Here is a 1,153,433-nt window from a genome sequence, read left to right on the forward strand (position 1 = left end):
AGAGTTGGCTTTAACTTGGGTCTACATAGATAAAATATGGGGATCAATATGTGTCCATAAATAATCACTTTGGAACATCCACCCAGGAACAAAATTATCAGGATTGCGTTTTTTTGCACAAGTATGAATGGTATTTTTTGTATGCATGGGGATGAAAGTGTATGTAAGGAATGATATGTGAGATGTGAGCTTTTTCTGTTGATGTGATAAAATGTGTGTTCTTGACAACTGTTTTTTTTATAGATGTGTTATTAATATATTTGATATTCTCTTTTGTAAAAATGTTCTACAATTAAAATATGATCAAATAAACCTTAAACAAATGAATTCTGACATGCTGTCTTGTGTCTAAAACATACACCCTTTAAATAGGGTTGCTGTCTTGGAGGGGATTATGCAGCATCTTTTACGCATGAATTTACATGAATCAAGAATAGGAGGGTGTGCACTTATCTACGGATAACTGCAGTTTTGTTTAGCATCATGAGCCTGCAGCGTGGCTCAGGGTAAATACATGAGGACATGCGTTCACATAGAAAAAAACAGTTGTCCTTCAGTAGATGTGAACCTTTTGTTGGAGGCTTGGAATCCTTTCACTGGAAAAGTGCACCACAGCGGCCAGGCTATCAGAAAGGTCACCCAGTCACCCAGGAACAAGTTGTTTGGGGTGGCTGCAGGATTGTGCTCAAGGTGATTGAGAATAAAGTGTCTGGGGAAGTGTACCTGTTTTCTGCTGACCTGCCAGAGCTGCTTCCCTCGATGGACCCCTAATGAGCAAGTCACCCAGGTAACAGCAGGCGTGCAGGCCATGTCAGTGCAGGTGGGATGCTGGTTACTTGTTAAGAAGCTTTAGCTCTGGACTGGGCAACCAGTCTCTATTGTTCTTCCTTATGAAAGGCTTTGATAGATGTGGACCTCCTCTATAGCCCTTCTCTTTTAGAGACACTGGACCACTTGCAGTGGATCAGAGATTTGAATTTGAATGTTCACGCGTGGCCCTGCTCGATTGTCTGTGCCACCCATTTGTCCGATGTTATAGGCCTCCACTCCACAGGGGTGTGGAACCTGGGGCGGGGAGGGGGAAACTGCATCAGAGATTCATCGCATGGATGATCGAGAGCAGAGCATGTCTGAGCCCCTCTTGTTTCGTGCACCTCCTGAGGGCTTGCAAAAGGCCTAATGGTGGTACTTCAGGAAGGGGCTTGATGATGGTGATGTGTAATGCCTCTGGTAAAATGGGCAGGATCTAAATGTTATGGTCCCGGTTCCTTGAAATGCAACTCACATGGGCACAAAAAAAGACAAAATGTCACTCTAAGAGTCCATGGCCAAAGCAATGTTCATAAATGTTTGAAGGCCCTTCGGGGTGTTAGCTACCTCCTTTCTGAAGAACTCAATGAAGTAAAAGGCATGTCCATAACCCTGGCCATGACTTCTGGACATAAAAGTGTGGCCTTCATCTGGGCTGGTGGCATGGGACAGTTCTTTGGAAAAGTTGACAGAAAGCTGCATCAGCGTCATCTGTCGCAGAGTCCATGAAGTGTTGCCTGGCCATGGATCCCTCGTGGATGATTGCTCTAGCCACCTCCTGCTTATTCTCTGCATGTGTTCAACCAACTGTCGTATATGATGCCACACGTCTCTATCATATTCTCGGGACGATAGCTCAGCGGCAAAGTGCTCGCCTTGGAAGCAAGACAACATAAGCAACACAGGTTCGATCCCTGTGTCCGCGCTTAGAAACCTCTGGGTATTATGCGCGTTATAAATAACCCATCATATCATATCATTTTGTGTAACTATGGCCAATTCATTAGGGCCCCCGATGGTTAAAGAGGCTGTGAACAAAAATGTCCTGTCCATAGTCTCCATGATCATGACCCCTTTGTCCAATGGAGCCATCAGCTGTGAAACAAGATTTGCTCAGCAGAAGATCCTGAGGCGAACCTGGACCCGGTGATGGAGGAAGTTCAGGTATTCGGGGTGGTATCCGGGCTGCAGGTGAATACATCCAAATCGGTGTTATTTCCTCTGACGGAGGCGACGTCCCAATTCCGTGATACATGGGGATTCCAATGGCCCATGATCTACACAAGCTACCTGGGCATCTCTATTGCGTGGGATCCGCAGGTGGTGTACCATAATAACTATCTTAAGACCCTGCATAATGCTAGGTCGGTCCTGAGCAGGTGGAGCAGGTGGAGGAGGCTCCCACTGAACTTATATGGGCAAATATCTGTTGTTAAAATGACGCTGCTCCCGATATTTCTTTATATTTTCTTGAATGCCCCAGTAAGGGTCCCCGGGGAGTATTTTCGTAGTCTGAAAACCGAGATAACGCGATTTATATGGGCAGATAAACCGGCCAGGGTTTCGTGGGATAAGTTAATGGCCCCGGTGCCAGAGGGAGGCTTGGCGCTGCCGGATTTTGAAACATACTATGAGGTGGCGCAAGCTGGGTTCTTAGTTTACTGGCACAGATTACAGCATGATAGGAGTCATATAGAGGTGGAGAGGGCAGTGGCTGCGCCCAATCTGCTTCGGTCAGTTATTCTGCTAGCTCTGAGTCGTGTGCGATGCCCGAAGAATTTGGTGGAGGTGACGTGCAGAGCATGGATTAAATTGGAACAGAAGCAGGGGGGTGGGGTTCTCTATTCACCCCGGATCCCGGTAATGCATACACCGGGGATACCCATTACTAGGGAAAGAAGTTTTGTAGACATGATCAAAATATTGGGTATCACATGCTTTGGTGACTTGTTCCCTGAGGGTAGGTGATATCTTTGGGGGAATTGAGGGAGAGGGGGCCTCTTTCCGCCCTAGATGTTTTTTTTATACTTAAGACTCAAGGTGAGTCTTCGATCGGTGTTTGATACCTTCCCTGATCAGCCGTTGATATCTCCTATGTTAGATAAGGCACTTCAGGGCCTGCTAGGTAGACGTTTAACTACGGGATTGTTCTCACTGGCTATTCGGTCTAGGAGCACGGGAATATCCAGCCTGCGGGAAAAGTGGGAGAAAACATTGGGTAGGGAGATCTCAGAGGACACATGGAAATACTGCTGTGAGGGTATTCGAAAGGGGGCCATCAATGCTGGGTATAAGCTAATCCATTTTAAGTACATTCACCAATTCTATTATACCCCTGCCAAGCTCAGATAACTCTTTCCTGGAGGCCTTTGGGAGATGTAATAGGTGCAGCTCAGAAATGGCGAACTTTCTCCATGTTGCTTGGAGCTGTCGGAGTATACAATCCTTCTGGGAAGGAGTGTTTGGAATAATTGGGGGGATTATAGGCCAAATAATAGACCCTGACCCTATGGTGGGCTTGCTGGGCTACACTAAGGAGGTTCCCAGAGGAATGAGGAGATTGGTGACTGTGCTCCTAATTTTGGCTAAGCGAAGAGTGGCTATACTGTGGGGGGCGGGGCACGCTCCGAAGGTTTCGCAGTGGGAAAATTACATTTTGTATTGTAATGATAGGGAGTGTGGGTGGGGAACACTGAATAGGCAACGAAGTTGTGATACTGGCAATTGGGGGTGCGTATACACGCTACTTACTTCGAGGACCCATTTCTTCCGTTGGTGGGACATCGACGGTCGACGATGAAGGGGGGGTCTGGATGAACATTCTGGCTGATACGCATGAGTCCACGTATGAAGCCGTCTATAATGGGTCTGTCTTGGAGGATTACGCAGACTAATCAATGGTGGCAATGGTGATAACTGTCCGGACGATCTACACTCGTAGACTTGGTGATTGACAGTATTGTACGGTGTGTCAAGGGGGGGGTTGGGTGAATGATGGTATTTTGTTGATTGTATGTTGTTATGGATTGATAAATAAAATGTTTTTAAAAAAAGATTTGCTCAGCAGCGATGATGACCCCCTTGTCCAATGAAGCCATCAGTTGTGAGACAAGATTTGCTCAGCAGCGATGAGCAACAACTGTCAGAACAAGTCTGATCGAGGGTGGATGCAGAGACAGAGAGAAGCATCATCTGGGCACCTGTATTTCTTGACAGCATTTCTGTTTAAGGCAGGGTTAGCAAAAGGTGCTTATTATTTTTATTATAGTATTTATTGAGTAGGGACCGAGCTTTGGGAAGCAACAGAGCGCTTTGTAGGTCATGGGGGGAGGTACACAGCGAGGAAAGCAGATCTCATGTAATCAATACACAGGAGCAGGGAACTAACAGGACAGGTGGCGGGTGGGATGTTTGGGAAGAAGGGATCTACAAGCAAGCCTTGGGAGGAAAACATGGGGAACAGATCGCCCAGCAGCCTGAGGTTAGGCATGGAGGAGGTGTGGTCCTGGGTGTTAGGGAGGAGCCATTTCTTGAGCTGCCTCCTGAAATATAGAAGCGAGGGGGCGAGTCATGTGTTGCCATAGAGGAGATTCCAGAGTCTGGGAGAATCTGGGGGCGTAGACAGAGAAGGCCTGTCTTCTTGTTCTTTCCTTCCTGCAACGACCTGAATTTAGGTCTGCACATATCGTTGGTTCTGATGATGATTGTAGGCCTCTGGTGATGCTGCGCCTCTCAGCGAGGTAGCTTGAGGACTTGATGAGGGAATGCTTGTAGATGATGCAGCAGGAATTGAAGGGGATACGTGTTTGGAGCGGGAGCCAGTGCAGTTCAAGGAGAGTCAGTGGATTTGGTCAAATTTGAGGAGTCCTTTGGTGAGTCATGCTGCAGCATGTAGCAGAGGCGTAGACAGGGTAGGGCCAAAGTGGGCAAGGCCCACCCAAAATATGTAAATGCCCACTCAGCAGCACTGTGTGGGCATTTACAGATGGGCCCAACTTCATTAGCTTCGGGCCCCGCTTGTTAGACAATCCTGGCTACGCCTCTGACATGCAGGACACATCTCAGGTGCGCTAGGTTGGTTTCTGGAAGGTCTTACAAAAGGGCCTTGCCACCATCCAGGTGGGAGAGGACAAAGGCCTGGGCAGCAGATCAGAAGGTGTTTGCTGGGGCAATGAGCTTGATTTTCCATAGGAGGGAATGTTGGTACAAAGCCATTTGTGCCTTCCTATGTGTTCCTTGAAGGAGAGGTGTCTATGTAGAACCCAAGGGACTTGGCACCGGTGGTCAGTTGCGGTGTGAAGCCTTAGAGGTTCATATTGGAGAGCTACAACTGGATTTCAGGGTGTTCGGTGTTATTGGCGGTGAGGTGTTGGAAGACTTGCATGGCCACTGTTTTATCAAGGATCTCACCTAGGAAGGGAAGGTGGATGAGTTAACGTCACTGGAGCTCAGTGTTGGTTTCTTGAGAAGTGAGTGGATGTGTCTAGTCTTGAGGGTTGAGGGCAAGGTGTCTTGCATGAGGGGCTGTTGATGATTGCCTGGTAAGGGATGGGTGCTGGAGTCAGAAGGGTCTTGAGTACAGAGGCCAGGAGGATGTCATCAGTGAATAGTGTGATCTTGAGTGATGCTAGGGTGGAAGTCATGCCTTCTATGGCGAGTGTCTTGAAGGTTTTCCAGGTAGTGGTGGTTTTGTGATATTGGATGTGTGATGTGCTGTCAGTTGTGGCGTGGGCGCATCCTGCTGATCTTGTGGATGAAGAAGAGAGTTGATGACTGTGTTATGTTCAATGGAGTGGGGTGGGGAAAAGGTTCATGCAATTGATGATGGCTTTGAAGATGGTTCTGCTTTTGTGATTGGCCTTGGCTATGATGTTCTGGTAGTTTTTGGCCTTGGCAGTGGACATCAGTCATCTTCAAGTAGCACAGAGCTCCATGAGCAAGGCGAGGTTGGATGTACTGTGGGATTGTTGCCAAGTTATTATTTTGTTTTTTGATTGTTCTTTTGTTGAGGTTACGTACCTGAGCATAGCTGGGTGATTTGCAAACCCATGTCCCTCTTTGTATGAAGGATAGGCGGTAACCTTGCACTCATTACGCAACAAGCTCTTCCCTTCAGTTGACACTTCAAGGTTAGTGGGGCGTGTGGTGAATCTCCAGAGCTCTTCCTAAACACAGCATAATAGTCTTCCCTTTGCTCACCTTTTACTGCTTCTCCCACGCCCTCTGTCACCTATCCTCTTCTGGATAGGGGTAGGCCTCCACAGCGCTGTGGTCCTCCAAGTTATAGTTTGTCAGCTCCACTATCTTCTACTTCTTGATGCAATGGTAGAGCATGAGTGTTCAGCCCACTTGATGTCAATGGTCTCTGAATGCTGCGACTCTTATGATCCGATAAAGATAACAGGTCCAAAAAGGATGTAGATGTGTCTCCGGGACCCATTTCAGGAAAAGCTGACATGGTGTTTTAGCACGTGGTAGTAATTGTTGACCGCCTCTAAGCTAATCAGAATGCTCGGAATACACTCAAAATCTACTGTTGTCGACTGCATCGAAAACATTCTGATTTCAGAACTAGACAGGGGAAGAGCAGAAAGTAAGCTCACTACCAGCACTTGACACGTGATGTCTGCACTTACCCCTGCACTTGCCACCAGCTGGCCGTATTTTCACTTATTGTTATTTATTCTATTATCCCATGTACTGCACTGTCCCTCCCACTCCCCCCCCCCGAAGTTTCCCCCTTGGCATGCACTTGCGTGATCTGAATGACACCTGGCCTAGTAGGATTGTTGTCTGGACTTCCCTCTGTTCCCCCCCTTGCCTCGTCGCGCCTTGAAACACTTGTGTATAGGCGCGTTATAAATGCCATATCATATCATTCAAGAAACAGACATGCAATTTCCAGAAAATGTTATTTCAACAAGACTCTCCACCTTTCTATACTTCGAAAACATGTTTTCGATTTTTTTCACGGACATTTGTATATTATCAAAAGATCTTACGGGGGGAAATAGGCCCATTATGCCTAACGAATATTTCTAAATTGTACTTAATGTAACATCACGAAATTCTTAGAATATGTGAGAATATATGGTGCCAAAACCAGAGGTCTCCATTACAGCAGGCTTCCATTGTTAACCAATGCGAGGCTAGCAACAAGAATACTGCAGCAGTACTCCTATCAGAAGCGTCAGCCTCAAGAGAAAGCCTTCTCCAGTGCTGGAAAAGCTGGGTCACTGGAAAACACTCATTAACAAGCGCGTAATCTCAAGAGAAAACTGCAAATAATTAGGACTGCATTGCCTATAAATATGAAAAACATATACTCAGCCAATGCTGGAGATGGCCAGCTTAAGCCTGCCAACACCTTCTTGGGGACCATTGACAACCCAGAAGAAGAAGGTCTCAATCCTAAATATTCAACACGCTCCTTCTCAAACTCAACGTTTTTCAGGGTTTGCTGACAACTGAGTCACGTAGCACGATTCCAGGACCACTTGCGCATGGCGATGATGCTACTGAACCAAAACATAAACAGATACTGATACATTCTAAGAATACAATAGCACATTGACTACAAACATCAACAAGGAGAGAATCAGTGAAAGATTGTCACAGCATTAAATAAACCAAAAGGCATTTTGTCAGACTTGTAATGTACAAATAACCTTCAAAGGGTGATGTTCCTGTTTTAATCACACCCTGTACACAAAAGATGAAATCCAAACGAATGGAAATGACTACAATGTGCACAGATTCTCAAATATCCAAAATGTTGTTCATCAATAATAAAAGGATAGCACACCTTCATTGTTATATTAGTCAAGTGATTTTAATCAAATTCCTATCATTCACACGGGTGAAATTCCAATGTCTTTTGATGCAAAGAGCACTCAGATCCATAAGGACAGTTGGTCTCAACAACTGCAGAGTAAACTGGCCTACGCTATGTATGGGGGACGAGAGAGAACAGACGGTTTCCGGTAAAAACAACGTCATGAGGTGAGAATTTGACCCAGAAGGACTTTGTCTATGGGAGTCACCAGGAAGTGATTAAAAGACAGTGAGTGACATGGGTCACCTGGATAGTAAATAGTAGGTTGATGGCGGAAGCATCCCACACTTACCACTGCAAAAGTATTATAAACATCAAAATACTTGATTTGAGTTTCTTGATCATTTGGATGAATTGGTGTGGGTCACCTGGATGTCTGGGGATGACGTAGGTCTTCAGGAGCTAATTATGTAATGATGATCTGGTTCACTGAGGGACGAGGCAGCACAGAGTGTGCCTGCTAGTTAACACCTGTGCAGCAGGATCCCAGCCGGCCCATATGACTGGGGGTTTCCCAACAGCACTTTAAGATGAGCAGCAGCACCCTTGAGATGGATGGGGATGCAGATTAATACTCTTGCATCAAATCAATAATGACAACTCGATAGTTTGGCAAAGGGAGTCCGTTTAATGACAAGTACAAAAAACGGTAGTTCATGAATATCAGCAATCGCTCGATCTTCCTTCTCGCTTCAACTCCAATTCATTTCAGAAAAAACATAGTATTTATAACAAAAACTCGTCATTACTGACGTGTTGCTCTCAAAACTTAGCATGCAGTTTGATTGGTTCTAGGAAGGTAACTTTAATATAAGCACTATATTTGTATATGGTAACGGGGAGTGGGGATTGGATAAACACTGTCAGGTGGGGTATCTAAGCCCTTCCTTCTAAATGGCTACTGTAGACGTCATTAAAAGTATGACCTCTCATTGGTCCTGCTAACTATAGGACTGTAGATTACTTGGTCCACTATGATTGGGTTGGCATCAACTCCACTCACAATTTTCCACTTGCTTAGCATTGGGCAGAATAGCCGGCCAGGTGCAGGGAGATTGTCTGCAACCCCAGCTTCCCTCCAATTATTGCTGCAATCAATCATCACTTTAGTGGTCATGTGTCAATAATTTCTTTGTGGTTGGCCTTGAGACTGCTTCTTGGTCTGGAAAAGTTAAGGTGTCTGTGCATGGCACAGGTCCATGCGTAGGTGTGAAAGTTTCATCCCTTCATGCTCGTCTGTTCCCGTGATTTCGACACCGTGAAATTGTCTTAGTCGTCATGCAATTTCATGTATTTGATTTAATTCTGCCAGCCAACTGCCATCTGTGGCTTATCTTGACCTTTCTGAACAGGATACTCTGTTCTTCTTCTCATTAATTGTTTCCACTGTTGGTCTATTTCAGGCGATACGACCTTGGCTTCTTGGCACGATTTACCTTCGTCTGAGTTTCTCTCTGTCTTTAATTCTCGATTTGTTTACTGCAAAGCTCTCCTCTTGAGACCTTTAGTAACCGTTGGTTGATTCTGCTCTTGTGCATAGTTGAAGTATACTTATATAAAGTGCTCCTTTTGAGGTAGATATGTATAGGTGGCGCTTGCCGCAATCTATTTTACTACTAAGCATAAGCAAGCCTCACGATTTCTTGATTCTTGCAGTTCCTTGCATATGTACACGTTTAAACTAACTGAATATCTTCATTGCGCTTATGGCATAATTTCTGAGATCTTGACATCAATTATTTCACTTTAGGCTCAGGATGTCACTTATCCATGGTGTTTCGTCTCTTTAACCTTTGGTTGTTTCTGCTCTTGTGCATAGTGGAAGTATACTTATATTAAGTGCTCCTTTTCAGGTAGATATGTATAGGTGGCGCTTGCCGCAATCTATTTTACTACTAAGTATAAGCAAGCCTCATGATTTCTTGCTTCTTGCGGTTCCTTGCATATGTACATGTTTAAACTAACTGAATATCTTCATTGCGCTTATGGCATAATTGCGGACATCTTGACATCAATTATTTCACTGTATGCTCAGGATGTCACTTATCCATGGTGTTTCATCTCTTTTCATCATTCACAGGTCGGCATATCTTCTATATGTAAGTCAGTCCGGGTTCTTGTGACGTCACCATTCGTCTTCCTTCAGTATCTTTTCAGCTTTGTCGGGTATTACATTCTGGCAATCTTCATTCTGTCTCATTTGTCAATATGGTTTTCTCAATGGGTACCTTACTGTCCAGGTTTTCTTAGGTATCAGTACATCAATAGGTGCTGTTCTCTGATAGGTACTGGACAGAACCCAACTGCAGCTCTCTGCTGGTTTATTTGTTCATCATATGTCACATATTTCCGCGTGAACGTTCGTGGTACTTCAAAATGGGCAGTTGGAGTGTGAATCGAGCTTCGCACCTCCTCTACACACCTGTGGGGAAAATGTGCGGCCTAGTCTTACTCTATTCCTGCTTGGTCTAAATTAGTACACATTCTTACCCTCACAGGTTGGCCTGGGTAGGAACTAGTGCTGCTAAGAACACACCCTAAAGCCTAAAGTCACGCGTTGAACCCTTGCAGTGCTGACTCGTGCTTACATCATTCTAAGGTAACGAAAGTGGTGTTCTGTGGCTCAACCTTTGTTGTTTTGGCTATCTATTGATGCACGTTCTGGAATAAACGGAAAGGGATTGATACAATAAATAAACGCCAGTTTGTTGAGTATTAACACCCATTAGCCAAGCTCCTACTGCACTTGCATCTAATTTGTTGTGTTGGCACTCTCCATATTAGCAACTAACTAAAGACTTGGGGCCTAATTCATGGAACTTTTAGTGCGGTGCAAAGTGACTTTGCTTCTGGTTCACAAAGCGGTGAAAAGTAAATTTTTTGCAGAGCAAAGTCACTAGGCACTGCAAAAGTACACTTTGCACTGCGCTAAATGGGCCTAATTCACCAAAAAAGCACAACGTCTGCGCTACTTAGTGCTTTTATTTTAATTAGGCCCATTTAGTACGGTGCAAAGAGTACTTTTGCAGTGCAAAGTGACTTTGCACCGCAAAAAATACACTTTGCACTGCTCTGTGAATTAGGCCCGGTTCAACGTGTTTGTCGGCAGTGCAAAGTCACTTTCCGCGCTATACGGTCCTTCAGGGGCGTTGCTAGGGGGGGGGGCAAAGGGGGCTATAGCCCCTGATCTTTTGGTTGTAGCCCCGGATAGAATCTCAGGAGCTACAGCCAAAAGTCTAGGTAGCCCCCAGTCCCAACAGTTCCGACATTAGCCTAGCCCCGGGTCTTTTCCAGACCTAGCAACTCCCCTGCGGTCCTTGATTAAGGGCCTTAATGAGCACGAAAAACGCAGACAGCTTCTAGTTACATGTGTATTTAGGGACGTTATGGAAATGGCTGAAGCCGTATTGGCAGAAGTGCACATTTACAAGACCACCTACTTTTTCTTTACGTTAATTGCATAACTTTAAAGATTACGATTAGACACTACGTTTTTTTTTTATTTCAAACCGTGGTGTTGACTTGACCATTTGGAAATAGTTTTACATAAATATGTACTAATTACAATGAATGTAATGGGAGATGCCAGATCCCATGCCAGTCGAGCCCGGCGCTGCCATATTTAACCCAGCCGCTCCCACAGTTGTCCCTCCATGTCTGACATGGGTGTCAAAGTCGTGCCGTCCCGAAAAGACACGGGAGACTGTAACTGGACCCACTCTGAGAATAGAGGCGAACCCAGGCCACCAAAGGGGAGAGGGGCGATGCAGGAGGGAAGGGAACTCGAAAGAGGGATACAGTAAAAAGTGAGCCCGCGAGAGGCTACGCAGCGCGAAAGGCGAGGTGAGAGAAGACGCCAGAAGAAGGCACGAGACGAGAGACAGTAAGAGAGAGTGGCTGTGGCAGAGGGAGCGGGTTAGAAAGTGAGACAGCTGTCATAGTATAGGCCGGGTGGGCCATCGGAAGAAGCTCGAGCTGGGTGCAAGTCTCTCATCACTGCAGCCACTTCCGGTCCACTCATCGAACGAGAGGGTCACAACACCTGGGAGCGCCAGAGGGCCAGCACGCACAGCTGCTTTGGACGGGAATTGGCAACTGCTGCAGTCGGCCAACCACCTGCACCCTTGTTTCTGGGACTATACCCCCAACTAAGGATGATGAGCGGCGACCACTACACCGAGTGCAACATTGACTCCGACGAGCAAGACCTCAAACCACAGCGGACTGCCCCTCCACCGCCTCCCCCGGCAGGGGCAGAAAAGCCCCCCGTGCCGGCGAACAGAGACCCTCGCGGCATCAACGACTACCTCAAGGTAAATATGGAAACATGGGGTACAGGGAAACGAGGAGGCAAGCAGCATACATCAGTATAACACATCCCTGAGAACCAGCTCACACGTGTGATGCTTACAACAGTCACAGCGTTACCTGAAAATATACTAAACCTATGTATAGTTTGTTCTTATTTACTAAATGGGCATTTCTTGTACAATGCCCCAATCCTCCTGCAGCGTACCCGCCTGTACAAAGGTGTATTTTACAATATCAGTTACAAATAATCCGCATTCGATTTATGCCTCAATTCCGAGGCCTCTCCCATGTCCTCAGAAAGCCGGTGGTTCACTCCTGTCCTTTGCCACCTAGATAGTGACAGCACAGCCGCTTCTGGGTGGCGACGCCTGCCGCTGCCGCATTTAGAGGGAATGAGGCCGGGTCTCACTCGTCTGTAAAGTGGTCAGACATTACACACTGGCTATCGCTCCAGGAGGTGCTGTCACACCCTTCCCTTCACACCCCAACCTAAGCACCCCCCCCCCCCCGGTCCCTGGTTTAAAAATAGCCCATGTGGTTTCTGGGCTCATCAAGGCAGTGACGCACGCTTGACGCATCGAACACCCTCCAAATCCCCCTGACTGGTGCAAAAACAGGAATTCTGCTCAAATGTATTAGCAGAATTAGAGCAAAAATAAAGAGTCTTTGGGGCAAGTGGCTTGTTTGAACGCAAAGCTCACACACACTGTTGGCAGAGCACAATATCTGGCAGACAGGAACCCGAAGGGGAAAAGTCTTGGGGGCATGTGGCTTTATTTATTTATTTATTTTTACACTTGTAGAGCGCACTAAGACCGTGAGCATCGAGGCGCTGTTTGCAGCATTAAACACATATGTTAGGACATTAGAGACAGGTGAATAGTTCAAACCAGGGCCATGGACTGAGAGAAGAGCAGTGTCTTGAGGTGTTTCAAAAGGTCCAGTCATACACCTGGCTTGATTAAACAGATGCTCACGTGCAACTTGGTTGAGCGCAGACATACAAAAGCCCTTTAATTCCTTGTCAAATTCCTTAGCACGCTTTGGGCAAAGAAGAGAAGTTTTTGGGACATGCAGCTTGCTCCCACACGACTTGCTTGAGCACAATAGCTGCCACACATGACCACGTGAATTTCTTCATAAATTGAGAAGCACACTTTGAGTGAAGGGGGAAAGTCTTTGGGGCATGCAGCTTGATTGAACAAATGCTCACACATGACATGGTTGAGTGCAAAAGACACACACAGAGGCCGATTCATGGAATAATTAGCGCGGCGCAAGTGGGCAAAAACGTGCGAATCACAGTGCAAGTGCGAAAATCGCACGAAAAGCAGCGCACATCGATTCATGGAAGGCCGTGCGCGAGAAAACCAGCGGATGTGCGATAAAAAAGTGCGCGGCGCACGTTGGCGCACAGGCCATCTAACTGCGTGCGCCAGGTCACAGCGAATATCGCACAGGCCACAGCGAAAATCGCACATAGCGCGGCGCACGCAACAAAAGTAGGCCGAACACGGGCGTAACACTCGGAATGGGGAACAACTTGCCAAAACGTGGGCGTCACGGGGGAAGTACAGGGCACAAGTGCGCGGAACGCCCACACGCTCGCCTACAACACGTATTCATGGAATAGAATAGGGCAAAAAAGCGCACACTCAAACCAGCGCACAGGCACAAACACGACCGCCACAAGAAAGCAGGCGGTAGCGTCTCTGCGGCTGTAAGAAATGTGCGCCAAAAGGTGCGCCAACAAATAGCACCTATATACTGCCATGATGAATGTCCTATACTGTGGCCCTCCAGGACAAATGACGTGCAAAGGGGTACCCACAAACACGGACACCCGCTGACAAAAAATACGTGTGCGTGTATACCGGGGTGCGCGGGAAGTCTCACACGCGATTTGGCCGGGTACGTGGATTTCAGGGGTGCGCAGGAAGTTCCACACGCGATTTGGCCGTGTACGTGGATTTCAGGTGTGCGCGGGAAGTTCCACACGCGATTTCAGCAGGGTATGTGTATTTCATGGGTGCGCGGGAAGTTCCACACGCGATTTCATCAGGGTACGTGTATTTCAGGGGTGCGCGGGAAGTTCCACACGCGATTGGCCCAGTGCGAGCAGGGTACGTGTATTTCAGGGGTGCGCGGGAAGTTCCACACGCGATTTCAGCAGGGTATGTGTATTTCAGGGGTGCGCGGGAAGTTCCACACGCGATTTCATCAGGGTACGTGTATTTCAGGGGTGCGCGGGAAGTTCCACACGCGATTGGCCCAGTGCGAGCAGGGTACGTGTATTTCAGGGGTGCGCGGGAATTTCCACACGCGATTTCAGCAGGGTATGTGTATTTCAGGGGTGCGCGGGAAGTTCCACACGCGATTTCATCAGGGTACGTGTATTTCAGGGGTGCGCGGGAAGTTCCACACGCGATTGGCCCAGTGCGAGCAGGGTACGTGTATTTCAGGGGTGCGCGGGAAGTTCCACACGCGATTTCATCAGGGTACGTGTATTGCAGGGGTGCGCAGGAAGTTCCACACGCGATTGGCCCAGTGCGAGCAGGGTACGTGTATTTCAGGGGTGCGCGGGAAGTTCCACACGCGATTTCAGCAGGGTATGTGTATTTCAGGGGTTCTGGGGAGTACCACACGTGAATTGGCCGTGTGGGTCCTCCCAGGTGTACGATCCACAACCTCACGGCCCCTGCAGGCAGCCCACACCACGGGGGACTACCCTGCACCCCTGCTCATGTCCCGCAGGCAGCCCATCCACCATGGGCATGCCCCCCAGCCAACCCACATGTCACCTTGCACTACTGATCAACAATGCATGTCTCCCACCACCCCCACCCCCCAGCCACCAGGGGCACCCACCACCAGGCCCCCACTCATGTCTCCCACCACCCCACCCCCCTGCCACCATGGGCAGCCTCCACCAGGCCCCCACCCATGTCTCCCACCACCCCCACCCCCCAGAAGTGCAGGGGCACCCTCCACCAGGCCCCCACTCATGTCTCCCACCACCCCCACCCCCCTGCCACAATGGGCAGCCTCCACCAGGCCCCCACCCATGTCTCCCACCACTCCCACCCCCCAGCAGTGCAGGGGCACCCTCCACCAGGCCCCCACTCATGTCTCCCACCACCCCCACCCCCCAGCAGTGCAGGGGCAGCCTCCACCAGGCCCCCACCCATGTCTCCCACCCCCCCCACCCCCCTGCCACCATGGGCAGCCTCCACCAGGCCCCCACCCATGTCTCCCACCACCCCCAGCAGTGCAGGGGCACCCTCCACCAGGCCCCCACTCATGTCCCCCTGCACCCCCACCCCCCAGCATCCAGGGTCACCCTCCACCAGGCCCCCACTCATGTCTCCCACCACCCCCACCCCCCCAGCAGTGCAGGGGCAGCCTCCACCAGGCCCCCACCCATGTCTCCCACCACCCCCACCCCCCAGCCACCAGGGGCACCCTCCACCAGGCCCCCACTCATGTCTCCCACCACCCCCACCCCCCTGCCACCATGGGCAGCCTCCACCAGGCCCCCACTCATGTCCCCCTGCACCCCCACCCCCCAGCATCCAGGGTCACCCTCCACCAGGCCCCCACTCATGTCTCCCACCACCCCCACCCCCCAGCAGTGCAGGGGCAGCCTCCACCAGGCCCCCACCCATGTCTCCCACCACCCCCACCCCCCAGCAGTGCAGGGGCACCCTCCACCAGGCCCCCACTCATGTCTCCCACCACCCCCACCCCCCTGCCACCATGGGCAGCCTCCACCAGGCCCCCACCCATGTCTCCCACCACCCCCACCCCCCAGCAGTGCAGGGGCACCCTCCACCAGGCCCCCACTCATGTCTCCCACCACCCCCACCCCCCAGCAGTGCAGGGGCAGCCTCCACCAGGCCCCCACTCATGTCTACCACCACCCCCACCACCCAGCCACCAGGGGCACCCTCCACCAGGCCCCCACCCATGTCTCCCACCACCCCCACCCCCCAGCAGTGCAGGGGCACCCTCCACCAGGCCCCCACTCATGTCTCCCACCACCCCCCTGCCACCATGGGCAGCCTCCACCAGGCCCCCACCCATGTCTCCCACCACCCCCACCCCCCAGCAGTGCAGGGGCACCCTCCACCAGGCCCCCACTCATGTCCCCCTGCACCCCCACCCCCCAGCATCCAGGGTCACCCTCCACCAGGCCCCCACTCATGTCTCCCACCACCCCACCCCCCAGCAGTGCAGGGGCAGCCTCCACCAGGCCCCCACTCATGTCTACCACCACCCCCACCCCCCAGCCACCAGGGGCACCCTCCACCAGGCCCCCACTCATGTCTCCCACCCCCCCCACCCCCCAGCAGTGCAGGGGCAGCCTCCACCAGGCCCCCACCCATGTCTCCCACCACCCCCACCCCCCTGCCACCATGGGCAGCCCCCACCAGGCCCCCACTCATGTCTCCCACCACCCCCACCCCCCTGCCACCATGGGCAGCCCCCACCAGGCCCCCACTCATGTCTCCCACCACCCCCACCCCCCAGCAGTGCAGGGGCACCCTCCACCAGGCCCCCACTCATGTCTCCCACCACCCCCACCCCCTGCCACCATGGGCAGCCCCCACCAGGCCCCCACTCATGTCTCCCACCACCCCCACCCCCCAGCAGTGCAGGGGCAGCCTCAACCAGGCCCCCACTCATGTCTCCCACCACCCCCACCCCCCTGCCACCATGGGCAGCCCCCACCAGGCCCCCACCCATGTCTCCCACCACCCCCACCCCCCAGCCACCAGGGGCACCCTCCAACAGGTCCTCACAATCCCCAATCATGTGCGTAATGGTCAGCCTCCACAGCCAAAAAGCCCTACCAAGTAACCCATTCACCCACATGGAAATGGAAATCACATGTTACACCCCCAATGTTCATGAAGCTAATGAACCCATGTCCGTCACACACAATGGTTGCAATTGAATGGGAAAACACCCAACATGACATGCATGAAACCAATGAGATGATACCACACAGTGAAGTATGAAAACAAAATTGTATTGAAAAAAATAAAGAATGCTAAAGAAAGGAAACAAACTACAATGGGAATGAGAAAAAATAAGCTGCATGTCCGTATTAAAAAAAAAAACTGCAAATCAGAATCCAAAAAAATGTCGTCCAAAGTCAAATGTAAAAAAATCTCTATGCAATAAAGAACTATGTAAAAAACTACCAAGGGTCCATGAGCCCAACTGAACAAAGGAAACCTACTAAAAAATCCTAACTAAAAATCAACTATATACAAAAAGTGGAGCAGTGTCCGTCGACTCCAAATCATAATAAGAAACAAAGGAAACCTAAAACTAAAGAACTATATACAAAGGCGGCGGGCAAGTCCAGCGGCTCACTCCGTGGTGTCCCGGGCCAGGGCATCATCGAACTCCTGTTCGATGTCCCGGAGGCGGTCCAGTTCCATGGCCATGAGGGTCCGCTGGGACGACGCCGTGTCCTCCTCCAACCCCCTGCGGATTGCCTCGAGGCACTCGGCCCGCCTCAGGGCCCTCCGCATGGAGTTCTCCGCCCTGACCATTGTGAGCCGCGCCTCTTCCGCCCGCCGCCGCTCCGCACCTATGGCGTGGCCCAACCGCTGCCACACGGAAGACACTCTCTGTCCTGGGTCTCCCTGCCCTCCGGCCGATGCGTGCCCCTCCGATGTCGAAAGCCCCGAGCCTTCATGTCTCCCACCATGTTGCTGCTGCTGCTCTGCCTCTGCCCGTGCACTGCCTCCTGCTGCCTGCACATCCTCCGCCGGCTGGGGTGCAGTTGTTGATGTGGCCACCCCTGCTGGACCTCCGACTCCCGACTGTGGCAGGGATGCCTCCTCCACCAGCCTGGCCGCACCGTCAGAGGCAGCTCCACAGGGCACCCAGGTGACTGATGGGTGGGAAGATGGCACAGAGGACGACTGGCGCGAAGGGGGTCCAGTTGAGGAGGGGGTCGGAGCAAGCCCCATCAGACGGAGGAATCCGGCCTGGGTGACCTGTCCCAGCAGGCTGACGTGGTCAACGAGCCATTCGAGATGACGTGCAGTCTCTCCATGAAAAGACTGCAGGTCACCTCGCATGGCCCGTTGACGCAACGCCACACCAGCCAGGACAGGCTCAACCCGGACCTGGATGGCCACGTCCGCAGGCAGAGGAAGGCCAGTTGACGTCAGCTCATCCCCTGCCTGAAAACGGGTCTGGACGTAGGCATCCCTGCTGGTGCAAGATGATGCAGGGACAGGATCGGGGGACAGGATTGCACACAGGCACCTCCGCGGCGGCCTGTGCTGCCTCCTGTCCCTGGTCCTGCACTGCACCACTAGCACCAGTGGGAACCCCACCTCCAGACCCCGTCTCTGGTGCTTGCACGGCCTCCTCCTTCACCAAACCCCCCACCAACCTGGATGACTCCGTGCCATCTTCCCCTGTTGGGCCCTGTGGGGTCCCAGCTGCCCCTTCTGCTGCCGAGGAGTCCAACTGCAACCTCCGCCTCTTGAACCTCCCCCCGGCAGCTGCGGCCTGGGACGCGGCACCGGGCTCCTCACCCCCCGACGAGATGACAACACGGGAGGGGAGCCGGGCCTTGCGTCTCCGGCTGGCGGCTGGCTCCACAGCACCTTCTCCGCCCTCTTCATCAGTTGACGCTGCAGACAGGGAGAAACAAAACACAGGCATCAGGGCACTGTACAATGGACACATACACACATGACAGTTGCACATGAGTGGCATTGGCAAACCTCAGACATATCATCACAATCCCCAACACACATGTCATTGCAACTCGCACACATGAATCATACCACAGCCATATCGCAACTGCCAGCACCATCCCTACACATACAACAGCATCAGCAGCCAAAGGGGAGCCAGACATCACATGCAACACAGGAAGTGCACCACACATGTACACACACCACCACACTTGCATGCATGTGTACACCTCTGCCAAGTGTCGCACTGTTCAGACGGGCATTCATGTCACATCTGCCAATCAGGCTTCCACATACCGCTGTCACATGCATCCATGTTGCATCACTGTTGCACCCTTGTCAAATACACACACATGCACATGTACACAGTGCTCATACATGCAGCCGAAAACAACATACATGCGTGACATCACGTACATGTCTACTTACATACATATTCATCCAAACATGTGTGCACGCACAACTGCATTTGCCATGCAAGCCTACACACACAAGCACCATCCATGTCTCACACATTACAGGATGCATGTACACTCACCGCTCGACTCCAGATGGGTCTGCTTCTCTAGGACCTGGACGTGGAGTGCTGGGGATATGCGTTCCAGGACCCCCATCTGTTCTTCCGACAAGTGGCCCCGGCGCCCCTTGGCATCCGCTGCCTTCAAGAGGCGCCGGGCCTTGTTCAGGGTCCTGGACCTGAAGTCCTCCCAGCGCTTCCTGACATGTTGTAAGTCCCGGACTGCCACCCCCTCCGCGTTGATGGCAGTCACGATGTCAGTCCAGATCCGAGTCCGTCCTTCCTTGTCGGCGCGGGAACTTCCGAAGAGGGCATCATACTGCCCCAGGACTTGCTCCACCAGGACACCAACTTCGGTGGCACTGAAGCTGGTGCCCCTCTGCCTCTCTGGCCGGGGGTTGTCAGTGGTCACAGATGGTGTTTGCCCCGACATGACAACCCCAGAGGCAGGAGTGGGTGGGCAACTGGGTCCTGGGGCTGGGCTGTGGAGCGATGGAATTCCAGTCGGGAGTCTTCGGTTCCAGCAGGGGTGGTCACAGCAACAGCACCCCTGGCTGATGTGCAGGCAGCAAATGGCAGTGCACGTGGGCAGCAGGCAGTCAGGCAGCAGCAGATGGCAGGTGGGAGCGTGCTCGGGGATCTGGGGGGCAGTAGTTCGGCCTTCTGGGCAGGAGCGTGGTCTTCCGTGTGCTTACGCGTGGCCAGCTTGGTACGGAGTGATTTGGCACGTGAAAATCCTGCACGTCAGCGTGAAAATCGAGGAAAGGCCCTTAGCGCGTAAGCGCGTCAGCACGCATACGCGATTCTATTGGACCAAAGGCCCTCAGCGCGTAAGCGCGTCTGTGACGTGACCCGCACGGGTGTTTCCCACACAGCACGTGATGACAGAGCACACGTGGAAAGACTGCACGTCAGAGTGTCATCGCGTGTAATTGGACAGCACGTCAGAGTCTCATCGCGTGGGATGGGTGGAAATGGCCCTACACGCAGAAGTGACAAAGCGTGTAATTGGTGGAAATGGCCCTACACGCATAAGTGACAAAGCGTGTAATTGGTGGAAATGGCCCTAGCGCGTACACGCCGCGTAAGTGACGCTGGACGTGTGGGCCTGTATAAAAGGTACGTGTAGAACACCATTTCCTTGTACGTGCTTTTCGTGGAGAGCGAGTGGGTGAATTCTGTACTTCTTGTCGTTTCACACGCGATTTACTTCACGGCGTTTCAAGTTCGTATTCCCTGTTACCTCTGACAGCTTTTTCTCTTGTTTCTCTTTTACTGGTTTACCTGGGCCTGTTCCCTCAAACAGTGTTCCCTTCTACTGTTGTCCTGTCTCCTCAGACAGCGTACAAATCTTCTTTTGGCGGGGGTGTTGCCAACCAAACGCGCTCCTTTTTCATGCTCTTTTACCTGGCAGACGGTGAGTCACCCACGTATCTAACATCTGTACTTGCCCCGTGTGTAGCCTACCCCTTCAGAGGTCATTCTAGGCTGCGTGTGACACGCATACGTTCATTCTTGTGTTACTGGGTGCCACAGCGTAGTGCAGGTTTTTCTTTCTGCACACGTGGTCTAGGAGGGGTTGCGTGCACGTCATCTCCCTTTTTTGGGGCTCCTGTGCGTAGCGTGATCCGTCATCTTTCCCCAGGGGTTACAATCAGCCTTGCAAGAGCACTAGGGTACAATTACCATCTGGTACCCAACCCCTTTGACCCCCAATTGCCCAGGACAATAGTTTACAGCCACTCCCATACGCACATTTACATCAGTGCCATGGCTGGGAGGCGAGGATTCCGTAAGGGTGGCAAAGGTGGAAGAGCCACAAGTGATGGCCGTGGTGGATCCGGTAGGGGACGTGGTCATTACTTGCAGGGTGAGGCTGTCCCCCCATGTGTGGAGGACCAGTCAAGGGCACCCATAATCCCCCCCCTCCCGTTGAGGCTGATGTGGCTGACACCATCAATGCTCAGCCCTTGTTGGACCAGCCCATTGTGGCACCAGACCTGGCTGACTCCATGGCTGACTTCCAGGTCAGCAGGCCTATGACACGTGCGCTGGTGCACGTTGATGTCACCATGCCACGTGCATCTGGGGCAGCAAGGTCATCTGCTGCACCAAGTAGGCAGGGTGGAGAGGCTGCAGGGGCAGCTGCGGCTCCATCCACCCCAGCCCTCACACACCCAGCCAGGACAGTGTCGGTCCTAGTCCATGCTGCTGACATTCCCCCTGACACCATCACACTAGAGCCAATGCCTGCACCAACTCCCATGCTGAGTGTGCAATCCCACACTCCTGATACAGAGTCCACCAGGGCTCCTGCCCCTAGTGTCCAGAGCGGCGCAGGACACTCAGGATCACCACCACCTTCCAAGCGGAAGAGGAAGAGTGCTCGTCCGGCACAGGCTGATGCCCCAGACACGGCTACACAGTCCGGCCCGTCCAGGAAGCCCAGCTACACGGATGACGAACTGAATGCACTTGTCGAGTATTTGTCCGCACATGACAACGAGATGGTCATTGTTGCAGGATCCAAGACCACACCTGCACAACGCCAGGCACACTGGCAGACCGTTGCGGACATCGTAAGTGCCCTTGGAATCGTGAGGCGCACAGCCAATGATTGCTATAAGCGCAGGAATGACCTAAAGCGCAGGGCAAAGAGTAAGCTGGCCTCAAGTCATGCCGCAACTCTAGTGACTCGAGGTGGGTCTCCAGTAGTAGACATGGAACTCACTCCACATGAGTCAGTCGCTGGGACCTACGTCACGGAGGAACAGATCCAAGGCCTGGGAGATCTGGCTGATTACGAGGCATTGTCCGGTGAGTGCACATGCATGTGTGTGTCATCCATGTGCATGGTGTGTGTGTGAGGGCTTCTGTTTGGGTGCCAGGTGAGAGTGTGTGCGCCTGAGTCGTATGGGTCAGCCATGTGCTTCATGCAATACATCCTGCGCAGCTGCATTTGGCCATAGCAGTATCCCTTCTGCCAACAGTAGATATCTAGCCCAACTGCACGCCAGTTGCCCTTGAAGTGTCACCTTGCCACAACATTGTTGCTTATTTTTCACTGTTCATTCAGTCAGATTGTTTGCATTCCACCACCTTTACTAGGCATGTTGCAGTCCACTAGTCACATGTCTGACATGGCTATGGTAAAGTGGAGTGACTTTGTTACCTGGATATCATTTGTTCACACATGTCCCTGTGCAATTGGACCATTTTAGACTGGCAGCTCCATCTCTCCATCTCCATCTCCATCTTCATCTTCACTCAATAGCAATGGTACATGCCATCTGTGTGATGGCATGTGTGTTTCACCTGGCAATCACAGGCCAATGTGTGATGCCACTGCCAGGCAGCATGCAGAAAATGTGTTCATCTTCCATCTTGGTGTCATCAGTGTGTGCCATTTGCGTGCCCTTCATATGCAGTGAGGGTGCATGCATGGGAGGGTTTTAGTCATGTGGGACATGTGTCAATCAAGTACTGGTTCTCTTGCTTCTCAGCCCTCATTGTGTGCCATGGTGCTAATGCCTGTTTCCATTTCTTTGTTTTTATGTCTTTGCAGGGGAAGACGCACCTGATACTGCTGGGGTTGTGGAGATGGTGCAGACCCAGGAGGGGTCCGAGGGCCGACCAACCACCAGTGAGGGACGTGGTGTGGTGGTGGGTGAGAACCCACAAGTGCTGCAGGTCGTGCTCTCAAGGGGTGTCTCTGGCTGCACCTCCCCCGAGCTGTACTCAGGTGTTGATTCGGATGAGACCTACGTGCCGTCGCAGGTGAGTGTTCCAGGGAGGGATTCTGTTCTGTCCCACCCTCCTGCACCAGGGTCAGAACCCTCAATGGGGATGTCAGTGTTGGCAGCTACGCCTTTGGTGGTTACGGATGCAGGGTCACACTCCGCGACATCTGATCCTGTTCCTGGGCCAGCAGATCAGAGGGGGAATGCAGTCCTGCAGCCTCAGGCAGTGCCGGCACAGCAAGGCGCAGTTCGCCTTGCCCCAGACAGGTGTGGTGCCCGCCGACGTGGTGGCCGTACGCCACCTGGCAATACCGCATGGGAGCAATCCATTTACGGTATGGCAACACAACAGGCAGCATCATCCGAGATGATGGCTCAGGCCATGGATAGGGTGGCCACTTCCATTGTCCCCCCTGAAAGGCTGATGGAGCGACTAGAGCAGGCAACCGACTCCATCTGCCAGTCACACAGGGAGGACATGTTGGGGTCCAACAGGGACAGGCGGGCGGCACTGGCGACTCTGCAGGAGGCCATCTCCATTGAGTCCCAGGCCCACAGGGAAGCCCTGAGGCAGGAGCTCCTTCACCTCAGGACGACTCTTGTTGAGCTTGAGGCTTCAACACACCAAAGGACAGAACAGCAGCTGGAGCGTCTCACCCGTACGCTCTCAGCTGAGATGCAGGCAACGAGGGCGGAGGTCCGGGCATCCCGTGAGTTGTTGCATGGGGACCTCCGCACACTCATCCTCCAGAACCAGACCTACCACACCCGCATGCTTGCAGCCATGGAGGAGCAGACTAGGGCCTTGCGTGGGCTGCCGCCCATAGTGCAACCACCTCCGGATGCAGCTGCACAGGGTGATAATAGCGACAGCAGTGATACTCCCACAATAGGGTAGCCGTGTGGGCCATGAGCCCATGGAGGTGTTTTTTTTTTCCCAGGACCCACACAGGTGGGTTTTGGTGTGCACCCTGTCCTCGGACCTCCTGGGTGGCCTCCCAAACCCCCCCCGGGCCCATCAATGGCCATTTTTGATTTTTATTTTTGATTTTTATTTTTAATTTTTATTTTTATTTTTTATTTTTTTTGTAAATTTTTTTTTTTTATTTTTATTTTTAATTTCTAAATAATTTTTCCCAATTTTTTTGGGACAATTTGTTGGCTTCCGTGGTTCCTGTGGGCATACGCAGCATTGTGGCTGGGCACATGCAGGCTTGTCATGTATTTGGTTCAGATGCTTGGGTTTGAGTCACACACACCCCTCCTGCTTCCCGTTTCCATGGGCTTGCAAAGGGTGTACCCAAGTGACATTGACGTACATGGTGACATTGGACTCCCACTACATGTGTGGGTAGTCTAGTCAATACTGTTTATACATTCCTAGTGCATATTGCTGTTGTGTTGTACACTGCATGTTGCATTGATGTGTAACTCATCATCTGTGTCTACCTCCCAATTTGCAGGTCCCTTCCTCATGTCTACACAAGGCCCTCTAGTCTGGAGATGGGGTCCATGTTGGCAGCAGTGCACCTACAACTCTACATGGCGCCAACACTGCACAGTTGGTAGTGGTGGGAGTGCAGGCATTTCCAGGTGGTGAGACTACTAATATATAACATTTGTGATGTCATGTTAATGGTAGTACCTGCTCAAGTTTGTTGTTGGTCCTGCATTACTGTGAGCATTTCAGGTGTTGCAAGTTTCAATTAGGGACACTCTACATTGTGACACTAGTGTCATGTTGTGGGGATTACTTTGTTTACCTGCAAATAGCATGACATGACACGGTGTGTCGTGTGGCGGTGCTGGGGATGGGTTGGCTGACATGGCACTTTCCTCTTGTTGCATTTTGCAAGCGGGTATTCATTTTAGCTGCTTGAATGTGTTACTTCACAAAACTGCATTGGTGGTGTCTGTGTGGGTAGGGATGCACACATTGTGAAACTTCCAGGTGAACAATCTCAGGCTGATATGGTTTTCACGGTTCATTCTCCAGACATTCAGGATCAGTGTCAGGTTGAGTCATCATTGATTGTCAGATGGAATGTGCCAGGGCAGTGTGCACTCCACAGGGGTGTGATTTCTATGTGAAGTAATTAGCCACTAGCTGTGTACGGGCTGCCTCCCCCCGTGCCCTTTCCCGTCCCATGCGCAGCGGCTGTGCATGTGGTTGGGGATGTGGGGCCACCACCATGTCCACGGCCAGGCCCCGGCGTGTTGCAACGTTGTGCAGGACACATGCTGCCACTATGATCCTGCACACTACTGGGGGAGCGTACAACAGCTGTCCGCCAGAACGGTCAAGGGAGCGAAAGCGTGACTTTAGCACTCCGAATGTGCGCTCCACTATGCCCCGGGTTGTAATGTGGGCTGTGTTATATCTTACCTGGGGTGGCGTGGTGGGGTTCCGAATTGGCGTCATCATGTGGGGGCTGAGAGGGTAGGCACTGTCCCCTGTGGAGGTGGTGATTGGTATCATTGGTGGGGTTGTGACCTTGCTCAGTATCTGACATGCATGCATGTGCAGTGGCATTCAAACCCACCAAGCAGCCATGTATCGCCATGCCGCCCAGCTTCTAGGTCCCGGCTTAGGGTGGACATTCGGTAAATGAAGCTGTCATGGGTTGACCCGGGATAGTTGGCATATACTGAGGTGATGATTCCCTTGGCATTACATACTACCTGCACGTTGATGGAATGCCAGTGCTTGCGGTTCCTATAGATGTGCTCAGATGCCCTGGGGGGACGTAGAGCCACATGGGTGCAGTCGATGGCACCTAGCACTTTGGGGAATCGTGCCACAGCGTAAAAATCCAGGGCGGCAGCATGCCTTTCTGCAGGTGTTCTGGGCAGGTAAATGTGCCTGCGGACTGATGGGCGTGCAGTGATGCTGTTCAAGACCTGGTGTAGGCAGCGTGACTGGGTGGCCTGTGATACACCACCCACAATGGCACTTGTCCGCTGAAATGATCCAGTGGCTAAGAAGTGCAGTACATTGAGGACCTTCTCCAGGGGGCTGAGTGCTTGGGAGCACAGGGTGGGTGATGTGAGGTCATCCTCCCACTCACTCACCAGGTCCAGTATAATGTGTGGTGGAAACCTGTACCTCCCATGCACCTGGTCATCAGGCATCCCGAAAAGGCTGGTTCTGGGTGTGAATATTCTGGCCCTGACTATCCTCCTCCTCCTCCTTTGGTAGGCCACGCCCACTGCTGCTAGGAACGGTATGTTCATCCTGGGTCTGAGCTTGTCATTTTGTTAGCGCGCAAATTAATGCGTTGCGCGTGTTGTAGGCGAGCGTGTGACCCGCGCACCCCTGAAATCCAGTACCCAGTCCAATAGCGTGTGGAAATTCCCGCGCACCCCGGGATACAGGTGCGCTGACGTACTTGCGTGTGTAAGTGTCCGCGCACCCCTGATATACACGTACATAGGCCAATCGCGTGTACGCGCACTTTTGTCCAATTACACGCGATGACACTCTGACGTGCTGTCCAATTACACGCGATGACACTCTGACGTGCAGTCTTTCCACGTGTGCTCTGTCATCACGTGCTGTGTGGGAAACACCCGTGCGGGTCACGTCACAGACGCGTTTACGCGCTGAGGGCCTTTGGTCCAATAGAACCGCGTATGCGTGCTGACGCGTTTACGCGCTGAGGGCCTTTGGTCCAATAGAATCGCGTATGCGTGCTGACGCGTTTACGCGCTGAGGGCCTTTGGTCCAATAGAATCGCGTATGCGTGCTGACGCGCTTACGCGCTAAGGGCCTTTCCTCGATTTTCACGCTGACGTGCAGGATTTTCACGTGCCAAATCACTCCGTACCAAGCTGGCCACGCGTAAGCACACGGAAGACCACGCTCCTGCCCAGAAGGCCGAACTACTGCCCCCCAGAGCCCCGAGCACGCTCCCACCTGCCATCTGCTGCTGCCTGACTGCCTGCTGCCCACGTGCACTGCCATTTGCTGCCTGCACATCAGCCAGGGGTGCTGTTGCTGTGACCACCCCTGCTGGAACCGAAGACTCCCGACTGGAATTCCATCGCTCCACAGCCCAGCCCCAGGACCCAGTTGCCCACCCACTCCTGCCTCTGGGGTTGTCATGTCGGGGCAAACACCATCTGTGACCACTGACAACCCCCGGCCAGAGAGGCAGAGGGGCACCAGCTTCAGTGCCACCGAAGTTGGTGTCCTGGTGGAGCAAGTCCTGGGGCAGTATGATGCCCTCTTCGGAAGTTCCCGCGCCGACAAGGAAGGACGGACTCGGATCTGGACTGACATCGTGACTGCCATCAACGCGGAGGGGGTGGCAGTCCGGGATTTACAACATGTCAGGAAGCGCTGGGAGGACTTCAGGTCCAGGACCCTGAACAAGGCCCGGTGCCTCTTGAAGGCAGCGGATGCCAAGGGGCGCCGGGGCCACTTGTCGGAAGAACAGATGGGGGTCCTGGAACGCATATCCCCAGCACTCCACGTCCAGGTCCTAGAGATGCAGACCCGTCTGGAGTCAAGCGGTGAGTGTACATGCATCCTGATTGTGAGCAGTGCGTGTGGTGATTATTCGGTATTGTGCAGGTTGCACATCTGTTTGTATGGGGTCGAGTATGGGTGGGGGTGTACAGGGCCGTGGGGCTGACACATGCGAGGGCTGTAATGTGTGAGACATGGATGGTGCTTGTGTGTGTAGGCTTGCATGGCAAATGCAGTTGTGCGTGCACACATGTTTGGATGAATGTGTATGTAAGTAGACATGTCCGTGATGTCACGCATGTATGTTGTTTTCGGCTGCATGTATGAGCACTGTGTACATGTGCATGTGTGTGTATTTGACAAGAGTGCAACAGTGATGCAACATGGATGCATGTGACAGCGGTATGTGGAAGCCTGATTGGCAGATGTGACATGGATGCCCGTCTGAACAGTGCGACACTTGGCAGAGGTGTACACATGCATGCAAGTGTGGTGGTGTGTGTACATGTTGGTGCACTTCCTGTGTTGCATGTGATGTCTGGCTCCCCTTTGGCTGCTGATGCTGTTGTATGTGTAGGGATGGTGCTGGCAGTTGCGATATGGCTGTGGTATGGCTCATGTGTGCGAGTTGCAATGACATGTGTGTTGGGGATTGTGATGACATGTCTGAGGTTTGCCCATGCCACTCATGTGCAACTGTCATGTGTGTATGTGTCCATTGTACAGTGCCCTGATGCCTGTGTTTTGTTTCTCCCTGTCTGCAGCGTCAACTGATGAAGAGGGCGGAGAAGGTGCTGTGGAGCACAGCGGCGGGGATCCGACCGCCAGCCGGAGACGCAAGGCCTGGCTCCCCTCCCGTGTTGTCATCTCGTCGGGGAGTGAGGCGTCCGGTGCCGCGTCCCAGGCCGCAGCTGCCGGGGGGAGGTCCAAGAGGCGGAGGTTGCAGTTGGACTCCTCGGCAGCAGAAGGGGCAGCTGGGACCCCACAGGGCCCAACAGGGGAAGATGGCACGGAGTCATCCAGGTTGGTGGGGGGTTTGGTGGAGGAGGAGGCCATGCAAGCACCAGAGACGGGGTCTGGAGGTGGGGATCCCACTGGTGCTAGTGGTGCAGTGCAGGACCAGGGACAGGAGGCAGCACAGGCCGCCGCGGAGGTGCCTGTGTGCAATCCTGTCCCCGATCCTGTCCCTGCATCATCTTGCACCAGCAGGGATGCCTACGTCCAGACCCGTTTTCAGGCAGGGGATGAGCTGACGTCAACTGGCCCTCCTCTGCCTGCGGACGTGGCCATCCAGGTCCCGGTTGAGCCTGTCCTGGCTGGTGTGGCGTTGCGTCAACGGGCCATGCGAGGTGACCTGCAGTCTTTTCATGGAGAGACTGCACGTCATCTCGAATGGCTTGTTGACCACGTCAGCCTGCTGGGACGGGTCACCCAGGCCGGATTCCTCCGTCTGATGGGGCTTGCTCCGACCCCCTCCTCAACTGGAACCCCTACGCGCCAGTCGTCCTCTGTGCCATCTTCCCACCCATCAGTCACCTGGGTGCCCTGTGGAGCTGCCTCTGACGGTGCGGCCAGGCTGGTGGAGGAGGCATCCCTGCCACAGTCGGGAGTCGGAGGTCCAGCAGGGGTGGCCACATCAACAACTGCACCCCAGCCGGCGGAGGATGTGCAGGCAGCAGGAGGCAGTGCACGGGCAGAGGCAGAGCAGCAGCAGCAACATGGTGGGAGACATGAAGGCTCGGGGCTTTCGACATCGGAGGGGCAGGCATCGGCCGGAGGGCAGGGGGACCCAGGACAGAGAGTGTCTTCCGTGTGGCAGCGGTTGGGCCACGCCATAGGTGCAGAGCGGCGGCAGGCGGAAGAGGCGCGGCTCACAATGGTCAGGGCGGAGAACTCCATGCGGAGGGCCCTGAGGCGGGCCGAGTGCCTCGAGGCAATCCGCAGGGGGTTGGAGGAGGACACGGCGTCGTCCCTGCGGACCCTCGGGGCCATGGAACTGGACCGCCTCCGGGACATCGAACAGGAGTTCGATGGTGCCCTGGCACGGGACACCACAGAGTGAGCCGCTGGACTTGCCTGCCGCCTTTGTATATAGTTCTTTAGTTTTAGGTTTCCTTTGTTTCTTATTATGATTTGGAGTCGACGGACACTGCTCCACTTTTTGTATATAGTTGATTTTTAGTTAGGATTTTTTAGTAGGTTTCCTTTGTTCAGTTGGGCTCATGGACCCTTGGTAGTTTTTTACATAGTTCTTTATTGCATAGAGATTTTTTTACATTTGACTTTGGACGACATTTTTTTGGATTCTGATTTGCAGTTTTTTTTTTTAATACGGACATGCAGCTTATTTTTTCTCATTCCCATTGTAGTTTGTTTCCTTTCTTTAGCATTCTTTATTTTTTTCAATACAATTTTGTTTTCATACTTCACTGTGTGGTATCATCTCATTGGTTTCATGCATGTCATGTTGGGTGTTTTCCCATTCAATTGCAACCATTGTGTGTGACGGACATGGGTTCATTAGCTTCATGAACATTGGGGGTGTAACATGTGATTTCCATTTCCATGTGGGTGAATGGGTTACTTGGTAGGGCTTTTTGGCTGTGGAGGCTGACCATTACGCACATGATTGGGGATTATGAGGACCTGGTGGAGGGTGCCCCTGGTGGCTGGGGGGTGGGGGTGGTGGGAGACATGGGTGGGGGCCTGGTGGGGGCTGCCCATGGTGGCAGGGGGGTGGGGGTGGTGGGAGACATGAGTGGGGGCCTGGTGGAGGCTGCCCCTGCACTGCTGGAGGGTGGGGGTGGTGGGAGACATGAGTGGGGGCCTGGTGGGGGCTGCCCATGGTGGCAGGGGGGTGGGGGTGGTGGGAGACATGAGTGGGGGCCTGGTGGAGGGTGCCCCTGCACTGCTGGGGGGTGGGGGTGGTGGGAGACATGAGTGGGGGCCTGGTGGGGGCTGCCCATGGTGGCAGGGGGGTGGGTGTGGTGGGAGACATGAGTGGGGGCCTGGTGGGGGCTGCCCATGGTGGCAGGGGGGTGGGGGTGGTGGGAGACATGGGTGGGGGCCTGGTGGAGGCTGCCCCTGCACTGCTGGGGGGTGGGGGTGGTGGGAGACATGAGTGGGGGCCTGGTGGAGGGTGACCCTGGATGCTGGGGGGTGGGGGTGCAGGGGGACATGAGTGGGGGCCTGGTGGAGGCTCCCCCTGCACTGCTGGGGGGTGGGGGTGGTGGGAGACATGAGTGGGGGCCTTGTGGAGGCTGCCCCTGCACTGCTGGGGGGTGGGGGTGGTGGGAGACATGAGTGGGGGCCTGGTGGAGGGTGCCCCTGGTGGCTGGGGGTTGGGGGTGCAGGGGGACATGAGTGGGGGCCTGGTGGAGGGTGCCCCTGCACTGCTGGGGGGTGGGGGTGGTGGGAGACATGGGTGGGGGCCTGGTGGAGGCTGCCCCTGCACTGCTGGGGGGTGGGGGTGGTGGGAGACATGAGTGGGGGCCTGGTGGAGGGTGACCCTGGATTCTGGGGGGTGGAGGTGCAGGGGGACATGAGTGGGGGCCTGGTGGAGGGTGCCCCTGCACTGCTGGGGGGTGGGGGTGGTGGGAGACATGAGTGGGGGCCTGGTGGAGGGTGCCCCTGCACCTCTGGGGGGTGGGGGTGGTGGGAGACATGAGTGGGGGCCTGGTGGAGGTTGCCCCTGCACTGCTGGGGGTGGGGGTGGTGGGAGACATGAGTGGGGGCCTGGTGGAGGGTGCCCCTGCACTGCTGGGGGGTGGGGGTGGTGGGAGACATGGGTGGGGGCCTGGTGGAGGCTGCCCATGGTGGCAGGGGGGTGGGGGTGCAGGGGGACATGAGTGGGGGCCTGGTGGAGGCTGCCCCTGCACTGCTGGGGGTGGGGGTGGTGGGAGACATGAGTGGGGGCCTGGTGGAGGGTGCCCCTGGTGGCTGGGGGGTGGGGGTGGTGGGAGACATGGGTGGGGGCCTGGTGGAGGCTGCCCCTGCACTGCTGGGGGGTGGGGGTGGTGGGAGACATGAGTGCGGGCCTGGTGGAGGGTGCCCCTGGGGGGTGGGGGGTGGGGGGTGGGGGGGTGGGAGACATGGGTGGGGGCCTGGTGGAGGGTGCCCCTGGTGGCTGGGGGGTGGTGGGTGACATGGGTGGGGGCCTGGTGGAGGCTGCCCCTGCACTTCTGGGGGGTGGGGGTGGTGGGAGACATGAGTGGGGGCCTGGTGGAGGGTGCTCCTGGTGGCTGGGGGGTGGGGGTGGTGGGAGACATGAGTGGGGGCCTGGTGGAGGGTGCCCCTGGTGGCTGGGGGGTGGGGGGGGTGGGAGACATGGGTGGGGGCCTGGTGGAGGGTGCCCCTGATGGCTGGGGGGTGGTGGGTGACATGGGTGGGGGCCTGGTGGAGGCTGCCCCTGCACTGCTGGGGGGTGGGGGTGGTGGGAGACATGAGTGGGGGCCTGGTGGAGTGTGCCCCTGGTGGCTGGGGGGTGGGGGTGGTGGGTGACATGGGTGGGGGCCTGGTGGAGGCTGCCCCTGCACTGCTGGGGGGTGGGGGTGGTGGGAGACATGAGTGGGGGCCTGGTGGAGGGTGCCCCTGGTGGCTGGGGGGGTGGGAGACATGGGTGGGGGCCTGGTGGAGGCTGCCCCTGGTGACTGGGGGGTGGGGGTGGTGGGAGACATGAGTGGGGGCCTGGTGGAGGCTTACCCTGCACTGCTGGGGGGTGGGGTGGTGGGAGACATGAGTGGGGGCCTGGTGGAGGCTGCCCCTGCACTGCTGGGGGGTGGGGGTGGTGGGAGACATGAGTGGGGACCTGGTGGAGGGTGACCCTGGATGCTGGGGGGTGGGGGTGCAGGGGGACATGAGTGGGGGCCTGGTGGAGGCTGCCCCTGGTGGCTGGGGGGTGGGGGTGGTGGGAGACATGAGTGGGGGCCTGGTGGAGGGTGACCCTGGATGCTGGGGGGTGGGGGTGCAGGGGGACATGAGTGGGGGCCTGGTGGAGGCTGCCCATGGTGGCAGTGGGGTGGGGGTGGTGGGAGACATGAGTGGGGGCCTGGTGGAGGGTCCCCCTGGTGGCTGGGGGAAGGGGGTGGTGGGAGACATGGGTGGGGGCCTGGTGGAGGCTGCCCCTGCACTGCTGGGCGGTGGGGGTGGTGGGAGACATGAGTGGGGGCCTGGTGGAGGGTGACCCTGGATGCTGGGGGGTGGGGTTGCAGGGGGACATGAGTGGGGGCCTGGTGGAGGGTGCCCATGGTGGCAGGGGGGTGGGGGTGGTGGGAGACATGAGTGGGGGCCTGGTGGAGGGTGCCCCTGGTGGCTGGGGGGTGGGGGTGGTGGGATACATGGGTGGGGGCCTGGTGGAGGCTGCCCCTGCACTGCTGGGGGGTGGGGGTGGTGGGAGACATGAGTGGGGGCCTGGTGGAGGGTGACCCTGGATGCTGGGGGGTGGGGGTGCAGGGGGACATGAGTGGGGGCCTGGTGGAGGGTGCCCCTGCACTGCTGGGGGGTGGGGGTGGTGGGAGACATGGGTGGGGCCTGGTGGAGGCTGCCCCTGCACTGCTGGGGGGTGGGGGTGGTGGGAGACATGGGTGGGGGCCTGGTGGAGGGTGGCCCTGGTGGCTGGGGGGTGGTTGTTGACATGGGTGGGGGCCTGGTGGAGGCTGCCCCTGCACTGGTGGGGGTGGTGGGAGACATGAGTGGGGGCCTGATGGAGGGTGCTCCTGGTGGCTGGGGGGTGGGGGTTGTGGGTGACATGGGTGGGGGCCTGGTGGAGGCTGCCCCTGCACTGCTGGGGGGTGGGGGTGGTGGGAGACATGAGTGGGGGCCTGGTGGAGGGTGCCCCTGGTGGCTGGGGGGTGGGGGTGGTGGGAGACATGAGTGGGGGCCTGGTGGAGGCTTACCCTGCACTGCTGGGGGGTGGGGGTGGTGGGAGACATGAGTGGGGGCCTGGTGGAGGGTGACCCTGGATGCTGCGGGGTGGGGGTGCAGGGGGACATGAGTGGGGGCCTGGTGGAGGGTGCCCATGGTGGCATGGGGGTGGGGGTGGTGGGAGACATGAGTGGGGGCCTGGTGGAGGGTGCCCCTGGTGGCTGGGGGGTGGGGGTGGTGGGAGACATGGGTGGGGGCCTGGTGGAGGCTGCCCCTGCACTGCTGGGGGGTGGGGGTGGTGGGAGACATGAGTGGGGGCCTGGTGGAGGGTGACACTGGATGCTGGGGGGTGGGGGTGCAGGGGGACATGAGTGGGGGCCTGGTGGAGGGTGCCCCTGCACTGCTGGGGGGTGGGGGTGGTGGGAGACATGGGTGGGGGCCTGGTGGAGGCTGCCCCTGCACTGCTGGGGGGTGGGGGGGGGTGGGAGACATGAGTGGGGGCCTGGTGGAGGGTGACCCTGGATGCTGGGGGGTGGGGGTGCAGGGGGACATGAGTGGGGGCCTGGTGGAGGGTGCCCCTGCACTGCTGGGGAGTGGGGGTGGTGGGAGACATGGGTGGGGGCCTGGTGGAGGCTGCCCATGGTGGCAGGGGAGTGGGGGTGGTGGGAGACATGAGTGGGGGCCTGGTGGAGGGTGCCCCTGCACTGCTGGGGGGTGGGGGTGGTGGGAGACATGAGTGGGGGCCTGGTGGGGACTGCCCATGGTGGCAGGAGGGTGGGGGTGGTGGGAGACATGAGTGGGGGCCTGGTGGAGGGTGCCCCTGGTGGCTGGGGGGTGGGGGTGGTGGGAGACATGAGTGGGGGCCTGGTGGAGGCTGCCCCTGGTGGCTGGGGAGTGGGGGGGGTGGGAGACATGAGTGGGGGCCTGGTGGAGGCTGCCCCTGCACTGCTGGGGGGTGGGGGTGGTGGTAGACATGAGTGGGGGCCTGGTGGAGGGTGCCCCTGCACTGCTGGGGGGTGGGGGTGGTGGTAGACATGAGTGGGGGCCTGGTGGAGGCTGCCCCTGCACAGCTGGGGGGTGGGGGTGGTGGGAAACATGAGTGGGGGCCTGGTGGAGGGTGCCCCTGCACTGCTGGGGGGTGGGGGTGGTGGGAGACATGGGTGGGGGCCTGGTGGAGGCTGCCCCTGCACTGCTGGGCGGTGGTGGTGGTGGGAGACATGAGTGGGGGCCTGGTGGAGGGTGACCCTGGATGCTTGGGGGTGGGGGTGCAGGGGGACATGAGTTGGGGCCTGGTGGAGGGTGCCCATGGTGGCAGGGGGGTGGGGGTGGTGGGAGACATGAGTGGGGGCCTGGTGGAGGGTGCCCCTGGTGGCTGGGGGGTGGGGGTGGTCGGAGACATGGGTGGGGGCCTGGTGGAGGCTGCCCCTGCACTGCTGGGGGGTGGGGGTGGTGGGAGACATGAGTGGGGGCCTGGTGGAGGGTGACCCTGGATGCTGGGGGGTGGGGGTGCAGGGGGACATGAGTGGGGGCCTGGTGGAGAGTGCCCCTGCACTGCTGGGGGGTGGGGGTGGTGGGAGACATGGCTGGGGGCCTGGTGGAGGCTGCCCCTGCACTGCTGGGGGGTGGGGGTGGTGGGAGACATGGGTGGGGGCCTGGTGGAGGGTGCCCCTGGTGGCTGGGGGGGTGGTGGGTGACATGGGTGGGGGCCTGGTGGAGGCTGCCCCTGCCCTGCTGGGGGGTGGGGGTGGTGGGAGACATGAGTGGGGGCCTGGTGGAGGCTGCCCCTGCACTGTTGGGGGGTGGGGGTGGTGGGAGACATGAGCGGGGGCCTGGTGGAGGGTGCCCCTGGTGGCTGGGGGATGGGGGGTGGGAGACATGGGTGGGGGCCTGGTGGAGGCTGCCCCTGGTGGCTGGGGGGTGGGGGTGGTGGGAGACATGAGTGGGGGCCTGGTGGAGGCTTACCCTGCACTGCTGGGGGGTGGGGGTGGTGGGAGACATGAGTGGGGGCCTGGTGGATGCTGCCCCTGCACTGCTGGGGGGTGGTGGTGGTGGGAGACATGAGTGGGGGCCTGGTGGAGGGTGACCCTGGATGCTGGGGGGTGGGGGTGCAGGGGGACATGAATGGGGGCCTGGTGGAGGCTGCCCCTGGTGGCTGGGGGGTGGGGGTGGTGGGAGACATGAGTGGGGGCCTGGTGGAGGGTGACCCTGGATGCTGGGGGGTGGGGGTGCAGGGGGACATGAGTGGGGGCCTGGTGGAGGCTGCCCATGGTGGCAGGGGGGTGGGGGTGGTGGGAGACATGAGTGGGGGCCTGGTGGAGGGTGCCACTGGTGGCTGGGGGGTGGGGGTGGTGGGAGACATGGGTGGGGGCCTGGTGGAGGCTGCCCCTGCACTGCTGGGCGGTGGGGGTGGTGGGAGACATGAGTGGGGCCTGGTGGAGGGTGACCCTGGATGCTGGGGGATGGGGGTGGTGGGAGACATGAGTGGGGGCCTGGTGGAGGGTGCCCCTGGTGGCTGGGGGGTGGGGGTGGTGGGAGACATGGGTGGGGGCCTGGTGGAGGCTGCCCCTGCACTGCTGGGGGGTGGGGGTGGTGGGAGACATGAGTGGGGGCCTGCTGGAGGGTGACCCTGGATGCTGGGGGGTGGGGGTGCAGGGGGACATGAGTGGGGGCCTGGTGGAGGGTGCCCCTGCACTGCTGGGGGGTGGGGGTGGTGGGAGACATGGGTGGGGGCCTGGTGGAGGCTGCCCCTGCACTGCTGGGGGGTGGGGGTGGTGGGAGACATGAGTGGGGGCGTGGTGGAGGGTGACCCTGGATGCTGGGGGGTGGGGGTGCAGGGGGACATGAGTGGGGGCCTGGTGGAGGGTGCCCCTGCACTGCTGGGGGGTGGGGGTGGTGGGAGACATGGGTGGGGGCCTGGTGGAGGCTGCCCATGGTGGCAGGGGGGTGGGGGTGGTGGGAGACATGAGTGGGGGCCTGGTGGAGGGTGCCCCTGCACTGCTGGGGGGTGGGGGTGGTGGGAGACATGAGTGGGGGCCTGGTGGGGGCTGCCCATGGTGGCAGGGGGGTGGGGGTGGTGGGAGACATGAGTGGGGGCCTGGTGGAGGGTGCCCCTGGTGGCTGGGGGGTGGGGGTGGTGGGAGACATGAGTGGGGGCCTGGTGGAGGCTGCCCCTGCACTGCTGGGGGGTGGGGGTGGTGGTAGACATGAGTGGGGGCCTGGTGGAGGGTGCCCCTGCACTGCTGGGGGGTGGGGTGGTGGTAGACATGAGTGGGGGCCTGGTGGAGGCTGCCCCTGCGCTGCTGGGGGGTGGGGGTGGTGGGAGACATGAGTGGGGGCCTGGTGGAGGGTGCCCCTGCACTGCTGGGGGGTGGGGGTGGTGGGAGACATGGGTGGGGGCCTGGTGGAGACTGCCCATGGTGGCAGTGGGGTGAGGGTGGTGGGAGACATGAGTGGGGGCCTGGTGGAGGGTGCCCCTGCACTGCTGGGGGGTGGGGGTGGTGGGAGACATGGGTGGGGGCCTGGTGGAGGCTGCCCTGCACTGCTGGGGGGCGGGGGTGGTGGGAGACATGAGTGGGGGCCTGGTGGGGGCTGCCCATGATGGCAGGGGGGTGGGGGTGGTGGGAGACATGAGTGGGGGCCTGGTGGAGGGTGCCCCTGGTGGCTGGGGGGTGGGGGGTGGTGGGTGACATGGGTGGGGGCCTGGTGGAGGCTGCCCCTGCACTGCTGGGGGGTGGGGGTGGTGGGAGACATGAGTGGGGGCCTGGTGGAGGGTGCCCCTGGTGGCTGGGGGGTGGGGGGTGGGAGCCTGGTGGAGGCTGCCCCTGGTGGCTGGGGGTGGTGGGAGACATGAGTGGGGGACTGGTGGAGGCTGACCCTGCACTGCTGGGGGGTGGGGGTGGTGGGAGACATGAGTGGGGGCCTGGTGGAGGCTGCCCCTGCACTGCTGGGGGGTGGGGGTGGTGGGAGGCATGAGTGGGGGCCTGGTGGAGGGTGACCCTGGATGCTGGGGGGTGGGGGTGCAGGGGACATGAGTGGGGGCCTGGTGGAGGGTGGCCATGGTGGCTGGGGGGTGGGGGTGGTGGGAGACATGAGTGGTGACCTGGTGGAGGCTGACCCTGCACTGCTGGGGGGTGGGGGTGGTGGGAGACATGCATTGTTGATCAGTAGTGCAAGGTGACATGTGGGTTGGCTGGGGGGCATGCCCATGGTGGATGGGCTGCCTGCGGGACATGAGCAGGGGTGCAGGGTAGTCCCCCGTGGTGTGGGCTGCCTGCAGGGGCCGTCGAGGTTGTGGAGCGTACACCTGGGAGGACCCACACGGCCAATTCACGTGTAGTACTCCCCAGAACCCCTGAAATACACATTCCCTGCTGAAATCGCGTGTGGAACTTCCCGCGCACCCCTGAAATACACGTACCCTGCTCGCACTGGGACAATCGCGTGTGGAACTTCCCGCGCACCCCTGAAATACACGTACCCTGCTGAAATCGCGTGTGGAACTTCCCGCGCACCCCTGAAATACACGTACCCTGCTGAAATCGCGTCCCGCGCACCCCTGCAATACACGTTCCCCGCTTGGCGTTTGCTGTTTGCCAGCCCGGTGAACTGGTCCAGGGTTAGCGCAGCCCTTTGCGATGATTTAGCGATTTTGATGGCTTTTCCTTGCGCGAGGGCGTTCTTGGGGGCGTTACTGGCGCTGCTGCAGGGTCGCTGCGATTCTCTGCGCCACGGCTGGTTTGGAGGCCTAAAATCCATGAATACGCTGTGCGCGGAAATCGGTTTTAGCACACGTGCCTGGCGCAGTCAATCGCACGCGGACACTCTGCGCCAGCCGCTTGCGACACTTTTCTGCGAAATTCTATGAATTACCCTCACAAGCTCTTGAATTTCTTGCAAATGTACTAACGCACTGAGTGAAGAGGAACACGTCTTTGGGGCGTGTGGCTTGATTAAACGAGTACTCGAGCATGACTTGGCTGAGGGCAATCTCTGACACAAAAGCACTTGCACTACTTGTCAAAAGTATTAGCACACTTTGAGGCAAGGAGAAAAGTCTTTGTGAGTGTACAGGGAAACATTTTGTTAGCAGAGGCTTGCTGATTACTCATGCAGTGGAATTAGTGGAAGGGTAATTGGTTGTGTGATGCAACACACCACCTGTCTAGATGGCGGAAAGATTTGTTCTGGGACAGCTTGATTGAACACACACGTGCACACACAATGGCTGAGCACAATAGATGAGCTACACACGCACCTGAATTTCTTAAAACATCTTGCATAAAATGTATTATCACACTTTGAGCGAAGGAGAATAATCTTAGCGGCGTGTAGCTTGATTTAACATGCTATCTCAACGAACTTGGTCGAGCCCAATGGCTGACACTGAAGTCAAATTAATTATCACACTGTGTGGCTCATTTAAGTTTGGTGGTATCTCAGCTGTAAATCTGCCAAGATACCACCAAACGGATGTACTGTTACCGCCACTTGGTCTGGTGGAATTACTGCCAGATTACAGTTGACAGTATGGCAGTGTTAGTCCCCATTTATGCAGTCCATAGGATCCCATGGGGAATTGAGTAGAATTCCCACTGGCGGCAATTCCACCGAAATTGCCATTTTTGATGGTAGGGTGTTGGAATTACCTACACCATTTTGCTGTTTTTTTTTTCCTCCACCTTACCTCCAAAACCATAGTTCGGTGGTGGTGCGGTAATGCGGGGTAATGCAGTGGTAACTATGTTACCACTGCATTACCACTGTTTTGGCCACACCGCTGAACTCTTAATGAGGTCCTTTGAGTGGAGGGGAACGTCTTTGGGTATTGTGGCTTGATTGACTGCATGCTCACACATGAGCTGGTTGAGTGGAATAGCTGACCTGCAAGAGCACTTGCGTTGCTTATCAAATGTATTAGCACACATTGAGCGAATAGGAAAAGGCTTTGGAATGTCCTGGGAAAATAGTGTACAGGGCCTTGCAGATCACTCAGGCAGTGAGATTAGAATGAAGGAGATTGGCAGTGTGATGCAACACAACATATGTCTGGATGGAGGAGAAATGTGTGCTGGGTAGGCTTGATTGAACACAGACTCACACGCGACTTGGCTGATCAAAATAGCTGATACACATTTGCACTTGAGTTACATGTCAAATTTATTACCACACATTGACCAAAGGGGAAAAGTATTTCAGACGTGTGGTTTGATTGAACACATGCTCACAAGCGGCTTTTTGGGCACAGGACCTGACCAGGAGAAGGCTACATGCAGATATTTGCCCTCATTACGACACCGGCGCTAAACCATGGCGCTATTAGCACCATGGTTGGTGCCGGTATCGTAACGTGTCTGCCATGGTGAAATGGGGAAATACCGCCCCATTCCAAGGTTGGCGGGGCGGCATTTGCCCATGGCCCTTCCCCATTTCCATTTTTGCTCCATAGGGCATAATGGGAATGGCAAAGGCGCCAAGTACGGTACCGCAAATTGCGGTACCATACTTACCGCGAAGGTCCCTTTGCAGGTCCCTACTTTAACGGCTGGTCTAGACCAGCCGTTAAGGTTGGGTCCCGCAAAGGGACTTCGTAATTAGGCGCTAATGGGTTAACGGCGCCGCGGCCTTTTACAGCGCAGTTAACCCGTTAGCTCCAGGGTCGTAATGAGGCCCATTATCAGGCAAACTGCGGAGGTGGTCAGGGTAGAGACGCTGCACACTGCCGCAGTGGAACACATTGGTGGCCCCGCACCAGCTTCTCCAGGATCAGGTCAGAATCACATAGCGATGCGCTGTGTGAGCATTATGCAGTGGTCTCCGCAGCCACAGCGCGCATGCAACATAACCCCACTCCACTCCATAGCTTGGATTGCAGAGGGGCAATCCCTGGTAGGTCAAACTGAGCCCCTTTGCAAAGTGCCGTTACCCTCACACTGTGCAAACACTCTCAGTTTTGCAAACCGCATCACTGTCACAAAGATGTGTGCATCAGGCCATGACATGTCCGCTGAGGCTGGGTGGCAACGAGGAAGATGTACATAGCAGCTGTTATCAATGATTATATGCACGTGTGCCAGGATTGCAGACTCTGCATGTAAAATCCCATGCATATTTATTTCCGTGGTCACACGAGTACAAATGTGTGGGGTGTCTTCGTCCATATATGGGACAATTAAGTGGATTTGGCAGTGCGGCTAGATGTAAGGTGAAGGGGGTCTGAACAGCCCAACATTCCTGGAGCCACCCATTTTTTGAGACACATGCCATGTGCATTCCAATACAGTCCAACATCAATGGGCGTTTGCTCTTCTACACAAATGCTGCATCGCAGGAAACCATAAATGTACAGGCCAATCCGGACATGCCAATATTGGAGGGGGGTGGTGAGGAAGAGAAGCGGTCCAAGTGGACACATCCACTCAGGCGGAGCTGAGATGGCCAGGGCGGCGCCAGTAGTGGAGGAAGAAGGACCAGCAGGTTTACCCAGAGGATACCCTGTCCAGGAACCTTCACATCCCACGATGCGTGAAAAGGCAGCCTTGCACACACCCCGACACCACTCTGAAGGAGGACATGCGGCAGCACCAGCTCCATGTCCTCACGCAACCCACCTCAATAGGGTCAACTCTGGTAGAGGCCCCCTCGCCTGGGGCAGTGAGATTTCTGCTAAAAGCCAGGCCATGGTAGAAGAGGCCAGTGCAGCCCACTTAGAATTGAGGTAACTTCCCAATTTGTGTATACTGTTACGAGCATATCCCAGAAATAACGTTTTTCTGATTTAACTACCTATTGATCTAAATGCAGCATCATGCAGAGAATATTGCTTCAGCAAGTAGGATTGCTGCAGCCCTGGAGGGGTGTGTGGTTTCAGTGGTCCCTGCCTCTATCAGGAGCTCGACTACCAGGAACTCAGTGAAAGATCTGTTGCTAGGGTGCACAATATATGGCCCACAAGCAGGGGAGTGGCTAGGTCTGGAAAAGACCCGGGGCTAAGCTGATGTTGGAACTGTTGGGACTGGGGGCTAGCTAGTCTTTTGGCTGTAGCTCCTGAGATTCTATCCGGGGCTACAACCAAAAGATCAGGGGCTATAGCCCCTTTAGCCCCCCCCCCTAGCAACGCCCCTGCCCACAAGCCAGATGTGTCCCATCACATTATGGTTTATGGCCCTCCAGGTCACAGAAGTCTAGCAATACAATGCAGCCCTTTTCTAGTCATTTCCTCTCTAAACATAAGAGAGCAAACAAAGCAAGGCAGAATTAAAAGAAGCTGACATAACTTCATTCTCGTTTCTTTGTATACATCGGACAGAAACAGATCAGCAAGCTGGGTGAAACAAACAGTTCTTCAATGTAGGCAGTGCTTAATTTGTACCACAAAAAAAAATCAGGCCTCGCATTTTGGACTAAAAGGGAATGGCAAGTGGTTGCTAACTTGAGTTACATAAATGGACCATTTCTTAAATTGCAGTGGCTTTTTATTAAAAAAAGATTAAAATCTAAAGCACACAATACTTAGGTTTTAAATTGATAGCCTCTCAAACTCATCACAGATGAAGTGTTTTTTCTTCATATAATTATTTTTCATTTTTGACATTGTTATTTTGATACAGCATGACATGTATTTGGCATAGAACATGGTGTTGGATAAGTGAAACTGCAATGTAATACAATGGGCCTCATTACGACCCTGGCGGAATGGGTTAATGGGTGCCGCTAATGGAGGCGGACCCGTTAAACCCATTCCGCCTCATTATGAGGTTCCCTCGCTGGACTCGGTAAGAACGCCTGGTAAAACCCGCGAGGGGACCAGGGAGCTAACAACGGGCCGGTCGTAATCGGCCCGTTGTTAGCTCCCTGCACCCATTCCCATTGAGCCCTATGGGGGCTCAAATGGGAATGGGGAAGGTCCGGGCCCGGGTTCCCTGAAGGAGGAATTACCGGGCCCTCCAAACTTGAAATAGCCCGGTAATTCCCCATTCAGGGAACCCAGACCCTTATTAAGGGCATGGCTACCGCCCTAGTCGTAATGAGGCCCAATATCATTAAAATAAAAAACCCAGTAAATCGAAATTAGTCGAACGGTACACCTCAGGGTGGCTGAGTATGTTATCAGCATCCTTGTTTTGTTGACCACAGCCCAAAATCAGTAAAATATAAAACCCAGTAAATCGAAATTAGTCGAACGGTACACCTCAGGGTGGCTGAGTATGTTATCAGCATCCTTGTTTTGTTGACCACAGCCCAAAATCAGTAAAATATAAAACCCAGTAAATCCAAATTAGTCGAACGGTACACATCAGGGAGGCTGAGTATGTTATCAGCATCCTTGTTTTGTTGACCACAGCCCAAAATCAGTAAAATATAAAACCCAGTAAATCGAAATTAGTCGAACGGTACACCTCAGGGTGGCTGAGTATGTTATCAGCATCCTTGTTTTGTTGACCACAGCCCAAAATCAGTAAAATATAAAACCCAGTAAATCGAAATTAGTCGAACGGTACACATCAGGGTGGCTGAGTATGTTATCAGCATCCTTGTTTTGTTGACCACAGCCCTCGAGTAATTTCCTCGAACTAAGATTAGTTAATGTTTTCATAATCATTATGTTCCTTTGAAATATTTCAGTATTTTCTCTGGAAATTAAGAAACGTAGCAATAAAGCCATTAACTACATGTCAGGTGGGCCTTTTCTCTCACTTCATTTAGACATTTTTGTGGCCCGGCCCACCACAGAAGGCTTGAAAATTACATCTGGCTCTACAACAAAGCCAGCTGTGCAACCCTGATCTACTGTCAGACCCTGTGTCAAACTAGCTAAACATACCATCTGTACCACGAGACAGTGGTGATGGCCACTGCCCGCTGCGCTGGCAGAGGGGTTACGTATGGAGCCCCGCCATCCATGGCGGCCATCTTTAGACAGTATTTCCATGAACATACAATTATCCTAGCACACTGTGTTTCCCGATCGGAAATCCGGAGTGCTAATAGTTTTAAGCACTCGTCCCAGGGGCTGGAACAGTTGTTAACCTCCCAGGGCCCTCGTTAAACGCCCTCACTACGCTTGTGCTTTTAACTCATGCCCCAGTCCGTTTAACACCCTTTGCAGCCCTTGGAACGAGTGCTTAACGCTATATTATTTCATTCACATAACGGCATTGGTTCATAGATTTTCCATTTTCTGTTATGTAAGTAGTAGGCCTGCCAAGGTCTCTTTAGATTGGACATTACTTGCAAAAGTGACATTGTTCATCTAGCATTGTCATAGGTGGTAATCTGAGCGGGTCATTCATGAATATCATGGCACTCTGTCAACATTAGTGTGAAAGTGCAGTAGGATAATGATGTTGGTTGACAGGACTGGGTATATTATATTCAGAATCATGTGTGCACGTGGCAGCCATAGGGAAAGTGCACCACAGTATGTCATCAGAGTCTTGAAACTGATCATATTGGAAGATGGAGGCATGGATGTGCATTGCCATGCTGTATTGGCAGGTCAGCTGCAGTCACCAAGTCGTCATCATGTGCATGGACGTGGACCCCTGACATAGCCAGGAAACATGTCTACTTATTTGAAATGTTTTGTAACCATGTCATCCCATAACCCTGCTGCCACTTCCTCATTCCTATTATTGCAGTTCTCTGGGATAAACGCCTCATTTAACTGGCACAGTAAAGAGACCCGATACATATCCATTGAGTCTCCAAGTCTAGACAAGGGTACTGATTCCTTGTGGTAGAACCACTGGCTGATGCTACCTTACTTACTTACACACACACGCATGCACACACCACCACCACCACCACCACTCCTCCCACCCCACCCAATTCGGAGCACGCATTAATGCATACGCACACTTTTCTAGCCTCACTTTCGAACACGCCAATGTTGGGTTCTTTTGGCCTCCTGTCGCCAGCCTGTGGCTCCAACCTGCATTCAGGAAGATCCAGCCAGCAAAGGCATTCTAGCTCACAGCAACCGCGGCCATCAACTGCAGCATGGCCGGGCATCCACCTCAAGCAAACGGAGGACTCGGTCAGGTGTCAGCTCCCCCACCACAATGGAGAACTGGCCCCACCCCCTTAGAATGTAAGTTAAACTTTCACTAAAGGGACAACGAGGGACCTAATAGACAACTGAAACCCATGACAATAGACAGTAGACTAGTGGCTTAAGCCTCCGAGTGTATGACTGAGCTAAACTAATATGATAAACAATATTTATTTACAATACAATGGGAGCTGTATCTTCAACAACTAAAGATGATATATTTGACTTAATTATTCTTAACTTTCAATAAAAATCAATTAACTAAAAAAAAAAAAAAAGAGGATATATTTGGTAATGTTGATATTTTTCAAACTCTTACAAGCATGTGGCTGGTAGGAGGAGGAAGGTCCAGAGGGAGGGTTAGGAATTAAGTGACAGTAGTATTCATCCAGTTGGGTGGGGGGTGCTGGTGATTCAGTTAAGGGTCAGGCAGGAATCGGATTGGATTAATACTCTCCAGAAGGGGTCTGCAACTTTTGGATCTGCAGATGTTTTGAATTATAACTACAACTACCCACCAATTCTTGGCAGCATAGTCAATGGTGCAGGATCATAGGAGTGGTAGTCCTAAACATCTAGAGAGCCGAATGTTGCAGACCCCTGCTCTACATGAATCAAAAAGCAAGCCAAACTACTTTTTATCGGCACATGAATGTGAAAGGCCATATACATAAGTATACTATGGGACTCATTACACGGACGGTGGTGTACCAAGGTGCTAATAGCACCTTGGTCCATGCCGGTAAAATACCGGCACTGCCTTGGTGGAAAGGGGAATTACCGCCCTATTCCAAGGTTGGTGGGGCGGTAATTTCCCCTTCCCCCATTGCCCTTCCCCATTCCCATTTTTGCCCCATAGGGCATAATGGGAATGGGGAAGGTGCTAATTACGGCACCGCAAATTGCGGTACTGTAATTAGCTCCCTGGTCCCTTTGCGGGTTGGTTTTTAACGCCTGCAAAAAGCAGGCGTTAAATTCTCCAACCCGCAAAGGGACCTCGTAGCAAGGCGGTAAGGGTTAACGGTCACCGGTACCATTAACGGTGACCGTTAACCCTTACCTCTGTCCGTGTAATGAGGCCCTATGTCTGGACAAGTTCAACCCAAACTGAAAAGGGTGAACGGTCATCTCTCAAATGCTAAAGACCAATTTATTTGATGACCGTCAGCGGCAAGGCCTTTGGGAAGGGATCTATAAAAGCCTGATGGCTTGGGCACAGGCTAATAACTTAGAAAAATATGTCAGTACGGCTAATAGAAGGCTTGCAAAATTTGGAGCAGGCATTTCAATCTGTTTCCTACAGCTGAAAATAATTAATCTAAAAATAGTATTTTCTACCTAGCCTTCACGTCTTTTGATAATGTGGCTAGGGGGCACTCTGGAGGACATTGAACGGCTTGGAGATCTTTTGCACAGATTTCTGGAGTGATAAGGGTGTGAGTTTGGGGTGAGTACTTGCACCCTGGTTTAGCCTTTAAGTTATCCTGCTCTTGGAAACCCAAGAGCAAATTGTCTCCGACTCCCCAGAATAAGGGGATTGTAAACGGACCATCTGGCTTCCCGCAGACAATGCGGCACTTGTGGTGCAAGTCCCTGTTCCTCTCCAAACGTTACTTGAGGGTAAGGCTATTTATGTGGAATTAAGGGGGTGGACGAATAATGAAACCAAATCATGTGGGACTTCGGACCCAAAGCCTCTATCCCCTTTTTCCTTTTTTTCAGGTGTTCAAAGGTTTTCCACAGCATAGAAATGCAATTGTTGGAGAATTTGTTTTGCCAAAATGTTGAAGTGGACTGCTCATCTACACAACAAACAATCTTTGACAGCCTCGTCTAACGGGGCAATATTGCGATCAGCACTGCAGCCTGCAAGGGGCACCATCAGCCCCACGCTGCGCGTCAACACCGCTACCTCGATGTCCAGTGCATGTGGTGCAAGGCTGGAACCCAGCCCCAATCAAGCGGTGGAGAGCGTGCTGTCATGCCACGGTATCGGCGCAGAGAATGCGTATCCGTCTCCATACTACCAGGGCTATGTCCAAAATATACACCGGATATTGTTAAAATTAGCCCAGCTATCCTCTAGGTGTCAATTTGGCCCAATATTAAATTAGAATTAAGGCAACTGATCACATATGACATTCTCAAAAGGTGTATAGTTTCAAAATCACCCAGTTAAATGAAATTGGAAATGTTGTTAATTCATATTAAGAGACCAGCAGGGTTTACAAACACCTTCCTTCATGTATGTACTGGCAAGTTGGTAATGATGGAGTAGAGGAAACAGTCCAATTCCATGCCCAGCTCCCTAGTAAGGGCTAAGGACGATAGGGGGAGAAATGGGGGTGCACGCAGAGGGGAAATTCTCTCCCCTAACACACACCGAGTATGGCATGATAACCTGGATGTGAGAATAAAGTTCTGGAAAGTGGGGTGCATTTGGCATCATGCTTTTCTTTAATCCGTTCTATTGACGTTTTGATATTTCTTTATTAAAGACTTGACATTTTAGACAATGTCTCCCTGCAATTATTATTATTTTTTTTCTAAGCAAGGGTCCTGCAAGAGTTTTTAACACAAGCACTTGCAAGTAAAGATAGGTTTATGGAGAAAAAAAAACAAGGCCGGGATGTTATATGGCAGGATTATTTGTGTATTTGCTATGATCTAAGCTTAGACAACTGCTCTCTCGCCCAAAATATGATCTGTGATTGCACAGATACTTTTAAGCTGGCACTTTAGGAGCTACATGCGTGCCAATGGCAGCGTGGCTCCCGAACATTGCTCAGTGTTCTTTACACGTGAAAGACACAATGGGTATCATTTGGTAAAACTGAGGTGCAAAAGTAAAGTGATGTAACTGCGGCCCTTTGAGATACCAACCAAGAACACGTAAGTAACTTAACAATGTCGGTTTATTTAGAATTTACATAGTACGTAGCAACACTGGGACATCCGCCCGGCTAAACCGATGATCTCCAACTGCTGGCTCTAGAATCCCACTCCCCACACATATTAAAACAAACCAAATCCTGATGCAAGGATCACGAGACCAGACCCCATCCTTACAGTGACATTACTGCATGCACACAGCACCACCAGAACATGACACACCTCCCTCCCCTCACACGTGAAGGGACACAACACAACACGAACCAACCCTGAAGATGTCAACCGCAAGAAAGCCGCAACTGATCCCGGCAAATAAAATGCCACACAAACAACAAACGGCAAAAATGTCAACCGTAAGAAAGCCACAACTGAAACCGGCAAAGGAAATCCCAAGAAAACTCCACAGGGAACCCAATCGCAAAACGAACAACAACATATTCCGAGGAGCACCGAAAAATGGAAAACGGGGAAAAAAAGCAAGAAAACTGAAACTGGCAAAGGAGACCCCAAGAAAACTCCACAGTGAACCCACAAGAAACAATTGAAAGCACAAGAAAACCCATCTCCAAAATGAAAAAACAGGGGAATACCTCATATCATAAAACCACAAAGAAATCCAATGAAACCACCACAAATCCGAACTACAATTCCTCATTTCATAAAACCACAAAGAAATCCAATGAAACCACCACAAACCTGAACTACATCCTAGCCCAAGAAAAGAAAACCAAAGAAACACCAGAGGAATACCTTCCAAACCATGAAACTCCAAAATGAACCCACGAGAAAATAAATGGCACCCAAAAGATACAAGAAACAATTGAAACCACAAGAAAACCCATCACAAAAGCGAAAAGACAGGAGAATACCTCATATCCTAAAACGACAATGAAAACCAATGAAACCACCACAAACCCAAAACCACCACAAACCCAAACTACATCCTAGCCCGAGAGCAGAAAACCAAAGAAACACTAGAGGACTAGCCTCCAAACCATGCAACTCCATAATGAACCCACGAGAAACAATTGAAACCACAAGAAAACCCATTGCAGAACTGATAAAAAAAACAATATATACCTTTTTCAGGAAATGCAGCACCTAACTGCACCCCCCCCCGAACCTCAGGTATAAACGCAGCACCTCACTGTGACCACCGCATAAGGAAAACACAGCACCTCACCGCACCCCTCTAAACCTCCCAATAAACACGCAGCACCTCACTGCAAACACCGCATAAGGGAAATGCAGCACCTCACCGCGCCCCTCCAAGCCTCCAAATAAATACGCAGCACCTCACTGCAACCACAAAAAAAACTTTTAAGGGAGAAAACACAGTACCTCACTGCACAGCAATGCAAATAGATACCAAAACCAAGAAACACCTAACTACCGAAAAAATCTAAAGAAAACCGCACCCAATACCACAGAAATCCTTAACACCAACTGCAAAACAAACATGCACCACCCACAAAGACTCCCCTCAACACTCCACGGATCACTAACATGCTTGCCCGCAACCAACTTACTTAGGCCCACACCGACAGACATGCAGAACAATGTCAAATCACATAGAAACACAACTTTACAGACTAAGGGGGTCATTACGACCCTGGCGTTAAGGGTTTAACGGCGCCGTAAAAGGTCTTGGCGCCGTTAAACCCTTAACGCCTGATTACGAGGTCCCTTTGCGGCTCCCGACCTTAAAGGCTGGTCTGGACCAACCGTTAAAGTAGGGACCCGCAAAGGGACTTCTGAGGTAATTACGGTACCGCAATTTGCGGTACCATAATTACCGCCTTCCCCAGTCCCATTGAGCCCTATGGGGCAAAAATGGGAATGGGGAAGGGGCAATGGTAAATGGGGAATTACCGCCCCGCCAACCTTGGAATGGGGTGGTATTTCCCCATTTACCATTGGCGGACTTGTTACAATACCGGCAGCAACCATGGTGCTAATAGCGCCATTGGTTACCATCAGTGTTGTAATGAGGGTCTAAGTAAACCATTGCACCCAAAAGATACATCCCCACCGCAAGTCTCTTGCAAGTCCATATCCCACCTGAAAAGGAAGAATAGTTAGTACATATTAGTTGCCAAGTAAAACCACAATAGACAATTCAAATGGCAAACATTCCAAATTTGAACTTGTACGTTCACCCGCTGCCCGCAAGTCCAATCTCTCTCCCACCTGAAAGATAAAATTGAAATTATCATAGAAATTCACTAAAATTATCACAGTAATTCATTAGCCCCCCACCCGCAATTCCAGAACCCATCCCACCTGAAAAGGAAACTGAAGCAATCACCTAACGAGCATCACAAAAGAGAAAACCCTCAACACTCAAGACTAACACTCAAACAAAGATGCCCAACCGAACGCCTCACACCACACAACACCTCGCAAAAACACACGCCGTGACCTATAAGATTATTGGTCATACTCAAACATGATATTACGACTCAGTTAAAGATAAACCCTCCAAGTTGGCCACAAACTCGACCAAACCGGGGTCAAACTCCTTCACCTTCTGCAGAATTCGCCAATACGCCTGGCAACAGTTCCGTATTACACCGTCTACAGAATCACATACCGCGCAAACCGACGAGCAGGCCCACTTGGAACGGACCGTGACTGTCCCGTCGGCTTCCTCCATGCTGGCAGACGCACTCCCCTTAATGGCTCTGCAAACTGTTTTCACCGTTCCTGATGGGTCCGAGTGCACAACACTGACCATACGTTTCTCCTGCATCCATAACCTCGCTGATACCGGAAGTACCCACGCAGAGGCACCCTGGTCCATGACATCCCTGTCAGCCTGACTGCCAGAAACAACGCCTGCTTCCGCGACAGAAACGTCAGTTGCGTCACGGACAGAAACGTCCTTAGCGTCGAAGAGCTTAGACTCCAGGGGACCATCCAGAATGGCAGAACAGTCACAAAGGTCGACGTCAGCCCATATGTCCACATCAGCCTCATCAGCCTCTCTCACCCTGTAAACTCTGCGGGGAAACTCCAAAATGCGCACCAACTGCAACTTGGAAACCCGGCTCAAGGGCAGTCTCAGGCACTGGCAACGCACAGCAGTTAACCTCACAAAAAACACCATCACACTTGGATAAGATGGTTGCCCCAATGAGCGCTCCGGAGTGGAACGCTGCGCCACCTGCCTCGGACACCAGCTTTCTATCCATGTACATGGCCATACACAGGTAAGCCCTCCGAGTTGACATCACCGAACTGCACACACCGCCGTGAAGAACCTCGGCTTCACACAGCCACTTCTGACACGGCAATACAGCTGGCAGCACTCTGTGTGAAACAACCGCAGCACACAGAAACCAAGTCCAAGTCTGACTCCGATGCCAGACCACCGCTGATAAGCCCAGTTACGAAGCTACAGGACAAGTGCCTCTTCCCAACAACCAGGCTCGACCACCCCGGGCGGATGTCACCTCTGGAGGGCAGTGTTACTAGGCGCTGCTCCCTCCCAGCTGGATCCCATCCTCGTCGCCGGTGATGTAACTGCGGCCCTTTCATGTAAGGATCAGGAGACCAGACCCCATCCTTACAGTGACATCACCGCACCACCAGAGCATGACATAAAGGCGTAAATGTAGTCTTCCTTTTACACTCCAGGGGTTTTTCAGTGCATTTGAAGGATGAGGGGGCATGACACGGATTTAGCATTTCTGCGTGTATTCCTCCTCCTTAAAATGCCGCCTGGTTTTACGGCTGCACGAGATTTCCACCGAAGCGTAAAACAAATGAATCCCTATGGAATCCCTCTGCTTTTTGTTAAACGCAGGCGGCTTCCATACACATTCATTGCAAATGCCATCTGCAAAGCATTCTTTCTTGTTCTTTAAAAAACGGAGGCTAAAAGTAAAGAGTAAAGGCAATTTCGCCTGTTTACGCTTTATCTTTGCACTCCATTTAGTAAAAGTTGAACAATTAATCCAGGGGACCCAACAGCGTGCAAGGGCTGACGTTGGTGGCCCACAGAATACAGTGTGTACCTTTTTGGACACAGGCCCTACGCATTATTCGCTAATGGATTCATTCTGCCGTGAGAAGGTATTAATACTATATCTGTATATCGCTCTTAGGTACATTTTAGGGTTTTGATATGCTATATTTTCTTCGAGGTCCCCCCAATCCTATTGATTGTTTTTTCTCTCTCTGACCCCACCCACCATCCCCTTTCACTCTTCAAGTCGTGTGATGCGCTTTCTTTTCTGAGTGAGTCTTGCAACGTTACCCTGGTAATCTTGCGAGATTCCCCCTGTATTTCCACGATAAGGCATACATTTTCTATCCCAAAAAAGCTCCCAGCCCACCCCAAATCCACCACTTCACATATGCCCTCTCCCCCTCTCACTTCTAGCCTGATGTCATGACATCACTTTTCATCCTCTAAATAGCATTTTTGAGCAATTTAGATTTTTGGTTTCTTCGGTATCATCGCAGGAATTGCTTGCATCCAGCATTTCTGAAAAGCGTGTCAGCCCCTATGCCACAAACATTTTCCATTGAATATTTCAAAAACGACTGGATGGATTTACCCCCAAACCAGCAAAAGGCACATTTGCGGCGGTTTGTTCCCAAGTTGTTTCTTATTTGGTCCAAATCTGTCCAGCGGTTTTTTTGCACTACGATTGTTAAAATCAATACACTTTTTCTCTATGGAAAAGTTAATGTGACTAGACAAAACAGCATTTTTGTTTTCTAATAACTTTTTCACGTGTTAACACATTTTCACCCAAATGTCCAGTTTGTGGGTATGCGTGTGCTAGCTGGTACATTTAATTTCACCCAAATCCATCCAGCAAGTCAAAAGTTATTTGCAATAGCTTTTTGGGAAAAGTCTATTTACAAATGCTTTAACTTAACCATAGGTAGGGGGGGGTGTGTATGTGTGTGTGTGTGTGTGCGTGCGTGCGTGTGTGTGTGTTAGCCAGGAGGTTGCTCAAAGACTTGTGTCCTTGTCTGCCCACTTAGATATGTTTCGGCACTGTGAGCACTTATATAAAATCCAAGCCGGGTTGGTGATGCGTAGGAGGGGGCTGAGGATACCAAAGTCACTCGGCCATGACGCATAATCCTTCCCATGTGCCAACATGCGGGTAGCCGCATCATTCACGCAAAACAGGGTTTCAAAGGTATGGTGCTGAGACATCTCTTAAGTGTTCTGATAGTGTGCCCTGGAATTCTTTCAGCTTTCGCAGTGTGTTTAAAATCGTCTCGCCGTAATCTGACCTTCCCTTCTGCCCACCCATAGGTGGACTTCTCCAACGTGTTGGCCGAGCCTGCCTCTTTCCACAGTTTCGACAAAGTTTGGACCTGGAGCGATATCCTGTTTGAGGCCTCCAAGCTCTGGTGCTACCGGATCATTTCGCTGCTCTGTGCCATCCCGGTCTCCCTGTTCAGCGGCTTCCTCTTCGCCTTCCTGGGCTGTCTGCACATCTGGTGAGTCTAGCTGGTCTCCCTGTTCAGCGGCTTTCTCTTTGCCTTCCTGGGCTGTCTGCACATCTGGTGAGTCTAGCTGGTGGGCGGCAACGCAACTCACACGCATTCATGAATGCCATGGTACATATCATTGCCGGTGATCAGTTATCCGGCATGGGAGGACTTCGCTCCCGGTGTCAATGATGTCACGTTCAATGCCTTGGTTGAAAACCTCCCTTTTGTTGATGCCTATTTAGCTACAATGTTATGTTGTTTATGAAACAGCAGTCATTGGTGAACTGTATGCAAAATGACCAAAACTGGCAGGCCTCCTGATGGTATTAGCCTATTTGACCTACAGCAATTGATCTAATGACTAATTTGGTCGAATTTTGCATGGGTGATTTGGCCTTTGGGGCAATTTCATTGCATATATTGCAAAATACCAACCCTAGTGAGTGGGGGTTGCAGGGGTGTCCCCCGCTCCCTGTGTTTGATATTTAGCAATTTTGGGGGCCCGGGGGTGTCCCCCACATCCTTAAAATTGAAGGCGGGGACAAAAAAAATGCATGTGCGTTTACATTGGGCCCGGGCAAATAAATTGCAGTCAGTTTGCCGCGATTAAAAATAAATTGTCAAACATACCCAAACCCTCCTGACAGCCCAAATATAAATAGACTGCCTGGCATGCTTCCATCCCCTGTACCTCCCACTTCCATCATCAATCCAGCCTCCCCCAAATACATGCAACTACATGTTCTCCCACTGCCAACCCCAGTCCCCGCCGACTCTCCCTTCACCGCCAACCCATATGTGGCCACTGTCCTCTGAAAGCCTGAAACAGTCACTGTGCTCTGTGAAATCTCTGTTAGACTGTCAGCACGGTTGCAGAGTACCCCAGATTTCCCAGGCTAGCTTTGCGGCCTGGCTGCCATGCCTTCGTTCTTGGGGAGAAGCGAGACACACACCACCAGCTCCATGAAGCCGAGCCACTCAAGCACGCCTGCTGCCCTGTGAGAGTGGGAAGGAGCAGGAGAACACAGTGCACCAGCAATCCCTGGCTCTCATGCAGCAACGGGGAGGTGCACGGTGGAGGTGGCAGCCAATGGCTGGCCTCGCCGCTGAAGGGAAAACAGGTCTGTCCTCTGATGTGTGCCAGCAATCATCAACAACCTTGGGTTTTCACCAGTGGCCCATTGAAAGAAAACGGGGAGTCCTACAGAGGATATCAATTTTTGGAGCGACACTTTACCACTAGAGAAAACTGCATCCGATTAATGAAGAGGCTTCTAGGTCTATAGAACATGGTACAGCTAGATGAAGCATGACGCGTAAAGGAACACAGAGATCCATTCGGGTTAAGAGCAAGACTTGGGCATTAAGATCTAAGAGGTCTATTGCAACAGTGAAGTCCACAATAACCACAAAACCCCGCATAGTGTATTACAGCAGTTATTGTCCCGGCCTGGAGCAGGGATGTGGGTGTGACAATCTAGCACCGACCTACATATTGCAGAGTAAGGTCACTTTTGCACTACAGTAAGGAGTAGCTCAAAGACCACTGCTTTACAATAGCAAGGAGCGGAGTATGACTTCAAGGATATGCAGTCTGTATATCGAATATTTTATAAAGAATTGACATATCTGGAATATTTTATACCGAAATTGTTTATAGAGAATGCATTTAGGGGAGGGGTAAAAGGTTAAATATTTTAGGGAAACAGTTGGGGTGGGTTTTTATGGGTCAGAAATGAGGGTTTGGGGGGATCCCTCCCTCCCAAAAAGTGCCTTCTCTATAAAAAAAAAATGTTGTTGTAAAATATTCGATAGATGTTCATTCTTTAAAAAATTCTTTGGCATAAAGACATGTAACTGAGTCCAGGCAGCTCTACGGATAAGCGGTGTATCGGCCACTTTTACTCCCTAAAAATTTGCAAATACTTTAAAAAAAGAAAAATAGGGAGTACAAATACTCGCAACAACAAATAGGAAAATCGACACATAAAGGCAAGTCCCCCTTCAGGCACACCCACAGCTCCCTCGATATGTTTGGACCGGTACTGCTACAGGAAGAAACTACTTTTGTTACTGCCTCAACTTAAGAGCTAAACATGTATCTTTGTACATTAATAACTAGAAGCAAAGAAATAATTATTACTAAAACTTGTCTGTTTTATAGTTAAAACATACTTATAATATACTCCCATTCAAAATGAGAGTTACTTTTTTACTCCCTAAAATATCATTTTACTCCCAATTTTAAAAAATAGAGTTCAATATTCCCAATTTAAATTCTTATTTGGAGCACTGAGTCCAGATGACCATTTCTAGCTTTAATTTACACAATCTAAATACACCCCAATCAGTACAAAGAAGACTCTTCTACCTGAGCAATAGGTGGCCCATGAGAGTCAAGGATACTCGCCATTTCTCTTTTCCACAATTGCCCCAAATAAAGCAGGGCATCAATAGCGCCTGTATCTTACAAACACAAGTAGACCTTGACACACATGGAGGCGTGATGTCTTGGTTCCGCATTTACCAATATTGAATGCAAAGTGGATGGTGATCAGAGATCCGTCCTGCACAATGGCAGGGCAGAGCATAGGCGAGTCCCGGTGGCCTCTTACAGTGTAATATTCCACAACACCCAGATATGAAAGCATGAGTCCAGCAGAACACCAACTTCAAGGGTGTGTTATGAGGATCCAAGAGCTCCCAAATCTCTTTGGCATCTGATAATCTAGAAGAAGACATTGTATAAAAACAAACAATCCGTGATTTAACCTTCGCCAGAGCATGGGGGGGGGGTAAGGGGACTCAAGACCCAGGCGATCCCTTAGGACAACACTGCTGATGGCAACTTAAAGAAAGGTGTAAATGCAGTGGTACAGAGTGGACTCCTCAACAGGCCGCAGCTAGGACACGAGGAACACTTATACATTTTAGAATGAATCCTCATTTGATGGAGGTCCAAGGTGTAGGCAAGTCTATGCACCTGTGGGTCACATCAATACTTATGAATCTTCAACGGAGGAAGAGTCGTGAGATGGTCCATTGCACAAGTTATAGACTTGTGCATCAGATGGTGCCATCTGATGCTTTGGTTCTTGTAACTGGTAATATTCCTATAGACAAAATATATTAGAAAACAAACATTCTGCCTCATTACAAATTCAGTGGTACGACAGCAAATGTTGGTAAAATGGCAGTGATAGAATTATCGCGACTTTACTGCCATTTTTGTGCACCACCAAATTACGAGAAGAAGTGGCACCTCTTATCCTACAGCATATAGCTGAAGGTAAATCCTTCACTCCACCTCCAAAAATCATCAGATTTAATACTTCAGAACTGGGGATGAAAATCGCTGTTCATAATCCCACTGTAAATTGGCAGGCTGAAGTGACTGTAACAGTAAACAAGTTTGGTGCTAATTTCTCTGGAATTACTGCCAAACTTATAAAGAAGCCCATTGAATTAATGACAGGCCGGGGGTCAGGTCATAGATAAAATCTAGGTTTCTGTGGTGTGCAAAAGTATATTGCAATATATCAAATTAATTTCCTTAGACGTATTATTGTTCATTTTTAGCTTTATTTTGGTGAGCTATGCCTGTAGGTCATGGTGCTCTCAAATAGTAAGAGCACTCCACTCACAAATACCAATTAAACAGGTTGATGTGTCTTGTGTAAGGAAAGCCAATGGGATTCTTTCAGGAGATCTTCTGAGAGTCTTAGATTAGTGGAGTGAGTCCTATCCAGCTAAATGCTAGCTTGGAATGTGTACTTTCAAGTCTTTTCTGAAGGGCACAAGCCCATTGATAGTATTTATTTCAATTGTATACTCCAAGGTAAAAGGAAAACGTTATCACTCTGCTAGGTGTCTGAGCTCAAGTCCACGACTCTTTTCTATTTCCAAAATGTTGAAGCCCCTCCCCACATACACTGATATTGGAGTTGAAATTGCTTCTCGATGCTATTTAAGCAACGCCCTTGAGTATCCAACCACCACGCACCCGTATGCGGTTGCACATCCACTCCCTCTTCCTTTGTGCACATTCACGCCCTCAATCATTCTTGAAACACAGTCAACTAAAGGATCTTGAATCCATTTTACAGAACCTACTGCCGCCTCCTAGCTCGTTCCTATTCCCAACTTCTTAGCAAGGCTAACATCAAAGGGAGATAGAAGAACGTAAAACAGGGCGGAAAGATTTTAGGCAAATTAATTCTGCCGAATTTCCTGACCTTAATAGTATCTCCAAAGTGGTTGCGGGGCAAGACATCTAGCTGCTCTGAAACTAGAACGTAATCGTTAGCTTGGACAGCGTGAGCATGAATACTCACCCAAGCTTGGAAGAGAATACGATTATAAAATCTTGAGGAATGGGGATGTGAGTAAAGGGGACCAGTTTGAACGCAGATGCGCCACTAATCGCGCTAATGAAGGTTTGTAGAAGGTTTTGATTAACTTGAATGGGGTTGAATGTCAAACAGGTCCTGAGATTTTATTTACATTTTATTTATTGTGCATTTCTAAGGCGCACTCTACAACAATAAGTGTTTCTACACACCACAAGGCAACAGGGGGTGGGGGGTATAAAACAACAGTAACTGTCCTAGTAGGCCTTGTGACATTCGAATCGTGCAAGTGCAGGAAGAAGTGCTTGGAAGTAGAGGAGTGGTGGAGGGGGTCAGGGGAGGAGGGGAATAATGTGGCAATAAGCACCGAGACGGCGGGCCAATACCGCCCAAGGTAATGCCCCCAGGCCCATAGTTACGGGCCCAAGCGCAGTGAGTGCCTTAACGAAGGCCCGGGGGCATTACCACGGGCGGGTTTGGCCCACCAATGCGGGGCTTACTGCCATTAGTATTCCGGGGTCTGCAGGCTTGGGAAACTAGTTTTCCCGAGTCTGAGTTTGCAGTCCCAGAACATCGTTTACAAGCAGCATTTCATTTGCTGTTTGAAAAGGTTTTGTCGTAGTATGCGGTAACACTAGAATGCGCGGACTGCTTCATTAGTACGAAGCAATAAGGTGCTATTTTGGGCCAAGTTGCTCCATACTAATGAATGGGAGAAAACTGGCCACCGTGGAAAAGGGAGAAGGGACTACGTGTGGTCCCTTATCCCTTTCCATGGTCGTCAGGAAAAAGAAAAAAAAAGAGTGTACCCGGCGCGCAATGCACGTAAGTGCGTCTACAGGATTACACTGTGGTATGGCTCGGAAACAAGTCAATCCATGTTAAGTGTATCCTGTGGAATTTCGCTGCCAGGTACTAATGCAAGGAATAGATGTGGCGATTGGCCTTGCCCAGGAGCTAAACAAGTGCTCAGGGGAGGGCCCGGACCAGGGGCCATAGGGGCCAAGGGAGGGCCACCATCTAAGTGCAAGGGAGGGCAGGGGGTGGTGGTCTGGACTCAGGGCGGGGGGGTGCCCATCCCAACAGGCTGGCCAGGGAAGAGACCAGGGGAGGGCAGCTGTTTAGAGGGTGCTGGTGGAGACTGGTAAGGGAGGGTCTGGTACAGCGGCAGGCAGGGGTATTTAGCATGGAAGCGGGAGGGGCAGGTAGGCCATTTCAGAGAGAAGCACCTGCCGAGGACAAAGATCTACCGCCCACTCTCTACTTGGAAACATTTCTCATCTGCTGAGAGTTGGAGCTAGAAGACCAAAGAGATCTAGCAGGGAGGCATTTAGGGAGAGAGTTGGATGTAGAGGGATCCCCGGCCCCAGAAAGCCTTGTGAATGATGCAGAGGTTCTTCAATGTTGTCCTTGCAGCCACAGGAAGCCAGGGGAGATATTTTAGGGCTGGAGAGATGCGGTCCCAGGGCTTGAGGCCAAGGATAGGTCTTGCAGTCCTATTCTGGATAAGTTGAAGGGGGCAAACATGGAAAGAGATAGATTGAGGAAGAGGCTTTTGCAGTAGTCCAGCCTAGAGAGAACCAGAGCTCTGGAGACATTGAGTTTCTGAGGGAATGTAAGGAAGGGAGAATACCTCTGAGGAGGTAAAGCTGAAAGTGGGCCTTCTTGGCAAGGTCCATAATGTGAGGCGAAAAGGAGAGAGCGGAGTCAAAGATGACACCATGGTTTTTTGCCTCACTATATGGTGAGGGAGGGGTCGTAAAGAAGGTGGCCAGAGAGAGGGAGGTAAGGAGGGAGCCTGAGACCCTGTTCCAATGAGAAGGATTGCAGTCTCACTGGCATTAAGACAGAGATGATTAGCAGAGCACCATTCCTGAATAGCACTCAGACAATCAAGAATGAGAGAGGAGGAATAGGAGGTAGAGGGGGAAACTTGAAGGAGAGCTGAGTGTCATCAGCATAACAATGGAAATGAGGAAATCAAGTGAGCCAAAGCGGCAAGGTAGATGTTGAAGAGCCACAGCGATATGATAGAGCCCTGAGGGAAGCCACAGGTAGGGGAAGAGGTGGAAGAGAGGAAGGGGTCCCGTTGCACCAGGGAAGGTCGATTAGATAGGAAAGAGGTCAATCAATCCAGTGATAGGTCCGTGATACCAAGGGTCACATGGAGCAGCTTTAAGAGGGTGACATGATTGAGTTTGTCAAAGGCGGAGGAATGATCAAGGAGGATGAGAACAGAGGGGGCGTTTGAATCTTGGTTTGATAGCAGGACATCACAGGTGTTCAGGAGAGCAGTTTCCGTGCCTCTGGATGCTCTGAAGCGTGCTGATGCTCATGTAGGAGCCCAACAGATTCAGTGAGGTGGCTCAGTTGGGAAATGACCAAATTCTCCAAGAGTTTTCTCAGAAAGGGGGTGGGGGAGATTGGGCGATAGTTAGCAGGGCAGGAGGGGTCAGCAGACGGCTATTTCAGGAGAGGGTGCACAAGGGAGTGCTTGAGGGAAAGTGGGAAAGAGCCAGTGGCAAAGGAATGGTTACAGAAGCCGGACAAGGCAGGAGTGAAAGTGGAGATGTTGTCATTGATAGTTCTGGAATAGCAGGGCAGCACCTGGTTGGAGGAGACTTTCACAGAGCAGACTGCTTTAGAGAGCTCCTCCAGTGCTATGGGCGACAAGGAGGAGGGTATAGAGGAGGGAGAGAAGGGGGCCAAGGGAGGCTTGAGAGCAGGTGGGGGAGCAAGGAGGGGGTAGAGGAGAGTGAGGACAGAATGTCCTGGGTTTTGGTAGTGAAATTGTTGGCAAGTGCGGTACAGAGGGCCTCGGAAGGAAGAGGAGAGGTGGCGACTGCAGTAGGATTGGTGCGTTTCAGCAGATTTTGTAGAATTCAGCCATGTTGTTTGTGGCCCCAGAGATGCAGGCTTCAATGTGGGCCCTCTTCTTGGAGCATATGGAGAGACGGTCGCGCCTTTGGAGAATGCGACAAGCCAGTTTGTCAGTGGATGTGTTTGTTGCCTGGCACTTCTGTTCGGCAACTCTGCATTTGCGTTTCAGGGCAGCTAGGTCGGAGTCATACCAGCTTCTGCATTTGGCAGCAGGTTTCAAACGGGACCTCAGGACAGGGGCAAAGGTATCAAGGGTTTTGGAGACGGAGAGGTGAAGGTTAGCGAGGACTAAGTCAATGGGAGAATGAATGGCAGGGGTGTGAAGGGGGAATGAAAGTGGCGGCAAAAGCTGCAGCCGACACTCGCTTCTTAGGGCAAATGCTGGAGAAGTAGACTAACAGTGCAGGTAGAGGTTTGGCCAGGGGGCCCAAGGTGCTAGGGGGATCTTCAAAATATATTTGGAGAAGGCACATACACAGGTAGCTCCCACAAGGAACCAATCCTGTTCAGGATTCTTGGATGCCCAGTGAACTATGAAACCACTAGTGTGGAATGTGTGACTATGTCAGGAATAGTTTCACTGTTTCTACGTCACTGACTCTCTTGCCAGGGATGAGGGCTTGTGTTAGATTACAGTCCCAGAAGAACCTTCTGAGTGGGTTTCTTCTGGTAGGCTATAGGGACAACGTTGTGTCATTTACTGAGACTAGTGGTTCCAAATGTTTCATGGAAACCACTTGAGAATAGCTTGTGCTAGGCTTGCAGATGGAGCCAGTACTACAAAGATTATTTGGCGCCATAGAACAGCACCAGGATTAGTGTGAAAAAAAGTGCTGCGGCATATAGCTTGAAAGGGAGAATCATGCATTAACTCTTTGAGTTCCCTTAGAAGATACATATACATTTTAAAGATATATTTATACCATAAATTGAAAGGTATCAGAACTGTGATCCCCTCAAAAATCTCAGAGACCTCTTTGACACTCTGATTAATAACTCTCCTCCATTATGGATTCCCTGGCCTATTGCCTGCTGTCTTGCTGGACTGTGATATGGCAATTGTCATGGTCCCCTTTTCTCTTCAATAGTCGGCAACAGCTGAGAAGGATGGAATTGATGTTGGCAGATACATAATAGGACAGATTCCTCTTTCCCATTTAGTGGCTAAACAAGAAGAAAGTGGAAGCCCACCCCTTGTTTAGAGAGAGGGCTATCCCCTATTGTTTCTCGAGGAGGAGTCTGTGTACCCCTGCCAGCATAACCAAGGCACACCACCGATTATGCCGGGATGGCCATGAAATCTTGGGGAAACTTTGTGTGTCACTCTTTAACAACTCGTGTTCCTCAGAAAGGACGTTGCCTATAAACCCCAAACTGCAACCATTAATTGACACGTGTTTGCCTGTCTTTCTGTAAGGGAAATGTATGTGTCTGCCTTTATAATTTTGGAGTCAAGCTGACTCATGCATTATCAATGTTACTATGTTGATGGTTTTGGTATTTTTTTATTTTTTTAGCTATTCAATCTTTTGATTAAATTGCTTAATGAAATAGATTTTATTAAAAGTAAAAAAAAAAATGTGTACAGTGGAAGTGGATGAATGTCTGAACGATGTAGTATGGGCCAACGAAACGATAAGAAGGAAGTTCACGTGACATTAGTGCCAACTAAGAGTAGCCGTAAAGGTATGTGGTCAGATTTCCGGCAATATCTCAGAGACAATTCTTGGTCAGAAGATGAAGAAGAGCTCAGACGCACGGGCAACCCTGTAGCACAGCTTATTTGAGGATGCATAGAGTCAATTGGAATGTAAATGTAGATGTATACAACCGATATCTGCATGACGAAGGTTGGAATCGTCTCGGGAGGATAGCCCAGCGGCAACGTACTCGCCTTGAAAGAAAGACGATGCAGAGGAACACAGGTTCGATCCCCAGGTCCGCGCTTAGACACTGCTGGGTACTAAGCGCTTTATAAATAACCAATTACAATCTAAACAGCAAGTGTCAAAACTGAAATGTTTTGGCTTATGTCGCATTCACTATATAAGATGAATATTGAACCATCTTGAGTGTTACTTTCATTTATCCTGAACAATAGGATTTTCTGTTGTTGCGACACTATACTTTACCAACTCTGCAAGCAGGCTGCTAGGTTGTGGGAGTTGGGATTGTGGTGGACTAGTGAGCGAGGAGCGAAAGAGTAAGGAAATGTGCTTTGCTACTGCATTTCCACTGCGTCACAATTATGGGGTTCTCCAGTATGACTGAACTCACCCACAATGCTTTGGTGGATTTTACATTTGTCAAGGTCCCCACTTGCTGACCGTAAAGCATTTGCTTTGCTGTTGCCTGTCCCTTGGAGAGGCTGGGCTGAGAGGTCTACCTGATGTTTCACATTCCAGAAGCACAAGCAATGTGCTTGCCTAGACGGCATCTCTGATATCCGCGTGGGAAGGATAGTCAACAATAAATGGTGTTATCTGTCATTATCTGTGTGAAATGTAGAAGTCAGGTTCTCCTGGCAAGCCCCAATGCTTTCCTTGTTTGGTCACTGATGTGCATTCTTTTCAAGGTACCTCCGGTTATAGTGTCCGTTGTCCTCTTTTGGCCTACAGCAGAAATCAAAAGGAAGATCAAAGAGACAACTGATTTTGCCATGGTGAATAACTGGATTTCGGACAAAGAGGAAATCTTTCTCAACAATTCTGAGGGACGCATTCCGGCGTTCTATGCCTTACCCAAACTTCATAAAAACCAGACTACACCCCCGGGTAGACCCATTGTGTCAGGATGTGGCTCAGTGCTTGAACCTATTTGCCAATTTATTGACTTCTTCTTAAAACCTCTGAGTCAGAAAACTCCCACATACCTGCGCGACACAATGGCAACCATAAATAAATTTGAACATCAACCATTTAATCCTGCAGAAGATATTTTAGTGACCATGGACATTAATAGCCTTTACACAAGCATCCCTCAAGAAGCAGCGGTCGAATGCATCAGGCACCATCTTACCCATCACATGTCACAAACAAGAGTCCCGATTAACTTTATAGTTGAACTACTGGAACTGGCCCTCACGAATAACTTCTTCCAATTTGAAGAAACCTTCTACCTGCAAATTCGTGGCACAACCATGGGGGCAGCCTTCGCCCCCAGTATGGCAGTTATATTCATGGCAGAATATGAATACAATCATGTCCTCAACACATGTAATCCATTCCTTGACAGCATTATGCTATGGCACAGATATATTGACGATATCATCTTTATCTGGAAAGGAGAGGCTATTACCTTCAAAGAGTTCTTTGGATGGGTCAACAACCGTACGGAAGAAATCAAATTTACTATCAACAGCAGTAACACTAGCATCAACTTCTTGGATCTCACCATTAGACCTAGGAATAATACCTTGGAATGCACCATGTTCAAAAAGGAAACTGATCGCAATACAGTACTCCATTATAAAAGCAACTACACGCGCAATCTGAGAAACAACCTTCCTTATGGCCAGTTTCTTAGAGTACGCAGAAATTGTACCAATACAGAAGAGTTCAAAATAAATGCAGCAGCCCTTGAAACCAAATTGAAAGCTCGTGGCTACCCCAAAAAACTCCTTAGGGACACCCAGAAGAGAGCGAGATTTACACCGAGAGAAGCGCTCCTCACACCCAAAATCCAGGACATCCAGCAAGACATCATGGCATGTGTCACCACTTTCGGCCCCAGCACCACTAAACTCAGAGGAGCAATTAGAAAATTCTGGCCACTTATACAACTGAGCCTACCCCAGGAACCGCTGCCAAGAATGGCACTCAAAAAATCTAAGAACTTAAGAGACATGCTTACGCATGCCAGAATAACCAAAACAAGTACCAGATCCACCCTATGGAACTTGAGAGAGATTAATGGCCACCACCCATGCGGGAACTGCACTGTATGCAAGCAGACAAAGAAAATGAATTCCTTTATGATTGGCAATAAGGAATGGAAACTCAAGCACTTTTCCAACTGTAAGACCTGCAATGTAATTTACATCATAGAATGCCCCTGCAAATTACGCTATGTGGGACAAACATCTAGACCAGTGCATAAAAGAATTGGGGAACATCGCTCGAGAATACGTTGTAAAACTGTGGTAGCCCCTCTGGTATCACACTTCCTTGAATTGCAACATGGCCCAGACAGCTTTACGTGGTGGGTTGCGGATAAAGTACACAATACCAGCAACATTACCAATTCTCTAAATTTTAAAGAAAGCTGGTCGATATACAAACTTCAATCTATTACCTCAGGACTCAATGAAATACAACCCCATCACCATTTTTAATACTTGCTTTTGCCGCTTTTAGGGTCCAGATGGGATTTCTTTCTGGGCTCCGCCCGCTCCTTCCCCGCGACTCCCGCTGGCTCTGCAGAGATTGCCTCTCCCACAGCCCTTGGCCACACCTGCTGCCCTTTGTCTCCCGTCCAGCCTCCACTGCGGGCCACATAGATCACACACATAGAGGCAACACTGGCCCTGGACCGCTCGTCCTCACGCGAGCATATTGTTGCAGGGGTACTACTCCCCACGCGCATGCGCAGAGGTATAGTAGTTTGCTACATCTGAGCATGCGCGGGCCGGCACGGCGTACACAGCTTCATTCTGTGCCCCATCGAGCACACAATCGAACGTGTATGTCGCAGCTCGCATATTGCAGCTATTTGCGGTTCCTTCTTTACTGCCTTTGCACTAGCTAGGTGTGCATTGCTTCCTTTACCACCCACGGGAGGCCAGGTTTTTTGCCTTGCATTTTTTATTTATGTCACAGACTCGAGCTGATCTTGGTCTTCATTCCACAGACTCGAACTGTCCCAGTCCACCGCGGTTCTCCAGTTACCTTAGCCGGCCATTCGGGCTCTTCGTTATTTTGACTGCCCAGGTGCCGGGGTCATCAATTTCAACTCCAGGTAATTGCGCTGTAACAGTCCCCGACTGCCTGTCGTCTCACCCTAGTTTTTTGCCTGTAGCTACACCACAGGGGGCCTTCTCGTACATGAACCTTACTTTCTCCTGCACTTGCTTTCCAGCTCCACCGTGCCAGAAGCAATCACCTTTTTCCACTAGTTATTCACCGGATTTTCATTTTAGCCAGTTGGCTATCACCCAGGACTCAGTCCTGAGCAAGGTCAGTACTTGACCACCAATATGAGTTTACCAGAGCGTCCTTAATTTATCAGTATATACTAGTGTATGTATTTTATTAACTTTAATTTTTGGGAGTCTGTTTATATACCATGCCCTGCCATTACATAAGGTGTTTTAACTATAGCACCCCTTCCTCTTTCACAGGGGTCCTCCAAACCTTGGCTCCATGAAGAAGGCTGTGATCCACTGTCTAGCCGAAACGTCCAGGGACCCTTCCCCCCTTTGGGGTCTATAGGTCCCCGTTTTCCAATTGTTTTTGATTTATGTCAGTGACGTCGATCCATTTTGGTCACCCTCTAGCCTGGCTTCCGTTAGACCTAAGGTTCTGTGTTAGAGCAACAAAATGTTCTGTTGGTCTTATTAGATAGAGGTAGACGTGCTACTTACCTTTTATCCATCTAAAGTGTTTAATGAGAAGAACATGAAATGTACTAAATATGATAAGAAATCTGCGTGTACATAGGTTTTTCTCTTAGAATGTCACCTGATGATACACTTATGCATCAATCTGTTTCTGCTTTGTTTGATTGTATAACGTAACTCCTGTACTACTTATGGGTCCATGCAATTTCTGTGTGTTTGTTTAAAAGTGAACATTTGACTGAGGGGAATAAATAAAAAATACTCCCAGTTTCATATTAACTAAGTGCTCGTGGTATACTTTTTCTCCTTGGTGCTCTCCCATCTTTCCCCTGGATATATACAAATAAGAGATATAACAGGGGATTAGATACACATCAAATTTTATTTGCATCCCAATAAATTGCAATTAGCTTTGACTGCTTCAGTCAGGACAACCCCCCATGTGTTCTTTTCTCCTCTTTCAAGACACCTGTGGCCAGTACCATCTGATATCTTGCTCCCTTGTTTCCTTTTATCAATCACAAAACACAGTGTTTGAAAAAGGCATTCGAAAAAAAGGCACAAAATATGCAAAATATATACTATCAAAAAGAGGAGATACTTCATAAATCAAAGGATATTCTTCAAATATTGCCCAAATAGAATTAACGCGTTTAGTACAACCCTACCCTCAAATAAATCATGTTCTGTATGTGGTAAATGTCGGTCCCGGATAGACACCACAAGGATTTCATGGAAGATGGTGGCAGACTTCTCCAATGCCACATACGTGCTCATTGCAAATAAAAACCATCACCCCACACTTTGCCCCCCAACCCCCTACACTGTTCCTGAATATGAACTGGCCAAAAATACTTCAAACCCCAACATTTTAGAATGTGGTCAGCTATAGGGAATCAGTGCACCCCGATCTCAGGGCACCTCATAAATATCTGTTCCCAGGTGTTGATATACTGCACAATGACCAGCAACCCTGTGCTGGAGGACATCCGCTTTTCCAATAATCTGGGGTGTAACACAACCACTGTATTCACAGTCATTGTTATAACTTCCCGGATCTCTTAAACTCTTTATGACAGCCTCCTCGACTTGCAGTTCAGCAAAGTACGTTGTCCCTGATCCATCAGCCAAAAGGGGTACATGAGATAATTGATGCAAGTGATATTGAGTACTAGAGCCATTTCCTTTAACTGATTTAGAGAAAGTTAGCTCTACGGATTCTAACTTGTAACTCCAAATGGCATTCTAGAGAGCTAAATATCTCTCCGTGTGTAGATACCTAAAAAAAATTGCACAATGCGCTTCCCACCGAAAATACTAGAACGGTCTTTGTTATGGAGTAAAGGTGTAAACGAATGACCATTGGGAATCCGCAAATGCTCAGCTGTTCTATCCCCCGTAAATGCAGAGCGTGCGCTGCTGTAGTTTTTGCAGAAGTGGTATTGCCAAATGATAGCATCTCCTACATTTAGACAATCTAGTACAATTTGAATATAGGAAGATATTAAACCTGAGCCTTGTACCTACAAGGATTTGATCGCACTGTAATCCTCAGAAGAACGGGTATGGATATTTCAGGGGCCTGTCCCTCCTCTGAGGCGCCCATGCTTAATTTAAGACATCTGTGTTGAGGATGTTTATATTTCCAAATAAAGCTTGCAAACATTGGAACGATAGCACTCATCTGGGCTCTGATTAAATTAGTAGGGAATTCCCTAAATACACATAGCAATAGCGGGAGAGGTGACATTTTAACCGAGTTCACCCGCTGCAGCAACTCGACTGGAAAATGCATACATTTAGAACAAAATGGCTGCATTTTGTATTTTTAACGGAACATTATTAAGGACCCCAGTCCTCCTGGTATCTTTACAAATGTGACTCAGCTAAAAGGCTACTTGAATCTCTAGTGGACCACCTTAAGTGGGAACATTGAAAACCTTTACTTGGGTTACATTACCACCTAATTCACAGACCGGCACACCGATATATTCCTGCATTTGTATTTGTTTACTAAAGATAGGGAGTAGTGCTTCTTCCAGAAACACTGTACAATGGGGTCCATACAGATCCTCGCATTCACGCAGAAGAGTGCCTTCCAGTCAATGTGGCAAATAAGACAGCAGCTGAGTGCAGAGGTGTGTGGGTTCATAGGCAAGCAGACACATTACAGGGCATGCATTTAGAGTGTAGTGCTGTGACGATTCCGTACTAACATAAACAATGTCAATCCATGGTGGTGTGAAAGTGAGAAAAGACTTCTGAAATAGAAAGTAGCTCTTCTATACGTTTATTAGGAGTTCAGCAGGTTCCTCTCACCTTTCTCGGCCTCCCATTAGCTTCTCTGTTGATGCCCCCAAACACAGTATTACTTCTTGTTCCTCTCTTTCGTCGTCTTTCATGGACTCGACGTGGACTGGGGGTATTATTCCGTTTCCCATTACGGTCCATTTGACTTCCGTTATCTATCACGGTCTTGATTAGACCCAACCACAATTCTATACATGTATTTGCCCTTACTTTCAATAAACAATATTCATATTCCTTCATTATCTCTAAACAGATGCTTCCCAATCAGTACTCCCTACACTTGCAACCAATAGATTTAAAACACAAAACTCTCGATCCGTGTTATAAAGACTGGGTTGTAAGCAATTCCTGTCTCAGTTTTGTCATGAAATTGAAACGAATGGTTCCTCTTTTCGAACTTAGAGTTGTGTACCTTATGATGCTCACAATCTTGGGCCTTCTCTGGCAATCTTGGCTGGGCTTGTGCCGGGTTCTAGGCTTTGTTGTCCTCATGCCATGGGAATTCAACTTGCTCGCTTCATTGCTAACATACTTGGCTGGACTATGGATTTAGTTCTCCAGCATGCAAGAAATGGCTCCCGCCTCCTCTTGCTTCCTAGTTTTTGCTACGTTTGTACAGGCTGTTGGCCTTTGTGTCTTAGCATCTTGCAGCATGTATGAATGAATGTATGTTACTTCTCCCTCACATTCATTCATATACTGGGCGTGGGAGAGGGAACGTTCTTTCTCACACTCTTGTTGTGCTTGGCCCGGGTTCCACGCAATGTAACCTATACTTCAGGTTCTCCGGGGGCTTTCTTGGGCCTTCCCGCCTGACATCACTCTTCTAGTGCCTCCCCTTTGCTCCCCTCCTATTTGTCTTACACAGATTTGAGCAATGTATGTGGGGTTTCAAACAAAGATAATTGGCAGGTGTTGCATCTTTTGGTAACAAGTGGGGCAGGCGCCAAATGCTAGCGGGCACATTTTCGGTTCTGATATAACACTATGGAAGCGCAAGCGAGAGTGACCTATTTTGATTTTAAATGGGGTAGCACGTCTAATTGGGTGCAGTTAGTCAGGCAGGCCTTTCTCCATGCAATGGATTCTCTACACACTGAAAGCCATACATGGACTCCCACTTGCACACACTTGTAGAAAGGTACACAAACATGGGCTAAAACATACACCTGCATTGTGGCACAAACATCCATGCAGAAACACACACAGTGCGTCAGACAAGCAGCTGCGGATATCCGTCAAGTGGAACAGCTGACTCGTGAATAGTACTGATCAACAGCTCTTTAGCATCCAGCCATTCTTTGCTCCCAATGTAAGGGCTGCAGAAAGCACCCCACTGTACCATGCATTGTGGGGTTGTGGCAGGAAGGGGGAATGACAGTGGAGTTGGAATTAGTTGCCATGTTCGCATATCTGTTGGGGGAAGAGTCATGACCTCCAGGTTCACACAATCTCTCACAATGTGTCATACTATGACCAGATACTAACACCATGTACAATGAACAGGCAGCATGTACCAGGATGACCCCAGCATGATAGGTCACTGGCATCAAATGTTCAGGTACACATAAAGTGTACTCAGTTACCCCTATTTCTCTCCAGGTAGTGCTGTGATATGCCCAGGTACTTGCATTATAATTTTTATTTATTTATTTGATTTAATTTACGTACAACCATTGGTTTTGTAAATACAACATACATTACAATAAACGATAATATCACAAAGAAAACAATTTACATACATACAAATTCATACACATAGTAATTTAAAATAATTTTGTTTTCATCCACATTTTCTTACTATCGTCAGATTTACCTCATTTTTGCATCACTGTGTATCATTCTATCACATCGATTTAAAAAAAAGAGGAAGTCTCTATTAATATAACTGATATCTAAAACAACGCCTCATGTATCCATTTTTAGAACACTCCTTCTGATAATAAGTTTAATATTTCAATACATTTCCAATAAAACGTGATCATAAAATAAATCAAATTCATATCATTTCCTTCTAAAAACAGGTCCCATTACCACTCGATGTTATTACTATCAAGCTGGTTGTTATGCTGCTTTAAAAAACTCATTCTTAATTAATTTAAACACTCACAATCTGTTAAAACATGTTTGAGAGATTCTTGGTCTAAATTACCACATAGTCTGCACCACCTCTCTGAGCGTAGAATACCCAGCCGCACTTCTTTTATCGCTAGGTTTTCTCCCTTATTAAATTTAAGTAGAAGATATTGAAGCATGACTTTGTAAGATGGATATGCCTGAATATATTTTGGTGGTATCAGTCGATGAATACGGCATTGCAGATACCACCCGCTGTTATTCAGAGTTGCTAATTGCACTGTGTTTTTTTCAACATCCATTTCTCTGCCATATTTTCGCAGCCAGGTTTTGAATCTTAGGGCCTCATTACGACCCTGGCGCTAAGGGGTCTGCGCCAGCGTTAGCTGCGCGGACCCCTTACCGCCAACTACGAGTTCCTGGAGCGCCATGGTCATTTTTCCGCCCGCTTTTTGCGGGCGGAAAAATCCATGGCGCTCTGGGACCTTGGTGTTAATTACGCCACCGTATTTTACGGTGGCGTAATTAACTCCTTCCCCACTCCCATTGAGCCCTATGGGGCCGAAATGGGAATGGGGAAGGGTAAATGGGTCAATGGGGACTTACCGCCCCGCCGACCTCGGAATGGGGCGGTAAGTCCGCCATCCGCCATGGCGTAAAGGGACTTTGCGCCATGGCCGGAAAGTCCGTCGATGGCGGAAAAAATCCGCCAGGGTCGTAATGAGGGCCTTAGTGTTTTACTGACAGTCATTCTTTTTTTCGTATTTGTCAAACCACAATTTATGCATCACCATTGTTTTCCCTAATGGGCCAATCTTATTGCACATGTCAATTTCCTTACATTTGCTTACAAATTTCACTCCATTCGTATTGTTATTCAGTGCCAGCAGTTTATCATAACTCAATGTTACTCTAGTTGTCATGGCAACGTCAATACTATTCAGTTCAAATTCTAGGAGAATGTATTCTATAGAGACAGTTTGGGGTAACCTAAATCCTTTACGAAGAATCCGAGCTTCGAATTTACGAATGTTTGATGTATATTTATAGCCCCAAATCTCTATTCCATAAAGGAGAATTGATTTTGCTCTTGCTGTATATAACGTCAGGACTGATTGTATCGACCACCCCATGTTTCTTCCAATGAAGCTACTAATCATATTTACCACTTTTGTACATTTACTATTAAGTTCTGACCAGTGATTTCCTTTATATTTCCATCAGGTGCCTGGGTCCAAGCACTATATCAAATACTGCCACAGTGTGCCCTTGTACATATGCTGCATGCCTGGCATTGTATAGTTGGGAACCAGAAGGAAGTGGGGACTGTCCAGGGTTTTGGCTAAGTCATCTGTAAATCCTGCACCTGTGAGTTGCACAGCTGGGGATTTGTGGTGACCCGGACCCAGGGTCACATAAAAGGGAACTGACTGGTGGCTATGTTAATCCCTTGCCATGGCGCTCACAAACCTAGTCCGAATTCAAATACCAAGATTTTTAATATGATATGGCAAAACGATATATGTGCTGTTTATTGATACACGTTATCAAGTTGCAGGAGCCAGCCTACACGTGTTTCGACCACCAGGCTCATCATCAGGGCCTTGCACATGAACCGCTGACAGGTTTCCCGTGTCAAGGCAAATCCCATGTAGGTCCTTCTCTCCATGTTCTCTCCATGTTATAGGCCAACTACGGCCAAATTCTTCATTGGGAATCCCAGCGGTTAAGAAGCCGTTTGCATGCGTTTATACCAGCATATACCCCGTTACTGCCATCATATGGCAAGGTATGCCATCATATGCCGGGGTATCTAACCATGCCCCATGTATTCTCATCATATGTCAGATTTCTGGACCATATGCGGTTATATGTGATTTTACTGACGGAAAAATCAGAGTGGTAGATTTCATCATGACCAAGATACTGAATGTTTTATTTTTTATTTGGCGGGTCCCCCGCAAACCCTCTGATTTGTTATCTTTATAACGCCACCCCAACCCATTTTAACCCCTTACCCCACTACCCTATATATATTTATTTAATAATTTCGGTGATTTTCGGTATTCTGGTTTCAGTGAATTGTACTGACTGGGTGCCCCATATGCCCATGTATTGTCGTCATTGGCTCAGCTATTGACATCATAGGAGGTATCTCGCATTCCAAGGGCCAGATATTCCACTATGTGCAGTTGTGGGGGCTGGATGGAGGTCCGGCAGAACAGAATCGAAGGAGTATATTTATGCCTCTGCCCAGGGGCGTTGCTAGGGGGGGGCTAAAGGGGCTATAGCCCCTGATCTTTTGGTTGTAGCCCCTGATAGAATCTCAGGAGCTACAGCCAAAAGACTAGCTAGCCCCCAGTCCCAAAAGTTCCGACATCAGCTTAGCCCCGGATCTTTTCCAGACCTAGCAACTCCCCTGCCTCTGCCTCTCACCTCTGAGTGCTCTCTGAGCCCGGGTTGCTTTTTCTTTAAGAAAGGCCCGATCACTGTAAGTGGCTCTGTCCAACACTTACAATAGGTGTAACTGCTTGAGTTGCACTTTTAGGGCATGCTGTGGAGTGGCACGCGGCTATGACCAAATGGAAACAACATAAGAGTTGAGCATAGCCGTGTGGATAAGTGCAATGGCATAGATTCTCAAAATGGTGTGCTTCCAAAAATAGTGGCGATGTAGATGTAAAATCTTTGGAAATGCACACTTCACAAAGGTGATCAGAGTGTTTCCGGGGGAGAGGGACAGGGGGCTGTGCACCACCAAATAAGATATGCTGGCCAGCAGCTCTCCAACATACATCAATGTCAGAAGCCTGCACCCAACACTTATATATTACACAGGCTACTAGCATATACAAGGAAGCTGGAAACACATTTAATAGTGGCAACCCATGTATGCAACCAACCACATGCATTCTCTGCATGCACACAACTGGATGTACTAGACCTGCCATCCAGTATATACCCTTAAAGGCATCAGCATTTCAGTCCAGCACCCCACATTTCTGAGCTTCCTCCCACTTGGACAATACCCATCACATGTGCTCCTTACTCACCCCTTCATCTTACTACCAAATACAAAGGTCTACAATTGCAGGCATGCGCACAATCATACAGTATAATAAAAGGCCAGATGTACGTTTGTCCGATGCAGCCATGCGCAGTAGAGACTGCCCGCTTCTCCTGTTATCACTGCTAGAGGGAGCTGTTGCCTTAGGAAATCTATGAAGCCAGCTGTACGCTTGCCAGCTCCTCACGCACTGTGGCCCATGTACTCAGGCTTTCACACTAGTATGTAATATAGGTTCAGGCAAGCCTTGATCCCAGACATCATTGCAGTGGCAATGGGAACAGTATAAATGCCTATGACATAAGATTACCCTAGAATACATGTTAAGATGCCCCAAGTAACCTCAGTGCGTGCACTACTCACTGCAATCATTCCACAGACTGCAGCCTAAAGAGGGGTTCAGATTCCGAGTTCTGGAGTTGCTTTTCCACCCCACACGCTACCACAGCTTTGTTATCCTGGGAGCAGGGCTTAATAGGGCCATATAGCTTCAGATGACCACAATGTAATGTTAGGAAGAAGCAACTAGCGGCTTTTATGCTCACTTAGTGCTTGGAAACCAGTCCCTAAGTCTCTTCTTTCTCTCTCCTCCCTCTGCAGGTGTGCAATGCCCTGTATCCAGCTGTGCACTGTCTGCATGCCACCCGTGCGCATCCTGTGGGCAGGGATCTTGGACCTCTTTATCGCCCCGTTGTGCACCAGCGTTGGCCAATGTTGCAGCCGGATCTACATGACTGTCTCCAAAGCCTGATCCTGCTCAGAGGGTCAAATCAAGCTAAACCAAAATGGTGCACTTGCGGCCAACCCGCTCCCCAATGTTAAGACTTCTAATCGGAATCCATGGTACCCATTGAACAGTTCTAAATTGTTAAAAAGTACCAGCTACTGTGTCCAGATCCCCTGTGGAAAGGAAATACATTTTAGCCTCTTCCATTAACACCACCATCTACCGAGGTTCCAAAATGGCGGCCATTTTCACCTCAAAAGAGTGATTTTTGTCAGCTCTCTGAAAACTCTGCTGGCTTCGTCTCCGAGCCATGGCCTAACAAAGTGGTGCAGTTGACCCACCAAACCGAAAAACACTTTACCATGGCCATAATCTCATGATCTGTAAAGCCATCCCTGAAGACAACCCAACACCAGACTTACGAGAGCTAGCTGCATAGAAACTCTTCACTATAGACGTAAATGGCTGCCCCCAAGAGTCGAGGCGATGGAGCCAATGCAAGACCACTCATACATCTGACAAATTCAACGGCTTGAAGACCGATCCTTCAGAAGCCACGAACAAACAACATCGCACCATTTACACCACACATACGCGGAGAAAGAAATTGTGTACAACACCTGCGGTTGACCTGAGTAGACACGACTACAGATGCTTATTGCAGGCTGCATGGGTCCTTGCTCTGTGGCAAGAATTGTGTGTGTGCCATTAACACCAGAAACGACTGCAATGGACGTCACATACGTGCCATTGGCACTCAACATGCACTCAGAAATACGCTCAGTTGCGTTTCCTTCTCCCTGAAGTTTAAAGCACAAGAATACAAAGCCCTCACTTGTAAGACAAATGTAGAAATGCTTTCGCAAATGATGATAATCCACTGTGTAAGGTTATATTTAGTGCATAGTTTTCCCTACTGGTCTGAAATAAGCGAACATTGGTGAAAAATCATATACTGTTGTACTTTCTTCAAAATGTAGTCTGTAAAATAGGCAGCCTATCTACGTAAAGTCGCGTTATCACCGAGTGCACACCATACGTACACGCATGATAACACTGCAATGCAGTACAGTCATACGTTTAATGATATCTCCTGAGTGTATACTGGTGTTAATGTTAGAGGATATTTGTACCGCACACTATCACCACCGGAATGGTCCCCTGGCGCTCTTTTGCTGGTTGCTAGGCACTCTGCTGGATTCCCTTTGGTCTCTGAATTCCCCCACAGCAGGATTTGCCTATTGGAGCTTTGTGAAGCGGCTGATCTCCTGCTAAATTCTTCAAAGTAGCGTTTTCTGGGGTTTCCACACTTGGGCCTGTGCAAGAGGACATGGATAGTGTTGTCCACGTCACACGGCCACCAACCAAAAAACACACCTACGCTCGGTGACCGGTGTATCCAAACTGAAGCTGCCAACAGCACATCAAAGCTCTCTTGCTCTTTTCCCGCTCAGTCCTACCAACTTATCTACTGGCCTCAGTGCATTACAGATCCGCCAGAGCGCCAAGAGACCGCGCAGGTGGCAACAGTGTGCAGTGTAAAAACCTTTAACAAAACATTGCTGGCAGATCTTGTCTTGCTGCATTTACCTGTTCTATCTGTAATACTGTGTTTCAATGTCCAGTCTACAATAGTACCCGGGTGAGAGGTGCTGATCAACCAGGTGGCCTGTGACATGTGCAGAATCCTAGTCGCCATCGTTTTCCCTGCGTGCAGGTGCCACTAGCTGCACCCCTCTACCCCAGAGGTCACCTCTGGATTCCCCTCTCCCTGCTGCCCTCCCCTCACCCCATTTACCGGCAGGCCTCCTGCCGCCTCCCAGCCGGGATTCCTGGGTGGTACCAGCGATAACTTAGCGTAAGGGGGACAAATGGGGTGGCAACATCCTGCTACCCTTGCCAAGGCCCTGGCCCTGCTTGGGCCTGAGTATGGTTCTGGCTAGCGGCCCAGTACTGCACCTCCCAGACCCCGAAAGTGGGGGTAATCACCATAAACAATGACAATGACTCTGCACTTGGTCACAGGAGGCCTGGGCTTGTTCAGTGGGAGCAGAAAGCCTGCGAGGATGTCGCTTCGGTCTAGCAACCTGGAGACTCATTTTGCTTAATGTCTGTGTCAGAGTTTCTCTCTGGTTCCTAGATCTTGGCTTCTCAAATTCTTGTAATTTTCGAAATAGGTTCCCTTCTGTGTTTATGAGGATTGTTGCATTTCTCTGCTGGGTTTGCAAAGCTTTGGGCTGGAAAAATGACATGCATCTCCAAAGTGTGGGCCCTCTTTCTCTGCATCCAGCAGTAACTGCCTGCTCTATCCGTATAAAAGCCTTTACACAACAGCCCGCAATACCCATGTTAGTTTTGTGCACTACTGGAGTTTAACAAAAGAGGGCAAGAGTCTGCATGCTATTGCCTATTTTAAAGCACAAAGCAAAAACGTGTTTTAATGCAATCAATTAAACTGCTTAAATTCTACTTCTACAACAAATTAGAAGTTGCATGTTAGCTTTTTTTTAAAAATCCAAACAGATTGTACTTTAATTATATGTATCAGCAACTGCACAATACCTTGCATTACATTAAGCAAGAGGCCAGATGTTCTAGGTGATGCCAGTGTATGGTCATGGATTTCTAAAATATCCCCTAGAGTCCATAATAAGGATACTGCAAGTCCCCTCAGGGTTCTGTGACTTTATAAAGGAAGTCGGCCTTCAGACTCATTCCTCTGTTTGGTCAGAATATCCTTTCAACCTGCAGAAGGGATACTTTATACCATATATTAGAGTCTGATGGTGACATCGTTATTCACCTGCAAAAAGAAAATGGCGCCACTTCTGTGACAGTCGAGTTATGACGTAACAATTCCTGCAGTTTAAGCGAGCACAGAATTCCATCCCCCACTGGAGCACTTAATACATCTGGGAAAAATGTTTCAGATTCCTGTCTCCTAAAACAGCTTTCTGGGACATTTTACAGCCACTAGTTGATAAAGAATGTTTATGGTAGTGTGTATGTTGTGTGCGTGGCTGAGTTTACCATAGGACAGCAAACATCTTTCTAAATGGCATCAGTTATTTTAACCAAAAATCTGGCTTTTTAAAGAAATTATGTTTTAAATCTGTTTACGACATTTGTTTGCAATCTTTACCTACCTCTGTATAAGGTCTTGTTTCGCTGATCATCCGTATCACAAACATCTATAAGGTCGCTTAAATTAGAGCAAGGAAGAGACTAAACACCTCATTCCAAGTTTGGCGGTGCAGGGAAAAAAGTTGAGGTAATTCTGTTACCGTCACTTTTTTCAGTTGGTTACAGAATTGCCTTCAGTTTTCCCGCTCCAGCGAATTATACATTTTGGCGGAATTTCCACCACCGCACCGAGGGGTAATTCCATGATTTTTGGGGGAAAAGTGGAGGACTTTCCTGGAGGTAAATCCTCCACTTTTTCTACAAAAATCGGAACAATTGCCCCTCCGTAATACCACTGGTGGTCAATCCTCCCCCTCAAAAAATAAAATGTGAACTAATACTTCCCTACCAACACTTGTAATCCTGTGGTAAACCAACAGGATCAAGTGGCGGTAAAAGTAACGTATTTTGTCAGACATTCGGCACAATTACCACCGATTTATCGCCAAAGAGGTCCTAATTAATATACACCATTTTGTACATAAGTACACAGATTACGAGCCACAACTTCTTATCTTCACTTTTAATCCAATACTGCCATCTTGTGGTTACTACAAATACTTTCTGCTTGCAAATTGATTCATGAGAACAAATAATTATAGTTAATCATAAAGGACAGAGTGCTGCAGAACGCCGGTCTGGACGTTACACACCATATCATGCAAACACAAAAAAGAGCACACACAAGATTTGCCTTCTTATCAACGTGTAAGAACATTACAGTTTTAATCAAGGAGTAAACATGTATAGATCTCCAGGCTAATTACATGTGGGAAAGTAAAACCGAATGATCACTCTAGTCTACTGATTAAATGTTGGACGGGGGACCATTGGCAAATAATGTTCTTTTTCCAAATGACTTATGAATTTCCACTCGTGTTCATGCACACATTACTTACACATAATCTCCATTGGTCTCGGTCCCTTTTCTTCCCCATCACAGTCCTTACTAATTGAGCAGCATCTGCTCCTGACTCAAGCACGTGCTGCCACCCATAGATAACAAATATGGTTTAGTCCCGCCACAACCTCTTTGATTGTCATCGTACTTTTTTTCTCTTTACTTCTTGTATACAAAGCAAGTGGTCATATCCCACTTTTTGTAATATCCAAGTCACGCCCGGCCCATTCGAGTGAAGAGGTAGGGAATGCTGGACTGTGACGAGGAAGACAAGTGCTTGAAGTAATGAAGATTACTTCTAGGTAATCCACACATTGGGCCTCATTACAAGTCCTAACCGTGCTGGGAAAACTGTCAGGTTGCCGCCAGGCTTACAAATCTTTCCGTTGCCTGACTTCACGGAAACACCGGGGCATTACAGCACCGGCGGTCCATGAAGTCAAGCATCGGGAAATGTAAATCCCCATTCTCATTTGGGTCCCATAGGACTCAATGGGAATGGGGAGCATGGAAGCACCGGCACCATGTGCAACAGTGCCAGTGATTCCATGAAAGTCGGCGGGCAGGTGCCGTTCCGTCCGCCAGGTCTGAACCTGGCCGGTGGGACGGCACCCACCCGCAGACTCGTAGTGTGCCGGTCCAGTGTAGTGAGGCCCATGGCCTCCTCACTGGTGTTTGTCACGCTCCTTACGAATTGAGGATCTACCAAGCCAGATCGTAAGGTCAGTAATGTCACTGACATTTCAGTGATTGCACACACTTTGAAATATTTAATCAAATGTGGGGATTCAAGATGATGCAGTCAACAACCCCTTGGCCCCAAATTCTGAAGTAGGTTCTGCATTCAGATTCACTTTGTAGTGTCTGGTGTAAAGTCGACAGCATCATAGGAGCAGTGCCCATGTCGAGTAACGATGCCCCTTTGAATTCAGCTCATGTCACACCCTGCATGAGGAGCACCCTTGAAGCTGAACTTCAGGGAGGACTGGGAGGCCACCAGCATCCGGGCTGCAAAGCCCGTGCAATTGCGCTCATAAGCACTGCAACTAGGGAGAGCAGACAGGAAAAATAAAAAAGTGGGGACAGGCCACAGACATACAGGTAGGACTAAAGTAAACAAACAGTAGTCCTACTTCTATGTTGCTGGCCTGTTGCGGGGGGGGGGTGCGGAAAGTGGGTGTGCTCACAGACACACTCCTCTCATTGGAGGAGAGCAGTCGGGGAGGCGAAGGGGGAGGAAATCAGGGCGTGAAAAGCATTTCATGCCCCATTCGCGCAGGAAGAGCTATGCCAGGCCCGATTTTGGAATTTTGAAATCGGGTCCCGGCAAAAAACGGGAGCGTAGCCACACACACTTGCAACCCCGGGACAGGGTTTATAAAAAATTATGTTACTCTTAGTCCATAGTCCCCTTTACTCCATACCGTATGGACGTCCCTTCCAAAGGACGGGAGACAGAACTTTTTTCACCAGAAAAAACCTTCTTCCCCTTTAAATTTAGAAGCACGCGAGGGCGTGGCCCAGGGAGCATGCACTGCCCTGACTCTGCCCTCCGGTGCCACACCTGAGTCCCCATTGACGTGTCGACAATAGATTTAACATTGCCTCATTATGAAATAATGGTGTTATTACACCATTATTATTAGGGGGGAGGTTGGTGGGACGTATGGAGGAAAGGGGACTATGGATTAAGAGTATGTTAGTCACTACAGTGAGTAACTTATAATTACTCTTACGTTCCATCCCCTTTCCTCCATACTGTATGGGCGATTACCATGGATTGTAGCCCCACGGTGGAGAGGCGACCCTCCTTAAGCAAATAGGTTCCTGAGAACCACTTGTCCGAAAGCCGCATCAGATCTAGAGCCGGCATCCAAACAATAATGCTTGCAGAAAACCGAGGGAGAGGCCTAAGTGTCCACCCTGCTGATGAGTTGCCAAGGGACATGGCGCTGGAATGCGATGGCTGTTGCCTTGGTCCTGACTGCGTGGGCGTGCATGTTGGCCGTGAGCGGCTTGTGGTGGCCCTCGTACGCTTCCCTGATGGCAGAGACCATCCAGCGGGATAAGGAGGACTTCGAGGCCCGATAGTCTGGCCTCGAACCTCCGAAAGTGACAGATCAGAGCGTCCGACTTGCCCTTGGTCCTGTCCAAGTAGAATATTAGGGCACGCCTGACATCCGGGAAAAAACGTAGGAAGGACTATTTCTTCATTCAAGTGAAAAGCAGATGGAACATTGGGCAGAAATGCCGGGTGCGTCTGCATGACTACCTTGTCCTTGTGAAAGATGGTATATGGTTCAGAGGCGACCAGCGCCTGGATGTCACTGACTGTGCGAGCCGAGGTAAGACTGACTAGCAACGCTGTCTTGATGGTGACCAGCCTAATGTCCACGGATGCCATTGGCTTGAATGGTTTGTGTGCCAGGGCACCCAAGACTATGTTAAGGTCCCACACAGGGTGCGGTCTCTTGACGGGCGGGTAGAGCCTAGCGAGGCCAGTTAGATGTTTCTTGACGATAGGGTTGGAGGAGGAAAAAATGCCTTCCTCCGAGTTCCTGTAAGCCCCAATGGCAAGGTATGTACAGCAGGTGTCCAAATTGCAGGCCAAGGGGTCAATTCCCTTGGAGTCTGCCCAGTGGTAGAATCTGGTCCAGTTGCTTTTGTACTGGGCCTTGGTGGCTTTTCTCCTTGCGCCCTGTAGGATCTCCAGATTGGCCCGTGAGAGGCTAAGGTGACAAAGCGTTACCTGTGAGGGCTAGTTTCCCTGGCGCAGGTTGGATGATTCTGCCCCCCTGCTGCGCTAGAAGATGGGCTGAGCCTGTCGGAAGGTGTACCGGGGGCACCTACGAGAGGCAGAGTAGTTCCGAAAACCATGGCCTGGCCGGCCACCATGGAGCTATCAGAATGATGAGGTGTCGGTGAGACTCCTTGATCTTGCAAATTACCCCGTGGATCAGGGGAGTAGGCGGAAAGGCGCAGGCCTTCATGCCGGTCCACTGGAGGTGAAATGAATCGCCCAGAGAGCTGGGGACCTGACCCTTCCAGGATGCGAAATGGGAGCACTTCCTGTTGTGCCAGGTGGCAGAGAGATCCACTTGGGGATGACCCCACCTGTTGAAGATCTCCTAAATAACGAGATTGTTTAGCTGCCACTCGTAATTGTCCACCCCAGCCTGCTGAGCCTGTCTGCCTCCAGGTTGGATTCCTCCGGGAGGGGGACTGCCGAGAGGTAAATGTCGTTTTCCAGGGCCTATTCCGACATGCTGATCGCCAGCCTGCACAGAGAAGGGGATCTGGTGCCTCCCTGCTTGTTGACGTAGTACATGCAGGTTGAGTTGTCTGTCTGGATGAGGACAACCTTTCCCTTGAGAAGTAGTAGGAATGCTCTGAGCGCTAGCCAGATGGTGTTCAGCTCCAACCAATTGATGTGGTATTCCTGCTCCTGTTGAATCCAGGTTCTGTGGACCGAGAGATCGTCCAGGGTGGCTCCCCAGCCCTCGAGCAAGGAGTCTGGTGAGGGTGGCCTGCGGAGAGGGCGGCCAAAAGGGCTTGCCCGTCCATAGGTTACAGTCCATGGACCACCAAGTTAGGTCTGGGTGGAGAGATGGAGGAACGTTGATCAGCTCGGATTGCGAGCCTCGCTCCTGATTCCATGAGGCTGTGAAGTGCAGCTGAACCCTTCTAATCCTTAGTATTGTGTGTGGCACGGCTAACAGGACCACCGCCAGTAGACCCAGGAGATGTTGGTACCACCATGCCGAGGTCCCCTCTCTGCTGAGGAAGTGGGTGGTGGCCCTCTTGATGGATGAGATTTTGTGTTCCGACGGGAAAACCCTCTTGGAGCACATGTCCCAAATGAGTCCCAGGAATGCCAGAGTCTGCGTAGGGTGCAGCTGTGACTTCTTGAGGTTGATCGAGAAGCCCAGGTCATGCAGAGTGTTCATAAGGGCATGGGAAGAGTGGCAAACCGCTTCCGGAGATGTAGCCTTGACGAGCCAGCAGTCGAGGTATGGGTAGATGTGGAGGTCCTGCACTCTGAGGAGGGCCTCACAGCATTCATGAGTCTGGTAAAGACCCTTGGGGCCGAGTTGAGGCCAAATGGAAGGACTTTGTATTGGAAATGGTAGCCCATGATCCTGAACTGTAGGAAAGAACGATGGGTCTGCCAAATCGGGACATGTAGGTACGCATCCTTCAGGTCCAGGGAGCATATCCAGTCTCCCTTGTCCAATGTCTCCGTTATAAAAGCTGGCATAACCATTTTGCATTTTTTCAGGGGTAGGGAGATGTTGAGGGTGGAAAGGTCCAGCACAACTCCCAGACCCGCCTGGTTCTTCTTCTGAATGGCAAAAATCCTGGCGTAGAAGCCAAAGCCTCGCTGGGAGGCTGGGACTTCCTCCACTGCCTGGCTCTCTACGACTGACCGGATCTCCGCCAAAAGAGTTGCTGTCCCAACCTGTGGGAGTGGAGGGCAGGAGGGAGGAGAGGCTGGGATAGGAAGTCGGTACCCCCTGGATACTACGGAGAGGAGCCAGGGGTCCGTGAAATTCTGGCACCAGAATTGTGCATGGAGAGCAAGCCTGCCCCCCACCGGAGACACGTGGACCCGAAGGGGCGTGTAATGCCTTCTTTCCCTCGGATGTTGACGCTGATGAGCGGGACTGGAAAAAGCCCTTACTCCCCCACCTTTTGTTGTTTGTGCCGGGTCTGAGACGGCAATCGGTCCGGCTGCCTGGATCTGCGTTACTGGAACCTGCAGTACCCTCCATATGTACAACCCTTTTCTGAGCGCTGCTGAGATTGTGTGTACGATTTGGGCGTGGTCTTTGTAAGAATGGATAAAGACTTCGCCATTTGTGAGCTGTTCTTCTTCTTGTCCAACTCTTCGTCCATAGAGGAGTGGAAGAGGTCCCCCCCCGTACGGTAGATCTAGAATGAGCTCCTGGACATCCGGGTTGAATTTCGTTGCCCGAGCCAGGCTGTTCTCCTCATGTCCGTGGCAATACAGATGGCACGGCCAGAAGTATTGATATGAGCCACTGTGGATTCCATGAGGTAATGCACTATGAGCTTGGCTTCATCTAGCCCCGCCTTAAAGCATGATTGGAACTGGGTGGGGAGTTCCGGAAGGAAGTCCGCAAGTTCCTGCCATAACCGTTGGTTGGCGGCAGCCAGCATGGCATCTGCGTTGGTCTGACACAGGTGCAAGGAGGCGTTGGAGTAGATCTTGTTGCCGTACGCCTCCAAGATCTTCTCCTCCTTGCCTAGCAGCGCCGCAGAGGTGGAAGCTGAGGCTTGGAGTATAGTGATGCCGCAGCGATCACTGAGGAGTGTGGCTGTCGATGGGCCGAGAGCAAGAGTGTATCCCCCTTCATCTGCCTGTACTTGGCGTCCAGGCGTCGGTTGACCGGCTGGATCGAGTGGGGCTTGAGCCATCCCTTCTTGGCCAGGGAGACTACATCGGTTTTCAGTGGAATCCCTGTGTTGGCTGAGGGGCATCTTGTGATGACTTCAGCCAGAACCCCCTCTGCCGGCTGTTCGACCTCGGGTTGGGGGAGGCCCAGGTACTCCGCCAAGCCAGCAAGACGTTCATGGAACGCCCTAGCTGAGGATGTTGTGTCCGGATCCTCCTCCTCATCCGTATCATGCGGATCAGGAGGATCTTGTGGAGGAGGAGGAGTAGATGGTGCCAGAGGCTGGGATAAAGGGACCACAGCCAGAGGCTGAGGAGGTGGCAGAGGTTTCGGAGTTGGCTGTGGAGCCGGAGGAGGCAGCTGCACCAGGGCCTGGCGGTCCGATGCAAGCATCTGTGGTGCTGTTAGCATGGCGGGGAGGACTTCCCTGACTGCGTCTTTGATGATAACCCCCATCTGAGGAGACCTCATTGTGAAAACCGGCATCAATCTTGAGGGTCCCTATTCGGGCGCCAACTGTGAAAACAAAATCAAAATATCGAGGCTGAGTACCCCAAAAGGAAATACACCGAACACAGGTTACAAAGGAACATACAAAGTACTTTATTTTATACTGAATCCAGTTACAAAAACATAGCAAAATCAGATAGCTATCGGCCCTCAGTACAACACAACGAACTCCAGCGTGGTTCAGTGTGTTCAGTGAGAGACGTTGTACATTAGAATGCATTCGCTTTTTATACACTTGGTGGGCATGATGTCCAGCCCCACTTCGGGTCAATATTCCACTTAATACATCACCGATCTAGGGTTCGTGCCAAGTCTCGAACAACCGCATATAACTGGTTTGCCTTTAATACATGTATCAACAAGCCTATGCAATAACTGTGTATTCTAAGATTTTCCATGCAGGCCTTCTCAAACATTAATACAATGTAGTTAAACAAATGTTCTACGTTCAGTATTTGACTACATTGTTTCAACATATGCTTGTGAATTAGTTTCATTGCACGTGTAATCCTTTTACACACAGGTCAAAGAAGGACAAGGTCTCAGTTCTCGACCTCAACAAGTGGCCTGCAGGCAAGTTACATATTAGCTATGTACAGAGGTCAAGACGGCCATGTTGTATTTTGGAATGACATCGTCCACCATTTTAATTCACAGGGTGACTTTTACAAAGCGAATCCTAAAATGGCGGATTGGCCTGAAATGGTGGCTTACATTGATTTAAGGTCAGGACCTTGCAACACGGATTCTTTCGCAAGCGACTTACGAGCAGCTTGGCGTAGGCCAATATACATATGCAATAGGAGGCACGATATAATTTCTCTTTTGACAAACCCTCCTTTTGGCCTTTGCCAAGTGCTAAAACTACTTTGGATCTCCTTGCAAATAGCTCCATGCATCATCGGCCATGCACCCTGAATCACTGTCTGAAATATCTATTGCCATCAGGTTGTTTGCTAAAATTTCTTTCAACACATATTCTTTGGAAGTTTTATCCGGGGCATACACTTTATGTCCTATCGAACCTATCGTTTGTGCGCAACATCCCCCTAGCATTGAACACATACCAGGTAGACATTGAATACAGCAACAAAGAAAAAACAGGATTCCCAAAATAATTAGCAAGACCGAAAGTACATTCCAACCCCAAGATCACAAGAAGTCCCAGAACCAAGCGCTTAGATCCCAGTTTCCCTCGGGAACATGCACTTCGGAACTAAGGACGTGCAGATTCTGTATTGCCTTGAAGATAGTTGGGGAGGAATCTGGTACGAAAACACAGCAAGCGGACTCCACTAATTTACACACTCCACCACGCTCAGCCAGAATGATATCTAATGCCATTCGGTTTTGAAGTGCTACTAATCTTATTGCCTTTTGTTCTAACATCATATTATAGAGTATGTCCGTGGTTCGGTTGATGGTTCTCTCCAGTACTCTCGCTAGTTTTCTGATATCTTCTGAATTCGCTATCTGCCCCCAAAATGGCACAACTGATTTAGCTACATCTCCCAAGATTTGTGCTGGGGTGTCACCATTCTCGTCCCGCCGTGGACAAGCCTTTGAAACTTCTCTTGTACTAGCTATAAACACCCCAGGTAACAGGATCCCTAAATAACAGGTTCCCTGCCAATCCCTGGGCAACCATGGGAATGCTACATTACTGCAGACAAAGTAGATAGGTTCACCTACATACAAAGGTCCATTTTCCCCAGTCAAATTTGCAACGTTGGCACAACCTAGAAAATTTCCCATTGACTGAGTTCCATTCCTCTGTATGCAAAAAAAACCTGAATCCGGGCTATGGTTAACAGTGTAAGGAGGAGGCATGGCATCCTTATTGCCTATTGGAGCCATCTTAAAGGAAATCAAAGATTGGAAAGGACGAGACAGTCTATCAGAAGGCCTAATAGAAGCAACATTCGGTTTACTCCTGTTTGCGAAAAGCGAGCATCCCAGGGGAGTCAAAACACGTTTCTCAAAACTATTCAAATTGGTGCCATCAAAGTTCCCTGAGATGCTATCATTCCACCGGCCAAAGAACAGTGCTCTAAGAGAAGCATAGCAAGCAGTTGTCAGAGGTAAAGGATGAATATACCAACCTAGCCCCTTATCCCTGTGTTGCGGTAAATGTGAGCAGACCCAACAGTTAGATTTATTAAAAATGGCATGCGTAGCATTCATGATAAGCAGTAGAGTGTTATTGTGGTACCTTTGTCTGTGCTGAGAATCCCTAGGGGATAGAGTATGCAAATGTACAAAGGGAGTAGGAACAATAGGTGTACTTTCGGTAGGCAACAAAAGTTCTAAAGAATGAGTTTCCTCAAGGTACCACAATCCTAAGGCAGCAACTATTAAAAACCCAAATGTCATTATAAAAATACAGCAATACATTTTCGGGGCCCAGGCATTTTGCCCATTGTACCGGTTGTTCACCCCCGTATTTACAAGTCCCATATGAGCGGTAGCGGTAGCAGGCATTGTAGTCTTCAAACGGATACTCCAAAGTTCGTTGCTGGTGACCTCCCGGTCGAGCGACTTCTTAGTCCTTCCACAACCCTAGCCAACAGAATCCCCTTTCTGAAATTTGGGCAAAAACAAGCCCTCAATGATCCTTTTCTTCTTCAAATGCACAGGCGAACCGTGCCGTAAGTCTATCAGATGCACAGAAAAACCGTTCCGTAAGTCTATCAGATGCACAGCAAAACCGTGCCGTAAATCTATTTTCTTGGACGTAGATTGTACCTTACTTTTCCCGGTACTGATTGATCCGGAAACAATATGTCGTCACTTCCTGCTGGAAGCAACGTGTTGGAAGCAAGTGAAGGTGGCGAATTTGAAATAGCAATTTCCGGATGCAAAACTTTTGGAGAGTGTGGAGACAAAATGGCAGCTTCCTCAAGCTTCACGGGCTCAGAGAGATTCTCTGACACACTCTCAGTGCTACTTACTGCTTTGGGATTGTTGGTTGCAGTATCAGCGAGGGGTTCTGTTTCTTCTGTAACATGTGGCACAGGGTGAGGAAGTTTCTTGACGTGGGACGCGTGTATCCAGTTTTTTCTCCCAGCGACCCGCACCGCTGTCTGGGTGACCAACAGGACTTGCAATGGCCCACGCCAGTGAGGCTCAAAGCAGGAGGAGCGCTCAAACGATTTGACGAGCACCCAGCTTCCAGGCCGTATGCTGTGGCCCGGGCCCTCGTATCGCACAGGTAAAGCTTCTCGTACCTGGTGATGTATCAAATACAGGTTTTTAGTCAACTGGCTACAATAATCTGAAAGTAATACATTTTCAACATTTCTCAATTAATTGCATTTAGGAAGGTTCCAAATATTGGCAGGTCTCCCCATTACCACCTCAAACGGAGAGAGCACAGTCTTAGTTTGAGGGGTTGTACGCATGGATAACAACACGATCAGTAAGGCGTCCGGCTATTTTAGTTTGGTGCCGGCACATGTCTTAACAAGCTTGTTCTTAATGATACCGTTGTGTCTTTCTACTAGTCCAGCGCTCTGCGCATGTCTGGCCGAATGGAACCGTTTGTCAATTCGTAATGCCGTACATATCTGCAGAATTACAGCAGCGACAAAATGTGGATCATTGTCCGACATGATAACTCTTGGTAGCCCGAACCGCGGGAAGTATTCCCTTAACATGATTTTTGAAGTAGTCATAGCTGTAGCATCTTTAACAGGGAAAGCCTCAACCCATTTACTAAAAGCGCAGATAACCACCAGCACATATTTTTATCATCACATCGTTCCATTTCAATAAAGTCAAAGTGGATCACTTCGAAGGGGACAGAGGGTGGCCCAAAACTTCCCCTTGGAGTTACTGTCCCCTTTCCCACATTGTTTTGTAGGCAAATCATGCATTCCTGGACGTAGTGCTGGGCAATTTTCAAAATTTTGTCATTTACCCAAACTTTCTCTAACATTTTTGTCATCTTCTGGGTACATACATGCGTAGGACCATGGGCCATGATGACCATCATCATTACATACGCGTCAGGGAGTAACCATTTCCCTTCCACTATATCCACCCAACACCCATCATCATCAAGTTTCCCCAAGCCTTCAGCCCACCTTTTGGATTCTTCTAACGTGGCATCAGCTTGGATATCCCGTACAGACCTAACACCCTCATCCATTGCATAAGCATTTACAGTCTCCCTTGAAACATACATCTCCGTAAGGAGATTGATAGCAGTTTGTCTAGCTATCTGATCAGCGAAAGCATTCCCTTTTCCTATATCATCTGTAATCTTTCGATGTGCTGCACATTTCATAACTGCTAACTGAGTAGGGAGCGCATGCGCTGAGAGTAGTTGTACTATTAGGGAGCCATGTTGGATTTTGGTGCCATGTGAAGTTAGGAACCCTCTCTCTGACCAAAGTCTCCCAAAGTTGTGAACCACCCCAAAGGCATGCTGACTATCAGTATATATATTTACTACAAGCCCTTCGGAAAGTTCACAAGCTCGGGTCAATGCTATAATCTCTGCGGCCTGTGCAGAATTATGCGTGATTCTCTTAGTTTCCACAACAGTGCTTAATGTAGTGATCGCATAAGCAGCTGTGGATGTACCATCCGGAAATTTGAAGCAGGAGCCATCACAAAACAGCTCTCCTTGCGGATTATCTAAAGGAGTATCTTTCAAATCAATTCTACCCTTTGTCTCTTTTTCGGTCGTATACAAACAATCATGTGGCACTTCATCGCCGCAAGTAGTATCTTGCGGGAAAGGTAGGAGTTCAGCCGGATTAAGAACACGACACCTCTTAATTTGTATGTGAGGAGCAAACAAGATCAATTCATATCTTGTCAACCGTGCAGAAGTGAGGTGTTGCGTTTGAGTTCGGTTCAGTAGAATATCTACAGAGTGAGGCACCATCAGGGTTAGATCATGGCCTAGGACCATTCCCTCACTCTGTTTTACAGACGCAGCAGCAGCAGCGACAGCTCGCAAACATCTTAGCAAAGCGCATGCTACAGGATCAAGGGCGGAAGAAAAGTAACCACATGGCCTATTCTTCCCTCCATGTTCCTGCGTTAATACAGCCAAAGCACATCCATCACATTCATGCACAAACAACACAAAGGCATTTTCATAGTTTGGTGTGCCAAAAACTGGTGCAGAGCATAATGCAGTCTTAAGCAAGTCAAACGATTGCTGGTGTTCCGCGTTCCATGGCAATGGCAAAGAAATGCCCTTCTTCGTCAAAGCCAACATCGGTTTGATCACTAGTGAAAAAGTTGGGATCCACAACCTACAGTAAGAAGCCATACCTATCAAGGCTCTAACTTCCTTCTGTGTATTTGGGACAGACATGCCAGAAATGTGTTTTATTCTTTCAGGTGTCAATCTTCTTCCCTCCTTTGACAGGAGATAGCCTAAATAGGCGACCTCCTTACAACAATATTGAAATTTTTTAAGCGAAGCTTTGTGACCATGCTTAGCTAGATGGATAAGCAATAACACAGTGCCCTCCTTACAGGCACTCTCAGAGTTAGCAGCTAAAAGCAAATCATCAACATACTGAAGCAAAGTACAGGCAGAGGGCAATTCAAGGGTATCAAGTTGTTCTTTCAAAGCCCTACTATAAATGCTAGGACTCTCTGTGTACCCTTGAGGTGCACGAGTAAATGTGAACGAGCGTCCCCCTAAGGTGAACGCGAACAAGTATCTAATATCCTTGTGTATAGGAATACTAAAGAAAGCATTCTTTCGATCCACCACACTAAAGTAAGTAGCTGCAGCTGGAATCATGGTTAGGATTGTCGTTTCATCAGGCACAATTGTAAATTGTGGAGCCACGACTTTATTAATGGCACGTAAATCAATTATGAAACGGAATGGAATTGCATTATCACCTTTTTTGTACACGGGTAAAATCGGACGATTACACAAACTTCCTGAAATTTCTTCAATCACCCCGCGATGCACAAAATCTGAAACAATGCATTTCAAAGCTCGCTCGCCCTCAACTGAAATCTTATACTGGGGAATGCGTGGCAGCTCAATTCCATGTTACAAACCTATCTTGACAGGTTCAACCTGTAAAACACCGACATCATTGTCGTCGACAGCCCACAAGCTCTCTGGTACATTAATGAATTCTGGAGGCAAAGGTCTAGTCAAGAATTGCGAGACAGAAAATTGCTGTGGTGAAATCAAGTCAAGCGCACTCCATCAGAAGAACAATAAATCACTGCATTTAATTCTTTTAACAGATTCAACCCCAGCAAGTTCTCTCCACAATTCGAAGTCAACAGAAATGGACAGTGGTCCGTAAAGGGGCCCAAAGAAATAGGTACCGGCAAAGAAACCGGACAAACAACTGGTGTGCCAGAAAACCCTACAGAAACATTGGTTTGCCCTGACAGTGGAATGTTTGGAACATGTGAATGAACAAAGGAACACTTCTGTGCTCCAGTGTCTATCAAAAACTGATGTTTCCTATTTCCCACCACCATTTCAACGTAGGGACCTTTCTGATTGACGGTGTAGGTTCCAAACACTGCTTCGGGAAATCCTAGCGAAACAGAATGTCATCAAAAGGAAGCTCTTCAGATAAATATGCAGCGGAAGGATGATCAAATATGTTCCTGGTGTCCACACTCGAACTCTGATTGTCCTGCGAGAAAGGTTGCTGAGGGTCCTGTGCAAACTGACCTCTACCAGGGCCCCCCACACCCAGGCGACCTCTGGATCGTCTACCCATATTTCCAAATGTATTATTTGACCTTTGTTGAAGGACGGGGCATTGTGCTCGCCAATGACCCTCTCGACGACAATAAGCGCACTGGTTAATGTTCACAAGAACCAAGGGCACATTCCCCTGCGGGACATACTGACCTCTAACCTGAGAACTACCCCCTCTGGGGCCTCTAACAATTTGCTGCAATAGCAATTTAGTTTTCAAATCGCCAATTTGTTTTCAACCCTATCTTTTTAATTATTGACACGGTTCTCGTAGTACTGAGCCATGTGCAGTACTTCTGATTGTGATTTTGCCTGCCAAGCGCTCTCAGAAGACGTAATTTGTGACTGGATGTCAGGCAGCAATCCACGCACAAATTTGTCCATGAACAACCTTTTCCCAGACTCTGTGCCTAGGTCTTGTCCACTGAAATCCGAGAATACCTGTTTGAACCGATTAAAGAACTCGGTAGCACCCTCAGACTTTCCTTGGACACAGGCCGTAAGTTTGTCCCATATAATTCTTTTTTCTGGAATTATAGTTTTTAATTTTGCAATAATTCTATCAGGCAAAGTTAGTATCAACGGAGGCGGTCTTTCACCAGCTGGCCTTTCTCCATCAAGTCTAGTTAAATTCACCCATGTATCTGCCAACCCTGGCACGTCGTCTATAGTTCTAACTTGTTTCCACAAATCTACGGGCAGGAGTACAGGGGATAACAAATCGATATCACCTAAGGTGAACACTGAGGATTGCAAGACGGACTCTATTTCTTTATAGAATCCCGTCTGATTTTTCCTAATATCAGGAATAGATTGCCTAATAGTATTCACTTCCTGTCTTGAGAACGGGACGTGAACGAACTGTGATACATAATGTGCAGGAATGTTCACAGCAACTATACCCTGTGCAGCATCGGCCGCTACCTCAACCTTTGGGACAAATGTAGGGGGAACCTCTCTCATAGGCAACTGAGAAGTAGGTGACTCCGAATGCTTACTAAGCAACAGAGCTAAATCGAGCGCTAAAGCAGTCGAAGAAGTGTCAAGTGAAAAAGCTCTCTTGTAAATACTCAATAACTCTGTGGGACAACTAATCTTTCTTTTTACACAATCATCCTGTAGGTACTCTATCATTACCTGTATCACTTTCCTCTGTATTTCTGGCGTATACTGACTATACGTGTCATATACTTCAACTGGAGTTATCGACATATCCGAAATCCAGCTAAGTGCATCTTTCGTACAAATTCGTGCTTCCTCAGATATCGATTTATGACAAGAAAGGAACCGTTTCTGTACATACTTTCCTCCTCATCATCTTCATTGTGTAACTTTTCTAACTCCTTTCTATACCCAAATAACCTCTCGACATGCTCATTTACCTTCTCCACAGTGTCTCTATAAAACGCTAGAGTTTTTAGATCCCTTAAACCTTGCGGGAGATCCGCATTATTTAATTTTCCCCACATTATACATAACTGAATCCCTAAACCTTCAATAAAAACATTTTTCTCAGGAAATGTATCCATATTACAAAGTGTGGCAAAAACACTAGCTTGATCATCCTTCTCCATACAATACTTAGCCCATGCAATTAACTCACGTTTCTTCTTCGGTGGTACAGTATTGCGAGTGACAACCTTTGACCCTGCGCCTCGATCGATTACAAGCGGCTCAGGACCACTTGGAAGAGAGGGAGCAGGCAAATTCAATGGAGGTACTGTACTGGTGCAATAAGAAGAGGTGGAGGAGCTGGAGGAAGGGGGACATTAGGAGGAGCAAGAACAACAGGAACAACAGCAGGTAGAGCAGGAATAACAGGAGGAAGAGGCAAACCAGCAGGAAGAGGAACATACGGAGGTGGCGCAGAGGCACCAGGCCTTCGTTCATTTAATAATTTATCTATAAATTCATCGGAAGCATGGAGGTCTTTGGACGGATGTATTTTTTGAATTCCAAGTGAGAAAGCCCTGTCCATATTTCCAGTCAATTCAGAATGTTTATCTTGGTCATACAATAATGCTTTTTCGGCATTCGTCTTATGACGGCGTGCATGCTTCTCCCTACTTTTAAGTTGTTGCAACGCTTCTTTTTTCCAATTCTGCAAAACATCAAATGCTGCAGGTCTAGCCTTTTTCTTTAATAGAATTGACTCTAAATACTCAATATGAGGGATTTCGAAACTACCATTGATTGGCCACTGAGGTTCGGAGGCATGTCTGGTTTGTCTGTGCCAAATGTCATTAAATACTGTACTTCCAATTCCATGCTTACAGTACATAGTACATCCCGGCGACCCCTCCTGTGGTGCCGGGCGGCTAAATTCCAAAGATTGTCTATCGCTGCGGAACAATGCCCTGAAGCAGGTAGACAATTTCCCAGGCATATCAAATTATTGGTGTTACCTGGTCAATAATTGTGTCCTCAGATACAATGCACCAAAATTCGAATTTTCAGGGTTGAATTAAGAGTAGGGTCATGACTCACCTGAACAAACCTAAGGAGGTCCGATTGGATTTCAAAGAATCTTACCTAACTAATCTTACCTCGTGTATGGTGATTTCGGCAAATCTGCCCGCCTCGATAAGTGGACCCTCGTCAAGATGCCGTCTCAGACCACAAGCTAATCGTCCAGGGATCGGGTCATGCAGCGCTGCTGAGGTGTCGCGTCTCGTTCAGTGGGGCCCCTTTTTGTCACACCGTCCGATCCCGGTCCGATAGCCTTCGTCAACCTTCAACAATCCGGCATCAATCTTGAGGGTCCCTATTCGGGCGCCAACTGTTAAAACAAAATCAAAATATCGAGGCTGAGTACCCCAAAAGGAAATACACCGAACACGGGCTACAAAGGAACATACAAAGTATTTTATTTTATACTGAATCCAGTTACAAAAACAGAGCAAAATCAGATAGCTATCGGCCCTCAGTACAACACAACGAACTCCAGCGTGGTTCAGTGTGTTCAGTGAGAGATGTTGTACATTAGAATGTATTCGCTTTTTATACACTTGGTGGGCACGATGTCCAGCCCCACTTCGGGTTAATATTCCACTTAATACATCACCGATCTAGGGTTCGTGCCAAGTCTCGAACAACCGCATATAACTGGTTTGCCTTTAATACATGTATCAACAAGCCTATGCAATAACTGTGTATTCTAAGATTTTCCATGCAGGCCTACTCAAACATTAATACAATGTAGTTAAACAAGTGTTCTACATTCAGTATTTGAATACATTGTTTCAACATATGCTCGTGGATTAGTTTCATTGCACGAGTAATCCTTTTACACACAGGTCAACGAAGGACAAGGTCTCAGTTCACGACCTCAACAAGTGGCCTGCAGGCAAGTTACATATTAGCTATGTACAGAGGTCAAGACGGCCATGATGTATTTTGGAATGACATCGTCCACCATTTTAACTCACAGGGTGACTTTTACAAAGCGAATCCTAAAATGGCGGATTGGCTTAAAATGGCGGCTTACATTGATTTAAGGTCAGGACCTTTCAACACGTATTCTTTCGCAATCGACTTTCGAGCAGCTTGACGTAGGCCAATATACATATATTTATTGCAATAGGAGGCACGATATAATTTCTCTTTTGTCATCATGAGGCCGAGGAACTTCTCGAAGAGCACCTCCTCACTGGCCAAAGAGGTGGCAGGAGGTACCGACAGGGTAGCAGGGGGCTGCTGGAGCCGCTGCGTACCCTGTCCATATGGACGCAAAGGAAAGTTGCCCTGCGCAAATGAAGGGTAGATTGTAAGCCACATACCTGGTTGAGGCCAGTCCCACCTTGACACTCGTTCTTCACCAAATTCGTGGAATGGCATTGGACGGTGGCCCCTTTCTGGCGCGGCAGCCATTTTGTCGAGCTGACTGCCACGTGCCTGCGACGTGTTGCTCAGTCCGCTGGGCCAGGCCTCGTCCAAGAATCTTGCGTGTGGATCACAAGGCCTACCCTGCTGCTCGGGCCTCAGCCCGGTAGGTGTGACGCCCTCGACCCAGGGGGTCGGTAGAGCTGCGTTTAGGCACCCCCTCGGACGTATTGCCGGTTATAGGGCGGAGCCCCTCAGACGCGTTAGGGCGTAGCACCTAGGCTATTGTGCCGGTAAAAGGGCGCAGCCCTTCGGGTGTAGACCTGGTACAAGAACCTTACGGTCCCTCAACACTGTGCCCAGGAGGATCCGAGGATCCCTTGACCCAAGGGACGGTAGCTGTGGCAGCCTTGGTACACGTGCCGGTAAAAGGACCTGGCTGGGCCCTCACGCACGGGAGAGACCCTGGGAAGGAGTCTCCCTTGCCGGGTGAACTGGAAAATATCGGCCCTACCTTGGGCCTGGTTCGATGCTTCACGAAGTTCTTGAGATCCTCTGGAGGCGACCTGTGGAAGAGCTCCCTCCACCTGGCTAGTCTGTTCTTCAGCACCTAAGAGGAGAGCGAGTGACACGCCGAACATGATTTCCAACCGTGGTCTGGGCCAAGGCAATGTAGGCAGAGGGCGTGGGGGTCTGAAGCTGGGAAGAGCCTGTTGCAGGATGGACACCTGCTGAACCCTGTAGAAGTTGACATGCGCCAGGGAGGAGCATGATGCCTGAGGACCGAGTACCTGAATGATAGAAAAGACAAAAAAGACAAAGAGAAGAAGTATCCGAGCATGGAATTACATGGTCGAAACAAAACCCAGGAGTGCAGGTGAATCTCAGCCCATTCCCATCGACACAGAAAAGGGGACTAAGGTGTGGCGGTGGAGTCAGGGCAGCGCATACTCCCTGGGCCGCGCCCCTCTAAATTTAAAGGGGAAGAATGTTTATTCTGGTGAAAAAGGTTCCGTCTCCCATCCGTTGGAAGGGTGGACCATACAGTATGGAGGAAAGGGGACGGGACATAAGAGTATAATAAACTACCAGGACCCCGGGACGGAGGACAATTTCCCGGGATTGTCCAGCAGAAATCAGGACATCTGGTCACCCGAACTCTGCAACAGCATAACAAGACTTCTGCGACTTTTGCCAACATAGCAATGCCAGCAATACATGGATTGATGTTCTTGCTGCTATAAAAAAAATAATAATATATGAGAAACTTTAATATAGGACGCAGGAACAGGAAAAAAAGGATTGGCCCTGCCTGGACTCGAACACGTATGTGCAAAGTAATCATAGACCTGAACCACAAGTACCTAATACAGTGAGCTACCGGTCCTGCATGAGAGCAAAGGGCATGTAGATGACTAGTGGTTATCAGAGGGTCGTTGGAGGGTGGTGCTCCCAAGCCCTTTAGTTATGCTTATGTGAGCTTTTTCATTTGCCTTGTCTCTGCTGATGGGGCAGGTTCAGAGGGACAGAGGAGGGCAGATACCATACCCAGGAAGGCAGCCCTCAACGAACACCTGAGCAGCTCTCTAGCCTTTGATGGGGTCGACACAGCTGGCTTTTGCCCGAACTGCTGAGTCCCCAGTTCGCCGTTGCTTGTGCTGTGATGTCTGCCCCCAGGGAGGAGTTTGAGTTGGAGATGGCCATCTTAACTCAACTCAAGGCATCCACTGAAGATGTAGCCCTTATTTGGAAGAGCCACAAGTGACAAGAGAAGAGCATTCATGGAAAGGCCTGTACATTTCAAGTATCTGGAATGTAAAACATGACATTTTCCTTTTATGACATTGAAAGGGTGACTGTTGAGGCTTATATCGGGGTCAAATTTCTCAAAGAAAACCGGAAGGATAGTGTCCAGTTCTGCTCGAATTTTGGAAGTAACCTTTGGATGGAAGGTAGGACCATGTCAAAGAATTATATACTCTCAAAGAATACATTTGTTTGTGGCGTGGTCAGATAATGCTCCAATCTCCTTGAACATATGCCAGAGGTAATGGCGACAAGAAACATTACTTTTGCTGGTTTTAATGTGAGATGGGCTTCTTGGAGAAGTTCATAGAGGGCTGAGTCCATATAACGCAAAGGGAGGTGGCAGGAAGGAACAGAGCATGCAGCACAGGTATTTAAAAAATATTAAAGCAGCAGCGCATTCTTTCTTTGGGTGAACAGCTCAACAGTGGCCACATTCAAACCCCATTCCCTAGAAAGGCCTGTGTAGCCACCCATTCTTCTCTTAATATGGCAACTGATAGAGCAAACATGAAAGGCAAGGCTTAGGATGTGTGGGATTAATACAGGAACACAGTCGCCAGGTGATAACCTTTTCTTATTGCACCAGGAAGAGAAATGTTGCCATTGTTGGTCTTTCACTATGCCTGTGGCCACTTTTCTAGATTCTATGCTTGTGGCCACCTTCCTAGATTATAAGTCTGTGGCTGCCGTCCTAGATTCTATGCCTGTGGCCGCCTTCCTAGATTCTATTTCTGTGGCCGCCTTTCTAGATTCTATGCCTGTGGCCGCATTTCTAGATTCTATGTCTGGGCCGCCATTCTAGATTCTGTGCCTGTGGCCACCTTTCAAGATTCTATGCCTGTGGCCGCCTTCCTAGATTCTAGAATATCTAGGGCTCCTAAGGCAGAACACACTTTGTCCAGTAAAGTCCACATCCCAATATCCAGCTCACCAAGCGGAGCTTGCACAATTAAAATCCATGTAACAATGTGAAACCACCGATGGAAACAATATGAAAGGAATCCACCAAGATGCGCATATTGCTAGGCAATGGTGGAGGTAGAACCATGGTCGTCGAGGACAAAATGGGATGATTATTCTCACAACTTCTTTATATTCTGAATTTTCACAAATACCTTGGGTACAAAGAGGAGTGGGGGAAAACATACAATAGCTATGAGGGCCACTTGAAGGAAAGGGCACCGTGCTTCCATACGCTTGCCGACCATATTTCTGAGCAGAATACTGGAAGAAGGACATTTATCTTGTTACCAAACAGGTCTACTATTTGTTTCCCCCCCCCCTGACTCTTTTTATTAAGGAAATTTCAACATAACATAAACAAGAGCATAACAGAGTACAAGCAACGTAAATCACGATTATCATCTATTAGTCCAATAGATTGAACTGGAATATCTGGAGAGGTGAGTATAATGTAAAATAGGTACAGAAACACACAACCTTTAAGGGGCATAAGCTAAGTAGGTGGTCTTACGGCACCATCGGGGTTGACTTAATTCAAATCATACGTAGTCCTCCAGCAGTTCCCAATAGCGAGCTGCTCTAGCTGGATTGAGGCTGGATTGTCTCTTATAGGCCGCCCTTTCCAGCTTGCAGGCCTTCGAGAGTATGTCTGTCCAATCAGTGGCCACAGGAGGCACCACAGACTTACAGTGTATCAAGAGTACTTTGCGCACTGTGAACATCAAAATGAACATGAGCTTATGTGGGAGATAGTCGTCATGCCAATCTTCTCCTTCATGGCCAAGGAGCATCTCTGTTGGGGTGAACGGGCTGTCCGCCCCCTCATTGCTTAGCTGTTTGTGATGGATCTCCCGCCAATAAGGAGTGATAGCAGGACAAGACCAGAGCATGTGCCCGAATGTTCCCGTGTCGTTGCACCCCCTTCGGCATAGTCCCGTGGATGTGAGACCCATATTGTATAGTTTGGCTGGCGTATAATACAGTTGTTGTAAAATTTTAAATTGGGGTTCTCTATTTCTGAGGTTTGGATATACCATGGGTATGGCCGAGAAACCCTGCTGAAGGTCATTAACACTGATTGGAGTTCCCAGGTCTTCTGACCAAGTTGCTGTGAGCGTGAGCAGCCTGTTTTTATTGTCCGGTATGGACATTAGGTAGAAAGCGCAAAATTGCGGGAACATGTTGATGTGTGCCATTTCACTCTCACATTATGCGGGGGTTGCCTGCGTGTGTCAGGTGTGGTGTGTTTAGCAATCGTGCCTTGGATAGTGTGGTATGTAAGCCAGTCACCCGTCTTTAGGCCCAAAATTCTGCTTGCGTCTTCGTCTTGAAAACCCAGCTGGGCCCCCTCCTCTGTGATGTCCATTATCCGCACCTTTGCACATGTGTCCGATCGGTTTCGGTGGATTGTTTGCGTTGGTTTATATTTTAGGACCGACCAGATACTGGCACAGGCTGGAGCTCCCTTTGTTTGGACTCCTTGTGTTGCGTGCTATTTATGCCATTGTAACAAGGTGGGGCCTATAATCGGATGACTCCTGATGCATGATGGTATGTATTGTGGTGGGGTTGCCATAAGCTTTATGTCTGTGAGTGGGGCAATGGCCATTAGATCCATGGTCCGCCAACTGGTGTCATTCTCTATGTTGAGCCATCTTTTCATCGATATCATCTGTGCGGCTTGGTGGTATGCTCTGAGGGAGGGGACCGCCAGGCTCCGTTTGACTTATCCGCCTGCAAGATAGGCAGCCGGATCCATGCCTTCTTTCCCTGCCAAATGAATCTACTGATGGCTTTATCCAGGTCTTTTAGCATTTGGGGGGTCAGTCCCGTCGGGAGCATCATTGCTGGATGTATCAGCTTTGGAACTGAGTTCATTTTCAGTGCGTTGATCCTGCCCAACATTGATAGAGTCAGTGTGTCCCACCTCGCCAGATTATTCTGGATGTTTCTCAAAATCCAGAGGTAGTTGAGGTCCCGAAGCTCTGCTATTGAGGCGTTGATGTGGATTCCCGGGTATTTCACTGAGTTTAGTTGATGCAAGAACAGTGTCACGCCTCCCGGGTCCCAGGAGATGTCGCGTCTGAGAGCATAACTTCAGACTTGCTCCAGTTAATTTGATAGCCTGCCATGGGGCCAATGGTTTGCAGGACAGTTTTCATGTGTGGAAGGGCAGTGCTAACATTCATGAGGAGATCGTCTGCATAAAAAGATACCTTGTGTTCCTCTGTTCCCTGTTGAATGCCGGTCCAGTTAGGGTCAATGCGCATTCTAATACATAGGGGTTCAATGGAGAGGACATATAAAAGGGTCGATAGTGGGCATCCCTGTCTTGTGCCAGATTGTAGGGTGAATTCCTTGGAAGCTACGCCATTAGTGACAACCAAGGCCATTGGGCTAGTGTAAAGGAGTTTCATTAGTTGGATTAGGCGCAGGGGAAATCCATATTTAGGTAAAACGTGAAACACAAAGTCTCATTGGACCCTATCGAACGCCTTCTCTGCGTCCACTGCAATTAATGCGTTGTGGAGATCTCTGTCACCTGCAATTATGTGAAGGAGCCGGCGGATATTGTCACTGGAGTGCCGCCCTTTTATAAAGCCTGTTTGATTCTTATGTATCAAATGTGGCAGGGTGTTCTTAATCCGCTGAGCCAGGCACTTAGCTAAGATCTTGGCGTCTGCGTTTATTAATGAAATTGGTCTATAAGATCTGCAGGTCTCAGGGTCCTTGCCATTTTTATGGAAAACGATGATGTTGGCCCCATCATGGACCTACGTAGTTGTTTGTGTATCATTGCTTCCTCGAAAACTGTTGTGAGTTTAGGTACGATTACCTCAGCTAGTTTCCCGTACAGTCTATGGGAATACCGTCCGGACCGGATGCCTTGCCTTTGGACAGGGATAAAATTGCGTGGGTCACCTCGGCCGTGGAGATGGGAGCATCTAACTCCTCTAATTGTTCGGCAGGGATTCCCTGAATGGGCACTGTATTCAGGAATGAGTCAATGGCCTGCGGCGGCGTGTAGGTGTCAGTGGCGGTGTAGAGCTCTCGATAGTATTATGCGAATCTATCATTGATCAATTTGTCCCCAACAACCAGATTATTGGCGCTGTCCTTAATTGCAATGATTGTGTAGCTTGGAGCTGTTTGAGGGCTAGTGCCATTCCGCAAAGGGGTCTGTCACCTTCTAGGTAATATTTTTGTATCCAGCTGGTTTAGGATTTTTGCGCTCTGTATGTGGTGAGTTGCTTTATCTCACATCTCAAAGTGCGAATTTGGTGTCTGATTTGTTTATCATGGGTCTTTTTGTGCTGAAGCTCTAATTGCGCCAAGTCCCCCATGAGTCGGGCCTCTGCTTCCCCCTTTCCTTGCGCTTATCAAGCAACGAGTTACCTGGCCAGCAGGTTTACCATCCACACTACCAAAAGGCCATTCAGAAGTGCCCAAACTGATTGCATTTCAATACCGCGCTTTAATCTTCAAAGATCTGGTGGGAGCAGTTTCCCAGTCTTGGCGGCGAAACTGTGGAACGCGCTACCTAATCCGCTCAGTGCAGAACCCTCTTTCTTGGCGTTAAAGTGCAAAGCCAAAGCCTGGCTGTCTGCCCAAGACTTGCCCTGAAGTGATCGTCCATTCTGCCCATGCTATAACCCCAGTATAAATATGTAGTTCTTGTCATTTGATTGTTATTTGTATACAACTTGTATATACTCTTATAATGTCTTCTTGTTTACATTGCCAAATAATATGCCTGTAAACTTAGTGATGCGCCCGGATGCCCTTGGGCCATGTGCGCTATATAAATAATAAAAATACAAAAATACAAATTATGAGCCCTCCACGCTATAATGTGGCCCCTAAGGTATGCCTTAAAGGCGTCCCAGCACCTATATTTATTTATTTGTATTTGTAGAGAGCACTACAGCCCACAGGCATCGAGGCGCTTGCATGTTAATTGTTAGTACAATGATACAGTCTTAGTTACAGGCATGCTATGGAGAAACAGATGGTAACATGAGGCTTAGGGTTGACAAGGCAAACAAATGACCTGGTTTTGATGGCTTTGCGGAATGCCAGATGGGGAGTATCCCGGATTTACATCGTTCTCCCAAAACCCCTCTGTCTCCCATTAGGTGGTCTAGAATGTTCCGGATATTGGAGGGCACTGAGGTTAAGGCGCCAAGCTGGGTGTCTGCAGGGCATATCAGGGATTACAATACGGAGAATGACCGGTGCATGATCAGACAGAGTAATTGTTTCGATTTTACAGCTAATAACCATGTGTGTTGTGTTGTGTTCTCGGGTACCAGCCAATAGTCCAGGTGTGAATTACTGTCATGGCTGTGGGAATAGAAGATGAAGTCCTGTCGATTTGGGTGTGAGTGTCGCCAGATATCGGCCAGATGTAGGTCCTTCATCAGAGTCGTGAGGGCAAGCCTCTTTCTAATGTTGGGCGTGTTAGAGGGCTTGGGGCCTTTGCGATCCAAATCCGGACTAAGGGTTACATTCAGATTCGCCCCGATTATCGTAAGATTGCTCATGAATTGGGCACATTCTGCAACGGAACTCGCTTATGTATTAGGATAGATACTCCCAGCTTCCCCTGATGCGGTGAGTGAGCAGCAGCTCCCACCCAGCCGCGGGTCAATTTCTCTGCCTCCACTTTGTTGAGATGCATCTCTTGTAAAAAGACAATGTCGCTTTGGTTGTCCCGCATGTAGTTCAGCATACGTCTATGCTTAATGGGGTGGCCTAGCCCCTGGACATTTAAAGTCACCAAGGTGAGCCTAGCCATCAGAGGGAGGAGGGCTTAAGATCTGTGTGAGGGTACGCATGAGGATAAGTGGTGGTGCCTTCCCAAGTGCTCGTTCTATCCGATTTTGCCTCTTGTCTCATGTTAGCTCTATAAAATCCGTGGGGGAACACACACATCTCAATAACTGACAGGTCTGAACACTGACCTGCTTGTAACCGTGAACAATTACATTGGGTGGACCCGTTTCCCGGCCCATACCCAATACGTGGCTCCAGATCCCATATATGGGATTGGCGAGTGTGAGCCATGTAGTCACACTCCCACTACCCACATATACTCTGGTAGCGGTGGGGTGGTGGCTGGTGGAGCTGTGGTGTGTAGAGTGCTCTTGTGTGATGACTCATGCCTTCCACCAATGTTGGGGTTCGGAGATCAGACTCTGGTGTTTGGTGGTCACCCTGGGGGTAACTTAGTTCCACCCCCACCAGCGGTCAGTTTTAGGGTGACTTCAGGTTGTGTCTTTGTGCTTTTTGCGGTCCGGGTTCCATCCACGGGGCCCTCTGCCGGCTTTTTGACATCTCCCTTTCCTTGCACTCTAGGTGCACAGTGGGGCTGGACTGTCCCTCCTCCGTAGGTGAGGCTGATTCCCAGTCTGTTACAATATTTTGTTGCTGCAGGAAGCTCCAGGCCAATTCTGGTTCGTCAAAGGAGTGCCACTGTTTGTTGTGTTGGATGCAGCATGCGGCTGGGAATTTTAGATAGTGTCTGAATTCTTTTTCTTTCAGAGCCTTGAATACTGGGTTAAAAATTTTCCTGCATCTGGACACTTCAACTGAGTAGTCGTTTAACATTTTTATCTCTGAGCCACCTATGCAGACTGAGGGAGATGCTCTGTAGGCCTTCAAGATGGTCACCTTGTACTGGAAGTTCAGTAAGCTCATTGTTATGACTCGCAGGCGTTCTTTCGGTGGAGACTTCAGTACAGGGGCTTTGTGCACCCTTTCTATGATAAGTTCCCTGTCATTTGGTAGGTGTAAGTTATTTTGTAGGAGATCATAGATAAATTGTTCACGATCTGGGCCTTCAGCATTTTCCGGTATCCTGACCACTAAGATTATTTCTGCGTGATCTATTTTCCTGGTCTATCAGTTTTTGCCCCACACGTTGCACCCCGCGGATGATTCCGTCCAGATCTGTTTCCATTGTTGCTTGGTTTTCCTCTATGGCACTAATGTGTTCTTCATTATCAGTAGTCTTCTCTGCCTGGGTCAATAGCTGGTTTTGCACCAAAAAACTCTTTTTGGTGCAAAAAGGTTTTTTTTGTGCATAACCCCTGGAGATCTTTTTTGATGTCTTGGACCATCAGATTGGTTTCCTGTGTTCGTTGCCCAATCAGTCTCATTTCGGCTAGTCTGGCTTGTAGCTGCGCTTGAACGTCCATTTCGGACTTGTTCCTTGTCGATCTCCTTGGTAGACTGCCTGTTTTCATTGCGTCGTCGATCTCCTTGGTAGACTGCCTGTTTTCATTGCGTCGTTGCCATCGGTCGAGAGTTGAGTGTGTGCAGCTTGTTGCATGGCCACCGTGATGAGTTTATTGCCCATATGGGAGATTGAGAGGGGGTAGCTGGAATGGACCGATCCAAGTCGACCCTCGTTTCCTCTGGACTTTGGCACTTGCCAGGACTTGTTATTCGCTATCCTACTTGTGCCTTACAGACCACGGTATGCTGCAGTAAAGTTGCCGCTTGTCTGTGGGCCTATGGGCGTGATTTATGCCACCTTGAAGTGGGCCAGTTCTGTGCGAGCAGGCTCCCTTGAGCGTCCGGAATTCATCTTTGCCGCCGTATGTGTGTGGGGCCTGCCGGTCCCGCTGTACCTGTGTTACAGGTTGCTCCTCACTTAACCATCAGGAATGGACGTTTTCTGCATTCTATTACGAGACCTAACGGTCGGGCCCGCTGGTGGGGGTGCATACGCGTTCCCTCGCGCTTGTGAAGCTGATTTCAGGGGGTAGATTGCACCTTGATTTCTGCTCAGCCTTGTGCGTTCTGGGTCTTACTCTTCATTCAGGCGTTTGATGTGGGACTCAGTTCCCCCGGTGGGCTCTGTGACATTTGCGCCCAGAGCGGCCCTGGTGGCGAACACAAACTATGGAGCTGTATCCTTCCCAGACATACGGTGCATGCGAACTCTGTGTCTGCCCACCGTGTGTTGATGTGTTCTGCAGTAGTTTTACCCGCGGGCTGCCAGACCGGGGTAGTACTAGCGGGCAAGCGGGTCCTCCACATATGTCATCTGCGTCTAGCCGGCCTTGCTTTAGAGTTTGTCTTTCCTTCAATGCGCGCAGGTCGTGGTCCCTGACATCATTGCCTTGGTGTCGCTGTTTGTGTGGCTCTACTAACTTTCCTGCCCTGTCCCCCCCGCCTGATGCCGCACTTACTTGGTGATTGATGCGGGCTGGTTTAACGGGCCCTGCTAGGTCCTCCAGTGCAAATGCAGCAGGCCGCCTCACCTCGTCTGCGGTGGCCCCCACTGGGGCAGCTGGGGTGTCTCTCAGTCCTCAAGGGCATCCATCCTGATCGGGAGCCCGGCGTTTGGCCACTGGTTCCGGGGCAGGGACCACTTTGCTTCTGCGTCCGGTGTGGGATCTCGTCAGCCAGGGCGCAATGCCGCTTGATCTGGTGTCCGGAGCCTCCACTGTGACTTTGGTTGCCGTCTGTGCTCCGCGCCAACTGCACTGCGTTGAGACTTGGTGCGGGGCAGGCTTTGCGTTCACCAGTTGGCGCTTTTTCTGAGCCCCATTGGCACCTGTGTACCCATTGCTGCCCTGGCGTTTTTCTCCCGATCCGCGACGCGGTTTTCTTTAAACTTTCACCCAGTGGTGCTGCATTTATTCAAACACATGTGCTTTCCTTTTCAACGCGATTTACAGCGTCTGGAAGGGTGAAAGACAGTTGTGATTGCCTTCTGCCGTCGGAGCTCACTCAGCCAGCCGCCATCATGCTCGGGCTCTCGAGGGCCCCCCAGGTCTACCATTTCTGCCCCAAATAGGTCTCCAATCTTATGCATAGTGTACAGAGGAAGCAGAGGTCCTGCTCAGTATAGCCACAAGCCAATTTCGTGGGAGGTAGATTGCACCAATAAGAGGAGATTCACTTTGCTCCAGGTTTCTAGCTCTCTTACAATTCTCTCTAACGGGTGGACAAGGGTACCCCCATAGGGGGCAGTGTAAGATTTCACGACCCGGCTGTCCATCCAAACCAGGACTGAATTTCGCAGGACCAGGGGGCCACAGGATCTAAGAGCATGATTGATGGCCTCTGGCTATCTCCAGTTCAGTGACCTGGGTGCTTTCCTCTTGGTACCATTTCCCTTGTGGCAAATGGGACTCTTAACACTGCCCCCACGAATTGTGCTGTTGTCTATTTTGACTAGAGGTACTGGTGGGTCCATGGGGATACCTTTCTTCAGGTTGGTGGTTTTTAACCACTAACTTAGGTGAAGATGAAAGTTGGAAGAGAATCATGAGATCGTAGAGGCGAGAGTTCAGGCTCCTGTGTTTCAAATGTAGGCAAGCACATGGAACAACATGAGTGTTTACTGCAATATTGCCATGTATCCTTAAGTTTTCACACATATACCTGTGTCTTTGACTGGAAGAGCCTCACTCAGTTCTGTAACCTGCAGAGTCGATGGTTTGGCACAGGGCATTTAATGGAAAAAAAGAAGTTCACGTACTCACAAGCTACAAAGATTGACATTCTGGTGCTGCAGTTTCGGCGCCAGTCGTTTCGGCGTGGCACCTTGGCCAAAGGTCCCTTTTAGGCACTCCCTGTATCCAGGGAATGCCCAGTGAGAAAAACGATGTGCCAAGGATCACACACTTTGGTAAAGCAGTGTATCTGGGATCCTTTCACATACATTTTCAGTTTGGTGTTATGCATTGTATTAAGAAAGTTAGACTATCTATATAAAATGAGACTTTAGTTTTGCGCATCAAGCAAGCAGATATCATGTCCGTAAACTAAGCTTTAGAAGGGGAGTTGTATTAATGCTTGCTTTCATTGCATAATAAGAAATTCGGTAGGTAACTGGAGCTGTGTGTGAGTTTTCAGTCGAAAACGTTCAATCACAACTCCAATTACTTAAACATGTATATATTAGAATAGGCAGTAACAAACATGTTAAAAGTAATTTCCCAGGCTTTCCAAATGTATCCCTGCTCCATCAAAGGACGCAATGGTAACGGGTGAAGCCCACTTAGCGAAATAGTGTTCGCGCCTGGTGTGCTGAGAGCACAGTAGATGCATGTTTGTCTCTCCAGTTGTTCTGCAGGGTGGGCCGTGAAGGAGAAATTATGGGCACTGCGGATGGTGGAGAGGGAGGGGGCGCTGCTTTTCCCAGCAAAGGCTGCAGAAGCTTAGTCCTGCAAGTTGCGATCAAGTGAAATGAAAAGCTTTAATTGGCACCTGGCAAGTTAGTGGAGTGCAGGTACTCTCTTTCAGACGTTGAGAAGTGCATGTACTCAAATATTCAAAATCAAGAAGTGCAGGTACTGAGGGCCGGGTTGGACCAGCCCATTTAAAGCACTGGTTCGGGAGGCATACGTTGGCCCGCGGTGTACAAAGAAACTGCTCCAATCAATTGCATCTAATGGGACAGAATCAGGTGAAATATTTTCCACTTGATCAGAAAACAGAGCTTTTGAAGATACTTGCAGTCTCTGGTGACATTATTGTCTTCCATAAGAAAATAAGTAGCAGTGATAAGCCGTGTCCAAATAGGGGAATAATTGAACATCATGTTCATGCCAGATACCCATCAAGCGTGCCAATACCATGGTGAAGACTCAGGGACAAAGCTAATCTAAAAGGCAGGACATTGAATTGGAAATGTTGGTTCTTATAGTCAAAACGAAGATCCTTCTGGGCGTACTTGTGGATTGGAACACGTCAGTTGGCATCCTGAATGTCGAGTGAAGCAAAGCAATCCCCTTTGCAGATCATGGGAATAATAGTCTGTAAAGTCACCATTTTGAATTTATTGTATGTCACAAACACATTTAGATACTTCTTGTCCGACACTGCGCTTGATGTAAGAGATAGTAAAGTCATTTGTGAGAATTCTGTGTCAGAACCTTTCAAAGCATATTTTTCAACATCTTTATTAGATATTTCTTACTGGTTTTTGTTTTGGCAAGGACACAAGTTCCCTGCAACCAATGGAGATAGTCATCTTCCCTCAGTCACCATTGAAAGAGGCATCTTCAGGTAGTGATAATTTATAATAGGTTATTTATAACGTACTTAATACCCAGAGGTTTCGAAGCGTGGATCCGGGGATCAAACCCGAGTTGCTCCGTGTCGTCTTGCTTCCAAGGCAAGCACGTTGCCCATAAGCTAGCCTCACAAGACGGAGTTCAAGCACATTCACAAATGTGCTTGAACATAGATACCGGGTCTTCACCTTTTACAAACCTGCCTTTCTTTACAGGTGGTGCCTTCAGATGTGGTATGTTTGTATTAGTGCGGGCAACTCCTTGATCTCTCGGAACATTGCTACTGCCAGTAGGTTTCGAGGTTGCAATGAATCCTCTTCAGTTGCAATGAGGGTTTGTAGCAAAGGTAGTGGATCTATCTGCCCCCATATTAGGCCCTGTGTCAGTGGCCACCACCTCCTCAACACAGCTGCATTTGCAGGGACGTTTCCCTGATATTAATAACTCACCCTCCATCCCTGCAGTGTTCATAGCAAGGCTGCCAGTGTGCCTATAAACAGTTTGATGGTAGTTATGTTAACTGCACACTTGCCATTCCCACTTCTCACAAGAACGTCACTGTCAAGGTCAGGTTCAAACTCCCCCTTCTCCTCACCTGAATCCTCGGAGGTGCAATCCTTAAGTGCAGCTTCAGGCTTCTTATTATCCTTCTTCCTTTCCTTGGGTTGGTTGTCCTTTAGTTTCCGACCTTTTCTTTCATGTAAATAAGGTCTGGCCCCTCCAGACGCCACCGTGACAGAGATGAGAAACTGCCCAGGGAGACCCCCAGGGGGGCCAGCCTCACCCCAGGGAAAAAGCCGGAAGGCAGAAAAAACCCTGGTTCTGGTGTGTTGCGGAGGTAATGGAGGTAGCTTCCAAAGACCAATGTCCAGCAATAATTAGAGTACTGCAAGATGAGAAGGGCTCAATAGTGATGAAGGAACCGGAAAAGATAAAATGAACAGAAATTCAGGGAAAAGGGCACTGGAGCTGAAAGGAAATGCAATAGAAAAAACCTGTGATAAAGAAACCTCAAACAACGAAAGAAATGGAAGCTAAAGTCAAGCAGGAACAGACAGGCGCCGGGCGCAAGTAAGGTAAGGAAATGGAAGTCGCGAGAGCTGCTCGCGTACAAAAAGAAACACTGCCGCTCGCGTGTAAAATTAAAGCGGCAGGGTTTATCTGGCAAGGTGCCATGAATGCAAGCAAGGAGGACGAAAGCGTAGATAGCGAGAGAAGGTAAACAGAAACTGGGCAGCGGTATAATGGCAGGATACCGTATAAGTAAGAAAGAACAGAAAACACAGATACAGGATGAGAGGGATCCCGGAGGCCCAGGATGCAGAGAACGGGAGTAATCACAAGAAAATACACAAGAATAGGCACCGGAGTGCGAGCGAAGTAGCAAGAGGAAACAGATACAACGCACCGGCAGAAGGGGTGGAGCCGGAAGTTATAGTGCAGGCCGCCATGTTAGTTGAGGACTAGAGCGCTACCCTGAATAGATTAATGTCGCCAGCAATTCCATAGCTTCCACCCGCCGGTCCCGACAGCCACCATACTGGGATCGGGCCAATACGAATTCACCAGCAGCGGATCCACCACATAGTCTCAGCCCAGTGTTTTTTTTAATGGTTGTATCTAGCAGCCGCCATGTATGTCCATCAGCGGGGCCCGCCCTCAAGTTGCCTGCACACACACCTATTATAATTCTCCAATACAAGCCTACCTGATCAGCAGCTGTGCCTACTCGCATACAAACAGAGCTATGTCTTATTCGGTCAGATGTGCCCAAGTAGTTGCCGCTCCTGAGCACATCTGATCAAGCACATGGTGGGCCAACATCATGCAATATGTGAACCATCTAGTTAATATATACCTATTCACAAAAACAACTCAGTAAATTCTACTTCCATGTCTTGCTGGTGACATACAAACCGGCCAGCATGAGACAAAAAAAAACAACGGAAAAAGGCATATTACCTTTTTGTAGGGCGTAAACCATGAAAGAGGCACTAGAATAGAAATACAATGGCTAGTCCTTCTTTTATGTTGTTTATTGGTGGCAGGAAGGGCCTGTGTCAAGGACTGAGACAAGAAAGATGGAACAGGACGAGGTAATGCGTTATCATTGGGTGAGATTTTACATTTATGCGATGCACAGTGTCAACCTCATTGCCAAGTCCGGGCATTCCAGAATGATGCCTTTCCGCACTAGAACGGCAGGTTTAGCAAACGTTCTACTGTAGCAGGAAAGATGTATTTTTAAGGTTTAGCAGTGTTTGGCCAAAGTTCGGGGTGCAAGTGGTGCAGAGGTGTCTTCCCATTGAAGGTGGAAATGCTTCCCAAATGTTGTAATTGAAAAAAGGTCAATTGTGGATGTACATACTCACCGTTTCAGCAGTTACTTCTATTTAAAATAAGACAATTAAAAGCTTCTAAAAATGATAAATTCCATTGTTGGTGGCGTTATGATTGTCTTCTTGAAAATGAGTTATTGCACAGAGATTTACCCCATCCAAAATAGGAGTGTATCACAAGAACGCTGGTGCATTAAGGTCGGACATTAGAATGCCTTAACTTTACTTTGCGCTGATTAAAATGTAGGCTAACGTGGTAGGATCTAGAATTTTGTGGCTTTTGGACCAAATTCCTGAAATAATATGGTACATTTGAACATTTCACAATTTTTAGGTGAGAGCATAAAACTGCTCTAAGCCCCCCCCTAATCTTCTTTCCTACTCTCCTCTTTATCTCCCATAACACCTGATGAGGTTTCTAGACACGTCCGCTCTATGAAAATCTCCTCCATCCTGCTCCTCCAGAACTATCAAGGACAACATTGTCTCCCTTGCTCCAGCCTTGGCCGATTTCAGGAATCACTCCTTTGCCACTGGATCCTTCCCATCACTCCTCAAACACTCCCTTGGGCACCTGCTTCTCAAAAAGCCTTCTGCCGACCCTTCCTGTGTGGCAAACTACTGCCCTACCTCCATTACCCCCTTCCTGGGCAAACTCTTGGAGAAGCTGGTCATCTCCCAGCTGATCCGCCACACTGAATCTGTTGGTTGTCTCCACGACCACAAGCCTAACTTCGGAGCTGCCAGAGGCACGGAAACTGCTCTCCTAAACACCTGTGAAGATTTGCTCTCTAATCTCGATTCCAGCTCTCCTTCCATTGTCATCCTTTTTGACCTTTCCTGTGCCTTTGATACAGTCAATCATGCCACCCTGATAAATCAGCTCTGTGATTCCGTGGCCATCAGCGGCCTGACTCCTTCCTCTCGGACCGACCATCCCAGGTTCAACTCGGCCCTTTTCACTACACCATCCCACTCTCCACCTCTGGTGTCCCTCAGGGCTTTATCTTCTTGCCTTGGCTTTTCAACATCTACCTGGCCCCTCTAACCCATTTGATCTCCACCTTCTTTTCTAACTCCCAGTGTTATGCAGATGATACGCAGCTCTCCTTCAAGTTCCCCCTCCTCTGCCTCCTCCACTTGCACACCACTTCCTGTCTGCTATTCAGGCATGGTGCACTGCCAACGATCTCTGACTTAATGCTGGTAAGACATAGATCCCTTTCCATTGGGACCCCTGCTCACCCCTTCCTTTCCACACTCTGGCTGCCCTCCATGGGCGGCCAGAGGGTGGAATGTCATTCTACAACACAAAGAAATGTTTGCCCCATTCTGTGTCAGGTTCGCAAACTCCTCATTCTTACGTAATCAGGTTCCGGATTTAATCAAAAATGTCAATGTTACACCTCTAGTTAAAAAACCTGGCCTTGATCCTAAACACCCAAACAATCTATGCCCCATCACAAACTGAAACTTCCTTTTGAAGATTCTGGACAAATGTGCTACCATGCAACTTCAGTGTTTTGTTGAAGGTAACAATATCCTTCATGCTAGACAGTCAGGATTTCAACCCTGCTACAGCACGGAAACTGCGCTTCTAGACCTACAATCACACATGCTCAACATCTCAGACAAAGGAAAAGTCGGCCTATTAGTCCTTTTGAACCTATCGGCTGCATTTGAACTTTTAGATCATGATTGTTTGCTTCATACTCTCAGCAACACTTGTCAATACAGCTATAATGCAGTCAAGTGGGTTCAAGCATTCCTTTTGCATCGGACATCTGAAGATTGTTGGAACAGCGCTATCTCACCTTCAATGCCCATAGTATGTGGAGTCCCCCAGGGAGCATGCATTTCCCTGCTACTTTTCAACCTGTATATCAAACCATTGTTTGATCTCTTGGTTGATCTCAATGTGTTTTATTTTTACAAACGATGCTGGCGACACACAGTTAGTACTGGAACTATCAGGAAACTATGACCTTGACTCCTGCTCTCTCTAAATAATCTATAATCACATTGAAACATGGATGACCTGGCATTGGATATGCCTTAACCGAGCTGCTAACCTTCGGTACTGATCATGCCTGCTCCAAACTTGATTCCAGATGTGTCTCTCCCATTAATGACTGTCACATCCAGGTCTCCAAGAAAGTTAAAACCTAGGGCTTCCATTTTAATGCTGCATTAAACTCTGACTCTCATGTCAATCAGATTGTTAAAACCTGTCCCTATTACCTGCAACTACTTAGGAATCTATATCTGTTCCTCTCCGAGCATAACTGTGCCCTAGTTGCCTGTGCTACCATTTTCTCCAGGTTGGATTATGGTAATGCCCTTTTAGTAGGGGCCCACCAACGAAACACACAGGCTTTGCAGGTGATACAGAATGATGCAGTGAGGATCATTAAGGGGAAGACTAGAAAAGAGCATATCTCACACAGTCGACAAGAACCTCACTGGTTACCCATTGATGCATGACTAAAATTCAAAGAGGCAATGCTAGTGCACAAGTCTTTGTATGGCAACGCCCCCTGTTACATTAAAAACCTTGTGACCATGTACAAACCTATAAGAACTTTGCACACCTCTAATCTAGCTATGGTTAGGACACCAGCCTGCAAACTTGCCAATTGCCTGTAAAAACATATCCTGTGCAAACTGCTAAGATTTGGAATTCTCTTCCTGTGGACCTAAAACTACAAAAATATCTAAACTGTTTGACGAACAGTTTACTATTTCACTGGGCATCCTCCCCACATTGCCTAGTCAACTGCACTCCTAATGTCCTGTCTATTTTACATCCAGTGTTTATGTTAAGGCTCCTTCATACCTGCAAGTTTTTGGCGCCTTATAAATAAATGGGCCCCCTCACCCTCTTGTGAGGAAAAAACCTTGGTGTCATATTCGACTCACCTTTCGCCTTCTCTCTTCACATCGAGGACCTTGTCAAGGAGGCCCACTTTCAGCTGCACCTCCTCAGAGCAATTCTCCCTTTCCTCACCTTCTCACAGAAACTCAATGTCTCCAGAGATCTGATCCTCTCCAGGCTGGACTACTGCAACAGCCTCTTCCTCAATCTGCTTAACTCCTCCCTTAGCCCCTTCAACTAATCCGGAACAGGACTGCAAGACGTATTCTTGGCCTCAAGCTCAGGGGCCACATCTCTCCAGCCCTAAAATCTCTCCACTGGCTCCCGGTTGCTGTGAGGATCAAGTTCAAGACCCTCTGCATCATCCACAAGGCTTTCTGGGGCCTGAACCTTGCTACAACCAATTCTCTCTACCTAAATACCTCCTTGCTAGAGCCCTTAGGTCATCTAGCTCCAACTCTCTGCAGATCAATGTTTTTCCAATGGGAGAGTAGGGTTAGTTCTCTCTCCTCCGCGGGTGCCTGTCTCTGGAATGGCCTCCATGACCCTCTCAGACTTCAGCTGGATCGCCTTAAGTTCCAGAAACATCTCCAGACCTTCCTTTTCTCTTCTTCCTTTCATCTCCAAATCCCCTGCCAATGTCCCTGTCTCTCTCCTGACTGGCTGCCTGGTTCCTTCAGAGTCTAACATGGCACCAGGCCCCCTTATTCCAGTCTACCCCTGCACTTGGTCTCCCCTGAAACTCCAAGCTGCACTTGCCCCTCCCCTGGCACTAGCTTGCCTGGGCCTGCACCCTTGTAGCCCTTCCAGCCGCTTCCCTCACACTTAGCTTGCAGATCTTCCTTCCCCTGCACTCTCTGCTTTCCTCTGGCTCTGTCAACCTGTCCTTCCATGAGACTCACTTTTTCTCATGGGCCCTTCCGCCTGACCGGCACTCTTCTCCCCCACGCCCCCTGCACTTCTCTTACTGCACTTGCATGATCCGAATGTCACAAGGCCTAGTAGGATGGTTATTGTTTTGTGCTCCCTGTTCCCCCACCCTCTTGTCTTGTTGCGCCTTAAAACACATTGTGTATAGGTGCATTATAAATACCCAATAAATAAAATAAGATGGCGATGGGGTTGAAATTTGGTTAAAAAATTTAGTTTACAAGTGCAATCGTTATGGGAGGGTATAATGACAGAGTGGCATTTTACAAAGTAGACTGGCAAAATGAATTGCTAAGCGACAGAATGACCGGTGCTGACCAAAACTAATGTGCTCACTCATATACCCTCCATGCTTCCCTCTCCTGCATGGAGGCAAAAGAGGGAAGAATGTGAAATAACGATGGCATGACTTCATCCAAAGTTGGTTTGTATGTCATCATTAGTCATTGGTCAGCTGATTTATTAGATAAGACAGACCATCCACATGCCCCTAAAGAACTGAGTAGCTGGAAGTCGGTCACTAATCATCATTTGGAAAAATCCAGAGAACTAAAAACGAGGGTAAAAGCCATGTCGAAACATTCCAGGTCTGGATTGCCTAGGAAGAAAGGCTGGGGGATTCCAACAGGCCAGGCCACATCCTCAAGTCCAAGGAAAAAAGGGAAGCACAAGATAACCACCATCTGGCCTACAGGCCGGGGAGAATACAAATTAGTGTCGAGATGTCGTAAGAGGCTAATAGTACAGGAAAAAAAGAAGCACTACAGTAACCGATAACACATCAAAGGAAATATCCAATGATCTTAAACACATGTAAGACTTAAACTGCAGTTACCCCCTCGCCATACATCTGTAAGTAATGAGTTAAGCAACTTTTCCATCTATTTGGGACGTGGGCACACTGCTAGGGCAAGATCCCATTTCTGTCTCCAACAGACCAGCATTTAGGGGTTTCAACCCTCTAACAGCCCTGGAGGCGAAACTGCGGACAAAGCCCAATCTACACCCCCCTCCCCGCCTTAACCCATTCCGCATTTCCAGGGCTTAATTAAAATAAAAAAGGGGCAGGCTTCAAACATTTTCTTTGTCACCCACCGGTGCTTTGGACAGCCCTACCCGCCAGAGGTGAGGAAGGCGTTGTAGACTTTTTAGCTTGGAAACTTGTGGGTATTTGAGAAAAGGATAACCATGTTTATCATAGTAAAGGCAGTGACAACTGGTGAACTTGAATTATGATGGTGGTGTAAATTGCATGAGCAAGTGGAAGGAGCAAGCAAGACTCACTTCTTCCACAAGGGTTTGAGGGATTTCAGATCTACTGAAAAAGTATAACAATATGGACATAATGGTAGATTTTATAGTATAATTGTCAGAAAAATGTGCTAAGCGGGTATAGGTTTTAGAGACACTTATGAATGGAACATAAAACAGATGTAGCACAAGCAACATACATGCAATCTCCTTTGCAGTGAACCAGTTAGCATTGAAAGAGTCCCTTTCACATAAAACAGGTGCTAAAAGGCCTCCGAGCAAGCCTCCTTCACAAATAACAGATAGCATTGCAGGTGGAGCAGGTCAATCTTCATGGAGCAGGCACTGCATGGGCTTCAGCAACCCAGACTTCTCATGCACGTAGAACTCGTCCAGCAGCCTTTCAAGCCTTCCAATGATTCTCTCACACAGAAAGGGTCAGCTTGACCGGTGGTGTTCTTTGACGGCTAATGTGATTAGCCTAAATCCTGCCTGACACTGTGACTGGGGTGGCTAATGCTGTGGCAATGGATTTCTGAAGGGGTGGTGGGCCCGGCTGTCCAATTTACACTTGAAGCAGTTTCGAACATGTGTTCAAGTTATGTAGCCGTGCCCTTTGTAGGAGTGGTAGGGTTTCTCTCTCACACACAGAAAAGGCACATTATGGGTAGCAGCACTGCAAGTTTTAATGTCAAAACAACTAGTCACATCAGGTGCAACAATCATGTAAGCAGAACGACAACCACATTTCACACACACAGGAAATGGGTCAACATGAACCTCCCTCAGAGAGTACTTCACGTTAGGCCTCAGTAGAAGGGCATTTCCTAAAACAGATCGGGTACAGAATGGGATACACCAGTTAATGTTATTTCAATTAGAGTATGACACTGAGCAGAAGAAGTGAATGTTTCACTCACAAACAAGTAACCATGAACTTCAGTAGTGCAAGCTTCTCTTGCACAGAAGAATTCAACGTCAGCCTCAGCAGATAAATCTTCCCTCAAACATACAAGTGCCTCGTGGACTCCACTGGTGCAAGGTAACCTTCCTTCAACACAGAACCGGAAAGCAGCAATGCAACCTTTCATCATACATAGAAAGCAGGCACTGCATGGGGCTTCAGCAGTGCAAGCTTCCCCCACATACAATAGTTTTAGCATTGTCCTCAACAGTTCAAACTCCCCTCACAATGCACTGTTATAGGAATGGCCTCAGTAGTGCAAGTTCCCCTTATGCAAAACAGCATGTGTGTCCCAAGTGTAAGCACCCCACAAGCAAAACAGGTCAGTATGGGTCTCAGCAGTGCAATCCCACCTCCACATGTACTCGTTACAGTATGGGCCTTTCTAGTGCCTGCACGCCTCACAAAGAACAGTGTTATAAGCAGTGGTAGTTCAAGCTCTGCTCATATAGAGCAGGCATAGCATTGACATCCACGGTGCAGGTGTCCCTTTAATGTAAAAGGCATAGCACGTGGCTTAGCAGTACATTACTTCTTCATGTAGAATAGGCATTGCATGGGTTTGAGCAAGTCAAGCATCCCCATCATAAGATAGCCACCGCATGGGCTTCTGCAGTACTCCATTCATGCATACAGGTCCCCACATCATTATTTTCCTACCAGACTTCCACATATAACAGTCACAATATGTGCCTTGGTAGTGCCTGCTACCTTCACCTAAATTAACCACAGCATGTGTCTCTGCAGTGCTCCCTTCATCCATCAGGTGCCCTTCAAACATTCCCACACATTATGTTGTGCTCCGAGACTACCACATATAATAGTCACAATGTGGGCCTTGGTAGTGCCTGCTCCCTTCACCTAGAATAGACACAGCATGGGCCTTCATGTTTTAAGTCCTCTGCAAACTTCACCACAACATTATGTTCTGCTACCAGATTGCCACATATAACAATCACAATATGGGCTTTGGAAGCACCTGCTCCCCTCAACTAGAATAACTACAGCATCTGTCTCTGTAGTGCTCCCTTCATGCATCTAGGTCATCTGCAACCTTTCACACATCACATGGTGTTCACAGACTGCAACATATAACAGTCACAATATGGGCCTTATTTGTGCCTATTCTGTCACATAAAATGGTCACACAGCACGGGCCTCTGCGGTAATTCCTTCATTCATGTGGGTCCTCTGCAAACCCCCTTCCTCATTATTATATTGTACAACTTGTCCTCCGTGATTGCTAAATTATGCAATGTGAGTTATCCTGGGGAGGATGCATGTTTAAGCAAGAGTTGCATATTCTTAGCTGGCCTTTTCCTATTTACAGCAATTGAGCACCAGTGGACACTTGAAACATGTTGGATAAAAAATCTATCACAACAATACATATAAAAATCACTTTATCTGGCTTTGAACTCGTTGTCTTAAAGCAAACATCTCCCAGTAATGGCCATATGTAAACCTGGGGAATTTCATTTGGGCAACCATTTTAATGTATGGAATTCTGAAAAACATGGCAAAAAGACATCGTTTTGAAAACATATATGGGGTAATTGTTGGCACCATTACACATACCTTGCCTTTTAAATCATTGCTCATGGCTCTACTCAAGGCAGTGAGGTACATGTTCAATCCTTTTAGTAGAAAGTTTGTCGGCAATACCATAGAGACCTCATGATGGCTGAATTTGCCAAAATGGTCAAGCGTGCATCACTGTCATCAAAGTCCATGTTGGGAGTGTGGAGGAAAGCTGCAGACCCTCACTGACTGAAGTGTCAAGATGGATAGGAGATGGAAGGAGGGGCATGGGTGGGGTCAGCAGGAGACAGGCCTGCACGCTTAGAGGCAGATGCAAAGCTCACGCAATGCAAACCTCTGAAGTGCCGGTGTCCAGCCCCAGCTATAAATTATGGGCCAGGGCTGGACACCGGCACACATTAAGCACAGTCTTTACCGGTGTTTGGAAGACATGCACCACCTTGGAGATTTTTGCTACTCATTCCTTGGTTGGGAAGGTCCAGCACAGGCGAGTGTCCAAGACCACCCCGATAAAACAGGAGAACTGGAATGCTGAATCCTGAGACTTCTTGAAGGTCATGGAAAAGCCCAAGCTATGCAAAAGGTTGGTTGCACGTCCAGTGCATGTGCACCGACAGCTGGGCAGCGGAGTGAGCTCAAAAGAGCCAGTGGTCTAGAAAGGGAAAAACATTCATTCCTTCCCTTCTGAAGCAAGCTGCCAACACTGCCAGCCAATTTGTGAAAACCCTGGGTGCCATGTACTTGAACTGGTACTGGTAATTTCCTACCATGAATCTCAGGCACTTGCGGTGCTTTCTGTGGATGGGCACATGGAAGTATCCATCCTGGAGATCCAGGGAGACCAGCCAATCCTGCAGCTCCAGGGCCTGAAGAATCTACGATAAGGTAACCATCTTGAACATGTCCTTGGGCAAAAACAAGTTAAAAAGCCTCAGAAAGCAAGATGCGAAAAAGGCCCCGTCCTTTTTCGGCACCAGAAAATGGGCTAAGTACTAGCCCTTGCCATGTTCAGAGGAGGGCACTGGGTTTATGGCACCCTTTTCCAGAAGCTGACAGACCTACTCCCCTAGCAGAGGGCCCAGAGGCAAGAACTGGCCATCCGGTGGATGGTCTTGAGGGTGATGAGCAAAAGGGAGACATATCCTGGCTGAATAACCTGTAAAGCCCAGACATTGAAAATGTTAAGAATCCATTCCATGCCAAATTGCTATATCCTGCCTTCCATAGGGGGAGGGATGGTGAACGTCTGATTCAAAGAGGCTTTGCACCTCGGGCAGCAGAGGTGACAATACCTGATCTGGAGTCACTTCTTTGCCAGCCCCTACTGGGGCATCACTGCACCTGCTTCTAGAGGGAGGTTGACCTCATCCTCTGTGGGCATAGGAGATGAAAATCCTTGTCTATGCCAGCTAGATTAGCAGTGTACTACTACTGCTGAACCACCAGTTCCAGCGTTTTTGCTATCACCTTTGAAACCTGTTTTTTTGTTGTAGATTAGTCGGCCTTGGTACCAAACAGATTGTTGCCATCAACTAGCATGTTCAGGAGTTTTCTTGGAAGTCCAGGGCAAAACGTTGGCATTCTCAGCCACAAGTATCTGCTAACTGCAGTACTAGTGGCCGTCATGCTGGTTACATAGTCTGCTGTTTTCAGGCCTGACTGAAGGTTCTGGCAGGAGGTCTCCTTGTCATCCTTCACAAAGGCCTCAAACAATCTTGCATCTCACCCTCTGGGATGTGTTCTACTGCTTCCGAGATGACAGACCAGAAAATGTGACTAGAGCACAGGAAGCATTGATGCACCAGAGGCCAAAGCTTGCTGACCCAAAACATTTCTTCCCCATGCATCCTCTCTCTTGCTCCCCCTGAGCAGGGGGGGCAGAGAAGGGGTGCATGGGCAGACTGGAACAGCAGGTCTGACGGTGTAGGTCTGTGCTTTCTGGCCAGATCCTAGTCTACAGCATGGACTAAAGACCGTTTAGGCCACAAATCAAGGACAAGAGCCTCTACTACCTGGTTGACCGGCAGCAGGTTCTCTTTCTGTGAAGTTCATCCAAGATGTCTGTCAGTGCATACTGCACCTTAGGCTGGGAGGGGCTGATAACCCTATGGGATCCACCACTTTCATAATCAGGTGCTGAAAAGCAGGATTGGCCGGGTTTGGGGTAGGGAGCATGTTCATGTCTGGTGAGGTGTCCAGGATACTTGTGTTCTGCAAGTCTGAAGCAAGGGGTAATGAACGAAAAGATCGAATCTAAAATGCTGAATGCACGTTTAGTGTGCATTCGGCATAGTAGATTAGATCTGTTGCTCATAATTTGCCGATAATACTGGACTAGGGAGCAGGGATTACGGGGGTGTTCCCCGCTCTCCCACTTCGGTATTATGGGCTGCAGCGGTTGCAGGGGTGTCCCCGCATACATTAAAGGCAGTGTGGGGACAAACGGGCAAAATCCCAAAAGATCAAATTGAAAAATACAGGCAAGTGGGCTCCGTGATTGTGTAATTCAATCTTTTGGGATACGTGTATTTAACGTACATCCGCAACAAGGTCCACCAAATCACTATCATTAGCATATAAATACTCTGGCAAGTCCGTAACTTTGCTAGGGTGAAAGGTGTTTGAAATGGAATGGGGTCCTGTTCCTCATCATAAATGTCCTCCAAGTGGATATGAATGTACCCTTAGTGAGCAGGGCATGTACTCAAGGAATTCCGGCATCAGTGGTGATGTGGAAGGGATGAACAATGTTAGATGACAGAGTGGTGTAGTCTCCACATCCAAATGACATCCAAAGACAGAGTGGTGTAGTCTCTGAAGGATGTTGCCTGCCTTCCGCGTGATTGTCTGCCGAGTCGTCCAAGCACAGACACCATAGCTGCCGGTGCCAGGCCTGAGGCAGTTGGCGCTGGGGCTAAAGCCACCAGCTTGGGGGCCTTGGCAAATCTGTATAGCATCTTCAACCTGAAGGCCTCCCATTCTTCTGAAGTAGAGGATTCAGTCAGAGATGGTACCTGCAGAGCCTGGTCATACAGGGAGTCCTTGAAGTGGTGGCTCCCCTTCTTTGATGAGGAAGAAGAATGACGCCTTGAAGAACCGCTTGGATACTGAGACCTCTTGCAGTGCTTCTGTTTGTCCTAGCTGAACAGGGACCATTCTTCGGTTCGACGGTCAACGTCGCGTGACCTGGAACGAGGCCGCTTACCAATAGTTTTGCTTCCCATTCGCAAAGAGCTTTGGGGTGCATCTACTGACAACACACAATTCTGTGGGTTATGTCGCTCACAGAGACAATAAAGACAGACCCTATGTGGATTCGAGACAGATATCTGACGTTTGCAGTCGACGCATGGATTGAAGCCGGTAGACTTGGATTTGGCATATTGTTGAAGAACCTAAAAATAAGAAAGGCTTCAAAGCAGCGGTGTTCTTCGAGCGAACAGTGTGCATTGAAAAAGGGAACTAAGGTCAAATGGAGCAGAGCTTCTATATACACTGGCTCTGACGGCACGTCTGGTGCAAGACACTTAGTGGTGTCGTGCAGAGATGATGCAGAGCTGTGCTGCACCCCATGGAGGGAGAACATATTCCCACAGGGCAGCTGCGCTGGAAGATAGATATCAAAGACGAGGATTCATAGGAGGAAGGAGCCCATTAGAAAAAGAGGGAATGTTGTGTCACTGTTGTGGTAGTGAGCATCACTTGGGTAATATCTGTGCATGTCCAGGAAACCTCCAAACAGTGCACAGCATGCTCCAGCACAGGGCCTTTTGCCAAGGTCTGCCACCAATGACATAGTATATCCATAGCAGGGATAGAAAATGAAAGTGGCAATGAGGAAATCAGGTTGAAGCAGAGCATAACATCTTGGCCTTGAAACGGGTGCTGTGGTGGGTCAGAAGGAGAATGCAGACACTGTGATGACATTTCCAATATGTGTATACCAAATAATAGGAATACGGCCTATCTTTCCCTAATACTATGGGGTGTTCCCTACCTATATGAATAACTAAGGTGCTCATCAGTCGTGTGGGGGAACGTCTCCGGGGCCTGCAGTCACTCGGGACCAGTTTTTCCCTTCCACTACTTTGCAGGCTAATTCTCACCATCGTCCTTTTCTCGTTAAGCTCGACATCCTGGTATTCCTTCTGCTACCAGAACAGATTGCTGCACTCTTTACTGAGAAGTATCGGCATCGTTGATCAGGCAGCCTGCCCACCACAGAGTCACTGTGGTCACTCCACCACCAGTTCCTGTGTTCTCCTCCTCTCAGCTTCTCTCTGCCTACACATGCTGGTTTTCCAGCGTCTGTTTCTCTATTTCAGAGTGGATCTGAATTTCACAGGCTCTGTGATTCTGCCTGTGTCAGGTGTTATGCTTACGGGGGGGGGGGGGGTCCCCCTGCTGGCATATGCATTCCTCTCATTCTCCCACATTCGGCATCTCTGCTCTCTTCAACCTCCTCATTGCAGTTAATTGGAGGCTTTGCCTTAAAGCGACAGAGCCTTTCTCTTGATGAAAAGGACATACTTTATTCTCAAATTCAGCCAATTGTTACGCTTCGGCAGCGCCACTCTCCCTCCACATTTAATGCGCAACTCTCCCTCCGCATTAACGCAGACTCACAAAGCCCGGGGAAGCGCATCTGTGTGGCAGCGTTATCAGTTACCATGGAGATGGTATGGACGCCGGCATCGGCCGTGTCAGCTGACACGTTCGTTACGCACAACGTGTACACCGCTGCTCCGCCCTTTGCCTTCATAACTCTGTTCTTCTCGGGGCTCGGTGCTGCTAATTGTAGTTACACGTATCCTTACGTGTGTAGCACCCGTGCGTTTTTTCCTTCTTCACTCCAAGCGAACTTGCTTCTACCTACCTACCTGATTTCCCTGGTTCCTCGACATTGCTTGCCATTTCGGACTGCTTACGGATTCCCCTTTTGTCTTTGGCTCTAAACGCTGTTACGACTCGGAACGTTCCTCGGATTGCTGGCAGCCTCCTGTCAGAAGCCTTTTCTTCTATGCTCCGTATTCCTTTTGGTTCCTTCCTCAAGGGCTGCAACGGAGTGGTCAACCCTGGCATTTAGGGTTCTCTTCCTACAGTAAGTGCGCCTCCATTCAAACAGGGTTTCCATGCCTTTTGTGTGGTTTGTTCTTTGGATTTAACCCTTCCGGACCATGCATTGGAGAATACAACTCATTACTTTGGACACTGTGCTGGATTTGAACTATTTACCTAACAAAGTGCAGTTCAGGACGCTTTCCAGTTACATGCACCAACCCGTACCTAGCACGTACCTCGTGCCGTTCGGGTGTACTTTACATCACTAACATCCCTGTTTATTATTTTCTCCTGTCGTTGTGTTCTTTCCAGCAGGATTTCCTTTGCTCCCTGTTCATGCCCTTTCAGGTTAGTTGTGCATTCTCTAGGGTTTAAGGGGAGTTCTTTAAGTCTGTCAGTTCCTCATTTTCTTTTGAATTACTCTTTCAGGCACTATACATACTCTTCTAACTCCAACCAACCTTTATTCAGGTATCCATTGTTGTTTATTGTATTTTCACTTGCTATTCCCATCTGTACCACATATAACCCTTTCTGTGGTTCCTTTTCAGCTGTTGGTCTAGCGGTGCGCGTTTACCCCGCTCTTTTATTTGATTGATACCTCTGTCTGTCATATCAACACAGCAGAGGGATACATCATAGAAAAGAGCCCTCTTCTTGAGGAAGCCTGATTCACTGAAATCGGGGGTAGCTGAGGTCAAAGACTGGTTGCTCCGAGAATTCCACCACTTCTGCCTTCAAGGTCAGGTTCCATTCTTCCGTCCATTGGTGTGGTGAGTAACAGAATTAGCAGCCTGAAATGTCTACAGAGATGACAGACGCATTAGCACAAATAGTGCAAATGGTCACTAAGCTACGTTCAGATCTAACCAACGCTCAAGAGGCCTTACGTCAACGCATGGATGCAATTCAGTCTCTTGTCACCTCCCCAGCATCTCAGACAGGCGCTGGAGCTATGGCTTCCGTTTCCTGTGCCCAATCCAGAACCTGCTCCTGTGATGCTTACCACACAGTTTCCTTTGGCCCCTCCAGAACACTTTCTGGGTGATCCCAAACAGTATAGGACGTTTATAAATCGGTGTAAGCTGCATTTTCTATGCCACCCTACCTCCTTTCCTACCTCCACCACTAAGGCGCCTTTTGTCTTATCCCATTTGGGTGGTACTGCCGCAGCATGGGCTAATCCATTACTGGAATCCAACAGCCATGTATTATACAATTGTGATGCTCTTCTTTCCATGATGAGCAAAGTGTTTGACACTAGATGTACCACTCAAGCCACAGATCTAGAGCTCCTTAAACACAGGCAGGGGAACACTTCCTTATTGGCTTATTTGGTGAGATTTAACCAGCTGGCAGCTGAAACGGACTGGCCAGAAGAGAAGAAAGCCGCTGTTTTCTATCAAGGCCTTTCTGAGGAACTGAAAGACATCCTGTCCACGGTCCCTGCTGTTCCTACCGCTTTCAGTGAACTACTTGACTTAGTCCTCCAAATAGACGCTCGAAAGGCCGAGCGGCGTGGGGAAAAGAGGTTGCCCCCTCTCATGTCGGTAGCCTCCGATGTCCCCGCACAACTGCCGATCCCCGAGCCTATGCAGATCGGCGTGGTGAGAAGCCTGTTGACTCCGGCTCAACGAGAATACCGCCGATCCCACAATCTTTGTATGTATTGTGGGGCTGCTGATCATTTGTTGCCTGAATGTCCCAAAAAACCTAAAAGAAAGGCGGGAAACGCCAAATCTAGACAGTAGGAGTCCCTACGCTGGGAGGCTCAAACAGGGGCTCTCTCAAACATGGCTAATTTCAGTTGGTCCATCTTCCTGTTACCTTTTCGGTAGCCCATGAAGAAACATTTGAGGCAAATGCCATTATAGATTCTGGAGCCACAGGCAATTACATTGACCAATGTTTTCATCTGTGTCAAAGGTCCCGTTAATCCCCAAAGAGCAGTCCGAAATTGTGAATGCAGTAGACGGATCTACCTTGGTTTCCGGAATGGTTATTCACCAGACGGTACCGCTGCTCATGTACACTAAGGAAGGTCATACCGAAGAAATATCCTTTGACGTTTTCAAGGCACCGGTTTACAAAGTCATTTTGGGCATCCCGTTGCTTCAATACCACAATCCCGCCATCGACTGGTCCTCCTGACAGGTGCAATTTCCCTCCTCTGTATGCAATACGTCATGCACTTCCTTACATAGTATCCATCAGAGTAGCCCAACTCAAGCGCTTGTGTCATCCTTGCATATTGGAGCCGTCTCTGCCAATGCCCTACCCTCAGTTCTGACTGAATATAAAGATTAATCAGATGTTTTCGACAAGGGTATGGCAGAGACCCTACCGCCTCACCAGATCTATGATTGTCCAATAGATCTGATACCAGGGGCTAAGAGATAAACCGGCAGGGTATACTCTCTAACACTCAAAGAAGAGCAGGTACTAAAGGAGTACATCTACAAAGCACTTGCAATGGGTTTCATCTGTCCATCTAAATCACCGGAAGCTTCTCCTCTCTTTTTTGTCCCCAAAAAAGAAGGGGATCTTCGCCCTTACATAGATTATCGCGCCTTGAATGCTGTGACAAAGAATCAGTACCCAGTCCTGTTAATATCGGTCCTTCTCGACCAATTAGGTTCTTCCCAAATATTCAAAAAACTGGATCTCAGAGGAGCGTACAATTTGGTACGCATGCGAGCAGGAGACGAGTGGAAAACCGCATTCAAAACACGCTACGGTCTCTATGAATACCTCATGATGCCATTTGGTCTCTGCAACGCCCCGGCCACCTTTCAGGCTTTTATGAATGATCTATTTCATGACGTATTGGATCAGTATGTCGTCTATTTAGACGACATTCTGATTTATTCCAGGACACTATCAGAACATATCCAACACGTCAGAACCATACTCCAGTGTTAACGAGATAACCAACTGTATGTGAAAATTGAGAAATGTATTTTTCACACCCTGGAGGTGGAGTTCTTGGGGTATGATGTCACAGATCAGGGCGTTCGCATGAGCAAATCTAAGGTAAGGGCTATTTTGGAATGGCCTACACCAAAAACAGTGAAATCACTCCAATCATTTTTGGGATTTGCCAACTTTTATAGGCGTTTTATACATGGCTTTTCGGGGCTTTCTGCGCCTCTCACCTCCTTGACCAGTGCTAAGTTTCCATATGTCTGGTCCCAGGCGTCTCAAGAATCCTTTGAACAGCTGAAATTGGCCTTCACATCAGCTCCTGTACTCAAACACCCTGATCCAGAGCTACCGTTTTATATGGAAGCTGACGCTTCTGGGTTTGCTATTGGTGCGGTCCTGTCGCAAGAGTGTCTCTTTACAGGTGAAATACACCCCACGGCTTTCTTTTCTCGTAAACTGACGATCTATGAAAGGAACTATTCTATCACTGAACGTTAACTCTTGGGCATCCGTGTTGCCTTTTCTGAGTGGAGGCATCATTTATTAGGGGCTTGCCATCCTGTCACGGTTTATTCTGATCACAGGAGCCTCCTCGCTTTCAAGACCATGAAATGCCTCACTGCCAGGCAAGCCCGTTGGCATCTGTTCTTCTCGCAGTACGATTTTCGTATTACCTATCGTCCTGCCAGGGCTCAGGTGTCTGCTGATGCCCTATCTCGCCTTCATGCTGGGGAGCGGCCATCAAGGACGGAACCCCTTCCGCTTCTACCTAACAAGGTCATTTGTGGGTGTGCAGTGCAACCTTCACTACGTTCTGTCATTGAAAAGTGGGTTTCTACTCATCCTACAGAAGTCGTTGATCTCAACCTAGACCTGGTTCAGGGCCTCCCATTTATACAAGGACGCATCTTCATACCTCTAGGCCAGGCCCGTACCTTGGCCTTACAGTGGTCCCACGACTGTCATCGCGGCACATCCCGGCCATAAAAAGACAGTAGAAGCCTTACGTTGTTGGGCCTGGTGGTCTTACCTGTCCAGGGATGTCAAAGATTATGTTTCCTCTTGTGCAATATGTGCACAATGCAAAACTTCCAGGTCTAAACCCGTAGGCTTGTTACTTCCGCTACCGGTCCCCTACAAACCATGGCACATGGTCTCAATGGATTTTATAGTCAACCTACCCGTAGTCAGTGGACATGATACCATATGGGTACTGATCGACTATTTCACCAAGTATGCCATTTTAGTGCCCTGTGTGGGTCTGCCTTCCGCTCCTCAGTTGGCTAGGTTGTTTATGGCCAACGTTTTCAGGTATTTCGGGTTGCCGTCCATCATCGTGTCTGATCGTGGAACACAGTTCACATCCTGTTTTTGGAAGGCGCTCACAACCTCTTTTGGCATCGACGACAGATACTCCTCGTCGTACCATCCTCAGACGGACGGCCAGACTGAAAGGGCAAACGCTACTATCGAACAATATGTGCGTTGTCTGTGCCTCCAATTTCAGCAGTCTTGGTTTACGGCTTTGCCCCAAGCGGAATTCGCCTACAACAACTCGATGCATTCAGCCACAGGGGTATCCCCGTTCTTCGCCCTATATGGATGTCATCCACGTTCTTTGCCTCTTGACCCATCCTTGCCTGCAACTAACCCTGCCGCTTCGGATTGTGTTTGTGATCTGGACCAGTTACACCCAGACATCTGATGCCATTTGCTCCGGGCCCAGGAGCATGCTAAGAGGACTGCGGATGCTCGCCGTGTGCCTGGTCCCGACTACCGGATCAGTATGAGAGTCTGGTTGTCTTCACGGAACCTGCAGACAGCAGGTAAAACATCTTTGCTGCCACGGTTTGTGGGCCTTTTCTCATCGTCTCTGTGATCAACCCTGTCGCTGTCAGGTTGGCTTTGCCGAAGTCATGGCGTATCCATCCTGTCTTCCATGTATCCTTACTCAAACCCTGCGTTTCTTCCACACGTTTACCGGTCCGTCCGCCTCCTGTGTTGGTGGATGGCGAGGAGGAGTATGAGGTGTCCCGCATCCTGGATTGTAGGGTTTCTAGGGGTACTGCTTTTTATCTGGTTGACTGGAAGGGTTTTGGTCCCAAGGATCAGACTTGGGAACCCCTTGCCAATTTGCACTGTCCCGTTCTTTTGAGGGATTTCCATTCCACCCGGGGGTTGCTGGTGTCTTTGGGGGCGGATGCTGTTCGCTTCGGCAGCGCCACTCTCCCTCTGCATTAACGTGCCACTCTCCCTCCGCATTAACACAGACTCACACAGCCCGGGGAAGGGCATCTGTGTGGCAGCGTTATCAGTTACCATGGAGAAGGAATGGATGCCGGCATCGGCCGTGTCAGCTGACACGTTTGTTACGCACAACGCATACACCACTGCTCCGCCCCTTGCCTTCATAACTTTGTTCTTCTCGGGGCTCGGTGCTGCTAATCTTAGTTACACGTATCCTTACGTGTGTAGCCCCCGTGCGTTTCTTCTTTCTTCACTCCAAGTGAACTTGCTTTTACCTACCTAACTGATTTCCCTGGTTCCTCGACATTGCTTGCCATTTCGGACTGCTTACAGATTCCCCTTTTGTCTTTGGCTCTACACGCTGTTACGACTCGGAACGTTCCTTCTATTGCTGGTGGCCCACTGTCAGAAGCCTTTTCTTCTACGCTTCGTATTCCTTTTGGTTCCTTCCTCAAGGGCTGCAACGGAGTGGTCAACCCTGGCATTTAGGGTTCTCTTCCTACAGTAAGTGCACCTCAATTCAAACTGGGTTTCCATGCCTTTTGTGATGTTTGTTCTTTGGATTTAACCCTTCCGGACCACGCATTGGAGAATACAGCTCATTACTTTGGACACTGTGCTGGATTTGAACTATTTACCTAACAAAGTGCAGTTTAGGATGCTTTCTAGTTACATGCACCAACCCGTACCTAGCGCATCCCTCGTGCCGTTCGGGTGTACTTTACCTCACTAACATCCCTGTTTATTATTTACTCCTGTCGTTGTGTTCTTTCCAGCAAGATTTCCTTTGCTCCCTGTTCATGCCCTTTCAGGTTAGTTGTGCATTCTCTAGGGTTTAAGGGGAGTTCTTTAAGTCTGTCAGTTCCTCATTTTCTTTTGGATTACTCTTTCAGGCACTGTACATACTCTGCTAACTCCAACCAACCTTTATTCAGGTATTCATTGTTGTTGATTGTATTTTCACTTGCTATTCCCATCTGTACCGCATATAACCCTTTCTGTGGTTCATTTTCAGCTGTTGGTCTAGCGGTGCACGTTTACCCCGCTCTTATTTGATTGATACCTCTGTCTGTCATATCAACACAGCAGAGGGATACATCATAGAAAAGAGCCCCTCTTCTTGAGGAAGCCTGATTCACTGAAATCAGGGGTAGCTGAGGTCAAAGACTGGTTGCTCCGAGAATTCCACCACTTCTGCCTTCAAGGTCAGGTTCCATTCTTCCAACACTTGGTGTGGTGAGTAACACCAATGTTCTGAATGTGGTTGTGCTTTGCATATCAGATTGTCCCATGTATGCCATCACAGGAAATTGTTTAAGGAGTTCCTCAGTGAAATAGGAGTCCTTGACCCTGGGGAGTCTGTCCCAGCGAGTTCCCACTTGGGGTCTTGTGGAGTAGGCTAACCTCCTAAGCCTCAAAGGGGGAGGCTCCCCCTTGGGGGGAAAAGGGACCAATTCCTATTGATTCATCACAGTGCATAAGAAGGGATGCAAGCCGCTCTGTATGTATTACGTTGATGGAAAAGAAATCAATCTGTTGGCCGATTCCAATTTTGGTCTCACGGTCATACCAGGGGAAGCAAAGAAAAATGGTAGAAGAAACTCAAGTCAAAGTATAAAAAGTGAATTTCATACCCACAGTCTACTGAGGAACACCAATCAAACTACTGGGGTACGAGAACTGCAAATTCAAAGGCTGCACAGCATCAAACAAAGTATACTTTTACCCAGATGGGCTCGACACATCAGGATGGCACAACAAGGCCAAACTCAACATTATACTCAATCCATGCAGTGAAGAACAGGCACGAAGTATGAACAACTGTGCACAGGAAAATATTGTAAGCTATTACAAGAGACTGTTCACAGGAAAGCCTAAATTTGTAAAAAAAAATGTCTCTCCCCCAAATCAAGTTGTGCACAGGAGCAGTCCTGATTAAACAAAGTTCACCCCTTTTCTCACTTCCGCTCAGCAAGCGTTAAATTACTTATTACAAAAACTTTAGGGTGGCAAACCTGCAGAACATTTTGAAGCCTCAGCGAGGCTGATTCTGGTGCTATTAATCAAGAAACGACATTGAATAAACTATGGCTCTGTGTAGACTTATGGAGCCTTCTGAGAGAAAGAATACTGGTCAGCTACCCCCGCCTGAGCGTTTCTGAGAAGGTATAGTTGCTAAGGGATGGCTACTTTTTTTTTTATTGAACACCAAATCAAGTGCCACAAAGAATCCAAATCACTCACCACCTTTATCAAAACCATTTGGCATGTATAGATAAACTCATAAGCCTTTTGGTTCATCTGCAGTAACCGTGCAAGAGGTATGCAACATGGTGTATTCACAAGACAGCATTCTGATATACGCCAATCTGAAGCCACCCAAAATGCTATGCTCAGGACGTTCCAGAGGAAAGAAAATGCCTGTGTACCAGAATGCAAAAAGTAAGTAAAAGGATGTCATGGTCTATCAGAATTCTAGCAAACCAAAAACCAAGGAAATCCTTCCTAAGTACTAACAAAATTAAAGTTCACTCGAACAACTAAATAAAGACATACCTGTCATTGTGAATATTCACACAGTAAAACTGCAATACAGACAAAGCAATAATTAAGAAATAAAGGTCCCTCCTCATTACAGTGCTTTCAGATATTAGTTAATTAAAGTTATTATAAATGTAAGAAGATGCCTGTGGTTATAGTATATATGTTTCAAAATTACATGTTTATATGTGGTGTTACCATACTCTTTGGGCAATGGTTAAGCAAATATGTTTGAAACTGTTTTTTTACTAAGACTATAAAAAATGTGTTCAAAAACCAAAACCAGAAACAAAAAGTGAGATTGCTAAAATATATAGTACAATTTCTGCTTAACAAATCAAACGTATCTCTGCAAGACTGATATCTATTAATAATTTAAGATTCCTAAATGCAAAGATCTCTTAAATAAAAAAGGAACATGTTGAAAACCTGTGAGCAAAATAGTGCCGGCAAATGGATAGTGTCACATATGTGATGGTGTCATTATACAGGGGCATGCATCTTACATATATTAGAATATAGAATCCATTCAGAAAAAAACAAATTAAAAAAACAAAATCTAGAAAAGGGAGTATTGAAAAAGAATACAGTAAAAAGAAAAAATAGAAAAAAGAAAGGAAATAAATTGGAAAAGAACTGGTTGGCATCCTATGTTCCTGTAAATAATATCTACCAATGTTAATGGTAGGTTTGCACATGTATAACATTACTTCAAAAAAATATAACTAAATAAAATTCTATGCAGCATAAATTGTGATTAAAGTGTACTTCTTAATTAACCCAACTGTAAACATACACAGATAAAATGTATGGTTATATAAGTTGAAGTGTTAACTTTGATTGGGACAGATCATGTGAACAGAGGTTTCAATAGGAACTTGCAGGTGCACTTAATACCTGTCAAATCCACATAAACCAATTAAAGAAATCAATGTAGATCACATTCCTCATTTATATCCTCCGGTGTGAGACACTGCAAACTGTCAAGCCAGTACACTTCACTCTGATGTACTAAACGTGTTATGTCTGAATTATGTGAATTGGATACAGAGCACCTCCAAAAAATGGAAAATGCCCGTGGGCAACCTGATGATTCTGTTCATGAAAATTTCGAGTCTCAGATTATTTCAAATTCTGTGTCCTTGAGTATGAATGGTGATCTTTCCACCTGAGTTTTATCTTTTCTGCTTGACTGTTGCACATAGTAAATCAAACAAGAACAGTGTTTTTAGTAAGTAATATTTAAGGAATCACAAGTAGCAAAACAATGAATGTTTCTGACATTAACAGCAAATTTTGTAGATTCTGTTCTATATCTGAACGTGAGATGATTCTGTCCCTTAAATGTATTCGGTGCCAATATGGCGAAAATGATATGCCGGGTAGAGTCTTGTCTTGGGACATTAGATAGGAGATAAAGGGCAGGTAAATACTGATAATTAAAAATCAGGAGGGTTCCTCTTGTACTGGCAACAAGGTGAACAAATGATATTGTTAAATCATACTGTGTTGATCTATACTTATCTAAACAAAAGAATCTGCGAGACAAAGATAAGTGGCTACTGAGACCGGGATCCACTGACCTGGCTTGAACACAAAGAGAATCTCAGGGTGCCCGACTGAAAAGAGGAAATTGAACAATCATTTAAGGAGTATGCTTTGAGTAACACCCACGGAACAGACTAAGTTACTTGCATAGTTTTATAAAGATTTCTCAGACATCCTTCCTCCTAAATTGAAATGCTCATCTCAAACTACTTTTAAGAAGGAGTTGCTCCCCCAGTCCTCACGGGAAACAAATAATGGAACTTCTGAAGCCAGGTAAAGAAAGTATCAAATGTTGATCATATAGGCCCCTATCACTTCTTAACATAAATAAGAATATCCAATGTTCTAGCAAATCATTTTATTCCTATACTTTCACAGATGGTATGGTCAGATAAGTCTGCCTTAAAACCTAGTAGACCCACTGTGATGAATCGCGGGAGTCCGTCACTTCTCTACAAGGGGAACCTTTCTTGGTGAGGCTAGGGCGGTGAGCCCGCTACACAATAATCCCCCTAGGGATGGCAGTAAGCAAGACCTCACATGGAGAAACTCTCCCCTGAGGGACAAGGACTTACGCTATGCAGAGGAACTCACATAAACCCTTCCCTTTGACACCACAGGGACACCATCAAACTGAACCACTGTGTGTTATCATAATACAAGATTCAAGATTCCACATGAACAATATTTAGCAAACACCATGAAGAATGATGAAAGAGTAATAATGATTACTCCCTGGTCTGAGACCAATAATACTGTGACGAAGAAGACTGAATCAAGAATAAAGAGTGTTCAACAAACAGAGAGGAGGGACTATGATCCTCCACTGGGGAAGTCCCAGCAACCTGTAATAAAAAGAGAAAGACTTATCTTAGAAAGAGAGAACCAAAGCCAGAAAGCTTCAAATTAGTCAAGTCATGAATAGAACAGGATACCAAGAGAGTCTCCATCGGGAGGAAGTCAAAAGGTGTTGTCGGCCAGAAGACAAAAAGAAGTTATTATCCTTATTATGGAATTTATTGAGCACAGATCGAGCTGGGAGAAGCAAAGTAGTGCTCTAAAACGGCATACAACAATACAGATAAATAACAGAGTTTGACAGATGTATACAACAGTACAATGCATAACAGAGCACTTTTCAGAGGTAACAACGGACCAGATGTACAGCCGGGCGAAGGATACAGTTGGGCACAGAGGAGGGGTACAGCTGTACCGGGTGCCGCCAACTCTCAAAAAGCAAGGTAACATGGATGGCAGGAGTCCCGGGAGGGAACCCAGCAATAAAGAATACAGTCAGCCTACTTGTCACAGTGAGTGGTCAGACGAGACAAACCATTGTGAAATCCATCCTAATTGTTGCATCGAAATATGAACTGGACATGAGAATCACTATTCCTTCTACAAAAAGAATAGCAAAGAGGAAGACAGTGAATCAGACGCGACGGAATATGATATAATTATAATCAACTGTCTTATGCATAAAGAGTTGAAGAACTGTAACAATAGAGAAAAATAAATGTGGGAATCAGTCTCCCTAGTGGAACCAGGAAGAAAAGGACTTTGAGACACTAAAGAGAGATCTTGTTCCAGGATGGATTTCCAAAGCTAACCAAGCTGAGGAGGAAAGGCCTGGCAAGAGAACAAGCAGAGGAAACCATGAGTGGGAAAAGTCCCCTACAAAAACCACCTACTTCACGAGCAATATCCCAAGACTGTATACTAAAGCTGTAGAAACTTATCCAGGAGAAGGGAGTCATTCTCCTGGTCTTTTGTTGTTTTCTATTAGTGGCAGGGACAGAGTAGCTTAGAGTCGGACAGAGGACAGACTGTGTTATTTTGGACTTCACAACAGACTACAAACACCTTAGCTAGTTTGATTAGGTAGGGAAACCCATAGAGTAGGGATAGTAAAGCATTTTTCCTTTTATTATTTGAATAATGAAGCTTGAAATGGCAAAAAGTGGTCTGTTTCTTCCTTCTGGCCTACCACACCACCCAGGATCATTGCAGATTTTTGTTTATGTGACCCCCTGCCACCCCAGCTACCCACGGTCACCATCTTAGAAGGCATTTGATTCTATTGAGTGGTCCTTTTGTTCACAGTGCTTAAGAGGATGGGGGTTGGCGAGTGCTTCCTTTCGTGGGTGAGTGTGTTCTGGGGACAGATGGCGTCTACAAATGGTTTTACTTCTTCTGTCTTCCCTCTTGCGTGTGGCACTAGATAGGGCCCTTTGTTTCCCATGCTTTTTTGCCCCAATGATTGAACCTTTAGCCTGTGTTCGGTGAGAAGCACTGGGGGAGAAGACTAATGTTTTAGCCAGAGTGTGTAATCATCCCTATACGGGGACATCTCTTTGGTATATGTTCGCTCCCCTGGGAGTTAATCTCACTGCAACAGTACAAGAAGTGACAACGTTTGATATGTCAGGCTTACGTACAAATTGGATTCAATCTGAATAATTTCCACTCACAATCTTGACCTTGCAGGCAGGTGTGGTTGTGAGATTTCGATGATACTCTCACTCAGTGAGCCTCCTGGGTATCCATGTTTCCTGGGATGATAGCACTCCTTACCAGAGACCTTGTCCTCCCTTATTTATGATATAGCAGGAAAAGTGGAGCGATGGATTAAGTTATCCATCTCCTACATAGGTTGAGCTGCAAAATATCCATAATTTTAAAGTGCTTGCATCATAGTTTCTAGCACTCAGATCCTCTAATCTGAATGCTGTGGGAGGGCAGATAGCGCCATCTTAATTGGGAACCACTTACTTTATCAATGAAAGAGGGCGGCTTTAGTGTCCCAGATCTCAAAACATACAATCTTGCGGCTCAAATGCATCATGCTATAAACTGGTATTGCGCCCCGCACAGAAAAGCAACATGTCCATCCTGAAAGCGGTTGGTCCAGAAAACTTGGCATCAAAGGTTCTCAGCACCCCAATTCTTCACCAAATATACTAGGCCCAACATCCACGACAGTGTGTGCCTGCTCCATGTGAAGTTTCATCTTCCTGATGTATACAGTCCTTAGTTCTGTTCTACAAAGACAGAATACTGGGCTGTCCAGTCAAATATGAGAAATCAATACATAAGAAGTTAAATTCCCTTGGGTGAGTAGCTCCAGAAGATATATATATATATATATAAATAAATGTAGAGTTCATTACTATGGCTCATTAAAAAAAATAGGTGCACCTACAGAGAATCCCACAATGATCTACTGGGACACTAAACGGGAGTTTTTACCACCTTTGCCAAGCCCCCATAATGCAGTGCGGTGCTTTACTATATCATGCAAGTACACAATTCAGGTTTCTTCACCGATCTTATTATACCCATTTGAAAAACAGGAAATGTGAGCCCTAAACCAGTGATACAATGTAGAGTTCATACTTCGGGCATGGAGCGGTTTTATCTTTGCAGAATTACTGGTGTCAAGTGACTTATATTATCCGCGATCACTGGGAGGCCATGGCTCCTGGCCCTCTTTTGTGTCACGCCCAAGTGGTGCCAAGACCAATTAGCATTTCTGCTGCTCTTGCAGACATGGGCGTAGGACATGGGGGTGGGGGGAGTACAAAGGGGACAAATCCCTCCCACAATTTTAAGTGGGGGGATATAATGGCATTTATCTCCCCCCAAAATTTCCCCCCCAAAATTGTGTCTGTTCAGCGTCAAAATACGTTTGCAGACAGACTGCAGGCTGCAGCTGTCATGTCAGGGCTGGGTGCCTGCAAAACAGCAAGAGTACAAGTTATAACAAACAAGTACTTCTGCTGCTCACCCATGGGTGCCCCGCTCCTGTGCATTTGGAACATGCTCAGGCGGGGGAACACACTGCATGTTCCCCTGCGCAGTGCACTGCGCCTCAGCCAGGCAGCATCACGCGTGCTCGTGCTCATCAAGGGAGAGAGAGTAAGACTCCGACTCGACCAGCTACTACGTACCAAAGTAAGTGAACAAGTGTACTTCTGTAATCTAGCTGCACCCTGTCCTTGAGTTGGGAACTCGACTGGCCTGGGCATGACGCAGCCTGCTGTGTGTCCAGCACATTGTGTTGGTGCCACTCTGCTGACCTCCACGTTCTGGTGAAGGAGAAATATGTGGCGGTCCACAAAAACGTTTAATTAAAGTTTAATGAAACGTATTTTGTGGACCGCCACATCCCCACATCCCCAGGGTGGGAGTCTGGGGACAGGGACAAGCATGTCCCAGGTCTGAACCCTCAGAGGGTCGCCTCAGCCTTTCAGCCTGTACAGCTCTGGATAGTTATTTACGCAGGTACCAAGAACCGAGACTGCGTCGGATGCTGCGTGTGTATAAAAGACACCATCAGACAGTAGCCAGCCCCTCCCTTCCATCAAGGTTTCACTCCAGCATGGAGGCAGTTGGACAAGACATTGGATAACAGGCCCTGACGGCAATAGGAACCCCTATGGCGATATAATGGCACTGGCAGGTTGGCGCCCATGGGACCTCTCCTGGCACAGGCCCTAACCTAACCTGCACTGCCCATTGTGTGTGTGGAGCCGCAGTCTTGATGATGGCGGTGTCTGACCGGATTACCGCTCGGCAAACGCCCCACTCTCACAGCACCTCTTCGGGTCCACATTAGGGTTTCCTTGACGGGATTGGGCACCCTCAAGGTGTGTTTATTTAGTGTGTGTCATGACGTGTTGCGGCATGTTCTTTTTTTTAGCAACCGAATATTGATAGATTGGCGAGTCCGTGTGGCAGGGGGCAGGCAGGTGGTGTATTTACGGGTTTTGCAGGAAGGCGACTACGTGCATTTTTCTGATGTTGAAAAGTCCAATTATGAAGCTGGGATCTAACGTGTGGTGGCGTCTGCGGTGTCCTGTGCAACCCCTGTGGCGTCTGTGCAGATTGGGAATGTTGCACTTCCATCGGAGCACAAGTCTTGCATTGCCTTGATTGCAGTGAAGACCCTCTACCCAGGGCTGTAGGGATAAGTGGGGAGGGGCGCATGCACAGTGCTTTTCAGACAAGGTGGGTGATGTGTGAAACTGCCCCTAACCCCCGACTCCATAAATCAGGGCAAGGCAGTTTCAGACCAGAAGTCAATTCGAGAGCAAGTTCTAAGCATGGGTGCCCCCCCCCCTTTTCGACCACCTGAGTATGTGCCACACAACTCACCTTACATTGGCAAAGGCCTAAGCAGCGCACCCGATTCGTTTATGGATGCCACGTTTTAAATCATTGTTCTTTAATAATGGATGGAAAAGAAAAGACACAATTTTACGAAACGTTATTTCAGAAGAAATTGATAAACGCATAGGGAAGGGTGTACAAGCACTTGGAAGAGGTGAGATTTCTGCAACAGTCACTTAGCCTACTGAGCTGTGCCAGCTTTGGGTCTGAGGAGAGGATTCATTGCTCAGTTATCACAGAAATGATCATGGATTGGGATCCTGTTGGCCTCTGTCACTGCATCGTCAGCAGTGCAGTTCTCTCCCTGCTAAGAATACTTACAAAATAAATGAAAGGCCCTCCCACGGGGCTCTGGATCATTATCGCTCTGTTGTGTATTCCTGTACCTAGTGGTTCTGCTCTTGAGATCATATTGTTAGTGAGCTGTACTTGTGGCATTTTGTTTTCAGTCACCCGGAGTTTGCTCCTAAACCCCACTCTGGGTGGAGGAACGTCTGTGCACAAGCTTTTCACAGGGCATCTGATTTGCCCTGCAGGTACATCGGACGCTGAGCGCTTTCATTTCCCAAATAAACTCAGGAATGCTTTGAGCAGGGCCACCTGCCTCTTGCTTTGCACTATTGCAGTCTCCACACTTGAGGTGGCGCTCATGTGCCATACATGGTTCTTAGAGGTTTCACACCGTCCAAGGGGAGCTCAGAGCACCCTCACATTCGGCACCCACCAAGTGTGCAGTAGACGAAGGGTTTCTCTAAACTAAACCACTTCATAACAAAAGGGACAGCCTAAGGTCAGGCAGGACGGAAAGGCTGGGCTAATACTTTATACGAGGGGGTGGTCCTGTCCTCAAACGTTTTCACACTACAATAATTTGTTGCAGTAATTATTTAAAAAAAACCTCCATATTAGTGGTAATACATCCTGGCAAATATGCATTATTAATTATTAATTTAACACTAAATGTGTATTTGGTGATGTGTTTTACTTTGTATTTCAATACCTACATGTGTGACCGAATTAAAATAAAGGACACCGTAGTTTTTCTCCAGTAGTTGGATCAGAACCTTTTTCCAGTAATGCATACTTGCCAGGATGTATTACCACTAATGTGGAGGTTTTTTTGAATAATTACTGCAACAAATTATTGTAGTGTGAAAACGTTTGAGGACAGGACCACCGCCTCGTATAAACTAAACTAAACCACTGCATAGAATGAAGGAAAGACCTAGTCTACTGTTTTTAAACTTAACACTGAACATGGTCAGTTTGCATAAATCAACACTGGGGCATTTTGTTCTGGTGTGTGGGTGGGCATGTGGGGAGGGGCGGGTGGTCTTTGCTTGCAAAAGACCTGGTATTTAGCGGGCAGTAGCCCCAGGCCACCCACTGGAAAGAATGTATGCACATTTGGCAGCCTGAAACCGGCCAGGATTTTCATTGGGGACCATGATTATTTTCTTCCTCCCTCATTGGGTCTGCCCTACATTAGCTGTTGCCACGAGCCTGTCAGTCTCTTAATGAGGCCTAACTAGAGAGACTGTCGCCTTTGGCTGCGAGATGATTTGCTGCCACGCTGCCTTAAGCCAGCACGTCACAACCTTCACAGATCCTCAGTTTTAAAGTTAAGGCACAATCCCACTTTCCAGCACAGCTCCTTTTGGCATAACAAGGCACACTGGGAAATCCATCAGAACCGCTTCCAGGCTGCCCAGAAGACTTAATTAAGTGGGGTAAGAACTTTAGATTGCTTACTCATGCTGCAAAAGGAGGCGAGCAATTACATTCGCAACAAGGGCCATGTAAATGGGCACAACACGTGTCAGACGAGGCATCCGACAACATAAACAACATGCTTCGACGCAGCTTGAAGGATCGTGATTGGACCCACTGAAAAAGAAGGTGGGAGTTTCAGAATAAATACATTTTCATTGGTGCAATCTAGGCGCCATGTCTATATGGTGTCGACTGCGATGCCCTCTAGCAAGAAACATACAAATTATACATTTAATTACCTAGCTTTACCAGACAGCCTGCAGCTCATTACACTTTTGATTTATTTTATGGAGGGACAGTTACTTTCGGCCATGTACATTCCATGGGTCTGTGACACGAGGTGGCCAGTATTGCCTGTGCAGCCATTTATTGGTGTGTGTACGAGCAGGAAGCGTGTTTGGGCAGAGGGGATCCAGGTCTCATATGGGAAGTGGTTGCGGTGAGTGGGGGGATACAGGGGTTTTCCAGGGTACTCCCTGGAACAGCAACAAGGGGGCAGTACTTTATCTGGGCTGGCCCAGTGCTTCAAGTCCCGCTGAAACACAGAGCCACAGTATCACTGAACCTTATAATATAATCCCCTTTCCAAATCTGAATCCCGAGCTCACTCTAGTAGCCCTTCCTCTTCCTCCATCTTCCCTCGTGCCCCCAATCTCTGCCCTCCCCTTAAGGTTATTCTTCTTAAGGGCGTCCATATGTGTTTATGACCACAACATCTCCCCCTTGCTTATCATCCTACTGCTCTCATTTTTCTTCTGCTACCCCTGTGACCTTCTGCTCGTTCTTCTAGGTCACTCTGTGGAAATGGCAGTTTCTATATCCCTTTTCATTTGCAATGTAGTCCATGACTTTTAATTTCCCCACTGTATTCAACTTCATTTTCCAAAGTATTGGTTGACTTATTTTTCCCCAAATGTATTTTCCTGTTTCCCCTGCACTGTGGGGCGAGGGTTGTGGACCCAAGCCATGATCCCTCCAAAGAACCCGTTCTAGCTGTTGCTCAGCTGCAGCCAGGAACCCCTTTTCAACTCTTTCCCCCACTCGCCCCATTGTCTTGGCATGAAGCCGCTCTGAACCCTACCAAATGAGTTACACTTGTTGTGTCTTCTGAAGTGAGATGCCAAATTGAAGGATTTTATACTCTGAACTGCTTTTTCTTTTTCTTAATTTTCTTCTGTTTTCTTTTCTTCTTTTCTCTTGTGTTATACAGTGATGATATATGTAATTTAATACGTACTGCTATTTTAACTTTGTGAAAAGTCGAGTTCTTTGACTAAAACACAACAAATAATTAATAAAAGCAAAGTCCCCAGGGTGTCCCCCAGATATTCTGGGTCTCCTACGCCCCTGCTTGCAGAGCAAGCGAGTGGCTTGCAACTCTATATGTTCCTCTGCCCCTAGTTCAAGGGCCTGGTGCAACCCTGTTGTATTGATTAATTAATGTGAGGATATGCGTCAAGAGTGGACACCCAAAAGATATCGTCCAAAGAATGCACGGTCCGTTTTCTACGGCCCCCCTCCTTAAAATACTATTTTATTTTACTATACTATTGATTGATAAAATACTATTTTGGCATCTAGGGAAATACACACGAGTATTGTAATGGAAGCAAATGTCGGCTGCGTGCCCCTTGATGATGTTGTGCGTTGAAAGACTGAATAAGAGAGGGTTGTAAATAAATGCAACTTGGTCATAAACTAGTCATTGTGCTGTCTAAGTACAGCTCAACTAAACAACTACTAAAGGGTCGAAGCAATTATCTCACAACAGAGGACAGCAGTGTCCAATATGGCACAAGTTGCCCTTTATTGCAGAAATGCCTAAGACCACAGTCACTTCCTCCTCAAAGTAATTGGCTTATCCAGGGAAGGCATGAAGTAAATAAATATATATTATATATATATATGGGATACATTACTCACCGTAATCGTATTTCTGATGCTTGTATCTGCTTAGATTCACATGCTGTGCATAGGCCGACATCTAGTGGAAGCTGCGGAGTATTACAGTTTGTTTTTCGAAAGTCGAAAATGGGCGTCGACACAGGCGTGCCAGTAATACTATCCCTAGTGTGACGTCCACTGTACCCAAGATCCCTCACGCGTGTAGGATCCTCAGATTGTATTTTTTCTGACATGAGGAAGCATGAGGAGTAGCGTGAGTACAGATAATCCAAGCAGATAGACAGAAAGGTAAGACTACAAGTAATCATGCGCCTTCTCTCGGAGGGGAGGAAGGGTGGGTCGCATGTGAATCTAAGCAGATACAAGCATCAGAAATACGATTACGGTGAGTAATGTATCCCTTCTGAGGCTTGTGGAATCTGCTTAGATCACATGCTGTGCATAGATTAGCGAGCAGTACCAGAAGAAGGAGGTGGGATGTGAGAAGGGTCATGAGCAAACAGGTGTCTTAGAACCGCTTGTCCCACTTGTGTATCTGTCTTGGAATGAGTGTCAATGCAGTAATGCTGAGTAAAAGTGTGAATAGAGCTCCAAGTAGCTGCTTTGCAAATGGTGTCGAGGGGAACATTTGCAATGAAAGCCAGAGTGGCACCAATGCCTCTAGTAGAGTGGGCCCTTGGCGTAAAAGGCAGAGTCTTTTCAGAAAGAGAGTAACACAGCTGTATACAGTTGATAATCCACTTCGAGATAGCGCCCTTAGAGACGCGATCCCCCTCTCTGCCTGTAGCTACGGAGACAAACAGTTGATCTGTTTTCCTTAGCGGTCTGGTTTTATTTACATAGTATAGGACCGCCCTACGCACATCTAGGGTGTGTAGTTTCACCTCAGCCGAGCTTTGCGGGTTTTGGAAGAAAGCCGGAAGCTCGATGGACTGGTTTACATGGAACTTGGATATGAATTTAGGTGAGAACCTAGGGTGTGTGCGTAAAACCAGTTTGTCCTTGTGGATAGTAAAGAAAGGATCCTGCACTGACAGAGCCTGAATTTCACTGACCCTTCTTATGGAGGTAATGGCTACTAAGAAGGCAGTCTTATAGGTCAGGTGTTTGAGACTGGTCTTATGCATGGGTTCGAATGGGGGTCCCATGAGCTTAGCTAGCACCACGTTGAGGTCCCATCCTGGCGGTGGGTTCGAAATAGGAGGGTGAAGTCTCTTTACTCCTTCCATGAAGGCTTTAACCACTGGTACTTTCCACCACGAGACCTTGTTATGGGATGTGGTGTAAGCCGAGAGGGCTGCCAGGTGTACTTTCAGCGAGTTAAAAACCAACCCTGCATCCAGCAGGTGGAGCATGTATGTCACAACGTTGGAAGGAGTGCAATCAACCGGGTTGATTTGTTTATTCTGGCACCAGATAACGAATCTTTTCCACTTATCAAAGTAACAGTGCCTTGTATTTGGTTTCCTGGACTCCTTTAGAATGTCCATACACCTCTGTGGTAATTTGAGATGTCCAAACTCTATGACTTCAGGAGCCATGCTGCTAGGTTCATAGAGTTGGGTTCCTGATGCACTGTTTGACCCTGTTGCTGGGACAGTAGGTTGTACCAGGCTGGGAGTCTGATGGGCTCGCACACCGCCATCCTGCGTAGGTGTGGAAACCATGGTTGTCTCGCCCACATGGGAGCAACTAGGATGAGTTTCATCGATTCCTTGTTCATCTTGTACACCACCTTCCTGATGAGAGGAGTTGGTGGAAAAGCGTACGCAAACATCCCTGACCAGTTCATCCACAGGGCATTCCCTTGGGAGTCCGGCTGGGGAACCTGGATGCAAATCCTGGGCATTGTTTGTTTTCGCTTGTGGCGAATAGGTCTATAGTGGGGAAACCCCACTGAGAGAAGAGATCTTCTACTACGTCTCTGTGAAGGACCCATTCGTGTTCTTCTGGGAGGGAGTCTCTGCTTAGAGCATCCGCTAGGGAATTGAGCTCCCCTGGAACATGTTGCGATGACAGGAAGATGTTCCGTCTGAGTGCTCATATCCATATTTTCTGGGCAAGCTTGGACAGATTTGGCGAACGAGTCCCCCCTTGCTTGTTCAGATAGAACATGGCTGTCGTGCTGTCCGTCCTGATCTGCACCGACAAGTTCAGTAGATGGGGCTCGAACGCCTTTAGCGCTCGGAATACTGCCAGAAGCTCTAGCAGATTGATGTGGTTCTTGGCTACTGAGTGAGACCAGAGACCCTGAGCTGTGTGGTGGAGATGGTGAGCTCCCCACCCAGTCAGGCATGCATCTGTAGTCACCACGGCTTGTACTTCGGGATCGTAAAAGGGTTTCCCCTTTGCGAGATTCTCTCTTGTCCACCAGTGTAGGCTCTGTACGAGTGTTGGCGAAACGACCACTAGATCGTCCCACTGACCACTTGCCTGAGACCACTGTTTCGCCAACCATTCCTGCATGGGACGCATGCGCAGACGCGCGTGGGGGACCAGGTAAATGCATGACGCCATCATGCCCAGTAACCGCATAGCTTTGCGTACTGTTATCTGTTGACCTGACTGATAATGCGGAATTTGCAGAAGTATATTCCGAATTCTCTCTTCCGAAGGGAAGGTCAATCCTTTCTGAGTATCTAGGATAGCTCCTAGAAACTGTTTTGAGGTGCTTGGCACCAGACTTGACTTTTTCTCGTTGATAGAGAAGCCTAATTCGTGGAGGAGGTCGATAGTCCTCTGAATGTTTGACCTGCAAATTCCTGGGGTTTCCCCCGTTATGAGCCAGTCGTCCAGATAAGGGTACACCGGGATTGCCTCCCTGCGTAGGTGTGCAGCCGCCACCGCCAGTACCTTGGTGAATACCCTTGGTGCTGAAGCTATCCCGAAGGGCAGTACCTTGAATTGGTAGTGGCGACTGTCCACCTTGAAGCGCAAGTACTTTCTGTGCGCTGGGAGCATGGAAATATGAAAATAAGCATCTTTCATATCCAAGGTTGCCATGTAATCCCCCTTTTTTAGGAGGGGGATTACCTCTTGTAGCGTGGTCATACGGAATTTTTGGGGCTTGACATACTTGTTGGCAGGCCGTAAGTCCAATACTGGGCGCATTGTCAAATCTTTCTTTGGCACAAGGAAGTAAGTTGAATAGATACCCTTGTTTACCTGGTGTCCTGGGACGAGTTCTATCGCGTCCTTTTCTAGCAGAATGGCGATCTCCTCGAGAAGGATCCTTTGATGCTCTAGGGAGTGCACTCTTTGTCGTGGAGGATGGTTCCGGGGACGCTGCAGTAGTTCTATACAATATCCTGCGGATACTGTTGACAGCACCCATCTGTCTGAGGTGATCCCTTCCCAAGCCTGGGTGAAGGTGGAAATGCGTCCCCCTACTGGGGTTGCGTGACAAGGGACCCTGAACTGAGCGTCACTGTTTTGGTGGAGGCGTGCCACCTCCCTTGTTGGGGCTGCCTCTGCCTCTTCCACGACCTCTCTTGTTACCCCTGCCGTAACTCTGGGTAGACTGCTGGTTGTTATTCCATTGTGTACCCTGTCCCTGGGCATAGTTGCCTCTTTGTGAATTTTGGCCGCGTGGGCGACGAAAATTACTGTTCCCCCTCTGGTTAGGGGGTTTGTTGGTAAGCTGGCCAAGGGATTTGAGAGTCTCATATTCATCTTTGGCATTTTTAAGTGCGTCTTCGACCGCTTTCCCAAACAATAGGTCGGGTTCCACTGGCTTGTCTATTAAAGAAGCCTGGGTTTCTGTCTTGAATCCCGACTGCCGTAACCACGCATGTCTCTTGATAACAGTACCTTCTGCTATCAATCTCCCTGCGTTGTCAGCGGCGTCGAAAGTTGCTTTTAAAATGCAACCAGACACGGCTCTCCCCTCTGCCGAGATCCGAGCCAGCTGGCCCTTTAACGGTTCTGGAGCAGAGGCAATGAGCGCCGCGACTTCTTCCCATTGATGGCAGTTGTAACTAGCCAACAGGGTGGTGGAATTCGCAATCCTTGCTTGGTAGGCGGACGTTGAGGCTACCTTCCTGCCAAACCCGTAAAGTTTTTTGCTCTCCTTGTCGGGAGGAGCTTCTGATGAAGATAAGGGCGTGCCAGCCCTTTTTCTAGTGTTGGTAACCACTAGGGAATCTGGTTTAAGATGTCCCCTTATATACGGAGGGTCAGACTGGGCTGCCCGGAAAATCTTTTCAATTCTGGGGTTGACAGCTCTGGTGAGGTTAGGATTCACCAGGGAAGGATCTATTCTTCGTTGGATGGATTTGAGGATAGGGATGGTCTGAGCGACCGGTCTCCTCTTTCCTACAAACTCCTCCGCGAAGTCCCTTTCCTCCTGTACACCGTGGGTGTCGATGTGGAAATGTTCCGCTGCTCGAGCGAGAACCTCGTTAAGGAGGGGCTGGTTATCAACTGGAGAGTCGGTAACTGGGGCTTCGCTTTGTACTGGGGAATCTACTCTGTAAATTTCCTGCTCATCTTCTCCCTCCTCTAGGTCCTCATCCTCTGCATAGTAATCTGTCCCGGTTTGTTCTTCCATAATTTCAAACTCCTGGTCCTCTTCAGGGAAACTTGTCCCTGGTAACTGGGGAGTGGAGTAGAATATGGAGTGGAGTAAGGCTGAACCTCGAAGGGTTCAGGTCTTTCGAACCGGGGCTTTTTACTTAGCGGGATAGGATCGGAGGAGCCTGAGGGTGTGGCCCCTTGAGGGTTATATGAAAGAAAATGTTCTGGGTTCTTATCATAAAAATCAGCCAAGGAAGACATCCTAGACATAACCCTGTCTATGTCTTCACTGGACCATTCCCTGGAACAGGGTATTACTTTAGTAGGTGATGATTTATGGGACTTTTCAAGGGTAGACTTGTGTTTGCTTGTCTGCCTAGGGTGAGAGGATGGCTTTACAGGAGTGGAAGGCTGTGCTTTCCGCTGTTTCCCCCCCTCCCCGTGCGTGGAAAAATGTTTTCCCTGTCCCTTGGAGGCCCCAGAGACTTTCGACGCCTGGCGCCGAGGGTCTGGAGAGGTATCTGTGTGCTTCGGGCGTGGGGCCTCACTGGTGTTAACCGCGGTCTCGGTATCTTGGAGCGCGGCCTGGGGGTGGAAGTCGTCTTCGTCTCCCGACGATCGAACTTCCGTTAATGTGTGTAGAGAGGCACTCTTGGCAAGAGTGGATGATTGCCTTGCGTCGTGAGGTGATCTCGATCGAGAGCGCCCAGAGGACACCGAGTCGGACCGTTCTTTTTGTGCCTCTTTCCGGGAAGTCGACGTCGTCGAGGTCCGGTTGGTCTTAGTGTGTTTAGTGTGTGTTAGGTGTGTAGCGCTTGCGTCGCCGGGGGTCTTCCCCATAGCCGCCCTGCCGGACGACCTTCCGAGGTCGGGGACCTGCGCTCGCCGGCTGTCTTTCGACGCCATAATGCCCTCGCCGTCCGAAAGTACGGCGTCGCTGCCATCGCTGAAGGCGCCCTCCGCTGCCATGGCCTCCTGCCTGGCGTGGTGGGCCCAACGCTTTGTCGAACGGTCCTTAAGTGTCTTAGGTTTAAACCTACTACACGCTCTGCAGTTCGCTTCGGGGTGATCCCTCGGCAAGCAGAGATTGCACGTGGCGTGCCTGTCGACCCAAGGGTATTTGCGATTGCACTTGGGGCAGAATTGAAAAGGGGTACCCTCCATACGCACCTTAAGGCAGCGGGCTGCTAAGTGTAGGAATATATAAAATGTAACTATATATCAAGAGTGAAGAGTATGTACCACTCCCCACTCTCCCTACTTGTAAGGGCCGAGGCCAGCGGCCTACTAGGCCCGGGCCGAGGCCAGCGGCCTTCCGAGGCCCAGATCCGTCGTGCAGCAGTCGACGGTCGATGACTTCTCCAGCCGTCGTCGAGGTCGAGGGTCGACGTTGGGGTGGGGAAGGGAATGAATAAGAATTATAATTATAATAACAGCAAAAGTATGGCTAAGGCCAGGGAACTCCGCAAGATGCTTCCGACCAGTATGGCGGAAAAAAACAATCTGAGGATCCTACACGCGTGAGGGATCTTGGGTACAGTGGACGTCACACTAGGGATAGTATTACTGGCACGCCTGTGTCGACGCCCATTTTCGACTTGAGAAAAACAAACTGTAATACTCCGCAGCTTCCACTAGATGTCGGCCTATGCACAGCATGTGATCTAAGCAGATTCCACAAGCCTCAGAAATATATATATCCCCCTCTCTCCCTCTCCCTCTCTCTCCCCCTCCCTGGACACACCACCACTGCTCACAAACAAGATCTGACTCAGGACCCTGATGGAGTTCCTGAAGGAAATAGCCTAGACTTGGTCATCTCCTCGAGATCACCTCGAGTCAGAGACTTCCAGTAACTGTCTTGCAAAAACTGAAGACCGGAACTAGATTGAGCGCAAACACACGTGCGAGGATAAAAAGAGTGCATCAGACATGAGGTTGCAGCCCTGCAGGCAAAGGACCTCCTTCTGGAACACTCGCGTACACATCCTGCCTTACTTCCAGGTACTTACCAATAATTGGTTCCATGTAATAAAGTCACTGTGAAAATGCCTATTTTAAAAAGAATCGTGGCAAAAAGGCAGTGATGTGGTCCCACGCAACCACCGGCCCCATTATACCACACAAGGTGAGTGGGGGACACCCCCACAAACCCTGCTCCCTTTGTGTGGAATAATGCAAACACTTTTACCGGGTCACAACACAGCCTTTTTGCCGCAATGTTTTGTAAAAACTGCCATTTCTCGGCAACCATATTACTGGATACCCAATAATTGCTTGTAATTCTAATAAAACATTGCCAACATGCATGCCAATATTATAGGTGCACGCTGGCCATATAACCGCCAGCCCAGGCTATGCCACGCCAGTGTGCTTTGTTTGATTGTTTTGTTTGTTTGTTTTTATTACTTGTATTGCGCACCAGACCCGGGGGTAACCGGGCGCATTTTATAAGACAACTTGAAGCTTATTTACAGGAGCAAATGGCAAAAATAGAGAAGCAAAACAAGGAAATATATAGTAATATACAACAGACATGTACAAAAATATATAATAGGCAAAAGAGGATGCATGTATTTACAGTCCTGATCAGAAACTACTATGGATAAATAAGTCCAGGCAATGGGTGAACTATTATATGTCTGCATTTTTGATCCACGTTATGAGGTTATTAAGGGTCCAACCTTGATGAGGTACTTCAGTTTGGTTATTACGACTCAACAGTAGTTGGGTTTGAATCTGTCATGGCGGGGTAGTGGGCTGAGTGTTGAGGGGTAGTGTATTCAGTGGTGGGCGCGAGACTAATTCTGTAGACTATGAGTGTTGTTAATGTGAGAAGGGCAAGTATGGCTTGTGAGGTTTGCATCTTGTGGCGTTACCGTGGAGGGGTCGGCAAATAGTAGGCGGCCCCTAGGTTTGGGATAGTAGCAACTGACTAAAAATGCAATGGACAGAGCATTTGACTCAAAAGCTTTAGGCAGTAGGCAACATATGACTCAAAAAGCAGTAGGCAACATAAAGTGCCTCAAAGCAGTGGGGGCAATTGATTCAGGAGGCAACACCTAGATTTGAGAAAGGTAACAACTGACTAGACAATGCGATAGGCAATGCATATGATTCAGAGAATAGTGGACAGCACGTAAGTGCACGGTGCAGAGGGACTCCAAAATAATTCACTCATATATAAAGGGCAACAACTAGGTTTACGATGGGGGCAACTGACTGAGGTGCAGTGGGGCCGCACATAGGTACCGTTGACTCAGAAGGCATTTGGGCAACACAGTTGGCTAGGATGCGGGACAGAATGTGAGAGTAGCTGACCCAAGATCAGGGGACAGCACATAGGTATAAGGCACAAAGATACTCAAAAACAATGGGGTCGATAGGCTCTTATTTCAGAATTCTGGTCATAGAAGGTCACAGTAGGCAGGTTCAGTTATTGCGGTGAGGGATTAGAGCGCGCACATTATACAAATAGTTGCAGAATTGCATGCTAGCATTAAGCATATTAGAGATCTATTGCAGTGATAGCGTGTTCAGTGTAGGCACAGCTCGGTTCGACGAAGAGGAAGTCATGCAAACCGAGACTGGGCACATTTAGTGAAGGTTGCAGCGTGGGGCTCTCAAATTACAAACATAGTTGAGATCAGGGTAGAGCCGTGCCAGGCCGCTTAAAGCATTAACGCATATGATTGAGGATGGAACAGATGAGGCAAGTCTGCTTGTGGTGTAACGTCGATGACTTGTGGTACTATGAGTGCATGGATGGGCGGCCCGTGCGTGCGTTGCCAGTGCAACAGTAGAAAGGTAGTTAATGGTTTGCACTAGGTTGCGGATGATGTACTGGTGGCTGTGGCCGGGATTACTTAGTCAGGAGGGACCCGAAGATGTATGTGCCACAGGTTGTTATTTTGATGTACTGTGGGAAGGCGAGAGCCGTGGGCATTGATCGCGCATATGCCGCTTTGTGCCGCTCTACATGCCCAGTGCCACTCCATGTTGCAATGTGACTGGTGGCATTGTCACCAGTTACCTCAGGCCACTGGTAGCATTACTACCTCACTGCTCATCGGAGCAACAGAAAACAACAGCTTCTTTCAAACACCAACAGAGAAAACGAGAAATCCTTGCCCCATTTATTTCATGTAGCTTGTTTAATGTACACATTGCAGAACAACAGAGGGGCGCAGAACTGATAACGGGATGAGATGAACAGGGCACTGCATCGCTGGTCCTTATCCTCAGAGGACTCTGTCCGCGCCCCTAAAATGAAATTCCAAAATGCTTTCTGTGAGCCGTCCGTGTGCTTTTTACAGTCCTTTGTGCGTTTTTAGCTCACAACCCTTACAACACTTTATCGCCAACTTGCCTCGACTCGAGAGTCTTGTTACCCCCAGATGCCCCCAAGCAAAGCCAAGGGCAGGGCACGTCTTCTCACCATGTATAGGAATCCATACAAAATTCGACCTCACCTCTTCCACTGTAGAAAATGGAACAAAAAACCCAACACACTTCAACAAAGAAGAAAGTGAGCACCTGTCCAGTTCATTGGGGGACAGATCCTACTTTTTGGCAAGTTGACCACTTTGTCTGCATTGCCCTAAACATAAGAAAAACACCACCAATGTATATATTTGTATATATATAGACGTGTTTTCCAGTTGAGCGGTGATCACAGTCAACTACTCGGATTGCCCCAAACAATACAATATACAGGTATCAGTGTAATGCTTTTAACAGTGCTGAGAAGCTAAACGCTTCTCAATTTGCAGCTAATGTTGCCAGCAGGTGGTCCCTTCGGCATTCCAGTTAAAGTCCTGTCACTTACATTCCCATCCAATTTGGCAAACAGTCATGGCTACAAAATGCAGGTATGGTTTCAAGAATCGTGCCAAGAGCTGTGCTTATTTCAAAGCTGGAGTATGTCCCTGCCAAGGAGTCCTGGGATGTTTGACGAGAGAAGAGAGAGAGTGTGCGACAGCGGATGGAAGAGTTACACCCCCCCACCACCTATCCCTTGAAAAATAATGTATTTGTACCATAGGCATACTTCTCAAAACCGGGGCCTGTTAGAATACCCCACCAGGGATTAATTGAACAGCTGGTGGACCTACATGAACACCATGATGGAGACACGTTGGCACGAGTTGGGCCACTGCTAAGGCATCCCCGGAAGTCAGCGGCCGTTGCACCAGTTGAGGAAACAAACAAGGAAACGCAGTGTGCAAGGAGCACGGTTGCTCAGGTAGCCCTTCCCATGTCCTCCATTATACTCCAAGCTTCGGGTTCCAGGTTAGGAGAGGCTTTCCAGGCACGTTCCTTCATATCAAAATCGGTACAGTAATGACTAGCGATGCACTGAGCTTTTGCGCTAGGCATCAAATGGGGTTTGGGGGGTCACACGGAAACACAATCACAGACTACTCCCGCCTTCCCCACACCACACATCACAAGGTACTCTCTGGATACACGGAGAAAGGCAAGCTTTCAAGAATTTGACAGTGAACCACAAGAGGTCTTTCAATCCCACAGACACGGGCAGGGCCAGCGCATCTCCGGGGGCCTAAAAACACTAGGAACGGAGTCTCGACGGGTGTTTAGCCAGGTTAAGAGAAGGATCACAAAGACAAGGCTGACAGCAAGCACAAGAAAGTTAGGCGAGGTGGGTGACATTACAGTTACACAACTGGAGCTTCAAAAGTGCACATGGACGAGGAAGCCAACCCTCGAAACTCAGGCCTACAGCAAGAGGCCCTCTTCCGGATATCGTCACCATGTCCAAGGCCTCTGGGCCTGAGGTGGGAGGATCAACGGGGAGGAGTGAAAAGACAGAGGAGGAGAAACTTGTGGCCAACTTCCCACGCCCTCTGAGTTGTGCTAATTTTCTGGCTTTGTTATTGCTATAATAATTGTCCTTTCGCCCCAGTGTGCTCATCCGGTGCTCCCAGCACATCCAGGTAGGGCAACGATTGAGGGGACAAGTCAAAAACAGTCCCAGCTGGTCCTAGTGCTGTACCCGGTGGGTTGGGAGCTGCTTAAAAAGAGAGAAGGGGTGTTGAGGAAGGGCGCCAAGCAGGGAACGGTTTCATGCTGGCTTCCTGTTTGGTAGCTTTGTAGAAGATCCTCCCTCTGCCTGGGCCAAACAGTTATTTGCTGCGCATGCCGAAGGCTGGTTTGCCCGGCGCTCCCTTCTTGGTGGCTGGGCTGCCCTTGGATGGATCTGGGAAGCCAGCCCTGACATCCGAGGATCCCCCGCCTCCTGCCATTTTGGATAGGTCTGGCGGTTCCATGGCATTTCCTTCGTCCACTCCTTGCTTCAAGATGGCCTTGCCCAGGAGCTCCTTGAACACAGAATTCATGTTCTTTGCAACATCCTTCAAGAAAAAAACAGCAAGAGCATCCACGTGAATCTCCAAGGACCAGATATTGACTCTTTAAACAATCACATATGGCATTTGTTTTTAAAATACAACACATATTTCCCACTCAAAGGCACTGTACAATGTTTTACAAACTTGCAGAAAAATGAATCATATTAATTCTCCGCAATGCCCAGTGACCAGTAGATTGATGCATAGTGGTTTCTGTTGTAGGATCAGTGCCAAAAAAGGGCTGGATTTCTCTGGATTCGGAAACCAGAAATAATGACCACCCTTGATTCCGAAACCAGGGAAACGAATAGCCCATGTACACCCCAGCCACCCTGGTCTCCTTGCATTTGGGTCGCTGTCCTTGCCACAAAGTCATCAAACAGGACAGATTTAGGAACCTGTGGCAGGCACGCTGCTGCCATGAAGGCACTGTGGCGCCACTCCCTCAGAGAGATTGGTTCGGCAGGAAAAGGCTGATTGGGAGGAGAGCACAGGCCTGCTAAGAGAAAGGGCTGCCTGCAGGGGTTCCGCACCACACCTCACAGCCGCTTGAAAGGTTGTTGCCTTGAGTCACCAGTTTAAATGTTTTCCCAATAGAATATGTTGCATCACATAACATGAATCCTATTTGTTTAGGCTCTTTCTGTCTCTGGTTTTTGTGGGAAGGTATTTTGGGTGGGCAGTATAATGAGGGGGTGCAGAGGGGAGTTTGTGTGATAAGGGGTGGGGGGGTAAATCCACTTTGCTCAGCAGTCAATAACAGGCCTCTCTTTCCCCATTCCCACCCCATTGCTCAGGCCAGATACTAAGCTCCCCTGGAGCTGGGCTTCCAGATTCTTTCCATTTCTAGCACTGAGCAGGATAGACAAGATCCCTTGTGTGATCATTAGTTCTCAGATTTCACTTCCGGGGCACTGAGTTTCAACCTGCAGCCTCACTTGTGTTCGAACCAAGGATCCCAGCATAGTCTCACTGTTAGACATGCACAGCCTTTTATCAGGTTTGGAAGGCACCCTCATTTGTACATGTACTTACATCAATGAAAGTGACGTGACAAAACATGACCTCACAGAGTAACATTAGTCTTTCATACTCTCGGGCATCCATATTAAAACTCCCTAATATTAGGTTCTGCTGGGGAATAACTTCAAGGAGTTCGGTCTTGGGCAGCACACAGCAAAACACCAGTTACTAGGTCTCACACTCAGAAGGCTGCCCCAGCCAAGCCTAAGGCAAGCACAGTCCAACCTAAAAGGGAAATCAAGGCCAAAAAAAGGAGTCAATGACAGGTAAGAAGGGGAAGACATCTTCTCTCCCCAAGGTACCTGGAGCTACTGCTGAGGAACCTGGCCCTGCACCTAAACATGTCAAGGAAGAGGTGCTGACTAAAGTTCTGGACCCTAATGATCACCCAGAAGTATAAAGTTTGCTTCTAGAGGGAGACCATCAAGGACAGACATCAGAAAAGGACAACAAGTGTTTCCATCTTTGGAATTCCTTAGGAGAAAGGCCTGCTCTCAACTGGAAGGTGAGTCCTGCGGAAAGTACAGGAGTTATTGGGACGATGGGCTCCGGTACAGCGAGTCCATAACTGGAGACCATAGGGGTTTGGTGGGCTCTCAGTCTGCAATACCCTTCCTCTTGCAGTTGGTACATAAAATCCCCTGTGCAGGTCACCTTGCAATAAAACGGACAAAAGAGAAGTTGAGTATTTATTTCTACTGGTCAAAGAATAAGGGTGCAGATAGAAAACCACTGCAGTACTTGTCAGCCCACTTGTCTGGCAAAGTGTGTGGGGGGGGGGGTGGTAGGCACCCTTGGTACCATTACCTGTAGTGGATGTGAAATTTGAGAGGGTGGGGATTGACATTGTTGGTCCCCTGCAATCCTCCCACATCCTTGCAGGTTTATCTTAGTCGTTGTCGACTCTGGCACCCCACTATAGACCAACGGACAAGTCAGTTGTAAAAGCCCTGCTTGGTATTTCTACCTAAATTGCATTCCATAAGGAAATTGTGTATGATAGGGGTACACACATCACACCCTTTACATGGAGAATCTGTGGAAGGAGTAAGAAGTTTCCTACAAATTATCCTCATCCATAAACCAATGGGCTAGTTTAAAGAATCAACATGACTTTACAGAGAGCTATCAGTATTCTTAAGGAGCCCCAGAGGAAGGAAGGGACATCTCATATTGCCGTGTTGCATATTTGCCTACCAGGAAGTACCACATAAGGAGTCTGACTTCAGCCCTTTGGAGCTTCTTTTTGGGAACCCAGCCAAGAGACGCCTCCTTAGCTCTGGCGAAAGTAGGGTGGAAAACCGCCTACACGTCACACATCATACAATGTGGTGGACTATGATTTGGGCCTTAGAAAGAGGGTGGCTTTCCTGATGGCCGAGGCCAATGACAAGCTATATAGGCTGGTCAAGCACTAGTGAAACACTGGTCATTTTCCCCCTGGCCAGGAAGTTTTGATCAAGGATCCTATTGGGCATAGAGTCTCACAGGACAAGTGGCATGACCCTTACAAAATTGCTGATCAATTAGGGGAGGTAAACTACTAAGTGGAACGTGGAAACCCCAAAGAGTCTTCTAAAAGGTTACATATAAATAGATTGAATGCTTCCATCCCTAGGGATGATGTGGAAGCCCTACTTCTGGCCCTTCTGATGGCTGCATCAAGGGCGTCAAATTGCCCCCTCAACTGACAATGAAGCAACAGGAAGCAGTCCAAACATTGCTTAGACAGATTACCGCACGCTATTCACTTATTCCAGGTTTGGCACTTTGGTGTCAACATGACATTCCTATTGTGGCCAGTGTTGCTACCGAGACTAGGAGCTACAGAATGTCAGAAAACGTGAGGTCTCACATCAAGTCTAAGGTCAACAAAATCATGTAGCTTGCAGTGATCGAGCCCTCCAGTAATCCATGGCCCAGCCCAGTGGTTCTGGTACCATGGGCAGGCACCACTGGCTGGAGGTTCTGTGAGTTATGGGGCTCATAATGCTGTCGCCAAGGCGGATGCCAACGCTGTACCAGGAAATAATGAGTTGGTAAACAAGCTGGGTACTGCAAAGTACCTTAGCCCTTTTGTTCTCACCAATGGGTATTTGCAAATATACTGGACAGAGTGCCAAGGAGAAGACTGCATTCTCCCCCCCAGAGGGTCTTTACCACTTCAGGAAATGCCTTTGGCTTAAGAAATGCACCTGCCACTTTCCAAAGGTTAGTAAACCATGTTCTGAATGGGTTTGAAAACCTGTACATGCCATACGTGAATGACATTGCAGTCTTCAGCTCAGCATGGAAAGAACTCGTTGTAGAGTTTAGGACGATATTGCAGGCCCTGAATAAGGCGCACCTCACCATAAAGGGTACTAACTGCACAATCAGTCATGACTCAGTGGCATACCTTGGGCAGGGCATTGGTGGGGGCAAGATTCAACTTCTACCCAGCAAAGTACAGGGTGTAGGAGACTGGAAGACCATTACCACCCAAACCAGGTGAGAACATTTTGAGGCCAGGTTATAGTTTCCAGTGGGTTCCCACTAGGCCCATCGCCACCGCACTGCCTCTGGGTCCAGGGTCTTCTGTCCACTCTGTCTTCTCAAGGCTTCACCAGGAGGTCAGACATATAGGGCCACTTCCTCTCCCTTTTCTCTCCTCATCTGTTCTTCACCTGCACCTCCTTCACACTCTGTCACATACTCATTCCTCCATCCCCCAGGCTCACCCTTGTTCGCTTGATGGTTCGGTTTGCATTGTTCCAGCATAACACTCTTGTTTATTTTATGGCAGTGTTCTCCTTAGGCCTTTCTTCTGTATTCTCCCACTCCTCTCTCCACCTCTTAGCCTCCTGACCATGCTCAGTCTACACGCTCCTCCTGCTCCTCCTGCCTCCTCCAAATACACACACTACTCAGTTTACATCTGTCCCTGACTTTGAGACTCCTCCAAGGACTTCCCTTGCTCAAGCAGCTTTTGGTGTGTGCAGTTTTGTATGGTCACAGAAATGATTAATCTCTGTGGAATTGTAGCCTCCAAGCTGCTCTATTGGCTCTGCCATCTCCCCTCAGGCACTTCTGGACAAAACCTTCAGATGGGGCCAGCCAGCGCCATCTTTGTTTTTCACTTCATGCATGCCCAAAGAGGAGTGGCTGTTGCAGAGCTACACCCACTCCTGAACGCCCTCTGGCAATGTGGAAACTTGCTGCATGGAGGGACTTCACAGTCCATGGTGACCGCATCATCCACTTGAATGGAAAGTCAGGGGACTTTGTCACTGCGTGTGGCACAGCAGTTTGGGCTCGACTGCTCCTTATGGTGGTGGAACAAGTCTGATTTTCATGTGGTTTGTGCCCCCTTCTGTAATGGCCCAGCGAGGTGAACAACAGCAGTGTGGAGGTAGCACAGGACAGTGCCAGTGATGAGGATTAAGTCAAAACCTCCAATCCATCCACCCCCCTTCAGTTGTGTTTACAAGAACATGTCACAAAACCTAGGCAGACTTCAGACTATTTTAAGTTTGACAGCTGTTAGTTTGGGCTGCGGGGACTTCGCTCCCCCGACCCCCTTTCACCCTATACCATCCCATGGGCCTTTTGAGTGGAGCATGAGGGGTTCTGATGCAGAGTGCCAGCTTAAAGGTTTTAACATTGTAACTGCCAGCTTTGGTGGATTTCTGGTTGATGTTTCATAAACGAAAATATGGAATAGGTTGCCTTATTGCACTTTTTGTCTCTCAAACATATGATAACAAAAACAGCAATGCAGGATATTTTTAAAAACGTACGTTTCCTACACAACAATGACCCTCCTGCCACAGAAAAAAAGAGAACAATAGAAAAGGTACCTTGTCTACTTCGACAGTGTGCTTTTCCAGCCCCTGCCGCTCCACGCTGATGCCGTACCGGAGTTTCGGCGTCCCGTAGCTCCTGGGTACACTCTCGTGTGGCAGGCGTCGTTCTGGCGTGCCAGCCTGCCCCGGCGGCAGCCTGCACAAAAAGATGAACACAAAAAAGCTGCACAAGGGTTTTAGCACCATAACGAGGAAGAGCACGGGGAGCGTTGGCGAGAGCGCGTGGAAGGTCAGATGGTGAGTACAGAGAAGGGGGAAGCGAAGGAAGGGGTGCTTCAGAAGAAGAAAAGGGGAAGACAGACAGAAGTGGAAGGTAAGGACTGAGGAGGGACCCAAACAGGGATGGGAAAATGAGGGGCATGGGATTATAGAAAGAGGAGGAGGGCAGGGTGTTGGCAAAATCCTATTTGAGGAGGCTTCACGCGACCGGCGCCGTGCAATGCGTGGTTCGCCCTCTACTAGTAGGGCACCCCGTTATTCCCCTCTGCTCCCCCACCCTGTATGGACAATGGCTAGACAATGTGTGGGATCTATATGATTATTGCGACGGCCGAAAATGCCAACTTTTTTTTTTAACCCTTTACACCACACATAAATGCGGGGGGAGACCCCCGCATATTTATATACCCCCCCACATATATATATGTGGGGTAAGGAGGGGACACAAAAAGTCTGCATTTTCGGCTGTCGCAATTGTCAGGTCGACATTTTGGTACGATTCCCAATGTGTGTACATTGGGCTTTTTAATGCATAGCACTGAGTCCTTCACACTAGCATTTCAAGATGATATCTTCAATGCAAGTCTTGGGTATTTTTAATGCGGATACTGCATTGGGAGACATTACAGCAAAGCAATGGAACGGCTGGTTTAAAACGTGTATATGCCCATTCTATGTGTGTTTCTCACCATATGCATTCATCTCACTTTACACAAAATGGATATGACTCGTGTGTGTAAAATGCAAATAACTAATAGAAAATGTGTCTAGACCCAGAGTAAAGAAGATTGACAAATGGACATTTGAAGGAAAACTGGCAGAGTATGCAAAAGTGTGGCGATCTATTCCACACTGCAACAGGTGCAGGGTGTGCATGACCCACATACACACAATATGACAGCACAGAACATGGGCAGCCTCGCCAGCACGTGTCTGGCCATGAGGAAAAAAGAGTTACACACTGCTCACAACAAGTCCCACTTGGACTTGGCAGGCAGAGCCTCGCAGGGGTGGACTGGGAAACAAAAGAGGCCCTGGAAATAATTTTCGAAGTGGCCCCATATTACACATTTTCAGCAAGCCCAACCCTTTTCCTATGGGGAAATTTAGAAATATCACACAAAAGAGGCGCAGGGTGCAGAGCCCTACAGGGAAATCTCCAGAGTTCGCTTTGGGCCAGTCCACCCCGGCGCGGAGGTGGTTTGTGCCCAATAGCAGACTGGTGCAGATACCATAGGCTAAGACAGAAAGCCAACCAAGAAGCAGAACAGGGCAGCTGCCAACCTGAAGAAGGGCAGAGAATGGAAGAGAAGAAGCTTGAGCAGGAGACCAGGGAAGCAGAAGGAAGAAGGGGCACGAAATGGTTAGAAAGTTGGAGAGGATGTGCTTGATACCGCAAGTGAGACAAATGCTCAAGGATAATAAAAGAAAGCAGCTGGAAGGATGGAAAGCAGGAAAGAGGAGCAGAGAGACAGAGAAAAGGAAGGCAAAGAAGATCCACAGAATAAAACAGAGTTGGTCAAAGCAGCTTATGTGACCTGTCCGGAGAGACCCCTTCAGCACTCAGTCTTTGATGTACCAGTCCCTATAGACAGTATGGCTACGCGGCTCTGCCTGCGGTACAGTAAACAGACAGTCGTTCTTTGCTGGAAAGCATTCGCGCCACATAACGCCCAGGCACTCATTTCAGCCACTCTTGGGTATGGTCTCCAGCTCACCTGTCGGTATGGCCCAGCAACCTCGGGGGACCACTTTGCGGCATAGCGAATGCCAGACGCCCTGGGTCTCCAAATGGTGAAGAAAGCTTACGTATGGGGCTGCCCTCTTCCCGCTTTCTTTGTGGGCAACCACCGTCCGAGTTCACCCGTAACCTGCCCGCGAGAAAAACATGGAGTTACATGCACACCAAGTCTCGCACCACCACAGTAGAAATTAGATGCAGTTGCATTGCTGTCCGGTAATGCACCTGCTCCGAGTAGTGTGCTGCAAAGTTGCACCTGGTATGGGCAAGGAAATCTGGATTCCAGCTGTTCCCTGCATCCCTCAGACTTCAAATGCCTAATATCATTACTGGCTGTACATTTAGCTAGGAAAGGGTGGGTTAGTTTGTGTGGTGAATGGTTTGGAGAAAGGGTTCAGAAGTAGCTTGCTCTTTCACCTTAGGTTCAGTGACTTCCATTCTCAACATGCAAGAACATTTAAAACAAGAAACTGACTATAGCAGCAACAATACCCCTCACATATCAGGCAGACAGATTTCAAGGGACTTCCAGTCTAGGCCGAGTCTATGCTCGGAACTTCGGCCCCGGCGCGGCTGCTGCACTATAGAAGGTATCCAAATGGACTGCCCACAGAGCATATGAATGGGCAGCCCTCGGACATCGTCTGAGGGAGGATGGATTCGGACAGAGCAGGCATGGACGCCAGCTGGAAGGTAAGCCCGCTGGATGGAGCGCCAATCTGGAGATGCAGCAGAAACCCAGGGAAGAGTGTAGGTCTAGGAGGAAACGTCAAAAAAGTCCTAAACTAAAAGACCTAATGGTAGATTTGGCCGAATTTCAGCCGTTCGAAAATTCCAAACGGCCGGAAAGTTTGACCAAATCCCCCATTCGGTGGCAAGGGCTGCAGGGCGGGGGGTCCCCCACACTATTGTTCACTATACTGTGAGTGGGAGTTGCAGGGTTGTCTCCCGCAGCCGCTCTGTAAAAAGTACAAAAATAAAAATAAAAAAATAAAAAAGGAAAGGACCCTGCGGCGCTGGTCCCCGATCACAGAAGTGAAAGGGAACAGGCGTCACAGCGAGTCGGCGGCACACAGCGAAGTGTGCCACCCGTAAGGTAAGTAGGTGTGGGGGCAAGGGCAAAGGCGGATATTTTTAGGAGAGAAGAGCGAAAGTTCTTTTCGGAAAAATAACTTTCGCCCTTTTCTCCCTCGAACATTTCAGCCACAGGGTTCCAACCCCAATCCGGTCTAGGAAGTCTGTACTAGTCACAAGGAATCTTTTTTAGGCATTTCAAATGTTTTACTTATACCTCAGAATTCATATAGCTCCACTTGTGCAGTTATTTTCAACCATGTTCCATTGGCACAGCACGACACAGGCACTTTTCTCAACTGTTCAGGGCCGAGACGGGGATCAGAATTTCCCAACAAAGGGCTTCATGCACTCTGAGTCAGAGAAGCTTTAAGCAGAGTCATATTTTTAAATCACAACTCCCGTCACACAAGAACACTGGTGTGGCTGAGAAGTTTCAATCCCACACAAGAAAATTCGACCTTTGGCTACAGTGTGATGGAAAAGTGGAGATATTAGCTCTCGCTGTCACAAAAACGCCACATAACAAAATTAAGAAGGCCGGTTCCACACATTTCAGAAGCAAAAAAAGCAAAAAAAAGTCTTCCTATGCCATAATAGCAGCTTGCTCCGCCTCCTCCCCATTATGGCATAACGGAACACTACTACATGGCAGAATTAACGGTTATTGGAAACAATGACGGCAGGGCACCCATGACCAATGGGTCCCTTCTGATAAATCAGATGGTTCAGCTTCCTCTTCTTTAACAAAAAACAGCTCCCCCTCCCACCCCCCCCAAGCGTGTTGGTTCAGAAGCACCTGCACCAAATAGGACCATATGCCCAGGTTACCGGTTCTGAGAAAAAGACACGCTAGCAAAGATATTCCTGCAGTGGAGCAGCAGAAGGGGAGTCCTGGGGGGAACACGAAGCATTTCCCTCCCAGGGTTATTTTGGCACTGCACAAGCCAGCGAGATGGCCTGCGCATCGAGCCCCCCCCCGGGGGGGTATTTAAGGGGCAGGGAAGGTTCGGGAAGCAGGCGACAGTTGGGACTTGAGATTGAGCAGTCCTGGTCGCCTGCTCCCGAGCCTTCCCTGATTTGGGCCTTTGTGGGGGTTTGTGAGGTGAGGTGTTGGGTAACTTAGTGAGGGACGGTTAGGTAGTTAGCATTAAAAATTTAAAAAAAAGTTGTTTAGTGAGGTTACCGTAAATAAGGTACCTCAGCTTACCTTTAGTTATTCAGGCGTCTCTAGGTCTCGTGCGGGTGGATAGCTTGGTCAGGTCAGGGGGGGTTTGTGGTCCCTTGGGGGCTGGTCAATTTATTTTAGGGGTTTTCATTTTCCCTCGTTCCTTGGGAAATTGTTTGGGTGCGGCGGGAAGGCAGATTGTTGGACATCCTGTTTGCCTGTTAATTTTGTCATCCGCCCTAGGTGTCTAGCGCGCGTTATTTCACGCTGTATATGGCGCCGGGGGTTATTTCAGAGGGCCAGGTCCGTGTCACTGCCTGCCCGCACGTTTAGTTTTGCAAGGGGCCACAGGCTCAGCCCATTTGTTGCTACTACGCGCTTTGCGCGGTAGCGGCTGGTGGACAGAGGAGGCAGCGCGGATCTCTTAAAGGGGGCTGCACTGCTTTTCGGTGCTTTTGGGCATTGCAGGGTGTTTTCTTGAAGCTTTTTCACACCGTTTAAAGGACCTTGGTTTTGGGGGCTATTTTGGCATTCTGGTCTTTTTGTGGGCCAGTTTAGGGGTTACCAGGTTCAGGGCAGCAAAAATAAATAAATAACATTTTTTAGAATGATTTCTTAAGTGAACCATTTTATTAGTGATATAATAAGAGTTATTTAACCCTTTATTTGGTGTTATATTAATCCCCCCTTTCTTATAATTTTCTGGTTAGTGGGAGTTGTCCACGGGTAGATGCTGGCTCGGGAGCCTTAGCGCAGCTAGGCTCTATTTAAGGGGTATATTTTAGTGCGCTGCCAAATATTCTGGTGCACTATGCCGGGTCAGGGAGCCAGTAAGAAGGGTCTGGTGGATGCCAGGGCTCTAAGGGAGGCCCTAGAAATTATCAGCAGGGCATCTAAGGCACAATTGGAAGTGGTGGTGGTGGAGGTCACGGGAGAGGGGGATGTAAGAGGGGGTAGGCCGCAGCGTAGAGCAGCGGCAGATGGGGCGCTTGTGGCAGTGGTGGCTTGTACCCCTGCGGCTGGTAGAGGGGAGGTCTGGGAATCCAGGGGCAGGAAGATGAGGAGGGAGATTGATAGGAGAGCATTTAGGGGTGAAGTGTACTTGGGGGGTGAGGTAGATAAGGATGAGATGCATAGTGGCCAAGGGGTGGTGGGGGATGTTAGGAATGTACAAAAAGGGGTAGGGCAAGGGGGCCACAGCGGTAGGAGTGATGGGGCGTAGAGTGCGACAACAGGACAGAGGGGCAAGGGAGGTAAATACCTGCAAAAGAGTGCAGGTGGGAGATTGAGAGAGAGGTACCCATCAGTTAGTGAGGTTAGGGAGGGGCGCGGAACGGCACCAGGCTAGGAGGATTTCGGGCGGAGGGCGCTGCGCAGCCCCCGCTGTTCCAGAGGTTGAATATGGAGAGGGTTTAGGAACGGCCCCTCCTCGGTCGGCGCAAGGACAGTCTAGAGGGCGCAGCACGGCCCCTAGCGAGGAGGACAATAGGGTGGAGGAGAGCACACCTCGCCCGAGATAAGAGAACCAGGAAGGGGTTTCTGCCGCCCCGCCGAGAAGATGCCAAAGGAGTGGCGGGGCGGACGCCCCGGGCTCACAAGAAGAGGATCTACTCAACCTGAGCATGAGCTTGCATTCACAATGAGCCCAGTAAGAAAAGAGATGAGGAGCATCAGAGTGGAGGCCAGACCACAGAGAGGCGATGGCAGGTCGGAAAGAGGTGAGTGGGAAAGGGACTGGTCATCTGCATGGCAAAGGGGGGATACGAGAACGGGGGCAGGAAATGAAGGGTCTGGTCTGCAAGGGGTAAGGAAAGAGATTGGTGTACAGGCTATTGGAGCCTTGGTGGGTGAAAAGGGAAATTGCTTGGTGGAGGTACAAACGGATAAGGTGGTTGAGCCATTGGCGCTCAAGGTACAGGTTTCAAAAGAAAAAGAAGCTGAAGTGAAGGGCAAGGAGAAAAAGCTACCTTACATGGGCATCACGAAACTGTTGGGGGCGCACTTGATGGCAGCGACTGAGGATAAGATTCAGGCAGGTGAATTTGTGGATGTTTTTAAGCTGCTTCTTAGGGAAGTGAGAGCAAAGGAGGGTTCTAAGGAAGGAGAGAGAGAACTGGCTTCGCGCCCAAGGGTCCCAGTGACGATTGAAAATTGGACGTCGGCATTTATTATTTACGCCAGTGCTATTGCGAGAAATTTCCAGAGTGATGCGTGGCCCTGCTAAAATACATGAATCTGATTAGGAAGGCATTTACAAGTTTTGGGGGTTTTGCGTGGGTGCGTTATGACGAGGAGTTTAGAGCAAGGTTGGCGGAGGACAGTCAGGTGGTTTGGGGGGAGATAGATATGGATCTCTGGTTGCAATGGATGGCGCTGACCAGGCCAGCTCCAACGGTACACACGGCAAGCGGCTTACCCGTGCCTTACCTGCCCTTTCTTGGTCGCCCCGCCCCAGAAGGGGCAGGGATAGGATGCAGGGGTCAGCCCTCAGCAGCATGTTGGGCTTTCAATAAACAAGGTTGTACGAGGATGATGTGCAAATTTAAACACGAGTGCAGCAGGTGTGCAGGTCGGCATCCGATTACATATTGTTTTCAGGCAGGGGACAGTGGGACAGGGTGAGGAGCGGGGCAAGGGGGGGGTGGAAGGACTGCATGCCAGTTAAAGTGGGGTGTTCCTGTAGGTCGTGCTCAGTTTATCAGAAAAGGAGGGGGGCACAAGGTTTGGTGAGAGGTTTTGGGGGTGATCCCAAGGGGGTAGGAGAGGGGTGAGGAGGAAGACGCTTAAGTAGGGCGGGGGAGGGGGTATTTAACTGTGTAAAATGTTAAGGGGTGGTGGCCATCGTTTGGAGGGCATGGACGACGGTGGCGAAGCCCTCACGCTTGCGCACAACAAGGTGAGTAAGCTTTAGGGGGGCGGCGGTACAGAGTAAATACAGAGAGACTGACGGAGGTTAAGAGGATATTGCAACTTCGAGCGTGCGGTAGTAGCCCTGGTTCGCAGGAGACAGGGCACAGGATAGGGCGGGAATTGAGTATGCACAGCACGGGAGGAACTTAGCTCATTTGAACTTTGGTGCAGCTGGGGGGGAATGTAGAGAGGTGACTGCATGGACGGGCGTGCGGGAGCGCCCCCGGTGCAGCAGGGGGAAGGGATGAGATGGGACTGCATGGACGGGGGTGCACTAGGGCCCCTGGTGCAGGTGGGAAAATGGGGTAACAGACGCAAGGTGCTGGAAGAGTAAGTTATATTGATTGGACTGCATGGACGGGGGCGCAATTCTGGCCCCTGGTGCAGTGGTGGAGAGGAGTAATGAAGAAAAAGGCCTGCATGGACGGGGGTGCACTGGGGCCCCTGGTGCAGGTGGGAAACATGGGGTAATGGTCGCAAGGAGCTGGAAGATTAAGTTATATGGAGTGGACTGCATGGACGGGGGCGCACGTGGGCCCCCTGTGCAGGGTGGCAACACGGGGCCATAGTAGGAAGTTGAGGGTAGGTGGGGGCAAGGGGGAGCAGGAGGGTAATAGGATCGAGGAGAAAGGGGGTGGGAGTAGGGGCATTGTTTAAAGAATGGGTGTTAAAAGTGCTTAGTATAGGGGGGCCGTTAGGAGAGGAGCGGGGGTGTTTCCGTAGAGGGAATAAGGAGATAGCCAGGTGAGGATGGGTTGCTTGAGGAAGGTGTTAGTAGCGGGGGGAAGGTGGAGGAGGGTGGAACTCATTGATTTAGGACGGGTAATGCACCTGAAGGTAGCTGATCGGGCTTATCGGTTGATAAGGTGAAGACTTTAGGACGGGGGAAGTCTGGGAGTACAAAGGGTATATTAGGGCATTGGAAGATGGTCAGGGGTCTAGGGGAAGGCGGAAGGTGCTGGGGTGGTCGTAAATGGAAAGTGACATTGTAATTTCTTCTTAAAATGCTGCACGGAGGTCGGGGTGATGCCGCAGTTGTGGTTGGTGGGCCACTCTATTGTTAAGTGGACGGGGAAGGAGGCATAGAAAAGGGTTTTTGGCAGGCAATTGGGTTGCAGCTAAAAAAAAAAGAGGTATTGGTAAGATGGTCTGGTTTAGGGGGGGCTTTGCTGGGATCAGCTACTGACTGTGTTGGCAGGATTGAGGGAACGCCATGGGGCTCCAGATGGGGTGATCATTCATGCGGGGGAAAATGACCTGGTAAGAGATAGTTGTGGCTCTCCTTAGGAAAATGAAAAGGGATTTGTTATGGGTCCGGGAATTGTGGCCTCAAACATGTGTAGTTTGGACTAAGTTGTTGCCAGAGAGAGTTTGGAGGTGAGCAAGAAATTAGGGAGCGATAGAGCCGGCAAGGAAGGGGATAAACAGAGAGATGGTAAAGTTCTGTGCCTCGGCGGCGGTGCAGGTTTTGGACCAAAAAGAAATAGTTTATGAAGGTTTCATGATATTTAGAGAGGATGGTGTCCATTTGTCAGTTTTTGGAAATACTCATTATTTGTCGGAATTGACCTGGTTGGTGAGAGATATGGTAGAGTTGGAAGTAGAAAGAAATGGTGATGGGGGTCGGGCAGAAAGAACACCTCCGGGGAGGGTTTTTCTGTTGCCGGGGGCATAGCCCCTTTAGATGTGTGGGGAGGGAAGCACAATGGGAGAATGGCGCGGGAAAGGATGGGGTGGGGATGGGGGTGGTGCTGTTTGCACAAGCGGGCTACCCCGGGGGAACAGGTATTGAACCTGAAAGGTCATGGCCCCGGAGAGAAAATGGGACGTCTTGAGAAGTGGTAAGGAGACTGTAGCAACCAAGGGATAGTTAGGGAGGAAGTGGATTTATTTATTCATTTAATTGTTGGGGAAATTAAAGTGTTGATTATTAATTGGTTTGTTTAAAATAGTTTAAATTTGTAAGGCCAGGGAGCCAGATACGCGGTTATTGTAAGCGTTGGCCTGTCACATTAAAGCGACCTTTTCCACTATAAATGAGTCTGGGTTTTTGTGCAGTAAGCAGTCACTCTTGCCCAGGTACAGATGGATAAGCATGTGGAAAAGTTGGTCTGTAACAAATCTACAGAACCCCATTTTCATAACTTCAGATGGTCAACTCGCCGCAGGTTTCTTACATTTGCATGTCGAGGGGGTTCATCCTTAGTAGCAGCCCCTTCGATGTGACTCTGACCTCAGTACCAGGGTTTTCACCAAGGCCCAGGCAATAGTAGCTCCCCATTTGCAAAGGAAAGGCATAAACCGTCACCGCTGATGGGTCTTAAGAACCTGTTCAATCTGGGTCTGTTCGTGAAGTCAGCAGATCCACACCGATTCCAATACAAAGCCCTTCCCAAATCAATGGGCTAACCGGCAACAGCCCCTTATTTTACATCCACATAGCTCTCAACCATTTGGGTGGCAAAGGTGGGTGAAAACACCCGATTTTAGTTTTGGCGGGTGAGACGCCCATTGAAATGAATGGGCGTGCTGGAGGCTTGGCGGGTGAGACAGCTGTTTACAAGGCGGGTGACACCCGCCAAAAGCGTGAGAGTTGAGAGCTATGCATCCAGTTGGGCCCCCTTGTCATTTTTACCCAGTAATAATTTGCCTCAGTTCCCATGGAGCAAACATATTGCCTACGGTTTATATTTCACATACGTCCAGCCATTAATAATTGCGTGCACACAATATTACATCAACACATCATTTCTGAGCACATGGATCGATTACGACCATATGATGCTTTTTTTGAATTGCGACAAACCTGAGAGGGAAGCCATCCCTGGGCCCGGCAACAGGGGCTGCGGGACGCAGGGCGTACGTGACGCTGCCGCGTTCCAGGACGCGCGGCGTCACGTCGCCTAGCAACGGCAAGTCCTTCACAATTTAGTTCTAACAAAGAAACGCGCACGCTGGTTCATTTCCATGCGGCGCTTCACGAACACTGACAAAGCTAAGATCTCTCACACACAGCCTAACAACTCTTGAACCACCTTCAGCCTGACTATAATGAGAGCCACAGTGTTCTCATTTCATAGGTCAATCAGCTCAAGAGAGTACAGAACACGTCTTCAGGTAGGCTCTGCCTCCTATTACCGTTACAGGGCAATGACACGGATTATAAGATCTGTGCACTTTTGTGATTGTTATTTACTTTCAACTCTTTTAAGATAATGCGAATTCTGGCCACACATGTATACGCTAATAATGGAATGCACACAATGCTTAGATTTGTGCTTCCGCAATATGAAAGTTGTAAAATGTATACCAATCTACACAGTTCCCTAGCCCTGAAGATGGACTCGGTCCGAAATGCATTGGCAAGCCACGGTAGTGGCACTCATTTTCTTGATGCACTTTTGCCTTTCAAGCAATTAAAAACTGAAAATATGTCACAATATGCTACAATAAGTTTTCGAATATGAGCACGAATCAACAGTACAATCAACTGCAGCTCTATAAGAGAGCCATACTTGACACACCTCGAACTAGAATGCCTTTCTAGTTCTCTCCAAGTAAATCAGTTCTCCCACTATAGCGCCTCGAATCCCAGAGATGAAATGCTGCAGAAGCCAGCATGGTCACTTTACCTGCTTTCAGGTTTTATGGATTCTTGCAATCTCCTAGTCCCAATGACTAGATTACACAGTCACCCATTCATGCATGGCCAGCCCGTATATACCCGGCCAACCTCTAGGCGCAAGTAGGCGGCCCTAGGCTCATAAATGGAATAGATTCTGGGAAGGTCTCGTCTGGTGGTGCACGCAAACCAACTCACTTCAAAGAGTTCCGTTCCGCCTCAAATGACCAGCTTTTTATAACCGATTCCGGGCCTTAGGAGGGTGGGGGTGGGCGGCTTGGTAGTTTCCATGTGGACTGCCCCCGACATAGGATACTCCATGACGTGGGTTAAGGGCAAGAAACACGGGCTACACTTCGAATACAGAATTTAAATAAAATGCCATTGGGGCGAGCCATTCCTATGCATACACCTGGCACCATCCTAATACCCAAGCAGGCCCAAATCTGCGGCCTTTCTGCAGAATAGGGGAGTACATTTTTGGTTTGCCAGCCATTTACGGTTCAGCACGTGAAAGCAACAGCCAAAACATCTTCTCCTCGCACATGTCACTCTCGTTAAGTTAGGCACTGTGCAGTAACTTGTGGCTGGGCCACTAACGAAGAACAGCTGTTTAACTATCTGGGAGGACAAAGGATGGATGCACGGCAAATCCATCTGCACATCTGACAAGCTTTGACTTCTGGTATTTCCTGCTGTGTTCCTTCTTTTCAAATATGCACATGTTTGCACAACAGTAGAATTACGAGGTAATCAAGGAATGTATTTGGGTGCCATGTGGACAGAGTGATCGAATTTGATTAACATGCTTTCCTGTAGTTCTACAACATTCCCTAGACTTGGGACTAGATCGCCAGTTAGAACATCTGCAGCAGGAGGCAAATTAGGGGGACCAGGCAAATAGGGTTCAAAGGAAGTTTAAAAGAGGGACATTGGTAGCACACAATGCAATCCACATCTGGAAAAATTGCATCAGCAAACAGTGGGTCAAAACGACCACCTGTTCTCAGTCTAACGTCGAAGCTAGTGTCTACAGAAAGATTTCGGGTGGACCCAGCTTCTCCCCTAAAGAGCTGAGCTGTAAGAAAGTGCTTCTGGAAAGCTATAAGGGTGAGCTGGGATTAACATCTTCATGAAAACTATCCCTGTGTGTAATATTTGGTGCAGAGCACGCCTAACCAGGGACAATGCTGTTGGTTACGGAAGGAATAAATGGACGCCACACAAAAGTATATGGGAACTCACTTCTCTCACCCGTCTCTCATCTCTCCTCTCCTTAACTCCTCCTCTCCTCTATCACGTGATCTCATTTCTCCGTGGCCCCGGTTCTGACCTAAAAAGGGGCAGTGCCTCATATGCAACACCACCCCCTGTCATATGACCGTTGATCCGTCTTATCTCTCTTCTATCAGATGGAGTGGCCAGTCTCTGAGGTCTTCCCTATCCTTCCTCACTGGGGTGTCGCATAGATCTCCTCTCCTATGCTCTTCGTGTGTCAGTGGGCTTCCAACCCTAATCACCAGGTGTCTGGTCAGTCCTATGTCTTCATCATCTCATCTGTCTTCTTCCGCATCTCCTCTTCCCTTCTGATTAGACACTTGAAATACGAGGTCTTCCTCGTCACTTCCTGACACCCACTTGGGGCACACCATTGTTCCCTTGACTCCTGCTACATGAAAGGGGTGGCTGCATACTTTCAATCCGCCTTCTTCTGTATGCATCGTCTTACTAGCACTTCCTCTCCTATGCTGAATACCTTTGGCCTGGATCCCCTTTTCCAGTCTGTCCATTCCTTGGTTCACTTTTTACCTTGAGCATCTCTTTCTCAAACGACCACGTCCTCATCTCCTCTGTCTGACAATAATTTGATCAGCATTGTCCTCATCTGGTCAGCTACGATGAGTTCAGCTGGTGTCTTCCCAGTTGAATCATGGGGTGTGTTCCTGTAGTTCCCTAACATCCTACACAGGGCCTGCTGAGTGGATATTCCTTCAATGATTGCTCTTTGGACCATCCTCATGATGGAGGACATGCATTTCCCACCCATCCCATTGCCCTGTGGCCACAATCGAGTGATTTTCTGGTGCACGAACCCCATGTGTCATGGAAACTTTGCAAATCTGTTTCCATTGAATGGGGACCCATTATCCGTCTTTCTTGTGTGTGGGATGCCCCACTCACTAATTACTTCATCTAGGACACCTGCCACATGAGCAAATGCTGTTGTGTGCATCTCTTTGACTATAGGTAATCTTGAGAATTCGTCCATCATTACTAATAGATATCCTCCTGACCCCGTAGGCCCATAAAAGTCCATGGCTACCCAATGCCATGATTTCTCAGGCATTTCCGTGTCTTGCAGAGGTAACTGAGGCTCCACCCTGGCAGCGCATTGGCATAGCAGACAGTGTTGTATCGTGTTTTCAACTAGCGCATGCATAAATGGGAACATACTTGCAGTCTAAGTTGTTTTTTTGTATTCTCGACTCCTCTGTCTCACTCGTGAGCTGTGTGTACTACTGACCTCTGTAGTGACACCGGAACAATGAACGGACATCCTCCGAGCAGCACCTGTTGGTTTTATACCGCTAGCTCCATGTGGATTTTGGCTAGGCACTCTATTTCTTTTCTGTTCGTTTTGGGATGTTGCAGGACGTGCCTCCGATAGTCTCGCCATTTGTTATTGCTAGTTAGTTCCACAGCCATGACAATTAATGGATCTTTTCCCAATACCTTCTTGAATGCCTCTAAGGTCAGTGCAGGTGGGAGGGCGTCAGCTGTGGCATAGTGTATGTATTCTCAACCCCCGCTCTTGGTACTTGTGGGCTGTGCCCTGGGTGTCGTGGTATGTAATCGGCTGGGTTCTGATCCCCTCCTGGCCTGTGTATAATCACAGCAGGCTGGAAGGTTTAGAATTAATCTTAATCTCTGGCATTGCTCTGGGCAACCCTCCAGACCATTGTTCTTCACCTGCCAAGCCATTACAAAAGCGGAAAGTTCACATGGAAATCAGGATTGTTCCCACCCCAAATGGGCAGTCCAGCTCAAACTACTTGGTCACATCCCCTCTGCACGAAACCATAAGCATCCCCAGATCGGGCTGGGCTGCTACCATTGGTGTCACTACCTGAATGATTTGCATATGGCTGGACCCCTTTTGCAATGGCGCAAACGGACTACATAATGGTGGTGTGGAAGGTTGCCCAGAGCAGTGCCAGTGGTTCAGATTTATTCAAAAACCTTCCACCCATCACTTTTTCAGTTACTTTCTATAATCCCATAATCGTATCCTTGCAACTGGATACCCCACCTCTCGATCAGTAGCAGCATATTTTCATTGAAGTGGTGAAAATGGTCACATGCCCAGATAGCAGCTAAGCTCTCCTTTTCTGCTTGAGAGTATGAACCTTACATGGGTGGCAACGCTCTGCTGGCATAGGCCACTATGTGTCTCTGCTTTTAAGTTCCCATTGTTGGTTTGAGCTAGGATAGCCCCCAGGTCAACGTGGCTGGCATCTACAATGTTTTGGGTGTGCCAGGCCAAGTTGAAATAGGCTAGCTGCTTGGCAGTGGCCAGGGCACATTTAATGTTATCAAATGCCCTCTGGCACCCCTCAAACCATTGGAATTGTGTCTTTTATCATCAATCGCTACATTGGTTCTGTTCTTCTGGTGTAGTTGGGAAGATAGCTGGCACAACCATCTGCCATGCCAAGGAATGACTTGACGTCCAATACTTGGGTGGGTGCGGCCAGATCATTGATGGTGCGAACCTTCTCTGGATCTGGTCTCCTCCCTTCATCCAAGAATATGTGACCGAAGAACCAGAGGTTCTGTTTGTTGACATCACATTTGACGAAGTTGAGGGTTAACCCAGCTTCCTGAAGTGCAATACAGACTGCATATGAGGCTTGGTCATGTTCCTCCTGGGATGTGCCATAGATCAGAATGTCAAGGCTCTAGTTGAATGCCGACCTTTGGGAGGAGCATTTGCCGGATGGCCTCCTGGAATATTTCAGCTACTGAGGAACTTCTTATGTTGATGCGCTTATATCAAAACAGGCCGTCATGGGTGTGAATGTTGTCATCCTTGATATTGGGTGTAACTCCAACTGAGGGTACCACTGGTTCAGATAGAGTTTGGAAAACCTTGTCGCCCTATTCAGTTGGACAATCATGTCTTCAATATTTGGTCCTGGATGCCTCTAACGCTGGATTGCAGTGTTGGCCACTCATGTCTATGAATAGTCTGATATATCCACCATCTTTGGGTACCACCACCAGCGGCGATGTCTAGGGTGTGGGCTCATCGGTACTCTCGATTTTGTCATTTTTCAGTATCTGGCAGACCTTGGATACTGCATGCAGTAGGTGGAAACCTACCCTCCAGGAATGTTGGGGTACTGGGTGCACCAATCCTTCAATGTGCAACTTCACAATCACTCCTTTCAGCTTCCCTAGACTGCAAAAAAGATCTGGAAAGGCAGTGCCTCATGTATTGTTCCTGCAATGCATTGTACTACATCAGAGCCCTGATAGTGTATATCTATGAGCCCCTGTGCCTTTGCAGCCTTACAGCTGAGTAGACTGCATTCTCTCGTGGGGCTTCTCAACACATGGATAGCGGCAGTGGTCGATCGCCCCCTTGTGCAACAGCGTGCGTTGGAACTGTCCTATGGACGGCAGCAGTGTACTTGCACCCTATTGGAGTATTCTTGCCATGGATCTGGACAATATGCTTTTATCCACCTTCTCGAGGAACTCCTGTTCCCCTATGATATTAACTGTGGCCCCTGTGTCTATTAGAAAACAGTGGCTGGTGCCTCCCATGTCTATTGTGACTCTGAGCTTCCTCTGCTTCTTGATCTTCATGCATCAGGTTGATACTCATCAGAATATTCAGGATGGAATGCCTGTGGCATGTCCGTGTATTCTGGATATGAGGCCTGTGGCCCTTAGTATTGGCCAGTACGTCCTGGGTATGAGGTGAATTGTTCTTCAAACTGATCAGCCTCGTAGTTCGGTATTTCTTCCATTGCCAGTACAAATCTGCACAGTCCTTAAAGTAGGACTTGAGCCTCCCTCCATGGGTGTTTTGCAGAGTCTTGACCGGTGTTCACCAGATTGCTGTGGATTTGTTCTCATGACAGAGGACAGCCTGCCTTCTCTGCATACAGTCTGAAAGAGGTCCTCTCTGCCACAGTTGGTGCATTGCTAGTTCATTGCCAGGCAGACTCCTGTGTGCGCGAATGCAAAACCACATCTGTAGCACATTCTTGATGACCTGTGGGCTTTTGGGCCTATTTGGTGTATGGTTGGTTGGGTATTCTTAATGGCATTGGCGGTGGTATTTAAAACTTCTGGACTGAGCCGCTGCTATCGTCTCCTCTTTTTCCATTTTCTTATGTGAAGACTATGGATGCAACTTGTATCTCTACCCTTTCATACACTCTTGCTAGCTCTACGATGTCATCTAGTGGCAGGGGCCTCTTTAGCTCTTGTTTATGGAAAGTGGATCAAGTGCATCCTCCTGTAATTCTGAGCCTGGCTGCCTCTTCATCAGAGAAATTTGCAAATTGGCAGTGGACCATTTTCTGTCACAGTCTCGTGATGAATTTGTCAATGGTTTCATGTGGCCATTGGGCGCTGTGAGAAACCTGAGGGTGTCTCACCCGCCAGTCCCCGGGATCTGTCATCCATGTGGCCAGGACACAGCCATCGCTTTTGGATCCAGTTCCTGGAGGTGGACCAGTGCGGGAGGATCACCAGGATGAGGGGTCCTCAGGGAGTGGAAGTGGGACACTGGAGGGTGAGACGTGGTATCTCCTTCCCATAACACCTTTTCCCCATCCTATCAGGAAGGATATCTAGGAACTCAAACCCCCCACCCCTTTCCCGACACAAACACTTTATCATGGCCAGTTCACTGTGAAAGAAAATGGACTAAAACCCGAGCCATATACCCAACATGTCCCAACACAAGGGTCGGGCAGAGTCAGGCAATTACTGATAATTACACACACCTGACTTCCATCACACTTCCCCACATGGATGAAAGGCGGAGCACGAAAGCACACTCCGAGCAAGGCAAAACACACGAGGAAGCAGCAGTTCCGAGATGGCAGTTTAATACAAGGAGAAAGACGGCAAGACCAGAAAAAGCTGCACGGAGGAAATTTCCCTTGGCCTTTTCTAAGGAAAACCAATACTTTCACAAGCCTTCAAGAACAAACAACCTAATACTAGGAATTGAAACTGAAGAAAGGTGCATTGTGTGTCAAAGGTACCCGGGACTCTTCCACATCAATAGTGGAGGTGGGGAGGAGTGATTGCCCCCGTAGTACTGTCCTTGGCTCCCACAACAAAACAGCATCAGTAAAGTCAGCACAGCCGGTGAGTTAGAGAGACTAGGACCAAGGTTGCAAGCGGCAACTTTTTATAAAGAGAACCGTGCGTGAGACGTTGGCGATGACTGACACAAGTATAATTGGAACCAAGGAAGTAATGGAACTTTGTGATTGAACTTTGGGAGATAACCCAAGGTACCATATGCAGAGTGGTCCGGCACCACATGGGTGCTCATTCAAAGGTCTCTGTTAGGTATCCAACCGAGAGTGTAAAATTGTGAAACTGTGAAATCGAAGTGGTCCTGCAACGGGTCAAGCCAAACCCTGTACACATTCAAAAGTCTTTGATAGATATACGAACAGTAATTGGTACAAGCCCAGCTGAGGGAGACTAATTGTGTAAAAAGGATCTGAGCCTGACTGAGAGGGATCCGGGGTGAACCGTGAGTCACCCGAGAAAAGACTGTGGTACAAAAGGGATCTGAGCCTGCCATAGGGGAATCCAGGGTGAAGAGTGAATCGCCCTACTTGAATACTTGCAAGGGAACTTTTTTGTTTGTTTGATAAATCAGGCCCTCTGGATCAAGAGACTTTTGATAACTTAAGAGACTTGGGCATAGAAGGCCCTGATGCTTGTAACAGAACTGTGTCCTCGTGCTGAAGAAGCCAATGAGTGTGCTATGCTCGAGTGAACTGCCTTGTCCGGTGCTGAAAATGTGGGGCAGGGAGGCCAACGGCCTGAAAATTCCTAACTTATAATTTTGTGAACACTTCTTTCGTTTTCATGAACATTTCCCCACACTATTTGTAAATTAGCAGTAAGGATTTGCAATCTTTTTTTTTAGTATAGGCCCTTTTATTTTTTAAGAGACTCCACTAGAACTGCATTATTATTTGATGGTCATAGCTTGCTCCGATCTTTAGATTGGAGTTTATCACACCCTTGATATAATTCAATAAACACACTTGAACTGTGGTCACGTGTGTCGGTCTTACTTTGATACCATGCCTTCCTTACACTGCGCATATATTGAATACATATCTCTCAGTCTGTGTTTGGTTGTACGATACTCGCTTAGGGCTCGTAGGTTGCCCTTTCTTCTCCTGGAATTAATTTTAATATTGCTTTGATCTTCTTTCCTGCTAGATTCGTGGAGATGTCTGCGATAGCGGGTGTCTTGTCATCACCAACAGCTCGGATGAAATCATTGACGTATTCTAACCATTCTGCCCACCGGGCCTTTTGTCATGCTATGGCTGTAGCTGGAATGCTTGTGGCTTCCTGAGGAACGCCACCCTGGCCCATGAGGATGTTGGAGCCTGGGGACCGCCATCAACCCCGTCCATCAACCCCATTCATCATGATGCTCTAGTAATGAGGGATTCAGGTGGGTATCTCCAGGAGTAGACAGTTCAAGGAGGGGTGTTGGAACTGTCCCGGATGGCTGTATTATTCGTACAACTTGACATTGTGGCAGGGCTTTCCAGAAAGAAGTGGAAATGCGGCCGGAATGGTCATGCAATTGGATGCTGTTGTAGGACTTGCCAGAAGGACACTTCACCAGGAGGAAGTGTCAGTATTGCCCCAATATTGAGGTGTGCAGGATATCCCTCTATGTGGGGCATCTGTTGCACCGTGTGACCTTGAGGAGGAGCCGCTGGATGTTGGCAGCACTGGTGGTGGCAGGGCTGGCTTGGCGCAAATTTAGCAGGATGCCCTGTAACGGACTACTCGCGCCACTGGAATTGAGACATGGATGGATGGAGTGGCCCTGCGCTTATGGATGGTGTGGCCTGCTCACTCTCGAACTGTGAGGTTCCCTTTTTGTGATTTTTGTTTAATTATTAGTTGGGAGGTGCGTGGTGGCATGACCAAGTCTTGTCTACTTACCTAAGCTCCGCTGGATCGGGCTTACTTCCAGGGATGCGTGTAGGCAGCACTACTGTGCACATGCCTGCGTAACAGTGGCCCAGGTACCGTACACACCCTGTATCGAGCAGTGTATTGAGGGCCTTGTATCTGGCAGGCTTTCCCTGGGCCCTGCATGTGACACTTTGGCGTTGTATGCGTTGTGTGCCTCTGGCTGCAGGGTATTAGCTTGAGGCTTCTGGGACATGTCAGGTCGGCACAGGAGACTGCGGTGCGGCACAGGTCTCGGTAGCACGTCACCAGTTGTTGGTTATAGAAGGAATAACTGGACACCATGCTAGTAAGTAAATGGGGCTTCTCTTTATTACTAAAACCTCTTTTCTCAAACTTCTCGCCCCTCTCCTCTCCTTAACGTTAGCTCCTCCCCCTCCCTCTCTTTCACATGATCTCCTTTCCCTTTGCCTCCTGGTCCCGAATTTAAAGGGACGGTGCCTCATAAAACAAACGTCAGATTTAGTCATTATGTGAGTCGTGCTGTCTAGCACCCTTCTGAGCTGCCAAAAATCATAAAACCATGTCTGCACAGGTGATTTATTCGCCTCCAAACTTCCCGTTTATCAGAGAACATTTTGGACTTGGAAGTGGAAGCACAGAACAAAGCAGAGGGTGGGAGAGGGTGACAGGCCCCCTAGGCAGATTCAGAGCTGTCAAAATAGGGCAGGTGCTACACGCACTGCAGGGCCTTGACTGGTAGTCTGACATTGCATGCTTTTTTATTTGGCACTTAATAATTAGCCAAGGGTAGTAGCAGGTGAAGCAGAGTTTGTCAAATGTTTTGGTTAACAGTGGGATCGGCACATGTCCATGTGTGAAATCCAAAACATCACCCTGTTACTACTTCTACATTTCAAAAAAAATAGCAGTTTGACTGAAAAACTAAGCAACCCCTTTCTTAAACGTTCTTAAAATTGTGTAGGCCATTCCCCTGATGTTCGTTTCATTTTTTGTGGGATTGTCTTTTTTAATTACATCCTCAACTTGCTGCATGCAGGATCAGTAACTACAAGAAAGCAGACTAGGCTTTGGACTAAAAAGCCATGCACGCCATTGTGTCACCCAGTAGCCAACCCTGGAAGATCACTTACAGTTCAGAGCCACTGAGCAATGCATTGTGGGTATGCAAATGAACTCAAAAGCATGTCTGGCTCCAGAAAATGGTCCTCGTCTTATAAATAGGTCTATGTTTTACATATTTGTATAAACCCACAACACAGCTCTCAGGAATGCAGACACCACCACATGTGTTTCAACCACATTGGAGAACATCAGTGTGGTACATACAGTCTTACCACTCAAGACCCTCAATGTTACAGTGGGTTTAAAAAAGCATGGAAAAAACCTCTTCCCGAAAAGTGACGGGAGAAAAGGCCATCCCAGGTAACAAGCCACACATGCCACTGCGCTACAAAATACCCGTCCTGGAAGTTCTCCACCACTTCAAGCCACTAGCAGATCAGCTGAAAGGCATGCTTTCTGCTCCAGAAACGTGTCTGCAGTATGGGGCGCTGCTATTTTATATCTACCTTTATGAACCCAAATGCACCCGACCACAGGCACCTCTCACCCTCATTAGGAATGCTCCAAACCACGTTCATTATCGCTGTGTGTTTAGCAAACGCCATCAATGTTATGGTGGTTTAAAAAAAAGAATTTTCCAGAGCAGACAATGAAGATGTGTTTCAACAGCCAGTTTAACATTTTGAATTGGATAAGTATGAGGTTTGAGTATAAATGGTTTGTGGACTATTATGTTAATCTGGGTTGCAGTCTGCATGGAATAGTAGCGTCTGGTTTCACAAAAAGGAAAATGATTTAAATATCTGCCGCCTTCTCTGGACAGTCCTGCAGAATTGCATCTCCCTAGCTTCTTCTTCCAACAGCCAAGCCACGGCTATCTAGGATATCCTGGAACCGGAGATGGTTCTCCTCAAGTTTACGAGTGGCAGGGAGGCTGTTCCAGAGGGAGCCCCCAGCCGAAGACAGAGTTCTACCCCCAGCTCGTTTCTTTGAGAAACGACTGACCCTCAGGGAATTGGAGGAGCGACGAGTTCGAGAGGTAAGGCATTTACGGAAGGAGAGTTGAAGGTATTTTGGACACAAGCCCCAGAAAGCCTTGTGGCCAATGCAAAGGGTCTTGAATTGAATCCTTGCAGCCACTGTGAACCAATGAAGAGATTTCAAGGCTGGAGAGATATGATCCCAGGGCTTCAGGCCAAGGACAAGTCTCACAGTCCTGTTCTGGATGAGTTGCAAAGGGCGGAGAGTAGAAGCAGGTAGATGTAGAAAGAGGCTCTTGCAATAATCCAACCTAGAGAGAACCGGGGCTCGAGAGACAGTGAGCTTCTGGGGGAAGGAGAGGAAAGGCTGAATACCTCTGAGGAGGTGCAGTTGGAAGTTTGACTTCACTCTGTATCCATGTGGCGCTTTGCTTCGGGATTGGCTGGCTTTCTTGTTCAGGCCTCTTTTAAGAACAGGGGTTCCACAAGTCTAACACTTTCAGCAGTGACCCTAAATAAGAAAGAATAGGAATACCAACAAAATGTGTCTTTCTGGAATTCTATACAATAATTGCTAGACTCATTAAAGGTTTATTTCATACACACCTCACCCGAGTCACTGATTTAGTCTGTTCTTAAACTCCTTAACTCAGCCTTTCATCCTTCTGAGGTCAATAAATGAGTACCGACACAGGTTGGGTGATATTGTATGTATATTTTCTCTACATAAAGCACTTAAGCTTAAGTGCTATATAATAACACATCATTATCATTTGGCCACAGCCGTCTGCTTGCATTCACAGTAATTTGGTAATATGGGCCTATAAAGAGTGATATTAATGATACATATGGCGATCTATTCTTGTATGAAATGTATATCACATTATAGTGATATCATAACCATATTTTTCGTAGTGTACCTAGGAATAATCACTTCATGGTGGGTTGAAATGACATCACTTCCTGTGATGTCATCAAACGTCAAGGGTCGTGCGATGCTATTTCGGATACCCCTCGCATTTTGGTGAAATGACGTCCCTCTTACCTTAGGCAATTAAAATGTCTGGCCTTTTTTTCGACAAAATACACAAATAGTTATTCCTAGCAGGCTTATCTTTTTATTATACGTTTTGTACACAATCTTGCTTTAAGTTATGAAGGCAAAGGGTGTTAAACAGGCACACAACAGGATGTAGCAATTTACAAGTTAACTAAACAAATCCTGGTTGTATTTCTGGTTGATCATTTATAAATGGGTTTCTACTGGACGTAGTTATGCCTTGTGGGTTTTTAGACATTAAACTATCTTCAGCAGAAAAAAAACATGTTTAATTTAGATTTAAAAAAAATACTAACTGCAGCCAATTAACAGCAGTTATCCAGTCCCAAACTAGCACTGGAATCAGCTACCTCCCCCACCTCCCTCTGGCCGCCCTCTATCAGTCTCCTCCCCTCACCCTTGACACACCTTGGTGTCATCTTTGATTCCTCTGTCTCCTCCTCTCCTCACATCAAGAACCTTGCCAAGAAGGCCCACTATCAGCTGCACCTCCTCAGAGGTATCTCCCTTTTCTCTCCTTCCCCCAGCAACTCAATGTCTCTAGAGCTCTGGTTCTCTCCAGGCTTGACTACTTGAACAGCCCCTTCCTCAATCTTCATTCATCCTCCCTTTGTCTTCTTCAACTAATACAGAATAGGACTGCAAGACTTATTTTTGGCCTCAAGCCCAGGGACTGCATCTTTCCAGCCCCAATTTCTCTCCACTGGCTTCTTGTTGCTGCTAGGATCAAAGGATCAAATTGAAGACCCTCTGCATCATCCATAAGGCTTTCTGGGTCCTGGGACCTTGCTACATCCTACTCTCTTTCCCTAAATGAATCCCTGCTAGAGCCTTTCGGTCTGATAGCTCCAACTCTCTGCGAATCATACGCTTCTCTAAGCAAAGACTGGGGGGGGGGGGTAGATTTCTCCCTTCCGCAGGAGCCTCCTCCTGGAATGGTCTCCCTGCCCCTCTCAGGCTTGAGCCGGATCTCCTTAAGTTCTGGAAGCTCCTCACTGCCCTCCTTGTCTCCTCCCCTTCACTCTCCCCCTCCCCCTGCTAAGACCTTTCTTCTGCCTCAGTGATGGGCTGACTTGTTCCCTCGGAGTACTAAAGGGCCCATGCCTCCCCCCGCCCCGCCCAGTGCACCCACCTTCCCCTGCACTGACCTGCATTCCCTGATACTTGCCTTCTGGCCTCCCCTTAGAACTTACACTTCGCCCCTTCACCCTTTTCCCTTCTCAATTTAGCACTGTTTTGCGCAGATCTCTCTCATCTTTGACTGCCTAACTGCCATTCAAGATTGGTGTGCCGCAAATGACCTTTGTCTGAATACCAGCAAGACTGAGATCCTCCTCATCGGCACACCCTTTCCATACTTTTCCCTCACTCTCTGGCCTGCCTCCCTTGACCCTGCTCCTACCCCTACCTGCAAGGCTAAGAACCTTGGGGTCATCTTTGACTCCACACTTTCCTTCTCCACCCATATCTCTGAGGTCTCTAAAAAGTCAAACTTCCTACTGCACCTCCTCAGAGGTACTCTGCCTTTCCTCTACTTCCCCCAGAAGCTCACTGTCTGCCAAGCTCTGGTTCTCTCTAGGTTGGACTATTGTAACAGCCTCTTTCTAAATCTACCTGCCTCTACTCTCCGCCCTCTGCAACTAATCCAGGACAGGAATGTGAGACTTGTCCTTGGCCTCAAGCCCTGGGATCGTATCTCGCCAACTCTGAAATCACTCCATTGGTTCCCAGTGGATGCAAGTATTAAATTCAAAACCCTCTGCATTGTCCACAAGGCTTTCTGGGGCCTGGGTACAAAATACCTTCAGCTATCCCTCCGCAAGTACCTAACCTCTCGAGCTCTTCGCTCCTCTACCTCTAACTCCCTCCGGGTCAATCGTTTTTCAAAGAAACATGCTGGGGGTTGATCTCTTTCTTCGGCTGGGGCCTCCCTCTGGAACAGCCTCCCGGCCACTCTAAAACTTGAAGAGAACCATCCCTGGTTCCGAAAGCACCTCAAGACCTTCCTCTTTGCTTCTGCCTTCGCTCCCCCTCTCCCTGGCTGATCTGCTTTCTCTTGGCACTGTGCACCTGGCTACCCTCTGTCTCCTGGGCCCAGGTACCTGCTCACCCTGCCACCCTCCTGCACTGCCTCCTGGCCACCACTTTCACTGGGGACTATCTGTACCCATACAGCCCCCCCCCCATTTTTTCTTCTTTTTCTGCACTTATCAGACTACCCAGTCTGCTGCCTTAAACACAGCACTTACCACTTGCTGACTGCACTACCACTGTTTATTGCCTCAATGTTCTATTTATTTTTATTTATTATTTATTCTGCTCTCCTCTGCTCCGGACTTTCCACTCTCCCCCTTTCATGCACTTTTTCCCTTTCCCATGCACTTGCGCGTTCTCAATGTCACTGGGCCTAGTAAAATCGTTGTTGTGTTGTGTTCTCCCCTGTTCCCCTCCCTTGCCTAGTCGCGCTCTGAAACACTTGTGTACGAGCGCGTAACAAATAAAATATCATATATCAGATCGGCATTTCCCACTCACGCTTCTTGTTCTGCACTTGCATGATCCGAATGTCACAAGGCCTAGTTGGTACGTTATTGTATCTTTCTCCCTTGTTCCCACCTTGAAACACCACTTGTTGTATAGGCGCCTTACAAATATCCAATAAATAAATAAATAAATAAAACATGGTTTCTCATATGCCAGAAAATTGATTTCAACCAGGGAGCAAACGTATATTCAAGGGGGAAAGTGGTTACAGAGATGCGGGTCCTTTGAAGCAATACAGTGAGAGTCCTAGCAGCCCAAAATGAAGTATTTGAAAACAAAGGCCATAACTGCCCCCCTGGAAATGGGCTGCTGCCTTCACGTCGGACCGTTCACTTGTCATTTCATTCACATATGTGAAAAAAGATATCCTTCTAGTGGGCTGGGCTTGTTTGATGTGTCACCCATGCCAAAGATCTCCCCCCTACCTGCCAGTTGGCTCCACAGGCTGTTCCTCCAACGTGCGGCTACCTCCAGCATCTTTCTCCTGCCTGCAGTTTCGCTGCTGGTCCAGTTTCTTTTGAGTCCTGGAGATGCACAGACCAAAGAGTGAGAAACATTGAAGCAAACCAATTAGCAAAGACAAGAAGTCTTGCCCTTCCGAGCAGCAGCGAATAATGATGTGGGAGGCAAAAAAAGCACATGTAAGGCTTGTATATATTCACATTTAAATGATGGTTCTCCACATTAGCAGCTTGTTTCTATAAAACATGTAAAGACTGAATTGTATTTAGTATTTTGTACTCAACCCGCATGGGTGGGAATTTCTTTCATTCTTTTGTTATTTCTTTCTTTCTTTGTTCTGCTATGTTTGTGTATGAGAACCTTTTTTCAATAAAAAGAATTACATAAAAAAAATGTATATGTAAAAGCACAAGAGCACAGGGAGTGCTTTCAACCTATCAAATGTGTTTTGCACTCTGACTGCAAGTAGGCCCATCAACTGCCCTTGCAAGCTGCATGACCCGGTCTGGTGTCACAGGCATCTCCGAACGGCAAACTGCGCACTAATGGCAAGCTCAACACTGTGGTCAAAATAAGGGACTTACCTGCAAATGTAGTTCAAGAATTGGTGGTTTTATAGAATCGGGTACTTTAAACACCTCTCGGGTCCTTTCCCTAGAACGCATGGCTGACTTCTGAAAGTAGTCCTGGTCATTATTCCTGCACAGTGATAGAATGCTTGTGTCTATAAGCGAGTGATAGCTCAGCTTAATGCTGGATGTGTGCTGTGTGAATGCTCCATGAATGTAAGTTGGACCTTAGCAGATGAATGAAGATGGCCGATGGGTGTCATCCATGCCTAGATGTAACGGAACTGGAACCTGTAAATACTGTAAGAATAACGTGGCATGCTTTCTACCTACTGGCTCCTGCCCAATGACTGGAGGGCCCGTCTAGCATTAGGACATTTTCAAATGATCAGTGGTCTATAAAGGATCCAATTCTGGTATGACTAATCCAAGGTGACATTCCACTACAAACTCTTAGGAAGAAAATGGAGCCAGACAGGAGGTGGCTGGGCGATAGGAACATCAACACATTTCTCTGGAGGTCATTGCCTCAGAAGCAATGCCAGGTTGAGGCAGAGTCGAGTGTTGCTGCTTGTAACTCACGTAATGTGATTGGTGCCCTTTTTGTCCCTGCAGCCATTATTATGTAGTCCAGACTATCCGCAAGGCATGGGAGCATTGGACAGAACACACATCCAGCATACACACTGGTGATTTAAGATCTCTGGTAGCATGAAACTTTAAGGGTCAGATACACACTGTAGCACAACTAATATGTGTAGTTCTTGAGATTGTAAACAAACTGCCAAGGCGAGGAGACCTTCCTAAAAGAACGTACACACCGTGAACTTTATTTTATCGAAAAGAACGTACACAGCGTGAACTTTATTTTATCGAAAAAGTAGACTCAATGTACCCTATAGGGATGAATGAGGAATTCAATTTGGGAGTCTCGTTTTAATTGTATATCGAGGACTCTGACCTTGTTTTCTTTATCCACATCTTGTACGTTGATATATGATATATTGTTGCCTCACAACATCTGAATTTTTGGGGGAATTATTTGGGAAACTCTTTTTCTATACCAATACAGGCAGTTGCTGTGTCCTGTTTGTACAACATATTTCAATCTGGTGTTGTTCAATTTATGGTTAGTTGTTTCTTTACTATACTAGCCATCTACCAGCATATTGTGACACTGGTATCACAATGTCATGAGTTTTATCCTGTCATATCTTACGCAATTTAGTTTAATATGTATAATGCGCAATCCATGGACCAGTGGGCATTAGGGCACGGACAAAACATAAAAAGACAGATTCTAAAATGACAGCATTAACAGTCCAGGAAAATCCAGGTGCAAAGTCAGACAAACATCAGGGTTTTCAACTTTTTCTTAAAGGAGTCTAAGGAGCTCAGATGTCTTAGATCCAGAGGTAGGTGGTTCCATGCCTTTGGGGCTGCAATGTGGAAGGCTCCCCTTTCCACATTCACAGCACCTAGGAAGCATCAGAAATTCTGCGTTATTGGATCCAAGGGTTCTTCTATGAACTTTATCAGAGATAAGATCCTCAAGGTAGCTGGGCATTAGGCCTTGTCTGCATTTGAAAGTGATGGCTAATAGTCGATAGAGTAAACGGGCCTCAACTGGGAGCCAATGGAGGGCTCGCCTGGCAGCTGGGACATATCTCTTAGGGGTAAACGCAAAACCGCTCTCACTGCACCGTTTTGAATTACCTGAAGCCTGTTGCAGTCGGTTTCACTGATCACAGCGAGGAGGCCGCAACAGTACTCAATTTTAGATCCGATTATTGCTCTAGCAATTGTCTCTGCATTGGTTTGACTAATGAGTGGTCTAAGGTGTGCTAGGAGTTTAATGAGTTTAATGTAGTATGCTGATGAAGACACAAAACTTCCGACGTGAGCTTTCATGGTGAGCTGTTGATCAAAGATCAGGCCCAATGTTTTAACCTTCTTAAGTGGGGTTATTTTAACATTTCCTAACTGGAAGCTCGCATAAGATGGACCGAGCTTTGTTATCATAGATTGAGTGCCAAAAATCAGCAACTCTGTTTTATCCCTGTTCAGTGCCAGGTTATTCAGCACCATCCAATCCTAGCTGATCGCATATATCCTGTTCAGATGCGCTTCAACCAGTGCATGTATTCCTTCAAGAGGGACGACACACTGCATGTCGCCTGCGTAATTTGTAAACACGATCCCCTCCTGCTATAGAAGAGCAAAGAATGGGGCAGTGAATACATTATAAAGACAAGGAGAAATGCATGCATCCTGCGGCACACCAAATTTAACTGTAACCAGTGTGGCAGCTACGTCTCCATTGAACACAATACTTTCCATGTTTTCCAAAAAAAGAGGCTATCCAACAAGAGGCAGATGTAGAGAAGTTTGCCACTTCTTCCAACCTGGTGACCAAAATTGAGTGGTCAACCAGGTCGAAAGCAGCTGAGAAGTCCAGCAAAATCAGCATGGAAGGCTTACATTCATCCATCCGTTCCAAAAGCCTAGATTTTAGTTCAAGCTAAGCGGTCTCTGTGCCTTAACCCTGTCTGAATCCGGATTGGTGGCAGTGGAGGATAGGATGTTTGTTCAAGTGATCTACAATTTGTCCATATGCAACACGGTCCGGGATCTTGAGCATGAATGGTGTGGTGATGGGTCTGTAATTAAGCGGCTAACGCGGGTTTCTTTAGGATAGGGCTGACACATGCCTTTTTTAAGTCTAAAGGCACCCGGCACTCTGAAAGGGAGGCATTTACAACCTTACAGACAGATTCCACTAGGAATGGAGGGCAGGTTTTGATTATAATGGCTGAAGAAGAGTCACCTCTGCATTTTGTAACCGTTTGTGGTTACTAACGACCTGTTACACCCTTGCACTAACCTCTCTACTATCCTACCAGATAAGACTTGTAGCATGTCCAGTTGTTCCATTTCTGTATCACATGAGACTAACAAGATTGTTAGCTTCTTGGATGCCCCGACACATGATACTGACACTTGTTTGGAACCTAGCACACAATTAGATAATCACCCGCCCATTATAAAAGAGGGGCGGGCAGTCTCTTCTGTAGGAAATCGTAGGATTGTCCCTGTTCACAACCTGTTGTGTATGCTTCTTAATACTAGATCATTAGTGAAGCATGCTTTAGAGGTTGCTACCTTCATTGATGACAACAAAATTGATGCTTGTGCTATAACCGAAACCTGGGGACACATGGCAGCCTGCCCTTCTCTTAATCTTGCCATTCCAGAAAGATATAACATGATACGGAAAGGTAGAGAGGATGGTACAGGGGGAGGGATAGCATTGATTTTCAAATCTTCCCTAACTATATTATTATTATACTTTATTTGTTTAGTTTCAAAGAAACTTTACAAAAGCAATACAATTTACGGTTGATACAACTTATAATAATCAAATATAATCCTAAAAACAATCAAAACCTAAAAGAACCACATCATCAACATCAATTCATTATCCAAAATTTAAAAATGTTGAATGTTAAATATTAAATGGTAAATGTTATTAATATCACATTTAAAAACAAATATCAGATATATTTGTTTAAAACAGTGACTTATCCCTTATTACGCTGTCTAATAGTTTTTTTAATTATTACCCACAGCTGATACAAAGCAATCTGCAGCTTTTGGTTATTTGTATTGAGGCAAAAAAAAACTAAAATCTTCACTCTTGATCGTTTCATAATTGTTTACAAAGGATCCTAGCAATGTCATATATTCAGAGCCTAATGTTTATCATTTTGTACAAATATGCTTTGCAGTTTCAATATGTTCGGGGATCTTGCACGTCTGACAGTATCTATCCTTCTGTTGGAGCCCCAGGTGCCGACCTATTAGTGCTAATATTTCCAGCTGATTTATCCTCAGCCTCAGTGTGAATGCACGCTCCCCCTCGCACTAGAACATTCTCTACGGTATAGTTGGGGCTGCAAGTATCTATGCGTAATCCCTGCCTAATACACATGGCCACGCAAAGCCTCCACATGGGTGTAGTTAGCAACCCAGTCCCATTTCTTGATTTTTCTTGAAAAAACCTGTTGTAGAGTTTCGTAGGATGAGCCCCTCGTAAAATCGGGATGCCAACCCACAGAACCAAACAAATTATTAGCCAAACTTTCAAAACTATCTTTTCCATATCCTGGAGCCGCTAGTAAGCTGAGTAATTGACATCTAGGATTTGCATGCGTTTTCATATAGAGTAGACCACGTTTTCTCAGTAGTTCTCCTTTAAGTGATATCATACCAAGTTCGAGTCTGATGTACTGAATGGAGGTAGAGGACTCGAGCCCCAACACTCGTTTCCAAAAACTACCCTCCACAATATCTAACTTCTATATGGGAAGTTAGTGCCCAATTTATAAATGGAGCTGATTCGCTACACTTGAAAATAGGCTTTAATGCTGAAACCACAATAATAATGTATTTTTAATTTACCGACCACCCTCATTAAATGATGGTTTTATTCCCGCTCTCTCTAATCATATTCTCTCAATTCTAAAGCCCAACTCTCTTAGTATTGGGCGATCTGAACTGCTGGTTAGGACATAAAGATGATATCCTTGCTTCGGATATGGAGCAAGCTCTAACGGATCTGGGTTTTGAGCAAATAGTTAATGTGCCAACCCACTGTTTGGGGCATACCCTTGATTGGGTTTCTTCTTTAAAGGTTACCACCAAGAACCTCCATGTATTCCCCGGTCCGTGGTCAGACCACTATTTTCTACTGTTTAATTTACAAGCCGATTTCCCAAGGAAAATGAAGGACAGGAGCCTGCAAGGAGGTATGAGAGGAAATCTAAAATTACACACACGAGATTTACAATCTTAAACATTTCTAAAATAGATGTTTTATACATAAGGCACTGAGATTGTAAGTAGGAGGTATTAACTTAATTAGTAAGTTTCCTTTTTAATATTACACTAAAACTCATTACACAGAGGACGCCATTACTTTTATTTACACTACTTTCCGTCTGTGATGGGGCTCTCGTCACATATACCGTATAAAGGCATCACATCTCCGATGTTGTGACGCAAGGCACATATGGTGGTCATTTTCTGGTTCAGTAAAACGCTGGTGTCCAGTGTGCCTCTACATACGTGGTTTCTACCTTCTGTTATAGAAATTATCACCACGGCTCTCAACAGGTAAGTCAGTTGAAAGCAGGGCCTACTATAGTGTAATTCGACATTTTGGTCAAAATGATCCCATACTCATTTTTCATAAATTTGTCTTATTCTACAGATTCCATTTTTAGCATCCATCTATGCGCCTAGAGATAACCACTTTGGACGTTTTAGTGCTTTTCTTAGGTACCTCATTTTGGAACCTTTTTACACCTTACCTTCAATATACATTTACATTTATGACTAGTTCACATTTTCCTTTTTACACAAAAACAACCTTGTGAACAGATTTTATATCCTGTCCGGTATTTTTTGCTATAAACAATTTAATATCTCATACAAGGTTTTTACAGTACCTTGTCATTACTATAGTTATTTATATGTCATATCACCTTTTGAAAAGATTGTCACTCTATATATCTACATACTGTATCCTTTTCTTATATCTGATAGATCTTTAAGATTATGCTCCCGAGGAAGGAACTCATTGAGCAGGTTTAGAAAAACTATTTCTTTGATTGAATATTTTGTTAATTGTATTTTTTTTTTTACAAATAATGCTTTGATCTTGCATCTGTACTTTGCTTGAACCTATTTTTCCAAAATGTATTTAAACACCTATAATGAAAGTGGATATATGTTAATTCCATTCTGTGAATTTCACTAACTATTGACCACTCTCAGTAGATCGGTGTGCAGGGGATAGGAGTATCCTTGAAGCTAGGATGCTTTTTTTTTCATGTCATAACCTTTGAGCCAGGGCCATATCACCTCCCCAGCATCCTGAATCAAAATAATATCACCTACCATCATTTTCCTTTATCGCTTAGACATTGGTGAGTTCTGAAGTATTTTCTTTCGGATAGTTTGCAAAGTAGATGCAATGTTATGGCAGGAGAGGCCAGCATGTGACCGATTCTTCCCAGTATCATGGCCTCTTCAAAAGGTACCACCAGCTTGCTAGGAAATCACATGACTTCTGTATCGACTTTATTTTCCTCAGAAAAGAGAATGCTCAAAAAAATAGCACAACACCTAAAATGTTTGTCAATTGGGCTATGGCTGTGTATTTCCCTCCGAGTCCATTCCGCAGAGATTTGTAAACATAAATTCAACATCCCGCATAGAGTAATTGTGTAGAAGGGGCGCTGACAAAAGCACAGTCCTGAGGGACAATTTATGTGTAAAGCGGTTGCTCCTTTTCAACGTCGAGCCCAATGCCTGGATGAGGTGCATGGTGGAGAGAACCAAGAACAAATACACCTGTGCTTCTTGTTCACCCGTCCGCAACTACTTCTGCACCACCCTCTGCTTTCAATCAAAAAGATTTGCAAGGCTCAGAATGGCTCAAATAGTTTTTCTGTGGAGCTGAGCGCAGATAACCCTGTGGACATCCCATGACCAACTGCAGCAGAATCACCAAATCACTATCCACTGTTGCGCTGTTTCCATGATGCTGCAAAACACCTCATGAAGACACTGTCATCCCCATCGGAATATGGGCATGGGGAGAAAAATTAGTTATATGAAAACTGGATTAAACGCAGCCGCTACATTTTGGAGACTTCAAAGACAAACAAATAGCACCAGCTATACTGGCTCCTTACCAAACAGGGATTCATTTCAGAATCCAGTGCATATCCCTTCCACTGCAAGGGTCTGTGAATCCTAAACAAAGAACCTCTCACATAAGTTAGTGGGGTGCAAGGGAGAATTACCGTCCCTGGCACTGGGCAGTTTCGAGCTATGTGAATACAACAGATGTCCACCAACTGGTGGATCTCTCCCATCCCTCGCACACCCTATTGTGTGTACAATGACTACAAACAGTTTTTTCAAGTAAAATACATTTTACATTGTTGATCATTAATTTTACATTTTTTTTATTGCAAAAATGAACATTACTATATATGTTTGAAAATATACAGTTCTGAATATGAATTCTGAAAAATGAATTGTATTTTATAATATTGATTAATGTGAAATACTGCTTTTGCTTACTAAAAAAACGTAAAATTATTGATCAACAATATAAAATGTATTTTACTTGAAAAAACTGTTTGTAGTCATTGTACACACAATAGGGTGTGCGAGGGACGGGAGGGTCCGTGAATCCACCAGAAGACAATTCATCCATTACAAGATATTGAGAATGATTCAATCCAGAAATACAGCTTTGTTTAAGGGGCCAACCTTCAATTGGAAATACCACAGAGAATCTCTTCCCCAACCCAACTCTGGAATTCTGCGCCCTGACATCTGTGCACAGCCCTACAAAACCATGGAACTGTAAATGCTTTCCCTCCATAGATATCAATGGGACACCCACATATTTGCTAGTGTTTAAACCTGTTCTGACGTTTGGAGGCCAGTGAAGCCTTTTTAAAGTCACTGGCCTTGTTAAGCCATTTGTTTTGGTGGCACTGATCAGTCCTAATAGCTATCAGTGCAGGAATACTCTGTCCTCTATAGTAAAATTCTCTGTTTATTTTTACATGCACACATCAACTTCTGTGAACTGCGGCAGAGACACTGTGCCCCTGTAGCTTTGTTATTTATGGTTACATGTCTTTATAACAAAGCATTTTATAACGAATGCACATATAACAAAAGTTATATAACGACAAAACAATGATTTATTTTTTCTTTTCTTTGCGGGGGTCCCCCAAACCCATTTCCCACCCCTAAAAACACACCCCAACCGTTTCCCCAAAAGATTTAACCCTTCACCCCCACCCCACATACATTTCCGTCATATAATTTTCGTTATATATTCATTCGATGTAACATTTTCATTATAAAGACTGTATACCTTATTTATAACCTTTTGGTTACAAACAGGATGCGTCAATGATGGGCTGGAGGCAGTCTTTATAGTTTGCTTTTGTATGGTCTCATGCACTTTCGCATTTGATCACATAATGCCATTTAGATAACCATATACTCTAAAATGGCAGTACCACAAGTATTGCCTGTCCTTTGGCCATCTTGTACTTTGACCTTCTTCCCGCCATTCCGGTGCTGGATTCTCTATATATGGCAAGGCCTTTGCAAAGCTATCATGGGCAAAGTGCCAGTCTGTGTGTGTGGCCTGGGACTGTCAGGCCCCAATCCATATTCATGCCCAAGTGTATCTTTTGTTGGGCAGATATGGTGGGCAGAGGCTTTCCAGGATAAGACCGCCCAAGCCAGTTTAAATGTTGCAGATCCTTACTATTGATGGGCTTGGGGACGACTGCAGCTGGAAACGTGGATAAAAAGGGGACTCCAGCAGTCATTCTTCAGATCATCATTGGAAAGAGGAGGGTCTAACGTGAAGGCTGGACCTGAGGAAGGAGGGTTGTGCGTTGTCGGAAGCGGCCTCAGTGATTGTAGTTAGAGGTGTGGCTTAATTACGCATTCTACGTCTACGTCAAGTGGTCCTTTCCTTTCTGCATAGACCGCGTGTGCCATCGACAGCAGCTATCGGAGAGTTTTGAAATCAACAAGCCTAGAAAAGTGCTCTTCAGAGAAGGGATCCTGCAGGGGTCTCGGCACAGTCGCTGCACAGTGTAACCTTTGTACACAGGTTTGTGTTTTGAATATTCAAACGTGCTGTTCTCTCTCGAAGTGTATCATTGTGCTGCATGGTGAACCGTTTCGGTGCTCCTGCAGAGATACGTTTTATTACACAGACTCGCTTTCAATAAAATCCACCCAAGGAAGTGAGGTCTAAGGTGCAGGGGATATGATCCGATTGTTTTTTTATATTGCACCCATACACAAGTGTTTGGCTTTAGGGAGGCTTTAATTCGCAAATTCCTGTGCTGTCAGCACTCCGACTGCCGGTACAAGCTCTCCTAGCTTGACGTTAGTTGCCTGCCTATTTTTGTGATGCGTGTGAACTGAAAACAGTGCACAAATCTGACAGCAGGTTGACTAATTGTGTTATTGATTGTTTCAACACACGCTTGTCCAAGCATATGACTTCCTGAATTATGCCAGGAAAAACACAACAGGTATCAACATACAATTTTTAGGAAAAACAAACCCTATGTTAAAGCACATGGTTATAAACATGCCGGGACTTCTAACGTGCGCACTGGCCACAGACTTGATGAACCATCCTCAAAATATGAGCCCGTGGCTACTACCACCGTTAAGCCTGGATGTGGTCACATTACTTCCTATTTCAAAGTGAACAACAAAGAAAGTAAAATTAACAAGATCAACAAGTCCTTGGAAAATCCACTGAGAGAGACAGTGAAGCACTCCGATAACATTAGTGCACCTTCAGCTGAACTAGATTTTAACTTTACCCGTGAGGATATTGATAATATTGACAACAACTCTCTCCTCAAACTCTGTTACTCAATGTGCCAGGTTAATTCATGTGTGGTACCAGAGCTCCATTTTTGGCATTTGGCATTTATATAGCGCTATGAACCCTCAGGTATCTGCGTGCTGCTTATTATTACCCACAGTGTGTGGTGCTCATTTATCGACCTCGGAAGGATGAAAGGCTGAGTTTGGCCCCGCTGGGATTCGAACCTGCGTTAGCAAGCTCTGCACGGATGTCAAAGCGAGCACTCTACTCGCTGTACCACTTGACTGGGATGCCATTATCACAAATCTACCTGATTCAGGTACATAGACGAGTAAAGATGTGAGCATGAACCCTAGATTGTCTGCATCCCCTAGGATGATGTCTAATTGCACCGAACAGGTGAGCATATTACATGCTGCTACTGATACCCATATAAAGGATGTTAACTCATGCTCAACGGATGAATCACAAATTTGGTGCAACCAAATAAGCAATGACCCGGCATGGGGCACCTCAATTTTGTTATAAAAATATTGTTGAAGCTTTGCGGCCACATCCATTTTGTATTTGTATTTGTTTATTATTTGTATCATGCACCGAACCCTGAGGTAACTGGGCGCTGGAAAACTTAAAAGTGTTACAGGCAATTGTACAGACATTTATCAATCAATGAGGAAGACCCTTGGTTACAGTTGGGTCTGGCAAAAGCAATTTAGACAGTAGCAAATATAAATATGTCAATATACATACAATATAGACAGGTAAGTCAAAGCAGATAAGCAATGAGATGAGTAGATACAGAAAAGTCTAAAGTCAGCTATTTACACGCGGGAGCGAGAGGAGTGGTGGACATGGTGTGGAGGGCCTCATCTGATGGGTATGTCCGTAAGCCAGTTCTTTACTTTAGATTTGAAGGTAAGGAAGGAGGGTTCTAGCCTGATGGTAGGGGGCAGCGAGTTCCAGGATTTGGCAGCTTTGACTGGGAAGCTGGCCCCCCCTGCAGTTTTTAGGTTAAATCTTGGTACTGCGAGGCGCTGGGTAAAGGAGCATCTAGTGGGCCAAGAAGGTAGGTGTATGTTGAATTTGTCTGAGAGGTATTGTCCGGTGGATGTCATCAGAGGTGAAGGGTCATGAGACAAGGGGTGGGCCACTTTTGTGAGGTGAGGGGTGGGCCACTTTTTTTGGGTGACCGGGCCTATTTCTTGTCCTAGTCCGACCCTGGGTACAAGTTCAACTACGAATGGAAGACTTTGGCTGATAGCCTACCGATGAGAGATGATGGACTAATGGAAAATGGGGAGTAGACTGATAGGATTCAAACACCTATGATTTGTTTCACGTAGGTGCTGCTAAGGAGCCAAAAGTCCAAGGTTGGAATAATATGCCAACCATTCAGTGGGGTTGGGGGACAACCTAAAATACAATGTTTCGGAAACCGATCCACGGCTATGTGCACTATAATTAGAATTTTATGTATTTAGAGGTAGTTGAAGGCGTGCCCTACAGATAATGGGTAGCCAACGATGCACTAATCCTTATGTGTTCTATAAGTAGATATGTTCCCTTCACTAATCCCTTCCCTTGATAGGTTTTGTATTTTGCGATGTAGAATGACGTCATAGATGTCGCATATTGGGGTATAAGACCTCCATGCAATCACATTTGGTTGTGAGTGTGCAAACATCAGTGTGATGTCTGCCAGTTGACCCTGCTTTATTCAATTGATAATAAAGTAGCACTTTGCCATACTCTGAGTCTGTATGATTATTTTTATTATTGTAATTCTATCTAGAACAAAAGATGCTTCAAGGTGCTAGAGCACATTGGCCTATCGAGGGGACCTCTGGTATTGGAAAACCTGCATACTTTCTGGACTACAAGGCACAAAGGCTCGAAACTAGAGAAGCAGTCAAATATCTTAGAGCTATGGAGGATGCTTGAAAAAGGCAGGAAGCGCCATAATGATAAAGTCGTGGCAGAACGGCTGAAATAGGAGGGTGCAGGAATTACCTCTGCACCACCCCCATATGGGTGCTATCTTTTATGGCCCATAGAGGGATACACAGACCCTGAGTTGTAACCTCCTTTTTCCCCAGCGGCCACTCCAGTGGTTGCGAGAAGGACACAGGTGATGCCTCCATCAGCTGCGATGCCTAAGAAGTGGGATAGCGAGGAAAGTAGAAGAATAACTTCTTTAATGGTTATGGATACAAAAAGATTGAGAATCGAGAGCGGAAAGGGAATAACTCCCCCGACTGCTAGGTTAGCAGATAGATTAAGATAGATAGATTAAGGGCAGAAGAAAGAAAGAGTAAGGCCGGCAGTCAGAAGAGCGGATGAAGGATTAAGAACAAGGGAGAAGGAAGAGGTTAGACCATTACCTAATAGGATGGAGGATAGGCTGCGAAGAGCGGTAGAGACAAAAGAGCAAGAAAACATGAAAGAAGCACCAAGGGTAGTGGGGAAGAGGTAGTGCTTCTACGGCAGAAAAGAGATGAAGACCAAGAAGAAGGAAGAAGACAGGTAAGGGATGTAGAAGAGGGAAGGTGGAGGCATGGGCAGGTCCGTGCTAGGTTGGATAAATCGGTTATCAAAGCGGTTAAGGTGGATATGGAGAACAGGGATACTGCCAGAGGTACAGAGTTTGAGCAGGGAGGACGGGAGACAGCACCCTATGGTAGTGCTGAGTATGCTTCCATGCCTCTAGAAGCATCATGGGAGATGATAACAAGAGTAGAAGATGAGGAATTGGAATTGGATAATAGGTAGGGAGAGCTGGGTGTAGCAGCCCTACCTCCTGCTTCATTAGCCGTGACAGAGAGTACACCATGGAGTATTAGGACGTGCCAGTGTACTTGCATGGCCGTAATAAATAGCAGGAGAGAGATGGGGGAAGCCCCAGTGAAAGCGGGTGTAACTCAGTTTCTGGTGCTCCAGAAGGGTCTGGTAAAGGCCTGGTAAAGGCTCATAATGTCCCATGGTCACACAAGGACCGGAAATAACAATGAAGACACTCCCTTCGATCTCTGTAGGGAAGTTGATTAATGCATTATAGAAACATACCGCCGTTGTCATGTTGGCCATAGGGGACATGAAGAGCTTATTCACAGCCATAATGGGGCAGCGGTCAGAAGAGTGTGGAGGAGATCAGGGTGTCCAGGAGTTCAGTTGGATACAAAGGCCCATGATGGAGCAGCTTTTAATAATTGCAGGGTGCAGGTATGGGGGACCGTGCAGATTATGTATCCTGATACGCCCGATATAAAGTCAATTCAAGCAAAAACAATGACATTGGATGATAATGCCGCACACATCCAGTTAATTCAGGAGATGTGGAGGGCAGAAATGGGAGAAGTGTGATACAAGAATGTGGCCATTTTTTTACCACATGCTGAAGAAGGGACTTCCCAAAGCAGTTCAGCACAATCTTGATAAAGTGGTAGGGATTGAGGCCAAGAGTTGGCCAGAAATTCAAGCACATATTGTGCATTTTTGTAAAAGGAGGCAAGAAAAGGAGAGTACAGAACAGGCACAAAAGGCAGAGGCCAAACTTGCTCAGAAGAAATTGGTGAAGATTTGTTTGGAAGGGGCAGTAATGACTAATTCCATGGAGGGACAGCAGGCGCAACTGGGACAACAGGGACAGGATGAATCGGGTATGGCACAGGGGTGGATAGAAGGGTATGCTCCCGGTACAAGACAAATAAGAGGATTTCCAAAGGGTATGGTAGGATTTCCACAAGGAAGTGGGTCATTTGACAGGTTTGGAGGAATGGGTCCCCAATTTAATGAGCCAATGGAAAATAATTATGGAGTGTTTTATAGAATTCAGTGTTGGTTGTGTCGGAGATTGGAACATGTGTCACGGGATTGTGGAGACAGGTCACAGTATTTTAACGTGGGAGCTCAGCAGATGCGATCATTGACCCTGCCATATGCCCCACACTCTGTGCAATCGCAGCAGGCATGGGTTTAACAGAACCCAGCAACTGGGGCTGCGCAAACCTATGGGATCCCACTGACCATGCCAGCAAAAGCACCGGTACAGACATTGGAGATTTACCCCAAGGTACGGTTACTCATTACAGTGGAGCAAGTGTTTTTGGAGGGAGCCCTTTTTCACTCCCCAGTGCTAATATGTACCAGGACGACAGCCCACATGGGTCTCTAATGTGTCCAGTTCTGCCCATTGCAACTGATCCGCAAGAGGAACCCCGGATATGTGTGCAAGTAGGTGACGGAATTCTCACATTTTGGTCGATACAGGGGCTACAAAATCTTGCATTAAGGAAAGCGAGTCCCCCCTTGTCAGGCAAAAAAAATGGACACAGGGATTCTCTGGGACTATCCTGTTGGTTCCTTATACTGAAGATCTATGTATTAGGGTAGGTACTCAACATTAGTCTGCCCCAAAGGTTTTGGGAAGAGACCTCTTGAGCAAGTTGCAGATGTTGATTACTTTCAAGTAGGAAAGAATAGTATGCTCAACTCCAGGCTTGTATGTGGTACGAGAATCAGAGCGTTTGCATGCATATTGTAGCGACAGTGCGATAAGGGGTGTGCCTAGCCTTGTTTATGAGGGTAATGGTTTTGTCGAGTTGGATTTTTGGGATCAGAAATCAGATGTGGCGGGTACCAATTGAGTTCTTGTTTTGGCCTGTTGTGCCGCAGGAGGCAACACCAGACACCATTTTTACAATTCTCTTAGAGGCAGTAGTGATCAAGAAGAGCAGGATGGTTCTCTCAGGCACAGATGAGGAAAGCGGAGAATGGTGCACAGTTCTGTGCATCAATCTGACCGTATAACTAAGTGGTATGTCCGACAAGCAACTGTTCAAAGACAGCTAAGACACACGTGAGATGGATTTCTTAATTGGGCTGCCTTGCCAGATAGCGACAGAGCAAAAGAAAGTACCACAGACCATGCTAATCTTAAGAAATATATCGCCATATTGGAAGGAGAATTTGGAAAAGGGTGCCGGACCATTTATGGACCAGCAATCTTCATGATGTAGGGCTGCTAAAGAGTATTGGAGCAATGCAAATAAAATTGAAACCTGATGCAATATTACCATGGGTTAAGCAGTAATCCAGGTCTAGAGAGGCGGACAAAGGGATTGCTTTACATTATGGCATTGTTGAATCAAGGCATAATACAACCTTCTGTGTCCCCGTGCAACACGCCCATCTACCCTGTGAAGAAGGCAAAGGGGTTCAGTTGGAGGATGGTCCAGGATTTGCAGCCCCTCAATAATATTGAGGCAGAATTCCCAGTGGTAGACGATTCTGCCACCATTCTCTATAACATCCCTACTGGGTCGACCGACTTCACAGTGATTGATTTAAAAAATGCATTTTTATCAGTCCCATTACACCCAGATTCTCAGTACCTCACAGCATTTATGCATCATGGTCAGAGATTCAAACACATGAGGTTGCACCAGGGGTACTGTGCCTCTCCAAGTGTATTTAACAGGGTGGTTCAAATGGATCTGGGGAATCTACATGTGTCCAGTAAAATAATTCAGTATGTGGACGATTTGCTAGTTTGTAACACTTCAGAGGAGCAGTGTCAAGGAGATTCAAGAATGCTCCTCACTCTGCTTGTGGTCAGGGGTACAAAGTGGACAAAGATAAATTGCAGTACTGCCAGACAGTGGTAGTATATTTGGGGCAAGTAGGCCGTAGTAGGGAAGCTAAAGACAGAGAGAAAAAATGCACCTCAGAATGCGCCACAGTCAGTCACGCTGAAGCATATGTAGTCATTTTTGGGGCTTTATATTGTAGATCATGTATATTTGACTACTCTAGTTACGTGAGGCCCTTACTGCAGGAGCTTAAGGAAGCGCAGAAGATGAAAGGCCTGAAGAAATGTCAACTTGCCTTTTGGTACTGAAGGCAGCGATCATCAATGCTCTGGTCTTGGCAACCCCGAATTCCAAGAAACCATTCTATTTGTTTTCTCAGGTGATGATAGCGGTCCTGACCCAGCAAACATCGCTAGGCCACAAACCTTTAGCGTACTCCCAGACCCAGTAATGCAGGGACAGTTCCCTTGCGAGGAATCTTTAGCGGCAGCAGCTTTTACGATTCAAAAGCCTTCAACCATAACTATTGGTTGCCTGATGACACTGTATGTAGAGCATGCGGTTTTTGCGATCTTAGAAAAATTAAAGTAGACTTTGACAACCCAAAGAGTTTTGGGGTGCAAGGTAATTCTGTCAAATGCATCAATCCTGAGACATTTGTAGTTGAGTCAGTGAAGCCCGATATTGTTCATGATTGTACCACTTATGAGGGGGAGGAGGAAGAGAGGGTGAATGCCAAAGAGGATGCCTCGGAGGGAGGTGAGGTACTTTTTGTTGATTAGTCTTCAACAATCAATTGGGAGACTAGTGAGAGGCATACAGGTGCAGCCATTGTGGGCTTTGTGGATGGTGAATACCGGGTCAGATTGAACAGATGGTTGCCTTTGCATTACTCCATGCAAGTGGCAGAACTAGTGGCACTTATAGAGGAGCTATAAATGAGTAAGGCAGTCACTATACTATTTATTCTGACTGTGTATGTAACCACTATGCATTCAGGGTTATCAAGGTGGCAGATAAGAGGGTTTAGGAGATCTGACAGGACCCCTGTCCAGCAAGCTGCGCTGATATCTAGACTAATTGAAACATTAACTTTGTCCGCAGATGTAGGTTTAGTTAAATGAGCTGTGCACACTTATCGTACTAATCCAATAGCCCTTGGAAACGATGCTGCAGACAAGGCGGCGAAGGAAGCAGCGTGCTTACCTTTTACAGATTCACAGGAAATGGAGACTGTGTGCCAGCAGGTGCAGTATGCAGCCCCATACACCGCAGTCCCCTTGCTTCAGATCATACAGTTATAAGGAAAAGCCCATAGAGAAGAACAGGAGCTCTGAAAAAGAGATGATGTGTATGCTCGCCCACAAATTTGCTGTGGAGAGAGAAGTTGACAGGGAAAGTAGTAATGCCCGTAGAGCTGCTTCTTTTGGCCTTTGAGCAACTACATTACTCGTCACACACTTCTCGGTGGCAAATTGTTGCAGCGCTCCAGGAAGAATGGTTCATACCGAACTTCCAAGAACAGGTAAGTACATTTGTAGGAAACTGTTTTTTGCAAATAATTAAATCCCAGAAACACCAAGAGGTCAGTAAGGGGAGTCTTGCCTAGGCCCTCTCGGCCATTCAGGGAGCTCCATATTGATTTTGTGCACATGATCATGAGGTGCAATAATTATCGGTACATCATTGTTGTTGTTTGTCTATCATCCCAGTGGCTTGAGGTTGGTCCCTGCGTGCATCCTGATGTTAAATCCGCAGCAAGGTTTCTGGTGAAGGAGGTATTTCCACAGTGGGGAATTTGAGAGGTCTTAAAATCTGACAATGGAACCCACTATTTTAATCCCTTATTTGCATAAATTACTTCACTTTTAGGAAACAATCACATATTGTGCTTGGTATACCACCTGCATTCCAAAGGGATTGTGAAGATACTAAATGGGGTCCTGAAGGCCTAGTTAGCAAAACTGTGCAATGAGTTAAAAAAGTCATGTCACTATTGTTTACTCTTAGCACTATTTTGAGAAATCAGCCAGGAAAAGACCAACACTTGAGCCCGCACGGGATTGTGACGGGGCGTAGGTTGCACACACCTCCTTCACCTGCATGCATTGCATCAGACACACACCAGACCACAGAGGAGTTTAGGGAGTACCTTAGGGCTTTATTCAATAGTGTCAAGATTATATCTTCACAGGTTATGTCTTCTCACCAAGAGACTACAAAAGAAAACGGCAAGGAAACCAACGAACAACACAAGCCACAGCTACTCCCAGAGATAGGACCTTTGTGTGCTGTAGGAGTGAGCAGCGTTTCCAAGGGCCGCACAGCATTAATTACGCCACTCAGACTGCTGGGAAGGTGGAGGGCAACTAGAATTGGACCCATTTAAGTGATACCCAAAGGGATAACAGCAGCCATCCACCGGCACAGGAACAAAGTTAAGTATGCCCCAAGGATCTGCTGTTCATTCCAGTGAAAAAGGGGGGTGCAAGCAAAAATCTGGGACTTGAATTTCTCAGTTTAGAAAAATAAGAAATATATAAATTGTATGTTTAAGTGAGTATTTATATGGCTTTTGTAGTTCACTGGTCATGTCTGAAGATAAATGTACATGTAGTGGGATTTTTATAAACAGATTAAAACATGGCAGTCAGGAGTTGACCCATAAGAAACTGGTTCTGCAGCGTTTCAGAGGCCAGAGGATGGGTAAATAAGTAACTACGGCCTCAGCCATGGACAGCGCAGCTAAAGGAGCCAGCCATGAGTTTTATGGCCTGATAGGTATGGCAGAAAGCAGATGTAATTGTCAGAGGGTTTTCACTATTTGTTTATGACAACCAATAAACATGGGGTGAATCAACGCTTGAGGGTAAAGTAATCAAAACACAGGCGTTTCAATTGTATTCTCAAGATATGCTGTGTGTGATGAAATGGCAGTTATTTAGATTAGAATGTTCCAATGGAGCCAATGAGCTAGGGCAGATGAGATCGCTATTGTTAGTTTATAGAGAACCTATTAACTCAGTTTCTTCAAATCTCTAGAAGTATCTACAAGAACCATGTGCAATTAAGGGTTAGGGTTAAAGGGGTCAGGTCAGTTGTTACTAGTAATTAATTAATTATGTTTCCACACACATGTTTAACGGTTTGATGATGTCATGACCTACCATAGACAAATCCTAAAAGGAGGCTTGTTTTACACATGAGCTGAAGATGGTAGTTAAGATAACAGCTACAAATGAGAATGTAGGAATTGGAAAAAGATGGGATTTCTTTGAAGAGGTTTTGTCCAATCACATGTGGGGTGAATTGTAATATAATATATTGGAGTATTCTAACTGGTGCACAATTGTACATAATGTGTCAATTTATGTGGTTCAGTGAGACCTGGGTTAATATGACTCAACAGCTCCTCCCAGACGATTGTACGATCAACTTGCTTTACATACAAAACGTGCACTCGTTCCTCAGGTGGTTATATTTATCACGTTTTGATTCTTTTCACCTTACATCTTTTCACCTTACATCTTGATACCATAAGTCCATTTCGGCCCCACCTATGCCTTATATAAACTAATAAGAGAGGAAATGCAATATCACTATGCTTTGTCGCAAACCGATGGTTAGTTAGCAGATCTCTATTTCCATTGTTGCGAGATTCATCAATGGTAATTCCAAGATATTTATACTTCCCCACTTGCTCTATTGGCCGTCCTTCCAATAGCCATTCAGGTTTATATTTGGCTGGTCTATTCTTGCTTGATATGAATGACATGATTTTAGTTTCAGCAGCATTTATCTGTAGGTTATAAGCAGAGGCATAGATGATTAATTGCATTAGCAAGGATTGGAGACCTCTAGGAGTGTAGCGGAGCAACAGGTCATCCGCAATCCCCAACCAGCTTACATTGACATTTCCTAGCCTAGGTGGAAATGAAGTTGATGTGGTCAAAGTGAGGTAAAGGTCGGCCATCTAAAGATTGAACAATAGAGAGGCAATTATACAGATTTGTTTCAGGCCCCGATTGGTTACAAGGGGGGCGGTAAGAGAGCACTTTCCATCAATTGTGACTCTAATTAAAGAGTTTGTGTATAAAGCGCTTATGATGTTCAACAGTCCATAGGGCAAGCCACACCCTTTTAGTTTCCCGCAAAATTTCTGTCTAATAATGGCACTGAACGTTGCTCTAAAATCAACACATGCCACATGCATAGGTTAATTATGCTGCCTCCAGGCACTTTTGACCACAGAGTCTAGGACAAAAATATTGTACATAGTGGAATAACCTTTCCTAAAGCCTGTTTGGTTGAGTGACAGTCTGATTATTTTCAGTCCAGATGTGGAGTTCCTCCAGTAGAATCCTCGCAAAGATTTTCCCGTAGCATCCAGCATGGAAAGAATCATGTAGCTTGCCAGATCTGAATGAGGGACATGCTTGTATATAGACACTGTGGTGCTCTTTGTCCAATACTCTGAGTAATCCACTCATGCTGATGTGTTTAATGAAGAGAAATAAGATGTTACTCAATTTTTCTGGATTGAGTTTCATTAAGGCATTACAAATGCCATCAGGACCAAGTGCCCTAGAATTCCTTGATGAGTTTTGAGAGGTTTTCACGAGTGTAAACAAATCTTCATCCCATTCCTCGCCAAGCACAGTCACCTGGGCTTCATCGTTCTGGCCCAATGTGTCTAGGATGAATCTCTCCCAAGGTTCCTTGGAGGCACCTCCCACCATTTTTGAGTTTCCTCTTGTGCCATTTACCAGTTGCCAAAACGTACAGGAGTCATTATACCTGGGAATCATGATCCGATCTCTCCAATGGGTGAGCTTCAATGTGCTCCTGTGTTGGCGCAGCCATTGATGATCCTGCTTTTTTAGTTTGTTACAGCAGTCAGCAGTGGGATGTGCCTCAGAACTTTGCCCAGATGCCATTCTGAGGTCCTTCCTGAGACCCCTTTTTCTGTTCCGATCACTTCATCAAATTGATTTTTATGGCGCTAGTGGCGTTATATGGAAGCTTAGTAAGCTTTCTGCCGATAAGAGTAAGGTTCGGGAACGTATAAGAGATAATATCCTCAATAAAGGCTTCATAATCTTTAATGAACACTTCACTAAGGCTGTTAGCCCCATTGTTAACAGTAGGGGAAAGTCTATTAATTAAGAATTGTGTAGATTGGCAGATATTCCTCAGTTATTGGTTGGCCAGGTTGAGTCTAGCAAGTTTCCATTTCAAGCGATTGCCATTACACTCTACGCATCCAGCTTGATCGAGCACACATTCTATCCTTCTCAAACTCATCCATTTATGCTCATTCTTCCTCCTCTTCTCAATCCCAGATTCAACGTCTCTCCTCCTCATATTGATGTTCACTCCTACTTCCATCCGCTCAAATCATTTCACCTCCTCCTGATCTCTTCTCTTTTCACCTCTTCATCCCTCCCCTGATTCTATTGGTGTTCATTTCTCCTTCTCAACTCCTTTCACTACCTCCTATTATGTACACTCCTCCCCTCAACACCTCTCACCTCCACCCTACCCCGTTTTCAACCTCTACTGCTATTTTTCCAACTCTTTTTTCACCACCTCCTCTACTCCTCTATCACTGCTTGCTCTGCTTCCTCTGCTCCTTTCCTCTGACTCTCTCCTCTTCCCCTCCACCCTACCAACTTACAACTCGCTCCATCAGCTTCCAACTCCTGACTCCCATGCTTCCTGTGACCATCTTCTCTCTTTCATAGGGGAATAGGAGAGTGGACAGCCTGTCAACTGGATAATTGTTTGGTTACTTTGATCTGGTGCTTTGGCACCAGCGAGTTCCCAGATTAGTTTCCTGGCAATGGGACTACACATCCCCAGCTCCATCTCTTTTGGTTGAGGGCACCACCATGAGCCAGAGGGCCAAGACTTCATTAAAGGTGGTTGCCGTCCTGGAACTCTATGTCTCTGGTTCACAGGCAGGAATGCACCACAGAGAGTTTTGCACCTGTTTTCATCACAGCACTTACTTTGACAACCTCAATAGATTCCAAGTTTAACAACCCAGTATAATCCATTTTACCCATTTCAAGTTTAGTCCAAAATGTGTAAAATCCAAATTTATGAGTGCCTTGTGAGTGCTGTTTGCCTGTCCAAGACATGTTCCACGCTGCTACTGAGGACTTAGCTTGTTACTATTTGTACAAGAGGTACATGAGAAGCCCTACCGATCCACCGGATATTGGGAATATTGAATATATATCGGTACTGAGATTGTTGTTTTATATTCTTTATAGATGTATTGGAGTATAACTGTTTGGGAAGAAGCCCCGGCCACAAGCCAGCCGATCAAATTGATAAAAACCGGTCCTACGTGCATCTGCGCACGCGCATCTCATAGTACCTCAAGAAAACTGTTTGGCTGTTTGCTAGCTTGTGCCATAGGGGTATTGAAGGTTGGGCTCGTACAACTAATTTATAATATTTTGCTAAGTATATACAATAAACTATTTTTTTACAGTTTAGGCGCTATAAAAAAGGCAACATAACATTGAGCCTGGTATCATTGTACAGTTGGTATATAGTTTACTTATTTTACTTTTACCCTCTTATCGTTTGGAGAATGAGGAAAAAAGAGAAAGCCTGTCCATCTAAAAATATAATAGAAGGGCTCCCTTGTTTTCACCAATAGAACGGACAGCATATTGTGAGCATTGGCTCTGCCTCTTCCTCCTTCTCCTAAGGATGACAACAGTACTTCACAGCCAACAGGACCGGAAGAGGTAAATCCCATTGTGGCAGCAGGCAATGGTGATGTTCAGTATAATACATTTGTAGTTTCACCCTCACCTTCCATAGAAGTCCTAGGGACCCTACCACAAGTAATAGACAATCAGATATTAGGCAAGGAGATATCCGATTGTGTACGTGTTTTTCCTGGGTCTTCAAACGAATACTTTTTGAATACCATACCACTCTTCTCTACAGGGGATGTTTCGTTGCTGGCTCTATCAGAACATCTGCAGGAAGAAGTGGTGGGGGATATTAGTCTTACTTCAACTTAGAAACAGGTGCAATCTTCCCCTGACCACGAGTCTGACCCTTTTTCTCTTTACACGATTTGTCAAATGAGTTAAAACCCCATACGAAATATTTACAGGAGATAACTTCACATTTGGTTTCCTTAAATTGCTTGATTAAGGGTTTACCGGTTGAACAAATATTTCGGGTAATTAATCCTTGAAACCTCCGTCAATACCGGTCCTTCACCACATTCATAGAGTGACAATTTAGTAACCGCATATGTTCCGAGTACGGATGTCGTTAATCAGGCTAAGTGTATTCCTGCCCAGGATAGTTCTATAGTCAACAGTGTAAAGAAAAATGGTACACTTAGTAGTGCAGTGAATCAGTAACAAAAACTCAAAAAAAGGAAGAAAATCAAAGAGGAATAAAAGTAACTTAAATAATGTCCTAAAGATCTGAAACACAACCTCATGTAAATACCTTAGTTCTTTGTCTCAAACTGGTGTCAAGGATTTTTCTCATTTTGACGAAGGTGCCTGGTCCAAGGAAGAGAAAGAAGCAGACTATTTGGTTGTTTCTACTCTATAGGAAAATACCTTTATCTCCATTAGAGTAGAACCCTTGAATAATTTGAGGGAGCAAGACGTAAGTTTTGATGGACCCGATTGTAGTCCAAGATGATTCAGAATTAAGTTTGGTTGACGCTATGAAAGACAAAGGAAGGGCTATTGGGAAACAGCCAGAAGTGGCTGTATTTGATACATTTATACAACCTAAAACGACTATTACAAATAGTAAAGTAATTACCTATGTAATTGTCGAGGACGCAACGGGTCAGTGCAAAGTTGGTACCCTTGCTCCAGAAGTGTGGAATCCTTCTAATAGCTTAGACACGGGCTCCAGAATGACTGGGGTCATGGAAGGTACCCAGATTCTGAACTATCATAGGTTATCTGAAACTGAATGCTCTCCCACGTTGCAGTTATCTGAAGTGGATAGTAGGGAAATTGTGAAAAATATTTGGACTCAAGTACCTTCTCTTTGGACAATGATGCCTCCCAGAAATTCACGGTGGGAAGTAAGGGGAGAATAATGTTCATAGGAGAGTTACCTTAGGGAACCAGAGTGGTGCTCAGGTCCTAGATTAGGTTATGATGGAGTATTTAAATCAGTAGCAAAGCTATACCAATACTCCCCCTATTCCCGCCTTATCACACATCATTCGCGGGTCAATACCATTATATCAGCAGACCCCTACAAAGTGGCCTCTTTAAGGGAGCTTATGGAGTATCTGTCAGTGGGGATCAACCAAAATATGACACATAATTAAGGGACTATCCACACATCTCAACCTAATATTGTAAGTGAAACGGGGGCCGTTGAAAATAGAGCTCCTGTTTTGTCAAATATTTGGTTCCCTTATTCATAAAAGGGAAATAAGGACCACTGTATGTGAGACCCAATATTCCCGGAAGACCCTAGTCTCCTATTTAATTATGGGCCTCATTACACAGAATGCGGCAAGGGTTTACCGTTACCGGTAAGGGTACCGGTAAACCCTTACCGCCTTACTACGAGGTCCTTTTGCAGGACCCGACCTCAAAAGCTGGTTTTACCAGCCGTTAAGGAACGGGCCCACAAAGGGACCTTGGAGACAATTACGGTACCAGAATTTGCGGTACCGTAATTGCCGCCTTCCCCCTTCCCATTGGGGACGCCGAGCAACACAGGTTCGATCTCCGGGTCCACACTTAGAAACCTCTGGGTATTAAGCACATTATAAATAACCAATTATAATATGGTTGTCCGAGTTCCCTAAATAGATTGAGAATATTAGCCTTGTTTAATGAAATACCTGCCCTAAGAATCAATTGTCTCGAAGGATATAAAATTGGTGGACTTCATTCATTCGATAAAATACGACCATGTGAGATAGGTGATATAATCTCGCATGCTCTATGAGATTCTACTAAACGAAGCCCCAAATTTCCACAGGCTGGGATATGATTTGGCCCCTTTTTCCACAGGTTGGGGCAATAGGGGCATAATTCGAGGACGTCTGGGGTTGGATGGACCAAGTAGAAATCTAGACTCTCCCAATGATCAGTGCATTACCTCCGCAACCTTGCCCGGTAAGGGTGAAACTAATTGGCGCTGGCTGGCGCTCTCACTTAGAGATGCTATCTCTCAATTAAAGGACCTGTAAGGTCATCTTTAGTGCAGATGGACATTTTACCGTGATCTCATGGAATGTTGGAGGCTTTTCTTCCTTATGCTGATTCATCCCTTTGCCGCTACCTTCAAGAGACGTGGATGGTGGGTATGCCGTTGTTTGACGGATACGTCACTGTACCTGTCATTCAGGGTGGAGCGGGCGTCCCGTAGGGGGCCTACTAAGTGCCATCAATATAGGTTGGGCTCTTAAGATCTGTGAACACTGAAGGGTTACTAAAGGAATTCTTGCTGTGGAAATTGAAGGGGATAATTGTATGTTTATCTATTGGAATCTGAGTGACAACTTGAACCATAAACTTAGGCTACTAAATGATAAACTAGAAATTAATTTTTCTAGATTCCCAGGAGGTGAAATAATCATTGCGGGGGATTTTCATGCAGACTAATTCCGGCAGTGCACTTGATATGGATCATCTTTCATTAGTGAATATGGCAGACAACACAGAGTAGGTTATAGGGACTCCTCCGCGTGATAATTGTCATCACTTGAGCATGTCAAAGAGGAAAACAATTCAGGGTCAGAAGTGGCGTAAAAATGTAGAAGATTGGGGGTTGTAAATGCTTAAAGAGTCCTAAAGTATTGTCGACCTGTTACGCCTACGTGGGTCAGCTGGAATGTTGCCTCAATCATTGACTATGTATTTGTGTCTAAAAATGTGTTTGATCTAGCTTCCTATAGCGATCATGGCATGTAGAGTGTGAACTTTGATGGAGTAAAACCAATACAGGGGAATTACTATTATTCCATTCCATTAACTGTTAAGGTTAATCTGGCATAATGGTAATATTCAGAAGTTGAATATGTTAATAATAAAGGACTTTGATAGTTCTTCCTATGTGACTAAATTACAAAATTATACTGCAAAATCCCTCGACTCCTAGATGCACTCTGTTTTGGGCTCCTTGTCTATTGATAATAGGCAAACAAAGGTTACCATCCACCTACATAAGTTTGATCCTCAGGTACGAAACATGAAAAGGTTTACTCGCAAGGAGATATGAGTGCTTAAGGCATCATCTATTAAGTACTCAGATAAAGTGATAGGTATTAGGGTGGGTTGGGGCGTGGCCAAGCGGCAACGGAGATGGCCGCATAGTCGCAGAGAGCTGAGGAGAATTCTTACCTCTTTGGGCATGCGGTTCAACCGACATTTCTTACCTGGATGCTGCTGATGAGTGCAATCAGCAGCGTAGTTTGGGTCGTGGAGTCTTTACACAACCGCAGCTTGGAAAACTTTCCCTTGTGACTGCCGCCGACTTGGTCGCAGCTTTTCAATGGTGCCGGCTTCCCTCAGAGAACCTTTCACTTCAGGACTCCGCTTTGGACAACTACATCTGTTTGAGGGATATTTATGTGGTGCTTGCCTCCGGAAATGTCTTCATTGTGCCCTTGAGCGACGCCTGTTTGCAGTCCTTGGGTCTTTGCCGGCGATACACAGGTGGACCGCTCAGCTGGAAAGGTGGGCGAGGCCTGTAGCAGCGGCTTCGCGTCAGAGGATTTGCTGGCACGTTCTGTCAACTCACATGGCATACGCGAGCAACAGAACCTGCTCGCTTTAAGGAAACATGTTTTTCCACCACAAAGTCTGTAAGTAATACTATAACACTTACAGGATGAATCTGCTTGTTTTAAACACACATGCAGCAGAGATAAAAATTAAAATCACATTTAAAACACTTTTGGAGCTTTGTTTGATGAACCCATTCTTACTAACTGACTAAACAGCACCATTTGGATTCCAGACAATGAACTGCTGCATTTTCAAAAAAGAATACCCTAAAACATAGGTGCTCTGCATTATTCAATAACCCTCTTGGTAATTTCTGATATATCCTTTATCATGAACGTTTGACTTCTCTGATTTGGAATAGCTGGGTATTTTGAATTTGACCACTTGAGTCTTTTTTCTTAAAACTATATAGCTGATCAAGGAAAATAACAATTAACTGGTTTTTACAAAGTAATTTAACTATATCACAGCTAGATATGGTCAGGTATAATTATTTGTCTGCCTGAACATCAACTATCACAACTTTCATGTGACAACTTGCTAATTATTTTACGAGACACCTTTGAATCTAAACTTTGCCATAAGTCTTAGTGGAGTACACCAGTTTTATTTCCTCAGATTCACCAACTCAACTTTCAGCAGTGCAGCTCTCATCACATTCTCTGGCACTTCACTCTTGTTATCTCCAAACCTTATCTACTCAACTCTACCTATCTCAAGGTGACATTTTTCACTATTGGCCTCAGATATTACCTTCTGCCCCTAACATGGCCGATACCACCAAAACTACGTCATCGCCTGACAATGCACCATTCAATGCCTGCATGGAATTCTTTTTAGAAGAACTTGGCAATATTCGATCTTCTATTTCCATGTTAGACTTCCGTTCCTCCTCCATTCAAGAAGATCTTAAAGGCTTGGTATTCACCAACAGACTTGATGAAGCAGAAGAAAGAGTCGGTATTGTGGCGGATAGAGTGGAAGACCTAGAGAACATGCAAGTAAAACTCTCACGATTGGAATGTGAAGTTACGGAATTAGAGGACAGAAATCGTAGAGACACCCTTTCCTTCTATGGGATCCCTGAAAGATCTAAAGGAGATGACCCTATCAACTTTCTTACCAATTGGATTCCCTCTGCCCTAGGGATCACCTTCTCACCCCCATTGGAATTGCAACATGCTCACAGGATCAGACCCCGTTTCTCAAGTAACAACTCCTCACCAAGACCCTTTATCGCTTGTTTCCTACGACATCAACAAGCACGTCAAATTCTACTAACTGCCAGGAAACATTCCCCTATCCTCTTCCAAAATAATAGAATCTTCATCTCCCCTGATTTCTCCAGGATTACCCAAGCCAAAAGGAAAAGATTCCTTCATTTGAGACCTCTCCTAAAATCCCTTAACATCAGATATGGTCTGTTGGACCCTGCAAGGATGATTATTACCATTCCAGACAGCCCCACTAAAGTATTCATGGACCCAAATGATGTTCACTACCCACTCCAAGCTCTTCAAACATCACTGATGGATATAACCTCTTTGAATCCCTCCGACAACACTGCCAAACTGGATCCTCCACTCCCTTTGCCGACTTTCAGAATACCCAAGAATCAACACATCAAATACACACCTAAATGGAGCAGATCAACTTCCTCAATCCCACTGGATATCCCATCCACTTCAACTCATCTGAGGGAGAAATCAAGATCTCCCATTAAATCCATTGATCCTTCTCTCACGACCTTACAAACTTGATTAACTTTAAATCTGGAGGATATTCCACCATTACCTTAACCCACTTACAATTTATTACCTTTTTGATAGGTTAGATTCACTTCTTTATAGTTTTGCTGGTTTTCTGCATGATCATGCCTTCACAACTTTAGATGTTACTCTCTCCTCTTGCTCTTTGCTTCTCTTCGCCTGTGCTTATTCCGTTTCCGTACTCTGGTATCCCCTATGATACTCTTGATTACTTACTTTCCAGTTAATCTTACCTCTATTCTTTTGCCATTACTTATTCATATATATCCCTTTGTATCCAACGTATACATTCTTATATGTTTTTCCCTCTATTATTGTGTCCCTCTCCTTTTGTTTTTCCCCCTTGTACTCCAATATTACCATTGTATTCAGTAATTTTCATTCCATTGACGTTTTGCTATTTTTAAATTCATACTCATTGCAATATTTGAATGTTTTACTATTCACTGCTTTTTACTTTACTCTTGCCATTAATATTATTACCTATTCAAATGTCTATTAAATTTACCACAAAGGGATGGGTCATCCTAGCAAATGCAGTAAGATTATCGCCCAACTTAATAAGCAAAAATCTTACATTGTATGCCTCGAAGAAACCCAATTGAGTTCTGATATCGAAAACCTCAGGATTAGAGCTCCATGGACCAGTCCATACATTTTTCTAAAATGCTTTAGGTAAGAAGAGTGGAATTTCTATATTGATTAATAAGCATTTACATTTTTCATTAGTTAATGAAGAAAAAGACCCTGAAGGCCGATGATCATTGTCAACGCTATCATTAACAACTTACCTGCTACCGTTATTAATGTTTATGGCCCCAACGCCCCTAAGCCCATTTTTTGGTCCAATTTGATCACAAAGCTCTCACAGAAGAGCCCAGACAAACACATTTTTTGTAGTGATATGAACCAAATTTTTGACGTCGCCCTTGACTGTAAATCCTCCTCGAATTTTATCAACTCCAAATCTCAGAAAAATTTCCAAAAAATAAATTACAAAATTTAAATCTAATTGAGTCCTGGCGCTTCTGCCATCCTGACACTAAAGATTTTATATTCTATTCACCTCCCCATCAATCCTTTTCAAGATTAGACTATATTTTTGTAAATTCCCCACTAACATCTACCATTTTAAACTGATATTGGCCCCATTAATATTTCATATCATGCACCTCTTTCCACCACTCTCGAATGGATATCCAATACTAAACTTTCTCCAAGATGGAAATTTAATTTGTTTCTGCTTAAAGACAAATCCTTCATCGACAAAACGAATTCCTTCATTAAAGAATTCTTTTTTAATAACCGTCTTGAGCACACCTCCATAAATAACAACTGGGACGCTTTTAAAGCAACCCTTTGTGGATTCATAATCCAATATGATACCACTAAAAAATGGCAATCTGAACTCTCTCATAACGACCTCTTGGCCTCAATCAAACAACTTGAACAATCCTACTACGCAAACCCAGATCCTAATACCATTAATGCTCTTAAGATTAAACGTATCGAGTTGAACAGAATTTGCACTGACAGAGCTGCAAACTAAATACTTAGATCTAGAACTAAACTTCACTGTGGATCCAACAAAGCTGGCAAAATGCTAGCCTCTTAGCTAAAAAAGAAAAATCCCTTATTACCCACATCCTTTCTTGTGATGGCAACAGATTAACTAAACCAAAAGACAAACAATACCTTTCTTGATGTTTTACTCCAACCTATATGCCTCTGATCCCTCTATTAGCACTTCTGAAATCTGTTCTTTCTTTGAAAAAAATTAAAAGGAAAATCTCTCCAACCCGATTAACCTTTCTCCCCTCGATACACCCATTTCCTTTTCTGAAATCAAGCAAGCCATTCTTGAACTCAAGCCCAATAAGGCCCTTGGCCCCGATGGGTTCACCACTGATCTTTTACAAATCCTTCATTGATTCCATTGCACCAAAACTTCTAGAATTGTATTCCTACTATGCTGAAATTGGCCAAAGCCCTGGCTCATTTGGTGAAGCTCTTCTAGTACTTTTCCCCAAGCCTGATAAAGACCCCTCTTTAATTAAAAACTACAGACCCATTTCTCTGATCAATTCAGATTCAAAGATTTTCGCTAAAATCCTTGCAAAACATTTAGAACTTTACCTTCCCAAACTTATACACCCTGATCAATCTGGTATTATCAAAAACTGTTGCACTTCATCTAACTCCAGACTTTTATTTAACACGCTCTCTCACTCAAAATTCTCATGACTCTTTAGCCCTCCTTGCCCTCGACGCTGAGAAAGCATTTGACTGTGGCTCTTGGTCTTTCATGTTCCACTCTTTATCTTGGCATGGCCTCCCTCCATATTTTATCAATCTAGTCAAAGTTCTTTACTCTTCCCCCACCACTCCTATGCTTATCAATAATTCTCTCTCCTCCTCCTTCCAAATAGAAAGAGGAACTCGCCAAAGCTTTCCCCCATCTCCCTTACTATTCAATCTTGATTTAGAACCCCTTCTTCAAAGCATTAGAGTGAATGCTTTCATCACAGGTATTTTTATTAATAATATAGAAATTAAATGATCTGCCTATGCAGACAATATCCTACTCTACCTCTCTAATCCTGCCTCCTCCATTCAACATTAAATATCTACAATAAATAACTTTTGCATCGTTTCTGGATACAAGTTGAATTTGGATAAATCTGAAGTCATGCCTCTTACTAATGCTTGCAATCTTTCTAATACCCCTTTGTCGGGTTTGTCTTGGCAACCCTCTCATATTAAATATCTAGGGCTCCTAATTGCTAAAGATATTCACACTACTATTAATCTCAACTCTAACCTTCTAATGATTCCCACTGTAATGCCTCTTTACCAAAAACTTGATTTCCTTCTTATTAAATTCCTATGGAATCATAAAGTTCTGAGCATTGCCATCAATAAATTAAGACTTTCCAAGTCCTCGGCAGGAGTCAAATTCCCTAACTTCCAATTAGATCGCAAAGCTTTTGTCCTAAACAACTAATTATCTTTAAACACTACGAATCCCACCTTGATAGTGCTCCCCTCTGGATTAATATTGAAGCTAGTCTTATTTCCCCACTCTCCCTTTCCCATTTCTTAATGACCTCTTGCTGGTCCAATATCACTACTTTCTCAACACTACACCTCTTTACAATTATCTGGAATAAGCTCTCCTCTAATTCTTTCTCTAAAATCAACCCAGACGACATATTTCTTTGGTTCAATAAACAAAACTCCACCAAATCCAATCTCATCACTATTTACAGATGGTACTCATCTGGCATCAAATTTATCAAACAACTCTTTCACAATTCAGAAGAAATCCCATTTCCACAGATGTGTTCTCAATACAATAGCCCTGCTTCAGATCTTCCCATTCACACATCCCTCATCAAGTCAATTACTAAATCCCTACCTACTTTCAACCAAAAATCCCCTTCACCTTTTTTGAATTTCTTAACTAGTAGTCCCTCTATTAGTGCCGCCAAACTATATACGTTCCTAAATGATCCCCCTTCTCCCAATTCACTCACTATCAGTACTATCAGACAATGGGAAATTGACTGAGATCTTTAACCTACCCTGGACCACTAGACCAACATTTGGATTCGTCATTCAACATCCATTGCTGCAATCTTACCCGAACCTACTTTTTCATTTTTCACTGTGCTTTTCTCACTCCTTTACATATCGCCAAACCTGTAGAAAATTTATCCAACTACTGTTAATCATGTAATGAAGCTAATGCAGGCTTTGTTAATTAAATTTGAAATGTAAACATGTTCATGCTTTTTGGTCTATGATTTGGTCACGCATACAATCAATCTTTCATTTAACAGAACCTCTAACGCTTGCTAACCGTAGGATTGGCACTATTGTTAATCCAGCTATAAGTCAGATTGACTCTTTTACTCTGTTTAACCTGTTCATAAGTATTGCTTTTCAAAATATTACATATAATTGGAAGAATGCAACTAACCTATCTTATAGTACCTGGTGGAATTCTATTTGTTCCACCCATGGAATAGAAAAATGGCATGCTTCTTCTTTTAACGGTTTGCATACATTTAACAGAAAATGGAATGTGTTCATACAATACCTCAACACTCATGATTAAATATTACCAACCTTCAGTTATGTTATCCCTGCCCTATCCTTCCCTATTGTCCTATGTCCTGTCTCTGTGTGTGTTCCCCCCTGTTTTGTCATATTTACAACTCAACTTTAATAAGTTAATTGATCCTAACTCGCTCAACTTGTTTATGATTAATGTCATTAGTTCTGATACTTCAGATCATATAATTGTTTAAACATGTTCTACCCGTTCTTGTACCATTTGCTTTAATGCAAATCTAATAAAAAATGTTAAACAAAAAAAAAAAGTGATAGGTATTAAGAGACTACAACAGAAACTGAAAAACTGGTTGAAATTGTATTATCAATTGTACCAAAGGAATGGGGAGGCATTGATTGAGGCACTAAAGACGCATAAGACTTCTATCGGTTCTGGACCTTAATCAATGGTTTGGAGGCCAAACAAATACTATCTCAAACTAATCCCAATGCAGAACAAACTTGGTATAGCCATTTTTTAGAACTATACAAGCCTAGGAATCAGGTATGTAGTAAGTTTGACCTAGCTGTACCTACTTGTTCACTTTAAAAGTATTTGAGAAAGATACTGAGCGTCTAATCATAAGGGGCAAACCCTCTAGTGCTTGCGGTCCTAATTCACTGGTCAATGTGGTTTTTAAACAGAACACCTTATTACGGTCAAAAATGTTATGTGCATTGTTTAAGGATATCATCGCCACTATGTCAACACCAATCTCATGGAGGACTTCTTATGTAATCCCCATAAATATAAGAAGGAGGATAAATCCTCTCCACTTAACTATCGCCAAATTGCAATCATGGATGCAGATTCGAAAATGTTTGCAGCTTTGCTACTGGAGCATGTTGAGTGGTATAGTACTAACAATATTCTTAGCCAGAATAAGTTGGGCTTTAGAAAGTATATGGGAACTGATTGTGGCAGCTTTTTCATTAGCAGCCTTCAACATTTAGCTTGGCTGGGGAATTTGTCCATGGATCTTTCTATAGCTTTTGATAAGATTGATCGCCGGACATTATGAAAATAACTAGACAAATTAGGTTTGACAGATGGTCTATTTGGAATTATAATTCACCTACATGAGGATTCTTGTATTCAAGTCAGGATTAACAGCGAAGGCCGTTATCCCATCCTATTCCAACGGCGAACGGTCTTAGGCAGGGATGCATATTGGCTCCTTGTCCATTTAATATTTTGTATCTGATGCAGGTGATTCTCTTACTAGAGCATCTTTTGTTTCACTGAGGGTGGGAGGGGTAAAAATCACCTGGACAGCATACGCAGACTATTTCCTTTTAATCAACCATACACCCATAGGACTGCAGTGGTTATTAGAAGCCTTTGACCAATATATGGTGTCAATTTATGTATAAATCCTCAAAACATAATCTTACAGCTCAGTAAACATGAATGTAAAAATGACCTCTCATGGACACTTAGTAAAACAAAATTGCAAGTGAAAACGACCACGTTATATTTAGGTTTTCTTATTATCACTAAACCTACGAAGTGCTTCTACAGGAATTATTTGAGGGAGAAAATCTGGATATTGGCCAGGCAACTGAAAAAAGTTGACATTACATATGGTGAATTCTCTGTCCTTCAAATGTGTACATTTTATATGGCAAAGGTACTTCCTAGGCTTTGCTATGGATTGAAATTTTCCCAGAGTGGATTTTAACTGAATTATGTACTCTGGAGGCTTTATGATTGTATTTAGTTTTTGATTTTCTTCCAAAGTGTGTCCCCATGAGTGCAATTCGATATGAATTAGGTTTGCAATCACTTCAGAGTCTAGTTCTATGACGGAGACTGTCTCTTTTTAGGGAATTCTATATAAATCCTGATGTAAATTTATACTCCCAATTGAGTAAAGAAGTACGAAAGATAGTTTTATTTATTAATTTCATCAGTATTGTATGCAAATATTTGCTACTTTGGGTCTATTGGTAGAATCCTTAGTAATGAATCCAAATAAAGCAAAGAAAATAATTCAACATACTGGTTGGGGCTCTCACTACTGATGACTTGAGGAATTTTCATCGCTATAGGCAAATTATATCACCTCTGAAAGAACTTGGCAACGTTGAATTCTATTTAAGTCATTTTCCTAATAAGAACTTGCATATAACTTCCAAATCAAATGCTATGTATTAGAGATGGTGTACCAGATCGTAAGGCTTTTTGTTGATTTTGTAAATGTATTTCCGAAAAATAAATATTGTTTCATTTATTATTACATTGCCCTGCTTTGAGACCTTAGCAAATTGAATATTTCAGCAAACTTGTAAATTGTCCTGATTGGGTCCATTTGGAACTTCTTTGGTGGACCATGTTGCATGGAAAATCTTCTTTTGAATTTAGCAGTACTCAGATTTTTAACTAATGTTTGTAAAAGAAATGAATAAGATAATATGATGTTTTAGTCAAAGGTCTTATGTAAATGTCTTGTAAGGAACTGTGTTAATTTCTCTTAATTGTTCTATAATGAATTGTACATTTTTTATCTCTTTATTAAATTTCTGTTGGATTGAATTTTGTAAGGGATTTTTTTAACTGACACAAATAAATAAATACATTTTTTGATTGCAGTTTTTCATTTTATTCAGTGTTCAATTCAGTTTTCAGAATCCCATTTTACTGTTATAATATTTCAGTATAGAGCCAGTTTGCAAATCTCTGTGGCCCTCATTACGACCCTGGCGGAAATCGCGGTGCTAAATGCACCGCGGAGCACGGCGGAAAGCTGCCGATAGCGCCATGGAGGTTGGCGGATTTTCCGCCCCATGCCGACCTTGGCGGGGCGGTAAATCCCCATTCCCCATTTTACCCTTCCCCATTCCCATTTTTGCCCCATAGGGTATAATGGGAGTGGGGAAGGCGTTAATTGCGCCACCGCAAAATACGGTGGTGTAATTAACATCAAGGTCCCGTAGCGCCATGGATTTCTCCGCCCGGAAAAACCAGGCGGAAAACGTTCCATGGCGCTACGGGAACTCGTAGTAGGGCGGACGGGTCCGCCGCGAATAACGCTGGCGTAAACCCACTCCGCCAGGGTCGTAATGAGGGCCTGTATATTTTAAACCTGCATAATCACAGTATAGTATCAGAATGGCTATTCCACAAAATTCCCAGTTTGAAAATTCCAGTTTGCATAATAGCAGTCTATTCACGGTTTGATTTCACGGTTTGATTGAGCGTCATTGTACATTGCCAGTTTGTTGAACCCCACTCTTCTTTGCACAATCATAGTATCTTTCCAGTTCACACATTCTCAGTATACTTCCAGTTTGCAGCTTAGGTAGATGGCACTGAAATATTGCAGATCAACCGTAAATATCATAGCTGGCAAAGTGGCTACCACAGAACAAAACAGGTTTGAAACCCATTACGCTGGAACATGTCATAAATGTGCTTACAACAAGAAGGTGGCAGCAGTTGCCCTGTTGGCGTTTAAAAACGCATATTTATTTTTAAAATCCCTCACAATTACCATGGAATAAAAGAAAATGCACACTGCGAACACTAACAGATGGCAGCTATTTCCAATGGAGACTACGTCAAGCCCCCATCACCTCTTTGCTCTGGTAACAGTCCTGAGCTTTTCGTACGAGCAGTAAGGCAGGCGAAACGTGTACTGGGCTCACCCTTCAGGTATGATGATGTAACTGTGGGGGATGAGCCCTTTGGTTCCTTCGCGCTCACCTACCCACCACTCCTCCGAGGTTTTGTGGTGGAGAACCAGCTTGTCCCCCTTCTTGAACGTCAGTTCCTGGGGCGTCCGCCCGGTGTAGTCGAACTTTGCCTTGGCTTCAACAGTGTCAGATTCTGGTACAAGTGAAAAGGGAGTGATGTTAGACCAAGTAAACGTTACTCACCATAGGGATTACTGTCCACATTTCCCTATAGTTTTGTGATGCCTGGATCCTCTGAGCCAAGATCGGAGAGCCCCTTAGCTAAACAAGGCGACACTAAAAAGCAAACTGGCCTTGCCCACCTCTAGTAATTATTGGCTTACCTTCAACCAGTCCTTTAGCTCTCCAGGTTACCATGAATAGGCCATTTCGACAATGGGGCAGGAGGGAGTGTCATATGGGGGGACTGCAGACTAGGAGAACAGACTCTACAATAAGTAACTTTTACTTTCTCCCATGTTCTTGTCCCCCTTGCCACATATTCTTGGTAAGACTCAATATTAGAAATGGGAGAAGGTACAGTCTGTAAACAACTTTTCTTAAGAACATATTGGCCAAATCTAACATCTGTTTTGGAATCAGTGTCTAAGTAGTCATGTTTGCAAAGAGCATGCTATTTATCCCAAGTAGCTGCTCTATATATATATCTATATAGAGATATATATATAGTGTCTTCAAGTGTTCTTATTGGTTTACAATATTTATTAGGTTGCTAGAGTTTTGACTGAGCACCAATGTGATGCCCACATAGCACAAAGCCGACACATGTTTCGACCAAAAGGTCTTTATCAAGGGCTGTAGTGGTGCCAAGGTGACGTTAACATATTGGTGTTGAGGTGGGTGGCGTGGAGCCGTGAGTGATGAAGTGATTTATCACAAAGACAATAATTGGTTTACATATTCCAATACATGTTCCATTGGTTTGTTTGGTGACACAGTGGGTAAGAAGTGACAAACATGTACATGTTAATTGGCACATATCAATAATTGACATAATGGCAGGCCCAGTTCGAGAGGGCAAGATGTGCATCAAGGAGCGAAAGAGGGAGGAGGAGAGAAGTTAGATATAGTAAGGCTACGTATAGGAGCATTGTAAGATTTTGGGGGGGTTTCTTACCGTGGAAGTAGTAATAGACAGGTCAGAGTCCTTGTATAAGGATGCTGGATAGAAACTGTGTAAAGAAAGAATGACATGAATTGAGGCTGAGAATCCCAGATGTGTTGGAAGTGGGTATTCGGTGAAGGGTTGTGGGCTGAAGCCATAGATATGCGAGCACTGTGCTAAGTGAAAAGGGAGTCGCACATGGGGGTGTGTATGTGGCACATGATCCAGTTTGGTGAGCTTTAGAGACGGAAGTTGCGTTAGGGCCAGTGCGGTGTATGTGCAAATGAGCCCTCAAGGAGTATAGCCAGGACTAGTATGATGCAGGCAGTGCAAGCAATCCATTGGCCAGACCTGTTGTGTCTGGGCTCAGTGCCAGGGTGGGTAATGCAAGGTAAAACAAAAGCAGAGCCCGCGCACTACGTGCTGACGCGGCTGGTGAACAGTATAGTGATCACTGGACATTTCTGGTAAATGTCACCGGAGTGAAGTACTTAAGCCTTGGAGGCAATTGGTCCGAGTTGGGGAGGCCAAGCGCAACCATATATTATAGGTACATGCAAGTATACCTACAATGTGCAGACAGAAGGGCGTTGTGTGTGCAGAGATGGGAGATAGTTGCAGCAGCATTGATGCAGGCAGATTGCGAAAGGGTGATGCCTGTTGCGGGGAGTGACTGTAATTAGAAAGTGGCAGAAGGTGCCGCCCCTGAGGTGCCTCTGTGTTCGGCATAGCGCGTGTAAGTTTATGACAATGTGGACATGTTATGCCATGCGGTAGCATTGCTGCAGGCAGATTGCAATTTGCTCTGTGGTGTTTTTTGGTACAATTCGAGGGCTTCTTCTGTGTCCAGTGTCATGTATCGCGCTCTCAAGATAAATAGCCACAACCTCCAGTACAGAAGGCTCAGGAGTCTCTGAACTAATAGGGTGATGCCCAATAGACTCCATGGGGCATGCTTCCCTCATAGCTCCTTTCAGAACCTCTCTTCCAGACTTTTCATTAGGCTTGTTGCTAGGTACCTCGTTGTGGCCTCTGTTGCCAACACCCGCCGTGTCGGTTACACGGTCTCGTCACAGCTTAAGTGGTACTTCAAGCTGTGAGAGGAAAGTACATTTGCACTCACCTACTTCGTTGAAAATCTTTTCCTTGTAGAAGGTCTGTTGTGCACACCTATGAAAAACAGACTTGAACTCCTCTGGTGCTGGAAGGAAACATCTAAAAGACTGGCCTTCTCTGTCTATGCCCCAAGACTCTGCAACCTCCTCCACATCAACAGCCGACTCACCCCCTTGCTTCTACAGTTCAGGAAGGAACTCAATACCCCCTCCTCTTCAAGGAATGGCTCCTCCATAACACTTAGGTCCATACACCGTCCACCCCCCACTTACTTGAGACTGGGTGTAACGATCCCCACTGTTTCCTCCCCTGGTTACTTTTATATCCCTTGCTGACTATTGCCCTCCCCGGTTGATAGATCCCCCACTCCCTTGTTTCTATGCTACCTAACCTTATACTTCCCCTATGAAGGTAAAGCGCTCTGTTGTTCCCGAAGATAGGTCCGTGCTCAATAACTACCCTAATAATAATTATAATATTAACAAATTTATGAACAACCTAGTAGTTTAAAGGGCCATTCCAAACAACCCTTTTTGTGCCCGTCACAAAGGGCACAAGCACAATCAGGCCAATGGTGTTTCGGGACTAGGCACTCAAATGCCTAATGAATGCGTGTCAGACTTCAAATAAAGGGCACAAAAGGATACCCACTTCCTGATCCTGAACTACGTATAAAAGATTTAAACTGAGGAACACAAACAAAACCAAAGGAAGCAAGTCCAAGAAAGAATATGAAGAATTATTAATCGCAGATGACAAAAGGCATTCAATCTGGACTGCAGAAGAGAAACCAACTTTCACTGGAGGTGGACAGAGCCAGACAAGCATTCTCATGCATGTTTATTGGTTCCCCTTTATTTTGACAATTCTTAGCTCAGGGGTTCTCCGGCTCCGAAGCCAAAGACATTGACATCCAAAGACCATTGGGAAATGGTGGACAAACATGTAGGAGGGAAGAAATGTACTCTGAGTTTTACTCAATTAATGTAAAGCTTTGTGCCCGTCTTCCTGTGAATTAAAGTCAGCTGCATCCGCTGTGGAACTAAATTTCAGAGCAAGTCTTTTCATGCCGAAGATGCCAGATACAAACCCATGCCCATTCATTCATTAATTGGCTTCACTCAGATATCACCACTGATGAAGATAGAACAGATCAGCCCTCCCTGCTCAACCACTCCCAAATGCATCTACAAAGGAATTAGGGTGGGACCATTAGCAGAAGAGCGCAGTCTTCTTGCCCGTTCAATGCCTGGTCTTGCTGGTCGGAACCCCCAAAGGGAACATAGCAGTGGTCCTTCTGCTAACCAGCGAGTTAATATCCTTACCGGCCACTCCGACTTGTCTGCCTCCGGGATGGAGGTGGACCTTAATATCGGCAAGATGCACCTGCATACCATGTTCGCTGGATGGCCTCTCACTGTATGCCTCTTGGACAATTTCTTCCAAGGCAGGGTCCACTGTGTCACTGGGACCAGCAGGTGGAGAGGATCAGGGTATAAAAGAAAGAAAATGATGTATCAGAGGAGCAGAATAATCACATATTGAATGAGAAATAGTTCCAGCTCAATCACAATGCTACAAGAGCATTGTGCAAAGATGGGAACGGCGGCTCATGAAACATTCTTTTGCCCCACACATGACATTAGCAGTAGGCAGAGATGGCAAAGCTGAGGAAGACTGACAGAGAGGTTTCTATGTATCTCATAGCGGAACAGGAAGCGGAAGCTGCACGGTGCAGACAAAGGGTTAGTAGCAAGTTAGTCCAATCATTCATGAGGAATCTTCCGGAATCACCACGTTGGAACATTTCCTTGTGACCCTGATGGTCCCAGAGGCTGCATTCACTTTTTTAAAAATACTTGAGGAGAACTCCTTGCCCAATAATGCGCCTTTTGATACGCGTCCTGTGTTCACCATAAATATCAGAGCCATTAGGAGCACCCAGTAGCACCACTAATCGTTCATTTTTTCAGTAGGCACGACAGCTGATGACCTAACCAGTCACAATATTCTGCGAAGTAGAAGGAGATAATGCCACTGGGAACGCTGCATGAATGAGAATCTGCGGTATTGGTAGGTAATTTACTTCCAGTACCCTACTCTGTCCTACAGTCCTTTTCACTGAGCCGATGGGATTTGATGCTTGTGGCACGCAGACCTTTTTTCCTACACTCAGTCTTTCATTCTTTTTCCTTTATTATCATTTTTCCGCAAAGTCTTCGGCATGGCATTTGGTGCCATAAGCTTATGCCGGGTAAAAAGGGTTTTCTTTTTGTTCTGTGGGGTGAAGTGACAGCCCCAAAGTGACAGAGATGCATAGGCCATGCTAGGCCCCTATTGTGAGAGTGAAGCTGGCAAATGTGGAGTTCCATTGAACTATAAAAACCAGTACAAAACAGTGATTTTCGACATAAGGCCTAGTAAAATGGAAAGAAATGGGCCTAGTCAACTCCACTAAAATGGACAGGTGTGCAAGTGAAGGAGAATCTACCACAGAGCCTTAAACTGATGGATATGCCCAATGAATGGGAAGTAAGATGGGGGCTGAAGAGGCTGACTTTGTGTAAACTGGGAAAAGGCACCTCGACAGATGTACAACTGCAGCAGTGCACATGGAAAGAAATGGTACATTTGAAACACTACGTATTTGGAAGATAAAAAGGAGGAATGATGCCTGACATTCAAGAAATAAAGTCAAGTGACAGATTACATTTATCAGGAATAAAGAGACTTAATTTTCATCATATAAAATGACAGCCTGTAAAGAGAAAGGCATATTTCAATCTTGTATAAGTGAACACTGGTTTGCTATGTTAACTGCGGCCTATCTGTGTGCATAACATTAATAATGAATCTACCTCTGTTCTAATATAATAAAAAAGAAAGATTGCATTTTAAACCACATGCCAAGATATAATGCTAAAATGTTGCATGTAGGCACATCTTGTCGATTTAAAACTATTTTCTGAGGCATGGATGCAGCTGGTGTTTTCCCCACTGAACTGAAAGGTCTGTGCCTTTGAACATTTGAACTCAAGACTTTTGGCTGAGGACCTCCAAGTGAAGGTGGTCTGGTTTTCAGTTATAAATACAAAGAATATACAGAGAAGCCGATCATAACTGTGGGATTTGCGGACACACAGCCAGCAGAAATGACCCTTAAGGTCAGGTGTCCCCATTAGCTGTCCATTAGTGGCCAACAGAAATGACCTTTTCAGAGCTAACTCGACCTCAAGAAATGGCTCCAGAGCCACTAATGATCAAACATTGTGTATGAAACAGATTGCTGATAACACGGAAGGAAAACAAGAGAAGTGGCCGCAAGTGCAGCAACCGCAAGACACTGGACAAAACAGCAGCCCGAAGGAGTCTGACTTTATTTGGATCTAGACTGAGAAGAGTTCCACATCTTTCCCGAGATATCACGGAGACATACGTTTACTACTTCCTGGGGCACACAAAAGCTGTGATATTTACAACATAAACCTGCATCTTCACGAGCTTAACAAGCTCTGTACATGGAATGGAATGAGCCTTCTACTAACAAGAAGTGACTCCAACTGCACCTGCTATAATAAAAGATTGCAGTGCGGCCACTGTTAGATTGTAACAGGAAGCAACCCCATGAGGTCTGCAATACCGGTTCAACCAAGTTTTATTAAATATACACTAGACAAGTTTGGTTATTGATCCACTAACCGAGCATTGAAGAAGTCCCCTGAAGAATTTCCCTACAAAAGATTCACAGATTTTGGGAATGAAACATGTCGGGACATTGATACTGTGTGAATGTTGACACAGTGAAAATAGAGCATTTAAAGCTTGAGTTTACTCGGAGATATGAAGGAATCCTATAAATTAAACAAAGGATTCAATACTAGACATTAGAATATCACACTTGTTATGAATTGCTAGTAATGAAGGTTGTGTCACTGGATTTGTGAAGTGGTATTTAAATGTGTTGAAGTTTTTTCTTTGCCTTGTTTTAGAGCATTTAAATTTTTTTCTTTTTTTGTATTCATTGGTTTTGGTCTGCTTTCACATACATACACTCTTATTTTTGTTTTTTCTTCATTTACAAAGTTGATTTTTTTGTAATATGTGATTCAGTGTTGTATTTTCAGTTGGTGACCCAATTCAAGTCTGTGGGTCCCCCCCCTCTCTTTTTTTATTTTTCAAAAAAAAGACTGCATATTTACCTTTGTTAATATGTATTTTAGGGTTTTATAAAATTTGCTGTAATAAAATAATATATATATATATTTTCTAAAAAACAGGTATAATGTTGTATTTTGGATTTTGACCTGGTTTGACAGTCCTCATGGTGGTAAATTGAGAGGTTATCTTCATTCTAAGGGCAGAAGTCGAGAGGTGACAGGACCTTTTTGTAGATTATAGCTTTGCGAGAGGGGCACACCAGTCCTTCAAAAGTTTAGAAGCAGATGTTAGGATCAGGTGACGATGGTGAAATGAAACCTAAGAAGTGGTGGGGGCTGATGTGAAACTGAGGGACACATGGAATGCCTTGCCATTAACTAACATCGGATACATTTTCTTGAATTCAAAGTGCATCATACGTCCCAGTGAGCCCATCCCGATTTCATATTCAAGGGGATAAAAAGCCTGTCGGTACCAGGAATGCAGTACTGCACCGTGCATCTGGAGCGATCACCACTTAGTTTCTTTGGACTTCTAACTGCAATCACCTCTCCCACAACACAATTCCCATGTCCAGGTGGACTACCCTCTAACATCATTCTCCAACATAAGGAACTTTTTTCTCCCATTTTATTGAAAATAGTCAACGCCTCCTTTAAGGAGGGCTTAGTCCCTAAGGGGCTTAAGAAGGTCACCATCACTCCGTTGGTTAAAAAGGCTGGATTGGACCCTAAGGACCCGGCCAATCTCCACCCCATTACTAACTCCAATTTTGTCCTTAAAATCTTGGATTTAATAGCCACACAGCAACTGCAAAATTTTGTGGAAAAACATTCGAGAGTACATCAACAGCAGTCTGGTTTTAGAGCCTCACACAGCCTGGAGACGGCCATGCTGGACCTCCAGAATCACATGTTGAGTCTGGGGGATAAGGGTAAAGTAGGGATTTTAATGCTGCTGGACTTAAGTGCGGCTTTTGATTTGGTTGATCAACTCTTAATCAAAGCATTGAGAGATAATGTGGGCTACTCTGAAAAGGCAACTAAGTGGCTGGTATTATTTCTATCTGACCGCCAAGCCAGAGTACACTGGGCAAGTAGTTTTTCCGACCCTTGTTCCATCATGTTCGGTGTACCCCAGGGTGCTAGTCTGTCACCTATGCTCGTCAACATCTATATGCGTACTCTGTGTAATATCCTGGTAGAATCTGGAGGTTTTTTTTTTACAAACTACGCAGATGATGCGCATCTCATTCTAGAGCTAGAGGGTAGTCATAGTGCAGACAGTGTCAAGATCGGAAAAGTTTACAATGTGATCAATGAATGGATGCAGTCTAACTGGATGTGTCTCAATGACACCAAAACCGAACTGATGCTATTCGACTCCAGTCGCCTGCTAGCAAAACATGGGCTGGATTATAAATCCTTTCAGATTAAGGAAGCCAGAATCCAAGTATCTTCTCAGGTTAAAACCCTAGGTATGATGGTGAACTCTGCTGTCAATTCCGAAGCTCAGACTAACTATCTGCAAAAAAATACAGAATACTAACTACGGCTCATGAATGCCATCAGACCTTTTCTGAACGAAGGTAATATGGCCACCATTGCTAGAGCCATTGTACTATCGAGGCGCGATTATGGAAACGCCCTTTTGATCGGGGCTTCTGTTAAGGACTTGGCTAGATGCAAGTCCTACAGAATGACGCAGTCAGGCTGGTAAAAAGTCTCAAGAGAAGAGACCACGTAACTAAGGGTAGAATATCTCTTCACTGGCTCAGAGTGGAGGAGAGAATAAAGTTTAAATCTCTGGCATTGGTGCATAAATACCTCTATGGTAAAGCCCCCAACTACCTAAAGAATAGTTTGGTCCTATATGCACCGCATAGATAGCTTCGGTCTGAAGGTAAGAGCCTTCTGACCATTCCCAAATATAAACTTAAGTCTGGCATGGGAAGATCTTTCGTGGTGTTGGCAGCTCAGCTGTGGAACACTTTACCAGATTCATGGAGAATGGAAAGCAGCCATTCTGGTTTTAAAAAAAGTCTAAAGACCCATCTATTCAGATAAGCAAGGAGTTCTCAGTCACCCTGTGCAGCGTATTTAGCTCTGATGTCTTGATGCCCACCGTATTTAGTGAGTGTTTGTCTTGTCCAAGCGCCCTGATGCCCGTGGGCTACCGGCGCTATATAAGATGAACTACATACATACATACATGTAAAAACGAATTTTGTGTGATGAACACAACTTCAGTTATGAAGACAATTAGGATTCTGGCCATCCCATAATTCTGAGGGAATAGAAAGTTGATGGGATGAGGTTATGGAAGTAAGGTTTGAATCAGGAAGGGGGGGGATTTGTGACTATTTCCGCTCAGGGGTAAATAGATAAAAATGGTAGCTCCTCCCAGGAAGGGCGTGCCACCATATGATTAGTATTTTCTGACTCGCTATAAAATATAGAATTCAAAATATATATGTGCCAGCAATTATCTGAAGAATTAGGGTAGCTGCCATGTTAGATTTTAAGGACACTGAAGTTAAACCCACTTGTCATTTTGGGAGGAATCAGTCTCCATCATTCACACCTCCTAACTCCTTGTCCTATTAGTAGGCAATGGGCGTTTTGGGGGTGGAAGAGGGACAGTAGCATGGGAATTTTGATAATAATGGAGTGTCATCAGCACTAGATCTTGGCAAGTTATAATCTACGAGGGCATTTGCAAGAAACCCACTTGAGAGAGAGACCAGGAGGCCTGCCTAATCCATCAGGGCACCACCTTACCAGGGGAACAAAGCTAAACCTAGGCCTACATAGAAAGAGGGAGAAAAGGAGAGCGAGGGACTTTGCTTGGAAATCTGGGAGCCCTATCTGCGAGAGGCCTGTGGCAGGAGAGACCTGGCTGGTGGATAGAGGTTTGAGGTGTGAGCCTCCTGCCTCAAAGTGGGTCCAAGGATCTGGTGGGCCTCCTGAGCTAAGAACAGAGATCTCCCATGTAAGTAGATATTTCCCAAAGCTATTAATTGCGTGGGATGCTAAATGCCTTAATACATTTCCTTTAGTGGGTGAAGGGGTGGGGCAAAACTGGGTAAGCCCTGTCCATATTGAACTAAAATGTTAACTCAATGAATCCTCTATAGAAGAAAACCCTATCCAGTTATGTTGAATTGTGTTGGAATCTGTCTGTTTAACCCTCACTTTTGCATTGGTGGGTGCTCTCCATTAGTAGGGTGCGGGGGGCACAATTAACTAAAAATATAATTTCATTAATTCCCATAGGGTAATTTATCGAGGTGTGACGTTTTTGTCAAAATTCAAAATTGAGAAAGGATTATTCCAGTGCACTGTAAATGACTTGAGTCTGTAATGTAATTGGGTAACCCTGCTGTTCAATTGAATGTGCTAGTGTCTCTAAAACGAAAATCCCAACACCTTGCATTCCCTTTGAAAATAAATTGTGAAAAAGGAATTTTCCCTTTTAGTCCAATCCGAAATCTCAAAACTTTGTATTTTCATTGTAGGAGTAGTCCAAAACGAAATTTGAGGATGTATGTATGATTGGTTATTTATAATGTGCTTAATACCCAGAGGTTGCTAAGCGCGGACTCGGGGATCGAACCTGTGTTGCTCTGTGTCGTCTTGCTTCCAAGGCAAGCTTGTTGCCCCTGAGCTATCCTCCCGAGACAGGATGGGGATTGCTGGGAGAAATGAGTATTGTGCCAAACTAAGCAATCACTGTGTGTTTTGTATTTTTCATATTGGTTAATTTGCAAGAAATCTGATGTACATTGTGACTGCAAACTTCAGAATCTCACCTGTGTTTTATAGCAACTGAAAGTTAGTCAATTGGTGCAAGTAATTTGAAATTGTGACATTCTGTTGTGCCACGGCTTTGGTGGCTGATGTTTTGGTTGCTATTAAATTGTCAAACCTTAAATAAATATATACTTTTACTATAGACCAGCCTGGTTCCTAGCTCATTGGTGGTGCAGAGAGTATTTGTTGGGGTGGTGCAAAACGGGTGGGAGGCCTCACTAAAGTTGAATCTGTATTAGCGCTTTTGGGTGCACGCCACCTTGCTTGGGGAGGAAAGGAACTCCCTGAGTTGAGTGTGACTGCCTAATTAATTGTGACAGTTCTTTCACGCTTATCAACACACAAGCCTCCTGCTTGGAGTGCCTTGGCCTGGACCATCGATGGAAAGCGTGTCTTTAAGGCAATGCTCTCTCAATCAGGAAACTCTTTTGATGGTAGGAGGTGGTGTTTGGCAGAGTTCCTCTGGCCCACTTCCAGGAGTTCATTGACAAAAGGAAAGAATGTAAATCTGGGTTTTGGACCCAATGGCACTTTCCAAGAACCTAGCAGTTTTTCGGTCACCAAGAAAGATCTCCTCTGTCAGACGGAGGAAGGCATTCTTCAGCCCTACCCTTATTCCTTTAAACTTTTCAGATAATGTACAGTTAGGCCTCCTCTGTTCTCGCCCCTAACACCCTCTGTTTTGTCAGCGCCTGTATGCCTCCGGGCCACTTTGGTTGCGCCTTAGAAATAAGCTAAAGTAAAGAAATGAATCCCCTACAACCCTGAAGCGCTGAATCACTTAGTGGGTGGAGGCACAAACAATCCTCCTAGTCACCCCAACCAGCACTCCATGAGCCAGACAGGGGCCTTCATCACACCAATCAACTGGGTCCATGTCAATGACTCTGCGGACCCAGTTGAGCGGCTGAGTCTTCTATTGGTTCTGGTTATAATAATTGGTGAGAGTGTGCTGCTCAATTGGAGCTAGGCTCGTCAGCACTAAAATTGTCTGCGCAGCCACAGGTAGCAGAACTTGTGGCAGAGACCCCTTTTGGCGTCAGATTTCTCCGATCTGGAGAGCGGGAGGAGGCTGCAAAAGGGCTTCCCCTGAAGTGTGCAAGGCATTCACGCCATGGCGGGGGTGGGGCTAGTAGACCGTCTACTTTTCTTTTCAGGGGAGTGGGGCAAAGTGACTTTCGGGTATAGATTTCCTGCCAGAGGAAGGCATTTTGTATTGGTTTTCTCTTCATTTTGGGACAGTGCCTTTATGAAACCGTGCCACACTCAGGTGGCATACAGACGAGGAATGTAGAGTACCATCTCAGTGCAATACATGTGCATCTCTTTGCATACACTCACTTGACTATTGGGCCATGACTTCAGAAACATCACAGGCCCAGTCTAAACAGGGAAATATTGAACAAAAACAAGACATTTTCTTAAGAAATAATGCAAAACGCAATAGCAGACACCAAAAACAAAGTTAGTGACAAACTCTTTTTCCATTTAACAGCATATTGTATAAAATTCTGCATATATTTTTGACTCCATGTGTATGTGATTTTATTTTTAATTATTTAAAGTGTCTATTTTGTAAAGGTGTGCTGCTTGGGTCCAGCATAGTGGCCAGATAGTACTAAAAAACGTGTGGTTCTGAATGATGTATTTTAGCCGCTGTTGGCACTTAGGTAGCTACATGTGTATGCATAGTACTTCTGGTGCACAAACCTTGCAGGGAAGCGCTGTATAATGGGAGAGAATTCTGCAGAACTGAGCACTGGCGAGCTGGACATCGTGGGCGACCACGGGGTGTATTGGCAACTGGCCCTCCAAATGGGAGTTGTGGGAAGAAGTAGCTGGGAGAAAAACTCTTGAAATCATACGTGGATAGCAGCGATCCATATTAAATGGCCAAAAATGACCCTCACAATTTTACAGCAACTAAAGAGGCTTGTAATTACCTGAAGGAGCGAATGTGTGTGCCAAGCTTCATCCTCTTGTGAGTGGAATTGGGATGGGTTGGAGAAATGTAGGCGGCTAACTAGAAACATCTCACTAACAAATTGCAAAAAACTTCTCGATATCAAATAAACCGATGAACATGACAGAGTTTGACCCTTGATTCTTTCCACCCGTCGGAGCCGACGGGCTGCTTTTACACAGGTGACGACGGTGGAGTACCTGGCTAGCGTCATCTTGAGGGCGGTTGGCAGGCCAGAGTTCCATAACCCCTTCCCCACCGTGGCAAGGGAAGATTAAAACGGTTGGACACAATTTACAACATACATTTGGGAGAGTAACAAACAGCAAGATGCATTGGCAAATGATGCAGAGTGTGAAGCACATCAATACAAGCTAGTCAGTATCACCGTATGAGGATTACCTGTTGCCTAAAGCAGGCGGTTGACAGACGAAAGCACGACTAATAGTTGGAGGGGCAAAAGCACACTCAAGACTTAGTCAAGTAAGAAATCAGAGGCAGGAAACTACCTGTGACCAGAAATGTTGTGATCATGGATAAAGATCCATGGAGTTCTGGTGTAGTCTTACATCTTTCCACCCCATCACCATCTCAACGTCCCCATTTCCTCGCCAGAAAAGTGAACCCAGACACATACGTACTTTCAGATGGCGGTAGGAAAAGACCTGTACCTGGCATTAAAGAACTTCAGAAAGTCTTGGCTCTCTAATCATGGGGTCTGATTTCTGAGAAGCCACTGAGGTGCCAGAATCAGGCAGGTTATTGAGCTGCAACCACTAAAACAATGCAAGTGGTCCAAACAAAGAAAGTCGAACAAAAGCAAGACCACAAAGCAAGCAGAAGAAACAGTGTCAAATTAAAAATACAGTATCCTACGTGGGTTTGCTCTGGTGAGAATTCTTAAATGAAGCTAAATCTTTTGCAAAACAAAACAAGTCTTGTCTTGGACGTTTACTCTATAAAGTTAAAATAGCACACCATCACAAGTGCTGTACATTCAAGATGTGACACTAAGACAGCAATCATATGTACGATGTGAAACTCTGCAATGCAGCTGTCAAACTATCTCTTCCACATTTCAAATGCCATATTTTCTTTAGATTCCGTTTTGCCTATCACCTTTGCAATTCAGAGATTAAAAGGTCATTTTATTCTAATGAGCGCTCGCAAAAGTATCCATTGTTAGCATAGGGTGAATTAGGTTTAACACTATGCTTCGTGCAGCCAAACTTCATCAAATCTGGCATCCAACTATTTCAGATTGGGAAAGGGGAAAAAAAGAGAGGTCTCTCACCAATAGTCCTCCTCCACCACAGTCATGCACTTCTCGTAGACTGGCCCAGTGAGCTCCTTCTCACTGGGGAAGATCTTCTCCTGGTGAACAATTATGGTCTTGACTACCTCATTGACGTGGGCCTGGACTGACACCGGATCTTGGTCACCTGGGATGGAGATGAGTGTCGGCCCAAAGCACACCGCCAAATTGTGTGGGTCCATCATGTTCTCATCGCTGTACTGGGACAAACTAGGAGCGCAAACAGGACAACTATTATACTGCATATTTATTTAGAAAGAAACTCATAAGTACAGCTTATGCAAAACCACAAAAAGGGAGCAATGCATGCAAATTGCCAAGGCAAACTGGCACAAGAAGTGGACATGACATCTTCAGAGTCCAACGTGGAAAAGAGGAGGTATGCCAGTGGCACCTCGACCACAGTTTTGCAGGCAATGATGAACACACCCACAGACAGTGAAAGACAAAGAAAAATGGCGACACCTGGGATTATAAATGTACCCTCGCTCATGGTGCTGCTATGAATATACAGCGCTACAACTATGGGTTCACCTGGGTATGCTGGGCACCCATTGAACCATCAAAAGTTCATGATCAAGGTAAGTAACTCCACTTTTTTCACTTGAAAGGGAAAATCGCTCTGAGGGATGGTGGAGTAAAGGAGGGTGGATGGATTGGCAGGGGAGTGTGAGATGAATGGGCAAGTAGCTTAACATCTGGAGTGAGAGAGCAATCTGAAAGACCGGCCAAAGGTGGTAAGACAGACAAATGAATGATTGGATGAATGGGCCAGTAGGAAAAGTGATTAAGGAAGCGGGTATGAAGAAACTGATCTGTGTGAATAAGGAATATGGTGAATGGAATGGATGGGTGGGAGGAGAATGGGGACTAAGTTTGAGAAGTGGAGAGGAGTCTGCAGCTTAGTGTCAAAGTAAGATATTTCTGTACTTACTGGTTCAGGAAGGCGAAGAGGTACCTCAGGACAACAAGGACTGGTTGTGAAAGCCCATCCATCACCTTCCTGAGATGGCCAACTCTCTCCACCGCATTTTCGATTTCTATGAAAACAAAACTCATGCTTTAGGGCAATTACACAGTGTCAAAGCTCCAAACAAATCAGAAACACTTAACGCAAAGCCAGAGCATCAAAGGCGAGTGCTGTCCAACAGTGAGGTGAAGCAGAACTTTCAGCCTTGTTAGGTCTGAATTTCATTTTCTGGGGTTCTTGCTCTCTTATTTTCTGGGTCCCTTAAACATTTTGTGGCTTCTGTGCGTTCTCAACCTTTCTTTTGTGACCAGATAGACTTCCTCTGAAGTTCCCCTGCCAGTGAAACCCTTTTGTCTGGTGTACTGCTCCAGTAGCCCAACTGGTTTACCAGGTAGGGATACTTTTTAAACACCCCATGTTGGTCCCAGCGTAACTCTTGTAACCGTCACCCCGACAGAAGGCTGATGGCAGCTGTGTTTTCGTTTTGTATACACCAAGGGTGTAGTCACATTAAGAGGTTTAGTAGTCCATTGTCCCTATATAGTAGCCACCATTGGGATACTAATGCATTTTTAAGGATTATGTTTTGTGCCATCCTTTTGTCTATGTGGGCCATGGCTTGTGACAGAATGGCTATTTTGCTGATGTAGGCTCATCCTGAGCATGAAAGGCATCCTTGGTTTTGGTGTAGACTGGTTTAAAGTTCTTTAGATTTCGCAATCTACATCCAGTGTGGATGGGCCAGTGTGTCTGGCAGTTTTTAGTGTCAGCCTGATTGGCTGGCCACCAAACCTTAGTTTGCTGCCCTGTGATGCGATGAATGGGCTGGCTTCAGCCAGCACCAGAGTAAATGTATAATCATTGGGAGACCCTGTGCATTCTTTAGATCTGTGCCGGATTCCTTGCGGACTGCTGCTGCAGATGGGCAGCTGCCGAGGACCCTGAAGCAGCCATACTGGCTGCACCCAGGCTCCTTTGTCCTTGCACTCTGCTGGTGAAAGCCCATTCATGGGCTCTTCCTTTGCCACCTGCCATCCTCCTCGATGGGTAGTCAGGCTATTCCTTTATGGCACAACTTCCTGGCTTCTGCTGTGCTGGCCTGCCTGGTAATGCCTTCTGCCCAGGTGCCTTAAGGAGCGGTGTCCTTCTGGCTTAGTAGTCGGGTAGCTGGCTGTTGCCCTGCGTCAGCTACGTTCTTGAGATGTCACGTGTCAACTCTTGCTGTTGTCGTCATTGTGGGACTTTTTCTTGCTGGCTGTCCCTTCCCTTTCCCCATGAGCTGTCCTGGGATGTTGGTCAGTTTTCTCAGCGCTTCTGTGCCATCTTCCTGGATGCTGATACTTCTGCCTCATGGGTCCTCCTCTCGGGTGTCCAGTTAGTTGTTCCTTTCAGTTGTCTGGCTCCTTGCTAGATCGCAAGTTTTAAACCCTGCTATTCGGAGTCCAAAACCATGATTAGCCAGACCTAAACCGATACCCAAAGTCACTTGTGCACCGGCCGTTTCTGTGACGATTTCTTCAGATCCAGCACTGAGTACTTCACCACAGGGCCGTGGGGTCTGCTTGTGTAGTGTGTTCTGTCTGGAATAGTGGGGGGCTGAGGTTTCATCCCTATACCATTGTTACTATTGCTTGTAAAGAGCAGCGTGCTTCCTCTTCAACCATCTCTTCCGGACTTGCTGCTGCTCAAACTCTTGGAACTTTCACATCTCCTTAATTGTCCTTACTGGCCGATTGTATCGTCAGCTGCACCTGTTGGATAAAATGAGCAATTACCTGAATTTCCCCCGTGACTGCCGCAAACCTATAGGATTTGGCCCTATTGATTCCTAGGGAAGGACTTCTGGAAACGTTCAGCTCAGGAGTTGCTAAGGTATCTGAATTGAGACATTTGTCCTGTGTCTAAGGCACTAGATTCTTTAGGACAAAGAATGGAACTGCAGCACACAGCAGCGATTTACTAAAGGTTTTGATATAATTAAACTCTGCAGTTCCCACTGTGCCCAGAAGGTAATAGTGCTACATTAGGCAATAGTTGTAGCACTGTTTCTAAAGGTGACCGGGGACTTATTCTGGCACATTACTGCATTTCTAATGGTTCTGCCTGTTATGGTGGCACCTTTGGCTTGATGCCTTATATGTTTGGGCCCCCCTTCCTCGAGCCTGGACTTTTAGAGGCCAAGTACTTGCATGTTAAGTTAGTCTCATGTATTGCATGTCCTGGATCGAAGTAGACGCAATGCATGATCTCTATATCGTTGTGTTTTACTATGTTGTGGTGCATGTTGTTACCTACATATATGACTGCCTTTTAATCATAATGCAATATTAAATAGATGTATATGCATTTATACAGTATACTATGTGTGGCATATGTTATTGTGTACGTGTCTGAGATTAATTGCACTTTTGTACCAGTCCCTCCCTTCCTAAGAGTGAAACTGGATTACTCTGTTCTACTAATGGAGAGTTTTGGTCTAACTGGCTGGAAACCCTGTTCTCCCACTTAAGATATGTCTCTTCACACTCCTCAACCGAGAGCTGTGGAAATATTACCTCAACATTGGTTCCCCTATGGCAGAGCAGAGCTTTCAATGATCACTGGTGAAAATCCACCACACCCTCCAATGTCGATTGCATCTGGGGCTTCCAGTAACGCTTCCAGGCGCACACTTGTGATGTCATCAATTCATACAAGATTCTTCAAAATCTTCTGATGACTGGAGAACTGTCCAGTTGGTTCTCTGAGCCCAGTACCTTTGTGAGGACACAATGTAGTACTTGCACTCTCAAATCAAAACAATACTGCACCTGCATCCATATTTCTGCAGTTACTTGGACCAATGGCAAGACACTGGCCGGTGGCCCACCTTGAGTCTACCCTCCATCTCCGAGAGGGTGGCAATTCAAAATTGGGAAATCCATCTATACCTCCTCCTCCTCCTCATCAGCCATCTAACGCCACTGTGGTGAAACTGTGAAACCCTTTCATGGCCGGCTTCAGCACCTACAACTAATCAATGCCGCACTCAGAGGCCTTGGTTCACCCAAAGGCTTAAACACGCACATTAGTGCCGTGCTAATAATGCTCAATGCTGACCCAAATGAAGTGTCGTCTACATAGCTATGGTGATGGAAAAGGTTCATCAAAACATCAGTCTCCAGAGAGAAACCAATCATGACTTTGCCTGTGCCAGGTGACAGAATCAGCACCTCAGCATATGCACAAGAGCTCTTGACAAGAGACGGAACATGCTTGTGCCTCGACACTAAGGAGCTCCTCACCTCAGTGCCGATTGTCCTATTGAAGGGCCGATCACAACATTCTCCTCCTTCAACTTAAAGAGCAACATGGGGATTGATGAGACTGCACTGGTATGGCCGAGATCCCTCCTATGAAACAGCACAATACAAGCAGAGGTGTGCTCCTTCCTCCCCTCCATCGATATCACTTTTGGAGTTCATCAAGGTTTTACTCTGTCACCAAGTCTCACTAGCGTTTCCATGTCTACTCTTCATCCTGGATGTATACCGCATGTGTAGTGATGACACACTGATACACCTCAAGTTTCAGGAATGACTGGATGTTCCATCATTGTACCTAAATGGATGTAAGATAGTCGTATTAATATCCACACCAAGAAGACTGGTCATGGGTAAGGTGTTTCCCCCACCAAGCGTCTATTACTGGCCACCTTGCTTGGGTACTTCCTTCACCACATGGCTTCAAAAGACATGCACAACCTGGGAACGTTCATGTAGATCTGACCTTTAAACCTCAAGTGACCTCTAAATTGTAGTCCTCCTTCTGCGTCTCCTGCAGGGGATCCTCTGCTTCTTACTTTTACCACTCAGGACAGTGCCAGTCCTTGATACAGTTATGTCCTACCTTGACTGCCACAATGCCTCAGACTCCCTGTTAAAATCTAAAACTCTGAAGGCCCCAAACACACATGCTCTTACTCATCTGTTGCTGAGAAACGCACAACCTCATCTCTCAAGCCATGAAATGGATGCATTAGTTCCTGGTCAAACAGACATAGACATCAAGGTCCTATATCTGGATAACAAGGCCATCTACTGGCCTGTCTCTGGATACAAGTGTTTCCTCCTTGGCAGAAGGGCAATGTCGGCCTCCCAAAACCTTCAGGTTGAAAGCAGCTGGGGATGCCATCTTCTCCCACTAATTGGCATTTGCAAGAAATTGGTTGAATTAACAGATTCTTCTGTGTAGGAGAAACAGGAGTGTGATACAGGATAGTGTATGACTGAGGGAACAACCCACAAGAGAAAAGGATGAAAGGCCCAATTCCCTTGCAACTTAAGTGCTTGTTGGTTAGATAGAGCATGGGTTAAGCATTTATCTCTGATATAGGGCATACCTACAATTTACAAGTTTGATTTCGGGAGAGCCGACTCAGCTCTTCATCCTTCTGAGATCGATAAATTCATGAAAATCTATTAAAGCGTATACAACTGGGAGGAATCTGGCATGAAGCGCCTCAATGAAACCGAATACTAAGATTACTGCTCCTACTAAGCCTGAAAACCTGTAAGTATTTTGCTTTAAGCGTACAATTGGACGTTTGACGTGAGTTGGCAGTAACGCTCTTGACAGCAATAGCCTGCTTCATTTAGCATTTAAGCAGATGTTTAAAACTAGATGATATAGTGTCACAGAAACGAAATTAGGAAAAATATTGCCATCAAAAAAGAAAGTAAAAAAGTGAAACAATATTTAGATATAAAAAATTCAGACATGTAAGAAGATGCATGCTTCAGATGCCCAAGCAACCATAATGTGCAAAAAGCCAAAAACAAAATGTAAAAGTCAAAGTGCTGCTAAACATTTTCCCTGATGGTGTGGGAATCCTCCTTGTGCCTCTTCTCATTTCCGCTCCTTTCAGCTCCTTGCACCCCTACGTTGGAATTCCCTTCCTTTCACTATCTGGTCCATTTCCACCTATTACTCCTTCCGTTCCTCCTTGAAATCACTCCTTCACCCCCCTCCCTAACTCCTTTTCCCTTCCTCCTCTTCTTTCTCCTCCCTCTACCATCTTCCTGTTCCTTTATCTTTCCCCGTCTCCCCTATGATCTCCACCCTCCCTACTACTCTCATTACTCCCTTTTCTCTCTCCCTTTTCTCCTTCCCCCTCCCACTCCCCCCTCCTTTTCTCTTCTTTCTCAAATGCAAATTGTTCCACATGCTGTTTTTCTAGTTTGATTCATGTATATAATTATTGCTTCTATGTTCTATGTTTGATGTTTTCTTGCTGTTAAACTGTAAAGCGCTTTGGATTAAAGTGCTATATAAACAATAAAATACAAATACAAATAATTAGAATACGTACGGACAGAAGCCAGTAGGTCCTCAAACATGTCAGTGTGGAAAAGTGGCTTTTCCAGGCCCCGGAAGTACAGCTTCAGCACACCGGCCACCGAATCTACATCGTGTCCTGAAAAGCTGTCGATAAGGGGGTCCTCGCCTACAGCCCAGAAGACAAACAAGTTAATTAATTTCTTACTTGGGTGACCTTCAGTGCTTTAAATAGAGCCAGAAAGGCTTAAGAAAAGAATAGTAGGTGAGACCGAGACTCCTGGAGGAAATAAGACATGATTCAAAGAGGCTTGATGGCATTGAGTCCATTGCCGAGGAGGGTGGTCAGGCAGGTTAGATTCTGTTACTTGATATAGGCAGTGCAGGAGGGAATCTGTTAGGGGAGATTTAAGCTAGAATGAACTCTATTAGAGGGTGCGTTTGATAGTCTCCACCAGGCTGCCAGTTGATGAAATTCAACACACCGTTGGGTCAATGACGAAAAGGACCTTTATATTCAATGGGACTATTAGAATGACTTCTCTGACCGAAACCCACCCTTGCACCCATGTATTATTGAATGGCCGAGCTCACCTCTTTCAAAGGCGTTCCGGATCTCGCTGACCTGCGCCTGCGAACCATTGACACGGAAAATTCCCTCGTGTTGGAGACCTGGTGGCAAGGCAAAATAAATGCAATAAGTCAGAATTGACAAAAATGCAGAAATGTTCCCAAGACCATATAGGAAGCCAGTAGCTTGCAAATTTCACCAATGAAAGGTTAAATCCACGAGCACTTGTTTAGAAAGCTCATGGGCCTCATTACAAGTATGGCAGTGCAGGAAAAAAAGTGGTAATTGCGTTACCTCAATAATTTGGTGGAATTACCACCAGTGAGTTTAACCACTCAGTAATTTCGACTGTGGTCATTCCACCAAAAATCTCCAAACTCTATAAAATGCGGATTTAGCCCACCTACCACCACTGCCGGAATACCGCCAACCTTGTAATGAGGCCCATTGACCTCAAAAAGAGAATCAGGATTCAAGACGTTCACTTTTTCTGGTTCACTTCAACGCCTCTTCCAAGTTTGTTCTGGTAAAACCATTTCTGGTCCATCTTAAAGGAATTTCAAACACGCACGCATGCATGCACATAGTCTCCCTACGTAAGAGCTCACAGAAAAGCCAGAATTACAACGATTAAAAGGGAAAATTGTAGCCTAGATTTTCTTTTATATAAATTGAGCTTTTCCGCACACAAGATTTAATTCTGTAGATCAACACCCACACTATGGGACTCATTATAAATGTGGTGGTGCGGGATTCCATTGCAGCCACTTTTGCCGCACCACCAAACTACAAGTTTGCCAGGGGTGCGGGTTGACTGATTTACCTCCAGCTAAGAGCTTGCGGTAAATCGGGCCCCCACCGGCAAAAACCAGCCGGTAATACTGGAAATTCCCCTCATGGAATGGGGAATAACTGCAGTTTCTGGCACCTGTAATATATCCCAGTAATACTGCGATATCAGGCACCGGTAACAGTAGGTCCTTTTGCTGGTACCATGCCGGAATTACCAGCAAGATACCGGCAAACCTGCAATTACCCCCTATGTCTTTAGGCCATCCCCTCAACTGAATTCTTCTAAGAAAATAATTTGCTCTGCGAAAGTGCTTCGGTCAGAAGGAAACTTTTACCTGTAACAGTCCTCTATTGTGGGTCCCTGCATGCGATTTCTGAAAGTCCTTTCATGTCAGAGTAGGATTCTGGAAGACTAACGATACACAGGGGCGGGCTTGAAAAGAATCGAGGGGCGGAAAAATGCACTGAATATGCACCTTATTCAGATGTTCGATTCTGAGAAAGATGCAGGTTAACGTGCAACCCTTTTTCCTTATGGAGTACCCGTAGATGGTGAGTAGGGTGTGCTGAACAGGATAGGGGCCATTGTGGAGATCCACCTGAAGCCTTTTCATCTAGCCGACACCTTGGGGTGAGTGTGCCATGCCTACACTTGGAGTAGGACTCGGCTCTCCAAGTAGCCTTTAAGGAAAACTGCAGAAATCTGTGACTCACAAATACACGTACGCAGATTGATAGCCTCAGATCTTTCCCTTATCGATATTCCACAGAACCATGAGCAGGGAACAACCAAAAATAAGAAACCAGCAAAGAACAGGTACAAATTCCCTTGAGACGAACCTTGGCCCTGGATCTACTCAACCCACCGCCCTCGTTAGGTAAATAATCGCTGAAACCCCCGACGCCCTTTCCCAAATCAGCAGCAGGCATGGATCCTCTGCCCCTGCGAGGGGTAGTGGGCCGGGTACTCTCCTCAGAGCGGACAGTCTCGTTGCAGCCTAGTGACTAGGTAACCAATGAAAGAACAGGGAAGGAAGTAATAGGCAGTCCATGCCCAAATAAATAAATAAATAACGGTTATGCATCTACAGCCTGCAACATGTACAGATGACCTGGCCAATAAAACGTTAAAGCAGCTCCAGAAACATTAGACTAGACCTTACTAGACGTCTGAAGCTTGCCTTTTGCCCGCTGGCCCGTAAGCCAGTAACTCTTCTCAAGTGGGCTCCCTTAGACCAGGCATGTAATATCAATGTGTAGCAGACTTCGAAAACGTGGGCGGGCTCAGGTCGTCTTGCTCACCCACTGACTGATGGCTCACCTGCCGGGTAGCTTCACGCGAGGCATGGGGAGTCTCCGAAAAGGGAACGATGAAGCCCTCGCTCACAATGCACTGAAGAATGCACCATGGCTGTCCAATCCATTGCATGTTCCCCTGTGAAACCGATTTCATCATTATACTAATAGGACAGCCCATGACTTAGCGAGTTACACAACTGTTTACCAACCTCTTTTATACATGTGCCCCTCATATCTAGCCCAATGCGCTGTACTAGAAACCCTGGCAGACCTGAGGTCTTCGGCTCGGGGCTGGCACAAGGTACAGTTTTATCATCTGTACATCCAACCATCCTCGCATAGTCCTTACAAATAGTCAAAGGACATGTTCTGGTACCCCCATAACAATAGTCAGGCATGAGCAAAGGCTGCCCTCTTACTACAGGAGGCTCAATGGGGAGTTTTCGTGACCAAATGTTTACAAGGGGCTGCAAATGGATATCCACAAGGTGCCCTGTGCATTTCTTAGGAGGGGGGCGGGCGCACACCAGTGTAATTGATGATCAAGCTTACCCCCTTGCAAACATTGAATACTAATACATAACAGGCTTGGTCTAGGGTGATTGTTTTTTGGTCACAAAATTCACGCTGGCCTACCAAATGCTCCTTCCTCTTCTGACAGGGCGGCTTGCCTTGGAAACCCTGAAATGAAACCAGCAGGGTTATGTATTCGCAGTTGGTGTTCTGCTTGATATCCATGGTGTTCCAGCTGCAGGAAACAGCGTTCTATTCTGGCTCGAGGTGGTGAACGGCTTATGGTCCATCACTGCCTTTGACGACCTGTTCTATCCAAGCGGAAGTGCTGCTCATGTGCCCTCAATCCCCCACATAATGTCGAATTTTTCTTTTCCTGCCTACAAGGACTGTCTTTCTATCACTGTTAAAGTCAGACGTTCGCAAGCCACCATTGCCCGAGCCCCCTCTGTCCATCTGGTTCAGAATTGCCCCCAACACTGTGCGGGCGCTGCCTACCAGCGGTTCCATACTGTTGCCTGGCACAAAATATTCACGCACTACTTCTGTGCTCAGGTCTTCCTTTACTGTGTGGAATGGCTCTTCTCACATTGTCCATTTCCAAGTGTCTTCGCTGTTGCCATCCCTCTCAGTGGCTCGGTTAGTGTTGCCAAATCCTTTATGAACCTTCCACGGTGTACAACTAGGCCCAAGCAGTTTTTAATTTCCCTCCTGTTCTACAATGCCTGTGTTGTGGATATCTCTTACTTGTGACGAAAAAGGGTATTCAAAGAATTCGATCTCGCGCATGCGTAGTGGACATTTTCTCATTTCGTGTTAAGTTATGCCTCTTGCAGCCCAGCACGCAGTCGTCGTCATTTCCGTTCCTCTGTGGCATATATACGGAAATCGTCACTTACATTGATAGCGCTACATATCTTTTTAAGCACTTTACGCAAGCATTTTGAACAACTTCCGTAGCAGGCGATATGTTAAAGGCTAGTCAATGGTACCACCTCAATCTAACACGTGTGCTAAATATTGCTCTATTTGTTGAGGGTACATCTACCTCTAGCTGTCAACAGCATGCTTTTAAATCTAATTTTGAGAAAATACAGGTAGCATTTAAGCCAGTCATTAGACCCGTCACCTTTGGTGCCCTGTGTCCCCCTCTGTCCGATTAAGCGGTGCATGTCAACAGGCAACCTTGTTTGCCCTCTGCTTTTGTTTTGCTATAACAACGCTTGGGGAGAGCAGGGACAATGATGGTTCACGTAGCTTTCTGATAATGCCCATGCCATCAGTATCTCTTCCACTTTTGTTCGCATAAATGGTACGTGTCGGTGTAGGATCGCTGGTGTCTGGATCGTTTTATCTACATTGAACAAGATCTGCTATCCTCTCAGTTTGCTTATTCTTTTGAGCAATGCTAGTGTGTCAAGGCCAGTGGTCTGGCCTTGTCAAGAGGGGATGGGAACCCTTCAAAGCCAGGTGGGAGGCTAACCGGAGAGAGATTCAGAGTCGGTCCTAGCCCTGTGGTGGATGGTGGCAGTTGAGAGGGCCTAGTTCCTGTACCCCTCCGTAGTGCCAGCATGCTTCTGTGCAGACCAATTGTATCTCAAGCATTGCCTCCAATACCAGATACTTGCCAGTGCCGGTTTCTTTTAGAGACACCTCATCCAGTCCGGATGCCAAAAAGGTGAGATCAGTTGCAGCGCACCACATTTCAGACGTGCAAGCTGATGCCAGAGGACTACCAACCTGACTCAGCAGAAAAGCTGCAATAATGCAATAAGAAAAAGAACAACAGAGGATAAGCTGCGACAACCCTGCGGATGGACGCCGCAGGTTTAATTTACTTGCATCAGGGTTGAAGAGAGGAGTGTGGAGATGCCATGTCCCTACGCAGCCAAAAGGAAATCATCATGGGACCCTGAGGTACTCCAGCACGCACCAACAGCAAGCCCTAGAGCACCAAAGATTTGAGTGGTGAAATTACAACCCTCCACCATTGAACTTACCTCACGAAGCCCGAAACAGGGGCTCGATACAGAAACATTTGCTTTCCTGGGCCACCATGGCCGTTTGGCGCCGGTCGGCTTGGTGGAAGTGGGCAGGGCTTAACCCTCCATTTCTAACTTCACATGACATATCACCGCCCTGGTGGGGAACACAGGGCCCGATTGGCCAGTTTAAGAAGACCCAATCCCAGGTGGAAAGGGGTCAGAGGATATAAGGGAGCAGCAAGAAGTGCGAGTTATCTGGATGAGGTCAGAGGTGGAGGTGGTGAATGGCCAACAGAGCAGCAAGAGGGAGGAAGGAGCGGCGGAGTGTGGAAGAGATTTTTGAAGAAGCTGAGGTATTGGCTAGTGAGTAAAAGTGGTGCTGCTGTGTGAGGGTTTGTGTGGCAAGTGTGTATAGAAGGTTTAGTGTGAGGTGTGATTGTGAAGTGAATGATACTGACTGAAAGGAGGGAGTTTGAGTAATACTGGAGAGGGGGATGTAGTAGTGGGGAAGAGGGAGTAGTAGTCGGGGAGGAGTAGTGTGGAAGAGGGAGCAATAGAGTAGTGGGTGCAGGGGTAACTACAAAGGCGGAGGTGAGACCTGGAAATAGCAAGACATATCAGAGGAATAGAAGATTGGAGGGAGGATGGAGGCAAAGTAGATAAGAGCAAAGAATAAGAAAGGGAGAGGTTAGCATGCTAGATAGAGAATTGAATCAAACAGGGTATTTCTGAGGCACAATTCGCAAATCACAGGAGAACACTAACATCTGGGTAGAGTGGTTGGGAAATCGCTGAGGGAGCTGTGGCAAGCCAGAAGGAGGACTTGGACCAGAGGACATGTTGTCAACGAGTTTTGATTAACTAAAAAGAAGATGCCTTTCTAGCCCTATTGCTAAAAGGAGAGTTCCCTTTCTGATAAACTATACTAAGGTGCTCGTCAATAGTCAAAATAAAGAAATAGTCCACTATCCAAACCTATCCTCTGAACTGGTCCTACCAGCTAGAAAAATTATAAAAGAAAAACTAGGCAGAGTGCCCTGTCTTCCTCAGAGTTATTCACCCCAATCACTTTCGGGGCTTCCAAGAATCCCTCCTGGTTCCAGATTCAATGGTTATCTGTAGAAAATAACTCTCCCTGGTTTAACAATCCTTGAAAATCTGCAAAAGTTTCAAAAGTTTACAAAACAAAGCTTCACGCTCCTGAAAAGACCAAATGACCAAGAGGTCAGTGGTCTTCAAACGTTTTAGGCCCCCCCCAAGCCAAATGTGGGCAGGCCGGGCCCCCTAAAAATGCCAAATAGACAGTAAGTCTAAATGACTATGAACTATTGCGCGCAGTCACTGCACCTTACTCCCAGTATAGTCCCTGCGCTCCCCCACCTGCTCCCATCACAGTCTCTGGGCTCCTTCATCCCACTCCAACCCAGTCCCTGGACTCGCCCAACCCCACCACGGACCCTGGGCTCTCCCCATCCTGCTCCCACCACTATCCCAGTGCTCCCACCCATCCTGCTCCCAGCACAGTCCCGGGGCAAGTGGCAGCTGGTGATTTTTTGAGCCGAAACCAATCAATGGGGGTTCAGGGGGTTTTTTCCCCCCAGGGAATTATTTTTTCAATAATGGATTAAAATACTGCATTTTAGAGCATACTTTAAAATAAAATTGGGTAAAAAGCCAAACAGTTTGCAATTGGCGCTGGGGGGCTCAGGCAGGAAGCGTGGTATTTTTGACTGGACATCTAAGATAGATGTCCAGTAAAAAAATACCAGCCCTGTCCCCTGGGCTCCTCACGAGGAGAGCTGATTTTGGCAGGTGGGTAGGGGGATTGTGCAACAAAGGCATTTTTAAAATGCCTTCGTTGTACAACCTTCCTACCCCCCTCCCCCCCCACTCGCCAAAATCAGCTGCACGGACCAACACCAACACACATTCACACAGCAAGCCCTTTATCATTCACACAAGCACCCATCATCATACACTCACATAACACAAGCATACATGTATCCATACACATATTTATTTATTATTATTTTATTTTTTTATTTGCATTTAATCCAAAAGGATTTTTTAACAAAAAGTAGAAGTGAAACAGATATTTCAGATGGCGTGACTGTATTTCTAAAAGTTGAAAGAAAGGGAGGTAAAGTCTTAAGTAAATGCAGTTGAACCGATGTTTGAGTCTTGACGAAGGAGCATCGCTGTAGTGACGCGTTTCATGATGATTACAGGTGCCAGCAACCAGGTTGATTTATCGCCTCCAATCAGTTTATACCAACAATTTTCCTCGTCTTGGAGAGCAAAATTGGAGAAGATGTTTTCTAGTTATAGCACACGGATGTCCTTTGTCGCAGGGCAGGTCAAGAGGAGATGTCGGATAGTTTCCTTTTTCGAGTTAGATTTGTAAAGCCGGCAACAATTCTCCGAAGATAAGCCTCTAATTGCCAGAACTTCGTTTGTTTCCAGCAAGTTCAGGCGCATATTTAAATAAAAAATAAATTACCAAACTTACCTTCTGCCCCGGTCCTGAAGTTTCATCCCCAGCGCTCCAGCTCCTGCATCATGAACAGGAATCAGGAAGCAAGATCTTCCTGGTTCCTGGACATTCTTGCAGTAGCCTGGGTGTGAGTGCTGGAAAGCCCCGCTCCAGACTGCAGTTGCCCAGCCAGCATGTCCAATGAGCTACGCAAGGTTTGAGAAGCAAAACGCCCCTAGCCTTGCACGGCCCAGTGTGCGGCAGGGGAACTGAACTGTCAAAGGGAAACATTTTTTCCCTTTGACCGTTCAGCCAGCCCAGGAGCACTCCCTCAGGTGGAAAAAGCATCTGAGGGAGTACTCAGTTTCACTAGGCTGGATCCTCGGCTCTTCCATAATGGGTGGGGGGCCACTGGGTCGATGCCCCCTCGTCCATTATGGATGTGCCGCCTTGCTTGAACTGGCCTATAGGGCAAGAGGGCAATGCTCGAACCAAAAATGCAAAATGCTAGTGTGGGACCGTTTTGACGAGTTACTTCAGTATGCAGCTAGTAGTTTTGACCATTGTTGCTGAATAAATATTCCTTAATTATCACAATTTGCTTACATTTTAACAAAACCCCCCCTTGGGTACTATTCAGTCTGCATTAAAGGAATGAATTGCCATTTGCAACTGTGGGTCACTTTTTCATTGGCGCCCGAGATAGTTTTATGCTTCAGTCCGACCCTGTGAGCCGCCCCTGGCCATTTCATCCATTTAAACAAAAAATTCAGGCTGGGGACTCGCACCCTCCCAGGGATTGCAGCCACGCCCCCCTGGGGTGAGCGCGCCCCCACAGTTTGAAGACCTCTGCCTTATTGTTTCACCTGTTGTGTTGTCACCCGAAGTTATTACTTCATACTCCTAATCTGGGCTTTTTGCTGTCCTTCTGCCTCTTTCTCAACGACACCTACCAGAAAGAGACTTGACATTGAGTGTTGCTTGCTGTGATGCTGCCCACAAAGGTGTCAGAACTGGGCAAAAAGACCCTAAAGGAATGAGAGTCCCCACTCCTGGGTCTTACTGGCGATGTCCCTGAAGGGAAGGCTACAAATTGAGTTTCGGAGGCTGTTTTTAGTTTCACACTCAACCTTATATCTTCTCTGTTCTTTAGCCTTCTGTCATGACCCTTAGAAAATGTCAGACTCTTCTATGGCACAGGCATCTAGAAGACAACAAGGCACACAGCATGCTCATCATTCCAAGATGTGTTCCACTGAAAAGAGTGGTATTTGTCAAATATCAGAGAGATATTCAGGAATAGATGGGAAATAAGCTTGTGGAGAGAAATAGTAATTGCTTTACCACCACAAACGTTTGTTTTTAAAGATTGGGTGCCGATACAAGACATTAAAGGCCTGATTCACAGAGTGTTTTCCAATGGGATTGCGCCATTTTGAAAGTCTTCTGTGAACCAGGCCCTAAATTAAGTAAAGGTGAAAAACACCTGAAACAACGATTTTAGAGGTAGAATATAGCTATAAATCTTGAGAAAGTATCCAGAGGTCTTGACTTTTCAGTCAGAAAAATGTATTAAGTTCCACTAATAAGAAATTATTAGTGATGTGGTTTTAATATATATAAACCTTTTCACTATATAGTAATTAATAGAATGAAACAGATAACACAACATAAAATACCACAGTTTATTAATAATGGCAAATATCATTATTACCTTAAAGTTTAAAACTGACAATAAAAGCATCTTTCATAGTACACTTAAAATCATCTGATTGGTAATTAAATTTAACTTTTTAACAAGCCAAATACATGTAATAAAAACCAACAATTGTGACACCATTCCCTATCATCAAGCTGGACCATACAATCTCATAAAAATCAACCAAGTGGTAATCCTGCAAAGTCTTAAAGTGCTCGTGCTTTATAGAGACTATTTATAGAAACTATTACGTTACATGAAAGAATTGAATGTTTTAGTGTTTCTTCGCAATCCAATTTCTTACACAATCTACAACTTCTTCCTTCCTTAGAGATGTTAAGTCTAGGACCAACCTTCTCCAAAGTTGGAAGTTGATTGAATGTAAACCTTCAAAAAGTATCCTGTGCTCTACTAGACGGAAAAAAGAGTTATACAGCATTGTTTTTTTTCTAGGAAAGCAGGAATATTCCATATAGTGATAGTGAATATATGCGCTCAATTGATCCACCATTTCGGACCAGTCTAGTTCGAAAAGCTTCTTTTTCACATTTAGTGGATCAATCAAACTTGTTTGAACTAACCCTATTGTTTCAAAAATTGAGACCATTTACGTATTAAACTTATTGAAGTGACAATAACCGAGGTTGGCGGGCCCACCGCCAAGTTTAATATCGCCATTAGCACCCGTGTAGTTTCCTTACACGGGTGCTAATGGTGTTTAAAAAAAAAAAGAAAAAAGTAAACTTACTTTTATGTTGCAGATCAGCTCTGGCAGTGACGGTGACATCAACATGGACAACGGACTTCCCGAAGAGCAGCCGTGACGCACCACACATGTACGCTTTATTTGTATTTTCCTTTTGGAAAAAGGACACCATTAGCACCCGTGTAGGAAAATTACACAGGTGCTAAATGGTGAAGGCGGAGCGGGGAAGGGAAGCGCCCAACACCAATGAGAATGCTTGGAACGCAGGCTTTCCTTGGTGAATACAGCCCGCGTTCCAAGCATTCTTGTTGGTGGATGGCACCTACCAGGGTGCTAATGAAATATACATTATCTCAACATAGAACAGAAGCTCTCAAAAAAAGGAATTAGCTGGTGGAATTAAAATATTCCGAAACAAGCTCATTTTGGGCCAAAGTACAACTTTGGCCAATGATGTCAGACCAAACTCATTTCTGATAACGCATCCAGGTATTGATAATGGAAGACCCAGACCTTGCTTCTAGATTGTTGCCTTTACAGAATGTAAGTATATTCCCAGGTCCATTAACATGATCTCCAAGTTATAAGTGATGACCGGTACAATTTTAGATGTACACAAATTATGAAAAGGGATAAGTGAGAATTTCCACAATGTTGGGCGAATCCTCTTTAATTGCACAATCAATGGGAGAGCCTTGGATCTCAAAGGATCTCCAGCAGCTAGTTGAGAATCATTAAAGCCCAAGTATCTTATTGATGAGTTTGTTCCAGAAAGGCATTTCCCACGGACCAAAGTATTGTTTTAGGTTTATGCTTCTTGGAAAATATAAACATTTTTGACTTGCTTCCATTCACCAGAAGATTGTTATTCTGTGTGAAGTGACGAACGGAGGTTAATTTCCTTTTGTAGACCTATGGGCATTTCATCAAAAAATATCACGGCGTCGGAGGATGCAAGCCAACTTAGTGGCAATGGGACAAGCCTTACCAGAAATGAGTTATGAGAAACCAATAATCTATTATTATCCAAGATGTAAATATTAAAAAACAGGGGGGCTAATATGCACCCCTGCTTAAGTCCTATAAATGTTTGAACAGGTCTAGACAAGGCACCATCCCTGGTTATTCTCGATCCTTACATGTGTTAGAATAAAATAATTAAATTGCCTTCACTAAGGGAACAGTAACGCCCCAAGGTAATAACTTCGACCATAGTATTTGCCTATTGACCCTATCAAAAGCGCATGACATGTCCATTGAGGCTAGATAAACTGTCCCGATAGTGCCCTTTTGGACAGCTGTTCTAATATGGGATAGGACCGTACCATTAAGAGAGCAACCTGATCGTTTGCGAAATCCCATCTGGAAAACGCTTAAGATGTTCAGTTGATCTACCCATGAATGCAATTCCGGTAATAGCAATGCCGCAAAGATCTTGCTTGTCACGTCCAGTAGGGTGATCGGTCTATAGTTCACCAGTTGCGATCGGTCCTCTTTTGTAAATATGGGGAATATAGAAGATATCTTCGAGGAGGGAGGAAACAAAGCGGGCATTGGGGGTGTCTAACCCCTCCACAGTATACCACCAAGGGGACAGACGCCACTCACTGAAGCAGCCCTACAGACCACAACCAGATGACATCACCGAAGTAATCATGAATAGGCGACATGGCTGAACACACACAAACACACACACATAGATGCGTTAGACATGAAGCAAACACATTCCTGCATGAAGTTACACAGACACTTAGGGCCCGATTCATGGAAATGTGCGCAGAAATCCTGCAAGGGCCACACCCCGATAAGGACACTGTGTGGGCCTGCGCGGAGAATAGAAAATCTGTGCCATGGGTATTCATGGAATTTATTGCGCAAAGTACCAGTTCTCGCAAGTCACGGCCAGAACACCCCCCGACACGACCACATGCAAAGCATAAACAGCCAGAACAGCTACCTTTGCATGCTCCCCCTTCAGACAGTGTGCAGGGTCTCCCGCAAGCAGGCCTGCATCTCGGGGACCGTGCACGGGATCCCCCATAACTGTATACGGCAACCCGACAGCATGCGTATAAAAAAATCGTAACTCTGCAATTACTTGGGAAACCTGCATGAAAACCCCCGTAAACTGTTGCTGCACCCCGCTACTGCATACTCGTACCCCTAAGTTAGATCGGAGCCCTGGTTGAGTAGACGCACCCCAAAATCCGACCCGCAACCCCAACTCCGCACTGCGAATCCTACGCGCAAGTGTACTTACGCATGCCTTCAGGTGGCGGATAGTATGTAGGACTTGCGTGACCATTTCCCAGCCGAGAGGTTGCACAATCTAATACATGAATGCATCTAGTGCTGCACAATTGTGGGCATGTGAGGGACTGCCTGCAGGCCGTCCCTCGGAACGCCCATTTCTGAGCAAGCTCTTCCCCATTTTTGGTGTTCCACCCTCTTCCCAGCCCTCTGCACAAGCCACGCCCACTCTCTGCGTATAGTCTCGCGCAAGGCCCTCAACGGCGCGCAGACACGTGCTGAGCCTGCGCAAACTCCGCGCAAGTCCTAGAAAGATACAGCGCATTAGATTTCATGAATTGACAAATGGGGATTTGGACGCAGAATGGCACGCAAGTATCCTACTTTGCATGCAAATGACTCCATGAATCTGGCCCGTAGGCCACATTTCTCTTCGTCACAAAGAACATGCTTATGGCTCACTTAGCTAGAGGACACACCTTTGCTGTACAAGAATACACGTGAACTGCTTACGGACGCTTAAACGCAACTAACATGAACCACCATTTAAATAAAGATGGAAGCCACGGCTGCATTGAAATGAATGGAATACATTGGAGAGGCTCAAGAACAGAGGGAGAGGCCTGACATACTGATTTCCCCCAAGAAAGGCAGACCATGCTGTCAGTACAGCTATCATGCACAGCCTTGCCAAGGACACAAAGGGAAGGTTTCAAGTTCACAGAAGAAATAGGACACCTGCAAGAGTAAAAGCTGAAAATACCCTTAAATGCAAGCAGGAAAATTAAGTTTATTGTCCCTGCATACGTGATCTGAACCTGGGAAACAAAGCCCATTTATTCAAGCCAGGCAGAGCCCATTGTTCCCACCAAACTGAAGACAGAAGATACAAAAGTAATACAGCATGACGTTGGAAGCTAGAATGCCAGAGTGAGAGAGTGGTAATCTTATTGGGAAAAGGCAGCCCTCTTGGATCCTTCTCCTCACGCCCCATTGTGCTCATATGCTTGTTGCTTTCCCAGGCTGAAAGGCCTGCAATAGCCAATCCTTACCCACTGTCCATGCTAATTCACACTTTGTTGCAAAAGCCAATAGAAATGTGCCAGCCTGACATGCTTGTAGTTGCACCATTTTGTAGGTGGTCCCAAGCTGAGTTTATCCGATATTTATTTTATTTAATTGGTTTTTATAACACGCATAATACCAGAGTTTGGTGTCTAAGCACAGATCCGGGATTCAAACCTCTCTTGCTCTGCATAGTCTTGTTTCCAAAACCAGCACATTGCTCCTGTGCTATCCTCCGTTCACTGCTAATGGCCGGACCAATTAGATCATCTATCTCCTATAGAATGAATGTCAATCCAGTCCCGCTCATCTGAATGTTTAGAATGTATCTTTTGTCTGTGATGTCTCTGGGGCTTAAAACCCCCATGAAACGGCTGTTACGAGCGAGATAGAGCTGTGGAAATCATGTGATATCTGCTTCTCAATCCCTGTTGCAACATCTTTTAATACACTGAAAGATGTGTCACATTTCTGGACTCTTCCGTTTCAGAGTGCAGTGGATTTTCTCTGGCCCAGTTCCTCTTCCTTAACTTCATCCGCATGAAGAATTTCATCTAACAAGTCAAACAAAATGTTAGACCAATGAACTGGATCTTGTTTTAAGGTAATCAGAGCTAGATTGTCGGGGCCTGGAGCCCTAGATGGTTTAGTTTTAGAAAGAACCTTGCATATTTAGGCCCCGATTTATGGAATTATTCGCGTGTAAAAAGGGGACCTGCGTGTCATTCTGCCTGCAAATCCCTGTTTTACATGCAAATAATTCCATGAATTAGGGTTATAGCCTCAAGAGGTGAGATATCACTAGAAAGTTGTACTGAGGTAAGAGTGTCCAAATGAGCATAGGTTTCTGCATAATAATCTGTCTAAGCCTGTTCTCTAATAGAACTAAAGTCTTCCGAAACTTTCCAATTGATAACCGAATTGATCAGTCTCCAAAACTGAGATGTATTATGATTAATTAAATATTTTACCATTTCTTGACTGTCTTTCAGTATCAAGTCCTGTTTAATTCTTTTTGCGAGATTCCTATTATATTGGGAAATTCGTTTCTTGGCAGCTGCTTATTCATTCAAGATCTAATACCTTTTTATGAAGATTTCTGATGAGCATATTTTTCTCTCTTTTGGCATTAGCTATCCTCAGATCAAAGTTATGATTAAATGGTTAGAAACAGCACGTTCTGCAATGGCGTTAAGCAGGACCTCGGATAGTTGGTGGAGAAACTCAGATCCGTCCATAGCCAGACGGTCGTCTCTGAGTGTCCGTCAGCCAGATCCCACAAGCGGGCGCATATCAGCCAGTCGTCCAGGTATTGGTATACGTGTATGCCCTGTAGACGCAGATGGGGCGCCACTGGTGCCAGGCCTTTCATGAACACTCTGGGGGCCGCCTTCAAGCCGAAAGGCAGGAGCGTGTACTGGTAGTGCTGGCCCTGCGTCACAAACCGCAGAAACTTCTGTTGGAGACCATTGAATCGAGCTTCTAGTGTCTTTAAAATACAATTTTTTAATGAACCTCTGATGTCTTTTTTGTTCTGTTCATGCCTTCTGAAAAGGAGTTTTGTTATTTCACACAATTTGTATCCAATGTCAGTTTGCTCCAGTCTGATAAGACCTTGGCTTCTTTGGCTCATCCATCTTTGCTTTCTGAGGTTCATTTTGTAATTCAAGGTGCTTTTTAACTGCGACACACTAGAAATGAGACCTTCTTGCTAAGGTCCAGCACTGCTATAATACGTAGTGGAAACATCTGTCCTTTACTTAATCATCTACATATATGTATATATTGGCACTTGCTGCAATCTATTCACTATAAAGCTAGCCTCATGATTAAAGGCATGGTCTAGTAAAAAGTTTTATTTAAAAAATAGATAGGCAACATAAAAAAATACTAGCATTCTCTTTTTTAAAACTTCCTATGTAAAATTTTGAGCTATTCAAGCTCAAAATTCGCAAAAGCAAGCACATGGGCGCATCCATTTTGTGAAATGGATGCCCTTCTGTGCTGGCTTTTGCTTTTGCGGCACTAATGAAGGAAAAGCCAGCCAGCTGTAGTAAACAAAAGCTACCGCTGGGTGGCTTTCCCTTCATTAGTGCTGTACGCGGAGGACAGGGACCGGAGACCAGAGCAGGAAAGCTGCAGCTGAATCTCGGTTAGTGCTATTTATTTAAAAAAAAAATAAGCACTAGCTGGGTTTTTTTTTCTAAGTTTTCCGGGCTGGAGGAGCCCGGAAAACTTAGAAATAAAACCGCAGCTTTAAAAACGTTGTATTTATGTTTGCGGTCGCTTTTGAAGCGACCGCAAACATAAATACAACGTTATTGTGTTGGAAAACACTGTGTTTTTTCTTTCCAAGTTTCTCAGGCTCCTCCGGCTCGGAGGAGCCTGAGAAACTCAGAAAGAAAAACCGCAGCGTTTTCCAACACAACCGCGTTGTGTTTCTGCCTGCTGTGGCTATCACTTTGGGTCTCCGGTGAGCACCGGAGACCCAAAGTGAAAGCCACAGCAGGCAGAAACACAACGCGGTTGTGTTTACATGCCGCGTAGTGTTTCTGCCTACAGCTGATTTCCCATTTGGGTCTCTCGCAGAGCCCCAACTGAGAAATGCTAAATGCTGCGTTGTTTCTGCCTGAATCTGCTTTCCCATTTGGGGCTCTCGTATAGGAAAGCAGATTCAAGCAGAAACAACGCAGCATTGCGGAAAACAACCGCGTTGTTTCTGCCTGAATTTGCTTTCCCATTTGGGGCTCTCGGGCTCCCCGTGGGGAGCCCGAGAGCCCCAAATGGGAAAGCAGATTCAGGCAGAAACAACGCAGCATTGCGGAAAACAACCGCGTTGTTTCTGCCTGAATCTTCTTTCCCATTTGGGGCTCTCGGGCTCCCCGCGGAGAAATGCTAAATGCTGCGTTGTTTCTGCCTGAATCTGCTTTCCCATTTGGGGCTCTCGGGCTCCCCGCGGGGAGCCCGAGAGCCCCAAATGGGAAAGAAGATTCAGGCAGAAACAATGCGGTTGTTTTCCGCAATGCTGCGTTGTTTCTGCCTGAATCTGCTTTCCCATTTGGGGCTCTCGGGCTCCCCACGGGGAGCCCGAGAGCCCCAAATGGGAAAGCAAATTCAGGCAGAAACAACGCGGTTGTTTTCCGCAATGCTGCGTTGTTTCTGCTTGAATCTGCTTTCCCATACGAGAGCCCCAAATGGGAAAGCAGATTCAGGCAGAAACACAACGCGATTGTGTTGGAAAACGCTGCGGTTTTTCTTAGAAAAACCGCGTTTTCCAACACAATAACGTTGTATTTATGTTTGCGGTCGCTTCAAAAGCGACCGCAAACATAAATACAATGTTTTTAAAGCTGCGGTTTTATTTCTAAGTTTTCCGGGCTCCTCCAGCTAGTACTTATTTTTTTAAAAAAAATAAATAGCACTTACCGAGATTCAGCTGCAGCTTTCCTGCTCTGGTCTCCGATCCCCGTCCTCCGCGTACAGCACTAATGAAGGGAAAGCCACCCAGCGGTAGCTTTTATTTACTACAGCTGGCTGGCTTTTCCTTCATTAGTGCCGCAAAAGCAAAAGCCAGCACAGGAGGGCATCCATTTCACAAAATGGATGCGCCCATGTGCTTGCTTTTGCGAATTTTGAGCTTGAATAGCTCAAAATTTTACATAGGAAGTTTTAAAAAAGAGAATGCTAGTATTTTTTTTTATGTTTCCTATCTATTTTTTAAATAACATTTTTTACTAGACCATGCCTTTAAGTCTACTTGCGTTTCTTTTGCATATGTACATGTGTAAAATGGCTTGATATCTTCATCAGTTCTGTAGCATAAGTTTCTTCACCTTGATCCCAAGATGTCACTTATCTTTGATACTTTCCTGATGCCTTATAGAATATCTTCATTCTCTTATGTCTGCATCTTCTCTATACGTCTTTTCAGCTCTGTGTGATGTCACCATTCATTCTTGCAGTTTATTTGCACTGCTTCTTCAGGAATCTCGTTTAAACGACCATCATATTTCCTTGTATGTAGGTACGGTTTTCTCAATGGGAATCTTGCTTCCAGGATTCTCTTAGGTATCAGTATTTTTAAAAGGTACTGCATGGTTTTCACACTCTGACTCCCAACATATAGGTAATATGGGCGAAACGGTTGAGGTGGGGGTACTTGGCTCCTCCTGCACACTGTTCAAACACATCTTTACCAAGTCTGGCTGCTTTGGCTTGGTGGCTGTCACGATGGGAGTGACCCATGGTGTGGGGGCAGTTTCTCTCTTAATGAGGTCTTCCTCCACTAACTTGTCCAGTTCTTGTTTCATCTTCTCCCATAAGTGGAACAGCGCTTTAGTGCAAGTGTGTGTGTTGGTTCTTCAATTAGCAACCTGACAGGCTTTCCTTTTAAGCCCCCCACTCCATTGAATAAGGGAGCATGGCATTCAATAGGCATAGCCACATCTTCGGAGTAGACCCTGAAGACTAGGTTTACTACATAGGGGTCTCACACCAAACACTCACTGATCTTGGTAACATAAAACCTAGTTGTGACACAGTCCAGCCCCAGTCTCATCTTGGCCACAAATGGACCCTCAATAGGAATGGCTTGGCACCACTGATGGTATAGATCCTGGCTTTCAAAAGGGGGTCAGCGACACCTGGTTTGCAGGGAGCAAAAATGAAAATGCACCATTACATTGACAGAGACCCCTGCGTCAATTGAAACTGGGATTTCCTTCCCTCACTATTCACCAATATTCATCAAGCACAGCAGCGTTGTCTATTCCTTTTGCGTCCTGCACCAAAGATGGCCGATATAAAGAAGACTGCTTCTTCCAGTTATATGTCTGCCTGATTTTCTCTGGTTGATTCAACTTCAGCCACTTTTGCTTGGGCCCTGGAGGTGTTGGCTCTACCATGTGACCTCTGTTGTGTGACTAGGGCCCTAGATACTCTCGCAAAGGGATAAGGCCTGCCACAGCAACCACAGTTCAGACTTGGCTTGGCAGGAGCTGGTGTATGGAAGAGTTCCCCACAGTAAGTACAGCCCCCAGCGTGTGTTGTGTGCATCTACTGCTTAGTCTTTTTTAGCTTGGCCTTAGAAATCGCACTGACCTCCTCCAGCCTCTGGATCAAAGTAGTTTGTCCATGTCTGTGGCTCTCTCTCTAGCCAACTCATGGGATTGACCCAATTCATGGATCTTTGTCAGGGAGCTGCCAGGCATGCATATTATTTGCTTCTGCAGCTTGACAGAGATACAGCCTTGAATCACCTGTGCTCTCACTAAGTCTTCTTCATTTAATAGGGTGCAGATGAATGCTACTCGTCTCAGACGGGCGTGAAAAGAATCAAAAGTGCCATCTTCCTTCTGTTTGGCATCTCGTAGCAGGAGTCTTTCATAATCAGCGTTGTTCATGGAACTGAAATAGTTTGTCAGGACTGTCTTTTCAGCTTGATAAGAGGCATCCGTCAATCCTATGTATTTCCTGCCTACATTTGCTAAAGAAAAACCCGGAGGATGACATCATTGGATGTCCCGCCCCCTTTTCCCCTGATACTTCGCCCACCTGCACTGCCCACAGTTTCTTTTTAACAAAAATCAACGTCAAATGACGCCAATCTGAGCGATATTAACACTCATCTGCCCATACCTCGATGTGATGGGCTACAAACAGACCGATAGTAGTCAATCACATCAAGGTGTGTGCAAAGTTATTGAAGGGCCGGAGATTCCGGGGACTCTGCGCTCTTCCCCAGAGAACTGGGGAAGAGCGTAAAAACCCAGAGTCTCTGGGATAAACCAGGAGATGGGCAGTTAAGACTTCAGGGCTGGTCATGTAGAGCAGAGAAGATCACTCCACCTCATCAGCCTCCCACGCAGCAGTGAAGTACATTTCTAAAACTATTCAAACCATATGGACCAGCAGGGACCTTGGCTCGACGGGACACCCATGACATCAAATTCTGCCAATGCTGCCAACACAGCTGCAGGCCTCCTGGGACCTAATATGGTTTTGTCTCAACCCTGCCCTTCATCACTCATGCCTCACTGCTTCCTCTCATGGGTCTTATACTGATAATAAAACACCAGGGAATGAGCGGGGGTAGGGAGAGTGGGAACACTCCTACTGGAGACTTTTTTCGGCTTCTCTTCCTATTTATTTTTATATGTTTTACTTGTTAAATGTCTGGTGTTACAGCTGCAGTGCCAATAACAGGCACCGTGGGGCGCATATGTATAGCGACCGGAGCTGCAACCGTGGGGCACTAACCTCCTAGTCAAAGCACATCTGCTCCAAAAGTGTATTATCTGGAAGATGAGGGTAAGAGGCTGGCCGGTCCCTGGAGGGGACGCTAGAGGGACAGCCTACATAGCGGACATCCCCTCTGTACACCACCCACCCCCCAGGTCACCCATCACCTTGCATTCTCCTCCCCCCGTAGGAGGAAGTGGCCGTCCCCAGGACCGACACATCCGGTCTCGGGCCTTGGGGAATGCTCATAAGGTGGGGGCCTGCTCAGGGTTGTCCACTCGTTTCCTGCAGCCCACGCTGCTCGAAGTGAAGAGTTGTCTTGTGTTGCCATAAGGAGTCGTCCTGTGTAGAGGAAGAAGTTCCTGAATTTCAGTCCGGTCCCTCACTGTAGTGTCAAGGTAGTACAATTTGCAGTGGCGAGATAAATATGTGATCGGACTGCGGTCCAGCGACGACCGGGTCAAATATTCAGTTTCTCCCGTTCGGAGCTTGAGATATTTTGGCGGCACGCTGATGGCGTTTGCTGCTGGGCAGAGTGGAGCAAATTGCTTTTGCATTGCCTATGTGCTCCCTAGGGAACAGTGCTGCAGAGGGTTTGTGGGTCTTGCGCAGCAGGGCAAGGGCCGCTGGTTTCACGCATAGGATGCGTTCATATGCAATTGTCAGTATAATGGGATCTGCGGCCGCTGCAGTGGATTTGCTGATGCGTGGCTTATGTACTAGAATGTAGTTTCAGGGTGTGTTGATTGTAAGGCTGCCACACCGCCATATTATGCGACCAACTACGTGGACACGGCCGCTGCGCCACATTTTCAATAATAATGAAATCATAAAAAAATTGTGGTATCTGATGGGTTATTCGGACAGCCGCTGCACCACGATCTCACCCCAATGTTTTGGTTTGCAATGAGCATGAACGATTTACATTGTATGCGGAAATCGGCCACGCCGCGATTCACCCCACCGTTTTAGTTTTTGCTGAAGAAGAACGGATTACATTGTACAATAGATCATTTAAGGGAATCGGGTGGCTGCCTCGCTGTGATCCACCTCAGGTTTGGTTTTGTTGTGGCTGAGGGTCACATTGTGACATATAAACACAACTGTTTACCATCCATCCAGGGTTATCCAGTTCTCACAGTATGTGACAGGTTGAACTGACGGCTGCCACACCAAGATCAACCGCAGCAGTTTTAATTTTACTGAGGCCTGACGAGACGCATTTCGGAGCGGAAATTAATGTGTTTTTCCAATGCCATCCCCGCTATTTTGTTCGATCTAACGGCCACTGCCCCACGATCATCCCCACTTTGGGGGCCTGCCCTGGACCACCGGACAGGCTCCATCTGCATGTAGGGAGCACCCGACCTCATCCTGCGGGCTGGCGATCACGCCTCAAACAATGGAGTGGGGGTCACCCCACTCGCTCCAGATCACTGGAGCGGACCACGTGGCCGAGGTCACCAGGCACACTGCAGCCCCGGCGCTGGGGGCACCCAGGCCGGGGTCGCACCGGCAACCATGATCACATGGCCGTACGTTTCCCATGGGATGGAGTTGCCCAGCAGGGGCACCGTCCTTGTGCTGGGCCCCGTCCCTCGGCCCAGACCACACGCTGTGGCACCAGCATGGTGCAGCAGAAAGAACGACACCAGAGTCCTTTGTTGGAGTGACTCCCGAGCTGGAAGCGGCTCGTATCTTTTATTAAGTTGGTCAGGTGGCTGCTGCCACGTGACCCATTACAACATCCTGGGAGCTACCATGCTCCCAGGAGGGGTGCCATGCAACACCCACATTGTGTCTGTCTTTGTCGCAATTGCCGAGGTGCATTTTTTTTAACACAATTTAGGGTTGTCCCCGATTCACCCGCACCCACCCCACTGCCAGAAGGAAAGGGGTTACCTGGGGGGCCGCATTCCGGCTGAGGCCGATACGCAGAGGGGCACCAATAGATGGATGGATTTATGGTTTTGTTTCGACAGGTAAGACAACTACATAGAAAGGGCATTGGGCGGTTATATCCGGATCGTCGCTTTGGCTCAGAGGACGTACATGTGTGGGTATCCTGCATTGGGCATTTCAATCGTGCGTAGCAACTTTGGTAAGGCGGCGAAAAAATGACCAGCTTTAAGGCGGCCTACTTGGTGTGTTGGGCCTAGGGTGATAGCTCTTACCAGCGCGCTCGCCTTTGAAGCAGGACAATGCTGAGCAACGCTGGTTTCAAACCAGCGCTTCAAGAAGCTGGTTCGAATACATCAATGGGAAAGAATGAAATTGCAGTTTAAAAAAAAGGGTCATGTTAAGGAAGTGGGCGCCGTTTGCAAATTATTTTATTGTGGGTTAGTAGGGAGCCTTGAACTTGGTCATGCTCCAAAAGGTGCAGCGAGGTGGGCGAATAGCTGCATCAATTTTTCATGCAACGGCGGAGAAGTGTCCGTGCGAAATGGCTGGGCCAATAGGTGTTTTTGGGATTTAACACAATTTAGGGTTGTCCCCGATTCACCCGCACCCACCCCACTGCCAGAAGGAAAGGGGTTACCTGGGGGGCCGCATTCCGGCTGAGGCCGATACGCAGAGGGGCACCAATAGATGGATGGATTTATGGTTTTGTTTCGACAGGTAAGACAACTACATAGAAAGGGCATTGGGCGGTTATATCCGGATCGTCGCTTTGGCTCAGAGGACGTACATGTGTGGGTATCCTGCATTGGGCATTTCAATCGTGCGTAGCAACTTTGGTAAGGCGGCGAAAAAATGACCAGCTTTAAGGCGGCCTACTTGGTGTGTTGGGCCTAGGGTGATAGCTCTTACCAGCGCGCTCGCCTTTGAAGCAGGACAATGCTGAGCAACGCTGGTTTCAAACCAGCGCTTCAAGAAGCTGGTTCGAATACATCAATGGGAAAGAATGAAATTGCAGTTTAAAAAAAAGGGTCATGTTAAGGAAGTGGGCGCCGTTTGCAAATTATTTTATTGTGGGTTAGTAGGGAGCCTTGAACTTGGTCATGCTCCAAAAGGTGCAGCGAGGTGGGCGAATAGCTGCATCAATTTTTCATGCAACGGCGGAGAAGTGTCCGTGCGAAATGGCTGGGCCAATAGGTGTTTTTGGGATTTAACACAATTTAGGGTTGTCCCCGATTCACCCGCACCCACCCCACTGCCAGAAGGAAAGGGGTTACCTGGGGGGCCGCATTCCGGCTGAGGCCGATACGCAGAGGGGCACCAATAGATGGATGGATTTATGGTTTTGTTTCGACAGGTAAGACAACTACATAGAAAGGGCATTGGGCGGTTATATCCGGATCGTCGCTTTGGCTCAGAGGACGTACATGTGTGGGTATCCTGCATTGGGCATTTCAATCGTGCGTAGCAACTTTGGTAAGGCGGCGAAAAAATGACCAGCTTTAAGGCGGCCTACTTGGTGTGTTGGGCCTAGGGTGATAGCTCTTACCAGCGCGCTCGCCTTTGAAGCAGGACAATGCTGAGCAACGCTGGTTTCAAACCAGCGCTTCAAGAAGCTGGTTCGAATACATCAATGGGAAAGAATGAAATTGCAGTTTAAAAAAAAGGGTCATGTTAAGGAAGTGGGCGCCGTTTGCAAATTATTTTATTGTGGGTTAGTAGGGAGCCTTGAACTTGGTCATGCTCCAAAAGGTGCAGCGAGGTGGGCGAATAGCTGCATCAATTTTTCATGCAACGGCGGAGAAGTGTCCGTGCGAAATGCCTGGGCCAATAGGTGTTTTTGGGACGTCATGATTTAAAAAAGATGTGCACGACATTAATACGAGGCTTTTGTATATTCTATTCCCGCCGAGCAAATGGTGCAAATGGGAAAGCTCATATAGATCAGATGTGTTTCGTTTGCAGCAATTTCTTTAGGCATAACTGGCACCGGGCGCTGTCGCAGAGTCACTTGCTGCACTCGCCAGCCGCCTGCACGGCGTGGGCCAAACCCATCAGGGATAGGACAGGCTAATTGGTTAGAATTTGGAATATTTGTATGCTTTTATTTTTGATCTCCCGGGGGACGCGGGTGGTGAAGGGACTCCTGTGTGCTGGTCTCCATTTCAAGCTGCAATAACAATAGGTTTTCTGTACATAACGCAGGTACCGGTCAATTTAGAGGTCCGTAGATCACCAAGTGAGAAGAAATTGAAGATCTGTAAGGCACAGTGCATCAATGTAATGAGCTAGGACAGAGGAGCAAATAGGAGCGTGCTGCTCATGGTTTGGCAGACAGAGAAATAAATAATTCACGTTTTGCCCCTATCACTCCAGGTATGCAATGTCTGTTGAAGGGTCCCAGGACATGTTCCATAGTGTCGAGGTTGTGCCCAACAGTCCCAGCGATCTCGAGAAGGACGATGACGGTGATCTATGGGTGCAGTTTCAGGAAAAGATGTGCAGTATTTGAAAGGATTGGGCAAAAAAGGTTCTGCGGGATGATCAGGAGCCACCGTTTCTGCCCCTGGTGATCCAGGCACAAATATGACTGCCCCAAATAAAGGACAAAATGCCACCAAGTGATGTGCTCCCAAAGAGGCAAACCAAATGGAAGCGTCAGCCCAGGGGTAAGAAGCACCCGGTTACATGTGGCACAGGACCTGCCGGGACCATCAGTGGCAGGACGGCTGGCGGTAGGTCTGGCGGTGGGGGACTGTTTGGGGCCAAATGTTGGGGCAAATTTGGCACAGACACCTCCTCTGACGTTCGGAACAACTGTAGGTACAATGCTCGTAACACCAACAGTGACCAGTTGGGGACCGAAAAAATTCTATGGCTTTGGAGGAGATGCTAAGGTTGCTCAGGGGGGTGGTGCAAATGCCCGTGGCCAGGGGAGTGTGGGATATATATTTTTTCCTTGCTTTCTGTTGACGGAGCAGGCCCAGACATTACGGTTAGCAAGGAGGAGGATAAGAAGAGACAGAAAAGGCATGAACCCGACGAAAATATTTATGCAATAAGGCATTTTCATTGTTGGAACAGTATGGATGGAAATGTTTCCCGAGCATGGCTCTGCCCTATGGAAGTATAGGGAAATCATTGTTAACGAGCAGAAAAAGTATGGTTCTACGAGTTGGATTGATTAAGACCAAGATTTTAGTTCTAAGATGGCTTTGGTCCCCAATATAATGTGTGACCAAAAGGACATGGAGGGATGGGTTTCCTTCAGCGGCGGTAGAGAAAGGGCGAGCCAGGTTGTGGGTGAGGGTCCAAAGACTACACGCAAACCCTGAAATGTTAAGAGTGAGCACAACCACAAGGCTGACAGGCGCCCCTTTCACCAGGGCCCCTCAACACAGAGGGTACAAGACCAAGGGCACAGGAACACAGGTACAGGACAGGGGTCTAGAGGAGCAGAGGAGTCCAAAGCAGGGGGTATCCCTGCCGTTCTTTTAACAAGGGTTCCTGCAGCTGGGTACCAAGATGCAAGCACCCACACAAGTGTTCTAGACGTGGCGGTACACAACCCGTCTCAAAATGTTACAAACCAGAAGGTGGTGGCAGGGGTAGAGGGAAGCGCAAGGAAGCCCAGTAGTCTTGCACTGGACAAAGGTCCCTCGCCTGTCGATCTGCATGTGTTGCAAGAATGTTTGAATGATTACCCGAAAGAGAGGGAGAGGGACCTACTATTTGGGGGGTTTAGGGAAGGATTTTGGATTCTGTAAGAGTGTCCCCTGACTGCCTGCATGGCCAAGAACCTACCCTCTGCTCTCGAGCAGCCCTTGGTGGTGAAGGAGAAACTGCAAAAAGAGATGGAGTTGGGCAGGGTGGCTGGGCCTTTTCCTTACCACCCCTGTCCAATTTCATAGTGTCACCACTGGGTATTGTGCTAAAAAAAAAACTGGTAAAGTTCAGAATGATTAATCATTTATCTTACCCAGAAGGGGACTCTGACTGACTGGCTTGACCCAGGGAACTGCTCGGTGCACTATACATCCTTTCATCAAGCAATGGTCCTAGTTGCTGGCATGGGCAGGGTGGGGGAGCTCCTTGCCAAAGTAGGCATTGAGTCTGCATTCCACTTACTGCCGGTTCACCCAGATAGTTTCCACCTGTTAGGTTTCCAGTGGGAGGGCATGTTCTATGTGGACAAATTGCTCGGTGTCATGCGCGCTATTTGAGGCTTTCAGCACCTTTCTGGAATGGGGGGCGTGCAGGGAGGAACAGCGGGAGGGATCATCCATGACCTAGAGGACTTCCTGTTCATGGACAGGGAAGGGTCACCAGACTGCCCACGCACTTTCATCCTTTGAAGGTTTTATGGTCAGGATGGGCATCTCCCTGGCACGCGGTAAAATGCAGGGCCCCACAGAAGTGTCGACTTTCCTAGGTATAGAGATAGATACAAGGGAGGGCACTTGCAGGCTCCCCCGGGAAAGAATTCAAGGGCTAGTTGATGAGGTAGAGGACAACCTATCAAAGGGAAGGACCACTTTGGAAAAAATCCAGCAGCTGTTAGGCAAACTGAATCTAGCTTCAAAGGTCACCTCTGGAGGGCAGGGTCTTTGCGCGCACATTGGCTAGGGCAACGGCAGGCGTTAAGCAGAGGCACCACCACATCTGGCTCAGTTCCGCTTTAAAAGAAGAGGACCTAAGAATGTGGTTTTCTTTTCTAAAGGAATTCAATGGGGTACAGTTGTGGAGAACCCCTTGGGAGAGAAGTGGTGAGCTTCATGTATACTCGGATGCATCAGGGAGCAAATGCTTTAGGATCATTCTAGGTCAGGAGTGGTGTGAGCAGCATTGGCTGCTCCAATTGCACAAGAAGGGCAGGACCAGGAATATTATGGCACTAGAATTTTTACCCATTGTGGTGGCTCTCATGTTATAGGCGAAAGAATTGGGAAACAAGCAGGTCAGTTTCTGGTCTGATAATAAAGCTGTGGTGCAGGCCATCAATTTACAATCTGCCTCCTGCCCGGCCGTGCCGAGTCTGTTGGGAAAACTGGTGGAAAGTTGCCTGTGCAGTAATATTGAATTTAGGGCCCGTCATGTGCAAGGGGTTGTTAATATTGCTGCCGACAATCTTTCTCGTTTTCAGTGGATCAAATTTCGTCAGGCCCTTCCTGCAACCAAGGAGGAATGGGCACGGTTCCAGAACGAGTGGTGGTAGCTGGTGTCGTGGACAGGACATTTTGGGACCTGGGGAGCAATCGCTCTCTCCAGGCGGGAGGTCCAGGTACCAGCAAGGCTATGGTAAGTTTCTGAGTGTGTCTCAGGTGCTGAACCTCGCTGAGGGGGCATTGGAGGAGCAGGTGCCGGCCTTTGTGGTGTGGGCACATGAGGAGGGGAAGAGCAGGAGCAGGGTGACAAGCCACCATGCATTTGTAGCATTTTACAGCAAATTCATGGGTAGGGGGACCCTACAAAAGGTTTTTTAGTGCATGCAGCTTTGAAGGGTTGTGGTTGTAGAAAGGGCCCCAAACAGGACACCTTCAAACCCATTGATTTCGACTTATTAAAAAATTGCTTCTAGCCTTAGGAGGAATATGCTATAATTCCTATGAGTTGTCATTAGTTCAGGTGGCATTTGCATTAGTGTTCTTTGGGGCCTTCAGGATTAGTGAATTGGTTTCCACCGGCAAGAACGACAGGTCAGGTAGGGTCCTCGCAGCCAGAGACGTCTCCTTTATCACCAAAGGCTCGGATGAGGGATTAAAGATACTTTTGAGGAAATGTAAAACCAACCAGCAGGGTAAATGGGTAAATTGTATGGATCTCCACACAGAGAGATCTGCCCTATCCTTCTCTTGAAACTATTCTGGGCCAACAGGCCCCAGGTTGAGGAACCTCTACTAATACATGAGGATGCAGCGCCACTGACAATTTTTCAGTTCACGAAAGTACTGTCAGCCTCCTTGGGAGCAGTGGGGATTCACAACAGGTGTTGGTCCCCACACAGTTTCAGAATTGGGGCGGCCACAGTGGCCTCCATGCAGGAGATGTCTGTGCCAGCCATTTTGAGGGTTGGCAGATGGAAGTCCGGCCGCTACTTGCTTTACGTCAGGCCCCAAGGGGACACGGATGACTTGCACATGGCAGAAGCGGCAAGATTTTAGGGCCGATTACCAGCTTGCATGGACAGAACGGTTTCCACCCGGCTGCGCATCAAGCAAACCGGGGCTGTGACTTTGTTTTGACCAGTTTTCTTTTGTATCCAACAGATGACGCCATGTGGATAATTGGTCATTCATTTATAGTGCAGGCGGAGAAGAAGCAGCGGCAGTGGAGAGCACGATCCAATTTAGGATTTTGTGAGAGAAAGGTGGTCTGGTTGGGCACATCTGGAATGAGATGGCACTCTTTGGTGCCTGCGGTGCATTGGCAGCTGCAATGGAGGGAGGCTCCAAGATTTTTGGTCGTACATTTAGGAGGGAATGACCTCACCACATTGGGCAGAGGTCGCTTACTGGCACAGATGCAAGTGGCATTAAGGATCCTGGTGCAGGAGTTGCCTGGCACAGACATTTTTGGGTCCGAGATCACATCCAGGCAGCTCTGGCGTGTAGCCTCCTCTCCGGAGGGTATGGAAAAGTCTAGGAGGTGCCCGAACAGAACCTTAGAGAAATTCACCAGGGTGGAAGGCCTGGGATTTATAGGACAGTGTTGCCTAAATTCACTCCCATTCCATTTTGCAGAGGATGGGGTGCATTTATCTGTCAAGGGAACAAATGTCTTCCTCACAGCCATTCAGGTGGCATTGAAAAGAGCTGGTGGCAGATGATCATGTGGTGAGTATGTCCTACGAGTGTGGGGGTTGGGGTGTGCGGGGGGGGCCACCCGCAAAGCATGGCGGAGGGGTCGGAGGGGTTGGGTAGTCCTAGCCTGAGAGGAGAACTTTGACGCTGTGGTCTTGGTCACAAGCGGCTCCAGAATGACCTTGGTCGGGCAAAAGCCGGTCAGCGGGCACTGACTCTCCCTAGGGACAGCTGAGACTACGTCACCTGAGGTCAGTGGTCCCGAGGAAGACTGACTGGCAGTCCTGAACCCAAAAACGGACGGCTGCTTCTTTGCAAATGGCAAACTGAGAGTGGCACGGGTCACCCCTTGCATGATCAGCTTGTTTTTCTTTGTGGCTGGGACCACCCAAATATTTTTCTGTGCTCCAATAAACTGTGATCTTTGTGTTTCCAAACTATACAACTGTCTCTGTGTGGATTATTACATTATGGATGTGGACCTTGGTCCGATGGTTTTATTAAACTGATTAGAGAAAGGGGAGTTAGAGTGGGGGAATCGCCCCACTATGCCTTTGGATTGAGGAGCACATGTGCTCTTCTGCAAGTCGCTCCTCTGACTTGAGGATGCAGCGTATTGCTCTGTTGTAGAGCGTGCGCACCATCCTAACCTTGTGGTATCGAGGATGCAGTGTGGACAAGGAGCATGGCTATTATCTCTCAGCGACAATGTCAGCAGGTGAGGGCCAACTTGCAATGGCAGTATGTATAGTCCACGCTCAGTAAGAGATATATAGATTGTGTGGGTTTTATTGGATCTCTGTGCAACTGCCATGCCAGTGGTGGCCATGTGCTCTTCTTCAACTGTGCGCTGAGATGTAGCACTGCGTCATGACGGGAGGCCGTCCCCATCTCATTCAACAGGTATGTCCCTTAAGAAACGTGAATGGCGGGGGATTGGAAAGTGTATGGTGCATATAGCTTCATGCTGTGGGCAACCAAGACTGGCAGTAATGGTGGTCATTTTCTTTCAGTGTCGGTTGTGCAGTTCTTAAACACAGTGACGGGGAAGAAGTGGAAGAAAGGCACAAACCAGGTATTGGGTTTGTGTTGAGGGAAAGGGGTGACTGAGTGAAGTGGCTATGGGACAGGAGTAGGGGGAGGCGACACGGCAGAGAGGAACATAGTTTAATACACTTCGACCCCTGATCTGCACCAAGCCCAGGATCCCATCTCACAATATTCTCAGGCTACCAGCCCTTCTGCAGAACAGGTATCAAACAGCTCCTGGGTGATTCCACTGTCCAAATAGTATGAGGGGGGGTCTCCTTTATACCCAGATTTTGGAGTCTTTTGTCTCTCTTTTGCGGGTAGAATCCTTTTTAGCCACAGTGCACAGATTTCATCAGTGGGACCCCCCCCATTTGTTATGGGATCCGGGTTATAAGGCACCATTTTTATCGACTTATATCTTTGTCAGCAACCAGTGTGTGTATTGGCATGTGCCCATTCTATTACCTGCTCCTGTGATAAGATGGCTGCAAAAACTGTTGCAATTAGTTGAATGAATCACATTTGTGCCGTCCATAAAACCTCTTTGAACGCATTTTACGCCTACTGTAATGTAAATGGAAGGCGCAAAAGCCTTGCGTAAAGCTTTTACGCTCTCCATTCAAGCCATGACGCATTTTCATCAATTTTTCTGTCTGGGAGTGGGGGTTCGTAATTTGCGTTTCTGCCGCCTCCCTTTCCCTCTGCCATGCAAATCCTCCAGCATCTGCACCGGCGTGCATTTTCATGCAGGAGGAAATGCTGGAAATCCCAAAGGAGGGCAAAAAGCCGGAAGACTCCATAGGAATCCATTGTAAACGCTGTCTGCCATGCGTACATGGCAGAGGGCAACATACCTGCCTGTATGCTGCCTTTTGCCCTTCCCTTTTGCACTCTGTTTTGCAAATGACCAAAATTCGGTGGCGGGGACCCACCTACCTGCAAGTCTACTGAATTCAGAGGGACCCGAAAATGAGCCCCCTTTTGTTCAAGAATCACTGTTATACAGGCGTCATCAATAGTGAGGGCCTTAAAAGCAAAGTTAATAGAGCCACATGAGAAAGTGAAAAGGATAAGGAAAAATAGATGCACTTCGAGCAGTGTGTGTGGAGCCCTTTCAAATAGTGGATTCGGAATTTCTGAGCCTGCTACCTTGGATACCTGGGCGCACTTAGAAACGAGTACCCTATCTACGCACCATTCAAGGTGGTGTTGGCAGGGGTGGTGGTGATGTAAATGTGGAGCTGACAGATCCCACGTTTGAAGAACAATTGTGATTTTGAGTGAAAGTTGTTACGGCTATGTCCATGTCCTGTGTTTGTAATGTTATTGTACAGCATTCCTGCACTGTCAAGTCACAATATACTTTATATTTTTTAAGAATAAAAAGGCACCAAATTCTCCAAATAATAGTAAGGTGTATCAAAAGGTATAGCTAGGCATATACTTTCTCATCACAAGAGAACTGGTGATAACATTGCAAAACCCAATTAGTACTCACACCGAAGAACATCTGCCTAATGAAGTCAAGCGGCTACAAAATAAAGTCTTCCCCAACACTCTTCCCAATTTTGGGCATATGCAAAACAATATACGATTCTGATAGTATGTGTGCTTGAATGATGGCATCTAAGCATGGGAAAGAAAATAAATGCTCTGCTTACCGTGCAAGTTAATGAAACGTATACAACTTTGCACCACCTCGGGGACGGTCTGCCCGGAGTCCTGCAGAGGAGGGGGGAAAAGCACAAGGTGATATACATTGAAGAAATGCACGGATAAATAACTCTTTTCTAGGTGCCTGTGGTCACCCAAGTCCTGACGCTGGAGGTGGGAGACTTTTGAGGGCGCTGCCCATTGGCTTCTGGGCATTTCGCTCGCCTTTTAAACACTTTGCCTCAAGTGCTAAAAGGAAAAGCAAGGAAAAGAAGTCAGTGATCTGCTTTCTACTTAGAGTAGGCCGGTGCACCGACGGATCGACGCATTGGCACATCACTCCGGCATGGTCATACTCTGCGCATTCCACGTCACAATAAATCAAGCCCCAGCATGCCATGCTGGTGGGATGGAATGGACCAATACACAATGACGAGAATAGCCTCCAGGTGAGGCTCAGGCAGCTGCAGTGGAATCTTGCCACAGGCTACCTTGTCAATGTGGCATAATGAGGATCCCCTCCACTGAAGTCCTTCAAACCTGGCAGGATAGTGCCAACGTTGTGGCAATGGAGGTTGTGCCAACTCTAGGAAAGAAAGCAGGTCACACTGCTGAGAAATGGACTGAGTCTACCCATAATGACTTCCAAGCATACCACTTACAAGTTGTAGGTGTGCTGACCCCTTACTACTTCTGAGGTGGGCCCTGGATCTCCCTGGACAGGACATCTCGCAGTCAACCGGAAAACAAAATGTGGATGTCCTGGGACTATGTGGGAGTCTTGATTAAGACGTCATCCGTTACTGCCATTCACTACACAAAGCATCCATCGGCTCCCATGGACTAGCAAAGGAAAGGAAGCCAATGGGAATTGCAGCGTGCGGAGCAGTCAGCCCTGCCCTGATTGGGTCCCCGCCGAGTCATTCCAAGTCTCGAAGGTTCCAGAATCCTCTGTGCCAGAGTTTGGGACAGGCGACAGGCCACACAGGGAGGCTTTTAAGCTGTGGAGGTGGTGGACGTGGGTGAGCAGCAATCACATTGCAGGGCTGGTTTGAGGGGCATGCACTAATTTAGTCAGTGAAAGGGGGAAGACTCTAGACCTCCTCACAGTTGGTAAACAGTTTGCTATACTGTCCACATTCCTGGTGGGTTCAACCGTACTGCAGTCAAATCAACAAAAGTGCTCTGCAAAGTAAAACTGTCCACCGGCCCCCGCCCAAGAAGACACCTCCGTGGCCAGGCCGTATGTGAACAGACTTCGAATAACTTTGAATGAATGCAAACGCGGCACACCCCTGACAGAAAGGCTTTGCAGCCGCCGTCTCTTTGTTTCCGGCCCCTCCCACGCCAGGCTCGGGAAACAGAAGGCAGGCGTGTGTGAGAAAAGGACAGAGCTATGGTGCGCAAACAATACACGTCTCTTCCGTCAGAGGCCCGCCTGCAAACATAGGTAGTAGGGGAGCAGCAGGCAGGTGTGAGTGTGTGAGTGAAACAGAGAGGGAGGCATGCAAACAAGCGTGCAAAGGGGCCATTATGTGGCAAACAACTTGTCAACATCAAGGGGTGGCTTCGGGAAAACACACACAGTCAGATGGGCTAACAGGTGGCACGGCCTTGGCAGTATTCAAACTCCAGAGTGGCAGGTCCACCATTTGCATGTTCTTTTACATAGGACATAAAGAGGTGGGGTCAAGAGATAAAGAGGACAGGCGTTCACTTGTCGGAGCCACACGGTTCTGCGCCTTGTCCAGGGATACCAATCTCCCTTTGCCTAGTTTGACTGCTTAACAACCATCTCTTGATAACACATATAGTGTAGGAAAAGCTCCTAGGCAGATGACATCTGCGCCAGCCCATGTGACCCCGTCCTTTAAAGCCAGCCTATTGAAATGGAGTGGAGACCTTCCACATCAATACAATGAAAGCTTCAATCCCAAGAGGGGCACCTGCTGATCTGCCCACTGGACCCACTCACTGCTCCTCATTCATCGGCTCAGGAGGTCGTGCCTCCCCCGCTGCTGCGGCCCAGTCTGGAGCCCATGGTGTTTCTGTTGAGCCTCTAGAAGATTGAGGGGTGACCAGCCTGCAGCACCCCAGGACCTACACTTTTTGACTTAACTATCTCAGGGAGAGCAATTGGGCCTGTTGATGAGAAGCTTGACTGGGCACCACACAACACACCTAGTACACACAAGAATGACCTGTAGACATAGTGCTGGCTTTATACGAAATGCATCTGGGTGGGGTTAGCACAGGGCCGACTAGAAGGGTGACTGGGTAGATACGGTCTCGCCCCAAAGAGAGCTTTGCGGCCTCGCTCCAGATTCCCCGCCGACTCTGCGTACAGTCACCATATAGCACATGCACGCACATGCAGCATGCAGTTTTCAGGGCAAGCGCAGAAAGTGGCAAGGCAGTTAGGGTGGACAAAACGGCTGGCTGCGGGATTACCTGGTTCCGAGACAAGCACTTGCTCCTCCTAAAAGGGATCCGCAAAGCAAGAGAAACAAAGGGGGGCACGAAAAGTAGGGGTGGGGGGCGTGAAGGGGGATGAGGATGAGAGACAGAGAAAGGGAGAGAGAGAGATAGACAAAGGGAGAGAGAGAAGGGGAGACAAACCAAGAAGCAGAAGCATTACATTCAGCAACAGACCTGGAGCACATGTGGGTTGTTCCACAAGGGAAAAAAACTAGACAGGAAGGCACAGCAAAGACCAGAAAGGGTTACTGGAGCTTCCAGGGCAGGCAGCAGGGAAATGCCTAGCAACAATGAGGGGGGCTACAAGGCACCTGGATTGTTATGTACACAGAGGTCAGGCTCCAGGCGGAGGCAGGGACTGTGCAGAGGGCCCAGGAACTCATGAAAAGTTTGTAATAGCAGAGATTGTGCAAAGGGTTAAGAAGTTATTGGGCATTTGCAATGATAAACACCGTGCGTTGAGGCTGGGAACCTGGGATACAGATTGAATGGCTGTACAGAGGAGAGGAGCGCGAATGGGACTTCTGTAATGTGGCAGTGACTACCGAAAGAACATCAGAAGTGTGTAGGGAAATTAAATGGCAGAGACTGTGCAGAAGGGGGCTGAGAAGAGAACGCTACTTAGGCGTAATCCTCCATCATGGGTATCTTTGCTAAATGCATACATTCCGAATAACTTCACCTGTGTGCGAAATCACAGAACATTTTAGTATCAAGAAAACACATTTCAGAAAATGTTTTTTTGTAAACCTAGATGGCTTTTTTTTTTTTTTTACATTTTCTGAATAATAATCTATCTGCAGGAAGGACATTATTGCGGTTTTAAAATAACCTAGTTTCTTCTGCTTTAACAACGAAAAAGGGAAACAAAGCGACAAACACAGTGACCCATGATGCACCAGAGTAGCCGCTGGCGCGCAGGTCATCTGCATGAGCGGTCAAGGAAGAACCTTCTCCTTTTCTCCAGCTTGTGCTCTCTCGGGGAGGTGGCCAGGTGATCTATGAAGGAACCCATTGATATGATATGATATTTATAACACGCTTAATAGCCAGAGGTTTCTAAGCACGGACCTGGGGATCGAACCTGTGTTACTCAATGTCGTCTTGCTTCCAAGGCGAGACGTTGCCCCTGAGCTATCCTCCCGAGACACTGTCAGATGTTGCCTGATCATGTGAACTTCCTCCAAGAGGGTGCAGGATTCCGAGCCCTCCTTGCTTGTTCAGATAATGCATTGCAGTTATATTGCCGGTTTTTGTCGGAGTGGAGGAGGTCTTGATGGGCTCAGGGTGATGCCCTGGATACCGGTGTATGGAGATATTGTGACTTTTCTTTCTCTCAGGAGACCTTTGGGGGGAGGGAGCCTTTTCGCTCTGAGGAGGATCCGAAAAAGTGGCTGGAAATAATGTTACCACCATTTTTTGCAAATTTGTATGCCACAGTGGGCACACTTTGTCCGCCCCCATTTCCCGATGTGCTTTACAATGCAGTGCAACAGCAACATGGATTTGCATGTTGGCATCACTGCAATGGATTCCTATTAAAATCACCTACAATGGCCACATGGTAAAGGCAGACTGATTCCATAGAAAACCATTGTAAATTCACTCTGCAATAGTTCATTGCGGGAGGCATTTCCGCTTTTGCATCACGCAGGGGAAAAGTCATGAGTAAAGGCAGAAATCGACTACGTGATTTTCAACTACGCAGGGAATGAACAATATTGCACAGAGGGGACCTTCTGCAGAATTTTGCAAACAGAGGTGGTCTCCTCTGTGCAATATACGGCAGGATAAAAATGGCTCCCCTTGAAAATGGCACCAATGTGCCGCTGAAAAGGAGAGCCCCGGGGGGAACGCGAAGCGTTTCCCCCCGGGGAGTTTTTTGGTGCTGCACACGGCCAGCGAGTGGCCGTGGGGGGGCAGAGCGCCTCCCGGGGGGTATTTAAGGGCTCAGGGAAGGTTCGGGAGGCAGGCGACGGTTAGGACTTGGTAATTGTATCAGTCCTGTCGCCCGCTCCCGAGCCTTCCCTGAAGCTAGCTGGGCCTGTGGTTCTTCGGTGTAGAGTAGGTGAGGAGGGTTAGTTAGTTTACTGGGGGTGGTACAGGCAGTTAGGAGTTATTTAGAAGTTAAAAACAAAACAAAACAAAAAAAACGGGTTTCGCCCAGTGGGAGTAGCGTAAATAAGCTACCCCCCCCCCTCTCCCTCTCTCCTTACCTGAGCTGCCGTTGGCGTTCCTTACGCGGTGGGGCGGCTGGATCGTGGGGGCGGGTTTTGTCTTCGTGCAGTCTTCGGGCCTCTGGGGAAAGGGGTCGTGGAGAGGGAGTTTTCTACTCGTCGGGCCCATCTTGGGCTTCTTCCTCCGTCGAGCGGGAGGGGGAGGGAGTGCAGGCCTGGTTGGGCGGCACATTAGGTTTCCGTTTGGGAGCCCCGGACATTTCCTTTTGTCTCTCCCCACGGCGCCGGGCCTTCCCTGCCCGTTTCCTCTGGTTCGCGGGGGTGTGGATCAGCAGAGCCCAGGCGGCCCTGTCTGTTTGGGAGTTGTACAGGCGCGGTGACAGCCTCCTGTCAGAGAGGGCAGGGCAGGCGCCTTAAAGGGGCCGCGCTGTTTTACTGAGCTGCTAGTAGTGCGGTGTAGCTCGTGGGCCACCAGGGGGCAGGGCGGGCGGTTCTAGAGTGGACGGTTACCGGATTGAGAGGGTTTTTTCAAAAACAAAAAAAAAAAAAGGAGGGGAATAAGTTTAAGGGAAGTAGGGGTGATCATCAGCAGCAGTAGTAGGGGGCTCCTGAGGGTGTGCAGTTAGCAGGGGTAGAAGTATAGGTAGAAGAGGGGGTTCTTTCTTTGGGGGAGGGGTGTTTTTTAGGTGGGGGGCAAATAAATAAAATAAAAAATAAAAAATAATTCTTGAATAAAAAAGAAAAAGAAGTGCTATTTTGGGGTTATTTAACCCTTTGTGTTATTAGGGTTATAGCGCAATTTCTGTTGGTTTTTCCCTCGGCTAGGAGTAATTTTCCACGGGTAGGTGCCGGCTCGGGGGCATATTTAGCTAGTGAGCGTCAGGGCGAGGTTTAGTGTGCTCTCAGATTAGTAGTGCACGATGGTGGGCCAAGGGGTTAGCAAGAAGGGGCTGGTTGATGCTAGGGCTCTTAGGGAGGCCCTGGAAATCATCAGCAGGGCATCGAAGGCCCAGTTGGAGGGGACGGTGGGGGAGGTCACGGGTGAGGGGGAGATAAGGGGCGGTAGACCGCAGCGTAGAGCGGCAGCTGATGGGGCGCTTGCGGCAGTGTTGGCTTGCAGCCCTACGGCGGGGAGGGGGGAGGTTTGGGAATCCAGGGGTAGGAAAATGAGGAGGGAGATAGACAGGAGGGCGGATGAGGGAGTAAGGATGTCGGGGGGGCAGCCAGGGAGGGAGGGAATGATAGCCCTAGGGAAGATGGGAATGCTCAAGAGGGTGGGGCTCGAGGGAACAACAGTGGGGGCAGGGATGGGGCACAGAAGGGGGTGTCAGGGCAGAGGGGAAGAGGGGGTAAATACCTTCAGAAGAGTGCAGGTAGGAGAAGGAGGAAGAGGTCCCCTTCAATGGAGGAGGGTAGGGTGGTGCGCGGAACGGCCCCCCCGGGTAGGAGGAGTGAGGGCGGAGGGCGCTGCGCAGCCCCCGCTGTTCAGGTGGAGGGTGAGGGTTTCAGTACTGCCCCTCCTCGGTCAACGCAAGGAGAGCCTAGAGGGCGCAGCACAGCCCCTAGCAATGAGGATTCCAGGGTGGAGGTCGGAACGCCTCGCCCGAGAGAAGAGGACCAGGCAGGGGTTTCCACAACCCCGCCGAGAAGACGTCAAAGGAGTGGCGGGGCGGACGCCCCGGGCTCGCAAGAAGATCATCAACTCATCTCGGGCATGAGCTCGCATCCACAATGGTATTTAAGGGGTGATGAAGTTGGTTGGGAGGAATATGTGGGGCAATGGGAATGGGAAGATTACAGGGAGGAAAGGGAAAGGGGGGAGGAGAGAAGAAGTTCAAGGTGGGATAGGGAAAGGGAAGTGCAGGGTGGACGGGGTGAAAGGGGTCAAGGGAACTATTGGCTGGGTGAGTGTGCTGACATGTTTTGTCCCCGCAGTAGGAGCCCTCTAAGAATGGAGAGGAGGAGCACCGGTGTGGACGCCAGGCCGCAGGTGGCAGGTGTGGAAAGAGGTGAGCGGGAAAGGGAATGGTCATCTGCATGGCAGAGAGGGGTTACAAATAGGTGGATAGGGGATGAACGGGCGGGTTTTCAAGGTGTAACGAAGGAAGTTGGTGTGCAGGCCATTGGAGCCGAGGGGTTTGAAAAGAGCATTTGCTCAGTGGAAGTCCAAACGGACAAAGTGGTGGAGCCATTGGGGCTCGAAGTGCAAGCTGGTAAAGATAAAGAGGTGGAAGTGAAAGGAAAGGAGAAAAAATTGCCATACATGGGGATAACAAAACCATTGGGGGCGCACTTGATGGCAGCGACCAGGGAGAAGATCCAGGCAGGGGAATTTGTGGATGTCTTCAAATTGCTCTATAGGGAAGTGAGAGCGAAGGAGGGGTCTAAGGAGGAAGAGAGGGAACTGGCTTCACGCCCGAGGGTCCCGGTGAACATTGAGAATTGGACGTCGGCGTTTATCATTTACGCCAGTGTGTATTGCGAAAAATTTCCGGAGCGTTGCGTGGCCCTGCTGAAATATATGGATGTAATAAGGAAGGCTTTTACGAGCTTTGGGGGCTTTGCCTGGGTAAGGTATGATGAGGAATTTAGGGCGAGAATGGCAGAGGACAGTCAGGCGGTCTGGGGGGAGATAGATATGGATCTCTGGCTGCAATGGATGGCCCCAACGAGGCCGGCCCCGACATTACGTACAGCGAGTGGGCTGCCTGTGCCTTTCCGGCCCTTTCTTGGTCGCCCCGCCCATGAGGGGGTGGGGGGAGGAGGCAGGAGCCAGTCCTCAGCAGTGTGCTGGGGGTACAATAAGGATAGCTGCGCAAGGACCCTGTGTAGGTTCAGGCACGAGTGTAGCAAGTGCGGTGGAAAACACCCTCTCACGCAGTGTTTCCAACAAGGAGACAGGGGGAGGGGGAGAGGTGCAGGAAAAGGGGTTGGGGGGAAAAGCTTTTACTCCAATTAAAGTGGGTGCGTTGGAAAAATGGTTGCAATTTTATCCGGATAGGGAAGGGGCTAAGATTTTGAGTGAGGGGTTTTGTCAGGGGTTCAGGTTAGGTTACCAGGGTCCAATGGTGCGGCGGTGGGCGGAAAATTTGAAGTCGGCAAGAGAAAATGTTGAGGTGGTAAGACAAAAATTGAGCAAGGAAATAGCGGCAGGAAGGATAGTGGGCCCATTTGATGACGTACCAGGTGACTTAGTGATATCCCCATTGGGGGTGGTGCCCAAGAAAGCTCCGGGGGAGTTGAGACTGATTCATCATTTGTCATGGCCGGAGGGTATGTCAGTTAATGATTTCATTGCCCCGGAAGAATGTGGGGTTGTGTATGCAAGTGTTGACCAAGCGGTTGAGCTGATAAGGAAGGAAGGGCGAGGGGCCTTCATGGCCAAGTGCGATATCAAGGCGGCGTTTAGGTTATTGCCGGTGCACCCGGAGGACTTTTGGTTGTTAGGTTTGCAGTTTGAGGACCGCATATACATAGACAGAGCATTGCCAATGGGGTGCGCAATTTCCTGTGCTTTGTTTGAACGGTTCAGCTCTTTTCTAGAGTGGGTTTTCTCATTCAGCTCGGGGTGGGAGAGTGTGCTGCACTATCTGGATGATTTTCTGTTCATTAGCGGGGCAAAAAGAGAGGAGGATTGCAGAGAAATGCTAAAGTTGTTTCAGGAATTGATGGAGGAGCTAGGTGTACCATTAGCCGAAGACAAAACAGAAGGGCCGGCAGTGGTGTTAACATTTCTAGGAATTGAACTGGATTCAGTGGCCATGACCTCACGCTTGCCGCACGACAAGTTGAGCAAATTGGTGGTACTGTTGGAGGGGGCCAAAAAAATGATGCTGGTGGAGATGCAGAGATTGGTGGGGCATCTGAATTTTGCATGTAAGGTGGTGGCCCCAGGGCGGACGTTTTGCAGGAACATGGCAAGGGCCATGGCGGGAGCAAAGTGCCCACATCATCGGATAAGAGTATCGGGGGCAGTGAGGGAGGATTGCAGAATTTGGCTGTGCTTCTTGGAGAGTTTCAATGGAATGTCAATGTGGTTTCAGGGAGACCCGGTGACATGGGAAGTTCAGATACTCTCGGATACAGCGGGGGCCGGTGGTTTTGGGGGGGGGGATGGTGTGCGGAAAAGTGGCCAGAGAGATGGTTGAAGGAAGGGAGGAGTATAGCATTTCTTGAATTTTTTCCATTACTAGTAGCATTGGAGTTGTGGGGGAAGGAGTTGCAAAACAAGAAGGTGAACTTCAATGTCGACAACGAAAGCGTGGTCCATGTGGTAAACAGACAGTCAGCTAGGGATCAGAGGGTGGCAAGGCTGATGAGAGAATTTGTCCTGCGTTGTATGGAATGGAATGTGGTGTTTAAGGCAACACATGTGCCAGGGAAGGATAATGGCATCGCTGATGCATTATCTCGTTTTCAATGGCAGAGATTCCGTGGATTGGCTCCAGATGCAGATCAGGAGGGGCAGCAGATTCCGGAGGAGCTGTGGAAGATAGGAAGCTGAGAGCGCTTGCTCTGGTGGAGGGTTCATTGGCCGCGGCATCTAAGAAGTCATACAGGAGGGCCTGGGAGGATTTTATTAGAGGAGGAGCTTGTAGTTGGAAGGGTAGATGGGATGCGGAAGAGCGGAGGAGGGATGATGTCACGAATTTCCTCCTGAGGTGCATGGACAGGGGCTGGTCAAGGGCAACGATAGCAGGAAAGCTAGCAGGGATTGCCTTTTACGGGAAATGGTTTTGGGGTTTTCAACCAAGTGGGGGGGAGATGGCGAGTAGGATGTTGGAAGGATGGGCAAGGGAGAGTAAGAGGGACAAGGATAAGAGGAGGCCGATATCGGCTGAATTGTTGCAGAGGTTGATTGAGGTGGTGGGGGGAGTTTGCTGGTCGATATTGGAGGGGGAACTGTTTGCGGCTTGTTTTACATGGTTATTTTTTGGGGCTTTCAGGGTTTCTGAGTTGGTCGGGGGAAAAGGGGGGTAGGGGGACTGCAATGGGAAGATGTGAGAATAACAGAAGAAGGTTTAGACATCAAGATTAAAAGGTCCAAGACGGATCAGAAGGGAAGGGGCGCTTGGGTCCTGCTGGGTCGAGGGAGCAAGGTTTTATGCCCAGTTCAGGCAGGTAAGGTGTGGAAGGAGCGCTGTGGGGGTAAGTCAGGTTTGGTTTTCCAGCATGCGGATGGATCGCCGGTTACAGCGGCACAGGTGCTGGGGGTATTGCGGAAGGCGCTGGCCACGGTGGGAGAAAAGGCTGAGGAGTTCGGGACTCATTCTTTTAGGATGGGCGCAGCATCTGAGGGTAACAGACTGGGTTTTTCGGAAGATAAAGTGAAAAGTTTGGGGCGTTGGAGGTCGGGGAAATACAAGGGTTACGTCAGGGATTTTGGGAAAGGGGATTGTTGAAGAAAGATGGTGGAGGACTTTGTGGGCAAGATGTTGTTGTTGTAATAATTTGACTTGTCAGTAATTTTGTGATTTCTGTTTCAGATGCTGCGCAAAAGAAAGGGGAGTTGGCGCAAGTTTGGATTGTTGGCTATTCAATTGTGAAGTGGGCTGGTAAAGAGGCGGAGAAAATGGTGTTTGGAAGGCAGTTGGGGTGCAGTTACAAGGAAGTGGTGGTGAGGTGGCACGGTTTGGGGGGCCTGCGGTGGGATCAGCTGCTGCCCATATTGGCAGGGATGAGGGAACGCTATGGAGTTCCACGGGTGGTGATGCTGCATGCTGGGGAGAATGACCTGGTGAGAGATACGGGGGTGGCTCTGCTAAGGAAAATTAAGAGGGACTTAGTGTGGATTAGGGATATGTGGCCTCAAGCGGTGGTGGTGTGGACTAAGTTGTTGCCGCGAAGAGTGTGGAGGGGAGCAAGAAGTGAGGGAGCAATAGAGCGGGCCAGGAAGGGGATAAACAGGGAAATGGAAAAATGTTGTGCCTCAGTGGCGGTGAGGGTCATGGACCATAAGGAAATAACATATGAGGGTTTTCTTATCTTTAGGGAGGATGGGGTACACTTGTCCGTGTATGGGAATAATCACTACCTGGCGGACTTGGGTTCTTGGCTGGGAGACTGGGTAAAGAGTTTGAGGTAGGAAAGTTGGGGGGGGAGGTTTGGGGCAGAAAGAACTCCTCGGGTGAGGGTTTTTCTGGTGCCGGGGGCATGGCCCCCTTTTGATGTGGGGGGAGGGAAGCACAATGGGGGAATGACACGGAAAAGGAGGGGGTGGCGCTGTTTGCACAAGCAGGTCACCCCGGTGGAAAAGGTATTGAGCCTTTAGGGGCATGGCCCCTGGGAGAAAGCGGGACGCCTGGAAAAGGGGCAAGGAGACGGTAGGATCCAAGGGATCATTAGGGAGGAAATTGGTTATTTAATTATTTAATTGTTTGGGGGAAAATGAAAATGAAAATGTTTAAGTTATTTAATTAATTGTTCAAACATCTCTTTAGCTTGTTAGGCCATGGAGCCAGTTAAGCATTTTGATTGTAAGCTTTGGCCTGTCACATTAAAGCGACCTTTTCCACTTTTAAATGAGTCTGGGTTTTTGTGCAGTAAGCCAAAAAGGTAAATATTGCTCTTAACAGTTAGGGATCTCTCAATGGGGCGAACATGACTGGACAGGCTCTCCATGGCGAGCAGTGCTTGCATTTAATCACTGTGGTTTTGCCGCCCACGCTCTGAGGGGCACCAGGGGGCTGAGAATTTGCCACAGAGACTTCAGAGACCCTGGAGTCCCTCATCCTGGATTCATCTGCAGGCTGTGACCCCGAATATGGTGGTTCTGAGAACATCTCGGAAGATGCTTCAGCCTTGCCCTGAGCCCCATTTCCTCCTGGCCCAGTAGGCAATTTTCTGGCAAATGCCATTCTCTGGAGCAAACAGGCTCAGACTGGCCTATAGGGCAATGCCCAAACCAAAAAGGCAAAATGCTGGTGTGGGCCAGTTTTTTTGGGTCAAAGTGGGAGTTATTTCACTATGCGGCTACTAGTTTTGACCAGTGTTGCTCAATACATATTCTTTAAAATGCACAATTTGCATCACATTTTATCAAAAAGCTCCCCTTTGGGTACTATTCAAACAGTGTCACAAAAGCAATGAATTGCCATTTGTAACTGTTGGCTACTTTTTCATTGGTGTCCGAGACAATGGTATGCCCCAGTCCGAGCCTGGTCAGGAAGGCTCGCTACACATACTGTACTGCTCACCCTGCGGTGGCTGCTTCGACCCAAACGACGGACAGTTGCTGAATAAGTCTGGATGTAGGGAAAGGGCAGGGGAAATGATTGGTGGACGAGAACACAGTCAAAACATATTGTCCACAAAATGTTGGTTAGGACGGACGCTCAGAGAAATGTCAAGTAACTATAAAATAAATGCAAGAAAAAAGGTTTTCCTGTGGTAAAATAAATCTGAAAAGCTTAAGTGTGTATGACTTCATTCGTACTCTGAAATGAGCTGTGCGCCAACAGCCACTCGCGGCCACTAGGTGTCGCTGAGAAACCTTGCTGTCGTAAAACAGCAGCGTCCTACTTTGATGTTTACACGACAGTCTACTCTGGAGGCTTTGGTGTCCTCTTTTTCGTGATTACAATGGAGGGAAATCGATTATTTGAAAGCGGCAGCATTATTGAGCTTGCTGGGGGGAATTGTGAGTGAAGAAATAAAACAATAAGCCAGATGATTATAATTATATTAGGTTTCCAAAGATTTAGAATTGGCTAAAATAGAACTAATTTGCTTTCTGGTAAAATGCTATGAGATCCCGAACACAAGCAGAGTTATTCAGCGTCTATGAATATTAATTAAGATCCAATGATGGCGAACCAATGGGGTACATGTAATGGATAATCTGTGCCGAAGGGGTTAGGACTCCTGGGGGTGGGATAGCAGGAGCTGCATTGAGAGGCCGCTGTCACATGGAGCACATGAAATGGCAGAGATGACTGTTGCAGGGCCCATGTGTGGTCTAGAATGGCAGTGGCTGTCCAGCAAAGCCAAACGATCACGACGTATATGGACTGTGCAGAGGGGGTGGCCAGATGTGTGCTAGCCACGGGTGTGCACACAGGGAGACTACGTCGCAGCTTAGCCGGACAGTGGAGGGGTGGGCAGGTCCTATAACCTTCCAGTGCTGTGCTGGCCTTTTATCCAGAGGATGCAGAAGGGAGCCGCGACATACACACATCTGCAGCTTTACTGAATCCCGCTAGCTCTCAATAAACAGCACGAGGGCGGCGGGAAGAGAGAGAGAGAGACAGAGAAGCTACAGCGGTGCCAGGCGCTCTCCACAGCAAGCTAAGAAGCACAGGGTTCAGCCGGCGGGCCGACGCCGTGGTACCTGCACAAACTTCTCCAAATCGCCATTAAACAGTTTATGGTTATACTGGGAGCACGGCCGTTGCTTTCTCGACCTCAGGGACATGCTGGTCATGGACTGCAGCCTGCAACCAATCGGGGGGGAAGAACAGCACGAAGGCCATTAACACTGATCGGCAAACACAGCACCCAACACACAACTCAACCTGCGGTTTGCCTTTGCGTTCCTAAGTCAATATTTCTATCATCCGGTTTTTTGCTAATATCTCAGTCCATAGCCTGACCTGCTAAACCTCGCTCTTGCCAACGTCACCCCTCCCAAAAGAGGGCCTGCTTACTGGCAAAGGCTCGAGACATGGACTACTCACAGCAGCCATGAGCTGTCAAGGCAATGGGGGTACTGCCGCCCCATCTATATTTGGGAGTTCATGCTCTCAAAGGGCGCCGCTGATGGGGGCTTTCTACTTCAGCAGGGTGGTTTAGGATGGCTGGCGCTTTAGCATTTTCCTTTGTGGTGTAGAGCGGGAAACCCTGTGCGGCTGGGCCTGCTCAGGGGAGAGTACTGTTATTTTAGGATACATCACTCAGTAAGCACAGCTACGTTGCCTTTTGAAAGATGTTGTTGAATTAAACAATCTCTTCCTCTGGCCTAACAGGTCAGCTCGTAGGGACAACTTAATGTATTCAGCTGGTCGATAAGCCTCCATGCAGGGCGACCACCGCGCCACTGCGCATCCCCACCATTGCCACAACCCCTACACTACTGTATGCACTCCCACTCTGCAGCGAACATACCCCCATCCACCCTCACAGCTGCCCCAGACACACAGAGCGAGCCCAGGACGAACAGATCTTCCGTTTAGTCCTTTACTGAAACTAGGCGAGGTGGGCAGCAACAGTCTGCCACAATTCTAGCCCCAACCCTGTTAAACCCCTGGACCCTCGGCTCTGGAAGGCTTACCTGGACAGCTCCCGGTCCTCTGCATCACCTGGAGAAAGGGTAGGAAAAGAGGAACAATTACAATACATGGAACTTCATGGAACCTCATTCATGAAATTAATTACACAACACTTTTGGAACTGTGCATATGTCTGTTGCTAGTGTAGAATATTCTCAGACACCTACCTTGGGTTTGAGCGGCAGGGGACTGCGACTGCGGAAAATAAATGTTCAAGGAAATCTTTTGGTGCTTTCTCAGAAACCTACATCAATGGCGCGATAGCCGTCAATGCAAACTGCCTGAGGACTGGCGGTATTTTCCTTCAAATAGACCCTACTCATCATCTGGCCTGCTTCTTCTCCATGCAAAGCACACTACATACAGTGAAAGTGTCTGTACCACACAGGGCACTGCACTGGCTGCAGATATAGGTCAGTGCTGCTTCAGCAGAGGGGGGGGGGGGGTATAAACACGCAGTCAGATTTCAGAACGTGCCCAAATCCTCCAGCCCATAGTAGAGCTTAGACATAATGTTTAAAGCTTGGGCTTTGTGGTGATGCAGAGTTCACGTTGATCCCTCTTTTCCCCATGTGAGCACTGTGGCGGGTCGACAAGCAGAGCAGCGGTGCTCACAGTGCAGCTATAACCATACGGTTATTTACCCTGTGGGGCGGTGGGGTTTGACCATTAGAGAAACAGAATGTCCACCATTGGAAAACCGTGTTGGGATGGAACATACAAAAACAGTGTAAGGGTTTTCTCTTTTGCGGGGATACTCCCCCCCCCAGATTCTCTATACAAGGACAGTGTCTCAGGGTTGTAAAGCTCTGCCACAACTCGGTTTCAGGGATACAGCACCAAGCAGCTTCTTGGCTCAGTCCTATTTGCAGGGGTGCACTGCCACGCTTGCTATTTGTAATGCACACCCACTGAAGGATAGGGTTCTATGTGAAAAGAGCCAATTTTAAAGCTCTCAAGAGAAAAAGACCGAGTTACAAAGACCGATTTTCCATCGATTGTAAAACCAACATTGTAAAGGTCCTTTTCTCTAGAGAGCTTTAGAATGAGGGGGTTTTGTTGTATTCGGGGACCCCCCCACCCCCCAGACCGCTTATTGTTCCTCAGGGTGGTCCACAGCTGCAAGGCTAGTTGTCCCAGGAACGTTAGGGTACTCCACAGTGACCTTTGGACCTTAATCTTATTTCCAGGCCTGGTCTCCTGTTGCTGTAACCCAGGTTGCTTCCTTTGTCTGCCTCAGACTTTACCTTCTGCTCTCTCCACAACGGATGGCTGCTGGGTTTCCTGCTCTTGCATCCACGTCCGTCTGCCCAGTGGTGGAAGTGTATGAAAAGAAGTAGTGGAACTATGTTCCCTAATGACCTGTCCCCGCTCCCAACAAACCCCATCGCCATGCCCCCTCCCACGCACAATCCCAATCCCCAAACATAGGCCCCTGATGGTTAAGGGACTGTTCAGTGCAGTGCAATAAAAGTGCACGTTTTAACTTCTTTCTAGACATTTTCAAACAAAGCCATTCTGGAACGGTTTCATTTTAAAATAAAAGTATAGGAACAGTAAAACGTAATTTAAAAACGTAGAGGAGCACTGTTCTGAACCGCTCCCGCCCACTTCGACCACTGTGTCTGCCTCCTTGTTTCAACTCTTGCCCTTTCCAAGCAGTCTAAATATTTAAGCAGGGGATGAGTGCCTCTCCATCCGGCCCCCAAAAGCATGAGAGAAGATGACCAAAAGTCACTTCAGAGAGAAGTCCTACCTTTGTCATGGCACCAGGTCTGATACCTTGCTGTGTCTGGTTCCTGTACTACGAGTTGGTTTGGACCCAGTGGCACCGCCCACAGGTTCCGGCTTATCTTCTCAGCTGCTCTCCCTGCTGGTAAGGACTTTTGATACCAGAATAGTTTCTCCTGTTTGTGGGCAGGAGCATGCACTGATCTGTTGTCCACTGCTAGAGCTTCTTCTGCGTTTGCTCCCATGCAGAGCAGGAAGGTGAAGCTGGCTGCTTCCAAAGGAATGGACAAATTACTTCTCTCTCTGTAATGTTCTTTCTGAAGGATGTTCCTCCCACAGACTCATCTATGATAATTCCATCCACAGCACAGCTGTTCTTCGGAAACATTTCTGCCACGAGGGGCCACAGCGTGGCTTTGCATCAGCTAATATGATTCGCCATGGTCAGTAGGCAATTAGAGTGAAGGACTTGCACCTGCAGTCATTTGACAATTCCCAAGTGTATACGAATGGTGACCACCCAGCAGAGAGGGAGAGACGGCCTAGAGAGAAGGACGCCGCTTGTAGAAGCAAAGCAGGCTGGAGAGGAACCGGCTTGAGGCAAGTCGTGCTGAGCAGGAGTGCGAAAGAGACGCCAGGGCCAAGGCTGGTCATGAGAGGGTCGAGAAGCCTGCTGCCCTCCCTGCCCGGTGTCCACAGCAGCAGCTGTGGGACACCAAAGACTCCCAATAACTGAAAGGTCTCAGAGGGCGAGAGGTGCTCTAATTAGCTCTGGCTGGGGAAGAGCGTAGCTACGTGCTGCAGAGGATGACGAGCGCTGCTCACTGTGGCTCCCGCAAGGAAAAGGTGGTGCAAACAGAAGCCAGGAAGCAGAACCGAGAATCCTGAGGGAACGGCTCATACCGGTGAGTTCAAAGAAGGGAACACTCATACCAGGTGACTCCAGGGGATGGAAACAAGCTTGCCTGAATACCGAACGAACTGAAAACTAGTAAAAGGGCTACAAGAGGCCAACCCAAGTGTATTTGAATACTAAACAAGCTATAAGGTATTAGTTGGGAGAGGATGTCTTTGGGTGAGACATGGTATCCCCCCTTTCCCTTGTCAAAGTGAACCCTATATTCCCCCTGCCTTTGTAGGTTACTATCAGTCTTTGTCCCCATCTCCTGCCAAAAACGTCTCACAACCATTTCACTTTAAGACTGGGATGAGGAGCAGACAACTGGGAGATATGCAAACTTCCATTCATTCACACCACTTTGGTACTGAGACAAGACAAAGGGATTTGCAGGAGTTCAATGTAAATAGCCAGGCATGTCCAGCTAATAGGTGTCACCATGGTCAGGCAATTAGAGTGAAGGACTCGCACCTTCACCCACATGACAGGTCCCAGGTGTACAAGAATGATGACTGCCCAGCAGAAGGGGAGAGACTGGCTGGAGAAAAGGACACGGCTTGAAGAAGTGGAGTGGGCTGGAGAGGAACCAGCTTTTTGGGAAGACGTGCTAAGCAGGAGTGTGAAAGAGACATCGGGGCCAAGGCAAGCCGTGGGAGGGTTGAGAAGGCTGCTGCCCTCCCTGCTCGGGACACCAAAGCTGCTTGATCGCAGCAGGTCTCAGAGAGTGAGAGGTGCTCTCGTTATCTCCCGCTGGGGAAGAGTGGAGCTACGCGATGCAGAGGATGGCAAGCGCTGCTCGCTCTGGCTCCCACAAGGAAAAGGAGGCGCGAACAGAAGCTGCAAAGCAGAACCAAGAATAAAGAGGGAGTGGCTGCATACCAGTGAGTTCAAAGAATGGAACACTCATACAGGGGTGCTCTGGGGGCTGGCAACAAGCATGCCTGAATGCTGAACAAACTGAATACTAGTATGAAGGCTATGAGAGGCCAAACCAAGTGTTTCTGAATACTGAACAAGCTGCTAGGTATTACAAGTAATTGTGAAATATGTGACAAGCATTATTGAATATTGAACTAGCTGAAAGATATGATGGGCATATTTGAATACAGCACAAGGCAAAAGAAAGGGATGAGCACTTATAAATAAAGTGAAAGCAAGGTGGTGCAAAAGAGTGAACACCACCGAGTGAATCAAGTGAGACAAGTTGTGGGAAAGCCAAAAGATTGCCAAGGTGAATGTGAAATGAGTATTGGCCCAAGATACAGGAACCCAAAGAACTATAGGTTAAGAGAGAAACCCTGTGCTGGCAATACTTGGAAAATACAGAATCATAAAGTGCACAGGGTTACCGTTTGCGTGACCTGTAATGGGTGGACCGTGTGGTGCAACAACTGCGCCTAGACTGAATAACCCCTACTTGGAAAGAGCCAAGAAAAGCAAATGTAAAGAAGCTTGTATTTTGCAACAGTTACAGAAGAGAATGGTAAATACAGAAAGGGAGCAATCTATATGAACAATTGAAAAACCTGGATGACCAAGGATTTGAACTGGTAATGTTTTGAAAGCTAGAAGATTGGAACTGATTTTGGATTTGGAAGGTGGAGGAGCTGAGTTCTTGAGGAAAGGAACCCCGAGACTTTGTGAACTGTTTTGAACACTTGGGGGGGGGAACTCTGAGGCCTTTTGGTACTGTTCTGAACTTGGGAAAATGGGGAGCTGAGTATAAGCCAAGAGCTAGAAGAAGCTCAGAACTTATTTTTTAACACAATTTCTTTTTGGTGCTGGCATCCGTACACATTGTATAGAGTTAGTTGTGAGGGCAAGTATAGGTTTTGGACACAGACTATCCTTAGTTTTCTTTCGGTAGGGAAATCCCACCTTAGCCTAGGGCAAGGTAGGCATTACACTATTCGGACAGTTAAGTAAAATAAAGTTTTTACTTAGAAAATGTAATCTGTTGTCTGTATCTTACTTCATGATGCCTTCACAAACCACAGCATAAGAGAATTAAGAGATTGCTGTAATGATTGGCATCATATGCAATTTCATACCATGCATACATTGTTTTAAACATAGGATTTATATGGATTAGTTTTGTTATTCATCTGTGTATACTGTACAGTTCTTTGATTTTAAAATGAAAGCATCTTCATGCCAAGATTGGAACTAATTAGCCTTTTGTTTTCCTCTTTTTTATTTTTTTTTTTACAAATGTATTGTTCCATTCACATGAAAGAACAGTAGCAGGTCATCACTATGAGGTGTAGTCATCACGTTGGATGATGTCACACGTACGCGGCTTTACCCGTATTTTCAGACTAAATATATAACAAACACGGTAGGTGTCCTCAAAGACTGGCATTTGCTTGGTAATGTAGATGTGGCTTCATAATGGTGCGTTGAGTTGTATACTAGATATATTTGATTATATCATTTTGACTACGTGATAGTGTTCATACTGTATTAGAGAGCGTTTGTTATTTACAGCATTGACTCTGTTACAGTGAGCATCTTAGGCTGTGACACTACTCGGGTTTGTAAGATAATGTATAGAGCTATATTTATCCCCTTTTTAGTATCATCTCTTCACTATATTATGTAACACAGTTGACATAATAATTGAGGCAGCATTGTTTCTAATCTCTTCACAGTGAATTTTTAAACATAATACAAATTAGCCCAATAGATAAACACTTGTTGCTGTCAGACAAGATACCTGTTCATGAATTATAGAGCGACTCTAACATATTATCATGTGATGATGACGTTGTTTTGGTCCCTGTGTCTATTACCATTCACTAGGTTATATTCGGTCTAATAGGTAGCGGTGTTTCAATAATTGCTTCCGTTTAATAGAGGTATGTACACCGATGTATTCATTTAAAAAGAAGTTCAATATTGTATAAGTGACTAATGTCGAGGGACTTTTTGGTTGACACCTTCTGCGGTAATACCTCGCGACCTTGTTGTTTGTGTGTTGCTAAGAACTTGAGAGATCTTGATTACAGGAGCCACGTATTAACTTTTGGTCGCACCAATATAAGCGTCTACGGAGACATAGAGGCCCTCAACTCCGTTGTTCAAAATTTCAATGGTAGGGTGAGCTTACACATTTAGTGCACCCCATAAATAGTATCATATCAGTCATGGACAGAACCGAGGATTCTCAACAGAAGAGAGAAGTCTTAAGGAATATTTAGAATTGCTTTATTTGCAAATTACTGTAGCCTTTAGTGGATAAAAGGTCATCCACTAAAGGCTACAGTAATTTGCAAATTAAACAATATTGTATAAGGTCCATTCATTAATTGACAATATTGTATTATTTATAGTGTCGGCCCTGGAGATGGACATGTGATCTGAAATGCATTGACCCCACTCTGTCTCTGAAACAGAAGATATGAAGCATTTGAAATAGAAGACAAGGTATTTTTTCAAGACATGGTGTAACGGTTAAGGTTATATTGCTACATGCAGTAAGGTGCAGGCATACATCGGAGGTGATCTCATCAGTTTTTTAGTGTGCACTATGTACCTGCAATAGTGCAATGCAGGTTGTTTGGCTAGCACAGAATAATATAATATTACATAGTTACCAGGTTTTGAGTAGCTTGCAGAAATTATGGTGGTGCTCAATTATTTTTGGTCGTTGGGTTCATAGACAGGAAGCCCTCACTCATCTCCCCATCAGGGATGTGATCAGCTGCATTTGCCACAGCAGACTAAAGATCGAAAGAGAACTTTACCAGAGTAAAAGAGGCATTAACTGCATGAAGGGCAAGGCTGCCCATTGCAAAAACGTTCTTTCCCCATGCATCCAGCCTCTTACTCTCCCTGTTGGGAGTGAGGGGTGACGGGGTGGAGGGCTTCTGGTTTGCAGTCTCAGACTTTGCAACCAGGCTCTCAGGTGAGGCATGAGTGGACAAGAAGGCCGGGATTCGAGGTGGCAGGACAATGCTTTCTAGCCAACTCCCTCTCAACGCCAGGCGTAGAGGCGAGCCTCTCCACACCTCTACCACTGGGGCCTCAACGGCTACATTGAATGGTAGCAGTGTTTCCCTTTTGGGCCCTTCATCCAGGATGTTGGTAAATTCGAATTGAATCTTGGGCCTTGATGAAGCAGATATGCCAAGGGTATCAGCCACCCTGTCCATCAGTTTCTGAAAAGATGCCTGAGGCCTGCCAGCGGTGGGGGCTGGATGAATATACAGTTCAGGGGAGACGTCTAGACCGCTGGCTTCCTGGAGAGGCCAGCATCTGGACGCCTTCACCTTCCTCACAGAAGTCCTCCCTCTCTTCCCTGAAGACCAATGGTTCCAACCCAAATGGCACCTGGTCCCCCTCTTCATCGTAGATGTCATAAATCTTAGACATATTCCAGAAGGGCCATGGCGCTGAAACCTAAATGCATGAAGGCGGGGCCTAACGGTGCTGGGGAACTTCAGGTCCTTTTAGGTCCAGGCCCAAACCCGTAGGCATGCAAGAGTGATCTCCAGTGGGTACCCTGCCGGTCAAAGAAGATGCAGTGGGACCCGTTGGCACCGAGGCAGAGGCCTTCAGCACTGGTGCCATCTTGGCAAAGATGTCAACCATCTTTTGGCAAAATTGTTCCCATTCCTCGAGGGAGGATGATTGGGTTAGAAAGGGTGCCTGAGCCGCCTTCTCTGGAGATTCTCTGGAGCAGTGGCTCTTCTTTCTAGAAGAAAGCCGGTGCAACGATCCACTCTTGGCGTGTGATCTCATGCAGTGCTTTTTCTTGTCCATTGCTATGCACAGGAGCGACCCCCCCCTCGGATCATCATTCCGCGAGACTGCGTGACTTCACCCTCCACCCTGGTGAAGATTTTTGCAGCCCGTTACCATGGGGCCTTCAGACACATGGGCTGGCACAACATGCAATCCTAGGTGTCATGCTCCTTTCCCAAGCATCAAAGACACATCTGGTACAGATCCTATACCGATGTATGCGGGCTGCAGTCCACGCAAAGTTTGAAACCTGAGGCATTTGCATGTTTGGGCATGGAGAAGACATTCGAAAAAGCTTAGGAAGCATGTTCCTGAAACAAACAGTGTGTTGAAAAAAGGAACTGAGGTCACGGGGTGCCTCAATATATAATGGCCCGACATGTCCAGTGCACGGCACATGGAGGCGTTGGGTGGAGCCACGCTGCGCCCCCTGGTGGAGGAAAAGTTTGTAACACATTTGAACTGTGTTTGTAGACATATGTACTTGATGTAAGTGCAGGAGAATGATACTACTTCTGAACAATCACAATTTACAATACAATAGAGAAAATTTAAAAGAATGGATGCCAGGTAAAAGAATGAGAATAATCAAAAAATGAAGATAAAAATGAATGGTTAAATAAAACAAATAAGAAAAAGGGAAATAAAAAATACAGAAATGAAAAAAAAAATGAGGAAGGACGAATGAAAAATAAATGCAAGAAAGTGAGAGAATGAAAATAAAGCCTAAACCAGAGTAAAATTAAGTTGGAGGATAAAGGCAGAGCCCACGAAATGCAGAGACGTGTGTCAGAAAAGCAACATGTTGTAGAAATCAGGGCAACAAGTAAAAGCGAGTGATTGAAAGAGATGGGCAGAAATATCAAAAGAGGAAACGTGGGAGAGATGAGACGTAATGTAATGGGAAAGATCATAAGAGGGAGATAGAGGAAACAGAATGAGCGAGGTTGCGGAAAGCGTGCGAGGATGCAAAGGATGCTGTGGGATGACGGGCACATCTAGGTGCCTACTGGACATGTTCAGCTGCACCCACCTTTCTCAATCGCATCCTGGAGCTGGTGGTGTTTTGCTTCAAGCTTGGAAAGGAGGCTTCGGCCGTTAAGGTATTCCTTGAACTTCTACAGGATAAAAGAAGAGCTGTGTGAGGCTTTGTACATGGAGGATATGTGGCAACATTAGGAAGTAGCGGGCATGAGAAGAGAGGTCCAAGAAATGGCACAAGTTAGAAGATCCATAAAATAGCATGAAGAAGTGAATCACACATTTGCAATTGGAAACATGTCAATGGAGAAATGTCAACTTTTTTGTTGAATGTTTTAGGGGAATCAAATGTATGGGAGGAACACATGTACACATATTCTAAATTACATACATTTTCAATATGATCATAGCACCTAACGTAGATGGCAAATAAAGGCAATTAAGACTAAGATGCTCGAATTGGAAAATGTACAGAAGGGCTCTTTTCAGATATTCAAAGCGATGTCAGTCGAGGATGTGAAGGTTGTGCAGCTGGAGTTTGCACTTGAGCCTTCCATGGTACATTTCCAATTCTAGGAGAAATTAAATGTATTCACGAAGCTTAGGTTGAATCTCCTTGAAAGGGGAGAAGTGTAATGAGCAAGATAAAAGGTCCACGGATTCGAGGGAATTCATCGGTGATGATGGGAGACCCCACAGCATTGAATGAAGTTGCTGAAGACAATTGTACTAGTCACTGTGGGAGGTTTGAGATGTGTGACTCATGACAATTACTGGATTAAATGTTCAAGCAAGGAGGGAATGGAATTATAGATAGCAGCACTCTAATTTGTAAACAATATAACGAGTACATTAAAGCTAGTCTCCTAATTGATAACACATTTTTAATTTTTATTTTCATCTTCAGAAGAACTTATCAACATGAAATGCCACAAATTTCACTGAAGCTTCCCCGCCCATTGTACAGTTTATAGGCAATATCCAGAGTCCCCTTTGTATATTCCCATTTCAATTTTCGGTTGCTGTTTCACTCGCAAACTATTCCTATATCTTCCCCCTCCTCGCATTCCACTATTCCAGAACCAAACATTTAATCAGTTGCGCTCATGTAGCGTGGTTTCTCTATCCCTGACATATTCTAGGAAAGGGGCCCATACACACGTTATCAATTCTGAAAACATTCCATAGCAAGAATCTGCCATATTTTAACCCACCAATATGCCAGAGAGGAGCTCTCTTGCAACTTTCATAAAAGGGCCTGCGTAATTTTCTTGGCCATTAAGAGGTGGGAGGTCAGTCGCCCACGGACCCGAGACTGTATAGGAGCTGTCTTCTCATGCATCCCCAAAGATCACCACCACTGGGTTAGTTGGCAACAAGTGACCCGTGATGTCTTATCTTTCCTTCCAATAAATTTGGAGTGGGGCAACTCCATCACATGTGTGCCATATCCCTCTGTGACCACATCCGTGCCAGATGCAATCTGAGCTTGTCGGGTAGATTTTATGGAGTCTCACTGGGGGCATGTACCAACGAAAGCATATCTTGATGGCTCCCTCCTTCAATAGTGTACACCTAGAGCTTTTATGACCTCACTGTCAAATTCTCTGCTATGAGTCTCAGGTGATATCCTGTCCCAGTTATTGCTCCTACTTGAGAATATAGGGTAGCTTTTCCACCTCCACTACTTTTTCCCATAGTTTATAATCTTGGGAGATTATATTAGTCCTCCTGCCTTCTTGCATCATGAGTTCAAAGCCCACTGGATTTCTGGTACCTGCCCTTACAATTAAAGAATTAGAAGCCCAATTTGCGCACAACTGAATCTTTCTTCTTCTGGTGGTGAGAATTTCGTCTTGCATTCAGAAAAGGTTAAGGGATGTCCATATATATATATGTATGTCCCTTAGGGGTAGCGTGACCCCGTCTCTCATTTTGTCATTTTGTGAAGGCCTGTTTGTCCATACCTGGGGAAAACTCTGGATTTTAGGTAAATGGTGTTAGTGGGCCGAGTACCACATTGATCCCCAGCAAGAGGTCCGCTCTAACCCTGGTGCACTCAGCCGTTGGCAGGAGACCTGTCAGATTTAGCCTGGCATCTTTATTCAGAAAAGGGAGAAGATGCAGCAGGGCATCAAGAGACGTTGCCTTGGGTTTATGGTCATAATACCGAAAATATAAATCTCGAAAAAAAATAATCGCGAAAAAAAAAGTCAGAAAAAAAAAGTCGAATTTTTTTTAATGACGTTTTTTATTCAAAATGGGGGGGTTCTCCCCGAACCCCCCTTTTTATAATTTTTTTTTTAACCATTTTTTTTAATCCCGGATCCCAAAATAAATATATAATTAAAAAAAGAGAAATTCGACTTTTTTTTTTCAAGATTTTTTTTTCGACCTTTTTGTCATTCCAGATTTTTTTTTCGATATTTTGACCAGCCACCGTTGCCTTGATATCCTTCCATTTGGGTTCCCTCATGGCAACTGACCAGTCCATATCTAGGCCAGTTGCGCAGCCAGGAAATACCAGTGCAAGTATGGAACACCCAATCCTCCTGCTCCATTAGACCTAGTTATAACCCTTCTGGATACTCTAGGGGGTTTATGGGACCAAATACATTTCCCAATCACTCTCTGTTGCTCCTCCAACTCTTTTACTGCTATGCGAATCGGAAGGGCTTGAAATACATATAATAGTTTCAGTATAAGGGTAATTTTCACTGCCTGGATTCTTCCCAGCCAGGACATTTCCTGGAAATCAGTGAGTTAGCTGCTTTCTCAAAAGGTCAGGGATATTCACTCCCGCCAAGGCCTCATATGTAAGGTAACGTTTTATGCCCAGATATGTCCAGATGAAGGGAGAATTCAGTTGGTTAGCCACAAGATTAGCCTCGGTTTCAGAAACATTAAGGTCAACAGATTTTTCCTTATTGATGCAGAAATCCGAAATGTCCCTAAATGCATCCAGGGTAGAGATCAGTTCAGGCAGGGAGGTAAGGGGCTGAGTAAGAAAGCAGAGTATATCATCAGCATATAATGCAATTTTGTGAACCGAGCACTTGTGCGCTATACCCAGGATCAGTGGATTTAGACAAACGTGCTGGGCCAATGGCACCATTGCCAGAGCGAATATCAGGGGCGACAGCGGACAACCCGGTCTTGTTCATCTTTCAATTGAGATTGTTGGAGTCCACTGATGTTCATTTTAGTCTTGGCTATTTTAAGGTTTGCTATAATTTTTTTTTTTTTTTTTTTATACTTTCTTTTAACCTAAAAGGTTTTTAAAAGGTTTTGTGCTCGGACTCTTCGTTTCTGGGTTTTTACAGTTTGCAGTTTACTCTACACGTCTTCTTTGGTTGTAGTCGTGAGTATTGTGTCCAAGATTTTGGCGGTTGCAGTAACCCATGTAGTACGCCCACCTCCGATTAGCCTGGCCCACCAGATCTCTTCATCAAAGATATGAGCCGCTGCTAGCGTCGTCTTCAGGTAAGAATTTCTTATAGACTCTACGCCTGGACAAGTTAGGAGTAAGTGTCTTGTGGTTTCTGTCACCACTGGGTCTGTGCAGAATCTGCATTTGTTTGTTGTTGCTAGACCTCTTATCTTGAGAATTTCATTAGTATGAAGTAAATTGAGACGAGCTCTTAGAAAAGTGTTCCTCAATTTACGATCAGGGTATCTTTTCACAAAGGGTTGGAATTCATGTAGTTTGAAGGTCATGAGTGGTAAGTCGGCCACCAGTTTGTAAGAACCTGCTTGCTCCAAGGTGTTGACCCAGTCAAGCTCGTTTAATTTCTTTTGAATTTTCATTGGGTTTTCCACCAGGTCTTTTTTTGAGCAATTAATTTCATCCAGTTTTGCTTCTTGATCCTTGTACCACTGGGTCAGGACGGCGGAGTAACCACTTTCAGCTTCTGCATCTATCGCTTCTAGTAGTTTCGAGCGTTTTTCAAGGAGTAATTTTCTGAAAAGCATCATGGTATTCCTTTCTACTACTGCTGTCAACGAAAGCTGGCTCATTTCGCGTCTTATCAATACCAGAGGAGTAGAACTCGGTAGATTTAAGACTTCTCTCCAATATTGGCTTTCCAACATGGGCCAGATTTTTTTTGGGAGGCCAGGCATAGCTTCAACTCCATACACAAGTGTGGGTGTGACCTTCATTTTGTAGAATTCTATAACTGGTATGAGAGAAAAACGCCCAAATTTCTTATCTATTGCTTTTGCTTGAGATATTAAACTCTTTGTTTTCCTCAAAAGATGTTTTTGCATGGCGTTTTCCTTTGGCGTGTTATCCACCATGATACCCAGGTACTTGAATTCTGTCACCTTCTCGATGGATTCTCCTTCCAAAGTCCATTTGAAAAAATCACTTTTTGTTTTTCCTTTGCCAAAGAACAGAATCTTGGTCTTTGGCTTATTTATCTCCAAGCCATTTGCGGCGATATATGCAGCAAGGTTTGTCAGTTGTCTTTGCAGCCCTATTGCTGTCTGGTCTGCTATTATGATATCGTCCGCATATAAGATTCTTGAGATTTTCGTGTTTCCAATTTGTGGAGGGAAGGAATGAACCGTGAGCTCCGCTTCTTTATAGTCCCCTATAAAGGTCAAGAAGAGCGCCGGGGCCAACGGGCATCCTTGTTTGACTCCTCGGTTTGTAGGGATCTCGTCAGAGAGTTTTCCTTGGTGGTCAAGCCTCACTTGGATTCTAGTGGCTGTGTGGAGGGCTATGAGTGGTTGTAGTATGCTTTCTGGACACTTCCAGGTCCTTAGCTTTTCCCAAAGCCTTGATCTATTTACCTGGTCGAACGCTTGGCTAGGATCGACGAAAGCCATGTAAGTTTGTGGGCCTCCGGCAAGCGACTTACTTTTTAAGATGTTAACCGTGAGAATGTTGATGGTTGTTCCTACGTTCTTTTTGAACCCAGATTGAAACGGGTCGTTGCAAGGCGCGTTCTCGGCCCATTTTTGGAAGTGTTTAAGGAGTAGAGATCCATAGACCTTGCCGATCACATTTAGCAAAGCGATAGGTCGAAAATTTCTGGGATCGTCTCTCACCCCCTTCTTGAAGATAGGGACGATCACTGCATTAGTCCAGGATTTTGGTAGAGCTTTCACTGTGGTCACTCTTCGAATGACTGCACTTATAAACTTTGACCAGACCTCCGGATGTTCTTTTAGGTGCACGTTGGTCAGGCCGTCCGGCCCAGACGCTCTTGAGTTTTTCAACTTTTTCAAGATGTATAGGATATCTTCTACATCATGGAGCTCCACCCACAAAGATTGATTTTGTTCCTGGATAATGATGTTGTTTGCAGCGACGTCAAAGAAGAGATTTTCAAAATGGGTTTTCCACTTTGTTTCCGAGATGCCATTGATCAGGGCATCTGAGTTGATTTGATCAGTCGCGTTTATCAGAGCCCAGAAATCTCGAGGGTTTTTGGAGGACACGCACCGTAGCATGTCTTCTGAGTCCTTTTGATACATGATATGTCGGCGCTCTATCAGCCAGGACTTGTAGGCCTTTAATTCATAAGTCCAATCTTGTTTATCAGTATTTGAACCGGATTTCATGTATCTTCTCTTTAGCTTTCTGAGTTTGCGTCTTCTGATGACCAAAGTTTGGTCATACGTGTGTGTTGACTTGTTTGTTGATGTGCTGTTTTTAATTTTTGGTTTCATGAAGACGTTTAGCAGGTCACTATAGTCCGGTTGTGCAAAGGCACCTTCCAACGGGTCTCGCTTTATGTAATTAGTTGTTAAGCAGATGACGTTTTTTTGACTCAGAGCGAGACGATTTCCTTTAGGATTCGTTTTGAGCTTTGGAGCGCACATTGTTTTTTCGGTTACAGTGACTGGCCAAGTTAGGCATAGCAGATTGTGATCACTCGCCTTAGTTTTTTGAATGTCAAAGGATGCGATGATAGGCAGGAGTGTGGAGGAAGCGTAGATGTAATCAATTGTGGCCGTAACATTTCTACCTTCCCATGTTGGAGGCAGGTTTGTCGTGTGAATTGACGTGGCCACGTTTTCAAGATTTTTTAATTTCATCAAAGCTGTCCATTTTTCACCTCTCAGTTCAGCCTTTGTTCTCGCCTTGCCTGAAAGTTTCTTAGCACATACGGCGTTTAAATCTCCGCAGATAAGCAGATGGACCTCAGAGTGTTCAATGTAAGCCTTATCGATTTCTTTTTCTACTGAGTCCAGAAAGTCTTTATCCGAAATGGCATCCGGATTCCAGTACAGGTTTATGATAATCAGGGATGTTATCACTGATTTGGCCGTTATAGTGTTCCAGTAGTTCCATTTTATCTGTACTGAGATCATGAGTAATGATGACGTTAGGATGTTTAGTAGTTCCATTCCATTTCCATTTCTGATTGCGATTAACAACCCCGAGTAGGGTCTCCCCTTTCGTCCCTTTTTTGCTGTTTCAAAGGCTATGTCATATCCATCTAGGGTGGGCTTTGTAGTTAGCCAAGTCTCCTGTAGACACAGGATATCGAAGGAAGGCAATTCAACATCACTCTGTGCTGTAAGGTGCTTAAATCCACGGGTGTTCCACGAGCCTAGTTTGGCTCGTTTGATGTTTGTTCCTCGTATTGAGTCGTCGTAGAGCTTTGTGGAAACGAGTTGCTATTTCTTTTGTGTGGTCAGGGCTTTGGGAAGCCAGGCCCAGAGATTTTGCAAAGGATTTGATTTTTCTTTGTCTTTTCCGTCTTTTTGCGATGTTTCCACAATCTGCGTACATGTTCTTTTAATTTGAATCGGTAGACCTCTTGGATTTCTTTCATATTTTGTTATTGACTCATTCAATCTTCCTTTATCGGAGGTTTTAGGTGTTCGAGATGTTTCCGGTTTTCTTGCGGCTTCTGGCCGAGGACTTCTCTTTTCCACACTAAATGTCTTCTCTGTGTCCAGCGATAGGGGTTTTATGTTGTTTTTCTGCCCCAGTACTTGTATTTTACAAAAATCTAGCCAAAATTAAACTCTTCCATCAGCGCCTCAAGGTATTCCCAGCTCATGATGTCAAACCATTTGTGCGTGTCGAGTGATAGTATCACAAATTGATCAGGAATGGAAGCTATTAATACAATGAGGTCAATTGCCTGCCTAATATTGTTCTGTGCCCCACAATCAACTATGAAGCCAGTTTGGTCACGGTCTACTACCACTGGGAGAACCCCTATCAACAAAGATGCCACCACCTTAACATACATTTTTGCATCCATGTTGAGAAGAGCAATCAGTCTATATGCCTTTCATTCCTCTCAGTCTTTCCCCAGCTTCGGAATTCAACATCGTTAATGACTCAGCCATCGATTCCGAGACTGATCCAGTATTCAGGAAAGAGTTAACTAGTTTGGTAAGATGGGGAGATACTAGTTGTGTAAAGTTTTTTTTAAATGTTCCTGTTGGGAAGTCTTGGATAGCCTGTTGGACCGCTTGCACCGTAAAAGGTACTTCAAGCATATCTAGAGTTTCTCTGGAGAGTTTAGGAAGGCACGGCCTCTTACAAATTTCGCTCTAACCACTGGGTTCTCAGGGATTTTAGTCCCTGCTTCTCGGAAGTAGTCCGCTATTACCGCCAGTTTGTCCCATGTCGAGGTGATTCTACCAACCCGTTAATCCCCAAGGGCTTGAATATAGTTGCGTTTATCGAGTATCCAAGCTTTGCCTTTTACGTCCAAAAATTGCTTTGTGTATAAAATTACTTGTGCTGCTTTCTCAGCCAGGTGGGCTTCCAACTCATTTCTGGCTATTAGGAGGTCTACAAGCATCTTCCGTGAGTTCCAACATTTGTGGGCATGATCTAAGCGGTTGACCTCTCTTTCTAAGAGGACCCTTTGGACAGTTTTTGCGTTCATATTTGCCACGGGATGACTAATGAATGCCCCCCCTAAGGACAGCCTTACCCATAGTAATTTCTGGTCTATGTTCTCAATGTAATTCTGAGCATAACTATTTAGTGTTTCTATAATGTGAGCTTACATATACTTTTGTCCATCAGGAAAAAATCATTCAGTCGCCAGGGCTTCCTCTGCTGAGGCATGGACAGCTTTAGATCTAGGGACATGCGCACTGGGGCATGGTCTGATAATATTCTCGGCAGGACCTCGGCTGCCATCACTTTTGGAATCGGGGTATTGGAGACTAGGAGCATGTCCTGTCTCAAAAACCCCTTGTGCACAGCTGAAAAAAATGTATAGTCTCGTTCACCTGGCTGAAAGAATCCCCATGTCTCTAATATGGATCGGTCTTGCAGCAGTTTTGGTCATGGCTAACAAGTTACTTTTATCTGCCCCCATCGGGGGAAGAGTTTTATCCATGGTGGGGTGCACTAGACAACTAAAATCCCCAGCTTGGATCAAGTCACCTTTCGTAAAGCTTTCCAGCGTCCGAGTGAAGGAATCAAGGAAGGCGTCCTGTCCCACATTGGGGTCATAGGTGAATGCCAAGGTCAGGCTCTGGCATTCCAATTTGGCATCAGCGTTTCCCAAGACCCCTTTGACTTTCAGGGGGACCCCTTCTTAAGCCAACATGGCGACCCCCTTCCTCTTAGTGTCGACAGAAGCAAAGTAAGATGAGGGGTATGCTGCATTGGTGAATCGACCCTCACAGTGGCCGAAGTAGGAGGGACCGGGTAGGAGCAGTGCTCCTCTACTTTGTTAAAAAGGTTTTACTGTTCCTGTACTTTTATTTTGAAAAGAAACCATTCCCTAAAACAGCAAGTGTGTTTGTTTGGGGGTTTTGGATTGCACATGGGAGGGAGCGTGGCTATGGGGTTTGTAGGGAATGCGGGCAAGCCAGCAGGGAACATAGTTCTACTACTTCTTTTTGTACACTTCAATCCCAGGACCCTCATGCTTCAAGAGAAGGTAGGTTTCTTGAAGGAACAATACTGCTGGGTTGAGCGCTATCAACCTTTGGAAAATTGATTTGCAATTAAAGTGCAAATTAAGTCCCTGCACATTGAGGGTTAAGCAGGTATGGTCAGGAGCCAGCATATTCAAGCAACCTAGTATGTACTGTAAGGGAGGCATGGTATCACAAGTATGACACTGACACAAGAGTTACACATTTCAAAACCTTTATTAAGTTCTTGGGGTTTGGAAAAACTCCTACTCTGCCCTATAGCTATGATGGAGTAGTCTCTAGCAACAAACAAAGAAAACACAGTCCTAGTCGGTCTTCGTCTCATCAAAATGGCCTATACTAACAAAACCTAATACTTGCCCTATCTCCTATACAAAGAGTGTGAAAAGGAGAATGTGTATGTAAATGAAAGTCAGTGTTACATCATGAAGAATCAAGATGGCTGAGTCAGCTCTCCTCCCCACGTTGGACAGCATGGAGTAAGGCAAACCCTGTAAACAGGATGACACTCTGGCTCAGGTTATCAAAAAAAGGCAGTTCAAAACGTGGGTCGAGGCCCACTTGGGCTTCCACATTAACGTCACTTATTCCAGCTTTCCAAAAAATTGTTCACAGTTAAACAAAAGATTGTGTAGATCTCCCTCGGTCGGGCTCAGACCTCTCAAAGCATCAACAGTTCAAGTAGGTCTCCCTCAGTCGGGCTCAGACCTTTCCACCAAAAAGTACCTGATTCAACGTACATCTCCCTTTGCCGGGCTCGGACCTCACAATCACAGCACTTACAGCGGTTCCCTTCCCCAGGCTTTAGGCACATTCATTATGGGTTCCCTTCCACTACCTTATTTAATATTTCAGGTCTCAGTCAGGCTCGGACCTTTCACTGATTTCAAAGACTTTGGAATGTGCAAGGCCTTGACTGTACACCGCCACAGGACCACTTCGACTTTCACTTCAGCTCCCCCTTTATGTTATTTGCCCCATTGTCTCTAGGTCTTGGTAGTTCCATACAAGAAGCACAAAAGTTCAAAGAAATCTTTCTCTTAAAGACTTCACCTTTTCACTTCCCCTTTCGCTGGGTTAATCTTGACCCTTGCGCATTTCAGAGTCTGTTCACTTTGCCACTTTATAAAAAGACAAACATTTTGCAGAGACTTTCGAATGGGCTACTTCCTTTTGCCGGACCACTCCGCTACTCTATCACTGGCTTCACAGTTATCAGCAACTTAAAAGTTAATCACTGGTTAGCTTTCTTTCACGTCTCATCAGCATGTGCGCAACATTCAATTGTGAGATACACTGTTGCAGCTTCAATATTTCCTTGACACAAACCAGCCTTTCATGTCTTTCACTAACTCACTGGTTGTGCGTGTTCCTTTTTCATCTCTGTGGGTTTGATTCACAAGCCAAGGTTAATACCACATGCTTGGCCTCACATCCCCAACTCTGTCATTCATCCAGAAGGGTCACTGGCATCCTTGAAACACAATGCAGGTTTCTTGCCTGCAATTTGGCTTTCTCTGCGTCTCCTTTGCGGTTTCCTGGAGGCAACAACTTCTGGCAGAGAACTTCAGGGTTTCTCGACCCTTTGCTCTAGTCCCTCAATCGGTCGTCCTGCTCCAGTGGGTTTGCCTTCGCCCCGGAAGATCTGGTCCTTCTTGTGTTCCACCTTGCTCCCAATGTTTATCTGTTTTCCGCCTTTTATCCATGCGGGGAGAGCTAATGGGTATCAGATTTATGTGATTAAATTCAAGTGCCTGACTTTGCCTGATCCGATTAGTGAGACATGTCCAATGGGATATGTATGTGTTAGCCTTCCTATCCTTAGTCGCCCTATTCCTTGGCCCAGTGTTTATGTTGAATGGGGAGGGGGGAGTTGGGACATTGGAGAATCGTATAAAATAGGATGGGGTATGGGTACGGGGCGAATACCGCTTCTCACCATTGGTTGCCTCACCGCCACTCCCCGAAGACACCCCACCCAGGTGATCCTCCCGCACTGGTCCACCCCCAGAGTCTGGTTCCAACAGCGATGGCCGTGCCCTGGCCACGTGAGAGCGAGATCCCCGGGGACTAGCAGGTGAGACACCCTTTGGTTTCTCACAGTACCCATGACCCAGCAACCACTGTAAAAGGGCCCCTAATCACTGCCATGCTGGGCCCTCCAATAGTAGAGCAGCTCAAAGAACATAATCTCAACAATGAAAAACAAAAATAAACACCCAATATCGCTAAAGTACCCCCCCATCCGCCCTCAATTAGTTTGAGCGATATAATAAATCAATTAGGCTAAATAAGAGGAAATACTCGTAACTCCAATAACCTTTGTTGCTCAATTGTGCAATCCCCATAAACGTTATGCCCTTCGACAGTAACAGTCAAAATCCGGGACAACCATATCTACGCCCACCCCCGTGATACTGCCACAAGGATATGGAGCAGAGTCTCTCAGGGAATAATTCCTCAGCCTCTGATGGAATCATGGTCAATCCTTTCAACTTGCATCTCTCTGGAGCAAATTCTTCCTTCTTGCCATACTCTGATCCTCGATAGACCCCGGTTGAGTCCCTCCTTATGCTTAGGGTGCCCCTTACTATCCGACAATACTAAAGATACCCCATCCCTGAAATCCTTTACTGGTGCTCTATATGTGCAGCTCCCATGAGTTCCGGAGCTTCTTCCTCTAATGAAATTGCATACTGTTGGTTCTGATCTTCAAATATGAACTAACAGGGAAACCCCATCAATAGCGCACTTTGTTTTTGTGCAACCAACTGGTGACCACATTCAGCTTTCGTCGCTTGGCCAGAGTGAGTGGGACTAAGTATTAAAAAAGAGCAAGATGTGTGCCTCTTGAAATTTGATGAAGCTCAGCTCTCCTGCCAGAATATTTTCTTTCTGCTGCAAAAAATTAGCTCTGATCAGAACATCAAGTAGAAGATTTCTTCGTATCTCAGCCGAGTAGTGCATCCTGTGCATTCTATCCAGGATCAGCTCTGATTGATCTTCAGCTTTTAATATCATCCAAAATAGGCTCTGCACAAACTCCTTCAGTTCCTGATCCTTGATGTGACTGGGGATCCCCTCAGTCTTATATTGTTTTGTCATGACCGGTTTTCAATATCTTCCTGTTTAAGCCAGATCTGCACCCCTTGGTCTTCCACAGCAGCCCTTCTTTGTTGGAGTTCTACTTGGTCGTCGGTGTGCTCGCACAGGAAGTTCCCCAGATCATCCAAGCACTTTTCTGCACAGCGTATGTGAATGTCCAATTGGGCAAAAGATTTTGAAAGCCTATCTCCAGTAGCGTTGATCTCCTGCTTAATTTCTGCAAGCAAGTTTTCAAGTCGCTCTTGGTCACCAGCAACTATTCCTGCATGGTACCCAGCAGCAGCGTGTGAATCTGTGCCACTACTGTCTGCAGTTGCTTGTCTCTGGTTTCATGGGTTGACAACATTGTCTTAATCTCTCCCTGATTGGCTTTGGACATTTTGCAGAGCAAGGACTTGAACTGGCCTTGTGCGCCCACCAAACGCTCCTGTGCAGTCAAAAATGTGTCCCCTGGTCAGGATAGATGGAAGAAAAACTGGCTTTCTTTGTATCTGGTGCTAGCTGTTGGTCACACCATCAGGACCCGCTCCCTTCACACCCGCCTCGGACCTCCTGAGTTCCAGCAGGCAAGGGTAATCTCTCCGTCACTGGGCCCGGATTTCCAGTAGCACTCAGGGTCTTCCAATTGCACCCTGTCTTCACGGTCAACAGCCTCCTCCCAAGGTGGCACATCACACTGTATCCATCGGCGCAGCCTTTAAATCAGGGGGCTCTAGCAGCCAGGCCCGCGCTATCTTCTAGCCTCCAGCTGCTTAAAAGTCTCTGCATTTTGGTGCCTTTGGAGCGACCGCCTGCTTGCCTCTACTCTTCCACAGCAATATGGCTTTGGGCAGGCTGATCCTCCCTCAGTAGCTTCACTGGACCATCATCCACAACACGCTAATGGGCCTCTCTTATATCAGATGTATATCTCAGTCCTATATTCTTCTCAGGCCTCACCCCTCTGTTCTACCGTGTGGCTTCCAGAAAGATGGGGGACCTCCTACCTCCATTTTGTGTTGTGCGCATCCAAGCATCCTAGTATCGTGTCCCGTCCGCTCCCCTGGCCCTATACTTCAGAGGCTGGCAGGGCAGCAGCAATATATCCCAGTCACCTTCCGCACACATACCGTCCCAGAGTGCCTCCTGCAATGTACTACAGGATGTGTCTGCCTCTTAAGGCTCCCGCTCTCCTCCCCAGTTGGGGTCTTCCCACGGCCAACACCTGCTTCGTTCAGAGGGGCCGCACCAGGTTAGTTCCATCCAGCATTTATCTTGGGACCGTCTAGCTTCAACTGTTTAAGGCTGTGTTCCTCCATTCTGCCATTCACTTTTGGGAGTGCAGGAGAGTGTCTTGGCTTCTGATCATGCAGTGCTCGGTCTCATGTACTTGCGCCATGTCTTGCCCATTACATCGGCCTACGGGGTCAATCCAGCTCAGGGGCCACCGCCCACTGGAGCAGCAGAGGGAGATCCTCGCTGCACACCGCAAACTCGCTGTCTCGAAACGCCTCTCATCCTGCACCTTGGGATGTGTCTGCCTACCAAGGCTTCAATCCACCTCACCGTTCAGATCAGGTCAGCCGCTGGGTCAATTTCACCAGCCAGGGCCTTTCACCGCCTCACACTCAGGGTGCCATTTTCAGAATTGCTACTGTGTTGGTCTCTCGTTCCGTAGCCCCATCGGTGCACAGCAATGGGGACAAAACCGGGAGCGCCAGTAATGCCACCAAAGTTCAGTCTCCTCTGTAATCAGGGCTAAATGCATGTTATAATTGTGTTAGGCAGGCCCGTGGGGTCAGGGCTCAAGGGGAACATGACTTCTCAGTCAACCGCATATCCACGCCCCCTACTGATTGATCATTTTAATTGCATGAAGTACCTTTGTTTTAAACGGTCAGAAAACAATATGTATAGCCAAGGCTTGAATCCAAATGGAAGGAATTTTTCTAACAATTCTGCAATGTAGAAGATTTCTTTGTAAACTGAAATATACTTGAATAAATAAAAAGAAACCTGCATTTGGTACAGGCTATCCAGAACCCAAAAGGTGAACAGGGCAAGGGGTCCCACGTAGGGCAAAACGGAGTACCCCTGAGTGTTGGGGTCAAGGGAACCCTAAATTACATGGATCTAGGGAGCCAGAAAATGCCTCCGGACAAGTAATTCACCAACTGGTACAGGAAAGGAGGGACGGGTTATTACTGATGGCAGCGGGTCAATTCTTAACAGAAATGATTCTGCATCCCGTTTAAAATAAATAAATAAACAGTGATTATGGGCGTGTGTAATGGTAGGGAGGATGGAGAGGATGGACAGCAACCATCCCCAAACAGCAAATGGGGCTTGGGGGAAGGGGTTCCAAACAAAGTCGCAGAAATGTATCGGCCATATAGTGACCCCAATCCTTTTAAATAAATACATTATGTGTAACCGTTCTGCTAAAGCTTGCAACTGGCACATTGTGGGACAGTTCTCTATGAAGGTGTGGTAATGCACCCACGCAGAGTCTTTACTGATTTCCACCAGAGGAATGTACACCAGGAAAGCCACCCAGTCTCACTTCACTCTAATGGCATGAGCTGTAAATCCATCTATACGGATTCCCCCCTTCAGCTAATGGCAAAAGCATGTATGCTGACTAGCCATCAGGTCGAAGTGTACGAAAAGAAGTAGTGGAACTATGTTCCCTGCTGTTCTGCCCCGGCTACCCAAAAAACCCATCACCACACCCCCTTCCACGCGCAAACCAAACCCCCAAACAAACACACCTGTTTTAAGGCAATGTTCAGCGCAATGCACTGAAGTGCAAGTTACAACTGCTTCCTACACTTTTATTTTAAAACTACACCATTCTGGAACGGTTTCTTTTTAAAATAAAACCATAGGAACAGTAAAACTTAAAATAAACAGTTGAGGCGCACCGCTCGCTTCACGTGAGCTGTGCAATCATGTAAACATTTTCCAAAAATGATTGTATTGCTCCGACCAGAAATGGGAGCATCTTTCCGGTGAAAATCCGGTGAGATCGATCACAATCTCACTACTATATATTGCAGTTCTGGACAGAAAACGGATAGTAGGAAAGATTTTCGTTTTTGCAGCTTGTCCATGTATTTCAATGGGACCCCTAAGCTACCTGCTGACAATTATGTGTCTGTGACTCGATTTTGGTGGGCGAGGTATTTTAAACTTCTCTCCTTTGCTGAAGCCTTTTCGTTTTGAGAGCACTTGTGAGTCCTTAAAGGTTACCAGTGCTCGAACGGTGTGTCCCCCCTTTAAGTTCATGGTGTAGCACTATTATTTCACATGCGTACAGTAGTGCAGGTGAACCAGGATTCCCATTTCTTTCCTTTTTATGGGTATTTTTCCCCATACACAGTAAAGTCCAGAAAGGCTGGAGGCAATCGTACCTCTGGAATATATTTACACCACCCTTTTGGCAGTCTTCCTCCCGGGCTGGGGTAGCAAATGGCCACACATGGTCCTTATGTGCTCTGGGAACGAATATATTTGTATTAACATACACACCATATTATGCCTACCACCCGGCGACCATGTCTGTATTGACGTCACAATGGCAATGACGTTTATTACTTAGTGGCGTCATGACGCTGGTAGCGTAATGACGTCATTGTGCGTTAATCCTCGCACTAATATGAAATGAATATGCAAAGGAACTCAATGCAGCACAAGAAGTAGGGTGCTCAGTGCGAGGAGCAACACTGAAACAGGTATGGATTAGAGCAAGGCAGACCCTCCCTTTTCTTTGCAATGCTTCTCATGCGTAAAAATATCAGCAATTGCATTCTTCCATATATATTCTTTTCCAAGTTACCCTGGTCAGGAGAACATTGAAATATTATTCCGTCATTGAATCAGCACATCTAACTGTTCAGGCTGAGACCCAATGACTAACAGGTAACTACTATGTAAGTTACAATGTGATAGATTTGTTTTAGGGGATCTGCCACGTTTATTTATCTTTTTCTGTGCAATGCTACTCATGGCTACAAATATTAGCAACTGCATTTTTCTATATTTTTTTCTTAGTTACCCCAATCAGGAGAACTGTGAAATATCATTGGATGTGAACCCAAAAAAGAAAGAAAATAAGGTGACATTGATTTCTGTTATGGAATCAGCATAGCCAAATGGTCAAGTTGAGACTTCATGATTACAGGTAATTACTTTGTAAGCAATATTGTGATAGATTAGCTTTAGGGGATCTTCCATGTATACTTAACTTCGGTTGTGTTTGTTTCATAAATTTTTGGTTGGGCAACCAACAGATAAGGAGTATCAAACATCAGGAGAAAATTTGAATAAACCAAGACTTTGAAAATACAACCCTAATGTGATTAAGCTACAAATACACGTAAACTCAACTTATTGAGCACTTTAAAGAGTACCTTAAAATAACATGGAGGTCATATCACCAATACAAGCAGGTATGGCTGGTACAGAGAGTTTAGCAATGACACAGTGATACAAGTCCATAAGTGTGCAAATAGTGCCCACTATGGTTGACAGACTTTAGGATGTAGCTACTCTCTGGTCGAGAGTTGATGTGATGGGTGTAGGGCTGCTGTCCAAAGCCAGATCCACAGTAGCAAATGATAGTGCAAAGGTAGATGTACCTGTAACTTCTAATGCTCAAACTGTTATATTCATGTGTGTAAGGGGCCGCTGTCTAAAAACTACATTCAAATGTAACAAGGTAATGTAAAGAAAGATGGACACATAATTTGCAAATGTGGTATCAATTTGCTTAATGATGCATCATACTTTAATAATATTTTAATGTTTTCCTATTTCTCACTCTCCCTCCCTCCCAATTCTCTCAGATAAATCATCTGCTGCTAATGTACCCAAGGGTTGATATGCAATTGACTATTAACAACTATTTCTGTTAATAACCTAGAAAAAGCCAAGGAGGGCGAAATGTTTGTGGAGTCAAGAAGGAGGTACAGAAGATGGGCAGGGTGAGATTGAGCGTGGTTAGTCTTATGAGGTTCCGAATAAGTGCAAGGATCTATTCCCCATCTCCTGTAGAACACTAAGCGAGGCTAGCGTGAGGAATGTTGGGAAGTCCCTGGGGGAGGTAAGTTAGCCTGCACTTTCGGAGACCCTCTGTAAAGAAAGAAGGTCAGAGACAGTAGAGGTTACCAGTCCGTAGCACTAAATGGGGGTTATGGATATGTGGTGTACGGGGGACATTCCAAAGAGGGCAAGAGAGAAAGGGATAGCTCTTGCGCCATTTCACAAATCTCTGTGCCAGTTGGTGCCTTGGATCAAACACATTTCCGGTCTCATTACTACAAAGAACAATCCATATCTTTTGTGATATTTGCAATAAAAATCATTTGATTGTCTGCAAGGCTCGGTGTGTTTCTGTGCCATCTGTGACACGCCAGCCTATCTTATTGTTTTCTTTTATTTTTTGGCCTAGGTTGAGGTTGCAACACTTAGGTGTTTCCCGGGAGTTTGCTTCAGTCAGTAGTAAAAAAAGTCAAATAAGCCATTCAGGCTTTGTGCCTATGTATATTTATTGTTTATGCATATGAACATGTGTGACTAAGTCCCCTGACTAACTGCAGGCAAGTGAGGTGGTTACAGGCCAGGGATGGATGCACTGGTTGGAGCGGGTAAAAGAGGGACCCTCAAACCACCCCATCTGCATCCCCGCAAACAGCGGGAGACTGTCACAAGGAGATAACCCCTTGTCAAACCTACTGGTGAGTAGCCTTTACTGCAAAAGAAACAATGTTGCAACCTTTGGCACTGCTATGTAATTTGGGAAATACCATCCTTCATGTAGCGCAGGGCTCAGGGGAAGCAACTCATAAGATGACTTGCGCATTTGGAGAGAAGAAGAGGAAAACTAAGAGGAAAAGAGGTGGCTAGAAACCTCATCAAGAGGTGGGAGGTGGAACATCATCCCCAGGATAGTGGGTGTCACCCTTCAGGAAACGTGAGGTACAAGGAGGTTGGGGTTACTCACCCATTGTCAGAGAAAGAGAGAGACAAGGTTGGAGGAACACTTACGGCCCATACTATGTGGGTCCTGGAGATAAGATCTAAAGAGAGAGGTGGTTCTGTGTGAACGTGGGAGGAGAGCAAATGGCCATAAAAAGCAAAGTCTAGGGAGGTTCCAGTGGACAAGCCTGGTCCAGAGCAGGAATTAGAACCTACAGGAAGAGGTATGAGATGGTGAAACCTTACTGGTGGTCAGAGAAGATATTCTAGGCAGGGACCGCAAGTAGGTGTCTGGTAAAGCCGAGTGTCGGCGGAGGGAGCTGACACTTAAAAGACATCCCCTGGTTCTGAGACCTCAACCACAAGAGAGCACGCAGAAAAAGGGCCACCATTTCATCTCCGAAAGGAGGTCTTCAGATCCTCTCCCAGCCCAAGAAGTGTTGGCCACAGAGGAGCAGAATAACATACTCACGAGTGTGGGAACCCCGCAAAACGTGCAGTCTGAAGGCAAAGACCAGGGTCATCTTCCAGATTCCCTGAAACTATATGAGAGGCTCTCTATTACATATTGACTTTCTTTTAAAAACTAAGAACATTCTGAGAAAGACTTGAAGTTGCTAATACCATTAGCCCGGTTTTTCCTTTCATTACAGTTATCCCCCCTTCTGTGTTGTTGCTGCTCAAGAAGGCAGAGCCCACGCTGTGTGAAGCTCCAAGTTTTTCTGTTAGGCCCTCCCATCCTGCCATTAGTTAATTTGATACACTGCATTTCATACACTATGTTATTAACCATTAGGTCAATTAGTTGTTCAATTATCATCACCACCCTTGTTTTATGTGCCTGATTTGTAAACAAATAAAAAATAATTCTCAGGTTTTTCTGTTTTGTTTTTTAAGAGTGTGTTCAGAGATCCTGCACACACAGGAAGTGATTCTTCATGTTTCTGTATAAAAATGAAGATCTCGTAGACACAAAGTCACAGAGAGGCACGTCAGACTCAACCTCTTGTCTCCTTGTCAGGATGAAAACAGGACCCAATGAGCCATCTTGGCTTTGTCTCTTGCTTCTCTAAGAATGTCGCGAGGAACTAAGAGGTTCCCTGGGCGCTATGCATTTCCTCACAGCTTCCCTTCTGGTGTAACATGTACAGAACAGTGCCTCCTAGGGCTGCGTTAAAAGTTCCAAAAATGCCTCATCCGCTGATTGTTTGCCTAATAAGCAAACCAAAATCTTAGGCTTTGATATAGGGATCACATCTAATCGAACCTCCTGGGCATCTAGCACCCTTACTAAGACATTGCAGTATTCCAAAGTATCTTTTGAGAGAAAGGAGTTGGTATTTGGTCATCTGCAGTGGGTTGGTGCCATGCGTTGTATCACATACAATGAAAAGGGAATAAAGAGGTACTATGTCGGCATCTATCTTCAGCCAAGTCCTTAATTTTCTTCTCAAGAAGTGAAAAGGAACTCCTTAACCCTAGGTTTATTGTATGATGTTGGTAAAAAGAGATGTGATGAACTGAACTTGGGACTGACAAAAAAATGTGTTTTAGCTCAATGGACCATTGCATCTGCTGTAGAGATCTGACTAGCCTGAAAGTCACTTGGTAAGTACATGGTAGGTCAACTCAGCCTTTTGTCTTTTAGTGTTCTATAAGATGAACATCTATCCAGCTTCATAATATTTGTTATGTTACAATATTATTGAAGCACATAGGATTGTAGACGTGTCATGCTGCACTATTCATGACAATTGATTCTATGTCCTCAGCAGTTGGAAATGAGCAAAGTGGGCCAGCGAGCAATCACTTTGGAGTATCAAGAGCAGACACTTAAAGTGTTGACACTATGTTGTTCGGACCTACACTACAAGGGGAAGAGGCTCTGAACACTAGGCGTATCAGTTTTCAAACCAGTGACCATGCACCAAGGGCAAACAATACAACCAATGGCGTTTTTCTTTTTACTTCGCCCACTGGAAATTAGGCATACACAGTGTCCTCTTCGATGACCACAGTCGAGATTACATGATTTTATCAGTGCCAGCGTTATGCTCCTCACAAGGCCTTGGTGGGCATTTCCATTTAGATGCTGAGGAGCAGCAGGCTGAAGTTGCTCCTTCCCAGAAGCCAAACATTTATTAGATGCAAGCATGGTGAATTTAATCATCATCAGTCCCTCCCTGTGCCAAAACAGAAATCTAGCTCATTGGATTCCAGGCACCTCGAATCAAAAGTGACATATTGTTGCCAGTTCGCAACAACAAGCTTGCCACAGAGGCAAACCCAGGATCAGCTGCACTCAGTGTTCAGCACTGTACAATGTTAGAAGAACCCTTTTGGCTTCGGGGTCTGTTTGACATGATGATGGCATTGAAAAAAGGTCACCCAAAAGAGGTGAAAACTCCAGGAAAAAGGTTTGAAAACCCTCTCTGATTCTGCAATCACCATAACCTTCTTTTGAGAGTTAAACTTGGCAGTTAATGTTGCAGTTTCCAGGATAGTTTGAGCATTCCACACTGATTTGCATTTTGCAGTTGTTAGGTGGTAGCAGAAGGTGTTTTGAAAAAAAGCACATAGTACATATGACAATCCATGACACCAGCAATCACATTCGTGGGTGTTTTATAAATGGAAAATGACGCTGGGAGAAATAATTAACATTAACCATTGGGAAGAGCATATTGGCAGGTAATCTGACAAACAAAGGGTAGGAGGAAGGGAAGGGAGCCTATGTTTGTGAGGAGGGGATGGAGCGAGCGTAGTGTGGAGAAAGAAGGAAGATAGCCCAGTGCCAGGACAAGTGCAGTCAGGAGCCTAGTACTATCTGTGAGAAGTCAAGAATGAGCCGCGGACCCAGGGGGCTCATGTTTGTAGCTACACACATTTATTGAAATAATAATGGGGTTTGGGAAAGGCCTCACTGGCCCTAATCTAGGAGGTATTTCCCTACCTCAACCAAAATCTAAAGAGGTCTGTCCATTGTCAAGATGTCCAAAGCAAAAATGTCCTGTGGTTCGAAATCCCATCGTCTCCCACTAAAAATAACTAAGTTGCAAAGGATAAGGTCTTTGTCTTGAAAGAGTGAACAAATGTTCAATTTCAACAAAAGATGAAAATTCAACAGAAATCTCCAATGGATAGTGTTCACCGTTCCAGGGGATAGGTCCCTTCCACAGGTTTCTCTGCACCAAAGTAAAACGTTCAAAAAGAATAACCACGTTTCTGTAGCCCAAGATGATAACCCCTTCCTATTGGTGTTGTAATTCACTCCTGGGGAAATGACTCCCTTCCCCAGGTTTTATCCTCATGCAATGCAGTTCAAAATCCTAAGGGTATGAATCTTCCTTTGGATTCACACTTTAGAATGCCACAACCCGGGTGCAGGCTCCAGACTCTCAACACCTGGTACAATCCCCTCCCAGCCTTTGCGCAGTTCTTTTCAAGAAGGAGTATTGTTCTTCCTTTCTGTTTTGCTTTAATCCTCTAGATTGCCTGGTGTACTCTCCTTCCAGGACTTTCAACACAGCAGTCAACAGCTTCAGAACCAATGGGGCATTTAGCTTCCCCAAGTTCCCCTTTCCATTTGGGGTGCTTGTATTCTCCTTCTTACCCAAGTACTGGGACTATGAAGATTAGCCACATAGCAAGCTGTAGAGTTTCGCCTCACTTGTGCTTAAGAGCGCCTTCTCACACTCCCTCCCGGCGCTCCAGTCTTTTACTATGAGCTCATCAGTGCTTGAACGGTTTCCGTAGCTTCTTCGACCCCCGTTCGGGTCCTGATTCGCCTCTGCTCTCTCTTTGGATGGCTCAACCCTGCGTCAGAGGGTGTTCGGCGTGTTGCCCTGGCTTACGTTGTCGGCACAAAGCTTCCTATGAGCTCCCCATCTCTCGTCAGCGTTCCCGGGGCCTGTGGAAGGGCACCGACAACAAAGACGCCACCTTGACTGCTCTCCGTTCTGATCTTTAGCTCCACTTGCTTCCTCCTTTTCCTCCATGATTCTCTCGTGCCTCCATGCTTGTCTGTCCTTGTGACAGCTTGGTTTACCTGGCATAAGCTAGCCGGTCGGATCCCTCTGTTGCTCAGCTGCTCCATCTTTGAACTTCCGCGCTGAGAAAGAGAGATGCTCACAGACAATCGGATTTCTTCAACTAGAAGACAGCTAATTTTGCTTCGGTTGAGCATTCTTCATTCTGGTTACCCTTTTCCTCGTGTCAGTGTTTGTCAGGAGTTAATTTCAGAATATTGAAGGATATTGTCAAGATGCTTTGTGGTTTGCTGAGGGGAATTACAATATGAAATCAAAGCATGTAGAACGGAGGGGATATCCCTGAAAGGGAAAGGGGGATACCAGGTCTCATCCGATAATGCCTCACCCCCCCCCCATAGGGTCACCTCTCCCCGTGTGATGCTCCGTCAAATAGCTGCCGCCAGAGCCAGGATCAGTTTAGCGGCTGGCGTCCTTGGCCACATGAGAAGAGGCTACCTCTGGGAAAGGAGTGCTGACATCATCAGATTCATCACATATCCCAGGGGTGTAGACTAGGTGGGGATTGGGGGAAGAAACGAGCACAATACCAGAACCGTAATGGAGGCGACGAATAGGAAACACTTGCTGGTTGGCGTTAAGCACTATGTAAGCAACATGATACACAAATACATTCAATGAGAACTTGTAAAATAGAAACTAAGATCTTAAAGGCTAATGTACAGCAGATCCCCCAGAGGGCACGGAACATGGGAATCAACCAAATCTGCTACACCTCCACACAAGATCAGAGTCCTTCAGCAATCCCACACAATTGTTCAGGAATCACTCCTCCTTCTAGCTCTTTATCATACTTTGTTTTCTGCACACATTCTACCCAGGCGTCAATTCCTCCCATTATCTATCAATGAATCTATCGCCAAATATGCTAAGCTTACACCAGTCCAATATTATTCATTTTATTTATTTATTTATTGTGCATTTGTAAGCCACTTATACATCAAGTACATTTCAAAGCGCCCACAAGGCAGCAGGGAGGGAACATGGGAATGAAAATCAAACATGACAATGAAAGATAGAGGCAGACCTACTACGCCTTGTGAGCATTCAGAATGTGCAAATGCAGAGAGAGAAGGGATGAGAGGGTTGGGGATTTGTGCTATGTTTACCAAGAGGGAAGTGCTAGGGACTGAGCAGCTGTAAGTGCTTAGGTGAGAGTGGTCAGCTGCCAATAAATAAGCGAAGGCCTGTGGTGAGTAGGCCAGTGGGTGCCAAGGCAAGTGCTGAGAGCGGGCAGAGGCTGGAGGCGATTGGGTGTGGGAGGCCAGGACCCAAGAGGACACATAAGGGCCCTGGCCACCAGTCTCAGCAACTGTGGGCTTTAGGAGATGAGGGAGGAAAGGAAGGAGGAGAATGTGAAAAGGAAAAACTCGAGGAACTTCCAGAATTTGAGGAGATCCGGGTCAAGAAGAGGGGGGAAGACGGTTCCATGGGAGGGAGCCTGCTGAGGGAAGATTGGCCACCAACTCGCTGTTTAGCGAAGCACTTGACACACAGGGAGTTGGTGCTGGAGGAACATAAAGGTCTGGAGGGAGAGTATTTAGTGAGAGCAGGTCCAGCTTTATGGATGATGTACAGGGATTTTAATTTTATACTTGCAGCAACTGGGAGTCAGTAGGTAGTTTTTAGGGCTGTAGAGATGCAGTCCCTGGGCTTGAGGCCAAGGATAAGTCTTGCAGCCCTATCGTGGATTAGCTGGAGGGGTTGTAGAGAAGAAGAAGGAAGATTAAGGAAAAGGCTATTGCAGTAGTATAATCTAGAGAGAACCAAAGCTCTGGAGACAATGAGCGTCTGGTGGAAAGTGAGAAAAGGAAGAATTCCTTTGAGAAGGTGGAGTTGAAAGTGGGCCTGCTTGGCAAGGTCCTGAATGTGAGGGAGAACGGAAGGAGGGGAGTTGAAGATTACTCCATGGTTTCTGGCTTCAGATGAAGGAGGAGGAGAGCCCATAGAAGATGGCCAGAGTGAGGGGATGAAAGAGGGAGCAGGAGTCCCAATAGGAAGGATCTCAGGCTTGCTGGCGTTGCGGCAGAGATCATTGGAAGTACACCAGGAATGTCTGGCAGATAAGCAGTCAGTATTGATGGAGGAAGTAAGGAGAGGGTCAGAGGGAAGTTTGAAGAAGAGTGGTGTGTCATCTGCGTTAAACTGGAAGTTAGGGAGAAAGTGGAAATGAGGTGTGCAAGCAGAGCAAGATAGGTGTTAAAGAGCCAGTGAGACAGGTTGGAGCCCTGGGGCACACTGTAGGTGGTGATAGAGGTGGGGGAGGAGAAAGAGCCCAGAATAACTTGGGATGTATGGTCATTAAGGAAGGAAGTCAGCCAGTCCAGTGCCCACTCCGAGATACCACGGGTATCATTGATCTGTTTTATGAGGATGGAGTGGTTGACTGTATCAAAAGTGGAGGAGAGATCAAGTAGAATGAGAACAGCTTGATAGTTGGAATCAAGAGATGCAAGCAGTTCCTCACGGGTGTTCAGAAGAGCAGTTTCCGTGCCTATGGATGCTCGTAATCCAGATTGATGGTTATGGAGGCAACCAACAAATTCAGTGTTCTGGGTCAGTTGGGGGAAGACCAGCTTCTCCAGGAGTTTCCCCAAGGAAGGGGGTGATATGGGGCAATAGTTGGCTGGAAAAGGCTGATCTGCAGAATGATTTTTCAGGAGGGGGCGCACAATGGAGTGCTTGAGGGAGGAAGGGAAAATAATCCAGTAGCAAAAGAGTGGTTGCAGGAATCAGCAAGTGCAGGGGCAAGAGAGCCAATGTTGTCCTTAATGGTTTTGGAGTAGCAGGGGGAGACCTGGTTGGAGGAGACCTTCAGGGAGCAGACAACTCTGGTGACCTCATCAGGTGTGATAGGAGAGAAGGAGGAGAGAAAGACAGAGGGAGGATGGGAGGCGGCAGGTGGGAGATTGAGTGGTGGTGGGGTGAGGGACACAAGGGTGTTCAGGATGTCCCAAGCTTTTGCAGTGAAGTGTGTGACCAGTGCCTTGAAGAGGGCCTGGGAGGGAGTAGGTGAGGAGGAGACTGCAGAAGGGTTGGCTAGTTACCTGCAGATTTTAAAGAGTTCAGCAGTGTTATTAGATGCACCAGAGATGCAGGCCTGGATGAGGGCCCTTTTCTTGGCACGGATGGAGAGTCTGCATCATCTCAGTTTGTCAGAGGGTGAGCCTGAGGACTGCCTCTCTGATCCACAGCTCTACACTTGAGTTTCAGGGCTGCATGTTCGGAGTCGTACCAGGTGTTACGCTTGTAGGCATGTTTCAGGTGGATCCTCATGAATGGGGCAAGAATGTCAAGGGTATTAGTAATGGTAAGATGGAGGTTGCTGACAGCAGAGGTAGAGTATGTAGTGGGGAGAGAGGGGGGATGAAGATAGATGCGAAGGCAGTAGCTGACACTCGCTTCATCGGACGATGTTCATGAACGAGGTTGGCAGGTCTGGGTCAGAGGGCCGAGAGGACCCAGAGGAGAGGAGATCCTGGTCTGACCAGAAGAGTGGGGTGGTCAGTGGGGAGGAGAGTGAAAGATCAGTGTGGATGAAGGCATCAAGAGTGTGTCCAGCCAAGTGGGTAGGACCAGAATGGAGAATGGAGAGAGAGAGCGGGGTGCAGAGGTCACAGAAGAGAGTGGATGCCGTGATTGAGGAGTCAAGGAGGATGTTGAAATCTCCCATAAGAAGGAGTCTTGAGGTGGCTATGTGGAGACAGGAGGAGAAATCAGCCAATTCCGAGAGAAAGAGGGTGGTAGAGCCAGGTGGCCTGTAGATAGTGGCAACGGTCAGAGAGGAGGTGGGAGAGATGGCCAGCTTGCAAATAAGGTTCTCGAAGGAAGAGTAAGGCTGGGTGGGTGGGTATGCAGGAATAAGGGCCCACTCAGGGAAGATCAGAGCAACCCCCCCACCAGTACGGTTAAGGCGGGTCTTGGAGATGATCTTATAGCCATCAGGGAGAAACGAGTTAAAAGCAGTGACTGAGCTGGCATTGAACCACGTCTCGGTAAGAGCAAGGATATTGAGGTCAAGGTCTTCAAGGAGGAGGCAGATGTCGACAGAGTGTTTGATGGCTGAACGAGCATTATGTGTGGCTAGATGTAAGAAGTCTCCACCTTAAAAGGCTTTCCGAGGAGGGGGTACAAGGGTGTGGTACCCCAGTCGGAGGGGGCAGAAAGTGTGCAAGAAGGAGTAGCAGGTGTGGGAAGGAGGTTAATGAGGGACGGCAGGCACCGATCACAGAGGAGGAGGTTGGGTTGAGGACCCTGAACCAAGATAGTGCCAGTGTGATAGACAATGATACACCTGGATGATGCAAAGCCCGCCAAGAAGACTTCCCATTTAGTGCCACCATTAATGGGTGAGGATGTGAGAGGAGAGAGTAGAGATGAGGAGTCCATAGATCTGGAGAGGGTACATAAAAGAGGATATCAGTGAAGATCTGTCTGGAAGTTGCGCTAACATAGGTATCTGCGATAGGTAGGCTGGGGTTAGGATTTTTTTCGGAAACATTTTTCTTCCAGACTTTCGTGAGAGAGGAAGGATAAGTGATAATGTAGCAGTTAGTGAAGACAGAGGGGATGGCGAGTGCCATGGGGCGGCAAAGGATAGTTGGAAGATAGAGGAGGGGCTGCACATCAAAGTCTGAGCACACACTCGCCAGGCGGCCTAGTAGCCAAGGCAAACAAGAGAACAGATGCACAGGGAATACTCTAGTACCGCAGATTGGTGCAGAGATGTGACAAAACACACCATGTTTCAAATTTGCAAAAAGAGACACAGAAATGCAATGCAAAATGGGGTGCAGAGATACACCAGGCTTCGGATTTGCAAAAAGACACAAAATTGATTAAAGAAGGAATAAGTGAGATTAAGTAAGGCAAAGGAAGGCAGAATGTTATAGGCACACCTTGGTTCAACAGCTGTTAGGGTTAGTGGAGCGGCAATGTCAGTGTACAGTATTACACCCTGCCCAATTCCTCAAATCCACCTACCCACCATGTATCACTCATTTACAATCCCATCTTTCATTCCTCCATGCACACCACTAGCCTCCATTCTCGAATTCATGCATCAATAAACCCCATCATGAAATGATCCTGCCCGCAGCCCTGCCTCGTCAATTTCCATGTTTAAACTTCCCAGACCGCACTCGATCTGTACTACTTGTGAGAAACCTGAAGGTGTCTCCCTGACTAGTCCCTGGGGATCTGTCATCCAGGTGTCCAGGACACGGCCATCGCTATTGGATCCAGTTCCTGAGGGTGGACCAGTGAGGGAGGATCACCTGGATGGGGAGTCCTCGGGGAGTGGAAGTGGGACACGGATGGGTGAGACGCAGTATCCCCTTTCTCATAACACCTTTTCCCCATCCGGGCCCGTAGGATACTCCAATACTCCTCCCTGCCCCCCTTTTCCGACACGAACACTTTTGCACACCACGAAAGATGACGGACAAACACCAGAGCCGTCTACCTGACATGTCCCACCACAAGGGTCAGGCAAAGTCAGGTAATTGACCATAATCACATACACCTGCCTTTCCCTTCCCCTTTCCCACAGGGATAAAAGGTGGAGCACGAGAGCACAATACGAGCAAGGCAGACCGCACAATGAGAGACCTAACTCAGCACGGCAGTTCAAGAGCAGGAGAAAGACGGTGTGTAACCCAAGAGGGTGACAAGGAGAGAAGCGGCCTTGCCCTTTCCGAGCCTGGTCCGTAAAACCTCTGCAGAAAGACTCATAAGACCACAAACAATAGCCAGCATGTCTTGCAGCAGATGTCAACGGTACACAGGGTCCTCCTCCACTGACAACCAAGCCGGGGAGAGACGATTGGCCCCATTGTACCGGCCTGGACTCCAGAGACAAGAAAAGCCAAGCGGTTCATCACAGCCACTGAGTCGAGGGGAGAGCCGATAAGAAACCGAACTGCATTGAACGAAAGTAGCAAGCAGCTGATTAAAGAAAGTACAAAGAACTGTTGATACACAAGGGGAAAGCCAGCATAGAAGAGTCAAGCACCAGGTGGGTGTTCACTCGGGGAAACTCTGGGCGATTACCCTGTTGAACTATCATAACCAGAAGGCTTTGGGAGCAAGGTGAAAAGGGAGTCAAAGTGGTCATACAGGGGTCTAGTAAAATCCTCTATACAGTCGAAAGCCTTGGACCGACAGATGATTGTGAAGCTAAGGGAAGCAAATTCTACATCATAAAGTTGGCAAGAGTGAACCCGACCGAGGGATGCCAATAAAAAGGGGGCGAAGTCTAAAGTCCCAATGAATAGTGTGATGACAAGAGTGAATCCGGCAAAGGGAGGTCCACAGTGAACTGTTCAAACAAACATTAAGATTTGTGAATCAAATAGATCTCACAAAGAAGAATGTGTTGAAAGCCATAGTGAACTCCATAGTGGAGGGAGGCTAACAATCGAAAAGGGTCTGTGCCCGGAAGAGGGGCATCCAGGGGTGAAAAACTTTTTGTAGAAAAGAGACTTAACCACCGAAGGCCCTGATAAGCTGAAAGCAGAACTGCTAGCTTGTGCTGGGAAAGCTCGAGCGTGTGCTGTGCTCAAAACGTGGGGAAGGGAGACCCTGATTACCACATCCTGACTTATTTGTGAACACATCTTGCTTTCCTGTGAATCCTATCCCACACTCTTTATTTGTATTTATCGTAAGGATTGGCAATAGGTTTTTCTTAGTGTAGGCCCTTTTATTTGACAAGACGCCACTAGGACTGGCTTATTACTATTTGATGGTCTTAGCTTGCTCCCATCTTAGATTTAGGTTTAGATGAGGCATTTTTCCAACCCGCTTATACAGTTTAATAAACACCCTTGAACTGTGATCACTTGTGTCTGTCTTTACTGTTGCCACCCTGAGTTCCTTACATACTGTGTCCCTCTGTTTACATTAATCCCATTGGACATTTCCTTCTTTGGAGCCTTCTGCCTGATCTTCCTTCGCTTTAGCAAGTTCCTGCGGAGCATACAATACCCAAGCTCTATTTTACCGCTACATAGAAGGTCTCCGTCTCCTGCTGATTGGCACGCCGCCTAGCGATTGTTGGCTTGCTCGAGGTATCGGAGCCAGTAGACTTGAGCGATTCTGTCGATTGGCTGGACTGGAAAGCGTCCAACACATCACATTCATCGGTGGCAAGCAGTTCCAACAGCATCTGCATGGTAGCCTTGAGAGTCTTGTTCACCTAGAAGCACAGGCAGACAGAGCACACCATTCAGTTGACCAGAACCATGAAGCCCTTGATAAAGGCAAACAAATTAAAAGACAACCATGCGTCCATGCACTTTAGGCAGCGAGGGAAAGTTATCCAGCGTGGCTAGCGTTTAATAAATGACAATTACAATCCTTCAACAGACAGCGGTGGATCTGCATCATCAAGCATAACCCTTTTGTTTAGGCCTCTATGGCACTGGAAAGGCCTGGGGCCCCCTTACCTCCTTCAGCAATGTAGTCCAAATGACATATGGCTTCAGGGATGTTTTAGAACGGCGATGGCTTGACAGTCAGTAGGAAGGATGCCAATTTTAATTAAAAAAGGGTTCCAAACATGAGAATCGTGTTCTTTGAATGCTTCACCATTAACACGTTGATAAAATGTGTACCCCGTGTCTTTGCTGGGTGTCTTGCACAACTTAAAGAACAATCAATATGAACGTTCTGCTCATGTTGGATGAGCTTGCAGGTGAAAGCACTCTGAAAGTTTGAGATGATCTACACAAATCTTTAAAAGGTTCCCAAGAAAACATAAGCATTGGTGTAACGTGGCCTTTAGAGCTACACCGAGGGGAACATCTACACCTTCCGCGACCCCCACTCCACCCTATCTACACAAAACATGCCAGCACACTTGCTCTCACCTCTTCCAGGCCATCATATATAGTTCACCGGATTTAAAAAGATTTTCCAGGCCCGAGAAGGCATCAAGACTTGAAAAAGAGGGAAACAATTTCAGAACCTACGTTAGGTCCGGTTCCAAGTAATAGGGAATGAATGCCAGACACTTATGGTAAGTTTACATTGTGTCAGCTGGAGTGAAGTTATGGCAGGTGTGAAAATGTGTGATGGGGAAGCATGGCAATGTTATGAAGGAGAAACTGAGGCAGGGGTGGCTCCATTATGGTGCTCTATGGTTGGACCAGCCCCATGGCATTTTTTGAGCATCACATTTAGTTATTTTCCTTATGTAATAAGGTTTACACATTGCATGTATCTAAAGACCACTGTGCCCTTATATGTAATAACAGTGTAGTGCCACTGCAGTAGTGGTTTAACTTACTGCTGGTTGTCATGTTAATACTGAAATTAACAAAGAGATAGGGAAAAATTGTAGGTATTGTAGTGACTTCTGTGGAGTTATGTTTACGCCCAACTTAAAGTGATGCATTGTAGCAGCTAGTAGTGTGACATATGGATTCTACTGCAGAGCGCTCGACCAGTTCTTCAAACACAGATGTTTTAAAATAATTCTGAGAGGTGCAAAAATGGGTGAAGATGCTGTGCAGTTCCACCTTCCCAGACCCAGAGGACCGCTCGGGGGCGAGGAGTCCTGTTTCAAAATAAACACACGTACACAGGCCGGTGCCGACAACGTCTTTAATGCACACCTGCAATGGTGATTCACTACTGGAGGGTGACCTCATCTCGATGTATCGTACATACCATCTGAAGCCCCCATGTCTGAAAACTTCTGACGGCCTGTGGGCCTCTCGTGCAGGGGATCAGCTGTACTCCTGCTCATTCTACCTTTGTCTTCTTGAATCGCTATCAGGCCTGGCATTATGTGGGCTCGCCTGTGTCGTCTTACACCGTGCCCTGTGCGATCCACTGCCAGCTGGTGGCAAAGATGAGTTTTTACAGACGGTACGAAAATGATTATCACCACCGCAGGTGGTGCATTTTTGCCCCAGTGCTGTGCATTCTCCGGTGTGAGGGTATTCATAACCGCATTTGAAACATGTGCTGTCAGAGCGTTTGGCCAAGAAGTTTGGGGCGTTATGTAGTTTGACGACGGTATCGGTCTCAGTGTCTTAGGTTGTCCAGCTGTGATTCTACCACTGATTCCATGCGTGCCAAGGCCAGGATCTCCTCAGGTGACCTCTGATTTTGTAGCAGCTTCTTACTGAACGCTTGGTAGTCACATCCGGCGATGACCACGGATCGCAGGGCCTCCTCGGAGTACCGATTGAATTTGCAGTGTTTCCACTTTATTCGTAGTCTCATGACAAAGTTGTCTAGGGATTCTCCTTTGTCTTGGCGTGTGGTATGAAAGATGTGTCTTTCATAGTCGACGTTGGTATGAGGCGCAACGTATTCGGAGAGTTTCATGTTCAAGTCCTGGAAGGATTCTGTCTCAAGGTTGAGTAGTTTACCTGCGATGTCCCTGACAGCCATGAATAGGGTGTTCTTTAGCCTCTCGTTGTAGGTCGGCCCTATGTATCCCACGTAACATTTTAAGTCTCTTAGCCATATTTCCCACTGTGGTCCTAGGTTGAAGGGAGTCTGGGTCCTGAGACACTGTCTCCTGATGTGGTGGCAACATCATCTCCTGACATGATGTGGCTATCTGCCCGCTGAGGGGCTCTTCCTGCACTGCTGCCCCACATGCTTCTCTGGGGTGGGTTTGTCCCTCTTCTTTGCTGGGGACTCACCTGTCTGACAGCCCCCTCACGCTTCTCTCTGAGAGGGTAGCGGGGTCCTCTGGGGCATGTGTCCACCCTGGTTTTCTTTACGAGTGGGGGGTGTCCCGTTGTGCGGGCGTGCTCTGCGGTGCTCTGTGGTTTTGCAGGCGCCTTGTGGGAGAGACTTCTTCCCCCTCACCGCTGTACCTTATGCGTAGGCCCAAGCAGACCATGCCTTGCTGGGTGGTGCCTGTTGTGGGAGGCACGCTGACACACGCAGGCCGCTCCAGATGGCATCCTCCTGTCCAGCACCTCCTAGGATGCGCTGGCCCGGTCACCCGAGCCATGTCTGCGTTTTGCGTGCGGCTCGGCAGGCGTCCTCTGGCACGCATTTGTTCCGGGCTCCTATAGTCTTTGAGCTCCTATAGTTGTATACGATGGGCAGATGGATGAGTCTGCCCCGCTCAGAAAAGTTGAGCATTTGATTGTACCATACACAAGATATGCGTGGTGATGGCTTGAGCGTGAGTCCTGTCTGGGACCCGTTCGTCGCCAGTGTGCGGTTCCGCCCTCCCAGACACAGAGGACCACTCGGGTCGAGGAGTCCTGCCTCAAAATAAACACACATACGCAGGCCGGTGCAAACATCACTTCTGTTCCATTCTGTTTTGGCACAAACGTGGGCCATCCCCTTATAACAATGAGGGAGGGCCACGCGCCCTGATCACGACATGTCAGATGCTATATTTTAGACATCAGTTTGTGTGATGGCAACTCAAGGAGAAAGACTCAAGCACTTCCAAATGGGCTGATCTCAGACGATGGGTCTAAGGGATGCCCCTTTCTACAGTGGGGATTTTTTGTTACTATGTAGAATGTACGGAGTCAAAGTCTTTGAAGCAATATCAACCAGGTCGTCCCCTAATCAGTTCAGAGCCAGTCGAGCTCCTATAGTTGTATACTATGGGCAGATGGATGAGTCTGCCCCACTCAGAAAAGTTGAGCATTTGATTGTACCATACACAAGATATCCAGATGTCACAGGAAATGATCTCGGACTAAAATGTGCAAAGTTTCCTACTCCATTTCATAGGGCCCAACAGCGTTCATTTCTTTTGGATACTGACATGTTACTCAATTGCCAAATGCATTGTTGCCGTGTATGGGGTTGGTGGACAGTCATAATGTCGACAGTAAAAATGTCGACAGTCAAAATTTCGAAAAATAAATGTCGAAAAAAATAATGTCGACAAACAATAATGTCGACACTTTTTCGATATTTTTTCGAAATTTTGACTGTTTATTGTATGAATAAATAAATATATATAACTTAGATGTGTTGAGTATGAGGGGTGGTGGGGGGTGTGGGGTGGTGGCAGGGAGTGTTGGGTGAGAGGGGTTGGTGGAGACACCCCCATAGTAAATGATACTCTTTTTATTTATTTAATTATTGAATAAATACATAAATAAATACATTTATAATTAGTATGTGTTGAGTATGAGGGGTGAGAGGGTGGTTGGGGAGGGTGTGGGGGGGTGGCAGAGGGGTGTTGGGTGAGGGGGGGTTGGGGGGGACCCCCCCATAGTAAATGATACTCTTTTTATTTATTTAATTATTGAATAAATAAATAAATAAATAAATATATAATTAGTATGTGTTGAGTATGAGGGGTGGGAGGTGTGGGGTGGGGTTGCAGGGGGGTGTTGGGTGAGGTGTTGATAGTTCTAAGTGACATTTTTTTTGTCGACATTTTTTTTTCTAAAAAATGACTTTTTACATTATAAGTATAGGATGTCGACATTATTGTTTTCGAAATTTTTTTTTCGACATTTTTGTTTGTCGACATTTTTTTTTCGAAATTATGACTATAAACCTATGGGGTTATGTAAAACATAAGACAATAGGCTGCAAACATTCAATTGGATTATACAAAGAAAAGAAGCAATGAATGACTACGTTAGATAAGTCTCCATTGGTGGTGTAGATGAGTGGTACAGCACACGGCACAACGAATACTATTGGCATAGGCAGACATAAGCCAATCTCTCATTGCATTCCACGGCCATCTTGACATTATTCAAGCAAACACCTCCACAGTCCACACTACACAGGTACCCCTCATGCCACAAAGCCATCTCTGCTCCTATACAGTGCATGAGTGATAAAGTGTCAAAGCAGTGCACCATAAGCCCGCCTAGAAGGGAAGAGAAAGCTGCAGAAAGCAGAGCACTAGTGTGGCCAGAGCCTTCATGCAAGTCCTCTTCGAAAGGTATAACATGAGAAGTGGAATTTGGGACTTGTAAATCACAACTTCCATGGACGGGGATGGGGCGTGAGGGCGTGGGGGGTGAGAAGGCTACGAATGGTAGAACACCAGAAGTAGAGTTTGGGTTTCCAAAGTTTAGCAGTTCCAAAGTCCATGGAAGGGGTGTGAACACTATACACAGAGGGAGTACCAGATTGGCAGTTGAAACTATTAGACACTGAGTAAAGTACTGTTGTGGGGCTGGAAGTGCCCTTGTTTGCGCAAAACTGGAACAGGCCTACAGGAGTCCTAAACAGTGGCATTTCCAGGGAGTGGCCTGGGCTGGCATGTGCTACCCCTGGAATCTGATTGGCCACCCCACATGCCACCCCATTATCCTAAACTGTAAGCATTATGTGTGTGCACTCGTAATTCATGCCACCTCTGCATAAGGCCGTGCCCCACTTGGGACACCCCAGGGAAATGAGTCTGAACACACCACTGGTCCAAAAGATTTCCTTTAAGGCCAAGGGAGTAAACCAAATCATCATCCCTGGAGGGGGTGAGAATCCCAGGAGAAGTGCAATACCCAAGTTAGATTTGTGAGACTCTTTGCACAATATACAAATGCAGCATCCTTGGAGGGGCTGAGAGAAATACAAAAACTGATAATACCAGAACTAGAATTTGAAACTCTTAAAATTTGTAAAATTCACAGTCCCTGGCAGGTGCGAGAATCCTATAAGCAGAGAGTACGGCATCAGTCAACTACTGAGCAGACGAAAATACCGAATGCGATAATGCATAGGTTAATTTTTTGGATTGGATTTCGCAGCAATTATATGTGGGAGGTGGGTTAGGGTAGGTAATTATGAAAGGGGAGTATGGGAGAAGGCGGAGCGGGAGGAGTGCAGGGAGTCTCCCCCTGCATAAACTTGCACACACACAAAAAAAAAAACACCGGTGTTTTAGCATTCAGTCTTTTTTTTTTCTCCTCAGTGATCACACAGATCCGGGGAGTACCAGACTGGAAGTTGAAACTTTTGGACACTGTGTAAAACAATGTTGCTGGGGTGGAAGAGCTATAGTTTGTGTGAAACTTTTACAGGCCTACCAGGGGGCAGAAGAATTCTAGTGAGGCCTAGACAGTTTACTCTGAACAAAGCAACCTAGTTCTCTGGAGGCGCCAAGCCCTAACAAACAGCTGGGTAAAAGTTACGTTTTTTTGGGACATTGTGTTGGTTTGAACATTTGTAGTGGGACACCAACGACAAAAAGAACATTAAGCAACTGTACCAGAAGGCTCGAGCCTGCAACTAACTACTGGTATGCTGGGTTGGGGGACAGAGAGCCAGCCCAAACCAAAAGGCAACCACAGGCTTTTTATGTGTTGTAGTGGTAGGTTAGGACGGATATTTTTTATTTTGAGACATCCTAACAAGCACGTTTTTATTTTATTTTTAACATCTAGTGGAGGCATTTTCTTTACTTTAATAAAACGAACACTTCCAAAAATGTACAATCGTCCGTCTTCCATTTCTGGCACACCACAAAGGATAAACCCTTTGTCTCCCTCAGTAGAAAACCGTAGACTTCTCTTTATTAGCAAGGATTTGAGCATGCGCTGCAAGTCGTCTCTCTAGAAAACAAATGGATTCCACGTAATCCTATACTTCAGAAAACTATTCTAAAGGCGTGCCATTCTTGTTTGGATAAACGTTCCCAGATTGTACACCGACACATTTCCACAATTGGCCATTCACATTCTTTCCAACTACGTTCCATAGTCAACTGTGGTTAATTCAGACCTTAAATGGGCCTCATTACGGGTCCGGCGGACCCGGTAACCTACCGGCACCTGACTTCTCGGTGCCACCGGCTCATTATGAGTCTGGCAGCCGGGGAAAACAGGTGCTGGCAAGTTGTAAGTCCCCATTCCCATGGAGCCCTATCGGACTCTATGGAAGTGGGGACACGGAAGCACCGACTCCGTGAGCAACGGTGCCGGTACTTCTGTGAAGTCTGCCTACCGTGACCGCAGCACCCGGCAGCGTCAGACCTGTCGGGCACTGTGGCCATGGCAGGCCGACTGAGTTTGCCAATCCGGAAACAAGGGTGCCAGTGAGCTTACCGGCACCCTTGTTTGCGGACCGGCAAACTCTTAATGAAGCCCATTGACTGCTTAATTAAAATAAGAGATGCCTATCCTAGCCCTATTTCTATACTAAGAAAATAGAAAGTGCTCATCAGGATCTCTGAAAATAACAATCGCCCCCTGTCCAAAACCTACTCTGTCCTACTGCCTGCCGCACCACGAACAATAGGAAACATAAATCAGCGTGCAGAACGGTACTGCTCCCCCTCTTGGCTTGTGATGGCTGGCACGTGAACCCCACCCTTTTTAGATTTCTAGTTCTTTTGCCCTTCTTGGGTTTCAGTCCCAGTCTCTGATGACTCAAAATAAACATTCTCTGGTTCCCAGGTATTTCAAAAATAAGTACTCCTGTCCCCCTCAATCGAGCTTGGACACACTTCCAACGGAAAACCCAAACAACCTATGAATTCTCTTGACACTCTTTTCCACAGGATTCAGATTCTCATAAGGTCACAACATTCGTCCACCAACTCAAAATTCCTTTCCTGTATGTAATCGTCATGGTTATTCTCTTCACAATTCGGGTTCTGCTCAGCCTCTCGTGGGCTACTGACCCTTGCTGGCGGTATGCTTGTTATATTGGCATGACCACCTCCAGAAGTCATGGTTCTCCCAGCCTCTCCTGGGTTGCTTGGCCTTGATGGCCATATTTGAATTGCAATGTCTCAGTCTCCTCCAGGGCTTTTGGTTTGCTCAGTCTCTTGTGGCCTACTTGGCCTCACCAGCCATATGTGTGTGACACTGTCTCTAACCCCCTTAATGCTTCTGACTCCTTCAGCCTATCTTGGGGTGCTTGGCCTCGTTGGCAGTATGCATGTGGCAGTGTCTCTAACCCATTCATGGGTTCCTCAGAGTCCAACCGCCCACCTCCCCTTTCTCCTTGCTGGCCGCATACCCGCATGCTTGTGGCGTAGTTCCGAAAAGTCTGCAGTGACTCTAATACTTGGCGACTCCCTGCAACGGTTCATCACTTTTGTGTCTTGCCTCGGGATCGCGTGTGGCACCGGTTTTCTCCTCTAGGAGACCTCAGATAGTCAGGTGTCCTGCCCACCTGGACTTGACAGTGTTCCACAGGCTCCAGGATTCCCCCGCCCACGTATCGAACATCATCCTGCCTCCAAGTTTGACCTGCCCACATCACAGCAAAGGTACTGTCTGTGTGCAGACTCCTCCAGTCTTCCTGTTCCTTTCCTTCAGGTACTTCACTGCTGCTTTTTGACTTCCTCTATATAGTGAGATAATGAAGCGGATTGGCTCCATGTTTCTTGCACAGTAGTCCACACAGTGGGGTCAGCAGCAAAGCCCTTCCCAATTAAAGGGCCCTTGGCCTCATAATATGGTTCGACTCACATATGACCCATAAACAATGGGGCTTCTGTCTCAAAGGAAGGTGTAATTACATCCTTGTTTATGGACCTCTTTGTCCTCTAAGGGAGGTGGTCACCCCCAATGGGATCCCACTTTCCCTGTCCCATAGGGAATGCCTTGCGTAGCGGGCTACCCTTCCAAACCCCAAAGGAGGCGGCTCCACCTCGAGAAAGGACAAACGCCTTGGATTTGTCACACAACCTACCATTGGTGAGTAATACGATTAGCCATTGAGCCTGACAATGGGAAGTTCCCTCTTCCGATTCCCTCACAAATACCACTAATGGGTTCATTGGTAGCTGGACGACTGCAATGTCTTTAAATTTAGCTAAAACCACTTACCAATACATGTGTTATAAGGGGGCATGACCACCACAAGTATATCAGATTGTGCCACATCAGTAGAGTTCCACCAGCCCCAAGGGAGAGTAAGCTGAGAGTATTTTATGAATTCAGGATGGAGGTAACTGCCACCAAAAACAAATCCTAAAGGATCATTCATGGTACATTTGAATGATTGATGGCTCCTATCCCAAATCCGTGCCCATGAGTCCGGTTTAGTTATTTCTCCCAGTTCCTCCCCCCACATGCGCATATAACGTAGCTTTTCAAGGGGTTCAACCCTGTCCAACCATGCATATAAATGTGCTATGTGCCCCTAGAGATACAATTTACCAATGCCAGTGGCGTTACTTGACGAGAACAGGCACCTGCACCTTAGGGTGGGATATCCAGTGGCAAATGTGTGCATGTTGACATTTTTAAACCTCATTAACCTGATTGTAAAATTGGGAAATGTTTTTAAGACCACCCTCCTCTCAGGTCCTGAAGACCTGCCTAGTGATTCCTGGTGAAAATCTAGATCACCCAGAACTGGTGTGAAGGGGGACTGCCCTCCACCTGCCTCTTGCCTCCCTGACCCCCAAATATGAAGCACTGTAAAGCAATAATTAAGAATTGTGCATGTAGTTGTAAGTGGATGTCTGCTGCAATTTTCCTTTAGGACTCAAACTGTAGAAAATTCCACTAAACCTTTGTTTGGCCTCTACAGAGCGATTATATACCCAGAGTTATTCCAGTTAAACATGTCATATTTGAGATGCCCAGACAGATCTTTTAACACCTGCGACACCCAATCCCCAAACAGGATTCCTCCTATGACCTTCATGGAGACTCTTGGTCTTTTTTTGGCCCATATACAACAGATCAGTTCCTTTGGGAGAGCGTGAATGGAGATAGCAGGGAACTTAATCAGCAGGGCCAAGCACACATATAGAGGTGCAAGGTTCAATTGGATGAAAGTTATTGGGCCCAGTCAATATATTTGTTGTTTTTTTGTTTTTTATATTTACATTTTATTAAGATTATAAACGTAACCAAATTCAATAAACACATTAACAACCACAGTAAAGATAGCAAGCCTAAAACTAAATTCATCACATTAGAGTAGCCAACACAATCATTAAATATAGTATTTACATATTTCAGGAAACAATCAAGCATTATAAAACAGATTTCATGGAGATGAAAATTAAAGCTTTTCTTACAGTTCCAAGAACCTTGCCCAGTTTTGATAATATAAGTTAATTTTCTTGTCTCTGAAGAGAATAATTTTCTCCTTTGTAGACACCTGTTTTAGAACAGTCAGCCATTCAGAAATCTCTGTCTTTCCTCATTTTTCCACTTCCTCAGAATGATTTTATTTTGTAGAGTTAGATGCCCTGAAAAACCAGCATCTTTGGGTGAACAAGAGATCTTCCACTAAGTCATCCTCACCCAGAATTATACTTGCATAATCGTAGTCTTCATTCAACATAAGAACCTTATTCATTCTCGAAATGACCTCCCTCCAGAAGCTCCTTAATTCATAGCAATCCCAAATTATGTGTTCAAGGGTTCCCCTGACATGCTTGCACCTCCAACAGGCCTCTGATTCAAGTAATCCCCTTGCATATAATCTTTCCGGCGTCCAGAATACTCCGTTTAGTATTTTAATCTGGCGGCTCCTTTCACCAAGATCCAAAGAGGTAAGAGCCATGTTCTTGCATAGATTCATCCACCTATTCTCAGACATCTCTGTGCCTAATGTGGCTGACCATTTGTCCAGTAAGCCTTTATTTGGCTCCTTGTACTGTTCCAACTTCTTGTACACCTTAGAGGCCAGGTGACCTTCTGACTTATATTCTCTTAACCAGATATACCATCCTTTGCCATCCTCTGGAATTTTGTTCATCAAAGCTTTCTTCAGTGTCCTATATTCTCCGAGCGGGCATTCTTGGAGACCTTTTCCTGAAGTTAACTGCTTAACGCTGATCCATTTTTTGCCCTTGACTAGGTCTTCCAGCCACTGTATACCACCCAGTAGCCAATTTGGCCATATTAGAGATTTCCCATCCAACTTTATGTCAGGATTCAACCAGATTGAAGTGATGCTGTTGCCAACCACATCCTGTTTGCTTTTCCTCAGAAGATCTTTCCAACATGCCCTTATAAATGCAGTCGGAGGAAAAGATTTGCAGCCAGCCCCATCCACTGATGTTAGAATTGCTCTTGGAGAAAGTGGGGAAGATCTACTCACCTCTGCTTGTGTCCAGACATCTGTTGAGTTTTCAATGAATGGAACTAAACGTTGAGCACCAAACGCCAAATGATTATTCAAAATCCGGAACGCCCAGGCCACCACTTTCCTGGGACAGTTGCAGTTTCCATAGTTTCAAGCGTGGCTGCTTACCTTCCCACAGGAATGTTTGGATGAAGCTCTTAATTTTCTTTATGAAGCTCTTTTTGACCTGCAAGGGGATCATGCTTAGCTCATAATTAATTTGTGGTGTTGACGTCATTTTAATAGCATGCACGCTTCCCCAAAAGCTCAATCTCTATTCATTCCATCTTTTCAAATCTGATTCTAAATTTTGGGTAATGTATGATAGGTTGACCACCATAATTTCAGACACAACTTTTGTCGGCCAGATCCCAAGGTAGCGCATATTGTCAGGACACCAATTGAAACCATAAGCACTCATTTTCAAGATCGAACAGCAGCTTGATGCTGGCAGTGCTTCGGATTTCGTCCAGTTGGTCTTATACCCCGAAATTCTGTGAAAACTTTCAATTTGACCCATCAGCGCCAGAACAGAGGACTCAACGTTTTGAAGGGCCACCAGCATGTCATCAGCGTAAAGCCAAACTTTTTGACTCCATAATGTACTCCTTCAATCTTATTATCTTCTATAATCTTGACCGCTAGGAGCTCCATTGCAATGACAAATAAAATGGGCGAGAGCGGGCAGCATTGTCTTGTCCCCCTCTTAAGATCAAATTCCTCTGAAACAAGGCAATTTGTTTTCACACGTTGGACATGAGTATAAGAGCCTAATCCATTCTATCATGTTTTCCCCAAATCCGAAGCCTACCAAAGCAGCCAGAAGGTACTCCCACTCAATCTGGTTGAAGGCTTTCTCTGCATCCAACGATAACACCACCACTTCCTTCTGATGTTCTTTTCTCTCATACAACGTCGATACAACGTCAACAATAATCTCCTCATATTCTCTGATGCGTGCCTCCCTTTCACAAAGCCTGTTTGACTCTGATCTATAATATCAGGTAATAAGTGCTCCGTTCGTAAAGCTAAGGATTTTGAAAAGATTTTATTGTCCATATTTATTGTGGTTATGGGTCTATAGCTACTTGTTTTCATTGGCGGTTTTAAGAAAGTGGATATAGAGGCATGTCTTGTTGTTGCTGAAGGCCGACCTTCCTTCAATGAAGAGCGAAGCCTGGGCAACATACGATTGTAAACTTTATCTGGGAAAATTTTATAGAGTTCGGCAGGTAGACCACCTGGTCTGGGAAATTTTCCAGAGTTTAGAACACTTGCTGCTCTTTTGAGTTCCTCCACACTCAAGTCCTTCTCAAGACAGACTCTGTATTCTGACTATAGTCTTTTTAATTTACACCCACTTACAAAGTTCATTACGTCTTCATGACTCACATGCACCTCCGAGGAACATAGTTTGGAGTAATATTCCTTGAACGTTGCGTTAATTGCAATAGGCTCACAAGTTATAATCCCATCTCTGTTTTCAATTGCACTGACCGTCTTTTCGCTATCCATCATACGTAGACAATGGGCCAGGAGCCTATCACACTTTTCACCTTTCTCGTAATACTTGCATCTTCTTCTGAAAAGACGTCTTTCAACCCCTGTAGAAAGTAAATCTTCCAGCTTTTCTTTTTTCTTTTTGATTATATTGAAAGAACTCTCAGAGTATGTTTGAATCTTTCGTAGTTCAGGTTCCTCAATCTCTTCGTTTAGGCTTTTAATCTCATTATCTTTCTCTTTTCTTTTTGCTTGAGAGGCCCATCAGCAACCATCTCATGTAGGACTTGAAGGCCTCCCACACAAACTCAAGCTTCACTTCTCCAGTCCAATTCTCTGCCACGAACAACCTTGCTTCTTTTACTATTTTATCAACGATCTTGTTGTCATCAAGTAGTGTTACATTTTAACTCCATGTATTTGTTTTTGGTAATGGAAAGTTTCATTTAATTTCCAGAGATATGGGAGCATGATCTGAGATTATGATGCCTTTAATATCTCCCCTGTTGAAACTCTGTACGCACAAACCTGCAGTCAAGAATAGGTCAATCCGCAAGTATATTTTATGTCTGGCCGAGATAAAGGTTTATTGTCTGAGAATAGGATTCCACACATCTGAAAGGCTCCACTCCGCCATCAATTTCTGTAAGGCTTCTCTTTTCAGCTTGTTTTCATTGTTCAAATTTCCCCCACTCTTATCCAACTGAGTCGTGACATTAAAGTCTCCCCCCACAATGACAATTCTTTCATTAACATTTTGTAAGAACTGTGCGAGAGTTACAAAAAAGCCCCCATCCCTACCATTGGGAGCATAGATATTACAAATAGAGTATGTAACATTTAGAATTTTCAAATACACACAAACAATTCTACCCTCCTTATCTTTATCACAACTCATTTTAGAAATTGGAAGGTTCTTCCTAATCAGGGTGCATACACCTCTAGAGCTAGAGATGAAAGCAGAACAAAACACATTACCAGCCCATTCTCGTTTCCATGCATCTGCTTCAACCTCCAATATGTGAGTTTCCTGAAGCAGGGTTAACATCTGCCCCCAACTCATCAAGTTTCTTCAAAATCAATGTCCTCTTATTCACACAAATCACTCCATTAACAGGAGATTACCTTTAAACTCTTCTTGTAAGAGACTGCCATGTTAACACTGACCAAGCACCCCCCCCCGTGATGAAACCTAGTAACTCATACCACCCTACACTAAAAACAAAAAAACAAATACACACAAAAACCTTCTTGGATTTCTCCAACCCAAACATCTGGAACCTCCCTTCCACAATCACGTAGAGAGAAACACCATCCCACCCCCTCACACATTTCCCATCATATCTACAATACAATATCAAATATATTGCATTGCAAAAAAAAAATAATAATAATAATACACTTCATATCTCCTCCTTGTTTTGGTTTCTTGGGGGTAGGTTTGTCTGGTATCTCAATCTTCTTCTTATGAAAAGCATTAATTCCTGGTATTAATTATCCAAAGGCAAGGAGGGAGCAGCTGGCTTAAGCTGCTGCTCTGTTCGTCAACATTCCAGTCAAGTTATTTCTTGAAAATTCCATTTCTTCAAGCCTTTTCAATTGTTTAAATAGAGGCAAAAACATTCCTTTATGACAATCCATCATGAAAACCGAAGGCCACCATCTGCTTAGAGACTCGTGTGAGATATCCATATGCTCAGACTTCCTTGGATAACATCCATCCCCTTGGAGGCTGTTGGATGGTATGTACGTTTTGTGTTCACTCTCTAACACCTATTCATTATAATGCATGCATTTGTATTATTCAAATACTATGGCATAGGGGGCAGAATGAATGCATAGTATCCGTGTTGATGACAAAACGAAAGAGACACAAAGTTCCCCTTCAGCACTTCACTGAGAGGTGATGTGGGCCACATTACAAACACTGTAATCAAGAAAGGAGGAAGTCCACCTCACTGGTAACCATACGGGCTGACCCAGTGCACCAAATAAAATGAGTTCAGCAAGGTAGGTGAATCAAAAAGGCTTTACAAACCTCCAAAGTCGTTCAGGGCTACTACCAAAGTCAGGTCAGGGTTCAAGGCATAAGAAAATAGCTGGGGTTCCATTGAGGTCAATGGACGGAAATTTGTAGAACGAAAAATCTTTCCTAACAGTTGCCCTCAATGATCTCACTCCAAAACCACCCTCTGACAGAAATGGAAGTGTAGGGTGGCAATGGACAACATTTCAAGTATTACATGGCTTCAGGTAAGCCACATGCTGTTAATTTCCACATCTAAACCAGTTAGTATTAGATGCGGATGTTAATCTGGCGCTTAGAAATACTGTCTTGTTGTATAAAGCACCTTATAAATCACCAATAAAATAAATAAATGCCTAGCTGCCAAGAGACACCCACTATCCCCTCGAGTAATTGTGAAATGTATCCAATAGCAATTTGCAGACCAGGGTTTCTAGTTTCACGTCCCCAATAGGAGTAGAGGCTAATATGTCCCAGGATGCAAGGTGCTTGTATCTAAATAGTCCTAACTTGCTGAAGGTGTCACATGTGAATCGGGGCCACTTGGACACTATGCATGTGTCCCACTCTTTTGGTCTGAAACTAGAAAGAGTGTGGTTCTATCTGCTGGCTATACAAGTAGACGGTTAGAATTAAAACTCTGGGTTATTGACTTGGTCAAACTGTGATCCTGTGAAGGCCATGGTCTTCCTCTGCTTCGGTTCCCTTATTCAGCAAAAATAGGAGTGCTTAAGAGCAATAGAAAAACAAACATTGGCAATGCCAACAGTTTAGGCTTTCATTTAGGCATAGCAAAGGTGCTTGCCAGACACAGCCGTAGTGGTATTAACTGGCCATTGATGGTAGCAGGTGCAAAATGGTGGAAGTACCTGGGCATCCACTAGCAGAGCCTGGAAAATGCCTTATAAATACACAAGCCAAAATGGTTGGCTTTGCCAATGCTAGTTTATAACAGTACTTCAGTGAAGGGCACACAGTTTATAAATCGAGTGGGTGAAGGTAACCTGGTTAAGACATTTGTATTTCACAGTAGCAGGTTTACAACTCCAATTAGGTCATTAACTCTCAGAAGTATGCTTTGAAAAGACACTGGCAGACACTTTGAGCATCACGGTTGATGGCAAGGCTTGATTAAAGCAAGGTCAAAGAGTTCCCCTGAGGAGATGTTTTGGGATTGTAGGGGCAGGAACTGGCTGGAACTGCCATAGGGATTAGCATGGCCATGGACAATCAATAGGTTACCTCCATGCGGTCCTTGCCGGCAGGAGACCCCCCCCCCCCAAGGAACAGGTCCCCACCCCCGACGCCACCAAACAACACCGGCTTATCAGGAAACATAACACCTGGAGATGGTTAATGTTGTAATGTTAAGTTGTTACTGTTTAAGATGCAAAGTGACCTATCCTTTAATGGCAGATGTGTTTAATGCCTTGTGGTTCTACCAAATAACAAATGCCAATAAACATATTTGAAAATAAATGGACAATCAATAGGTGGGCAAATGCCCAAACACCTACAAGTTCTGTGTCCCTCCTTGTATGCCATTTCTCCCTATCTGCACTTTAATGCAATCATTTAGGCGTCTGAAGCCCAAAAAAAAGGAAATTCATCATGCAGTTGGTGGGTGTAATGTATAGCAATATGGAAATCCTACCTCCTCAGTCATGATGTTTACAGTTGACAGTCGAGACTGAATCTGCTGGAAGCGGGACACCATTTCATTGCGGAACAGCGCTTCGACGCGGACATCGCTCACCTGTCGGGACATACACATGATTAGAGAATATCTTGATGTTACCTGGAAGCTAACAGCAGCCGGAGGAAGTCTTGCCTATGGGTAAATAAGGGACATATGTCTTGAAGTGCCCCAGCCCGAAAGTTCTTTTAGATGTGCCTGCCTGTGTGGACTGTCATTTTCCTATAGGCAGGTGTGTTATCTCTTTAGGTTGGGACCCCAGTAGGATTAATATAAGGATGTGCTGGATTATCATGGGCGGATCAGATAATTATGACAGTCTGATTACGGATTCAGAAGAAGCATTCTGAATCATGTAGTGCCAGACTTTGGCTGGAATATCAAAATGAGGCCTGTGAGTAAAGGACTTGAAAAACTCTTAAAGGAGTCGCTCAAAAAAGGTCATCTCTGAAAGGGAGAGCCCCTTACAGTCTAGGTCTCTTCCATTGGCCCGGACGCAATATCTCAGGGAAATGTTATGGGAAATAAATTGTTTACCAGCTAACACCCACCTCATCACCCTCATGGGGTTGGTATTCAAATTTGTTGGGCGGACAGAAGGCGGCGCTGCTGGTCTCCATGATCTTCAGCTTGTCTCCCTGGGGGTCAAGGCTCTCAACTGCCTGTTCAATGGCATGTAGTCCCTCCTGGCGCGACGACTGGACCCGGGACTCGGCAGAGAGGTAAGCCTTGAGAGTTCTTCCCAGAGACAGGTGGAATCCCAGGTCACAGCACTGAATTTGGGGACCGGAGGGGAGAGAATGAAAACCTTCAGTGGCAGAATGGCTCTCGCTGACCACAGAAACATACATCACAGGACAGCAAGAGGAGGATACGATCATATCACCCCGATACTGAGGGAACTGCGCTGGTTGCCAATCATGCATCATCTTCAGGGTAGCCTACAAGGCACTAACCACCAATGCCTCTGCTTACCCTGCCAAATAATTTACCATTTATGGAGGCAAACAACATCTGAAGCCTGGACATCAATTGCAAACCAAGACCTGCAAAAAGGGGAAGACCATGGAGCAAGCCTTCTCCAATCCCTCGTGCTCTGTAACATTCAAACTGAACAAAGAACACTCTATCCTAATTGTGTTTATAGAATAGTACCCTAGTACTGTATACCCTCGTTATGCAGCACTATGTTGCATACCAGCTAGATTTGTGCTACAAAACACCCCAATAAATATATTGATACCCAAGAAACAGGTGCCACGAAAGCCAGAGTGGTAACGCTCACTGAGACACCATGACAATGAGAGAAATACCACAGAAATACGCAAGTCAAGGCAGCGATTGGGGAGACTCTTTCGTGCCAGTCAGTGAGATTTGGCTCTATATGAAGAAGCCGCACCTACATGGAATTGCCAGAGGTACAGTGACCACATCTGGCCACTGTGACTATGATGGTTGTAAGTCTGTGAATCCATATCATAAGCCTATTGCCCAAAAAAAAGCCCACATTGTTTGAATGTGGCACCACCTCCGGCAGAGCAGTCCTCAAAGTGTTTGAATGAATGCAACCTTGTGATTGGAATTTTGAACACTCACCCTATCCCAATTCTCAAAATGTGCAGTCTCTCTGCTTTAGCTTGTTGATCTGAATACTAAGTGCCAAATCATGGTGAAGAACCCGCAGCAACCCACCAACACTGTCTGGTGGGCAGGCTCTGCTTGGTATCTTGTGAAAGCAGACTCACATTTCCTATCTTTACGGGAGCAGCCGGGATGCAATTGTGACCATCACGCTTTGGCTTGCTCACAAATCCTGGTCATGAAGCAGACAATGCTGCTGGGAGAAAGGACTATGAGAATCAAGGCAACCTGCAGCTGGCACGGTTGGAAAACTGTGTGGTAGGATCCAGGCTGCAAGAAGACCATGCTTAATACCAGTGGCATGTCTGTCGGCATTCTTTAGCAAGGAGCAAAATAGCAAGTTAATGTTTTTATGTTTTTGTTAAAAAGGTGAGGAACCACTTGACCATTTTCCATGCCCCCTTTCCTTTTACTTGAAACAACCTTTTATAAAGAAAAAAACACTTTAAAATCTTTACATGTTCACCAATAGAAAACCAATATACCAATAGGCTATGGACCACTGCATGGCACCCTCCCCCTAATACAGAGGCCTTTATTACTATCGGGAACCACCTCCTATAGGACCAATACTTAAAGGATGCCTCAATACCAGTTTCTCAAACCACTGTCTGTGTCGTCTTTTGTATCACCGTAATGAAAGCCGGGTCTTCAGACCTCGCCACACAGCACTCGAGCATCATTTTATGAGACCCAAATGGCTGCTCCACTGCTCACTAGGATTCTCCAGTTGCTCCACACCAGTGTTCGAGAAGTCCTCCTGTCGCATTTATGCATGTGACAGGGTCAAACGCACAGTCTAAGCGACTAGAAACAAGTGACACAGCAGAAGTCCAAAGAGCTCGAATTTGAGAGTTCAGGGTTACATAACCTGAGGGATTCCTCATATTTAGGAATTTGGGTCCAGTTCTTTAGGAGGGATGTGATAGTCATTTTTCCCCAATGGAGAGCCCTTTCCCATTAGACTCGGGAGGTGCGGCCGCTACCGAATTATATGTGGTGGTTTAATGCGGGAGGACTTCATGGGAGGGACTCCCCCACAGCGGAGAAGGACGACCTCCTTGGGTACAACCCGTTGTATAACATCCCAATCCCACATGCTTTTGCCCCCCACACCCCATTTCAAACCACTATACTGAAAGTAAACCAATGTATTTCTGTAGTTCCAGGGGTATAACCAAGACAGAAAATACTAGGAGAGCACAGAAAACATGAGAAATACTGACTGTGCTACAGGTGATGATGTTTTGCTGGGGCGGAGTAAGCCCTATGGAGAGGAGAGGAAAGGAGAGGAGAGGAGAGGAGAGGAGAGGAGAGGGAAGATGGACTCTCGGTCTCCGTCTTCCCTCCTCGTCGGAGAACCTGTGAGTTTCGAAGTCCACACTCGACCCCAAGAGAGGACACAGGCGAGTGGCTGAGTGTGTTTGTGACTGGTCCTTCATCGGCAGGACCCAGCCCAGCGGGAAGCAAGTGAGGCAGTGGCACGACTTCCAGGAGGTGGACCACGAGGTTCCCAAGCGGTGCAGAGACTGCAAGGAGCCACATCAAGCGGAGCCGCTGCAGACGCATTAACGAAGAAGACGGCTGCAGGAAGCGGGAAAGAGACCGATCCCAGTTCCTGGAGAGACCGGCGCTGTGCGAGCGAGTCCCAGAATGTAACGGGGAGCACGGACAGACCGGTAGGGACGTGGAGGGGAGGAGAAAAGTCTCTGCTTTATGCCGGGGCACTGGAAAGGCCTATCAGATGGCCACCAAGGGTCTGGGACCCCAACAGAAGGGAAGAGTGCATCAGAGGAAATCTTCCTCGTAACAGTGGCAGTAATAAGTCCACTAACCACCATAGAAGGGCCTTAGACCCCAACAGAAGAGAATAGTGCATCCAAGGAAATCTTTGTATCAGAGGCAGGGACAAATCCACGGACTACCAGAGCAGGGTCTGGGACCCCAACAGAAGAGAAGAGGGCATGCGAGGAAATCTTCCTCGTATCAGTGGCAGAGAGAAGCCCAATGACCACCAGAGAAGGGTCTGGGGCCCCAATACTTTGCTGATGCAGTGAAATAGTGCCAAGATAAAACCCAAGTTGAAAAAGAACTCTAAAACACCAGGGGAAAGGGGTAATTCTCCTGGTGAGAAAAGAATCAAATACGCTGACGAAATTCCAGGGCAAGGGAGTCATTCCCCATGGCCTTGGAGAGTGCAGTCAGTATGAGGAGAAGGGAGCCATTCTCCTGGTCCAGAAAGGTGACTACAAAGTGCTGGAACTACCAGCCATGCGAAGGAAGTCATTCCCCCTCGCATTTGTTTACAAGAGGACCTTTCGGGAACACCACCTGTATACCAGGAGAAGGGAGTCATTCTTCCTAAGAAGGAACTATTTTATTATTCTTTAGTTGTAGTGTAAGTTATAGAAGTAGGCTGTGACACAGGACGGTGGAGTTTGATTTCGATGGACGTTCTGATAAATCCTTTAATATTATGAGGCAGGGAAACCTCTGACGAGATACGGATAGTGACATTTGTTTTCCACTACAATAAAAATCTATAGCAACAAACATGTGACCCTTGTGTCAAGTTCCTTCTTCGACAACTTTACAGGGGACATTGAAGAAATGGACAGCAGGAGGCATAGCATCCCAGGGCAATGATGTAGCCAGAAAGCACAACAGCGTACCTTGACATGGATGTCCTTGTTAACCAGCTAAGCATCAGGACCATCACTCGCTCTTCCAATGAGCTGCAGATAGGTTAAAACCTGAAATTTCAGCTACCCAAAAGCACTGCTAAACACTCGCCATCTATGAACTTTGCAGCTGAACGTGTTGCTGTGAGTGCATGTTTTACAGTCCCAGTGATCCCAGAGACTAGCAGTGACCTCACTGTTTACCCTAATGGTTAATTACTTTCAGGCACCTCTAACCTAGAGACTTCGATATTTCACTGAAGAACACTACTGACAACTTTACAATAATAATAATAATAATAATGTGTGACCCAAAGAATCCAAATGTATCGAAAACATACATTTGCCTGGACATCCTTTTCATGCTTAGCTATAATGTGCTAGTTATGGGTTTGTCACAGAGTTAAAGTGCAGGGTCCAAGTACACTAATGAAATAGGCAGGACAGGATTCTTAGGTTTTCTTTGGCTCACTGATTCGTATTGGTGTTCGAGCATTAAGGCCAAGTGCACAGGATGGGTGCAAGTGGACAAGAATACAGGGTAACATGATCAATTTTACTTAAAAGAATGTTCGCACCAGAAGTAGATTTTATTTGCATTGCATCTTGCAGGTAGATAAATTAATATGTACATTTAAAGATGAGTACAATCATACAAATGTCAAAGGGCCTCATTACACGTTGTGCGGTAGGGATTTAACTGGTAAGGGAATACCGGTATCGTTAAATCCCCATGCCAATTACGACCCGGCTCACCGCTAAGTACGGTGCCACTAATAGTGGCTAGACCGTGGACGCGCGACCCACGATCCCGTAAATAACGCCATGCCGGTAATAGCACAGCATCACAAGCCAGGCGGACGTGCTAATAGCGGCATGGCAAAGCCCCCAAAACCCCTTACCGGCATGGCGCAAATACCGGCATCGCGAACCACCAGTTATCAGAACCTAGCAGTGTTCCCACCTGCCACAGGTGGATAAAATCCGCACAGGTGGAGGCAATGGAGACTGTGGCAGCACAAAAGGAGCACACCACACCCCTTCACACACCCATTCCCACACCAAGATGGTTCCAATACTAGCAGCATTACATGGGCTGGAGGATATGATTGCAGTGCAGCAGCAACAACAACAGGCAGCACAAAGGAGTCGCAGGAGGAGAAGGAGGAGGATGGCAAGACAGGCGCAGCAAGCACCACCAGGGCACCTAGTCATACCACAGAGGCAGCCACCAATCCCCAGGATCCGAGCCAGTCCATTTAACCTAACCCCTGAGCAGATACACAACCTGTACCGTCTGGACCGGGATACCATCACCAGCATCGTGTACATGATACATGATGACACCGTCAGCCTCATAGACATCAGAACTGCCATTCCCCCCTCTACTGAGGGTGGTGATTATGCTCCACTTCCTGGCCACAGGCACCTACCAGCATACAGTGGGGCAGATGCATGGCATCTCACAACCAGTATCCTCCAGCACGCTGAACCAGGTACTCGATGCCCTCCTGAAGCATGCACGGGAACACATATTCCTGCCACGGACTGCCCAGGAGTTCGCAAACACCAAAGTTGGCTTCTATTCATTGGCAGGCATCCCAAGTTGCATCGGGCCATCGACTCTACCCATGTGGAATTGGTGGTCCCACATCACAATGAAGTAGTCTACCAAAACAGAAAACAATTCCACTCCATCAATGTCCAAATGGTATTTGACGCTAAGAAGATAATCACACATTTTTGTGCCCGATTTCCCAGATCAACCCATGATTCCATGGTCCTGCGTAACTCAAACATGCCACGCTACATGGAGCGACAAGCCGGACAACGTTACTGGCTTCTTGGTGAGTAGCAGGGCAAGCACATGGCAGTGTGATGTGGTGGGGAGAGATACATACTCCTTCTGGGTGTTGACTGTCGTCTGTAGGAAAAATGGACATACAGATGTAGGCCAATGTCCATCAGGGAAGGCCGCAATGTCCTTGAGGACAACCCACATGCAATTATGAGCTGCACAACATAGAGTACAATCCAGGTTTCCGAATATTGCACATCCATCCACATCCACATTGCACATCATGCCACACCACATTCCACACAAATCAGCAACATGGCGTCAAGATGGTACTACAGAATCAGCGCAGCACAACATCAAGAGAGCAATGTGCCCTTGAATGCATGCAAAGGTAACACCCCTAGCCATAGCATTGAACCACACACCTATAGCACCACTGAAGTGATGCCACACAGCATGGCAACATCGATGTCGGAATGGCAGTACACTAGCAGTGTGGTACCAAATTTGCCTGGGCCCAGGGACACCTAAAACCTGGCCTCACCCAGGACATGTCATTTGCTGTCGGAGGCATGATTCGGGCATGTCCACTTGCAGGGTCAAGCTCACCTTTGCACATTGCAGTCACGAAGATCGTCTGCATGCATGCTGGTAGTCGTGATTTTGAATCACAATGCAAAGTCGATTTGTGTGACATGTACAGGCCGCACCTGAGGTGAACGGTAACAGGTACCCATTCTTCACCCCATACAGGTGACGCCGGCTATCCCCTGAAGAGGTGGCTCCTAACCCCTGTACGGTACCCACAGAACCGGCAGGAAGAGGACTACAATCGTGCACATACCCATACCCGCGTCGTGATAAAGCAGGCATTTGGCCTTTCGAAGACACGGCTTTGGTGCCTAAGCGGGCCGGGTGAGGCTCTCCTATACGGCCATGACAAAGTGCCGAAGATAACCATGGCATGTGTAAAGCAGCACAAAATGTGCATCAGACGGAATGTGCCTATGCCATCTGACATTGACATGCAACCACCAGATGAGGATGATGTTGATGGGGATGAGGATGGGTGAAATGGTCTGCCAGGACATGCAAGAGGCGATGGCCAGTAGGGACACGATGTGCGTCAGCATCTGATGTATCAAATGTTATGAGATACAAGGGAGAACTATTATGGATGGAGAAGGGTATTGTTGCCCTGATGTATGTGGTGAGGCCCACAAAGGACGCTGTCCCCAATAAAGTACGCATACACAATGATGAAGACCAAGCCTATGTTTCAACTTTTCAACAGTGTATTGTGATCAAAATGTGAACAAAAAGTGCATGGCCCCACCTGTGCAAACACCCTTTCCCCCCTACCCCCACAACACTCCCAAAAACACCCTTTTCCCCCCTCCCCCAGAACACTCCCAAAAACACCCTTTCCCCTCTCCCACCACAACACTCCCAAAAACACCCTCCCCCCCCCCACGACACCCCAATGTGAGGCTTATAGTGTGTAGGTGTCCTGCTCCACATGTGCCAGCAAGTTCTTGCTGGCCCTAATTCTCATGGCCTCCTCCGCCATTGGGTGGTTGGGATGGCGTGCGCCTCCTGGTGCGCAGAGAGCGGCGCCAGGGGCTTATTTGATGGGAACTCGCAGAGGAGGAGGTGCCCGGTTGATCCTGTGGTGGGGGGGGGGTATTGTCGCTCCATGGCGTCCGCAATACGTGTGAGGGCCCGCCTAAGTTGGGCCATTTCCTCACAAATCCTGTTTATGCAGGGCTCCATGCCCTCCCTTGTCTGGCTTGCATACAACCTAAGGTCATCCCTCAGACGGGCTGCCTCTGCCACATGCTGGCCAACCAGCGAAGTGATTTCAACCTGCCTCTGGCTGATGGTTGCAAGGTCATGTTGACTGGGTCCAGCTGTTGGGGTGGCTGCTGTGCCCTGGTCCATGCCTCTGGCATCAGGTGAGGACACCTGAGGGCTCCATCGCCCTTCCACAGTTTTGTTGCCTGATTCTACATGGCTACCTGATTGTGATAATGGCCTTGGGCTTGGCTCAATGGACCGTGGTGGGCTGGGGGTCTGGCTTTGATTCTGAACTTCAATTGCCTCCTCCACGTCCGAAAGCGGCGTGGTGGCTGCTGCCTCACCAGTGGAACTGGTGGCAGCAGAGTGCGGGCCCTCCGTGCTGGTTTCCAATGTCATTGGGTACACTGCCGTGGGTGGAACAATTGCAGCAGCCGTGGCCTCAGGCTGTGTAGAACTGGTGCTCTTGCTGCCTTTGCCCCTCTGCTGCTGATCACTCCTCCCGGTTCCCCTTGAGGTGGTGGCGGTGTCCCTTCTCTCATGTGTCCTGGGCTTTTTCTTTGCTGGGGGAGCAGGTGTCACAGTGCCCGGTTCATCAGTGTCTGTCTGTGATCCTGTAGGGGACAAAAATCATCGTTTATGGTTCTACGTGCCTTATGCAGAATGTTTACTTCATGCCGCTCTATGCATTGGGGCCTCTTTATTTTTGATTCCGATAATGGGGATGTCGGGTGGGTCATGCATGAATGGGTCTGTGTTGCACATGTATGTGGTGATGCGTGCATGTAGGTTTGTGGCTGGATCGATGGCCTGAGTATGGACTCATATTTGGGGTGCCCATCACCCTTCACTGTGCAATGTTTGATGTATACTCTCACCTCCATCTGATGAAGTGGGCGCACCATGTTCCAGGTCTCTGACACCCTCAATCGATTCCACACCAATTGTGGTGGCGCAGGTCTCCTCCCACTCCCAGAGTTTTATAGGGGAATCAGCGCCACCTCCTGGGGCCATTGCCAGCTTGCGATTCACAGCCAGAATGTTTTGTACACTGACCCGTAGGTCGTCCCACTGCTTTCGGCAGTCCTTGACAGTGCGGGTGGTGGTGCCCAACGCACTGACTTTGTGGGCAACCTCTGCCCAGATGGCCTTTTTCTTGACGAGGGTCTCCCGCCGCATGTCATTTGTAAATACTACATTGGTATTTGCTGCAAGTGTCTCAGTAAGCATGATCAGCTCCTCATCTCTGAATTTTTCTTTTCACTGGCGATCAGCGCCCTTCTTGACGGCCTTGGGCATCTTTGTGCTATCGGGGATGATTTTGTGTTGGAGTATTGTGGAAAGAGGCCCTGAATGCAGAGGATGGCAATGGATTGTGTTTTTAAAGATGTCCGCCGTGCTCTTTCCCATTCCAGTGCGATGACGCTATTTCTGGTTCTGCAATTTAACGGTCACTGCTAATAGCGGTGACTGCTACTTGCATGTAGAGTGAGGGCGGAGGTGCTATTAGCACTTTCGCCGAAGCCGGTAAGGGACTTTTTGGGGTCTTTAGCGGCATGGCGGTAGGGTCATTACCGGCATGGCGCTATGCTTGTGTCTGCGTACACGTAATGGTACGCTATTAGCGCCCTCTTGCCAAGGCGGACACGCTAATAGCGCCATGCCGGTAAATGTTGACTTTTACCGCACAACGTGTAATGAGGCCCAAAGTCTTTAGGTGCAAGCATTTATTTAGCTCCTAAATAAGAGGCTCATTCTGAGTTTGGTGGAATTATCGCTTAACTACCGCCAAGTGGAATTACTGTTGCTACCACTTGGTCTCGTGGTTTTACCAAAGGATTACAAGTGGCAGTAGGTGGTGTAAATCCCCATTTTTAAGAGACCACAGGACTCTATGGGGATTTCAGTGGAATTACAGCTCGCAGTAATGCTGCCAATTTTGCTGATTTTTCAGCGGAAAATTTGAGGATTTACCCCGAGCATTTTTCTGGAGGTAAATCCCCCCTCTCCTCCATACTTCATGGTCAGAGTTTGGCGGAGCAGAAAAAGTGGCGGAAACCAAATTGCTGCCACTTTTTTACTGCTCTGCCACACTCGGAATGTGGCCCTAAGAGTTAAGGTGAACTGAAATGTCATAGTCGTTACTTTAGGGGCAAACAGAGTTTGCTATAGTCACTGTCCAGATTGGCTGGAGCACAGATCCAATACTGCTCAACTGCAGTACAGGTATGCTGTAGAACGATATGAGGGAAACAGACAACATTGTTACTGCTTTGACAGAATATGATGTTGATGCTGTGCAGTTACAATGTGGGGAGAGGACTAAGACTTAAATTCGTAATCACACTGACCCCTCCCAAGGAACTCTCAGGGAATCGGGTACTCTGTGGTTGGGGAGGTCCTTCTGGCTTTTCCACAAGACCTGTCAAACTCTTGGATAGTTTGTGCTTGGGACCATCAGGTGTTTGACTAGATTTGGCCAATACTCAACTCTGAGCAGGGCCTGAGGTTTCAAGGGTGTTTTCTCAAAGGGGCTGAGGTTTAAAAGAAATCTGTGAACATCTTCAGAAGGATCTTAACACAACAGAAGCAGATGGGTGCCAACTGCTAAACTTGGAGTAGGTGCAAACGGGTCTACTCCAAAAAAGGTGAACATCTGTTGGTGCAATTATGGAGGAGGGCTCCTGTAGTGGCCCTCTAATGGGGAAGGCGCTCCAAGGGGGACATGCACTTTGGTTGGTTGTTTCGTTGTTTGCTAGGGTGAGCTGCCAGTATGTCTCGGTCACAGTGTTCTTGCTTTTTGATCGTCAGAATCCACAGTGGGAGCAGGCAATCAAGTCTTTGAAGGCAGCAGATCTGAGGCTGTGACATGGCTGGCATCACCCAGGTAGGCGGAAGTCCAATTTTCTGCAGTTCAATCATCGGGTCAACATCTTCAGTGTTCAGGGACGAGTCTCCAAGGTTCTGCAAGTAAATGAACAATACCCTTCATTTGTATAGGTAGTTAGGCCGAAAGGGGGTGTCAGGTGGCCCATTTCCCAATCAAAGGGGTGAATTTGAACATTTTGAAGGTCCAGCAATCAAGCGGCGCTGCTGCATTGAAAATGTGCAGTCTTCTTGCAAGGCGTTAACTCTCAAGGTTATTCAGGTCTGAATCCAGACACCATGCACAAACTGGTCTTATGTAGTCATGGCTGTTTCTATTCTGAAACTCCATGGCCAGCAGAGCCATGACCATATATATCCACACTTGCATCCCATTAACTCTGACAGAGAAGCAATGTCAGGAAGTAGGGCTATGCAGTGGATTTTACTTGTAGAGATTTCCTAAAGGTGCCATCTATGCAGCCATCAGAACAGTACCCCTAAAATCAGGAAAAGGCTGGTAAGAACACTCAAATCCAGCAATGCAATTTTACTTCAGAAGCACACAGGGTACAGTGTGTAGCCTGAACCAAAGGAACTTGGTGTCTTGGAGAGGACATATGCGCAGTCGCTTCTCTGATAAATGATTGGATTAGAACTAAAGTTTAAAAAGTTGTTAAAAAATAAAAATACAAGAAACAGTAAAGAATACAGAGCAACTAAGTAGGATTTTTAGTCTCATTGTTGCTGTTTAACAGCAAGCGGGGTGGCTCTCGGTTACCACAGAAACATACATGGTCATAGCAGTAGACGGGGCTCTTACACTTTGCAATAATACACACTGTTTGGAACAAGAGGGTACGCTTACTGGTCACTGTAAGGTGCGAGAAATGGCCAGCCTCACTCTCCAGCTGTGAGAGCCCTTAAGGGCTACTGAAGGAATGGTCCAACAAATGACAAATCAGCCATTACCACAGGAGTGCATCACTCCTTCACCTCATCTGAGTCACCCAGGATATGAGGGCTGTACCGGTCAGCAGCCTGGCTGGCACCTGTGTGTCCTAGCCAGGCTTCGGGAACCCTTGAGACATTTAGTTGATCCGTTGGCGGTTAATGAATGTTCAGTTCTGCAGCAAAGGTAGATGTGCAATAAATTCATTTTCATCAGCAGCTCAAACATGTGCCCACTTCCCCATGTAACTTCCTGCCTTCTGCACTTACACTGCGGTTAGCATTTCAAGACAGCATTCAAACGCTCTGGTTGCTGAACCACTGCCCTTACTTCGTCAAAGTAGACCTCCTCTTAGCAGGATGCAGAATGGGTCCCCTGCAAGCCAGGGCCCTGCTCTCTCACAGTGAGGTGTGGTGAAAATGTGAGATTCTTCACCAATGCATTCCTGTAATGGTCTGAGAGTGGAATGCCAAAGAAAACAACAAATAATACAGCACGCCTAGACATCCCATGTGAAGGTCTTAGTGCACCTTCACCTCCTCCCAATACTGAGGTTTCAGGGTTGGGTTTTTTAACAAATAAAATGCCTGTCCTTATTCCAGAGGATAGTTCATCAATGTGCTCCTCTTTCCACACCCAAATCGAAACAAAATGGGTGACCCATGGTACTCCCTGAGCCTAACGCATTTCAAAAGGATGAATGGGGGTGGGATTGATCTGCTTATAATTTGGCAGCAATTTGTCAAGCACTTAATTGATAAAGAAAATATTACAAAAAAGTATTTTTTACACAGACAATAATGCATCTGCAATTTTTTTTAAAATGTGAAATCATTTGCTAATCCTTCCCTGTAGATCTACAATATATATGATTATTTTTTAATCATACAGTCTGCTCATCTAGCTAATGGATTTCATGAATTTTATATTTGCAAAATCACGCCTATACAAGAAAATGAATCGAAAGACATCACTCTAGATCCTTTGGAAACATCTCCGACCCATACTGTACATAGTTGTTTCTTTTCATTTAAAAGAAGTCACTGCTGAGGATATTGGCTCTATGTTGTAAAAACGAAAGCCTACTCAGTCCTGTTCAGATGTTTTACCTGCCTTGGTGGCAAGACAGCACTCTTTAGCTCTCGCTGGTCACATTTCACGTTTCATAAACCGTTCATTAACACAGGGAATTATGCTCTCAGGTCTTAAGCTTGCACTCCTTACATAATTCCTAAAAATAGAAAGAAAAAAAAATCCAGAAACATCACTGGTCCCTACTGGTCTAGGCAAATACCAGCCCATAGCAGGCCCGTCATGGGCATACAAGGTCTAGGAGTCAAAAGTGATACAACAACTGACAGTTTTTGCAGAAACTCACCAAATCCTTGACTTACATCAGTCTGGTTTCCGCCAAAGCATGAGACAGAGTCCTTTTGGCTCTGCCTGGAATGTGACTCTGCATCAATTAGACACATCCCAGTTGGCTCTATTAGTTCTCCTAGACTCGACTACAGCATTTGACACAGTGGATCATACGGATCATACCATCTTGTAATCCCGGCTGAGGAATTTGCTTGGACCATTTACTTCTACCCTAGCATGGTTTCGAAGTTTTCTTTCCTCCGTCTCTAGGCAGGCAGTTCAGATCGGCCTGTTTACTTCACCACCCACTTCAGTCACATGGTCCATATGGTGCCTTTTAGGGCCACCATTCACAAATCAGATTTTCTTTCAGTTTTACGAAGACGACACAAAACTACTATTCAAGTTGTTGGGGTCCAAAGAAAGTTACCTCAATCCTGCCTTGCTAAAATTCCCTCAAAAAAAGAAATACTTCTGCTGTGTTCGAGACATCCTTTAACGGATCCAGCAAGAGGCCCTCTCCCTCCTCTTCTATTTGGGACGCCATTAACCTTTTCTAAAAAAGCTAAAAAACGGAGTATTCTGGGACGTGATTAAGACTTGGGTATCCTTGTCATTGCGTTCTTTCCGATAGCCTCTAATTCTGGGCTGGATCCTCATTGTGTGAGCTCCTCCGAGCTCTGTGCTCCCGTGTGAACAGACCGGAGGCCTGTGCCTCTGAACGGGCTCCCCTGCCGAGCTGGTCGGTGCATCCTGGGAACTGAATATAGCTCAGGCAGAGGCTTCTCAGCATCTGAGGCAACCAGAGTTGGAGGTCAAGCGAAAGAAGCCTAAAGGTATTGTTATAGGACACAGAGGCAGCCCAGTCTAGCACAGCTGAGTACAGCCCATCTCTACTTTCCCCTACTTTCTAGTTTCTCTTTTTTTTTCTTTTTTATGACCAGCTGCATGTGTTAACTCTGTCAAAGGGGTACTGTACAGATTGTATATGATATGGCATTTATAATGCGCCTATACACAAGTGTTTCAAGGCTCAACGAGGCAAGGAAGGTGGAACAGACGGAAGACAAACACAACCATCTTATTAGGCCAAATTACATTGAGATCGCGCAAGTGCAGGCATGGGGTGAAAGGGTAGGTGCGGGGGTGGGTAGGAGGCAGAGGGAGGTGGCAGTGCAATACATAGGATCAACAGTAAAGAACAAATAAAATAAATTAAAACAATAGGTAAAGGTGCAGCCAGCTAGTGGCAAGTGCAGGAGTAAAAGCAGAAGAGCTGGTGGGGAGTGTAGGGATACAGAAACAGCCCCCAAGTGCAGGGGTTGACCGGGAGGCAGTGCAGGTGAGCAGCTGGTGGGGGAGGGGACCTGGGCCCGAGATCAGAGGGTAGCCAGGTGATCAGTGCAGTTTCAATCGGGAGTTCAGCAGGGGAGAGGAGGAAAGAAAGCAGAAGCAAAGAGGAAGGTCTTGAGGCGCTTCAGGAACCGGAGATGGCTCTCTTCAAGTTTCAGGGAGGCAGGGAGGCTGTTCCAGAGGGAGGCCCCAGTCGAAGGAAGAGATCTACCACCAACTCCTTGCTTGGAGAAGCGACTGACCCTGAGGCAGTTGGAGGCGGATGAGCGAAGAGCTCGAGAAGGAAGATATTTAGGGAGAGAGAGTTGGAGGTATTGAGGCACTAGGCCCGAGAAAGTCTTGTGGAGAATGCAGAGGGTTTTAAACGTAATCCTCGCAGTCACTGGGAGTCAGTGCAGAGATTTCAGTCCTGGGCGATCCCTGGGCTTGAGGCCAAGGACAAGTCTTGCAGTCCTGTTCTGGATGAGTTGCAGAGGGTGGAGAGTAGAAGCAGGCAGATTTAGAAAAAGGCTGTTGCAGTAGTCCAACCCAGACAGAACCAGAGCTCTGGAGACAGTGAGCTTCTGGGGGAAGGAGAGGAAAGGAAGAATACCTCTGAGGAGGTGCAGCTGGTAGTGTGACTTCTTAGAGACGTTAGAGGTGTGAGGAGAGAAGGAGAGAGTGGAGTCGAAGATGACCCAGAGGTTTCTAGTCTCACTGGTGGGAGAAGGAAGAGGGCCAAGAGAGGCCGCCCAGAGAGCGACAGGAAAGGAGGGAGCAGGTGTGCCAATAAAGAGAATCTCAGTCTTACTGGCATTAAGGCTGAGATCGTTGGTGGCACACCACACCTGGATAGCGGACAGTCAGAGATGAGAGAAGGAGAAGAGGTGGCGGAAGGGAGCCTGAAGATGAGCTGAGTGTCGTCCGCATAGCACTGAAAGTTGGGGCAGAGAGCTGCAATGTGGTGGGCAAGAAGTGCCAGGTATTGGTTGAACAGCCAGGGAGAGAGGTTAGACCCCTGGGGAACACCACAGGAAGAGATAGAGGTGAGTAAGGACCCAAGTTGGACCTGGAAGGGTCGATCGGTGAGGAAAGAGGTCAGCCCAGCCAGGGCCTGATCGCCGATACCCAGGTTATCAGGGAGACGGTTGAGCAGGATGGCATGGTTGGCCGAGTCAAAGGATGAAGAGAAATCAAGTAAGATGAGGACACAGAGGGTATTGGAGTCAAGGTTGGAGAGCAGGTCTTCACGGATGTTCAGGAGAGCAGTTTCCGTGCTTCTGGCAGCTCTGAAGCCAGAATGATGGTCATGGAGACAACCAACCAGTTCAGTGTGAAGATTAAGCTGGGAGATGGCCAGCCTTTCCAGGAGTTTGCCCACGAAAGGATGAAAGGAGTGATGTAGATTGGGCAGTAGTTAGCAGGGCAGGAGGGGTCGGCTGAGGGTTTAAGAAGAGGGTGCACAAGTGAGTGCTTCAGGGGGGAAGGGAAGACTCCAGTGGCGAAGGAGTGTGTCAATGTGGTCCTTGATGGTTTCAGAGGAACAGGGGAGAACCTGTTTTGACAAGACTTTCATAGATCGGACTTGTCTAGAAACCTTGTCTGTGGAGAATAGGGGAAATGCAGAGAAGGAGGGAGGAGAGGTGGCCTCAGAAGGGCTAGAGGAAGAGAGGGGAGTAGAGGGAGGAGGAGGAGAGGAAAAGAGAGGACAGAATGTCCTGAATTTTAGAGATGAAATGAGAAGCCAGGGCCTTGCAGAGGGCCTGGGAGGGGACAGGAGAGGTAGAGACTGCAGCAGAATTGGCCAGCTCCTTGCAGATTTTAAAGAGTTCGGCCGAGTTGTTGGATGTCGCAGAGATGTGGGCTTGGATGAGGGCTCTCTTCTTGCTGCGGACAGAGAGCTGGTATTGCCTTTGGAGCATGCCAGTTTGTCAGAGGATGTACATGAAGCACGCCATTTCCACTCAGCCACCTTGCACTTGCATTTAAGGTTGACGAGGTCTGAATCGTACCAGGAGTTGCACTTGGCTTTGGGCTTCAAGCGGATACTCATGACAGGGGCAGGAACATCAAGAGTATCAGATATAGCAGAGTGGAGCATAGAAAGGGCTGTGTCAGGGTGTGAGTCAGCTGAGGGGGTGGGAGAGAGGTGAGAAAGTGGCGGCGAAAGTCTCAACTAACACACGCTCCATGGGTCGGATAACCGAAAAGGTAGGTGGCAGTGATGGCGCTGACTTGGCCTGAGTGGTGGAGAAAGTGAGCTGAGAGGAATGGAGAAAGTGATCACTCCAGGAGAGAGGAGTGGTGAAAGGGATAGAGAGAAGGTCTGTAGAGATCAAAACATCCAGAGTGTGCCCTGCAGAGTGAGTTGGGCCAGAGGGGAGGATAGAGATTGAGAGAGAGTCACTGAGGTTGCGAAAGAGTCCAGAGGAAGGACAAGAAGCATCCAGGTGGATGTTAAAGTCACAAAGAAGGAGGATGTAGAGGTGGCAGTGGGGTTGGGCTGACTTGCCTGGTGGCATTTGGAGTTATTCATTTATTTATTGCATTTGAGGGTAGCGCCAAGACCCTGAGTTATCACAGTGCTAAATTTAGGTTAGGTACATTAATACATACAGTAGGGAAATCAAATAGTTAGGCATACTTATGGGCAGGTAGTTATAAATACAGGAGAGTAGGCAGTCAAATTAGGCATACTTATTAAACAGCTTTCTGTTTTTTTCGGAAGGTGGGGTAGGAGGACCCTTCTTGGATGCATGGGGGTAAGGCGTTCCACAGTGTAGGGGCTATGACGGCACTGCTTACTCCCCCTGCTCATTTCCTGGTGAATCCAGGAGTTGCCAATGACAGGGAGGTGGAAGAGTATAAGTAGCGCTGTTTGGCACGCTTGGTGATGCGCTGGTTGCGGTAGGTGGCTGCTAGGTTGTGGATGCATCAGTGCATGATGGATAGGATTTTAAATTCAATGCAGGCTTTAATGGGCAGCCAGTGGGCCTCGCGGCTGGCTTGTGGGATATGGCCTGATCGTTTCATGCCCCAGACCGCCTAGAGGACTTTATTTTGTAGTAGTTGGAGTTTAGTCAGGTTTTTTGTTGATGTTCCAGAGGAGGATGGCATTGCAATATTCCAATTTACTACCAATGAAGGCTCTGGCTGGCGTAATCATTTCTGCTAAGGTTAATGCGTTTAGTGGAGTAGGCCGGAGAAGAAGCAAGGGCATTAACATGTCTTTGCATAGACGGTTCAGAGTCAAGGTAAACTCCCACGGCTTTTACATGTCTGGAGATGGGAGTAATGTTGCCATCAATGGAGAAGGAGGCAAAAGTAGGGTCTAGGTGTTTGAGACGATGCAGGGAGACGATGATGAGGAGCTCCGCCTTGTCATCCTTTAAGCAAAGATGGCGGTTGGCCATCCATGCTTGCATAATACTATAGACCCGATATATGTTAGCAGAGTCAAGACTTTGGTTGCCGGTGAGTTTAAGTAGGAATTGCGTATCAGCAAAGGTTGTGTAGGGGATGTCAAGGCTGTCAAGGTGGTCAAAGAGGGGCTTGGTGTACATATTGTAAAGGGTAGGTGACAGGCAGGAGCCTTGTGGAATGCCAACAAAGACAGGGGTAGGGTCTGCCATAGGACATGGTAGGTGCGAGGGAGTCCACGCACATCTTGATGATGTGGGCGGGGCACATGTCTCCTTAGCAGTTGGAGGGTTTAAGATGCTGGATGATGCGAAGGACATAGGTAGGAGAGACGTGGGAGAAGTAGAAGGGGGCCTGGTGGTTATGGGGCGATCCAATTCATTGGCCAGATGAGTGAGGATTTTTTAAGGATGTTTTGTCCCCGAGTTACTTATTGTACAGACCAGCGCGGTAGCGCCGTGCATGGTACTGTGGGCAAACAAGGACAGTTTGACAGGCAGCAAGCAGTGACAAGGCCTTTCAGCATATCCAGGAAAGCGGATAAGCTGCTTTTCTCACCTCCCCCCACTTTTTTGGGACTTTATAGCCTAAGAAGTATAAAAACTGGAAATGTCTTCCTCTCGATCTAATCTTCGAAGTGGGCCCAGTAGGACCTCGGCAGACATAAATGATGAATGCTTACTTGGTCAATTGTTTCCTGCTAGGAAATGTTACTACGGACACACCTTTGTCGTAGAAAATGATTGTCAACTGTGGGAAGATCAAACAGTGTAGCAACGAAAAGCCTGGTAACACGATGTAAGCGCTACAGATGGACGAATGAGTAACTCATGCAGTTCATAGGCAAATACTGGTATATATCACCCAATTAAGATACATGAATAATCTTTTATACAACCGGGCCAAAGCTTGGAAAAAGAGGGAAATCAGCATGAAAAAGCCTCACCATCATTAACTTCGGCATTATTTGTGTCTTTTGTGATAAATGAATCTATGTCAGCTAGTGGTGTACAAGTAGTGTCCCAGCTTAAATGTGATGTTGAGAGTGTGAAAGTGCTGGATACTACCACAGACAAACCCAGACTTAACTGTGACCACTCTGAGTTCCCTCTGTTCGATACTGCGCTGAATCCTGTGGAATCATCACTCATTTCCCAGTGGTAGTCTCCTCCCTCAGGGCCAGGGAAAGGCAGCCGCTACCTGATCCTGACCCTGGGGTGGTGTCAGCAGGGAGGATCATGGAGGAAGAGATGGGTACCTGGGGTGACTACACAAGGAAAGAAGCGGTATACTTCTCTTTATTGTGAAGATCCTTTAATTCCAGAGTATTTGATGGCTTGCTGTCTTTATTCAAAACCAATTGATTTGAAAACTCTGATAAACAATTTAATTAAACATAACCCTATTCAAAAAAACAAAAAGGGAAATTGTGCTCACTCTACACTTATCATCTAAACATTGAGAGGTGTGGACTCTCGCTAACTCAGGTACCATAATGTTTTCCCAAATATTAATCTAATTTGCAATTGTGAGGTTGGGTACCTGTGTATAGCGCTTGTCCCCGTGAATCAGTTTATAACTGGTCTTTAAATATTGTACAAAGAGGCATACAATAGGACTATGAGAAAAAATGCCTTTATTCCAAATGTGCCCTTTTGTTGTTAAGTGTTTCGACCAATACTGGTCTTTATCAAAACAGGGCAAATAATTTACAAAATCACAAATGTCCAAATAGTACGGGATGGTGAACAGTCATAAAACAGATATACAAAAAAAAACATATATGATAAGAATTGCGTTGCATCAAATCATCCACGGTAACAATAACAGTGCATAAGATTATTAAGTGTATACAAAACCCAACGTGGGTTGCACCAGATAATGAATCAAAGGAGGGACTGAAAGGGGCTTGGCGAAAGCGAGGATTGTAGAGCAAAGGCGAAAAAAAACCAGAAGAACTCTGCATAAGTATATGCAGTGACACAAAAGAAGAAAGACATTCATTTAATACTGAGAAAATTACGTTGTAGAGATAATGAACATTATTGAGTATATACTTTTTTTAGTATGGGTCCTGCTGTCAGTATCTCTGGCTCAGCTGGGCAATCAGCATGCTCATTATCAAGAATAGGGCAGGTTTCCAGTGCTGGCATTTGTGTGTTGTATGCATAATATCCAACATGAGTGCAACATGATTTTTAGCAAAAGTGGCATGATTGTGCTCACCTCGTGTAGGCCTGTCACTCAGATGAGCGGGTTCAGTGTGTATGATAGTAAGTTGGCATACATTCCCTGAAGTCGTGTGAGGCAAATGTGTATTGTTGGCACATGTTCATGCACGCGCAAACCACTTAAGATACAGACCATAGATATACATGAAGTCAATTGTGAAGGACATGTATATATGTGTGCTCACTTGGCCCATGTAGAGCACGGACTATGGCGGACGCAGCTTAGTTGCTGATAAACCGCTGATGGAAGCGCAGTCCCTGTACAAACCCATTCGCATTTGCATAATGATCCCAATGCACTCTGAGCATTGCACGGTTGTTGCAGCGCTATAGCGAACACAGCACAGCTGTATTCCAAGCGCTGATGGACGCGCTCCCATTTTCTAAAATGGCTGCATTTTTTACAGTGAGCAAAATGCGATTTGAGACATGACCGCGGCCTCTGTTGCGTTCTCCCGCTTTCTAGCACCAGGTTGCTGGGAGATGAATATGACAGACAGGTATGGGCATGTCTGCCAGCCCATATTCCCTCACTTCTGACACTTCTCATCAGCGCGCTTGCACGTCAAGGCACTTTTTCGAACCATAGCTTTTGCCACAAGATATATGGCTTATCTAGCCCAATCTACATGGGCCAAGTGAGCACACATGTATACATGTCCTTCACAATTGACTTCATATATATATCTATGGTCTGTATCTTAAGTGGTTTGCGCGTGCATGAACATGTGCCAACAATACACATTTGCCTCACACGACTTCAGGGAATGTATGCCAACTTACTATCATACACACTGAACCCGCTCATCTGAGTGACAGGCCTACACGAGGGGAGCACAATCATGCCACTTTTGCTAAAAATCTTATTGCACTCATGTTGGATATTATGCATACAACACACAAATGCCAGCACTGGAAACCTGCCCTATTCTTGATAATGAGCATGCTGATTGCCCAGCTGAGCCAGAGATACTGACAGCAGGACCCATACTAAAAAAAGTAAATACTCAATGTTCATTAGCTCTACAGTGTAATTTTCTCAGTATTACATTAAGTTCCTTCTTCTTTTGTGTCACTGCATATACTTATGGAGAATTCCTCTGTTTTTTTCCTTTGACCTACAATCCTCCCTTTCGCCAACCCTCTTTCAATCCCTCCTTTGTTTCATTACATATCTGGTGCAACCCACTTTTGGTTTTGTATACACTTAATAATCTTATGCACTGTTATTGTTACCATGGATGATTTGATGCAACGCAATTCTTATCATATATGTAATTTTTTTTGTATATCTGTTTTATGACTGTTCAACATTCTGCACCATTTGGACGTTTGTGATTTACAAGATCGCCCTGTTTTGATAAAGACCAGTATTGGTGTAACACCCGTCAACAACAAAAGAGCACATTTGGAATAAAGGCATTTTTTTCTCATACTCATATCATATGCCTCAATGTCCAATATTTAAAGACCGGTTATAAACTGATTCAAGGGGACACGCACTATACACATGTACCCAACGTCACAATAACCCTATTCAATATTTATGTATACATGACAAAACGAAAACATGTGAAACATCCGATGTTTATGGTAGTTGTAATTGTATTGCAACTGTTTAACCATGTGATATAAAATCCATTTAAACTTCCTTGTACTCCAGAAAGCCTCAAGTACTGTGACGAGGAAGAGGAGCAAGGAGTTCATGTGGAGGAAATGTGACTAAGACTACTATGCAGTCTAGTTGTCATAAATCTAATGAGCTGTGTGGGACCTTTACATTTACAAATCACATGCTGCAAGTGAGACAGGAGGAACGCAGAAGGAGAGAGAGAAGAAAGGCTGCAGAGTGTGCACAGCAGGAAGCGTGACAGGTGGCAGAGGACATGCCACAAGGAGCTGTGGGGAGAGGTGCTGGCCAGAAGCAGGTTAGTGGTGTTCAGGACCAGAGGAGAGGAGCTCAGGAGGAAGAGAGAAAGCAGACGGTGAGCAGCAGGTCTGTAAAAGGAGACACGGTCCTGCAGAGCTGTGCGGGTTTTTTGTGGCGAAGGACACAAGAGCCGACGCGGAGACCCAACGAGACTGTCTAGAAAGGAAAGCTGGCCCCTCGCAAACGCTCTTCAGCTGCTTCATGGTAGACTGATGAGTTGGCCTAATTGCGTAGGGGGGCCCGTGACCTACGAATATGCTAAAAAGCACTTTAAAAGTACTTTTACATACAGACCTACTAGAATAGAAAGGAAAAGGCGAATGTTGTACAATTTTCCCGACATGAGATGTCAGTTGGTGGAAACCTGGGACCAGCATTGCCAAGAGCCAAAAGAGATTGCGAGAGAAATAAAGAGGCAAAATGTGTACAATTCTCCTGACATGGGATGTTAGTTGGGGGAAACCGGGAACAAGCAGTGCCGAGAGTCAAGAAAGAATGAAAGAAAGGTTGACATACCGAACTTGAACAAGCCCTCAGACATGGGATGTCAGCTTGGGGAAATTGGCACAATTAAGAAATGCAGTTAACACGAATGTGCGAGTGAAGAAGCACAATTGTGCTATACTTAAGGAGAAAGTGAATGGTGCAGAAAAGCCTGATAAGGGTATCAGGTAGTGAAACTTTTTTGGGAAGAGATAACTGGCAGGCGTGTACACCAGGGGATCTAAGTGAACCAAAAGGGGGACATTCCTGGCAGGAGAGTAAACCAAGATATCAAGAGATTTCTGTTAAGGAGTTTCCCGACAGGAGAATGTACCGGGAAACTCACTTTGAAATGGTGTGTTGGAAAGAGAGTTGGTCATATTACATTCCTGCTTCCTTTGAACATTTTGTAAACCAGAAACTTTGAAAAGACTTGCCTTTTGCCATACTTGAATCTATGTTGCGAAAAATACATTTATTTTGCCATCCTGAAAAGTAGTAAGCGCTTTCCTTTGCCTTTATCCAACCTGCACAATGGAAAATATATTTTGTGTTGCCATTTTGAGAGACTACGAGAGACTTTCTCTTTACCAATTACTCTTGTGGAAGGAACATTTGTTTTCTCATCCTGAGGAGAGTATTGGGTACAAGAGACATTTGTAATGCCTTTACGAGACTGGTTACCTGAAATACGCCAGGGGAAGGGAGCCAACCCTTTGATACCAGAAGTGTTTTGGTTGCAGCTATGTTTGAGTTTTTGCACTTTTCTGTTGAGTTGAAGTTTGAAACATTTACCTTGCACATTTTGCTTGTATGTATTAGTGTGAGGGTCAGATTGAATTTGGACACAAGGACATCGTGCTTTAATTTTAGTTTCATAGGAAGGGACATTCACGTTAGTATAGAGAAAGTTAGGCCTTTATCTAAACAGCTTTCTGTTATTAAAATAGCTAACGTTAAGAATGATACCTTTTTGTGTCAGCCTCTCATTTCTGACCCTCACAATACCCACTGATCAATGGCAATAAATGTAGTATTGCAACCATGTGTAAGAATGTATGATGTTCTATTGGAGGAGAGCACAGCAACATATGCATCTGTTAATAGAAATTGAAACACTTATAAAAAGATTGAATACTATTGATTATATGTTCTGCTCTTTATCTTTGTGGCTCTTCTTATCAACGAGTCGGCTGCATTGAGCGATCATGCTTGTCTATCTTTGACATGTTGTTTCTCTGTCAATCATCAAGATAACAAAAAGGGAGCCATATTGTTACAACCCAATAGAGTAGGAAATCATCTAGTCTGGTCACCTAATGTTATAACAAGATTTAATGAAACAGTACGGATATTAATAAAATATATAAGCACTAGATATTCTGAAATGGAATCTATTATGGTAGGAAATTACTATCAAATAGCTAAACAAGTATATGATCACTTGAAAAATGAGAGACGTGCTAAAGAAAAGCATTTTACCACTAATCATGTATAAGACAAAACTTTAGCGGTAAGGAAAAAAAACAAAAAAAAAACGGCGAAACATTAGGCTGTTACATGTGGAGTGTTTCGATGACAAGGTCTGATGAAAGAAAGGATTAGAAAATGGAAACATTGCCGTTATTGGGTGAAAAGCCAGAGGCAATTACAATATATAAATGATAATAGGAAGCAGTTACTTAGTTTGAAGAATGAGTCCTCATACTTTTTTTGGAAAAATATGAATGCTCTATTTAACTGCCCGACTAATATAATTGCTAATGTGATTCAGTAAGCCTCATCGGTTGTTCATTTAAAAAGATATTTACGTTCATTTCGAGAACAGAATTGCTGTTCAACTTTAATACTCTGCAGATGAGGAGCAGAAACTTTCATGTGGAGGAAATTAGAAGAAATAAATAAATGTAAAAGCTCTAGGTCTATGAGCCCGGACTGGTCTCCCTAACCTATTTTTAAAGGCAAACTCCTGTATGGGGGCTAATATCCTGAGTAGTTTATTTGGAAATATTAGGAGGCACTGCCGTATCTCTAATACATAGAGGAACATTTACAATGTCCCGATTTATAAGAATGGGCATTAAGACTAACCCAGGAAATTACTGGCCAGTAGCCCTACAAGATTCTGTAGCAAAAATCTTTGCCTCAATCGAACTGGATAAACTAAATGAATGGTATAAAATAAATTGGGAATCCCACAAAATTTCGAATAGGTTTTAGAACATAAATGGGGACGTCCCTGAATGGCGTTATAGTTAACTTTCAACAACAAGCAGCATTATTACCAAATAATAGACCACTATTTAGCGAATGTGTTCATTTGTCCCTCGCATTCAATCATGTACAACGGAATCGATTATGGAACAAACTTTGGTCCTGGGGGATATAGAAAAGCTTATTACAATTAATAATGGGCCTCTATCTCGTGTGACAGGGCCAGCGGTGTGCCCTGTCGGGGGTGGAGGGCACCCCAACCAGACTACAGTGCCCAAGTGCGGGTAGGGCTCCTCCCCACCCCACCTTATCTGCATTGATGGCACTGCCACAGAGCAAGGAGATGCCGGAGACTGCGGGGCAGTGGTCTATATCAACGAAAGGGGCTCTGCAAATGCTGCAACTCCGGCCGCTGGAGGACACAAGCAAGGTTATATGTGACAAGCAAAACACTGGCACAGCTTTGGCAGACAGTGTCTGCTGGAGCCTGTGCGAATAAGGGACCACGTTCGACCACCAGGGAATTTTTAATTATTAAATAAAGGCCTCCACAAAACCGATAGTATTATATTATATTATAAGGCCTATGGAGGTCTTCACATCCAACGTCCATGGACCTCATCAGGATCCATGTTGGAAAAGGGGTGGGGCTTACCAGCCCTTTTGAAGACTAAGCACTGCCATGCCACACCCCCTGGAGACAGGAAAGCTATTGGTTAAGGTAAGTAACCAATCCTGGGAGGGGGTAGGGTACTTAAGTAGGTGTGTGCGAATGATGGTTGGTTAGTTGGGAGAGGACAAGAGGTGGAGGACGTCCCAGACCAGAGGAGTCAAGAGCGATAGGAGTGCGGATGTTATTATAAGGAGGGTGTCTGTGTGTGATAGTAGAGTGTGAGGATTAGAGGTTGAGTAGGAGTAGTAGAGTGGTAACAGTAGTAGTGGTGGATGAAGTAGTAGATGGGAATAGAGACAGCAGGAGTAGCGAGTGAGAGAAACAGGCAGTAGAGTGGTAGTTGGTAGTAGAGGGTGATAGTGCTCATCAATGAGTAGAAAGATAAATAGATTGAAAATAGTAACAGGAGGTAGCAACAGTAAGAAGTCAGAGGAGCAGCCAGATCAAAGGGTGGAGGTGGAAAGGTGTAGTGAGAAATTGGAAGGACAGTAGTACTGTGGGAGGAGAACATCTGTAGAGACCAATATAATTGAGGGGTCAGGTATGAGTGGGTGTGAACTAAGGCACCATCCCTAACTCCCTAAGTCCACAGAGCGTACTAGGGGAGGTAGAGTTAGAAGACCCCTAGGGAGTCAGGTGGCCAACGCCTTAGGAAACCCACACTTAGTCTTAAAAAGAACAAGAGACCTTAGAGCAGAGGTCGCCAAACAGTCGATCGCGGGCGACTAGTAGCTCGCCTGAGCCTTTTCAGTCACCCGCGCTGAAGATACCGAAAAATAAACATTTTTCCTAAGTTATATTATTTAATGGTGATTTTTGCAGCCATGTTCCGTGTTCAGGATCAGAACCGTAGTCGGCCCAATTGCAGGCAGAGAGCTTGGCTACTGTGCCACTTGGAACTGCTTGAAAATCCACTGACAAATGTCAATATCACGTTATGCGTCTGCAGGCCTCCTGTAGTACCACAGTTGGCCTTGTGCGCCCCCACGACAGTCTTTCTTAAGCAAGCTGCTCTTGTTTGCCACAGATGTTGGAGGGGCTGGGGCAGGATCAGGATCATTGTGACCACGCAATGAAAATATCACAGTAGCACTGCTGCTCGCCTGGAAATGTTCAAAATAATATTTTTAAAAATGGTGCAATTTCTTTCCAAATTCCACACCGTACATTTCCACTTTAAATCACTTCCATGACACAAGTAAACCCACTTTTAGTACATTAAGCAATCCATAGACACGCTGTACAGTAGAAGCCTACCAGGGTAGTTCAGCAGGTTGACAGACCGATGCTGAGATGTTATATATTCAAAACTACAGGTTGTTAATCGTATGACTTTTTGCAATGCATTATAAAAAAAGTGCTATACAATGTGTTTGGCCAGGGTATGGGTTGGGCTGGTTGCTTGCTCAAATTCAGGGCTGAGGTGGGGATATTTCTGCCCCTGTGAAAATCAAAAGTTGGCACCCATGAACCCACAGTTTAATTTCCTAAAAACTGCTGTCAGCATAACAGAAACATTTGTGATTAACCAGTTTGCCAAGCATATAACATCTTTATAAATATAACTTGTGCTAAAACACAGAGGGGCACACAAATAATAATGATGTGTTATTTATATAGCGCCTTAATCCAAAGCGCTTTACATAGCACATATTTACATGCAATATTACCCAACTGAAATCGGTACGTGTATCGACCTCAGAAGGATGAAAGGCTGAGTTGGCCTTGCTGGGATTTTAACCTGCGACCTGCAGATCACGCTCGGATAGCAGCGGCGAGCGCTCAACCCGCTGAGCTATCTTACTGGCAAATAACAGAGTATGTGTGGTGTCTGGAAAAAAAAACATTTCAAAGAAAACGTTTGAACGCAAGCAACATTTTTCAATTTGGAAATTCTTTTTTTTATTTGGAAAATAATAGTGTGCCTAGCATGTAGAAAGCCTGCATAAAACGCAAAGGAAGGGGCACAAAATTACAGGATATTTGTATGGTAGTCCAACAAATATCTGTCTTTTTGAGACAGCTACTAATAAATAATAATGCAACAAAGAGGTTTTTGAAGTTCTTAATATATTCGTGAAGGCATAGGTTATTCCATCTGTTTATAGAGGGGAAATAATCGAGCCAAAAAAATATTGGTAAAAATTCTGAGGCTTATAAATATCCCCACCCCGATATCGTCCGCTAGTAGCTCTCCACTGTTGGCATCCACTACAAGTAGCTCTAGCTAACGTAAAGGTTGGAGACCCCTGCCTTAGAGGTTACCTGACGCTACCTATTAGCCTCTCGTTATGGACTCCTGGGTTAGGGCGGTGGTGAAGACTGTAAGTTGAGAGAGAGAGGGGGACTGCCCTAGCACCAACTTCCCTAAAGACCTTGTTGGCCTTGCGAGCCACTAGCATCTACAACCATCTTATCTGTTGTATAATTCCAATAAAGACCCTTGGACGTACTACCAGAGTCAGCGTGGTTATTTGTGGCGTGTCACACTATATAATACCGTACGTACTAGACTGGATGCGAGTGGAGCACTTAGCAAGATAATACCTACATATGTAGGCTTGTGGCAGTGTTGCGTCTTGGTGCCAGCATTATTCAATCTATATGCGTTAGATTTAATAGAGCACGTGGAAAGTCTTAATACCTTCTCCCCGAAGTTAGGTCATCTGCGTATTCCCATTTTATGATATTATGCTGTTTGACTTGACAATTCGATTACAGCGAGCGTTACTCGCTGGAAAAATATATGAATCTTAATAAATTGGAAATTAATGCAGCTAAATCACCAATTTTAATTCCTGAAGTGGCCGAAAAACCAAGGAAACATTTCCCTGGTATTTTGGAGGGAAAGAAATTGTATGTCAAACACAGCTGACATACCTGGTATGTAACATACAGGGGAAACCCAGTAGTAAAAATACGATACAAAGAATAAGAAATAAGCTGGATCCGCTATTGGCACAGATGTGAAAAATGAAATCTACGTATTGTGCTTATATATACACATATATATACACAAATTCCTCCCCAAAAAAATTATTGTGGAAAAGTGATACCCGCTTTAGTTTATGGGCTTGAATTATTGCCATTAATGAAGCCCGTAGTATTGAATCGTTTAGAAGGGGTCTTTTGGAAGAAGACACTGGGGCTACAAAAAGAAATTCCTCAAACTCTAATCCGCTATGAATTGAGATTGAAGTCTTGGAATTCCATATTAAACAGGAACAAGCTGAATATTTGTTTTAAGATTTTAAATCCAGTTAATAACTCATTGTACAAAAATGTGAACAAAATATATTGTAAACATTTTTCCACGGCCATCGCTATTGGATCCAGTTCATGGGGGTGGACCAGTGTGGGATGATCACCTGGATGAGGGGTCTTCGGGGAGTGGAAGTGGGACACTGAGGGTTGAGATGCCGTATCCTCTTCCTTGTGACACTTTTGCCCCTTTCAGCCCAGTAGGATACTTAAAAACTCTACCCCCCACCCCTTTCCCAACACAAGGGTCAGGCAGATTCAGTCAATTGCCAACTACACACACCTGAATACCCTTTCCCAGAGGGATAAAAGCCACAAGAGCACACTCCGAATAAGGATGCAGCCATTCGAGGACGGCAGTTCAAATGGAGTAGAAAGATGGCAAGACCAGAAAGGACGGAGGGAGTTGCCCTTGCCCTTTTCAATCCAGACCTGCCAAGCCTCTGAGAAAGAAACATAAGACCGTGAATCACAGCTAGCGAATGGTGTAGCGAGTGTCAACGGTACATGGCACCCTCCCGCACTGATAGCCAGGGCGGGGAGACGTAACGTGGCTGCCATCGTGGTACCGTCCTTGACTCCAGTGGCAAAGGAACCGCCACTGAGTTCAGCACAGCCGTTGAGTCGGAAGAACCTGATAGTCGACTGGACTGTGTTAGGCTCAAGGTTGCAGTGGAAACGTAAAGAAGATAAACAGACAAGAGGTGTTTGTGAACAAACTTGGTACCAGAGATAGAGTTGTCCGGCACCAAGTGGGCGATCAGTCGAAAGTCTCTGGATCGTACCCCTCTCATGAGCAAAGAGCCTATATTGAACGTTGTGAGTAAAGAAACTACAACTACCAAGAGGCCATAGGGAAGGCCGGTATAGGGTGTTAAAGTGGTCATGCAAGGGTCAAGTCAAATCCCTTGTACAATTGAAAGTCCTTGACACAGTGAAGAAGTTTTGATATTGTGAATGAGGCGTTTGTGCCCGGCTCAGGGGAACGTGGTGTGAACTGTGATTGTGTGAAGCCCGCGCTTGCCGTAGGCTAACAGAGTGACCCAGCAAAACGAGATCCCCCTTCGGAAGTCTCTGTTTAAGATTGGCAAGTGCTTTGGAAGGTCTGAGCCCGGAGCAGGGGGACCTCACTAAACCGAAGGGGTTATTTAAAAAGACATTGAGACTTTTGAATGTCCCAAATAAGAAGATTGTGATTGGAAGGCGATAGTAAACCCGACTGAGGGATGTCGAGAGTAGAATTGTGGAAAAGGTAAGTGAACAACATTGTGATGACAAGTATGAACCCGAATGAGGGATGTCCACAGTGATTGGTTGGCATGAACCCAATTAAGGGAGGCGGACGACAGAGAAGGATCAGAGCACGGCTGAGGGTGATCCAAGGGTGATGGGTAATCACCCGACGTAAAGGTTAACAGGAGGAACTTTTGTTTTGTTGTTTTCGCGTATCAGGCCATCTTAAGCAAGAGACTTTGCATGAGAAGAGACTTGGGCAGAGAAGACCCTGATACTGAGAAAAGGAACTGTAAGCTTGTGCCCAAGATGCCCAGGAGTGTGCTGTGCTCGAGAGGCCCGCTTTGTCCCGTGCTAAAAACGTTGGGAAGGGAGACCCCGGCCATAACATCCCGACTTATCATTTTGTGTACACTTCTTTCTTTTCTTGTGAACAGTAGCCCACACTATTTTGTAACATAGCGGTAAGGATTGGAAATAGGTTTTTTAGTACAGGCTCTTTTTATATGACTAGACTCCACTAGGACTGTATTATAATTACTATTATTATTTGATGGTCGTAGCTTGCTCCCATCTTAGATTTAGGTTTAGATTAGGCATTTATCTCACCCATTTTACAGTTTAATAAACACCCTTGAAATGTGATCGCTTGTGTCTGTCTTAATTTGATGCCATGCCTTCCTTAAGTGCCTCCATGGACTAGCCCCCTAATATCTGGCTAAGAAACTTATGTCAACAATTGCACCTGCTGCGCTCATTAAACATGAATTTATTGGTTATCTCTCCCTCAAATTGTGTTACAAGAGGCGACAGACGCCACCTATACATCACAACTACAGCATTAGAGTAGAGCTAGGAGGGAGATGGGATATGAGGAGTCTCACAAAGCATTTAGGTGCTTTGTTGTTTACCAAGCCATTCACTGCCCATGGCCATGTTAATCCCTATGGTCATTACCAGCCACTTCCTGCCCCGTCCAAAACACATCCTCCTGGGAATCACTTTGAGCTAGCTTTATCAAGCTGTAACATCAAAAGTTGTGCTTGAAGCACCCGACTCTTTTTTCAAAGCAGTCTTAAGAGAGTTAATAGATTCATTGAAGCTCTAAATGTGTATTTGATGTAGTAAAAATGTCTTAACCAAATGTGCCTTCAGCAGCAGCATGAGTGTCCTTTACAAATGTCCTGTTAAAAACACGCATTGACAAAGCCAACAGTGGCTTGTTTCAAAAAATAAATAGGCAGTTTCCAGAAACAGCCATTATAAGCCCAGGTACTCACACCATTTTGCAGCGGTCACCATTAATGGCCAGTTAGTATCATTATGGCAGTGCCCAGAAAACACCTATCCCATGCCTACATAAAAGCTAAAACTGTTGGCATTCCCAATGCTTGTTTTAATTTGAAGAATGTGTTATGGGACCAGAGATTCAGTATTATCCAAAGATTTTGTCATAATGTCCTCCTAGAGTTTGTCTGAAAGTGGCTACTGGCACTCTATGAATGTTGCATGCGTTCCAGTCCCTTTGAGTAACGGGACGGGACGTAACCCTCTTGCTTTAGGATAGCTGGGCTTCTGCAAAGTCAACAAGCAATCCAAGATGGGATTTAGAAGGGGCTGTTCAACCATCTCTTGCTTTTCTCTTCCTGAGTTAATCAGGCATGTTCAGACTTGGAACTCTTGCTCACTGTGGCCAGGCAATTAAGTGTCACCTCACTGTGGGGACCTAACAAAACCAAATGGCTGTCTAGTGGGATGTGTACTAGCAGTTTGGCCATAGCATCACTTAGTGGGATCAAGGAGGGCATAGTTGCATAGTCTGCTGCCATCTGCAATTGCACAGACAAGCAGGAAATGGTGGGAAATGTTGTCAGAGTTATTTACATATGGTTTAAAGAATTAGCCAAAGCATATCCTTGAGTTTTGTTCCATGAGACATGAGAAGGCCAAGAAGATTCCACCATAAAGCAACCTCTCCTAATGATCCCATAGATCACAACATTACAGTGTCACCCGCTCTACAGTTCAGAAAGGATGCTGCCTATTCAAGCCACTTACTCATCACTTTGCCTTTTTTCATAAAGGTCTTCAAACAACATTTTCCTCCTCTTTTTATGCATTCTAAATATGTTCACTTCCTTCAATATTCTCCTCCCTTTTCAGAGGGTTAGACAGGGTAGAACTTCAGGCCCCACTTGTTAGACGAACCTGGCTATGCAACCTGCCCTTAATGCAAATTCTGCAACAACTATCATCACTGCTATCTCTTCAGTCACTTCGCCCCCTCCTCCCTAGGATTGTTGTTCTCGAGTAAAATAAAAGACTGAACTCCCCATCTCAACCTATGCACTTTGAGCCAAATGTCGCAATCATGAAAACGTGCTCTGCTTTCACCTTCTAATTGCACTGCTACTCTTAAACTTCTAAGATAGCCTACTTCCTTAATCATTTACATGCATCTTTGCCATCTACCCGGCCTTCAATCAAGTTTTAAATGTGCTTGACTGATGGCTATCTACTTTCTTCCTTTAATCTGTCACACAATTCTCTGAAAACATTGACTTCCTGTTCCCTAAACCCACTGTTACTTCCTCCTTTGTAGATATTTCCTCAAGTGGTAGCTTTGATGCGATCTATACGGCTCCTAGAGCCAACGCCATTCAATTCTCTGCTTCATTCAGACCCTTTTGTAGACTTGTTTCTCCCTATTAAGCTTGTTCTCGCATCTGTCATTGGGGTTCTATGTAATTTTTCAGATGTGTGTAGGTCGCCTAACAAAATGACCTATTTTTCTTTGGCTGAAAACTCCCTCCTTCAGCCCCCGCCACCTCCCTCCCCAACCAAGACTCCCCCCGCACCAAAATGCACACAAGCATGCAACACAAACACGATCACGCAACACACATACAAACGTGAACATGCAATACAAAACCAAGTACCCGTTCTCCCCCCGATGGCTCCTCCGGGTCCTGGTGTGCCTGTCAGCCCCTGTGCGCACTTGTGTGCGTCCCGGGACGGACAGCTCGATTTAGAAAGACCGCTCTGTGCGGTCAAAGAGTGGTCTTTCTAAATAGTTTATTTAATCGTTTTTTATAAAAGGGTCTCGACTTAGAACGATCATTATCCCTACCTTTGATGATGTTCAGTGGTCCACATTCTTATTTCTTTACACCTCCATTACAAATGACTCCCTTTTGCCAGAAATATGTTGCTCAACTTCATCTATCAATGCTTCTTTATCCTGCAGACCTCCACTCTATTGTCCAGTCAGACATTAGTCTAGACTGTTCAATAGATGCTTTGTATCTTGTTATCAATCGCCTTACAGTACACCTCACACTAAACTCTCCTATATGTACCTCGCAGTGGCTTTCTATCCCACTGACCTTCCTATAATCTCTTATTCCACCCCCTGTAGCAATCACCGACACCATAGACAGTTGTCTCTTCTCAAATAAACAAAACTCAGGGCAGCCCACATGTTTCTCAACAGGACTGGCCAGCCACACATGGGATGCTCAAACATATCTGGCAAGCGGAACTCCTACCTTGTAACGTCTGTCACAGGTTAGAAAAAGCAATCCAGAAGACTAATAGATCGCATTCCTGCTCACAAATCAAAACTACAGATGACAACACAACCAAATTATGTGTACCTGTTAAAGGATTACTGAAATGAGAAGGAACACAGAGTGCCTCCATATGATCCCAGGACTTCAGCAGCATTCATCTATGAAAATTATCGGGGGAGTGGGAATTGTATTGCTTGAGCTTTAATCCTCACTGACATCAGATCAAATGGCAACACATGATTTTGGGTCCAGATCACAGGTATTAATAGGGCAAATTTAATCAATCTCAATAGAAAACCTGGGGTTGCACCAAGTAAAAAAAAACACTGATTAAGAACAAGAAGAAACACCTTGCTACTAAAGCTGTCAAACGCTTGAGTCAAGCTTGCTTTTAATTGATCAGTAGTGAAAGAATACACATGAAGCAGTTGCAAGCAGCAAAATAGGCCATGGTGATTGCTACCTCCCAGTTAGGCCCAAATAGACCTTAATGCAGAACGTGTACACTAAAAGCCATGGTTTTCTTATTTAGAAAATCTGTAATCACTACGTTGGGCTTCTAGTCACACCATGACCTATGTTCAACCGAACTAATGGAATGTAGCCTTCATGCATTAGCTACATCAATGCAGAAGAATGAAAAGCTACTCACTGTAGTGACTGCTGTACTCAGGTCCATAAGTCCATAATCCCTTTTCCTCCAAACTTATTGGGCATTTCATCCTACAGTGATGAGGCCGGAGCATCCTTCGACTCCCAAACAATTACCTTCAATCCTTTTCCATTTGCTTAGTCTGTACCTGACTTGTGGGTACATTTTAGAGGGGATGGTGGGTGGACAGAGGGATTGGGACTATGGATGAGTACAGCAGTCCCTACAGTGAGCAACCTTCTTGCTCCAACTTCCTGACCCCTTTTCTCAATACTTATGGGAGATTCCCAGGCACTGAATGAAACAAAAAGGGGAGAACTACAATACTGATATACCCTTGGCTGCACCTGCAAAGCGGAGAGTCTGTCTGAGGCCTAAAAGTCTTGGGTTCTGTCAAAGTAGAACTTGGGTGCTCTATATTTCCAAACAATGAAAGACGAGGGGTGAGGGAAGCAGGTAGGCAAGAACATTTCTTAGTTTAAATGGAATTCTGACACCACTTTGTGGATAAAAGAGGGATGAGGTGGAAGCATTACCTTATCCTTATGAAAGACCGCAAATTGTTCCTGTGCAGAAAGAGTCGGCAGCTCGCTCGAACCGCCAAGCAGAAGTGATTACTACCAATAATGTAGTTTAATAAGAAACTCATTTAATACCCACCATAGCAATGGGGTCAGAGGGTGTATGGATAATAACTGTGGGGACCACAGAGATACCATTGTGGATACTGAAGCTTTCTAGAAGGAAAGTGGTGACAAACCATCCAAATCAGGAATCACTACCAAATTTGAGAGTGAAAGGAGGAAACCTCTACATTCCAACAAGTTCCTTTGGCCACCAGAGAAGTCTGGCAAGATTCAAGTGTTTGGAGGTCTGATGAAGCCAGCTCAGAAATGTAAGACAGCACGCCATCTAGAAAACATAAGAGGGTGTGTTCCTTTTCGTGGCAAGGGACCAGTAGAGAACCTAGTCCATTTCTCTTGTTATTGAAAACAAGTAGAGCCAGTATAACTCATGATGTTCTCAACAACCGCAGATGACCCAAGGTTAGCTGTTCAGTAAATGGGCAGGTAAGAGCATGGACTCCTGGGGGAGGTGAAATGTGCCTCCCCATCTGGAAGGAGATCCCTTCTAGAAAGGTAGATTTACTGAAGGGTGAAATTTCTTCTTGAAGCTAGGTCTGTGCTCAATAAATACAATAATAATAATAAAAATAATAATGAGGTCCTTTATAAGAGCATTAGATCCGAACTTTCTGAACCTGGCTGGCGCCCAACGGTCTACCAGGATAAGGGAGCAAGACAGTTTCCTGAAACATCCAAACTCGAAGATATGTGGGAGAGTGGAAAAAGGCATATGCCTCCAATGACATTTTCAGGGCTTCCCACAGAGATAACCAGACTCTTGAACTGGCATGAAATGATCAGTGTGCATTGACTGTTGAGGTGGGTCACAAAGAGATCTACTTAAGGGTGGCACCACCAGTGAAATGATTCCGATATCAACTCGTGGTTTAATGATAACAGACGGGTCAGGGTCTGCTTCATCAGTCTATACTCCTGGGAGGTCAATAGCCTGCAGAGTAATGCGCTGATCCATGGCCCACTTCCACATTCCTAATGCCAAGAAAGCAGGAGGGGTGATCAGCTTTTTCGCTCTGATTGTTCAGATAAAATATGGAAGTGGGGTTGTCTGTAAAGATCCATAACACTGAGTTTATGATCTTGGAAAAAAGGCCCAGAGTGGCAAGAAGATTCCATGTAATTCCAAGATATTGATGTAAACCTGGCAACCAAAGGTCATGAACCTCCCATAGTAGACCCCATCCAAGAAGGGAGGAGTCTGTTGTGATAGTTGCCATCGGGAGGGCCATGGGAAGGTGAGCCGCCACTTTCAAATTGTTCATGTCTCCACCACAAAAGATCTGGATGGATATATGGGGTAATGTAAAGGATTGAGGATCTGAGGCCTGTGATCAAAAAGCTCAGAGAAAGAGCTGGGACCTCTGCATCTGTAAGCAATCGAAAAGGACCACCAAAAGACAGGAAGCCATCAGAGCAAGGACTCTCTAGAATCACCATGATGACATTGAAGCATGACTTAGGACAAGTGTGCAGGTGCTCATTGAATCCACAATGTTCCCTGTAAGGAAGACTCAGACAAAGTAATTATACCAACATGTCGCCTCCAGAATTTAGACTGCCGAAAACTTTGACTTTTTTTCCCCCCACCCCTCTTACACCACATATATATGTGTGGGGGTTCTGGGATATAATACAAGTAGGGGGTGGGGGGTCTCCCCCGCATATGCATGTGGTGTAATGGGGGTTGAATGAAAAAAAATCAAGTCTGCATTTTCAGCCATCAGACTTCTGGGGGTCACAGTAATCACATAGATACGACAGAAACAGGTTCCAGTGAAAGCCTATAAAAGGTTGTGTCCTAGGAGACCATTAAGTATGGCTTCCTGAGGTCCACTGAGAGACCCCATGTCAGAATGATGGTCTAAAAGAAGTTGCAACGATTCCGTTGCTGCATGAGGAGATGGAGCGCTGACCAGCTAGTCGTCCAGGTAGAGATCTACAGGGTCGCCTTAAAGGTGGAGATGTGCTACTTTTGCCCTCAGCATTTTGGTGAAGAAAGGTGGGGTAGAAAGGAGACCAAAGAGAGAGAGAGACCCTGTGTTGGAAATGGCAGTTTCCCACTGTGCAGCAAATGATACACTGGTGTTTGACCCAAATGAAGACACAGAGGTAAGCTTTCTTCAGAGCCACCATACGATTGCAATCCCCTTCTTGAATAGCAGAATGAATTTGGGCTGGAGTGATCATCTTGAACTACTATTCAGGAAAGTGTAGATTCAATCTCGAAAGATCAAGTATGTTGTGCATGCCATCCTGTTGGGTTTTAGCACTGTGAACAGATGAGAGTAATGTCCTGAGCCCCTCTCCTAGAGAGGAACTGGCTCTATGGCCCTTATCTGAACAAGCATCTCTATAATTTCTGAGAGAAAATAGGCGAAATACCCAAATTGATAGAGAAAAAAAATCGATCAAATGGTACATTTGACCGATTTCGGACAGTACCATTCAATCGCTGCCGAAAATACCGAACATGAAGAACAGGGTTTGTGGGGGTGTTCCCCGCTCCTCATGTTCGGTATTTTCAGCTCCAGGGGTTCCAGGGGTGTCCCCCGCTTCCTCAAAATTGACCAAAAAAAAAAAAAGGGGACCCTGCGCTGTCAGATCCGACTTGCGTTAGAGGGACGAAACTGATGCCGCAGGGCACAGGAGAGGCGAGGCAGTGGATGGAGAAGAGGTAAGTAGGGGGGGTTGTGGGTGTACATGTATTTTTTTTTTACCTTGGTAAAAATGTATTTGCGGCAAAGATGACTACAGTCAATTCTGCCTCTAATCGTTTTCCCTCGGACAAACAACCCAAATCGAAAAGAGGACCTAATCTGCAACAAGTGAGGGAGGGAGGGAAGAGAAGGTAGCTGGAAGGGGAAGCTGAAACCCCTGACGCACTACTGACGAGACCGAAAGGTTAGAGGTTATGGCCCTCCATGTCCCGGTAAGATAGCTCAGCGGGTTGAGCGCTCGCTGCTGCGATCTGAGCGTGATCTGCAGGTCGCAGGTTCGAATCCCGGCAAGGCCAACTCAGCCTTTCATCCTTCCGAGGTCGATGAGTACCAATTCCGGTTGGGTATTGTATGTAAATATGTGCCCTGTAGAGCGCTTTGGATAAAGGCGCTATATAAATAACACATCATCATCATTAAATGGTATTGGTATCTGGAGTCAACCCCCTTTTCTTCCCACCTTGGAGAGATTTGATGGACTCAAAAGTGACTCTGTGTTTTTAAGCGGAGGTGGAGGAGGAGCTGGACGAAGGAGAGCTGGGAGACGAAACCTTTCCCCTGAAAACTAAACAAGCTATCCAGTTGTCTTGACTTGCAGTTCTAATAGGCCAGAGACCCCAAAAAGCAGCGATATACAACCTCCTGGCATGGAGCACCAGAAGAGGCCCTAGATATGGCGTTCATCAAAGCGTACGCAGATTTTCAATGTGGTTGTATTCTTTTATTCAGATCCTTGTCAGTGGATTTATGAAATAGTACACTACCATCAAATAGAAGATCCAACACTTTTCACCTGCATCTCCTTGGTGAATTGAAGACGTTCACTCTAAGGGCCATGCGATCAACATGATGAACTGCTCATTCAAGTGTATCCTGAGCAAACACCCATGTGCATTAAGCCCTGTCCTGAATAGGTTAAGATTCTCACCGGGAAGAAACTTGCCAACATTTTCCAGATCACACCATTGTTTCTGGTTAGCTGCTGCGAATAGAGGGTCAGTTTTGCTTGACGCAGAGAGTTGAATTCACTCAAGAACCTTATTCTTTCAGCGGAGGACGGCCAAAGAAAGAGAAAGAAAAGGGCTTAGACTAGTATAAAGGTGGGAGTCATCACAACAGAAAGCGATGGTTGGGGTCCAGAGGCGAGGCATACCTAATCTGAAGTAAGAGGCCACATCACAAATCTATTCCTTTATTAACTACCTGTGCTGCATGATGCTTGGCCTAGGTCTTCCGAGCATCTGCAAGAATATCTCTCTCTCTCAAGCAGGATACCAGACCTCTCTTAGGGGGTTGATATGCAAGACCTCTGCAAGGACCCCTGTATGTGACAGAGGGGAATCAGACAGGGGTATGTCCAGAATCTCCATCAGTCCCAGCACTTTAACATGAAAAGTCTTCTGTGATGATTCCACATCTTCATCCACATTGCCTCTAGGATCATCTCAGTCTCCCCAACTGATAGGTTTTCTCTCATCTGGATTGCCATGGAGCATCCAACTCTGTCCGAAGTGGCATGGGGGTTGGGGGGAGATGATGGATGAGCAACGGCCTAGTGTATAAACTAGGCTGATACACAGGCATTATTAGAGGCAATGGAGGAGCAGTCATTACCATCACCAGCCTACTCACATCCTCAAGGTATGCATTCAAAGGTTCAGAGTGCATCAAATTCTGAAAACTTGAAAAAGAATCTCTCTTCGGCTGCTGATTGTTGGTGAGGCGGAGGAGCAGGCCTATTCCAAGTTACTGCAAAGACAGGCTGCCAAGATGGATACCCTAGCCAAGGATCCACATACTGCAAAGCTGAAGACATAGCAGTGGAAGGAGCAACAGCTGAGTCAGTGCTGACTTCTTTACTGAAGGGGAAAAGGGGCCCCTTCCCAATGAACAGCTGAGTATAGAAGGCCTTTGCCTCTTCAAGCGGGGTTCCGCAGTCCCAATGACAGATGAAAATGACCACCTCCATGACACCTGGGTTGTCTGCCATTTTATTGTGGGCCAATTTCACCAGCATCACACCTGCTGGAGCAAGATGGGAGCATGTCCGAAACCCTATGACCCTCAGCAGTGTCGTCGCTAGATTAGGGCCAAGGAGGGCACCGGCCTTCCCTTCAAAATGTTGTGCCCCCCTTTGTGCCAGCCCTTCCCCAACCCCCCCATGGGCAGCAGGTGAAGAGCTGCCCTGGGAGTGTTACCACGTCTGCTTAAAGTGGTCTTATTGACTTTGTTCAGCATCAAGGTGTCTTGGGCTTTGCTGCAGAGTTCCTTGACTGGCTTGCCGACAGACCTTTAACGACCTAGAATCGTGGCCTTAATGACCTGCAATTACTCCTTCGTCTTATCAGCGTGCCCTTCTTGCATATATTTAAGCCTTTTTAGCTGATGGGTTCTGTATTCCATCCAAAATTCTCCTCAAAGCTGGCTAACCTAGTACATGGGTGTTCACTTACAAGATATTTAAAGTTACACAAGAAAGCTTCCTTTTTCAAAGTTAGTAATTAAGTCTACTACTTTAACATGGAAAAATCAGATTGCTTTATAGGGATAGTCAAATGTTCTTAATAAGTTGCACAATATCAAGGTGGAAGTTTGTGACAAAAGCTAATCTTTATCCTAGTGACTTTACTACAAAGCTTTTTTAGTACTTGTTAAGGTGAGAAAAGTACAGTGGTATAAAAGGAAGGCATTTTTCAGGCTTGCATTATTTTGCATTCTGCGACTTCTATTTTTCCTTTCATGATGTGGAACACAAAACTAAAACAATATTCTTTCGTCTTAACATGTTTCACTATCAGAACTCTCAAGCTTTCAGTGGCCAGGCGTGAGAAGGCCATCCAGTCCTACCCCATTCCCCATCCCTTTGGATTTTGGGACTTGTATCTTTTTCCTTCCCATTCGAAATTTAGGAAAACTACACATCTCAGAATTACAAGTATAAAGTGGACTGGCTTTGTTACGCATGGCCATGGGAAACGTGAGCCCTCCAAAATGTACATATTTGTACCAAGTTGAGCTTGAAAGTTATGTGTTCAAATGCCTAAACTGTAGATTGGGTTAAAATCCCAGTTTCACCGTTTAACCAAAGTGTGTGATCCTGGGCCAATAATGTCATCTCTAAACGTATGGAGGACTGACCTCAGCAGAGCCAACAATAATTTCCACCTCTATTGCTGCCAGTCAACAAAATGGCATGGGCTGCCCATAGTGTGGCCCCAGAGGTGAACGAGTGAAATGTTTTTCTATGTCCTGTTACGCGATGTTATTGAGTCTTTTTATAGCACACAGTCTACCATTTTTACGGTTTGTTGGGTTTTCAGGATCTTCAAGAGGTGGGGTAGGAGACTAATGCATAGGCAGGGCATGGTTGCTTTTTTGCAATGTGTGCATGTTCTGAAAAGGCAGGGTTATCTGTGGTGTGCAAATTTGATATATTTTAGGAGTTGGCCGGGGCAGTGGTTAATGTGCGCTCCAGGTTGGTAACAAATGGTTTACGTGATTATGGTGTCTTTCATTGTGGTGTTTGTCGTTGTGGTGTTTACGGAGTATAGGGAGCTGTATTGGTGTATCTGTGGTAGGTTAGTGTGCTATTTAGGGAACTTCTTTGGGTGGTATGCGTTCTAGTGTGTAAGTCGTATTGATTCAGTGAGGAGTTACATGTGAAGATCTGTTGCTTTTTAGGGGGGGGTGTAGAAATATGTTAAGGTAGTTACTGTTACTATTCATTGCTCAACTTACCACCTGATAAAAATTCGAAACAACCTTTTTCACTTTGGAAACATTACAGTTGGTCATATTTATTTGCTTAATGGAATAATGGAAACCTTATTATAGGGCTTGGGCTCTCGGGTGGGGATGTAGGATGCCTGGTATGGGGCCTAAGGTCTGGCCTCTGGCTGTTGAGGAAACAAGATGGCAGGTATGGGGCTTGTGATCTTCGCCCAGGCTACTGGGGAGGCAGGATGCCAGGTATGGGGCTTGTGATCTTCGCCCCGGCTACTGAGGAGGCAGGATGCCAGGTATGGGGCTTGTGATCTTCGCCCCGGCTACTGGGGAGGCAGGATGCCAGGTATGGGGCTTGCGTTCTGGTGGCTTGGAGATAGGTGCTAGGTATGGGGCTTGGCTCTGTGTGTTGGGGGGCAGGATGCCAGGTATGGGGCTTGGGCACTGTGACGGGGAGGTAGGATGCCAGGTATGGGGCTTAGTTCTGTGTGTTTGGGGGGAAAGATGCCAGGTATGGGGCCTGGACTATAGTGGAGGGAGGCACGATGACAGGGGTGGGCTTTCCTTCTGGCCTCAGGCTGTTGAGGAGGTAGGATGTCAGGAATGCGGCCTGGGCTCTGGGTGGTGGGGGTAGAAGGATGCCAGGTATGGAGCCTGGGCTCTGGCAGAAGGGAGGCAGCATTCAAGGTATGGGGCGTGGCCTCTGGTGGAGGGGAGGCAGGATGCCAGGTATGTGGCCTGTATCAATTGGGGGAAATATATACTAATAGCTCTTTTATAGGCAGCCCCCTGCGTTTGCCTTTGGCCCCTTCTCTTCCCCCCTAAAATCAATTCCCGGAGACGCCACTGTGACTCACGACAGCACTCCGTGTTAGCCCTCACCATTGGAACCTGATTGGATGAATGGCCTGATTTAAACCATATTTTTTGAGGGAGACTCGGGGATGATTTAGCCTGCGAATGGGGACCCTCGGCAGTGCTGATGTAAGTTTTAGCTCCTTGCCAGGGATCCTCTTAGTTGACCCCGGTTCCAGATGAGTTACGGCCCCAATTGGGCAACCCTGGGATTGACCCTCGTAGTGGATTTAACCCTTTAAGGGGGCCCCCTCAGGTCTTCCTTCGGTAATGTTAGGACCACAAACGTCCCTCCCAGTACTGTCCACTTCCTGGAAAGAGGTCACCGGCCCAGGGTGCCCCAAGAACAAAATCGCTCACTTCTCCTCGAAGTGCAAAGGCACCACTGACCGAAACACCTCTTGTGAGCCCTGGAGTCTTTTGCAGATAATACTCACGAAAGTGTGTCACAGTACAAACAAGAATCCCACCGATGCACCAGAGCAAAACACTCCAGAGCACGTGCTGGTTTGGGACTGCAAAATGGTAGTCACAATAGGAACATAGAGAAAACGCTTTCACCACGGCATAGCCATAGGTGTGAGCCCAACACCGAATCGGCAAAAGGCTCCTTAATATCTGGGGGGGGGCACCCACGCCCAACCATGCGTAGAAAAGGACAGAAGGGCAGAGCTGAAGGCAGAGTTTGGGGATTGGGGCGGGGCCAGGGATACGCATACGGAGAGAGAGAGAGAGAGAGAGAGAGAGAGAGTGTGTGTGACCATTAATATGAGAAAAAAACGAGATCCTGGCAATGCTGGCAATTTGTAACCAATATTAAATATGTAAATTCTGTCACAAGCGTGACAGTAAAAAATACGGTTTACCAAGAGAAAAGAATAGCAAAAGGAAAAAGAATCACAGAAAATGGTCAAACAATTGTTGAGCGACACATGTTCAAGGAACGCCAACTTTAGTGCTGAAACAAACCAATTCCTAGTTAAAGAGGTAAAAAGACATTAAAAAACTCATAAACTTCAGGCCTCAAAAGTATCTGTTGACCTGCACAAAAGGCACAGTATATAATGTCCTGAAGTGGTGTAAAATTGACAAATCTCAAATTTTAATGGGCGTCAGGATTGACTTCACTCTTAAAATCACAAGTGTGGTAGAAAGAGACAGAGAGAGAAAGTGTGTGTGTGTGTGAGAGAGAGAGAAAGAGTGAGAAAGTGTGTGTGAGAGAGAGAGAGAGAGAGAGAGAGAGAGAGAGAGAGAGATAGAGAGCGAGAGAGAGAGAGAAGATACACTACAGGAGAATGTGGAAACACTTCCAGAAATGTACCTAAAAGGCCCGCTCCAGTTTGCTAAGTGTACACAAATTCTTTCTTTCCAGCCCACTCCCTCCAGGATAAATACCAGTCATCAACATATTTATTCCCACCACCATGCCTTATTGGCAGGTTCAAGCCCCCCCACAAGAGGAAGTCATTGGTAGTGGTAATGCAGAAGGTCGTCATCATATCTCTCCACCCCCTCCCTCCCTTGGTCTCCTGTACCTCCGTTACTCACGTCGATGAGGTCAGCCACGTCGTGGATGTAGTAATTGTTCATGGTGGCATTGACAGCATTCAGGTTCAGGAGGTAGTCGTTGCGTGCCTTTGTGCACTTCATCTTGTTCTCCAGGTACTTGGTCTGCCTCTGCGGGGAGGTATGAACATTTTTTTTTTTAGGCGCGTTGGATGCATCTCATGGCATGCAGAGTAACAAAACAGACAAGGCACGTGAGGGAGAGGCACACGAAAGAAGAACAGCAAAATCAAGCTAGCGTTGGGAAAGCAGGAGCAGGGAGACTATCTGGATCTAGCGTTGATGGGGAGCCAAAAAGGAGAGCCAGGATAACCCTCTGGTGGTGGGACTATGTAGATGGCCACAGGTTAGGGCAATGGTACAGCAAGATCCGGACACTTGACAGAGTGTAGAGAGCTATCCATCCTGTAGATTAAGTAAATGTGAATGTGTCACAGACCATTGGTGCCCCTTACAGGTCACCAGCAAAGGACACAATACAGTCTAAATTGAAAAGCTTGATATTTAAGTGTGAACGTCACATACTCCATACATATGCTACAGATACCTGCCTGCTGTATACCCACTATTCTGCAGTTAGGCTTACTAGAGTGCCAATTCACATTTATGGACAATCCCTTTCTATAAAATCAACAGGGGGAGGTTTCTCCACTGAGCTGGTCCAGGTCTGGGATTCTATCCCGACAGAGCCATATAATACTGATCCGCTTCCAGCTTTTGGCTAGGATCTTCTAGCAGCACGTATAAGATGAATAGCACATATAGACCAATTAGTGACATAACCTTCCTTGAAATGTCTTCTAGGGCAGTAGAGGCTCCGGGCAAGAAGATAAACAACAATAGCTTTTGTTAAACAGCAGGTACATGTGTTAAAGCCAAACATTTAAGCATCGCAAAAGCATATGGAAGACTAGGGATACAATGAAAATCAAAACAGACAGACGCCCGTGGAGGCACTGGTGCAAAGAAGTGGGAGGCCAGTAGGAACAGGGGAGAATATGTGGAGACCACAGGAAAGGGGGGGGGGGGTCAAACTAAAGGTGCATAAGGAAAACAAAACCAAGTGGGCGACTTGAAAGGAAAGGCAGTGGTATACATTAGGAGCCGATAGTGTTTGGAGCAGACCCCTAGCAGGAAATGAAGTCACGAGTGAGACAAGGGAACATGCACAAGTACATGAGGGGAAGAAGAGCAATCTGATGTGGAGGAGTAGAAGAATAATAAGCATAAGGAGCAAAGGGGAAATGGAGGCAGGAGAGGGAACATTTTACTCAGTTTAGTAGCACAAGGACAACAAAATGACTTAATAACTTGAAACGTATGGAAAAAGCTGAAAGGATAAAAGCACTATATGCACGTGAAGCCAATACCAAGCGAGATTGGAAAGATCACTTGGGCTCTTCATTTAAGCTCTCACTTCACTACCTGCACCCAAGACAGGCCCGTGCTAATCAATGCCAGGCCGATCCCTACTCTCCACGCTAGCCAATCGGAAACGTTGCTCCTAAGAGTTAGAAATAACCAATGGAGAAATTCCTCCCTCATTTCCCATCATATGAAAAATGCATTATTTAAAAAAGAAAATGGTTCCCGGCAAGTAATAACTCCCCACATTAAGCAACAGCCAAAGGAAACATCGTGTGCCTTCATGCTAAGCAATAATCAGCGATTAGATCCAACACTAGGAAATAACCAGTAACACTGCACCTTTCTGTATCCAATAAACTGAAGGAATTGGTCCATTACTGAGCCCCGATTTGGTCGCATCCAAACTGGTCACAGATTTTCGTTGCAAAACTTGCTGCAAATACAAGTTGGGGGTAGTTAATATAAATATAGGGGGGGCGGTCGGGAGGAGGATGCAGGGATATCCCCACGCATACATTTGCAGCCAATTCGACAGAGAAAATGAAACTCGACCAATTCGGATTCGACCAAAAAGATTCGATGTAATCAACCCAAACCGCAGGTGGACGTGTAAAGGAGATCGCATGGTGCACAACTGTACTTCAACTAAAACACGGATATAACGTGCACGCGTGCTGTGGCATCTTTCTAGGTGTACAGCAGGTCCTCCCAGCAACGGGCCTGAACACAAGACAGGCCCAGGTACAGAGTGGCCTACATTCGTGAATCGGGAATGGATCCATACTTTGCACAACTACCGGGGTGGAACGTGTTGGTTGATTTGTTTAGAATGGGGAACAATGGACTACACCATGGCCAAGCATGAAGGGAAGCGCCCAAAAGACTAATGTGGCCCAGGCACACAGCAGCCTTCTAGGTGCTACCCTTGGGATAAGAGCCTGGATCCACCCTGCATAAAAGTAGCAATGGCATTTCCAGCCAGGCCCACTACAGAGACCTTTGATACAATCTTCACATGTATTCCTTCCCTCCAGCATTTTTTTTTAAAAACCCAGAAACAACCACAAATGGGGGCATAGAGCTATTCAAAAATTATTACCAAATCCAAAGAAAGAAAGTTTAGCATTTTTAAAGGACTTTTGTCCAGCCTTTCTCGTAACAATAGTGCAAGTACATCCAGCTAGCATCACAAATACACATAAAAAGGCACATGTGTTGCATGTGTAATACCAGGTTAAACGTGGACGGAAAAGAAACCTTGCTGTGGGGCGGGGGCGGGGGGAGTCGCTCCAAGCCTATTCTTAGATGCACACTACACATAGTTGGAGGGTGCCGCTTTAGGAAGATAGGTTTGTAAGGCAGCCAAGGCCAAACGCGGGGTAGGGTAGCCCAGCCTCAGTGGCAGGCTGCTGCGGTCATTTGCACCCATCTATCGAGTGTTAGCTCTTATCCTCATCTAAACGTCAAACTGCAGTGAAGGGCAGAAACCATCCTGCAGAGCCACTGACTGGAATCCTGGCCATGATTTGCTGCAATACTGTTTTCTGTGTGTCATGCAGCTGAATGCATTTATACGCCAGTGGCTGGTCTCCAGTGAATCCTTATGGCAAAGGCTATGCAATATCTGTGCCAATCATTTCTGTCTGAAACCACCATTTGAGATTTGGCATCACACTGCTGCGCTGGTTAGTGTTAAGATGTTAGCTCTGATCCTTCACTGTGATTGACAGTCACTGGGTTTCTGAGTTACCCCCATCACCACAGGAGGCGGCATCAGCGGGAAATGTCGTGGTAAACTAACATAAAACACACATGCGTGAATAAATCATCTGTTATTGGGATTCAGCACACAGATGTGCAGTTCATAGGGTGTGCCACAGTGGCAAACTCATGAACTCAAAAAACTCCCCTCAACCAAAAGGGAAATGGCTTTTCAAAGTCTCTCTCTGGATTAATCACAAGGACATCTCTCTCAAACAGGTTCTCCAAGAGTTTAGCCTATGTCCCTCACAGTCCTTGGTCTTTAAGCCTCATTCTCCTCCTCCCAATTGAAAGCAGGGCTCTGGCGCTCGGCGGTAGGGAGGTTGTAGCTCTTTTCTCCTGCTTCTGACCCCGCGGCTTCTCCCGGAGGAAAGGCAGGCTTCCTTCAGACTGGCTCTTGGTCTCTGTGCCGCATCCCAGCCCACTCACACTTTCCTCATCACCACCTTGACGTGAGCACTTTCCTAAGGGGCCTGCGTGAGCTTCTTTGTCCAAGTGTAAACTGTGACCAGCTCCTCGTCGGCTTCAGCCACCCTCCACTGCATGCTCATTCCTCCCACTGCCTCTTCCACATCCTCTGGCTTTGGGATGTGCTTTTCTAACTCTGGTCTCTTCAGGTTAGTCAGCTCCTCATCTTACCAGCTTAGACTCTGCCACCACCTCCTGCCCCTCTGCTTCTCTTGCAGCAAGGCTTCCCTCGGCTCCTCTACTCCTCCTTCCACCTGCAGTATAAACAGCACCTCCTCCTTCTTTGCTCCTCCTGCCGCATCTCCTCTTCCTAATCCTCTGCTCCAAATATTACTTCCACCTCCTCCTCTGCTCCTTTCATCACCAGCGACGTGCTCCTTTACTGCACACCCTACTCACACCAGCTCCAGCCTCCTCTGCTCCATAAGCCTCTCCTTTCCCAAACCACAGCAAATATTGCTCTTTCTACAAATGCCCACACCACTGCATTCCCTGTGTAAGTTATCTATGCATCAGGGTTCGGTTCCCTTTCCCTGAGCGAGGGCCTCGGTGAGGGTCTGCATGCGTCCCGTGAATGGGGTCTGGGCTGGGCCTGGTGGGTTCTACGTTGCTTATTTGCTTCAGGTCTTGCTAGTGTGTACTCACTTGTTTCTTGCATTACGCGTGCAGAGGCATTAAAAGCTCAGTCTGCCATCTTGGAATGGTTTGCCAGTATGCGCAGGTGAGCAAGCGCCACGCTGATTTCTGCATGTCACTGTGGCTCACTGAGCAGCTATTCTATGGTCTGGGCATCACCTGCACTGCGATCTCTGTGCCAGCTTCTCTACCCATCCTCTTAATTCTGGGAAAATTGTACACACACTATTGAGCCACAGTTGAAGGACCCAGGGACCTATCAACTCTGGCCTTCTCATAACAATTCTTGGGTCACCTTCTGTTAGAGGGTCAACGGTTCTTGGGTTACTCATGGGATAAGCCCCTGCCCATGTGCTGGAGGTGATATGATATGATAGTTTATTTATATAGCGCCTATACACAATGTGTTTCAAAGCGCTTCAAGGAGGGAGGGGACATAGGAAAATACAGTTACATTCAGCAAAAGTCCTTGAAACAATACAGTATGTGAAAAATAACTATCATAATAGGCCTGTCGACATTTCTGATAGTGCAAGTGCATAGAACAAGTAAGGCAGGAGGTAATGGAAAAGAAGGAGAACAAAGCAAGCAGTAACATTACTATGTCTGACGACAATTTACGCAGTGCAGGTGGTAACAAGAGGAGGGGTGGGAGGGGGGGCAAGGGTACGGAGGGGGGGAAGGAGAACAAGGCACGCTACTGAGCAAAAATGTCGGTGACAAATTTGAAAAGCAGGGGAGGGGGGAGGGAGAGACCAAGGGGGGGAGGAGGGGAGACAGACAAGCTGCTATCAAGAGTCACGGAACAGATGATAGGAGTAAGTGCTAGGAGGGGGAAATCTGAGAGGAGGGAGAATATAGAAGGGGGGAGTAGGAAGGTAGTGGAAGAGGATGGAAGTGAGGAGGGGGGAAGGGAAGGAGGCAGGAAGGGGGTGAAACGCAGAGCAAAAGAGGGGGGGAGCAAGCAGGGTGAGGTCGCAGAGACACTCACGGAGGGGGAGGGGGGCACACAGACACTCACGGAGGAAGAGGGGGCACACAGACACTCACGGAGGGGGAGGGGGGCACACAGACACTCACGGAGGGGGGGCACACAGACACTCACGGAGGGGCAGGGGGCACACAGACACTCACGGAGGGGGAGAGGGGGCACACAGATACTCAAGGAGGGGCAGGGGGGCACACAGACACTCACGGAGGGGGAGGGGGGCACAGACACTCACGGAGGGGCAGGGGGGCACACAGACACTCACGGAGGGGGAGGGGGGCTCACAGACACTCACGGAGGGTCAAGGGGGCACACAGACACTCACGGAGGGGTAGGGGGCACACAGACACTCACGGAGGGGCAGGGGGGGCACACACTCACGCACTGAGGGGCCGGCGATCCGGGGTACCGCGGTGGACAGCGGTAGAGAGGGCCTTAGGAGTGGGCCGGCCAAGCCTGCCGGCCTCCTCATTGGCCCAGATGTAGTGGGCCAGGGCCAATCCCAGGCCATCAGCAGCAGGATGGAAGGCACTCCGGTGCCCAACAAAGAAAAAGCCATCTTGGAATGGCCGTGCCTCGAGAACCCAGTGAGGCCAAACACAACAACACACAAAGCATGCCTGCAATCTGCGAATTCTAGCCCAGAAAGTACATGTGGCTGATGGCAAAGTCACGTAGTGAAATTAGCAAAATGCTTTAAAAGTATGCTGTGGTGCCATCATGCGCCGATACAATAAGCCCAGGGGGGCTTATCTGCAGTTCCGAAAATGCACCGTGTGCATTGCAGGGCCTCAGGATAGAAGTGGGGAGGCATCCAAGTCGCAGCTCCGGTCGCCGTAGATGGAAGAAGATCCTCCCCATATCACACTGGGCCCTGCATCATAGAGTAGGTGGGGGCACGCTTTCTCCACGGCACAAACCTGCGGTCACGCAGGGGCCATTGACCCAACACAAACGCACTTTCTATGGGAGGCACAACGCCAAATTCAAGGAAGGCCCCAAAGGCTCTTTGTAGCATATCTCCTGGGTCAGTTCAATTGCCCCAAATCCAAGTACTTCCATACTGCCAACTTCTAGACGAAAGCCCTTGTGGAAGTAGAAACATGCTTTGTGTTCTGTGGTGACTGCCCCTTTAAGGGCACACACACGCACGGCGGAGTGACGTAACTCTGCAGCGTGTGCCTGTAATATACGGGATGTTCCACGGCCACATTAGACCGACCGTGGAGCCCGGACTGCGAGCACGTCTGTGTGAGCGCTCTGACAGGTGGGCTCACGGGGGCCAGAGGGGCGATCTGGTCACATGCAACAGTGGCGACGAGTCGGGGGACTGATCCGACGAGGACCAGGCGCAGGAGGTGAAAAAAGAGTGTGGAGGCGTTTTCTCCAGGTCTTCAGGCCGCGGAGCCGGCAGAGTACGCGGTCGGCCATCATCTTGTCCACACAGTGGGGAGGGTTGCAGCTCCTGCTAGGAGTGCTTGTGCACCCCGCATGTGGATTCTTTGGAACCCCTATACAGGAAACAGCATTGTGCTCCACCACTTTCATTTCTGGAGTGTTTTCAATACTTTTCAAGCATCGAGTGTGAGGCGAGGAGCTAGGGGAGGCCTACATTCCATTGTTCTTGTCACCTGGGCCCATCCCACTCAATTTTTGGGAAATCTCGCCGAAGTACTAAAACTTCTAAGACCGCATATAGGAGAAGGAGAGTCCAAACACAGAAATCTGGAAATAGCAGTGTGAGTACCTGAGAGTCGAATAAAGACTGAGCAAAGGAGAACTCATACCTGCATTTTGGGAATTGTTGTTAAGTATCCGAGTGTAAAAAAGACAGACAGCAACCTCAGAGACTGAATTCTGCTGCACATACCAAAGTGTCAAGGAAAGTCTGAGAGAAGAACATTTGTGACAATGAATTGTGGGGAGTGTAGTCCCAGTACCAAACCATCCCATAAAGCCAGAAGAAAATTCAGACATTTTATTTTGGGAGATGAAGTCTAAACGTGTTTACAAGAGACTTTTGAAAGAGTGGAATCTCCAACCTGACAAAATTAAGAACACTTTCTTAAGAGTATACAGGAAAGGGTTTTCGCCAATATGCCACACAGGTCACATCTGAGAGAAACAATTGCCATTGAAACCATCTAGTGGCTGCAAGAGGACGCCCTGCAATGCTGGCGTATGGATTTGAGACAGCCCTGTCTCCAGAATTACCTCTGATTGCCCATTCCTCAATGTGCTGGCAGCAAAGCCCCGCCCCCTGCTACTGCTCCCGTCATCTGTAGAGCACCCGCCACATCAAAATGTTATACGATATGTTAAGCCATTGATAACGCTGAGACAGTGGACTTACCTTCTCCACGAGCTTCTCGCCCTTCTTCAGGGAGCTCCGCCTCTGGACACGGTTCTCCAAGCTGATCGTGTGATCCACTGGCTTTCCTGTGCGCTTCTCCTCCTGCTTCTCAGCCTCCTTCAGCTTGTGCTCAGCATACAGGCTCTCGCCATGGTACTGCTGGTAAGTCTTCATGGCCTAGTGAAAGGAAAGGAGGCCAGAGTCACAAAAGAGGAGGGAAACGCCAAAGCACTGTTTCCAGATTAGCAACATCACTCCACTAATCTTTCTTGGCGACAGCTCCTAGCGTACAATGCAGGCATCCTGCTCAATAACCTATCTCCCGTCTGGCCGCATTCCCCACTACATAAAAACAGCAGCAACGGGAAGGACTCTGGGAAATTCGAGTGTATAAATATGTATCTGAGGGTGGGTAAGGGTATAGATTAGGTTGAGGGGGAGTGGGGTTGCGGGTGTCTCCCCCCTCATTTTAGACTGAAAAAAAGGTCAAATAAATTAGATCAAATGTGATTAGGTCAAATAGACCCAAACCTATAAATACTGTATTACTGTACCTGCACATCACACCTCTACCATTCCCCCTATTCTGAGGAGTGCAAATCTGATCACAAACAAGACAGCAATGTCAACCCTTGCAACTTCACAGGTCATGCTAGCAACATGTGCAAGCATTCCACGCTGAATGCCAGTGTCTGGTGAAAGGTAGCTAGAATCTTTGGTTTAGTTTGTGTTCCCTTAATTGCTTAATGTTTAATCTTTCATTTGATCAATTGTGATTTTCTAGTAACATTATTAACTACACTTCAATAGCATGATTTGGTGCCTGAAATGTATGCATCATATCTTGTAGAAAATGGAGATGAGGCGCGCACTCTGGTTCCCAGTCAGATTTACCTGCTAAAGCAACAGTTACGAGTCAAGAAAACGTTTGGAGGAGAAGACTATCAATCATCAGGGAGGCTGTTTTCCTTTTCAGGTATGTCTAGTTAATTCTCATTAAAGTCTCTAAGGATTCTGGTACATGTAGTCGTGAACTTTTTTCAATGCAGGTGACTAGGAACCAACTCTCCTCCAAAGCACAAATCTTACCCTTGATAGTCACCTGCATTGAAAAAAGTGTGCGACTACATGACGATTTTAGAAAAGACGAAAGTGGGACCCAACTCAAGCGGCCACGTAGGGGGAAAGAGCAATAAGGGATAGGACATCCAAGGATCCACAGCTCAGATTTCTTCCCCCTCAAACATCAACCCTCGAAGGACGAATACAACATTGAATATATTTCCCCAAAAAGGTATTTTGAAAGTGTAGAACTATTTAAAAGCAGAAACAACTGACTGTAGTGAAAAGGTAACAAACACAAAAATATCTAAAGAAATAAGGGAAAGCAGTAGTAGCTGTGGTGGGTCAGAGCTTCCACTTTTGGGATACACTGGATGGTAAGGATTTTAGAGCGAGCTCGCTGTTACTGTGATGTGTCGGTCTTTGGGAGGGGAATGGATATTGAGTGAATTAACTTTCACATGAATAATGATCACTTGTTTTCATGGACGTCAACGTAGGTTGTCTGAATCAAACAGATTTAGCGTCACCGTAGTATACGAGATCACGATTCTGTTTTTATTCAATAATGAGTGATGGAAACAGGAGCGCAAACGTTTTTTCAGGTAAGCACCCCAGATAGTGAGTGGGATGTGCCACGGCGCTGCACCTGTACACTAGAGCCTATTGTTGCCAGGAGTGGGATATCACCAGAATGTGTTTGCATTTCAGAAGCTCCAGGGTGAGTGAACAGCGGGAACCCACTTCGAATGTGGAGGCTTTCCGAGAACCCTTGCACAAGACAGTTGTGATTCGCAAATCCTTTCTCACAAGGCTCAAAGCCTTGCCTGCTGATTCCTCATCAGAATCAGCAATGGCAAAAGGGCTTGGAGCAGAGCTACATGTATGCAGATTCCCTCGAGGAAAACAGTGACTCCACAGCCACTCCCTTTCACCTAAATCACAGCTTTAATTTCAGCAGCCCTTTCCCAGCACTGCAGCGCCCATAGTTCCTTTCAGTCTCTTAGCCCGGTGATGGATTTGAAAGTCCATGCCCTCAACTTAATGGGGAAAATCATTCCAAGTAAACAAGGGAGAAATAAAAGGAGGTTTATGACCCAAAACAAATTGGGGTCACTTCAGCCTGCAGAGACATAATTTGTCAGGAATCAAAGAAAAATGATGATGTGCATTGTAAACCAGTACAGGGTATGTATGTTAAATGGCACCTCACTTGGAATGGTGAGGTATAGGCGTCAGCCCGGAGCTACTCTTGAGCCAGGTCCCCATAGTCATCAACTCTTGGATACCACTGCAGAGGGGCACCCTGGGAGCTTTGCTCATCTCTGGTCAGCAGGCATCCGCACGGTCGAATGGGGCTGAACCGAAACACGCCCCGCAAGGACAGGGCAGCGTGGCGGGGTTGTTTTCTAGTGACAATCACAAGCAAAGTGAATGGTCTCAGTGCAAGGACACCCCGAGGAGGGACAGATGAGTCGCTTGTTTCGTCTAGCTTTTTCTTATTTCGGCCCGATTCTCAGGTTACTTGAGAAAGTCTATTAAAGGGGCATCTTCTCATCGCACGGAAGTGCAAAGTACAGCTCTCTCCAGCCCTCGCCGCGCACACAAATGTTTTGGGAAAAAGGAGGAACCGGGGGGAACACAAAGCGTTTCCCCCTGGGGTTATTTTGGGTGCTGCATACAGGCCAACGAGATGGCCTGCGCAGCGTGCCCCCAGGAGTATTTAAGGGGGCAGGGAAGGTTTGGGAGCAGGCGACGGTTAGGCCAAGCGTTTGTCCTGGTCGCCTGCTCCCGAGCCTTCCCTGCGTTCTTGGGCCTACTGGTTGTAAGCAAGTGGAGGTGAGGTCTGGGGCCTAGTTATTGGCGGCGGGCGGATAGATATAGTGTTAGGAATAACATTTTGTTTCAAGTAATTTAAAATTTTGCATAGCCGGGGGGAGAAAGCTGCATCTGGGTTTTTCGGTCAGCTGCCATGTCTGTGTGGGCGGGCTGCGACGCAGAGCGTTCTGCCTCCGGAGGTCCATGACATTCCCAGCGCGGCGCTGCTGCAGGGTCAGAGGAGCAATTGGTGGCTCAGTTGGGCTCTGTGGGTGCTGGCCTGTGTCAGGGAGGGGGGCTGGCTGCAGGCTTGGAGGGTGTTGGTAGTTCCATCAGGAGCGCTTTCACCGTAAGAAAGTCTGCTTTGTGCGCATTACTGTGCGGTAGCAGGTTGCTGCCAGAGGGGGCTGGGTTTTATCAGTTAAAGGGGACGTGCTGTTATTGTAAAAGCGTGTGACTGAAGGGGTGGCAGCCTTTCAGTGAAAGGGCAGATAGTGTGGTGCTAGGCACGGACCGCTAGGTGGCGGTAGAATTTTTGCTCGTGTTTAGAGGGTTTGTTGACACGGTTTGCTGCCTATATTTGCTCCAGTATAGCCGGTAGTTGGGCTGTTTCTGGCCCCTAGGGGCTGCCTCTCAAGGGGAAGTTAATACAAAAAAAAAAAATATATATATGTATATATATGTATATATATATATATATATATATATATATATATATATATATATATATATATATATATGTTGTAGATTTACCAATCTGCAGTTAAGGAATTTATGTAAGTCCAAGATGGGTCTCAATTCTCAGTCCTTTTGGATTAGAAAATACGGGGAGTACCAATCCTTGTTCCTCTCCGCTGCAGGTACTGGTTCTATTGCACCTTTCTCTAGCAGGATAAAAATGTCCTGCATAAGGCGCAGATCTGGAATTTTCAATTAGCTGTTCCCTGGTGGAAGAGCCGGAGGCCTTTTTAGAAAAAGAAGTCAGTAACCCTGGGCTACCGTTTCCAGTGTCCAAGCATCTGAAGTAATGTCTCACCACTCTTTCTGATTTTGTGAGAGTCGGCCTCACGCTGGAATTTTGTGGATTAAGGCCTCAGAGAGGTTTTGAGGCAGCTGAAGCCGCGGCTGAGGTCAAAGCTGCCGCTGCTTGTGCTGATTTAGCACAAATGGGAATCTTCTTTGTCCTCTATGACTGTCTTGCCCTCTCCCTCTTCCAATTGAGGAGTAGAAACTAAAGGACCTACCCCACCAAGATGATGTACTACAGAAGGAATGTTGAGGCTGTCTAATAGCGGCACTAAAAAATTTAGCCGCCGCTTTTGAGGTCTGTAGCCTTTGTAGACTTTCATCAGCCTTGCTACCAAACAGTCTTGAGCCATAAAAAGGCATATTGAGTAATCTAGTTTGCACGTCCGGTAGCACAGGTACTAGTCGCCATGGATCTGCTAATACTATCTGCAGTATCCATATGTGACTGGAGGCACTCACACATTGCCTCCTTACCATCCTTGATAGCCAGGAAGCCGCCTCTCTCTTCCCCTTCGGTGTTGTGGTCAGCGGCCATTCCTGCGCAATCCCACAGGATGAATGCAAATGTAGACAAGGCACACGTGGCATTTGTCGATTTCAAGGCCATGCTACCAGCAGTAAATACTTTCCGCGGCCAAGCGTCCACCCATTTATCATCCCTGTCTCTAGGAACAGTAGGGTAAGCAGATTGTTTTGTGGAAATGGCTACTTGGATCACCAAACTTTCCAGAGTCGGGTGATTGGTTAAATAACTGGGTCACCGCTGGATGGCATTTATTTAATGGGAAAGTTCTTATTAACGGCAGAAATAGAATCTGGGGGATCCCAATATGTTGTAACTCTTTTTTGTAAAGCAATATGGAAAGGCAAAATGGGATCCCTCTATGGACCTAGCTCTAATATAGCTGTTGAAAAGGAGGAGCCGGTTTACTCCATCCCAAATATTCCACTACTTTGGCATTAATTGTCTATATAAGCTATCAGCATGATATGCAGGATCTGGCTTCCCAAATTCCAGCTCAGGAGATGTATCTACCCTACTGGCTTTTTTTCCAAAACAACTGATGCTGGAAAGATATTATCAAAGATGAGGCAAACGTAGGAGGACACAATCCATTCGAAAAGAGATCTACCCCCACTTCTTGGTGCATCAACTTTGTTCTATACTGTTTATAAATTATGTCTTCAATGTATTTATTTATTTATTTATTTGGATTTGTAAAGCACACTAGCCACTATCCTTTTGTGTTTTCTTTTATTGAATACAGTATGTAAATACATGTTTTACATTCATGGTGTTTGAATTTTCTTATTAAATAGTAGTCATTGACTTTGTACTTGAAATAATACTTTCACATATAAAGGGACACTCTCCCAACCCCCTTTTTTGTGTTTACCACAGCACTTATGGCATAGTTTGGTTTTTAGAACTGCCTGTAATATCGATATGTGAGCTAGCAGTAACTGTAAGAGGCTTTTGGTTGCATTAGGGTGTTGTGAGCTCAGCAAGAGTGTGAAGTCTCCAGCCAATCTCCTACTTCTATTCTTTCAATTGCTTCCTCACAACTTCTAACAGAAGATGGTCGCTCACATGCCGGAAGATACAAAACTGAAGAAAGACATACCTGACAACCAATCCTGAGGAGACAGATTGTGGAGAAAATACATTCAGAAAAGTCATGAACAGCCCCCATTTGATTGAATAAAGTAGTGCCAAAGCAGGAGTTGGCGTAATGTCACCATTGAAACTGGGGAAATACTTGGAGAAAACGCAAAAACAGAAAAGGTGCCAGAAACCACTGGATTGGTACAGCATTCAGGGGAGTAAGAATTAGTTCACTCCATAATGAGTACAAAAGGGGAGTAAGCATATTTCCCTAAAGTAGGGAGGCAAGAAATGTTGAGCCTGAAGCAATGATTCACTTGCAAAGCAGAAGCGGCAAAAAGGTTGTTCTCCCTTGACCCCCTGAGGCCCCCTACAAGAAATACTTGTGTGACCTTTCCAAGAGATGTGAGCAGAAATCCCAAATCCAATTAAAAGAAAGCGGTTCAGAGAACAAAGTATGATGCCTTACCGGAAGAGGGTAAGCTCAGCTGAGAACCAGTAGATCCCACAGCCAGCCACCAATAGAAAGAAGGTAGTATGACCAACAGCCCAAGACATCCAGAATTAGGTGCTCCATGGAGGAAGATAACAGTATGGGAGCCAGAATACCCAAAACCAGAGACTAGTTCAAGTTTCACTACATCACAATCCAGGTTGACAGTGTGGACCACAAAGGGCTTCTCCAAAAACAGCAAGCCTCTGAAAATGTAATGGTTTTGCTGCCAAGAGCTGGTGAAAAGTGAGCATCCCAATGATTAGGCAGAACAACACTGCATATGCACCCCTACACCCAACATCAGCATTTGAGCCTGAAAAGCCCATTCTTAAAAAAGAAGATATTCAGTAGGTGTTTTGTCTAGGAGTGGATGCGACTGGCTCTCCAACTCACTATATCCGTGACTGAGAATCTAGTCTCTATGCCTGTGCCAACGCAGTTATAGGGTGAATACATTACAATGAAGCATCCCAAAATGTCTGGCCAACAAGTGCATTCCTCCAAATCAGCAGCACCCTTGAAAAGTGCATCAAGACTCAGTAGACTGAACACCAGAGCAGAAACCCAAATAAAACACAGGTCTTGAATCCCCATACAAGAAACGTGCTCAAAATCGACACTTCCCGGTCATAACCCAAGGGAGAAAATGGGACTGATAAGTAAACTAAAAAAAACATACAGAAGGAGACAAACTGAAATAGGAACATATTTTCTTCAAACCATTTTTAGAAAAGACGGGAAAAAGTAGGCGAAGCTCTCCACAAGTACAATTGCAAGTGAACCGGTGAAGCATCTGTGGAATTTGCCATTGTAGTGGTGTTTTAGCAGGACACTGAAATTTAACAATTCAGTTTTTCGTGCGGTCCACTACAATGCAGGAACCTGAACCTTTCTTTTTATAAAGAGATTTAAAAAAACTTTAAATATTTCTTTAAAAGTGTTCCGATATCTACTTGACCGTAGTGGCGGACGTGAAATTTTAGGGAAAGGAGGAGGACCGAATACTGAAGAACCTTTCTCATGGCACTTTGGCCGCATTACGAGTTTGGTGGTATTACTCATGATAATTCCTCTGAACAGAATTACTGTTACGGCTTGTGGCAACTATCGACTCCACTTAATTATTTGTTTCTGTTAGTCACATTCTAAGTTTCATTGGATTTCATTGGGGAATGGAGGAAATACAGCCGGTGGTAATACGTCCATGTACGTGCTGAAGGTTTTACCCCAGTCAATGGGTTTCATAAGGCGTAGCCTGGGGGACTGAAAAAAAAGGTGCCAATACCTCAATGGTCATTTTCCAGCTACTGCCCAACTCGTAATGAGGCCCTTTGCGTTAAGGTTTTAAAATATTTTGCAGATGTTAATGAAAACGGTACCCAGTCAATTTACCGAAAACATTTCAGAGTGGTACATTTGACTGAAGACAATAATACCAAAAAATACCGAAAATATAAAATATATATATATATAGGGTAGTGGGCTAAGGGGTTAAAATGGGCCAGGATTGGGTTGGGGTGGCATTATAAGGATAACAACATATTGGCTTGGGGGGGCCCACATAATTTTGGTCACAATGAAATTTACCAGTCTGAATTTTTCATCCGTAAAATCATATATAACCCTGAAAACCAGTACAGTTCAGATCAAGAAGGAAGAAGAAAAGCAGGAGAGCAGGCAGTAAACTCTGATACTCACAGCCTGGACTTCAGAGATGGTCTTAAGCAGCTCCTCCTGCATCTGAAGCCCCACGTCTTTACTCTGCAAGGGAACGAGGGACAGTAAGCAGTGCTCATCAGAGACCTTACAGTATGGGGACGGAGAGGTCTCCGCTGTGCTCCCATACACACAACCGAGATTCTGAGTGTGGGACGTGGAATGGATTCGGGTGCAAAGGAGTAGGGCAAACCCACATCTTACCTTCTTAGACAGTCGGGCCACGTCCTCGCCAATGTGGGACAGGCGCTGAGTGAGGAAGCCAGTGTACACTTCGCTAAGGGCACCGTGATCCTTGCTCTCCTGGCGGGTCTGGTTCAGGATCATATACCAGCAGTTCACTGGGGACAACAGGTTCTGGTCCTTCCTAGGGGAGTCCAGGGTTAGAAATGGGCAGGATTATAACAATTTAGCCAGGCTATTTTTACAAATACATCTCTACATCTCACCCCTTCCGGCCCACCATCTTGCCCCTTCTGTCATCATTCTATAGCACTTCTGTATGGATAGTGGGAGGGAGCTGATGTCATGTTCTTCACTTAGAGTACTTACGAAGCACTCTACCACTTCAGGGCTTCAACTCACAGTTGCATTGGCTGGACAAGACCTCATTCATTCATTGGGGATGACCTTTGATGTTTCCTCTGGGGAACTGTAACACACATACTTCCAAGGTTTCACCAAAGCAAACGTTTGTTCTTCGTCAAATGTACTCCCCATGTTTCTAATCCTAGGAATACTTCCCCAACAGTAAAGGGGGTTCTTAAACGTAAATACCCTTCTTAATTTACATTAAAAAAGAAACATATTAGCATGAACAAACTTATGCCCTGGAACATCTCATCTGTGTATTTTAAATTACAAGAGAATGGATTTTAAAATGATGAGTACTCGGGTAACTACTTCATCCCTTACTTGGTGCATGCAGGATATCACACCTATTCCTAAAAGCCTTCTGGATGATGGTTTGGCTAGTTATGAACTGGGGGGAAATCCCTATAACGAAGAATCATTTCCACAGGCAAGTAACTTTCTTACTGACTACGGCATTCCTCTGGAAATGTAAATCTTTTGCCTCGGATAGCGAGCAAATGGGAATCCCAACTGGGAAAGGGACTTGAAGGAGGCCAGTGTCCATAAACATTTAATTGCTGTAGTTTACATGTGGCCTCCCTCCTGCGAGGCAAGGTTCAGAGTTGAAAGCAGGGGGCGTCTTCTGAAAAGAGAGAACAAGAGGGGGGATGAACCTCCATGTGACAGCCCTAGAAGTCTATTCGGGATAGTTCATGATGAGCTCTGCTGATGCACCCTTGCACATTATATCACTAGAGCCCAAACATTAAGAATCGAACGAATCACATTTTACAACAGAAATACTTGCCTTTGGGGTACCTCAGTGCTATAGCAAATGCTTTTTAAGTTTCTTCTATGGTAGATATTTGTATTAAATAAATGTTTTGCGCAAAATGCTTCAAGAAATGTCCCTTTCGTGGACAGCTTCATCTTAAACAACTTATGCATGAACCAAAAAACGCTACTTTGATGCCTCAGCTGATTTTCTGGTATGTAAATAGCGGAACGTTGGCTAGACATTCACGGCATACAAAGGCTCCCCGGCAAAAGACATAGCCAAAAACTGTACAGACTGGCCCACATGAAGATATTAGAAAAACACGGGTAAGTAAACTGGATGCATATGCAGCGCTAATTAACCGAAAAGCCGGAATCTCACTAACTCTACAAGCCCAAGACATGGCATACAGCCAGAAGATAAGTCTTTCAGGACAAACGTATGAATTATCTGGCACAAAAAGGAACCTATGTCGATTCTGAAAGTGCAACACAGAGCTCTCAATCCAGAGTGTTGGTCTCTTCCAGACTATTTAGATTCAAGTTTCTGCCCAACTCGAAAATACAAGCACTTTGAATTTCATAGAGCCGTGTGTGTAGAAGGCCACCTCCCAGCCTTCTTGATCTATAGGCACACACTGAAGACCTCGACAACGAACACTCCCCTGCAGCCTGGCCCAGAGGTTGAGCATGTTCTATAATCAATTAAGCGTAAAAAATCAGCAGTGGGAGAAGATTGTACTATCAGAAATGAGGCCATAAGGGCCACTGAAGGCTTCTACACGCCTGAATCTGCAAATGCCAAAGATCATGCGTGGACTTCACAAACATACAACAACGCATTGCCTCAGTGACGCCTGCCCTAGATCAGGTCTTGGCATTTTCAGCTCCTACTATAGTGTATTGATCTGATCCTGCCACTCCTCCGTATCCACTGGGAGGATGTCAAGAAAAGAAAACAAGGGAGAGCCAGTTTCTAATTTGTAGCATTGTTATTAAGTCTTGGTGATTCAAAGTTTGGGTTGGTCAAACACCAAAAGGATATGGGGGAATAATATATAAGGTGTAATCCTCTAACAAGATGTAAAGGATGAGACAACACAAAGCAGGGTTCTACCGATACTCCCAGCACCTTGGCATTTAATTTCAAATAAACAAAAACTCTCAAAAACTAGCCTTAACCAGTCTTTGTCACCCATGGACTACCTAGTCTATATATGATGTTTAAAGATGGTGGCCAATACAAATATCTGAACCTCTGCTTAACAAGACCTTTAGCCTAAAGGGTAACCCTATGCTTCCTACATAATTTGTTCCAATCTTGGCCAGCACAAAAGTTCCACAAACTGAGTAAGAATGTCCAGCCCTAATCGACACAAACCCACAAGGCGTCTCACTGGGCAAGCTCCTTCAGGGATTACTTGCAGTTCCACACATCTCCACAGTCTCCTGGCTTGCAGGCTTCTTCAGACCTCTGCGCGGTCACCAAGCTTTCAACTTTAGACCACTCTAAAGTCACAGTATTCATCCCTAGAGCATTCCATGGTCTCACAATTTCCTGATCTAAACCTCTCTGTCTCCCAATTGCCTTCTTCACATTCAATCAACTCTCAGAACAGGGTACTTGCATCTTCCCATGCCGTCAATGGGGATGGTGGCTCTTTCTTCCACCCACGGATACAGAGGATCTATCTCCTTCTCCTCCACCACAGTTGATGGTCTGGAAAAAGTCTCTCTCTCTCTCTCTCTTTCTGTTTGTTCTCTCTCTCACTCTCTGTTTGTTCGCCCTCTCTCTGGGTCAGGGAATTTCCTCCTTGCCCTGTCGTTGGATATGCAATAGTTGCTTCCTTCCCCCTACAACTGCAGGCACATAGAGGTGCTCCGAGGCAAAAGAGCCCTTGCGTTACTTATGACCAATTTGTCCTCTGTTCCAAAAGTGTAGCACTGACTCTGGGCAGCCCCTGACCAGTCTAATCCTTGGGCCTATCAGCCATTTCTTTCCCTTTTCCTCTTTTGAATAGCGTACTTGCTTTTTTCCAGTCATTGGGTTTGGGGTTGGAAGCTACCCTCTGTAACTCTGCAGAGTCTCTTGGATCGCCTTGACCAATAAAACGTCTCCTCAGGCTTGTCCTGAGACCGCCTTAATGTCGGTTAACTTCTCTTTAGATAGGGTGCTAGCTCCTTTCCCTGCCTGTAATTTGTATGGTGAATCCCTTTATTCCTTCAACACAGCTACCTTTGTACTTTCTGGGTGGAATACTATGCCCCCCAAATTGGGTCCTTGTCAGGAAGCTGATGTTCTGTCCCTTCTGCCCAGGAGCACTCTGTCTCAGGCTTTCCTTTTCTTCAGGCTCTTTGGGACAACCCCAGTTATCGGGTAAAATGCTTTCTTCCCCTTCCGGGTGGTGGCACCTTGCAGTTGGCGTGTCATAAACTACGAGTCCTGGAGGTGGGATCTCCGTCTAGGCAGAGCTTCTGCTGGATACCACCAGCAGGTGGGCTACCTTGGCCCAGATAGCAGTCTCCTTTTTTCCAAAGGGAGCAACAAGTAGCAAGTCTGCTTCCTCCTGGCTTGAGTCCCTTACTAGCCTTCCAAAGCCATTTTTATACACAGGAACTGGTGTAGTTCTTTGTAAGCGGGTCTGGGATTGGTCTGTCTTCCAGGACACCCATCTCAGGTCATCTGATTGGCCCCTTTCACAACGGCTCCTAATAGGGCTGTTCAGTAATATTTATTAGGCGTCTCGTACTGGAAAATTGGTAAAGTGCCTTTAATAGTCCAATATAACATTTGGTATTCCCACATCGTGGATGCGCTCCCACAAAACACTTCGAAAGAGAGGTAATCCTTGTGTAGATTTCCTTTACGATAAATGTTCTGAAATGCCTCAATGATAAGAGTTTCAAAAGTTAAATCTTCGTTACATCCAAGGTATGATGTAACTAAACAAAAACAAATGCCCTGAAATGTCTCAATAATAAGAATTTCAAGAGTTTAATCTTCGTAAAGTCCGATAATGTAACGTAACAGAGAAGGATGCCTGTTGTAAGAGTATCCAAAGTTTAATCTTTGTAACATCCGAGGTATGATGTAACATAACAGAGAAAAATGCCAACACGTGTTTCGACCTCTCTCGGTCTTTCTCAAGGCAAAGCTCTGTTCATTCTAGATTTTATAAGTTGAAATCAATTCGCACATGGTCCTGCAAAGTAACGTCCCGCCTAGATTGGCCAGCATGATCTCACGTCTGTGTGAACCATTTTCTGCCGTATCATTTCTGTGCGAATTGATTTCAACTTATAAAATCTAGAATGAACAGAGCTTTGCCTTGAGAAAGACCGAGAGAGGTCGAAACACGTGTTGGCATTTTTCTCTGTTATGTTACATCATACCTCGGATGTTACAAAGATTAAACTTTGGATACTCTTACAACAGGCATCCTTCTCTGTTACGTTACATTATCGGACTTTACGAAGATTAAACTCTTGAAATTCTTATTATTGAGACATTTCAGGGCATTTGTTTTTGTTTAGTTACATCATACCTTGGATGTAACGAAGATTTAACTTTTGAAACTCTTATCATTGAGGCATTTCAGAACATTTATCGTAAAGGAAATCTACACAAGGATTACCTCTCTTTCGAAGTGTTTTGTGGGAGCGCATCCACGATGTGGGAATACCAAATGTTATATTTGTCTTGTTAAGTGGGTTTGAGGTGCCCGCTTTTTCCACAGGTTGCTGCACCCTATTCCTTGAGGTTCAATTGAATTGTTTCTTGTATACTTAATTGCTCCAGCGCTATTTACCTGGCACACCTCAACATTTCCTGTTCTAGCCTTTAATAGTCCCACTGGTTTCTTCTGCTGTGTTAAATATGTGCTGTGTGCGTCATCTTGGAATTCCTTGTGGTTGTTTTTACAGTGCCCTACAGCCAACTGTGCTTGCTGGGCAAACGGGGACGGCGTACGCACCAGACCACTTGGTTCATGGGCAGCTGGAAGTCTCACTTCCCTTCTGGTAAGTAGGCACAGGAGTTTCACTGAACCTTTGTGGTTAAGGATTAGCTACAACCTTCTGTGGTCAGAGAGGCGCTCCTGGGACTCGCAGTCCCATTGTGATGTTTTATGTTCTGGCATCCTCAACGTGGATCACATAATATTGCATTACAGAGGGGGTGATGAGCCCAGGGACTCTTGCTCTGTCCACCCTCTTGGAGGCACACTGGCAAGCGGCCGGAACACCCTAGTCCCCCGTGACTCCGCACTCACATAGCAGAGAATGGGGAGTTTTTTTTAAGTGTAATTAATCTGAAAGCTTCATCCCTTTTTCCCCTGGGAGAGCCACCCCCTTTGAGGCTAGGGAGGGGAGCATGAGAAAAACCCTCCCCAGTTGTTTGGAAAAGCAGGACCTCACTAGGAGTGTCTCCCCACAAGAGAACAAGAACTACCATTCCCATGGAAAACTCCCTATAACTATAGCATTATCTGTATACATAGGAATCCGCGAAACTGATGGCACTCAAAATAATATTGAAAGTGCTTTTGGATGTTGGGCTCAAGACAATGGTGGACTCTCTGTGGGCTTTACAGCTGAACATAAACAACACAGCCCTTGTTGATCCCATAGCAAGAATAAAGGAGTGATCACCTTTGGAGGAGAAGGAACATTACGCATAGAAGGGCCTCCGATGTGAACATGTCACTGAGGGGCAGAGGGAGAGAAGAGGAAGAGAAAGACACTGCCAACCCGGCAGAGAGCTGCGGGGTCGGCGAGGAAAAGGCAAAGTAACGCAGGCCTTACCTGGAAGCATGGCCATGCAGCGGACGTGGTGGGCCCAGTGCCACATAACAGCTGCTGAAACCAGGACGCGAGAGAGGAATGAATCCTCTGCTCTCAACACAAGAGCCAAGGAAACAAATGCTTAAACGAGCGGAACACATAAGTGACTCAAACAGATTGGAAGATCAAAAGGTCGTGAAGAACGCCACCCCACAGGAGCAAACCCTGTGACATATAAGGTACTTGGATTTCTCAGAGTGGAGGGGGGCCAGAGAGAAGAGAGTGAAAGGGGAGGAAGGAAGGAAGGATTACCCAAACTCCTTAACGGGAGTTAAACTGCCCAGAGAGAGAAAGAACCAGGTAACAATTAGCCTTACAGGTGCCCAGGAAACAAGAATATTGTAATCAAACAAATGGCTCGCAGAACTACTGAGAACCAAGAGAGGCATAAGGAAAGAAGGGTTACCAATACCCTGGGAGATTTGCAAGACATTGGTACAGAGAAACCCAAGGGACCTAGAGGGGCCCACTAAGAGAACTAAAAAACAGATTTGAGGGGAACACAAAGACAACTTGGACATTTGATCTTTTCAGGAACTTGAGACTTTATTTTGTAAACTTGGAACTTTGACAGATGGTCAAGAACTGTTAAACCTGGGAGAATTGTTTTCTATGGATAACTATTGCACCCAGAACCAGGAGGGATCCCTGGAAGCCCCGAGCGAGATCAGGGTGAACAACTCTGAGGGTAGGGCACACTGCCTAGTTTTTCTTGTATACTTTTTCTAGGTGGTAGGGCCAGTTTAGAGGATAAGTTCGGACAGAGGACTATTTCTTTATTTTCACCATTGACACGCACTTTAGAATAGTTTGGTTAGAACGGGAAGTCCCCTTTTAACAATCAGGCTAAAAAAGGTGTCTTCTTTTAAATTAAATTAAACTCTATGGCAATACATCCTCTGGTCCGAGTCCTCCTACGTCACTAAAACGCCTCTCCCGAACATAATTCCCACTCATGCTTTTCACACATATATCCTCAGTGCACCAGTTTTGATGATTCTCGTTCATAGAGATATATTGTGTCTGAGGAATTTTGGCTGGGACATCTAAAATGTTGGCATAGAGTGAAAAGCACTAATTTTTACTGGGGGGAAAAAAAGACTGCTCTGAGACTGATCAAAGCAGTCTTTCTAAATCGAACTGTCACGCACTTGCCGCAGACGAGTGCGCACAGGGGCTGACAGGTAGGGCCAGAACGGAAGACATGGCCGAATCAAGTAAGTGTGAGTGTTTGTGTGTCTGTGTGTCTGTTGAGGGAGAATGTAGCATGGTGGGGGCATGGGATATGCTATAAAAGTGTTTGATTGGGGGTCCAGGAGGAGTGTGTGCCATAGGAGGCAATGGGCGGGTGAGTATGTGTGTGTGTGATGAGAGGAAGGTTTAGGATGATGTATTTTGTCAGAAGGGGGAAGGAGCAAAGAGGGATTCGGGGTGAAACCCCCCTCTTAAGGTGAGAGGGCGGGGGATTGGGCAAAGTAGGGGGTGAAACCCCCCAAAAGTGATAAAAGATGAATATTGAGGGCCACACCAAATCGTTCCAAAACAAAATCGTCTTTTCTGTGCGCAGCCTTCAATATTCGACAATGATCATATGCATCAACACTTTTCCCTCATCTGCAGCAGAATGTTGAGCATTAGCTTTAAGATTCAGGACATGAAGCCTTCATTTCATTTAATAGCCTAGAACCAATAGATAATATAAGTGGCCTACCAAAGCCTAAAGGGGGCATCCTTGTTGCACCCGACTCTGGTGAAGGAGTTTGGAATCAGACGCCCAGTGGTATGTTCAACAGTCCACCACTGCCGCGACACTGGGAGAACATCATTTCTGCCATGGCGTCAGATTCCCCAGCTCTGTTCCCACAGACTGTAGAGACACTCCTGCATCCTTCTCATATGGAGATAAACATGAAGGGCCGGCACTGTATATAAGGATACAGAGAACTGTGCCGTCTTTCGCAGAGTACATGGTCCTAAAGAACAAATCAATCTTGGAGAAAGAGGATTGTAATCTTTTCTTTGATGGAAATAACATTGAGAACACTGTCAAATACAGGTCCAACGACTACGAAATGCTTGTTGGACTCATGTAGGATTTTTCCCAGTTAATTCGAAACCCTGAGTCAAGTAAAAGCACCAGTGTTTGCTGTAGAGCCTCCTTTATAGACCACCCGCATAATTTTGTGACAGGCCAGTACAAGGAAAAAACGAGGTGAGTCCAGTGGGAATATGGTTAGAGGCTTAACTTACTGTTGCTGAACACCCGCCACATCTTACTAAGTTCTCCTATAAAATCTTCCTTGAAGTAGTTGTGGCTCACCATTACGTTACGTAAGCAGAGACCAACACATAATTCTGCTAAAGATGCTAAAATGCTCACAAGATAAATGCAACACTGGTAGAGAATATAGGATGGAATGTATTAACTAGATGCCGGTAAAAGGACCGGGCGGAAAATAGAGGCAGATCCAACATCACTAGGCACACTCAGCCGCCGGAGCCCTGCAGTTCCTTTGAATCCATGTGATGCTAGACCTTAGTTTACATTACAGCAGAAGAATAGGATGCAAGATGAAAAGGGCTGTGAAACGGGCAAGTGTTCCTTTCTAATTGCGACATAGAACGCTTTGAATCTTCATCTCCAAATTGGCTGGCCTCGAGATCACAGTTATCAAAACCTAGCTGGTCGAATTCAAAGTTCTCCTTCCTCCCCTATCCGTGTTTGAGCCTGGTGCAATCTCGATGCTGACTGAAGACCCAGGCATGAGCAGAGAGCTGGTGCCACCTCTCCCGTGGAAGGAGGACGTTTCTGCACTTTGTTAATTCCCACAATCTTAGACTACTTTTCATGACTAAGGATTCTTGAGAGCAGGATAGGGCAGGACCTGTCCTTCTGGTGCTACGGATCAGTCGGTGCCCAGTGGGAGCCTGTGCTGCTCCTCTTGCCCATGTGCCTTATGTTGAGGGATAGGCACAAGGATAGCAGGGAGACAGGGGAAGGTTAATCACAGATCCTTGCATCAGAATATCCCCATTCACCCTTCTGGTTGAAATGTGCAATAGAGGAATTTATTAGTGCTAGATCAGGGAAAGCTCCACTACAAGATGGAGGAAGGATTGTAAGGCATTGTGAGAAAAGCCTCATTGCAAGACTTCTGCCGTCTGTCCCGCACCCCACCCCGGCAGCCAGGAAGTATGAGAGTGGGTTCTTTTCATGCAGGCTCAAGCCGAACAGCTGATACTCATCTGGCCATGCACAGGCCACCACCACCTGAACCAGGCAACTGGCCATGTGTCATTTAAAGTAAGAATCACTTTGGAGGGAAGAGTACATCTAGTCTTGTGATGCTTTAGAAGGCATTCAGTGGCAGTGCCAGAAAATGTGGTGTAGATCACTTGATGGCTGTAGTTAGTCATATGAGCATGTAAGTGGGCAAATGAGGATTGCAGTTGGGCATATGAGCTCTGTAACTGAATGGCAGATCGTGCAGTCCTGGGGAACTAGGATATAAATACCCATTCAGTGGTGTGAAGGTGTACAGTATAAAATAACCCAATCCCGACACATTTCCATTGGGGTTAAGGATACAGGAACACAGCTGAAAATAATGTAAAGGAAAGGGACAGGGTCCCCATAATAAAATCAACCAAATTTTAAAAGAGTGGTATTATGCATTATTTTCTTTTCAAAACAGTGAAGTTATCAGGGCAACCTAATGTTTAGTCCCTTGCTCACCCACCTCTCATTCCCTTTGTTTATAGGAGACCACATCGACCTTTCCAGCTGTTCAGAGGGCCGTCATTGAACGTCAGGTATAATGTGGAGGACGACAGGGGGTGGGGGGGTCGGGGGGTGGAGGGGAGTTTGGTGGTTCAGTCCTGCCACATGAAATGGCAGGGCTTCATGCACATTTACATGATCGTCTTATATAGTTTAAGGAACAAGCAAGACACGTATGAATGCCTAGGATTAGGAAAAGCAGCCCATGCTGACTGTTTGAAGCTAAGCGATTACCCTCTACTTGGAGACTGTTAATGTATTCTCAGCCACCTTTCACCCAGAGGCTGGGGTTCTACATACAGGCTCCAAGTACAGGGATGTAGTTTGGTCCTCTAGGTATGATCCTCTAGATTGGAAATCAATGTGAATACCCTGTGTCAGATCTCCTGACTTACTGCAGAACAGGTAGTGGCTTGGGAAACAAAGTGAAACAGGTTAACATGATGTCATATCGCGTTCACTCCTTTGTAGGTTCTGTCTTTGGTCACTAGGACCCAGGAACAAACTGGACAAAGTTGCTACTTCTGCTAAAACCTTTGCCAAAACAAAGGTACTTTTATCTAATGCAGCCGTTTACACTTTGTCTCTCATCATGGCCCCGGGGAAGGGGTGCTTGAATAGGCGCCGTCACAAGGTGACCAGGATCAAGAAGTACACCAGGACCACAGATATAATTAAGTGGGTATTTTGGGTAGTGACACAGGATGGCCCAAAACAATAAATAGGGAAGAAATCTCGGGTCTTCGCCACCCGAAGTAAACCACGTACTGGTTTTGGGCTTTCTCGCCTAGTCTTTTATGCCTCTCCCTTGAGAGGGTCAGAGTCAGTACTGGTTGCAGGTTTCCAGAGTCCCCAAACACTTATCACTTCTCTTTGCAGATTCTGGGGTTGCACTTTCTTCCCCCCTTTCCTATATCTCCAGATCAGCGAGAATGAACGACCATAGGCCAACAGAGCCACAGAGGAGGGTCTCTAATTTCCCTAGAGGCTGGGATCCCTGGGCCGGTCTACCCCTTGCTTTGTGGGTCTTCGCCTCCAGTCATTCCATAATCTTTTTGATTCTTCAGTATGTTACCTGCTGGTTGCTTCTTCCTCCTATCTCTAGTCCTTGCCTGGAGTACACCGTGCATGCCAGGACTTTCTTAGCCTTGTTAACATGGTTCCCTACTACAGAGCTTCTCGATATCATGTGACCTACTTCCCCTTCACAGCTATCTGATGTCATTTATATTTCTCCTTCCCTTCTCCAACCCCATCCCCCCGGTTTCCAATGTCCCTTCCAAGACCTTGTCACCAACTTCTTCAGAGCATTCCAGCTCCTTTCAACCACCACCTTTTGGTCTGCATCCTCCTCCTGGGGTCCTTCAGCATCCTTGTGACCTATTCCAGCAGCCACTTGGGTTTCTGCACCAACCTCATGTTTTCCTACATCAGTTTCCTCCTGGTTTCCCCAAACTATTCCTGATGCACTTTACCAACCTCCTCCTGATGTTTCTTTTCTCATCACCTCTTCATGATAACACTGTACCCACCCCACCCCCACCGGTGTCTCCCAACCTGCTGGCCTCCTCAGCCAAACTCCTGATCTCTTCCACCAACCTCCTCATCTCCTCCAACAACCTTCTGTGCTTTTTACCCCACTTCGTGATCTTCCTCCACCACTTCCTCTTGAACGCCCCATTCTAACACCGCCTCGTGGCTGTAAACTACCTGGTTTCCCACAACAAACTCCTGATCATCTTTGCCAATCTCCTTACTGTCACCAATCAACTCCTTCTCCCCCCCACTTGTCTCCAACCTGCTCCATGCACTATGCACTCCCCAATCTCGCCAAACATGTTTTTCCAGCTCTGTCTCCACTCTCCAACCCGTTCATCCTAACACCCACAATGCCAGCCTGAGCTTGTGGGCATTTATAGAGCACTGTTCGGATCTATGTGATCACTGTGCTGCCTGTAATGGCGACTACGACAATGTCGACCTCCAATATGGTGCAGCGCAGGGATCACAGATTACTTTTGCCTGCATCCCCGTACCCGTTTCCCCCCACTCTGCCCCAACGCATTTACCTTCTCAGTGGCACACACAGAAGTGTACCGCCGACTCCCCTCTATCCCCTGCGGCGCCAGTTCCCACCCACTTACGTGTAACGGAAGCGGGGAACACCCTTCCAACCCCTCGCCCCCATTACACTGAATTAGGGGAGCGGGAACACCCCCCGCAGCCTCTGCCCTAGTAGCTGCAATGGGGGTCGGCATAGGCAATCGTGGTGACATACTGGTATGATTCCCCACTGTTCCAGCCCCCTGGGCTCGTAGTATAAGATCATGTTCTACTACTGGACCTCTGGCAATAGAAACCGTGCAGGTTTTAAAGTATCTCATATTTAAAGTTGACTGTTGATAAACTGATGGGTCTGCTGTCCTTCTCTGGGACTTTGGGTCTGGTTAGTGAGACCTTCAGGCTCTCTTACTTGGGGAAGATGTCCATATAGAGTTCTCCGGTGACTGGCCCCTGCCACATGATGGGAACCAAGGGAGGATGGCCAGGGGATCCTCCCAAGACAGCCCGCAAGCCCATCATCTGCTAGCCTGCAGAGGTGACCAGTTCCCTGCGTCACCCACACTGATCCCCAGCACTCCTGCGGCGGAACTTCGTCGTAGTGCAAAAGGAGAACCACTTAAACAATTATTACCCATATTTCTAACGCAGAGCGTGTGAAGGTGAACCTGCTTGAAGACGACAAAACTTGGCCATATAAGGCTGCAGTATCCTCTCATCTTACAACATCCATCTCAATAAAAAAATAGTTCACTGGAACCTCCAACATGGAAACTACCTAATTGCAGCCTATTTAACCCCAAACGCAGTCATTGATTTGTATTAAACACTCGCCGAATTTAAAAAGCATTACAAAAATAGTCTACAAGTAAACAATTTAAAATGAAAGCCTATGTGTTACATTAATAAATCAGTACGGGCAAAGGACAGCAGAAAAGGGAATAAAACTAACATTAACAAAAAATGGGTACATGGAAATGAAAGGTCTGTAAGAGAAAATAAGCAAAGTCACATGGGATTACCTCTTTTGCAAAACTGAGTAAGGGACAGAATATAAAACAACTAAATATTGACAATCTAACCCAAAAAAGTCAGGAATATGTAGGGAGGTGAACTAGACAACACAAAGCATGCAATTGAAACGGCTTGCACTGAAAGGGCTGCACCGAGACTTTATTGTAATGCAGTAAATCCGTGGTTACAGCTAGCAAACGTATGCATTTGACTTGTCCTCTAAAGTTGTATCTGGCATGATGGCTGCCGCCCTGCATATATGAAGCTGTACTGGGGATAAAAAGCTATAACTAGGCATAGGATGCTGAAATACTGAACCTGGGCATAGGATGGCTCTAGCGAGTCATATTCGCTTGGGCACACAGAGCGGCAATGTATTATCACAATACATACTTGATTGTGGCCCAATTGGCCTTTTCCAAATTGACCGAATTTCTTTGGTTTTTTCTCCAAGGAATTTCGGTCAATTTCAATTAATATAGATGTGGGGTGGGGTAAAAGAATAGGTTAAGGTGGGGGGAACTGAGTAGGGTGAGGGGCTGGTGGGTCTCCCACGCATTTTCGAACAAAAAAACGCACAAACGAAATTAGGTCTTTTCAGAAAAGGTCAATTTTCTTTCGATCATAATATAGACCTAAAACGTGGAACAGGACTCCCGGAAGTCATCGTTGATGAGCAAGTATGGGGGTGCAGATGCCAAAAGCCAAAGACTTTTAGCCTGCCCATAACACAGCACAGGCAAGAGCCTACAATTCAGTGCATGACCTCCTACCAGACAGTCTGGTCATCTGACAACTCTGTGAATGACTGTTCTTCTCAAGAGAGCATACGAAGCGCCCAGGCAGCAGCAGTATTGCCCATCCATCACACTTGACAGATAAGCAACTGGCCTAATTTCCCCATGAAACAATGATCTACTAATCCCCCAAACAAAGGATGAGGACAGGTCAGAGGCTGGAGAGCTCAACTGCCTTGGTACTTTTCCACTGAAGGCGACTAATAACCAAGCTGAAAACGTGGTGCCCTTGAGTAGGCCCGTGACCCTTTCAATGTTCCTCATGCTGTGCTCGAGGACTCAGAGCAAAGCACACACACTGTATAGGCCACACTAAAAGGGGTTCCATGGCGATTTGCAGCGTTCAGGGGGCATGCAAACCCTGGGGGTGTCCTACACAGAAAGGTCCCAAACTAATCTGAAATGGGACCAAACCAAATAAGATGTGGCTGGCATCGGTTGCTATTACGCCCAGGAATGAACCCTCAAGTAGGGTCCATTGAACAGTGACAGTCCCGTGCAGCACGGGGCCTAGGGTGTCCTGTGTTACCCTGGAGGTGGAGGTGGCACCTTCCCTTCTTTATACCACAGAAAATGCAAATGTCGACAGAGAAGCCTCCTGGGTCTGAAGTTTCTGAAGAGCCAGCACAGTGAGGAGCGACCAGCAACATCCCTTTCCCAGGACTGTAAGCGATAAGGAAGGGGGACAGTCAAGTATTTTTCCGAGGTTGACTCAGACCACAGCAGTGAGAAAAAAAAAATCTCACGAACAAAGGCAATGAGTGGCACGACATGGTTCCCTGCACTTGCAGACAAAAGGGGAAGTTAGACAACCATGAAGAAATCAAACAGGAAGGAAGAAAGATATGCGAGAGAGGGCCAATGCCCGGAAACCACCGAAAGCCTCTGCTGAAAAGGTAATTTGCAGTTGCACTGCCGATCGCAATCTAGCTGTTCAGGCCTGACAAGTCTCAAAATATGTGAGCGATAGCACAGCGGATAGGGAAAACTCGCACTGAGATCTGCGCCTCTCTCTTGCTCGAAAAAGTTCCCTCATGTTCCATGCCCCTATAGGTTGGCATACTGAAAATGTAGGTTATTAGCCACTGGCGGCTCTCAACAATTTGAAAAGGTGCAACACCAAACGGGGTGGAGTCATGCAATTGGGGGCGTGGCCTCCAACCCTTAACATTGGGACTAAAGACACCAAGTTTAAACAAATGTAGTCAATAATGTAAGATAATGGACACGCATGGAGTTTCGAAATATTTTTATTTACAGTGTGTTTACTTCTGGTTGCTAGAACAACCTGTATCATTGGTGGTCTCAATGCGCTAGAAAGCTGTAAGTGTCCTTACCAATATACACCAGCACTACCCAAAATCCTGTGTACATTATACATGCAGGCATAGTCCCTGTTGCCTGTGCAAAAAAAAGACCACCCTGAGAATATATGCCACGCACGACCTCTTTTCAGCTAGATGTGCTCAAAGGTGTGCTGAAAGAAAATTCAGAGTCCCAACCAAGTAATATATGTCAGCACTGCCAGTGTAAAACATTTTCATGCAGCTTGTGCCCAAGACCATCATGGGTTTTGCCCCAATATATGCCATTGTAAAAAAGTGTCATGAGTCTTGCCTCAATAATATACGCCATTGTGGTTGTGCCCAGAGATCATCATATTGCTTGCCTGACCAAAGTATGCTACTGTTAAAGGTTTTCATATGGCTGATTGTTAATCACAGAGAAGGACGGGTGATAAAGAGCTGGATAGTGAGTGAGTGGTGGAGGGATTGCACCTGCTACATCTGGAGAACTGCCAATGCATCTTTAACAGAGCCACAGACTTGCACCCGGTCCACCACCTAGCCCCCCACCCCCGCAACCCCTGAAAACCCAGTGAATTTCCGGAGAGGGAGTCCAAAAAGGGAAACATTACGCTCATCTCTTAGGTATCTCTCAGTTTACCCTCCACACAGAATCTGTTGGTTGACTCCATGGCCATCAGTCTGGCTTTAGAGCATCCAGCGGCACAGAAACTGCTCTCCTGAACAACCATGAAAACCTGCTCTCAGATCTTGATTCTTAAACCCTTCTGTCCTCATTCTTTTCGATCTCTTTTCTCCCTTCGACACGCCCATAACATCCTGATCTCCCGTCTCCATGAAGCCCTGGGCATCACAGATCTGGCGAGGCTTGCCTCCTTTCTCTGACCATCCTTCCCAGGTGGAACTTGGGTCCTTTCTTTCCTCTATAACTCACTCTACTTGTGGCATCCCCCAGGAATCTAACCTATCCCTGTGGTTCTTCAATGTCTACATGGCCCCTCAGGCCCATAGGATTTCTACCTTCACCTCTAACTTTCAGTGTTATGCGAATGACACGCAGCTGTCCTTCAGGCTACCCTCGACTTCCTCCTCCTCGCTCATGCCTGACTGTCTGTCCGTTATTCAGTCTTGGTATTCTGCCAACGATCTCTGCCTCAATGCCAGTAAGACAGATTGTCCTCATTGAGATCCCTAACCCTGCTTTCCCAATTTCACACTGGCCAGACTCCCTTGGCCCTGCGCCCTCACCTGCTAGTGAGTCAAAACAATTGGGGGTCATTTTTGTCTCCACACTCTCCTCCTCTCACATCTCGAACATCTCTAAAAAGTCCCACTAACAGCTGCACCCCCTTGGAGGTATTCTACCTTTTGTCACCTTCCCCCAAAGGCTAACCGTCTCCAGAGCCCTGGGTCTCTTTAGGCTGGACTACTGCAACATCCTCTTTCTCAATCTTCCCATTTCTACTCCCGGTCCGCTACAACGCATCCAGAACAGAAACGCAAGACTTATCCTTGGCCTCAAGCCCAGGGACCGCATCTCTCCAGCACTGAAATCCCTCCACTGGCTCCCCGTGGCTGCTAGGATCATGTTCAAGACCCTCTGCATAGTCCAAACGGCCTTCTGGGCCAGGGCTCGCACTAGCTACAATGCTCTCTTCCTAAATACTCTTTTAGAGCGCTCCACTCAGCCTCCTCCAACTCTTTGCGTGTGAACCTTTTTTCCAAGCAGAGATCTGGGGGTAGATCTCCATCCTCTGCAGGTGCCTCCCTCTGGAACCGCCTTCCTGCCTCTCTCTGCCTTGAGCCGGAGCTCCTTAAGTTTCGGAAACTCTTCAACACCTTCCTCTTCTCTTCCTCCTCCTCTCTCGCTCTCCCTTGCGAACTTCCTCTCTTCCTCTCCAGCTTCACTCCTCCATCTTCCCCTAACTCTTTTCAGATTTACTGACTGGTCGCCTGGCTCACCTCCAGAGCCTCACAGGTCCCAGGCTCCCCCGCCAGTCTTTGCACTTTCACATGGGCATCTGCACTATGCTCAGCACTACTGCACTTCCAGCATTTGTTCCATGAGAGGAGTAACCTCTACTGCACTTTCAGCATACGTTTCATTAGAGAGGGAACCGCTTTGCACTTAACCCAGGGCCCTGTTGGACTGGGCGCACTCGTTCCCCCTCCATCCTTCCCTTGCACTTCCATCTGTACACTTGCATGACCTGAATTCACTAGGCCTAGTAAGTTCCGTCTGTCCCCCCCTTTGTCTCCCCTCCCTTATCTGGTTGCGCCCGTTACACCTCATGCACTTGCACTAGGAGAAATGTCGTCACGCCTAGTACGCTAGTTACTTTTTTGTTAGATCATTCGGAAACTTCAAGGCCTAAGAATGACTAACGTTCTCCCTTGCTCGCTTCCCGCCTTAAAGCTCTTTGAAGCACTTGACTCGTGTATAAGCGCTGTACAAATAAAAAATGACAATGGTTGTTCAGGTGCTCTTAGTCCACCGTTCTCCTCCTGCCTCTGCAGTAGACCAGGCAGTGAAACTGCTTTTTGATCTGCAAGGATTATAGATTTAGAATGTAGAGCTCCATTTGGGAGTATCCCTCCACCCCACTATCCATGCAGTTACCAAAGGTCCCCATCACACGCTAAAGCAAGCTCCAACACTGCTGACTCACACACACGCACGAGGGGAAAGAGCTAAAAACCAAGGGCCTTTTTACAGCCTGGGCAGATTGCCGGCAGCGGTAATTCCCATCACAGCCAGTGGTAATCTGCTTCACCCAACTCATTATAGCTTTAATGCCGCCATGACAGCGGATTTGCTGAAACACTGCGGATGCTATTTCAATAAATCTGCCTCCATGATTTAATAAAACATCTAACCAATCACTAGTACGCACCTTTGTGGTTTCATTTCCCCACATACGGCGAGTCAGGTCTGTAGGTTTTTGTCTTCATGACTTTTCCCAATCTGCCCCTTTTCCAGCTCAAATTGTCCCAGTTTTACCCCACAGACCACTGTTTGGCTGCCGTCATGGATGAGGTCACAATTCGGCTCTACACGGACAATGCTGTGCAGAATAAAAGACTAACAACAGAACATTGCCATGCTCAAATTGAGAGTGGAAATGGTTTTTGTACAGTAGTGGATCATGCACTACTGTACATTTTTTTTATATAATGCAGGGTTCGTCACTGATGACCCTTCTCTGAACTACACTGTAAAAGGGATGAGAGGGTGGGCATCGGTGAGGCCCACTTTTTCACTCACATGTGGGTCTCTACCCTATAGCTGGGAGTATTTACCGCTGGTAGTATTCCCTAGCAGTAGCAGCGGGGCTATTTACTGCCACACTTGTAATGCGGTTGGCACTAAAATAGCCTGCATTTCTGAATCCTGCCTATTTTAGTCACCACCACACCTGCACAGAATACTAGAATAACCATAAAGCGAACATCTCATTACTCGCACATCCTCCACTCTTCCCAACCTGTTGGCACCGATTACACAGAATAGCAGTACTGGGCAAGAGGAGAAGCAAATGGTAGCAGGACTCAAGCAAGCAAGTTATGCAGGATCACCTGTCCAAAAGTCATGCTTCCTGGAAGAAACGTACAGCGAGTAGCGGCTAAAAAGGGCATTGGGCACAGCCCAAATTGCAACTCGAAAGATCTTGGAAATGGCACATAACTTTGAAAAACAACAGATAATTCCAGGTTTGCTGCGGAACCAGAGAACTGTTGATGGCAGTGGTTGGCAGTTATGGCTACCTGAATATAAGACATTAGGTGGTATGGCGTCCAATGTATATAGAAATCTGAGCCAACAGTACACGCCAGCAGAGGGGTTGTTAACTAAGTGGTCTGAGGTCCTTGGCTCTGATATGACTGTGGAGAGGTGGAGGTTTCTTTGTAAAAACGTAACTCTGACATCCATTAATCTTGGAGAACAATGCCGTCCAAATCAAAATTCTAAATAGAGTGTTTTGGACTCCCTAGAGACTTTATGCAAGAGGGATGATTGACTCAGAGGCCTGTTGGAGGTGTAAGCATGATGTCGGCTCCTTTGAACACTTGATCTGGGACTGTTACGAACTGAGGACATTTTGGAGGAGTGTCACTGAGAAGATTAATGAGGTTCTATTACTGCAAGAGGATTTTGATTATAACACTATCATCTTGGGTGAGGATGGTAAAGTGGAAGATCTCACTTATCCACAGAATGCTGTTTTTTTTAGGGCTGCAAATTCTGCGAAAAAAATTGTTTTGAGAAAATGGAAATGTGATGAGAGGCCGACCTGTTCAGAATGGGTGGAGGACTTGAGGCAAGTGGCCAGAATTGAGAAGGTTATCCTTCGCAGGAACAAAAAGTTGAAATTGTTTGATGATATGTGCGGTGGGTTTTTGGATGACATGTGATAATAAGTTGGTCTGTTTTGCTTTTTAGATTCTGTGAAGGTTGGGGGTGATTATGGGGTGTGGATTCTATGAAATGAGTTCTACGATTACAATGCTGATAAGTTTGTTGCTTGTATGTTTTCTATAAAATTCAATAAACTTAATAATAAACAGATATTTCCTTGAATATGCACAGAAGCGCACAAAGCCTCCCAGAAATCTAAATACCATGCAAAATGCAGGCGTTGGAATTACAGGATCAAATCTAGCAAGTGAGAGTGACCTTAGCTGCCTTATGTTGTGAGGCCTGACCAGAGTGAGCAACTCTACCTGTATTTTCAGCTCTATTTCCAGCATAAAAACACGAGTGTGAGGCGGCCTGTGCTGATGTGTGTTGATGAGAGGACCTGTTCCGTTTCCGTCCGGCAGAGTCCGGCGACGAGTCCAGTCACTCGCCTTTTAGCCTACCTGGTGTATTTGTTGGAGCTAATAAGTAGTGAAGTAGTGTAATAATAAGTCTAATCTAATAAGTAGTGAAGTTGGAGCGCTGACTACAGCATGGCGGTGCCTTTACACAAAACTACAAAACTCCACTGGGAGGTGCAGAGCACCGGCGCAGAGTCCGGCGACGAGTCCAGTCACTCCCCAGTCAGCGGGAAGTCGCCAGAGCGCAGGGCTCCATGGAGAAGTGCCACAGCCTCTCAAGTAACTGTCAGAGGCGTGGATTGGGTGTGGGCACTGGCATTGGTGCTGGAGCAGGATCGGGGTCAGATCAGCTGGTGTTCTCAACAGGGGGGGGGCGCCCACGCCACACCAGCTTTGTGCAACACTGTTCACCCCTCCTCTCCGCAGCCTCCTCCCGATCCCACTGAGAACACAGAGAAAATTGATATTTTGGAAGTTTCGGGAGATGGTGAAACTATCTCCTTGGTGGAAGCCATAGACATCTTACACATGGTAGCTTGGGCAGTCTCTCCAAGGGTATGCTCTGAGCCTGAGACTCTGGCCGGGTTTAGCGTGAAATCACAAACCCTCAGAGTGTTGAAGGAAGGAGAAGTTGAAGCAGAGGAAGAGGAGCCCTCTCCCCACCCAAAGCGGGCCCACTACTGTGCGCCATTAACAGTCTCTGCCTACTGCCAGGAGGGCTGTTGGACTATAATGGACCTCGTAAATGGGGATATATCTAGGCCATTTAACCCACCAATAAACTTGCCCTTAATCAGTAACAGTTCAACTCTTTCATCACCGGTTGGCGAACCAATTTCTTTAGATATTGGTGTGGTGCCACCCACTCGACGGGGAAGGAAGTTCTGGAGGACATCCAGCCTGGACAAAATCTCAACCGAAGAAGGGTTTGAGGAGCACAGGGGGCTAAGAGGCTTGAGTGAGTCAAGATATGTTGCAGGGGCTGCAGAGACAGTAGTGCCAAAGCCAGGAGAGGAGTGAGGAGAAGAGTGTCCTGCTACTGATACCCAGAAGGGGAACAAGGGGAATAAGGAGACTCGATTTGTTGCAATGAACCCAAGAGCCCAGCCAATCAAGGCGGATGGGAAGGTGCGGAGGGGGGTGGAGGGGAGTCGAGAACCTTTGCCACCTTGAACCACGAGATCCTGACACCCATGATTAGCCCCAAGACTTTAGCCCCAAAACCTACTGTGGGGGGAAATGCAGCAGGAGAAGAATAACATAATTCTTCTCAATGATAAATACCAAATTGCACAAAGAGTCTATAGACTTTGGTGAAGTAACAGATCGTGAATTGTTGGAAGGGATGGAGGAGGCGTTGGTGACGTCCCATACTCCCACAATGATGGTAAAGAGTCCCCTACTGGCCCCACCATCGATCCTCCAGAAAGAAAGAACTGGCTCCTAAAGGGTCTGCACCCACCCATCCTGAAAAGGCTATAGTGGTTGGCAGAGAAGTTAGAGCTCCACAAACCATGAAGTAAGGAAACTGCCCCTTTGGGAGGGCCTTTGGGGATCTTACAGAAATCCATGCTAGCACTCCCGATTAAGCATCTATTTTAGCGGAGAAAGCAACCGAAAGAACAGTTGAAACATCCCAGAGGAGGGATATAGCAAGAATCGAAAAAAGGATTCTAATGGTTGACCGAGCCATCAGGAATAGTCTCAAGTGTGAAGCCAATTGAGGGTGGATTGAAAAAAAAGGCCGTTGGTGGGGCCTTCGAGAAACCCCTAGGGGCCCATGGAAAGGATATACCACTGACTCGCTCTTATGAAATGGTTGGTGAGGGGGGAAGGAAAACCACCTTCACTTAACTCGACAGCAACATCAGAGTCCTCATATTCATCACAAAACCGTAGTGGGGGGGGGGAATAGGCACAGAGAAGGCAATACTTCAGGCGAAGCCCCACTATGCCAGAGCTGCACAGTTCTATGTCTATTTTGACCATCGCCTTGGCCCTGTGTTTGAAACTTTACGAATCTATTAATGATAACACGAAGGATCAGGCTATGTTATATTCCAAAATTGTATTAATCAAAGGCTACATAACCTGCTGTCAAGGTGGGTGAAGACAGAGGAACAAAAAGGGAGATCCCCCAGAGAGACCAAAGGAAAAATGACACCTTAAATGACCATCTTCGTCTAGCTCCGAGTCCAAATGCGGAGATTACTGGGAGTATAAGATCCCTGGTAGAGCCAAAAATAAAATCGATTTGCATTGACACAGAATACCGAGGGCAGTTTACAACTGGATCCCAAGTAGAAAACGAGCCCCCGGAAGCAATTTGTTTGGAGACATCATTGGAAGAGTGAGTTTTGGATATAGCTACTCTAGGAGAACTGGTGTAACACATTAAGCCCAGTGCAGATCCATGTCCTGAGAATTTAACAGACACAGAAAATTGTGTAGCTCAGGAGTGATCAGAAACATCACGGCCTTACCCAATATTTGGGCGAAGACACAGGAAAAGAACCGGAAGACCATTACAGATAGCAAAGTCAAAGAAACAGAAACCAACATCAAACGATTTGAGAAAACTTTTGCGAAACCTATCGGACTCGTCTCAGATGTTTGACCTACTGACCCATTTGATCATTTTTGGCATGGGTGATTTGGCCTACAGGGCACTTTGTCTGCATACTTTGCAAAATACTGAACTGGGAGAGGAGGGTTGCGGGGGCGCCCTCACCACCCCAGCCCCGCACCCTGTGTTCAGTATTTTGTGGTTTCAGCGGTGCATGGATGTACCCCGCTTGCTTAAAAAAGGAGGTGGGGACAAAAAAAAAATACACAAATCTGTGTTAAATGGGACACGAAAGGATAAATTGCGGTCAGTTATTTATTTTATTTATTTATTCCTCGCGGCAAACCAATCTAACAACCCCAAATCAGCTACCATTCTTAAAATGTGAAGTTTTTAATTCAGCTACTAATCATTTTTTTAAAAAAATCATAAAAAGTGATTTGTTGGTATAAGGCCACTATGCTTTAGCAAAATGCAGAAGAGATGCTCAGAGGAATTTATAAAAAAAAGAACTTGAGGGAGGTATGGCATCTAATTAAGAGCAATGACACCCCTCAAATGGCCCTTCAAACAAACAGTGTCTCAGAGTCCACTTTGGGTGTAAAACCTTAAAACCCTATATTCTGAAAATAAACCGCAAGCAGAACAGGAAAAAAAAGGTGTTGGTACAATGGTATGTGTCCCATAACATAGAAGACATATTGACACTAATAATGAAAACAAGAACTTCCCGAGCCCCGGGCCCTGATGGTCTATCCAAGGCTATGCTGAAGCAAGAACCTGAGGCATGGGCTCACTTTTTACATGTCCCGTTTGAACAAATTGAAAGCTCATTTAATATACCCGATTCTTGGAGGAGAGAAATCATAGTGCCCATATTTAAAAGGGGAAATGGGGACAATCCTTAAAACTAAAGCCCTTTTGCCCTTTTGGATGTCGTTGGGAAAATCTGTGGGTCGCTTCTACTCTCAAGGCTGAACGAGTGGTCGGAAAGGGAGAACTACCTCGACATTTTTCAAACAGGATTAGAGCCCTGGAAGGCAAGTCAAGGACCTACGTAGCCTTCGTAGATCCAGTACAGGCCGTTGATAGCATCAACAGGTCTCGATTGTGGGCCACACTTGTTAAGTGGAAGTGCAGAGACGACCTTTTAGAGCAGCTGAAGGCTCTGCATCAGGGGATACGTTTTAGGGTCAGGCTGAACCCTGAAGGTTGTTATCAGATGAGATAAGCAAATCTCGAGGGCATAAACAATGTTGCCCCATAGCCCCAGCACTTTTTAACCTCTATATTTCAGAGCTGGTTGAGAAGTTAACCCAGGCAAAAAGCTTTCCACCTAGATTCGCGGCAGTCCAATTAGCTGGCTGCTATATGCAGTTGCGTCAGCCGTGATGGACCAAACAGCGATTGGACTGCAGCGTCAGCTAAAGAAACTGGAAGTGTATGCTCAAGAAAACGAGTTGGTAGTAAACACAGAGAAGACGAAGATTATAGTTTTAGAAAAACCTCCACAAAAAAAAAAGAGTAATATCACACTTTTCCTGGTGTTTGGGGCCAACTCGGATTGAGCAGGTGGAGGTGTATTAACATGAAGTAGATAGAGGTTAACACTGAAAAACTAGTAAAAAAACAAGGCGAAAATGCTGGTAAATCAGGCAAGGGCTCTTGATTTTAAAAAATGCTGTTTCTCCATTCTACTGGTGGTGGAGTTTTACAAGTCAAAGTTCACGGGCGTATTGACGTGTGGCACTGAATCTGTTTTTCATCCCACACTCCCTATGGTCTGTTGTTGAAGGTGTTTTTTGGAAGAGGGTGTTGGGGCTGCCGAAATCTACCCCAATCCAAGTGATCAGGCGAGAGTTGGATTTGATCTTGTTAAAAGCAATGGTTGAATGGAAATCGTTGGCCGCATGCAGAAAATGTGTCTTGGAAGCACCCTCTCTGATTTTTGTTATACTGAAAAAATAAAATAGAAATGGGTCGAGATAGTTCTTTGGGGAAATGTGAATTACAATGTAGAGGCTTGCTTTAGAAAGTGTGTGCCTTCGAAGACGATCTAAGAAGAAACCCGAATAGGGTGAAACGAAATCTTTGGAAACTGGATTGGATTTCAATGTCTGAGGAGGCAAACAAGTATAAACTATTCTATCATCTGACACAGGAAGACAGGGCATTTGGGACTATTCCGAAATACTTGTCCAAGTTCCACGACAGTTTCTACAGAAGTCAGTTTATGAGGATTCGGCCGAATCTTTCCCCAACTAAAGAAGTACTACCTGTCAGACTATATATGAGGCCGAGAGATGTGCAATGTAGCTATTGTAAAAAAGAGGGAGCAGTTGAAAATATGCACCATATATTGCCTTTTTGCACAGCATTAATGACCTTAAGGACTACGCACTTTAAGACCTTACTGGAGAATGTAAGGACCTTAACGCCTGATGATTGGTGGGCCCTTTTATTAAGTGGGGGAAAAGACTGCTTTGGTTTTAGCAACAGTAGCATTCTTAAAAATTGTGTTTGATAGGACATTAAGAGAATTTCAACATGAAATGTTTTATATTGTTAGATGATGTTTTAATACGATGAATTGAGAGGAATTACAATGTTGAAATGGTTGTAGTAAACAAAATGCAAAAAGGTTTGTAATAAACCAAAAAGCAATGAAATAAAAAAAAAAATCATCATCATCATCACTTTGCCATTGTCCGCCAAAGCAGGCAGCTGTATGCAGCCTACACTTCCAATCACCCACCAGTCGCACCTCATAAGGGACATGCCCATGATAGCCACACACACCCCTCCCATTACCTGCAAACAACGCTGCGCCTACAGCAATTCACACGCAGATTGCTGCCAAGCTGGGATTTTTGGCTGCTTGGGAATGGGTTTCATGTCCCATGCGGTCTACTGAAATAAACAACCCTAGTCCAGCAGCTGCGAGATAGCGCAGCAAGTTCTTACATTGGCTTGTAATGAGCAAGGCTTAAGTTTGTATCCCCAGTAGCGGAGAAGCTTAAAACAAAAAACAAAAGTTGCCGACCTAGAACGCTATGCCGGGTTACAAAAAGTAAGGGAACCATGACTTGAAAAGTAAGGGAACTGCGTGCCCTTTCGTTCCTGCCCACGTTGACCTCTGAACACATATTTATGCAGTGGGGCCTCCAATGCAGTTCTTTGGTGGATATCTACTGATAATATTCAACTAAAATGTATTGAACATCGAAAGTAAGTTACCATAATCAAAACTGTGGAATGCTACATAGAACACAAAAATGAAAGTCCAAGCTAGGCCGGACAACCATGACAGACAAATCCATGAAAAACGTGGAAGGAGCTGCCTACCGGCTTAGACTTTGGGGTCTTCTGGGGGACTAAAAGGAAACAGTTTACTTCCTCTCTTGTAGCAGAAGAAAGCAAAGGAAATGCTGATGCAGATTTATGGACAATAGGTCGGATCATGCGAAACACGGGGATTTAGCTTAAACGTTTGCATTACTACAGATCCCCCAACAATCCAACCAAGATTCCATTTTTAAGCCAGTACTTGCCAAATAAATAAATAAATGACAATATCGTCAAGTGTGGCAGACAAGGACTGATTTTATTGTCTAATGCACAATTACAAAAAGGCACACATCTGCTTTTGCACAGTTTTTTGGTCGAATCGTTCAAGGCACCACACAATCTGAATGTTCGGTCCGAAAAACATGAACAGCTGCAGGAAAATCCCCATTTCCAATCGACCAGTGCCAAAGAAATTGCAAACCAGAGTGAATGGGAGCGAGTGGCTCCCTGTTCGTTCAGATCATATATTGTTGTGGTGCTGTGTGTATGTATTCGAACGACATTGGCTCTGGAAAAATGGAAAAAATAATTGGCAATTCAAGCAACGTATGCAACGCTTTTCACCACGTATGATCCCTACTGCAGAAGCTCGAAGGAAAGCGAGCGAGCCCAACAACCTAACTCTGATGCATCAATTTAATTACAACAGAGGAAAACAACTCTGAAAAGTACTCTCCAGAAGATGAATGGTTTTCAGGCTCCACCATTCACAAGCATAGTACGGCTATGGAGAAGCCCGTGTTGTGGCTCCCATTGCTGATGGGAGGTTCTATCGCAGGAGATTTGACCGAATCCAAATCCATAGAATATTTTGGCCTGAATTTTGCCACAAATATATGTGGGGGTTGAGTAAGGGTAATGATTAAGGAAGGGTGGGGCAACAACTGGTTGCAGGGTTCTCCCCCACATATATTTGCAGCCAAATGGCTTAAAAGAAAAAAGAAATTAAATGGATTTGAATTCGACCAAATCTCCTCGATGAAATCACATAGAACCGCTGATCCACGTGGCTGGTTGGGCAGAAATTAATCTCTTGCGCTCCTCGCATTGGAAAGAGTACGACAAATGCATGGATCCCAAAAACCTAAACATTTTGGAACCAAATCCCTTGGATCATAGTTTTGTTTGCAAACTGGTTCTTTTTTTTCTTTTCACGCACAACAAACTTGCTCTCTGAAGTCAGAAATGAGAGATGTAACCAGAACAGTCTCCAAAAGCAGAATTCTCTGCACAGTAAAAAAGATTGAACATCTGGGGTTTTCCAGAAATCAAAATAAACCCAGAGTGTTAACACTTTTTATCTCCAGAAGAACAGATCTGGAAAGTACTGGTTAACCAATCATCACTGTAGGGGTACAAACATACCCCCTAAAACCTTAGCTGCATTGCTACTTCTGACAGATCCTTGGCAAATACTCACTGGGAATCGCCCAGGCCAAAAAAGAAGATACCAATACCAGTGGTGTCCATCTCCAAGGTAAACATCAAGAATTTCTGATGCAGATGTGAAAGTGAGCATCCTAAAGGCCAAGGATATTAGCTAATCCAAAAAGCAAACAAATAGAAATTACAAGTCGTGTGGTCTGGCAAAATGCATGCCAGCGCTTTCCTGCAGGGATTCCTGCTAGTATATGGGATACGGCACACCTAAATGTTCCTGTCTAGCCCTTTAATTCAGGTTTGTTTGTTTGTTTATTATTTGTATTGCGCACCGGACCCGCAGGTATCAGGGCGCAAAGCATAAGATGATTCAAAGCTTGGTTACACAACAAATTACAAAATTACAAATTACAACACATATAGGGGATAGAATACTTGAGATGAAAAGTGTGCACAGCGGTGCGTAGCATGGAGGCAATACAATACAAAATGAATCATGTAGGTGCCTGGAGGTAACATGAGGAATAAGCTATACAACCAGAGGTGAGTTTGATAGCAAAGTATGTACAGTCACAAAATCGGTATTTACAGTCACAATGCAATACGGTAGCAGGTACATGACTAGAAGTCTGAGTCTTTAAGCCATTTAATGGTACTCTGGCAGAAGTTATGGAAGGACTGATCTGCTCTTAATCTAGGAGGTAGTGAGTTCCACAATTGTGCTGCCTTGACTGGGTAACTACATCCCCAGATTCTCAATCGCTTGAATCTGGGAACGGCAAGTCTAGTAGTCCTAGTCGAGGACTTCTTGGTGAATCTTTCCGACAGGTAACTAGGTGCAGCATTGTCAAATATTTGTAAGTCAGTGTCGCAACCTTCAGTTTGATTTTGTCATATGTGGAGAGCCAATTATTAGCTCTTCTAGTAGTGGAAATGTGTTCTCTCCTGGCAATTCCTAGTGCTGCTCTAAGAGCATTATTTTGCAAAGTCTGGATTTTCTCGATGATTTGTTTGTTACGCCTATGTACAACGCATTACAGTAATCCAACTTTGACAACATAAGCGCTCGGGCCAGGGTGATGCAACTACTATTTGATAGAAAAGGTTTGCTTGCTCTAATCAGTTTACACGTGTATGCTGTAGATGAGGCCACAGCCTTGACCTGCTTGTTGAAGGATAGGGTTGTGTCTAGGTAAAAACCTAAGGTCTTCACCTCTTTGGCCACAGAGATAATGTTACTATCAATGTTGAAGTCAGAGTAGTTAGAGCTTCATTTATTAAGGGATGCAGTAGTGCCAAGGGATTTATTAAGGGATGCACTAGTGCCAAGGGATTTATTAAGGGATGCACTAGTGCCAAGGGCTTTATTAAGGGATGCACTAGTGCCAAGGGATTTATTAAGGGATGCACTAGTGCCAAGGGATTTATTAAGGGATGCACTAGTGCCAAGGGATTTATTAAGGGATGCAGTAGTTCTTTCTCTTACTGCTTTTGTCTCTATACTAATATGATTTGCTATCTCGAGGATCTCATTAGGGTCTGGTCCTCCTTCATCAAGACGTACATATGAGTGAGGGAGATGCTTTTGAAAGGGGTGCAGTTTTTTGTCTTCTGACTCCATGTCTTCAGCTTGCTAAACTGCTCTCCTTCATGGGCAATGAGTTGCAGCCCCCCACACTGTACCGCATACCTGGCTAACCTCCGGATTTAGCTTGAAGACGGGTTTAGCCTGGAAAATCTGTTTTTACGCTTTTCTCTGTGACTCTGGGGAAGATCATGGAATCTCCGGGTTTTCTGGCCATACCAGCATCTAGACCCACGCATCCATGTGATTGGCTGCAAGAAAACTATTAATGGCCAATTACATGGTGGTGTCGGCGGAGACACTGTAAAGTGGGCAAATCCACTCTCTGCTCTGTTTTCCAGGAAGCCACATGAAAGGCAGCAGGATCAATCTGCAACGGGGGGGTTTCTGGAGCTGGTTGCAGAAAGGGGCTCCCTCTGGGGAGGCGCTTACAGGAAAAGGGTGAGAAAGCCCCGTCCTGAGTGAGAATTCAGAAATTGGCTTTCAGTGTCAAATCAAAGCCCGGCACCTGGTGTGAAATGACAGCTCAACCCTCAATGTGGGGCCAGACCACGGCCCTAACTTTGAAATCAGGGCTGTGAGATAAGAACCCGACCCCATGTGAGATTTGTGCCAGCGCCGTCCCCTCAGTGTGAAGCAAGAGCCCCATGCCCAGGGTAAAAACTAGGCAGATCTTGTTGTCAGTGTGATATTATGGTCCCATTACAAGGCAGAAGGCTGCCCGCAGTGTGACACTAAATCGATCCCAGATTGTGGGATCAGAAGACTCTCCCCAGTATTACCTGGGTGCCCAGAACTGTGTGTAAAATGTGCCCGGTTATTATAAGTGCAAGGCCAGAACCCACCTTTCAGTTTCAGATCAGATCAGATCCTGTCCGGTCTGCAAAATCAGAGCACGTCACTCTGTGTGGTCTGTCCAGTGGTCGAAGTGAGCGGGAGCAGTGCTGCTATACTTTTTTAAATTACCTTGTACAGCTCCTATACTTTTATTTTAAAAAGAAACTGTTCCAGATGGTTTTGTTTTAAAATAAAAGTGTAGGAAGAAGTTGAAACCTTCACTTTCAGTGCACTGCACTGAACGTTCCCTTAAACAGCAGGTGCAAGTGTTTGGGGGGTGTATTGTGTGTGGGAGGGGTTGTGGCAATAGGATTTGTGGGGAGCAGGGGCAGGCCAGCTCTTTTCGTACACTTCGACCACTGTATCCCCAACCAAGTGAGAGCATGGGTGAGGGATCGAAACTGAATCCATGTGGGCGGGGCATTGCGTACGTGTGGGTGGGGCATACCGCTAATGTAGATCTCCAGGTTTTGCATTTTTAAATGTAGGCAGGTATGCTGTACCTCCTCCAGGTGGCTCACAGCTCTAGCGATAATGGCTGGGTAGGCAGACTTCCTGGGTTGCAGAGTACCCTACATGCACTGAGACAGAGTCAAGCAGAGTCAAGCATCTGACAACGTCACAAAGTTTATTAAAAACCAGCTATTGGTAAACGCTTGCCTGGATCTTAAAGTGGACTGATCCTGGCTCCTACCAGGGAGTTAGAAGTTCTTATAATAGCCTCTGCCACAGTGGCCATTTGGCGCGCAATCTCTTGCCTCGTGAAGCGGCGGGCCCTGGGGAGCATGAAGTATGCATTGCTCCCGGTGGAGGTTTTGGGCCCTGCATCCCGCCCATCGAGCTGCACAAGGGGTAGCGTGCCTCCATAAGATATTTATACGGGTGCCGGCAAAGGTTCAGGAACAGTTGCCTATTAACGCCGTTCCGTGTTGCCTGGGCCTTCGCTGGCACCGCTGCTGAGGTAGCCGGTGGCAGCCTAGGGGGCACTCGGAAGCGGGTCAGAAGGAGGCCCGCAAGAGGTAGGAGATCAGGCGGGTGTTAGGGAGGCGCTTTCTGTAGCGAAATGGGAACGGCTGCTGCGTTTGCGGCTAAGATGACTTCTTGGCCCTTTACCACTGGGGGGAGGAGCAGTTAGATGAAGAAGGGACTTGGTCTGCGGTATGTGTGTTTGAAGCTGTCTACCGACAGCTTTCTCTTTCTTAAGTTAATTCCAGCACGGGTTTAATGCCGATTGAAGCACGCCATTGATTTGCAGCATTACCTCACCTGGTGGGAAATATCGGATAGTAAACTGCTGTGTTTAAATGGCTTCGGGTAAAGTGGCTCACTGTGGTGATAGATGCAACATCTGTTTGCATTAGGTGATGTGTATACATTGCACCGATCATATATCAACTAAGCTAATTTATTCAGAAACCATATTGCTAGTTACCCTGTAACGGTTTCTTGAACTTTTATACTACTAAGAGTTCTGTTATCTAATGTGACTACTTCTGGCTCACTAATGCTTTAGTACTTACTGGTTATCTGCACCCCTGTGTCCAGGAAGGAGTTAGGTGGCAGCGGGCCCTACAGCCTTGCTGCCGTGGTGGACCTGGTGGGGCCTCGGCCTGGCCAGTTGTCCTTGGGGGCAGTTTGGCACAAGGTTGGGTGGAGGGAATTAAGGTGGTTCTCGCAGGGGTTGGGGGGCATTAGATTTGTAGCACTGGTGTTAGCAGCAGTGGCAATGCATAGGTGAAGGGAAGGATACGCTGTCAGGCACCATAGCAGTAGGCTGGGAAGTAGCTCAGGCCTAAAGTATGCAGACCGGGGCATCCCCTTCCACACCTTCCATTGGTTAGAGGTGGGCGTGCCAGCCAATTTGGTTCCAGGGGGCATTCAAGGGGGATCGGAGGGGGGTGGGGAGATGGGCCAGGGTAAGTAGTGGGAGAGGGTGTTAGGTAGGGTGTAGGGCAGGCTCCCCCCAGCAGCGGTTGCAGCAGCGATGGGTTGTACGCCCCTCGCTGCGACAGTTGGAGAGCAGGTTCGTCCTTATTTCGCAGGCGTGAGGTGGGACAGAGAAAGATAGGGTGACAAGGAGCGGCACAGAGGAAACGGTCGGAAGGCTGCTTCAATGGGTGATGAGGTGAGCAAAGATTTGAACTGAAGATGCATTGGTTTTTGGGGAAGGGGAATGTTAAGGCTGGTGGCATGAAGGTGATACTGGAGGATGCTTTGTGGTTAAAGGTTGCAACAAATAAAACACAAAAAAGATAAACATAAAAAGGAAGAGAGGATATCACAGGTTGGAACAGGAGATGACTGGTAATAATAATAAAAGAAATGGTGTTGGGGAGGTCAGGGGTCAAGAAAGTGGATGAAGGGAGTGAGATGTGGGGGTGCGTATAGTTTTAAGTTCCATTTTAAAGTGAAAGCGTGGACTTGGAGCAAAGGTGAGGGGTAAGTCAGAGCAGCGTGCAATAGTTAAGGTGAAACAGGGAGTGGCCTGCTCTAGGGTTGGGGGGGGCAGGAGATATTGGGCCCAGGCCCGGAAAAGAGCAAGCAACAGAGGGATGGGGGGTCGTGGGGGTTTGGCTGTATGGCCTCTTTGGGCCTTGTGGTTTAAGAGCTTGTCGATACAAAAGGCCCGGTCAGTGCCGTTTCCATCCCAGTAAATGGTCGCCCCAACTGAGACATGGCTGGGGGGGGCACAGGGGGCAGAGGGCAGCCAGCATTCTTTGGGGAGGGTTGGCAGCAGAAGGGGTAGTGGTGACCTGGTGGAAGGGGAACCAACAAAGAAAGAAGATTGGGGGATAGGTACATGTCGGGTCAAGAAGCTGTTGCGTTTAGGTACAGTAACAAAGTAATATGTTTTGGGCGGTTTGTTTGGCTTAAGTGAAAGGTTGGGTGGGTGACAGTTAGGATGGTTGAATACAGGTCAACAAAGCATTTTAGATTAATGGGGAACACGGATGTCGAGGGATGCAGACAATGTCATTTAATTAGGAAAGGATTAATAGGGAGGAGACAAGGTGAATGGGATGGGACGAGCATTGTAGAGGAGTAGCAAAGGGTGGGAATGGTAGAGACAATGGATGAGGGGTGCGGAAGAGCACTCAGTGTGGCAAGGAGGGTTGGAGAGGGGACGGGATGAACAGGGCTAGGTTGTGAAGGGGAGTTTCAGTATAGTTGGAGAAAGGGAATAAATGAATTAATGTTTTTTTTTTTTAAAAGGAGCAAAAGGGTGTGCAATAGTTGAGGAGGTTATGCTAGCACTTGGCAAAGAGGTCATGCGGCAAAAAGATCATGCTGCAAGGAAGGTTTGGTAAGGGTGCGGACGTACAGCTAAGGAGGGATAATAGGGCAGGGTTGTGGCAGCATGGCTGCGCAACAATGAGATACCTGGGAGTGCGAAGGGAAGTGCATGGACAGAGGGCATAGGACGGCACCTGGTGCACTGGTGGTGGGGGGAGGGGTCCATCGCTCTGTTGGGGTGTGGTAGGTCGTGGGGATTAAGGGCAGAATTTAGTGGGGGGACTCTGCAGCCGTAGTTGTCGAGGACGCAGGTACTCAAAGAGTGATACGTTTCTTGAGAAAGGGATGGAGATCCGGGCATAAAAAAAAAGGAGAAAAGGTAGCATTTAATGATCTTTAGTGAGGGAAAAGTGGTGGGGTGCAGAGGGGGCTATGTCACAGGGTGTGCGCTCTGGTGTAGGGTTGGGAACAGAACGGCACACCGGGTGGATGAGGGTGGCTGAGGTGCTACGTAAAGCAGCAGGGTGTGTGGATGGAACTGCATGGACAAAGGGTGCATGGACGGCTCCTGGTGCAGTGAGGGCACAGTGATCACATGGAGCATTTGCAAGGATGAGCATGGGGGCGTATTGGCTAAGAAGGAGAAATGCAGTGCGCAGAGGGAGTTAAACTGAAGGGACAGAGGATGCAAGTATGGCCACTGTTGCAATCGGGGGCAGCAGTCTGAGGTGAATGGCAAAGAGGGGAGGAGCAAACATTTACAAGGGTGAACATGGGGCGCATTGGCAAAGGAGGAGGGTGGTGCGGTTACTGTGTGGGGTGTGGAGAGGGCATTAAACTGCATGGACACAGCGTGCAGTTACGGCCCCTGGTGCAGTTGGGGAACAATAACTAAGGGATGCATGGCAAAGAGCGGGGGAGCAATTGGTATTGTTGGGGTGAGTATAGGGAAGTACCCATGCAGGGGTACGTTGGTTGGTAGATGGCCACGAGATGCTGTTGAATATGTTGGACCCTAAGAAAATGCAGCTGGGATGGTCTGGGGTCACAAGGGATTACAGTGATTGGCAAGGGAGAGGAGTGGAGACAGGTTATGGTTATAGTGATGAATATGGGAAAGTAGAGAGGAAGTTTGCGGCAACATTTGTGGGTCATTAAGGGTAAGGGGAGAGCATACTGTTGGTAGAGTTTGTGCGTATTACACTGACACCACATTATGTTCCAGGGCTCTTAGTTTGACTATTTGAAAATAAGCAAGGGGAGCAATGGTGGGGGCTCGGGAACGGAACAAATTTGTTGGCAACAGCAGAGGGCTGGTGGGCAGGCTGTATCGGGGAAACAGAAGTAAATGAGCATATGGAATAAGGAAAGGAGATTGTAGCACTATATAACAAAACAAAACAAAAAATTAGGTAAAAAGGTCCAAGGTGCTGCCAAGGGCTTATTACTACTCCGTGGAAGAGTTTATGCAGGGGAGCGAGTGGGTTAAATGGGTCGAAAGGAGGTGATGAGGATGGTGAATGGGGGGGCTAGCAGGAAAAGGTGGCATTGTCAGAAGAAGTGGGGTGAATGAGGTTTAGGACGTAGGGTTCAGGGGGTTGTGCATCATAGGGGTGCTGTTGCAGGTTTACAAGAGTTTAATTGTGGGGATGTTTGGGACTGTGAAGATTGCATTGACAAATAAAAAGGGAAAAGAAGGTATTGGTTTTGTAAAGGGGGAAACAGTGTTGTGCCCTGTTATGAGGAGGCACAATGGGCAGGCACGTAAAGACAGACTAGGTGATGGTTTATCAGGCCAGGGGTGGGAGAAAGGGACATCAGTGAAATGTGGTAGAGGGTTGGGATTTGTGAGAGCATGAGCAGCACAGGAAAAGGGAGGATTTTGTTGGGGTTATATTACGGGGCGGGGGATTCCCAGAGGGGGGACTCGGTGGGAAGGGAGGAGGAGCAGGGTTTGAAGTACAGGGAAAGAATGGGGGTGAAAGGGAGTGAGAGGATTACAGTGGCGAACTTTAGGTATGGAAGAGGAGGAGCAGCAGAGTACAGTACAGTGTTTTGGTTTCAATTCTGTGTGGTGCTTAAGGGACCGGTTGCTGTATGGTGGGTGTCTATTAATGTGGGGGTAAATAGGTTTTAGTGCACTTTGGGTACAGTGTTTTCCCAGGTGAATTTTGTTGCTGGGGACGGAACGGGATGATGGCGGTTATGATTCTGTATAGAGGTGTGGTGGCCATGTGTTACCACATCACTTACCTGGGGTAGGGGCCGCTCCTCTTCACTTACCTGGGGTAGGGGCCGCACCTATGGGTCCCGGCACGCCCCATCCTGGCGCTGCTATCCCCGATACCAGCTGGGGGGACCGCGGTCTTCTGCGGCACACGGCACTTCGGGGTTTCCCGTGTCTCGGGATTCGCGCATGCGCGGAAGGCCGCGTTTTGTCCTTCGCACATGCGCGGTCCACGAGATGATTGGGAAGCCACAAGCTTGCTTCCCTAGCCTCGTTCTGGGCACGGTAGCACCCGGGGACAGCACGGCTTGCGTTCCAAGCCTCCCGGGTGCTGCCGGCCCTATTTAAGGGACGGAGTCTTGAGACTCACTGCGTCTCAACGCGGTTTGTTCTCGGATCGCGTACCTCGCTCTCGCAGCTCCCGCTGCCATCCATCTTCCTTGTTGGTTTCCTGTTCCCTCCAGTTTTTCCCTTCAGTTCCCTTGGGGGTTTGGTCTTCTCTTCCCTTGGTTCTCCCTTAGGCTGCCTTTAGTCCACTCCTTCCCACTCCTTCCCTCTCAGCCATGCTTCTGTTCCAGCATGTTGCCTGGTGCTGCCTTCCTGAAGCCTAGCCTCTCTAAGCTGTGGACTATTATCCTCTGACCAGCCTAATTGCCTGCTGCCATCTTCCTTGAGCCTTGCAGCCACTGCTTTGGACTTTCTACTCAGCTCTACCATTGGCTCACAGCCATTTCTTGGAACCTTGCTAACCTCTATTGTGGACATTTGCCTTTAATCATCAGCCTACTTACGGAGTCATCTCAGAAGTAATTCATCAGCGTACAGTCTGCAAGCTCCGTCCTCCCTGACAGTGCTTGCACTGTCCCGGCGCCACGAGAATTCAGGGAGGTGCACACTTGTGGCATTGGGAGCTGGTCCACCCCTAGCTCTGTTGATACCAGGGAGAGGGTTGCACCGGTTCCTCGCGCTACACCTTCTGCAGCCATCAGTCGGACAGCCTGGCGACCTCACCACAATCAACTACCGGAAGTTCAGGTACTCAGCGCCCAAGAGACGCTTTCCTTAATAGATTGAGACACCTACCTTCCGACTCAGAGATGGATGAGGCTCAAGAACTTCGGGAGGAAATGCGAGTTCTTCGGGCCGAAATGACAGCACTCTGTCAAGAGAACATTGGTCTAAGACAGATGGTGTCACAAGCCTCTGGGGCATCACCTCAGGGTGAAGGAGCTATGTCTCAGACCACGCCCATCAAGTTTGACTGTGATTCAAGACGTGTGGCAGAGTTTTGCAACCACTGCAAGATACATTTCCTCTTTAGAGCTTCCTATTTCAATTCTGACAAGGCCAAGATAGGATATACTCTGGGAAATTTGACTGAGAATGCCCTGGCGTGGGCCGCCCCATTGGTGTCCACCAATAGCCCCATTCTCAATGACTTTGCAGCTTTTGAAAAAGCATTTTTGGAGGTTTTCCAATCACCAAATCTGGCCTCCACAGCCCAGAACTAATTGATGGATCTGAAACAAGGATCTATGGATATAATAGCCTACTTGGCCGTTTTCGTCAATTGGCAACCGACTCCCAGTGGCCTGAGATAACCCAAAAAACTTTGTTTCGAAGAGGATTGAGAGAGGAGTATAAGGACGAATTACTCCATATTCCAGAGCCTGACACCCTTCAGCAACTTGTTGAACATGTTTTGCGCATAGAGCATAGGTTGGCAGAACGGAGGGGTGAGAGACGACGAGCAGAGCGGATGTTCACAAGACCACCCAACGCTCAGGCTGGAAATTCCAGGTCTTCGGACCCCGGTCCAGAACCCATGCAGTTGGGAGCCGTTAGGGGTCCGCTCTCCGAAGCAGAACGAAAACGCAGAAGAAGTTTAAGAATTTGTTTATACTGTGGGGCTGCTGGGCATTTCCTGGGTTCCTGTCCTCTACGCCCCCAAAGGAAGTCGGAAAACTAGAAGGCCTGTCGTCAGTAGGAAAGGCAACGACAGGTCCTGACTCGTACTTAGTCCTTTCCAATTCCAATGTCTTGTTCCAGCCTATGCAACCGGCTGTTCTACTGGTTGTGAAGATCAAGCTATCATGGTTAGACAAAGAGGCAGAAGTTCTAGGCTTATTGGACTGTGGGGCCTCCGGAAACTACATAGACGAGACATTTGCAGCCTGTCATGGCATACCTTTGTTCGCCCGGAGAAGTGTCCTGCCCGTCGAGGTGATCGATGGAACCCCTTTATCTTCAGGCCCAATTTGTCAACAAACCATGTGCCTACATATTCAGATTAAGGAACATGGGGAAAGAATCGCCCTGGATGTCATCAGATCACCCTCCTATCCTGTGGTCTTAGGATTGCCCTGGCTTCTTCACCATAATCCAACCATCGATTGGTGAGCTCGCACTTTGCATTTCTCCTCTGCTCATTGCCTCCAAAATTGTTGCTTGCCCGGCGTGTCTAAAAAGGATATCACTTCCATACCCCTCACGAGGGGTACTGGTCCTCCTGGGTTTTGTTCTCTGTCGCCTGTCCCTCTGGAATACGCCGAATTTCAAACCGTGTTTTCTGAGCCTGAAGACATACCACTGCCTCCTCACCAAATTTTTGACTGTTCCATAGAACTGGTCCCTGGTTCTGTGATACCTCATGGGAAGGTATATGCCTTGTCCCTTACTGAGAAGACGGCCCTTCAAGAATACCTGTCAGATTGCATCAGGAAGGGATACATTGCTCCCTCAAAGTCACCAGCTGGTTTTCCGTTATTTTTTGTGAAGAAGAAGGAAGGAACTCTACGACCCTGTATCGACTATCGTCAATTAAACGATATCACATGAAAAGATAGATATCCATTGCCTTTAATTCGGAACATCATGGAATCCCTTTGAGCAGCCCAGGTCTTTACCAAATTGGATCTTTGAGGCGCTTATCATTTAGGAGATGAATGGAAGACGGCTTTTAAGAGCCCTTTTGGGCATTACGAATACCGGGTCAAGCCATTCGGGCTATGTAATGCCCCGGCTGTTTTTCAGCGTTTTATGGATAACATCTTTGGCGACTTAATCGGAATATCTTGATATTCTCATTTTCTCAGCTTCCCTGAAACAACATGTGGAACATGTTCGGGAGGTGCTTCGACGGTTGTCCCAGAAACAACTGTACGCTAAGGCTGAGAAGTGTTCTTTTCATCAGAAAAGAATGGAGTTTCTGGGTTATGTGATCAGTGGCACAGGAATCTTCATGGATCCAGCCAAGGTACAAGCCATTCAGAACTGGACTCGACCTTCCGATCTGAAGTCCCTTCAACGATTCTTGGGATTTGCCAATTTTTATCGGCAATTTATACCCCACTTTTCACAACTCACGGTTCCCTTGACTCAATTAACCAGAAGTAAAGTGCCCTTTCTTTGGAATTCACAGGCCACCAAGGCTTTTGACACCTTGAAACAAGCCTTTAGTACTGCTCCCATTTTGCGTCATCCTAATGATGCGATGCCGTACATTGTGGAGGCCGACGCCTCTGATTTTGCTGTTGGTGCTGTTCTCCTGCAGAAGGAATCTGAAACTGATTTGGAACATCCTGTGGCATAGTTCTCTCGCAAGCTCACTCCGTGTGAGCGAAATTACACAGTGATTGAAAAGGAATTGTTGGCCATAAAGGCTGCATTTGAAGAGTGGAGGCATCATCTCCTTGGGGGCCGGCATTCGGTGGAACTACGTACTGATCACCGAAATCTACAGTATTTGAAGTCTCTTCCGTGCCGAACCTCTCGTCAAGCCAGATGGGCCTTCTTTTGCTATCACTATGACTTTCATATTACATACATCCCCACTGCTCAGAACTTAAAGGCCGACGCCTTATCTCGGTCTTTGGATGTAGACGTGAGAGATCAGTACAGGGATGTGCCACTAATAACCCCAAGGCATTTTCTGTTCACACTTTCACCTCATCTTCAGAAGATTCTACAAGACACAAGATCTGATCCAGCTCAGGAAGGCCTCCTGAGACATTCGCAGGTTACTGAAAATAATGGGCTGCTTTTCTTTCGGAACAGGCTATATATCCCCACAACCTCTCTTCGAACTCTTGTGCTTCATGGGTTTCACTGTCATGATGCCTACCTCCAAGGAGCCAGGCCGGGCCCAGCAACCCCAGAGGCAGACATCATTTTCCCCAGGGAAGTCTCAGCGGGCCCAAGTCGGGGCCCTTTGGACTCCGTCCTGGCGCCTTAGGCGCCAGGCTCATAGCGGACCCCAGTCCTGGCGCCTTAGGCGCCAGGCTCATAGAAGAGGATATGTGTTTAAGTGCTTGGGTGCACACTTACCTGATGCAGACCTTGCTGCTTCATCCAGGCCCTCTTGAGGCCTGAATGGGACTACTTTACCTGTAGGACTACTTCACCACCCGGGTGTGGTCGGGGAAGGATACATACCTGATTGGTGGAAGGATACATACCAGGAACTTCTTCCAAGGCTATTTAAACCCCACCCGAACAGCCACACATGCTTTGCGTTGTTCTGCACCTAGCAGCTGGACGCTCACCGTGTCAGCTCCTGCATCCTGACTTCAGCCACGCCTGCCAGCACCCTGGAACACCTGCAAGGGGAGAAAGGAAGAGAATAGGAGAAGAAAAGCCCTTACCTGCTAAATCTGCATCCCGGAGTCATTTCTCCAACGGCCCTGAAAAGGAAGACATCATTTTAAAGGCATTTTGTTTCGATCGCTGCAGCGCTGCATTTTACTCACCTTTGCAAGGCGCTTCCATCTTCAGCAGCGATCTTCCGGATTCAGCTACGCCCCGGCGCCTAGAGGAAAAAAGACCAGAACAAAGGTGAGAGGGAGAAAAGGAATAAGGAAAGCTCAGTTTCCTTTTAAGTCTTACCTGTTGGATTATTCCCACTGCATTTCGGGTCCTGCCGCTTCCTGGCATCTCCGGACCCCGGCCCCTATGGGGAAAAAAGACAAAGACATTGAATGAGCGAATGCAAAGACATTACCTGAGCGCTCATCCAGAACTGTTACACTTCGGGTCGGCGCCATATCTCCGGCACTCCGAACCCCGGTCCCTAAGGGGAAAAAGACATAAGCATTAGCGCTTGCTGCAATTAGACAACGAACATTATTATTAAGCTTGAACTTTTGAACAGAACTTTTACAGCGCCTTACCTGAACAGTCAAGCTTACCTGAACTCCCATCAATCCTCAATCCAGTGAAGTAACTGGGTTTCAACGCGCCCCTGCATCAGAAGCAGGATGGAGAGCTCATCCTTCCAAACCCTAAGGAGGGTATCCAACGAGCCAGGGAAGCCAGAATAGAGGGGCCCTTCCTGTCCATCTTCAGAGTTCTGCGCCTTCGACGCCGCGCCTCCGTGGGAACCAGGTGAGCGTTACAGAACGCGAAGCCTTACCACAATTTCCCACCTGGGCGCTATGGAGACTTCCGAGACAGATCAGCTGGCCCATCTTTTAGGGGAATTACGGGCAGAAGTGCACTCAGCCCGCCAGGAGACTAATGCTCTCAGAAGGGAACTAATCCTATCCAAGGAAAGAACTGATGATCTGGCCAAAAGGTTATTGCAGGGCCAGGCAGAGCACACTCCTTTACCTGTTTCCGGAGATATTTCTACAACAATGGGTTCGAATAACCCGGTACAAATAAATCTACCTGGACACATGCCTTTGGCCCCGCCGGAACGTTTTGCGGGGGATCCCAAGAAATATGCCGTTTTTATGAACCAATGCCGTTTACACTTTTTATGCAGGCCCGGGGCCTTCCCCAATGACCAGACCAAAGTAGCCTTTGTACTATCTTACCTCAGTGGCTGTGCTGCCGATTGGTCTATTCTATTGGTAAATCAGGATGATCCCATTCTCCGGGATTTCCAGGGCTTCCAGGCCAGCATGGAAAGATTGTTCACTCGACACTCGCAGGGACATGCCCTTGACAACGAACTGCTATCCTTACGACAAGGTAATCAGGATCTTTTGTCCTATATCGCCACCTTTAATAGACTAGTTGTGGAAACCGGATGGCCTGAAAATAAAAGGATCACATTGTTTCATCGAGGCCTGCGCGGAGAGCTTAAAGATGTTATAGCTCAGATAGTAGATCCACCCCAGGCCTGCGCAGACTACATAGACTTAGTGGTTCAACTTGATCACAGACTTCAAAATAAAAAAGCAGATCGGCTCAAGTATGAAACCAGAGTACCTATCAAGACCCACGTTAACTCCAAGAGTACTGACGTTTCCGAACCTATGCAAATTGGCAGTGTTAAAAGACCATTAACGCAGAAGGAACGAGAGAGAAGGCGACAAATGCAACTTTGTCTGTATTGCGGAACTTCCGGTCACTTTCTTCAAAGTTGTCCAGTTAAACCACCCAAGAAGGTGGTTGGAGCCACTGATAACGAGTTATTGACACCTGGTTCGGGAAACGACCTAGCCCGACAAGCGTAGGGGTCCGTTTGCCGAGCTTGAAAACAAACTCTTTGACCTCGCATTTTGTCATGCCAATGGTGCTTGTGAACCCAAAACAGCCTCAGCAGTTGCATGCTATAAAAGCATACATAGACAGTGGAGCTATTGGAAATTACATAGACCGTGAATTGGCTTCCAGGATTAAGCTTCCTCTCCGCCCGAAAGTAACCCAAGATGTAATTACTACAGTTGATGGAACCGAAATAGCCTCAGGGCCTGTAACGCATTCCACAGTTGAAATCACTCTGGTGGGTCAGGACGGACATCGGGAAGCAATCGTGTTTGATGTGATCAAGGCCCCACAATTTCAAGTACTTCTTGGTATCCCTTGGTTAGAAACACATAATCCGAGAATAGACTGGCGAGCAAAGAAGATAACTTTTCCTGATTGTGAACCAACCTGTTACCCAAGGAATCCAGCTATGGGTCTAGCCTCTGTAACTTCCACCCCTGTACAGCTACCATCTGAATACCAAGAATTCCAAGACGTTTTTCAGAAAGAGCAGGCTAACACCTTACCTCCCCATCGATCTTACGATTGCCAAATCGACTTGGTACCCAATGCACAACTACCTTGTAGTAGGATGTATGCTCTTACTGAACCTGAGAACCTGCATTTGCGCCAGTATTTGGATCAATACCTGGCCAATGGCTTCATTCGCCCATCAAAGTCACCAGTCTCTTCCGCTTTGTTCTTCGTACCTAAAAAGGAAGGAGACCTTAGGGCCTGTATTGACAACCGCGCCCTAAATCAGATAACGATTAAGAATCGTTACCCTTTGCCCCTGATACCTGAGCTTATCGACCAAGTAAAAGATGCTCGTGTGTACACCAAGCTAGACCTCCGAGGAGCTTACCACCTGGTACGTATAAAAGAGGGCGACGAGTGGAAGACTGCATTCCGCACCAAATTTGGGCTCTTCGAATATCAAGTAATGCCCTTCGGTTTGTGCAACGCACCTGCCGCCTTTCAGTACTTCATGAATGATGTTCTTCGGGAACTTATCGATGTTTGTGTCATTGTTTATATTGACGACATCCTGGTGTATTCCTCCTCAGAATCTGATCACAGAAACCATGTTAGGGCAGTTCTTGAGAAATTGCGCCAGCACAAATTATTTGCCAAGCTCGAAAAATGCGTTTTTCATACCACAGAAGTGGAGTTTCTCGGATTCATCCTGACACCTCAAGGAATCCGAATGGACTCGCGGAAAGTGGACGCCATTCTCAAATGGCCATCTCCTAGCTCTGTGAAGGGAGTGCAAAGCATGCTTGGCTTTGCCAATTTCTATCGAAGGTTCATCCCGGAATTTTCTCGAACTGTTCAACCCATCACAGCTCTCCTAAAGAAAAATAAACGCTTTGAATGGACTCTTGAGGCTGAACAAGCCTTTCAGGACCTGAAAACCAAATTCACCTCTGCACCTGTATTGAAGCACCCGCGCCCAGATCTCCCTTACATCGTGGAAACCGATGCATCCAGTTCGGCCATGGGAGCTGTCCTGTCGCAAAGAGACCCAGAAACTAACCAACTACACCCTGTAGCCTTTTGGTCCAGAAAATTCTCTCCACCTGAACTCAATTACGCAATTACCGACAAAGAACTACTGGCTATTAAATCAGCTTTCAAGGCTTGGCGTCACTATCTTCTCGGTGCAAGACACACCATCACCGTAATTACGGACCACAGAAATTTGCAGTATTTAAAGACGGCCAAAGCTCAATCTTCGCGACAACTCCGATGGGCTTTATTCTTTGCGGAATTTGATTTTGTAATTACCTATCGCCCTGGCTGCAAGAATGGTAAGGCAGATGCCTTATCCCGGATAGGCATGGAAGAACCCAATTCGAGTTTAGAACCTGTGCCAATCATACCGGAACAAAGAATTCTGGGCTTGACTTCATTGCAAACCATTGAGGACATCCAAGCTCAAGTAAAACAGCTTTTTGACTCTTCTGCCTTACTGGAATGGAGTCAAAAGGGTCCTCACTACACCGTTAAGGATGATTTACCCTACTTCCAAGAGCGGTTATTTCTGCCAAGTAAAGAATTGCAGGAACTTGTCATTACCCGTCATCATGAATCATTAATGGAAGGACACCCCGGTATCGCGAAAACAGAAGAAAAGATCAAACGCCACTTCTGGTGGCCTTCTTGGAGAAAAGACATAAAGTCATTTGTGTTGTCTTGCGGAATCTGTGCCCAAAATAAGAGTCAAAAGAAAAGGCCAGCCGGCCTACTTCAACCTTTGGACATTCCACCAGCACCTTGGCACACCTTGTCAATGGACTTTATAACTGACCTGCCTCCTTGTGGTGGTTACAACACGATTCTCGTAATAGTGGATCTATTCTCCAAAATGGCCCATTTTATCCCTTTAAAAGGATTGCCGTCAGCTTACACCTTGGCCAAGGAATTTATGGAAAATATAGTGCGGTTACATGGTTTCCCTTCCATATTAGTCTCAGACCGTGGAAGTCAATTTATCTCCCACTTTTGGAAGAAATGTTGCCAACTAGCACAAATAGATGTGCGGTTATCCACCAGCCACCACCCCCAGACCGACGGACAAACCGAGAGAACCAATCAGACTCTCGAGCAATATCTGCGGTGCATGTTACACCAATCCGAGTTAAATTGGAAAGACATCCTTTGGATTGCAGAATATGCATACAACAATTCAGTGCATTCTGGAACCGGACAGACTCCTTTTTATACCCTGTATGGTCACCATCCTCGGACCTCTGACCTAGATCCACCTCTGACCCTGGAGATGCCTGCAGTAAATCACCTACATTCCACAATAACCCAAGCCTTCAAAGAAGCTACAACCCACTTACAGCAAGCCAAGAAAAAGTATAAAGAAAACGCTGATTTGCACCGAAGTAAAACTCCTCCTTACCAAGTAGGAGATCAGGTATGGCTAGCAACTAAACATCTACCCCTCAAGGGCCAGCGAACTTTTAATCCCAGATTCATTGGGCCTTACCCCATCAAAGCTATTATCAACCCAGTGGCCTTTAAACTCGATTTACCATCCAACATGCGGATTCATCCCGTTTTTCACGCATCTCTTCTAAAACCAGTACAACCTGGAACCAGACTGTCTGAGCCCCCAGGCCCTGTCCAAATTGATGGAGAATTAGAATTCGAAGTGAAAGACATTTTAGATTCCAAGATAGTTAAGTCGAAACTCTTCTATCTTGTTGATTGGAAAGGATATGGACCTCAGGAAAGATCTTGGGAACCCAGTAACTATGTTCACGCACCACGATTAATTCAACGATTCCATCGAAGATTCCCGCACAAACCAAAACCCCCGGAGGAAAAGACCTTGGGAGGGGCCTTGAGGGGGGGGTACTGTCATGATGCCTACCTCCAAGGAGCCAGGCCGGGCCCAGCAACCCCAGAGGCAGACATCATTTTCCCCAGGGAAGTCTCAGCGGGCCCAAGTCGGGGCCCTTTGGACTCAGTCCTGGCGACTTAGGCGCCAGGCTCATAGCGGACCCCAGTCCTGGCGCCTTAGGCGCCAGGCTCATAGAAGAGGATATGTGTTTAAGTGCTTGGGTGCACACTTACCTGATGCAGACCTTGCTGCTTCATCCAGGCCCTCTTGAGGCCTGAATGGGACTACTTTACCTGTAGGACTACTTCACCACCCGGGTGTGGTCGGGGAAGGATACATACCTGATTGGTGGAAGGATACATACCAGGAACTTCTTCCAAGGCTATTTAAACCCCACCCGAACAGCCACACGTGCTTCGCGTTGTTCTGCACCTAGCAGCTGGACGCTCACCGTGTCAGCTCCTGCATCCTGACTTCAGCCACGCCTGCCAGCACCCTGGAACACCTGCAAGGGGAGAAAGGAAGAGAATAGGAGAAGAAAAGCCCTTACCTGCTAAATCTGCATCCCGGAGTCATTTCTCCAACGGCCCTGAAAAGGAAGACATCATTTTAAAGGCATTTTGTTTCGATCGCTGCAGCGCTGCATTTTACTCACCTTTGCAAGGCGCTTCCATCTTCAGCAGCGATCTTCCGGATTCAGCTACGCCCCGGCGCCTAGAGGAAAAAAGACAAGAACAAAGGTGAGAGGGAGAAAAGGAATAAGGAAAGCTCAGTTTCCTTTTAAGTCTTACCTGTTGGATAATTCCCACTGCATTTCGGGTCCTGCCGCTTCCTGGCATCTCCGGACCCCGGCCCCTATGGGGAAAAAAGACAAAGACATTGAATGAGCGAATGCAAAGACATTACCTGAGCGCTCATCCAGAACTGTTACACTTCGGGTCGGCGCCATATCTCCGGCACTCCGAACCCCGGTCCCTAAGGGGAAAAAGACATAAGCATTAGCGCTTGCTGCAATTAGACAACGAACATTATTATTAAGCTTGAACTTTTGAACAGAACTTTTACAGCGCCTTACCTGAACAGTCAAGCTTACCTGAACTCCCATCAATCCTCAATCCAGTGAAGTAACTGGGTTTCAACGCGCCCCTGCATCAGAAGCAGGATGGAGAGCTCATCCTTCCAAACCCTAAGGAGGGTATCCAACGAGCCAGGGAAGCCAGAATAGAGGGGCCCTTCCTGTCCATCTTCAGAGTTCTGCGCCTTCGACGCCGCGCCTCCGTGGGAACCAGGTGAGCGTTACATTCACGACTCCCGAGTGGGTAGCCATCGTGGAGTAAGAGCCACTCAGGAATTGATATCCAGACAGTTCTGGTGGCCTGGCTGGGCCGAAGATGTTGACCGTTATGTTAAGAGCTGTCCTGTGTGTGCTCAGGTGAAGACTCCTAGGAAGAGACCCCTGGGATTGCTTAATCCCACTGAGATACCTCCTTACCCATGCACACCATTGCGGTTGATTTCATCGTTGAACTCCCTCCATCAGAAGGATATACCTGTATTATGGTCGCTGTGGACTGTTTTTTTAAGGCGGCCCATTTTATTCCATTTTTTAGGATTCCCACTGCTTCGCAGATGGCTTTGGCATTTCTTCAGGAGGTATACAGGTTACACGGATTACCGGAAAAGATCATATCCGACCGAGGATCTCAGTTTTTGTCATCTTTCTGCCGTCAATTGTGTAGCCATCTCGGCATTCATCGCGCACTCAGTTCTGGTTATCATCCTCACACTAACGGCCAGACTGAAAGGACTAACCAGACTCTGGAACAGTACCTTTGCTGTTTTGCCAATGCCACTCAATCTAACTGGAAGTCACATCTGGTTTTTGCTGAAGTCTCCTATAACAACACGGTTCATTCTGCTACTGGCCTGAGTCCGTTCTTCTGTTTGTCTGGTCTGCATCCTAGACTGGTGCCCTTTTGTCCCGTACTACCTAGTGCGGTTCCTTCTGCTGATCAGCTTGTCACTTCCATCCAGGATCAACACTCCTTGGCACGCAGTACCTTAGCGGAGGCACAGGCACGGATGAAGCAACAGGCTGATAAGGGGAGGACCCCGGAACCCACTTTCCAGGTGGGGGATTTGGTTTGGTTGTCCTCCAAGAATCTTCCAGTACGTAATTTACCCACCAAATTGGCTCCCCGCTATTTTGGCCCATTCAGGATTACTAGGTGCTTGTCAGCTGTAGCGTTTCATTTGCAGTTGCCTCAGTCATGGCGGGGGCATCCTGTTTTCCATGTTTCCCTGTTGAAGCCATACATGGTTGACACTTTTGGCCGGTCTTCCCCTCGTCCCGCATCTGTTGTTGTCCGGGGGTCCCCAGAATTTGAGGTGCAGGAGATTTGCGATTCGCGCATAAGGCGAGGGGTTCTCCAGTACTTGGTGGACTGGAAAGGCTACCCCGCCTGTGATCGCACTTGGGAACCACGTATTTATGTGCATGCTCCCCGCCTGGTTTGTGAATTCTATCACCGCTTTCCTTGGAAACCTGGGGCACCTGGCCTTTCTGGGAGGAGGCAAAGTGTTACCACATCACTTACCTGGGGTAGGGGACGCACCTATGGGTTCGGCGCGCCCCATCCTGGCGCTGCTATCCCCGATACCGGCTGGGGGGACCGCGGTCTTCTGCGGCACACGGCACTTCCGGGTTTCCCGTGTCTCGGGATTCGCGCATGCGTCCGCATTTGTCCTTCGCGCATGCGCGGTCCACAAGACGCTTGAGAAGCCACAAGCTTGCTTCCCAAGCCTCGTTCTGGGCACGGTAGCACCCGGGGACAGCACGGCTTGCGTTCAAAGCCTCCCGGGTGCTGCCGGCCCTATTTAAGGGACGGAGTCTTGAGACTCACCGCGTCTCAACGCGGTTTGTTCTCGGATCGCGTACCTCGCTCCCGCAGCTCCCGCTGCCATCCATCTTCCTTGTTGGTTTCCTGTTCCCTCCAGTTTTTCCCTTCAGTTCCCTTGGGGGTTTGGTCTCCTCTTCCCTTGGTTCTCCCTTAGGCTGCCTTTAGTCCACTCCTTCCCACTCCTTCCCTCTCAGCCATGCTTCTGTTCCAGCCTGTTGCCTGCTGCTGCCTTCCTGAAGCCTAGCCTCTCTCAGCTGTGGACTATTATCCTCTGACCAGCCTAATTGCCTGCTGCCATCTTCCTTGAGCCTTGCAGCCACTGCTTTGGACTTTCTACTCAGCTCTACCATTGGCTCACAGCCATTTCTTGGAACCTTGCTAACCTCTATTGTGGACATTTGCCTTTAATCATCAGCCTACTTACGGAGTAATCTCAGAAGTAATTCATCAGCGTACAGTCTGCAAGCTCCGCCCTCCCTGACAGTGCTTGCACTGTCCCGGCGCCACGCGAATTCAGGGAGGTGCACACTTGTGGCGTTGGGAGCTGGTCCACCCCTAGCTCTGTTGATACCAGGGAGAGGGCTGCACCGGTTCCTCGCGCTACACCTTCTGCAGCTATCAGTCGGACAGCCTGGCGACCTCACCACGATCAACTACCGGAAGTTCAGGTACTCAGCACCCAAGAGACACTTTCCTTAATACCATGGTGGTCGGAGGTCAATTGTTAGATTTGAAGTTACAAAGGGGTCTTTTTTGTGATGGTAGGGGGGTTGGCCTTCAGGGATGGGGTTGGGTAGGGACACTATCAACAGGTAGAGGGAAAGGCATAGGAATGTTTATAGTGGCATTGTGAGCAATTTGAAGGGGTGGGTTGGAGGTAAGGGAAGGAGGGGAAATTATGGGCGAAGTAGGAGTTAGCTCATCAGGAAATCTGTAATTTTCCCGAAATGGAATCCATCCTTTTTGGGCCATTTGTATGGGCCGATTTTGTATTGCCTGTTTTAATTAATCGTCCATATAAGTTTGCATTTTATTTCTTTGAGGCGGGCAGGTCTCCTGCATTGGTCAGCATTTACAAATTGAGCGCACCAGACAGTCGCATTCGCAACACAGTAGCCAAAAGCTACGGCGCCTTCAGCCCTGCCCAGGTCAACATTGATGTAAATAATCTTGATCTCTCAACCACCACACCAACCGCTAAGAAGCAACTATCACACGAATGCTATACCAGCTGCACACATATCCAGTGCTCACACGCACCTTATGACTCTCTCTCTTCTCTCTACTGACTTGAACTTCGGTTCCCGAGGGCGTTCAACCTACCAGCGCCTTGAGATCATACCAATGGTACATAAGGCGCTATATAAATACAAAGTAACATAACATAACATAAATCAATGTTTCAACTTACTGGGCTCCTGCTGCACTGTCTGATCCTGCGTATGTTCAGCAGGGCCTTATGCAGAGTGACACAGGGCCTGAGCGAAGCACAAGAAAGCCAGCCCAGCCAAGCCCAACATCACTTTATCCTGGACCGACCTTTGCACCACTGGAGCCGGAGGCATACAAAATCAAACAATTGGGCTCCTGGTATGGAACCTATTCTACCCAGGAGGGTTAACTGAAGAACAAAGCACACAAGTGAATAGGTTCAAGAACACTATTGCTCATACACGCGACCAAGAATATGTTTTCAACACACTGTATCAAGGTGTTTTTCAGGCAAAAATAAAGGCAGTGTGTGTATAACAAACCCAATCTGTGTGGGGGTTTGTCAAAAATGCACAATTCAATGGTGTGAAGTTACAAAACAAGGTTCTTAAAACAACATAAAACATTTGCAAGGACACAAAAGAGAAATTTGCATGTGTGGACAGCAATATATGTGCTGTAGTTTCAGGGAAATAGTGCGTCTACACCAGGTGTTTCGGCCATTTGGAGTTGAGCTAGATGAGCCTCATCAATCATATGGCCATCATCAGGACGGGTTCTGTGTGAAATGACGTCTGTGCTGCAGGGGAGGGAGACCACAATCAGACGGGTGTATGAGCAAAATAATTTAAAAAGAATAAATCAGAGGTATTGTGTAATCAATGTGATTAGAAAACACACAGCTTACCTATGGGGTAAATTCACAGGCACTGTATAAGAGATCCGCTAGCCGCGTTGGCTGGTTTCTAGGTAAAGGAAAAGACAGCGGGCAGCGTCTCCTCAAGCTGCTGAGTCACTGGGGAGAGCCGGCAGCAAAGTGTTAGTAACGCTGTTGCCAGGACGCACTATTTACCTGAAACTACAGCACATATATTGCTGTCCACACATGCAAATTTGTCTTTTGTGTCCTTGCAAATGTTTTATGTTGTTTTAAGAACCTTGTTTTGTAACTTCACACCATTGAATTGTGTATTTTTGACAAACCCCCCCACAGATTGGGTTTGTTATACACACACTGCCTTTATTTTGCCTGAAAAACGCCTTGATACAGTGTGTTGAAAACATATTCTTGTTTGTTCTGTTGTGGTCCAAGAAACCATTTTGATGTCTGTTTCTCCCTGGAATTGTGCTTTTATGTATACCACTCACACAGTTCCAATATATAAAATAATTTTGTCTGAGAGAAAACATTTTTCTCTACGATTTAACCTCTATGAGTATTGTCTCATTGAAGAAACGGCAGAGTTTACACAAAAAATTGTGGGATTTCGCGTGTATGAGCAATAGTGTTCTTGAACCTATTCACTTGTGTGCTTTGTTCGCCGGAGGCATACAGACAGCATCAGGCCTGCAATGCCATTGAGCTGGCCGGGCTTCGGGTCCCCCCCCACGAAATTTGAGCTGAGGGGTGGGGCGTTTTGTTACTCAGAGAGGTGAGCGACGCCTTTCCTAAAACCAGCCGCTTTAAAGTGTTAGTGTGTTCGCGCAGAAACATTTATTTTAGGGTGACCAGATTAAAAAAAACACGGACAGGCGATATACATAAAAGTAGGAAAACTGTAAATACAAATAAAACTGTGGTCCTACTCCTATGTCGATGGCCTTTTGCGGGGCGGGGAGGGGGGTGTGCGCACTCCTCTCATTGGCACACTCCTCTCATTGGAGGAATGCCCCAGGGATGGAAATGGGGGCAAAAAAGCATTTCACACCCCCATTCGCGCAGGAAGAGTCGTGCCAGGACCCTATTTGGGTTTTTGAAATCAGGTCCCGGCAAAAACCGGGGCCGTAGCCCCCACCCTTGCAAACCCCAGACAGGGTTTTTAAGTGTGTGTGTGTGTTAGGTAAGTAACTTCAGAGAAAGTAAAGGAAGTCCCACTCTGACAGTCGAAGGCTGAGGTGCAGCCTGCTCCAAAATAAAACATGCAGCGCTTTCTCTTCATAGCTGTCACACAAGCCCAAAGAATGGATGCCTTCCAATGCCGCTACACTGTTGGGGTCATTTGATTGGAGGCAAACTTCTCTGACAGGCAGGGAAAACCGACTTGACCAGGGAAAAGGCCGAACATGGAGGACGGACACTTGAAGGGACAAGCACACTTGAAAACCGAGATGGAGACAGCTTTGGGGCCCCAGCAGGGGTGGGCACTAGTATACTTTGAGAGTGAAAGCGAGATCAAGATAGAAAGGCAGACAGAGGGAAGAAATCGAGGGAGTGGAAACGAATCGGATACGGTGGGTGTGTAGGCGATGATCGGTCTCGCAGCCATTGCCTTTTTTTGACCAAATCCCTATTTTATATGTAAGGCTTACCACTGAGTAAAACATAACTAACCATACTCTGTGTGTGCATGTGTATCTTTACATGTATGATGTGTGCATGCTTTTGAGATTACACCAGTACGGTTGTTTACAACCACAAACAAATATCTCAGCCATTCATTTTATTGGCATTACAGATATGATTATAAAAGCCCCCCACCCCTCCCCGGCGGTATTCCCATTCTTTCACATGTCGAAAAAAAACGTATTTTCAAATTCTCTTCTTAATATAACCACTGATCGAAGTTCGTTTTTTGCTAGTTATCAAAAGTCAGGCCTGTAACTTTATTAACGGACTGACAGCAGAATGAAGACTCAGATTCATTTTAAGATTAAGACTTAACCCACCATTACCACAAAAAGCAGAGCATAATTGTGTCTTCGAGAATACCAGTGCAAAAGGAGCAACAGTTGAGAGTATTTGAAACTGTATTTACAGAACTAAAAGAAAACGCGTCTGTTGGAAAGAGCTCTTTATTTACTGAAATAAAATATTACAAGTACAGGCTCTCCACAGGCAGTATTTCCATAGATGAATAGCACACATTTACGACAGGCGAAAATGCTGCGTTGAAGCGCTGCGCTCATTTAACTGCAGCTGTAATTTGTGCATGTAAACACTGAAGAAGCCATCATTTTCTTACACGAAGGGCTGTGGGGGCACAGACTCAAGAACCCCACAGCAAAAGAGGGCACCCAAGTCAAAGCCACAAGTAACTGCTCAAGTAAGTGCCCTGACCCCAGGGCGGGAAGGCTCGCACAAAAGTAAGTTACTGGAGCAACCCGGAGTTAATGTAGAGGTACTGAGCGTCAAGGTCCTGTATCGATGAATTCAACATGGGAAATTATATAAAACTTAGAACCGAGCCTGAAATGTTTGCCAACTCCAGAAGATTTCTCCCCCCTCCACCTCAAACCATGGGAGAATTGGAAGCATCTCTTCAGATTCTATTTTGTGGCATCAAAGGGAGAACGTTTCTCTGATGAAAGGAAATTCTCCACTTTGATGTGCTGTCTTGGGAGAGGCAGTGCGAATCATCAAAAAATTGCAGGTGGATAAGAAGGTTAATCAGAAAGATTATACAGCACAGTTATGAGGTCGGGAGGATAGCTCAGGGGCAATGCGTTAATCTTGGAAGGCAACGCAGAGCAAGACAATGCAGAGCAACACATGTTTGAATCCCTGTCCCGCACTTAGAGACTGGTCTCCGGTTTGAAGCGTGTTATAAAAGATTAATTAATGAGGAAATTGTATGCACATTTTGGAAATCAGATAAACATAATATTTGTAAAATACAATTTCTTCACCGCAGAAAAATGACCAAATGAATCCATGGATGACATTGTGGGCGTCTTAAGGGGGTTTGCCAGTCACTTGTGAATTGACTGGTGTTGATGAGGAGTACATTCCAGCCAAATGATGCATACACCAAGTCTGAAGACCCAGGAACACTTATGCCAAGCAATGAACCCATCTTTGAAGGAAGCATCAATAGCAAGATGCATACAATTTACTTCAAAGTATTTAAGACAATGAAGACAAAGCTGGCGGGGAAGAGAGTGTAAATGTGGTGCGTGAAATGAGTGTAAAACCACAAGAGAATCAGGAGGCAAGTAATGTGATATGTGTTCTAAGAAAGGGAGAGAATACTACTACAAACATGATGGCACCAGTGTTATTGATGGAAAAACCATGTCCAAGCTGTGGGTTTGAAAATCATGCAACTAATATGAAGGATTGTCCAGCATTGAAAGCAGCATGCTGTAAATGTGATAAGCGAGGGCATTTCGCCTGATTGATGATTGATGTTAAGACGACGAAAGTGTAGGATGGGAGGGAGATGAAAAGCAGGGATCATTCTGTAATAAGTTTACATATTTTAGTAGTTTTGATGAGGAGGAAAGAGGGAGTGACCCACCCATAGCAGAGAGGAGGATGGTGGGAGCAGCAGTGTAGATGCTGGTGGATTCGGTATCCTCATACCCATGGTATGTAAACAGGTATGGCTAATATGGCTCACCCTTTTTGCAAGAGGGAAATAAAGCTAAAAGCTTATGCAGGTGGGTCAATTGAAGTTTTGCGGTATGTGGAAGACACCATCGCGCATCTTGATAGGGAAAGTAATGGAATGATATATGTTGTGAAGGTTGGGGACTGTTTATTAGAGTGGCGACACCAGGATACGTTGAGTATGGAACTTCCCCCAGGTAAGAGCCAGCAAATAAGTGTTGTTGGGTGAACATGAGTTTAGCTTTCACTGGGGAGATGTCAGAAAAGTTCCAGAAGGTTTTTTCATCCCACAAAGGTCAAATGAAGGACTTCTGCCATAAGATTATATTGGTAGCTGGAGTCACATGTGTGCACAAAGGGAGGCCGGTCCAATTAGGAGTCTGAGAGAAGGTGCGGGCAGAGGTTTGCTGTGTAAAGCTTTGGTCATCATACCCATTAAAAGTAGAGTGGCTGGCCCCCACTGTTGTGATGTCGTCTGGCTGGTCCTATACCTTAGTGTCTAGCTCACAAGATTTACATAGGAACATATGGGTGGACGGATAGCCACTTCCTAAAGTGAACAAACTATTGACATTGATGGGCAAGGCGGGGTGGTTTACCACCCTCGACTTGTCTTCTAAATAACACCATATTGATTTGCACCCAGATTCACGCCTGGTCACATCCTTCGTCACACTGCTGGGGGCATTTCTGTACCAAAGATTGTTGCCAGATGGACTCGTACTGAGGCATGAGCCAGGCTTGATTTAGTAAACTAAGAGACTCTATAGAAGCTGGTCTGGTATTATCTGGAATGGGTGAATATGTTTTCGTTGCACCAAACACTAAATCGCTTCCATTTGCACTTGTAGGTTTAACCGTGAATCCGTCTCTCGCTGCATGCATGGCATTCCAACACTCCTCTATGAGCTCTCGGGGTCTGAAATCCAGAGCCACGCTTTCAGGTTTAGAGATGTGTGACGAATCTGAAGATGTCGTCCCTTCTTCCCTAGGGGAAGACCTTTCCCATGGGGCACAGGCGGTGCGTCCACAAAACAATAGCCCTTTGGGGGTAGTGCACAGAGGGAGGATAACATTGAGGAGGAACCCCCTCATGGGATTAGGGATGACCATGTTCAGAGAATGCGGTATGCCCCCGTGTTAGTACACCTAAACCCTTCTTTAATAGCCAGTGCTCCCCTCCCTTCTTTTGATAAAGCTCAAATCTGGTATTGTCAAGTTGCTCCACCTAATATACTTGACAAGATTCAAACCTTGAGAATGCAAAGTATATTACATCTGACTCCATGGCAAGTTGAAGATGACCAGAAATCCAAAGATCACTATGGAGAAACAGAGTGAGTGCTCTATCTCTCAACAAACGGGATTGGCCCAAAGCAACTCCCTTTTCCAATGCAGGAGTGTAAACATCCCACAGCTGCGATGCATAGGGAGAACGATCCTCCAGGGAGGAAACCGGCAAGCCGAGCAGCAGTGAGAGTGACCAGAGCCAGCTGGAGGGAAGCCGAGAGCGGAGACGGAGAACACGATCGAGCTCCCAGAATGAAGGCCTGCTCACGTTGCTGCTGTGTGGAATCTCCAGGCATCCAGGGCACCCGTGAACCGTCCTGGGGAGAGGTCACACCATCAGGGAGAAGCAGGCATCAAGAAATCCACTGCCGACCGCAACAAAGCCTTAAATGTGACCGGAGCCTCCAGAGATGCAGCAGCCAGTGGGGAAACACTGGTACCTACCAGAAGGTAGCAAACAGGTACGTGGGATACTCGAGCAGTGCTGGAGGTCTGGGGGAACAGGAGGGTGAAGGTGGAAGCCAGATTAAAAGGGCCTGGGAACGAAGTACAAGTCTGGGAGACTCAACCATATGAGAAACAGAAGCCAATCTGAGTATTGAGAGTCTAGGACCCGCACATGTATGAGAAACTGAACCAAAGCAAAACAGAATATTGCGAGCCTGGGACCTGCACCCAAAAAGAGATCGACCATGTTGCGTCTGTTGCTTGGCAGGAGAGTAAACCAAGCAACTGGGCTTGTCACAAAAGAGTGCCAAGCCAGTTAGTCTGGGACCCGCTCCCAAACAAGTTGTTTAAAAATATAACTTCCTGGCAGGAGGGTGAACCAAGCAGTTCTATTGTGAGTCTGGGAATCGCACACAAAATAAGTGATGAATACATTGTGCAATCAGATCCTACACTTTGCTAAAAAGGAGTGCGCCAGGTTGGTGGGATAAGAGAAGCATCAGGAGTATATTCTTATGAACTGCCTATTGACATTTGGTTAAGCAAGTAGGGGCCTCATAGGCCCCAAAAGGGAGAGGGAATACATGTGAAGGATTACAGGGGAAAGGACTACGACCATAACCTTGGAGTTCTACAGTTTTGAACATGGTTTTATTTTTTCCACTTGTGATCGCCCAAGAGGCTGGAAACATTCTGTTGGTTGGATTTACAGTACAGAGAACACTTTATTTCAGGAAGAGATCACCCTTGTATGGTTGGTTTTGGTTATTAGTGTTAGGGACATACGTAGACTTTTTAGGACACAACAGTGACAGATTTTATAATTTGGACATTCTGACAATTTCATTAGTTTACTTAGAGGCATGGAAACCCCTCTTAGTTTTGGGGACAGGGGCATTTTTCCAACGCTTTTTCGTATAATAAAGGTTTCTATCCAAAAGCATGCCACTATTGTGTCTGTGCCTTACTTCTGCACCCTCACATATGGAATCAGGAATGGGATCAGACTTGGTTGCTACAAACTTTTACCAAATTTAGTGAGTGTGCTATTCCTCCCTCAGTCACCACTGAGGAGTCAATAGTATTTGATCTCTCTAATACTAGGGAAGCAGTTCTAGAATCTGGTGAAAGACAACTCATATCCACAGACTTATGATTGACTCCCCCTCCCCCCACCCCTGCTGGGATTTATATCAGGTTGGCCACAAGGTCTGGTCTGATCTGGCTTGAAGGTATGGCCTAGATGTAATGTGTTAGTAACAGACACAGACTTTAGAGGAGATGTGAAAAAACGATTACAAAACAATGGGAAACAACCCTATCACATTAAGCCTGGGGACAAAATAGCTCATGGTATTTTGGAAAAAGCTCTATTCCCCAAAGTGCTTGAAAAGATCGAATCAGAAGATAGGGAGAGAGTAATCAATTGTTTCAGGGAGGCAGATAAAGAACCAGAAAATAACCCTGAGATAAGAAAGATGCACTCTAGTGAAGAGGACACAAAAATCATCTCTGACCTAGCCTTTCCACGGCATAATGACCCAGTGTTAGCAAAGGCCTTCTTCAAAGTCATTCCTGAGGATGAGGGAAGAAATAAAGAGGGTACGATTGTTTCCCTTAAACATGGATTGGTGTATAGGGATAATGCTGGACAGGATGGGACTCCCCGTTCCCATTTTGTTGTTCCACATAGCCATAGTAGAGTTAAAAATTGCGCACAACCACATAATGGCTGGACATCTACGGGCTGTAAAGACCCAGGCACAACTAGTTAGCCATTATTACTGGCCGTGTGCCAAGGTTAAAGATTTTGTCCGGACTTGTTCACTCTGTCAGAAGACCAGTGTTCATATTCCTCCACCAGTTCCCTTACAGCCACTTTCCATTGTTGCCATTGTTGGCATACCCTTTTCAAGGACATTGTTGGCCCACTGGAACCTTCCAAACTGGGAAACCAGTACAGCTTAGTCATGTTGGACTTTGTCACTGGATATCCAGAGGCTTTCCCTATGAGATCAAACAATACCCAACAAATTCTCAAACACCTGCTTCCCCTCCTGTCCTGATTAGGCCTTCCTAAACGGATCAAGGAACAACTTTCATGAGCCAGCCTATGGTTGAAGTAAAAGAAATTCTACAAATAAAGACCCTTAGGACTTCAGTATATCACCCACAAACTGATGGGTTGGTAGAATGAATTAATAAAACCTTAAAAACTGTTCTGAAAAAGCTGGTAGAGGCAGATGGAAAAAATTGGAACACTATGTTAACTTGGGCCCTCTTTGCTATTCAGAAAACCCTCCAAGCTTCCCTAGGATTCTCCCCATTTGAACATCTATATGGTCGAGACCCTAGAGATGTTCTCGATACGTTAAGAGAAACACAGGAAGAACAGGAAGAGACCATGTTGCCCTTATTCCAGACAGCACAACGCTTCAAGGAACATATGGCCGTGGTTAGATCTATAGTTCAAGTACATCTTAGTAAGTCCCAAGAACGTCAAAAGACAAACTATGACCAAAATGCCATCACCAGTACCTTTTCTATTGGCCAGAAAGTGTTGGTACTCCTTCCAAATTCAGAACATAAAATGCTTTCCCGTTTGCATGGTCCCTTCAAAATCCTTGAGCAGATTTTTTGCATAAATGTTTCCACCCAAAACATGCCGACATTGTGTCCGAGCCTTACTTCTGACCCCTCAAAGATGCCAGATTGTGGTACAGCACTTGACCAGTGTCCCTGTTCAGAAGATTCTAGGATGGTTTCAGGGGCATCGGTTGCTCCAGGGAAAGGTGCAAGTCTGACCGCCTTTAATGAAGACCCCAAAGCCAGTGTTATCTGGATGATCGTGCAGGACTTCCACTAAATCTTCATGAACAATTTCACAGTTGGGAGGCTTAGATGAAAAGTATAGTCAAAGATCCCTGAAAAAAGAATTAACAATGCTTCCCCAGAGACCCCTGCTCCAGGAACCTGCAGTAAAGGATGGGCTTTTATGGTTCTGGGCTGCCACAAACAAGTCTATATGAGGCTGCCCCAAATAGATCCCTCCAGAGTAAGGAGACAGCCACTTTGCTTGCACGTGCAGTGGGATGAACAAACAGGCCTTCCTGGATTGCCTATTTACACAGCTGTTAATATGACAAAACAATCAAGTGACTCCCTGCTTCCAAATATAGTATATTCAAATTATTGCCCATGAGTATTTTGACAACCAATAGGATGGCACGCAATTTAGTCAGACATTCAAAATGCTTATTGTATACTTTTATTTTCTGGGATCCAAGGAACAAACAATGACTAGATGTGTCCATACAATTGTTTGTTTCCGACACTGTAACTCAGTTTCCTTCTTTACAAGGTTTCTCAGAGTATCCAAGGAACCACTGGGGCCCCAGCCAGTCCCCTCAGTGAAGCCAACAACTCATCCCACGAATCAACAGTCTTTTGTCATCTATGCAACAGTAGACTACTATGCCACTGTGCACTTCACTTTGCTTTCAATTTCTCTGTATTCACTTATGAGGTAGTAGACTACGATTCCCATAATACAGTTTACTTTGTGAGCTGCAGAGACATTACAAATAGAGATCCCTGGTATTCTGATTCTCTGTCCTCTGACTATGTGTCTCTAATAGGGTAGGTGGACACGCTCCTCTGTCCTCTCTGGTTGCTTCCCGACCACCAGTCTTTCCCTCCCCACAAAATATCCATCCGCCGTAACTCAATGTGCAGAGCACTGTTAATCCCGGCTCCTCCCCCATCCCTCAAGGTCTCCTCTCCTACACAGAACAGCTCTCTCACCTCCTTCAAGCTTTTTGCCCCCCCAAACAGTAACTCCATCTATATTAACTTCCTCCCAATGAGCCATTCGGTTAATTCACATCACCTTAGATAACTTAGGTATGTTTTGCCTGTCAATTCTGATGGGGAATTCCTTACACAAAAACCTTTATGGGTTTTCACTCACCAGGTGGGAGTTCTCCATACATTTGAAAGGGCTAGAAAAGGATTTCCATCCATTTTGATTGCAAGGGTTGTGATGAACTTCACAACACAACCTAGACCAACCACGCAAAATCAGACATATCCTTCTTCCTCATGACTTCTGCACCGCAATAAGAGCACTGGTTCTCTCTAACCAGAACTATGGCAATGCTCCCCTTGCTTGGCTTCCCAACAGGACCCTTGCCCCCCTCCAAGCCATACAAAAGCTGCAGCCAGACTCATCCTCCACCTACTCAAACATTCACACATCACCCCCCACTCGTTGTCAGGACCCATCGCTGGAAGCTTTGGCATTACTGGAAGGTAACGCCACATAGATCCTCCAGGTAACGGGCTAGCTCTCACCCAATATGGCGGCCGCGATTAAATAAGCAAACCCCACCCACCACCCGGCACGTTGTATCTGTGTATCCCGCTCCGATACTTGCGCTCTTTTCTAACCCCCGTTTAGCTGCCTCTCTTGCTTTCTACAGTTCCCCGTGTGCCTGCCAGCTCGCCCTTGTCCCCTCTTCGCCTGTTCCCTCCTGTACTCTCTTTCGTTCTCATTCGGCACTCTGCCGCCTCTCTTCCCTTCCGCCTTTCCTTACGATCTCAGCGTTTTCGTCTCTCCGACTAGCGGTGCCAGTCTCCGTCTCCTTCGCGTTTCTTGGCTTTCCTCCCTAATTTGTTCGTGGATCATACTTTTTGCTGGTTAAGTAGGGACTTTTATCTATCGCTTTTCAATCTTTTTCTTTCCTTCACTTCTGGTTGCTACCGTACTCCGTACGGCTCCCGCCCAGTCCTTCCTTCACTCTGTCTACCTCCGGTTAGGTGTTTTCAGTCCTCAATTGCATCTACACCTCTCTTCAATCTAAGACTGTTACCGGACTTACCTGGATCTATACCTTCCCGAACCATCATTCTAACCTGGAGTTGCCATCTGGTTCCGGCTAACTTGAGAAACCCTCTATCTCCTGTACCTGCTCAGCATTCCAGAACTGCACCACAGGGTTTTTTGCTGTCAATTGGCTTTTTCCCTGTCAATAAGGGCTTGGCTCCTCGGGCCCCCCGAGACAGGTTCCACTTCCTGTCAAGGTGGCCTCCAAGGGAGCCAGGCCTTACTTACATGACAGGAGGTCCAGAGAGAAACCAACCAAAGATCTTTCCAAGGCTCTACGGAAGCAGTCTTCATTCACCAAGGACAGACAAGAGGAAGCCACAGGTGAGGAGCAGGGGGCGGACGTGATCACCCTGACACTCGTTCCCACTTCCACTGGCTTCCTGTACCCAAGAAAATTGCCTTTAAAAAACCCTGCATTATATTCAATGCCATCCACCTCAAAACTCCAACTCACCCCCATCATCCACACAAACACCAGACATGCCAACCAACACCTTCTACACATTCCACACTTCAATCTCAGATGCACACAAAAACAAGCAGTCACCCACTGGGCAACCATGGCATGGAACACCGTACCTTTTCACATACCCACTGCACCATCCGTGGCCACTTTCAGAAATAAATCTCAAAACATGCTGCCCCTCCAACCCCCCACACACATAACCCTGCCCTTCTCCGCAGTGATCACTTGTCAATCCTAATCTTCTTATTCTTTCCTGAAACATTGTGTGACTTCTTTTTTTAACTCTGACCTTTTCAATCTTCGAACCATGTAAGGCGCTCCGAGTCCCTTTTGGTAGGGCCAGTGCTAAACAAAAATTAAAATAAAATAAACCTTGTTCTAGAGGTTGAATGGAAATCCATGGGCAAAACCAACCCCTACCCCCCCCCTTAACTCGGGTTGTTTATGTGTAATTGATTTATTTTATGAGACCAATGTCCTTTTGCTTGCAGGCCTTTGAGATGCATAAAATCTATAAATGGGTCGACGCTGTATTTTATCTGAGAAGGGACTCCTACTCTTACATTCAGGGTAGGGATAAAGCTAGAACAACCAAACTAGAGTAGGACACCCAGCCCTTTCTTTGCTAGAATGTACACTAAAGTCTATTGAATTGCTTTAATACCGATTAATCAGGTGCCACACGTGGTTATATGTATGCAGTATTGTTCAAGCTTAATTTTTTCATATTCATCAAAGCTTCATTTATAAATTGTCCCATCAACAAAATCTCACACATGAAGGAATGGTGAAAATGGACATTCATTTTTTCATATTTCTTTATACAATGACAACAATAATTACAAATTGTAATCATATTACATTTGTTTGTCTCCATCAACATTACAGGACGATGCACAAACTATGCAGAAAACCACTAAAAGCACAGGTGGTTACAAGAAAAACTAACTTGAGATAACTGGTTTTAAGTGGGGGACATAGATGAAACATAGCAACAGTTTTAAATACCCCGAGGTTCAGTACATTCCATGGGTACACACTTCAAAGTTTGACATGCTATGCAATATCATTCTAATTCTAAGTGTGGAACACCACGTGCCACAGCCCAGGGTGTTATTCTACCTAACCGGATGACTTTACTTAGACATCAAACCTAAATGTAAATATTTATGGGTGTCGACACTTGGTGTTTCGGCCCAATAAAATGGAGTCCACTCATCCGTGGTGTCTCCTAAACCAATAACAGGGCCTTCCTCAGGACACAGATATTATAGTGAAGAGTCGTCAAATTTGTGCGCTTCTAACAATAGGAAACTTTCAGACCAAACAATCATATTTATGCTGCTGATACTAAGCCAAGAGCTGTAGATAAAATAGAAGCATCTCCTCGACTTTAAGACAATTCCAACTGAGTTGCCTTCCCTAGGCCCTACAGGCGATTAAGTGGGCCTGATCACCTTCCTTAAGGGTACTGATTTTGCCCCAGTTCACAGGAGCTCTACGCCTACTCTTGTACTTCTCCTCGACACCATGCCATGTGCTCATCCCACCTCCCACTCTGGGTTTAACTCTTTCAGATCGGGTCTCACCCCTTACCCCCTTAGGGACAAGCAATTACTCATGGTCATTTCTTCCTGTTCTGGATAGCCACCACGATGCTGGCATCCTGGACTTCCTCCAGACCCCCACTGCTGCCAGGATTTGGCAATCAGGTTTTGGCATTTTCTCCAGTGCATGGTAATGGTTTGGGCCACGGGATTGGTCTATATTAATGTCTACTTTAAGATCATGTGTGTTTGATTGTGTACTGGATTCACTGCTGGGCAGGCAGACTAGGACACTAAAAAGCGGGCCATCTTGGGTTCCCCGTTTGCGTTTGTCCACAGGACCACAACTAAGCTGCATCTTTAGCGAGACCACTGGCGAGGAAGTGCTTTGGTATTATTACAATGCTTTCTGGGGAAGCAGAAACCTGTAATTTCCCAAAACCTGCCTCAGGAAGGGTGTACACGGTGGAGAAGGAGGTCGTGGGTCTCCAAGCAATGCTCTTGACAGGGACAGGGATATCTTTATCTGGCATGTTACTGTCCCATGCCCAGAGACTGGGATTGAGGTAGTGTGCCCAGGAGATCCACCTTGTAGCATTCCCAGGTGCATCATGACTAGCTCAGGGAGGTCTGCGGCCTACTTGGAAACACCACTAAATGTTAAAAAAGTTAAACAGGGAACTTTACGACAGAAGGAATGTGAAAATATGCATCCCGCTTGTCTCTCGATTACAAAAACACCATAAATTGCACGAGTGAAATGATGCTCTGCAAAGTAAGATGTGCTTCCGCAGGAACTTGAGCTATCGAAGATTCAGTATCGGCCTCCAAATCTTTTTCTTTTAACCCCAAAACGCCTGGAGGAAGCTCAATTCCTTTGGGAGCGAGGAACTCTTTCTATGGTTTTCTCGTCCGTGTTCTGTGGTGAGGGAGCAGTATCAATATGGTGCGTCAGGATCTCCTCTGGTGGAATCTCCACGCTATGCAGCAGGCGCATATGTTAGACATAAATCGAGGCGCTGGAAGCACCGCAGAAGACTCTTGGTGCTCTAGGAGTCCCATGTTCATCCCTTTCCCGATCCCTCTTCTCAGATCGGGCAACTTTTGTCATCAGCCGTTTTCCCATCAGGGGTGCCATTTCAGTGGCATTGTGATTAATGACAGAAGTCGTCATTGATGCAGTGGTCGACCTTGGTATTGACAATTAAAGGGCAGTCATTCTCGAGGCCTCTACTGATGGGAGCTTTGGTGAATGGTAATGTTGTGCTTGGTGTCACACATTTGACAAAGACTTTGTGTACGAGAACCTAGAGAGATAGCCGCGGATGGGGTCTTAATGTCTTCATAGAAGTGTGGTCACCATGGAATTGGCTGCACTTTACTTGTGTGCTGTTTTAGCAGTCCACTACCACCAGTCGGTTACGCAAGAAATCCATTGATGGTTGCCCTAGCAACGGCACAGAAGAAATGGCGACGCAGGCGTGGCTCAGGGCTGAGCCTTGTATTCATTTTATTCTGGTTCCTTCCCAGAGTTTGGTCAATCCTCAGACCTTGCCCTCTTGTCGCCAGGTTTTCTGTGCATGATTCACTTGGTGGACATTTCAGGCGATTTGCTGCCTGACCCTAGATATGCTCCATTATTACACCAAGAGAAAGTGCCTGCGCCTGTTACTCAGTGTTGGCATTGAAGGTGCCACATATCTTACAATCCTCCACAGTTTGGTGAGGGTGAACATAGTATATGCATTCAAGAAGCTGGGTATCCACATGAATGTTCTTCAGAGCAAATCAAAGACTTGAAAATAGTCATCTTGTCAGGTTCAGACATAGTCAGAGGAGAGGCTGTGAGCTGTGTCACCAGCAACATGCCTCCCCTACCGCACCAAGAGGGCAAGAAACCATGACAGGTCCTAACGGACCTTTCACAACCTCTAAAAGACGCCAGGCTTGGGAATGCACCACACAAAACCCCCTAGAAAGGATTTTTTTCTAATGTCTTTCAGAAAAGAGATGAAAAGGCACTTTAAGATACTAAAACGTTGAATAAGTTTGGAGAACATGGAGAGGGCTTCCTTCACACGGCGTTTGGTACAACATCTGAAAATGGGCCATCAGTAGGCGGCTGGGCTGCAGTTTTCTTTTTGACTGCTATGTTGAGCCTATACAGATGCATCCTAACCTGGTGACAAGGTTTATTCAAAGCAGGTGACTATGAACTAACTAATGCTGAAGAGGTTCTGTTTCGCCATGCAATCCTTTCAACAGAAGCAGCTGTTCCATAACAATAGGGATGCTTCCAACACAATAGGAGGCGATGAGACTCAAGAAACCATACACTATCAGCGACCATCAGTCAAAACATCCTGCTGCCACGTGCCTTCCCCCAAAGAAAGCTTTAATGGTGGAAAACATCATGCATGACTGACAAGTGAGGAGGAGGAAGAAGCCTATTTGTGACAGTCCGTTTGTGAGTTTTGTTTTTATTGTGCATTTGTAAGGCGCTTATTCATCAAGTAAATTATGTTTCAAAGCGCCCAATTGTGTTTCAGTAGTGATGAACTCCTGAACATTGTTTTATCTGGGTATTGTCAACGTTTCTTGGAGATGTGGAAATGATGTTAATGCTTAGACAGTAGGAGGCCTTTGACTTATTGGGCTACTAGATCAAAGGAACACAGCAAATGCTCAGCGTTGTGGGTTTCGAGTAACTTCAAAATGGGAACCACCATCTCTAAAGCAGGCCCGTCTCTAGCTGGATCGCCGCGTGCACGAAGGCTTGCTCAGCACTTGCACACAAGAAGATCCCACAGGTGATTTGTGTGTAAAACCAGGGGTCAGCCGGCTACTTCCACTTTGCAAAGAGGCTTTCCTGTCCTGAACAGCATTACTGTCACACTATGGACGAGGGGAAGGGCCGTTTTGATTGTTCAGTCAGCCATTTCTGGTGTAGAGAAACTGTTCATGTGAAGATTCAGCTTTCCATCCTATTTTTTATACTGTTTCAGGAGTTTTAAGAGAAGAGGAACGTTTGGGAGGGGGTGTCAGTTTAAAGTACAAGTGTGTACCTTCTCTAACAGGCTTACTGATGTTTACAATCCCTCCCTTTCTCCCTCCATCCCTCTTTCTCTCCCTCCCTCTCCGAACATTGTATGGGTTATTGCACCCAACTAATTAAATTATCTTTTAGACAGTGCTACCATTTCTATGGCTTCTATGTACCAGGTAACACTGCAAGAACGCATGAGCAGAGCCATATATTTATCTGGGACACCATTCTGGTGCTTCTGGAGCCACTGTCCTATGTTACGGTATGTTACGGGAATAGGCTTTGCCACTGCACCAAATATCCACAGTAGTAGTTAAAGATCACGTCAGCAGAGATATCAAGACCATAGTCTGTTGGAGCAAATAAAATTAGCATGGGGAGATGAGAGGATGGGAAAACAGAAAATAGATCCTACGGACGGACGGACTGAGTGTGTGTTCCGGCAATCCCGGATGTTTTGTGGCTTATTTGCCCAGGCCTCTCTATATGTTGTACTCTGGGACAAGCTCCAAAAAGGTAATTGTGGGACTACCAAACCCGAGCCAAGAGGTGCCTAGTCAAGTATAGACAGTGCATAAAGGTGACCGCTATTGGTTGCAGAAGATACGGAAATGAATTAGTCAAACTAATACAATAAAATGGAAAACTCCTGGAACCTATATATCAAAAAGGTTATTAAGATTTAGTTCCGCATCATGTCCTGCTAGACTACTTTAGTTCACGGTGAGAGAGTGTGGTGCCTTGTTTGGGAGTAAGGTTTCAAAGTATAGAAATCCATATCCATCTATAGTGAGAAAATATACCCTTAGTTCCATATGCAGGCTATGTTCATTAGATTATGTGAAATGGGTATGCAGATTAACAAAAAAGGGGTGCATAGGGGAGAAGGGCCAGATGTATGTCCTTCTGTATGCAATGGCAATCTGGCACCCTTTTATGTGAAATGGTGATGCAAGTAGGTCTTTGGTGCAGGAGCGGTCAGGCTGTTATGCATTCCATGCAGCCATGGTGTCATTGAGAGCCTGTATGTGTTAAAACCATGTTGGAGAAAACTGGAAAGCAAATACTCTTCTGCTTGAACCCTAAACCCTCAAAGAACACAAACGGCCAAAGACAGGTACTACAGACACTTTTAAATGAGGGCTGTTTTGTCTGGGAGCAAAGCCTTGAACAAGGCTTCCCAGGAGTTGTTGAGGCATGCTGGGAACTTCATGGAAAAAGATACACAAGTGTGGGGGTAGGGGCAGGTTTCTTTTTTGGCTGAGGTGGAGCTCTTCTGGGAGTTAATCTGAACACTCCAGCCTCTATTACCATTGCCAACCTGGGCTGCAGTTACCTTTTTCTGTTCTAAGAGGTTAGCAAGGGGCTCTTGGGTCGAACGGGGGCAGGGTCGGATTGGCCCCTCGGCCGTTCGGCCCGTGGCTGGGCCGAAATCGTCCCTGGAGAGTGGGGGGCCCGTTTCTGGCCATGATTTGGCCAGTTTTGAAGAGAAAAACATTTTTACATATTTTCCAGAGTGTACTTAGGAACAATGCTATTTGATGACACTTCCTGTTTTGTCAAGGGGTGAAAGGTAGTGTTTCATCACTTCCCGGGATGTCACTTTGGGGTGGGGTCAAATGACATCACTTCCGTTGATCAAGGTTCATGAGGCGAGGGGTGGGACACCTTTTTGAGGCGAGGGGTGGGCCACTTTTTTCTGGGTGTCCGGGCTATTTCATGTCCCAGTCCGACCCTGAATGGGGGTGTTGCGTTTTCTTGCCTGCTTAAATTTGAAGGTCTGCTTTGGGTGTCATGGCTCTTTCCCTGAACTGAGGGCAGTTCACGTGTATTTTTTGTTTATTTGGGTGTTTTGTGGAGAGCTGCCACCTTATGACTGCCTCAAAGCACTTGACATCCGATTTCATAGCAAAAATGAAGGGGTGAATAAATGAAATACATGAATCCCCCAAACCCCCCTAAAATGAAGAGCAATAGTCCATTAAAAACAAAGAAAAACACATTTGGTTACAACATCTGGAAGGTAGAATCGAAAAAGGAAAAGCACGTCTAGTTTTAGTTGCAGTAAGGGAGGAAGTGGGAGCTCAAACATTGGTGTGTGTATGTGAGGTGTGCAGGGGCGTAAAAGCATAAGCAGTATGTACATCAAAATGATCAACTTCAAGTTAACCTTTCAGGATAAAAATGCTTTTGGGAACAAAACAGAGCCTAACAAACCAGCACTAAGCATCATAGCATGGTGAAGTAGAACACCGTGTAGCATCAAACCTAAGCGCACAGCATTGCACTGCAGGGCAGAGCATAGAGGAGATGGGATAGGGTAGCGGAGTACAGCCACATAACACAAATCTGGCATAGCATACCAAACAAATCACAATGTAACCTAGCATAACAGCCCTGCAAGGGCAGCATGTCCCACATAAAATGATGGAGCGGGTGCTGCACAGAAACAAACATGCCCTACTCCAGATCCACTACTTGTAGATTGGAGGTCTGCTCCTCTGAAGACTGACTAGTAAAATGAAAACAGGGAGTTGTAATTAAGGACAAGGCCCAGAAATCAGAGGCAAGAGGACTCCACCGTTCACAGCTTTCCTTCATTCTAGAGGTGCCATCTCCTGACTAGGAAGAAATATGTGCTCCCTTTTTGGCAAAGGAGGCAGGTCTAATAATCCGAGAGAAAGGGTGGTTTCGTCAGATATGCGTTGTGTGCTTGATACAGAGCTAACATGCCACCTTGCATTTGCTCCCCAATATCGTGGGACACTGCAGCATGCTGCAAAGCCTAGGAAAGAAAAGAGCACAGTTCAGAAAGCTGCAACAAACTAAACCGGCATTGGAGGGCCACGATGCCTGTGCCTGAGTCGCAAGGGCCTTAGAAGGATCCTGCAAAGGGCCGATTACCTTAATCGTTCTACCTGTAAACACGCTACCTGGGCGGCCGGTAGGAAACCTGCAAGCAAGAGAATGGGAAGGACTGCAGTGCAGTGTGATGTAATGTGATATGTTAGACACATTTTTATACTGTGCCAAATCATCACCATAGTAGATTCAGCATGTCTAGGCCTGTCGCTGGAGCGGCTGTTGTGCCCCTGCCTGGGGTATCTAGACCTTGGTCTGTTGGAGTAAAGAAAAATGTGAAGGGGGACGATAAGAGGATGAAAAAGTAGGACATAGATGCTATAAACAAAGGAAAGGAGGGTCGCATCATAAGAACTTTTTGTGATCGATGGCTGCCCGTCAGTCCGGTTAGGCTGACCATGTTCTGTAAAGGCAGAGGTAGATTTGTCATATAGTGTCGTGAGAATTGGGTTGTGATTCGAAGGCAAAATTGCAGATTAGTTCAGTGTAATGTTGGATGCATGAGGGGCTCGAGAGTATCTTCCAGCAAGCCTGGAAGTTTGGTGGCCTTTTTGCCCTCTCTATACCTTGCACTCAAGGTCCAACACCAAAAGCATAAGTCTGGGCTCTCACGCCTGAGCCAAGAGGGGCCTAGTGAAGAATGCACGTGCATACCAGTGGATATCACTGTTAATAGAAGGTAATGGCATATAGTCAAACTAAGATGGGCAAATTGAAAAAGCCTGGTAACTGGATGTCCAAAGGGTTATTTGTTAGGAGTTTGTCTCACCGTGTACTAAAATTAGCATAACAGGACACGAAAAAGTGTGCTGTCTCACTCGGGAGAGGGCAAAGTATAGACATATGTACCCATCTGTGGTGCGAAAATATAGCCTGGGCTCTCTGTGCAGGCTGTGCTCATTAGAGAGCATGGAAGGCTGGTATGGGTGTATCAGAAACAGGAGAGGCAGGGAAGGAACGGTTCCCCCGCGCCCGACCAGGTCCATTCTAGTTCGTCACAGGCCTAAGCCCTCTACGGTTCGAGAGGGTGGGCCTATCTACATGCAAGCCCGCTCAGAGAAGAACGCCCTTGTCTATTCATGGATGTAGAGACAGACACCCTTTTGTGTGAGATGATGATGATGATGCAAGTAGGTCAGGGGCGATCATAAACAGTCACAGCAGAGCTGCTCTGAGGCTTCCTATTGGCTACGGTGATATTTTCCAGATTCCTCCTATGCAAGACACTATTATAAAACAATGTGAAATCTTGTTGTGGGAACATTGAATGCATGAGAAAGCCTGTTGATCGAAGTAAGTAATTTCTCACCCCCGAAGCAAATGTGTCAGGGATGAAAGGAAGAGAAAAGACTTGACAGCTGGGCCACCTTATTTTAATAGGAGCTGTATGCTCATGGTAAATATTCTGGACGGAGGATCAGAAAAGAATCCGAGCAAGGGTCAGAGTTGGCGATTTAGAGGCTGCAGCATGGCTTTTGACCTAGGCCAAGTGGCGTGCCACTGGTGGGTAGCCGCCCTTGTTGCCTTTAAAGGGCAGCACTAGGCCTGCAGGGCAGTAAACCCAGTGGGGGCTTGTCCAGATAGGTGCTTGTTGAAATCAGGGAGCACTCCGGGTGACATCATACAATAACTCCTGGCCTTACATGCAAGAATACAGAAATAAAACGCACGTTTTAACATGGGATGGTGGGTGAAAGTAAAGAGGAAAAATATTTCTAAAGTAGATCACTCACAAATGACAGAATTAACTGGAAATAAATCCAGGGGCGATGCATAATCCTTAGGTACTAGATTAAGTTACCAAACAGAGATGCTTAGATGCTGTAGGGATCTTTCTGTATGTATTAGTATTTTATATGTATATATGAGGAGGGCATGAGGAAGGCGGTGTGGCTCCATCGAAGGAAGGTGGTCACTGGAAACAGACATCCAATGCTACCAGCTGGGCAGATATAGCCAGCCTGCATCCTTAAAACTGTGAACACTGAAGGGCTAAAGCGGTTTCCCCGCGCCCGACCAGGTCCATTCTAGGTCGTCACAGGCCTAAGCCCTCTACGGTTCGAGAGGGTGGGCCCATCTACATGCAAGCCCGCTCAGAGAAGAACGCCCTTGTCTATTCATGGCCGAGTCCCATGCGGTGGTCGGAGTGTATGAAAAGAAGTAGTGCAACTATGTTCCCTGCTGGCCTGCCCTGCTCCCCACAAACCCCATCGACACGCCCCCACCCACGTGCAATACAATCCCCTAAACAAATGCACCTGCTGTTTAAGGGAACGTTCAGTTCAGTGCATGTTTCAACTGCTTCCTACACAAAACGAAACCATTCCGGAACGGTTTCATTTTAAAGTAAAAGTATAGGAACAGTAAAACCTAAAAGTAGAGGAACACCGCTCCCGCCCACTGGTCCCGTGTCTGTCCCCCACCTCCCTACCACCCTTTGATTGTTTTTGTATTCTTTGCGGTTTGGGAATGGACCCAATTTTACTTCGCTTCATGCTTTTGAGGCTCTATTTTTATGACGGGCAAGACAGTCAACTGCTTCCTGAGCTGCTAACCACAGCATTTTACATGCAACCAAAAGCTCAGGAAGTGGCCCTGGGACATCAAAACCCGCCTTCTTTGCTCTGGTTTTAATTTTCCTGAGAAAAGTAGCTGAAAGGGGTCCTGAACCCTATCTGGGGTCGGGTAATGGGGGAGAGTAAAGCAGGGTAACGATGAAGGCAAGTGCAGGCCGATTTTAAGGATGTGCGTAATTAGAGTGTTTCCTAGCACCGCTATTTAGCTCCTTGTTCCCTGGTTTTGCTCCTTGTTCCCTGTTTTTGCTAGCTAGCGATGGCACAGCCACAATAACAAGTGGCGCATACAGTAGGTGCTATTAACATGTCACGAGAATGTCAGCCTACATTAGCTGATGGGGCAGGGGTGCCAACAATAGGTTGAGATGGAGCCAATGGTTAGCCAATCAAAAAAAGAAAAAAAAGAAATATGACCGCCAAAATGTCAGTCCTGTTGACGTTTTTGAAGTTCAGCAAAAAGTAAATAAAAACAGGCACTTTTCTTAAAAAAAAATCATAAAACTGGATAGCTGCTGAACTGCTGTCCAATGGGCGAAATAATAAATAACACCACCAGGCGCACTAATAAACATAAACAAGATCGCGTTAAAGGTCTTCTGCGTGCTGCACAGCTCGATTCATGGTCAAGCTCCTGCAGTCATAGCAACTCCACATCCCTCAATCACACGCACAGGTGCGGGCGGTGGTTTGCTGCTGAGCCTAGGGGCCCACCAATGGAACTTGCTACGCCCCCGCACACCCTGCATATTAGGCCAACCGCGTCCCTCATTTGCGTCTGGAAACGGGATCAAGACCCTAGTCTTCCGGTACACAGCCAATAATAGCACATGTTTAAGCTGGTTCAGATCCTACCACCAAGATGACTGAACTTGGCAAATACCTGGCTCTATGAAAATGCCTCAACAATAACAAAATGCAGGCACAATGCATAAAGTGTCTAAAACGCCCCTCGGTGTGGGGGGGGGGGTCCAAAAAATAAATGAACAAAGATTACAGCGAGCACAAACCTCAGTAAAATTTAGCAGATTATAGATCAGTCAGCATTCAACAAATTCAGCTCTATTACTTCTTTTTTTTTTTTTTAAATCTAATTTGTTTTGCTCAAATTTTTTGGCTCCAATTTATCATCGTAGAAAGGGTGCCCTCCTCTACAGCCCCAAACTCCCGCGCAACCTCACCTCCACCAATATTGCTAACCCCAACTGACCATCTACATTTTTATGGCAAAATTAGATTGAAAAAAATGTGACCTAAATAAGTTTTGAGCAATAGACCTGTTGGGGTGATCAAGAAAAGTTCCAATGGTGAAGGGTTCATGTTGCACTCACCATATCTGTGACTGGGGATGCAGCAAAGTCGATGAGATGGTGCAATTTTGTATATGTATCCAGCATAGTTAAATGTCAATGGGATATGTAACTTTAGTGTTACTTTTTGTTAAGTTGATACAGGTTAGCTTTGCACGCGCTTAGAAAGTTAAATGCTAAAAATGTAAACATGATCTAGATATAATGTGCGGCGAAGTGCCTAGAAACTGGGCAACAAAGAGTTTTTCATAATGCGCATGCAAGGAAGGGGACTGGTCATAGAGAACCCATTGTGAAGTAAACATGACAGTTATTAAACATGCATGCACACTGATATACATACCCAGGGCATTTATACAACTAAATGTAGTGGGGGTTTTTAATAAAAGGATTAAAACACACCAGTCAGGGTTTAACTTTGAGAAACTGGTTTTGCAGGGTTTCAGAGGTCAGGGGATGGGTAAATAAGTAACTACAACCTTAGCCGATCGTCAGCTCAGCTAAATAAACTGCTCATGGTTGTTATGGGCTGGTAGTATCGCAGAAAACAGATGTAATCTATTAAATGCATGGGAGCTTCACAGAGGGTTTCGGCTATTTGTTTTTGACAAACAATAAACGTGGGGTGAAGCGATGCTCGAGGCCAAAGTGACTGATACTCCTTGTGATTCTAGTATTTACTAAGGATGTGGCCAGGGGCCATGCATGTTGACATGCAAGTTATTTAGATTAGATTGTTCCGGGATGCCAGTAATGTTGAGGTGGATGAGATAGTTCTCGCCAGTTCTAAGGGAACCTGATTATTTTGCTTTTTTGAAGTATACATGTGCAATCATGTTTAGGGTTAAGAGGTTTCAGGCCAGTTATGACTCGTAATGAATTATGTTGGTCTATGAATGTGTAACCAGGTGCTGATGTCATGACCTACCACAGATGAATCCCAAAGAGGAGTGTGCTATGAATACGATCTGGAGATGGTGGTTAAGATAACAATGGCCAATGTGAATAGAGGAATTAGAGAGATATGGGATTTCTTTGTACAGGTTTTGTCTGATCACATGTGGGCGGTGGATTGCAATAAAACATACGGGAGTGTGAGCTGTTGCAAAAATGTATATAATGTGCCAACTTATGTGGTTCAGTGATACTTGGGTACATTTGACTCGACAGGGCCATCTAGATCCTCCCCGGACGATTGGACAAACTTGCTTTACGTACAAACATGCACTTGCTCCTCAAGTGGTGGGCCTGCTTGGTTAAGGTGATTAGGGGCCCATCCATACAGACCCAGTACCCATTCAGGTGGTCAAACACATTGTTAAATGAAGGCACAGCACTGGAAATAGGATCAAGGCATTTGGGATGTTGCAATCTCGGTTAATGCCAGTTCAACAAAGTGGATTTAAACACCCAATGCCCATGATCTGCAGAAGGAAGGCGCTGTCTGGGAAAGTGTTGAATGAGTGACATGCACTCATCTGCAGTGGCCGAGCAAGTCTTCAGGTTTTGGTCTCTACTGTGTCGCTTTACCCGCCCCATGTTACTCACCTGAAGGTCTGGTGCTCCTTCGAGTTGCGGATCTTGGAAGAGAAGCGGTCACTCAGCTTCTCCAGGCTCCGTGAGTACTCCAATTCTATCTCAGCCTTGCGGCGCAGAAACTCGGTCAGGTCCTGCAGAAGCTGCTGTCGGATGTCCACCTGCACGTCAAGGCACTTGAGCTGCTCAGCCAATTGGGCCCGGATCTCTGAAGAGACAGAAGCAGGAAAGGGATTCAGGGCTATTGCACTCGCTGAAGTACTTTTTAAAATGTTTATTTTAAGGCAGAGTTATTGTTTATACATTTTTTGTACTGTTCATCTTATAAAATGTACACACAATCTTCAATTACAATAGTGTTACAAAACATTACAACCACAGATATTAGTGTGTTACTCTTGAAAACAATGTGTTCATGTGTTTGCATTGTAAATAATCAAGTGCTGAACATCCAATTGAAAGATATTTCATGTTTTTCACTTTCTGATCATTGAAAAAATGTAAATTTTGCTTTTTTCCTTCAATTTCAGATCTTACCCCCGCTATCTCCTTAAAACACATTTCAGGAAGGGTTTCACCAAATTAAGATCTGGGAATTTTAAAATGTGTTTGAGATACACGATCATTAGGAAACCGATCAGTATTATCTTTCAAGCCTTTCAATGTCTTTATTGTGTTGTAGTCATTACCCCACTCCCATTAAAGCATTTGTAATCATGGTCATTTTGTAAACTATTAAAACGATTGTTGTCCAACTTTAATGCAAAAATCCCTCAAATTTTTCCATAAATGAAAGTAATCCAATATTCAGTCTCAACATTGTTGCCTTGTGTAAGATTTCAAAAATAGAATAATGATAATAATTTAGCATTTATATAGCGCTACGAACCCTCAGGTATCTGAGTGCTGCTTATTATTACCCACGGTGTGTGGTGCTCATTTAACGACCTCGGAAGGATGAAAGGCTGAGTTTGGCCCTGCTGGGATTCAAACCTGCATCAGCAGGCTCTGCACAGATGTCAAAGAGAGCGCTCTACTCGATGTGCCATCTACTCGATGTGCTATCGGGTCGGCTTTACAGTATACTTAAGTTTAATATAAAATACACTTTTCTTATAGGAAAAGAAGTATACCATGATTTCACGTTAATTTCAATTCCAATACCCTCCACTACCAAACCTGGATGTAGGCCAAAAATATAGTGTAAGAGGTAAAGAATAAAGAATAACAGGCATTATGTTAATCTTGTAGGCCATTATTAACTGTGTATGTACACATGGAGGACTGGGGATGGGCGAGGACACTGTGTACAGATTCCCAATGCACTTTCACACATAAATATGTATGGATGTGGAGCAATAGTTATTTTACTATCATCTAGTAATGAGCACTACGTGACCCTCCAACAAAGCTAACTGTCCTTCCAGATCTAGCCCTGGATGTTGGTGGCGTGCCGCCTATCTAGGGTGAGGGGAGAGAGGGGACCGAGAAGAGGCTGACCAGCTATAATAAAAACCCATGAATCACATGGAGGTTTATTCATACAAAATGGTCAACACAGGAATCACAATTCAGAGAATAGGCTGAGCTATATGGTCAGCCTCTGGTCTGTCCCCTCACCCTGCATAGGCGGCACACCACCGACATCCAGCTAACATCTGGCAGGACCATTAGCTTGGTTGGAGGGTGAAAAAGTGCTCTTTAATAGAGGATGGTAAAATAACTGTTGCGCCACACCCATACATATTTGTGTGAAAGCATTAACTGTTGCCATGAATAAACCCTATTCTATAGATCAATTGTCTGATATAATCAAGGCAGGTCTCAATTTTCTATATATTCTTTTCATGTTTTATTGGGAGGTCTTTTTTTTTTTAAAACAATAGGTTATTTCCTCGACCACTTAAATTTTTTGATTTTCCACACTCCATATATATTTATTCTGACTTCCATTTGCCAAATATTTTTGTTTTCTCTAAATTGATCATTTGCTTATTGGTTTTCAGGTATTTTCCAGTGGCTCCTCTCCTCCATTGCAAGCCAATTGGCATTTGATCAAATAAAAAGATGACGTTGGCGTAAGCCAGCCTGGTGATCCTGGTTAAACTCAATCTAGGGTGAACATTTTTCACCGGCAAAAAGGCTGAATCTAGATCTGCCATCTATAAAATCAAACAACAAGGGGGCTAAAATGCATCTCTGTTCCTAACCTAGAGTTTTGCATTTAGTGTTATTGGAATAGGTGTACTAGATTGGAGTAGTATGATCATTTTCAGAAGACCCTAAGGAATACCCATGGTCTTAAATTTCAGCCATAATCTATTTTGGTTAACATGATCAAAAGGTAGAAGTGAGATCTAGAAAAGCCATCTATAGCATAGATTCAAATACGTGCTGCACCCCAATTACATAGTACATGGTGAACCAATTAATAATCATCCCTACTCCTTTCAGAAAACAAATTTGTTGGGGAGCTAGTTGATTTCCCTTTATCCAATTTGTCAATTCCTTTAAAATTAGCAAAATTAACACTTTACTAGTACTGTCCAAAAGTGAAATCGATCTGTAATTCTCAGTCAATTCTCGATTGCCTTTTTTTTTAATTTTTATAAAAGAGGGATTATATGTGTTTTCAAACAGGAAGCCAGGAGGGAACTCATTCTGGTTACACATCTAAAAATGGCCCTTAGAATAGTTGCCCATCCAGGTCTGTTAGATTTCAACACTATATTCTGTAACCCATCCGTCTTAGAGACTCTAGAATGCTTCAGGTTTTTTTTTATGATGTCCTCAATCTCCAGTAGAGAAAAGTCAACATCCCGGGAAGAGTGTTCTTTTGCCATATTCCCAGTATCCCAGAAAGATAAATTACATATCTTATACAATCAGGAGCTAAATTAGAATTATGAAAAAGTCATTCAACAGAAGGAAATATTGTGATACATAATATGTGGCTTTCGGAGAAGAAAACTAAATTTAGAAGATCAGAAATATGAACAGATTAAGACAGGATAAAAATTAATCATACACAAACTACACATATGGGTGAATGTCAAGATATGAAGAGCAATTCTTTCACAAAACAATACTAGGTTTTGGACTTTAGTGAACCAGAAAGAACAATTAACTTTTATTCATGTGTATAGTTTAGCAAGCAGGAATGGCACAGTGATTGACAAAGATACAGAAATTAATTATACCACCCACTCAATGTATTCATTCCTTTATTCAATATTTAGCTGAGTTTGAACCACTCAGCAAAGCACCAGAATAACACACAGAGCAGGTTAGAGGCAATATGCTACCTAGGGTGAAATGCTGAGCTGTACCACGCCCTTGATTTTCAATGCTTATGTCACCCCATGCCACAAACAGAATAGCCAAAAGGATCCTTTCAAAACCAGCAGTGGCTAAACTGGTTCTATAAACTAGTAATCCAAGTGCTGAATTCACTGAGTTCCTGCAAGTTCTCCTCTCGGTGGTATAAAAGTAAAGTAAAAGTAGCATAACTGAACCCCAGGTGTGGATGGCACAGAGGTGAGAGTGGGTGCATAGAGCAACACATGTAATAAGAGGTTGTGGGTGGGGTAAGTAGATGGGCAGAATAAGAAGTCCTCTTGAATTGTTTTTCCTTTCGTTCTTTCGTTTTCTTCAATCCAAAAGATTACAGTAAAGATGTACCTGCTATGAGGTTCTAAAAAGTACTTTAACTATTATCATTCCAAACCAAACACTGGAAATCAGATCCCATTAGTTCTTGTTCACTTTAGCCTCCGACTCCTCAAAGCTGCATGAAGCACTATCAAAATGCATCACACCGCCAAGACGGTTTGGGTCTATTTGACCTAAAACATTTGACCATTTGACCTAATCACATTTGATCAAATTTATTTGACCTTTTTTTGGTCTAAAATGCGTGGCGAGACCCCCAGAACCCCCCCCCCCCCAACTTCCCCTCAAACTAATCTTTACCCTTACCCACCCCCATATATATTATTTAATTAAATATGACAAAATAAAGGTCACAAAAATTCGATCAAATGTTTTAGGTCAAATGTTTTTAGGTCAATTATGCTAATAGCCGCCAAGACACTAAGTACAAGGCACAGCTCTACACAGACACCCATGCTCACACTCAAAAAAACCCTCACTGAGGCACCCTTCCTTGCAGCCAACTCTCCTTACACAGAAGCACATCTTGAGAGGGAGCCTGCAAACAGCCAACCCCCACATATGCCCCCATAAAAATCCGTCCATCATCCTTGCAGAGATCTCTCCTTGCAAGACTACTCCTCACAGAGCTACCTCAGACAGACCACTCCTCACAGTCAGAGCCCTATATGCTGTCAAAAACCTCACCATAGTCAAACGCATACACACACACAACCCCCACTCGTGGGCATCCCATATCGCAGAGAACCTTCTTTGCCCAGAATACCCTTCTCCCACAGACCCCCACCCTTCTAAGAAACGCCTCCCCTCAAACACAGACTAGAAATCCATGTATGCTCCACCAGCTAACACTCTGACCTCATGCAGACACAAACCATTAGGGTACTGTGGGTAGTTCATAGCATCCAGCTCTGCCTCCCAAATAGTAAAGGAAAATAAAACAATGCATTTGTTGACCAATGACTTCTATCATCTACGTGATTATATGATTGGTTAATGGAAAACTTCACAAAGAGTTTGGGAAGGACCAGTGAGCAGAGCGTTTACTGACTGGTGTTGGCTTTTACCTCATATGTGGCTGAAATGGTCCCGATTTGGTCTGCTATGCAAAGAAAGTAAAGCTTCAGATTGGTAATGGGCAAAAATAGATATGTGGGGTGGTATGTGATATTATAGTAATATGGGGCGGTCTCCCCCTGCATATATATGTGGTGTAAAGGGGGTTTAAAAACATTACAAATAAGTCTGCATTTTCGGCCATTGGAATTATGGGGGTCGCAGTGATCACATAGATCCCTTCAGATTCCTGCCCTGCAAAAACTAGGAGAACCTAGAGTGGTTGCCAATCCTGAACCTCACAATGCATTGCCATAAACCTGACACCCGATCAGTGGGGATTAGGGGGGGAGGGGTGTACAGGGCTCTGGCCATGCTCTGGATAGGCTGTAGTAAATTCCCTCCTACTCACTCTTTAAGCTACGCACAGGCACAAACGCCAGGGTTATACAGGCAGGAAAGCAGAGGGGTACTATGGGCACTGTAAAATATTGGGCGACATGGATCTGCAGCTCCTCTGTGAACAAGTCTAGCCACCTGCCTACATTTGGGGCTAGGAGCAACATTAAGGTTCAATCACGTGTGTTTTTTTTATTTCTTTGGGGTTGCAATGCCTGCCATCCAGAGGTTTCATCTCATTCTTTGCGAAGACTTACGGTGACATTAACCCAGTGGCCATCTGATTGATCAGCTGGGTCTTCTGCTTTGGGGCCTTGTGCTGGTAACTGTACTATGCAACGTGGGAGGGTTGTGGGATTATGTTTGACAGGTGTTGGAACCAGTAGGTCCGATGGGATTTAGTTCCAAGGTTGTTTGTAGAGGTGGAAGCTGAAGAATAGGTGTTTCAAATTTCTACAGCGCCCCAGGGTTAGCCATTTAAAGGGTTGTTCCAGTAAGCTCAAGGTCAATGGGGCCCTGAGTGTCCATCGGCATCCCCATGGCCAGCCTCTGAGTTGCTAATTTTTCATAAAACTTCAAGTGGCAGATCTGGTACCTGCTGAAATGCTCAGCCGGGCTGATCCGGTTTAGCTTTGCTGAACACATTGGTATCAGCCGGGAGGATATCTCAGGGGCAACGCGTTTGTCTTGGAAGCAAGACAACGCATAGCAACACAGGTTCGAATCACGGGCTCGCACTTAGAAACTGGTAACCGGTATTAAGCGTGTTATAAAAAGAACAATTATATCATTCTAAATCAGTAGCCCCTTGTGATGTCTTCTCAAACGCGCGAAAGTGGTTTAGAGCCAGAGGATGGGATGGGCAGGAGAGTGCCCACTCTGGATTGCTCAGAGGTGCTCCGTGGCGAGCGGTCGGCATAGCCACTCTTGATGTCGTGGTTTGAGCCTGCACCAGGGGTTCTGTTCCACAGTGCAGAACAGGAAGTGTTCAGTTCGACTTGCTAACCATGTCATTCTAGTCGAGTGCAGCACGAACACTGCTTTGCTATTTTGTCGAATTAACGCCCTATTGTGAGCGTGAGAAAAGTAGCCTAGAAAGCTTGAATGTTTCCCTCCCGTTTCCAGCATCGCCATTCTGAGGTGGCTTGGGGGATTGGAGGGTGAGCTTTTGTGCTTTCATGCTGTTAAGATATTGCGGCATGGGGCCACCATGTGCACCAGTGTCACTACGAGACTTTCTAAAAAGACATACTTTCCTGATTTACAAAACTTCTGATTTACTGAAAGTTCAAGAAAAGTGATGCTGGCATCTGGGGAGAACCTAGATCACAAAAGAAAACATGTGCAGTGTATGTTAATGACGCCTCACAGAGGTAGTTTAACTGCTTTTGTTATTGTATGCAAAAGGAGGGCTCTGTAAGGAGGACACCCTTGCAGTGTCTACCCTGCATTAATGACTGTCACCAGGGCCATTGTGAGGCCTGCAATCAGGGTCATGAAATGGCCGAGGCTTTCATGTCGGTACACTACATTCTTTTACAGAATGTGGTGCTTTTATAAAAAAAAAAAAAACATTTTGTTCTTCCTTGGAACAACACTTTTCTATTTTTACACCAAATTATGAACAAAAAAGGCAGGCAAATCCTGCGCATGCAGAATGATGTTCTTTATGCCTTTGCTGGAGACTATTTAATGCTATTCCAGAAGGGTGTGCCGTTGTAAATACTAAGGGAGAATAAGATGCCTTTTCAACTTCTTATGCGAGCCTTTCAATACATTTGTGGAGGGTTTTCCCCGCGCAATTTCAGTGCCACGATGTAAAATTCTTCAAACTCCCTGGTAGCCAGCTGAAGGGTAATCAATGCATGCCAGGGCACAAGTCGAGTGTACATGCGGGTGGACTGCGCCCACCCACTTTTTTCAGAGTAGCGGATGCCATCACCTCTGTGTTTTAAAAGGAACTAAAAAGAAAGCGGACTTCCTGCCCTCAATTGAAGTAAACAGTGCTGTGGTGCGGATTCGAACGTGGGCGGTGCAGCTGGGGGCCAGAGGTTTAGCCATAAGACCACGGAAATCTGATATAAAACATATAAAATGGCAGATTTTGGCATTCTGCTCTACAGCACGTGTTCTATTACAGACTCTTAGATATTGAAGGCGCGCCCTCTTTATACTTAACCAGCAATGTTAATAGAAAGTCTGCTCCCTTGGCAAATATGTATTTGTCTTGTGCACTTTCTTCATGTGAAAGACAAAATTAATGAAATTTGCATATTTAACTTTAGGATATGCTCACTTCATATGATGTCCCCCCCCCCCACTTTTTTTAGACGAACTGAGCCTTGATTGCAGCGTTACTAGGAGATGGTGATCACTGTGTACAACCTGTTCCAAAATGGCCACCGTCATCCGAAAAGGGACCTACTCGCTTTTCTATTTGAATGGCAGCAGGCATTTTATTATATTTTTTTTCCCGAACTGCAGCGGCTGGTGAATGCAGAATCGCGGCCGGTAAAGGTGAATTCTGATTGATCCAACTGCCTTTCCTGAGAGCGAATGCTGCATTTACTTGATGAACCGGTCAGTTATGTTAATCAATAAGTAGGGGGAGGCACTTTTCAGACAGCAATTGCCCACATCATTTTTCAGCTCATGGTCTGTTAAGAGCCCATCTGCTCTAGTAGGGGACCATCCCCCTAACCTCCAAGAACTCGGGCGGTATAGTGCCATCTCTCTTGTTTTGCCACGGGTGGTCGTTTAGAGGTTCTCTCACCCTCAAGGGATCCGTATTTTACATGTTATTGTGCCAAAGGTAAAAAGATGGGGTTGTGCAATATCCTGGACGGGCTACTTAGAAGCTCTGAAGGCCTGCCGGGAGCTTTATGTCGAGGGCTCTCGAGGTGTGGAGTATGGATCCCTATGCAGCCGAGGTCGACATCTTCTGGGAGTTCATCTGCATCATCCAGCCTTTTGCACCCTGCTCTACTTAGGATGCCCTTACCTTCTCCTCGGGCTCTGATTGGCCTTCAGAGCAATGCCCGAAATACATGGCCAACATTTTTTATTATTATTTATTTATTTATTTGCATTTTTAAAGCGCTCACACAGCCCGGGGGCATCGAAGCACTTTTACAGGAATAGGTCTCTTAGTTGCGCATTTATAACGCGCTTAATACCCTGAGGTTTTTAAGCACGGACCCGTGGATCGAACCTGTGTTGCTTCGTGTTGTCTTGTTTCCAAGGCGAGCACGTTGCCGCTGAGCTATCCTCCCAGGACATGCTAGTGTAGGCCAGTTCTTCTGGCCAATGTAGGCCAGTCTGATGCGTTAGTGCAACTGCACAGCTAATTTTGACCTGTGTTACTGAATAAATATTCTTTAAAACTCACAATTTGCAACATTTTACCAAAAACCTCCCCCTTGACTACTACTCAAACCGCCTGTCACGAAAGGAACGATTTGAGTCTGTGGGCCGCTTTTTCATTGGTGCCTGAGCCAATTGTATTACCTACTCCTTGCTTCTCCAGTCAAAAGAGGGCAGGATGGTTCCACAGGGATGTTCAGTCACCTTACCATCGAGGGCTGGGGCCTGAGAGGTGTTGCAATACATTCTGCTGAACTTTTTGAAGTGCAATGGGGTGCCACTTTTAAAATGTGCATTCTGAGGTCTTTTTGGGGATCAGCAGGACATACTGCTGGGTGAAGGAATAATATAGCAACTAGAATCCTGTGTCACTGCTTCGTGACATCTTCAAACCGCTTCTACTGTGCTCGACACCCTTTGAGAAAACACAGTACCTGCAGTGCTTCTTTTGGCACCCTCCGAACTTCGAGCTGCTTATCTGCCTCTGAGCCGTCACACACCAGTGAAGAGCGCCACTGCTGAGACTAGAGCACTGTCTCGCCGCCGTGGAAGCATCAGACTCTCTGCATTCCGAGTTCCATCTCGACACAACAGAACATCGTTTCGACCCAACCATCGACTCAAACAGTTGGGACCCATCGACTCGCATCGTCTTGAGAGGCAAGATCCACAGAGTCCCGTGCTAAAGCTAACTCACTGCTGGATCAATGCGACTCACTGCGTCTCGACAATGACCACAGAAAGGCGTCAATAAGCCCAGTTTGTCCCTGTCAAGTGGCCAAGACAAAGTACTAAGGTACTATGAAGAGGCCCTCTCCGCTTGGTCCACTTTCCGAGACCATAGTGAGTTTTAAGCTCCCATCCTCCCTTGATCGTAAAAACATATCCTTTGAGCAGTGACGTTGTTCCAATGTGTAAAGCTAACTCACTGCTGGATCAATGCGACTCACTGCGTCTCAACAATGACCACAGAAAGGCGTCAATAAGCCCAGTTTGTCACTGTCAAGTGGCCAAGACAAAGAACTAAGGTACTATGAAGAGGCCCTCTCTGCTTGGTCCACTTTCCGAGACCATAGTGAGTTTTAAGCTCTCATCCTCCCTTGATCGTAAAGACATATCCTTTGAGCAGTGACATTGTTCCAATGTTGTGTGTGAACGAACACCCCTGCTCATCTACGTAGAGTACCGTTTCACAAAAGTCTGCATTCTCTGTGTTTTATTGTACGGAGTTGTGCCTTTTCTATTGTTTTCCAAATCGTTTTTTTTGCATTTCATGGTTTAATTCTATATTTCTATAGTATCTTGATTGGGCACTCTTATTTTGGAACCATTTTACTTAAGTTGTGTTTGCTACTGTTATCAGCTCACACCACTCCTAAAAGAGTAGAGTCTGCCATGGGCCTGCGTTACCACAAAAGGTGAAGGGGGAATACCTGAAAGGCGGTGTCTGTTTCCCATTGTCATTGCGGTCACTGCTGATTTAGTAGTAGTGTGGGGCTCAATGGGCGGTTTAGCCACTACTCATCCCTGTACTCCTGCAGAGCAATAGTCATTTTGTCACAAATTCATGGAAAAAAGATTTAGTTCATCCAATTTACAATGTCACCAGCCGGGGAACCCAAGAATATGGCTGGTTATGTCTCACTTCGTTGACCACATAATGTGAGAACCTGTTTCTACCCTTCTACTCACAAGAAACAGGAGTTTTTCCAAAGATGCCCCCTTCCCTCTCCCCCCCCACTCCCCTGCCCCTTCCTCGTCCTGCCATGCTGGCTACTCCCCTGCCTTCCAACAAGTTATCCCCCGCAGGATCAGCCTGGCTTGGTTGCGAGAGTGGTTCTATAATGCGCCATGCACTCTCACATTAACGCGGACACGCATTAGCTGAAAGCCAAGCATATGATCAACACAGAACATGTTCCAAGCAGCCATCTTTCATCCACGCACAAGCCAACGGCTACACAAGGGCCAACTGTCTGCAAACGGAAATTGCAATTCACGTGACATTCGTTATTCAGATTAAGTTTGTTCTCAAAGAGCAGTCACCCGCCCTGTATTTAATACATAATACACACAAACGCGTATGTCTCCGTATGGCGAGAACATTTAGAGACGAGAGGTAAATAAAAAAAAAGGGGGTGGACAAATCAAAATTATAATTAACTGAAGGACAGTGGGGTATGTAATAAAAAGGAAAGCGCAGGATGTTCTCAGGTTAACAGAGGCCTACCTATGGGTCGCAACCACCCTATTGCCATTATAGCTCTGAAGCTATTACTCGGGTAAAGTGAGCTACGAGCGTCCGAGGACACTGCTCTTGAAGAGGCAAAATGTTTGACAAACTAAAGTAATTGAGGTAGCGGTCCTCCACGTCCAGTCAACAAAATGCCACAAGATGGGGGCATGAAGAGGGGGGAGACCAGCGACACCCAGTGGCCATTCGGAATAGGACAGTTACTGGGGCCATTAAAGGAGCGGACTGCACTATGCTGCAAAGACATCCCACTGCCGGGTACAGTGTGGGTTTTTTGCTGGAGTGCTAGAAGGTAGGACAGGCACTGCTGCAATAGACACGCTCAGGCTTCTTTCTGCCACAGGGGGCCACTGTAGGTTCGCCCTAGATTACTGGCGGGATGTAGGGGTGTGGTGACTCAAGTTGGCAAAGAGCGTCCGTTTTTGACACTACCCTGATAGTGGTGGACAGGAGGCGTATGCTGCACGGATCCTCGAACGTGGAGAGGAAAAAACACCGAAAATGTATTAAGCCTGAAGCCATGTCAGTGTACTCGCATTCAGGGGCATTATTTACATTATCTGTGTTTTAAGATAGAGGTTGCAATCAGCTCACTGATGCAAACAAGGTAGCATGCACCCCTCTCTAGCAAGAACATGGCATGATAACCTGTTCAATAGCTTTTACCCGCTTCAAGAGTCCGCAGCCAACGCTTTCTGCTCACTGTACTTTCCACAAAGGAGGAATAAACATTTGCATATCAGTCTTTGTCCCGCCCACAAGGGCAGTCCAGCACGAAAATGCCAGGCAAACCTCCTTTGAATAAGAGTAGCAACAGGAACCCCAAACACGTGTTTCAGCCTGGTTAGGCCTCATCAGTGAGGTGGGGCCGTGACTCTCTGAGCACAGTGAGCAAGGGGTCCACGTCTGGGTCCCCCAGGTATCTTACGATGTAGCACCATAGCACTGCAAATAGTTGTTGCCTCCATCTAGCTCAATAGTATCCTCCTGACCTGGAAAGGATGGCACGCTCCTTTGCAAGATCTCCACAACAAACGCTGGACTCCCTGAGCTACCTTACTGAAATGAGAACCGGCTATCTGGAGGTTACACTCTGATCTCTGAAAAGGTGGCAAAGTCTAGTATCAATCCAATTCTTTGTTTTTGATATTAGGTGGCGCTATAAGCCGAAACGATTGAAGTAAAGCCAGGAGGGAGGTGGCAGTGCTTGTGTGTATTATTTGGTTATTTACCCACACACTGACTGAGCCTGGTCATACAGAGGAGATTCCTGTTTTTAAGTAATGAAGCAGAGAGCATGGGGGAGGGGTTGTGAATGCACATGTCAGTTCCAGTAATGGCCAAGAGATGACAGGGCTGGGGGAAGGGATGTAGAGGAGACCTCTGTTCCTGCATGTCGAGCTTACTTAATTTCCAGCCATCACATTCCTGCATAAACGCCAGCCTGTGCTCCATGCACACCGCCAACTCCAGTCTCCGGGAGAGGCGTAATGCGAGCAGACAAGGTGGCAGATTGGTGTTCGGGAGGGGGTAGAGACATTTGGCCAGCATGATGCCTGTATGTTTATGGGTGGCAGAGACGAATTGAGGCAGTGCCCAGGTTTGCGGCCATCCACATTAATCGACAAACACAAAGGTGGTTGTCACACAAGGGCACGAAACATGGTCCCCCATCTTTACTCTGCCCACTGTGCCTTTTAGATTGCGTTTACCAAATGCCTCCACCGCTTCTCTTCGGGTGAAGGGAGGGTAGAAGGGGCTTGGGGGTTTGGGGTGAATGTGAAGCCTCAATTCATGGGCAGTGCCAAGCCAGAGGAGCCAAACAAGCCGAGCCAGCAAAATACCCATTACATATGGGGTTCTGCCTCTCCAGCTCCTCAACAGAAAACCCAAACCTGGCACCAGTCTTCACAACAGAAACCCCATGCATGGTAGCCGGTGTCCAGACTCTCGACAACACAAAACCAAACGCATACCTGCCATCCTGCAACACAAAACCCAGAAATGGAGTGTTACCTCACCAACCTCTACACAAAACCTAGAACTGGCGTCCTGTCTCCCACCCTCAACATAAATCCCATAGGTGGCACTTCTCTACAGTTAAAAGATGTCAGCCCAAAGGCTGGCTACTCACTCTCTGTACAGCGCTCAAGCTAGGTCTGCGCTTTGAACAATAAAATAAAATGGTGTCCTGACTTCTCACACCAACAAAATTAAACCCATACCTGGTGTCCTGACAACACACATCCAATGTGCTGCCGTTTCAAAACACAAAACGCACACAGTATATGGGTTCTTGCCTTCCCTCCCTCACAACACGAAACCCATACCTGCTGCCCTGCCTCCCAGCACCACAAAAAAAAGGCCCACTTCCAGCCCCACTGAGGCATTCTCCCTTTCGTCACCTTCCCACAGAAGCTCAATGTCTCCAGAGCTCTGGTCCTCTCCAGGCTACTGCAACAGCCTCTTTCTCAATCTCCCTCTCTCACTCCCTTCGACCCCCTCCAGCTAATCCAGAATAGGGCTGCAAGACTTATGCTTGGCCTCAAGCCCAGGGACCATAGCTCTCCAGCCCTAAAATCTGTCCACTGGCTCCTGGTGGCTGCAAGGACCAAATTCAAGACCCTTTGCATCACCTACAAGGCTTTCTGGAACCTGAGTCCACGCCATCTCCAACTTTCCCTCCCTAAATACTCCCCTGCTAGAGTCCTCTAACTCTTTGATTGTCAAACGCGTCTCCTAGCAGAGAGTGGGGTGCAGGTCTCTCTCCTCGGCTGTTACCTCCCTTTGGAACAGCCTCCCTGGCCCTCTCAGACTTGAGCCTGACGACCTTATGTTCTGTGAATTGCTCCCAACTATGCTCTTCTCTACCTCTTTCCCTTCCCTGTTAATCACCCCACTGCCGCTGTGAACGGTGGCCTGGTCCTCATGAATCTCACAGGATACCAGGCCTTCTAGCCAGTCGATTCCACCACCATGCCCCCAATGCACTGCCCCTGCGGACCCCTTTATTAGCAACTCTGCATCCCACACATGGGAGTCACCTGCACCAGCACTTGTCAATTCCTTGCCACCCCTCCCCCATGCCCATCTCCTGAATTTCTCTTCACTGCACTTGCACGTCCAAATTCCACAAGGCCTAGTAGGAACACAACTGTACATTTACTGTTTTGCCAATGTAATTCTTTCCCCTTGTTCCCTTCCCATTTAGCCCTTTGGCACTTTCAAATACAATTATTTTACATAGCGCCTAACAACTGCTCAATAAAATAAAGAACTGACCCTGGCCCTCTGAAATTTCCATCCCACATTGTTATGGCACTTACAGGTGCCTTAAAACTGCAAATAGTTAGCTTGGTAGATTTCCGTAAGGAATTGAAAGGCGTTTTATAATGCATTCAAACATTTACAGGGCTCACTTCCTCACTAGGGCACCTATCTGCCAGGCATTTGGTGGGTCGCTCACTATGGCAGGAAGGCACACAGAACTGTAAAGTAACGTATGCTGCCAAGGTAGCTCAGGAACTTCAATGACGGCTTATCCTGTTTAGAGGCCAAGCACACTTAAAAAAAAATAATAATTTGAGAAGCAGATGAAAACGTTATCCATAGCTTCTGCCCCTCCCCCGGCCCAATACCACAAAGGTGAGAAACGTTACTCACTGAGGCAATTGTACCGGCCTTATACCAGGCAGGTACAGCAAGACAGAGACAATTTAGGCTGAGGATGGCAAAACCAGTCAAACTATTGTTGCAACAATACATGTGCATGCATTAGACACAAAGAAAATGTCCACTCAACATGAAGAAACGCACACACTAAGTCAATTATATATTTATAGATGAAGAATATTAACATAGCATCCACAAGACAGGAAGAAAACGTACATGCATAATGTATAAGGTGAATGCAGTGATACGCAAGTATAATTCACAAACATAGAAACAAGAGGGTAATTGGGCAGCCATCTTGTTTAAAAAGGAAGCCGTGGCATGCTTTTAATTAAACTAAAGGCCTTAAGACTTTTGTGAGAACTCAACACGCCGAATCCACAAAAATACAAATCAATGTAGAGCTCAGACAGTAGCTCGCAACCCAAGCCAAGGTTACCATAAATAAGGGAGAATAGAAACGGCAGAGAGAAAGCACGCGATAACGATCCCCAAGACACAAGTCATATATTCTCGATTAACTAAGAGCACAACCAGTCTGTGTTAGCCACGTGCAAGGACAGAGTAAGCCAAAAGGCTATAGGAAAGGCTACCTCAAGAGTGTCCACGGTGGCAACAGGAAAACAGCACATACATTAATATTAGCTTAATTCCCAATAAATAGGAATTAATTCTATTTTATACAACTCCCTGAGCATGTTACGCATAATTGAGAAACACTGCCTATTCATTAGAAGTGAACACAGATGGGACATCTGCTGTACTACCTAAACATACATATACATATACACACACACACACACACACACAATGCCGCACAAGGACAAGTACAAAGATCACACCAGCTCATGACCTAGCAATGAAAGATGGCAACTTCTTTAATGACCAATGTTGGGCCTCTCTCCCCCTACCTCTTGTCTGGCTCATGTCTTGATGACCTATCAAGTGCCCAAGGTTGGCCAACCAATCAAAACTCTCAATGGAATGCCACCCATGAAATAGCTTGCCAACCAATCACTTGGTGTAGAGATGATGTATTTTTACCTTTATCAATTGAGGGGTGGTCCCAGGTGGAGACATCAGATTGATGTAACACAATGACATGCTTTACACTTATGGAGTCTATATGTAGTCACCATCACTAACCTATCCTTGTACCCCGTAGGTTTTTGTAACTGAGATTATGTTTTGACATCTGCAATGATAAATTTGTAGTATTTAACCAATTGTTTTCTATGTATCCTTTGAAAGCCTCAAGAATCCAATGCGTGTATGCTGACCCTGCTTTATTTAGATGATAATAAAGCTGGAATTTGCCTTGCACTTAGTCTATTTCATCTCAGATTCTGTTTGGATTGATTCAGAGTCCTGCGCGTAATTTAGGACTTTCATGTGCTGTCTTAACTACTTTACTTGGGCGCAGGTGGAGCTTGGCCAATGTTTTAGTCCAGCACTTGCTCGAAACGTGTCCTGAGCTCGCCTGGGAAGGCCTAAGCCTTCTCTTGCTCCCTGAGCCCTTTGTGAAGGGATTTTGCATGAACTCCGTCAGTTCTGAAAGTTAAAATGCTCTGTTCCCCTAGAGCAACCATTCCCTTAACCCCTTCCCCCACCGCCCCATCTCGTCTTGTAACATCTGGTTCACATAGTACATAGTACTGGGTTGTGTGCTTTCTGCTGAATTCTTCCAGCCACAGTTTACTGGTCCGAACAGGGGAATCCCAACAGGCTAAGCCAGAGGTCTGCAACATTTGGCTCTCTGGGTGTTCTGGACTACAACCCTCATTAGCCTAAGCCATCTCAGCCAATAAGGGATCTTGGGAATTGTGGTCCAAATAATTTGGAGCACTACAGGTTAAAGACCACTGAGCTAGGCCCCTTGAAAGACGGCATGGGACTGAGTCAGAGTCGTTCATCTGCCCGGTTCCCTCAAACCTTGCCAACGCACCAGCTTGTTAAGGAATCTCCCAATTTCCGACTGGCTGGTCAACCTTTGCCATTTCTGAAGGTGGGTCCTCCTCCCCCTGTCCACTTGATAAAGGTACGCAGGCTTCCGGTTTTAGAGGGACACATTTTTTCACAGCAAGTCCTACGTCCCCAAAAACATTTTGAATATAAGCTAAACACCCGTATGTTCTTATCCGAGCACTGCTCTAGTCACAACTGTGTAGGGATCAGGGAAAACCTACCGGGAAAGTATGTCTTCATCTGATTGAAAGACGCTGCAAAATAAAATCATCTTATTGTTGCCAGAAGGTCAGATTGTTCAAGGAATGAAGAAAATATAAAGTGAAAGGCAACACGGCATACAGAGAAGTGATGGGGGGGGCTAGGGGAGCGGTCAGTATGATGATATGATATGGCATTTATAACGCGCCTATACACAAGTGTTTCAAGGCGCGACGAGGCAGGGAGGGGAACAGAGGGAAGACAGCGATCCTACTAGGCCAGGTGACATTGAGATCGTGCAAGTGCATGGGGAGGGGACAGTGCAGTACATGGGATAATAGAATAAATATAGTATGAGGGAACTAAATAGAGTTCATCAAATGAACAATGAGTGCAAGAAGATGAACGCATGTGTTAGAGAGGAGAAGGACAATTATTACATGAATGCATGGTGGGATAGCGGAAGTAACTGAAGCGAACGGAAATGTGTCATAAATGAGAGAAGTGAAAGCCTGGGGAATAAAACAATGGGAGGAGGAGAAAGGGGAGGAGAAAGGGGTACTAGGAGAAGAAAAAGTGCGAAGGAGAAGGCGAAAAAGAAGTGAAATCCATTGACGGACAAAGCAAGGAAGGGAAGTGAAAATGCAAGCACAATAGAGAGCAAAGAGTACAGGAGGAAAGAAAGGACGGTATACAAGTGACACACATGACGGAAAGCGGAAAGAAATAAAGATTGGAAGATGAAAGAGCTGCGAATGGGAAAATAATAACCATGTGAAAAGGAGAGACGGAGTAGAAGGAAGGGGCAGGTCTAGGAACAATTAAATGAAGGTGTAAGAGCAGCACAGTTCACACTCCTCCATATCCGCTCTACTACTATCGTCACGAGCTTGCCCTCATTAAAAAGTATCCACTGCACATTAAGTACTAGCGCCTAAATGTCCATGGGCTTTGCGCGCTTGTATACATGTTTAAATACATTTTTTTTTAATTATGAAATGACCATCATGCCAGACACAAATATATGCACGCTCATCATTTTCTTGTTCCGTCTAAACCAGGGCTTTGCCAGGCTGCTTTCTCACTTCTGTTTTTAAGGATCAGCTGCTGCCGTTCTATATCCACTGTTTAGACGTTGTCAAAATCGTCGTCCTATATGTGTGGCCTCTCCCGGTTTTCAATTTGGAGAATCTGGACCGCTTATAAGGGAAGCAGCGGGAGTGGGGATAAGCGTTGGGAGGTGCTCTATACGTTACTGGTCTTATACATGCAATATAGGGTGCTCTAGGTGGTATGGGAAGCGAGAGGGCTAAAACCTGCCTAATTAATGATTATGTAGTGTGCATCCTGAGAATCTGCATTTGGCGTGACATAACAAGCAAAGGTAGCCTTTTATAAAGGTCTGGCCTATGCAACTAAAAAGCATACCCTGTTGGGGATTTGATCTATTGCAGAGTACACCTGGCATGTGGTTTTCAATAGAATGTAATATTCAGTATTAAAACAAAAATCTACTAAAATTGAAATATTTAGAAAAAAGAAGCAAAGCAAATCAAAATGGAACAATGAACGTGGCATTCTCCAGAGGATAGTCCACAGTGATAAGGTGCCTGCAGAGACAGATACACTTGTAGCCTACAGGCCAGATTTTCCATCCCAGTAAGGTAGCTCAAAGCGTTAATGTGGCTGCTGTAGAGCTATTGCAGCTGTGATGGAGCTAGCCAGGAATTCTTGGTATACACCTGGGGATAGGGTAGTCACTGTATACACCTGGGGATAGGGTAGGGGTCCCAATGTGCTGTCATGCTACCTGTCAGAATGGCAGTCTCAGCCGTGGGGTAAAGAGGGTGTGCGTGCTCCTCCCCTGTCTCCCACTAGGCACAGCACAGTCCCTAGGCCAAACCAATATAGAAGACCTGTGCTGTCACTTATTACAAAAGGATCTCTCCAATCGGCTGCTCATAAAATATGGGTCCTAGATGCATTCTGCAGGAGCCAGTGAATTTGTCAAGTCCTTTTCTTTGGGTTTCTGTGCCTCCAGGTATTCTAGGTAAACCACTGCTGTAGCTCAGGCAGGATACGGGGCAAAGAGGGGGAGCTCCAGTCTCAAGTCTGAGTCAAAATACCTGCTGGGGCCAGTGGTAACACTTAAGCCCCTGCAATGTCAATGCAGTATCAATTTCTCAAACCTGAATCAAAAATCCTCCCTTATAGAACAATTGTACTTTCAACAGAGAAGGCAGCATGGTTTGAGGCTAACCCTCCATGTATGGCACGGGCGACCTAGACTCAAAGCATTAGGCAACATCCCACATCATAGCAGGCCGACTAGGACCAGAGGAAATAGCAAGCAATAGCCCAACAAAGGTTGGTTTGTTCCCCCATCCATTACAGACTGGGGGTGAATCACCTGTGTGAAGCCTATGCACGGACACAATGTCGCAAAAAAAGTTCAGAAACAATAAGAATTGCCTGGTGAAGTAATGAGGGCAATACAGGTAGATGATTTATGCTCTTTATTCTAATTCTTAATAGCATCCCACGGACGCCACTCAGTCTTACTCCCTCAGCAGCGGAAACTGCTTTTCTTTCTAACCAACCACTTGTCCCACCTTCCACTTTCTATTCCTACATTCAAATATTAAAGCACTACACATCCCCTTCCTTATGGAAGAAAGAGGAAAAAACAAAAGAACAAACAGAACCAAAAGTGTTAAGAATAATGTATCCTTTATAAACACATTATTGACAACTGTTCGGTATCTTACACACTCTCTCACCCCTTCCTCAACTCTACCTTCCTCACATTCATTAGTAACAATATCGCTCCCTCTCAACAGCCTCTTTGCAGCATTATCATCATCATTGGCATTGCTATCCTCAATAGGAAAATCCCATCAATCCACAGGTCACTCCATACCATCTGATACAGAAACACATTTTACAACTATTTAAATTCCACACAGTGCCATTTCCTACCCTCACTGCACTTCTAAAACTCTCCACCACTCTCAGAGGTGCAGAATGTTTTAACATTCCTTTCTTACTTCTTCTGCATCTCACAGTCACCATGTCTCCAAACTCCAATCTTATCACATTTCCTTTTTGCCTTAAACTTCTTGTCATGGTACTCTTTATTTTTCTTCTGCGTTTCCATCATCTTATCAGCCATAACATTCTCACTTATTGTCTTAATACATCGCTTCTCATTCATCCATCCATGCAGGGGAAAATGTGCTACTTGGTTCCCTACCTCATCAAAAGAAAAGGTGAAACCCCAGTGGCACTGTGGGATGTCATCCCAGTGCTCCACAACAAGTCAGTTAAAGCCTCCTTCCATTTTGTACCATTAGCTAAGGCTAATTGTACACACTCTCCTACCACTCTATTTAGTCTTTTTATCATGCCATTGGTTTCCGGGTGATACACTGACCAAATCAGCCATCCAAAACCTGTCTTCTCACATAATACTTTGATCTTCTTCGCCTTAAATTGAGGACCATTATCACTGAGTACAACCTCAGGATTGCCTTCCCTCCTAAATAGCTTCTCCAAAAATAAAATTACTTTTCTGGAAGTGACCCTATCTACAATCACCACTTCTGGCCATCAAGAATACCTATCCACCTATACCAACAAAAATATATTTCCGTGTCCTAGTCCTCCAAAAGGAGCCAAAATATAAATCCCTAACTCCATAAATGGTCCCCTTGGCACTGGAATAGGAGTCAGTGGAAGAGTATGAGTCACAATATTTTTATCACATTTTACACAAGGTGTACATATATGCAGTATTCTCCTAATTTGAATAATCATTGATGGCCACCAATACCCCTCTCACATGTTCCTCTTAGTTATGATGACCCCTGGATGACCTTCATGTGCTAATTAAATTATTTGCCCTCTTGCTTGTTCAGGCGGTATCACTTTAGATCCAATTCCTATTCCAACATTCTAATATTACCACACTACATCCGGACTCCACTCAGAGAAAATAAGAGTTGACAAAGTCACGTTAGCTATAACTGCTGAAGCAGTTTGAACTTGATGAAGGGGGCGGGGAGCGGAAATTCATTTTCAAGTGATCTAAGAGAGCAGATGCACAGCCTACAGTTGGAACTTGCTGAAGGGGAGGTCTACGGTCACATGGACTTCCTTTGGGCTAGGCAGGCACCACAACATAGGAGTGTACCGTTCCTGCACACCCATGGCCCCACCCTTCTTCAATCTCAGACCACACCCGCTGTTCCCTTCAGTGGGCATTTTCTTTTGCATGCTACATCTACAGTGCACAGAAAGGCACCTATTGATTGTGACAATATTACTGGGCCCCTTTTTTAAGTAGAATTCAAACAGATTGAGCTGTTCATACCTGAAAATGTGTTTCAATTCATGGCACTGATTTGCCCTTTTAACATAACAATGGAACAGTTAGTTTTAAAAATACAAAAACAAGAGAACAAATAATAAAAATGGTAAAGAAGGTTCTCTTCAATGCCCCCCCCCACTGCTCACACAAACTGGTCTTCACATCTTCACAAGGGCCCTTATGTAGACATACAAAACGTTCCAATATGTCACAATAACTAGCTGCTAGCACCCGCTTGCAACCAAGAAACAAAGGTAAATAAGCACGTTTGAAAGGAAACATTACTGAATACAAGCAAACAACACTTAAGGGCATGAAACATAATATATACAACATCTCCCTTCTTTCAAAGCACACTCAAAGTCTTTTTCCATGCATTACTGGTCTTTAACAGTCGCCCTCCCTTTGTTCATGACTCTCCCATCTTCTAATATGACAGCATCGCTCAATGATTTCTTCACCTGTATCAACCTTCAAATTTACTCTGTCCTTTAGGCACACACCCAGGTTTACGCACTCACACTCTTTCTCCATCAGCCACTCTTGTGAGTCTTGCCCTTTTTAATTTGTCAAACTTCTTCATCACTTTGTTTTTACTTCCCACTCTCCCTCAGCGCATCCTCAACACGCGCTACAAATTATGCCCCACCCAACCAAGCTCTACATCCTCTCTACATCCTCTTCCTTCTTTAATCACCATGTAAACCCCGTGTATGATGGTACAATTGAATCTCTCCACAATACCATTTGTTTTGGGATGAAACAAAGCTGATGTTTGACTCCAATATTTGTTATACATTCCTTACAGATGCTTAAAGTAAATTGCACCCCATTGTCGGTAAGAATCTTGTTAGGAAACCCTTACTTCTGGAACACTTGATCTAAAAATGACACCACAGCTCTGAAGTCAGCTTCTTGTACTACCTTATTCTCTATCCATTCGGAGTACATGTCCCCAAGCACAATTATGTATTTCTTCACTCCACGACCTCCCACCACTAGTCCCAGAATATCCATAGCAATATGTACACAAAGCACTTCTGGAGATTCCCATGGTTTAAATGGCTGAACATGACATTTCAGTCCCTTATCTAAATCACTGCACGCAGTGCAGTTATTAATAAGCTCCTCAACCTGATAATCGAGACAAGGCCACCAGTAGTCAGCCCTCGATTGCCCTTTGATCGTTGTCATGCCAAGATGGCCTTCATGGTTTACACCTCCAATGATTTGTCCCTAATTCCTATCAGTGGCACAATACGTCCCAACCTGAGAAGGCGTTCTTCCTCCACACTCAACTCATCTCTTACCCAGTGAAGTACACCTAGGCCATCCTCACTCCACCAAATGATCCAATTGCTCAAGACCATGTGCTTTACGTTTGCAAGTACCTTATCTTCCTCTTCTGCATTTTCTCAGTTCCATTCACTTACAGAAATACCACAATTGAGAAATATCTCACCTTCCACCTCATGATCTATTTCACGCTACACAATTCTGTTGTGCCCTGGACAGAAAAACTGCTATTATGTTATCCCTTCAAAGTATATGCACCACCACAAACTGATTACCTTGGAGTGACGTAATCCACCTGATGATCATACGCGATACACAGTTCAAACCTTTCAATGCAAATATGCTGGCTAGTGGTTTGTGATCTATGAAGATGCTAAATTCTCTGTCCACTAGAAAAACCCTGAATTTCTTGCCCACACAACACAACGCCTCCTTTGCGATCAATGAGTATTGACTTTCTGCCCCTTTCGGCACCCTGGACACAAAGGCTATATAACCTTTTCTACACCAGCTTGCTTCTGTAATAATATTGCCCCCAGCCCCATGTTGCTGGCATCAGTCATTGGATATGTTTCGCTTGGTGTCGAAATAACCTAGAACAGTAGCATTTGCTATGACCACTTTAATGCTAGAGAATTCCTTTTCACACTCTGGAGACCAGAAAAATGTAACATCCTTGGTACACAACTATCTGATATTTCTGCAATGATCTGCAAAACTTCTGACAAACTTAGAGGAATACCCTACTACTCCCAGAAATGACAATACACTGTGCATGTCCTTAGGCAGTCCTAGCCTTAGTCGGGCAGGGTGTAGAGCACAAACAAAATGCCATCTAAACTTTTGAACCAAATAGTCAATCTCCGATATCCTAACACAAGACTTGCTTCTTTGTAGACCGGGCCCCACTTTACTGATTTTCCTGAACGCCTCCGCTTGCCACCAGAATATCATCCTGAAAAAACAGGACACATGTGATCCCTTCGAATACAGCATGCATCATGCATTGCAAAAAAGCTGCTATCAACACTAAACCAAAAGGGATGCGATTTAATCTGTACCCACTTGTGTTATGAAGGTGGTGTAGTCTCAAAATGCTGGATGAAGTGCTATCTGGTGATATGCCAAGGCCAAGGCTAACATACTGAAAAACATGGCACCTGCTGTCAAACCCATCATCTCACCTATGGTGGATAAGGGAAATATGTCTACAATAAATGATTTGTTTAATCCTTGAGTCTACACAAAACCTGAGATTCCCGTTGCTTTACCCAACTACAACCACAGGAGATAACCACTCTGAAGCCTCCACTGCTTCAATGATCCCTTCTGCTTCCAATCTTGATTTCATAGGCAATCTCATCCCTTAACGCTACGGGGGCACACTTGGCCTTTACCGCAATAGGTACAGAATCACTCTTAAGATTAATCCAATGATATATTCCTTTAAAACACACACTGCTGTCACTAAAAATGTGCTCAAAATAAGCATGTCCCGAAACCTTGGGATTAATTATAATCCCAAATTCACACGGTTCCAACCAGCCCAATAAACTTCCACCTTTATTAGACAAATACACTTTACCTTATGTTGGCCTGCCCAAACACTCAATTGTAGCTTGAAAACATCCCACTATTTCAATGTGTACTCCTCCGTAGGCACTTGGCATGATTCTAGGCGACTGCAGGGTCATGCCTTTGAAATGTTCCTTCCAAATGTTGTAGTCCACAACTGTATAATCTGACCCCGAGTCCACTAACATGTGCACCACCTTGACATGTATTAATACATTGGTGCAGGGTTTGCCATCCCTTCTGGTCCTAATCCCCACTTCACTTACAGACCAGCTGACACAATCACACCATTCCTCATTCACATCTTCACCACTATCATCTTCCTGATCCATTGTAATCTCTTTAATCCCTTTCCATTTAAAACTGACAGCATCGAGCATAGTGCCCCTTTTCCCCACAAGGAAGGCACATAGCATTAGGACCGGGACACTGCACAGAATTGGCAAATGGAACATGCTGCTGCACCTAAAACATTTCTTCACCCTAACTAATAGTCCTACTACTTTCAGCCCTTTTGATAGTTTCTGAGTTGGCATGCTCCTCTTTCATGTTGTGTTTCTTTGAAGGAACCACAGCCTCCTTGGAAGCAAACTTCTTAGCATGGTGACTCAAACTGTTCAATGTTTCACCTCCACGTTCCTTCGCCACCTTCACTTTAAGTTCCTTGACGCATGCCATAGTATGTTCCATCCTCTTTGCAATATCCAAGACTTCACCTAGACAGGGGTCACCTTTGGTCCAGATCTCTTCACTTCACTAATTCACTTCGCTAATTGTGTTCTCTTACTTTTAGCATGAACTGGTCTCTGAGTCTTTCATTATATGAGGAACCATAGTTGCACCTGTTTGCAAGTTCCCCAAGTGCCATGATAAAATTCTCAACAGATTCTCCCATGTTCTGATCTCTGGTCCCAAAGTAGTAACTTTGTAAAAATGATGCCGAGCTTTTTTCCAAAGCGTTTATCTAGCTTTTTTAAATCGTTTCATAGGCATTAGGCAGGCACTTCTCCTTCGACAGCCCATAAACCCTTCTGGCAATATTTAGGGCTCTAGCAGTCTAAACTTCTGGCAGTGCCATACAAGCTATAAGGGCCCAACATTGAGGGCCTCATTATGAGTTTGGTGGTATCTGGTTGGTAAATCTGCCCAGATACCACCAAACTGAATTACCGCTACTGCCACTTGGTCTGGCGGTATTACCACCAGATTGCAAGTGGCGGTGTAAATCCACATGTATTTTTTTTTGTCCGTGGGACTTAATGGGACTTTTGTAGCAGAATTACTGACCATTCCATCAGAATGAATCCTCCAACTCACTGCCGAAAAATCGGCAAAATCTCCAGAATTACTGCATCAGAATTACTGCTGCAGTAATTCTGGAGATTTTGCCGATTTTTCGGCAGCGAGTTGGAGGATTTATCTCCAGCATCATGCTGGTGGTAAATCATCCACTCAAGGGTCATACTCGTAGCATGGCGGACCAGGAATATTGGTGGTAATTCCATTACCGCCAATTTGTCCCCACTCTGCCATACTTGTAATGAGGTCCGAGTTCCCTCCAAGAGTGCCCTGGCAGTGCTAGAAGACCCCAGCAGTGCCCTGTCCATGCTGCAGGACTGTAGCATCATGGCCACGTGCAGCAGCGCTCCAGGATTGCTATAGAACGACAGCAGTGTGCGCTTCCTCCAGCAGTGCCGGCCGGTGCTCTGGTACTCTCGTAGAGTGTGCTTACTCAAGAAGAACACTGAAGCTCTACAGGACCACAATGCAAGCTCACAGAGGGAGGGTCCCAGCCATTTGATCTTCCTCTAGTAGTGTCCCTCCCCTACTGTAAGCTCTATCAGCATGAGCTTCCTCCACTATTGCTCTATCAAGTGAGAATTTCTCCCAGATGGAATGGTCAGTGATATAGGATCAACAGAGACCCACGTGAGCTTCCTCCAATGTAAGTGGTAAAGCTGTGGGAGTCTTTTCCATCAGTGTCCTGTCAGTGCGCTAGAGCTCTAACAACGTGTGCATCCGCCAGAATGCTTTGCCATGGAGGCAGCACCCTAGGTCTAGGTTTCATCCAGCGGCACCACTAACGCACCCCGGTATGTGTTGCAGGGTGCTGGCTATGCGAGACTCCACCGGCAGTGCTCTGTCATAGCTACAGTTCCCATCATTGTGAAGGGTGCCCTGGCAGTACTATAGTGGACCTCTTTCCCAAGAGCGCCGTCAATGCTAGAGGACCCCAGCCATACACAGTCAGTGGTGTAGGTTTCAGCTGGTTTGAGTTTCTGCTACGAGTGTCACAAAGTGCTGTAAGACTTCAGCAATATGAGCTTTGCTCGGCAGGGATGTGTCAACACTACATGATTATGATCTTCCTGCCTCAAGGAGTGCACTGTCAGTCATATAGGACTGTAGCAGTGGGAGTTTCCTTCATTTGGGTTGTAGGACTCCAAGGCCCAGTCAGTGTTATGAACTGTAACTACCTATTAAGTGCTAGAGGCATACCAGCATAGGTTTCCTCCAGAAGAACATTGCCAATGGCACACGACCCAGTAGAGTACTGCTAGTCATGGAAGGCCAGAGCAGGGTGGGTATCCTGCAGCAGTACAATGGCAAGGACTCAAGGGACCCAACCGCGTGTCCTGCTCCCAGATGTACAACTTCTTCCACAAATACTTTGTGCAGCACTGCCACTAAATAGGCCCCTCGCCTGCTTCACTGCAAACCTTACATACAACTAACTCACCCTACCCCCACACACTACTATTCAATGGTCGCTATTCCCTTGGCATCTACGAGTTTTGCTTTTCAATGCCTCTTGTTTGAGGTTTAGTGCACGTTTGCAAGGTACTTTTGAGTTCTTGGAGCAGGTGGTGGTAGGAATTAGAGGTCAAACTGCACCAGTTATATCCACTCATGCAAGGTTTTAACAGGAATTTATGGCGACAATGGGTTGAAGGTGCCAAGGACAGATCGACAAAAGGGACCTGCCCCTCTGGTAGCGTTTCCGTCTTGTTCCAATTCCCCCCAAAAAGCATTTGGGGGCTGCCGAGCTGTACAGTTCCAATAACAAACTACAAATGTATGTGCCATTGGAATTAATGGTCCTCAGACAAGGAACTGAAGGAACCCTATCAGAGACAGACACTGCACCCCAAGCATATAGCCGCACACAACATCACCAAGAGGAGACACAATGCAGCCATTGCATGTAAGTGGGAACATAACGAGGAGACAGCTATGACCATTGCATGCAGGTGGACACATTACTTCATCCCTGATGCAAAATATCATCAGGAAGAGACGGCCATTACATTGTGCGCATTTTGTGCTCATAGGTGGACACTGACGTGTCCTGCTTTAAAGATTATTCATATGGGATATCATATACAGAGAGACTGAATTTGCAGAGAATTGAGCTCAAGGATACTCGACTGCCTTAAGTTTAATCAAATCGCTTTGGGTGCCACGCACAGCAAAGGGGCGCACCCTAGATTAGGCCTTAGTAAGAAACCTAACTTCTACCTCTATGGTTGTAAGTAACCCCCATGAGCTGGACAGAACAGTTTTTAATTTGTTTCAATTTAGCTCTGGACAATCCTATAGTAAATCTCCCCACACAGGAAATCTATTTCTGGAATCCCCGTTTATTGGCGTTTGAAAATTTGGCAGACTACCTACATGAGTGTATTAATTCAATCGAACTCGAGCAGTCATTAGGTCAATTATTAAAAGATTAGTTCACAAATATGAATTCCATGATGAATGTGACAGCTCCCCTCATTAGGAAAGTTATTAGAACCAATAACAATAACAAAAAAAAATAAAAATGGTACGATACACATCTTAAAAATGATCAAAAACAATGTTCGAGCCCTAGAAGAAGCCTGGCGGAAGGATCCTTCTCCTGCAAACAACTTATCTGTGTAAACGGAAGAAATATAAAATTGCTATTTTTTAGGCCAATCATACATTTTATGGTGATCAAATCGATGGTGCCGCTAATGTACCTAAGGAATGGTTTAAAATATTGCAACAATTATATAACCGCAATGTATGCATGAAAGCGGCACGAGACTCATCCAAATAGTGCAAGGATTTAGCCTCCACTTTCTGCAGGAAAACATCTAACAGCTGCATGGTTACTAGCACCAAGCTCAGCACTACTGTACCTAGTACGGACAGTCACCCCCACCCCCCTTACCATAAACCCAGACAATGAAGAAATTCCAAGATTCTCTTTTAAACCTTTCACCCCAGAACAGGTGTCAGCAGTGATCTCGTCTATGAATCGGACTATGTGCCCAGGTGATCCGTGTCCGTGCAATATTCTTAAACTGGGTTGTCCCATTGTCACCCCTTTTATCACGCACCTTATTAACATGTCATTAACGGAAGGTGTGATTCCCAAGGACCTGAACAATTCTTGGATTACCCGCTTCCTAAAAATAAATCTCAAGATCCATTTGAAGTAGGAAATGATAGACCTATCTCTAGCTATCCAGTCCTTCTTAAAATTATGCATAAAATTGTTTCTGTCCAAATCCAAGCGCATCTGGAGAAAAACTCATTATCAAATGATTTTCATTCTGGATTCAGACCGGGCCATAGCACGGAAAGTGTGCTACTTTATGTGAATGATCCCTTTTACATTTTATGGATCAAGGTTCATCTGCATTTCTGCTGTTAGTTCATCTATCTTTTGATACCTTGGACCAGACTGCTCTATTATCTCAGTTAAAAGGTGTCACAAATATGTCTGAAGTGGCTTTATGATGTTTCTCCTTATTTTTAACTGAGCGCACGTCGTGTCAAGATTAATCAATCTAAATACAAAACATACCAACTTTATTGCAGAGTTGCATAGGGAGCATGCTTACCCCCTCTTCTTTTTAACATATATCTTAAATCATTATTTGATTGGCTGCAAGATAATGACATGTTTCAAAATTATGCCGATAGCACTCAATCTTCGGCATATCACTTTGCATTTGGAGCAAGTGTATGTTAAAATCAATTACACCGTGAACCATATCGAACAATGGATGGACCAGAACTGGCAAGACTGAATGTCTCAATACCAGTGTGTGTCTATAAAGTCTACATTGCCCAAATGGCAATTATCCTAGACAAGGCTAATATTGAATTTTCCCCAGTGGTGAAAAATCTAGGAGTGCACCTAGATCAACATCTTTCCATGATCAATCACGCAAATTAACTTATCAGTGCAACAAGATTTTGTGTCATGATCTGAAATCAAATTAGGGAATATATATCCAGTATGGCCCGGGCAGTCTTAAGTTCAAGTTTGGACTATGACAATTCACTATTGCTCGGTGCACCGAAATAGGTTAATAAATTGCAAAGGATTCAAAATGCAGCGGCACGTGTTGTAGTTGAATTGCCTTTTAGTTTGCGCATTTCCTCTGTCCTTAGAAAACTTCATTGGTTACCTGTGTCAAACAGAATTCGGTTCAAAACGCGTACATTAGTCTCCAAAGCTCTGCAAAATACTAGCCCAAGCTACCTTACTAGAATATTTCAGCTGTATTCCTTCACGAAATTTACGTTCATTGCATGATTCCCTTCTGATGGAGCATCGCTTTAAGCCTTACATGGCCCTGCGGCAAACTTTCCTAGTTCTTGCAGCCAAGCTTTAGAATGCCGCTTTACCACCGGATTTATGGCGCAGCATCATAACTTTTAGGAAGGAATTGAAAACGTTCCTATTTCCGTAGCATCTGTCCTTTTCACGTTGCATATTTCCGCTCAAGTCTTTGAAACAGCACTTTTATTTTGTCCGTTAGTGCTCTATAAGAGACTGTAGACCAGAGACCAGACCACAAGGACTGGGAATCAAGAGGTGAAATATAGAAGTGCTAGGGGTGAAAGGCATGCTGGGAAGGTGGTGTGCAAAACAAGGTAAATAGTTCCCTTTACCTGTTTTTCTCTTTACAAAGCTTTTATTTAATTAATTGAAAGGCCACATCTTTAATAATGTCAGGATGTCGTTTCAGCTCATGAAAGTCTCTTGTCAACTTCTTTGTGATATTAAATTTACCGGATGAAAGATCGAAGCATTCAAACCAACCCTTGGTATTTTGTCTCCAAGCAGTTTTTCTTCTCCCCCAATATCCGTTAGACATTTGGCACTTTTGACTAACAGTTACTAGAATTCTGTCTGAAATGCCGTCTCTCACAATCATTATTGGATCCTCGGGCTACATTTCCCAACATGCAATGTCAGGCCCAAATCGTGTACTCATACATTCAGGGTCTCTCTCCCACTTGGCCTTGTCCTCGCACTTCATCTTCTTCCCCCTCGCTTTTGGTTGCGCATGCCGAATATGGATATCTGGAGAGGAGAACAGTGCGCAGACTCTCCAGCTCTCTAAAAACCTTTCGCAGATTTCCTGCAAGCATCTTCAGTGACCCGTACTCCTTAGCCAATGTACTCTCCTCGATCCTCTGACAACTTACGGCTGCTGCCTCCAGGCCACAGAACAACAACTTTGGTTTTCTTGTGCAGCCTTCCATTTAAGTCCAGCCCCACACAAAGTCAGAGCAATGGTTTTCGTCTTCCTTATTCCCCAGCATTCAAAGATTCTGACTAGTCACATGGCCAATGAAGCAGAGATTATGAAAACTTCAGGCTGTCATCCTAGATTTCACTGCTGCTTCTCTCTGGAGCCGCTTGTTCAGGGATCTGTGTTCTCTGTTCTGGTTAAACAATGGTGGCTAGCTGTGTTTTTTGCTTCCACCAGGGTCTTTATGCAACAGAGACGTCCCTTATTCTTGCCATTTGTGAAGCGTGAATAAGGAACTTTGTCACAGGCAGTGATTGGGGGAGAAAGCATAATGAATGCGGCTTGGAAGCACCAGGCCGTGATGTGGGCACAACCAGATGACAAGAAACCTGCAAAAAGCTTGCAGTGGGACATGCTGTGGATATGTGTCAGGAAGCCAAACAGAAAGGCAGCACCGCGAAACATACATGTGACGCACCGAAGGGAAACAGAGATGGGAGGTACAAGTGACTACAACCGCAGGCGAAAGTGAAGAAAGACTCTGAAAGGCACAAGTGACTCCAATGGCGGTGAGGAGACGTTAAATATGTTTTGACGCAAAAGAGGCTACAATGCCGGCGAAGAGCCAAAAGGCAATGCAAAACACACAGGAATGTAACGTGGAGAAGGGGCAGAGAGTGGGGACGAGATGCCAAGAGAAATTATGTGAAGACCAAGTAACTCGAAATGTAATGCAGGCCACTGACATAGTGGGGAATGACTCTGGGAAGAAATCCCTGAGCACAACGGGAATGCCAGGGAGTTCAAAGGCTGTCCTACAGGCAAACAAACAAACCCAAGTAATAATACAATGCATTCTGAGAACTGGAGTACAGGCACCAACTAAAGCGCTCTTCTGTGAACGAGAAAGTAAATGTGCTTGAAAAGACAAGGCTGCATTCTGGTAAACTGGAGTGAAAAACACTAAATGTTTGCAAACATGAAAATGAAGAAAACTTAAGTAACAAAAAAATGGTTTATAAAGACAGCAAAATAATAAAGCCAGAGAGATGACCAATGATAATGGTCACAGAGATCCTGACAAGTAGTAAAATGCAATTCTTACAGACCCAAAAACTCTATTTCAGTTGTTCCGGGTTTATTTAATGGCACTCCACCGCACAACATTACTGTGTGCCAGCCATTGCACGTAGGACTGCACTCGTTTCATGCAGGAGGAGGCAACCACTGAAATAATTGCACGAAGGACGACAACCAGGCGAAAAGCACTGAATGTTTTGCATGCAGAAGGACACAGAGACAACCATGACAGCCACCCCATGTCGGACACACACAGGACCAGCACTGCAGTAGTTGCATAAAGGGGGCTACATTAGCAGGCGGTGCGGAGACTGCATCCATTGCATGTGTGAGGCCACATCGCCACCCCGCAGCACCTCATTCAGACCTTGCCTCAGGGGAAGAGCACGGATGCAGCAGGGGGGCTGCCCTGCTGCCCATGGCTGCTTGCTAGGGAGCGGTAATCATTGAGGAGAGTAAGTGCTGCTAATCCTCCCCGAGGGCCGGCCATTGATTTCTGCACTCAGGAGCAGGCCTCCAGCTCCCCAGTGTCACTCTAATGGAGTGCAGTGACAGATGGGGACTGGGGCGAGCACTGGGTCGGGTGCATTAGCTTTACTCGCAGGGTGGCGCAGTCTTGTTCCCAAGACGAGGGTGTTGGGGTAACGCCCTCGGCTGGGGAATCTCTCGCTCTCTGAAGAGACTGAAGTATTAAACTGCCATCTAAACAGAAAGCATTTGAGCCGCACATAAAACCAATACCCACCCTCCCTCATTGCGTATCAGCCTCGTGGCCCCCCACTTATCGAATAACACCTGAATACCTGCACACTTTCACCGCCTCATAGGGGTGGGGGCGTAACATGTTTTGACCGTCACTGCTCCATACCTTCTGCATTCCTTCCACCTCACAGAAGATCACCTACATGTATTGTCAGCAGTCAGACTCGTGCATGCATTCTACATACCAGGGGAGGAATTGGGCCGGAACAAAGACAGAGCTGCGCGCTGGGCAGGGCCCACCCCGCCGCCCCATGTTGAGGAAGCTCTCTGTTCTCCCCCATCCCCTCTATCGCGCCCCCCCACCGAGTCTCCCATAAGCAGTGTAGCAATGCGTTCAGCTGAGCAGTCGTCACAGACTGCATCTGAAAGTCCTCCTTTGCTCAGCAGCCCATACTAAACAATGAAACTGTCGGAAGCTCTCATGCTTTGCACACATTCTACTGTCAGGATGACTATTCAGACAGAGGAAATGAGCACCGTACCCAGGGTGCATTGCATGCTCAGAAGGAATGCACGTTTGATACATTGGTGGTCATTCTTAAGTTCCCAAAATGCACTTAATGTTTATGCAAAGCAGCCAGCATCCTATATTCAGGGCACAGACATCATTGACAATCCTGCCCCAGTCCCGCCCACACAACTGACAAATCCAGTGCGGTCTCCCTCCCCGCTGCCCCATACTCAAAGGGAGGGGTCGGAGTCCCCCGTAACATTTTTCAATTTCCATCACTGATACATACACAGAGAAGAGATCCTTGGTGGGATTGGGAAATTCCCAAACCTTTCCATGGCACCGCTGTATAGCTGCCGATATCCCCCCCCCCCCCCCCGTCCATCTCTCCCTCATTGCCCTTAACTCAGAAAACAGCTCCTGGTGTGCGAGGCAGTGCTATGCGCACCCCAGGGAGTCACACATGCATTATTTACCACTTAATGGCTGGCTCGTCTTCTCTGGCAACAGCCGTGGTTTCATTTAAAATCATTTTGTCAATACAAATATGAGATTCGCAGCCCGGTTGGAGGGAATGATACAAAGAGACAACAGACAGTTGACGGATAGGAAGCGTCTTAAGCCAAAATGATGGCACATCAAGGTTCGGCTAAAGCGGCCACAGAGCCAAAGCCGCCGCTGAGAGAAGGGGTAAGGAGCATTCACTGGTGTGGTTGTAAGAGGGCGTAGGTTTCCTGACAAGGCTGTCTCAAAAATCACTGTCGAGCTGGGCCACTGTACTGTAACTACTAAGGTGTCTCAAAGAACCTTCATCCCTCCCGCCCCCCTCATTTGAAGTGTGTGAATTACCTGGGGCTAATAACCCCTTTCAGGCGGGATGAATGCTTGTCACAGACTTCCTCCCAGCAATCCCTTATCACCATCCGAAAGAAATGTTCTCCCCACGAACAGGCTCGGACTGGCCTATAGGGCAATGCCCAAACCAAAAACGCATAATGTTGATGTTGGACAGTTTTTTGAGTCAAAGTGGGCCACTTTATTTGCCCAATGGGGTCCAGTTTGATGAATTACTTCACTATCAGGCTTGTACCTTTGGCCATTGTTGCTGAATAAATATTCTTTCAATTGCACAATTTGCATCACATTTGATCAAAAAAAGCCCCTTGGGTACTGTTCAGTCCGTCAGAAAAGGAATGTATTGCCATTCGCAACATTGGGCCACTTTCCATTGGTGCCCAGTGTCATGAACCGCCTCTGCGTCCCTTCTGGACTTCCTGGTCCCTGACGCATAGGGGGTTGAATACAGTGATCCTTCCAACATGGCCGCTTGAAACGGGAAGTTCCTGGCCAGTCTCTACGCTCCACGCACTACAAAACAGACACGACCCTGCGGCTCTCCGCGCCTCAACGCTACTGCTTGCTGTAGTCGGACGTGTCTTGCCGGAGTTCGTTCGGGGCTCTCTTTGGATTCCTTGTTCCCGGTTCCTTGAGATTCCCCATCCTTCTTTCCATTCCTCTACTTACCTCTGATCTTCCTGGATTTCTTCTGTGCTCGGGTCACGGCGTTCCGTGCCTCCGAGTACAAACATAATTCCTTCCTAGTATCCACCCTGGACTTCTGAACGCTCCCGGAAGTTGGATAGCGAACCTCACACTGGAATCCAAAGACCAGCGTTCGGGTTTGTACAAATCCCGGACTGTCAGAAAGAAGACATCCCAGAAGGTTGCAAGCAAACAACATAAGCAGGTGAGAAGGGGAGGGACTTGTGACAGAAGTTTGAGACGCCTAAAACACGATACAGACACAGAGATAGAAGCTGCTGTTCAAGACCTCATGCGAGGCATGCAGGAACTAACCACGGAGCTACAGAACCTTAAGGCTGAGAATGCTGCATTAAAACAGCTAGTTTTGTCACGTGACTCTGCAACTAAAGAAAGCGTGTTATTGGGAGGAATAGTGGACAAGTATGATGGTTCTTCCAAGACTCTCCGTGCCTTCCTTGATACATGTTTAGTGCACTTCACCTTCAAGCCCTACTACTTCTCCACTCCTAGAGCAAAGGTGGGCTTTATAATCTCACACCTCACTGGAAATGCCTTGACCTGGGCAACCCCCCTAGTCAATTCGGGCGACGCTCTCCTGGATGATTATGATGGTTTGTAAATGCTCTAAAGGCCATGTTTGATCACCCAGAACAGGTGTGCAGTGCCCAGGAAAGACTGCTCGAATTTCAACAAGGATCCCAGTATATGCTCACTTATGTAACCTGTTTTAAACAGCTTGTGAAGGAAGCAGATTGGTCTCAAGAAGCCAGCTTCACTCTCTTCCGAAGAGTTCTGAATGAAGAAATAAAGGATGAGTTAGCTAGGGTAGCTCGCCCAAGCTTCTTCCAGGCTCTCATGGACCTTTCCTTGCAAATAGACTTCAGAATCCAAGAAAAAAGAGCAGAGAAAAAAGAAGTCTAAATCGGATTTCCAAAAGACCATCACAGAACATCCACCTAGATCTGAGCCCACAGTTTCTCCAACCCCGGACCCAGAACCCATGCAACTGGGGGTCTTCCGTGGACCCATTACCCCACAAGAAAGGATGCGACGGATTCACACTGGTCTGTGCATGTATTGCGCCTCTGATAAACACCTCGTGAGGGAATGCCGTATTGCTCCTCCACGGCGTTCGGGAAACGCCAGCTCCCGATCCTAGAAGGGGCACAGTTTCGGGAGAGAGATGTTTGCTCCACATCAATTCCATCCTTGAACTCTCCTGGTCAAAATAATCTAGTGGTTCTACAGGCCTTTCTATCGCCTTCCAAGAAAGAATCCTACCCCATCATGGCATTAGTAGATTGCAGAGCCATGGGCGTATTCCTACATCATGATAGGGTCACTGCTCACAACATTCCACATGAAAGCTGAGGAACAAAGCAACCTGTAGAGGCTAGTGATGAGAGACCTCTATCTTCAGGACCCATAACCCTTCAGACTAAAGAGATTTTACTCTCTATAAACCACCATCGAGAGAAGATCAAATTTGACATCATAAAATCAGCCCATTATCCGATGGTTCTAGGAATGCCCTGGTTACAAAGGCATAACCCCTACATCAATTGGGCAGCAAGCTCCCTATTCCTTGGATCTGAATACTGTATGTCTCACTGCTTATCCCTAGATTCCTTACCAAAGTCTTCTGAAGACTTGCAAGAGAATCAGCAAAGTCCAATCACCGTCTCTAACATCATCCAGATTCCCAGGGCCTATGAAGCCTTTTCTGATGTATTTTCGACCACAATAGTTAAAGCTCTCCCTCCTCACAGACCAGAGGATTGTGCCATTGATACTGAACCTTCAGCAGTGATTCCTTTCAGCAGGATGTTTATTTTATCAGAGCCTGAAAAAAGGGCCCTCCGGGAATACCTGGATACTAACCTGGAAAATGGCACCATACGTCCATCTAAATCCCCAGCAGTTGCTTCATTGTTCTTTGTTCCCAAGAAAGACACCAAGGAGCTCAGACCACGTCTAGACTTCCGTGGCCTTAATCAGTGCACTCTCAAGGACCGCTACCCCTTGCCCCTCATCTCGGATATCTTGGAAGCCATCAGAGGTGCAGTGATCTTCACAAAATTAGACCTAATTCCATCTTATTCGTATAAAGGAAGGTGACAAATGGAAAACAGCCTTTAGAACCCCCTTTGGCCATTTTGAATACCTGGTTATGCCCTTTGAACTTGCTAATGCCCCCGCGGTATTCCAACGTTTTATGGATCGAGGGTTCTCCGATATGCTGTTCATCTTCGTCATCGTATATCTGGACGATATACTGATATACTCCAAGGACCATCTAAAACATGAAGAGCATGTAAAGGCAGTCTTACAAAGTCTATGTGAACATAAGCTCCTGCCCAAGAGCAAAAAGTGCCTTTTCCATGTATCAACTGTTCACTGCCTCGGATTTGTTCTCAGCCCGAAGGGAATTGGAATGGACTCCTGGAAGGTAGACTCCATTTTGTCCTGGCCCGTTCCAACTACTGTGAAACAGGTTCAATCCTTCCTGGGGCTTGCTAACCTCTATCGGAAATGTATACCAACCTTTTCAGAGATAGTGCATCCTATCGTTACATTGTTAAAGAAGGACACCCCCTTCCTGTGGACCTCAGCCCAAGATACAGCGTTTCAACGGTTGAAGTAGGAGTTCACACAAGCCCCCATCCTAGCTCAACCTGATATTGATCGACCCTTTCTTGTTGAGACTGATGCTTCCAACTACGCCATTGGGGCAGTCTTAAAGCAAGAGTTAGATGACAAGTTAGAACACCCCATCGCCTATCTTTCTCGTACCTTGACTCCCAGTGAAACCCATTACTCCGTTTTGGAAAAGGAACTACTAGCCATCCATCAAGCCTTCACTGACTGGCGTCATCTCCTCCTGGGAGCTAAACGCCCAGTACAAGTTTGCATGGACCATCGGAATCTTCAAGTCCTACAAGCTCTAGAATGTAGAAACAGTCATCAAGCCCGTTGGGCCTTCTTTTTTGCTCAATACCAGTTTCAAATCCATCATGTCCCTGGAACACATAACATTCTAGCTGATGCCTTATCCAGACGTCCAGATTACGAAACCCTTGAAGATCGGACCTTCCCAAAGATGTTTCCCCGCACAATATGTGTTGCCCAATCACTCACCCTCCTGGAGAATATTCGAAGTCAAACTCAATCCTCCGAAACCTGGAAGGAGTTTAAGAGAAACAATAAATGGAATCTCACAACAAGGGATGGGTATCTATTCAAGGACAATCGGTTGGTCATTCCCAGACTCTGGACTGAGACAAAAGATCACAAGCTCATGTCATGATACCTTTCATTCTGGACACCGTGGCATTACCAACACCCTCCATCTAATACAAAGAGAGTTTTGGTGGCCGAAGGATGATATCAGGATCCATATCCAGACATGTGGAGTCTGCAATCAGAACAAACATGATAATAAGAAACCGGCAGGCCTTCTACTCCAACCAACAATACCAACAAGACCCTGGGAAATCATTGCCACGGATTTTATCGTGGAACTACCATCCTCCAGGGTCTACACAACTATCATGGTTACTATTGATTTGTTTACTCATATGGCTCATTTTACACCTTTATACAAACTGCCATCCTCATCTGACCTTGCCGGAATCTTCCTAGAACACATATTCCGGCTTTATAGGCTTCCTTCCAAGATCATTTCTGACCGAGGACGCCAGTACATATCTCAGTTTTGGAAGCAATTATGTCGTATACTGGGAATCCAACGTGCCTTGTCGTCAGGCTATCACCCAGAGACTAATGGAGCTACCGAACGTGTAAACCAAACTCTAGAACAATACCTTTGTTGCTTCGCTACCAAGGTCCAAGATGATTGGTCACTCTTAATACCTGTGGCCGAATTCGCTTATAACAATTCAGATCATTCAGTTATCAAAACCAGTCCCTTCTTCTGTAGTCAAGGATTTCATCCTTCAGTTCTACCCTCCGTTCTCCCACACCCTACCCCAGTTCCTGTGGTAGATTCCTGGATTGAAACCCTTATTACCGTACACAAAGAAGCAAAGGAACACTTAGAAAGGGCCCGAAGAGACGTTAAACATTACGCTGACACCAAAAGAAAACCTGGACCTTCCTACTCTGTAGGCGATAAAGTCTGGTTATCCTCGAAGCTCCTTCCTCGACAACTGCGCCCAAATAAATTGGCTCCCAGGTATTACGGACCCTTTTCTATACAAGAAAGCATCAATCCAGTGGCCATTCGACTTTGACTACCAGAATCCTGGAAAAGGATCCACCCAGTCTTCCACACCTCACTGTTAAAACCATATCTTCAGTCATCTCGAACAGCTCCAAAATCTACCCCTGTGATTGTAAATTACCAACTCAAATACAAGGTTTGCAGAATCTGTGACTCCAGGTACCGACGTGGTCAACTACGATATTTGGTCGAATGGAAGGGATACCCTGCCAGTGATCGCACCTGGGAACCCATGTCAAACATGAATGCCCCCAGGCTGGTTCGAAGATTCCATCTTATCCATCCGGGCAAGCCCGGAGGAGCTGGGTTTCAGAGGAGGCATACGGTCATGAACCGCCGTCTGCGTCCCTTCTGGACTTCCTGGTCCCTGACCCATAGGGGGTTGAATACAGTGATCCTTCCAACATGGCCGCTTGAAACGGGAAGTTCCTGGCCAGTCTCTACGCTCCACGCTGCATGCTCTACAAAACAGACATGCCCCCGCGGCTCTGCGCGTCTCAACGCTACTGCTTGCTGTAGTCGGACGTGTGTTGCAGGTGTTCGTTCGGGGCTCTCTTTCGATTTCTTGTTCCCGGTTCCTTGAGATTCCCCATCCTTCTTTCCATTCCTCTACTTACCTCTGATCTTCCTGGATTTCTTCCGTGCTTGGGTCTCGGCATTCCCTGCCTCTGAGTACAAACATCATTCCTTCCTGGTATCCACCCTGGACTTCTGAACGCTTCCGGAAGTTGGAGAGCGAACCTCACGCTGGAATCCGAAGACCAGCGTTTGGGTGTGTACAAATCCCGGACTGTCAGAAAGAAGACATCCCAGAAGGTCGCAGGCAAGCAACCAACCAAAGCAGGTGAGAAGGGGAGAGACTTGTGACACCCAGGGCAATTGTATTCCCCGGTCCAACCATGCCCACGGACTTAAACGGGAGTCACCAGGTTAAAAGGCACGTTCTTACACAGGGCAACTTGGGCATTTTGCAGCCTTCTGGTGCATGGTTCTAGTAGAAATGGGGCATGGCGGGGGGTCCAGGTTACTGGGAGGGAAGGCAGATGAAAACCCTGGGGTGTCGAGCACAGGGAAGAGAAATCCATGTCCTGTTCCTGGTGATGACCTACTGTTGACTTACGGGATGTGGGTAACCGGTGCTGTTGGTAACCTGCTGCACTTGCTATCATCACAGGCCTGCCAGGGAAGCAGCTAGATGGTGCAGGGTGTATGTGTGATGGGAAGGTAGAAGTAGTGCAGTTGAGCTCCGTTGTTTATCTAGAGGGTGCTCTGTGCCACTCAGCTCGAGCCAGTGAGATGGTGGGTGTCTGCAGAGTGTGTGCCGAGCAGTAGGTGTGGTGCAAGTGTCAGGATCGTTGTAGCAAGGCGTTACACCAGTATTACTCCACATGGCATCAGGTGCTCGCCATATGCAACGTGGAACTGGAACTTGGGTGGTATGTCCATTAATACCTTTACTGAGGCAGAAAAGCAAAACTACACTGTCTAAGTGCCTGAACACATCTGTTTATACAGAGCTATTAGGCTTCTCCGTAGCATGCCAGAGAACATTACTCACTCCTTTTTGAGAAATTTGGGGGATGTTTAGTTCTGATTTAAAGAAGGGAGAGTCAAAACAACAATTCCCAGAATTCCAAGAAAAAAAACAGGACTGGATAGCTTTCTCCCACATGGCAGGACAATCTTGAGAGCTCCGTTAATGAGAAATGTTTATGGGGTGGTTCCATTGGAGCTGAACAAATTGTGGACCATTGCCAGTGTTGGGTGGGATTTTATTTTCACTTAAGTGTGTTTATCTAGTGTCTAATGTCTAGTGTCCGTCTAGGCTCCCTTGGCCAGAGAGCTATATTAATTTCCAATCTAAATAGAAGAATGGGAATGTTGTTCCACAGAGGTTTCTGGCATCGACGGCACTGCCCCGGTCTATTACCATTTTTGAATTTGCCACCAAAGCTTAGGTATGGAATGTTGCCCACAGTGAAATCTGCTGAGCAGTTTCTACACCCATCTGCCCGTGGTTTAGTGTACCCGAAAGATCTTTTTGTGAGCCAGGGCCCTGGGACCATGGTATGTTGAAACAAGTGACTTGGCCAGAAAGTGAATAAGAGGTCGACTCGGTGGGGGAATCGGGTTGAATGGGAAAGAGGCAACTTGAACACTGTACAAATAGAGTGTGAGACAGAGTGAGACACAATTTGAAAGTGAGACCAACAGAGTACTAAACAACTAGAGATGGAGACGTCAAGTGAAATTAATAAATTGGGTTGGGAGCTGCGGTAGAGGCCTGCTGCGACTGCACATTTTTGGGTCCATTCAGGGCCGAATCCCCCGTCCACTTTAAACATTCTAGGCTGGCGAGTACTTGCACTTCTTTTTTCCCCTATTTAGAGTACGAGCTTCTGGTGTGATGTGTAGTTGTCAGTGGCGTCGCTAGGGGTTGCCTGGGGGGGCCAGGGCCCCCCCCCTGTGAAACCCTGTGCCCCCTCATGTCCCCCCCCTACCTAAAACGAGCAGTGACCATGTTCTCCCCTTACTTTTGTCTGTGCTCCTCTACTTTTGTCTTTGGCCCCCTCTGTGCCCCTCCTAAATTTGATTCCTGGCGACGCCACTGGTAGTTGTGCGTGTATACATTCCGTCAATTGCACTGAATGGCAACCCTCCACCCAGACACGGAATGGCCTAAACTGCAATAGGACAAAGTCTGATACGCACGTGCAACATGCTAGTTTGGGCCAGTTTTTGTTCAAGGTGGGACAGTTTGGTGAGGGACTTCACTGTGCAGCGGGTAGTTTTGATAGGATAGGGAGGTTTTATCATGGGAGAATTATTTTGATTGAATTTTGCCTCAAATATATCTGGGGGTGTGTTTAGGGTAATAACTAATGTGAGGGGGTTATTGGGTGGCTGCAGGGGGTCTCCCTCAAATATATTTGCAGCAAAATCTACCAAAAGAAAAAAATGCAAAGAAATGGATTCAATGGATTTTTTTCGACCAAATTAAATAGAACTGTTTTGATCAGCGTTAGTGAAGAAATATTCTTTAAAAAGCACAATTTGCTACATAGTTTACCAAAAAACGCCCACTTGTGAACTACTTAAACAGTCAGCTGCATAAAATGGCAATTTATTCTTTTTGCGACAAAGTTTCAGTATCCATCCTTCAAGACCAGGCAGGGATGTCAACTCCAGGGCTCAAGGACCAGAATCCTGACGGGCTTTCAGGATTTCCCTCATTAATATTCATGTAAAGAAATGGCTTAAATGTATAATCATTGTATGCAGGTTTATGCCAGAAATATTAACGAAGGGGATCCTAAAACTCTGACCGTTTTCCAGGCCTCGAGTAGGACAGTTCCAGGTTCGGGTTGTCCTACAGGTCAATAGGCCCAAGTGCCAAACATAGTACAACCCTGAACGAGGAAGGAAAATGCTGGAACTGTACAGTGAATATGTCAAGATGTCTTACAAACTCACACAGAGGGAACGGACAGCTCACACTGCAAGGAAGGATGCACCACATCCGAATTCACAGGGGGGGCGGGGGAAGACGCACAATGAAACATGACACCGGGGATACAGCCACAAGTCAGACTCCGCTCTGGAAAGTGGCCAGTGAGAGGCCACGGGTAAGATCTCGCCAGGTTTGGACTGTCCTACAGGGCAATAGGCCCAAAGGCCACCCGAAAAACACAAAATGTTGGTGTGGGCCACTTTTTTTGGTCAAAATGGGCCACTTTTTTGGCCAATTGGCCACTTCGATGAGATTATTCACTCTGCCTTGCAGTTTTGACCAGTAGTCAAAGTGAGCGGGAGCGGTCGAGAGCGGTGCTCCTCTACTTTTTTAAATTACCTTGTACAGCTCCTATACTTTTATTTTAAAAAGAAACCGTTCCGGAATGGTTTCGTTTTAAAATAACAGTGTAGGAAGAAGTTGAAACTTGCACTTTCAGTGCAATGCATTGAACGTTCCCTTAAACAGCAGGTGCAAGTGTTTGGGGGGGTGTATTGTGTCTGGGAGGGGACATGGTGACAGGGTTTGTGGGGAGTGGGTGTAGGCCAGCAGGGAACATCGTTCCACTACTTCTTTTCGTACACTTCGACCACTGGTTTGGACCAATGTTGCTGAATAAATATTTTTTTAAAATGCCCAACAACATCACACTCCCCCTTGGTTACTATTCAAACAGCGTCACAAAAGGAATGGATTGTCATTTGCAAATGTGGGCCACTTTTTCATTGGTGCTCGAGTCCGACGCTGCATCTCGCTCATCCAGTCAGCTATCAGCGGTAAGAGTCAAAGCAAAAGGCTAACGCCGGCCGCCATGAACAAATACCACTTAATATATCACACACGAATTAATCGCTAACGGAAGCGACCGAGGGAGCACTTTAGCAGCGCCTCGGTCAGCAGGTTCTCCGTTACGGATGCTGCCGAAGAAGACCGGTCACATGAACGCCCAGCCTCCACACAAGCGCGGCGAAGGCAGTCCTGTGACCTCCCTCTCCCGCCAAGCCCACCCAGCGCGGGAGGTCATTGGCCAGTGCACGCACTTTCTCCGACTCCTCTGAAAGGCGCGTCTCGTGGGAGGATGTGTTCTCTTTTGGCTTTCTGACCCGTGATTAATACGGCTGCTTTGAGTGCATTATGCGTGTTTCCTACACGAGGTACTCGGTCTACAGTCAGCTAGAGGGCAACTTCCTGCAGTCAGGCGCTGAGGGGGAGGGGGGGGTCTGCAGAGACCCTAGGATGGAGCCGTGGGGAGGGGCCAGGAGAGGGGAATTCAACTACCATGTTCACACAGCAGCAGTGTAGCTAGGACACAAACTCACCACATGCAGCTCGGCCCGAGGGGGCAGCTCAATTGAAATAGGCCAGAAGGGGAGGTGAGAACACGGCCACAAGGGAAAGGGGACAAAAGGAACAGATCAATGACATCTCGAATGACAAATTGCGAAAGCAGCAAGAAGGGACTAAAAAGAAAGAAAAACCGAAGAGAAGCATAGTTAAGTCATTAGGGCACCCGTCAGAGCTCTTTACGAAAGGAGGCTTGAAGAAATGTTCTTCTCAAGCGCTCATCAGAGAAACGATTAACGGACAAAAGAGTGAAAGCAATGTGCTAAAGAGAAAGGAGAAATGAAAGTGAACAAGACACCGTATGACGGCACAAGATGGCGGATGGAAAGGAAGAAAGCCTCTGTGCTCCTCCTCCCTTTATGCATCCTAATAAAACACATTAACTGCAAATTTACAAAAGGGAAACCGAAAGGAAAACACAGGACAGAATATAGGGAAAGCAACCTGGGGCCACGGGATATGGCAGTCGCTCGGTCCTTCCAAAACCTGGAACATCCCAGCGTTACATGGAGTGGTGCACCCACAAACAGGGACAGGTGTTCCAGCCGCAGCTATCGCAACTGGAGCTCAAATGTATACCTTCTGCTGTCTACCTGGGTCCTGGGGTGCCTGGTGCAGTCGCTGGCAGTGGGCACATGCTCGGACTATGCTGTAATGCTGTGGCCGCCTAGACTGGAGGCAGGAAGGACCTTGGGGGAGAGGGGGCATTGTGTGCCTATCAGCTCCGCACTTTAGGATGGCTGTTCTCTGGTGGTAAGTGTGAGTCAGTGACTTTAGTGCACTCCGTTCCCTGGTGTGGATTGCTCCAGAGCAGACGCATGGGGCGCGGCAGAGGGTACATCGAAATAAGACCGCCCCTATTGAACCACTTATTCTCTGGTGGCTGTCTTAGTTTAGGCCCAGACTCCTCCCCTCCACATTAAGCCTCTCATCAGCTGCTACAATCTTGGTTTGGTCCAAACATCTTATAGCCCTGATATAAACAGAAAAGCTGGGCTTAGGGTTACAGCTGGTCTGTTGGGCGACCCATTCAAAATTAAGTGCAAAAGATCCAAAGTGTAAACAGGGATCAGTAACCCCTCTGTTACTGACATTCAATGATCTGTGGTTAATCTGTCGCTAATCACTGGACCGACGGTAAGCCACAAAGAAACCTGTCAAAAATAGTAAGGTAAGTATGCAAAAGCATAAAAGATGCAGGACATTGCGCCTTATTTAAGGTGATTGTGAATGTATTTTATTCTCCTTTCTCAAAAAAGTTGCCCTTGTAATTAATTACACGTGTTTCGGCCCCTGACAGCCTTTTTCAAATTAGGGCCTAATTTGAAAAAGGCAGTCAGGGGCCGAAACACGTGTAATTACAAGGGCAACTTTTTTGAGAAAGGAGAATAAAATACATTTACAATCACCTTAAATAAAGCGCAATGTCCTGGATCTTCTTTTATGCTTTTGCATACTTACCTTACTATCTTATAACCCTGCTTTGGACAATGCTGGGTGCTACCTGAATTATGAAACATGCAAAGGTTTTCAGGTCATGCCCACCCGAGTATTCATGGACACCCCTGGCTGTCCTCCATGCACTGGACATGTGTGGCTATTCTTACAAGTACCTCACACTGTTTTCCAAGCACTAGTGTCTCCACTTGTCTGGGGGTGGGGTGTTGGACCAGGACCCACGAGGAGTTGGACAGCGTGCGGGCTACTGCTCTATGTATATGGAAGATACTTGTGTCTAGTGACTACTTTTAATAAATACATTAACATTATCAGCAGCTAGAAAAACACAAGTGAACACTATTGACATCATCTGTCTTCTTTTCAGATGTCTTTAGATTAGCATGAATTAAATATGGTGTTGGCGTGTCCTCGGACAAAGACACACCTAAAGCAACATCATGAGAAAAATCCTAACCCGGCTTGGGATACTTGCCGTGTGTATTTACTATTACAATAGTGGGATTTTAGGAGAATTTTGTTTTTTGTTTTTTTTTTAAATGGCATTTTTGCTTCATGTAGTTCTTAGATTATTTACCTATTGAACCACATTTCAAATTGACTGTGAATATTGTTAAAGTTGTATAACATTCATTTATGTGATCCCAATGTGTGTGTATCACCTTGTCTGTAAACAGAGGTGTAGTGTCTAACCTTTAATACAAATTTAAAAGGAGAAAAGTCTAATTCCAACTTACAACAGAATTATTAGCTTGTTACTGTCTAGAACTAGAAATATTTGCATGTAAATTATCATTGCCTAGCGGTACATAGGATCTCGTTGGGAGATCTTAATACTTCAAAATACACACAAGAGGTAGAGCGGAGGGCTTCTATCAGAAAAACATCACCCCCTGTGGCAGATTACCCCTTTAACTAAAAGGAAAGCAGTAACAATGCGGGCCGCTGTGGGAAGTCTATGGAAACTGGGCATAGGAATTCAGGGAACAGTCAGATGCAGACCCCTCTGGAGGATCTAAGGGAACTGCACTTAGAAAGGCAGACACAAAAGATAAAATGATGATCTAGAAGCAGGGGCGCAACCAAACTTTCATTTCGGGGGTGGGGATAACTGGTGATGGGAGCAGGCACTTCAGAAACTGGGTGGGCCAAACTCGAAGGCTCCACCCCAACTGTTCTACTTCAAGGGTTGCCTGGCATAGGGCCCAAGCATCAAATGGTACATTTTAAAGTGCAATATGCCAGTGAGGATAAAAAAGTGACTGGATGTATAGATCATGTACACATTTAGTTGCTTTGATAATTTTTATATCTAAAGCCCAGGTATCCGATCAGACATCACCCTTTCCGCAAAAGCGACCACCAGGGGCCCAAGCGTAAGTACAGTGTGCCACTAATCCAACTTCCACATGAGATGCAAACCATACATTTCTCTTCATTATGCCATTATAGGACAGTATAAAAGCATTTTCATACTGGCTGTGCTCATACATTTCCATGCTGGCTGCACCAAAATATGCCAATATTCCCATATACGAACATACTCCCGTTTGCTTCGTGCATAATGCCAGCAATTATACTATAGGAATTCATGTCCATCACAGTAAAAAAAAAATGTCAAGCCACAGAAAGAAATGTCTATACTGGCTGTGCCAAAACGTCACTCTAGTCATGTCATACCTACTTTGTTATAGATGCCCAGTAAAAGAAAGTAATGCCACAGTAATAAATGGCTAGACTGGCTGCAGCAAAGTGCCATTCTTGCCACATAACATATCATATCATGCTTACTTTATTATGGATGGTCACTAAAATGGTATATTTAGTGAAAGCCCCCTTTCCCCACCGTCCCTCTGCCAGCAACCACCACACTCACCCCAACCTCCCACCCTCTACCCGCCAGTATCAGCTCTTCGGTCCAGCATCACACATAAGCGCACACGTGCACACACACGTACACTTAAACATCCCATTCACCATACACTCGCTCTTTAACATGCACATCCATCCCACATATCATACACACATTCACACTCCTTGCACACATGCATGCATACATAATGCGCTAACATGCAACACCCTTTTACACTGCTAGTTTCAGAAAAAGCTTCCCTCGTCTCACAGCCTAACAAAAAGCAAGTGTGCACATCAGCCCCTTCCCCCTCGGATGTGAAAAACACTTAACATTGCTATATATTGGCTCGCATCTGTGGGAAGGAGAGGGCTCATATGCAAATTTGATTTTTCTGAGGCAGAGAGGTGATGGAAGACCTTTTTGAAACTAGCAGATTTAAAGTTTTTCTGCGTTTGTGCAAATACATTTTTCTGCACGAACACAGTAAAACATTTACGATGACACTTTCAGGAAAGGCTTCTCTGTCTAACAAAAATCAGGTGCGCACATCAGCCCCTTCACCGCGGAAGTGAAAGAACACTTTACAGTTTTGCTGCGTTTGTGCAAATAAATTGCTCTGCACAAACACAGTAACACTTTAAATCCGAAGGTTTCAGGAAAGGCTTCTCGCCCCTCTCTAGCTAACAAAAAGCTATGTGCAGAAGCCCCGTCCCTTAGCTCACAACGCATAAGAGAAGGGGGAACCGGGGGGACTGCAGCCCGGTAAGCTCTATGGCGCTGCGCACCTGTCGAGAAGCACACACATTTTAATATGAACATAAAAGACGGGAGAGGGACAAAGGTAAAAAGGCTGGGGGACTCATTGTTCACGCCTGTGTGTGGGGTATTAACACGGGTAGTCGGGTACCGCTCGCCCCTCCCCCGATCCGATAAGCTGCCGACCATCCCGTTATAGCCTACCATGTCTAAATAACTGAGGCCAGGCCGACTTCTCGATTTGTGGCATAAGAAGGCTGCAGTTTTATTATCACACATTTCACACCGTCACTGCAAATAAAACAATAACATATTCAATACATTATTACAATCCCAGACAGTCAGCAGCACCTTTTTGTATTGCACATTCCTTTGCACCCCCTTACACCTTTCTCAGTTCCTTTATTTATTTCCAGCCAGCTCTCTTTCACTTGTCCATTCCTTTCCAGTATACATAGGCCACCACTCCTCAAGCCTCCCAGAGCCTCTCGGTCTGGGCGAAACACATTGGCAGCCGCTGTTTATGGGCTGCAGGGAGTGCCGTTATGCTTTTCTTGTTCCACCAGCCCAAGCTGGAAGCTGACGACCATGAGGGGGGCGGGGAGGCGCCCCTCTTCTTTATACCTTACAGGCCCCCCGCCGTGTTACACTACTGGGGAGGTGGTTAGTTTAGGCTCTGCTCGATCGCCCAAGTTACCACCACAGCAAAAAATGGGTTTCTGCCCCTTTGCCGCCACAATCCCTGCAGAAACGAGCCTCCTAGTCACACCCTCATCCCTCTCAGGGTGTCCTACAAGTTCAGCAAACAAAGGTATCAGCCCATATCCGACAGGTGCACCCCATCCTCTTGATAATAAGCGGACACTCCTAGATTTATGTGCCCGTGCCGGATTGTGAAGACGCCAGCCCCCTTGCAGAATTTTGACATTGTAACGTTCAGCTTTCTGCTGGACTTTTCAACCGCTGCAATTGACTTGGCCTCACTCCATATAAACCTAGGAATCATTTCTGACCACATCAGTTTGCAAGCCCGCAAGGTCTTACTCAACGCCCACATAGTGCGGCACATTTCGCGCACCAGGACCCCCTCTCCCCAATTGGGCCAAGTCATTCCCTCCTAGGTGGATAATCAATATGTCGGGAGGGTCCCTCTCCTCCAGTAATGCCGCCACTGTTATCTCCAGCTCCTCCCATCTCATTCTTTTCTTACCAAACCATAGAATGTCTGTATTGCTCAAGGCCGTCTCTTCCATACCTCTTGGTGTTCGACCACTCCATCGCTCTCGCTATGAATGAGTGGCCAGTCACCCATAAATACCTTTCTGTCTTGTGTGGCGTCCCCTAGCATGGGGTAAGGAAAATATATACAGACCATCAGTGGCTAGCTCTACATTCTGTCTGTTCGGATGTACTTTTTGTAAGCCCCTGATTTCCAACGCCCAATCTCTAATCCCCTAAACGTTGGCCCCTGCCCTCGCTGTCGCGGAGGCCGCTCCAATTCTGAAAGAGTGGGTGCCGTACTGCCTCGGGTCCCTGCCCACTCTCTTTAATACAATGCCTAACACTGCCCTGAACTGAAAAAAGGTCAGTGGCAGACCGTCTGTGTGAACGAACAGATTTGTTGCGCCCAGGGGCCTTGCCGCCAGGAAAATTCACAACAGACATACCAGGCAGCAGCTGTCCTCTTATGCCGTGCAGCCGGACCCATTGCCCTTTCCCAGCCCGGTCGGTCTTTGACCTCCTCAGAAACATGGCCACTTCTTGCTCCTGCAGCACCACATCAGCCAACCCGAGACTGACCTGGCCATTCACTGCTTTGTTTGTTGCTGCCAGCTCGCTAAACCTAACAGCCCCAAAGTATGCCAAGCTGAAAGCTGCTCTGAAGAGGCTGGTCTCAAACTCTGAAGCATATGGCCGTGGCTTCGCTCATAATACCTGCCAGCTCTAGGAAGGTGGTGGGCTGCCTGTGATCCAGATCGTTTCCTTCCATCCTCCCACACCCCTTCATGGCTACATTTATGACCTTGCTGTTAGTGGAATCGGCATCCCCCTCTGGTCCTGGTGAAGAAAGCCACTGCTGCTAGGGTGGTGACTGCCCATGCCCTGCTTCTGCTGGCCATGCGGGCCCCCGTTACGAACTTCAGCACATCCTGCTCCCCAATTGACCCAATGAGCTTTGCTATCTCCAGAAAGCTCCTCCAATGTCCCTTGTACCATTGCAATGTACCTGTGACCACCGAATTGTCCACCAGTGTCCTTAGAACCTCCTTGCTATCCCCCAGAGCCACTCTGGTGCCGCTGACCTCATCTGCACCTGGCGCTCGCTGCCACTGTAAACGAGACAAAGCATCAGCTATGCTGTTATGCACGCCTGGGATATGCCTCGCCCGCACCTCTGTGTTCAGTCTCAGCCATGGCAGTGTTAAAAACCTTAGCAGGGCTAGCTCTAAAGGGCAGCTAACTGCGCCGCTATTCACTACCTGCACCACTGTCTGGTTGTCGCACCACAATGTGATGATCTTATGGTGGAGAAGTTAAATGTTAAAGGTATTTATATAGCACACCGTCACCAACGGAGTTGGTCTCCAGGCGCTCATGAAGGATGCGCACAGACTCTCCCACCCCAATAACCTTTGTGCTCTTATTTAAGAAATTACACCTCACCTAAGCCGCTTCCTACTGAACAAAAGAGCAGTTGTAAAACATGCTATAAATCTTATACTCTTGATCCTTTCGAAAAACCTTGGCATTCTTTGCCTCACTGAAATGTGACCCGCTGGCGGCGGCAACTTGGTCGCATCAGGCTCCAACGTCTTGCATGCAGACAGCATGCCGTCATCTGGTGGATGCGTTGCAATCATTTACTGTTTGCGTATGTGCTTATACCCCTTCTTCAAATAACTAAAATCTAAATGTCACCCCAATAACGACTGCTGAAATATACTGGTCATCTCTCTGCCTCCCAAGCCCAATACTTTTGCAAATGATCTGGCTGATTTCACTGCCCAACTGTAACCTCCCTTGTCCCCATTGTCTTGGGCGACATGAACGCCTGGTGGGTCCATCCTAATCATCCAACTACTCACAAAACGAAAAGTCAACATCGACCCCTCCAGGTCTAGCACACCGAGAATCTTACCTCCATCCTCCCCCACTGAATGGACCATGCCATTGATCAACCCTACCCACCACCCCAAGGCAATAAGGTCTCTGTTAACAATCCCCATCCCTACTGACTGACTGGTCTCATCACTGTGCCATCCCTTTCAAGATCCATCTACACCTAGCAACACCTACACCGTAAACTAGATCCAGTCAAATTCAACTTTGCCAGTGGAAAAATTGAATTTCTCATCGATCGCCTTTTGGAAAACCTCTCCTAGCTCTCACCAATATACTATGGACTATCTACTAATGGCTGACCTTCTCCATCAACACCATCCTCCTCGCAAAGCTATTTATCCTGGACACAAGCATCTACTTGTAAGATGGTTCAAAAATGACCTCAAAGTCCTCGAAAAGAAAAAGCAGGTTTGGGAAATGCTGGAGAAAACGTCCTCAACACTAAGTTAAATAGTTGACCCTCCATGCATCAACCATGCCTCAGTATAACAAGGCCAAAAAAGTTATAGCTTCGAAGCCAACATGCAGATTTTTTAAGGATCTTAGAAGAACGGTTTTAGTCCATGGATCCCAACACTACACATGCCCCATTATAGACTTTCTGCAAAGACCTGGTTCCCTTTTTCCAAACCAAGATCTGGCCATCAGGCAGACGATTGCCAATGACAATGCTTTCCAAGTTGCACCATCTCTCTAACGCTACAAACCTCTACATCTCTAAACCACCTGCTGTACGACAATGGTTCCGTGCGTTAATATCCCCGCAAAAATATCGGCATACAAAAATATCGCCATATTTTTGTGGCGATATTGAGGCTTGGAACCTGCGAAGGACACCCCCGCAACCTCTGCGTTCTTTTTAAAGGAGCGGGGGACACCCCCGCAACACCCACTCCCAAGAGCCCCAAAAATTATCCCCCCCCAAAAATATTGCCTATGGCCGTTCCAGACGACCATATATACAGTGATATTTTTGGTGGGGATAATATGTAGTGATACCACGACAATGACTCCCTCATCCTATTTCATCTGGACAAATAAATCTGTTGCCGGATGCCCCTGGGGCCCACATATTTCAGGCCATAAACATGTGGATATGTTCATTGCGGAGGCTAAATCCCTCAAGAATTGAAAAATTGCTCCTTGGTGTTGGCCGCACCACTGGAGCGAGTGCCTCTAGTCCTCCACGCTCGGAAACCGCTTATATATAAACAATTCCATCAAAGACTGAGGTTTCCTCATTGACCATGACCTTTTCCCCTCTGCCCAAGTAATCTCCCTTGTCAAATCTTGGTTCTTCCATCTTAAGCTTCTTCATTGCAAGCTCCCCACCCGACTCATCCTTTAGTCTATACAGTGGCGCAACACCATTGAGTCGACCAGGCTTCAGACCCCTGCCCCCCTGAAATGTTGAGCTATGTTGACGCAACCTGGCTGACCTACAGAGCGGTGGCCGGACAGAGCAGGACACAGATTTTAAACGGCGCCTCTGCTTCATGGTTAAATGCCTGGCAATTATGTAAAGCATTTCACGGTTAGTACCTGCATTCATATGCATACATTTTTAGACAATTGAAATCGTGATCTGGGGTTAGCACTTGCATGCCAGGGGAGTGATTGGAATGGTAGAGAGGGGACAGGAGACCACTCATTCTCACGTCAGTCCTTAAATGAGTGCTTTCAGACTTAAAAGGAGAAAGTGAACTGCTTGTAACAGTGAAGCTAAACAAGAATAGTCTCATTAGAATGCGTAAAGAAGTTAGACCCCCCCCCCCACACAAATAAGTGTGTCCCTCCCTCACCGGCCTCGAAGTTAGCGCCTCTTCCAACTTTTGAAGGGTTAGCCCCCGCGCCCCCGAAATGTTGGTTTCGTTGCACCACGGCTATATTATGTGATGTTTCCCTACGCGTGGTTTTCTTTTTTATTTTGTTAAGGGATCCGTTAGTACAGAACGTTCCAATATAATTATTTTATTCCAACATGGTTACATAATAACAAAAAGAAAAAAGCTCAGAGAAAAAGTTTTTAAAAAATGTGCCAATCGGTAGCTAAATAATAAAATAACTATTACAGGTAACACAAACTCTTAAAAAATAGAAAGGTAAGCAGACCCACCCAGGGTTGGTATATCCCAGCTACAGAGAAAGCCCAACAGACAAGTTTGCGCCAGTTTTGTGTTGTAATCTGGCCCACTTATTACTTTGTTTGAAATAATCATCCTGGCATTGCATAATGTTACTGGAAAATTGTTTTTCGCCCACTTTTTGCAAATAAAAGGTGCCAGCAGATGCTACTCTGTTGTGAAAAGCCACGAGTATTTAGGCAAGGATTCTATTTATTTTTTGTGTCTGGGACTTTTCACATTAGCCCAACCTGGACCCACGGTTTAGTGCTGGAGTGGACGGATGGAGATGAGCTAGGTGTGCGAGGTAGGAGGGAGGGCGGCGCAGAAACAAACATAACTTTGAATTTTATTGGTGTATTATGTTAAAGTCAGCCCGTAACAGAATACAGAAATGAAACCAACCAGATCATGGAAGTTTACGGGCTGTTTTGGCATCTGAGGGCAAAAGCGAATGTAGCACATTGCAATGTTCCCAGATCACAATGAGACAGTAGCAAAGAAGGGCGCCCACCCTCCTGTCAGCCAATGAGGTCTCTCGCAGGCGCTCTAGGCTGAGGTGAGCTTGTGAAGGAAGTGCACACGCCGCCCGATGCTGCCGTCGCCTTTCGATTGGTGGGAAATCAGGCCAACCCTTCAGCGACCACAGCACGGATGTTCCCCCTTCGATGAACTTTGTGCTATTCAGACTTCCTCGTCGGGATTTAGGTGCTCTGCCGGCCGCAGAGGATCACCAAGGGTGTGTGAAACGCATCTGCACTCCGAGCTAAGTAGACTGCAGATGGAGGCCAGGTAGTGATCGCCACTAACTGACGTCATGTTAATAAGCTTTTATGTTGTGGAGCCACCACTAGTGCTGGATATTAGGCATTGTCAGTTGTATGATCGGGACTGGGGGGCGGAAATACATTTCGAATGATGTGCGTGCCCCGGATATAGGATACTGGCTGGTTTGCATAAAAACGTATTTTGGGAACAAGAAAGACCACAAATGTATTAAAAATGTCTGTGCTAGTAATTCAAACGTTAATTCCTTCTGAGCATGCAATGCACACTTGGAATGGTGCTCATTTCCTCTGTCAGAATAGTCACGCGGACAGTAAAATATGTGCAAAGCATGAGACATATATACAGCTTTGAACAGTTTCATTGTTTGGACTGTTGAGCAAAGGACGATTTTCAGATTTAGTTTGACGTCGTTGCATATCATGGCTCAGCTTGCACACATCGAAAACTGTGTCTGTCACAGTGTCTCTATGCCTGCGGCTGAGCTGCGAAAGGCAACAAGCGCTGTACCCCCATCCCTCCACCCCCAAGTTGAAGAAGCTCTCTGCCCCAGACTGTGGCTCGTGGTAGGGGTTTGGGCCTCATGTCTACACGGAACAGCGCCCTGGCATGACAGTTTTTGCTGGAGCACAGCTCTGTCTTGTTCCGGCCCAATTCCTCCCCTGCCCATTACTAGACCAGACTCATTTTACGACACTAGCACTATCCAAGAAAATGGTGCATTTTTCCCCAACCAAGGGTAAGCAGACCTTAGTCTGTGAAGGAAGGAAAAGGATGAGATGGAGAGAAAAGCGCGATTAATAGAAAACAGACTACCAACTGGAAAGATATAAACGGGTTGAGTAAAATGTCATTTTAGTGAATACCACCACTATCTCCTTTTTAGCCTTGTTCGTGATCTTGTTTCGCTTTTGCTCATTTTCCAAGTCTCACGTCTGCTATATGTTTTTTTGGTGCTAGAATGAAACAGAACTCCCCAGAGAAAGCAAACACCCCCTACTCGTGCACAGCGGCACCAAAATCCTTTTGTCTGCACAATAACCGGACACACAAAATAACTAGGACCCCAGGACATTAGAGGTTTAGCATAAGCTTTCTTTAGGTGCAATTTTAAAGTGAATGGCTTTTATTTACACACCTAAAAGCATTGTTCCATGTTTAAGCTTTCACTTTGTTGTGTTTAATTAGGATGGAGTGTCTTGGTGAGAGAAATCTTGCTGGGAAATTGCACTGCCTTTCTTGAATGCAGAGAAATGCTTTCAGTTTCTCTGGCTCCTTCTGAAGTTGGGAATAAATGATTGGGTACTCCCTATTTTTGTTAACGGGGGTCAAATCTGTTGGAAGGGAGAGTCTAAAGAAGAAAAATTGCATTACAGATTGACTACCCCTCTCTAGAGGTCCTGTATGTTACACAGGTTCGGGCGGAGAGACCCTGTTTGAATAGTTACCAAGGTAAACACATTAATGGTGACAGTTATTGAAGCTAGATGCAATTATTGCAAAACATAAATCTCTTTAATAATTTTTCATAAAAACATATTAAAACAACATTACAGACATTTTCCTCTAATGATCATCAATCATAACATGCAACCAACATAGTTCTATTACAAAAAAGGGGTTGTATAGCTTAAATTTTCTTCCAGCATACCAAGTATTATGAATATGCATACATGACATAGGAAAAAGAGTTTAGTTTTCCTTTATCGGTCGACATATGTTTCGGCCCTTGAAGGTGTCCCACCTATGTCAGCGGTGGTCAATAAGATTGGTATTGGGCCATCTTCAGGACAATGGTTACTTCTAGAAGATTAGTTTTGTTCCCCATTAACATTGATCGACAAATCTAAAAACATATATAGGCCCGAGCGAAGAAGGGAAGGGGGTGGGGGGAAGTACCTTCGTCCCTGCCGCAGTGTCTCCACACTGCTGGAGGCTGCCATCGTCCCCCACCAGGGACGCAGGAGCAAGAAGGTAAGTGGGGTGGGGTACGAAGGAGGGAGGGAGGGAAGGGGAAAAAAAAAGCTTACCTGAGTCCCCAGCGGAGGGCCGAGGCAGCCTCTCAGCCGTGGGGAGGCTCGGAGCGGGGATGGCCGCGCTTCGAGCCTCCTCATTGGCTGAGGGGCTGTCACGCCCCCCGCCGAGGACAAGGCAGCTGAGTCCCGGCCGAGAATCGAAGGATTCTCAGCCCAGTAAGGACTCGGCGAGAGCCAATCAGAATGCGTGTTGCATTCTGCTTGACTCTCGCCGGGTACTAATAATATGTGATAAAGCCACTGCCAACAGGAGGTTTAGGGCTGTGGGTGCCATAATACCGGGTCATTTGGTTCTAGCCCCAGATAGAAGCTCACGGGCTACAACCAAAGGCTATCTAGCCCAGAATTCTGACAGTCCTGACATTACCGTCACCCCGGATCTTTTCAAGACCTAGCAACAACCCTGGTGATGGTCTTTCAACACAAGAAACCCACAAAATAAACATCTGTGCAGGGGGCCAAGGCAGGAGCAGAGCAGCGGGCAAACACCGGCTTGTGCATAGGAAACAAACTGAAAGAAATCCAAAATGGAGGCCAGCCTTTTAAACAGTCTCCTCGCCTGGCTTGGAATAGGAAGCCAATTAACCAATCAATGTGAACGTTTGCTTCAGCCAACAGGAGGCCAGTGAAGGCTTCAAAATGACCTGGGAGTTGAGGAGTTTTTTGAGAAAGCTGGAGGGCACCAAAGAAAGGACAATCTCTCGAGACCAGAAGACGGGTGGGCTCCAGTGAGCGGAGAAGAGCCCCCCCCACTTCACCCAGAAAAGCAGTGTTCTCCAGTGAGGGGGGGGGGGACTGGTGGTGTACTCCTGTGAGAGGCCGCAGAAGAGAATTGTGCTCAAGTGAAGCAGAGGAAATCCCACTGAGACCAGGAGAAAGACCCCTGACCGAAGAGAAGAGGGATAGAAGTAGTCAGAGAGAGGGTGACTTATACCCAGAACCCCAGAGGAGGGATGTATGCCAGTGAGGGGAAGAGCCGCGGCAGCCCAGAAGAGTGTGTTTTAGTTAAGGGAGAGAGCTCGAGATATAGAGAGAGTGTCTTTGATTCCCAGGAGAGGGTATGTAAAACAGAAGGGCAGGGCCCTTTTGCCCTGGAAGAGGGAAGTAAGTGACAGAGAAAAGGGCAGCCCCAATAAGGGGAGGACGTTTGGGACATTTGCAAAAGGGTGAAATTCTTAAAACCCCAAGTGAGATGGAGAGGTCTTGTGGCCCCCAGCAGAAAGGATAAGAACTCTGGTCTAGAAATCGGTAAGCAGGAGACCTTATTATATACAACATTATGACTTGTATTGGTCGTCCTTTACATATAATCCTGTTCCCAAGGACTATGTTTCCCAAGAACCTTCATGTTAGTCATCCTGAAACCATTTCCATGCAATAGTCTTATATTTTACTTTTTCTTTATCCCAGTGTCACTAGTTGTATGTTCCATCAGCCTTGTGACAACTGGCACTCAATACAAACAGATTCCAACCTAAGAACTAAATACATCCAGGTTTCAATAGTGGCTTTTAAACACGCTTCAGGAACCGGAACCAAATAATTATGCCTCTTGCACAAGGGCACGGAAACAAAACCTTTTGAAATGATGCAATACAATAGTTATCATCCACTTACCCTCAAACAGAATCTGCCCTATGGCCAATTTCTGAGGGTACGCCGTAATTGCACATCCCTCAACAACTACCAACTACATGCAGGAAACTTATCCGACCGATTGAGATCAAGAGGGTACTCCAAAATATTACTCAGCCAGTCGAGCAGAAGAGCAAGATTTACTCCTCGGGAAGTACTTTTAACAACGCAGGAAAAACAAGCACTACAGGGCCAACAATGTGCCTCCACCTATTGTCAAAATACCGCACAGAGAAGATCAACCTTCAACAAATGTTGGCCCCTCGTAAAATGAGTTCTCCCAGATGAACCACTCCCAAGAATAACATTAAAAAGGTCAAAAAAACCTCAAGGAACGTCTAACACATGCCCAATTTCAGAAACAACCCACAAAAACCTTGCTATGGAACTTAAGGCAGATCATGGGACGCCATCCGTGTGGCACATGTACTGTGTGCAGATTTACACATAAAATAAACAGTTTCACAGTGGAAGGCAAACCGTGGACTTGCGGCATGAAATATATTGGTCAAACGATTAGACTGATATATAAAGGAATACGGTAGCGCCGCTCCCGCATAAGATGCAGGATACAGACTGCTCCATTAGTGGCACACTATATAGCCTGCCAGCATACACCTGATGACATGGTTTGGCGGCCCCCTCTCTTAAGTAGAAGCCAGCACAGTCCATCCGTGTCCATTATTCACACAGCGGACTGTGCTGTCTCCCCTCTGCCCCTGCAATGATTTCACTGTTTGTTGCGAAGCCGTTTGGCTCCAAACAAAGAGCAAAATAATCGGAGACAGCACAGCCCAGAGATGAGCTTTGCTGCCTCCCGTTATTCAGCAGACAACGTGGACGTGCTGAATGACAAGAGAGGACTCCTCTCCTGTCACTCAGTGTGTTCACGTTGCTGACGTTGCATGAACATGCTGACTGACAGGAGAGGAGTCCTCCTGACAGACAGCATGTCAACGCGTCGGAGTGCATGGAAGTAAGGTAAGTGTTTTTTTATTTTAATTTAAATGTGTATATATGTGTATTTAAATTAAATGAGTATGTATATGTACATGAATGTGTGCTTGTATGTTGGTGTTTATGTTGGTGTCAATGCTGTGTTTTGGTTTTATGTATGCGTGAATGCAAGGAGTTGTGTGACTGGTGGATGAATGCATGTGTGAAAGTGTTGTATCTGAATGTGTGCACCAGCCCCCAACCCTACATTTAGCAGATGTGCAGGCCACTTAATTAAGGGGTGGGGTCATGACATAAGAGGTGCACCTAGGCTAAAATTTCGGGGGGCGACAGAGTGGGACTAACACTTCAAATGTTGGGAGAGCCGCTAAATTCAGAGCCTGTGGGGGAGGGGCAAACTTACTTGTGTGGGCATATCTAACATTTTTCCACATTCGAATTAGACTATTCTGGTGAAGCTTTAATGTTACAAGCAGCTAACACTCACCTTAATCTCTGAAATGTCACCCTTAAGGACTGCTGTGAGAATGAGATGTCTCATGTCACCACTTCCCTTCTTATCACTCCCCTTGCATGCAAGTGCTAACCCCACATCACAATTTCAATTGCCTAAAAATGTTTGTTTATGAATGCAGGTGCCAACAGTGAAATATTTTATGTTAATAATTGCAGGGCCTTTGTTAATTGGTGAAGCTCAGGCACCGTTTAACGTTTGTGTCTTGTTCTGCCAGGCCACGGCTCTGTTGGTCAGCCCAGCGGGGGCTGGAGGCCAGTTTGGAAAGCGAACAGTGTGTGGGGCCAATAAACCCATTGTGCTGTCGGTCTCCCTACTGAGGGATGGCTTCTGGGTCTTTCAGCTTTTGCAGTTGAAATGGGCCTCCAAGCAGCTGCCCCCATGTTGGCAGTCGACACAGACACCTACTGATAATCTGCAGCTTTTAACCACCTCATCCATCTGTCACTGTGTATGATGTGTTTTTTAATGCGCCCAAAGGGGCAGGGTGGTCCTTAATGCTGGCGTCATGCACCACATGCTGTCATGCCATCCTATATATATATTTATGCATATGATACAAAAGTTAGTCTGGCATAAGCCTTTCTTCAGTAGAGAAATCTAACTTGCTGTAGTTGATTTGCAGTTGTAGCAATAAACCATATTTGGGTTCCTCCAAACAAACTCAAGGGGAGATTTCTCTAGTCCCCTGTTTGCGAAGGTGCTGTCGCTGGCCCAGTGCGTAAAATCCAAAATGGGCCTCACCAAATGTTTTGCCCGGGCCTCACCACATCCTGTGACAGCTCTGATGTAAAGTAAGTGCATTATTAGGAAGTGCAACTAGACAGCACTACGATGCCAGCACAGCTAGTAGCCTAATGTATAGGCTCTCACCAGTATGTATTCACAGACACATGCATAAGAAGTTTGCTGTGATTATACCAACGGAGTTCCACCTTAAACCTGAAATCCAGAAGAATAGCATGCAATGGACCACGTACCACATTTCAAACATCAAGCAAGTACAATTATGCCATGGGGCCCACCAGCATTGAGCTGCTACACCCAGAAATGTACTTATACGTCGTTTTTGGCATAGCAAGCAGCTACAAAATCATTTCTCACCTCCCTTTTATGCAGAACATAGGCCCTGCACCAAACAACTGGCACAGCAGACCCTAGAAGCCATCAACTGTTAAGCAGTCCTGACCACCAATTAAAACCAAGTCTTCCCAAGAATTAAAAAGAGCCAGTAAATGGGGAAAGTTCACTATGTGAATGGGGATAAAAACAATCAAGAATGAAATAAGTGGGACAACCCTACTGACATTATGGTAATTCTTTTGGTTGACACTTATGACAGACCCACTTCCGGGGCACCAGTGGTCCAAGGAAGAATACCGGTTTCTAAACCATCAATCAGCCCCTACACCAAAAGGGATCTGAACAGATTCGAAACACAAGCAAATTATAAAAATCCTTATACAATTTTGGTAACGTGTACGGAACGGCAGGCTTATCTCTGCAAGGTCGTGGATAGTTGGTTAGTTGCAATACAGCGAAAATACAGTTATTACCCAATGATCAAAGTCACTGTCCAGTTATAGTTGTATAAAAATATCAAAGTACATTATTATCGTAAACAGTTCTAGCACACTACAAAATAAAACCAACCCTGTAAAGGAATGCAGAGGACAAACAGTTTCAAGAAGGAAAAGGGATCCACTCTGGATACTGACGGGAGGGTAGTCGGTAAAGTAATTAATTTCAATAGTTCAAGGATACTTGGTTTCAACACAGGGGGAGCAATGGGTCGTACAATTTCACTAGAGGCCTTTGAAGAAGGACCAGGGGGACAGAACCACAATGTACCTTGTGCCTGTAGAAGTTCTTGGTGCTCAACAGGGTCAAGTCGGTTTCAGGGCGCTTTGCAGCTCCTGCGGCAGAGTTTCTAGACGAGAGACAGCTGTGGGTATCAGGCGGCAGACAGTTTGGTGAGCGAGGCTGGACAGACGGCTGCAATCTGGCCTACAAGGCGGCTCAGGAATCATTAGTGCTGGTTGGCGGATCAGAAGAACTGCTCAAGGCGTTTTGGATGACGTTAGCGACTGCGGCGTGACAACAATCAGCAGTGCAGTCAGTTTCAGCTCGAGGGGCTCGACTGGCTCAAAAATGTTCTAAGGCGGACGCTAGTTGATGCTTGTCGATGCACTCCTCCTAGGTTCTTCACTGGGCTCATTGTCGTCCTTTAAGGGAAATGGCCCATAGCTGAGGAGAGTGTTGCAGGCAATGGCCTTGTCCTTGGTTCAGAGACTCTCTGACACTTCCCACCTAGGAAGCTTGCTTGCAGAGCCTAACGGGGCACACTGTGTGCGGGCTGGGTAGTGGTTCTGGAGCTGCTGGAGGGTTCTCTGAATTCAGTGTTTCCCCTCTGTTCCCTGGGAAATGTTTAGGGGAGGGATCCTGCTTCCCTCTTTTGAACACCTGGCCTTCCTTCACTGGCAGAAGCTGTAAGGCAGACTGTACATTCAGCTGGGGTCCAAATGAGTTCTTGTTACTCCTTGCAAAGTCTTCCGGTGATCTGCCCAAAAGCAGGGCTCAACCCTCTTTTAAAGCTAAATGGACCACAGTAATTGGTGTAGGCTAAACCTACCTTAATGAACCAATCCTGGGTCCCCACCAACAATCTCCTGTATGCATGATGTCATGACCAAAGTGCTTTGCAACAGAAAAGGTAAAGGAGTGAAAACATGCAATATTGATTTTAACTGTTTATTCTAATTTATTTGTGTCTAATAAGCGTAATTTTCAGCTTTTACACAAAATCCATTTAAAAAATCCATAAAATCAAACGGTAAATAAAACAGAACAATAAAATGTATCTAGGCCTAGAAAAGCTTTCCAACTATCTTTTCACCATTCCCAAAAAGAAAAAAGAAAAACAACCATTTCAGTAAACTACTTTGGTATGTACAAGAAAAGAAGGGGAGGACAGGAAGCCAAAAAACACAAATGGATGAAAAGACCGAAGGAGACACAGAAAGCCACTTAAAATATCCTTATTCCAAAGAAGTGTGATGCAAGCATTTCAACAATAGACAGTAGGAATTATCCCAATCGTTTAAAATGCCCTGATTGTGAATAACCAGTGTTTCGTGGCCCACTATAAGTCTGTCCCAAAACATTTCTGAAAGAAGACGCTTCTCAGTTTCAACCAGCTGGCCCAAACTACTCTTTCTCACTTCCCAGGTGCCCTCACATTCCATCATGAGATGTCTTAGGGTCTGCTTTTGGGGATCCTAACGCTTCCCCCGTATGTAGCAGATTCAAATAGAATCTAAAATAATTTTGTCTGACTTTAGAATCCGGGAACTTTCTCAGATAGCTTGGGAGAAAAAGCCCCTTTTATATCATAAGGGGAAAGTGAGCCAGCCAGTGCTAGTTTCTGCATTTGGTCTATGGTGTGAATCCAGCAATCTGCATAAGGGCCCCTTTGGTCTCGTCTGAGATGGTGGAGAGTCTCCATGTCACGGTTACAGTCCGTGAGTTCTCCCAACATTGAACTCTGCAGATTGGACATGATGGGCGACCGTCCATGGTTCAAATGGGTCAGCAGATCTTCATAGAGGAAATCTGTCTGAGGGGCCCCAATCTGACGAAACAATGAAGTGAGCCTCCAGATTGCTTGTACCTTTAAGGATTTAAGCCTACGCTCATACCGCAGGCTTAACGTCGGGAGGCTATGTGGTAGACCCAAGACTTTCTTCCATAATGAATCCTCCAAGCATTGCCAATTAAAGACCCACACCAATGGATTTGCCTCTAGCCCATACAAAAGGATTGGGATGACTTTGGCTGTATAATATCTGATAAGAGGTAGTATTGAGAATGTACAATATTTCCTCTTAATTTTAGCCATTTAGGCTGTTAATTTAGCTATTATCCCTATAAGGTCTTGTCCACCTTTGGCCAGTCTAGGGGACGCATACAGGGGAAAACCCAGATAATGAGCTCCTTCACTACCAGAATTACTTGTCCTTCCAGTGTCAAATAAATTTGGGGCCCTGCCTACTTCAACTCTTAAAGACAACTATTTTTGATTTGCTTGGATTAACTATGAGGTCATTATTCTTAATAGAGGTATCCAAGGAATTTAACAGGTGCTGCAAATCCACCTCAGTCCTATCAAAAAGGATGATATCGTCCATGTATATGAGGCATGTTATGACACTAGCACCAATATTGGGACTTATCAGGGCTGAAGCTTCTAACTTCCCTCCTGCCAGATATAAGATGAAGAGGAAAGGTGCCACCAGGCAACCCTGCCCGACTCCTCGGGAGGATAGCTCAGGAGCAACTTGCTCGCCTTGGAAACAAGATGACACGGACCAACGCAGGTGCAATCCCCGGGTCCGCACTTAGAAACCTCTGGGTATTAAGCACGTTATAAATAACCTATCATATCATATATCATATCTTTCTACCTTAATACAGTCCGAGAGGGTGCCTCCCCGTCCAATCTTACTCGAAGTGTGCTATCTCTATACAGGGCAATTAGGATAGATAGGAGTGGTTTCGGTATCCCCCAGCTGTCCAACTTGGCCCAGAGATGATCTCTGTTGACCAAGTCGAATGCCTTCTACAGATCAATCCAGGCCCCAAAGAGTTTATTCCCCCCTTGCAGCATGGGTTCCCCATTAGGCTCGTTAAACTGGAAAACATGTAATACTAAGCCCCACTCATCTTTCTGTCTGTTGTGGATCAAAGTGTCTCTCTGGCTAATTGAGCTCTCGGTGGTTCAATCCACATTTTCGTACATTCTGAATGGGGTCCTCCTGCGGAGGATGACTACTGTAGTAAACACAGTCCCAGACATGACATGGCACAGTCCAGTGATACTAAGGGCGGGAGCTGGCTTCAGGTTGACAGTGCATATCAAAGGTTGTTGGGGTTTCCAGTCTCCTGTTTTAACCTCTGTAGCCATGCGCTATGTGGGTCTGTTTGAAGTATGCTCTATTAGTATATTAATTATGTTAATTTCTGCCACCATCTGCAGTGCTTACACAAACGGACAGGGTGGCTCCATGAAGCCTTTGAAAGTTAATTAGGCTGGCCACTGCAGGAGGAAGCTTTTTCCCTCCCCCTTCTGAGAAGACATGATGTACTTGTGGCTGTCATATCCCAACTAACTATTATAGGTGAGTCAGCGCCTATATGCTGTGTCCACCCACAGTACACAGGTTTATCTGTATGTTGTGCAGTGAGCATAGGAAACTGTGTGCGGATTAGCCCCACACATTTTCCGGAGGCTGATCTACCATCATTCAATTTCATATAAAACTTAAAAAAAGCCAGGCGAACAAACACCCACCCTGTGGGTGGTCGAATTCCTCACAGTTTCACAGTTTGACATCTAAATTTCAAAGGAACTTTGAAAGTCATGTTTTCTTCCAACACTACAAGCTGGATTCCATAAGGGCACAACATTCCCACTCTTTTAGGGTCATAGAAGTCTACTGAGCAGAGCACCGGTTCTCTTCAATTATACAGTCACTGGATGAGAGAGAAGCGCTTTACCTCCAGTCAAATTCAGACTCAAACGTCCTGTACACTTACATTTGTGCATCCTATTCACTCTATGGGGCAGACCATCTAAAGTCCCGGGTGGAGAGCTCACACCCAGATATGCAACCTCTCCACTTCCTTACACATTTGCCAATACTTCATAGTGAAGATTGTAACGGTTTATTCTGAAGCCACCCTCAACACAGGGAGTTCCTTCCCTCCCCACTCAAGTGGTTAATTCAACAAACTTTTTAACAGATTATTTTATAGCCCTATCTCAGACACATACCCCTTGAGCTGACAATGAGCCAAGGACAAGGCCGGTGTATGGGAATAATATTGGTATTAATTTAAATTAACAGCAATAGAAATTAGCACGGAAATATCACATACACCACTTTATCAGTGGCACAACACAATCAACATCTCTCAGCATAAATAAATCACAAAAGTGAGTTAAAAAGAACACAATCACAAAAGTGTTCACTTTCTGCCAATATCACTCCACGAAATAATTACACTGATCAATAATATAACTTCGCCCAAACTTTTGGTTTAAAACAAACACAGGGTGATTTATCGCTTTGTGTTTCAGTCCTCCCCCACCCCGCTGCTTTGGTCTATGTTGGGAAGTCAGACAGAAAACTAGGAATTCTTTGGGGAATTTTGCATTTCAGACTTCCCTTACTCAATGGCCTATGTTGGGGAAGCTGAATAAAAAGATTGGGCAGATTTAAAAACAAAGACACCCCTCTTCCTTAAAGAAGTTGGGGTCCGCTGGACAACAAGGATTGAAATTCACCCCGTAGTGTTCTGCCAAATGGGGAATTAATTAAATAAATATGTTTGGTTAAATAGGCTAAGGATCTACACAGTTTTGCCCCCCTCCACCCACAGACTATAAAGGGAAAGGTTTCAAGGCAAGCAGACTCCCTCCCCACCTTTTAGTTTTCCAGGGCTAAGTTCTACTTGCATAGCATGCCTCTGTTTAAGGTTCAGGAAAGCCAGCTGCATCTTAGGACACTCTGGAAAGATATGGTAGGTGTCTGGTCCCTCCACTCTCAAAGATGGCCTCCCGCTCTCCACCACAGGACCCAGTCATCTTTGAGGCCTTCCTAGAAATAGACCTCTCCACCGAGATGCACTCTCAGCAATCTCCTCTGGTGTCTGCTTACAGCTGCCACATGGTAAGTTTAGCAGCCTTCCTGATGGTCTGTCTCTTCTCTCTGTCCTCCTGTCTTTCTCCTTTTTCTGTCTCCCCGTTTTTTTTGTGTGTCCCTGTTCTAGTGCAGTTGCCCTTATATAGCAGCAATGAGATCACCAATTTTACAATCTTGGGGAAGTACCCTGCAATAATTCCTGCCTCTAGGATTGTACAGTTACCCCTCTCTCTTCTCCCAACCCAGCTTCCAAGTCAGGATTGGTTTAGAAGTCTGGCGCACCATATGGCAATTCCCTTTTGTAATCTCTACTTTGTTCTCCTTTCAACTTTTTGGGAAAAGCTAGTTATGTATCACAACTTCATAATGTTACTAGGAAATGCCGTACTGAACGTATTTTCTTATTTAGCTAATCATGTAGAATTAGATAAGCCGACCGCCTTATCAGTACGATGTAGCATGGCCATGTGGCACATTTCTGCTGGTTCCATCAAAAGAACAACAGTTATGAAGATGCACGTTATTAAGCATATCCGTAATTTCATTTTCCACCCGCTCACCAACTCTCCCACTTCGAGCATGTTCAGATCAGCCAGAAACCTAGTCTAACTGGCCGTTACAGTTCCCAGAGTCACAGGTAGATGCATTTTATATCCCCAAAATCCCCTAGAAATTACATTAAAAAAATGGTACGAAAATGAAATCAATCCACATTATAGTTCATGAAAAAAAGCCTAAATGATAATAGTCCTTTTAACTTAATTGTGAATCTTCCTGTGGGACAAATGGCAATTTCTGCTTCCAGCCATGTGTTTTTTTCTGGGTCATCCTGTACCTTAATCAGTCTCCTTAGTGTTGGAAGCTTTCTTTTTGAAGTGGGTGCCCCCATTTTCACACATATTAGTCACGCTCCAGCCAAGGGTGACTTTCCTTGAAGTCCCTGCTTTCAGAGCCAGCAGGTCTGGAGAACACTGAATTTTGACAACTTTAGCAGCATATTTTTATTGCGGGTGTCATTAGATGGGTGATGCAACAGCCAGGCTGGAAGTGCGAATTTTCCTTTGTGAAGTTTTGTGAACCTTAAGCCAGAAACAGGCTCTGCCTTGGGCAGACATTTTCTACGAAGACAAAGTGGTTCTTCGAATTCACTGGAGTTTTGTATGTCAAACATAATATACATTGCTTTTGTCAACCCACACACGTCTTGTTTTCCTGACACTGTTCTGTGAGCAGTGATTTTTATTTCACTTTTGCTTTTGAAAGCATTTTTTATTTGCACACTCATATGCCAGCCGTTTTGGGGCCTTTAAATGCACCCCAGAAAATGGAGATAGGGCTAACCCACACTTTGTATTCCCTCCATCATAGTCCATCTAAGAAAAGAAGGCAACGTTTTAACTGACAAACCAATAAAGACAGAAGTGCAACCCTGTATTCCTAAATGCCAGACTATTGGCTCACCTCACAATGGAACACCTTGCTTGAAAGCATCACGCCCTCATTGCAAGGCAACTCCAAAAAGCGAGTCACAGGATCCATACCACTACTGTCAAGAAACATAACTTAGCCCGACTGTATGGTTACGGTCGTCTCTGTATCCTTGCCCAGAAAGGAGAAATGTGCGAGGCATTCCGTGCCCATTATGAACCTCGGGAACTACACTTCATTGGGATCCCAGTGTGGGAGGAACAGTCAGTGGAGGGTATCCAGAAGCAGGGAGTGGCACTCAATGGATCCCTGCATGAGAACCCGAGCTCATAGAAGCACCGTCTTTGCTCCTAGTGTCCCCATATGTCCTTGAAAACCAGCTGCAGGGACTCTGGTCTCCTACTGTCCCTAGTCGACCTAGCTCCTCCAGCATTCCCGGTGTGCCTTTGATCTTCGGCTTCATCCACGCCCCTGCCACTCTGACTACTTGCCGGTGTACCGACTTGGATACATTCTTGGATTGCCTAGTTTCGCTATTGGGATGTTTGTGATGAACTGGATTTGATTGAATTTTAGACTGGACTAATTTTGCACTGGAAAACCTTAAGGCACCTGGCTTACTGGGGAATTCTGGGAAACAACTGCTGGAACTATAGTGCCCTCGCTTTGTCAGGTCATTTATATTTGGACCCATCACCTGTGACATCCCTGTGTTTAAGCTTCTGGTTGAACATTGTTCAAACATTGTTTGGTCGACCTATAAGGGGAACCACACACGTTTTTTTTTTACTTCTTCTGTTTATTATAGATTGTTTTCTAGCCTGTTCCTCTTCCTGTGGCTAGCTGTTTATTCTCTTTTCTCCTTGCAGCTCTCGTGGACAGGCTTTGGCTTAATCTCCTCCTAATATCAATTGTTCCAGTAGACCTTTGAATTGTTGATCGCCTGGGTAGATGAGGGCTGGCCAAGGGAAGCAAACTGCCTTCTCTAGTTACCCGATTTTTACATTGAGCCAGTGGTATTCAAACTTTTCGATGCTTATGATCACCCCGCCCCAACACCCAGGAGTACAATTATTGTTGCCACCTCGTCCCCTCCCCCCCCGACCCCCCAGAGGACAGAAGTGCTTTTATTTTCGATTAAAAGTAATCACTGTCCTTCCTTTTTAAAGGAGCCTCGTACCACACACACTACTACCCTTTTATTCTTAGGAGGAGCTTGAATGTTTTAAGGCCAATGCCCTAAACCCACAGCTGCCAACTCGATAATAGAAATAGAAAAAATGCTTCTTCACGGCTTCACAAACCTACAAGTGTGTTTGGGGGGGGGGGTGCATCTGAATGTTTGGGCACCAGGCACCACATAATGTCCTCTATTTGGAACATATGGCGAATTCACAATGGCGTCGGAGCAGGCATTTTTCTAGTTCTGTATACAGAGTTGGAATAGAATGTCACTATGTCCAGCAGACTACATTGGGTAAGCTTACGAGATGGCCACAGAAACTGCTTAAATAATAAGAAATAAAGTTTTACTTTTTGCGAGAGACGAAGCAGAAATGTTCTGTGAACAGACCATGTATGCAAAAATCAGCACCTCAAACATACAATCTATCGAGCCTGGAGTGAAGATAGCGAAGAGTCCTCACCCCAAGCCCAATCAAAAAAGATTAATTTCCATCAAAGCTGCAGGAGTGATGGCACTGAACTCCAGTAACCTTTCAATACAATGCAATAGTTTTGTTTAGTTTCTTTACTTATGCCGCACGCCGAACGCTGGGGTAACTGGGCGCCGGAGACTTAGAGGAGGTTACAACAAGGTATGGACATACAGTAGAATAGCAATAAGTGCAGTTGACCAAGTTACAGGGTGGTCGACAGTAGACAGGTACAGTGCGAAGAAAGTCCGATGGCGGTGGAGTTCTTATTGGTGAGCCATGATTTAGTTTTGGCTCTAAAAGTCCAATAACACTAGTAGATCGTAATCCCCCCCACCCCAACAACTCAGCCCAAAGCGTTGGATCATAATCTGAAATACTGAAGTCTCCAATATATTCATTAGTGATCCCAACAGCTCAAGCTGACAAGGTTTGCATCACTACTTAACATAATAGATGGAAGCTTCAATGCGATTTAATTGTTTTCTGCACTTGGCGAAGCATTAACGCGCAGAACTACAAAGCCGTAAGATTCTTAAGCACAGAAGTAGAGGACCATTTATCTTGTAAACAAACATAATGTTTAAACACTTGACCAGACCTTAGACGTTATGCTCTGTGGCATAATGTCCTCCATGAACGAGGCCGCTAAGAGCATCTAGTATATGACTGCAATGATCAAGAGATCGCTGCTCACGTTTCAGTGAACAGTACTGAATACTCGCAGCGCGCACACCGCTCTCTCAGAGCATGTTAACTTTGGTGATAGTTACACCTACAAGAATACAAAACAGCATACATGCACCAGAAAGCGTTCATGGCAAAAAACACCACAAAGTCATTGTGGTGTGGGTTTAGAGCTTGGTCCGACCAATTGAGCAAAGCCAATGACCTATAATACGGGGCTGGATAAGTATATGTAATGACCAGAAACGTATTTAAGGGAAAGGCTGACCACCTATCTGCTTGCAAGAAAGATCACCAAAATAGGGTTGGACAAACCAAGGACCAATGGCTGCTATCAGCCAGGGATCAGGAAGGGCAGAGCCAAAAACCTCTGCAAGCGGCTCAGTTCAAATTAAAACAATACCCTTTAGGAAACAGGGGTCAGGGGTCAAGGAGTATTCAGGGCTGTAGGCGTTCTAAACAAAACCAAGCATGGCTTGAGGAAAGTATTCATCAGATATACTGGTCAAGCAACTTGAGATGGAACCATGGATTCTCACCCTTGTTTTATTAAAGTGGATGGCTGAAAGGTTTTGAATTAATCTTAACCTGTGGCATTGCTCTGGGCAACCCTCCAGACCATCGTTCTCCACCTGCCAAGCCATTACAAAAAGGGGAAACACCCTATGCAAATCAGGCTTGGTCCCAGCCCGAACTGCTAGGTCACATCGCTTCTGCACGAGACCACAAGCTTACCCAAACATGTGTCAACCTCTTTGGGACTCATCAGTGAGGATTAGATGGGTCTCTCTCCCAGCAGGCGCGCAACCCATGTCTGGGCACTGCTATCCCACTCGGGGTGACTACAGCAAAACAAAAAAAAAAGAGGTGATGGCTTTGGGGTGGGACCAAGCCTGATTTGCATAGGGTCTTTGTCTTGTGAAAATGCCTTGACACACGAAGAACAATGGTCTTGAGGGTTAAGCAATGCCAGAGGTTAAGATTAATTCTAAACCTTCCAGCCATCACCTCTTTTGGTTTCCTGTTAAATAATGTAATGCATCACTGTTTCAAATCTTAGGTTGTTTGCATTTGTCACAAATATTGCATTTGTGATTTATAACATGCAACAAAGTAGGGTTGAGGAAGCATGGGTGATAATTTGCAATCCCTGGCAACAGGACAGAAAAATTGCCATTTTTGCATGTCCCCCTCATCAATCGACTTATCCTGCTAAATTTCAATCCTAACATATTGATATAGACAATAACAAACAATTCTGATATTTTGGCGACATTGAGACGTGGACTCTAAGGAACAGGGCTCAGGAAGCATCACGCCATTTGAACCAGGGTTCAGTGGGAATCCTGCAAATGGCTTACACAAAACCAGGGCTCAGTGAACACCAGGGCAATGAACTCTATCAAACAGGGCTCAAAGATGGAATAAGCCAAGGGTCTGGACAAATCGGGTCTTGGTGGCTACTAAGCTGAGGCCTTCTACAATCCCGGCGGGCTCAATGCAGCTTTACAATGAATGTAATGATAATATAAATAATAATATTTGTATACAGCAAGGTCATGCTGGAATTCTCCCACAGCCCTGGAATAATGGTTAAACAATTTAAGGGTTTTCAATGCATTGGCCTCAGAGGGATGAAGTGCTGAGCTGGCCCTGTCGGGGTTAATATTTGTGAATTGCAGACTGCCCACGTGCCTGAGGAGAGTGCTTAAATTGTATGACCTCACAAGAAACCATGTAGTCTTTCTACATAGAACTGAACAAATTATATGTATAAATACAAATATTTTGAACACACCTAGATCCATGTCAGATCTTCAGTTATGTGGATATTCAACATCCATACATACCCCCCACCCCAAAGAGTACCTGTTTATAGTTTAAGAACTCTATCCAGTTTGTACTGTCGCATTTAAAAATAAATAAAGGACATCACATAGATGCGTGTAGGTCCCCTGCTTGGTATCGTTACTCTTTAGTATTCCTGCTCCTGTTTTCTGAAACTCCTTCTCAACCACAGCCCCAACTTACCCACCACACAGAGCAAGTTCTAGAAATCCAATCATTGGCGAAATAAGAAATAACCACTCTAACAAGACTCCATGGAGGGAGGCCACTACAGTGGTAACAGGAATAATATAAATGCCTATTATATTACATATCCCGTATATCTGAGTCTCTGTCACTTCCATATCATCCCCATTTCCTAGATCTGTTCAGTTATTGTCTTCATACCGTTTCTCTAGAAAATCTACATAGGTTGCTCACCCCCTTGGAGCATATTCATTTAATATACATTACTTCACACACCAGACAATTCCCCTTGGAATATTTTATTTTTTATCAAGCTGTTCTACAGATGAATCCAAAGCAGCTGCATCCCTTTGCAAATACCATGTGGCTGTAGCAGGCTCTCTCCTTCCATAGACTCCCCTTTCTTAGAGCTCCTGTACATATATAGGATCTTTCCCCTTCTTTTGTTTATTTTTTATTATTTTTAGTAGTTGCAATTACAACTTTTCAAATATAAAGCTTTCAATATTTACATTTAAAAGAAGAATAAAAACAATATGTTTAAAATGATTTGTTAGATTCTACTAATTCAAATGAATATCAATCTTTGTCCTTTGATATCAATCCTGTAGGCAGAACTATGGATCTCCCTTCGGGACATCGATAGGCCATCTAAAAAAGGACAGAAACACAAAAGGTGATGACGTGATTGCTATATCTGCAGGATATATAGACACCTCCTGAAAAGCCATTGTGTTGATTAGGCATTGGTATGGCTACACCGAATAGATGCTCGAAAATTCCCATCAAGTCTCCACTAACTGCCCCCGAACTAACACACTCAAATTCTGCTCTCTAACATAATAAACCACACACACAGGTGAACTGGGACACCATTCCAACACACAAAATCAGAACTCTACACCTCTTCAACTATACTTCATTTCAAAATCCCAACACAATCCTGACCAATGCATCTTTGCGCTATGGGTGAATGAGTCTCCTCTGGACACGACCTGCACATAATACTCTGATACTTCTGAATGGCACACCTCAATACAACAAGAAAGAATTCTTACATTTTTACTTCCGTATATTCCCCATGCATAGTGCAGAAGAACGGGGTATAAAACACAACGTACCATATAAACAGGCCTCAAAATGTCTACTCCATGTTAGCGAGTAAAAACGCACTCTTACTGAAAAGGAACTGTGTGCATTTGGAAAATTGGGTCAATCGTCCTCTGGCATGTATGCCATTTAACAGTATATGGTCCTGTAAAGATATCAAGTGCTTCTGGTGAATTTATCATAAAGCATAGTGGTGAAGGGGTGGGCTTTAAGTGAGCTGGGTCCTCCTGGGTCCAAGACATAGACAAGCTACAAAAATCCCTCTAAGAAGGACCCCTGCCAGGTCCCATTTTTCAGGAAAGATTGGCACTGACAGTAGTTCTCCAACTCTTCCCCCTTTCACAGTGCAGCCTTTCCCTGATGGGGTACCTCCCCAAGGGGCCCCCGACTGCTAATAAGCAATTAAGTTTGCAATACGAGTTTGAGCTCAAGGTAAGAAGAAGCAACACAATGCATGTGGTGATTAGAGTGGTTTGCAGCTATCCTCCAATGGAAAACAGTTGCATTTAGATTGATTTCAAAGTCCTTTCTACGGTTTCTATTCACAGGAAGTGTTTATTTTTCCCGATCGTCACAGTGGGCCCTCCTGCCTAGATCCTCGGCCTGCGCGCCCTTTCCCTGACAACAGAAACGTTATTGACACTGAATTTTCAAACAGGAGACCAATCTCGGCTTCAACACTTCACGTTATGTTATGTTAGCGGTACTTGTATGGCGCACCGTCACCAACGGAATTGGTCCCCAGGCGCTCTGGTGGATCTGCAAACAGGGAGGGTGGATAGGGTCAGTTGGGAAGAGGGGGAGAAGGAGAGTGGGAGAGGTGATGTGCTGTTGGCAGCTTCAGCTCGGTATACACCGAGTGCTGGGCTTTGGTGCTAGTATCGGATCGAGTGAAGGCCTAGAGTGCTGTGGTTGAAGTTTATCTTGGGCCCAACGTATTTCTCTGTGCCACAATATACTTATGTGGTCAGATTGTGTGCACAAGCAATACTGACTGAGAACTGAAAAGGCATGCAAATATTATTCCTTATACTCGCAGCTCGTGTATACAGAGCATGATCTGGAATGGAAACTTTGGGTACACCGACTGTGCCAGGGAAAGAGTACTAAACTTGAATAGGCTACGAGGTTGTTGCCACTGATCTGCAATGTGATGTGTATTGCGTAGCACACTTCTGGGAATTTTCGCAGCATCGCTACACGTACATGTCATGGACCTAACAAAATTATTATTAAGAAGCAGCGCGCCTTGCCTAGGGCACGTCCCTAGGGATGTCCGCCGTTTGAACCCATTTAAGGCCCAGCTGAAGGCAGAGTGGGCTGTGCAAGTCTCCAAAACACTGAGACGACATTATTGGAAAATACTGGTTATTCCTTTTTTTCGTGCTTATGTAAAGATTCTAGGCTTACCAATGGTTGAAATGCATAATTCAAAGGAATGTATTCTAGACAACCCTACCGATTTAGGTGGAAGGCTACTGCTTTTTAGGCAGTCTTAGCGCCTACAGATTTGGGTGTTTGATCCTACACCTATTTTTACAGTACCCACTAGGTCCTAGTTGCTTCATGCCTCTACGGGCTGCTGCCGTGGAACCTAGACCCAGGTTACACGGGCTGCAATGGAGTCATGTGACTATGTTAGGATTGGGCTTTGAAACCGCTACTATATGCGCTACAAAAACAGACTCAATGAACGCAATTTGTGACAGAACTTTAAATTCGTTATCATACCAAGCTCGGACTGGCCTATGGGCAGGGCTTTAAGTGGGCCGGGGGCCTCCGAAATCCCATTTTGAGGCAGGGCCCTGCCAGGTGCCCACTAATCTGCCTTGGCAGTCCCGGCCACTACACGAAAAGGCTTTTTTTCCAAAGCCTGAATCTCTCGCTTGTGTCAGAAAGCTTCAGGCTTCAGAAAAAAATGCCATAATGGTGGCGCCACACCTGCGAGGCATCCATTCAAGCAAGAGATGCCTGTGGGCTGGCGCCACCATTATGGAGAAAACGTGAAGCTGCCGGAAGCAGAGGCCTTGTTCTCTAAATCCTGAAGCTCCTGCGCATTTGTGGGACTTTCAGTCCTTAGGAAAAAGGCCTCAGCTTCCAGGGGCCTCACCCTTTCAGCCTTAATGGTGACGCTGCCCCTCCCCAGCTGGCGAAGGCCAGCGCCACCATTAAGGCTGAATGGGCGAGGCACTGTCCCCTGCCAGGCAAGCCTATAGAATATAAATGCAGACATCAGCACCCTCGAGGGTGCTGATCTCTACAAAAGGCCACCAAGCAAGGGTGCCAGTAGCCCATTGAGCCAGACTCGTCCAGGGGGCGTGGTCTAACGGGTCAGCAGGCAACTCCTTGCTGTTAGGCCCCGCCCCCTTGATGAGCCCAGCTCATTTTGTAGTGCCACTTAAGGCACTGCCCATGGGGCAATAGGACAATGCCGAACCAAATACGAGTGTGGGCCAATTTTTCTTTTTTTTTTATCAAAGTGGGCCACTTTTTTTCGTTTGATAAGTTACTTCACCATGCCGCTAGTAGTTTTGACCAGTATTACTAGATAAATATTCTTTAAAATTCACCATTTGCATCACATTTTATCAAATCCACCACCCCCCTTGGGTATTACTCAGTCACAAAATGAACGTAATGCCATTTGCAACGGTGGGCCACTTTTTCATTGGTGCCCGAGACAACTGTATGCCCCAGTCCCACCCTGCACCATACCCATCCAAAATGAGCTGCAGCCGCGGCTTGCAGAGGGAAATCCGGCCTTGTAAACACGCGCAGCCGCGCCGTTCTATTTTCCGTGCATAGCTGGGCACGAGCGAGCCCCGGGACAGGCCTCCCTTTATGCAGGTGAGGGGCAGGCCTGGCCGCGTGCGCCTCCACTGTGTACATAACACGCTCTCCAGTAACTAACCATGGCCCGAGGCATCCGCAGCGGCCATGAATACGGCATTGAAGGCCCTCGCACAAACGACCCCCACTCCCTTCCCCTGACAGCCTCACCATGGCAACCGGAGCAGACCGACAAGATCCGGATATGCAATGGCGGGGTGGCACATTTATAATGAACATAGTTTTTTTTTTTTGCACCTTGGAAGGTGTTACCTCAGTTTTGGCAGTCTGCGTTACGTTAACTCTTCACTGTTGTGGATCTCATCTGCCGTTGGCCCGAGCACGCGCCTTTCCCCTGAAGCTCCTGCTCTCCCTTATTCTCTCACTGCCAACTGCCCGTGTTGCTGCGCATGGCAGTGTAAGCTCAGAAGCTAGTGGCATACTGCACTTGAAGATTAGAACACAAAATACTTCAGAAAGCAAAATACTTCCTTTTAGATACCCACCAGCAAATCCACAACCGAGCCAGTACTCCTTCAACTCGCTTATTACAACCCCTCACTGCAGCGCGGCGTTATGCCAACAGTGGCTTCTATCCAAATCAGTATTAGGGGCGTGGGGGGCAAACCAGGCGGCACAGAGTGGTGACACATCAAATAAGGGGCAACAGGGCAACATGGTTGCAGTAAATATGAATTTTAACAAGTTGGTTAAAAAAGGTGACATTATGCAAGTTCAGAGTAGTTCAAGACAATACAAGTGGGGCATCAAGTTAATATACACCCTAAAAAGTGAACTCGTGCTCAACAATTTCAAAATGCCCTAAAAAAAAGAAAGAAAAGCCCTTTTTCAAATGCTTTACTGTGGGTTCATTGAACACAACTCACCATCATGTGTTGCTGTATCTTTAAAACATTTGATTTAAAGTTACATAACCAAAAAAAAAATAACAGTCTGAAATCTCTTCCAAGCTTCCCGTTAATCAGGAACCTTCAACGCCGAACTTAAAGCACCTTAAATGGCAGCCAAGCTAAACTTAAATTTTGCCACTCCAAAATTACAGTTCAACTGTCTTAACCTCGGAGTGTTGTTAACAGTTCATCCGTAACAATGTTCTATCTAATCTTGGTCCATTATTTCCAGTTTAACAATAATAATCATTATGTCACATTTTCATTTAGAGCTTCATGGCGGATACCACCGTCGCCTACGTGCTGTACGCATGTTATTATTACCCAAATTAATGGAACTCTAATAGAATGTAAAGTGGTCCTTTATAGTGTCATCAATGACATTTGTGGTGGCTTTGTGGCTTGTGCTTTTGCCAGAATAAAAGATGGGGTGGTTAAAAGGGAAAGGCAGGTACTAAACATGTGACATTGATGAGCGTGGGCCGGGAGTACCAGAGTCCCCAGAGCTGGTATGGTCCTATGTGGTCTGTGGCATTGACACACCGATTGCTATATGTGTTGTAGTCCCTGTGGCGTTATTTAAAGGTGCGAGTAGATTGAAAGTTTGGGGAAACCTGAGTTGGGCTGTGGTTGCTGGGGAGTCCAATTAGGATGTTAGAGTGATGCTGAGTCAGCAGTGTTAAAGCAGTGTTAAAGCTGTGCTGTTATCCCTCTTGATGTGGTATTACTGTTTTCGGTTACATTTTATGATGCCTGATCAGTGGTGGTGTGAGTGCTGTGTGATGGGAAGACTGACATGAGTGGGTTGAGATCTCCAAGGTCAGTGCTTTAAATGGGCCTGCCCTAACCGGTCCTCATTACCTGCACTTCTCATGTTTACCGTAATTAGGATTTCCCCAAGATGAAGGAGATTACAGCTACTCTATTGTGGGGCAGGTGAAAAATAAAGCATTTCATTTACTTGTACAGGTGATGAAGGACTAAGCCCCTGCAGCTTTTGTTGTGGAAAGTAGAGCCTGCCCCCTCCTTCTCGCTCCCCCACCCACAGTACCCATCGGGGCTCCTTCAGGGCCCACCATGCAGACCAAAAGGAGACAACACATACAGCTACAAGGCTACAAATGTGTTTACTTTGCACGTAATACCATTTGGCTAATTGAGCAGTACCTGTCCCTCACAGGGCCCTCCAGAGCTTTCATGTGGAGGTCATATTCAGGATTATAGTACCTGGCACAGGCAGCACCTTAATAAAGACTGGCAATTTTTAACACCACTCCAGTTACCTACCAAATATTGCCTTCTTACGAGGCCATGAAAAGGAGCAAAAAATAAAACTCGCCTTTTGAATCTTAGTTTTTATCTATGATGTCTGCTAGTTTGGCACGCAAAAAGAAAAGATTTGCTTTTATGTGAATATTCAAATATTTTAAGAACATGCATAACAAGAAGCTGAAAGTTTCTCTAAAACAATTTAGGCAGGTGACCTTATCACAACAATTCTTGTGTGTCTTTACGCTCTGAAAGTAAAGTAATGTAATAAAAGAGGACATTTTTTAGGGTCATATTGCTTTGCTTTCTGGGGGTTGCACTTGTCCTTCAGGGTGTGTAAAATATAGGGCAGATCTATCTTCAAGAAGCAACGAAGCACTTTACAGAGGTATACAACAGTACAGATACATAAAGCACTTTACAGAGCGATGCAACAGTACAGATGCATAACAGAGCGCTTTTCAGAGGAACTACAGAACAGATATACAGCAGGGGTAGGATACAGAGGAGCACAGAGGATGGGTACAGCTGTACCGAGTGGCAGGGAGGAGAGGGGCGGACCGCGTCTAGCGAGGCAAGCGGCGCAGACGGTGACATGATGGCCTAGGTGTTGAGGAGAGACTCTTGAGAGGTGGGTCTCAAGTTCTTTTCTGAATTGTAGAAGCAGGGTTGCAAGTCTGATGCCGACACGTAGGAGGTTCCATAGTCTTGGGGTGTAGGCAGAGACGGCTGGTTTTCAGGTCCCCTCCTTTTTGCAGCGGTGGATTTCAAGTCTGCACATGTCCTGGCTTCTGGTGGTGCGCTGTCCGTCAGATGCAGAGTTTCTTCGCATCGTAGCTGGGTGGCTTAAGGGCGACTGCCTTATAGATGATGCAGCAAGATGTGAAGGTGATTTGTGCGTGCAGTGGGAGCCAATGAAGGTCGATGGGGGCAGGGGTGATGTGGTTGTATCTGCGTAGACCCTTGAGGAGTGTGGCTGCATTTAGGACATTTCTAATAGGCACAAGGGAGGACGTTGAGAGGCCTTCAAGGAGGGCATTGCCCCATCCAGGTGTGATATATTATATTTATTGAGCACAGACCTAGCTTCGAGAAGCAACAGAACACTGTACAGACGTCTACAGCAATACAGATACACAATAGAGCGCATAAAAGAGGTAACACCAGAACTGATATACAGTATAGGGTAGGATACAAAGGGGCAGGGAGGAGATGAGTGGACGGTGTCTAGCGAGTCGAGTGTCTAGTGACTCAGGTGGCGTGGCGAGTGTGATGTACCCACTGCCCAAAACCCTGCCTGCCTTGTACCCCTCGCCTTCGTTTTCCTCCAGTCCCCACCTACCTTTCTGCAAACAGGTGCTACTCTCCCTCAGTTTACTCTCTTAGGGTACTTACTCGCACCTCATTCTCTCTTTAGCACCTCTCTCATTGCCGTATTACTCTCACTCCAATCCCCACCCAACACTCAGCAGTTCCTACTCACTATTCGCACATGTCCCCCTATTCGCTTTCCTCCATCTTCCAGCAGAGGCGTACCCAGGATTGTCTTTCAACTGGGGCCTGAAGCTAATGTAGTTGGACCCACCACTGTAATATTAACATCTGTAAATGCCCACACAATGCTGCTAAGTGGGCATTTACAGATTTTTGGTGGGCTTTGCCCCTCAGGCACTACCCTGTCTATGCCTCTTCCTTCTGGGCCCTTTGAGCAGGACCCGTGTTCCGCTACGTTCCTTCCTTTTCATTTTGCTCAAAAGGAGGCAACTCTGAAGAAGTGGATCACACAACAAGGTGGTGGGGTGGGGTTAGGGGCGCCTTTATCTAGGTGACAGCACAGGATCGTGGATTTAAGAGTATGGTCACCCTATTTTGTTTCAGACGTATGCGATTTTACACCGCCCTGCAGCCGCGATTGGCAGTTCATGAATCCCTACACCCTCACCTTGCTAACAACGACAAACCGCTTTGAATGGACAGTGACCCTAAGGTGTGGACAATGAAGGCTGCAGTAGCCTTCAATGTCAGTAAATTATAATGACGACGCCCTAATGGATCGCGCCCCGCGGGCCTATACGCCAAATTCAGTCACTTCTGGGAAAGAACGGGCAGTGAGCAGCTGTCAGCGTCGCGGCGAAGTCACAGCGACTTCACCACGCGCCGTAAGGAAACAGAGCCCAAGGAAAGACAGGAAGGAAGCCAGCATGTCAATGGGCGGTGCCTGGAACTAGCCTCTAGGGGTGCTGCTCAAGGTGTGAGCATGAGAGCCGAATAATATGCCTGCAGTTTAGATCATACATCACCTCTGCTTCACAGGCACTGCCAGGTGTTTGAGGTACTCACAGGCCCCCCCATTCCGAATCCCCTCGCCGAATACCCTCGGAGCTCATTCGCGCATGCCGTAATAGAAGTTAACGGTCTGTTTTTTTTCTTCCATAATTGATGTCAAAGCGAGGGCCTAGTGCAATATTTTAAAAGCAAGTGTCTAGAGAAAGCAGGGGCATTGCACTCCCACTGTCTTTTTGGTAACATGTCTATAACGCTTGTCAAGTAAACGCCCGGCCTAAACTTTTGGAATTCTGCATGGGTCAGACAACATGTCCAACCACCGTCTATACAGTGGGTCTATGGCATCAGGACACGACTCCCGCTTGCATAATGTGTCCCTTGGACAGAGTAGGGCGGCGTGAACCTCAAAGCCAGGCATGACTAGAAGGCACGCATGCCTGAGGAGAGAGGATATTGAGCTTCTGTCACCACGGGCCTGTCCCTGGGCCTCTTACCCTTGCAGTAATGTATTATCCTGAAGGTTAATAAATGCTCACCACGCTTGTCTGCATCTGCGGTTATTGTAGACCTATATTGAAGCACATGAAGGTACAGCATTTGCGCCAAAAATGTTAGAACACCATACTATTAAACTCCCTGGTGGAGAAGGGCCATAGGAATTTCCAAGAACCTAGGGAGATCCCCTCCCAATCCCCCCCGCTTTGGTGCATCCGAGCATAGTACACAGTATCTAGATTTAATATGATGACTTGCCAAGTGGTTCATTAACAAAGAAAAAAAATGGCAATAGCAAGATGCATAGTGTATATGCAAATTAGCTGAACAGGTTCTCCACACAAGGAGATTGTCATTGCCTTATGGGGCAGTGTTTCTTCAATCCAACACTGGCGGCTCTTCGGGACGCAACTACAAACCACATACACGCTTCAGCCTAACTAGAGATGGTCTGTGCATTAGTCAGTGCATTGCTATGTGTTTCTAATCCGGAGATGAACATCCAGCCAGGGTAACGAGGTGGCACAGTTCATGTGAGGCTTTTCAGCCGAAATGGCATATTCCACTATCATATTGGAGATAGAAAGCTTTTGTTCTTGCTCTTTTCAGATGCACCTTAATATTGCTGGTGAATGTTAAACATGCCCCAAATGCTTCAATTTCCAGGATGGGTGTCAATCTATACCACGTGGACAATCCTCAATGCTGCATTTGTGGTTGGTTGGTTGGTTGGTTGATGCATCCTTGAGAGAGGTCAGTCTTGGGTTGATAAAACAATGTATAAAGTAGCACTGCCCTAGAAGACAATGGCAATTTCCTCATATAAAGCAAAAGGCAAGCTTGTCGGCTAATTTGCATATCCATAATGCATTGCTATGTGGCTCCGATCTGCAGGTGAGCTTCCAGTGGTGGCTACTAGATGGTACTGTGTAGCTTTTAGCTGAAACTGCCTATTGCACTACAGATACAAGGGATGTTCTTGCTTTTTGTGATGAATGGTAATCTTTTTGATTGAAGCAGGTGGGTTGGGGTGAAGTATCTGGATCGTGCATTCAGGAGGATACACAGAAGCGTTCGAAATTGTTGGGAGCCATTTAGCTCCTATTTCTACCTTAGGAGAGCCTGGTTAGTTTACAGCCAACAGTTACCAGAAGCTGCTTTTGGCCCCCAAGCCAACTGGTGCCTTACAGACATGCATAGGTGGCATTGACTGAGTGTTTCAGAATATACATAAAGAAGAATTAGGACACATCTAGGACATATTTAAATAGATGATAAATAAGGCCAAAAAATTCAAGCGTGTCTTTCATGTTAAAGTTATATTTGCATGAGCTGGTATTCGCCCCTGGTTACCAGTGCAGGCTCCTGCCTACTGGGTGATGCCTTACACCCAGGAGTTTGTTTTACCTCCTGCTAGTTCGAACCATGGACAGGCAAACAACAAGCCAAACCTGTATAGCAGACTGAGCTCTCTCAGTCAATTAACAACAAAAAAAAAGTTACAAAATGGTATTGCAGTGGTTTGTTTGAATGTGCCAATCGACAAAAGTCTTTAAACAAATCGGTAACAAATTGTATTTCTTGTCAACTTTAGCTTTTAATAACAGTTTTATCTGGTAAACACCTTCCAAAATAACAATAATCTTCTTGATTATCCTATTTTTCAGCAAACCTTGTTTTCCACCTCAATTGTTCTTGTGTTTAGCCTTTGTTCAATTTGTATCTCCAAACATTGAACTGGCTTCTCAATTTCTCCATTGAATCTCCTCTTTAGTATCTCTACACGTGTTTCACCACCTTGTGTGGTGGATCTTCAGGAGGATTTCAATTTCTATTGGGAATGGAACACACGGTTGAACATAAATTCAGTCATGTGTTCCAACTTAAAGAAAAGTATTGACCCAGAAGGCTAATCAGGTTCTCAAATTATCAAATTCACCTTTCAGCATTAATATTCTAAATATAATTTTATAATGTATTTGTTTAGTTCAACAGAGGTCACTAAGGTTTTCCAAGATCAGTATCTTGTGATCTGTCTCTTAACAACAATTAAGGTCTTGACATATTAAATATACGATTATCTGTTCTGCATCCAGAAGCTATTTAAAATGCAGAATAGAAATGTGTTGTTCACGGGCTGTGGCACCATTTTATCGCAAGGTATACAAACATTACCTTTCAACATTTGTCATGCCTACCTTTAAGTCTTTTGGTTCATAGGTAGGCAATCGTACTCATATTTTATCAACTGCAATACGATTTTCTATTATTATACTTTTGGGCAGACATAAAGCTTGTGGTTGTGAGGAAAGCGACACGGCACAAGGAATTGAAGATTATCGCCCAGAGAGAATAGTAAATGCTTCCATATAACTCGGTTTCATTTGTTTCAAAACAAATACATTGATTGTGATGACACATATGGAAAGTACGGGAGGTCATGAATTGTGCCATGACCCCTGGGTCCTTAAACCACCCGCTGGTTGCTCTTTGGCTTAAAACCAACATGGCAAGTGAGTTCCTACATTAGTGAAAAGGACAAGGGTCTTATTAATAAAATTCAGGGTTCAAAATTGCTTGGTGCTTCTTGCCTAGTACAGCCTGGGTAGCTTAAAGAAACAGCGCCACAAGCTTCTTTTGGCTTCCCTGGCCAACTGGTGCCTATGCATATGTGACATTTGAGTATTTGTCAATGAAAATAAAGAAGAATTAAGACATATCTAATACATATTTAAACAAAATGGATCATACATAATGGGAAAAAGGTAAAGTGTGCCTCACATGTGGAAGTTATATTTGCGATGCATTGGGTACTCGCTCCTGGTTCCCCAGTGGTGGCTACGGCCTACTGGCTGATGCCTTACACTCAGGAGCTGGGGTTAGGTCCTGCTCATCGCATCTTAATTTCAAACCCTGAAATTACCAACTGATTTAGTCAGATTAGACTGGCATCTCCGTTGTCTAATTTCAGATTTAACAATCGAGATTTTGTTTAGGGAATTCCTCAAGAGCATAAACTCCTACTTTATTAGACCTCCAGTCATCTTGCCCATTACAAACCCTGACACAGACGAGGTTGCAAAGGAGTTCATGGATAGGCTCAAAGGAGAGCAACATTGACTATAGACCAGATTCACAGTTGGATGGAACTTGTTTTTAATTCTGTAGATCCATTATGGCCAAATGAGGGGGAATATTTTTGAGTAGCATGCTAAATTCAGGTCCGGTATGGGACTACAGAGAAGGCTTTTAGTCTTCATTTGGCTATAGTAAAGTAGGATATTAAGAAAGACATTTTTGTCCCACTGTTTGTGGATTTGAAGCAGGCACTGGGCTCCATTAACAGGAAATATTTATGCAATTCTTTATTAATGAGAGAATGGCTATAGAATCGGTGGCCCTGATGAGAGTATTCCACATTGACAATGCGGCTAGAATCTGTTTTGGATCTATGGGAGAACTTTCGAGAGCAGTCCATTTCAAGGCCTGTGTTAATCAGGGCTGTGTTATGGTCCCAATGTCATTTAACATTTTCAACAATGATCAAAGCGATTAGCTTGTTGCACTAAAAAGTGAGGAACTGGTGATGGAGGCAGGCCCACCTTTGTACTATTATTTGCTATTGAAGAGGTTTTACTTGTCCGATTCGAGATTGTCTTCCATGGTTCCCGGACACATCCTTCCGGGGAAGGATGTGTCCGGTATTCAGAGATGTATCTACAATAAGGCAGACTAGGCCCAGGCCTAGGGTGGCAGATTGCCAGAGGAGTTGCATTTTATTGTAGTTTATTTTCAATTTACTGGTTTTCATTTTTTAAATACAAAGCCAATTTTCTTTGTCCTAGTCTGGCTGATCCACAACACTGTCTGAGTAATTTTGAGCTATTAGCATTTATTCCACTCTGACAGCTAAAGTCTTTCTTGGCCAGACATATATATATATATATATGCTTGATGTTTACAAAAGCTTCGATATTAAGGTGACCTTTGTATTAAAAATAATTTAATAAAGGAAATGTGTAACAAACCCAGCCTGCTTTAGGTATTTAGTGATTCAGTCATACAACTCGCACAGACATATGCCAGATATAAAGCTCTTTGTTCATTCTTATCTTCCCAAAATGCTCTTTAATATGCAAAACAGCCAACATCTCATTGGTTTTATTGGTGCCACTTCACATTATCTTTGGAGTTCTTTCTAATCAATACACACATACCGTGTTAAGCAATTACTATTATATTAAAATACACAACATGCATTTTGTAAACCATTGCAACAATAAGGTGTTTTCCCTTCAGAAAAGTAAAGGTTAAAAATAATGCATAATTTTACAATATTATACACCTGCCTATGCTTAAATCAAGCACGGAGGTCCCACAGGTGGCACTAAAATGATGTTCAGAAGCAAGCACCAATTTCCCTGCTCAGCCCCACATTTCAGAGGTCTGTGGCCGCCCAAAATGTACAAGCATGAAATCGGTCAGTCATAGAGAAGTTAAAATGGCGAAGAGTAAATCCAAATGTGCAAGTGCATCAAGAAACCTGGGAAAGGATACCCAACACCATAGAAGGGCGAGAACAAAAACAGTGTGCCAAAGGTACACACTGTTTCACAGCTGTAAAGAAAGTGCCTTGTAAAGATATATACATTCAGCCAGATTTACAAAAGCTGCAGAGCAATAAGCAGGCAAATGGCATCCCTGCTGTGTTCATCACGTGTCTTTGATGTTATTCTGCTGCACGCTCAGTACTACCAGGAGAACCAACTGCAAAGTATTTCAGGCAATGCATAACTGATGTTTATAAGTAATCTTTACATGAACTATATTTTAAATACAAGGTAGGACTTTTACTGTGAAACAGTACTTCAAACGACAGCAGGACATCTATACCTATATCTATATCCACATATCTCAAAATGTTCCTATGTATTGCACAGTCCAACTTTGCTTGAGCTCCTCTGTCTAAAAACCCAGAGCGTCCCTGCATAGTCTGCTTTCTCTGTGTTTTCGTTTACTTGAATGGGGCATTACGGTAATGGGGCATTACGTTTATTAGATGTGTGCATTATTGTTTAAAGATCCTATTTTTATAGAACCTTCCTTTTATTTTGGTACCAATGTACTATTGTTGTTTGTGTTGCATGTGTGAAGGGAATGGCCTGCCCTCAGCCAAGGTTACGAAAAGAGGCAAAGAAAGTATACCGCTCTGGCTGTGCCGGTTTAGCTTTTTACGATTGGGATTGCTGCTGGTTTAATAGCTGTGTGGAGTAGACTTTATCCACCACACATCTATGTACTGCTTCACAGCAACAGTTATTTCGTCACAGGCACCCATACTACTAAGGGCGAGGTGGCCGCACTATCATTCTGAGGTAACCGAATTTCTATGCGCTGAACACGCCTCGAAAGGTCTTTACTTTCAAATGGATTCTCGTCTCGAGCCCCTGAACCACAAAAAACCTTTTGCAGCCATGTTTACCCAATGGTAAATGAAACGGGTCCTGAAAAACTATTTAATAATATTTAGTATAGTGAGAAAACCTCTTCAGGCAGAACAACCAGCTGTGGTTCCAAAAACTACTGCCTTGTCCAAAGTATGTTTTGGTCCAACAAAAACAGCCTAACAACACTATCTCCTCTACCCGCATGACTCAGAGCAACCCTTTTGGCAAGAGGAATCCTTTGAAGGAGTAGACTAGGATTTAGGGGCATGAGGAGATTTGCAGACAGGCCAGTGTGCCTCTAACAGGGTGGCACAACTGAGGCAAAGCCAGTCAAATGTCAAGCCAATGCTGCCAAAGGACCAGGAGAGTAGAGCAGATTGGATAACATGTCAAGCAGTGTCAGTGATGTGACTGTGCCACCCCCAGCAGCAGCTGTCATTCAGAGGCAAGGCCAGTTGGCAAACATCCCCTCCCATTTGCCCATTTGCCTTTAGGTCAGCCCTGCACTGCTGCCAGATGCGGTTAGACTAGACCCCTCCAAAGCTCCATGGCTCCATGCCTCTAGATTTGTGTCTAACCATGTTCATCCTCAAAACAGATCTTGCAGATGTCTCCATATATCTTGCATTTCCTATCTTAACAGCAAAAACGGTGGGCTTGCTGTATTTGACCTGCTCTGTGTTGTGTGCTTCATGGACACCACTTTATTATATCTTCATCAAATAATGACAGGAAACAGCCTGCATGTCTGACCTCCTTTATTCCCATATCATAACTGACTCTTCTCCATTCCATTGCTTCCCAATTTATACCCACCAAACATTCCACATTCTATTCAGCTACAACACCTCCCCCTTGCTTATCATAGAAGTTCACTCTCACCGTCAGTCTGACAGGGTCACCTCTACATTTGTTCAATGAGACGTACAGGCTTACGTATAGTCCTTTGAGGGCGCCAGTCAAATAAGGTGGCGGATGTCCAGAGTCTTTAAGGGACAGGAGACTAACAGGTTCTTCAGTCCTCCTTTCTCCACAGAGTTCTCCATTTGAGACATCCTGTGACATAAGCCTAACAGGTTCCACATTTCTCCCTGTTTCTTCTTCCTACTCCGCCTGGAACATTGCATGAAAGAGAGAAGCATGTTCTATCTTCCCTGTTACTATGCCATTCCCTCTCACAACAGTTGCTATGGACCTTTTGACAGCCATGACTGTTACAAATCTGGGCCACGACTGGATCCCACCTTCCTTTGTTGTTTTTGCCTGCTCAGTATAAATTCACCTCCATTCACTAACATCTGATCTTCTTCCATTCTCCTCTTGTGATTCATCCAATCCACATTGACCTGCAGTCTTCTTTCTTCCACGACCATGTCCATGTCCATGTCCATGTCCCCCCAACCTCCATTTCCAAAATGCTTTGTGGCCAGATCTTTCCTTTGGTTTGATGTTACTGCTTAGGCACATCTCAGCTGGGACTGACATTTTTACATATCCATTCGCACTAGATTGTATGCTCTCCTAATCGGGAAATCTCACCATGCCACGCCTCCTGCTTGGTAGCAATTGTGTGCTAGATCTCCATGTTGCCGATACTGGGGTCTCTTCTTTGCACATGATCCAGAAATAATTCCTTTGCCCACATCTCATGCATATCCGACCAAAAGCTGGACATCTACCTCTGTGTGGAAAATCCAATCCACATCTATAGCACTTCCTCTCCAGCTGACTCCTGCCTGTGCCATATCATGCACTTTGCCGCGTGACCAGGTTTGAACATCGAGCTTGCCTCTGTCTGTTATCTCTGATACCTTTAATGGTATTTAACTCACTTCTGTTTTCCATCTTGGCTACCTGCCTTTCAGTTCCTTCATACACTCGTGCAAACTCCAGGACTTCCTTTAATGAGAGAGGCACTCCTAGAAGATGTCTTTGAAGTTGTGATGATGTACACCCTTCAATGATTCTCAGCCTAATCACCTCATCATCGCTAAAGCTTCACAATATTCTGCGCTTTTCTTTAATCGTAATACAAATTGGACAATTGTTTCATGTGGATTCTGTGAGCACTGATTAAATGCATATCGTTCATAGTCCCGATTGGGAGGGACCACCAAGCGTTCACCAATCGCAGAGATCAATTGTTGATATGTTGAAATTTCCGGAATGCTCATTACAACATTTTTCACCTCCTTTCCTACCAAATTAACAAATATGTCAATTTTGTTTGAGGCATCCCGATTCCCTGCTGCTCTGAAGAATTCCTCGAACTCCTCCATCCATTCCTGCCATCGTTGCCCCTGACTTTCCTGTGTCCCAAGTATAAATGGGTCCAGGCAATGTAGATAGTTCACCAGAATCCCCTCATTCTGGACTGATCTTGTATTCCTACTTATGATATTCAGGAACATGGTTACTCACTTCTGGCACTGTTGTTTCGCTCTTTCTTTCATCAGCAGTAATTAACTTTGTTGCATAATGTTATTTCCTTTATTGGTCAAGATGATTTCATCTGTGCAACTTTCATTTGTCCAGTTCGATCTTGTTTTGTTGCTCCCACACCAGGATAACCATATATGAAATTATGATCTCTTTCTAAACAGTGTTACAATATAAAGTTGCTCGGGCTGTTACAGTGTAAGGTTGCTCTATGCACCCATGTGTGAGTGCAATTGAGGCACACCTTACAACTTACCAACACTTTAAACACTATTATTTTTATCTTTTTATGCCAATCCCTTGCTGGTTCACCTATGAAGTGTACTGTTCAAGGTCCTACAGCAGCACAATTGTGATTATATACAGGGAGATAGCAGACCTTGTGCCACTATCTCATACGTGTAGCATTCCACTTGTTCACTTTCATCCAGATTCCCAGATTCACCTGCCATGGTGTGGGCTGTTCACTGGTATCTTTCTTTGCCACCTTAATTTTGTGTTATATTTTCCGCTCTACAGCCAGTATGGAAAACAATTTCCCAGTGTGGGCACTTCTTGTGTTGCTTTTGCAGTCTATGCCTCACCACTGTGCTCTTTATTCCACACTTTGATTTAATTGAACTTTCATAGTTTCCATTTTGCACTCACGAGACATTTTAGTTCATTTCAAGGTTTGTTTTATTTAGTTAGTGTCTCGATCTTATGTTCCTTATTTTAGTTTTATTTTATGTATTTGTAGTGCGCCGAAAGCCCACAGGCCTCAGGGCGCAGAGAGACAGAACCAAATGCAGGATAGACAGTCAAGGTGCTAGTGAAAAGTCTATTTAAGCAGGAGTTTATTTAAAAAGGTGAGTCTTCAAGTTTTTCCTGAAGATTTTGTAGTTCGGTTCTACGTGCATTGCCACAGGGAGATGGTTCCACTGTCGAGCCGCTCGGACCAGAAATGATTTACCAGCACCCATGGCTCGGTTTGCCAGTGGTACCTGCAGCTTGCCTAATGCTTGTCCGGTTAGGGATGCATCGAGTGAACTTGGATCTGAGATACAACATAGCCACCCCATATAAACATCTATGCACCAGCGTCATGGATTTAAAGAGGATTCTCTCCTCAACCCTGAGCCAATGAAGAGATCTCCTGCCCTCTGTCACACAATCTCTTCTATTGATCCCTTTCACTACCCGGACCACATTGTTTTCCATTATCTGACATTTCTTAATGCATTTTTTAGATTCTCCCAGCAGTAATGAATTGCCGTAATCAAGGCACGACAGTAGAATGGCCCTGGCTCTCATAGCTGAGTTGTTCTCACTTTGGAGCGGGCGGATGGCTCTCAAGAGCCTTATATAGTAGGCATTAGTTTTGTAGTGGTAATTGGTCTGAGCCACTGTACCCAGAGTGGATTCCATCATCATCATCCCAAGCGTTTTCACTTGGGAGACTACCTTAATACGTGAGTCTTGGACCACAAACTCCTCATATTCTATTCCGAGCTTGTCTCTCGCTTGACTAGAGCCGAGTATCATTAGCTCAGTTTATTTTGCTATTTAAGCACATCCAATTTTCTTCCATCCACTTATCAATTAGGTCATATAGGGCCATGATCTTTTCCTTGTCTGTTTGATAGTCACCCTCTAGTTCTAACACTAACTGTGTATCATGGGCGTAGTTGGTAAAATATACGCCGATGGATTCTACGAGTACACATAGATATTTCATGAAGAGGTTGAAAAGAAGAGTGGATATGCTAGCTCCTTGTGGCACCCCTGCACTTATGTGGGTTGGAGTCGAAAACTTCTCTTCCCAGTGTACTCTGGCTACTCGATCTGTGAGAAAAAATGCCAGCCAGGCCAAGGCCGCTTTGGAGCATCCTGCTGTTTTCTCCAGTAACTGCTGTAATAATAGGTGATCCACAAGATCGAAAGCAGCACTATTTGACACTCTTCGTGCAATAACTCATGAGATGGCAGCATTTTATTCTTTGCTCAATGTCCTTTTCTTAATTCAGTGTGTTACATTACTCGTATATTCATTGATACCTTGAATGCTGTATTAGCTTGTATTCGATTTTGTTTGTTTGTTTTCACTTGCCACTTTATCACGGCCAAACAAAATAAATTATCTATCTATTTGTTTTAATCTCTCTTGATCTTTGTATGCCGCACGTGTCTTTATGGGATATATCCTCTCAAACCATGCACTTCCACATACGCTGTTTTTTAAACGTTATATTCAACATTGTTTTCCACCAAATTCACTTTAGTTTCGTGTTTATTTTTCGTTTCATTTCACACTGTTGCCATGCCAACTTAATTTACTTTAGTCTTGCAATATGGCGGCATGCTTTTCCATGTACCAAGGTTCTTACTTCTAACATTTCTTGACGTAGTTTTGTATGTCATGCTCGATCGATCCTTGCACACAGCACAGCAACTTCTGTACAGAGTCAGAGCTCCACGCGCCAGTAAGCAGCGCGCTTTCATTAATTTCAAAAGATGCTCACCCTTTAGTGCTTCCTGTAATATCTATTTCTACATGCGCTATTGTAGTCTAGCATTAACACCTAGCTATATGATTGCGACTCCTGGCCCCATTACGCAGTGCATTTTACGACATTATTCTTTGCTCCATCCTTTATTTGGTTGCACTTGCACCACACTTTTCCTTTCAATGCCTTCCTTTAGTTTTGCTTCGTAGAGTCCCAGCCAGTGACTGACACCTCCAACGGTTTCCACTTGTTTTAAATTAGTAGCCATTAAGTGGCCTTAAAAACAAATGTTTATCACCTTAAAGATCACGTTGTAGTGCCATTTGTTTTCAAAGAGCAGCTGCGTTTCACATAGCTCTGGATACTCTGCCTCTAAACCTTTCAAAAACATGTTTGGACTTCCCTGATGAGTCTATGGTTGAAACAGGGTCTTCAGCAACTGAGTGAGGTTTAGGACGACTCTTCCCGCCCAAGTTTTGGGGACTGGTATTAACTTGCCACACCTAGGCAAATAGGTTATACAGGTTTTCATTGGTTCACCTGGTAAAGGGTTGTGTGGGGAGCATGGTAGACAAAAACAGAGGGTAACACTATATGACTTTCTACAAAGCAATAGTCCACACAGATCTACATGGAAATGTAACGTAAACAGGTCTTATATACCACAACTCTTCCCTTGTGGCAGCCTTGTTGCGTGTGTACTTGCTGAAAAAGAGGTCACGCTCTTGTACAGGTCAAGTACATCTGAAGGTGCCGGAAAGTAATGTTTGACCTTTATTCACTTAGCCAAGACTTACCCTCTCATAGGAAATAGTGGGAGATCCACTATATAACAGAAATGGTGTCCGAACCTGCACACCTTAATGCTGAATATGACTGCCAAAATAAAAAATGCTTCTAGCAAATTGTATTTCATTCAGTTCATAGAAATATCAAAGGTTCGATTCCCAAAAATATTGAGGAGGTACAAGATATATTTTGTACTCCAATCTTCTTTTATATTCAAAAGTAAGTCAGCACAACACATTTCGTGACAATGATGCCTTCATCAGGTGAGATTCAATAGTCTACAATGCAATAGACATTCGGTCAGTACACTTAATTCATGATAACGAGTCATATGACCAAAATCATTCTGTTGTAGTCATAAATATTTGATAAGCAATACGTTCAGAGTGCATGCTAGCTCATTGGAGTTAGCTAGAGTTACTAATCAAGATGTCCAAAAATGGCCCACAAGTATTACTCAATTTAAATGATAAATGTGGTAAAGATAGTGGTGATTCCCATTAAATACCAAGATTCTTTTATAGAGTGTATAGAAACTGATTATGTGTTCATAATGAATCAAGCATGACATCCTAAGTGCCCATTCATTAATGATTCTCTGTCAACAATGAAAAGTGATGTGAAACCTAAATACCTTGAAGGAAACAATGGAGAAGCCAAGAGAGTAGCCTTGGGGAAAGGTTACTGAAAAAGTCCCGTCTGTGAATAAAGACAGAGACGCAGTCTGACGAGAGACAACCAAGATCCACTACATGTCCCAATGTTCCAGCTCTATCTCAACCCCATTCCACACATGCCTCCTGTTGCCACCCCCCCCAACACTAATTGTGTTAGTTGGAGAGTGGGTCATGGTCCAGTGCAAAAATTAACACCCTGCAAAGAACAGGGATATTTAATACAACCTGTACACACAAAACCGATCTGCACAAAAAAAGATTCAAGGAGAAGAAACACAGCCATGTACATGCAGAGAGCATACAGAGACACACAAACATAGACGAGCACTGACAAAGCCAGCAGGCATAGCTTTATTTAATACAACTTGCTGCCTCATATGCTCAGCTGCAGCCACTAGATTACATATCAGTGAATGCAACTTTGTTAAAGGGAAGTTATGGTAGAAGTGCAAGAAAACAAAGCCCCTGAAAATTCAGCAGTTATGGAACCACAACTCAGCAACCACACTGCACTGCCCGTGACACCGCCCATGAATCATACATTATGCCATCCGTGATATCACTGATGACATTACATATGACATCACATATGACATCACTGATAGGTCTACACCCTGCACCGAACATTTTAAAGTTAGTTTAGTATGTCACGTGTAGTCACTCAATATTAATTTGACCACCATTAAATGTTATGTTACTTGAAACGTGTGACGCACCTACTGCCAATGTTATGGCCTGGAAGCACTGTGCAGTGAATGGCCCTTAAGACAGATTGTAGTCTGAGCAAACATGAAAATAAAAGCGCATTAAATTGCACTCAAAGAATATTTAGAATTTAGGCACGTTTTCAACTGCTAGCAGAGATGACAAATGTAAAGACATTATAATAGCCATACACTGTAGAGTGCTCAGGCATGGAGAGCCTTGCTATGTCAGCAGCTATGACAGCGGGACTGCATTTTTCGTGGAACTCAGCCATATGCTGTGGGTTGCAGCACAAAAAGGGGAACACGCTATTATAGATGAGCCCATCAACCCCAAGGGCAACACTATAAAGTTGAGGGCTCGTCTACGGTTTACATGCAGAACACACAAACACTGGATAACATGCAGTCATATGCAAATTACATGCGTGTTTGTCAAATATGAAGATACATTGAAATCACGTGTACTTTTCTGTAACAGAGTTAATTCCGTAGAAATGTTCGATATTGGATATAGTACTGCACTTTTGAACAAGATAATGAAGTAGACATTTTAAAATTGGATACAGATCGTGTTGCACCGTTGATTAGAGGGAAAAAAGAACACCTTTAGCATTCGTAGTAACACAGCCAGCTAAAGAGAAAACATAGCAGGAGCTCCCTATGCAGGCTAAGTTCATTGGACTGTGTGAAAGGCTATTAGCGCCATGGTTCATGCCGGTAAAATACCAGCACCGCCTTGGTGGAAAGGGGAATTACCGCCCCATTCCAAGGTTGGCGGGGCGGTAATTCCCCCTTCCACCATTGCCCTTCCCCATTCCCATTTTTGCCCCATAGGGCTCTATGGGAATGGGGAAGGCGCCAATTACGGTACCGCAAATTGCGGTACCGTAATTAGCTCCACTGGTCCCTTTGCGGGTTGGTTTTTAACGCCTGCAAAAAGCAGGCGTTAAATTCCCCAACCCGCAAAGATTTACCGGTACCGGTAAAATACCGGTACCGGTAAACCCTTACCGCCTACCGTGTAATGAGGCCCTATGAAATTCACAGAATGAACTTTGTTAAAGGGGCATTATGGTTAAGTTGCACGTTCCTTTAACAACGTTTTTTCAGTGAATGGCATGGGGTTTTGTTAGTGCATGAAATTCACTGAAAAAACTTTGTTAAAGAGACGTTATGGTTAAAAGTAAAACCGAAAAACCCTTGAAATTTGCCAGTTATGGTAAGTTAAGCAACCATAACTCGTGCCACCTCCATGCACTGCAAAGACTAACACCCAGGATGTCATCATTTGTGATGTCATCTTTGATGCCCAGGGTGTTCATCTTAGCAGTGCATGGAGGTGGCGCGAGTTATGGTTGCTTAGCTTACCATAACTTTCACAGGAAACGCCGACCAGGGAGGGCAGGAGCCCATCTCGCCTCAACGCGCCATCATCGACCCATGAGGGAGCCCCTCAATGAATCCACGACTTCTGCTGTAGTAAGCAGAATACCGCCCCAATCTCCACCAAGCTCAGCATCCACGCACTGCCTCATGTGCGCATGCTGCTCGAATCCGAATATCACTCCCCGCATCTACTGCTACATTCTTCTCGCATTGCCTATGTTGTGAAAAGCCGCACACGACCATGCTAAAATGGCCGACGCCATGATATAGCATTGTTGCCTGGGAACGTGAGACAACGCCAGGTCGGCTCTGACTGGCTGCACCGCTATACTTCAGCCACCAATCCAGTTCGCCGGCAGGCAGAAGCCGGCCAACTCCAGAAGGCCACTCTAAAAGGCCAGTTTCCTGTCTGTGCCTGTCCGTGCCATTACGGGCCACAAGGGCTTCCCACGTTGTGCGCACGAGCAACCATCATATCCCCTCGCAGGGTAAGCCACATCTCCCCTTTTCACTTGCACAGTGCAGCTTATATCGTGAACTATTACCCCATTGTCCAGATCCAATATGCTGCCGCCCTCACTCCTACAACTGACTGTTGCCGCATCTATGCCCCATTTGGTTGCTGCCACCCTTGTTTTAATTAATTGCTGATGACTCTATGCCCCAATTGATTGCTGCCGCCCCTGTTATAATCGACTGTTGATGACTATGCCCCCAATTAACTGCTGCCTCCCTATGTCCAGAATTAACTGCAGCCACCCACACTCACACAAGTGATTACTGCCGGGCCTATACTCCAAGCCCCCACGAACACAATTGCTACTGCTCCCATGTCCAAAACGAATCACTGTTGCCCCCCTGCACCACAAGCTGTTAACATGACCAGCACATCATCATGCCCCACATTCGCGCTCATCCCTCCCACTCCGTTCCTCCCATCCTTCTTCACTCAACACAACCCCCAAGTCACCCACACTAAACCCACTACTCACACAACACGACCCAGAAACACCAGTTCCAGAAACCAAATACTTGACCTCCGCTCTAGGCATTGGCACAAAACCTCACAGGCCAACCATGGTAACGCACAGCACACTAACGCTAACGCACACAGCCCACCCAAGTTCATACCCCCCCTCCACCACAATGAAAGTACCCAAAACCAAAAACGGTAAACCGACCTGCTCACCACCATCTAACCTACAATGTGCCCTGATCAATGCTAGATCCCTACCAGCTCATGCTACAGAAATCCACGACCTCCTTACCAACCTCGACCATGACATCCTAGCCATCACTGAAACCTGGCTTCAATCTGCTGCTGGGCCTGCTATCTCCCTAGCCATGCCACCAGGATACCCCAACCTCAGACAGGACAGACTGCTAACCACAGGTGGGGGAGTAGCCCTCATAGTCAAGGATCACCTTGAAATAAGACAATCCTCTGCTGAACTCGCAAACAACACTGACTCCCTCACCGCTAAGATCTCACTATCCTCCAACACCACCATTACCATCAACCTAGTCTACCGCACACCAGGTCCCATGCCAGACGTCCATGAAAATCTTACGCACCTCCTAGCAGATAATCTAAAAACCACTACCAAAACCATCCTCCTAGGTGATCTCAACTTGGGATTCAATGACCAAAAGGACCGACCGTCCTCAGCTCTAGCTCAAGCACTTCTAGAACTACGCTTTGACCAAGAAATACACTCACCGACACACTGCAAAGGACGCACTCTTGACTAGGTAGCGGACCATAACTGTGGCATAGACATCAGCTCCATCACGTCTACCAAACGGTCTGTCCACTCACTCATTCACTTCCTCATCCCCAACCCTACTAGCACAGCCAAAAACAACCCCACCCCCCCGGCCCTGGCCAGAAGCGCCAAGAACCTTACCAAAGAAAGGATCCTACCACACCTAGACACACTAATCAACAACCTCCCTACCACCCCTGACCCAGCTATACTGGTGGAGATCTACCAGTCTAGCATCAGCACGGCAATAGACACTATCGCCCCCCTCCAAAAGAAAAAATCCAAAAATATCAAACACTCCAACTCCTGGTTCTCCTCAGATCTAAAAGAACTACGCACTAAAAAGCGTAAAGCATTGAACATTTGGCTAAGCTCCCCTAGCGCCTCCTCACTATCCTCTTATAAATCACTTTCCACAGAATACAAAAAGGCCATCATTGCAGCCAAGTCTACATCTTACAATAACAGAATCTCCAATGCCAGCTCAGAATCAAAAAAACTCTTCACCATATTCAGGGAACTATCCATACCAGCCACTAAATCTAAAGAGATTGTCAAAGATGAAGCATGGTGTAACACCATACAGTCTGCCCTCCTGAACAAAATTGAGCTCCTTCAGAAAAAAATCCTAACTCACAACAAAAACCTCACTCAGCACATCCAATCAGCCTCACACGGTGAAACAATGTCTGAAGCCAAAGTAAAACTTACCACACGTTTCAAATTCTGAGAAGTCACTGAATTAGAGGTAATCGAAATCGTGAACAAAATCAAGCCTTCCAACTGCAAAGGCGACGCTTTCCCCTCCAAAGTAATTAAAGACTGCATGGAAACTCTTGCACCGTTCCTCAAATCATTCATCAATGCTTCCTTCAACTCCAACTCAGTCCCTGACAGCCTAAAAGAAGCCTGGGTGCGCCCACTGCTAAAAAAACCAACCCTAGACCCGGAAAAATGCCAATAACTATAGACCTATCACCACCGTCCCCTTCCTGCTGAAGATCCTGGGCAAGGTGGCTTACACTCAAATCCAGCAATACCTTGAAGAAAATCACATTCTAGGTAAAAGACAATCGGGTTTCCGCCCTGGACATGGGACCGAGTCAGCATTACTCGACCTCCAAATTCAACTTAACAACATCATGGACAAAGGCAAACCAGCTCTCTTGCTCCTGTTGGGCTTATCCACTGCCTCCGATCTGGTCAACCATGACATCCTAGGCAGGCAACTAAAAAACAAAGCCCACTTCTCGCCGCAAGCCATCTCCTGGGTCACATCCTTCCTCGAAGGTCGACTCATGTAAGTGTTCTCAGACTCAGCATACGCCACCCCTACCACCATCCATTGTGGAGTCCCACAAGGCTAATACACAGCCCCTACACTATACAATATCTTCAACCTCCCGCTCTTCAATGACCTGGATCGTCAGGACATAGCTTACACCAACTATGCCGATGACACCCAAGTCCTACTCCCCCTCACAGGCATCTATGAACAAGATGCTGCGGCACTAACGAAGATCTACACAGCCATCCAAACCTGGATGGCAGCCAACGGCCTCTGCCTAAACGGTGTTAAAACAGAGATCCTCATAGTTGGCAACAAAGAAACGCTAAACAATCTCCCATCCCAATACAAAACCTTTATCATAGACAACTCCACCATTCCAGTCTCAGCCGCAGTAAAAACTCTAGGAGTTTACCTTGACTCCACGATGTCAATGTCACGGCAGGTCAACGCCATAGCATCCTCCGCTGCACTCACCACCAAAATAATCAATGCTGTGAAACCATTTCTCTCCACAAAAAACTGCTTGTCTATAGCCAGAGCCACAGTAGGCACCAAATTGGATTATTGTAATGCCCTCTTCCTAGGCACCTTGACAAAAAACCTAAGAAAAATGCAAGTCACACAGAACAATGCCCCGAGCGCAGCTCTGAGCATTCCTAAAAGGGAACACATTTCCCAGGCCAGGAAAGACACCCACTGGCTGCCAATAAAAGAACGCATACTCTTCAAATCCATGGCCATCCCCCTCAGATGCCTCTCCTCAGGCGCCCTGTCCCATCTATCCGAAAAGATCACTGTTAATACCTCCACCAGACCTACCAGATCTCACCTGACAAATCAGACATATGTACCCACATTCAAAAGATGCAAAGCCGGAGGATCCAGCTGCCAACATCAGGCACCCAATAACTGGAACACCCTTCCTACTGCACTAAGGAATGAAAAGTCATACCATGCCTTCCGCAGACTGCTAAAAACCACTCTATTCAACTAAACTCGACTCACTCTCCCCTTATGCACACCCACCTCTCGATTGGTATGCCTGTAGGGGTGCCACTATGTGATGTATCACCCAAATGCATCGACACATGATAACCTCTGTATGTACTGAATGTAACCTAGGTGCGTCAATGTTGTGTATCGGCTATATGTGCTGACCTATGATAACCTCTGTATGCTCCAAATGTAAACCACACCTCAAATACCTACCTGTTGTATACTAAGCAATTATGCATGACATGTACTAAGCAAGCCTACCTTTCAGTGCCACGATGCCCCCAGGCAGCTGTGCGCTTTACAAATGCAAATAAATAAATAACTGGCAATTTTCAAGGTTTTTTTTGTTCTACTGGTTTTACTTGTAACCATAACGTCCCTTTAACAACTTCTTTTCAGTATATATCATATATCATACTTTACACACTGTAATAGTATTTCCATTGCTTGTATCTGCTTAGGTTCACATGCTATGCATAGGCCGACATCTAGTGGTAGTCGCAGACTATTAAACTCAAAAAGGGACAATCGACTGGGCGTGTTAGTAATACTATCCATAGTGTGACGTCTATTGTAACCTTGGTCCTTCACGCGTCGAGGTCCCTTAGATTGTTTTGTTTCTGACATGAGGTAGCATGAAGTGTAGTGTGAATACAGATGTAATGAAGCAAAAAAACAGTGATAGAGCAAGAAACCTCTATGAACCTTCTACTCCAGGAGGGGAGGAAGTCTGGGCGCATGTGAAGCTAAGCAGATACAAGCCTCAGAAATATGATTACGGTGTGTAATGTATGCATTCTGAGGCTTGTGGACCTGCTTAGATCACATGCTATGCATAGATTAGTGAGCAATATCATGAGATGGAGGTGGGCTGTGAGAAGGTACAGCAGCAAATAGATATTTTACCACTGCTTGTCGCACCTGTGAGTCTGCTTTAGAGTGTGTAAATGCAGTAATGCTGTGTAAAGGTATGAATGGACTCCAAGTAGCTGCTTTGCAAATTGCATCTAGGGGGACATTTGTAATAAATACTAGAGTAGCTCCTGTACCTCTGGTAGAGTGAGCTCTAGGACAGTGAACAGCAGAGCTGTATGCATTTGACTATCCATCTGGAGATGGCATTTTTAGAGATGTGATCACCTTCCCTACCTGGGGCAATGGAAATAAAGAGCTGGTCTGTTTTCCTCAGAGGCTTGGTTTTGTTTATGTAGTACAAGACCACCCTCCTTACATCTAATGTATGGAGGATCCTTTCAGCTGAGTTAGATTGATTTTGTAAAAAAGTAGGTAGCTCAATGGATTGGTTGACATGGAACTTGGAAATGAATTTAGGCGAACACCTAGGATGTGTCCTAACGACCACCTTGTCTTTATGGATTATACAGAAAGGATTTTGCACAGATAATGCCTGTAGCTCACTGACTCGTCGTATTGAGGTGATGGCTTCTAGGAAAGCGGTTTTGTATGTTAAATGTTTTAGGCTGGCTTTGTGCATAGGCTCAAAGGGCAGGCCCATGAGTTTTGAGAGTCCCACATTAAGGTCCCAACCTGGTGGAGGGTTAGAAATGGGAGGGTATTCTCTCTTTACTCCCTCCATGAAAGCCTTGATAACAGGCACTTTCCACCAAGAAACCTTGTTCTGCGAAGTAGTCTATGCGGGCAAGGTAGCTAGGTGTACTTTGATAGAGTTAAATACTGGGCCATAGTTTAGTAGATAAATCATGTAGTGTAGAATGTTGAATGGAGAACATCCTATTGGGTTTAAGGACCGTGATCTGCACCATACCACAAACCTTTTCCACTTGCTGAAATAACAGTGTCTGGTGTTGGGTTTTCGTGCCTGTTTTAGAATATCCAAACACCTTTGAGGAAGATTTAAGTGACCAAACTCAGACTTCAGGAGCCAGGGTGTTAGGTTCACAGACTGAGGATGTGGATGGTGTGCTGTTCCCTCGTGCTGAGACAGCATGTTTGAGGTGCACAGAAGCTTTATTGGATTGCACATAGGCAGTTTGCACAGATGTGGGAATCAAGGTTGCCTTGCCCACTTTGGAGCAATCAGGTTCAGAGTGACTGGTTCCTGGTGCATTTTGTGCACTATACTGCTGGCGAACAAGTCAAAGGTATGATAACTCACTGGGAAAACATTTAGTTTAGAATATTTGTTGAGTTGCCAATCGTGTTCTTCTGGCAATGAGTTTCTGCTTAGCGAGTCTGCTAGAGCATCGAGTTCCCATGGAACGTGTTGAGACTAGGAACATATTCCGCTTGAGTGCTGTGAGAAATCAAAGGGTGTCTCACCCGCTAATCACCGGGGACTGGTCATCCAGGTGGCCAGAACATGGCCATCGCTTTTGGATCCAGTTTCTTGGGGTGGACCAGTGTGGGAGGATCACCTGCACGAGAGATCTTCGGGGGTTAGGGGTGAGTCAGCCAATGGTGAGACGCAGTATTGTTCATCTACCCCATCCTATTTTGTTGGATTCTCCAAGGCCCAACTCCCCCGCCTTTTTACACAAACACTGGGCTGAGGAAAAGGGTAACAGAGTCACCAGACTACTAGACATGTCCCATTTATCGGGTCAGGCAAAGTCAGGCACTTTATACTCAGTGTATACACCTTATACCAGTTAGCTCTCCTCACACTAATAAAAGGCAACACCTAAAGACACACTTGGAGCAAGGCGGAACATGAGTACAAGCAGAACTTCTGGGACAAAGGCACACCTTCTGGAGCAGAGCAACTGACCAAGAGAGCAGCCGGCTGAAACCCACAATGCTTCCCTACTGGAGACCATTGCTTATAATAGGCAGTTTAAGACATCTGGAGAAGGCCAAATCCCACAAGTGAAGATTGCATTGTGTTTCAAGGACGCCAGCGACCCTCCCGGGTGAACGGCAGAGTTGGAGAGGTGAGGCCAAGCCTGTGGTACTAACCTTGACTCGTGAATTAGAAATAGCAAAACAAGAAAGAAGCGCACACAACCGGTGAGTTGGCAAGCAACCGGAGAGATCAGTGTGTGTTAAAGCGAATGAAGTTTCAAGATTATATCACAAGTGAAGGCTGCACGCATGTGGATGAGACACGAAGAAAGCCAGTCCTTTGAATGAACTTTGAAGTAAAAGGTAGCTGTGAGATCAGCGATACTAATAATGAAGTGGTCTGGCGAAAGGAAGTAGCTCATTCGAAAATGTCTCTGCGAAAGGTACATTGTTTGAAGCTAAAAAGTGAACAAACAGCAAAAGTGAATTAAGCAAGAGTAAACACGTGAACTTTGAGTTGAAGTGGTCCTACGGTGGTCTGTAAAGAGAGCCACGCACATTCAAAAGTCTTCGATATCTGAAACGGGCCCGAGCCTGATTGAGGGAGACCCAAAGAACAAAAAGCTTGGGGAAGGGAGCCCCCTTGCAAGTTTGTGTTGAACTGTGATGTTAGAGGTCTGAGCTCGGTAGAGGGGGACCCTTTGTGAACTTCACATTGGAATACAATTTTGAAAGTCAAGAAAGAGACTGTGAAAAGCCAGGGGGACCTCAATCCATGGTTAGGAACTGCTCAGAGTGTTAGAAACCAAGCCAGAGTGTGTACGCCTGACTACAAGGACAGCCTTACTCTGTGAGGTTTAACGTGAGGAGGTGAGCTGGTTCAACTACCTTTATTCTTTTTGAACACTGATTTTTTTCCTTTACATACATTTCTCCTTTTTACACTTGTTTGTACAAGAGATAGGGCAGGCATTAGGTTTTTGTTACCATAATCCATTTTGATTTGACGAACTCCACTAGGACTGTTTTGTTTATCGTTTGATGGTCGAGACTACTCCAATCTTAGTTATGGAGCAAATTAGGAGTTTCTCCAACCCCAACATTTTCAATAAGCGCTTTACAAATTGTATCCATTGTGTCAGTATCATACTTGTGGTATCATGCCTTCTCTGAAGTGCCTACTTCCAAATCTTTTGGGACAGCCTGGGCAGACTTGGAGAGTGTGTGCCCCCTTGTTTGTTCATGTAAAACATGGCCGTGATGCAGTCTGTGAGGACTTGCACTGTCTGACCTACTAGATGCTGCTTAAAAGCCTATAGAGCCTTGAGAACGGCCAGATGTTCTAGGAGGTTGATGTAGTTTTGGGCTGTGGTGTATGTCCATGAGCTGTGTGGTGAAGGTAATGGGCTCCCCATCCGGAGAGTGAGGCGTCTGTAGATAGTATTACTTGAACTGGTGGATTGTGAAAGGTTTTTTCTTTTAGCAGGTTGTCCCAGGGTTAGTGAAACAACCACTAAATCGGCACACTCACTGTTTGCCTGAGACCATTGTTTGGCTAACCACTCCTGCATAGGGCGCAGGCGGGCATGTGGAACCAAGTATATGCATGAGGCCATTATTCCAATGCAAGCGCATTGCTTTGTGTACAGTTATCTGGGGACCGGCTAGGTAGTGAGGTCCTTGTAACAGCATGTTTTGTACTCTCTCCTTTGAAGGGAAAGCTAGCTCCTCCTTTGTTTTTAAAATGGCCCTCAGAAATTGTTTTATTTGGCTGGGAACAAGACTTGACTTTTTCTCATTGATGGAGACTCCCAATTGGAACAAAAGGTTGATAGTTCTTTGGGCGTTGTATCTGCATATTTGAGGAGACTCACCAGTAATTAGCCCGTCGTCTAAATAAGGATACACTGGGATTGACTCTCTTTGAAGGTATGCCGCTTCTACTGCAAGCACCTTTGTGAACACTCTTGGGGCTGAGGAGATGCCGAAGGGGAGCACCTTGAATTGGTAGTGTACTTCCGCTATATGGAACCGCAGATATTTTCTGTGTGCTAGGAACCTTGAAATATAAAAGTATGCATCTTTCATATCCAACATTGCCATGTAAGCCCTCCTGCCCCCATTTCAAGAGGCGGATTACTTATTCGAGCGTGGTCATGCAAAACCTTTGGGGTTTGACATATGTATTCGCTGGGCACAGGTCTAGTAATGGACGCATTGTGAGGTCTTTCTCTGGCACAAGGAAGTATGTTGAATAAATATCCTTGTTTACCTGGTTTGCTGGGTCCGCCGAAGCAGTTGATGCCACGTTAAACGGGTGGATGCTAAAGGATAGAGAGAAAGTCTACGAATAAAGGCGTTAGCCAGAAATAACTCTGCAACTAGCAACCAACCACGATGGCGGAAAAAACAATCAGAGGGAACTCAACGCCTGAAGGACCATGGGTACAGTAGACGTCACATTAGGGATAGTATTACTAACACCCACAGTCAACGTCCCTTTTTGAGTTTTGAAAACAAATCATGCAATACTCTGCAACTACCATTAGATGTCAGGAAAAAAAATATATATATCTTCAAAGCACTGATGACATCAGGCAGGGCGAGTAGCATTCTTCACATCACAAAAATTTGCAGAGCCCGGACACCAACATTCAAGGATAATAATCTTTATTGATGCCTTACAAAGTGGCACAAAAATTAAAAGGCCATCAAAATTTGGCTCTCCCAAAGTGTCCGTGCGCATTGGGAACGTTAACGCGTTTCGCGGCTTGCCTCGCCGCTTGATCACAACAATGCGTCCCCATCAAACCGCAGAGTTTTAAACAACATGGTGTGGAGCAACCGGCCACTGTTTTAGCCGAAATAAAAGAGGGACTCAATTGGAAACCACAGCCTCCTTAATGCAGACCCATGGCGGACATCTTTGACTATTTCAAACCGCAATTATAGCATGAATGCTAATGCATGGCACTACCACCTAATGTATCTGTTAGGTCCCTGTGGGTTATCCTTAATATGGATCTAATGCGGAGTTACTATGTGTATTAATAACCCAGTTTGCCCGCCATGGACTACCACAGGTAAAGCACATGTCAATGAAGCCCCTCGTAGCCAACCACCTATTGTTCAACACTTTGCATGCATTTAGACATCTAGTTTAGCTCAAATAACAGACACATTAGCAAAAATTGGACATTAGCATAGTTCGTAAATCATAGGATTGCAATCAGTGTATATGCTTTTCCCAGTTCCAGATGTAATGGCATAAGTGCTAAAACAGCCCTTAAGGTGCATGATGCAAAAACACGATAAAGTGCAACGATCTCTCAAAAGTGCAAAAGTCACAATAAAGTGCACAGTGCAGGGAAATTGTGCTAAGGTGCATTGGTTGTTTTTGAAGTGCAAAGTGCACAATTCAACAGTCAGATTTTTTTCCTCTTATTATATCCATTTGCCTGCCATCTCGTCTCCTTTTGTTCTGGCTCGGCAGTTATATCCACAAGCTCTACACTACATGTTCGTAATCAAACTCTGGTTAAAAAAAGACTAAATCTATTGTCACACAAATGTAAAAATATTACTAAAAAGACAACCACCTAGTGAATTAAAAATATGCTTCCAACAAGTTTAAAACCAATATTAAAATGGGTGTTTCCAAGGATGGAGGGGCAAAGATAATTGTCATCCTCCTCTTGATACTCATTCATCATTGGAAACTAAGCATCTTACAAAATTAGCGGACTCGACATTTTCAGAATCACTCGGATTTCCTTATCTTGTTATATATAATGTCTGCGACTTACAGGAAGAGGAGAAACAGGGGAACAGAGAAGAGGAACAAAAGAAGAAGAAGAAGAAGAAGAAAAATACAAGCGAAAAAAGCATAAAACATTAATGGAGGAAAACAGAAGCAGAGAGAATCACTCAATTGTCAATTACTGGCCTAAAATTGTGTAGAGTTCCTCGTCTATGTTGTGTCCATTAGGAAATTTGCTTTCAAAGTCCAATATATAGCGAGTCTCTTTCTGTCTCAGGATTTTTTCTTTGTCGCCTCCTCTTGGTCCTGTCTCAATTTTGTGAACACCAAAAAACCCAAAACTGCTCATGTTCTTATCTTGGAACTCAGCAAAATGTTTGGCCATCGGGTAATTGGCATCATTGTTAACAATTTCCCGTACATGTTGTTGGATACGTGTCTTTAATTTACATTTGGTGCTTCCTATGTACCACTTGTTGCATGCACAGATCAGCACATAGACAACGTATTCCATCTCGCAGGTAATTTTGCCAGCTATAAAAACTGTTTGGCCAGTAATAGGATGTTTAAAAGAGTTCCGAGTTTTGGCATATTTGCAGATGTTGCAACGACTACATTTGAAGAAGCCCTCTTTTTTATTATTAGATAACCAACTCATCTTGTTGCTCTCTTCTTCGTGAGTCATACAGCTCTGCACAACTCATCTTGTTGCTCTCTTCTTCGTGAGTCATACAGCTCTGCACTAAGACATCCCTTAAGGATCGATTTCTTCTGAAAGTTATCTGTGGGCTGTTCCGGAGGTTTCTACTGAGATCCTAGTCCGCTATAAGGATTCTCCAATGGTTTGTTAAAATGCGCCTGATCTTTGGTGCCCGAATATCAAAAGTTAAAATTAAATGAGTACTGTCTTTCTCCATGTTCTTCTTTCCAACGTGTTCGGTTCCTGCTAGGAGACTAGAACGTTCCTTAGCTCTAGCTTTGAGATATGCTCTTTTGACCAATCTCCTTGGATATTTTTGTCTAGCGACCCCTTGAGCGGTGATTCTGCTCTCCATATCATAGGATTTCAGGGTGCTGTTTCTTCGTAACCGGATAAACTCTCCGTAAGGGACGCTCCATATCAAGTTTTTAGGGTGTCCACTGTGTGCATGGAGTGGAGTATTTGTCCCGGTGATTTTTCTATGTAGTTCGCTAGTTAACTTTTTGTCTACTATTCTCACGTTCACGTCAAGAAAAGTGATCAAAGTGTGACTGTGTGTTTCTGTAAACCAGAGATTATAATCGTGTTTGAGACAGTTGACAAACTCCATCCATCCTTGTTCGGTTCCCTTCCATTCTATGAAGAGATCGTCAATGTATGTCAGCCAGAGAATAATGTTGTCTGTGTATTCATGTTTCATGTCCGTCCAGACCTCCCTTTCTTCCCATGTACCCATAGTGAGATTTGCATAGGACGGCGCAAAGGTAGTACCCATAGCAGTTCCTTGCAATTGTTTAAAATACTCATTGTTAAAAAGGAAAGTGTTGTTAGTCAAGCATAAGTCTATCATTGACAATACCATTTGGGTGTGCTCCAGGTAATTGAGGGATCGAGTCTGTAAAAAGTGTTGACACGCTCGTTTCCCATATTCATGACCGATAGACGTCTACAGCGAAACCACATCCATACTGGCTAATAGATATTCTTTCTCCCAGGGAATGTCTTCAATTCTTGATAGGAAGTCAGTTGTGTCTCTCAGGTAAGATGGTAGTACCGAGACAAATGGAAACAAAACTTCATCTATGTATTTAGACATATTTTCCAATGCGGAACCTATCAATCAAACAATGGGTCTTCCTGGGGGTTTTGTCATGTTTTTATGTACCTTGGGAAGAAAATAAATAATAGGTGTTATAGATTTAGTGATCGTAAGGAATTTACGACTCTCTTCAGACAGAAGGCCTTTTGCTTCCCATCCTGTGAGTAGCGTATTAATTCTGCTTTCAAGTTCTTTGATTGGATTTTGAGCAATTTTCATGTAGCATTTGTTGTCATTGAGCTGTTTGTAAGCTTCTCTTATATAATCCTTTCTGTTCTGTAGGACTATATTCCGCCCCTTATCCGAAGGTTTAATGATACAATTTTTAAGTTCATGCAACTCTTGTAACGCCTGTCTGTCTGCAAAAGATAAATTGTCGTTCCAAAATGTTTTCTGATCCTTTCTTCTACGTTTTTTCAAATCTTCGATCACTAAACTTTGAAATGCCTCTATGTTGTTCCCAAGGTTTGCCACCGGATTGAACTTTGACTTTGGTTTCAATTGGCTTTTGCTTATCCAGTCTGTTCTGATGTCCAGCTCTTTGAGGTCTATGGGTTCACCTTGAACTCCTGCAGCCATACCTTTTTCCAGGTCGACCAAACCTCGGTGTGGCCCGTCTCTTTGTCTCTTAGGCACCTTTTATACTCATTCGTTGCAAAGAATTTCATAAGGCGTATTTTGCGTATATATTGATCAAAGTCAATTCTTGTCTGCACATAATCGTTTTTTAGGGCAGAAATTTAAACCCAGATTGAGTACTTTTATCTGGTTGGGGCGAGGACATGGTCTGATAGAGTAATTATTCTCAGCTTTGTGTCGTCCTCAGCATTTTGTTCTGCTACTTTCCAGAGCGCAGCCATCTGGCCGGGGTACTGTTTGTGGCGTCGCCTACTCCTCTTCCCCCTCCTCGTGGTTTTCGGCCGCCTCTGCCTTTCCCCCCCCCCCCGACTTTGATTTCCACCTCTTTTCGGCTTGATTTTTCTGCCATCTTGGTGTAATAAGCGCGTTTCGTCTAAAAAATTCATGCAAACATTGGGTTCATCAGTTTCACTGCTTGTAAGATCTGATTCTGAGGTGGATGCATTGTCACTCAATTGTTCTTCATTTTCTTCAGGATGTGGCTGGCCTGGATAGGGATGCTTGCCTCATCTGGTCAAATCTTTTGGCAAACGTATGGACTCTTCCTCATTCGTAGTCCTCTTTGTCTCTCTCTTAAGAACTTTCTCTGTTTCCTTTGCTTTATTTCTTCCTCATATTCAGCCAAGTTCTTCTCCATGTTACCCCTTAGCTTCTTACCCTCTTCGGTTTCAGGTATCTTTTTGAGTTGCTTTTCTGTTTCATTGATCTTTTCCAATGTCTTTGTGCGGTCCGCACCAGCATACTTCACCAACAGCTGCAGGAAGGTTCTCCAACATCCGTTCGTGGCAACGCCCCATTCCTGTAGCATTGTTGGTTCTAATTCTTCAAAAGAGGGGATGGTTAGAATTCGCAAGCCTCGTGGAATTCTGCCTACTTCGATGTAGTTTTGGAGCGAATGTTCCTCCCCCCACTTATTCAGTTCCCTGCGTTGTAATTTTTCCAGTTCTTTAAGCAAGCCCAGTTCACTATCACTTTTGGGAGCTGTTACGGTGGGTATGCTGATGTTGCTAACTTGTAAAGTCTCATTGAACAAGGTTGCGGCTTGTACCTTTCTGATTGCCTCTCTGTTGCTTTGGGAGTTGGCCATATTGCAAGGTTAACAGACAGATTCTGTCTGTGATCCGGTACTTGTTAGTGTGCCTGCTTAGCAAAATGAATCCAATTTGGCAGCACACTATATGCGATGTGAAACTATCAACCACAGTATTAATATATCTGTGTGAGTCATGGGCTGGTGAGGAAAGTCGTGGTTGGGTATGGTAATGGTTGCATCCGATACCTCTCTGACAATGAGATGCAGTTTCTGCCCGACACTAGTAGTCACCCTGCTTCGTTCCACTACGGGTTTTCGTTGATGTCGCACTGCTTCTGCATATATACACACACAAAATCTGTACCGGCATATCATACCAACCACCAACCTAGCACACACTGTGCTCTCTCTGCCTCTGACAATCACTCTCTGTCCACCACTCACCGTCAGGTGCACAGTGTGAGGAACCGGAGGGCATCCTCCATTCTTTTTCCCCGGTAGCCTACTCTCGGGTGGCCTGGGAAAGGCCATTGCTTTAGTATCTTGACTCTGTGGATGGATATGCGAGGGAGGATCAACTCGGTAGATGAGATTTGGGGAGTAGGGCAAGGATGTCCTTAGGCGAGACATGGTATCCCCCCCATTACTCTTTCATAATGTACCCTCCATCCCTCAAGCCTTTATAGAAGTTTGTCAGCCCTTTTCTTGTGCTTCCCTTAAAACATTCCCAAAAACACACCAGTATGCCAATGGGACAAAGAAAAGGACAACTAGAACAACATACCTTCATTCTTTTAATGTATACATATATCAACCTTATTTGGGTGCTTGGACGAAGAAGGGGACAATGAGAACAGCACAGCCTCACTTTATCAAAACAGACACATATCAACCCCAGCCAAGTACTGGGACGAGGAGGAGGACAACACAACACAAGCGAAGCCGGACTACTGCTTTAATGGTGAGCGGTCTAGTCCTTTTTGGAATAAGTATGGAGGCAGGAACTATAAAAGCTAGAATCCCAAAGGAAATGAAGTCCGCTGTGGGAGCACGGCCACAAACTGCTGGGTGCCCGCAGACCTCTCCGGTGTAGCAGCAGGAGCGCTCTCAACCCATCGGAAAGTGCAGAGCTTATGCAGTGGGAAGAGAAGGTACAGGACGTTGGAGGGCGGTGCAAGCCATCAGAACGAAGTCAGCAGGACCAAAGGAAACGGCCGTGTGAGTCCTGTGTCACAGAGGAAGCACTGCTGGGTGTGCGCGAGCCACGAAAGACCGCTGGGACAACTCTGCGAAGGACCGCACAGGAAGAAAGGAACCCGGGCAGCGGAAGACCTCGCAAGGAGCCGTAAGACCGACCAGTGAGTGAAACCAGAAAGGAGAACACCGGGCTGGCAGGCAGTCATAGAAACAAAGTATTGGACATTGATGTAAACAGAAAACACGCATTGCTATGGGAATTGTCAAGTTTAAAGCAGATATAAGGCATTTTTTAATACTGCACTAAATGAAAGCAAGTTAGTGAACACTCTTGCATCTTGAGAAGAGTGGACAGAAAGATTGTGAATCTGTACAGCCTTTTTGAATAGCGGCAAGATGAAAGCAAGTTAAAGCAGATATAAGGTATTTTGAATACCGAATTAAATGAAAGAAGGTCAGAGGAGTGAAAAGAAAGATTGTGAATCTTACTGAAAGGAAATGCTTGAACTGTGCTGAAACAATGAACTGCATTACCTAAGAACAAATGCTAGCAGTTAAGAGGGCATAAAGAAGTGTATCACATGAGAACCCAAGTAGTGGCAATAGCCAAAATATACAGAGTATTATCTGAGAAGCAAGCTAGCAAAGCCAAGAGAGTACAAAGAGTTGTATGCATGATATGAGAAATCCAGCATTGGCCAAAGCCAATTAGGTTCAAGGAACCGTATGTTATAAAGAAACAAGTATTGGCAAAAACCAAGGGAACACCCAAAAGTACAACAAGTGCATGGTGGCCACCCAAGCCCCTCTATAGTGTCAGGAGAGTGTGGCACATATGAATGAAACAAGCATCACTGCTAAGGAGAAGCAGTGTGCTGGTATTAATGGAAAAGCAGTCAAAGAGGGGTACCGGTTGTTTGACCTGTAATGGGTGGATCCGACAACTAAGCCTAGACTGGGTGCCCTTGAATGAAAAAGCCATTAAAAAAAGGCCTATGAAAACGCTTGTGTTGTGCAATGACCTTTTTGGTCATTTTGACATAAAGTGTTATTTTGAAAGCTGAAAGGTTTGACCTCTTGGGGAAGGAAAGCCCTGTGCTTTATGAACTACTTTGAACTTGGGGAAGGGGGGGCTGAATACAAGCCAAGAGCTAGAAGAAGCTCTGAACTTTATTTTGAACACCATTCATTTTTGATGCGGACATACCTACACATTCTATGCAGGTAGTTGTGAGGGCAAGTGTAGGTTTGGACACAGACAGATGTTTTACTTTGGACTTCCTGACACAGACTATCCTTAGTTTTTAGGTAGGGAAATTCCACTTTAGAATAGAGCAAGTTAGGCATTACTCCACCCGACCTTTTTGAGTTAATAAAACTTTGTTGAAGGAACTTGAACCTGCTGTCTGTGTCTGACTCATGATGCCTTCACAACATTTGCCAGGTGCACTCCAGTCATTGCTGACAGCTTCACGACCAGATAACAAAGCAAACATCAGACAGGTGGTGTTGTAATTGTTCTTGGCAAAAGCAGCTATAAAAAGACATGTGTTTAATTGTACTCGCAGTGAAAACATGCTCCTTTTTAAAATGTGGAATGTTTATTCCGATGATCAATTCCAGTATATTTTGTAGACCTAATACGAATAGTAAACCTGTCTTACTGAGCAAAGCACATTTTTAAAAATCTGGAATAACCATATACATTATTTTCTGATAGAATGTTATCATGCCAAGATGGCCAGTCTGTTATGCTCCTATTCTATTCTTTCAAAATATCCCTTTGAGGAAAGCAGGTTCGAGCCTGCTTTGCATACAATCCAGGTGTAGTTTCGGAACAGAAAGAATGACTGCACAGCTGTATTTATGACAAATATGTCTGACACGTAGTAGATAAAAGGGTTGTATGCTTGAATCACTACGAACACCATGAATACTGGGCTTGGTTCTCCTTTCATGACTCATATATACTGATCCAGAGTCTCTTGAGATTTGGATGAGGGGATAAAATGGCTGCGACATCCGTCACATCACTGGAGTCCAATTGCCATCTGAAGATAATGATTCCTTCTTTAGCACAGAGGTTTAGCCCGGTCTCAGGGTAATGATATATGCACCCAGGGACAGCCTCATATGCACAAGTTCTGACCTCATATGGATGCCGCCTCAAATGGTGAGTTACAGCCGTCACTGAACTGGTGCAGCCTCAATTACCCACGTGAAGCTTAACATATCTAACAGTCCGCCTATGCCCAGGTCTAGTCTTGTGTGCTATTTATAGCCATCATATGCCCAGGTTTAGCTCATATACTAAATCCAGCCTTGAATGTTAGGTACAGTCTCACGTGTCCAGAGTCAAGTCAAATTACCAACAATGGAAATGGTAACATTAAAAAATACTAAAACAATCCAAATTAACCATTAACATTTTCTAAATACAGCCCGACTACAAGTTACACCTTAAGTCACACTAAACAACTACTTGACAACACTTCCTTTAAATAGTAGGTGCTCACCACAATACTGTGGTTGAATTGAGTCTTGTGATGAAGTGGTGTAGTGCGAGGTTAGGTGTGATTTGCAGTCCATTGTAGTGTTTAGTTAAGAAAATAGTTTTGTTTGATAGCAACCTTAAATGTTGAATTTCCATTGTTGCTAGACTTAACTCTTTGTAAGTTCATAACCGTGGTTTGTTGAAAATGACCCCAATATATAGCTAGAGCTAGCCTAGTCCTCTGGGAACCCCCCTTGCACTCCTGAGGGAAGTGTGAGGAATCCTGTGGAGTCATCACCGATTCCCCTTCAAGGATCTCCTACCACATGTCCGGGGGACGGCAGCCGATACCTGATCCTTACCCTGCGGGTAGAGGGTACTATGAGGGAGGATTATGTGGGAGGAGACAGCTGTTGGGGGGAAGGTGGTGATCCCATTAGGAGAGGGGCAGTATTATTCCCTTTCTGGGGAAGAAACCCTCATAATTCCTAAGTACTTGATGGCTGGTTTTCACCATACAAATGCCTCCCGTTGTAAAACCCAGAAACCCCTTCCTAAAAATCACTTTAGGTAAAATACCATTCATACACACATCTAATATCTCCCCTCTCTAATGTTTTTCCAAATAAAAATCGTCACCAATATCACTTTGGGAATCATAGAAATCCTATGGACTCCAACTCCCATAAAGCCTCCCATGACCCCGCTGCTACGACAACTGGATCCCTATCAAGCAACTCATCAGGTTCAAAGCACTCTGTATAGTGCATAGGGCTATTTATGGTTTGGGTGCCGAATTTCTTCAGAACAAATTTGTTTTGTACACTCCTGCTTGGCTCCTTCGCTCTCAGGATCTTAGGACCCTACAAACCCAGAGGTTCAGACTCTCCTGTACGGGGGGCTGTGCATTCTAAGTGGCAGCTGCTAAAGCCTGGAACCAACTTCCCTTTTTCGTTACGCAGCACCAAGTCCCATATTGCATTCCACCGTGCTCTTAAAATATTTCTGTTCTAGTTCTATGAATCTGATCCTTGCCTCTCGTTAGCGCCAAGTTGCCTTTGGGCGTATGTTGCACTCTATACATTTTATTAAGATAAGATAAGCACAGAGATGAAGAGGAGGAAGAAGGAGTTAATGCAGACTGAAAGAAACACAAAGTTAACCGTGCAGACTAGTGGTTTTGATGCAGCACAAGTGCGCAGGACATTTAAAAATGGTGTCAACAGAGAGCCAGAGTGGAAGGCAGAATCGGAGAAGGACGCAGTACGGTAAAGGGCTGTGCTGGACAAGGCAGGCAATTCCAGGCAGACGCTTGCAACTACTTACCGGCGCAAAGCCAGGAGAGCTGCAACAGGCACCGTGCGAGGACCGGCAGAGGACCGGCAGCAGCAGAACTACCAGAGTCACGGTTATGCAGCGAAGCAACAGTATTGCCGGCACGTGAGCGCGGAGCAGTCAGAAGCGCTGGAGGAAGGTCTGCAGTGCGTGCGAGGGAGGCTGTCCCAGAGAGGAAACTTTGTTGCAGCAGCATGCCACTGGTTGAAAACGTGGTAAAACACAGGTGAGTCTGCCCAGAACCATTGGGTGCCCGAGGCGTACCGACAGGCATGCAAGCAACTAAGAACATATGATTAACGACCAGGTAAAGTACAAAGGCAAAACTTGAACTAGTCCCCATGTATGAGATGTCAATGTTGGATAAGTTGAACAAGCAGTACCTCAATCCAATGAAGAAGAAGCACAGTGAAGTAATACAACTGTGCTATATTGAAGGACAGTAGAACTTAGAAGAAGTCCTGGTGAAAGAAGCACACCAGGCAGTGAGCATTTGGTGGAGAGATACCTGGCAGAGAAGTATACCAAGGGGATCTACAAGAACCCAGAAAGGGATTCCTGGCAGGAGAGTATACTAGGCAATCCACTCAAAGCATATGGAAGAATAAGACATTGTGGCTAGATACCTGGCAGGGTGTATACCAGGGGATCTTGGTAATCGATTAAAGGAAGCCCTGGCAAGTAGTACCCTGGGCACCTTAAAGATAATTAGGAACTTTAAAATTGTAGGAAGATACCGGGCAGGAGAGGTAGCTACTGGAATCAAGAAGGTGTGACTAAAGGTGGGGAAGGGTGCTGGGTGCTCACAAGAAGATTACGTTATACATCTGTAATGCTGGGACTGTTGAAACAGAGAGAAGCAGTCTAGAAGCAAAGGCAAATTATACTGATGGCAGTAAAACAGACAGAAGAGGCAAAGAGGCGTTGGAAAGAAGAGTGCCTTGCCTACGTGTGGAGGTCTAAGAGTCTTGTCTTTAAATTGTCTAAAGTACCATTTGGATCAGAACTATCAGAACTGTGGTTGTCTATACTAATGTCAGTGAATGTTGTATTAAAGGTGGTTGAAGCAGTAGCATACTCTGGCGCAAAGAAGCCTGCCTCCACAGTAGCAGTAGTAGAAGGGGGTTGTCGAGAAGAAAGCAGCACCCTAAGAAGAAGCATCCTCACAAATTATACTAAAGACGCTGCAGAGGTTATAAACATATGGACAGTGGTTGAAGTAGAAGTGGTCCATTTATTTATTTATTTTAACTGTGACAATACCGTCCTGGAAGAAGGAAATCCCAGATTACCAATGGTGCCGTTTTGTGGCTGGAATTGGAAGGGGAACCTTTCAACCGAAAGCTAAAGAACTGTGACAAGTGGATTTTTATTTTGGTGAACTTTTATATATGAATACTTGGAGAGACTGACTTTAGACAATCATGGCAACAGAATCTACCCAGGAGAGATGAAGGTTATCCAAGTCACTGGTTGTTTGGTAATCACTTATTTTGTTTATAATATATACTTTGAATGTTTGGTTTAGTGTGAGGGCCAGTTTTGTGTATACTAGGAGAATGTCGCTTAGAACAGACTAGGTAGGGAACTCCCTGGTAGAGTAGGTTTAGTAAGGTTTTCTTTGCACTTTTTGTTATTAAAAGGTATAACACTGAGAAAACCACAAACAGTTGTCTGCCTCGCATTACTGACCCCTCATACCTGACTCCCCCGAGTTTGTCCTTCAAGAAGGGGGCAGGACTGCCCGTGCTCGGCCATTCACATTCCTTTCTGATTTTGCAGCCCTATTTTATTTATTTATTTATTTGCATTTATAAAGCGCACAGAACTGCCCTGGGGCATCGTGGCGCTGTTACAGCAGACTTAGTCATGAACACAAGCATAGGAATGTGTTTACAGATGTAACCGAGTTACATAGTACATTTCACATTGGTAATAAACATTGAGCTTAAAGGTTATGCTATGCTGTGGATACAATGCAAGCATGAGAGTGAATGTGGCAGACTTTAGCGGAATAGGAGGGTTTTGAGGTTTTTACGGAAGGTATGGTATGATTTTTCGTTCCTTAGTGAGGTAGGTAGGGAGTTCCAGTTTTTTGGTGCGAGGTGTTGGAAGCTGGTTCCTCCCGCCCTGGATCTTTGAAACGTGGGGACATCAATCATGTTGGTGCGGTGAGCTCTGGTGGGTCTGATGGAGGCTTTCGGTGTGATTCTTTCTGCGAGATAGGGTGGGGCATCCAGGGATAGGCATCTGTGTGTGATGGTCATGGCTTTGAACAGTATGCGTTCCTTCACAGGTAGCCAGTGGGCATCTCTCCTTGCTTGCGAGATGTGTTCTCTTTTTGGAATGGACAGTGCTGCCCGGAGCGCATTGTTTTGCGTGATTTGGAGTTTTTTTAGGTTGTGGGCGGAGGTGCCTAGGAACGCCTACTGCTCGATACAAGTAAACCACTATCTGTCCAACACGCATTATTCTCAGACTGAGACATGAGTAAGGGGAAAATGATTTGAGCTCTTCACCATGTTTTGCAGCTACGCTTCTGACAGGGAACACAATATGCTAGGCCTCAATTCTAATAATATGGCTCTGCTTCAGGGCTTCCCGTACCCAGGCTCTGTGTCTGCATCAGCATCGTTCTACACAATATTTCTCTACCGTTATACAATATCTATTATATATCTAGAACAATTTTCTTCTATTTACATTTTGACACTTTTAAAAAAATAAAACATGGACGGATTTGCAGCAAACTTGTGCGAGGAGCATTGGCAATGACCCGAAAGCATTGTTTCACAAATGTGTCAGTGTTTTATGTTTTGAAAAGTGTCCCAATGTAGGTACAAAAAAATAGTGATATACCTTTGGTGACCAATGACCCCAAACATAACAAAGAAAGTCTTGAAGAAGTTAACGGCTAACAGGCTCAACCCCAAAAAAACTTAATGTAAACTATAAAACGAAAGAACCTGACTGCCGTGCGATGTCTCTTCTCGAATCAAACAGTTAACACAAATCATTCAACAAATGGAGAAAGTGTAAAAAGATAACATCACAAATGTAATTATTAAGTTTACACAATTTGATTAAAACCATATAAAAACTTGTAAACATCATACACATTACATTCATCTTAGGAAAAGTGACAAGTGCAGTGCAATACAGACAGTGTAATAATTATTCAGACCACATGTAAACACAACCTGAAAACAGCTAGCTCCCTAGAGCCAGTCTGTAGTGCTTAACCTCTCTGGGGTCGGAAAGGATGGCCATCACGTTAACAATGAATTGGATTCTTGGCACCAAGTGGCACAAACCAGTATTTTCAGTCAGCTTCTGTGTGGCCTCCGCACTAAGATCTGAAGGGATGGAGGCCTCTTCTCTGAAACAATCTTTAAAACCTCTAGTCATCACTACTCCTACACAACCTCAACATTGCAAACAAAGAAGGCGTGTAACCTCTCACCAGCTGGGGTGGGGACAAAGTCACCTCTTATTTCTAAATGTTTGGAAACTGTTGTACAGAACATGTGGGTGTCAGGAATCATTTCAAAGGACGATGCTTTTCTTTTTTTCTGTTTCCTTGTCTGACCGGGCCCAAACTTCAAAACACAGGGTCATATCGAAAACGTTATAAAATTAATAAATGTGCACAAACTCCAATTTCCACATCATTGGCGGTAGACAAAATGGTTGTGTGGCCTCCATCTCAGACCTGCTCACATAAGTCTTTCGTGATTGAAAGGCCGAGAGTCACTTGCAAGCGAAGGACCTATATTTTGGTCTAATCGCTGCACCAAGAACTTCTGGCAAAGAATGGTCCACGCTGCATCTCACACGATTGAACATGTATAGATTTTTTACCAGAACAAATAGCTACACATAGTGTTTTCCAAGATGCTTCCCAAAAAAATGTGTCCAAGAGACTCCAGTCCTCCCAACTGAAAGACAGATACAAGCAAGATTGGGAGGTATGAAAGGACACACACAGACAGATCCTACAGTACCACAACCTACAGAAAGCATAATCATTCTTTAGGGTTTTGCACCAAAATGTTGAGGCTCCCGGCGCACGCCTATGCCCCAGAACACTGCAATTCTGTAAGATTTAGCCATCAACCAAACCCACTGTAGAGCCCATTTTGTTTGTAATGCAGTCACTTCCTCAAGCCTCCCACACCTATGCTCGTGAACAAATTCACTGGAAAGGTAAAATAAGTCAAATTTACAGCTCAGAGTACTCTGTGTTTCTCAGACTCGGGCTGCATTTGTGTGCTTCTGCACACCTTCTCGAACCCAGCACCCACTTACAGCATGTGCTTTCTGGCCGCACTTCATTCGGCTCAGGACCCTCCCATAGTTCTTTGCTTTCCTGTTGATAGGATATCCAGCTTCCATGTCGCTAGGATATCCAGCTTCCATGTCGCTAGGATATCCAGCTTCCATGTTGCTAGGATATCCAGCTTCCATGTCGCTAGGATATCCAGCTTCCATGTTGCTAGGATTGGCACATTTGAAGTTTGCTCCTCCCCTCAAATGGAGAATCGTAGGGCGTAACGCTCTTGCTTCTTCTCTTGCACTCTGGTGAAAGGCATTTCCTGCCCTCAGTAGGGCAGACATGTGTCATTGAGCCTGTGACCCACCATCTGCCAAATATCGCCAGTGCTTCTCTGCTCTTCACATAGGACAGCATGGTCTCCATCACCATGCGGATTTGTTCTACTAGGTTTATTAGGTGGATATTTCCAGTATGGGAAAAATGGAGCAAGTGCGAACCACACAAAAATAAAAGTAGCTAGAACCACAGTAACTATCAGGATGACGCCCTTAGAGAACGTCTATCCATCTAAAACAGTGGCAGGTCCCTCAGCCTATGGTATTAAAATTCCAGTTTTCAAAGCTCTTGGGAGGTTGCTCCACCGCTCCTTTTGACATTGTGGGTTCATGTGGTTCCCAAACTCTGTTTGTTCTCAGACTTTATAGTTTCTGGTAGGGTCACCATCTTCTTCTGTGGTGCTGCATGTTAAGGGATTCCTGATCCTTCTTCCATTCGTTTTTCGGTGGAGGCTTTCCAGGTTTCCAAACTCCTGGGCAAATGCCATTACCTGTCCCTTGAGAACATGGGGCAGGGATCATGATTGGCAGGAAGAGCAAGAGCTCGGCCTGTTCGGACAGAATGAATGACCCTGCTCTACTTTTCCTTCCCCTCTCTAAACTGATTGTACTCTCACTTAGTTCTTCCTCCTAGTGTCTGGACCTAGCCAGGGCTAACATAACACATAACTCGTTGGCACCTGCCTACTCTGGCTTGCAAGGCCCTGGTCTTTCTCGCTTTCGGTCTTTAACCCTCTTTTTCCTCCTCACTAACGCTGTACCAATCAATGCTGAGGTTACGTGGCTTCTCCATCATTCCTAGACTCCGATGTCCAGCCCAGTTTTGTCTCCGTCTCGGTTCTCCCTAAACCTCTCGCCTCCTGTCACTTCCATCGGTCACCCTTCACTCTGGATATCCCCACCACCTTGATCGTATGGCCCTAATGGTCGCTCTTTTGCTTTGTTGCCAGCTTCTTTATTGTCACCACAAATCTTTCCTTTTCAATCCCGACAGTACCTCCTGCTGTTCCATCACCGACGGTACCCCCTCAACCAACTCCAGATCATTTACCTCCTTCTCGCCCATTCAGATCTCTTTGCCTCTCTTGCTCCACTCCTGAAGTTATTGCTTCTTTTCTCGAACTAGGCCTGAGCCTTCATTACAGCTCCCAAGTAGTTTGCCCCAAGCACACTCGTGGACCGAGGATCCACAACCTTACTCTCAACTAATACCAAACCTACTTCTCAAATTTTAATACTTGGAGACTTCAAGCTTGTTCTCAGTGACCCGAATGATCAGCATGTCTCGGCACTTGCCAATACTATTGCAGAATTAGGCTTTACTCAGAGGGTTAATACTCCAACACATTCTAAAGGCAGAAGCTTACACTGGTTGGCTGACCTTATTTGCAACACTACAATATTGTCCAATGAACCTTGTGCATGGACAGATCATCACCTAATAATATTTACTATCAAGGATAGCCCACAACTCACATGGACTAACCTTCTGGCACCCCATTTTTTTCATTAGAAATTAACGAAATATAACAGTGAACAATTTACTGCCACTTCTCCAACCTATTACTAATCCTATGGTTGCCAGCACTGGCCCGTCAGCTCTAGTTGACTTATACAACTCTACAATTAATCAAGCCATAGATAATATTCCACCCTTAAAAATGTGCAAAGGTAAACCTAGAGCCCACCTCAACTCTTGGTTCACCCCTAATCTCAAAGCTTTACAAGCAGAAAAAAGGAAAGCCGAATCCCTTTGGAAATACAACCCTTCAGTCTTAAACAAGGATAATCTTTCCAAAATCTCAGTGGAATATAAATCTAAATTTCTCCAAACCAAATGTGATATTTACAATGACAGGATCAACAAAGCGAGTTCAAGCACAAGAGTGCTCTTTGTTATCTTGAGAGAACTTGAGTCCCCCACTCCTCCAACTTATACGTGCATCAAGGATAAGACTTGGCGTATAAATAGTCAAACAACACTGTCTAATAAAATATCCCTTCAAGATAAAATCAAAGCTAAAAAACTAAACATCCCGAACTGCTCTCCTCTGCAGGGATATTTGCCAGTCCCTGCTAACCCACAATCGATTTCAAATTTTCCCCGGTTTCTATCCTGGATGTGGAGAACATCATAACTTCCCTCAAACCTTTCAGATGCCAGGGAGACACCTGCCCGGCATCCATTATCAAAGAAGCGGCTCGGGACCTAGCCTCATTCATAAAGTCTTTAATTAATGCTTCATTTGACGCCTGCTCGGTTCCTAATAACCTCAAGGACTCCTGGGTCCTCCCGTTACCTAAGAAACATACTCTGGACCCAAACATCCCAACTAATCATAGGCCAATAACTACGGTCCCATTCCTGGAAAGAATCCTTGATAAATCTGCCTACATTGAAATTCAGACCTACCTAGAGATTTACAATCTTCTGGGGCTCAGCCAATTGGGTTTTAGGCCCAAACATGGCACGGAAACTGCCCTAGTCGACTCCCCTCTTGGGGACAAGGACTCCCATTCCCGAGCGGAATTCCCAGTCCAAACCACTGTGTGCACATATATGGATGTGGAAAAGACTTCACTATCTGCTACAACATCTATATTCCATAAAGATCCTTCTTTGTATGTATTGGCTACAAGCAATGCTGAACACAGCCTGAACACCAGTCAGCGAAGGACAACCTTCTGTTTGTTCATGTGACATGTATAAAAGAGGAAACTCCTACCGAGAAGGGGGAACCGCTATGCAGAGTAGAGCCTCCACATCACTGACGTCCTGGATGGGTGAGCAATGCCAGACCGCAGAGCTTATGGTCGCAAGGAGAATGAGCAAAATGCTAGCCGAACGCCTGAAGGTTGGCATTCTACCCGACCGAGGAACTGGGGTCAGAGAAGAAACCCAGACCGTGATACCCGGGTCTTATCCGGTGGCGCGACAAGATGGTTGTGGTGGTCTGGGAGGCCAGTAACAGACATAGAGACAGAGACCAGATCCTTGGAGGGAGCCCGAGTCCCAGAGCTCTATGTATGTCAGACTGTAGCTACACAGATGAGTAGCAGTGGGGAAAGCCGAGAAGGGAGCCTGAGAAACCCAAATGTGCAAATACCCTAAGAGGAGTGGACTGAGAAAAATACGAACATTGTGAATAAGAGCTGTGAAAACTATTGAGGTTACGGGATCCTGAGAATCCCATATGTGCAAATGCTGTATAAAAGGGGGATTGTGAAAAATATGAACATTGTGAATAACTGTTGGGGAAACAATCATGGTTAAGGGAGCCTGAGAAACCCATGGATGCAAACTTCCTATGAAAGAGGGATTGAGAAAGAGATACCTACACTTTGAATTAAGACTGAGCAAGTGAAAGGTACAGAATTCTATTTTGGTTGTTTTCAATAAATCTCGGAGACCGTGCATTTGTTAACAGGAGAAAGTGAAACCCTAACTTGACATAACGACTGGGAAGAATATCCTGTGTTGTGAAAAAGGAATTTTTGAAGCCCGAGCACATCTAGTATATATTGGGCCAAGCCAAAGCCCTGTTGAGGCTATTGAACAAAGCCTCTCCATTCCCTTTTAGTTAGATAATTTTCTAAAGTGGTAGGGCCAGACAGTGCATAGGATTCTGACTGAAGAACCTCATTTTGTACTTTAAAGCCCACCTTAATCGTTTCGTTAGGTAGGGACCTTCCTTCATAGCGATGGGGCCAGTTAGGAGTTCTTATCCTTTTAATTTGAATAAAACCTCTTGAGAATGAACTCCAATTGTCAGAGTCCTCCTTCTGGTTCACCACTTATGCTGTCACAAGTGGAATTTAGAACAATTGATATAAAGTGGAGACCGCTTGTCTTCACCAAGACCAATAAGCGAGCCAAAGCTCCTACACTAGCCATTTCTCAATCCATTGGCTTTGATCTATATAACGTGGAGACTATATCCTTACCCCTGAAAGAGAGATGCTTAATACCAACAGGTTATGTATTTCTCCTCCACCAGCGTCCTATGTCAGGTTGGTATGTAAATCTGGACTAGCTCTTGGCGATTTAACCTAGATTTTCCTGCCTGGGTAGAGGATCCCCACTATAGGGGGGGGTGGGAGGGGTGCTCCTCCATAACCATGGAACTCTCCCATTTCTTGGTAAAAGAAGGGGAGGCTGTAGCTCAGGGAATCCTTGTGAAAGCCCTTACCACAAGAAAGGGAAACTTTAATCGAAACAGAAACAGATAGTCATTAGGCTTTGGGGAATCGGACCTCGCTAGAGAGGAACCTTAGATGAGAGAAGCAGAGGAAACAAACTGTTGCCCAATCTTGCCTTCGCTCAAAGGAACAAACCTGACCTAACGATCGCCAACTCCAGTGTAACCCTGGAAGAACAGGATCGTAGTCAAGCTTGTCCCTTCTTCCTAAAAAAGGGAATACTATACCGTGGAGACATGGGAAAGGATGGGCTTCACCAGACACAACTGGTGGTTCTGCGCAGACACCAAAGGGTGGTACTGAAACATGCCCACTCCCATCTCATAGCCACCCATCAGGGGATAGGAAAGACACAAAATCTAGTGGTATCCCAATTTTACTGGCCTGGAGTGTTCGCGGACATAAATAACTATGTAGCAACATGCAAACTATGCCAGAAAACCACAGCCACTCCAATTCCCCCCAGCTCCATTACAATCACTTCCCATTATGGATGTCCCCTTCTCGTGACAAGCCATGGGCATAGTGTTCCCACTCGAACCATCATAATTAGGAAATAAATATATAATAGGGATAGTGGCCTATGCCACCCACTACCCTGAGGCCTCCCCTTCATGGAACAACACTGGTCAGCAGATCCTAAAACACCTCCTTCCCTTTTTTAATCGAGAGTAGGTAGCCCAAGGAAATTGTCACCCGCCACGGTACTACTTTCATATCAAAGATTATGGGAGATGTAAAAGAGATGTTAAAAATTGAAACCTTTCGGAGCTCAGTTTATCACCCTCAAACAGATGGCCTGGTAGGGAGGTTTAATCAAACCCTGAAAATAATTCTCCATAAGTTGAAAGAGACAGATGGCAGAAACTGGGACGTCATGATTCCAAGGGGCCATCAGGAAAACTCTGCAGGCGTCTCTAGGATACTCACCGTTTGAATTACTATATGGACGAGAGCCTCAAGACATTTTAGATATGGTGAAAGAGACCTGGGAAGAAGCCATCCTAGCCATTTTTCCAACAGCACAAACATTAAAATCTCATATGCAGGCAGTAAGGGAAATTGTCAAACACCATCTGGGAAGGGCACAGGAACATCAGAAAACCCTACATGACAGACAAGCGGTAGCCAGGTCTTTTTCCACTGGGGAGTGTGACTATCCTTCAGATGGCGTCACTTCTCCCCAGGGAGAGCCCTTCTCCATGAGTTAAGGGAGGTGAGGCAACTAACCATTAGTCCTCCCCCTAGGGGTGGTCATATGGGGGAGGACCTCATGGAGGGGTGACTCCTCTCCTGGGGATAAGGACGCAATTCGATTGGGAAGCACAGACCCTTCGAACCCCAACCCGGTAAGTGGACGATAGGGCCTGACCCTTATCGGTCTAAGCTCATGTCTAAAACCATGCATTATTGTGAAACATCAAACCACCCTGATGGTTTAGGTGCAGAGATGAAGCAACTTTCAAGAACGCTACAAGCGACCAGGAAGAACATCATAACAGCTGTAATCAATGGAATAGATGTAATGTGAGTGCAGGCCAAGCTATATCAGAGAATCAGAAACAAACAAAGGAGGAAGGATATGAGGAAGGTTACCGGTAAGAGTACTGAGGAGAGTACCGGACAGAGTACTAGAGGGAGTACAGAGGAAAGAACCGCAGAGAGAAAATGAGACAGAGGGAACAGTCGAGGTGGAGAAAGAGAGAACCAGAGAGATTGAAGTTGAGCGAACACCTGAAGGCAGGCTGGAGAGTGTGGTTCAAGGGAATGCACAAGGATGTCTTGGAGGCCGACGGGGTGTTTGCCATGGAGAAAGCAGAAACGAAGAAGGGAATTGGCATCCTGCATGGAGGCAGAACACCTTCCGATGTATAACTAATAGCTGGTGGCTGGTGGGTGAGAGGCAAGCCGAAAAAGAGAAGGAGTAGCAGAACACCCTGGTTAAACAGAAGTACATTGTTCGTAATAGGCAGGGAAAGCATCCGTACCAGTTGGCCGAGAGTCAACCCTATGGAAGGACGCAGATTAGGTTGTGGTGATGTGACAACTGCGGCGAAACCACTAGCCCTACCCATTCGCACAGCTACCCACACAGACCTGAACAGTTTCCTGAAAGGTAATGGCTGGACGATCGATATAAGAAGGGATAGTCGAGCCCCTGTTCCGCTTCCTGACAGTCAGCGGTACAGTGCCCAAGAAGTGAACCCTGACAAGAATGGGGAAAGACAATTGACCATCACGAAAACCCAGACCAAACCAGTGAAGACTCCTGACACACGTACCAGGTAACGGGAATTATTTAAGTCTGGGAGAGGGCCATTGGAAACCCAAGGTAGCCTCAGAGAACGTTGGTAATATTAGGAGAATGTAAAAAACTGTTAGATGAACCCATACAAAGATTAAGAACAGAGAAAAGCTAACCCTCGCCTTGGCAGTTGGGATTAAAATCTGTTGGTACTGCCTTGGATACCAGACACCCCTTGAAGCGTATTGAATAGAAAATGGAACAATAGGCCTCATTACGAGGCTGGCGGTGCAGGAAAAAAGTGGTAGTAATTCAGAAAACGCCACTTTTCCTGCACCGCCAAATTACAAATTTGGCAGAATTACTGCCGGCGGAATTACCACTTGGTAAATCCGCTGGTGGCAATTCTGCCAAAAATCCCCAATGGAGTCATATGGACTGCAGAAAATGGGGATTTTCACTGCCTACCAGCACTTGTAATCCTGTGGTAAACACACAGGACCAAGTGGCGGTAACGCTAATTAAGTTTGACAGCATTTCAGCAGATTTACCATCAAACTTGTAATGAGGCCCAATGTCCTTTTCCTATTTCCTAGGCATTTCTTTCACTTTTTTTAGTTTGGGTATTAGGTTGCTCCATGAGGCGAAACTATTGCATTAGAGTACAGTTAGGGAGAAATAGCATATGAGGAGGAACACCATGCTTGTAGGTGTTTTGTTATTTGTCCACCCATTGACTGTCCATGGCCATGGTCCTTTCCCGCCCAGTTCCTGCCCCTTTCAGTCTAAAACACCTTATGGGAACTCTTTGAGCTTGCTTTAATCAAGCCTTACCATAAAAGTTTGCACTCAAAGTGCTTGCCAACGTATTTTCAAAGCAGTCTTCTGACAGTTAATGACTTAATTGTAGTTGTAAACGCACTGATGTAATAAAAATGTCAACCAGGCCTGCCTTCCGCCACTCAATGTATATGCGCTGTAATTTATATGCGTTGTATGTGTCCTTCACTAAAGTCATGTTAAAAACCAGCATGGGCAAAGCCAACAGTTTTGGATTGTGTATAAGTATTGGGCATTTGCCAGACACTGCTATTAGAAGCTTTGTTACTCGCACCGTTTTGCACCTGCTACCATCAATGGGTAATGAATACTGCTATGGCAGTGCCTGGCAAGTTGCAAGTGCCTTTCCCATGCCTACACAAAAACCCAAACTGTTGGAATGGCCTATGCTTGTTATCTTCTGTGGGAAGCCACTGACTTGTCTCCACTGAGGGTATATTGACCCTCTTTTGGACTTGCCAGTTTTCAACGTGTAGGTACAATGTCCTCCGAGTAGGGCACAGTTACTGTATACCAAAGATGCGAAATACTCTCTTCTTGCTCCTGGCTCTCAGACAGCCACTCCTACATCGGATTGTCCTGTTTCTACAGGCACCACCGAGCCTCTGGGTTGTTAGCTTGCAGATTTTAGCTATCTTCATGGTTTTCCTGTGTGCTGTTACGCAGGACCCACACTGTGTTCACAAATATTCCCTTGATGGTGATTCAAGCACTATTAATCCTTACATGTTCCTTCACATATTGTTGGCAACCTTGCTTCTAAAGCAGATGAGACTGAAAGCATGTGTGTTTTCACCGACTATCTTATGCTGTAGTATTTTTGGACAGCAAAATTTTATTGTTTGGTGAAAAGACTGTATACCACTGAAAACCGCTATTTGTTTTCATTACACAAATGAAACACATAAACCACACACCACTAATCACGCCACAAGACCGAACAGTTGCAAACAACAATCAACCCAGACACTGGATACCCCTCCAGACGCAACAAGCCCAGTGAACACAACAAAGTACACCCTGAAAGCATACACAGACGCCAGTTTCTCCTGGTTTTGCGAGCATCAATTGAAGAGAGGAACTTCTTTCCTTACAGAGCCATGTGAACGCTTGGAGACCATGAAAATGACAGCGGTGCGCGGATAACCCATCAGAACTTAACACACTGTAGCTTTTCATTTCAAAATGACCCCTAGCACATGTGCCTGAAAGCAACCTGCATATCACCAACGTTCAAACATCATTTCAAAGTTCTTACCCTGAGGTATACATGTTGCGACTTGGCACAAGCCTTAGGTGTGGTTTGGATCAATGCTGTGAAGAGAGAGCAAGAGCTAAGGATACTTGAACAGCCATAAAGGGTATTTTCACTATGCCATCTAATCTATCCGATATCCGAAAATTGTTGACGTGAATTATAATGAGAGGATGTTAGGAGGAGACAGCATATGTAGGACCGAAACACAGATATCGTATGTAACTGCCTGACCAAAAGCGATCCAGACCTGAAAATGCAGTAACTAATACTTTCAATTACGAAGAAGGGTCGTCCACATGGCTGCCCTTCAGATCTGAATGACACAAGGCATAGTAAGATCATTTGTCTTGTCCTCCATCGGTCTTCCCTCCCTTATCTTGTCGTACCTAGAAACTCTTGTGTACAGGTGCGTTATAAATGACTTATCATATCATATAAGGGCATTAAGATGATGACTCCGAACTTCTTTATGAGCAATTAAGATGATGACTCCGAACTTCTTTATGAGCACATATTCTGCCATGGGCTGGCATTCTGTGTAAACGAGAAATAAGACAAGTTGCTCCATTCAGAAGGCACACCCATCTCCTGATCACACCACCCGCTTTTTTACATGGCTGGGGCACAATCACCTATGACCCACCTTCATCAAGGCTTTATAATCATGAAGAAAATACGATCAAACTTTTCATACACACACTAATGTATGGAAGTTCTTTAAAAAAAAAACTGCTCTGAATCCTGTGCAAGCAGCATGAAAACACAGCTGGAGGGAAGCAAACAGAACGAGGAGACGCAGGTCCTACGCTGGTGTTTCTAAAGCCACACACTGCATGCCGGCCTCGGCCCACCCGGGAAGGAAATGCGTGCAGGCCCCCTAGACAAACAAAGATATAAAAGAAAACCCCACCAAATCAATAGGGCCTTACCTAAGTGGTGGCCAGGCCAGACCCCTCCCACCAACACAAACTGGTTCACTGAACAAAACGAACACTGCAATTGTTGCTCCTAGGCAGGCCCGCACCAAGAAAGGGGGCAGGGCTTTCAGGATTATATTAACGTTTTCTTGCATGTAACACCTCACGGGTGGGGACGACAGGGCCAGATTGGCCAGGGACAGCAGACTAATCCAAGGATAGGGTTGGGGGCAGTGGGGTTTAAAAGAGACCCCATGAAGTTGGGGGTGTTTGGGTGAGGACAGCGGAGGAACTGGCAGCGGACCAAGAGTTAAGGGCGTGGAAGGATGGTGGAGTGGAGTGTGGAGGTGCTTTTCTGTGCATACAAGGCATTGCTTAGTGGGTGCAAGTCATACTGCATTGTGAGCTTGAGGAATTTGACCATACACACGGTAGTTGTGCGCTCGCCTGGGCTTTTTAAAAATGTTAAATGAAAATTAATGATGGTAGACCAACCTCGGTAAAATGTGTGGGGCTAATCTGCACACATTTACATATTTTCACCGCACAACATATGCATAGACCTGTGTACTTTGGGTGGATGCAGCCTACAGGCACAGTCCCCCCTGTGATATTTAGTTGGGATAGGATAGGATGAGTACACAATGCAACTCCAGAAGGGGGAGGGCTAAATCTTCCCCTGCCATGGCCAGACTAATTAACTAATAATTGATCCATGGATCTGCCCTGTCCTTTTGTTTGGCTCTGTATTTGGTGGCAGCAATTTGCATACTAATCAGAAAGAAATTCAAACAGGCCCACATGGGGCCTGGCTATAGAGGCTAACAAAAGGAGACAGGAAAACCCAACAACCTTTCATATACAACTATGTCAACCTGATGCCAGCTCCCGCCCTCAGTATCAATTTGAAAGTGAAATATCATGTCTGTTACTGCATGTTTACAGTAGTCATCCCAGCAGTGGGGCCCCATTCAGAACGAACAAGTATGTAGCCTGATGGAGCCAGAAAGTCTGGTCTCGTCACAGCTTCAAAGGGAGACCTGATGCTTTAATCAGGAACCACAGAGAGCTCCATTAACCAGAGGGACCCTTTGATCCGCAACAGACAGGACTTAGTGTTACATGTTTTCACCCCTTTATCTTTTTTGTTGCAAAGCACTCCGTTTATGACCTCCCGCATACAGGAGATTATTGGCAGATCTGAAGGCAACACCAGAAGCAGAAAGAAGAACTCATCATTGGACCCAGGATGAAGGTACAGTCTGCCCTACATCTTCCGCCAGTGAAGGAAGGCAAGGACCTCCAAGAGGCAAGCAAGATCCCTCCCCTAAACAACTCCCAGGGAATAGAGGGAGATCCCAAATCCAGAGGACCCTTCAGCAGCTCAATAACCTGTACCCAGCCAGCACACAGCATTCCCAGCTAGGTTCTGCAGCAAGCTTCCTAAGTGGGGAGTGCCCAAAGGTCTCTGAACCTACAACCAACAACAAGACAGTTGCCTGCAACACACTCATCAGCTTTGGGCCGCCACAGCCCAGTGAAGAAGCTAGGAGAAGTGCCTCGATGAGCATCTACCGATGTCTGCCATAAAGGACATTTTCGAGCCAAATCAAACCCCTCGGGCTGGAACAGACTGCACTGCTGACTGTTATGTCGCTGTCACTAAAGCCATCCGAGAAGCCTCGACCAGTGCTTCAGAAATGCCAGCCAGCACTGAGACAACGATTCTTGACTCCGAACCACCGTGTAGGCCAGCCTGCAGCCATCCGTCTCGACCCTGCTGAGCACCAAGAACACCTACAAGCTCAGGGTACATTGTGGTTCTGTCCCTCTGCGAAGGCCCCTAGAGACATTTTAAAGACCCATTGCCCCCTTTGTGCTGAAGCCAAGTATCCTTGAACTGTTGCAATTATTTACTGGACGACTACCCTCCTGTCATTATCCAGTGTGCATACCTTTTCCTTCTCTGAAAGGGTCTGTACTCTACATTCCATTACAAGTAAGTTGTATTTCGTAATGTTGCTAGAACTGTCTGTTGTATTAAAAATGAAGTAGATATTTTTATACAACCTTGACGGGACAGTCCCTTTCATCATTGGGTAATAATTCTATTTTCGCTGTGTTGCAACTAACCAACGATCCACGACCTTTTGGAGATAAGCCTGCTGTTCCGTTCATGTTACCAAAATTGGACAAGGAGGTTTATAATTTACTGGTGTACTAGAAGTGTAGGGCTGATTGATGGTTTAAAAACCGATATTCATCCCTGGACCACTGGTGCCCCGGAACTTGATTCATTATAGTGAGCGTGCCTAAAAGAGCGGCGAGTCTTCTCAGGAGAGGGAGTGTAGGAAGAGAACGGGAAGTACTTGTTCAAATGAAAGGAGAGAGTGTGAGTATAAAGTGGGGTGGAACAGTAGTAATAGTTTGGAAGAGGGAGTAGTAGTGTGGAGGCAAGACCTGGAAGGAGTGAGAGACATCTGAGGGGCAGCGGACCACGACAACAGGGGAACATCAGGAAGCGATTGGGGGAGGAGTATGTGTGCATGAAAGGAAGGAGATCAAATCAAACAATAGTGTCTTAAAGGTACAAACTAACACCCTTGTTTATATAACTAACCCCTGGATAGTGTAGGGTCAGCCTAGGAAGTTCCTGAGGGAGGTAGGATCCATAAGGTTTCGGCCTTTGGGTCTTTAACCCCACTGTAAGTCAGAACGCAGACAGGAAGGGGCCAATATTCGGTTTACAGGAACCTGTGGAATAGGGACACCTGAGCTAGAGAGGGTTGGGACTTTCTAGGTGAGACATGTAAGGCCCTATGTTCCTGAAAAATCAAATAAAAAGCCTTGAACTGTCTCTGAGACAGAGTATTTCTTGAGCCATCTGTGACAACAAGCAGGGTTTTCTTGTTGTAAGTAGCAGTAGCATCAGGATATATCTTGGTCATTGTGTTTGCCAAAAAGAAATTATTGGAGGGACATGAAAGTAAGCTGCAGGAGTGGCTATAAATAACGCTTGTAAGAGGCTGCAAGAGCGAGAGCAGCAGCTGCTACCTCGGTGTGACCCTGGACAGCAAACTCAACTTGGAAAGCCATATCGAGAATACTCAGCAGAAGTCAACAGGAAAGATGGCAGCCCTGTACCCACTCCTGAAGACCAAGTCCATGCCCCTCCAGACAAAGATCAACATCTACAAGGCGATCATCAGACCAACCCATACATATGCCTCCCCAGCATGGATGACCTGCCATGAGCGACACCGGAAGAGTCTTCAAATAGTCCAGAACAAGGCCCTGGGGATATAGTCTGGAGCGCAAATATTCACAAGGATAGCTGACCATCACAGAGACCTGGACATCGAGATGTTGGACGCACATCTAGCAAAGCTAAGAATCTATGCCAAGGTCTGGATCAGAACCCGAACCCTCCGATCAGAAGACCCACTGCCGCCACTGCAATCTGAACCGCTACCCGCGGCCCATCACGGCTAAGACCCTGTGAAACCAGCCCTACTGTGACAAGTCCACTCATACCAAGAAGAATCCCAACCCACGACTCAACCCGAGAAGACGGAGTAATGAGGCTCAAGCCCCAGTACCAAAAATCACTGCTGATGGATAAAACCCATCAGCCAGAAGAAGACAGACAGCTGCAAGCGTGCACTTTGTTGCCTGAACGGGACACACGAGCTACTGAGGCCATGGTATCGTCACGGGAGCACACCAAGCATGACCTGTTGGCTGACGGCACAGTAACCAAACCGGAGCCATTCAGATTTGCATGGATTCCGCGTGGATGGATCTCCCACTCTCTTCGCACAAAGAAGCAGATTCACGGAAGGGAAGCAGCACGTGGATGTGCAATTTACACGCGGTAAATGCCGCCAATTCACAAAAGAACAGACGAGCACCTGTGACTCTCCCCCTCAACACGGGGCAGCATATGGCTGTTAAGTTCGCGGGCCCGCGGCCTACGCGCGGGGGCTGGAGTTGATCAATGAGGCCGCGCGGCCTGTGACACAGCTCCAGCGGGAGCTGGAATGAATGCACTCCCACGCTGATGTTGGGTCTGCCCCGGAACTGCCTCCCGAACGCGGGGGCGGGGCTTTTATTAGGACGCCCTGCGTCACCGCGCAGCGGGACGCAGGGCGGAACGTAACATTCCTCCTTTATTATAAAACAAAACAAAACACATAACTATAACTGCCAAACAACTGCGAGGTCCAACAACACCTGTCCGTCTTCAACACTCAGCCGCCCTGCCATTAGGGTTCATGGCACCAGTGTACCAGCTACCACACATAGTCACTTAGCTTAGCTGGCGGTCTTGTTGTTGTTCTCAGTCTGTATCGTCCTTCGCGGGGTTCACCCCCCCTTGCTTCCGGCTCTGTTCCATCTTCGCGGTTCGGGCCCTCGAGGCCGGGTTCATCCACCGGCTCCCAGTCTCCATCCCTCGCTCCGTTGTCCTCAGGGATGGCCTCCGGCTCTTCTTCACTGGGAGGAGTGTCCTCGCCTTCCCAATGGCCCTCCTTGTCGGTCCACAGTGTACGTGGTACGGCCTTGAACCATGACGCATTCCTCGTCACTTGGCGGCTTCCCCGTGTCACCGTTACCATGGTTCCATGCCGGTTGCTGACGGTCCATGGAAGTTCCTCGTACCTGGTGTCCAGTTTAGACTTGGAGGGGTTTCGTAGCATGATGACCTGGTCACCCACTTGATGATGGGACAGCCTCGCTCTCCGCTTGCCACTCATGTGTTCGTTGGCATCCCTTCTCCTTCTCTCTGTGCGTTCCTCGTTCAACGCGTCCGGGGTTCTGCTTGGGTGATGCGGGATTGAGGATCTGATGACGGTGCCGAACATGAGGTCCGCAGGCGGAATGCCGGTTGTGCTGTGAGGCGTGACCCGGTAATTTCGGAGGAATCGGAAAAGGTCAACCTTCCAGGGGCTGGAAGGTATACATGGTGTCTGCACTATGCCAAGACCGAGGACCTCGCAGAAAAGCCGCCCGAAGGCGCAAATGCATGGTATCCATCCAAAACCAGTGCATTCTGATGACCATCGACACAGGCGCTTCGGTGAACGTCATGCCTGAAAGCATTTTCCTGACCCTAAGTCCTACACCAGAGCTGAAAAGCACCGACACCCTGTTATATGCATACGGCTGTCGAAAGCCCCTGCCGGTCATTGGCAGGTTCCGCACCACGCTGGGACACGGGAAAAACAGACTATGGTCCAAAGTCTATGTGGTGAAGGCAGGTGTTGAGAGCCTCCTGAGCGGGGACGCAGCGGAGGATTTGGGTGTGGTCCAATTCATCTGCCATGTCAACGATGAAAAGGAAGTGGAGCAGATGCTGAACCAGTACCCTGACTTGCAAGAAGGCATAGGCTGTCTGAAAGGCAAAACCATCAAGCTTCATATTGATGAGACAGTGCAGCCGAAAGCCGTCCGGCACCGGAGAACGCCTTTCCACATGAGAGAACAAGTGGAGCAGGAACTCAAGGCCCTAGAAGAGGCAGGTATCATTGAGGAAGTCACAGGGCCCACACCCTGGGTCTCTCCCATGGTGGTAACACGGAAGCCCAAGCAGCCTGGAAAGGTACGGATCTGCATAGACATGCGCCTCCCCAACACCGCCATCAAAAGGGAACGCCACATAACCCCAACAATCGACGAGATTGTGGCTGACCTCACAGGGTCGAGTATATTTTCAAAGATTGATCTAAAGGCGGGGTATCACCAACTCAGACTCCACAGAGACTCTCGATACATAACAACGTTCTCTACACATTTGGGGCTACGGAGATACAAAAGCCTGAGTTTTGGAATATCGTCTGCCGCGGAGGTGTTCCAGCAAACCATCCAGGAGGTCATCAGGGGCATCCCCGGTGTCCTCAACGTGAGCGATGATATTCTGATTCACGCCCCCGACAAATAAACACACGTCAAGAGGCTTCACGCCCTACTGGGCCGACTACAAGAGGTTGGGCTCACAATACACCGGGAAAAGTGCGAGTTCCTCAAATCCGAGATCACTTTTTTTGGCTACAAGTTTGGCAGCACAGGCATCTCACCTGACCCGCAGAAGGTCGCAGACATCCAGGCGGCAAGCCCACCGATGACCCCCACGGAAGTGCGCAGTTTCTTAGGCATGGCCACCTACTGCGGGAGGTTCATCCGAAACCTGGCCACGCTATCTGAGCCGCTGCGGGAACTCACGAAGGCCAACGTCAAGTGGGAATGGGGGCCAACATGCCAGGACGCGTTCGAGAGCATCAAGGACTCCCTCTCAGCTGACACCAAGATGGCCTACTACAACACTGAACTGCCCACAGAGCTATTCGTAGATGCCAGCCCCGTAGGGCTCAGAGCCATCTTAATGCAAGTCACGAGAGAAGGGGAGAAGAGACCGATTGCGTATGCGTCGAGAGCCCTCACAGAGACCGAACAAAGGTACTCACACATCGAAAAGGAGGCCATTGCCGTGCTGTGGGGGTGCCGACACTTTCACCTCTACCTTTATGGGCGTCACTTCACGACAATCACGGACCACAAGCCCCTGCTACCAATCTTCATGGGAACATCGGCACACCCTCCGGCCCGAATCACCAAGTGGTTACTGCACCTCCAGCAATATGACTTTAATCTCGTCTATCAACCAGGCAGCGGAAACCCAGCGGACTATCTCTCCAGGCATCCGCGAGAGGCCACTCAACAAGAGATCCAAGTGGCGGCAGAGACAGAGGAACACATATGCCAAGTAGTGCGCGCAATGAGACCCAAGGCGGTGAGCATCGAGGAGATCGAGGCGGAAACGCACCAGGACCCGTGTTGTGACTTAGTGAAAAATCCCATCCTCGTCGCCATTGTTAAGTTCGCGGGCCCGCGGCCTACGCGCGGGGGCTGGAGTTGATCAATGAGGCCGCGCGGCCTGTGACGCAGCTCCAGCGGGAGCTGGAATGAATGCACTCCCACGCTGATGTTGGGTCTGCCCCGGAACTGCCTCCCGAACGCGGGGGCGGGGCTTTTATTAGGACGCCCTGCGTCACCGCGCAGCGGGACGCAGGGCGGAACGTAACAATGGCCACATCACAAATTTAGGGACTGTTGAATTCCGCCACAAAACACTGATTAGCAGTACACGCGTCCTATACAAGAAGCGATTGACTTTTAAACAGGCAAGCTGCAGAAGTAAGCAACAGCCACATTTTACACCTCGTCCGGTGGAGCGAATTGTAAACGTTTTCTGAAAAAGGATGTTACGCTCATGTAACCGTCATCCTGTAAAGACAATTCAGCCCGGCCGTGATATCGATCGGCACTTAGGGAGGAGCACGAGAAATTGTCAGCATGCCCCAGAAGCACAGCAGAATTCTTCCTGCAGGGCCCACGGGCTGTCCTGCATTGATAAACTCGCAGCAGCACTGCTCAAGCCGCACGTGTGTGCCCATCCCCCCTGGCCATCCATCACGTGCGACCCTACTCGTGCCCGTAAGACACACGTGCTGCATGTCTCCCTTTTACGCCCCTATCACTCAGCCCCCCACTAGCCTACAATCCATTAAAATATATGAGCTTGCCCTGCCTCCCGCTTCAGAAATGCATTCAAATGGCATTCACCAAACGCGGGGAGTTGGACAGGTACCAACCTACCTACCCTGACGCACCACGTCTCTATCTCGCCCTTACAGCGTTCGTGATCAGCAGATCACCATATGTTTTTAGCGCATATTGCTTTTAATGGGAGCATTCCAATATTCGCTGCATACAAAAGCGTTTTGCCCGAAATGGATGCAGCAAGCAATTAAATGGACCAAACAATAGAGCAAAAAACGGTTGCCTTTTTTTTAAAGTTACAAATGCCCAAATTCCCAGCATCAGAAAGAAATGAAACATTTGGCAAACACTTTATGGAACGTGCCCCTGCTTTTATAAACCTAGAGGGAAAACACAAAGGCGTTTAACCTTAATGAAATGAATAGTCAAACTAAAACAAATATTAGCACCCAAGGTGGGGGAGCCAACCAATCAGGTTGCTCGGATCGCAGGCTGAGTCACAGGATCGCAGGCGGAGTCACAGTATCCCAGCCCGCCGTCCGAGAAGACTGATGGCTGCTCCCCCTCCCCCACACCCCCTGCCCCCCCATCTTCGCTACACCCTGCCCTCCGTCCCGTCATAGTTTTCATTTTTATCTCCTTGCAGCCCTAATTCACTCATTTCTTTCAGTGGCTGCAGTTGGCACCGTCCCCGCCTGCTCTAGCGTCCCAGGCCACAATGGAAATGGAACCCGCCTTCCAGATCCATGGTGGCCATATTAGGCAAATATTTTGTTTTAATGAACGGGCCGCCACGAGGCGAATCAAAATATATTGCATGCAGCACCCCAGGTTTCCGGATTCAAAACGCGAGTTGCTAATAGCAATAATACACAGGCCCGTTCCCCCAAAACTGTAATTTATTGGGAACATTTGTTTAAACGCTAATGAGGAAACAAAAAAAAAAACTTATTGGCCTACCCTGATTCATTTTTCTAAAGAGAAAAATGTGCTTCCATTGAACACCTGAAGCACAAGAACCAATGGGTGAATTTGCACCAAATAAGAACCAGCTCAGCCACAAAACGTCGCGATATTCCTTTTTTGGTTTGGTGTAAATCCATCCAGTAGTTTACTTTTTTTTTTGTTAGATCAGAGAAGTGTGACCTGATCCAATTTCCCATGGTGCATCACAGCAATGAGACTTTTCAGAAATTAAAAACCACCATTATGTTTACTCAATGCAAGAGATGCATGTTTTAATAGAGCAGGAATCCGAAAAAGAAAAAGGAGCTTAAAACGGCACCTGGAAGAGAAAAAGCAGTGGTTTCACTTTAGGGTAGTGGTGGGGAGGGTGAAAAGGGACCACATGGGCAGAGAGTTTGAGAGCCCGTTTTGGGGCAATTCATTTTCATCTTACTGCGGGATTCCCATTGGAATGTTCTTGGGCGTGCTCGGAAAACAAAAATGTGTCGCGGGAACCATGGCTTAAGGGAATAATAGCAGAGAGTCAGGGAGGATTTATGCAGTGGGGGACAGATGGGTGGACCGAGAAAGGGTGAAGGGTGCACATGGAGAGTGGCAGCGGGGAAGGCCTTCACATTTGGACGTTTTCCCATTACCTTGTTAAATCGGCAAAATCTGCATTACTGTGGGAATGATTACCGCGGTAATACTGCGCTCACCTCCATGCCTCCTTGAATATTTCCAGGAGAATTTTAGGGGGAAAACTAATGCAGAAATTAAAATGTGGGGGTGGGGAGGAGGGCATGACATGGAAAGTGGCCAAAGGCCATGGCAGTGGTATCTGCTTATTTATTAGTGCCAGAGGTACAGGCCAGGGCCTTTTTACCCACTTGTTGCAATGTGGACAGTGGGCATGGTGAAAGGCTGTGGCCAGTGGGACCTGTTTAGTTGCAAGGCAAGGGGGGATTTGGGCGAACGCCGTACGAATTGGTGCAACATGTACAGCGGGCTGAGGCAAGGGTCAAGCAATGAAACTCTGTGGCGAATGAGACGAGAGAAATGAAGCAATTTACCGATGCGAAGAGTAGGAAGGATTAGGGGATAAGGAAGTAACCGCCCTCTGGGCAAGGGCTGCGGCAGTCATGAGTTTGTTAATGATGCTCAGCTTCCTCCTTAGGAGGGTCCCAATTCGTAATGAAGCACATTGAGGGAGCAAGTGTCCGCCTCTATATTGCATCAAGAAGTTGTTTAAACATGAAGAATAATGGTGACTTCTTCTAAGACTGTCATTTCGGATAAAGTAATTTGAAGAACATGGGAATAAACACAACTTATCTTTACAATAGTGTGCAGGGTTTGGTCAGCTTATGGTTAATCGGACAATAGTGTGGCAACATGAGCAGTGGGCCCTTGAGAAAATATAGCATAACAATTAATAACATGAAATTCAGTGAATAAAATTGAAAGTTAAGACAGAGATAAGATGATCTGAATTATCGCAGCAAAACCCAAGAAATGGGACGAGTCTGGGAAGTGAGGATAATCTTAATTGAGTTCCCTCAATGGCTCAGGCCATGAGCACAAACATCAGATCCCAGAGTAGATCAACCATGATATCAAAAGTGACATAAGGGGTGGGGGAGGGGGATTGACATCTGTTGGGGAGAGCTTGGAGTTAAGATTGTTGTCACTTCCACATCTGGACAATTGCCTGGATTTTGTTGCGATTAATTGAATATCTTAACTCTGTATTAACCAACGTTTTTTCACTGAATATATTCCTAGAACTGGAAAGGTTGTTTAAATACTTTATGTAAAAATGTAACAAAATACAATTTTCGTAAAAGATTTAGATCACGCAGAGTATTTATACAATTTACTTTAAAATAATTTGCAAGCAATATAATGTAACACTTTTTACAACTGCCAAACGCATCCCACACCACATTAAACAAGGGAGCACTCTGGTATTTTAATAAACACATCTGTACAAAAACAGCAGTGCAAAGGGGGAAGATACATTTTGATTGGCTGCGGTTAGAACATTAGACAGGTTTGCCCTGCTCCTTTCAGTGTCCATGTAGATCAACTAATGCAAAAACACAATCACATTAAAACCATTGTGCACGTTTTCCTGCAACAAAAAATATCTACACTGAAAGAGGAAACTGATCAATTAAACAGTGTAACGAAAAACAAATACACTTTTGTTAAAAATTAAACACTTTCACTCCAAAACACGGTTCATAACTTTACATTGCAGAGTGTATACTTTAGCAAAAGAAGATTTTCATGTACAAGTGCACACACGTATATCATCATTGAGTGTGAAACACTTTACTTTAGATGTACTTCGTTGGCTAACCAGGCACCCTGGGTACTTCAACACTGGGACCTCTGTGTATTAGATTCCTCTGCAGTGCATACATGGTTCAGCAATGGGAGTCACACCCTCCCTCGCCCAGCCACATATCTGAAAGTCACATTGTTTGTGTTCATAATAGTACTAGGGGCCAGGCCTTGCTTCACTCGTATCTGAAGGTCAAATTGTTGAGGTTCATGATGTTACTCGCATACCAGACTGAGTTTGAAAAACCCACAAAGATTACACATTTTGTCAGCAGGGTTATGTGATGGCGTGGACGGTCAGGAAGACTAGATGTAGACGGCGCCACTGCCCGTAAGCAGCAGAGACTGACATATCAAATGTCCAAATGTATTCAACCCTCATATGGACTTGGTGAGAAGCATTACAACGTGCCCACTTAGGTGCCGGGTAGCGCACTCTCTAAATGTTAGAGCTGGATACCTTAAGCAGCCTTTAGACATCATATGTGTGTGTGTTGAAACCATCACTGCATTGACGAGGCCCGGCTTCATGGCAACTAGGGGCACAACCTGAAAAGGTAGGAGCACGCAGTTGCGCACGCATTGGTGGTCGACACCAGGCCAGGGAGGACTCTGCTGTGAGCTCAGCACGGGCTCCCAAAGTGTCAAGAGGCTGCCAAATGTCTCACCTCGGAGCTCTGGGCATTCACTTACCCTTAGACAATTCTGGGACAGTCCCGGCAAAACCATTGTAATCGGCGTAATTGCATTTTGTTACAGTTTAAGTGTACCCGGACAGCTATTGGTAGAATGGATAACATTGTTAAATGAAATCATTGATACCTGGTGACATGGAATCATGAGGTAAACCTATTTTTCGGAGCTCAGAGTTATCCAACTGAAATGGAGGTGACGACTGGGGGGTCCTCAACGAGGCACCCAGATAACCTGGCTGCGTCCTCCTTCCTTCCGCCGGGATAGGGGCGAGGCGGGAGTGGGCAAAAGCCAGCAAAATCAGTGCTGCAGCCCACGAAAAGGAAAGGGGCTGGGATGCCTACGAGAACGAGAAGCAAAGCCTGCGAAAGACCAACAAAGGGAAGGGGCGAGTCAGGAGATATAAGGGGGCTCAGCCAGCAAGAAGCATCATCTTGTGCTGCAACAGCACTGGAGGAAGGAGGCTAGGAGCTGTTTGGGAAGGAGCTGAACGATATTCAGCAGTGGAAAAATCAAAAAGGAAGTTGAACGGGGCAATGGCCAAGTTCTCCAGGGGCAGAGGTTTCACCCAGGACAGGCAGGGTTTGATCACCTAAAGTCTCCAGAGTATTATGGGAATGATGGCATGCATCTGTCAATGGCTGGCATAGATTCCTTTTTCTGGAACCTGTTCACAAAGCTGCTGAACTATGAGCCAGGGATGGGGAGAGCCACAGATGGGCGTGGACGCATCAGTGGCATGGCAGTGTTTTAGTGACCAGTGACACTAAGTATTACAAACGAGCCGTGGGAAAGCAGGAGGTGTATTTGCTCCTCTCGCGATCAGCGCTCCTCTGAGGCCTACCGGCAAGGGTGCTGGAGATATCCAAGAAGGCTTGGCTTCCCCCAGCAAGAACGGCACTCCCCCAGTACAGGATCACCTGAAAGGGCAGGTGGGGCACAGACAATAGCGGTTGGGGGAGCTTTGGCCTAGAGCGGACTTGGTTAGAAAATGGGGGAAGCAATGTTGAGATAGAGCAGTCGGCTGGTCGCCGCACCGGGAGAACAATTTTACAACGTTTTTTGCAGTGATGACAAACATGTAGTGTTTAGCAATGTTGTGATAATAAACCTGCAGCCTTTTATGCCAAGAAAAGGAACAAATGTCTCCATCTGCCCTTTTTTCCGGAATAAGGGAAGGTAAGGGTAGCAGATGGAAAAGCGATGCAGTTGTTATATTTGATGGACAAATGCCCAGGTTATCTTACTCCCATGACCTCATCCAGAAGCAGACAGATTTTTTTTTTAAACTACAATCTGGCAAACATCTTTGTGCTATACTGCAACACGTTGCTTTGGGTAGTCAAACACACACACTATTGCCCACCCAAAACATTACTGTTAAAGAAAATGTTACAGTACGAGTTACATCGGCCAAGCCAACATGTTTCTACAATGAAAGGTGCAATTTCTCATGTAATTGCAAAGCCCACAACCCCAATGAGTTAATTTTGATCGATAGTTGTGTTCCAACCCACTTTCCTTGCTCTACCTTTTTAGTGCAGCATCCCCCTAAGAGCCGGCATAGTCCCATGACCAACATGTAGTTCACATGGCAGCGATCACTAAATCAGTGGCACGACAAAATGCAAAACACTCCCCACCCAACTCAAAACAACGGTTTAATGGAATGCGGAAATTGCAGTTATCGCAAACCAAAGCAGTTATTTTCCTGCAAGGTATTGCATAGTCCATCAATCTACTGAATTCCCCCCAGACAACATGCAGCACGTTGGGGCCATAGCAATGTACTGCAATATAAAGTGGTCTTGCATAGCGCACTCATACCATTTCGGTGGGCTCGCTGCCAATGGCCCTGCAATAAAAGTGTTAAGGGAGGCTGTTGGCAGTGGCATGGAGCGGAGGGGAAGTCAGGTGGGAACCGTGTGATGTGGATGTGTGCTGGTCGGAAGCACCAGAGTCCTCAGTGTCAGTATAACTCTAGGTGGGTACTGGCAGATCCACTTGATGTGTGTGTTTCAGCCAGAGGGGAGGGCCCAGGATCGATCCGTTGAAGTCTGTGCTGGATGGAGCCGATCAGTCGCTGTTGTGAGGTGGATGTGAAAGGGCTACAGAAGTGAGCAATGGCACCACTCCATTAACGTATTAGGTTTGTAGGCAGCTTGCTGCCATGCACCAGGGTTGATTATGTGAGTAGTGTAAGGTGGAGAGAGATTACAAAGTGAGTTGGTTAACAGGGTGGGTGGTAGATAGGAATGATTTGAGAGTGACATTGGGAGTGAAGAGACTGATACGTCCTCCACAGTTCCCTTTTTTTGATTGCTGTCTGTCATTTCCCCCCCATGTAACTGGTTCGCAACAGTGCCTTGATGCCTCTAGGCTTACGCGCTTTATAAATGCAAATAAATAAGTGTTGTTTGGGTATTTGGTGGTCATCTCGTGCGAGTAAGGATTCTTTCTTTTCTGGACATTTAAAGGGTGTAGCGAGACAGAACCGAATGAGTGATCCCCGGTGGGTGTGTTGTGCAGAGATTTGACATTTGTGTGCAAGTAGGTAGAGGAGGTTTTGTCTAGACGATCTTATCAAAAATGAGCAGCAGTGATTATAGTTGGTCATGGGTTTTGCTTAGATTACAACATTTTGCTGGCGTCATGCTGGTGTATTTTGAATAGCGACGTTTTGGGGGATTTTCAGGAAAGGTCAGGTGGTTTTCTTCCGTGTGCAGATATTAGGTCACAGAATTCCAAAGCTTAGCTGAATGAAAGCCGAATGACGATCCTCCGTGACATGCCGGATTGAAGCTCAGAACCCTTAATAATGCACCATTATTTGATTAAACTGGCCTCAATCACCCTATATTTGTATTAGGGAGTAGGTTGGTGGCAGCTGCACTTTAGTTTTTGCTTCACCAGTGGTGCAACCATTTTAAAGCAGTGAAAGCCCAGTGTACCTTTTTAGTATCCATTGGAGCACAACATTCTTTTTTTTAATCCTGCACTCTTTTGTTCAGGGCAATCATGAGGTAGGCATAGCATGGCAGGGGTGCTCCACAGATGTGGCTTGGAGAACCTGACCTGAACGGGTACATGTATGTTGTGTCAATCCTGTCTGTGAGAAATGAAGTAATTCAGTGTAAAGCAGTTACTTTTAATTCCAAATCCTATCTTTTAAGCAGAATTATAGCTCAGAGTATCGAAGGAGGTGTAAATGTTAATCAGGGGGGCGTGCACCAGGGATGTCATTTCACCAAAAATGCCAGAGGTAGCGGAAGTGACATCACATGGCCCTTGACCTCTGATGACATCACAGGAATTAATGGCACACCACATTCAGATGCGTCTAGCACCAGTGTTTCCAGGTGCTCTCATTTCAGCCAGATAGAAGTACCGAGGCACAGAGGGAGGCGAGATTTGTCCACGATCACACATTTGGGAAATGTCACTTTCCAGATTCGACATGGAGCCTATATGTAAAACATACATAATGCAGTACTTGTAAGAGGGTAACCAAAATCTCCAAAGCAGGCAACAGCTAGTGTATGCAACATCTATATATCAATGGACAGAGAAGTACTGGTTATCTGCGGCATTGATGTGTTAAACAAGCCAAAAGGGCACTGACCTGGGGAGGAGTGCACTGTCTCCTTACCCAGGGGCAAAATGCTGCATGAGCAATGCCTGAAAATTGAATAATTGACCAGTATTTAGTATCCACAAAATTCCCTGGTTATAAAAGTATCTATGAGCCAGCTACCACTATGGTAAAAGAAACCTATTGCACAGGCGTAAACTGAGGCCATCTGTCTCCATGTGCATTTATCTTCAAATTGTGTGACGAGCAACCATGCTGAGGAAGCCCCCGCCCCCAAGCTCCTTAAAAAAAGTACAGGGCACGCCACACCCCAGGCCACCTCGGACCACCACATGTGTGCAATGTCCATGATGATTATGCTGCTGCAGGGACATGCACTACTCCAAAGTGAAAGAAGTAAATATTTTTTTTTATCAAAGCTTAAATATTTCTCTTAGCGTAGAAAGAAGGGGGGTAGTGCCTCGTCACACATATCTATCACTTGTTTTATTGGAGGGTGTAAATATTTGCCACAAATACGCGATTGTGACCGAGCATTGCGAGGAGGCCTGAACTGAGGAAAACGGTTTGGAGGGGGAGGGGGCAGAGGGATTCTACCCCCCCTCCCATTAGAAAACGTTTTGAATAATGGGTTAGTAAAGGGGGGTTCTAGGAGTTCCGCTCTACCGGCCTATATCCCGGGTTTGAGTCTCAAACAGAGTCTTTAGCTCATCATCCTTTCACAGAAGAGAAATGTCCCCCCTACATATCAGTCTTTGTCCTGTCCAGGGGCAGTCCAGCACCGAAATGCCAGGCAATTCTCTTCTGAACAAGAGTACCAACAGCAAACGCAAATACGTGTTTCGGCCTGGTTGGGCCTCGCCAGTGAGGTGGAGCTGTTCGTCTATAAGAACAGTGAGCAAGTGACAAGAGGTGCAAGGGACCAAAATTGCACAAGCATTGTCATGCCGGTCCCTTCAGTATATGGCAGCATAAAAAACATTTCCATGCTGGCTGTACCCATACATTTCCATAATGGCTCCATAATGGCTCCACCAACATATGCTAGTATTTCCATAGAAGAACATAATCGTGTTCGCTTTGAGATTTTTTTTTATAGTAACATTACTGCCACTAGGCTCAAAATTGGCTCTGACAATATATGCCAATACCCCTATGTAAGAAAATACTGAAGTTGGTTTGGCCATTAAAAGTGACATGTCACAATAAGAAAACATGTCAAACTGATACCAATGTAAGCCAGTCTAGACCCATAAGAACATGCATCATCCTTGCTTCCTCAGAGATGCTCAGTTAATAAGAAGTCATGCTACAGAGAGGAATATACAGGCCGCTACACCAAAACATCAGTCTAGCGAGGTAATACTACTTTTCATGTTTGCTTTATCAAAGATGACGAGTAATACATGTCATGCCACCTTAAGCAATGGCTAGATTGGCTGTACCAAAATACCAGTCTAGTCAGGTAATGACACACATGAACTTGTCTTTGCCCGAAAATACCAGTAAAACATGCAAAGTCAATAAAGGAAGTGTCAAAAATGCTCTAGTGATCCCCAGTCTCCCAGGGCCTTACACACACACACACACATTACACACATCTCCTCTCCCATTCATTCACACTGCATTCACCACACAGGCATGCACCCACCAACCCAGAACATTCACACACAATCACACGCCAACTCATTCACCCACCAGTCACTCACCAATATACCTTCTGTCACATACATTTAAACTGGCACCCACCTACCCACCCAGAACATTTACACACCCACACACATTCCTACTCACTCACCATTCACTTACCCATAAACCTCTCACATCCACTCACACACACACACACATTCACACACACACACACACACTTTCACATTCATACTCATTCACCTGCCAGTCACTCACACGTACACCTTCTCTTACATACACTCACATTGCATTCTCTACACAGGCACACAACCACCCACCCAGAACATTCAAAATCACACACAATCACATTTCATCTCATTCACCCACCACTCACTGACCCATAGCACATACATACATCTGGCACGCACTTCACGCATGCAAAATACACATCACATTAATCAAAAAAGCCTTCTTACCCGTTTTAGCAGCTTCGGCCCATCACTCCAGGACACCCTCGGCCTCTCTGTGCTGCTCACAAACAGGAACCAGAAAGCTGGGAGAGTTTCCTGGTTCCTATATATGAACCGCCAAGAATCCAGAGGAGAAGGGGTTGGAGCTAAACATGGCTTGTGACACTTGCCACATGTCACGATCAGCTACAAACCCTACTGAGCACTTCCTTCTGGCGCTGCAAGCCCCGGTCCAGCCTTCACCCTTATGGGTGAAGACAGCAGGAGGACACCGCCAGACCTGGTGTGGTAGGGACCTCCGCACCACAGGGGCTCTGGGCCCCTACTCCTCCAGGAGTGTCAGTAAAATAAATAACCTGAAGATTGCAGGGGTATTAAGGGAGATTGCAGGGGTAGCAAGGCAGAACACAGGGATCATGGCTGCGACCCCTGGATGCCCCCAAATGACATCCTTGGAGTGCACTAGGCAAGTTGTAGTAGGCGTTTGTTTTTTAAACATTTTGAAAGCACAGTGTTAATTTTGTTTCTCTCTTGGTCGGACGCGGTGTTCCATTTTGGGACTCATAGAGGGAGCTGTTAGCTACCGTTTCATTTTTTTACAAGGCTAGATAAAAGGTAGTTTTGAAAGTTTATCTGGCGACTCTTTGTTCATTGGAAAAATTGGGAAGGATTGGCGGGTGCTAGTTCATGTTGCTTTGTAGTTGCTGGGTGAAAGTGGGGTCACCGGTCTTCCTGACAATCTGCTGGATGTGTACCATTGGCCATGATATAGAAATCATAAAGCGACATGCGACAAAAGGCAGTCCATGATGGAATACCTAGGTTCCTCTGTGCTGTTTCAATTGCTGGGATTGGCCGTGTTGGTCCTTTCTAATCGAGGTGTTTAGATTGGTTTAATTGTGTTGCAGAAGACTGCTGCCATAGAGTCAGCCATAGAGCTCCTGGGCTGGTGTTGGTGCTGTATTACAAGCTGAACGGGTTTAACTGATTAGATCATTTTCAACATTCTCTTCTGGCTGTATTGTGCCAACTCTACTTGGCATACAAAAATAAACATTTTTGCAATGAACATTACCCCGCTACAGATCTATGTTTTTTTAGGAGATTGAGTTTGAAGTGTGACAATTTGCTTCTTATGTGAAAGTATGATGGTTTTTTGGGGGTCAAAAATGCCTATGCAGGGTCATTGATATGCAGGTATGGATATCCTGATGTTTATCCCGCGTGCCTTCAAGTTTCCGATATGTGGTGGGGGTTTGGCCACTTGATGTTTTTCAAACAACATGTCCCATTTGCTCTTCTTCCAGTGCCTGATGTTGGATGGTTTTTGCTTGATTTTGGTAGTGGTAGTGCTTGGGTGGAGATGCGTGTCGGGATGGAGAGTTGTTCCTCTACGGTACAACACTGATAAGGAGACGGAGGTAAAATTTGCAATGCAAAAAACACCATCCAATGTGTCCAGCTGCATGGGTGGGTACTTTAACTAGCTGCTTTAAGTATAACATAGCTAATACCCAATACTGCAGGCAGTTATTTTGTAGCTGTGTTGACCTTTTACAGCCAGAGACTAACTTCACAATATGGTATTGGTAGTCTACCGAAGGTTTAGCAACCGCATCCAACAAGTTATTTCTGGAAGATGGGTTGTATAAGGTTGGTCTATTAATGGGAAGGAAGCCGAGTGCAGTAAGTGTGCAAGGTGTAACACAGCAGAAGTGATAACAGTCTGGGATGATGTCCGGGTGGGGGGGCATTTGAACATCAATGGAGACGGTGTACAAATGCAATTCCTCCTCCTCTCGTGCCCATTCTATCAGCGAGTTGAATTTTTTGCCTGTGGGCACAGCCTTGGGTACAACTGCAGGGCAGGTCTCCCTGATGAATAGTAGCTCTGGTTTGTCCTCGCTAAGGTCATAGATCTCTGAGGAATGTTTGGCTATAGAGTGGGCATCCATTAAAAAAACAGGTGATACCGATGTTTTCATTATAGCCCTCAAGTGATTTCTGGCTTAACCGGATTATTTATTTTCTTCTAGAAGTGTAGGCTTCAGAAGTCCCTAGAGAATTGCATTCATCTATGGAGGGACTGAGCCAGTTCTTCTTGGGGTCAGGACAGTCCAGATGGTTATAATGACAGAGGGTGGTAGGGTTGGGTTTAGTTATAAAAAAGGTAATATGTAAAAATGTCAGCAAAACCCAAATTCCTGTGCAACAATATCTCAAAGTAACTTTGGGCACAATAAAAACAAGCCCTTGTAAATACTAAGGCCCTTATTCACAGAGCGTTTTCCAATGAGGTTTTGTTATTATTGAACACTTCTGTGAATTAGGCCCTAGGAGAAGTCTTTTTAATTCCCTGGTAGAGGATGCTGATAACTTTGGTTAAGATTGTACACCCACAAACACATCCTTCCTCTAATAAGTCACTATCTGTTCCTTCAACTTCCTGGAGGTTGTTATCGTGGACTCACTAAAGATGATCTGGGTCACCCCCGTGGAAGAATCCCCCATTTAAATGCAGAAGTTATAGGCCAATCTCGAATAATCCAATTTTTGGGTGAATAATGGACAAGATAGCATGGATCCAACTTCAGAAGTGTGTTGAACATAAGCTACTTGGAGATGAGCAATGGGGTTTTAGGCAGGGCAGAGGTACAGAAACCACTTTTGGATGCGAGGGACAACCTTCTTCGGCAAGTTGAATCTAATGGCTCCACCTTATTGATGCTGCTGGATCCATCTGCAGACTTTGACACCCTGGATCATCTTCTCAAAATCAAAAAAAAACTGTTCTTGCGTGTAGCATCTAACCCCACTAGTCAAAAAATAGAACAAACCCTATCCCTCCATTTCCAATTTCGCATATTTATAACATTGGATACCATACTCTGTGGATGCTCAATCAAACGCTAATGTCAACTCTTCCAACTAACTTGACTCAAACAAACTGTGCTAATATACCTCGTGATGTCATTGGCGCACAACTAAATTATTGTATTGGCCTCTCTGTACTAAAAATGGCACTATATCCAGCTAGCTAAATACATCTGCAAACACCATCACTAAATCATCTTGGTATAGCCATATGTTCTCAGTGTTGCTTAGATTGCACTGGCCTTGTGACGAATCAACTTCTAGGGCACCAATGGTCCAGGGTTGAACATCGGTTTCTAAACCATCAATCAACCCCCCCCCCCCACACCTCTAGTACACCAGAAGGGATCCGAACAGATTGGAATACAAGTGAATTATAAGACCTCCTTGTCCAATTTTGGTAACGTGGACGGAACGACAGGCTCATCTCCGCACGTTTGTGGATCATTGGTTAGTTGCAACACAGCGAAAATACAATTATTACCCAATGATAAAAGGGACTGTCCAGTCAAGGTTGCATAAAAATATCTACTTTATTATTACTACACCAGACAGTTTTAGCACACTACAATTACAACCCACGTTGTAAAGGAACACCGAGGTCAGACAGCTTCACAAAGGAAAGGGATGCACTCTGAATACTGACAGGAGGGTAGATGGTAATGCAATCAGTCTTACTGTTCAAGGTTATTTGGTTTCAACACCAAAGGGGCAAAGGGTTGGAACTCTCGTTAGTTGCCTTAAGAGAAAGTCCAGGGGTATCAGAACCACAATGTACCTGGTGCTGAAGAAGTTCTTGGTGTTTGACAGCGTCGAGGCGGTTCCAGGGCGCTTCGCAGCCTGTGAGACAGTGTTAGTGGTGGGAGACAGTTGCGGGTACGAGGCAGGAGGCAGTTCGGTAAGCAAGGCTGTACGGCACGGCGACTCGGGGCCAAAAATCGTTGTCTCTGTGCTGGTTGGTGGATCTGGAATGATGGTTGAGGTGTGTCGGATGGCTCTGGTGACTGCAGCGTGACAACAGTCAGCGGTGCAGCCAGATGCAGTTTGAGGACTCAGTCTCGAAATTTACCTTAACAAGATGGATGCATGATGATGCTTGTGGTGCTTGTGTAGCACTCCTCTTAGCTTGTTCCCTTTCAAGGCGGATGGCCCAAAGCTCAGGAGGGTGTTATCAGGCAACAGCCTTGTCCTTGGTCCAGAGACTCTATGGCACTTACCACCTATTAAGCTTACTGTCAGAACCTAGCAGGGCATGCTGTGTGCTGGCAGGGTACCGGTTCTGGAGCTGTTAGATGGGTCCTCTGAGTCTGGTATCTCTCTGTTCCCTGGGAGATGTTTAGGGAGGGATATTTCTTCTCTCTTGGAACTCCTGGCCTCCTTCACTGGCAGAAGGTGTAATGTAGACTGTACCTGCAGCTCGGGTTCAAATGAGTCCTTACTCCTTGCAAAGTCTTCAGATGATCTGCTAAGTGAGGGGTTCAGACCGCTTTTAAAGCCAAAAGGGCCCCAGTGATTGGTGTAGGCTAAGCCTACCTTAATGAACCAATCATGGGTCCCCACCAACAATCTTCTGTTATGCATGAGGTCAGGACTAGAGTGCTCTGCAACAGGACAGACAAGGGGATGACAACATATACCCAAGTCACACCCATCTTCCTGTCTGTTGGAGATCAAAGTGTCTCTCTCTGGTTAACTGAGCCCTCTGTGACTCTTGATTAAAGCGCAGGTTTTCCCTTGAAGTATGATCTGGGTGCAGACTTCCCGTCTCCCCCAAACCACATACTTCTCCTCTCTGAAAGGGGTCAGCTCTGCAGGGGTTTCCCTATGGTAAATAATGGACCCAGACATGCATTTCATACAGAGGTTTGGGAACTAGCTTGAAGTTCACACATTGCACACCAAAGGGGTGTTAGTCCTGCCTTCCTGTTGTCTCTCCGGCAACCAAGCCCACTCAGCAGGCTTGCCTTAATTCTCTCATTAGTATGCACTGCCATCAGCCGGAGAACAAAAGGAATGCAGATCCATCGAGCCTTTGATATTTTAATTAGGATGGTCATGGCTGGAGGAAGGTGTGCCTTCCACCTTCTTGGAATGCTTTGATGTACCCAGGGCTGTCACATGCCACGTGAATATGACAGGGGAAGACGACACCTGTAGGCTGTGTCTTCCCAGAGTACAGGTGACTATGTGTTTGGTGCGGGAAGCAGATGAAATGGGTGTGGTGCGGAATGGCCACACTCATTTCTCGGAGGTTGGTCTCCCATCAATCATTTTCATTTATCAATAAATCAAAAAAGCCCAGGCTAGCACACTCCCTGTATGGATGGTCGAATTCCTCACAGGCCTCCAGTCAAAAATCATTATTTTCAGAGCCCTTATTCTGAAGCAAAAAAATTGGGTGCAGCACCAGATTATCTTCACAAGAAAGCACAATTACACGAACAAAGGGAATTGCTGAGCTCTAGCAGCAAATGTCTGGTCTTTTTCCTTTTTAAAATGGGGCACAGAGTATTTAGGCTGGTCCTTTTAGGTGCCAGATTTAAAAACTATGGAACGTGCAATATTAATGACCTTCCGTAGATGCATGAAAGCTATATTCTAGTACTATTCCATGGTCTAGTTCCCTGGATGCTATCAGGCTAGACAGTGCTTTGATAGCAGAGGCACAAGTTAGTGAGACAGTTAGGATCAAAAATAACAGTGGAACATCAGGTGGAGCAGTAGAGAGCAAAATCAGTGGGTCAAGAGTTGCAAACAAATGACAATGGATTATGTGAGCACACAATAACAGTAGGACATCAGGGGGCACAGTTACCGTTTAGCGCCAGAGAGCAAAATCACAGAGGAGCAGTAAATACAGTGGGACACTATGGAGTCAAATCACAATAAAAGACCAAAAGTGCAAAATCACTGTGGGGCACCAAGGGGCAAAAGCAGCGGGTAGCCACCCCTTACCTTACTGCAGAGCAGTTTTGAACTAGGCCAGTTGGAAGGATGATGCCAATACAGGGCTTGGACACTATGCAAAACATGGTTCATCCTTTTCCCTTCAACAGCTAACCAGACAAGGCTGCCCAAGCAAGGCTGTCCGAGGAGTTCGGATTTGTGCGGGGAGACTTGGGTCAACATGACCTGCCAACCAGCAGACTAGGAGTGCTGGGAGACAAACAGGAAAAAGGCAGGGCAAGGCAAACATTCTAATTTAAAAGCAAAGAAATGCCAAGATTGGAAAGGGCCTCACCTTGGCGCAAAATGCAGTAAGGCATTATATAATTAAGTAATAAACCCAGAGTGCGGGGCGCGTAACTGGTCTGGTAATACCCTGGGGCGTCAATTAGTGAGGGCCTTAACGATAGCCCCATGGTAATACCTGACCGGTAATGCCACCCCTGTGAGGGGTTTATTGCTATTAGTACCCCAGCACATTGTACCGGGGTACGAATAGTGTTTTAATCTCCAGTTGGGAAACAATAGGTTTCTCAGCTGCAGTTAAAAACTACAAATCAAGAAAATCGCCATGGATCAGGGAGAAGAGAACTACATGTAGTCCCTTCGCCATTTCCATTGTGGCCATTGCTACATCCCGGCGCCTACGAGGGGCGCGAAAGCGCAATGTAAGTGGGCTGGGGGTTGGAAATGTGGAAGAGGGGGTGCGGGGTAAGAGGGATGGGACACGGGGGAAGAGTGCACTTACCTTTATGCCTGCGAGGGAAGATTGTGGCCTCCCGCTCAGAGGAGGCTCAAAGCGGTGTCTTTACCGGGGTGGTAATGACCCTGTTCTGAGCGTCCTCATTGGCTGGGAGGCTGACACACCCCCCTCGACGGGTACCAATGGTCACATAATAGAACGTAAACATATTTGTAACACTGGACCGTACCACCAATTCTCGGCCGTGGGACTGAGCCTCACTCATTGCAGAAAGTGCCTGGACACTGGCCTTCAAACTCCAGAAGAAATAGCCAGCGGGAGACATTCATGGAGACTAAACCACACGATATCAGATTCCCACCATCCCACCACAACACCATCCACAAGGCAAAGCGCTTTGAAGTGGCCGCAAGGTGGCATGTAACGCCATGCATTGCAAAACACCCAAATAAATTACATGAAAACACCATCTATGTGGAGCAACGCATGGCAAGTGCACTTGTAGTTTATGCCACAGTTTGTCATCCCAGCAGAATGTTCTTCCCCATCCACAAAAAATAGGTATGCATTGATGAAAGCTCTTCCATTCGACACATTAAAGGCACTGTCAGTGAGAATGCTCGCTGACCCAGCCCTACAAATGTGTTTTAATAGAACATGTGCAAAAATCATATAATGTTGACATCAAAGGGGATACTCACAAAACGCAGCTATCCGATAATCCAGTGTAAGCACTCATTAACTAGCCCAGCGTCTAATGATGCATCACGTGGTCCCAGCGCGTTCAACTTCACGCTGCAGGCTGACGCCGGTTGCTTGAATGCACCATTGTTCAGCGCTCAAGGGTACGTCTCTTAGAAAGCGCCGCATTTTATCCACTACAGGGGCTCCGTACTTGGACCGGATCCTGGGTGTTACTTGTGCCGGGGCGCAGGAACTTCCTGTGTTTGAATAAGAGGGGGGGAGGAGGGGGTTCAGACCGGCGAGAGGCCTGTGGCGCCCCCCAATTAAACTAAAATTACACTCCACATCCAAGAGGCTGCGGAATGACCGTTCTGCCTGGCCAAACTACACATATGCATAGCACTCCAGGCGCTGGCAATACTTCATACATTTAGAGGGGTGGTGTGTGGGGGTGAGCGTGTCTGGGGAGGAGGGGGGGTTAAGCAGTGCAGGAAATTAACAAAATTTACTGGGGAGCTTCCCCTGCTCTCTCTCCCACCCGCCCTGCACTGCACGCGCGAGGGCTGGAAGTCAGTGACAGAGGGGCGGAGCTTGGTGTTGAATAATGTGGGTGCCCTGAATATAGGATGCAGGCCGAGGTCGGACTGGGCCATAAAATGGTCTCAGGCACCAATGGAAAAGTGGCCCACCGTTGCAAACGTCTTTTCATTCCTTTTGTGATAGACTGTTTGAATAGTAACCAGGGGGGAGTTTTTTGATAAAGTGTGATACATATGGTGCATTTTAAAGTATATTTCTTTAGCAACACTGATCAAATCTACTAATCGTTGAGTGAATTAACTTATCAAACTGGCCCAAAGTGTCCCAAAAAAAAAAAATAAAAACGGGCCCACACCAGCATTTTGTGTTTTTGGTTCGGCCATGGCCTACTGCCCTACCTGCCTGTCTGAGCCTGATGCAGGCTGCTTTGCAAAAAAACAAACATTAATGGAACCTAAGAATAACCACCAATTTATCAAACATGTCTGTTTGGGCCTCCAGTCTACACAGAACAGCGCTCCAGCAAGACAATTTCCGAACCCAATTCCTTCCCTGGGTGTAAGGGCTAAGTAGCACCTGTGGCCCTAGCCAATCCACTGAAGTCTCATACCCGTCTGCACAGGGCTCGCGAATCAAAAGGAATATGTACGAATGGCCGTTTGCATGCGGCAGGAGCAGTTCGGCTCTGTGCCCTGTATGTCAGCTTTATAGTGAGAATCCAGCACACTCTCTTTTTATACCGCCTTCACATTGAACTTGGTCGCATTTTCTTAAGCCCCTCTTGTGGAAATAGGCCATTCATCATCTTAAGGCTTTGGCCCGCTGTAAATCTACTGCTAGTTTGTTGATTATTTCTGCCATGCCCTTCTGCGTACTACACAGCCTGGGCCGAAAGAGCAGAGGTACTGCAGGCGTTTAGCTATTGGTGATTTTGCCACCCTGTGGGCAGTAACTGCCAAGTGTAGGGCATGTATTATCAGTGACGTTTAGGAGATCTGACTCTTTCACATTTCACATGTTTTTATATTGTATTAGCGGTATCCAGTCTTTATAACGAAAATGTTATGAAGACATACACATATACCGAAACGTTTACGACAAACCATAACGAAAACGTATGTGGGGCAAACGGTTAAATATTGTGGGGAAACTGTTGGAGTGGATTTTTATGGGTGGGAAACTGGGGTTTGAGTGGGGACAACCCTCCAAAAAAAAATGTGTTATGTTTGCCGTTGCTAAATCTACGTTAGAAGTGCATTCTAAATAAAATGCGTCGTAACCTGTATTAGCCTCATGCAATGTTGATGAGAGGATGCACTTTCTATCATTTGGAATTAAACTAGTATCGATATGTCACGTTGTACAGATTTATTGATTCACGAGTTGGCAGCCTCAGGGTTTTTGTGTGTCATGATGAAGTGTTTGGATGATTTCTACAACTTTGGTATAAATGGGGTGCTTCACATGGTGGTTTTATGATGTGCTTTTATGGTTCCAGCCGAAATAAAGTGTAAAAAGAAAGAAAGAAAAAGATAGCCGGGGCTACCAGTGCCATTAAACGGAGCTACCAACGATGCTGAGAGAATAAAGCCATGAATCGGAGTAGCTTGGCAGTCGTATGCAGTGCCGGATGATCCATTAGGCCAAGTAGGCACCGGCCTAAGGGTCCCACTCCTTTTAGGGCCCCCGCGACAACGGATCAAAATAAAAGCATTGCAGAAAATTAAAAGCGTATTAGGAGATCATTTGCGAGGGGAGGCCCAGACATTTTGACTGCCTAGGGGCCTCCACAGGATCTAATCCCGCGCTGGGCATATGAGTGTTTGCCCTGTGCCTTCAAGACGCTTATTATCCGGAGTAGACACGCCAAACAATCAGTGGTGCGGGGGGATGAGCGGGTCTCTGGCAGCTCTTCAAGTCAATTACATGTCGACTGTCCGCATGGGAGGCACCAGGCTAGGCCCGGGAGGGCTTAGGCCTTTCCATTTTGAAGCAGAAGGCATCACAATGATGTGAGACCCAGACTGTGGCTCCAACAGCAAGAGCCTGTCAAATGTCTCACCTCGGACAGCAGTGTATTTATTTACAATGAAAAAATTAACGTTATTGCAGCAGCAGCAGCCAATAATAGTACAATGGCAGAGGACAAAGATGCATCAATAGACCCCCTAGGGTGAAGCTACAGGCTCAACTGCTGGCTCAGCTTTTAGAGGCCCCATGCCGCCAAGGGTTAGCATTTTTGTGAAACTAAATAGCCTCTGAATTGGGAATGCATGTAATGGGCAAAATGAAGTTCAAATATCGATCCAGCCTCCTGGGCTCAGAGGGAAGGACAGTGGGTTTAATGGCTCCACTCACTACCAGCTTTCACAACTGCTATCCATCTCTCCACAAACGTTTGAGGCTAACTCCGGCCCGCGTTCGCCTCCTGCTCCTAGTTACACTAATTGGAAGCTTTGTAATCTTACTTCATTGGAATCCGTGTTTGTGGAGCTTCTGCCACTGGACCTAACTCGGATTTAAGTTCTACTGGCAATGATTGAGAATGCTGGGTGCGCAGTCCCCGCTCAAACTGTTATATCTTCTTACAATCTTCAGAATACAACATCTATGACTCAAAGGAAGATTAAAACAGTAGTTCCGCTTCGAAGACTGTGGAAGAATTCGGTTCCTAAACCGAGTGATATTTTCGATCATATGTGGGGCAAAATATCAGCATTCTCTGTCGTGCTCAATAAGATAGATGATCTTGGAACAGACTCTCTGTGATTGCAATGTTTGCGGAGCAATGTAATTGCAATGTTCGGGGGCAAACTATCAGGAGCTATCAAAGCAGTATCAACACCAGAAACTACGGTAGGGCGACCAGCCTTCGAACAAGACAATACAACAATCAGGAGGAAGTCCCTAAAAACTGACCAGGGTTTGCAAGTTTCCCAGTTCCATGTGTGAAAAAAAGCCATCCAGTCTGGCTTTTACTTGTAATTCTGAGATTTGTAGTGAGTCCATTTTAAATTTAGGACTACAGATACCATAACTCCAAGAAAAAACGGTATCACTACATATTATCCCCACCAAAAATATCGCCATATATATGGTCGTCTGGAACGGCCATAGGCGATATTGTTGGGGGGGATAATTTTTGGAGTTTTTGGGAGCAGGGGTGTCCCTCGCTCCTTTAAAAATAATGCAGGGGTTGCAGGGGTGTACCCCATAGGTTCCATAACTTAATATCGCCGCAAAAAATGTGGCGATATTAACACATGGCACCGAAAAAACAAGACTGGAGACCTTTTTAGAGCACAGAACTGTAGCGAGGTAACTAGCAAAAGCAGATGATAGAATACAGTGGATTGGGACAATTTCAAGTGATATATAATGGTGAATACATTTTTGCTGTGATACATTATAAAACGGTGGAACGTGTTTTTTCGATGATGTTCAGCAGCGCTGCCCACCACGATTCAAACTGAATCCCGCACTCCCACACTGATAGCAAAGGCCTTCTAAAACACAACAGGAAGCCACACACGTTTGTTTCTGTGTTCGTGTTCATGTTCTTGTGTTTGCCAGCTACACAGATAAAGTATGCAGAAAACACCTCTTTTTCCGGACACACTGAGCTTGCACTCTCAAACTGTGAAAGGCTTAAAGGGGAAGTTGATGCAACAGACAGATAACGGTTTCTGAGCGCGGAGAGCGTCTCGGTGTACTCGCTACATTTCGTTTCTCAGAACTCTTTCAGCAGCGATATTAACATAGGCAGTCGGGTACTGTTTGCCCCCTCCCCCTAACATATCCAACAATTATACTTCAGCTTACTTTGTACGAATAACTGGGGCCACACCAACTCTACTTATTGTGGCAAAACAAGGCTGCAGTTCATTAAATATTTACAACCATAATCTTCAAAAACACATTACATTTTTTATAAAAAAGATTGTCAGCACCTTTCATGACGAATCACTTTGACAGCCTAAGCTGTTGGACTGTGGGGAGCGCAGTTATGCTTTCTTTTCCACCAGCCAAGGCTGGAAGCTGATAATCAAATGCACCTCTTTATTCGACCTTGCCACACACGCTGTGTTAGGCTAACACAGGGCTACTTACTCCTGGTCATTCTTGTCATCCGCCAGGAGGCTAGTTTTGGCACTGCTCGATCACCTGAGTAACTGCCTGCGACAATACATAAACACATTAGAAAACATGCAATAGAAATGATGTTAGGGTGTGGTGGGTGGGACAACGTTTTCCTTGCAGCAGGGGGGTTACACAGTGAAAGACTGCTCCCCCCAGTGCATCCACTATTTAGAGGCCCAATGGGGCCTCTGAAGATACCGGTTGAAGGACCACCTTCCAATCAGGGCATTCCACAGGGGACAAAGCCTGCTCAACTTCGTGTCCACCAGCCCCCTTTTGGTCTATTATTATTCTTCTTCTGCTATTTATTGAGCGCTGACCTAGCTTCAAGAAGCAATGGAGCGCTTTACAGAACAGTAATGATGCATAAAGGCAGCGCTTTTCAGAGGTAACAACAAACCAGAGATACAGCGGTGGTAGAATACAGAGAGGCATAGAGGAGGGGTACAGCTGTACCGGGTGGTAGGGAGGAGAGTGGCAGACGGTCTCTAGCGAGTCATGTGGCGTGAGGGGAAAGAGGAAGAGAGATTCCCGGAAAAGGTAGGTGTGGAGTTATTTTTCTAAATTGTAGGAGCGTGGGGGCGAGTCTGATGCTGACAGGGAGGAGGTTCCATAGTCTTGGGGTGTAGGCAGAGAAGGCTGGTTTTCAGGTCCGTTCCTTTTTGCAGCAGCGGATTTCAGGTCTGCACGTGTCCTGGCTTCTGGTGGTGCACTGTCCGCCGGAGATGCAGAGTTCCTCTGTGAAGTACCTGGGTGACTCGAGGGCGACTGCCTTATAGATGATGCGGCAATACTTGAAGGTGATTCGTGCATGCAGTGGGAGCCAGTAAAGGTCGATGAGGGCTGCGGTGATGTGGTCGTATCTGCATCAACCTGCATAGACCCTTGATGTACCATGCAGCCGCTTGTAGGACACTTCTCAGGGGCACAAGGGAGGATGACGGGTGGCCTTAGAGTAGAACATTGCCATCATCCAGGTGGGATAGGACCGCTGCTTGAACAGTGGATCTAAAGCTGTCCGCATGGAGGAAGGGCTTGGCTTTCTGCCTTTGTTTCCCTTGCCACTGGGTTACCATACCAGTGACTCCTGCTTCCTGCTCATTCTCCTAAGAAGAGGGCGTGGCTTGGCCCCTCAGCCATATGCTTTCAGGGGCACAGATATAGAGGTAGTGGCAGTTCACATCGAAGATGCTTGAAAGGAAATTCAGACTGCTCAGATGACCTTCATGCCGCCTTCCTCACTGGATCGAACTGAGTTACAGACAGACACAATCAGCCAAAGTGGGGCTGTGTCAGCAAACTTTGCCATAGTGTCCCAGCAAAGGACACTTTTCAGTAGTCTTAAAAGACGCTCCTCTGACCGGAAATGGCAATCATGTTTTTACAGCCCCGATTTGCTTTTTCTGGCGTGAAGCAGGTACCACTGGCATAGATGAGCCACGAAAATCACTGGAGTGGGGGCCATGGAAGTTAAATGCAGCCTTCCCGGATCTACGTGAAATGACCAAATCCAAAAGTCTGAGTCCCAAAAGTCTTTTTTAAAAATTTTTTTTTATTTCCCCATTTGTCTGCATATATATATGTGGGAGGAGACTCCCCCACAGCCACCCCACCCCTATACATTTTTACTAACTTTACCCATATATATATATATATATATATATCAAATAGGGTTTGGGCTTCAGATATTTTGCCCTCTGTAATTTCGTACAATAACGGGCTTCCCTCATGCTGGGCACATACTCTCACTGCGTACCCCTATTTATACTTCTATCCAGTCCATTCCCCTGGCACTTATCTCCCCGACAGTACAGCTTTCTTCCCCACCCTCACTACAGTGCCCTTCTGATGCTCCCTGTATAGTCCCACCCATGTTACATACTATTAATTTGCTCTCCTTATTTACTCCACCCCAGCCCATCTCTCCTTCCGATCCCCGAAGTAGCTATGAAGCAGCCATCAGACAACGCCTTGACTAAACCAAAACTGGATGGCTCACATTTTAAACACTCGTGCTCTTAAGGATGCACTTCACACGTTCAATCAGCACTTAAACACACAGGGGTTAATGCAGATTAACACAGAAATAGATTATAACAAAATAAAAATAAAGCACCCCTCCCATACAGTGCCTTTCACTCTCTTGTCCAAGTGCCCTTCTCCCCTATCCCTGTGAACTGCATTTGTCCCACCTTCCAGTGCCAACTCATTTTTTTCTAGGATCCACTGCACCCTCATAATGTGGCATTTGTTCTTTGCTCTCTCTGCCCCAATATCTCTCACCATGCCCTTAGACCCCATCTTCCAGGTCTCCAATAACCTCAAACCAATCTACGTAAACAGATATTTCTCCCCCCCCCCCCAAACCTTCAGGTGTTAAGTGACCCTACTAGAGCACGGGTTACCTTTATGCAATAGAATAAATGCACCGGTCATGCTCACCTACACACCACACAGCATACCTGTTTTATTAAGAGAGTCAAGCCCAGAATACACACAGATACAGAAAATATGCACATTTTCCCATATTAGGAACCACGCTGATGGGTGCCAGACACAGATCACCCACACGTGTGTATCTAAGGGTGGGATCTTCCTCTGGTGGTTGGCAACGCAAAAGGGCTGCGTGTTGCTCTGCACGCATGCCTCCATACAGCTACTGAGAGCACTGAAACGGAAGAAAACTACTAATAGGGTCCTTCAGGGAGGGATGAACTGGGAACCAAAATGGCCCTGGAAAAAAATTACAAAGTGGCCCCATATTACACATTTTTAGGAAGCCCAACCTTTTTCCTATGAGCAAAATGTGGAAATCCCACACAAAAGAGACCCAGAGTGCGGAGGCCTACCAGTACATTTCCTGAGTTCCTTATAGGCGAGTCCACCCCTGCCTTCAGTGTGACCATCTTCAAATGGTTATGAAGAACGGTCTGTTTAGGGGGGATATGCCAGAATAAAATGCCAGCAGTGTGAGGTCTGAATACACAAGCCTATTATACTTGAGAATAAATTGGCTGAGATGACAAGAAGGTAATATCCCCGTTGCAGTGCTTCTGTGCCAACTACCTTATGATAAAAATGCCCAGTTCTTCTGCTCTTCAACCACAATTACACCGAAGACTCATCTTAATAGCTTTGGTGTGCCAATTTGCCATATTTGTTGGAACCTCACCTAAAAACTAAATCAGCGCACCAAATACTAGCCCTCCACTCTCCCGACTCTTCTCCAGCATACACAAGCAACACAATGCCCCATAAGTAGGATGGAGCTTCCAAACACACTCTTGACGGCTTATAATCAGCCTTAGATTTAATTTAGTATACAATGTCATATCAAAATCAATAATCACATATATGGACTGCGCATGCGCGCCCAACGCATGCGGACCTAATTGCCTCGGCTCCCGGCGGCCGCTACAATTATCCTGCAAGAACTCCCGTTAAAGTGTACTATTTCCACCCCGGCTGTGCCCCGTGAGTAGCGGATGCAGTAGAGAACCAGTGCCCGCAACCCCGAAGAAAATTGGAGTAGGCGACGCAAGATCCTCCCCGAAGTCGGCAGACGGACGAGGCGCGGCCGCTGAGGCCCTGACGCAGCGCCCGCCCCCTCCACGACGGCGTGCGCAGGGAACCCTCCTAGAGAAGGCATACAGAGACAACCCGACTCCAAGAACTGGCGCCCTACAGATACCGCTGGACACCCACGGCGATCTCCTCCGTCGACCCGACACTGGCAGTGGGCGACTCCTCAAGGCGCTTCTCCTGGCCTGTCGGGCGAGGTGAGCGGGTGAGGCTCTGCGGCTCGAAGGCCCGCACAACTGACTACCTGCTGCTCGGGCCTACGCTGCCTGTCTTTTCGCCACTCCCCCCAATCAGCAGGACAGCGGCACCGGAGTCGAGCTGCAGCAGGACAAGGAGAACCGGGGGCTGTGCTCCCCTGTGGACCAGAGATAGGCTGCCAACGAACTATATTAAGGCGCAGCCAGCACACAGACACACAACGGGCCCCTGCGCTGCTTGGGCACACCCGCTTGGCATACGCTAGCCCTTTTCCAAACCCTACATCCGCCCCTTGGGTGAACACTTGAAGCGGCTGCGCCCACACTGCACAGGACTGATCAACCGCGACATGGGGAAGGAAAAGACCAGGCGACAAACACTGCAAAGCAAAATGGACCTCTACACCGTGGAGGCCCCTCCACGCCGCGCACCTCAGCCCCCAGAAGACGAAGGGGCCGGCGACGAGCCTCAGGACCCCCCAATTTCCTTGACGGACCTCATGAGAGCGATTGGGGAATCGAGGACATCACTGGAACTTAAAATAGGTGGCATATCCACCGAGGTGTCCCTTATACGCCAAGACCTCCGCAATCTATCGGCCAGGGTTGGTGAGGCGGAACAGAGAGTGTCGGACACAGAAGACACAGTGCACCGCTTGAAGCAACAACTGGCCGCGATCACCCAAAAAATTGCCCAACTGGAATACCGTGCTGAGGACAGCAAAGGGAGAGCACGGCGCAATAACCTCAGGATCCTCGGAATACAGGAGAAGGAGAAAGACCCCAGCGCTGAACTGTTCCTGGAGGATTGGCTAACTCATGTCTTCGCCCCCAAAAAACTATCCAAATTCTTCACCATAGAAAGGGCGCACAGAGTCCCCACCGGCCCACCTCCCCCCGGGCGCCCCGCCTAGAACAATAATCGCACGCCTGCTGAACTACCATGATCGAGCTGCGATCCTACAAATGGCAAGGGCCTCCGGCTCGATTACATACAACGGCTATAGGGTCGGGTTCTACCTCGACTACACCAAGGAAGTCCAAAAGGCCCGCCAATCTTTTGACTCGGTCAAGAAGAAACTTCAGTCGCTTTCTATCAAATATGCTTTATTTTTCCCGGCATCGCTCGAAGTCCACTATGAGGGCACCACTCATCTATTTTACACTCCCAAAGAAGCATGGGACTGGCTGGAAACCCAAGTTCTCACGGATTCCAGAACGAGGCGCACACCATCGGGCCCACCCACACAGAGGCCCAGGCCTGAGCGGCTCTCGCCCCCTCGATCTCCGGCCAATGCAGACAACGACATGACGGGGACCCCCGCGGAAAAGGGGTAAGGCCCATGCAGTGGGGGGGACTAATCTGCAACTTATTAACATGGAAGCGCTCACCTAGCGGCCGCCGCTCCTAATGCGGTGCGGGCGTTATCGCAGTCAGGGTTATCCCGAGGAAGTTTACCAAGTTATGAGTTTAATGTTTGGGCGACAGGTGCTCCCAGTGGGGGTGGGGACGGGGGGGGGGGGAGTACAGGGTGGGGGGCGTTTTGGGGACCTAAGGAACCATGGGACAAGAAGGCTTGAAGCCGACAAACGTAGGCAAGGAAAGCATACACTGTCTTTGGCCAGGACCGTGGACGCCATTTTCAGCCAGTCAGCAGGCACCTCAATGTGAGGCAACCCTCGGATGTCTCCCTTGGAAGGAAACCGCCATATGTCCCCAGAAAAAGCGCAATTGCCGCTGATCCTTCCAGATGTCCCAACAAGAAGATTCACGCAGATAGATAGAATTCCAACAAGGTAACCATACTGTCCTGGAACGTCAATGGCCTCGGCTCCAGCATAAAGCGAAGATTGGTGCTCCAGTACCTAAACCGACACTCGCCAGACATTGCCCTCCTAAATGAAAGCACACTTGATGGGCACAAATGCCAATTTTTTCAAAAGATCCAATTATTCGCATACCTACCATGCCGGATTCACGAAAGGTGCCAGGGCACGATGATACTCGTTCACAAACGAGTTCCTCTCCAGGTAAGGAAGATCAGGACCGACCCCCAAGGCCGATATGTACTGTTGCTAGCGGATATCTGGGGCGAGAAATGGGGCCTGGCAGCAATATATGCCCCCCCCCACGCTGGCGAAAGAACTACTCTCCGAACTACAGAGCTTGCTCCTGGAAGAAGAGGCCGATACTTGGGTGATTGGGGGGGACTTTAATGAAGTAATGGACACCACAGTCGATAGATCCTATAGGAGATCTGGAACCCGCCGCACCTCCACACCACTCGCCGCGTTCGCCGAGGCCTTGGGACTGACGGACACATGGCGTTCGCTTCATAACAACGAGGCTGGCTTTTCCTTTTACTCGGCCGTTCACAAATCGTTCTCCAGGATCGATTATGCCTTTATCCCCCGCAACATAAATCACAGGCTTCTCGATGCTGTATTCCTTGCAAGAGGTATTTCGGACCACTCTCCGCTCCTCCTAACCATGAAAAACTCCTGCCGCCACCCAGACCGTAACTGGCGCCTAAACGCATACCATCTCCGCCTCCCTGAAATCGCTGAGGAGCTTGAAAAAAAGACAACGGAATATTTCGAACTCAATGAAGGCTCCGTGGACTGCCCGATCTCAATCTGGGTGCGTACAAGACGGTCCTCCGGGGGGGAAGCTATCTCAGCGGTTTCCGCCTATCAACAACGTCAAGTCCAGAAGGTCAGAGAAGCAGAAGCACGAGTCCTGGAGTGCGAACGGCAAGTCCTAGTACACGGCACCCAAGAAGCAAAAGAGGCAATGCTCACGGCGCAAGACTCCCTTAGCAACCTTTCTCTAGACAATGCACGAACTGCCCACCAATTAGTCGGAAGCCAAATATATGAACGGGGCAACAAAGCTAACAAGACTCTGGCCTGGTTAGAGAGACGCAAACAGGGCAGGGGACATGTACGGGCCATTAGATCTCCAGATGGAACACTGCTGACAGAAGACTCTGACATTGTCAAGGCATTCGCCGACTACTACAAAAATCTCTACACCCCACCCACTGAGAACCCGCCAGTTGAACCCTCACGCTACCTCGACCGAATCGAGATTCCAATACTCCCACAGCACCAATCAGATCTCCTGAATGCTGACATCACCGACACCGAGGTGCAAGAGGCGCTGCCACAGCTCCAATCTGGGAAAACTCCGGGCCCCAACGGGTTCCCAACGGAAACGTGGAAATGCCTCGGTGGCTCACTATCTACCCACATGCACCGTATGTTCCTACGCAGAAGAGAGCTGGGAGCACTCCCCCCAGACCTCAGGAAGGCATGCCTAGTATTCATACACAAGCCTGGAAAATCCCCAGAGGAATGTGCCTCCTACCGCCCGATATCCTTGATCAACGGCGAGGCCAAGGTCCTCGCCAGAACACTTGCCAACAGACTACTGCAGGTGATTGAGACCCTCGTCCACCCGGACCAATGTGGATTCATGCCCAATAAATCAACTCGAATGAATTTACGTAGAGTCCAATTGGCGCTGAGCAGAGCGAAAGAAATACCAGCCCCACTCGCCCTCCTGGCGGTGGACTTTGAAAAGGCGTTTGACTCTGTGGGATGGGAAGCTCTGTGGGCGATCATGGCTAGGATGAACCTGGGGCAGACATTTATATCATGGGTAAAACTTCTTTATGCATCCCCGGAGGCTACGGTGAGGGTGAATGGCAGGTCTTCCAAATCATTTCCCTTGGGTAGGGGCACGAGGCAGGGGTGCCCGCTATCCCCACTCCTCTTCCTCCTGGCCATTGAACCGCTAGCAATTGAGCTTAGAGCCGATACCAACTGAACCAGTTTCGTTTGGCCGGAAGGGGGAGAAGACCGCCTTTCGCTCTATGCGGATGACCTTCTCATATACCTCAGTAACCCGTGCATCTCATGCCCGGCTGTCTCCCTCATTCTCAGGGAATATCAGAATTTTGCGGGCCTAAAGGTTAATGAGGCCAAAACCATATTCTTCCCGATTCAGGGGGGTGAGTCTGCGATCCCGGAGACCTGCCCATACCATGTCACTATTAAGGAATTTAAATACCTGGGTATACGGCTTGACCCGACGCTCGAGGAGTATCCCCGACTTAATCTACAACCAGTAATTGAGCGGTTCACCAGAGACACCACCCATTGGCAATCCCTTCCCCTATCGCTAATGGGTAGAGCCGCGCTATTCAAAGTGATGACCCTCCCCAGGCTTTTGTATGTTCTTCAGAACGCCCCATTCCTCATCCCCCGAGAAACCTTCGCACTCATTGACAAGTACCTACGCACACTGCTATGGGGCGGGAAACAATCCCGGATCGCCCTTGATACGCTCCAGAGATCAGTATGGGAGGGAGGCATCGGTTTACCCTGCATACGCACTTATTACCTTGTGACACAGATAGGAGTGGTAAACGACTGGATTCACGCGGACCCCACATTGCCACACATCCGTATCGAACTGAAGATCATGGCCCCGTTAACACCGCTGCAAATCCTGTACGCCACCCATGACCAACTCCCAGCGCTGCCCAAAATGACCCACCATATACGTCGCGCCTGGCGAGACGCACACAAACTAATCGGCTGGAAAGGACAGCCAACGCTATCACAACCCATATGGCACAATGCGCTCCTCCCGGAAATAGTGAGAATGGGCTCCTTTGGTCACTGGCATGCAAAAGGAATACACACACTAGCACAGGTGATACAAGGCGGTCGCCTCCTGGGCTTTGAGACCATCCGAGAACAATTCAACCTGGCACCCATTGACCGGTTTCGGCACGCACAACTAGCCCACGCTATCCGCACCCAATTCCCTGACACGACAATCATACCCCCCTGCTCTCCCATCGAGACCAATATCCTCCCGCAACGCATCTCCTCTAAGGTCACCTCCACTCTTTACCAGGCCCTTAACTCCTTCGGGGCTACACAGCTAGACGGGCTCAAAGCAAAGTGGGAAAGAGACGTAGGTCACCTTGAACCTGAAGATTGGGTTGATGCATTAATGTCTCCTAGAGAAATTGGTATAGAATCCAAGCTTAGGCTAATACAGTTGAGAATCCTCCATCGCTCATACCACTCACATGCTGTAATGGCCAGATGGGGTGGACTAGAAGACGGGACATGCGTTCGATGCAAAAATGAACCTACCATATGATATGGGACTGTCGGTGTTACAGGCCTTCTGGGAGGACAGTATTAGTACCATCTCTGCCGCCCTGGCAACACCAATCCCCAGGGATCCCAAAATGGTACTCTTAGGCATCTGGAGTGAAGTAGACCTGTCAAAATATGAGAAAATATTTCTGGCAATTGCGTTGGGGGCAGGCAAAAGACTTATTGCAGCTAATTGGGGATCTGCCGACCCACTGTGTCTGAACCGTTGGAGTAACGAGCTGGACAGGTGCGCAGCTTCAGAGCCCCGGATTTATAATGCACGGGGCTGCCCCCGTAAATTTGAAAAAATATGGGGTAAATGGCTAGATGCTCACAGAAATCCGCTGGTGGGGATGGATCAATACCACTGTTAGCATTGGCTACCTGCCTTGTTTTGTTATTGTCTTACGGTCCTCGGCCTTATGGGCCTCTTCTAACTGTTATTAATGCTATGCTGCCTTTATCCTATGTATGCCGATGATCCATGTTTGTTTTTCTATGTTGTGTTGTTCAAACTCAATAAACAGAGTTATAAAAAAAAAAGAATCACATATATAAGCTATTAAGGTCTCAAATAGTTATAGGTAATTCAATTAACGTAAATTATAAACAATTAAGTGTGGTAGTTATTTCAATTTCTTCACACTTCAAAACAATGTGTCTCTTTGTATCAAACATTAAATTAAGCCAATCTGTCATAATTGCTAAAAAAAAGGTTGCAAAAAACTCCATTCATCTATATGCAAATATAATTTTGAAGTTTTGTGCACTCATTTTTTAGACTCCCACTGAATTTGAACACAGCAGTTCAGTCTTCTGCGTTGATTTTTTTCAATTCTATGGGTTTCGGATAAACTCCTTCATCAGGATTATGCAATAGAATTTCCTATAATAAAATAAACACTAGATGTTTATTGTGTAATCTTCTTAGTTCTTTATTTGCATGAAACCACTGCATGTCAAAATGTACACTAAACTGCTGATTTAACTTCCACGGAGTAAGCATTCATCGGTTCCGGATAACTCAACGGAGCCGTTTGCCTTTCCTTGTTTGTTCAACTTCTCAACTTCATACAAGAACCGCTAGTCTCAATACGCATCTAAAAACATAATTCAACACTTCCAACTGTAGATCCTGTCTTGATCTGAAGTCCTCTAGTGTCCCTCCTAACTCTACAATTTACCGCAGAACCTCTTACCTTAAATGTTATGATTTTCAGCTCTAAAACTAGCAGTAACGATCCGGCAGATGGCACCTCACACCCAATAAACCCAGCAAACCATTCCCGTCTATGGATGGCAATTTAACTCCATTTACCACTTCGGACGTATAACGCGTCAACCCACACAACGTCCTATACGCGACTCGTATCTAGAACTTAAACACGTGATCAAACACATAAGTTGTTTGTCTTCTGTGCCATACCCCACAATTACCTTACACGATCCAACAGATCAGCGTAATTACACAAACACACAATCCACACATCCACCATAAAATTAACTGCTGCAAACAAACATCCAAAACACTGCACTTTGCCCTTCCAGACACAACAACCTCAGGGCACAAAATACAAACATACCTACAAACCAGACTCGCACAAGACCCCAGTTCGTCCTGGTTCTACAAGCACCAACAGAAATGCCCAAACTCTATCCTACTACCTCTTCCCTCACTAATCTACCCAACTCACTTTCTTGCAGAACCACGAAAGCGCCTGCACACCATACCAATGTTAACGGTACACGGTATAAGACAACTTAACATAACAAAACAATTGGGAATGCTTCTCAGGATGGTCACCTAGTACCAAACCTATTTCTCCCCGCCCAGACACTTTGTACTCGGTTCAAAGCAATAGTCCACCTGGACATACGGTCCTTAAAGCACTGCCTGAGCACACCAAGGACCTCAACTGCCTCCTTGGTCTGCCTCCACCTGGTGGTTAGTACTCACTTGGCCTGAACAGCACAGCCTTCGCAAATTACTCTCTAGACACACTCACAATGTGCCAACCAGTTCCACGTCTATATCGTTGGTTGGAAGGTCATTTTCCTCTAGACATTCTGTTGAAAGCTGTCCCCCATAAAGGTCAACTTTCAATGCTTACAGTGGTCTTGAAATAAGTATGGTTTATTTGTGTCCCACTTAAAAAACAGATTTTTTTTGAAAATGTTGAAACCCTTACCTTTGTCTTTACTATTTAGTTTTATTCGGGGGGAGGTTGGAAGTCTCCTTCCCAACCCCCCCGCATCTCCTGCCTTTCCTTGCGTTGAGCCCAAAGCCTCTTTACTGAACCCAGTTGACCCCTTCGCAACATTAAGTACACATTTCTGGAAATAAATGCTCTATTTAATATTTGGAGCTCTCACTCCTTTGCAAAAACGATGGAGTTCCCTAAATTAATTTTTAAAAAATGTGTCTCCTCTGCCCCCTTTCCCATTATTGGACAGTTTCCTATATTTTTAGCAAGGTTTACATTCCAGGAACTGTAACACCTTTTCAAAAAGACATCATTCGTTCCTACCATTATTTCTGAAACTCTCAATGTGACCCGGGCGGATAGCTCAGGGGAAACACGCTCGCCTGGGAAGCAAGACGACGTGGAGCAACACAGGTTCGATCCCCAGTCTGAAACCTCGGGGTATTAAGCGAGTTATAAATAACCAATTACCTACAGAGGTTAAAAATAAAAACGAGTTTTGGTCTTGACACCATATCATCTTGTCCACACAGCGACCACGCTGTTCATGCTTTTCAACTCCAATCCTCCAACACTTATCCCACCCCCAAAGAGCGCACCCCACTCAATGCAACCCCAGACAAACCTGCCTACTCCCAGTATGCCCGCAAGACTGTTCGCGGTCAACATGCCACCTTACCTAATGGCCTGTTGCTCCCTCCGAAGTTAACATGCTATACTCCGGTCATCTCTTTAACAAACCAAAAAAACTATCCCCCATAATCCACTCCAATATATGCTACTCAGTGCCCCGTCTGCAGCAGACACACAACTTCATGTCAACAGCAACCTCATGGCCGAGAAACTAGGCATCCTCTGCTTCACTGAAGCCTGCAACCCAGTGGTAGTTTAGATGGTCCTGCTAGAATTGAATACTCAGAAAGAGGCCTAGAGCCAGGACTGGTACGCTGATCTTCATCTACAAATCCCTCACTTATTTCCATCATCAATTACAACACACTTCCCTCTCTCCCTGAAAGCTTGCTAATCCAGCATAGCCTCTCCAACTCCTTTACCATACCACCTACATGGCTCTTGCTCTGCCTTCAACAACCTCTGCAGACACCGATGTCCAACTCTTTGGCTTTATCAGCAATGACGACAAGATTGAAAAAAAGGATTGGGTTCAGATAGACAGAAATGCCAATGCCCTGCACCTTCATTCAGAACATTGAAGTCTTAGGGCAAAGAAACATAGTTGCCTCACCAACAAAAAGACATACCCTTAACCTGCTGATCCCTAGCAAGGACAACCTGTTCTAAACCTACCCAGAGCCCACGTTGTATCCACTTCAGCATTTCCTTCTCCATGAACCCACCCACAGCCACTGCTCGCTGCCACCCCCACCATCATTTATATCTCCTCCAGGACCAGAGGGAAAGCTCTGACTGAATCATTGGAGCCTTTTCATCCGTGATTCCTCACGTACCCGGAAGCCTTCACCCTTCCTCCAGATGGCCATCCCCACTTCAATCTACTAACCAAACACCTGGACCAAGGAGCTCATTATCCACTCTATTTCCAAAAAGAAGTACACATCAAGACATACCTTACCAAATGACTTGATCTAGTATGCAAAGCTGAAGGCTGGATTGCAATATTTCTGGGGAAAGAGTTGTGTTAATTCTACAACCCAACTCTTAAAACGTTTCCACTTGAGTATGCAGGACACAGGCCAGAAATGCAAGGAAGCTTATTTTAAACACAAGCATCTGCAAAACCCCAACACCATTAAAGAAATGAGACTTCCTAGCTGAAGTATAAACCACCTCCACAATGCAAGTTCCGTCCTCCTTCACATTTGCAGGACATTTCCTATTTACATCAGCAAAATCTCAACCAGCTGCCGCATAACACATCAGTAGAATACTGCTGAGAACCACGAAATAAAATTCCGAACAGCCGTTCACATAATCTGATCCTTCTGAATATCACACTCCACCAACAATCTGTCACGGCAACAATTTTTTCACCAGATAACTATGGATTACAGCTAGGGGCCTAGCCACTCCCTTCCTACTGGCAAAAAGGCACACATGCGTTTTAGAACTCTTTTCTGCACCACTTAGATCTCTGACTACGGTCTTCCAAAGGGCATTCAACCCCAAAGCGTTATGAGGCCATATCAATGGCAGTAGGCACTTTACAAGTGCCATATGACATAACATTTACACTTTTCGGTTTCTTTTGTAAAAGAGGTCCAAGCATCTCATTGCACTCTGCAATCCCGCAATTATTCTGCTTTTTCCTAATCTCCAAAGCAGAGCTCCTAAATCTCAAACTCCAGCAGGAATTCAATTTCTCCCTTAAACCACAGGATTAGTAGAAGTGTCCCCCAGGTTTAGGATTCAGGAAGATCAGTCCACAGCTAGGTTTGGCTTCTCTGTATATCCCAGACTATCCCCGGGATAAACCCTGTAGAGCTGTCAAGGCTATCTTCTTAAGAGGGGAGCAGGGTGATAAAAAGGTACCAGGTAATAAGCAATAACAGACAAGAAGGCACGGTTCACCTAGTACCTTTATAAATAAATATGCTCTCTATATAGGTTTTAGCAAACATACAAATGCTCATCCACGCCTTGACAAAGACCCATGGTTGAAACACGTGTTGGCTTTTCTTGACATACAAATGTATCCAAGTGTGTGTGTCAAACCAGGGCAGCTACTGTACCCCCTTGAACAACCATTAAAATCAACCAGCTTTAACATCGAACTGTTTCCAGCAGTGTTTGCGTGCTTACTTGGGTATACCCTTAACAGATGGCAATTGCCATATCAAGCGCCACTTAGGCAAGAGTTCCAACCCCAACGTTTTTAACTCAATATCTCTCCACTTCACTCACCACATACAAACACAAACCAGCCACTCACACACAGCTTTTATTTAACGGAACCAAAATACTCGGTCACTGGCCAACACAGACACACAATATAGGCCTGATTCACTAAATTGTTTTTGCTGCAAGTGAGGAGAGGCCCCAAGTTATCAGCCCAATTCACAAAGAGCATCTGAACGTGCCTCTTGAATGCGCTCATTCAGAAGGCCTTTTCCCCCTTTTTGCACATTTGTGCAAATAAGGGGGTGTTTAAGCATTTCAAAGCACATCCCGAATTCATATAGGGGATGTGCTTTACAATGCCCAGAAAGGAGGGGCCTCCCCCAGGGCCTTTTAAAACCAGTGCAGTGGGAGGCTCAAATCATGACCGGGTCATTTCTGACCCAGTCATGATTTTCTTTTTAAGTGTGACAGCCACTATTTAAACCACGGCTGTCTCACTAGCATTTCCATCCCCCAAACGTGCTTTTTTGTAGTCATTTCACTGAGACAGGCCCTTAAACACCCGTCTCAGTAAAATACGCTCCCAGCAACCATGTGGTTACGGAAGTCTATCATACATTACTAATGTATGCAAGGGGGCTGGACAACGCATCTTTACGCTATTGTTCAGCCTTTCCCGAAAATGCGCGTGTCACCAATGTGAATAAGGTAGGGTGGGCGATATGGACCAAAAGTCATATCTTGATATTTTATATACAATCTATATTTCAATATTTCTTATAGGGCTTAAATGCTCAGTTGAAAGCCGCCAACTACATGCGAGCTGTCACAAACACTTTTAATTATAAGACATTGATCAAAATAAAGTGCAAATACAGGGTTCCTCTTCCTGTTTGAGAATACACATAGCTGTGTAAATAGCAAAATGTAAATAAAATAAAAAAAATTGTAGTATATTATATATATCTCGATGTTAACGATATTGTCAAACCCTATATCGATATTGAAAATAAAGCGCCTGGAGACCATGCAAATGGCAGCAGTGCATGGAACAGATCCTAGTAACATAAAATTCCCTATAAAAAACACATGGCACGTGTTCTCAAAACAATTGCTGCCTAATTAACGCCTCCATTCACACCTTTGAAGCTGAAGCCCTGGCAAAGTGCTGTTAACCTTTAAGGTTGTATCCTTCCCCTTAGAGACGCAAATAGAAACTCTCTCCCAGATATCTCAAACACACATACACATACACATAATGTAGCTAAGGAATACAACCAGGCATCAGCTAGACGTACCCCCTACCACGTAGCTGCATCGCACTGGACAGGAATACACACACATTCCCTGTATCCTCCCCACCGTAGATGCATAGCACTGGACAGGAATACACACACATTCCCTGCATCCTCCCCACCGTAGATGCATAGCACTGGACAGAAATACACACACATTCCCTGTATCCTCTGCACCGTAGATGCATAGCACTGGACAGGAATACACAAACATTCCCTGTATCCTCCCCACCGTAGATGCATAGCACTGAACAGGAATACACAAACATTCCCTGTATCCTCCCCACCGTAGATGCATAGCACTGGACAGGAATACACACACATTCCCTGCATCCTCCCCACCGTAGATGCATAGCACTGGACAGAAATACACACACATTCCCTGTATCCTCTGCACCGTAGATGCATAGCACTGGACAGGAATATACAAACATCCCCTGTATCCTCCCCACCGTAGATGCATAGCACTGAACAGGAATACACAAACATTCCCTGTATCCTCCCCACCGTAGATGCATAGCACTGGACAGGAATACACACACATTCCCTGCATCCTCCCCACCGTAGATGCATAGCACTGGACAGAAATACACACACATTCCCTGTATCCTCTGCACCGTAGATGCATAGCACTGGACAGGAATATACAAACATCCCCTGTATCCTCCCCACCGTAGATGCATAGCACTGAACAGGAATACACAAACATTCCCTGTATCCTCCCCACCGTAGATGCATAGCACTGGACAGGAATACACAAACATCCCCTGTATCCTCCCCACCGTAGATGCATAGCCCTGGACAGGAATACACAAACATCCCCTGTATCCTCCCCACCGTAGATGCATAGCACTGGACAGGAATACACAAACATCCCCTGTATCCTCCCCACCGTAGATGCATAGCACTGGACAGGAATACACACACATTCCCTGTATCCAGCCGGTAGATGCATAGCACTGGACAGGAATACACACGCATTCCCTGTATCCTCCCCACCGTAGATGCATAGCACTGGACAGAAATACACAAACATTCCCTGTATCCTCCCCACCGTAGATGCATAGCACTGGACAGAAATACACAAACATTCCCTGTATCCTCCCCACCGTAGATGCATGGCACTGGACAGAAATACACAAACATTCCCTGTATCCTCCCCACCGTAGATGCATGGCACTGGACAGAAATACACATACATTCCCTGTGGAGTATTCCATGTGTATTTGTTTGTTTGTTTGGGGACCATCACGAGGAGCTGAATGACATTTCGCAACGCTAATTTTCAAAGTGAGGCTTATGTTTCGCGCACCATCTACCCCATACGAATAAAACTGGACTAGGAAAGCATGTCTGAACATTACTTCTCGAGCTTATTTTATGCAAACATTAGAACTTGCCTGTGGCAGATTTATTCATAAAGGTCTGCACTGTTCGGTCATTCTTGAATACTATTCGATTTGAAGCTTTGAGAATAAAGCAAGGAAGGACTGCTGGTGCATATTACACAGGATTCAAAATGTGCACTCACCAGTAGCCCTTAGGATGCCACCCTTGGCAAGTAAGAAATGGTATGCCATGTGCATGTGGGCAACTGGAATTCACAAATGAGGGCAAGTGACTTTATGCCTGGCTAGTAGCTTATAACTTGGAATTTTGCGAGAGGGCCTCCTTCTGTCATGGTTTATGGGGGCAGTGCATCAGGAGGGCCTTCTAGATCTTGTTGCAGAAATAAAGCATAACTGGACAGAGCATTTGGTCTTTGCTAAATCCACAACAAAATGATGTCACAAAACCTCTCCACTAAGGTACACACATCCATACACCCACACACATACCCTATGATACATACAAAACACTATGGAGCTAATTTTATATGAGCCCGTAATTCGGAGATGGCAGGCGGCCTTTACAATGGATCCCTACGGGAACTGCCTGCTTTTTGCTGGCACATGAATCCAGTGGACTCCATAGAAATACACGGCATTTACGTCGGCATGAAAACTCACGCCGGTACACATGCTCGGAGTATTTATATGGCTGAGAGGAAGAGAGTGGTAGAAATGCAAGTTGCATTCTACCCCTCCCCTCCCGCCATAAAAATGATTGAAAATGGGGCGTGATGTGAATGGAAGGCGTAAAAGCCTTCACGTATCCCAGTCTCGTTACCCATCTCACAAAACTGGGATTTAGGCAGTTTCGGATTAACACACACTGAAACAAAGAAATGACCCCTAATTTAAATTCCACAATGACGCATATACTTTAAAGGATAAGGACATATTTTTAATGATATAAATAACAATTCATCCACGGAACGAAACCCACTTATATATTCACGCATCTCCATCTCACTTGCTATCTGAAAGACTGAAGGACAATACTGTTCAATTATCGGTCTTTAGTAAGTAAACAGAACTCAAACAAACTCCATTTCCCCCAAAAAATACTGGGAGAATAAAGGTTTACAAATACACACGGTTGAGGGTAACCAATCCAGCCCCCAGGCATCCCATACTGCTCTGTCTTCTTCACTGCCAAGTTCATAACTTTTATTTAATGAGCACCTTACATTTTCTGATGCTTGTAGCCCACAGTTACCGGGCCCCTCCTTTACCCCAGATGAGGGGCGGTCCAAATAGGAACCACCACCCCCACCCAGAAGGCGCGCCGGATGGGCAGGGGTGCTGCAGCTGTCAAATAAAATCACTGTTAACAGGAGATGGGCTACTCCCAGAGTTCTTCCCGTATTCTTTCGAAGAGTATTATTTTTTATTTTATTTTAATTTTATTTTTTTAGGGATCCCGATGGGGAAACCTCTTTCTTTATAAAAACACTTAAACCTTTTATATGAAACATTTCTATCCTAATAGATTCCACCTGGCTTGAGTTAGTTCTTTCTAAAGAGATCTGCACAGTCCGACCACCCTTCCTTATAGGGGTCACAGGGAGACCCATTGAGTGAGACCGCCGGACCAGACCCCTGCCCTACACTTGTGACCACTGTGAGAAACCTCAGGGTATTCTCCAGAGTAGATCCCGGGAATCCCTTATTTAGGTGGCCAGAGACGAACTGGCCCTCTCTTATCCCAACCCTCGTGGTAGACAAGTGGGGAAGGATCACCTTGGTAGGGGAACGCATAGTTGTTCTTGGGGGAATACTCCAGGTGAGGCGCAGTATTTTACCGAAGAAAGAGACGAGGAAGGCGAGGTCCTTGAGGATTTGATGGGCTGTACCAAGTAGATCTCCCTTCCTCTTCAAGAACCTTCCCTATGTGAATCCCCTTCGAACCCAAACCCAGTTAAATTCGAAAACCTCAAACCCCAGAATCGCTGTTTCCCAGTGCTTTTCTACCAAAATACTCCCAGTGGTTCTTCTTCCCGTCCCTATGATTATTTCCCACACCCCCGCTTCTGCCGAATTTAACGAAACTCCTAGGGCAAACCATATCATTCCTCATGACAACCCCACCCCCCATCCGACACAAACACTTTGACACATCACGAAAGACAACAGACAAACACCAAAGCCATTTACCTGACATGTCCCAATGCCAGGGTCAGGCAAAGTCAGGCAACTGACCAGAATCACACACTCCGGGCAGCCTTTTTCCTTCCCCCCACAGGAATAAAAGGTGGAGCATGAGAGCACAATACGAGCAAGGCAGACCGCATGATGAGAGAGCTAACTCAGCATGGCAGATCAAGAGGAGGAGAAAGACAGCGCAAACTGAGAGGGTGGCAAGGAGAGAAGCGGCCTTGCCCTTTCCTAGCCAGGCCCGTGAAACTTCCACAGAAGTAATCGTCAAACCATGAACAACAGCCAGCATGTGTTGGAGCAGGTGTCAACGGTACAATAGGCCCTCCTCTGCTGATAACCAAGCTGAGGGGAGACGCTTGCCACCATGGTACCGGCCTTCAATCCAGTGACAAAAGCCAAGCAGTTCATCACAGCCGGTGAGTCAAGGGGAGAGTCGATAAGAAACCAAACTGTGTTGAACGAAAGTAGCAGGCGGCTAATTAAAAAAAGTACAAAGAACTGTTGATACTGAAGGGAAAAGCCAGCTATAGAAGAGTGAAGCACCACGTGGGTGCTCACTCAGGAAACTCTGGGTGATTACCCTGTTGTTGAAACTACCAGTTCCAGAAGGCCTTGGGAGAAAGGCGAGAAAGGGGGTCAAAGTGATCATACAGGGATTTAGTAAAATCATCTGTACAGTCGAAAGCCTTTGACCGACAGATGATTGTGATGCTAAGGGAAGCGAATCCCGCATCGTAAAGTTGACAAGAGTGAACCCGATGCAGGGATGTCCACAGTGAACGGTTTAAAAAGACATTAAGATTTGTGAAATAGATGTCCCAGATGAGATTGTGTTGAAAGCCATAGTGAACCCGGTGGAGGGAGGCTCTGCCGGGTTCACAGGGTCAGGACGAGGGGGACCCAGGGGTGAAGAGTTATCACCCAAACACAAGCGGAGAAGAACTTTGGAATTTTTGTTAGCCTTTTGTTGAATATTTTGGAGCCCATCAGACCCACAGAAGCGAAAAGCTTGACTGCCGAAGGGCCTGATATTGCCGAGAACTTCTTGAGGATCTGAGCCCAGAAGAGGGGGATCCAAGGGTGAAAAGACATCACCCAACGTCCAAGCAGAAAGGTAATGTATGTTTAATATTTTGGGAACACATCAGGTCCTCGGAGGCAAGAGACTTTTTAGTAGAAAAAGAGACTTAACCACTGAAGGCCCTGATAAGTTGAGAGCGGAACTGTTAGCTTGTGCTGGGAAAGCTCGAGCGGGTGATGTGCTCAAGAGTCCTACCTTATCCCGTGCTCAAAACGTGGGGAAGGGAGACCAGACTACCGCATCCTGACTTATTTTTTGTAAACACTTCTTTTCTTCTTTACCCTTATCCCACACTCATTTAGCGTAAGGATTGGCAATAGGTTTTTCTTAGTATAGGCCCTTTTATTTGACAAGATGCCACAAGGACTGCCTTATTATTTGATGGTTGTAGCTTGCTCCCATCTTCAATTTAGGCTTCAATCAGGCATTTTCCCAATCGGCATATACCGTTTAATAAACACCCTTGAACTGTGATCACTTGTGGTTGTCTGTACTATTGCCACCATAAGTTCCTTACACCACCCACAGGAGTGCGAGGCCAGAGGATTGCATCCGTGGGTGGTCCCACCCCATAGACATCCTCAGGCAGGGTGCCACTCTGCTTACCCTCATGCTGGGGCCCTAATCCCTTGTGTCCCTTTCACCCACTAAACACATGCCTCCTTACCCAAACCACCAAAACACTACAATACCCTTTACCTATAACTATGTGCGTGCACATAACTATACACATATAAAACAACACTAACAAACACATTACACAATGTCACATAGTGCCGACCACTGCAGTCAGCCATCTCTTCAGTACCTTAATTGGTGGGGTATTTGTGGTATAGGATGGGGGGTTTCTGCCCCCTTATGACAGTTGGGGCCTGGACCCCACAGTTCCTTTTCTTCTGGGGGGCCCGTTCACCACATGGAGCCACACAATATCACTGCACGTGGCACCACGCCCGGAAACAGTATACCTGGAGCCCCCATGCCCGGGTGGGAGCCCACCATGATCACTGCCTCACAGTGTGGCCCATTTGTTGTCTCCTAGATGGCCCCATAACCTGGGAGGTGGGGGGGGAGTCACCCATTGCACTGACCTTGGCCGGGAACCCAGGGGTTTCTCGGTCCCTCCCTGGCACACTTCGCCCAGGAGGACTTGGGTCCGACCCAGCTGGCCATATGGTTCACAGACAAATCTAAAAGTGGGAAAGTCTCACCTGCCCAACAAGGGAATTCAAGACTTAGGAGGTGACTTTCCGCTTACCTTTGTGAACCCATCGGCCTCGCCTTTTGCCCAAACTTGCTCCTGGTTAGGTTATGGACTTTAGGCTGCCTTTGTGATCCGGATGACTGCTATAGAAGGGTCTTTCCTTGTTGTGGAGCCTATCCGGATGCGTGTTGGCATTTGATAACTTGTGAACCTTATCCTCCAAGGTATAGCCAAAATGCTTGCTCCTTTTCAAGTGGAATTTGAGGGCAATCGCTTTTTGGAAACTTCCCATAACCCAGAGATGGACATTGCCATTGGCACTGCCGCTCCACTTACTTCATCACAAGAGAGACCAGAGAGCATTTTAACTTGCTCCTTCGCCTCACCCAAAATAAGAGAACAGGGTGGTCGCCCATCTATTGATTTATTTCACTTCCTTATATCATGAAATGCTGCCTCCGATATGTGTAAGCAGTAGACATTAGCCCATCGGGGGAAATATGCCCCAGTTTAAGATTTCCGAGTTGCGACCCACTGTGCCGCAGACCGCTGCCTGCCTGCTGAATCAGGCACTCTAGTCACTTCCCCTTTCAGAGAGTAGAGTTCCGTCATAAAACGTGGCACTGTGAGGTGTACTGGATCCCTCCACTCTGAGAATGTGGTCTCCAATATCTGATAGCAAGGGAATAGTTTGACATTTTTGTAAAGTGTTTATATGGATTATATGGGGGCACCCAGAGGAGCTGGGCAGAGGTAGAATTACTACTAAAACTATTACAGCCGATACCTGCTGCAACACTTACCTCTTCTCTGTCCCTTTAGGGTACAGATTCTCAGATGAGGAGAAAGACAAGGATGCAAACGACCAGGCAAAGGCAACATCGCCGGCATTGTATGGCACAGGGATCTGGGGCTTTGGTAACGCAGCTCGCCTACAACTGGCCCAGAAAACATTTTGGGAAAGATTATGCCTTCCTTCCTCTGCTCCATTATTTGCCTTACATCTCCAAAAAGTCCTAAAATATCGTGAGAATCACGTAGCACTAGTTTCACTATTCTTAAATGTTGGCTTAACCAGAAAGCACGGGTGTCTAAGATGTTGCTGGACAAACGATTAAAATACAACAAGACATCCAGGATTCCCCGGGTGAAGTACGTAACTGAAAAATGCACAAGCAACCAGGGGCGTACAATAGAGCCACTTTTGAACACTGCAACGAAGGCCAAGAATATTCCCTCCGTAACCTAGCTTCACAAATTCAGCTGCCGTCCGAATCAAGCTATGAAGTCACACTACCAGCGGTATTCTCTGGTACCTCCTCAGAGGTATTCTTCCTTTCCTCTCCTTCCCCCAGAAGCTCATTGTCTCCAGAGCCCCGTTTCTCTCTAGGCTGGACTATTGCAACAGCCTCCTTCTAAATCTGCCTGCTTCTACTCTCCGCCCTCTGCAACTGATCCAAAACAGGACTGCAAGACTTGTCCTTGGCCTCAAGCCCAGGGATTGTATCTCTCCAGGACTGAAATCTCTCCATTGGCTGCAAGGATTAAGTTCAAAACCCTCTGCATCGTCCACAAAGCCTTCTGGGGCCTGGGGCCTCAATACCTTCAACTCTCTCTTCCTAAATATCTTCCTTCATGAGCTCTTCGCTCATCCACCTCCAACACCCTCAGGGTCAGTCGCTTCTCCAATCAACAAGTTGGTGGTAGATCTCTTTCTTCGGCTGGTGCCTCCCTCTGGAACAGCCTCCCTGCCTCCCTTAAACTTAAGGAGAACCATCTCCGGTTCCAGAAGCACCTCAAAACTTTTCTCTTTGCTTCTGCTTTTTCTCCTCCGCTCCTCTGCTGACCTCCTGGCTGTATTCAGAACTGCACTGGCTACCTGGACACCCTCTGATCTCGGGCCAGGGCCCTCCCCAGCCAGCGTCACACACCTGCACTGCCCACCTTGGGGACTGTTTCTGTATCCCTACAGCCCCCGACCATGACACCTGATGTCTGCACTTACCCTTGCACTTGCCACTAGCTGGCCGTTACTTACTATTGTTATCATCTATTCACATGTACTGCACTGTCCCTGCCCCCTTCCCACACACTTGCACAATTTGAATGACACCTGGCCAACAAGGACAAAAACTTGCTTAGTGTGTTCGTATAGAGCAAAAAAGAGAAACGCACCAGGCAGAGGCCACTGCATCTGGGCGCAGATAGAATGAAGAATACGTTCTTGTGGCGATGGGGGCCCAAGTCCTCTGCTGGTGATCCTGCTGGTGGAGGGAGGGTTCAGGTAATGAGAAAAAGGAAGGTTTTTAGATGTTTCCGAAAGAAAGCTAGAGAATCCAGGGGATGAACCGAAGGGGGGTGGGGGGGTTCCAGAATGTTAGGCCGAGCACAGAAAAGCACCTTTCGTCTCCAGTAGAGCAGCAAATTGTGGGCACGGTGAGTAGATGGGCGTTTTAAGATCGGAGGAAACTTGAGTGTTGGTACAATTGAATACCATGAGCAAGATAAGGTGGGGCCAGAGCCATCCGCTGCGCGATGGGTTCTTAATCACAAGACTTGGGTTGATTGCCGACAAACTCCACAAATGCAAGATGGGGAGCAGAGCGATATTCCCAAAACTGCATTTCGTGTTCTATTTTTTGGGCTAAAAATAAAAAAACATTGAGAACGATTCATGTGAGCGGTTTGAAGGTCCAACCAACTAAGGCAGTGCCTATCAGCTTTTATTTTCCTTCTCTTTACTGGTTTTCTGAGCTCTTTTAACATGGAAATAGGGGTCAAAATGTCAAGTTGCAAACTACTAGCGATCCATAAAAAGTCACTCACCAGCTAAATTCTACACATACACGCAGCACGCCATTGCTTATTCACCAAGATGGCTACTGGCAAGTGAAAGTTCCAAGATGGCTACTGCCTAGTGCAAGTTTTCACCCCCTGATAGAAACACCCACATGATAATGATCAACAGGATGCCACTATAAAGCTTTTTCCTCCCACGGGCGAGCGTTCATGGGAATTCAGTGTAGTTTTTAAACTAATGGATCAGATCACCCATTAGCTAGTTTCGAAGGCCATCCGAAGGGCTGTATACTTCTAGTTCTTCGGACCATAGACCAATTATGGTCTTATACATGTACTAAACTGATAGACTGTGCTGTATGTTACTGTTAATGTTTTGATACGACTGATTTTATGGCTTTGTTTGGAGTCAACTGGTTTAAATGGTTTGTTTTTGCATTTGTGCTTTCATGGACCGACTTAATACGAATCAAGTATTTGATTGCTTGCTTGGCCAGGGTGAAGGGGATTCAGGGGAGCAAGGAGATCACAGGCGGGAGGAGAGTAAGGGGATTTCCTCGTGTTCCTTCCTTGCGCTCGTGCAGAGCGCGCTTAGCAACCTTTTCCACTTCGTTCCCATATACGTTTAGCTTCTGGCTGCTTTTTGCGGATGTTTCCCAATGCCCCTTGCTCAGCTTGCCCCGAAGGCAGTGTGTGGGCTCTGACGCGCACATATAGCATCTTGACAGGTCCCTTGACGTCGCACCCACAGCATGATGGGCCGGCAGACGTGGGAACGCACTCAGGTGTGGATGCACATCAGAACTTCAATGTGCAAAATGGCAGCCCCCGCCTTAAAAACGGCCCATGGCCAGGAGTACAGTATCCAATCTAACATTGAAACCTTGGCATTTCATTTTCCCGCCTTCCTTACCAGGCTGTGAAAGGCAGTCCAGCAGGAGGCCCCTTGTGCCTGCGGTTCAGTGGCCTTCTATCCGTCAGCTTGCTAGACGCCACACGTTTCTGCTTCCCTAGACTTCCCGCCGCCTGCTCTTCTTCCCCTTTCCTTTTTGCTCCTTTCACTGGCGTGGTCTCCTTTTCAGTGGTTTCCGCTCCACTGTTGCTGTTCGTGAGAGATTTTTTGTGCTATCCTTTGATTGTTTCCCTTCTTGTTGGCCCATCCTTGTGTCCATCTCGTTATGTTTGTAAGACAGGGCAAGGGTAGGCCCCACCTTCAAGTCACCGAACATATTACAGTAAGTCTCGAATGACCCATCAACAGCATTCGAAATCCCAGCATTGAAAGTTTCAGAATGTTTTATTGTGGCATTCCAGATACCCATGTGGACCAGAACAAAATGCTAGAACAGCAAGTTATCCCATGCTGTCGCTGAAATATGTTTTGCAACTACGTGCCTCAGGTTTTAGAACATTCTTGTTCAAGAATCAATTAAAATAAAACCAAACTATAGTCTTTTCAATGTGCTTTGAAGTCTAATCTTTGGACGAAGACATTTTTTAAAGGGTAGGATAACATTTGGCCTTCATGTATTTAAATGCAATCAAAACCTTCCTAAAGGTAGTAAGGAAAATCTGCATTTTATGGTAACAACCAAGGCTCCTATAGCGCACTCTGAATTCCTGGAACTTAAACAGGACACCAAGCCTGTGGGTTTAGAATGTGAAATGGGGCTACATGTTTGTGGTGCGAAGAAAAATGAACCTTGGGGAACAATTTAGCAAAAAGTACACGAACCCTACATGAGCAAGCAGCGACTAAAGTTAACGCTAACTGGTTGCTCTCAAACTGGATACCACTGTCCAGTGAACAAAACAAGGATGCCGCTATCCCCGCTCCTTTTCAACATTGAATTAGAGCCGATTGCACAGGCCATACGTAAAAGCCACGGCATTATGGGAGTTAGGATAGGAGAGTGTGAATACAAAGTTGTGCTCTTCGTGGACGATATGTGCTAAACTCTATCAAAGCTGACTAGCCTGCGGAACATGCTAGCCAAAATCAGGTCTATCTCAACACACCAATGCTACTAACATTGTCACCGGCAATCGTACCAGACGTGCGGACGCGGATTTAACATAATCTAAGGGACGCCAACTCACTAAATGGGAAAAAATAATTTGAGGCATAACTGCGAATAATTACTCTGCAATAAGAGAACGGAGAACATTAAGAAGCCAATGTGTTTGAATATGTGTACCTAAGATTACATTATACTTTGGGATAAATGTACATGTATTAGCCGATACCCCTGAAGAACCGCTACACCTTTTGCGGGGAAACACGTGTCGGGTTCAGGCGGAAGAAATCTAAATTTGAAAATATAATACAAGGATAATTGAATGAGTTAAATTCAATGATGTGAAATACCTGTTTACTGGAAGTCAAATATGAAGAGAAATGAACTCTAATGCTATTGAATGACTTTTATTCAATGAAATCAACTATGGGGCTAAAATAAACCAGTCAAAACATACTTTAAAGTGAAATTCGTTTTTTCTGTAAAAACATCACTTCTTCATTGTAACATTGGAAAGAGAAAGCGCAAGTTAACAATAGGTCTGACTTATTTACTCTCTACATATTTTTCCTCTGCAGTCTGAGGACATTAGACCAATAACCTGCTGCTTCTACTTATAAACTTTAAGCACAACTTGAGTAGCGCCGGAATCAGCTGAAGAATGGCTTTCTTCTTCCTTTTTCTATCTCAAGGATTATCTTCCTCCACTCAGCCCCTCCCCCACCGGTGATGTAAAGGCAAGGTTTGCGGTAACGTTGGCGCACGCTGCTAATCAACTGCATCAACCTCTACAATTGAAGGCATCTACAGGATGTTTACACATAGGATTGCTGTGGACATGTATTGCATCCAAGGATATACAAGTCTTCAATGAGTTACTTGACCTTGAGAAGCCATCTGCTGAAAAAGAAAATAAAACCTCAAACTCTTCTCAGAGTATTTCGCCACCTGGATTGGCAGTGAAGATTCCAGACAGGCTGCCGAGGTGATGGATGGGCGTACTCCCCGGACTTTTCATGACGCACTCTCCAACCTAGAAGGAGAGGCTCCTTTACACCTTACATGCCAATACTACTAATATACTTGAGGCAGTAGCTTCATAGCAATCCAAGACAAACCTCCCAATACAAGGTTTAAATCACGAGGTAGCAATGTAAACTGAATCAAACGCCTAGATATAAGCCGTGGGGCTTCACCAGTAATGTGGAACACAAAAAGAATAGATCTGACGAATACAAAAAAGGGCAAAAAGGTGTGTTCTACACCAACAGGGAGATACCAATCTGGAGATATTTTAAAATAGGTTTAAAATAGGCATTGAGCTCCCAAGTGCATTCAAAAGACATCCTCAGGGTCATTAAGTCGATGGTAGCCATGAACGGACAAACACTAATGATCAGGAGCTTAATCTCTTTTCCACTATGAAACTGACAGATCAACAATAATCTTTCACCATCTCCCCAACAGATCCCATCTCATGCAAGTTCTGAATCCGGAAATACTGACGAGTCAAAGCTACCAGTAGCCATGCTCCTACCCAATGAATCTCTCCTACAAGGCATTGTACTGGCCCACCTCACACATGCCGTAGTGGCTCTGCTTTTAGGAAAACACACTACAAACCCCAATCAGCTTTCAAATCGGCCCATATCTAATCTTCAGTACCGAAGTGAGATAAGGGCAAGCGAGGTAACAAAGCTGCTACAAACGTACCTTGTAACTCACAGGTTGCTATTCTAATTTTAGACCTGAAAAAAGAGCAGATGACAATGGGGAACAGCCAGGCATATTGATCGTCCTAGACATGTTGGCAGTCTCTAATCATACGATACTGCATTGTTAAAGTGTAGGTTGTGGATTTAAAAAAAGGAAAGTGATTTGTTAGTGTTCCATAAAACACCTTTATGAATGGACAGGCATAATAAATCTTTAAGCACATTAACCAACATGTCCAAATCGAATTCTAGCATTGTTCTTCAAAAATCATACTATGGGGACTCTGCCACAAATCTGCAATATTGCCTGTTCTCATGTGCCAGCCTGCCTGACTCATACGCAAGGACTGAGGACCAAAAATAAGCTATGCCTCAACCCGTCCGGAGGCAGGAATCTTACCAGGATCTACAGATGCAACAGCTTCTTTGAATGGCGGCAGTCACTGGAGCAATGCACCAACCCAAAGTGCAGAACATGTGTGTCATAGCCGACGCCTGTTCGTCCGAATCATCCTATTACTAAAAGGGCCTCATAGTAACTTCAGTGGCTACGTCACAACTGCATTGTTGAAACACCCTGTACACGGGGCTGCTGTCAAACACCACCGTGATCAAACCGAACAACGCTACATGCAGGATTCGAAATTAAGATTCAATGAGCAGGAGCTAAAACCAGCTCCTGGGTCATCACCCAGTAAGTAGGAGCTACCTCTGTGGAGCCAGGAGCCAGTCCCCTGCGTATATAACTTCCACATGAGATGAACATTTTCACTTTTTAGCCATTATGTATGATTGTTAGGGAGAATCCTCCTTCTAGGGCTAGTTTCCCTCACCTAGTGAGTCCCCCAGCAGCTTTGCTGGATTTCTGGGGTTTATTTTTTCCACCTGGTAAGAGTCTACATCCTTTTTCCACTCTTACGTGTTTTGGCCTATGTGTTGGTACTTATTGTGTGATTTTGGGAACTGGAGCACACCACTCCAAGTGCCCCTGTTCTTGTATGGGTTACACAGCACCTTTAGTGTAGTAACCCAGGGTTGTCTTTTAGACTTCCCTCTGACTCCATTTCGCTGGGGCTGACTACTGTCCCCCAGAGAAAGGTAAAGTTGCCATTTACTTTACATAATCGTTTTTACCACAGACCCAGTACACCCCATCTTACATGGAGTACTGGAAAGGGCTAATCTGTACCTCTTTCTGTCTGTACCTCCCTGAGCATTGGTTTACTCTTTTAACATTTAGACTTGGCTGGTGGCAGTGGTATCTACCCTAACTTTTCTATCGCGATTATATATTAGATAAACGTGGTACTGTTCTTGGCTATTATATTAGCCTCGAACATAAATCCGCTTGACCAAATCATCTTTCTTTTGGCTCCGGTTGGGTTTGCCTTCTTTGTTCACCGTCTTTTGGCGGGCTTCAGCAGAGAAGCCCTCCTCTTGGCGCCTGGGTGTCTAGGTAGACTGAATGTGGGCAAGGGGTGTAGTCACCCCCTGTACAGGGTATCCTAGGAAACCCAAGTCGCACTTTGCCATGATTGGCTGAGGTGGTTGTCCCGGCTGGACAACCCCCCTGCTGCGTGATTGACAGCCAGGCTGTGTGAATGGGGGTTTTGCACATAAAAAGGCAGGTCTCTTGGGCTAGAAGTCAGAGTCGCCTCTAACTACAAGGAACCGAAGAGAAGTGGAGAGAACGATGGCTGCTGCAACTACCCCGTCCCGGTGAAGCCCTGCTGCAGGCCTGAGCTATCTTCCCTTCGACGACTAAGAGAAGATCCAGTCCGGAGTCTTCTTCCATTGAGCCTGGTGGGGATAACCAGCTCATCTTCTTCAGCCAGAGATCTCCGCCATGGTCGAAATCGCTGCACACTGCTGTAGTGGTCCGGATAGCCACCTGCTGAGCATCTCCTGTTTTTAAGGAGCACACCTTTGCTTTGTCGCTGCATCCGGCTTCATCCCTGTGTAGTGCAGACCCCCTTCAGACGTCCTCCTTCACAACGAAGGTCCAGGTATCGTGGGTCTGCGGGAAACCAACAGGAACAACTGCCAGGGCACCAGCTGCATCATTGGAATAAGGTACTGTGCTCTACTCGAGGAAACTGGGTGAATCCCTTTTCTTCATCCTCAAGGCTCGTCCTGGTCTTCCCTCCTTCTTATAACTTTTGCTTCCCAACATCGACAATATCCAAGTACTTTTTGGCTGCACTGAATCGTGAACTGTCTAACGGTGTGATCTTCGGCACAGGTCTCCGGTGTCACTTAAACCTGGCTCCGACCCTTTGACTTTTGAACTCCTGTTTCTGAGTGTTTCTCAATACTGTCTGCCTAACCTAAATATCGCCTGTGATTTTTGCCTACAACTCCCTCTGGGTATCTCAGGTGCTAAGTGTGTTTTTGCCCCGGTAGCATTTCATGTCATGGATACGCGTTTATTTAATAGACCGAACTGTCAAAAAGTGATCGCAATCGTATCCGCGGTAACGTGTTTGTGCATAACACCGGTTCTTTCAAACACAGGGTACTTACCTTGAGACTCACTGTACAAAGTGAATTGGTTAGTTGTAGTATATTTAACGTGTGGTTTTGTTTAGAGTTTAATAGAGGTGTTGTGTTTATAACTGATGGTTTAAAAAATAAATGTACTTATATTTTTTACCTGAAACCTTGAGTCAGTGTTTGCTTGAGTCAAAGTAATTGTGGTCCCTTTGTGTAATCTCTGCTACTGCTCACATACTCTTGAGATAAGCCTGGCTGCTCCGCCACTGCTACCACTATGACATAGTAGTACAGGCTTGTACCAAAGGTAAAACCTGTACCACAGTCTTAATCTGGTGTAGTGGTCCCTAAGGGCACTGCACAGGATTCTGCCTAACAATGATTGATTATGTTTAAATGTGTACTAGATGTGTCCTAATTCTTCTTTATTAGCATTCGCAAATACTCAACGTTAATGTCACGTATGCATGTTTGTAAGACACCAATTGGCCTGCAAAGCCAGACATAGCTCCTGGTTTCAAGCTAAACAGGCTCTACTAGGATAGAAGCAGGAGCTAAATAGCTCCCTGCTCCCCTCAATTTCGAACCATGTGCTTGCATCACAAGATGACGATTTTGCACTGACTCCCAATCAAAGAGTGAGTTACTCCACGACCATCCACATTACGGAATGACAAGGCGGCAATATTCATCTTCTTATTGACCTCTGTTCAGCTGGGCCACACCAGCACTCAATCAATATGGTAACGCTCAAAACAACAACTAAAGAAACAAGTCAATGGGGAGACACTCCTTTACTTTGATTATTATGGGGGTGCGCTGCAAGGAAGGTTCAAATGAATGGTTTCTGTGATATATCGAAGAAAGGGAAAGGTGTGAGCTAAGCACAAAAAAATAATGGGATACTGACCGACAAGAATGGCTGTCATGGGCCATGTGCCATCTACTTACGCTTTCCCCGCCTTTATTTGGAAATGTGTATTTTTATGCCAGTTTCATGCAGTTGTAAAGGAAGTCTAAAGTGTAACATTCGCCACTGTGGCTTTCACGAGGTCTAGAATTGCCTATAAGGGAGAATGGAAAAGGCGTGGGGGATAGGTCAGGGTTAACATGCGTGTCTTGGAAGCAAGACAACACTGAGCAGCATGGATTCCATACCCAAGCGAGATATTAATCCCAATTTAATATTTGTGTATTAATACACACCAAGGAACAACTGCACAAACACGCTGCCTGACAGCAAAACCATTTAAAACACTACTATACACAGATAAAGCAAAGCATCCTTTTTACACAGAAATATACATGTACACAATTAAGACAAAAGTGATATACACACACACACACACACACCACCCCCCCCCCAAAGTAACTGCAGTTCAGTTGTTATGCTTGGGTAATTCAGTTTCGAACGGAAGGAAAGCATGTATATTAAATGTGCTTTCATATCTCCCTTGGGGAGTATAACAGTTTTCAAGATTGGATTATTTTGCTTCGTGCCAGAGAACAGGGTAGACTCGTGTGATGCGTGTGACCTTTATAACAGAGGGTGGAACTGAAACAGTACCAGTCTCTGGAATTCCTTTCTCAGAAACAAAAAGGAAAACACTTGTGGTTTGGACCAACCCTGTGGCACTGTGAGTGGTGGGACCTGGCGCCCTGCCCCTGACCCCTTCCTGATTTTATAGGAGTTGCCGACCTCTCAAAGCCTTCAGTGAGGCGAGACGGCAGTGCTGCCAGTGAGCAGATCTGGCATTTGATGGCAGCATCGGCCCTCCCACCCGCCTCATGGCTGAAAGTGCTGCGAGTGGCCTGCCCGGCCTCTATGGTCATGCGGATTAGTACCGGGCGAACATGTTTAGTGATTCAACCGTTCCCTTGAATTTTGTTACCCTGAAACGTGAACTTTCACTGCAGAGGTTCGTGGTCACCGAGAGGTGTAGATTAGAGTCCTGCCAGGTAGATTAGGCTGTTGCATCCCCCAAAGGGTGCAGGAACATACCCAAATGCCCTTTTGGAGGATGGCAAGGTCCTGCAAGGGAGGGGTGCATGTTAAACCTCTTTCCCCGTTTTGTAAAAAAAAAAAAATACAACTCATAACTGAAATTGTTCCAGTGGTCCAAGTAGGCGGGAGCGGTCGGGAGCGGAGCTCCTCTACTTCTTTTAATTATGTTTTACCGTTCCTATACTTTTATTTTAAAAAAGAATCCGTTCTGGAACGGTTTCGTTTTAAAATAAAAGTGTAGGAAGAAGTTGAAACTTGCACTTTCAGTGCACTGCACAGGACGTTTCCTTAAAGAGCAGGCACGTACGTTTTGGAATTTATTGTGCTTGGGAGGGGGCGCGTCAATGGGGTTTGTAGGGAGGGGGGGGCGGGGGTCAGGCCAGCAGGGAACATAGTTCCACTACTTCTTACTACTTCTTTTCGTACACTTCGACCACTGAATTGTTCCTGTGGTGCAGACGCAGGTGATGGGCCACGGGGAAGGGCAGAGAGCTGCTTTGAAACCCAAAAAGGTGCCCTGCGAAAATGTGTGGGTAATAGAAATGATGGCTCTGGGTCCCGTACATTTTCATAGGGCACTTTTGGCGGGGCAGTGGGGAGTACTTCCCCGTCTTAGTGCCGATAGGTTGTCATCCAATACTTATACTGCGCCCATCACCACCATAGTGGTCTTACAGTGCCTGAATATTGTCAGAGGGGTGGCGTATTGTGACATTGCCCGGGCGTTGCAAGACCGTAGTCTGAAATGACCCGAGTCTGATAGTAGGGTTGTACAAGGCCTGTTCCCGGGCGCGATGGCTGTGGGTTTGTTGGCAAGGGCTTGAGTGATCCAGCCAAGGGACGATTATAGCTCAGAGAGTGATCTGCCAGCAGGCGGATCCGCTGGTAGTGTGTTCGGAAGCTCAATGTTTTGGGGTTTATTTCAGTGAGGCTTCCTCAGAGCTCGAAGGTAGCGCAGCGAGTGGATTCTGTGAGGGTCAAAGATTGCGATTTAAGTAGGCTACCTTGAGAGCCAACAATATTGCTGTGAATTGCGCAGTGGTGTTCAATGGCTGTGCTGTGGCTAGCCTTCCAATCAGCTCAAAATCAATACTGATTTGCCAGTGAGGGTCTCAACGGCCATGGACAGTCTACCCCGAGATCTAAAGCTGTGCTATTATACCCAACCACTCCTCCTTTGTGGGACATCACAACTGACCAGGCCTATGTTCTTGGCTGAGTGTCCAGTCATGTGCACCCAACTTCAGGGGTTTTGCCCGGCCAACGTGGATTTGCCTCTAATTTGATACTTTATCAAAGAAAGTCTAGCGGGTTTATCTTGTCTGGGTCCAGACCATGTTGTATTTTCACATTTTTGTGGGGGCGTGAACCATTTGGCTGATGGTAACCGGGCAAGTGAGTCCCAGTGCAGGATGCTCCTCCTCCATTCCCACCGCAAGGTATGTGTCACGGGGTAGGAGGGTAAAAACAAAATGAAGGGCAGCAGGGATGTCATCAGGTCCATTTCTAGACGATGGCTCCCAGGGCAAAACATTAGAATCTATTCAGTACCACACCCCAGCACTGCAATGCGGGCACAACATTAGAAAATAACTGCAATTTAAACAAAGGCTGCTTTTATTAACTTTTAATTGTACTTAAATGTAATGAGCAGACACAGCAATGCCGAAGCAATACTGCAAAAATGCTTATTATCTCGAGTATATGTTCATTGTCTAAAGGGCACGGTTAGATGTTGTCGCACGTTTTTTACTGCTGTTAAATCTATTTTTTCAATTATTTTGCTCTGAACTGAAATTATAACTGTGCCAAAAGGCTTTCTGCTGCCTTTAAAGATTGTACATATGTCTATCATTAATAATTATTGAGTGAATCCTCTCAATTGGTAACAGCAACCATAACCAAGACCCCCAGGGCGAACAAAACATTGGAAAACAACTATTTTGTAGTATAGGGAGTATAAAGAAAACATTTTCACTATGCACAAGCCATAACCTTTGGCTTTGTCAATGCTACAGTCTAGTAAACAATGAGTGGGGATTTTTTGATGCGCATACCCCCAGGCAGGGGGGTATTAGCACTGCACGCAATGCCCTGCCGCCCATAGTTACAGGCCCGAGCGAAGCGAGGATCCGGCGTTTCAGATCAGAAAAAGAAAAGTAAAACAAATGGTCGCCGGGGAAGACCAAACAAAGTATGTTTTCCCTTTCCATGGCAGCCATTGAAAACAATAACAAAAAGTAAGCAAACAAAATGGACGCCATGGAAAGGAAGAAGGGACTAGCTGTAGTCCCTTCTTCCTTTCCATGGCGGCGTGTCACAGATCAGTAGCGGATGCGCTGGAGACAGAAGTGTTTCCAGCGCATCCGATCCCAAAGAGGAGCAAAAAAACAGGCAAGTGGAGGAAAAAGGGGGTGGGGGAGAAATCTGTGGAGGAGGTGAGGGAAGAGACACAGAGCACTTGCCTCATTCCCCGGCAGGGGAAGATGGTAGCCTCCAGCCATGAAACGGCACAGAGCAGGGGGGGGGATTACCATCTATTAATTCCCCCGTTCCGAGCCACCTCATTGGCTGTGAGGCTGCCACACCACCCCCTGCCGGGTAAGAATAGCATTTATGAACTTGATCATTGCCCTGCAAATATGCACAGGCTATCAGTCCAGGAAATGCCCATGCCTGCTAATCCTACCCATCTGGAAATCCTTGAGCACAACTATAAAGTGAGAGCCATCTAGCACTTATTCTTTGCTAATCCCACCTATCTGGGAATGTACATATCAGAATCTCCTATCTGGGAACCTATTTAGCAAAACTACCAACTGAGGGCGTCTCTAGCACCTACACTGTAATAACATTATTATTATTATTATTATTATTATTATTAACATGATTTTGGACAGATCTGCTTATCACCGTCCATCAGACTTCACCAAGAAGCAATGAACCCATGGAGACACAGGGAGGACCTTAGCCTAACAGCCCAAGCCCTAAGGGAGATACCGTCCCCTCGACAGGCATTGGAAGATCATCAGGAAACCGAGTCACCCGGAAATGCAAACAGACACACCAATATGCTTACTCTTTCCCTCTCCACCAACAAACAATAGAATGCAGCTATACCACTTGATTTATACGGCCTAACTGCACACATACGCATATACTTCCATGATAACCTCAACAGTCTTTATAATGCAGCTATACTTCACTGAAATCTGCCTAGCTGCACACTTAATCCCATTCACAAACTCCAGCGCCACCAGAATGCAGCTACCCAAGTCCAATTGGCCTTGCTGCACAGATTCTACTGATCTCAGACTGCGGAATTCGACCATCCACATGGTGGGTGTGCGCTCGCCTGGGCTTTTTTGAAATTTTAAATGACATTGAATGATAGTAGATCAACCTCTGGAAAATGGGTGGGGCTAATCTGCATACAATTTCCTATGCTCACTGCACAACATACACATAGAACCGTGGACACAGTCTACAGGCACTGTCCCCCCGTCACATGTTGTTGGAATATGACAGCCAAGAGTACATTAAGGCATCTCAGAAGGGGGAAGGCAAAACCATCCTTCTGCCATGGCCAGCCTAATTAACTATCAAAGGCTGCATGAATCCGCCCTGGCCATTTGTGTAAGCACAGCAGAACGGTGGCAGCAATTAACATAATTAGGATACTAATGGAGTATACTTCAAACACGCCCACATGGGTCCTAGCTGCACAGGTGAACAAAAGAGGAAAATCCCAACAAACTTTGATATGAACTGTTTCAACATGAAGTCAGCTTCCAGCTCTCAGTATCAAGGGTAGTGAACCATTATGTCGTGGACTATGTATTTACAGTAGTCACCCCCACAAGAGGACCCCCTTCAGAAGGTACGAGTATGTGGTTTGGTGGCGACCAAAAGTCTGGTCTCGCCACAGCTTCAAGGGAGACCTGCCGCTTTAATCAGAAACCACAGAGAGCTCAATTAACCATAGAGACCCTTTGATCCACAACGGACAGGAAGATGGGTGGGACTTAGTATCACATGTTTTTACCCCTTTACCTTTTCTGTTGCAAAGCACTGTGGTTATGACCTCATGCATACATAAGATTGTTGGTTGGAACCCACGATTGGTTAATTAAGGTAGGCTTAGGTTACACCAATCACCGGGGTCCATTTGGCTTTAAAAGAGGGGTGAGACACACTTTTGGCAGATCTGAAGACTTTGCAAGGTGTAACAAGAAGAACTCATTTGGACACTGGCTGACAGCTTCAGCCAGTGAAGGAAGGCCAGGATTTCTGAGGAGGTAAGCAGGATCCCCCCACTAAACATTGCCCAGGGAACAGAGGGAGATACTGAATCCAGGGGACACTCCAGCAGCTCCAGAACCGGTACCCAACCAGCGCACAGTGTGCCCTGCTAGGCTCTGCAAGCAAGCTTCCTAGGTGGGAAGTGCCAGAGTGCACTGTGGACTGTTGTCATGTTGCAGTCGCTCACGTCATCCGAGATGCCTCGACCAGTGCTTTACAACCGCCATCCAGCACTGAGACAACAATTCCTGACCCTGAGCAGCCCTGTAGGCCAGCCTGCAGCTGATCATCCAGCCTCGCTCAGCAAACTGCCTGCCGCCTGATACCCACAACTGTCTCCCATCTTGAACTCTGTCACAGAAGCTGCAAAGTGCCCTGAAACCTACTCGACTTTGTCGAGCACGAAGAACTTCTACAAGGACAAGGTACATTGTGGTTCTGTCCCCCTGGTCCTTCTTCGAAGGCCCCTAGAGACATTTTAGGACCCATTGCTCCCTTTGTGTTGAAACCAAGTATCCTTGAACTATTGCGATTAATTACTTTACCGACTACCCTTGTTTCAGTATCCAGAGTGCATCCCTTTTCCTTCTTGAACCAAATGCCCTCTGCATTCTTTTACACAGTGGGTTGTATTTTGTAGTGTGCTAGAACCGTCTGTTGAATAATACTAAAGTAGATATTTCTATGCAATCTTGACTGGACAGTCCCTTTTATCATTGGGTAAGAATTGTATTTTCGCTGTGTTGCAAATAACCAACGGTCCACAACCTTCCAGAGATAAGCCTGCCGTTCCATCCAAGTTACCAAAATTGGACAAGGATGTTTATAATGTGCTTGTGTTTCCAATCTGTTTGGATCCCTTCTGCCGTACTACATGTGTGGAGCAGATTGATAGTTCAGAAACAGATATTCAGTCCTGAAAGTCGATTTGTCGCACAGCCAATGACTGCACCAAGCATATGATATGGCATTTATAACGCGCCTATAAACAAGTGTTTCAAGGTGCGACGAGGCAAGGGAGGGGAAACAGAGGGATGACAGAGACAACGATCCTACTAGGCCAGGTGACATTCAGATCACGCAAGTGCAGGGGATCGGGGAAGGGGCAAAGTGCAGGGGGAAAGCGGAGAGGGCAGTGCAGTACAGAGGATAACAGTAAAATAAATAAAATAAAAACAATAAATAAAAGTGCAGCCATCTGGTGGCAAGTGCTAGTAGGGGCTAGAGGGATACAGAAACAGTCCCCAAGTCGAGATTCAGCTAGGGGAGAGGAGAGAAAGCAGAAGCAAAGAGGAAGGTCTTGAGGTGCTTCCGGAATCGGAGATGGTTCTCCTCAAGTGTCAGAGAGGCAGGGAGACTGTTCCAGAGGGAGGCACCAGCACAAGAGAAATATCTACCACCAACTCGATGCTTGGAGAAGCGACTAACCCTGAGGGAGTTGGAGGTGGATGAGTGAAGAGCTCGAGGAGGAAGATATTTAGGAAGGGAGAGTTGAAGGTATGGAGGTCCCAGGCCCCAGAAGGCCTTGTGGACAATGCAGAGGATTTTGAACTCAAACCTCACCGCCACTGGGAGCCAGTGCAGAGATTTCAGTGCTGGAGAGATACGATCCCAGGGGTTGAGGCCAAGGACAAGTCTTGCAGTCCTGTTTTGGATGTGTTGCAGAGGGCGTAGAGTGAAAGCATGCAGATTTAGAAAGAGGCTGTTGCAGTAGTCCAGCCTAGAGAGAACAAGAGCTCTGGAGACAGTGAGCTTCTGGGGGAAGGCGAGGAAAGGAAGAATACCTCTGAGGAGGTGCAGCTGGTAGTGTGACTTCTTAGAGACGTCAGAGATGTGAGGAGAGCAGGAAAGTGTGGAGTCGAAGGTGACAGAGGTTTTTAGCCTCGCAAGAGGGAGCAGGAAGAGGGCCAAGAGAGGCCGGCCAGTGAGTGACACGAAAGGAGTGAGCAGGTGTGCTGATGAGGAGAATCTCTGTCTTAGTGGCATTAGGGCAAAGATCATTGGTGGCACACCACTCCTAAATGGTGGACAGACAGTCAGAGGAGAGAAGGAGAAGAGGTGGCTGAGAGGAGCCTGAAAATGAGCTGAGTGTCATCCGCATAGCACTGAAAGTTGGGACAGAGAGTGGCAATGCGGTGGGCAAGAAATGCCAGGTACTGGTTGAACAGCCAGGGAGAGAGGTTAGACCCCTGGGGAACACCACAGGTAGAGATAGAGGAGAGGAAGGACCCAAGTTGGACCTGGGAGGGTCGATCGGAGAGGAAGGAGGTCAGCCAAGCCAGGGCCTGATCAGCGATACCCACGTTATCACGGAGACGGTTGAGCAGGATGGCATGGTTGACCGGGGCAGAAGAGAGATCAACTAAGATGAGGACACAGGGGGTGTTGGAATCGAGGTTGGAGAGCAGGTCTTCACAGATGTTCAGGAGAGCAGTTTCCATATGTCCGGCAGCTCTGAAGCCAGACTGATGGTCATGGAGACAACCAACAAATTCAGAGTGAAGATTAAGCTGGGAGATGGCCAGCTTTTCCAGGAGTTTTCCCAGGAAAGGAGTGATGGAGATTGGACGATAGTTGGTAGGGCAGGAAGGGTCGGCAGAGGGTTTCTTAAGAAGAGGGTGCACAAGGGAGTGCTTCAGGGGGGAGGGGAAGACTCCAGTGGCAAAGGAGTGGTTGCAGAAGTCAGCCAGAGCATGAACCAGGGTGACAATGTGGTCTTTGATGGTTTTGGAGGAACGGGGTGAACCTGTTTTGACGAGACTTTCATAGATTGGACTTGTCTTGAAACCTCATCTGAGGAGAACTGGGGAAATGCAGAGACGCAGGGAGGAGAGGTGTCTGAAGAAGGCCCAGAGGAAGAGCAGGTAGAAGACGGAGGAGGAGAGGAAGAGAGAGAGAGGACAGGATGTGCTGAGTTTTAGAGATGAAATGAGAAGCCAGGCCCGTGCAGAGGACGTAAGAGGGGACAGGAAAGGTAGAGACTGCAGCAGGATTTACCAGTTCATTGCAGATTTTAAAGAGTTCGGCCGAGTTGTTAGATGCCGCTGAGACACGGGCTTGGATGAGGGCTCTCTTCTTGGTGCGGCCAGAGAGACGGTATTGGCTTTGGAGCAGGCGGCAGGCCAGTTTGTCAGAGGGTGTACCAGAAGCACACCATTTCCTCTTCGCCACCCTGCACTTGCGTTTAAGGCTGATGGGGCCAGAGTCGTACCAAGAGTTGCGCTAGAATGCAGCTACAAACCACTTAATCTGCCCTGGCTGCACACATACCGAGTGCACCCAAGTACGTTTATTACATTACTCTCTCAACTGACCTGTACTACGGTCCCCGAGGGGGTTCAACCCACACCGCTTTGGAATCATACCAATGGTAAAAGGCACTATACAAATGCCCAATAACATAACAGATGGAATCGCACATTTTGGGCAAGTGGTGAAGCCAGGATTTGAGCACTGCCTGAAATGTAGGTACTTGACCACATTTTCCCAGCTCAGGATGGTAAACCATGTACTAAAGTTTGGCTTCAGGAGGTTAAATGATGTACCACTTTAAATTTATTATTGAAAAGTACACAAATAACACAACAGAGCAATCTTAACTGCAAATAGTTATAGAAACATGTTGAGTAAAAAGGGTTTTGCCGCTTTCTTTCCCCATGCTGAAGAGTCTCAAAGACAAACCGGGATAGAAAATGCACGATAGTCACATGTTTGTAGCCATTGTTTCATGCAGCACTTTCATTTCTAATCGCCCAACCTTTGCAGATCTAAGTTGACATCCAGCTATCAATACTCCCTGTTACCCATTTAATGCTGTGTCCACAGCTAGGGTAAGCTAATCACTCCTTTAAAATGTTATGCCGATAAGAAAGAAGCACCCATTCATTTCTTTAAAATGCTAAATGGAGCCCTCCATCACACTCTTAGAACAGCTGATCCTCTACCTCACATATAGCCTTCCCTACCCACTCTCCCATCCCAAGAAACAGCTACTCAAATAGCTCATATCATCAACATCGCCAACAACTGCAAAATTAGGACTTCCCCTTTTTCCAGCACCTCAAATTCAGTCGAGTTATATACCAGCTAGAAACCCTTGCCCCCTCACCCCACCACCCCCCTGCCCTTGCCCCTGGCAAAACATGCACGCCGTGTAAACCAATCTCTGCCCACGGGTACCTGGATCTATAGATGCAACAGCAACGTCAATGTCCCTGCTGCACAAGGCCCCTAGCAGAAACACTGTCCACTCAACGAGAGGTTTAATCGAGCCCGGCCCACCCCAGGCTCCAAAAAAGCCACATCGCTCATCCTTCCAGAGAATGCCCAAATGTAAAAACAACCTGCATCCTGATGTACCAAAGACTCGCCCAACCCCATTCTCCAATCAAAGGCAGGCAAGGCAATAGGAGCATGGATGTTCAGGGATGCTGACACACAGAGCATCACCCAGTGCCAAACCTACTCACCAGAAATGCTGCTCCAGGCACAAAATGTACAGGTAGAGCCAAGCCAGGAGCCTGGACTACCTCCAAAGCAGGAGCAGAGACAGCGAAAATCATGGTATGTAAAGCATGGGACGTCAAATGTTCATACTCACAAAAATGTCATAACAAGATGTTGCAGTACTTTTCAGGATACAATGAATCGGATGCATTCCAAAATGTACTTCGTAGTAATGGTGAGGGTATACTGCCACCGAAGGAAAGAAGAGTTAGGCTGCCTCACTTCTAGAGTGCATCCAACCCCATTATTTCCAATGAAAGGGCAGATTTTTTATCCTAAGCAGTCCACCCCTCCTAATCAAACAGCAGGCCAATCCTTCAGATTACAGATCTTCCAGGCAGCGTCGGGCGATGTGCTCCGTTCATGTATTACCTGGCCACGTTGCTCTGGGTCACTGGCTGTTATAGTTTAGTATGCAGCCCCCACCCCCTTTCAGTAGACTGCCTCAAGAAACAGGTCAACTACATCTCCCGAAAGACCCAGGTGTGGCGAGTGCCGATTGGTGAGTTCTGTCCATATTGCGGTCAGGCCCACTGACACCAATTGCGTTTTAGATCACGGGGCACGGCTGCGAGGATGCACAGCCTGGGTAAGGTGCAGGCTAAGGTTTTAATGGAAAGCCTGATAGTTTGGTTACCAAGAAGAATATTCTTAAATGGGTCAAGGCTGGTTTTAGGAAATTAATGGGCACACACCAAGCTTTTCGCTTTTCTTGATCATCCCAAAATGGATCCGGAAAAAATGGAGGCCTTATTTTTATGGTTTGTTGATTTCAAATCCGCTTTGGATGAAGAACATCACATTTCATTATGAGTTACCGCGCGAACTCTGGATACCCCCCCAGCCCCTCCTTCCCGTTATAGAATCTTTGTAAAGGAATAATACTGCGTCATGGACTTGGGAGGGGGGGGGGGGTTCGTTGGGTGGGGGCGGGGTTCAATCTTTTCCAGTAAATATTGGCGTCCGGGAAGTTTGTGGCGTGCCCCTTCTATTGTCCTTGTCGAAAAAAAAGAACAAATAAAATCCGAATCATATAGTTTGTCGATGGAGCGGTTTTACTATCACAAAGGGGTCTCCCTAAACCTTGTAGTGAGTGGTCTCTCTGGGTTCTCATTAGGACCTCACCATTAAGTCCGCTAAAGGCAAATCCAGGGCCTGTCGTGTAAGGAAGAATCGGAAACTGAACGTGGACATTTTAGGTGGGAAAATCGCACGAGTGGACTGGTTTATCCCCCCAAGTCGGGAAGTGGGCAGAGCCTGCAATGACTGCTTATGGCAATTCAGGACAAGCATACTCGCCCATAGCACTTAAGGGGTCAACTATCTTAATGTAAAAGGGGGTATTTCAATCCACAGATGATAAAATGTGAGTGGATCTTTTACAGGAGGGCCGAAGCGACACCTATATCAAAGCAATATTTTGGAAGAGCTATTCCTCATCCCCTCACAGGCCGTGCCTGCTGCCCTTTAAAGTGGCCGAGTTGTGGGGCTCTACGGACATTCATTTTCTTCGTGTGGGAGAGAGCACTTACTAAAAAGCCACCTGCCGTACTTTTGGGGACACCGCCTTTTCCCCCTTCTGCTGGACGGCCTACGAAGCACGCTGGAGGCCAGGGATTTTGTGGCTCTAGACAGGGAATGGGCCTGGAGCACTGGCATTAAAACTCTCCTACGGTTAGCATGGGTTTTCTCCAGGAGTAGTAGGTTCGGTTATACTATAAACGATAGATGCCGTAAGCTCCCTGGCACTGTGGTCATAGGGATTTACTAAGGGGCCCACTGGAGACACTTTGCTTAAAAGTTACACATATTAAAATAAGCATTGTCCCAGCTTTGAGATCCATTTTAACAATATTGAGTGCTTTCAAGCAAAACATCTTTCTGCAAGATTCCGTTTAGAAATTCTGATCTTGGCATGGGTTTTGGAGGCTATATTATCGGTGGGACACTCCGATTGATGCTTTCAGAGTCACTCAAAGGAGGAGGAGCATCATTTTGTTTTGGCTTCCTCTAGAATGAGGAGAAAGTGGCTGATCCCAATTGTTTGCCTCAACAGCATTTGTACCTCGTTGGGGGGGGGCACTTTCCCTGTGCAAATCTAATGAAAGCGAATCTATGGTGTTCTCAAGAGAGCATGGGCCAGAGAGATCAAGAGAGCATGGGCCAGAGAGATCGAGAGAGCATGGGCCAGAGAGATCAAGAGAGCATGGGCCAGAGAGATCCAATGTTAGTAAAGCCCATTAGGCTCCGTAACCCGTATTTTGTTCGACAGGAGCAACCTTCAAAGTCTTCATTTTTACTTATTACTTTGAGGGCTGATTGAAACAAGCAATGTCGATCTGGATTTGGGGGGACCTTGCCTCCTGTGTTTCATATGTGCCATTTTCCTTCCATTACATAGCCACATTTTTGACTCATGCATCAGGGTGCCAAGTTTTTGGCTCATTTTGTCCATACTTTTCTCAAGAGATTCCAAAGTTGCCACCCATTGGCCTTGGCCATTGGGAGTGGGATGTGCTGCTTGGACCTCAGGAGTAGGATCAGCATCTCGAGTTGAAGGTTATCTAGTGGCCTTTTGGGTATATCCATTGATATGGCCGGTTTTTTGTTGTTGTTTCCCATAGGTTACTTTCAGTGGAGGGGAGATGCAAAATCTGAAATATCTCAAACATACCTGAGTGGAGATCTGTGGTGCAATTATGCTGTATGTAAAGCTGCAGTCGGTGAACGTGTAATGACCTATAGTGTGTCACAATAGCGGTACAGCACCTCTCACTTGAGTTCGGGCACTTCTATGCTTACAGAAGAGACAATGTTTACTAGGGTAGTTTAAAGTGGTAGCAGGTGTGGTGCAATGTTGAGCGAGGCAGGTAAAACCCTCACCCCCCACTCCCTCCATCTCCATTGTGTGGAGAATCCTGTGGATTCCCCCACTGAAACCCTGCGTAGAATGGGCCAGGAGAGGGCAGGTGCTTCCTGATCCCAGACCTGGGCATGGTGTACTGTTGGAGGATCACCTGAGTGGAGACCAGGCCCAGGGAGATGGGGAGATTGCACAGGGTGAGACACAGTATTTTTCTGTGAAGAGGAATATGGTTGATTCAGACTTTTGGGACATCCAGATTTCTTACTGAGGGTGAAAAGGTAAAATCTGAAGGAATGACTCCCCTTCATGTTGAACCCAAGGAACAAATCGTTTATACCCACAAGTTCCCATACCCCCCCCCAATATCAAAGGTATCCCGGCATTAACAGCGAACAAGTGTTCTTTCCTAACCTTTCTGTCTCCAAAAGGGTTACATCTTATAATTTTTCTCTTAATAATATCATGGAAAGAAAATCCATCTCAAAACTTAAAGGATTAGAGAATTTGCAGTTTCCCCCAAATAAACTACAGGTCCCAGAATCCCTAAGGGACTGTGAAGAAGCAGAGGGCTGAAGAGGTATACAGGAGTCCAGGTCAGGTAGGCAAGCCTAATGGCTATTAGCTAGGCCAGGCAATTAAGCTTAAAGGCCTGTACCTGAAACCAATTAGCCCACCTGAGGGGCTTAGAAGGCTGAAGGAAGGAGGAACAGCAGAAAGAAGCTGGAAGGTCGGCAGAAGCAGCAGAGCACGAAGCTTAAAGATCACAAGGAAGTGTGACCACAGACGGGACGCTGGAGAAGAGGAAGGGCGATTTCACCTGCAGGCTCTGAGTTGGTCCTGTGCTCACAAACCCTGTTTGGCTGTGGCAGCATTGGAAGGGACTGTAAGAAACAGGCAGTCTTTCCAGATGGGCCTTATTGCTGTGAATGCAGACGTGAAGTTGTGCATTCTTCCCAGGTCCGTGTGCAGAGGCAACCCGAGGGAAACTGGAGAGTGAGCGACTCTGCCTTGATTTGTCTGGATCGCATAAACACATGTAGCAGAGGGGTGTGGATCCCAAGAGGCCCTTTAGCCAGAGAAGAAAATCAAGTTAGGAAGCAGCAGCAGCCCACAACCATGGTAATTGCGAGTCGGAAAAGAAAGCTCTGTACTCCTGAACAACAGAAGTTACTTACCGGTAACTGTAGCCAGCTTTAATTGAACTTGCGCGTACATCTAAGCAAGTAGAAGTTAACTGCAGAAGTGGGAAGTCTTTCGGAGGAGGGAAATGTAACACGCACTTCTATAAAACACTCACACGTAGTGAAACCCTTTCTTTTCCCTAACATCAGAATTACATAGTTGATGAGCGCTTGCATGGCTCCTGTTAAGAACATTGCCGGTAGCTCAATAAAAGTAAAATTGACTTTCCTGAAGTGTTACAAGCACCGTTTAAAATGACCACGTAAGAGACAATGTTTCCCTGATACCTTGGAGGCTGAATGCTGACTGATAGGTGGGAGCGCGTTGCCCTTTGAAGTGCCAGTTTATGAGTGAAATGAAAATGTGTGTGCCTAATTTCATTTTCAGTAAGAAGTCCACATCTTGCAACATATAAAGGCTGAACCAGAGGTCGTAGAAGAGGTTGAAGCTAAATCCAGAACAGGTACTACCCAAGCCTAGAGAGAGAACTCTATAAAAGTGAATCCCGGTCAATTAAGAGCTATACATCAGTGTTCTGAGTTATTGTTACCCTCTAAATTAAATGTGGCAAGATCATCCAAAGCTGTAAGAGCGACACAATCGTTTTTAGGGGTACCATTGGAGGAAAGGTGTGCATGAAGCAGGGGAAAGGAGTTAGTTAGGTTAAAAGAAGCTGATATTTTAATTTGCAGGACTGAGAATATTTTAAAGGAGAAGAAGGGGTCTAAAAGTTAAAAGCAGATGTTATGGTAGCTGCAAGACCTTCAAAGAGGCTGCCCTTTCTTGCCACCCAAGAAAGAAGAGTGCCTTGCCAATCTGTAGAGGTAGAAGAGGTCTTGTGGAAATTGCCTAATATTGAAGTTGTGGTTGTACCAGCAAACCTATCTAAACCAGGAGTTGTAGTAGCAGTAGTAGAACTGTGGTCATTAATATTCTTGTCAGAAATGTCTAACATGAAGAAGTAGAAGCTGAAGCCATCTGTGAGTAAGAGACCCTGCTCTCACAGTTGTAAAGTAGAAGGAAGTTGCTGAAGTAATAGCAAACCTTAAATTGAAGCATCCTGAAGTTGAAAAGTAGAGAAGTTGATGAAAGTAGCAGTGGTACTTTTGTCTTCAACTTTACCTGTTCTTTCCTGAAAGGAAGTCATCCAGGAAACACCATTGGAGCTATTATTTTCTTTGAAGAACTGTAAAAGGAGGATCTGTCCATCAAGCAAATAGACATTTGCCAGTGGATCTTTATTTGTATGAACTTTTGTTTCTTTGGAACTTTTAAGACTTTGGTTAAGACTTCCGGTTTCTTGGAGCAAAGTGACTTTGAGACATTCCCGGGGAGCAAGATCTGCCCCGCATCGCTAGAATTCACCCAAGACACTGGGTGTGTGGTACCCTTTTATTTATATTGTTTTCATGTTGCTTTGAATGTTTATGTTTTTTAGTGTGAGGGTTCGTTTTGTGAATGCTAGGAGGTTTTCCCATAGATATTAGAATACATAGGGACTCCCTTGGTAGAGTAGGTTTAGTTAGGGTTTATTTTTATAATTATGTATACAATAAAATGGCAAATCCTGAGAAATCTAAAACAAAGTCGTGAGTCTCACATTAATGACCGCTCACTGTCCCTAGTGTTCCTTCTCAGGTTGGAGAGTTTGTTCCAGACAGGCTGCACCCTCTGGCAGATAAGGGCAGGCAACTGCAGGTGACCATGGACACAGGTCTCAAAATTTGCAATCACCATTAGCCATTAGCTAGTGATGGTTGAATCTTGGCGAGAAAGAAATGGTGCACTGTGTGCATGTGAGAAACTAAGGGGGCAAGTGACTTTATACCTGGCTAGTAATTTACAACTTTACCTTTTCACCCCTGCGCTCAAGATTCAGCAGCCCACACAGGAGCAGCTTTATATTTAAAAAAAAAAGAAAAGCTTTAAATAGAGGTGAGAAAGGAGATGAGCCCTTGGGGTCTCCAAAGACCAAAAGGGAAAAGGCTTAAGAGAGACAGACTGAAAACAATTCATCTAAAACCAACACATCAATGCACGGTGATCCAGCACTGGCTAGACACTCAGAGTCTGGACTGATCAACAGTTTCAAATGAAGCAGTAGGCCAAACATGATTAGTGTGGTAACAATGGAGTTATTTGAAGCAGGCCGCAGCAACCAGGAGAAACCCCCATCCCTCTAGCATGGGGAAAACCGACCTGAAAAGGGTCCAAGCATTGGAGTCCTCCGGAAAGTCACAAAGAAGCAGCATGACCCGGAACTCTAAGAGTTTAACAAGGATGGCAAAAAGGGAAATAGTAAGTTAGTAGGTGCAGAAGGGCCCATAGAAGGTTTCCTTAGAACGAGAACCAACAAAGAAGTTCTCAATGCCAGGCAAACACAGCCATCCGCAAAGGTGTCATTAAGGAAAATAAAAGGGACAATATTAGCTGGGACAGGTTGCTTAAGTGAGCCTGACTTAATGGGGTGATAGGGGTGAATGAAGGCCTTCATTTCTCCACTAGACAAGCATGGAAACAATAACCAGATGATCCGATGATGGTCATCAAGAGTGGAATTCGGAGACGGTAGGGGGACATACTTAATTTGATTAATTAGTTTCACAATTTCATCATATGTGAATTTGATTAAAAAAGGCAAGTTTATCAACCAATTCTTGTGCAGGGTTCTGCTATTTAGACAAGCACTAAAAATACTCTCCTTCCTGACATTAAAACACGATGAAATAGGATTACTAAGTAAAGTATGTTAGGCTATGCTGTAAGGCTTATACTGCACCGATCACGCCAGTAATGGTCTTACAGCATCAGAACCTAGTCTGAGAAAATGGCGTATTGTGCGCGCATCTGGGATAACCAGACCACAGATTGTGGAAGAAGAAAGGAAAATAGAGCAAAAGTGGGGTGGAAAGAAGCGGAAGAGGGAAGGAACGCACTAGGCTAACAAATTGGGAAGATACAATGGGATTGTGATCGAGGGAATATGATTGTACAAATATAGTCGTTTTAGCTCTAGATATTGCACAGTGATAGTGAGGGCCTTTCTATAAATGGCTCTGTGAGATGAAAGGTATAGAGCACCACTGAAGTTTAAGATGTTTATCTTCCCACCTATCAGACAGTGATCCAGGGGGCGGGAAGCATTTTGCAGGAATAACACAGAGAAAGCAAAGGAACTTGGTGATCAGCAGCTTCTTCAGTCCACTCTCAAGGCTTCCACTGAGGGAGTGTGAGCTCTGAAATTAGATGTTAATCAGAGGAGATGACCGCAGAGGAACTGGAAACTGTATTAAGTTCACGCGTGTGCAACAAGGGGAACACACAGGAGAAGACCTGATTTAAGAGGGTGTCATCCAACAAACACTCTAGTGAAGGGGACAGAGACGGAGTTGATCCATCATAACAAAGGGAGGATATAACTGGTGTTAGGCCACACTCATGGGGGGCCCACCACAACCCGATCAGATCCCAACATGCAGAGATTGTATGCAAATGAGTGGACATGGGGGAGCAACAGTTGGTCTCACCAGGGATTAAAGCCACTAGTAGGTGCAGTCTCACAGGTGTCAGAACTGTACTGGGCAGAAGATTGAGAGGAAAAAAAAAATCCGTCTGGTGATGAAGGACGATAGGTTATCATAAGGGCCCTCGAATCATTGGGCAAGAACTGAAATGTAATAAGAAGCATTGGGTATATCCTTGAAAAAAGGCCAGAATGTTATGAGAGTGACATGATAGGATAGGTTATTTAAAACGCGCTTAATACCCAGAGGTTTCTAAGCGAGGACCCAGGGATAGAACCTGTGTTGCTGCATGTCGTCTTGCTTCCACAGCGAGCACGTTGCCACTGAGCTATCTTACCGAGACCTCCAGAGTGTCCCTGTAAACGCAAGAAATGCTCCAGTCCATCTGATTGATCTAATTGGCCAGGAGGAGTTTATAGCACTGGGGAATGGCTTGAACTGGAGAAGGCCCTGAACGGGGCAAAGGCCACGACAACGGAATGGTATCGTGTATTATTTTTCTTTCAAGACATTAAAGTAATCAACGGCTGCACTTTGATGAAGAATAGTAACAGACTACATGTAAATCGGCCCTACTTGAGCATCCACATTGACTTGTGTGGGCAGAAAGTGATACAAAGCTTCACGTTTGGTTATTACCAGTCTGACATTTTTTCTCCAGATCTACATCCTGTGTGAAAGTAAACAGAGCAGTTTTAGATGTTTTTGGCTACTTAAACACAAACCACCTTTAAAGAAGGTTTTCCCTGCCACATGCAGACAACAAATACAGCAGGCAATGGACGCCAGCGTGTTTTTATGCAGCAATACCAATCTGTAGAGATTTGCCTGAGCTATCAGACTGAAATGTGGCCACTGACGAATTCAAATGCAATCATACTTTTTTGCTCATGCAGTATTTAAAAACTTCCAGAAGCCATTTCAGAGAGCTATAGTTAAAAAAAGGGGAAGGTTATGGTCACCTTAAAAGGCTTTTATAGTGCACCGCTGGATGATGGAGAAATGGAAGGGGCTAGCTTGAAAGGAAATTGAGGCACTGCCAACCTCTATCAAGTAGGTTAGGTTGCTTGAATGGTACCTGATAATGAATGCCAGAGAGCTACAAGTACTTTAGGGGCAAGAAGAGTGGGCGGTTAAGGTTTGGAGGGCTGTGGAGGGTCGCACAGTCGGAAGGGAGTGGTACTGGGGGGGGGGGGAGTGGATCGTAAGTAAGAGAGAAAGACGGCCAAATGATTGACAGCACCCTGAGCAGGGAGGGCTCATGGCACAATTGGACTTGAAGTAAATAGTTGCAACCTTGTGAAATGCAGTTCTGCGCGAGAGGCAGCCTTTATCATCGAAAAGATAAGTAGCTTTGCCTAAAAGGGTAAAAGCAAAAGTCCAAGGACGTTTCAACCCGCAATCTTACAGGAAATGTCCGTCACTGGGACATAGTGGAATCTCTCCCGGCGCCTTGAGGGAAAGACATGCAGGGAGGCTCGGTCTGGCCTATAGGGCAAAAGGCCCATGGCCGACCAAAACCTCAAAATGCTGATTTGGAACAGTTTTTCTGATCAAAGTGGGCCACTCTTTTGGCCATTTCGGGGCAGTTTATGGGTTAATTGACTCTGTGTCTAGTAGTATTGACTAGTGTTGCTCACTAAATATACTTTGAGATGCACAATGTTCATCACACCTTATCCCAAAACTCCCCCTTGGTTGCTATTCAAACAATGTCACAAAAAGAATGAATTGTTATTTGCAACTGGGGGCCACTTTTTCATTGGTGCCCGAGACAATTTTATGGCCCAGTCCGACCCTGCATGCATGAGCCCAAGTAACAGAGGTCGAGTCCTAAAAATTAAAGTGGAGGAGAGTCATCAACAAACGCGATGGGATGTGACGTCACCAGAAATTAGCATATCAAGGTGAAATATGCAAATGTCATTAAATTGGCTTTGCATAACCACCCAAATTGCACAGCACGAATGGCCTTTGCCTTTCATAAAATCAACACAAACAAAAAACCAAGAGAGGATATTCAAGGTGTGCATGTTTTAAACACCAAGAATCAATACAAATGTTTTCCCTGGAACATGCATTACCGAAATTAGACATTTCACCTTTAGTTGTGAGTTACTTTTCATCAGGTCATATAGTGCAGTGGTGAAGTGTCTGGCCTGCAAACCTGACCACTGCGGTTACATCCCTGAGATCGGACTTAATTCATTAATTCAAGGAGGACACTGAAACCACCCTCAGAAAAAGTGGGTGGACTCTGTCCACCCGCGTGTTCACTCCACTTGAGCCCTGTCTAGTAGTCTTTTTGACAATGCTCCCCGCGCTTAGGGCGACTTGCTGGGAGCAGACATTAAGTAAGCCATACTGCAGCGGGCAGTGAGGAGAAGACTGCAAGGGGACAGTCCGCCTGCCGCAAGCCCAAGTGCAAATATGGAATCAAAGATTGTGGGCATGCATGAAACAGGTTAATTCCAGACTGTTGCATACCGCAGCAGAACAGCAACAGAATTGGGTGCTTTGTGTTTTAAACATCACGTTACTGCACCAGTCCCGATACAAAGGTGCACTAGCTCCTGCACAGGGCGACCTAAAGGGTGGGGCCAGGACCCTAAAGAAAGTACCGGCAGTTCCACAGGGGTGAAAGGAGTTGGTGAAGGAATTGTGGAGGACAGGGATAGGGACAAATCCATGTCCAAAGAGGCGGGTGAGGCAAAGGAAAATGAGGTCCATGAAAAGAAGTAGCCTGAATGGGGAAAACGACAGAAAGGACATTGGGGGAAATACTATAGAGAGGACATTGAAAGGAGACACTAGAAAGATAGGAGGGTGGTAGGAAAAGTAAGAAGGTGGGTAGGTGATACAGGAGAGGAAAGTTGGAACTCATTTTCATGATCCAGGCATATAGGGGAGTGGGAAGTGTGGAGATACAACCTGATGCAAAGTGGTGAGGAGGATAGGAGGTACTACGAAGGGGCTGCACAATTAGTGTTCTGTGACGAGCCTAGTTTCATACTCTGCATAGATTATACAACAACAACAGAATTGGAAGAATGGAAGTCTAGTTTGCCCATGCTAGCACCAACTCGGCCGCAGTAGGTGCCTGCGCTATCTGACCCAATGCTTCATAGGACAGACCCCCACCTACCAATTAATTGTAATACTGTTCAACAAGCAGAGCCTAATTCCAGAGAAGAATCTGGCTGCACGTTGAGGTCATCCACTGTACTGCCGAATGATCCAGAGCGGCCAGGCAGGTGAGGTGGGCGAAGTCGTGCAGGGAAGCATTACACAGAGTACTACTATTCTTCTGCGTAATCTGGTTTTTCACAACACTTCTGAAAAATCTATAGAATCTTGGCTAGTCTTAGACTGATAGAGTAAATGCAAAAAGATGCATTTGGGGATATTAAAGGGATTCAACTGGTGCCAAAAACATGCGTTTGCATTCTCTATGGTTTAAATTCACATACAATCTGTCTATGCTACGCACCCCTAAAAAACAAAATCTACAAGGCTTTGTGGGGTAAAATATAGCCCCTGAATGACAGGAATAAAGAGGCCAGAGTGACTGTGGAGTCCTATTGAAGTCTAAAGCCAGCACAGATATGGTGATGTCAGACATGAGGCCTAGTGAACCAAAAACAGGCCAGCGTCTCAAAGGAAAGAAAGTGGGCTTAAATCTCAAAAGCGCAAAGATATGTGCAATGCATTTCAGCAAGGAAAAGAAAGACATGTGGCTGACAATGCTGTTTTACTAAATCCATGGAAAGCTACACTTTTTCCTTAAAGAGACAGATAGCAGCGTGTACGTAATTCAGGTGAATTTCCACGAGAGAAAAGAGTGTTTATTTTCAACAGCCTAAATAACTTTTAATGGAAAGGCTCATTTCATTTTTCATAATTGAACACTGGTGCTCTCGGTTATCCGGCCTGTTTGATGAAATTCTGAATGTACCTCAAGGTTAATATTGTGGAAGCAAAAATTATATGTTGTAAACAACAGGTTTAAATGTAATTTACTATGCAACTGTGTAAACACAATGCCGTGCAAAATGCCAAAAGGTAAAAACCTTTGGTTGATCTAAAGCTGTACTTTGAGAAAAACGAAACTGTGACCCATGCCCCATAAAAATATGGAATTTGTTCTGAACAACGACCCTATTAAATCTGAACTTCAGGCTTTTATGGAGCTGGGCCAACCAAGAAGGTGGTAAAGAAATACACTTCCATTGATGGATAAAGCCCTGCCTGTCTTTTTAGCAGAAGTGACCTTTGGGTCACAACTCCCATAAAATGTGCATTAAAGCTGCAACCAGGACCATTACAGAAGAAGGGATAGGCTAAGATAAACATGAGCCAGCATCTCACTGGTCACATGCTTAAGGGGAAATGCAGCTTAAGAGACAAAATATATCGATACATGTAAAGATTTGAACAATTAGGGTACTTGCCATGTTGATAGATTTTCAGAGTTTAAACATGCCAACCCCACATGTCAGTTCGAGATGACAAAGCTTTCTCCTCCCACAGCTTTCCTAACTCATGCCCCTCATCTGCGTGTCCTATTAGCACACAGGTGGGAAGAGAAAAACAACCCACCCCTTCTGCGGGAATCGTGACACGTTTTTGATGTCATTTGCCCTATAAGTAGAACAGTTTGCATTAGAACTGGGCTTTTTCACTTATCCAGGAGGAAACCTGATGCTGAACTCTTGCGAGAAACACCCAAGCAGAGAGGCCCCAAATCTTGCATTGGAGACAGGGACCAGGAGACATATAAGCTGACTGGGACCCCTTGGAGGAGCCAGAGGGGACTATCCTTGACTGACACCCTTGCTGTCCCAGAGGTGCACTGCTGTTCTCTGATGCCCTTCAAAAGGCCTCTCTTGTAAATAAAACTATCCCAAAGCCATAGATTGTGTAGGCCCCGCATATTTCAAGTATTGTTCCAGCATTTCTCCATGGAAAATATCCTGTTTGTCTGTGTAGATCCTTAGCATATTTAATTAAAGTAAATCAATTAATTCCCCTACAGAAATAACGGGATGTGTTTTGTTAGCATTCAAAACTAACAAGCTCATCCCAGTGTATTTTGAGCTGGTATAGAGAAAGGTTTGATTGATTATTTGTAAGAAAACCCCTGACTTAGGTACAGAAGGGGCAAGGGGTCCTGAATCCAAATGAATTCATCCCAAAACCCTGTTTCCAAGTGAGTGTGCAGGGTGCAAAACGAAATTCCCCATTGATCACCTTCATTTTAAATCAGAAGTGTGAAGCCTTCTATTGCCTTTGCATGTGTGGTGGAAAAAACAAAATTGCCCTTTTGTTCCTATTGTGCTCTAACCCAAACCACAAACCCCTGTCTGTTCTTTTTAGCTATGGCAAAACAAATTTTCCCATTTCTTTTCTTTCCCTCATATTGCCTGTTGTAATAAGTGAAAAACGATTTTTCCCCCTTGAATCCCTTTTCCAAAGAGTGCATTTCTATCAGAACACAAAACGATTTTCCCATTGTGTTCCCATGCTCTACCACTGGCCTTCTATTCAGAGGGGTCAAGTCTAATGGATGTTTGGAGGGTGGGGGTTTCTGGGAGAAAAAGTATTATAACCAAATCAGCAATCACTGTGTGTCTTGAATGTTTCTTTTTCTGTATTGGTGGCTGATTTGATTTGAAAAGAAAGCTGCGGGAAATGGTGACTGCATATCTCAGTATTACCTCCGTTTTGGTGCCATCACAGAAGTCATTTTTGTTCTTGTGTTGCCACAGCATTGGTGGCTGATGTTAGTCTGTTTGTCAAATTTGGTTTAAATAAATTAATAAATCTATATTCTTGCTACACACTGGCCTGGTTCCTAGTCCATTGTGGCACCGGGTATTTGTTGCGGTTGGGTGCGAGACGGGTTGGAAGCCTTACCAAATTGAACCTGAATCAAAATAGGGATTTGTAGTATGCCACCCTCATTGTGGGGAAAGGTGTGACAGTGTAATAAACTGTGACAGCTTCCTTCACAACTGCACCAATCTGCTACAAATGCACATACCACCGCGAATGTGCATAATCACAGGGTTTTAAGACGGCTGGAGTTTGGTGGGGCTTATCCAGGCAGGGCTAAACAAATAAAATAATAATAAACCTTCAGGGGCTCTCCAACCGGACTTTCCAGCTCTAAAATTCAACAAAAAGATTAGTTACAATTGATAAGTGACAATACTGCTCTTGCATTACACACACACACACACAGTTGAGAATACAGATGAACCACACATTGTAACAAAACCCATGAAATTCGTCGGATGTGGGAAGGGACAACAATCTTATCGGAGTCCAACAATCTTATCGGAGTCATCCCCATACACAACACCCATGCCATTGTTGATCCCTGCTAAGATCCATGTATGTGCTCATGGACTGAGCAACTGGGGTGACTGAGTCAATTCTTCCCACACCTTCTGAATTACATAGGTTTTGATGTGATTAGTCAAGGGAGAGTTAAGGTGACCCCAAATTCAGTTTGTACACTGAATTTCATGGGTTTTGTGATGCTCCATCCAAAGCATATTTATATAAAAGCCAGTGATCACGTTGCAAAAAAAACAGCAATTTCCTGTCTTGGCATCCCCACTATCACCAGGATGGCGTCTTCTGTTGCCGCAAATATCATTTCAGCGTTAACACTGCCCTTTCTGATTACCATAGTAATGTGCAAACGCACAAAAACTTAAAAGCCTTTCCCTTCACCTCAACACATGTTCACCACTGCTTTTGGGGTCCCCTCACTCCACCGCCCCCCCGCCCCGATTTTGTATATCCCTCCTGATCCTCGCCCATTTTTCTATTTCTCGTGCTCTTTTTTTCCGATCACATCTGTTGATGTTCTTGCAGAATTCCTGTGCTAAAATGAAAATTATATGACTCAAAACAGGCTTTCTCGACCTCCCCACCGTGGCCACATAACTAGCCGGCCCACTTTCACCCTCCGCCACCTCTATGCTAGTATTAAACGAACCCTTTCCCGCCAGCAGATATCCGTTTCAGTCCTTTTCTTTTTTGGCTTTCTGCGGGAATTGCTGGCTTCTCATTTATGAAATGCTCAGTGCAGCACTGCGCCATGGGAGATTATGTTTGGAAGCAGGGGAACCACCTTTTCAGTGCATCGTTTTTAAAATCTGGACACATTTAAAATAAACCAAAAAAAGAAATCTGTGATGCTTTGTGTTCAGCTTGCCCCTTATGTGGTGCAAATCTGTGCAGCAGTTTCCGTTGCGCGCGTGCAAATGAAAAGGAGTAGACTGAAAACAGATCATTTGTCTTTGCTTAACAACTTTTGACCCATTGACGAATTTTACCAAATTTTGCAGTTTGGAAAATGTCACACAGAACAGTCAGCGAATGAAAAGTTGTTAAAATAATTTCGAAAGGGTCAATGGAAATATCTTACCAATAGGGCGGCAAACGCACCCTAAAATAAATAAACAAACAAACACACACACACACACACACACCCGCCCCTCCCCCCTCGCAAGCAATGAGGACACAGTAAACCGTGGACTTCACTCCTTGTATTGCTCAGTGAGAGAAGACACTGCATGACTCACTCTGAGGTTTGTCGCTTGTTGAAAGCCATAGCATTTCCCTCTCCGAGCGTCCTCTAAAGCAGACTTTGCACTATCTATCGGCGACAGGCAGCTGTGGTCTTGAGCGGAAGAACTGAGCAGTGAGCTGCTTAGGGCAGTTAGTTCTCAAAGTTGGCTTCACTTCTTGGCATTCACACTATGACAAAACAAATCAACGAGCATGTGCCACCATAACAGATGATTTTAAAGAACTGCGGGACACTCAGAGTTGTGGGATGGATTCAGGCTCTAGGGAAAGGATTTGTAAGGGCTAGATATTTCTGACTGCTATATACACACACACACATCAGCTCTAAACAGTACAATGAATGCAAGGGATCGTGGGAGTTGGAGTCCAAAACAAAACATCGGATCAGCTACAGCACACAGATCCCTGCTCAAGAGTAAATTATTTAATTATTATTATTATTTAAATGTATCATTAGGATTTAGAATCAAAGTCAATAGCACACAGACTAGTCCCAGGTTCTCCAGAAGAGGTTCCCCCCCAATAAAAATCTGAATGATGAAAACCCATTCAGCCCCTAAAGACACCTGGATGTTCTAGTTAAAGTAAGTACAGTACTACATTCCCTGCCTCAGAATCCTGGTCTGTAGACATTGCTACATTCGACAATGATCACAAAGGGACACGGCAATTCACAAACGCAGATCTGGGGAGTGGCAGTAATATACAGGGTATTAAAATGCTCATATGTTTAGTATATATTATTTTCTTCATTTTGATGTATATTATAACACAATATTGCCAGTTTTCATCACGCCAAGTCATTACATTATTGCCGGTTTCCACTTAGCAGGTCATTGCGAGTTTTCATTATGCACAGCTAGCCCATCGTGGCCGGTTTTCAGTGTAACTGCATAGCACATCATTGCTAGTTTACAATATGTCCAGTTTACATTAGACCCGGTCTTAAGGCTGGTTTACAATGAGTTCACTTAGCCCATCATTGCACAGCATTAAATGGCCTTGGTCAGCATGTTTTACCTTCTGTTGCCAGAACAAAAAGGCCAATTATCGTTTCCGACTGCGAAGGTGTAAGGCAGCCTCTGCTATTAGCCAGTGAAATGACTAAATACACCTGGGTTTCACATTAGCGGAATGTCGGGATTTGCTTATGACTTACATAGTGAGTTTCAAATCAAACAGCATAGTAACCTTTTGTCCATTATATGTGACCCATTTTGGTTTCAATGACTTCTAGATATGGCCCAATGTTGGTTCCTTTAGACACATTCCCCAAGCACATGCATTTATTAATCACAGATATATTTTCATGACATCTGTTGCTCTATGGAGCTAAACGCATCTCTTCGTAGGTGTTGGTGTAAAGTTAACTAGGCGCTTCTAATCTACAAGCAGGATCTGAATAGCTCCCAGCTCAGGGCAATCTGAAAGCTTGCTTCTCGCATGACAACCAGAGTACACTCTGTGACAAATCGTGGAGACGAAATACAAGGAAGTCCAGGCTCCAGTTCAAAGGTACAGATAAGTCAGTGTGTGCCTAGTCGTTCACAGTTCAGGTATCAGGACGGGGTAGTCTCAAATCTTTTGTCAGCCTTAGTCTCACTGTTAGGGAGATTATGAGACTTCACCGACTAGGCCTATGTCAGCCTTTCTAAGTTCAGGATAAAGGCCGAAAAAAATGCCATTTGAGCCAAATCACACATGTCACAGCACATAAGCACAGCATTGTGGGTATACAAATTAGCCCAAAAGCAAGCCTTTAGCTCCAGAAAATCGTCTGTCTCTCAGAGGGCAGTGCTATTTTATGCATGGCTTTTTCAACCCAAAAAAAGACAGTTCTCAAGGCTGCAGACAACTGCATTCTGGTTTCACCCTTCTTAGGGGCATACGTGTGGTAAAGTCTGACAACTGTGACGAATCAGAGAAGATAGTCCCCTCTCCCCAAGGGCGAGACAACCCCTTTGAGACTACGGAGAAGAGCCTGCTATGCTGAACACCCCCTAGGAGACAGGGTAAGTGTGATTCCTCTGGAGGTGACCCTCTCCCCACATAGGGCACAGGTAGACCTCAGAGAGGGGTACAAGTCACAATCCCTCCCACCCAGACATTAACACCTTTATGGGGTATGTAGGAACTAAAGTATATCATAACCCTGTGACCCCTTTAATGGCTGGCTGTGTTTCTGACCCAAACTTTACTCAGTCCTTATGGGAAACAGCAGAGGGACGAGAAGAACAGTCTCCTGGAGGCACATCATCGGAGGAACCAATCAGAAGAAGGTATCAGCACAGCCAACAGAGTTAAACTACATTGCAGCACACACAGAGCGGTGTGGCTGGCCCATGGTTTGAACTTGGCGAATGCTGCAAGGCCTTGTAGACAGGTAACCGGAATGGTCTGAAGCCGCAGCATAAGTAGAGAATCTTGGAGGTGCAAGGTAAGGCCCTGAAGAAAACCGCACACTGATCCCCACTCAGAGGGACCGGGAAAGAAGAGAGGACCACACAACTCTCCCGAGGAGCCCCACACACAAGCAGGTAAGCAGTGGCTCCTGTTTAACAGGTGGTGGGCGGCACAGCAAGATCAGCACAAGCCCCGGCGTGGGGAGAGAACCAAGAAGCCCCAGAGTGGGGAAAAAGAAAGACAAGCCCCTGAATGGGGAAGTACACAGAGGCGCCTCACAGTAGGCAGAGAGAAAAGGACAAGCCCCAGTGTAAGGAAATAGCCGGGAAGAGTGACAAAGATAAGGCCCGGAGTGGGGAGAGCACTGAGAAACCCAAGAGTGGGGAAAGAGCAGAGCCCCAGAGTAAGCAGGGAAAGAAGGAAGAGACCCCTGGGTAGGTGAGCAAGAAGGAGCCGAACCCCAGAGTGAGGAGGGAGAGACTGAAAGAACCCATATAGGGGGAACAAAATAGATGAGACTCTCGGAAGGTAGGAAGTGTCGGAAACACATGTGAAAGAGACCTGGCTGGTATCCCGGAATGGCGCTCAAGCAGTACATGAACTACATGCTCGGGACTGAAAACATAGGCAACGGTATATGATAAAGACACACAGGGGTGGGGGGTCAGAAGCCACCAGCCATCCCTTTTATTGGGCAATGCCCTAAAAGTAGGTCTTGAATGTTTTGTGTTTTTTTTTCAAGCAGTAGGGAAAGCAACCAGGTTAGAATAGGATTCTGGACAGAAGAAATGTATGTTTAGCCACCCTGACGAGCACCCTTCTGACTTTCGGTTGTATAGGGGAGGGATTAGTATCACATGTTTAGGGAAAGATTAGCTCTTTCTACTTTGAAGAGAGAATAAAACTGATGCAAACCATGCCTCTTTGTCGGCCTCCATATTCTGACTTACCACACCCTTTGTGGTTTGAGCATTGGGGCATGTGTAACAAAGTCATGGTGAGTTTAAATGGGGAAGTAGAGTAAGCCATAAGTTCACACTCCACATAAATAACCAGTTCCGCAAACATCAGCAAACTCCCAGTTTGACAAACCAGTAAAATCAAATTTTGCAGAATTCCTGCATATGTGCTGTCTGCAGAATTAACATGCTCCCATGCTGGCAACCCTACTAATATGCCCAGTTTGACATGCCCAGTTTTTAGAAGGCCACATATATATATATTCCCAGTTTGACGTCCCAGTACAATCCCAAGTTTGTATACCCCAAATACGGCCAGTTTGACACACTCATTCTATTCAGAGTCTACACAATTTGACAATCCGAGAACGGTACCAGTTAGCACAATCCAGTATACGTGTAGTTTTAAGACTCCAGAATAATGCACTAAAAAATCTCAAAGCAACCGTAAAGGTCAAGGCTGCCAAGACAAAACACACCCCTACAACCCAAGGAAAATAATTGCAAGTGCTTGCTGAGGATCATGGACCATCACACTAGCTTACCACCTATTAATAAATAAATAAAATAAAATGCCATATCACACTAGCTTACCACCTACATAGAAAAAAGTCTCTATACAAATAAGGTGATAAAAGCTTTGCTGTTGGAGCAGACATCCGGTTGTCAACATAAACCGCTTTCCAATAATGTATGGACACTCTGTGAATACTAGACCCATATAGGTCTACGCTTGCAATTCCGATCTACAATGCTTCCTTTTTGATATCACACAGTAAGCATCAGCCTGACCACATTCGGTCTCTGTCCAGATAGATCGAACACTCAGAAAGACATTTCGAGTAAGACCACACGCGGCAACAAGTTCAGAAGATCTGCTAGGCCGAAATAGCTCAAATCAAACACAGAAGCAATGACCAAGTGGTGCAACTTAGAGGAGGCCAAACTGACGTAAGAAGAGGCCAGAAACTGGAGCACGAGCGGCCTTGATCCAATGATGACAAAAACAAGCATGTCTACAATACACCGAATGGAATAGTGCAAATCTGTAAAAATGACATTGTGGATGCGATCACGCGAGCAACTAGAAGAAAGGCGCATTTCATCCGCAAATGTACTCATCGCAAGTAGATATTGGCAAATAGCTCCCCCTGCACAACTAGACAACACTGCAACAATGCTGTGGCATTTTCAACTCTAAAACAGAGAAGCATCTAATCACACCGCCATAAGAAAATTGCTAGTTTTACAAATAAGCTGTGGATAGCTAATTAGACTCGAGACTCATTGGCTGGGCAAAGCCCGAGAGGGTGAGCCACTTATCATATGGACAGACACTGTGCATAAACCTGTATTTGTTATAGAATATTTTCTTCCAGACTCATTATGGAACACCTTCACTCTCCACCTTTTGTTGTTTTGGCGGTCAGTGGTGCCTTCAGGGCCTGGACTAAAATGGTATAAAGTTTGACTGAACTCCAAAAAAACGTGTAAATGATGGAATTGTGAGTTTCTTTATTCGCCTAGTGTTCCTGTACTGGTGCGTTCAAAGGAGCATTGGACGCTTTTGCTAAAAGTAATGCACTGGACGTTGGGCTAGAAGTTCTCTCTTCATCAAAGCTGCAACACAATGTACTTGTAATACAACTCACTGTATTGGCCACTTATGCTAAATGTCAATTTCACTGGATTTTGGGGTAAAGTGGTCAAATCAGCCAAAAAAATACAATTTGTCGATATTGCCAAATGCAAAGAAGGGGAGGGAGGGGGGTCCATCATTAGAATGTCCATAGATCCCAACTAGCCAGCTAACTGCATGAAAGAAGGCAAGCACACAATCGTGATAGCCATAGAAAGCTGCAAGAGGGAGGCACAGGGGAGTGAGGGGGGGGGGGGGGGGGGTCCATCATTGCCTCTTCAAAAACAAAGCATTCGCACACAGTCGTGTATGACCTGGAATTTGATTTGGCATGGTTTCCGAGTATGAAAGTTAGTGTTTCAGAGATCTAAAAAAAATGATTATATACGAAATCAATTCTGTAATGCTGCATCTTTACTATTGTAGTCCCGGTTTTTTTAATGGGGGCATCCACGACTACAAGTCCCAGAATGCAAAGTTAAAGCCAGCACTGGAATAGTCTTTCCCAAATTGGAATGGGGCATGTTGGATTGCATGTAAAGTAGCTGGAAATGTTACTTTTCCGGTAAGGAACACTCTCTCCACTTGCTTTTTAAAATAGTACAGTTGAAGCATGCCAGAATGGCAAATGCAGGCATGTGTGACTTTAGGACAAATCAGCATGTTCCGGTAGGTTCTAGTCTTTATAATCGTGAGCAAATGTATGTGCAGTCCACACTCACAGCAAACATGCATTTTCTTCTTTCTAAAATTTGCCCCAACGCAACTAAACAATATGCTTTTGTGCGGCGACAATGGCGTTTTTAGCTGGCCAAGGCGAGCCAGGGGGGAGCCCTGAGAGGGGGAAATACTCTAACCAGATTTACCCACGTAGTGAAAGTCAACAAACAGAGTGAGACAATAACGTTCTTGCCCCGTAGATGACCCAATCAGTCCGTGTCAAGAAGAACCACGTTTCATACATCTGGAGACCATGAAAATGGCCGCGGTGCGCCATCCAAATCCCAACAGCATTTCCAGTTAGATGATCTGCAATACCCGCAAAGGAATTCCAATCAAGAGGATACATGGTTTAATCTGTAATAGATTATTAGATTGCCATTAGGATGATTGGATAGTCTTAATACATTGAATTGATGACGGAACCGTGGTGTTAGAATCCGCATTGACCGATTTTGTGTTGATTACATTTTTTTTTAGTGTAATTTTTGACTGCTGATTATATTACACACATCTTTTAAAATAGATTTTGCTCACTTTCATGCAACTTACAGAAACTCACGTCGAAGCACTTCTAAGCGGTTCTGCATAACAAGACATCACCGGGTCCTGCAAACATCCCATTCACTCTCATACAGTCAGGTGGTGCTCACTGGTATTGTCAAAAGCAACCCCCAAAAGGTAGCGCCTGACCCCAAAATGACAGGCTGAGGCTTTACGCCTTCTGTTAACACCTGGGATACCAGTCATCTAGCCAACTGGGGTAAGGGGAAAGAAAATGCAGAGCACCTGTAAATATTACAAGTTAGAAAGTCAAACACCTGGGAGGGATGTCACCGATTGGAGCCAAGGGAAACAAGGAGATGAGTGAACTAATCCCAATGCTTATTAGGCAATCAAGGACATTCACGGATCAACACAAATAAGCAGAAGGGAGAAGAAAGTGGCACAGTCAGGACAGCAGCCCTAGGTGGAGAAGTTGCACGAAGAGAACCAGCGAAAAAAAGAAAGCAGAGCCTTCACAGTGTTGCCAGTCAGCTGTTGGGGAGAACCAACACAGAAGGAAGGAGGAAAGGCACCAGCCCATTGTAGACTAGATCTCGACTCAGAGTCTGAAAGTAAGGAGAACAATTTGCTAGAAAGTCTTCTGTGGATAGATCTCATACCACGCCCTGGCAAACGCCAGAGGACAGAAGGAGGAAAGCAGAGCCTGTTGAGGGCCGAAGCTAGGAGGGTGTTTGCTGCATCAAGGAGCCTAAAAAGGTCACCTGCAATCAAAAGGGGACAATATTTGGACCAAGAGGACCCCAAGAGAAACTAAGAAGCGTTCCGGAGCGCAGTACCCCTGGGTCTGAGCGAAGCACGAGGAGCACTATATACTCGAGGCTCTGTGCTATACCCTGGAGTTTGTGTCTAAGATTAGGGATCCTGGACAAGGCCATTAGATCCGTGATGAGGCCCATGCAGTTGTTCAGTTCTCCATCCCGACACGTTCAGCACAGTGGATCCTTTTTGAATTCTAGTTAAAAAAAGAACCAGCTAGCTCCTTCAGGGGTTTATCCCATAACTTAGAAATTGCTGCCATTGGGTAGACAGGAGAAATATTCAGAAGTTTGAACAGTAACCCAAACACCTTTTTATTTAGCTACGTCCTATACACTATTGCATTAATAAGCTAGTTAGGCCACGCTCTTATGTTTGAAAAATGTATAGCCTCAGAACCATAGGCTTCTATCCACCCTCTACCCAATATCTTCTGTGTTACGAGTTATCCCTTGGCCTCACGTCATCACAGGATATAGTGACGAAGCACACACAACCCCAGAAGAGCCAGCGGATAGTTTACTTAAACAGAAAAAAACATTAGATCTAAACCTTTTCACCCCACAAAAGGAACAACCCCATGTGGGGGCATCACCAAACATACAGAAGGAATATTTGACAAACTCTAAGATAGCCGACTGCTTTTATATCACCTGACTGTTCCCGGTTAAAAGAGGAGTCAAAAAGCAGAACATGATGGCAGAAGGGGTAGAGCAAAAACTCCCAGATCCAATGGAATCCAAAAGAAAATAAAGGGAAGCCACCAACGGAGGATAGATCAAGAGGAGGGATTTAAGGGATTGCTGAAGGAGAGGGAGTCGTCATCTGTAGCTGGTGGAGGAAGAATCAAGGTGCTGTACTGAGAGGCGGATATAGACAGCCTGCGATTCCCAGTACCTGGCTGCCATGCCAGGAAGCGGACGCTGGAAGACGTTCCTCAGAAGGCACCTACTACTGAACGGGAGATTGAAGAGGATTTAGGGAGCTCCTAGAGACTGGGTGATGCAGAGAAGCGTGGCAAAGCACCTAGAGCCTGAGTGGGGGTTGAAAAGCCTGAAAGACACATAGACCCTGAGAGGGACATTGAGATTTTTCACTAAAATTCTAAAAAGGCACACAGGACCTGCGAGGGGCATTTTCGAGGTTTAGAAAGATCCAAGAACCTGATGGAGGTGATGAGAAACATGAAGTTACACAAACCAGGGTAGAACTGAGAATTGTGAAAGATCTGGAAAGACACTGACAAACCAACTACAGAGTGTAAAATCTGGCAAAGGAGTTACGAGTGGACAATCGACTATGCGACTTCAATCCAGATAGAGCAAGGGGAAAGAAGAAAAAAGAAAGATCTTCTAAAACATTAACAAACACATTGAGAAAAAGTAAATATGTCCTTGTTTTATTCACACCACTCCACCGCAATATTGTAGTCATCACTACAACAGCATAGTCTGTTCTGGCCAACATAACAATACCAGAATTGGTAGGGATTGGTCAAATTGTGAGCACAAACCTGAAGATCATTAGAACACCACCAAGGCACAATAATGCATCAGTAGGGGTGTCAGACAAAAGTTTGGAATGAAGTCAAACTCAGAAAGGTGTCTAGGCAGCACCTGAACACATACCAGTGCAATTGCAGTCTCCGGGACATTAACTTGCATACGTGAGGGAGGTTCTTGAAGGCCCCTCTTCAACGCTGTAGCCTCCTCGCCGTAAAAGTGCTAGGATGCCCAAATCCAGACATGTAAGGTTTCCTCATATCGGGCATAAGTAACAAACAGAATCATGAGAAAAAGGACAAATCTTGAATCAGTGCACTACTGAATGAATAGAATTTGATAGTCAAACCAAGAAAGGGGAACAAACAAAATTTGAATGAGGTATCCAACCAAACCCCAAACACAACTGAATGAATCAAATTCAGCAGCCAAGTGAAGAGGCAAAGTACAAACAAAGCTGAGAACTATTGAATGGAAATAATTTGATAAGTCAAACAGAGAAACTAAACATATGATGATGAATACATCAGGATTTGATATGAGGAATCTCATTGAAAGCAGACCATTTTTTGAACATAGACATTTTGCCAATAAAAACAATCTACAAAAAAGGCGCACCTGTTTTGGATATCAAAATGTCTCTTTTTTCTCAATAAGTAGCATATCCAAGCCTGATGTTTTAATGTATATTCTTGGACACGTGGCCTTAATATTAGGAAAACCTAAACTACCAGTACCCAAATGCAGAGAATAAAACTTGCCACTGAACAACTTAAACGGGCTGCTAACCTGGTATTAATAAGTAAGTTGCAGCTGTCTTTGGAGTGTTCTGGTACATTTGAAGCATAATCAAATAAAAAAAAACATTAAAAAAAAAATAAAAAAATAAACAGCAATAGTAAACATTTGTCAGTGACCCGAACATTCAGCGAACTAAAACAGTACAGAAGACGGTGCACTGAACTCTGTCCCTTTTCCTTGAAACCGCTCCACACATAAATGGTGAAATACTCCTAGAGCCAGGGAAAGAAACTCACAGTGGGAGTGGTTAGGCCTAATGTTTGGCAGAAAGGTAACTCATGCTTAGAAGTGTGGATGATTAGATGACGGACATTAAATCTGGCAGCGCAGGACTCCAATCAGGGTGGCCATCCTGAAGGAGGCGCAGAGAACACCAGTTAAGAGTATCCTGGTGAGGAAATGGCCGACGGGGGCTGCGGAGGTACTGCACAGGGGCAGAAACGGGTAGCAGTTGATTGGAGCTGTAAGAGGGCAGAAATGAAGCATGGTGAAAAAGCTAAACTGCCTGACCAGGAGCCCACATTGGGGGTTGCGCACAAGGAGGGACTCTCCTTGTTGGTTATAATTAACTCAATGGGTCTGAAATCCAAGGTGGAATAATCTTTAAGCGAGTACTGGGCCTGAATATATAGCTTACAGAGGTAATTAAATCAGGGTATTCGCCTCCCCAACATTACTGAATTTAACTTGCTGGCTGGGAAGGACTAATTCAGCCCTCCCTCCCGATTAGAAACCCCCCTGGTTAGAAAACGAAGGCAGGAATTCCCTGAAAAGGCTTATGGTACAGTATACTTGTTACAAAAGTGTAAATAAATCATTGGAAATAGCTTGTTTCGCAAAAAAGATTAGCGCCCAAGGTCGGGTGACGGTAATGTTGGGAGTCTGACCTCCAGTTAATCGCAGTTCACAGCGCAAGTTCACAACTAGCAAAAGAAATAGAAAAATAGGTTGCACTAGTAAAAAAACTCAATGATGCACAGGCGGGGGATGGAAAACGGGGCCCTGCTTTCCAACAGATCAAGGTAAAAGTCACTGATACACGAGGCGACTCCACGAACCCACTCCACATGTGTTGCACTTTTCAGATGAACATTTGAAGTAAGTGCCTACACCCTCTAGCCAAGGAGTAAAACTCATTGGGCCTCATTACGACCCTAGCGGAACGGATTAAACGGCGCCGTAAAAGGCTGCGGCGCCGTTCAACCCGTTCCGCCACATTACAAGTTCCCCTCGCGGGACACGTTAAGCACGCCTGGGAAAACCAGGCGTGCATACCGTGTCCCGCGAGGGGAAGAGGGAGCAAACAACGGGCCATCTCGTTATGGCCCGTTGTTTACTCCCTCTCCCATTCCCATTCAGCCCTATGGGTGCTAAAATGGGGATGAACCGTGTCCGTGTCCTCGAGTGAGGAATTACCGGGCCATCCGGACTCGGAATGGTCCTGTAAGTCCTCATTCCGAGGACACGGACACGGATGCGGTTTTGCCGGCAGCCATGCCGCAAATTGCAGCATAGCTACCGGCATAACTTGTAATGAGGGCTATTGTCTAAAAGAAAATCTTCAGGTTTGCAGCGCCCGTCCAGTGCAATCAAATATTTAGTCATTGGAAAATGGCGGCCAAAACGGCCGTCCATACGGTAATAATGGACTTTTAGATATGCATCATTGCATTTCTTTTTTGTTGAGATTTGGCATTAAAAACATTCCTACAACACTTAACGAGAACCTTTCAATATATGCGGGTGAGTAGCACTCCATAAAATACCCAAGTAATTACATGAGCAATGGCGCTCAAATCCTCAAAAAGGCCTTCAAATGCCCAACCATCGACCTGCAAATGCAGGCCAGGAAGTGGACTCCGCCCCAATGTGGGACCCAAGTTGACCCGTCCTGCACTCTTGACAGGAGAGGATAAATGAACCCCGGGTAGAGAAGGGTGCAAAAGGCTGCAACCTGCACAGAACTCCCTGAAGAGCACATCCGGCACCACTACAGCCTTCCCAACAAAGCTCCCAGCAGCCCCACACCGCCCCTCCACCCCTGCCCCCCAAGAACGTCCGGGCAGCTGTGGACAGGACATTGCTCCCAGAATGGCTGCAGCTCAAAGCCTACCCTCATAAATGAGGGTCTGGAGTTCCGCCCAGCAATCCTGCCTCTAGTACCTGGCAGTGTGTGGCCTGCGGAGTGAGTAGGAGGGCATTTACTTCTTTCTCTTAGTCGCTGCCAGAGGAATATGGAATATTTGGAAGTACCTCCCAAAAGAGGCCAGGGTGCAGAGGCCCACCGGGAAATCTCCAGAGTTCCCTATTGGCCAGTCCACCCCTGACTCTAGCTCACGAAAGAGGTGCGTTCATTTTGAATTGAGCATGTCGCCTTTCAACCACGTCAGAGCGCTGCTCTTGAAGTGAGCAAGAGTTGTTACCAGGAAAGAACATTTGGAACCCATTTATACTGTAGAACATTGAATAGCAGCGCGGGTCTCGCCTTTTCACATCGGTGCTTTCCAGAACACATGCGCAGGAAGCAGTTTTACCAAACAAGACCGTTTCCGGATAGAGAGCTCCGTGGTGCCGGTGATATCTGCGTGCCCCCCTTGCGTTCCAGAGTTCAAAAATCACGCCGTCGTGATTCAGTCTTTCATGATTGCGAATTCTATACACGTAGTATTCCTTGGGTAATTGGACTGTTCTTTATAGCACAAGGAAACAGAAAAATAGAGCTTTCAAGCAATACGTTTCTGTTCAGCTTATGTAGGCCTGCACCCTGGCCTCTTTAGTGTGGTAACCTATTTTATTTCCAAATGTTATCAAAGGCTTGATAAAAATGTGCAATATGGGGTTACTTTGAAAATCATTTCCAGGGCGTCTTTTGGTTCCCAGTACACCCCTGGTCAGTGCGCTGGGGTAATGCTCGCACTTCAAGAATCATCACTGGTTCAACGACGTGGCACCTTGGATTTAAAGCCTTGAAGTGCCAAGTCTGAGCGTCTGCAGAGTAACCCAGGTAGCTAGCACAAGCAGTGTTGGAAATGGACACAAACTGACTGGGGGTGGGGTGGAGACAGACACCCTCCCCTCGCTCACGCGCATGTGGCAAGGGTTTATGTGGGGGGAGGCGGATTGTCAATCGTGTGGGTGGGACCGAGGGGTGGAGCTAGGTGTCAAATAATGCAAGTGCCTTGAATATAGGATGCGGGCTGCTTTGAATTAAAACAAAGTGCATTTTGGGAACATAAGAATGGCTACCAATTTATCAAACATGTCTGGAATAGTAATTTAAATGTGCATTCTGTCTGAGCATGCAATGCACATTTGGTAAAGATTCTAATTTCATTTGTCAGAATAGTCACCATGACAGTACAATGTGTGCAAAGCATGATACATATATACAGAAATTCTCTGTTGTGGGGTAGAGTTGATGGGGTTAAGAGTGCGCCTGTAGCTCAGGTTTCATGAATTTAGTTAGTAGTATTTACTGTTGCAGTACATATGGCTGAAGAGGACTCGCACTGCATCTTTGAGTACAAAATCAACAACTGCCATACAACAGTTTCCGCCAGTGTCAAATTAAGTTTAATTGGTTGTCTGTTGATTGTCCATTAGCAACACGTGTTTCGGCCAAGGGCCTTCTTCATAGTGCTCATTTACACAATCATCACAAGAAGGTAGCCAAAGTTAATCTTTCACCAAAGTCCTTTACAGCAACAGTTTATGGGTATAATCCCTGTACAAAAGCAAGGAGTAGGGTGGGCACCACTTATTCTTTAAATAATTCACAATTTCACTTGTTGTTCACAATCGTTATGGGAGCTCACCCCGTAGCCTCGGCACAAGGAAATAGCAATATCCAGAAAGAAGGAACGGGTAGCTTCCGTCCCTGGATGAGTGAGCTCCTCCAGGGACGGAAGCTACCCGTTCCTTCTTTCTGTATAATCCCTGTACTCCATTCACAGAGTTCAGCCTCCCTCCTGCATTAGTCAATCTCTCTAAACTGTTGCTCTAATGGTGAAAGATTAACTTTGGCTATCTTCTAGTGATGGGTGTGTAAATTAGCACTGAATGTCTGGCTATGAAGAAGGCCCTTGGCTGAAACACGTGTTGCTAATGGACAACTGCTAATGGACAACGAACGGACAACCAATTAAAAAACTTAATTTGACACTGGCACAAACTGTTGTATGACAGTTATTGATTACATATATTCAGCTTTGTTCAATTTAATTGTTTGAAACTGGGCTCTCCTGCTGAGCAGACGTTCAGATGCAGTTTGTGAAGTAATTGTATATCACCACAGTCAAGGTCAGAGATCTTTCTCAATTTGGGGAGGTTTGGCCCTCGGGTCTACATGGAACAGCACAATGCCATTTTTGCGGGAGTACAGTTCCATCTTTTTCTGGCCCAATTCCTTCCCAGAGCACAAGGCAAGGAGAGGTAAGGGTACTGGAAGAGGATCCTATCCAGTGACCTCAGACTTTCTAAACAGGAGGAAGGGCCAGGGAAATGTTGGGTTGTCTAGGGAGAGAAAGAACACCATTTGAGAGGCCTCATCTGGAGAGTTCTTCTGGAGGGCCAGCCTACAAACGTAAATAGATTAAACAGAGTCCAGAGTAGGCCCACCAAGCAGTGTGAATTCTACATCAGAAATCCTATGTAAGGGAGGCGAGACCCTGATTGAGAAGGATGAAAGATTGAAACCCCCTATGGGAACCAATACAGTAAAAGAGGAACTATGCAGCTGAGATATCAAAACCCTTCCAAGGTACAGAACACAGACTGACCAGGGAGGTATTTCTGTATTTATTTAAGCACTGCATGTAGCTCAAAGTCGGCAGAGGGGAAAAAGCCAGGTCTTGGCGGCCCCGTGGATGGCCAGGTGGACCAGACATTATTGTGAAGCGGGATTAGAAGAGGATAAGAGCAGCTGGGGAACGAGATCCAGAGGCCGTTGTGTTTTTTGAATTTATAAATGAGAAAGAGGGCAGTCCAGTACGGCAGAAGTCTTGGTGGGTGATCTACTGTACCGTAAACTTTCATTTTTGAGCAACCAGAAGCTAGTTGTGGAGTACAGGAGAAAAATGCATACATGTACCGGCATATCATATGCCTCACTCTCAGCCTCTTTCTGTATGGGCGAGAGTTGTATAGTCAGGTGCGAGTTTGCTAGAGGCTGCGAAGGATGTACATCAGCTAAGAGGAAACGTCTGGATGTTTTCTCATTTTAAGAGCTCTAGGAAATGGATTCTGCCATGAAAGTCAGATCTGCAAAACATTCTCACTTTCAGACACCGCTCGGTTTGAAAAACTGGTGTGGGTGGGTTTGTAGAGATGGGACTGTCCGCCACTGGATGCATATTATGGCTCATCGACAACCATGTATAAGACACCACACGTATACTTTCTGCTGGGAATCAGTAAGTGACATGCCAGCAGCTGTTAGGCCACATAGTACCCAACATACAAATATACACATCCAGACATGGATCCATGCAGATACTGATTAACAGTAGGTTTCCTTTTTTTAAAGCGTAATTTGCACAACAGGAGTCCTTTCACATCACACACAGCTCCCTGTATTAATCCGGTCTTACAAGGTGAGGGAAAGCATAGTGAATAATTAAGGTCACAGATGACGCAAGAGGCTACCAACTCAAAGACACATTAAGGGTTTACATTTCAGAATAGTAAAAGGGGCATGCATAGAGCAGTTACTCTCATGGCGAGCCAGTCCCCCCCTAACTCAGGCCTTCCTCAATCCCAGGAATGTCACTAGAGCTTGGTAAACCCTTAGTTTGTAAGAAGCGGTCTGATTGTGATGGCCCAAAGGCAAATGTCTTCTCCCTCGCTTAAACCCCGGCAGGGAACAATCCAAGTGACCCCTGACCCAAGTTTCCCAATGTTGTAAAACCCAAGGGTTGGTGCCTCTCAGCAAAGAACTCTTGGTCCTTTCGTTCCATGCCCTGGTATTCCTCTCCTTATGTCTCCCTTTCCTCCTCCTACTCCCTACTACTCCCCCCATTGTCTCTCCTCTATTATCCCTCTGATGTTACTCCCTTATCATCTCCCCTCCACACAACTACTACTCTTGCCTCTTCCCACATGCACTCTCCTTTCACTTCCGCAGTCACCTTCTCATTCACCCCCTACTCTCTCTCAATTAGTAGTTCCACTCACACATCTTGCAGGCACACTCAAACCAAAATACCACTTTCTCCCACCAATGAATACCTTCCCTTGCACACTTCTTCAGCAATCATCCTCCATGCTCTTCTACACCGTCCATCTCCGACTGGTCTCTTGGTCTCCTCCGAATAACCAATCATGCCAGACTCTAAGCTCAGGAGCTGGGTATCAGACCCGTGCCGCTCAGTGTAGTCTTGTTTCCAAGACGAGTGAGTTACCCCAGAGCCTCCCTTTACGCTTATACCATCCCTTACAAACCAATCATTTGGGAGACCATGCAAGGGCAAAAATAAGTAAAAACCCTGGCACATATGAGACAGACTGTGGGGCAGAAGGCAAAATGGGTACATAGGAACGAACATGTGGGTAGACCACAAGAGTTAGGACCACATGCATGAATAATGGGGCCATAATAAGCCTGGACAGCGCAACTGAATTGAGGATGCATTTATGGATGTGAGGTGATGGTGTCCAAAGACTGCCTCTAGGACTCAAGACAAGGATGGCTGCACACATGCTCAGTTTCCAGTGCACATCCATCCTACGTGTATGCTGCTGTTTTACCATCACTGGTGTGTTTAGCTGGCTAGGTCTGTTTGTGCACGGGCAGTCTCTGGACACACATTGCACAGTTATGGTTGAAAGATGACGTAGCTGTGGTTGGAGAATCTGGGGCAGTAATGAGTGAGGTTCCTGGTTAACTGACTACCAAATGTGAGCCTGGAGTTCTCACCCTGGCATGTGGGATGTCTCAACCACTCATCCAAGCCCTGCAACATCACTAGGCATTGCTGGCAGCAGAATCATCATAATGGCCGCTGGAAAGCATGCTGCTCGCTAGAAATCACCAGAAAATGCGCAGTGAAAACCTGAAAAATAGGCTGCCATTCACTTTTGCCTATCTTAGTGAGCACAGGAGATCAATGCCGAAAACCACCATTGGGCTACCCACAAAGTAGCCTGAAACCACTTGGAAATAGCAATGCTGATTGCAAAAGAAATAGAGCTAGTTTCCAAAAAAATCAGTTTCCTTGATTGTCAAAAATTGCTTAAATCATGGCTCACAAAACCACCAAAAAGATCCAACCTTCTTGTTGCGCGTTCCACATTACTCTACTGCAAGAATCCACATCAATACAATATCAGCAAAAAATCAGATGCTATTAGAGCAACATCCCCTTTTAAAGATACGGGTGGAAAGACAGCTGTCAAAAATGGGTGTAGTACCGTTGCTCACCTCTACCAGAAAGCCGGTGTTTTAAAACCAGTTCTTTGTAAAGTTGAACATGGAACCCCAAACTATGCCAAAGAAAGACTTGCTAAGGGGTAGAGACAATGTAAAACTATATTCTGAAATGACTTGAAGGAAGCAATTGTTTAATGTATGTATTAAAAATGTGGGTTATATTGTAAGAAAAGACAAATTGTAGACATTGGTTGCAGAGTTAAAGTTTCCCACACTGGGATCAAACAGATTCCACACCTTTTCCCTGGACAAAAGAAGCTTCCTTCTGTCCTTGGCCAAGAGATTGACAGACTGGTGTGAACAGGAACTAGCCCAGGCACCCTGGCATGTTGCTCTCAGTCAAGACAATGGGGGCTTTGGGATGAATAGGAATATGCTGATTTGGGTGTCACTGGTCAACAAGTGCTCTGGGAGAAACAAGACATGTGACCCTCTGAGTCAGCCAGCTCTGGGGGCGGGGACAAACCATTGTGGATTCAGGTAGCCCAGCAAATATATATTTTATAAAATTGCGTATAACAAAGTGTACCAAGCTGACAAAAATATGAAGCTTTGGGATTCTTAAAATGAGAAATTCACTCACAATTTAAGACTAAGCTGGATGCTGTGTGATGTTCTGAGACCAAACCCCGGAATGTATTAATATCACAGCTGCAGTGTTGTTGCTATGAACATAAGAACTTACAGTAATATGCCCCGGGAGGATCTGCATGCATGTATCAAATTTGGTGCAGAACCAATATTGGGGAAACCCACCAAAAGCGCAAATAATTTGTCATTTCTGAACTAGAGCTCTTAGGAAGATCAGAGTTGGACAAGAACGTACCTTGAGTAATCTGTGATGTGCATATGTATTATGAACAACTTGTGTATCTGGGAAATATGTTTTTTGGGAAAAATGGATTTTCTATGTAAAAGCAGAGGGGAGGGATGTCAGCTAAGCCATAAACACAGCATTATAAGGACACCTCATGACACGCTGATCCTTTCTCCAGTGAGGGGACAGGAAATTCTCTGACCTATCAAATCCTTAGAGGGTTGGGCATAGAGAATCAGCCTACCCACCCACTTTGGAAACCCATAAATAGAGACTGCTTAGGACAGATTAGAGACTCTTTTTTCCACTACTCACCGATTCCTGCAAAGCACACTGCCAGACCAGATCCAGACAATATCCAGACAGAGACTCCAGACTCCAGATTTAGATCCAGAGACCAGAACTCTAGAACCCAAACTCTAGAGCCTTGAAGCAGAGAGGCCTAAACCAAAAGCTGTATCCTTTTCAGCAGGCTTCAGAATCTTTTGCAAACCTGATTCTCACATTCAACAGCCGGGCTGAGCTGTCTGTTTCTAGCTAAGAACCCTGCGCTAGAACCGAAGTCCAGACCCAGAAAGCAGTGCTGTAATCCGAGACCCATCAGATCCAGTTCAAGAGGCCGCAGACCGCCGTGCAGTGCTGAACGCAGAACCCAGAGGGGCTGAGACCTGTCCGGTGGCGAGAGTGAAGCCAAACCCCTTGACCAGATCTGTGACGAGGCGCATTCCATTCAAAGCCTAGGAGTGAGTATCTAGTCTAGAACTGTCCATAACCAATCCCTCCTAGTTTAAGGTAATCCTCTTCCATCCATTTTAACCTGTTCAGAACTGCATTATAGAATCTTGTGTCCATCCTGTTGTTGGTAAATCTGTAAAGCGCATCTGTCATTTAGAAATCTTGACTATTTCTGAAAATCTACCTTCACAAAAACCTCTGTAGCTTTTGAACCGCAGAAGCAAAATGTAACTGTCATTTTAGAGCTAATATCCTAAGCTTTCCAACAAACCCAAAATGACATTCCAATTCATTATAGTTGTTCCGTAATTGCGATTTATGCACGCAGAAAAATTGCTGCGAATTGCAATTTGGCTCAATTTCGTTTTCTGTCAAAATAGCTGCTTCTTGTTCTCAATTGCTGAAATTCGTTTTCAATTTGATAATCATTCATGAATCATTGCTAGTGTTGACCTGAACCAATTCCAAGTAACTATCACTTATCCTGAATCTCCTTTAGTGAATTAAAATCATTTTAGCATATTTCCCTTTCATTACAATCATATTCAAAAGTATTTTTGCCTGTTTTAAAATCATACCCATTTCTCTAAACTTGCTGGGCGAACTGGAAGTGAACTGCCTTCTTGATTGTATTCCTGAAACCTGTGTGCCCTCATTTCCATCTTCATATTGCATAGGGGGGAGTGAGTAATCAAGGGGGAAAAAGTGACCATATTATCTTTTGACTGAAATCATATCGAGTCTATTTCTGTTTTGCATGCTTTCCCTGTTATTGCATTTCCTTGAATCATATAAAGTATTCTCTGCTACCTTATCCTTCCTATTCCTACTCCTAAGTGATTAAAGAGATTGTTAATTTTGTAATATTACCCATTGTTGATTACCGTCCATATTCATAAGTGTGCTATTCAAATATTATTTTATTCATAAAAGTGTGAAATATATATTGTTTAATACTTCAAATAAATCTTTTAATTAGCAAAACAAACCTACTCATTGGCTCAGTGAGGTCAGCGGGATCCAAAGAGAGGGGCGTTATATAAGGGTTCATCATCCAGATTTAAAGAACTTTGACATAAAAATATATAAATAAGGGCTTCCATTGGGCATCCCATCCTAAGCATTGACTTAGTTGGATTGCTGGACTGAAGTCACTTACAGGCACAGCAAGATCTGATATAGGAGGACACAGCCGAACACCAAACAATGCATCCTATCATGGCCTCTCTCCGGCATTCGCCCCACTTGCCTCTGCCGGGAGGAACGGATTACTGAAGCTTTACCACAATCGAAATACCACATTCCAGCCCCAAGGGTGTCTGTACGGGCCTCTGTATAGTCAATGTGGTGCTTTGAGGTCATCATCTTGCAGAAATGTGGAAAGCATAGTTTATAAGCCCATGGACCTCCAATACACTGTCAGGTGAAGACTCAGCAGTCAGGCTGGTAATGTCTGGGTTTCTTCCTATACCTATGGATCTGAGATCCTTAACTCCCATTCAGTGCCTCTGGCCACAATGGAATGAACAATCTACCCACAAGTCAGTGGAATCATCGAGCTACCTTTAATTCCTACACCCACAGCAAGACTCCCAACGAGCAACATGTGCAAGAATACTTCCTGTGGGGGATCGGCCAGTTTGTGCAACGTGGTTGATCTTTAGAGAAGAAGATTTAAAAAAATTAAAACAAACAATCAAGTTCCCCATCTGCACTTCCTCAAAAACCCTAATCACAAGGCATGTGCACATCATATTGATGCTTGAAAGTGAGAAGTCTTTATCTGCACAGAAATGACAAGTCCTCCTGGGTGTCAGGGCAGGGTGCATGTGATGATATGAACCCCTCAGATTCAGCCGCATGCCAGACAGGCATGCCGTGGTATCCATGCAGATAGCATGTATGAGGTCCATCTAAAACGGCTCACCTGCCTGGGACTATGAGGACTCGACTCCCACAGTGCTTGCTTCACCTGGCCATGTCATGCAGCACCAAGTTGATGTTCTTCGTAGGTGGGCTCAAGAGAATGATTTCGATCTAAGCTCCAACCAATGCTCACATGTGTAATTCATGCTGCTTGGGGTTCCCACCGCACCTGGGGCAGTCATCATTCTCACCTCACGGGTTCTTCTTACGCAAGTCTTCAGATGATAAGAAATTGAGCATCTCATTCAATGCCCTCCTTCCCAACCATGGGGCTATAATGAGCCCCACACAGTCAACACACAATATGATGTTGGTGCCTGTGCAGTAGCCCCCGGCAAACCGAGATTAAAGGGCACAGTGACCATGATTCTCTTCTGGACTCCAACACGGTTGTGCTCTCCAGACGGGTGGATAAAGAAAAGAGTTGCCCCTTTACTCCCTGGTGCTCTACTTCACTTTGGCACGAGTAAGAACTGGCCTCTGTGCCCGCCTGTGTCTACCTAACCAAGGAACGCTCCAAGTCCTCACCTATCAGCAGGTTACTGCTTCAGCCTCCTCACAGGTCTCCCACTCCACTCCCCTCCCATCCCCTCAAGCAGGTAACTTTGTAAGAGGTACCCTCTACTAAATTCCATGATGCATGCCTACACTTTCACGCAGGGTGGCTGTCCATGCAATACTGTTCCCAATTCAAATGTGTTATTCGTGAGTGTAAACCCACCCAAGCTTTGGACGCTTCCCCTAGCTGAATCTATGCCCCAATGTTCACCCCTGGTCCAATGTTGACTTCCCGGTTTTGCTCCTTTGCCCTTGTACCTGCCCATCAATGGAACAAGCCAACCCCAGAAATGAAGGGCTTTCCAACAGGGACCAGCTTCAGTAGCACGCATAACAGCAAGCTTTTCTCCTAAGAAGGAGCCCATAACCTTATAGTGCCATCATTGTCCATACCCACCCCAGCCCAGCCATTGATCCCTCAATGATCGCCAGGCCATTGGACACTTCATCTGTCAAAGAAGATACACTTAAGATCTGTTCAGTCCAGTCCACATTCACCGTTTCCAGCCCCTTCCCCACCACTAGACAGTGCAAAGTTTGTAAAGCACCCAGCAATGTGACAGCACAACTCAGCAATGTGACCTTTGTGCATTACCTCTTGTGAAGGCACTTTATAATTTCAATAAACAAACATTTCCAATAAATAATTAAGTACGGCTTGTAAGTGGCACACCACCCCTTCTTGCGGACCCATTAAGGGCACTAACCCTATATATAAATTACCCAATCCCCTCGCCCCCTAGTTCATACCAGTACTTTTAATAAAACTCAGAAACAGCCCCCTGCACCTTGTGTTACCCAGCAGGCCTTCAACGCTAGTTCGAACATACTTGAAAGTACAGCAAGGGAAGCACCATTTCACCACCTATATATATACTTTAGCATTCCACGCTAACATTATAGAACTTGAGAGCCCGTGAACTGCTCTAAAAGTTCTGCAATATTTGCCTGATCATAATATAGTGATAGTACAGCTTATTAATCTTACACTATTGGATACTAAATGTCGAATTGATGTACTAATGTCTAAGCTTCTTATAGAAGGACCTCCCTCATCAGCCACAGGAGTCAGTGTTGCAGGCTTTTGTCCTGGCAAGGTTCCCGTGCCGCAGTGGGGCTCCTGCAAGCAAACCAGGGCAACAGCAAGAATCTAACATTTAGGAGTGCACACAGGTACTTATGTGGCACTCAGGCAGCCAAAGTTCTTCACAACATCGCGACTGTATCTACGATACCAGCAGACCCCACTATTATAAGTTACCCACCAAGCCAGAGCCTAGTTTGGGCAAATTAAACATTGACCATAAGTACTTCATTTGGATGGCCTGGAAGATTTTAGTAATGGGCATTTATAAACCTTACTGGGTACAAAATATAGCAGATTAAACGGAATGGGGGGCGTGGGGAGGGGGGTCGGGGAGGCGGCTTCCAGTCCAGCCTCTCAAGCCCTGGCCGTGCAGGAGCCAGAGGGACTTTCTAAGGGCAGGGGGTGGGGAAGCGGACGGGGTTCATGTACGAGATTATTTCTATCCAATCATGTCGAATTCGTGATTTTCTAAATCGACGTTTTCGTATGCGAAATAATCACGTACATCCGATTAAACAACTCCTGGGACCAAAGAACGGCTTAAACATGTACGCACTCCTGCTAACGTGTGGAAAAGAAGTGTGAATGGACCCTCCCAAGCAGGCAGAAATTAAAATGTAGAATTAGGAGCTGAATGGATGGCGCCAAACTTTCCCATTCAAATTAACCCCAGGTATAAGCTATATAATAAATGTTTGCTGCAGGGCCAACATACCATAGAAAATGATGTCCAAAACTCTGAAATTGTCAAATTACTGTAAAGGCTTGGTGAACACCTGGTTTAGCTCAGAAAGCTACAGCACACCTGAGGAGAAACGCAAGTTTGTACATCTCAAGAGCGCCAGAGCAGCAGCTGTCGTAACTCAAGGCTGTATTCAGGGCTATGCCCTCCCGCCCCTGCAGAGCTCGCGAGTTGTTGCATGCCGTGAGCAAGTAATTACCCCATCTGGATGGTGATCATTTGTGTGCAGCGAAGTGTCAATAGATATGTGGCATCTGGTCTGCCAAAACTGTGATATTTGGCATTCACCGAATACTTTCAGATTTGAACATTAAAAAGCAAAAAGTCATTTTTCAAAAAAAGACACAGAAAGATGGACAACGTGGATTTAAGAGTACGCACTTACAAACGGAAGATCCATATTTTGCTTGCTGAAATAAAGGGTTTCTGCCTTTATTACACAAGTTAGAATAAATAAATAAACAAGAGGATAAGCATACACTGTAGTGTGTCGGTGCTACTTGGTTCTGAACACATCACTAGCCAAACCAGAACGCTATGCTTTTCTGGGAGGTGGGTGGCGAAGCTGGCACATCTGCTGGCGTTGCCCACCGCTGGCGAGCTATTGGGTGGGTATGTTGTCCCAAGGGAACAAACCGTGATCGGTCTACTAGGCTTCCCGGTTAAAAGGTGTACGTCGGTATAGGCGAGGTTTAATGTATGAACCGAACGCCCTACCTCGCGGCCAGACAAGGTATAGTGGGCCAATAGAAGCCCGCCCGATTCATGACCCGATGGAAGATCACATCTTGGTCACCCAGGTGAGCAAAGAATGGAAGGGGGGTTAGGGCGGGCTAAGAGGAGGCATTGACTCCGTGATTTCACTCATGATTCAGGATACCTTTCATGTGGTCCAGGTGTAAAATCTGAAAAGATGTTGCTACAAGCCATGCAAATTGCCGGCGATCAGTTATAACTGCACCGCTTCTACACGCGCACATTTTCTGGATACTGATGTTGTGCATTGCCAATACTGCCCCCAGAAGTAGCAACCAAGAGCTTGGTGCCCCAGATAAGGCTCACGAAACCCAGAGCACCAAAGCAAGCATAGATATAGATATCAAAGGGGGTAGGGGCCTGGAGCGCAACTCCTACCCAAATGGGAATGCACAGTTGGCATCACACCTACAGGAAAACATAGGCTAGTCTAAAAAATCGCCATTGTTCCCCAATTCCTTCCACAAACCAACAAGGGCGGAAAAAAATACACGAAAAAGATATGAATAAACGAGCTCCATACAGACGGCACGAAGTCTAACAATGGCGACAGAACAATATTAGCCACAATTCTTGCTTGAATAGACAAATCCATGCCCACGGTGGTCGACTGAAATTAGGGGTTAATTTCTGCAAATGAACTGGGGTTAATTTCTGCACAGCTCACGGGCAGTGCTTGGTTTTAGATCAGGAACGTGAGACACGAGCGAGAAGGTCACTGCAACCTTACATGGTGAAAAAGCTTTGGATTTGCTGAGCTGGGAGTGTCTATATATAGGGTGCTGCGGAAAAACGTGCTTTTGTCAGAGAGCTTGTCAAAATGGTAAGATTACACCGAATAGCTAGAGGGGAAACTCGATCCCATTAGGTCCCAGCTGTCGGAGCAGCACAGAAGGGCAAGGCAGAGGTACCCCAATAGCTGATTTTGTTTGTGGGGTGTGCAGAGCTGCTGCCTGCATGGTTATAACAGAAAGCTCCGCAGTAGGGATTGGTGCACGGTGGAGGGTAGAGGTCCGGGTGAGTGCCCATTTCAAAAGGAATAACTGATCTGCAAAACGGACAGTTTGTAACAAAATTGAAAGGGCCCACGCCTATGATATTAGTTATAGTCGAAGAATTCAGACCAGTAGCGGAACTGAGGATACCCAGATCCAGATGCATTCCAGAATCACAATAACCAAGGAGGTTATTGTAAGCACTCATCTAATCTGGCCCGTGCAAAGGGGGAGGGAGGCCACTCTGGACATCCTTGCCCCGGTCACGAGGATCCGCCGAAACCTGTCTCCAAGCGCAACTCCTTGTATGACTCCGACCTGGCTGCGCTGAAACGCAAGTGCTGAGCAGAAGTGGCAGGCTTCAAGCACATCCTCCAACAAATTTGCCTGCTGCCTGCTCAATAGTAAATACAGAGTCTCCATCTGCTCGAAGAAGAGGGCCTATATCCAAGCCCACATCCCTGCGTTCACTAACAGCACGGCTGAAATTTTCAAAATCTGCAAGGAATTCGCCAACCCTACTGCAGTCTCCACTTCTCCTCTGCCTTCTCTGGCCTCTCACTTCATTTCTAAAACTCAGGACATCTTGTCCACATTCTCCTCTACTCCACACCCTTCTCCCTCACGCTCTCAGGCCTCCCTTCTCCCTCCCCCCCCTCCTCCTCCTCTTTCTCTGCCATAACACCAGATGAGGTTTCTAGACAAGTTCACTCTATGAATGTCTCATCCAAACAGATGCTCCCCTGCTCCTCCAGAACTATCAAGGACACCATGGTCTCCCTTGCTCCAGCCTTGGCCGATTTCTGCAATCACTCCTTTACCACTGGATCCTTCCCCTCACTCCTCAAACACTCCCTTGTGCACCCTCTCCCCAAAAAGCCCTCTGCCAACCCTTCCTGTCTGACTAACTACTGCCCCATCTCCATTACCCCCTTCCTGGGAAACCTCCTGGAGAAGCTGGCCATCTCCCAGCTTATCCACCACACTGAATCTGTTAGTTGTCTCCATGACCAACAGTCTGGCTTCAGAGCTGCCGAGGCACGGAAAATGCTCTCCTGAACAACCATGAAGACTTGCTCTGGAATCACGATTGCAACTTTCCTTCCGTTCTCATCCTTCTTGACCTTTCCTCTTCCTTCGATACGGTCAATCATGGCACCCTTATAAATCGGTTCTGATACCTTTGGCATCACAGACCGGACTCTGGACTGGTTGACCTACTTCCTCTCGGACCGACCTTCCCCTGTTCAACTGGGTCCTTTTCTCTCCTCCATCTCACTCTACACCTCTGGTGTCCCTCAGGGCTCTATCCTCTCGCCTTTTCCCCCAGGGCTCTATCCTCTCGCCTTGGCTTATCGATCTCCACCTTCTCTTCTAACTTCCAGTATTATGCAACGACACCCAGCTCTCCTTTCCCCTCCTCAGCCCCTCTCATTCCCAACTGCCTGTTTGTCTGCTGTTCAGGCATGGTGCACTGCTAACAATCGCTGCCTTAATGCCAGTAAGACAGAGATCCTCTGCATTCTGACTCCTGCTCCCTTTCCCTCCCACACTATGGACACCCTCAATGGGCCCCCTCCCTTCACCCTCCTGTGGGGCAAAAAAACTTGGCGTTATCTTCGACTCCTCTCCTCCCTCTCTTCTCACATCATAGAACTGGCCAAGAAGGCCCACTTCCATCTTCACCTCCTCAGAGGCATTCTACCTTTCCTCACCTTCCCCCAGAAACTCAATGTCTCCAGAGCTCTGGTGCTCTCCAGGCTGCATTACTGCAACAGCCTCTTCAATCTGCCAAACTCCTCCCTTTCCCTTTTCAACTAATCCTGCAGGACTGCGAGACCTATCCTTGGCCTCAAGCCCAGGGACCGCATCTCTCCAGCCCTATCATCTCTCCAATGGGTCATGGTTGCTGCGAGGATCAAGTTCAAGACCAACTGCATCATCCACAAGGCTTTCTGGGGCCCCGCTACATCCAACTCTCTCTCACTAAATACCTCCCTGCTAGAGGTCCTCTACCTCCAACTCTCTGCGGATCAGATGCTTTTCCAAGCAGAGAGTGTGGAGTAGATCCCTCTCCTCCGCAGGTGCCTCCCTCTGGAATGGCCTCCCTGCCCCTCTCAGACTTGAGCAGGATCTTATTAAGTTCTGGAAGCTTCTCAAGACCTTCCTTTTCTCTTCCTCTTTCCCTCTGTCCTGCTAATGTCCCTGTCTGACGCTTGACTGGCTACCTGGTTTCTTCAGATTCTTACAGGGCAGCGCCCCCTCCCCCCCCCCTCATCCAATCTACCCCTGTACTTGGTCTCCCCTGAACAAACCCCTCCCACCCCCCAACCTGCACTTGCCCTTCTGGGCCCTTCTACCTGCACTAGCCTGGCTGGGCCTGCACCCCTGAGGGCCCTTACCTCGCACTTAGCTTGTGGACCTTCCTTTGTCTGCAATCCCCTGGGTCTGTCAACCTGGCCTCCCCTGGCACTCACTTTCTCACTGGCCCTTCTGCCCTGACTGGCACTTCCCCCATCCCCCTCCACTCGCACGATCCAAATGTCACAAGGCCTTGCAGGACCATTTTTGTTTTGTCCTCCCTGTTACCCCCACACCTCTTGTCTTGTTGCGCCTCGAAACACATTGTGTATAGGCGCATTATAAATGCCTAATAAATAAATTCTTTGGCAGCCTGAAAGACAACATTCTTCATTAACACAATGCAGAGAAACCACTATTTCAATTTCACTGCTAAAGTGGGGACCTAGCATGAGAGCAACAGAGCGCTATACAGTGTGTGGGTAGCTTGTGTTTGGGCTGCTGTCTTCAGAGTATCGCAGTACTGCAAGTGTCAGTTTGTGCATCCACTGGGATTAGTCCTTGGTCAGTTATTATTGAAAAAGCCATGTTTTGAGAGATTTTCAGAAGTGGAGAACTGTGGGGACATTAAAGTGCTGGAGGGATGGAGCTCCAGACGGCGTGTGTGGCAAGAAAACGATTACTTGCAGGTCCTCTCTTTGCCGGAGAGCTGCTATTCAAGCTGGTTGGCCGATTTGCTGCATGAGAAGAATCTACCACCAGATATGTGGATCTTGGCCATCAGGTACGCTGGTGTGCTACTCTTGACTGCCTTGTAGATGATCCATGCAGTCTTTAAACAGGATCCTGGCCCAGAGAGGAAGCCAGTGCAGAGCGAGGGTGATTCAGTCATCATCATGGTAGTTCATTTCGACACATGTCATAAAACGTATGAAACACATATGCATCAAAATACAGTAGTAAACATGAATAAAAGAAGTCTCAAACTATATTATATATACGTAAAAAGCAGGACTTGGTTATGTAAAATTGCTAATAAAATACCTAATTTTGTTAGTGCATCAAATCTAAAAGACATAATTCTAAAATGCATAATGCTTAATAACTTCAGATTCGAGTATTAGCATTTTGGCATAGCAATGAGGTCCCTGAACATGGTTTAACGTTAAAAATTGTAAACTAAGTGCAAAGCGGCTCTAAAATGCATACAAGTTAATAAGCTTTGGGTCATAAATCGATGCACTTTGACCTAACAAGTCAAGCCCTCTACAGAAATTAAGCAACTGCAAAGTCTACATTTCAGTTGCTGGTCAATTTACAAAAGAGAAGTGTATCTTGGACCCGTCCCACAGAATAACCCCTCAGGAATGGCTTCAAATAGACAAATCGCAACTGGAGATATTTTGGGTAAAAGAGAAAGTGCAGATTTTTGGTCAAATGGAGATTCAGCCAAATTTCCATGCAACTATAATAAGGCATGCTGCAGCGTGGTGGACTGCGTTTAGGGGAGCCAGGTGAGTGGCTGGGAGCCCCAATATGAGGAAGTTTCCTGCATCGATTTTCAAGACTACAACGGCCTACACTGTAGTCCAGAAGTCCTGCAGCGGGATGAAGGGTTTGATTCTGCAAAGGGTGGAGATTTGGACCCAAGCTGTTTGGGCCTTCTTGGTTATGTGTTTTTGGATGGACAGGCTGCTGTCAACTGTGAATGATTTTGCTGAGCCCAAGAGTTGTGATCAAGTCGTTCTAGGGGCATATCATTGAGCCATTGTTGGACGAGTGGCTGTTTAGTGGGAGGAAAAAGTAGCAAGAATTTGGAGGAGTTAAGTTTGAGGTAGGCAGTTGACATCCAGGACTGGATGATGGCTAGGTACTCGTGGTGCCTACTGATGTTCTGTGGCCTTTTTACTCATGTAAAAACATAGTATTGTCCGCTTATTGATGGAAGATCATACCAGGCTCTTTGAGGAGGGTGCACAGAGGCTACGTCAAAAGGTGAAAAACCATCAGCGAGTGTGGAGGCATGGGAGACTCGGCAGGAGACATGGATTCAGTTACAATGCAACATGTTCATCTGGATGGCCAAGTATCTGCCTGTGAGGTTGAAGGTAAACCAATTTAGGACAATGCCAGGGAGCCTCCTCCTGTCGGCGGGGTGGGTGAGGAGGATGTGGTGGTCGATGGGGTTGAAAGCATGTGAGGGGTCAAGGAGACAAGAGTCACCCATATCTGTGATTTGGATGAAATTGTCCACCACCAGGATGGTGGCTGTTTCAATGCTGCACTTGTAGCGGAACCCCGATTGATAGTTGGGTAGGAGACGTTATTTGATTCTGGCAACTATTTGTGTTGGGACTACTTTTGCAAGATTTTGCCCATAAAACAGGAGGTTCGTAAGGGGTGAGGTGTTGGCCAGGTCCTTTGGGTCTAGCGTTGGTGTTTTCAAAAACATTGGCCCTCATTACAACACCGGCTCTAAACCATGGTGCTATTAGCACCATGGTTGCTGCCGGTATTGTAACGAGTCTGCCATGGTGAAATGGGGAAGTGCCACCCCATTCCAAGGTTGGCGGGGCGGTACTTCCCCATTTCACCATGACCCTTCCCCATTCCCATTTTTGCTCCATAGGGCATAATGGGAATGGGGAAAGGTGGTAATTACGGTACTGCAAATTGCGGTACCGTAATTATCGCCAGGGTCCCTTTGCGGGTCCCTGCAATAACAGCTGGTTCAAGCCGCCGTTATGGGAATTGGCCGCTAAGGGATAGCGCCAGGGTCGTAATGACCCCCATTGTTCGTATGAGACTGGTCTTGAGGCTGTCCAGGAACAACCCTTCAGTGAGTGGAGCATTAAAATAATGCAGTGGGAGTCCGGTGATCACCAAAATGTTAGTCTGTGCAAATCCATGCATAACCGAATTTATTAATATACAAAGACGTAAAATTCAAAACCCTGAAAATTTGGTATGCTGCAAAAAAAATAAAAAAGGGAGTCGGAGCTGGAGTGCAGAGGGCCCCCAAGACGAATGATATGCTACTGACACACGTTATGCGAATGGGTGGGGGGTCCGATGCACTATTATTACATGGGCCTACAAAGCCAATGTAGGACAGCAGGGTTCAAATCTGATGTATAGAGTAGCCCCCAGTGAGACTTACACAAACAAGCAAAGTATAAACTCCCTATACCCACACTGGCAGGATCAAAGTTGTGGGACTGACACCTGCAGAAATAATGGTAAAAATATATAGTAATTGAAGAAGATGGTACTACTCCCGACTAAGAACTGTTTCTAATGGTCTGGATGCACAAGGGGGAACCAAAATAAGATATATGTTGATGGGGCGCTTGCTAAAAGGGAAAAGTAATCAGACAATGCTAGTGACTCGGAAAAATGGGTGCCAGATGGGTTTCCAACATAGGAATTTGTCAAATAAGGATTAACAGGGGATAAATGTAATCTATATTTTATTTAGATGTTGTATGGATCGTCAGATTGCAGCAAACTGCTTTGATGCACAATTGCAGGACTCGCATACAGGGCAAATGGACAAGTCAGTCAGCATTTGGGTAGGATAACAAAAGCATAAGGGTGCAAAGTTCATAATCACAGTACACAAATGTACATTACAGATTGACCAGTTACTGACATACTGGCATAGTTTGCATAGGTTTACCTCAGGGGGCCAAGTGATCAAGAGCATAAAATACATGCAGCCAAAATGACTCCCCCCCCCCCCTCTCCCCAGTCAGTAAAGAGGCAGAGGGTGGAGTAAATTGTGCATGTGTGCATTCGAAAGACAAGGAGGACCTCAGTGACCAAATAGATGAACAAGGTCAAAGGCAGAGTTCATTTATAATCTCACAGAACTCAGGGGTGATTTACAATATTCTTTTTAAAAGGGGCAATTTATTCTTTATAATAAATAAACTGTCATCCCATTTCACATGTGTCCTTTTTGCTTACGCTAAAGCAACTGATCTTCCAGTTGTCGATACAGTTTGGTTGGGAAAAAGAAAAAACGAATATAGCTTTTATGCCCCGGCTGGGAGGGCAGATATGGGATTTAACGGCCCGCCACCCACAGCTTTGGTATGCCCGAGCTAATCCTATTTTAATGGCGGCGGGCATTTTCTGTGACTTTTTTTTCTCTGTTGCTGGAGGTGAATGCACAGTCGTGCCCGGGAAAGGCAGATTGTAATTGCTCGATCTGTCTTTGGGTGCGAATTGGCAGCTTGAAACATGTTGCAAATAATATCTTAAGCAGTTGAACAATGCATTTAGAAGCCTTAGTCTTTTTGTTGTTTAAAATAAATCGTAATTTGAAGATAGATTCTTGCTTTCGGGTACGAAACTCCATCAATGTACAAAATAAACATTACCATCGAAAGCTCATCAATGAACGACTGTAAAGTGTCACAGATTTTGGATGGTAAGGGTTTGAAAAAGCTCAAGTTAGAACACCACCAGTAAACCCAACAACAATTCCCAATAAAAAGTAAGCCTTCAGACCAACTCAAGAAAATCATGTCAGAAACAATGAAGTGTCCCTCTGTCCCCCTCTGTCCCTTGAAAGGCCCAATCAGATAGCCAGCAGGCAAATGCCGGCACGCCTCCCAGGCCCTCAACATCATCCCCGCGTAAGCTACTGCCTGCCTCGTTTCCAGGCCTTTCCAGCGCACACGAGGTGGGGACTACCCCCCACCCACACTTCCTGAAAGTAGGGTAAGCCTTGCTGGGCTTTTGGGAGCAAAACACCCTCCCTGCGCAAGCGCTGCACAAAGAGCTTTGGCCAGTGTATGATTTAATCTTTTGAAGTGATCGTGAGGAAAGAAGGAAAGTGTACCTCTGAGACCCTTATTTTTGGTGCCGTGTTTGGCATCCAGTCTGAGGCTGCTGTTGGCCTTCCAGCATGGGCGCCTCAATCTGCCAGGGTTGGAGTGCCTGACCTTTCCTTTGGCCCTCACTGATTGGGCCTCTGTCCCTTGAAAGCCCCAATCAGATAGCCGGCAGAGGAATGCCTGCCCCACTCCTAATGCTCTTGTCCGGGCCTGGCCTGGCCTGGCGTTGTGGGACCCCACCTTCCCAACCCCTCATCATGCACCTACACGCTGGGGACACTATTCTGGCGCTCCTTGGCTATGCGATCACCCCCTGAAGAATCACGAAAGTGTGAACCTTTTCTATGCTGCCTGCATCATCCGCTGGACTTCGAGCCTCTCCTGACATTCTCTAGTAACTATCCCCTGAACACTTTTCTTCTTACTTATGTTTCACAAACACAAAAACCTTTTTGACTTTTACCTCCACTGCTACAGTCCTGTACTATCCTGCTCATATACCTGCTGACCTGTGCACATCTTGATTGTCTTGCTGCTGCCTAAAGTCAAATTTAGCTGTGTGCGCATCCTGACTATCCAGCTGCTGTTTAAAATCCATTTTTAACTTTGTGCACGACCTGTTTTTCATGAGAATGTGTACTCTCTCCAGTCTGCTACCTGTTCCCTCAACCTCCCTCAGTTCCCTCTGTGCCGTTACTTCCCTCAGCCCTACACCCGTACCCCCCTTGCCTCTGCGCGTTCACCGTTTTTCTGTGCATATTACCTCTCCCCAGCTCTCAGTGTTTGTCTCCAAGTCTTGTGCCCTGTCTCCCCCCAAACCCTCAATCCCTCTAGATACTGCTCTCCCGCGCCTCTGTGACCTCAGCCTGGTTAAGTGTACCTCACTCTTTGCAGTTTGCTATGGCGCTCACTATCCCTCCTATCTCCTATCTTCTCAAACTGCTTCTCTATCTCTTATCCTTCACCGCTTACTAAGTCTGGTACAAAGAAACTCAAGAAGGACATACTGGGCGCTAACCCAGGCCTTCAGGTTGCAGACACCTACGTCACTGTCTCTGCCAGAGAGACGCTCACTGACATCCTCTTTGTCGTTTGCTCACCTGACCTATGGGCTCTCCATATGATCGCTCTGCTCTCTCCTTTCTCTTCCTCGCCCATCAATGGTGGCAGCTGTTGGGAGGTCCTTCTTGCCCTCTGCACCTCCAGGGTCATCATCAATGTCTACCGCAATGGTACCATCGGTTCATAGTGATAATACCGAATTTAAAAATCTCGAAAACCAAAATCTCGAATACAAACGGCCGAAAAATAAAATATCGAATTTGTTTTTCAATGTGTTTTTTTTCAAAATGGGGGGGTTCCCCCCCCAACCCCCTTTTTTTCATTTTTTTTTTATTTTACCCCTTTTTTTTACTTACCTGACCCCAAAAACATATATAAATGAATAAATAAAAAATTCGATATTTTTTTTTTCGATATTTTTTTTTCTGCCTTTTTGTATTCGAGATTTTGTTTTCGAGATTTTGACTGACCACCGGTACCATCATGGTACAGGGTCCTCAAGCCAACCATCTACACTTTGATAGGCTCCTCCCCCACCTTATCAGCCTGCCTCCTCCTTCTGCACCAGCTCATTCGACATCCCTGGCTCCCTTGCCAGCTGTGCCCACCTTGGCTCCCTTGCCGCCTCCTAACCACCCTTCTACCCTCGCCATGGTCTCCTTGCCGCCACCCCACACATTGACAACCCTGTCAGCCTCGTCCTCTTTGGTGAACCTGCTACCCACTAACACTGTATCTGGGGCTTCCCTGCCCGTGCTGCCCCTCCCACAACAGCTACCTTCTCAACCTCTACGGTCCCAGCCCCCTTGTCGGCCTTGGCTGCTCTGCCCCCTTCTACCTTTGTCCCTCAGGCACCCTCATCACTTATGGGGGGACCACTGTCCCCTGCTCCCCCCGTAAGTCTCTCACTGATGGCAATCTGCACCACATTGCCACGCTTAACACTCGTTCTGCTGTCAACACTCCTCTGACATCTGAAACCTCCTTGAACTCCTGGACCTTGATGTTCTTGCCCTCACTGAAACCTGGTCCAGGTATAGCTCTGTCACGAGTTCTGACACACTTCTCCCAGAAGGCTACAAGATACTCTCTCAGCCTAGACCAAACAGACCAGGTGGGGGGGAGTAGCATTGATCTTCCCGGAGTGGATCCCTGTGCCTGTCATTCCCACTCAGGCCTACTCATCCTCTGAGTGCCTGGTCTGCAGGCTCTTCCTCTCTCTGCTAGCTCTTCATTACTGCTGGCCACCGTCTATCGACCACCTGGTCAGCCCTCCTTCTTAATATTGAATGGGCTGACCTGGCCTCCTCTCTCCTTTCCTCATCCGCTCAACTCCTCCTAAAAGTGACCTCAACATCCATCTCGACTCACCCGATTCCTCAGGACCTTTCCCCAACCTCTGTGCAAGTGCAGGGCAGCCGAACAGAAATGGGATTCCTCAGGCACACCCTCTGACAAACTGGTCTGCCGCCTCCTCCGAAGCCTTTATAGACTCTGCATCCGCTCCAAGAAAAGTGTCTTTACTCAAGCCTGCATCTCTGACATCCAATAACACAGACAAACTTTTCAAAGTCTGCAAGGAACTAGCCAACCCTACCGCAGCCTCCTCCGCCATTGCACCCACCCAGGCCCTCTGCTCAGCCCTGGCTGCACACTTTACCTCAAAAACACAGGATATCCTATCTTCTCTCGCTTCCTAACCACCTCATGCACCAACATCTCTTGTACCACCATTGTCCAGCTCCAGCCCTCCCCTTCTTCTCTCTTCTCTCTCCCCCGTCACATGTGAGGAGATCACTAGACAAGTCCGGTCTGTGAAAGCCTCCTCCAAACAGGTGGATGTCTGTGCCTCCATAACCATCAAAGACAACATTGACTCTCTCGCCCCAGCCTTGGCTGACCTATGCAACCTCTCCTTCGCCACTGTAATTTTCCCCACTACACTTAAGCACTCCCTTGTGCATCCTTCTTCTCAAACAACCTTCTGCGGACCCTTCCATTCCGGCAAACTATCGCCCAATCTCTATCTCTCATTTCCTGGGCAAACCCCTGGAACAGTAGGCTATTTCCCAGTTTACCCTCCACACTGAATCTGTTGGCTGCTTCCATGACCACCAGTCTGGCTTTAGAGCATCCAGAGGCACGGAAACTGCTCTCCTGAACACCCATGAAGACCTGCTCTCAAAGCTTGATTCTAACTCTCCCTCTGTCCTTATTCGACCTCTCCTCTGCCGTTGATACAGTGAACCACAACACCCTGATCGCACGTCTTCGTGATACCCTGGGCATCACTGATCAGGCCCTGGCATGGCTAGCATGGCTAACATCCTTTCTCTCCAACCGCCCATCCGAGGTGGAACTTGCGTCTTTCCTCTCCCCATCACTCTCTCTACTTGCTGTGTCTTCCAGGGATCTAACCTATCCCCCTGGGTTTTCAATGGCTAGCCCCCTGGCCAGTATGATAGCCACCTTCACCTCCAAATTTCAGTGTTACACAGATTACACCCAGCTGTCCTTCTGGCTACCCTCTGCCTCTTCCTCACTCATACTTGACTGTCTGTCCACAATTCATTTGTGGTCTTCTACAAACAACCTCTGCCTCAATGCCAGTAAGACAGATTGTCCTCATTTGGACCCCTCCTCCCACCTTCCCTCTTTCTCTCTGGCCGGCCTCCCTTGGCCCTGCACCTCCACCTAACAATGAGGCAAAAAACCTGGTGGTCATCTTCGGCTCAACTCTCTCCTTCACATCTCACATCACGGACATCTCTAAAAAGTCCCACTACCAACTGCACCTTCTCAGAGATATTCTACCTTTTCTCACCTTCTGCCAGAGGCTCGCAGTCTCCAGAGCCCAGGACCGCTCTAGGCTAGACTACTGCAACAGCCTCTTTCTCAACCTGCCATTTTCTACCCTCTGTCCTCTTCAACTCATCCAGAACAGAACAGAACCGCACGACTTCTCCTTGGCCTCAAGACCAGGGACCACATCTTTCCAGCGCTGAAATCCCTTCACTGGCTCCCCGTGGCTGCAAGGATTAAAGTTCAAGACTCTTTGCATTATCCACAAGGCTTTCTGCGGCCTGGGCCCTCTCTATCTACAATGCTCTCTTCCTAAATACTTGCCTTCCTGAGCCCTCTGCGCTTCTTCCTCCAACTCTCTGCAGATGAGCCGCTTCTCCAAGCAGAGACTTGGGGAGGCAGGGAGGAGATCTTTATCCTCTGCAGGTGCCTCCCTTTGGAACAGCCTGCCTGTCTCTCTCCGTCTTGAGCCGGATCTCCTTAAATTCCATAAACTCCTCAAGACTTTGCTCTACCCCTCCTCCTTCTCTCGCCTCCTCCCCTGCTAACCACCTCTTTTTTGCTCTCTCCTCTACTTCTGCTCAGTTTCCCTGACTACCTGCCTGGTGCACCTTCAGAGCCTCACAGGTACCAAGATTTCCTCTGTAGTGTACTGAATTTGCCTCCGGGCCTTGCACTTGCCGCAGCGCTACTGCACTACAGTTATGACCCACGAGAGTGATATCGCTCTGCCCTTAACCCATGTTCTGATGGAACTGAGCGCACTTGCCCCTATTGTCCCTCCAATCCCCACGCACTTCCTTTGTGTTCACCTGCATAATCTACCATGCCTATTAAGATTGTTTGTCGTCTTCCCCTCCCATGCATGCTCGCGCTTTGACACACTTGTGTGTAAGCACATAACAAATAAACAATCAATGTCCAATGGATCTATGACATACCATCAGATATCCAGTTTCACCGCATATTCCAGCATTTGTTTCTTTTTTTAAGGGGTGACTTTCCTCCATGCCTCCACATCTTTCCTTTCACCCCGCTCTCCTGAACCCCAATGCCTCACCCTGGACCTCTTGGGAGCATGGGACAATCGACCCCGAGTACCAACAAAACACATCACAAACACCATGTTTTACCAGGAACGGATTAGTCAGTTGGTCGATTTAGGGCACTGACACAAATGAGGGACTAGTCTCAGGAGGCAATGAAATAATTGTTTTAGGCTAGGAGGGAATAGCAAACCAGAAGGCCTGATAAGTGTCTTTTGTAGTCATGGGGTCAATTGTCTGGAGTGCACAAAAGGAGCCCTTCTGGAGGGAGAGGGGGTTAGTTGTTGGAATGGGTTAATGCTGGGATGCTGAGTTTTTTCTTGCAAGGAACTAATGAACCTTTTACTCCACCCAATAAGAGAAATTAAGTCTATTCTTTTACTGGCATTTACAGGTGCAACCATCGTTGTTCATGGATTCAATAGTCAACAAGCTGGTTAACTGAGAGAGCCTTCACGCATCCCTCATATCCATGCAGCGCTCCAGCAAGGGACCCCCGCAGCGAGGCGACTATAGTATAACAGCACAATACCCATCATCTCTTATAGCGACCTGTGTGTTTGCGCCATGCCAGACATATGGAGTTGTGTCAGTGCTGTACCCTCATGCTGATCTCACCGATGCACTTGGTAGTGTGCCTCTGTTATAGAGCTCCTCAGAACTGGTGATTAGGCAGTACTAGCACCGCAGGACCATGGCAGGAATGTGCATCTCATCAATACAACCCTCTTTATTCCTGCTGCACCATCAGCATGGACCTAACTGACAACAGCATTTCAAATCCACAGTCGCTGAGACATACTTGAACGGTTTTAAGACTAAACGAATGCCGGAAAGAAGTTGCCAAACCTCCAGATTAAAGAGAAAAGGGAGGCCTCAGACTGCGAATGGTAGCCCAGTGTTAAAAGAATCACACTTGTTGTAGTACATACTGAGAAATAAATCAAATAATTGATTTAAGAGAAAAATCATGAACTGGGCAAAATCAGCCTCCAGCCTCACACAATGCAAGAAAGGAAAAGATATGGCTGCTCAGAAATTGTCATTTGAAGAGGCCCAAGACTCCAGACAAGCTGGATGTTTTGAAAGAGTATTCGGCTTATCCATGGAAAATGCTGAGAAGAAAAAAGTATCTAATGCTACTACTGATACAACTGAGATGGGATGACATTGAGGCACACTTGCGGGAGGTGAACTGCCCTTAGGCTATAACCATACCGCAGACCAAGAAAAAAAGGACTCTACTGAGGGGGATGCATTACCAGAAAGAAGGCAAGGACCTCTATGCAGCTGAATGATGACTCAGCAAACTGAAGAGGTTTACCCAGGTATTGACCAACTAAATCGAGATTGCCTTATACATGAATGTATGAAATTTTGTCATAACAGCTTGGCTGAATTTCAGCCATTGAGTGTGCACAGGGGACGGGAGTTCCCACATCTTGGGAACTTTTTCATTCTGCATTACATACTTCCACTGTCCATTTGCCAGGACCCTCTTTTCTCCCCTCCACCTTAAATTCTAATAATCATTGATTAAGACCAATATTTTTGACTGACACAAATTTAACAAACCCCATTAGGTGTGCAGTGTAGATACTCTTATAGGAGCGTATGCCAGGCCAGGTCAAGTTTGCAAGTCTGTCAAGGGGAACACATGAGAAAACCCTGGCAGGACAGCATACACGGAAGGAGTGTCTTTGGAAAATGCCCCACCTCCGTAATAGCACTCACTCCTCACTATAAGATATTTTAGCAAGGCTGAATAGCGGCAGAGCATAGACACTTTCTTTCCTCTGAGGTAAATGAAATGAGTAGATTGGAGTTAAGAAACAATAAAACATATTAATTAAGGGTTTAAATAGAGGAGAGTGAATATTAATGATTGGGGTTGGAAGCCCATGGCTGAAATGTTTGAGAGAGAAAAGACCTGAAACTATTTTTCCAACAATAACTCCGTCTTCTTTCCCCTGAACATTTCAGCCTTTGCCCTTGCCTGCACCCTCCTCCTACTTACCTTGCGGCGGCACACTTCGCTGTATCCCGCCGACTCGATGTGGCCCAGCAACACCTGTTCCCTTTCATTTCCGTGATCAGGAACCGCCACTGCAGGGTCCTTTCCTTTTTTTTCTTTTAACGGGAAAGGCTGCGGGGGCCCCCCGCACCCCAATTCACAGTATAGTTAACAAGGGTGCCGTGGACACCCCCACAGCCCTTGCCACCGAATAGAGGATTTAGTCAAACTTTACGGCCGTTCCGAATTTTCAAACAGCCAAAATTTGGCCAAATCCCCCATTTGGGATTTTATTCGTGATCTATTAAATCGCAGCACCTACCTTTTGGTGTATTGTTGAAGTTACTTCCTTTCAACTAAATACAGCTAATGGACAAGCTGCAAATACCTAGTCTGGACTGTAAATCACTAGACATTCCCTTAAAATAATCAATTAGGCCTAGGTGATTTGGTAAGATGCACTTGTTCTTTATTTTGGATAGATCACTTCTTGAAAAGTATCCTTATACAATCTGTATTTATTATTATTGTACATAAATCACATCTGCATGTTTCAAGTGTAGCCTCAGAAGTGTATCATATATACTTATTTCAAAAGTGCCAACATTATCTTAATGAAGCACATGCTTGTGTTTCACCCAATTGAAAACCTACACAAATACAGTGCAAGATGATATACAATTGTCCCACATATTCAACAGTATTGTCTGTTCATCACATACATTGATTTCCCACTAACATATTCTTCATTAACATACTATGCATATATATTTTTCATATAGATTATAAAGATTCTGTTGTCTTTCACATATTTTTGTTGAATGCTCTATAAATCTATTCTAATCCACCTATTGTGATGCAATGATAGAAAATGTGATAACTGCATAACCGACTCATGACTAATTTTTTGTTAACCAGTCAGGTACCATTGTATTTGTTGGGTTCCTAGTATGGTACCGCATCTCTTATACTATATTGTCATATTTTGAGTCTTTAGGGGTGGCCCGAGTGCCAATTGTGGGAAAATAATGTATTTGCCTATTCTCAGAAAATAACCTTAAGGCAATATAGAAACAACTGGAACAGAATTTGCTTTATTCTCAAAGACACAGGTTTTATTAAATAGCTGCAGCTATTTCCACATGGTTGTACAATTTTGCCATGGGAACCACCTGCCCTCTCTTTAGCTGGGTCTGCTCTCCCCCATTTAAAGGAGAGTCTTAACACATTTAACAGCTAGTGTAGTCTTACAAAAGGTCTTTGACCCTGGCTAAATTTGCACTCCGGCCAGGGCATCAACGTACTCTCTCGCAGCTATTCCCAGGCTATGCAACATACTAAAAACTTGCTCTGTAAGCAAAAGTGGGCAGATGAATCCATACATAGGCATTCAATTAAATTATAAGCTAAGTAGTTCTAAAACAAGATATATTTGCAGTTTCCTGTTTCAGAGAACCTATGTCAAAAACCAGCTTTGAAAGCCTACAATATTTAATACATAGCTCACACAATATTTAAATTTTCATGCAAGAGTTCTCATATTTTCATTTGTTGTTTGATCCTTGTTGATATACGCTCAGTTATCCTGGATGATTATGCTACTGCTGATTCTTTCAGAATGTGTCCCACACACAGAATGCAGTCATCCTACAACGTCAGGAGTTTGTGTGGATGGCTATGTGACCAGTTCGAATTTGACATAGCCGTAGCTGCATTCTACAGTGGATGAATGGGGTGCCGTGTCTACGGCATGTGTCCACATATGTGGTGCGATTTATACAAACCTTAAACTCAGAGTGTATCTTCAATGTCACTTTCCTAGGTCTACCAAGGCGATCGGGTGGGTGTTCAGGTGCATCCTCTGGTGGAGTGAACATACTACTATTGGAAGGACATGGCTGGTGGCATCTTTGTGTGCAATAGGTAGATACATTAAACAGACATTGCCACTTGTGGCCTAATACCAATTGTATTGTTTCTCGTCCCCAAAAGAGAGAAACCGTCTAAATGTGTCATGTTTTTGGCCTCCCAGGGCGTCTTAATGCATCGCAATTCCTACTTCCCAAAAACCATTTAAGTGCGTACTGTGCCCTATAGCCCAAGTTGAACTTGTGCATTTCCTCTCCATCACCAGTGCAACCTATGGGTTGAGCATTCTGGGTGCTTGGGTAAGCCCCTTGACAATTGCGTGTGTGAGATGACCTGTTCCCAATTCAAACTGGGCACGCTACAGTTGCTATCACTAGTGGTCTGTCTAATCAAGCATACTATCAAGACAGTTTTTAGTGGCCACGTTCAAGGTGCAATCAGATTTCCAGAAGCTGTTCAGTAACCAGTTTGGCCCAGTTACAGAGTTACTGGACCAGGATGGAGGTTGGGGAAGGGAGATTGATGTAGGATTGCCTGGGGGAGTGGAAAGGGGAGAGTTTATCATGGTGTGCTGCTGTGAATGCTGTCAGCTTCTGCTGAGGATTGAATTTGTTGGGCCTGGGCCAGTACATGAGTACAAGGAACAGTCAAAAGATTGTGTGGAAGAGGGATTTCAAAAAGAGGACGGAAAGAGCCTGGTTTTGAGGGCTTTCCTGAATGTGAGGTGATTATCAATGCTGCAGATGTGGAGAGGGACAGAGTTCCAGATGGTGGGAGCTTGGATGGAGAAGGAGGTGCAGTTATATTTGGCGATAGCTAGTGTAAGTGCTGTGCTGGATCTGAGGATCCTGGAGTGTTGGTAGTGATTGAGCTTATTTTATCTCTGTGTTGTGGATGGCACAGTGAGTAATGCACTTGGCTTTAAAGGTAGTCTGTCAAAAAATAGGGAGCCAGTGGAGGACTCGAAGTAGGGGGCTGATGTGGGAAGGAGGTCAATGAGCAGGCGTGCCACAGATTTTGGTAATTTCCTAAATTGGAATGGTGGTGCACCTAGATAAAGCCAGTTTGCATAGTCTAAGCGGGAGAGGATGAAGGTGAAGATGGCAGAGATTCAGCGTGGATAGGTGAGGTATGGGACGATTCGTCCGAGGATGCATAGGTGGCGGAAACATGTTCTGGATATGGAGTTGATGTTCTGGATGTGGAGTTATGTGTTGGGAAAAGGATAGATTAGAGTCCAGCGTGCATCCAAGGTTTTTCACTGAAGTAGAGGTTGCCGGGAGGAGGCCAAGAGAGGGAGGCCAGGGGATTGGTTGGCGAAGGAGGGCAGTTTTTCGGAAAACTAGGATTTCTGTTTTTCCAGGGTTGAGGATGAGGTGGTTGGTCATCATCCAGCAGTAAATATCCGAGAGGCATGATGAAAGATCGGGCAGTGCCTGGCAATTTTGAGGATGATCTGGCTATCATCTGAGTAGTTGTAGCAGGTGGGATTGTGGTAGCGGATGAGTGCGGGGAGTGGGTTGAGATAGATATTGAAGAGGAGGGGGGATATGTATGCTTCCTGCCGAACCAATTTCAGCACTGGATGAGATGTGGAGGTGAAAGGGTGGAGGAGCATGAGTTGCAAGTGATCAGAGATGAAGGAGGAAATCCATCTGAGAGCAGGGTCCTTGATTCCTAAAGAGTGTAGCCTGTCTAGGAGTATGGTGCGGTCAATAGTAGTGAACGCAGCAGAGAGGTCAAGAAGAAGGAATACAGTTCATCCTTCTGCGTCCGCCGTTAGGTCGTCCCAGACAGACACTAGGGAGGACTCAGTTCCACAGAGTGGCCGGAAGCCGGATTGGGCCGGGTCAAGAAGGTTGTTGGCTTCAGTGAAGTGGCTGAGTTGCTTGCATGCTGTGTGGTCCATGAGTTTGGCCATGAAACCGGTGTTGGAAATGGGCTGGTAGTTCTGGGGAATGAGAGGGTTGAGCACAGGTTTTTGAGGAGGGGTTTGATATAGGAGGGAGTTGTGGGGTTTGGGCCGTCTTGAAACAATCACATTCTACCAAGGGATGTCTGTTGCTGGTCAGATGTGGGGAAAGTAGCTGTCCAGGACTGAAGAGCCCTTTCAAGTTTGAATGGTGCAGATCCTTTCCATTGGTGGGCTAGAGGCAACCCCAGCTCGAATTTGGGATAAAAAGAAGAGTCAGGCAGCCGTCCCTTAGAACATGCTTTGGCACCAAGACACTTACAAGGAGGAGTATCCAACTGAAGATGGAAATGAGAGCCAACCAGCATTGCCACTGTGCCATGTCCCAGTGAAGACTTGCCTCGCTGCATCACTATCAAGCCCTTCAATGATGATTCGACCCTTTGGCTGGTGGGACATACCAGTCAAACCTCTCCATGAGGATCCTGCCATCAGAGACCTTCTGAAGCGTCCTGGCACCCTCTTATTGGCTGACCAGCTTCCCCCAGGGCATAGAATAAAGATACTTTTGAATCAGTGGCCTATCCAAAATAAACAACAAACACATATTATCTAATCACCTATCGGCCTAAATGAATATTAAGGGCCAACCGACCTTTGTGGGTTCCGTTAATGGTTAATAAAAGTAGGCGACGTGCGAGTGATAAACGAAATGGGCCCTACGAGCTCGGATTTCTGCGACCCCGCATGAGCAGCGACATTCTGAAAAACATACGGCGTCTAGCGCCCCTCGGCTAGCCTCGTGTTTGGGGGCGGGGTGGATGTGCCATCTGTAACCAATTCCAGAGCTCTTAAAAAGAAAGATGTACACCCCCCACTGGAATTTCAATGTCATGTCTTTACGTTTAGAAAGTCGCAAGACTTTGTTCGGCCGAACATTAACAAAACGTTCACACATGGAACTTTGTGCTGAATCAAAGTAGATGGTTGTGGATTTTGTGTCTCTTCCTGAAGTAACACTGGTGTACAAAGTTATACGGATTTGTAATACACATAGTTATGTGGTTCACAGAGAACAGGCTTGAAAGAGACAGGCTGTGCTCCCCTCTGGGGTTTCCAGACCATGGTCTGTGGAGGAAAAGAAATAAATGGATACAGGAGAAAAGAGGAAGTAGGCAACAAACAAACGTTTGGGGTCAATGTGGGGTTTGTTTCCGGCTACAGTCATGTGCACAATTACGTGAATATGTACCAGGAAGTACAAAACTCACTGGAACATCCCAACAGTCAGTCTCAGAACACTCAGACAGTTCATGCACGCACCACCATTCAGCATTCCATCGGTCATCCACACCGAGCATCATTCATCCCCACAACATGAAAGGTCACGAAATGACTTCCCAGTAATGGGGAATGTAAAGCACCCTCCTCAGACAGAAGAACCTCCCCACTGTAGCAACTGCACACACAAGAAATGACAACTTCACACCACAAACTCGCACGTAGACTGAAATGGCACGAGAACCAACGCTGCTCAGCTTCATCAGCTCTTGCAAACTATGCGCTCGCCCCATCCAAGAGTACACGTGGAACCGACACAAACTGCAGGGTTTACAGCACACTCATTTTCTTCCCAAACATTTCCGAGGTTGCTCTTTCACAACTGTCCTTAGTACAGCACGTGAGAGAAAATAGTCTGCAACCAGAGGCGGTGCCATGGGGAGGGGGTGCACGCTGAGGGGGCTACAGCCCCTGGTCTTTTGGTTGTAACCCCAGATAGATGCTTAGGGCCAGCAACCAAAAGGCTAGCTAGCCCCGAGCCCCAACAGTCCTGATATTAGCGTAGCCCCAGTTCTTTTCCAGAGCTAGCAACACCCCTGGCTGCAACCCTCCCATGTCAAAGAAAGTTCTTTGAACCATGTGCCCTCTTACCACCAACTCTCTCGGTAAACATGCTTTAAGCACCAAATGCTTTAGTCATCAGACAGCAGCAAGAGGTTCTAGTAGCACCTTGGCCTTCCCAAATCCTATTTGCACTTACCCCACCAGAAAATTGCCTTCAAACTCATGCACCAAAAATGCTCGACAAATCATGCACCTCCACACTCCGATCACGGAGCGAGCAGAGTAAAACACCCCATTGTGACTATGCTCACCGGCACACTGTTTGGAGCCTGATAATGCATGCGCACAACCCTTTAAGCTTCCTGGTCCAACACACTTGTGGCTCCGTATCAGACACTCACATATTCCATACTCCTTGCACCAACACCACTGAAAACAAATGACTTGCCCACAAGACAGTAATATCTTCGAAATTGAATGGCAGAATTTTTAAATCCATGCTTAAATGATACCACCTGCCAAAAATTCCTTTCTTCCCAATATGCACATAATCACTTCAAGAAGTAACTTTGACATACACTTTTTATTTAATCTATCTCTAAAGCACTAGATTCCATATCAGGCTATACCACGCTATCATTTCGACAACTTGAAACGTTGGTTTCCATAACTCCACCAGTTTCTCAAGTTAAATCTTTTCTAAAATTTGACATTGCGTAACATCACTAAAATTATACCAGCTCGATAAACTGACATTTGCTCAACTAACTTCCCTCCCCTAGCAATGATCCCGCTCCATGTATTAATAAAGCTATCCCCATGCTTAAAGTTTACACTATATTATATACACACACACACACAAAACTAGAACAAACAAGGCATAAAATAAGCAGTGTTGCACAGCAATGTGCTATGCAATGCTGTAGGTTTGCTAATTCAATTGACACTTGTGTAGCAAAGCCAGCTATTTAAGTTACCCTGTTCAATGGGAGAACAGCTCACCCTGCATTCCTCTCTTGCCCCAAGGACTCTCTTCAGCCTCTTATCCCTGTTCACTCAAGTTCAAATGGGCTAATGGGGAGAGAGTGCAGGAGCAATTATCTCCTCCACTCTTCAGTGCCAAAGGCCTGTGTGGGAGTGCTAGACAAGAATGTTTATTTTTTTCATTTTCAAATAATTGCAAACCAGAAGTAATCGTGATGATAGTGGTATTAAGCAAACTATGTCCTGTCTGGCTAAGACCAGTATGTATTACTTTATTTTTTACAAAGACAGTCATGCAATCCCATTTCGTATCATGTAAGTTGTTACATAAAGCATAATTACAGTATTGCTACTGCTGAACACTGCATTGTATCCATGCTTTAGAGTAAGGTTTAGGTTAGTGTCCCTAAATCTCATAGTGTCAACTAGATTTCAGTTTGTTGGGAAATATGCATCATATAGACGAGAGAATACTCTTGAAAATGTACATGATCACACAGCCAAATGATTTGGATGGCAAACAATTCTGTGAACTGCTGGTTGTATCCATCTTTGGAACTTGTGCTCAACCCATGAGCTGATCCCATACTCTTGACATTCTATCTCACTGTTGCGGTATACCAGCTACCCTGAAAGTAAGGAGGATTGCAAATTACAATATTTCTCCTAGTTTGTCCAGTTCTCTACTTGCTACACCATCCACTCTGCTTAGTTTTACTTTCTTTCCTCTTACATAATGAATGCAGAAAGCCAACTACATGTTTACACAAAGTAGTGATCAATAGCATCGAGTCTATAACATCTACAGATCTACTGCAACACCACACACTGTAGTTATCTTCCAGGGCTCACTTTGCTCTGATTACGATTGCAATATATATATATTTATTCGCACCTCCAGGAGAGAGCTGGCCAGACTGTTTGCAGAGCTTTGTTTATCATATATTACTGTCAATTCATGCAGCTAACCTTTTATATTTTACAGACACTCATCAGGGCCGCAAAGTCTACTCACCCAAATGCATAGTCGAGTAGATTTTATGAAGGGCGAGTACCATTTGCAGGGGATGTCTGTAACTTTGATTTCAAATATGTTTCACTGTGCCTGACTAGCATCTGGGCTGCAGAGGTGTCCCAGCCATTAAGTGGGTTTGTGGTGACATGCAACAGTTTACAGAAAGTGCATTTACATTGACTTACTTGAGCGGTACACAAAAATGCTGTATCGTTGCTCATTTTGAATTTTGGGTACAAGTCACTTTCGTTGGCATTACAAATATTAGTACAACATTGCTAATCAAATGGCTTTGTTTGCTAACCAAGAACATTTTCATTAGCAAACTCTGCTAATCAATTTTTTAAATCTAATGTATGTCTTGACACAATTCCATGAGCAAGCATCACAATGACATGAAGTCAGCCAGCCACTATTTGTAACTCAGTTTAATGGTCATCTTTGCATTCTAAATATTGCCATGATCTAACATTATCAGTGCACCAGGTCCTGATGTGACTGTACCAAAAGTGGGTGTCGTACGACCCTGTAGTACATTTTCCTCTGGTAATCTGCAAAGTGCCTGTGCATGGTGTTCCTCAACGTCTGTCTCCTTTGTGGAGTAAAATATAGCCCCCGAATGTCAGAAATAAAAAGGCCAGGCCAGTATTTAAGAGTGACCCCAATTAGTGCTATCCATTGGAAAATGCAGGCCAGTCCCATAAAACTTCTTTTTCTGACTTAAGGCCTAGGACAAGAACAGAAATGGGCCTCTTTCAACTCTACCAAAATGAACAAGCGCTCGAGTGAAGGAAAATGTGCCTGAAAAATTAAAATTGCTAGGATGTGTCCAATGCACGGCAAAAAAGACATCTGTGGCTGAAAATGCTGTTTTCATAAAATATGAAAAGCTACACTTTCTACTTAAAGAGACAGATCGCAGCGTGTACAATATCTTTATGCAACATGAGACGGATTCAGGAATCTAGGTGAAACCGAGTGTGTGACATTTCACACAAGGGAAAAGAGCATTTATTTTCAACAGCCAAAATTACTTTAAATGGAAAGGATTATTTCATTTTTGATATTTGAACACGGGTGCTCTCTGTTAACTGGCCTGTTTGGTGAAATTCTGAATGTACCTTGGGGTTAATATTGTGGAAGCAAAAACTATATGTTATAAACAGCAGGTTTAAATGTAATTTACTTTGCAACTGGGTAAACATAATTCCGTGCAAAATGTCAAAAGGTTAAAAAACATTGGTTGACCTAAAGCACTACTTTAAGAAGCATGGATGCAGAGGGGCATTTCCACTGAAACGACTGTTGGTTTGGGCTCTCTAGGAGAAAGTTGTCTGGTTTTCAATTTAAAGGACGAAAAAATATAAAGAAAGGATGGAGGAGGGATTTCAACTATAGTGAATTGTTGATAACACAGTAAACAGACACAACCTGTAAGGTCAGGTGCCCCATAAAAAGTGCAATTCGTTCTGAACAAAGACCCTTTGAAATCTGAACTCCAGGCTTTTTTTTTGGAGCAGGGCCTACCAAGAAGAATGTCTGGTTGTCAATTAGTTGCTGATAGCAGGTCCTGCAGAAGCAACTTTGAGGTCAAGCTTACCATACAACTGTACATTAAGCAATGAGCAAGGACTTTGAAGTCAAGCAGAACAACATGTTAAGATAAACACGGATAAACCAGATGGCTGGTCACATGGTTTCAAGGAAATGGAAACCTACCTACCGAGGCCATTTTATTCCCTGCCAGTGATTAAGCATGGAATACAGTATTTCCTTAATAAGAGGAGCAGCGTGTGTCCAATAGAGCCCACGGCAGGTTCAAATTAAACAGGATTAAAAGCCCACTGTGACCCTGTAAAAACGGAATTTGTGTGATGTACATAGTTTAAGTTATGTGGAAAAGTATGATTGTTGGCATTTACATACACCTGAGCAATGGGAGGGTTAGCACGGGGGTAGATCGTGAATATAAGCACTAAGTGGGAAATGGGCCCATTTTGAGATATTTCGTCACAGCAGAAAACCGAGAAAAACTGTAACTCTGCTCAGAAAGTGTGTGCCCAAGTAAAATTTGTATGGCCGGATTTGCCGTAAAATATAGAACCCATATATCATTATGTAGTTATTTGATAGACCAAGGGAATTATTTCAGTATGAGATTTTTCAGAACAAACAACGCACATATCCTTGTCAATTTGAAATGATGTATATATTCCCCTCCCTCAGCTTACGTCATATATCTCCCAACTTTTGGTCCTGTCAGCAGCCAGTGGGGCGTTCTGGTGGGAAGTGAAGGGAAAATGCTAGCCAATCCTGACTATGGGAATTATTACAAGGTTGCTGGGTCACTAGCCTTAGAAAAGGCAGGTTTGAATCAGAACTGGGCTTTTGTGAATTTTTCCGGTAGAGGGCTGCTGCTGGACTCTTGCGAGGAGCAACTAGCAGAGAGGCCTCAATCCTTGCATTGAAGACAGTGGCAGGGACATAGATAAGCTAGCTGGGACCCAAACCAGAGGAGCAGAAGGAGTCTGGGTGCAGGAGGAAATCCTAGACTGAAAGAACTTGACCAGATTTGTGCCGTCCTCAGTTGAGTCCTGCTGTTTTCCCGGACCAAAGCCTCCCATGTATGTAGCTATCCCAAAGCCATCAATTGTGTGGCGAGTCACCTGCGTTTATCCCTTTCCATTGGTGGGTCAAGGAGGGTTTGAAACTGGGCAGGCTCTTCGCACCATTTATTAAATCCATTCAAAGTAAATTCCCCATAGAAAACCACCCTCTCTGTTGAAATTGCATTGTGTTTGGAGCAGCCATCCTTAAACCTTTCCATTAAAGTGTGGGGAGGGGGAAGCTGTGTAGATCCTTTACACATTGGATTAAAGTAAATCAATTAATTCCTATATAGAAAATCACGGATTGAGCGTCGTTAGAATTCAAAACTAACAAAATTCATGCCTAGTGTGTTATAGCTGGTATAATCCATAAATACTTGCTTGACAGTTTCTGAAATCTTTCACTTCTATACAAAACGAGCAAGGGTTAGGGGGGAGGGGAAGGGTCCATAATCCCATGAAGAAGTAATCCATAAAACACCACCTTTCAAATTGGAGGGTGTAAAACGAAATTCCACATTCATTTTAACCCAGAATTATTAAGTATTGCATCTCATCTGCATGTGTGTTGCAAACATTTTCTTTAGTTTTTATTTTTCTCTGACCTCACGCTGTCAAGTCCTGCCTTCTATTTTCATGTGTGTTGGAACACGATTTGCATTGGAATTCCTTTTTCCCAACCTTGCCTTTTAAATCAGTAGCAAAACAATGTTTCCATTGTGCTCACACTCCTTGCACCTTGCCTTTCAATTAATGCGGTCAGATTTAATTGAGGCCTGGAGGGTGGGGTTGCTGGGAGAAAAGTATTGTTTCAAATTAAGTTATTTCTGTGGATCTTGTGTGGTATTGGGAACGTTTTCTATTGGTTACATGAAATTAAATCTGTGAAAGCTATTAGCTCATGTTTCAGAAATTCACCTGTACAACCGAGTCATAGTTGTGATTTTGGCTGTTGCCACAGCATTGGTGGCTGATGTTAGCTGTTGGTCAAATCTTGATTAAATTAAGAAATATATATCCTTACTACAACCGGCCTGGTTCCTACTCCACTGGTGACACTGGGTATTTGTCGGGGTTGGGTGCGAGATGGATTGGAGATCTCACCAAAGTGAACTTGAGGGAACAGTGCTTTATTGTGCACCTCCCTGAGTGGAGTGTGACCACATAATAACCTGCAGCACCTTTGCCAAGAAGAGCTTGGGCATGGTGGCGCCTACCGCCAATTGGTTACTCAACAACAACGTCAGTGTCCTCAAAACCATGATTCTGCCCTTCCCAAGGATCGGTTGTACATTCCATGTGGTTCATTAGATCCCACCAATCCCCCTTCTGTGTACATGGCACAGTGACAGTTGCCAGTGTATGGTACACCTGTGATACTTTGGCTTCCAGGTTCCTTCTTTGTGCCTAGAGCACCGACAGGTCGCTATTGTGGCCAAAATATAATGGCATGCAATATTGCAGTACTAATAACCGTTGCCATTTTGAACAAGATCATTAAGGTCTGGAACAGGGAGAGGAACATCAGGATATGGGGTCTCTGCTGTAAAAAAATGAATAAATAAATATTTTAAAAACACAGCCCAGCAACAATGATATGAAGAGAAAGGATACTGGATTGCAATAGTAATTGCCATGATATGGAGAGCAAAGACATTATGACACGCAAACGTCTGACTACAAGTTTGCAACATCCAGCAGCAATGTTGCGTGTTCTTTGTCTATGCTGGAAACAGGGATCGGAATTAAGATTCAGTTAGCAGGAGTTAAAATCAGCTCCTGGGTATCAGGCGTCACCCACTAGGGAGGAGCCGCTCCTGGGGAGCCAGGAGCGAGTACCCTGCACACTGCAAATACAATTTCCACGTGCAATGCACATTTTTACTTTTTGTGCATGGTGTATGATTCATTATGTTTAAATATTTACTAGATGTGTCCTAATTATTTTTGATTAGCATTCTCAAATACTCAAAGTTAATGTCACAAATGCATATTTGTACGGCACCAAATGCCTGGGGAGCCAAAAGCAGCTCCTGGTAGTTGCTGGTTTCAAGCTAACCAGTCTCTCCTGGGATAGCCGCAGGAGCTAAATAACTCCCAGCTCCCCTCAATTTCGAACCCTGGGAAATTCTACTCTGGGACCCCCGCCCCCCCAAAGCCCCCCTCGCAGCCCCCCTCTTGTGGGAACAGTGGATGTGGGTGGCTCAGAAGGGCAGTGCCCAGCCCGGGCAGAACTTCGCCAAGCTCCACATGGAACACATGAGTGCCCACAGAATTTTATATTTGAAATATGTCTGAAAGCAATTCACGTATGAAACTCGTCTGCAAACTGGTCTCTCTGCTCATTACATTTGTCACAACACTCACCCGAACACTAAAGCATCTGCAACCCACAACATTGCCTGTTTATGGGTGCAAGGCTTGAGCTGTTCTGCTTGAGACTGGAGCTTGTAACTCACTCAGTCCTCCTTGCAAGTCTCCGGACACACGCGCAGGCATGCAGCTCCCCAATGCTTCAGCCCAATTCCACCTCAAACTCCTGCAAGCCTTTGAAATCGAGCAACATCCAGCAGCAGTGTTGGCTGATGCTTTCCTCTGGGCTCGGTTTCAGTCCACAGCTACTTTGGGTGGGCCTCCACCAGCCTTGTTTTAAGACCTCTGCTTACCAACTTCCCGCCCTCTGCTTACCAACTTCCCGCCGACACTTTTGCACTCCTTCTGGGCTCAAAAGGTCAGATTCTCAAAAACGAGCAAAAATAAAATCGTGATATTTGCACTAGTTTGTGAAATGAGCAGGGGACCTTCACATTGCGTTAGCAGCAGCCCAAATGATGTGCTGGTCATCCCCCTCGAGTACATTAGCGTTGAGGGGTGTCGGGCACGTCTCGGACACTAATGTATGACAGGCTCCTAGCACCCATACTTGTATTTGTTATTTATTTCTATCGCGCACCTAACCCTAAGGTAACTGGGCGCTGGAAAACTTAAGATGTTGCAAGATACATGCTTACATAAATAGGCATACATAGGAAATCAGCAAGTAGATCGACCAAGGTTACAGAAGGTCTGGACATCAGATAAACACAGTTAAGGACATAAACATCAGAACAATGAAGATACAACACAGATCCAATGGCAGCCAGAGGCTTAAGTTGTTGGATTTGTCACTGAGCCAGAGTTTAACTCTAGCTTTGAAGGGAATGAAGGAAAGGTTCCGTTCTATTGGTGGGAGGTAAGGAGTTTCAATGGTTGGTGGCTTGGATGGGGAAGCTGGCTCCACCAACAGTTTTTAGGTTGAACCAGGGAGGTGTGTTTGGGAGGATCTAGTGGGTCGGGCTGGTTGGAATATGGAGAACTTGTCAGAAAGATATTTAGGTGTGCATATGAGTGCTGGAAGCGCATTTCACATATACCAGGCCCTACAGGGCCCACCATTCGTCATTGCGAAGAGAAAAAAAACACACACGCAAAGCGCAGATTCCTATCACTGTTTGGGATATAGAAATGCAAGTAGCACAGCAGAAATTCATACCACTGCTGTGCCCATTATAAAAAAAAAAATAAAAAAATGCATGACAGGGTCAAGAAAGACTGCGCTTTCCCCACCACCTGTTGCAAACAGGCACAGCCGTTTGAGTTTAATTTTTGCACATTTCATAGCACACCCGGTTTGTGATATTCGGGCTATGCACTGAAATGCGCTGAAATGCCCCGTTATTTGCGCAAATGTTGAAAGGGAGTGGGAATGGGCATCTGACACAGGCATACGTTCAGAGGCCCTTCGTGAATTGTTGCAAACGATAAGATGCGCAAGTGTACTTACGCCAAAAATAATTGTGAAAATCTGCCACAAAGTATGCTCGTTTCCAGCACGTAGCATCACCTTCTGGGTGCCAACAAGCTGGCTTCCTGGCATAGCCAGGGTGCTCGCTGGTAAGGTTCCGTGTCCTGCTTGCAAATCACCCCCACCATGGCTGCTCTGCACTCCTTTAAATGCTGGCTGCTCCTGCCACACTGCATCAACCAGAAGACGCTCAGTAGTGGAACTCCCCCTGTGCAGCAGTGCCCTACGGCTCATCACGGTACTTGTGAACACCTGGATTGGGTCTGAATCAGCAGGTGCACAAGACAGTTGGAGCACCAGCAGTACCTAATCACTGCTTGCTTCCTTTCCTGCAAATTCTATGCAATCCACCCACGCACTGAGAGGAGACCGTGACGGGAGCATGTTTCATCGAGATGACGTGGGTTTCCAATGCTACGCTCTCGCCCAGCTAGGATGCAGTTGCATCTGATTGTATAGTCGTCAAAACATTTTCTATACAGAGCTTCTTCCCGAAGGAACACAATTTTGCCTCGTGTACAAAAAAAGTGTCACATTTCTACAAACTCTTTTCCTCCTACTCCTCTACCAACCACCTGGCTCTCGCAACCTTTTCTTCCATGAGCTGGACCCTTTCCTCATCTCTCTCGTCACCAGAGACCCAGTCATAGTCATGGGGGTGGCGGGAGGGGGGGGTGCAGGGGGCGAATGAACAATCTCCCCAAAATTACAAGGGCAACAAAAAACCTCCAGCTGCATTCCATATTCTGATCATGTTTTGGTCACTCTCCACAATCATTAGACCCACAATCGTGGCAACTCACTTAATTTCATTTTTCTCTCCTCCTCCCTCGATTTGTCTAACCACTTTGTTGACCCAGTTTACCAATCACACCCTGACCGCTCTATTCCACATTTCACCACCTGTCCATCCTCGACGCTCGAAAACTCAGACTGGACTCTATGCACCCCTACCTAGACCAAATCAAGACTTTCCTTCAAGGTCTCTCTCCACCTCATTTCTATGAGGCACTGGCATTTCAACTCTGCTCTTTCTCCTCCTCACTATCAACTTACAACTTTGTTAGCGACCAAAAACTAAGATCTGGCACAACCTGATCACTCAACCTCTCCCTCCCTCATTACCTTTCCTTTTCTCCATCACCACTCATCATTGCCACCTATCCGCCATCTGACTTCCAGGTTCAGCCGGTGCCCATTCTCCAGGCTGTCAACACCTTCTTTGCTCTTTCTGCTCTCGTCACACCACAAATAGTCAAACAGCTGGAACCCCTGCACTGATTGTACCTCTCTTGACCCTTTCAATTTCCTCTGGTATCCTGGCAGCCTGATTCAAGGTGGCCAATGTCATACCAATTTTCAAGAATCCCACTGACCACCAACAACCCAGGCAATGATCAGCCAGTCTCTCTCTGCTTCTGCTATATTCAAAGGTTCTTGAATGTGTATTCTTCAAACTCATCATTGACAACCTGGAAGCCAACAAACTCAGCAGTGGCTGCCAATCCAATGTGGGTTGCTCAGCAGACACAGCACTTACCCAGGTCTCCAACTCCCTCATTACAGACACCGCAAGCTCTGTGATATCACTGCCCTTTTCACCACAGCTAACAATCCCTCCCTTCTTGAAGCTCACTTGCATCTTGGTTTTATGGCACAGTCCTTACTTGGGTGGCCAGCAACCTGCCTGATCAGTCATTTTCTATTTCATGGACCATGATACCTCCTCAGCATCCCCTCCTGGCAGGGGTACTGCAAGGGGATGTGGGGGGGTCGGGGGGGGGGGGGGGGTTTGGTCCTCTCCTCATAACATTCTACACCGACTCTCTAAGCAATTTTCTTCTCGGGTGATTTCTCATACAAATTTACAAAAGAGATCGAATCAATTGCTCCTTTACCTCTGTGCCATCATCTACATCACTAACTGCCTATCTGCAATCCATCACAGGATGGCACCGAGTTGCCTAATAACTTCGGTTTATCATTCTGCCTGCCTTGAATGCTGCACCCTGTATCCCTTCTTCTATATCCTTTCCCTGGACTGCTTAAGCACAACTCCCAAGGCTCACAATCTAGAGCATGCCCCAGAAGGAGACCTGAACATTCATCATTTCATTATAGCCGCTTCTACTGGTGCCCACTTAATCGCCTAAATATCCGTCTCCACCTCACTTTCCACTCTACCGACACACTCGTCGCCACTATGGTTTTTAGCAGGTTGAATTACTGCACCAGTCTTGTAATGGGATGCCCCTTTACTATTTTGCTTCTCTCAACAAGGAATTCGCCTTTTCTACCCGTACCCTCTATAAATCTTCCACAATCCTCACCAAACACTTTACACCACATTTTGCGAGTGGCTTTTCAATGGGGAAAAGAGGCACACTCAAAGATAAATAATTTGCTCCTAACTCAAAATCATTGGTGGGCTAGCACTCCCCTTACCTGGCAGAACCCATAACTGGATGCCTAGCACTTTGACGATGCTCCCAGGTTCTCTGCAACCTAACCGCCCCCCATTCTCCCTGTGCTGCCTCACATCCATCCACCTCCTGGCTTAGCATCACTGGAACTCTATCCCCCATGAACTAAGGACATCCCGAAAGGGACAGGCGTCAATGTTGCCATTTGAGGACCACTTTCTCCCTAGGAAGAAGCCCCGTTCCCACAGTCTTATATTATCTTCTACCCATTCCGTAAAGCTCCCCAACCACCATCAGCACATAATTGCCTTTGCTGTCCCGATTTACTGTATCCAGCTCCTTCCCCACCACCAGCCGATGTAATATATATCAACTACTGCGTCATGACTTTGTAAAGGTTTGCAAGTCACCCAGCAATGGGCAGCTTTCATCCATCAACATATCCTTTGTAAAGTGCTTCTTGGGACAGCACTTTTTATTTTAAAATAAAGGCTCATCCAGCTCACCCATGCATCAATACAGCATTCATCCACCATTCCCAATTCCCACAGCGTAACATGTCACAACGCAGGTGTTGCTGTGGAGCCTTTCTGAATGTGACCACTGGCTGAGGGGGGTGAGTGGAGTAAAAAGGCACGACGGTGCAATAGATGCCACGCAGACCAGAAGCCATGTACAAACCATACGCAGTTTTAAGTATACAACACATGTAATATTCCTACCCATTCCAGCTGGTGATTTGCTTTCCCAGGCCTCGGTGATTTAGACTGTGTATACCCAGAGGAGTTAAACCTACTCTTGTAAATTGAGTAATCTGAACTAAAAACATAAAAAACGGGGTGAACGATTGTCACCTTGTACAGGGGGTGCATTTGTGCGGAAGCCTCACCCTGCGAAAAAAATGGTGGAGGACAACCTTGGTTAAAAACTGGAGCCTAGGGAGGGTGTTTTAGTACTCGATGTGGTGCATTTGTGGGTCCCAGGTATTTCAAATGTGTACCGTCAATAGCTAAACAGGCTATACTTAAAAATATATTGTTTTTTTTTAAACTCAGAGCAGTATGTCGGCGTCGCCTGGGATGCCTGCCCTCTGCTTATTGCCTTGCTTACAGACATGCAGTGAATGATACTCCGGAAGCTCAATTTACATAATGTTACTTTCTTTTTTTCCTTATTCTGTGTAGGTATGACAAACAGAAAAACATGCAACAGTTCAGCCTTAGTTTTGTGGCATCCTGCCTGAGAAAGGGATATACGTGGTGCTGAAAATTAGCCGCCAAAATACTCCTTCGCCAAATAACATTCTAAAATTGAGCTTTTAAAAATCACGCTTCATGTCAGAGGCCACCCTGTAAAACCGGGACTGGGATTCAAACCAGTGTTGCTCTGCATTGCCTTGCCTTGCATACAAGACAAATGCGTTACCACCGAGCTATTCTGCCAGTCCTATTATTGGGGTATTTGCTGAGTGCAGACCTTGTGACACCGCAGCTCAGTTCAGGAATCGTTGTCTCAGTGCTGGTTAGCGGGTTTAAAGCACTGGTCGAGGTCTCTCGAATTACGTTAGCGACTGCGGTGTGACAACAGTCAGCAGTGCAGTCGGTTGCAGCTCGAGGGGCTTGACTGTCCTTTAAGGCAGACGCTGGTCGATGCACTCCTCCTAGCTTCTTCACTGGGCTTGTGTTGTCCTTTAAGGCGGACGGTCCAAAGCAGAGGCGAGTGTTGCAGGCAACGTCCTTGTCCTTGGTTTGGTTCAGAGTCTCTGGCACTTCCCACCTAGGAAATTTGCTTGCAGAGCCTAGCCGGGCATGCAGTTTGCTGGCTGGGTACCGGTTCTGGAACAGCTGGAGGGTGCTCTGGATTCAGTATCTCCCTTTATTCCCGGGGAAATGTTTAGGGGAGGGATTTTGCTTCCCTCTTTGGAAATCCTGGCCTTCCTTCACTGGCGGAAGCTGTAAAACAGAGGGTCCAGATGAGTTTCTCTTGTACTCCTTCATATGATCTGCCCAAAAGAGGGGCTTGGCCCTCTATTAAAGCCAAAAGGAACACAGTGATTGGTGGAGGCTAAGCCTACCTTAATGAACAAATCCTGGGTCCCCACCAACAATCTCCTGTATGCATAAGTCCATAACCAGGGCACTTTGCAACAGAAAAGGTAAAGGATTGAAAACATGTAATACTAAGTCTCACAAATCTTCCTGTCTGTTATGGATCAAAGGGTCCCTCTAGTTAATGTAGCCCTCTGTGGTTCCTGATTTCAGTGTCAGGTCTCCCTTGAAGCTGCGGCGAGAACAGACTGTCTCCATCAATCCACATACTCATACCTTCTGAATGGGGTGCCCTGTGGAGGTTGCCTACTGTAAACACATAGTCCCAGACATGACAGGTCACTACCCTTGATACTGAGAGCCGGGAGCTGGCTTCAGGTTGACACAGTGCATATCAAAGGTTGTTGGGATTTTACTGTCCTTTGTTAGTCCTGCGACCAGGCCTCCTATGGGCCTGCTAGAACTAACTGATTAGTATGCGAAGCTGCCACCAGCAGCTAACAAAGGGCAGGGCGGATCCGTAGAGCCTTTGTTAGTTAATTAGGCTGTTTATGGCAGGAGAAGGTTTCGCCCTCTCCCTTCTGAGATGCTTCGATGTACTCTTGGCTGTCACATTCCAGCTACATATGACAGAGGGTGGCGGCTGAAGTCTGTGTCCACCCAAGTACACGGGGTCTATGTGTGTGTTGTGCGGTGAGCATAGGAAAATGTGTGCGGATAAGCCCCACCCAATTTCTGGAGGTTGATCTACCATTATTCAATTTCATTTAAAATATCAAAAAAGACCAGGCGAGCCCACACCCACCATGCGGATGGTCTAATTCCTAACAGACCTCCCTTTGGGAATCAGAGGGCGTGAGGAACTAGGTGTAAAGGAAGAGCCATTCCTTGAAGAGCAGGGTCTTGACCTCCTTCCTGAAATGTAGAAGTGAAGGGCAAGTCTGGTGTTGAAAATATCATCCTGGCTGGATATTTCTGGTTTATTTTTTCAGAAAAATAAAAAGAATCTATATGCTTACAATGAATCAAAGTGGTCTGACTGATCTGGTGAAAGGCCGCCTGACAATGCAATAAGAAAGCCCCATTCTTTGCTTAATTAGACACATTTGTAAACAGGAAGAGCCACCCTATCGTCATCATAGCCCGTCGCTATTTGCACTCCCAACAAAATGATTTTGGGATATCAAGTATATTATATGCACGTAATCTAACAAATATTGCTGTCCTCCGGTGTACATGTTTCGGGGGCTTTTCCAGGCGCACCTTCAAGGAGGTTGAAGGGGCTATAAAAAGGTAACCTAGTACAGTGATGTGAACCAGTTATGACTAAATAGTAAACGGTTTCTTGCAATATAGCATTCGCAGGTCACTACTGAACAAATTGGTGTGCCAAATACTTAGTTTACATTGCGCTTATGGGCTGTGTGCTGCTAATGTGCCATTCTGAATTCTAAATGAAAATTCCACAGTTTGCGTTTGCTGTTGTAACCTATTTTGTGCCTATGCAGGAGGGTTGCACCAGGATGTTGTTGAGGGCAGTGATCCCTATGCAGCGTCAATTGACAGCACTAATGCAGCGCTATCATCTGCAGATGCTTCACACAGACTCTACATAGCAGTGTAGGTAGGAGTAGGTTGAAAATCCTCTTGGGGGATCCCTGGATGCTTCCTCCATCGGGCCTCTGTATCTCCGCGGGTTACTGCCAGGGAAGGAATTGGGCTCCAACAAGACGGACCTGCGCTCCGGTCAAAACTGTCTTGGAAGAGCAACGTTCTGTGGAGACACGCAAGTTTCCTGACCGCTGTGCTTTTGCGAGCAGAGATATGCAAGCCTTTACAAGCAGCATCCGAAAGACACCCTTTGCTCACTAGGGCAGCGCAAACTCAAACAATGAAATTGCCCAAAGCAGTAATATATATATATATATATATATATATATATATATATATATATATATATATATATATATATATATATATATATATATATATATATATATATATATCTTGTGCTTGCCACACATTTTACTGTCATGGTGAGTATTTTGTCAGATGAAATCAGCACCTTACCCAGTGTGCATTGAATGTTCAGAAGGAATGCACGTTTGAATTACTATCAGATATTTTTGTTAAACTGGTGGTCATTTTTATGTTTCCAAAAAGCAGCTGGCATCCGATATTCATGGCACCCACGGCTCTGCCTCGTCCCACCTGCATCCCCCTCTCCCGGCACGAAGCGGGGAGGGAAGGGAGCTCCCCCAGTACATTCTGTCAATTTCCAGCACTGGTTACTGCCTACCCACTCTCACTGCCCCCTCGTGTCTTCCTTGTCGGTCAAAGCTTCATGTGTTCTCATTGGGTGCATGTACTTTGAAGCTGCAGCTTCTCTGGGATCCCAGGAGGTGTGGAGACCCGTTTGCCACAGCAGCCTTGCTCAAGCGCAGCTGGCTCTCTCTCTGCAGTCTCCTCGACTGCACCCAGCTTTTCTCCACCCGTTTTGGAGGCCACATCATAGACAAAGCTTCTCCGTGCCCAATGACTCACACTCCCACTTCCTCATTGCACTCTGAACCCTCCTGTGGCCCTTGTACACTGCAGAATCCACCTCCTGCAAAAGCCACCAGCAGTGGAGTAACTTTGCTGAAAATGTTGGGGGGGGACATGACATCTGAAGAAAATGTGCCCAAGCCAAATTAATGGGGACAAAATGGTGTGCCATGAAAGTTGGGGGGGGGGGCAAACACCCCTGTCCCCCACTAAAATTACGCCTATGGACACCAACGCTCTCTATCCGATGGTGGCTACTCTATGTAGATAAAGGCAGAAGTTTAAGATGGTGAACCCAATAAAGAAGCACCATTTAGGGAGGATGATACCAATAACGTAGGTGTGCCCCACAATGAGAGAACGCAGTTAAGGGGGACTGGACTGCCAAGTAATGGGCAACCCCAAAAGGGGGAGTATGAGGCCCCTCCGATAGCTGAAACGAAACACTGTGTGCGTTGTGGTTGACTACCACCATCAATTGCAGGGTCATCGCCAGGTTGGGAGGTTCTGCACGTTTAGCAGGGTGACCTTATCGGTCTGCCGATGACCCATCATTCAAAGTTTCTTCTTCGCAAGGGAATTGGCGGACACCAAACATTGATACCCCCAAGGTGGACTTGTCACAACCATTCAGATCCTCCTCCCTCGCGTGCCACTGCCTGCCCCCTCTTTCCCGCCCATCACGTCTACTCCTTGACTCCATCCACTCTTGGTAAACCCACCGCCTCGGGGCTTCCCTCGTGTAAAGCAAAGCCGGGATTCCTCGGTGTTTATCGGGGCACGTAACAGGGGAATGCTGCAAAACCGGAATCCACAAACATCGCCGCCAAGATAAAGCCTACGCGCCTCCACCTGGCAGGCATGAGCGGCTGCACACATGTCAAGCACCGGGTTTCTCCTCCCCCTTCCGACAAGGACATGGCCCCCGAGGCACCCTTTTTCTTCGACAGCATTTTCATTCGCCGCTCAGGCTGGGCTCTCGAATGCTGCACCTCGGGTCGCTCGTTTCCTCTGATACGGAGCTAAAGTAGTGTTGCTTGTAGTTGCGGGTGTGCTGAACTGGCAGAAAGAACAACATAAATCGAATGCTGCATGCAGTGGGCGCTCGGGGTCGGTTAGGGCATATGGTCAGCGGACCGGCCGCTTGCGTGCCTTTTTAAGGCAAGATCGGGTGCGCCGGTAGAGTATTGAAGTACTCTGGCTGGGCTATATGCAGGGGGGTCGCAGCACTCAAATAACATGAAAGATGTACATCAAGGCCACGTTGCATGACTGCCACACCTGGATGCGGGCTCCAAGCGCTGGAAGAAGCCAATCACACGTGTGGTTGCTGTATTCAGGTACTTCGGTAGACCTGAATGCAGGCCACACAGCACAACACTGACCCATGGAGGGGCAAGGGGGCTCAGTGAGTGCCCCAGTCGCTTTACTGAACACTGCAGGGATGTTGTATTTCAGGACTGTAGTACACTGGCAGAGCGGCCACCGGGAGTCGGCACGAAGTGCTCCGGGGCAGAATGGAGGCTTACTAGCAAGACTGCGTGTGTGTGTGTGTGTTTGGACTGGAATGACATTGCGCGGAGGGTGTCGGCGCTAGACTAGCGTAGAGCGCCGCAGTTCGGCAGTCAAGTCCACTGGCAGAACCATGGAGCCGTGTCAGCGCTGGAAGAGCAGGGAGTGCCGCAGGTCGGGATGACAGGGACATCAGCGAGGCTGTGTGTGAATAAACTGCAGTAACAGGGAATTTAAACACAGGGGTCAGGTCCTGAAAAAACAAGTGGGGGCGGTGGCGTCGCCAGACATTAGCAGATCAAGGTGCCCTCTGAATAAAGTGTGGGGAATTCGTACATCCGCGTGTACACGCAACCCGAGCCCTGCTTCTTAAATACACATATGCAGGTACTAAAGACTGCGCATCATGGTGCTAGAGGCGCCTTCTTCACGGGTGACGCTGGCACACCAACCGCTAGCGTGCCACCCTCTGCATGCTTGCGGTGCATTTTGTACAACAGAATCAGGCTGAGACACAAACCCACCTTTCACCTGGCTCTCGTATTCCGCCAACACGCCTCGCTCCTTCCGTAACTTCACGTGCGACGACATTCTTCTCCGTTTTCAAAGCCTCTTCTTCCAGAAATTAAGTATGCGCCTGTGTTGAATTTCCACAGCACCATGTACAAAAAAAATACGTCGAGTCTCCTCGGTGTCAGACGCTTGCCGACACCTTTTATGTGGTCCGGATGCTAACGGTGGAATGGTGGCGAGATAGCACTTGAAAAGAAGCACCCATCCGTATATAGCACTTCTGCTTAAGTCACATAAAAAGATCCATCGGAAAATAGGCGTGCATTGCTTACATGGTCCAGAAAAAATATAAAAAGACAGGAGGGGGTTAATACAAGATGCAGGAAGCAAACCGAGTTTTCAGAATGAACGGGTTCAGTTGGCGAGATCGTGCAAAGGGCGAGACTGGGGCGTGTTCAATTAAACCGAGGGTGCACATTACAGGGGGTGGCGCATGAAATGCGATGGTGCAATTTTAGGACGCGGAGTGTGAGGGGGTGCAGAGATCGAGATGCAGAGACTGAGGGCGTACACAGGCGAACGCGTGATTGTGCAAATGGTAAAAAGATGCCGAGAGTGGAAATGTACAGCGGATGCATAGACACTAAGAGGGTGCAAGGGGCGAGTCTGGGGCAAATTATAAAATAAGGGGGGGGGGCTGAGAAGTGTGATATAACGAGGTAACAGAGAGCAAAGGGATACAGTGTGTAAAGCTGTAGTGAGAATGAGACCGTATAGACGGGGCTATACTATGGTGTTGTTGATATTGTGCAGAGGGCAAGATGGAAAATAGCGCCAGCCTGTTTATTCAGATAGAGAGATGTACAACATGTGCGACACCATCGCATATTAGGAGCAAGCAAAGGGTGCTTTTTCTGAGGTCCGTTCTGCAGCTGATGGAGGGTTCGCCCTCCCAAGTTGTGCAGTTGGTACTGGGCGCTCCCACCAAATAATGCTGTAGATGCTTGGTGTTATCTCCCCAGTCTTAATGTAGCTGGTGCTCCCTCCTCAGCAACAATGCAGCTGATGCCGACTATCCTTCCACAGCAGTAATGCAGCCACTGCTGTGTGCGCTTCTCTCTGGAGTATAGCTGCTGCTGGGTGCGTCCCCCCAGCAGTAATGCAGCAGAGCTGTCACAACAGCAGCACGGTTTGAACAGAGCTCTCACCCGCGACTGAGCATTCTCCACTAGGCCCCGCCTCCAAAGGCAGCTGCCCAACTGCCTCTCTCTCTCCTGTGCTCGAGTGCAGACGGAGCGTTACTGCAATTCAATAATGTGCGCTGCCAACGCCATGGAACTAGAAATAGGACACATAGAGACGGGGAACGTGAGTAAAACGTAGCGGCCATTTTCGAACGGGCAAATCCTGTACAGGATGACTTATGTGATCGAATAGCAGCCAATGGAGGGAAAATGCGACGGTCATTTTGGGAAGGGACATTTTTGACACAGGTTGTGTTACAAACAAAGGAAGAAAGGGAAAGAAACGTGAGAAAAATAGGTCGCACCAAACGTGAACGTTCACTTTTGAGTCAAACATTGATGCCCTTTTTAAACAAAAAACTTTCTTCTGAATGTTTCAGCTTTTGTATAACAGTATGTTGATTACTATAACTGTTGAAAGAAGCAAACAACAGGTGTTTTCATTTTAATATCCCATTCGAAATCCTGCATTATGAAACAGCAAATGATACCAACACACCAGTATTGTTGTGGAGGGCCGTGTCTAGATGAGGCCCACTGCATTCGTGCCAACCCTCCCAATTTATGTGGGATACTCCCGATTTTTCAGTGAAAATTATTGCTATCTTTCACATTCTGCCACCTAAAATAATTCTAGCCCCAATGCGTTCCTATGGGAACATTTATGCCTCCCGATTTCTTTGCTGAAATCTCCCTCCCAGGCGCGATGGACATAGCTCTCAACCATTTGTGTTGCAAAGGCGGGTGAAATCACCCGATTTTGTTTTTGGCGGGTGAGACCCGAATGGGCGTGCAGGATGCTTGGGAGGTGAGTCAGCCCTTTACAAGGCGGGTGACACCCGCCAAAAGCGTGTGAGTTGAGAGCTATGGATTGAATGTTGTTATGCATGCCACCCCCACATGAAGAATGAACACATACGCCAGCTTGTTTGCTCGGGGTCTTCGTGCACACCATAGCTCTCAACTCACATGCTTTTGGCGGGTGTCACCCGCCTTTTAAAGGGCTGACTCACCCGCCAAGCCTCCTGCATGCCCATGCATTCCAATGGGCGTCTCACCCGCCAAAAACAAAATCGGGTGGTTTCACCCGCCTTTGCAACACAAATGGTTGAGAGCTATGGCACACTATGACGCAGGCCGCCCCCCATTTGTTAACTTTGTCTCGTGATTTAACACGTCACAATGTGCTTAAAGGCATAGCTCTCAACTCACACACTTGTGGTGGGTGTCACCCGCCTTATAAACAGCTGACTCACCCGCCAAGCCACCTGCGTGCGCATTCGTTTCAATGGGCATCTCACCCGCCAAAAATAAAATCGGGTGTTTTCTCTCGCCTTTGCGACACAAATGGTTCAGAGCTATGTAAAGGAGCACACACCCATAGCTCTCAACTCACGCTTTTGGTGGGTGTCACCCGCCTTGTAAACAGCTGACTCACCCGCCAAGCCAACTGCACGGCCATTCATTTCAATGGGCCTCTCACCCGCCAAAAATAAAATCGGGTGTTTTCACCCGCCTTTGCGACATAAATGGTTGAGAGCTATGCACACCACACTCCTACTTTTTCATAATAAAACACACAAATAGATTATTATTGCCTCCCCGCAACAGGTGGAAACAAACAGTCCGTAACATAAACACTTTACAGATCACAAACAGCATTTAACTGACAGATGTTCAAATCAAGGGAGAATCATTCCAAAGTCTTCCAGGTAGGTCGGCTGTCTACGGCATTCTCTCACGGGCTAGCGCCTTTCACATCTGGAATCTTCTACTTTCAGTCTTGCGCCTCCCCTTGATCTGTTGTTCCATCTTTGTCATCGCTGGACAATGGTTCCCGTGGATCGGATTCCTTACTCTCTAGATCTGGCCCTCGTGGGGGATCCGTTCTCGTTGGATTGCTTCGACTGTCATCGCCTCCTTCTTCGGTTGACCCCACAATCTTTTGGAAGAAGCTGGAATTTCTTGTTACTGTCGCTCGGCCATTTGTGGCAGTGATCATAGTTCCCTTGGTCTTTATCACCTCCATCGGGGTTGGCTCATGGGGTAGGGACATTTTTCCTTTTGGGCGTCTGGAGCATCTCAGCACCCTGTCCCCTACTTCCAGATGTAGATCTCGTAATCCCCTCATGATGTTTTCCCTCATTAGCTCTCTCCCTTCTTTCCAGCACAAGGTCATCATTGATCACCCCAGGGCTGCGGAATGAGTGATCCGGCAACAGTATACATGCCAAGCATCCCGATTTACAGCAGGAGACTCCCGATTTTAAATGAAAATCAGGCTAATGTTTACTGTCTGTTGCCTAAAATAATTAGAACCCCAATGCAATCCTATGGGAAAAATACATTCTCCCGATTGCTGTGGTGAAATCTCCCTCATAGGGCCTGCCGAAAGTTGGCATCTCTGCAACAGTCCCTTTGGGCATCGCTGGAAGAGGGCCTCTGCAGGCGATGCACCAGTTGAGCAGTGGGAAGTGCTGCGATACTCTGATAAAAACTGGTCCAGGGCTTGCCGTTCGCATTCACCTTGTCAGTTCGCAATGCCAAATACTTTATTGAGGGTCTGCATCACCCTCTCTGCCTTACTGTTTACTCTAGGCCACACCAGTATCACCTTTCAATGTCGTACACCCAGGCTCAGGAGATACTCAGAGAACCCTCTGCTTTAGAAGGGTGGGCCATTGTCTGTGCACAGCTCGGCAGGAAGCCCATGGGTGGCAAATATCTTTTCTAGAACAGGCACTGGTTACAGGTCATTTGGTCGAAAAAAAAGGTCGACAATTGTCTGTCGACCAAATGACTGGACAGCACAGGCACTACATCTTCAAGCGCGGTGGATTGGTCCACCATGCCCAGTAAGTGTGTGTCTAGGCAGGTGGACCCTAAGTCCATGTGTGCGGTTCCCCAGGGAATGTTGCTCTGGTCCATAGATACAATGTAGGGTTCTCTCTGATGTGGCATTGCCGCTTGACACCATGCACAGGCACGGACAAATTCCTCTACTTTGTCTTCGAGGCCTGGAAACTAGACTTTCATTTAGAGTTGTGCTTTAGTTTTGGCCACTCCCTGATGGCCTCTGTGGGAAATCTCCAACACTCGCAGCACTAGACAAGAGGGGATAACCATTTTTGACCCTCTGTGGACCAGGCAGTTGTGAATAAATGTTAGTTGTCACATCTATTAAAGCACCATTTCTGCCTCCTGTGTGCGCCTGTCTAGTTTCTACAGAACTATTTTCCATTCTCCTCGGGTCCCAGCTGACTGTAATAGCCGGGAGCATTCATCCTTACCCGACATCTCCCTTATATCATTCATGGACATGGATATGGGCGTTGCAGCCGATGTCAAGGTATGTAGAAATTCCTCAGTCTTCTTTTCCTCATAGTCTCCCCCTTGCCTCCACGGGGTGTCCGGAGAGGTAGTCCGCCACGTTAGCATTTCCCTGGCGCAATACCAGATCAAGTTCATATTCCGGCAAGGCGAGTAGCCACCTCTCGATGCGAGCAGGAGGTTTGGAGGACGAGCCAACCATGATCAGGATAAGTGGTTTGGGGTCGGTGACCACTGTCACTGACTTGCCATATAGATACAGGTGGAGTTGTCTGCAGCCCCATAGTACAGCTTAGGCAAAACCAACTGGATGGGCATTCCGTAGTCGTCCAGCTGCATCAACACAGCCCCAAGACCAAACGGGCTGGCATCCACAATGATCTCTGCCTTCCTATTCAGATCAAAGAAGACCATAGTATCTTCTGCTGTAAGCACGTTCTAGATCTCCTCGACGGCGCTCTGCTTCAGGGCGGTCCATTTCCACATAGAGTCCTTCTTCGTGAGATTACAAAGGGGCTTAGACAGGGTTGCCAGGTTATATATGAATCTTGCACAGTATGTTACCATACCAAGAAAGCTACGTACTTCAGATGCGTTAGACAGGCCCTGCCTCTCGGATTTCCTTTACTTTTGCAGGGTTTAGAGAAATCCCGTTTTCCTGAAAAACGCATCCAAAGAGCAACATTTTCTTTTGTAAGAATGCTCATTTGTCCTTATGCAGAGTACGTCTCAGCTGCTGGATTCTATTATGACGTTTCCCAACCTTTCCAAGGGTTCCTTTTCAGTGCTGGAGTAGACCATGATGTCATCACGTATGTTGATGGCTCCCATTAGCTCTGCCAGTGCCTCACATATTGTGTTCTGAAACATCTCTGAGGCTGAGGAAATGCCAAAGTTAAGGCGCTTGTACCTATATAGCCCTCGGTGTATGGTAAATGTAGTAATGTAGCGGGAGGCCGGGTCCAACACCAACTGGTGATAGCCTGTTCTTAAATCCATCTTTGCGAAGAATTTTGCCCTTTGTAGGTCAGCTAGAATGTCATTGAGCGTTGGGGTGATGTGTCTTTCCCTTTTTATTGCTCTGTTTGCGAGACGCATATCTACACACATGCAAATGGAGTCCGGTTGTTTGGGTTTATTGGCAATTATAATCGGAGAGACCCATGGTGCCGGCCCTTTTACTTCTTCGATGATATCCATGTTAACGAGGTTCTCACGTTCTTTTTTGACCATTTCCCTACGGTGGAAATGCACCCTCTAATGCTTCAGCGCTGTTGGCTGTACAGTGGGGTCGATGTGAAGGCAGACTGGATCTCCTGTGAATTTCCCTATGCCTGTGAACACACGCGCATAACGAGCTAGCAAGGATTGAATGTCTTGTACGTAGAAGCCAAAAGCAAATTTCACAATGCGTAGAGCCCTTGCTGCGGCGCATCCTAGAGGTGTAACTTTGCTCACTTTGGTGACAAAGAATCATACTCCAGGTGGTGTCCTCAGGTGCGACGAAGACACCCACTAGCGGCAGTGGATCCTTCCTTCCAAATGTATATATCTGTACCAGTGTCGCTTTTAGGGGCAGAGCATCTTCCAGTCTGCAGTAATGTTCGACCGCCATGACGCTTACAGACGCTCCAGTTTAGACCAACACAGAAATCTGGGAGTTGAAGATGTGGACTCTACACTTCGGCTGGCATTGCTTTTAGGCCTTAAGCTCAGACATGCTGGAAATGAAGAATACGTCTTCCTCATCTGTTTCCTCCTCCACAGACTGATCATCATCCCAGGGTGGCTGTCTGACTAGTGCAACATTGCGCATCTGCCTCTGAGATTACTTTCTTGAGCCGGCTTGCCCTCGCAAATGTGTCGATGGTGCTGGCACTCGGCAGTCCCAGGCAAAATGCATTGTTGTTCCACATCGCCCACAGGTGTGACCCTTTGCCCGGCAGTCGTTAGAGTGGGGTAGGTCGTAGCCAAAGCTGGGACACAAGGTCACCATATTTCCTCGCCCTTCCTTCTTGTTCCAAATCAGTCGTTTGTCTGTTCTGCAGAACTGCTGTCTTCCCAGAGCACAAGCTTCTTCCAGCCTGGTCCATTTTATGGCAGCACACATGTTGTCTGCCCTCACATCTGCTAACTCGTGGGAACGTCCTAGTTCTAGGATGAGTACTAGGGTTATGCCTGGTTCTCGCAGTATCTGTCGTCTTAGTTTAATGGATGAAGATTCCTGAATGAACTGTTGAACCATTTTGTGTTCTTCATCTGGCCATGTACACGTCCGCTGCAGTCTACTTTGAAAGGTATCAAGAGGTTCCCCTTCCTTCTTCAGAGAGGTTCTCAAAAGGAATCTCTTGTAGTCAAGATTTTCCATGGTTGTGAAGTACTCTTGGAGTACCGTCTTGGCTGCGTTGAAGGTCTTGTCAGCAGGTTGTAGAGTCAACATTATTTTACAAACGGCAGGGCCAGCCGAGGAAAGCATAACACACTTTTTTGTATCATCGTTGTCTTCCCCAGTCGCTGCTAAGAACATCTCCAGGCACTTCACCCAGGTGGACCACCTGGGGCCTAGGCTAACGGGACTCAGGAGACATCAAATTCTTTTAGGGGTGCAAGCTTCATCGATGGGCACAGGATCCTGGCAGCTGCTTGAGCAACCTCTTCCTCATTCGCCATCTTGTCCAGGGAGATGGTATGTGGGCACGTGCAGAATTACCATTTACACTGAGTGGAGGGACACCCTTGGGTCACAGCTTAGCCGTCAGATGCTCGTTATCTGAGGCAATGTATGGCAACTGGGGTGAAAGGTGGAAGCAGGGACAGGGCGCACAAGCATTCCTGGTAGGAGCTGCAACCCTAAGTAATGCAATGGAATAGGCTGACGCACACCTTGATTAATGAAAAAGGTAATGGTTTTAAACAAGTGTAAAGTAGATGTAATTCGATTTTAGGGTGCAGAGGAGAAAAAACGACTCTGACATCAAAAGTTGTCAGATTCATTACAAAAGATAAAGTGTACTCAATTGACGGACACTCCCGTCCCCTGCACTCCCTTATTACTTGTAAATCCCAGTCAGAAGTTCACGAAATATGTAGTGATACAAACTTTATCAGTAGGTATCATTTTGACTTTAAATCAAGTAAATGTCACCTGTATTAGTTCAAAACAACAGTGCATTTCATGTAATAGTTTACTAATCATAGGTATATTTAAAAAAAAAACATAGAGCATAACGCGTTTCAGAAAAATACATCCCCTTATCAGGAGCCAATAAATGTCATATTCAATCAATTAAATGGTGATTCTTCAAACTCCAAAAATATCTACAAGGTAAACGGAAAGTTTGTATAAGCCAACTGTGAATCAGTCTATATATTTGATAGCTTGTGATTAGAAAAACAATTGAGTGGAAATCACATGTGTAGCAGAGTGTTCAAACAAAGTCGATATACATCTGTTCCATGAACTTCTCTTTTGTCCAGACTATTATAACGAGTTACAGGGTCTGTTTGATAAGCAAATGAGTAAATCAACAAAGGGTGTCTCACCATGATGACCACCAGTCAAATGGCAATCATGAGAATAACAAGGAATATATACCTTGTGAAGTATAGTCGCTATGAGGACAGAATTCTTATTCAAATGTTGAGGAATTTGCATTTGGCATGCAAGTGTCAAGGGAGTCCCATTCTACATCAATCTATGACACATACAGAGAGTATGTTGTAATTGGTGTTTGTTCAAAATATCAGATATTAGAAGTATGAGGAAAGTAGCCTACTGGTAGGTAGATAAATGTATGTTTAAATTTACATGGTACGGGCTTGAAATCTTTGGAGTCTCACTGGGTCCATTTCTGGATGACATCTGCAAAAATGTTGAATCAATGTCTAAATATAAAGTCGTGTAGAAGTGGCCCAATAATGAATAACTAACTTGACAATTGAGTTCTTACCCATTTGTGTGGTTTTTGAAGAACCGTTGTAAAGGAGTGTAGCGCTTGGTCCCAAAATTTGTGGTTTTTCCCATAGATGCAATGGAAAAAAGTTTGGGTTCGGTCCACGGATTCACTTCCCTGTTCGGTCCATGGCCGGGCCTCCGATTGGCCCAGGGAGAGATGTGATGTCCGCGGACATCGGAATGCGCCTACTGATTGGATGGCGAAAAGCGGGAGGTGCATCAGGTTTGTGGAAACACCTGACATGGTGGATTCGCAGACAGCGCCCATTGTCCGTGAATATCGCGGTCCAAACATAATAAAAAACACAACATTGCACTTGTTAAACTAATGAAACAATCTCTGGGAAGGTGAGGGGTGATGAAGATGGGATGGGATAAGGCCTTAAAAAGCCCAAAAAATGGAAGACTTTTCAACTCTGATGTCTGCGAACAGTCCGGATGCTGTGGCAGTCCTGTGACATTCATGAACATCTGAGATGTTCAGGGACATCTATGCCTATTCCTGTATTACATGGTTGGTGAAAAGCAGTTTATGGATGGCTTATAACTTTGGCGCCACACTATGAAACTGCATGAAATAGCCGAATTTGATTCTAGACCTGTCTCTGAATGGGTCTGCAAAGTTTGGTGCTGTTTTACCACAAGGGAAGAAAATTAGAGGCGGGGTCCCAAAATATTTTAAAGGCTTATAAATGTGGTGCCATTTGATGAATCTGGACGAAAGTTTGCAAAAAGATTTTAGACCTACATATGAATGTTTTTGTAAAGTCTGGCGGGATCTTGTGACGAAGGGGCAAAATAAGAGGAGGAGTCTCAACATTTTTGGATGCCTTATAATTTTTTTGTTGCTGTTTGAAGAATGTGGACAAACATTTTCAGAAAGTTTACAGACCCAACCTTGAATGTTTGGGCAAAGTCTGAATGGATTGTGCAAAGTGGGGGCTAAGCTATTTGACTATTTTATGTACGTACATTTTGACACTTTTCAAAAAATTAAAAATGGGCAGATTTGCAGCAAACACGTGCAAAGAACATTGGCAAGGACCTGAAAGCATGGTTTTGAAAATGTGTTTGTGTTTTATTTTTTGAAACGCGTCATAATGTAGGTACAAAAATATACCTTTGGTGAGTGAGCCTGCAGCCATGGGCAGTGGCCATATTGTCCGGGTCACGGTCAAAGGCCATGACCCGGACAATCTGGCTTCTGGCCATGACAATGAGGGAGCAGCAATGGGTTTAAAGTGGGCATGGCCACCAGGGACTGGCTATGTGGTAAAGTTTTTCGAAATTGGTATAGGTTTGAATGGGGAAAAAATTCTGCCCGTGGGTACAGGTTGAAATGCTGTATGGGATTGCAGCAAATATACACGAGGAAGGTTAGCAAGAACTTCAAAGCATAGTTTTGCAAATATGTCCTGTATTTATTTTGGGGGGAAAGTGTGAAAATGTAAGTACACAACACAGTGATATAACATTGGTGTCTGGGCAATGGGTCTGGCCGTCAGCAAGAAGAAATGTGTACTGTAATTTGCTTATTGGGGCATGCATCATGGCCGAAGCAGTAGGTTTCAATTGGAAAATAATTCTGCTTGCAGTTACAGCCTGCAGTGGTGGACTAGATTACAACAAACAGGCATGACAAGCATTAGCAAGCATATGAAAGCATGTTTTTGGAACTATGCCTTGTGTTTTATTTTTCCAAAGTGTCAGAATGTAAGTTAAAAAAACGAGTGATCTACATTTGGTGCCTGGGTAGTGGGCCTGGCCCTCGGCAAACGCAAATGTGTAGTCTGATTTTCTTATTGGAGAATGCAGCATGGCCGAAGCCCATGCCCCAGGGATTTGGAGACTGGCCATGGCTGCTAGCCATGAGCACTGGCCATTGGTTATATTATTAGGGTATAGTAGACACTGAGCTAGGATGCAGGGTTGGTGCAGTGAATAATAGGGGTGGTTGGTGTGGGGTCATGATTGAGCCTTATGCCATAGGCAATTGAACGATGATTTGCATGCCCAGCATGCGCTGCTGATAACAGCAGACATAAAGATGTGTTGCAAAAAATATGTTTCTTAAATGAGGTTTATAGTTCTTTAATGTATATGAAAAGAGGAATTATTAATAACTTATATACAGAGATGTAACACCATGAAAAATGTTCACTTATAAAAACTTAGAAAAACCTTTCTGAAGGGGATGTTACGGTTAAGATGTATCCCCCCCTTGGGACTGCTCTGCTTCAGTAGTTAGCCAGTGGAGACCCGCCTTGGCATCCCTTGGCATTTCCCTCCTGGGTTCTCATGAGCACTTGCCCATAAGTAGTGCCCCTTCTTTTTATGCACTTCTCTCACTGCACAATGCATATGTGCATTTATAGGAGCACTGTGTACATTTCTTTGGTGTAAGTAAGGGAAATGCATATGCAAAAGATTCGTAGAAGACTGTTACGTGGCAGTTGGTGTGTGGAAGCTTAATGTGGTGACAGAGTAATTTGTAACATTTTTGGAAGTAATTGGTGGACGGATGTGTGACTGTTTGAAAGCAGGCACTGAGGGAGTGTTACAAATATAAAATATAAAAGGGTAGAAAGACTGCCCTGTGCGATGGTGTGCACTTGCTGTCCGGGTCTTTTAATCATCCATAGCCTGGAAAGTGGACTGTGGAGACCATGGATAGTTATAAAGGTCCATCGATTATGGTCCTTATTGTATGCTAGAGAAAAGTATTTGGGGCAGAAAATAGAAGAGGCAGCAACCGCAAATATGGAGTGGCAGGTGGACAGAGGAAGATGTTGCGCGTGTGTTACATCTATGGTAGGGGCAGTGTTTCTCATGCTCCTTGTTTACAGCTTCAAAAGCACTTTGAAATTGCTCCCCCCCATGCAGTGGTGTGTTGCAGTATATACAGAGTACTGTTGTCCTCGAAAGATATGGATCAACAGCCTCTTTTATCGCTTGCAAGGTAGCTGGTGGGATTTTGTGTCCAGAAGTAGGCTGTCTGGTTACAGTATTGGTTGAGGTAGATGAGGTGAAGGAAGACAGCCTAGTACTTCCTAAGAAAGGAACAACATTTCTGAGAGCATTGTAGTGACTGGATTTGGTGTGGCGGTGCATGGAGGTGGTCCCATAGGAGTACTGTGCAGGTAGTCTGCGACTGAGTACTCAGTGCATTTCACTTTGGTAGCTTTAGCCTTTAGAACATTCCCAACAGTGGTAAAGAACTGCCACACCCATGATTCTCTCTGGGTGCTAGTGGTAGGCACTTCATCTACCTCATCTTCTTGGTCCTCTTCATTGTCTTTTGAAGTACTGCACTTCTTTTGGTGTGTAGGTCGTCCAGCTGGTGGTGGTGGTGGTGGTGGCTCTTGGGGAGGAGGGATGGCAATAGCTGATGCCATTTTAAAAATAAACAGCAGTTTTGCTAATATTCCTCCAAGTATGTGCTGTGTGCTAGATTGTTACTGAATAATGAGCAAGAATAGGTGCAGGAGCTTTGCAAGGGTACATTTTGAGCTTCAAAGTTCCTAGATATGATATGATATGATAGGTTATTTATAACGCGCTTAATACCCAGAGGTTTCTAAGCGCAGACCCGGGGATCGATCATGTGTTACTCTGTGTCGTCTTGCTTCCAAGGCGAGCATGTTATCCCTGAGCTATCCTCCCGAGATGCACTGAAAGGCAGTTCCGGACTGTTTATGAAGCATGGACCCGTTCGCTAAGTGCAGACGCATTTGTGACCACGTCACCATGCCGCGCGCATGCTTGTGGTCACATGACACTGTCCTGATAGCCTGCGATGACGTCAGACATTTGCGAACGTCGGCAAACACAAAAACTGTGGAAAAAGTTGCAAAAAGTGCAAAGAAGTGTTAAAAATGATGCTAGAAGGTGGGTAATGGCAGAGTTTTAAAGGGATAGTGCGCTCAAAAATATTATTGTCCCGAGCGTTCGGGCATGTGTTTTTAAGCATACAGTGATCGATCGTACTACAAACATTTCCTATGTACCTTACTGTAGTTTTCCTCACTTTTACACATACAAAATCAGGCAGCAGGGTTTGGCAATCTTGTGCTACTTTTATCCGGTGCCGCATCGCCCTAAGATGAACTGCCATGGTGGCACTAAATCACATTCCCCGCCCCTGAGGCTGACATCACCATTCCTAGCGATATTCTCTGCCTATTTCCATGACGTTACTGGGCAGCATGGCCAAACGCGGCCAGTCATCACCTACGTGTTGACGTCAGTTGACGCAGAACCCGGAACATCAACACACACCGTCTCACAACACAGCGCGTCTCAATTTTGAATACAAAACATTATTTTTAAAGGAAACCGCAATACTCTGCAATTTATAATGTGCTCTCATTTAACAATAAACACTCCGAGAACATCCGGCGATTGCCATAGTCAACCACATTGGTAATTTCTTTCTTTGTTCTCGATCCACAAATGTTTATCGTGAGTCACACAGTGTTCCTTTTGGGTATAAGAAGCGCATTGGACGCATCGTGAATTGCAAGGCTTTGGCATCAGTTTGGCGCTAGGCCACCCTAAATTATGTCAGGTTGCTCCTTATCGCTGGTACCGCGAAAGGGCATATCGGCCCGGGGCGATGGTCCCGAAACAGAGTCATTGTGATCCAGCCATTTAAGTGTATCTGCAGCTGCTGGCTAAAGAAGCCATCAATTTGTATGTGGAATCGATGACATTCGCAGAAAGGCAGGATGTAGCTGTGTAGAAAACATAACAGAAATGTGTCTTAGTGGCTGTTCTTTATTCAAATGTATCAATTTACCCATTGATTCTGCACGTGTGAAAACTAATGATGAACACAAATGTGAAACAATGGAAACACAGAGAAAACATTGTGGAAAGTTTGGAGTCTACGATGTGCTTGATGTCAGGTTTCGTGGGATTTGGTTGAATGTGGTAGAATGAGGATATGATTAACATAAAGTATGGTTTGGGCCTTAACTTTCTGTGCAGAGTGTGGAGAGCTTCCCAAGTCAAAATGGAGACTTCCAAAAGGATCAGTGATTGGTCAGAAGTAACAGAAAGGCATTGTTGGAACATTCTAAACCGCCTTTCATTGTCAGAAGCCCAGCTGGAAGGTCCTATGTTTGAAGCTCTTAAGATTTAGAAAACTTTAGTTAGGCCCTTGTGCCTAAAATTAGTTATTTTGGTTCTGGAAAGTGTTGGAGATTTAAGAAGAAACTTAGAAAACGTTCCGGTGAAAGAAAGAAGCAAGCTAAGTGAATTCATTATCTTTTATGGATCTTTGTGATTTTCAAGCAGGAGTTAAATATTAATTCCATTAATTAACTTGTTCCTGTTTTTATTAGTTTTTGTTAAAATAGTAGTTCATTTCGTTCTTTCATGAATCTATTTTTGAACTTCTAGAACTGTATTTAAATTTACTGAACTGCGTCACATTTTTTGCAATTGGCTAGTTGGAGTGTGGAGGTCTGTTTATCATTTTAGCGTCGTGTGTTTTTTCGGCCGTATAAAATATTGAGTATTGTACCCTTTTTTGGTAACAGTGCTTTTATTAGCGTCGGACTAGCGTTAGAAATCTTACACTGTCTGCGCAAGTGACAGTGTGGTAGCCATGCGACTCTGAAGCGTTATGTTTAATTTACTAACATTCTAACCTGGCGCGTGATCATCACTGGGCTGCCTCTTCAAGGATTAGTGTCCGGAACTGAGGACTTTCTCCTTCCTGTTTGAACACTTCATATTAAGAAGAGTGGTATACTATTCATTTACGCATGCGCCCATGCCAGTTTCATTTTTGAACTCTTTTCCTTGTTTTTGTGCGCTTCCATTTTAGAAGGAGTAAACAATATCTTCACGCATGCGCATATTCTGGTTAAAAGAACGCTTCTTTTATGAGCGATCATCTTTGCCAGCAAAAGATCCAATTAATGAACACTTTTATATATTCAGGAAACAAACCATTTTGACTTGAATAGCCAGAGTGTCATTTTTGGAATTGGTATTGAAGCAGCGAGAAATCATCAATACAAACTACATGTATAATATTTCCAGCGGGTTGTTTGGGTAAATGACATTGGAACTGCTTGAAGATTAACTCATTAAACTGAGAGAGATTAGCAGCTTTTTCACAACCGAATTGAAGAAATTAGTAAGAGCATCTGAGACTCTATTTTTCTGTTTTCTTCATTTGAATTTACACGTCCTCTAAGTTATTCACAGAGGATAATCAGGTATGGTGGCGTGTTTATTTACTTAATATTATAACGAGAAGTCAGAGCCAAGGAATTCAAAGGTTAGTGACTAAAGTGAATTTGTTGTTATTTTCACCAACAGGTTGACAGATAAAGAAGCCGAGCAAAACCTGAAGTTTATTATTTTGTCCCATTTTCCCCCTTTCCCTTGGGGGTGCTCTCAACTGAACTGTTTGATACCAGTTAAGAGGTTAGCATCCAAAGGGGACTGCGGGGGTTCAGCAGCTTCCGGGGACAACATCAGATTTGAGAAAGCCTGACAGAATGAAAGGCCAGAAAAAATAGTCCTCCTAAGCTGTCATGAACCCCGAGTTCTCAATGGAAGCGTTAAGTGTTTTAGTGAGGGAATTACAGGAAGAATTAAAGGTGGCATATCAAGAGAATAAAAAATTAGGACAAAGAGTAGATGAGTTAAGTGAAAAGATGGCACAGACGCAGGGAATTGGGAGAGAAGAATTTCCCCCGGAATTGGTAAGGGTTGGTGAGGAGAGAGGTGTGGGTAGAGGTGATGGGGCAGAGGGAGGTTTTAGGGCATTAGTTATGCCAGTACCTTTGGCAGCTCCAGAGCGTTACTACGGAGATTCAAGTAAATTTCAGACATTTGTAACCCAATGTGAGTTGCACTTTCTTAGTAGGCCTGAACTATTTCCTTCTGATGCTTCCAAAGTTACTTTTATGATGTCTTATTTATCTGGAGAGGCTTCTACTTGGGCAGGTTTATTGGTTAGGCAGAAGAGTTTATCTTTAAAAAATGTTTCTCTTTTTATGGAAGAATTTAAGAAAATGTTTGATAAAAGACAACTGTCCTTAGAAATTGAGGATGTTGAGGAAGAAGTTCGAAAGTCCATGTCAATTGCACAAATGGAGGAATGGGTCCGAAAGGATCCGGTTCGAAAAATTGAGAAAGGATTGCCGTTCTTTGAAAATAAACTTTACTTACCTATTTTGGAATTGAGAGAGAGAGTAATAAGAGACTGTCATGAATCTATGCTGTCCGGACACCCAGGTTTTAGAAAGACGCTAGAATTGGTCAGGAGGAGCTTCTGGTGGGAAAAAATGCGTCAGGACATCTTAAATTTTGTAAAAACTTGTGCTATTTGCGCTCAAATGAAGAGTCAAACCGGAAAACCAGTCGGGTTGTTGGAGCCGTTGCCTATTCCACCTCGTCCTTGGCATACAATTTCCCTGGACTTCATTACAGATCTTCCTTGTGACAAGGGTTGTACATCTATTCTAGTTGTGGTGGACCTCTTGTCAAAAGAGGCTCACTTTGTTCCAATGGAGGGAGAGGTTACTGCAGACAATTTGGCCAAAGTCTTTTTGCGAGAAATAGTTAGACTGCATGGTCTGCCTAATCAAATTATCTCAGATAGAGGTCCTCAATTTATTTCTAGATTTTGGAGGGTTTTTTGTAAGGATTTGGGTGTGGAAGTCAGTTTATCATCAGGTTATCATCCCGAGACCAATGGACAAGTAGAAAGAGTAAATCAAGAACTGGAGAAGTATTTGAGGTGTTATCTACAGGCAGGGGAAGAATGGGTGGATTTGATTTGGCTTGCCGAATTTGCTTATAATAATTGTGCTAAAGATTCAACTAACATGTCTCCATTTTATCTTGGAAGAGGTTTTCACCCACGGTTTTTAAGTTTTGAAATTACTGAAGAGTCAGAAAATCCTGGAGTTGAGGTTCGATTAAAAACTATGAGAAAAAATTTGGAAAGAGCAAAAAGGGTACTTTTCGATAGTAAACAGAAGTACAAAAGATTTGCAGATCAAAAAAGGAGGTTGGGTCCTAAATATAAGGTTGGTGACTTGGTTTGGCTTTCGACGAGACATTTGAGAATTAAGGGCAAAAACAAATTTACTCCACGTTTTGTAGGTCCATTTAAAGTAGAAAAGATAATCAATCCAGTGTCAGTACGGTTAAAACTACCTACTTCCTTGAAAATACATCCAACTTTTCACATTAGTCTATTAAAACCTGTGATTCCGGGGACTAGAGTTGTACATCCACCTTCACCAGTTCAGTTAGAGAATTCATCCGAAGAGTTTGTGGTGAAAAGAATTGTAGATTCCAGGAGGTTAAGAGGGAAACTACAATATTTAATAGACTGGGAAGGTTTCGGACCTGAGGAACGTACATGGGAAGACGAGGTGAATGTGCATGCACCACAATTAGTCTCAAAATTTCATAGAAAGTATCCTTCTAAAATTGGCCCTGGGACAGGGCATTAAGGGGGGGGTACTGTCAGGTTTCGTGGGATTTGGTTGAATGTGGTAGAATGAGGATATGATTAACATAAAGTATGGTTTGGGCCTTAACTTTCTGTGCAGAGTGTGGAGAGCTTCCCAAGTCAAAATGGAGACTTCCAAAAGGATCAGTGATTGGTCAGAAGTAACAGAAAGGCATTGTTGGAACATTCTAAACCGCCTTTCATTGTCAGAAGCCCAGCTGGAAGGTCCTATGTTTGAAGCTCTTAAGATTTAGAAAACTTTAGTTAGGCCCTTGTGCCTAAAATTAGTTATTTTGGTTCTGGAAAGTGTTGGAGATTTAAGAAGAAACTTAGAAAACGTTCCGGTGAAAGAAAGAAGCAAGCTAAGTGAATTCATTATCTTTTATGGATCTTTGTGATTTTCAAGCAGGAGTTAAATATTAATTCCATTAATTAACTTGTTCCTGTTTTTATTAGTTTTTGTTAAAATAGTAGTTCATTTCGTTCTTTCATGAATCTATTTTTGAACTTCTAGAACTGTATTTAAATTTACTGAACTGCGTCACATTTTTTGCAATTGGCTAGTTGGAGTGTGGAGGTCTGTTTATCATTTTAGCGTCGTGTGTTTTTTCGGCCGTATAAAATATTGAGTATTGTACCCTTTTTTGGTAACAGTGCTTTTATTAGCGTCGGACTAGCGTTAGAAATCTTACACTGTCTGCGCAAGTGACAGTGTGGTAGCCATGCGACTCTGAAGCGTTATGTTTAATTTACTAACATTCTAACCTGGCGCGTGATCATCACTGGGCTGCCTCTTCAAGGATTAGTGTCCGGAACTGAGGACTTTCTCCTTCCTGTTTGAACACTTCATATTAAGAAGAGTGGTATACTATTCATTTACGCATGCGCCCATGCCAGTTTCATTTTTGAACTCTTTTCCTTGTTTTTGTGCGCTTCCATTTTAGAAGGAGTAAACAATATCTTCACGCATGCGCATATTCTGGTTAAAAGAACGCTTCTTTTATGAGCGATCATCTTTGCCAGCAAAAGATCCAATTAATGAACACTTTTATATATTCAGGAAACAAACCATTTTGACTTGAATAGCCAGAGTGTCATTTTTGGAATTGGTATTGAAGCAGCGAGAAATCATCAATACAAACTACATGTATAATATTTCCAGCGGGTTGTTTGGGTAAATGACATTGGAACTGCTTGAAGATTAACTCATTAAACTGAGAGAGATTAGCAGCTTTTTCACAACCGAATTGAAGAAATTAGTAAGAGCATCTGAGACTCTATTTTTCTGTTTTCTTCATTTGAATTTACACGTCCTCTAAGTTATTCACAGAGGATAATCAGGTATGGTGGCGTGTTTATTTACTTAATATTATAACGAGAAGTCAGAGCCAAGGAATTCAAAGGTTAGTGACTAAAGTGAATTTGTTGTTATTTTCACCAACAGGTTGACAGATAAAGAAGCCGAGCAAAACCTGAAGTTTATTATTTTGTCCCATTTTCCCCCTTTCCCTTGGGGGTGCTCTCAACTGAACTGTTTGATACCAGTTAAGAGGTTAGCATCCAAAGGGGACTGCGGGGGTTCAGCAGCTTCCGGGGACAACATCAGATTTGAGAAAGCCTGACACTTGAGAGGTTAGTGCTATGGAGTATGTTTAGCCCGCAATGGGATGCGGAAGTTGACAGAAGAATTGAAAGAACGCATAGACGGCATTTTAATGGAACATTAGCGTAGAATTTGGCGTTGGTGGAACCGGGGGAACCCAGATGTGTACTATGTGCATTTGGGTGCTGGACTGCCCATTTGCCCGGGACAAAGACAAGTACACACACAGGTTGTTTTTGCATGTCGTTGCAATATGCCACAAACAACAATGTAAACCAGCAATAACGGTCAGATAATGAAACCTTGACTCGTTCGTCTATAAAATCATCTACAGTAAAACGTACATAAAATTCGGCATTTCCATTCTCTCGGCGTAACGCAAAGAATCCGTTCAGATCAACAAATCTTCATAAAATGAAATTGCATGTTCCTTTGTCCAGTTTTGGAATGGTGAACCTTATCATATTTCACAGTATTACACACCTCCCTTCATTCATTCCATTCAAAATCCTCCCTTTCTTCCAAGGATGAAAAAAATCGAACCTTAAACTGTGTAAGATGCGTGGGTGTGCACAGCTCACAAGCAAAATTCAAACTCTGTGACCTTCACTTCCAATGTGAGCGAATAGCCTTGCAGACCACAGTAGCATCTGGAATATTTTTGAAAAACAAACCAATTGTTTGCGGGCATCCACCAATGCCATGCAAACTTTCTAGTGATTTACTTTTTTTAATGAAAACAGTTACAGTTAGTTTACTTCCAAATGCCTTATTTTTAGTGTCCCTCTGGTGAACGGCTCACTCTCCCAGCGCCTCGCACAGCAAGCACCCAACACCTGTCAGCTCAGCCCGTCTCCTATTCTCAAAGCAAATCAGCTAATCATTTTTGCAAGTAGCGAGTCTCGAGCCCTGACAAAATGTGCTCATACGAGAATGTCAGAGCAGGCCCTGCTGCAACCCTAGTGCACAATCCCTCTCTGCTCACTGACTCATGCCATCTCCAACCCCCTCCTGCCAGGCCGCGGTCCCCTGAACCCATGACCCCTGTTCCCTTTGAAAGCATCTGGTCCCCAAACCCTACCCCGCACCACCTCAACTTCACCTCCCATATACCTAATCAGGAGTGGTCATATATTTTGGTAACACTGACACCTATCCCCACTGCGTTTGAAATTGTAAGACTTCGAGGGCCGCAAATCATAGATCGGCCCTTCTGATAAGGCATCTGATAGCAACAACCCCTAACACATACCCCCATAGAAATATAGGTCAGAATGCACCTATTTTCACCAACAACCCCCTTTGATGCGTTGTTTTGCTTACAGTCAATAGTTCTTGCATGGCAGGTTTCTTATGTAGCCTAGGTCTCATTCCTTTGTGGGATACGTATTTATTCAGCTATTTGGACACGTGCATGGTAAGGCAACTGCAGAACCCCAGAGTTGCTTTCATGCTAATATCCATCTGACCCTCCCCTGATCAGTGAAGGACCCACAAGAGCTCGACGAAAGCGGGAAGTGTGAAAGCACAGTGTTACACTGTATGGCATCCTTCAAAAGGCACGTCTTGCAAAAAGACAATTTGGACGCTTTATTTGGACACTTTATATAAACATTGTTGAACAAATAAATAGTTGCTAATCATTTGAACCGGTAAGTGAACTGTTCCACAAGGTTTGCAATGTTTTGTGGCAATGTATGTGTCCTAGGAACAAAATCATGAGCGATTCCATGAGTATGTATGTCCAACACAGTCAAAGTGAGATCTTTCACAAAATCGAATTCCATTTCCTGGTATATTGGCTTGACCACCCATTTTTTTCTTCTTTTCGTAAAGGACATTGTGTAACGAAGCATCCCAAAGTTTTACGCAGTCCTCGATTGTTCTCTCCCTACGTTCTCGTTATGCGCTAAGACCGCTAGTAATGTCCGATATTGCATCCCGTCTATGCCGAAATGCAATCTCTTGGGCCTGTACTTTAGGCACATATTGTGGAAAACCTCCAAATCTCCTGTGTGACAGAATTCTGTGAGTCCCTTCAGATCTCTTGATATTATGATTTATCAAACACAATCTTCTCAAGAGCTTTGTGTGGAGGTGAAGATGGAACCAACCACTTCTTCTTGCATTCCTGCTCCTCCGATAAAGGTCTATGTGCACATTGGTGAAAATGTTGGTTCTCTGTCCATGAGTGAACATTGGAACAGTGGTGCATAAATGAGCACCATTTTTCAAGTAGAATTTCCACAGACCCACCACAAGTTTTGGAGCTCCACCAAAGATGGTTTCTCAAAGACTGGGACCACTATAAAATATTTTCAGAACCTTTTTTTTTTACCAGCAGCTGTGATTTGTTTTTTTTCAACATGGATATTTTATTTATTATCAACCAAAGAGACAATGATTAAACAGTAGACATCAGTATTGGCAAAAGCTCAAAATGGCACAGTTCATTGCAGTGTTAAGAAAATCATAAATTATCACATAGCTCATTCTTTGCGTTATTTGGCTGTGGAACTGGGAGAATAGCAGTGAAAAGCTCTGTTTGGGGAGGGTGCGTCGGTTTATAGTTCAGTCTAGCCAGCGGGCGGTTGGGGGCTTTTGGTGAGAGCTGGATAGCGTTCTGCTTAGGCTATGAATGGGGCCCGTGTGTTTCGGAAGGGATTGAAGTTGCCCGTGCAAAGTGCTGTAATCCTTTCCGCTATGACGATGTCCCAACACTTGGCCCACCATAGTGGAATAGAGGGGCCCTCAGGGTGGTTCCAAAGACGGGCCCGGGTTTTTTTTGGCTGCTGTTAGCAATTGTGTGCACAAGCCGGCCATGTTCCCTGACAGCAGCAAATCCCCATCCCCCGTGTCCCCCAGCAGGATGATTCCTAGGGTCCCACAGGATGTTGAGGCCCGTGATTGTCTGGACGTGGTTCAGCACCCCTTTCCAGTAGTGTGCTGCTTTAGAGCAGTCCCATAGGAGATGGAATAGCGATCCCTCTTGCGGGCAGCCTCTCCAGCAGTTCGATGATGAGCTTACGCCTGATTTGAACAGTTGAGTTGGCGTGATGTAATACCTGTAGCACACCTTATATGCACCTTCCCTGTTGGTAATGCACTGGGTGCTTTTGTGAAGCCTTGACCATATTCTGCTCCATGCCTCTGGCTCCAGGGGGCGCCCCAGGTCCCTCTCCCAGTTCAACATGTATCTTTCTTTCGTCTCTGGGTTAGTCTTTTCTAGGGGCGTTAGGTCCCTGCAGCCGCACTCTTTGACGATGTGCTGAGAGATCCAGTGGCGGATCTGCGAGTAGTGGAACCTTTCCTCCTCAGGGATGTTAAACCTCGCCTTGCAGTCCTCAAACGAGAGGGGCTGACCCTCCTCCAGAAAGTCCGATATCATGTAAAGACCACCCTCTTTCCACTTGGCGAAGCTGTGGTTGCAAAGGCCAGGGGAGAAACCCGGGTTTCCCCAGATTGGGGTCAGTGGACCCAATGAGCTTTTGGTTCCCCATTTCCTGGCCGCGGCCCTCCAGCTGTCCACCGTGTTGCATGTTGCTGGTAGCGGGTTCAGGGTGGGGGAGGATTTCCAGGACTGGATATGCGGCAAGTCGGGCAGGGGTGACTTGCACCATGCTTCTTACAGTTGCAGCCAGCAAGGACGATCTTCGATCCGCGTCCAGGCAAAGGCGTGTGCAAGTTGGGCCGCTCGCCTGCATCTAGAGATATCCGGAACGCCCAGTCCGCCCATCAGGCGACTCTGGATCATTATTTTCTTTGCGATCCGAGGTCTTTTTCCCCCCCAGATGAATTTCATAATTTCCCTCTGCAAGGAGATTAGGTCCTCCTCTGGGATATGGGTTGAGAGTGCGTGGCAGTGATATAGCACTCTTGGGAGTAAGTTCCTTTTCACCGCCGCCGCTCGGCCCAGCCAGGAGATCTCCTGCTTGTTTCATTGATTCAGGTCTGTTCGGAGCTCTTTAAATAAATGTGGGAAGTTGTCTTTGTAAATCAGGGTGCTGGTTTTAGGGATCTGGACCCCCAGGTATTCCAGTGTGGCATTAGCCCATGGGATGGGGAGTTCAGGGCTTAGAATGTCTCTCTGTTGCTTTGGTAATTTGATCAGCAAAGCTGAGGACTTATCATAGTTCACTCTGAACCCAGAGAGTGCCCCAAATGACTGTAGTGACGTGTCTGGGTCAGTGATGGTCAAGAGGACATCGTCAGCATAGAGTGCCACTTTGTGCTCTATCCCGCCCACGGTGACCCCCCTGATGCTTGGGCTTAGGCGAATCCTCTCGGCGAATGGCTCCATGGACAGGGCGAATACTAGGGGGGACAGTGGGCACCCCTGGCGGGTGCTTCTGGATATGGGGATGGGCTCTGATTTCCTACCGTTGACTCAGAGTTGTGTTGAAGGGATCGCGTAGTTTGCCATTGTCCAGGTTATGAAGTTATGGCCCAGTCCCATGCTAGCTAAGGTGCTCCGGATGTAATCCCAGTTTACTAGATCAAACGCTTTATGTGTGTCGAGGGATATGATCAGAAGTGGAGTCTGCATTCTATTCACAGATTCGATAATGTTTAGTGTTCGTCTGATATTATCATGTGTCCCTCTACCCAGGATAAAGCCTGTTTGATCTTTATGTATTAACTCAGGGAGGATCCTACCCAGCCTGGCTGCTAGCACCTTGGAATAGATTTTCCCCTCGGTGTTCATCAGTGCTATTGGCCTGTATGAGGCCGCCTGCTCAGGGTCCTTCTCCGGTTTCTGGAGTAGGATAGTGGTTGATTCGGCCATAGAGTTTGTTACCTTCTTAGTGGTCAGGAAGGAGTTGAACAACAATGACCGTTGAGGAGTTAGGACGCGCGCAAATGTTTTGTAAAACTTGGTCGTCAGCCCATCCGGGCCTGGGGCAGTGTTCTTTAGTGATTTTATGGCGTCTAGGATTTCCTCTGCAGTGATCGGAGCTTCTAGGGAGTCGGGGGGCAGTGACAGCTGGGGTGCGAAATTACGATAGATAGTGTTTCTGCTGGGCCCTTTCCTCCGGGGATGAGGGCGGCCCTTGCATAATCGACTTGTGATGGCTTACAAAGGTTTCTTTTATGTCTGGAGTGGTGAACTTGTTTTTCCCGTCCGGCCCTTTGAGGCTTGTGATATTATTCCTGTTTTGTGTCTTTTGTAATTTGTATGCTAGTAACCGGTTTGCCTTATTGCTTTTATGATAGTAGAATTGTTTTGTATACGCCAAGGCCTTCGCGGTGCGATCAGCCCAGTGCATCTCTAGCGCCCTTCTGGCTTTTTTAGCTCCCTGTCCAGCTTTCTGGAGTATTGGGCCTTTAATTCCTTTTTTAGCATGGAGACTTTGGATTCCAAAGCCTGAGTGTGAAACTTGGAGATTCTGACTTGCTCAGCGGCTGCGCTGATGAACACCCCCCTTATTACCGGTTTCATAGCCTCCCACAGTAGCCCTATTGTGACTTTGGGGTTCTGGTTTTCCTTAAATAATTACCTAAGGCGTCTTCCGCCTCTCCCCTGATCACCTGGTCCAGCAGAAGGGTATCATTGAGCTTCCAGAATCTGGGAGGTGGACCGGGGCCCCCCAGGACCGAGAGGTCCGCCGAGACTGGTGCGTGATCGGATACCATGCCTGTATGGATTTCAATGTTGCTAAGGCAGGGGAATAGAGTGCTAGTGGCTAATAAGAGGTTGATTCGGGAGTGCCCCCGTGCGCGTTTGAATAGTATGTGTAATTGCAAGTCTCTGGGTTCGCTACCCTCTATATGTCCACTGTGCCCGACTCTCTTAGCAGCTTGGCTAGGGCCAGTCCCCTGGTGACATCTGGGTTGGATGGAGGCAGTGATTTATCCCTTGCAGGGTCCGGGACTGCATTAAAGTCCCCCCCAATGAGGAGGTATCCTGTGGTGAAAGTTAGCAATAGTGGGAGTAGCTCCAGGATAAATTTGTCCTGATTTGCATTGGGGGCGTAGATCCCCACGATTGTAATTGGCTGCTTGGCAATATGTCCACGCATGAGGTGATATCTGCCTGCTGGGTCCTTTTTGACTGTGGGGTTGGTCCCGAGGGAATTTATCACTTAGTAGGATCGCCACCCCCTCTTTTTCTCGCCACTGGAGGCGAAGAAGCCCTGCTTGAAGCACTTGAATTTAATTCGATGCTCATCGATTGGCAAAAGGTGAGTTTCCTGGAGAATTACTATGTCCCCATTTAGCGACGCTAGTCTATTCTTCACCGATTTACGCTTCCTCAGAGAGTTAAGACCTTGGACGTTCCAGGTCAGGATGCGGACATCTCTAATGTTGTCCGGGCCTATTGATTGTGGGGGAGCGCTTGGTTTTGTGTGGATAGTGCTGTGCAGTAGCAGGGGGGCCTTGGAAGGTTTCCCATGAGTGTGTGCTGATATGCCGTGATTACCGATGTCTACGTGTGAGACTATGGGCCTCATTACACGGATGGCAGAGAAAATACCGGCACCGCCATGGCGGAAAGGGAAATTACCACCCCATTCCAAGGTTGGTGGGGCGGTAATTCCCCCTTCCACCATTGCCCTTCCCCATTCCCATTTTTGGCCCATAGGCTCAATGGGAATGGGGAAGGCGCTAATTACGGTACCGCAAATAGCTCCCTGGGTCCCTTTGCGGGTTGGCTTTTAACGCCTGCAAAAAGCAGGCGTTAAATCCCCCAACCCGCAAAGGGACCTCGTAGTAAGGCGATAAGGATTTACCGGTACCGGTATTTTACCGGTACCGGTAAATCCTTACCGCCATCCGTGTAATGAGGCCCTATAACTGTTAACTGGGGCCACTGAGATTCTGAGTTATTCCCCGGCTCCTTACCTACCCCCCTCTCCCCCCACCCCAAAAACTGTTGGGATGAGACCATAAAGCTCATCCGTGGGGTTGCTTGCCAACCCCGCCGTCGGAAGTTGCACTTTGTAATAATTGAGGGTATCTGCAGGGTCGCGACATATTGGGCTCAGGGACGGTGTGGTGGGTTGTGTGGGATTTTGTTCTTAGCTGCATATGTGTGGGTATCCCCGTGGGTGCCAGACCCCTCCCCCCCACACCGGGATGAGAAGGGGATCCGGTGCAGTGTCTGTGCTCGTATGTCCCACGGGTATTCCGGGAGGTATGGCACTAACCTTCTACACTAGCTTCGGGCAGATCACTAGGACCCACCAGTTAGTTCGGGTCAAGCTGCTTCCGGGGGCCCCGGGGCCTGCTGCGCCTGCTGGCGCATGACCAGCGGCTGGATGATGACTAGGGAGTTGTGACTGGGAGTGTCCAGCTGGCTCGGAATTCTCATCAGTGGATCCCTTTCCCAGAAACCGGTCCGCCTCCTTTGGATTGTGGATCTGCCTGCAGGTTCCTTCCCATTCGAAGCTTAGGGCTGTTGGGTGGCTCCTGCGATACTGTATTTTCTGTTCTTGCAGCCATTCCGTTAGGTTGCGGAGGGCTCTCCATTTCTGGAGGGTTATGCTTGCAAGGTCCTGATACAGTGCAATGTTGGCACCTCTGAAGGTGATTTGGTTTGAGAATCTAGCCTCTGTCATTATCTCCTCATTGACCCTGAAAAAGTGGATCCCGGCGAGGGGAGGATGATGCTTGTTTTGGCGCCGTACGGTGGACTCTGTTGATTTCTAGAGGGGTGCTGTCCGGTAATGTTATTATGAACCTGAACAGGTCTTTGGTGAAGCCCTGGAGCTCGGAATCAGTTATTGTGGTGGGGATCCCGCGGAGGCGAATATTATTCCGGCGGGACCTATTCTCTGCGTCCTCCTGCTTGGTTTTGAGCGCCTCACATCTGGCCTCCAGGGCTGCTATTCCGTTCCGACCGTGCTCCAGTTCAAATGTGCTGTCGCATAGGCTTACGACCTCCTCAGTGCATTTTTCCACTTCCTCTACTCTCCTATCAAGCGAGGCTATTTTCTTGGTTACCTCGTCTGTGCCCTTCTGGATCTCTTTGGTAAGCACCAGCTGAAGATCTTTTAGATCTGATTTGGTGGTGAAGTGTTCGACCTGCGACTCCTCCGTTGTGCGGGTGCCGCCGGGCGCTGCACTCGGCACTTGGTCAGGCTTTCCTGCTTTGCTCTGATTGGAGGTAAGCATCATTGCCGCAATGTCTGCTTGTTTTGCCGCATTGCTGCTTCTTGACATAGTAGTGCCGGTAGGAGGATGGGGATGGCTGTGGTGAGCCTTTTGCCTTGTGCTCAGAAGTCGGGGCGCTGGGCGGGGTGTTTGCTTGGGTGCCGCTGGTTGTGCCCCACGCAGGAGTGGGGCACTCCCACTCACCCACTCGGTGTTGTCGCGTCCGGCTCAAAGTGAGTAGTGGGGGACTTCAGTGTGCGTCAGATCCGTCCGACTGTCGAGAGATGTGCTGGCACTGGTCACTGTGCACACTGAGCTTGGTCCCTGCAGCTCCAAACCAGGCGCAGCTGTCTGCTTTTAGTGGGGGCTGCATGTGCTGTGCGCCGCTTCTTGCATTTGCAGGATGGCGCTGCCTGGATGTTCTATGCTTATGATTTGCCCCTGATGACTTGCCCCTGATGCGGTCCCCAACTGCGGCACAGCTGATGTGGCTTCACGGTGCAACGATATGGTGAAGCACCAGATCTTTTGTTGGGCCTGCCGGGTGTGGGCTGTTGCACCTCTAGTTCAGCTCCGGGTGTAGCTGTGTTATGGTTCCCAGTCCCCCGCCGGGTGTAGGTTGTTGCACCTCTAGTCCAACTCTGGGTGTAGCTGGGTTATGGTTCCAAGTCCTTTGTACAGGGGCTGCGCATGATGACAGCGCCCCCGGATCCTCTGCACTCAGGCCTGCTGATCCCCCCTCCTGGTGCTCATCGCAGGGACGAGAGGCTGGAATTGTGGGCGCGGGGCCCCCCGCCCTCCACCACTGCCTCGCTGAGACCCGCGGGGCAGCGCCATGCTTTGGCGTCTCCGGGAGCCCCCAAAAACTCCTGCAGTTAATGGGAGTTCAGGCCAGGTGCCCGGGAGTCTCTGAGCGGCACAGCGAGCTCCCGAGGCAGCCCGGCCAGTCACCGCAACTTGGGGAAGGAGAATGAGCTTCTTGGGGGCCCCGCCCCCCGACCGTCCCGCGTCGCAAGTCCGAGGTCCCGGCAGGAGGTGGTGACATCAGAGAGGGCCCTCCCGGGAGCCCCGGGGCTCCAGAGCAACCCCCGTTCGCCGGCCACCAGCTGGCACGGCCGCAGGAGGCCCCTCGGTGTCGGGTGCTTGTCGGCGGTGCGGTCGGGTCAGCGCAGGCAACTGTCTTCCCCCGACAGCCATGGGCTCGGCAGCCTCCGCACAGCCCACAGCTCGGCACCTCAGTCGGGCAGTTCAATGCTGGCACGGACCGCATAGAAGAGCACGGCCCCTCCCCCTCCGTGGCTTCAACTGCCCAGGCCGGCCGTTCGCCATCTTGGCTGTCATCCCGCTTGTCGGGCGTGGATTTCGGAGGTGGATTTTGCTGCAAGGGTCGGCTTACGTGGCTCCCGATCCGGCGAGTCAGAGGCAGCTGATGTTCATGCTGCAGCAGGTATGTTTTCAGACCCCAATGCAGATTTCATGCTACTAAAATTTCCCTCAACGGCGGGGTTGACCAGGAGCAATCATGGAGCCCTGCTCTTCGGTCAGCTCCCAGCCACGCCCCCCCAGCTGTGATTTTTTTATTGATTGATTTGGCAACGTGCCATTATTCTAATTGATGGTGAATGTTTGGAAACTGCTCTCGCATGGCTTTGGCTATTGAAACATGTCTGTCGGTGGCTATGAGATCTATTTGTATTCCCCTCGATTGGAGATCTTGCAGGGATTTTATAAAACCATGTTTCTCCACAGCCACTGAGGATTTACATTCGGACACCTGCACGACTACCAAACTCACAATTTGTTTAGTTTCAATGTCCTGAAAGTGGTATGTGCAGTACTTTGCAGAACATCCAGGGCTGTCACACTGTCCATTGGCAGCTAGCCTGAACTGTTTGTCAGAGAATGTCCTTTCAATTGACATTTGTTCAATTTTCCAAGCTTCACTAGTAGCAGGGAATAAATATTCTCGTTGATATTTGTAGTACTGCGTTTTAGAAAGAAACTGGAGTCCCACAAATTGACAGAAACTGGACAATTTACTAAAACTAGAGCCACTGAAAAGTAAAGCTGCAGCACATAGTAGATTTCCAGCTGGCACTTTGCCCAGCATCAGTTGAGCGGACCTAGTTCCCGACCTTGTATACATCTCTTGAATAGAATATTCATTAAAAAGTCAATCTTTTTTAAATCAAATTCTTTCCTCGCACACATCGCTTACATACATACCCTCGGAAATGTCTATGTCATTTAGTCAAAATATACATTTTGAATTTCACCTGATTGATGGCTATTGTACTCGATTAGAGACCACAGTGCAAAACCCACTGTTTGTAATGCTGCACTCAACCATTTTGCATTGTATTCGGCATTAGGGTAGGAATTGTAACATGAGAACCCAAATGGTAAACGTTTGAAAAGATGCTTGTTTATAATAATGTCACTGTCTAATGTCACTGTCTAATAGTATCAGATATAGGATATACTTTCTTTCATTCAACGGAACTGTCAGTACGCATACCTCATGCTCTGGACCAGCTCCAAAGGATGATGTAGTTGTAGTCGAAGTCCCTGCATCCCCCTGCAACACAGTACTTGTTTTAGTATGGATGAAAACAGTGAAATTGAACAGACACAATCGGATGTAGTCAATGGTATATATCATTAAAAACCCATAGATGAAACATTATGTAAACAAATGACAGGATACGTAAACTATTTCATGTTATCTAAAATTCTATGCATATTACATTTCCGTAATCGAATAGCGAAATAAAACTACCTGATAGGCGCTCAAAGTTGTTGTTGAATCCGGGAAAGAAATAGGTGCAGAATCTTGCTCCTTCATTTTCAGTGCATTGTCACAAAGTGGTAATGGGAAAATTAGATTTGCATTAGATATGTGGGAAGATCCAACTCTCAAGAATATGAACTAGAATAAGTCTGTATGGCTCACCATTGTTATACTTGACGTGTCAGTAATGTCGTCACTACCGAAAGTCTGTGCTTCAGTGAATATGCTCACCTACAAAAAATTGACATATGAAGCAACCGATTACGAAAAGATTGTGCTTATTTCGGGCACTATAGCATAGTTTTCTGTGTTCATAAATAATTTTCTATGATGCTCCTAAAACCAGGGAGAGGTGTCTAACAAAATGGGGTATAGTTATGGAGCAATACAATCTGGTAAATATGCAAAGTTTAGTAAGAAACATTTACACCTAAAGCACCAATCCGTCCATGTAGTTACCTGTTCAGTACCCTAAGGCCTACAGCTAAATCAAGAACCGTGACTCACCTGAGGCAGCGTGTGCATGAATAGAGTTGGAATTGCATTTGGAAGCAATTTACGAGACGTTTTGAGTCGATGCTTCTTTGTGTACTACGATTGGTCGTAAATATTTGTGGCAAAGTGCAGGCTGCAAATGCGGGATCGATCACCCCTCAAGTCCCCCAAGACATTCTGGGCTCTACTTTCAAGCTCCTCCGGCGCAATATCTGTCCCATTCTCTTATTAGATCTATATTCCTCGGGGAATATATGCATTACTGTGCCTTTAGGTTTGGTATGGGTCTTAGAACGGCAACCGTAAACCATACAAGCAGGCATTGTTGAAAAAATCTGTTTAAAAAAAAGTCCACATCGTTAGAAAATTATTTTGCCTGAATGCGTGTGAAAGGTGGAATATTGTACATTTGGCTATGCAATGTTTGTTTTGGTCACAGAAGCAAAACCTGTGTAGCGTAGCCGACTGTATTCTAGGATAAATTTCATACACAATTGATTGATGTGACGTAAATCGTAATGTGTTACTCGTCCCTTGAATGTACTATCATGCCTCAAAAGGAAACATGCTTATAGACACGGTCCGCGAAGGATGCAATTCTATCCCAATTGACATTGATGACAATTGCTATATATCGAGAACAGAACAAATCAAACAGAAGACAACGGTAATGGCAATGAGATGAATGAACATTACACAACTGGGTACATTTGTTCAAAATAGAAAGAAATTTAGAGATCAAGAAGAGATGATCAGGTGACCTGCCCTTACCTTGACCAACAAACAGTTAGATTCAGCAAGCAGGGTAGTTAGTAGCAGGAGAACAGGTAACGCGATCAGGAGTTGACTTCCAGTGCTTCGAAATGTTCACAGGTAGCACGATAACGAGCTGACTTTCAGTTGTCACAGATGTTCTCACAATAAATATCAAGGGGTTTATAAAGAATTAGAAAAGTGGGTGTGTATGTGAATGAGTGATGTGTATATGGCGTGGTCTTATGTGGATAGCAGGGGAGTGGCCTTCTTCAGGGGAGCCTGCCTGGAGACACTGGGTCTGGCTAGGCCATGTGTACAGTGGCCTCTGCGCGAAAGATACCTTTGAAGTGTACATGGTGTTTGGCACCTTGGCCGTTCTCATCCTTGGCAGCGCACATCCACAGGTGCGAACTGCCATTGATAATGGAGGGCGGATGGATGGGCATGAGGCGTGCAGACAAGGCACGGAACACTGCTGTTTGGCACTTTGGCCGTTCCCACCCTCAGAGCCCCCTGGGGGTCACGGACACAGGTGCAAACTGCCATTGATAGGGTAGGGTGGGATGGACAGCCAAGAAGCATGCAGGAAAGGACCGGAACACTGCTGAATGGAGAGACACACTTATGTGGATTGCAGGGGCACGGCTGGCTTCAGGGGAGCCTGCATGGAGACACTGAGTCTGGCTAGGCAATGTGTAGAATGGCCCCTGCGCGGAAGATACCTTTGAAGTGTACATGGTGTTTGGCACCTCGGCCATTCACACCCTGAGAGTCCTCTTGGGAGGTCACAGACATAGGTGCACACTGCCATTGATAGGGTAGGGGGGATGGACGGCCAAGAGGCATGCAGGAAAGGGTAGTCGTTTCATTTGACCAGTCTGCCGCCTTCAAAATGTCCTCCAGGCGTGCTCCTAATTTGAAGGCTGTGGATGCCATTGCTCCTCTAGTCGAGTGAGCGCCAAACTGACCCACATCAATGCCCACTTGGCTCATGCACCATTTTACCCATCTTGCTAACATGGCTGACACCACCACCTTAAATGACTTCTTCACCGCTATCAACCGTTGTGATTCCCCTATGGGCCTGAATTGTTCCGCCATGGTTTCGTACACTTTCAGGCATCTGACCGGACATACCCTGGGTCAGTCAAATCCCCTTTGGTGAAAAAGACTTTCTGTCTACCTCCAAAGCCTTGAACTCTGAAACCCTCTTACAAGAAATTAAACACAGCAAAGTAGTTAGTTTCACCCAAAGAAATTTTCTGGATAGCTCTCCATTGTCTGGCCATGACTCAAACATTCTCAATACCATGCTCACATCCCAGAGGTGACAATATTTCAGAGTCAAGATTCTCATACATCTAACGCCTTTCAGTAACCTACAAATCAAGGCATGTTTTCCCATGGGTTCCCCTCTACAAAGTCGTGTCCGGCTGAATTTGCCGACCGGTAGGTGTTAATCGATCTATAAGCCTTGGTCTAAGCCGCTTGACGGGCCCAAACATTCACCACGTGAATTACATCTGCTCGAACTGGATGCATTTCCATCTCCATGCACCAATTACTCTGCTTAAGCCATGCGACTCTGTAAGCCTTCCCGGTTCCCTGGGGCCCAGGATTCTCTGATGAATTTGTGAGCCTATCCTAAAGGCCCGGCTTGGCCCAGGATCTCCTAAAATTGCCCAGGCTATCAGGCTCAGATTCCCTATTTGAACCAGTGAGTGACGCTGCCCTACCGGGCCCGGCACAGTGGCTTGCCTGTGAGGAAGCAACATTGGAATGTCGTAAGACATTTACAGCAGGTCTGGAACCCAAGCCTGACCTTTCCAATAGGAGGTCACTAGAATCACTCTTGCTTCCTGTCTTCTGACTTGTGCTAGCATTCATGCTATCCTGGTGAACGGTGGGAATGCGTATTCCGTTGCTGGTCCCCAGACCTGGAGAAAGGAGTCTGTCGCTACCGCTTCTGGGTCCAGTCTCCAGCTGAAAAACCTGGACAGTTTCCTGTGCAGTCTCAAAGCAAATAGGTCCGTCTGACATGAACCTCTCCATCGTATGATCTCCTGGAAAACTCCTCCAGCTGCTAATCGCTGCAGTCTCTCAAGTGCCTCGAATTCCAGTCCGCTATCTGGTGTGTTCCCCGTAGATGCTCTGCCGTTATGCTGACTCCTCTCTGAATGCAAAAATGTCAAAACTCCTTGGCAATCTCTGCCAGCATTCTGGACCTTGTCCCCCTTAGTCGGTTGTTATACCTGACTGCAGAGAAATTCGGGCCTCATTACAAGTTTGCCGGTCTGGGAACTACGGTAACGGTAAGCTTGCTGGTACCGTGGTTACCGGACCGGCAAACTACGAGTTGTGCTCGCGGGTGCCTTTCTGCCCGCCAGGTCAGACCTGGCGGGCAAAGTGGCACCCACAAGCACAGCATGTCGGATGCACCGGCACCATTCTGAATGGTGTCTGTGCATCCAACCTCCCCATTCCCATTGAGCCCTATGGGGAGTAATGGATTCTGGCCCCTGGCAATGAGGACATACAGGGTCCGCCAAGGTTGTAATGGCCCTGTATGTCCCCATTGCCAGAGGCCGGAAAGAAATGCAAGTTCGGCGGCAGCCTACTGGTTTTACCGGCAAGGCTACTGCCGAACTTGTAATGAGGCCCATTGTCCATCTTGATCAGGATGGCGCATCTCGCACCTTCTCGAGTCCTGCAGCGAACTGCGAAGGATCCTGCAAGAAGTTCTAGGCAATTGATATGGAGGGCTAATTCCTCCTTTGGACACCTTCCCCTGGTCGACTGATAGCCGCACTGGCTCCTCATCCCCAGAGGCTGGCGTCCAACTCTATCATGAGGTCCGGGGAGGAGCCAAATATTGCCCTGCCATTTCAAGCTTCCATGTGGTGATACCACCACTCTAGTTCCGTCCTTGCTTCTGTTCGTATGATAGTCCCTGTCTGATATGCTTTATCTTTAATCGTTGCAACGTCCGATAATGAAAGGGACCTGAGAAAATGGCTTGAATTGAGGATGACAGTCAGCCTATCAGTCTGGCTATTCCACTCAAGGGAATCACTTCCTTTGCCATTACATTCTTTATCTCCCTTTCGATAGAGTTCACCTTCTCTAACGGTAAGGTGAGCATGCCTTGTACCGTCTCCAGAATGAACCCCGAGAATTCCATCAACTGGCATGGGACTAACTCTGATTTCTCCCAGTTTATCAAGAACCCTACCATACCAGAAATCTATTCGAGCTAGCCAATCTCCCTTCTGGAGTATGTCCCTCAGTAGGTGAATTCCTTCCACCTTGAAGTGCCTGTACACCAAGAATGAATTCAGTTCGCTGAGGTTGATCACTGCCCTGACCTTGTGTCTGCCGTTCACTAGGAACAAGTTGCTTAAGAATCCTCCCTGGTTTCCGACAGCCGGGCTGATGGCCTCTTTTAGCCTCAGCTGTTCTACCTCGCTGTCTAGTAGTGCGTCGTCCTTTCTGTCGTCCTTTCTGTTGAACGTTATTGGCCTCAGCGGGAACTCTTGTACTGGTACCTGCCAGAATTCCAAGAGAAAACCCTGAACTGTCTGTAAGACACAGGTGTCTGAGGATAAGTCTAACCATCTTTGCATATGCAGTGCTAGTCTCCCTCCCACCGGAGGAATCACTGCTTTTATCGCACCTGCCAGCACTCCCCTTTCTCTCACCTGCGCTGTTGCCTACCGCTCCCTCTCCAGCCTCTGCCCCTACCCCTTGCCCTGGATGTAAAGAAGGGGTTGGTTTGTCAGTCTTCCTGCTCTCTCCAGTGTGCTTTGTGTCTGGAGGGCCTGTAGCAGGGGTACCGGCTGACAGCGCAGCCCTTGCCTCTGCCAGCCCTGTCAAAAATCTTCCTCCGAAAGATTTGCTTCTGGGAGGCCTGTGCTTTGTCCAGAGTGGCGTATGTGCTGGCAAACTTTGCCATGTCCTTGATGAATGTCTCCCCAAATAGTTTGCTCTTGGCCACTCACACTGTTTCTGATGATGCTAGGTCTCCCAACTTAGAGTCTATCTTCATGAGAATAGACCTTCTTCTCTCTGTTGCAATGGAGCTATTCGCATTGCCAAAGAGACATATTGCCCTTTGGGCCCAGCCATAGAGGACCTCCGGATTGATGGCTTCTTTTCTGTGGTTAGCCTCCTCCCTTTACCAGTTGCCATATATTCATGATTGGCCCAACCACATCTAGCAGTTTGTCTTGGCACGACCTCCATGAACGATCAATGCCTTTTTTGATGCCCTTGCCATACCTTCCCATGAAGGTCAGCATGTGATCATCAATTTCTGGTGTCTCGGCTACCCCTTCCGGAACTGTGGCCTAGTGCATCCGCCCTCATCTTACTCCTGGCTTCTTTACTCAGGGGGGGCTCTAAGCCTCCTTTTTAGGTAGGCCCTAATGTTCTCCGGAGGGTCCCACTCTGATGATCTTGGGTGCACTAAGGCATCCAGGTGGAATTCGTCGCTCTGAGGCTCTTCAGCAATAGGTTTGCCCGTCTTGCCCCTGGGCCCTATGTTGTCGCTCGAAGAGGAGGCCTGTGACTCTTGGGAGCTCCTATCGTCTGATTCTTCGCTGCTAATGGAGTCCTCCACAGAGGTATCCTCCGAGCTATCTTGGCCGTATCTGACCATTCAACTTGCCTTTCTCTTGCCACCTTTGCTTTTATGTGGCAAACCCCGGGGGTCTGGGCACTACGAACCTGCAGGTCTTTTTCCTTTTTCCCCTTTGCCTCTGCGAGCTTCTCTCCTCAATTCTTGCATGCCCTGAGAGAAAGCTACAAGGTCTTCCTTAATGTCCCTGTCTCCGCGAATGGGGCCCCTGCCAGCACTCAGGACTTTCTGTACTGCCTGGCTCATTCTGATACCACTCACATGTGGCCCTTCAGAGTCCTCCTCGGAGTACCCTCTACTCATGTTAATGCCAGTCCCGGGTTGTGGATCTCTATACAGTTTGCCTGGGGTGCCCCCGTCAATTTTATTTTATTTGTAGCTAGGCAGGCCTGATCCAGAGTCAACAGTATTACCTGGGGCTGTGCCCGTCTAAAATAAGGGGCTGCTCCTTCTCTCTGGGGCCTCCTGGATGTTTTCTGACAGTTTCTTTGGCAGTTTTGCAGTTTTTTCCTGGGACTGTGCTCGTCTGCGCACCTCCTGCTCTTATCAGTGACTTTCACTCTGCTTGCAGTGCGCTCTCACCATTCAACGTTGCTCTGAGCTTTTCACTCGTTCACCCTTATGAATCGGAGTTGCTGCTCCATCAGTAATGATAAAGCCTGCTCTTACCTGGTAACACTCGGCTGTTAATCTCGCTCTACCGCTGTCTCCTATTGCTATCTCTCCCCACGCGGAGGTTTCGCAGTGGCGCCGGAACCTCTGACAGTCCCTTCGCGCTCGGAGCGAACCTCTGTGTGGCACTGCCTACTATCGATCCTCTAAATGCAGGAGTTGTCACCCCGTCACTTTCCCTACCTGCGGATACGCTCCCCATATCCATTTGCGCTATGCGTGTGCTGCCGCACGCTGTCTTGCACATACCATCACAGTATCATTCACAAAACAAAAAGGGTATCATAGATTTTACTTATCTCAGCTGCTAGCAAAGAAAGAGGAGGAAGGAAGGATGTTGGGGACGTTTATTGTGTACTGTGGGACGTGATTGGACTATGGGGATCATGTGGATTGTTAAACCTATAGAACACAAACTACACATTCTCATATGTGTCATGGATATTGTAGTTCATTTGTCAGTTTATTGTTAAGTGGGAATAATTATTAGCTGCTCGAGAAGTAAAGAGTAGAACTGAGCATAATCAGAGCCTTTGAGTCTTGACATAGAATACATATAAAAAAACGCACAATGCATACAAATTAGAGGCAGATACAGAGAAATGCCCCATGTATGCCCCATGTATGTGCACCTTTTAAATTTTGGAAATTCTCAATGTCAGTAAACACAAAAACTAGCCTAAATCATGTCAGTAAACAAAAACAAGTGGCCCAGATATGTAATGTCAGCAGTGATGTCATCAATGACATCTGTGATATAATCTTTGATGACCTGGGTGGTAGTCTTAGCAGTGCACGGTGGTAGTGGTGCTAGGTACTGTTGCTTAGCTTAACATAACTGGCCAATTTCTGTTTTTATTTGGTTTTACTTGTAACCATAACGTCCCTTTAACAACGTTTTTTTTCATGCAACTTCATATGTTTTTACTAGTGCAACTTAACCATAATATCCCTTTAACAAAGATTTTTCAGTGAATTTCATGGGTTTTTATTAGTGCAACTTAACCACAAAGTCTCTTTAACAGTTTTTTCAGTGATTTTCTATACCTATTGTGACCTTAAGTGGTTCTCTCCTTGAGAATATTTCCAAGTTTGTGGATGAAGTAGTGTTTACCTTTGTACCCTCACTACCATGATACGTAAGGCACACTACAGATTTATTGTCAAAAATAGACGATCTCCCCTGGGAACCAACGTATATTTTGGCAACCATGGCCGTGATATCATTGTACACATCCATCCAACATACAGATGTTATCAAGGCATGTGAATTCTTTCTCAAGACTCAATCCCTCAATCACTTACAACATTCCAACAAGATCCTTGGCATGATAGATCTTTTCCTACAGAATAACATCTTCCTCTTCAATAATGAATTTATTCGACAAACAAAGGGCACCGCCATGGGCACCACATTTGCGCCATAATACGCTAGCCTGACAATGGGACATTGGGAAAGGTTTACAGTTTGGGCAGAAGGAAATGAGGCATACACAGAAAACATCACACTGTGGTTACGCTATATTGATGGCCTCTTCATCATCTGGGATGGCAACGGAAAGAACTGGCTGAAGTTTGTAAAATCCCTGAATATCAACAACTGTAATTTAAAATTCACAGAACACCACAGTCCGTATTCTGTAGCATTCTTGGATGTACAAGTAAAAAGAATAGCTCAAAAAGTAGTATGTGAACTACACAGAAAATCCACAGGGGCTAATGTCCCAGTACATGCAAGAAGTGGACATCCGAAGAATCTCATATGGAGCATTCCATATGGGGAATTTATCAGAATACACAAAAATTGTACTAACATCTTGGACTTTGACTCAGCCAGTCAAATTACGGCACAATGTTTTCTGCAGCAACAATATCCCAAAAAGGTGATTGAGATCATATTTGAAAGCACGAGATATGGACAGACACAAATTATTGACCAAACCGACATCCATTTCAGTGTGTGAAAAAGAAAAAAATGTCATTAGACTAATCTTGACATTTGGCAGCCACTCACACACCATAAAACAAATTGTCCACAAATATTGGAAAGTACTAAAGGCAGAGAAAGATCTGGGCAGTGCCTTGAATAAATCCTCCAAACCTGCCTGAAAAGACACTGATTTGTAGGGGAATGTATGCATCTTTGAACATCACGTCCTCATTTTGATTGTATTTTCACTCTGCATATTATAGATGACATATTTCATTTGTTACAGATTTTCTTTTATTATTATGTTTCTCTGATGTGCATGATTACACCCTGTTCTAGATTACAACTTTTTTAGATTATGTGTCTCCCTTTTCCCTCTTTGCTTAGTTGTCTTTTCTCCCAACCCCAGAAGGGGGAAGGGATTGGTGAATATTCTTCTTTTCTAATCACTGAAATTCCAAACAGCCTTATCTGACCATAATGGTGGACTAACATGGGTTAGTTGTCAGGATGGGGACATTCTGGGCCCGGAAACAGACATATTAGCTATAATTCTAAAACGATAAGCTTGACTCAAACACATAGCTCTCTTTTATATCATATTTATATGCACATATGCTTAGGTGCGATGCACAATGCACTTTATTATATCAATTGTTTTTTTTGCTGAAATGGACTATAGAATGGAATAGTCTACCATTGAAATACCAAATAATGTTGAGCCGATATGCCCATGTATGATGCACTATGCGCTTTGACTGATTTATTGTTTAATTGCTGATGTCTATGCCCTTATAATGATTAGTTTACATGCCTATGTATAATGCACTATGCACTTTATTGTCTGAAATTACAATGGTACATCATCATTAGATGTTAAAAAGACTGTTACCACCAGAATATGCATTATAATGCTAAGTGTATATGTTCAGGTGTGATGCACTATGCACTTTATTAGATCAATAGTTGTTTTACTGAGATGGATTATATAATACATACATCTATTATTGGAGGCTTAAACTTGATCAGTTGATATGTCTATGTAAGATGCACCATGCACCTTCTTGGATTGATTGGCTCATTGCTGACGTTTATGCCTTGATAATGATCATTCTACATGCCTGTGCACTATGCACTTTATTCTTTGAAATCATAGTGGAATTATCACTATCTGGTGTTAACAGAATTGTACTGCCAGTATATGCATGATGTTTTTTGATGATTATGCTATTAGCAGCATGACAATTTCATGCGGGACAAATGCCAACATTGGTTCTGTGACCTCCGCGGATCACCCTATGGCACAAGAATGATGCATCTTATATTTCATCTGCTGTATCAGGCTAATTACTTGAGGTGTGTATATCAACGTACTCTCCCTCTTCCTTTTAGACAAATAATGACGGATATAAATACAACGTAGATACAAAATAGCGTAATATATCCTTAAAACAAGAGACACTGACCTCGCCATAGATATTTCCTAACTATCTGTCAAAATGGATCACAAAATGTGAAAAATGTATGACCGTCTTACCTAGGAGGATGTTAAAAAATCATTGCAAGGACATAGAAGGCATTAAGCCTGCCCAAACTAATATGGCCACATAGCTTTTGGGCTGTAGTGGAAGTCATCATGTCAGTGGTTGGCACATGGGTGTTTTATAATGATGCTTGGGGAAAGGTGGAGTCACTGTGAACAAGACACACGTTTGTGGTGAAACGCATCAGGCTACCTGCCTGCTGGCCTGAACTATTCTGGGAGATAGAAATTTTAATTACGAATGAACGTTGTTAAATAAAGCTTGTTATTGCATCAAACTTTGGCAGAATTCTTGGTGTTTTTGAATTCAGCAATCCATATCACAGGAGTGCTGCTCGCTGTAACGACATATTCTACGCCGTTTAACTTTGAATATATATATATCTGTCTATATACATATATATCTGTATATATATATATATATATATATATATATATATATATATATATATATATATTCAGTAAACAACTTTGTTAAAGGGACGTTATGGTTAAGTTGCGCTACTAAAAACCTATGAAATTCAGTAAAAACAACTTTGTTAAAGGGATGTTATAGTTCCAAGTAAAACCGAAAACCCCTGTAATTCACCAGTTATGGTAAGCTAAGCAACCATAACTCGCACCACCACCGTGCACTGCTAAGACTAACATCCAGGACATCAAAGATGACATCACAAATGTCATTGATGGCATCACTGATGACATCACATGTCTGGCTCACTCTTTTTTCCTTTACTGGCATATCTAGGCCAGTAACAGTCAGGAACTAAAAATTCCCTATACTATAGTACAAAGTACTATATTTGTAGACCTATGCTTCAAATATGTTCTTACAGTACTTCACTTAGGGTCCACTCAAAGCATATGTAACATATACAAAGGGGACAACACAGACTTGGAAGGCAGCAATGGTTTCTATGTATGAAGATGATTAGTAAGGTTATCAACACTGTCATATAGTTCTGTTTTTTTATTACTGTACTTTCCCTGGATATGGTCACATTTGTACACCTTGCACTTGCACTACTTTCCTTAGGGTCTAGTCAGAATATGTGACAGTTATACATAGGGATGTAGTAGCTTTGAAGCAGAGCAATCATTTCTGTGCATGAAGATAATCAATTAGGTTATGAAGATTGTCAGGTAATGCTGCTGTTTTTTTCTTCACTTTCCCTGTATATGCTGTATTTGTATGTGTTGTTGTTTGTTTGTGTTTTGTGTGCAGTAATGCAATAATGTAGTAAGTGGGTTTGATTAGGTAGTTATTAAATGTTTCACAGTATGCAAGACTCTAATAAGAAAGCATTTATAATTTTAGTATTTAACATGGCAAGATTATTAATATTGCAGCTCCATCATGTCTGCTGCACACTATGGCTATGTTACTACATGTGTACCTTAGTATATTGGAAAAAAAATCATAATACAATTACAATACAATTTGGATTAATGCACTACTTAATGCACTACGTACCTCATGATATTTATTCCAATGATCCTTGACACTTTTGTTTATTAACATTGCAATAAGAATCCCTTGTACAGACTTTTCATGAAAGGTAAATGCACATGTGATGTCATCAATGACATTTGTGATGTCATCTTTGATGTCCTGGATGTTAGTCTTAGCAGTGCACAGTGGTGGCGCGAGTTATGGTTGCTTAGCTTACCATAACTGGCAAATTTCAGGGGCTTTTCGGTTTTACTTGGAACCATAACGTCCCTTTAACAAAGTTTTTTTACTGAATTTCATAGGTTTTTAGTAGCGCAACTTAACCATAATGTCCCTTTAACAAAGCTTTTTTACTGAATTTCATAGGTTTTTAGTAGCGCAACTTAACCATAACGTCCCTTTAACAAAGTTTTTTTACTGAATATACATTTTCATAGTGTGAATTTGATAGTTGTTTACTAGGATTCCCTTACTTTATAAACATGTAACATAGAACATACTGAACCCCCCGCTAATGATTTGATGTCCGCGGACTGTGCGTATGTCCGTGGGCGGTCATGGACGACATCAACACTACCCAAACACTCAGGGTGTATCTTAAATTGTTCTATCATACCATATAAACACTGCACAAGTTCATAAATGAGCACATAAACACATTGGCCCTCATTAGGACCCTGGCGCTAAGTGTTTAACGGCGCCATAAAAGGCTGCGGCGTCGTTAAACACTTAGCGCCTAATTACGAGGTCCCTTTGCAGGACCCGACCTTAACAGCTGGTCTACACCAGCCGTTAAAGTAGGGACCTGCAAAGGGACCTCGCAGGCAATTACGGTACCGCAATTTGCGGTACCGTAATTGCCGCCTTCCCCATTCCCATTGAGCCCTATGGGGCAAAAATGGGAATGGGGAAGGGCCATGGGGAAATGGGGAAATACTGCCCCGCCAACCTTGGAATGGGGCGGTATTTCCCCATTTCACCATGGCGGACTCGTTACAACACCGGCACCAACCATGGTGCTAATAGTACCATGGTTTAGCGCCGGTGTTGTAATGAGGGCCATTATATGTGATAATAAATAAACAGTGAAACCTATATATCTAACACATCAACCATCCATTTAAATACCATATGTAGTAAAATGGAATATACCAAAACAAAAAAGATATGCCTCCAACATAATTACCTCACAGAAACTGCAGAGCTAGAAGCAACAGTAGACCTACACAACAGTATGAATACAATTTACCAGAAACTAGTAAGTAAACTTAATTTTTCTTATATATTTATAAACCTTTTGTATTAGATACACTACAATTAATATATTTTTGTTTTTCACACAGAAATGTGCAGTACTTTGGAATGGCTTCAGGAGAATTTTCCATGTGAAGAAATGTCTGAAGACAGTGATAATAATGGTAGGCACTTCTCTATATAAGCAAATTAATAATCATTACGTTATGTGTACTTAACATATATATATATATATTTATTTTTAACAGACCATACAACATTGGAAATAATAAACCAAAAGACAAATTGGAAAGACTCTGCAACGGATGGAACAGAAAATGGACATGCTGAAGGAATATTTCAATGTTTTGAAACATTTAGTGGAGGACCACATAAAAGAATAAAATTAAATACCATTGTCCCACATGTACCTGTTCCCCCTCTCCATGTCCCAGTCAACTATCCCCAAACTCTCAACACCAAGAAAAACGTTTTGATGAGACTTCCATCCCTTCATCCCCTCCCATCAATCCTCTCCAAACCCCTAATTCCCCTGTATTAATATCAGTTTCTGCTTCCTCCTCTCTTTCATAAATTGTATATATGTATATAATTAAAAAAATCATATTTCTTTTAATGAAATTCTTTGTATCTTATTTTTTTTCAAAAAGCAGCTAGAATGTCCGCGGACAGCGCGCCTGTCGGGGCTGTCTGTAATTAACAAAATGGGGATGTCCTAAGGACACTACACCTGTCCGTACCATTCGCAGCTAAGATGGAACTGTTCTTAGAACACACCCTGTGTACGGGATGTCAGTGAATGAACAAAATGGGGGTGTCCCAAGGACACTATAGCTGTCCGTACTGTTCGCAACCAAGATGGAACTGTTCTTAGAACACACCTTGTTGGAATTGAAATGATATTTTGCCTCCTATCGCAGTATTTGAATGTGTGTTGGCCTACGCCAAGTTGTCTAAAATATCATGTAAAAAGACTCTGCGGCAAGGTCTTGACCTTAACGAAAAATTGTGTAAGTCGCCATCTTGGATTTAGCCACCATCTTAGGTGCTCTTGTAATGTGGAAGTCACCCTGAACATCAAAATGGAGGCCGAATGACATTCCGAGTGAGATTCTGGCCGTTGTGACCACCGCACACATGAATAAGTAATATGCCTGCAGGCCACTTGTCGGGGTCGCGAACTGAGACCTTGTCCTATCCCTGACCTATGTATAAATGTACAACTATATCAGCGAAACTGATCAAATTGCATAAATTATAGGATTGACCTGGCAAGGAACCCTAGACCTGGTCCTAAGAATGGTTAACCCGCGAGGGGGGTTGGCCAGGGCTGGATAAAGAGTATAAAAAGCCCAAATATTCCAATGTACGGTCTCTCTACTAATGCATCGAACCTTCGTTGAAGTTCGTTACGTTACTCTGAGAGCCGAATAGCTATCCGTTTGTCAATTGACTTTTTGGTAACTGTTGTAGCTTTTAAATAAAGCACTTTGTATGTCCTTTGTAACCTCTGTTGGTGTGTTTCCTTTGGGCTTCCCAGCCTCATATCAATTTCTTTGTTTTCACAGTTGGCGCCCGAATAGGGACCCTTAAGATTGATGACGGATCATTGAAGGTTGACGCAGACTATCGAACCGTGATCGGACGGTGTGATTCTGTGGGCCCGACCGAACGAGACGCGATACCTCGGCAGCGCTGCACGATCCGATCCTTGGACGATAGTCGTGTGGTCTGACACAGCATCTTGACGAGGGTCCATTTTTGAGGCGGGCAGATTTATCGAAACCACCAAACACAAGGTAAAATTCGTTAGGTAAGTTCTTTGATAAACCGTACGGTCCTCCTTAGGTTTGGTCAGGTGCAGTCGTGACCCGGCTCTTAATTTAACCCTGACAATTTGAATTTGGCGTATTGTATCTGCAGACACAATTATTGACCAGGTAACACCAAATTTTTTGCGAAATGCCTGGGAAATTGTCTAGCTGCTTTAGGGCTCTGTTCCGCAGCGATCGACAATCTTTGGAAATTAGCCGCCCGGCACCACAGGAGGGGTCGCCGGCATGTACTATGTACTGTAAGTATGGCATTGGTAGTATAGTATTTAATGATATTTGGCACAGACAGACCAGACATGCCTCCGAATTTCAGTGGCCAATCAACGGTAGTTTTGAGATCCCCCATATTGAATACTTAAAATCAATCTTGTTAAAAAAGAAGGCTAGACCTGCAGCCTTTGATGTTTTACAGAATTGGAAAAAAGAAGTGTTACAGCAGCTTAAAAGTAGGGACAAACATGCATGCCGTCATAAAACAAACGCCGAAAAAGCGTTGTTATATGATAAAGAAAAACATTCAGAATCAGTTAAAAATCTGGATAGGGCTTTTTCACTGAAGAATTTATTGAGAAATTGTTAAACGAACGCAGGCCTGATGCCTCAGCGCCACCTCCGTATGTTCCTATTTTGGGCACTCTGCTCATTCCTGCTGTTGTTCCTGCCGTTATTCCTGTTCCCCCTGTACAACCTATTGTTCCTAGTCCCATAGTTGTTGTTCCTCCACCTATCGCACCGCCCCTTCCTTCTGCACCGATAGTTGCACCTTTATTAAATTTACCTACACCTCCGCTCCCGAGTGGCCCCGTATTGACTGAAGTTGATCCAGGTACAGGATCAAAGATCGTCACTCGTAATACTGTTTCTGCAGATAAGAAACAGGAATTGTTTGCATGGGCTAAGCATTGTATGGAGAAAGGTGATCAAGTTAATGTTTTTTCCACATTATCTAATTTGAATAGTTTTCCCGAGAAAAATGTTTTTATCGAAGGTTTGGGGACTCATTTATGTGTGATGTGGGGTAGATTACAAAATTCGGATCTTCCACAAGGAGTGAGAGATCTGAATGCTTTGGCACTTTCGAGGGACACAGAGCAGAAAGTATATGGGCATGTTGAAAAATTGTTTGAGTTTAGGAAAGACTTTGAAAAGTCACGAGATGAGGACGACGAAGACGATAGAATATATGTACAGAAACGGTTCCTTCCGTGCCGTAGATCGGCACCTGAGGAAATACAAATTTGTACCAAAGATGTGGTTCGATGGATCTCGGATTCGTCGATTCCGCCAGATGAAGTATATGACACGTATAGTCAGTATCTGGGAGGATAGCTTAGGGGCAACGTGCTCGCCTTGCAAACAAGATGACACGAAGCAACACAGGTTCGATCCCCGGGTCCGCACTTAGAAACCTCTGGGTATTAAGCGCGTTATAAATAACCAATCATATCATATATCATATCATATCATATCAGTATACAGTAGAAATGCAAAGAAAGGTAATTCAGGTAATGGTACAGTAACTGCAAGAAGAATGTGTAAGAAAGAAGGTTAGTTTTCCCATAGAATTATTGGGAATTTGTAAAAGGGCTTTTTCGCCCAACACTTCTTCAGCTGCCTTAGCGCTCGACCTGGCTCTGTTGCTTAGTAAGCGGCCGGAGGTACCTATATCTCAGTTGCCTATGAGAGAGGTCCCTCCGACCTTTGTTGCAAAAGTTGAGATCCCCGCCAACGCTGGGACTGGTGCCCCCGCTGTGGATATCCCTGCACATTATGTATCACAATTCGTTCACGTCCCGTTTTCACGACAGGAAGTGAACACTATTAGACAATCAGTTCCCGATATCAGGAAAAACCCGATGGGGTTTTACAAAGAAATAGAGTCCGTCTTGCAGTCCTCTGTGTTCACCTTGAGTGATATTGACTTGCTATTTCCTGTACTCCTACCCGTAGATGTACGGAAACAGGTTCGGACAGTAGACGATGTGCCAGGGTTGGGAGATACGTGGGCTAATATGATTAGGATTGATGGGGAAAGACCAGCTGGTGAGAAACCACCAGAGGTAATACTTACTTTGCCTGATAGAATTGTCGCAAAATTAAAAACTATAATTCCAGAGAAAAGAATTATTTGGGACAAGCTTACGGCCTGTGTTCAAGGAAAAACTGAAGGCGCCACTGAATTTTTCGACAGATTCGAGCAGGTATTTTCTGACTTCAGTGGACAGGATTTAGGTACAGAGTCTGGGAAAAGGTTGTTTGTGGACAAATTCATACGTGGATTGTTGCCTGACATCCAGTTACAGATTATGTCCTCTGAGAGCGCTTGGCAGGCAAAATCTCAATCTGAGGTTTTGCACATGGCTCAGTATTATGAGAACCGTGTTAATAATGAGAAGGAAAAAATTCAAAAGAGGAAAGGAGATTTGAAAACCAAAGTATTATTACAGCAAATTGTTAGAAACCCCAGAGGAGGCACGACACAGACCAGAGGTCAGTATGTCCCAAAAGGAAATGCTCCTTTGGGTCCTGTGAATATTAATCAATGTCCTTATTGCCGCCAGGAAGGTCATTGGCGAGCACAGTGCCCCGTCCTTCGCCAAAGGTCAAACAGTGCGTTTGGGAGTATGGGTAGACGACCTAGGGGCCGCCCTGGAGCAGGGGGCCCTGATAGAGATCAGTTTTTACAAGATCCTCAGCAACCTTTTTCACGGGAAAATCAGACCTCGAGTGTGGACTCGAGGAACATATTTGATCACCCTTCTGCTGCCTATCTTTCTGAAGAGCTACCTTCTGACGAGGCTCTATTTCATTAGGATTGCCCAAAGCAGGGTTTGGAACCTTCACCTATTCCCGTTAATCAGAAAGGCCCCTACGTTGAATTATTAGTAGGGAATAGGAAACACCAGTTTTTGATAGACACTGGAGCGCAGAAGTGCTCCATCGATCACTCTCGGGTTCCAAACATTCCACTGTCAGGGCAAACAAATGTTTCCGTAGGGTTTTCTGGTATACCAATTGTCTGTCCGGTTTCTGCACCGGTGTCTGTTTCTTTGGGTCCCTTTACGGACCATTGCCCTTTTCTTCTCACTTCAAACTGTGGAGAGATTTTGCTGGGGTTGAATTTGTTAAAGAAATTGAATGCAGTAATTCATTGTTCTTCTGATGGAGTACGGCTGACGGTTTCACCACAGCAACTTCGTAATTCTCAGTTCCTGATTCGACCTTTACCTCCTGAGTTTAGCATTGTCCCGGAATGTTTATGGGCGGTAGACGACAATGATGTCGGGGTATTACAGATTGAGCCCGTTAAAATAGTTTTGAAACATGGAGTAAAACTACCACGCATTCCGCAGTATAAAATATCAGTTGAGGGCGAGCGTGCTTTGAAATGCATTGTCTCCGATTTTGTGCATCGTGGGGTGATCGAGGAGATTACAGGTAGTTTGTGTAACATTCCGATCTTGCCTGTATATAAGAAAGGCGACAATGCAATTCCATACCGGTTCATAATTGATCTTCGTGCTATTAACAGAGTCGTCGCCCCACAATTTCCAATTGTGCCTGATGTGACGACGATATTGACAATGATCCCTGCTACGGCTACGCACTTCAGCGTTGTGGATTTAAAAAATGCTTTCTTTAGCATTCCTATACATGAGGAAAGTAGATATCTGTTTACGTTCACCTTGGGGGGGCGCTCATTTACAGTTACCAGGGCACCTCAAGGGTATACTGAAAGTCCTAGCATTTATAGTAGAGCTTTGAAAGAGCAGCTCGACACCCTTGAATTGCCACCTACTTGTACGCTGCTTCAATATGTTGATGATTTGCTTTTGGCTGCAGACTCTGAGAGTGCTTGTAAGAAGGCACTGTACTGTTGCTTGTTCATTTAGCCAAAAATGGTCATAAAGCTTTGCTTAAAAAATTTCAATATTGTTGTCAGGAGGTCGCCTATTTAGGCTACCTCCTGTCAAAGGAGGGGAGAAGATTGACACCGGAAAGAATAAAACACATTTCTGGCATGTCTGTTCCAAATACACAGAAGGAAGTCAGAGCCTTAATAGGTATGGCTTCTTACTGTAGGTTGTGGATCCCAAACTTTTCGCTAGTGATAAAACCGATGTTGGCTTTGACGAAGAAGGGCATTTCTCTGCCACTGCCATGGAAATCGGAACATCAACGATCATTTGAGCTTCTCAAAACCGCGTTATGCTCTGCACCGGTTCTGGGTACTCCAAATTATGACAAGGCCTTTGTGTTGTTTGTGCATGAATGTGATGGATGTGCTTTGGCTGTGTTAACACAGGAACACGGAGGGAAGAATAGGCCGTGCGGCTACTACTCCTCCGCCCTTGATCCTGCCGCATGCGCTTTGCCAAGATGTTTGCGAGCTGTCACTGCTGCTGCCGCGTCTGTAAAACAGAGTGAGGGAATGGTTCTAGGCCATGATTTGATTTTGATGGTACCTCACTCTGTAGATATCCTATTGAACAAAACCCAAACGCAACACCTCACCTCTGCACGGTTAACAAGGTATGAATTAATTCTGTTTGCCCCGCATATTCAAATTAAGAGGTGTTCTGTTCTTAATCCGGCTGAACTCTTACCTTTCCCGCAAAACACTGATTGCGGTGACGAAGAATTACATGACTGCCTGTATACCACTGAACAAGAAACGAAGGGCAGGATAGATCTCATAGATACTCCTTTGGATAATGCAGAAGGGGAGCTGTTTTGTGATGGCTCCTGCTTCAAACTTTCAGATGGTACATCTACAGCTGCTTATGCAGTTACTACATTGAGTAAAGTTGTTGAAACTAAGAGAATTTCGCATAACTCCGCGCAGGCCGCAGAGATTATAGCGTTGACCCAAGCTTGTGAACTCTCCCAAGGGCGTATAGTAAAGATATATACTGATAGCCAGTACGCATTTGGGGTGGCTCACAACTTTGGAAGGCTCTGGTCGGAAAGAGGCTTCCTGACCTCACATGGGACCAAGATCCAGCATGGCCCCTTGATAGTGCAATTACTCTCGGCACTCTCACTCCCTAAACAGTTAGCGATCATGAAATGTGCAGCACATCGTAAGGCCATAGATGATGTGGGCAAAGGGAACGCTTTTGCGGACCTGATAGCCAGACAAACGGCCACAGACCTTAGCACGGACATATATGCCTTGAAGGAAATGAGAGATGCTTACATAATGGATGAAGGTATTGGGTCTGTGCGAGATATTCAAACTGATGCCACAATAGAAGAATCTAAAAGGTGGGCTGAAGGAATGGGGAAACTGGATGATGAAGGGTGTTGGGTGGATACATGCGAAGGAAAATGGTTGCTCCCTGATTCATATGTATTGGCAATGGTTACGATGGCACACGGTCCTACACATGTGTGTGCCCAGCAGATCACGAAAATGTTAGAACAAGTTTGGGTGAATAACAAGATTCTGGAGACTGCGAAGAGGCATGTCCAGAACTGTATGATCTGCTTACAGCACAATGGGCCTCATTACGACCCAGGCGGTAAGTTACCGCCTGGGCCGTGACTTTACCACCATGGCGTAAACTACGTTTACGCCATGGTGGTTGGCGGACTTACCGCCCCATTCCGAGGTTGGCGGGGCGGTAAATCCCCAATCCCCATTTACCCTTCCCCATTCCCATTTTTGCCCCATAGGGCATAATGGGAGTGGGGAAGGCGTTAATTACGCCACCATAAATTACGGTGGCGTAATTAACTCCATGGTCCCTTAGCGCCATGGATTTTAACACCTGCTAAAAGCAGGTGTTAAATCCGCCATGGCGCTAAGGGACCTCGTACTCAGGCGGTAAGGGTCGGCGCTGTTTACGCCGCCGTAAAACCCTTACCGCCTGAGTCGTAATGAGGCCCAATGTGGGTAAGGGGACAGTAACTCCAAGGGGAAGCTTTGGGCCCCCTTCTGTTCCCTTCGAGGTCATTCTCTTTGATTTTATTGAGATGGAACGATGTAATAATCTGAAATATGTTCTTGTAATTATTTGTGCCTTCAGTAAATGGGTCGAGGCTTTCCCCGTTAAAGATGCTACCGCCATGACCACTGCAAAGATTATGGTAAAATAATTCTTTCCTCGATTTGGGCTCCCGAGGGTAATTTGGTCGGATAATGGTCCCCACTTTATTGCAGCAGTAATTTTGCAGATATGCACAGCCTTACGTATTGAAAAATGATTTCACTCATCTAGACATCCTCAAAGTGCTAGGTTGGTGGAAAGACACAATGGTATCTTAAAGAATAAGCTTGCGAAAACATGTGCCGATACCAAACTGAAATGGCCAGATGCCTTACCTATTGTATTATTAGCTATGCGTACCACACCTCAGATCAAGACTGGGCTTTCTCCATTTGAGGTAGTGATGGGGAGACCTGCTAACATTTGGGGTCTCCCAAAACCTAAAGCCCTGAGAGAGGTGGAAAATGTATTGCTTGTAGACTACTGTATCCAGTTAACTAAAAACCTGTATTTCATTTATCACCAGGTGCACTCAGCTTTACCTGTATGGTTCACGGGCCCAGGACACGATATACAGCCTGGAAGTTGGATCCTAGTGAAGGCCTATGAGAGGTCTTCCTATCTCGCGCCTCGCTGGCGGGGACCCTACCAGGTGTTACTGGTCACGAGGACAGCAGTGCGTGTGGCTGGAAAGAAGCACTGGATTCACGCGACGCATGTCAAGAAACTTCCTCACCCGACGCCACACGTTACAGAAGAAGCAGAACCCCTCGCTGATGCTACAGTCTCTGATCTTGGAGTAGTAAACAGCGCTGTGAGTGCGTCTGAGAATTTCTCGGAGCCCTAGGAGCTTGGGGAACAGTCCATTTCGTCTCCGCACTCTCTTGAAAAATCACTTCCGGAAAACACTGTTTCGAGCTCCGCGACTTCCGTCGCCTCCGATACATCGCTTCCCTCAGGAAGTGACGACATCTTATTTCCGGATCAGACAATCTTGGGTACCACCAGGTACAACCTTCGACGAAGGAAATAGAACTACGGCGCGGGTTTTTCCGTGCATCTGGAAAAAGGAAGTGATTGGAAGTTTTCTTTTGTATAAGAGAGTTCTGTTGAACAAAAGGGATTCTGCTGGCTAGGGTTGGGAAGGACTAAGAAATCGCACGACCGTAGCGTCGCCAGCAACGAACATTGGGGTCGTCGATTGAGGAACTACAATGCCTGCCACCTCCACTGCTGCTCCCCGCACTGGACTTGTGAATAAGGGGGTGACCAACTTGGACAATGAACAATGTGCCTGGGCCCCGAAAACGTACTGCTGTGTTTTGATAATGATAATTGTTATTTTTGCAACTGCTGCTGTAGGACTTTGGTATTTTGAAGAAATCTATCCTCTGAAACCTTTACTACCGACTGAGATTGTACCAACTGTTTTGACTCCCTCTGTACACCTTCACACTCTGTCCTCTAGAGACTCCCAACATAGACAAAAGTATCATAATAACACTCTAACGATAGTAATGAATGCAACTCATGCCATTTTTAATAAGAGTAATTGTTGGATTTGTACTCATTTACCGCAACATGGGAACAAGGGACTGGGATGGTATATACATCCTTTACCTTTAACGACTGCTTGCTATGCCTCTCTTAGAGCACTATTCTTTGGCCGATGGAATGATAGCATCTCAGGGAACTTTGATGGAACTAATCTGAATGATTTTGAGAAACGTGAATTAACTCCCCTGGGATGCTCGCTTTTTGCAAATAGAAGTAAACCTAATGTCGCTTCTATTAGGCCGTCTGATAAACTATCTCTTCCTTTTCAAACTCTAATTTCCTTTAAAATGGCTCCGATAGGCAATAAGGACGCCGTACCTCCTTCTTATTCTATAAATCATAGCCCTGACTCGGTCCCCTTTTGTGTACAAAGAAATGGCACTCGGCAAATGGGAGATTTTGAAGGTTGTAAGAACATTGTAAATTTGACTGGAGAAAACAGGCCTCTGTATGTAGGGGGGCCTGTTTATTTTGTTTGTGGTAGTTTAGCATTTCCCTGGTTGCCCAAGGATTGGCAGGGAACCTGTTATTTAGGAATATTGTTACCCGGGGTATTTGTAGCTAGTACATTGGAGGTTGCTGTCATGATCCCTGCTTCCAAGGGGTCAGGACTTGCCCCACGACCTTGGAAGCAGGCCCATGACTCTGATCCCAGGAACCAGCCAGTCCCTATAGGGACCCTCTGGACCTTGTCCTGGCGCCAGTGGCGCCAGGCTCATGATGGTGACTGGTCCCGGCACAGGAAGCGCCGGGCTCATATTGGATAAGATTGCTTGGTGGACCTACCTGTAGCAGACCGTGCTGCTTACTTACCAGCTAACTGGTCTCCTGATCCTTCTCTGCCTGGAACTACTTTTTCTGTCTGGGTGGAGCAGGAGCCACTCCCTGGAAGCAGAACACAGGAACTCTTTTAGAAATCTGGAACTCTTTTCTTACCTGGGTGGGGCCGTGGAAGGAGACGCCTAAGCACTACAGAAGGCTATTTAAACCACACCCGATTGGTTTCACGTGCTTCGCGTTATTCTGCATCTGCAGCAGGACGCTCACCGTGTCAGCTCCAGGAAACCTCCAGCTCCAGATCCTGTGAACACGAAATAACCTGCTGGAATCCAATCTGCAGTCTTCTTCAGTCTTCTGCAGCTCCTGCAAAACAAAGGCACAGGTTAGGTTAAAGTAAAGGCAGTGAATCTACTTACCTAATCCAACGGCAGCATCCAAGGCGCCTTTTTCTGCCTTTCTCTTCCGGCATCCGACATCTGCAAAGAGAGAGAACATCGGTTAGTAATATTCAACTACAAGTTCTGCTTACCTGTGTTACGCCTGTTCCAACTCAGCTCGCGCTGCATTCCGGCACCTGCAAGGCAAGATACATCGGTTAGTAACGCTTAGTTACAAGACTGCTTACCTGTGTTATGCTCGCTTTCAATCTGTTCGCGCTGCACCTCAGCACCTGCAAAGACGAAAGAGATATTACGGAGCATTCTCCAGCGCTAGTGCAGTCTTTCTACTTACGTGCCATTAGAAGGATAATCTTCATCGTCACAGCATCTGAAAAGGGAAAGACATATACTTTACAGACTTAAGACTTTTGAAAGAGAAGAAAACAAGGCAAAAGGAACTTTAATATTTACAAGGCACGCTCGTGCATTAACGGCGTCTTCGCTCTCAGCAAATCCTCTGCTATCAAGAGGCAGAGCTCGCATCCAGTGAAGCAACTGGATCCAGCGCCCCTGCATAAGACGCAGGATGGAGAGCCCGGCATTTACCTATATAAGGTAAGCGCAATATCAACCCAGTTCCACGGGGAAAGAAAGGGCGAGAGGGGCTAGGAACTTTCCGAACCTTCCAAACACTAATACCTTGGTTTACCCTTGCAGACATCTCTCTCTTCAGCTTAAACTGTCGGTGGGAAGGGGGCCCAGTCCAGGAGCAAAACGAACCCTGCGCCTAACACTGAAGACAGTATCCTCGCCAGATCAAAACCCGCGCCTCCGGGGGAACCAGGTGAGCGTTACAGAACGCGAAGCCTTACCACAAAATTCCCGCCCAGGCGCAATGGAAACTTCAGACACCGACCAGTTGGCCCAATTACTCGGGGAGTTGAGGGCGGAAGTACACGCTGCACGTCAGGAAACAAATGCCCTAAGGAGGGAGTTAGTGGTCTCCAAAGAGCGAACAGACGATTTGGCTAGACAATTGCTGCAAGCCCAAGCTGGACAAACTCCTCTACCAACCCCAAGTGGGGGCCACGCTCCTCCAGCTTCCTCGAATCCGGTACAAATCAATCTACCAGGAAATATACCTTTGGCTCCGCCCGAACGCTTTTCAGGTGATTCAAAAAGGTTTGCTGTGTTCTTCAATCAATGTCGCTTGCACTTTTTGTGCAGACCCGCCGCTTTTCCAACGGACCAGGCTAAAGTGGCCTTCGTGCTCTCTTATCTCAGTGGCAGTGCCGCAGATTGGTCTGTTCCTTTAGTGTCTCAAGATGACCCCATTCTCCATAACTTCCAGGACTTCCAAGCCAGTATGGAGAAACTGTTCGCAAGGCACTATCAGGGACAGGCCTTGGACAATGAACTTCTTTCACTACGACAGGGCAATCAAGATCTTCTGACTTATATTGCATCATTTAACAGACTAGTGGTGGAAACCGGATGGCCGGAGGATAAGAGGATCACACTGTTTTACAGAGGTCTGCGTGGGGAATTAAAAGACGTTCTGGCTCAAGTGGTAAATCCTCCACAAGACTGTTCCGAATATATCGATCTGGTAGTGCAATTGGATCATCGACTACAGAATCGGAAAGCCGATCGATCCAGATTTGAAACCCGACTTTTTTCAAGGCCGCAAAGTTCTACGAAAGGAACTGATTCCGTGGAACCCATGCAAATAGGGGGTGTAAAAGGACCTTTAACCCAAAAGGAGAGGGAAAGGAGGAGACAACTGCAATTATGCCTCTATTGCGGAAACTCAGGGCACTTTCTTCGAGATTGTCCAGTGAAGCCCAAGAAGAAGATAGTAGGGGCGTCTGATAAAGGTACTGAGAATTCTGAGCCGGGAAACGACCTCGCCCGGCAAGTGTAGAGGTCCGCTTGCCGAGCGTTAAAACCAGTTCTTTGACCTCGCATTTCATCATGCCCATGGTCCTCGTGAGTCCTGAACAACCTAATCGTATGCATGCCATTAAAGCATACATTGATAGTGGCGCAATAGGGAATTACTTGGACTGTGAGCTGGCCGCCAGGATGAATCTATCTCTTTGTCCAAAGACGGTGAAAGACGTCATTACCACCGTGGATGGGACGGAAATAGCTTCCGGACCCGTAACTCACACCACCATGGAAGTAACGTTAGTAAGCCAAGATGGGCATCAAGAGAAGATCGTGTTTGATGTGATCAAGGCCCCTCAGTTTCAAGTCATCTTGGGAGTTCCTTGGTTGGAGAAACACAATCCTCAAATTGATTGGCGAGCAAAGACAATCCGGTTTCCAGAATGCGCTTCTACCTGCTACCCTCAGCTCTCCACCAAACTAGCTGCAACTGTTTCTGAGAGTCTGCAACTGCCTCCTGAATACCAGGAATTCCAAGATGTCTTTCGGAAAGACCAAGCTAATTCTTTGCCTCCCCACAGATCATACGACTGTCAGATAGACCTGATTCCCGGATCCACTCCTCCGTGTAGTTGGATTTATGCCCTTACTGAACCTGAAAATCTCCACCTAAGGCAATATTTGGACCAGTACCTGGCTAACGGATTCATCCGTCCTTCGAAGTCCCCGGCCTCCTCAGCTCTGTTCTTCGTGCCAAAAAAGGAGGGAGACTTAAGAACGTGTATAGACTACCGTGCCCTGAACCAGATTACAATTAAGAACAGGTATCCATTGCCATTGATCCCAGAACTACTTGACCAAGTCAAAAACGCCTGCATATATACTAAGTTAGACCTCAGAGGAGCCTACCATTTGGTGCGAATAAAGGAGGGCAATGAATGGAAGACGGCCTTTCGTACCAAGTATGGACTGTTCGAGTATCAAGTGATGCCCTTCGGGTTGTGTAACGCACCGGCCGCATTCCAGTTCTTTATGAATGACGTGCTCCGTGAACTCATTGATGTGTGTGTAGTTGTATACATTGACGACATTCTGGTTTATTCGTCCTCTGAGGCAGAACACCGAAAACATGTAACCGCAGTACTGGAGAGGCTCCGCAAACACAAACTTTTTGCAAAATTAGAGAAGTGCGTCTTTCATGTTACTGAGGTCGAATTTCTGGGATTTATTTTGTCACCTAACGGAGTTCACATGGACTCGAAGAAAGTAGATGCAATAATCAAGTGGCCCTCACCATCATCTGTAAAAGGGGTTCAAAGTATGTTGGGCTTCGCCAACTTCTATCGCAGGTTTATTCCAGACTTTTCTCGGGTAGTCCAACCCATTACAGCTCTCCTCAGAAAAAACAAACGTTTTGAATGGTCTACCGAGGCAGAACAAGCCTTTCAGGAGCTAAAGACTAAATTTACCTCTGCCCCGATTTTAAAACATCCCCGCCCGGAACTACCTTACATCGTAGAGACCGATGCCTCCAGCCTTGCTATGGGAGCAGTGCTTTCACAAAGAGATCCAAAAACCAACCAGTTGCACCCCGTGGCGTTTTGGTCTCGCAAATTATCAGCCCCAGAAATCAATTACACCATTACCGATAAGGAACTGTTGGCTATTAAGTCCGCCTTTAAGGCCTGGCGGCATTATCTCTTAGGAGCCCGACACACAGTCACTGTCATTACTGACCATCGTAATCTACAGTATCTTAAATCAGCCAAAGCTCAATCCTCCAGACAACTTTGCTGGGCATTATTTTTTGCCGAATTTGATTTTATAATCACCTACCGACCAGGCAATAAGAATGGTAAAGCGGATGCCCTCTCTCGAATCGGAGTAGAGGAACACATGGTTAACCCCGAGCTCGTACCTATTATTCCTGAACAAAGAATCCTGGGTTTGATCAGCATGCAATCCGTTGAAGAAATTGAAACCCAGGTTAAACAACTTGTAACTCCAACGGACATACAAAAATGGCAACTTCGGGGGGAAGACTTCACAGTAAAGGACGACTTATTATACTTCAAGGAACGACTTTATCTACCCTGTACCAGCTTACAAACTCAAGTCATCTCTTGTTATCACGACTCCTTAATGGAAGGACACCCGGGTATGGCCAAGACCTCGGAAAAGGTCAAGCGTCACTTTTGGTGGCCATCTTGGAGAAAAGACATCAGAAACTTTGTCCTGTCCTGTGGAGTGTGCGCCCAGAACAAGAGTCCTAAGGAAAAACCAGCAGGCCTCTTACAACCACTTGAAACTCCACCTCATCCCTGGCATACCCTTTCCATGGACTTTATCACCGACTTACCTCCCTGTTCCAGATACAATACAATCCTGGTGATCGTAGACTTATTTTCAAAAATGGCACATTTCATCCCACTAAAGGGGTTACCGTCAGCAGCAATCCTGGCTCAAGAATTTCTTGAAAACATCGTTCGGTTGCACGGCTTTCCTTCAGTTTTAATCTCAGACAGAGGAAGTCAATTCATCTCCCACTTCTGGCGGAGTTGCTGTCGGTTAGCTCAAATTGATGTGAGGCTTTCCACCAGTCACCACCCACAAACCGATGGTCAGACCGAAAGGACCAATCAGACTTTAGAACAGTACCTACGCTGCATGCTGCAACAGACAGGAGGAACTTGGAAGGACATCCTTTGGATAGCCGAGTACGCTTACAATAACTCAGTCCACTCTGGAACCGGAAAGACCCCGTTTTTTCTTTTGTATGGTAATCATCCTCGAACCTCTAACCTGGATCCACCTCAGGATCTTGGAACACCAGCAGTGGACCACCTACATTCAACCATCACCCAAGCCTTCAAGGAAGCTACTACCCACCTTCAAAGGGCCAAGGAACAATACAAGAAAGGAGCAGATCAACATCGAAAGGAAGCCCCTCAATACCAAATAGGAGATCAAGTCTGGTTATCCACCAAATATTTACCCCTAAAGGGACCACGCACCTTTAACCCAAGATACCTGGGACCCTACTCTGTTACTGCCATAATAAATCCAGTAGCGGTCAAGTTGGATTTACCCCCTCGCATGAAAATGCACCCAGTCTTCCATGTTTCACTACTAAAACCTGTTCAACCAGAAACCCGATTGACTAAATCTCCTGAACCTATCCTAGTTGATGGAGAACTTGAGTTTGAAATCAAAAATATCCTGGATTCCAAGATCTCCAAATCAAAACTACACTACCTAATTGACTGGAAAGGCTACGGCCCCCAAGAAAGATCTTGGGAACCTGCAAAACATGTACACGCTCCCCGACTAATCAGGAAATTTCATCGGACATTTCCTAACAAACCAAGACCTCCGGAGAAGTCAACCTTGGGAGGGGCCTTGAGGGGGGGTGCTGTCATGATCCCTGCTTCCAAGGGGTCAGGACTTGCCCCACGACCTTGGAAGCAGGCCCATGACTCTGATCCCAGGGACCAGCCAGTCCCTATAGGGACCCTCTGGACCTTGTCCTGGCGCCAGTGGTGCCAGGCTCATGATGGTGACTGGTCCCGGCACAGGAAGCGCCGGGCTCAGATTGGATAAGAGTGCTTGGTGGACCTACCTGTAGCAGACCATGCTGCTTACTTACCAGCTAACTGGTCTCCTGATCCTTCTCTGCCTGGAACTACTTTTTCTGTCTGGGTGGAGCAGGAGCCACTCCCTGGAAGCAGAACACAGGAACTCTTTTAGAAATCTGGAACTCTTTTCTTACCTGGGTGGGGCCGTGGAAGGAGACGCCTAAGCACTACAGAAGGCTATTTAAACCACACCTGATTGGTTTCACGTGCTTCGCGTTATTCTGCATCTGCAGCAGGACGCTCACCGTGTCAGCTCCAGGAAACCTCCAGCTCCAGATCCTGTGAACACGAAATAACCTGCTGGAATCCAATCTGCAGTCTTCTTCAGTCTTCTGCAGCTCCTGCAAAACAAAGGCACAGGTTAGGTTAAAGTAAAGGCAGTGAATCTACTTACCTAATCCAACGGCAGCATCCAAGGCGCCTTTTTCTGCCTTTCTCTTCCGGCATCCGACATCTGCAAAGAGAGAGAACATCGGTTAGTAATATTCAACTACAAGTTCTGCTTACCTGTGTTACGCCCGTTCCAACTCAGCTCGCGCTGCATTCCGGCACCTGCAAGGCAAGATACATCGGTTAGTAACGCTTAGTTACAAGACTGCTTACCTGTGTTATGCTCGCTTTCAATCTGTTCGCGCTGCACCTCAGCACCTGCAAAGATGAAAGAGATATTACGGAGCATTCTCCAGTGCTAGTGCAGTCTTTCTACTTACGTGCCATTAGAAGGATAATCTTCATCGTCACAGCATCTGAAAAGGGAAAGACATAGACTTTACAGACTTAAGACTTTTGAAAGAGAAGAAAACAAGGCAAAAGGAACTTTAATATTTACAAGGCACGCTCGTGCATTAACGGCGTCTTCGCTCTCAGCAAATCCTCTGCTATCAAGAGGCAGAGCTCGCATCCAGTGAAGCAACTGGATCCAGCGCCCCTGCATAAGACGCAGGATGGAGAGCCCGGCATTTACCTATATAAGGTAAGCGCAATATCAACCCAGTTCCACGGGGAAAGAAAGGGCGAGAGGGGCTAGGAACTTTCCGAACCTTCCAAACACTAATACCTTGGTTTACCCTTGCAGACATCTCTCTCTTCAGCTTAAACTGTCGGTGGGAAGGGGGCCCAGTCCGGGTGCAAAACGAACCCTGCGCCTAACACTGAAGACAGTATCCTCGCCAGATCAAAACCCGCGCCTCCGGGGGAACCAGGTGAGCGTTACAGAACGCGAAGCCTTACCACAAAATTCCCGCCCAGGCGCAATGGAAACTTCAGACACAGATCAGTTGGCCCAATTACTCGGGGAGTTGAGGGCGGAAGTACACACTGCACGTCAGGAAACAAATGCCCTAAGGAGGGAGTTAGTGGTCTCCAAAGAGCGAACAGACGATTTGGCTAGACAATTGCTGCAAGCCCAAGCTGGACAAACTCCTCTACCAACCCCAAGTGGGGGCCACGCTCCTCCAGCTTCCTCGAATCCGGTACAAATCAATCTACCAGGAAATATACCTTTGGCTCCGCCCGAACGCTTTTCAGGTGATTCAAAAAGGTTTGCTGTGTTCTTCAATCAATGTCGCTTGCACTTTTTGTGCAGACCCGCCGCTTTTCCAACGGACCAGGCTAAAGTGGCCTTCGTGCTCTCTTATCTCAGTGGCAGTGCCGCAGATTGGTCTGTTCCTTTAGTGTCTCAAGATGACCCCATTCTCCATAACTTCCAGGACTTCCAAGCCAGTATGGAGTAACTGTTCGCAAGGCACTATCAGGGACAGGCCTTGGACAATGAACTTCTTTCACTACGACAGGGCAATCAAGATCTTCTGACTTATATTGCATCATTTAACAGACTAGTGGTGGAAACCGGATGGCCGGAGGATAAGAGGATCACACTGTTTTACAGAGGTCTGCGTGGGGAATTAAAAGACGTTCTGGCTCAAGTGGTAAATCCTCCACAAAACTGTTCCGAATATATCGATCTGGTAGTGCAATTGGATCATCGACTAAAGAATCGGAAAGCCGATCGATCCAGATTTGAAACCCGACTTTTTTCAAGGCCGCAAAGTTCTACGAAAGGAACTGATTCCGTGGAACCCATGCAAATAGGGGGTGTAAAAGGACCTTTAACCCAAAAGGAGAGGGAAAGGAGGAGACAACTGCAATTATGCCTCTATTGCGGAAACTCAGGGCACTTTCTTCGAGATTGTCCAGTGAAGCCCAAGAAGAAGATAGTAGGGGCGTCTGATAAAGGTACTGAGAATTCTGAGCCGGGAAACGACCTCGCCCGGCAAGTGTAGAGGTCCGCTTGCCGAGCGTTAAAACCAGTTCTTTGACCTCGCATTTCATCATGCCCATGGTCCTCGTGAGTCCTGAACAACCTAATCGTATGCATGCCATTAAAGCATACATTGATAGTGGCGCAATAGGGAATTACTTGGACTGTGAGCTGGCCGCCAGGATGAATCTATCTCTTTGTCCAAAGACGGTGAAAGACGTCATTACCACCGTGGATGGGACGGAAATAGCTTCCGGACCCGTAACTCACACCACCATGGAAGTAACGTTAGTAAGCCAAGATGGGCATCAAGAGAAGATCGTGTTTGATATGATCAAGGCCCCTCAGTTTCAAGTCATCTTGGGAGTTCCTTGGTTGGAGAAACACAATCCTCAAATTGATTGGCGAGCAAAGACAATCCGGTTTCCAGAATGCGCTTCTACCTGCTACCCTCAGCTCTCCACCAAACTAGCTGTAACTGTTTCTGAGAGTCTGCAACTGCCTCCTGAATACCAGGAATTCCAAGATGTCTTTCGGAAAGACCAAGCTAATTCTTTGCCTCCCCACAGATCATACGACTGTCAGATAGACCTGATTCCCGGATCCACTCCTCCGTGTAGTTGGATTTATGCCCTTACTGAACCTGAAAATCTCCACCTAAGGCAATATTTGGACCAGTACCTGGCTAACGGATTCATCCGTCCTTCGAAGTCCCCGGCCTCCTCAGCTCTGTTCTTCGTGCCAAAAAAGGAGGGAGACTTAAGAACGTGTATAGACTACCGTGCCCTGAACCAGATTACAATTAAGAACAGGTATCCATTGCCATTGATCCCAGAACTACTTGACCAAGTCAAAAACGCCTGCATATATACTAAGTTAGACCTCAGAGGAGCCTACCATTTGGTGCGAATAAAGGAGGGCAATGAATGGAAGACGGCCTTTCGTACCAAGTATGGACTGTTCGAGTATCAAGTGATGCCCTTCGGGTTGTGTAACGCACCGGCCGCATTCCAGTTCTTTATGAATGACGTGCTCCATGAACTCATTGATGTGTGTGTAGTTGTATACATGGACGACATTCTGGTTTATTCGTCCTCTGAGGCAGAACACCGAAAACATGTAACCGCAGTACTGGAGAGGCTCCGCAAACACAAACTTTTTGCAAAATTAGAGAAGTGCGTCTTTCATGTTACTGAGGTCGAATTTCTAAGATTTATTTTGTCACCTAACGGAGTTCACATGGACTCGAGGAAAGTAGATGCAATAATCAAGTGGCCCTCACCATCATCTGTAAAAGGGGTTCAAAGTATGTTGGGCTTCGCCAACTTCTATCGCAGGTTTATTCCAGACTTTTCTCGGGTAGTCCAACCCATTACAGCTCTCCTCAGAAAAAACAAACGTTTTGAATGGTCTACCGAGGCAGAACAAGCCTTTCAGGAGCTAAAGACTAAATTTACCTCTGCCCCGATTTTAAAACATCCCCGCCCGGAACTACCTTACATCGTAGAGACCGATGCCTCCAGCCTTGCTATGGGAGCAGTGCTTTCACAAAGAGATCCAAAAACCAACCAGTTGCACCCCGTGGCGTTTTGGTCTCGCAAATTATCAGCCCCAGAAATCAATTACACCATTACCGATAAGGAACTGTTGGCTATTAAGTCCGCCTTTAAGGCCTGGCGGCATTATCTCTTAGGAGCCCGACACACAGTCACTGTCATTACTGACCATCGTAATCTACAGTGGCCCTCATTACGACCCTTGCGGAAATCGGAAAACGATGGCGGAAATGCAATACCGCCATCGAATAGCGCTCGGTGCGACTATGACCCATCACCGCAAAGTACAAAGCCATTAGCGACACCGTAGTGAACGCCAACGCTAACTGCACCAAGCACGCGCGCGCGCGCCATGCGAAACCGCAAACACCACCATGGCGCAACGGTACGCCAATTCCGACCCTAGCGGACATGTACCTAACGCCATCAGGCATGGCGTAATGTACCATTCCGCCATGGTGAGAAGTACGGCATCGCGAATCAACCGTAAACGGCCCCACTGAGTGCCTGTACACCGCTCCCTGCCCACAAAGTACAACTCCCCGTAGGTGCAATGAAGCCACAATGCAACCATTGAAATGTACAAGTCACCCATGCATGGCAACGAACAAAAGAAACACAAGAGGGGCCAATGGGAGCTGCAGGGCACAGATGGCACGAATACAGAAGCCATCCCAATGGACATGACCACAGTCCCCCACCAAGAAACGCACGCAAACACAGGCACCTGTGACCAGCCATATTCCGAGAATCACATCATTCCACCAGTCCACCTGGCTGACCGGCATCTGTTACACAAAACCCAATCCCCCGCCCCTGAGCATGACAACATTCAAACTGTCATATTGGCAGCCCCCATCCCTGACCTCACGGGCTTAGTAGGCAAACGCGCCCAGTACAGTACCACGCAACTAAACTCCGAAGCTGGAACCCAATGCAGATCTCCTCACAATACATCGCCCCCCAAATAGGCATATGCCACATCACTTGCAAAGAAAAACGCTACACGGGCCAAATCAGAATAGAAATTTAATGCACATCAAAGTCACCAAGCCCATACAGCCATCAGGCCATGAACTCCTAAACACCAATCACCATTGTGGGCTGCATCCGCAAGAAATGACCAGCCACTACTTGTGTGTCGTCCTGTTCCCTCATGGTACACAGAGCCACATTCACGTACGAAAAGGCAACATGGAAGCGCACAGAACCGCAGGGCCGTCCCAATGGGGAGGCACTAGTCCAGCTGAAAGGCCGAAATGTTGCTCCGAGCCACCAGTACTGCGTAAGGGCATGTGGGCCATTGGCGATCGTCCCATAAGATCGTAATGCTGCTCCACTGATTAACACGAAGCAGCAGGTGTCGGGAGTAAAACCCATCTGCAGGAGTGGCATACAGATGGCAGTGGCAAAAGGGGAGGAGATACCTGTCAACCAAAAGAAAAGAAAAAGAACAGAATGGCCATCAGAACTACATTCCAACAACTCACTTCAATGATCACACGAAATCCACAGCCATATGCATGCTAGCCCACTCCAAAGGATCATCACCACCCCAAAACCACTTGCGACTCCTAACCATCTATATCGAAGTGCAAACACCATCACAAACGAGTGTACCTGTGCATGCGTCTGTCAAAACAGAATCCATCAGATGGGAATGTTAATGTGCATGGACACAAGTGTCTGAGGGCGTGTCGAGACAGGGAGGGCTCAACAAGGCCAGATAGACGATGGTCCCACCATGGCAGCCCTGCATCACATAGCGTAGGGGAGGCGGATAGATCCCAAGAAGCCCTGTACATGGCAAACTCTGTATCAAATCACCTGCCCATGCATCCATTCATCATTCCCTCATCCCGGAATCAAAACGCCTGAATAATTACTCACATAACATTAGAAACATCCATTGAGTCTGTGCGTTATGCAGCCTGCAAAATCCACAGTGCCCCAGCCCGTAATTCCAGTGTTGTGAAGTAACATGTATGTGGGAACGGCCGGCCTCATCGCCCACGTAGCAATTGCGCATCCCAAACTATTCATATCAATCATTGCTTCCTCGCCATGGGCCCTGTCTCAAGGACATTGAACAACAGAACGTTATATTTGCAGTCAGACCTGTGGGCATCTCCTCGCCGCTAGCTGGAAACCGAAAGCGCCGCCCTTGGAATTCCACATTTGCAACATCACGCCGAAAAGGCATCTGTGGCCGTTTGAAATCACTAATTATTCCATCGAGTGCGGCTGTGTGTGAAAATGGCAACTGCCTTCACCCACAAATGGGACGCCCCGCCCGTCATTGCAACTCGGTACAGTGATGCATGAGGGCCCACCGTTACTCGAGTACTACGTTCCACTGACCCTTCACAAGTCTGTTCGCGACTTCACAGATAGTATGTGCAACAATGGGACCACAGCAGAATGAACATGTCAACCAATGTTACACGGCCATCGGGTACAAATACATGATTGCAATAGCAAGATGCCATTCCCAGATTTGCAGCGTTGTGCGCGGGACGTGCTCGGCCAAAGGGGAGAGCAGCTTGCACAGGTGGAATTAATCACCACAGGTGGAGGCCATACAGCCTGAAAACACATAAATTGCACAGCCAGTCTCCTCCCACAACCACACCGAAATGCTACCGGCAGGACTCGCGATGTTGGCCCTGGGGGACCTGATAGCACTGCAACTACTCCAACTCCAAGAAGAAGACGAACACCAACTGCTACCGGCCGCACGAAGGAGACGCAGGAGGAGGAGGAGGCCAAGGCAGGGCCAGCAAGGGCCGCCAGCACAGCCACTACCACCACGCAGGCAGCCCGCAATCCCACGCCTCCGAGCACATCCGTTCAACCTCACTGATGAGCAGATCCACACCCTCTACCGTCTGGACCGGGACACCATAGCCGCCATTGTGGACATGACACAGGCTGACCTTGTCAGCATGATAGATAGCCCAACCGCCATCCCACCCCTACTGAAGGTGGTGTCTGTACTCCACTTCCTGGCCACAGGCACCTACCAGCACACAGTCGGACAGTTGCATGGCATTTCTCAGCCACTGTTCTCACGGACACTATTGCAAGTGCTCGATGCCCTCCTGCAGCACGCAGACGACTACATCTCTCTACCACGCTCGGAGCAGGAAATTACCAACACAAAAGTGGGATTCCATGCACTTGCCGGCATACCGGGTTGCATTGGTGCCATCGACTGCACCCATGTGGAATTGGTCGTCCCACATGCCATGGAGGCCCAGTACCGCAACAGAAAACAATTTCATTCCCTGAATGTACAAATGGTGTGTGACTCCAACAGGATCATTACACATTGTTGTGCCCGATTCCCTGGATCAACCCATGATTCTATGGTCTTGAGGAACTCTACAATACCACGCTACATGGAGCGACACGCAGGGAACAGATCCTGGCTACTCGGTGAGTCTCATTACATGCATGATTATGTGGGGAATGTGATTTGGCAATGACCTGGCAGGAAGGGGGGGGGTGTGCGTACGTAGCAATGGCATTCCACATCATACGTTTCTCGTCCACATACAGGTGATGCTGGATATCCACTGAAGAGATGGCTCCTCACACCAGTCCGGAACCCACGGGACCAGCATGAGGAGGACTACAACCATGCCCACTCACGTACCCGTGTAGTCATTGAACAGGCATTCGGCCTACTGAAGACTCGTTTCCGCTGCCTCAGCAGGTCTGGCGGGGCACTCCTGTACCGCCATGAGAAGGTTGCAAAGATGGTCATGGCATGTGTCATGCTCCACAACATGTGCGTACGTAGAAATGTGCCCATGCCCCCTGACGCAGAACTGCAAGCACATGATGATGGTCATGATGAGGGTGGGGATGTGGCAGCACCTCATGGAGTCTGCGAGGCACCGGAGGCCCGTGACATTCGTCAGCATCTCATTGATGTATGCTTCTAGCACTCACGCCTGGTGGCTGATACATGGACACGGGACTCGTGGCACTGTGCGTGTCTGGGACATGCACAATATGGACTGTACGCCTATGATGGCCTAGTACACAGAAATCAATGTCCACACATCTCATTGGTTGATCGTGCACTTTTTATGGCATATGTGATGTCATGTTGAACACCCTATCGACCCGCCACCCAAGTGAGCCCAACACACCCCCTCCACCCTCCTACCTCCCCCACGAACCCCAGTGTCCAAAGATGCTCATTGTCAGTGGGCTGTCGCTATTGCAAGCCCCCTCTGCGGGTATCAGGGGCACCCCTGCCTGTGGAGCGCAGGTTCCTTCCAGATCTACGTTGGGGGCTGCCCTGGACGGAACTTGCAACGGATGATGTGTCTGCCTGCTCACGTCCATGCATGTCCCTAAGGGTTTGCGAGAGCTCAGTGAGCACACGGCGCACTGCGGCAAGTTCGGCACATACGTCTTTGGACGTCGCATGCAGTTCCCCCCTCAGGCTCTCGGTGCTTCTCTCCATTTGGACTCTCAGGCTCTCGGTGCTACTCTCCATTTGTGCCCTCAGCGTCTCTGTGCCTCTCTCCATTTCTGCCCTAAGTGTCTCAGTTGATGTTTCTATGTCTGCCTTAGTGCCCCCACATTCATCGGCATGGTCCTTGAGGAGCGTGGCCATTTGCTGCTGTTGCACGATTAACTGGTCGAGGGACTGTTGCCTCTGCTGGGCCATGCCCATTTGCGGGGGTGTCACAGAGGGGCTGTTGTCCTCATGTTGCCTTGCCACAGGGCTTGGGGGGGATGGCCAGTCGTTGTCTTGTGGGTGCCCCTGCGTGGTATCCTCATGTTGTACGGGATGGGACAGACAGGGGGATTGGGACAGGTCATGGATGGATCTGACTTCGACATCCCCGTTTTCTGTGTCGGAGCATGCTGCCATCAATGGGGTGTCACCTATGGTGCTGCTGCCACCAGAGGCAGTGCCTTCTGTGGCATCCATTGGGGGGACCTGTGGTGGTGGTGTTGTGGGCATGCTGGCTGCTGGGGTGCCTGTTGATGTTCCCTCCTCTGTCCTGCCACCTGATTTGTGCTGCTGCCGTGTCTTGATGCGTGCAGCTGAGGTGGAGGGTCTCTGGCCGTTGGTCTTGGCCCTCTTTGCAGGTGTGCTGGTAGGGGTGTCCTGTAGCTCGTCGTTTGGATCGGACCCTGTGGTGGAGTAAAGGAGGGCGAGGGTTAATGATGGGTCTGTGGGAATTGGAATGGCATTGTATCACATGCTCTGGGGTGGTACATGAGGGTGATTTGGGTCGGGTCCTTGGAGGTGCTTTGATTTGTGTGTGGAGTGAGGGTGCAGTTGTTTGGCAGCCTGCAGTTAGGGTGTGCCTGCTGCACGTGTAGTGCGTGTATTAGGGGTTTTTAATTATTTATGTATTTATTGTGGGTTTTAACGTGCGCTATCAGGCCGATGTGTGTGGCCGTTCTCCTGGACATGTGTTTCTGTTGCACTATGTGGACGCATGGTACTTCACATGGATGGACTGTGTGGATTTGGCATTGTTTTATCTGGTACACCTACCTGAATCTTCGGATGTCTGCACTCCTTTCTCCATCCCTCCGACTCCCTCTATGCTCTCCATTCCGATGGTGGAGGCACAGATTTCTTCCCAGGGGGTCAACTTGATGGGTGATTCAGGACCTCCCCCGGTGGCTGTGGCAATGTTGCGGTTGGCAGAGAGTATGCTGCGGACGCGTATCCGCAGGTCGTCCCATCGCTTGCGGCATTGCTGTGGGGTGCGGGGTGCGGTCCCCACCGCACTTACCCGCTGTGCCACCAGAGCCCATATGGTCTTCTTGTTTGCAAGTGCCGTTCTGGTCATTTGCGTGGAGAAGACGACGGCAGCATTCTCCTGGAGGGTCTCTGTTAGCACGGTGAGTTCCTCGCGGGAGAAGTGGACCTGCCGCTTGCGGTCGCACGCTTTCTTCGCTACTTTTCCCATTTGTCTTGGTTTCGCTAGGGTGGGTGACGGGTTGGGGTGTGTTTCAGGGTAGTGATTTTAGTGGTTGTGTGGTTTTAGTGGTTTTATAGGTGTACGCCGGGATGTTTCCTGTTCCGGGCCCATGTTTTAACTTCCGTTTCCGTATATTTCCGGTCACCGTACTTTCCGGTAGGCGCACACTGCGGTGACCGCTAAGAGGGGTGGCGGTATTGCACCTAGGGCGCCGTACGGCGGCGGTGTGGGCCGTTTTGGGGTCATTTCCGCCATCGCGGACTTTGCACTTCCGCCGTGGCGTGGTGCTCGTGCCCGATGGGTCGGAATGGGCCGCACTTTGCTCCTTTGTGCAATGGCGGAAACGCTATTTACGCTGTGGCGCTCCGGTCAGTCGCTTTCCGCAAGGGTCGTAATGAGGGCCAGTATCTTAAATCAGCCAAAGCTCAATCCTCCACACAACTTCGCTGGGCATTATTTTTTGCCGAATTTGATTTTATAATCACCTACCGACCAGGCAATAAGAATGGTAAAGCGGATGCCCTCTCTCGAATCGGAGTAGAGGAACACATGGTTAACCCCGAGCTCGTACCTATTATTCCTGAACAAAGAATCCTGGGTTTGATCAGCATGCAATCCATTGAAGAAATTGAAACCCAGGTTAAACAACTTGTAACTCCAACGGACATACAAAAATGGCAACTTCGGGGGGAAGATTTCACAGTAAAGGACGACTTATTATACTTCAAGGAACGACTTTATCTACCCTGTACCAGCTTACAAACTCAAGTCATCTCTTGTTATCACGACTCCTTAATGGAAGGACACCCGGGTATGGCCAAGACCTCAGAAAAGGTCAAGCGTCACTTTTGGTGGCCATCTTGGAGAAAAGACATCAGAAACTTTGTCCTGTCCTGTGGAGTGTGCGCCCAGAACAAGAGTCCTAAGGAAAAACCAGCAGGCCTCTTACAACCACTTGAAACTCCACCTCATCCCTGGCATACCCTTTCCATGGACTTTATCACCGACTTACCTCCCTGTTCCAGATACAATACAATCCTGGTGATCGTAGACTTTTCAAAAATGGCACATTTCATCCCACTAAAGGGGTTACCGTCAGCAGCAATCCTGGCTCGAGAATTTCTTGAAAACATCGTTCGGTTGCACGGCTTTCCTTCAGTTTTAATCTCAGACAGAGGAAGTCAATTCATCTCCCACTTCTGGCGGAGTTGCTGTCGGTTAGCTCAAATTGATGTGAGGCTTTCCACCAGTCACCACCCACAAACCGATGGTCAGACCGAAAGGACCAATCAGACTTTAGAACAGTACCTACGCTGCATGCTGCAACAGACAGGAGGAACTTGGAAGGACATCCTTTGGATAGCCGAGTACGCTTACAATAACTCAGTCCACTCTGGAACCGGAAAGACCCCGTTTTTTCTTTTGTATGGTAATCATCCTCGAACCTCTAACCTGGATCCACCTCAGGATCTTGGAACACCAGCAGTGGACCACCTACATTCAACCATCACCGAAGCCTTCAAGGAAGCTACTACCCACCTTCAAAGGGCCAAGGAACAATACAAGAAAGGAGCAGATCAACATCGAAAGGAAGCCCCTCAATACCAAATAGGAGATCAAGTCTGGTTATCCACCAAATATTTACCCCTAAAGGGACCACGCACCTTTAACCCAAGATACCTGGGACCCTACTCTGTTACTGCCATAATAAATCCAGTAGCGGTCAAGTTGGATTTACCCCCTCGCATGAAAATGCACCCAGTCTTCCATGTTTCACTACTAAAACCTGTTCAACCAGAAACCCGATTGACTAAATCTCCTGAACCTATCCTAGTTGACGGAGAACTTGAGTTTGAAATCAAAAATATCCTGGATTCCAAGATCTCCAAATCAAAACTACACTACCTAATTGACTGGAAAGGCTACACCCCCCAAGAAAGATCTTGGGAACCTGCAGAACATGTACACGCTCCCCGACTAATCAGGAAATTTCATCGGACATTTCCTAACAAACCAAGACCTCCGGAGAAGTCAACCTTGGGAGGGGCCTTGAGGGGGGGTGCTGTCATGATCCCTGCTTCCAAGGGGTCAGGACTTGCCCCACGACCTTGGAAGCAGGCCCATGACTCTGATCCCAGGAACCAGCCAGTCCCTATAGGGACCCTCTGGACCTTGTCCTGGCGCCAGTGGTGCCAGGCTCATGATGGTGACTGGTCCCGGCACAGGAAGCGCCGGGCTCATATTGGATAAGAGTGCTTGGTGGACCTACCTGTAGCAGACCATGCTGCTTACTTACCAGCTAACTGGTCTCCTGATCCTTCTCTGCCTGGAACTACTTTTTCTGTCTGTGTGGAGCAGGAGCCACTCCCTGGAAGCAGAACACAGGAACTCTTTTAGAAATCTGGAACTATTTTCTTACCTGGGTGGGGCCGTGGAAGGAGACGCCTAAGCACTACAGAAGGCTATTTAAACCACACCCGATTGGTTTCACGTGCTTCGCGTTATTCTGCATCTGCAGCAGGACGCTCACCGTGTCAGCTCCAGGAAACCTCCAGCTCCAGATCCTGTGAACACGAAATAACCTGCTGGAATCCAATCTGCAGTCTTCTTCAGTCTTCTGCAGCTCCTGCAAAACAAAGGCACAGGTTAGGTTAAAGTAAAGGCAGTGAATCTACTTACCTAATCCAACGGCAGCATCCAAGGCGCCTTTTTCTGCCTTTCTCTTCCGGCATCCGACATCTGCAAAGAGAGAGAACATCGGTTAGTAATATTCAACTACAAGTTCTGCTTACCTGTGTTACGCCCGTTCCAACTCAGCTCGCTCTACATTCCGGCACCTGCAAGGCAAGATACATCGGTTAGTAACGCTTAGTTACAAGACTGCTTACCTGTGTTATGCTCGCTTTCAATCTGTTCGCGCTGCACCTCAGCACCTGCAAAGACGAAAGAGATATTACGGAGCATTCTCCAGCGCTAGTGCAGTCTTTCTACTTACGTGCCATTAGAAGGATAATCTTCATCGTCACAGCATCTGGAAAGGGAAAGACATAGACTTTACAGACTTAAGACTTTTGAAAGAGAAGAAAACAAGGCAAAAGGAACTTTAATATTTACAAGGCACGCTCGTGCATTAACGGCGTCTTCGCTCTCAGCAAATCCTCTGCTATCAAGAGGCAGAGCTCGCATCCAGTGAAGCAACTGGATCCAGCGCCCCTGCATAAGACGCAGGATGGAGAGCCCGGCATTTACCTATATAAGGTAAGCGCAATATCAACCCAGTTCCACGGGGAAAGAAAGGGCGAGAGGGGCTAGGAACTTTCCAAACCTTCCAAACACTAATACCTTGGTTTACCCTTGCAGACATCTCTCTCTTCAGCTTAAACTGTCGGTGGGAAGGGGGCCCAGTCCGGGAGCAAAACGAACCCTGCGCCTAACACTGAAGACAGTATCCTCGCCAGATCAAGACCCGCGCCTCCGGGGGAACCAGGTGAGCGTTACAGTTTCTAAGGCTCGCCCACGGCGAGATAAGAACGGAGATACCCCTGGGCAAGTATTGGGAGATATAGCGAAATCAGTTGTGCCCTTTTGGGGACAAATAACAAACTCTGAGAACATTAGGGGATTAGCAAGGGTACTGGAGAGAACGATCAACCGGACCACGGACATACTCTACAATATGACCTTAGAGCAAAAAGCAATAAGATTGGTAGCACTCCAAAATCGGATGGCATTAGATGTCATTCTGGCAGAACGAGGTGGAGTATGCAAATTAGTGGGGTCCGCTTGCTGTGTTTTCGTACCAGATTCCTCGCCGACAATTTTTAAAGCAATACAGAACTTGCATACTCTTAGTTCTGAAGTACATATCCCTGTAGGAGATTGGAATCTTAGCACCTGGCTCTGGGATTCTTTATGATCTTGGGGTTGGAAGGTGCTTTCTGTTATTCTAGCTATTTTGGGGATCCTGCTATTCCTTTGTTGCTGTTTTCAATGTCTTCCGAGTATATGTGGAATGCTAGGGGGATGTTGTGCCCAAGCAGTGAGCACAATAGGGCATAGAATATATGCCCCAGATACAGCTTCTAAAGAATTCGTGTTACAAGAGGTTCTGATGAACGACCTAATGGCTATAGATATTACAGACAATGATTCGGGATGTATGGATGACAACACATGGAGTTATTTGCAAAAGTATTAGAAATGGTGTTAGCACTTGGCATAGGCCAAAAGGAGGGTCTGTTGGAATTGAAATGATATTTTGCCTCCTATCGCAGTATTTGAATGTGTGTTGGCCTACGCCAAGTTGTCTAAAATATCATGTAAAAAGACTCTGCGGCAAGGTCTTGACCTTAACGAAAAATTGTGTAAGTCGCCATCTTGGATTTAGCCGCCATCTTAGGTTCTCTTGTAATGTGGAAGTCACCCTGAACATCAAAATGGAGGCCGAATGACATTCCGAGTGAGATTCTGGCCGTTGTGACCTCCGCACACATGAATAAGTAATATGCCTGCAGGCCACTTGTCGGGGTCGCGAACTGAGACCTTGTCCTATCCCTGACCTATGTGTAAATGTACAACTATATCAGCGAAACTGATCAAATTGCATAAATGATAGGATTGACCTGGCAAGGAACCCTAGGCCTGGTCCTAAGAATGGTTAACCCGCGTTGGGGGTTGGCCAGGGCTGGATAAAGAGCATAAAAGCCCAAATATTCCAATGTACGGTCTCTCTACTAATGCATCGAACCTTCGTTGAAGTTCGTTACGTTACTCTGAGAGCCGAATAGCTATCCGTTTGTCAATTGACTTTTTGGTAACTGTTGTAGCTTTTAAATAAAGCACTTTGTATGTCCTTTGTAACCTGTGTTGGTGTGTTTCCTTTGGGCTTCCCAGCCTCATATCAATTTCTTTGTTTTCACAACCTGGTGTCCGAGATATCCGTAAATGAACAAAATGGATGAATCCAAAGGACACTATACCTGTCCGTACCGTCCGCAGCCAAGTTGAAACTGTCCTAAGGACACATGCCATGTCTGGGATGTCCGTAGTCAAACAAAATGGAGGTGTCCTAAGGACACTATACCTGTCCGTTCAGTCTGCAGAACATTTACGCACATGTGCACCACACCCGTAAGTCCTGCGAACATCGCGCCTATCAGTAACTGTCCGTCTCACTTGTGTCGCACTTTTAATTAGTTTCAGGACCCGAACACTGTCCGTAGAACACCCGCGCGCATGCGCACGACCGTTCCCGTGCATTTGGTGTCCTGCGGACACCCGTTCCCTTCGCGGATGTGTTCCCGACGTCATCTGTGACCGCAACCACACTGAGCGTGTGTCCTAATTTGCGGACACTGTCCGGTTCACCAACATTTTAAAAGAACTTATTCAGACAATCTAAATTATTTTAACGTAAAAATTCACCATTGCACATGTACCAGACAATGACCCTGGCTTTCCACATATTTTTTGTAACTTTTGAACCTTTTTGGGTGTTCGGTCTGTTTGCGAAGCGCACCCCTGAACCCCAATAAAAGGTCACACCCCAGAGCTGATCGAATTTTGCAGTAACATTTGTTTAGTTCCACATTTGTCTTTGTGCAAAACGAGAAAAAACTACTTGGGAATTTGGAAACATGTCCATGACCTTCTCAAGTCCTTCTTTCTTTGCAAATTGCAAAGAAATTCCAGACACATGTCCTAAACTGTTCCCTCCACAATGAATTATAATTATGTCTGGATGATGCTCTGTCTCTAAAGTAGCACACAGAGGTACCAAGTCCAGCCACTTCATTCCACGCATTCCATGCCAGTGCACTTCCACATGAGGAAATCCAAGATCTGCAGCTACTCCACAGCGTTCTGCATATACCTCCAACCAATGTATCCATGAGTCTCCCAAAATCCAGATAATCTGTTTTCGGAAACACACAGCCATAGCTATCTGTTCTTCTCTCAGGAAAAAGACGTTCTGACAAAATCTCTCCTTACAAAACACACCCAGTAAACTTCACTGTCCAATCCGTACCTCCGCTCATTCTCATTTGCATGCCTCTCCACCCCAGAATCCCTGTATGTAATATGCGCTGTCTGCAGACTACCGCCATGTCCGCGGACATATCAAAAATCTGAGCGTGGTGAATGTACATTTAAATAGTATGCCCAATTTCCCCTTTGAGGTGGGCTCTGAAAAGAGCCGTTTTTTTTTTTTTTTTTGCAGATGCCTGATAGACATCTGTTATTTTGTATTTTTTGTGGGTTTTCACCACTAAAATCTTCACATAACCTTCTCCAAAGCAACCCTTACATTCCAAAACAGCATGGCATTTCCCAAAAAAGATAAATATATGCCATCTTCTTCAAAATAAACAGCATTACTCGAATCAATATTCTCATTATTACAGAAAAACATACCAGCTCTAAGCATGAAAGCACACATGCCTCCATTGATTGCACTTCTAGCAATATTTTGCTGAGGACAAAAAACAGAACTATTGTCCCATATTGCCCTAGGTAGTAATCCAGAAAAAATGACTTTCACATTTGGAAGGATGTTCATTACTGCTTGAACTAAGTGTTCCAAATCTTCCAACAAAGTAGGGGCACTGACATAGCCCAAATGGAAAGCACCATAGTGCACAATTACCAGATGGGGACTGAGCATCCTGCGCATATCTTCACAAACTTGCAGAATTCCCTCTACATTGCAATCAGGCACAGCGCTCCACACCACCTCCACTCTTTTAACATCGAAATTGTTTGCCACATGTCTGCATTGAGCATACTGCTGTAAACCATGGACAAACATATCTCTGAGCACACAACACCCTGACTTTCTCTACCTCTGCCATCTTCACTACACACACTCTCTTTCTACACAAATCCACAACGTCAACATCTGATTAGCTGATCCCTACAGACCCCTTTCCATACTAGATTTGCTAGAAAACCCCGGATGTGGCACCACCCAACCCCGGATGTGGCACCACCCAACCCGCGGACAGCCGCTGTGTCTGCACTGCACGTAACTCTTAGCCAGCCCTTCTACCCTTTCCACATCACTCTTGGTGCCATTCCCTCATTGGATACAGTTAAGCAGTCACACAACCATCCACCAGTCATATCCAAGACCTCTACATCTAACTCCATCATCAGAGTTCCGCACTCCAAATGTACTGTTGATCACTCTGAGTACAAGTCTCATATCATTGGAAAGCACCTACTACAAAAACTACTCTACAGGTCTCCAAGATTCTCTACTTTGTAACCACAAACGGATTTTGGTGGCCGTGGGCCAACCGGCACATGCACGATATGACAGAATATAGGTTTTCGAGTTTGCCAATGAACGGCCATTTTGATGTAACAAGAATCGCCATTTAGTTTTCTAACCATTGCTCATGGCTTTCTGTTCCTATTGCTTCGCAGTATATTTTCCGCTTACACTGCTCGACTGTAAAACATTGTTGTCTGTATGTGAAAAGGACAAGGCCGCAGGGCCGAGAGAATAACAAGAGTTCGCTGAAACACAAACATAGGCAGCGCCAGGAAAAATGCCCGGCTCCCTCCTGAATGTAGCCTTGAAGCAGAGCTGCAGGGCATTTAATCATTTCGCAGCTGCCAGCCAGTCTCGTTATATGGTAGAATATGTTAGAATAATACCGCTAAAGGCTTGAATTATGCTTTTCTTACGGCCCCCTTTGCTGAGCCCGCTAGAGCGTGTCGGCTCCCAGGACGCGAATAGCACCTTATAGATAGCAAGGTCCGGAATGCAACTCTTCCCCCCGTATGTAGCTCGCTTCCAAGAACAGAAGCGCTGTGTTCTATTCAACAACTGAAAGATGCCTTCGCACTCACAAATTGCAAATTGTTACTAGAATAGATGTTTGAAGGTGTCATAGTAGTCGGAGATGTCCATCATCACACCAAGTTCAAAGAAACCCAATAAAGGGGGGTGTTAAACATGTCATAGCTGATTGTTTGATATGCATTTTGTATATATGTAACTGATGTACGTAATTCACTCTCTTGCGTCCCTCGAGGTCTAGAGATACACGTCGCGGGGCGTGAGACCGAGTTGGCCAACTGAGACTTTTGCTTTGCAATAAACCCTAGCTTTGGGAATACAACCTTGTGTCTGGCGTATCTATCGTGTGTGGTGACTCGCCTTGTTTCCATAGACTTCAGGGTCCCCTAGGGGCCCCTTTCAATTCCACAAAAAAAGAGTAAGTACAATACTACCTTAATATTCTTACTGTTCCTCAAACACACTGTATGGTTCATTCATGTAATTTGCGCACCAAAAAAAACTGCGATTTCTGAACCATTCTGCCCACAAATCCCCATTTATTAAACAGAGATTAGCAGGCAGAATGGCACAAAAATCCCCGTTTTTTTGGAACACAAATAACATACTCAACACTTAGAATGTTAGTACTACAAAACAAAGAACTGTTTTAATTTTATACCATTAGATTTACTGTTAATGCTTCTCCTCACCACTAGCTCACTTTCTACTCTCATCTGAACCGCAGTTTAGTAACACACAAATAGAAGAATAGCCTTCCCAACTAATTGTAACTGCCCAATGCACAATCACACGCCACCACATACATCTTTCCCATCATACTCAGACACTCATGCACACAGCACACATACATTGCAGAACGGCCCAACCCATACCTTCTTTTTTTTTTCAACAGACCCCAAAGAATGCCTACCAAAAAGCAAGTCTGTAGAAAGTAACGCAGAAATAGAGCAAATGAAAATAAAAGTCCCCGAAATAAGCATCCATCTATACCAGAGTTTGTACAAAACGTTCAAACAAAACAGCTAATACAGTCATTTAGCGAAACAAAACAAGCTTCCTGTACAGAAACTTTGCCTCCTCTATCAAAATGTAAAACAAAACAAAAAATGCTTAACAAGAATTCGGCTACCACTACTGCTAAAACTACTCCTATAAATCTTGAAATACTAGCAAGTAAGCATACCAAAAAAAGTATTTTAGCAAACATTTTCCGCCACAGAGTCCTTCAGAATCTTATAAAAATAGGAGACAAATCATCCACAACCCTTCAAACCTACCATAGAAAATGTATCTTAGAAGCTTTAATAGACAGTGCAATCCTTCTCAAAAGAAGGTTATTCATTTTAGTGTTAAACAGAATGAAAGCACTAACAAAACTAACTACTAAATTACAAAAAAACTTCTCAATAAACGGAATGTCAACAAAAACAACTTCTTAAATATCTGTGGAGGTGAATGGAGTCACACCACGAGCACAGAACCATATTTTAATGAAGCAGCATACAAACAAAACCAAACAAACACAATTGCCATACATAGCAGTGGACGAGGTTATGAAAAAATGAATAATACCATAATGGAACAAGAAATACTGCTTACAAAAATATCCCCAGAAAACTCAGAATTACCTCTCCATTCGACTGAACCAGAACGTCAAGTATACAAATGGCCATGCACGTCAATGTGTAACATTCCCAAAAAATCTTTCAAATCTTCACACCAGTTCCTCAATCAGTATGTGAAAGGCAAAGACAAAATCAAAATGAAAGTGCTGCAAAATATGGATACCTGTCCAGTGTGCAAATACACAGGACTACAAGGACATTCATTAGCCTAAATTTCAGGACCTATTTGCAAAAGCACCTTCCATCATGTCAAAATGATGTCAACACATTATTCAACTATAAGAAATCTAGTCTAAAAACTGTACTATGCTAAAGGTCCTGCTTTAGCACTTGGCTTATAACTTCAGTTCATATAACTTCAGTCTTGGGTGCATGACTCTAGGCCCTGCCCACAACCACTGCAGCATATCACACCCATGGTGACTTAAAACTTCGGTGCTTATAACCTCGGTCTCTTCGGCCATGCCCCCAAGACTCTAGACCCTGGCCACAACCACTGCAGCATATCACACCCATAGAATCAAACATTTGAACTGCGGCATATGGTCAATTTTTATGTCTGCTAACACCGCGCGTGGCCTTAGAACAGTTTCAACTTGCCTGCGGACAGCACGGACGGGAATATGATTCTTAGGACACCCCTCATTTTCATTAATTACGCACATCCCAGACAGCGCGGGCATGGCAAATACATCAGTAGAACCTGCCACCTAAACAAATACAGTATTTCAACCATCTCTTACTCCCCAAACCTCCCCAAGCACTCTTGCACACCAAAACACTCCCCTAAAATTGCATTTCACCTCTATTCGCCGCCGCGCTGTCGGTGGATCCAAGATGGTGGGCGATCGGAACAATCTGACGCATATCACGCCTCACTCCAGCCAATCGGCAGACATGTTTCGTGTCCGCAGACATGATGTGAGCGGATTAGCCAATCGGTGTCCTGCCCGCGGAGCGAACAGGAAGTGTGTCCGCGGTCCGCGGAGTGGCCATAGATATCACTAATTTTTTGAGACCTACTTTTTCATCGTTTTAAAAATAAATACTCGACGGATTTGGGGAAAATCTATCCAGCCGTTTGGGCTGTAGGCGTCCGCAAAGTTTTTCCCCATTCACTGTATGGGAAAAAAAGAAATGTTGGGACCCCCCCTATAACTTTGCCCCCCCGGACCAAACCTCACCAAATTTTGCAAGAAAATTCAGAGTGGCCCATATACTTATTGTGCAATGTTTGGTGAGGATTCGTCCAGGGAGAGCGAAGTTATAAGCCACCCAAAAAGTGCTCTTCCTATGGGATTAGCAACTTAACCATAACTACCGTGGCTGTGTAATATATATATATATATATATATATTCACTGACAAAACTTTAGTTAAAGTTTAGTTAAAGTTTATTTACATTGGCCCGATTTATTGCAACAAAAACCTTGAAATTCAACGGGTGTGGGAAGTCATGACCGGATTAACTCAGCGCGCTCCCGTTGATATCCCCCACAATGCAATGTCCCCTATAATTCCATTTGGTATGTCATTGAGCATCCCTTCTCTTATAATATGTATGTGCTCATGGGCTTTGCAATGGGAATGTGCTGAGTTAAGCCAGTCATGACTTTCCACATTCACTGAATTTCAAGGATTTTGTTGCAATCAATCTGTTCAACTTAACTAAAGTTTAACAAACGTTTTTTTCAGTGAATTTCAAGGGTTTTGTTATACCATCGGTTTTGTATGTGCCATTGGCCATGGCTTTCGGCCGAGTCCACTGTAGAGGGTCCCTCAATATGTTTCTTTTACACCCACTAGGTGGCCACAGCCTTTGGCCTTTCCATGTCTTTCAAGCCCCTCTCCTCCTGGCATGCGCCACCCATTCCCCAAAACTCATGTTTTCCTCCCTAGCCCTCTTCCATGCCCCCCAACTCCAAACCCTTATTGTTCTGTGTGACACATTTTGCTTCCCAATCTCATTTTCTTTTGTAGTTCCGGTTATTCTGCTGAATAACTGCGGCTATGAGAAAACCTTCATGCTCTTAACTTGGTCCTCAGCCCCTCTCCAACACCCCATTTTCACATGGTGTCCGCCCCCCACCTATATCCTAATGCCATTGCGTTGTTTTTCCTCCTCCAAATGGCATTTTTCTGCCTTTTTGTTTTCAGGTAGCCGTGGGTATAACCGCGGTTATCTCTTGCGTAGAGCAAAGGAAAAATTGCTATTTTTTTATTTCTGAAAAGTCTCTCTGCTACAAAGCACCATGGGAGATATCACTATAACTTTGGGAGAAGGGGGCATCCCCTTCAACTTCATATATTTAAAAAACAACTGGATGCAATAACACCAGAATCTCCAGCCCGCAGAAATCCAGTCAACACTTCATGCCCAAGTTGTTTTGTACCTGGTCAAATTCCGTCCAACGGTTTGGGCTTTGTGCTCAAGCAAAAATTTGACTTTTTCCTCTATGGGAAAATGAACAGGGACTAGGACGAAACTGCTTTTTTTGTTCTCTTAATAAATTAATATTTTTTTAACATGTCTTTCCCAAATGTGCAGTCTGGGGGGGTTAGCTGAGGGGGGAGGTCCCATGTGTCAGATTTTTTTCTGCACAATTTCAGCAAAATCGGTTGTACGAGTCAAAAGTTATTAGCGATTCATTTTCGGGTTTCCTATGGTACTCGACACTCAACTTTACTATAGCGCAGCAACCGCTGCACTATAATATACATGTATGTCTTTATTTTTATTAAGTCCTATCAATTACTGAGGTGGAAACCTAGGACTTACCCATTACACATAATTCTCTTGATAAAAAAAACACTGCTTGAGGGTAGATTACATCCACACCAAGGCAGGAGAGGTGGCCATAAACACGAGGATGGGGAAGATGACGAGGGAATGGACCAAGGAAGGGGGAATGGAGTCAGGAAGAAGATGAAGGTTTGGGATGAGGAAGATGGACTGCGACGAGGTAGCAGACAAGGGACTGGGACCAGGAAGACTAGGATGATGAGAAACAGGAGTAGGGACTGGGACAAGGAAGATGAGGGACTGGGACAGAGAAGAGGGAACCTAGCATGACAGGCATACAAGGCTCCCATCTGGACACTAAGACCTCTATGTCCTTGACACAGACCAACTAAAAACAGACGCACACACAATACCTGGGTGCTTCCATATTGCACACATCCACCTCCAACTCTCTGAGGGTCAGACGCTTCTCCAAGCAGAGAGTTGGGGGCAGATCTATCTCCTCGGCTGGGGCCTCCCTCTGGAACAGCCTCTTTGCCTCTATCAGACTTGAGCAGAACCACATCCGGTTCCGGAAACAACTCAAGACCTTCCTTTTCGCTTCCGCTTTCTCTCTTCCTCTCCCTTGCTGATGCACCTGACTGCTCAGCGCACTGGTCACCTGCTCACTCTCTGAACTCAGCTCAGGCTCCTGCATGTCCAGGTGCCCTTGCACTGCTTCAGGGCTCCCCAGCACTGAAGGGTCTGTATCTGCAACCCTAGGGGCCCCTTCTCTCTGCACTTATGAGCCACCCGCTAGCTGCACTTGTGAGGTCATTGCACTTCCCCCTTCCCCGTACTTGTGCGATTTGAATGACAAAAGGCCTAGTAAAATCGTTATTTTGACCTACCTTTGTTTCCCCCTCCTTGTCTTGTCAAGCCTAGAAACACTTGTGTAAAGGCGCGTTATAAATGCCACATCATATCACATCAACACAGCAGAAAATCTCTCTTTCATTTTCCCTCCAGGGTGCCTGGAGAACATGTTAATGGCAGCATTGGGTGATATAAATCCAATTAATTGTTGCACACAGCATTAACCCTTCTTTATCTGCTTCATGGTTGCCCTACATTAGTTGATGCCACCTGCTTGGCTTGTCAACAACTTTACTTTGCCCCTTGGTTGCCAACACACAGTGAGTTTAATCCCTCATATCCAAGCTTACCAGACATCCCCATTTTTCAGGCACAGTCCCCTATTTTCACTTCTTGCCCCAGATTGCCTGTGTCCCCGATTTTGTCCTCGATTTTGCAGCCACTTCCCTGAATTTCCACGGACAGTCAGAGATATTAAACGTATGTCCGTGCAACATATGTTTGTCAGTTACGGACAGCATTTGTCTTCAATTCTGATTTGAGACCACATTGCTAATGAATGTTTGTCAGAATCAAAACTGAAAGAAACAACACCAACATGCCATTCATCACAAAAAATTGGCAAGGCAAACTGAACCATCAACATCAGCAGGGAGACGACCCTGAAGAAAGCATCAATCCAATACAAAAGCTTGCTGAACTACTCAACAAAGAAACAGAAACAACAAGTCTGAACAGACAAGCCGGTGGAAAAAAGGACAATGCCAAGGCAATCACCATAATACACAGCCAACGATCAAACAATCTGCATGAAAGAAAAAAATACACTGCAACCTAGTCAATGCGAGATCAATGTCCAAAAACACAACATAAATATACGAACTGCTAAGCGATTGAGGAATAGACATTATATTCCTCACCAGGCTTGGAGTGGCCTATAGGGCAGTAGGGAGATGCCCGAACCTATAAAACACAAAATGCTAGTGTGGGCCAGTTTTATGGGTCAAAGTGGGCCACATTTTGGCCAATGTGGGACAGTTTGATTAGTTACTTCACTATGCAGCTGGTCTTTTTGACGATTGGTGCTCAATAAATATTCTTTAAATTGCACAATTTGCATTACATTTGATCAAAAAACGACCCCTTGGATAATATTCAAACAGTCTGTCACAAAAAGAATGAATTGCGATTTGCAACTATAGGCCACTTTTTGATTGGTTTTACAAAGGTAGCGGGCGCCCCTCTCTCGCAAGAACAGACATGATAACCTGTTCAGTGGTTATTAACCACTTGAGAGTTTGCAGCCACTGCTTTTACTCACTGTGCCTTTCACAGATGGGAAATATCCATTTGCATATCAGTCTTTGTCCTGCCCAGGGGCAGTCCAGCACCGAAATACAATGGCAACTCCAATCTGAACGAGAGTACCACCAGCAACCCCATACACGTGTTTCACCCTTGTTGGGGATCATCAGTGAGGTGAAGCTGATGCCTCTCTAAGCACAGTGAGAGGGAGACCACGTCTGGTTGCCCCCAGGAGACCTAGGGTTACCAATCCCAGGTTCCTTAAAAAATAGTTTTACAAAGGTAGCGGGCGCCCCTCTCTCGCAAGAACAGACATGATAACCTGTTCAGTGGTTATTAACCACTTGAGAGTTCGCAGCCACTGCTTTTACTCACTGTGCCTTTCACAGATGGGAAACATCCATTTGCATATCAGTCTTTGTCCTGCCCAGGGGCAGTCCAGCACCGAAATACAATGGCAACTCCAATCTGAACGAGAGTACCACCAGCAACCCCATACACGTGTTTCACCCTTGTTGGGGATCATCAGTGAGGTGAAGCTGATGCCTCTCTAAGCACAGTGAGAGGGAGACCACGTCTGGTTGCCCCCAGGAGACCTAGGGTTACCAATCCCAGGTTCCTTAAAAAATAGTTTTACAAAGGTAGCGGGCGCCCCTCTCTCGCAAGAACAGACATGATAACCTGTTCAGTGGTTATTAACCACTTGAGAGTTCGCAGCCACTGCTTTTACTCACTGTGCCTTTCACAGATGGGAAACATCCATTTGCATATCAGTCTTTGTCCTGCCCAGGAGCAGTCCAGCACCGAAATACAATGGCAACTCCAATCTGAACGAGAGTACCACCAGCAACCCCATACACGTGTTTCACCCTTGTTGGGGATCATCAGTGAGGTGAAGCTGATGCCTCTCTAAGCACAGTGAGAGGGAGACCACGTCTGGTTGCCCCCAGGAGACCTAGGGTTACCAATCCCAGGTTCCTTAAAAAATAGTTTTACAAAGGTAGCGGGCGCCCCTCTCTCGCAAGAACAGACATGATAACCTGTTCAGTGGTTATTAACCACTTGAGAGTTCGCAGCCACTGCTTTTACTCACTGTGCCTTTCACAGATGGGAAATATCCATTTGCATATCAGTCTTTGTCCTGCCCAGGGGCAGTCCAGCACCGAAATACAATGGCAACTCCAATCTGAACGAGAGTACCACCAGCAACCCCATACACGTGTTTCACCCTTGTTGGGGATCATCAGTGAGGTGAATCTGATGCCTCTCTAAGCACAGTGAGAGGGAGACCACGTCTGGTTGCCCCCAGGAGACCTAGGGTTACCAATCCCAGGTGCCTTAAAAAATAGTTTTACAAAGGTAGCGGGCGCCCATCTCTCGCAAGAACAGACATGATAACCTGTTCAGTGGTTATTAACCACTTGAGAGTTCGCAGCCACTGCTTTTACTCACTGTGCCTTTCACAGATGGGAAATATCCATTTGCATATCAGTCTTTGTCCTGCCCAGGGGCAGTCCAGCACCGAAATACAATGGCAACTCCAATCTGAACGAGAGTACCACCAGCAACCCCATACACGTGTTTCACCCTTGTAGGGGATCATCAGTGAGGTGAAGCTGATGCCTCTCTAAGCACAGTGAGAGGGAGACCACGTCTGGTTGCCCCCAGGAGACCTAGGGTTACCAATCCCAGGTTCCTTAAAAAATAGTTTTACAAAGGTAGCGGGCGCCCCTCTCTCGCAAGAACAGACATGATAACCTGTTCAGTGGTTATTAACCACTTGAGAGTTTGCAGCCACTGCTTTTACTCACTGTGCCTTTCACAGATGGGAAATATCCATTTGCATATCAGTCTTTGTCCTGCCCAGGGGCAGTCCAGCACTAAAATACAATGGCAACTCCAATCTGAACGAGAGTACCACCAGCAACCCCATACACGTGTTTCACCCTTGTTGGGGATCATCAGTGAGGTGAAGCTGATGCCTCTCTAAGCACAGTGAGAGGGAGACCACGTCTGGTTGCCCCCAGGAGACCTAGGGTTACCAATCCCAGGTTCCTTAAAAAATAGTTTTACAAAGGTAGCGGGCGCCCCTCTCTCGCAAGAACTCTCACTGTCTCCCTCTCACTGTGCTCAGAGAGGCATCAGCTTCACCTCACTGATGATCCCCAACAAGGGTGAAACACGTGTATGGGGTTGCTGGTGGTACTCTCGTTCAGGTTGGAATTGCCATTGCATTTCGGTGCTGGACTGCCCCTGGGCAGGACAAAGACTGATATGCAAATGGATATTTCCCATCTGTGAAAGGCACAGTGAGTAAAAGCAGTGGCTGCGAACTCTCAAGTGGTTAATAACCACTGAACAGGTTATCAGGCCTTGTTCTGTCGAGAGAGGGGCGCCTGCTACCTTTGCAAACACTTTTTGATTGGTGCCTGAGACAATTTTATGCCCCAGTCCGACCCAGTTCCTTACTGAAACCTGGCTCGGAACTACAAGGTAATAGCAGCGCACAACTGCCTACTTAAACAAGCCAACAGAGAAGGAAAAAGAGGAGGCGGTCTCGCTGTAGCATACATGGACCAGCTAAAAATAACATCAGCACCATCATTAAACATCCCAAATTGTGAATCACTCCTCCTGCACTTAGACTTAGAGTATCAAAGCAACTTAACGTTTCTACTTATCTACAGGCCACCGACTTTCAACCCTACCTTCATAGACACTTTTGTGGACGCCATTACCTGCATCGCCATTAAACATGATCACCTGATCATACTTGGAGACTTCAGCATCTGGTTCAAAGAAGAAAACATCAGCTCACCTAAAACTTTAACTAATCAACTAGCAACAATGTGTGAACAATAACCGGTGAAACGAGCGACGCACAGAGCAGGCCATACATAAGATGCTATCTTCTGCAACAAAAACCTGGTCAAAACTGCACCTCAAATGCAAATCCTCTGGAGCGACCACCTCATTTTACCCTTTGTGATCCAACCGCCAACACGGGAGAACACTCCCACTTCTCCCACTATCTCTGCTTATTTTATGGGAAACTACAACTCCCTTAATTCCTCCCCACTTTGTCATGACAAAAGGACTGCACCAAGGAAGATGAGGAATGAGGTTAGAAGGATTACCTCCCCTGACTTGCATTGGCCCTCTCCCTGTAATGAGGCCAGGCAGAGTCAGGCACGTAACTCTAAAAAATGTATACCTGCCACTTATTAGCACTCCCTGAGAAGATAAAATGTGGCGCGCAGAGACACACTTTGAGCGAGGCTGGGTATGAGAAAGAACAGCTCTTCTGATGCTGATGCGAACCAGGTTGTGGAAGGTGGAAGGCCAACAAGCTGATCTACAGTTGAGAGGATTAAGAGAAAGCCAGTCTAGATTTCCATGCTTCGGGAGGCTGTGAGAGTTAAAAAGGTGGAGCCGAGCGGGCGGAGGAAAGAACCCTTCAAGTTGCCAGAATGTGGCCGTGACCCTCCCGGGTGAACAGCGGAGTTGGGGAGGAACATAAGAGGCGTTGGTGACGGCCTTGAGCTGCAGGAAAGAGATTAAAGAAATCCAATTAACAAAGCCGGTGAGTTATCGAGGGAAACAAATGTCCAGTTGATGTTAAAGGGAAAGTGACTATAATTTGAAAGTTGAAGGTTGCACATGTGCTGAAAAACACGAATGAGCAGAACAATTGTTGAAAGACAAGGATACAAAGTAGCAGAGTGGTCCTGCGAGCTGAAGTTGCCCATTCAAAAGTCTCTGTGAAATGTCTTGGGATTTTGAAACATGTTGCAAGCGGAAATTAAAGGAAACCGCGATAAGAAAAGAAAGTTGAATAAAAAAGAAAGTGACATTTATGAACTGTGAAATATGCCAAGAACGCAAAAGTAAAATATAAGAATTTTGGAATATTTTTGAATGGTGAAATATGACAAGAGGGCAAATGTAAAATATAAGAACTTTTGAAAAAGGCCAAGAACGCAAGTAAAAGAGTATAAGAACTACGAATAAGAACTAGAAGTACCATGAGGCAATTGGTGTTGAAACGAGAATAAGAACTATAAGAACCCAGAGGTATTGGTACTTCACATGAACCTTTTGAAAATGTCAAGAGGGCAGACTAAAGAGAGTGAGAATCCTAAGGGCCAAGAAGTATTGGTTCCACAGGATATTGTTGATTGTGAACTGAAGGATTGTTGAAAGAGAGGCCAAAGTGGTCATGCATAGGTCTATGTAAATTCCTTGCAGTTCCGAAAGTCTTTGACACTGAAAAGATATATGAGGTAAAATGTGGGCAAGGGAGCCCCCACGAAGAAGAGACAGGCTTTAGCCCGGCAGAGGGAAGCCTGTGTATAACTGTGAACAATTTAAAATATATGAACTGAGTATTGCTGGCAAGGTGGGCAAAGCCTAAAGAAGTGATTGAACTACCAGAAGGTGAACGCCTAAGATTGAACTGTTGAACTGTACCAGTAAGCCAAAGTGTGCAAGACTGACAGAACTGTGCCACCCACCCATCTTTTGAGAGGCTCTCTAGACCCTGTGTGATTGAACCTGGGGAAAGGAGTTGGTGCTGAAGCCATTCTGACATTTCCTTTCGAGATACTACTTTCATTTTATATTCCCTTAACACATTTGTTATCCTGAAAATGAGGGTGAGGTTAGGTTTTCTTAGTATAGGCCTTTTTTATTTTGACCAGACTGAGTTGGACGTATTTGTTATTGTTTAATGGTCGAGATTACTCCCATTTTAGAGTTAGGGCCAGTTAGGAATTCTACCGTCCCAATCAAATCGGTATATTAAGGTTTTGGAAACTTGTATCCCTTGTGTCTGTGTCTACTATTGATACCATGCCTTCCTCACAACAGAGACATAACGTGATCATTGACTGAAGGCATAGAGGTCGAGATTGTCATGGGCATAGGCATGGTCTTCGGATGTAACCCAAAAGTACAATAGAAAGGGCTGTGGTGAGTAGCGGAATGCTTGGCATTGTTATAAGCCACCTTGGCAGTATCGAAGAAGTTTGCCCAATCTGTCTGTACTGAACCAGTGTAACAACGTAAATAGTCTTCAAGGGTTTGATTCATCCTCTAAGTCTGTCCATTCATTTACGGGTGATACCCAGAACCTGGGACTCTCTGTATACCAAGGGCATGACGCAAGGTAGACCAAAAACACGAAGTAAATTGCTAAGAACGTTCGTTCTGTGATGATCTTTTTAGGCATGCCATGGAGACGTTAGACCTCGTGAAGAAATGCAGTTGCAGTTTGTCTGGCTGTGGGAAGAGAGGCGAATGGAATGGGCACATTTACTGAAACAATCCACCACTGCCATGATACACGTAACTTTGTTAGAAAAGGCCAATTCCATGATGAAATCCATAACGTTTGTATGCCAAGAATATGGTGGGATCTCAATGGAATGCAGAAGACCCACACGCTTTTGACAAGGGGTTTTATTTATGGCACACATGGGACAGGTGGACACATAGGATAACACATGTGTTCTTAGATTTAGCCACTAGAATTGACGTGTGATTAATTCCAAAGTAGCGTTTTGTCCACAATGCCCAGCCACCGCGAAGTCATGAAATCCATGTAGAATCACATCCTGTAATGCAGCGGTGGGGGGATACAATCTTCCTTGACAGTAGCCTAGACCATCCCAGAGTTTGAAGGATGCAGATTTCCATAAAGTGGACATATACAGGTCTGTTGCTTGGGCGTTCTTATCGGAATCCAGAAAGGATTGAACCACCATCAGAAAATGCTTAGTGGGTAACAAGGGAATAGTTCCTTTAAAATACATATTACAAAAATTCTGGTTCCGTGACAGAGTGACTGCTTTAATGTTTTGCGTACCTGGGACTTGGGATATGAGTGGTGGTGAAATCAAACTGTGAGAAAAACAGCACCCATCAGGCCTGACAGCTGTTGTTACAAGTGGACATACAGAGGTATTGTAGATTTCTGTGATCAGTTCGTACTTTCACTGGGAACTGTCTTCCAAGTGGGTGATGTCTCCATTCAGTAGAGCTTTCTTTCATAGCAAGAAGTTCCTTTTCCATAATTGCGTAATTCTGTTCACTGGTAGTCAATTGCCGAGAATTATATGCAACTGGATGTTCCAATCTACTCATCGGATTCCATTGTAGCAAGACTGAACCAATGGTTGTTGCAGAAGCATCAACTTCTACAATAAAAAGATGTTCCTCTGTCGGATGTTGCAAAATTGGAGCTCTTGTAAACTCAGTCTTGATGTTCTGAAAGGCCCGTTCCGCCTGAACATCCCAATAAAAGATAACTCTTTTCCATAGCAGACGGGTAATATCACAGGTTTAAACATACGGTAAACATTGGAAACACCAAGTAAACATTGAACTGCCTTTACATCTTGTGTACTGGGCCATTCTTCGATAGCCTTGATTTTCTTAGAGTCCATATATATGCCAGTGGGACTAATAACGTATCCCAAAAACTCAATGTGTTCCTGATGAAATTCATATTTCTCCTCCTTATCGTATAAATGGTTGTCCAGTAAAAACTGTAGAACATCAGAGAAATGAGCCACATGGTCATCCAAGGAGATGGAAAACACTAAGATATCATCCAGGCAAACCCAAGTTTTTAATCCCAGCAGATCCGAGAAAATGGTGTCCATTAACCACTGGAACAGAGCATGGGCATTGCAAAGGCCAAAATGCATGACCAGATATTCGAAATGTCCCATTGGTGATTTGAAGGCAGTTTTTCATTCATCTCCTGGTTTTATGTGAACTAGATGGTATGCTGTACGGAGATCGATTTTAGTGAATATACGGGCAGAACGTAAGGACTCCAGGATATCCTGAATGAGAGGTAGAGGATATCTATCTTTGACTGTAATCTCATTAAGCAGATGATAATTAACACAAGGTCATAGTGTTCCCTCCTTCTTGGGTACGAAGAACAATGGGGCCCCAGCAGGTGACTTCGAGGGCTGAATACATCCTTTATCGAGACAATCCTTAATGTATCTTTGCAACTCCTCCCGTTCTTGTGAGATGAGCGAATACACCTGTCCATGTGGAATTGGCTGGTCACGTTTGATCAGGATCTCACAATCAAAGGGACGGGATGGAGGTAAGGGTATATCCAAAGGCACGGAAAACACCTTATCGCATCTGCCATATTCAAGTGGTCGATTCTGACAACAGAGTACCTGTTTTGGAGCATCCGAATTAGTCATGGCTAAGGGTATCGCTGGTGATTTGGTAGCCAAACAACATTGGCTGATGCAGTAGTCCGAATCGAAGAACAAGGTTTGCATTGCCCAATTAATATAAGGGTTATGGAAAACCAGCCATGGTAACCCCCAAACCAAGGGATAAGAAGGTGATTGAATGACGTCAAAAGCCAAGGTTTCAGAATGTTTTTCAATAGACAAGACAATACTTGAGTAATGGGTCCTGAGGCCAACTGAGTACAATGGATTCCTTCCACCAGGGCAGAATGGATTTTTTGACGTGCTTGTAGGCCATGAAGCGCAAGGAATTGGGCATCCACATAATTACCAGAAGCACCAGAATCCACCAGAGTCACAACCGCCACAGGTTTATTTCTAGTGCCCCAACCCAAAAAATAGTTACTTTCAAGATGAACAAGGCCCGGGCATCAAGGCATGGAGCGGTTCCTGGGGAAGAGTAACGTCTACTGGGCTTGCTGTTTTCTTCCCCACTAACAACAAGCCGGCTAGTTTCCCCTCGTCTTGTACATTTTCTTCTTTTTTGAGCATCGGACAAGGGGCCATGTACTGCTGCCAGTTGCATGGGTTCCACTGCAGTATCACCGGAAGGAAGGGGACTTCTAGCCACCTGGGGAGGAGAAAAGAGCGCCTACTGATATCTTGTCCATGTCATTCAATACGTCTTTCAGTCAGAGAGTGATCCATTTTGACCACTAGATCAATAAGGGCTTGAACGATTGCTGGTTCAGGAACATGAATAAGTTCGCCCTTGAATTCCTCTCTTAAACCACAACGAAAAAAAGTCTTCTGTGTCTCCTCAGGCCACTGTGATTCATTAGCTAGCTGGCAAAACCTACTGATGTACACTATGCCGTTCTGGGTGCCCTGTTTAATGTCTAACAGACGGTTCTGTGCTATAGTGGCAGTATTGTGTGACTGAAAGTTCTCCAAGAAGGCTTTCTCAAAATCCACAAATGTGTCAAGGACAGGACTCAGGGCTGACACATACGGTGTAGCCCAAGCCAGGGCCTTCCCAGTAAGGTTATTCAGGATATGTCCAATTCTTGCCCTGTCGCTCACGAAATGCACGGGACAAAACAAAAACTGTACCCGGCAATGGTTACACAATTCCATAAGGGCACAGGGATCCCCATTGTACTTCACGGTACCTGAGGTTGCAATAGTATGTTCGGGAAGCGGGGCCACAGAATTTTGAGCGACAGCATTTTTCAGGAACTGGTTTTTAAAGTGGCAACTTCCTGATGAAGCACTCCAACTTCATCCCTCAATTCCTGAATGGCCTCCATATCCTCAAAGTCGGATGTCAGGTGTCTCAATCTGTCAAGCTGGGTGGAGCGCTGGCATGTACCTGGTCTTAAGGACCATTGAACAGGATCCGCCACGATGTACCGTGATGCTGGGACGGCTGATATGTAGCGTAGAAGTCCCACCCTGCACCTGACCACTAATAAAGAAAATAGCGGCCAGGACACAGGGTATGTCTTCTAGCACCCCGGAAAGGATTCCCCACTTTTAACGTGGTGCAAAAACAGTGCAAGGCACTGATCCAGGGAAACCAGATGATAAATAGTCCAATGATCCCAAAGGAGTAATCCAATTGTTGAGAAAGAATGTCAATAAGGCAAAGGTCTTTAGGAGCACAAAGAGGTAGGCAAGGTTAAATGGAGCAAGCACAAGGTCAGGCAAAGAATTAGCAAGAAAGCTAGGCAGATTAGGAAACATCCAGATGGATGTACGGAGGAAAGAACAGGAAAGAACAGGAGCGGACAACAAGAAAGTTGAGATGCACAGGGCTGCTTCTAATGCCGGCTTTTATGCCCGCAAACAATGAATGTTGTGCGTTGTTAGGCAATGCCGTGCGGAACGCATGTAGACGTCTGCCCGATCTTTTCCCTGAACTCGCCTCTGTCGTTCAGGCAAGTATGGCCACCTCCGGCAGCCGGCCATCCTGAAGGAGTGGGTGCCCTTCAGGGCCAACGAGGAGCTGATGGATATCACCACAAAATTGGACAGAGGAAAGCCGCTGCCAGGCAAGTAAGTGGTGGTGCTCCGTCTGGGCTTCCAGACCTGGAGACGACACCAAGGATAGACCCACCAAGCTCCCAAGCCTTGTCGGAGATATCATACTCCTCCTGCTGGGTCCAATTTAGATCCTCCTGAAATCCCCAACCAACCTCTTATATGTCATCTTGTCTCCAACCTCCATCTCTCAACACTCTCCCTCCAAACTGCTTCCCAGCACTCCACCTTGCACCAATTGCCTGCCGCTAGTTCCCACTACAAACAGCCACACTGCCTCACTGTGACTCTGGGTTTATATAGCTCTCTGACCTCACCCTGGGCTTGGGACTTCTGTGAGGGTGTGCACCTGTGGATGTCAATGAGTGTGGGACTGTGCTTTGCTGAATTTAATTCATTCACTTGTGTCTGCTTTGGAACTTTGGGGCAGACCAATGCTTTTAAAGGTTGATCTATTTTGGATTTTACTTTTAAGATTTGAGGGGATGCTGCTGCGGCTGGTGCTGGCCTGTCAGAGAATTTCCGGTGTCTGCTAGTAGCCCGAAGCCTGTGCTTGCTCTCCTTTGGAGCAATTGTGAGCAGTGAAAAAGCACTTTGGGGTTTGGCGCTGCTTCCCTGTGTGAGTTTTCTGGGCTTGCGCAGCACTGACACAAATACCACACATTCGGAAGCGGCTACGCTCCGCAATTGCTCCGGGAAAGGGTAGGTGCCTCAAATGTTTAAGTAGACTTGTTGCATGAGTGCCATAAGAATGGTGTATGTACCTCTGAAGTCTGGCGGGGCTCACCAGGCAGGTATTCGCTACCAGTGCTTAGAGGTTTAATTCCTTCGCTACATGGTTTTTCCGCACTTACAGACTTCAGTTCTCTTAAAGGGGCAGTGTTTAGGTATTCCTGAAGCAGTGGAATAGGTAAAGTCTCCTGTCAAGGTCCCCAGGTGCAGGAGCTGTCTCCCTTTAAAGGACAGTATCCTTTATTTTTTTTTAAATTTGATTTGCATACTACAATCATCCTTTCAAATATCAGCAAATTAGAAAAATTATACATCTATCAATTTCTTAAAATTACATCATTTTCGTAAAAGAAAGAAAATGAAAATTTAATTTCTCACATTGAATAAAACTAATCAAGATATACAAATTATTCCGTTTAATATATACAGTATTATTAAGAAATAAAAATGACCAATTTAGGTAATTATCTCTAGACGAACAATACATTTAATTTGGAGACAGCTTGTTGCTGTCGTGTTGCTGAAATATAGATTCCAAAAATTGCACTATTGCCACACGCATGCCCAATTTAGAGTTATTAGTTATAGCTAGCCAGATGTTAGTTATTTCCATAAGGCCATATGCATTTACAAGGTGTTTTTTAAATAATTTTTTCCTTTGATTGACCAACAGAGGGCAGTACATTATGCAGTGTTCTAATGTTTCCTTCTCTGCCTTATTTGCGTAAAAACGGCAATAGTTTAGTTGTTTTGGAATCAAATTTCGTCTAGACATGATTTCTCTAGTAGGCCAAAGATTTAAACAAAATCTCAAATACTGCTGACAGATGTGCGATGATGGACATCTTAATAAATAATCAGCTGGTTCACGAAGAGCTTTATGTACAAACACTCAAGGATCAAAAGTCTTGTGTTTTTGGCACTGCCTATGATTTTCGATCCAGTCGTGCTGGTGTAGTTTTTGTTTTGCTCGTTGAGGTTTGTGTAATAGCAAATCTAGGGTAATTGAGGCATCAGCTAATGCGTCGAGTGCAAAATTGCACCACAATTTAGTAAATGCATGATCCTGAGCCAATAGGTGCAGAGCCATAATACCCAAAATCCCAGGAGTGGAAATTCCCATGATGGACTTCCTAAACAGGGCACACATTCTCCATTTGATTTGAGATTCCAAAGAAAGAAGGCCTAATTCGTATTGAATTAGTGGCATCGGAGTGCTCTTAGGCAGATGTAACAATTGTGTCCAAAAGCGAGCCTCCAGTGTGGTCCACCATTTGGAGTCTTTAGGTAATAATGTTTCAACTCCATAAATTAGGGTGGGTATCACTTTCTGCTGATAGAACTGTAGAATATGCTTCAGAGTACATTTTCCGTACTTAGCTCTAAGCACCTTGGCTTGGGATATGAACATTTGGAGTTTTGTATGCATAACATCCTCCATGGTTTGATTTGAGATTGAAACTTGTATAATCATGCCCAGGTATTTGTACTGCTGGACTTCCAAAAGGGGAACATTTTGCAAGTGCTAATTAGAGATTTTCACCTTTGTTCTCGCATGAGGTTTGCACACCGTAATTTGGGTTTTTTGAGTATTGATTGTTAGGTTGTTATCAGACACATACGAAGCTAAGCAGTCAAGTAATTTTTGTAAGCCCATGGGTTTTTGCGATATAAGTATCAAATCGTCAGCATAAAGTAAATGGCAGATGGAGTTGGGACCCAATTTAGGAGAATCACATTGTGTAAGAGGCAATGCTAAACCCAAATCAAGCAAAAACAAATTAAATATGGAAGATGCCAAGATACATCCTTAATTGATATGATAGTCCTCTGTGTTAGGGAGGGGACTAAGGGTGGGTGACAAGGGGATCCACAGCAAACCACCGCCATGCCCATTAACCGCTTGCTCTGGGTGACACCCAATCCCATTGATCACCCCATTAGATGTCAATAAAGTGAGGAACAGAACGTAATCAGAGTATTCAACACATGTTTCTCTTTGTATGTGCAGTCCAGAATATGGAATTGGTATCTCAGGTTGCGGCATTTGCAGTCAGTAAATAATGTATATATTTTTTTTTATTGTGTACAGTTTACAAAAGAAACCTTTACAAACGAAATCCTTAAATACAGAAAAAGAAAAAACAAAAGAAAAGGAATCATACATTACTGTTACGTTGCATACTGATTTCATTTTATTACCAATATGATTAAAAAAAAACACATACAGATCCACATATCCTATTTCTATCAGTAAGTAACATATAAAAGTCAGTTAAAAAATTCAGTGCACATTAAAATTTTTGACACAAATTTGATAGTTAAAAGGAAAATAACATTTCCCTTTACATAAAAAAGAACGAATTTAGCAGCAGTAACAGTTAAAATTCCAGGGTTTGTATACATACATGATAGACTTGGTAGTATATAAAGATGGGATTCATCAAGCAAATTGGTCAAATGGGAGGGGGATAGAGATCAAGAGACTTAATAAAACCCGCCACAGCGAGACCGTCTTTAATTTTAGATATTGAAAGAGACTGGGACCAAATAACATTCTCTGCCCCCAAAAGACCCAGGGTATTGAATCTGCATAAGTAGGTATCTCTGAGGGCCTCATTACGACCCTGGCGGAAGACCATGGTGCTAGTAGCACCATGGTCCATGCCGGTAAGTTACCGACTCCGCCATGGAGAAAGGGGGAATTACCACCCCATTACAAGGTTGGCGGGGCATTAATTCCCCCTTCCTCCATGGTCCTTCCCCATTCCCATTTTTGCCCCATAGGGCTCAATGGAATGGGAATGGGGAAGGCGCTAAGTACGGTGCCGCAAATTGCGGCACCGTACTTAGCACCAAGGTCTCTTTGCGGGTCCCTACTTTAACGGCTGGTAAAACCAGCCGTTAAGGTCGGGTCCTGCAAAGGGACCTCGTAATTAGGCGCTAATAGGTTGACGGCGCCGCAGCCTTTTACGGCGCCGTTAACCCATTAGCGCCTGGGTCATAATGAGGCCCTAAGTCCTTTCAGAGCAGTACATTCTAAAAAAAGATGGCGTGTAGATTCAATTACCCCGGGGGTATGACAAAATCGACATAAAAGGTCCAAATCACTAATCTCCTTCCTTCTATAAAGAACTTCTTTAGTAGGTAAGAGATTCCATCTGAGTTTGAGAAGAAGTGAACGGTAATAGCGGTTGGGAAATTGAGTTAAGATAAAAAACAGGCAGCCTCTTTTCTTGTGGTCAAATTGCAGATCACCGATAGATGGGTAAGCATGCAATTTGTCCATGGTATTACTCCAATCGCTAGTGAAAAGACATTCTTTGACTTTGTTGGGGTTAGTTAATAGGGTATCCCTGTCAGTGGAAAGATCTGATTGAGTCTTATCGCAGAGGACACTAAGGGCCTCATCACGACTTTGGCGGTAACCCTTAAATCCGGTGGTCGCGCTATTACCGCCGGATTTAAGGGTCCGCCAAATCAGGACTTCGGCGGATTTCGCCCCAGCTCTTGGCTGGGGGGAAATTTGCGGAAAATTCACGCCATTACCGCCAGCGGGAAATCCGCCGGCGGTAAGAGCGCGAATTTTCCCCATTGAGCCCAATGGGGAATGGGGCATTCCCGAATGTGCTCAATGGGGAATGGGGAATTACATTACCGCTGAACTCGTGATCCGGCGCTATTAGCGCCGGGGAGTTCGGCGGTAGGGCTAATACTACCGGCAGTAATACCGCCGGCATTACCGCCAAAGTCGTGATCAGGCCCTAAATCTCAAAAGAAATAAGTTTTGGTCCGGTGATCCCCGTGAGAAGAGCATTTTACCAACATCAACATAAAGGGTATCCTGTTTCGGAGAGAGCAAAGCAGAGAAAAGTGTCAGAACTCTCCATAGAATTCTAGCTCGCAGAGAGACTAGACCCATTTCATACCTTATGGCAACTATTGGAACACAGTTAGGCAGCTTCATAACTTTTCTCCAAAAGATACCCTCAAGGATCTCCCAGAAGGTCAAAAGAACAAGATAATGCAATTCCATTCCGTATATTAGTTTTGGAATCACTTTTCCCTTGAAGAAATCCACTACCGGTTTGAAGGAGAACATGCCGTATTTGCTATCCAGCTTAATAGATTGAGAAATAAGCTGAAGTATTTTGTGTCTAAGGGAACGTCTTAATTCAATGGCCGATGGTTGGGCCAGAATGAGGAATCCCAAACAGATAATTTTGTGTGCTCTAATGATATTTTCACCACCAATTTTCCATACTTTTTTATTTCCCTCTAGAGAAGACCATTGTTCGAGTTTTACTTGGGTTAATTTTTAACCCATTAGTTGAGGCATATTCTTCAAATTTACAGATAAGCCTCTGTAAGCTGACTTTGGTGTGATCAAAAAGAAGAAAATCGTCGGCGTAAGCCAGCCATGAGAGCCTGAGATCCCCCAATTTTGCATTTACCATGCCTGTACTTTCAAGGAATTCCCCTACGTCAGCCAAATAGAGGATAAAAAGACATGGAGCTAGCGAGCAGCCTTGTCTAACCCCAGTACGAGTCCTTATCCTTCTAGAGAGGGTACCTTTGAGATTGATGGTAATATGGACCCCTGAATTCTCATACATTGCCATAATTAAAGTGAGTAGACCTGCCGGAATCCCCCATTTAGTTAGTTTTTCCCAGAGTCTCGACCTAATTACTAAATCAAAAGCATTTGATAGGTCGATTGAAGCCACATAGAGAGAGCAACCATATTTTCCCCATGTTGAACTTTGAAGGGCAGTTAGAATTAATCCATTAAGATTAGTTGAGTATCAACCCAGAAGCCTGTTTGTTGCTTTGGAAGAATATTATTTTCCTTATTCCAAACATTAAGGTGCGAGAGGAGCATAGCAGCGAAAAGCTTGCAGTCCGCATCAATAAGGGAGATTGGTCTATAATTCTTGACCAATGTCCGTAGACCTCTCTTAAAAATGGGAACAATATGGGCAGTCTGCCAGCTAGATGGAACATTACAAGAATTAACTACATCTTGGAATAAGAGACAGAGGAGTTTAGCCCAAATTTCAGGTTCCGCTTTAAGTGTGTTATTTGTTAAAACGTTAGGGCTAGGGGCCCTTGATTTCTTAGCTTTCACAATAAAGCCTAGTATTGTCTCATAGTCAATGTCAGGCTTCCAAGTATCGTTAAGCGCATACTCCCTCTTTTTTCAAAGCTCTGGGCCCTCTCCGCCCATATCAAAAGGTTCAGTGTAATGCGCGACCCATTTGGCCTCAGGAATAGCATTCAACTGGTCGGCCACCGCCCCATAATCCTGGCCAGAAAAAATAGCCCAAAAAGCCCTAAGATCTCTTTTGACAAGGACTTTAAGCATAAACTCTGCGTCATTTTGAAACAGACTAGATTTTCTGGATTTGCAGTAATTTTTATATTTTTGACGGAGAGCTCTAATTGTTTAATGTTTTTTTGTTATCCCATTCAATATCAAGGAGTTGGACCTCTGTGATAAGTTTTTGAGTGTGGGCCTTTTCACTGACCAACTCCTGATCGAACCTATGGGCATGGGATTTCTTAGGAATACCCTTCCTTAGTGAACCAGAGATGCTGCTGTGCAAAGCATTAAGAAAGCTATCAAAGTATAAGGTATTGAATACTGTATGTTTCCAGGAGAGAGAAGTGTGATTAAATGAGTAAATCAATTTATAATTAAGTAGATTAATATTGTCAGGAGACCAACGTACCCCTGACCCTTGTCCCACGGTTTTGAGATGGCATGGCCCCCCTGCGGGCAGAGGCTTCATGGGGAAAGGAGAAGAGAATGTAACCAGCAGTGACCCGTGGTCACTCCAAGGGTTAAAGGAGACCTTGACCTCAGAGGAGAGAAGGGACAGAGAGTGATCTACATAGACATAGTCAATGGTAGACGATGAAAGACCTCTATGCCATGTAGGGCAGAGTGGGAGAGAAGTGTCAAAAGACCCGTTAAGGCAGGTTAGGCCTACCGAGTCCAAAGCGAGATTCCAAAGTCTACCCCAAACATATTTCTGGCGTTGCCGATTGTCATCCTCCAAAGCCAAAACCATGTCGTCATAGTTGGCCTCGGAAGAAATGGAACAGTCGGAGTTAAAATCACCAGCCAAGATCAATTTCCTCCTGGGATGTAGGGATCTCCATGAAAGTACCATATCCGTTAAGCATTCTAAAAAAGGCTCAAGGGCAGCCATGCCTTTGTGCCAGTATACATTAATCAAGAGGAGATTAACCAGGTGATCAAGGGAGGAGACCTCCATAGCTAAAACACCAAATGGAGTATCCGCGAGAACCTGATTCCTGAAAGCAAGAGAAGCCCTGAATCCAATGAGGAGACCGCCGGAGGCCCTCCCTCCTAAACTAGGTTTACCATTTTGGGAATGAATATCACATCCATCAACAACGGGAGGAGAGAGTAACCAAGTTTCTTGTAAGAAAAAGCAATCTGAGGCAGTAATCATAAGTACTGTCTCAGTATTCGTAAACAGACGAGAATTTCCCCTGGAATTCCAGGAAAAATAAATAAATTCATTCGGGACCTTAATGTTGATAAGAGTACCAGGGCGATCAAAAGAGTGCTCATTTCCACAAACATGAGGTGACCTGGGCCCAGTTTCTAGCATTACCATTAAATCTGGGCGTAAATTGCCTCCGTTGAGGCTGTGAGGCTCTTTCCGAGTAATAAACCATAGTAAGGTTTCCCCTATACTCTTCACACCCACCATTTTTTCCAGAATGCTGATTGGGTTGTAGCAAATTTGCTTCAAAGCCAAGCTGCATTAAACCTTCCCTTTGTCCCATTATTAGTTCTAGTACCACTCTAGATTTCAGAATAATGTTACTCATATCTACACGTCCTTGAGTAGGAAAGAAAATCCTTTCCATGTCGTAACTAGAGATAAGTGAGAGTGAAGGAAGTTGGTGGAAGATTTTTAAAATATTTCCACGATTAAGACAGATAGGCATATCTTGACCCCATAAACTAATAAGCTGCAAAATTTCAATAGACTCTTTAACCTCAGCTGATTGAGGTAAAGAGTCAGTAATACTTTTTGTAAATTGACTCAGAGAGTCAGCTTCCAGATCAGTACCCCTAGCGCCCCTTAATATAGTCCTATTTTGGGTAACGTGGGGTCCTACAGGAAATCTTTCATACAGATTGGGAGAATTCCTATTTTGGGTAGGTTCGGGTCCAGTGGGAAGACCTAAAGAGCCACTTGAGGAATTTGGGTGAGCAAAGTTAGAAGAGTTGGGAACATAGAGACCCTTCACTGGTCTAAATCCCATAACACGGTCTTCCATTATAGACTCTGTGCTGGTCGAGTGACCATCAGAATGGCAGACTGGGTGACCATCTGTGGGAGGAAAAGTTGTTATGGGAACCCTAACCTGAGATAAGCCTGAAGTCAAATTGAAATCCACCCCAGTAAGTGAGTTTGAGCTCACGAACTCCTGAAATAGTTGTTTCACCATGTCAAGATTGACAAGATTCGCCGTTACCGGGATGGGAGTTGGCTCAGAGAGGGTAGGGTTTGTACCAGTTTGGGAGTTACCCATAGTAATTAAAGGATCTGCAATCAGATCAAGTGGCAATGGATTACCTGTGATTTGTGTATTCAAAATAACTGGAGCAATGTTATTTAAAGGCTCTGGTTAAATAATTTTCGTTGGTTGGCATATATCATGAGTTTCCTCCCCCTGTATTATATTGCCCACCTCCTCAAGGGGAATAATATCCTTTGACATAGAATTCCCTGGCAAAGCTTCGAGCTGACCGGAAACAGCCAGAATAGTCGGAACAGAGGTGGAGCCAACGGAGACAACAACCGCGTTAAAGGTAGCGGTATCAGTTATTGCTGATTCCCCCTGAGTCTGAACCCCCTTCGGGGGGGAAGAAGTTGTAACACCCAAAGGAGCACATGCCATGAACAGATTTTGAAAGAATTTGTTAGAGAAAGAATTAATTTCTTTCAGGTTCTTCTGGTTTTTAGTTTTCTTTATTTCTTGGATATGTTTTTTATTACCTATATGAACAGAGCCCTTTAAGGGTGCCGTTTCCTTAGTGAGATCGATACAGTCAAGAGGCTTCTCCAAGGGAAGGTCTAATATAGAAACGGGAAGGGGGGCAGCAGTGTCTCCTTTAGGTGGTTCAGCCACTTCCGATGTAATAGATTTACCATAGGGTCCCTGAGGAGTGGAACCAGGGAGATTAGGAGTCGACCCCTCTTGGCCTTTTTCCACTAAAGAATTAGTAATCAATTTATGGGAGTGACACAAAGTTTAGCATCCGGGGGAGGATACACTAAAACGCCCTCAGGGATTGATGGGGCGATTAGAAAAGATTGGTCAACAGAGCCTCTGTCCGAGCAAGGAGGGACAGTATTGACTTGAAGCATATTAAGAACGACCCCCGGAGTACTGTCTTTCTCCACATTAGGGACTTTATTAACCAGAGGCCCTTCCATATACGGTTGCCTATGAGGAGTAGAATTTGGGCCCTGTTTTATTATTGAGGGGTTATCTTCCTTAATAATTTTAACCAACTCTTCAAATCTATCTAGACCTTCTAGCCTAGTATAGATTTCAGAGAGGAGAGAGTGAGATCTAACCTCTGACCAAATGTTATCATACAGACTCACAAACGAACTAAGAACCATATTGAGTGCAGATAATGTAGATTGAGTTAATTTTATTCTATCATCTGCCTCTTTAAGGGTATGGTGTACGAATGACTCACTTACATGATCCTTTTGTATATCTGGGAGTAAGCCCCTTTCACTAAGCCATTTCTGCTTCTCTGTGTACTCATCAATAAACTTTGTGAGTTCTGAAGGGGAACCCATATAGGAGGCATCACAAGTTTGCTGGGTTACATTATTAGTATTAATGGAATTAAATTCCAAGTCACTCTCAGCTATTGCCTTATCTGCACATGCTATAATACTAATATCGTCGATATCGTTATCAGCAAGATCTTCAGTCTCCAATTTCTTTGCTGCATTCTCAAGATGTGTAAGATCCAAGGAAGCCACTGTTAGGACTGAAAGTGGAGGTTTAATGAGAGTACTAGTGGCAGTCCTTTTACCAAAGAAATTGGAGATTTTTTTCCCTTGAATAAGTTTACCCATACTAGGTTTTGTTGTGGGTATTGAAAAAAAAGTTTTTGTAAGTGGAGTTTTAAAAACAGTGGGTTTCACTGTCGAGGTAGGAGGAGCAGGTACAGTGATAGCAGAAAGATTAACATGAATAGAGGAAGTGTAATTGGCCTTCCCATTAGAGGAGGGTACTTCTGGTGTTAACTTGACAGAAGGACCACCCAGGTTCCTATAGACCTCCAATGGGGGGGTTGTAGAACAATCACCTCTTTAGATAGGACAGGAGGTTCTATAGAGTTCCCGACAGGGGCATCCATCATTGGTATAGGCAGTGGCAACCTAGGTTGCAATTGGGCGGGGGTTGGGTGTATATTGTTCACCATGCTATTATTCAGATGCTCCATACCCTCCCTTGCCCTAGATCGGGAGCCAGCTTCCTCTAAATTCAGAGCTATAGTAGCTGCCAATCGTTCTTCCTGTGTATTTATGGAGATATCTTGTTTTCCAAAAAAGATGCAGCTATTATTGATTGGGGTACGTGGGATAATACCCATCAGATTGAGTACAGCAGACCTATCATTTGAATGGATTTGGGCTTGGGCCACACTTTTTTGTAGAGAGCTGACCAGGGGGTTCTCTACTAATGTATGTTGTGGCTTACCCGGAGCGGTAGTAATAGGGTTCATAGATGGGGTAGAGTCTAATAAAGTAGGGACAGGAACCACCTCAGGAGGAAGGGTAGAGTCAAAAGAAGCCTCCATAGTGGCCTGGCTCCTGAGTCCCTTGCGTGGCATCCAAACAATGAGAGTGCCTGGAGGGGTAAAAAGGCAGAGAACTGGAAGGGAGACAGCAAGGTGGCTCAGAGAATACTTAGATGCTGGAGGTTATAAATTAATATTAGAATAAATATCACAGGGAGTAAAGGTCAGAGATACTAAGAACAGTGAAGTAGCAAACAGTAACTATTAAAATGCACTGAATAGGGGGAGCGGCAAAAAGACACGTAACAGTACCTCAAATACAGATTAAATGTAAAACACAGAATAATATGGGTCCTTTGTTAAACTCAAGGAGATAGGTAAGAAATGTATCCAAAATAGGCCCCTAGAGAATTATATTAAAAGTCATAGGCTGGGTAATCATTCCAGGAAATCAGGAGACGACTGAGGCTGCACTCAGTATCAGGGTAAGGAACGCCCGACAGCTTGAGGAGCTGCCAGAGTCCGTCTCTCCCCCCTTACCCTGAGTAATGGTTAGAGTTCACACAAAAGGAGTAGTAATTTATAGCCACAGTCTATGATGCTCACAGGCCTGTTGCATGGGCACAGTCACAGGCAAACAGCAAAACAGCAGCTCCAGCCCTTACTGCCTCCAGGGCATAATGCCACAAGGGCGGCTGGGCCGGCAATTTCAGGTCGATGAAAGTCACGTGATACGTCACATGTTCCCGCTAAACTCCGCCCCCTTGAGGAAGCAGCCAGGTAGCAAGAGCAGCGCTCGCAGTGCTGCTTTGGGGGATAGCCGGCAAAACACAGGAGCAAGCGTTCAGGTAACCAAATGCTCCTTCACAGCAGCAGAAAAACATAAGGTATTTTCTATGCTCTGTAAAATGCACTCATTGTTTCAGCATGCAACGTTTGCAATCAACAAATGGTTTATTTTGGTACGCTCTGGGAAATGGACTTAGGATCGCAGCATGCAGCATTTGTAGTCGGCAAGTGGTTTAATTTGCTACACTCTGGGAAATGGACTCTGTAGCCTAGCATGCAGTGTTTGTAATAAGCAAATAGATTTTCTGTGTGCCCCGTGGGAAATGTATTGATATCCCAGAATGCTGTGGTTTGTTCTGAGTAGATTCACCAGGCTTCATACAGGAATCACTAGAGGAATGGCTCTGACCCCCTGGTACTCAGACTATAGTCTCGGGGAACAAAGGGATTGCACAATACAAATGGGCCAGGGCTGTTGTCATGGCCAACAGGTGAAGGTTGAAGAACTGATCTAGATGGAGTGTGGTCAGGTCATTAGAACTGTGGACAAACAGGAAGCTGCATAGCAGGGCTATAGAGACAGAGATGAGGGTCAGGACTTCTCCCAAATCCACTTGCTCATCCCTATGTCCTGTCTTTAGGCGTAGCACCAGAGTGATGATAAAAGAGGCTCACCTAGTGCGACTGTCTGCTGCTGGCACCACTAACAGAGGAAATTATTAATCCAGAAGGCTGTAACTTCACTCTTTTGAAACTTCTGATAAATCCTATCGCTGCTTATAACATACTTCTTTTGTATCGTCCTGCACAGCGTATGCCTGACTTTGAGTCACAATTGATATCTATCCTTTTATGCTTACTAAAAACCAACACTAAAATTATATTATTAGGAGATGCCAATAACGGGCTTGGCGATCTAGCAGACAATAGTGTGGTTGCGCTGGAACAGGCACTTTCCGACTTTGGGTTTATTCTCCCGGTCAGTGTATCTACCCACAGAGAGGGGCAGACGCTCGATTGGGTTAGCCATTTGAACATTCATATTCATAGCATTCAAGTATATCAGTGCCCATGGTAAGATCACTTTCTGGTTTCTTTTGATATTATTACTGACAAAATTCAGTCCAATCCCCCAGCTGGAAAAATGATTGTTAAAATGCACAACCATCGTACATTGACAAAGGAAACTATGCTTCCCCTCTTGCAAACTGATAAAGTCAGTCTCAATAGTTTGGCATTAGTTTGATATTTTTTATATTTGATATTGTATTTATATCGCGCTCATACACAAGTGTTTCAGAGCGCGACCAAGTTAAGGGAGGGGAACAAGGGAGAACAAAAAATAAAAACAACGATCTTACTAGGCCCAGTGATATTAAGAACGCGCAAGTGCATAGCTAGTTGATGAGCTATTTGACCATTATGATTCTCTACATTTGGGAGCAGTTAATACGTTGGTGCCAGAGAAAATTAAAACACTGACCATTCGTCCTGCTACCAACTCTCGGTTCTCTTCAGAATGTATTGCACTTGGAGCATTCAAAAGAAAGTGTCGTAGACATTGAATCTCGAGTCCCTCTCGGGAATGCAAAGAAGCATATAATAGTGTTTTATGTCAATACAAGAATGCCATTCTCTTGTCAAAATAAGATTACCTTGAAGCTAAAATAATGAAGGCAAAATCAGATACTGCAGCTCTTTTCGGAATCTTGAAAGATTTCAAAGCACCCAAAGTGCGACCCTTAACTACAGTGGTTATGGATCAACCATGGTGTTCTGATGTCCCAATGCCTTGTTAAGTAAGGTTCACAAACTGCAGACTAATATCCATGCTAAGATGGAAGAATTTCCATATCCTATGTCAGCACCTTGCTTATCGTTTTTTGAGTCATCCTCCAATTACATTTGTACTTTTGTCAGAGAAGGGGGTTTCTGAAATCATTGCAGTCTTAAAGTCTACATCTTGCAAGGCTGACATTTGTTCTGCTGTCGTGGTCCAGGAATGCTCTGCTGCTTTGATTCCGTGGATCACTAAGTTTATTAATACCTCATTTGCTACAGCAATTGTTCTATCTGTTATAAAAGAGGCCTGGATTACGACGCTTCTGAAAAAGCCAAATCTTAATCCAGCTATGGCAACAAATTACAGGCCAATCACAAATGTACGATTTCTGTTGAAAATCCTGGATCGGGTAGCATATATATTCAGGTGCAGTGCTATCCTGAGCAGGTTTGCTTTCTTGCTCAGAGATAAGTAGGCTTTAGGAGGGCACATGGTATGGAGAGAGCGCTTCTGGACCTTAAATCCTGCATGCTTAAAATGATGGACTCTGGAAAAGCTGCCCTACTGATGTTGCTCGACCTTCCAGGGCTTTTGATCTGGTGATATATAGGTCACGGAAAGGCATCCAAAAGATACAATTCAAGAGTTGGGTATCAAGGGTTTTTATTATTATACCTGATACAAATTTAATGTATGAAAATAAATCATGAATTAATCTGCACTTTTGAAAATCAAATTACATGGCAGGAAACAATTTGTTTTAAAACCACATCTAAATAGTAAAAATCATCCTAGTCAATCGTCCAAACATTCATCCACATACATCCGTCCAATAATCCACTCATACATAGCACCAATAAGTGTACAATTTAATATAAAATCTATAAGAACAATTCATGACATATAAATCATCAAGCAATATATTTTTATAGAAAGAATGTATTCAATCAATCTGTAGAGCCACAGTAGGTAGTATCAGTGGCCTAAACAAAATGAGATGGGTCCTAGAGGAATCCAACCACGGCCTCATCTCAGTTTACACTCGACCGGTTTCGACGTAAATACTTAATTCTAGTGACGTCTTCATCAGGAGTAAACCATTAACATTCTAACAAAAAGGAAAGAAAAAGAAGAAAGAAGGGAAACATAAATACATAAATTCCCTTAGCTTAGATGATAACATAAGACGATATACAAACTCAAAATCAAAAACATTATATATCATTAAGACCCAATTGATAGACGTAGACAACATCCTGCTCTCAAACCGGGTGGGCTACTCCGGGGTGGACCTGGGGTGTCAAAGTAGAAAAAAGTGCTATTATCAAAAAATGGTGTCTCAAAGTCACAACGGAACTCAATCATGGACAAAGCGGATACCAGCAGATTACATAGTCAAGCATAGAGAATGTGGGTACAGATAGTTAATCGCTATAGTGTTATAAAATGTGTGGTTTTGTAAAAATACTCATGGTATTATAGAAATACACAGGCCACATATTTGTTGTCTCCCTCAAGAAACCAACAGATGTACTGTGGTCTGCTGTGGTAAAGCTGATGTGTAAAGCCCCCCAAGGTCCACCTTAGTTTATACTAAAGCTGAAAAAAGTAAGATTGAAAAAGACCCACTAGGGGAAAAGCAATAAGTTGGAATTAGCTAACCTTCACACACACCTAGGGAGGTCATTTGTCGCTTACATATAGCTGGGTCCACTTGTGTAATTTATTTGGCAGCGTCCCAAAAGAGATTCCTGCACATAAGAGAGTTGCCGGGCGTCAGAGAATGTTCTAGCCTGTGGAATATAGTTAGAGATTTTTAATATATTCCCATTATCAGGCGGAAAACCACCATTTCATTAAAGAATACAACGTAGAATACTGACAATTCTTATCAATGATGTCCAATTAATGACACACAGGCAAGGGGATGCCAGTAACTGCAAGGATCCAGAGTGGGCTGCACCGATGGAATACTGTGCCTAAACGAGAAACGGACATTTAAATATCTCGATGATTGTACGCATGACAGAGCACTCAATCAACTGGTATAAATACATTTACCCCAGTCTCAACGTGACAGCCACTGACAACATACAATGGCTGTGGGGCTTAAGTCAGGGCGGTTTTAGAACTGAAAAGAACCAAGCTCAATTCGAAGCCCTCAGAGTTTCTTAAATGCATAACCCAACGCTCGCTCGCTAGTTCCATGCCTCAAAACAGCTCCAACGAAACGGAGCCCTCAGCAACGTCAGTGCGCTAACCGTGGCAGCTAAAATAGCGTCGACCGCATCATGTGATCAAACGTTAGGTCACCTGATTCCATGTTGAGGCAAATCGTCTCAACTCAAAGGAGGCTCCCTAGATAGTAACGTGATATGCGCACGTGATGTAAACAACCATCGTATGAAAGTAAGGATGGTTAAACCTCTCACAATTAGTTCATGTTTTCTAAAGGGTTAATTAAAGCACCACATTTGGAGGGACTGTAAGCTAAGCACAATCTATATTAAGGACAATCACGAGCTGATTGCAGGAGAACCTGTGTATTGTTTATTTTGCCTAATTTGGGCACACTAAAGCGGCTACAGTAAAATAACCCATTAGTCACAAAAATTGTGATCAGTTACTCGAATGCCATGGTTCTAAAGTATTGAGGCCCAAGTCAATGTTCTTAAGATAAATATCCATAGTTGTTCTTTGTAATCCACATTTTTAAGCAACTGAGTCTGATTTTGAGCATATACTTTCTTTATGCAAAACCATTCTAGTTGTTCAGCTGTATGTCCCATCTCAAAAAAATGGATCACCATGGGAGCATTGAGGTTGCGTGTTTTAATCTTAGAGCGATGTTCATTGATACGGGTACTGACCTCTCTCGTTGTTTTTCCCACATACAACAGCTGGCAAGGGCAACGAATGGCATAAATGACATTCTTACTCTTGCACGTGGTAAAAGTACGAAGATCCCACTTTTTATTGTGTGAGTAGAACAAAGTTGTTTTCTTTGAGAATTTACATGCAACACATGAAGTGCATGGGTAGTGTCCCACTACTGGGTTCTGATTAGTGTCACGAATGGCATAAGTTTTAGGACAAATCCTACTGGCACGGGTTATCTTTTGCTTCAAGTTTTTACTTTTTTTGAAAGCAGACAAAGGTTTAGATATGTTAGTCCCTGATGCATTTAGGATTCTCCAATTCTTTGAAATAATGCCCTTGATAGCATTGCTATGCTGGCAGAAGGTGGAGACACATACCAACTCGTCTCTTTTACCAGTGTCATGTTTGGGTAGCAATAAGAAGTCTCGATTGATATATCGAGCTCTCTTTTTTGATTGTTTTATCAGTCTCTTTGGGTACCCACGTTCTAGTAGTCTTTTTTCCAGGATAGCCGCATGTTTGACAAAATTTGAAATATCTGTACAATTACGGCGTAGTCGTAAAAACATCCCGTAAGGTAGATTACGAAGTAGACTAGCCGGATGTTGGCTTTCGTATTTCAGTGTTGTATTTCTCTCTGTAGGTTTCCTATGTAGTTCTATACAGAGGTGCTCTTCTTCAACAAAGATGGAAAGATCCAGAAAAGAGATCCTAGAAGCTGAATATTCAAAAGTAAAATGGATGTCCGGGTCTGTGGCATTGAGCCATTGCACAAATTATATCAACGATGTTGAGGAACCTTCCCAAATCATTAATATATCATCAATGTACCGTCGATACACTTTAATTTGATTTCTAAATGGATTCAATGTTGTGAGAATTTTCTCTTCTTCCAAGAGGGCCATAAAAATAATGGCCAAATTTGGTGCAAAAGTGCAGCCCATCGCCGTGCCCTTACTTTGTAAAAAGAATTCATCCTTGAATTTAAAGAAACTATTCTTAAGGACCAACTCAGCTGCTTTGCATAAGAAGTCAGTGGGAACCATATGTGGCAGAGGGCGCCGATTTAACATTTTTTGTAGACTTCCAACTGCTCTATCCTGAGGGATGTTCGTATAAAGAGCTTCAATGTCCAGTGTAACTAATATTTGGGTGCTGGAATCAAACGCCTTGGATTCCACAAGGTTAATGAAATCTCTTGAGTCAAGAAGGAAAGTAGGAGTCGCCATTGCCAATGGTTTAATAAAGAAGTCGATGTATTTCGGCAAAGGCTCAAGTAGTGACCTACAACCGGAGACGATAGGACGTCCTGGGGGTTTCTCACTGTCTTTATGAATTTTGGGCATAATGTAAAATAAGGGCGTACGATCTTCTGAGAAGTTGATGAATTCAACTTCTTTGGCTGAAAGAAAACCAAAATGGCTTCCTTCTTCAGTGAGTTTGAGTATCTTCAATTTGATCATATCCGATGGATCTTTAGCAATTTTGGTGTAGTGGCCTGGGATATGTAAGAGTCTAACCACTTCTTGATCATAAAGGTCAGCGTCCCAAACCACTATCCCACCTCCTTTATCTGCAGCCTTAATGACTATAGACTGATCCGAAGCCAGTGTCTGAATCGCCTGAAACTCAGATAGCCTCAAGTTGGGTCCTTGTTGATTTCTAGGATTACGAATAACATTTTCTATTTCTTTGAGGACTAGTTTTTCAAAAATTAGTACTTCTGATGGCAGATCACTGGAATTAGGGGTAAAAGAGGAAGGCCTAGCAAGGCCTGAAATATTGGGTTCTCTAGGGACCGTATTGTTCAAAAAGAAGACCTTCAACCTCAATTTTCGTAAAAAGCCCTTTACTTCACTTATCACTGACATTGCACTTGGATTTTGAGTTGGAACAAATGATAAACCACATTTCAGGATCGATATTTCTGCTAATGTTAATGTGCGAGAAGAAAGATTAAAGATGGGCATTATTTCATTTACCACCTGTACGCTCGATTCCGCGTTTGAAAGTCCCGATGCATCATCCCTTGTCCGGGAACATTCTGCATCGGTATATTGTGTGTCATTCGGCGTTGGGGGGCATTTCTGCGGCCTCTTCGGCCGCCCCTGCCTCGAAAAGGGTGGTCACACAAGGTTTGATTATTAGAGTCCTCATTACCCGAGTTACTCGATGAAGTATCTGAAAAAGTAACCCATCTTTTTTTGTTTGTATTAGTAGGTCCCATATTCCAGTTCATATTGGTTTTCCAGACTGTTTGGGGATTAAAATCCTCCGCAAGGTATGGATACACCTGTTCTTTTTTAAATAATGAGATGTCTTTCTTTAGTTTATTAGTCTTCTTTTCGATAGTTAATTTCTTAAACTCCTGAAATGATTTTTCAATTTGTTCCAATTTTTGTTTGGATTCCACAATTAGAGTATTTGTCAAAAAAGATTTTTCTTGTTCTGACAGGGTTTCCCAAATTTTCCCACTTACTCTTTGAGCTGTTGTAATAGTACATACTAGCAAGTCCCTGCTACACTTAGTGGCAACTTGACTAAAAGCCACTTTATAGTCATTATCGTCCAAAAAGAGACAGGGGATAATTTTGACTTGTAGCCCTTGGGGAATAATACTCGATCTCAAATATTCCTTAAGTATATGACCGTGCATTTCTGTACGGAATTGCTTTTTCTTCAAGTTAAGAAGAGCATCGCCTGTAGCACCTTGGTTAAGTGTTGGTAGTTGTAAACCTTCAAAAAATGACGGACCTTCAATAAGCTCTGTTATCTGTGCCTCCGTGAAGGAGATGGTATCCGCTTCTGCCATGACCACCGGTGATTCTGCTGGTCTAGAGTACACCAAAAGACACCCACAGTGCAATAAATGTGATAAAAATGTAAAATATCCTAAAAGGGATATAGACACTACAGTGTTATAAAATAACCTGCACAGCCAAGGGCTGAATTAATGTGTACTCGGAAAGACACAAGGGACTCCACACTCTGGATGGGAGTATTAGTATGAATATAGGTCACGGAAAGGCATCCAAAGGATACAATTCAAGAGTTGGGTATCAAGGGTTTTTATTATTATGCCTGATACAAATTTAATGTATGAAAATAAATCATGAATTAATCTGCACTTTTGAAAATCAAATTACATGGCAGGAAACAATTTGTTTTAAAACCACATCTAAATAGTAAAAATTATCCTAGTCAATCGTCCAAACATTCATCCACATACATCCGTCCAATAATCCACTCATACATAGCACCAATAGGTGTACAATATAATATAAAATCTATAAGAACAATTCATGACATATAAATCATAAAACAATATATTTTTATAGAAAGAATGTATTCAATCAATCTGTAGAGCCACAGTAGGTAGTATCAGTGGCCTAAGCAAAATGAGATGGGTCCTAGAGGAATCCGACCACAACCTCATCTCAGTTTACACTCGACCGGTTTTGACGTAAATACTTAATTGTAGTGACGTCTTCATCAGGAGTAAACCATTAACATTCTAACAAAAAGGAAAGAAAAAGAAGAAAGAAGGGAAACATAAATACATAAATTCCCTTAGCTTAGATGATAACATAAGACGATATACAAACTCAAAATCAAAACATTATACATCATTAAGACCCAATTGATAGACATAGACAACATCCTGCTCTCAAACCAGGTGGGCTACTCCGGGGTGGACCTGGGGTGACAAAGTAGAAAAAAGTGCTATTATCAAAAAATGGTGTCTCAAAGTCACAACGGAACTCAATCATGGACAAAGCGGATACCAGCTGATTACATAGTCAAGCATAGAGAATGTGGGTACAGATAGTTAATCGCTATAGTATTATAAAATTTGTGGTTTTGTAAAAATACTCATGGTATTATAGAAATACTCAGGCCACATATTTGTTGTCTCCCTCAAGAAACCAACAGATTTACTGTGGTCCGCTGTGGTAAAGCTGATGTGTACAGCCCCCCAAGGTCCACCTTAGTGTATACTAAAGCTGAAAAAAGTAAGATTGAAAAAGACCTACTAGGGGAAAGCAATAAATTGGAATTAGCTTACCTTCACACAAACCTAGGGAGGTCATTTGTCGCTCCCTTTTACATATAGCTGGGTCCAACTGTGTAATTTATTTGGCAGCGTCCCAAAAGAGATTCCTGCACATAAGAGAGTTGCCGGGCGTCAGAGAATGTTCTAGCCTGTGGAATATAGTTAGAGATTTTTAATATATTTCATTATCAGGCGGAAAACCACCATTTCATTAAAGCCATTATTGTCAGACAGACTCATAAGCTCCGCCAATTTTTCACCTGAGGCGGCCGCTTGGGTCAATTCTTTTTTGACGGGTCGTATTAACGCTGGAGTGTGGGGTGCCTCAGGGATCCTGCCTACCTCCAACGCTATATAATGTCTTTACAAAACCCCTGTTTGACATACTGGGTGAGAAAGGTATTTTCTATACAATTTATGCCGATGACACCCAGATTTTGTTTAAATTGTCAGGTGATGATGGGCCAATAACATTTATGTTGATAGCCAAAGCTGGGTGGTGCACAACTATCTCACGCTGAATGATGATAGAACCGAGCTGCTCGTTATTGGAACATCTAATTGTTTAAAGAAATTGGGAGAGATTTGGTAAGGGATGGATAGAGGGGAAGGTTGGATGTGGGCGGGGGCTAATGGTAAATTTAAGCAAGTGGGGCTGTTGGGCTGTGAAGAGGACACTATGGACAGGCAGTCGATGAATACGTGAACACGAACAGTGTGAAGTAGGGAATGTTATATTGTTGAAAACAAATAAAAAAGAAATTGGGAGAAGAGTATAGGAGCTTTGAAATTGCATGCACTCATGTTAAGGTTGCCATCAACGTCAGAACCCTTGGAGTCAATTAGACTCCAATCTTTCTATGAGGCCACATGTTAATTGCATAGTGTCCAGCTGTGCCTACGATCTTAAGCTGCTGTGACAAATTCAGCCTTATCAGTCTAAAGCTAGCTGTTCCATCATTGCCAGAACCATTACCTGCTCCAGGATTGACTTCTGTGGCAGCCTCCTAGTGGACACTAGCTTAGATATACTTGCATAGATTCACAAAGCCCAAAATGGGGCAGTGCGCGCCGTTTACAATCTTTCACACAAGGAACATGTTTCTAGTGCGTGCTGTGAACTTCATTGGCTCCCTGTGGAGTCAAGGATTATGTTCTGGCTGCTCACTATTATCCATAAATTTATGTATGGAGTAGTCCCAGAATACCTTACAGAGAGAATTGATTGGATGTCGGTCCACAGAGCTTTGTGCGTCAACAATACGTGCCAATCGAGTCAACCAAGATATTGTCTAGAGAGAGCTGGTAAACATGCCTTTCACCACATGGAACCAATGCTTTGGAATGGTAACATATGATTTCAACGAATCCAAAATAATTAATCCAATTACAACTAATACGAAAATCACAAATTTCAAAATAACAAATTCCTATTTCTTTGTTTTTGGGGGGTTCCCCCAGAAAGCCCCCCTTCTTATTTGTTCCTAATACTTTTCCCCCACCCCAAAACCACCATTCCCACTCCCAACCCCATTTTTTGTTTTTTTTCCAAATTTGTTATTTTGGAATTAGTTATTCTGGATTTGTTGTAATTGGATTAGTTATTTTGTGATTCAATACAATCACTACATACCCTTTGGGAATGCACTTGCATCTGATTTGAGATGAATCGAGGCCATCTCGCCTTTCAAGGGTGCCCTTAAATGGCAAACTTGCCCTCCTCTTGCTTCTAGATTTGTCGGCGGCTTTCAACTTAGTAAACCACAAAGTCCTATGTAACCATTTAACTTCTGCAGCACACTTCTCCGATAAAGCCACCACTTGGATCCAGTCATTCCTCAACAACAGATCAATGAGGGTTTTCTCATCTTCAGCCTCTGCCGAACCTGCACCCGTCACGTGCAGAGTCCCCCAAGGTTTGTGCGTGTCTCCAACCCTATACAATGTGTTCACAAAGCCCCTCTTCGATGACCTTGACTATGTGGGCGTCACATACACTAAATATGTGGATGACACCCAGATACTCATCCCCATCACCAGATATTACAAAGCACTTAATGACCTCTACCTTGTCATACAGGCCTGGATGGCTAAGCCCGGACTCTGTCTTAATGACGATAAGTCAGAGCTACTCCTCATAGGGGCCCAACAAGTTGAATGCAAAGTTTGACGCCTTCAATATAGATGGCAACTCCATCAGGGTCTCCAAAGACGTGAAAACTCTTGGCATCTATATTGATTCCTCCCTAACCTTAGCCAGAGAAATCAATGCAATAGCATCCTCGACGGCCTACACATGCAAATTAATCACTGCATGTAGGCCCTTCTTAACCACAACTAACTGCACAGCTATAGCTCTAGATTTATCAAAACTAGAGTACTGCAATGCGCTATACCTAGGGACCAGTCAACGCAACATAAAAAAAGATGCAGGTACTACAAAACAACGCCATCAGAGCAGCGCTGAATATCCCTAGAGCCCAACACATCTCTGAATTCAGACGGAATTTGAACTGGCTATCTAGCAATGAAATGATTGCTTTTAAAGCCCTATCACTTTTACATAAGTGCCTGGCGAACCTCGCACCTAGATACCTGCCCGACAAATTCTCATGCAACACCTCAGATCGCCCCTGCAGATCTGCCCAAGCACACTGCCTTAGGATCCCTAGGTTCAAGCTACAGAAGGCAGGAGGCAGCAGCTTTCCTGTGCTAGCTGCTAAATTGTTGAATACCCTACCTACAACATCCAGAATTGAACACTCCTACAACTCATTCAGAAGTAATGTAAAAAACTGGCTCTTAGCTCAAGATCCCTAGATTTTAGGACCCAACCGCCAGCACCAGATCACATTCCTAACACTTAATTTCTAGTCTAATCTGCGTGCTAACTTTGCAACCTTTATGTAACTGTGCAGCTTGTATGCATTATGTACCAAATGTAAATATATGACTTGCATGTAACTATGTAAATAGTGGTATGTAAATTTAAGAATTGTATGTAACTTTGCAACCTACGTTAATGTAAGAAATTCGCCCAGATGCCTCAGGGCTTGGTGCGCCTTACAAATAAACAAAATACAAATACAAATAAAACTCATCTTTTTAAGTGATCGATTGTTGCCTGCCTACTGATCTGTTTGTTCTTGATCTGATGTATTTGATACCTCTTTTGGGTTTTTTATGTGTGTCCTGGCCAGTTTGTTGTGTTGGTTCTGTGTTGTCTTGATGTTTAATGTTATGCACCCTGATGCCTATATATTTGTTGGCACTTTATAAATAAATATAAAATAAATGTCTGGTAAAGAGATGCTATGAGAACCCAGACTTGCTGTGGAATACTGGCAGGCCTCCCAAAGAAGGGTACAATTTTCTGTAGGAGGCAATGCAAACGTTGGGCCTGTTGGGTAGGGTGAGGGACTGGAGCAAAGGCAAAACAGCACGATGGGCGAAGCAGTGAACACAGTAGGCAGAACAAGACCATGTGCAAGATGGTAACAGTAGCAGTACCTGTTCCAGGATGGAGAGGGAGCAGAGTTCTGCGAGTGTACATGGCCAAGTCTGAGCCAGAAGTATGATCTGGAGTGTGCAATGAGCGAGCAAAGTCATGGGTCTGAGAGGAGGTGCACCCTTGCTACACTTCAGTGGCAACAATAAGATAACCATTCCAGGTGTGCTCAATCAAGCTGATAATGCAACCCTACCATCCGCGGGCTGAAACAGGGCCGCAGAACTGGCAGGTGCGCGTTGCCACACTTATCCGGACCCTGGCACATCTGCAGTCCACAAGTGGTTTATCTTGATGCCCTCAAAGAAATTGACTTAGTCTCGCAGCATGGAGAATGTGTAGACATCAAGCTGTTACTCTTGGTACACTCTGGGAATGGACCTGATATCTGTGAAAAAGACACTCAGGCTGTGGCGAGAACCAGGGTCCATTTTCGGGACTCGCTGGGAGAAAGTGGTCGAAGGTAGGGTAGATCCTTTACAGCTGGGGGCACAGCAGGATGAGGTCTGGGTGCTGAAGCCAGTTTAAGGAATCTGGGGAAAGCAGCATGAAGTGAGAGGGAAGAGAAGTAGACAGAGTGTGGAGCGAGGGATAGAGAGTGGGAAGGTGTGTGAATACTCAAGAAGGAAGTCAGAGGAGAAAGCTTTGGATAAAGAGAGGGGCTATGAAGAGTCAAGCAGCGAGAGGTAGGAATACAAATACTGCCAAATCAGAGGAAGAACTTGAAGAGAAAGTGTGGATAGGGAAAGGTCAGAAAGGGCCAGGCTCTAAAAGAGGGGGAACAAGGGAGAACCCCAGAGAGGAGAACACAGGTGAGATCCTTAGAGGGGGAAGAACCAGAGAGAATCACAGAAAGGGGAGAACAAACGTTTACAGGAGAGAAAGTGGACAGGTACCAGAACAACAGCAAACGACTGATAAAAATAACCCTGCAGTGGTGGAAGGAGGAAAGAGCAATAAATCCGAGGAGCGCAGAGACATAGACAAGTTGACCTCGCTACATGGGTCTTCTGTGTAAAAAGGAGTATTAATAAGAGACCAGATGGAAGAGGCATCACCCTCCTGACCCTGAACGTAGACAAGGAACCTACGTCAAAGAAAAGACATGACCCGCTAGCAACTACTTATCTGTGTGAATACCAGTTCAAATACAGTCTGAACCTAGACGAGAGTGTGCCTTTGTAACCAACAAATGGTTTGTGATGCGCTCTGGTAAATTGACTCAGTATGGCAGCATACTGAGCCAATTCTTGCAATCTTTGTAATCAGAAAGGGTTTTCTCTTTCTACACTCTGGGAAATGGACTTGGCCTACCATCATGCACCCTTTGTGGTTAACAAATAGTTTCACTTATTTCCTGTTTTCCCAAGGTGCTTCTGAGCCCTTATTCATAGACGTGTTGGGCAGCTTTACTCCTTGCGCTACAACTCTGTTCTCTTGATCCCCAAACCAGAGTCTTACTGGTTCCTTTTCCTGTTGTAGACTTCTTCTCAGCCAGGCTTTGGGCAGTCATCTCTGGGCTCTCCCTCTCCTGAACTGGCTCTTACCTTCGTTCCACAGAACTAGGGGATTTTCACCCAAGTGCCGCACTTGACTATAGCAAACCACCTCTTTCACGCTGGTTCTATTTTCTCTAGCCAACAGAATTCTTCAGCGCCTATCACACTTGGCCAAGGTATCTTCCTTGATCCACCCCATGCAGGTCTCTGTCCAAAATCCAACAGGGATGTTCATGCTGGTCCCTGTCTTTGGGTCGTCCCAAGTGCTTTGGGATGGACTACAGCTTACACTGGGTCTCCTACTCACTCTCAAAGCTATAATCAACTTCTCCATATAAGCTGGATGGTGGCATCTCAATTTCCTTTCTACTGGGATTTTCAAGCAAGCGCTGTGCTGAGGCTCACATTACTGAACTCCTGCGCTGATAAAATGTCTTCTCATGGTACTTCTCTTATTTGCAGTCTGATTGTGATGTATCACATTGCTGAATATGGGAAAGTCTCTAGTATTTGGATATTGGAATAACGGTCAAAAAGGCAATTTGCTAGTCTTACTTGCAAGCCTTCATTTGAAACACTTTCTCTCACGCCATGACGGTACCCAGTCTTTTTAATCAGATTTTTTGCCAAAATGCAGGGTGGGTGTTTGAGTAAGGAATTATAGGGTAGAAGGTAGATGGGGTGTGCAGGAAGCGGCTGCAAGGTGGCGGACGTATCCCCGCCCCCACCCCTCATTTTGTGGCCAAAAGCGTAAGAAATGTGCAGTAAAAAATGTGTTGTGAAAAGACGTGCAGTAATAAAACCTAGAACTTCAGCCACCACTAGGGCAGCATTGTTCTCTGCTAATGATGTTTTCTTTCCTGAGTCATAGTGATCTCCTTCCCATTGCAAGTTTATCGAGAGTTCTTGTCTAGGATCCTATCTCACAGGTTCTGGTGCTTTGGGCTTACTACACAAAACACCCAGACTCACGTGTAGTGGAAAATGGCGCGTTAATGTGACAGGCCAAAGCTCACAAATCAACGCTAACCTGGCCCCTGGCCTTACAGACTAACAAATCTGTTTTTAAACACTTGCCAAACAAATTAATAATTAAACATTTCAATTCCCCCAACAATTAAACAAATAAGTGAGTTTAAATTCCTCCCTGCCTATCCCTTGCTCCCTACCATCTCCTTACCATCTTGTCCAGCCTTCCTTCCCGCTTTCTCCCATCTTTTCCCCGGGGCCATGCCCCTACATCTTCAATACTTGTTCCTCCTCTTTGCACCCCGAGGTAGCCCGTTTGTGCAAACAGCGCCACCCCCATCCTTTCCCGCGCTACTCCCCCATTGTGCTTCCCTCCCCCTTCATCCCAAGGGACTATTGCCCCAGCTTCCAACACTTCACACCCCTTCAACTCCCCTCTAAACCAAACTCCTCCTTCATATGACCTGCAGCCAGGCTGACCTGTCACATCAGCAACAGAACCTTACAACATAACTTCCCCAACTAATGCCCCAGCCCGTCACACGAAAACTACTAGCCCCCCCAGGCCCTTATAACCTCCTGCCAAAAACCCAAGAAAAACCTAATGTCAGGAAAAACTAGCAACCCCAATAAAAACCCCTTCTCTCCCAGAAATTCACACCCTTACAAGGCCTTAATGAAGGTGGTGGGTGGGCGGAGACAAACGCTCGCCTTAAGCCGTCGCCTGCTCTCGAAACTTCCCTGCCCCCTTAAATAACCCTGGAGGCGTTCTATGCGCAGGCCTGTGCAGCGCCCAAAATAACCCCGGGGGGAAACACTTTGCGTTCCCCCCAGGCTCCCCCTTTGGGCTTACTGCACAAAACACCCAGACTCGCTTGTACTGGAAGGGTTTGCTTTAATGTGACAGGCCAAAGCTCACAACTCAACGCTAACCTGGTACCCTGGCCTTACAGACGAACAAATCTGTTTTTAAACACTTGTCAAACAAATTAATAATTAAACATTTCCATTCCCCCAACAATTAAATAAATAAGCCAGTTTAAATTCCTCCCTACCTATCCCTTGCTCTCTACCGTCTCCTTACCATCTTCTCCAGCCTTCCTTCCCACTTTCGCCTATCTTCTCCCCGGGGCCATGCCCCTCCATCTTCAATACCTGTTCTCCCTCTCTGCAGCCTGTTCATCCAAACAGCACCACCCCCATCCTTTCCCGCGCTATTCCCCCATTTTGCTTTCCTACCCCCTCATCCAAAGGGGCCATGACCCGGCACCAGAAAAAACCCTCCCATTAGGTGTTCTTTCTGCCCCACCTATCCTAACTTACCTCTACTTCCAACTTGTATTATATCTTGGACCGCCCAGGTCGCCCCCTAATTCATTAACTATTCCCATAAACCCATAGATGCACTCCTTCTTCTTCAAACGAAAATCCTCACACAGCTATGTCCCTAAGCACGAGCACTTATGCCCCCCACTGCCCCAAACCCATCCCCAACTGCACGTTAAACTTCCTCCTAGACCTACCCAATGCCCCTTCAATACTGCCCCCATGCAACCCACCTGAGCGACAACTTTGTCCAACCACCTTACCTTGAGCCCCACTCCCGAAAACCAGCTAAGTCCCCTGTTATTTCTATAGCAAAGCTACTAATCATTAATTTACTAAGCCATCCCTCCTGTGTGTACTATAACTGCCTCTGAAACCCCATGACACTCCCTTCCCCCCGCCAACATGGGCAGAAAATGTACCCCTCTAAGCCCCTTATCTAACAAAACCCAGTTATGACTGCATCCTCAGTTGTGCCCAAACAATCCAATCTCTCTCCCACATTCCTAGCCCCAATAACCCTTCGCTGGCCGCAATTCCATGTCCACGACAACTCACCTCTCCTTCAAGCCCCATCCGCAAAAGATAATAGTTATGAGTCTCTCTTCACCATTGCCAAACCACCCCCCTGTTCCTGCCCTCGTTCCCCGTCTGCCCTCAAACCCAGGAAATCTCTACTTATATCCTTGAACTTCCCTTATCCCAGCGCCCCCCGTTCACCCTTCTCCGCTTGTCCCCCTCCAACTACCTTCCCAATGCCTTGCGCTAACCTCCTACCAGCAACATTCCCCACCTCTGCTCACTCCCCCACTTCCTCCAACCCCTCCTCCTGACCCCCTAATACATGTGCCAGCACTGCCGACCCAAACCTAACTAATAAAAACCACCCTTCTTTTAGCCCCCCCTTTTCCCCCCAGACAACCCATCCTCCCTTGACCAACTCCTTACTCCCACACTGGAAACACCCCCCCAGCCCTTCCCTTCTTGGCCCGCCTAATACATACCTTTAGCCCCCTTCTTCTAACCAATGCACCTACCCCCACTTAGGCCTCCTGCCTCCGCTATGCTATTACCCTCCTATTCACACTTTCCCCCCACCCTCCATCACCTTACTACTATTGCACCATGTTACCCACCCTGCACTAGGGGCCCATGTGCACCCCGTCCATGCAGGCCCATCTCCTAATTTCTCCTCTCTGCCACTGCACCAGGGGCCAAAACTTGCTCCCCCGTCCATACAGTCCAATCCACATAAGTTGCTCTTCCAGCACCTTGTGTCCCTTATCATGTTTCCCAACTGCGCCAGGGGCCCCCGTGCACCCCCGTCCATGCAGCCACCTCTCATATCACTTTCCCCCTACTGCGCCAGGGGCACTCCCGCACCCCCGTCCATGCAGTCACCTCTCCTCATTCCCCCCACTGCACCATTGTCCTTCCCAGCCAATACTGCCCTAAACCAAGCCGAACTTGCAACTCCCTGGACCTCAACGGCTGAATTCCTCTCGAGATGTGCGTACTGAATTCCCACCCTGGCGCGTGCCCTGTCTCCTGCACCTCATGCGAGCCAGGGCTACTACCATACGCTTGAAATTGCGATATCCGCTTAACCTCTGTGACTCTCTCCGTATTGACTCTGTGCCGCTGTAACCCTCTCGAGTCCGCCCCAAAGCTTGCTCACCTTGTCATGCAGCAAGCGTGAGGGGGCACCACCGTCTTCCGTGCCCTCCCAATGACAGCCACCTCCCCCTATCAGTTTTCAGTTACACCCCCCTGCGGCCCTCCCCCGCCCTACCTTAACTTCTACCTCCTCACCCACCTCCTACTCCCTTGGGATCGCCCCCAAACCTCTCCCCAACCTTTGCGCCCCCCCACCCTTTCCAATAAACTGAGGCCCCCACCTACAGAAACCCCAACTTTAACTGGCATTGAGTCCTTCCCCTCCACCTCCTTGCCCTGCTCCTCGTCCTACCCCTCTGTCCCCTGCCTGCCTGCCTGCCTGCCTGCGTGATCGGATTTCTGACCCGTGCATCTGCTGCACTCATGTTTAAATTTGAACCTTATATGCCAGTCGGACCCAGATCAGGACAAAGCCGCATCAAGGGAGACTACGCAAGCCGAGCGCCTCAATTCAGGATAGAGACGCAAATTAACCAACCCTACTAACAATTTCCCTTTCTGCATACACCTCTCAAACTCCAAACCAAACACAACCAAAACCTACAGCACAATAAACCGCACAAACTTCACTACATTGCAACAAAAAAACAAAAACACACATAGTCTTGCACAACAGTACACGACGACTACCGGCCGCAAACACCCCAGGCCCAGCCAACGGACCCACCGGGCTGAGGCCGCCAACAGCACATCACTGCTCTCTTGCACTTTCCTGCTTCCTCCCACTAACTCAACCTCCCCTCCTCTTTCAGAGCCGCCAGAGCGCCAGGGGACCACTCCAGTGGTGATAGTGCGCAGTATAAATGTCCTTTAACATTAACATTAACATAACATTGTCCTTGTGCAGCCTTCTTTATTGAACGCCCAACATGCTGCTGAGGGCTGACCTCTGCCTCCTCCCCCGCCCCTTTATGGGTGGGGTGGCAAAGAAAGGGCCGGTAAGGCTCTGGTATGCCGCTCGCTGTGTGTAACGTTGGAGCTGGCCTCGTCGGCGCCATCCACTTCAGCCAGAGATCCAGATCTATCTCAACCCAAACTGCCTGGCTGCCCTCTGCCATCCTCGCCTTGAATTCCTCATCATAATGCACCCACGCGAAACCCCCGAAACTCGTGAATGCCTTTCTGATCACATCCATGTACTTTAACAGTGCCACACATCTCTCTGGAATTTTCTCACAATAGACACTCACATAGATAATAAAAGCCGACGTCCAATTCTCGATCTTCACCGGCACCTTCGGACGCGAGGCTAGCTCCCTCTCCTCCTCCTTAGAACCCTCCATGGCTCTCACCTCCCTATGTAGAAGCTTGAACACGTCTACAAATTCCCAAGCCCATATTTTATCCTTTGTTGTTGTCATCAAATGTGCTCTCAAAGGTTTTGTGATGCCCATGTATGGCAACTTCTTCTCCTTTCCCTTTCCCTCTCCCTCCTTCTCTTTTGGAACATGTACCTTGGGTGCCAAGGGCTCAATCGCCCTGTCTGTCTGCACCTCCACAGAGGAAAACCTCTTTTCCACAACCAAGGCCCCCATCGCCTGTAAGCCAATCTCTCTCCTCGCCCCTTGCACCCCGGCCCCTTCCCTTCTTGCCCCCAACCTTGTGTCCCCCCTCTGCCATGCCGCTGACCATACCCCTTCCCGCTCACCTCTTTCTGCCCTGCCGTTGCCCGTCTGCAGGCTGGCCTCCACTCCAACGCTCCTCATCTCCTTCCATACTGGGCTCCTGCTGCGGGGACAAAACATGTCAACAGTCTCAACCAGCCAATTCCCCCCCCCAACCTCTTGCCCACCAGCCCCCTTGCTCCTGGCTTTCCCCTTCCCACCCTAAACCCCTCCCTCCTCCTTACAACACCGTTGCCTTCATCCTCCAACTGCCCCACGTATTCTTCCACCCCTTCACCATCCCCTATGTAATACCATGGCTGTTGCGAGCACAAGCTTGGGCCAGGCAGATCCTCCTCTTGTGAGCCTGGGGCGTCCGCCCCACCACTCCTATGGCGTCTTCTCGGCAGGCCGTGGAAACCCCTTCCTGGTCCTCTTCTCTCAGGCGAGGGGTCCTCTCCTCCACCCTATGGTCCTCTGTGCCAGGGCCGTGCTGCGCCCTCTAGACGGTCCTCGGGAATGTTGAGGAGGAGCCGTTCTTAAGCACTTCTCTGCTCCACTTCTGCAATGGCGGGGGCCGTACTATGCCCTCCACCCGAAATCCTCCTAGCCGGGGAGGCTGTTCTGTGCCTCTCTCTCTCCTCACTAATCGAAGGGGACCACTCTCTCCTCCTCCCACCTGCACTCTTCTGCAGGTATTTTCCCCCCTTCCCCCTCTGCCCTACTGCCCCTCTCTGCAACCCAGCACCCCCTTCCTTCTCCCCTACCCGCCCTGCACCTATCTGCATTGTCCTGTCATCCACTTCTCCCACTGGGCCTGTATCCCCCAAACCCCTGCCGGTCCACTCTCCTAGCTCATCAACCCCTTTTGACACTCTCCTGGGCATCTCCCTCCTACTCCTCCCAGCCCCGCTATCCCAATATTCCCTACTCCCAGCCTCAGGAGTGCAGGCCACCACTGCCGCAAGGGCCCCATCTGCCGCAGCAATCCGCTGTGGCCTCCCCCCCATCAACCTGTCTCTCCCCTGTAACCCTCTCCACTGTCCCTTCCAGCTGGGACTTAGACGTCCTGCTGATAATTGCCAGGGCCTCCCTCAATGCCTGGGCATCAATTAGCTCTTTCTTATTTGCACCCTGACGCACCATCCTACTGCAGCAGTGCGACTAAGTACTTGCGCACCACCCTGCTGCACCCAAAAATGCTAGCCCCCGAGCTGTTACTCCATTAGAACACTGCCCCAGGGGAACAAAGCTTCTTATCCGAAGCCCTGCAGCTCCCCAGGCCAGCCGTAACTAGAGCTGTCCCCCAAATTAAATATATAACCCTACATGTGCCACGGCAACTGCACTGGCAGACTGCTAATGTTAACTAATCCTTTTATATATATACCCCACCTGCCTGTCGCCCAAACTACCAAATGCCCTTTCACATCACCCTCCTAGCCCACAAGTCGAAACACTAGCCGCTGCACAGCTAACACTTCACAGACGCATGAGCTAAACACACGAGTGCAGCAACCCCCTGACGTTGCCCAAGTGTAAACGCCCAGCTGCCCCTCAGAACCAGGACAGAGGCGTATAACTTGCTCAGTTAAATAATCCCTACTTCCCTTGAAGTATTATTTATTTATTTATTTATTTAATTTTAGCCCCCAGCCCCACCAGATGCGTGCACCCCAGTCGTACGCGGCTCCTCCCTGATGAAAATCGGCGTGTCTGGCCTTTTAAGGGCTCTGCACCGCCCCCTGACGGCCACCTCGCGTCACCCTGCACAGCCGCAAACCTCGCCTGCCCGCCCACCTGACAGGAGCCAGCAGCACCGGAGCTCAGCCGACAAAAAGGCCCCCACTCGCAGACAGACCCCTCCCCAAGGTGCCCAAAATAATGGGCACCTCTGCCCCCCAGGTCTGATACCCCATTGCACCCAACAAACAGGGGCCCAAAGCAGCCCGCACCGGCCAACCTCTGAAGGAGGAGCCACTAACCGTAAATTACTAAACGCACAGCGCCGCCCAGCTGACTGCCCGCAGACCGACAAAGACCACGGTAAGGGCGGCTTTATCTACAGCACACCCAGTCTATCTTTTCTTCTGTAAATACAGATTTTATTTTATATATATATATTTTTTTTTTTAATATAAATCTCTATGCCTACCCGCCCACCTTAACCTCCGCCTAAACACAAAACCTATCCTCTCCTACCACTACCACCACCCCTACAGGCCCATGCAGGGAAGCTCGGGAGCAGGCGACCCGGACAAACGCTTGTCCTAAACCGTCGCCTCCTCTCGAAACTTCCCTGCCCCCTTAAATAACCCTGGAGGCGCTCTATGCGCAGGCCAGTTTGCTGGCCTCTGCAGCGCCCAAAACAACCCCGGGGGGAAACGCTTCGTGTTGTCCCCGAGGTCTCAGCGTCTGCCATATCATTCACTCAGTTCGGTCGTGCAACTGAGGAATTCTCAGCACGACGGGACTCGCTTCCTGAAATGGCGGTCTGACCTTCGGACAGAGGACGTCTTTCTCACATTCTCTGCCTCTTGGGGTGAGGATTTCGGAGTGTGTGGCCCTCAAGGAAGGTGACACTGAGGGCTAGAAGTTTTGCTTGCAGCCAGTGTTGAAGTGGAAAAAAGGAGTGGTACTCTGGCTGCAGCCAAACCGGAGGGAGTGGGATGGAGGGACAGATGGGGGAGGGATGTTGGAGGAGGAACAGTGGGGGCAGGCCGGGGCTTGACCTTTGGTTTGCAAGGTTCAATGGCTCTTTTTGCATTGTGGCCAGAATAGACATTGGCTGGAATAATAAACTAATGGCACTAGATTCGTCCATGACAGAAATATCAAAACATATTCATTCATAGAAATCTTTCATACGAATATGCATGTAAATTTAACAAGATACTATTTGACACACATCTTTTTACACCATGTTTATTGTGGTTATCTCTGAAGTCCCATTTACAATAAAACAAGACAATTACAAGTATAGTTCCAACGTATTTTTATTGGCAATAAAATGTGAACTCTGTAGGCCTCTATACATTGCCAATAGGCAAAAATGAAATTTTCCTGCATGAATAGTACAGGAAGTTAATCAATCTATAATGTTAATGTCAAATTACTGTATCTTTTCTCTTTATGAATAATTGTATTGGTAAGTAACTGTGAGCAAAACAGAAATGCAGTACTGTGAGCAAGCCCATACCTTAAACTCAATACACTATGCAGTTGCTAGTAATCACCTGACTGCAGGTGAATTAATACAATTAATTTAATATAATTGAATCCAAACAATGGCAAATACAACAGTTGTGTAGGCATGGAATAGGCATGTGCCTGTCACTACCATAATGTTATTACCAGATCACACAATGGTAAAATACAGAAAATGGCAGGATTATCTAGGCATTTGAGCTTCTGGCATATGGCTATGTAAAACCTAGACACAAGCCAAAACTGTTCACTTTGTCAATGTTTGTTTAGACAGGACCTCAGTACAAGGAACATATATAAATCAAGTGGCTGAAGGCACACTTGTGTAACACCTTTTTTTATTAAACCTGTTGCACGTTTGAAGCTGCAATTAAGCCATTAACTGTACCTCCCACCCTAACTAAAAATACATCAAGGTGCGCAACCTGTACACCGAAAAAACACAGGTTACACAATGGAACACACAGCATCTGAACGCTCGTATATACACTAAATGTTCGTAAATACCAAACTAACCCACCACAGATACACCAACACAACTCTCCACACTCCTTTAGACATCTTTGACGACCCACAAACAACCACGCAAACAAGTACCGTAGTAATCTGGAGTGCACATTAACTGCTGCTCCACGAAGCTTCCAAAATATCTAAAACGTACCCCGAATAGAGCCGCATCTTCAGATCTGCACACATCAACATTGTAACAAAACAAACTTTTCATTGGTCCACCGCTACTGCCTTAGTCTCCTACCCCACTGCTTGCAGAACCCAACGCTCCTGCAAAGGGAGAAATTGGCAGCAGGTGTATACAAGATGCACAAAAATAACATAACAGGACATAGCAAAGAACTTCACTCATTCTCCTGTTGGGTAGTACTCTGCATGACCCCGGCAACTTCTGTGACTGGCAGCAACAGGAGAGAAAATAAATGATGGCTCTGCCACAGATAGTGCACCAAAGATTCTAGGGTAGCAGACAGACTGGCTTCTGAGACTACATATTTGCCTGTCAAATCAAGTGATATAGGACCAAGGAATGGGCCAGTGCAACAGTAATGGAATTCTGGGTGGCAGCTTTGGGGTCCACTAACAGAGGAGCACACGCGTGCACTAGTTTCTTCCTACTCATTAAAGCTATTCCATTGCAAGGATATCTTTTTTCAAATAGTGTGTTTAAGACTCCAAGGTTTGCAGTTAAGTCAGAGTGTGTTTAAATAATTGTCCAGGATCGCACACTGTACCTAAACAGTGAAGCAGGGATTTTGACCACATACCTTTCCAGCTTTACTTGGTACAAACATTTAAGTTTTGGATTTCAAGGCCTGCAATAATGCTGTCTTATAGTGTTTACTTACAAAATACAGAAATTGCATGTAAATCCGTATAGCAACACGTTAAGCCAAAAGAATAGGATTGTGGCTTTCATTTTCACATCTGAAATGGTAAACCTGAAGTCCCAGAATGCACGATAATGCAAACCAGAGAAATCTCTTTAACCCCACTGTACTTTCAGTGATTTAAGGGGCGCAATAAAAGAAGTCGTGTAATAAACTAAGATAGATATGCACATTTTTGTCACAAACCTCCAGCTCTTTGTTATTCATGAGTATGAGAACATTTGATTAGTGACATAAAGGCAACTTTATTTTTTTGCTTGTCAAGCTAGTAAACATCATGGACATAAACACATCCTTAAGTGGGTGCTTTGTGTGGCTCGCCTTAACTATCACAGATTTGCAAGGTAACTGGTGCTTAGCCAGGTTTCATCATGCATAGGAAAGGCTCTGCTGCTGATAAAATGTGTTTGTGAGGTCATTAAGATGAGTGCATGTGTATGTGTGCCTGGCCATGACTTGGGGAAACTGACAGTGCTTGAATGTCCGGCTGAGATGATTCTATATTTGGCTCAGGAGAAAGAAAAAGTGTCCTGGACGCGTTTCTTGAACGCTCTGTAAAAACCAAACGAACTAGTGGTACCGCACACCAATGATATATATTACACTTGATATCATAGGTTATTTATAACACGCTTAATACTCAGAGGTTTCTAAGCGCGGACCCAGGGATCGAACCTCTGCGTTGTCTTTCTTCCAAGGCAAACACGTTGCCGCTGAGCTATCCTCCCCTGCTTGCAGCCATGATCCATCTCGCATCTTTCCGCGAGATGGAGTCTACTTCCTGTTTTTGAATTTCTTATTTGTATAGTGACTTTAAACTAAAGCCAGAATGAACAACAGCCTCTTTACTAGGCTAGGTTTCTGCCAGCCTAACCCTTGAGTCTTGCTCTTTTTCAGTGTTTTGGTGTTGAGAATTTAGGAGACACTGTATTTTGGCTTGTGCAGTTGCCTAGCTTCTGCCCTCTTCTGCCTGTGCGAATCTGCTTTCTTTGAGTCATTGTTCTATTACCATTGTTTCCTTCCCCGGGGCCTGATCATTCGAATTGGCGTTTAATTTGACACAACACTGGTTCAACCTTGGGCCTCATGGTGTCAGAGCACGAAAGCGATAATATAAAAAAATAACAAAGCAGGCAAGACAACATAAAGATGACCAAATAAAAAACAATACAAACAAAGCAAGCAAGGTCCAAAAATCCAATGGACCCTGACAGTACATTGCACAAAGTAAGTCCAACAGTAGACTGGGAATTCCATTTCTGCATCTAAACCAGGATCAGTGGGATGCCCATTTTTTTCAAGCTCATTTCCTAAGTCCACCAAGTAAGGCGATACCAAAGTCAAACGGCAAGAAGCATAACCGTGGGACTTGGACACTTCTTGGTACAGCCGCCCTCCCCTGAGTATATTCCTGGTAGTTATGAATTACTAACAACACCTGCGGCATAGCCTTTACAATAATTACAAATGTCACTACTAAGCTTATTCTTCGTAGCTTAAAAAGGCTGCAGGTTTTATTACATATATACAATCACATTTATTCTGTTGTAATTCATGACTGTCCATACTGTAAATCACTCCTTGGTTACATTACTAATCCTTGGTTCCAAAGAACATATTTGCAATAAAACCATTACTCCAAATCACACTTTGATTACATTATTAATCCTTGGTTCCAAACCCATATTGCAATAAAACATTTCTCCTTAAGCAGCAACCAGCCGACTAATTCACACTTATCATACTTTCCCCTCAAATTGTTCATCTCCATATTTTATTAGGCCAAAGCTCCCCAACCAAAATTCTCATTGCTCTGCCTGCCCTTGCAGGAGTTACCAGGCTGGGGGAGCGCCGTTCCTGACGGGGAAGCTGAGCTTTGTTCCTTTATTTTATGCCCCCATGCCGCTGGGCTTCAGAGGGAGGCTCACCATGGGATATGATATGATAGGTTATTTATAACGCGCTTAATACCCAGAGGTTTCTTTTCTAAGTGCAACCCAGGGATCGAACCTGTGTTGCTCAGTGTCGTCTTGCTTCCAAGGCGAACACGTTGCCCCTAAGCTAAACTCCCGAGCCAGGAGAGGCGAAAACCCCTCCTGATTGTTGCCAAGCTTACTAATAGTCTTTTTCGTCCAACTAATTGCTTGCATACCGCCCCTGCGACAATGGCAGTTGCATCAACATGACACTGGAACCTGCCATTGCTTGAAACATTCTATATTCTCGTGTGGGTCGGAGGGAAAAAGCTGCTCTCCATGGGTCTCGAAAGCCAAGCAGCGGAAAAGAAGGTCCTGCAAAGGCGGGTCGTCTTTTAATACCTGAAGAAGGGCCAGCCCCCTACTGGCTACCCTCTTCTCTTCCATCTGCAGAGCCCCCCTTCCCACTTCCGGCCCTTGTTGCTTTCGCAGGCTTCAGCCCTTTCCATTGTTCCTCCTCCAGGGCTGCGGCCCCGGTTAAGCTTATGCCTCCTCGAGGGACGTCTCCGCCTCCCACGTCCACATCGCCATATACCCTTCCAATCAACAGGCATGTAAGCCAGGGGAGTCAGACAACTGAAACTCAGATAGCGATGATGAATTGTAACACTGGAGGGAGAGCTGCTAGGGTGACACAGCCGTGCTATTCTCTTGCCACAATTGTCAAGAGTCAAGGAGTCATACAAACATGGTTTGGAGAGGCCACAGAAAGAGTAGACTAACAAAGCCAATGGTAAACCACAGCATTCACATAAAACACGCCTGGGCAGTGGTGGCAGTTGCAACATCACTCAATGGAAAGGTGAAATAAGGGCTCCTTAAAAATCACCAATAGAGCCAGCCAGGCGGGGGAAGTATCACAGGGGAGAAAAAGACAATGGGCCTCATTCCGAGTTGGGCGCAAAGGGATTACCGGCACCGGTAAGGACACCGGTGCCGGTAAACCCTTTGCGCCCAATTCCGAGGTCCCTTAGCGGGTCCTTGCTTTAAAGCCTAGTCTGACCAGGCGTTGTGGACGGGACCCGTTAAGGGACTTTGGAGCCAATAACGGTACCGCAATTTGCGGTACCATTATTTGTTCCTTCCCAATTCCCATTGAGCCCTATGGGGGCTGAAATGACAATGGGGAATGGTTTTGTCAATGGGGACTTACCGGTCCCTCCAAGCTCGGAATGGACCGGTAAGTCCCCATTGTACCAAGCCGGAGGCGGTACCGGTATGGGAGGCAGCCATGGAGCTAATTGCTCCATGGCTACCACCATACTCGGAAAGAGGCCCAATATTTTACCAAGACCAGCCCTTCAATGCCTGCCCTACCTTTCTAGAGCTGATATCATATGAGAGATAGGCTGCCATCATGTTCGCTCACCACTCAGGCACTGCAACCACCCCAGGCACTGTTTTTTCCCATCAAATGCTGTCCTTGACTCACTACACACATGCTTCTGTTTGGTTCCATTCCCAAAGCCGCCCCCGTGTCAGCAGGAACTCCCAAGTTTGGCTCCAGCCCTAACCTGCTCCAGACGGCAGCCTCCCCATCAGCGCCTGCACTGCTCCGCACCACACTCCTCGGCTCCACCATCTCCCCCTGCTCATCCCACAACAACATGTGTCACTGCCGTGAATGCTCGTCCTTTTTGCATAGACTTGCATAATAGCCTGGCACTTAAGGGGTTAAGCAGCTTTATGCTTCTCATCTGGGGTCTTCAGTCTTTTTCCCATGTCAAATGTTTGGATAGAAAGAGGGCTGGACCAAAAAGCTAATCATGAGTAGTGCACCTTCTTTTTATGCTGAGTGGTAAGCAACTGATATCCTCATTCTGGCTGGTTCCAACATGACGTCCAACAATGCACAAAGATTATAGTATATTGTATGAACCACGCTCGGGAGGATAGCTCAGGTGCAACCCGCTCGTCTTGAAAACAAAACGAGGATGAGCAATACAGTTTCGAACCCCGAGTCCGCGCTTTGAAATCTCTTAAGTGTTATAAATAACTAATTATAATGTATGCACGTGTTTCCCCCCATTACTGGCCTTATGAGTACATTTGAATGTACCGAGTGTGGCGTTGGTCCTTTAAGGGCTCGCACGCGACGGGGTGACGTTCACTCCGTCGCGTGCGCAGTTAAATAAACGGGGCGTGCCCGGTGACATCAGAAGCACCGGGGAGCCCACACGAGCAAGATCGCTGTCTCCGTGTCTCTGTATCACGGGGGGTAGGGGGCTCACGGACGGCGGAGTCCGGACACCGCTAACAGTGGCGACGAGTGCCGGGATCACTTCCTGGAACAGGCGGAGACATTCGCTCGTAGCGTAGATGATCCTACGTGAGCGCTTCAGCGAATTCTGACCGCGGAGAGGGGAGAGACGCACGCGGCCGGCGGCCATTTTGATGAATAGGCCTCGGATACTCACGGCTTCATAACAAAGCGCCGGTGAGCCATCCGGACATAATTTTTGGACATTCCAACGGCGGACAGCCACTGGAAACAGCACGTGTCAATTTTAAAATGAATCATTGACATTCTCACTGTTTTTCACCGAGTAGAGGGGTGAGACTCCATTGGAGGCCTGCTGAATGCACTCAGGGTCTCTTCCCCCTGCTCAATTTTTGGACGCTTCATTGTACTGCCTGCTGACTGGAGCGGTACATCCACGAGGGGCGCATCTGGAGAGAGGCAGAATTTAGACCGTATTAGGAGGCTGCTTGCTGGTGGTGAGTTGCGACCCAGTTAATCATATCTTCTGGGGTGCCTGTGCGCTATCCACCATGAGTCAAGCTGCAGCTGCTGCTGCTGCTCCTGCTGCTCAGCCTCCGCCCGCCCTCCCGCTGAAACCACCTGGGTCCCTACAACCAATGCCTGAGTTTGATACCTCGGGCGCTCCATCAAGCCTGGGACAGAGGTGGAAGATGTGGATGGATAGACTCGAGATGTATTTCAGGGCCACGATGGAGGCGAGCGACGACAGTAAGCTGGCCACTCTCCTGTACTCTGCTGGCCCGGCAGTGCATGAGATCTTTCTGTCCCTGCAGCCAGCGAATGGGTCGTTTGTGGAGGCAAAGGATGCACTCCATAATCATTTTCTGCCAATGGCCAATGCAGATTATGAACGTTTTCTCATGGGGACGGCTCGACAGAAGGATGACGAGACTCTAGATGTGTTCTACGGGCAGCTGCGGAGACTGGCGGCGCCATGTGCGTGGAACGACTCTGAAGTCATGATTCGCAACTAACTTATTCAGGGGTGCGCCTCTGGGAAACTGCGGCGCCAGATATTGCGTGAGCCGGGTATCACCCTTCCCCGCATCTTAGAACTGGGAAGATGCCACGAAGTGTCTGAACTGCGGGCGACCAGTATGGAAGCGAGTGCCCGCCCAGGCAAGGTGGAGGAAGTCTGCGCGGTCGGAAGAGGCCATGGAGCGAGGCGCCCCATGAACGCTCAGGGCCCGCGCCCGCCTGGGACAACCTCCTCGTGCCCGAAGTGTGGGTACGACCTCCCGCACCCGGCTAAATGCCCTGCGACTGGCGTGAAGTGTGGGAGGTGCGGAGGCGCGGACCATTTCGCCAGGATGTGCCGATCGGCGGCCCCTAAGGTAGTGCCCAGGGGGCCTGTTCGAGCCGGTTTCTTCCGACCCCAAAGGGCGTCCAGCGTTGCTCAAGTGGACCAGGGTGATGAAGGGACCCCTCAGGAGGGGGAGGAGGAGGAAGAGGATGATGAAAACATTTTCTTTGTGTCCAGTGCGAGCATGCTGAAATCCCGCTCCAAGAGGCAGCCCAGATGCAAAGTGCTGGTCAATGGGGACTCTATACCAATGCTAGTAGACACCGGTGCGTCCGTGAATGTGATGGCCAGACAGCACTATGATACCATGCAGATCCCGCCCACGCTTACCGCGCCAAGGGCACGCATTTTCGCTTTCGGCGGCGACCAGCCCATTCCCTTGGACGGCGTGTTCGTGGCTGATGTTCAATATGGCGACTCACATATACGGGCCAGGTTCTATGTCACGCCGGTGAGCCACAACACACTGCTGTGCTGTGCTGCGGCCGAAGCTCTGGGAATTGTAACATTCGCCTATTCAGTGTACCTGGACAACATTCAGGTGCTCCTGGCCAAACACAGCTCCCTGTTCGAAGGCATTGGACAGTTGGTGGGTGAGCCGGTCCGGCTCCATATCGATGAGTCGATCCAACCAGTGGCGCTGAAGCACCGGCGAGTTCCTTTTCATCTCAGGGATCTGGTGGATCAAGAGCTGGACAATCTCGTAGGGCTGGACATTATTGAAAAGGTTGAAGGCCCCACCCCATGGGTGTCTCCCATTGTCATCGCACGCAAGCCCAAACAGCCCGACGTGGTGAGGATCTGCGTGGACATGCGACTCCCCAATAAGGCCATAAAGAGGGAACGGCACTTGACCCCTACCATCGATGATATTATAGCGGAACTGCAAGGGGCGAGGTTCTTTTCTAAACTGGATCTGAGAGCAGGCTATCACCAGGTGGTCCTGCACCCCGAGTCCCGCTACATCACAACGTTTACCACTCATCGAGGTCTTTACCGATACAAGAGGTTGAGTTTTGGGGTGTCTTCCGCGGCAGAGGTGTTCCAAAACATCATAAGAGGAGCACTGGCTGATCTGGATGGAGTCCTCAACATCAGCGACGACATCCTGGTGTATGACAGGTCAGAGACGGAGCATCTGGCATGCCTGGCCAAGATCTTTGAGCGCCTTTGCTCGCTGGGACTCACCCTACACAAGGACAAGTGCGAGTTCCTGAAAACAACAATCAAGTTTTTTGGATTCGTATTTAAGGCCGATGGGGTGTCGCCGGATCCCCGCAAAGTGAGGGACATAAAGGAGGCGCGTCCGCCGGAAAATGTTGCGGAGGTGAGGAGCTTTTTGTTGGGCATGGTCACTTACTGTGGCCGTTTCATCAGGAATCTGGCATCCCGTTCAGAGCCGCTGAGATCTCTGACAAAGAAGGATACCGTCTGGCAGTGGGGGCCCCTTGAGCAGGCGGCATTCGATGATATCAGGAGTGCCTTGGCGGCGGACGACACCATGGCGTTTTTCGATCCGAGCCTGCAGACAGAGATCATAGTGGATGCCAGCCCCTATGGCCTGGGGGCATTGCTTACCCAAGTGGGGAGTGACCAGGAGATTCGACCCAAAGCATACGCCAGCAAGGCGCTCTCAGACACCGAGCAAAGATACTCCCAGATTGAGAGGAAAGCCCTGGCGGTGCTGTGGGGTTGCAGACATTTTCGCCTCTACATCCTGGGGCGCCCCGTGATGGTGGTCACGGACCACAAACCACTGTTGCCGATCATGGCGGGCTCATCATCCCGCCCACCAGTGAGAATAGAGCGTTGGATGCTTGCCCTGCTCGAGTATGGAGTGTCGTTGACATATCGCCCAGGGGCTAACAACGCGGCGGACTATCTCTCTCGACACCCAAGAGGGGACTCTCAGGAGTCTACGTCGGCTGAAGAGGCCGATGAACATGTCCGCCTGGTCGTGAAAATGGCCACCCCTAACTCCATGCAGGTGGAGGAGCTAGAGCTCGCGTCAAAGAGCGACGAGTGTTTCGCCATCCTGAGGGAAGCAATGCAGCGGGGTGCCTGGAAGACGGTGCTGGAAGCGGTGGAACGCAGGACATATGAAGCCAGAGTGGCTCTCGAGCAGTTATGGAGAGTGAGAGAAGAACTGACATTCTCGGAGTCGGGGCTGTTGCTGAGGGGTGAGAGGATCGTGGTGCCCCAGGCCGAAGTTGCACAGGTCATCGCCCTGGCGCACCAGGGCCACCAAGGGGCGCCCAAAACAAAAGCTTGCCTCCGCCAGAAGGTGTGGTTCCCGCAGCTCGAGCAGAAGGTGGAGGCATTTGTGGCATCTTGCGTATGGTGCCAGGCTAAGGCACCAGCCCAGCGGGAACCGTCCATTGAAACGATGCCGAGAGGGATTGCCCACGGAAAAGGCGAGTGCTTGCAGAGGGCCCTGTATGTCTTCCTGCGGGGATATCGGACCACACCCCACTCCTCAACGGGTGTAGCACCGGCGGAGGCTCTCTTCCAAAGATGCCCGAGAGACGTCATACTGGAGGTGGGGGACAGGGACCCCGCCGTCATTGACAATGAACAGGTTGAGGAGGACAGACGAACAAGGACGCAGATGGAAAACATCCGGAGAGGACTGAGACCCCCACACATCGCACTGGGGGATGAGGTGCTGGTGAGGAATCGCCACCCACAAGGCAAATTATCCCTCACGTATGAACCCGCCCCCCTGGATGTCGTGGCGGTGAAGGGCTCTATGGTGACAGCCTCTGATGGGACATCATCCGTGACTAGGAATGCTTCCTTCTTCAGGAGAATCGGGGACCCGAGAGTGGACAGCCCGGACAACCGAGAGGGTGAGGATGCTTTGGATGAAGGTGGGGTTGAAAGCCCCGCCATGGACTCTCCTGCTCGGGGCAGACCAGGTCAAGAGACACCGGCCAGAGACATTGGCAGGAGGTACCCCCTGAGAACAGGGCGTGGGAAACCTGCCCGTCTCACAGACTATGTAACGGACTGAGCTGGGGAGGCTGACCTGGGGACAATGGTCAGGCCGTGACAGGCACCCTCGGGGGATCCAGGGTGGCTGTTAATAAATGGGGGTTTTTGGTGTGTGCATAGTTGCGTGCTTTATAAATGTGTGATAGTTAGTCCCTCGTGTTTCCAATTTGTTGTTATGGAAAAGGAGGAGTGTGGCGTTGGCCCTTTAAGGGCTCGCACGCGACGGGGTGACGTTCACTCCGTCGCGTGCGCAGTTACATCAGTGACATCAGATGCACCGGGGAGCCCACACGAGCAAGATCGCTGTCTCCTTGTCTCTGTATCACAGGGGGTGGGGGGCTCACGGACGGCGGAGTCCGGACACCGCTAACACCGGTGACGTTCCTTCACAGTCTCAGTGATGAATATAAGGCAGAAAGGAAGAGGAAGTAAAAGTCATTTTAGGGAACATCTCCATTTTGTAGTCACCATTCTGGTGAATATCCGAACACCGTTTACCCCTTGTTCAGGCTTGATGTCAGACTCTTGGTTCTGCTGTTGTAGTTACCTGCATTGGAAAGTGCATTAAGGTTACTGTCACTTTCCTCAATACACGGGTAATTCATGTGACGCAGCGTAACTTAGTATTGTATCACCTGACTTCAGCCCTTTAGGCTGATTCTTGCCAATATGTTCTGCAAGCGGGAGGGGTTGGAGTTAGTGTGAGAGAAGAAAAGGCAAAATATGAAAACTGAGGTGTTGCTGTATGCTGGTCAGAAGCACCAATTATGGTGTGATAAGTGAAATTCTAGGTGAAATGGATTAGGGCCTGTCAGGTGTGTGTTGCCCTGGAAGGGGGGCAGACGTTGCACTTATGCTCCGGGGTATGCTAATGAGTTTTGCTGTGCGACCATGGGTAGTTGTTGGAAGAATGAGGTACAGTGGGATGGCTGACAAAGAGAAATGTGTTGAGTGTGTAATTGGGGCTTGTTAAAGCAGCAGGGGCGCTGCTTCCTGGTGTATGAAGAATAAGGTGGAAACTAAAGAAAGCATGTTGAGAGCAGCCGAGGCTGGTGAACTTTTTGACTGGAGGGGCGTAAATGTTTCTGCCGAATATGCGTAAGCAAACAAGGGCAGCGAGTATGCCCGACCCTCACAAGTCGGATTCGGGCGGTTCTACTCCAAAGAAAATGTTCCAAATAATGAGTTATAAGGGGGAATTTTAAAGCGTTTTCTTTGAAAAATTGTGTAAAAAGCCACACAGTTTGGAAAAGTTTTTGTAGAGTAGCACATGAAAAAAAAAATAGATGCAAGTCACCAGCAGTGCACAGCAGAATTTTCCAGCACACTTTCATGATGCCTTCACCCACAACATATGCCAGTATATAAAACATTTTCATGTTAGCTGTGACTATGCATGTCTATGCAATGAGCTGCAATATATGCCAGGCTTACCATATAGGCACTCCCAGCAGTAAAAAATGCCATGCAACAGGAAATATATCTAGACTGGAGCCACCAATGTAAGTCAGCCTAGCCATGTAACAATACTCATCATGTATGCTTTACCCTTGATGTCATGTAAAAAATGTCATGCCGCAGTAGGACAGTAAACGCATCCTGACACCACCAATGTAGGCAGGTCTAGCCATGTAATAATACTTATATTTGATTTTCCTTTGATGGCAAGTAAACAATGCCATGCCGCAGTAAAAAAGTAAATGTAGCCTGACACAATGAATGTAGGCCAGTCTAGCCATATAATAACTCTCATCATGTTGCTTTACCCTTGATGCCAAGTAAAAAATGCCAGGCCACATTAAGAAAGTGTATGGAGACTTTCACCACCAATTTTGGCCAGTCTAGCTACGTAATAACACTTATGTTGGGTTTACCCTTGATGCACAGTATTTTTACTGTGCAACAAGGGTAAATAAAAAAAAGAATGGCATGTCCATAGCAGACCCCACCAGGTGCCAGCTTGAGAGGACATGACAGGGCCCACCCCTAAATTTAGCAGCCCAGCTCTCCCTTCACAAGCACACATATGCTCATATACACTTTCACTGGCGCATTCATACATAATTCAAACAACTCCTTACATGCACGCATACAAACACACCAACATGCACGCATACATTCATAAATACGCATCCTAATCATGTGCCGCACCACCATGGAGAACCGGATGGCCCTCACCTCCTCTCACCACAATGTGAACACAATGACTGTCAAGAGAGGGCTCCTCGCCCGTCAGTCACAGTGTCTGCGATGTTAGCTCAATAAGGAGAGGCAGCAGACAAAAACCCCGGAAGAAAGGAGAACGAAGCAGCAATGTCCCCTCTGAGGCAGACACGCTTGCAGGAGTTGGGATCCCACAACGTGAAAAAGAAGGAGAGCGTCCGGCAGCCCCAGCACATGAAAAGGGATACCGGAACTGGGACGAAGTGCGGATGCAATACCGGGCTGCAGCCACAGCGGTAAGGAGAGGGGAGAGGGAGCAGGTAGGCAAACCACCAACAATACTCCCCAGCCCACTCACTCATCTCATGTGCCCGGGGGGGGGCAGAATAAAAGACACCGTGCACAAACATTACGGCCATAGGACCGAGGCCCAGCACTGCTCAGGCAACCCTCTGAGTGCCGTTGCCCTGCCCCAAGCAAAGCAGGCAATGGCGAATAGACCACAGACACCAACAATGCGGCCCCTTGTAATTAAGCCACAGAGCCATCACTGCTCAGAAAAGCACAGTGGGAGGAGCGAAGCTGGGAGGGGAGAAGAGAGAGATAACAAACAGCAGGAGCAGTCAAAGGAGGACAGAAAGGAAGCAGCAGCAAAAGAAGGCCCCCACAAATGAGACCCACACAAGCGACACTGCCCATCAGCCCCAGTACAGTGCAGAAACAACTCACCAGGGGCCCAGGAGGCAACAAGGCCCTGGGCACCAAGTGTGCAGCAGGCCAACAACAACGCCGCAAACAGCAAGGCTCAGGAAGCATCATATTGAGTGCATGTACTGCATGAAGAGGGCACACAGCGTTAGACAAAGTCACCCAGTGTGGGTGCGCGGAAGCTCCCACTCCCCCCTGACCCTCAACTCCCTCCCCCCTCAACCCGGAACCAACGGCATTGAAGCCGCTCACCAGCAGGGGCCAAGCAAAGGGAGGTCCAGAGGAACGGAACAAGGGGCAGGAACGTGTAGTGAAAGGCGGGAAGCCACAAACAACAACACCCCAATAAAGAAGCAAGCCAAACACAAACATACCCCACACAGGGACACAACGCACAAGGGAAGTCCGGCAGCCAGCTCTTTCTTTGTGCGGGACAGCAGCCCTCTAACAAAAGCACAGTGTCACAGGAGCGCCAGGCACACCTCCAAACCCCCAGGCTCCACCTCGGTCGGCATGAAGGGCCAAAAGGAAGGAAAAGCATGCAAAATCCCACACAGAATTCTTGGACTGAACAGATGCCCATCCCAGGGTAAACCAGGCCACACATGCGAAACGAGATCAATCCAGTAACAGCCCAAAAACTACAGGGGTACCGCCGAGATACACCAGCCATGGCAACACAGTCCTCCCCAGAAGCACCCCTCATACATGGGGAAGACCACGAAACTCCAACGAAGGCAGACATATGCCTCCTGCTCGACGAAATGTGGTCCCTGCGCAGCAGCATGACCCCGACCATAAAAGGAAAGAGTTCTGAAAGTGGAAGACAAAGTAGAGGCGCTGGAGAACTACCAACAGTCTGTTGATCTCATTGAAATGAGATCAGAGAGTCGATTCCAGGACTTAGAGCAGAAAAACATGGATGTGCTGCCAAAGTCGACGACTTAGAAAACAGGGAGAGGAGAGCTAACATTAGGATACAAGGCCTCAAGGAAGCACCCAACAAAACACCGGCGAGCCAAAAAAGGTAGGTCAAGGCCTTGGTGAACTTGCTTTACACAACCCCCACCAACTCCGGAACTGGAATTCGAGAGAGTCCACAGAGCCGGGGTCCCCCGAACAGTCCGAGGTCCGTACTAGCCATATGCCACCATTATGGGCACAAAGTGGAAATAGTGCAACGGGCCAGAGAAAGGAAAAACATTGACTTCGAGGACTCGCGTGTCAGAATTTACCAGGATCTGTTGGCCACCACCCTTGCCCAGAGAAGAGACTGCTGCCTTTTAACCACCTGGTTATGCAAGCACGGCGTTAGCTACAGACGGGGATTCCCCTTTGCACTTTTATTCGGACATAACAACAAAGAGTACAGGGTCACCTTAGGCGAAGAAGCAGGCAACGTCTTGCGGGGTCTGACAGTGGGCACAGAGTCTGCAGAGAGGAGTGAACTTCCGTCCTCTTCAGAGCCAACTAGGAAACCCATCAGCCTGTGGCCGAAAAGAGGACGTTCCAAAGGCACAAGAAAATTCAAGAGACTCAACACCCCCCGAGGGGAAAAGGACCAGATCAGCGGATATCACGCTGCAGAGAGCAGAGGAAAGAGAAAGCAGGGAAGACAACAAGATTGAGTAACAAACGTTTCACAAGACCGGCAAGCAGAGAGTTGTCTCCCCAATGTTGAGCAATCGCTGGGCTGGGCAACGAAAGCCATATGTATTGCGCTCTTGTGCCTAAAAATAGCAGCCATGCAGCAGTTAAAAGTTATGGGCACTTGGGGAGTCCCCCGATGAGTGGCCCTATGGTTTTTTCTAGGGCATCTCCGTTTTTGGGAGGGACCTCTCATTGGTTGGTTGCTCTTGTTTTTAGTAGGGGGAGAAGACGGGGAAAGGGGAAATCAAAGTTAAAAGAGAGGGGGAAAAATAGAGTGTACGGGAGGACCAAGCACAAAACCTACCAGCAGGCAATCTTACCTAGTAATAAGACACACAGCACATCAACACAATCAACATAATCTCCTCAGTCAAACCACCTAGACATGCTTAAGCACTCAAATCCGACACTGGGTCAAACATACATGGCAGCAGGGCACAAAGCACAAGGCCTGCCAGTAATATGACACTAGACACAGTCAGGATGGGGTTTCTGAACGTGAAGGGTCTCAACTCACCCCAGAAGTGATCAATGCTGATGAGAGGTCCAACAGGCCAACCTCGACATACTTTTCCTACAAGAACCTAAATTTAAAAAAGGTGAAGAAATCACTCACAAGGGTAGAAGGCTGAGAGATACTTTATGGGTGTTAGGAAACGGAGAAATGGGTGGGGTGGGGATTATGTATAAGGCGGCCCTGGGGTTGCAGATTGCGAAAGTATATAGGGGACCGGGCAGGAGATACCTTATAGTCAATGGTACAATCAGGGCGAAAGAAATCACTCTGTGCTCAGCATATGCACCAAACACCCAGCAGCTGGCATTTGGTAAGGAGCTCTTTGCGGTGGTGGAGAGGGAGGGGACTGGGGAGCTGATCTGCGGTGGGGACTCCAATGTGGTGTTAGAACCAGCAGTTGACTGGGTATTGTACAGGGAGGATGCCACCCCCCAAGAGAGAAGGGATCATTCCTCATTCTAACACAAAAATACTTCATGGTGGATGCATGGAGGGCCCAACACCCGCAAGAGAAAGCATACACGTTTTACTCACCCCCCCACAAAAAATGTTTGCGTATAGACTACATCTTCATAAATGCGGCACTGGAGCACGACCTTGAGGGTGCAAAGATAGAACCTGTTGGTCAGATCACGACATGGTTACTGTTGAGCTGACTCTAGGCCCAACTACAGCCACAGAAAGGAGGTGGCTATCTGATGACACACTCCTGAAAGACAAAATCTTCAGGGAGTCCTTGGACTCTGAGACACAAGAATTCTTTGAACAAAACGACCAGGGGGATCTCCCACAAGCAACAGTTTGGGAGGTGGCGAAAGTCACTCTGAGAGGCCTGTGGATGGCGAGGGGCACATACATGAAAAGAGTCAGACAACAGCGTGAAAAACAACTAAAAGAAGAAATAATCCAGAGACAAGCGGCCCTGGAGGGGGGTGCATAGCAGGAACCGTAGCAGAAATTAAGGAGCTCAGGCAAGAGTTGAAGGATGTATGGCAGAGGAAACCACTAACCCACCTCTGATATGTAAAAGAAAAATATTACGAGAAGGGTGACAAGGCCCATACCCTGCTCGCAGCCAGGTTAAGAGGGCAAAGAGCGGAGAGGGCGATCTACAAAATCAAAACACAAGGGGGAGAACCATAAGCAACCCAAAAGATACAACTGCATGATTTGCCCCATTCTACGAAGAGCATTACACCTCAGACAGCAGGTCATCTCATGAAGACATCAGGAGGTTCTTAGAACCCTTGGTATATCCCTCTCTGTGCCAGATGGACTCAGACACACTAAGTGCTCTAATTACTGCTGAAGAGGTCGAGGCCACTATCTCCAAACTTAAAGCGAGATCGGTACCAGGCCAAGATGGCCTTACTCCTGCATACTATAAGACTTTGAAGAGGGCACTGGCGCCGTTGATGGTCCTCCTATTCAACGATATTATGGATAAAGGGGAGGCCCCACCCTCCTTTACGGAGGCCAGGATTATAGTGATTCCCAAGGAAGGGAGAGACAAACTTGAATGCGGGTCATACAGGCCAATTTCCCTGCTGAACGTAGAATCCAAAATGTACGCTAGCATACTTGCTAGCAGGCTTAGTGAGGTCCTCCCAATACTGATTAACAACAACCAGGTGAGACACGTAAGAGGCTGGCAGGGCTCGGATAATGTCTGCAAGACCCTAGATCTCATTGCAGCTACCGATGTGGAAGACTTCTGTCCCACTCTGATTACGGTTGACGCAGAAAAGGCGTTCGACAGAGTGGAATGGCAGTTCATGCAGCAGGTTCTGGGCAATGCGAACTGTGCTTCCCGCTGGTTAACGGGGGCACTGGCCCTATATCCAAACACCAAGGCCAAGGTGGTAGTGAATGTCATGCCATCCCCCTCCTTTGCTCTGACTAGGGGAATGCAGCAAGGCTGCCCCCTATTGCCCCTGGTTTTTGCACTTGTAATGGAGCTTTTGGCACAAAGTATTCGGCAGGACCACACCATCAGGGGCCTGAATAAATTTGGCAGGGAATACAAATTGGCACTATTCACAGATGATGTCCTGGTATATCTGATGAATCCGCACCAAACTGTCCCGAGACTCCTCTACAGATTAGTGGAGTACGGAACCCACTCAGGCTTCTGAATAAACAAAGGGAAAACAGAGGAGCTAGCCCTGGGTGAGACGAACAGTTGCCCAAAACTGGATCCCTCTAGGTGGGGCATAAGAAAATGGAAAAGAGCATCCGATACTTGGGGGTCACCATCACCAGGAACTTAGTAGACCTGTACCAAGCAAACTTCACACCACTTTGGAAAGCGATTAGGGAACATACTCAGAAATGGGCTAAACTGAAACTTTCTTGGGCGGGGAGATTCACAGCAATAAAAATCTATGTGTTGCAGAGGCTCATCTTCGTCTTCCAATCACTCCTGGTCACCCTCCCCGACGCCTTTCAAACCGAAATCAAGAGCTTCCTCCTGGCTTTCCTGTGGTAGGGGAAAAAGCCATGCATCGCTTATAACACAATGATTCTCCCCAAAACAGAGGTGGCATGGCATACCCTGACTTCCATGAATATTACAGAGCAGCACAGTTGAGGGTACTTCTAGACCACCACAATGGGTTCATCTGGAAAATTGTTATTTCATCCCGGTCACCCTAGGGGAGTGGCTTTGGGCCCCCCTGAACACATTCCCATGCAGGGCATGCACTCATCCAATCCTAGGGGTGTTATGGGCACTATGGAAAAACAGACCAGACATGAGGGGGGTCACCACCTGGTTCTCCCCCCTAAGCTGCATTTGGGCTCCCCCGATTGTCATGCCGCCGTCTTTTGGTGGTCGCTGGCGTTTATGGAAGGCTTGGCGTTGGCGGCGCCATTAGAAGTTCCATGTGTTTTTTCTTTCACTTCCTGGTTTGGCGGTCTAGTCTTTTTCTTCTGTGTGTCTTTCCTTTCACTTCCTGGTTTAACGGTCTAGCCTTTTCTCTTGTTTCCGTATTTAAACACGCCCCTCTCTGGGCTCTGTGCGTTGCAACTTTGTTTCTTTCGCTTTGTTGCCGTGCTACTGTGTTTTCAGTATTTTTGCCTGTTGCCTGATTTACTCAGTACCTAAAGCAGTATTCCTTTCTACTGCTTCTTCCCCTTCCTTATATTTCCCTGTTTTTTCCGTTCTATCGGTTCCCGTGCCTTTCGGGACTCCTCTATCCCTTCCTGCTTTCCGGATCACGTTCCGGTATCTGGCATTGGTGTGTACTTCCATCCCGGTTCCTCGGGATTCTCCTGCTTCAACTTCTACTATCCCGGACTATACTACAGCTTTGACTTCATCGGAAAGACTTTCCTGTTTTCACCTGCATTCCGGACTCACCAGTCAACTCCTCCGGCACTGACAACAACATCCGGTGAGAGGTTTTTTTTAAGCGGCTGCTTTTTTCCTCTCTTCCTGGCATCTTCGGGACAGGGGCCGACTGCTTCCCTGTTTATCAGGGAATCAGGGTGGCTTCTTCCCGCGGACGACCGTATCTCTTCACAAAGAAGAAAAAACCAAAGGACAAGTCCTACAGACGAGGAAGTCTTCTGGAAGAGACAGGTGAGGAGAAAGTGGAGGTGGACATAGACTTATCTGATTTGGAGGATTCTTCGTTATATCCCAGCACTTGTGACAGTTTGCAACGCCACGAAGAGAACACAATGTCTATTTCGGAACAGGTCCAAGATTTGCTCACTGCAATGCAGAATGTGACATTAGAATTACAGGCTGTGAAAGCCGAAAACGCTGCTTTGAGGCAGCGTGTCGATCACTTCGAACAGTCCCGGAGTGATCTGCCTCCCATGCCCTTAGCCTGCGGTAAATACGATGGCTCTCCAGCTAGATTCAAAGAGTTCATGGAGGCATGCATAATCTATTTCACTTTCAGACCACAAACATATGCCTCAGACTCAGCCCGTATAGGTTTTCTAATTTCTAACCTTACGGGTAACGCTCTTTCTTGGGCTACCCCTCTGGTGATCAGTGCCAGCCCTTTACTCCAAGATTATGCTGGGTTCACCGCCCAATTCAAAATGGCTTTTGAAAGGCAAGAGTCTGCGGTAGTCGCCAGTGAACAGTTACTGGATATTCGACAAGGTAGTTCGGATCTTCTGTCATACATCTCCCGTTTTAAACGGGTGGCTGCTGACGCAGGCTGGCAAGAGAACGCTCAGTACACCATCTTTCGCAGAGGATTAAGGGAAGACCTTAAAGATGAATTAGCAAGGGTTAACCGACCAGCTACTTTAACCGACTTGTGGTCTACTGTTATTCAGCTGGACTTCCGCATCTCAGAACGACGGTCTGAACGTCGAAAACAGCGTGGATTTCCTGCTACACCTGATCCTGGGATTTCCTCTCCCTCTCCCACCTGTATGTCGAAAGAGGAACCAATGCAAATTGGGACTACCCGAGGGCCACTTACCTCGGAAGAAAGAAGAAGACGCAGAGAGAACAACCTGTGTATGTATTGTGGATCCAATCAACATATTCTTAGAGACTGTCCTAACGTGCCTCCAAGACGTTCGGGAAACGCCAGTCCTCGGAACTAGTTGGGACAAGTTACCGAGGGGGATTTCCTGGTCCCTTCGTCTCTTTATCAGTCACACCCACGCCGTCCACAGAAGACAACCGTCTTATGGTAGTGGGAGTAGAGTTATGCCTCTCTAAACAGTCCTATGAGGTTTTGGCACTACTGGACTGTGGTGCTGCCGGTTGCTTTATGGATTTGGTTTGGGCGGAAAAGGTTGGCATTCGACGTTTGCAAAAAGACGAGGATCAAAAGGTGGAGGGCGTAGATGGTAGACCACTCAGCTCGGGCCTTATCACTCATACTACACCTCCTATGCAGATGAAGATCCTACATCACAACGAGACCATTCAATTTGACCTCATCCGAGCAGCACATTTTCCATTAATCCTGGGAGTTTCGTGGCTTCGGAAGCATAATCCGACTATTGATTGGACAAAGAATCAACTGTCATTTACATCAGCTTTTTGTCGTAGTTCATGTTCCTCACAGACCCAACATACTACGATTCATGTTTTTCCGGAGCTAAATACTAGTTCGGAGTTATTAAAGGTAAACAGCATCCCCAGAGAATATCTCCGCTACTAGGAGGTGTTTACGGACGATGGTCCTCAGAAGTTACCACCTCATCGACCAGAGGATTGTCAGATCGTTCTCCAGCCCAACGCTGTTGTACCTTTTGGAAGGATATTTTCTCTTTCCCTTAAGGAAAAGAAGGCACTTAAAGAATACCTGGATGCTAATTCACATCATGGCCTGATCCGACCTTCGTTTTCTCCTGCTGGGGCTTCACTTTTTTTTGTTCCAAAGAAAGGTTCCGATGAACTTCGCCCTTGCATTGATTATAGGGGTCTTAACCAAGTTACTCTCAGGGATAGATATCCCATGCCACTGATCGGAGACATCCTGGAAGCTGTTCAAGGGGCAAAGTTCTTCTCAAAGATTGATTTAAGGAGAGCCTACCACCTTTTGAGGATACGATCCGGTGATGAATGGAAGACGGCCTTTCGCACCCCATTCGGACACTATGAATATTGTGTTATGCCGTTTGGTCTTGTCAATGCTCCATCTGTATTTCAAAGATTCATGGATCGCATTTTCTCCGATCTACTTTTTCATTGTGCTGTCGTCTACCTCGACGACATTTTGGTTTACTCTAAAGACGCTCACCTTCATGCTAATTATCTCCACCAAGTCCTTCAAAGATTGCAAGACAATCTACTCAAGGCCAATGCTGACAAGTGCATTTTTCAGGTCTCCGAGGTCAACTATCTTGGCTTTATCCTGTCTTCAGAAGGTATCCGCATGGATCCCGCTAAGATCGACGCCATCTTGCAATGGCCAACACCTCATACCATCAGAGACGTCCAAAGGTTTTTAGGTTTAGCCAATTTTTATCGCAAATTCATCCAAGGATTTTCGGATCAAGTTCTACCCATTACAAGGTTGCTAAAGAAGTCATCCATGCCCTTCACCTGGTCCTCTGAGGCAGACCGGGCTTTCCAACTTCTCAAGGAGGAATTCTGCTCTGCTCCGGTACTTCATCAACCAGATCAGAATCTAAGATTCATTGTGGAAACTGACGCCTCTTCTGCAGCAATTGGGGCAGCTCTCCTACAGGAACATGAAGGGTTAGAACATCCCGTTGCCTACATGTCCAAAACACTGAATGACAGCCAGACACACTATTCGGTGATAGAAAAAGAACTACTGGCAATGAAAACCGCATGCGAAGAATGGCGACATCTCCTACAAGGAGCTAATCATCCTTTTGAAATCAGAACAGATCATAAGAATCTTAAAATCCTGCAAAAGATGGAATGCGTCAACTCACGTCAAGCTCGCTGGGCACATTTTTTCTCCCAATATGATTTCGTACTGACTTACTTACCAGGTTCCAAGAACATACTTGCTGATGCCCTTTCCAGAAGACCAGATCCAGACAGGGTTCTTAAGGAATTTCCCAGCCTCATGTTACCAGAAGTTAAAGTGATCTGTTCTGTGGAGTCATTCTTGGACAGAGTCCGTAAGGTCACGCGGTCCACTTACCCTCTCCCGAAGGATCTATCCATGCAAGATGGTTTATGTTTTCAACAACAACGATTATTTCTACCATACAGTTTCACCCGTCAGTCGGCTTTAAAATGGTGCCATGATGATCCAACAGCAGGGCACAGAGGAATAAAGAACACTTTGGAGTTGCTTCTTCGCAGGTTCTGGTGGCCTGGGATGGCCAAAGAAGTTACAACCTACGTCAAGTCATGCCTGGTATGTTGTCGATCCAAGCACAGCACTCAAAAGGCAATTGGGTATCTCCAACAACAGGACCTTCCAAAGAGACCCTGGAGCGTTATTTCTACAGATTTCATTGTGGATCTGTCACCTTCAGAGGGTTGTTCATGCATCATGGTAACGGTCGACTGCTTCACTAAGATGGCACATTTCACTCCCTTGGCGGGTCTTCCTACCGCAGCTGAGATGGCGGCTGTATTTGCCAGAGAAATATTTCGCTTACATGGTACCCCGGACAAGATTATTTCTGACAGGGTATCACAATATACCTCAAAGTTCTGGAAGGAACTTTGTGAAAGACTGGGTATGGAACGTGCTTTGTCATCCGGTTTCCACCCACAGACCAATGGACAGACAGAAAGAACAAATGCCACTCTGGAGCAATATCTCCGATGCTTCACTAATGCCCAACAGGACAACTGGGTTAGTCTGTTGGTTACTGCGGAGTTTGCCTATAACAATGCAGAGCACAGTGCCACTGGTCTCAGTCCTTTCTTTTGTTCCTATGGTTTCCATCCCAACTTTATTCCTTCTCTCTCTTTTCCTCCTTCTACAACTCCATCTGTTGATGCCCTACTTACCAGTATCTCGGATGCTCACAAGTCTGCCACGATTTGCTTGCGAGCTAGCAGTCTCCGGTACCGATCTTACTGCAACCTTAAGCGCCAGCCGGTTCCGGCATGGCGTAAGGGTACCAAGGTCTGGTTGTCTACTAGGTTTCTGCCTCGTTGGCTTCACCCCTCTAAACTATCTCCCCGCTATCTGGGTCCTTTCCCTATACTTCGCCAGATCAATCCTGTGGCTTTTCGTCTCCAGTTGCCAGAACATATGCACCGTCTCCATCCGGTGTTTCATTCCTCTCTCCTAAGGGAATGCAAGGGTGATCCCTACCGTCGCACTTTGCCACGAGATCCGGTTCCCAAGGTGGTTCCTTCTGATGATTATGAGGTGTCCTCCATTCAGGACTCCCGCTACCATCGGGGTCGCTTGGAGTATCTCATCCACTGGAAAGGATATCCACGCTCAGAGGACTCCTGGGAACCGGTGTCTCATGTACACGCTCCGGCGTTGATTCAGCGGTTTCACCGTCTGTTCCCGGGGAAACCGGGGGGGGTGCCGCTTGGGAGGGGGCATACTGTCATGCCGCCGTCTTTTGGTGGTCGCTGGCGTTTATGGAAGGCTTGGCGTTGGCGGCGCCATTAGAAGTTCCATGTGTTTTTTCTTTCACTTCCTGGTTTGGCGGTCTAGTCTTTTTCTTCTGTGTGTCTTTCCTTTCACTTCCTGGTTTAACGGTCTAGCCTTTTCTCTTGTTTCCGTATTTAAACACGCCCCTCTCTGGGCTCTGTGCGTTGCAACTTTGTTTCTTTCGCTTTGTTGCCGTGCTACTGTGTTTTCAGTATTTTTGCCTGTTGCCTGATTTACTCAGTACCTAAAGCAGTATTCCTTTCTACTGCTTCTTCCCCTTCCTTATATTTCCCTGTTTTTTCCGTTCTATCGGTTCCCGTGCCTTTCGGGACTCCTCTATCCCTTCCTGCTTTCCGGATCACGTTCCGGTATCTGGCATTGGTGTGTACTTCCATCCCGGTTCCTCGGGATTCTCCTGCTTCAACTTCTACTATCCCGGACTATACTACAGCTTTGACTTCATCGGAAAGACTTTCCTGTTTTCACCTGCATTCCGGACTCACCAGTCAACTCCTCCGGCACTGACAACAACATCCGGTGAGAGGTTTTTTTTAAGCGGCTGCTTTTTTCCTCTCTTCCTGGCATCTTCGGGACAGGGGCCGACTGCTTCCCTGTTTATCAGGGAATCAGGGTGGCTTCGTCCCGCGGACGACCGTATCTCTTCACAAAGAAGAAAAAACCAAAGGACAAGTCCTACAGACGAGGAAGTCTTCTGGAAGAGACAGGTGAGGAGAAAGGGGAGGTGGACATAGGCTTATCTGATTTGGAGGATTCTTCGTTATATCCCAGCACTTGTGACACCGATTAGAAACATTAATATAGACCCTATCTGCTTCCAGCACCAGTACAAGCAGGGGCTAATAAGGGTGAGGCAGATGTGGAGGGAATGCTCGTTCTTGAGGAGGGAGCAATTAGAAGAAGCACAACAAGGACTAAACATCCAACATCTCCCCTATCTATAACTAAAGGGGGCCCTCACAGACTCGAGATGGGGAGACCGACTCTGAAGGGGGCTCACCCCCTTTGAGGCCACACTGTACACACACTCTGGCACCAGGGGGTTCATAGCAAAACTCTACTGCGGGCTTCTAGAAAGGGGACATCTCCCAACACCTCAAACCCAAACAAAGTGGGAGCGAGACCTGGGTTGGAAGAAATCCAGGAGGGATGGGATGCCATATTTAAGGCGGTCTGGAGCTCAACCATTTCAACCCAATATAAGATGCACAATAGCAGACTCCTCATGCAGTGGCACCTAACCCCACAGCGCTTATTGAAAATGTACGTAGGCTTTAGCCCTTTCTGCTAGCGAGGATGTGGACAGATTGGCACCAATGGTGGGAGTGCCCCAGTGCACGTGTGTACTGGAAAGAGATCCTGGGGTGGATATATGACGTAGAGGGTATAGAGAGGACATTAGCTCCCCTCCTGGTCTTGTTCGGAGTCAAAGTGATTGAAGAGCAGTATCAGATACTTCCCCATTTGTCCATAACCTGCTTTTAGCAGCGCAAGTATGTCTAACCATGAAATGGAAAGGGAGTGCGATGCCAACAAAATTAGAGTGGCTTCGCAAAGCCAAAGAAATGTATGAAATGGAAAGCCTCACAGCAGCGCTAATGGAATCCCATGCGCACATTGACATGCAATGGATCCCCTTCTTAGAATACTGGGAACGGCACAAGCCTACTCCATTCAGTTCGAGACAAAGAGGGGTTCAACAGAGCGAGGTTAACAACTCGCCAATTTCGTGTTCCGGAGACTCAGCCTAATTGTATGCTTCTTGGCAGGACCATATCGCAAATACCTGGGATGGGTTTGATGAGATCAGAGCTAGGTACGCTTGCTGGGGAAGGATCAGGACTTTGAAGTGACTGTGAATGATACTGATTGTCATTACTGCTGAGGTTGTCAACAGCTCAATTTGAATTCATACTCCACCCCCATCTGGGATACCATAGAAGGGGGGGAGCGAGGGGCGAATGAAAGGAAGGGGGGTGAGTGGGTTACTTATTCATAAAAAGGCAAACCTGTTCACATATTTGGTTTTTTGATGTTTCGAAACGCAATGTAACTGTGAATCAAATATTGAACTGAATAAAAACATTTCCAAATTGCCCTCCCCTCGCCCATATGTGTCTAGTGATAAGCTTGATTTTACCAATTGGGGTGTCCAATCACCATGATAGCTTAGTCCCCCCACTAAATAATCATAGCAGCAAACTTGCTCTAGGGAGGTCCCATTAATACTCAAATTAACCTTGCTACATTTTTTACATTTTGGCCGGAAGATTAGAGATTTTGTTTTTCCTATGTTCATCTCACGTTTAAGATTGGCACATTTAACAATAAAAGCTTTGACTGTGGTCATCAACCCCCTTGCAGAGGTGGACAAGAGTACGGCATCATCTGCAAAGAGGAATATTGGTATAGCTTCTTAGCTGAAATAATACTCTCACCTGCAGGATTCGACAGAGGGAACCCACAACTGGACTGGCCGACCGGCTTGGGAACGCAACCAGAGACTACCGAAGTAGTAAATAACCTAAGAATACTCAGGGACAACGGACTATCACTGGAGCCCCAAGTCAACGCATTCACCAAAAAATGCTTCTTCCTCCTATGACTACTCAGGGGATTACTCCTCTACCCCTCCTTCCCCCACAGAGCCCTCACAATCATATCCCTGATACTCACAAAAATAGACTAAGCAACTAGCCTCTACCTAGGAATGCCAGAAAGACCTACTAAGAAACTCCAACGGGTGCAAAATGCAGTGGCCAAGATCCTAATAGGACTGAACAGAAGAGACCACATCACCCCAGCATTGAAAAGCCTACACTGGTTGCCAGTAAAAAAGTGCATCAAATTCAAAGCACTCTGCATCGCCCACAAAGCCTTACACAGACAAGGAGCAGAGTTCCTCCAAGACAAGATTAGCCAGTATAGCCCAGGAAGGGAACAAAGATCTATCAAGAACCTACAAATGGAGGCAAAACATTATGAAAAATGAAAATGCAGCAGAACAGCATTCTCACGTCTAATCGCTAACATCTGGAACAGAATACCGATAGTAATTAGAACCACAGAAGACCACATCCCCTTCAGGAAACAGCTCGAAACCTGGCTATTCAGCAGACAATGACAACCTAGAAGGGATACCAGCAACAACAACACCTCAGTCAATCAACTAGAGAGGTTAAAAAAAAAAACACAGACAGGAACCTGGCTAGGTACTGTTGAGCAGGATACAAGGGGCCACGCCATAGACCCCAACAAACTGACCAACTTTACTAATCCGATCCCTTACTGCTCCTGCTACATTACTGATGCCACTACACCAGATCTTGGACTAGCAACACTCTGCATAAACATAAACAAAGAACCATTGCTATGTCCACACCTAGAGTGAACCACCCACATAGCCCTAAACCGCCAACAATGCAACTACACACCAGGATGCCGGTTTACCTCATAGCTACGACCACCTGTGACTCTGGATTCCTCATGGACACTATCTAACCAGTGCACACGATCAACCTGCATAACCATACAACACACTGGGCCTCATTACAAGTACTCCGGTCCGGAATTAACACTGCCGGTAAAACCATACCGGCACCGTTTGCATGTCCGCGCAATCATGACCCGCGGCCCCGGTAATAGCACCACCCTAAACCGCCACCGCGGAAATAGGGTTCCCCTTAATTCCGCCTGCACGGAAACCCCTCCGTTACCGGCAACACGAAACACCGTGAGCATCACAACTAGCGCGGACACGGAAATACCGGGAAAAAAATGGCGGAAATACCGTGATCACGGTGGCGGAACCGCCGCCACCGCGAACATGGCGTTATACACTGCCGGCTGAACTGAATCAGGGCACAGGTGCACCAAATCAGCCCAGCTGGACCTAGCAGGCCACTGGGAGCCTACAAAAGGGCCACACCCAGCCCAACACAACACAGAACCATGCAGGCAGCAGGGCTAGTAGCACTGGGACTGGGCCTACTCAACCAACAGGCAGTACTGCACATGGTGGCAGCAATGGCGCAGAGGAGGAGGCGTAGGCGGAGGAGGCGCAGGCGGCAACCAGCCAACCCTGCAGCTATGGCAAACCCCATTGCCCAGCCAGCCCGACCCCGCCGCCAGCCACCAATACCACGCATCAGGGCCTCACCCTGGAACCTCACCCCAGGACAGATCCACACCCTATACCGGCTGGACCGTGCAACAATCCTGCACATCACCGCCATGATTGAGGACAACATCAGCAGCCTAATTGACACCCCCACTGCCATCCCCCCCCTCTTGAAGGTTGTCTCAGTTCTGCATTTCCTTGGCACTGGCACCTATCAACACACGGTTGGTGAGCTGCACGGCATATCACAACCGTGTTTCTCAAAAGTCCTGGTACAGGTACTGGATGCCATGTTGCGCCATGTGTCGGAACACATAGCCCTACCCCGCACCCTCCCCGGGGTCATTGCCACCAAGTTGGCCTTCCATGCCATAGCAGGCATGCCAAATTGCATAGGCGCAGTTGACTGCACCCACGTCGAGCTGACAGTACCACATGCAATTGAGGCGGTGTTCCGCAATAGGAAACAGTATCACTCTTTGAATGTCCAGATGGTTTGTGATGCCATGCAACTGATTACACACTGCTGCGCACGTTTCCCAGGCTCATCACATGACTCAATGGTACTGCGGAATTCCACGTTGCCACGGTACATGGAACGCTATGCCGGACAAAGCACGTGGCTATTGGGTGAGTACAGCTGACGATGCTACAACCCTGTCGGAGTGGTGTGTGTGTGTCCAGGCAATGAGCATTGTGAGTGTGCCGCTGTGACCGCACATGCATCACCCCCCTTCCATCTACCAAATACACAGCGGATGCCAAACATCATGAAGGAAGACATGACAGGGCACCACAATGTGCCCGTGCACACACTGCCACAGCCAATCCCGTCACTGTCCCATGAACCCTGTGCCACTGCAGACACCCACCCTCAATTGCAACACTGCCCCAAAAAGCACGAGAGGCGTGTAAATGATACGACGAGTATTTACTACTTCCGTACAGTGAAGTCACTCTGCCATGTGTGGACAGCACTGCACCATGACATGCACACAATCAAATGTCACCCGCAGGGCACAGCAAACATGCAAGTTAATGTGTAGGCCCATATGCAGTCAGCGACATTCCTCGTGATGGCCAAAACATACCTCCAGACACTGCATGGTTCATATGCATGAATGAATGATGATACAAGAATGCACAGCAGCAGATGAGGACATGATGCCACAAACACTGACATGTTCCCCCATCTACATCCCATGTAGGTGATGCGGGATATGCACTCACGCCATGGTTGATGACACCTGTACGGAGACCAAGGAACAGGCATGAAGAGGCATACAATAGGGCACATATCCGCACACGTGGAATGATTGAGAGGACATTTGGACTGCTGAAGGCCCGTTTCCGCTGTCTGAGCAGATCTGGCGGATCATTGCTGTACAGCCCAGTGAAGACGGGCAAAATCACGCTGGTATGTGCCATGCTGCACAATATATGCCTGCGCAGGAACATCCCAATGCCACCAGACGCAGATGAGGAAGATGGGGATGGGGATGGGGATGGAGATGGGGATGGGGATGGGGATGGGGATGGAGATGGGGATGGAGATGGAGATGGGGATGGGATGGCACCGCCTCCCCCTGGGGGTGCACATGATGGCCAGAGAGCACGGGATGCCCTGATTCGCATTTACTTTTGAGTCACAGCACATTCACAGTAATGCACAAACATGGTGACGACAATGAATTAATAGTTGCACTGCAAAATAAATGATCAATGTCCACACATGTATGTCTTGATTTGGAATGGTGATGTATTGATGTAATAACAACAGGGAAGAAGGTGCATTGGTTAGGGAAGCTGTACACCCGGGGCCACCCACCACCCAAACGTGCCCACCCCCACCCAGAGCCCATTGTCCAAACCCCCAAAACTACCTACCCCACCACCCAAACGTGACCACCCCTCTCACACCCTTGTAGTCCACATGTGTCCTGCACTGCCCCACACACATGCCATCACTTCCGTGTGCGCTTCTGTGCAACCTTGCCCAAGGGACCCGTTAGCCTACTCGAGCGCCTCCTTGGACTGGCAGTAGTGGAGCTGGATGGGGTGGTAGTGTTTGATTGGCCAGAATCAGGGATTGAGGGCATCCGTGCCAGATTTGCCTGTTGGCCAACCAACATGGCCTCCACAAGCCTGGAGGTGTGGTCATTGCCCTCCCGCACATGGCGTGCAAGGGTCACTATGGTGCTCGCAAAGCGTCCAATGGACCTCGACAGGCGACGCACTGAGGCGCTGTAGCTCTCCCTCTGCAGCCTGGATTCCTCTAGCTGCCTCTCCACCAGCTGGGTGAGGGTAGCCTGCTGGTCCTCCATCCGCTGCATGCGGGCATTTAGTTCGGCCATGGATGGGGTGGGCGACCTCATGGGACTCCCCAGTGAAGTGGGGCTGAACCCCAGCTCATGGAAGGAGCCCAGGTCTTCCAATGTGGGCATCTCCCCCTGTGGCCCCGTTTCCGAGTGCTCTTGCGGGGCACTGTTATCACTGCAGGCCGCCCCCTCTGCAGTGCTGCTGCCTTCAGTGTTTTGTTGGGTGGCCATGATAGGTTCCTGTGGCACCTGTCTGGACTCAGCCAGTGTGGAGATGGTGGGGATGTTGGTGGTGGTGGTGGTGTGATGCACATCTGTAGTGGCTGGTAATGTGGCCAGAGGTGCAGAACTGCCGGCAGCATCCTCCTGTGTGGTGGCGGTGGCTAGTGTACTTGCCGATGCTGATTGGCTGGCCTGTTGTGCAGTATCACTGTCACTTGAAACAGCTGTGGGGACACAAAGGGCATGCAATTAGTGTTGTTGTGGTGGCAGATGGGTGCATCACATGCGTCATTTAGTTTGTACATTGAATAGTGTTAGTCACATGCATCTGATTGCTGGTGTCTGCATTCAGTGATATTGGTTGCCATACGGATCATGATGGGTCCTTTGGCCCACACATGCACTGCCTGGGGGGGGGGGGTTGTTAATGGGTCCTTTGGCCCACACATGCACTGCCTGGGGGGGGGGATTGTTAATGGGTCCTTTGGCCCACACAAGCACTGCCTGGGGGGGGGATTGTTAATGGGTCCTTTGGCCCACACATGCACTGCCTGGGGGGGGGGATTGTTAATGGGTCCTTTGGCCCACACATGCACTGCCTGGGGGGGGGGGGGTTGTTAATGGGTCCTTTGGCCCAGTACTCACAACTGCATATTTACATGTGGCATTCATGTTTGGGCACTTACCGGCATCTGCAGGTGGGCTCACTCCTGCCTCAGCCTGCCCAATCCCATGGATTCCCTCTAGGTGGAGGACGCTGCTGCAACGCTCCTCCCATGCTTGCAGCCTCAGTGGGGAAGGGGGTCCTCCGCCTGTCCCACTGCTGCGTTGGCGGTGCGTGGAAATGAGGTTGCGTACCCTCAGCCTCAGGTCGTCCCAACGCTTGTGGCAGTCCTTCACGCTCCTCACTGCCACGCCCACAGCGGTGCACTTGCGTGCAGCTTCGGCCCACACCTCCTTCCTCCGCTGCTGTGTGGCACGCCGTTGGTCGACGCTGAACAGCATCTCAGCATTGTCCACAATGTGCTCCACCAAGACGGTTAGCTCCGCCTCGCTGAAGCGCTGTTTGCGCTGCCTCTGAGCAGGAATCCTGGCAGACATGCTGGTGGTCCCTTTTGGCTTCTCAGAGTCAGGATTGTGCTTGTGCTGGCTCTGGATGGCAATGGATTGTGCTTTTATATGATGGCCGCCTCTCTGTTTCCTGTTTTGGCGATCATGGTATTTCCGGTTCCGTGTCCGTGGCGGCGGAGGCGGAAACGGGTTTTGCGCCACTTGTGGCTTCGTTATTTCCATTTCCGTGGGGTATTCCGTGACGGCGGTAACAACGTTTCCGGGTCCGTGTGGTGCGCGCGACCGACAGCGTGTAATCGTGCGGTTTTTCCGCACCCTTGCGGACACGGAAACGTTTTTACCGCCATCACGGATTTTGCACGGTCCCGGACTGGCAGGTTGTAATGAGGCCCACTGACTCCAACACAAAACACTACCACACACCCGAGCCACAGAATCTCACCAATACCGTTACAATGCATGGGCCCTCTCACAAACTAGCACATGCAAAACAACACTCTCAGACGCCAGTTCCTCCTGGTTCTGATCTATCCTCTAATCCTATCCCCCACTAACCCCTCACACCTGCTTTTTTTTGCAGAGCCACACTCTGCCTGGAGACTGTCCCTGGGTGGTAGCAGTGCGCCGTACAAATCAACATAACATAACATATATGACCATCACTTCTGAGCCATGGTACCCTCGTAACAGAATAACAGAAAAGTCAATTAAATGTGGCATTGCAATATTTAGGTGTTAAAGGAGCCTTCCTGGTCCTTTTCTGTGCAAGGTGTCGGTCAACCGGATTTAATCTTAGCACCCCCTCCATCACCCTCAACCATCATTGGCCAGACGGTCTTCATCTTCTTCATGTTTTTTGAGTGGGGTGGTGGTGGAGAAGAAGCCTATTTTAGAAATGGGGTCTGTTTGCCTAATCCTGGGGTTGCTACCTTCCGCATCCCTGCTTTCGTTGTTCTCTCCTCTCTCCCAGCATTCACGACATGTTATTTCCTGTATGCTTAAGCCCACTAGCAGCTCTGTTTTCTGCTTGCCCATCCCTTCCCAGACAGGAGGGCATGAGCTTAGGCAATGTCATTCATTGCAACACCCTCGCAGGGAGCATTTGCTGGCTTATCCGGGATGCAAACCTGTGACCCGCAGCTTGCACACAGATTCCTGCAAGTGCACCAAACAACTGGGGTACCTTATAACTGACATTCAAAATATGTGTTTTTGTGCGTTTGCCTTCTTGAGAAAAGGTGAGCAGTAATGGCTGATATAGGAGAAATGTAATAACGGAGGAGATATCGGAATGAAATCAAAAGAAGTGCAAGAAAATGTACTAAGTTTTGTATTCTACTACTTCTATTTGGGAGATCATTTTGACGATACAAAAGGGATGGCTACAAGGGTTGGAATTCAGTATGACCACTGGCATTGTCCTGGGTAGCCGGGTAGCCTTCCAAAGATCATTATTCCAGCGATAATAGACTGTTTTCCCCATTACAGAAGAGGACGAGTCAGTTGCAAGCCAGTCTTGGCCCTGCCACCAATCTCTAGCGTGGATGAGCGCCCAAAGAAATGCTAGTGGTTATGATTAATTTAAAAACTTCTATCCGTTCGATTTTTGTTTTGGTAGAAAGAAGACTGTTATTAAAAGAAAACAAAACCTAGCGCGTGCGCCATCCACCGGCACGTGACGTGATGACACTTCCCATGGCATCACCTGGGTCAAAGGTTGCCCATACGTTTTTCAGCTGCCCAACTCTGTGGAGTAAATGTAAAAGTTGGCACCCTGTTTACATCAGGCCAGCTTCTTCCTTCTTCCATTTTGAAAAGTGGGTCTATATCTGCTCCCCACCCGTCCTCTGGAACCCCTCTGCCAGCAGCAAGCGGTTGAATAAGCCTGTAAAAGGCACTGCAGTTACCTGGGTTAGCTCCCTCCGTGTCCATGGACGAATCGCATCCGTCCCCCGCCCCCCCTCCCCAAGGGCATTTAGCATCTTCCGTTTTGCCCATTTAAGCCTGGCGTTTATTTCCACAAGTTACCCTGTTTTCACCGTTCTTCAGTTTGTACTGTAATTGATCAAGTATTGCCAAAGATTGCGATGCCGATGAACACAAGTAGTGTTAGTTAATTTGTATAAACAGGGGTTGTGTTATTGAGCTGTACCAAAAGTTGCACAATGAGAAGCATTTCGCAGTGCATGCAGGTACTACTGTGGCAGTGTGCAAAGCTGGAGCCAGCAGACTGGGTGGGAACGTTTTTAGTATGTTGCGTCAGTGGTTGTTTTTTTATGGGAGGTGGGGGAGCTGTATGTTCCACAAAGAATGGTGGGTTTGTAGGGTTCTTCAACAGAGAGCGTGGTCAGAATGGGTGGCCTACTGATTTCTAGGTGGGAGAAGAATGGCAGGCAGGGACATAATTTCACAAAAATGCCAGCGGTAGCGGAAGTGACATCACATGAAGTGATGTCATTTGACCCCACCCCGAAGTGACATCATGGGAAGCGATAGAACATGAACTTTCACCGCTTTAATGAGTCTAGCAATTATTGTATAGAATTCAAGAAAGACAAATGATTTGTTATTCATATTCTTTCTTATTTAGGGTCACTGCTCAAAGTGTTACACTTGTGGAACCCCCTGTTTTTTTAAAAAGAGGCACCAACATAAAATCCAGCCTCTCTTTAAACACAGAGCCACACAGCAATGGCCATAGCCCAGGAGCTTCAATGTAAACAAAATATATTTGTATATATATGTTTATTTAAACTATTTTAGGTGCAGCAAGGGAGACCACAGGGGTAGCAAGTGAAACCTCAGGGGTCACAGTTGCAACCCCTGGCAACCCCCAAATGACGTCCCGGGTGGCAGCTTATAAGTGTGATGGTTTAGGAATTCCTGAGGGAGGACAGGGGGTGCTCAATGCACCATCTCGCTTTGCGGAGCTTGTTTTCAGGGATGGTCAGGAGGGTGGTTGGTGCATTTTCTGTTGGTCAATTCTGAGTGGGTGTTGGTGTTGTTGGTCAGTTCTGACTGGGTGGCGGTACAGGTGAAACTTTTACTGAGTGTAGTGCCTAGTTTTAAAATCTGTAAGTAATTTGGCTCCACTATACCGTTTCAAGACAAATAGGTGGTACTACCCAACTTGGCTGTTGCGATCCAGTGACAAATTGCTACTGCTAATCCCTTTGTCGAATCATGTGTTTAGAGGGGATCGCAGATTCGGAGTGTATGGCCCAAAACTATGGAATAGCCTACCCCTGGAGATCAGGGCCCTCAAATCACTTCATCAGTTTCACAGGGCTCTAAAAACCCACTTATTTAATTAATTTGGAAAGGCGAGATGGTATGCAGTGATTTTAATGAATACAAAACGAATGGAATTTTTAAAGAACCCAAAACACCTTAAAAAAATTATGCATTTTTAAAATCTATATAAATGTAGTTGGGAATGGGAATTGTAGTTTTGGGGTTGGGGGAAAAGTATGGATACAAAAAAGGGGATCTGGGAGGGAACCCCCTAAAAACAACGAAAAAAATGAAATTTTCTTTAGATATTTTTGGTTCATTGAAAAATCATTTGTTGTTTTGTAATTTGTTAAAATCACGTTTAACCAGGCGAGACACACTTATATGGATCTAGTTAGTCAGCTGGGTTTGATTTTTGGCAGTCTGTCCTTTGACTGGCATTGATGCCCAGTTTAATCTGCGGCTAGATTCAGGACACAATTCAGGAATGGTGTGCCACCAATGATCTCTGCCTTAATGCCAGAAAGACTTTGGCACACACGCTCCATCCTTTCCTCTCTCTCTCTGGCTGCCCACTCTGGCCCTCTTCCTGCTCCTTCCTGTGAGGCTAAGAACCTTGTTGTCATATACGACTCTGGCTTCTCCTTCTCGCCTCACATCTCTGACGTCTCTAAGAAGTCAAACGATCAGCTGCACCTTCTCAGAGATATTCTTTCTTTTCCCACTTTGCCCCAGAAGTTCACTGTCTCCAGAGCCCTGGTCCTCTCTAGGCTGGACTATTGCAACAGCCTCTTTCTTAATCTTGCTGCCTCTACTCTTCGACCTTTACAACTTATCCAGAACAAGACTGCAGGACTTGTCCTTGGCCTCAAGTCCAGGGATCATATCTCTCCGACTCTGAAATCTCTTCCCTGGCTCCCGTGCCTGCAAGGATCAAGTTCAAGACCCTCTGCATCGTCCACAAGGCTTTCTGGGGCCTGGACCGCTCTACCTCAAACTTTCTCTTCCAAACCATCTTCCTTCTTGAGCTCTCTGCTCATCCACCTCCAACTCTCTGAGGATCAGATGCTTTTCCAAGCAGAAAGTTGGGGGACAGATCTATCTTCTTGGCTGGGGCCTCCCTCTGGAACAGCCTCCCTGCCTCTCTCAAACCTAAGCAGAACCACCTCCGGTTCCAGAAGCAACTCAAGACCTTGCTTTTTGCTTCTGCATCTCTCTTCCTCTCCCCTGCTGATGCACCTGACTGCTCCGTGCACTGGTCACCTGGTCACCCTCTGAACTCAGGCCCAGGCTCCTGCATGTCTAGTTGCCCTCACACTGCCTCAGGGCTCCCCAGAACTTAAGGGTCTAGATCTGCAACCCTACAGTCCCTTCTCTCTGCACTTATGAGCCACCTGCTAGCTGCACTTGTGAGTTAACTGCAGTTCCCACTTCCCCTTCTCCCTGGCACTTCTCCCTTCCCTCTTCCCCACACTTGGTGGATCTGATTGACACAAGGCCTAGTAAGATCATTATGTTGTCCTCTCTTTGTTTCTCCCTCCTTGTCTTGTCACACATAGAAACACTACAGGCCACATCATATCATACAATTCATTTTTATTTATTTATTTATTTTTTCATACTCAAATACGATACGATTAATTTTGTTAAGTGCAAGATACAACTACCTCAAAATCAAAATCAAATTAGTGGCGATGGGTACTGGGACCGTTACTTCATGAGCAGTCGGTGAAGTAACTGAAGAGTGGATCAGAAGTGTTTGCCTCATCATGGGGGAGGAAGGATAGCTCAGGGGCAACGCGTTTGTTTTGAAAACAAGACAATGTGGGCAGCACAGGTTTGAATCCCGATCCCGTGCTTAGAATCCACTCGCTGACATTAAGTGTGTTAGAAATGAACAATAAAATAAATAAATCAATCAATCAGCAAAGACCTTCTGCAAGTGTATTTGCATCGTTTGGAGTAGGTTGCAGAAGATGGCGGTCTGAGTTGAGGTGAAGTAGTGGGCAATCCGAGCAGGCACGATTGTGTTGAGTTTCATGAGAAGCTTTACAGAGGCCTGGCATCTTTTCGACATGCGTGGGTGGGGTGAAGGAAGAGTTGGTAATCAAAAGTATTCCCGGGGCTTCAGCAAAGAGGCTGGCGTCTGGCGAAGTTTTTGAAGAGTATTGTGGTTGCTGGAAGGTTCTTTTTAAAGCCTATGATTAGACACTAAACTTTCGTTTGTAGACAGTCAATTGCGTCTGTGAACAGCCATGAGCGTGTGATTCCTGACGTCAGTGGTGAGCACACAGGGACCTACTCAGAATGTCACACTCACAAGCAAAACATGCAGGCCTCGCGTGCCACTCCCACGCACTCATGCAGGTGACCATGGCAATGACAAGCGCACTATCAACCCCCCAACACAGCTCCCCGTCCGTGAAGTCAACAGGAAAAGTGTTTAAACCTCAAGGGCACATATTTGGCTAGTGGCATCGACGAGGAATAATAAACCAAGTAATCGGAGCCCCACGCCCGCCCCTCTCATGATGTGCTCTGAGATTCCGGCGCGCACACAGGGCGAAGTCCGGTTCCAGGAAGGCTTTATGGTTCTAAAGGTGAATGCAGGCATTTCCATGGCTACGCTGTCATAAATACCTGTCTTACTCAATGCCCCACCTAATAGAATAAGTTGCTATTATTAGAAAGTACTTCTAAGACATCGGCCTGTTTTTTTCCGACAGACGCACTGCGTTCTTAATCATCGAAGTAACTTACCTCATGTTATGTTACTGGGTTCTATGCTGCCTATCACGGCCATATCCATGGTCTTCAGTCGTCTAGCACATCTGAAAGAGAGAGGGTTGGGTTAGATTAGTGGGGAGCAGAGTCGGACTGGGACATACAATTGTCTCGGGCGCCGATGAAAAAGTGGCCCACAGTTGCAAATTCATTCTTTTTCTGACACTGTTTGAATAGTACCCAAAGGGGAGTTTAAAAAAAATAATATTTGATGCAAATTGTGCATTCTAAAGAATATTTATCCAGCAACACTGGTCAAAACTACTAGCAACATAGTGAAGTAACTTATCAAACTCGTCCACATGGGCCAAAAAAAGTGCCCCACTTTGACAAAAAAAAACTGTCTGACACAAGGTTTTTGTGTGTTTGGCTCAGCCATTGCCTTTTTGCCCTATAGGCCAGCCCGAGCCTGCTGGGGAGTGAGGAAACATTTAAGATAGCTTTTCTGTTGTGTACATTCTTGGAGGCTGGAAGTGCACTGAGTTCTGTGTCTAGAGCACTTGAGGTACGTGTGACAAAATGACTACTGCTCTGCAGATAAATCTCCTATCAAGCCCCACAAAACTATTAAAACAGCAGTGATCCCATTCCTAAAGGTAAAACAGACACAACCCGACAGGTATACAAACATACCTCTTTAAGGTAGTATGGGCCGAGGGCAATAGAGAGTGGGGTCTGACTAGTCACCAGGTTCCTTTAAGGCAGGTCAAGGGGAAAAGAACCACTTCAAATGTCTTTTATGCTTGTTCTTGTCAAAAGATGTGTAAGGAATTCGACCATCCTGAAGTGGGAGAATGGGAGAACAAGCTCCCCCCAATATCATCGCGACCATGGCCTAGAGGATCGCGGCCCAGGCACCCACCACAAGATGAGTTTGCCTATCTACCAGATGACAAAATACCCTGGTTCAAGAACATAAGGATATGGCCACCAGCCTGTCCCACTCAAGCCGACACCTGCGGCATGGATGAACTCGACTAAGACATAAGCAACGAGCACCCATATCGTTAGAGATGCCACAACGACCTAGCCAACTGCCAAGAACACACGTGCCACCATGCACACTGGTCATTCACGCACCAGCCTACACGAAGAACATATTCAGTGCTATGACGTAGGTGACGGATACACCCACTGACGCGCATCTTTGTTATTTTTCACATAGGTCCCTTTATAGTAATGCAGAAACGCAAGACGCCTGAAGGACTCGCGTATACGCTTGCTGACGCTTCTCCCACCTCTCGCATCGTGATGAGAATATAATGTAGACATAATATTGCTTATGACGCCATGTCAAACTGCGACATAGGTACCATGGATTATGAATCCTCACCCATGAACTAGGCCCAAGTAGGCCGCAAGCAAGAGCCGCCATGAACACTGTATGAGCAAGAGTACAAGTGCTGATCACACAGAACGAGCCCAGCGAGAGCTCGTAGCCAAGGGCGCGATGTTGCAACTCGTATGCTACCAGCCAGCGCCAAGGTCACACCTGTAAACAAAGCCAAGCACACAGAAGCGAAATACAACTTTAAATGTGCAGAATTCCGCTCCAGCTACGGTCTCTCCACACGTGACCAAGCCGATCTGACAAGGTGCCAGACCCACGAGACAGAAGTCGCCTGGGTCCCACGTCTGGGACACAGGTTGCAACAGCGAAATGGCAAGATGGACACCTACAGCGATGGGAATGGCCTGCTCTCAAGCCTATGAGCAAACCCGCACATTGTCTGCACAAACACATAGTTACACATTGTTGCTAGTGACAGGTACACAGCGAGCTGGGAACGACGATGGTCCCAGGCTTGGGGGCTCGCGAGAGGACCAATCAGAACATAGAGGGAACTCATCACTGATGCCACTAACATTAGCCAATCATCAGGGGTCTTCGTGTAACAATTTTCAAGTATCTAATAGAAGGGACAGCCCAAGTATACCACCTGACTCATCCTTAACCACTAATATTCTTCTCTATATGTATCCTATACTAACCCTACCACTCGGGGAACCAATCCGAAGTGGCAATAGGTTTTTCGCTAACTTTCCCAGGTGACGCAAGTAGCGCGTCATACTGCTGTAAAAAGGGCCTGCGAGCCCCACTAATTTTGAGAGTCTGGACGGACGCGTACGATCCTAGACCCATCCCTGCCATTGTTATAATAAACAGCAGAACCACCTTGCTCCTTGTGTGTGTCTCATACTCATTTTTGGGAAGCACGGGAGGAGTTGGGGCCTCCCAGCCCGGAGGTCCGCAGACGGCTCAGCCGACCCCGGGATAATCACCCCGACAAGTTGGAGGCACTGCTGAGATCTGTTTAAGGTCTACCTTTTCAGTTTTTATTTTTCCAAGGCCACTCGTTGCGAGGAGGCCCGGCGGCGTGGCCCCCTCTGCCGCTGCCCCCTTTTTGAGGACTACAGGACCATCGCGGAACTGCGAGAAGACCGGACAGCGCAATCTGGATATTGGCCCTCGGGAGCCGGTTGAGAAGTATCCCGCCCGCGGTTGGCGAGTGTCCAGACGTGGTTCAGGCGAGGGGAGGTGGTGAGCCGCTTGGAGGGGTGCACGCAGTCCAGTGGCCCCGCATCAAGAGAATTTGGTGAGTATGTCACACCCAACAAGCAATGTGAGATTGTGAGGGAGGGGGGAGGAATTGTAATAAGGGCGGCGGGAGGTGTTATTAAGGTGTGCGGCGAAGATTTGATAAATTAGTGTTGATGGAGAAGTGAGTGGTAATGGGACAGGCACGAGAGCCGTCCGCTACCACGTCACGGAAGAAGGGTGGGTGGAGCCAGAAGGCACCAGGTGCAGTTGCTCGTAGACACTAATTGGCCTAGGTCATGGCCACCTGTAAAGGGGTTGTGTGTGTGTGGCTTTCCTACGAATTGGCGTTTTCGATCAATGAGTAGATGAGGATCCCTATTGATCGAGCAGTGAAACTCGATAGATAGGTGACATTTTCCTGTAGGAGGTAGCTAGATTGTTGCCAAGTACGGAAGATAATTGGCTGGTTATGCCCTCCCGGTGAGGGGCGTGTCACACGCGAAGCGATGCAGCGTGCGCAGTCCGATTATAAGATTGTATTGTTGGTTACCTTGTTCCGGGCGTAACAAGAGGACAGCTGTGGGGATAACGGGGACAAGCAGTTAAAACCTATTGTGCGCTCTCTTGAAGTGTAAAAGATCTTACCGGTAGTTGTTGAAAGAGGTTGGTGACGTCGCCCCTAGGGCCTTCATAGGACACCTTGACCACATTGCGTTGTTGAAGGGTGGTGGGGAAGTAAACCGAGGACAAGGGCAGTGAAACAGATGTGAGGGATGTGGACGGAGAGGGGGGTGCGCGCGCAGACCGCTGGCCACCCCAAATATGGGACAGGTGAAAAGGGGGAAGTGACCACGCACGGAGAACGCCGGCACACTGAGTGAGGTGGAAGGAGGAGGGGAGGAGACAAAGTGGGACGGCTTTATAAGCACGTCACACAGGGCACCCAGCCGCAGGGGGCTTTGTGCGCCGTGGCCGCAGGGGGCCGTAACGGTATTAAGGAAGAAAACAAACACAGGTAAAAGACTGTATATTTGCAATTGTTATATTTGGCTGTTTTTCTTTTAGCGGACGGTCGACAGTCCCCAAACTACCGGGCCAGGTAACGACAGCTGTACTGAAGGGAGCTGAAAACACAGTGTAACCATGTCATACGGGTTAGAATCGGGAGGGTGGGGGAATACCATGACTACCCCCCTCCAGCATATTTGTAAAACACTATCACCCCATAGGGAAAAACTCATCAAATATAGCATAGAATGGACACAAGGGACAGACAACAAAATGACAACACCCTGGCAGCCTAACGGCAGGTTCGACCCATACGTCCAACACTCACTACTGACACACATACATAACACGTACAAAGGGAAGAAGTTGGCACATCACGTGGAGGTGTTTAACTTATGGAGTATGTTCCAGGGGTCCCGACCAGGGCCAACCGGGATGTTCACTGTGGAAGGGATGGCAGAAGAAAAGGGGAGCGAGGAAACAAAGGAGGGGAAGAAGATTAAGGAGGAAGAGGGAAACAGGGAAAAGGAGACCAATAGCGCACAGTGCGCAGGAAGAGACAGAAAGGGGGACGAAAGGCCTGGCACTGTACATGAAGTAGAAGTAAAGAAGGAAGGTACCGACGACATGCCCCTAGCGAAAGTAGTGAAGAAGGAGGAAGGAGGGTTATATCCTGTGACGGAGCTACGAGAAGCAGCAAGGCAACAAGTAACGGCAGCTGAGGGATATTCGAACCCCACGTACAGCCCACCACCATATACAGCCACAGGTAGCTACCCGGGGGGGAGGAGGTGACAAGCACAGTAGGCCCAACTTGTACGAAGGTGCGCACAAGGGAAGGGAAGAACAGCGAAGAACCCATCCCAAATATAGGACACGACGAGTGGGTAGCAGCGCAGGTGCTGTTAAAATTGCAAGGGGACATTAACGTGAGAAGAAAAAGAGGTAGTACGGAGAATGAACAAGGACGATGAGGGTAGCACTGGAATAAGAGGGGAGGAAGGTAACATGAGAGAAGGGGAGCTGTCACAAGAAGAGGAGGAGATGTTGGAGGAACGATTGGCTGAATTAAGTGATGAGTGGAATGCACTGATTAAACAGCTCGAGAAAGAGGCACGAGGAAGAAGGAGGGAAAGGAAGAAAAGTAGGGATGAGTTAGAGAGAATGAAGGAGCGAACTGCAGAAAGGAAGAGGGAAGCTGAGAGAATGAAGGCAATAGCAGAAAGGGGTGTCCAGACATTTGGTCGACTGAAAACTGGTCGAATGACATTTGGTCAACGCAATTTGGTCGAAAACCAAATGGTCGAATATTTTTTTTTAATTATATATTTATTTTTCGGGTTTTCGTTTTTTAAAAAAAGGGGTTTTTAGAAAAAAAAGGGGGTTTGGGGTGACCCCCCCAAAAAAACGAAAAGGGGTGAAAATAAAAAAAATAAAAATTTGACCATTGGGTTTTGTCTGGTCGACCAATTTTTTTCGACCAAATGTCTGGTAACCGCAGAAAGGGTATCCCGAGCAGCACAGCGTGACAGGAAAAGAGAGTAAGAAGAGAAAGAAAAGGAAATGGAACTATGGAAGAAGAAAATACTCTCCGAGAGCACCAGGAAATACGAAGAAGGTAAAGTAATAGAAAGTATATTGGAGAGAGAAAGGGAGAGATGGCAAAAGAGGAGAGAGGAAGAAAGGATATTAAAGAAGGTAAGTAATGAGGTGATGGAGGAATTGAAAAAGAAAAGAGAGGAAATAGGTGGTCAAATAGTGGAGAAGAGGGAAGAGGAAAGACGAGAAAGGAAAGGGGGGTGGGGTAAGAACATACGTACGTCGGGATGCAGAAGTAGCTACAACATCAGCGCAAATGTGAGCAATTGGTAAAGGAGAACAGGAAGGAACGGATTTAATAGACTTAAAAACGGTGATGATTAGGGGGAAAGGACAGATTGGGGATTGTCGCTCCTGGATGAATTTTGCAGCGAAGAAGAAGAGGGAGTGGGGGGAGAAGGAAGAAGTGGCGGTAGGGAAAGCTTAGACAAATTGTACATCACACGCACAAACAGGGAATCACCATGGGCATGCAGAAAGAAGGAAGAAGTGAAGGGAAGTGAGGAGCAAGAACGAGAAGTGGCGGCAGGGCAAACACGTGCAGTTACACCCGCATCATTCCGCCCAACATGCCCACCCACACCCGCTCCTGAACACACCCCATACGCCGGCAGGCTTAGAGACCTCCCGGGACGCAGGCAGGAAGAACGGACACACACCTGCAGTAAATAAAGAAAGCAATAGGAGAAAGGGGAGAAATGAAGAAGAAGCTACAACAAGCAGCGATTATATGGACATGGCAGATGATCTAGTTGACACAGAGGAAGAGGAGGAGTATACGGACTCCACCCCACGACAACTGGGGGGACAGATGGGGCCCAATTTAATGCCACTATTGGAGAGGGGAGGGGTTAGACCACAATACGTCCCTTGGAAGCATGCCGATAAGGAAAATATAAAGTGCAGGCTCCCATCACTAAGTGGAGGAGCGGGAAAATGGATATATGAGATGGAAAAACACAACGCAAGACAGAAACTAGCAGTAGGAGACGTGAAGGGCCTATTAATATCAATATTAGGGGATGCGGCAGACAACATCTGGAAGAGGGCAGGATTCCTCAGGGTTACAATAACAAACACATCACATGACGGGGCGCCATTTGCGAACTGCAGGCATGCATTATGGCAAGCCCTGAGGGTACAGTATCCAGACACCTCAGATATAGGAGCAATTACGTCACGCAAGATGCGTGAGAACGAAGATCTTGTTGATTATATCCTGGAAATTCAGGAGAAGTGGCGCATGGAAACTAGAGAGCAATGGGACAAGACACCGGCAATCTTTTACCACATACTAATACAAGGGCTTCCGGAGGCAGTACAAAAACAACTGAAGAAGATAGTGGGGATGGAAGCTAAGGCCTGGCCGGAAATACAATTAACAATAGTACACCATTGTAGGATGTGGCAAGAAAAGATGAAACAAAAGGAAGAAGATAGGAAAGCAGAAGAGGCAAAATGAGTGCAGAAAAAACTAAGTATACAATGAAAGGAGCACTAATAACTACACCAATAACAATGACACCAAACCCCACGCAAGTAGTGGCTGCACAGGATCCCTCACAACTACAAATAGCACCAATACCACAACCACCACGACTTATAACACAACAGATGCCACCACCCCCACCATACACGGCTCCCATAGGAGGAGGGTATTTGCTACCGGGAAATGGATATTATAACAACATCAGGGGAAGGGGCGGAATGATGAGAGGGAGGGGATATGTCCAACCTGCACAACAGCAAGGGGGAGGATTTTGGAGTTTCTACCCCAATGGGCAACCAGGGTACCAAGACAATGCAGGGAGTTTCCCAAGGCAGACCAGGGAACCACCTGTATGTTGGGTTTGTGGAATGTTAGGACACATGTCGCGTACGTGTAGAATGAGACCCTCCCCACCAGCATGGGGGGAACAAGGACCACAAGGGCCTATGAGGGAGCAGCAAAGTTACCAACAACCACAGGGAACACAACAGAGCAGCACACAGCAGCAATTAGCAACACAACAACAGTTGCAGACATCCTCACCACTGCAGCAACAGTTGGCAATAACACAACAACACCAAGTACAACCAGTGCAACAGCTCACACAAATACAGGACCATAAATTTACCCCAATCGATACACAGCTACAACAAACACAGTTGGGGAGGGTGACTATCTTGGGACACAACCCTTACACAGGAAGCGGTCAGTCACTGTACCCACAATAGGACAGCCCACAGACGTCCTTGATGTGTCCCATCCTGTCGATAACACCTAATAGTGCGGAGGAACCACGCATTGAGGTAGCGATAGGTGACAAAAAATTCTCCTTCCTCGTTGACACTGGGGCAACCAGGTCTTGCATAAGGGAGGGTAGATTTAAACTGTCAGGTGAGGCCATGAACACCCAATGATTTTCTGGGGCTAGAGGGTGGTTCCCTTTACTGATAACATCTCCTTATCTATAGGAGATTATGACATGTCTGTCCCACTCCTGTATTCAAGGGAGTCGCCAGTGAACATAGTTGGAAGGGACATAATGAGCAGGTTAAATATGACAATCTCCTTCACGGACAATGGCATAATTTGCTCCTCACCAGGAATAAACATACTTACTGCACGACAAATACTACAAACGTACTGTGGCCAGACAGTAGCTCGAGCTGAGCCTGTGGATGGCGAACTGTTCCAGTACGGAACAGACATGGCATTTGCATGGATGCCAGGAATAGAAGGAAAGATTTGGAGGAGACCAGCAGCATATTTGTTCAGGTCTGAGACACCAGCTAGTGAACCAGAGGGGAAGGTGATTTCAGTGAGCATCGAGAGTATCATAGCAATTGCTGATTACATCGCAGTACATGCCCAAGACAGGGAAGGGAGAGCATGGAGAGCAGTGATAGCCCTGGCTGAGGGATGCAGGCTCACCCAGGTGTCTGATGAAGAGCTCTTTTCAGAAGATAGGGGAGAAGGAGAGATGGTATTTATGATGAGTGTAGACATCTGGCTAAGGGTGACATACAAGCAAGTGGCACAGAAAATGGCCATGGCACTCGAGGCACCTGCATCTACCCCAGTACCATTTTACGAGGAAGATATGGCTAAGCTTCCAGCATCACTATGGACCACCAGTCCCTATGACGTAGGCTGTATAAAGAGTATTGGAGGAGTAAAAATAAAGCTGAAAAAGGGTGCAATACTACCTAGAGTGAAGCAATACCCGCTATCAAAAGAGGCCGACGAGGGCATATACGAAACCATAATGCCCTGATAAATAATGGCATATTGGTACCATCAGAATCACCATGTAACACGGGTGTGTACCCAGTGCGCAAGGCTAAAGGAGGGTCTTGGCGTTTCATCCAGGACCTCAGGCCCTTGAATGACATTGTAGAGGCAGAATACCCCATAGCAGCAAACCCAGCCACAATACTATGTGGAATTCCGGCAGAGGCATCACGGTTCACCGTGATTGACCTCAAAAATGCCTTTTTCTCAATACCTCTGCACCCAGATTCACAAGACTTGACAAGCTTCACATACAGGAACACAAAATGGAAACACACAAGGTTACCACAAGGGTACTGTGAGTCACCCTCAATTTTCAACAGAGTAATACAGATGGATTTAGGGAACATTGAATTGGAAAGTACGGTGCTGCAATATGTTGACGATATAATAATTTGCAGCACAACTGAGGAAAGGTGCAGGGAGGACTCAGTGAAAATGCTGACAGTGTTGGCTGAAAAGGGGTACACGGTAGACAAGGAGAAGTTACAGTACTGTCAGGAACAGGTACTATACATTGGTCAACTAATATCCCAGCACGGAAGAAAGATTGCACCACAAAGAGCACAAGCCATATCCAACACGCCACAACCACAAACGGTGAGAGAACTGCAGCAGTTCCTGGGCTTATACAACTACTGTAGAGCATGGGTGTTTGACTACAGCTCATACATAGGACCCCTGCCTGAGGCATTGAGAGAAGCACACAAAGGGGACAAGACATTGGGATGGACAAGAGAAATGAAGGAGGAGTTTGATGAGTTGAAACACGCCATATCCACAGCTCCCGTACTAGCTACCCCAGATTACGAACGGCAATTCTTCATCTTTTCACATTGCGACTCAGCAGTAATGAAAGCAGTATTGACTCAGAAAACTAGCATGGGAGACAAGCCAATAGCATTCTACAGCGGTCACTTGGACCCTGTTATGCTAGGACCTTTCCATTGCGAACAGGGTCTCGCCGCAGCTGCATTTGCGGTGGAGAAATCATCATCTATTACAATGGGGTGCCCCACCACACTATTTGTGGAGCATGCGCTATTTGCAATTTTGAATAAACCTAAGTCCACACTGACTATTCAAACTTACTCATGCACAAGAAAAGTTGAGGAGGATGCACTTAAAGGGGGGGAGATTTTGTACATTGATGGTTTGTCAACAATAGACCAAAGTGATGGGATAAGGAGAACTGGGGCAGCAGTTGTAAAAATGACAGACGATTTGATGTATGTCCCAGTGAAATGCGTGCAATTACCACAGCATTATTCGGCTCAAGCAGCGGAATTGGTTGCGCTGATTTTGGCGATGAAGGAAAGTGTTGACAAAAGAGTTACCATATATTCTGATAGTGCATATGTCACATCAACCATCCACTCTGGGCTGATAAAATGGCAGAGAAGAGGGTTTAGAAGAGCTGATGGCACCCCAGTGCAACATGCCCTCTTACTAGCAGAATTAATTGAAGTAATTAATGACCCCCAAGAGATAGCTTTGGTTAAATGCCCGGCACACACTAATGGAGACGACTATATCTCGAAAGGGAATGAAACAGCAGACGCGCATGCCAAGCATGCGGCATACTTTGGTGAAATATGGAACCCCCCAGAATCAGAGAGAGGGAGAGGGAGGGGAATGGCAAGACAGATGATGAAGGAAGGGTACACTCATCTCCCTGCAACACAGATAATGGAATTACAGGCAGCCGCACCAATGGCAGAAAAGGAACTATGGGTAAAAAGAGGATGTACGATGTCCCCAATAGACGCACTGTGGCGTCAAAATAATACTGGAAAATTGGTCGTGCCATTGGCACTGTTGAACACCGCCCTGGCCCAGCTCCATCATCCAGCACATACAGGAAAGGAAGTGATTGCAGCACGAATTAGGGAAGATTGGTTCTGACCGAGTTAAACTCTCATGTCACCAATTTCATCAGCAACTGCCTCACATGCCAACAGTTTATGGCCGGTCACACGCTGCAAGTGATGAAAGGTACTATCCCCCGGCCCGAGGGACCCTTCCTACACCTTCATATTGACTATGTTGATATGATCAATGTATGTCAAGGACATAGGTATATGATTGTAGTGGTATGTCCATTCTCCAGGTGGATCGAGGCCGGATCCTGCTCACACGCGGATGCGTTCAGAGCAGCTGAATTTTTAGTGAGAGAGGTCTTCCCCAGGTAGGGTGTTTGCAAAGTGCTGCGGTCGGACAACGGCCCACACTTTGCTAATGAAATGTTTCAACACATAACATCCTTGCTGGGTATTAAACATAAATTTGCATGTGCATACCACCCGCAGGCCCACGGTCTATGTGAACGCCTGAACGGCCTATTGAAAGAAGAGATCGCAAAAATTCAGCAGACAACTAAGAAGAGCTGGTTGTACTGCCTTCCGCTGGCTCTGTTTGAGCTGAGGAATAGGCCAGGGTCTGATCACCACCTCACTCCCCACGAGGTGGTGACAGGACGTCAAATGCGCCTTCCTTTAACGCCAACATCAAGAGCATTTACGGACTATGAAAACACTGCAACTGTTCTTGGTGACGAAATGTATCAATATGTGTCTTCTTTGATTACTAGTGTCGCCTTTGTATCTCAACAGCTCGAGCGCACGCGGGGCGGGTCGAAGAGTTCTCAACAAGAAGACACCAGCAAGGAATTGGAAAAGGAAGGACTATGCACTATTGCTGAAAGTGACCATGTGCTTCTCCGCAACTTCAATAGAAAGTGGAACGGCCCACGTTTTACCGGACCGCACTTGGTAGAGGAGGTGGCTCCCATAGCGGTGAAACTGCAGGATAAGCGCGCCTGGAATCACCTACACGACATAAAGATCTACAAACTCCAGACCCGCCCTAGCGTTAACGACAGGGCCATTGGAATAACAACGACATCAACAGCGTTGGCTACAGAGAAGGATATATCGACCACAGCTGAGGACAATAGTGTCACCACAGTTGACCACCCCCAGATTCCCCAGACACAACCACTGCCATAGACATTGGACGCTTGCCCACAGCCCACCCCATGTTCACGAGATCACAAAGTAAACAAACTTCTGCCCAATCTAGGCCTAGCCCCCTCCCCCCAAAGGCCACCACCAATGGAAGGAAATTGTATAACAAACTTGGATGTTACACACACATAAAACACTTGTATGTTTTCACTATTTTTTTTCTCTCTCGCACATGCAGGTACCTTAAATAATTGTACTGTTTAGAAAATAAAGTAAATAACAGTGTGCTCTGCCCAGGAGTAGATGCTGCCCACGGATGATAACACCCCTGAAGCCCTATCACACCAATTTGTATATCATATAAGAAGGCCAAAGTACCTAAAAAGAAGAAGGGTACGCGTATGTTACACCGCATTTGTTTTGGCCATAGAGCAATCATTTCCCCATCTTCACGAGCACTTACCGGCTCTAAGAGATAGATCTCTAAGATTAGCGTGGGAACAGCTCTTCGCCTGGGCACTGAACGATTACTTGATAGGGAGAGCTTAATAACAACAACTAACAATAATAACCAGCATATTGAGGATTTTCAGGCGGGCACTTTTAACGTCGCAAGAATAAGCTGCCGGACTGCAGCAAGGTAAGAGCAAAATGCCGGTGAGACTAGCTCTTGTAATAAAACTGATAGGAGTGTTGGTCATCACTGGTCTGTTGGCTGCCTCTGTATGGCAGAAAGTTTATGCTATCAATATTATGGCTGCACCCAAAACTAACATGCCCCCTCCTACGGCTGCAACAGGTATGATGTCAGGTGATACTAGCAACCCTAAGGGTAAGGGAAGTAGAGTTAAACGCAGCACATATACTGACAACAAGGGTATCGATAATTACATAACAGATTCAGCACATGTCTCAAACAACATGTGGTACCAGCACATGACCCAAATTGGTAAGCAGACAACAGAAGATAGCTGTTATGTGTGCTCATTGATCCCATACGCCATGAACGCTTCAAGGACATTCGTTGCCACAGAAATACAGGAAAAGACAGAGCGATGTATAGTATATCTGGCACTATTCCAAATGAGAGGACGATTCCAAGGAACGGTGGTGAGGATGCAGTGGGAGACAAGGGACACATACCCATACGAAAACAACTTCCTCAAGTCACATTTGAGCTACCATAAGAGCAGCTTACACGCTGAGGCATTCAGATACATGACGAGTGGCCCTGATAAAGGATAAACAAAGAAAGTAACGCTAGAATACCTGCCATGTGATTGGTACGCCACTGAAGTTCCTGGTGTACAGGGATGTTGGGAAAGGCCACTGATAACAATAACAGGGAAGATATACATGAACAATGAATGGGAAATAGGAATGGTTGGGAGCAACATGATAACAAGAGAAAATATTACCACCATACAGGAACACAACGATAGATGCTGGACGACATGGGGAAAATATGTACCCATGCTGACATGGATGGAGAAGGATGAAGATCCAATAAGCATACTACCGCTGACCGCACCCATGCTATGCTACCAACACAAAGCAGATGTGGAGGTGGGATACAACACCAACTGCGGAAGCGTTGGTGTTGTATCCCACCAGAACTACCAGAGGGGGTGCTGGAACGGCAGTAATAATGGATCACCATTGGGCCTGTGGAAATAAGGCATACCACACCTTGCCTCCGTTGTGGAATGGTATATGCACAATGGTACACATCAATGTACCATCACTAGTGGTGCCCCAAAAACATGTGAACATGGCCAATTTCTCCAAAATGGACGAAGGAAACAAGAGGAAGAGAAGGTCCGTACAATCACAAGAGGGAGAGAACAACAACAACAACAATAACATCCTATCGAGGATGAAAAGACAAGGAGAACCCCTGATAGGAAACTACCTGTGGGGAAGGTCGGAAACAGCACTCACCTCCATCCCACCAGAACATAGATTATTCAGCAGGGCTGCAATGTTCTTCTCGTCAATAACACACCCAGGACTACAAGCATATGCAAATGCAAAATGGCTTCAGATCACCCGATGGGAACTAATGATGACGATTAATTCAACAGTAAACGGATTCAACACCATAAAAGAGGAGCTGCGAGCGGTAAGAATGGTAGCACTGCAGAACAGATATGTACTGGATCTTCTCACAGCTATGGAAGGAGGAGTTTGTGCAAAAATAGGGCAATCATGCTGCACATTTATTCCTGCTAACGATGCAGATAACGGAACACTTACTGAAGCAGTATCACAACTGGCCCAGATGCACTCCAAAATGATGGAAGAAAGTAAAGGAGTGAAGAAGGATACTAGCTGGTTTTCATTGTTATGGTCATGGATGCCATCATGGCTGTCAGACGGGCTGAAAGTGATAGTTGGATGCATAATATTGGCTGCAGCAGTGTTGATTGAAGGCTTCCTGGCCTTCAAGGTTCTTGAAGGCCAGGAAGGCACGCACTACAGACGAAATGATCGAAATGGTTGTCATGCATCCCTTGATACCAACTGATGATGACCAGCACACGGACGTGATAATAAAGGAAAGAGAGAAGCTGCGCAAACAGATCATCACCAACCACTTGGACCCACCATCTGTAAATTTGGAGAACCCAAGAAACCCGAGGAGCTATGTTGGAAAATGGGTATACTGCAAACCAGGAGGAAGCTGTGTTTATATGTACTGGTCATTTGAAGACCATGTCAACCACTATGGACACTTGGGTGGAATAACTAAAATATGGAGAGTAAGAGGAGATAAAGAAAAGGATATGTTTGTGGTCGACAAGTCGACCAGAGGGGGGACTGAAGTGGGAGAATGGGAGAACAAGCTCCCCCCAATATCATCGCGAGCATGGCCTAGAGGATCGCGGCCCAGGCACACAGATGAGTTTGCCTATCTACCAGATGACAAAATACCCTGGTTCAAGAACATAAGGATATGCCCACCAGCCTGTCCCACTCAAGCCGACACCTGCGGCATGGATGAACTTGACTAAGACATAAGCAACGAGCACCCACATCGTTAGAGATGCCACAACGACCTAGCCAACTGCCAAGAACACACGTGCCACCATGCACACTGGTCATTCACGCACCAGCCTACACGAAGAACATATTCAGTGCTATGACGTCGGTGACGGATACACCCACTGACGCGCTGTCACGTCTCAGCTAAATTGGAAGTTGCCTTGGCGATTGTCTGAGCGCTATCCGGCACGTAAACGTCTTGGAACCACAACTCCCATCTATCCGGAGATCGAGTGCTCCTAAACTGCTCTTAGTTACGAGCTCTGTTCCCGGATTCCTGTTTGACTTCCTGACTACCCGGCGCTTGAATCACGTTATTGTCCTTGTCTGTCTCCCGACGCCTGCCTCCCTCGATTGTTCCCCTTGGATTATATGAACCCGGCTTACCCATTATTGACCTCCTACTTCTGAATCCTCAAGTATTGGTGACCCGATAACCCGAACATTTGCGAAAGGGAAATAGCGTGAGATTAACGCTCGCTTCCCTGATCATTTCATTTCTTTCCTGGTCCACACCTATTGCTTTGTCCATTTGTTTTGGACGCTCAGCTGTTTACATTTGGATTGCTTTGAACCTTAATTTGGGACGCTCTGCTGTTTACATTTGGATTGCTTTGAACCTTAATTTGGGACGCTCTGCTGTTTACCTTTGGATTGCTTGGAACCTTAATTTGGGACGCTCTGCTGTTTACATTTTGATTGCTTTTGAACTTAATTGAGACGCTCTGCTGCTTCCACCGTGGTGTTCCTAGGATACTGGCACACCTTCCCTTCACTCTTCATCCTCCTTGTTTTCTGCACTTCGATACCAGTAGGTTACTGGTATATCATTCCTACGGAGCAGGTAAGAGTGGGTAATTGTGGGCGGTGTCGGCTGTTTATTCTCTGGCACTACTTGGCTGCATTTCCTGAACAACTGTTTTATTCTTTGTTCCTCTAGCTCTGACGATTCTGCTCCGGCCTTTTCACTCAAGCCCCCGGCCTGCCAGGTGTATTGATCCCTGTAGGCTGAGCTCTTGGGAGGGAAGTCTTTGGCACATCACCTAAAGACCCCAGATTCCTTGAAAGAAAGGAACTTCCCTAGAAGAGTGGGGAAGGATTATCTGCAACGACCAGAAATCAACCTCTGGGTTGTGACAGATTTAAGAGCCTTACAATAACGCCTACTTTGTTATGGAGGCTGCATCAGACCCGATGGCAGCTCTCATGCAGGCTTTTTCCGCCTTGCGCACCGATATGGCCTCCGCCCATGCGACTTTACATCAACGCATGGATGTATTACAGAGCTTCGTGCAGCCATTACCCCATGATGAGGAATTCGGTGATGCCGCTGCAGCAGCACCTCCTCCTGTATCCCCTCCGGCTCCAGCTCCGGTTGTTCTTCCTGGGCCTTTTCCTTTGGCCCCACCCGAACGCTTTTTGGGGGATCCCAAGGCGTATCGGACTTTTGTGAATCAGTGTCGCCTCCACTTTCTTTGTCGTCCCTTGGCGTTTCCAGACGCTACTACTAAGGCGGCCTTCGTTCTCTCCCATCTCGGTGGCACCGCCGCAGCGTGGGCTAACCCGTTGCTGGAAGCCAATGATCCGGCTCTTTATGACTTCGATATGTTAATTCATTCCATGAACAGTGTTTTTGATATGCGATACAAAGCACAAACTTCGGATTTGGAATTCTTGGCTATTAATCAAGGCAAAACGGATCTCCTGACCTACCTGGCTCGTTTTAACCAGCTGGCGGCTGAAACCACGTGGCCAGAACAGAAGAAAGCGGCTGTTTTCTGCAAAGGTCTGTCGGATGATCTAAAAGATGCCTTATCAGTGGTGCCCGCCCTTCCACCAGGTTTTCCTGAGTTACTCGACCTGGTCCTTCAAGTCGATGCTCGGATTCGGCAAAGAAGGGGCGAACGTCGGTATCCTGATATTCGTACCTCTTCCCGAGCAGATGGCACTACTCCTGTTTCTCAAGGTGAAGCCGAACCCATGCAAATCGGGGCCATCAGGGGTCCATTGTCCAAGGCTGAAAGAGAGAAACGGGTGCTGAACAACCTATGCTTCTATTGTGGCCAGTCAGGACATTATATTCGTATATGTCCTAAAAGACCCGCCAAACCGGCGGGAAACGCCAGGACTCGTCCGTAAACCGGGCCTTCAGGATGAGTCAAATGTACCCAGGCTCGGATATGTGTTTTCCATCTTCATATGTGTATCTTACAATGTGTTTCAAGGCCCCTGGCATCAAACCATTTTCCAAACCTGTAATGATAGACTCCGGGGCTAGTGGGAATTATATGGATTCTGGCTTGGCCGAACGTTACAAACTACCCATAGTTCCCAAAACACGACCCGAGGACATACATGCTGTAGACGGTTCCCGTTTGATATCCGGACAAGTCACGGAGCAAACGACTTCCCTACAAATGTCCACCTTACAAGGTCATTCGGAATCTCTCACATTTGACCTTATAACGGCCCCCCAGTTCGGTATGATTCTGGGTCTATCTTGGCTGCAAACTTATAATCCCGTAATCGATTGGGTTGAACAAACCGTGCGGTTCTCATCCTCATTTTGCATACAGAAATGCCTTGGGTCTCACGAGGCAGCAGTCTTCTCTCCTTGCCTGGCCCTGGTGACTAGTATTCCTTCCATCAGTGCCTTATCCTCTATCCCGGGCCCTGTGCTTCCATCGGAATACCGAGAATACTCAGATGTGTTTGATAAAGGCTTGTCAGAAAAGCTGCCTCCACACCGAGAATATGACTGCCCCATCGATCTCATCCCTGGGGCAATCATTCCACACGGTCGTATCTATTCACTCACTCAAAAGGAAGAAGAACACCTGCGAGACTATGTGGACAATGCATTGCGCTTGGGACACATACGTCCATCCCGTTCACCAGCAGCCTCCCCGATTTTCTTTGTACCTAAAAAGGAAGGGGATTTACGCCCATGTGTGGATTATCGTGCTCTCAATAATGTCACGATCAAAAACCAGTATCCTCTACCACTTATCACGGAGCTCCTTGATAAAATGACCTCCTCTACCGTCTTCACCAAGTTGGATTTACGGGGAGCATACAACTTGGTGAGGATACGTAAGGGGGATGAATGGAAAACCGCATTCAAGACGAAGTTCGGGCTTTATGAATACTGTGTAATGCCCTTCGGGCTTTGCAATGCCCCAGCGACGTTCCAACACTTTGTTAATGATATTTTCAGGGACTTGTTGGATTGTTACGTCGTAATATATCTGGACGACATCCTGATATATTCAGAATCCTTACCACAACACATACAACATGTACGCTCTGTCCTGCTTCGTCTAAGGGAACACTCTCTCTTTGCTAAGCTGGAGAAGTGTGTGTTCCATGCATCGTCTGTAGAGTTCCTGGGTTTCCAAATATCCCAAAAGGGAGTGCTTATGTGCACCTCCAAGGTCCGGGCAGTACTGGATTGGCCTGTCCCGACTTCAGTAAAAACCCTTCAATCATTCTTGGGTTTCTCTAACTTCTACAGACGTTTCATCGCTACCTTTTCCGAGATAGTTGCGCCACTGACTCGGTTGACCAGTCCGAAGGTCCCTTTCCTTTGGGATGAACAAGCGCAGTCTGCATTTCACAAACTGAAGGAGGCTTTTACCACTGCCCCCGTCTTGCAACACCCTAATCCGGCCCTTCCATTTATCGTGGAAGCCGATGCCTCTGCAATTGCCGTGGGGGCCATCCTGTCGCAGATTTGTCCGGCTACCCATCGACTACATCCGGTGGCTTTCCATTCCCGGAAACTAACGCCAGCCGAATGTAATTATACAATCATGGAGAGAGAATTACTCGCGATTAAGGTGGCATTCAATGAATGGAGACATCATCTGTTAGGTGCTAAGCATCCCATTACTGTGTACACGGATCATCGGAACCTCCAAGCATTGTCCCATGTGAAATGCACCAATGCTAGGCAAATACGGTGGCATTTGTTTTTTACCATGTTTGATTTCACGGTGACATATCGCCCCGGTCCGTTACATGGAAAGGCGGACGCCTTATCACGTATTGGTACGGATATGGAAACTATGAAACAGTCAACCCCAGTATTGTCCTCAGGGACTGTAGTGTGTGTTTGTTCGGTTTCTCCGTCCATCCTAGATGAGTTAAAGAGATGGGCCAAGGATCATGCTACTATAATTAAAGAGTTGGACGCCGAACTCATCACCGGTCTACCGTATGTTAAAGGCCTACTATACCTGCCTGATAATCAAACCCGGAGAAAAGCCCTCGATTGGTCCCATGATCTCCCGTTGGCAGCTCACCCTGGTCGGGCTAAAACATATGACCTTCTCCACCGATGGTGTTGGTGGCCTGGTATGAAAAAGGACACCGAAACATATGTCTCCAAGTGTGCCGTATGTACACAGTGCAAAAGACCACCAGGTAAACCCGTGGGTCTTCTAATGAACATGCCATTACCCCCGTATCCGTGGCATACGGTCACCCTTGATTTTGTGGTGGAACTCCCTTGTATTGGGGGGATGTCCACCATTCTTGTAGTTGTGGACGTTTTCACCAAAATGGCACGATTTATTCCCTGCTCAGGAATACCTACTGCTTCTATGTTAGCGAGTCTGTTTTTTGACCATGTGGTGCGTTTTTTTGGCCTTCCTACGGTTCTGATATCTGACCGGGGGTCTCAATTTACCTCTCGCTTCTGGCGCTCCCTTACTTCATCTTTGGGTATTGATGCCCGCTTGTCCTCGGCCTACCATCCTCAGACGGATGGCCAGACTGAACGTACCAATGGCACTATGGAACAGTTTCTTCGCTGTCTGTGTCTGCAACATCAGTCTAATTGGTTTTCGCTGCTAGGTGCAGCAGAATTTGCCTATAACAATTCTATCCATTCATCGATTGGCTGCTCTCTGTTTTATGCTTTATATGGTCTGCACCCAAGGACTCTGCCACCTGTCTTGCCTTCTTTAAAACAGTTTCCCGCAGCTAATGCTGTGAAGGATTCGTTGCTTGCCATCCGTAAATCTGTGTTATCTCATTTACAAGCTGCGCAATGTCGTACCAAAATGCAGGCTGACAAGCGACGCGCACCGGCTCCTTCGTATTCTTGTGGTGACCGTGTGTGGCTCTCTTCAAAACATCTGGCCATTAAAGGTAAGAGGAAACTGTTGCCATGTTACCTGGGTCCTTATACGATTATACGATGCCTTAACCCTGTCACTGTTTGCCTAGAGATACCATCTCATTGGCGGGTACACCCGGTGTTCCATGTCTCCTTGCTTCGCCCTTTTGTTCCTGGCACACGGTTGCCTGCTGTCCCCGCCCCGGTTACCGTCCATGGAGAGGACGAGTATGAGGTGCGTGCTATCATGGACACTCGCCTATGTCGTGGGGTCCGGTCTTACCTGATTGATTGGAAGGGGTACGGTCCGGAAGACAGGTCCTGGGAACCGGCCTCTAATTTGAACGCACCCCATTTGTTGCGTGCCTTTTGGTCTCAACGCTTGCGAAGACTCAGGAGGGAGCGCTCTTTGTGGAGGGGTACTGTCACGTCTCAGCTAAATTGGAAGTTGCCTTGGCGATTGTCTGAGCGCTATCCGGCACGTAAACGTCTTGGAACCACAACTCCCATCTATCCGGAGATCGAGTGCTCCTAAACTGCTCTTAGTTACGAGCTCTGTTCCCGGATTCCTGTTTGACTTCCTGACTACCCGGCGCTTGAATCACGTTATTGTCCTTGTCTGTCTCCCGACGCCTGCCTCCCTCGATTGTTCCCCTTGGATTATATGAACCCGGCTTACCCATTATTGACCTCCTACTTCTGAATCCTCAAGTATTGGTGACCCGATAACCCGAACATTTGCGAAAGGGAAATAGCGTGAGATTAACGCTCGCTTCCCTGATCATTTCATTTCTTTCCTGGTCCACACCTATTGCTTTGTTCATTTGTTTTGGACGCTCAGCTGTTTACATTTGGATTGCTTTGAACCTTAATTTGGGACGCTCTGCTGTTTACATTTGGATTGCTTTGAACCTTAATTTGGGACGCTCTGCTGTTTACCTTTGGATTGCTTGGAACCTTAATTTGGGACGCTCTGCTGTTTACATTTTGATTGCTTTTGAACCTAATTGAGACGCTCTGCTGCTTCCACCGTGGTGTTCCTAGGATACTGGCACACCTTCCCTTCACTCTTCATCCTCCTTGTTTTCTGCACTTCGATACCAGTAGGTTACTGGTATATCATTCCTACGGAGCAGGTAAGAGTGGGTAATTGTGGGCGGTGTCGGCTGTTTATTCTCCGGCACTACTTGGCTGCATTTCCTGAACAACTGTTTCATTCTTTGTTCCTCTAGCTCTGACGATTCTGCTCCGGCCTTTTCACTCAAGCCCCCGGCCTGCCAGGTGTATTGATCCCTGTAGGCTGAGCTCTTGGGAGGGAAGTCTTTGGCACATCACCTAAAGACCCCAGATTCCTTGAAAGAAAGGAACTTCCCTAGAAGAGTGGGGAAGGATTATCTGCAACGACCAGAAATCAACCTCTGGGTTGTGACACGCGCATCTTTGTTATTTTTCACATAGGCCCCTTTACAGTAATGCAGAAACGCAAGACGCCTGAAGGACTCGCTTGCTGACGCTTCTCCCACCTCTCGCATTGTAATGAGAATATAATGTAGACATAATATTGCTTATGACGCCATGTCAAACTGCGACATAGGTACCATGGATTATGCATCCCCACCCATGAACTAGGCCCAAGTAGGCCGCAAGCAAGAGCCGCCACGAACACTGTCTGAGCAAGAGTACAAGTGCTGATCACGCAGAACGAGCCCAGCGAGAGCTCGTAGCCAAGGGCGCGATGTTGCAACTAGTATGCTACCAGCCGGCGCCAAGGTCACACCTGTAAGGAAACCAAGCACACAGAAGCGAAATACAACTTTAAATGTGCAGAATTCCGCTCCAGCTACGGTCTCTCCACACGTGAACAAGCCGATCTGACAAGGTGCCAGACCCACGAGATAGAAGTCGCCTGGGTCCCACGTCTGGGACACAGGTTGCAACAGTGAAATGGCAAGATGGACACCTACGGCGATGGGAATGGCCTGCTCTCAAGCCTATGAGCAAACCCGCACATTGTCTGCACAAACACATAGTTACACATTGTTGCTAGTGACAGGTACACCGCGAGCTGGGAACGACGATGGTCCCAGGCTTGGGGGCTCGCGAGAAGACCAATCAGAACATGGGGCGACTCATCACTGACGCCACTAACATTAGCCAGTCATCAGGGGTCTTCGTGTAACAATTTTCAAGTATCTAATAGAAGGGACAACCCAAGTATACCACCATACTTATCCTTAACCACTAATATTCTTCTCTATATGTATCCTATACTAACCCTACCACTCGGGGAACCAATCCGAAGTGGCAATAGGTTTTTCGCTAACTTTCCCAGGTGACGCAAGTAGCGCGTCATACTGCTGTAAAAAGGGCCTGCGAGCCCCACTAATTATGAGAGTCTGGACGGGCGCGTACGATCCTAGACCCATCCCTGCCGTTGTTATAATAAACAGCAGAACCACCTTGCTCCTTGTGTGTGTCTCATACTCATTTGTGGGAAGCACGGGAGGAGTTGGGGCCTCCCAGCCCGGAGGTCCGCAGACGGCTCAGCCGACCCCGGGATAATCACCCCGACAATCCGCACGGTGGGCGTGCACTGGGCTGGGATTTTTTTGATATTTTTAAAGAAATTGAATGATGGGAGATCCACCTCAGAAAATTTGTGGCGCTAATCCGCACACATTTTCCTATGCTCAAGGCTCAATAAACCCATAGACCTTTGTACTCTGGGGGGGACACAGCCTACAGGTACAGTCCTCCCTGTCATATTTAGTTGGAATGTGAAACCCAGGAGCACATGAAGGCATCTCAAAATGGGGAGGGAAAACCCCTCCTCCTGCCATGGCCAGCCTAATTAAATATCAAAGGCTCCATGGTTCCGCCCTGCCCATTGTCAGTTCTGCTGGTGGCAGCGCATACTAATGTGAGTTACCTAAAGCAGGCATGCGAGAGGTCTGCGAGAGGCCTGGTCACAGAGCTGACAAAAGGAACAGGAAACACAACACCTTTTTGATATGCATTTGGTTCAACCTGAAGTCAGCTCCAGCCCCTTAGTATCAAGGGCAGTGAAATGTCATGTCTGGGACAACTGTTTACAGTAGGCAACCCCTGCAGGGGGACCCCCTTTCAGAGAGTAGTAGTATGTGATTTGATGGAGACAGAAAGTCTGTTCTCGCCACAACTTAAAGGGAGACCTGCACTTTGATCAGGAACCACAAAGAACTCAATTAACCTGTGATCCCCACAGTCAGGAAGATGGGTGGGACTGGTTTCACCCCTTTACCTTCTCCTGTTGCAAAGCACTCTGATTATGACCTCACGCATAACAGAAGATTGTTCGTGGAGACCCAGGATTGGTTCATTAAGGTAGGCTTAGCCTACACCAATCACAGGGGCCCATTTGGCTTTAAAAGAGGGCTGAGCCCCTCTTTTGGCAGATCATCTGAAGACTTTGCAAGGAGTACTAAGAATAACTAATTGGGACGCTGGCTGAAGGTACAGCCTGTCTTACATATTCCACCAGGAAAGGAAGGCCAGGAAATCCCAGAGGGAAGCAAGATCCCTCCCCTAGACATCTCATAGAGAACAGAGGGAGATACTGAATCAAGAGAACCCTCCAGCAGCTCCAGAACTGGTACCCAGCCAGCACACTGCATACCCTGCTAGGCTCTGCAAGCAAGCTTCCTAAGTGGGAAGTGCCAGAGAGTCTCTGAACCAAACCAAGGACAGGACCGTTGCCTGCAACACTCTCCTGAGCTTTGGGGCGTCCGCCTTAAAGGACAGCACAAGCCCAGCAGAAAAGCTAGGAGGAGTGCCCACAAGCATCAACCAGCATCCACATTTAAGGACATTTTTGAGGCAATCGAGCCCCTCGAACTCCAACTGACTGCACCGCTGACTGTTGTCATGCTGCAGTCATTCACGCCGTCTGAGACACTTTGACCAGTGCTTCAGACCCACCAACCAGCACTGAGACAACGATTCCTGATCCCGAGCCGCCATGTAGGCCATTCTTACAGCGGCCTGTCCAGCCTCGCTCGCCGAACTGCCTGCCGCCTGATACCCGCAGCTGTCTCCCATCTTGCTGCAAAGCACCCTGAAACCGACTTGACTCTGTCGAGCACCAAGAACTTCTACAAGCACAAGGTACATTGTGGTTCTGTCCCCCTGGTCCTTCTCTGAAGGCCCCTAGTGACATTTTACGACCCACTGCTCCCTTTGTGCTGAAACCAAGTATGCTTGAACTATTGAGATGAATCACTTTACCAACTACCCTCCTGTCAGTATCCAGAGTGCATCCCTTTTCTTCTTGAAACTGTCTGTCCTCTACATTCCTACAGGGCGGGTTTTATTTTGTAGTGTGCTACAACTGTCTGTTGAATAATAATAAAGTAGATATTGTTATACAACCTTGACTGGACCGTACCGTTTATCATTGGGTAATAATTGTATTTTCACTGTGTTGCAACTAAACCAACAATCCTCAACCTTGCAGAGATAAGCCTGCCATTCCATCCACGTTACCAAAATTGGACAAGGAGGTTTATAATTTACTTGTGTAGCCAGTCTGTTCAGATCCATTCTGGTGCACTAGAGGTATAGGGCTGATTGATGGTTTAGAAACCGATATTCATCCCTGGCCCACTGGTGCCCTGGAAGTTGATCTGTCACAAGATGTCTTTTTAAAAAGGCAGAGAGTGGGGTCTGGCTAGTCACTAAGGTCCTTTAAGGTAGGTCAGGGTGCAAGAACCACTTCAAATATCTTCTATGCTTGTTCTTGGGGCTCAACACTATCAAGCCAGGTGTTGGCAATGGCTTGAGTCAGCATTGAGATGTTTTGAGCCAGTTGTTTGCAATGTATTGCAGGGCATTGAGACAGTCGAGTTGGCTGGAGATAGTCCAGCAATGCAGTGAAGTCCTGTAGCAGTGATATGCTCAAGAAGAAGAAACATGTAGGCAATGGGTCGGGTCGGCGTCTCAAATTGGTTGAGATGGCTCAAAGAGGTCCAACGATACAATGGGGTTCTCAAGAGGTGATTGCCTCCAAAACAGCTGCAGCGCAGGCAGCTGATGGGTCGAGTGTGCGGTACTATGTCTCAACAGTGGAATGAAAAGTGGTGAGTATCACAGGCAGGTCGTGTTGCGTGCAGTGGCTTGAGAGTCATCTTGAAATGGTCAATCCGACTAAAAAACAAATCAAATCTAAACAGGGTTCAGCGCTGTTTCTGGCTACTGGGGAACCATGTCATGATCTCTTGGGGCCCAGTAAGTACTTTGCAGTGCACTTCTCAGCCAGAGTTATTTCTAGAGAAAACCTGCATGGTCTGTCACATCAAGTAACCAGCTTCCTGGGTATGTGTGCTTTTAGTTTGCAGTACACCATGTGCAGCCGGCAAACCACCCCAAATGTTCCTCTGGGATGGTTGAGCGAATAGCCCTGCCTTTTCCTTGGAGGTCCATGTATTCACCTCTACGGAATAGGACTTTGGAGCAGACTACACCCCCAGCAAAGTTCTAAGTGTAGTCTTTCTTCAGTAGTTCAAAGATGATTTAACAGGGGGAAGTCTCATCCACTTAAATTGGCAATCTTTCACAGCAGATTGGTTCCCTTATAGCCTTCTGCAAGGGGTCCAATCCTGGGTGCTGTTTCACAGTCTTCTGCCTGGTGATGCCATACCCAGAGTGCTTTGTCTGCAAGAAGTGATAAGGGGATTGTGAAGAATTGCAATCTGGTAAGGGTGGAGAAGCCCTGGATTTTTAGATTTTTTAATAGTTGATAAAATGATGTGGGCAATTTCATCTCAGATAGGATGATCTGTTAACCAGATACCCCTTTCATAAGCTCCATGTCAAAAGCATAACAGACACCTATGCCATGCTGCATCAGTCTCCTGGTCTGCAGCTCCTGCTCTCCAATGGCACAGAGCAGGTTCAGAGGTCACAGGTGCACTGGTTGACAGCTGTTGTAACAACCAAGTCACTGCAGCACAAAGGCTGCATTTAAGATATTCACCTCTGTTCCCAAACCACATAATTATGAGAGTTACTAGCCTAGTGGCAGTGGTAAACTTTAAATATAATCCATACCTGAGGTGAGGGTATGGTGGTTAGTATTTCTCATAATTATTTAAGGCACATAGGATTGATTGTTTAAAAAATACACACATATACATATATGTATATTACATGGACGCATTAGCGTCCGTGTAGTTATGGTTAAGTTGGTGTTTCCATAGGACAATCCTCACCAAACTTTGCAGAAAAAGTATATGGCCCACTCTGAATTGTTTTGCAAAGTCTGGAGAGGTTTGGTCCAGGGGGGGGAAAGTTATAGTGGGGGTCCCAAAACTTTTGTTTTTTCCCATAGACATAATGGGAAAAAACTTTGCGCACGCCTACAGCCCAAACCGCTGGACGGATTTACACCAAATTTGCGGCAGGAGTGGGGGCTTGGTCCCGAAAGCGTGCTTTTGCAAATTTGGTGTAAATCCGTCCAGTAGTTTTTTTTAAAATGACCAAAATGTAAGGCAAAAAAATTAGTGATAACTTTGTTCGCTCCGCGGACAGACTTCCCGGTTCGCTCCGCAGACAGTGCCCTGATTGGCCGAGCGGCTTGCGTGATGTCCGCGGACATGCGACATGTTCGCTGATTGGACGGCGTGGTGCGTGAAGCGCGGCAGATTTTCTGTGGCTCCCGCCATCTTGCATTCGCGGACGACCGCGGACAGCGCGGTGAAACTTGGATTAAAAATTGTATTTAGGGGAGTGTGTTGGTGTGTAAGAGTGTTTGGGGAGGGTGGGGGAGTATGAGATAGGTTCAATGTTCTGTTTTTTTTATGTGCTAGACACTTTTGTTGTGTTCGATTTTTCTGCGGACAACACGGCTGTTCTGAAATGTTTGTAAATAAACAGAATGGATTCGGTGTCAAGTTGAAAGTGTTCTAAGAAGACTCCTGGGGTCCTGGAATGTTCACAGGGAGTGTCCTGAAGACGTTGTCTGTATTGTTCGTTGTCAAGCTGAAAGTGTTCTAAGAACACTCGCGGTGTCCTGAAATGTTCGAAAATAAACAAAATGGGGGTGTTCTGAGGACGTTTTCCGTATTGTGTGCCTGCTTAGCTGTATCCAATGAGGGAATGGCACAGAGAATGAAGTGGAAATGGTAGAAGGGCTGTCTAAGAGTTATGCAGTCTGTGGATAGGGCATGCGACATCTGGGGTTTTCCAGCAAATCCAGCATGGAAAGAAGACTGTAGGGATCAGCCAATCAGATGTTGAGGTTGTGGATTTGTGTTTAAAGAGACTGTGTGTAGTGAAGATGGCAGAAGTGGAGAAAGTCAGGGTGTTGGTGCTTGGAGATATGTTTGTGCATGGTTTACAACAGTATGCTCAATGCAGGCATGTTGCAAAGAATTTTGCAATGTACAGGGAATTGTACAAGTTTGTGAAGATATGGGCAGGATCAACAGTCCCCATGTGGTAGTTTTGCACTATGGTGCTTTCCATTTGGGCTATGTCAGTGCCCCTACTTTGTTGGCAGATTTGGAACACTTGGTTCAAGCAGTAATGAACATCCGTCCAAATACCAAAGTAATTTTTTCTGGATTAGTACCTAGGGTAATATGGGACAATAGTTCAGTTTTCTTTCCTCAGCAAAACAATGCTAGGTGTGTAATCAACCGAGGCATGTGTGCCTTCATGCTTAGAGCTGGTATGTTCTTCTGTAGTAATGCGAATATTGATTCCAGTAATGCTGTTTATTTTAAAGAAGATGGCATTTCCTTATCTTTTATGGGAAATGCCATTCTGTTTTGAAATGTAAGGGTTGCTTTGGAGAAGGTTATGTGAAGATTTTAAGAGTAAAGTAAGAAAAAAAAATACAAAATAACAGGTGTCTGTCAAGCATCTGCAAAAAAAACCCAAAAAACGGCTCTTTTCAGAGCCAACCTCAAAGGGGAAATGGGGCACACTATTTAAATTTACATTCACCACGCTCAGATTTTCAATATGTCCGCGGACATGGCGGTAGTCCGCGGACATCGAAATCACTAGCTAGGGGTTCAGTATTTTCTATGTTAGATGTATATAAAGTCAGGGATATTATGGTTAAGTTGTGCTACTAAAAACATATGAAATTGAGTAAAAAAACTTTGTTAAAGGGACGTTTTGGTTAAGTTGCGCTACTAAAAACCTATGAAATTCAGTGAAAAAACGTTGTTAAAAGGGACGCTATGGTTAAGTTGCGCTACTTAAAACCTATCAAATTCAGTAAAAAAACTTTGTTAAAGGGACTTTATGGTTCAAAGTAAAACCGAAAAACCCCTGAAATTCGGCAGTTATGGTAAGATAAGCAACCATAACTCGCACCACCGTGTACTGCTAACACTAACACCCAGGACATCAAAGATGACATCACAAATGTCATTGATGACATCACTGATGACATCACATGGCTGGCTTCCCTTTTTTTCCTTTACTGACATATCTAAGCCACATAGTTTTCTTCAGTAACAGTCAGGAAGTAAAAATTGAGAAGGTACTATATGTGTAGACTTAGGGTCAAGTCATATCATATGAAACATATATATAGCGGCTGACACCGGCTTGAAAGAGAGCAATCCTTTCTGTGCATGAAGATAATCATTAGAGTTATCAGCACTTTCTCATAGTTTTATTTTTATTACTATACCTTCCCTGTATATGCTCATATTTGTATACATTGTACTCACACTCCTTTCCTTAGGGTTCACTGACATCATTTGATACACATACATACAGTAAGTAGCAGCTTTGAAACAGAGCAATCATTTCTCTGCATAAAGATAATCAGTTAGGTTATGAACTCTTTCTGCTACTACGTCTGCTTTTTTGCTTACTTCTCTGTCCCTGTCCTGGGTGTTAGTGTTAGCAGTGCACAGTGGCGCGAGTTATGGTTGCTTATCTTACCATAACTGCCGAATTTCAGGGGTTTTTCGGTTTTACTTTGAACCATAACGTCCCTTTAACAAAGTTTTTTTACTGAATTTGATAGGTTTTTAGTCACGCAACTTAACCATAACGTCCCTTTTAACAAAGTTTTTTCACTGAATATATATATATATATCAATGAAAAAAAGTTCTCAAGTTTTCTCAAGTGTTTCTGATAAACATTCGGTTTTGGGAAAAGCATATAAAAGCAGAAAATGATCTAGCCAATTTTTTTCGCTCACTCTATTTATTTGAGTTGACAGTTGTGAGTGATTTGGGATTTTATTCAGGGCTTTCCAGATCTGAGCTGTATTTTTATTTTGTAAGGCTCTTAGCATATCTTCACCGTCTTTTTGGTATATTGATGCTTTGCGCGCTCGCTAACAGTTTTTATATTTAGTCTTGATTGACTGTAGAGCAACTCCTCTTTGTTCAATGGGTAACATCATTGCATGCCTTTAATGCTTTCGAAATAAAGCCTTTCTTTTATATTCTGGTTAAATACGTGTAGTGGTATACCTTTGTTGTTGTTTTTTTGTTGCACTGCAAAAAAGTTGCATAAGATCATGATAGTTTGTATTTTTATCTGTACACTGATCTACCATATTCCGATACTCTGCTAGTATATGGTTGCTAAAGCAGAGCAAAGATTTTTCTGACCAGCTTATTCTGTTTAGTTGGTTGTTAGTGGTAAATGAGCCTGTTATATATTCATGATGAATAATACGACCTTGATTACTCAAGGTCCACTCAAATGTTAACTTAAGATGATCACTTTAGGTAGTCGGGATAATGGATAGATGTGAAACACACGGAAACAGGCTTGAATCTACATATATGTAATCAATTATTGCACTCTTATGTCCTCTCTGCCAGGTCTTTTGTGGCGGTATATCATTTGCAATGTCACCATTCAACAGCACTAGATTTCATGTGCTAACAAAGTTTTCCCACATGACTATTCTTTCTGAAGCTTTCAACGCTTTATTATCAATGAGATGTAAATTCAGATCGCCTGCTAAGATAGTATGGGCGATATCAGATGATAATGAGATTTTTTCCATCAGATTATTTAAATCTCAAAAACAGCATGCACTTGTAATGCCCATGGGATTCCAATATACATTCACAATTGCATAATTGCAAGACTTAATGGTTACTTTGATTAATTGCATGAAGGGCTTTGGGGAAGCCCAGGTTGCTGATTTAATATTTGTGACGATATTTGTCACAGTGACCAGTCCTGACATGGGTCTTCCCTTTTCTCCTCTCTTAGATGGAAGTAGATGGATATCATACGTCTTTTAAGATGGAACTGAAGTGAGCAAAGTTTCTTGTAGTAGTATTATGTCAAACTCTCTGAGCATGGTGTTCGGATTATTAATAAGATGTTTAAATCCACGTGTACTCCTGTTTAAGATTGACATTTTTTGATGATTGGAATCATTGTCTAGTTACCTTTTTTGAGTGCATTGACATTTACACTGAGTAGGAACTGCATATGGCAATTTGTTCTGTGATAGGGAGATCGTGAGATCAACTATAGGAACTCTTCCGACAGGATTACAGGAAGGAATAGAGAGTTTGGGATTTGGCTTTACTGAGAGGATGAAGCCCAATTCGTAGAGAGACGATTTCGCCAACCAGATCGTATTAAGAACGATGCGTGATTTCATCCATAGCCGAGCAATGCTCAGATCTTTATTATCTAAAAATTCTACTTGGTCAATGCCACTGGATACAATATCTTCCAAGGCTGGGATCACGGAGAAAATTGTCATTTATCTAGATTTGTGGGCAGGTTATGATTTACCAATGCTTTCGAGCAAGCAGTCATGCCTGAATTACTTAGATTATTGGAATTGGTAGTCTTAATTACAAGGAGCAAGGATTTCTTAATGTTTGACTGATCAGTCACAAGCTCTGATAATGTGTTTCTAATATCGACAGTACATCAAATTTCTCGTTCTCAAAGTCCTGTTTCTTTGATATAATTGGTTGTTTTTTCAAGGTGGTGGTGTTCAATTGCACAGATATGTTGCTCAGATCCGAAATGTGTGTCAAAGTGGACTGTTTCATGAGTTTATTTTGTGGGTCTGCCAAAGTACAGGATACTGCCATTGTATTTTTTTTGGGTGTTTAAGGTTTAGTAATATTAGACTGAAACTTATGTTGCTGCATATAGTCATCTATTGCTTTCCTAATCTCATGTCTGTTGGTATCAATCTCTTGTTTTGTAATTGGGTCCTTGGATGGTTTAGAAATCATCTTTCGTCGTTGTGGAGGAGCTGGAACAAGACCAGTTCCATCACAGGTCTGAAGGTCCGCCACAGATTTAATTAGTTTGTCGAGAGGTGGGTGAGATAATATCAAGGGCAGGACAGTATCTTGGGATTTAAGTTTTTTTGTTTGAGCCATTTTAGAATACCTCTTCGCCACTGCAGTTGAGGCCAGGGTTAGGCTTTTCTTGGAAGTAATGATAGACTTAGGAAAAGGTTTTGTGGCGGAGTTGGGACCTGCTTTTGTTGTTTTGATGTTTTTCATTTTATTTTCCTGTTACTTGGTTAGTACTTTGGACTTCGTTTTAGTTTTCTGATAGTCTTGCTTTGTGAATATTGTATATGAACATTTGGGTGGCATATCCATCACTTGTTTTGAGGTAATATTAGGGCCTACGATTGGTGGAACTATAACAGAGGAGTCGACAGAGGTAACATCTCTTTTAATTCCATTAGCAAAAGGACTATTGGAATTGTTTCATCTTCAAAAAAAGGAATGTTTGTACCAAGATCAGGTGGGGCCTGTTCATCACCATTAATATTATTTTCTGAGGGACTAAAATTAGTCTGAGATTCAACAGAAACAAGTACCACAGGAGTGATATATTGCTTTTGGGCCAGAGTTTGAGTGATGGTTTTTTGCCAATCCTAAACTAAGGCAAGCTGTATTGAGTTCTGTTTCAATTTTGAGTCAACAGTTTCGTACAATTTAGCAAGAGCCATCAAGGCTGTATTCATTACTTCTAGAGTAATTTGTGCTATCTTGCTCGTTGATGATTCATGTGTAAGTGGAGTAATGTCCAATAGGGGCTGTGCCGGCTTCCACGGGGTCGGCGCAATGAAAGCAAGGTCTAAAGCCGAATCAGTTGCACTAATATAATATAATATAATAACATCCTCTGATGGATGAACTACTGGAGTTTCCTGATCACTTACAACATTTAGTGTAGTTTGAGCATTTTGTAAAACCAAACTTTCTCACATGGAAGCATTTGCAGACAACATACATAAACTTTGAGCTGTAATGGTATCAGCAATATGCCCAACAATCGCACCATCATCATTCGGCAAAATATTAACTGGGGCTACATGCGTAGAACAACTTTGCAAAGGGACCACAGATGCAATGATATTAGAGTCTTCTGTTATCATGGTCTTGGTTGTTATTTTATTTGGTTGGACTTTTAAAGTTACTTTCTCTGGCATTAATTTAGTCAACGTTTTTTGATCTTCTTTGGAGACTGCGGTCGAATTTGATATCCTTTCACAACAAAAGGACCGAATATCAGAGTTGTCAGCGATTTTTGGTTTAGCTGTTCCGCGTTCTCTAATTGAACGAACGATTGGAGTTGAGCATACATTTGGTGCCCGTCCCTTTTGTTTGCATTCTCAAATGTTTGCCACCGTTGGAGCTTAAAGCCAATACCGGCTGGGGACGGCATGTCGTACGCAATGAATATGGGCCTCGCTTCATGTACTTTGCAAGGGTGGAATTAGTCTGAGAGAAACATACCAAGCACCGGTCGCTGCGGCGAAGCAGCTAAGCAGTGCTTCAACAGTGTTTCCCCCGGTGCATGGAGCAATGTGAATATTAAGTAAAAAGTCTGTAGGTGATTATAAGCACTATTAAAAGTCTGTAGGTTAAGAAATATACCATGATTCAGCTGATAGAGCGTGTGAAGGTCCAAAGGTCAGACAGCTGATAGCTGATACCACAGAGGAACAGCGTCTGTGGGCAAGGCAGTGCTTCAATGGTGCTTCCCTCGTGTGAGCTGTCAATATAAAACTAGACCGCCTGGACACCAAAATGGATGAATAGATGAACAATTTTGCCACCCTGAAAACGTTTGTACAAGAACATATTATGGAGGAAATAAGATACCACTGTACCACCTGCACACGCCCCTCTTCCCCATTTCCTAGCCCCCCATCCCCGCACATTGTGTGTCATGAGAGATACTTCGATGAGACCTCGATCCCTTCGTCCCCTCACCACCAACTTGTAGAAATTCCAAAATCCCCGGTATTTGTATCTGTTTCTGGTCCCCCTTCCCTTTCCGAATAGTGGCTATGAATGTGTGCTAATAAAGGTTGACGTGTAAATTGTTACTGAATTCATATGTTCCTTTTCCTTTGTTTTGAGAAGACCATTGTAACTTTGAAGGGCACAGCACTGGTGGGGATGATCGCACGTGAAGGAAATGGAGCAGTCGTACAGCCACCACACCTGACTGCCCCATCCGCAATCACAATGGAAGCATCCGTAGGACGCCACTACGGGCCGCATGTTTGCATACACAGAACTGCCTGTGAATAGTTGTAGGACCATACATTTGTCAGTCGCACAATTTTGCACATGCGTATCTCTTCCTATGACCCCTGGTAACACTGCCCCTGGCCAAGATATGCGAAGAAACGTGTGATGTAGTTTTAGTATGGGGAAGCGCTGACCCACGTCCTGCGTGAACCTTCCACCTAGTGTACCGGGCAGCCACACCAACCTTATTTAGCAATGTTCAGTGCACGTGTGCCGTACATTTAAGTAGTCCAGAGATGCCAAGGGTATCCATAGGAGACATATGCACGTGGCCACAAAGTATTCCGACCAATATGCATCCCGCGGTCAGCCATCCAAATGGAGAACAATGGTGATGTCACCATCGGAACGGAACCACGCTGCGCATGGGCCCTTATTTGGCAGACACAATCCAAACCCATGCACATCGGAAAAGGACTATTTTCTGCAATGTATGGCGTGTTACAGTGAGAGTGCACCCTTACAGAGATCCTGTCCGCTCCCTTCAGCATGTAGTTATTGTAGGGAAAGATTTAGGGCCACTTTCCGGTTGCATGTGCTCCACAACAGTCCTATAAAAGGGCACACCCCACAACTGCGCTGCAATCCATGTTTGGCTTTCCAGAGAACATCAGCGGTGCACATTCATTTGTGCAGAAATTGCTTTCTGACCAATTCTGTGCCTGGAAAATACCTCTCCAAGTAATGGCCACCAGGGCTTCTGCTACTACGTCTGACCCAGGCGCACCCACACCCTCACCAGCACCACCGCCATCTGAAGGGCCTGAGCAAGGGAACAGGCTGATAATGTGGATAGAAATCAAAAAGGAAACGAGGATAAAGTACAGGGAATCTCCATTGCATGCAACCAGCGTGAGACGTGGGTGTGGAAACTATTCAGGGCCGTTGGATATGTGCCCAAATCTCATGCAAACCAGGTCAAATGCACTGAGTGCACTCAGTCGTGGAAAACCTGGCTTGTACAGCTACGGCACCCCCTCCATGCGGCGGGACCTGAAATCGAACCACAAGGCAGCTGTTCTGCGGGTTGTCCCCTTCCAAGAAGGCAGTAGGTTACTTTCCTCTATAGCATCCTCCGCATCTGCTCCTGCCACCACTAGGGACACTCCAGTGGGCCAGCGCATCCCGAAACCAGCCTTGCAGGCCATACGCACTGCAACAGACACATACCTTTCAAAGGTCACTGTATTGTGCATGTACTGCGACGCGGTACTGTGCAGGGGGGAACAATTTCAAAGACTCCGGTCCGGGAGCATGACAAAGAATGCCCCCTACTCAAGTCAGGTGCAAGCAACATCTTGTGCTCTCCACATGCAATTTCTTATCCCTGTGGTTGGTACCCTTTGCCAAACCTCCCTTCCATTCCTGTCCTTCTGTGGCCTGTGTTATAACCGGAAAAATGCAACATAACCAGAAAGGGGGTGTGGGGGGCAAAAAGGCTCTTTTCAGAGTCACCTTGCACGGTTCTAAAATAGAATTAGAATGAAAGCATGGAGGTGGTGGCGCAGCCTATGAGCGTCGCGTACACGGTTGTCAACAATGGCCGGCGGGACTCCGTCAAAAACATTGTATGCATTCGCAAAACAAAGTGGTGGCTCTAAAAAGAGCCTTTTTGTGCGTTTGTGTTTGCAACATTCGAAGAGGTGAACACCCACAGGGAAAATGCATGCTAAACTTGCAGGAAGTGCTGCACTGCAGTTTGGATATTACGCAGAAACAACTCATTGCCAGCATCAGTCAGATGAACTCCATCTGAACTAAAAATGTTGCTACTACAAAACGTAATGATTTCACTGTGGAAGGAGAACATGCCAATGTCTCGCAAAAAGGCACAAACAGCCTTGTTCACATTGCGCCACGCTTTCTCCATTTGTGGCCCACACGAGGAAGAACGCAGCCACATCTGTCTCTGGCCAATGCGAGAAAAAATGGAAGTGCGACTTTGGAAACATTTCTATGAGTTGCCGAAATGTCACCTTCATCGCAAACTGCAGTGAAATGCTGCTAACATGTCCTAAACTGTTCCCTCCACAATGAACAGTAATAATGTCTGGATGAGCGAGCTTCACCAAACTGGCACAAAGAGGACCCACATGGAGCCACTTCATCCCACGTATTCCGTACCAGTGCGATATTATGGAACCCAAGGTGTGCTGTCTGTGCACAGTGTTCTGCGTAAACCTGTACCCAATGTATCCAGGAGTCGCCCAAAAGCTGTATAGTCTGACTACTGAACGGCACAACCATACGTGGTGCCATATCCACTCCTATTTGCAAACAGACGTTCTGGCACAATCTGTTGCTACACACCACACCCAGGAAATCGTATTGACCAGTCCCAACTCCTGCACAGTCCCATTTCCATTCCAGCCAACCTAAAAAGACCTGGAAGTAGCACGTGCGCACCTCCAAAAGCCGCTGCTTTTGCAAACATATTGTCCTGTGTGGGGGCTGCGCAAACACATTTGTAGCATGATAGAGAATGGCCGCTTTGTTGGTAGTTCTGAAAACTGTTTTATTTTTATTTTTTGTATAGCAACGTGTAGAGAAACACCTTTTTGTGCGGTAGTTGTCGGGGATTGCTCATTGCTTTTCCTCCTTACATTATTACACAAGTTTCTACAAACTACATTTTACATTGTGGAACAGAGGACTAATTTCAATAGGGGGAAAAAGATCAGCTCCACTGACAAACGTCACACTAGGAGCACTAAGGTTCTCATGGGCATAGAAGAACATCCTAGCATGAAGCACAAAAGCAGACATACACCTGAATCGATAATCCGTAGTACCATTTCCATGGCAAGCATATTAAGAAAGACAGAATGTAGCATGTGCGCTTTCCCCAACTATCGCGAGGGCTGCGCCCCAGTAAAGCATGGCAGGTCCTTCTTCCCTTTCCAGTAGTCTTTTCCCAGCACTCCCTCATTGGCTACTGTTAAACGGTCACATACGCATCCACCAATTACATCCAAGAATTCTGCCTCTAACGCTGTCACCTGTGTTGAACAGTCCATTACAACCGTTAAACACACAGAGGTCAAGTGTCCTGTAAATGAAAAGCACCTGAACTAGAAAGTACTGTAAAACGATCTACGCATTCTGCATCCACATACATCGGCATCGCTACCCATCACCACGCCTCATGGGTATCACTACTTTTTTCACAGTACATTTGCAACTGTGTTATAAGTTCTTTGCACCAGGGTACCTGGCAGTGAATCTCCATAACATACTCAAAATTCATAGTTATTTCTCCCATCACCTACCATGAAATGGCTCCTACACTGGTAGGTGCTGGCAAAGTTCCCATTTGTCCATAGCAGGCAATGTTATATGCAAACGGTTACTATGTTCTTTTGTTCCGTCAATTTCATGATGCTTTGCCCCATTAACGCACTTCCTATCAAATTTGTGAAAATCGCACACAAAAGGATCAGTCAGCGTATCCCACCAAACTAAGCCAAGCGCATACATTGCATGAATAACTACAGTTTACTGCCACTTACCTTTCACACTTTATAGATTACAACATTACTTAAAAAAGAAAAAAAATGATGTGTGCAATGACAACAGTAACATTCATAAATGTGCATAAGGAAATTAAAGACCGGAAACAATGGCGCCAGTCATGCAGCAAGCATATATATGCAGAGAACTACATGCAAATGAACACACAAAAACATTCTGCTTTGCACACTGTACATCTTTCCGCACCTTTTTGTCATCCTTCCACAATGCTGAGTACCCCATTTTGAAAGTAAATAGTCCTACACTAATACACACACGTGTTTAATAAGCCGTCATACAATACACTCCCAAATAGCACACCTACCCCCTTAACAAACATGCTTATGTTCCCAAATCCCCATTCATATCGTAATTCAGACATTTATACACACACACTTTCTCTTCCTGCCAAGACATCCCCCTATAGTTTTAAAGAATGTATTGTACAAGTGTAAGCACTATGCCATTAGCCAACATGTTTTCTTACCATCTTCTTATATAGGTACAATACCCACCTCTCTCTGGAAAGCCACTAGCGTGTGCACTGAAGATACAGCCTGCAATAAAGCTACTCTCACCAAGCAACAAAGTAAGTACAATACCATCATAGTGTTCTACGTCGTACTGGAAGAGTGCACTATTGTTGTATTGTAGCATATAGATTTGCGGCAATCCATCAGTATGTACTTCATTGTTACTCATGACACCTCTACAGGTGCTCAGTGTTTGTTATGTTGCCACCATTAGACTAATCCCCACCTAGTAAGATACTGTTCCCCAACCAAAAGTTAGAGGCCACTATACAGTGACACACTTCCATTTATATCCCTACCCTCCTATTGACCCACTCATGCACATTGCACACATAAAGGCCGATTCATGGAATTAATGTGCGCTGAAATTTTCAGCGCAAGCGTGCGAAAGCGTGCGAATCGCAGTGCCAGTGCGAAAATCACAGCGAAACCCGCGCACAGAGATTCATGGAAGTCCGTGCGCGTGTAAATCCCAGGATGTGCGCCAAATTTCTGCGTGGCGCACGTTGGCGCACACTTCTCCAAACAGTGTGCGCTAAGCGCACAGAGAAATCGCACATAGTGCGGTGCACACAACAAAAGTAGGAGGAACAGGGGGCGTGACACGCGGAATGGGGAACAACTCGTGAAAATGTGGGCGTCACGGGGGAAGTACAGGAGGCAAGTGCGCAGAACGGCCACACGCACGTTCAAAACACATATTCATGGAATCGAACGGGGCTAAGGCATGCGCCAAAAAAGATGCGCTAATCAGGAAACACGTACGCCAGCAGGAAGCAGGCGTACGTGGACCCACGCAACATAAAAGTGCGCGCAAACAACAAAAAAGCACAGACGCCAGGATGAATATACCATTCCGAGCAGCAGTGGTCGTGGGATACCGCAGGAGGAGGAGGAGGATAGTCAGGCCCAGAATTTTTACACCCAGAACCAGCCTTTTTGGGATGCCTGATGACCAGGTGTATGGGAGGTACAGGTCTGCATCTCACATAATACTCGACCTGGTCAGTGAGTGGGAGGATGACCTCACATCACCCACCCTGTGCTCCCAAGCACTCAGCCCCCTGCATAAGGTCCTCAATGTACTGCACTTCTTGGCCACTGGATCATTTCAACAGACAACTGCTATAGTGGGGGGGTGTCAAAGGCCACGCAGTCACGCTGCCTACACCAGGTCTTGGCCATCATGACTACACGCCCATCAATCCGCAGGCACATATACCTGCCCAGAACACCTGCAGAAAGGCAGGCTGTCGTCCAGGATTTTACGGGGTGGCACACTTCCCCAAAGTGCTAGGTGCCATTGACTGCATCCATGTGGCTCTACGTCCCCCCAGGGCATCAGAGCACATCTATAGAAACCGCAAGCACTGGCATTCCATCAATGTACAGGTAGTATGTGATGCCAAGGGAATCATCACCTCAGTATATGCCAACTATCCAGGGTCCACCCACGACAGTTTCATTTACAGAATGTCAACCCTAAACCGGGACCTAAAGCTGGGCGGCATGGCAATACATGGCTGCTCGATGAGTATAACTGCCACTGCACATGCATGCATGTCAGATACCGAGTAATGGCACAACCCCACTAATGATACCCATCACCACCTCCCCAGGGGACAGTGCCTACCCTCTGAGCACCCACATGATGACGCCAATTCGGAACCCCACCACGCCACCCGAGGTAAGATACAACACAGCCCACATTGCAACACGGGGCATAGTGGAGCGCACATTCGCAGTGCTCTAGTCAAGCTTTCGCTCCCTTGACCGTTCTGGCGGGCAGCTGTTATACACTCCCCCAGTAGTGTGCAGGATCATAGTGGCAGCATGTGTCCTGCACAACGTTGCAACACGCCGGGGCCTGCCCGTGGACATGGTGGTGCCCCCACATCCCCAAACACATGCACGCCCGCTGCGGATGGGAGGGGAAAGGGCACGGGGTGAGGCAGCCCGTACGCAGCTGGTAGCTAATTACATCACATAAAATCACACCCCTGTGGAGTGCACACAGCCCATGCACATACCATCTGACAATCAATGATGATGACATAAGGGACAGTCAACTGTCACAACCATACCAGCCTGAGATTGGTCACCTGGAAGTGTTACATTGTATGCATCCCTACCTCCACAAACACCACAAATGCTGTGTCATCAAAAGACACACTTCTATGCTGCAAAAATCATTACCCCCTTGCAAAATACAACATGCCAACAGTGCCATGTCACCCAACCCCCCCCCCCAGCACCGCCACCCAACACACCATGGCATGTCATGCTATGTGAGAGCAAACAAAGCAATCCCCAAAACATGACACAAGTGTCAAAGTACAGTGTCCTTAATGGAAACTGCCCATACACAATATGCTCCCAGTAATGTAGAACTAACAACACACATGACCAAATACTTACCAAAAATACAATGCAGCTACACAACCTCAAACATAGCATAAACATGACAGTACTAAGTTAAAGTAGTGGTAGTCTTACAACCTGATCATGCCAGCACATCGGCCACTTCCAACTGTACAGTGCTGCTGCCACGCAAATGTCCAAGTGCACTGCTTACAACATGAACTCCATCTCCAAAGTAGACGGCCTTGTGAAGACATGAGGAATTAACCTGCAAATTAGGCAAAAGACATGAATGCACAAGCACATAGCAATACACCATGCAGTGTACAATTCAACAACAATATCCACTAGGAATGTATACACAGTTTTGACTACAGACTGCCCACACAGCTCATGGGAGTCCTAAGTCACCGTGTAAGTCAATGTCACTTGGGGACACCCTTTGCAAGCCCATGGAAACGGGAAGCAGGAGGGGTGTGTGTCTCACGAACCCAAGCATCTAACCCAAACTCAGGACAAGCCTGCATGTGCCCAGCCGGAATACAGTGGATGCCCACGGGAGCCACACAAGGCAACACACTGCAAAAAAAAAGAAAAAATCAAAAATCAAAAATGGCCATGTGGGGACAGGGGGGGGAGGCCACCCAGGAGGTCCGAGGACAGGGTGCGCACCAACACCCACCTGTGTGGATGTTGGGAAAAAAAACACCTCCATGGGCTCATGACCTGCACGGCTATGCCAATGTGAGAGAACTGCTGCTGTCGCTATCATCACCCACTGCTGCTGCCACAGGAGGTGGTGCAGCCACAGGAGGGAGCCCACGCAAAGCCCTGGTATGGTCCTTCATGGCAGCAAGCATGCGGGTGTGGAAGGTCTCGTTTTGGAGGATTATAGTGCGGAGATCCCCATACAGCACCTGACGTGATGCACGGATCTCCTCTCGAGTTGCCTGCATCTCAGCTGAGAGCGAACGTGTGAGCCGCTCCAGCTGCTGTTCTGTCCTCAAGTTAGTGGAAGCCTCAAGGTCAAGAAGAGTCTCCCTGAGGTGATGGAGTTCTACCATCAGGCCTTCCCTGTGGCCCTGGGACTCTATTGATATCGATTGGCGTAGAGTCTCCAGTGCCGCCCTTCTGTCCCTGTTGGACACCAACATGTCCTCCCTGTGTGATTGGCAAATGGAGTCTGTTGCCTGCTGTAGTAGCTCCATCTGCCTTTCAGGGGGGGACAATGGAAGTGGCCACCCTCTCCATTGCTTGAGCCATCATCTCAACTGATGCTGCCTGTTGGGTTGCCATACCGTAAATGGATTGTTCCCATGCGGTATTGCCTGGTGGCGTACGGCCACCGCGTCAGCGGGCACCACACCTGTTTGGGGCAAGGCGATCTGCGCCTTGCTTTGCCGGCACTGCCTGAGGCTGCAGGACTGCATTCCCCTTCTGATCTGCTGGCCCAGGAACAGGATCAGATGTTGTGGAGTGTGACCCTGCATCCGTAACCCCCAAAGGAGGACTTACCAACACTGACATCTCCATATAGGGTTCTACCCCTGGTACAGGTGGGTTGGACAGAAGAGAATCCCTGCCAAACACACTTACCTGCGACGCCACACAGGTCTCATCATCCGAATCAGCACCTGAATAAAGGTCTGGGGAGGTGCACCCAGAGGCACCCCTCGACAGAATGGTCTGCAGCAAGATTGTGTTCTCACCCACCACCACACCACGTCCCCCACTGGTGCCCGGTCGTGCCTGAGATTCCTCCTGGGTCTGCACCATCTCCTCAACCTCAACAGCATCAAGTGCGTCATCCCCTGCAAAAACATGAAAGACAAAAAATTGAAACAGGCATTAGCACCATAGCACACAAATAGGCCTGACAAGCTACAGAACCAGTACATGATTTACACATGTCCCACATGACTATAACCCTCCCATGCATGCACTGTCAGTGAGTTTGCAAAAGGCAGACACTGATGACACCTACATGGAAGAGCAACACATTTGCTGCATGCTGGGTAGCACTGCCATCACACATTGGGCTGTGAGTGGCATGTCCAATACACATACATGACACATGCCATCACACAGATGGCATGTACCATAGCCATGGCACATTCCACAAGTACATCCATATGTCAGTGAATGAATACTGTCAGCCATCCATGTGAGATGGACATGATGAGATGAAAAATGCTACATAGTGTAACAAAATAGGCATGTGCCACACACTGCAACCCATCCAGTGTACAACAATACAGTGATTGCAGGCCGATGTACACATCAATGGTTTGTCACTTCAACATGACAGGAAACAACTATCATGTTCTACATTCAAACAGACCCCAAAAATTCCTATGATCAGGCCAATACTCAATTAGCCTGAATGGTCAAATCATTCATCTAACAAGGTAACACATGTGGTCCAATGTGGGGTTCATCAATGACAGAAGCATGTCACAAATGTGACAATAGGGCTGAGGAATGCGTAGCAAAAGTGGGAGAATTGAAACAATCAGTCTGAACGAACACTGAAAAATACAAACAATGTTGTTGCAAGATGCCACTTCAAGGGCAACTGCCGTAATGTTGAGCCAAATTACTAATGTGGGCAGAAGGGCTACTGTCACACCCAAATCCAAGGCCGCTGAATGTTTTGGATGAAGCACATGGGTGACCCATACCACTCAGACACACACACCCTCACCTGGCACTCAATCAGAACCCGTCACCCAAACAACATACACATGCATTACACACAAATGCATGGGCACTCACCGGACAATGCATCATAATCAGGTAGTCCTCCCACACCTTGGATCTGTTCCTCTGTGACGAAGGCCCCAGCAACAGACTCATGTTCAGTGAGTTTGTTGTCCTCTTGTGGATACCCACCGCCAGTTACCAGAGTAGCGGCATGATTTGAGGCCAGCTTGTTCTTTGCTCTGCGTTTCAGGTAATTCCACCGCTTGTAGCAATCATCAGCTGAGCTCCTCACAAATCCAACGGCACTTATGCGGTCGGCGATGGTCTGCCAGTGTGCCTTACGTTGACCAGGTGTGGTCTTGCACCCTGCAGTCACCAGCATTTCGTGGCTATGTGCCGACACATAGCCCACAAGTGCATCAAGTTCCGGATCATTGAAGCAAGGCTTCCTTGAGGTACCGGAGTGTGTAGCCGTGACTGGGGTCTCAGCCTGTCATGCCAGAGCACCCTTCTTCCTCTTCTTTAAAGGCGGAGCAGAGCCAGAGTGGCTTACGCCGCTCTGGTCAGTAGGGGCAGAATCACTGGTGGGCTGGGTAGTAGGAGTGTGGGAATGCACAATGACCATAGGTCTTGATGCAGGCATTCGTTGCAGGGTAATGTTGGCAGGGGGAACGTCAGTTTGAAGGACTGGGACTGACACTGTCCTGGCTGGGAGAGTCAGAGCTGGGGCGGATGGAGCTTCAGCTGCCCCTGCAGCCTCCCCACCCTGCATACTTGGGGCAGCAGATGACATAGCTGCCCCAGATCCACATGGATTGGTGACAACAACTTGCACCGCCACACATGGCCTAGACTTGCTGACCTGGAAGTCAGCCAGGGAGTCATCCTGTGCCAGGCCAGGTGCCACAATGGGCTGGTCCAACAGGGGCTGAGCTTGGATGGTGTCAGCCACGTTTCCCTCAACCATGGGGGGGGCATGGGTGTCCCTGATTGTTCCTCCACACATGGGGGCATAGGGGCACCCTGCAAATCCCGGCCACGTCCCCTACCACGCCCACCACGCCCACCTCTTGAGGGTCGGCCACCTTTGCCTCCCTTACCGCTTGGTCGCCTCCCAACCATGGCACTGATGTTGTTGTGCGTATGGGAGTTGCAGTAAACTATTGTCCTAGGCAATTGGGGTCAAAGGGGTAGGATACCAGATGGAATTCCTACCCTAGTGCTCTAACAAGGCTGTCTGTGACCCCTGTGGGAAGATGACGGGTCATGCAATGTACAGGCAGCCCAAAATCACAAATAAACGTGCACGCAACCCCTCGTAGACCACGTGCGTGAAAAAATGAACCCGCACTACGCAGTGGCACCCAGAAACACAAAAATAAGCGTACGCGTAATACAATCAGCCTACAATGACCTCTGAAGGGGAACGCGACAAACGGGGCAAGCACAGTTGCTAAGTACGTGCGGAACTCACCGTCTGCCTGGAAAAAGAACATGAAAAATACGCGCGTGTGCGCGTTGGCAACACCCCCGCCAAAAGAAGAATTGTACGCTGTCTGAGCAGACAGGACAAAAGGAGAAGTGAACTCTGTTTGAGCAAACAGGCCCAACAAAAATTCAGAAAAGATCTGTCAGAGGTAACAGGGAGTACGAACTAGAAACGCTGTGAAGTAATCGCGTGTGAACCGACAAGAAGTACAGATTTCACCCACTCGCTCTCCACAAAAAGCACGTACAAGGAAATGGCGTCCTACACGCAGCTTTTAAATCGGCCCACACGTACACGTCATAGACGCGTGTACGCGGGCGCTTTCATCCAATTACACGCAATGACACTCGGACGTGCAGTTTTTCCACGTGTGTTCTGTCATCACGTGCTATGAGGGAAACGCCCACGCGCGTAATGTAACTTACGCGCTTACGCGCTAAGGGCCATCGGTCCAATGGAATCGCGTGCGTGTGCTGGCGCACTTACGCGCTAAGGCCCTTTCCTCGAATTCCACACTGACGTGCAAGATTTTCACGTGCCAAAACACTCCATATCAAGCTGGCCACGCGAAAACACACGGAAGACCATGCTCCTGCCCAGAAGGCTGAATTACTGCCGCCCCAGAGACCCGAGCATGCTCCCACCTGCCATCTGCTGCTGCCTGACTGCCTGCTGCCCATGTGCCCTGCCATTTGCTGCCTGCACGTCAGCCTGGGGTGTAGTTGCTGTGACCACCCCTGCTGGAACCGAAGACTCCCGACTGGGATTACATCGCTCCACAGTCCAGCCCCAGGACCCAGTTGCCCACCCATGCCTGCCTCTGGGGTTGCCATGTCCAGCACTACACCATCTGGCAGCACTGGCAACCCCCAGTCAGAGTGGTAGAGGGCCACCAGCTTCAATGCCACCGAAGTTGGTGTCCTGGTGGAGCAAGTCCTGGGGCAGTATGATGCCCTCTTTGGAGGTTTGCGCGCCGACAAGGAAGGACGGACCAGGATCTGGATGGACATCGTGACTGCCATCAACGCAGAGGGGGTGGCAGTCCGCGACTTACAACATTTGAAGAAGCGCTGGGAGGACTTCAGGTCCAGGACCCTCAACACGGCCGGCGCCTCGCTAAGGCAGCAGATGCCAAGGGACGCCGGGGCCAGCTGTCAGCCCATCAAATAAGGGTCCTGGAACGCATATGCCCAGCGCTCTACGTCCAGATCCTTGAGAGGCAGACTCGTCTGGAGTCGAACGGTAAGTGTACATGCATGTTGATGGTATGCTATGCGTGTCGTGTTGTGCCAGTAGTGTGCAGGTAGCTCATGTGTTTATGTAGGGCCATGTAGGGATGTGTATGAACATGGGCGTGTGGCTGCCACATGTGAGTCCTCTCAGGTGTGAGACCCATTGATTGTGAATGTTTTGATAAGCATGCTGGGCATATGCAAGTGTGGGAGCACACAGGTTTCAATCTCTCCGTATGTACATTGGCATGGTTGTGGCACAGATGGTGGTTCATAATTCATGTATCTGCACTGTGTACATGTGCATGTATGTGTATTTCACAAGTGAGCAAATGTGATGCATCATGGATGCACGTGACACTGATATGGAGAAGGATGAATGGCAGATGTGACATGTGTGGCGATCTCTTCACTGAAACAGTTGCAGGAGACATAGACATGCATGTAAGTGTGGTGGCGTGTGTGCATGTCTAGTGCATCCCCTGTGTTTCATGTGATGTCTGGCTCACCTTTGGCTGCTCATGCTGTTGTATGTGTATGGATGTTGCTGGCCGTTGTGATATGGCTGTGGAATAGCTCATGTGTGTGAGTTGAAATGACATGTGTGTTGGGGATTGCGATGCCATGTCTGAAGTTTGACCCTGCCACTCAAACTGTCATGTGTGCATCAGTCCATTGTACAGTGACCTGATGCTTGTCTTCTATCTCTCCCTGTCTGCAGCGTGAACTGATGAAGAGGGCGGAGAGTGTGCTGTGGAGCACAGCGGCAGGGATCGCACCGCCAGCTGGAGATGCAAGGCCCGGCTCCCCTCCCAGGTTGTGATCTCGTCGGGGAGTGAGGAGTCCGGTGCCGCTTCCCAGGCCGCAGATGCCGAGGGTAGGTCCAAGAAGCGGAGGTCAGAGTTGGACTCCTCGGCAGCAGAAGGGGCAGCTGAGACCCCACAGGGTCCAACGGAGGAAGATGGCACGGAGTCATCCAGGTTGGTGGGGGGTTTGGTGGAGGAGGAGGCCATGCAAGGGACAGACACGGGGTCTGGAGGTGGGGATTCCACCGGTGCTAGTGGTGCAGTGCAGGGGCAGGGACAGGAGGCAGCACAGGCCACCGCAGAGGTGCTTGTGTGTAATCCTGTCCCCGATCCTGTGACTGCATCATCCCGCACCAGCAGGGATGCCTACGTCCAGACCCGTTTTCAGGGAGGGGATCCGCTTACAACAACTGGCCTTCCTCTCCCTGCGGACGTGGCTATATTTCAAATTATTTTGGATTGGTTATCATTTTCAGTCAATCATCTATTTCACATGCTTTTCATTTCATGTTTGATATTTTGGTATGCTTTCATTTCATTTTTGATTCCATGTACATAATACATTTTCATTTTTTAGTTCCATGTGTGGGATTCGCTCATTGGCTTGATGCATGTGAAAATGTGGGTTTACACAAGCTATGCCAACCAGTGTATGTGTGTGATGGACATGTGTTGATGTACATAGTTTTGACTTTTGGTTTGTATCATGAGATCAGCATTTCACTGCTGGGGGGTGGGGGTGCTGGGGGACATGAGTGGGACATGAGTGGGGGCCTGCTGGCAGGTGCCCTGCACTGCTGGGGGGGTGGGGTGCATGGGGACATGAGTGGGGGCCTGCTGGCAGGTGCCCTGCACTGCTGGGGGGTGGGGGTGCTGGGGGACATGAGTGGGACATGAGTGGGGACCTGCTGGCAGGTGCCCTGCACTGCTGGGGGGTGGGGGTGCTGGGGGACATGAGTGGGGGCCTGCTGGCAGGTGCCCTGCACTGCTGGGGGGTGGCGGTGCAGGGGGTCATGCATTGTTGATCAGTAGTGCAAGGTGACATGTGACTTGGCTGGGGGGCATGCCCATGGTGGATGGGCTGCCTGCGGGGCACGACCAGGGGTGCAGGGTAGTCCCTTGTGGTGTGGGCTGCCTGCAGGGTCCGTGGAGGGTGTAGAAGGAACACCTGGGAAGACCCACACTGCCAAATCACGTGTAGGACTCCCCTGCACCCCCGAAATACACGTACCCTGCTCAAATGGCATGTGAGACTTCCCGCGAACCCCAGTTATACACGTACCCCACTCGCACAGGGCCCTTTCGCGTGTCAAACTTCTTGCGCACCCCAGTTATACTCGTACCCCACTCGCACAGGGCCCTTTCGCGCGTAAAACTTCATGCGAACCCCAGTTATACACGTACCCCACTCGTACAGGGCCCTTTCGCGTGTGAAACTTCCCACGCACCCCAATTATACTCATACCCCACTCGCACAGGCCCTTTCGCGTTTGAAACTTCCAGCGCACCCCAGGAATATTGGCCCTGTGCGAGCGGGGTACGTGTATTACGGGGTTCGCGGGAAGTCTCACACGCCATTTCAGCAGGGTACGTGTATTTCTGGGGTGCGCGGGAAGTTTTACACGCGATTGGGCCTGGGCGAGCGGGCTACCACTCACCGTCTGCCTTGCGTGTAGAAGAACACGTAGCCAACACCCACCCGCTGTGAAGTAATAGCGTGTGAACCCCAACGCCTGGAAAACACACGCACCGCACCCCACGAAAAGCATATACAGAGCAATGGAAATCCATGTGAGATCTACAAGCCCTGCCAGGGCAACGCCCGTGCGCAATACGTCACAGACGCGCTTACTCGCTAAGGGACTTTGGTCCAATGAAATCGTGTATGCGTGCTGACGCGCTTACGCGCTAAGGGCCTTTCCTCGAATTACACGCTGACGTGCACTTTTTTCAGGTGCCAAATCACTCTGTATCAAGCTGGCCACGTGAAAACACACGGAAGACCACGCTCCTGCCCTGAAGGCCATTTTCCTGCCCCCCAGAGCCCCGAGCACGCTCCCACCTGCCATCTGCTGCTGCCTGACTGCCTGCTGCCCACGTGCCCTGCTATCTGGTGCCTGCACATCAGCCATCTGCAGGGGTCCAGTTGCTGTGTCCACCCCTGCTGGAACAGAAGACTCCCGACTGGGATACCATCGCTCCACAGCCCAGCCCCAGGACACAGTTGCCCACCCACGCCTGCCTCGGGGGTCGCCATGTCGGGGCAAACACCATCTGAGACCACTGGCAACCCCCAGCCAGAGGGGCAGAGGGCCACCAGCTTCAATCAGAAGGAAGTTGGTGTCCTGGTGGAGCATGTCCTGGGGCATTATGATGCCCTCTTCGGAACATCGCGCGCCAACAAGGAAGGACGGGATAGGATCTGGGACGACTTTGTGGTTGCCATCAACACGGAGGGGGTGGCAACCCGCAACATCAAGCAAGTCAAGAAGCGCTGGGGGGACTTGAGGTCCAGGACCTTCATAAAGGCCCGGCACCTCATGGAGGGGGGCCGGGACAGCATGAGTACCATCCAGATGAGGGTCCTGGAACGTGTAGGCCCAGCGCTCCATGCCCAGATCCTTTGGAGGTAGACCCGTCTGGAATTGAGCGGTAAGTGTCCAAGCATTGCTGTGTGAGACAGGGCATGTTGCAGGGTGCTGGTTGTCTGATACTTGCCTGTATGTGTGACATAAGCCATGTACGTATGTGTGTGTGCAGGGACATCATGGTCATGCATGTGAGACCAGTAATGTGTGAACCACATGGTTGGTGCATGTGTTACAATGCAACATGTGGAGCAGCATGCGGAATGCACACATTAACGCATGCCTGTCTCTGTTATTGGACATGGATGGGGTGCTGCTGTCGTGGACATGTATGGTGTCCATGTCTGTGTGTCTGACTTGCGTGTCTGTGACTTGTAAATGCCATGGATCCATGACACATGTCTGTGACAATGTTCAGATTCAGTGATGCAGCCTACTCATCCTTGTATCCACTGTGACTGTGGTGTACGAAGCCAAATGGATGAAACTACGGTGAAGTGTGTGCATGTGATAGGCATGACCCATGATGCATGTGAGTTTCAAACCAGCATTTGAATCCCTTGGACATGTATGCTAATGTTCATAGCATGCGCCATGCCTGTTACTGCATGTGTTTTGCCTGCACTGACCCATGTGTTGTGGAGGGACATGATGGAAGTGATGTTTGACAGTGCCACTCATCTGCTATTGCTTCCTGTCTAGGGGACCATTGTACAGTACCCTGATGCTTGTGTTCTATGTCTCCCTCTACACAGCGGCAAGTGATGAAGAGGGCGGAGACGGTGCTGGGGAGCAAAGCGGCAAGGATGCCCCCACCAGCCGGCGACGCAAGGCCCAGTCACCCTCCCAGAAATTACCAGCGTCCGGGAGTGAGGGGAATGGTACTGCGTCTGCCACTACGGCTGCAGCGGAAGGGATGGGTGAGCCCCCACAGGGGCTTGCAACGGCGGAAGACGGTGTGGAGCCATCCAGGTTGGTGGTTTCCACAGAGGAGGAGGAGGCCGCTACTGAGCCGCACATGGGGCCTGGTGGGGGTGGTACCACTGGTGCAAGTGGTGCAGTCCAGGGGCAGGGGCAGGAGGCAGCACAGGTCGCCGTGGAGGGGGCTGTGCATGTCACTGTCCCTGACACTGTGACTGCACCACCATGCACCAGCAGGGATGCTCCCTCCCAGGCCCGTCCGCAGGTAGGGGGATGTCCATGTCATCTGACACTCCTCTACCTGCGAACAAGGGGACCCCTGACCGTATGGAGAAGGTCCTGATTGGTGTCGCGTTGCGCACGCGTGATATTCGTGATGATGTGCGTGCTTCCCGGGGGGAGCACGCACGTCATCACGAAGAGCAGCGTGCCAACGTGGCCCAGTTGGGAGTGTCCATGGTCGGGGGTTTTGTACATGTGTCGGCCACTCTGGCGCCCCTCTCCTCCTCTGTGGAGACTATGCGCCAGTCGTTCTCCATGCCGTCTTCCGGCCCAGATGCCACCAGGGCCCCCTGTGGACCTGCCCTGACCAACGCAGCCAGCTCGGTGGGGATCCCATCCCTGCCACAGTCGGGAGTCGGAGGTCCAGCAGGGGTGGACACCCCAGAAACTGGACCCCAGCAGATGGAGGATGTGCCGGCATCATCGGGCAGGGCACGTGCACGACGGCGTCGGTGGATTCCATCAGCCTGGATGCCATCGTGCTGGCAGAGGCAGTTGCTTCGGAGGCAGCGGCAGGCTCAACGTGGGAGGCATCATGGCTCGGGGCCATCTACATCAGAGGGGCAGGCATCGGCCGGAGGGCAGGAGGACCCTGGAATGGGAGTGTCTTCCATGTGGCAGCGGTTGGGCCAGCGGATAGGTGCGGAGCAGCGGCAGGCGGAGGAGGCACGGCTCACAATGGTCAGGGTGGAGAACTCCATGCGCAGGGCGCTGAGGCAGGCTGAGTGCCTCGAGGGAATTCGTAGGGAGTTGGAGGTGGACATGGCGTTATCCCTGCGAGACCTCGGGGCCAGTGAACAGGCCCGCCTCCAAGACATTGAATAGGAGTTCGATGATGCCCTGGCCCATGACATCAACAAGTGAGCCGTTGGACTTGCCCGCCGCCATTGTATATAGTTCATTAGTGTTAAGTTTCATTTCTTTTTTCTTTCATTTGGGGTGCATCGACTATGCCCCACATTTTTGTATATAGTTTGTAATTAGGTAGGTTTCATTGTAGGTTTCATTTATGTCGTTGGGCTCATGGACCCTGGATTTGCTATTTGTACATAGTTTTACAGTGGATTTTTCTCCTTCATGTTTTTTATTTTCACCATGGAGCAATGGATATTACGCTTTTCTTTCCCTTTGGATTTGCTTTGTTGGATGGTGACTTTGGACACATTTTCATTTGGATTAATTTGGATTCTCATTTTATTTATTTATCATTTTTTGGGACATGCTGCATTTTGATTATCATTGGCATTATTGTGTGTTTTGATTTCATTCCCTTCATTTTGACTTGAATACATTTTTGTTTCTTACTTCAATGTGTGGTCTTCTCTCATTGGTTTTATGCATGTCACAATGTGGGTTTTCTCAGTCATGTGTTGCCATTGTGTGGGTCTGACAGACTTGAACTCATGCGCATACTGCTTATTTGTGATCTATCATGTAATGGGGATTTCAATTTGGAGTGGATGTAAAGCTTGGTTGGGTGTTTGGACTGGGGTGGCGTGGGGTGGGATTTGGGTGGCCATAAGAGCCAGGGATCTGGATTGTGATGACGTGTTGGCTGGGGGACATGTGTCGGGGCCGGCTGGCAGGTGCCTGTCAATGCTGGGGGGTGTGGGGGGTGGGGGTGCTGGGGGACATGTGTTGGAGCCTGCTGGCAGGTGCCTGTCAATGATGGGGGGTGGGAGGGCTGGGAGACATGAGTGGGGGCCTGCTGGCAGGTGCCCCTCACTGCTGGGGGGTGGGGGTGCTGGGGGACATGTGTCGGGGCCTGCTGGCAGGTGCCTGTCAATGATGGGGGGTCTGGGGGACATGAGTGGGGCCTGCTGGCAGGTGCCCCTCACTGCTGGGGGGTGGGGGTGCTGGGGGACCTGTGTCGGGGCCTGCTGACAGGTGCCTGTCAATGATGGGGGGGCTGGGGGACATGAGTGGGGGCCTGCTGGCAGGTGCCCCTCACTGCTGGGGGGTGGGGGTGCTGGGGGACATGTGTCGGGGCCTGCTGGCAGGTGCCGGTCAATGATAGGGGGTGGGGGGGATGGGGGGCATGAGTGGGGGCCTGCTGGCAGGTGCCCCTAACTGCTGGGGGGTGGGGGTGCAGGGGGACATGAGTGGGGGCCTGCTGGCAGGTGCCCCTCAGTGCTGGAGGGTGAGGGTGCTGGGGGACATGAGTGGGGGCCTGCTGGCAGGTGCCCCTCACTGCTGGGGGTTAGGGGTGCTGGGGGACATGTGTCAGGGCCTGCTGGCAGGTGCCTGTCAATGATGGGGGGGCGGGAGGGCTGGGGGACATGAGTGGGGGCCTGCTGGCAGGTGCCCCTCACTGCTGGGGGGTGGAGGTGCTAGGGGACATGTGTCGGGGCCTGCTGGGCTGGGGGACATGAGTGGGGGCCTGCTGGCAGGTGCCCCTCATTGCTGGGGGGTGGAGGTGCTGGGGGACGTGTGTCGGGGCCTGCTGGGCTGGGGGACATGAGTGGGGGCCTGCTGGCAGGTGCCCCTCATTGCTGGGGGGTGGGGGTGCTGGGGGACATGAGTGGGGGCCTGCTGGCAGGTGCCCCTCACTGCTGGGGGGTGGGGGTGCTGGGGGACATGAGTGGGGGACTGCTGGCAGGTGCCCCTCACTGCTGGGGGGTGGGGGGGCTGGGGGACATGAGTGGGGGCCTGCTGGCAGGTGCCTGTCAATGAATGGGGGGGTGGGGGGGCTGGGGGCCATGAGTGGAGGCCTGCTGGCAGGTGCCCCTCACTGCTGGGGGGTGGGGGTGTTGGGGGACATGTGTCAGAGCCTGCTGGCAGGTGCCTGTCAATGATGGGGGTGTGGGGGGCTGGGGGACATGAGTGGGGGCCTGCTGGCAGGTGCCCCTCACTGCTGGGGGGTGGGGGTGCTGGGGGACATGTGTCGGGGCCTGCTGGCAGGTGCCTGTCAATGATGGGGGGGCTGGGGGACATGAGTGGGGGCCTGCTGGCAGGTGCCCCTCACTGCTGGGGGGTGGGGGTGCTGGGGGTTATGTGTCGGGGCCTGCTGGCAGGTGCCTGTCAATGATGGGGGGTGGGGGGGCTGGGGGACATGAGTGGGGGCCTGCTGGCAGGTGCCTCTCACTGCTAGGGGGTGGGGGTGCTGGGGGACATGCGTGGGGGCCTGCTGGCATGTGCCCCTCACTGCTGGGGGGGTGGGGGTGCTGGGGGACATGTGTCGGGGCCTGCTGGCAGGTGCCTGTCAATGATGGGGGGGTGGGGGGGCTGGGGGACATGAGTGGGGGCCTGCTAGCAGGTGCCCCTCACTGCTGGGGGGTGGGGGTGCTGGGGGACATGTGTCGGGCCTGCTGGCAGGTGCCTGTCAATGATGGGGGAGTGGGGGGGCTGGGGGACATGCGTGGGGGCCTGCTGGCAGGTGCCCCTCACTGCTGGGGGGTGGGGGTGCTGGAGGACATGTGTCGGGGCCTGCTGGCAGGTGCCTGTCAATGATGGGGGGCTGGGGGACATGAGTGGGGGCCTGCTGGCAGGTGCCCCTCACTGCTGGGGGGTGGGGGTGCTGGGGGAACTGTGTCGGGGCCTGCTGGCAGGTGCCTGTCAATGATGGGGGGGCTGGAGGACATGAGTGGGGGCCTGCTGGCAGGTGCCCCTCACTGCTGGGGGGTGGGGGTGCTGGGGGACATGTGTCGGGGCCTGCTGGCAGGTGCCTGTCAATGATAGGGGGACTGGGGGACATGAGTGGGGGCCTGCTGGCAGGTGCCTGTCAATGATGGGGGGGTTGGGGGACATGAGTGGGGGCCTGCTGGCAGGTGCCCCTCACTGCTGGGGGGTGGGGGTGCTGGGGGACATGTGTCGGGGCCTGCTGGCAGGTGCCTGTCAATGATGGGGGGTGGGGGGCTGGGGGGCATGAGTGGGGGCCTGCTGGCAGGTGCCCCTCACTGCTGGGGGGTGGGGGTGCAGGGGGACATGAGTGGGGGGCCTGCTGGCAGGTGCCCCTCACTGCTGGGGGGTGGGGGTGCAGGGGGACATGAGTGGGGGCCTGCTGGCAGGTGCCCCTCACTGCTGGGGGGTGGGGGTGCTGGGGGACATGAGTGGGGGCCTGCTGGCAGGTGCCTGTCAATGATGGGGGGTGGGGGGGCTGGGGGGCATGAGTGGGGGCCTGCTGGCAGGTGCCCCTCACTGCTGGGGGGTGGGGGGTCTGGGGGGCATGAGTGAGGGCCTGCTGGCAGGTGCCCCTCACTGCTGGGGGGTGGGGGTGCAGGGGGACATGAGTGGGGGCCTGCTGGCAGGTGCCCCTCACTGCTGGGGGGTGGGGGTGCTGGGGGACATGAGTGGGGGCCTACTGGCAGGTGCCCCTCACTGCTGGGGGTTAGGGGTGCTGGGGGACATGAGTGGGGGCCTGCTGGCAGGTGCCCCTCACTGCTGGGGGGTGGAGGTGCTGGGGGACATGTGTCGGGGCCTGCTGGGCTGGGGGACATGAGTGGGGGCCTGCTGGCAGGTGCCCCTCATTGCTGGGGGTGGGGGTGCTGGGGGACATGTGTCGGGGCCTGCTGGCATGTGCCTGTCAATGATGGGGTGTGGGGGGGCTGGGGGACATGAGTGGGGGCCTGCTGGCAGGTGCCCCTCACTGCTGGTGGGTGGGGGTGCTGGGGGACATGAGTGGGGAACTGCTGGCAGGTGCCCCTCACTGCTGGGGGGTGGGGGTGCTGGGGGACATGTGTCAGGGCCTGCTGGCAGGTGCCTGTCAATGAATGGGGGGTTGGGGGCCATGAGTGGGGGCCTGCTGGCAGGTGCCCCTCACTGCTGGGGGGTGGGGGTGCTGGGGGACATGTGTCGGAGCCTGCTGGCAGGTGCCTGTCAATGATGGGGGTGTGGGGGGCTGTGGGACATGAGTGGGGGCCTGCTGGCAGGTGCCCCTCACTTCTGGGGGGTGGGGGTGCTGGGGGACAAGTGTCGGGGCCTGCTGGCAGGTGCCTGTCAATGATGGGGGGGCTGGGGGACATGAGTGGGGGCCTGCTGGCAGGTGCCCCTCACTGCTGGGGGGTGGGGGTGCTGGGGGACATGTGTCAGGGCCTGCTGGCAGGTGCCTGTCAATGATGGGGGAGTGGGGGGGCTGGGGGACTTGAGTGGGGGCCTGCTGGCAGGTGCCCCTCACTGCTAGGGGGTGGGGGTGCTGGGGGACATGCGTGGGGGCCTGCTGGCATGTGCCCCTCACTGCTGGGGGGTGGGGGTGCTGGGGGACATGTGTCGGGGCCTGCTGGCAGGTGCCTGTCAATGATGGGGGGGGTGGGGGCTGGGGGACATGAGTGGGGACCTGCTGGCAGGTGCCCCTCACTGCTGGGGGGTGGGGGTGCTGGGGGACATGTGTCGGGGCCTGCTGGCAGGTGCCTGTCAATGATGGGGGAGTGGGGGGGCTGGGGGACATGAGTGGGGGCCTGCTGGCAGGTGCCCCTCACTGCTGGGGGGTGGGGGTGCTGGAGGACATGTGTCGGGGCCTGCTGGCAGGTGCCTGTCAATGATGGGGGTGTGGGGGGGTTGGGGGACATGAGTGGGGGCCTGCTGGCAGGTGCCCCTCACTGCTGGGGGTGGGGGTGCTGGGAGACATGAGTTGGTGATCATATTGCAACGTGACATGTGGCTTGGCTGGGGGGCATGCCCATGGTGGATGGGCTGCCTGCGGGACATGACCAGGGGTGCAGGGTAGTCCCCTGTGGTGTGGGCTGCCTTCAGGGGCCATGGAGGGGGTAGAGGGGACACCTGGGAGGACCCACACTGCCAATTCACATGTAGGACTCCCCGCGCACCCCCAAAATATGCGTTCCCCGTTCTGACAGCAAAATTGCGTGTGAAACTTCATGCGCAGCTCAGTAATGCACGTACCCTGCTCCAATTGCAAGTGAAACTTCCCGCGCACCCCCGAAATACACATACCCAGGCCAATCCCGTGTAAAACTTCCTGCGCACCCCTGAAATACACGTACCCAGGCCAGTCGTGTGTGAAACTTCCCGCACACCTCTGAAATACACGTACCCAGCCCAATCGCGTGTGAAACTTCCCGCGCACCCCTGAAATACACGTACTCAGCCCAATCGCGTGTGAAACTTCCCGCGCACCCCTGAAATACAGGTACCCAGGCCAATCGCGTGTGAAACTTACCGCGCACCCCTGAAATACACGTACCCAGGCCAATCGTGTGTGAAACTTCCCGCGCACCCCTGAAATACACGTACCCAGCCCAATCGTGTGTGAAACTTCCCGCGCACCCCTGAAATACACATACTCAACCCAATCGCGTGTGAAACTTCCCCCGCACCCCTGAAATACAGGTACCCAGGCCAATCGCGTGTGAAACTTACCGCGCACCCCTGAAATACACGTACCCAGGCCAATCGCATGTGAAACTTCCCACGCACCCCCGTAATACACGTACCCCACTTGCACAGGCCCTTTCACGTGTGAAAGTTCCCACAAACCCCGTAATACGCGTACCCTGCTGAAATCGCGTGTGAAACTTCACGCGCACCCCAGTAATACACGTTCCCCGCTTGGCTTTGCTGTTTGGCAGCCCTGTAAACTGGTCCAGGGTTAGCGCAGCCCTTTGCGCTGAATTGGGAATTTTGATGGCTTTTCTTTGCGCGAGGGCGTTCTTGGGGGCGTAACTGGCGCTGCTGCAGGGTCGCTGTGCCACTCTGCGCCACGGCTGGTTTTGGAGGCTAAAATCCATGAATACGCTGTGCGCGGAAATCGATTTTAGCGCACGCGGCTGGCGCAGACATTCGAGCCATGCAACCTAAAAACATAAAAAGTAGCCATCCACTGCAAGCAGAACTTCTACAGAAAGGTGAAAGAGAAGAGCTAATCCAGTCATTAAGGAAAACGGATGCATCTACCAGTAAAGACAGTGTAGTTCATCTGGCAAAATGTGAGAATATGAAAACAAAAGCACTAAAAACAGTGCAACGCTAACAGAGCACGTACAAATGGTGATGTAACCACAAGCAAGCATTCCAAAAAATTTATTTTACAACATTTTTTCCACCACAGAGTCCTCAGAACCTTATGAATAGAGGGCAGAAATCAAATTCAACCCTCAAAACCTACAGCAGAAAAGTCATCCTGGAAGCTCTTGCAGACAGTGCAATGAGCGCGAAACGGAAATTGTTCATAGTAATTTTGAACAGAATGAAACCACTAACAATATGAATTGGTAAATTGCAAGCACTACTTCGAAACGAACGCAATATCAGCATAGATACCTTTCGCCACATCTATACAGGTGAGTGGAATCACACCACCAACACAGAGCCATACTTCAATGAAGAATCATACAAACAAGAACAAACAAACCAAATTGCCTTACATTAGAGTGGACGAGGGTATGAAAAGATACATAATACTATAATAGAAGAAGAAACAATGCTTTCAGAAATACCCCCTTCAAACTTAGATGTCACTCTCCATTCCACCAAACCAACACGCCTCATCTACAACTGGCCTTGCACATCAATGTGTAACGCTTGCCAATGCTTAATCAAATCTTTGCAGCAGTTCCTCAATAACTATGTCAAAGGCAACGAGAAAATAAAAATAAAACTACTACAAACTATGGACTTCTGTCCAGTGCGAAACTACACAGGACTACGAAGACATTCCTTAGCCTGTATTTCTGGACCTGCTTGCAAAAGCACTTTCCACTGTATCAAAATGTTAGCAACCCACCATTCAACAGTCAGAAATCTAGTTTACAAACTGTATTATGCAAAAAGCCCAGCTTTAGCACTCAAGATTTAAATGATATTCTCCTACACAGTACAGCCAAACAAGTGCTCGAAGAAATAGAGTGCCTCCAAAGGAAATATTGTGGAACTGAAGAGCACTTACAAACTCCAGCATTTTCAGACAGCAGTACGGACAACATTGCAGCTATCAACTTTTTATATCACACATACAGAAAAGAAATACAAAAGTTCAAAAGCACGTCTGCTGAAATGCCAAACCAAGTATGTGGGTGTTGTCGTGGAACTTTCTATAGAAAGAGCACCAAAACTATAGATATAATGCAGAAAATAGAAGACAATGAGGAATCCCAATGGTTTCAATTAGCTCAGTACCTTATAGCTGAAAACAAATACACAATTAAAAAAACACCTCTGCATACTGCACTGCAAAACTTGACCGTAACCAAATGCCTTCTTGGGCAATCAATAATAATTTGGAAGTATTTCCACTGCCAAACGCACTTGAGCAGCTTAATGTGTATGAGAAAATTATAATCCAAGCAGTGCACCCATTTCAAACAATAATACGACTTCAACCGAAAACTGCAAAATTGCTTCCCACCGAATTACTGAAAGGCATTTGTGGGAAAGTAGTTTATTTGCCATTATATCTGAAAGAAAATGTAGACACTCTACGAGTACAAAGGCCAATAGAAGAATCTTTGATTATCCTAATGAATGGTGTACCTACAAAAGACAAAAAAAATTGGCAGCAACTAGTGGACTTAAACAAAGTTAGGGAAGCCTTGCAATACCTGAAAAACCACAATGAATACTACAGAGAAATAAACGTTGAAGAAAACCTGAGAGAAACAACCAAAATAATTCAGGACTCCTCAGCAACTGGCCGATTTCAACATCTACATCCAACTGCAGCCTCCAATATTTTAGACCACTATACAATTCACCCACGGCACTCCAAAGACACCATAGACGATGCACTAGAAACATATCAAATGCAGCAAGCCATAGAAGTGCCAATCAGTATATGGGAAAAAAGTGTAGAAGCACGAGCCTTTCCTCTACTCTTCCCGACTGACTGGAAAAGGTGGGAGATATGATGAAAGATGCACACATATATCAGCATCTGAATACGGCTGCTTACGCATCTATTCTGAAGACCCTAGATTTAAACAGAACGTGGAGTACATTTTCCACCTCCTCTTTGAAAGTGAACTAACAACGCTATCTTATAGAGTTGCACACACATTGAAAACAGGTTCCCATTTTCAAAACATGTCTGCTACACAGCTACTTCAAAAGGTGCAAAACAAGGACAAAGTTTTACAGTCAAGTATTACAAATCTCTTGGCAAACATGCGTGGTACGAAAGAGTACTGATTCTGACGGCATGCAGATGTGCAGTGTATGCTACACAACCTTGGTCTACCCACATGACTTGTCACTTTAAGTTGTGCAGAGTATGCATGGGAGGACTTGTACACTTTCCTACGAATAGCAGACACAAACAAAACAGATGTAGACATGAAAACACCCGGAGAACTTTGTTCGCTTGATCCTGTAAATGTTTCACGCTACTTCCATCATCGCTTCCTTGCCATGCTGCACTTCATCTGCAATAAAGCACTTCCTCCCCTCAGAGAAGGGGAGTACTTCTTTTGGAAAAAAGAATATCAAGCCAGCATAGCAAACACAAACAAAACAGATGTAGACATGAAAACACCCGGAGAACTTTGTTCGCTTGATCCTGTAAATGTTTCACGCTACTTCCATCATCGCTTCCTTGCCATGCTGCACTTCATCTGCAATAAAGCACTTCCTCCCCTCAGAGAAGCGGAGTACTTCTTTCGGAAAAAAGAATATCAAGCCAGAGGAGCACCACACATCCACATGCTTTTGTGATTTAAAAATGCTCCTAAATTTGGTGAGGAGAGTGATGAAACTGTTTTGCAGTTCATTCACAAATATGTCATTTGGTAAATCCCTTCAGAAACTACACATAGTGACCTACAATCACACATTTTGCAGTTCCAAAGACACAAGTGTGGCAAGTATTATCGGTGCAAATATAAAAACAGAGGCAAATACTACACCAAATGTTGCTTTGTTTTCCCTAGACCAGTTTCAGCAACAGGGCAAGTAACCAGCTTTATGTCTTCGGTTCGATAAACTGTGAAAGGGAAATCTACATAAAAAGGAGCGAAGCATCAAAGTACATCAATGATTACGATGCAATAATTGCCCTCCTATGGAATGCTGATGTACTTTACATTGCAGACAATTCCACTGCAGTCGCACGATATGTCACAGCCTACTTAACCAAAGCAGAGAAAACAGAGCTCAAAGAACTCTTGGATGACATATCATCTGACAAAACACTGTCACAAAAATTGTACAGCATTGACATAAAAATGCTGTCCCATAGAGAATGTGGCTCCTTCGAAGCCGCAGACCATTTAACCGGCACTGCCTTATATGGGAAATCTGAAAACATAGTGTGGCTAAGTCTTGGTCCTACTGCATCCAAAAAGAGAGTACTGAAATCATACGAAGACATACAAACAATAGCCAAGAACGATCCCAACTGCCAGAACATTTTGAAAAACAACTTATTGGACACATACTACCCAAACACGAGTATTACTTTAGAAGCCATGTGCCTATACCAGATAGCCCAAAACTTCTCATACAAAAGTAATATTAAAGCTGATGAGAAAAAGGTCGATACAGAATGGAAAGTTGTGAAGGCAGCCTGGTGAAACTTACCAAACGCAGCCTCATTAACCATATGAAATTGTCCTTACAAACTCCTCAACCCAAAGAACTTTACTACATGGCTCTACTGCAACTTTTCAAACCACGGAGAAAAAAAGATTTATTAGCCGCCCACGCCTCCTATGAAAATGCTTTCAATGCAAGTGAAAGTACAATTACAGATGGAAACTTTATACGGTACAAAAGTATATTAGACAATTAACGCCAACAATAAGAAGAACTTCAAGCACAACTAAATGTAGACACTTCTGAGAGAAGTGAACCTTCTGTAACAGGCAGCCAAGAACCACTTGGACAGCCACTCATGGCAAATGAGGCAGAATTAGCCATGACAGAAGTGACCACCACCATGTTTCAGTATGAGCAATCTGCTGAAGAGTTGGTTGTACTGAAATCCCAACTAAACAGTGAGCAGCGTACCATTTTTCTAGAATTAGGTGAAAAGAATTGATATACAGTACGAAAGTAAAACTTGTACCTGTGACAACTACAAACCTCTACTGTTGTATGTAAGTGGTAAAGCTGGGTCTGGGGAAACATTCTTAATAAAGATTATCAGCAAATACCTCCAGCAATTAACAAACAACAACCTTTCAGCTGCTGTAACTGCCCCCATAGGTTTAGCTGCCTACAACATAGGTCGAGTCTCTCTGTACCGATTACTACTACTTCCAGTAGAACACCAAATAAATTAGAGTACAATAAACTTTTCATCTGCTATGGAGCAACGCAAAGTTTTGAAACAAATGAAAATGCTCCTAATAGATGAGGTGAGTATGGTTTCTAACCTAATGTTAGCTTTGATTCACCTCAGATTACAAGAGGTCCTCAAAACAGACTACGAAGAACTGTTTGGAGGAAAACATGTCATCATTTTCTGAGATCTCCTTCAATTAACACCAGTCAGATGTGTACCAATCTTCAAAACCTTAGGACACAAAGTGTGCCGTAAAGTCTTGGAAGCATTGGGAATGTAAATCTCTGGCAACATTTCCAATACAGAGAACTAACTCAAAACATGCATCAGTCTGCAGACCTCGCCTAACCAACATTTAAAAAAACATACAAATTGGTGCACTATCAAAGGATGCACAGTCTAACCACAACACTAGATGCATCCATGAGCTTTACGGGCATAACACATGTGCTACTTATGTCATGGAACAATTAGCTTACAAAAATGTCACCTGTATGGCCTTAATGACAACTCTAGCAAGCTGTGCACAATTCAATGCAACAATGCTAAAAAAAAAAACAACCACTAGTGGAAATCCACGCCACAGACACTTACACGGTATGACAATACCTATGTGTTAACAAGCCATAGCACGACTAAATACCTTAGAAAACTCTACCTCCAACATAGCTGGTTAGGACAAAATGTTAACATTATGTGTGAACTGTAGAGTAATGCTAAAGAGTAACCTTGACGTTGAGCAAGGTTTAGATAGTGGAGCACTTGGTACAGTTGTTGGCTTCCACACATACCCACGGGACGACAGCATTCAGTTTGTCAACATCCAGTTTGGCAAACCTTCAGAAGATAAAAAGATAGGACGCACAATGGCTTGATTTCTTCTTTTCAAAGACATGTATGTACGCAGAGAACAGTTTTCTCTGTCACTAGCTTATGCAGTAACTATTCATAAATCACAAGGTCTAACCTTAGATCAAGTATTGATTGATATTGGCAGCACAGTCTTTAAAGAAGGCATGTGTTACGTAGCACTGTCACGGCTGCGTACACTGGACGGACTATATCTAGTGAATTGTGATGCAACTGCAGTCAACGCAGACATTCCTTGCATCACACCACATCTCAAAATGTACCCTGTTCCTCACAAACCCAAAGTTTTGAAAAGAAAGCTCATTCCATCGGAAGTGATAAATAATTTGGCAACAGTACCACCAAAGAAATTGAAATCAACTCATACTACAGCAACTACCAAAAGCACAGACAAAAGGAGTAAAAAAGACAAGACATACCCAACCCCAGACACAAAAAAGTGCCTCTTCAAAAACACCACGGACCCTTTCATCAAAGGACCTGGTCCATTCAAATTCTCTAATACAACAGGTGTTAATTGCTATGCAAATGTAACAATGAATGTTCTATTCCAAATGCTAGCAATTGTGGAACACATTTATTTAAATGTCAAAAAAGGTAGCAGGCGCTCCTCTCCAGAAAGAACATGGCTTGATAACCTGTTCTGAGATGAGAGTTTGCAGCACACGCTTTTTGCTCACTGTACCTTTCACAGATGGGAAATATCTATTTGCATATCATTCTTTGTCCCACCCACATGGGCAGTCCAGCAGCGAAATGCTATGGCAATTCCTCTCTGAACAAGAGTACCACCAGCAACACCATACACGTCTTTCAGCCTTGTTGGGCCTCATCAGTAAGATGAAGCTGTGCCTCTCTGAGCACAGTCAGCAGGGAGTCCACGTCTGGTTACCCCCAGGTAACTTAGGGTGACCAACCGCAAGTTCCTTGAAAATATGTCAAAAAAGGTAGCAGGCGCTCCTCTCCAGAAAGAACATGGCATGATAACCTATTCTGAGATGAGAGTTTGCAGCACACGCTTGTTGCTCACTGTACCTTTCAATTTATTTAAATGGCGCAGACCAGTTGTGTTTGCAAATGCTTGCCCTTCACAGAAATGCAGTAAGTAATCCAGACAACATTTACAGTGTCTCAGGAGTAAGACAACAATTGGACAAATGTGCTGGAATGGTGAAATTCACGTTAAACCGACAAGAAGATCCACAGGAATTTCTAATGCACTTACCACAAATACTGGAAAGGAAAAGCATACTCATAAATTAAAGCTTTCACATTTCCTACATGTGGAAACATACATGCAGTCTCTGCAACCATGTCATTCAGCAGCAAGTCCCCAACGAATGCTTTGTCTATGTACCAATACCTAACTGTGACTCCATTCCATTTCAGCAACTAGTGAAAAATTCAAACCATAGCCTATTGTGTATGTCGTGCAATTCTGATAATCATTTGACACTACATATACTCGCACATAGTCAACATGTAATTGTAATGCTCTTAATATACAATGCCGATGGAACCAAAAACAACTGCAAATGTACTGCCTTCACGCATGGGCAGGTATCACTTGACAAGAAAACCTTCACAACAGTAGCCATAATCTACCACACAGGCGACACAACCAGTGGAGGCCACTATACCGCATACATTAGAAAGCAATGCTCATGGTGGGAATGCAACGATACTTCCATTATTATTATTATTATTATTATTATTATCATTCCAAAGCAGAGATTACCTGAAAATCTTGCAAATGCCTACTTAATATTCTTGCAGCCAAAATGTAGGCATTGTTGTACAAAACTACTATACCTTACTCCTCAGCACCAACCAGTACTCTCGTAATGGCACAAATAAAGAATTACCTTCCACGCTGTCGACCTAAAGAAACTTTGCATAAAGCAAGCATTCAAGAAATGCATTAAAGTGTGTGTTGATTAATTTGATCCCAAATGAACCCAATGGGTACACTCAGACAAAGAATACGTGTACACAAATGACAGTAGCAGTATTTTCCACATGATATGTAAAAGTGAAAGTACTAAGTATGAGGGTTCAAAACTATCCTTAGTAACCTCTGAAACCACCAGGTACACAAATGAGTCACTGCCTCTCTAAGAATACTCATGCAAATGCTATACATATGGAACTATCACTAGGTAAACCCATAATGGTACACCACCACTCCCGAATGCACACAGATGTTAAAGTGGCAACAGGAATGCACAAGCTTGTAAACGTACCCTGTAGAAATGGGGCACTGTAAACAGTTGAATACGCCACCTGGTATCTAACTGCAACCAGAATACTACAATGTTATTTGCTGCATCACAACAACCCAACTCAACCTGCAACAACAACTGTGTTACAAACATATCCTCAAACACTTCCAAAGTATGAGCAGTTACAGTACGCCAACAGGTATGTAACAACCGTCACAATTCTGCAGTAGCACAGTACAATGCCACAATACTTGCAAACCACCAGCAGCAACCAAATGCATAAAGAAACAGTGCTACAAAAATGAAGCAAGTAAACATTTACAAAACACCAACTGCTATACAACGCCAGCCATCCTACCAACATGTATAGGCCTCAAATTGTAAACCATTACATTTCCTCCTACTTCAAGAGTACTCCTTAAAAAGTGCTATAACCACTCCAAACGTTCCTATAATTCAATGTGCACCATAGCAGCAAATACATTAGAATTTTATTTTTAATCCAGCATGTTTTTTTTCCCCACAGACCCAATGATTATGCAAAGAAACACAAGAACTGCGCACATTGCACAGTACACTGGTTCAAAGAATAGTACATATGAAGTACTAGTTATGAGGGTCCACAAAGTAAATAAATATATGCAATGTAGTGGAATGCAAAGTAATGAAATACGTGCTCTAACATGTTCTGTTCTCTTTTCCCACAGATAAGGCAGCAACGATTACTACAACGTTTCACATTCAATACACAAAAAGCAGCACAGGCACTCCCCAATTCAAACAGTAAGTATGCAATTATTGGTATCATACTTCTCTACAATGTCCACAGTGTAATGTGTGCACTTAATTCTGCAATGCACATTGCAATGCCACAATTTGTAATGAACACCTATATTACACTACACAGCTTTTGCCTACGCCTTACTCGCTTCACTACACCCAGTAAAGTGTAGGGGCTCCAGCCATGCACTCAATATTGTACACCCTGCCCACAACTGCTGCTGCACTGTACAACTATGCATACACACATCTATCCACGTACCAGAAACCCCACACATAACACAGCCACCTACCCCTTAGCCACTGCAGTTGACATTGCCTGCCATTTCTTCCACACAATAAATACCCTTTTTGCTAAGTACACTGTTCACCTAGGCCTATAATAAGTTGACACACTCAATGCATTACACTACAGTAACTTACCCGATAATCTGCACAATCACCACAATGCAAATTGATCAATGCATCCATATATCTTACGAAACTGCCCTAACTGCTGCAACATTTGGCTCCTTCCAGTCCACTGGCACCGTTTAGACCATTAGGTCATCTTCATTGTTATGTACACCATTTCAAAAGAAGGTCTACAACACAGATTTCCCTGCAGCACATGATACATTGCTCGGCAGCCATATTTCAAACACTGCATTATGCCTTAAATTTTTAAACTTCTGTGTACCTTTCTTATTGTAAAATGGAAACACCATTTGAACATCATAACCTCCTTACAATGTTTGACGGACGTACGCAGTATTTCCTTTTCTTTGCCCCAAACATGTTCATGCTGCAAGACACCAAACTGCGTACGATGGCCCAGTCACCCACGTATGCTAAGGCAGCGCACACACAGTCTGCCATCGTCCACCGTTGCCTTGTAAAACAATGCACATGTAAATGTTTCTTAGAGACTGTAAAAGCACATTTTATGTTTGTTGCTATGTGTGCATTCAGGGCAGCATGTGGACGGCACCATCATCTCTATGTATATGTCATACTAACGTCACTGTAATTACACTACCAACATTCAGAAATGTATGAGTCCTTTTTTTTCAGCATCATCTCCGGGAACCGAAACCTAACATACCTCTCCTTCAACAGGAGAAATGCTCATTGTAAAACAGCCTTGAGTGGGAAGCATGATTAGCTCCAAGGGCAGACATAGTATGGAATTGTAGAAAAAATAGATACATAACTTTCAGTGCAGTTGCTCTGCCCATGTGCCCCAAAGGTAGTTTGGAACGATTCCATACGCTATACACTGCAATTTGTCGCCCACCCAATACAAGCTTGGGATTTGCCAAAGTTATGTAAGTACGACTTTACAGCACATGTGTATTACGATAAAAATGTATTAAGCTGCAGTTCTGTATGCATAATTATAAAATTACTTTACTGCACACTTCCTCCGTGTGCATTGTACAGAGGTTTGTGACGGCGGTAATCACGCACCGTTGCAGTGCCATGTCTCCACCATTCCCCGTAAATTGCAACTGTAATTGTACTTCCTTTTGTTGCCATTGTTCCCCAGCCTCTGCAAATCCAGACATAAAGGACACGATGAAAAGGGAAGGCAATTCGTGCAGTGAAACAGCACACCTTATGTTCATTCGTGAAGTGATTCATTCCCTGTTTTGCCCTTAATATACCCATTCAAACAATTACCAATTCTCCGTACCCTCATTGTAGTGAAAGTAATAAAGGCCACAGGTGCACGCAGCAATCAACCGGCACACCCACATCGACAGCTCACATTTCAATGTTGCATTTTTTAGCAAACCAGCTGCTACATTCTCCTGCAATGCGAGGGGACCCCCATGAGGGTTGATTTTTTATTTTTTTTATTCGGACACACACACAGATATGCTGTGGGTCTAACAACTCTCGCTAGCACTGCCATTTTTTAAAAAAAAAGGAAACACATGAAAGGAGCGTCTAATGGTAACGTTTCAAAGACATTTTGCTTGTGTGGAGCCATACAAGGACAATATCACTTACAAAACAGAGAGCACAGCAGTTAACATATGACGCTACTCAATAACACACACTGCATGGTTCATGAGGCAGCCGCCTATTACGACATCCTTCCCGCAAACTGTTGTCCTGTACGCTACCACTAATAACGGCTACTTACATCTATTCTTATTCCTCTTTCCTCCTAGCTACCTTGCACATTATTGCGCGTGCCACTCCTTCCACATTCCAAATGATGGGTGGTGGACCAAGCATTGCAAGATTACCATAAGCGATGTGTTTTCCGTAGTTGTTATCTGGGCCGACAGATGTGGACCTGTATGTCCATTTGTGGTTCCGGCAATACGAACCAACCTGCAAACGTTCATTATGTAACGCATTCCAGAGGCAACAGCAGCTACCTTGTCTACCTTGCACAGAAAATGTGTTCTTCCACACTGCCCACCAAGGACCACAAAGTACTCTTTTTTCCACTTTGCTAGACGACAAAAGAAGAACAAAAGTGCACAGATGGCATTTCACACTGGATTTTGTTTGCTAAATAAAAGAGCAGTGATTGCAGCCACCTTACATGTTCTCGTGAACATTCTGTGACAAAATAAAGCACTTGCAACAATTCACAGTGTTGTTGGTAAAGTATGAGCATTTTCTGGACCCGTACGCTCTGTGTGCGCATGTCTACTTTTGCTTTTGATTATGTTGTTCCTTTCCGGAGCTAGGTGCTCACATGACAGAGTGCTCTACACTTGGCACACACATAACAAAAATACCTGGCGTGCACGCCATGAGCAACGAGTATCCTCAACTAAAGTCAGCTATGCCAGTGACTGTTGCGATGGTGTATACCGCCCACACGTATAGGTAATGGAAGCGATGCACACATTACAACTGCACACAATAGGAACACCAACCGCATTCGTTGGCCATCTCAACAAGTACGCAAAGGAAAGCTAACAGTCAGATGGCCTGCCGTCCTGTATACAGCGGGACTTAAAGGCGTTGATGATTTTGTATGGTGCAAATATATGTGGGTCGGTCTGTACATTATCCATACTTTAAATGTGTAATGCTTAGTAACTCGTGTCATGTTGCAATATCTTCCTTCACTCTCAAAGCACAGGGTATTATCAAGGGCACACCATACCAAACACAAATGGTGGCATGTCAGTCCGTGAATGGCAACAAGTCCAATGACGTACACCATATGCAAGTGCATGCACTTCACGCCACCTCTGGTGGTGTTCCAACTGCAAAATGTCCTCCGGAACCGTTCTGTAATGGTCAACACCCACAGGAGACATGCATATTTCCAAGAGTGTACGCTGGAGTTACATATCACTAAAGGAACAGACCCCAAGAAGGCAACTTTCTAAAACCTACTTCCACCCAGTGTCCAGACTATTACTTCAAAGGCCCCTAGCCATGCACACAAGGCTGTAGGGGCTTGCCACTCCCAACACAACATAGTACACGGAATGGAAATAGCCCAATATCATCTGCAATACTCTCCCCCACCCCAATGGGCTTGGAAGGTAGTCGCCTGTGCAGCTACCCGACAATGAATTATATGTCAGTAGCTGCGTACATGGTCCATAGCGCAAAAGTGTGACGGTAAAAACATCCTTTCATGTCCCACTGTCTTAGTATACTCCCTGAAGCAGGGCTCTGTTCACGGCCACACCATTCCAAACACAAATGGTGGCATATCTCACCAATGCTGCTGTAGCAAGTCTAACATGTCCTCCACAATGATTCTGCAAAGGTGACTACCTTAGGACATTCACATATTGAAAAGTGTGTGGGATGGAACAAGGTATGGTTATAATAACTTACCGAAGTTAGCGCAGGCAAATTAGATGCACACTGTATACATATGTGTGCACTCGAGATACCATTATGACAGCGCTCCCATGCATGTTCCAATGTCTTCCTGCACTCCCTGAAGCAAGGCTCTGTTCACGGCCACGCCATTCCAAAAGCAAATGGTTGCATGTCTCAACACTGCTGCTGTAAGAACTCTAACATGTCCACCACAATGAATCTACACACGTGGGTAGGACTCTTACATATTTAGTCTGTGGGATGTCAGAAGGTATGGTTATAATAACTTATCCAAATGAGCTAAGGCAAAGAGAATGCCCTCTTTATACATATGTGTGCAATCCACATACCAATATCACAGTAGTCCCATACATGGCTGCATTATGTTGCGGGGATTGTGCCCATGGCCTAGGCTCTTGGTTACATGCAGAGGCCTATGGCCTCCGCCCATGCACCCAAGAGCCTAGTCCTTGGACACACTGACTAAAAGGCAATAAAGCCATGCATGGGAACATGTGGCCATGTAGCTTTCCTGACTACAGGTAGGGGCTTTTCAGGCACAACATAACATAGTACACCGACTGGAAATATCCTCATATAGTCTCCAATTCACTCCCCATCCCCAATGTGAGTAGCTGCGTAAAAGGCCCATATCATAAAACTGTGATGGTAAAAAAAGCCTTCCATGTGGCAATGTCTTACTGCCCTCCCTGAAGCAAGGCTGTGGAGAAGCACTAGCCTCTTGGGTACATACGGAGGCCTATGGCCTCCACCCATGCACCCAAAAGCCTAGGCCTTGACCACAACCACTACAAGGCAATGGAGGCATGTATGGGAACATGGCGCCACATACCATACTTGACAAACGTACCACTGCCACCAACACCCCTACCCACTGCCACAACACAATGGGAACCCACAATGTCCTAAGGGTTCTGCCCATGCACCCAAGAGGCTAGTCCTTGCACACACCCACAAGAAGGCACTAGAGCCATACATGTGAACATGTGGCCACGTAGCTTATCAGCTAGCGGATCCTAGCATCCCTCGTTCGTGAAAGCCAACACCATGGGAGCGGATGTGCCCAGGGTTATTTACAGAGACCCAGAGCAGGCTGCAATGCTGAAGTAGTGGGAAACGCTTGCGCAGAAAGGTGGAATACTGTATAAGGAAATAAAAGTTGGAGACTGGCTTTTAAATTGCCTGCTGTTACCGCAGCAATTCTGCTGAGCTGTATTGTATGCAGTATTTGGTGTCAGTCACCGCTAAACTGTTGGAGCCTTCCTGTTTGACGCCCTTTTTCCCTACTTAAGCAGCCCTCCACCCTATTTTCCTGAGCAGGTGCAAGTGGATCTGGGTCACATGGCCTAAGCCCCAAACACCTTCTCAACCCTGCCTCTTTCTTTCTGCTCTTACCTCTTAGATCAAGGGCGTCTCTCGCCCGGGCGTCTGAAGAGAAGGGCAGACGATGAAAAGGGCAATTCCTGTTTGGACCTGGAGGACACAGGGACCAAACCCCTTCTCAGACAAAGGGTAAGCACACGTTGACATGTGTTTTCTCCCTACGTCCCCACAGGCCATCCCCACCATCACCAGGCAATGCCAAAGTCACTGCCCCTCCTCTAAGGAATGGACTCTGTAATACAGCAACCTCACCCACATCAACCTCAAGGCCATCAGAGCCCCCTCACCGTCCACAACACAGAAGTTGATGCTCGCCAACATCCGCTCAGCTATCACCGATGCAGCCGACATCGCCAACCTCATCACTACACACAACCTTGACGCCATCTTCATCACAGAGTCCTGGCTGACATCCACATCCACCCACATCCTAGACGTCCTTGTCCTGGACAGCTACAGCATCCAACACATAGACCGGCCGAACAACACAGGTGGAGGCCTCACTGGCTTCCCCAAGACCATGTGGCCCTGCCCCAGACTTGACGTCAACATTGGCTCCTTCAAAGTCCTCTCCTACCACTTTCCGCACCCCGACAGACAAAATCACCTTATATCATATCTACAGACCACCCAAACCCAACACCGCCTTCATCAGGGCAAAAGTATTGAACAACATCGACGTTAAGGTGATCAATACAGAGCCAACCACACCCAATTGTAACCAATTAGACGGATGATTACTTGCAATCTTGAGATTCAAATGGAAGAGACCATGCCATGTATTTGGTCTGACCACTTTAAAGTGAATTTTGTACTATCGACACCAGAAACCGAGTTGAAAAGAAGTGACAAGCAAAAAAAGACACAGAGTAGAAATTTCAAGAAAATCACCACAGTGCAACTAGAACAGTGCTTAAATAAGATCATGACAAACATCACAGAGGGAGATCCCTGAGAAGAAATAGTTCAAACATATAATTTGCAGGTACAGGAATTAATAGACCAGTTGTCACCTGTCAAGAATAAATTAGTCAGGGCAAATAGAAGCCACCAAAAATGGTGTAACCCCGAGCTAACTCAGCTGAAAAGAGAAAAGAGGAGAAGGGAGGGCAGTTGGCTAAAAATAAAACTCAAAGTGTAACAGGGATAAATGGAAGGACACAGAGAGACTCTATTAAAAAAGCATTGCAGAAGCAAAGAAAAACTATTTTCATGTCTAGATTGCATCGGCATCCAACTCGACAAGCAAATTGTTTGAAATCCTAAAATCTGTGGAAAAACCTAAGGCCCTGTCTCCACCCTTCCAACCTTCACAGGAAGACAGTGAAAAGGTACAGGGAGCTTTCGCCAATAAAATAAAGAAAGCAAGCGAGGCAATAAGAATATCACAAGACACAACACAGGACCTATTACGCCTTGCAAGACCTGCTATTCCTCGGAGCAATCTGGAAAGCTTCAAGTTTAACCTCATTACATTAGAGGATATGGAAGGGATATTAGCATCCATAAAGCCTACCTTGTGCGCAGAGAATCTCCTTCCTCCAAAAATTATACTAGATAACAGGTAGGTGTTTGCACCCCTGCTTACGAGGATGGTAAACGCGTCCTTTAGAGATGAGAAAATACCCGAGAGTATCAAGACAGTCACCATTACACCACTGGATGTGCCTAAATGGGAGAAAAACAGAGCTGATGTTATTTGGTTCGCATCAAGCTCGAGCCAAGCTGAGTCAAGAGTACAAGACATTCAATATCAAAGGCTACCCTACCCTAGTGGCAGGGAAGTTGAAGACCTTGGGGTTGTTCTTGGAAGCATCGATGGGTGCAGAAGCACATGATACCTATCTTAACAAAAATTGCCAATACGACCTGCGGCTCCTTAAAGCCATCAGATCATATCTGAGTGAGGGAGATAGTACTACTGTAGCAAGGGCTACAATGTTATCTAGGCTTGACTACGGCAATGCACTTCTGATTGGCTCAAGCAAGGGGTGCATAGCAAGGTGTCAGACCATGCAAAACAATGCCGTAAGAATAGTAAGGAAAAAAATAAGGAAAGACCACATTACAGAGGACAGAAAAGCTCTCCATTGGCTGACTGTAGAGCACAGGTTCTATTTTAAGATCATGACTATGGTTCACAGATGTCTATTTGGGCAGGCTCTGGTCTACCTAAAAGAAATAATTACACTCTATGCACCAAGGCGACCACTAAGATCAGAGGCTCTGGATCAGATTAACTGTCCCCCCTCGAAAACGTTTAACGGTCTGGGCCGGGCCTTTCCAGTGAAAGCAGACCAGAAATGGAACAGCCTACTGACGTAGCTCAGACAAGAAAAGAACTACCTAACGTTTAGGAAAGCGCTGAAAACAAATCTGATTAGATGAAGAATTTGACCTAGAGGATACGTACCCTGAGTTAGGTAGAAAAAGAAATGCCCTGTTGTATATGTTAGTCTGAGTCTACCTGTGTGCGGCCCGATGCATGCAGGCTTATGGTGCAATATAAATACACAAATAAATAAATCAGAAACTTCAACAACCTGGTCACCACCATGTCCCTCATGCATGCCAGCAACATCTTCATAGGCAACTTCAACCTCCCAGGCAACAAGGCCACCAAACCGATGAAGGAAAATCTCCTCAGCCTTCTCGACACATTCAGCCTCACACAGCATACGAAAGACCCAATGCACGAAAAAGGTAACATCCTCAGCCTAGTCACTGCACTGCCTTCCCTAAACTACAGCTCTCCTCTCCAGCTTGACTGGTCTGACCACCTGGCCATGCCTTTCAGCATCCTGCACACTCCCCAGTCAAGCACTCCCAGCAAAAACACATCAGACAAACCTTCAGATCCTTTAAGAACTTCCCAGTGGAAGCCCTCACGCAAGACCTTGTCAACCTCCACCTCACATGGACTGAACAACCCCAACCAAACTGCGACTCTCTAATGGAAGCACTCAACGCCACCCTCTGAGCCTCCATCCACCGACACGCACCTCTGAAGCAATGCACCTGCAAACCAACACTATCAGCAAACTGGTACACAAAAGAACTCAACCTCAGCAAAAGAGTCACCAGGAAACAAGAGAAAACCTGGCATTGCTCCATGACCAGATAGGACCTGGTGCTCCTCAAGGAATTCTGAGCAACCCGCCAACATCTAATCAACACAGCCAAAGCCTCCTACTATCAGAACACCATAGCAGAAGCCGAAAACAAAAGCAAAGCCCTTTTTAAAGAGGTCAAGCACTGCATCAACCTGCTACCCAACCCTGCCATACCACACCCCATCGGAAAAATCCCCAACATCAACACATTCTTCGTCGACAAAATCAGCAAGATTTGCCAGCACATAGACACAAACTCTGCGCACACAGACCCATCTCACGTCCCTTGTGATATCTCCACACCCTGGACAACATTAAAGACACTCTCAAAAGAGGACCTTGTAGAAACCCTGGCTGCCCTCAAAGCCACATTGTATACAGACAACATCCTCCCAGCATCCATCCTCAAGACCCTCCACGCAGATGTTCTCCTTCCCTACCTGGAGATGATCAACTGCTCCCTAACTCAAGGCACCTTCCCATTGACCCTAAAGACAGGACAAATTCTCCCTCTACTAAAGAAACCTACTCTGGATCCCGTCAATCTAAATAACTATCGCAACATCACCTATCTTCCCTTCCGAGGTAAGATCATTGAGAGAGCGGTAGTTGCACAACTGCTGCAACACCTCGACACCAAAAATCTCCTTCAAACCTACCAATCTGGGTTCAGAACCAGGTCAGCAATGAGACGGCAACCATACATGTGGTTGACGATACCCTCAACATCCTTGACCATGGCCACTCCTGAATCCTGGTTCTACTCGGCCTCTCGGACGCTTTCCACACAGTAGACCACCAGGCACTAACAGACACCCTACATCAGCACATGGGCATCAGCGACTTTGTCCTACGCTGGTTCAAGTCCTACCTGGCCAACTGCCAGCAGTTTGTTCAGATGGACTCCTCTAGATCGCCAATGCTACCGCCACTTGTGGAGTCCCACAGGATTCCATCCTCTCCCTAGTGATCTTCAATCTATACATGGAGCCTCTGGGAGCCCACCTAGCCACACACAACATCCACATCCATCAATACGCTCACGACACAGAGCTATACCTCAAGATCAACTCTATCAAGGACATCGACAGGCTCAAAACCTGCCTCTCGCTGATCCAGTCCAGGATGTTCAGTGCATACTTATATCTCAATCCCTCCAAGATAGAATTCCTACTCCTCATCAACAACACTGAACACCCAGACATACAGACCTGGCAATCAACCATGTCTCGGGAGGATAGCTCCAGGGCAACATGCTCGTCTTGAAAGCAAGATGACATGGAGCAACAAAGGTTCGATCCCCGCGTCCGCGCTTAGAAACCTCTGGGTATTAAATGCGTTATAAATAACCAATCATATAATATCATGACCTTGAGGGCTTCACACCTGAGCTCGCCTCTTACGCCAAGTCCCTTGCATTTTACATTGACAAACACCTCTCCTTCAAGACACACATAGCTAAGAAAACTCAGACAGCTTTGTATGAGCTCTCCCTCCAGCGGAAAGTCAAGCTCATCCTCCCTCCGGACAGCTTTAGATCCACTGTTCAAGCACTGATCCTATCCCACCTGGATGGGGCAATGCCCTCCTCGAAGGCCTCCCCTCGTCCTCCCTTGTGCCCCTGAGAAGTGACCGCATGCTTCATGACGGGTCGACGCAGATCCAACCACATCACCCCAGTCCTCATCGACCTTCACTGGCTCCCAGTCCATGCACGAATCACCTTCAAGTCTTACTGCATCATTAATAAGGAAGTCGCCCTCAAGTCACGCAGCTATCTCGCGGAGAAACTCAGCATCTCCGGTGAACAGTGCACCACCAGAAGCCAGGACACGAGCAGACTTGAAATCCATCACTGCAAAAAGGAAAGGACCAGAAACCAGTCTTCTCTCCCCACGCCCCAAGACTATGGAACCTTCTCCCGTCAGCATCAGACTTGCCCTGGGCTCCTACCATTCAGAAAAGAGCTCAAGACCCACCTCTTCAAGGAGTTTCTCCTCCTCAACGACTAGGCCATCACGTCACCCCTGTGCCACCTGACTTGCTAGATGCCATCTGCCCCTCTCCGTCCTTCCACCCTGTACAGCTTTACCCCTTCTCTGTCTACCTCTGTGTCCTACCCCCTGCTGTATATCTGTTCTGTTGTTAACTCTGAAAAGCGCTCCATTGCTTCTCGAGGCTTTGTCGTCCGTGCTCAATAAATATAAAAATTAGAATAATTGCTGTGCCCGCCTACACCTGTCTCCCCTTCAATGAATTAGGATCATTCCCCCACTACAATTGTCACAATAAACCTCTGTGTTCCATACTCTGGTCTGTAAAGCGCTTTGGAGTAAAGCGCTATATAAACTCAATAAACATAAAAATAAACCCAAAAAAGAGAAGCATGCGCGACTACCCATTTCAGACAGCTCAAAGTGCTACAAGATATTACCAAAGGACGCTACAAAAGAACCAATCAAATTAGGGTATCCCACGTGAGGCCAGTTGGCAGCTTTGATATAGTGAGTGTTTTAGGTGAGGATTGAGGTTTGTTAGCAGAGAGGTGTGTGGATCCTAGCACTGGAAAAGCAGAGAGTACTGTGGATCAAGAGCGAGGTGCCCTCTGCGAGCTGCGTGGGTCCCAAAACTGCAATAATGGGCTGTGTTGAAGACTAGGGCAGAAGGGGGCATGGGGTCAATGTACCGAGATGCATTAGTACATTATGCAGCTGCTGGCACGGGCTGGTTCTGTTATTTTCCTGCTTGCTTTGCAAGTGGGAATTGGCTGTAATAGGTTGTGTAAAATGCATAAACACTTGGCCGCCTTGGAAACTCGCTACTGCAAAGACAGGTTGCATTTCCAAAGCGAAGCATCGTCGGCCTGGGCCCCCCGGGAGCTGCTCTCCTGCTGCGCGCAAACACAGCTGTTGAAAACACAGCAGGGCTGATGGAGTCACGAGGCGCTGTAGGATTCATGCTGCAGCAAGCTGGAGCCCTGGCTGGGTAAGGTTGCCATATCTGCATCCGGGGCAGCGGGGGCGGGCTCAATCTCAGCAGGCAAGCATCACAGCAAGAGACCCCCACCCATCCCCTGTGTAGCAATTATTCGGGGGGGTGTAGGACTTGCACCCAATATTATATTTTTCCAAAGAAAGCAAATGTTGCACTATAAAACAAATTTGGTACTTTTTATGAAGTTCAGTTGGGGCAGAGAGGGCTTCAAAACATCCTTTATATCGCTCAATATTTCAAGCAGCACACCAGAATCATTATTCATGCCCTCAGGCAGCTGCGATCTTGTGCTCAAGGGAGACACGAGCAGATAAAATATATTAACGTGGTACATGCTCATTATCATGTGCCCATTTGATTTTCAGAAAAACAATTAATAATGTAAACGCGGCTCCAGTAGCTATAAGACACATCCCTGTCCTTGGCCAGTAATTATCCATCAGTATTGGTGGGTCTCAGAAGCAAGGATGCTGCCTTTATATGCCAGACTGGTCATCAAATACTCTGGCCCCCCAATAGATGTGGCTTGCTGCTGCTCACTGTGCCTATGCAATGACAGTGCCATTGGGCTGCTGCCTAAATATTCCAGAAAGCTTAATTTGCCAGGCAGCAGGCAACATGTGCTTGGTTGCTGCGCAAATGATCCCAGAGATCTGGCAGTAATATCAGAGCGCTTTTCAGTATGCCAGTGTGTGGGAACAAAATAGGAGTGCTGCAAAAGATGCAAGGAGGTTTCCAGTAAGTAGGTTATCAATATGGCCGGGTGCCACCGGATATATCGTTGCCTCCAATTCCCCAGTCAATTCCACTTTACACAGCCACAGTATGGCAGATATTGTTTGTTTGCCAATTCAAATTATGTTTCTAGTCTGCACAATCTCAGTATATTCAGTTTGCAAAATCCAGTATATTCCGAGTGTGCACAATCCCCGTATTCCTATTCTGATGAATTCCTTCCTATATCTTCCAGTTTGCTTAATGCTAAATCCTTTAGTGTTGCACAAACACAGAACATTCAGTTTGGATAGAGAAAATGGGGAATGAGAGAGGAGAGGAGCAGAGAAATTCGAGGAGAGGAAGAAAGCCAGGGGTTGCAAGAAAGACCAAAGCAGGTAGCAGGCTCATGACCAAAGAGCAGAAGACAAGTGTATGTTGAGTCGCTGGGCCTCATTACGACCTTGGAGGTAACCATGCTGCTTTTTGCGGCATGACTACCCCCATTCTTGGTACCGGGTCCGGGTTCCCTGAATGGGGAAATACGGGGCCATTCCGACCTTGGAGGGCCCGGTATTTCCCCATTCTGTATGCCATTCTCCATTTCCATTCGAGCCCCAATAGGGCTCAATGGGAATGGGGAAGGAGCTAATAACGGGCGCGCAAATAGCGGGCCCGTTATTAGCTCCCTGGTCCCTTAGCGGGTCCCGCTAAGGGCAGCTGGTAAAACCACCCGACCCTAGTGGGACCTGCTAAGGGACCCCGGAATGTGGCGGTAGGGGGTTAACGGCACCGGCATCCTTACCGGTGCCGTTAACCCCGTACCGCCGTACTCAGAATGACCCCCATTGATAATAAGGGTTAAAGGGGGGGGGTGCTTGTTAAAATTGGTACTTCTCTACAAGACTGATGCTGGTAAATACCCCCACTTGAGAGGGGGACCAGTGTATCAGCACAAGTTAGAAAAACAGAGCAGTGGTGGCGGAAACTGAACCAGAACAGTAAGAGCCTAAAAGCAAATGCAAGAGGTTGGTGGAGCACATAGAAAAGTTCCCAGAGAGGGCAGAGAAGTAAAAAGGGGTGGAAAGTCCTCAGCCGTTGAAGTTAGGAGGAAAGAGGAAACAGGTAAAGGTGGCAACAAGGCCAGTATGTACTCAGCTGGTAGTGGTGAGGGTACAGGCAGTGTTGGCCTTAGTGGCGGCAGCGCCCCAGGTAGTTTAAGAACAATTTGGCACCAATTAACTCCCCGCTCCGACACCTGCTTAGGGAGTTAATCACTGAAATAAGGTGGTCATGCTAATGCATGATCGCCCTATTCTAATGAAAACCGCCCCTCTCCCACATCGGAGCGGGCGGTAATCATCTCAATAGGGCGCTGATGCTTTCGCATCTGCACTCTTCGTTATTAAATGCACCTGCAGACGCATTTAATAACAATAGGGCGCCTGCCTAGACTTCTCCGACTCCGCCAGCTCGAGGGAGCCCTTGAAAGACTCCCCCGAACTGGCATCACGGGGGCCTGATGGCCCCCACCTCTCCACTTCCGGCCTTCCATCTTTAGAGTCTCCCTGTGTGATACAGAATGCCTCAGTTGAGTATTGTGAAACTATTCACCTTCTCCCACCCCAAACTTTGCTTTGCATTCCTCAGATGTCAGTGGTCTAGATCCATAATATAAAGCCTCAAGAGTCAGTTGGCCCAGCGCCTCCCAGACCTCAAATCCAGTCCCGGACATACCCAGAAAAAACATAGCACTATGCAAAACCGGAGACATTGGACCAAGACCCGAGGGCACCCCAATCATTCTCAAGCCCCTGTCTCAGTATTCAAGCGATAATTTCGTTGCCTACAGGAGATCCCCTCACATGGTCCTAGCTTTACTCACCAAAAACGCCAGATAATTCACTGGTAGAGTCATAGCGACCTGTTCCACCTCCCACCATCTCTTCTGCCCCTGTTCTGTTCCCCAGTCAAACAGCTGCGCAATTTGCACTGCAAGAAAATATTTCTTAATATCCAGAAACCATCAGGCCCCTCACCCTCTGGCTTCGCAGCATAATTTCCCTCTGGATGCACGACTTCTTTTTTCTCATAAACAGGCCAGTATCCTACCTTCTAGCTCATTAAACCTCGATACAGTCATTTTCAGGTAAGGTCCGGAATGTATACAGAAATCTCGGGACCAAAGTCTTCTTCAAGGCTGTAATCCTCCTCATCCATGACACCTCTGCTGATCCCAGTGTTTTAAATCCTCTTCACATGCCTTCCACAAAGCAGGGATATTTGCCTCATAGATGGATTGAACAATGGGAGGTATCTGGCATCCCAAATACTCAATGCGGGTAGTTTGTCCACCAAATCTGGGACCTTCCCTTCAGCTCCCTGGAAACCTCTGGGGAAAGAAAAACAATCAAGCCCTGGGATTTCTCCCCATTAATAGCAAAACCTGAGACACCCTCAAATTCCCTAAGGGCCCCCAAGGCTGCTGGCAAAGAGGTTGTTATGTTGCTGAGGATGAGCACAATATCATCCGTGTATAAAGCAATTTTATGCTGAGACATGCTACAAACCACTCCCTGAATGGCCACATATGCCCTAATAGCACACGCAAGAGGCTCGACCGCAAGCGCAAAAATAAGCAGTGATAAGGGGCAACCCTGTTGAGTTCCTAGCAGGGCATGGAGGTTTTGCCTGTCCGCATGAGAGGGCTGGTATGTCCTATCCAGCTTCAGGTCAAGGACACAATTGAAGTCCCCCTCACAAAAATTGCAAAGGGCCAGGTGATGTGAATCAAAGAAGGAATCCTGCACCTCACTGCACAACACGTGTCCGAATAGCCTGCCCTAGCCATTAAATAGCAATCCTCAGGGTCCTGAAGGATCACCGCCCTAGTGAAATGTGAATCCGCATTAATGAAGATCGCCAGCCCCCTCTTTTTATAATCCCCTGAGGCAAAGTACTTCAAGTTGTAATGTCTACTGACCAGTGTAAGGAAGGCATGGTATCAAACATGGTATCAAACAGTAAGACAGACACAAGTGACCACAGTTCAAGGGTGTTTATTGAACTTCAATTGGGTTTGAAAAACGCCTATCTAATCCTAAATCTTAAAATGGGAGCAAGCTACAACCATCAAATAATAATAACGTAGTCTTAGTCGAGTCTGTCAAAATAAAAGGGCCTATGCTAATAAACCTATTGCCAATCCTTACTTCTAAAGACAAATGGTGTGGGAAACAATGTTATACAAAAGAAAAGTATTCAACAAATGATATGTCAGGATAGTTGAGCTGTTAGCTTTCCTTCCCCACGTTTCCAGCATGGGACAAGGCGGCACACACAAGCTTAGCACATACTCTGGGTTTTCTAGCACGAGGATGCAGTTCAAAATCTCAGTATCAGGACCTTCTGTGCCAAAGTCTCTTTGCCATTCAAAATCTTTTATTTCAGATGGCCTAATGTGACAAACAAACATTCAAAGTTCCTTTCTCCTCAGGATTCTCATATGCACAACTTCTCCGGCGATTCACTGTTCACCCCGGATCACTCTCTGCTGGGCTTAGACCCACTTTAACACAAAACTTTCAATTGGTCTCCCGCCGCTGGGCTCGGACCAAATGTATCTAATTTTCCCAAATTTTTTTACTGTATCAAAATCGAAGACTTTCGACTGTGCACAGGATTTTGCTTGACCTGTTGCAGGACCACTTCGATTCACAGTTCTTTGTTCTCTTCTTAATACAACCCTTTAACTTTCACTTCTGCCACTTCTCAGCTGGATACCTTACAGAGACCTTTGATTGAGCAACCATGCGGCGCCGGACCACTCTGTCAAAGGTATCGTATCTTGCTTTTCTAAGTTCAAACATTCATCAGCAGTTCAACTTTACTTGTGTCTTTTATCACACACATTTTAACAATGTTCATTGCAGCTCTCACCATACAATGTTGCTGCTTGCAACCTTGGCTTCAACACAGACCGGTCTTGTATCGGCTTCCCCAACTCACAGGCTGTGTTGATTTCACAGATGCTGTTTTTCTTGGAGCCAAGAACGGTACCACAGTGGATGCTGCTTCTCCCCACCTTGAGTAGTGATGCGGAAGGGCGCCGGGTATCTCCGAGACACAATACAGGATTCTTTAGCCTGGTTTCCTGGTCTTATGCTTTCTAATCTCAAGGGCTCTTGGAAGTAACAGCTTCTTGTCGGAAAGGTCAAGGGAACTTCCCACCTTGTGATCCCCTCTTGTTTTGCCGTCTTTCTTCTATCGTTCAGCTGTCTTCTCGAAACTGCTGTTTCCTCATGTGCTTTGCTTTTCTCAGAGTGTGCTTTCGTGCTCCGCCTTTTAATCGTGTGGGGAAGTCTGATGGAAGTCAGGTTTGTCTAATTATCAGGAATTGCCTTAACTCGCCTGACCATTGTATTGGGACACGTCAGGTCTTGAGTGTTAGTCTGTTTTATCCCAGAGCGGGCTGTCCGTGTAAATGTGTTTGTACAGGAAAATGGGGTGGGGGCGGGGGAGAGTTCCTACGTATCCTACCTGGTAAGATGGGGTAAAGGTGTTACAGGGAAGGGGATACCATGTCTCACCATCTGGTGACAAACTCCTACTCCCCGAAGACCCCTCACCCAGGTGATCCTCCCACACTGGTCGACCCCAAGGAACTGGATCCAAAAGCGATGGCTGTGTCCTGACAACCTGGATGACAGATCCCTGGGGACTAGTTGGTGAGATACATTCTGGTTTCTCACACCAGACGTTGGGTATCCTGCTTAAGCAGGTGAGCCTCCTGCAAAAACACCACCTCATCGTCTAGCTCCCTCAGACGCCCCTCTATAGGTTTTCTCTTAATGGGGAAATTCAGCACCTGAACATCAGGGAGATAAATGTCACTTCAGTCGTCATGAAACTGCTACGTGGCATTTAGGACAATCTTCCAGTTGGGCCAACCTGAGCATATATAAACACACACACAACTCTCCTGTCGAAATGGAACAAAAACATTATGAACTATTTGAAACCAGCTACCAACAATAGCCTCCATATCCCAAATGTACACCTCCCCACTTAGGGCACAAATCCCAGCACGGGCACCCTCCCATTCTCCTGACCCCCACACAAAAGAGGCAAACTGAAAGAGCAAACAAAAGAAAAGAGGGGAAAAAAAGAAAGAGGAAGATGACACGGAGAAGAAAGCGAAAAGAAAGGAAATAGGGGAAGGCCCCCACAGTCCAATGAATCTTGGCATGTCCGCCTCAGTGAAAATCTCCAACATCGCTCACACTGGAGGACCGGAGCATCTCCCACTCATGCCTCAGAACAGAAAATCCAATTGACTCAGTGATCTCGATGACAACCATTCAGGTGATCAGGTGAGTTTTCTTGCCTCCTTCTGTCCTGGGAAGTCAGATCACTCTCGATCCCAGGGTCCAGTTCTGGCTGTTCCTCCATCTGTTCCTCGCCCCACAGATTGCGTGCCTCGTTTGGCTTGGAAATCACTCTCTGCTTGCCGTCCAGCTCAAAATGGAGTTTGAAAGGGAAGCCCCATCTGTACTGGATGTTTCGTTCCCTAAGCCAGCCGGTCACTCTCTGTAGATTTGTTCTCTCTCAGAGCGTTAGTTGAGACATGTCCTGAACCAAAGACAACTGAGCACCTCTGAATTGAATCTGAGGTGTCTTCCTCCTTGCTCCAATCATCCTTTTCTTTGTGCAGTAGAAATTACCCTCATCAGGACTTCCGGACCAGATTTCTGCTTTGCTGAAATGTCGTGTAAATCCTGTGAGTATGATCAAGATGGACATCACCACTGCCGGCTTCTCCTAGGATAGACTTGAAGAGGTCCTAGACAAAGGTACCCAGGTCTTTATCATGGACAGCCATGGGAATGCCCCTCACTCTAATATTATTATGGCAGGATCTGTTCTCTGTGTCCTCCTGTCTACCGGCTGTACAAAGGATTCCAGCTCTGCGACCCTCATCTCCAAGGCATCCTGCTCAAAGGCCTCCTCACACTGCCTATCTTCTAGCTCCTTCAAGCACTTGTCCAACCTCTGCAGGTGATGGCTAAGCTCAGAGATGCGGTGTGTCAATGCCTCTGTACCTTTCTGAACATCTGCTTTCAATTCCAAGAGAAGCAATTGCAGGTCAGCCCTGGTCAGTGACTTATCGACGCCTCCACACCCTCGAGGTGCGTGTGCACCTGAGCCACAACATGCTGACCCTTCCCCCATGGCAGATGTTGCACCTGAAGCAGGGCTTTTATGTCTCCTCTGAGGAGGCCTTCTGTTGGGAGGGTTCTTGGCCATGCTGGGTCGCACTGGAGTGACACCCCTCCACCAACTGATCCACGACTCAATGCATTATCTCAGCTCTAGGGAGTCTCCACTACAGCCAGCTCCCACTACCAGCCTCAGGGGGAAAAGGAGGCAGCCTCCCAGTTCACCACCACCATTCACCATAAACTGTGGCACATACCCCCATGGCCCTGCTCAGCCAGCAGTGTCACTCCAAGGATCAGCTCGACCCCTGGAATCGGGGTTCAAAGCCAAAGATGGAAATGTTTGAGGGAGAAAAGACTAAAGATAATTTTTCCGAAGTAATCTTCAGTCGTTTCTCCCCTAAACATTTCTGACTTGGCCCCCCCCCCACCCACACCCACAGCCCCACCCCCTACTTACCTTGCTGCCGACTCGCGGTGTCCCTGTGACGCCTGTTCCCTTTCACTTTCGTTATCGGGAATTGGCGCAACAGGGACCTTTCCCTTTTTTTCCGGGATCAGCTGCGGGGACACCCCTGCAACCCCCAACCACAATATAGTGAGCAAGTGTACAGGGGACACCTCCGCAGCCCCCGCCACCGAATGGGGGATTTGGCTGAACTTTTCGGCCGTTCGGTATTTTTGAACGGCCGAAATTTGGCCAAATCTCCCATTCGGTCTTTTAATCTCTGTCTTTTTGGCCGATTCCCGACCCCTATAGGCCAATATGCATTCCAAAAAGTGGTGTGCACCTGGCCAATCCGGGCCAGCCAGTTCTCTCAACATGTCCCCTCTAAGCTGAAGGCACTAAGATTCCCCCAGGGGATCTGCTCTGGACTCGGGCCCATCACGCTCAATTATGAACGCAGCATCACCCTGCCATCCTGAGATCCCCAGAGGCAGCCTGCTCTCCTTCACCTGCCTGCTCCGGCCGACTCCTGGGTGTACAACCCCAAAGGCGCCCATCGGTGTGGCAGGGGCTCTGGCAGCTTAGGGCTCCGCCTGTAGCATAGGCACTGCCCATCGCCTTTCCAGATCAGAGTCCCTTCCTCCGCCATTTTAGCTATCTTAGGGCCTCTGCTCCACTCCCTCTGCATCTCGCCAGGACCCGGCCTGAGCGACGATCCCACTGGTGAAGTGCTCTGGGAAATCTACCCCTCCATTAGGACTCGCGGGGGTAGGTGGGAAGGGTCCGGGAAGAGGGACAACTGCTCGTGCCATGGAGCTCACGGCCCTTGCTACTGCATCGGTATGCTGCTTGGCCACACCCCATGACAGCTTTTTTCAAGGACATTCTGCAGGATCCCCCTTTTCAGCCAGTTCTTCATTGAGAGTGTGCACAGTTCATTTGCATCTCTGCCCAAATCTGGCCAACCTCCCTGACTGGTCATTTCCTGTCTACAAAACTACCATGAACATGATCTGTTCCTCTGCAGCGCATGCAAACTCTGTGACCTCCAAAATGGCAATGCTAAGATTTCCATTTATCCGGACTTTACCTCGGTGGTCCCAGCTGCCCACCACAACTTCACTGCTGTCAAATCTTAACTCTGTGAAAGATACATTAAATATGCAATACTGTTTCCGGAGAACCTTAAAGTTATATATAAGGACATGTAAGATTGCAGAAAATGCAGACTGTGATTATCAGAATAAGGTGTTTATTAGGGTATTTGCCAGTTTGTTCAATTATAATCGATCGAATAGTTCATTTGACCGAATTCGCCAGTACCATTCGATCGATTATAAAAGATACTGAACATGTGGAGCGGGAATTGCGGGGATGCCCCTTCCATGCCCATTTACAGGCGCCACCTGTCATGGCTGCCATCCCGTCTGTCTTCAATTATGTCACCCTAAACACATTTCCACCTGGCCCTTCACCCCGACTATCTGTGGTATTTCAGAGATTTGCGGCTCACCATATCTGTACCGCAACATCTGCAGCACCACCGTTGATCCGATGGCGTGTTGCGGCCGTCTTCTCTGTCTGCGTTGTTGTTCCTGCTTGGCACCGCATCTTGGGACTCCAGCCCCCGACGCATCCCTCGACCCAAAGTTGGGACCACCAGCCTGGGGGCAGTACCTGTTGTGGGAAGGGGTGTATGCAGCACCGCCGAGGAGAGGTTTGGGGTTGTGGTTTATGTCTGCTTCGAGACAGACCAGGGTCCTAGTCTCACAGGATAAAAGCCATTTTTTCTGAATGTCTGAGGAGGCCCAGGACTTCCTGGAGAGACTTCCTTGTCTCCTCCACTTGGTGTGAGGGCAAGACCTGGAAGGTGACCCATGCTCCTTTGTCAATGCCTGAGTCTGGATTTTTCTTCTTCCTTTCTATGAGTTTCATTTTTCAATATATAGCTGGATATAGATGGACACAAATACATTTGACTGCTGTTTGAGTGTTTTTTGCCTACACCTCTGCTGTTGTTGCTAAAGTCTGCACTTGGATTCTATTATTGAGAGATTTAGTTGCATCCAGTGCCTAGTTTTTCATCAGAACTGCACACCTGCGTCATTTTCATATGTAAAGCTCACCCAATAGGAGTAATTATTTACACCTGGGTAGAAACCAGGTGATACACCAGACTAGGGTTGTGAGAGTATCGTGGGTCTATTCCTTTTCTTCCGGTTTAGTTCCTTGGGGAATGTTCAAATGCAGGTTCTTAAATTATATCGGCTTCCCACATGATGTAATCGATCCATCCACATGCTCAATACAATCTTTAACTGTAGTCCAGATGCCGATATCGCACTCCTCATCTGCTGGAATGACTCTCACTGCAGCCTGCTGGCAACTTCCAATTGTATTCATTCAGTCATATTTATATTTCCTTTTAGGTGGGATCTTTACTGCTTAGTTGGGAGGGCAGGTGGCGGGGTCAGCATTGTGTGCGGTGTTGAGGGGTTGGGATTTTTTAATCGGGTACTTGTTTTATAGAAATAAGTGTTAAAACTATTGTAATGACTGTGAGTACATGTCGTCCTGAAGTGAGAAACGTATTATGCAGACACTCTTGATATTTCTATGCCAGTTAGAGTTGGAAAGGGAGCTTGCACATCTGACTCCATCCTAAGTAGCTGGAATATTGGGGATTAGAATAACTGGAAAGTGATTTCCTACCTGGATAGATTTGGGAACCAGATCGTTTTTTTGTAAGAAACGCACAAACTGCCACTTTAGCCGAGCCGTGGGGCGCAGACCGCATTTTGACCTCATCTTCCAGTGGCGTGGCCATACTTATTTATAGATCACTGTTATTAACTAACAAGTTAGTTGATATTTACACCAAGGGAAGATATGTCCTAGTCTCCGGCACTGTCTGGGGGAATGCAAATCACTCTGCTCAATATGTACGCCCCCCAAAATTAATGACCCCAATTCTTTCTTGAAGATCATAGGTAAATGCTTAAAATATAGAGCCACTTATTTGATTTGGGCAGTGGACCTCAATTCAATGCTTGACCCCACATTCGATTGGTCCTCTAGTGCAACCTGTGATCATTCACGCTTAGCTAGGAAGGTTGTTCAGTCCCTGGTTTCCCCTTGGTCTTGTTGGTGGTTGGGGGGGGTCCTCCACCCAACCTGCCACGATTACTCATTTTACTCAACAATCCATTTAGATCCATAATTCACAGCAGAGATCGAATCTCAGATTTTGCCCTTTTTTAAGTATAATCTTGGTTTGGTCTCGCAAATGTCTACAGTGTGGGAGGCGTTCAATGTTTTTCTGCATGAGGTATGTACAGGGTGGATAGTGGGATTCTTAAGTACATTTATAGTAATTTATTTGAGATTGATCATACATTATGCTCAATGGAGAATGAATCTGCATCCTCTGGAGGTACTACAATTTTGCATTTGATCAAAACCATACTAGATGAATTTCATGCTGCTGCTGAGAGGGAAGTCAAGTTGCTACGGTGGCCTTTGACCATCAGGAGGCATGGAGAGGGAGATAAGCTGGCCAGGACCTTGGCCAGGCTTCTCTGTAGTGGGCGGGGCCCTATGTAAGGAAGGCATGGTATGAACAGTAAGACAGACACAAGTGACCACAGTTCAAGGGTGTTTATTGAACTTCAACAAGGGTAGAAAAATGCCTATCTAATCCTAAATCTACAGATGGGAGCAAGCAATGATCATCATATAATAATAACTCAGTCCTAGTGGTGTCTTGCCAAATAAAAGGGCCTATACTACTAAAACCTATTGCCAATCCTTACATCTAAATACAAATAGTGTGGGAAACAATGTTACAAAAAAGAAAGAAGTGTTCACAAAATGATATGTCCGAATGTTCAGGCCGTTGGCTTGTGGAAACAGAAAAATTGATATGAGGCCGGGAAGCCCAAAGGAAACACACCAACGCAGGTTACAAAGGACATACAAAGCGCTTTATTCAAAGTTACAACAATTACCAAAAGTCAATTGACATACGGATAGCTATTCGGCCCTCAGAGTAACAGAACGAACCATCAACGGTAGTTCGCCGTGTTAGTGTGAGAGACCGAACATCGGGATACTTGGGTTTTTATACTTTTTGTCCAGCCTTGGCCAACCCCCTCGCAAGTTAACCATTCTCAGAACCAAACCTAGGGTTCGTAGCCAGGTCAATCCCATAATGTATGCATTTTGATCAGTTTCGCTGTTACAGTTGTTCATTTACACATAGGTCAGGGAGAGGACAAGGTCTCAGTTCGCGACCCTAACAAGTGGCCTGCGGACATATTACTTATTCATGTGTGCGGAGGTCACAACGGCCGGAATCCCACTCGAAATGTCATTCGGCCTCCATTTTGTTGTTCAGGGTGACTTCCACACTGCAAGAGTACCTAAAATGGAGGCTTAATCCAAGATGGCGATTTGCACAATACATTAAGGTCAAGACCTTGCCGCGGAATCTATGTACACAATGTTTTTAGACAACTTGGCGTAGGCCAACATACATTAAAACAATGCGATAGGAGGTACAATATTATTTCGATTTCCACAGACCCTCCTTTTGGCCTTTGCCAAGTGCTAAACATCATCTCTAATACTTTCGAAAATGACTCCATGTATTACCATCCATAGGTTCCGCATCATTGTCTGTAATGTCTATAGCCATAAGGTCATTCATAAGAACCTCTTGCAACATGAATTCTTTAGATGCTGTATCTGGGGTATATATTTTATGCCCTATTGCGCTCACTGCTTGAGCACAACACCCCCCTATCATTCCACATATACTTGGGAGGCAGTGAAAACAACAACAAAGGAATAACAGGATCCCTAAAATAACCAGAATGACGGAAAGCACCTTCCAACCCCAAGATCGCAAAGAATCCCAAAACCAAGTACTAAGGTTCCAGTCTCCTACAGGGATATGGACTTCAGAACTGAGAGTATGCAATTTCTGAATTGCTTTAAAAATTGTTGGTGAGGAGTCTGGTACGAAAACACAGCAAGCGGACCCCACTAATTTGCATACTCCACCTCATTCTGCCAAGATGACATCTAATGCCATCCGATTTTGAAGTGCTACCAATCTTATCGCCTTCTGCTCTAAGGTCATATTGTAGAGTATGTCCGTGGTCCGGTTGATCGTTCTCTCCAATACCCTTGCCAATCCCCTAATGTTCTCTGAGTTTGCAATTTGTCCCCAAAAGGGCACAACTGATTTGGCTATGTCCCCAAATACTTGCCCAGGGGTATCTCCATTGTTGTCTCGCCGTGGGCGAGCCTTAGAAACCTCCAAGGTACTAGCTACAAATACCTCGGGTAACAATATTCCTAAATAACAGGTCCCCTGCCAATCCTTGGGCAACCAGGGAAATGCTAAACTACCACAAACAAAATAAACAGGCCCTCCTACATACAGAGGCCTGTTTTCCCCAGTCAAATTTACAATATTTTTACAAGTTTCAAAATCTCCCATTGGCCTAGTGCCATTTCTCTGTACACAGAAGGGAATCGAGTCAGGACTATGATTTACAGAATAAGAAGGAGGCATGGCGTCCTTATTGCCTATCGGAGCCATTTTAAAGGAAATCAGAGTTTGAAAAGGAAGGGATAGTTTGTCAGACGGCCTAATAGAAGCGACGTTAGGTTTACTTCTATTTGCGAAAAGCGAGCATCCCAGGGGAGTCAATTCACGTTTCTCAAAATCATTTAAATTAGTTCCATCAAAGTTCCCTGAGATGCTATCATTCCATCAGCCAAAGAATAGTGCTCTAAGAGAGGCATAGCAAGAAGTCGTTAAAGGTAAAGGATGTATATACCATCCCAGTCCCTTGTCCCCATGTTGCGGTAAGTGAGTACAAATCCAACAATTGCTCTTATTAAAAATGGCATGAGTAGCATTCATTACTATCATCAAAGTGTTATTATAATACTTTTGTCTATGTTGGGAGTCTCTAGGGGACAGAGTGTGAAGGTGTACAGAGGGAGTCAAAACAGTTGGTATGGTTTCAGTTGGTAATAAAGGTTTCAAAGGATAGATTTCTTCGAAATACCAAAGTCCTACAGCAGCAGTTGCAAAAATAACAATAATCAAAATCAAAACACAACAGTACGTTTACGGGGCCCAGGCACTGTAACGCTCACCTGATTCCCGTAGAGGCGCCGGTCTTGACTGGGTGTATACCGTATCTTCAAAGGTGATGTGTAACACACGGCTGGCTCTTTGGGCTGGACCTCTGTGCACTGTATGTCTGACTCGAAGGGTAAGATGTCTGCAGATAGAAAATATGGGATTAAGGAACTGGGTTATTGAATGTCTCTCTCTTCTTCCCTTTCTCTTCTCCTGTAGAACCCCAAAGGTTAACGCTCTCACCTTAGGTAAGTGAACGCCGTGCTCTCCATCTGCCTCGGGGAAGGGTGCTGTAACCAGTTTCTTCACTGGATAAGGGGAGCAGGCCTCTTGACTTCAGAGGACTGCTGTCCGTCGTTTACTGCACGAACGGTAAGTTTCGAGTAATTCTAATGTCTTTAAAGTCTTTAGTAATGATGTTTCTTGTTTTGCAGGGTTCCGGCGATGGCGGATGACGGGCTGAAGTGAGTTGAAGATGGAGCCCGTGTGATGAATAGAAGCGCCTGGAAGCACGTAAGTAAGCGCTTGTTGCCTGCTTCACGATGCGCTCTAACTGTCTTTTTATTTTGCAGGTACAAGTTCGGAGCGGCTGCAGGGTGCCGGAATACCCACTGGGTTAGATGTGGAAAGGAGTAATGGCACGTGAGTATTAAAGTTCCCCAATGTCTTTAAACGCACCTTGTTTTGTCTTTCAGATGCGGGATGCAGCGCCGAAGGCCTCCGGAGCGTGCGAAGAGTTGGTAAGCTTTTGTCTTTCAGATGCCGGAATGCAGTGTGAAGACCTCCGGAGCGCACGAGGAGTAGGTAAGCCTTTGTCTTTCAGATGCCGGAATGCAGCGCGAGGCGTTGGTGACAGCCGATGGACCAGGTAAGTGAAGAGCTGTCACTGAAGACCGTAATGCTAACCTGTTCTTTCTTGTCTTTATAGGTGTTGCTGAAGACTGGATTCAGGATGGTAAGCCTTTTTCCTTAGGCCCAGGATCAGATGCAGAAGACACGATGAGCGTTCTGCTGCAGAGGATGCAGAATAACGCAAAGCAAGATTCATCCATCGGGTGTGGTTTAAATAGCCTCCTGTAGTGCTTAGGTGTCTCCTTCCACAGCCACGCCTAGGTAAGAAAAGAGTTCCTGCTTTCCAGAAGAGTTCCAGTGTTCTGAATCTAGGGAGTGGCTCCTGCCCCACCCAACAGGAAAAGTAGTTCCAAACAGAAGAGGATCAGAGGCTCAACTGGCAGGCAAGTAAGCAGCATGGTCTGCTGCAGGTAAGTCCACCCAAGCATTATGAGCCCGGCGCTTCCAGCGCTGGGACTGGGCATATTTATGAGCCTGGTGCCACTGGCGCCAGGACTGGGTCCAAAAGGTCCCAATTGGGACTGGTTGGCACTCGGAACCTGGGTTATGGATCTGCTTCCAAGGGAGTTGGGAAAACCCTGACCTTTTGGAAGCAGAGATCATGACAGGCACATTGTTCATTGTTCGATTTGTTCACCCCCATATCTAAAAGTCCAGTGCGGGGAGCAGCGGTGAAGGTGGCAGGCATCGTAGTTCCTAGATCGACGGCCCCAATGTTCGTTGCTGGCGACACTACGGTCGCGTGATTTCTTAGTCCTTCCCAACCCTAGCCAGCAGAATCCCTTTTTGTTCAACAAAACAAAACAATTTTCCAATCACTTCCTTTTCTAGATGCACGACACTTGTGCCGTAGTTCTATTTCCGTGGTCGAAGGTTGTACCTGATGGTACCCAAATTTGTCTGGTGCAGAAGCAAAGTATCTGTCAGGAGTGGCACTCTATTAAGAGTGGCACAGGACACCCAGAAAGGGTTTGGGTGGTTGTGCCGAATAAAGTGGACAGATAAGAACACACACAGCGGAAAGGAAAGAGAACAAAGAGTAAGCAAGAGTAACAAGGGAAAAGATACAGAATGAATACCCTCTTGGGTTGTATGCAGATATAGGAAAAGAGTATTCCACGAACCTTGGCAATACTCTAGCCTTCTGCACAGTTTGCTATAACAGAGGCCCACGCTGATTGCTCATGACTTGGAACAGCAGCTCTGGGTGTCTGTAATGTAGAAACAGGACAAGGGAAGGGGCAGAGGTTGACTGATCGGAACCAACAGACAAGCTCTGTACAAAAGGGTCTACAAACAGTACAAGAGAAGATACTACAGACAAATCCAGTAAATGAGGTGATAGCAAACTAGCAGAAGGAAATGAAAGGAAAGTCGTGTAACAGGATAGGATAGCAGAGGACAGTAAGGAACAAGGTTGAGAGCTCAGAGGAGAAGGAAAGCAATGAGAAAGCCCACAGGGGTAGGACTGTAAGGTAGAACGCCCAGAGGAAAAGGGCTTAGGGCAGCAGAGTAAAGCAGACTGCACGGCAAGGATCCCGTAAGGGCCGGGCAGTAAGGAGTGAACCCTGAGGGACAGGGCCGATGAACGTAGAAGGTAGCAGAGGACTGTAGAGAGCTGCTAGGTCGAGAACCCAGCGGAAAAGGTAGGTAGTAGGCAGCGAAGCGGGATAAGCTGCAAAGTAGGAAGGCCCAGAGGACAAGGGCTGTAGGTTGCCAGGGAGAGGTAGGCTGCAGAGCAGGGAGCCCCAGAGGACAAGGGCTGAAGGCAGCCGGAGTGAGGCAGGCTGCAGGGCAGGGAGCCCAGAGGACAAGGGCTGAGGCAGGAAAGCAGCAGAGTGTGATCAGCTGCAATGTAGAGGGTACGCAGGGCAAGGGCGGAGGCTGGAAGGCAGCAGAGCGTGATCGGCTGCAATGTGGAGAGCCCAGCAGGGCAAGGCCGAAGGCTGGAAGGCAGCAGAGCGTGATCGGCTGCAATGTGGAGAGCCCGGCAGGGCAAGGGCGAAGGCTGGAAGGCAGCAGAGCGTGATCCGCTGCAATGTGGAGAGCCCGGCAGGGCAAGGGCGGAGACTGGAAGGCAGCAAAGCGTGATCGGCTGCAATGTGGAGAGCCCGGCAGGGCAAGGGCGAAGGCTGGAAGGCAGCAGAGCGTGATCCGCTGTAATGTGGAGAGCCCAGCAGGGCAAGGGCGGAGACTTGAAGACAGCAGAGCGTGATCCGCTGTTATGTGGAGAGCCCGGCAGGGCAAGGGCGAAGGCTGGAAGGCAGCAGAGCGTGATCCGCTGCAGTGTGGAGAGCCCGGCAGGGCAAGGGCGAAGACTGGAAGGCAGCAGAGCGTGATCAGCTGCAGTGTGGAGAGCCCAGAGGAGCAGGGCTGTGAGGCAGCGAGCCTGGAAGGCTATGGCTGGAGGCAGCAGGGTGGAGCAAGCAACAAGGCAGGGTCCAAGCAGGAGTGAAGGTAAGCAGCATACAAGATCCGTAGAAAGAAGCAAAAGGTGGAGGAAGAACTCTCAGATGCAAGAGGCTGAGCCACTGCAGGCAGCAGCCTTTATACTGCCTAGCCCAGCACAGAGGCAGGCTAATTGGTTGCACCTGGCTAAGCACACCTGCAGGCAATCGGCCACCTCCCTTTCTGTTCCTGGGCTGGTGGAAGCAGGGCAAGTCTCTAGGGCTTCTGGGGGGTGTAGTTCCATTGATAACCAATAGGAACAGCCAGGAATCGATGCTTGTAGCCAGGTGCATTATGGTATGCGTAGTTTGTTGGAAATAATAATTAAGCAGCAAAGTCTCGCAAATGGGAAATAAAGTTTCCAAAGTAAATATAGATAGATCCAAGAGTCTGTTGTAAATAAATGATAAACATATAGTCCAAATTGAGCGTAAATGGATGCGCCCATGGCGCAGGCATGACAGTATGCCCCTCTCCAGGTGCCCTGAAGACCGACCTATAGGAAGAATGTCTGTCACACCGTACAAGAGTCTTACTCCAAAAAGGCAAATCATGAAGCACCAGAAACGGGTTGCAAGGTGAGAGTCTTGAATGGCTGTAGAGAGTATCAAGGCGGTAGCAACTGGGTGTGTGGGTGTCATGAGAGAGCCAGCGGGCTGGAACGCACCTGAGACTGGTAGAGTAGAGTCTTGCAGTCTTAGTGCTATAGATACACCAGCAGAAACAACTGGAGCAGTAGTCTTAACAGGAAAACCCTTCGCTGACCCTGCAACAGTTAGCATGGCGGATGTAGGATCAGGAAGAGAAGGTGCTGAGGGATCAGGTTGTGTAGCAGAGGATTCTGCTGCAGCGAGCACAGCTGCGAAGGAAGTAGAAATCTGGGCATCGGGAGCATCAGAATTAGCAGTAGCTTCAGGAATCACAGTAGCTATAGAAACCTCAAGATTTGCAGCAGAGACTTGAGGAGTCTCAAATGTGGCAGGGAGTTTAGGAACCACAGCAGCAGGAAGATCATGGATTGCAGTTGGAAGTTCGGTGCTGTAGCAGCTACAGATAGTTCAGGTGTTGCAACTACTGGTAGATCAGGTACCACAACCACTGGCGATTCAGGGGTATCGAAGAAACTGAAGATGTTGATTGCTCAAGAGTGTTGTCTGATAGCACAGCCACACTTTGGCAAGCCCCGCTTGCCAACTCAGCATGCTCGGTGTGAACTGCGCCAGTCTCTTCAGCTGCCATTGTCATTTCAGAAGAGGTTGTAAGTGTGAGTACTGGACAATAGGCAAGGGTGAGGGCGGAACCATCCTTTGACTCAGAGGGATTTCCAATCAGAAGACCACCCTTGTTTTGTGGTGTAATGGCTGTGTGCGTGATTTGACCCACCGGAGGAGTTAATTCTTTTCTGTCAGTACAACAACCTGAGTTTCTGTGGCTGGAAGGTGAAAGAGCTGTGTCAGTCTTTAGAAGGGATACATATGCTATATTTAGGTCTTCCATCTGCTTGGTATAAGTCTGTATACTTTTCTGTATGGCAATTCCAGGCCTTATCATGTCGATCTCTAAAGATAAGATGTCAGGTGTTGGACATAGTGTCAGATGGTCTGGTGACTTGTGTCCCTTCCTAAGATTCTTATAATGCAAATAAACAAAGTCATCATAGAGGTCTTCGGTCTTTCTTTTAAGGCGTAGGAGTTGTTCGTGTAGCAGGTAAGTATCATTAGTTTGATCTAAAGCTTCAGAAGCTGGTGTGGCAGAAAATTCGGTTGTAGCAATGGGAAGACTGACCTTAGGGTTATTGTGGTTAGTAGATACTCTGGAAGCATTAAGACAACCGATGGTTAGTATAGGTCTTTTGTACCCAGGACCAGATGCACAAACCTCAGGATAATGACTGCCTTGTCCTGTCAAATAAGGGTTTCCAGCATTCTGGGGAGCTTGCCAAGCTGATCTTGCGCATATCACTCTGGCAACAGCGTATTCTGGTTTAGAGTCTCCCACAATGAGTGCTATATCCTTGGCTGTTGCGGTGTTAGAAGGCTTGTCAGAAGACGCAGGAGTGTTTTTCACTGTTTGGTTTAACAAGATCTGTAAGAATTCATTATCTTGCTGTAGCTCTGCAACAGATAAGGACTGCGGGTGATAGTCGCAGATGTCATAATAATTGTACATGGAAGAAGGGTCAGCTAGCCAGTGAGTATAGTACCGTGTTTGTAAATCTTTGTTTACTGAGGCGAGACTGTCCTTTAGACTAAGGTTCTTGTTTGCTGTCTTTAGGGAAACCATAGGTTTATGCAAAGGTTTCTTTACCCGAAAGGAAAGCATCTTTGTTCTGTGTGTGCCTTTCCGGCCTATGGAACAAGACATTTTTGGCTCTTGCATTCTGTCAGGAGTGGCACTCTATTAAGAGTGGCACAGGACACCCAGAAAGGGTTTGGGTGGTTGTGCCGAATAAAGTGGACAGATAAGAACACACACAGCGGAAAGGAAAGAGAACAAAGAGTAAGCAAGAGTAACAAGGGAAAAGATACAGAATGAATACCCTCTTGGGTTGTATGCAGATATAGGAAAAGAGTATTCCACGAACCTTGGCAATACTCTAGCCTTCTGCACAGTTTGCTATAACAGAGGCCCACGCTGATTGCTCATGACTTGGAACAGCAGCTCTGGGTGTCTGTAATGTAGAAACAGGACAAGGGAAGGGGCAGAGGTTGACTGATCGGAACCAACAGACAAGCTCTGTACAAAAGGGTCTACAAACAGTACAAGAGAAGATACTACAGACAAATCCAGTAAATGAGGTGATAGCAAACTAGCAGAAGGAAATGAAAGGAAAGTCGTGTAACAGGATAGGATAGCAGAGGACAGTAAGGAACAAGGTTGAGAGCTCAGAGGAGCAGGAAAGCAATGAGAAAGCCCACAGGGGTAGGACTGTAAGGTAGAACGCCCAGAGGAAAAGGGCTTAGGGCAGCAGAGTAAAGCAGACTGCACGGCAAGGATCCCGTAAGGGCCGGGCAGTAAGGAGTGAACCCTGAGGGACAGGGCCGATGAACGTAGAAGGTAGCAGAGGACTGTAGAGAGCTGCTAGGCCGAGAACCCAGCAGAAGAGGTAGGTAGTAGGCAGCGAAGCGGGATAAGCTGCAAAGTAGGAAGGCCCAGAGGACAAGGGCTGTAGGTTGCCAGAGAGAGGTAGGCTGCAGAGAAGGGAGCCCCAGAGGACAAGGGCTGAAGGCAGCCGGAGTGAGACAGGCTGCAGGGCAGTGAGCCCAGAGGACAAGGGCGGAGGCAGGAAAGCAGCAGAGCGTGATCCGCTGCAATGTGGAGAGCCCGGCAGGGCAAGGGCGGAGGCTGGAAGGCAGCAGAGCGTGATCGGCTGTAATGTGGAGAGCCCGGCAGGGCAAGGGTGAAGGCTGGAAGGCAGCAGAGCGTGATCCGCTGTAATGTGGAGAGCCCGGCAGGGCAAGGGCGGAGACTGGAAGACAGCAGAGCGTGATCCGCTGTAATGTGGAGAGCCCGGCAGGGCAAGGGCGAAGGCTGGAAGGCAGCAGAGCGTGATCCGCTGCAGTGTGGAGAGCCCGGCAGGGCAAGGGCGAAGACTGGAAGGCAGCAGAGCGTGATCAGCTGCAGTGTGGAGAGCCCAGAGGAGCAGGGCTGTGAGGCAGGGAGCCTGGAAGGCTATGGCTGGAGGCAGCAGGGTGGAGCAAGCAACAAGGCAGGGTCCAAGCAGGAGTGAAGGTAAGCAGCATACAAGATCCGTAGAAAGAAGCAAAAGGCGGAGGAAGAACTCTCAGATGCAAGAGGCTGAGCCACTGCAGGCAGCAGCCTTTATACTGCCTAGCCCAGCACAGAGGCAGGCTAATTGGTTGCACCTGGCTAAGCACACCTGCAGGCAATCGGCCACCTCCCTTTCTGTTCCTGGGCTGGTGGAAGCAGGGCAAGTCTCTAGGGCTTCTGGGGGGTGTAGTTCCATTGATAACCAATCGGAACAGCCAGGAATCGATGCTTGTAGCCAGGTGCATTATGGTATGCGTAGTTTGTTGGAAATAATAATTAAGCAGCAAAGTCTCGCAAATGGGAAATAAAGTTTCCAAAGTAAATATAGATAGATCCAAGAGTCTGTTGTAAATAAATGATAAACCTATAGTCCAAATTGAGCGTAAATGGATGCGCCCATGGCGCAGGCATGACAGTATCGTCACTTCCTGAGGGAAGCGACGTGTCGGTGGCGACGGAAGTCGCGGAGCTCGAAACAGTGTTTTCCGGAAGTGATTTATCAAGAGAGTGCGGAGACGAAATGGACTGTTCCCCAAACTCCACGGGCTCAGAGAAATTCTCTGACGCACTCACAGCGCTGTTTGCTACTCCAAGATCAGAGACTGTAGCATCAGCGAGGGGTTCTGCTTTTTCTGTAGCGTGTGGCGTCGGGTGAGGAAGTTTCTTGACGTGCGTCGCGTGAATCCAGTTCTTCTTTCCAGCCACCCGCACTGCTGTCCTGGTGACCAACAAAACCTGGTGGGGTCCCCGTCAGCGAGGCGCGAGACAGGAAGACCTCTCGTAGGCCTTCACGAGGACCCAACTTCCAGGCTGTATATCGTGTCCTGGGCCCGTGAACCGTACAGGTAAAGCAGCATTCACCTGGTGGTAAATGAAATACAGATTTTTAGTTAACTGGTTACAGTAGTCTACAAGCAATACATTCTCCACCTCCCACAGGGCTTTAGGTTTCGGGAGACCCCAAATGTTAGCAGGCCTCCCCATCACTACCTCAAATGTTGAAAGCCCAGTTAAAGTCTGAGGTGCGGCACGCATAGCTAACAACACAATAGGCAAAGCATCTGGCCATTTCAGTTTGGTATCAGCACATGTTTTTGCAAGTTTATTCTTTAAAATACCGTTGTGTCTTTCTACCAACCCAGCACTTTGAGGATGTCTAGCTGAATGAAATCGTTTCTCAATACCTAGGGCTGTACAAATTTGCAAAATTACTGCTGCGATAAAGTGAGGACCATTGTCCGACCAGATTATCCTCGGGAGCCCAAATCGAGGAAAGAATTCTTTTACCATAATCTTTGCAGTGGTCATGGCGGTAGCATCTTTGACGGGGAAAGCCTCGACCCATTTACTAAAGGCACAAATAATGACAAGAACATATTTCAGATTATTACATCGCTCCATTTCAATAAAATCAAAGTGAATGACCTCAAAAGGGACAGCTGGGGGCCCCGAAACTTCCCCTTGGAGTCACTGTCCCTTTACCCACATTGTGCTGTAGGCAGATCATGCAGTTCTGGACGTGCCTCTTTGCAGTTTCCAGAATTTTGTCATTTACCCAAACCTGTTCTAACATTTTCGTGATCTGCTGGGCACACACATGCGTAGGACCGTGTGCCATCGTAACCATCGCCAATACATAAGAATCAGGAAGCAACCATTTCCCTTCGGATGTATCCACCCAACACCCTTCGTCATCCAGCTTCCCCGTTCCTTCAGCCCACTTTCTAGATTCTTCCATCGTGGCATCAGTCTGAATATCTCGCACAGACCCAATACCTTCATCCATTATGCAAACATCTCTCATTTCCCTCGAGGTATACATGTCCGTGCTAAGGTCTGTGGCCGTTTGTCTGGCTATCAAATCCGCAAAAGCGTTCCCTCTGCCCACATCATCTATGACCTTACGATGTGCTGCACATTTCATGATCGCTAACCGTTTAGGGAGTGAGAGAGCCGAAAGTAATTGCACTATCAAAGGGCCATGCTGAATCTTGGTCCCATGTGAGGTCAGGGACCCTCTTTCCGACCAAAGTTTTCCGAAGTTGTGAGCCACCCCAAATGCGTACTGGCTATCGGTATATATATTTACTCTTCGCCCTTGGGAAAGTTCACAAGCTCGGGTCAACGCTATAATCTCTGCGGCCTGCGCGGAGTTATGCGAAATTCTCTTAGTTTCAACAATCTTGTTCAATGTAGTAACTGCATAAGCAGCTGTAGATGTACCATTCGAAAGTTTGAAGCAGGAGCCATCACAAAACAGCTCCCCTTCTGCATTATCCAAAGGAGTATCTATGAGATCTATCCTGGGCCCGTGAACCGTACAGGTAAAGCAGCATCCTGCCCTTCGTTTCTTGTTCGGTGGTATAAAGGCAGTCATGTGATTCTTCGTCACCGCAAACAGTGTTTTGCGGGAAAGGTAAGAGTTCAGCCGGATTGAGAACACAACACCTCTTAATTTGGATATGAGGGGCAAACAGAATCAGTTCATACTTTGTTAACCGTGCAGAGGTGAGGTGTTGCGTTTGGGTTTTGTTCAATAGGATATCAACAGAGTGAGGTACCATCAAAATCAAATCATGGCCTAGGACCATTCCCTCACTCTGTTTTACAGACGCGGCAGCAGCAGCAACAGCGCGCAAACATCTTGGCAAAGCGCATGCGACAGGATCAAGGGCGGAGGAGTAGTAGCCGCACGGCCTATTCTTCCCTCCGTGTTCCTGTGTTAACACAGCCAAAGCACATCCATCACATTCATGCACAAACAACACAAAGGCCTTGTCATAATTTGGAGTACCCAGAACCGGCGCCGAACATAGCGCGGTTTTGAGAAGCTCAAATGATCGTTGATGTTCCGATTCCCATGGCAGTGGCAGAGAAATGCCCTTCTTCGTCAAAGCCAACATCGGTTTTACCACTAGTGCGAAATTCGGGATCCACAACCTACAGTAGGACGCCATCCCTATCAGGGCTCTGACTTCCTTCTGTGTATTTGGAACAGACATGCCAGAAATGTGTTTTATTCTTTCAGGTGTCAATCTTCTCCCCTCCTTTGACAGGAGGTAGCCTAGATAGGCAACCTCCTGACAACAATATTGAAATTTTTTAAGCAAAGCTTTGTGACCATTTTTAGCTAGATGAACAAGCAACAGTATAGTGCCTTCTTTGCAGGCCTTCTCAGAATCTGCAGCCAAAAGTAAATCGTCAACATATTGAAGCAGCGTGCAAGTAGGTGGCAATTCAAGGGTGTCGAGCTGCTCCTTTAAAGCTCTACTATAAATACTAGGACTTTCAGTATACCCTTGAGGTGCCCTTGTAAATGTAAATGAGCGTCCCCCCAAGGTGAACGCAAACAGATATCTGCTTTCTTTATGTATAGGGATACTAAAGAAGGCGTTTTTCAGATCCACAACGCTGAAGTGCATAGCCGTAGCAGGGATCATTGTCAATATCATCGTCACATCAGGCACAATTGGAAATTGTGGGGCAACCACTCGGTTAATAGCACGAAGATCGATTATAAACCGGTATGGAATTGCATTGTCGCCTTTCTTATATACGGGTAAGATCGGACTGTTACACAAACTACCTGTAATTTCTTCGATCACCACACGGTGTACAAAATCGGAGACAATGCATTTCAGAGCACGTTCGCCTTCAGCTGATATTTTATACTGCGGAATGCGTGGCAGTTTCACCCCATGTTTCAGGACTATTTTAACGGGCTCAATATGTAATACTCCAACATCATTGTCGTCCACCGCCCATAAACATTCCGGAACAATGCTAAACTCGGGAGGTAAAGGTCGAATCAAGAACTGAGAATTAGGAAGTTGCTGTGGTGAAACCGTTAGCCGTATTCCATCCGAAGAACAATGAATTACTGCGTTCAATTTCTTTAACAAATTCAACCCCAGCAAATTCTCTCCACAGTTTGAAGTGAGAAGAAAAGGGCAATGGTCCGTGAAGGGACCCAAAGAAACGGATACCGGCACAGAAACCGGACAGACAGTTGGTATACCAGAAAACCCTATGGAAATATTTGTTTGCCCTGACAGTGGGATGTTTGGAACCCTGGAATGATCAATGGAGCACTTCTGTGCTCCAGTGTCAATCAAACACTGGTGTTTCCTATTCCCCACTAATAATTCAACGTAGGGGCCTTTTTGATTAACGGGAATAGGCAAAGGTTCCAAACCCTGCTTCGGGCAATCCTAATAAAATAGAGCCTCATCAGAAGGAAGCTCTTCAGAAAGGTAGGCAGCAGAAGGGTGATCAAATATGTTTCTCGAGTCCATACTCGAGGTCTGATTTTGGTTGCTGAGAATCTTGCAAAAGCTGACCTCTGTCAGGGCCCCCTGCTCCAGGGCGGCCCCTAGGTCGTCTACCCATACCCCCAACGCACTGCTTGACCTCTGGCGAAGGATGGGGCACTGTGCTCGCCAATGACCTTCCTGGCGACAATAAGCACATTGATTAATATTCACAGTACTCAGAGGAGCATTTCCTTTTGGAATGTACTGACCTCTAGTCTGTGTCGTACCTCCTCTGGGGTTTCTAACAATTTGCTGCATTAATACTTTGGTTTTCAAATCACCCTTTCTCTTTTCGATTTTCTCCTTTTCATTATTAACACGGTTCTCATAATACTGAGCCATGTGCAAAACCTCAGATTGAGATTTTGCCTGCCAAGCGCTCTCAGAGGACATAATTTGTGACTGGATGTCAGGTAACAATCCACGTACAAATTTGTCCATGAACAACCTCTTCCCAGACTCTGTACCTAAATCCTGTCCACTGAAGTCAGAAAATACCTGCTCGAATCTATTGAAAAATTTGGTGGCGCCTTCAGTTTTCCCTTGGACACAGGCCGTAAGCTTGTCCCAAATAATCCTTTTTTCTGGAATTATAGTTTTTAGTTTAGCGACAATCCTATCAGGTAAAGTAAGTATTACCTGTGGCGGTTTCTCACCAGCTGGTCTTTCTCCATCAATTCTAATCAGATTTGCCCACGTATCCCCCAGCCCTGGCACATCGTATATTGTCCGAACCTGTTTCCATACATCTACGGGTAGGAGCACAGGAAATAACAAGTCAATGTCACTCAAGGTGAACACAGAGGACTGTAGAACGGACTCTATTTCTTTGTAAAACCCTGTCGGGTTTTTCCTAATATCGGGAACTGATTGTCTAATTGTGTTCACTTCCTGTCGTGAAAACGGGACGTGAACGAATTGCGACACATAATGTGCAGGGATATCCACCGCGGGGGCACCAGTCGCCGCGTTGGCGGGGATCTCAACTTTTGGGACAAAGGTCGGAGGAACCTCTCTCATAGGCAACTGAGATATAGGTACCTCCGGCCGCTTACTAAGCAATAGAGCCAGGTCGAGCGCTAAGGCAGCTGTAGAAATGTCGGGCGAAAAAGCCCTTTTACAAATCCCCAATAATTCTATGGGGCAACTAACTATCTTCCTTACACATTCCTCTTGTAGGTGCTGTACCATCACCTGAATTACTTTTCTTTGCATCTCTACTGTATACTGACTATACGTGTCATACACTTCGTCTGGCGGTATCGATGAATCTGAGATCCATCGAACCGCATCTTTGGTAAAAATTCGTACTTCCTCAGGTGCCGCTCTACGGCATGGAAGGAACCGTTTCTGTACATATATTCTATCGTCTTCATCATCCTCATCTCGTGATTTTTTCTTTCCTAAACTCAAACAATCTTTCAACATGTCCATATACTTTCTGCTCTATGTTCCTCGAAAGTGCCAAAGCATTCAGATCTCTCACTCCTTGTGGAAGATCCGAATTTTGTAATCTACCCCACATCCCACACAAATGAGTCCCCAAACCTTCGATAAAAACATTTTTCTCGGGAAAACTATTCAAATTGGATAATGTAGAAAAAACATTAGCTTGATCACCTTTCTCCATGCAATGCTTAGCCCATGCAAACAATTCCTGTTTCCTATCTGCAGAAACAGTACTACGAGTCACAATCTTTGACCCTGCACCTGGATCGACTCCAATCAATATGGGGCCACTCGGGAGCGGAGGTATAGGTAAAATTAACAAAGGTGCAGGTACAGGGGGAAGGGGCGGTGCGATAGGCGGAGGAACGACAACCAAAGGACTAGAAACAATAGGCTGTACAGGGGAACAGGAATAACAACAGGAACAACAGCAGGAATGGGCAGAGTGCCCAGGACAGGAGCATACGGAGGTGGCGCTGAGGCATCGGGCCTGCGTTCATTTAATAACTTCTCAATAAATTCCTCAGAAACATGGAAATCTTTAGAGGGGTACATTTTCTGGACCCCGAGTGAAAAGGCTCTATCCATATTTTTAACTAATTCTGACCGCTTTTCTTTATCATATAATAATGCTTTTTCAGCGTTTGTTTTATGACGACGTGCATGTTTATCCCTACTTTTAAGCTGCTGCAATGCTTCTTTCTTCCAATTTTGTAACACATCAAAGGCTGCTGGTCTAGCCTTTTTCTTTAACAAGATCGATTCTAAATATTCAATACAGGGGATCTCAAAACTACCATTGATTGGCCACTGAAATTCGGAGGCATGTCTGGTCTGTCTGTGCCAAATGTCATTAAATACGATACTACCAATGCCATACTAACAGTACATAGTACACGCCGGCGACCCCTCCTGTGGTGCCGGACGGCTAAATTCCAAGGATTGTCGATCGCTGCGGAACAGAGCCCTAAAACAGCTAGACAATTTCCCAGGCATTTCTCAAAAAATTGGTGTTACCTGGTCCAATAATTGTGTCTGCAGATACAATACGCCAAATTCAAATTGTCAGGGTTAAATTAAGAGCCGGGCCACGACTGCACCTGACCAAACCTAAGGAGGACCGTACGGTTTACAAAGGACTTACCTAACGAATTTTACCTTGCGTTTGGTGGTTTCGGCAAATCTGCCCGCTTCAAAATTGGACCCTCGTCAAGATGCCGTGTCAGACCACACGACTATTGTCCAAGGATCGGATCGTGCAGCGCTGCCGAGGTATCGCGTCTCGATCGGTCGGGACCGCAGAATCACACCGTCCGATCCCGGTTCGATAGTCTGCGTCAACCTTCAATGATCCGGCATCAATCTTGAGGGTCCCTATTCGGGCGCCAACTGTGGAAACAGAAAAATTGATATGAGGCCGGGAAGCCCAAAGGAAACACACCAACGCAGGTTACAAAGGACATACAAAGTGCTTTATTCAAAGTTACAACAATTACCAAAAGTCAATTGACATACGGATAGCTATTCGGCCCTCAGAGTAACAGAACGAACCATCAACGGTAGTTCGCTGTGTTAGTGTGAGAGACCGAACATCGTGATACTTGGGTTTTTATACTTTTTGTCCAGCCTTGGCCAACCCCCTCGCAAGTTAACCATTCTCAGAACCAAACCTAGGGTTCGTAGCCAGGTCAATCCCATAATGTATGCATTTTGATCAGTTTCGCTGATACAGTTGTTCATTTACACATAGGTCAGGGAGAGGACAAGGTCTCAGTTCGCGACCCTAACAAGTGGCCTGCGGACATATTACTTATTCATGTGTGCAGAGGTCACAACGGCCGGAATCCCACTCGAAATGTCATTCGGCCTCCATTTTGTTGTTCAGGGTGACTTCCACACTGCAAGAGTACCTAAAATGGCGGCTTAATCCAAGATGGCGATTTGCACAATACATTAAGGTCAAGACCTTGCCGCGGAATCTATGTACACAATGTTTTTAGACAACTTGGCGTAGGCCAACATACATTAAAACAATGCGATAGGAGGTACAATATTATTTTGATTTCCACAGCCTGCCTTCCCCACGTTTTCGGCACGGGATAAGGCAGTTCACTCAAGCTTAGCACAGTCTCTGGCTTCTGTAGTATGAGGATACAGTTCAATCCTTAGCATCAGGGTGGATACAGTTCAATCCTTAGCATCAGGGCCTTCTGTACCCAAGTCTCTTTGTCTTTCAAGGTCTCTACATTCAGAGTGCCCGATGCGACAAAATAAATGAAAAGTTATTTTCCTCTTTCAGAGTTTCACCAGCATCCAATTTCTGAGGTAATTCACTATTCACCCTGGATCCCCCTCAGCCAGGCTCAGATTCTTTTAACACAATGTTCTTCACCTTGGATCCCCCTGATCTGGGCTCAGATCCTCTCAATACAATGTTAGTATGATATTCTTTCTCGGGTGACTCATGGCTCATCCCGGATCCCCCTCAGATCCATTTAAAAAAATTAGTCTCCCTCAGCCAGGTTTGGACCAATTTCAATTTCCTATGTAAATTCTTAACACAAACTTGCTTTGACATAAAGCTCTTAGCTGATCTCCCTCCGTCGGGCTCGGACCAACTTCATCTACTTTCGTTATATGCTTACTATCAAAGACTTTCTAATGTGCCCAGGGTTTTACTTGACCCCGTGGCAGGACAACTTCAATTTCACAATGCCTTTTCTTTTAACATTTACCACCACTCAGTTGGATACCTAACAGAGACTTTCGAGTGAGCACCCACGTGGTACCGGAACGCTCAGTCTACGGTATTGTATCTTGGCTCCAAAGCTCAATCACTCATCCACTGTTTAATTATGTTTGCATTGCTTGCACCATATGCTGCATACACTGTTCTCTTCCATTTTCTCTATCCAATGTTGCTGCTTGCAACCTTGGCTTCAACACTGTCAGGCTGAATCTTATCTGATGATCTGCGGAAGCTGCTGAACCCGGACAGACCCTCTAAGGTGTGAAACACTCAACCAATAATTTCCACAGCTAAATATTCCACACCTCGGGGGGAAAGGGGATGTGGAAAAAACAACAAACAACAGACTCCTTCCAGACCTCTGGACGCTCAGAACATCTGCAGCAAGGAAGGAAGCAAAGATTATGCAGTCAACATACAAAATCAACTTTAACTTTGGCTTCAAGGTATAATGAACTGCTGAATGACTCTTGTAACTGTTAATCCTCTGCAACATGCCCAGAGGATGGAAACATTAAAGCTTCACCAAAATAAAGGTAATACAGCTTTCCCTAGAGTGGCTGAAAAACTGTGTTCACAAAACATCAGTCTGTCTTTACTCCAAAAAATAAAGATATGCACAGAAAAATGGTTGCTCTTTAAGCTCTGTCTTTTCAACCTCTTTTCTTTAAACTTCTTGTTCAAACAAATTGTTTTTATGGACCTGGATGCAAACAGAATACTGAGTCTTCCGCGCTCCTGTCTCCACTGATGGATAAAAGTCACTGCGATCTTCAAAGTCTTTAAATGATCACACGTCCTTTATCTCTGCCTCTACAACCTTAACCACTCTTTAATTATTTACTAACTCCACCTAAGCTGCATACCTGTTTAATAACTATAAACTAACGCTTTTGTTATGTTATCACTTATCAACTTTTAAAATGTAATTCCCTCAGCGGCCGCCGGGGTTGTAATTTATGGGCATGCTGAAGTATTTAACATTACGTTAGCTTAAAACACGGCAAACATTTCTCAAAGAATATTGTAACTCTCACCTGACTCCCATGGAGGCGCTGGTCTAGTCTGGGTTGCTGTGGCCTCTTCGAGCGTGATGCGCAGAACTTGGAACACCGACTGAACAGGACCCTCAAATCTTGCTTGTCTGGCCCGTAGGAATATCCTTCTGCAGATGAGAAAGGGGATTAACAGTCTGCAGAATAGTGTGCTTGCTCTTCCCTTACCCCCTTTGTTCTTCTCTAACTTCCTCCGAAATCCCCGGTTGAAGCTCACCTTATGGTTTGAAAGGATGAACTCTCCATCCTGCTTCTGGTGCAGGGTCGCGTGTTTGTCCAGTTACTTCACTGGTTTTCAGAATGGCGCTGGCAAAATCCACTTGACTTTTCCGAGCGGAACGCCGTAAGTATGAAGATTACAAAAGTTCAAGTGTTGAGCCTCCTTTTCTGTTGCCTTCCTAACCTGTGATCTGTCCTTTATTTCAGGTGCAGAATGAAGGCGATGCGTTGAGGGATTGAATTGCCGATGGTAAACTCAGGTGAGTTAGCGATGGGGGCGATCCCTCTTAATGTCTTTATATTCCTCCAGTAATGTCTTTTGTCCTTTCCCCATAGGGGCCGGGGTGCGGTACCTGCCAACGAAGCGGCGCCGACCCGAAATGAGGAATGATCCACTAACAGAAGACCGGTAAGTGTTATGGCGGAAAATTAGGCTTTCCTCATATGTTCCTTCTGCTCACCTTTTGTCTCTTCTTCTCTCCCCCAGGCGCAGAGATGTGGCGACCAGTGGAGACAGTCGCGGTGGAGCCAGAAGAACTCCCGAGGACAGGTGAGTGAAGCGCGGCGCTGCAGCGAGCAACGCGGTGCTTTTAAATTAAAGTCTTTTCTCAGGAACGCTGGCGTGAAGGTTCCGGATGCACGTAAGAAGTTTGATAAAATTCTTGGTTTTCACCTTTCTCTTCTCTTCTTTCCTTACAGGTTTTCCAGGATTGAGGCGGGCGTGGCTGGAGACCAAATGCAGGAGCAGACACGGTGAGCGTTCAGCTGCTTGGATGCAGAACAACGCGAAGCGTGAGCTACTGTCTGGGCGTGGCTTAAATAGCCCCCCTCCTCCCCCAAAGTTTTTCCAGGTAAGTATCCTTCCCTGGCCACGCCCGAGTGGCAAAACAGTCCCAATGAAAAAATAGTCCCTTTCAGGTCTCAGGGAGGCCTGAATCTTGCAGCATGGTCTGCATCAGGTAAGTGCACAAAACACCTTCCTTTATGAGCCTGGCGCCTATGGCGCCAGGACTGATGTCCAACATGAGCCTGGCGCCAAAGGCGCCAGGACAGAGTCCAAAGAGCCCCTATAAGGGGCCGCTGGGCTTTTACCCGGGGGCATGATGCCTGCTCCCGTGGGTGCTGGGCCTGGCCTGGTGCTCCGGGGGTAGGCATCATGACAATATTTACGTTAAATCACGATTCTTTTTAGGAAAGAATTAACTTTCTTCATAGCACTGGCTCAGATAAAAGAAAGTCATGCGCGCACGTGACAAAAAATAAAACCTGCTTTACTGCATGGAGTCTCACAGATTATAATATCTGATTATAATCACTTATTTACTTGTATAAGTCAGTTTTATGGTTCAAATCAACGGTTCATTAACTGATGAGGTAAAAGTCAGCCAGGCACTTATCTTTTTAACTTGAAGCGTCCACAGATCACAGTTCATTCCTGTTTTCTCCAGTAAAACACCAAAACTTTCTTGTTAGCTCTCTCAAGCTAGGCCAGGCCCAGGAAAACAGGGCCCAACACTGGATCTTCTAAAGTACTTGACTTGCTCAGCTGATGGTAGACAATGAAAGGCAGTTGAGCACTCCTTCCAGCTGAACAAAAGGAATTCTCAGCCAATCAGATCACAGCTAAACAAAGGAATTCTCAGCCAATCAGATCACTGCTGTGACCCTCCATCTTGACTTGGGATTCTATCAACACTCTAAATTATAGAGTTAAGGCCCAACCAGCACACAATGAAAGAATGTATAGCACTACTTAACTAATCACACCCTAAATGAACCACCATCACAGAATAAGACCCAGGGAACCCTGACAAACACAGACCGGTCTGGTATCAGTCTCCCCAACTCATTGGCTGTGCTGACTTCAGTGGCGCTGCTTTGTTGTAGGAGAAAAGGACAGTCCCACTCAGCAAGCAATTCTCCCCACCTTGACTATCGATGCGGGAGAGCCCCAGTTACCTCTGACACACAATGCAGGTTTCTTCAGCTTTGATTCCGGGTCTTACATTTCTTATTCTCGAAGGTTCATGAAAGTAACAGTCTTTTGCTGAAAAGGTCAAGGGCACTTCCCTCTTTGCAACCCTCTTCGGTCTTGCCTTCTTTTGCCTTGTATTAAACTGCCATCTTGGAACTGCTGCTTCCTCGTTTGCCTTGCTCAAAGTGTGTTTTCGTACTCCGCCTTTTATCCGTGTGAGGAAGTGTGATGGAAGTCAGGTGTGTGTATTGGTCAGTAATTGCCTGACCCTGCCTGACCCTTCTATTGGGACACGTAAGGTATACGGCTCTGGTATTAGTCCGTTTTCTGTCACAGTGAGCTGTCTGTGAGAAAGTGTTCATGTCAGAAAAGGGGGGTGGGGAATTGAGTTCCTATGTATCCTACCTGGTAGGATCGAGTAAAGGTATTACAGGGAGGAGATACTGCGTCTTGCCAGTGTCCCACTTCCACTCCCGAGGACCCCTCACCCAGGTGATCCTCCCGCACTGGTCCACCCCAGGAACTGGATCCAAAAGCAATGGCCATGTCCTGGCCACCTGGATGACAGATCCCCGGCGACTAACGGGTGAGACACCTTCAGGTTTCTCACACCTACGGTGCCTCTGTGATTATGGAAAACACAGGTGTTGTTCACACTGACCCAGTTTTCTACTTTTCTCTTTATTACAATACGGGCTCATTAGCTCTAGACACTCTCAATACTTGTTCAGATACACTCACTCTCCAACAGCTGCCACTGTAGGCTTTTCTGCACTTAATGAGCCTATTATGCTTTAGGAGGTCTGCCAATATATAAGGAACATTCTCTCCTCTAAACCTCCCTGGGCGGATGGCATCCCATTGGAACTCTACAAAAAGCATGGAACACCATTGGCTCCTCATCTACTGAAGGTCTGGGAGGAATCAATGGACTCTTATTCGCTCCCTCGTATGATGCGCAAAGCTTGTATTACTTTATCAATTAAATCAGCCAAGGATCCCTCTCTTTGTGGATCGTATCACCTGCTTTCTTTGATTAACACAGACACTAATGTTTTCTCTAAAACAATGGTGATTATACTTCTCAGGCATATCTCAGTGGTCGCACACCAGATAAACCCGGATTTATTCTGGGCAGATGCACCACAGGTACTCTTCGACACTTATTCTGTACTCTTACACAACTCGATCCTGATCCCAGCGTGGTTGCTGCCTTACTAGATGCTGAGAAAGCAGGTAATTCTGTCGCCTGGTCATACCTTTTTGCAGGTCGGGAGAGGATGGGATTTCTGGGTTACCATCACAAAGCAGTTTGCTTGCTATAACTGGCCCGATGGCTTGGTTCTGCGTGGCTGCATAACAATCTAAGGGATTCTCTTTGGGGGTAGGGAGTAGGCTAGCTATGCTGATAACAGATAAACACTCACATCAGTGTCTGGTATTAGGTGGCTACTCTCTACAGAGCTGATGTGCAATTGTATGTAAATATCCTTCAGCAAACATTTCCACAATTTCTCAAGAGGCTACAAGCTTTGGGTACGTCTTGGCATTACATGTAAACTGGACCTCTTTCCTCTGGTAGGCTGTACATCTCAACCTCTAAATATTGGTGACCATAGATGTGGGACTGATTTGGTTGTGTATCTTGGCATTTGGGTCATGGTAAAATTGTCCAAACTCTTGGATCTGAATCAGTTGGCAATTCTTGACACAATAGAGGCAAACATCAAGTCTTGGATTCCCTTCCCTCTTTCGGCAATGCTGTTTGGGCTAAGATGTCTAAGAAGGATAAGAGGGCAGACATATAATTTGCCCTTCTGGAGGGAGTGTTGGACAGATTGCAAGAGGTGTGGTGTGCAGGGATGTGTTTAAGGTGTTATTATTTCAATGCACTCTTTAACTGGCATGTCTGGAGGCTACTAGAGGTAGTGAGCTGGTGTTACCCAGAATAGAGGCTGATAGTAGAAGGGTGGCTCAATGGAGGATTGTTGGCTCGACGGGAGCAGGATGTGTTGTAAGATCCCAGGTTTAAAAACGTACCAGTGGGAAGGGGACACTTGTCGAGTGGGATTATCTTCAGGTGCGTCCACCTGGCATGGAAGGCCTACTGGTACACAAGGATGGGACTCAGTTACCGTATCAGCTTTGCTCGATACTTAAAAAGGACCTCGGTCACACAGGGCTGGACCTAGCGAGGTATGAAACACATGAATTCAGAAAAAGGGTTGTATTGAAGGCTGCTGCATCAGGTTTGGGGTGGGGCGGTGGGGCGGGAAGCAATAAAGAAGCAAGGGCACTGGCATTCTAACTGCTACAAGCACAACTAACTAACTAACTAAGCACAAAATTGTCCCACTCCCAGAGTTTTTTTTTGCAGAATGAACCAAGTTAGGCAGGGAGCAAAGAGTGAGGTGTGTAGTATAGGAGTATCAATTTTTAAGGGAATGTAGTGATTATCCGGGTAGTCGCAAAGGCAGGGAGGGTTAATGGCTTAACTTGGTGGCTGTGGCAGTACCATTTAGGCATCGGGTGAAACAACTGTTCAGGTGTTGGTATGATCTTATTTAGCTACCTACCAGGATAGGCAAAATGAGCTTCTAGAACCGAGAAGTCATGCAACGCTGTTATCCAGTGTTTGTGAACTCTTATTGAACCATACACAACCGAGATTGGGCAGTAACCTCTTATTTTGTCACCTGAGGTAGGCTCAGAGGGAAAGATGCTGAGCCCATGAAGCAACAGAGATGTGCCCCATTAATGTGATTGTAGAGGAGCAGGTAGACGCACATACCTTAATTACCGCCCCCTCACTGCCGTCATACTGGAACAGCAGGAGAAGAGCTGCATGTGGGACCCCCTGTGTTGTCCCTATACCCCATCAAGTGTATGAGAGACGTTATGCACTCAGGCAACTGTACCGAATATACCCTCACATTGAGAGAGTGGATGGATGTCAGCACGCACCATTAGACCTCATGGAGCACTGAATGACATCTGATCAGGGTAGAGTGATGGCATGAAGAAGATATACAAAGATATGGTAAAACGATATGAAAATACTTAAGAATGAAGAAGTAACTGAAGCTTTAAGAGAAACATGTACGAAATGATACAGTAATCATGTATGCAAAAAGAATATGAAGTAACATGTGGATCAACAAGTTTAAATATACTGTAATGCAAGGTAGATTAGATGCATCGAAGTTTGCTATAGAGTAATACATAACGTGGCTACGACGGCTATGATTGGAAAATAGGTGCTGATTCGTGTAAAGATCCATTCTAACTACCTCAGAAACTGATGAGTGCTGAAGAGTCAGGAGATGATGGAAAACAGCTTTGTGCGCAAACAAAAAGCAGTCTATGTTGGCCTGGGATCAAGGATGTGTTGTAAAGTGTCTTTTGCTCCTGAGTGGAATTCTACCTCATAGAATTCCACTCTTTCTCTGATGTCATGTTTACTTCTGTTCAGAGGGGAGATTCCATTAAGAGCCGTTAGAAGCTGTAGTGAAGAGGTGCTGTGTAGGCTGAGTACTGCTGGTTCAGGCTGGTTACCAATAAAGGATCTTCACTCACCTGCAGTGTATGCTTCCTTATTACACTGGTGACGAGAGTAACCAGCCTCTGACCCACATTGCCTTGCAGCCGCCAGCAGTTGCCTACATTCCTCTTTTCGCCTTGGGAGAGTGCCTGCTCCGGAGGAGGAGCGGGGGGCCGTGTGGAGGTGAGCCCACCCGCCGACGCTGTCCACGTCGAGTTACCTGTCCGTAATCAGCTGGGAGGAACAGCATTTCTCATCCCCTGCCCTCGTCCGCGGGCTGCAGCGCCTGTTGTCCCGTGGTAGGGAGGCCTCCGTGCACATCGGCACAAGGACAGCCGACGTGCTCCCACCCTGTGCTCCCCAGCCGGGGTTGAGCGCGGTGCCTCCTCTGACAGCAGGTGAGAGGGGAAGGGATCCCTGTTTTCGGGCGCGTGTCCGCTCTGCCCGGCGAGCGGGGCTGGGGGCCAGGGTGAGCCCGTGTCCGCCGCCCTCGTTTCCTTAGCGGACATCTATGTCGGCTGGAGGAGGGTGGGACTAAACGCAAGGCGCCTCCTTCCTGCCCCTGCCTTGGAGGCGTTCACTCCAGCCGTTCTGAGAGAGGATTAACCCTATCAGGGCTTTCCAAGTGTTTCGTGACTGTACCCTGGCCACATCTTTGTCTTTGCTCAAAGCACGTTGTATTGTACAGTGACTCTCCAGCATTGGTTGCTTTGCCAGGCACTTGAGGAGGTTGCACATTGGATATTGGTTCATTACAAGCCTGTCTGACTTCCCCTTGTCTACATGCAGCACAATAATGCATGTCCGCCACCTGCATTCTTGGCCAGTCCGGGGGAGCTGCCTATTGTGTGGGACTTGTGGGTGGAAACCTTCAAAGTGTACCTCAGAGCCGTGGGAGGTGCAAAATTCACAGATGATGAGAAGGAGGCGGCATTGCTCAATTGTTTGGGAACTGAGGGCCTCAGGGTATTCAGGCACCTACCCGGCCCCAATGTGCACGCTACCCCCGCTGCCCAGGCAGAAGGCAGTGAGGGTGGTGATGTGGTACCAGCAGTGGTACTTGCTTATGAGACAGCTTTGGGCAAGTTGGAAGCGCGATTTGGCAAGAGAGCCAACGTTGTTCTTGAGAGGTACCATTTCTTCTCGAGGGCTAAAGGCTCCTGGGAGGGTATAGATGCTTACATGACTGCCCTACGCACTTTGATTGCAACTTGCAAGTTCACTGGTACCGTTGATGAATACATCCGTGACCAAGTAATGATGCACACGTGTGATGTACGTGTCAGGGAGAGACTATGGATTGAAAAAGACCCACCCCTAGAAAAAGTCATAGAGATTGCCCGTGCAATCGAAGAATCTCAGAAGAGTGTAAGGGAAATGGCTGATAAAGGGGAAGCTGTACATGCTGTGATCCCCCGTAAAATGGTTGAGCCCAAAGTGAGGAACAAGGATGGCAGAGCAGGACCCTCATCGAAGGAACAGTGCAGGCGATGTGGTTGGCGAGGTCATGCAGCGGGTGCAAAGGAATGTCCTGCTACCAATGTGGACTGCAGAAAATGCAAAGCCAGGGGACATTACGCCCGCATGTGCAGGGGCGTTGCCTCCACTAAAGAGTCCGTGAAAATGGTGGACGTGAATGATGATGATGATGATGATGTGACAATAGTGGGGTACATGGGTTGTTCTGACAGGGGTGAAGGAGGTGAGCCTGAAGGGACATTGCTGAGTGTGGGGAGCTGCAAGAAGAGAGCTTGGGCGACACGCATGGTCGATGGCATTCCGTTAGAGATGATGGTGGACACAGGTTCTCCGTACACTATGATATCCCCTGAACTATACGAGTCCAAGTTCCACAAAAAGGTGTCTGAACTCTCCCCTTCTGATATAAACCCGTGTGCCTATGGGCGAGTGCCCATCCAGGTTTTAGGGTTTGAATGGGTTGACATAGAGTTTGAAGGCAGAATGACTAGGGGTAAGCTGCATGTGGCTCACAAAGGTGACCCTGTACTGGGTTGGGATGAACAAGCTGCCCTGGGGCTGCAAATTAGACCAGGGAAACCTGTCCCTGTGATGAGTGTATGTGAAGGGAATGACTGTGCCATGTTGCCTGTGGGAATCACAGCGGAAGTTTTGGAGAGCAAGTTTCCCTCAGTTTTTACTTCAAAGTTGGGAAAATTGAAGGGTTTTGCACACAAGATAGTTCTCAAGAAAGGTTCCGTGCCTGTTGTACACAAAGTCAGAAGAGTTCCGATCATGGCTCGTGATGCCTTAAAGGAAGAGTTGCACAAACTCAAGGAGTCTGGGGTCATAGAGGAAGTAGAGTGTTCAGAATGGTTGGCCCCGGTAGTATTGGCATGCAAAGGGTGATGGAGGAATGAGGATGGGCATAGATCTCAGAGATCTAAACTCAAGTATTTGGGTGGACAGACACCCCCTGCCAACTTCAATGAGATGCTTTCCCGGGTGTCTGGGGCTTCCTGTTTTTCTACTTTTGATCTTTCCTCTGCATATCATCAGATAGATCTGCATGTGGAATCTCGCCCGCTTACATCCTTTGTCACCCCTTTTGGCGCCTTTCGTTTTTGTAGGATGCCCTTCGGCTTGGCCTCCGCAGCTGCGGTGTTCCAGAGGACAATGCAGAAACTTTTTGGGGGCATTCGGGGTGTAGAATGTTTCCAGGATGACATTTTAGTATGGGGTAAGTCGCGAGCTGAACATGATGTTAGCGTTCTTGAGGTGATGTGTGTCTTGAGGGATTGTGGTCTCACTCTCAAACTTAGCAAGTGCAAGGTGGGCGTTCCCAGTGTGACTTATTTGGGACATTCGTTAGATGCCCAAGGTATTCATCCTAGGGCAGAGTTGGTAAAAGCGTTGAAGGATGCACCGGCCCCAATAAACAAAGATCAGTTGAGATCCTTCATGGGTCTCGCAGAGTACTACAGCAGATTTGTCCCGTCGTATGCCGACAAGACTGTTGGCATGAGGTTGTTGCTGAAGAAGGGTGTGCATTTTGCATGGTCAAACCAGTGCCAAACGGAATTTCTCAGGTTTAGGAGGAGATTGAGCAAGCCCCGTCCTTGGGTTCCTTTTCACCGGCCAGGAAAACATATCTCACTGTGGATGCTAGCGAGTATGGCATAGGTGCTGTCTTGGAGCAGAGGGTGGAGGGCGAGCTTCGGCCTATCGCCTTTGCATCCAGAGTGCTCAGAGAGGCTGAAGGCAGGTACGCTGTCATAGAGAGAGGCACTGGCTGCTGTGTGGGCCTCTAAATATTTTAGGACCTTCCTGTGGGGAATTGAATACACCTTGCGCACTGACCACAAACCTTTGGTGCACGTGTTGACAACCAAGGGCTTGTCCCATGTGTCTTCAAGGATTATGAGGTGGATGGCTGATATGGCGGAGTTCAATTTCAAGGTTGAATATGTCCCGGGAGCGAGGAACGCGATAGCGGATTGCCTGTCGCGGTTTCCGAGGTCTGATTATGTTGATGTAGTCCAGGATGTAGTGGGGGATGATTGCACCTTGGTTGCGAGTGTGGTGCCGGCTGTGTCGGAGTTAGAATGGGGTGCAGAATGTTCTGCTGATCCTGAATTGATGGAAATAAAGACTGCGCTCAGTAGTGGGGTTGTTGGTACTGCGTTGTCTAAGTTGTATGGTCACGTATGGGAGGAATTGTCTGTAGGTCCATGGGGTGTGGCCAGGGGCCTGAGATTAGTTCCTCCTTGTTCCCTTAGGGGGAAGCTCATTGATTTGGCCCACGAGGAGCATGTAGGAAGGTCCATGACCAAGAGGAGGCTCAGAGAAGAATATTGGTGGCCCTGAATGGACGCTGATGTGGAGGATGTGGTGAAGGATTGTTCGGCCTGCTCCATTAGTGACAAGAGAAAAGTTCCAACTCCCCAACCCATTTATCCTGTGGAAGTGCCCCGTGAAGTGTGGTCCAAGGTGGCGCTTGACATAATGGGCCCCATAGACTCATTGTGGGGCGAGGTCTAAGATTTATTGTGGTCTTGGTGGATTACACGTCCCGATGGGTTGAAGCCACAGCTTTGGCTACGGTTACTGCCCAGAAAGTGGTGGAGTTCCTCTCTGCGGTGTTCGACAGGGAAGGCGTGCCTGTGGGACTGGTGACCGATAATGGTGCCCAGTATGTGTAGGAGTACATGGAAAGGTTTTTGCATGGTCTTGGTATATGTCATCATAGGGTTGCGTTGTATAACCCACAGGCTAATGGTCTGGTGGAACGCATGAATTGTTTTGTCAAGGGTGCGGTTCAGTTGGCCCTTGCCAATGGTCTTCCCTGGGGGAGAGTGGTATCAGAGTCACTGAAAGCATACAGACTTACTCCTTCCGTTTACACTGGTCATTCTCCCTTCGAGTTGATGGGAGGGAGGAAACCTGGCTCCAAATTGAGAATTCCTGCCCTGGGTGGTGGGGTTCAATCACGGTGGATATGCAAGAAGTCTTAGATCGAGTATGGTGCAGGCAACAGAGTTTTCTGCAGGAACAACTGGCCCGCAGGAAGCCCTTGCCGGTCAAGGTGGGTGATTGGGTCCAGATCACGAATCCCAGGTTTGCAGCGAAGGGACTTAGCAAGTATATGAAACCACGTTTAGTTGTCAAGTGTGGTCGTGGTTACGTCAAGCTTGAAGATGGCTCCAGATGGAGTCTCAGGCATGTGGTTGTGGTAGACAAGGTCAAAATGGATTCTGCTGGTGGTGCGTGGGGGGAGCCTGATTGCGCTGTAGGCGATGCTGGGGCGATGGTTGAGTGTCCCTTGCCATGCCCTTCTACATATGGGGAGGCTGCTGATAAGGTGCCTCCTATGCTGGCCCCTTCTCACAATTGTGAAACTGCTCTTGTTCTGGTGTGTGAACGTGATGAGGAGGCATCCTCCCTTACTGGGTCGTCTGTCTCTGTCCAGGGTCATGCTCATCCTGTCAGGGGGAGGAAGGTTCCTTCTAAGTACAATGACTATGTTTTGGGTGCCATAGTTCGTTAGCACTGTTCTAGTTCATATGTTTTCCCTCTGTTGAGCTACATTAAGGTCCTTGTTCTGGTCCTTATCTTTCTTTCCCTCCTCTAGCTGCATTTTGGCTCTCATAATGTGTTGTGGTGAATGTGTGCGTTGCCTGTTGTGTGTGTTGCGGTAGCGTGTGTAGCTGTGTGTGTGTAGTTGTTTTTCCGTCAGTTGTGGGTAAAGGGGGGAGAAGTGTTGTAAAGTGTCTTTTGCTCCTGAGTGGAATTCTACCTCGTAGAATTCCACTCTTTCTCTGATGTCATGTTTACTTCTATTCAGAGGGGAGATTCCATTAAGAGCCGTTAGAAGCTGTAGTGAAGAGGTGCTGTGTAGGCTGAGTACTGCTGGCTCAGGCTGGTTACCAATAAAGGATCTTCACTCACCTGCAGTGTATGCTTCCTTATTACAGGATGCTATTTCAAGAAATAACTGCAAAGCACAAAGGGAGGCAGACAGATAAAGTAATGAGCATGAGACACATTTCTCGTATATTAACGAAGAAGAAAACATGTGCAAGAGCCAAGTATTGGACAATTAACAGTGAATAAGGCTCATACAAGCTGCAAGATGGAGTGAGCAAGTATCTAGAGGCCAAAGGAGGAATAATACCCAACTAAATTGAATCAAATAGCAGTAAATAGGAGGTTGAAATGTCAACATATGCAGTCTCCACACACGTGATGCAGATATCAAAAACAAGGGCTATTTATTAGGCTGTGGTTGAAGATAAATGATGTGATCATACTCCCTTGAATATCCTAGAACAGAGAGCATTAGCGGAGTCAACTACAGACGTGAAACTGATGAGAGATGATGGACTAATTGGGAAAGTGGGGCGTAATCTGACATGACTCAAGCACCTGGGTTTCGATTTCCTTACGTGCTGTTAGCGAGCCGAAGGTATAGGGTTGGGTTGGATGCCAACCTATCAGAGTGTCTATGGGGCAATCTGCTACACAATGTTGCATAGACCAATCCATTGCCTTTTTTCAGTTATTATCAGTATTATACATATTTAGAGGTAGTTCAAGGTGTGTCTTACAGATAAGAGACCACCACTGAAGTACCAACCCGTATACTATCTATAAGTAGACATGTTCCCCTAACCAATCCCTCCCGCCAGTATGTTTTACAGTTTGCCACAAAGGATGACGTCATAGATTACGCATATTGGGGTATAATCAAGTTTGTTTGTGTGCAAACGTCAGTCCGATATTTGTCAGTGTACCTTGCTTTATTAAATTGAGAATAAAGTCGAACTTTGTCATATTCTTTGATTCTGTCCGGTTATTTGGTCTGAGATCTTTATTGTAATTCCTTCTAGCGCAAGAGACGGTTCAAGGTGTTAGAACACATGATTACCCCACAGATATCACATTTAGCTGGCTGCCATCTTGGCATCAGGTATAAACAGGTGCACCCTTCTAAGGGGAGGCTTTTCCTCCCGATATTCATTTATAGTCTAATGTTTACTAATAACTGCATGGTTGCTGCCTATTTTAAACCCAAGCAAAGTTGTAGTGTTTTCCTTGCCAACGCCTGATTTACATGTGTGCATTTACAACTGGTTGTAGTTGAGCACTGGAGGAGGGCTGTGGGACCTCCTGGCTTCCCAGGCAATACTGTTTGCAGCAGTCGGTGGTGAGATGGGAGACTGAGGGGAGTGGAGCGACAGAGGCTCGAGACCACAGAAGACCGAGTGATGGACCTTGCAGCAGAGATCTGGTGCTTCCACCACTGTGAAACACAAACCCACTGCAAATGCTGAGCATGCAGCATTGTGCAGGTAATGCAGAGCTATGCAGTTACACCCTAGTCGTTTTAGGTGGTGTAGAGCATGGCCTTGCATTGTGAAAGCTGGAGACTCAGGAAAATGATCAATGCTCTGGCTTTGAGGTGACTGCAGCATTGGTGGAGCTGTTACACAGCAGGATTTGAGGGGGAACACAAATGTACCTGGCGGCAGATTGATAAACTGGCTGGTACCAAGAGATCTTCGAATTATGGCACTGTGGCAAGGTGTTAAGCTTGAACTCCAGACCCAGGTAGGAGCTACGGTTGTTGCTGACTAGAGCAGTGCATGGGTGGCGTGCATGTTACACACAATCAGATATTAGGTACCATCCAACCCCCAGAGTCCCTTATGATTACTTCGCAACTCCAAGACACAACAGAAGCAGAAGCTTGACCCCACTGGTTTTTCCAGCCATGCACACCATCTTTAACCAGCCATGGGATTCCTGTTCACGCCATGGTGGCTACCTCACAGGATGAATTGTCTAATGGTGGAAAGATGTTGAAGAGATTAATGGAAAATCACTTCTTTTAAGGAGGGAGGGGTGTTAACCTTTGAGTTGGCAAACATGAGGTTGCTTTGGGTAATATGGAGGAGAAACTTACTCAATTGGAAGTGACAAAAGCTCATTCTGCCCAAGCACAGACCACCTTTCAAGGCTTCCAGGGGTGTGCAGCAAAGCACCCTATGTTTTGTAGACTGCAGTCTAGACATTCGAGAATAAGGTGAGGGAAGCTAATGGTAGTGTTGGGGTTCTCAAAGACAATAGTGTGGTAGACTTGAAGAATAAAATGGAGCAAATTATACAGCTTGATCTCTTTGGAAAAGAACTCCTCCCCTCATAATTGGTTGTGCCTTCAGGCACCTGTCCGTAGATACTAGGGGTGGAAGACAGGATGGTGAGGACGTTTTAGTGACCCTGTCAGATGCTGAAGAGAGAGTTTCCCTTCTGAGGTGGGCTGCTAAGAGACAAGAAGGACTCAGACTATTAGGGGTCATTCTCACTGGCCCAGCTTACACTTGACTTGTTCTCAGTCTTCAAAGTTCCTTTTTCAGAGCAGGATATTCTCCTGAGTGTTTGTAACAAGTTATGGGGTTCACTCTCTCCTTTTAACAAGGAAAATGGTCTTGTGGTGCAAACATTTCAATTTCTCCAGGATTGCTTGGAAATAAAATCCCTTCCACCTTCGAGGCGTTGGGACTGAAAGTCCTGTAAACCTCCGACACTGTGTTTTTCTTTCACCTACGTTATTTCACATAGGGCATCTATACAGCATGGTTTGTCAGACTATTGTAACTTCTGTGGCTTTCTCAGATTTAATCCAAAGTGTTCATGTCTCTTTCTTCTCTCCTCACATAGGGTATTCATACACTTAGGTTTCTCAGGCTCCCGTAACCTTGATATTTTTCAGAGCCATTAATCACAACGTTAATTTCCCTCTCAATTCCCCTTTCATAGGGTGTTAATACACTCAAGTTTCTTAGTCTCTCATAACCTTGATAGCTTTCAGAGTCATTATTCACAATGTTTGTACCTTGAAGCAGTATGTTATCCGTCAGTTTTCTCAGGCTCCAGTCACCTCGTTAACCTCCGTAGCCTTCGCCCAATGTGTTCATACCTCTCAGCAGTACGCTCTCCACTTAGTTCCTCACGCTTCCGTAACCTCGTTGGCTTTCCCGCTAAGGTCCAACTTGTGCAGATATTGGGGATTCAAACTCCCTCATACAATCTGGTCTTGGCATCTGTTATCCGCCTACTAGCCCACCGCAGCTCCTTTGTGGTATTGCCACCAGAAGAGAGGTGTGTGCTTCTGTCTCTGCCTCTACCCCGACCTTGGCTCCTTGGTCAGATAGAACGACAACCTTCAGGCATTCGCTTGCATTTCACTCACCCTCCATGCTGTCACTGGCTTCATGGCATAGAATGGCTCCACCTTTACAGGACGTCGATGCTGTGCAGTGCAGTTCTCCTCCCTCCTTAGGAGTCTCTCTTGCCTTTACGATCTATTCTTCTCTTATACATGTCATAGGAATAAACAGAACAGTGTCCTTCTTCATTGACCATGGCATTCAGACTGTGTTCAGCATTGCCTGTAGCCAATAGAGCTAAAGAATGATCTTTGTTGAATATAGTAATTACAGGAGAAATTAAAGTCTTTTCTTTTCTTTTTTCAAACGTATTTTATTGGTATTTGGTCATGTAGGCATTACAGAATAGAAATTGGTAATACGTCTAATTGCCGTATATAGAAACATTTAACAAATAACAACATAGTAAACAATAAACAACACAGTCTTCATTTGTCGCAGTGATATCTTCAGCTTCTGTTCCGGGGCAGGGAAATAAGGGAGCAAAGGTTCAGGCGCCGAGAGAGGTCTAAGTCGGGCGACTTCTGAAGGTTGGGTAAGTCTTTTCCATGCATTGTGCAGATTCGGGCAATCCCTTCAGGGGGGTTTGTGGTCTGCGGTGAAGGGTATGTCTCGGAGAAGGGCCTTCCATGATTCGAGGGTGTTGTTTGTGTCGTCCCTTCCAGTGATGGCCCCGTCTTGCCAAGCTCTAGTTTCTGCTTCGGCCCACCTTTCCAACTCCTTGATCTAGCGTTCATACCTCGGGCCCCCAGACGACTTCCAAGCCATTGCTATGGTTCTCTTTGCAAGGATGCAAGATATGTCCATCAGCTTGACTACATGTTTGTACTTGCTCATTCTGGGGTGGGCTCCCAGTAAGCATTCTTTTGGGTCCCAATTATATCTAGTAACGCCCGCGCTAGTGCAGGTCTGCTTTACTTTGGACCAGAGTTTCATTGCCTTGCTGCAAGTCCAGAACATATGGAGTAGGTCAGCTGCGTCGCTGCCACACCAGGGGCAATTTGGCAATGCCTTTTTGTTGAAGCCGGCCACCCGCTGAGGGGTCATGTACGTCCTATAAAGGACATTCAGTTGTATTTGTCTGAATCTGGTGTTTCTAGACACCTCCTTGGGGTAAAGCAGTATTCTTTCCCATTCTTTGTCCGTCAGTGTGGCCCCTAAATCAGCTTCCCACCTCTCCTTCAGTGCTGCACTTTTGGGGTTGGGTCTGTCCATCAATCGGCCGTAGAACCGGGTCACCGGTTTCCAGCCATCTGCCAGTTCGTGCATTTCTTGGAGTAAAGGATTTGGGTTGGGTTCCTCTGGCCAATAGTGTCATTTCTTTTTAGCAACCTGCCTGAGACGATGGTACCACAAGAATTGGCCGCTCTTGAGTCCCTCTGTCGCCAGCATTGATTCAAAGTCCCTGAATTTGCCATCCTCTAACATGTCCCCCCATGCGCAGATCCCAGCTCTCTCCCAGCTTCTCGCCACCTTGAGGTCTGTTGTGGTTTTGCATGTATCTACCAGGATGGGGGTATTGGGAGAGTATGGATGACTCAATTGTAGGATGGAGCAGGTTCTGGTCCAAATCTGTCTGCCTAATTTTGTGATCATGGGGACATCACGTGTCTGTTTCAGTGGGTTCCAGAGCGTTTCTTTCGGGAACAGGTTGGAGGGTGTCTGTCTTAGTAATTCCGACTCAGTGTTCGACTCGTCGTGGAGCCACCTCGTCACATGGCTGAGCTGCACTGCAAGGTAGTACATTTGTAAATCGAGGAGTTGCACCCCACCTTCTTTGTGACGCAACGTGAGAATTGACAGGGGCAGTTTGTGCCTGGATGGGCCCCATAGGAAGTCTCTAATTAGTGTTTCCAGCTTCTTGAAAAAGGGTGGGCGGATGTAGTAGCAGATGTTTATGAAGCAGTACAAAAATCGTGGGAGGATCATCATTTTCACAATGGCTGCTCTGCCCATCATGGCAAGTGGTAGTTTCAACCAGAATTTCATGGAAATGCGGAGTCCTTTTATTGCTATTTCAGTGTTATGGTCATGTGTAAGCTCCGGAGTGTGTTTTATGTTGATTCCCAGGTATCGGAATACTTCAGGTTGCCATTTTATTCCCACCTCCGGTAAGTCGGTCTCTTCCAGACCCCTGAGTCTAGCCAGCGGGAATGCGCAGGATTTCGATCTACTGAACTTGATCCCTGAGTAGAGTGCGTAGTTGTCGAGGACATCCAGCATGACTTGTGCATTTACGTGTGGGTCCTTCAAGTATAAGAGTACGTCGTCCGCATATAGGGATATTATGAAGTGTTGGTTGCCCAGTTTTTTGCCTGCATCGAATAACTGCTTCCTGAAAAAGATGGCAATCGGTTCCAGGCATAAAAATGTATAACATTGGCGACAATGGGCATCCCTGCCTGGTGCCTCGCTGCATCACCCAGGGTTTTGAAATTGTCCCGCAAATTTTCAGTTGTATTTGTCTAAATCTGGTGTTTCTAGACACCTCCTTGGGGTAAAGCAGTATTCTTTCCCATTCTTTGGCCGTCAGTGTGGCCCCTAGATCAGCTTCCCACCTCTCCTTCAGTGCTGCACTTTTGGGGTTGGGTCTGTCCATCAATCGGCCGTAGAACCGGGTCACCGGTTTCCAGCCATCTGCCAGTTCGTGCATTTCTTGGAGTAAAGGATTTGGGTTGGGTTCCTCTGGCCAATCGTGTCATTTCTTTTTAGCAACCTGCCTGAGACGATGGTACCACAAGAATTGGCCGCTCTTGAGTCCCTCTGTCGCCAGCATTGATTCAAAGTCCCTGAATTTGCCATCCTCTAACATGTCCCCCCATGCGCAGATCCCAGCTCTTTCCCAGCTTCTCGCCACCTTGAGGTCTGTTGTGGTTTTGCATGTATCTACCAGGATGGGGGTATTGGGAGAGTATGGATGACTCAATTGTAGGATGGAGCAGGTTCTGGTCCAAATCTGTCTGCCTAATTTTGTGATCATGGGGACATCACGTGTCTGTTTCAGTGGGTTCCAGAGCGTTTCTTTCGGGAACAGGTTGGAGGGTGTCTGTCTTAGTAATTCCGACTCAGTGTTCGACTCGTCGTGGAGCCACCTCGTCACATGGCTGAGCTGCACTGCAAGGTAGTACATTTGTAAATCGAGGAGTTGCACCCCACCTTCTTTGTGACGCAACGTGAGAATTGACAGGGGCAGTTTGTGCCTGGATGGGCCCCATAGGAAGTCTCTAATTAGTGTTTCCAGCTTCTTGAAAAAGGGTGGGCGGATGTAGTAGCAGATGTTTATGAAGCAGTACAAAATTCGTGGGAGGATCATCATTTTCACAATGGCTGCTCTGCCCATCATGGCAAGTGGTAGTTTCAACCAGAATTTCATGGAAATGCGGAGTCCTTTTATTGCTATTTCAGTGTTATGGTCATGTGTAAGCTCCGGAGTGTGTTTTATGTTGATTCCCAGGTATCGGAATACTTCAGGTTGCCATTTTATTCCCACCTCCGGTAAGTCGGTCTCTTCCAGACCCCTGAGTCTAGCCAGCGGGAATGCGCAGGATTTCGATCTACTGAACTTGATCCCTGAGTAGAGTGCGTAGTTGTCGAGGACATCCAGCATGACTTGTGCATTTACGTGTGGGTCCTTCAAGTATAAGAGTACGTCGTCCGCATATAGGGATATTATGAAGTGTTGGTTGCCCAGTTTTTTGCCTGCATCGAAAAACTGCTTCCTGAAAAAGATGGCAATCGGTTCCAGGCATAAAACTGTATAACATTGGCGACAATGGGCATCCCTGCCTGGTGCCTCGCTGCATCACCCAGGGTTTTGAAATTGTCCCGCAAATTTTCACTCTAGCCATAGGCGAGTTGTACAGTACCTTGACCCAGCTCACAAAGCCCTCTCCAAATCCGAATTCCCTCAACACTTCAATTGGCCATTCCCAGAATATGGAATCAAAGGCCTTGATGGTGTTGAGTGATAACACCGCTAGGTCTTCATTTCTTGCATGGGTTTCCGTCATGACATGCTGGAGCCTCCTCAGGTTAGCCGTGGTGTTGCGTCCTGGGACAAATCAGTTCTGGTTGTCATGTATTAAGGTCCCCACCACCTTCGCAAGTCTCTTGGCTAGAATAGTGGTCAGGATATTGCTATCATAATTTAGCATCGCTAGTGGGCGATAGGAATCACAGTCATTGGGTGACTTGTTTGGTTTAAGCATGGGAATTATGATTGTTTCCTTCATGGTGTTGGGGAGAATTCCGTTCTTGTACGCCTCCATAAAGACCTTGTGTAGTATTGGGGTGATAGTCGCTTTGTACGCTTTGTAAAATTCAGGTGGGAGGCCGTCACTGCCAGGAGTCTTGCAAGTGGCTAGGGATCTAATTTCTTCCGTAATATCTTCTGTGGTGATCTCAGTCTCTATTGCCTCTTTTTGTTCTTCGGTCAGTGTAGGGAGCCCAATCTCTTCCAGGGTGGCCTTGATTTCCTCTCTGGGTATATGATTGTCGTGGGAGTAGAGTCTGGAGTAGAATTCCGTGAATGCAGTATTTATATCCTGTTGAGACTTATATGTTGTCACGCTTTCATCCTTGATCTCTGTTGGGAAGTGTCTTGGCTGTTCGCGCTTGCACAACCAGGGAGTTGCAATGGGGGCTAAATTTGCTCCCTCTTTGGCCAATCTCTTCATGGCTTACTTTGAGGAAACACATATATTGAACCAAATACAATTTGACTCGAACATTGTGACTTGGCGGCGCTTTATAGATGACATTTTTTTGATTTGGAGAGGTACTGAAGATGCCTTTAATGACTTCCTAACTTTTGCCAATACCAATTCGTTTGGGATTAGTCTGACCAGTAAATGCGACCCACAAGAAATTGACTTTTTGGATTTATATATCTTTGTTGAAGGCAACAATCTCATTACGAGTACTTATAGAAAACCCACTGAGGTTAATTCTATGCTAGCTGCACAAAGCAATCATAGACGTACCACTATTGATAATATACCAGTGGGCGAATTTCATCGAGCTAGACGCAATTGTACTCGTCCCACAGACTATGACAAGGAATGTAATATCATTAACCAACGTTTCCTTAATAGAGGTTACAAAAGTTCTGTCATCGACAGAGCGCATGCTAAGTTTATTAATGTCACTCAGCTCGACCTCCTGAACAAGGTGCCCAAGCCTAAAGCATCCCTGCAACACATTTCTCTTGTCACTCCATTTACTGCTGATTCCTCATTGTTGGACAAAATGGTTGAAAGACACTGGCACATCCTGAGACTTGACAAGGATCTTGAACCTCATTTGACACTCAGAACTAAATTCACTTTTCTGAAATCACCTACGATAAAATCAATGGTTAGTCCTTCTTTCCTTGATAGAACAGTTGACAATCTTTCCTGGTTACCCCGACCAGCCGGTTTCCACAAATGTGGAAATTGTAATCAGTGTCCTTGGGCTCATCCCAAATGTCAAATTTTCAGTGACAATTTCGGCTCAAAAGTGGTCATACGAGACTTTATCAATTGCAAGACCACCTACGTGGTGTATGCCATTATTTGTATCTGTGGCAACCTTTACGTGGGTAGCACCATATGCCAACTTAGAATACGTATCAGAGAACACTTGGCCAGTCTCCGGATGTGTGAACCCAAATCTCCTTTAGCAGTACACTGGCAACTTGAACATCAAATGGATCTTATTTCGGATCTGCGCTACATTGGATTAATGAAAGCGCATAGGGGAAAAAGGGGCGGGAATCTTGACGTCTCGCTGGAATCTTCCTGTTATTGATCGTACTCGCTTTAACGAGCTATATATTTTGCTGAGCCATTACGGCGTTTACCACATGGAGATTTTCTCCTCATATTCTTTCCTGGTACCATCCGGCTAAAATTTGCATGGATAAGGTTGTTTATACCTTAACTAGATCCTGCTATGCCTTGAAGATGACCTGAGTGTCGAAACACGTGTCGGCTGTTTTCTACATGATTAAAAACACTATACTTTGAATGTAGTGGCTTACTCTAATGGTGTAAACGCGCAACTCTGCCCCTCCTTTTATTTAAACATTGTATTTGTACCAACTTGTGTGGGTAGGTTGGTGGGAGCTGGACTGCTGCGTACACCTCCTTTCCTATGTACTTCATTACTCGGCTAATTTTTGATAGTGATAAATAGAGCACAGGCACATAGTTGCGAATCCACAACTCTTGTATACTGTTCTAGTGTCGCCTTTACCTGTGCCAGCTGACCTTCACCCCTGTGATAATGGCAGACTATACGTCTAATAGGGACCAAGATCGAGCGGCCCTATTTGCCCCTAGAGGCAGCACGGCTAATGCCTTCAAAAGCAATTTCTCAACACCCGAGACACTAAAACAGAAATTCATTAAACTTGAACGATTGTCCAAGAAAGAAATCAATAAGTATTGGGTACAAGCATCCCTCACGAATTACCTTGAAAACAATCTTATTCCTAGAGGTCTATGGATTCTTACTTTACCGAACTTTGATAATGAGGAAGATGCAGATCTAGCGGAACAGTGGGTCAACAATCTAAATCAAAGTTCCAAAAATATGTTGGAGCTACTTATCCAACATGCCACCAGAGAGCATAAAAGAGTACTTACCCAAATAAGGGAAATTAAAGAAGAAATTAGCAATATGCCTAATGTGGAAGAAACCAAACAAAAGAACTTTGAAAAAATGCATGAAATCTTGGTTGAATACCAGGATGAAATTAAAATGCGCAAATTTAGGAAGTTCTTTCGGGATGATAAAGATTATCGCCAAGACAGGGTCTACACTTTTCAACCCAAATATGACAACATTAGTACCAGTTCTAAACCTTCCTCCGCTAACACTTCAGCCAATACCACTCCCGCTAGCTCTGACCCAGATTCTGAAACAGAACCAGTTGAAATAGATGGCACTGATACGCCAAATACTGAAATCTCTAACCTTAAAGGAATTTTTTTTTAGGAGAAATCCGACGCTACAAGAAAGGGAATGTAAGATTTGCAAGCATCAAACAAGTGCGGTTCACCCAAAAGCCCACGGTATTTACTCCAACTTCACCACACATACCAGCGGCAGGAGGGTGGGCAAGAAGCAGCAGCGGAAGCGGCAGCTCGGACGAAGATCTGTCTCGTCCGGGTATCTTAACTCGCTCCAAAAAACTTTTGGGTCAATAGCTGATGTTGATTTGGTGATTAATCTTTCCAAACGTCCACTCACTACTTATGAAATGTCTGCATTAAATAAAGGTTTATCCTTTTCACCCAGTATTTGTACCAACTTTGTAAACTTTCAAATAGATCTCTTCAAATTTTTGAGAAAACTGAAGTTTAAAAAGTTCTTTGCCACCCAAGTGTCCGTGTTTACTCCGAAGCCCAAACTGGATCCCCCTAGCACTTTCAGTATTGGGGATTTGAAAGCTATCGAGACTTTGGTTTCCTTGGATCAGGAGGCCAGCTGTGATTCTTCCAATATAATTCATGATTTGTAAATCAATCCACTTCATTTAGAACTTAGTGAACTTAAACCTCAGTCTAAATTTACTCCGATATTCACAACTGACAATGTCATTGAGACTTTTAATCAAGCACTAACTAAAGATATCCATCAATATCTTGATAGGCACTCCAAACCCTACAGTAAACCCAATCTTACTAACAATCAGAAAATCGCTCTGCAGCAATTAGCAAATGATTCTGAGATTGTAATTAAAGAGGCAGATAAGGGGGGCAACATTGTCATTCTTAATACTTGTGATTACATTACCATGCGTCTAAAACATCTCCGTACTCCCGGCTGTTATCAGGTTCTTAAATCCAATCCGACCAAACGTGTTGTATCAGACCTCAAACAATTAATTGATAACTGGTATACCAAAGGTTATTTGACGGATGATGAAAAGGATTTTTTACTGATCTCGGAGCCTACTTTACCTACCCTGTACTTTCTGCCAAAGATTCACAAGCCATTTGATGCCTTACCTGAAGTCAGGCCTATCATGAGCGGAATTAATTGGGCTACGGAAGGCCTATCGAAATATTTGGATGAGGCACTCAAACCATTTGTATTGCAAATGAAATCATACATTAGAGACAGCACCCATATTCTTCAGGGCCTGCGTGCCATCACATGGAAATCAGACTGTTAGTCACTATTGATGTTGTTGCCCTGTACACCAATATCAAACATGATTTGGCTTTGTCGACACTAGACTATGTCTTTAGAAATAGTTCAGCATCATTTCTTGATCACATCCTCATGCTCAAACAATTTTTGCAATTTGTTCTTTCTAATAATGTGTGTCTCTTTAATGATCAGGTTTATCTACGATTGAAGGGAGTTGCAATGGGGGCTAAATTTGCTCCCTCTTTGGCCAATCTCTTCATGGCTTACTTTGAAGAAACACATATATTGAACCAAATACAATTTGACTCGAACATTGTGACTTGGCGGTGCTTTATAGATGACATTTTTTTGATTTGGAGAGGTACTGAAGATGCCTTTAATGACTTCCTAACTTTTGCCAATACCAATTCGTTTGGGATTAGTCTGACCAGTAAATGCGACCCACAAGAAATTGACTTTTTGGATTTACATATCTTTGTTGAAGGCAACAATCTCAATACAAGTACTTATAGAAAACGCACTGAGGTTAATTCTATGCTAGCTGCACAAAGCAATCATAGACGTACCACTATTGATAATATACCAGTGGGCGAATTTCATCGAGCTAGACGCAATTGTACTCGTCCCACAGACTATGACAAGGAATGTAATATCATTAACCAACGTTTCCTTAATAGAGGTTACAAAAGTTCTGCCATCGACAAAGCGCATGCTAAGTTTATTAATGTCACTCAGCTCGACCTCCTGAACAAGGTGCCCAAGCCTAAAGCATCCCCGCAACACATTTCTCTTGTCACTCCATTTACTGCTGATTCCTCATTGTTGGACAAAATGGTTGAAAGACACTGGCACATCCTGAGACTTGACAAGGATCTTGAACCTCATTTGACACCCAGACCTAAATTCACTTTTCTGAAATCACCTACGATTAAATCAATGGTTAGTCCTTCTTTCCTTGATAGACCAGTTGACAATCTTTCCTGGTTACCCTGACCAGCCGGTTTCCACAAATGTGGCAATTGTAATCAGTGTCCTTGGGCTCATCCCAAATGTCAAATTTTCAGTGACAATTTCGGCTCAAAAGTGGTCATACGAGACTTTATCAATTGCAAGACCACCTACGTGGTGTATGCCATTATTTGTATCTGTGGCAAGCTTTACGTGGGTAGCACCATACGCCAACTTAGAATACGTATCAGAGAACACTTGGCCAGTCTCCGGATTTGTGAACCCAAATCTCCTTTAGCAGTACACTGGCAACTTGAACATCAAATGGATCTTATTTCGGATCTGCGCTACATTGGATTAATGAAAGCGCATAGGGGAAAAAGGGGCGGGAATCTTGACGTCTCGCTGGAATCTTCCTGTTATTGATCGTACTCGCTTTAACGAGCTATATATTTTGCTGAGCCATTACGGCGTTTACCACATGGAGATTTTCTCCTCATATTCTTTCCTGGTACCATCCGGCTAAAATTTGCATGGATAAGGTTGTTTATACCTTAACTAGATCCTGCTATGCCTTGAAGATGACCTGAGTGTCGAAACACGTGTCGGCTGTTTTCTACATGATTAAAAACACTATACTTTGAATGTAGTGGCTTACTCTAATGGTGTAAACAGGCAACTCCGCCCCCTCCTTTTATTTAAACACAGGCTAGTAATCTGCCCGGTTTATCGGCTTCCTTGTGGGCCCTGGCGGTGCACATTGCGTAGTCAAATTTGGCTAATCTGTCCCAGGCTTTTCGGCATTCCTCACAAAGCTCTTGCAGAGTCACCTCTGACTCCGGTGTGGCGTCCGAGCAGGACTCAAGGCCCGTTATTTCCACTTCTCGTTCCTCCAGTGCGGCCATAAGGTGTCTCCTGATACCTCCTGCTCCAGATATCGCTTCGCCTCGTGTCACTACTTTCATTGCCTCGCATAGCGTACTCCAGCTTGTTACAGAGCCTTTGTTGTTGTCTATATAGTCCTCTAGTTTGGCACCTAGATCTTCTCTGAATTCATGATCCGTGAGTGCTGCGGTGGGCAACCTCCATGTCGGAATGGGTGGTCTGGGTCCTCTTAGTTTCCATTGCATGATTAATGGTGAGTGATCGGAGATCGATTTGCCTAAGTATGCGGTGGTGTCTGCCAATGAGATTTGTTCCCTGTCGATGAACATATAATCAATCCTCGTGTGGATCTTGTATGGGGCCGAATAGAATGAATAACTTCTCTCGTCGGGATGTTGTACTCTCCAAATGTCCACCAAGTCGAGGTGTTCCAAAGTGTTGTTGAGTGCTAGGGTAGCAGCGTTATGTGGATGTTGGGGAGGCGTTGGTCTATCCATCGCTCCATTCTTAACGCAGTTGAAATCGCCTCCCCATATGAAGGTGCCTTCTCTGTGGTGAGCTGTTTTAGCGCTTAGCGTTTTAAGGTGTGAAGGTATTCCGTGATGAGGAAAGTAGGAGTTCACTAGGCAGATTGTGGAGTGCTCGATGGTCCCCCACAGTATTAGGTACCTGCCTTCCCTGTCAGCCCCCATGCCTAGTAGCTGAAATGGTACGTTCGGGTTCACCCACCTGAAAACTCCTCGAGCGTAGCTAGAGTAGGGTGCTCCCCTTCCGATGCCTCCCCATCGTTCTGCTAGCTTGGATGAGGACTCCGCCGATAGGTGGGTCTCTTGAAGCATTGCAATTGAGATCTTCTTTCTGCGGAGATAGGATTGAATTAGATTCCTTCTCAGGTATGAGTTCATCCCCCGCACGTTCCACGTCATCACTTTCAGTTGTAATGCCATTGGGGTGTAGAGGTGCATCTTCCAGTTGTACCCATACTGGCATTGCTCAATGGTCTCCGTTTCCTGTCAGTGGGACTTAACTTCCAACTCTCAGTTCTACCTGTGTTCAGGAGCTGTGGTGTAACCAACAGAACAGTTAACGTAACTGGAACTGGTGTGCCCAGCGACTGCATTCTCCTTGCTGTGCTCAGGCGCACTTGGCCGTCAGGACGCATCTGGGTATCGGGCTCGAGCGGGGTCGGTCAGGCAACTGGCCTGTCCTGATCTGTTCATGGGGGTTAAGTCCTGTGTCTGGTGTGAGGCCAAGCGAGGGCCGCATCTATCCAGCTAACTGTAGTGTTAGTTACTTCCGTGGTTGCAGGTTATACATGCTTATGGTGGGGTTGCAGTTCAGCAAGTATTCGCGTTTCATGTGTCTCGTTCCATGGCTTTTCTCATTTGTCTCTTGGGTGGGGGTCTCCGCCTTCTGCAAGGTTATTATCTTCCATCCACATATTGGCAGCTGCTGGAGACTCTAGGAAGATTGCACGGCCCTTGAAGATGACCTTTAATCTTGATGGGTAAAGCAGCATGTATTTCAGGTTTAACTGCCAGAGCCTGGCCTTAATCGGCACAAATGAGTTCCTCTCTCTCTGTACCTTTGGGGTGTAGTCTGAATAACTGGTTATCCTAGAGTTGCCGCATTCTATGGGGCCCCCCTCCCTGGAGTATCTCAGGATGGTTTCTCTGTCCTGGAAATTGAGTATTTTGGCAATCATGGGGCGAGGATGTGAGCCTGGAGGGGGTTTCTTTTGGAGGGACCTGTGTGCCCTTTCTACTGCAAATCCTTGTGTGAGTTTTTCGGCGCCTATTTCCTGTTGAAGTAGGGACTCTATGTATGCGGTTGGGTTTTGGCCTTCATCGCCTTCTGGCACTCCTAGTATTCTGATGTTGCCCCATCTGGCCCGCCCTTCGGCTTCCTCGGCTCTCGCCTCAAGTATGGCAACTTTCCTCTCAAGGTCCACTACCTTGGCCTTCAATTCAACAGTGTTTTCCGTCGTCTCCCTTATGGTTGCTTCAGAGTTCGAAACTCTTTCAGTCAGATTTAGGGTCTATAAATGTGCGCAGTGATGCTATGGCTTCTAGCACTTGGGACTGGCTCTCATTGAGGTCCATTCCTCTTGTCTGTGTGGATTCGGGAGTGGGAGGGTGTGAATTAGTTGAGTTATTAGGCTTAGCAGAGACATAAGTGTCCATTGTGGCAGATTTTGTTTTACTTCTGGCGGCCATGGTGGAATCGTGGTACAGCAGTGCTCAGCTTGTTTTGGGAGGAGTGTAATTCGGCTCCTGGTGTTAGCCTGGTTGGAGGGTCTTGGGGTCTGGTGAGTGTATTAGGCTCAGATTATTGCAGGCTTTTGGCAAAATGCGAGCCACTCGTGTCTTACAATGTCTGCAGCGCTTAATCTGAGTGTGGCAAATGTCCCGAATGTCCCTCTGGCACCGCAACGTGGTGTGGGGGGTTCCCGCAGCGGGGGGACTGGTGTTTCCCACAACCACGCGGGACCAATATCCTCCTTTTCGTGGTCGGATCTGGGGAGAGCACCCTGAGTATGTAATTGAGTGCTTCTGGGCACGGAGCCGAGAGGTGGCTAACTCTGGCCCAATTTTGATTTGCTTTCCCCACAGGCCTCCTCACCTCTGATTTGCCGGTTTTCTTCTCCCTCCGGGTCTTGCCAGATCAGTGGTCGGATGGGGGGGCAGGGCGCCCTCGTTTCCCGGCTCAGCTTCTCCTTACAGTTTCATCGACCTCAGTCGCAGGTACTCGCTGTTCGCCGTTTCAATGAGCGCTCTCTCGCTCTCCTCCGTTAGGCTTGAGCGGCTATAAGGTTGGCCGCACCCAGCCTTTCCAGGCTGTGTCTTTGCTGGAGCCGAGCGTGATGGGGGCAGGGTTCCCCCTCCTCCCGGAGGCAGCTCCCGGCGGCAGCTCGTATTGCCGTGTGTCATGATGCCTGCTCCCGGGGAGCCGGTTCAAGCCCTGCGTCCCCAAAAGCGGACATCCAGTCCCCAAGGAAGGACCCAGCAACCCCATATAGGGGCCCTTTGGACAGTGTCCTGGCGCATATGGCGCCAGGCTCATAAAAGACATCAGTCCTGGCGCCATAGGCGCCAGGCTCATTATGGGAGTGCTTGGATGCACTTACCTGATGCAGACCATGCTGCAGGATCCCGGCCTCCTTGAGGCCTGAAAGGAACTACTTTACCTGTGGGACTAATTTACCATCCGGGCGTGGTCGGGGAAGGATACATACCTGGAACTTCTTCCAAGGCTATTTAAACCCCACCCGAACAGCCACTCGTGCTTCGCGTTGTTCTGCATCTAGCAGCTGGACGCTCACCGTGTCTGCTCCTGCATCCTGACTTCTGCCACGCCTGCCAGCATCCTGGATCACCTGCAAAGGAAGAGAAGAAGAGAACAGAAGAAGGAAAAGTCCTTACCTGCTAAATCCGCATCCCGGAGACATCTCGCCGACAATCCTGAAAAGGAAGACTTTAATTTAAAAGCTCATCGCGTCGATCGCTGCAGCGCCGCATTCCACTCACCTTTACAGGGCGCCTCCATGTTCAGCAGCAATCATCCGGATTCGCAGTCACGCCCCAGCGCCTAGGGAGAAAAAGACCATAACAAAAGGCGAGAGAGAGAAGGGAATAAGGAAAGCTAAATCTCCATGTTAAGACTTACCTGTTGATTCATTCCCTCTTCATTTCGGGTCCGCGCCGCATCCTGGCATTTCCGGGGAAAAAGGGAAAAAAAAGACATCAGCGTTAATGAGCGAATGAAAAGACATTACCAAAAAAATGCTCATTAAAGGCTTTCCTGATTTCTACAAGGATTTCACCTCTCATCTCGGGTCGGTGCCTGTTCCCCGGCATTCCGTACCCCGGCCCCTAGGGGGAAAAAGATACTAGCATTAGTACATTAATGCATGGACACAAGGGGAACCTCTTATCAAAAAACTTACCTGGAAGCCAAGCAAGTTTGGTTCTCACCAATCCGAAAATTCAGTGAAGTAACTGGATACCAACGCGCCCCTGCATCAGAAGCAGGATGGAGAGCTCGTCCTTCCAGACCCTAAGGTGAGACGCTACGAGAAATCACAGAAGGGTTTCGAGGAGGGTGAGAGGGGAAAGTGGGAGGCCGATTGCATTAGCCCGCAGACAGTTAATCCCCTATTTTCGCCTACAGAAGGATACTTCTGCGAGCCAGGCAAGCCAGATTTGGGGGCCCGGTCCAGTCCGTCTTCCGAACCCTGCGCATCACCTTAGAAAAGGTCACAGCAGCGCGAACCAGGCCAGCGCCTCCGTGGGAGTCAGGTGAGCGTAACACTGTGTGGGCTATCAGGGCTGCGGGGGCCCAGTGCTCGTTGTTGCCATTACTGAGGATGCGATCCCCCACAGCCGTGGCTCCCGCTTATCTTCTTCCTCGCGCGCACACTACAGTGGGGCTGGCCGGCTTTGGCCTCTCGGCTAATGCTAGTGTCGTGCGATGGCCGCCATCTTGGGTGCAGGCGGAGATGGGGGGGAGGGTCGGAACGGACAATTTTCCGCACGTTCCTAGCTCCGATTCTTCTACGAAACTACTGTCCCGTGCTGGGATTCGGTTTCCCCACCGTTTTGGTTGTTTCCCTCGCCAGAGGAGTGTCAACATACAGCCAAAAAAGGATCGAGATGCGGCGTCTCGGTCGGAGCTCGGCACCTCAGCCTCTTTCCACCAAGAGCTCCAGGTCACGTCCCCCAGGAGAAATTAAAGTCTTTTCCACATCCGCACATGCAGACAAGGTGGTTTGGACTGGGAGTTCCGCTCTGGAATTGTCAGTACTTTTCCCCAAAAAGGGAGCCACTTCCAGTGAGGCCTCACTTGCCAAGACCTCTTGGGAGGATCTTGCGCAGCGGGCTCAGCTCCCTAGTCTCAAATGGGGTGGCATCGCTCTGGGGAAAAGGGACAAATTATCCAGATTCATCAGACCACCTAATCTTCTGGAAACGGCTAAAAACGTGGTTATTCAACTTGCCAGGATAAAAACTGGTCAACAACAACTACACAATGATCATCATTACGGGGAGCAGGGATGTCAATTGGGGGTTGCCAGGGGTCACAACTGCGACCCCAGGCAATTCCTGTGCGACCCCTGGCTCTGCCTCTGCGACCCCATGTTAAGGGTTGCATAGGCAGAGAGAGCCCCCTGTACATTAATTTATTCTTGAAGTCACTCTGACTTCATAAAGAAATTAAAAACTGTAACGGAAATAATGTCTCTGTATATTTTCATTTGGTTCTAAATCTTCACTGGGCTTTCCATCAATGCAAGTTTGTCTGAGAACATTCCAGCGAAAATCATGTCACAGCACTCCTGCAAACTGTCAATAGTTTGATTTATTGAATTGCTGCTTAAAGATATATTCAAATCTTCAAATAGCAAACTTGATGGCAGAACCAATATTGCATAAGCATATGTTGTTCTACTGGGTGTTACCCTGTCATATCATGACTCCATCATTGGCATATTAAGGCAGCACCCTAGTTAAAATATGGTTGGTATCTAAAATATTCTTCTCTGCTTCAGTATTTGGTACTTTAAAAAGTTTATGTTTCTGTACTTATTTAATGCCTGCAAGCCACTTCCAGTGATGTCAACAGGATTAAAGAGGAACTGGTGCCATCTGGGTCAAAGGTCAAGTGACATCACTTCCTGTGATGTCATCAGGACTGTGATGTCACTTCCACTGGAATTTTGGTGAATCAATGTCCCTGATGGGGAGGCCACTTCAACCCCATATAAAGCCCAAACGCCATCCACAAAGGCATTGAAACTCTAGCCCGGAGGGTATGAACTGCGAGAACCCTGGCAACGAAACGCTCATCACCTGTCAGGGTGATGTTTCAAGAAATACGCACAGTCTGCCGAAGAGATCAAGAGAACCCAGGAAACACAATAACCCTTTGCCTATACTCAACCCCTCTTGATACTGCCCACTCCAACGACCGTTTACAGTCCCCTGCACTATAATCTCTAGTATACTAACCATTCCTAATTTTTAGTCTTGTCCCATCAATCTTACCACCAAAAAAAACCTACTAACCATTTGCTTTTCTCTACCACCCTCCCTCACCACATACTACACAAGCTCAGGTGGCTAGAGAACCACCCTGCTAAAACACTCAAACTGCACATCACTTTCAAACCAACTCACAAACCCCAATAGCCTCCAACACCCAACAACACAAACACTGGATGCCACCCATCCAGAAACAATAAGCATCCAGTGTAAAAAACAAAAAGCACCCAGGAAGCACAAAACACACAGACGCCAGTTACGCCAGGTTCTACATGCATCAACAGTTGCACACAACAGTTGTCTTATCCATCTACTCCTCCCTAACCAACCCACCCCACTTTACCTTACACGGCCACAAGAGAGCCTGCAGGCCATGGAAATGGCAGCCGTGCATGGTATAAATCAACTTAACATAACATTAAAGTGGCAAGTGCTTAACTCAATAAGATTTCTGATTGGCTAATGCTTTGTGATGGACATAGGATGGCAGCCAACATGCACTCAAGCATCAAAAATGTGAAGATAGCTCACAGACTCTAAAGAACTAAGTTTGTGGGTGACCTGGAAGCTTGCGTTGATACTGCCTTGCCAGCAGGGGTGGATACTCCTGTGCTGTGTGTGCTAGGGAACTTATGGATGGGCAATTTTCTGCATTGCATTATGGATGTGTACTTCTCAAACCTGCCAACATAAGTAACCCCTGTTGTTCAGCCATCACCACATGTTTTGCACTTCTAAGCACTACTTGAGTGTGAGCCTACTCGACCTTAATGATTAATCCTACAGGGAGAGCACTCTGAACCATGAGTTTTGTTGGCAAATATGCCACATAATATATATAAATATAGTCACACATCAGCCGTTTGCCAGTCTGCTTACATCATTCCTTTACCACAGCTCACTGACAGCAGTTGCAAGGATATTGAGATGGACCTCCAGTTCTCTGTTCTCAGTCTGCTCTGTTCGTGACTGAGATCGAGGCTCTGCGAATTTCCAGCATAGTGTTCAATCTCTCTTTGGGCTAAACTGTACAAAATACCCCCATTAGTGGAAAAGATTGCTTTATTGTGACAAGCCACAGCTTGCAAACTTCACTAACCTGGCCCCTCGGCCTCACAGACTAACCAAACCGTTATCATGTACATATACCCACTTCCTCCCCTTCCCCCATTCCCTCCCTTCAAATATTCCTTGCCCTTCAACTCCCCAACATCTTTCCCAAATGTATTCATGTCCTCTGTCTGGGCCACCACGCATCCTTCTTCCCTACCTCTTTCTCTATCTTGTAACCCTGGGCTAGCCTGTCCATCCAAACAGCACTAACCACCCTCCTTACCACGATAATAACCCTTTGGCTTCAACCAACCATCATTTAACCAACCGTGTCCCTGGCACTCAGAAAACCCCTCCCCAGAGGTGTTTTTTCTGCCCCACCCCAAAACCACTTTTTATTTATTTTTTAAACACTCTCCTCCCGAACCTCCTGACGCATATTAGTCCCCCCTCCCTTTTGCTAGTGCGATGTGACCAGTTGCCATTACTGGCTAAATTCTTTGTGCCTCCTAACCCAATGCCATATCCCTTAACTCCCAGAGCTTAAGAAAGCCCTCTCTTCTCTCCTGCTGTTTCCCCGTACCTTCCTCCTTAACTTTCCTCCAACCCCTTCTAACAGCCTTTTCTCCAACTCTAAGCATGCATACCTACTCCCGCCCTGTCTTTCCGTTCATAGCGTCCTTTCAAATCTTTCCCTTGAGGGACATCGCCTACCCTTTAATGAAGCCCTTCCCCCACACCTGCCTTGCCATTGACCTCAGCATGCCACGGCTCCACCTACCTTATAAACAACCATAATACCCTACTACCCTCCTAAGCCAACCACACCTATTCACCTCACTAGACATAATCATTTCCTGCACCCTCACTGGGTATGAAAACCTTTATTCCCTAACCTTCCTTGAGAACTTACACCAGCAACTGGTCGCCCCATTCTGTTCTACAGAATTCAACACATCTGATTTGCAGCAGTGAAAAGAAATTACAAATTGAGAGCTATGCGCAACCCCCCCATTTTACAGCACTCCTCTCACCCTCATTACCTGCACCTACTGTTCTTTTCCATAAACCCCCCAAACTCCCTCCCCCATGCCCTTGATATTTAAATCCCCCACTCCTTCTCCCTCATCATATGCCCCCCGGTAGAAATCCCCACCTCGCGGAGTATGGCCCCCAGCAACGGTCCTGTCTTCCTCCCAGTTCCTTCCAACACTTCCTGCAACTCCCCCACCCCTGAACCATTTCTCTAATGCCCAACCTTCTACCATCGTTTCTCCTCCATCTTGCCCGCCTGGCCCACTGAAACCTGTGAAACCAATATCATTTCAGGAAATTCCCAAAATTGCACTCTTACCGGAGCCCTAGACATAACACCCCCAAACACCTGATCATACCGCCCATAATCTAATACCCTTTCCAATCTCTACCTAACTACACAGTTACCAACTCCTTCACACTCCACCTTCTCCCCCCTCACCCCGAGCCAGCTTACCCACTGGCACTCTACTGTCGCTATCCTACATTCGCTCCACTCCCAGTGCCCACAGTGCTCTCCTGTAACTGTTTCCAATAAATATTGCCAGTCATAGTCAATAACAGGAGTGAAGTAATACGTTGACCAGTAAATGAACCATGTTTGTCCAAGTCGCCAACACCACCCAGTGTTCTGGATCAACCAGTGTGCTATTCCCACGAGATCAATAAAATGTCCTTGTGACCGCCCTCAATACTGTCCCCAATGCTAGTCACCTCAATCGTCACCTATCCCCACACTTCCCCCTCATCAATGCCTGGTTACCATTTTGTCCCACGCCTGGCCATCACGTTCCACAGGGAGCAAGGAAATGTCCAACTCTGCATGTTCTTGCTACTATTGACAAATGTTACTGCATTGACACACCCCTGACCTCCCCTTGCCACACTGCTCCATGCCCTCCACAGACTTCCGCTGCCCCCACCGCCACGGTGCACCAGGGCCACCCTGCACACTTTGTCCATGCACTTCACTTGCACTTCCCTTGCACTCCCCGCAAGACCTCTGCATCCCTCTTCCTTGCAGGGTGCCCCCAGTGCCACCACCACCCTGGATGCCTTCCCACGCACCTTCTGCCTCTGCACACAGTTATGCGCACCATCACCTTCTCACGTGTCAGCACGTATTGCTCCTTCCCCAGTCCATTCCCTTGTCTCCCTTGGTCCCCACTGTTGAACTCCTCTAAATTGGTTGTCCCCTTGCATTCACCTTAACTTGCTTTTCACAAATGTTTTCCCGGGTAATTAAAATTATTTTGTTGCCCGCACTTTCGTTTCCCCAGTTAATTCGAAACTGTTTGGTTGCCATTTATTGTTCATTTTAACTTATTCCCCAAACCAAATGTCTCTTTAATACCACACCTGCATCCATTACAGCAATGGCAACAAACGTATTACTTTGGTTCGTCAACACCCAGACTTCTTGCCCAATATAGACCTGCCCATCAATTTTCTTGCTGCTTTGGTGTGGTATCGCTAAGGCACAACTCCCCCTACACTGCCCCTCCTGTTAAAAAACCTAGCCACCCGCTGCTGGCTACCCTCTGCCTCCTGTCCCCCCCACCCGGCCCAGGGCGGGGCAACCCTTAAAGGGCCGGTAAGGCACGGGCCAGCCAAATTCCGTACACCTTAGCCAATCGCTTAAGCGCTTTCCCCGGCCCGTAGCTTTCCGCTCACCTACACCCCAGCACCTCAGCCGTGCCTACCTTAGGAAAACACCCCAGGAACTCATCCCCTACCTGTGCCCAGTCCCAACGTGGCCCTGTACCTGTGCAAAGCCTGGCAAACCCACTCTAATTGGTATCTGGGCCTTAAACCTAAGCTCCTGCCAGCCTGAGAGGGTGCCTTCCAGCCTACTTACTGCCTCTAGTCCGAACTTGCTGACTGGCCCTCTGCTCGCTCCTTTATTACGCATCCCGCCTGTACTGCGACTGCTGCATCCCCATTTCCCATTAGGTGCCCCCACCACGGAAGACTAAGAGGGCCATAAGGGCCCGGCCCCGCTGCCAGTACCCCATGCCGGGCAGGGCCTAGTAAATGTGCCCCAACACTGCAAGCAGCCATCCCCGCCCCTTTCCCCTTTCCCCTATATACTGCTAACTCCTCTCCAAACTCTGCTCCTGCACTGACCTTGTACCTCACCCCATCCAATCCTCTGCCATTCCCCAATAACTCTTTGACCACGCCCCTGTCTTTAAATATATCTCTCCCAGTCTCCTGTTATTTTACAGTAACACGTACCCATAACCTACCTGAAGGTCCAACCTTTATAGTCAACTGCCTTCCTGCTCCCCACTCCTTCTTTTTTCTTTCTTTATCCATATCTTCCATCTCCCTCATGAAGGCCACCACCTCTTCCCCACTTTTCTTCAACTGCTGCCAACCTTAATTCTGGAACCATCTGACTGCATAATGGGCTTTACTCTCTCCTTTTACCTCCACCCCAAGCCCCTACAATGTGAGTATTCTTTAATCTGCCCAGTATTCCCCCGCCATCACCTTCATTAACTTTGGACTCACAGTACTCCCCCACCCTACCTGCCACTACACAACCCTTACCTTCTGTGCTCACATCTTTATACACCGGAACACCCCTTCCGCCCAAAGCGCCCACCTTCACTTCACCTCTCTCCTACTGCCGCATCACCCCTGTGAAAAAAAAAAGAAAACCGTCTTCCTTTGTTCCATCCCATCTTGGGGCATCCAAACCCATCGAGGTCGCTGCTGGGGGGGGGAACCGTCCAACTACATCCCTAATACTCCATGGTTGAAGGTGTCCCAACCATCTTCCCCCACCATCGTATCCGTCCCAAGGAGCCGTCCTGCTTCCCGTCTGCCATAGCCGCTTTTGGGAGGACCGCCCAGTCCTTTCCCCGCTGTTGCTAGCTGTGGTTGCTGGTGTCTGTTACGGAGTAAGATGCGTAGCTATACGCAAGCGCGGGCCTCGTTCTGGCTCGCACATGCGCAGAAAATGAATGGGAAGCCTGTGCGAGGCAGTTGCCGCCGGGACCCCGAAGTGTTAAAATGTGTCTGCATGTATTTATGTACAGGTGCTTGTTTATGCTACGGGCGGCCTGGGGCCCAATTAACATCTAACATTGGTGACGAGGAAGGCCCTGAGTGGGGGGAAGGCATCTGGAACAGCGTTCCTGCAAATCACAGGATACTCCTTACGACGCCCACTAGACACCGATTCCTACGCGGCACGCATGGCAGCCATTTTCCTTAAAATGTACGACAGTTGCGGTCCTCACGGGTGCTTGTGCGCCGATCGTATCATTTTATTGAAAAAGAAGAGAATTTTTGGAACTTTCACAGCTGTCTGTCACCAGATGGCTGTGGTTACCTGTGCACAGAGTGCATTTTAACCTGCTGCATTGTCTTTCAGCTCAGAGGTGAGCTCACACCTGGATTAGCTCGTATTCAATTTTCCACGAGCATCTGGACAGTGTTGCCCGCCCCAGGAGTCATTTTGCTGAGGGTTAAACAGCCTGACGCACAGAATCCCCCACGAGGGTAGCAGACTTGCCGCCTCGACATCATGGTGAGGTGCTTGTGCGGTCTGAGGTCATGGGAGACCTGGAAGATGCTGGTGTCAAAGCACAGCCACCACGAAGACAGCAGGGGTCTCTGGCACCCACGCCTGAGTTTGACCTGTCAGGACACTCGTCCAAACTTGGACCCAAGTGGCTCTTGTGGGTCAAAAAGTTGGAGATGTATTTCCGGGCAACCAGAGAGACTGAAGATGACGCCAAGGTGGCGACCATGTTATACTCAGCAGGAACCGAGGTACATTGCATCTTCGAATCGCTCAACTCCCAGGCAACGACATATGCAGATGTCAAAAATGCCCTCCAAGAACACTTTCTGCCCCTGGTGAACCAGGACTTCGACAGGTTTGTCATGTGTGCCGAGAGGCAATCTGGGGAGGAGACTCTAGATCAGTTCTGCGGGAGGCTAAGACAGTTAGCCAGCACGTGCAGATGGGAGAACAAAGAGGGAATGGTGCAAAATCAGCTCCTCCAGGGGTGTAGCTCAGGGAAACTAAGACGTCAGGTGCTCCGTGAACCTGGCCTGATGCTGGCCAAGATCTTGGACATAGGGAGGGCCTACGAGCTGGCAGAAAGAGGCACCAGAATGGACGCAGCTGACAGCCCTTGCAAGGACGAAGAAGCATTTGCCATTGGACGCTCGCAATGAGTGTGGCTCAAATGCCACGATGGACTCCGAAAAGACCTGAGTCGTTTCAAAGGCCTGAACAGTCACATCCCTGTCAATACTGCAGCTACGACCTTCCACACGCTGGTGAGTGTCCGGCGAAGTCGAGAGTGTGTGGACGCTGTGTGGTGTTGGGACACTATGCAAGAGTATGCAGGGCAGCCGTCACAGTGGCTGCATCAAGGGGCCCAGCGAGAGTCAGCAGCGGCGGCTCGCAGAAGCAAAAGAGTGTTGCCACAGTTGAACAGGGAATGCAAGAATTGGAGATCGCAGAAAAAGAGGATGAAGAAGTCTTCTTTATCTCTAACATTGAATCCGGATCACGGAAGCGACGTCAACCGACTTGCGTGGTCAACATCGAAAAAACACTGACACCCGTGCTGCTAGACACAGGAGCATCCATATGTGTCATGGGGACAGGACATTATGAAGCCCTACCGGGCCCACCAGCGCGCAAAGGGACCAAAGCCAAAGTCTACACGTTTGGAGCGAACACCTCAATACCACTAGGAGGGGCATTCATAACGTCAGTCACCAATGACCAGCACTCCATCAAAGCCAAGTTCTTTGTGACAGAGGTCAGCCCACACTCTCTGTTAAGCTTTGCGGCGTCCGAAGCCCTGAAAATTGTGCATTTTGGCCATGCCCGTTTATCTGTCCGACATAGACAACATCACGGAACGATATGCCGACATATTCAAGGGCATAGGCAAGTTGAAGGGCGATCCAATACGTCTTCACATTGACGCGTCTGTGAGATCAACGGCCCTAAAACATCGGCGGATCACTTTTCACCTGAGGGCACAGGTTGAACATGAACTACAAACCCTTGTCGACATGGACATAATTGAGAGGGTAGAGGGCCACACTCCCTGGGTGTCCCCGATTGTAGTGGCCGCCAAGCCCAAACAACCAGGGGCGGTGCGCATATGCGTGGACATGCTGCTGCCCAATGTGGGTATTAAGCATGTGCAGCACCTGACACCGACGCTCGACGATGTCGTAGGGGAACCTCAGGTGCCAGGGTGTTTTCCAAACTCGACCTCCGCTCAGGATATCACCAGCTGGAGCTGCATACTGAATCCCACTACAGAACCACTTTTACTACGCATGAGGGCCTATACCAATACAAGAGATTAAGTTTTGGTATCTCATCGGCTGCTGAAGTCTTTCAGAATGTGATCCGAGGAGCACTCGCAGGCCTAAAAGGAGTGATACATTTAAGTGATGACTTTCTTGTGTTCGCATCCTCCGAGGCAGAGCACATTAAAAGGCTGGAGAAGACCCTCAAAAGGATACGGGACCTGGGCCTGACACTTCACAAAGGAAAGTGTGAGTTTTTCAGAGACAGAATAGAGTTCTTTGGATTCGTGTTCCATTCTGGTGGCATTTCCCCAGACCGGAGAAGGTACAAGACATCAGAGAGGCAGTCCCCCCAGAATCCCCTTCAGACATTCAAAGCTTTCTGGGGATAGTGAACTATTGTGGCCAGTTTATCCGGGACCTCGCCTCACTCTCAGAGCCACTGAGGGCCCTCACAAGAAATGACGCCACGTGGGAGTGGTCCACCCAGGAACAGAAGGCGTTCGACGCCATGAAAGCGGCACTGACCGGGGAAGAAACCATGCATATTTTATCCCAAGAGAGAGTCGGAACTAGTAGTTGATGCCAGTCCCGTAGGACAAGGAGCAGTGTTGTTACAGCTGGACGCACAGGGCCATATGCATCTGATAGCCTATGACAGCAAGGCCCTGACTGACACTGAGAAGAGGTACTTGCAGATAGAAAGGGAGGCGCTTGCCATTCTGTGGGGCTGCAAACACTTCTGCTTGTACATATTGGGCAAGCCTGTGTCGGTCATTACCGACCACAAGCCGCTGATCCCCATCATGGCTGGCGGGTCCTCCAAACCTCCCACACGGATCAAGAGGTGGATGCTGTCTCTAATGGAATATGGGGTGAAGCTTCACTACAGGCCAGGCACGAATAACCCAGCAGACTATTTGTCCCGCCACCCCGGATCCAGCCGGACGCAGGAAAGACCAGATGAAGAAGACTGCACCGAGGTAATCTGTCACGTAGTGAAGGCCGCCATGCCCATAGCACTGACCATACCAGAGCTGGCGGACGTCTCCCAAGCAAACAAGATTTTTCAGATCATCAGGACCGCGATGACCAGCGGAGACTGGAAGGGGGTGTTAGCAAACACTGCCCGAAGAGAGAGGACTGCCCAACAAGACCTGCAGGCGCTGTGGCGAGCCCGGAATGAACTATCCATCTCTGAAGAAGGGCTAATGCTGAGAAGGCGTCAGATTGTCGTACTGTGGGTACTGGTGAAGAAAGTGCTAGAACTGGCCCACAGTGGACACCAAGGCATGGCCAAAACAAAGGCACACCTACAAGCTAAGGTGTGGTTTCCAGACCTGGATTATCGGGTGGAAGAGTATATACATCAGTGCATTTGGTGCCAAGCGGCCAGCCCGGCAGCAAGAGAACCCAACATCAGGTCAAAAGTGACCAACCGTGGGGTACGGTGCACGCAGACTTTGGCTCCACAGGGAGGGGCACCTATTTCTGGGCAGTGATAGATCAATGGTCCCGGCACCCCGAAATAGAGTTAGTGGAATCAACCGCCAGTGACCACACCATACAGGCCCTGGAAAGAATCTTCGCCACTCACGGATTTCCTTTTGAATTGTGCTCTGACAAGGGACCCCATACTAATAGCCCTTTTATAGGTGGCCCCCCTACCTTTGCTGTCTGCCCCTTCTGTGTCCCCCCTGCACCCCCAAATTTGATTCCTTCTTCGCCACTCACGGATTTCCTTTTGAATTGTGCTCTGACAACGGACCCCCCTTTCAAGGCCAACAGTTTGCGAAATACATGGAGGAGTGTGGGATAAAGCACGGGAAGGTGACCCCCCTCTGGCCAAGGGCCAATGGTGAGGCAGAGAGATTCATGAGCACTTTGAATAAGGTGTTCAGGATATCTCAGAACCAAGGAGTGGAACTACAGTGAAACCTCTTTCAATTCCTCAGGGAGTACCGTGCAACTCATCAATCCACGGGGGTAGCACCCGCGGAAGCCCTTTGTAAGCGGTGCCCCAGTGGCCTCTTACCGGAGGTGGATGGACCAGAGCCGGGGAACATCGACGACCAAAGAGTACAGGTACGCAATGAGTGACAAAGCGGCAGGAGAAACCTCCAACAACCCAACATTTCCATGGGGAACACGGTGCTAGTTCGCAACCGTCATCCAGAAGGGAAGCTATCCCTAACCTATGAGCGGAGATCCATGGACGTAACACACATCAACGGATCAATGGTAACAGTTGCCGACGAGAGAGGGACCGTGACGCGGAACGCATGCTTCTTCAAGAAGATAGAGACCGGCTCATCTGACGAGAGTCAAACTGAAAATGGAACAATGACTCTCAGTGCCAGTCTGGCATTGCGGGACAGCGAGGACGGAGGTGACCAGCCACCAATAGATTCTCCACATCCGTCCCAGAGCGGCAGCCGTAGGTACCCAACTAGTGAAGGGCGCCGATGTCCAGCCCGGTTACAGGACTTTATAATGGACACTGATCCCTGAGCCGCAGGGATAACGGTAATGACCCACGTTGGGTCCGCCTGTTGATTGTAAGGTGTGCACTGCAAGTGTTCGCCCCTTTTGGGCTGCATTATAACATGCTATTTGTTTCTGTTTGTTCTTTAAAGAAAAGGAGGAATGTTACGGAGTAAGATGCGTAGTTATTTGCATGAGCGGGCCTTGTTCTGGCACGCGCAAGTGCATAAAATAAATGGGAAGCCCATGCAAGGCAGTTGCCGCCGGGACCCTGAAGTGTTAAGACGTGTCCGTGTGTATTTGTGTACAGGTGTGTGTTTATTCTACGGGGCAGCCTTGGGCCCAATTAACATCTAACAGTGTCCTACTTACTCCCCTTGCCATAAGCAACTTTCTTGGGGCCACACTGAGCCCTCAGTTACCCTGCCGTGCCCCACCCACTGTGTGGGGGTGCAGCACCTGTGCCCCCCAACAGACCTACCCCAACATGCACCCTACCCATAACCAAATTCCCACCAACACTCCCTGCTTTCATCACACCCCCAGACGCCCTGTTGACTCACCTCTAGGTGCCCTCCTTGCTTGCTCTTCGAGCCCCTGCATGGCCCATGTGCCGACCCCACACCCTCCGTACACCCCAAGCCCCAAGGAGGGTAGCCCATGACTCCAGCCAACCCACCCCACAGATAAATCAATAGCTAAACCTTTCATGACATGACACGCAACCAGTGGCTGGCTCCTTGTCCATCCCTTTTTTTTTGGTGGATATATTAAAACTCCAAAACCTGGGGCTGATCCGTATCCCCTAACCTCTGGCCCCATCACCAACAGGGAGGAAGGCATAGTGAGCCGACCTCTGGCCCCTGCCCCCTGCAGGCTAAAACTGGCACCACGCCAAGGGTGCCCTGCAGCCCAGCCCACCTCCTGTTCACCACACCGACTTGTTATACCCCCATAACGTGGAAGGCCCCCTGCCACTCAGGCACACTGATAGGAACACAGCCTCTCCTGATGCCCGGGCCCAGTGCCCCCAGATGCCCCCTACCACCACCCTACTCCTGGCTGTCCAGCACCATAGACCACTTTTTCCTGCAAGGTGTGCGGCTGTACGGTTGCACACCTTTGATTCTGAAGCGTGTATTTCGTTTTCTTTACCGCTCATGTGCCCTGCAATCCCTTCACCATCATTGATTTACGATCTGTATATTGGTGTAAACTGTTTATCTGTTCATCCAGTCAGGATGTCACTCACGACACCGCATAGACTTGTGCACAGTCAATGACACCATGCTTTTAATATGTTTGGCTGTAACAGCGCTTGGCTGCACGTGCTACGCTGCTACAGCCAATCAAAAACGGTTGCTCCCCCCTCCCGCTCCACGGCCTGACCTCATGCGTAAGGCGTGGCACCTTGGTTGGAGCTCTCTGGTGTGGTGGCTGTGATTGCTCGTCATGCTGCAGCCTTTTTTCAAGCCCATAAGCTACTGGACACTGGACACGGGCAGGCCCTTCACATTACACTTTGCATTATCCTGGACAAGTGAGGGGGTGAATCAGCACGCGTAATGTTGTGTTGGCATTCACTTAGAAGTGCCCCCCCCCCACTGTGTACTTTTTGTCCCGTTCCTTTCCCCTCACCTTTCTTTGCGCTTCCTCCTCTGCTGTCCTTACAATCGTTGCCGAATGAAACGTCATTAAGATCGCGCTGTGTGTTTCATTCCCACTTTCCAGCGTGTTTTACCTCGTAGTTGTTCCTCTTGCAACTCCCTGACCTCCTACTCCCACATCTCCCCCTTTCATCCTCATTCCAACACCATTCGACACTTCATATATGTATCCCAGGGATAATTCCACCATGCTCTAGGACATTTTTCGAATCTTTGCTGAGACTTGGCTCATCTTCCTTCTGCCCAGACCCTTTTTCCAGAGCCCTCACTGTCACTGCACCCTCCACATTCCCTACTTCAATGCCCGTCTTTCTGAGTGAACTTAACAATGCTCCTAACGAGGCACTCTGCTAGGACGCTGGTCTCCTATCTCATCAATCTTAGGAGCTCTGTGAGCCTGATGCCCCCATCTCACACTTCTGCTGTCTGAACCCCAGGTCTTCAAAGCAGCCACGTCATGCCTCTTTGTAAGAGGCTGTCGCAATAGCTCAAAGAACTGAACTTGCTCAAGATTATTTGAAAGAGATGTAGTCGGATGGTAGAATGAGGGGTGGAGTTGAAGTTCATAATGTAACAGCTGTAGTTGTATTCAGTGTAAGGTCTTGCCCACCAATAAAAACATATTAATAGCATCATTGGGTAGGGGGAAGATGGCGTCGGGGGTGCTGGCTTGAATATTCAAGCCTGCATTCCTAGCCATCTGATTGGCTGGCTCCCCATACACTAATTTGACTTGTTTGTGAAAGGCGTTTGGTAAGAATGTAGGGAGGCGTCCTAAATAAAGTATTGGCGAATGGTGGCAGTAAAAAACTGGTGCTGAAAACAAGTATTGTGGAAAAGTCCTCATTTGTGAAAAGGGAGCTCCTTTTTGGGATTATGGTAGATAATCACTGTGCTTGGTAATTTTGCAAAATCGTGGTGGGAGGGAGAGTGTTGATACGGGAGAACTGGTGGATTCGAACACTGATACCAAAGCCTCTGGAATGATAAAGTTTGATCTATTTTGAAGGTTTGAACTATGCATCTGTTTTAAGAAGAGAATAGCAACTGGTTACGTGTGCATACCAAAAAAAAGATCAGCTTTAGTAGATTGGCGTTAAACCTGGCTCTCTGAGTTGGGTCTTAGGTCGCAACCGTGGGACTTCGTCTCTGGTTCCGCCACCATCAGTGATGGGGAGTGGGCAACTGGGTATTGCACGCTATCTTCCCTGGTCTTGAACAGCCCCCTGGTTATGGCCTTCCGCCATGGCAGACATAATAATTCTACTGGCTGTGTCATTTTTTATTTTGACCCTTCGCATACCCTTCAATGCATCGCTTTCTGTATTACTCAAGTGTTTGGTTCACAGTCTTCTCCTTGCCATCCTGAAGTTTTGAGCCATTGTGTCCCAGCCACATGTGCCGGCCGGGCCAAGGATCGTGCTGCATTGCGGGTGCCTCCTACATTCTTCTGGTTACAGCACACTCTGGCACTAAGGTGCCTGGGGCCTTTTCTTTCTTTCTTGGCATGGATTGTTTTTTGGAACCACTCTGGCCAGCAACCCCCCTTGACACCAAAATGATGGCTGCAGTGTTTAGTTGATTATGCCCACTGTGAGACAGGCACGGCATCAAGAGATGACACAGACAACAGATTTCACGTTGCAAAGAATGTTTTATTTCAGTATCAGGATGGTGTAAGGGCTAACCTGCCCTATAACTAAGGTAGAGATGTCTCCTGCCTAAAGAAAACTGAGGGAAGTCTGTGTCTGTAAGTCCAAATCAAAAGTCTGTCTGTGTCAAAAACCTATGCTTATAACCTATAACATAGTGGGGGATTCTTCTTAGCCAACAAAATAGTGTTCAAATGTAAAGTCTGAGCTGTTGTAAGTTCGAATTTCTCCTTGGGTTCCCTATGCCAAGTTCAACAGAGCTTCAATAGTTGCTTGTTTCAACAATGTCCCACCAGATCTTGGGGTTCCCTTCCCCAAGACAGCGTTTCCCAGTTCTTTCAACTCTCAGGGTTCCCTTCCCCAAGATCATTGCCGCACTTATTCTGATCTCATCTTCTCAATGTTCAATGCAAGAAAACTGATAGGTCCACTTGACCCACCTTCTGGCTTGCTTTACCGATTGTTTCACAATTCTTCGTGACTCATGTCCACTGTCCTTTAGTTCTCAACATTTGGGGCTCTCTGGTCTAGGTGCAGTTGTCAGACCACCCAGTTCCCCCATTACAGGCCATAAAACCAGGAACCCTAGCCTTCTCCTTGACCCGATTTGTGATATCTGTGATGTTCACAGTGGGGAACTCCCTGGTCTAGCCGCAGTTGTCAGATCATGCTGTCCACCCATCACAGGTCGTGCAATCATGATTTCCCTTAGCCTTGCTTGGCTCCTTAGAGGATTCTGATTCTTCACACTTGTGCATCCCTCCCATCATCTTCTTTCAGGGTTGTTGGGCTTTAGGTACCAGGTTGGTGTGAAAGCTTTGGCAGTTAGTTGCCAGTATTCCTGATGTTTTTGTAATGTACATTCAAAATGTTTGTGAGGGATTGGTGGGTCCAACTGCCCTCCCCATGGATGTTTTCTGTAATGTAAACAATGTGTCTTCTTTAACACTTTAGCCGCTAGCCATTGCATAGCAGTAGTGCGGAGGTGGTGGGATTTTGTGACAGAAATTAAATAGAAAAATCTATATAGTAAAGATGATATAAGGATAAAGAAATTAAAATCAAAGTAGAAAAAATGGTGAGACAGTGGTGTGCATTGTCCACTGTTCTGTCTATCTGCTCCTCCGGCTAACTCAATCCACAATTAGCAATTCAGAGTTTGCACAGAATGGTGCTCCAGCCTGAGATGATGGGTCCCTGACAATAGCAGAGTTTAGGAATGTACTTTCCCATAAGATCGTCAAGGCTTTCCCTAGGACAATAAAGGTACAAATGAAGCTCATTCATATATGCCATGACGTGGCCTATGGGATAGTTTTGGGAAAGCAGGGAGATGAGGTGCTCCATTACACTTCATCATGCACATGCCAAGAGGCCCCAGTATGCAGGGTGATCATGCCAAGGGGCCAGCTATCTCAACCTCTCTTCTGGCAGTGAAGTTTGGCAGGATATATTGTGACTGGAGCCATGCAAGGTTTTCAACTCCCTAGGGTAACTTAATGCCACCCCTGTCACAAAAGGTCATGAGGTACCAGTGTTGCTAAGGATCCTTTGCTAGGGTGATGTTTAACCCTGTAGACTTACATTCAACAGCATAACATTTTGCTGGATGGCCTCAGCCCATTTGCTCAAATGAGGGGTATGGTGGCAGGGTTGGCCCACTGTGATGTCCTAGTGAATATAAAGCGACTGCATGGGATCCCAGGGTGAATGCTAGTTAATTCAAATGCCACCCCCTTCTCTGAGTTGAGGAGGTCCATGTTTATGTGAACTGAACAAAACTGTAGGGTTTGGCTCAGAAGGATTCTGGCCCCTTGGCCAGGGGGTTTCTCTTTGATGATGACTTTATTCTGCAGGTGCCCATTTATTATTTCACCTTCATTGTGTTGACGAAGACCGAGAAGAACATACAATAGTTTTCAGGAGACCCTGGGAGTGTTGCCAAGTCCGCTTAAAGTGGACCTGTTGACTTTGCAGTGAAGCCCATTACATGTCACAGCTAAACAGAGCTCTTTCACTGGCCTACACATAGCCCTGCCGTATCGTGGCCTTCATGACCTGCAATTACTCCTTTGTCTTATGTCTTATCCGATGGGTTCTGTATTCCATCTGAGAGACAGACTCCTAACAGCTGTTTTACCTAGTAGTGGGTATACACTTACAAGATATTTAAAGTTACCCAAGAGCGCTTACTTTTTCAAAGTTAGTTATTAAGTCTACTACTTTAACATGGTCAAATTGGATTGCTTCATGGGGATAGTCAAATGTTCTTAAAAGGTTGCACAACAAACTGGAGATTTGTGACAAATGCAATCATTATCTTGGTGAATTTACTACAAAACCTTTTTTAGTGATTCTTAAAGTGAGAAAAGTACAGCTGTGTAAAAGGAAGGTATTTTTCAGGCTTGCGTTATTTTGCATTCTGGGACGTCTATTTTTCCTTTCAGGATCTGAAAAATAAAACTACAACAATATTCTTTTGGCTTATCATGTTTCACTAGGGAATTACACATTGTAAGGTTACTTTACTTTGGGATATGTACATTTTGCAAGTAAACTATCAGAACTCTCAAGTTTCCAGTGGCCAGGCATGAGAAGGACATCCAGTTCTGTTTTTCCCCCTCTGGATTCTGGAACTTGTATATTTTTCCTATCCTATTCGAAATTTAGGAAAGCTTCATGTCTCTCAATTACAAGCATAAACAGGACTGGGTCGCCTTCTCACGCATGGCCACGGGAAACCTGAGCACTCTGTTCTATCAGGCAGTATTATTGTAGGCTTTAAAATCCAAAATGTACATGTTTGGAGCAAGTTAAGTTTGATCGATATGTATTCAAATGCCTAAACTGTAGATTGGGTTAAAATCCCAGTTTTACTGTTTAACCCAAGTTTGTGATCCTGGGAAAATAATGTAATCTCTTCAAGAACAATCAGAGTCTTCTTGGATGTTGCCTGTGCCCCTCCATCCCCCATCTCATCCAAGGGTCCTTTGTTTCCCCCACCCTATACAACATATTCACCAAACCCCTCTTTGATCTTCTGGACTCTGTCGGCATCTTGTACACCAACTATGCTGACGACACACAAATCCTGTTACCCCTCACTGGCAACCACCTTGACGATTTGCACGCCTTCAACACCATTTACCTGTCCATCCAAGCATGTATGGATGCAAATGACCTCCGTCTAAATGACAAAATGGTTGGGCCCCCATCTGTAATAAAGAAATGCAGCCCCCAATATGCCTACTTCAGTATTGACGGCCTCTGATTCCCATCTTCACCTCAGTGAAGACCCTAGGTGTGCACTTTGTCTCTACCCTCTCTATGGGCCTCATTACACGGTAGACGGTGGACCAAGGTGCTAATGGCACCTTGGTCCATGCCGGTAAAATACCGGCACGGCCTTGGTGGAAAGGGGAATTATCGCCCTATTCCAAGGTTGGCGGGGCGGTAATTCCCCCTTCCACCATTGCCCTTCCCCATTCCCATTTTTGCCCCATAGGGCATAATGGGAATGGGGAAGGTGCTAATTACGGTACCGCAAATTTGCGGTGCTGTAATTAGCACCAAGGTCCGTTAGCGGGTTGGTTTTTAACGCCTGCTAAAAAAGCAGGTGTTGAAGTACCAACCCGCTGAGGGACCTCGTAGTAAGGCGATAAGGGTTAACGGTCACCGGTACCATTACCGGTGACCGTTAACCCTTACCGCCTACTGTGTAATGAGGCCCTATGACTCAACAGGTCAACGCCATAGTAACTTCAACCACCTACACGACTAAGTTAATCAACGCTGCCAGACAATTCCTAGCCCCAAATAACTGTCTCACCATTGCAAGAGCCTTCGTAGGGGCTAAGCTAGACTACTGCAATGCTCTCTTTGTGTGCACCTTGGCACAGAGCATCCATAAATTCCAGGTGATCCAGAACAATCCACCCAAGCAGTACTCAACATCCCAAAAAGAGAGCACATCACAGAGGCAAGAAGAGATGGCCACTGGCTGCCAATCAAAGAAAGGATTATCTTTAAAACGTTATCCATCACTCACAAATGCATTTCCAACTCCGCCCCACCATACCTGTCGCAGAGATTCTCAAAGGCCCAATCCTCCAGACCTGTGAGACTGGCCTATACCCACAGGCTTGTTCAACCTGCATACAAACGGGCTAAAAGTGGAGGTGGTAGTTTCCTTTCGGTGGCAGCTAACCAATGGAACTTCTCTCCCTCCACATTTAAGAGTGGAACAATCTTACTGGACCTTAGGAAAGGCACCAAAAACCTGGCTGTTCACCTAAGTCACCTGACTTTGGTGCCTGTATGCTCTGCCTTCCCTTCATTATTTGAGTATAACTGGTTGTAACAGCGTCTTGATGCCTAAGGGTTATGTGTGCTTAAGAAATGTAAAAATAAATAAAATAAATAAATGAAGAGAGGACTGCCCTCAGCAGAGGCAACAATGATGTCCTCCTTTATTGCTGCCAGTCACAAAAATGGCATGGGCCGTCCATAGTATGGCCCCACAGGAGAATGAGTGAAACATTTTGCTTTGCCTTGTTATGCGATGTTGTTGAGTTTTGTATAGTACACAGTCCACCATTGTCGCAGTTTCTTGGGTTTTCAGGATCTTCAAGAGGTGGGATAGGAGACTAATGCAGAAGCAGGGGAAGGTTGCTTTGTGGCAATGTCGATGTGTGCATATTCGGAAAAGGCAGGAGTTTCTGTGTTGTGCAAGCTTTACATATTTTGTGAGTTTTCTGGAGCAGTTGGTAACTTAAATTGTTTATGTGATTATTGTGTCTGTCCTTGTGGTGTTTGAGGAGTGTGGAGAGCTGCATGGGTTAGATTAGTGTGCTATTTAGGGAATTTCTTTGGGTGGTATGCATTCTATTGTGTAATCTGTATTGATTCAGTGAGGAGTTGTATGTGAAGATGGGTTGTTTGTTAGGTGGGGGGGTGTATAATGATTTTCAAGTAGTTATTGTTACCACACATTGCTCAACAGACCACCCGATAAGAACTGGGAGCAACCTTTTTCACTTTGGAAAAATCACAGTTCATTATTTAGTTGCTTATATCAATGGAAAACATTATTATGGGGTTTAGGCTCTGGTGTTGTGGGGGAAAGGATGACAGGTTTGGGGATTGTGTTCTGGCCTCTGGCTGCTGAAGAGGCAGTATTCCAGGTATGGGAGGTATGATGCTTGATGCCTGGTGGTGGGGCAACAGAATGGCAGATATGAGGCCTGTGCTATGCTGGTGGGGAGGCAGGATGCAATTTACGGGCCTGCACTATGGTGGTGGGGAGAAAGGATGGCAGGTATGATGCTTGCAGTCTGGCCTCTGGCTATTGAGGAGGCAGGATTCTAGGTACGAGGCCTGGGGTATGGTGGTGGGGAGGCATAATGACAGGTATGGGGCCTGAGCCCTGGGTAATGTGGGGGAAGGTCGGCAAATAGACCAGGTATGTGGCCTGGGCTCTGGTGGTGCGGAGGCAGGATACCAGGTATGGGGCCTGGGTTCTGGTGGTGGGGAGGCCGAATGCCAGGTGTGGGGCCTGGACTCTAGAGAGGCAGGATTCCAGGTAAGGGGCCTGATCTCTACATGTTGGGGATAGAAGGAGGCCAGGTAAGGTGCCTGGGCTCTGGCGGTAATGATGCAGGATGCCAGGTATGGGGCCTGGGCTCTGGTGGTCGGTAGGCAGGATTCCAGCTATGGGGCCTAGGCTCTGGTGGTAGGCAGGCAGGATTCCTGGTATGGGATGTGGGCTCTGGTGGAGCGGAGGCAGGATTCCAGGTATAGGGCCTGAGTTCTGGGCAGTGAGGGGGGGATGTCAGGTGTGAGGCCCGCGTCAATTTGGGAAAGCATACTAATAGCCCTTTTATAGGTGGCCCCCCTACCTTTGCCGCCTGCCCCTTCTGTGTCCCCCCCACCCCGCACCCGCAAATTTGATTCCTGAAGATGCCACTGATGCTAACACTTTGTTTGGGCTGACTTGTCACATAGTGACTTTTACAGCTTATTGATGCTTTGCTCATCTGAGAGAACTTTGCCTTTTAAAAACAAAAGCTTATTAGAAACGAGCTTTCAATGTAAACTTGTTGATGCTGGTAAAATGTTACTGATACTTGAACTTCAACATGCGGCAATTGACATTTATGGCATTCACACGTCCCTTCATTTAAATGAAAATGTGTAGATTTGGTAGGTATGGTAATATTAACATCAACTACAAGTAAAAATATATGGCAAAACTAGTGGTTGTCTGTTCTGTTGCTTTGCTATCTGATGAGAAATATGTTTATTGTCTGTATTATTTACATAATAGTTTTATTTATTTTCTTAATTGACTGTAAAGCAATTTATTTTGTAATGTGATACCAGACCCCCACTCCCAAATTACAACATCTTTGTTAGAGTTTTGCCTCTTGCTGGACCTCTGCTTTGGTTGTACAAGTAAGTGTCCTCTTATAATGCTGTTTTCACCCTATTCCTGGCAGACCTCTGGTACAATCTGACATTACATGAGTTAGTGGTATTTTTTTAACCATCCATACTACCTCTCTTTAGTCGTCTTGGTCAATAATCATGTTCATGTATTGCTTATTTCATCCATACGTTTAGAGAACTGAGAATGCAGGAGCTACTGCTAATATTAATTTGTGAGGCGGAATCGGTGTGCCTCCAGAAGAACCAGAATCCATTGTTGTACCAATCAGAATAAAATGAAAGATCTCTTGCTAATGTTTTGAGAATTAAAAAGACACCATTTCAGATGAGTTAAGTGAAAGTCTTAGGAGAAGAATAGAGCACCCAAATGTCAATTGAAGTAGAGCTTGTTGTGCCGCAAATTTGCATTCCTCGCTTGCATAGTGGATCACTAAACACTTGCTTGCTGACAGGCCGTCAACCGGCACCGCAACACTCAGTTGTACACATAACTGAAAAGTAGCCCACACATAACTATTCTTTGGCGGACATAGCCAAAACAATTAGAGGGAACATTGCAGTGGTGACGGCTCCTTGCTGAACCCTCCACCCCTGCCCCACACCACACAGTTCAGCGTTGCAAACCCTGCACTCTCCCTCCCAGGCAACACGTTCGGTATCAACTGCAACTGTTCCCGAACCTTTGATGGCATCAATATAAGTAGACCTGGAGGCACTCTACCGCCTAGGGCGGCTCACTGGCCACGTGCAACGCCCAAACTCTCTCGTGAGCAATGAGTACCGCGTGCTCCCCATGGTCCCTATCTCTTGCACAGTCTCTATGTCACTGACTGACTGCCGCTGTGGTTAACCTGGCAACCAGGTTGATGCAATGGCCATGTTGCCCTGAACACTTTCTCTACTTTGGCCAGCCTAGAGCCCGTCCCTAAAAAAAAATTTGTTATGATGCAAGGAACGACAGTATTAAAATGTGACTGAAATGTAAATTAAAAAATTAAATGCTTTTTTTAAAATAAAAAAAAAGGACACAATACAGCTCTTAGCAATAAAATAAGAGCACAAAGATAAGGTTATGATCAAGTCATCATCCCAGTAATGGCTAACATCGGGATAATCAAGTCTGAAAAATGTGTTTTAAGGCCTGTCTGAAAGAGAAGAAGTTAGAAATAAGATGCATTGAAACCAGAGGGGAGCTCATAGTTGCAGGTCTTCAGCTGAGCAAGATCAGTTTGACAATTTAAATTGAAATTTATGTACGTAATACATCTCAGCTCTGGATGTATAGGAGCCACCAGTGGTCCTGCAGGTTGCTTCTGGGCAAGTGCCTTAACGCTGAATGTGAATTCTATAGTACAAAGGGAGTCAGTGAAGCGGAATAAGGGTAGGAGTTATCATTTGTCTCGCAAAGGCGGGTGAAATCACCCGATTTTGTTTCTGGCGGGTGAGACGCCCATTGAAATGAATGGGCGTGCAGGAGACTTGGCGGGTGAGTCAGCCCTTTGCAAGGCGGGTAACACCCGCCAAAAGCGGGTGAGTTGAGAGCTATGACAGTTATGTATTCAACCTTGCAAGAAAGAGAGAATGATAGCTTCTGGGGTTCAGGAGAGGAAGAAGGGAGGTCAGAAAGAATACAATTTACATCGTTTAGCCTGAACAAAACCAGGATTTGGACTCTAGTCAGTAAGTCGAATATGGAAGACATGCTTTTTCTTGCCTCAAACGAATACCATTAAAAACTGGATTTTGTGATTGAAGCTACATGAGACCAAACATTGTGAGAAGAGTCAATCCTAAAGCCATGGGATTTGTAGAAGAAACCAAAGTGCGGGAGGTGCCAAGAGATGAAAGAGAGACAAGCCAGTACTGAAGAGGTGATTTAAAGTGGAAGAAGAAAGAAACATAAACAAAGCCTTAGAGTGGTTGATTTTTGGGGAACCCAAAGACACCCAATCCTTAACATCACAGGGGGGACATGTTGAGGGGGGAGCAGATCAGAAAATGTGGTGCCACTTTTTCCGAAATGCCAGATTTTTTTTATATTTGTAAGGAGGAATCAGGGACCGGGACAAATATGCCATGTCTGCCTGCTGTTCCCGCTCCCCCTTACAAATGCAGGTGCATTTCCAGTGGGATGTTTTTCATACTGGCAGTAACGCAGTGTATTGCAATGGAATAACCCTGAAGTTTCCATCTGAAAAAAGCAGGACTATTCCAGAGGATGCCTATGTCAGTGCCTCCTGGAGGGAGCAGAGTTAAAAATGGGAAGGGTAGGTGTGGGGGACATTTCCCCCCCATTTTCTAAAAAAATAAAAATGATGCAAATGGACTAATGCTAATGTATTGCTGTAAGTGCACATCGTTGCAAAAACATTGAGGCAAAGACAGGATACTATTGGTGAACAAAGCTCAGGATCTTCAGAGTGTACAGTCAATGTCAACCCTAGTCAATGCCAACCCTAGTCTCAATAAATGTGGCGTCCCACATGGTTTTTGTATAGACCCCACCCTCTATAACCTCTTCACAAGGCCACTGTTCAGAATCTTGGATGCCCTGGGCATCTCATACACTAACTATGCAGCTGACACTCCGGTGCTCATCCCCCTCTCGGGAGACTATCCAACGGACATGAACACCCTCAACTCCATTTACTCAATGATCCAATCTTGAATGGCTGAAAACTGGTTATGTGAGAAAACCAAACCTTTGCTGATTGGTTCCCCCTCCGCCCTGGGTAAATTGGCTCTAGCAATACTGCTCCTTCACCATTGATAACATCCCCATCACTGTCTCACAAGTCATCAAGACACTGGGTGTATACCTTGAACCAAACCTGACCATGGATAGACAAGTTAATGCTATTGCATCCTCCACAGCTTTTCACTCCAAACTGCTCAACGCAGCCAGTCCTTGCCTCTCCCACAAGAATTGCCTCACTATTGGTAGGGCGATTATTGGGTCGAGGCTGGACTACTGTAATGCCCTCTTTGTTGAGACCTCCCATAAGAATCTGGCCAAACTTCGACTGGCTCAGAACAATGCCCTGAGGGCCGCTATGGGCATTTCATGCAGGGACCATATCTCTGGGGTCGGAAGGCAGGTACACTGGCTCCCCATCAAGGAAAGGATTGTTTTTAAAACCCTCGCCTTGACACAAAAATGTCTCGACGGCTTGGCTCCCCCCTACCTAGCTCAAAGGATCATCAGACACACGCCATCTAGACCCTCTAGAATGGCTTATACTAATCAAATCAAGGTCCCTCTTACACACAGAGTGCGTGCAGGTGGTACCAGCATCCCGACCATGGCCACCACGTTCTGGAACACCCTTCCATCCCAGATCAGGTTGATTGACTCTCATTCAGCCTTCCGGAAAGCCATCAAAACAAGGCTCTTTGTTTGAAAGGGCTGTATTGCCACTTGTATGTATCTCTGTGTATGTGTATCTAAGTAACATCCATCAAATGTATTATGCAACAAAGCAATCTGTACTAAGCAATACTCTGTTGGGCTGCATTCTTGTAACCCTGAATCAAGCCTCCTTAAGTCTCCTCATAGTGCCTCAATGCCTGTGGGCTGTAGTGCGCTCTACAAATCCAATAATTAAAATAAATAAAAAAATAAATGTTCTAGAAGCAGAGGAACTTGATCAGATTTGGGACTTTCTAGAAAAACTCTCTGAGCAATAGCATTTTAATCAGAGGCAGCCAACAAGCACAGATAACGCAGGGCTGCAGAGGCATGCCCATCTAAGTAATTAGTGGTTTTCATAGAAGCCAGGAAACTTGCTGAGCGAGAGGATATGGAGCGGCAGTGCTAAGTGAACCTTGAAGAGTGTTTGCCATGATGGCTGAGCAAATCTGTAAAATGCTGATTGAAAGTAGTTGGCTATAAGTATTGCTGAGCAGTAGATGAAACAGGAAGAGGGTTTAGCAATGCTTAGGGCTGATTACTGGTTGGGGAGATGTGTACGTGACAGGTAGATGTTTTTGAAGAACAATATCCCCAAATCCCAGATAACATTGCCGGAAATGCAGAACATTCCAACACCTGTGCCAACCAAAGGTGCAGCCCAATCCACAAAGGTGCCCCTTTTCACTCCCTTTGTCCATTTGCGCAAATAAGGGGGTGTTTCTGTCCATTTTAATACATATTGCAAATACATGTTTTTTTTTGTTTGTTTAGAATTCCCTGTGACCAGCCCTTTAAGGGTCTTCCACTGTGAAATGGCACCCAGCAACAACATGGGTGCCGGGAGCCTGCCACGTATTAGTGTCTGGAGCACACTCCTGACACCAGTGTATGCAAAGGGACTGGACAGTGCATCTTTTGCGCTGCTGTCCAACCCCACAGAAATATGCAGGGCCCCTCTGAGAATAAGGTGACCAGCGTATTTCACAAGCAAGCACATATAGAAAAGGTGCATCGTTTTTTTAATTTGCTCTTTTTTTATAAGAATGCGGCCTAATTATGACTTTGGCGGCATGGGCAAAAACAGTGGTTGTTATCACTGAATTACCGCCTCATTACCGCACTGCCAAACTATGGGTTTGTAGATAAGGTGGAAGAAATATTCCTCTGCCTTACCGCCAAAAAGCAGCTAAATCATCGGAATTACCGGTGGTGGTAATTCCACCGAAATCCCCATGGAGTCCTATGGACTCCAACAAATGGGGACTAACACAAACTAGCACCAATTGTAATCCAGCAGTAATTTCGCCAGACCAAGTGGCTTTAACGGTAAATACGCTTGTTGGTATTTCGGCAGATTTACCATCGAAATGCCATCAAACTTGCAATGAAGCCCAATATGTGGTGCAAGTAAGGAAGGCGGAGCGAGAGTCTGTGTCTGTCGCCAACCTTCCTGCCCACACCTTGAACAAAACCTTCAAATGTTTCTATTATCTAGCACTAGGATTGCGATATGAAACAGAAAGCAGACGAGTGGGCAGCCCTGCTTATAAATGACATGGGGATGGAAAGGAAAAGGCTGTGTCAAACGTAGATGCAATAGTACTTGCTGACAAGAACATTAGAGCAACGAAAAGCCTGAGGAAGAGGTTTAACATAAAAGGGAATGTCCTGCGTCATGAAGTAGGCTTCTACAACTGAAAGCACATGCAGAGCTGATAGCGTGAACTTGCTGGAACATTCCAATTTGGAAACATAGCAGATGTCATGCAGCAAAGCCTACTGGTTATAAGGTGCTATGGAGCAAAGATGCAAGAGACATTGCCCTAGTGTAAGAATAGTACACTGGAAGAAGTAATAATCACCCAAAGTGTGTAGGAAGTGCATGAAATACAAGAAGAAAGGGTCAGAGCAAAGCAAGGAGCAATCCACCCTCAAATGAAGTGAAGAAGAAATCGCGAGATCCCAGGAAAAAAGAGTGATCTGAATAGCTGTTGTGGTAAGTCAGACGTAGGAGACGGACAAGAGGCCATGTTCTAACTTGGTACGTTTTATTAAAGGAAAGAAGGCCTATCCTGCCCCTACTTCTGAGTAGGCGGTTTCCCTATTCGACTGAAGAAAAAATTACAAAACTGTGCTAGTCAGGATGTCTTACAATACATAAATCCATCCTCTGTCCAAACCTAGTCTAGAATTTGTCCCTACCACTAATACAAAACTCTAACATAAAAAGTAGTCATAACAACGAAATACCTTACAAACGCCAACCGACAACACAGCGCATGAATCTCGCCAATCTCTTGTATCAAAAGAAGCATCAATGTGCTCGTGGAACACGAGAGGCCATGAACATTTAACCAAGCTAGATGCTTTTGACCTAGCACAGTTCGACATCATCTGCCTCCAAGAGACTTGGTTGATGGACCTCCCAATGATCGACGGCTACGAAACCTGTATTTCTCCGTCAAGTAAGGGCCTGTTGGCAGACCATCGTCTGGCCTGCTAACCGCAGTTAAACTTGGATCAGGCATTTCCATCAAAAAGAAAGTGGCAGAATCCTATGGTATTTTGGCCTTACAAACAGAGTGGATCCACCATGAAAATCCATTGCGAAAGAAAACTAAATCCAGTTTAGCCATCATAAACGTTTATTGAAACCCGCAAAGAACAACAAATTGGGAGTTCTGCAACGCGGTCACAGACATCTTAGACAAATTTACCATCGAATTGGCCACTGACTATATCCTTATCTGCGGAGACCTGAATGCTAGGTGTGATCAACCCGAGACAAGCCTTCATTTATTACCATCCTCGGAACAAGGTGTACTTTGGTCGGATCTCATGGATTCTAGAAATTTCCACAATGTGGCAGTGTTGCGTGGGAGCCCTCCATTGATTCCAACTTGGGAACGACTCGACACCTTCGCAACTCTGGACTACATTTTTGCTTCACATTCCCTTCTGTCATTTATTGACTCCTATGAAGTCTACCGTACAAAAGCCAGCGACCATAATCTGCTGTCTATGACACTGAAGTCAGTGTGGACTCCAAAAGATTTCTATCCATTTGATTTGGAGGTTTCAAGCAACCTTTCGCGAATACAACTTTCAGCATCAAACATCATAGACATTGCCCGGAAATTTGACGAGGTAGATGACAACAATACTTCCTCGCAAATCAGACCAAACTACCTGCCGTTACTTGTGAAGTACAGGAAAAAGCAAAGAACCCAAAACCCATCAAATGACAACAGATCCCATGAATATGATTCTCAGCTAGTACTGAGAAGAAGAGAACTCCGTAAACTGAGGCGTTTGGCTAGAGTCTCCGACAATAACAAGCAAAAAGAAACTACTATAGCCGCTGCAAAATCATACAAAGCATGGCTGAAATACCATAAAGGAGTCATGTATCAGAATGACGCCGAAAAAATGCTAAAAACCTTGATGACCAAAAATTCGAAAGACTTTTGGGCGCTGATCAAAAACAAAAGCAATGAGAAAGCTAACCAACTATCTAATGTTATACCAGAATCGACCTGGACATCCTTCTTTTCTGCTCAATTTGCATCTCTGCCTGAAACATCAGAACCTTCTGCTCCTCCGATAACGACCACATGGGCAGATCTTGCAGATCGAGAAGAAATCTTGACCGTAATTCTTAAGCTGAAAACTTCTAGGGCACCGGGCCCTGATGGTTTAACAAACATGGACTTAAAGCAACATCCCAAAGAATGGTCCTTTTTAATATCCAAAATCTTCAATGAATGCCAGGTAAAGAAACAGATCCCCAGAACATGGACAGAAGCACTGATAGTGCCCATCTTCAAAAAGGCAAGTAGAGACAATCCAGCGAATTATAGGCGTATAGCCCTGCTAGACATCATGGGCAAGATCTTCGCAACTCTTCTCCTTTCGCGCTTTCACGGGTGGGCAAGAACCGCACCATGCCTCGACGAATTTCAAACAGGCTTTGTGAAAAACGCGAGTACAAGTATAAACATTATGATATTAAATATCATAAAAGAAAATGTGAAGAATGGTGCACCGAAAGTATTCATAGCGTTCGTTGATCTGACGCAGGCTTTCGATAGAATTGGGCGACGGAAGCTCTGGTCGAAATTATCGAACTGGAATTGCCCGGGAGAAATCCTAGGACCGATGATCGCTCTGCATACGGACACAAAGCTGAGAGTTCGTCTCAACAAACAAGGCCTGATGTCAGCGCAATTTCCATCGGAACGAGGCGTGAAGCAGGGATGTCCGCTTGCCCCAGCCCTCTTCATAGCATTTTTGGGTGACTACCAACACACCCAAACGGCGTTAAGAGTCTTTCCACCAAAAGTAGGAAACACCGCAATATCTAGACTACTCTACGCGGATGACCTAATCCTTATGGATCAGACACAAATTGGGCTTCAGCGCCAACTTAACAACCTGGCCAAATACGTTGAGGAGAATGATTTGGAAATAAACACAGACAAATCCAAAATTCTGACCATGGGGAAAACTCGTCCATCTACACGTAGCAACGATTGCTGGTTTCTGAACAAGAAGATCGAAACAGTTGCTAGTATAAAATACTTAGGAATAATGTTCGACGCAACGCGGTCAGAAAAGGCCACACATTTGGCTTTGTGGCTGAAAATAAAATCATTAACCAATCAGACCAAACTTGTTGATCGGAAATACGGAAAATTTTCCCTCCTACCAGCGATACAATTCTATAAACAAAAGGTGGTCCCATCAATGATCTACGCAATGGATGCAGCACTAAACATCCAAGACTCGACATGGCCAAAACTGGAAGGCTTTTTGTGGAAAGCAGTACTGGGCCTTCCAAAATCAACATCTATCTCAGCTATCAGGCGTGAATTGGGCCTCCTATCGATGAAAGCGTCATTCAAGCAAAGCCAAATGAGACTTCTGTGTAAAATCATTTCTCCAGATGCTTTACCTTTATTTAAAGCAATTCAGAAGGAACTTACCCAAGGCCATTGCATCGCTCTGAAGAAATGGGAGCAAGAATTACAGAAAAATCTGGCTGATTTGGCTTGTACATCAGAAGACCTAATCCACAATCCTGCCAAGCTAAAGAGAAAAATAGCCCAGGAGGACTGGATTCAAACATGCGAGGCAGCGACGGCAAATAAATTACTTGCTCACTTGCCGCCAACTACTAACAAGCTGAACAGACCTCTGAATTACTGTATACAATTCCCTGACAAAAGGCTACAGAAGAACTTCATGAAATTGAGACTTAACCTCATGCTAACTCAGGAAATCAAAAGCATCTGGTCAAAATCCACCATAAAAACATGCAGACTATGCCCAGAGACTCAAGAGGAGGAAACTGTAAAGCATTTACTTTTATACTGTGCAAAAACAGCATATTTACGTGAAGCTTTTTTGCTACCATTAATGCATGACGCGTCATCTCGAGAAGAAGATACATGCTGGTGTAGACTGGTTGCAGGCGAAAAAACTAAATGGGCAACCGCAGCTGTAAACATTTTGGAGGCGGCTCTTAAGCGAGCATCAGAGAGTGGGACCGCACTCGGTTCCACTTAACAAAATCTCCACGATGCAGTCCTACATCTCTTCTTCTTCTTCTTCTTTCGCTTGATTCTTTCTGTTCTGCAATTTAACAGCTCTGATGATCTACTCACATCTGAGATATGGGATGAGATCTCTTGTAAAAATCTAATTTTTCTTTTGATTGTAGAGAAGTAAATAAAAAAAAAAAAAGAAGTAGTCTGGTCAAAGACTGGCCCTTACTTCAGGTAATGATGGCTGGTTTCTGACCCTCCCACCCAAAGATACCTTGGTTCTCCTTCAGGCCATGTGCCTGATTTTACAGTTCCAAGCCTCTGAGTGTTTTCCTCTTCCCACGGGTGGTTCTTTGTCTGGGCTCTCTCCCAAATGTTCTTTTCCATTCTCTAGGCAATTCACCTGCTTAGGCGATTCCCATTTCAGGATTTGCCAAAGTCTCAGTGTGTTTTTTCCCTGTCTGGGATAACAAGCTCTATCTGATCGGGTTTGCCTGTGTTTTCGTGAAGTAAAATGTCTTCACCCTTTCTTGGGGTATCTAAGAGTTCAGCCCGGCATGGGCGGTTTGGCTTTTCTGCACCACTTTGTTTATCGGCTTTCTCTCCCCTTTCCTTTTTTTGGCTCTCAGGTCTGGCTACTTTTCTAGATTTCTTAGCTTTCTCACGCCTTTGTGGGGTTTCTCGGATTCCTGCCCGACTTGGGCTATTTGGCTCAGCGGCCCTTCTCGGCTTATTGGGTTCCTAACCCTTTTGTGGGTTTTCTCAGATCTCAGCCTGTCTTGGGCTCTTTGGCACCTCAGCCCTTCTAGACTTATTGGCTTTCTCACCCCTTCGTGGGGCTTCTCGGATCAGAGCCGACTTGAGCTCTTTGACCCCTTGGCCCTCCCTGGCTGATTGGCTTCCTCACCCCATTGTGGGGTATCTCCTGGCTTTTGCGCCTTCCTCGAGCTTCTCGATACATGCTGCGTACCTATTACTCTGTGACAAGGCTCTTTGGAGCAGACGGTCTCTTGGGTCGATATGGAACAGTGGCTCTGACTTCTTCTGGGTCTTTTCGTTGGGTCTTGGGCGTTGGTTCCTCCTGTCATTGCTCGACAGGACTTTGGTGTAAATTATGAAAGATGCCAGTGGGCCGCTCCTGGGGTGGCCGCATCTCTCTTCTCTGCGGCAGCTCAGAGCTCCCCAGGCTCCCTGCTTTGCTAGAGGTTGCAGTATTTCCACTGGCTTCTACCTTTCTCCGCCCACCATGCCGTCTGCACAGCACTGCCTTCAGACTCCTCCTGAAATGGAGACGTCCCTTACTCTGCTCTTCAACTAAGGCTTGCGTTTGTAGCCCTATGGCTCATCCTTCCCCTTTGTGTGAGTCTGACAGGAGCTTTATGATATGATATGATAAATCAGTTATAACGCGCCTGTACACAAGTGTTTCTAGGCACGACAAGACAGGGGAGGGAAGACAGAGGGAGGAGAAGACAAACGATCCTACTAGGCCTTGTGTCATTCAGATCGTGAAAGTGTGAGAACGAGAAGTGCAAGGGGGAAGGGAGGGGGGAGTGCATGGTAGAGGGGAGGGGAAAACGGGGCAGCAGTGCTCAGAGTAAGTGCAGCCAGGGTAGTGCGGCTCTGGGTAGTGCAACGAGAACAAGGGACTGTAGCGTTACAGTTACAGCCCCTAAGTGCATGGTAGGCCTGAATGCAGTGCAAGGGTGACTGATAAAGAAAGAGCCTGGTACCCAGTGAGATTCTGAGAGTAGCCAAGCAACCAGTTCCTCCCAGAGACAAGAGGGGATAGTCCATTGGTTCCGTGTTTCATGCAAAGATGGTAACAATAATAGGTAACAAGCCACACCAGATTTTAAAGGGCACTGTACAATATTGCCCAGCTCCGTTCCCATATAGCCAGCAAACATTAGGGACTTGGTACATGATGTAGGGTGATTAAAAACCCTGCTTGTGGAATACAAAGGGGTGTTAAGCATAGCGGCTAATCTCCCTAGTCCCAAAGGGGGTGGCTCCCTCTTGGTGAGAAGGGACGAATTTGTCACACTGTGCAAAGCTCTACTGCAAGTTGAGTCAGGTTCTTGACTGCTCAACCGCAGATCAAAAAGCACAGAGTGTCAAAGGCAGCTCCGGAAGCTTTAGGCCATGTCCAGACAACAGGTCGCCTCAAATATTCTCTTTGAATGGTTAGGGAAAAAGGCTCACCCTATTCTTGGATCTCTCTATCCTCACCTCTATGGACAAAGACTTTGAAGCAGATTGTACTCCCAACAGAGTTCCTGGTGAATCATTGTTCCTTCTAGCCTTCTGTAAAGGGTCCAATCCAGGCTGCTGTGTTCAGAATCTTGTGCTTGGTGATGTCATACACAGAGTGATTTGTCTGCAGGAAGTGGGAATCGGGGGACCGGAAGCTTGGGAGCACTAGAGAAATCCAAGATCTTAGATACCTTCTCTAAGAGGAAAGTTCTTTCCTGGGATACTCTACTCAGCCTTCTTTCTCTGTCTGCCTACATCATAGGGTCTCTGTCAATTGCCACCTTGGTGTGATTTCCCTTGGCCTGGCAGAGGATGCCCTTTGAAGCTCTGGACATCCACCTCCGGCTGTGGGCACTTCCTCTCTTCCTTGCAGGTGGTAAACCTTTCACAGGGAAGACAAAGACTTTTGCTGGGGCTAAGCCCATATGGTTTGTTTTGGGTGCAACTTAGTCCCAATTATTGAATACATACAAAGCCCTGATCCAGGAAGGTGTGAGGGATCCCGGATGTCGTCACTTCTCCCCTAAGGGGAGCCCCTTCCCATAAGGTCATGGAGGTGAGACTGCTACCCGATAGTCCCCCTAGGGGTGGTACTCAGTGGGTAGATCTAATGGGGAGGGAAGCCCCCAATGGGATTAGTGACAACCTGGGGAGAACATGGTATCCCTATAGCCCACCTAACCCTAACCCACCTTCCTACCCCCATCCAACAACACTTTCCCTAGAGTTCCTATATGTTTTTTCATGCCACCAGTATAGGAAGTACTGGGACGAGGAAGAATGTGGACTCCTCAAGAAGCATGTATCCCTTAAGTACTGAACGAGGGAGAGACCCATAGGGGGACATTACGAGGTTGGAGGTAACCATGGCGCTGTTAGCGCCATGGCTGCCTCCAAAACCTCACCGACTCCGCCCTGGTGAATGGAGCTATTACCGCCCCATTCCAAGGTTGGCGGGGGCGGTAATTCCCCATTCACCAGGGCCCTTCCCCATTCCCATTTGAGCCCACATAGGGCTCAATGGGAATGGGGAAGGCGCTAATAACGGTACCGCAAATTGCGGGTCCAGTCCTTAACGGCTCCAGTCCTTAATGGGTCCAGTCCCTTTGCGGGTCCAGTCCTTTATGCCTGGTATAACCAGACGTTAATGGAGGACCCGCAAAGGGAACTCGTAGTAGGGCGGTAAGGGATTACCGGTACCGGTGCCCTTACCGGTACCGGTAATCCCTTACCGCACGGGTCGTAATGAGGCCCATAGACTCACTGGAAGATCTAACGATCAGTAGTGGGGTGAAGAAGCAGTGTGGAAGCATAGTGAGCACTTAGCAGAGCTTGAATGAACAGTATAGTTGTTCCCAAAATCTAATCAGGTAAGGCCCATCCAAAGTGGAAGTGGGAAACCAGAAAGGAGTGCTAGGCCCTCCGTGGAGGAACGGCGAGTGTGGCCAACGCTCGGCTGAGCAAAGCACTTGAGAAGTTGCAGGAGAGCTTACTTGGCAGGCGGAGAGGCTTTTACCTGGTCTGATGTGGAAGGACGATCCGGCAAAGCAGAATCTGTGAGTGCCACAGAGACGCTGCAGCACAGCGGATGAGCGGAGAAGCCTAGAGAAGCCTGAAGTAGAGGGCGGAGAATCCTGAGACTGACTAGGCCGAGACCATAGAGACCCTAAAGGTACATGGGCTACCGAGCAGTTGAAAGGGGTAGCAGAAGGTACTGTATGATTGGGGCACAAGGGAAGCCCCTCGCGTACAAGATACGACTCCTAGCAAAAAGGAACTGCAACACCAAGGGGAAAGAATGCCATGGGTATGTGACCTGCATCCTTCTATGAAGAGTAACCTAAGTCATCTTCATAGTCACAGTACCAGGCAGGATAGTGAACCAGGTCTGCAGCAGCAGAAGAGAAAAATCACATGGGTTTGGGACGCACACCCTTTTAGGAAGATCATCCCAAATCACCTTGATCATTACACTACCTGGTAGGATAGTGAACCAGGACTACTACACCAAGTCAATAGGAATACACAGGTCTGGGACCCGCACCGATAAGATTGCGAACCCATGTGAATTGTGAACATTTGAAGTACAAAGCAAGCCATGGAAAAAGGAGACATTCCCCATGTTAATATTGAACTGTGAAAGTCTGAGAAAGGCTTGTGGGAAAAGCAGTCATTCCACACAGCCTTTTTGGGAACCGTTGAGAACTGTATACTAATGTCTAAGAAGGGCCTGGGGGAAGGGAGTCATTCCGCCCAGCTCTTGTGAACCGTGAATCCAAGAGACCTCAGGAGAAGGAAGCAATACCTCCTGGTGTCTTCACCGAAGATTGTGTATTGTGAAATCAACCCGAAGGGGGTCTGCAGAAGGTAGTCACTCCCCGGACACCGCAAGGACATTGAGAACCAAATACATGGGGAAGGAAGCACTCTCCAGTAACCCAACAGGGATACAACACTATGGTCAATAAGGAATGATGTTTGAGTTGGAACTTTTTCTTTTGTATTTAAACAGAACCTTTACAGCACTACAAATTGGGACTTTTTCTGTGTCTTCAGAAAGGAACTGAGAGCTGGAGTCATTCTCGCAGGCAAAGTTTCCCCTACGATTGGAACTATGGCTCATTGTCCAGAAGAAGGGAGGCATTCTTCTGAACCAAGAAGATCCACTCCCCTCTGTTACTAGTTACAGGTTTGAGGGCTAGAAGTAGGCATCCCTTAGTTTCTTATTAGAAGCAGGGAAACCCCTCTTAGAGTTAGGGAGAGATAGGTTTCCTCTTTATTTTTGCCTGAATAAAAGTCTTTGCCAATCACCAAGCCACCATTGTGTCAGACTCGCACTTCTGCACCCTTACAAAGGTCAAAAGTAACCAAGCTGATAGAACAATGACAACAATATGTCTTTCCTGAGACCAATGTGTTAAAACCAAACATGGCTTATGTTTACATATGCAGTTGCTACCAGCTTCTTGGAGCATACAATTATATAAATTAATTCAGGTTCAGGATTGCCACGGCTAAAGGCATATGCTGACTGCTGGACTTTGGTTCCAACGTTGTTGGCAGCAATGCACATGCCACTTTGTGACTGGCATTTTGCCAAACCACAAAGCAGCTGTTAGAGATGCCAGTAGACAAGCACAGCAAAGTTCACAGGTGCACTAAGCTTTTCTAGCATGGAACATGATGAAAGGGGGTTCTGATTAGCAGCACCAACTTTCAGAGACTGATTTACACACACCATTTTATTACTAAAACTTAAAAAATGCTCAGGCTAGTTTGCCCTCACAGATGGCATTCTGTCACATCCTCTGATTTAGTATGGGGAGGAGAAAGAACACAGCTGGAAAAGGTGCCTATCAGCCCTTATGGAAATAAAGGGTATGAAATCCTGATTCTGAGAAAAGAAGCATTAAGAGTAAGGCGTATGTCACCAGCAAGGGACTCTCTCTTCTGGGATAGCCTCACCAAGGCAAATTGTGCATGAAATTAGATATAAATGTCAATTAACAAGTGATAGAAATAGTGAGAAATAAAATGATCAACATAATCAGTAAATAAGACAAGCAATTTAAGATATCTCCAAGGATTCTAAATGAATAAATGCACAAAATCCATTTCGGGGAAAGAGCAGTTATGGTGAAGCAGGAGGCGTGACCAGTACCTGTGACATCCTAATGCAAAATTTTATGAAAAAATGTGTTATAGATTCAGATAGCTTGAAATTGCAAATTTGCATTGATGCCCGATGCTTCCAGCAAGAAATGATATGTAAGAGTTTTTCGTTACCACACGTAAAAGTGGCATGCAGCAACTATATTTTTGAAGCTGGTCATTAATAGAGTGTTTCATCAGGTAATGCTTCATCTCTTCTACAAACAGCTCCGATCTTTCCCAACACCGTTTGGAGTGTGTAAATACACTAGGATGCCCTTTCTTCTCTGTTCAGCAGCTTCACTATTCCAACATCTAATGACTGACATTTTCAGCGGCAGAAGTGAAAAATGATTTCACATGGCAGGGGTGAAGAAGATCACACCAACATGGTAAGGGAAGTACTTGCTCGTTGAGAAAATGTGGATTTCACTTACAGAAGTGCACACTTCTGCAGTCATATGTGATGAATCTAGCAATGTCATCACTATTCACCCTGGGAGAGTCTCTCCCCATATGGCGAGGGAAGGGTGGCCGCTATCTGATCCCAACCATGGGGGTAGCTGCCTGAGGGAGGACCATGTGGGGGAGACAATCCTAATGGGAATAGAGTGGACTTGCTAGATGGAATGCAGTATTCCTGCCAGTCAAAGGACCTTAAACCACCATCCTATAACACTAAGAGCAATCCCTTCTCGAATAGACTCATAAATTGTACCCCACTTACCATTCCCCTAAAATGTACTCGGACGAGGAAGAATAAGAGTCACCTCAATGAAGATCACTTTCTCAGTACTGTGACGAGGGAGAGGAATAGAGGAATAATGATCACTCCTAATGGGAACCACTGTCAGCAGTCTAGTCTCTTTCCAACAACTGAGACAAGAAAGAGGTGAGGAGCAATGATGATCACTCCTAATGACAACCATTATCAGCAGTCTAGTATTTCTCCAAATCCCATTGGCAAGAGCCAATATGAAAGCAAGTAAAGATTCAAAAAGTGTGAGGTGAGCCCTCCCTGGGCAAACCATGTGGAAGGAGTGAAGCCAGCCCAGAGAAGTCAGAAGAGGGATGACCAGGACTCTTACTGAATCCCTAACAGAGGCAAGGAGGAGAGGCTGGCCAAGCAGAAGGAGAATGAGCTGCCCAGCTGACCAGGACAACTAGTATTAACAGTCTGCTGAACCTGCACAGACCCCAGGAGGGACTGGTCCAGCAGTGGGAGCGATAGCCAGCCAGCTGAGGAGGAAAGCTGGGGCTCACAGTCTACTGAGTTCTCCAGTCTGGCAGGAAAGCTCATTCCCTTCCCCAGCTCGGGTGAGACCTGTTAGAGTTTATGGAGAGAAGGAGATAGCCAGCCATCTGAGGAGGAAAGCTGGGCCTCACAGTCTACTGGGTTCTCCCAGCTGTGGGAGGCTTGTTAGAGTCTATAGAGAGAAGGAGATGGAGCTAGCCGGCCAGCTGAGGAGGAAAATTGGGGCTCCCACCCTACTGTGTTCGTCAGACTGGCAGGAGAGTTTGTTTCTTTACCCTGCAGGGGTGAGGCGCATTAGAGTGTACGGAGAGAGGGAGAAGCAGCAAGAAGGAGAGCTGCAGACGCATGTCTGCCTGCCAGTTGGTAACGCAGCTGATCACCACACTGGGGGAAGACGTGATGCAGCCGACAGCAGAGAGACCGACTCGACCTCACCAAGGCGAGGAGGAGGTGTTGTCGGTTTACCGCAAGCAAGGGAAATGCTGCGGGAGCTGTGCTTGAGGAGAGAGGCCCTTAGCCAGGCACACATCGAGCTAATTATACGAAGCAGACCGAGAAGAGGTGACGCCAAAGGCAAGTGGTACGTCTAGAGAAAGTGAACTGGTTACTGAGTGCCTGGCGCACCAAGGCCGTTTCTTAGAAATAGAACAAAAGGAAAAAAATATACAAGAGAGGAGGCTCGTAACTAGTGAGAAACGCAAAGCACATGAAGGGAAAATACAACCCTGTGAGAGGCCAAGGGAAGAAAATATCCCGTTTGGCCATGTGAACGTTTGTCAAGACAAGTGACAGTGTTGGGCAGGTTAGTGAACCTAGCCTGTCACATATCAGGGGAAGGAAGTCATTTCCCCATCATATTACAAAGTGTTGAATGTTTTAGATATAAAAGACCTGGCAGGTACCAGTTGAAGACAAATGTGTCTGTTGTATAAACTGTGAAAAGGAAAAGCCATTTATGAACTATAGTGATGTGGATCAAGGGAAAATCATGTCTTGGAGGTAACCAGTGATTACATAGTAGAACAATATAAAGAGAGAATAATGGAAGGTGTAAAAATAATGAATTTGGGAAATACCAAGGGTCAAAAACATCGACTCAATGTAAAAATAACGAATTGCAGGGAATAATGCAGTATTACATGTTAGAAAAACAATTGAAAAAAGAAAAGGGTACAGTGATAAAAGGAAAAAATAGGAGGGATTAAAGGAAGGCTTCAGGGGTCAATGCTGGAAGTGGAATTGGGGGGTATCCCCCACCCTCGTTATTAGGTACTTTTCAGGTCAGATGTTGGTAGAAAGTATGTTACATTAGGTAAATGAAAATAAAAGACTGTAGAACCGTTTGTAGAGATGGATTCATATTAATGTAAAATCCACTAGATGCCACTGTGAGACCGTAGCAACTAACTGTATGTAGATAACAGGCGCAGTGAAAAGGGACTTGTGATATTTTTTCAACCTTTATTTGCGGATCGTTAAAAAGCCATCTCAGGGTTTTCTCAGTGACAAAATCACATATAACCGCCTTGAAGATCTTGAGCTATGGTTGTGGCGTATTAACAGAAGAAGTAAAGGAAAACAGTAACATTGTGAACTGTGAACAAAAGTGTATAAAGAGAAGAAAAGGTCCCTGGGGAGAAAGGTGCCTTTCAAACTAGAAGTTAAGAGAAACCTTGAAGAAGGCAGCAAGATCGTCAAGCTACGTGAACACTCTAAGACCTACTCCTCTTTTGAATGCCTTGTCTGTAGGCTTTCTCTCTCGGCCTCCTGGTCAAATCACCTCATTTCTCGTTGAGTGGGCAGACCTCTCCTCCTCCCTCCTGGCCTCTACCACTCAACTCCTCCTCCTCGGTGACCTAAATATACATTTAGACTCTCCTTGCTCCTCCTCTTTACTCTTCCGTGACCTCTGCGACTCCCTCTGCCTGTCCATCCTCCCCTCTGGCCCAGCAGGGCACACACTCAATGTCTTGATCTCCTCTGATCTCCCCCTCTCATCCCTCTGACCACTCCTCTCTCCTGGAGTGATCATTCCCTCCTTTGATCTCATCTCTCCCTCTCTTCCTCCCAAGCCAAGCCTACCCCAACACTGCCACCTACCTTCTCGGACATCCGGTCCATGCAGCATGTGTCAGTTGAGGCTTTTGCCACCACTTTCTCTCCCCCCCTCCACCTTTGGCTGTCTCACATCCTGACACAGCCCTGTCTCTGCTGTACTCTTCAATTTCTGATACGCTTGATGCTCTTGCCCCTGTCATGAGGATCCATTTGAAGTCCAAAGCCAAGTGCAATTCCTGGTATGACTCTGACCTAACTACACTTAAACGTAAGTGTAGGGCAGCTGAGAGGAAATGGAGGACTTCCTGTTCGTCCTCTGACAAACTGGCCTGTTGCCTGCTACAAAGGCAATACTGACTCTCTGTCCTCACCAAGAAGAGATTCCACATTCAAGCTCGTGTCTCTGCGGCATCTAACAACTCGGCTGAACTTTTTAAAATCTGCAAGGAGCTGGCCAACCCTGCTGCAGTCTCTACCCCTCCTGTTGCCTCCCAGTCTCTTTGCAATACCCTTGCCTCTCACTTCATTTAAAAAACTCAGGACATCTTGTCCACCCTCTCCACCCACACTCCTCCTCTCCCCTCTCCATCTGTGCTTGCTGACCCTCCTTTAGCCACCCTCCCACCATCCTTCTAGTCCTTTCCTCTTTTCACCCCTGACAAGGTCGCTAGACAAGTCCGATCTATGAAAGCCTCGTCAAAACAGGTTCATCCCTGTTCCTCTAAAACCATGAAGGACCACATTGACACCCTCGCTCCAGCCCTTGCTGATTTTTGCAACCACTCCTTTGCCTCGGGATCCTTCCCCTCCCCTCTGAAGCACTCCTTTGTGAATCCTCTTCTCAACAAACCCACAGCTGATCCTTCTTGTCCCGCTAACTATCGCCCAATTTCCATTACTCCCTTTCTTGGTAAACTCTTGGAAAAGTTGGCCATCTCTCAGCTTAACCTTCATTCCAATTCTGTTGGCTGTCTCCATGACCACCAGTCTGGCTTCAGAGCTGCCAGAAGCACGGAAACTGCTCTCCTGAACATCCGTGAAGATCTGCTCTCTAACCTTGACTCTAACATTCCCTCTGTCTTCATCCTCCTCGATCTCTTCTGCTTTGACACGGTCAACCATACCATCCTGCTCAACCGTCTCTGTGAAAACCTGGGTATAACTGATCAGGCTCTGGCCTGGCTGACCTCTTTCCTCTCAGATCGACCCTCCCAGGTCCAACTTGGGTCCTTCCTTTCATCTATCTTCCTCTCTACCTGTGGTGTTCCCCAGGGGTCTAACCTCTCGCCCTGGATTTTCAACCAATACCTGGCAACTCTCGCCCACTGCATTGCCACTTTCTGCTCAAATTTCCAGTGCTACGCTGACGACACTCAACTTATTTTCAGGCTGCCCTCTGCCACCTCCTCTCCCTCTCTCATCTCTGATTGCCTAACTGCCATTCAAGATTGGTGTTCCACCAATGATCTTTGTCTGAATGCCGGCAAGACGGAGATCCTCCTCATCGGCACATCTTCACCATCCTTTCCCCTCACTCTCTGGCCGGCCTTTCTTGGCCCTCCTCCTACCCCCACCTGTGAGGCTAAGAACCTCAGGGTCATCTTTGACTCCACCCTTTCCTTCTCCTCCCACATCTCTGAGGTCACTAAAAAGTCAAATTTCCGATTGCACCTCCTCAGAGGTACTCTGTCTTTCTTCTCCTTCCCCCAGAAGCTCATGGTATCCCAAGCTCTGGTTCTCTCTAGCTTGAACTATTGTAACAGCCTCTTTCTAAATCTACCTGCCTCTACTCTCCGCCCTCTGCAACAAATCCAGAACAGGGCTGTGAGACTTGTCCTTGGCTTCAAGCCCTGGGATTGTATCTTTCCAGCTCTGAAATCTCTCCACTGGCTCCCAGTGGATGCAAGGATTAAATTCAAAACCCTCTGCATTGTCCACAAGGCTTTCTGGGGGCTGGGTCCAAAATACCTTCAGCTATTCCTCCGCAAATACCTCCCCTCTCGAGCTCTTCGCTCCTCTACCTCCAACTCCCTCAGGGTCAGTCGTTTTTCAAAGAAACGAGCCGGTGGTAGATCTCTGTCTTTGGCTGGGGCCTTCCTCTGGAATAGCCTCCCTGCCACTCTAAAACTTGAGGAGAACCATCTCTGGTTCCGGAAGCACCTCAAGACCTTCCTCTTTTCTTCTGCCTTCGCTCCCCCTCTCCTCTGCTGATCTGTTCTCTCTTGGCACTGTGCACCTAGCCAAGCTCTGTCCTTCGGGCCCAGGTACCTGCTCACCCTGCCACCCTCCCGCACTGCCTCCGGGCCACCCTTTGCACTGGGGTCTGTATCTCTACCCATACAGCCCCACCTTTTTCTTCCTGCACTTATCAGACCTACCCTCTCTGCTGCCTTAAACCTAGCACTTGCAAATTGCTGGCTGCATTACCACTGTCTGTTGCCTTTATTATTTATGTATTGTTATTTATTTATTTCTCCTCTGCTTCGCACTTTCCACTTCTCCCTCCTTCCATGCACTTTTCCCCTCCCCCTCTCCAATGCGCTTGCGCGTTCTCAATGTCACTTGGCCTAGTAAGATCGCTGTTTTGTTCTCCCCTGTTCCCCTCCCTTGCCTTGGCGTGCTCTGAAACACTTGTGTACGAGCGTGATAGAAATAAAATATCAATCAATCAATAAGGGGAGAGAGAAAGTCCTCTTGGATACTTGGTGATTCTTTTGAAACTGGAAGTTAAATGCAAAGAACCTAGGGATGGAGGTTTTCCCTAGAAATGTGAACTTTTGTCCATGAGGAAAAATCATTTTCTTGGATTTTCAACTGTTATGTTGAACTTTGGCCATTTTTGAACACTTGAAGAAGACAAGGGACGAGTTATTTTACAGTGTGTGTGCCAGAATAGGATTACGGACACAGGTCTTACTTTTATTTGGACATCTTGACATTAACAGGCCCATTAGCTTTTTGTTGAGGTAGGGAAACTCCTCATTTTTCCAACCCCTTTTCATTAGCTTTTTGTTGAGGTAGGGAAATTCCTCCTTTTTCCAACCCCTTTTCTTTTAAATAAAAGTCTTTAGCCAAAACCATGTCTAACGTTTGTCTGCATTTCATTCCTGGCTCCTCACACATAGCTGGATTTCCTTGATTACTCCTCATCAGCTGTGTGGACAGACCCCAAACAAATCCTGTTTAAAAGTATATGACAAGTAATGGAACCAGAGAAGAAGGACAATGTTAATCCTTTATCACAGTGAAAAAATGCTAACTTCGGCAGTGATGGAAAAAACTGGTGGTAATTCTGTTACCGCCACTTTTGATTGATTGATTTGTTATTTATTATGCATCTATGCACACATGTTTGAAGGCGTATTCAGGCAAGGGAGGGGGAACAAGGGAAGACAAGACAACAATCTTACTAGGCCTGGTGCAATTTAGATCATGCAAGTGTGCAAACAAGAAGTGCAGGGGAGAGGGAGCAGGGGAAGTGTAACCAGAGTAGCAGGGCTCCAAGTTAAGCGCCAGGAAGGCTGAGGCTACAGGGAGCAGCACAGCCGGGTAGTGCAAGATAAGCCAGGTGGCAGTAAAAAGGGGGGGCCAGGTGGCAAGTGCAGGGGGACTGGTCAGGGTGAGGCCCTGGTGCCATGAAGACTCAGAGGACACCAAGCAGCCAGTCAGCAGATGGATGAAGGAGCAAGGGTAGGTTAGCAGGGAGAGGGAGCGAGAAAGAGGAGGAGAAAAGGAAGGTCTTGAGGAGCTTCAGGAACTAAAGGAGATCCGGCTCAAGGCAGAGAAAGGCAGGGAGGCCGTTCCAGAGGGAGGCACCTGCAGAAGGGAGGGATCTACTCCCCATTCTGTGATTGGAGAAACGACTGACCCAGATAGAATTAGATCGTAGATGAGCAGAGGGCGCTAGAAGGAATGTATCTAGGCAGAGATAGTGGAAGATAGTGAGGAAAAGCCATGTGGGCGATGCAGAGGGTCTTGAACTTGATCCTTGCAGCAGCAGGTAGCCAGTGGAGGGATTTCAGGGCCGGAGAGATGCGGTCCCTGGGCTTGGGGCCAAGGATAAGTCTTGTGGTCTTTTTCTGGATGAGTTGAAGAGGGCAAAGAGTAGAGTTAGGCAAGTTGAGAAAGAGGCTGTTGCAGGAGTCCAGCCTAGAGACAACCAAAGCTCTGGAGACAGTGAGTGTCTGGGGAATGTGAGAAAAGGGAGAATACCTCTTAGGAGGTGCAGCTGGAAATGGGCCTTTTTGGCAAAGTCTGTGATGTGTGGAGAGTAATAAAGAGTAGAGTCGAAGAGGACCCCAAGGTTTTTTGCCTTGCAAGCAGGGCGGTCAGAGTTAGGAAGGCAAAGCGGGAGCAGGGGTCCCAATGAGAAGGATCTCTGTCTTACTGGCATTAAGGCAGAGATCCTTAGAGGCGCACCAGGCCTAAATAGCGGATAGACAGTCAGGGATGAGTGAGGAGGAGGCTGAGGGTGGCCTGAAAGAGAGCTGCGTGTCATCTACATAACACTGAAAGATTGAGGAAAAGGTAGAGATCAGGATGCCCAAAGGGGCCAGATAGACATTGAAGAGCAAGGGTAAGAGGCTATAGCCCTGGGGGACACCACATGTGGAGAGAGAGGTGGTGGAAAGAAACCCAAGCTTATCCTGGGAAGGTCGGTCCAAGAGCAAGGTGGTCAGCCACACTAGGGCCTGAACTGTGATTCCCAGGGTCTCGCAGAGACCATTAATCAGGATGGTGTGGTTGACTGTGTCAAATGCAGAGGAAAGGTCAAGGAGAATGAGGATGGTAACAGGATGAGGGCGGTAACAGGAATACAGTTATTTTTACCAAACCCCCAACTACAGATTGGACCTTAAAGTTGAGGATTTTCCTTCAGCATCATGCAGGAGGTAAATCTGCCAATTTAAGGCAATGAAACAGTGGAATTACTGAAGCAGAATTACTTCTTGTGGTAAGTCTGCCGCCATCCCCATGGAGTCCTATGTACTCAGAAAATGTGAATTAACATTGCCCTACCATTGCCTGTAAACCCATTGTAAACCCAGAGGACCAAATTGATGCAACGGTAAATGAGTTTTGTGTTAATTTGGTGGATTTACCACCAAATTACCACCAAACATATAATGAGGCCCTATGTCAAGATTGTGTGAGGCTTTTCCATCAATACCGAGTGATTGAGGAAAGCAGAACAGCGTGGATGGACCGAAAAATGTTTTGTTACATATGAAGTAGTGAAGAAGGAAATAGCGATGGCACCTTGTTTTAAACCCTTTCACAAAAGCAAAGATGATCATTGCAGAGGACACAAGTGCATATATCCAGCCCCCATGTAGAGAACACAGTAATATAGTTGATTTTGCTTCAAAACGCTGAATGAGTATAAACCACAGGACTCTGCAATTCAAAGGGAGATGATGGCACGAGTTGTGTCACATTTTAGAATGTATTTGTGGGGTAGTAAATTCAAAATATGGATAAAACAGTCTTTGGTCAACATCATAGGTCCAAAGACAACAAGAAATCACAGACTTTGGGGGTCATTACGAGTTTTGCAGTGGTAATTCCACCCCGGCAGTACTACCGTTATGGCCCAGGATGACCGGCGGAATTACTGCTGTATTATGACATGGCGGGCAGAAACGGTAATACCGTCGGGCAGTATTACTGCCAATAATGGTCAATCAATGGTAATACCACCCCGATGCAACACTATTACCGTTTCCACTGGCATGCTTGGTAGTAATACTGCCGCCGGTAATACCGTTGGCGTAAATAATGTCACTGCCAGAACGGGAAGCACCGCGGTGGCCATCTTTATAAACTCAATTCACTCTGAATCTCCCATTTCCTGTTGGCATCCGGACAGTAAACATCCAAAAAACAAAAGGCATGCCTATGTAAGGAAGGCATGGTATCAAACAGTAAGACAGACACAAGTGATCACAGTTCAAGTGTGTTTATTGAACTTCAATTGGGTTTTAAAAACGCCTGTCTAATCCTAAATCTAAAGATCAGAGCAAGCTACGACCATCAAATAATAATAACGCAGTCCTAGTACAGTCTGTCAAAATAAAAGGGCTTATACCAATAAACCTATTGCAATCCTTACTTCTAAATATAAATAGTGCGGGAAAAAATGTTATGCCATAGAAAAGTGTTCAAGAAATGATATGTCAGAATATTCAAGCCAATGGCTTCCGTTCTCCGCCTTTTCAGCACAGGACAAAGCGGCTCACTCCCTGGCTTCTCTAGCATGATGATACAGTTTAAAACCTCAACAACAGGGCCTTCTGTGCCAAAGTCTCTTTGCCATTCAAAGTTTCTTATTTCAGAGGGCCTGATGCAAAACAACAAACATTAAAGTTCCTTTCTTCTTAGGATTTCATATATACAACTTCGTGGGTGATTTTCTGTTCACCCCGGGTATCCCTCTGCCTGGATCAGACACACTTTAACACAAAACCTTCAATTGGTCTCCCTCTGCCGGGCTCGCACCAAATTGGTCTATTTTTCCAAACTTTCTTTACTTCATCAAAACTGAAGACTTTCAACTGTGCACAGGATTTTGCTTGACCCGCCGCAGGACCACTTCGATTCACTATTACTCATTCTCTTCTTGATATAACCTTTTCATCACTTTCAATTTTTCCACTTCTCAGCTGGATACCTTACAGAGATCTTCGATTGAGCACTCATGCGGTGCCAAACCACTCTGTCAAAGGTATTGTATCTTGCTTTTAAAGTTCAATCACTCATCAGCAGTTCAACTTTACTTGCGTCTCTTATCACACACGTTTTAACAATGTTTGATCCAGCGCTCGCTATACAATGTTGCTGCTTGCAACTTTGGCTTCAACACAGATCGGTCTTGTATCAGTCTCTGCAACTCACCAGCTGTGTTGATTTCACTGACAGTGCTTTGTTCTTGGAGCCAAGAACGGTACCACGGCGGCTGCTGCTTCTCCCCACCTTGATTATTGAAACGGGAGGCCCCTGGGTATTTCCAACACACAATACAGGATTCTTCAGCCTGGTTTACGGGTCTTACGCTTTCTATTCTTGTGGTTTCTGGAAAGTAATGGTTCCTTGTCGAAAAGGTCCAGGGAATTTCCCTCCTTGCAATCCCCTTCTGTTTTGCCGTCTTTCTTCTCTCGTCCAGCTGCGTCTCGAAACTGCTGTTTCCTCGTGTGCTTTGCCTCGCTCAGAGTGTGCTCTAGTGCCCTGCCTTTTATCCGTGTAGAGAAGCTTGATGGAAGTCAGGTGTGTGTGATGGTCAGTAATTGCCTGACCTCGCCTGACCATTGTATTGGGACATGTCAGGTATACTGCTTGGGTGTTAGTCTGTTTTCTACCATAGCAGGCTGTCTGTGTGAAATTTTTTGTGTTGTAAAAGGGGGGGTTAGAGTTCCAAAATATCCTACCTAGTAGGATGGGGTAAAGGTGTTAAAGGGAAGAGTATACCGCATCTCAACATCCCGTTTCCCACTCCCCGAGGACCCCTCACCCAGGTGATCCTCCCTCAATGGTCAACCTCCAGGAACTGGATCCAAAAGCAATGGCCGTGTCCTTGCCACCTGGATGACAGATCCCTGGGGATTAGTGGGTGAGACACCTTCTGCCCTTCCCCTATGCGATGTAGCCACATCTGTTTCACAGGGAAACCGAGAAAGGAAATCGATGTTTCCTTGGTCTTTAACTTTTTGGTGCTCCACAGTGAAACAGTATGGTTGCAGGTCTAGGAACATGACTCGAGCGTTAGAGTCCTTTCGTTGGCTTATCCACACTAATGGAGAATGATATGTGACGAGTGTAAACTTCCTTCCTAGGAGATAGTATCTTAAATGGGTGATTACCCATTTGATGGCAATGGCCTCTAATTCTAGCAGAGTTATTTTCATGTGGGAAGCGAAGGGATGAAATGTCCGAACTGATCCTAGTATAAGCAAAATTTACCAGTGTGCCGATGGTCTTTTTCCTTGGCCCACAGAGGACCCCCTCGGTCAACCAGTCTGCATTGCTCTGGCCAGGATGTCTTGGCAACCAGTGGTTTGAACGAACAATGTGCAAAAACGCTTGTGTGACACTGCACCAGATACAATAGCACTAAATCATGTGTTTGGGCCTTGTGACGTAATTTAGATACCCTGTTCATGGCCTCAAGAAAGCATCAAAATCATAAAGCACCGGATCATTAACTTCCATGAGAGGGTTAGCCCAAGTGGCTGCAGTGCCCCCCAGATTGGGAAAGGATGAACGCTGCTTTATTTGTACCATCTGGAAATGCTTCAGGCCTGCAGAGGAAATAGAACCTGCACTGGTTTATGATCGTGTGACACATTTGTGGGTCTGCATGAAATATCTTTGGGAGGAGCCAGAGGGAACAGGTCTGGCAATACCAGTGGCCCCATTGCCCCTCAAAGACTCGGGGAAGAGAGGGCAGTGGAAGTAGGGACAGAGATGGCTGCTCCTCTGGTTTCTTTAATATCCAGTGAGAGCATAGTCTGGGTGCTCTGAACACCATCCAGAGGTTGATTCATGGCCACTCGGGCTACTGTCATGTAATCCCTTAGGGAAGCAATGGCTAAAATCAGGGCTGCCACATGATCTGTACCAGTCTCTATTCAACCCTAGCAAATGGAATTGGGCTACAAAATCTGGCAGCGCGAGCCCCTGAAAAGACCCAGTGAGGAGGGTAAGACTTTCGTCCCAACCTCTGAGTGTCTGAGTGTAGGCGTGATTATAACACTCAGCAGTTAAGCAAAAAGATGGGGGTTATGCTACCAGCCTCAGGAAGGAAAGCAGCAGTGGACTGGTTACTACGAGCGGTACCAACCGTCCCTCCAGCCCCTTTCCTTACGTCCAGAGTGGTGAGTATATCTGGCGTATGATGAATTAAATGGGAAACTTAATTCCCCTACCCTCTTAATGATGAATAGGAGGCGAAGAGAGCCAGAAGTGTAGCACAATGAAGCGTTGGCCGAGTGTCCAGAATGTAACAGTTCTCCTAGAAACAGTCACAAGTTCCAGATGGTCCCAACCAGCAAGACGTCTGAACAGAATCCAAACAGTTGCAAATTCAGGGTCCAAGCACAGAACCCAGTCCAAAGGTCAAATCCAAGCCACACTGCGGGAGGAGTCGATGAAATCCAGGCAGAGGTCGAGTCCAAGAAATCAGCAAAACACCATAACCAAAAATCAAGTAGATGAAGGAAAATCTAGAGGAACGAAGACAAGGTCGTAGCATAAGAATTCAACAGAAAAGCTGGCAGACACCAGAGCCTGTGGCAAGATAGCCAGTTGTAGAATGGTGCTCCACACTCACAGAAGGTGCTTCTGGTTGCCGGTTTCAACACCCTGCGCCATTGGAAGAGGGCACATACTGCACGATGACGTCCGCCGCATAAGATGCTGGGGATTGTGATTCTGATGGCGTCTGCACCCCAAATGCCAAGACAAGCTCCCCTCTTTCCGAGATTTGTGATGCCGGTGGCATGGTATTCCCTGACAGCTTTGTCCTCGACTCGGTTATGTCCTTTTGGTGTGGTTCTTGTCATCTTCTGCACTCCTGCCACTGAGATTCAGGTACCACACTCTACATCCTAGATGTTTAGGGATTACTGCAGCTGCTGACCTCTGCCTACCTTAATGGACTGCTCCTGGATCTTTTTTGGACTAATTGTGAGGATTCTGTCTGATACTGACCCCTGCCTACCATAACAGACTGCTCCTGGAAATTATTTGGACTGATTCTGTGTATTAAATTTGCTGCTGACACCTGCCTGCCATAATGGACTGCCTCTGATCTTGTTTTGATTGGTTGCGTGGATTTATTCTACTGCTGACTCCTGCCTGACTGTACAGACTTCTCCTGCATCTTGTTGGTGATTGGGACTTTAGTACTGAAGTCTCTTCTAAGGTTCTGCCTCTGTCACTAATCCTCTTTATTTTTTCCTGGTGCCGCCTGGCTATTTAGCATTGTTCCATCTAGGACAGGGTCTCCATCTGCAGCTTTCCAGCCAGTTCCCCAACCCCTTCCAGAACACAGGCACCCTAGTTATGAAAAGCGGCGTCAACTGGGCTAAGAGCAACACTACCAGAGGCACGCATTCCATCTGCCTGAGACTGCCTGAAGAGACCAGGGGACCTACAAGAAGCATCCAGGATTGAGTTAGGGGCTGCTCAATTGACCTCTGAACCCTAAACCACCATCTTCAAAAGGTTTTTCCCACCTCCAAAAGTGGCTTTAGCTGGGATGAGAGCAACACAGGGCTCATTATAACACTCCAGAGGGACTCACTCTATCTACCTGAGGCTGCCTGCAGAGGTCACGGGACCTGCAAGAACCGTCCAAGATTGATCTTGGAGCTGCTCAGGTGAACTCTGACTGCAAAACCGCCACCTTTGAAAGGTCTTTCCACCTCTAAAAAGGGCTTAACCTGGGCTTAGAGCACCACAGAACTCATTGAAACACCGCGAGAGGCGCTCAGTAAATCTAGCTGAGGCTGCCTGTTGAGGTCACGGGACCTAAAGGAAGCATCCAGGAATGATCTAGGGGCTCTCAGGTGACATCTGATCTCAAAACCACCATCTTTGTACGGTTTTTCCACCTCCAGCAACAACTACTGTTCCCAGCCAGCACTCCTCCTAGCTTTCCCATGGACCTGCCTCCATTCCAACCACCAGTTTGGAGCACTGGTCTCAGATGACCGGTGTCTGGAGCCAAAGGTGGTGGCCATCTTATGGTAACTTCATCCTGTCACATAGTTTAGTAGCTTCATATGGGCGTCCAGCCCATGGACGTCTTCAGTTAAGGGAGTTGAAGTAAAGGGCAATCTCTCAGCCTTCTTCACTCAGCTTCTTGCCTATAAGCATTTGCGCTTTGTTGTGTCCTGCTACTTGTCTCTAAGTGCCCATTATTGCTTCTTCCCAGCCTCACCCTCACCATGCAATTCTCATGCTATGTATTCTTTTCCCTTCTACTTCTCTCTGCACTCTCCTCCACTAAGAACCATCTCAACTCTCTTCCCACCCAATCATCTCTTTTCCTCAACACCACCCCTCTTCTCGCTCCACTACTTTTTACATTCACAAAACCTACTCCAACTCCATCTATAATTACAATTCCCCTTCTTGCATATATCCCCAGCGCCTCTCTATTTCTCAGACTCAATATCGCTATGCTGCCACATCTCACTCTCTTTCAATTGCTCTTTGGAATGTGCAGTCTGTAATAAAGCTTATTTTACCTGTGACTTCTTCCTTTCTCATTCTCCTTCTCTTGACCTCACTACCCTTACTGAAATCTGGAGCTCTCCCTCGGATTCTGTAACACTTGTTGCCCTTCAAGACCCTGCCTATACCTTCATCCGTTCTCGCCACCAGACAGGTAGGGGTGGTGGTGTAAGTCTGTTTTATTCTTTCAAACTTCCTTTCTCTCCTACTCACTAGTCTGCCACTAATTCTCCCTCTTTCACGTACACTATCTCCACAATCACTGCCCCCCTACGGCATACATATTATCTCTCTATATGGGCCACCTGCTCCGGTAGCTCAATTTTTTGATCACCTATCCCAACTAATTGAATCTCTCCCTCCCGATCACCACCTCATTGTCATTGGTGACTTTAACCTCTGTTCCCTCTCTGCTGCTCTATCCACTGACTTGACCACTCACTCTCTTCTGTCCACACTCTGCCCACCCATTCAAATAGAAATGCCCTCAGCCTTATTCTCATCTCCTCTCAACTCTCTGCCTCTTATATCTGCACCGCTTCTTCTCTCTTCGATCACTCTACCATTTTTGCCTGAATCTCCACTCCTGCTTTACCCTCACTCTCTCCATCTAATACTACTGTTACTAAGCACATGTTTCTTGCCTCCAAATTCCCTGACTGCCTCCCCGACCTACACCACCTTCTCTCCTTCTTTGCAGAACTCACCTTTTCATTCACTGAAGAAGCCTTTACTATTTGTAACACTACTCTCTATGCTCCCTTCGCCACTCAGTACCCTCTTTTCACATTTACTCCGAAATCCTCCCCTCTACGGCCGTGGATTACACCTCATACCACGCCCTGCAAACAACTATGTGGAAAAATCTTTACACTTGGCAAAGGTCAGGACACTCACCAGATCTCCAACTGTACCTCACTACTTTTCAAAACTCCTCCTGGGCTCTTGACTCTGCCAAACAAGACTTCTCTCTCTCTCATTTCAATTCAATCTTCCAAACCGAGGCACCTCCAAAAATCCCTAAACTCAATTCTCACACCTCTTCTTCATCTCCTCCACTCTTTCTGCAAATGATCTTGCTCTTTACTTTGCTTCTAAAATTTCAATCATTCAAAGTACCCTCGCTACTTACCTGTTATCCCCTGCTCACTTTTCTCCATCACCCTACCCTCCTCTCTCACTAAGTCTTCCTTTGCACCCACCAATCCTGATAAGATTCTTGCCTTACTCCTCATGGCTAATCCTTCCTGTGCCCCCACTGACCCACTGTGCCTGCACATTATGAAGCACATAGCTCCCAGCATTGCTCCACATCTTACTTCACTCTTCTACTCCTCTCTTGCTAAAGCTACTTTTCCCTCATCCCATAAGCAAGCTACTGTCGTCTGTGATGAATCGAGAGTATTTGTCCCTTCTCTCCAGGGGGGAGCCACCCCCATTGAGGCTAGCAAGGTGAGCCCGCTCGACAAGACCCTCATTAGGGGTCTAGGCAAGTGGGACCTCAATGGGAGTGACTCCCCTCTACAAGAAAAGGACACCCGTTCCCACGAGGAACTCCCTAAGCCCACAAAACTATCTGCACAAATGGGACTGCCTGTAAATACCAGTAAGTTGGGTTCCCTTATGCTGCATTCAGGGAATGCTGGGCAGAATACGCCATCTGAAGAGAGACGTAACGCTGTGTGAAATGCAGAACAGTCTGTAAAAGGAACGAGCAAATCATTTAAAGGGAGGAAGAGAATGCTGAACAAGGATGCCGGAGGCCCGGTGTTGTACACAGTGGCACAAGCACTGTACGGCCGGGATCCATGGGATCGTCACGAGTGGTGGCGTGACCACAAGAAGATTGGGGTGGGTCGGGTACCCGACTACCAACGCGGAGAACCGAACAAGTTTGAGGAACGAACCCTCCCATCGGCAAAGCTGCGCCGAGCACCGTGATCTAACAGAACATGGAGGGCGAGCCTAGCAGAGAAGCAAGAAACCAGAGGTGGAGAGTAACAGAAGCAAATGTGTTCCAACGCCGATCCCCATGAATCAACTCACGCTAACCAAAGGTACTCTGGTGATTCTGACAAGAGGGAGGCAACAGGGATTGTGTGAACTTTACCGAAGTAACTGCTATATTGAGGCTGAAATGCGAGGAAAGCAGGTAGCCCTGTATTGAGAGAGCCCAAGAGAGTTGGTTAATGTAACTTGTAATGAATACTGGCATTCTTTGATGAAATACTTTGATAGCCCAAACACCAGTTATAAAACTTAAAACTCAAAGACATTTGAAGCAGAAACAGAGGAAAGACCCCAGGAGGGGGGAATGTCAAGTAAAAGAAAGGGCATAAGATATCCCAACAGAGAGGATGAGAAAACCTCAGGAGAAAAAAGGATTAAGTTGCTAAGAAGAAAGGGAAAAGATTATTTGCATAAGGAGTGCATGAGGGAGACTAGAGGGTCTCACAAATAAATTCCCAGAGGCCAAAGGTTTAAGCACATATCAAGAGCTACAGAAGCTCATCAGTGAAGGTTACCACACCCAGATGAATAAGTAATACAGACTTTATACCACATTTTGGAACTGTTGTACCTTGGAAACCCTGAGAGGAAGCCGAGAGGCTTGGCTAAAGGAAAGCTACCGTTTATTTAGTTATTAGTTCTAAGTGGTAGGGCCAGATGGTATTAGATTGTTGGACGGAGGACGTTTTGTTTTGGACTTCTGATGACTGACTAGCACCTTTAGTTAGTTTGGTTAGGCAGGGAAACCCCCATAGCAATAGGGCAACATAGGCCTTTTTATTTTTGTCAAATAAAGAATATGCAAACATCCAACTTGCGTCCGACTGCTTCTTCTGGCTCGCCACACATCCCTCTCTTTAAGAAACATGAGGCCTCATTACGAGTTAGCTTTGCTGGAATGCGGTGATTCCGTGTCAACGGTGACTCTGCTTCCGCGACCGCAAGGTTGCGGAAAGAAGAGCCGATTATGGCACATGGGTCGCACGCAACACACCGAGGCGGAAACAGAGTCACCGCCGTCACATAAACACCTACGCGTGTGGACTTAGCGCCACAGAAAACGGCGCTAGAACCGTGTCTACCCCCGCCAACACGGAAACACCAGAAGCGGAAATACCATGACCGCGGGGAAAAAAACGGAAACAGAGAGGCGGCCATTATGTAAAGCACAATCCACTGCCATCCTCAGACACCACAGGTCAGATCACCTCCCTGAGACTGACAAACCATCCAAGACCATCATGGCATCCAGGATACTAGCACGCAGACAGATAAAGCAGCGCTTCAGTGAGGCTGAGCTCACAGTACTGGTGGAGCACATTGTTGAGCATGCTGAAATGCTCTTTAGTGCAGATCAGCGACGCGCTACTCAGCAACGCCGCAAGGGGGTGTGGGCAGAGGCAGCACGCAAGTGCACAGCGATTGGCGTGACCACACGCTCAGTGAAGGAGTGCCACAAGAGGTGGGATAAACTCAGGCTCTGGGTGCGCAACCTCATCACAGCACACCGCCAACACAGCACTGGTACTGGTGGAGGCCCTGCATCCCCTCTGAAGCTGCAATCGTGGGAGGAGCGCTGCAGCAGTGTCATGCACCTCAAAGGCATCCACGGCATAGGAGAGGCAGAGGCAGGAGTGAGCCCACCTGCAGATGCTGGTAAGTGCACAGAGTACAAAGCCATACTTGTGATTGGGAGTGACCCAATGGACCCACTCCCAATGCCCCCCTCCAAACAGGGCAGGAGTGACCCAATGGACCCACTCCCAATGCCCCCCCCCCAAACAGGGCAGGAGTGACCCAAAGGACCCAATGCCCCCCCTCCCAAACAGGGCAGGAGTGACCCAATGGACCCACGCCCAATGCCCCCCCCCAAAACAGGGCAGGAGTGACCCAATGGACCCACTCCCAATGCCCCCCCAAACAGGGCAGGGGTGACCCAATGGACCCACTCCCAATGCCCCCCCCAAACAGGGCAGGAGTGACCCAATGGACCCACTGACTGGCCAAACAACGAGTATCACATCCCCAAAAGCACGATCCCTCGAAATTCACACAGTGCTTGCCTGACTGGAAGCAGAGACACACACCTGTGTGTATCAATAGACAAAAGTGTTGAATTGCAAGTGTACATGGATTATGATGTTTGATGCATGTGATGTAACACCACACAACTAACTGCATGCGCTCTGTATCCCCACAGTCGTGACAAGTGACAGTGACGATGGACAAGAGGCTACGCAGCAGCCACCTGCAGGCGCACAACGCAGCACTCATGTCCAGGAGGATGAAGCAAGCTGCTCTGGCACACAGGCACCGGCTGCAGCAGGCACACCGGCAACATCAGGCACACCGGCTGCAGCAGGCACACCGGCAACATCAGGCACACGGGCTGCAGCAGTTACACCGGCAACATCAGGCACACCGGCTGCAGCAGGCACACCAGCAGACGACACCATCCCCATGCAGCCACCCACCCTGACCCCGGATGATGATTCGCAACCCATCTGCACAGCTGAGGAGGCTGCATTAACTGATGGGAGTGCCCCGGCCATGCATGCCGAAGCAGTACAACAGGGTGAGGGGGACAACATGGATGGCCTGTCACCCATCCATGGCCTACAGTTCAGCCCCCCAGAACTGCACAGCACCATGCGCTCCCCAACTCCATCCATGGGCGAGCTCTGTACACGATTGCAGCACATCGAGCAACAACAGGCCACCCTGACGCAGCTGGTGGAAAGACAGCTGGAGGAGGCCAGGCTGCAGCGTGAGGAGGCCATGCAACAGCGGGAGGAGGCCAGGCTGCAGCGGGAGGAGGCCAGACTGCAGCAGGAGGAGGCCAGGCTGCAGCATGAGAGCAATGCCACGTCGGTGCGTCGGCTCACCAGGTCGATTGGACGATTTGCAGCCACAATTCTCACCCTGGCACGCCATGTCAGGAAAGGGAACAGTGTGCAGTCCAGCATTGCCGAGTCAATGTTGGTAGCCCAGCAGGCGTTTCAAGGACGCTTGCCCATAGTTACACCGACAGTCACCTCAGCCAACACCACCCCATCCAGCTCTGCCACTGGCAGCCCACGGAGGCATTCAAGTCGGTTGACTGGATACACCAGCAAGGACACACCTGCGCACAAGCACCCCTGCAAATAATGGCATGTGGGGATGCAAGTCAACATGACATTTGGGGACACCATGGGTGTTGGAGGGGTGGGAACGTTTGGGTGGTGGGGGTTGCCCACTAGGTGATTAGTTGTTAGGGGCCTGTTTGGGGGTGGGAAAGTTTGGGTGGTTTGGCCATGGGTGGGCATGGGTGTACAGCTTCCCTACCCAATGCACTTTCTTCCCTGTTTAATTGATAATACAAAACCTTTGAAAACTACCATAATGAGTGGACATCTGTCATTTCATTAGCAGACAAAAATAATTTATTCAATGGCATCGTCATATCCATGCTTTGCTGTCAAAGTACAGTCTCTCAAAAGTAAATGCAAATGAGTGCATCCCGTGCTTGTTGGCCATCTTGCGCACCCCTGGGAAGTTGTGCTGCCACCCCATCCTCACCCCCATCGCCATCCCCATCTCCATCCCCATCTTCATCTTCTGCGTCTGGGGGCAGCGGAATGTTCCTGCGCAAGCACAGATTGTGCAGCATGGTACACACAAGCACAATTGTACCAGTCTTCACTGGGTTGTAGAGCAGTGATCCTCCAGATCTGCTCAAGCACTGGAACCTGGCCTTCAGTAGGCCAAATGTCCTCTCAATCATACCATGTGTACGGACGTGTGCCCTGTTGTACGCCTCTTCATGCCTGTTCCTTGGCCTCCGTACAGGTGTCATCAGCCATGGCGTGAGTGCATATCCAGTATCACCTACATGGGATGTAAATGTGTGGGACATGTCAGTGTTTGTGGTTCATCTCACGATCTGATGCAATGCAATATTGTGTCATCATACATTCATCCATATGGGCCTAGCCGTGGTCAGAAGGGCGGGTGATTGCTATCCATGGGTAATTGTTGTAGATGGTGGCATTTGGACATTGCACTATTACTTGCTGTGCATATGAAGTGGACCTTATACACAATAGTGTTTGGTAAGTAAGGCACTGTGCAATGACAAGCACACATGGGGGAGTCATTCCATGGCCTGTGATGATTTGGCTGTTGCAGGATGTCTCATGTGCAGCCGTCATGTGCTTTGGGGGGAAGTGGTCCTAAGTGTGGGTGGCTGGATTGAGTGGATCAACTTGTATGGCCTGTTGGTAGCTTTGGTTGTATGTCTCATTAGGCAGGGTGTGTACTGTGGCAACCGGTCATGTGTAGATATGTGATGTGTGGGTTATGCTGACCGTCCATTACATGGGCCAGTGGGTGATGCATGTGCAGTTGAAGCAGCCCACTTACACAGGTCATTGGCCTGGGCACGCAACACACTTCAACAGGGCCTGTGCATTGGCAGTTGTACTCACCCAATAGCCATGTGCTTTGTCCAGCGTAGCGTTCCATGTAGCGTGGCAATGTGGAATTCCGTAGGACCATTGAGTCATGTGTTGACCACGGAAAACATGCGCAGCAATGTGTAATCAGCAGTCCGGCATCACATACCATCTGTACATTCAGTGAGTGGTACTGTTTCCTATTGCGGTACACCATCTCCATTGCATGTGTTACTGTCAGCTATATGTGGGTGCAGTCTAATGCACCTATGCAACTTGGCATGGCTGCAATGGCATGGAATGCCAACTTGGTTGCAATGACCTCTGGAAGTGTACGGGGTAGGGCGATGTGTACCGACACATGGCGCAGCAGAGCGTCCAGTACCTGTCCCAATATTTTTGAAAAACAGGGTTGTGAGAGCCTGTGCAGCTCACCAACTGTGTGCTGATTCCTGAAGTTCCGGTGCCTAGGAAATGCAGTACTGACACCACCTTCAGGAGGGGGGGAGATTGCGGTCGAGATGGCATTGTGGCTGCTGATGTCGTCCTCAATCATGGCGGCGATGTACATGATTGTTGGACGGTCCAGCCGGTATAATGTGTGGCTCTGTCCTGGGGTCAGGTTCCAGGGTGAGGGCCTGATGCAGGGTATTGCAGGCTGCCTGCGGGGTAGTGCAGGCTGCGCAATTGGGTTTGGCATGGGTGCAGGGTTTGCTAACTGACGCCTGCGCCTCCTCCGCCTCATCCTCCTCTGCACAATTGCTGCCACCATGTGCACTGCTGCCTGTAGGTTCAATAGTCCCAGTCCCAATGCTGCTGCTGCCTGCATTGTTGTGTTTGGAGTTGGCCTGGGTGTGGGTGTGGTCCTTTTGTAGCCTCCCAGTGACCTGCTGGGTCCGGCTGGCCTCATTTGGGGCACCTGTGGCCTGATTCACCTCACCTGGTACTGTTTAACGTCATGTTCGCGGTGGCGTCGATTCCGCCTCCGTGGCCACGGTTTTTCTGCCATTTTTGTGGCTGTGTTTCCATGTCTGTGGTACTCGTGATGCCCATGGTGTTTCGTGTTGCCGGTAACTGGGTGGTTTCGCCGCCGTCGCATTCTACTGATCCCTTAACTCTGCGGCGGCGGTTTGTTGTGGTGGTTTTTCCGGGTTCGTGGGTCGTGATTGCACGGTCACGGAAACTACGCCGGTATGTTTTTACCGGTGGCGTTAAGTCTGGGTCGGCGGACTCGTAATGAGGCCCATAGTCTCAATACTAACGTTCCTGCCAATTTTCATCCTGTCTCTCGCCCAGAATCCTAGAGTGAGTAGTATTCAATTGACTCCCTAGGTTCCTTGATACAACCTCTGGGACCCACTTCAATCTGGCTTCTGACCTGTGCATTCTACTGAGACCGCTCTCCTCAATGTCAGCAACTCCATCTCTTCCATACGTCATGTGATCCGTTTATGTATTCTTATTCTTCTCAACCTCTCTGCTGCCTTTGATTCTGTTGATCATTCTGACCTTCTCTCTATATTATCTCTCCTTGGCATCAGAGATAGATCCCTTGCTTGCTTTGCTTCATACCTTGCCCCTGGACCCTTTTAGGTGTCCTGTAACAGCCTTACGTGCCCACTCACCCACTTTACTGTTGGAGTTCCCCAAGGGTCTGTCCTCAGTCCACTTCTCTTCACGCTCTATACTTAAGCTCTTGATGCCCTGATCTCCACTTACAGTTTCTGCTATCAACTCTTAGCTGATGACACTCAGATCTTCTTCTCCTTTCCCTCCTATCTGATGAACTGTTGTCAAAAATATAAAACTGTCTCGCTGTTATCAAAAATTGGATGGCTTCTCACTCACTCATGCTCAACTTCATTAAGACTGAAGTTCTCTACTTCCCAGCCAAACAGTCTATCTCTTTCTTGCCTCCTCTTCTTCTCTCCTGACTACCTTTCATACTCTGCTTCTGCTCGTAACCTTGATGTCATCTTCAACCCATATCTCAACTTCTCGCTTTTTATCTCCAAATCTGCCACTGCAGCCAGATTAAACCTCGTCAATATTAAAATAATCAGGCATCTTTTTCCTTTCAATACTGCTAAACAGCTAATCTCCTCCATAGTCCTTTCTAGATCTGAATACTGTGGCAGACTATTCTATGGCCTTCCTAAACTATGCTTTTTCACATCTTTGTGGTCTGCCCACCTTTCAACATTTCTCGCGTTACCTCTACCTCCTCTGCCCATCGCCAGATTGGCTGCCTATCTATGATACAAAGAGGTAAGTATAGATTTCTTCTCATCATATTCAGAACTATCATTGGACTTGCCCTACTCTACATATCTGCTCATGTCACTCCTTACACTCCCCCCTCATTTGTTACAATCATCATCGGCTCACTTCCTTGTCACTACCCAAGCCCCCTGTCTGCCCTGTCGTTTCTGCTCTCTCTCTCTCACTCCTCTACTCTGGAATACTCTTCATCTCCCTCTCTGTACTGTTCCAACAGTACCACTACTTGAATCCAACCCCAAAGTCCTCCTCCTTTCTGAAGAACCTGAGTCCTAGCACTCTACGTTACTCCATCACCCTGCGTCCCTCTCTCTCTACCATCATGGACACCCGCCAGCACTTTTCCTTCACCCTACCATCCCTTATTTAGCACTTCCTCCACCATCCCGCTCCTATGTTGTCCTGTCATGTCCTCGTTCCTAGTTCATGTTTCCACCTTCCCCTGCAACATCTGGTCTTCAAGTCACATTCCCTCACCGCACTGTCAAGGACTCCTGTCCACCGCTCTGTTATCAATATTACATTTTGTATGCGTTTCTGTGCCAAAAATGCATTGCTTTCCTGTGATTCCTATAAATAGATAAATAAACGTACATTGAGTTTTGCTGACATATAATTTAACCCCTGTTATTTTTTTCTTTACAGTCTGGCAGCATTCCTTACCTTCTCTCGTTCAACTAGGCGACTCAAAGGTTTTTTTTTACCCTTGGGTGACCATGCTGGAAGAAAAATCCTGTTACTTGCCTGAGACGATTTTGCCTGATGATCCTCTCAGCATGACAGGTGGATTGGCAACAGAGAAGGTTGCCCCTCACTCACGTACCCAAATGAGAACTGGGAGTGTGGTGAACAGCATGTAACTGCTCAGGGGTTTCTGCTGAGCAGCGCATGTTGTGTGTTACCTGGATGGCATTGAGTGCGGGGAAGAGGTGTCATACATACCAAAGGCCCCCACAGTGGACTGGCCTTGTGAGACTGAGGCACCATCTGCAGAAGAAAGCGATGGAGTGTTAGGGAATATTTATTTATTTATTTTATTTCTTATATTGCGCCAACACTCCCATAGGGCAAAGAGCACAACATTCAGCAAAAAAACAAACAGACACATAAAACAAACATACAGAAAAAGTCCATTATTCACGGGCATCAGTATTATGAAACAGGAGTCAACAACTAACTTCAGGTCCGATGGGACTCTCGACAGGTCATTACAAATAGATAGGATGGCAGGTTACTTAAACAGCAACCCACCAGTATGCAGTTCCTGGCTCCCTGAGTACACGACGGATCTATCTTGAGCCTTTGGATGATTTTAAGATCAGACATTGTTACAAAACCTGGGCCAGTCTTTAGGCGTAACTATGCCAGGACCTTATTCCTCAGGGCAACTCTGGGCTCATATCCCGCTGGAGTCTCTACATTGGTGATGATGAAATTCCTCTGATCCATAACGGTCTTCTTCATGAAATCATCAGTAATAGGGGGCAAAAAGGTTTTACCAATAAGCAGGTTCCTCAGTAAACAGTATTTGGGGCTGGAAATATTCTGTTGAACCGGTAATATGGGGACTTGGACAGCCTCTCTTTCTTCAGTCAGCAACGTTGGCAGAAGTGGTTGGACTTATTTATGACAGAGAGTGAACGCCAAAGGACTTGAGAGCTAGTTACTGTAGGACTGGTGATGATGGTAGTCTTTTCCCTATCCGACAGATGATCATTGTATGTATAATGGGATTAATAAATCACAACCTTAGCTGGGAAGCAACAGAGCACTGTACATAGGGGACACATCCAGAGGTTACAACTATGGTCTGGGGGTTCGAGAAGGGCTGTGATGGGTGGGAAAGCAGGGAAGGAGGAAAGCTTCAGAGATGACCACCAAAATAAAGTGAGAGTGACTCTGCATTCCCACACAAGTGGTGTCATTGCTCTAACCATCATGCCATGGTGAAGAAGAAAAGCAAGAGTAGAGAGCAACATTACTTTTACAACCATGGAATGGATCCCCGGGGCGATGATAAGGCATGGAAGAGGTACCTGGAGTGTGTCCCTCCCGTGCCCTCATAGAAAGGGAAAGCAGAATTCTGGAGTCGCTTGAAAGCATTCACAAAGAATCTGATGCTCAGGACTTGAGGCTGGTGTCGGTGGGTGGCAAGATTGAGGCCGTCAGTCCAAGTGGCAGGAACAGAAATGAGAATATTGTTGATGAAAAGGAGAGTGACAACCCTGGAAACAATTACGCAGGACACTCTGGTGCTCAGGATGCCTTCAGTGAATTTCAGAATTGTGCAGCAGCATGTGTGGAGCAGCACGACAATACAGTCCAAATCCTCGACAAAAAGCAAGACCTGGAAACTTGAGACTCTTAGGAGTTCTCTCTGATGTCCGCAATGGGAAACTTGTGCTACAAACAGTGGCTACAAGCTGGAATTGGCGTCTCCCGACCCAAAGAGCATACGGATATCCAACGAGGGTCCCAGGAGGAACCTTGGGAGGAGTATGCGCAGCCCAAGCTGTGCTGCTAGAGTACATGGACCCACGCTTGGCTCCTTTGGCTCAAAAGAAGAGGCTAGCCTTCTGACAACAGATTTGTGTTTTTCCCTGATTTATGTTAGGATGTACAAGGGGGAAGGCAAGGTCTTTTGAAAATGAGAAAGAAACTGGTTGATAGAATTGATTCCAGCTTCTAATTATTTGCTCGAAATATTCTAAAGAACTAATTAGCAGAAAACATTCCGGTTCAGAGTTGCAAGCAGCTAAGAACTCCCTGCCTGACAGGGGGAAGGACGTCTCTAGTGAGGAGAGACTCCCTATTATCCGTCTTCACGCTTTAATCCATTGTGGGTCTGATCCTCAGATCTATCTACTATAAGCAATCTTGGCAGTATGGCATGTGATCCCTTTTGTGGTGCATTGCATAAGGAGGGAGGATGAAAATTGCTTAATGGACTCCACACCATAAGAAAGTGGTTGCTTTGGTGGATCCCTTTTTCCCTAACCATTTCTCTCTCATCGTCCCCCACCCACTCCCCCCCTGTTGCTGTGTAGAAACATGGAGGCAAGAGTAAGGTGTGTGAGTATTAGCTTTTAGGAATGCATACTGAAAAAGATGTCTGGGGTCTGTTGGGATGCTGTATTTGAAATTAGCTCTAGAATTGTAGGCAGCTAAGGGCAGGGTGGCCAAGCAAGGACTCCTTTGAGGGGAATGAGCAGGCGTAGGTGGGCAAGTGAGTACCAAGATGACACAAGGCAGAATGACCCTTCAAAACAAGCATGGTTGCCGTCTCAGTAGCACAGGCTGTTTTTGGAACCAGTGTGGGCGGACAATAGGGCACCAGCGGGAGGTTATGGGCGCACTGGGCACCAAGGGGCGGCTGCCCCCACCCTGCATGACACCCCTGGCTCTGCCACTGAAACTGTGCCATGCTTCTCACCTGTCTCACGCAGTTCCCAGTCAGCTCTCAGGTCTGATTCTGCTGTGTCCCCATTGGTTGATGCCCGATATGGGAGAAGGTGAGAATGGGCTATTAAGTGTGACACAAATGGGTTAGCCCAAATCCTATTTCCCCCTAAATGTAAAGAAAATAATGATGTACACAGTAACACTTTGTCTGGCATTATATGACAGCGGCTCTTCAGTCAAACACATTACACAGGTAGGTCTGGTGAACTGTTATTTCAGTGGTTTCTTAGCATCATTGGCTGGAGCCAATGGTGGTGTCAGGCTCTCCAATCATACCTGTAAAACAGACTTTTCGGAGCTTTTCCATGACAAACATATCATGAACCTAAACACAGTACTCCTGTTTCCAGAAAGCACTTGGGTATTACACAGATTGGGAACGTCCAACTACCACATCTGTCCTAAATGGGAAGAAAAACAATCTCCACCATTAGACCTAGTTCAAAAGAATATTTCAAGTATTTAGAGATGACAACTGCCTATCACTAAATCAACCACATGGTAACAGTTGCACGCTAGAAAAATAAAATAAAATGCTGGCTTACTTGGAAGTCGGTAGCATGTCCTTCAGCTGCATTAGTTACTGCAAAGTTTTAAATTACTATTCAAATTCTGGACCCTGAGGCAAAATGCTGCAAAGCCTGAAAGCCTGAATCCAGAAATTGAGTATTTGTTGGGGCCAAACACTTCAGGGACTCGCCTCTCCGGCATGCCCGTGAAGGCTCCGCCGTTGGAGCCAGGCGTGAAAGAATCACGTGCCATCGGGGAAGGCGGTGCTCAACTGTGACTGTACTGTGATGTCAGGTGAGGATGATAGTACAGTGAGAGGGGCGGAGAAGGCCGGCTTCCCCTATCTGGCTCCTAGCTCCACTATGCTCTCACTCGGGCAGGCGAAGGCAGTCCCCTATCTGGCTCCTAGCCCCACTATGCTCTCACACGGGCAGGCGAAGGCAGCAGCTGCACTTTCTGAGGGGAAACGCTACTGGGGAAATTATCTCAGTTAAAGATCATTTAAAGGTGAGCTAAGGGTTGCAGCAGCGAGGCCTTAAAACAAGGGGACAACAGGGGCGGGTCAGTGCTCACTGGGGCCATGTGACATTTAAAAAAACTCTTCCAACAGTCATTTTTTTCTCCACAGCACAATCTTGATGGTACAGTCGCTGTCATTCTCAGGGGAATCTCTTGCCCATGCTAATACTGTCTACTTGTACATATATGGGTATAGTATGTCTGGAGCAACATACCTTTTCATGTTTTAAACATGCATATCAACATATGAGGTTTGAGACAAATCAAGCTGCTGATTATGTAAACTAACCTGAAAGAACACCCATGTCCAGTGCTTGAATGGAAACACTATACATTATAACACACCATAAGCACTGTTTAAGCTATATCAACCTTACAACTTCCAAGACACTGGATTAATGCGCTTTGGAGTATATCACACCAAATGCCGAGGCATCCCCGTTGCATTGCCCACCTGGTAACACCTTGAATTTACCATGTGATTTAATGCCCCACCCTGGAAATATCCTTGTCCAAATTATTAAACGCTGCCCGACATGCTGGCGCAAATGCTGGGGCATTTGTATGGTGGAGAGGAAGAAACGCGGCGGACACGCATCCGCCATACAAATGAATGAAAATAGGGGATAACGTTAATGGAAGGTGTAACTACACCTAAACACTTCCATTACACACACTAATATGGGCTTTACACATCAGTGCAGGGATGTCCCCATTGCTTTGTCTAACTGGTAACCCTTTAAATTTCTGAATTTACAGAGGGTTACATGTATGATTCTATATTTGCATTTCCGATTAAAAAAAAGTTGAAAAAAAGCTCAGACAAAAATACAAGACTGTAAAACTACAAACCAGAAGGAAAGAACCTCATGCAAGTCGTAAGGCCACCATATGGCACAAGTGGCGGAGCCAGGTTTTGATGCCAGGGGTGGCAAAGTGCTACTCAGGGGGAATCACTGGTAAAAGTATTTTGTACATTGTATATATATATCCTGTATTCATGTAAAAAACGGTATATCTTGCTATTATGTAAATATTGTACCCTGTGTATACGCAACTATGTAAGTCTTGCATCTCCATATTACTGCGCCCTTTTACTCACGAGTCTGGTGCGCTTAACAAATGAATAAACAAACAAACAAACAAACAAGTATGACTTATTCACTGCGCTCTTCTCTGACACTGTGCTATAATAAAGAATTGTGCTGACAGACTCTAGAATCCCGTTTACATATAAATACAATGTTTTGAATCACCAGCATACTTATTTTTAAGAAAAGAGCGCAGTGAATAAGTCATACTTGTACCAGTGATTCTCCATTTTCTGGTGGTAGCGGGTACACCGATACCATGACCTACACACCGCAGCCCAGTCCAGTGCAAATATTTTGAAGTGGGCAGAGCGCATTACCAGAGGCCCTTTACCCACAACTTCATTCTTGCTACTCAGGGGGCACTGCACCAGTTGGGTCAGGGGTCGGGTCACTACCATTTCCTTACTTTTTGTGGTTATTTCTTTTTGATTTGTTTATTTGTATTGCGCCGAAAGCCTTCAGGCATGGGGGAGCAGAAAACATCAACACAAAGATACAGACACATGAAACGAGACAGAGAAGACAGAAGGCAAGTCCAACGTGGTTTTACTTGAAAAGTAAGGTTTTTAGCTGTTGGCGAAAACTACTCATGTTATTTTGTTGTCTCAAAACCAAGGGAAGGGAGTTCCAAAACTTGGGCGAAGTAACTGGGAAGGACTTTCATAGACCATTTTCCCACTTGAAATTCAAGTTGTTCACCAGTGCAAGTGTCGAGTATTGGAGCATTCTTTTAGGCTCATATGAGAACACCATGCTTTTAAGATATGCTGCAATAGTTCCATGAATGATTCCGTGAATAAATTATAAATAGGAACTGTTCATAGGGAGGAGACTGGTGCCTTGTAAAGGGCTCTTGGGCAGAGCCATGTGCATTGCAATGGTGGTTATTTAACAGAAGGCTGACGCTTCTGCACTCGCATGCACACGCACATACAGTGTCACAGGCGTTACAACAATGCGTACACCTCGAGTCGAGGTGGCTAGAAAACCGGCCTCTTTTGGAAGCATTTACATTACCCACATATTGCCAATGTATAAATTCTTTATAGCCGCCGGCTGCCGCCGGCTGCCGCCGCATGCAAAGCCATCTTTTTGAGCACAAGGGGACAAAAATAGCAACAAATCAGCCTTCCCAGACGACTTCAGCACAAAATGTCTTCCCTCCGCGCTTTATTCCACGGCATGGACTTACATTTTTTTGTTTCACGATCTTTCATCGATATGTGTACATTAGATTGCCCAGCTATTTGTAATCACGAAATAAATTACATTTTGTTAAGAGTCACACAAAGGACCCCATCAAGAGTTGGGCAGGAACCCTTAAATCCGGCCGCTCCGTTGGATCACAACTGTAAAACCTGCCAGCGTTATTACAGCCGGTGGAAAAAACACCAAACCAAACGCTCTTTTAGAGACCTATCACAAGTACAGCGTTGGTGCGCATAGCGCCGGAAAACCGGCGCTAATACCCATGAAAATACCCCCATCCAAATGCTGGCGGTAAAAGTACACATGAGACAGCAATAAGGGTCCAGGTTGAAACAATGCACACAAAAGGCCTACCCAAGACCCACCAATGGCCCACACACCCTCCCCAACACCGTGTAGCCATTAGGAGCAGAGAGGAGACAGTTAAAGGGCCCAGGTGGAAACAATGCACACAAGAGGCCTACACAAGACCCACCCATTGCCCACACACCCTCCCCAGCACCATGTAGCCATTAGGAGCAGGGTGGAGACAGCAATAAGGGCCCAGGTGGAGAAAATGCACACAAGAGGCCTACACATGACCCACCCATGGCCCACACACCCTCCCCAACACCATGTAGCCATTAGAAGCAGGGAGGAGACAGCAATAAGGGCCCAGGAGGAAACAATGCACACAAGAGACCTACAAAAGACCACCTGTGCACCATAAACCCTTCCCAACACCATGTTTCCATTAGGAGCCGGGAGCCTTGACGTGGACATGTACATGCAGCGCCTGGAGCTACAGAGGCCTGATAACCAGTCCAGGGCTCTGGGAGCACAGGGAGGGTGGGAGAGGGGGAGGAGGAGGAGGAGGAGGCGACCAGCACCAGCAAGGCGGCCAGCCATCTCCAGGGTTAGGCCAACACCCTGGGCCCTGACTGATGGGCAGTTGGTGTCTGAATACAGGCTGGACAGGACAACCATCACCCAGTTGCTGGACACAATCCAGGGTGACATAGCCAGCCAGATATCCATCAGTACTGCTGTCCCCACACTTGTGTAGCTTGTGTCCATCCTGCAGTACCTCTGGACGGGCAGCTTCCAACACACGGTTGCCATGATGTATGGTATGGCCCAGTCCACCTTCAGTGCTATGCTGGGACAGGTGCTGGATGCACTGCTGTTCCATGTGTGTGTCAACACCTTTACCAACCTCAGCATGAGGATTAAATCTATCATACAGAAACATTGGAGGGTTTTTGACACCAGAAATGTACCTCTGCTGCAACCTATCTTTGCCTTCAAAAAGAGCACTTCGATTGGCAATAGGGCGAGCAATAGCAGACTTAAACCAAATATGAGCTCACAGCCCAGTATCACCAGTCTGTGGGGATGAACCCTATAGTGGGCCACCATTCATGTGGGACCTGCAGGGTCTGCAAACTCACCACCAAGACAACAGAGATTGATATCGGCACCAACAGACAATGGAAACACAAAACCATGACGAACTGTATGTTACGCAGTTGTTGGTCGTGCAGAGTATGGGCTATCCCTCTGTCCCCAAGTATCAGACTGACAACCACGGTAATACCGCCAGAGTGATGTTTAGGGCCAAAGGTGGTAGTCCGTAGAGTCAGGACGCGGGAACAACCGGAAGAACCCCTGGAGCGCTGCAAGGTAAGGTATATGGTTATGTAATAGTACAGAGTGCAGTAATCTAAGTGTAAACATCCAAGGCACTGAAATACCTGTGAGTGCTGGAGCGTTGTCCCAGGGAGACTGACGTAGGCGTCAGACAGTGGTTTGAAAGTGGCAGCAGGTCCGGGCAGATGTGGCAGCAGGTCCGGGCAGGTGACCACCTAAGGCAGGACCGAAGTCCCGATGTAACACGTGATCCGTAGAGTATACCAGAGCAGTCTGAGGTCAAAAACAGGAGATCCAAGGTAGAAGAAGGGCTAAACACAAGGCAGTCCGTAGGGCAGAGTGTAGGTCGGCAACAGTGGATCCAAGTTCCAAGGCAAGTAAAGGGCCAAGACACGAAGCAATCCGTTAGGGCAAAGTAGTTCGGCAGCAAAATATCCAAGGTTCCAAAGCAGGCAAGGGTTAGGCACTGAGCGGTCCGTAGAACAAAGCCGTGGTCCGACAAAGGAAAGAGTCCTGAAACGAAGCGTGAGCGACACGTGATCCGGAAGAGAACAGCTGTGAAGCAACGCTTTCCATAACCGGACTCCTTTTATCCATCGAAAGGAAACACGTGACAACTGTCACGTGACGCATGTAACCAAAGCGTTGCAGTATTGCTATGCAACGAGTCACATGCTCCGCGCCGCGCTGTGTCGCACATTTCTCCGTGAATGGTGTGTGTTCCTGTGATGAAGGAGCCTCCAGTTCGCTTGCCACAAACGTGAAGGGCGATACACTCCAGCCTTGCCAGGCATGCCATGCCGTGCCCTATAGCGTGAAACATGATGAGGCAATAAGGTACCCCTGTCGGGACGTGTGTGTTTGGGTGCTGGTTGGGAAGAGGCTGTGGACGTGGAGGGGCGTGTCTTCATAGGAAGAGTAGTAGCCTGTGCGGGGAGCGGTGTGACAGAATCCCCCCACAAGGGCCCACGACCCCGTGGGCTAGCCGGGTTATCCCTATGAAACCGCGACACCAGAAGTGGGGCCTGGACGTCACGGGAGGGAATCCAGGAGCGGTCCTCGGGACCATAACCCAGCCAGTCCACCAGGTACTGGAGGCGACCCCTATGGAAGCGAGATCCAAGGATGGCACTGACCTCAAAAACGTCCTGGGAAGACACAGAGACGGGGGCGGGAGGAACAAGGACACGAGTGGAAGCAAGGTATGGCTTAAGGAGGGAGACATGGAAAACCGGGTGGATCCGCCAAGCACGCGGAACAGACAGTCGCAGGGCCACGGGATTCAGGACTCCGATGATCCGATAGGGGCCCACAAAGCGGGGCAACAGCTTGCGACAACCAGGGATTCGCAAGTGTCTGGTCGATAGCCACACCCAATCGCCCACATGATACACCGGCGCCTCAGCCCGCTTACGGTCCGCCTTAACCTTCATCACCGACTGAGCCTCGCGGAGGTGGACCAGAGTTTGTGCATGAACACCGGCTAGATCACGCACGCAGGCGTTAGCAGCAGGAGTGGCAGAGGAGAAATCAGGGAGCGGTAGGGCGCGTGGATGTTGCCCATACAGAGAATAGAAGGGAGAGAACCCAGTGGCCGAATGACGGGAATTGTTGTATGCAAACTCAGCAAGGTAGAGCAGCTTGGACCAGGAGTCCTGGTATTGAAGGGACAGACAACGCAGGTACTGTTCTAGGGCTTGATTAACCCTCTCCGTCTGCCCATCGCTTTCGGGGTGGTATGCCGAAGAGAAGCGAGCATCGATACCCAGGAGCTTGGTAAGAGCACGCCAGAAGCAGGACGTGAACTGGGATCCCCGGTCCGATATAATGACTTGTGGTAGACCGAAAAGACAAAAAACCGTCTTGAAGAACAGGCGAGCCAGTGTTGGGGCCGATGGTATGCCTGTGCAGGGAACGAAACGGGCCATTTTGGTGTATGAATCAACGATAACCCATATGGTATCGTAACCCTGTCTGAGGGGTAGATCAGTGATGAGGTCCATAGAGATGGTGTGCCAAGGCCTGGGAGGTATGGGTAACGGCAGAAGCAACCCCAACGGCCGTCCTCTGCGTGTTTTGCATTGTGCACATATAGAACATGTGTTTACATAGTGTTCTATGTCCTTTCTCATGGATGGCCACCAGCACCAGCGATGTAACAATTCAAGGGTGCGTTGTTGCCCGGGATGGCCATTTATGGCAGCATCATGTGACCAGGCAAGCGCCTGGTTGCGAACATCGCATGTAGGAAGGAATAGTTTGCCCTGGACGAACGGCAGCCCATCCTGGAGTATAATGTCCCATTCAGTGAGTGCATGAGGATGTTGAAAAACCCATTTTCTTTTTTTTCATAACAACATTTTATTGATCTTGCAGGAAAAAGTGTTACATGCAACAATGCAAAATATTACATTTTAAACATTCAAATAGTGTCTTTGTAGCCCAATGTGGGATGGAGGACGGAGAAAATGGTGGGCAGATTCTGGGTGTGGCACTTAAGTGGGAGAGTTCTGGGAGTCTGATCCCTCTGTTCCGGTATGTTCGGTGGGTGGTCGAGAGTTAGTAGAGGGGGCTGCATTGGAGCCATCTAGTAAGTGGAGGTCTCCTGGTGAGGGTTGGGTATTTGGCCGCGTAGTCCAAGAATGGGTCCCATATATTCAGTGTTCTGTTTAGGGAGTCCGAGCGGATTGCCGAGATTTTTTCTGCTACTGCCATCTCCCAGCATTTGGCCCACCATAGGGCGATCGAGGGGCCATTTTTGTCTTTCCATAATCGAGCCATAGCTATCTTTGCGGCTAATAGCAGGTGGTTACATAGTCGGGAGATGTGACCTGAGATTGGGAATGCTCCGTCGCCGGATTCGCCCAGGAGGACAATTCCTGGGTCCCAAGGGATGGAGAGGCCGGAGATTTCCTTGATGTGTTTCAGGACTTCCTTCCAGTATGTTTCTGCCCTTGGGCAGCTCCAGACTAGGTGATAGAGAGATCCGGGGGTTTGGCATCCTCGCCAGCATGTGGCTGGAAAGTCCGGGTTGGCTTTGTGAATTTGGGTGGGTGTGATGTAATATCTGTAGCACAGCTTATAGCCTCCTTCCTTGTTCGTGACGCATTGTGAGCTTTTATGCAGTCTGGACCAGATTTGCCCCCAGCTCTCTGCAGTTATTTCCCAGCCGATATCCTTTTCCCATTCCGTCATATATTTTTCTTTCTTTGCTGGGTCCGATTTTTCCAGGAGCCGGTATATAGTGGATATTTTCCCTTTGTTGGTCGGGGATGTCAATGTGAGCTCCAGGGCTGTTGCTTCTCTCGAGCATTTGTCCCGGGTTCTTCTGTGCGAGATCCAGTGTCTAATTTGTGAGTATCGGAATCTTTCCCGTTCCCCCACTCCAAACTTTGATTTGCATCTCTCGAAGGTGATGGGTCGGCCTTCTTCGATAAAATCGCTAGTTTTTGCGAGGCCCCCTGCTATCCAGGCGTGAAAATCTCGGGGTGGGTTTCCGGGGGTAAACTCCGGGTTGTTCCAGATGGGTGACATGGGTCCTAATGGGCTGCAATGACCCCATTTCCGAGCTGCGGATTTCCAGCATTGAGTTGTGTTGGTCGTGGCCGATAGTGGCCCGGAGTTGGCTTGGGATTTTAGCGTTGGTAGGTGTGGGAGATCCTGTAGGGGGACCGGGCACCAGGATTCCTCAATTTGTCGCCATAGCGGGGGGTCTGTTTCCTGCACCCAAGCGAATGCATGTGATAGTTGAGCTGCTAGCGAGTATCTGGCTAGGTCAGGAACACCCATTCCTCCTAGCGGTTTGCCTTTTGTCATGATTCGTTTATTGATCCTGGGCCTCTTCCCTCCCCAGACAAATTCCATTAGTTTCTTCTGTAGTGTACATATGGCTGGGGGTGGGATTTGTATTGGCAGGGCTGTGCACTGGTATATCCATCTGGGGATTAGGTTCATTTTTACAGCTGAAATTCGTCCGAACCATGAGATTTCTTGTTGTTTCCATCTTATGAGATCGCTTTGCAGGGTGCTGAGTAATTGTGGGATGTTCTTTGAGTATAGTCGCTTTGGATTTTCGGTGATCTGGACTCCGAGGTATCCTATGGCGTCTCTGGCCCAGGGGATTGGTGAGAGAGGTGCGAGGGCGGTCTCGTCCAGGAGAGTTAAATTAACGGGTAGTGCTGAGGATTTGGTTAAGTTGACTTTAAATCCTGACATGGTGCCAAAGTCCTCTATCTCTTTCCATAGTGTCCCCACGGAGGCCGCCGGGTCTGTGATAGTTAACAGCACGTCGTCGGCATAGAGTGCGATTTTATACTCGCGGTTGCCCGCTTGGATTCCTTTTATGCTTTCATTTCGTCTGATTCTGGTGGCGAAGGGCTCCATTGATAGAGCAAAGATCAGGGGCGAGAGCGGGCAGCCTTGTCTGGTGCCTCTTGTGATGCGGATATGTTCGGACCTTGTGCCATTAACACGAAGTTGTGTGGTGGGAATTTGGTAATTAGCCATGACCCATGCTGTGAAGTTGGGGCCGAAGCCAAAGCAATGGAGGACCTCGTGGATGTATCCCCAGTCCACACGATCGAAGGCTTTGTGTGCGTCTAATGAGATTACCGCCATTTTTGTTTTGGATTTGTGAGCGCCTTCAATTAGGTTTAGTATTCGCCGAATATTGTCATGTGTCCCTCTGCCAGGGATAAATCCAGTTTGGTCCCGGTCGATTAGGCTTGGGAGAGTTGGGCCCAGTCTACTGGCTAGTACCTTGGCAAAGATCTTCCCGTCATTGTTTAAGAGTGAGATGGGTCGGTAGGAATCTGGGAGTTCGGGGTCTTTTCCTGGTTTATGTAGTAGGATTGTAATTGATTCGGCCATGGATTTAGTGACGGTTTTCGTGGAAAGGAAGGAGTTGAATAATGCGGATAATTGTGGGGCCAGGACTCTGGCGAATTTCTTATAGAAGGCTGCGGTTAGCCCATCTGGGCCTGGGGCAGAGGGTTTGAGGGCTTTGATGGCTTCAATAATTTCTTCTACTTCAATGGGAGCCTCCAGGTGTTCCAGATGTGTGGGGTTGCGGGGCGGAAGTGCGCTCAGGTATTCAGGTAGCTCATTTAGTGTTAGTGGGTCACTGGACATTATAGATGTGTGGTGTCTCAGGAGTTCGTTCATTATCTCCGTTTGGGAGAAGAGCAGATTACCGTTTTCTCCTCGCAGTTTTAGTATGTTGTTTCGGTTACGGAGCGCCCTCAACTTTTGTACCAATATTCTGTTTGCTTTATTTCCTTTGGCGTAGTAAAATTGCTTTGTGTACGCCAGGGATTTGGCTGTCCGGTCAGCACAGTGCATTTCCAAACCAATTTTCGCCTTTCTCAGGGCCCGCTCGGTTTTCCTTGAGTATTGAGTTTTTAGCTGTGATTCGTGGAGAGATACTTCTTTTTCTAGTTTGGAGAAGGCAATGTTTGAGATCCTTCGCTGTTCCGCTCCGGCTCCTATTAGTACCCCCCTGACCACCGCTTTCATTGCGTCCCAGATTGTGCTGATATGGGATGTTTGTGTGGTGTTCTCTTCAAAGTAGTTTATCAATGAGTCCTCCACTTCGGCTCTAATGCTGATATCTAGAAGGAGTGCATCGTTCAATTTCCAGTGCCTTTGAGGGGGGGATTTCTGACCTGAGATGGATAGGTTTACCGATATCGGGGAGTGGTCGGAGATCATGCGTGTGTGAATTTCCGTATCAGTGACACATGGGAGTAGGGCGCCGGGGATTAAAATTAGGTCAATTCTTGAGAATCCCTTATGAACGTTGGAGAAATATGTGAAATCTCTTGAGTCGCCGTTCTGTATTCTCCATGCATCTACAGTCTCTGTTTCTCTGAACAACTTAAGTAAGGCAAGGGCATGCACATAATCATTGTTCGTGGCTGGGAGAGTTTTGTCTAGCAGTGGGTTAGGGGTGGTGTTGAAATTTCCCCCGATAAATAGGTGGCCTTCTCGGAATGCTAGAATTGTTGGGAGGATGTCGTTTAAGAACTTATTTTGGGAGGAATTGGGGCTGTAGATTGAGGCTAGAGTAATGGGAAGTTCTTCAAAGGTGCCTTTGAGAAGTAGGTACCGGCCGTCTGGGTCTCTTCTTATAGTGATGTTGAGTAGCGGGATTTTGTTGCTGAGAAGGATTGCAACCCCTCTTTTCTTTGAGCCAGAGGTGGCGAAGAAGGACTGTTTGTATTTCTTGAATTTTATACGACGTTCATCCTCCGCAAGTAGATGCGTTTCTTGTAGTAGAATGATATCTCCGGCCAGTTGACTCAAGCGGTGCTCAACCGATCTTCGTTTCCTTGGTGAGTTCATCCCCTGAATGTTCCAGGAGAGAAATCTTAACTCGCTTGTATTAGTCGTCTCTGGCGGCGTTGTGATGAGGTTGATTCTTGGGATTTATCCCTGGGCTGATCTGTGGGGGTTGTATCAGGCTTGATGAGTGTAACAAGGTGTAAGCATGTTTTGGGGTGTTGTTGCATGTTGTGCTGCCGAGTCCTTGGTTGATTCTGGGACCATTGAGTAAACGAATTGAATAGCGCATTCTTGCAAGTTTTCGTACTTCTTTCTGAGTTTTTCCTCCTTTCCAAACGTTGGACTGGTAGATGGAACTTCTACCTACTGCCACTGGGGAACTTGTGGCACCAATGCGCTCGGTGTGGCCAACTGGGCCGACGAGATGAACCGGGGGTAAGCCCGTCGGGCGAAGCCTCTCCGTATCGGCGCGCGAGGGTTGTTTGCGAAGTTCTCGGAGGGGCTTCATTGGGCTTGGGAGAACATTGCTTGAGGGAATCATTGTTTCCTGCCTTGGTGAGCTGTTGTTAAGTGTTCAGCCCCTGTCGCCGTCTTTTTTTGGGGGTCCTCTGAGTCTGCGCCGTCTGTTGGATTTAGACCATGATCCACCTGGTGATGTGTCTCGGGGAGGGTGAGTTGCCTCCACGGGTTCGGCGCTGGGGTCGGTACCGCCCACGCCCATGAGTTTCTCCGCCTCTTTCAATGATTGTATTTGCCTCAGTGTACGGTCCCATTTGAATTTCACTGAAGTGGGGAAACCCCAGTGGTATGGGATTTTCTTTTCTTGTAGCCAGGTTGTCAGGGGTCTCATTGCTTTCCGTTTCAGGAGTGTGGTGTTCGCTAGGTCTTGGAAAAGAGAGATCGTGGACCCTCTGAAGGTGATCTGTCTCATTTGCCTTGCTTCTCGCATGATGTCTTCTTTTATCTGGAAGAAGTGTTTTCTGGCCAGGACATCCGGGGGGAGCGCTGAGAATTTCCTTGGGTTTGTTCTGTGTACCCGGTCCAATTCTAGGGGGGAGGTGTCTGGGAGAGTGATAATGAATCGAAAGAGATCCGTTATGTACGCTTTCAGATCTGATTCCGGGATAGAGGTTGGGATCCCTCTGATTCTGATGTTGTTCCTTCTTGATCGATTTTCCAAATCCTCCTGCTTTGCGTCAAGGATGTTACATCTTGCTTCGAGGGCAGCTATCCGGTCTTTGTTGTGTTCCTCTTCGAATCTTTGGTCACAGATTTCGGATTCGATTTCGGCGGTTCGTTGTTCTACTTCACCCATTCTTTTGTCAAGAGTGTTTATTTTCTTAGTAATTTCCTCGGAGCTTTTTTGGATTTCTCTGGTTAGGGCTACTAGTAGCTCTTGTAGGTCTGCTTTGGTTGCCGCTTGGGGCGGAGTGGGATCTGTTTCTGCGGTTGGTGGGGTGGTATTTTTCATAGTCTCCCCCGGAAGGTCAGTTTTCTTTGCTCTTTCGGCGGCCACGGACGACATAAGGGAAATAATGTCCGATTGTTTAGGAGCTTTCCCGCTTTTGGACATTGCCGTGTGGGGTTGCGGAGGGTGGTAGTAGCTCAGGCTTAGCAAGTTGGTGAGAGTTATGAGCTGCTCGGGAGGATTTTCGGGTTGGAGTTCTGGGTCCGATAGCGGAAGTTGTCTGATCCGAAGGTGTGGGGGCACAGTAAGAGGTTGCACCGCTGGGTGGGACCCGGGGGGGTCTGGTGGTATTGGGCTCGGAAAATCAAGCTGGCGAGCCGGTGAGTTCGTGAGGTCCCCCTCTGCCGCACTCACAGGGTGGGCTGATTGTTCTCCCATCTCCCCCGACTCCTTACCTCCTGTACCCTGCGCCGGAGCGAACTGCCGCTGTGCTGAAGACTTGAGTTTCCTGTGCACGGGAGAATGTTGGGGGTAGCAACCCCTGCCGGTCTATGGAGCAGCAGTCCCGGGGGGGGTTAAGGGTAACGAGGAGTGGATGGCAGTTGAGTGGTAGATGGGGCGGTCGGGTGGAGGTCGAACTCCGCCGGTGAAATGCGGGGAGCAGGAGGGCTCGATGCTGTGGTGGATGCTCCGGGCTCTGGACCGCAAGATGGCCGCCGGGCCTGGGGGTGCCGAGGTCGCGGAGGCAGATGTGCAAGTACAGGTGGGAAGTGCTGTGATGAGATGTCCGCACCACCGCCTGCGCCGTGCACTGAGATAGGAGGTGGAGGTCCGTGGGTCAGGGCCTCTGTGGTTCTAGTGCAGTCCTGTGGGCGGGCACGGGGCTCGCCCTCTCCTGGTGGGGTTAACGGGCTCCAGTGGCGATGGCGATGCGGAGGCTGATGGCCTCCTGCGGCGGGTGTTATGCGCAGAGGCAGGCAGGCTATGCGGCAGGCAGCGTTCGGTGCCGGTCTCGGCCGGCAGGCGGAGAGGAGAATCGGGCGCAGGTCGCGGTAGGTCGTGGTTGGTGAGGGTCCGGATTAGCGTCCATGCTACCTGGGGTGCGATGTTGTCTCCGGCGGTGCTTGATAGGAGAGGCTGGGAGGTGGATCCAGGGCAGTTGGATTCAGCGATGGGCGACGAGCGGTACACCCCGGATCATCACTGGCGGTTGCCGGTCGGCAGGGCTTCAGTGTCCGCTCCACCACCTCCTGGGTGGTCTCCGACTCCCGAAGCTGCGGCGGCCATCTTGCTGCCAAGTAGGCCCCAGGGTTTTTGGGGGTCTAACACTGCGGATTCGGGATGGAACCGGGAATCGGTCGGCCGGTGGGTGCAGGGGAGGTTCACCCGCCGGTGGCTTCAGTCCCGGCCAAAATCGGAGGCTGGAAGCGGGTTTTTAACGAAAAGGCGCATTGGGCCAGGCGGGAGCTCTCAGGAAGACATTCCAGATGAGTCGGCTCCAGGCAACGCCCCCGAAAAACCCATTTTCTGATGGCAGTGAGCATGGGTGGCGAGGGCGTACACATGCAAACAACATGGCCTTTCCCTAATAGTGTGTCTGGAAATGAAACCAATGATTCTCCACCGGGAGATCGGGACAAAGCTTCAGCCTTGCCATGGATGAGGCCTGGTCTGTGTTTTACAACAAAATCGAAGGCAGCAAAAAACAAGTGCCAGCGTACTTGCCGGCTGTTTACACACTTCAGGGAGGCCAGATCTTGCAGGTTTTTGTGGTCTGTATAAACCACCGTTTGATGCTTTGCCCCCATGAGATGATGTCGCCATGTCTGGAGGGCGTCCTTGATGGCCAGCAGCTCTTTCTCGGTTACAGTGTAGTGAGTTTCGGCTGCCGAGAATTTCCGAGAATGATAGGCCACCGGATGCAAACTACCCGTGGTTGGACAAGGCTGGGACAACACCGCACCTAGTGCAAACGAAGAGGCATCTGCCTCCAGGACGTAGGGGAGGTCGGGATCGGGATGTTGCAGGACAGGGGCAGAAACAAACCTGGACTTGAGTGCCTCGAATGCCTTTTGATGCGTAGGGGTCCAAGAGTAAGGGACAAGAGGACTGGTCAAAGCGGTCAGGGGGGAAACGATAGAAGAGAAGCCGGCGATGAACCGTCGGTAGAAATTAGCGAAACCAAGAAAGGACTGGAGTTGTTTAATGTTAGCCGGAGTCGGCCACTCCATGACAGCACGAACCTTGGACTGGTTCACGGACAAGCCCCCGGGGGAGATGTGGAAACCTAGGAACTCCACTTCCTTCGAATGGAACGTACATTTCTCAGGCTTGGCGAACAAGGCGTTCGCCTTAAGGCGAGAGAGGACCTCTCTGACATGACAGACGTGTTCCTCTAACGAGGATGAGAAAACCAATATATCATCCAGATATACCACCACGAACATATCCAAGATGTCAGAGAATACGTCGTTGATAAATCGCTGGAAAGTTGCGGGAGCGTTACAAAGCCCAAAGGGCATTACGGTGTATTCAAATAACCTCTGCCGGGAGCAGAAGGCCGTCTTCCACTCGTCCCCAAGTCGCATACGGATCAGGTTGTATGCCCCTCTTAGGTCCAACTTGGTGAAAATGGAAGCCCTTGTCAACCTGTCCAGCAGTGTGGAGATGAGCGGTAGAGGGTACCTGTTTTTTACGGTAATGGCATTCAACCTCCTATAGTCCACACATGGACGCAAATCGCCTTCCCTTTTTGGCACAAAAAATATTGGGCTGGCAGCCGGGGAACACGATGGACGGATGTGACCTAATTGTAAAGCCTGATGGATGTATTCTTTGAGGGCCCGCTCCTCTGATTGTGACAATGAATAGATCCTATCCCTGGGTATAGGAGCATCCGGAACCAGATCAATCGGACAATCGTATGGTCTATGTGGGGGTAGACCCTCCGCAATGGCTTTATCAAACACCATGTGGAATTCATGATACTCGATGGGAATATTAGCCAGGATGGCCCCCACGGTATGCGAAGGCCCAGTGCCTGACGTTACGTCATCAATGCGAGTAGAGGCCATGGCGCCAAGGATCGTGGCAGGAGAGGAGAGCGATTCGTCTTCTACAAGACAAAACTGCTGACACACCTCCGACTCGAACGTGACTTGTCCTGTCCCCCAATTAATCAACGGGTTGTGTTGCCGTAACCAAGGTATTCCCATTATAATACCGAATTGTGGTGTAGTGATAAGGTCGAATGACATGATTTCCCTATGGGTGCTCTGAATCAATACTTCCAAGGGGGCAGTCTGGAACTGGATGGGGCCGGAAGACAAGGACGTGCCGTTAACCGCATGTACGGGTTCCGGGTTTTCTTTTCTGATCAGGGGCAGATTGAGACGATGGGCCAAGGCTATATCGATAAAACAACCTGTGGCCCCAGAGTCGATTACAATATGAACCACATGTGTGACCTCCCTAGTGGGTTTCATAAGGGCATGGACTACCACTGGTCTGACAGGGCCGAAGGCGAGTTCAGAGGGGTTTGTAGACAGGCTCGCCGGTGCCCACTGAATCATGGGCGAGCCCTCTGAAAACCCGGGGTTTTGTTCTTAGGGCGTCGGGGGCATTCCCTTACATAGTGCCCGTTTAACCCGCAATAAAAGCAGGCGTTATCCGCCCTCCGGCGTTCTCGCTCGGATGGTGTTATCGGGCTTCGGATACCACCTATTTGCATGGGTTTGGAAGGGGTGGTAGAAGAGGCTTGGCCGGACTGGCTAGTGAACATTGTTTCTGTCCTTCTCTCGGATCTCCTTGCGTCGATCTGTAAAGCGAGATCCACCAGATCCGAAAACACTGAGGGAAGGGCAGGAACCACTGAAAGCGCATCCTTCATGGTGTTACATAAGCCACGGTAGAACACAATCGCCTTTTTCTCCTCTGGCCAGGAAGTCTCAGCGGCGAGTTGGTTATACCAAGCGATGTATTCTATCAATGATAGTTTACCCTGTGTTAGGTCCAGGAGTTCCAGATCCCTTGATTGAGCCTTATAGCGTGTATCAAAGACTTTGGCCATTTCTGTAATGAGAAGATCAAAATCATACAAAGCGGGATGATCGTTTTCCAACATTGGATTTGCCCAGGTGGCCGCCACCCCAGATAAATGCGACAGAAGAAATGCGGCCTTTGTGACTGAATCGGGGAAAGCCAAGGGTCTGCACAAGAAGTGAAGCTTGCATTGATTAATGAAAGTACGATACTTCCGAGGGTCCCCCTGGTAGCGTTCTGGGGCGGCAAGAGGAACGGGTGTTGGAAGTAACACAGGAGTGGGTACAGAGGCCGGAACAGGTGCTGGCTGATCCGGGGGGCTGAGTCCCCGAATTCGGCGTCTGGGGCAATGGGTAACGCGTGCTTTGTAAGGCGTCAAGACGGTCATGTATGGCGGTCGTGGCGGCGGCCATGTCCGTCCTGAGGGCCACCACTGCTTGCATCAAAGCGGTCACTGGGTCCCCGGTGGAGGGATTCATACTCTGGATGACCAAAAAAAAGGCTTCACAGTCTGTTACGCAGTTGTTGGTCGTGCAGAGTATGGGCTATCCCTCTGTCCCCAAGGATCAGACTGACAACCACAATAATACCGCCAGAGTGATGTTTAGGGCCAAAGGTGGTAGTCCGTAGAGTCAGGACGCGGGAACAACCGGAAGAACCCCTGGAGCGCTGCAAGGTAAGGTATATGGTTATGTAATAGTACAGAGTGCAGTAATCTAAGTGTAAACATCCAAGGCACTGAAATACCTGTGAGTGCTGGAGCGTTGTCCCAGGGAGACTGACGTAGGCGTCAGACAGTGGTTTGAAAGTGGCAGCAGGTCCGGGCAGATGTGGCAGCAGGTCCGGGCAGGTGATCACCTAAAGCAGGACCAAAGTCCCGATGTAACACGTGATCCGTAGAGTATACCAGAGCAGTCTGAGGTCAAAAACAGGAGATCCAAGGTAGAAGAAGGGCTAAACACAAGGCAGTCCGTAGGGCAGAATGTAGGTCGGCAACAGTGGATCCAAGTTCCAAGGCAAGTAAAGGGCCAAGACACGAAGCAATCCGTTAGGGCAAAGTAGTTCGGCAGCAAAATATCCAAGGTTCCAAAGCAGGCAAGGGTTAGTCACTGAGCGGTCCGTAGAACAAAGCCGTGGTCCGACAAAGGAAAGAGTCCTGAAACGAAGCGTGAGCGACACGTGATCCGGAAGAGAACAGCTGTGAAGCAACGCTTTCCGTAACCGGACTCCTTTTATCCATCGAAAGGAAACACGTGACAACTGTCACGTGATGCATGTAACCAAAGCGTTGCAGTATTTCTAGGCAACGAGTCACGTGCTCCGCGCCGCGCTGTGTCGCGCAGTTCTCCGTGAATGGTGTGTGTTCCTGTGATGAAGGAGCCTCCAGTTCGCTTGCCACAAACGTGAAGGGCGATACACTCCAGCCTTGCCAGGCATGCCATGCCGTGCCCTGTAGCGTGAAACATGATGAGGCAATAAGGTACCCCTGTCGGGACGTGTGTGTTTGGGTGCTGGTTGGGAAGAGGCTGTGGACGTGGAGGGGCGTGTCTTCATAGGAAGAGTAGTAGCCTGTGCGGGGAGCGGTGTGACACTGTAATACTGACCATGTCGTGTACCTCATTCGCTGTAAACGTGGTCACCCATATGTAGGAAAAACGACCAGAAAAGCAAAAACGAGAATATTCGGACACAGAAGTTGCTTGAAAAACAGAACTGAGAATGCTCTCACGGTCCAACACTCTATTTCCATGAACCATGGACATGGGGATTTCACCTGGACAATTTTACAGACACTCAAGGGGGGTCCCAGTACCACGGTCGACCCTAAACTATTAAAATTGGAACAGGAAATGATTTTCAGAACGAGAAACGGCTTTTATGGCTTGAATGACTCGATAGAATGGAACAAGATCAAAAAATTATCCTCCCAATTATCTCTGTCCTAGTCCATGCCCGGGGAAGAGCTAGTTGGTTGGTAGTCACCTCACTAGGACTGAACAAGTGATGAGGGGCTCCATTACTTTGCCCACGAGAGCCACACAGTAGGGTACCCAGCTGATCCAAATTGATTTATTGATTTATTTTTCAACGGGGACTGTAATCACACAACCCCTTTTTACTACACGCAGGGGCGAGCCAGAGCCTGGGCCTTAATTGTCACTAGACTGGAATTAACAATGTGACGGTAGACACTGCAACAACGCTCCAGAAATCCCAGTAAGAGGACCGCCCATTTGATCCTTTGCGATTTTGTTTTTGAAAGAATATTTTTTTTTTAAATATTTACTTTTTGCAACTCTTATAATAATCAGATTGTTTTGGAGGATTACACTGTTGAATACGGGAGGACTAAGAATAAAGTGAGACCAGGCATTTGGCATTATTTATACCACTCCAACAATGTGCATTGATAAACATACACCATTTATGAAATGGACAAGCAACAAAAATATGAGAATCTAGTTATGTAACCATGTATCACAAGTCTGAGACTGGGCACTTGGAATTGTTTACATCGCATCGAGTAATGTGTTATAAAACCTGTCAACAGCGTTAAGGAACTTGACAAGCGACAATAACATGAGAATGTATTAATATAACCTTGTATCACATGTCTATGTTGAGCATTGCGTTACAGCGGACACACGTTATACCAGCACTAGCAGGGCCTTTTGTTAGGGTCACTTCATTACTGTACATCCTGTTACCCAGCTGATTATTATTCTCATTATTTGCTCATGGCAGTGATAAAATGACTAGACGCCTCTATGCACTGACTTCTACTCATTGTTGCACCCTGCCAGGACCATTCTCCCTGAGCCGGTTTCCATTAGTCATTATTATTGACTGGCACCGTTTACAAATGGCGCCCGGGATTCCTGGTCCATCCATAGCATTTCGGTGCTGGACTGCCCATGTGGGCGGGACAAAGACTGATATGCAAATTAATATTTCCCATCTCTGAAAGGTACAGTGAGCAAAAAACAGATGGCTGCGAACTCTCAATGTGGTTAACAACCACTGAACAGGTTATCATGCCTTGCTCTTCCGAGAAAGGGGCGCCTGCTACCTTTGTTGAATTCTTTGAAGGAACTTGGGGTTGGTCATCCTAGGTTACCTGGGAGCAAACAGACGTAGACACCCCGCTCACTGTGCTTAGAGAGGCTCAGCTTCACCTCACTGATGATGCCCAACAACGCTGAAACAAGTGTATGGGGTTGCTCTTGGTACTCCTGTTCAGAGAGGAATTGCCATAGCATTTTGGTGCTGGACTGCCCATGTGGGCGGGACAAAGACTGATATGCAAATGGGTATTTCCCATCTGTGAAAGGTACAGTGAGCAAAAAGCAGATGGCTGTGAACTCTCAATGTGGTTAACAACCACTGAACAGGTTATCATGCCTTGTTTTTCCGAGAGAGGGGCACCTGCTACCTTTGTTGAATTCTTTGAAGGAACTTGGGGTTGGTCACCCTAGGTTACCTGGGGGCAACCAGATGTGGACTCCCTGCTCACTGTGCTTAGAGAGACTCAGCTTCACCTCACTGATGATGCCCAACAAGGCTGAAACATGTGTATGGGGTTGCTCTTGGTACTCTTGTTCAAAGAGGAATTGCCATAGCATTTCGGTGCTGGGCTCCCCATGTGGGCAGGACAAAGACTGATATGCAAATTGATATTTCCCATCTGTGAAAGGTACAGTGAGCAAAAAGCAAATGGCTGCGAACTCTCACTGTAGTTAACAACCACTGAACAGGTTAGCATGCCTTGTTCTTCCGAGAGAGGGGCGCCTGCTACCTTTTGTGATTTCAGCCCTAGACTGCACACATGTTGCACTTTTAGCACCCCAGGACCATGAAGCAGCCCACAGGAACTAGAAGAGTTTGAATTCCCTCAATGTGCAGATGACCTCTAGCCCTGACCTGACTTTCAGCCACTGCTGCACCCACTACCCAGGTTCTACCCATGACTCCATGGTGCTGCGCAACAGTACCCTGCCAGCCTACATGGAGAGGCACAGAGCCCAAAGCACATGGATGTTGGGTGAGCAGAATTCCTGCATGAAATGCATGCCAACCCTCACCGGATTGGGTGGCCTGGGGCAGACACACAGTAATGCTTGCATGCCACCAGGAGACACAGCCAGCACTAGCACAGCACCATTTCCATGCATGTGTGTCACACAAGGACCCCTGCACATGTTCCCCACACCAGAACACACAGAAGGTGAATGCCACACACTTGTGAATGCACAATCACATTAGGAAACACAAAAACCACAATGCATTGGTATTTTCATTGAAAGATGTTTCACCAAGATATGTTTCACCGAAAAATGTTAATTGAAAAATGTTTTCTTCAAAATAATTCTTTCACTGAACATTTTTTTATCTAAAATATATGTATGTTTGGGTGGGGTAAAAGGTGAAATTTGAAAAACGGTGTTTGGGGGTGGACCCCCCAATTAAAAAATGAAAAAAACAATTTGGAATGTTTGCAGTGTTTTAAAGGGCAGAAAACAGGGATTTGGTGTGGGGGGGGGTCAATTAAAAAAAAATTAAATACACATTTGCCAAATTTGGAATACAGGTTTTTGGGGAAAAGTGTAATTAATTGACATTAGGTGAAAAAGTTTTCAATGAAAAATATTCAGTGAAACATCTCTTGGTGACACCTCTTTCAATGAAATGACATGTAACCAATGCATCTTGTTTGTGTAGCAGTGCTGGTACTCACCCTGACACCCAAGAACAATCTCACCCTGGGCACCACACAGGAGTGCCAAGTAAGTCCAATTGAAAAACATCCACAAAACCACTGTAGATGAGCACTTGAAGTCACAACCATGAACATCCGTGAGACAGTGACCCCTGAATGGCCATTCACATGCCTGGCCAAAGGTTGATAAATGTGCGAAGTAGCAAATGCGACACCAGCCATAGGGACAGCCACCACCCATCACCTAACAATATATCACGTGAACAGGCAGATATGACGGTAGCCTCAGCCTGAAGTAAGGGATGCACCATTGTGTCAATGAGACACAGGAGGTGGTGCATGCAGTGAGTTCCCCATTAAGCAAATGGGGCACATTGCAGAGGACACACAGTGCACATGAAGACACCATAATGAAATGCCAAATGGAAACATGACCGTACTTGTTCAGCATGACTGTCACACACATATCCATTAACATAGTCTTTGATACACTCCTGCATCTACAATGACACCTAGTGCATGCAAATTGCAAATTGGACCTGCCACAAAACACCTTACTCATTTACACAGGCTGCATGTATAGGTCACCACATGCATGTCCCTGAAGATGATGGATGTATACCAATATGCATATCCCTGTTGCACACATACATGACCATAGTGCTTAGTGAATTGATGTGTAACCCTTGCACATCCACTGAACCAACCAAGGCCTAATGTACACGTTTTGTCCCCTGCAGGTGATTCCGGATATCCTCAATACACATGGCTCATGACCCCTCTGCGTAACCCACAAACTCCAGCAGAGCTGGCATATAACATTGCCCATAGGCATACACGCATCTGTGTGGAAATGGCATTTGGATTGCTGAAGGCACGTTTCCGGTGCCTAGAATTGTACGCGAGGGTTGCTGATGTATGCGCCAGAGAAAGTTGGGAAAATCATACTCACCTGTGCCATGCTGCACAACATCTGCTGCTGCAGGGATGTGCCACTGCCCCCGGACGCTGATAGCCAACCACCTGGGGATGGGAGTGACAATAAGCATGTGCCCGTAGCTGGGGCCAGTACACACAGGGTTGGTGTGAGGGAGGGGAAGTTGGCCATACAGGCGTTGATTGACAATTATTTTTGATCTGGTGGATGGGTACATGTCACAAATATAACTTGTAAAATAAAGAGCACTTTAACACAAATAAGATTAGTTTAGTTTAGTTTCTTTATGTGTACCGCGCAGCAAACCCTCGGGTAACTGGGCACTTAAAGCTTATACAGTGGTTACAAAGTTATGAACGCTGAAATTACAGTTAGTACAGGTGATTATACAGGAAATACAGATAATACAGAGATTACAGTTAGTACAGGTGATTATACAGGAAATACAGATAATACAGGAAATTTACAGGCGATACAGGTGATTGAGGACACTGCAATTATACATAGACTTAGTACAACAACAGATATAAGTGCAGGGGGGCAAAGGGGAGAACCACAGTGTCAGGGAAAGGGTTACTTCGGGCAGGGTGGAGTGGCTGGGCCAGGGACTGAGCAAGCAGGGAGCTTCCCGAAGAGCCAGCTTTTGACTTTAGCTCTGAAGGTCCAGAATGCAGATTCCGTCCTGAGGCTAAGGGGAAGGGCATTCCATTGTTTGTCCAACTGGGAAGCTAGTTCCCCCAGCTCTTTTCAGTCAAGATTGTCCAATCTTTCTATCCCGTATGAAGGTGATTTATTTTTAGTGGAACAAAAACAACCCAGCACACATTCCCCCTCCCCCCACCAAGACCCCAGCACACATTCTCCCCACCAACACCCCAAAACAGTGCATGTGGGTCCATAAGCCTGGCCCTCAGGCCAACAGTGCTCGGTCCATCTAAGAAGGATGTTGACGCTTCCCACGTCTGGGTCCCTGTGGTGAGCACCGTTGTGGATGGCGCAAGGAACGTTGCCTGGGCGAACCCTGCAGGGTTCCCTCTGTGGGTGTCGTGGAGGTAGATGGTATAGATACCACCAACTGTAGCTGCTGGTGGAGGAGATAGTTGGCCTCCCACATCTGCTCTGCATGAGCAGATTGTACCTCACACATCTCACAGACTCGCTGACCAAATCCAGTTAGGGCCGCAGTACACCCCTCAACCACTTTACGGGTGCGAGCATTGTCCCGAGCAATGGTCTTGGCTGCCCCCCGAATAGCATGGCTAATCGCCTTTATGTGCTTGTTCTGCTCACCCGCCATAGCCTTAATTTTCCTCTGACGTTCCTGAATGACGTCCAGCCATCCCATTACTAACGCTCCCGTGACTGTGGGTCTGTCGGTTGTGTTGTTCATCGGCCTGCCAGGTCTACGCAGGGTGGCAGGGGAGGTGTTGTTGGACGAGGCGCCCTGTATGGTGGGGCTGCCACGGGTGGGGGGGCTGCCTTCAGGCGACCCATATGAGGGGGTGTCCACATCAGGCGATGATCTGCGGGCATGATGTACACATGCACGGACATTGGGAGTGTGTACTTCTACAGCCACTTGCTCTGGTGTCCCTTGGGGTGTGGCCATTTCCTGGTTGCCACTCTGGCTAGGTGAGAACACCGGTGCATCATGTCCTTCATTAGTGGATGTGTGGCCATCCTCAGTATTTGTCCCACTGGTGGCTACCTCCACATCCTGCAGCCCCCTGGTGGCTTCGGGTGTTTGAGGCGGTGACACCCTGGTGGCTTGGGAACGTTGAGCTGGTCGGACTGGGCTGCGGTGGGGTGAGCTGGGGTGTATCCGACGCCTGGATTTCTCAGGCCGGTCCCTTATCGGGATGGTGGTGCTGGTCGATGCACATCTGGGCGTGCATGTGGATGGGCCTGTTTCTTCCCCGTCAACGTTGCCCTGCAATGATTGCTGCGTGACTGTACGGTACATAGGGTCTGGTATGAGGAGAGGGCAACTTACATTTGTATCATGCTTTTCATGCTTTACAGGTGGTAAGAGCACATTTTGTATCATGCTTGGCCATTACATTTTTATTGTTCACTATGTTGTGATTGCTGGAATGTGCTACAGGGGAGGGACACTGCTCAGACATGTTGGTGTGGCATCTACAGATGTCTGATGTGAATGCACACCACCCATGGTGCTGTACGTGAGGGGGGGCATTGATGCACACGCACACATCACGTTGCTGTGGCCAGGCCATGGATGGTTTTCCTTGGGGCTGACATTGATGCATTTTAGGTACTTCAAGCCAGTCTGGATACCTGGGGGTGCTAGGTTACGGTTGTACAAGGGGCCACTCATGGGTGGCTGCAGTGCATCACACGCATTGCAACCACAAACATTCACTCTGGGTATGGAGGGGTGGGCCAGACATAATAATGCATTCTCAAAGGGGGTGGGTGGGTTTCTCACCTGCAACCTCCTGGGTGCCAGTGGCTGCCTCCGCTCCTCCAACTCCCTCAATTGTACCCATGTCTATTAGGGTGGTCATCTGCTCCTCCCACAGTGTGAGCTCCGGTGGTGGTGGTGGCCCTCCTCCAGTCCCCATGCTCTTACTCCTGTGGTGGGCCAGGAGCCAACGAACACGGACCTGCAAGTCGTTGACCTGCTTCCCGCAGTCCTCACCATCCCTGGGCACACGGCCCACCTCTGTCACCTTCTGGCTGACCGCTCGCCAGATCTGTGTGCGCTGCTGTGCACTGGTCTTGCCCTGCTGTGGCCATACAGCTCATCTTGATGGGCCAGTACCTCCTCCACGAGTGTACTTAGTTCTTGGTCAGAGAACTTGGGTTTTCTGACCCTGTCCAAGGCAGACTTGCCCCTGGTACGCGCCTGTCCTGGGACATTTTGCAGGATTTGCAGAGGTGGATGGCTTCCAGGGGCTGTGATTTTCGGCAGATTGTGATTTCCAAAATGGCCACCGCTTTATTTCCCGTTCCAGAAGGTGACGCATTTCCTGCGGTGCTAATAGCACACTAACTGTTAGTGAGAATTCTCAAAAATGTGCTAATTCCGTTCACCTTAGAGACCCCCAGCAACTTTGCTGGATTTTTGAGGACTTGATTTTTTTTACCTGGAAAGAGTGTGAACCTTTTTTACCAGACTTTCATGTATTTTGATGTGTGTTTCACTCTTGTGTTCTTTGATTGTGGAGTTTTAAGATAACTCCATAGGCATCTTTTCATGTGTGTTACACAGCACCCTCAGTGCAGTGACACAGGGATGTCTTTTTAGACATCCCAAAGGTTTAAATACCTTCTCTGGGATAAGCTACTGTTTCCCAGAGAATGTAAGGTTAAATTGACTTTACTAGTCTTTTTAAATTCCTAGACCCAGCACACACTATCTTCCTATAGATTGCTGGAGGGGTTACCTTGTATCCCCTGTGTCTAGAAACTCATGTAGCAGTCAAATGCTACCCTTTACTTTCGAAATGGCTGGTGGCAGTGGTTTTACAACAAACTACCATGATTTTTCCCAACCGCGAATATCGGTAGCTAAAAATCGCGGGAGCAATGTTTTTCAAGATGGCGCCTTAAGCCCCTTAGTTTAAACGGGTCTCGGTCTTCTTTTTTTGCCATTTCATTTTTGGGACGGACCTTCTAGTGTTTGTTTCTGCGCGCCAAACCAGGTTTGGTTCCTTTGTTTCCATGCCTTTGTAGGGCTTCAGGACTGAAGACTGTCTCTGGCGTCTGAGTGTCGGGGGTGGGCAGGAAGTGAAGGAGGTGCCCGAAACTTCCTGTGCTTAGTCTCCTAGGAGACCCAAATGCACTCTGGCGTGATTGGCTGACTGACTGATCGGCAAGGGCAGCCACCCTGTTGGGTGAGTGGCAGCTAGGCTCGAATGAATGGGTGAAAACTGTATAAAAGGCGAGTCTCTTGGACTGGAAAGCAGAGTCGACCACTGGAACGAAAGAACCGAAGACATGCTGGAAGAACACGGCTGCTGCAACTCCTGGAACGTTGGTTTGCCCGGTGAAGCTGTGCTGCAGACCCCAATTGCCAAAGCTCCTTTCGACAGAGAAGCCCCTTCAAGGACAACTTCTTCCTTTGAGTTGGTGGGACCAATCAACTCGTAAACCACCTGTATACCATTCTTGGAGCTGGTTAGGATTAACCAGGGGGAAGGACACCAGCTTGTGTGCTTGATGAACAGCTACTCGAACTGAAGGGACTCCATTTTGTCAGAGTTTTCCGACGAACCCGTGCAGTGCAGGAGTCCCCTGATGTCCTCCCTCTTGTCCCCACAACTGAGGCTCAGGAACAGCGAGATCTGCAGGAACTGCCAGGAATCAACGTCTTCAGCTGCATCTTTTTGCTTCATACTAAGGTACTGTGCCAACCCGATTGAGAGAACGCTTCTCTCGCGGTGAAAGTTCGTGGAACATTCCCAACTTGCAGGCCTAATCAGCTTGTGACCCAACAAATTATTCTTTTTCGTACAAACTACTTCTGAGAACTTTCGCAAAGACTTTACCGTTTACTTCAAGACCTGCTCTTTCCTATCCAAGACACTAGTCCATTGACTTTGGCTAGGCCTATTGAACTGAATCGAGTCCTCTAGTGAACTATAACTATTTGCACCTCCTAAGAAAGTATTTGTGATCTATTCTGCTAACTTGTGCCTTTTTACTCCCATTGAAAGTAAATGAAATGCCATTTTGCTCCTATTTCAGGGGAGCTTAATTTGTTCAGAAACGTATTGGTTTGCTATTTGTGTATATTATTAAGTTGCCTCCTTCTAGTGAATGTTTTCTAAATGATTGTGTAATAAATGAATAAGTGTTCTACCAAGAAACCTTGAGTGTAAGTGTCTAATTGAACCACTGTGATTGTAAGACCTCTGTGTAACCTCTTGTACTGGTCACATTCCCTCTTCAGATAAGCCTGGCTGCTCAGCTTGCTACCACCAAATTGTGTAGTACAGGCTTATACCAAAGGTTGATTTTGCTTACACCTGTAGTCTTAACTGTATGTGGTGGTCCCAGAGGGTACTGCATGCAATTCTGCCTAACAGTAACCCGACGGTAGCGCTATGCGCGCTGAATTTTCACAGCCACTGTTTTCGGCAGGCGCTATTTGCGTTAATGCCAAGGCTGTGTGCGTGTGCACGCAAACTCTTGATCTAGGCATTGTTTATGCCACACATCGCAACGTTAACGCAAATAGCGCTCAGTGGATATTATGCTGGAATACCGCCCAACTTGTGATGAGGCCCAAAGACTTGGGTTAAATATCACCCTAGAGAGGATTGTGCTCATTGACCAGCAGACTCTGTTCTTATTAGGAACCCTGGAGCTGGGGAAAGACATTGTCGTAAAAACTCTTTTCATAAGTGCATTCTTCGCTTTCATCCCGCAGCAGACTACCGTTCTCGGAAATAGGACGGCAATGACTTGTAGATGGTAGTGTAGGAGGCTGAGACTGGCATGCATCCTATTCACTAGCATATGGCAATAAACAAAATATACTTGTGTTGACTAAAGAAACAATGCTACGTATTTGCAATGTTGCACTTACGGGCGTGCCGCGAATGATAAAAACAATCCAAAGAAAAGAGGGTCCAGCCTAGGATCGCGACCGGGCCTATCACCCTTTGAAATGAACATGGCCTCAAGCCTTAGGGAGGCCCCCCAGCAATTGCCCCCATGTTGCCAGTCAGCATTCTTGTAACACAGCAATATATTAATTTCTCTATTTTGCTTATGGTGCTTAAAATGGGCGCTTTGCAGCTCTCGCATTACAAGCTGTGTTTACTGTTAAAAGCTGCGTTTACTCTTACCAATCCCACAGCATATGCAAAAGTGTTATCACCTCATTGCCTTCTAACACTGGTTACTCCACATAAGCCACTTGCTGACAAAGAAGGGTTTAGATTTCTTCAGTGGGAATTTACACCATGATTCATGGAATTATTTGCGTGTAAAACGGGGATTTGCCTCCCATTCTGCCCGCCAATGCCCATTCGTCAAACAGGGATGTGAGCGCAGAAAGGCACGTAAATCCCTGTTTTACTTGCAAATAATGCCATGGATCAGGGCCAGTGTTTAAGCTCCCTGTTGGCTGTCTCTGAGGCTCTCTCGTAACAATCAACAGCTATTATTAACCTTATCCTTGTCGCCATAATGTATACACCCCAGTGACCCCACAGGTGCCCCAGACTGTTTTTGCTCTAAGCAGGGGGACCCGGCCCCCATCCATCATGTTGAAATGGACCCCAAGTACATATTCAGCTGGGCCTGCGAGGGTTTGCTGGCGCTGCTTGGGCCTTTTGGATCAGATTCATAATGATTCGGGTGATGGCATGGTAACCCAGGCAGCCTGGCTGCAGCCCTTGCTTGCCTGTTCAGTGGGCTGGCCTGGGGGTGATGGTTTGGTGGTGCTGAAAATCGTACTATGTTTTGCTGTTGTCAGTTTCGATTTCAGACTAACTCGAGCCAGCCTGCCCTGACAATAAGCTTGATGGGGCATGCACACGCATCACTCAAGGTAACATCCCCTTCCACTCTGCAGAGCCAGGGCACATTTGCTATTATGTAGCCAATTCTGCCCAGAAACAAACGGCCTGGGAGGATGCATGCGCAAGCAGTCCACGCATTAATATTCAATCAGCCAGAGAGAGAGAGAGAGAGAGTCAACTGCGTGACCCATGGCTACAGCAGCAATTCCTATTCCTGCAGCATGCCCCATCGAGCTTATTGTCAGGGCAGGCTGGCTCGAGTTAGTCTGAAACCGAAAATGACAACAGCACAACATAGTGCGATGTTCAGCAACACCAAACCATCACCCCCAGGCCAGCCCACTGAACAGGCAAGCAAGGGCTGCAGCCAGGCTGCCTGGGTTACCATGCCATCACCCGAATCATCATGAATCTGATCCAAAAGGCCCAACCAGCGCCTGCAAGCACCCTTTGATTGCAATTTTCTAGGCTGCCAGCCCGTCGTTGTGGCCTGCTCCCGGGTCACCGGAGCAGGCCACACAGATGTCGGGATCACCCGACAGGGACCTCAGGGCTGCGTTCATGTGGCCATCAGGAAACAGGGATCACCCTGCATGCTCCGGATCACCGAAGCTCCCCACGTGGGCTGGGGGCACCCAGCTAGCACCAGCCTCGGCTCTGGGGGCACCCAGGCCGAGGATGGTGAACAGGCCATGATCACATGGCGGGGACAGTTGCGGAGAGGACAGTGTTGCCCAGCAGGGTCACCGTCCTATTCCCGGGCCGCATGGCTAGGCCCACGGCACGCTGCGCAGCACCAGCATGGTGCACCCAAAGAGATGCAGGAGTCGGAGTAGGATCGACTGACGAGCCGGAAACAGCTTGCTCTATTTATTCCCTTAATCACGTGGTTGCCACCATGTGAGCATACATAGATCCTTGGGCAGTACCATGTGCCTCAGGAGGGGTGACATGCAACACTCCTCCTTTTTCATAACAACAAAACAAAATACAAATCACCACACAATGCCACAACAACACTAATACTATCACTCTTACTAGGCTTCACACTTCTAGGTGCCCAGGTTGTCCGTGGGGTGACGATCTGGGTTAGTGAGTTACTGGTGATACGCTCGACACTACCCCCCCACATCGGCACACCCTTTATTAACATGGGTGAGTGGGCCTTCCCCAGCAACACACCACCCCCATCCACACCTGGCACCCCTTACTACAACAACTCAGTACTTGGGCTGGGCCAGTGTAGGTCTGCCAGCTCCCAGCCGCTGTGTGTCTGATCGCTGGGCCCACAGAGTGCCAGTCTACCCTCCCCGGAGGTGTCTTCAGGGAAGTCAAATGTTCACTAGCTGGTAAAACCACACCTGTGGGCACCAGGGGCCATATTGACCTAGTCCTTGTCGGGAGGCAACCGTCCAACCTCCTGTGGAAACTCTTGAGGACAGTTCAGTGTTCAAGGGACGGTAAAGCTACACCTGGGGGCACCAGGGGCCACATCGACCCAGTCCTTATCCGGTGTTGGTGGTATGACAGGAGAGCACACAGTTTGGGGTTGGCGCCAACACATCTGGAAGCACCAGGAGCCACATCCCTTAATGGGGTAGGCTCACTGTTGCAGGGTCCCGGCAGCAACGCTGACTGACCACTCTTTTCACTTCTCCTCCTACTGTGGGGCTGCGGGCAAGATGACATTGGTGCAGCGCTTTTAACAGTGCCTTCTTCCTTGTTACTATGAGGCCACAGGGCATTCTGCCTTCCCTCTTCAGGGTACCCCCTGCTTGCCTGCACACATGTTCATTCGGATACCTCCCCACCCCGCTTGCTGATGGCAGCGCTCCTTCATGATGGCAGATGGAGGAGGTGCTGCGGGGATTACCGTCCTTGCTACCCCCACCCTCGATAATGTGGGCTGGATACTTGCAGGACTGTGTGGTAGGGTAACCGTGACTCCCTACCGGGACTGTTATCAGCAGATGTTCAGGATGCTGCTGGCCCAATTTTCCACCATGTCCCCCTTTTCCGTTGTTTGGTTGAGGGCTGCATCCCCCCATTGTCCTTTGATGTTTCCTCACTGCTGCAGGCCCACACCCACCTACTTTGTTCTTCACGGGCCGCGCGGGCTACTTGTTACATTTTTTTTCTCTCTTCCACCGCTGCGGCCCTCTTTGTTTGCTAAAGGCGCCCCGTCTGGCCACGCCCCCGGATTGCAGGGCTGCTGCAGCACTCCACACTGTCCCCTTTTTTTCACCCCGTGGACCTGGGTCTTGGCGGGACACGCCCCCTCTGTGGGCCGCTGTGGGTCACCGTTTCCTTCGTTTTTTTCCTTTTGTTCGCTCCGGTCCGGAGCACATTTCTTTAATCGCGCGCTCAGGTGGGCCAGCCTCGTACCGGGGGGGCTGCCTCAGCTGTTGGACGGTCCCTGCACCACTTCTGTGCTGCGGCCAACGACGTTCATGATCGGGCCGCCTCAGCTGTTCAGCAGCCCCCTTTTGCATCTTACCTCCACCGCCTGCTCATCAGAGCGAGCTCCTCTTCTTGCGGCCACCACGGAGGGGCATGCTCACACCGTCCCCGGCCGCACGAGCACCCCCAGTGATGAGGACCACGGCCGGGGTGGCACGAGCACCCCTCCCTCCGCACCCTGTGCAGAGCTCACAGCTGCTGTCCTCGTGGCGGGCCCGATCACTCGTGGCCACGCCTCTCTTGCAGCGCGGCTAGGGCCTCTCCAGCAGCCCATCCATAAACACGGCACCTCCACTGCCCCCTTCTGCCAGCGGCCAACGCCGCGCACCTCCCTGCGGGCACCAGGCGGCCCATGCCCATGGGCAGCACGGGCCCTGGGCCACCCGCAGAGCCGCCTCCTCACACGCGGCTCCTTTGTCACACGGCCACAGCCGCCTCCTGAACTGGCTTCCAGCAGCCTGCACGTTTTCATGCGCAGGGCGCAGACTGCGCTCGTCGCCATTGTTGTGGCTCGCTCCCGGGTCACTGCAGCACGCCACACAGATGTCAGGATCACCTGACAGGGACCTCAAAGCTGCGTTCACGCGGCCATCATGAGACCGGGATCACCCTGCATGCTCCGGATCACCGGAGCTCCCCACATGGGCTGGGGGCACCAAGCTAGCACCAGCCTCGGCTCTGTTGGCACCCAGGCCGAGGATGGTGAACAGGCCATGTTCACATGGCGGGGACAGTTGCAGAGAGGACGGTGTTGACCAGCAGGGGCACCGCCCTAGCCCCGGGCCGCATGGCTAGGCCCACAGCACGCTGCGCAGCACCAGCATGGTGCACCCAAAAAGACGCAGGAGTCAGAGTAGGATCGACTAACGAGCCGGAAACAGCTCGTTCTCTTTATTCCCTTGGTCACATGGCTGCCACCATGTGAGCATACATAGATCCTTGGGCAGCACTATGTGCCTCAGGAGGGGTGACATGCAACACCTGTGGTGGCACGGCAGTGGTGGCACAGCACACAAACACAGCCTGCCAGGTGCAGACTGCAGTCTGTACTTTCAGAAAGAACCGTCTTTCATAATTTCATTTCATCAAGCACAAGGCTCATGGTGACAATGATGGCAAATTAATACATGTGCGCCGCGGCCCACCACGAGTCGACCTGAGGCACAACGCAAGCGAAAGCACAGTAGCACACGTGTGCCCAGTTTTCTATTAAAAGCGTGCATTGGAAAATATTCATGGCTGACAAGTCTGAGCGCCACCACGACGGGAGCCAACCGGGGCTGGGGAGGGGTGCACTGCTACAAAAAATGCATTGGAAAATATTCATGGCAGACGACTGTGGTGGCGCACCGGTCACCCGGGTGGAGCCAGAGGGGCCAAACCTCCGCCCGACCCCGTGGTAGAAAGTAAGCGACCGGGTGAAAATCAAGTTTCATATAAACACGATTACACTATGTTCAGCTCTAGATAATCGTTGTCCGAGACAAGGAAAGGAAACACATGTAACTTTAAGAGAGAGTGAAGAAATGTTGAGAGGGGAAGAGAAACACAGTTGTCCAGTACAAAACACAGATGAGTTGAAGAAGGGATTAATGAATGCAGACAGGAAGAATCGCAAAAGGGACCACAGAAAGCACTGCAAAATGTACATTCACAAGTGACTCTATTTGATCATAGTATAGAACAGTGTGTTCAGAGTTCGAGGCTTCAGGCAGACCACAGAGACAAAGCGAACCACCGGACTGGCACAGAGGCTATACTAGAGTTACCCAAGCACGGTGAAATTGTCATTAACGTCAACGCCACATCCACTTAAAGTGCTCTATGCACTACAGTACTGTAAGGATATTTGACATGTTACAGCACAGAGTACAGCACTACTGCACAAGTAGCATTACAGCACTACTGCACAAGTAGCATTTTTTTTTTTGCAGCACCACCACAAGGGTGCGGTGCATTGCTATATGGGTTAGCAGATTAACAAGGAAAGACAGACTATTCAGTCAAAAAACGATTTTAACATATAAGATGCAAAGCTATTTTTACAGTTAAAAGCACACGTGTTCATTTAAAAATGCACACTATTTTTCACCTGAAATGCCTATATTGCTAGAGACACATTTGAAAATTAACAGCTAACATATTAACCATTAACCTGACTAATAAAACCTTATTTTAATATAACTCACTAATAAAATGTGTTCTCTACTGCAGAATTAGGCATACTTTGAAAACCATTTAAATGAGTGTGCAGATTTTTCTCTTCTCTGCCTGATTATCCGTGTTGTTGTGCACAGTAACGGCAGGAAGGAGGAAGTCAGATTTGCAACAATTGCAAATGTATAAGCGAAGCTATTGTTGAAAAGTAGGAGGATGAGAGATGATGGATTTCATTGGAACACGTCATAAAGAGGGCTGAGAGGAAAGTTTTAGTGGGCAGTAGCAGGGAAAAAGACAGGCAGACATCTTTCTGCACTACTGGGGAGAAGACCTGGCTGTGGGGGTGTCCTGCTGCAGTCGAGACTGGGGAAAGCTGAAAGAATTACCTTTCCACTGGCAGAGGCAGTCCTATCTGAAAAAGCTGAGAATTCCAGGCAATGACCCCGGCTTGAGAAGGCAAGCGTTCCTTTTTATTGGAGTTACGCCAAGAGAGCCACATTCACAGAGAGAAGAATCTGAACAGATAAGGTAATTACCTAACTGGGGGAGCTGTGTGTGTGCACGAAAGTATGCAGTCAGTTTAGAAAAATGAAAGTCCCGTGCGTGTCTTTATCAAGTGCTAATGTTGCAATTTAAGTTCTGTTCTTCGCCACTATAATTGCAGTGTGTCATTGAAAATGCTTTGATTGTTCCCTTTTATTGCTGTAAAAATGAGATCATGCCTAAATGCAAATTTTATAATACAGAAAATATTTGAAAACAGACGGGTGGTTTATTTTCTATTTACCATTACAATGCCAATGATGTGGGGAGATTTTTAAGAAGTGCAATGGTCATTTTAAGACAGATGTGTGTATGTCAGAATCAGTATGAATAATTGTGAGTGACTGTAGTATAACTTGTTGGAGGTACATGAGCCAACGGGAAGAGAGACTCTCTGAACATAGCTCCCTACCGTATATAAGGTAGTGGAAATTACCACAAGACTACCACATATAGCTCTCTGTCGTAAATAAGTCAGTGAGTTTGCCCATGGTGGCGCACCAACACTATCCCTGGAAATTGTGGTTTCCCTAGAATGCAGGTCTGAGGTCTCTCTAGTGATCACACGAAAAATCTAAGCGAAGATAAGGGATTCTGGACATTGGGGCCACAAATAAAACAAGGGAATTATGCTCACAAAAATACCACCAACCACGTATACCAAATATGCAGGTCTGGGTGCTGAAATAATGCATGTCCATTGTATTATTGTTGCACATGGCCAAATCTGAATACAAAGAGTGATTATTGCTAAGTTATTTCTCGGCGGTAATAAAATACCGTCAGGCCCCAAATCTCCACAAAATACCCTACATATTTATGGTGCGTTGCAGGCCGGGAAAGTGATCATAGAGTACCTACTGGGCGTGGCAAGCGTGTCTCACACTGCCATTTGCACATTAAAGGGAACCCATTTTATAATAGCAGTGTGCCACTAAAAACGAATTTCAGAATGTCACAAAGGGAAACCACATTCTCAGATCTAGTGCAATATTTAGAGGCAAAGTTATTTGCACATGGGAATTGGTCTTCGAACAGTACCTTAGAATGGAGTAACCGCATTCAGGGTGAGGTGCAGAAAGAAAAACTAGACAATATTTTTGCAGAAGGCAGCATAATTCAGGTCTGCCTTACAAGATTATTGAATGCAGCCGATAAAAGTGCAGAGAAAGACTGTTTAATACGGCTATGCGGCAAAATATGGTTTATTTTAAACAAGTCACTGCGAATGCAAGAGAATGATACTCAGCTAATTAACAGGTTAAAGACTGAATTAGATGGGGCAAGTAAAAATCAGGAAATGTTGAGAGCAGAATTGGATGTATGCCAAAAAGACATGCAATTAAAATGCAGAGACTTTGATACTCAGTTATCCAAAAGCAAGAAACAATTTGAAGATAGTGAGCAAGAATTGACACACTTAAAAGCCTTAGTGGATCACATTAGGCAGGATAAAGATGAGGTTGTTTCAGAAATGCAGATTTTACAAAAAGAACATTGCGAAAAAGAAGGTGATCTCCAGAGTGTAGAACAAGAAATGATTAAAATGATTCAAGAAAGAGACAAGAGAAATAAAGAGTTCAATGAATGCCAAATGCAAATGTGCGATATGCAGGAGGCAATTAATAAAATGAGTGATGAAAATAATTATTTGCATGATGAAGCCAACAGACTCCTTAAAAAGTGTAAGGACTTAGAACAGCAAATGTGCATTCCCAGGTCACAGGAGAGGCGGCAGGGTACCACATTCAATGGAGTGGAGGTGAATTCTAGCTCTGCCCAAAGAGCTAGTGCCCCAGTGACTGGGCCGGTGACTGAACTTGGTTGCAGCGCCCTTGGGGGATTTGATACTCCCATTGGGGGCAGCCACCAATCTCATACACCTGAAAACAGGATTGAATCACAAAATAGTGCAATTCCATGCATTGCAACAAGTAGCCCCATAAAAATAATGAAATCCATTAAAGCCCTGATCAAACCATTTAAAAAGGGAGGTGAATGCTGCATTGAGGATCACTTAGAAGCGGTGCATGACATTTTTAAAGCGCTCCAGATACCTAAGGAACAGTACAGACAATATTTTCATTTAACTTTAGATGCCCCGACGGCCAGCATCATAAGGGGATTAAATGAACAGCAGAATATGACATGGCTGGAGTTTGAAAAAGAAATTAGGCGCCATTTTTCTCCTTTTCAGTCATTGCAGGAGGCAAAGAAAGTTGCGTACACTATTACTGCTGGACCTAATACATCACCTCGCCAATTTTTACAAGACTTAAAAAGAGCATTCTCTCGCTTTGATGTATCTTTTGACTCAAATTCCAATGAGTTTAAAACCGCATACTTCTATGGGCTACAGAAAGACATCATATCCCAATTGGTCCGTGAATTTGACCGTGACAAGTCCCTTGAATGGATTGTACATCAAAGCACCAAGCTATATGAGGTACTCTATTGTCAGGGTAGAGAAAGTGATAAAATGAAAGATACCAGGCCTAAATCTAAAGAACCCTCAGCCACAGTAATGGAAATCAGGTCAGCCAAAATGTCCCTTGAGTCTGCTCAAAGCCAAGGTAAAAATAATGTGACACCTGAACAAAGGGGTAATCAACAAAGATCGCCATTTACTGTACCAATGTTCCAATCACATGATCCTAGTAATAGAGAGAGCTACATCAGCCCTAGATATTTAGGAGATAGACCCCGGGTAAGATACCGGTCTGATATGGCAGGTATGAACAATAACCAGAGACAAAATCAAGATCAAAGAAATGATGGTCCCTACCAGTCATTGGGGACACAGAGCAGATTTGATCCCAGCACCATGATATATGGTAATCAGGATAGGCCCCGATATGTGGATCGATTTACTGATAATGGAAATCAACATAGGGGCCAGTACCCACAATCTGAGAGACAGGACATGAGGCAAAACGTGAACTACAGTCCACGCCAGTACAATGATTCCCCACCAGGGGATTATAATCAAAGGATGGGTGCAAACCGCTCCCCTCCACAAATGAATCAAGAATTCAGAAACCATCCCAACCGGTATCAATCACCTGAGAGGTATCAGAATAGATCCAATCAGGGGGAAAACAACCAATATCGACCTAGGCCACAGAAAGAGGATCCTAGAGAGGTGGAAAGGTTCCAATGCCTTGAGGCCCAAGTGAAAATGTTAGCTGAGCAAATAGGAAAGCTCTATACAGCGCAAAAACAACCTTCCAAAGAGGGGGCTGATGGCCATAGCAATGACCGGGGGGCTTCCGAAAAGTGACTAAGTACTCATGATAACTGCAGTGCCAAAATGACAGATTGCTCTGATATAATTTTGCATAACGACTCTGAGATGTCTAATGGATTAAAAATGAAAGTACCAGTAAATGAAATTGTGACAGAAAGTGCAAATACTTCTAAAAAAGAGGTACGGTTTAACTTAGAGCTAAATAAAACAGTAAAGATTTGCACAAATGAAAAAGAAACATTAGGAATTCCAAAAGAACAAAGGGACAGATTTAAGAAAAATGACTCATGCATGGGGAATACCAGTGAACAGGGAGTAAGTGGGGATGCCATAGCTCCTTCCCTGGGCAAGCAAAACAATTACCAAACACAGACAGAAAAAGGAAATACTCACAAGGAGGGTACAAATCAATCACCTGAAAAATTCTTTGAGCCACATATTTTTGAAGAGGCTGAAAGGGCTGGTATTACACTAAATGATCACAAATGCACAGAATTAAAAAATGACAAATTGCTGAATGATGTTGTGACACATGCTCAGTTGGAAGGTTGTAATGTGGTCTCTGATGTTACCCAGATGGATGGGCGAACGGTGGCCACACTCCAAAAAACCTCTGAACATGGAGAAATGAATAAAATATCTCGCACAGAAATGGGTAAAAAGGAGGGAAAAATGTCTTTTCATTTACCAATGTGTTTAGCCAAAAGTGAAAAAGGCCTGAGAAAGGTGAGCCCTGAAATCAGTAAGAATTCACATTTCTTATGTGTATTAGAGGAAGTTGAGGACAGATATTATGCACCCATCACTGTAGAAGAAAAATGCCACACCTTTGCTATGATTGACACTGGCGCACAGGCCACAATTATGTCCAAGGAGCTGGTAAAGAGTATCAATGAAGGGAGGCCTCCACAGAGTCAGATCACAGTGAAGGCAAATCAAGGCCCAGTGCATAACTTTAATGGGGAGGAGGTGCCCATCATAGGTGTAACTGAGGTTGACATAAAAATAGGAAAGCACAGAATGAAACAAGAGGTATTGATCACATCTATTTGTGAAATTCCATTTCTGATGGGGACAGATTGCCTGAAAAGATTGTCTCCTCTCATAGATGGGGTGAATGGAGTGCTGTGGTCCTTAACCAAAAAACCATTGAGGCCTAAGAAACTAAAATCACAAAACAGCAATATAAAAGAATGTCACACCGTTGCCAAAACAAATGATGCTGTGGAGGTATATCTCCAGAATAGCTGCATACCTAGTGTCACTGTTATATTAATGTGTCAAGACAAAGATCAGAGCGACAATGAAAAACTACCTGTACAAATATACTTGGACCCAAGGAAAGATTGGCAGACTGCCATAGACGAACACACATTACGTTTCTATTTAAAAGAGAATACATGCAAACAGAATATTGTTCCTAAAACAGATTCAGAAAAACACATTACCACTCTGGCAGAGATACACATGGAAGATGAGCAACCATGGGTTCACGCTGGTATAAATGATTATCTTAAAACAATAAAAGCCACTTTAGCGCTTGAACATGAAAGGAGTTTCATTAATGAGAAATTGTTGCAAAAAATTATGGAGAGGGAAGAAATCCCGAAATTTAGGATTAAAAACCAATATGTTTCTGGGTTGGACAGTCCAGACTTTGAAAACCGAATTACAGGCAGATGCATGCTTAAAATTAGCATTGGGCAGAAAGCAATTTACCATAATGTATGGATAGTGAGTGGAGCACAAAATGAATTTTACATGGGCAATGACATCATGCACAGAATGTGTATGGTGTTAGATTTCCTTAATCAAAAAATATGGTCACGCCTAGGTGGGCCGGCGCCTGAATTTGAAGACAAAAGAAGGGCTTATCATTGTGCACAACTAGTTCCTTATGCAGTCGAATTACAGATGAGGAAAAATACTATTGTTCCTGCATTTACAAAACAGTTTGCAATAACACTGAAATGCAAAAATGGACAGCAGATGAAAGGCTCTGATGCATTTGTATGCCTGAATGAATCCATAAAACAGCAAGGCCTGGATTATGAATACATTCCATTGGTAGACATTGGTGAGGGATCTGTAAAAATCATGGTGAATAATAAAGGTTGTCAGGATATTCAGTTAGAGGAAAACTCCCCATTAGGAATGGCCATACAAAAATCACATTATACGGCAGATTTAAATAACATGGTGATTGGGAATATTCCTGAAAAATATGCAGATGCCAAGGGCGAGTTGCCAGAACACCTGGACTCTCAGCCCAAAGGAATATTTAAAATTCATTCTGTGTATCCTTATGATTCAAATGAGACAGTGTGCTGCCATCAAGAGGATTGCATAATATTTAATTTAAATGAAAATGAAACAGGAAATCAGCCCATTGAAGTGGAAGCTGATATGCCAAAATATTTGAAAGTGGCAGCTCTACAAAAAGACACAGCCACACAGTTAGAGGAAAGCGCTGAGATTCCTTTACCAGAAGAGTTTCCAGAATTTTCCAGAATGGTAGAAGAGCAGATCTCCTTAGCGGATGCATGTAACAGCGATGAGGATCGACGCAATCTGAGGGAAATATTTATGGAGTTTAAGGATGTATTTGCAAAAGATGCTTATGATTGTGGTTTAACTGATTTACATGTGGCCACACTACCAGAAGGTTGTAGCAGAAATCCAGTGTTTGTACGCCAGTATAGACTACCGCTGGCATGTTTAGAATCATTGGCAGAGATTATTAAAAATTTGGAATCACGGGGAATAATTAGGCCCATTCATAGCACATCCAATACGCCTATTTTAGGTGTGTTAAAGCCAAATGGTCAATGGCGGCTGTGTGCAGACTTAAGAGAGTTAAATAAAAGAGTACCAGTATCTAGATGGCCACTACCATTCATTGATCAGGGCCTAGCTCAGATACATGGTTCAAATGTATTTACCACGTTAGATCTCACATCTGGATATTGGTGTGTGCCATTGGCAGAGGAGATACAACACCTATTTTCCTTTACATTTGACAGGACTCAATATGCCTGGCTTAGAGCTCCGTTCGGGTACATCAATAGTGGGAGTGAATTTGGCATATTTTTGAGAAAGGCCATGCCGGATGCAGCGGAAAGAGGGACAATAGTTTATGTGGATGATGTCTTGATAAAAAATGAAAACCTTAAAAGCCATTTTGATGAAATAAGACATGTGCTTGGCCAATTGCAGAAAGCAGGCGCCAAAGTATCTTTGCAAAAAGCACAATGGTGCAAGAAAAAAGTGAACTTTCTAGGGCATGAAGTGACTGAACATGGGCTAAATCCACAAAGGAAGAAAATAGAGGCCATACAAAGATTAAAAGATCCTAAAAATGTGAAAGGAGTAAAAAGTTTATTAGGGATGACAGGCTATAACAGAAAGTTCATTGAGAATTATGCAGAAATCACTCAACCATTGACTAAACTGCTTAAACTAAATACTCCCTGGAGATGGGAAAGAGAGCAATCTGATGCAGTGGCTAGATTGAAGGAATGTCTTGTAAAGGCACCATGTTTAGCATACCCCATAAAGGATAGGGATTTCTTTATAGAAATAGGCTTTTCTGAACATTGTATGTCAGCAGTGTTATCACAAAAACACGATTTGAATCACAAAACCATTGCATATGCAAGTAAGGCATTTTCCCAAGTTGAAATGAAATTTAATGAATGTGAGAAGGCCCTATTAACCACTGTGTGGGCGCTACAACATTTTCGCCCCATTGTTCAGGGAGAAAAGGTGATTATTGAAACAAATCATCAACCTTTGCAATTTTTAGAAAGTAAAAGAATGAGATCAGGCAATCTAGCGCAATCCAGAATCACTTCATGGACGCTGGCATTACAAGGTTTTCCCGTAGAAGTAAGATATGGACAAAATAAAAAGAGCCCAATTGCTCAAGGGTTAGCTGACTTACATGACTGTGCAGCTGAACAAATAACAAATGAAATGGATGTGGAAGCTAGTTTACAGGAATTTGAACAATCACCACACAAAGCTTTTGATGAAAAAACATGCAAGGATTTGCCAACTGTATACGTGGATGGTTGTGCTTTTCACATTGAAAATGACAGTAATAAACAATTAGTGGCAGGAATAGGAAATGTCTGGTTGAAATGTGAAGGCGTTCCTAGTATAGGGATGAGGATTGGAGATAGGAGCAGTCAGGTGGCGGAATTGGCAGCCATCTATAAAGCAATTGCTACTGCAGTTGATAAAAAGTTCAGTGAAATTGTCCTGGTGACTGATTCTGACTATGCACGGAATAGCTTTGTGGAGTATTTGCCTGGTTGGAAAGCAAGAGGCATGGTTACATACAACAAAAAGCCACTTAAACATGGAAAAATGATACAAGCCATAGACAAATTGGTGTCAGAAAATAATTTAACAATATACTGGAGAAAAATTCGTGGGCATTTAAAAACACCAGGAGAGGATAAGGAGGGAAATGATAAGGCAGACCATCTGGCTAAGATTGGGGCTGTGATGGGAGAATTGCTACCTATTGATTATTTAATGGGTGAAATACAAATTGATGCAGTCACACGGTCTAAAGCACCAAAGGAGGTAGATCAACCGGTGGTGCAGTGGAGTCATGACACGCCAGACCAAGATTTGATTGAGGCACAAAAGAATGATCAAATTTTGGGAATCTATTATAATCATTTGATGGATCCTGAACAAAATCCTTTAACAGAAAATGATTGTATGGGAAAAGAAGAGTTGAGGGTGTTATTAAAGAACAAAACACGAATTAGATTACAGGATGGACTCATGATTAGAGAGTCCATAACAGGGCAAATACAGTGGGTAGTACCCCTTTCATTCAGAGGACTAATGCTACACCATGCACATGATGCCATAACTGCAGGCCATAGAGGTTCACAAAAGACATTAGAAATACTAAAAGATTATGCTTACTGGCCACATATGTCCCAAGATGTGGAATTATATACTAGAGGATGTCTAGTATGCGCCCAATTTAAACCTGCTTCACCAATGCATAGAGCACCATTGATGAAAAGAGGCCTAACTCTCCCATGGTCAGATTTGCAAATAGACTATGTAGGTCCTTTAAAAAGGTCGAGCAGGGGACACCGCTATATTCTGAGTGTGGTATGTTTGATGTCAAAATGGATTGAGTGCATTCCCGCACCAGATTGTAGTGCGCAAACAGCAGCCACATTGCTGGTGAACCATGTGTTCTCAAGGTTTGGGTTGCCACAAAGAATTGAGTCAGACAGAGGAAGTCATTTCACAAGTACTCTAATGAGCAAGGTATGGCAAATACTAGGTGTGAAAAGGAAACTACATATCGCATATCGGGCGGCGTCTTCAGGTACAGTTGAAAGAAGCAATAGGTCTGTTGTGGACATTTTAAAGAAATTTGTGGCAGAAGCAGGTTCCAGCTGGGATTTGCGTTTACCATTGGTTTTGATGGCAATCAGGTCGACTCCTGCCAAAGCATCAGGTGTTAGCCCCCATGAGGTCTTAACAGGTAGGAAAATGGTGTTACCACAACACCTACTATACAGAACACATGAGCAAACTCTAGTGAGTGCATCCACAGTTCATGAATATATTGATGAACTGAGGAGGCATTTGCAACATGCATTTGCTTTTGTGCAGAGAAATCTGGAAAGAGCTGCTGACAGTGCTAAGTCATATTATGACAAAAAGACATCAGTAAAGGAATACAATGTAGGGGATCAGGTGTACAAGTTTCATTTTGGAAAAAGTAAACAGAAAAATTCTAAATTTCTGGCAGCCTGGCAGGGGCCATTTCAAATTATAGATAAAGTCTCTCCTGTAGTGTATAAAATTTTGAAAAATGAAGGTGAAACAGCAATAGAGCAGTTTGTCCATGTAAATCAAATCAAACCATGCCATCCCAGACATGAGATCAGGCAGCTTGAGCATGTGGAAACGGATAGAGTCCCTTGAGAAAATAAATGGGTGTGATCAGGAGGCAGTGACAAAGAAGTTAAAAAAAAGTTGATTGTTATGATGGCACATAAACACTGTAATATATGTGAAAATATATAATATAAATAAATAAATAAATAAATAAATAAATAAATGCACATATAACGGAAGCTCGTGGTTGGTGTGCAGAGAGAAAGTGTATTAAATATTGAATGCTGTTTTATATGTGTTTGTTTTCTTTTAACTTGTGTTTAATTTCAGAAAAAAGAAAAAAAAAAACGAAGTATTTTTACCAAGCATGTTTTATTTTTGGCAAAAGGATGAAGTTAGTATTGTGCTATGTACTTAATCTGTTTATTTTCTATTTTGATTTAGACGATTAACATTATTTGATCGGAGGTTCCGGGATCAGAGGCCACGGGAGACGATGGAGTCCTGGAGTCCCCTGGATGAAGACCAAAAGATGCCTGCCTCCAGGTGGAGGTGAAGACAAAATAACCGGAATGCCAAAAGAGATGACTACTGTGGATTCAAGATTGCCAAGATGAAAGAGTACTCGAATGAACCGAATAACATCGCTGGCCGGGACATACCAAAAGAGACAAAGCAAAAGTTCCGGCATATGAAGTTCCACGTATTTATTATTTTAATTATTTATTTTAACTTGTTATATTACTTATTTGTTTTAGTTAGTTGTTTTATTTCATTGTTTTTAATTGACTTGGAAAATTTAAACTTAAAGTAATGCCACTTCCACTGAGAAGGCAAATGTGGAACATTTTATGAACTGATGGACTCAGATGAAATGTTAATTGCAAATTTTCATTGATGCACATGAATATTCATTTTGTTGGATTGCTATATTGTAAAAAAAAAATAGAACAAGTTGTTTTTAGGAATTGGCTTGGATTATAGCCAAGTTCTAAAAACAAAAGGAGGGTATATGTAAGGATATTTGACATGTTACAGCACAGAGTACAGCACTACTGCACAAGTAGCATTACAGCACTACTGCACAAGTAGCATTTTTTTTTTTGCAGCACCACCACAAGGGTGCGGTGCATTGCTATATGGGTTAGCAGATTAACAAGGAAAGACAGACTATTCAGTCAAAAAACGATTTTAACATATAAGATGCAAAGCTATTTTTACAGTTAAAAGCACACGTGTTCATTTAAAAATGCACACTATTTTTCACCTGAAATGCCTATATTGCTAGAGACACATTTGAAAATTAACAGCTAACATATTAACCATTAACCTGACTAATAAAACCTTATTTTAATATAACTCACTAATAAAATGTGTTCTCTACTGCAGAATTAGGCATACTTTGAAAACCATTTAAATGAGTGTGCAGATTTTTCTCTTCTCTGCCTGATTATCCGTGTTGTTGTGCACAGTAACGGCAGGAAGGAGGAAGTCAGATTTGCAACAATTGCAAATGTATAAGCGAAGCTATTGTTGAAAAGTAGGAGGATGAGAGATGATGGATTTCATTGGAACACGTCATAAAGAGGGCTGAGAGGAAAGTTTTAGTGGGCAGTAGCAGGGAAAAAGACAGGCAGACATCTTTCTGCACTACTGGGGAGAAGACCTGGCTGTGGGGGTGTCCTGCTGCAGTCGAGACTGGGGAAAGCTGAAAGAATTACCTTTCCACTGGCAGAGGCAGTCCTATCTGAAAAAGCTGAGAATTCCAGGCAATGACCCCGGCTTGAGAAGGCAAGCGTTCCTTTTTATTGGAGTTACGCCAAGAGAGCCACATTCACAGAGAGAAGAATCTGAACAGATAAGGTAATTACCTAACTGGGGGAGCTGTGTGTGTGCACGAAAGTATGCAGTCAGTTTAGAAAAATGAAAGTCCCGTGCGTGTCTTTATCAAGTGCTAATGTTGCAATTTAAGTTCTGTTCTTCGCCACTATAATTGCAGTGTGTCATTGAAAATGCTTTGATTGTTCCCTTTTATTGCTGTAAAAATGAGATCATGCCTAAATGCAAATTTTATAATACAGAAAATATTTGAAAACAGACGGGTGGTTTATTTTCTATTTACCATTACAATGCCAATGATGTGGGGAGATTTTTAAGAAGTGCAATGGTCATTTTAAGACAGATGTGTGTATGTCAGAATCAGTATGAATAATTGTGAGTGACTGTAGTATAACTTGTTGGAGGTACATGAGCCAACGGGAAGAGAGACTCTCTGAACATAGCTCCCTACCGTATATAAGGTAGTGGAAATTACCACAAGACTACCACATATAGCTCTCTGTCGTAAATAAGTCAGTGAGTTTGCCCATGGTGGCGCACCAACACTATCCCTGGAAATTGTGGTTTCCCTAGAATGCAGGTCTGAGGTCTCTCTAGTGATCACACGAAAAATCTAAGCGAAGATAAGGGATTCTGGACATTGGGGCCACAAATAAAACAAGGGAATTATGCTCACAAAAATACCACCAACCACGTATACCAAATATGCAGGTCTGGGTGCTGAAATAATGCATGTCCATTGTATTATTGTTGCACATGGCCAAATCTGAATACAAAGAGTGATTATTGCTAAGTTATTTCTCGGCGGTAATAAAATACCGTCAGGCCCCAAATCTCCACAAAATACCCTACATATTTACCTGGCTGTGGGGGTGTCCTGCTGCAGTCGAGACTGGGGAAAGCTGAAAGAATTACCTTTCCACTGGCAGAGGCAGTCCTATCTGAAAAAGCTGAGAATTCCAGGCAATGACCCCGGCTTGAGAAGGCAAGCGTTCCTTTTTATTGGAGTTACGCCAAGAGAGCCACATTCACAGAGAGAAGAATCTGAACAGATAAGGTAATTACCTAACTGGGGGAGCTGTGTGTGTGCACGAAAGTATGCAGTCAGTTTAGAAAAATGAAAGTCCCGTGCGTGTCTTTATCAAGTGCTAATGTTGCAATTTAAGTTCTGTTCTTCGCCACTATAATTGCAGTGTGTCATTGAAAATGCTTTGATTGTTCCCTTTTATTGCTGTAAAAATGAGATCATGCCTAAATGCAAATTTTATAATACAGAAAATATTTGAAAACAGACGGGTGGTTTATTTTCTATTTACCATTACAATGCCAATGATGTGGGGAGATTTTTAAGAAGTGCAATGGTCATTTTAAGACAGATGTGTGTATGTCAGAATCAGTATGAATAATTGTGAGTGACTGTAGTATAACTTGTTGGAGGTACATGAGCCAACGGGAAGAGAGACTCTCTGAACATAGCTCCCTACCGTATATAAGGTAGTGGAAATTACCACAAGACTACCACATATAGCTCTCTGTCGTAAATAAGTCAGTGAGTTTGCCCATGGTGGCGCACCAACACTATCCCTGGAAATTGTGGTTTCCCTAGAATGCAGGTCTGAGGTCTCTCTAGTGATCACACGAAAAATCTAAGCGAAGATAAGGGATTCTGGACATTGGGGCCACAAATAAAACAAGGGAATTATGCTCACAAAAATACCACCAACCACGTATACCAAATATGCAGGTCTGGGTGCTGAAATAATGCATGTCCATTGTATTATTGTTGCACATGGCCAAATCTGAATACAAAGAGTGATTATTGCTAAGTTATTTCTCGGCGGTAATAAAATACCGTCAGGCCCCAAATCTCCACAAAATACCCTACAGTACATCATTCATTACGCCAGAGCAGATGCCATTGTAGCACTTTGTACAGTGCTCACGCCACCCCACCTCCACAATGACTAAGCAAACGATATTTTCATTTCCGGAAGCAAAAGCGCGCTCCGTGTTGGTTACTACGAATCATTGCACACTGTATGCGCCCCCTATTTCCGGAAACCAAGCACCCCGCTGTCATGGGCTGTCACACAGGACGTTTCTGTGGAAAGCTTCAGGAAGTGAACATCTTTCAATCTCTTCTCCGGTGTTAACGCAGAAGTGACATGTTTTTAACATGGGCAGTCGGTTAGTGCTCGTCCCCCCCCCCCCACCTGACAAGATACATAAATCCCGTTGCAGCCCCCCCCCCCCCCACACCCTCGGCTAAATAACTGAGGTCAGGCCAGTTTTCCTCATTTGTGGCATAACAAGCTCGCAGTTTATTTATAAACATTTCACACCAGTATCACATTAATAAAATCCCAGACGATCGGCAGCACCTTTCTGTCTACACCTTACTTGGCACCTCATGTTTCAACTTTCTCTGTTCCTTCCTTTATTTCCTGTCAGCTCTCTTTTACTTCCCCATTCCTTTCCAGCATACTTAGGCCACCACTCCGCAAACCCCCCAGAGCCTCGGTCTGGGCAACACACATTGGCCGGCCCCGCTGATGGGCTGCAGGGAGTGCCATTATGCTTTTCTTTTCCACCAGCCCAAGCTGGAAGCTGACGACCATGGGGGTTCCCCTCCTCTATATACCGTGTGATCCCTTGATGTGCTAGGCTAGCGGGGGGCCAGTGACCCTTGGTCCTTTTAAACCTCCCTCAGGAGGTTAGTTTAGGCACTGCTCGATTGCCTGAATAACCGCCTGTGACAAAAAAACACACTCATTAGATAACCTGCAAATAAAATTACATGTTAGGGTGGGTTGGGTGGGACAACGCTGATGAAGCTACAGGGGGAGCGGACATGCAATGAGGCCGCACCCCTGCGCAGGTACCATATATAGGAGCCATGGTATATGGCCCCATTTCCTTTTCCTGCTCGTGCCACTCCAGTGAGGCAGCAGGCGGGGGGGGGGCACTCAATCCCTCCGCCCTGTTATGCCTTGGTGTTTCAAGCCCCTTTGGGGTGGCGTGGCGCCATGTGCTAACGGCTGACTGTGACTTCACTGTGATGAGGAGAGGCCGGGAGTGCAGCCTGTGTCAGTCTATCGCATTTAAAAGCAAAGGAAGACGTGTAACAAAAAAGAGAAGTAGTGTGGTGGCGGGTAGGCAGTGTCGGGGGACAATGGAATATTATGGGGCAACCTATGGTGTTGTGCGGCAGGGGTGGTAGGTTGCGATGTGAGCGGATTGGCAAAAGAAGGGAGACCTGCTGGATTGCTTTTCATTGTGTTTTCTTTTGTCAAAATCAATTTCAGTTTAAATATCACTGCTGTCAGGGCTGTAAGATATTTTTCACCTATAAGTTCCAAAAATAGTATGGGAGGAAGTGGCCAGTTTGATTTTTCGTTGATTGCTGCGGAGTCAGTGCTTTGTACCAAGTGAATAGATATTTCTAATGAATTTGTCTGCTAAAATTATTTAATTATAGTTGTTAAGATGCGCAGGCACACGCAGGTGCCGCGGAACATGCTGGGACTGCTCCTTCCCTGTCTCGTTCTCTCCCAGTGCACACAGGCTCTCTCCGCCTCGCCCCCTTGCGTGGTGCCCCCCCCTGTACCCCTTTCCTGTGGCGTACGCAACACTTGCATTGTTATCATTGTATTGCACATTATTTCCTTTAGTAAAGAAATGAGTTTAGTTCAGCATAATTCTTTGTATCTTTCTGGGAGCCTCGTAATTCTGCAACGTCTTTGCAGACTTTTGAGCCCAGTTCTTACATCTTCACCAAATATGCTCCTCTCAAGTTCTTCTTGAGTGTGGTCCATTTCAGTTATTAATTGGACTCTTGAAGGCTCTGGAATTCATTGTCTAAGGCCGGGTGTCTCTGATGACACTTCTCCCTTGGGAATTGATGCGTCTATTCCCTATTTCCTCTCTCTCTCCTTTTGGTCCATTGTGTTCTCCCCAGGATGTTCTTTGCTGTACAGTGCTACCCTGTCTGTGCTCCACTTCTCTCCATCTGATGTCTGAATGTATTGGCCCATGTGCTTCCAGGCATGGATGGGAGCACTGAATCTGGACATTGTCAATTCGTCTTGGTAAGGCATCCTGATTTTAACCAGGTCACCTCGACATGTGTTATGCCTCTTGCCTGCTTTTCTTGCTTCTTGAATCTCGTTTCTTCTTTGCTCTGTACTTTTTACTCACGTTGCGTCTTCTCTTAAGCCACTTTTGGTTCTCCCACTGTCTCTAATGAACCATGGCAGAGATAGCTTTGTGTTTGCTTGCCTTTTCCTTATCATGTAGGATGATGACACGGCAGTGACACTATTACGTTTCATTCTGTGCTTGGCGATGCTTCGGTATGCTTCTTCACAATATAGGCCTTCTTTATAAGATGATTGTATGATACCCTTCACATATCTGTTCATCATATCAACATGACCATTACACAGGGGTCGAAATTCAGATTTGTTGACCAGGAGCAAAAGGCAGCTCCTAGGTAGCAGGCATCACCTATTAGGCAGGAGCTACCTCTGGGTAACCAGGAGTTGGCCCACAGCGTGCCGCAAATGTAACACGACCGCAAGATGCAATTTCTAACCCTGTGTACAATACATGCTATAAAATATCCTTTAAATGTCCCTTAGGCATGTCCTTTATTCTCCTTTAAACACATTCCCAGACCTACACACCATAATATCACGTAGCGATGTTTGTATGGCACCAATTGCCTGAGTCAAAAGTAGCTCCTGATAGCTGTTGGTTTCAAGCTAACTAGGCTCCCCTTGGCTAGAACCAGAAGCGAAATAGCTCCAGCTCTTGGCAATTTCGAACACTGCCTTGGGAGTGGTAGAAGGTAGATTTCTTATGGAGGATGTTGTTTTTATTCAGGAATCTCCTGATTTCCTCAGAGGTGATGCGATCTCCAATTCCAGTTACTATACATTTGAGATAGTCTTCTCTCCTGAATTTGTCTTCAAAGCAACTTACGACTTTGTCATAACTTCTGTCATGAAACATACTTCTGTCCATTTTGAGGTAAAATCCCAAAAGACTGTGGGATACTTTTGATTGGCAGGCATATGTCCATGGGCCTTATGAAGCCGACTCCGACTGGAGTCCACACTTCCTACGGCCACCCCACGTTTTCTAGTGGTGTCATCCTTGCCGTTAGCCTCTTGTGTTAGTCTTTTGATTTTGGAGTCCATTTGAGGCCACCAATATTGCTCTCATATTCTCAGCTTGATTAGAGTCTTGCCTGTGTGCCCCTTATGGTCCAGCCAATGATTTGCTTCCTGAGATTCGAGGGGGAGAATGAGCATGTATTCTTCCATAATTATCTAACCGAATGCATGCAGTTCGGATTGTCTTTCCAATATCCTTGTAGACGTAGGGCGCATTACCTCTCTCCTGGCCATCCTTTCTTTGTGTACTTTATAACTTTTTGCAGATTTTCACCTTTCTCTAGCTCATTTTGCTAATCCTCCAGGGTTATTGCTCAGTTATCTTGCCGCTAGTATACATTCCTCTTTCAGGTATTGTAGTGCGTGAGCTAAATGAGCCAGAAAACATGGTGCTGATGCATAGCCAAAACAAAGAGGTGATGGCTGGAAGGTTTAGAATGAATCTTAACCACTGGCAATGCTCTGGGCAACCCTCCAGACCACTGTTCTTCGCCTGCCAAGCCATTACAGAAGGGGAAAGACCATATGCAAATCAGGCTTGGCCCCACCCCAAAAGGGGCAGTCCAGCCCGAACTGCTAGGCCACATCCCTTCTGCACGAGACCACAAGCATCCCCAAACATGTTTCGCCCTTGTTGGGGCTCATCAGTGAGGAGTAGTTTGGGTCTCTAGGCCCAGCAGGCACGGGACCCACGTCTGGGCATACCCGTCCCACTCGGGGTGACAAAGCAAAAACAAAGAGGTGATGGCTGGAAGGTTTAGAATGAATCTTAACCACTGGCAATGCTCTGGGCAACCCTCCAGACCACCGTTCTTCGCCTGCCAAGCCATTACAGAAGGGGAAAGACCATATGCAAATCAGGCTTGGCCCCACCCCAAAAGGGGCAGTCCAGCCCGAACTGCTAGGCCACATCCCTTCTGCACGAGACCACAAGCATCCCCATGATGCATAGCCATCATGGATATTCACTTCCATTTACCGTAAGAACACAGTATTAAAAGCCTGTGTTTTCCTGGGCTCAGCTAGCAAATATGTATTTCTGCTGCAGAGACAAGGTCACATATTTATGTCAGATGACTGAGCTGGGGAGAATAGTTATTGTATTGTCTGCCGAAGGACAAGCTAGAAAGGGAGTCAGAGCACTCTGCAGGTGCAGCGATAAGGGGCAGTGGGAACGACAGCAAGGAGGGAAGATGGGTTTTTTCCACTTGTAACTGGAATATTCCACTCTGTTTGTGCCTCATGCTTATTGTCTGCTCTTTGGCTGAGGGCAGCATGGGATCGAAAGTAGCCCCCATAAGAGACAAGGGTTTTCCTCTTGGAATTCAGAATTAGAAGTTGGACCCCAGGTGTTGCAGTCTCGCTGGATGGGAGGATGCTCCGCTCCAGATCCCGTTAGAACGATCAATCTCTTTGCCTACCTGCTGTGGGACTAAGCAGCGTTGTCGTGGCCGAGATGAAGGTGTCTCCCACAGTGATCTTAATGATGAAGGTTTTTCTTCCTTTTGTTAATTTATAACCAATTATGTGTTTATTCTTTCTGTTTGTATATTCTGATTGAATAAAGGGCCTATAACGCACCATTTTTTCATAACTATTATTGATGTGTTATGTACAATTCTGTGCCTATCTGAGTCCAATGATTATGCCAAGGTTTGGAGAACGTAAGTATGGCATCTCCACAAGCAACTACGATAAAGCGAAACAATTGTCGCTGTGAGCAGGGTCTTTGTGCTGCTATTAATGCCAAAGTTCCCTGCCTATATATATATATATATATTGAGACATATGATATTGGACTCAGTTAGGCAATCTTGGTAAGTGAGTAGTGTG

At 46.8% G+C, this 1,153,433-nt stretch overlaps 2 protein-coding genes and 1 long non-coding RNA gene across 7 annotated transcripts; 2 read left to right on the forward strand and 1 right to left on the reverse strand.

Annotated features, from left to right (window-relative positions):
- Positions 1-11,357: 11,357 nt before the first annotated feature.
- Positions 11,358-76,127, forward strand: LOC138567320 (caveolin-2-like). The gene is made up of 3 exons (XM_069645406.1): positions 11,358-11,958; positions 52,498-52,685; positions 73,519-76,127. The coding sequence occupies exons 1-3, from the start codon at positions 11,800-11,802 to the stop codon at positions 73,667-73,669; spliced, it is 498 nt and encodes a 165-aa protein (XP_069501507.1). The 5' UTR covers positions 11,358-11,799; the 3' UTR covers positions 73,670-76,127.
- A 72,589-nt stretch (positions 76,128-148,716) lies between these two features.
- Positions 148,717-742,691, reverse strand: ARHGAP4 (Rho GTPase activating protein 4). 5 transcript variants are annotated; one of them, XM_069645408.1, is made up of 23 exons: positions 741,410-742,691; positions 467,584-467,779; positions 394,174-394,336; positions 393,952-394,014; positions 386,243-386,419; positions 378,651-378,779; positions 335,618-335,839; positions 335,025-335,126; positions 318,845-319,039; positions 289,908-289,992; positions 281,502-281,529; positions 270,030-270,057; positions 267,587-267,647; positions 237,196-237,273; positions 236,636-236,770; positions 231,250-231,355; positions 230,295-230,525; positions 220,393-220,532; positions 216,799-216,979; positions 180,858-180,956; positions 157,758-157,910; positions 155,815-155,956; positions 148,717-150,955 (listed from the first exon to the last, which is right to left on the reverse strand). In XM_069645408.1, the coding sequence occupies exons 1-23, from the start codon at positions 741,474-741,476 to the stop codon at positions 150,728-150,730; spliced, it is 3,009 nt and encodes a 1,002-aa protein (XP_069501509.1). In that variant the 5' UTR covers positions 741,477-742,691; the 3' UTR covers positions 148,717-150,727. The 5 variants fall into 5 exon arrangements, with proteins under 5 accessions (XP_069501509.1, XP_069501508.1, XP_069501511.1 ...); XM_069645407.1 differs by lacking the exon at positions 270,030-270,057 and adding an exon at positions 280,563-280,665; XM_069645410.1 differs by lacking the exons at positions 270,030-270,057; positions 741,410-742,691 and adding exons at positions 280,563-280,665; positions 619,036-619,107.
- Positions 742,692-1,134,816: 392,125 nt separating this feature from the next.
- Positions 1,134,817-1,147,714, forward strand: LOC138567322 (uncharacterized). Its single transcript, XR_011302167.1, has 2 exons — positions 1,134,817-1,135,439; positions 1,145,029-1,147,714. It is a non-coding gene; the product is annotated as an uncharacterized lncRNA (long non-coding RNA).
- The last annotated feature ends 5,719 nt before the right edge of the window (positions 1,147,715-1,153,433 follow it).

The sequence above is a fragment of the Ambystoma mexicanum genome, chromosome 2p, assembly GCF_040938575.1.
Source record: "Ambystoma mexicanum isolate Mex_15411 chromosome 2p, UKY_AmexF1_1, whole genome shotgun sequence".
Taxonomy (NCBI): Eukaryota; Metazoa; Chordata; class Amphibia; order Caudata; family Ambystomatidae; genus Ambystoma; species Ambystoma mexicanum.

Excerpts from the sequence above, each read along its gene's own strand:
- LOC138567320 (XM_069645406.1), top strand. The coding sequence starts at position 11,800 with ATGATGAGCGGCGACCACTACACCGAGTGCAACATTGACTCCGACGAG. Across the intron at positions 11,959-52,497 it reads GCATCAACGACTACCTCAAG|GTGGACTTCTCCAACGTGTT; the intron begins GTAAATATGGAA and ends GCCCACCCATAG. Across the intron at positions 52,686-73,518 it reads CTGGGCTGTCTGCACATCTG|GTGTGCAATGCCCTGTATCC; the intron begins GTGAGTCTAGCT and ends CTCCCTCTGCAG.
- ARHGAP4 (XM_069645407.1), bottom strand. The coding sequence starts at position 741,476 with ATGTCGTCGCACGTGAAGTTACGGAAGGAGCGAGGCGTGTTGGCGGAA. Across the intron at positions 237,274-267,586 it reads ACGTTTCATTAACTTGCACG|GTCTCCAACACGAGGGAATT; the intron begins GTAAGCAGAGCA and ends CCTTGCCACCAG. Across the intron at positions 220,533-230,294 it reads GTGGTGGAGGAGGACTATTG|TGACACAGTGGACCCTGCCT; the intron begins GTGAGAGACCTC and ends TGCTGGTCCCAG.